We start from the raw sequence: 1053471 nt of genomic DNA, 5'->3' as shown, positions 1-1053471 counted from the left end.
TAAAAAAAAATTTTTTTTTTTTAAAGATTTACTTATTTATTATTATGTATACAGTACTCTGCTTGCATGTACTTGCAGAAGAGGGCGCCAGATCACATTACAGATGGTTGTGAGCCACCATGTGGTTGCTGGGAATTGAACTCAGGACCTTTGGAAGAGCAGGTGGTGCTCTTAACCACTGAGCCATCTCTCCAGCCCAAAATTTTTTTTTAAAAAAGACTCACTTCCTCCAGCCTGGTCTACAAAGTGAGTCCAGGACAGCCAAGACTACACAGAGAAACCCTGTCTCGAAAAACAAGAAGGAGAAGGAGAAGGAGAAGGAGAAGGAGAAGGAGAAGGAGAAGGAGAAGGAGAAGAAGAAGAAGAAGAAGAAGAAGAAGAAGAAGAAGAAGAAGAAGAAGAAGAAGAAGAAGAAAAGACTCACTTCCTAAAGGGCCTGGTGGCACACACCTTTAATCCCAGCACTCGGGAGGCAGAGGCAGGAGGATCGCTGTGAGTTCGAGGCCAGCCTGGGCTACAAAGCGAGTTCAGGACAGCCAGGGCTACACAGAGAGACCCTGTCTCAGAAACAAACAAGCAAACAAAAAGGGGGCTGGAGAGATGGTTCAGAGGTTAAGAGTACTCTGATCTTCCAGAGGTCCTGAGTTCAATTCCCAGCAGCCGTATGGTGGCTCACAACCATCTATAATGAGATCTGGTGCCCTCTTCTGTTGTGCATGTGCACATGCAGGCAGAGGGCTATATATACAATAAATAAATCTTTAAAAAAGAAAAAGACTCACTTCCTAAGCTGGGCAGTGGCGCACACCTTTAATCCCAGCACTCAGGAGGCAGAGGCAGGCGGATCCCTGTGAAGTCAAGGCCAGCCTGGTCTACAAAATGAGTCCAGGATAGCCAAGGCTACACAGAGAAACCTTGTCTCGAAAAACCAAAAAACTGAAAAAAAAAAACCCAAAAATAACAACTGTTAGGATTCTGCTTCAGTCTGTCTACCTGTGATGTCATTGCTTATCTGCCATGGGGGTTGGCCCTGCCCAGGGCCATATAAAAGGACAAATTCTCCTCGTGGCTCTCCTCTCGTCTCTTTCTACTCCCCCTCTCTCCCCTCTCCACTTTTACTCTTCCTGTGTGTGTGTCTCTCTCTCTCTCTGGGGTACCCCTCCCCCTATCCTTCTCCCCCCATGCTTGTTTAATAAACTCTACAACATAGTATCTGCTGCCTGGTACCTTATTATTATTTTATTAATCATAAAAACAACAAAAGGACTCACTTCCTTCTAGGTGCACATCTGTACACCAAGCACTTGGGAAGCAGAGAAGATAGATCTTGAGTTAAGGCCAGTGTGGGCTACTCATGAGATCCTGTCTACAACAAGAAGTCTCCTGGCTTCTGGAAGTCAGCAAGCAGGAAAAACACACACAGACACACTGGTACTGGGAAGCGGAGCAGCAGTGAAGAGGGGTAAGGGTTTGAAATCAAAGGATGGCAGCTGGGGCAATGGCTCTGTTGACAGAGGGTTTGCAAGAACATACTAAAAACCAATCTCCAGAAGGCAGAGGCACACAGCTCCAGGTCAGCCAGGGCTACATAGACCCAGACTCAAAAAAAAAAAAGTGCATTAGCCAGGTGATGGCCAGTGCTCTCTGTACTGGGGAGGGAAAAACAGGAAGATCCTTAGGGCTTGCTCTTAGGCTACCCTAATTGGTGAGCTCTAGGGCAGTGATAGACTGTCACCTTAAAAAAAAAAAAAAAGAAAGCAAGCAAGCAGTTAGTGCCTGAGGAATAAGGCCCAGTGTCAGCGTCATCTTCTCGGCATATATATGCACACGCATGTACTCACACACGCACAGACCAGACACAGGACACAGGTAAAGCTCCCTATACATTTTAATTTCTTTCCACCTTTCTTTCTTTCCTCCTCCTCCTCTTCTTTTTTTTTTTGCGGGGGGGGGGGGTATTTTTTTCGAGACAGGGCTTCTCTGTGTAGCCTTGGCTGTCCAGGACTCGCTTTTAGACCAAGCTGGCCTCGAACTCACAGCGATCCACCTGCATCTGCCTCTTGGTGCTGGGATTAAAGGTGTGTGTGTCACCACAATTGGCCCTAATTTTTTTCTTTCTCGAGACAGGGTTTCTCTGTGTAGCTTTGGCTGTCCTGGACCTCACTCTAGACCAGGCTGGCCTTGAACTCAGAGATCCAATCTGCCTGCTTCTGCCTCCCGAGTGCTGAGATTAAAAGTGCTCCATCACCACCTAGCACACCCATACATTGTTAAAAATTCTGTTATAATCCCTGAGCCCTGGTTTCTTTCTTTTCTCCTCCTCTTCTCATTTTTCTTTTTAAAAATTTTGTTCGGGGTCTTTTTATATAGCCCTGGATAGCTAGGAACTCAGAGAGGGAACTCACCTGCCTCTAAATGCTAGAATTATAGGCATGGGCCACCACACCTGTTGTAGGCAGTGTTTTTGTTTTAAGTGTGTGTGTGTGTGTGCGCGCGCGCGCGCCATATGTGTAAGGGAGTCCAGAAGAGAACATCCTCTGCGTCTGGAGTTACAGGTGGTTGTGAGCCAGTCCTGGAAGCACTTTGTAGACCAGGCTGGCCTCGAACTCGCAACAATCCGCTTGCCTAGCTCCCTAAATGCTGGGATTATGGGCGTGTGCCTCTGCGCCCGGTTGTGATTTATTTCTGTGTCACAGTTTCAGACAATTCTCAGTTGAACTTGTGTTCCTTTTGTGCCTGTAGTGCGGCAGCACACAGCAGCAGAGAGCAAGCAGCTCACCTCATGGTGGCAGGGAAGCAAGGAAAGAGGAAGGGGTTGGCAATCCCAAAGTGTGGCCCGGCAGGAAAATCTTGGGAATAATGTGCTCGCCCCTTTCCGGGGTCCTAGTTCGTCCCCTTCGGTGGGCAACTTGGGGTCAGGCGCTTCCTAGAAGAAATAAGGCCCGCCCAAACCAGTATTGGTCACATGGCTATGAGGGCTCAAGGAGGCGACGTTAGTGTTGCCCCATATTCCGCCTAGGAATGCTTGCTTGCGCGCGCTCCCTGGGGCCAGGGGGGGGGGGGGGGGCGGAATCTCTTCCGATACCTGTCGCCTTCCGTGTGAGATGCAGCCAATCAGCATGGAGGGCCGTGAGACCTCAAGAGGCCTCGCAAAAGCCTAGCAAAACAGGAACCCGGCTGTCTACCGAGCTCGGGCTCCTCTTCCCGTGGCTTGGCGCTGAACCCTCCTCCCGGATTCCCTCCTCTCTAGTCCTCATCCGGGAATCTCACCAGGACCGCCCTCCCCGTGGACTTCCGTCGCCGGAAGTGACGCAAGCGCCAGCCCTCGGGCAGAGGAGAGTGGCCCCGGAAAGGCTGGCGCGCCTCAGTGAGGAGAGTCTCCGTGACGGGACGGTCCCTAAGGTCCGCCTCTCCGCCTGGTGAGTCCCCGGGAGCCGTGGGAACGGACACGCGGGGTGGCGGGCGGGGGAAAGGAGACGCCGCGTTCCGCCCGAAGGCGGCTGTTCCCGGGAGCCCGAGCTCGCGGGAGGCAGGGCTCGCGCGCGGCCCTGTTTTCTCCCCCTCGGCAGCCCGGATCGGTCGCGAAGCCCCGGGAGCCGGGGTCGCCCCGCGCCCGCTGCGAGCCCAGCGGCCGGACCCCGGTGGCGGCTGGGTCCGTGTGGCCCGCCTCGCCCCCTGGGGGACGTGCGGGGCGGGGGGGGGGGGGCGGGAAGCAGGCCTGTGGACGGAGCAGCCCCGGCCCGTCCTTGGCTCTGAAGGACAGCAGGCTCATCGCTGCCCGTCCTCGTGCGGCGCGCAGGCGGGCCGCCCAGCCTGCCCGGAGGGCCCGTCTCCAAAGTGAGCGGTGTTGTTATTCATCAGGCCGCTTGAGCAATGCACAACTGCCTGACCGGTTACCACATAATTCCTAAGGGGCCTGCTTTTGAGAAAAACAATGAGTACTCTTAACAGGCATGCTTCTCCGGGTCTCAACTTGAGCCTCTAAATACTTACGACTACTTACTACGCCCTTTGAAAAGATTTACCCTATGCTATAGTACTGTGTTGAATTATATATACACATATATACACACACACATATATGTATATGTATGTATGTGTGTATACATATATGTGTATATATACATATATATACTGCTAGCTACTGTTTTTGTTTGCTTTTTTTTTTTTTTTTTTTCCCCCAGACAGTTTTGAGGCTAACCTTGAATTCCTGAACCTGATAACATCTCCCAAGTTCTGGGATTACAGCCCCAGCGATATTTATTTATTTATTTATTTATTTATTTTTGGTTTTCGAGACAGGGTTTCTCTGTGTAGCCGAAGCTGTCCTTAGGACTCGCTTTGTAGACCAGGCTGGCCTCGAACTCAACAGTGATCCGCCTGCCTCTGCCTTCCGAGTGCTGGGTCTAAAGGGGTGCGCCACCACGCCTGGCTGCGATCGATATATATATATATATATATATATATATATATATATATATATTTTTTTTTTTTTTTTTTAAATGCCACAGATTGTGGATTTACAGTAGAGCCTGAATAATATCGACTTCTCTTTCTTTTTTAGGTTTTTCCAGACAGGGTTTCTCAGTATAGCCCTGGCTGTCCTGGAAGCTCTGTAGACCAGGCTGCCCTGGAACTCACAGAGATCCGCCTCTGCCTCCGCCTCCACCTCCACCGTGCTGGGATAACAGGCATGCGCCACCTGCCCAATAGTATCGAATTCTTATAGCATTCTATTTGGATTTTAAGTTTTGAAACTGAATGGTACCAATCCTTGTTTCTTGTGAAAGGAGAAAGTGCTACGGATTAAAGGCAGGGCCTTGTGCATACTAGAAAATACTCTATCTTGAGCTGTGTATAGCTCCACTTCCCATGCTTTTCTTTTTGTTGTTAATTTTAGAAACTGTTAATGAACACTTTCATTTTTGGGTCCGAATTACTAAATTATCAGTTTAATTAATTGCATTTAGAGACTATTGTAGCTCTGTGGACAGTGACAACTGGAATTGAGTACTACTGGGAGAGGGGGGAACAGGTCAGTTTCAGACAGGGTTTCTTTGTGCATCTCTGGGGTTCTGTAACTTTCTCTGTAAATCAGGCTGGCTTTGAACTCAGAGATCTACTTGCCTTTGCCTCTGCTTCACAAATGCTGGAATTAAAGGCCTTTGTCACCACCTCCTGACCCCCTTTTTTTTTTTTTTTTTTTTTTTTTTTTTCTTTAGCTGGATGTGGTGGCACTCGCCTTTGATCCAAGCACTCAAAAGGCAGAGGCAGGTGGATCTCTGAGCTTTAGGCAGCCTAGTCTATAAGTGAGTCCAGGACAGCCAGGGCTATGTTAAACAGAGAAACACTGTCTTGGGGAAAAATAATCTGTAACTAATTTTTATTTCAATTTTTTTTTTTTTTTTTTTTTTTTTTGAGGCAGTTTCTCTGTATAGCCTTGGCTGTCCTGGTCTCAATTTGTAGACTAGGCTGGCCTCGAACTTAAACCGATCCACCTGCCTCTGCCTCCTAAGTGCTGGGATTAAAGGCGTGCGGCACCACTGCCGGCTTAACTAATTTTTAAAAAGTAAAATACTTTGCTAAGTCCTTAGAATATGAACTTTTGGGACATTACAACTTACTAAATGATTTCTCCAATTTTATCCTGCAGTGATGGTCATTGTCCCACTGAACAGGGATGGAGGACATAGCATCCCAGGAAGCAGCAGAGTCATCAAGGGTCCAGTTTCAGTCTTTGGAGAGCCAGTCTGAATGTCTTTCCCCAGAGCTTCAGTTTCTGCAGGACATGGAAATGGAGCAGGGATTCACTGGGGGTAAGGCGGGGATCACACTTCTTTCCAGGAGAATGGGGGTATTAAGGGACTCTTGGCCTGATCTGAGAAAGGCAGGGGATTGAGTAAGAAGATGGTTCTTAGAGGAAGAAGACGGGAGGGGCAGCTGTGGTTCTTTCTGCTTGGAGCCCCTTTGTCAGGATTCTAGGCTGGCTTTAGTAGGCAGACCGTCCTGCTCTTGCCGTCTGTCCTTCAGAGTATGTGGGCGGACTCCCGTTTCCACATCCCAAATAATTGTCATACAGGCTGTTTTTACCACGTCTCAGTAGCTTCACCTCACCTTTACTTCCTCATAGACTCTGAAAAACGTTTCATTGCCCTGTGTTCCCTTTACCCTGTGTCTTTTTGGTGATTTAGTGTGCTTTGCTGCCTGCCATTCTCTTGCAGCTACAGTGTTTGTGGATAATTTAATTTTGGTCAAGAAAGCAAGCATTTAATTTCTTGCTCTAAGGCCGGGCGTGGTGGCACACGCCTTCAATCCCAGCACTCGGGAGGCAGAGGCAGGTGGATCTCTGAGTTGAAGGCCAGCCTGGTCTACAAAGTGAGTCCAGGACAGCCAAGGCCACACAGAGAAACCCTGTCTCAAAAAACCAAAAAAAAAAAAATTCTTGCTCTATTAACTATACATTCATATACATGTATTAGATTTGTTTTCTTTTTTTAAAAAACCAAGGTCTTGCTTTGCAACCTGACTTGCCTAGTAATACCCAGCCCACAGTTTCAATGACTCTTGTCTCTCCTCCCAGCTTTCATTCTGGCTGCTGGTTGTGTTATGTAAGGAGTATGTGATTTCTGTGACCAGCTCTCGTGCCTGAGGTGATGTGTGTATCAGCAGCACAGGGGGTGTGCCATTGTGTGGAGGGGGTGTGAAGGATTGTGAGGCTACATGGATGTTTTTGTTCATGGAAGCCTCACAGAGTGGGTGCAGAGATAGTGCCCAATAACAAAGTAAAGGCAGAATGGTGTCAGGCTGAAGAGATGGTTCAGCAGTTAAGAGCACCTGCTCTTCGAGAGGGCCTGGGTTCAAGTCCTAGCACCCACATGCAGCTCATAACTGTCTGTAACTCCAGCACCCTCACACAGACATACATGCAGGCAAAACATCAAAAACTTTTATATATTAAAAAAAAAAAAAACAACAAAAAACAATATCGGGAAAATTCAGAAGTTTGCCTAAAAACCCGTGGCCCTAGATAAATCACTTCCAAGTTCTTCAACATTTTTGTTGTTGTTTTAGATCACTGCATAGACTTGGCTGTACTGAAACTCACTGTGTAGGTCAGTCTGGCCTTGAACTCAGAGAGATCCACTTGCTTCGGCCTCTTGAGTGCTTGATTAAAGGTTTGCACCACCACACTAGACCCCTTCAATTTATTTTTAAAATTATCTTTATTTTCTGTGCATTGGTGTTTTGCCTACATGTATGTCTGTGTGAACGTGTCAGGTCTTGGAGTTACAGACAGTTCTGAGTTGCCATGTGAGTGCTGGGAATTGACTCTGTGTCCTCTGGAAGAGCAGTTTGCTCTTAACCACTGAGTCTTAGCTCCAGCCCACCTTCAACTCTTCCTGAGACAGTTTTAAAGTAGTGCAGGTTGGCATTGGACTTACTGTGCCTTGATGACTTTGAACTTCTGATCCTTTTCATCCACCTTCCAGGTGCGGAGATTATAGTTGTGTGACACCACACCCAAGTGTATGGTGCTAGGAGTCAAATCCAGGGTATCATGCATGCCACCAACTGAGTTATAGATTCAGTCTTTTTCTTTGTTTTGTTTTGTTGCTTGAGACAATTTCTCTGTGTAACAGCCCTGCCTGTCCTGGACTTGCTTTGTAGTAGACCAGTCTGGCCTCGAATTCGCAGTGATCTGCCTGCCCCTGCCCCTGCCTCCCAAGTGCTGGAATTAAAGGTGTGTGCCACCACTCCTGCTCTTTTTTTTTGGTTTTTCGAGACAGGATCTCTGTGTATCCTTGGCTGTCCTGCACTCCCTTTGTAGACCAGGCGGGCCTCGAACTCATAGGGATCCACTTGCCTCTGCCTCCCGAGTGCTGGGATTAAAGGCATGCACCACCACGCCCAGCTCTGCTTCTGTTTTTTGAGACTACATTTTTCACTTGTAGCCCAGGCTGTCCAGGAAACGCTGCCTGTCCTTATGCTTTGCTTTGCTCATCACAACAATAGGTATAATGCTTAACCTTCCATAGGAAGAATGCTATGTCATGAGGATAAAGTGAGATTGCTAGTAAAATCCATATCACAGTCCTGAATACTTGTCAGTAGGAACAGCTACTGAGGAAGAGTGGACACACCTGAAACCTGGTAATGTTGGTTGGCTTTATCAGAATACTGATGTGAAGGAAGACGCTGTACACATATCTTGGGCAGGAGAAGTGTCTTCTGAAAAAGGAGCCCTGTCTGTGGAAGGGCTGCTCTCACTCTTGGCTCCTTTCTCCTCCCTCAGCTCTACCTGTTCCCCAGGTGCCTGCTCTTCCCCATGAGGGAAGCCCAGGAGACCAGGCAGCTGCGCTCCTGACAGCCAGGTACCAGGTGAGCTGAGGGACCCTCTGCTTTTCCTTAGGATTTCTTGTTGCTTGAGTGTGACCTCTCTCTCATCCCATTTGTTAAACCTTGCCTGGAATCCTTTTAGTAGCAGTTTGGGAACAGAGCCTCTTCAGAGACCTGGATTTGACACAATTTTCCCATCTCACCACCGCCACCTTTGTCCATGGTACTATAATGGGCACTTGCAGGATTTATTATTCTCTGTGTTCTAGTCTATTCTCCCTCCTCCCCAACATAAATAGCCATTAGATGCCCTCCTTGTCATGTTCCTCATTCTCTGACCATGTGCCATAGTAGCCCATTCCTGAGAGCAGCCAGAATTGTTATTTCAGGAGTTTGTGACATTCGAGGATGTGGCTGTGCATCTCACACGAGAGGAATGGGGGTGCCTGGACCCTGTTCAGAGGCAGCTCTACAGAGAAGTGATGCTAGAAAACTACGGGAACGTGCTGTCGCTGGGTAAGCGCCGCCTGCTGCTCGGCTCACCTGTGTTCTCAGCAGGTGGAGAGTAGAGTATGCTCAGGTATCAGGTCTTAAACCTCTCCGCTCTCCATCTTTAAGGCCCTCTCCTCTGGGAGGGTTAGGGTTACTTTGGGTTATCAGGAGGAGACCTGCTCCTTATCCCCAGTTGTGTTTCTTGCTTTTGTGGGGCATCTGTTTCCTGTTAGCAAAGAGAAATTTGGTTGTGTTTTGGCTAAGTTCTCCCCCCCCCCCCTTTCTTTTCCTTAAAATCTCTTTTTAAAAATAGCAGGGGATTTTGTTTGTTTTTTAATGGCTTTTTGAGACAGGGTTTCTCTGTTTAGACCAGGCTGGTCTACATCTGATCCAACAGCCTTTGCATTCCTTGTTGCTGGGAATAAAGGTGTGCACTACAGCACCCAGCTTAATAGAGTCTTAAGGATCTCCCCATCCTCTTGCTGGGCTCTGTTCTGATTCTTTTCTGCCCTGTGTCTGAAATTTCCCCATTAGAGAGAAACATATTTAAAAGAAAGGCTAAAATCTCAACAGTCTCTCACTTTTTTAATGTCCTTAAACTCACCTCCTAACAGGCTGGTTTGAGAGACTTTATTTAAAGGTGTGACTCTCTGTGGGGTACCACACATTACACCACCTAGATGGTAATCCTAAGTAACTATACCCCAGCAACAGAAGGCTCAAGATGCCCCATACTGGGTGAGCTAAATTCTTAAATCATGTTGTTTTAAGGATACCTGGGATTAGGCAACTCACAGTGCTATTGAGAAATATCCCTGAGATGGGCAGGGAAGGGACAGGATTCTTGGCAGTGTCCTTAAGGTGAACTTTGTTTTTCTCTCCCCTAACCCCGTTTGTGGGGTTTTTTTGTTTGTTTCTTTGTTGGCCTGTCTTTCATCTTGCATATACTCTTTGTGCATTTATGTCTATAACTAAACTTCCTCTGCCTATTTTTTCTTTGTGGTGGCATGTAGGGCCTTTAAAATTTTATTTATTTATTTATTTTTTTAAACCTTCTTGCTTACATGCTGGGTTTAAGAAATTTTTCTTACCTGTGGGGAGGCAGTGTGCTCATTGGGAAGGTCTTCAGTGTGTTTTCCATCCCTGGCTCTTTGGTCTTTATAGGCATGCTTCTCCGCCTTCCCACCAGCCGGACTCATTGTGTGAATTCCTGCCCGGCCCTGAGTCATACCCAGGCAAGTGCTTTCTCTGGAGAAACACTTGCAGTCCTTACGGCAGGAATCACCAAGCGATGGCCCAGGTATCGGCTTTCCATCGGTAGTGCTCGTCCTGGCACGGAAACTCCTTTTCCAAGATTGTAAGATATTAAACTTGGTTGATGCAGTATATATTCCATGGGATGCCACCACTGTGTAAAGTTGCTGCTCCTCAAATGATCTTTGGTGAATCTCTAATATGGAAGCCTTCTTTAAAACCACATGCATTTGGAACTCAGTTCATTCATGAACCACTTGGTGGCCAGCTACTTGTGAGAAGCCACAGAGCTAAACCCTGTCTCTTCAGTGACCATCTTTTTCTGTTATTTTAGAGTGGGGAACACATGCTGTGTGCTCTTTCTAGTGCTAAGTATAGCCTGTCCACTCTTTTGCCTTACTTGTGTGACCTCCACACTTTGCTCATGTTCAATACCATTTTCTTTAAAGTTGTTTTCTTGCCCCTGAATCTTTGTGGTACTGTACCAACTGATGTATTAATATTACCTTTCCTAAGTAAGTGTTAATGTTGTCCTTGATTGGGGGAAGTGGGAGGCACAAAAATTAAATAGTCCAGGGCATCAAAATGCTTGTATTCTTAAAAACGTTGTAAATTGTAAAATGATCTACATATAATTGTAAACTACTGTTACTTTTATCTAATACAGAATTTCCAACAGTTAACTTGTGTACTTTTTGTAGTAAAGAAATTCTGTAGCAGTTTAAGACAAGTTTATAGTATAGTCTAATATGCCACCAGGTGGAACTTGATCTTGCCATTTGTCATCTCAGCACACACACAGAGGGCACACACTACAAAAAGCACTTCTGTCCTACCCAGCTTGCTTTTGTAACCAAGCCAGCATATCCATAGCAAGTATTTTAACATCTTTGGGAGTTAATTTATCTTTGTGGGTCCAGCATACTCCATTTGAAATGTAAGGTTACATGAACATTTACTAATTTTACTTTGTGTTGAGGTTATGACATAAGAACTTTATAGCCAGGCGGTGGTGGCACATGTCTAATCCCAGCACTTGGGAGGCAGAGGCTGGCAGATCTGAGAGTGCGAGTCCAGCCTGGTGTACAAAGGGAGTTCAGGACGGCCTGGGCTACACAGAGAAACTGTCTGGGGGGTTACTTTATAATTCAGTCCATGGCTTAGCCCCCCTTTCTAGCTCATGTTTTTTTCCATGGCTGTATTTGTCACAGACACCAGGTTAGTCCCTTGAGTGTTTGCTCTAGAAAGCAGTAAATAAATAAGTTGCTTAGTTTAAGACATGCTTGATGTTTCAGAAGCAACAGTAATTTGCATCGAATGTTTCTTAGTGTGTGGCTATTTACTGGTTGTACTACATAATATATATGATATATACACAATATTAATACTACGTGATTTGTATGATACTACATGATACATACATATGTCGTTTAATCGTTGCTATAACTCAATAGTGAGCAGAGGATATTACTCTCTTTTTTAAAAAATTTTTTTTTATTTTTCTGGGGTTTTTGGGTTGTTTTGTTTTTCGAGGCAAGATTTCTCTGTGTTATCCTGACTGTCCTAGACTCTGTAGACCAGGCTGGCCTCGAACCGACAGTGATCCGCCTGCTTCTGCCTCCCTCCTGAGGGCTGGGGTTAAAGGCGTGTGCCACCACGCCCAGCAACATCACTCTTTTTTAAATGCTTTTTTGTTTGTTTGTTTGTTTTTCAAAACCAGGTTTCTCTGTTGCCTTGGCTGTCCTGGACTCACTTTGTAGACCAGGCTGGCCTCAAATTGACATAGATCACCTAAAGGCGTGTGCCACTGCACTCCGCTAACAAGCTTCTTTTGAAGCCCATAACCCAGCACTGGGGAGGCAGAAGCAGACAGATCGTGAGTTTGAGGCCATTCTGGTCTATATAGAGTGAGTTCCAGGACAGCCAGGGCTACACAGAAAAACCTTGTTTCAAAAACAAACAAAGCAAAATTCTTTAAAAAGTTATATTTATTTTTTAATTTAGTGCATGCCACAGCTTGCATCTTGAGGTCAGAGGACAACTTTCCAGTTGGTTCTCTCCTTGTGTTATGTGGGCGATTGGGGGTTGATTGCAGGTTATTCGGCTTGTTGACAAGCACCTTTACTAAGCCATCTCAGTGGCCATGGAGTAGTAATTACTTCTGAAGAAATTGGGGCTCTGGAAAGTTAGGCTAGGGACCTGGCTCTGTCCCTGAAACACTTGTCTCCTTAGCATTTTGTGCCTTTGGCACAATAGGTCTGATCATATACGACATTAAAAGTGTGTGTGTGTGTTTCTTGCTTTGTTTTTTTTTTTTTTTTACATTTTTGTTTATTTGTTTGTTTGGTTTTTTTGAGACAGGCTTCCTCTGTGTAACGGAGTCCTGTCTGTGGACTTGTTTTATAGATGAAGCTGACCTGAACTCAGAGATCCACCTGCTGCTTGACGTTTGTTTTGTTTTGTTTTTGTTTTTCTAGTCAGGGTCTCTCTGTTAGCTTTGGCTGTCCTAGGCTTGCTTTGTAGTTCAGGCCAGCCTCGAACTCCAGTGATCTGCCTGCCTCTGCCTCCCAAGTCCTGGGATTAAAGGCATGCGGCTTTATTTTGCTTTTTTTAAGCCAGGCATTCTGGAACTCTGTAGACCAGCCAGCCAGTCCTCTAGAGAAAAGACAGTCTGACTCCTGCATACTAGGATTAAAGGCACGGACTGGGCCAGGTGTGCTGGTGGGCAGATTTAATCCTAGTGCTTGAGAAATGGAGGCAGACATATCTCTCTGAGGGTAAGGTCAGAGCTACACAGTGAGACCTCGTCTCTAAAACAACAAAACAAAACAAATGGATGTGGTATAACATCACACCTAGCGCTCGCTCGCTCTTTCTTTCTTTTTTTTTCTTCTTTCTTGGTTTTGTTTTGTTTTGTTTTGTTTTTTCCCCCAGGCATTGTTCTCTGTAGCCTTGGCTGTTCTCTGACTCACTATGTAAACCAGGCTGGCCTCAAATCTACAGGGCTTTGCCTTCCTGGGATTAAAGGCGTGTGCCACCACAGCCCAGCCTCAAGTCACATAGTTACACTATATGACTATTATTATTTTTTTTAATTTTTAAAAATTTTTAAAAATAAATTTATTCTTGTTACATCTCAATGTTTGTCCCATCCCTTGTATCCTCCCATTCTCCCCCCCCTCCCCATTTTCCCATTATTTCCCTCCCCTATGACTGTTCCTGAGGGGGATTACCTCCCCCTGTATATGCTCATAGGGTATCAAGTCTCTTCTTGGGACTATTATTATTTTGTCAAGCCAGGAATGTAAAGTGTGTAGAGGCAGCTTTCCTTTTCTTTTACAAGGCAGTGTTTCTCTGTAGCCTGGGCTGTCCTGGACTTACTTTGTAAACCAGGCTAGCCTGGAATTTATAGAGATCCACCTGTCTCTACTTTCCCATGTGCTGGGATGAAAGGCATGTGCCACCAAGATCATAAAGGCAGCTTTTTAAATGTAGCTAACAGTATTTTCATCTGACATGAAAGATCCTAGTTAGGTGTCCAGAAGGTGATTGGCTACTTAAACCCCAAGTACAAATCAGAAGCAGTGAATGCCATCCGCGCGTCTGTTCAGATCTTACTAGTTCTCACATATTCTCCCACAGTTCATATTTTCTAGGCCAAAAGCCCTTGAAAAACTGGTTGGTTGTTTTGGATTAAGACATTTTATTTTGTCTGTTTTGCTTGCATATATGTGTTCCTTGTTCATGCTAGGAGCTCGTGTGGGTAGGAAGAGGGCATTGAATACTCTGGAACTGTTGTCATGGATAGTTGTGGGCCATCATGGGTACTGGCAATCAAACTGGGATCCTCTCCAAGAGCAACAAGGGCTCTTAACATCTGATCGATCTCTCTAGTCCCCAAATGCCCTTTTTATAAAATTGAGTAGTTCTTACTATGTTGACATTTGGATGCAAAGTTGGTACTCTATAAGTTGTTTTGTTATTTTTTTTTTTTTCTTGAGACAGGGTTTCTCTGTGTAGCCTTGGCTGTCCTGGACTCACTTTGTAGACCAGGCTGGCCTCAAACTCTCAGTGATCTGCGTGCCTCTGCCTCCTGAGTGCTGGGATTAAAGGCATGTGCCATTACGCCTGACCCCACTTTTTCTATAAGCTGTTTTTAAGTATACTATTAAGTGCAGGATACGGGGCTGGAGAGATGGCTCAGAGGCTAAGAGCACTGACTGTTCTGCTATTCTTCCAAAGGTCCTGAGTTCAATTCCCAGCAACCACATGGTGGCTTACAACCATCTATAATATGATCTGGTGCCCTCTTCTGTCATGCAGGCATACATGCAGGCAAGCACAGTATACATAATAAATACATTAAAAAAAAAAAAAGTGCAGGATACAAGATTCATGGTTCTGGCTATCAGTGATCATTATTAGTGGTAATGCCCGAGACCAGTTTTTTGTTTTGTTTTGTTTTTAAAGATGTATTTTTATTTTATGTTCATTGGTGTTTTGCCAGCATTTATCTGTGAGGGTGTCAGGTCCCCTGGAACTGGAGTTACAGTTGTGAGCCAGCCCCCATGTGGGTGCCTGGGAGTTGAGTGCTGCTGAGCCAGGGAGAGGTGGGGCTTTCTGAATCCCTCTGTTATCCATATTGGAATGTAGATAAGCCCAGTCTAGTGCAGGAAACCAACCACTGGTACTGTGAGCGCATGAAAGCAAACAACCTTTATTTCACAGCACTCTACCTCCTCCCCCTTTCTGTAATGTTCCTTAAGTCTTGGAAGGGATGGTACAGATGTGTTATCTTTAGGGCTGAGCACTCAAAAGTTACTTGTTCTCAACTCAGTCTTTTTTGTTTTGTTTTGTTTTTCGAGACAGGCTTTCTTTGTGTAGCCTTGGCTATCCTGCACTGGCTTTGTAGGCCAGGCTTGCCTTGAACTCACAATGATCCATCTGCCTCTGCCTTCCGAGTGCTGGGATTTAAGGCGTGCATCACCACCACCCAGCATTCAACTCTGACTATTAGTGCAGACTGTTCAGATCTTTCTAGTTCTTACCTGTTCTCCCAGGGTTCATATTTTCTAGGCCATATGCCCTTAAAATTTTTTTGTTTTGTTTTTTTAGATTAGCTCATTTTATGTCTGTTTTGTTGCATGTATCTATGCCATGTTCTGCATTAACCATTGCCCTAAAAAAGGTTCTGCATATAGAATCTTCCCTAACCACAGCTGTAAGCAGCACTGATTAGACGATAACTCGACACCATGATCTTTTATCAAAAAAGAAGTAGGACCTATAATCTACCCAACTGTGAGCTTCTGACCAGGTTTACAGTGTCAGGCACACACACACTCTGTGCTTTAGAATAGACCTCAAATCCAATCAGGAAGTGCTTGGTGATCTCCATAAAGGTCACAACAGTATTGTATTAGTTGGGCATACCTTGCCTAACAAGGAGATACTGTATGTAGCTTGAAGGGTTCATGGTGGATAAGGCTGTTGATGTCTCCTGCCCGATATCCTGCATAGCACAGCGCCTTCTGGTATTATCAAAGCTAGCTAGAAGAATGAAGTTTCCAACTTGATTTCTTTTCTGTTTGTTTTGTTGAGACAAGAGTTTCTCTATGTAGCCCTGGTTGTCCTGGAACTTGCTCTGTAGACCACTTTGGCCTTGAACTCACAGGGTCCTCCTGCCTCTGCCTTCCTATAGCATTAGGATCGTTACCACCACCTGACTAATTTTTCCTTTTAAGGACTTTGCTTGTGTGTGTCTGTATGTGTGTACAGCAGGTGTGAACATAGGTACCCTTAGAGTCTAGAAGAGGCATCTGATTTGCTGGAGCTGGATTTATAGGCAGTTGTAAGCAGCCCGTCATAGGTGCTGGGAATCCAACTCAGGTCCTCTGTAAATGCAGTATGCTCTCTTAACTGCTGAGCCATATGAGAGCTGCAATATGGATTATAGAAACCAAACTTACTCCTGCAAGAGCAGTCAAGTGTTTCTAATTACTGAGCCATCTGTCAATTCCTTGTAGTAATATGTTGGGGATTTTAAAATCATCTTACTGCCGGGCTTGGTGGTGCATTCCTTTAATCCCAGCACTCAGGAGGCAGAGGCAGGTGTACCACTGTGGCTTTGAGGCTAACCTGATCTACAAAGCAAGTCCAGGACAGCCAAGGCTACACAGAGAAACCCTGTCTTGAAAAACCAAAAACACATAAATAAATAAAACCATCTTATTAGTTATAATTCTATTGTAAATTGTTTCAGCCATTACTTTACCTTGCAGAAGAACCAAATAATTCCTGTTTTGCTGATCTTTATTAAACTTGTATGTCTTAACGTTTTTTGCTAAACTTATTCATTTATTACTGATTTGCTGGTAACTTACTGTATATCAGATGTTTGGAGTACGTTTTTAGGATACCACTTGGTGCTTGTAGACCAGGTCTAATGCCAACATTGTGCCCTAGGCTATAGGGATACTAACGATAAGTTCTGTGAAGACAGGACACCCATGCATGAATTCCCTGAATTATATTTAAATGAAAATTGCTTCTTCCAAGTTATGAACTCTCCCCTTAGCACACCATTTACCAAAGTACAAACTGAACTCCTCAGAGGACCTTGTTCTCTTCATTCTCCAGGTCCTCCTGACAAAGCCTTCTCAGAACTTATCTTTTTTATTTATTAAGAAAGAAAAGGGCAGTATAGCATCTGGGGATAAATTGCCATATTCCATTTCCTTCTCTGTGAGCAGGATTTCCAATTTCCAAGCCTGATGGGATCTCGCACCAGGAACAAGATCTACAGGTGTTTGATCTGGAAACTAAGAATAGAGAAGTCATAAGAGATGACTATTCAGGTGAGTAAGGCAGAGTCTGTCAGAATAATCAGTGGAGAAGTGAAGTCAAAGTGTTGAGCCAAGTTTTGACTGAGTTCATACTGAATACCCAGAGCCATGCTGTTCTGGAGTAGAGAGGGCCTGCCTATCTCTACAGTGTATTTAATTTCTGTCATATAAGTTATGCTAGGTCCCAATTCAAGTTATAGCACATTTTAACCCCTTCTTATGTTTGTTCTTTTGAAATCTCTTACTGGCTATTGTCTCATTTTTCTGAAATAGCCTGTTTCTATCATTCCTTGATCCATCTCCGCCCTACCTTGCTCCTGCTGGTTTTGTCCTTACATCTGCTGTTGAAATTTTGTGCTGCTGCTCCTTTTTTTTTTTTGGCTTATCTTTGAGGATGCTACATTATTAGTTTCCTCCAGTTTTTATTTATTTATTTTTTAAACACAAGGTACAGATTACATTTGCGTTTTCTATTTATATATTGTATTAGATGGAGAGACCAGAGAAGAAAACAAGCTGTTGATCCCTAAGCGGAAAATTTCAGAAGAAGTACATTCATACAAAGTGAGAGTAGGGAAATTCAAACAGGATATTACCCAAGTTCCTGAGACCAAAGAGGTGTATAAGTCTGAGGACAGATTAGAAAGGCTCCAGGAGATCCTGAGAAAATTTCTCTTTCTGGAAAGAGAGTTTAGACAAATAACAATCAGCAAGAAAACCTTCAACAGTGAGAAGAGCAGTGAACCTGAGAAAAGCTTCAGCCTAGACTCCACACTTGATACAGATCAGAGAGTGCTTAGAATACAGACCACTGATGACAGTAAGTACGACATGAATTTCAACCCGAACCCAGCTGTTGGTGAACAAGAACCCATAAACCTAACACAGAACTTTCAGAGTAATGACTATAAAGGAAGCTTAATGGACCTTTCCCACCTTAATAAATGGGAGAGCATGTCTACCACTGACAGATCCTATAAATGTGATACATGTGGGAAAGCCTTTCATCAAGCCTCAGCTCTTACTAGACATCAGAGAATCCACACAAGAGAGAAACCTTACAAATGTAAGGAATGTGAGAAATCGTTTAGTCAGAGCTCAAGTCTTAGTCGACATAAAAGAATACATACTAGAGAGAAATCCTACAAATGTGAAGCATCTGAAAGATCCTGTGATGTACCTGATAAGTCTTGTAGCCAGAGCTCAGATGTGCTTCAACATAAGAAGGCTCATGCCAAAGCCAAGTCTTACAAGTGTGGGAGCTGTGAAAGAGTCTTCAGTCGAAGTGTCCATCTTACTCAGCACCAGAGAACTCACAAGGACATGGCCTGTAAATGTACTGTGTGTGGCAGTGACTTCTGCCATACTTCACACCTAGTTGGACATGAGAGGGCACATCATCTAGAGAAGTCCTATGAGCATGAGGAATGTGGGCTGCCCTCTGCCACACAGCAAGGGGCTCGTTTCCAAGAAAAGCCCTACACGTGTACTGAATGTGGGAAAGACTTCAGATTGAATTCCCATCTTATTCAGCATCAGAGAATTCACACAGAGAAACTGCATGAATGTAATGAGTGTGGGAAAGCTTTCAGCCAAACCTCATGCCTTATTCAGCACCACAGAATGCACAGGAAAGAGAAATCATATGAATACAATGATTATGAGGGAAGTTTCAGTCACAATCCTGATCTTACGCTGCAACAGGAAGTCCCCATTAGAGAGAGGGTCTTTGGTTGTGATGCATGGGAAGAGAACTTCAGTCAAAGAGCACAACTCATCCAACACGAAAGGGTCTATACCAAAGAGAAACCTTATGATTGCAGTGAATTTGGGGAGACATTTAGTCAAGTTCAGGCCTCATTCAATATGTGAAAACTGAGGCCAGGAGGAGTCATATACGTACTGAATGTCGTAACGTTTTCAGTCAATAGCTCAGCATCAGAGAATTTGTGCCAGAGAGAAACCCACTGAATGTGAATATCAGGAAACTTCTTTTGGTGTTAACTTCTTCATTGGCTCCTGTAAATCAGTGCTAGGATATATAGAATGTGGTACATTCTTCAGATTATTTTCATAGTCACAGTTGGGGAATTTGTACTGGAGGAAAATTCCACTGTCAAATGTGAAAAAGCCATCAGTCAACTACCTTGTTTGTTCAGTGTCAAATTTGTGCCATGCATAAAGCCTGTGAGAAGAGGTGTGTATGTGAGGAAACTCAGTCATACCCCAGCGTTCACTCACATAGAAGAATCTATACGCGAGAAATCACTTGGGTGTATGAATGTGGCAAATCTGTAAGCAGGGGTCCATCTGTACCAGGTGTGAATCTGGATATGATGTAAGTGGTAAGATCAGAACATCTGCACCAGGTGAGACTGATAGAAACAACCACTGTATTTTCAGGCCTTATTCAGTATCAAGAATATTGGAAAGAAAATGGTTACTTCCATGTCTAATTATTCCTATTTAGTCCTAGTCTTTTTACTGCAGAATAACTGAATCCAGCAGATAATTGGTGAATGCAGTCATTTTCTCACAGCATCCTTTAATAAGTATTCTAAGTAGGTACGAATATTTTACTTATGGAACTCATTTAAGTGAATTTATTTTAATTTTGGCTTATACATTAAAATGTTTTCTTTGAAATTGATTCTTATGTTTTCCTAGGATGCTGTTAATGTACCAGTGTTTATCAGTGGGCCGTCTCTGTTCTTAGCCTGAGTGCTCTCCAAAGGAGAATCAGGCCTATTCTTTTCTGAGGTCCCTACATGCTGTTGTTTCTGTAGCCACACCCTTAGCTTCCTGTTGATTTCTGCATTCTCTTAGGCATCTTTAAATGATGTTCTGGTAATAAGCTTCTCACCAGCTGATACAGCAGCTGTGGGATCATCTTTCCTATGGTGAACCTTTCTCTAAAGAGTTGTGTTTCCACATCAGCCATCTATAAGTTTGGAGGATTCAGTCTTCCTCAGTTCGTGGCAGGCACCCAGACACTTGCAAGTGATGTCCAAGTTTTTAACTGCCGTGTTTGCATCCACAGCCCTCTAAAAGAGATGACATCAGGGAGCCAGTAAGACTCCTGTTGGACTATCTACATTCATTCAGTGCCTACTTTGCATGTATGCGTATGTTTAGAATTCTTTTATATGCCTATATTGAAGGTCAGTGCTCAGGTCTGCTTTTGATAGGTAAACAAAGAACACACAAATCAGAATAAGGAAATACAGCCTTCCTGTAAAGATGTTGCTTTCCTTAGTGATGCTAGACAGTATTTCAAGAGAGTGGCAGGGCCGTTCCTGGTAAGACCTTAACCATTAGGGTTGCTTCTTTATTTGTACGCCTTCCAGTCCCTTCATCAAGCCAGGGCAGTTTGAAGCATAGGGCTTTGTGCGCACTTGTGCATTGCCATACATTTGTGTTGAGATGCATCTCTGTCGCCCAGGCTGGCCTTGAGTTCCTGGGTTCACACACTTTTCCTGCCTCCCAAGTAGCTGGGATTATAGGCATGTGCTGCTGTGCCTGGGCTTTATTTTTGTATTTTAACACAAGCTACAGGCCATATAAAAGATCATGCCTGTTTTGATTTATAGAAGTGATCACAGGTATTGAGTTCAGGGCCTCTGGCCTATACTACATAGATAAAGTTCATAATTCTTTACATGGTGTCAAAGTTTTTTTTTTATCTTAAATTTCATAAAATTTTGTGAGTAAGAAAAGTATTACTTAAAATTCTAGTTGTCAGTCAAGCAGTTGAGGCTTTCATAGTTCAGATGTAATGTTCACTAGGAATCCTCAACCAATATATAAAATATACCGCTCACTCTGTAAACCTTGTGGCTAACCTCTAGGATAGTCCTACCACTGTATTTTACTTCTTTGCCATCAGCAAGCATAGTGTCTCATCAGGGCAAGAAAATCGAAATATATCAAATTGATCTAAATGTAAAAGCAAATGAAAAAAAATGCATGTTTTTTTTTGTCCCTATCAAACATGTATACTCTTACTTATGGAGACCAATAGTCACCTCTGGTGACTGAGGCAGAGGATTGATTCATCCCTAAATAGCAGAATCTGTAAAAATCACATGTACGCATTTGGGTTAGGAACGTGCTTTCATACTTCTACTTGAATAAAGGTGTGTTCAATGCTCTTAGACTCTTGTTTTGAACCAAGACTGGAGGACCCAGCCAGAAGCTCTGGACACCTTGGGATTCATCCAAAAAAAAAAAAAAAAAGTTTCTTGTGTGTGTGTCTGTGTGTGTATGTATATATATATATATATATATATATATATATATATATATATATATATGAGTGCTCTATCTGCAGGTTCACCTGCATGCCATAAGAGGGCATCAGGCTATAGATGGTTGGGAGCCACTGTGTGGTCGCTGGGAATTGAACTCAGGACCTCTGGAAGAGTAGCCAGTGCTCTTAACCTCTAAGCCATCTCTCCAGCCCTAATTTGCCAACTTTTTACCTGTAGCTAGTTCCTCTGTTGAGACTCATAAGAGAAGTTCCCTTTCTTTTCTTTTTTTCTTTCTTTCTTTTTTTTTTTTTTTTTTTTTTGAGACAGGGTCTCTCTGTGTAGCCTTGGCTGTCCTGGAATCGCTTTGTAGACCAGGCTGGCTTCGAACTCACAGATATGCGCCTGCCTCTGCCTCCCGAGTGCTGGGATTACAGGCGTGCGCCACACCACGCCTGGCTGAGAGGTTCCCTTTCTGTTGCCTAACTTGCCTTTCCATAGACAGCTGGAGCCAGTCAGGATTGAGTGGTTTTGTTTGTTTCATGTTCACGAGTGTTTTCTTGCATAAGTTTGTGCATTACATGTGTGTCTGGAGTCCATAGAGGCCTGAAGAGAATTATCAGGTCCCCTAAAACTGGAGTTAGAGACAAATTAGAGATACCACATGGGTGCTCTCCTCATTTCTGTGGGCACTGCACATGTGATGCAGACATACAAGCAAAACACCATATACGTATTTTTTAATGTTACACAGCCTCACTACGAATCCCTGGTTGTCCTGGAACTCACTGTGTAGGTAGGTCAGGTCGGCCTTACCCAAGAGATCTGCCTGCCTGTGCCTCCCAAGTGCTGAGATTAAAGGGGTGTGCCATCACACACAGCAGGACCTGAGTTTAAATCTCAGCACCCATGTCATGTGATTCAACTGCAGGCTAACTCCAGCTCTGGGGGTTTTGTGTTCTCTTGGCATCAGCACAGGTGCCAACACACACACACACGAATATATTTTGAAACTAAAATTGGGACAGCAGAATGGTTCAGTGTAAAGGTACTTGATGCACAAGCCTGAGGACCTAAGTTTTAACCCCAGTACCCACATAAAAACAGAAGGAAAGAATGACCTCCACAAAGCAGTCTTCTGGCGTCAATGCGTGCTGTGGTATCTGTTCTCCATCACACACATAAGTAAAAACATAAAATTAAGACCCCCCCCCCCAGTTAATATGAACACAGGTACAAGAATTAATGGAAGTTTAAAAAGAATGGAGTTGGGCCAGGTTGTGCGTGTCTGTAATCTTAGCACTTGGGGTGGCGGGGAGAGGCAGGCCTCTGAGTTCAAGGTGAGCCTGGTCTAGTGCATTGGTTCTCAACCTGGTGGTGGTGGTGGTGGGGTGTTGCATATTAGATGATGGTTCTTGCAGTAGCAAACAGTTATAAAATAGCAATAAAGTTTTGTGGTTGGGGATCACCACAACATGAGAAACTGTATTAAAGGGTCGCATCATTAGGAAGGTTGAGAAGCAGTGGTCTAGGGTACGAAGACCTGATCAAAGAATAGTAGGGACTGTCCCTCCTGTTGAAGTTACCAAACTGGCGCCTGTGTTCTCCCTTCAGAATATGAGCCAATGATTAATCTGAGACTAAAATTTGTTTGAAATGGATACACACAGAGAACATTGGTATTTAATTTGCTGACATTTTCTGTTCAGCCTTGACTTGGAAAAGGATGAGTCCTTTATATCTCGCCCAAGTTTGTCAGTTGGCAACATGAGCTGTAAAGTATAAGCTGTCTCTTTGGTGCAGGTGACATGGCCCAGCCCTTCGTGGGTCTAGTTAGATAACCTGGGCGCTGGAGTGAAGTGCAGGGTCCAACCCCTGCATTTGTATGCTGCTTTGCAGCTGGCATGTAAAGTAGTAAAAGATGTTGAAAGTCCCCAGGAGCTGGCAGCAGCTGTTTCTGCACAATTAATGTGAACAATTCATCTGTTCCCTCCCTTTTCCTCCCTTGCTTCACTACTAAGAGGTAGGATTTCAACCCGTGTGGTTGCACAAGCCTATAATCCCAGTACTGCACTCTGGAGGTGGGTTGCTGTGAGTTCAAGGTCAGCCTGGTCTACAAAGTGAGTTCAGGACAGCCAAGGCTACACAGAAACCCTGTCTTGGTTAAAAAAAAAAAAAAAAAAAAAAAAAAAAAAGATTTGGCTTGCACCAAAGCTCTACATCCTATTTCACTCGCCAGTAGCTGCTGGAAATCCTTCTGATAGGTCTGAGAGGGGCTGCATAAAAAGCAGCAAGCAGTCAGGGCCAGCTCAGCCTTGTGATCTCCTAGGGAGATGGTTATGGGGCTAGGGAACTGAAGGGAGGGCCGACTAGACTTGGGGCTGTTACTAAGAGGAAGCCAACTGCAAACCGGACTCTAGGTTTGGTGAAGTGAAGATGGGTGAGGACCATGGACACCCAAAGCATCCCATTCCGGACCTGGTGCCTTGACAACCCATCATCGAATTAGACCTCTGAGATGCCTAGATGGGACCTGGAAGTGCATGTAAAATTTGGCCAATGACCAGGGCCCCAGAGTGTTGGAGGCTGAACACTGTCTGCCAGGAGCTGGGTATGATGATCAGTGAGTGCTGGGCCTAGGCAGTGTGTGCTCTGTCTAGGACTTCTGGGCCTAGGGCTCTGGGTCCTCTTGGTTGCCGGTGTCTGGTCCTGCTTGCTTGTGTCCCACTGGGAATAATCAAAATTTTTGTTCTCTGAGAAAACTTTTAACAGCCTTCTGGTGGGTGGGTTGGGAGCCCCCTCATCTTTACACCCTTTTCGGAAGTGACTGCATACCCATTTGTCTGTGTCTGTGTGTGATTTTGTTTTAAATTTGGAGCTGGGTATGGTGGCTTGCGCCTTTAATCCCAGCACTTGGGAGGCAGAGGCAAGTGCATCTGTGTGAGTTCGAGGCCAGCTTGGTCTACAAAGAGAGTTCCAGGACAGCTAGGGCTATTACACAGAGAAACTCCGTCTCAAAAAACAAAAAATTAGTACAGGGTTCAGAGAGATGGCTCAGTGAGTACAGCTGTTGTACACCTGTGAAAACCTGAGTTAAAGCTGGGCAGTGGTGGCACATGCCTTTAATCCTAGCATTTAGGAGGCAGAGGCAGCAGGATTTCTGTTAGCTCTAGGCCAGCCTGGTCTACAAAGCTAGTTCCAGGATGCCCATGGATCCAGAGAAACCATGTCTCGAAAACCAAAACCAAACCAGCCGACCAAATAAGCCAAAGAAAAAAATCTAAAACCAGAGCCATAGAACCCACATCAAAGAAAAGCCGGATACAGTAGCCAGAGTCTGTTACCTCAGTGGATGGGCAGAATCCCCAGATGGTCGCCAGCCAGCTAACCGTCTGTCTCAAATGGAGGCTAAGGCTGACTCCAACTTGCCCTGTGGCCTCCACATGAGTGCTGTGGCAATTGTGCACAGGCACTCACACACTTGGGACACATAACACACACACACGTTTTTCTTGTTTTTAATCAGTTCTGAGGCTGGGGAGAGGGTTCAGTGAGTAAAGTGCTGACAGCTGAACACCTGCTCGAGCCTGACTCTGAACACTCACGTGAAAACCAGCTGCAGCACATCTATAACCCAAGCACCCAGAGCTCACTGCTCAGCCACTCTAGCAGAAATGGTGAACTCCAGATTCAGTGAGAGGCTGTGTTTCAAAACATAAGCCATAGCCAGGTGTGGCCGTGCGCACCTTTACCCCCAGCACTCAGAAGCCAGACCCAGGTGGAATTCTGAGTCTGAGACCTGCCTGGCCTATCTAATGAGAGAGATTCTGTCTCAAATAATGGATCAAGGTGGTCACCAAGGAAGGCACCTGCATTAGCGCATGCACTCCCTCTGGTACACGCACAAGCATGGTGTGCATACACCACATACAATCACCCAGGGTAAGTAAAAAAGAAAAGAGGGGCTGGAGAGATGGCTCAGTGGTTAAGAGCCTTGTCTGCTCTTCCAAAGGTCCTGAGTTCAATTCCCAGCAACCACATGGTGGCTCACAACCACCTATACTGAGATCTGGTGCCCTCTTCCGGCATGCAGTGCAGGCAGAACATTGTGTTAAAAAAAAAAAAAAAAAAGAACATTTTCCTTATTTTGCCCTGGATTTATGGTCGGAGTTGCTGGCTTATGTGATCCTAGCTACCTGGCCACTGGAGTGTAGCTCACTTCTGCCACCTAGTTCACAGATAATCCCCTTGGCCAGAGGAGAATGAGTTTGTGACCCTAGCTGGACCAATCAGAATGTTTCCCTGAGAGATTCGGAAGGATGTGGGGGTGAGGAAGCAATGCTTTTCCTTAGAGTGGCTAAGCATTTAGATCATGGATCTGGAAGCTGTATCATTCAGGGACTGAAGACCAAAAAGTGGATAGATAGCCCTTCTGGGATCGGTGGGGAGACAGCTGTGTAGGTCTCTGTGGCCTGGCTCCCCTCAGTCACATCAATGTAAGGACCCAACTCTCAGGACCTCTCTAAGTGGTGTAAACCATCTCTCAGTCCCTGCAGCCTATTCTTCTGAGACAGGATCTCATGTAGTGCAGCCTGGCCTGGTGACCTTGAACTTCTGATCTTCCTGCCTTTACGTCCTGAGGATTAAGGTATTTGTAACCATGCTTGGTTTATAAGGTGCTAGGGAGTGAACCTAGGGGCCTTATGCATAATTAGCTAAGTCATTTCTTTCTTTTCTTTTCTTTTTTTTAAAAAAAGCATTTTATTATGATATATGCAGTATTCTGCCTGCATATACACCTGCAGGCCAGAAGAGGGCATCAGATCACATTATAGGTGTTTGTGAGTCACCATGTGGGTGCTGGGAATTGAACTCAGGATCTTTGGAAGAGCAGTCAATGCTCTTAACCTCTGAGCCATCTCTCCAGCCCAGGTAAGTAATTTCTAACTGTCTTCCAGTCTTAGCTCCATGATCGTGGCATATGAGTTGTGTGGTGGAGCTTGCCTTTGATTCCAGCACTCAGGAGGTAGAGGCAGATGGATCTCTGTGAGTTCAAGGCCAGCCTCGGCACCATGCCTGCTATACTCCCAACCATGTTGATAATAGACTAAACCTCTGAAACTATAAGCAAGCCCCCAATTAAATAAGTGCTTTTTTTTTCTTTTTTCATTTTTTATTATTATATCTCCTTTTTAACATAAGTTTATAGCCGGGCGTGGTGGCACACGCCTTTAATCCCAGCACCCGGGAGGCAGACGCAGGCAGATTGCTGTGAGTTCGAGGCCAGCCTGGTCTACAAAGTAAGTCCAGGATGGCCAAGGCTACAGAGAGAAACCCTGTCTCAAAAAGCCAAAACAAAACATAACATAAGTTTATGTTATTGCACGTTAATAAAATAAACTACATACAGCAGGCACAACCACAAAACAATCAGTAATTATATAACTTACATTCATAGTTATTTGGCTATTCATATTTGGAAAACTTGAAGTAAACATCTTTCCTATCTTGTTGAGTCTAAAACTGTGGTTGAAAATCCATATCTAGGGCTGGAGAGATGGCTCAGTGGTTAAGAGCACTGTCTGTTCTTCCAGAGGTCCTGAGTTCAGTTCCTAGCAACCACATGGTGGCTCCCAACCATCTACAGTGTAATCTGATGCCCTCTTCTGGCCTGTGCATGTATATGCAGGCAGAGCACTATATACATAATAAATAAGTCTTTAAAAAATAAAATTGTTTAAAAAATCCATATCTATCATATCTCTATTAACTTAAGACCTCCGTCTAGGTCTAAAAACATCTTAGCCCCTAACCAATTAAGCTTTACAATTTTTTATTAGATATTCTTTCTTTACATATACATTTATATTAATACACAGCATAAATGTTTTTTTTTTTAATTCAAGAATTGTCTTGGCCCTGGTGTTTAATCACAGCAATAAAACAATGACTAAGGGTGGGCGTGGTGGTGCATGCCTTTAGTCCCAGCACTCAGGAGGCAGAATTCTAAAAGTTTGAGGCCAGCCTGGTCTACAGAGTGAGACCGGGACTACAAGAGAAACCCCTCAAAAAAACAAAACAAAAACAAAACTGAACAAAAGAACAGTGACTAAAACAGAGATGAACAAAACCATGTCCTGTGCACGGAAATGGATGGAACTTGGGGGCATTTTGATGGGGGGAATGGTCTCGTGCACTATGTTTCCCGATGCTGGTTTCAGTGCCCTAAGATCTGGGTATCTGCTACGGGCATTGGTACAAGCGCGGAACCATCTCCTGTACTCATGTGATGTAAGGGATTTTCCCCAATTATCCATAGTTGGCTAATAAAGATGCTGAGGCCTGTGACTGAGCAAAAGAGAGGTGGTCGGAGCTTAGGTACCCTGGCTTGGGCTCAGAAACCCATGGGGCAAGAAGAGGGGTATGGGAAGGAACAGAAGATGGAGCAGCAAGGGAGTCCATGGGGCACGATGGACCGACGATGAGCATGTGGCCGTGAGGGCAGACTGATGGCAAGTGACGACTGCCTTTTATGTGGGTTTTAAGGGTCCTAGGATTAAAATAGTTCAGAATCTGCCCAGCATAGTGCTTATGTGTTAATAATAAATCATAGTCTCTCTGTGTCAATCATTGGGGAACTGGCTGGTTAAAGAAAACTGTCACCATATTAATTTCTTATATTAGTTAATATATACAGAATAATAATAATAATTTTTTGAGACATGGTTTCTCTGTGTAGCCTTGATTGTCCTGGACTTGCTGTGTAGACCAGGGTGGCCTCAAACTCACAGCAGTCCGCCTGCCTCTGCCTCCCGAGTGCTGAGATTAAAGGCGTGGGCTACCACCGCCTGGCAGAATAATTATTTCAACGTACAACATTTGATATAAAATAAGCCGTACTTGGGAAGACAGGAATGGAACTGTTTCTTTGATCTGTGATCAAAACAAACTTGAAGAAAATACAACATGAACATAGAAGGGAGAATGTGAGAAGTGCAGGGACCAATAGAAGGGGGGGCGGAGACTAGAGAGGGGAACAGCAGCCAGGTGTAGGGGCACACACCTTGGGCTTGGGCCATCTGCTTGGTCCCTGGCCCTGTGAGTTTCTTATGTCTTTTCTTTGGGGCTTCTAAAGAGAACATTTGTAGCTCCAGCCTTGTTGGTTTGGGGTAACATGTCTCAGAAGTCACCTGTTTGTTCCAGTGGTTGCCACAGAAGATGGCATAGAGCAATACTTGAAAAATACCTTTTTAAAAAAAGAGTGGATGAGAGAGGTTATAACTATCCCTTAGGACCTTTTTGACATAAACTACTGGGCCAACAGAGGAGGCAGAACGTGTACAGTGGGAAACGTGTACAGTGGGTTGAGTGTTCTCCCAAGGTCACACACAGAGGACCCACCCTGAAGTGGTACCAACACAGAGGATACTGGGACAGCAATCTCTGTTGGGTCTCTAGGAAGTGAGGCACCCGGCTTTCAGGTGAGTGGAGGAAGATGAGAGGGGTATGTGGTGGGGTTTATTGTTCTAGAGGGGGCAAGGGATAGAGGCAGAATTAAGGAGCCACATGAGCCGAGGAAAGTCCAAAGTCTGGGAGGAGGAAAGTGGGTGTTTTCCTTGTCCTCACAGGGATGTGTGCCTTCCTGGCTTTGTTGCTACATTACCTTTAAATCCCAGAGCCTGATGATAAAGCCCCATGGGATTCCCTGTGCAGTGACCTTCCTCTACATTGGGTATTGCTGTTTTATGTTCCTAGTGGCTGGAGGGTTATCCTGGGCTATAGCCTTTCTCTTTTGAGTTTTTGCTCTCTCTCTCTCTCTCTCTCTCTCTCTCTCTCTCTCTCTCTCTCTCTCCCTCTCCCTCTCCCTCTCCCTCTCTCTGTGTGTGAACTGCATGCATGTTTGTGGAGGTTCATGACAGATGTCTTAGCCTTAAATATATTGTATTTATTATTACGTATGCAGTGCTCTGCCTGCATGTACACCTGCAGGCCAGAAGAGGGCATCAGATCACATTATAGATGGTTGTGAGCCACCTTGCGGTTGCTGGGAATTGAACTCAGGACCTCTAGAAGAGCAGACAGTGCTCTTAACCTCTGAGCCATCTCTCCAGCCTCCACCTTAAATATTAAGTAGGTCTGTCATTTGGACCTAGAGCTTGCTGCCCTGATGAGTCTAGCCAGCTTGTTTGTGAGAGCCTCTCTCTGTCTCCTGTTTAAAGACACTGCAGGCAAGTTGCTTGCCTTTTACATGGGTGCTGGAGATCCAAGCTTTAGTCCTCGGGCTCGTGTGACAAGTGCTTTTGCTAGCTGAACCATTTCCCTGCCCTGGAATTTTGGTGTTTTCAGTGGTCTTCCATAATGCTGGATAAGAAGTTATCTTTTTTGTTTGTTTGTTTGGTTGGTTTGGTTTTTTATTTTTCAAGGCAAGGTTTCTCTTGGTAGATCAGGTTGGCCTAGACCTCACAGAGATCCATCTGCCTCTGCCTCCGCAGTGCTGGGATCACATGTGTGTGCTACCACACATGGCTCAAGAAGTTATTTTATATCCATTGATGTTTTTGTCTGAATGCTTGTCAGTGTGAGGATGTCAGATCTTGGAGTTACAGACCGTTGTAAGTTGCCATGTGGTTGCTGGGAATTGAACCCTGGTCCTTTGGAAGCCTAGTCAGTGCTCTTTTTTTTTTTTTTTTAAGTCAGTGCTCTTAACAGCTGAGTCATCTCTCCGACTCCCTCAAGAAATTATCTTATGTTTACCTGAGCTTTAAATATTTTAGTTACGGGATTAGAGAGATGCTTCTGTGAGTGGTTAAGAGCCCCCAAGCTCAATTCCTGTCACTTCACATAGCAGCTTGCAACCATCTGTAACTCCAGTTCTAGGGGATCTGATGACAATTTCTGGCCTCCATGAGTACCAGGCATGTAAATGACCGCATAAGAAAAGATATTAAAAAGATTTATTTATTTTATGTAGATGAGTGCTCTATCTGTATGTACACCTACAGGCCAGAAGAGGGCAGCAGATCTCATTATAGATGGTTGCGAGCCACCATGTGGTTGCTGGGTATTGAACTCAGGACCTCTGGAAGAGCAGCCAGAGATCTTAACCTCTGAGCCATCTCTCCAGCCCAAGATCTTTTTTTTTTTAATGTGTATAGGTCTCAATCTATCTCTCTGCATCCCTTCCCCTCACTCCCTTCCGTTCTCCCTTGCCCTTTCCCCACGCCCCCGCCTCTCCTATCCAACCCAAGCTTTCGCTGCCTCTTTCAAGGTGCAGTCTGCCTTGGCTGCTGTTTCTCTACCATTTCTCTACCAAGGAGATGCACAGATCCCCTACCTGGAGACCCTGGATGGAGACCTGAGCTCCATACAGGAGGAGACACTACTGAAGGAAGAAACAGTCACCTCAACAGGAGACCTTTGCTCTGCCCTTTGTCCATTGGTTGCGAGTGCTCCTAAGTGTACTTTCCCCTCCTTGGGCATCTGTGCTGCCTTTGAGAGGCTTCCTAAGGTTTGGTTACGCCTCTGCTCCTTTGTGCTGGCAGTGATTCTGTCTCTATGGCAGCTGAAAGACATCACAGTTCCTTCAACTATTGGCTGCTGAATGGTTTTCTCTTTATCTTTTCTTCTCCTCCTCCTCCTCCTCCTCCTCCTTCTTCTTCTTCTTTATTGGCACAGGTGCTTTTTTAGAAAGAAAGAAGGAAAGAAAGGCCACTCTGTAACTATTCTTTAAAATCCAAACCTGAGCCGGGTGTGGTGGTGCAGGGCTTTAATGCCAGCACTTGGGAGGCAGAGTCCAGGACAGCCAGGGCTCTGTGTAACAGAGAAATCCTATCTCAGAAAAAAATAAAAATAAAAAATGAATAAAATACAAACCTGCAGGCCAACAGGAGAGAATATAATCAAATGAAGCAGATTTATTTATTTATTTATTTTGTTTTTTTTGAGACAGGGTTTCTCTGTGTTAGCTATGGCTGTCATGGACTCACTTTGTGATGAACTCACAGTGATCCACTTGCCTCTGCCTCTTGAGTGCATGAAGCAGATTTTAAAAAGAAGAATATAATCAGCTGGGCGTGGTAGCACATGCCTTTAATCCCAGCACTCGGGAGGCAGAGACAGGCGGATCACTGAGTTCGAGGCCAGCCTGGTCTACAACGCGAGTCTAGGACAGCCAAGGCTACACAGACAAACCCTGCCTCGAAAAACCAAAAAAAGAATATAATCACAATAGATACTTGAATTAATGACATTAAAGAGTTATATTCCAGGGCTGGAGAAATGGCTCAGAGGTTAAAAGCACTGTCTGTTCTCCCAAAGGTCCTGAGTTCAATTCCCAGCAACCATATGGTGACTCACAACCATCTATGCTGTGATCTAATGTCCTCCTGGCATGCAATTATACATGCAGGCAGAGCACTGTATACATAATAAATCTTTAAAAAAGAAGAGTTATATTCCAAACTGTGCATGGTGGCACATCCCTTTAATCCTTGCATTCAGAAGGCAGAGGCAACTGTATCTCAGACTTTGGAGGTCAGCTTGGTCTATAGACTGAATTCCAGGACAGCCAAGGCTACACAGAAACACTCTGTATCAAACAAAACAAAACAACAAACAACAAACCCAGAACAAAATAAAAACAACCAGACAAAATAAAGCAAAAATGGCACCTGTTCTGTTTTTCTGTTTTATTTTTGTTTTAATTTTTTGTACAAAATCTCAATTATTTGATTTTACCAATAAAGTCTCAGGGCCAGATGCTGGGGTGAAAACCTGCCATCTCCGAGAGGCAGAGAAAGCACCCAGCTGACTTCCTACTCAGCTGCCTTCCCAAAAGGAAAAGGAGGCCCCATTCTTCACACTGTCTCAAAAACAAACAAACAAACAAAACAAAACAAAACAAAAAACAAAACAAAACCCTCAAACGGTATGTCCCTTTCTTCTACTTCTTGTGCATCTCTCAATCTGTCCTCCCGACTTCCTCTCACTCTCTCTGTTTTTTCCCCCTTGTGTCCACTCATTGTCAGCTGGTTGCTGGCTCTGCCCAGGGTTACCCTTATTTAATCTTGTTTAAATACTCAAGCAGAAGCTCTTGGGTTAAAGGTGTGTGCTAGAGTTGATCAACATCACAGGAAACAAGTTTTTCCAGTAAACAACTGATGTGACCCAGCTCGTGGGACAAATCGAACCAGGGTTCACCTGAAAGAGGGAGTGTAGGGATTGAAAGTAGGATACAGAGACGTGACGAATAGTGAGTCAAGTCTGGAAATTTCTGATCAAGACTCTCTTTAATGCAGATGAGTAAGACTTTATATAGCAAGGTCAATAGGATCTATTCTGACTGTAAGAAATTCTATTTCTCTGAATAGCTTCCCTGTAAGAACTTCCTTGATCCTCTGGGTGGTTCCCAGGTGGCACTTCCCTACTTCTTTCGAAGGTAAATAGTCCAAGGATAGCCTAGAACACAAGACCTCCTCCAGCAAAGGTCAGCAACTCGAAGGTCACAGTGTGCAGCCCAAGTACGGGATTTCTAACATGGAAGAATTTGGCATGGCTCCCCGCAAACAACACAAACTTGGGGTTCATAGTGTGATCAAATATCCCACAACACTGCTCTAAGACAACTCTCCTATCACAAGATGTTTCTTTGTTTTTCCAGAGAATCCTGTATATATGTCTTTTATAGTAATTCTGTTATAGTTAATACATTAAAACTATCCGGACATGGTGGTGCACACTTGTAATCCCAGCACTCAGGAGGCAGAGGCACGTGGATCTCTGTGAGTTCGAGGGTGGTCTAAAAAGTGAGTCCAGGACAGCCCTGTTTTGAAAAAACAAAATAAAAAAAACACCAAAAGCTGGGCATGGTGGTGCACGCCTTTAATCCCAGCACTTGGGAGGCTGAGCCAGGCGAATTGCTGTGAGTTTGAGGCCAGCCTGGTCTACAAAGGGAGTCCAGGACAGTCAAGGCTACACAGAGAAACCTTGTCTCAAAAAACAAAACAAAACAAAACACACCAAAGCCAACCAACCAATCAACCCCTCCCCCTCCAAAAATAAAAAACCCAAAACATTAAAATAAAAAAGTTAAAAACGGGACTGGAGAGATGGCTTAGCGGTTAAGGGCATTCGCTGCTCCTCCAGAGGTCCTGAGTTCGATTCTCAGCAGCCACATGGTGGCTCACAACCATCTATAATGTGATCTGATACCCTCTTCTGGCCTGCAGGTGTACATGCAGGCAAGCACTATATACATAATAAATAAAATTTAAAAAAAAGAAAAAAAGATTAAAAACATACACTCAATAGTCAGGCGTGGTGCTGGTAGTATTTAATCCCAGCACTGGGGGGGGGGGGGGCAGAGGCAGATCTCAATGAATTCACGGCCGGCCTTGTCGACATAACAAGTCCCCCAGCAGCCAGAGAGATCTTGTCCCAAAAACCGAACTGAACCAAACCGAAGCGTAAAAAACAAAAACAAAAACCGAAGCAAAACAAACAAAGAGAAAAACAAGAAATAAGCAGAACCAGCTTTTAGGTCCTAGTTCCAGGTTACACTTTCTTGGTGTGGGGAAGTCAAGGCAGCAGGCACGGGAAGCGGCTGGTCACGTGACACCCACAGTCAAGAGCAGAGAGAATGAACGCATACACGCATGTTTACCACTCAGCTCCCTTTCTCCATACTCACACAGTTGCCTTCTAAATATTTATGTTCAGTGCCAGTGAGATGACTCGGTGGGGCAAGGTACTTGCCCCCAAGCCTGATGGTCTGACATTCTGTTCCTGAAACCTACATGGTGGAAGGAGAGAATTAGACTCCACAGGTTGTCCTCTGACACACTCGATGTAAGTACACATAAAAATGTTAAAATATTATGTTTATACCCATAGAATAAAGCATCTCTTAGCCGAGGGCGGAAAAGCTTCCTTTTGTAGAGACTCATTAAAAAAAAAAAAAAAAAAAGGTATGGAGGTGCAATAGAGCCAGGAGATGGGAGGAGCCTGGAATGGCCATGACGGACCATAGAGATACACCTCCTTCTGGGACCTCCGAGCGTCCTAGAGAGGAACGGACGGGTCCCTTTTCCATAGGGCACCTGCCTGACAGCATCCGCCACCTACTTCCGGTCCGCGCTGGCCGGGGCAGGTGCTGAGCGCGCAGTCAAGGCCGAGGCGGGGTCGGGGCGGGACGGTGGGGACTGCTGCTCGCCGGGGCAACTGCGGCCCGGAGGTCGTGTCTCCACGCACAGCCGTGGTTTCAGGTAAAGTCCACGCGGGTCGGGGCCGGGCCAGGTTAGGGGCCTAAGGCAAGGGTGCCCACGAACCGCAGGAAGACCTTGACCCCGGGGCTCTGGAGCGATTTTAGATGCAGATGCGGGGCGGCCAGTGGGAGAATGGCCACGCGGCACCTTCTGAGAGGCAAGATCCTTAGGCCCTCTTGCCCTCGGGGCACTGGCAGACCGAGCTAGGCAGCAGCTGGGACGTTCGAGAAAGCTCGATGCTGCAGAGAGACCGGTGTGAGGGGCGGCTAGAGAAAATACGCAAACACCCAATAGAATAGGTAGCAGGAGGTTGTAGCCCGGCGCCCGCTATTTGCGCTGATGAGCAGAGCGTGTTAGTGATTCGGCCTTCGGTCCTGTTTTTCTGCAGCTTCCCTGCCCCGGAAGTAAACAAGACTCTTTTTATGGTCTGCATTGCAGCCTCTTTTTCCTCTGGTGTAATGTACGCCTCCCACCTGTCATACCTTTCCTCCCTCTCACTCTCTTCTCCTCTCTTTTCAAACTCTCCCTTTCTTCCTGCTTTTTAGTCAGGCTGGCTTGGAACCCACTATCCTCTTGCCTTGGCCTCCCAGGTACCGGGATTCCAGGCAACTAACGACATGCCTGCTAATCTTTGCTTTTTTTGAGACTCACTATGTAGCTCTGACTGTCTTGGGACTCTCTATGTAGACCAGGCTGGCCTGGAACTCACAAAGATCCCCCCCGCCTCTGCCTCCCTGAGTGCTGGCTTTAAAGGTGTGCACCACAATACCCAACTTTGTCTTTTTTTTTTTTTTTAAGATGTATTTTTATTTTATGTGTGTGAGTTGTTGTTTTTTCCCCTGCATATATGTCTATTTACCACACGCCTGGTGCCCGCAGAGTCTGGTAGTAGAGGCAACAGATCTTCTAGAACTGGAGTTCCAGACAGAGTTGTGAGCCACCACATGTGTGCTGGAAGCTGAACTTAGGTCCTCTGCCAGAGCAGCAAGTGCTCTTAATCTCTGAGCTGTCTCTCTAGCCCCATCTTTCTCCTTATTAAACCTCCCATATTTTGGGAGGAAGGCATTTACTGCGGCTTCCATATTCTCTGTCTCGTCTTTTACTCGTTCTCTGGCGTTATGTACACAGATACAGTATATCTTGATTATATCTGCCTTAACTTCCCCTCTTCCACTCTTCTCAGGAACACCCAAACCTCTCCCTCGCATAGTCCTGCCCTCTTTGTCATTGTTGGAATGCTGACTGGTTTCTACTGGCTTGGCCTATGCATATCTGTGTAGGTGACCATGGCTGTAGTAAGTTCAGAGTGCAGCGGCTGTGCTGTGTCCAGAAGAAGACAGCATTTCACACTACTCTTTCCCCATCTTCTGACTCTTCCCTTCTTTCTCTCCCTCTTCCACTGTTTTCTGAGCTTTGGCTGTGCAGCAGTGTTGACACAGATGTCGGGCTGAACGCCCCTAGTCACTTATTCTCAGCATTTTAGGCAGAAATGAGTCTCTGCATTAACCCTGAGTAGAAAGAGGCTTCCTGAGCTGAGGCTGAGAGCAGCACTAATCTATGGGCATAAACATAAATATTTAAAAGGTTTGACACTATGTCTATTTTAGCAAAACCACAGCAGTAGTTTCTCCCTTAGGTCCATAATCTCTGTGGCTGTGGGCTTTTGATCAGGTTTACAGTGCCAGGCATGAGTTCCCTTCTGTAGAGCAAGCCACAGGTCCAGTCAGGAAGCAGCTGGGTACCTCAGAAGCTTCACGCCACTATTGCACCAGTGGACACAGCTTATCCGGCAGGTCATTCATTATTGCACCATGCAGACTTCACTTCTGGGTTACACCAGTGATGCCATTTCTCCCCTAGTGGCCAAGGGCTGGAGAGGTGGCTCAGTGGTCAAGAGCAGTGGCTGCTCTTCCAGAGGTCCTTAGTTCAATTCCCAGCAACCACGTGGTGGCTCACAACCATCAATAACGAGATCTGGTGTACTTTTCTGGTGTGCAGGTGTACATGCAGGCAGAGCACTGTATATATAATAAATAAGTCTTAAAAAAGAAAGAAAACTAGCTAACAGGAAATTTCCAGGTCAATTCCAGCTTGATTTCACTGCGCCCAAATGTATTAGGTCTTCAGCAGGGTTTTACCATAGTTATGATGGGCAATCAAGAGCAGTGCAGGCCGAGCGTGGTGGCGCACGCCTTTAATCCCAGCACTTGGGAGGCAGAGGCAGGCGGATTGCTGTGAGTTCGAGGCCAGCCTGGTCTACAAAGCGAGTCCAGGATAGCCAAGGCTACACAGAGAAACCCTGTCTCGAAAAACAAAAATAAAAACAAACAAGGAGCAGTGCAATAGCCTGTGCAGCATTGTTTTTATTTTTAAAAGATTTTATGTATGTATGTATGTGTAAGTACTCTATCTGCATGTGCGTCTGTGTGCCAGAAGAGGATCATATTCTACTATAGATGATTGTGAGCCACCATGATGTGGTTGCTGAGAATTGAACTCAGGACCTCTGGGAGAGCAGACAGTGGTCTTGCCCACTGAGCCATCTCTCTAGGCCCTGCAGTGTTGATTTCAGATTGAGCACACCACCATAGTCAAGCCACTAGTGAGTTTGTTTGTTTGTTTGTTGGTTTTTTGAGACAGGGTTTCTCTGTGTAGCCTTGCCTGTCCTGGACTTGCTTTGTAGACCAGGCTGGCCTCGAACCCACAGTCATCCACCTGCCTCAGCCTCCCGAGTGCTGGGACTAAAGGCGTGCGCCACCACATCTGGCTTGAGTTTGTTTGTTCTAACCTTAAAGATCTGTACTTGATTTTGTTTGCTTTGTTGTTACCGCCCTGACGCACCTCAGACCCACGTCAATTGATAGGATGCTCAAGACAGATGTCAGCTTCCTGAGAACACTCACTGATATAGACCCAGGGCTGGATGGACTGACCTCCTCTGTGTCCTCTCTGTTGTCGTCCTCAGTCTTGCTGGAGCCTGAAGATGCTGAAAGAGCGTCAGGAGATGGCAGAAGATCCTCAGCAGCAGATGGGCCTTCCGGTGGTGAAGCTGGAGAAAGAGTTGCCCTGGGGCAGGGGCGGGGAGGACTCTAGCCCCGAGGCATTTCGGCTGAGGTTTCGCCAGTTCCGCTACCAAGAAGCCGCTGGTCCCCAGGAAGCCCTCAGGGAGCTCCAAGAGCTGTGCCGGCGCTGGCTGAGGCCCGAGCTGCACACCAAGGAGCAGATCCTGGAGCTGCTGGTGCTGGAGCAGTTCCTCACCATCCTGCCCAGAGAGTTCTACACATGGATTCGAGAACACAGCCCAGACAGTGGCAAGGCCCTGGTGGCTGTGGTGGAGGACCTGATGGGGAGCACGCCGGAGGCCAAGGCGGTGGGTGAGAAGAGGGTGTCCAGGCCTTGCTTGGTTGGAGTGGAAATCAGAGATGACGAGGTTAAGGAAGTGGCGGGAATGGATGAGACGTAGGGTCTTCTCTATTGTCCCTCGCCTCCAGAGGGCCTTTTCTGGGGAGTGGCTGCCATTTCAGCAAGAAGAGTCAGGGGCTATGGCGATGGCTCAGTGGGTTAACCCTTGCCATGCAAGCTTGAGGACCTGAGTTTAGAACTCCAGGGCCTGTATGAAAGCCACATGAGATAGTGTGCGTGTGGAATCCTAGCAGTGAGACTGGCGGCAGAGGAAGGAGGGCCCTCAGAAGCCTGCAGGCCAGGGAGCCGGGCATACTCAGCCATGATCTGCAAGAGTCTATCGTAAGGTGGAAGGTGTCTTCTGATCACCACACATGCTCAGTGGCAGATATGCCTGTACTCACATGCGTGAACACACACACACACACACACACACACACAGTTGTGCATACTTAAAATATTAAAAATAAAAGCCATCTCTAGGAAAGATGTCTATGGGCAGAAGAGCCTGATACTTTGGTTTGGGCATTAGGGACCCCCTAGTGAGCCTCAAGTCCAACAAAAGCAGTTGTGATTGTTTTCTGGGTCCACTGTAGGCTCTGCATGCCAAACCCACGATGTGTGGTTTCACTCTGTTGCAGAAAGGGTTTTCAGGAGGAAAAGAACAGGGCATATGAAAAGACATCTTTAGGGGTGAAGCATTTGTGATGAAAGGATGAGAACTGGAGCTTGGTTTCCAGGCCTCGGTGTGAGTGCTGGATGGGTGAGACAGTCCCCCTGTCATCCTAGCACTCTGGAGGTGAAGTTGCCGACCCCATAGACTAGTGAAACCAGCAAGCAAGAAATCAGGTGAGAGCCGGGCGTGGTGGCGCACGCCTTTAATCCCAGCACTCGGGATGCAGAGGCAGGCAGATCGCTGTGAGTTCGAGGCCAGCCTGGTCTACAAAGTGAGTCCAGGATGGCCAACGCTACACAGAGAAAGCCTGTCTCAAACACAAACAAACAAAACAAAAAACAAAAAAAAAAGAAATCAGGTGACAGACCATGCCTCAGTATATGAGGTCCAGATAGAGGGAGACACTGAGGTCACCCATTATCCTTGACATATGCACGTACAGCCACACACACTTGAACATGCATACACACCTGCATAGATACCACACATACACATGCAAATAGAAAAGATATTTTAAATATCTTTTTCTAGCTGGGCAGTGGTAGCACACACCTTTAAACCCAGCACTCTCTGAGTTCAAGGCTAGTTTGGTCTACAATGTGAGTTCCAGGACTGCCAGAGCTGTACAGAGAAACCCTGTCTCAAAAAAACCAAAACCAAAACCAAAAAAAAAAAAGAAAAAAGCGTATGGCTGTTTTGCCTACATAATGTCTGCAGCATATGTATATAGTGCCTGTGGAGTCCAGATCCCCTTGAACTGGAATTACAGGTAGAGTTATTGGGTGCTGGGAACTGAACCAGGGTCCTCTGGAAAAGCAACCCAGTGCTCCTAACCACTGAACTATCTCTTCCCTTAAATAAATCTTAAATAAATATCTTTGCTTGTTTGTTTGTTTGAGACAGGGTTTCTCAGTGTAGCCTAGGTTGTCTTGGAACTCGATTTATAGACCAGGCAGGCCTTGAACTCACAGAGATCTGCCTGTCACAGAGATATACCTGCTTCTGCCTCTGGAGTGCTGGAATTACAGGTGTAGACCAGTACCACCCAGTTTACATAATATCTTAAGGCCAGGAACTAATAGAGAGACAAAGATGCTCACGTTTTAGCTCAGTTTGCTGAGAAAGGGTGGTAGCAGGAAGATGAGACAACTGGCCACACTACACGCACCTTCAGGAAGCAGTGATGAATGCTGGTACTCAACTCACTTTCTCCTTGTTTTAGCAATTAAAACATTTATTATGTGTATGTGTGTTTGTGTGTGCCTGCATATTAGTCTGTGCAAATGTATTTGGGTAAGGACAGGCCACCTGATGTGGATGTGGAGATCCTCTGCAGGAGTAGTGTGCTCTCACTGCTGAGCCCTCTCTCCAGCCCCTCACTTTCTTCCTTTATTCAGTGTAGGACCTCAGCCCTTGCAGCAGGGCCACCTACATTTAACTGAGGGGCTTCCCACCTCAGTTAACCAGATCTAGACCATATCCCTCACAGATACGCCTAGAGATTTGTCTTGGAGGTGAGTGTAGCTCCTGCCAAGTTGATTATCAGTATTAAAAACACAGAGAGAATGAATAGGCAGGGCCTATATCTATGAGAACATGGTTGCAAGGTCCCACTTTCTGTAGAGCAGGTGTTTCTCACTGCCTAGTTCACTTTGGGGTTTAGGGCTTTTAGGGTTTTGAGCGTCTGTAACTGTGAAGCTGTTTTCCAGTAGTGAGCCTGTACCTAGAGTTCTCAGCAGGACTCTGGGATACCGAACACTGGGTTGAAGATGCCAAGGCCGGTAGAGGGACAGTTGTCCCATGGCATGGACTGGTACACATGCTGCTCAGGGCCTGGGAAAGGGAGAGTTTAGCTTTCTTCCTCTGGAAGAGGCCAGTGGCCTTTTTTTTTTTTTTTTTTTTTTTTTTTGGTTTTTTTGAGACAGGGTTTCTCTGTGTAGCCCTAGCTGTCCTGGACTCAATTTGTAGACCAGACTGGCCTCTAACTCATGGAGATCCACTTGCCTCTGCCTCCTGAGTGCTGGGACTAAAGGTGTGCGCCACCATGTCTGGCTGTTCATTTCCCCCTCTTCCGTGAAGCTGAGTGATCATCCCTTCCATCCCCCCTCTTTCGACAGCTTCCCTGCTCTTTTTTCTGTCCTTTTTTTAAAACAGCGTTTCAGCTCTCTAATTAGACTAGGCTGGCTTTGAACTCAAGAGAGATCCTTCTACCTCTACAGGCTCTAGGTTACAGGCTTGGACCACCACATTGGGTTTATGTGGTGCTGGGATGGACCACAGGGCTGCAGGGCTCCATGCATGCTAGGCAAGCACTCTGGCAACTGAGTCGCACCCGAGCCTTGCTTGCTTTTTCAGTTTTACCTCAGCTGTCTAACAGGCGCCAGCAGGTCTCATTCTAACTGGTATGGTGATCCTTCTTAGGCTCCATGCCATGCCCAGGGAGAGCAGCTGCTCACAGCTCTCGGCGGAGGATCTTGGCAATCAGGCATCCACTTGGGGCCAGTAGAAGTCAAGCCTGAGTGGGGGATGCCCCAGGCGGACGGAGTTCCGAGTCTAGGCCCAAGCACCGCAGAACAGCTGAGCCAGGCCCCTGGAGACGGGACACAGGCCTTCCAGGAGCAAGGTAAGAGGCAGGTGATGAGGCTGGAGGGTCCCTCCCACCTACAGTTCCTTCAGCACTTTGTTAAGTAGCTGTGGGCAAGGTATAATTCTGAATTTCTAGGCTCCGTCCTCTACCCCAGTGGGAAGCAGAAGAGAGTTTTACATCTTGCCTGATTTTACAGGGCACATCTAGAGTTGTGGTCTCTTCTCATCTCCTCTCCTGGAACCACTAGGCCCTGTGCTGATGATACGCGAGTTATTTATTCAGTGGGGAGAAAAACACCCATGTGAGACTTCCACTGTTGTTGGGTCTCAGAGAGAGCTGTCCTCATGAGTGACTCAGGAGCGTGACCGACTGAGCGGGAAGGGCTGCGGGTCTTTGTGGTACTGAAGTGATTTCTTTGTGGTCTGTGGGCTCTGAGGTTGTGTTTGGGGTGGGGTGCCTTTCAGTTGGCAGACCACAGCCCTGATCCTTCTGTGTGTTTTATTTCTCCTCAGCACTGCCCATTCTTCATGCGGGGCCAGGTCTTCCCTCTGTGAGCACCAGAGACCAAGAGATTGCTGCTGGCTTCCTTGCAGCAACATCCCATGTGAGCCGACACACCTGTTTTGGAGATTTTACGTATTTTGTATAAGTGGGTGTTCATACCACTGCATGTGTGGAGGTCAGAGGGCAGCTTCTACCTTCATGTAGGTTCTGGGGAACAGCCTGGACCTCCTGTATATACCTCTACAGCCTTAAGGTGGAGCTAGAGGGTTACAGAGAGGTGGCTCCAGCTTGAGGAGGGAGTGCAGGTGAGGTGGGGGGCAAGCAGAACCCTGACCGTGCCCTGTGTTGAAGCTATTGGAGACGGCAGTTCTGCCCCCAGCTCCTCCTGGCGCGCTCCTTCTGCATTTGCTCTGCTTGAGCCTCCTACTGATGCCCCTGCTAGACTACCCACCTTTCCTTGAAAATGTGTTCAGTGTCTACGTGGTGGGGGATGCAGCACAGAGCTTGAGTAGAAGTCAGAGGATGGCTTCCTGGAGTCAGTCCTCTCCTTCTACCCTTTTGTTTTCGGGAGTAAATTGAGGTCACATTGCTTGGTAGCCAGCACCTTAATCCATTGGACCATTTCACCAGCCCTAGGATTCTTTTTCATTTTAATTTATTCTTATTTTTTTATTTTTATGTGTATGGATGTTTGTTTTTATTTTAATTTATTCTTACTCTTATTTTTTATGTCTATGGATGTGTATGGTCTGCATGTACGTGTGTATGTGCACTGCATGTGTGCCAGGTGCACTCAGAGTTCAGAAGAGGGCACTGGGTCCCCTGGAGCTGCAGTTATTAGCTGCCATATAGGTCTGGGAACTGAACCTGGGTCCTCTGGGACAGCAGCTAGCGCTCTTAATAGCTGAGCCAGTTTTCTTTATCTACAGCAATCTCCTGTTGTTTCAGGGTCTGGGGCCATTTAAAGACATGACTTTGGCTTTCCCCGAGGAGGAGTGGAGGCACGTGGCCCCAGCTCAGATCGACTGCTTTGGAGAGTATGTGGAATCACAGGACTGTGGGGTCCTTTCAGGTGAGACTTTACTCGTACAGGTGAGAAAGAGGTGGTGTGGACGATGTGACTTAAGAATCTTGTCCACGGTGCTGCTGCTGGGACGGGGTGGGGAGTGTGGTGTCTCGGAGTCGCTGGCTCCGTGTCTGGGTTAGCAACAGGACACACGATGGAGCAAGAGAGCATAAGGCAGTGACGAGGCAGGCTGCTCACACCAGCACGCTCACTGTGCACCTGTGACTAAAGGGCATGGAGGGCTGGAGAGAGAGGAGAGAAGGAACCTGGGCTCTGGGTCATCCAGCAGGTGGTCACTGAGTGCCTCAGTGTGCAGGCCTGTGTAGATCCAGCAGGTGGTCACTGAGTGCCTCAGTGTGCAGGCCTGTGTAGATCCAGCAGGTGGTTACTGAGTGCCTCAGTGTGCAGGCCTGTGTAGATCCAGCAGGTGGTCACTGAGTGCCTCAGTGTGCAGGCCTGTGTAGATCCAGCAGGTGGTCACCGAGTGCCTCAGTGTGCAGGCCTGTGTAGATCCAGCAGGTGGTCACTGAGTGCCTCAGTGTGCAGGCCTGTGTAGATCCAGCAGGTGGTCACTGAGTGCCTCAGTGTGCAGGCCTGTGTAGATCCAGCAGGTGGTTACTGAGTGCCTCAGTATGCAGGCCTGTGTAGATCCAGCAGGTGGTCACTGAGTGCCTCAGTGTGCAGGCCTGTGTAGATCCAGCAGGTGGTCACCGAGTGCCTCAGTGTGCAGGCCTGTGTAGATCCAGCAGGTGGTTACTGAGTGCCTCAGTGTGCAGGCCTGTGTAGATCCAGCAGGTGGTCACCGAGTGCCTCAGTGTGCAGGCCTGTGTAGATCCAGCAGGTGGTCACCGAGTGCCTCAGTGTGCAGGCCTGTGTAGCAGCAGCTTTCTGCAGGGGCCGAGTGCTAGATGGAAGAGTGCAGGGTGTGTGCATGCGGTAGAGTAAGTTAGGGCTAACTGCTGACATCAGGATAAAAGAGGCCAGGGGAATAGAATCTCCAGGATGTGCTCCAGAAATCCCCGAGTTAGATTTGTGTTTCTGGTGTAAGTACATGTGTGTATATGGATGCACATACCTGTGCTCATGCCTAAAGGAAAGAGGAGGGTACCTGTTTCCCCCTTTATCACTCTCTCTTCCTCCTTTGAGACAGGGTCTCTTCCTAAACCCTGAGCTTGAGTTTTTCAGTTAGACTGACGGTCCTAGTGATCTTTCTGTATCCGCCCCTCACAATACTGGTGTTATTGGGGTTCATGACACCATACTGGGCTCTGTGCATACCTGGATCTGAACTGGCCCACTGGTTGCACAATTTCTTTTAATCACTGAGCCATCTCTCCAGTCCTACTGAGTTAGATATTGAAGGAAGTAAGTCTGAATTAGCAGAACTTAAATTAAGTGGGAGGGTATTAAAATCTGTCATGCAGTTCAGAATCAGGGCGGGAGGTGGTAAGGAGCAGAGAACGTCCAAGGTCAAGGTTCATGGAAGTGAAAGGTGTTTAGCTTGCTGGCCACAGGAAAAGGGGAGCCACCATGGGACATACTAGGAAGCTGGGTATGGTTACACAGGCCTGTGATTTCTTCAAGGTCAGCCTGATTTGCAGAGCCAGACCTTATCTCAGAGCCAAACCACTGCCACCAAGAGACAGGGATGCGTCTGGAGGCAAGGTCATAGTGCACAAGGTTCCTTGGGTCACTGTGACAAAGGGAGGAAAGGCGGTAAAGGACTGAGAGGAGTCACCTTTCAGACAGGCTTTGATAGCAGGGACACAGCATCACGGTGGGAGACTGGGCCTTCAAGCCTGAGGAGGGGCGGGCATTAGAAAGAGCCCTACAAAACATGACAGGGCCTGAAGGGGAAGACCCTTCAGTTCCCAGGGTGTTAGTGAAGTGGAGATTGCACCATGACCATAGACAGCCATGCGAGGAGAGATGGCAGCCTGGAGGTCTCTTGCTTCCTTTCAGATGACCCTATGTGAGTTTCTGGTTTTGCAGGTTTTAGGGACAGTGGTGATAAGTCCACCCTGTGTCTCCCAGCCTGACCTAGCCACCATGGCAGATCAGAGTTAACTTGCCTGCTTATTAGGAGCTGGGCTTTCTCGCATCCTCAAGTGGGAGAGAAGGCGGGGGGTGGGGGTGGGGGTGGGGGGGGGGGGGGTGGGGTTACAAGGTCACTTAGCATTCTAGAGCAATGATTCCCAACCTGTGATTCACGACCCCAGTAGGAGTCACCTGTCAGATGTCCTGCACATCGGACATCTGCATTGTGAATCGTAACAGCAGCAAAATCACAGCTATGAAGTAGCAGTGTAAGTAATTTTATGGTGGTTGGGGATCACCACATGAGGAACTGTATTAAACTGTCACAGCATCAGGAAGGTTGAGAAACCACTGCTTTAGAGCAAGCAGAGAAGTAGGTACAGAGAGACGGGGTGGTGCCTGCTTTCTGGGCATGATGGAGAGCAGCCGCTGGAGGGTCTGTGATGGAACATCTCCACAGTGTTGACCTCTGCCATCCAGGTGCTGGCAGCAAAGAGAAGGAGGCCAAACCCCAGCAGGAAGACCTGAAGAGAGCATTTGTTGGGTTGACTTCCGATGGGTTTGGAGAAGCTGCCATCCAGGTTCCTGGGCCAGGGGGCGCCTGTGAGCAGGAGCCTGGGGGCTCTGGGACCAGTCTGCCTGGCCTGCCTGCTCCCCAGCATGGGGTCCCACTGCCGGGTGCCCTCAATGCCCACAGTTCTTTCTGGAAGCCTTTCCAGTGCCCTGAGTGTGGAAAAGGCTTTAGTCGGAGCTCCAACCTTGTCAGGCACCAGCGAACCCATGAAGAGGAGAAGTCCTTTGGCTGTGTGGAGTGCGGGAAAGGTTTCACCCTGAGAGAGTACCTCACCAAGCATCAGAGGACCCACTTGGGCAAGAGGCCCTATGTGTGTGGTGAGTGCTGGAAGACCTTCAGCCAGAGGCATCACCTGGAGGTGCACCAGCGCAGCCATACGGGGGAGAAGCCCTACAAGTGCGCGGACTGCTGGAAGGGCTTCAGCCGGAGGCAGCACCTGCTGGTGCATCGCAGGACGCACACCGGGGAGAAGCCGTACACCTGTGAGTGTGGCAAGAGCTTCAGCAGGAACGCCAACTTGGCGGTGCATCGGCGGGCGCACACTGGGGAGAAGCCCTATGGCTGCCAGGTGTGCGGCAAGCGCTTCAGCAAGGGGGAGCGGCTGGTGCGGCATCAGAGGATCCACACAGGCGAGAAGCCCTACCACTGCCCCTCCTGCGGCCGCAGCTTCAACCAGAGGTCCATCCTTAACCGTCACCAGAAGACCCAGCATCGCCAGGAGCCCCCGGTGCAGTGAGTGCCGTGGGGACAGCTCTGCCGCAGGGGCGACTTGTGTTGCACCCAGTGGCCTGGGCAGGGCCGGGTGAGGGACAGTCAACCGTGCTCAAGTAGGAGGAGGGCGGAGCCTCGTGTGTGCAGAGCTCCCTGAGGGCCCACAGGTCCTTCGCTGTGGAAGGGAAACAGCAACCCGAGCTTCAGGTTGTTTCCTTCCACACCTCCTGAGCAAGCTTGGAGGTAAGGGCGGGATTTTGTTGCATATTGGCAGCTTGAAGCTCTTTTTTTTTTTTTTTTTTTTTTTTTTTTTTTTTTTTTTTTTGAGATAAGGTCTCATATTATCTAAGTTGGTCTCAGACTAGCTGTGTAGCTGAAGATCATCTTGAAATTCTGATCCTCCTGCCTCCACCCTCCCAGTGCTGGGATTACAGGAACATGCCACCATGCCTGCTTTCTGCTGTGTTGGAGATGAACCCCAGGGTTTTGTGCATGCTGGGTGGCATGCTCTGCTGACTGAGCTGTGTGCCCAGCCTTGATGCTCGTGTTGCCTGTGCGATCGTTAGCTCAGGCTTGTCCTCCCTCCATCTGTTTTTCTCTTACAAGTATCTATTAAACACCTGTTGTGCTCCCGGCTCTGAGCATGCTGTGTAAATGGAACCAGTGAGAGCTTGGAGTTTGTCCCAACGCACGTGTTGTTGCAAGTGCCACATCAGAGCTTTGGCACACTTCTGTGCCGGTCTGTCGCTGTAAGCCCTCTGCCTCAGTGGGGACCTTTCTCACGCAGCCTTGTTTATTTTGCTTCCTTGGCAGCCTTATTATCATGGACTGGAACATTCTGCGCTCATCTGTAAGGTCTCCCCATCCCGTTACTCCTTGCACTGTAACCACAGCTACTAGGAAATTAATATTTTGCTACTGATCACTGAATAAACGTGAAACTATTTTAAGACAATTAATAACTTTCCTGAAAATACCTGATCCTTGCTCTGAGAGACAGGCCAGTGTGAATGCCTATGTTTGACAGTACATACACTGCCTCTGATAGAGGTGACAGTAAGGGCTGTGTGGGTGCAGGGTATTGAGCCTGTGGCCTCACACATGCTAGGCAAGCATTGTACCACTGAGTTGCATCCCCACACTCGTCCTCCCTCTTTTTAAAGTTTGTTTTGAGTCAAGGTGTTGGTAAGTTGCTCAGGCTGGCATTGGAATTGCTTCGTGGCCCATGTAAGCCTTGAACCCTCCTGCTCTGTCCTCTGAAGTGTCTGGAACTCCACATCCGCACCAGCAGGCCTGGCTAGCAGGCTTCATCTCATTCACCCTGTAAGTGTTCATCCCTGACCTTGGCCTGGGAGGGAAGACAGCTCAGTGGCTCAGAGAGTTCCTGCAGTTGCAGAGGGCCCAGGGTTCTGGTCTCTCACACTAGACGACTGTTAACTGCAGCTCCGGGGATCTGACACATTCTTCTAGGCTTCTCTCTTCTAGCCTCTTCAGTCACCTTCACTCACAAATACACATAAATTTCAAGACAGGGTTTCTCTTGTAGTCCTGGCTGTCCTGGACTCTCTTTGTAGACCAGGTTGGCCTTGAACTCACAAAGATCACAATCTGCCTCTGCCTCCCAAGTGCTGGGATTAAAGGTGAGTGCCGCTATGCCCAGCCATAAATTAAAAATCTTTATACGCCCGAGAGACGGTTCAGCCACTGAGAGTGCATACTGCTCTTGCAGAAGACTTGAGTTTGCTTCCCAGCACCATGCTGAGAGGCCCAGACTGTCCTGTAACTCTAGCTCCAGGGGATCAGACACCCACTTGTGGCCACTGCACACAAATGCATACCCACACCTAGGCACGTGCGCACACGTAAATAGCTTTTTAAAGAAATCCCTTAACTTGTAGGACTTACATCTCAGTGGATGAACTTCATCTTCAGAGTCTGTGCATAGCCTGTGATGCCTCTAAGTCTGAGGGGTTTCTATTTGTTTGTTTTGGCTTTGCTGCTCTGTCTGTCCTGGAACTTGCTCTGTACACCGGGCTGGCCTATAACTCATAGAGATCCACCTTCCTCTGCCTGCCAAGTGCTGGGATTAGTGTATGCTATCATGCCTGGCTTGGAAGGACCCTTTTTAAATGCTTCTAACAACACTGACTGCCCTCTGAACAACACAAGTGACAGCTCATGCTGTTGAGGATGTGGGGCAAAGGGAAAACTCCTCCACTGCTGGTGGGAGTTCAGACTTGTGCAGCCACTTTGGAAGTCAATATGGTAGTTTCTCAGAAAATTGGGAATCAATCTAGTTCTATACCCAGCTGTACCACTCCTAGCCATATACCCAAAGGACACTCCATCCTATCACAAGAACAGTTGCTCAAGTATGTTCATAGCAGCTTTATTCATAGTAGCCAGAAACTAGAAACAACCTAGATTTCCTTCAACCAAAGATGCATAAAGAAAATGTGGTACATTTACACAATGTGACTCAGCTGTTAAAAACAATGGCATCATGAAATTTGCAAGCAAATGGATGAACCCCCCCCCCCAGTTTTTTTTTTTTCTAAAAAGTATGTGCCACCAGGCCCAGCTTTAAATTCATTTACTTTCATGTGCATATGTATGTTTTGCCTGCTTTTCTGTATGTCCCTGTGTGTGTCTGGTACCTCTGGAGGTCAGAAGAAGGCGTTGGCTCCCCTGGAACTGGAGTTATAAATGAGTACAAGCTGCCATGTAGGTATTGGGGACTGAGCCTGGGTCTTCTGCTAAGTAGTACATGTTTTTAAGCACTGAGCCATTCAGCTCTCCATCGTGGAATCTTAAGATAGGGTGTTTCACTGGTCTGGGACCCGACAAGTGGGCGGAGCATCTTGTCAGCAAGCCCCTGGGGTCCTTCTGCTTCCACCTCACCACTGTGGTTACAAATGGGTATGTAGTTATGCCGAGCTTTTTACCTGGGTGACAGGGATTTGAACTCGGGTCCCGATGCTTGCACGGCCAGCACTGTTGCCTGCTGGGCCATCTCTCCAGCCTTTAGATTTCAGGCTGGAGAGATGATGGTTCAGCAGTTAAAGAGTTCTTGCGTTCTTTCAGAGGACCCAAGTTTAGTTCCCAGCACCCACTGTAACTCCAGCTCTAGAGGATCCTACACACACACACACACACACACACACACACGCACGCACACACGCACATACACAATGCACGCACACACACATACACACACAAAACTCAGTTTTAGAAAAATGTGGGCTGAATGTTTGAGTTTCACCCTTTACTGACCTGTTTTCCCAATAACCAACTAGCTGTTTGCTTCTAGAAAGGGCAGTTTGTTTTGCTCAGTACCTGGCATAGGATCTTGTTTATATTAGGTGGAGCCACACTCCTCATGTTAGGCAATAATTTAAAGAAGATTATAGTGCATTTGTGGGTTTAAGCATTTGATATAGAACAGTTCACACAGTTACAGTTCATCTTCAGCCAATGGTAGCATCTTTAATTTGGCTTTATTAAAAAAATGTATGCATGTGCATGTGTGTTCACATGTGCATGTGTGTGTGCACAGGCCTGAAGTTGGTGGTGTCTTTTTAGTGAGTCAGAGTCTTTTGCTGAACTCAGAGTTTACAAATTTGGCTAACCCTAGCTACCTAGCATCCCTGGGGATCCTTCATCTCTGCCTCCTGACAAGCCAAAAGTGAGCATTCTTCGTAAAACTTCCCCAGATAATTTTTTTTTTTTTTTTTTGAGACAGGGTTTCTGTGTAGCTCTGGCTGTCTTGGAGCTTGCTCTGTAGACCAGGTTAGCTCAGAGATCTGTCTACTTCTGTCTCTCAAGTACTAGAATTAAAGGTGAGCAGCACCACACCTGGCTCCCTGGATAATTTTTTTTTTTTTTTTGGTTTTTCGAGACAGGGTTTCTCCGTGTAGCCTTGGCCATCCTGGACTCACTTTGTAGACCAGGCTGGCTTCGAACTCACAGCGATCCGCCTGCCTCTGCCTCCCGAGTGCTGGGATTAAAGGCATGCGCCACCACACCCGGCCCCTCCCTGGATAATTTAATGTGTACAAATCTATTATTTTTCCAGAAGTTTCCATCGAGTGTCCTCTTTTCATAAATATATTTTGGGGTGTTTAAGTAGGTACTTGAGAACAGCTAGAATTGTGGCTAGTCCTGCTTATGTGGTCAGTCAAGGTCTTTGTTTAATATTTACCAAGGATTACAACAGCAAGGCAGGGCTGGGATGCCATCCTTGGCATGAGAATCACTGCCGTTTTAGGTTCTTGTCTGGCAGCTGTATTAGGATAAAATAGAACCCATTCAAGAAATGTCAGCATGGGCAGGAGAGATGCTCAGAACACCGTCTGCTCTTCCAGATGTCCTGAATTCAATTTCCAGCAACCACATGGTGGCTCACAACCATGTATAATGTGATCTGATGCCCTCTTCTGGCCTGTGGGTGTACATGCAGGCAGAGCACTGTATACATAGTAAATAAATAAATAAATAAATAAATAAATCTTAAATGTCAGCATTTTGTGATAGTTATGAGGTTCGTTCCTAACTATTACTTCTGAAGTGTGACAAATCTGTGTTAGCCTTCCCGGAGTTTGTCTGAGTATAGTTTGAACTTTCTAAAGTTTATGTGGTCAGTTGAATTCTTAAGTTAATATTTAACAAGCCAGACTGTGGGGGAATGTCACTTGTATGTTATCATTTTCTTTTTGTCTTGTGAATCACACTAGCCATGGCTTAAATTTATATTGTGTCAGCATTATTGGAAATAATTCTGTTTGGATCACAGGATCCCAGCATCTGCAAAGGTGCATCTGCAAACCTGCCAGGTCAGGTAAGCAAGAGTGCAAATGGCTTTTCATAGTCAAGTGAGTGACAGACAAGGGGGCTGGGGCGATGGCTTGATCTTTAAGAGCACTTGTTGCTCTTCTAGAAGCCCCACGTTAGGTTCCCAACATCCACTTCCCATGGCTCACAATTGCCTCTAATTCTAGCTGTGCACATGCACACACAGACTAATACACATAAATCAAAAATTATAAAAATGAAAGAGTGAGTGATGGATCTGGAGTGGGACCGTGGGATCTGGACTGCTATGATTTTCTTTCTTTCTTTCTTTCTTTCTTTCTTTCTTTCTTTCTTTCCTTGGTTTTTCAAGACAGGGTTTCTCTGTGTAGCCTTGGCTGTCCTGGACTCACTCTGTAGACCTGGCTGGTCTCGAACTCATAGTGATCTGCCTGCCTCTGCCTCCTGAGTGCTGGGATTAAAGGTGTGCGTCACCCCACATGGCTCGCTATGATTTCTTTCTAACAACCGTGTTACAATTACCTTTTCATTTTCTCTACATGGCATGTGTGGGCTGACCTTGCCGTTTGTAGCTTTGGCACCCCCCACCCCATGTTTAGAGAGGAAGAGGGTGTCAGATCTCCTAGAGCTGGAGTTACAGACAGTTGTGAGTAGCCCAGGGATGCTGGGAACTAAATCCCGTTCCCCTGACAACAGCAAGTGTTCATAATTGCTGAGCCATCTCTCAAGCCCTGATTTTTAGCTTCTAATTTATGAAACTAATTTTCCTGTGGGGTTTGTGAAAATATACTCCAGTCAAAACAGGCCACAAGGACTTGTCACACATCCATCGGGGAAGACGCTTACAGCGGAATCTCATATCTTAACTTTGGTGTCTAGGGTTTTTTGTTGGCTGTGTATAACGTATGCGTGGCATCGTTGTTACTTTTCTATTCCTGTGATCAAATATCACGACAAAAGCAAGCTAAGAAGGAAGGGCTTCTACAAAGTGAATCTAGGACAGCCAAGGTGACACAGAGAAACCCTGCCTGGAAAAAGCAAAAAAACAAACACAAACCAGGAAGGGCTTCTTTGTAGCTCAGGGTTCCAGAGGGATAGGAACCCATCCCTGTCGGGGGGGGGGGGGGCGGGGACGGCAGCAGGCAGGCATGCAGGCATCGCGCTATAGCAGCAGCCGAGAGCTCAAGTCTCCAGCCACAAAGCAGAAAGCAGAAAGAACTAGCTTGGAATGACATACATCTTTTGATACGCCAAAGCTTGTCATCAGTGGCATACTTCCTCCAGCAAGGCCACACCTACTAGTCCTCTCTAAGTGCCAAATATCCAAGTGCCCGAGACTCACGGAGGGCATCTCATGAAATCCACTTTTTAAAAGATTTATTTATTACATATACAGTGCTCTGCCTGCATGTACGCGTACACACCAGAAGAGGGCACCAGATCTCATGATAGATGGTTATGGAGCCACCATGTGGTTGCTGGGAATTGAACTCAGGACCTCTGGAAGAGCAGATGGTGCTCTTAACTGCTGAGCCATCTCTCCAGCCCCCATGAAATCCACTTCAAATGGAGTGCACATTTGTCTGACTTCGGTTATTCAGTGCTAGTCATTTCTTTGGAATGCAAAGGGTTTGGGTAGCCCAGGTTGGGTTAACCCTTCCCTGCACACTCCCATCTCTGTCTTGTAGTGAAGACTTTGCTTTGTCTAAAAACTCAAAAAATTTTTTTCCTTTTTTGTTTTTTTGAGACAGGGTCTCTCTGTGTTAGCCTTGTCTGTCCTGGACTCGCTTTGTAGACCTGGCTGGCCTTGAACTCACAGCGATCCGCCTGCCTCTTCCTCTGCCTCCCGAGTGCTGGGATTAAAGGTGTGCGCCACCATGCCTGGCTTTAAAAACTCAATTTTTATATAAACATATTTTTGTTTTAATCCCAGGTCTGGGATATGGGGCTGTTTTAGATAGTCCACAGCAGTAGACTGTTTGCCTCATCCATGCTCTGGCAAGGCAGGAGTGAGGGGTTGTGAGGGGGATTCTGACAGCTGGAGATAGATTAATTCTGGGAACACTAGAGAGGGTATAAAGACCAGAGCCCCAAAAGAGGAGGCATAGCTGTTCCTCCTGATGGCTCCTGCTGCTTCTTCTGGTGTTCATAGTTTATCAAGTGATCAAGGGAAATGCGACAAGAAGTTGAGATTCCCTGAAGAGATAAAGATTGGACTTCATCTCCCAAGGAACCCAATGGCCCTCTCCCCTCCAACCTTACTTCTCCCCTACCTGGTGTTGGGTTGTTGAAAGGGATTGGGGTGGAGAAGGGTGGTAAGTATGAGAACCAAATAAAATAGACAAAAATAATGCCAACACTGTCTTGTTACTCAAAGCTCAGCACAGTCAAGAACTCATGAGACCAACTAATTGCCGTGTGTACAACGTGTATTGCCTACAGCAGCACAGGATAGCCTACAAGTCACTAGCCTAGGCTGAACTGAACTCACAATATGTCTTTCTCAGCCTCCTGACTGTCTGGATGATTCTGTGTGTGTGTGTGTGCGTGCATGTGTCTCTGTCTGTATCAGTGTATATATTATGTGTTTGTGCATGTGTGCAGGTGGGCACGTGCTGTGGCATGCATGAAGAGGACAACTGCAATTGTTGGCCCACGTCTTCTACCTTGTTTGAGAAGGGAACTCTTTCTACTCACCACTGCATACACCAGGCTAGCCCACTAACTTGTTGGGGATCCTCCTCACCATAGGAGCCCAGGGTTGCAACTTCAATGTCATTCCCGTCTTCAGGTGAGCTCTCGGGATTCAAACTCAGGTCTTCATGATTGCGCAGCAAGCATTTTTCCCACTAAGCTGGCTCCCCAGTCCATGATTTTTTTTTTCTAACTAGATGCGACGGTTTGTACCTGAAACATCCCCTCAGGCTCATGTGTTTGAACATATGGTCTCTAGCTGGTTGTGCTCTTTCGGAAACCTTTAGGGTATAGAGCCTAAGTACTGGCTTCGAAGGTTGTAGCCAGTTCTGTTTTTAGGATAGCTCTCTGCTTCCTACCTGCCTCTGTTGTGAAGTCCACTTAAATCCAACATAACTCAAACACCAGGTCAATGCAGATAACAAAAAAATTATTGTAATCAAGGCACTACTGGTTGATGAAGGCCACAGAACAGATTCAGGGGCTGATCTGAAGGGACCTTATACAGCATATTTAAAGGATGAAACCATGAAGCGAGGGCATCGGAGTGGGATGTAGCATTGGCCAATCATATTTTGACATAAGGGGTGAGCACGGGAGTTTCCATCAATCAGGGTAGGAGGCGGTTCCTGGGCCTGGGAACATGGACTTAGGCCCTGCCAGCAAGATGGAGAAGTTGTCCTTGAGATGTCTGGACTCCAGCTGACGTTAGAACGCTGTTATGGGGCCCAGGGAGGCGGAAAGGCTAGTCAAAGGCTGGGCAATGGGGCATTCATCAGAAGCATCTGATTACCTGTTCCAGCTGGGAGCAATCACATCGGCTGAACTGGTTTACATCAGCTTTCAGCAAATCTAGAGCTCAGCAGCTTGTAGTCCGCAGGTGATCCCTGGATGGAGTCTGTCAGCCAAGTGAAAATCTGCTGGGACAAATATAGACTAAGGACAGAATTAAAAATTCTAGTAATTGAGGAAAGTGAAGAACCCCAAGACCAGGGGGAAACCCCCATTTTCAGGAGCAGGTAGGTGTACTTACCTGGAGTCCATTTAGCCTGTGGCAGTGGGATCCAAGTCATTCTCTGAAGATTATAAGAGTCTTTTTAAGTTTATAAAAGGAGATGAGTTTTAGATATGTTCGTATTACCATTGTTGGTAATCTGTATTGAACTCAGTATTGCAGAGAAGGCAAGGGACTCGCATCTCTGTGTCATAGGGGAAGCTTGGGAAACAGTTTAGCATCTCGAGCTTGTGGCTATGAGAGTGGATCTGTAGTGGAATATTTCACCAATGTTAGACTAATAACCTATCAGAATTCCAGTGATTAATCTTAAAGCTCTGAACTTTTTTTTTTTAAGATTTATTTATTTATTATGTATACAGTACTCTGCCTGCATGTTCACCTGCAGCCAGAAGAGGGCATCAGATCACATTATAGATGGTTGTGAGCCACCATGTGGTTGCTGGGAATTGAACTCAGAACCTCTGGAAGAGCAGTCAGTGCTCTTAACCTCTGAGCCATCTCTCCAGCCCTAAAGCTCTGAACTTTGAAGTCTTGATATATCAGTAGTGAGTGGAAGAAATCTGAAGCTTGTTTGTTTGGTTTGAGACAGGGTTTCTCTCTGACTGTCCTGGATTCACTTTGTAGACCAGGCTGGCCTCGAACACATAGAGGTCTGCCTGCCTCTGCCTCCCAAGTGCTGGGATTAAAGGTGTGTACCATCAAGAGCCGGGCGTGGTGGCACACGCCTTTAATCCCAGCACTCGGGAGGCAGAGGCAGGTGGATCATTGTGAGTTCGAGGCCAGCCTGGTCTACAAAGTGAGTCCAGGATGGCCAAGGCTACACAGAGAAACCCTGTCTCGAAAAACAAAAAAACAAAAACAAAACAAAACAAAAGGTATGTACCATCACACCCAGAATATGAAGCATCTTAAAACTCCTTTTTATGTATCTTAACTCATTTTCTTATCATCATTTAAGCTTTCATATCCTCTAACCTTCATAACATGAATTTATCAATTTTACTTTATATATTTTTTGTTTTTTGTTTGGTTTGGTTTTCTGAGACAGGGTTTCTCTGTGTAGCCTTGGCTGTACTGGAATCAATCGCATTGTAGAACAGGCTGGCCTCGAACTCACGGAGATCCTTCTGAGTGCTGGGATTAAAGGCATGTGCCACCACCGCCCAGTGGAGTTTATCAATTTTAAAACATTTCTTAGACCCTCTATCTTTCTGAATTTGTATTTATCAATGTTAAAACATCCTGGACACTAATTTTTTTTTCTTTTGTGGTCTGGAGAAATGGTTCATTGGTCAAGAGCACTGACTATTCTTCCAGAGGACCTGGGTTCAATTCCCAGCAACCACATGGAAGCTCACAACTGTCTATAACTCCAAGATCTGACACCTTACATGGACATACATTGCAGGCAAACACCAATGCACATAAAGTAAAAGTAAATCATTGCAAAAAAATTTTAGATCCTCACAATTTAAGTTTCTGTATCCTCAGACCTCATATAAACTTTACATTTTTCTATCAAATTATTCATCAAGAGACACAGATTCTTGGTTACTGGGAGCAGTCATTGTAAAGCAAGTTTCTTTAGATAAAGGAATAATGACAGGTTATTTTCTCATTAGTCTAGTCTTCAAACCCTTTAGATACCTGAGAGACTAAATTTTACCTGATTAAACAGGAAGCACAGAGCAGCAGCTTTTGAATCTATTAAAAATGGCACAGATGTGCTGGAGAGATGGCTCAGAGGTTAAGAGCACTGGCTGCTCTCCCAAAGGTCCTGAGTTCAATTCCCAGCAACCGCATGCTGGCTCATAAAACCATCGATAATGAGATCTGGGTTCCTCTTCTGGCCTGCAGGTGTACATGCAGGCAGAACACTGTATATATAATAAGTAAATAAATCTTTTAAAAAACGACACAGAGTCTGCCAGGTGCGGTGGCGCACGCCTTTAATCCCAGCACTCGGGAGGCAGAGGCAGGCAGTCTGCTGTGAGTTCGAGGCCAGCCTGGTCTACAAAGCAAATCCAGGACAGCCAAGGCTACACAGAGAAACCTTGTCTTGAAAACCCAAACCAAACCAAAGCAAAAAAATGACACAGACTCATCAGCTACCTGGGCAGTCAGTCACCTAGGGTTCCTCTATGACCATGACAGGGGAGGAGGAGGAGGAGGAAGGGGGTGTCATTTGTTTTTGCCCTTAAGTATGTCTAATTATACAAGCATCATTTGTTTTTAGTTATTTACTTTTTGTTTAGCCATTGAAACATATATAGGAGGCTAATTAACACTTATTTGTGTAATTAATTATATCAGTTCTTAGCATGACTACTAGTATATTTCCAAACATTGTAAGAAACTAGATCATTTATAAGGTGACTGACTAATAATTATAAATTTTTGATCATTAATGGTTTATATGAAAATGACAGCTTCTGAATTGAAACTCTTTAAATATCAAGATAAGATTTTTAAAACTAGATACTGGGAACTTTCTTGATTCTTACATGGTATGTCATCATAGAACATAAAAGTTCCTTGTAAGACTCAGTTTACGCACTCAGGAGGCAGAGGCAGGAGGATCACTATGAGTTCGAGGCCAGCCTGGTCTACAAAAGCGAGTCTAGGACAGCCAGGACTGTTATACAGAGAAACCCTGTCTTGGAAAACCTAAAAAAAAAAAAAAGACTCAGTTTACAAAAGAATAGCTACATCTTAATAATGCTAGTGAACCAAGAAGGTTAAATATATATTTTTTCTTTCTTTCTTTCTTTCTTTCTTTCTTTCTTTCTTTCTTTCTTTGAAACAGGGTTTCCCTGTGTAGCCTGGGCTGTCCCGGACTCGCTTTGTAGACCAGGCTAGCCTCAAACTCACAGTGATCCGCCTGCCTCTGCCTCCCGAGTGCTGGGATTAAAGGCATGTGCCACCACGCCCTGCCATAATATATATATTCTTAAATCTGTCTCTGTTAGCTTGAATAGACCTTATGAGCCAGTGATGCTTTTTCTTTAATAATGTAATAACTCTTTAATATAGTTTTAAAAAAATGTTGTAGTGGCATCAATCATAGAATAAACATCTGATTTACAGGCAATCCTAGGCTACCCCTGTAAAAAAGGCCAATTGACCACCACAGGGTTGTGACCCATAGGCTGAGAAATTGTTCTAAGTTCTTTGTCAGACTGCCCAAGGCTGTTGTCTTGTTGCACCATAGGACAGAAATTCTTTAGTCTCTGATGCTTAGCTGTGGCCCTATGTTTTAGGTTTTTAAAAAATTTTGTATATTCTTCCAGATAAAATTTTTCTAAAGATTTTATTTTATTTTTTGGCATATACATTTATATTAGTACACATAAATAAAATAAACTACATACAGCAAGAAGAACCATGAAAAACAATCAGGAATTATATAAATGTTAACATTCATGGTTTTGGCTATTTGTATTTGGAAACCTTAAAGAAAACATCTTTCCTATATTGGTGATTCTAAAATTCTGAATGGGAATCAATATCTATCATATCCCATCTCTATCAACTTAAAACATCTCTCTAGACCTAAAAACATCTTAACCCCTAAACAACTAAGCTTAATTATAAGACTAAACTATCTGGTCTTTAACCCCATCAGAAATTTGAGAAAGAATAAAACTTAATTGCCTTAGTGAACCAAAAGTGCAGGTTAGTGCTTTCAAAATGGTAAAAGTATCTTTAAATGCCATATTCTGTAGGCCTCTGAGGCTTTGAAGACCTTATCTAACTATTTTACCTTATCTGTATGTCCCCGCCCCGCGGGTTCAGTTATTCGTGGAGTGGCGAGAAGGGTCGCAACCTGTGAATAAAGAATAGGCGAAAGAGAGGCACGGGCCCAGGAAAACTTTGCTTATTGAGGGCCGTTTATTGTAAGGGGGTATCCAAATTTATAGTAAGCTTCTGAAAGGGCGGGGGTGGGAAGGAATGCAGTGGAAAGTTACAAAATCTTCTGGGCCAGGTCCAAGGACAGCAGGTGTGGAGTGGGGAGATTATTCAGAAGTCTCGATACACCGAATGTTCTCTTTCTCAAGGTCAGGCTGGATCTTTGTGGTTGCCATGCAGAATAATTATCTCAAGTATGCAGACAGCTGTGGCTTTCAGCCAGCAGGGCCTCTCAGCCACTGGGGCAGGTCAGGCAAGGTCCTATGGCTCCTGACATCTGTATATAGGGTCATATCTATCTGTTAAACCTAGGATGTATAATCTTGTGATAAAAATAGACCAGTAATTGACATGACCATGATTTGATCAACTAACAATTAGCTTGTGTTACTTAATTATCCTAAATAGCCTGCAATAGCACTATCAAGGTATTGGAAGTAAACTTTGTGTTATAATTGAGTTGTATGGGTTCAAGACCTCATATTAGAGTAGAAATATATAATATATAATATATATGGAGAATGATCTTAAATTTGAATTCTACACCAATGTATCAGATTTGAACATATTTTATATCAAAATACAAAATTTTATACCAGTGAATTAAAAATAGTCTTGTTTGTTAGTAACAAATAAGGTCTTAATTTAGTAGATTCAATAACCTACTTTTATCCTATCATCCTTATATATTTCTATATCCCTCTTCTTTCTTTTCTTTAAAGATTTATTTACTATATATACAATGTTCTGCCTGTATGTGTGCCCGCCCGCCAGAAGAGGGCACCAGATCTCATTATAGATGGTTGTGAGCCACCATGTGGTTGCTGGGAATTGAACTCAGGACCTCTGGAAGAGCAGACAGTGCTCTTAACCTCTGAGCCATCTCTCCAGCCCCCCTTCTTTCTTTTCAACCCCTATCTCCATATCTACAAAAGAAAGATAAAGGAAAATAGAATCCAACCTTGTTTTCTCTCTGAATAAGACCAACAATAACTTATAACCAACTCCCAATGAAAATAAGCTTCTGATGCTGGGCGTGATGGTGCATGCCTCTAATATCAGCACTCAGGAGACAGAGGCAGGAGGATCTTTGTGAGTTTAAGGCCAGCCTGGTCTATAAAGTGAGTTCAGGACAGCCAAGGCTATCAAAGAAACCCTGTCTCAGGAAGAGAGAGAGAGAGAGAGAGAGAGAGAGAGAGAGAGAGAGAGAGAGAGAGAAAGGAAAAAAAAGAAGCGTCTGTGGCTTGGAGAGATGGCTCAAAGGTTAAGAGCACTGGCTGCTCCTCCAAATGTCCTGAGTTCAATTCCCAGCAACCACATGGTGGCTCACAACCATCTCTACAGAGATCTGGTGCCCTCTTTTGGCGTACAAGTGTATATGCAGGCATAACATGGCATACAAAATCTTAAAAGAAAAGAAAATAAGCATCTGTAGCCCAAGAGAGCAGTCAAAACCTCCCCAGCACCCCCTTAAAGAACATGGGTGTCATTCTCTTAAGTTTTCTTGTAGCTGATTTGGGGCAAATAATGCCTTTGTAGGGGCCTGAATAAAATTGGGGAAATGGTTAAACAAACCAGGAATGACATTTGTGATCCAGTTTCTAAATGTTGAGAAATTCCACACTTAATGTGAGTCCTGTATGGGACAGTCTGAAGTGCTGGACCAATTTGTATCAGAATCTTTCTTTGAAGCTGTCCTGGGAGCTGTCTTGTTCTGATAAATAACAGCAACTGAAGCGCCTGGCACTGGACCATGAAGGATGCAGGATATCAGCGTCCAGCATACTGAGAGGAATGACTCCTGTCAGGCGTGATCCAGCTTTAGTGTCCAGTTCTTTTGTTCTGAAACATATAAATTCTCATAAATATTATACAGTCCTAATATTATAAATGTGTAAGGTGTGTGTGATGCACAGAACAATTAAGGCTTTTTCTCTGCTCTTTGTATGAGCAGAAGGAAGACATCTGCAAATCTTCATTCATGCCATGCGAAGAATAGCATCTAATAATAAGTCACAGGGATGATGTGACCAACAAGAAGCCTTGTTTATGCATAGACATTCATGTCTCAGCCAGTCTCAGAGCTATTCCCCTGTAGTGGGATTAGCAATTTAAGTTAACTGCTTGTTCTGCAGCCTGAATTCCTTTTTTTTTTTTTTTGAGTGACAAGCTTTTTTTTTATTAAATATTTTTTACATGTACATTTATATTATTACACATATATACAATAAACTACATACAGCAAGACGAACCACGAGACAATCAGGAGTTATATAAATGTTACATTTATAGTGATTTGGCTATTTGTATTTGGCAAACTTGAAGTAAACATTTATCCTATCTTGTTGAGTCTAAAATTCTGAATGAAAATCAGTATCTATCATATCTCATCTCTATTAACTTAAAACATCTATCTAGACCTAAAAACATCTTAACCTCTAACCAACTAAGCTTAATTGTAAGACTAAACTATCTGGTCTTCAACCCCATTAGAGACTTGAGAAGGAATAAAACTTAATTACCTGAGTGAACTGGACATGCAGGTTAGCAGCTCCCAAAATGAAAAAATGACAGAGACAATTTACTGCCTGAACAGTCACTCACAACTCTCTCTAATGTTGGAGCCTCACCTTCAACCTTCTAGCCCAATATATCTGGCAGACATATTTGTGAGATAGGAACTATTGAGGACTTATTTACCCTGTCTTGGCCGGGTTTGGCTATCGACTCTGCCTGCATCCAAGCTTGCACATTTTTAGGCAGAATTCTATCTGTGGCAGAAATGAGGACATTTTGCCCAGTGGCTGGTTTGCCACATTTGAAGCCAACTCCATAAGGAGATTCTTTGATGCTCATCATCTTCTTTGAAGCAGGAAGGGTGTTGCCAGGAGTTAAATTGCCTTGTTGTCAAAGAAACTTTAAAATAATAAAAATGTCTTTCTTCCCAAGACAGGGTTTCTCTGTGTAGCCTTGACTATCCTAGACTCACTTTGTAGACCAGGCTGGCCTTGCACTCACAGCAATCTACCTGCCTCTGCCTCCCGAGTGCTGGGATTAAGGGCATGCGCCACCACCCGGCACTAATAAAAACATCTTTAAATGCCATATTTGGTCGGTCTCTGAGGCATTTGAAGACCTTATTTAACTATTTTTCCTTATGTATCTATAGAATCATGTCTATTTTAGACCTACTTATATATTCTTGTGATATAAATAGACTAGTAATTGACATGGCCATGATTTGTTCAACTATCAATTAGCTTGTATTACTTAATTATACTAAATAGCCTGCAGCACCACTTTCAATGTATTGGAAGTAAACCTTGTATTATAGTTGAGTTTGTGTGTGTGTGTATGTATGTGTATATATATATATATATATATATATATTGAAGAATAATCTTAGATTTGAATTCTGTATCAATGTATCAAAATTACACTTGGGATCAAAACAAAAAATATTTACATCCACTACACATTCCTCTTTCCACTATAAACATAAACAATATACAATATGAGAATTATCTTGTAAGAGTTACATTTACAATGTCCAGTCCATTTATATGCAGAAAGTATTCCACTATCTCTCCTATCCTAGTAAGTCCTACTGTAGTTTCCAAGGTTTTCCTAAATCACTTTCTTACCATAACTTACATTTATCAACCTAAAAGCCTATCTTTATCTCTTAAACAACTAACACTTAATTGTAGTAATACTACGGCCATCTAGTCTTCAACCACATTAGAGATTTAAGAAAGAAATATTCCCCAATTATGTAGGAAGTCCAGGCTAGCAGCTTCAAAAAGCATAGACATGATAGAGACAGTTGACTTCCTGGACAGTCACCAAAGTTTCTTCTGTATCATTGGGGCATCCAATATCCAGACAACTGGCTCAGAATATCTGACAGACTTTTCTGTGAAGCTGGAATTTTGAAGGACTGGCCCACATAGTATCTGCAAAGCTGGACAGTCAATTTCCTAGTGTTATGCTTGATCACAGTTTGGACAGTTAGTCTGCTGTTATCAGTGGAGATAAGAACAGTTTTTGGTCCAGTGGCTATTTTGCCACATTTGTTTCTTTGATTTTCATCATCTTCATTGAAGTAGATTGGAAGTGTTGCAAGGAGCAGGTGTGCCTCTCTGTCAGAAAAGTGTTTTATTACTAAATTCCATATTCTGTAAATCTCTGAAGTGTTTGAAGACCATCTATCTATTTACATAATCATATCTATTCTATCTATCTATCTGTCTGTCTATCTATCTATCTATCATCTATCTTTATCTATTTGGCTATCTATTTATCCATTGATGAACTTATCTATCTCAGTATATCAAAATAGAAAAACATTACTTGCTCCTAGCTATGTGCTATCTGCTTAGCCTTGAAAATATATACGAGACTAAATAAAGCTTATTCTGTAATTAAATAAACCAGTATCTAACAAGACTACAAGTAACTACTAACCTGTCTCTCCAACCATCCTGAACAGTTTGCAATAGTTAGCTTTCATAAGAGTAGAACTTTACATCATATTTTCAAATGAGATGCATAGCTACAATACAGTAAGCAAAAATTGAACAAAACAATCTTACATTTCTACCAGTATACAATAACAATGTAAAATATTTGAGGCTAGTAGAGTCAATAATCTACCTTTTATCCTATACTTCTATACCCCCCTTTCATCATTCCCTCTTTCTCTCCTTTCCTCGAACACTAGATAGGGTAGAAAGATAAGAAAGAAAGAAGAGGAGAGGAGAGAAAGAAAGACATCCCTAAATTGTCAGGAGCCATAGGACCTTGCCTGACCTGCCCCAGTGGCTGAGAGGCCCTGCTGGCTGAAAGCCACAGCTGTCTGCATACTTGAGATAATTATTCTGCCTGGCAACCACAAGATCCAGCCTGACCTTGAGAAAGAGAACATTCGGTGTATCGCGACTTCTGAATAATCGCCCCCCTCCCCATTTGCTGCCCTTGGGGCCTGGCCCAGAAGATTTTGTAACTTTCCACTGCATTCCTTCCTACGCCCGCCCTCCCTAAAGCTCACTTTAAATTTGATTACCCCCTTACAATAAACGGCTCTTGACAAGCAATGTTTCCTTGGGCCCTGTTTCTCTCCCGCCCATTCTTTATTCACAGGTCGCAACCCTCCTCGCCGCCCCCTGAATAACTGGACCCACGGGCCGGGAAACTAAATGTAATCTTTACTAAGATATAACCAACTCCCTTAGACAATAAGAAACATTGGTAACCTATCCAAAACATCCACTCCTCTTATTGGGAATGGGGGCGTTTGCTCTTTTTGTTTTGGGGAGGTAAAAACATCTTTTGGATACCCTTAGAAAATTAGAATATTGGCCAAGCACTGGAAAAGTTAGCTGTATCTGTTTCTGTCCAGTCTTTTTGGGATCGATCCTTTGGGCTGCCCCTTTTAAAGTTCATATGCGTGCAAATTCTTGAGGAAATAGTAGCTGAAGTGTCTCTGAGGTTGAATCACCTGGGCTACTTGCTTTGTCTTCACTATTATCTGGTCTTTTTGCTCTGAAAAAAATATGGCCATGGAAAATGAAAAGTGTACAAACCATCTAAGGATAAATTTATGCCCTATTTTTGAGCAGGTGTAAAGCATCAACTTTATTCATCTGTTTGAGTTGTAGTATTCATGCTATATGAAAGAATGGCATGTCATAAGGACTAGGTAACCCATGAGATTCCTTTGCTATGTGAAGACATTCATGTTTCAGATAGTATGAAGTCTTCCCTCATCAGACCTAATCTTTATAAGTTTTGTTGGTAATCATATTTTTTTTCATTCCCTGTAGATACATAAACATAACCACATCCCCATCTCAAAACTATTGCAGGTTTCCATGCCATTGTCAACACATACTTCTAGTATATTGGTTGTCCTCGTTCATCAGTTTTTTTTTTCCTATAACCCAATACCTCTCAGCTGCTGTTGTTCCTTTCTCATCAACATTAAGAAAATTCAGAGTCAACAAAGCATTATTTAATTTGTTCCTGGGGGTCTTTACCCTTCCTTTTCGTTTAATAAGCACCTCTTTTAAGGTATGATTGGCTCTTTCTACAACTGCTTGTCCTCTAGGATTGTGTGGTATACCAGTAATATGCTGAATATTATAATATGCAACTTTTCTTCATATTATTGGATACATATGCAGGAGCATTGTCAGTCTTAATTTGTGCAGGTATCCCCATAACTGCCATTATTTCCAATAAGTGTGCAATTACACAATCAGCCTTTTCAGAATTTAAAGCAGTTGCCCATTGAAACCCTGAGTATATATCAATGGTATGATGGACATACTTTTGTTTTCCAAATTCTGCAACATCAAGCACATCCATCTGCCAGATTTCATTTCTTTTGGTACCCATAGGTTTACTTCTGGCAGGCAATGGAGATTGGTTATACAAAGAACACATAGGACACTTTTTCATTATTTCTTTGGCTTGTTGTCAAGTGATGGAGAATTTTGTCTTTAAACCTTTACTGTTAACATGTTGCTTTTCATGAAAAATTGAGGCTCCTAACATATTTCTTATTAGTAATTGGTCAGTTTCCTCATTTCCTTGTGCCAATGGGTCTAGTAAACCAGTATGAGACCGATTATGAATAATGTACAAGAGATAGTTTCTCCTTCTGATGGCCTGTTGAAATTCCATACATGACAAAATCAATTCTGAGTTATCAGGAGTAAATCCAGCAGTTTCTATATGCAAAACAACTCTTTCTGCATATTGAGAGTGAGTAATTATATTAAGAGACTCAGGAAAATCTAATAGCACCACAAGGATTGTACACAATTCTGTTTTTTTTTTTTTTTTTTTTTTTTTTTTTTTTTTTACTGAGGTACATGGGCTTTTGTTCAACTTAGTTATTTTTTCTGACTTATAAGTTACCATTCACATGTTTGCATCAGTATAGGAGGTTGATGCCTCTGGAATTGGTGTTCTCTTTACAATACATGGAAAAATTCAATTAGTTCTTTTTATAAACTGTATACATTTGCTTTTTGAGTATTCCTCCCAAGTAGTTATTACAAGCTCTTGAGCAATCCTCATTGATTACCCATACTGACATAATCTTAGCACTAGTAAGAGGCACTACAATTTCAGCCAAGTCTATTCCTAACAGTTGACGCAGTCTTATTCTACCTTTTACACTTAATTCAGAAATTTTTTTCTATGTATTTCTTCAAATTTTTACTTTGTTTATGTGCTAAGAAAACCCATTCCATAACTTATCTTCCCTTTGCATAATGAGCCCAGTAGGAGAAGGAGTTGAAGGCAAAATAACTAAAATACAATCAGGATCAATTATATCCACATATGCATTTTGTAGTCTCTGTTCTACCAGAATTAATTCTTTTTCTGCTTCAGCCAGTAGACACCTTGGACTATTTAAATCTGATTCTCCTTGTAATGTTTGAAACAAGTTACTTAACTCATAAGTAGTGAATCCAATTGTAGGCCTCAGCCAGTTAACATCTCCCATTAATTTTTGAAAATCATTAAGAGTTTGCCACTGGTCTCTATGGATTTCTACCTTTTGTGGTTGAATTTTTTGTTGATTTATTTTATAGCCCAAATAGGTAACTGAATTTCTTTTTTGCATTTTATGGGGAGCAATCTGTAACCCCCCAGCATGGCAGAATTCTTTGTGTTTGCTTAAACATATTCTAAGGTATATGCATCAGAATCAGCCAACAAAATATTATCCAGATAATGATAAGTGATAGACTGAAGAAATTGCCTATGGATTATTTCTAATGGTTGTGACACAAAGTATTGACATAAAGTTGGACTATTCAACATTGCTTGTGGAAGTGCCTTGCAGTGGTATCTCTTCACTGGACAACTATTGTTCAGAGTAGGTACTGAGAAAACAAACCTTTCCCTATCCTGCTCATGCACGGGTATTGTGAAAAAACAATCTTTTAAGTCAATTACTATTATAGGCCATGACATAGGTAACGAAGAAGGTAAAGAAATTCCAGGCTGTAAAAGAACCATTGGCTGAATTACTCTATTCACTGCTCTTAAATTTGTGACCATCCTCCATTTTCCTGATTTCTTTTTTTACAATAAACACAGAAGAATTCCATGCGCTGGTAGAAGCTTCTATATGGTGAGCCTCCAGCTGCTTTTGTAACCAGTTGTTGAAGTGCCTGAAATTTTTATTTTGTTATGAGCTACTGCTCTTACCACACAGGTCTGTTTGATAACCATTTTAGGGGCGAAGCTGTTGGTATGTCAACAGTGGCCCCCTTTATAAATTTGGAAACTCAGTACCTGTGAAGTTCTGTGTCTGGGCGATGGGCACAGCTTGTGATTGATCTTGATTACACATGTCAATACCTTCCCCAGGAGCATCTACCATTTCACCCCTAATTTCATCATTGTCTGTCTCTGTAATTACAGGAATATTAATTTGAGAACCCCATTGTTGTAAAAGATTCCTTCCCCATAAATTTATGAGTATGTCAGCTACATAGAGTCTCAGCTTCCCTGTTTGCCCTCCTGGTCCCACACTCTTAATCCTCCATACACTTTGTTTTATTTGAGATAATTTACCAATTCCTATAAATTCTGTATAAACCTTCTGAAGTGGCCAATCTGGATTCCAGGATTTTTGGGAAAGGATTGTGACATCTGCTTCTGTATCTACTAAATCCTCTATTTCAACACAATTCATTTGTTCCATTAATTTGGGTCTCTGAGCACTAACCATTGTTTGCCGGAACACCCATTTCGCAGTCCTCCCAAATGCACCTGTTCTTTCTACAGGAGCAACTTTACCCTTGATATAAGGAAACAGCATCAGCTGAGCAATTCCATCCCCTACATTAATTTGCATCTTCTTCTTTTCATATGCCATGATTTTAATTCCTTCCTTACAGTCCCCATCTATAGTAACTGAATGCACAATAAAGCCTTGAGAAGTTAACCTACTTCTTCCCAAGATTATTCCTATTGCTCCTGAAGGTAAAGGACCATAAACACCAGCAGTTATTTTTTTAATATTCAACCTGTGGAGATAGTGTAAGAGGTTTATCTGAGGCCATTTCCAAAGCTGGGCTGTCTTCAGTGGCATGCATTAAATCATCAATAACTAGTCTTTGTCTTTCTGAATTTTTGTTACCTCCTGGCTGATCAAAGAAAGGCAGCTGTGTTGTTTGCTGTGGGGTCTTGAGCTAACAGGCCCCTCCTTTCATTTCCTGACGGCGAGAGATTACCTCATGTGTCTCTCTTGTATTGGCAATCCCTAGACCAACGTTTTCCCTTCCCATAGTGGCTACAATACACTGGAAGTCTCGGTACATCATCACCATCATGGCCAGAATCTCCTTGTTCTCTTTTATGAGTACCACTTTCTCCAGGGTTAATGCACCTGTTATTTTGATGTCTGGAACATTTAACCTTACAATTTCTTTGTAAATGGCCAAATTTACCACAATTAAAACACCAGGTGTTTTGGTATCTTAGCTTGTCCTGTGATATTGATTTGATGGTTCTGAGTGCCAATATTAGCTGTCTCTCTTACTCATTCATCTAATGGGTCTCCTCGTGCTTTTAATGGTCTAATTTACATTCAGTGTTTGTGTTTGCATATGCCACGATCAGTGTCAATGCCTGTCTGGTCTCAGGATCTGGTTTGGCTTTATCTAGAGTTAAACCCAATCTCTGTAAGAATTCCGTGAAGGCTTCTCCAGGGCTTTGAAGTAACTTATTAAATGAAGTAGTTGTCTTATAAGGGTCCTCAACCATGTCCCAAGTTCTTTTTTTAATTTTTAAAAAAGATTATATATATTGCTCTGCCTACATGTATCCCTGCAGGCCTGAAGAGGGCATCGAATCACATTACAGATGATTGTGAGCCACCATATGTTTGCTGGGAATTGAACTCAGGACCTTTGGAAGAGCTGACAGTGCTCTTAACCTCTGAGCCATCTTTCCAGTGCTGGTCCCAAGCTCTTAACGCTTCAACATGACATCGTCCAGTTCCTGCATCTTCAGATATGGTTTGTTCATTTAAGTCAGCATAACGTCCTTCACCAAGCAGTTGATCTTTAACAACATTCAAACATTTATCCACCTTGTTATATTTTGTTCTATTCTTGTGGCTTCATTTCTTCACCATGATAATCACTGTAACTGTTGAGCAGCTTCTGACACAGCTGACACCAACCCCTTCCAATCTTGGGGAATAGTCTATGCTGCGTAGGTACAATCGCCTCTTTAAAATGCTTTAAATCTAGCATATCTCCTGGACGCCATGCCATCTCATCATGAGCCTCACCACCATCATTAGCAGGGACATGTTGCACAAAGACTGGAAAAGCTGATGCTGTCTGTGTGGCTCTAGAGAATTCCTCTATGGGAGCACTTGCCTCCAAAGCCCTTTGGCCCATCTGCTTTCCGGTTCTTCTAGAATGCTTTCAGCCTCTCTGGTTTCCTGTTTTTCTCTGCCTCCTTCTGCATGCTGGTGCTCTGAACACCTGAACACCTGGACCAGGATGGGGTGGCAAAAGTGGAGAACACTCATTTTCAGTTATCACTGAATCTGAAAATGTTTTTTTCTCCATTTATCAGTGGTGCCATTTGCTTCCCAAGTGCTTCTATCTCTACCTGCAAACTGCCTTGTTGCATCACCAACTCTGAAATCTTTTCCAGAATTATGGAATTTAGTGTCACTTTTGGTTTTTGTAGCTCATCAGTCTTTCTTTCAATCTTTTAAAAAATGTAATACAATAAAAAGACAAAGGAGAAAAAAAGAAAGTTTCTTCTGGGTATAAAACAGGAAAGACCCTTACAGCAGCAGCTACCATTTTGCCTACACCCTGAAACAGTATCTTCATACCTTTGAAATATGTATTTTCTTCTATAGCATTAGGAGTTAAGTTACCCATTATGTCCAAGCCACATTGGGTGCACCTGTAGTCTTTGAACTTTTTCAAACCTACTTTATTTGGGGTTATTTAATGCTTATACCTCCCTTTCAACCTACCTACCCTAATTAGGAGAGAAAAGGTGTTAATGGAAACAGGAGAAGTAGACTTTTAAAAATTTAGTTCCTTCGAGCAATTCCACTGTTATAGTCAGCAAGATTCTAACAGACTCATTAAGCAGCAAACCACCAGTTCAACAAAGGTGACTGGAACCTGGAGTAGCAGCCAGAACCCAGAACCTTGAAGCTTTTGCTGGAGCAGTTCTCTCTATGAAGGTCTCAAAGTGGGGTCTTGTACAGCCAAGACCAAAAAGCCCACATATATATATCCTCTCAGAGTCCATACTAGGATGTTTATCAGTTGGCAAAGACCATGTCCCCTCAAGAGCTGATTTCTTTTCTGTTCTCTTGCAAGTCAGTTTTCAGCAGAAAAGAAAAAAAACCCTACACACCCTTACACAAGTCTGTTTCACATCCCATGCTTGGGATCAAAACAAAAACATGTTTATATTCACTACACAATTTTATTTGGGGTTTTTTAAGCTTCTGCCTCCCTTACAACTCCTCCACCCCAACTTTATGTAGGAGAGAAAGAAGGTTAGAAAGGAAAAGGTGCATAGACCTCTTTAGACTTAATTCTGGCTGGTTAGGGTCCTCAGGTTGGGAAAACACCAGTCTCAGTCATCAGGATATCCAGTGGTCCAGCAACAGCAAACAGCAAATGCAGTGGGGCAAACCAGCAGCCTTCTTCCTCCTCCTTCCACCTCCTTGAAACTCTTTCCTCTCTTTGGGCTCTGAGGTTTATACTCTCCCAGAGTCCTCAGAATTCCACTAACTCCAGCTGACAAAGACCACACTGCTCTCTGCATCACACAACATTAGGCTGTTATCAGCTGGCATTGACCATGCCCCCTCTCTGAGCCTTATGAGGCTGTAACCAGCTCTGGATAAACTAAGGAAGTCTCATATCTCACACTTGAGATTACAACAATAACTGAGTTTTTAAAGAAACCAAAAGTTCCACTACAGGCACAGACATCCACCTGCTACTGCCTCCTGAGTGCTGGGATAAGAGTGCGCACTACCACTCCCCAGCTTACCACCATCGTTGTCATCGTCGCCGTCGTCGTCGTCATCATCATCATCATCATCATCATCATCATCATCACCATCACCACTACCACTAAACTGTTCAGTGGTTTCTTGCTTACAACACTCTTATGTGTCAAATAATATTTTAAAAATCGAAATAATATTTTAAAATTATATCTAGTCATTTATTTCTCTCTGTGTGAGTGTGCATGAATACCACGGGTGCCTGTGGATGTCAGATGTAATTTGTAGGCATCCCTTCTATCTTTCTACTATGTGAGCTATCAGGGATCAGACGTAGCAGCAAGCCCCTTTACCTACTTTTCCATGTCTCTGGCCCAGAAACTTGATTTGAGACCTAAAGAGGAAAGACTGACTTCCTATAGACTGAAACATTCTATGTTGCGTTTCTATGTCAGGTCTCCCTTTTCCACTAGCACATCCACATGACAGGCTTAGGGAGCCGCAGGTACAGGGGAAAGCTTTCAAATGCAGGAATTTGTTCCTCCCAGATGTCTCATGCCCTGCATACTCTCGTGGGGGGCTTTGCCATCTCTTTGACTTTGTTTGTTCTTAGGATTCATGGGTCACCAGGACATTTATCTGATGTGTTTCCTCCCCGCCCCTTAAGCTTGTGTGTTTGCAACATTGGATTCTTTGAGCTGATATGCCAGAGGCTCCTATGAGCTTAACTGACTATAGCACATGTTTACAGGCGGCACAGGGAAATGGAAGCTATTTGTCCTTCCAATCCTTTCACTTCCCAGTACAGTATCATCAGTGAAGCTGATGTTGCAAGTTACATTAAATAATATGAGTGCTTAACTCCCACAGATAAGTGTAGGTCTCACCCCTCATTACAGAAGTTTCTTTTTGCAGCAGATGGAGGCCACTACAGAGATCGACAACTGGTCAAACTGCAAGCAAATGACCACAGACTTCCCAGCCTTAGTGGTATATTTTTCCTGCAACCTCTACACCTAACGCTGAGGAAGCGTTGCAGAAAAAGAGGCAAGAAAGGTTGTGAGTGACTATAGGGTTCCCAACTCTTACAGTGATAAAACAATCTGACCAAAAGTAACTTAGGGAAGAAATGGCTTTTGGTTCCACTTATAGGTTACAGCCCGTCATGACAGAAGTGAGGAACTTATGCGGGAATTTCAAGCAGAAACCATAGAGGAATGCTGCTTGCTGGAGGGCCCAGATTCTCCCTAGTTAGCTTTCGCATACAGCCCAGGACCATCTGATGAAATCTAATAGGCCATTATTTATATACACAAATAGCCATTCATTATTATATTTGTTTCTAAAGTTCTGGGAAGACATGACTTTTATTTTTTTATGTTTATTGATTTATTCTTGGTTTTTTTTGAGACAGGGTTTCTCTGTATAACAGACCTGGGTGTCCTGGACTTACTTTGTAGACTTGGCTGGCCTTGAACTCATAGCGATCTGTCTGCCTCTGCCACTCAAGTGCTGGGATTAGAGGCCTGTGCCACCATGCCTGGCTGACTTTTTATTTTATTTTATTTTATTTGTTTGGGGGCGGGTAGAAAAGGTTTTTTTTTTTTTTTTTTTTTTTTGGCTTACACTTCCACATCATTGTTTATCATCAAAGGATGTCACAACAGAAACACAAACAAAACAGGAACCTGGAGGTCATGGAAGGGTGATGTGCACTGGCTTGCTCCTCATGGATTGCTCAGCCTGCTTTCTTATAGAACCCAGAACCACCAGCCCAGGGATGGCACCACCCAAAATGGGCTGGGCCCTCCCCCACCAAGCACTAATAGAGAAAATGCACTACAGGCTTGCCTACAGCCCCATCTCAGGAAAGCATTTACTTTTCCCCCGTTAATTTATTTAATCACTTTATAGCCTGATTGCAGTCCCCTCTCTTCTCTGCTCCCAGGCCTCCCCTCAATTCCCTTTCCCCTTCTCCTGCCTGCAAGCATAGCGGAGTGTCATTAATAGTGGCAGGAGCTGGCTCTCTCTCATGTGGTTGGGTGTCAAGCTGAGCCAGTCTTTGGCTGGCTAGTCCCTCAATCTCTGCTCCATCGTTATCCATACCCAACTTGTAGGCAGGACAGATTTTGGGTTGAAGGTTTTGTGGGTGGGTTGGTGTCCCCCTCCCTCCACTGGAAGTCTTGCTTGGCTGCAGGAGGTGGTCACTTCAGGCTCTGTATCACCTGCTGCTTAGGAGTCTCAGCTAGGGTTATCCTCAAAGACTCCCTGGAGCCTCACTTGTGCTAGAGATGCCTTCAACTGATGCCTGTTTTCTCTTCCCACCCTCTCCCTTTCCTTTCCCCACACTAATCCCCATGCCCATTCCTCTCCCCACCACCTGCCCCACCCAGTTCCTTCTTCCCATCTACTGCAGATGCCTATGTTATTTTTCCTTGTAAGTGAGATTTAAGCATCCTCCCTTGGACCTTCCTTGTTACTTAGATTCTTTGGGTCTGTGAATTGTAGCATGGTTATCCTGTAATTTATGGTTAATATCTACTTATAAGTGAGTATATACTATGTGTGTCTTTCTGGGTCTGGGTTAACTCACTCAGGATGATCTTTTCTAGTTCTACCCATTTGCCTGCAAATCTCATGAAGTCCTTGTTTTTAATGGCTGAGTAGTATTCCATTGGGAATGTATCACATTTTCTTTATCCATTCTTCAGTTGATGAACATCTAGGTTGTTTCCAGTTTCTGACTATTACAAATAAAGCTGATATGAACATAGTTGAGCATCTATTCTTGTGAGAGGATGGAGTGTCCTTTGGGTATGTATCTAGGAGTTGTACATCTGGCTCTTGAGGTAGAAGTATCCAATTTTCTGAGAAACCATTAACTAGATTTCAACAGTTGTATAAGTTTACACTCCCACCAGCAATGGGGGAGTGCTCCCCTTGCTCCACATCCTCACCAGCATGTGCTGTCACTTGAGTTTATGATTTTAGCCATTCTGACAGATGTGAGATGTAATCACAGAGTTGTTTAAATTTGCATTTCCGTATGATGTTGGGCATTTCTTTAAGTCCTTCTCAGCCATTAGAGATTCTTCTGTTGAGAATTCTCTGTTTGTCTCTGTACCCCACTTTTAAATTGGGTTATTTATTTTATTGGTGTTTAATATCTTAAGTTCTTTATATATTTTGGATATTAGCCCCTTGTAGAATGTAGGGTTGGAGACTTTTTCTTTCTCTTTTCTTTTTCTCTTTCTTTCTTTCTTTCTTTTTTAGTTTTTCAAGACAGGGGTTCTCTGTGTAGCCTTGGATGTCCTGGACTCACTTTGTAGATCAGGCTGGGCTCAAACTCACAGAGATTCACCTGACTCTGCCTCCCCGACTGCTGGAATTACAGGTGTGTGACATCGAGCCCAGCTGGTGAAGATCTTTTCCCATTCTGTAGCCTGTCATTTTATCTTATTGACAGTACCCTTTGCCTTGCAGAAACCTTTTAGTTTCATGAGGTCCCATTTGTTAAAAGTTGGTCTTAGAGCTTGAGCTGTTGGTGTTCTGTTCAGGTGCCAATGCATTCACAGCCATTCCCCACATTTTCTCCTGTTAGATTTAGTGTATCCAGTTTTATGTTGATATGTTATCAAACTTGCACATGAATGAAAAAATATGATAAGTATGATATGTAAAAGATCCATATTTATCACCCACCACCTCTCCCAGCCAATTCCTCCCTGCATCTACTTCAGATGTCTATTTTGTTTCCCCTTTTGATTGAGAGTCAAGCACCCTCCCTTGAACCTTCCTTGTTACATAGCATCTTTAGGTCTATGGGTTTTTTTTTTTTTTTGGTCTATGGGTTGTATTGCTCTGTACTACAGCTTGAAATCAGGGACAGTAATACATCCAGAAGTTCTTTTATTGTAGAGGACTATTTATGCTATCTTGGGTTTTACATTTTTTCCATATAAAATTGAGAATTGCTCTTTCCAGGTATGTAAAGAATTGTGTTGGAATTATGGTGGAAATTGCACTGAAGCTGTAGATTGCTTTTGTTAAGATGGCAATTTGTACTATGTCAATCCTACCTATCCATGAGCGTGAGAGATCTTTTCATCTTCTGATATCTTCTTTAATTTCTTCCTTCTAAGACTTGAAGTTCTCGTCATATAGGTCTTTCACTTGCTTGGTTAGAGTTACACCAAGATATTTTATACTATTTGTGGCTGCTGTGAAGGGCATAGTTTCCCTAATTTCTTTCTCAGCCTGTTCATCACTTGTATACAGGAGGGCTACTGATTTTTTTGAATTAACCTTGTATCTAGTCCCTGTAACAAAGGTGTTTATCAGCTGTAGGAATTATCTGGTAGAATTTGTGGGGTCACTTATGTATACTGTCATATCATCTGTGAATAGTGATACTTTGACTTCTTCCTTTCCAATTTGTATCCTTTTGATCTCCTTTAGTTGTCTTATTTCTACAGCTAGAACTTCAAGTAGTGTATTGAGGAGATAGAGAGTGGGCAGCTTTATCTTGTTTCTGGTTTTAGTGGGATTCCTTTAAGTTTTTCTCCATTTAATTAGATGTTGGCTATTGGATTGCTGTATACTGCCTCTATTGTGTTTAGATATGGGCCTTGTATCCTTGACCTCTTGAAGAGTTTTTAACATGGAGGAGTATTGGATTTTGTCAAAGACTTTTCCAGCATCTAATGAGATGATCATGTGTTTTTTATTTTCAGTTTCTTTATATGGCGGATTACATGGATGGATAGTCATATGTGGAACCATCCCTGCATCCTTGGGATAAAGCCTACTTGATCGTGGTGGATGATGTATTTTATGTATTCTTGTCTTTGGTCTATGAGTATTTTATTGGGTATTTTGGCACCAATGGAGTTTCTTTTCTGCTCTCATATATTTGGTGCTCTGTAAGCTTCTTATATGTGTATATGCTGGTTCTCTTTCTTTAGGTTGGGGAAGTTTTCTTTTATGATTTTGTTGAAAATATTTTTGGGTTGTAGAGCCAGGAATCTTTTCTTTATTCTATTTCTATTATTCTTAGGTTTGGTCTTTTCATAGTGTCTCAGATTTATTGGATGCTTTATGTCAGGAACTTTTTGGATTTAACATTTTCTTTGACCAATGTATCAGTTTCTTCAATCATATTTTCTACTCCTGAGGGTCTCTCTTCCATTTCTTGTATTTTCTTGGTGGTCTTGTGTCTGTAGCTTCTGTTCTCTTCCCTAGGTTTTGCATCTCCAGGATTACCTCAGTTTGTGTTTTCTTTACAGCTTCTATTTCCATTTTTAGGTCTTGAATTGTTTTATTAATGTTCTTCACCTGTTTGATTGCATTTTCCTGTATTTCTTTAAGGGATTTATTAATTTCCTCTTTAAATGCCTTTATCATCTTTATTAGGCTGGATTATAAAGTCATCTTCTTCTTGTTCTTCAGTTATAATAGAATGCCTAGGCCTCTGGTGGTGCCATATTGTCCTGACTCTTGTTGATTGTGTTCTTGTGCTGGACTTTAGCCATCTGCTTGTCCCTAGTCTTGGCTGGATGTTCCTGATGACCAGCAGGGCTCATTATGTGCTGAGCCATCTCTCTAACTACCTTTTGTTCTTTAAAAAGTATTTATTTAAGAGCTGGGTGGTGGTCATACATGCCTTTAATCCTATCATCCCAGAGGCAGAGGCTGACAGATCTCCAAGTTTAAGGCAGCCTGGTCTACAGAATGAGTTCCAGGATAGCCAGGGCTAAAAAGAGAAACCTTGTCTCAAAAAGCCAAAAAAAGAAAAAGTATTTATTTCATATTTACTTATTTATGTGTGAGTGTATATGTGTCTTGTTTGTGGAGACCAGAAGAAAACTTGTGGGAATTCATTTTCTCATTCCATTACATGGGTGATGGGAATTGTACTGAGGTTGTCAGGTTTGGAGACAGGCGGCTTTAATCCATGACTGATCGTGCCAGGCTATTCCTTTTTACTTTCACTGTTAGTATGCCAGCTGATAATCTGGATTGTTTTTTTGTGCTAGGCACTCTTGAGTTTGGGTTGAATCCAGCCTGTCATAGAATGTTGTCTTTTTTGTTGTTGTTGTTGTTGTTGTTTTTTACTTTGTTGACTAATTTATTCAGATTACACCCTGATTGTTACCCCCTCACTTGTATCTTCCCATTGCCCCTTCCCTCCCTCTACCACCCTATTCCCCTCCCATAGACATGTGACATAAGGGGACCTCCTTCTCCACCATATGATCACAGCCTATTAGGTCTCATCTGGATAGCCTGCTTCTCTTTCTCTGAGAGCCACCAGGCCTCCCCACCAAGGGGAAGTGGTCAAATATGGGACACCAGAGTTCATGTCAGAGTCAGTCCCCACTCTCTACACAACTGTGGAGAATGTGATGTCCATTGGCTAGATCTGAATAGTGGGGACTGTTGTCTTCTGACCACTTTCATTTGGTTTTGTTTGCTATTATTTTGCTCAGGGATTTTTGTGTTGATTCTCACATGAAAGGCATGTACACCTCCCATTGTTACCCTTATTTTTGGGTTTGATTAGGAGCAAATTATAGAATCTTATGGGCATGGTGCCTTCCTTATAAAATTTCTGGGTCAATATGGCACTGTTAAATCTTTTGGGTTTTATCTTAGCAATTTTAACAATCACTCTGGGCAAGTTCATTCTTAACTGTAAGTCTCAACTTAGTTAATATCGAGATTATAGATTGAAGGAAAAATATGTGTATGGGTGTCTTGCCTGCATGTATTCCAGTGCACCACATGCAGGTCTAGTGCTTGTGGGGGACAGAAAAAGGCCACAAAACCCCTGGAACTGGAGTTGGACTGTTGTGAGCCACCATATGGGTGCTGGGAATTGAACCCAGGTCCTTGCCAGTGCTCTTAAGCTACAACATGGGAACTAGAACATGCTACTTATCTCAGGACTTGTCCAGAGGACCACAAAGAGAGTATTAATGATCTTACAAGCCACGAAGTACTGTGTATGTGTGTTCGTGACTAGCTGCCATCAGGACAGAGTCTTTGGGAAGGATTGGAAGGTAATCATTCATGTGGAAATCCTTGTTTTTGGTTTCCTTTGCTATACAGTCAACAGCTGGCCATATCCTTTAGGGCAAGAAGGGCAGCATGGAATTCCTGCCTCACCTTCCCCAAGCCTTCATCTTCAGCTTCTGGACCCCCTTGCCTTGTCCTTGCTTAGAGGGAAGAGCTTGGGGTATTATCCATTGGGAAGGCGTACAATGAGGTACTGTTTCCCCAACTGATCATGTATGACACCGGGCAAGGCTGAAGTTGTTAATAGTGAAGACTTTGGCATCTACAACCCAGACACCTGTCTCAGGTAACATTGAGGAAGAGGGGACAGTAAATTTTTAAGAGCCAGAGGACTAGGAAGCCTGCTGTCAGATGGAATCTCCCAGAAGTGACAGGGAAGCCATACTCATGAAATGTCAACAGTACGGCATAAAAGTAACTTTATTCTCCTGGCTCAATTGTTGTCTGGGTGGCTAACTGCCTCCTCCTGCTAACATAGGCTAGTCTTGGAAGCTTCTAGCCTCCACACAATCTAATCTAGGCCTAGAGTGTTTTCGCCTCTGAGACTTACCGCATAACAAACTGAAGGAGAGATAAACCTGTTTTTTAGGATCCCAAGTGCGGGATTGGAATGGTCTTGTGAGAGAACAGGTGAGGTTAATCCACTAGAAGACTGACCACCTCATGCGGGAGCTTGATTGTTGCCAGCTGAAAAGATCCCGTGAACAGACTCTGGGAGGAGATATATAAATAAGCCCAGAACTGGAGGCGGGGCTTTTTGGAGATGTGGGATAGTTTTGGCTGTTCATCACTGCACTTCGAGACGCTCCTAGAGAGAACCGCTCGAGGGAAGGCATCAGGGCTCTGGTTCCTGCTGAGGTTCTGGGTTCTGATTACTCTAGGTTCCAGCAGAAGAAATCCTGCAGATTGTGCCAGGAGAATCATTCCCAGAATGGATATCCTTACGGTTTTGTTATTGTGTCCATTAATTCTCATTTCCCATTGTTTTGGTTAGTCGGGTTATAAGTGATGTATGCTCGGTCACTAAGTTGTTAATAAAATACATTGGTTAAGAAAATTGAGCATACAACGAGCTCACCCTTGTTCTTTCTGAGCTCTGGGCTGGCGGGTTCAACTCAGCTCTTCTGGCTCAAACTCTTCTCCCAGCTGAATGATTTAATTTGGTTTCTCTCTCTGCCCTGAATTGCTCTGATTGGCCTCAAAGTAACTCAGCAATCTGCTCTGAACTTCTGGCTTCTCACTTTTCTGTCTCATTCCGTCTTACACTGAGTTTTCTTTGTGCAACCCATCTCTCTATTACCATCCTGGTAAAACTGCCTCATCTCTCAAAAACATCCTTTTCCACTATTTTCTCATGAGAGTTGGGCATATCCTATTCTGTCAACCCTTTTCTGCCACTCAACTAGAAATCCCTTTCAAACATGTGTGCTTCCTTCTACATACTAACTTTACCTTTGTTTGGAATTAAAGGCGTGTGTCACCATGCCTCAATCTAAGCTTTTCTTTACCTGATACTTACTCAGTACCGGGCTGGACTTGAACTCAGATCTGTTTGCCCCTGTTTCCTGGAATAAAGGCATGCTTGTATTCCAGCCAGATCATACAGACCTAGAAATCTTTGTATGTGAGCTCTTGCCAGAATAGCCGTGTGCTGAAGTAACATTCTTCTACAGTATGGTCACTTAAGCAAGATATGAATGCTGACATCATGGATAGACATGCTAATGTGGACAGGGAAGTCTCACAAGACCCCTTTGCCAGATGAAAGGCTATAGGCAATTAAAACTGCCTCAAGAGGGAGAATCGTCTTCCCTAGGGATGAGTCCCTTGATTGTCCAACACCAAGTTGTGAGTCCTGAAAACATATACATAATAAGAGTCCATGAATTTGATAGGGAGTAAGGGCATGAAAGGAACTGGAGGGAGGTGAGGAAGGGGGATCATGGGATTTTATGAGCTTTAGAGCTATGTGATTTCTTGGATCCTGCTTGTGTTAGGGATTAATTACGTCACGTTGAGTAAACCAGTTATCATTTGGGGTGTGGTTGGATCAGGGTTATTGATTGGATGATATCAGAACATGTGGGCAAAGTACTTAGGACAATAAATTTGAGCAATCGCCATCTGCTGTAAGCTTGGCGGTTATAGGGTGCATGTGAATGCATGTACCTATGTTCGTGTGGCCCTCTGTACTCTGCTCTCCTAGCTGAGAAAACAATGTAAATTTTAGACTTCAAAGTCACAGTAGTGGGTGAGTGAACTTTTGTAAAGTCCATCTTCTTTCTGGTTGGGCTGGAGGACTTGGGAGATCCTAAGTGATAAATATGACTAGAGTAATTAGGAAGAAGTGGGTGCTAAGAACTTCTAGACATGAGAAGCAAGTGATATTGAAAAGTTCTTATGACTGGGATAAGCAGCAATTTAGATTTCTCAGGCCAATTTTGCTCAACTTCTCTTTCACATGGATGAAGATACGAGTTGAAGAATACCAGAGACCTCACAGTTCCCATTCCTCATGTTGTATGTTCATTTTCCCCCACAGGAAAGCAAATTGAGGGGATGGAAGGGATATTGCATCCTGCTGAGATACTCAGTTCAAGGTTGTATAACCTGCTAAGATTGTAATTCAACAGCTATTTTTTCATTAAAATTCTCTCTGTTTTCCCCTCTCTCTCTCTCTCTCTCTCTCTCTCTCTCTCTCTCTCTCTCTCTCTCTCCACACACACACACACACACACACACACACGAGAGAGAGAGACAGAGAGAGAGAGAGAGAGACAGAGAGAGAGAGAGAGAGAGAGAGAGAGAGAGAGAGAGCGAGGAGAGAGTTCGTTCATTGTATACAATGTATTCTGATTAAGTTTCCCAACTCTATTTCCTTCCCAACTTTGTCAGCTTCACTTCTTCCCTGAAATCTCTTTCCTATCTTCATGACTTGAGCTTGTACCTGTCTGTGTGACTGTGGGTTTAGAAATGTCCATTAGAGCCTGTGGGCTCACCAGTCACCAGTGGGTTCACAACTGAACACAATGCCTCCCTCTCTCCCAGAATCTGTTAGTTGTTGTTGGTCCAGCAGTAAGTTGTAGGGCCTGTCTCTTTCTCAGTATGACTTAATCATAGTCATTTTGGTGGATAGGCATAATAGAGGAAAAAAAATTTTTTTTCAGATAGGGTCACAAATATCCTAGGCTGGATTCAAACCCTCTATGTAGTTTTGAAGTTTCTCTTTGAACTTCTTATCCCCCTGCCTCTACTGTCTCAGTGCTGGGATTGCCCAGTAGTGGTGGTGGTGGTGACGCCTTTAATCCCAGCACTCAGGAGGCAGATACAGGTGAATCCTTGCGAGTTCAAGTCCAGCCTGGTCTAAAAAGTGAGTTCAGGACAGCCAGGGCTACAGAGAAACCCTGTCTCAAGTAACCAAAAAACAAAACAAAATAAACAAACAAAAAGAAAAGAGACAACAGTGCTGGGATTACAGAAGTATGCTACCAATGTTGTGCTGCTCTGGGAGGAGCCAGAGTTTTGTGACTACGAAGCTGGGTCTCACTCTACCAACTGATCCTTATCACTACTCCTAGATATTATTTTTCCTTAAACAAACAAACAGACAGACGAAAATCATGGTCTGGAGAGATGGCTCAGGCGTTAAGCATGCTTGCAGCTCTTCTGGCAGACCAATGTTTGGTTCCCTGCACCCACATGGGAATTACAAGACCTTGGGAAGCTCAGAAACTCCTATACCTCCAGCACCAGGGATCCAAAGCCCTTTTTTTTTGGCCTCACAGGCTTCTGTATGCATAGTCACATAAACACACAAATAAAAACTTTAAACACTAGCCACCCTTATTGATATGCATAATTTATGCACTGCATGATATATCTATTTACACTATGATTTTCAGTGGTTTTAGATATGGCTCTATTTGTTTCTACAGAAGCTACACTGTCAGTCAGCCTTAGAATATTTTTATCACTCCAAAAACAAACAAACAACTTCCCCTATCATTTATTAACAACTGATCAGAGTGATTTTTTCCCCCTCGTCCCTTTATATTAGCCTTCTGTACAATATTTTGTTGTGACCCATAGCTGTCAGGAAGCCATTTTCAGTGTTGAGTCTCATTTTTACATCCATAAAAGATGAACCTCACTGAACTGTGCCCTGGTATTTACCCTTACGGCGTACAAGACATAGACACCTATCCCAACCACAGTTGACTAGTCTGCCTGGATGACCGCTCCATTCCATAGTGGTGACTAATGCCCAGCATAGTCTCACAGCCTAGTAAGGGGATGCGCAGGAAGACCCTCAGCAGTGGTCTGGGGTGAAGGATGGGTGAGAGTGATTTTATTTGTTGTGTCCAGGTAAGGACAGACTCAAACCGGCTGCCATTGTTTGCTGAGTTGTGTTTTGAAATAGGGTAAAACATCTTTCACGAGGGGCAAAGATATTTTGTAATGGTTTGCGGATGACACAATTCTGGCTTTATGCCATGTACTTTTGAATAAAGCCAGCCTTGGGGAGTGGACATTTCATGCCAATGAACTTCCTTGAATTTTTTCACAGAAACGAAGAACCTTTAGTCCCACTGGCATGACACCGTTGTTTATTGATGCTGCACAGAAGGTGAACTCAAAGGAGGTCAAAATAGGATGTGGATAAACTTTATGAACTGCCAAGGTAGAGAGGATATCAAAGTTCGGATAATACAGGAGTGAGCCATCTACTGGCTGGAGCCCTGGCCTCACCCACCTTCCAAGCATATAAGTACTGCAGGATGGTCTCATTGCAGCCCAGCTGGGCAAAAGGGAAGGCCTAAAAAGGGTAGCAGGCACAGTGGAAGGGAGAACACAGTGGAGGAAATTGCCGACAGACAGCAACTATGGATCTGATCTCAGCTCTCTCTCTGGAAACCTGGATTCTCCTGGCAATCATCCTGGCACTCCTCTACAAGTGAGTCATCTGCAAATTTCTTCCCCAGTCCATGTCATTGGGATTGGGGTAATACTCAGACATATATTGTCTGGAAGGTCAAAACTGGTATCAGAGCTGGAGACACAACAGCTCAGGGTTAAGAGCACTGGTTACTCTTCTAGAGGACCCAGGTTTGAATCCACACATCCACACGTTGCTCACAATCAACTGTAACTAGAGTGCCAGGGGATCCTGTAACCCCACAGGTTGTTGCTGTTAATTTAATGATATGGCCTAAAAATGTTTATCATTAGGATTATAATTATTACATTGTATTAGTTAACCCCCTCTCACAATCAATAAAAACACAGGCAGGAGATTATTTTAGACCAGCCTTAATTCACCTGGGCCAAGGCAGATATTACCTCCTAAGATACTTTCCATTGTCTTCCACCTGCACCCATGCCATCTGCTGCTAACAATTTTTATTTGGGTTACCTCCCATCCATAATCCCAAAATACTTGCTAAGGTTGTCCATCTGGCCCATGTCTTTCCATGTGGAACTTCAAAGTTCTTCATCTTGGCCCATGTGGCTCCTTCCTATCCCATGACCATTGTCTTTCTCCTCCTCCAGTACCTGTCTGCTTCCTCTTCCCAAGATCCTATTCTGTTGGGGTACTTGACAGTCTGCTGTAAGAATCTCAAGTGGTAAAAAGTAACAAATACAAAGCACCAGACCATACTCCAACAAATAATGGCACAAGTTAATTTTTTTTCCAAGACTGGGTTTCTCTGTGTAGCTTTGGCTGTCCTGGACTCACTTTATAGACCAGGCTGGCCCTGAACTCACAGAGATCCACCTTCTTCTGCCTCCTTGAGTGCTGGGATTATATGTGTGCACCACCATGGATGCCTGGCTGATAGCAAACATTGAAATGAGCTCTTGTAAAAAAAACTTAACATTTCATGTTTTTATTTATTGTGGTTTTGAGAAGCATGTGCTACAGCCTGCATGTATGCATGTGCATTTGTGTAGGCCAGAGGACAACTTTGGGCAGTCAGTTCCCTGCTATCATGTGGGGTCCTGAGATCAAACTCAGATGATCAGAACTGGCAGCCCGTGTCTTTACCTGTAGAGTCATCTCCATGGCCCCAAAATAAAATGACAATGGAGTTAATTTTGAATTTTTAAGTCTTTGGCCGTATGAAGGATCAAACCAGAGTCTATATGTAGCAGGCAAGCCCTTTACTAGTGTTGTGTAGCCCCAGTGATACTGACTCCTAAAGTTCATACTGATGTTATCCAGGTCTGTTGGGTACCACTCCCTCCCTCCCTCTTCTTCAACTCCCTCTTTCTGAGGTTTACTGAAAAGGTTTACACCTGATATGACCTTATTTTTAAAATATAATTATTAATGTATACAATGTGTTGCCTGCATGTACATCTGCAAACCAGAAGAGGGCACCAGATCTCATTATAGATGGTTGTGAGGCACCATGTGGTTGCTGGGAATTGAACAGGCAGTGCTCTTAACCTCTGAGCCATCTCTCCAGCCCGATATGACCTTATTGACTCTTGGGTTACCTCTAGATTCACCAGAACTCAGTATATACAGAAATGACCAGTGAACTGCCATGCACACCGGACGCCTCACCATTCCCTACACTTTCTGGGAACTGGAGGGGCAGCCATGGCATTGATTTGTTTGTTTGTTTTAGTTATGGTCATGTTTGTCTCCTCTCTGCTGTGTGTGGTCACAACACTTTCTTTTTCACTTTATAGATATGGGACTCGGACGCATGGAGTTTTTAAGAAACAGGGAATTCCTGGGCCCAAACCTCTGCCTTTCGTAGGAACTCTGCTCAATTACTACAAGGTGAGTGTTGATTGAGCTTTGCACATGGCTTCTCCTGATGGCCAATAATGGATTAATTCTAGTATGTGCTCCTTGGGAGGAACCACTGGGACTTCTGGCCTTTATACTGTGTGTTCTCATGATTCTACAAAATTTTCTTTCGTGGATCTCCTGGGGCTCTATTGACAGCTTAAAACATGTGTGTGTGTGTGTGTGTGTGTGTGTGTGTGTGTGTGTGTGTGTGATAATTTTATCATGTGTGAACAGGTATTTGCATGTGTTTGAAGTGTGAACAAGTGCATTTGTATGTTATGTGTGTGCATATCAAGGTGAGTCATTGATATTGGATGTCTTTTTAAAAAATTATTTATTATATAGACAGTGCTCTGCCTGCGCGTACACCTGCAGGCCAGAAGAGGGCACCAGATCTTATTGTGAATGGTTGTGAGCCACCATGTGGTTGCTGAGAATTGAACTCATGACCTCTGGAAGAGTAGTCAGTGCTCTTAACCACTGAGCCATCTCTCCAGCCCATTGGGTGTCTTCTTGATTGCTCCCCATTTCATACTTTGAGGCAGAGTCTCTCACTTGAACCAGATCTCTCTGACTTGATTGTCTTAGCTAGCTAACTTCCTCCAGGGGTCCCTTGTCTCTGCCTCCCACAAGCTGGGACTCCTGGAGGACTTTAAGTCCTGCATGGCATTTACACAGATACTGGGGATCCAGATTCTGATTTTTACAATGTACTTCTGCACGGAATCATCTTCATAACTGCCACTGTCAACTTCGCCCATCCTGCTTATTTATATGCGAGTGAATGTGTATGTCTGTGTGTTGTCATGTGGCACAGAATGTGTGTGTAGGTCAGAGGAGAATTGGTGAGAGTCAGTTTTCTCTTTCCACCATGTTAGTTCTGGGGAGGAAACACAGGTTACCAGGCTTGGTGTCAGGTGCCTTTTCTTTTTTTTTTTTTTTCTTTTCCTTTTTTTGTTTTTTGTTTTTTGTTTTTGTTTTTGTTTTTCGAGACAGGGTTTCTCTGTGTAGCCTTGGCTGTCCTAGACTCGCTTTGTAGACCAGGCTGGCCCTCGAACTCACAGCGATCCGCCTGCCTCTGCCTAGGTGCCTTTTCATTAGGATCCCATCTCACTGGCTCTACTGTCAATTTATTGAGCCTCAAGGTCACCTTAGGTGAAGTGCCCAAGCTTTAGCTCATTCAGTGTTGATATTCAGGGCATGGTCTTCTGACTTTGTGAGCAATAGGAGAGGAGTTTGTCTCTGGAACCCACTGCAGGTTCCAGGAAAGTGCTTCTGTACTTAATTTGAGAAAATCTTGAAGAAGTTTACAACGTCTAGGACACTGCCTGTGTGGACTAGATTAAACTTCTCCTCTTTGTACCAGGGCTTATGAGCAACATTTGTCTTTTTGTGAATGCTTCTGAAGCATCACGTTATCACAGACCCAGACACAAAGCTTTGGGGGAACTTTTCATACGCTTGAGTTCCCTGCATAGTCATTGAACCCTTGAAGCTAGCCCCAGCATTTACTATTCACAGCATATTTGGGGTCTTCTTGAGAACCCGAGTAACTGCAGTATTTTGCTTCACTCTGTTCTTTTAAGAAGTAGGGTCCTGGTTAGTGATTGCTCCATTTAGAGAGAAGTTTTTATGCTGGGAGGCAGAGGCAGGGAGATCTCTGGGAGTTCAAGGCCAGCCTGGTCTACAAAGTGAGTCTCAGATAGCCAGGACTACACAGAGAAACCCTGTCTTCAAAAACTCAGGGGGAAAAAGAAAAGAAAAGAAAGAAATAAGAAAGAAAGAAAACAAGATTTTATGTGTAGATGCGTGTATCTGTGTTTGGGGTTGTGCACATGAATGTAGTACCTATGGCGGACTGAAGAGGGCGCTGAATTTCCTGGAGCCAGAGTTAGAGATAGATGTGAGATGCCGCATGTGGGTGCTTGGAATGGAACCTGGACCCTTTGCAAGATCAGCCAGTGCTCTTAAGTGCTGAGCCACATCTCCAGCCCTATGACAAATGTTAGCTTCTGTGTCGTTTTGCAGTGCCGAGAATGAGATGTAGGGCCTTACACACACCAGGCAAAGCTCTCTGCCACTGAAATCTACCTACAGCGGATTCTCTTGCTTTAAAGGCGGCATCCTGTGCATGAGTAACAAGTGCTAATATCGGAGGCAGGGTTACGGCTGTCAATCACCACAGATACTTAACTACAAATGCATTTTTGTTCCGTTTCTTTTAAAGATTTGTTAAAGGCAAAACCACCAGGGCAAGGATGATTTAACAAAATTGCTAGAAAATGAAGTCATGAAAGTGTAATGTGCCGTGCAGGCTTTAAATCTCGATGAATCGTATGTGACTAGTCTACGTTGGTACCTGGCTCATGCTCAGTCCCCTGGACAAACGTTCCCAGGCTCACATCCAGAGGGCAAGGAGCTAAGCTTGTGCTGCTGTTGGCTCAGGTTTTTTCTTCTTCCTAAAGGTTTTATGCTTTCCTTGCACATTGTTGTTGTTATCTCATCATCATCATCATCATCATCATCATTGTGTGTGTGCATGTGTGTGTGTGTGATGTGTATCTGTGTTATGTGTAGGAGTGTGCATGCAGAGACCACACGGAGATTCAGGGGGCTTATCTATTAGGCCCTGTTCCCACTGAGCCATCTTGCTGCTGGCACTTCGCACATTTCTGAAGAAGAACTTTTGTCTGTCGGTGCGACAGGAAACCAGAGTTCATAGGATTTGAGAGTTTTGGTGCTCTGGCTACAGAAAGGTCAATATATACAGGGCAAAGTGGATTTCATGCTATTTTTCTTTCCAGGGTTTATGGAAATTTGATGTCGAGTGCTATAAAAAGTATGGAAAAATATGGGGGTGAGTATTCTGGAAAGTTCCGTTGAGTCACCTCATTTTAGGAGAAGGCACCCCACTTGTACAAGGACAGTTCCAGCCCAGAACTGTAGGACTGCATCTCTCTGTTGTAAGCATACCACGTGTCATTAAGTGCCACTGTTCACAGATCTAACCAACGTGAGAGCATTGTATATTTTGACAGGCTTTGATTATTTTTTTTTTCAAGACAAGGTTTCTCTGTGTAGCCTTGGTTGTCCTGGATTTGCTCTGTAGACCAGGCTGGCCTCAAACTCACAGCGATCCACCTGCCTCTGCCTCTCAAATGCTGGGATTAAAGACATGTGCCATCACTGCCCAGCTAGGCTTTGATGTTTTTTATCCAAGGCCTTAATCTCATTTTTTTCTCTTTTGAAACTTATTTTTATTACATGAAATGGATTGTTTCAGGTCCCTCTAATCTGCTCTGACAAACGTGTGCTGCCACCTCCTTGCCACACCCACTCCTTGCCCTTTAAAGGCCTCTCTTCTTCACATCACTTTTGACTTTAATATGTCCTTTGAAAGCATGGCTGGGGTTACATAGCTAAGGCATTGGCAAATGATTTATGCTTAGCATGCCCAATCTTCTTCACATGTACAGACTGCTGTTATTGTTTATATTTTATTTAAAGCTAAGGGTGTTTATTTTCCCGGAATGGGGACATGCCGCACATATGTAGGTCAGAGGACAACTTGTGGGAGTGGCTTCTCTACTCGGGATTGAGCTAAGTCCATCAGGCTTGATACAGTGCCTTTATCTCCTGAGCTATTCTCATCAGCCCAGGACAAGGTTTTTGAGAAGAATATCTATGATTGTGTCCTGTCTAACTGAACTGACTTTATAGAGCCCATGTATTTATAAACCACAGCGTTCTTCCTTGAATCTATGTCCTTGTCATTGATGCCGGGAGTGGCGGGGGTGGGGTGCTCGGTGAGAGCCTTGGAGCATGTGTCATGCTTATGCTTTGAGACACAAACAAGTGGGAAGGGGATCTGGATCTTCCTGCCTCCTCATCTCTTCTTATCCATTCTTGGGAACCACAGGCCTGAACACAGGGATCTGCAGAGTTGATATAGCCCATGCCGTTCAATGCCAACAGCAGGCTTTGCTGTCTATCCAATGGCCGTGTATGGACGACTTTGTCTATTGCTTGTCAGCATGTGGTTGATTTTTTTTTTCAGTTTTCACTGACATAATATCTTATTTATTTATATATTTGTTTGTTTGCTTATTTATTAATTGATTTATTTATTGAACAGTGTCTCTTTATAGAACCCTGGCTGTCCTGGAACCCCACTACGTAGACCAGGTCCACACCACTGTGCATTCCAGTGTTGGGATTAAAGCCATGGCCACCATGCCTGACCCTAACATCATTTTTACATGAAACATTTTGCTTACTTTTTATATTAGTTTTGTGTGTGTACCAATGAATTTAATTGGACTTACTTGCAGAGGCGAAAGAGAGTGACAGGTTGTTTATAGGACCATGAACTGCTCAGCAGTGGGTTTCTACTGAGGAGGATGTCTTGCCCTTCCCCAGAAATTCTTTTCTTTTTTTTTTTTTTTGATTTTTGATTGTTTATTTATCAGAGAGGCATGTGTTCGTCAGGCGACAACTGTGGCCGTCTCATTCCACCACATAGATCCCAGGGATTGAGCTGGCCTCTTCAGGATCCTTTACCACTGTGCCATGTTGCTTTCCCACTCCAGGAACCAGCTGTGTGTAAGTCCTCAGGCAGGCTCAGGACCTTACACTTCCAGCTTGACCACTGACAGCCCAGCCACGCACAGGGCTTGTGGAGGTGATCCCAGCTGCAGGGAGGTCAAGAGTCCAGAAGACAGCAGGGCCTGGTGTACACTAGGCAGTCATTCTACCACTGAGCTACATCTGAAAGCCAGATCTTGAAATATTTCATAATTTCTAAGAGTAATTTTTACTTTAAAATTTTAATTTTTAATGTTTTATTTTTACTTTAAATATTTAGTTTCAATTGTAATATTTTAAGGATTTAATTATTAATTTTTAATTTAATATTTTTATTTTTAAGCATCATTTTTATTACTTTAAATTATATATATGAGTGTGTATGTGTGTATGTGTGTGTGTATGTGTGTGCTATGTGTGTCTCTGCACATGAGTGCAGAAGATCACGGAGGCGAGAGACATCGGATCTCTCTGGAGCTGTAGTTACAGGTGGTTTTGAGTCACCCATCATGGATGCTAGGAACCAAACTCTGGTCCTCTGCAAAAGCAATGTGTGTTCTTAACTGTGGAGCTATCTCTCTGGCCCTTTGCAATATTTTATTTTTTAAATTTAAAATGTTTTAAATATATTTTATTCATTTATTCATATTACATGCCAATTGTTATCCCATCCCTTGTAGCCTCCCATTCCTTCCTCCCTCCCGCTTTCCCCCTACTCCCCTCCCCTATGACTGTGACTGAGGGGGACCTCTTCCCCCTGTATATGCTCATAGGGTATCAAGTCTCTTCTTGGTATCCTTCCTCAGAGGGCCACCAGGCCTCCCCATCCAGGGGACATGGTCAAATATGGGGCACCAGAGTTCATGTGAAAGTCAGACCCCACTCTCCACTCAACTTTGAAGAATGTCCTGTCCATTGCCTAGATCTGAGTAGGGGTTCAAAGTTTACTGCACGTATTGTCCTTGGCTAGTGCCATAGTTTGAGCAGGACTCCTGGGCCCAGATCTGCCCATCATAATGTTCTTCTTGTAGATTTCTAGGACCCTCTGGATCCTTCTAATATTTTAAATGAGCAAAAAAAAAAAAAATACATATATAATAAAATGGTATAGGCAACTCTCACATACACACATCTAGACAACAAACATCTATCTGTTATTTCTAATTATAACGTCTTTCAGAACCTTTTTGGCTTTAAGTGACTCATTGTGTCTTGAATGATACTACCTAACATTATACAAAGGCTTCATTGTGTCTGCAGGCTGAATCCCTCAGGTGAACTGGGAACTCCCGTTGACAGTATTTTGTGTAACCAGTGTTGTCAAGCAACACTAGAATCAAAGTCTGGCTGTGTGTTTCACTTCAGAGCCTGGCTTCGGTTAATCAGCTGTTTTCCCCACACAGGTTGTTTGATGGTCAGACGCCTGTATTTGCTTTCACGGACACAAATATAATCAGGAATGTGCTAGTAAAGGAATGTTATTCTACCTTCACAAACCGGCGGGTAGGTAATTTTTTTTTTAATTAAAAAAAAAAATTAAAGCCAAGAAGAGACTGGATACCCTATGAGCATATACAGGGGGAGGAGGTCCCCCTCAGGAACAGTCATAGGGGAGGGGAGTAAGGGGAAAATGGGAGGGAGGGAGGAATGGGAGGATACAAGGGATGGGATAACCATTGAGATGTAATATGAATAAATGAATAAAATATATTTTTAAAATTAAAGATTAATTTTTGCTCTTTTATTGATGGCTATACATATGTGTATATGTGAGTGAATGCCATGTGTCTTGTAGGTTCCTGTGGAGGCCAGAAAAGGGTGTGAGGTCCTCTGGAGCTGGTGTTCCAGACAGTTGTGATTTACCTGCTATGGGTGCTGGGAACTGAATCTGGGTTCTCCAGAAGAGCAGCGAGCACCCTTAACTGTTGAGTCATCTCCCCACTGTCCCCTTTGTATAATGCAAACCTTTATATTTTACTCACTCAATTTAGAGAATGAAATAACTATAGATTCCCAGTGGCTTCTGTAATAATGCATAAGCAGGGCCTAGGTATCAATGTTGCTATGGTAATTGCTTGAGGATGGGTAAATACACTATTTATGGTAATTTAGTTGTTTCTTGGGTCCCTTTTAAAAAGATTTATTTATATTTTAAAGATTTATTATTATTATTATTATTATTATTATTATTATTATTATTATTATTATTATTATTATTATTAATGTATACAGTGCTCTGCCTGTATGTACACCTGCAGGCCAGAAGAGGGCACTAGATCTCATGATAGATGGTTGTGAGCCACCATGTGGTTGCTGGGAATTGAACTCAGGACCTCTGGGAGAGTAGGCAGTGCTCTTAACCTCTGAGCCATCTCTCCAGCCCTTCTTGGGTCCTTTTTTATGTCAGTGTGGTGTCAAACACTCAGAAAACAGAGCTGGTCCTTGACCATGCAGTTCCCTGTTGCTAGCCCATTAGCTGTCATGCGCAGCCTGTTTTCTCTTCACTGTTTGTATCATTTTCCTCGGCATGGATTGTGCTGTCAGGTGTCAAGTCTGATGGCTATTTACCTAGTCCTTCAATGTGATTTGTTTTTCAGACTTGCTCTGAAATCTAAGGCTTGTTTCAGGTTAATTTTTGCACGAGAGAGAATACTTAGTTCAAATCCCCTCTCTCTTACACTGTGCCTATCTAGCTGTTCTATCTGCAGAAGCCTGTTGGTTCTCTTCTTCCACCATGCGGGCCCTGGGTTCGAACTCAGGCTGTTGGGCTTGGCAGCAAGCTCCCTTGCCTTCTTAGCCATCTCACCGGCGCTCATTTAGCCTTTGTTCATTTGGTGATGTTAGCTGAAGGCCTCGTGAGCAGCTGCCCTTTGTCATGTGGAAGCCCTTTCCCTTTCTTCTGGTTGTGCTGAGTGCTGTAATACAGGGGTTTGCTGGAAGACTCCTCATTCATATAAAATATAAGCATGGATGATCAAAGAAACTTCCCACTGGGGAAATAGAGTTATGTTTCCCCTTTTATCATTGCATAAAGAATTAAGGAAAAAGAATTTTCATAGCATTATTCTTAAACAAAACAAAAACAAATAAAAAACCCCTGAATCAAACAAACCAGGGTCTGGAGAAATGGCTTAGTGGCTGAAAGCTCTAAAAGAAGATAGGAGGTTGTGTACGTATTCTTCATCTCACAACCAGCTGTAATGCCAGATTTAGGAGACACAACTCCTTCCTCTGGCCTGTGAATGCACTGAACACACACATGCATACACACACATACATGCACACACACATGTATACACACATACATGCATACACACATACACACACATGTGTGCGCGCACACACACACACACACACATACACACATACATAAAATACTAAAATAAATCTTAAAACCCCAAATATCCAATCTGTTAAGCATCCCAGACCTAGGGAGATGGCTCACTTTGTGGGTAAAGGGACTGAGTTTGGGTCCCTAGCATCCAAACAAAAGCTAGACATAGCAGCACGCATGTGTGACTCCAGAGCTATATGTGGTAGAGGTAGATGCAGGGGCTTGCTTGTTAGCTACTTTAGCCAAACCGGAGTCTTCTAGAGTCAGGGAGAGACCCTTCTTCAAGAAATGTGATAAAGAGTTTTAGAGGAATTTGCTAGACCTCTGGTCTCCACGTGAGCACACATGGGCATGTGCACAAGCACTCATGTGTACACACACACACACACACACACACACACACACACACACACCCCATATGAAGATAGCCCTTTTCACATTGCCTATGTTTTAAACACAGAAGCTGGAGAACTTGTCACATGCAAAGTTCACTTTCTATCTGTCTCCAAGCCATTTACCATCTGCTCAGCTCGAGAGAATCTACTAAGCCTTGTTTCTATCTTCCCCCACTTCCTGGATGTACTTTGTCAACTACAGAGAGATTTAAATTTAAAAGCGCCCCGGAATAAAAAGGTTTAAAACCACAACAGGTAGCCTAATGAGCACCTCATTTCTTATAGGTGTAGAGGAAATTCTCTCCCCTCCCCCCTGCCCTTTTTAAATTTTTTATCTAACATGATGCTTGTCCCATAGTAACAGTCAGTAACTAATTGCTATACAGTGATCCTGCTCAGCACTTTGGCAACCATGGAGAGTCTGTACTTACAGAGACCAAATTTGTATTTTTTTTTTTTTTTTTTTTTTTGACGCTAGAATTTTGGCCCAGTGGGGCTTATGAAAAATTCCATTACCATAAGTAAAGATGAGGAGTGGAAGAGAATCCGAGGCTTGCTGTCTCCCACATTCACCAGTGGAAAACTCAAGGAGGTGACTGAAAGGACTTTTAATGGAAACCTTTGTGTGTGTGACTTTGTGTGTGAGTCCACACCTAACTATGGATGTTTGTGCACTTTGTGCTTAGATGTTCCCCATCATTGAACACTATGGAGATATTTTAGTAAAATACTTGAGACGAGAGGCAGAGAAAGGCAAGCCTGTCTCTACAAAAGAGTAAGTGGTGGTGCGTTCACCGCGTCTGGGAGGAAGGACAGCCGGGGTGAGTGATCTTCCTTTTTGTAGATCTCACATCGTCTAGGCGCTTGGTCTTCTCCCTTTGGATACTAGATGACAAAACGTACAGTTTAAAAAAGAAGAAACACAATAGTGGGAAGATCGCAATGGTAGAGGGGCGGTAGGATGGGAAGGCGCTTGTTCGATACTTAGGTGGCTTTGCCTCTCTTGCCCAGGACTGGGAACAATTTCTGGCTTTTTGCTGCATGTCTTAAATTCCCATGTCTCTCCCTCCTCAGAGTGTTTGGGGCCTACAGCATGGATGTGATCACTAGCACGGCATTTGGAGTGAACGTCGATTCCCTCAACAACCCAAAGGATCTTTTTCTTGAGAAAACCAAGAATATCTCAAGATTTGACTTTTTTGACCCACTGTTCTTTTCAGTAGGTATGTGGCTGGTTCTTGTGCCTTTTGATGCACTGCTCTTGTCTGTGGCCATATTTGTCAGTTCTGCCTGTCTCTTCCACACTTCCCCCAAACTAACATCTCTATTGGTTTATAATTCACCTGCCATGTAATTCATCCTTTTAAAGGCACAAGTCAATATTTTTAATTCATTCAATAACATGTAGCCCATTACTTTTGTTTTAGAACTTCAATTTTACTTGAGACAGGGCCTGGAAATTGCTGTGTAGAGCAGACTGTCCTTGAACTCACAGTCATCACCCTACTTCTACCTCTTTAGGATTAAAGTGTGCACCACCACTCCCGGCATTGTTTTCAAATTCCTTTATTTATTCTTTGGCTATATAACACAGGTATACAATATATCTTGATTTGACATACCCCTAACTCTTAGACACCCCTCACACCTTCCTCTCAATTTCCCGTCCTTTTCTTTTGTTTTGCTAACCCAGTGAATCCTGTCAGTGCTGCATGCAAGGATGCTAACCAGTATCATTGGTGTGATCTCATGCAGGCGATCAGTTCATGAGTCAGCCATGCCATGTCTGGGATATAACATTACAGCCCCCGCCCCATTCCTGGCTCTCCCTTTATTTCCACACTTTCTTTCAGGATGTTCCTTGAACCTTGACAGGTGGAGGTGTTGATATAATTAGTCTATTTAGGGCTCAGCAGTCACTTATTCTGAGCACTTTGAGCACTTAGGAATTTGCACTGATGGAAGGTTCACATGAACCATTACCGATGTGGACCGTAGAATATGTTGTTCTTGACACGTTGAACCTTTTCACCATCATCCCTCAATCATAGAGTATGTGGTCTCTCTGACAGGCATCTTTTAGTTAGCACAATACTAAATGAAGCAAGCATCACTACCTCTTGTGTCTAGGAGGAAATAATACTCCATGTCTGTTCATGGATATGAAGTTAGTTTCACATGTTTGCCATGAATATTACTGCTATGAGCACTTGCAGCCAAGGCAATATTTAAATACTTGTTTTTTTTTTTATGTTTGGGGGTATATATTCAGAACCGTCATGGCTGAGTTCAAATGTACCCTATTTTTAACATATGAAACAGCTGAGCATATGTGTTCTACAGCAGCTGCGGCATTTTATGTGTCTGCAGGAGAGTTCTAGGTCCTCCATGCCCCATCCAACGCTTTGTTCTCCCATGTCTTTGGTCATTGCCACTTGGTGGATATACTGTGGTTTTGATTAGCATTTCCCTAGTTCTAATTTAATTAAAAAATAAAGTTACATGTTGTAATGTCCACTTTTAGATCATCTCCTCCCCATCTGTATTTTGAGACAGGGTTTCTCTGTGTAGCTCTGTCTGTCCTGAAACTCACTCTGTTGTAGACTAGGGTCACCTTGAACTCACAGAAATCTGCCAGCCTTTCCTTCCCCAGCACTGGGACTAAAGGCATTCACCACCAAGCCTGGCTACATCATCTTTCTTACATAGCTGAATTGCTTTAAAATTTTAAGAAGATTTATTTATTTTTGTTTCACATGTATGGGTGTTTTGCTTGCATGTGTGTGTACCACGTGCATGAAGTGCCTACAGGGGCCATAAGAGGGTGTTTGAATCCCCTGAAACTGGAGTTACAGGTGGTTGAGAGCAGCCATATCCAACCTGCGTTCCCTGCAAAAGCAGCCAGTGCTAACTGCTGAGCCACCTCTCCAGCTCCTGTGGTATTTTTCATTTATATTCTGGATACAATTAACAGTGGTGCTTCATTTAGAGTTTTAATGCTTTCCACATCAATTACATTTCCATACACAGCTCGTGTATCCTTTTGTCTGCATTCCACCATTCCTCACCACTTAGTATTATCCTCTTGGTTTCCTTTTAAGTGTTATGCAATATTTACATTTATACCTGTTTACATATTTACATTTATTCGTTATAGGCTAGAATCTGGAAGTGAAGGTGATTATGGGATTTTTCTTTTCTTTCTGAGTTTGGATCATTTGTTTATGACCTTGGGGTTATTTTTTTTTTTTTTTTGAGACAGGTTACTCTGTGTAGTCTTGGCTGGGTGTGTGTGCGTGTGCGTGTGTGTGTGTGTTGATTGTGGAGATCAGAGGACAACTTACAATAGTTGGCTCTCTCCTTCCAAAGTGTGTGATCCAGGGATCAAACCCAGTTTGTCAGGCTTGTCTGCAGAACCCTTTATCTGTTGAACTATCTCAGTAGCCCCTCTTTTCTGTCTGGATCCACTTGAACTACAGGAGCAGAGTTCAATCCAGGAGTTAGATTTGCAGCTTTGGCTACTGCAAAGTACAGAAGATCAGTGTGGCTGTGACCCAATGTGTGCAAGGTCACGGTGTGAGCAAGGTCATCGAGTGAAGAAGGTCACAGTGTGAGCAAGGTCATCGAGTGAAAAAGGTCACAGTGTGAGCAAGGTCATCGGGTGAAAAAGGTCACAGTGTGAGCAAGGTCATCGAGTGAAAAAGGTCACAGTGTGAGCAAGGTCATCGAGTGAAAAAGGTCACAGTGTGAACAAGGTCATCGAGTGAAAAAGGTCACGGTGTGAACAAGGTCATCGAGTGAAAAAGGTCACAGTGTGAGCAAGGTCATTAAGTGAACAAGGTCACGGTGTGAGCAAGGTCATTGAGTGAACAAGGTCAGGGTGTGAGCAAGGTCATGAAGTGAGCAAGGTCAGGGTGTGTACAAGGTCATCGAGTGAGCAAGGTCAGGGTGTGTGCAAGGTCATCGAGTGAGCAAGGTCAGGGTGTGAGCAAGGTCATCGAGTGAGCAAGGTCAGGGTGTGAGCAAGTTCATGGTGTGAGCAAGGTCAGGGTGTGTGCAAGGTCATCGAGTGAGCAAGGTCAGGGTGTGAGCAAGGTCATGGAGAAAATGGCTTTTGGCTGAGACACTGGCTTTTTGGATTATGTCATGATTTCTGCAAATGGAACTTGCATTTTCATTAAAACTTTTTTTATTTTATTTTCTAGTACTCTTTCCATTCCTCACCCCAATATATGAGATGTTAAATATTACCATGTTCCCAAAGGATTCCTTAGCATTTTTCAAAGAGTTTGTGCACAAAATGAAGGAAAACCGCCTGGATTCTAACCAGAAGGTAAAAAGTAGAGTTTCCATGAGAAAGCCCAAGTTGTTGGGCTTTGGGCATGTGAGCTGTGTGTTTCCCTTAATCTATCACTAGATATAGATAGAAAAGGCTAGATTTAGATAAAGATAAAGAATAGTTATCTTTTCTGGAGGAGGAGAAGGTGTAATTTTTAAAATTTGGCTGTGAATAAGCCAGGAATTAAACCATAGTAGTAGGAATGGAAACTAGTGTGCTGTGCATAAGGACTGAAATCAAAGAAACTGACAGGGCAGAAGATCCAGTCTGTCAACACTCTAGCATAGATGAGAGAGGAGCTCTCTCAGCTCTGCCCCTTACTGAGGAACTATTCCCAACTGAGGATGGAGGCTGTGGGCGCTGGTGGGTTCCCACGCAACACTGGATGTCCCCACAGCCACACTCATATGGGAGCGCTAGTTGGACTCAGAGGGTTATTAAAAGGAGGTACGAGGAAATAATAAAAAACAAAATGACTTAAAAGAGGGAAACACCATTTTCTCCTTCAGAAACCTTTTCAAAGAATAAAAGTGATTGCTTACAAGCTTACCCATTGTAGTTTATTGTAAAAGAGGTTGATATGGCACCTGGATTGCAGCTGGTTCAGCCATTTGTGGTGGTGTTCATTGGTGAGCCAAGCAACTCTAGACATGCTTGTGAATTTAAGGGAGCCGGGTTCCAGAAAGTAGAGAATTAAACTTCTGCACTCCTGGTCCACTGATTTTTTCCCCACTGAAATTAGAATTGTTTATTTAAAAAATAATTTATTCAGGCTATATCACCATTGTTATCCCCTCATTTGTGTCTTCCCATTCCTCCCTCCCTCCCTCTTTCACCTTATTCCCCTCCCTAGGCCTCTGACAGAAGGGGACCTCCTCCCCTACCATATGATCACAGCCTATCAGGTCTCATCTAGGTAGCCTACCTCCCCTTCCTCTGTGTGCCCACATGGCCTCCCCACCAAAGGAAGGTGGTCATATTGGGGGCACTAGAGTTCATGTCAGAGTCAGTCCCCACTTTCCCCACAACTGTGGAGAATGAGCTGTCCATTGGCTAGCTCTGAACGTGGGGTCTCGGTTTACTGCATGCATTGTCCTTGGCTGGTACAACAGTTTGTGCTGGGTCCCCCTTTTGACCTCAACGTTGACCTTCTCTTTTTGAAACTTCTCTTTCTGTTTCCAGCACCGAGTGGATTTTCTTCAGCTGATGATGAACACTCGTAACAATTTGAAAGACAAGGAGTCTCCTGAAGGTAACCAAGGATGCCCTGGCCTATAGACAAGGTGGCACTCAGGGAGTGGACAGGCTGCTCAGAAAATACACAAGGAGGTTTCTAGGCAGAGTAATGCCTCATCAAGTTGCTGTAAGAAAAACATGGCTATTATCTACATGGAATTTTCTGGAAGCACACGAGCAGGAGTTTGTTCCAAACATGGAGGGTAGTCACAGTGGAAGTCTTCAATGCTGGTGCTTTCTGGGAGCCCCTGGTGCACCTTGTGTGCTCTACCTTAATCTACGGTAAAGAATGGATAAGTAGCTTCTGAGGAAGCCTCTTTGTACAAACACACTGGCTCCCTTCATTCTTTTACACACTTAAAATCACCTATAGATTTTTATCTCCTTAGTGTGGCATATGCATGTGTGAGCATCAATGTGTGCACATGTTCACACACCTCCGTGTATGTGCCGTTAGCAGAGGAAGGCACCGAGTGTCTTGCTTAATCACCCTTTGCCCTATTTCCTCAAGACAGAATCTCTGATTAAAATGGAGTTAGGCTGGTAACCAGCATAGCCCAGTGATACATAAAGTTGGGATTACAGGGATGTGCTACCACACTTGGCTTTTTACATGGGTACTGAGGATTCAAACTCGGGTCCTTAAGCTTGTAAAACAAATGCTTTTTATCTATTGGCCATCTCTCTAACCTCCCATCTATGTTTATTTTTTGGTTTTTTTCAGAGTGTTTCTTTGTGTATCATTGACTGTCCTGGACTCACTTTGTAGACCAGGCTGGCCTCAAACTCACAACGATCCACCTGCCTCTGCCTCCCAAGTGCTGGGATTAAAGGTGTGGGCCACCACCACCCAGCTCCATGTTTATTTTTAATTTTAAACCATTTTTTAACCATTATTTTTACTATCATGGCTGCAAAATGATGACATTCCATTTCCAGACTTTATCTCCATGTGCCTCAGAAGCTAATACAAAGGGGGTCTTCCATTCTTACCTATGTGGTTTTTTTCTAGTACATTCATTTGCTATTAATACAGCTGTAGCTTCTCTGTCCAAAATTTTAGTTTTTAAAACCATCACATATTTTGTGTTTCAAATTCTTTCCCATCTGTCCACTCGAATCTCTGTCACGTGATCAGCTAACTTTAAATTCTTCTATACCTCGTCTTCCTTTTGAAAGAGTTTTATATAGTCCTGTTTGATCTTGTATATGCAACTCTGTCTGAAGGTGAGGCTGACCTCACATTCATGATGTGCCTGAGAATGAATGGGCTTTAATTTCTGAGACTGCAGGTGTATGCTACTGTCCCTGCTTTATACAGTGCTGGGGATTGAACCCAGGCCACTATATGCATTGGGCTACAGACCCTCAGCCCTTCTGTTTTCATTTTTGCTTGATAAAATAGATATTAATTTTAAACAGAGCCACTGATTGTGGGCTTACAGTCCAGGTTCAGTGTAGTAGTAAGGACTTGTATTAGTTGAGAGGAAGAATTTACCAATAACAGAATCACAGCATTCATAGCAGAAGGTTTACAACTACTTTTAGGTCTAGCTCTACGGGCTCCAATGTCATTTTCTGGTCCCCATGGGCACTTGCACACATGTGTATGCACACACATGAATTAAAAACAAACAAACAAACAAACCATCTTAAGCGCAAGCCGAGTCCTGGGGTTAAGTTATTAGAACCTGCCTTTGACAGCCCACAACCTTCTACAACTCCTTCTCTAGGGGATCAGATGCCCGTTTCTGGGATCCATGCCCCCTCCCCCCGCCAGACACACGTGGCATCCTCCCCCACCTAAGTAAAATAAAAATACATCTTAAAAACAGAAGAAAGTCCAAGTCTTGAAGTTGCCCACAGGTGATGCTGAGGAACGCAGCATAACCTTGGGACAGCCTGGCTGAAGTGATCTTCCCTTCTCTGGATGTACCGCGTGGGTTTAATCTTCTCCTCATCTCATCTGTCATGGTCCACCCTGACCTGACTTACCTGAAATATATATATATATAATTTTTTTTTTAACTTCCAGGACTGTCTGACATGGAGATCTTAGCCCAGTCAATTATCTTTATTTTTGCCGGCTATGATACCACCAGCAGCACACTTTCCTTCACCCTGCATTTACTGGCCACTCACCCTGATGTCCAGAAGAAACTGCAGGAGGAGATCGATGCAGCTCTGCCCAACAAGGTGAATGGATGGTGCTTGGAGCAGGAGGGCAAAGAAGACGCAACAGCTTCTCATCAGGGGCGTGTGTGTGCATGTGTGATAGTGGATGTGTGTGAGTGTGTGCATATGTGTGAGTGAGTGTTTGTGTGATTGTGTGTGTGCATATGTGTGTGTGAGTGAGTGTGTTCGTGTGATTGTGTGTGTGTACGTGTATGAGTGTGAAGGTCAGAGGACAATTTGGGGTATTGGTCCTTGCCTTCCAGCTGTTTGGCACAGGGGTTCATTGTTGCTCACTGCTGTAGTATCAGGCATTCTGGCCTGTGAACCTTCCATGTTGCTGTGGACACACCGGGATTACAGATGTGTGTGTTACCACATCTGGCATCTAAGTGACATCTGAACTCAGGTCCTCACATTTGCATAGCAAGCATGCTTACCTCTGAGCCATCTTTACAACCTGGGGACTTTCTTTTTACAGTTGTTTGTTTATATATATATATGTATGTAGTATGTATGTGTGTGTGTGTATGTATGTATGTGTATGTATGTGTGTATATATGTACGTATGTACGTACGTACGTATGTATGTGTGTATGTATGTACGTATGTATGTATGTAGTATGTATGTGTGTGTATGTGTGTATGTATGTACGTATGCATGCATGTATGTGTGTGTATGTATGTACGTATGTATGTATGTATGTATGTGTGTATGTATGTACGTACATATGTATGTATGTATGTATGTGTATGTATGTAGTATGCATGTGTGTGTATGTATGTACGTATGTGTGTACGTACGTACGTATGTATGTATGTATGTATGTGTGTATGTATGTACGTACATATGTATGTATGTATGTATGTGTATGTATGTAGTATGCATGTGTGTGTGTGTATGTACGTATGTGTGTGCGTACGTACGTATGTATGTATGTATGTATGTATGTATGTATGTATGTGAATATGTGTGCTGCAGAATGAGTGTGGAGGTCAGAGGACAACCTGAAAGAATTGGCTCTCTCTCTGCTATTTGACTTTTAGGGATCCGAATCAGGTCAGTAGGCTTGGTGGCAGGTGCCTTTGCTCACTGAGGTGTCTCACCAGCCCCTGATACTTTGTACCCAGAACATAAGCACTGGTTCTTTCCAGAGCACCATTTAGGAAGAGTCAAAACAGAGCAACAAAAGGAGGAAAGGGCAGCACGTCCTACTCACGGCAATAGAAGATTGTCGTGACACAGGGCTGGGCCTGCTTGTCTGTTACCTGGGACCACAATAGTACCAAGCAAGCACCATCAACACAGCCCGGGGCCATGTTAAAGAATATGTATTCATCACTCAGCTCTCTGGAAGGCTAATGATAGTGCTGTGGCCCAGCTGTCCACTGAGAGGAGCCAACCTTGGCCTTGAGTGAGCTGATTGATGGGTTGTCTCAGCTCTGTCCCATGGTTCTATATCTATCTATATATAGTCATAGGTGAAGATGCCAAGACGTGAGCCTTGGTGTGTAAATAAGGAGCCGAACTCTCTCTCTCTCTCTCTCTCTCTCTCTCTCTCTCTCTCTCTCTCTCTCTCTCTCTCTCTCTCTCTGTGTGTGTGTGTGTGTGTGTGTGTGTGTATGTCTGTAGGACATAGACCTACACTGGGTATTTTTCTAAATTATTCTCCACCATGGTTTTTCAGACAGGTGTTCTCACTCAGCCTGGACTTAGGAATTTGGTTAGGCTGTCTGCATAATGAGGACCGGGCATGGCCTGTCTCTGTCCCCCAACTGGTGGGAGTGTGTGCCACTGTGTCTGGCTTTATGAATGCTGTTTATCTGAACTCAAGCCCTGAGGCCTGCTCTTCCCGAGGATCCATCCATATTTGATCCCCACCACCCAAGTGGTAGCTCTCACTGTCTCTAACTCTAGTTACAAGAGATCTGATGCCCTCTTTTGCCTTCTCTGGGCACTGCACTCATGTGTTGTGTATACACATATATAGGCAAAACACCTACACACGTAAAATAAAACAATTTAAAAAACCATTTAAAATCAAACTAAGTCACCAGCCAAGGAGAATATAGCCAATAAACTTCGAACCCCTACCAAGACCTAGCTGACGAACATGATATTCTCCACCGTTGAGTGGAGAGTGAGATCTGACTCTCACACGAACTCTGGTGCCCCTTTTCTGACCATGTCCCCTGGATGGGGAGGCCTGGTGGCACTCAGAGGAAGGATAGCAAGTTACCAAGAAGAGACTCGATATTCTAAGAGCATATATGGGGGGAGGAGGTCTCCCTCAATTACAGACATAGGGGAGGAGAGAAAGGGGGAAGTGGGAGGGAGGGAGGAATGGGAGGAAATAGGGGAAGGGCTAACAATCGAGATATAATATGAAAAAATTAATTAAAAAAGAAATTACTGCTGTAATGATAGTCTAATAATAAATATTTATTTGACCCTACCTCTAAATTAGCCACAATAATGGTTATATTATTTATTGCATTCACTATATTCTTAAGAAAATAAAATAAAATAAAAAAAAAGAAATTTATACAGCATGAAAAAAAAAAACCATTTAAAACTGTGTTGTAATTGCTGGCTAAGGTCCCTTGAGATGATGAGCTGATGAGAATTCAATAACACAATGTAGACCTGGTTGAAATTTAATCCAAAAATCTCAGCACAAATCTTTTTGTTTCTTGCCAGGCCCCTCCCAGCTATGATATTGTGATGGAGATGGAGTACCTGGACATGGTGTTGAATGAAACCCTGAGAATATACCCAATTACTAATCGAATTGAGAGGGTCTGTAAAAAAGACATTGAGATGGAGGGTGTGTTTATTCCCAAAGGATCAATAGTGATGGCACCATCTTATGCTCTTCACCATGACCCCCAGCACTGGCCAGAGCCCGAGGAATTCCGCCCTGAAAGGTACGAGAATCCCAGGAACTGGAACACAGTGTGAACTGTGCTGGCCTCTATATGCTATGGCGTCTCTTACAGGAAGATGATCTAAGTGTGATTTTTGCATCCATTTGCATTCTGTGATGAGAATGGTAGAGAAAGGGAAGACAGGAGAGAAGAGGGGCAGTGAGACAGGAAGAAAATATGACAACGTAAATACAGAGTGTTTTTCTCCTCCTCCTTCAAGTAGTTAATGACCAACATAAGTGTGAGACAGGAACCCCTCCTTCCCTTCAGTCTAAATGACGTGCGCTTTTCAGAGTTGGAACACAGCATTATCCTGAATGGATTTTTAGTGCTTAAAGCTGTATTTCCTTTTTTCCCCTTTCTTTTTTATTCTTTGACAGTCACGTGAATGTAGAATGTGTTTTGCTCATTTTCACTTCACATGACCCTGTCTCTTCACCCTCTCAATTATGTTGAATTCCTGCCTTTCCTTAACAAGTCCTTCTGTTTTAATGTGTCTTGTTTATTGTGACTCATAAGATTACTTAGGGTTGTTTCTGTAAGTGTAGGTGTTGGAGTTGCTTGCTGGAGAATGGAAAACTCACCAGTGGCTTCACTATTGAAGAAACCCTTCTCCCTCCTCCAGCAACTATTAATTGTCAGTAGCAACTTGGGGAGGTGGCATCTCATGATCCCTGTTTCCTAGGCATGGTTGGGTGGTGATAGGTCTAGTCTGTGTTGGTATCCACAGTTGCTGTGAGTTCATGAGTGCAATGGGCACATCATGTCCAGAAGATAGCATTTCACAGGACCCATTTCATGCCCTGGCTCTTATGGTCTCTTCTTTTTCATGGTTGTAACATTAAAATTAAATTAAAAAAAAATCGTTCACTTTACATCCCAATTGTAGTCCCCTCCCTCGTTCCCATCTCCTCCTGGCCTAACCCTCCCTCCCTTCGCCCTGTCCCCCTTGCCTCCTCCTCAGAAAGGGGGACCCTTCCTTCCCTGTCATCTGACCCCAGCTTATGAAGTATCCCTTGGGCTGCCTGCACCCGTTTCTTCTGCGGCCTTGCCAGGGGGGAAGTGATCAGCAAGTGGGCACCAGAGTCCATGTCAGAGGTAGACCCTACTCCCCATATTATGGGACCCACAAGGAGACTGTGCTGCATCCGGACTACATCTGAGCAGAGGCCTAGGTCTGCCACAGCCCATTGGACTCCTCGTGGAGCGCCTATCCCTTCCAGTTTCTCCTGTCTCTCAACTCTTCCATAAGACTCCCTGAGCTCCACCCTAAACTTTGGCTGTGAGACTTGCCATCTGCTTTGATCCTCTGCTGAGTGGAGTCTTTCAGAGGACCTCAATGGTAGGCTCCTGTCCTGTTCCTTCTCTCCAGCTGCTTCTGTTGTCTATTCTGTTTAGCCTTCTGAATGAGCATTCTCCCTAGCATCCTCCTTGTTATTTAGGTCTGCGCATTGTAGAATGTTATCCTTTATTATGTGTCAAATATCCACTTATAAATGAGTATATACCATGTGTGTCTTTCTGTGTAATCCAGACCCTTAGGTTGATTGTTAATAGTTACATCCATTTTCCTGAAAATTTCAAGATGTCCCTGTTTTTAATAGCTGAATAGTATTTCGTTGTGTAAATGTACCACAGTTTCTTCATTCATTCTTTGGCTGACGGACATCTGGGTTGTTTCCAGATTCTGGCTATTACAAATAAAGCTACTGTGAACACAGTTGAGCAAACGTCCTTGTTGTATGGTGGAACATCTTTCAGGTATATGCCCAGGAGTGGTAGAGCTGGGTCTTGAGGTAGAACTATTCTCATTTTTTTTTTTGAGAAATTGCCAGATTGATTTCCAAAGTGGTTGTACAAGTTTGCACTCCCAGCAGCAATGGAGGAGTGTTCCCCTTTCTCCACATCCTTGCCAGAATGTTCTATCACTTGAGATCTTGATCTTAGCCAATCTGAAGGGTGTAAGGTGGGATCTCAGAGTTGTTTTGATTTGCATTTCCCTGGTGACTAGAGATGCTGAATATTTCTCGGCTGTTCTATACGCCTTTGTTTTCTACGCTCCTTTGTTGAGAATTCTCTGTTTAGTCCTGTTCCTCATTTTTACTTGGCTTATTTGGCTTGGTGGTGTTCGATTTTTTTGAGTTCTTTATATATTTTGGCCATTAACCCTCTGTGAGAAGTGGGGTTGGTGAAGACCTGTTCCTAGTCTGGGCTCTTGCGTTCTTTCTGCCCCTCTTCTATAATGTTTCCTGAGCCTTGGAGGGGCCTAAGCACTTCACCATCACTCATTCTCAGCACTCTGACAAGACATGAGTTTCTGTCTTAACTGTCTCCCCCTGAAAACTGAAGCTCCTTGAACAAGGCTGAGAGCTGCACAAATTTTATGTGTGCACATAAATATTTAGAAGGCAGTTTGATATTATGTCTACTTAGCAAAAGCAATAGTAGTAAGCTCTCCTCTAGTACCTAGGACCTCCCTAGCCATTGGATTTGGACAGATTTACAGTACCAGATAGTATCTTCCTCTGTGAATTGGTCCTCCCATCCAATCAGAAAATGGTCCATCCTCCTACCTCATAATACCACTATTACACTAGATGGTACATGATGGTTAGTTTTTATTTCAAACAGCATTTGTCTTATCTCAACCATATGGAGACTCTTAGAAGGCAAGGGGAACGGAAATGACATTTGGTGTACAACTGTCAGAACCAAATACCTGCAAGCAGAGCTTCAACGAACCTTTCCAAAACTACCTGTATGCTACTAGCTAGATGTCAACAGGCAGCCTCACACAGGTAGCTCTTATGCTTTTATCCTTTGTTAACTTGTCATCCACTTTTATGTCTCCAGGTTCAGCAAGGAGAACAAGAGCAACATTGATCCTTATGTATACCTCCCCTTTGGAAATGGTCCCAGGAATTGCATTGGCATGAGGTTTGGTCTCATGAATATGAAACTTGCTCTTATTAAAGTCCTGCAGGACTTCTCCTTCCAGCCTTGCAAGGAGACACAGGTGAGAGAGAAAATTATCTGTACAAATAATGCCTTATGGGAGGCAATTTTTTTTCTAACTGAGGTGTTGTATATAACAATGGATATGTTTGTTTGAGGTTTAATAATTCGCTTTCTGGCCAAATGGGCTATTTGAGTTCAGGTATTAGCTAAGGGGCATTTTGCCTGAATAGAATACAATGGTAGCATTACGAAGAGTCAGTGCAGACCAATGTGACAGGATTGTATGCATTCTGTTTGAAGTTCTAATCATGTCCACTGGGGATTGGGTCCAGCACCTACCTGGTGGCTTTCAACCATTTGGAACTCCAGTACCAGCAGTTCTGATGTCCTCTCTGGCTACTGTTGAGACTGTCCCCATGTGGTATACACGAATATGTGCACTCCTTTACACAAAACAAAAACCCTTAGAGAGTTGCTGGTTATGATAATGTCCAACCTTATGGGGGACATCTTGATGATTCTGCATCATTTCCCAGCAGCTCTGTTCCAGAAAACAGATACTTGTCATCTTTACATAAACTATGCATTTTCACCTTCTTCTTATCCTGCCCTCATACCTCAAGTTCTTGTTCTCTTCCCCAATGGATCTTCCTCTTAGGTTTAAATCCTTATTTACTTTATGCTCTATTTTTTAGCTTCTGCAGGCTGTATTCAGCACCGATAGTAATCCTTTGTCTTTAAAACACGCAGTTCGGTTATGCTTATCCTCTCTTTATGGTTGGATATCCCTTCTCTTTCCTATACTTCCTCATATTATTCATTTTGTAAATGCCTGATAGTTCTTTTAGAAGAGTTTGCACACCGAAATCCTTTGGTAAATGTTTTTTTTTAAAGTATGGCTTGCAGTTATAATATTCTTTCATAAAACATAAACATGCACATCTTTTTGTATGCCTCCATGGATAACACATATATAGTACTTAAGGTTGTGAGATTGTAAGATAAGATATTAAAAGGAAGCATTCATTTTCCTGAACAACTCATTCTTGTTTCATGGGAAACGATGGCTAAAATTTACAGGACTTGTGTATTTGGAATGTGGCTTTTCTTTACCAGTTAGTTTTATGTCGCAAAAATAAAGGGATGGAGGTGTTTATTTTATTTTATTTTTTTAAAAAACATTTACACATTAGGACATTATTTCTTTTAAAGATTTATTTATTTATTTATTATGTATACAGTGCTCTGCTTGCATGTACTCCTACAAGCCAGAAGAGGGAGCTGTATCACATTACCGATGGCTGTGAGCCACCATGTGGTTGCTGGGAATTGAACTCAGGACCTTTGGAAGAGCAGGCGGTGCTCTTAACCACTGAGCCATCTCTCCAGCCCCCAAATTATGGTTTTTTTTTTTGTTGTTGTATTGTTTTTCGAGACAGGGTCTCTCTGTGTTAGCCTTGACTGTCCTAGACTCCCTTTGTAGACCAGGCTGGCCTCGAATTCACAGCGATCCACCTGCCTCTGCCTCCCGAGTGCTGGGATTAAAGGCGTACACCACCACCGCCTGGCTAGAGGGTGTTTATTTTTTGAATAGTGGCTTAAGGCAGTTAGTTGTATAGCTTTACTTACACACAACTTCACTGCATTTAGTACTTTGTCACCAAAGCATTTAAACCTTGTACAGGGATTTAGACAGTGAAACCCAGGTACTAGTTCTGAGAGACCATGGCACACTTGGCATGGGGCAGACACTTTGCCAAGCTCCAGTCATCTTAAGCTTGACACTTCTCTATCTCCATGACAACTTTGCTCACCTTCCTTTTCCTGTAGCCAGAAGATTACTTCTTTGAAGGCTTTTCCCATCTCCCATCCACCTCATCCTTGGAAGCCAAGAGTAGATGCTATAAGTACACATCTCATGAAGACATCCTCTGAGTGGGCTCTATTGTAGTGCTGACATATGACCTAGGAGCCGAGGACTGTTCGTTCATACAGCTGAAATGTGTACTCCCAGGGTTAATGTGCAATTTTCAACAAACCAAAAATAACTTTTCATGACTTAAAATATAATATGACATAATAACTAAGACTTATGTTTAAAATGATAAGCTCGCCTTTTTAAAAAACTCTAAATCAGCACAGAACAGAAATAATATAATCAACAAGACTTGTCTCAGGTCCTGAATAAAGTATATTATCAATTAAACTTTACCTAATGCATGTTTAGATGCATCATCTCACCGTCCAATTGACACAGCTTGGAGGATATGGAAGTCAAACTATATGTTGAAAAATGTAGTTTTTATGTTCCTTCAAAGCAGTATCCTCCTGAGAGTTTGTGTCTTACTTTTCTTCTGGGGTGGTTGTTGGTTCACTCATTGCTTCCCAATATTTTTCTTTGACTGTTGCAGATACCTCTGAAATTAAGCAGACACGTACTTATTAAACCAGAAAAACCCATTGTTCTAAAGATTGTGCCGCGGGATGCAGTCATAACTGGAGCTTGACTTCCCCTTAAGGAGTTCACCTGAGATCATCAGAAACATGGTGTTTAAGATCACTGGACTCTAATTCACTTCATGAATAAAACTGAGATGAAGATGGGGTTTAATTGGCTTTCCTTGATGCATGACTAAAGATTCAGTACGTCCACTGAACTTTCTCAGTGTCGATACAGAGTACCATCTAATGTAAAGAACATGGCCAAGTCAGCAACAGAAGAGGACAATTCATCTTCTCTGGTCCTCACGGGGCCATCTCCATCCACATCTGGTTGGATCCATCAGTTTTGTTTAACTCTTTTGAGAGTAACCATGTCTCTGTGATTTGATCAAATTTTTTTTTTTTTGGTGAAAATGGTAACACTTGGTGAAAATGACAACTCTGATTGTAAAACTGGTATTAGGTGTTTTAGTTGCAATATTCTACAATAAATGCTACACTGAAAATATAAATAAACACCTTTAAATTTTTTTTGAACTTTAAAGTTTTTAAAATATTCTTTGAGAGCTTCACACAATGTATTTTGACCATTTTACCTCCTTTTCTCCACCTCCTCCCAGATTCTCCCTCACCATTTTTCCTACTCGGCTTCATAGTTTCTCATACTGCAGCAAAGCAAAGCAAAGCAAAGCAAAAAGCACAGCACAGCACAGCACAGCACAGCACAGCACAGCAAAGCAAAAGTACAAAGCCCAGTTCATGTTGGACTGTCCTGGAGTGAATTGACGTACCCAGTGTCAACCCATTGAAAAACTGTCCTTTCCTCTCTCAGGAGCTATAAGTTGATAATATCTCCTTGGCTAAAGGTAGGACTTTGAGCTCCTTTCTGCTAGGATTTTGTCTGGTTTGAGCTTGTGCAGATGTTATGAATTTTGTCACAGTCTCTGTGAGTTCACATGTGCACCTGCCATGTTGTATCTGGAAAATGCTGTTTCCTTGAAGTCATCCACTAGCTCTGTCTTTCACACTCTTATTCCACATAGATCCCTGGGCCTTGAAGGGAGAAGTATGATATAGGCATCCTAGTTAGAGATGAGCATTCCAAAGCACATTACTCCCTTTGTTGAAAAGTTGTAGGTGTTCCTGTTAACTGCTATCTACTGTAAGAAGTAGCTTCTTTGCGGAGTATTGGGTGATGGACTAGTCTATGGATGTAGTGGTACATCATTAGAAACCTTATTACTAAATTCATTTAATAGATTAATAGTAGTAGGTTTCCTCCCAGGGCATATCTTTCAGGCAGGTCATTATTGTAGCACACATAGTTTACAGCTGGGTGAGACGAATGATTACCTTTCTCATCCAGAATTGTGTCTAGCACCTTCCCAGTACTGTGGACACTACCCAGTGACCTGATGTTTTTATATATATTAAGAGGGAAAATATAAATCTGAATCAAGGAAAATCAGAAACAATATATTTTTAAAATTATATAGTTAAAAACTTTATTCTTTAACAATTTCATATGCGACGCAATATATTTAGCTCATATACACTTCTTACTCCTCCACTAAATTTCATTGAATTCCCACCCAAATCCTCCTTCCAATTTCATGACTTCTTTTCTGTTTATAACCCACTATGTATAATGTGGAGACATTCGCTGTAACAGAGGCCACTGTCAGCAGGGTCTACAACCCTGGAGAAATCTGACTCTTCCTCCTCTAGCAGCCAACAACTATCATAAGACCCTCAGCTGTGTGGTGAGGACTCATGTACCCTGCCACCTCCATACTGGAATGTTGATTGGCTTGATCTTGTGTGGATCTTGTGAAGGTCTTGTGCAAGTAACCAGATCTTCTGTGACTTTATGAGTGTAATGGTCCTGCCATATTCAGAAGACTCCAAGAATCTAAATATTTTTAGCCTTCATGTCACCAGTTGTGTGGATCTGGTTTAGATCGGATCTTGGTTATTAATACAGGTGAGAGTTAACCATTGTTAATTTTTCCTATTTCTTGGAAATATATCCATTCTTTCTGCCATTATTTTTCTTTTTTCTTCTTCTTTTTTTTTTTTAAAAAACGGATTTCCAGATTTTTATTTCTAGAACTGTACACCAGGTATTAAAGTACAATAAATACAAAATAATGCTCAAAAAAATCAGTGTTTATGTACAGATATTAAAATCAATGCAACAATAGCAACTTCCTCTTGAACATTGGATACTAAAACTTGTTCTGATTGTCACTAATTTATCTCATACTCACAGGGTACTTATTTCAAACCGGGACAATGGAATCACTGGTCACCTAAGAGGAATATTAATATCTACCATATTTAACAATAAAACTAATGGTTTCCCTCCTTTTAGTGAAAAAAATTAGGAACTTTTTAAAAACATAGTAATGTCAATATTTTATAAATTATCTGTTTCCATTCGTAGACAATGTGCTTTGAAACTCTGGGCAAACAATCTCCTTGGTGGTTGGGTTTGTTAGTTTACATTCAAAGTTGAAATAGTTACTAGACTTTGGTTAAATTAAATAGCACTACTCTATTAGGTCTGATCTCAAATATTTATGACTTTCAATTGTAAAAATTAAAAAGGAAACGATTGCACAATTCTTTGATCTAATTGTACAGACTTTAGTATTTTTTAAACAGTATTCTACATCCTTCAAGTAAAGTCAGCAGCTGACCGCGACAAGAGGAAAACTAAACATTGAAAAACCTAGCATGAGCAAGGCGAAGCACGGCCAACAAAAGGAAAGTATTGCAATAGTCACAGCAGCAGCCGCACCTCTCAGTGAGTCCACGTCCTCTCGAGCTCCCTGTACACAAAGGAAGGATGGGTCCGCCGACACTACAACTGCTCACCATGAATTTTTGGTTTGTTCGTGTGAAAATATTGCGGCAAATGAAAAAAAAAAAACAAAGAATTTATCACAGTTTGCTTATAAGAATTGTGCTTAACGTGATAATAAAGGCATTGTTTTGCTTCATATGACTGCAAATCAGGTATTTATGCTTTCAAACGCAATTCTTTTAATAAACAGTAACAAATTCTCTGTTAAGATGTGTAAATGGAGACAAAAAAAAAAATAAGTCCAGCTGTTGAAAGAAAATTCAATAAATAGCTATTTTACATGGATAAAGTCATAGTGGTACAATTTATGAATGTCACATCAAGCATGCACAAAAATGGTATTATACATGGCAGGAGTAGTCAGAAAATATTGAATTAGATCTAAAAAGATATGAAGAATTTACTTTACACATATATACAAAAATCTTGCAAATTATTGCCTCATTTTAACAAGGAATTAAAAGTAAACGTTCCCAGCTAGGTAGCACTCGCTAAGAGGCTAAAATCCGGTGAGCATTTAAAAATTCTGTTACACTAGCTGCATTTTATTTTTCTCTCATATTATTTTCTGGATTTTGGTCAAAAATCTATTTAAATAACTAAAGTGTCCATTCAACTTGCTGATAATCAAAGCTCTAGATAAGAAACACTGTTTCCATCTCGAATCAGGACCCCAGCAATGCATAGATAAACTGGATAGATTACTGCATCAGCTACTGAGAATGGGCATTTTCCTTTAAGTGCAACTGGTATTAGCATTCAGCCATCTTTGTGAACATTACTTATACAGACCAGCCTCTGTAAACCCAGAGTGAAAATTGTAACAATGGAAGAGTGTGTGCCCAGTATCCTCCTACAATAAAGAAAGTATACTGAAGGGAACAAAAGAAGTAAGGTTCAAAGTTTAGGACAACACAGCATAAGAAGCTAACCACTTGGATAAAAATCATCAGAAAGCAACATAGAACCCAGGCTACCCATTATTTACTGTGTGCATACAGGAATACTAGATTTTAGATGTATAAGTTAGAGACTGATTTTAAGTTATTAATTTAACTACCTTTTGTCTTCTGTGCTAAACTAAATTTTATACTTAATGTATTACTGCGTAAACACTTCAAAGCAATCTTCATGAAAATGCTGCAAACTAAGGATGTCATTGCAGTTCACGGTTTGTATAATAAATATCCTCCCTTCCGATCACTAGACCACCTCAGCCTATCTACCCTTCAGCACAACCTTGAGGCGACTTACACTACAACAGCAACACAGTCAAATGCTTATGGTTTTTTGAAAAGCAACACAACTAGTAAAAAAAAAAAAAAAAAAACCAAAAAATTTAATTAAGACTGTGCAAAAAGTAATTGCTTTAACTGTACTACAAAAGCAAAGCTTATTACGTCCTAATACTGTACTGAATGGTTTGATTTATCTTAAAACTTAAAGGAGCGGTGTCTAATAAAGCAAAAATGCTCAAAGCTTATGACAATGGCTTCTTATTCAGGTCTGGAATAAAAGTAAGATCCTGTGTGAGATGCATGTGAACGGTCTGTCACTTTTTAAAACATAAAAGTGTAATGTACCATCTATTTCAGATGGAAACTCACATTTTTCTTGCCAACTATTTATGCTAAACAAAATAGCTTAAATGCACTTCAAGGTTCCGCACTGCGTGCCATCCCGAAGTCTCCCTAAGCATTAACACTCTGAACTGCAGTGCCCGGAACATGAGAGTGACAACTCCTGGGCTTTGTAGACTGTACTTCTGCAAGCCCTCTGCCTCAGAATAAACTGAATGACCAGTAAGATTTTTACTATCACAATCTTGACAATGGTGGACAGAACCCCTTAGGAATACCACATCTTAAAATAATGCCAAATTTTTTAGTAAAACACAAATTTCTTTTTAAAAACACAGAAATCTCGTGGCAGTAAAATGACCAATTCTGTGTAAGGTAGCCCTGGTCTAGAACTCTGCAACAGGATCCAAGCGTTCCTCGTCGCTTGCACACAGTTCCTCGTGAAGCTCCCAGCAGACGGCCTTGTGTTCTGTAAACTGAAGTGCTCTAGCTGAAGAACATGAGAGAAGTTCCTGTTTTTTTTTTTTAAATCCTTGCATGTTTGTGCAGTTTAAAGAAATCTACCCCTGCTTTTATTAATAAAGAAAACAAAACAAAACAAAACAAAACAAATGCTACATTGAGCAGGGACTGGGGTTGGTACCTGTAAACACTGTTATCCCACTGCATCCATTACGGCAAAAGGAATTTACACCAAGAGAGCCACACATCAGTTCAGAACGTCTGTGCTGGTTTTGAGCCTGTGGCCTCTGTCTACAGGTTTTAAAACCAGGATGAGGGCAAAGGGAACAGAAAAGGAGGAGGAAGTGGGAAGAGGTATTAGGGATGAGGAAGAGACGCACCACAGAGTTCGATCCTAGTTCCCCACTCTGCTGATCATAGTTCGTTTCCACATTTATGGATTGAAGAATGAAAATACTCTTGATAAATCAAGATATCGTTCTATACATACTGACATCACTGATGTCATAGTGAAAAAGGTTCAAACTTCCAGTGAAAGACTATGCAAACCTGATAGCTCCCCTCAAGTTTACTGGTACTGCACACCCACTGTCTCTGGCTTCTCGTTCACGTCACTCTGAATGAAGGGCAGCGTGCTGGTGCAGACTGTGGGCACTGATGAATCCATTTGTCTCGTTGGCAGGCAAACTGCCAAAGTCAGCCACGGAGACAGACATTTTGGCACTGGTGATGTGATGTGTATGGTTTTCAAAGTCTACACCCAAGTTATTCACAGAAACCTCATTCATAAAGGATTCAGGGACAGCAATGCCCATTTTCAATCTCTTTGCTGGTCTTTCTGATTCTTCACTGCACATAGGGTTTAGCTCTGAGTGATAAAATCCAGTCTCAAATAAATTAAAACAATCACTTTCACCATTGCCGGGCAGGGTGAGTAACTCTTCCGTTACGACAGGCACATGATTGACTTGTCCACGGGGTGTGTTTCCCAGTGGAGGAAAGCTATCGTCCAGACAATTCACCTCTGTGGGGTTGCAGACAGTTGCTACACTGTTGGTCAAAGCTGTCAGGTCACTGGCAGTGAAGGAGCTGAGAATGCTCAGGGGCTGGTCAGGAACGGGCTCCGGCCGGTTAGAGGTTAAGGCTGAAGAACTGACCGTACCACCCAGAGACTCTGTTTCATCTACAAGATGATCCATATAGTCCGTAATTCCAGGGTGATGGTTATAGCGTTTCTTCCCAGATTTTGTCTGTTGAGCAAAGTAATCATAACGTTCTGATTTCTTCCACATGTAGTAGAAGGCTACACACTCCGCAACCGTTCTCGATCTCACCTTATTTTTCTGTATAAGATGAAAATCTTTCCCATAAAGCATGAGTGCATGTTCAAAATTTCGGCATTCTTCTGTCTATGCTGTCATTCCTTCTTGAGACGCCTTTCCATTACGGCGGTACCTCTCAGCCGCTTCCTTTACATCGTGGTCACACTTGAGAAGTTCATATAATGCCTGTTCGTTATCCCTGGTGTGTGCACCTGAAGCACTTCTGTCTGTGACTTTTTCATTTCCAGTTCTTAGTGAGGTCTCAGCAAGGTACTCCTTCACTTTGCTCTCCAAAACCACGCCAGGGCGCCACAGTAACTGGTCTCCACTGTCATAAGCTTTCTCCTCGCCTCTGTACTCGCCAAGATAAGGGGGTATTTCTGCCTGATACTGTAACCCAATCATTATCTCTTTCCTCAGATCTTCCGGTGAGTTACCACTGTCTGTCTCAGCATCTTCAGTCTCTGACTCCTTATCTCCATCACATGCTGTGTTTGATCGTAAGGGCCGAGGGAAGAAGTCAGAAGTTTCGTGCGAGGTCACGGATGGCGTCAGGTCGTCTGCAGAGGACTGCGTCTCCTCATCGTCACCTGACAGCAGATCTTTTGCTATCTCTTCTTCGTCTAGAGTCATATCTGGTAGTTCATCTGCAAGTTCACTTGGGGAGCTGTTTGCACTGGAATTTGTAACTGCTGAAATTGTAGATTCATAGCCATAGAATGCCAGTAAGTCTTCCAGAGGCATATTTCCTTCCTTTTCCAGGTCTTCAATTTCCGAGCTGAAGTTTTTACCCTCCTCCATCAACTCCTCTTCTTCAAGGGTTCTTTCATCATCATAGTCATGGCATGGACCAACATCTCAGCAGTGGGGTCAAAATCATGATCCTCAGAAGACAAAGACCCAACTGGGCTCGAACTTCCAAAAGAAGCCTCCGCCATATTGGAACCTTTAGGGCGAACGAGCAGCGCCGAGCCCAGTCCCCGGATGGGGCGCCTGAGCTTCATTATTTTTCTTTGTGTGTTGATGTTTGTGTACATATTTACATGGTCATGTGTGGGCCTATGTGCGGATTCCAGAGGTTTATGTCAGGGTGTATTCCTCAATTACTTTCCACTTTATTATTAGTATTTAGAGTTACATTTTATTGTGTGTGCACATATGTGCATGTATGCATCACAGTGCCTGTGTAGTAGTCATGAGACCACTCGCAGGAGTCCTGGGGTTGTAAGTCTGGGCACCTTTCCTACCTGCCATCTTGCAGGACTTCCTCTTTACTTCTGGAGACAGAGACTCTCAGTGACCTTGGAGCTCATTGATTGGGCAAGACTATCTGTTGCAGGTCTCTGATCTCATTGTGATCCCTGAGATTGTAAACTGTAAACACCTGTGGTTGAGCCTTAACACACTGTTAATCTAAGAGATTTCTGTTTATTGTAAACTGGTGATTAAGGGGTAGCTCAGCCAGCCCTAGCACACACTTTTAGTCCAAGAGCTTTCTGTACACAGGATTTAATAAAGTTAACCCTAGGTCAAGAGGCGGAGCAAGAAACCAGCTGACAAGGACTAATGAATAGGAGGGACTTGAGTTGAGGGTTATATTAAGACAGAGTGTAGAAGTAGAAGGAACTCTTTTGCTCTTGGGCTTTTAACTTTCAGTTCTTTAGCTCCTCAGCTCCTTGGCCTTTGACTTTTTGGGCCTTTTGAGGTTTGAGCTTGCAAGCCTTTGCTTTGGGAATTTTGACCTTTTCTTTCTGGGATGTCAGGTGACATGGTTAGGCTTTTGGGCCTTTTCCATAGGGACGTGAGCTGAGTAGGAAGGTCAGCTGGGTGTTTTCTCGGCCTCTTTGAGCTAGCACATTTTTTTTCCACCACAGCTTCTGGCTCCTGAGTAATTATTGGTAAAGTAGAATGTCATTTAAGGCTACAACTATCTGTCCAGCAAGCTCCAAGGACGACCCTGTCCTTGTCTCCATATCACTAGGATTACAGGCACGCACCACCTTTTCTGCCTTTTTTTTTTTTTTTTTTTTTTTTTTTTTGGTGGTTGATGGGGTTCTAATATCATGTATTCATGCTGAGCCATTTTTCCAAGCCCCAAATATATATTTTAAAAATGAAAGTTGTGAATAATGAGTAATATTTCATTATTAATTTAAGTTATCAGAGCAATCCTTATGTTTCCGCAAGGCAAATAACATTTCTTTTGGACACAGTGTCACATGCTCAAACTGGCCTCAAACTTCTTTCTGGGATGTCAGGTGACATGGTTAGGCTTTTGGGCCTTTTCCATAGGGACATGAGCTGAGTAGGAAGGTCAGCTGCGTGTTTTCTCGGCCTCTTTGAGCTAGCACATTTTTTTTTATTCACCACAGCTTCTGGCTGCTGAGTAATTATTGGTAAAGTAGAATGTCATTTAAGGCTACAACTATCTGGCACTGGATTTTGGAAGTTCCTGCCTCTCCTTCTCAGGTACTGGGATTACAGGCATGTACCACCACACTTGATTTATGGGCATCTGGGCATGGAAGTCCAAGGCCTTGTGACTGCTCATGAGTACTCAACCAACTAATCTTGTAGTCCCAGGTCCTCAAGATATTTCTCTCTCTCTCTCTCTCTCTCTCTCTCTCTCTCTCTCTCTCTCTCTCTCTCTCTTTATATTTTTTCTTCCTTCCTTTCTTCTTTGCTCTATTTTTATTTTCTTTATTCTCGTTCAAGCAGGGTTTCTCTCTCCAGCCTTGCCCATTATGAAACTCATTCTGTAGTCCAGGCTGGCCTTGAACTTGAAGATCCACCTGCTTCTGTCTCCTGAATGCTGGAATTAAAGGCATGCTCCATTACTACCTGGCTTCAAGCCATTTTCGTAGACATCTTGTCTTTGAGCATGTGTGTATTTTCTGCACAAGAAGGTGTTCTGAGATCTTTTTGAAGATTCTCAGCCTCGAAATCTGTAATTTCTTGAAAAAAAAAAACCTGAAAAATTGTATTCATAAAATCTGGGTTGGATGCTAGGAGTGCTTAAATTATCACTGTTTCTTAGCTCTTTTAGAGATGTGGGAATATCTTCTTTTTCCTCCTCTCTCATTTTTATCTACCATATATTTAGAGAAATACAAATTTACACAGAAACATCCCATTCCACTCTGGTTTTCTAGAACTCTTCTCAGTCTTCTTCTATTCTGAATCTGACTTCATTTACCAAGACTGGGAAGCTGAGTTTCCATTATTATTGATATGACTAGTCATTTGCTCAACTCATTTTCATTGACGTTTATTCATTATACATAGTGTTGCAGCCAGCCAGGGTTCGACTGAAGCTCGGGAGGATATTCACCTGTATGAGGGACAAAAATACAAGACACGAAGAAGGAGAGCAAGTCTGAACATTGATCAAATTCTTAAATTTTATTTTTCAAGACGCAGCTTTTATAAGGCAGGAGACAGGGAAGCGTATTGCTATGGCAACCCAGCTGCAGGCTATCTCAAGGCACAGGGAATTCCAGGTGAGGTCATAACATTCTGCCACACTAAATATTTTGCTCTATCTTTATCTAGTCTAACTGATAAATCATAACAGGGTGGCTCCATCTTAATCTTATCTTTAGTCTAACTGCCGAACCACAACAGGGTCAGCTGGTTTCTGGTAAATGACAGACTGCTGGAGAAATAGAAACCTAAAGGTGCAGGTTCTGCCAAGATGGCTGAACATTGGCCATATGGCCTACTGTCCCCAACAACATAGTATTGGGATTCCTAGTTATATTTTCATGGAAGCAAATGATGTACTTTGATCAAATTCCCAATCATACCCTTATCTCTTCTCTCTCCTGTTAGTTCCCATATTTTTCCTAGACTTTTCATCTTCTTCTTTCATGATCAATTCTTTTTAGAAAACTTATTTTGTTTCTGGCCAGGGAAGCAGATCAATGCCTTTCTCAGCCAACATGAGAGGATATTTCTCCTGCAGCAAGTGGGAACAAGTACAGAGACCCACAGCTAGATATTGTGCAGAGTGTGAGAGACCTGGCCCTAAAGGGGATGTCTTTATCCAATCTCTCCCCTCAATTCTTAGGGAACCCTGAGGACAAGGAGGCTGGAAGAATGGAAGATGCCAAGAAAACAAGTTCCTCTAAATCTACAGGATTGATTACTATATGAATTCACAGAGACTGAGGCAGCATGCACAGAGGCTGCACCAAGTCTATTTTCTATGTATTATGGCTTTTAATTTAGTGTTTTTGTGGGAATCTTGTGGATGCAAATGAGGGGGTCTGATTCTTATGACTTCTCTTGGGCTCCTTTTCTTCTCTTTGTTTTGTCAAATTACAACGTGTTAGTTTTGTTTTAACTTTATGTTTACATTTTATTATTATTCCTTAGAAGTCTGTTTCCTTATCCCCTAGAAGCCTGCTTGTATTCTAATAAGAGAAAGAAAAGGAGTGAATTTGTATGTGAGGGGAAGTAGGAAGGAACAGGAAGAAATAGAGAAAGGAAAAACCAAAATCAGGATAAATTATGTGAGAATAAAATCTATTTTCTATTAAACCACGCGAACTGAAAATTCCTCATCCCTTAAAAATTCTTCTCTCTCTCTCTCCCTCCCTCCTTCTCTCTCTCCCTTCATCTCTTTTCCTGTGTGGGTCTTGCATGTTTGAACAGGTGCTGCAGAGGCCACAAGAAAGCATCAGATACTCTGGAGCTGGAATTACCAGAGGTTCCTCTACTCACAGAAGCACAACTTTCTTGTATACAGACACTCCTCAGGGATGGCTTTCATGCTGGCAGATTCACACACTCAGCCAGGCTGACAATATTAACAACCATAGACTCCAAAGAAGTGTAAGGAAACACGGATTTTCAGGAATGAGAGGGAGAGGAAAATAATGACAACAATAGTAACAAGAATATTAGCATCTCATTTGAGTTATATGAAAAATCCTTCAAAGGTGACAGACTTAAACTATGAAAACATTCTCAAACAATGTGTCAAATCAAATTGGGTCAACATCACCAAACTTTTAGAGTCAAGTAGGAATCCCAAATTGGCTCACATGACAAGTGACTATGGTGATTAGAAAGGATTAGCATCCTTTTGGTTGATTCAGTACATTTGCCACTAATGTACATAATGACAAGACATGTCATGCATAATTGAAAGATATTCTTATTTATGTTCTTAATATCATCAAATGTCAAAATAAAAATGATAGACAACTACTGTCGACACAATGGTTCCTATTTTCATTATATTATTGATAGAACTACAGAGAAATAGTTAGAAATCGTAATTGATTGAACTAGTTGGAATCAGTGTAGATGGTTTTATGAGGGTAAGAAGAGGAATCTCCATATCTACTATTGACTTAATAATTTCCTTTGAATCACACGATAGATGATATGTTGCATACACACTGATTATGCCAATGAAATTCTGACCTCTCAGTCATCAAGGAAAGCTGATTAAGCCAATATCATCTGAGTTTCGTTCTGAGGTAAATTAAAGTCTATGGTGTTGCATGACACATCCCCTTGGAAAATATAGCATGGCTCCTGACAGACATTTACACTCCAGTTATGGGTTCATCTCTTGACACAACTTTTAGGACAATGAATTTCTTATTTGTGTTTTATTCAGATATAGCTCAGGATGGAAGGACCTGAAAGTTCATATCACACTACAAATACAGTCTTTGTTTCTGGTTATTAAAATGTCAAGGGCCATTGTGCGGTTTGAATGAGAATGTGCCTCACAGATTTATGTTTGAACACTTGGTCCCCAGTGGATAGAACTATTTGGGAAAGATTAGTAGGTGTGGCTTTGTTGGAGGAGGTGTGTCACAGGGGGCAGACTTTGAGGTTTCAAAAGGCTAGTGCTGCTCACTCCCATCCTCTCTTTCCTGTGAGTTCTTGGCTGTTCTTGCCACCCTACCTTCACTCTACCATCATGGACTTCAACTTTCTGGAACCATAGTCCAATGAAACACTTCTTTAAAACAGGTTGCCTTGGTCATGATGTTTCATCACAGCAATATAAAAATAGCTAAGACAAACATTTTTAATTTTTGTATGCAAAGCTCTATTTTTTATTTTTACAATAAAAAGTTGAGCCAGGCATGGTGGCGCACGCCTGTAATCCCAGCACTCAAGAGGCAGGTGCAGGCGGATCGCTGTGAGTTCAAGGTCAGCCTGGTCTACAAATTGAGTCCAGGACAGCCAGGGTTACACAGAGAAACCCTGTATCAAACAAAACAAAACAAAACAAGTTGAAATATTACTTACTGAGGATTCTGCCTCACCTGTGTTTTCCCCCAAGACTGCAGAGTGAAGTTCTGCAGGACTCTGACAACGCTGAGTGTCATGCTGAAGAGGGCGAACTTCATGCCTTGGCAGTTCCTGGGTCCGTTCCCAAAGGGCATGCTTATACAAGGATCAATTCTGCTCTTGTTCTCCTCACTGAAACTGGAGCCACAGTAAGGATGAAAATGAGACAATGGAATATAAAGAGCCTAAGAGCCATGTGTTTGGAGTTCTTGTACCCACCAACGAGGATGGTGCAGTGTACATTTGTTAGTCAGCACTGAAAACATCGTTGAGGCCTGCTCCTTTTGGGTAGCATTACTATAGATAATTTTATTTCAATTCCACCAGCCCAATCACCTCAGCTTGCTGCTGGTATAAAAGGATCTCTATACAAGGTCAGGTTGACCCTAAACTATTTTTATGATCAGCATGTATGGCCTTATTAATCAGCCAAATTTCCCCCCAACTGTAAGACCAGCTGCCCCAACTGCCAGGCACACTTTCAAGGTTAGCTATAACTGCTTGTTAACAAAATAACTTAAGTCAAGGCTGATCACTCTCTTCTACCATCTGCCTCCGTATGAGCTAATTCCAGTTTTTACCCTTTAAATATACAACGAAACTTCCCCTCAAGGACAAGGTTCAGATCCCAAATTGGCTGCCTTCCTAAGCTCAGAAAATAAAACTTTTGTTTGGAACTTCTGTATCTGAATTGAGTTTTCTCGGCTTTCATCCTGAAGCCAAAATAACATACACATACAAACCATACTAAAAAGACCCAGTAGGTTCTATTTATATACTTATAATCATGTATGTGTAACAATAATAATTAATAAGCGACCATGCATTTGAGAGAGATTAGGGGCATGACAAGAATTGGAGAGGGAGGGGTGATATAATTTTATGATCTTTAAAGCTTCATGATCACTTGGATATTGGCTCTGTTAGAGATTTATTATATAACATCGAATGAATCAATTATCATTTGTGGCATGGCTTGGTCACTTGTGACACAGCTATCCCTCACAGGGTTGTTGATTGGATGATATCAGCTAATGTCAGCAAATTACTTAGGACAATAAACATAAGCAATCCTGTCTGATGCAAGCTTTTGCGTATAGTGTGTTTGTGGTTGTGTAGCTCTCTGCAGTCTGCACTTCTGGTTAAGCCACAGTGGTAGGTGAATGACTTTTGTACAATCCATCGTCTTTCTTAGTGTCCCGTTCTGCACTCAGGAGCTCTTGATTCCTGCTTGGGCTGGATGACTTGGGAGATCCTAAGTGATCACTGAGACTAGAGTAATGAGGAAGAAATGGGTTCCAGAAACTTCTAGATGTGGGGAGAATTCGAGAGAGGCATTATTGAAAAGATCTGATTATTGAGATGAGCAGGAGTTTGGATTTCTCAGTTCAGTTCTGCTCAATTTCTCTCTCACATGAATCGAGAGACAAATTTAAGAATTCCAGAGACCAGGCCTCTCTCCGAGCCCTGGAGTCAGAAATGCTTGCCAGCCAGGCCTATGGCTAGTCATTGGAACATGTGCCTGGTGCCAGCTTGGACTCTGGAACTTTCTGTGGATTTGCTGGGTGACCTGAGGTCAGATCCACTTGTTTTTCAGACTGTGCTAGAAGCCACAGATGCTGTTGTTTTTGCAGGCCACAGCTCCCTCTAAGCTCTGGGCGTACAGAAGCTGTCTGCCAGCCAGGCATGTGGCACTGGTTTTGGTGCACACCCTCGGTGCCTGCTTGTATCCCAAAGCTTTCTGTGGATTTTCTGGGTGACCTGAGGTCAGAATCACTTGTGTTCCAGACTGTGAGGTTTGATCTGTGCTTGAAGCCAGCACCATTCATTGTTATCCACCCCTAGGAGGTAAGCAGGCCTACAGGAGAAGCTCTGTGCTTGGTATATTTCTGTCTGCTCCCCAGGTGCATGGTATATCTAGATCACAAACAGGGAGCCAACAGACACAGTTGAACCCAATTGAAGTGAATAGGGTGTGGAACCAAAGCCCCTTCATCGACACCTAACCTCAAACTCTCTGATCACCAGAAACCACCAAACCTATTAACACCAGAAACATCTCAATGGGAAGAGGTCAGTATAGGAACACAAGCAACAATGCACAGGGGCATTTGATATCACCAGAAACCAACAGTCCTACCACCCATAACAAGCCCTGGAGACACTATCACACCTGATGCTCAAGAGAGGGATTTCAAATCTGAGGTTATGAAAATGATAGAGGGCTTAAAGGAGGAAAACAAACCCCTCAAACTAGAATAGGACTACACAAAGAAAGAGATGAAAGAATTGAACAAATTGCTTGAAGAAATTAGCAAAAGACAGGAAACTAAAAATCAAGCATGAAATGGAAATGAATAAAAGGATTCAAGGCATAAAAATGGAGATAGAAGCAATGAAGAAAACACAATTCAAGACTATTCTGGAAGTGGAAAGCCTAGGGAAGAGGACAGGAACTACAGACACAAGCATCACCAACAGAATACAAGAGATAGAAGACAGAATCTCAGGGGTAGAAGATATATGATTGAAGAAATCAACACAACAGTCAAAGAAAATGTCAAATCTAAAAAGCTCCTGACACAGAACATTCAAGAAGTCTGGGACACTATGAAAAGACCGAGCCTAAGAAAAATAGGAATAGAAGAAAAAGAAGACTCACAGCTGCAAGGTCCAGAAAATATTTTCAACAAAATCATAGAATAAAACTTCCCTAACCTAAAGAAAGAAATGCCCATAAATACACAAGAAGCCTAGAGGACTACAAATAGATTGGACCAGAAAAGAGAATCCTCCAACCACATAATAATCAAAAGACCAAATGTACAGAAAAAGAAAGAATACTAAAATCTGCAAGAGCAAATGGCTAAGTCATATATAAAGGCAAACCTATCAGAATTACACCTGATTTCTCAATAGAGATTATGAAAGCTTGGAGAGATATCAGGCAGACACTAAGAGACCACAAATGCTACTTCAGACTGCTATACCCAACAAACTTTTCAATCACAATAGATAGAGAAAACAAGATATTCTATGACAAAGCCAAGTTTAACCAGTACCTAACCATAAGTCCAACCCTACAGAAGATACTAGACGGAAAACTCCAGCCCAAGGAGGTTAACTCTCTCTCTTCCCCTCCCTCCCTCCCCCCCCTCTCTTCCAACACCAACATAAAAAAACCAGGAACTAAAAACCATGGGTCATTAATATCTCTCAACATCAATCAACTCCCCAATAAAAAGACACAGGCTAACAGAATGGATGCAAAAAGAGGACCCATCATTCTTCTGCATACGAGAAACATACCTCAACAACAAAGATAAACATTACCAGAGATAAAGGGCTGGAAAAAGGTATTCTAAGCAAATGGAGCCAAGAAACAAGCTGGAGTAGCCATTCTAGTATCTAATAAAATTCACTTTCAACTAAAACTAATCAAAAGAGATAGGGAAGGACCACACATGCCCTAAGTGCAGGAACACCCACATTCATGAAAAAAAAAATTTCCAAAGCTTAAATCACACACCAAAGGCCACACATTAATAGTGGGAGACTTCAACACTACACTCTTACCAATAGATAGGCCATTGAGGAAGAAACTAAATGGAGAAATAATGAAACTAATAGACATCATGAATCAAATGGAACTAACTAACTGTTTTATATATATACATAACTTTTCACCCAAACACAAAAGAATTCACCTTCCTTTCAGCACCGCATAGAACCTCTCCAAAATTGATCATATACTTGGGCACAAAGCAAATCTCAACAGACACGAAAAGATCAAAATAACCTCTTGCATCTTATCAGACCACCATGGATGAAAGCTGGAACTCAATAACAACAGAAAGACTACAACCTCATGGAAACTGAACAGCTCTCTACTCAGTGACTTCTGGGTAAGGGATGAAATAAAAAAGAAAGAAATTAAAATATTCCTAGAATTTAATGAAAAGGAAGGCACAACATACCCAAACTTATGGGACACAATGAAAGCAGTGTTAAGAGGAAAGTTCATAGCACTAAATGCCTTTATAAAGACATTGGAGAGATCCCACACTGGCAGTTTAACAACACACCTGAAATCTCTAGAACAAAAAGATGCAGAGTCACCAAAGAGGAGAAGATGGCTAGAAATCATCAAACTCAGGGATGAAATCAATAAATTAGAAACAAAGAGAACAATTTAAAGAATCAACAAAACCAAGAGCTGGTTTTTGAAAAAATCAACAAGATAGACAAATCCTTAGCCAAACTAACTAAAAGGCAAAGGGAAGAGTATTCAAATTGCCTAAATCAGAAATGAAAAGGGAGACATAACTGCAGGCACTGAGGAAACCCAAAGAATCATTAGGTCCTACTTCAAAAGCCTATATGCCACAAAATTTGAAAATCTAAATGAAATGGACAATTTTCTTGATAGCTACCAGTTACCAAAACTGAGTCAAGAACAGGAAAACAAACTAAATAGTCCTATATTTCCTAAGTAAATAGAGGAAGTTATCAAGTCTCCCAACCACAAAAATCCCAGGGCCAGATGAATTCTGTGCAGAATTTTACTAGACCTTCAAAGAAGAGCTAATACCGTTTTTTTGAACTATTCCACAAAATAGAAACAGAGAGAACATTACCAAACTCATTCTATGAGGCCACAGTCACCTCGATTACCTAAACCACAGAAAGACTCAACAATGAAATGGAATTTAAGACCAATTTTTCTTATGAACACTGATACAAAAATACTCAATAAAATACTTGCAAACCAAATACAAGAATACATCAAAAATAACATTCACCATAATCAAGTGGGTTTCATTCCAGGCATTCAGGGAAGGTTCAAAATACAGAAATCCATCAATGTAATTTATCATATAGGCGAACTGAAAGAAAAAACTACTTTATCTTCTCCTTAGATGCTGAAAAGGCCTTTGACAAAATCCAATACCTATTGATGTCTACAGTCCTGGAGAGAGCAGCGACACATTGCACACACCTAAACACAATAAAGGCAACACACAGCAACCCTACAGCCAACATTAAACTAAATGGAAAAAAACTTAAATCAATTCCACTGATATCAGGGACAAGACAAGGCTGTCCACTCTTTCCCGTATCTCTTCAATGTAGTACTTGAAGTCCTAGCTAGAGCAATAAGACAACTAAAAAATATAAAAATTGGAAAAGAAGTCAAATTATCACTATTCCTGGATGATATGATAGCATACATAAGTGACCCTAAATTTTTTTTTTTTTACCAAGGAGCTCCTACAGCTGATAAACACCTTCAATATTGTGGTTGGATACAAAATCAACTCAAAATATATCAATAGCCTTTCTGTATACAAATGGCAAATGGGACGAGAAAGAAAGGAGGAAAATGACACCCTTCACAATAGCCATAAATAATATAAAGAATCTTGGTGTACCTCACACCAAACAAGAGAAACACTTATATGAAAAAACTTCAAGTCTCTAAAGAAAGAAATTGAAGAAGCTATCATAAGATGAAAAGATCTCCCATGCTCATGGATCAGGAGAATCAACATAGTAAAAATGGCCCATCAAAATCCTACAGAATTCTTTTTTTTTTTTTTTTTTTTTTTTTTTTTTTTACTTTTCGAGATAGTTTCTCTGTGTAGCCTTGGCTATCCTGGACTCACTTTGTAGACCAGGCTGGCCTCAAACTCACAGCAATCCGCCTGTCTCTGCTTCCTGAGTGCTGAGATAAAAGGCATGCGCCACCATGCCCGGCCTCCTACAGAATTCTTTATAGACCTTGAAAGAACAATTAATTCTCAATTTCATATGGAAAAACAAAAAACCCAGAATAGCTAAAACAATCCTGTACAATAAAAGATCCTCTTGAATCTCCAGCCTGGATCTCAAGCTGTACTATAGAGCAACAGTAATAAAAGTGCATGGCACTAGCATAGAAATCAGATGGTTGATCAATGGAATCGAATCAAAGACCCAGAAATAAACCCACACACCTATGGACACTTGATTTCTGACAAAGAAGACAAATCCATACAATGGAAAAAAGATAGCATCTTCAACATATGGTGCTGGTCTAACTGGATGTCTACACGTAGAAGAATGCAAGTAAATTCATATTTATCACCCTGCACAAAACTAAAGTCCAAGTGGATTAAAGGCCTCAACTTAAAACCTGACACACTAAATCTGTTAGAAGAAAAAGTTGGTATGAGCCTTGAACTCATTGGCACAGGAGACAACTTCCTGAACAGAACACCAACAGCCCAGGCCTTAAGGTCAACAATTAATCATGGGACCTCAGGAGGCTGAGAAGCTTCTGTGAGGCAAAGGAAACAGCCAACAGAACAAAACAACAACCTACAGGCTAGGAGAAGATCTTCACCAACCCTACATCTTACAAAGGGCTAATATCCAAAATATATAAAGAGCTCACGAAATTAAATGCCACCACACCAAATAATCCAATTAAAAAATGGAGTACAGAGCTAAACAGAATTCTCAACAGTGAGAAACACTTTTTATAAAAATTATTTTATTAATTTATTCATATTACATCTCAATGGTTATCCCCTCCCTTGTATCCTCCCATTCCTCCCTCTCTCCCATTTTCCCCTTACTCCCCTCCCCTATGACTGTGACTGAGGGGGACTTCCTCCCCCTGTGTATGCGCATAGGGTATCAAGTCTCTTCTTGGTAACCTGCTGTCCTCCCTCTGAGTGCCACCAAGCCTCCCCCTCCAGGGGACATGGTCAAATATCCTCTTGAATGTTTGCTTTTTACTTTCCTTCTGCGGTTGTTGTTGGTTTACTCATCGCTCCTCAATATTTTTCTTCCGTTATTTTAGATACCTCTGAAACTAGGCACACAGCCACTTATTCAACCAAGAAAACCTATTGTTCTAAAGATTATGCCATGGGATGCAAGCCTAAGTGGACTGTGAATTTCCCATAATGAGTTCTGCTGTGTTCTTTGGAAAGATGGTGCTAAAGAACGTTGAACTTGGAGATCCAAGATGGCGGTGAGCAGTGTGGACCGTGTTTGGAGGCTCCAGTGAACAATTCAGGGAATTGCACAGATTTCTGAGCCAGGAACACTGGGGTCCCCACACCACGGCAGCGGGAGTGCTCCACGGTTTGGAGGGACCAGTGTGGAGGACCTGCGTGCCCCTGCACATGGGAGGAGCGTGGATTTTCTCAGAACGGAGCAGCAGCAACAGAGGCAGCGGCGGCGGCGGCACCAGCGTCAGCAGCGGCGGTGGCTGAGGTTTGCAGCTCAGAGCCTTCCGGTGGAGGCGATTGGTGTGGTGGCCGGCGGGAGTTGCTGCGGGAGAGGGGACTCTGGGCAGGATTTGGGTCGCGTGGTGCCTTGGGACCCAGACTGGACTCGGTGGACAGTTTGGCCCCAGAGTCCCGGGTTCTGTCTCAGCTCAGCAAGCAATTCTGCCCAAGGCACTAACTCAGCGCAGCCACAGCTCCCCTGCTGTGGCGCAGGCTGGGCGGAGCGCTCAGTTCCACCCTAGGCACCAGCTCAGCGCAGCTGCAGCTTCACTGCTGTGGTGCAGGCTGGGCGGAGCGCTCAGTTCCACCAGCAGTGCTGGCTCAGTGCAGCCGCAGTTCTCCTGCTGTGACGCAGGCTGGGCAGAGCACTCAGTTCCACCGGCTCTAAGACTCTGGTTGGACAGTGTGCAGTTTGAATCCAGAATTCCTGGCTGAGATTGGTGGTCAGTTTGGGCCCTGAGTCAATAACTGACCACAGCACGCACTTTGGGCCAAAAGCCCCTAGCTGAGCTTGGTGCACAGTCCCAGCCCAAAAATTCTGGCTGGACCCTGTGTGCATTTTGGGCCCAGAATCCCTAGCTGAGCTCGGCAGACGGTTCAGGCCCTGAGAATCAAGCTGAGTTCGGCCTGTGGTTCGGGCCCAGTGTTCCTGGCTGGACTTGGCAGGGGACACAGAAGGCTGTGGATACCTTGGCCTAACCCAACGTGCATTCAGAGACCCAGAACGATTGCAGGACCCACAGCACAGGGGAGCTGAGGAACACTGGCTGTGAGAGTCTAAAACAACAGGGCTAACCTCCTAACATCCACACCAGTGAAGCATTAGAGCTCCCAGCCTAGGGAAATCATGAGAAAACAAGTGAATATATCATCAGACTCCCTCCATCCAACTCTGGAAGCTACCCAACAAAAACAAAGACAGCAAGATGTCTAAAGGACAGCGTAAAAGCATATGCAAGAAACCCAAAACAACATGGAGTCTCCAGTTTCCAGCTATCCCAAAGAAAACAACCCAGAGAACTCAAATACAACGGAAATACAAGAAAATGACCTCAAATCCTTAGTAATGAGGATGATAATGGAGGAAACAAATAAAATTCGCTATCAAATGCAGGAAGATGCAGCCAAACAGGTGAGAGACATAAAAGAAACACATAGAGTGGAACTGGAAAAATTGCAGGAAAATGCAAACAACCAGATGAAAGAAATAAGTAAAACGGTTCAAGCTCTGAAGACCTATAAAGAGGCAATGGAAGAAACTCAGGAATATACAAACAATCAGATGAAAGAAATCAAAAAAATCAGTTCAAGATCTGAAAATGAAAATGGAGTCAATGATAAACACACAGACAAAAGAAAAATGAGAATGTGAGACCTCAGAGAAGAAGGTGAGCAACACAGGCGAGCTTTTCTAACAGAATCCAAGAGATGGAAGAACGAATCTCAGGTCTAGAAGATCTTGAAGCAACCATTAAAGAAAATGCCAAATCTGGAAAACTCCTGACACAAAACATTCAAGAAATTAAGGACACCATGAAAAGAAGAAATCTGAGGATAATAGGCATTGAAGAAAGAGAAGATATCAGACTCCAAGGCCCAGAAACTATTCTCAACAAAATCATAGAAGAAAATTTCCCCAATCTAAAGAAAGAGATGCCTATAAACATACAAGAGGCCTGTAGAACACCAAATAGAATTGACCAGAAAAGAAAAACTGCCCATCACATAATAATCAAAACACAAAACATACAGAACAAAGAAAAAATATTAAAAGCTGCAAGGGAAAAGGACCAAATAACATTTAATGGCAAACCTATCAGAATTACACCCGACTTCTCAGCAGAGACCATAAAAGCCAGAAGGGCCTGGACAGAGATCCTGCAAACCCTAAGAGACCACAGACGCCAGACCAGACTACTTTACCCAGCAAAACTATCAATAACCATTGATGGAGAAAACAAAATATTCCATGACAAAAACAAATTCAAACAGTACCTATCCACAAATCCAGCTTTACAGAAGGTACTAGAATGAAAACTCCATCCCAAAGGGTCAAGCTACAACCAAAACTACTCAGGAAATAGATAACTATCCCATGGCAAATACACAACTACACAAACACTCGACTGGAAACAACATCAAAATTAAGACTCTTAACAGTCACTGATCATTAATATCTCTCAACATCAATGGTCTCAATTCTCCAATAAAAAGACACAGACTAACTGAATGGGTGCATAAACAAGATCCAACATTCTTCAGCATTCAAGAAACACATCTCACCCATAATGATAGGCATTACCTCAGGATAAAAGGTTGGAAAAAATATTCCAAGCAAATGGTCACAAGAAGCAAGCAGGCGTAGCCATTTAATATCAAACAAAATAGACTTTCAACCAAAATTAATCAAAAGGGATGAGGAAGGACACTTCGTACTCATCAAAGGTAAAGTCAACCAAGATGACATCACAATTCTGAACATCTATGCTCCCAATACAATGACACCCACATTTGTAAAAGATCTGCTAAAAAAGCTTAAACCACACATCGATCTCCACACAATAATAGTGGGAGACTTCAACACCCACTCTCACTGAAGGATAAGTCATTGAAACAGAAACTAAGCCGAGAAATAACATCATTAACCAATGCCATGGGTCAAATGGATCTAACATATCTATAGCACCTTTCACCCAAACAAGAAAGAATATACCTTCTTCTCTGCACCCCATGGAACCTTCTCCAAAATTGATCACATCATAGGTCACAAAGCAAGTCTCAATAGATACAAGAGGATTGAAATAATACCTTGTATCCTATCAGATCACCATGCTCTTAGGCTGTAACTCAACAACAACAGAAATAATAAAAAGCCTACACGTACGTGGAAACTCAACAACTCTCTGCTAAATGACACCTGGGTCAGGGCAGAAATAAAGAAAGAAATCAAGGCGTTTCTGAAATTCAATGAAAAGGAAGGAACAACATACCCAAATTTGTGGGATACATTGAAAGCAGTGCTAAGAGGAAAATTCATAGCACTAAGTGCCTTTAAAAAGAAATCGGAAACATCGCACATAAGCATCTTAATGACACAACTGGAAGCCCTAGAAAAAAAAGAAACAGAAACACCCAAAAGGAGTAGACGTCTGGAAATAATCAAACTCAGGGCTGAAATTAACAAATTAGAAACTAAGAAAACAGTCCAAAGAATCAACAAAACCAAGAGCTGGTTCTTTGAGAAAACCAACAAGATAGACAGACCATTAGCCAAACTAACTAAAAGGCAGAGAGACAGTATTGAAATCAACAAAATCAGAAATGAAAAAGGAGACATAACAACAGACACTGAAGAAATACAAAGAATCATAAGATCCTACTTTGAAGGCATATATGCCACAAAATTTGAAAATCTAAGGGAAATGGATGATCTTCTTGATCAATTTCACTTGCCAAAGTTGAGTGAAGAACAGATAAACAAGCTAAATACTCCTATTTCCCCTACAGAAATAGAAGCAATCATTGATAGTCTCCCAACCAAAAAAAGCCCAGGGCCAGATGGTTTCAGTGCAGAATTCTACCAGACCTTCAAGGGCGAGCTAATACCGGTACTATTCAAGCTACTCCAAAAGATAGAAATGGATGGAAAATTACCAGATTCATTCTATGAGGCCATAGTCTCATTGATATCTAAACCTCACAAAGACTCAACAAAGAAAGAGAATTTCAGACCAATTTCTCTTATGAACATCGATGCAAAAATACTAAATAAAATACTTGCAAAATGAATACAAGAACACATCAAAGATATCATTCATCATGACCAAGTAGGCTTCATTCCAGGCATGCAGGCATGGTTTAATATACAGAAATCCATCAGTGTAATCCACCATATAAACAAACTGAAGAGAAAAAACCATATGATCATCTTTTTAGATGCAGAGAAAGCATTTGATAAAATCCAACACCCATTCATGTTTAAAGTTTTAGAGAGATCGGGGATACAAGGCACTTTCCTCAACATAATAAAGGCTATATACAGCAAGCCAATAGCCAAAATCAAAGTCAATGGTGAGATACTCAAGGAAATTCCTCTAAAATTGGGAACAAGGCAAGGCTGCCCACTCTCTCCATATCTTTTCAAAATAGTACTCGAAGTTCTAGCCAGAGCAATAAGATGACAAAAGAAGATCAAGAGTATCCAAATGGGAAAGGAGGAAGTCAAATTATCCCTATTTGCAGATGATATGATAGTATACATAAGTGACCCTCAAAATTCCACCAGAGAACTCCTACAGCTGATTAACACTTCTGCAAATTAGCTGGATACAAAATTAACTCAAAAAAGTCTGTAGCCTTCCTATACACAAATGACAAACTTGCAGAGGAAGAAATTAGAAAAACCACAACCTTCACATTAGCCACAAACAATATAAAATATTTAGGAGTTACTCTAACTACACAAGTGAAGGACTTGTTTGAAAAAAATTTCAAAACTCTGAAGAAAGAGATTGAAGATGACCTGAGAAGATGGAATGATCTTCCTTGCTCATGGATCAGGAGAATTAACATAGTAAAACTGGCCATCCTACCAAAAGCAATCTACAGATTTAATGCAATCCTATCAAAATACCTAAACAAATTTTTTTTCTAAACAAATTTTTAAAGACATTGAAAGTTCAATTCTGAACTTCATATGGAAAAACAAAAAACCCAGAATAGCTAAAACAGTCTTGTAGAATAAAAGGTGCTCCAGAGGAATCTCCATACCTGATCTCAAACCATACTATAAAGCAATAGTAATTAAAACAGCATGGTACTGGCACAGCAACAGGCTGGTTGATCAGTGGAATCGAATTGAAGACCCAGATATGAATCCACACACATATGGTCACTTGATTTTTGACAAAGAAGCCAAATCCATTCAATGGAAAAAGGATAGCATCTTCAACAAATGGTGCTGGTCTAACTGGAGGTATATATGTAAAAAAATGCAACTGGACCCATATTTTTCACCTTGAACAAAACTCAAATCCAAGTGGATTAAAGACTTCCACATAAAACCAGAGACACTAAGTCACTTAGAAGAAAAAGTGGGGAAGAGCCTGGAACATATTGGCACAGGAGACAACTTCCTGAACAGAACACCAACAGCCCAGGCCTTAATGTCAACAATTAATAAATGGGACCTCATGAGGCTGAGAAGCTTCTGTAAGGCAGGAGACACTGTCAAGAGAACAAAGCGACAGCCTACAGACTGGGAAAAGATCTTCACCAACCCTACATCTGACAAAGGTCTAATATCAAAAATATATAAAGAACTCAAGAAATTAAGCACCACCAAACCAAATAACTCAATTGAGAAATGGGGTTTGGAACTTAACAGAGAATTCTCAACAGAGGAATATCAAATGGCTGAGAAACACTTAAAGAAATGCTCAACCTCCTTAGTCACCAGAGAAATGCAAATCAAAACAACTCTGAGATTCCATCTTACACCCATCAGAATGGCTATGATCAAAAATTCAAGTGACACCACATGCTGGCAAGGATGTGGAGAAAGAGGAACACTCCTTCATTGATGGTGGGAATGCAAACTAGTACAGCCGCTTTGGAAATCTATCTGGTGCTTTCTCAGAAAACTGGGAATAGGGCTTCCTCAAGACCCAGCTATTCCACTCCTTGGAATATACCCAGAAGATGCTCCAGCACACAACAAGAAGATTTGCTCAACCATGTTCATAGCAGCCTTATTCATAATAGCCAGAACGTGGAAACAGCCTAAGTGTCCATCAGTAGAAGAATGGATAAAGAAACTGTGGTACATATACACTATGGAATACTACTCAGCTATTAAAAACAAGGAATTCCCAAAATTTGTGGATAAATGGATTGAGCTAGAAATGATCATAATGAGTGAGTTAACCCAGAAGCAGAAAGACTCAAATGGTATATACTCACTTATATCTGCATACTAGCCCAAGGGGCATGTCCCACGAAAGCCTTCACTTACCAGGAAACTGGAACAGAGGGGAGGACATCCTATTGGGACTCTAGATGAGAGAAGCATGGGAAAATAGCAAAGTAGAAGGATCCAGAGGGTCCTAGAAACCTACAAGTAGAACATTATGATAGGCAGATTTGGGCCCAGAGGTCCCGCTCAAACTATGGCACCAGCCAAGGACAATACAGACAGTAAACTTTAAACCCCTACCCAGATCTAGCCAACGGTCAGAACATTCTCCACAGTTGAGTGGAGAGTGGGATATGACTTTCTCACATACTCTGGTGCCTCACATTTGACCACGTCCCCTGGAGGGGGAGACCTGGTGGCACTCAGAGGAAGGACAGCAGGTTACCAAGAAGAGACTTGATACCCTATGAGCATATACAGGGGGAGGTAATCATCCCCCTCAGGAACAGTCATAGGGGAGGGGAATAAGGGAAAAATGGGAGGGAGGGAAGAATGGGAGGATACAAGGGATGGGATAAACATTGAGATGTAACAAGAATAAATAAATTTAAAAAAGAATATTGAACTTTTAAATTTACACCATGAATAAAACCCACGTGAAAATGGGGCTTAATTGACTGAACCTGATGGATGGTTAAGAATACAGCACGTTTATTGAGATTACTCAGTGTTTTACAGAGCACCATCTAATGTATAGGAGATGATCTAGCAGTGACGGAATACGGAATTCACCTTCTCTGGTCCTCATGGAGCCATCCTCATGCACGTTTGATTGGCTCCACAAGTTTCTTTTGAACTCTTTTTAGAGTAACCATACCGCTGTGATCTGCTCGATACTTTTTTTTTTTTTTGATGAAAATGTAAACTATCATGACAACTCTGACAGTAAAACTTGTATCAAGTATTTTAGTTACAGTATTCTATAATAAATGCTATGCTAAAAATATAAACATCTCTTGATTTTGAAAGTGTTTCTATATTCATTGAAAGCTTCATATAATATATTTTGATCTTATTAATTTCTTTCCTTTAACTTTTCCCAGATTATCCTCCACCTCCTTTCCCATGTTTCAAAAACAAAACAAAACAAAACAAAGGAAAACTACAAAATCCAGTTTGTGTTGGACAGCTATTTCCTGTGTGTGAGGACTTCCCTGGAGTGTAGTTGATATACCCAGTGTCACTCCGTTGAAGAAAACTGACTTTTCCTCTTTCAGGAGCTATAAACTGACAATATCTCCTTGGGTAGGGGTGGGGCTTTGAGCTCTTCCCTCCTAGGATTTTGCCTGGTTTGGGCTTGAGCAGATGTTACGAATTTGACACAGTCTCTGTGAGTTCATATGTGCATCTGCCATGTTGTGTCTAGAAAATGCTGTTTCCTTGAAGTCATCCACTACCTCTGGCTGTTACAATCTTTCTGCTTTCTATTCCACATAGATGCCTGGGCATCGAGGGGTGAGTTATAATATAGACATCCTAGTTAGAGCAGAGCATTCCAATGTATCTTACTCTCCTCATGTTGAAAAGTTGTAGGTTTTCTTGTTAACTCCTGCCTACTGTGTGAAGAAGCTTCTCTGATGAGTGTTGGCTGATGGACCAGTTTATGGATGTAGCGGTACATCATTAGAAATCTTCTTATTGCTACGTTCATTTACTAGACTAATAGTATTAGGGTTTTTTCCCCCCTAATGTCCATGATTTATCTATTCTCAGTTTCGTGGTTTATTTGACCGTATCAAGCAATTGTTCCATCCTATGCAGTGGGCCTGAAATCCAATTTAAAAAGTGGTTGGTTACTCCCATAGCATTTGTACCATGGTTGCACCAGTGGGTGCATCGTTCGGGCAGGTCATTATTGTAGCTTATGTAGTTCACAGCTGGGTGAAACCGATGATTGCTTTTGTCATCCAGAATTGTGTATAGCACCTTCCAGTACTGTGGACATTACCCAGTGACATGTGTTTATATATATTAAGAGGGAAGACATAAATCTGAGTAAAGAAAAATCAGAAACAAAAAAAATTTAAAACTGTAATTAAAAACTTAATTCTTTAATAACCTCATATGTGTCCATAATATATTTTGCTCATAATACATCCCTTACTCTCCCTTCAAATTTCTTTGATTTCCCACCCAAATGCTCCTCCCAACTTCATATCTTCTGTTTAAAACCAGCTTTAGTCTAATTAGTGCTGCATGTATACTGCATATGTGTGGAGGCATCCATTGGAGCAGAGGCAACTGTTTGGGCTACACCCCTTGAGAAAATCTACTCTGTCTCCCTCTTCTAGCAGTGACTGACTGTCATGCACTCCTGAGCCATGTGTTGGGAATCATGTGACCTGCCATCACCTCCATGGTGGAATGTTGACTGGCTTAATACTGCATAGGTCTTGTGCAGGTAACCAGAGCTTCTGTAACTTTGTAAGTGTAATGGTCTTGTCATGTTTAAAGACAGCAAGACACTAAATATTTTTAGCCTTCATAGTCATTGGTTGTGCGGATCTGGTTTTGCTCTGATCTTGATTATTAGTGCAGGGCAGAGCTAACATTTGATGGCTTTTCCTGTTGCTTGGACTATATTCATTAATTTTTTGCCATTGGCTTTGTGTGTTGTATGCTTGTGTATGTATTTATGTGCTCAAAAATGTGTGCACGGGTGTGGAAGCCAGAGGTTAATGTCAGGGTGCCTTCTTCAATTACTTTACAGTTTATTATTAGTATTTCAAATTACATTTTAGTGTGTGTGTGCACAGGCACAGGTACCACAGTGCCTGTGTTGAAGTCATAAGACAGCTTGCAGGAGTTGGCTCCTTCTACCATATGGGTCCTCGGTACCGAACCAAGGTTGTAAATCTTGGCAGCTCGCACCTTTACTCACTGGGCCATTTTTCTGGAATCCCTATTTACTTTTTGAAACAGGGACTCTCAGTGAACTTGGACCTGACTGATTAAGAAAGACTATACGTCCAGCAAACTCTAAGGATATCCCTGTCTTTGCCTCCCTACCACTAGGATTTCTGAAATACACCACCTTTTCTGGCTTTTTATGTAGTATGTAGTTGATGGAGATCTGATGTCAAGTGTTCAAGCTGAACCATTTCTCCAGCCCCAAAAATATTTAAAAAATGAAAATTATAAACCACTGGTTACTTCATTACTAGTTTTGGTTATCATAGCAGTTCCTGGTATTTCCATAAGGTAGATAACAGTTTTTTTTTTTTTTTTTGGACACATTGTCTCATGTTCTTCAAACTTGCTATGAGAGTGACCTGGGAGTTTGGAAATTCCTGCCTCTACCTCTCAAGTGCTGGGGTTACAGGCATGCATCACTACACCTGATTTACACTGGACTGGGCATGGAAGTCCAGGACTTGTGGCTGCTGTATCAATTAAGCTGCCGTCTCAGGCCCTCCAGACATTTTCTCCTTTTCTTTCTTCTTTTCTTCTTCTTACTTTTTATTTTTCAAGCAGGGTTTCTGTGTAGCCCTGTTTGTTGTGGAACTTATTCTGTAGACCAGGCTGGCCTTGAACTCAGAGATCAACTTGCCTCTCCCTCCCAAGTGCTGGCCTTAAAGGCTTGTGCCACTACCTCCCTCTTCAAGACATTTTTATACACATCTTGTCTTTAAACATGTGCGTATTTTCGGGCACAAAAAGGTGTTCTGGGCTCCTCTTGGTCTTTCCCAGCCTTGAAATCTGTCATTTCTCAAAAGAAATCTGAAGAATTGATGTTTATAAACCAGAGTTTGTACACTAGGAGTGTTCATTGCTTTTAAAATATCACTGTTCCTGTCCATTGGGTAGATCAGAGTAGGGATTCAATGTTTATTACTTGTATTGTCCTTGGTTAATGCAATAGTTTGAGCAGACCCCCCCCCCCCCCGGGCCTCGATCCATCCATCATGATGTTCTTTTTGTAGGTTTCTAGGATTCTCTGGATCCTTCTATTTCCCCATCTCCTATATTTCTCTTACCGAGAGTCTCAGTAAGATGTCCTCACATCTATCCCAATCTCCTGGTAAGTGAAGACTTTCATGGGATATGCTTTTTGGACTAGTGTCCAGATATAAGTGAGTATATACCATGTGAGTCTTTCTGCTTCTGGGTTAACTCACTCAGTATGATCATTTCTAGTCCCATCTATTTGTCACAAATTTCAGGATTTCCTTGTTTTTAATAGCTGAGTAGTATTCCATAGTGTAAATGTACCACAGTTTCTTTATCCATTCTTCAACTGAGGGGCATTTAGGTTGTTTCCAGGTTCTGGCTATTATGAATAAGGCTGCTATGAACACGGTTGAGCTTATGTCCTTGTTGTGTGGTGGAGCATTTTCTGGGTATATTCCAAGGAGTGGAATAGCTGGGTCTTAAGGAAGCCCTATTCCCAGTTTTCTGAGAAAGCACCAGATAGATTTCCAAAGCGGTTGTACTAGTGTGCATTCCCACCATCAATGAAGGAGTGTTCCTCTTTCTCCACATCCTCACCAGCATGTGGTGTCACTTGAATTTTTGATCTTAGCCATTCTGATGGGTGTAAGATGGAATCTCAGAGTTGTTTTGATTTGCATTTCTCTGGTGACTAAAGACGTTGAGCATTTCTTTAAGTGTTTCTCAGCCATTCGATATTCCTCTGTTGAGAATTCTCTGTTTAGTCCTGAGCCCCATTTCTCAATTGGGTTATTTGGTTTGGTGGTGTTTAATTTCTTGAGTTCTTTATATATTTTTGATATTAGACCTTTGTCAGATGTAGGGTTGGTGGAAGATATTTTCCCAGTCTATAGGCTGTTGCTTTGTTCTGTTGACAGTGTCTTCCGCCTTACAGGAGCTTCTCAGTTATGTGGAGAGCAGGAACTGACTCTGACATGAACTCTGGTGCCCCATATTTGACTCCCCTTGGTGGGGAGGCCTGATGTTACTCAGAGAAAGAATAATCAGAGTACCAAGATGAGACTTGATAGCCCATGACCATATAGTGGGGGAGGAGGTTCCCCTCGGTCTTAGACTTAGGAGAGGGGAATAGGGTAAAAGCGGGAGGGAGAGAGGAATGGGAGGATACAAGTGATGGGATATCAATCGAGTTGTAATCTGAATAAATTAATTAAATAAAAAATAAAAATAAAAAATAAAAAAATCACTGTTTCTTAACTATTTTAAAGATGTAGGAATGTCTTTCTTTTAATTCCTCCTCTCTCATTTTTATCTACCATCTGTTTAGGGAAATACAAATGTACCAAACCAGCCCATTCCACACCAGCTTCCTGACATTCTTTTCAGTTTACTTCTGTTCTGACTCCGTTTACTAAGACTGAGAAACTTGGCTTTCATTATTCTTTTTTAAAAAAATATTTTTTATTAATTTATTCATATTACATCTAAATTGTTATCGCTTTCATTACTCTTGATATCCTGAGTAATTTGGTCAATCCATTTTAATGGCATTTATTCATTATACATTTTTCTAGTAACATATAATGTTCTTTGATTACATTTCCGACCACACCCTCCTCTCTTCTCCCTCCTGTTAGCCCCCATTTATCTCCTAGACCCTTAATCTTCTACTTTTATGATCACTTTTTTTTTTACCAAATAACTTTTAATTTTTATTTAAATAACCTCCAGGGAGAACATAGTAGACCGAGCAATCATTTCCTCACCTCCAATTCACCTCATTAGGGAGGTGTGCAGACTGCCTCTTCATGGAGGCAGCCTTACCTCGGCCCCATCCAGCTGCTGGGGGGAGCATCTGCAGTGGAGCGGGGGTTCCTGACTTTAGCTCCAGACTGATGAATCTTTTCTAACTTGTCATAGGGAATGCTCTACTAGGCATCAACAATCGCCTGGTAATCCTCCACTGTGTGGACTCTGATTTCAGCATCATCTTCCTCTGCTTTCAGCTCAAGCTCAACATTTAAGAGGGCAGACTTGGGGTTCTTAAACTTATTGGGCTGCATTTCAAAGGCAGCATAAGAGAAAGTCTTCTTGAACCAGCCACCAGCCACCAGCCACCAGCCACCAGCCACCAGCCAGTAGCCACCAGCCACCAGCCACCAGCCACCAGCCACCAGCCACCAGCCACCAGCCACCAGCACCAGCCACCAGCCACCAGCCACCAGCCACCAGCTGAGACTCCTCTAGGGCTCCACCCTGCATCTTCTTGATGCCAATCATCTTAAGCTGCAGCAACTCGTCAAGCATCATCACAGCACCAACCACCGTCTTGGCGAAGAAGGCCTTCTGCGGGGAGGTCGGCTTGGAGCTCAGGGCTGTCGTTGCGCACTTCTCCAGCATCTTCCTCTTCCTCTGTTCCACTTCATCTTGCTTCTTCATGGCCACAGCAATCTCTTTGATTTTGTTAACAGCCAACTGGGTGGCTGTGCAGAAAGCTCGGATGATGACCTGAGGACGTAAACCTTCCTCCACGTAGGGCTTCATCTGCTTCAGCAACTCCACAGCCAGCAGGGTCACCGAGGTGGTGCCATCGCCAACCTCAGGGTCTTGGGATTTGGCAACGTCTGCTAAAGTCTTTGCTGCAGGATGGACAACGTCAAGGAGTTCCAGAATTGTGGCTCCATTATTAGGAATTGTTGCTTTGCCTTGGCCATCCACAGTAAGTTTGTCCATGTCATGGGGACCTGGGGTGGTTCTTAACAGCCTCAGCAATCACCTGGCAGGCACTGGTGTTACTCACAAGCTCAGTGATGCCTTGGGAGCTGGCAGTCCCCTCTCTCAACAGGATAACTGATGTGGGCATCATCTTGGAAGTGGCTTCCAGGACCCCTAACTCATCTGGTCTCTGCCTCGGAGCCACCCCATGATCAATTCTTTTTAGAATAGTTATTTTCCCTGGGTGGGGAAGCTCATCAGTGCCTTGTTTAGCCATCATCAGAGAAACTTTTTTCCTGCAGCAGGTGGGAAACGAATACAGAGAGCCAAAGCCAGACATTATACAGAGTGTGAGAGACTCAGCCCTAAAAAGGACATCTCCATCAAATGTCTTTCCTCAGCTCTCAGTGAACCCCAAGGAAGAAAAAGCAGAAGGTATGTAAGATGACAGGAAAACAAGGCCATCTAAATCTATAAGATTGATGCGTATCTGAACTCACAGAGACTGAAGCAGTACAGAGCGTGTCTGCACAAGGTCCTCTCTCTATATATTATGGCTTCTAATTTAATGTTTTCTAGGATTCCCCAGTGTACAAATGAGTGGGTATGATTCTTGTGACTTCTTGTGGGCTCTTTTTCTTGTTTGTTTTGTCCAATTCCAACGTGTTAGATTTTGTTTTTAACTTTATATTATATTTTATTATTATCCCTTGGAAGTCTGTTTGTTTTCTTATACCTTAGAATCCTGTTTGTTTTCTAATAAAAGACAAAAAGAAGTAGGTCTATGTGTGCAAAGAGGTAGGAAGGAACTGGGGGAAATAGAGGGAGAAGAAACCAAAGTCAGGATAAATTATGTGAGAATAAAATCTACTTTCAATTAAAAAAAATCTCCCCAATAAAAAATGCTCATCATTTCAAATATTATCTTACTTTAATGTGTGTGTGTGTGTATGTGTGTGTGTGTGTGTGTGTATTTCAGTGTGAGTTTTCTGTGTATTAACAGGTGCTTGTAAAGGCCTAAAAACCAGGTATTCTGGAGCTGGAATTTGCAGGGGTCCCTCTACTCACTGAAGCACAAGTTTCTTGTGTAAGGACACTTCTCAGGGGAGGTTTTTTTTAGCTGACTTGGACTCTCCAACTCAGCCAGGCTGCCTTCCATGTAGACATCCTCCTTAAACTATTTAGTCTTATCTGGTGTGAGAATGTCTCCCTGTCTTACCGCAATATGTTTTGTCCTTCATGGGCGTCACATGTTGGTTTCAGACTAAATGACTAATGAAGGGAGTGGGAGCGTGGAAACTGAAATGCAAGAACCCAGAAAAACTTCTGGTACCAGATAAGGCTGGAACACTGTAATCTTTGTTGCCCAAACTGTTGACCAGTTGGCCTTTAAAGAAATAGATTATTTGGGAATCTCATATAATGCATCCCAATTGTGCTCACTTCCCAGTCCTTCCATGCCTACCCCATCTCCCCTAAAACCCCTTACCTCCAAAAGAGAAGAAAGGTAAGGCCCCCCAAAACCATGTTCATTTTGTGCTGTTCATATTCTCACTGAAGCCTGCTCAAATTCCTAGTGGAGTGAGTTTTCTACTCTTGTACCTGCACTAGAAGCCATCCCATCAACTGAGGAGAGCCTTTCAGCTGCCATGGGCAGGGACAACTCTCCACCCATGCCATTGCTTTCAACCTGCAGGCCACTGAGGGACAGGGCCAACTCTCTTGTGCCTAAGGACATCAACATGGCCCCCTGGTCATATCAGGATCCCTGATCTACTCATGGCCCTCAATGGCTGCATGGACGATGGGCTTCACCACGCCCTCAGGTGGCTACACATTCCACTCACATCAGCATGACCCCTGAGATGACAAAGCCCAAGGGCATCACCAAGGCATCCGTCAGTTGCACAGACTGAATATGTCCACATGGATCTCAAGCTTTATTGAAGCCTGGGACAGAAGCATGGACTACAGACACTAACATGGCATATGGTGGTATCATGGACTACAGTCCAAATTAAGGGGGTCCAATCCAAAAATATGAACCTTTCCTCATCTCAAGCCCTTGTTGTTGCCCAGAGCCGGGAGGGGGGGTCCTCCAACCTGATGACATATTCAGGGGCCAAGCCTTCATCAGCATAAGCCCCAGGCTCCTGTACATCACTCCACTGACTCTAGTGCAATATTACAGCATGTGGGCCACACCCATCTCTCTTACCTGTCATTGCCTTCATATCTTCAGCTCTGCCTTTCTCCATAGTGCACACACTTTTCCATTTTAAAATCTTTCCCACCTCTCCACCACATATTTGTTTATTGTGGTGGCACCTGCAGTTAAGTCCGGGAGCGTGGGTGTCTTCTGCCACACCACGCCGTGAGGCTGGTGTGGCCCGTGTTCCGTCAGCAGTTTTTATTTTATGTTCACTGTGGTAGGACACTGAGCAGCTCAGTTTGGAGTCTGCTCCTGTTTCTTCTCCTGTTACTGTGATAGATACCCCGACAAAAGCAACTTCAGGGAGAAAGAGGTTGCTCTGGCTCACACTGCGAGTGGAGAGTATGTCATGGGAGGGGAGCTGAGGTCCCGGGCTTGAAGATGGTCACATGGCATCCACCGTCAAGAGACAGAGAATGTTCTTAGCTCAGTTTGTCTATTTATAATGTCCTGTATCCCATATGGCACCATCTTTAGTAGGTAGGCCTTTACACCTTAATCAATGCCATAAAAATCCCTAACAGGCATGCCTGGAGGCCACCTCACTCCCATGTGATTCTACATTCTCTAAAGTGGGCAATACTCACGACCATAGACCCCAAAGAAGTGCAAGGAAATAGGGATTTCAAGAAACGTGAGAGGAGGAGAAGAAGATATTGATAGATCAAGGCTAATCACAAGAATATAGGTATTTTGTTTGGGTTATATTAAATAGCCTTCAAAAATGACAGAATTACACTATGAATACATTTCTCAAACAATGTATCAAATCAAAATGGTCGACCTCACTAAACTTTTATAGTCAAGTGGGGATCCCAAACTGGCTCACACAACAACTGACTATGGTGATCAGTAAGGGTTAGTGTCTTGGTTTATTGACACAGTGTTTTCGCTATTAGTGTATATGCTGACAAAAATACATGACACATTTTTGAAACATTTACTTATTTATATTATTAATATAATAAAAATTTACAAAGAAAAATTTTGATATACATTTACTAACAGTCAACGTAGTGGTTCCTATTTCCATTAAAAAATATTGATAGAACAATAGAGAAACAGTTACTACAGTCAGAATTCAGAATTGATGGAATTAATTTGAATCAATAGTCATGAGAATCAGACAATGAATCTCCATATCTAATAATGACTTAATAATTTCCTTTGCACAACACAATAGATGAAATGTTACACAGACACTGAGCATAGTCAATGACTTTCTAAATACCCAGTCATCAAGGAAATATGATTGAGTTCATATAATCTGGGTTTCATTCTAGGGTAAATTAAATTCTTTGGTGTACCCTGACACAGCCCCCTTGAAAAAAAATATAGCATGGCTCCTGACGAGAATTCATGCTCCAGTTATGGGCTTATCTCTTGACGTAACCTTCAGAATGATGGGGTTTTCCGGTTGGAAAATCGGTTGCCTGCTTAATTTCAGGGGTATCTGCAGCAGTTGAACAATTGCAATGAGAAACAATGAGTGAACCACCAGCAATTACAGAAGCAAAGAGAACAGATAAATTAAGGGCTGTAATGCTTTATACATATAAATACACTGTATATCAGTATCATATATCCTGAGTTCTAGAAATTCCTACATATTCACTGAGATTGATAGCGAAAGCACTTATCTGTCTTTGTCCAGGAAAGAATTAGTTGAGCACATATTGTGTGTACAGAGCCAGGAAAAAAGCTATGTTAGGTTGTGTTCTTTAGTGACTTAAATTTTAAGTAAAATGTCCCAGTGCCCGTATTTGAAACTTCAAATCCCACTTCATGTAACAATATGTCACATCAGTGGTTCTCAACTTTGGTTGTGCAGGAACATTAACATACATCTTTAAAGCCATGTTCTGAGTATTTGATATGAGCAGACATTGTGGACATCTAAGGCTCTTTAGGAGTTCTAAAGCACAGCTAATGATTGGGAGCCCCTGACATCTGGAAACTTTTCTTAAGTCCTCGTGATGCCCACCACTCACACACCATGATAAGGTGGTTATAGGCTGTGTGTACAATTTCTCCCTATCTCTAGTTAACTTGGAATAAATTTTCAAGAGCTTTCATATAGTCTTGTCCCAGTAATTTGCATAGACTCTAAATGAATTTCTAATTTGTGTTTTATTCAGATACAGCTCAGGATGGAAGGACCTTAGAGTTCATATCAGAATACAAATATATTCTTTGCTTCATACATTACTAAAATGTCAATAAGTATTGTGGTAGTTTGAATAAAGGTGTCCCTCTGAACACTTGGTCCCCAGTTGATGGATTGGGAAGGATTAGGAAGTGTGGCTTTGTTGGAGAAAGTGTGTCACTGGGGGTGTGCTTTGAGGTTTCAAAAGGCTAGTGCCATTAATTCCAAGCCCCCCTGTGTGTGTGTGTGTGTGTGTGTGTGTGTGTGTGTGTGTGTTCTCATATGTTCCTGCCATCATGCCTTCACTCAACCATCATGGACTTTAACTTTCTGGAACCCTAAGCCCAATTAAACATTTAAAAAAATAAGTCACTTTGGTCATGGTGTTTTATCACAGGTATAGAAAACTAGCTAAGACAAACACTTTATTTCTGCATGTAAAGCTCTAATTTTTAAAAAATGTTGAAATATTATTTATTGAGAGAGTTTTCTGCCTCACCTGTGTTTTCTCACAAGGCTGCACAGTGAAGTTCTGGAGGACTCTGATGATGGCGAGTTTTATGCCGATGAGGGCAAACCTCATGCCAATGCAGTTTCTGGGTCCGTTCCCAAATGGCATGTATATATAAGGATTAATGTTGCCTTTGTTCTCCTTGCTGAACCTGGAGCCACAGTAGGGATGAAAGTGAAACAATGGAACAGAAATACCCCAAAAGTTATGTGTTTGGAGTTCTCATACACCCCTCAACCAGGGTAGAGCAGCATACATTTGTAGACTTTCGACTAAATACTTACTGCAGGTGACTAAAGAACTGTGAGTTAAGGTTCTGTCCCACTCATGCCAAAACATAGACACTTCCTGTATTGTTACAAGTTGAAATGAATACTTTGTGAGAGAAAAGACAAAACACAAAAATTCCATTCAGAACGGTGATGTGCTCTGTGGAGGAATGCCTTGAGTGGATGTAGCAGGTGCCAATAAAGAGCTGTTTGGCCAATCAGCTGGAAAGAAGGACAGGAAGTGGAAGGTGGGACTTTCTGGTAACAGGTAGGGGAACAGGTGGCTGGAGAAAGAGACTGATGGAGTAGAAGCTGCCCTGGGAGCCATCAGATAGGCAAGTTGTTGGTTTTTTTATGTGGGTTTTCAGGGTATTAGGAATAGAGTAGGTCAGATTCTGCCCAGCATAGTGCTTATAGTTTAAAAATAAACCATAAGTCTCCCTCTGTCTGTCATTGGGGAACTAAAGAAAATGACTGCCTTAACTTACTGTATTCATTAATGTAGGAAGAATAATTATTAATCCAACAGTGTTCTGGTCTGAAAGACATACTGGAATTGAACAACTGAAGGCAATGTAGGCTTCTGCCTCACACTTAAGGAGGAGGTGAAAAAAATTCTCTGTCACTATTGGAAATGCTAATTTCCCCTCCCTCCCACTACTTCCCTTCTGTCTCATTTCAGTCCCCTTTTGTAGCTTTCCTCACCTGTATTTTCCTCTCTCTCTCTCTCTCTCTCTCTCTCTCTCTCTCTCTATTCTTCCTCTCTCTCCCCTCTCATCTCTCTCTCTCTCTCTCTCTCTCTCTCTCTCTCTCTCTCTCCCTCCCTCCCTCCTTCTCTTTCTGTGTGTGTGTGTGTCTCCCTCTCTCTCTCCCTCATTCTCAGAACTGATTTTCCTTTCTCCCCTTCCATCAATAGAATAGCTAAAGCCAAATAATTTTCTGAGGGCACAGAGTGAACCATCAAGGAAAGGCATATAGCATGGGTGCCCCTGCATGGAGGCCCAGAGAGGCCACACACGAAGCTTAAAGGTGAAGCCTGGATTTCCTTAGAGACCCCAGGATGTTAGAGATGCCAGAATCTTGGGATACTTCCAAGAAAAGAGGAAGAAGACCAGGTGTAGAAGCAGCCTGAGAGACAAGTGTGTAGCAGTCAAGAAAGCTGAAAGGAGTTGGAGATCTGAAGAGCTCCTTGACATCAGACTTGATGCACAATTTAGAGTCTGTCCTGATGGATTTGGGCCTTGCTTTGGTCCAGTATTTCCTCACTGTGGTCCTTTTCTTCCCTTTCAGAATGGTAATGTATATCCTGTACCATTGTATGTTGGAAGTTATGGGATCTAGTTTTTAGTTTTATTTTATAGAGAATTGTAGTTAAGAGATTCCCCTGAGTCTCAGAAGAGACTTTGCATTTTCCACTTTTAATTAATGTTGAGACTGTGATAGATTATGGGGAATTTTGACATTGAACTGAATTTTGAAATTGAACTGAATGCATTTTTTTGCATTATGATATGGATACAAGCCTATAGGAATTAGGGAGTAAGATGTGATGGTTTGAATAATAACGAACCCCATATTTCAAAGCCTAGTCACCAGGCAGTGGTACTATTTGAAAGGATTAGAAGGACTAGGTATGGCTTTGTTGGAAGAAGTGTGTCATTGGAGGTTAGCTTTGAGGTTTCAACAAAACATGCCAAAAAATCCAGAGTGTTCCTCTCAGTCTCTCTGTATCCCTGTGTCTGTCTGTTTCTCTGTCTGTCTGTCTGTCTGCCTATGGATCAGGATATAGCTCCCAGTTACTGCTCCAGCACCTGCCTGTATGCCATCATGTTCCCCACCATGATGATATGATTTAAACCTTTGAAGCTGTAAGCAAGCTTCTGATTAAATGTGTTCTTTTATAAGAGTTGCCTTGGAGCTGGGCAGTGGTGGCACACACCTTTAATCCCAGCACTAGGGGAGGCAGAGATAGGCAGATCTTTATAAGTTTGAGGCCAGCCTGCTCTACAGAGTTCCAGGAGAGCCAACGCTACACAGAGAAACCCCGTCTCAAAAAACAAACAAACAAACAAACAAACAAAAATAAAATAAAATAAGAGCTGTCTCTTCACAGCATGGAATAGTGACTCAAGTAGCCATTACATATCTAACCTGCCTGATTCATGGTGGTAATCTTTTCCCAAAGTCTCCTTACCTTTCAGGGCGGAATTCCTCAGGCTCTGGCCAGTGAGCTGGGTCCCGATGAAGAGGATATATTGGTACCATAACTACAGTTCCTTTGGGAATGAACACTCCATTGATTTCCACGTCTTTCTTTGATACCCTCTCTAGCCTGTTTCCAATTGGGTATAATCTAAGACTTTCATTCACCACCATGTCCAGGTACTCCATGCCCATCAGGGCATCATAGGTGACAGGTGCCTGGAAAAAAGAAACAATTTTTTTTTCCCGATGAGGATTGGACTCAATCTTCAATTCAGTGTGTAGTGCTATTGCACGTCAGAAGCTCCAAGGTCTAACCTCGATTATCAGAAAAGCTTAGTCGTCTTAATAGGTCGGTCTGTACCTCTGATGATGGGATGGGAGGTAGAATCATGAACATTAGATGTATTTGGGACACTCCCAGGCCCAGATCTTCTCATTCTCAGCACTGTCATACTCTGGTTCCTTTTCCATTTGGGTATATACGAACGATGCATTACAACAGTCATACTAAAACAATGGGCACTGGGTCATCTCCATAAACTATCTTCTAAACCAGGAAATACAACATTGCAAGGGAATTCCTGGTCCAACCAGGCTGACGTTAACAGTACCACCTCTTGATAGTTCCTTGGATTATGGGATTGGTTCAATGAAAGGCACAATAAAGGATTCTGGGTAAGATGGTGTATTAGGAGCTGCCTCTGTGTGACTTGCTGAAGAAGATGACTGCAATGGAGAACAATACTTATTCTAGATAAAGGGAGTGTAGGCATAAGGTTATTGTGTAGTTTAAGTGTTGATTTCTGTACTGCCCATATCTGGTTACAAGCTTTGTTCTGAGAATTTACTGTCTAAATGTATAAACTCTGCTCCCCAATTGTCCCCTTGATATGTCAATAAAGCAACTTACATCCAATCAATGAGCAGAGGAGAGAATAGGGCCGGGCTTCCTGCCAACCAGGGGAGAAAGAGTTAAAAGAGGAAGTGGAGGATTCAGCCAGGGGGCTCAGCCATGGGTAGAGGTCCAAGGAGGATCGGGGGAAGGACCTGGAGCCGAGGAAAGCTACAGAGTGCAAGTATCCCTGGGGTGTTTCCTAGGAGCACGACAAAATAACATAGAGGCTTAAGAGCAGCTTTAAACTACTCAAGATTGTATTGTGAAGCCTTGTATTATAAAGGGCCTCAATTATTTGTGTAATGGCCAGATTAATAGATAAGCTAAGAGAAACAAACACTGCTTTATAAAAATAACTTAAAAAAGAGAGGAAGAACTTCAGAAATACTTCAGAAAGGAAGTGGCAGGACAGGTGAAAAGCACAGGGGAAGAGATGGGTGAAGTAATGGAGAAGAAGTTGAGCTGACATTGCCTCCAGCTGCCTTGTGTCCCAACAGAGGGAGGAAGGTAAGTAGAGGTACTCCAAAAGTTAAGCCAGAGGATCTGATTGAGAGAGACTGAGGTCCTACATTCAAGAAAAGCTTCCAGCTCCCATAAGCCTCAAAACCAATGCATGTTGGGTGAGATGACAATTCCTTCAATGACAGAAAGAGTTCCATAGTTGCTTAGTATGACTCAGAGAACTTTTCTGCCACAAAACGATCTTCCAGTTGGGCCGGACAACGGGGGTACAACCACAAGACGTGGATTACTTAAGTGATTCAACCACAAGACGTGGATTACTTAAGTGATTCTAGGGTCTACCTAGGTGATAGTTGATGCTAACTTGGACACCTCCTTTAGTATATTCTTAGACGACTCTAAGTCATCACCGCAGAGATAACGATGAACCTACTTTTATTGTTGCACTATCGACAATAGCTAAGAAGTGGAACCAGACTTGATGCCCAATTACAAATGAACACATATAAAGCAAACGTGGTACTTGTGAAAATAGAAAGTTTAAAAAAAAATATGTACACAAGAATAAATGTGACCATAAAATTTGATGTAGACAGGTGCAATTAGGGATCATTAGGTTAAGTAAGACAATCCAGACTCAGAAAGGCTGTGGACAGAAGAAAGAAGGGAGGGAGAGAGGGGAAGGGAGGGAGGAAGGAAGGGAGAAAGGGGAAAGAGGGAGACGGGATGGGGAGGGAGGGAGGGAGAGAACAAGGGAAGGTGGGAGAAAGAGAAACGTATGTGAAAAGAAAGTAGGTCCACATACTATTTAGGGGAAGAAAGAATGCTGGGAAGAAGTCAGGGAGGATGAAGGAGAACAAAGTGGGAGATGGATAAACATGAATTAGCTTTAACAGCACACATATGAAAACGCCACAGGGAAACACACTGCTCTGCATATTAGCTTTAAAAATGGTATAAGTTTTAAACCACTTCAAGCAATTTCCGATGAGGACCCGAAGCCACACTCAGCATCCTTGGTGGCTGTGCCAGCACGCCCGTTGTTTCTTTAGGACCTGACAGTGAGCTCTGGAGGGGATACATATGCTCACTCTTCCCCAGACGGCCATACCAGATGAAGGCAGTATAGGTAGTGTTGTCCATCACTTAGTGTGGCAGTCAAAAGAATACCTTGTACAGATTCAGAGTTTGGCTTATGGAGCTGGTGAGATGGACTTGGGGTAAAGGTATTTGCTACCAAGTCTGATGGCCTGGACTCAATCTGGCCAGAAGCCAAATTGTGGAAAGAGAGAACCAACTCCTGTGAGTTACTCTCTCTGACCTCCACACATGTGGACACTTAGACACACACACACACACACACACACACACACACACACACACACACACACACAGAGAGAGAGAGAGAGAGAGAGAGAGAGACAGACAGAAAGAGACAGACAGACACAGAGAGAGAGACAGAGACAGAAAGAGAGAGAGAGACAGAGAGAGACAGAGACAGAAAGAGATAGAGAGAGACAGAGAGAGAGACAGAGAGAGAGACAGACAGAAAGAGAGAGAGACAGACACAGAGAGAGAGACAGAGAGAGACAGAGACAGAAAGAGAGAGAGACAGAGACAGAAAGAGAGAGAGAGTTAATAAAATAATTAAGGTGGATGATGATAAATATAGTTAGCTTGGAAACTGGATACACTGGCTCATCCCTTGGCCTTTTCACCTCTAGCTACACACCACTGAGTGCACCTCATGCAGATGGAGCTAAAACAGTAGCTATCACTGAGGGTTTGATCTGGGGATTCCCCAAGAGGCTGAGAGAACCTGTTCAGTACACTGACTTGTCAGCTGAGGGTGCTGAGACTCCAAGGAACTATTAAAGTGAGGTTAGCTAGCACTCAAGGCTTCAGACAGGAAAGAGTCTGATACACCATTCATGCATTTTTAAACCATAGGAAAGAAAAGGCTCTCCTAATTCAACTCACACACAAATGCTATGCTATCTGACTGCACAGCAGAGCCATTGAAAATAGTGTCAAGCTCTCCTTCTGAGAACCAGTGAAAAAGGCCAGCCTAGCACCATAGTTGGCGAGGGCATCTCCCCACAGATAGCAGCAGAGATAATTGTCCAGACGTCCGAGGGATTGGTGATTATTCTGAACTGTCACACAGGTTTACTGGATGGCTCATACTTGGTACTATTGTCACAATAGATGACAGATACACCACAGCCAGCACTGTATTAAAGATTGTGTATTTCTGGGGCTGGGGAGATGGCTCAGTAGTTAAGAGCACTGACTGCTCTTCTAGAGGTCCTGAGTTCACTTCCCAGCAACAACATGGTGGCTCACAACCATCCACAATGAGATCTGGTGCCCTCTTCTGCCATGCAGTACATGCAGGCATAATACTGTATACATAATAAATAAATAAATATTTTTTAAAAGATTGTGTATTTCTATGGATTGCATTCATCTCCTCTGTCCATCCCTTCATTTTTTCTTTTAGACTCTTGTTGGGTGGATGAGCCATTGTGTAGCTCCGTGTAAAAAATTCTCCGAGCAAGTAAGGATACATGATCTTGTTAATCCTTTACCTCTGAGCTCCTTCTCTGGGTACCATCCACTCACCTTATTAGGCAGAGCTTTGTCAATCTCATCCTGAAGTTTCTTTTGCACATTGGGGTGGATGGCAAGTTCATACATTATGAAGGAAATGGAGGTGCTTGTGGCATCATATCCAGCAAAAATGAAAATAACAGTTTGTGCCGCCATTTCTAGATCAGAAAGAGCTAAAAGGGGGTGAAAAGAACATTTCACATAAGAAAGATCAAAGCAGAACATCATACTGGGGATGAGAAGAAATTCAAATGGTGTTCCCAGCTGTCTAGGGAAGAACAGAAAAAGAACAGATCAGAGTCACAGGAACTGACTTCTACTTTGGTGTCTGATACAGCAGAAAAAGCTCAGATTATTTTTTAAGTGTATGTTTTATACATACGGTTGTTTTATCTCCATTTATCAGGTGCCTTGTGATTGAAATTACAGTTGGCTGTGAGCAGTCATGTGCATGTTTGAATAGAACCCAGGGCCTCTGGAAAGAACAACCAGTATTCTTAACTCTCCACTCCCAGGTTCCAGTGATTTTTTTTTTTAATCCAACATGACCTAAGATTTACATTGTTGGTGACCATCATTGTTAGGTCATGTTAATATCACCACAGCTGAGCAACTCTGAGTGTCAGAACTCTCTGGCCAATACTGTTATCCTGGTGTGGGATGAAAACAGAAGTGTAGTGATAGGATGACAATGACTGCTGACTTGACAAGTTGCTGAGTCAACTGAGAGACAAGGCCCTGAGTTATGATACTACCCAGACTAGGTTGCTTTCTGGATATTCCCATGAGGCTTTGCTTGATTGGGTTAATTGATCTTTCTCTCTCTGCCCTCCCCCTGCCCCCTGTGTGTGTCCATGGAGGCCAGAAGATGCTGTCATATCCTCTGGAACTTGAGTTACAAGTAATTATGAGTTGCCTACCATGGGTTCTGGCAGTCAACTCTGGTCCTCTGGAAGAGTAGCCAGTGGTTATGACTGCTGAGGCACCTGTCCAACCCTGGAGGATCTATACGACTTGAGGCACCATCCCATGAGCTAGTTTTCTAAGCTGAATAAAATGGGGGGAAAGGAGCTGAGCACCAGCATTCATGTCTCCTGACTGTGGTGCAATGTGATCAGCTGCGCCAAGCTTCCACTGCTGTGACTCCTGCCCCATGATGGACCACACTTTAAAAGTGCAAGCCAGAACAAACACTTCCTTAAATCGCCTCGGTTGATTATTTTGTCACAGTGACAAGATAAATAAGGAATTCAAATACCTGAGCCAGAAGTGACATGGAATAGTATTGCTACCCAAGAGAAAAAATTAAGTGATTTTTGTTAAAACATATGTAGGAAACGTTTGTGTGTTTTCTATGTCAGTGTTTCACTGAATGACAATTATAGGACCTTCCATCCAAATACTTTTGAATGGGTTGGAGAGAAGGCTCAGTGGTTAAGCGCACTTGCTGCTCTTGCAAAGGACCTGGGCTGGATTCCAAGTTCCCAAGTGGCTGTTTGACATTGCCTGTAGCTCCAGTTCCGGTGGCTCTCCTACCTTTTTCTGGCCTTCATAGGGACCAACACACAAGTGGTGGACATATACATACATAGACACATACATACATACATACATGAAAATAATTATACATACAAAGTAGTAATAAGTAAATCGTAAATGTAGGACTCCTTAAATACTTTTGATGGGGACTCAGAGAACAACACAAGGCTACAGGGAAATTCCTGCTATTCAAATATGCTTCATGGACCAGCAGCATCTAGGAGCTTATTAGAGACACACGACTTCAAGCTCCCCTAACTGCCAGTCAGTCCTAACTGCCACCATGCGTGGAGATTTGTACGCACAGCCTTCATTGAAGTGATTGTGCCTCTGACAGGCAGCAGGTGACAGAGGAACTGGGGCAGCATTCTTCATAGTGTGTGGTCTCACTACACGCTGAAACTACCGGGAAAGAAAACACTGGAAGAGTGGAGGCTGCACCTAGCATCAAAGCAACAGAATGGCTCTGTCTGTACATGGACTCTAGGTGTGAATCACAGGGAAAATGTTAGGTGAACAGCATCAGAATTGGTCTTTTTAGATTTAGGGAACACCTAAATAAACATGGTGCCCAATTCAAAATTAAAACAATGTGGAGTGGGTGTGAGAAACTTCTACAATGCTATGATTTACATGTAATAAGTTTTGCCTGAAAAAAACCACAGCTATTAAAGTATTTCTCCCAGAAAGAACAAATATTATGCTACTGAATTGAATGATATCACAGATCTACCCAGCATTTGGTGTTTTCTTGTCTGCTGAAGTGGCCTACAGCCATGTTCAGATATTTACATTTTTATTAAACAAATTACAGTTCACCATTGGTACTTGATCTATGACAGCTCTTCTATACCCACGTGGGTCTAGTGGTAGCCTTAGAGACTACTATAGTGCTGTCTTGTTTGCAGAATGTTATGTTAAGCCAGAGAGACATAGGTGGATAGATGCATAGAAGAGAAAAAGATCACGCCAGATGTGTTTACAGGGATGTGCTGCAGCTGATCTACCCATTATTAAATATTTAGGGCTTCCATGATGTAGCTGTCAAATTATTAGCAGCCTAAAATTGGCTCCTTTGGAAGAAGTATTCAGGTAAAATACATAGGCCACCCATCTTAATTTTTTATTTGTGTGTGTGTGTGTGTGTGTGTGTGTGTGTAGGAGATATAACAAGCCTGTTTATATCCCTGCATGTTGGTGAACATAGTAATATTTAAGTTTCTAATGTTTGTGTGAATATACGCAGATTTCTTAGCCTCTCCATAGAAAGGAACAATACAAGTATTCACACTAGCCCTGATATTTGTGTTCTATCTACCCCTAAGAGGAGCCAACATTCCTTGGAGAAATGGCCAATTCTAGGGACTTCTGGAGAAATATAGGAGACCCTTGCAATCAAGAATACACTAGAAATCAAGAATACACACCAAAAAATGATCAGTGTGAAGACAAAGACTCTTCTGGATGTTTCTTTAATGGAGGAAGATGGCGCCACTATGCACTGGTAAGACCCATGGAAGAGAGAGACGATGCAACCCTAGATAAAGGACCTCACTGCACGACCATCTTATAGCAACCATCCTGCAGGGTAGGGGTGTGAATGGTGGGGTGGGTGTTATACTCACAGGCAACATTCCTTCTCCATCCTTCTATGAGCACAAAGCGCTCTACAAATTAAGGTTTTGTTTTGGAATCAGAATTAAGTAAGAGCTGAAAGAAGGCTCAGTGGATAAAGATACTTCCTGAGCAAGCCAGGTGGACTGAGTTTGATTTCTGGACCTATGTAAAGGTGGACAAAGAGCCATAACTCCAAAAAGTTATCTTGTAACGTCCACATGCTGCATGTGGATGCCCTCACACTACACTGATGGGGATGGTGATGATAATGATGGTGATGATGATGAGGCCACACTTTCTCTGTGGCTGCCCTACAGGCTCTGGTCATACTTATTCAAGTATACTTGCATGTGCACGTTTTCCTGAAATTTGACATGAAATGCTCCCTGCCTGGACCCCACCCCACACCTCATGCACTTGCCCTGATACCCTCTCTTCCCTCTGCACTTCTGGATCCACACACCATAAAGCATCCTGAGTTACCTTTCTGGGACTCTTTGCCTTTGGAGTTCTGCGTGTTCATCATCAGCTGAAGAAAATCCACTCGGTTCTGAAAGCAGAACGAGAAATATCATAAATGGACATTTAGTTGGGAGGTCAGACTTGAAACAGGAGTGCAGAACTTCACCCTCTCTCTGTGAATATGGCCCCCTCAAGTCCACAACTGTGGACTGAGTCACCAATGAATAAAAGCATCAACGGAGCTGCAGAAATTGCTCAGTGACTGAGAATACTGAATGTTCTCGCAGAGGACTTGGGTTCAGTTTGCAGGATCCACATGGTGAATCACAACCACGTTAACTCCAGGCTCATGGGATCTGATGCCCTCTTTTGGCTTCTGAAGGCACTGCACATATATGGCTCATGGGCACACAGGCAGACAAAACACGGGCACACTTAAAACTAAAGAAAAATTATAGCATCTATCAGAAAGCCTTGGGGAACAGGACATTTCCCTGAGATAGATGCAGCCTTTAGTCTCTGGTTCCCTAATCAAAGTTTCTCTGGTATCTGAGCAGATTCCTGGCCAAAGAGCTGCTGGCTCTTTCTCTCATGGTGTTTGCTCAGGAAAGTTCCCAAACACCAATTCTCTCTGTTTTCTTACCACAGTGCTTAACCAACAGCCTCCTTGATTGATTCTATTTGTAGTGCTCATTGCCAAGTTTTGTGTGAGCATCCTCTGATGTTCCACAGCCCAGACACTTGAAATCTCTAAGCGGCACCACAAGTGGCCTTCTCCCTGATCTACAGGCAGATTTTTTTTAAATGGCCTCCAGGCTACATAGAGCGAAGCTAGGCTACCATCTTGAAAACTGATTTTTCACAGAAAAAATCCACCTAATGGGTAAGTGGCTTGTGGCCTCCGTGCCAAGAAAATAACCCCACCCAAAGAAAGAAATACTCAATTTTTGTTTGTTTGTTTGTTTGGTTGGTTTTTTTTTGAGACAGGGTTTCTCTGTGGAGCCTTGGCTGTCCTGAAACTAACTCTGTAGAACAGGCTGTGCTGGAACTCACAGAGATCTGCCTGCTTCTGCCTCTGAAGTGTTGGGGTTAAAGGTGTGCGTCACCACTGCCTAGAAGAAGTACTCAAATTTAACATGGGCCAATCTCCACACATCATGTCCACACTTCTATTGGAGAACACATCAAAATAAGAGGTTTAAAGTGGAAATCACTTTTTATTATATAAATTTTAGGGACAGAATAATAGTAGTAAATATAATTTCTAACTACAAATTCTATTTTTGACATTTTTTTCAATGAATGGTGGCAACAATGTACTTGACTGGTACTTATCTCAGGGCATAATAACTCCTTCTTTTTAGCAAATAACACTAGTTGACATTGAGATTCCATCTTACACCTGCCACAATGGCTAAGGTAAACTCAAGCTCAAGCAACAGCACATGCTGGCAAGGATGTGGGAAAAAGGGAACACTCCTCCATCTTCATTCATTCTCAAGCTGAATCACACAACATTTATCTTCTCCCTAAAATATAAACACCATCTTGTTCTAAGCATAGTTTTCTCTATTCACTTTTAAGATAATACATTCACAGCCTGATACATAATGAAACCCTGAGAGTCATGACCAAACCCTGGGAGTCATGACCAAACCCTGGGAGTCATGGCAGTACCATCACATTTACCTTCTGGTTTGAATCAAGACGATTTTCCTTCGTCCTTTTGACAAATTTTTTGAAAAAGTTCATTGACTGTCTTGGAAAAATGGAAAAACTTAGCATCTCATATATTGGAGTTAGAAATGGAAACAGAACTACAGAGAGAAAAAACACAGAGAACGAGTGAGTATGGAATGCTCAACCTCAGCTGATGTGTCTACAATGCAATCTCTATAGCTAAGACTTAAGGGGAATCAAGGATTTGGGGATGGAAACATTGAAAAAGAATGAGAAAGCAGGATGAGAAAGCCTGCTTTAAAATTGTATCTTCCAGAGAAGAGAGGGAAGGTGGACCATGAAATGTCAAAAATATGGTTATTCAGACTAGTTCTGTGTAATGATAGCACTGGTTGACATGCTGATGTGGACAGAGAAATTTGACAGGCTCTTACACTTTGGTGAAAAGCCACAGGAAATTAGTGGCTATTGAATCTGTTTTCTCGAAGGATAAGACCCTGAGAGGCTATCCAATTCTAAGTGGTCAACCATAAACATATGTACATAAGATCAACACTAAATGGACTCTGTAGAATACACACATATGCACACACACACACACACACACATATAATATATGTGTAACCATTATAGTTAAAGGACAAGAGTTATGAATTTGAGAAAGAGTTTGAGATATGAAAGGACTTAGAGGGGGAACAAGGAGGAATGGAAATACAAATATAGTACTTATATAAGATTCTTAAACCAAAAGTGTAAATAATTCCCCATAATGTTTGACTCCTAAATGTACCCTATGGTGTTAATAATAATAAAAAACATGAAGAAGGGCTTATATCCAAAATATAAAAGAAATCAAGAAATTAAACACAGAGAACCAAATAATCCAATTAAAAATAAGGTATAGAGTACGTGAGAAAGTCGTATCACACTCTCCACTCAACTGTGGAGAATATTCTGACCATTGGCTGGATCTGGGAAGGGGTTTAAAGTTTACCTCCTGTATTGTCCTTGGCTGGTGCCTTAGTTTGAGCGGGACCCCTGGGCCCAAATCTGCCTATCATATTGTTCTACTTGTAGATTTCTAGACCTGGTGGCACTCAGAGGAAGGACAGCAAGTAGCCAAGAAGAGACTTGATACCCTATGAGAATATATAGGGGGACGTAATCCCCCTCAGGAACAGTCATAGGGGAGGGGAATAATGGGAAAATGGGGGGGGGGGAGGAATGGGAGGATACAAGGGATGGGATAACCATTGAGATGTAACAAGAATAAATTAATAAAAAAAAAATAAGGTATAGAGCCAAACAGAGAATTCTCAACCGTGGAATATCAAATAGCTGAGAAACACTTAAAGAAATGTTCAACATCCTTAGTCATCAGTGAAATTCAAATAAAAATGATACTGAGATTCCATCTTACATCTGCCACAATGGCTAAGATAAAAAACTCAAGCTCAAGTGACAGCACATGCTGGCAAGGATGTGGAAAAAAGGGAACACTCCTCCATTGCTGGTGGAAGTGCAAACTTGTACAACCACTTTGGAAATCAGTGTGGTGCTTTCTCAGAAAATTTGAAATGGCTCTACCTCAAGACCCAGATATACCACTCCTGGGCATATTCCCAAGAGATGCCCCACCATACAACACAGACATTTGCTCAACTACGTTCAGAGCAGCTTTATTCATAATATCCAGAAACTGTAAACAGCCCCAATGTCCCTCAACCAAAGAATGGATAAAGAAACTGTGGTACATTTACACATTGGGAGATTATTCAGCTACTAAAAACAAGGAAATCATGAAAGTTGCAGGCAAATGGATGGAACTAGAAAAGATCATCCTGTGTGAAGTAACCCAGATCCAGAAAGACAGACATGGTACGTTCTCACTTAAAAGTAGATATTAGCCATATAGTACAGAATAACCATACTAAAATTCACAGACCCAAAGAAGCTAAGTAACAAGAGGGGGCCCAAGGGAGGATACTTGAATCTCACTTAGAAGGGAAAATAGAATAGACAGTGGAAGTTGTTGAAGAGAGGAAACAGGATAGGAGAGGGAAGGCTGAGGAAAACGGGGGTGGGCAACAGATGTGGTCTTGAGGAGAGAAAAGAAACCTTGGGTCGGGGCTTCTCTGTGGAAAGCTGGAGACTTACAGCAGGGTAGTCTCCTGGGAAGATAGGGGGTAACTCTAGCTGAGACTCCTATTAACAGGTGTCATGCCTGTTAATGTACTAACCAGACAGTACCCCTAATGGAGGGAGAATAAAACTAACCCACCCACAAAATCTTTGATCTAAAATTTACCCTGTCTCCAAGATGTACAGGGATAAAGAAAGGACAAAGATTGAGGGAATGTCCAACAAGTACCTAATCCAACCTAAATCCCACCCCATGGGAGACAGCCAATCCTTGACACTATTCAGGACACAATGCTATGTTTGCAGATATGAGCCTTGCATGGCTGTCCTCTGAGTGGCTCCACCCAGCAATGGAGTGAAGAAGAAGCTGAGACTCACACCCAAACATTAGTCAGAGTGTAGGGAGCCTTGTGAAACAGTGGGAGGGAAGAAGGACCCAGAGGGACAAGAGCTCCACAAGAAAACCAGCAGTGCCAACTAACCTGGGCCCAGGATGGCTTGTGGAGACTGAAGCACCAATCAAGGACCATAGATGAACTGGATCTAGGCCCTCTACACATATATACCCAATGGGCAGCTTGGTCTTCATGTGGGGGCCCCCTAGAATGGGGATTAGGGGCTGTCTCTGACAAAATCTCTGTTGCATGCTTTTGATCACCCCCCCCCCGCAGGGATTTCTTGCCAGAAGAGGGAGGGCTCCCTTTCTGAGGGGTAGGTAGGGGTCAGCAGAGGGGAAGAGGGAAGAAGAGAGGAAGGGGAGGGACTGGGAGGAGAGGGGAGAATGGTTTACAGTCGGGATGTAAAGTGAATAACTAACTAAATAATTTTAAGTTAAAAAAGTCATGAAGGCATGTAGAGAAAATGGAGTTCTTGAGAACTGCTACAGCTGTTGCGGGAACAGTTTTTTTTCAGTTGCCCATGAAGGCAAACATAGAATTCCTCCTTAATTCACTAATTCCACACCAATTACCCACCCAGAAAAAATGAAAGCAAATGTTCAGTCTTAATTTTGGACGCCAATGTCCATGAGAACATCACTCACAAAACTCTAAATCTGAAAACAATTTGAATGGCGACTAGATGGTATGGAATATGGTATGTCTACAGAACATAGGGTTGGCAGCAAATGATTCTGTTGAATGTATGATGGGAAATGAAAGAAGATAGTCTCTAAATTCTACATAGTCTGTGACATATTTGTATTTTTATGGTGTTCCCAGAACAGGAAGATCTACAGGACATTTCTTTATGGGGAGGAAGAATGGGAAATGACAGTGAAAAGGTGCAGATTTTCTTGGAAAACACTGGGTATCTGTACCTTTGATGGACAAAAAAAAAAAAAAAAGAATTATACATTTTAAGTACTTGAATTATTTTTGCATGTGCACTATACTTCAATAATGATGCCGATTTTACTGGCATGTAGGAGGAAGAGATACAAAGAGAGAGAAATAGTATAACTTACCTACAGAGAGGATAAATGGATCAAAAATTTGAAACTTTAAGATCTTCTTGGCTTTCTGCACAAAGGGATTCTGTGGGTTGTTGAGGGAATCTATGTTCACTCCAAATGATGTGCCAGTGATCACATCCATGCTATAAGCTCCAAAGATGCTGCGTGGAGAGAGACATGGGAATAAACATTTGTCTCTGAGGTAGCTCATGTTTCCCAGCTACACAAGCAGGAAGCCACACAGTCAGCGCCACCTGCTGGATCTTCAGTGGGGTCCGGGGTCCTATGGCACTCGCACCTGGGACCTTTACCTGGTGTCAGCTTGCAAATGTTGAGAGGACGCTGAGGTACTTAACAGTCCCATCAACTGCACTATCACTTACTCTTTCGTGTTGATGAGCTTCCCCTTCTCTTCTTCTCGTCTCAAGTTTTGCACCAGTGTATCGCCATACTGTCCAATGATGGGGAACATCTAAGCACAGAACACAGCATCTGTAGCTAAAGACAGAGACTCGGGTCCCAGAAAGGCAAGGGATCCCAGCCATGAAGCAACAAGTGGGAGTTTACAGTGGATTTTTATAATAGATCTTCTGTGTATAAGGACAGACGTCTATCTTATAGGAGTTGTAACTCAGAGGACTGGCCCTTGGAAAGGGACTATGGGCTTGTTTTCTACCACTCTCAGGTTTGTTCCTTAAGTAAACACGCTCTCCATCATCACCTCCTTGAGTTTTCCACTGGTGAAGGTTGGAGACAGCAGTGTTCGAAGCCGCTTCCATTCTTCGTCCTCAGATAAGCTGATGGCCTTCTTCATGAATCCCACTGGCCCAAAAGACTAGAGTTCAAACAGAAAGAAAATTTACCATATGAAAGTTATGATAATCTTCACAATTCTAAAAAGCTGATCCAATAAGCACCATTTGCTTAACAAATAGCTAGTCCCTACTAGATGCTAAGCAATCTTTTATTGAAATTGTTTGTAATCCCTATAAATGGAGGTGACACGTATACACACCGCACAACCTCACATCTTTCTATGACCATCTCATTTTAAATGAAAATCACCCTTTCAGAATCCACAAGAGCAGATAGGGCAGACCTACAGTGCCTTTCAAAGCTATGCAGACAAAAAACAGATTAGTGACAGACAACAACTGGCCTTGGCAAAATATTAGTTCAGGTCCGTTTCTTATTTACATCTGTCAACAGTATGAGCAATTGGAGACTGGGAGGATGCATTGAAGTGGAGTTTTAAAAAAAAATCTATAGATGCTATAAATTATTTATTTGCTAGTTTGAGAAATAATGCAATTATGTAGAAATTGTTTCATCTTAATTTTCTATACAGGGAAAAAGAAAAAAAGAAAATGTGACAATCTGAAGACAGCTACACACACACACACACACACACACACACACAGAGAGAGAGAGAGAGAGAGAGAGAGAGAGAGAGAGAGAGAGAGAGAGAGAGAACTTCAAATCAGCTGTAAACAGCATCAAAGTCAGTCTCTCTTTTTTTGTCAACTCGATAGAGCCTAGAGTCATCTGAGAGGAGGGCCTTGAATGAGGAATTGGCTATCTCAGACTGGCCTGTGCGCATGTCTCTGGGGGATTGTCTTGATTAATAATTGATGTAGGAGAGCCTGGTCCACTATTGGCAGCACCATCCCTAGGAAGGTGTCCTGTGCTTCCTAAGGAAGCTGGATAAGCATGTGTCTGAGCGAGCCAGCAGGTGGCTTTTCTCCATCCTTTGTGCTTCAAGCGCCTGTCATGACATCATTGACAGAGTGTGACTTGGAAGTGTTAGGTACTGAATGAATCTTTTCCTCTGGGGTCAGAGTTGCTTTGGGTCAGATTGGTTTTTTTCTTTTTCTTTTCTTTCTTTCTTTCTTTTTTTTTTTTTTTTTTTTTTTTTTTGGTTTTTTTTTGTGTGTGTGTGTGTGTTTTTTTTTTGTTTTTTTGTTTTTTTGTTTTTTTGTTTTTTCAAGACAGGGTTTCTCTGTGTAGCCTTGGCTGTCCTGGACTCACTTTGTAGACCAGGCTGGCCTCGAATTCACAGCGATTCCGCCTGCCTCTGCCTCCCGAGTGCCGGGACTAAAGGTGTGCGCCACCACCGCCTGGCCAGATTGTTTTTTTTTTTTTTTCAAAGAAATAGAAATGAAAGTAGAAAAGTCAGGACTGTATTATATTTATATAAGACTTCACTTTTTTTTAAAGTATGAAGAACATCAAGCAATTTCCTGAGAACGGTGGTGGCTCTGTACCATTGTTATATAATTATCTTAAAATTTTTAATTTAATGGATAGTTGTGGTTTGAATAACAGTAGCCCCCACAGACTCGTATATTTGAATGCTTTGTCATTAGGAAGTGGCACTTCTTTTTTTGTGTGTGTCTTTTTAAAATAATTTTATTTTTGTACATATACATTTATATTATTGCACATATATACAATAGATTACCTATAGCACGAAGAACTGTGACACAATCAGGAATTATATAAATGTTACATTCTTAGTGTTTTGGCTATTTGTATTCGACAACCTTGAAGAAAACATCTTTCCTATCTTGGTGCATCTAAATTTCTGAATGTAAATCAATCTCCATCACATATTGTCGTGATCAACTTAGAACACCTATCTAGACCTAAAAACATCTTAACCCCTAAACAATTAAGCTTCATTGTGAAACTAAACTACCTGGTCTTCATCTCCCTCAGAGACTTGAGAAGGAGTAAACTTGATTATCTGAGTATGCTGGGAGTGCAGGTTAGTAGCTTTCCAAATGAAAAGATGACAGAGACAGTTTAGGAAGTGGTACTTCTTGACAGGGATTAGGAGGCGTGGCCTTGTTGGAGGAAGTGAGTTACTGGGAGTGGGCTTTGGAGTTTCAGAATCCTGAGACAGGCCCAGCATTTTTCTCTTTCTGCTTCTTACTGATGCTGATGTAGAGCTCTGAGCTACCTCTTCTGCCTGCGTGCTGCCATGCTTTCTACCGTGATGATAATGTACTAGTCCCCTGAAACTGTAATCCAACCCCAATTAGATGTTTTCCTTTATAAGTGTCTCCATGCTCATGGTGTCTCCTCACAGCAATGGAACATTGACTACGAGAATAGGAAAGAGTTACGTCTTAAAAAGGGATGCCTACCCGGCGGTTTGTGAAGACCGAGTAACATTCTTTCACAAGCACTGCTTTGATGATCTCTGGATCTGTGATAGCCAGCAGAGGCCATGTGCCTTCATAAAATCTGAGAGGGAAACAGAGTAGACTGGACCTCAGAAGCCAGATCCTACATCACATCCAAGACTTCAGACTACATCTTTGATACACAGTGTACACACACACACACACACACACACACACACACACACACACACACGAGATGTATAAAGCACAGCTATTCTCCTAGTTCAAGATCTGACCATAGAAGCCACTGGAGGCTCATGAAACGAAGGGTTATGTGGCTGAAGCTGGGAAGAGACACTTAAGGCAAAACAGCCCTTCAAAGACATCTTGGTTAGAATTATCACTGGAACATTGGTTAAGGCTAATCATGAGTACATGGTTAATGCCAATGCCATCCTTGTATGTTTAAATATTTCAGTATTTGGGATGGAGGTGTGGCTCAGTGGTAGCGTCCTTGTCTTTCAAGTATGTGGCACTGGGTTTGACCTCCAGAGATATTAAAAAAAAAAATCAGAAAATAAGAATAAGTGATTCCAATGTCAAAGCAAAATATATCAGTGGAAACTTAGAGACAAACTATTCAGTATTTGTAATAATGTTGCAGAAGCTGTTGCATCAGGGACACCAGAGGGCAGCTCAGCACACACTGGTATTGGTCACATGGTCTCTATGGGCTGAGTCACCTCAGCCGACTCTGTGGTTTCTGAGGATGAATAGGAGGAGATAAAGAGGCAGAGCTTCCTTCCACCTGCTTGTGTCTCTCAGCATAATGGTGACACCTCCTCTAAACCAAAGCACCAGCCATGCTGACAGGGAAGGGCTGTGCCATTGGCTCAGCCACTCAACAAAACTAATGAAGACTTGACGTTGGAGGAGTAAAGAGTGGCTGAATGACTCCCCGCGTTTCATCTTCAATTGCAGCCAAATTAGATGGGTTTGAGATATGCATATATACTTCCAGCAAAGGTTCGTATTGTGAAGTCAAGAAATGGACAAAATGCAAAATCGCTTATCAGTTGCCCCGTTCAGGGCAGAGCAGTCTGTAGTCTCTTCTTGTCGGCAGGTAGACCAGTTGTCGATCTCTGTGCTAATCACAATCTACTGAAGAAAGGAGCTCTGCTGACGAGAACGGAGAGGTGAGCTACTCTGTGAGTCATTTGGAGCCCACTCAATACGGTGTCCACTTAGCAGAATAATAGTAGTAGATCCCACCCCAAGGCTCTGGGATCATTGCAGAAGAGGGGTAGAAAGATTCTAAGCGCCTGAGGCAGAGGACTGAAAGGGAACTGTGTCTTCTGCACACAGGGCATTTGTACAGATGGACACATGGTGGTTGTGACAGCAGCAGGCACCAGGCCTTCATAAGCTCAAGACAGACAAAAATCTCAGCATGGAGAGGGGAGGTGAGCAGGAAGTCCCACCCCTAGCTGAGGAGCCATTGGTGATTAGTAAAGGAGAGGGGAGGTGGGCAGGAAGTCCCACCCCTAGCTGAGGAGCCATTGGTGATTAGTAAAGGAGAGGGGAGGTGGGCAGGAAGTCCCACCCCTAGCTGAGGAGCCGTTGTTGACTAATAAAGGCCGTTCCCATTTCCTGCCCTCCAATCCCCACCATCACCGGTTCCCTCCAGTTTCATGTGTTCTCTTCTTTTTGTTCACCCACTGAGTCCACGTACTGCTGCCAGAATGTTCGTGTGTGTAGAAACATCTACTAGAGCATGGGGTAGCTGTTTTTTTTTCTGGGGGGGGGGGCGGTAGGATCACTGATGAAAACGTGTTCTCCTCCTATCAGCCATGATTTGCCAACTTCTAAACTAGGGGCGGGACTTCCTGACCATCTCCCGCTTCCATGCTGAATTTTTGTCTGGTTTGATCTTGTGTGACTAGGCAAGCCACAGGCCCTAAAGGACAATGTATCACTGAATAAACATAATTAAAAAAAAAAAAAACTCCTAAAAATTGATTATGCCCGTAGATTAGCGCAGGTCTCAACCCTCACTAGAGAAGCTTCTTTCACCACAGCAGTTCTCACCTTTGTGGCTTGTGACCATCAGAAAGCACATATTTCTGATGGTCTCAGGAACTTCAGTGCTTTTCAGTAACAAACTTACAGTTTGAAGTAGCACCAAGAATAAATCTATGCTTGGGGTTTCCTAAGACCATCTGAAAGTATGCTTCCTCTAATGCTCACAAGCCACAGGTTGAGAAGGGCTGTTTTTTAGCAAAAGATGGTGATTAGCATAGAAACCCACACCACCTCAACATGCAGACAATAAGAGATTTTGGAGTGGTCATTCCTAAATGGGCATCTCTGCCACACTCTATCTTAGTCAAGGTTACTATTGTTGCAATGAAACACCATGACCAAAAAGCAAGTTGGGGAGAAAAGAATTAATGCCTCTCACACTTCCATATCTCTGTGCATCATCAAAGGAACCTGGGACAGGAACTCAAACAGGATAGGAACCTGGAGGCAGGAGCTGATGCAGAGGCCATGTAGAGGTGCTGCTTACTGGCTTTGCTCCCCATGGCTTGTTCAGCCTGCTTTCTAATAGAACCCAAGACCACCAGCCCAGGGACGGCACCACCCACGGTGGGCTGAGTCCTTCTATACCAATCACTAATTAAGAAAAAATCCAAAGGATTGCCTGCAGCCAGATCATATGGAGGCATTTTCTCAATCGAGGCATCCTCTTCTCAGATGACACTGGCTTGTATTCAGTTGACGTAAAACTATCCAGCACCCCTCCCCTTTCCGAGGCTCAGGGATCATCCTGGAAGATGGGGTGGAAGGATTATAGGAGCCAGAGGTAGCAAATGACTCCAGTACAACTGTTCTCTGGATACAGCAGTGCAGTTCCACATTTGAACTGACAGCAGCTATGATTGCATGCATCGGACTTTCAGCGTCTAAAAGCAAATCGTTGTAAAGATGAGCTGTTGCATGTTTCCAAGCATGGGCTTAGAAGGTTCTGTAATAACAGACTTGATGTATTGGAAGGGAGAGACAATGATCCTAAGGGCTCTTGAGCCACCAAATCCCAGAGGATGCCATGACGTGTAACACTCTCAACTGAACTCATTGTGCAACTTGATGCCTGTGACTTGTACCACCTTTATCTGGACAATGCCCAAAAAGCTGCCCCCAAGAACTGCATGCTGACGGTGTCCTCAAGCAGGGGGAGTGATTATCTTACCAAGTACTCTGATGGGAAGATTTTAGAAGACTCACCCCCATATTTTTCCATACTTTTTATAGCACTCATTATCAAATTTCCACATGCCCTGGGAAGAAAAAGAAAATAAAATTTGTTATTATCTTGTTACTTACTGACTGCTTCCTAACCAGGCCACAAATGACTCAAGTCTCACAAGACTGGGCTTTCTGTCTCACAGGCAGTCAGTTGCAAGTTCTTATTAGAGATATCCAGAGGGATGGGGGAGACCTGAGGAGTTGTCTGGAATAAAGAGCTAAAGGCTGTTTTTGCTTTTTTTTTTTTCCCCACTGGTGTACCTATTGAAGGAACTACCTTAATCCATAAGCACAAAGAAACTGTGCATCTCAGGTGTTCTGCTAATATGTATGTTGCTTCTGAGATCCTATAAAACTCTGAACTATGCCCTCCTTGGGCAGGTGAGGATTCCAATTGTAAGGAGTATATGTGAGCAATACATGCGCTTTTATTTCCTGACTCAATCCCTGCTCCCCAATCTTATGAATAAGAAAGTGGGAGAGGGAGCTGGAGAGACTGCTCAGTGGTTAAGAGCACTAGCTGCTCTAACAGAGAACTGGTGCAATCCCCAGAACCCACAGGACAGCTCACAACCATCTGTAAACTCCAGCTCAGGGGACCTGACACCACCCTCTTCTGGCTTCTTCAGGCAGTGCGCATACATGGTGCACAGACATGAATGCAGGCAAAGCACCCATACCCACTTAAAAATAACGTGAGAGTATGAAGCCAGGCTTAGTGGCACATGCCTGTAAATCCTAGCACTCCAGAGGTGGAGCTAGGAGGATCATAGATTTGATGCTTGGCATGGGCTACATAGTGAGGTCTGGTGGCTACAACTAAAAGAGATAGATAAATGGTAGATAGATATAGACAGATAGTAGATAGATAGATGAGAGAGAGAGAGAGAAGAAAACAACAACAATAAAGATTCAACCTATAAAAGATGGAAAAGAAAGAAGAGGGGACCTGGGAACGTGAGAGAATGAATGAAGACAGTATGAAACCGCAGCGGGGAAAATGGAGATGCCCTCTCTACAGCAGGACAGAGCTAAGAAAACACTAGGTCTGAGTTTTCGGTGTTCAGGATGAGAAATGAAGATTTCTTATTGCCGAGTTGCAGCTGTGCTGTGGCTCAAGGGCACAGCGCCTGCCACGCACCCACAGCGCTCTGGATTGCGTCTCCTGCATGGCACGAACCAAGCATGGCAGCTCCCACAGATAATCCCAGCACTTGAGAGGTTGAGGCAGGAGGATCAAAAATTCAAGTCATTCTTTCCTAAATGCTGAGTCCCTTGGCTATGTGAGACGCCATAAGGGAATGAAAGTTTCACGATAGCAAGTGTTTTCTTGATCCTGGGAGAATGCTGGAGTTACAGGTGCAAGTGTTTTCTTGATCCTGGGAGAATGCTGGAGTTACAGGTGCATGCTCTTAGGCCTGTTTCCCCTTCTACTTTCTTATTCCTTTCCACGGAGTGTGCATATGGTGCTCCTAGTCAACCATGATGCGATAAAGGTCTCCTTTAGAACTCAGTCCTGCAGTAAGCTTCTAGCTATAAAACACAGAATCTGGCAGACAACTGGAGTCTTCGGGACATGAAATCTTAGGAGGGGAAAGTCCACATGCCCTCAGGAGATGGTCTCATTACTTTCTGGAAAGGCTTCCGCCTTGGGCCAGGATCAGACCAGGCTAACAGACAAACAAACAAACAAATAAACAACAAATCAGCCATTAACTGCACGTGGTATCAGGGTTTTGATAATTGTTGCTAAGGCATCCTTCCTATGGGGATTCCGTAAACTGAGCCAACTGTCCCGTGAGTGACTGTCTTCTTTGGAACATCCACGACGATGCCTGTGTGCATGATTGACAGCCAAGATGTACTTATGTACTTTATCTGGCCTCCTCTGTTTGTTTTCAAAGTTAAACAAAAGGAAACGGCTGCATAAATCCCGACTGCCTGGAACGAGATCTACCGAACAGACCGAGACTCTGCCCAAATACCCAAACACGAATGATGGCTCAGGCTCCTAGGACCCTACTGCTGTAACCTGTCGTCGCTGACACGACTCTCCATCAGGTCGTATAACCCTGATTAGGAATGTTAGATGCTACTCCTATTAGAATTAAGATAGTTATGAATGCTTGAGTATAAGATAGAATAGTATGGAATGGTATCATTATATGATTTGGGCCATTTGTGTTTTTGGACTGATTTGGTGTTGTTTTTGTGTAGTGGTGACTGATATTCTTGAACCCGTTTATGTTAATAAACTTAGCAACTGCAAAACCACTGATCAGTCTCAGATTGAGTTCATTCGGGATCCTGAGTGCGAAGTACTCAGTGCTCGCGACAGTGGGACAGTTGGCTCAGTTTATGGAATCCCCATAGGAAGGATGCCTTAGCAACAATTATCAAAACCCTGATACCATGTGCAGTTAATGGCTGATTTGTTGTTGTTTATTTGTTTATTTGTTTGTCTGTTAGCCTGGTCTGATCCTGGCCCAAGGCGGAAGCCTTTCCAGAAAGTAATGAGACCATCTCCTGAGGGCATGTGGACTTTCCCCTCCTAAGATTTCATGTCCAGAAGACTCCAGTTGTCTGCCAGATTCTGTGTTTTATAGCTAGAAGCCAGGCTGGGCTCAAAGTCACAGAGATCTGCCTGCCTCTATCTCCTGGATGCTGGGGTTAAAGGCGTTCACCACCATGCCTGGCCCCTAAGTGATGTATGCTTTTAGTCTCACTACTCAGGAGGCAGGTGCAGGAGGATATTTATGAGTTTGAAGCCAGCCTAGTCTACACACGTAGTTCCAAGCCAAGGTGGCTACATAGTGAGACCCTGTCTCAAAAATAAATCCCACTCAAAACTTGAGACAAGAGCATTGGCTATACTAGTAGAAAAACTGAGTTCAGTTCCCAGTGCCCACATGTCAGTTTCCAACCGCCTGTAACTCCAGTTCTAGGGGTCTGATGCCATCTTCTGTCCTCTGCAGGCACCAGACTCACATGTGGTGCACAGACAAAAGCACAGACCGATACCCATAGTCATAAATGAAAACAGATAAATTTAATTGTTAAAGAAATTGTAACTATAAGAAATGAAAGAACAGCCAGGCAGTGGTAGTATACACCTTTAAGCCCAGCACTCTGGAGGCAGAGGCAGGGCATCTCTGAGTTCAAGACCAGCCTGCTCTGGAGAATCAACCAGGGATACACAAAGAAACCCTGTTGCAAAAAAGCATAAATAAGCAAATAAATGAATAATAAATAAATAATTGAAAGAGCTTAAACTCTACTCACTTCACTGTAGGCTTGTATGCTACCAAATAAAGGCAGAGGTTTAGGTCCAGGAATTCTGAGTTTCTTAAAAAGCCCATGAGAATAGGTCCCATATCTGTAAAGCAATAGAGACTAAATTGAAGAGTTATGGATTACTAGCTTTGGTGAAGGAAATTTCCAGACAGCCTAGTATCGACTGTGTTGCTTGGTTATTTGTGGCCATGCTTATTCAGATTTACAATGAAAAGTAGCAAGGTGGGCAAGGGAAAATATGAATGTGCAGTTTGAGGAGAAAAGGGGCACCAGAAGGTGTATGCAAATTAATGAAGAGGCCGAAGTTAAGTGGGATAAAGGGAATTGGTGACCTCAGAGCAAGACTCTACCCAGCTAGGCTTCCAACTTGTAAAAAGGAATTAAAGAAAATACGTTTAATTCCAGCATTCAGAAGGCAGAGGCAGGTGGCTTTCTGAGTTTTAGGGTAGCCTAGTCTATAGCCTGAATTCCAGGCCAAACCAAGCTTAGTGGGAAACTATTTGAAACTATTGAAGGCAGAAAGTGACACAAACTGTTGACAACAGAAAGCCGACGAGGTGGTAATTGAACAAGGTGGCCACACTCTGGCCCCAGCAAGCAGCAGAACGTGGCAGCTTTGGCCACATGGGTCTGGCTTTAGAGTCAAGGACAGAAGAATGAGGTTATGGAATCTGCGTCCGTGACTAAGGAAAGCTGCCAGAGTGTCCTTCCTCGCATGAAGGCCAAGAGAGGCCATTATGCGAAACGGTGAAGGTGAAGCCCGGGTTGCCCTGGAAACGCTAAGATGTTGAAGATGCCATAGCCTTGAAATACTTGCCAAGGAAAGCTGCTAAGAGGGAGTGAAAATAGTCCAAGAGAAAGAAGTGTATTGCAGTCGACAAACCTGAAAGGAGTTGGACATATCTGAAGGGAACTTTGATATCAGACATGGAGATGCAGAGTTTGAAGTTTCCCCAGCTGGTTTTTGGTTGTGTTTTGGTCCAGTATTTCTTCACTATGTTCCCCTTCCTCCCTTTGGAATGGTGAATGTATCTTGTGGCACTATACGTTGGAAGTGTGTAATCTTACAGGGGATTACAGGTAAGAGACTGCATGAGCCTCAGAAGAGATTTTGAACTTTGGACTTTTAAATAATGCTGAAACTGTGATAGATTATGAGGACGTTTGAAGTCGGACTATGATACGGCTACAAGCCTCTCGGGGACGGAGAGTGGCATGTGATGGTTTGAATGAAAATAGGCCCCAAAGGCCCATAGGGAGCAATTGGGATTCTTCCTCCAAGACTGTACTGGCTGTCTTTTGCTATTAAAAAAAAAAAATCAAAGAAAACGACAACAAAAACGTTTAGTGTTAAGTGGTTTCCATATTGCAAGGTGGAAATGTGAGTTTTAGGAAGTAATAGTGGTCTGAATAAGCATCAGAGGGAAGAAAAATGGATGTTGAAAAAAGGATAGGTGTTGCTCTTTCTACAAGAGCTGGGATATTGTGTTTATTAGGTTTTTGGGAGCTTAATTTTATTTATTTGTTATATATATATTATTAAGTTATTCATATTACATCTCAATGGTTATCCCCTCCCTTGCATCCTCCCATTCCTCCCTCCCCTCCCATTTTCCCCTTACTCCCCTCCCCTATGACTGTGACTGAGGGGGACTTCCTCCCCCTGTATATGCTCATAGGGTATCAAGTCTCTTCTTGGTAGCCTGCTGTCCTTCCTCTGAGTGCCACCAGGCCTCCCCATCCAGGGGACGTGGTCAAATATGGGGCACCAGAGTTCCTGTGAAAGTCAGCCCCCACTCTCCATTCAACTGTGGAGAATGTCCTTTCCATTGGCTAGATCTGGGTAGGGGTTTAAAGTTTACTGCACATATTGTCCTTGGCTGGTGCCATAGTTATTAGTTTTTTTTTTTTTAAATCAACTCGACACAAGCCGAGTCATCTGGCAAAAGGCAACCATAGCTGAGAGAATGCCTCCATCATAGTGGCCTGTGGGAAAGTCTGTGGGAGCATTTTCTTGATTAATGACTGATGTAGGAGGGCCCAGTCAACCATGAGGGTGTCAGCCTAGGCAGGTGGTCCTGGGCAGTGTGAGAAAGCTGGTTGAGAGAGCCGTAGGGAGCAAGCCAGACAACAGCGTAACTCCTTGCCTTATGCTTCAGTTCCTGTGTGAGTTTTGCCCTGGCTTCCCTTCATGATGGACTGTAAGGTGTAAAGAGAAACACACCCTTTCCTCCTCATGTTGTGCTTAGTCATTGTATTTATCATAGCAGTAGAAAGCAAATTAGAAACTGTGGGGCTTTGTGCAAATCGGACGGGAAGGTGTGATAAGTAGGAGCAAGAAGCACCCACATCCACAGGGAGCCTGACACACCCATATCACCTGGGACATTCTTAGGATTCTCATGGTTGTTAATGTGCTATTTTTACTTCTCCTGCTATGATTAAAATACTCCACGAAAAACAGCTAAGGAAAAGAAGCATGCACGTTCCTGAAAAGTCCATGTCACACTCCATTGTATCTGAAAGTCAAGGCAGAACCCAAGCAGCCAGGCCCATCTAAGAGCACAGAGGGACTAGACATGGCACTGCCTGCTTGCCTGCATCTAGTTTTCTTTTGTCTTACATACTTGCATGGGTAACGCTGCCACTCACAGTGAGCTGGGTGTTCATTCCTGCGTCAACTCACAATCAAGACGACCGACCACAGGGTTGTCTACCGGTCAACCTGATCTAGACAACTTCCCAGTCAAAACTCTCCTGCCAGGCAGTTCCAGGTTGTGTCTGTCAAGTCCGCAGTTAGAAACTAACCAGCACAGCAGTAGCCGGTTTTTATAGTAACCGCGCAGCTGTTGTTGAGTCTAGGTGCAAACTGACAGCCAACTGCACTATTGTAGGGGCAGGTCTCGTCAAAACCCATAAGGCTATATAGTTCTGTGTGGGAGCTCAAATGATGGCCAGTGACATTGGTAAGAATCACCTAAGTGTCGATTTCAACTCCCCCTCCATGATTTTTTTTTTTTTGGATATTTCAACAGAAAAAGGAAAGGGCAGGGGCTGGATTTGCAGTTACAGATAGGGGAGGAGCCTGGAAAGCTACTCACATGTAGATGAGCAACACGGTAGTAGCCATCAGCACCCAGGCTTCCATAGATAGGTTGGGAATGAGCTCCATTTCTTCCGCAGTTCTGGCATCCAAGGCTCCCTCCCCACTGAGCGTCTTGCAGAGCACCTCTGCTGTGCTCTGTTATGAGCCAGCGAGGCCAGTATTTATTTGCTAGGGAAGGAGGAGGTGTCCAGAATGCATCCAGTCAAAGGGCCACCTACATGCTGCCCGGACTCGGAGGACTGGACTCCTCCTGTCACTTGTCAAAGTGCCAGAAAGCTCATGCTGTCTCCCTACTCTGACCTTTGAGCTTATGTGCTGTGTATGTTTGTTCTCTCAGAAACGCAAATAAATCCATTTGGCACTACTTCCTTCCAATTCCCAGTGGTGTCCAGGGATGTTCTAATTCCAAGACACATTATGTTTGTGCAATTAAACTATATCTACTGATATTTACCTATGTAAGACCTTCTTCCAATAAGCCCCCAACCCTATGTGCCCTGGAAAATGGGAAACCCACAACTGAAAACCACTTCCCACAATGCACTTCTTGTTCCTGGCACGCAACTCAGTTGTTTATCTCTACGCTCTTTATAGTGTTTCGTGGCCTTCCTTCTTACCCTCTAGCTCTCTCGCCTTCTTTCCTCCGCCTTCTTGACAGTGTTCCCTGAGCCTTGGGCACAAGGGTTGATACAGCTAAGTGTCATCTACAGTAGATCTCTTCTTTAATGTATTTTTAATATGTCTCTTTTACTAGATCCTTTACAATTGTGTTAGATACGTTGTGGTGGCATTTTCATTATCACATTATAGACAAGGGGACAGGAAGAGGCGAAAGAGATGTCCCAGATTGAATCAGGAAGGCAGGAAACAGAATGGTGAGGGATTAAAACTCTGGGTAATATGTGCTTATCTTTAAACAGGCTCCTGAGTGCCCAGCTGTTTGAGTCCACATCACATAGAGTAGATAGGGTACACACAGAGCACATCTCCCAAAACACTCCTAGAATGGCTACAAGTTGTTACAAAATGGCTGTAGTGTGATTTATCTTGTGTGCTGGCCCTTGGAAGGAAATGCAGCTGTTAGTCAACTAGCCCTTTAAGAAGTTTTAGCTGTTAGAACTGCTTGACTGTATGATCTTCAGTGTTGGTTGCCTGTTGGATTTATGAGACTAATGAGACGATATTAAGAAAAAAAAAAGTCAGCAGAGGCTGAGGAAAAAAATTGAGCTAGCAGAGTGAGAAGAGAAGGCAGTTGGTGCCAGAGATATTGTTAGGAGATGGTTGAGCCAGGAGAAGTTGAACTGAGCAGATAGGCTAAAACCATTGTTTATTGGTTTGGAGCTGCTAGAATTGGAAAACTGAGAGGAAGGACCATTTAAGCAGCCCGTTGGGGAACGGAAGGAGGAACGGTTGGGAGAGATGTTTGAGGGGGCTGGGCAGGAAGCTGGGAGAAGGCATGACAGGGAGGCAAGAGAACTGGTAACTAGTTTTTGTTTGTTTGTTATAGTTATTGACTTTACATCCCAATTGTAGCCCCTATGACCCTCTCCTCCTGGATCCCACCCTCCTTCTCTCTTGCCCTTATCTCAAGTGCCCTATCTCGTAGAAAAGGGGCGGCCACACCTACAAAGCCCATCCAAACACATCAAGTCACATCAGGACTAGGTGGATCCTCTTCCACAGTGCCCTGGCAGTCCTGCCTGAGGGAAGTGATAAAAAAGTAAGCAACAAAATCCAGTTCAGAGACAACCTCAGATCCCTTTATTAGGGACCCATATGAAGACCAAGTTGCCCATTGGCTACATATGTGTAGAGGGCCTAGGTCCAGTCACTGCATGGTCTTTGGTTGGTGTTTCAGTCTCAGCAAGCCACCTAGGGCCCGTATTAGTTGGCTCTGTTAATCTTTTTGTGGAGCTCCTGATCCCTCCGGTCTTTCTATTCCTCCCCCAACTTTTCCACAAGGCTCACTGGGCTCTGCCCAATGTTTGGCTGTGAGTCTCAGCATCTGTTTCCATCTATTGTAGGCTGTGTAGAGAGGCTGTGTAGAGCCTCTCAGAAGACAGCCATCCCTGACTCCCATCTGCAAACATAGCTGAGTGTATCAATAGTGTCAGAAGTCGGCTGTCTCCTAGGGGGTGGGTCTCCAGTTGGGCCAGGCATTGGATGGACATTCCCTCAATCTCTGCTCTGTTTTTATCCCTGCACATCTTGTAGTCAGGGTAAATTTTTGGTCAAAGCTTCTGTGGGTGGGTTGGTGTTCCCCTCACTCTACTAGGAGTTCTGTTTAATTAGAGGGTGTCTTCTTCATTTATCATGACCTCTGCTACTAGGGGTCTCAGCTAGAGTCACCCCCATATCCTCCCCAGGGACCTACCTAGTTGTGAATCATCATCTTGTCTCAGAGATGTCCCCACCCACAGTTTCTGTTCTCTATGCAAGCCCTCTGTCTTTCTGCTCTGGTTGTCCCCACGTCTGTTCTCCACCCTTATTTCTCTAAACAGTATCTCTCCTTTCTGCTCTGTCTCTTCAAGTACTTCTTTTATTTATTCTTTTTTTTTTTTTTTTTTTTTTTTGAGACAGGGTTTCTCTGTGTAGTCTTGGCTGTCCTGGACTCGCTTTGTAGACCAGGCTGGCCTCGAACTCACAGCGATCCGCCTGCCTCTGCCTCCCGAGTGCTGGGATTAAAGGCGTGTGCCACCACGCCCGGCTATCTCCCCTTGAGTGAGATTCAAGCATCCTCCCTTGGGCCCTCCTTGTAACTTAGCTTCTTTCGGACTGTGAATTGTAGTACGGATATCTTGTGCTATGTGCGTAATGTCTGCTCATAAGTGAGTACATATCGGGGATATCTTTCTGGGTCTCAGTCACTTCACTCAAGATGATCATTTCTAGTTCCATCCATTCGCCTGCAAACTTCAAGATTTCCTTGTTTTTAATAGCTGAGTAGTATTCCATTGTATAAATGTACCACAGTTTCTTTATCCATTCTTCAGTTGAGGGCCGTTATGGGTTGTTTCCAGTTTCTGGCTATTATGAATAAAACTGCTATGAACATAGTTGAGCAAATGCCCTTGTTGTATGGTAGAGCATCTTTTGGGTATATGCCCAGGAGTGGTATATCTGGGTCTTGAGTTAGAACTATTTCCAGTTTTCTGAGAAATTACCAGATTGATTTTCAAAGTGGTTGCACAAATTTGCACTCCCAGCAGCAATGGAGGAGCGTTCTTCTTTCTTCACATTGCCAGCATGTGCTGCCACTTGAGATTTTGATCTTAGACATTCTGAGAAGTGTAGGATGGAGTGACAGAATAGTTTTGATTTGCATTTCCCTGATGATTAATAACGTTGAGCATTTCGTTAAGTGCTTCTTGGCCATTCAAGATTCCTCTGTTGAGAATTCTGTTTGACTCTGTACCTCATTTTTAATTGGATGATTTGGTTTACTGGTGTTTAATTTCTTGAGTTCTTTATATATTTTGGATATTAGCCCTTTGTGAGATGTAGAGTTGGTGAAGATCTTTTCCCAATTTGTAGGCTGCCATTTCATTCTATTGACAGTGTCCTTTGCCTTAAAGAAGCTTTTCAGTGTCATAGGGTCCCGTTTATTAATTATGAATCTTAGAGCCTGAGCTATTAGTTTTCTGTTCAGGAAGTTGTCTCCTGTACCAATGAGTTCTAGGCTGATTCTGACTTTCTCTTCTAATAGATTTAATGTTTCTGGTTTTCTGTTGAGGTCATTAATCTGCTTGGACTTGAGTTGTGTACAAGGTGATAAATATGGATCTATTTGCATTTTTCTACATGTAGACCTCCAGTTAAACAAGCACCATTTGTTGAAGATGCTTTCTTTCTTTCTTTCTTTCTTTCTTTCTTTCTTTCTTTCTTTCTTTCTTTTTTTAACTGACTTTGACAAAAGTTAAGTGTCTAGGTGTGGAGGTTTATTTATGAGTGTTCAATACAATTCCATTGATCAACCAGTCTGTTTATATGCCAGTACCACACAGTTGTTATTACTATTGCACTACTGTGCAACTTGAAGTCAGTGAGAGAAATGCCTCTAGAGGATCTTTTATTGTATGGGATTATCTTAGCTATTCTGGTTATTTTGTGTTTTCATATGAAGTTGAGAATTGTTCTTTCAAGGTCTGTAAAGAATTGTGCTGGTATTCTGATGAGAACTGCATTGAATCTATAGATTGCTTTTGGTAAGGTGGCCATTTTTACTATATTAATACTACCTATCCATGAGCATGGGAGATCTTTCCATTTTTTGATATTTTCAATTTATTTTTTTTTATGTAAAAGTCTGTGTTTTCTGATGGTCTTAGGTGACCCCTGTGAAAGGGTCATTTGATTTCTAAATGAGTCATTACCCACAGGTTAAGAACCACTGTTCTATCAGTCTGGCACTTTCTCAGAAAATTGGGAATAGGGTTACCTCAAGACCCAGATATACCACTCCTGGGCATATACCCAAAAGATAGTCCATCATACAAGGACATTTGCTCAATTATGTTCATAGCAGCTTTTTTTTTTGGGTAATAGCCAGAATCTGGAAACAACCTAGATGTCTTTCAACCAAAAATGGATAAAGAAACTGGTACATTTACACAATGAAATACTATCAGCTATTAGAAACAAGGAAATCTTGAAAATTTCAGGCAAATGGATGGAACTAGAAATGATTATCTTGAGAGAGGTAACCCAGATCCAGAAAGACATGCATAGTATATATTCACTTATAAGTGGATATTAGCCCAACATAGATGTATTCTGAGAGACTCCACCCATTGGAGGATAAGGACAGATATCAGGACTCGAAGCTGGACTCTGGACAGAGTGCTAAGAGTTGCAGGGAAAAGTTGGGGGATGGAAGGTCTGGGAGGGAGCAGGAGATCCACAGGGAGACCATCAAGCCCTGTAGCTCTGGACACAAGGGGACCTGCACTAACTGATGCACCAGCTAAGAACCAAGACCCCCTGTTTAGATGTAACTGATAGAACGCCAATTCTCCATGTAGGGGGCGAAGGGAAATGCTGATGGCATGCACTCTGGTGCTCCTTGGCAAGACAGCCTAGTGGGCACACAGAGGAAGGGGATACAGGCTATCCTGGTAAGGCTTAATAGACTGTCACCAGAGAGTTGAGGTAGGAAGCCCCCCCCCATCAGAGGTCTAGGGGAGGGGAAGAAGCAGAAGAGGGAGGGAGGGTTAAAATGGGAAGATAAGAGGGAGGGGGATGACAATCAAGATGTAATGTGAATAAATTATAATAAATAAAAATACATTTATAAAATTTAAAAAAGAACCACTGCTCTAGATACTTCTGACATATTTCAATGAGGGCATTTGGAGATGGCAGGAAACCAGAAAGCATACCATGTGAAAGCATGGTATAGAGAAAGAAATAAAAGGATGTTGGCAACCTTCGAAAGACCATAGACTATGAGAATGGCGGGGGTTAAATGTCATGGTTGTCCTACTTCATTCGCTGCTACTATTGTGGAACACTTCAGACTAGTAATTCATAAGGAACAGACATTGAGTTTTCTGGTTACACAGATTGGGAAGTCCAAAGTCTAGGAGTGGACAGCTGGTCCGGGTGCCCCTTTCTTTATCATTTTATGACTGAAGGTATAATGACAACAGGAAATGAACGAGAAGGAAGGGTCCAGTCCTGTAGCAGCCATTAATCCATTCATGAGCGAAGACCCTATTGTTCCATCAGCTCGACATGATACATTTAACATTAGTTAATTAACACACAAGTCGGGCCATTTAAACCATCACAGCTATCATTACTGAATCTGTAAAATTTCTTGATTGTGAGGTACTGTGTTTGAATTTAGTTAATTAATGTTCCTCTTATTTTTGTGCACGTGTATGTGTGTGGGTGCACGAGAGTGTGTGTATTCATGTGTGTGGTGGCTTGAGGTTGATGTCACCTCCATCAACTCTCCTACCTTATTCATTAAGGCAAGGTCTCTTAGTAAAAACAAGAATTCACAGTATAGCAAGTCTTGCTTGCCAGCTTGCTGTGAGGATTCCCTGTCTTCATTAGTCTAGCTGGAATTACAGACGGGGTGCCTTTATTCTAAGAATTTGAATGTGTGTGGCCATCACTTTGGCCACTTAGACATCTTCCAAGGCATAAGTGTCTTTCTATTAATTCCTGCTAATAAGCCATCAGTTTACATAGCAGACTGTGGAAATTGTGTTCTATTATTAAGATTCCATCCTGGACTGGTCATCAGGAAGCTGCAGGCGGGGCAGAGCCCTGGGTGTGTTTCTGGACTTCCCATGCCCCAGAGTGATATATATTGTATGTATTATCACATATTTCTGAGATTAAAAATGTTGAATTAATATTAGCACAACTGAAAACTAACCGTTTTCAAGTATATGGAGCTGCTGTTGCCTTTAGTACACAGGTTTTAGGGTTGCCACGGTCTCTATCCCATTCCTACCACTGCTACATGAAACCCTATGCACAGTCAGCATTTCCTCCCCAAGCCCCGCCCTTCCCTTCCCTAATCCACTAGTATGTGGTGGTTCTTTGTGGCTTTACTCATTCTGTGTCCTTCAAATCATTAGGATGAGACACCACGTAGAACTTGGTGTCTGGTGCCTTTAACTTGGTGTGAGTTTTTTTTTTTCCTTTTCTTTTTACTTTCTGTGTATTTGTGTTTTGCCTACATGTATGTATGTGTACCATGTGTGTGCCTGGTGCCTGTAGAGGCCAGAAGAAGGCACCATATCCTCTGGAACTGGAGATAAAGATGGTTATGAGCCACCATGTAGGTGCTGGGAACCGAACTTGAATCCTTCCCACAGAGCTGAACCTGAATCCTTCCCACAGAGCTGAACCTGAATCCTTCCCACAGAGCTGAACCTGAATCCTTCCCACAGAGCTGAACCTGAATCCTTCCCACAGAGCTGAACCTGAATCCTTCCCACAGAGCAGTCCATGTTTTTAACTACTAAAAGCCATCTCTCCAGTATCTAGTATGATGTTTCTAAGTTCACCTAGGCAGCAGATGTTTAGTTTTTTTAATTCTCTGGTAATTTCATGTATGCATATAATGAATCTTTTGTCATTTTTCACCCCATTTTTTCTCTCTCGCATTCTCTCTTCCACACAAAACCCTTCTCAACAAATGTCCCTGTTTCATTTCTTTCTTTCTTTTTTAAAAACGACACACTGGGTTTAATTGTGGCTGTGTAGGCTCTGTTTGTTAACAATTAAACTTTATTATACAACCCAACTAGCTTACATAAGAGGGAAAAAAGGTTAAAGGGAAAAAAGAGTGAACCTTCCGATATCCGTTCCATGGGACGGGTCCCTAGGTGTCCCTGGCCTGTGTGCTGGTCCGGCCTGTTCACTGATCCACGTGTGCTCAAGCCTGGTCTGAACCTGCTGTTGCTCTCTCCTCTCTGCCTGTCTGGGTCATGTGCTAAGGGCGGTCTCCTTCTCCCGTTGAAGTTCGATTAGAAAAACAGTAGTCTAGGTGGAGTCCCCAGGTCTGATTCCTGAATTTTAGGCCCAGGATGGCTCCACTCAGTCTATCTCAAGGTATCCATGGGGTGCCCAAGGGTAAAGCCCACCAAGACTGCTTTTACCTGTGACAAAGCTTACGGTCTTTCCCACACATGGCTGTTTTCATGAACATGAGTTGGGAGTAATTTACCAGAACATAGGCAAGATATCAGTGGCTGTATCACAGAAGAAATTATACTTGCCCCAGAAAACATTAATTATTCATAGTCCTTTAGTGGAGTGTGGGGTCCAGGAACCCTTCACCCATGCATGGTGAAATAGCAATAGGCCCAGTCTTTTGTAGGCCTTGTGTAGGTGACTGTAACTACAGTGCCTTCATGGAGAAGGGGAAAGGAAAAGGGTAGCAAGGTATAGGGATTTTTTTGTTTTTGTTTTTCGTGACAAGGTTTCTCTGTGTAGCCTTGGTCATCCTGGACTCACTTTGTAGACCAGGCTGGCCTCAAACTCACAGCGATCCGCCTGCCTCTGCCTCCCGAGTGCTGGGATTAAAGGAGTGTGCCACCACGCCCGGCTGGTATAGGGATTTCTTAATTATGTTTTTATTGTTGTGGCAAAACACTATGACCAAGGCAACTTATAAAAGGAAGTGTTTAATTGGACTTATGGTTTCAGAGGTTTAAAGTCCATGATGGTGGAACAAAGACATGGCAACAGGAGCAGCCGGGAGCTCACATCTCTTCATCCACAAGCACCAGCCAGAGAGAGCTAACTTGGAATGGCTTTGGGCATTTGAAATCTCAAAGCCCACCCTTAGTGACACATCTGCTCCAATAAATTACACCTCCTAATCCTTCCCAAACAGTTCCACCGATTGGGGGACCCATTCAAACATATGAGCCTATGGGGCCATTCTACCATGGTGTGTGTGGGGGACTGCTCAAAGTACACTAATGATATGTATGCATAAAACTTGCCTTATGTAATCCTGTATAATAAAATAAAATAACAAATCAAATTAAAACGACCTTGGTACTTAATATAACATAATAAACAGGACAGAAATTGATACCTGGGTGTATTGCCTGGGCATCTCTGTGCCTGAGTGTGAAGATGAGGCTCTGGGCTTATAGAGTGGCAGAAGCTGAGAGAGATTTCAAGCAGAAAGTTAGACCATGCATGCAGTTTAGGATGGAAGGAAGGGATGACCGAACAGAACTGTTGAAATAAAGTCAGAGTTCTGACCTCTGAGAAGCACTCCACACCTGTCACTTACTCACTTCACCTTGCAAAAACATTTCTATTCTCTGTTCCCCTTTTTTTGTTCCCGGAATTGTCTGTTCTAAAATGCCAAGTACTAGGATGCTGAGTTTAGTTCAAATGACCAAGGATGCAGACTTTGAGTTCATTGGAGACAGAGTGCCTTAGTTACTTTTCTTTTCTTTTTTCTTTTTTTTAAAAATTTTTTATTATTAATTTATTCTTGTTACATCTCAATGTTTATCCCATCCCTTGTGTCCTCCCATTCTTCCCCCCCTCCCCTTTTCCCCTTATTCCCCTCCCCTATGACTGTGACTGAGGGGGATTACCTCCCCCTGTATATACTCATAGGGTATCAAGTCTCTTCTTGGTAACCTGCTGTCCTTATTCCTGACTCTTTGTGACTTTCACGTCACACACCCCAGTCCCGCTCATCTCCCTACCATCCCATCTTCTGCTCTTGCTACCTTCTACCCAAAGGGGGAAAAAAATCTGCAGTGTGTCATGGTGCATCTTACCATGTTCTCTTTTGTGCACACTTCTTTGTTTTCAAACGTTCGTTGCAACAGTTGGTTTGTCTATTAAGAGGATTCTGACACTATCAGTACTGGATACTCACCCGAACGCCTCTCAGTTACCCTGCTGTTGTCCTGTGTCATGGAGACCTTGCTGTTTTAGGTCTGCAGGGCCTTCCCCTTTACAGGCTCCAGCAGGTTATAGATGGGGTCGATGTTGGGATGAGTCACCTCAAAGCTCTGGACCCGGGCTAGGGTAGGAGCTGAGTTGTTCAGACTGACAGATCTCCTGCACCCATGCCCACAGGGACAACTCTTCCACTTTTCTCAGGTTAGGGATGGGGCTAATTCTCTTGCCTGCAGCATCCAGGAAGGGGCAGGTGGGCCCCCCAGCACCCACACAACCAGGGCCAGCACTACTGGGCTGCCCAGCCAAGATGCATGGACACTGCAGCCAGCAATGTGTGGGGCATCTCTCTCACACTGTTCTGGTTGGAGGCAGTGCTAGGTCTCCTGCCTGCAATAGTCAGTGAGAGGCTAGGGAGAGGCACCTCTTCCAGGCAAAAGGAGGTAAGGGCAGCTCACCTGAGTGTCACAGCTTGTGACAGACAGGGCCAGCTCTGCACAGCCCTCAGACATCAACATGGTGCCAGAGGGCAACCTAGACAAGAGATGTCCTCATGCCCTTTGGTGGTAACATGGCCATGGACAATGACACAGACCCCTACTGCTGTGGGGCCATGAATTCAGAGATGGTCCTCTGTGGCAGCAAGGGCAGGGACATCACAATAGCCTCAGGTGGCATTGCAGGCTACTCACATCAGGCTATTTCTCATCACCCTCCAGCTTTTCAGCTTTTCCTTTTTTTCACGGTGCACAAACAGTTCTGCTTCTCTTTTTCTCCCATCTCTTCACTACATACTTGCTCATCATGGTGCCACATGCTACTGTGTGATGGTGGGCACACCTCTAGGTGTCTTCTGTGTGGATGACACTACATCTTAGTTAGCTTTCTATTGCTATGAAGAGTCACTATGTCCCAGGCAACTTATAGGAAAAAAAGTTTATTGGACGCTATAGCTTCAGGGGTTAGTCCACGGCCATCATAGCTAGAAGCAAGATAGCAAGGAGACAGGCCTGGTGCCGAAGCAGTAACTGAGAGTTTCCGTGTTGAGACAGTAGTCATTAGGCAAAGAGAAAGCTAACTGGGGATGGCATGGGCTTTTGAAACCTCAGAGCCAGAGATAGGTGTTGGTGGCTAGCCAAGCACTTGTATCTCTGTGAGTTCAAGGCCAGCCTGGTCTACAGAAGGAGTTCCTAGACAGCTAGGGCTACAGTAGAAGAAGGAGGAGGAGGAGGAAGAGGAGGAGGAGAAGAAAAGGAAGGAAGGAAGGAAGGAAGGAAAGAAAGACAGAAAGAAAGAAACCTCAGAGCTTGCTTTCCAAAAAGGTCACACCTCCTAACCCTTCCCACACAGTTTCATGAACTTAGGACCAAGTCTTCAAATACACTAGCCTATGAGGGCCATTTTTTTTTTATCAAAGCACTACAGCAGGTGACTGAAGCTTGCTGCCATCTAGAAGGTGTTGCAGTTAGAATGAAGACACTAGTGATGACATATATTTGCTCTTTTCTTACAGAACCATCAGCCTTGGGATAATTCCTGTTAAATATTAGGCAGAGCTCTTGACTAACCACATGAACTTTATGAATTTCAAGTCTTCCCTCGCTCTGTGTCAGGAATTCTGACAACAGGGATTTTGGATCAGCCCAAAAGTACACACTTGGGAATAACTCCAATGCTGGCCTTGGGAAGTCAGGATGTCTTTGGCAGGTTTACCTTCGGTAATGTACCTTGGAACAGAACCTAAAGCCAGTCATGGAAAAGCCACTGATAATGACGTGGACCTAATGCTATCATGCAGCGGTGTGTCACTGACATGCTTCGTTGAAAATTAACAACCTTGAATTTTAAGAGATTCAAAATTCCTTTCTTCCCTCCTTTCTTCCTCCTTCCCCTTCTTTCAACCTTGTTTGATATTTTTGTTCATTCCTTTTTAATGTCTGATGACTATGCTTACCTCCCATCCCCAGCCCCATGGTTTCCCCTTGATTTTCACATATCCCCTTGCAACTCTTCCTGACTCCTTCTTTTAAAAGAAGTATTTATTTGAATATTATGTGTGTGGATGCTTGCCTGGATATATGCCTGTGCACCACATGTGTGCAGCATCTGAAGAAGCCAAATGAGGGCATTGGATCCCCGGGAGTTGGGTTTACAGAGAGTTGTCATCTGCCACGTCAGTGCTGAGAACCGAGCTGGGGTCTTCTGCAAGAGTCTCTTACACTTTCAAGTCTCCTTTTCATGCAGCTTCTCTGCAGTTAGCCACAGCTGCTCTGTTTCCACGATTACAATGACCCTGTCATATTTAAAACTAACAAAAACAACAACATTTCATAGTATCCCTCCCTCCTCATCCTCCAGTTCTTATGACCTCAGAGAGGTTTTTCTTTAGCAGATATAATTTATGGATATGCCATTAACTGCCTTTTATGGTAATGGCAGTCTGTACTCGAGGAGAGTACATTTCACTTGCCTGAGGTAGGCTGGTTAAAGTACAAGACTTCTGTGTGATCTGAGGTCATATTCTGATATTTAACAAGGGTTATATGTGCAAGATAGCACTATATCAAACAGAAAGTATGTCAGGTTTTGTTATGTTTTGATTTTGGCATCAAAACATCTACTTTTTCATTAACCTTTTTTCTTACAGTGTATTTTGATCATGTTTCCCCTCTCCCAGTTCCTCCCAGATCCTCCCCATCTCCCTACTCACCCTACTTTAATGTTATTTCGGTCTCTCTCTTAGACAGGAAAAAAAAAAAAAAACCAGACTGTCTTAGTTAGGATTTCTATTGTTGGGATGAAACACCATGGCCAAGAAGCAAGTTGGAGAGAAAAGAGTTTTTACTTGGCTTACACTTCCAGATCACTGTTCATCATTGAAGGAAGTCAGGCCAGGAACTCAGACAGGGCAGGAACCTGGAGGCAGGAGCTGATGCAGAGGCCATGAAGGGGTACTGTTTACTTACTTGCTCTTCATGGCTTGCTCAGCTGCTTTCCTATAGAACCCAGGACCACCAGCAATAGTCTGGGACCTCCTCTCTCAATTATTAATTAAGAAAATGCCCTATAGCTGGATATTATAGAGGCAATTTCTTATTTGAGTTTCTCTTCTCCCAAAATACTTTAGCTTGTGGCAAGTTGACACAAAACTATGCAGCACACAGATAATAACAGAATCATGCCTGCACAAGTTCAAGACATATGGGATCCCAGCACTATGAGGAACAAGTAGATATGGGTTCCCACCTCTCTCCAGGGAGCTATCTGCAATTGATTCTCCTTGGCAAAGGAAAAATCAGTTTTCTCCAATAGAATCTTCCTGGGTATTGTTATTAAGCACATCTCAGACAGGAATGGTTGGCTAACACAAAGCGGCTACTTTTAAGGTTCTGTTTTGATCTATGTTCCCTGCGGGGGCGGGGGCGGAGGGAGAATGAGAGAGATCTTGACTTTCAGCATCCAGCCCTAAAGCTGTTTCTGAGCTGGACGCTGGATATGGAGTAAGCTAAATTCCTTTTCTCAGTGCACGTGGAGTAAGGTTTAGCTTTGAACCCCATTTCTTTTTTGTTGTTGTTTGTTGTTGTTTTGGTTTTTTTTTTTTTTTCGAGACAGGGTTTCTCTGTGTAGCCTTGGCTGTCCTGGACTCACTTTGTAGACCAGGCTGGCCTCAAACTCACAGCGATCCGCCTGCCTCTGCCTCCCGAGTGCTGGGATTAAAGGCGTGCGCCACCATTTTTGAACCCCATTTCTTAATTGGGCTATCTGGTTTGGTGGTGTTTAATTTCTTGAGTTCCTCATATATTTTGAATGTTAGACCTTTGTCAGATGTAGGGTTGGTGAAGATCTTTCCCAGTCTGCAGACTGTCACTTTGTTCTATTGACAGTATCTCTGGCCTTACAGAAGCTTCTCAGCCTCATGAAGTTCCATTTATTAATTGTTGACCGTAGATCCTGGGCTCTAAGAGCCTGAGCTTGATGTTCTCTTCAGGAAGTTGTCTTCTGTGCCAATGAGTTCAAGGCTCCTCCCCACTTTTTCTACTAACAGATTTAGTGTCTCTGGTTTTATGTTGAGATATTTAATCCACTTGGACTTGAGTTTTGTGCATGGTGATAAATATGGATCTACTTGCATTTTTCAACATCCAGTTAGACCAGCACTATTTGTTGAAGAGGTTATCCTTTTTCCATTGTATAGATTTGGCTTCTTTGTAAAAAAAAATCAAGTGTCCACAGATATATGAAGGAATGCTTTGAGTGGATGTAGCAGTTGTCAGTAAAGTGCTGTTTAACCAATCAGCTGGGCAGAAGGACAGAAAGTGGAAGGTGGGGCTTCCTGGAGAGAAGGAAGACCCAGGGGTTGACAGTTGAGATTGAGCAGGTGACAGAGGGATTTGAAGGAGAGAAACTGCCCAAGGAGGATCAGGTTGGCAAGTTCTTTGGATATAGTAGGTTATGAGTTTAGAATAGTATATTTTAGTTTACTAGTACATTAGTAGCAGTTTAGATTCTGCCCAGCATAGTGCTTGCAGCTTTGAATTACATTTCAGTCTCATTGTGTCAGTTATTGACTTCTTAGACCGTACAGATACAATAACTGCAGCAAAGTGGCACCCAAATGAATTTAATGTAGCCACACCTTTGAACAATCATACTTTGTTATAGTTTGGCTGGGGAGGTGGGGGAGGGGGGGAATAGCTCCCAAAGAAATAAGCCAAATAATAAAATAGAGACTGCTATGGTTCCTCTCCAAGTCGCTATTGCACAAGGCTCCTGGATCCTTTTTGGCTTTGTTTTGGCTTTTGTTGTTCAGGGAGACAGGCAGAAAGCTGAGAGATGCTAGGCTAAGTTACCAACAATGAGAAGGGAAGAAGGAACCAAACTCTTTTCCATAGAGTTTATAGCGGCTGGAATTCAGAACTCATTAGCTGCAAGGTGTTTGTCAGCTCTCTCTGGAAAGGGTCCACCTATGCGAATTAGCAAAAACTAAATTCAAAAGAATGGTGGACAGGGTTTCATTTACTGAACCCTAAATTGACTTAAGTGACCCAAGACTTAGAATTTTTTTGTTGTTGTTGTTAACTCTTGAATTTTACTTGAGATTTCTGTAGATTTTGACTGGAATTGAGACAAAATATTTGTAGAGGGTGGTGGTGGCACACACCCTTAATCTTAACACAATGGAAAAAAAGACAGTCTGATCTCTGTGAGTTCTAGGTATGACCCCCTGCTGATCTGGTAAGTTACTTGCAGAGACAACCAGGATTTCAAATGACAAATTTTTTCCTTAAATTTGCTATGTATGTTCTTTTTTCTTAATAATAGATTATATGTCCTTACTGATCTAAAGGGTGGACACATCACATTTAGGTTTATGTAAGGAAAAAATGTCACTGCTCTAAAAAGGCCAGCCAACCTCCTTAAAAGTGGAGCTTCCACTGGGAGAACTGGTGCCAAAGGGTAATTGACCTAAGAGATATATTCTGTTGGTCTGTGTAAGGACCAAGGTTGGGCGGGGAGACAGATATGGAAGCTGCATCCCTCCCACGTCGAAAAGCCTTTGTGTGCTGAGTTGAGGTGTCACTGCTCTGGCAGCCAGCTCATCCCTCTACACATGAGCTACTTTCACAGGGGACAGGTGACGGTCACACCAGATGCAAAAAGACACAGAGGACTTATAGGTGACAAGTATATGTCAGCCTAGTTAGGTCCCCAAAATTCAAAGGCTACAGTTCATATGCTTAAAAGAATAAGATTAATTCCTTTTCTTTTGTTCAGGGAAACTGGCTTGTTTCTAAAAGGGGATTCATTTTTCTCAGGAGACAGGTAGCGGCCTAGCCTATACATGAGGTGCCATGGAGCCTAGAGAAGGACATTTAGAACTAAAAGGTGAAAATGTCCATCCCCTATGGAGAGAAGGAGTGAGACAAAAACACCTGCAACAAATTAAAAAAAAAAACCCAGGTACAAGATGCCTAGGGTATTCATAAACTCTAAAATAAAATGGGAGTTTATATAGAGTTTAAAAAGTGGATGTATCCATCCCCTATGGAGAGGAGGAGTAAGACAAAACCACCACAACAAATGTAAAAACCCAGGTACAAGATGCCTTCAGTATACATAAACTCTAAAATGGGATTTTATATAAAGTTTAAAAGGTGGAAGCGTCCATCCTCAATGGAGGGACGAGGTGAGACAGAAACCACCTGCAATAAATGTAAAAACCCAGGTACAAGATGCCTAGGGTATGAATAAGTTTATTTAAAGCTTAATGCCTTTTCTTTTGCTCAGGGCAACCAGCTTGCCTCTAAAATGAGATACAGTTTCTCAGGAAATAGATAATGGCCTAGCCTATACATCAGGCTCCACAGAGCCCAGAGAAGGACATTTAGGACCATACGATCTTGTTTTGATTTCAATTAAATAATGATTGTGTGTTCTTTGGCAATGGTAATATTATACTTCCTCTTTGAAAGAGCTCAAAATGAAACAGACCTGGATGAAAGAGAGACTGCTAATTTAAGTCAGTCTATACTTACATGAATTCAAACTACAGAACCAGCCTTGCTCTGTGCATCTTGCACACCTCATGCATTTATAGTTTTAGGACTGTATAATGCTTGTGAGAAATTATATATTTTCAGAACAAAAGAACCAGGCACTGAGGCTGGATCAGACTTGACAGGATTCATCCTCCAGCATGCTGAGATGTTGACATCCTGCATCCCTCATGTTCTGGCCACAAGTGCTTTGGCTGCTGTTCATCATCAGAACAGAACAGCTCCCAGGACAGCTTCAAAGAAAGCTCATGATTCCAATTGGTCCAGCATTTCAGACTGTTCCACACAGGACTTCATTAAGCCTGGAATTTCTCAACATGCAGAGACTGGACCACAAATGCTATCTTTAGCTTGTTTAACCATTTTCCATTTTTATTTGGGCCTCTACATAGGTATGATTCATCCCAAATCAGCCAGAAGAAGCCTTGAAAAGAAAAATGACATTTCATTTCCCTTAAGGGTGATTTGGTAAGGGTTTGAGTTATGGATGTTTATTTTCATTGGGAGTTTGTTAAGTTATTATTGGTCTTATTCAGACAGAGAACGAGATTGGACTCAAATTTCTCTCTGAGAATATAGAAATACATAGGGATGATAGGACAAAAGGTAGATTATTGAATCTACTCAACTTAAGGCCTTATTTGTTACTCACAGGTATTTTTAATTCATTGGTATAGAATTTTGTTTATTGATGTAAAATAAGTTTATTTTTAATTCATTGTATGACTCAATTTTATCATAAGATTATACATCCTAGGTCCAACAGATAGATAAGGTAAAATATTTCTGATATCTTCTTCAATTTCCTTCTGTAGAGACTTGAAGCTTTTTTTTTTTTTTTCATATAAATCTTTCACTTGCTTGGTTAGGGTTACACCAAGATACTTTATAGTATTTGTGGCTATTGTGAAGGGTGTGGTTTCTCTAATTTCTTTCTCAGCCCATTTGTCATTAGTATACAGGAAGGATATTGACTTTTTTTGCACTTGTTTTGTATCCCGCCACTTTGCTGACTTTGTTTATCAGCTGTAGGAGTTCCTTGGTAGAATTTTGGTGATCATTGATGTATACCATCTGTGAATAGAGAAACTTAACTTCTTCCTATCCCCTTGATCTCCTTTAGCTGTCTTATTGCTCTGGCTAGGATTTCAAGTACTATACTGAAGAGAAATGGAGAGAGTGGGCAGCCTTGTTGTGTCCCTGATTTCAGTGGGATTGATTTAAGTTTCTCTCCGTTTAGTTTGATGTTGGCTATAGGCTTGCTGTATATAGCCTTTACTATATTTAGGTATGTGCCTTATATCTCTGATCTCTCTAAGACTTTTAACATGAAAGGGTGTTGGATTTTGTCAAATGCTTTTTCAGCATGTAAAGAGATGGTCATGTGTTTTTTTCCCTTCAGTTTGTTTATGTGGTTGATGACATTGATGGATGTCTTTATATGGAAGCACCACTGCACGCCTGCTATGACGCCTACTTAGTCATGATGGATGAGATTTTTGATGCGATCTTGGATTTGGTTTGCCAGAGTTTTATTGAGTATCTTTGCATCGATGTTCATAAGGGAAATTGGTCTGCCATTCTCTTTCTCTGTTGAGTTTCTGTGTGGTTTAGGTATTAAAGTGACTGTGGCTTCCTAGAATGAGTTTGGTAATGATCCTTCTATTTCTATTTTGTGGACTAGTTTGAGGCGTATTGGTATTAGTTCTTTGAATGTCTGGTAGAATTCTGCACTGAATCCACCTGGCTCTGGGCTTTTCTTTTAGGTTGGGAGACTTTTGATGACTGCTAATATTTCCTTAGGGGATATAGAACTATTTAATTTGTTTGCCTGCTCTTGATTCAGCTTGGGTAGGTGGAGTTTATCAAGGAAGTGGTCCATATCATTTAGATTTTCAAATTTTGTGGCATATAGGCTTTTGAAGTAGGACCTAATGATTCTTTGGACTTCCTCAGTATCCCTCATTATGTCTCCTTTTCATTTCTGATTTTGTTAATTTGGGTACTCTCCCTTTGCCTGTTTGTTAGTTTGGCTAAGGGTTTGTCTATCTTGCTGATTTTCTCAAAGAACCAGCTCTTGGTTTTGTTGATTCTTTGAATTGTTTCCTTTGTTTCTAACTTATTGATTTTTAGCCCTCAGTTTGATTATTTCCAGCCATCTACTCCTCTTGTGTGAGTCTGCTTCTTTTTTCTAGGGTTTTCAGGTGTCCCATTAAGTTGCTTGTATATGATGTCTCCAATTTCTTTATAAAGGCACTTAGTGCTATGAACTTTCCTCTTAGCACTGCTTTCATTGTGTTGCAAAGGTTTTCATATGTTATGCCTTCATTTTCATTTAATTCTAGGAAGTCTTTAATTTCTTTCTTTATTTCATCCTTGACCCAGTTATTATTGAGTAAAACATTGTTCAGTTTCCATGTGTTTATAGGCTTTTTGCTGATTCTATTGTTGTCGTTGATGTTGATGTTCGGCGTTAGGCCATTGTGGTCTGATAAAATACAGGGGATTCTTTCTTTTCTTTTCTTTTTCTTGTATCTGTTGAAGCTCGTTTTGTGGTCAATGTTGGAGAAGGTTCCCTGTGGTGTGGAGAAGGAGGTTTATTCTTTTTCATTTGCGTGAAAAGTTCTGTGGATGACTGTTAGGTCCATTTGATTGATGAACTCTGTTAGCTTGATTATTTCTCTATTTAGATTTTGTCTTGAAAATCTGTCCATTAGTGATAGTGGGATATTGAGGTTTCCCACTCTTATTGTTTGGGGATCAATGTGTGATTTAAACTTTAAAAAAATTCTTTTACAAATGCAGGTGCCCTAATATTTTGGATACAGATATTCAGGATAGTAATATCCTCTTGGTGGATTTTTCCCTTGATGAGAATGAAGTGTCCTTCTCCATCTTTCTTGATCAGTTTTTATTGAAAGTTTACTTTATCAGATATTAGAATGGCTATTCCTGCTTGCTTCTTGGGTCTGTTTGCTTGGAAAATCTTTTTCCAGCCCTTTGCTCTCAGGTAATGCCTGTTTTTGTTGCTGAAATGTGTTTCTTGAATGCAGGAGAATGATGGATCTTATTTTCACATCCATCCATTTTGTTAGCCAGTGTCTTTTTACTGGGGAGTTGAGGCCATTGATGTTGAGAGATATTAGTAACCAATGGTAATTGGATCCTTTTATTGTGAAGTTGGTGGTAATTGTGTGTCTGTTTGGGTTTTGCTGGTGTGAGATTATCTGTATAGTGCATTTTCTTGGATGAGGTTGACCTTGTTGTGTTGAAGTTTTCCTTCTACTATCTTCTGTAGAGCTAGGTTGGTGCTTAGATATTTTTTAAATTTGGTTCTGTCATGGAATATCTTGCTTTCTCCATCTATGGTGATTGAAAGTTTTGCTGGATATAGTAGTCTGGGTTGGCATCTGTGGTCTCTTAGTGTCTGGATGATCTCAGCCCAGGCCCTTCTGGCTTTCATGGTCTCTGTTGAAAAGTCAGGTGTAATTCTGATGGGTCTGCCTTTATATATTACTTGGCCTTTTCATTTGCTGCCTTTATTATCTTTTCTTTGTTCTGGAGATTTAGTGAATTGGTTATTATGTGGCAGGAGGAATTTCTTTTCTAGTCTAGCCTATTTGGTGTTCTGTAGGCTTCTTGTATGTTCAAGTGTATCTCTTTCTTTAGGTTGGGGAAATTTTCCTCTATGATTTTCTTGAAACCATTTCTGGACCTTGAGACTTTGCATCTTCCATTTCATCTACTCCTACAATCCTGAGGTTACACCTTCTCATGGTGTCCTTGGTCTATTGGATGCTTTGTGTCACAAATTTTTCTGTTTTAATATTTTCTTTGAGAGATGTATCAATTTCTTCTATTTTATCTTCAGCCCCTGAGATTCTTTCCTCCATATGTGGAATTCTGTTAGTTATGCTTGTCTGTTGGATTCCTGCTTTTCTCTCTAATTGTTCCCTTTCAAGTGTTTCTTTCTTTCCTTCTTTCTTTTTCTCCAGGAAATGAGTCTTTTTTCTTTTTTTATTAATTTATTCATATTACATCTCAATTGTTAGCCCATCCCTTGTATCCTCCCATTCCTCCCTCCCTCACGCTTCCCCCCTACTTCCCTCCCCTATGTCTGTGACTGAGGGGTCCTCCTTCCCCTGTATATGCTTATAGGGTATCGAGTCTCTTCTTAGTGACCTGTTATCCTTCCTCTGAGTGCCACCAGGCCTCCCCATCAAGGGGATGTGGTCAGGAATGGGGCCCCAGAGTTTGTATGAAAGTCAGACCTCACTCACCACTCAACGGTGGAGAATGTCCTGTCCATCGGCTAGATCTGGGTAGGGGTTCAAAGTTTACTGCCTATATTTTCCTTGGCTGGTGCCATAGTTTGAGCAGGAAGGACCCAAGGACCCAGATCTGCCCATCATAATGTTCTTCTTGTAGGGTTCCAGGACCCTCTAGATCCTTCTATTTCCCCATTCTCCCATGCTTCTCTCACCTAAAGTCCCAATAGGATGTCCTCCCCTCTGACCCACTTTCCTGGTAAGTAAAATCTTTCATGGGACATACCCCTTGGGCTAGTGTCTCAATATAAATGAGTATATACCATATGTCTCTTTTTGCTTCTGGATGAACTCACTCATGATAATTTCTAGTTCAATCCATTTGTCCACAAATTTCAGGAATTCCTTGTTTTTAATAGCTGAATAGTATTCCATAGTGTAAATGTACCACAGTTTCTTTATCTATTCTTCTACTAAGGGACACTTAGGCTGTTTCCATGTTCTGGCTATTATGAATAAGGCTGCTATGAACATGGTTGAGCATATGTCCCTGTTGTGTGGTAGAGCATTTTCTGGGTATAGCTGGAATGGAGTGGAATAGCTAGGTCTTGAGGAAGCCCTATTCCCATTTTTCTGAGAAAGCACCAGATAGATTTCCAAAGTAGTTGTACTAGTTTGCATTTCCACCAGCAATGAAGGAGTGTTCAAACCAAATGACCCAATTGAGAAATGGGGCTCAGAATGAAACAGAATTCTCAACAGAGGAATATCGAATAGCTAAGAAACAAAGAAATGCTTGGCCTCATTAGTAATCAGAGAAATGCAAATCAAAACAACACTGAGATTCCATCTCACACCCATCAGAATGGCTAAGATAAAAAACTCAAGTGTTTTTTTTTCAATTTGTGATTTTTTTTTAATGGATTCTAATCTGATTTCATGTCTTGAAGAATTTTATCCATTTCCCTCGCGTGTTTTATTGTGGTTTCCTGTTTTTCCTTGATGGCCTGTATTCGTTTGTTTGTATTCTCCTGAGATTCTTGGAAGGATCTATTCATTTCCTCTTTATAATTCTCAAATAACTGTATAATCATAGCTTTAAGGTCATTTTCCTGAGATTTGTCTGCATTAGAGTATCTGTTAATGTCTGGGCTTTCTGGTATAGCCATCTTGTCCTGGTTTGTGTTGTTTGTTTTCTTACCCTTTTCTTTAGGCATCTTCTGAGAAGGCTTGGGATTTCTAAGCTCGTAGTCACAAGGGTGAGTACCTTTGGAGGGAAGCTGCTTCATATACTGGCTTGGCAGACACTGTCCTCGAGCTAGATTCATCTGAGCTCTGCCACCTAGGATCTGTGATTTTGTAGGGCTCCTCTGGCTACTTGTTCTCCTCAGAGGAATCAGCCACAGTGTAGAACAGCAGCTTGGATGCCAGAATGCTGTGCTGTTTCCACTGTGCTGATGCTTTGTTCCACAGGGGGCCTACCCTGCTCCAGTACTCAAGAGTTCAGTGTGCTTGGAACTTGTGGTTCCCAACCCCAGGGGAAATCAAGCCACAGTGGTGATGTGGGTCTGGGTGGGGGCATGGAGGCTGGGGTGGGCGCTTCTTCTTATCCTCCCCACTTGTTTAGTCTGAGAAGTCCCAAAGACTGTGGTTTGACTCAGCAGTTGGTTCAGTCAGGGTATTATTGAGTCTCTGAACCTCTGTTCCCCCGTGCGAGGAGTGTAGGGTGCTCGGGGCTTGTGGTTCCCAAACCTGGGGGAAGTGTAACCATGATGGGGAGTGGGAGAGGTTTCTTCTGAACCTTCCCAATTGCTCAGTCTGAGAAGTCTCCAAGACTGGGTTTTGGGTAGAAGCCCATTTCCTGAGTTCCATCACCCCAGACAGCCTCTCATGCCAACAGAACCTCTGTTCCCCAGGGGGTCCATGCTGTCTCTCATAACCGGAGGAGCGCAGGGTGCTCAAAATGTTATGTCCAAATTTTGAGAGACTCCCCAAATAGACCACCCAAGAGCCGAGTCCAAATGCAATGGCAAGGCAGTCTTTATTGCAGATTAGAACCCGGGACACACCTCCCATGCACTGACTCAGCAGATGTGGGGAAGTGTCCTCAAGTATCAACTGAGAGGGGCTTTTATAGGTTTTAGACAAATAAATGGGTTTTACAGTATATGATTGGGTGACATTTGGGCAGAAAAGCTGTAAACATGGAGTTACAAGCCTTGGCGTTTCATGGTTGGATAATAGGTATAGGGGTAAGTTGGCCTATAGAAAAGATTGGCTGAAGCAGCCATGGGGTGTTAGGAGCTTTGACCTCTCTTCTCGTAATTGGTTGTTGCTATGTGCCAGGTCAGCTTGACCAGCAGAGAGTATATTTGGACTTTCCCAAGGTGAGCTGATAGTGTTGCCAGGGAATATTTTTCTCTTTAGACTAGTTTATGGTTTTTCTGGAATGTGGGTTCAGCCCTTGGCTAGGTTTAACACAAAATGGAGTTTCTTTTTCAAAATGGAGTTTGTCTGGTCCTTTCAAAAGTTTGTGCCTTCCGAACTGGGAGTTGTCCAGCTGCACTGAGGGGTGAGCTGATGCTCCTGATTGTTCCCTTCAGTCTGTTTTCCAGTCTCTGCTCCACTGCCTTCCAGACACAATAGATACTGTGCCATCTTGTCCCTCCTAGTTTAAATTATTTAATCCTGATTGTAGTCCCCTTCCCTCATCCCCTCCCAAGCCCATCCCCTCCCTCATCCCCTTTCCCTCCTCCCCTAGTCCTTAGAAAAGGGAACCCTCCTCCCCTAACATCTGACCTCAGCTTATCCAGTGTCCTCTGTCCTACCCGTAACCTCTTCCTCTGTGGCCTAGCAAGGCCACCCTGCCAGGGTGGAAGTGAACAACATTAGGAGGCCCAAGTCCATGTCAGAAGTAGTCCCCACTTCCCATATTGTGGGACCCACAGATCTAATACATCTGAGCAGAATATCTAGGTCCACATCCTACATGGACCTTGGTTGGCATAGCAGTCACTGTATTGTAATGTGGTTAACCTGAATTAGGTGGCTAACATCCGCTTATGAGTGAGAATATGCCATGTGTGCCTTTCCGGGTCTGAGTTACCTCACTCACTCAGGATGACTGTCTCTAGTTCCATCCATTTGCCTGCAAATTTCAAGATTTCTTCATTTTTGATAGCTAAATAGTATTCCATTGTGTAAATGTACCACAGTTTCTTTATCCATTCAGAAATTTAGGCCCAACAAGATAGGAAAGAGGCTTACTTTAAGTTTTCCAAATACAAATAGCCAAATCACTATGAATGTAACATTTATATAGTTCCTGGTTGTCTTATGGTTCTTCCCGCTGTGTGTAGTTTATTTTATTCATGTGTACTAATATAAATGTATATGTTAAAAAGAAACATAATAGAAAAGTGTTTCTCTGTATAGCCTTGCCTGACTTAGACTCACTTTGTAGGCCAGGCTGTCCTCGAACTCTCAGAGATCTGTCTGAGTGCTGAGATTACAGGTCTGCACCGCCACACCTGGCTTCTTTTTCTAAACCTTAAAACAAAGGCTCTTGAAATAGAAGATTATATGGGTTTTTCCAGCCTATGTAATCCTACTGATTTTTCAGCCACCATGTTCCTCTTTGGACCTGTCCCTTGGTGCTTCTGTAGGGTGACTGGGTGAACAACAACAGCACTCTTGGAGGTCTAGTGTAAGTGTTGAAGTGATGCTCTCATTGCACTGTGTGCCACAAGCAAATGGAAGGCAGCCCTGCCCCTTCCTGTCTACTAATTGTCACTCATCCATCCTCAGAAGCCACAGGCTGGCCACAGGTTCTGCTTGGTTGACATAGCCCATAAAGACCATGTGAATCAATGCCCCAAGCGTATGCTGTAAACCCATCACTGTCACCATCAAACTGTGTTTTGGCATATTATTAGTTATAAAGCCCTTGGACTTGAGTTACAGACTGCTTACCTTTTCCCCACAGTCATATGGTGCTTTATATTGAGGCATTTTATTCTAAAGACATATTTCTATTTATTTATTTGGCAGTGCTGAGGGCCAACCCAGAATGCAGCGCACTCTAAGCAAGCACTGCATCACTGAGCAACGTGTTGCAAGGCCAGATGTTGAAATATTTTAACCATAAAGAAATGGAGAGAAATATGGGCCATTTACATAGATCATACCTAGACTTTCACAAATGCCCCAGTTGTTAGTACTGGATGCCTCTGAAAAGCTATACTCTCTCTGAGTGTCTTCTCCTGCCTCCATGCCTATCCCCTCTCATTTTATGAGATTCTACTGATTTCTGTGGTCAGAACGCCTAACTGGAACTAGGAGCTCATGCTACTGTGCATTGTACAGCCAAGAGTGTTGGTTACGTCAATGTCAGGATCAGCATCTGGATTCCTGAATGTGGTCCAGATATGCAATCTATGCTCTCAGGTTTCATCAGCACTGTGTTTCCCCAGCTCAGGGTGCTTAATGGTGCACAGTCTGCCTTAATGATCACAGAACCAAACGTAACCAAAGGAGTTCCTAATGAAAGAATGTTCTTCTCCCTTTACAAATAGGCAGCCAGTAGGCATCTTCTATTTTTAAAAGGCAATCCTGGGGCTGGTGTGATGGCTCAGGAGTTAAGAGTACTGGCTGTTATGGATAGGATGCTCTTCACAGCTGAGTGAAGAGTGGGGACTGACTTTCACAGGAACTCTGGTGCCCCATATTTGATGATGTCCCCTGGATGGGGACACCTGGTGGCACTCAGAGGAAGAATAGCAGGCTACCAAGAAGAGACTTGATACCCTATGAGCATATACAGGAGGAGGAGGTCCCCCTCAGTCACACTCTTAGGGGAGGGGAGTAAGGGGAAAATGGGAGGGAGGGAGGAATGGGAGGATACAAGGGATGGGATAACAATTGACATGTAATATGAATAAATTAAAAAAAAAAAGAGTACTGACTGTTCTTCTAGAGGTCCTGAGTTCAATTCCCAGCAGCCACATTATGCCTCATGACCATCTATTTATTTATTTATTTATTTTTATTTTTATGACCATCTATTTAAAAAAGGAATCTAATGTCCTCTTCTGGCATGCAGGTGTATGTGCATATAGAACACTTACATTAAAAAAATTACAAAGAAATAAAAAGGCAAACCTTTACTTTTTGATCCATTAAACCTCACTTTGAAATAATTTCAGGGTCACAGTTGGTGCCAAACAATGTACAGGGAGATACTATATACTGTTATGCTGTTTTTCCCGATTATAATGATTTATATGAATGGAAACATAGTGTGTTTTTGTCAATATAAAACATGATATTGACACTAACAAATCTAGAGTGTGTTTACACTCAGTTTTATGAATATGTTTCATAAGCAGCTTAGTACAGGCCTAGATTTGTATGTTGACAAGGGCAGTCAGATCATAGACCTGACTGTTTACCACCTGAGTGGCCCCCTTTTTAAAAAAATATTTTGTTAATTTATTCATATTACATCTCAATTGTTATCCTATCCCTTGTATCCTCCCATTCCTTTCTGCCTCCCATTTTCCCCTTACTCCCCTCCCCTATGACCGTGACTGAGGGGGACCTCTTCCCCCTGTATATGCTCATAGGGTATCAAGTCTTTTCTTGGTAGCCTGCTATCCTTCCTCTGAGTGCCACCAGGCCTCTCCATCCAGGGGATGTGGTCAAATATGGGGCACCAGGGTTCATGTGAGTGGCCCCTTTTTACTGCTCATCTGTAAGTCACCATGTGGAGCTGTCATCTCTCCCCAATAGTTATACATTTTCCCTTGACGGATTGTGTTTTAAAGTATCAAGTGTGACTGTTGTTCACTATGTCCTCTTGTGTGACTGTTGAGTGGCTGTATAGTTTTAAAATTTACATTTCACTCTATGGGCTGTTTGTGTTAAATTTTGTACAAGGTATAACATTTAGCTCAATGCACCTTTTAATAGACCATGGCTGTTTAATTTTTCAACCAGCTTGCGGGGGAAAGGCTGGTTTCTCCACAGAATTTGACCTTTGAAAATCACTTGGGCCAGTTTGTGCAGATTTTATATTTTTTTTCCTACTGATTACTTTATCCATCCCACCTTCAAGACCATGTTGTTTTAGTTACTAGAGATGCAAATTCAATCCTTACATCACTGAAAATGCATCTTCCAAGTTGATTTTCTTTTTAACTTTGATTTTAATATAATTGTCTTTATTAATGTACACTATGTGTGTGCAGATACCTATGTGCAGAAGGCATCAGACCACTGGAAGAGGAGTCACAGTTGTGAGCCTTCAGAGTGTGTGTGTCAGGAACTGAACTCTGCAAGAGCAGCAAGTGCTCTTTAACCACTGAGACATCTTTCAGCCCCACCCCACCCCCGCCAGTTTATTTTTATTTATAAATGGCTTTAGCAACTTTTGGCCCTTTGTCTTTCCATCCACATTTACAGTAAATGTTTTTCTCTATAAATATATTGAGGATGCTTTAATAAACTTGGAATTAAAATCACAGATACAAAAAAATAAAAAAATAAAAAAATAAAATCACAGATACATAAGTGGAGTGCCTGGCATTTACTGGGGTCTCTGGGAATCTGAACTCCAGTCCTTTATGCTCATGTGACAGGCACTTTAACGTTAACCACTGCGCCGTCTTCACAGCACTTCCTGTGTATATGTTTCAGCGCAGAGTTATGGAGGCAGAAGTTTCCCACAGCTACTTAATATATGTCAGCAAGTTATCCCTAGTCTCTACAACCTTAGATAAGGCCTGTGGCATCGGCTTCATTTCATTTAAATGAAAATCATTTCAGGATTCCCAATTAAAAGGGAACAGAAAGTGCTAAGGTCCAGCTTTGGCTGGGTTCAGCGGGAAAAACTATGGATGTGTATGCAGAGTCGAAGAATGGAGGAAACTATCTTAAAAACCCTCCTTTAGTCATGGCAGATAATCGAAAAGGGAAGGAGCAGGGACTTGAACCTGCAGTCCTAGCATCCTAAGATCACTCCAGCGAGGGAAGCGCAAGGGGAGCTCCGTCCTTGTCCTTCTCAGTCATACTCAGAGATTGTGCTGACTGGCTTGTTGAGTCCTGGCCAGTCGATGTCTTACCAACTAGGTTATTGAGGATCCTTTGCTCCCCAGCATCCAGGGCTGCTTTCTCTGGCTAATACCTCCTGCTAGGCAACAGCAGTGTAGGCTAAAAGAAAAATTCTTGACTGTTTTACTTCAAAGAAGCAGCAGCTGCCTGGATGGGGGATTTAGAACTTATTAACCCTCTGTAAGCCAGTGGGAAACAGAAAGAGAAGGAAGAAAACACAACACACACACACACACACACACACACACACACACACACTCATACAGTGGATGAGGTAAAGGGGCTTCAACAGCTTTTATTTTTGTGTTTGGGTCTATATACCTTCTCAGGGGAAAAAAAAAAAAGATTACCTCGTACCCATAAAGGCAATTAATCACAAAAACAGATGAGTTCAAAGATACAACAGGATAACAGATTAGATGTTTTTCCATTAAAACTAGACATTTCTTTTTCTTTTTTTCTTTCTTTCTTTCTTTCTTTTTTTTTTTTTTTTTTTTTTTTTTTTTTTGTCATTAGAAAAAAAATTATTTACACAGTGAGGAACGTAGGTTTTTTTCCTTTTCTTTCTTTTTTCAATTCAGATTTCAGCATACCACCACCAAGCAGTCCTAGCATCCTAAGATCACTCCAGCGAGGGAAGCACAAGGGGAGCTCCGTCCTTGTCCTTCTCAGTCATACTCAGAGATTGTGCTGACTGGCTTGTTGAGTCCTGGCTAGTCTAATCTTCTCAGCTTTGGTGATTAACTTCTCCGTGCCTCCTTTCTTTTCCCGAGGTTGATTAAGTTTGACCTGAAACTAGACATTTCTTATCTAGGTCTCTATTGCATAGCCTCACTGTAAGTTCAGAATGACAAAGGTTGATAAGGTTAAAGATTAACAGGGTTCAAAGAGCTACAAGATAATTTGTTTGTATGGCTTTCCCATTAAGACTGACCTGGCCACACATTTCCCAGCTACCTCTTAGTTCATAGTGAGTTCAGAATAATATTTCTCTCGGTCTTTCATTCCAAGATTAGTTCATTGTCTATTTTCTGTGTGTACAGAGACCAGTGACTTTATCTCTACAGCTAGAGTGAAAGCGTACCTGAGCCATAAACCTCTCTTAGGCCTGTCTCTTTTCTAGTGAAGTTTATGTGTCAGTGACAAATGAAAAAAAAAAAAAAAATCACAGATTTCCTAGCAGATTTTGTTATTCTGCAGGAGGAGCTGAAAAATACTTGAATCAATTTAGGAATAATTGCCACGAATTGTAAGACCATCCTCACGTGAATTCTGTAAGAATCTGCCTGACAGAGTGAAGCAGCTACATCAGCGCCTAGGCAAGGAAGATTTCTCCATGCCATGCCAGATATGTATGGGGGATACAGCAACGACAAGCAAGGACGGGCAGTCAGCACCATGAAGCAGTCTAAAGATAACGTTCCTGGGGTCTTGCTTTTCCCAGGGCTCATCCATTATAGACCTAACAAAAATGGAGGGCCACCTCCAGGAAGCTCACATGCTTGCCTCAAGTTCCTTCCTGCATGATTGGCCTCTTAGAGGATGGACCATAAAGACCCAGAACCACGCCAAGTGGCTGGTATACTCTACTTTCCTCATAGGTTCAAAGGCAATTTTGATATATGCTTTTTTTGGGGGGTGTCTAGCAAGGGCCCTCTTACATAGAAAACCAGGAAACACTATCTTAATGAATGAGTTTATTACCATTATAAGAAAAGCTCCAAACGAACAGAGAGAATAATCTGCCAGCACCCTGACTTTTGGGCTGTAGAATTTTGGTTCAGTGGGATTCGTGAGGAAAATCTATCACCATGTCTGAGGATGAAGAATGGAAGAGAATCTGACCATCACTGTCTCCTAGCTTTCCCAGTGAAAAACTGAAAGAGGCAGGGGCGTGTATTTATGGTTTGAGAAATTAGCACATGTGTACAGTGTGCTTTGATCTAGCCTACCCTCTTCCTCCTGTCCACTCTTCTCAGACCCTCACCACCACTCTCTCTCTCAACTTGATGTATGTACATTGTCCTTTAACAAACCCACGGAAGCCATTTAGTGCTGCTTAGTACTTGCATGGGTATTGCATTATCCCCTGGAGCATGGGCAAAGCTGCTTCATAATCAGAAGACTTCTCAATTAAATATTTTTATGTATGAGCGTTCCACGTACATGCAAATCTATGTGCCATGTGCATGCCTGGTGGCCTTGGAAGCCAGAAGAATTACTGGATCCCCTGGAAGTGGAGTCAGATTGTTTTGAGATGCTGTGTAGGTGCTGGACACTGATCCTTGGTTCTCTGGAAGAACAGCCCTCATTGTCCTGGAACTTACTGTATAGAACCCTAACCCTAACCCTAAGCCTAAGCCTAAGCCTAAGCCTAAGCCTAACCCAGTTCTCAAGTGCTGGGCCATCTCTCTAGCCCCAGCCTGAGAGCTTTTAATTGGAAATTTCGCGAATGAAATAGGTCAGGCAGAAGGTGAGCTCTTTGAAAGGAGTGATGCCCTAGTGTGATCTGTCTAAGAATGATCCATTGTCTTCTGCTGTACAAGAACTGTTGCTGGGCAGTAGTGGCACATTCCTTTACTCTCAGCACTTGGGAAGCAGAGGTGGGTGGATCTCTGAGTTTGAGGCCAGTCTGGTCTACAGAGTGACTTCCAGGCCAGCCAATGTTACACAGAGAAACCTTGTCTCAAAAAACCAAAAAAGAAAAAAAAAAAAAATAAATAAGAAAAAAAAAAAAAAAAAAAGGAAGAAAAGGAAAAGAAAGAAAGAAAGAAAAGGTCAGTCTGCAGTTTTAGAGCTAGGCATAGTGGCTCACATTTTAAAACCCATCACTCAGGAGCCAGAGGCTGGGAAATTCCAGTGAGTTCAAGGCCAGCCTGAGCTACACAAAAAAACCAAAAATGGAGGAGGAGGAGAAGAAGGAGGAAGAGGAGAAGGAGGAAGAGGAGGGGGAGGAGGGGGAGGAGGAGGAGGAGGAGGAGGAGAAGAAGAAGAAGAGGAAGAAGAAGAAGAAGAAGAAGAAGAAGAAGAAGAAGAAGAAGAAGAAGAAGAAGAAGAAGAAGAAGAAGAAGAAGAAGTGCTTGGTATAGAATCCATTATAGAATCCCGCTTATGCTGTCTTGGTTTGCAAGGTCATGTCTTGTTTCTCTGCATTTAGCTATGGATGTTTTTCTGTTTTGTGTTTAAATGTTTCCTACAATTAAACAGTATGGAGATATACTGGTATATAACCTGAGATGAGAGACAAAAGCAGGTGAAAGAGTGAATAGGAGAGAGAGGTTTCTGGGGCCCTGGGATGTCAGGAGTTCCTTTAGTTGTTTGCTAGGGAGCTAAAAATGTAATTCTTGAGTCAGAAGCCATGGGCGATGGTGTTAGAGTGCTCCACAAAAAAAGAGGTGGCTTCTGGAAGAGAGCAGGGCAGATGGGGCAGTATGTAGTTTGAAAAAAAAGCCCACAATTTCCCCAAAGTCGTGAGTGTAGAGAGTGGGAAAAGATGGGACAGGAATGTACTTGAGACATGTTAAGACAGCCTCCAGCTTATCAACCATGAACCAACTTGAAACTCTTCTGAGGTACAAGCAAAGCACAAAATAATAAATTTGTCTTCTACTCCTGCTTCTCAAATTCAGAAAGACTTTTCTGGAAAAGCTCTAGGTGAAGCAACTATATTGTCTTTGGTGTGTTTTTGAGACGGCTCACTGTTTAGTTAAGATTGACTTTGGACTCTTCTTGGGTTTCTGTTTGCTTGGTTGGGTTTTTGTTTATTTGTTTTGGTTTGTTTTTGAGACAGGGTTTCTACGTATAGCCCAGGCTGTCCTGGAAATCGCTCTGTAGGCCAGAGTTCTGATGAGATTTTTATAAGGTTAGAGATTCTACTGTCTTCTTTAGATAAGTGTCTACTTGTATGTAATGATAAATGGTGTATTCTTAGATCTGTCAGGTTTCTTCATATATTCTGGTTTCTCTCCTCTCTTCTCTCCTCTCCTCTCCTCTTCTCTTCTCTTCTCTTCTTACCACCATATTGGACTCTACTTTCAGGGGATTCTCATGCCATCTTCTAGCCTCTGTTGACACCTGCACATGTGCACATAGCCACTCAAGATATATATATATATAATAAAACAAAATAAATGCTAAAAAAAAAACCAAACCCCTAAGCATTTAACAGTAGGAATGAAAGCTTAAAAACAATCAAACAAACAAACAAACAAACAAAACAAAAAACAAACAAACACTATTGAGTAGTACTGACAGGAATTTTTAAAAACTCCACTTTCCCCTGGAACTGGTGGCACATATATTTAATGCCAGCACTTGGGAGACAGAGGCTGGCGTATCCCTGAGTTCAATGCCAGCTTGTTCTATATAGTGACTTCCAGGACAACAAGGGCAATGTGGAGAGACCCTGTCTAAAAAACAAACACACAAATAAAATACCACTTTCTTTTATTCCAAAGTCCTATCAAAAAGGAAAAATCACTATTTAAAGATTAGAACCTGAGGCAGAAGTGCTTTACTCCTCAAGCTTGAGGGGCTGGTTTGTGTTGTCTGTGGAGGTTGGTCTGATGTATTTTGATGCTATTTACTGCTTGCTGTCTCTCTGCCCCACCTGTACTTTGCCTAAGAGTCTAACCTGTTTGACCAATAAAAGGCCATAACACCTGGGCAGGGCAAATGGGATAGGCGTGGCTAAGATTCCAGGGCTGGGAGAGACAGAGAAAAATCTTGAGAGGAAGAGAGACCAAAGGAGAGGAGAGAAGAGGAGAGGAGAGGAGAGGAGAAGGGAGAAGAGGAGAGGAAGGCTGTACCATCATAGGTTAGGTGAATGAGAAGCATATGGCCAGGTTGGATGGAGACTTCACCCAGACTTGATTCCAGTATTTGGGATCACGGATGGGAAGTAGCTTGATAGAAATCATTAGAAGCAGATGGTATGGGATTGAGGCAGATATCCCATACCTGTTCTATTATGGGAAGTAGTTTAGGGGATTAATATCTGCCCTGCCCCAGGTTAACTAAGGCTATTTTAAAAATAACAGGTGTCATCGGGAAGCCCTAGGGAAGAAAGAAGCAGAAACACCCAAGAGGAGTAGACGTCTGGAAATAATCAAACTCAGGGCTGAAATCAATAAATTAGAAACAAAGAGAACAACTCAAAGAATCAACAAAACCAGGAGTTGGTTCTTTGAGAAAATCAACAAGATAGACAAACCATTAGCCAAGCTAATGAAAAGACAGAGAGACACTATCCAAATCAACAAAATCAGAAATGAAAAGGGAGACATAACAATAGACACTGAAGAAATACAAAGAATCATAAGATCCTACATTAAAGGCATATACGCCACAACATTTAAAAATCTAAGGGAAATGGACAATGTTTTGATCAATTCCACTTGCCAAAATTGAATCAAGATTAGATAAACACATTAAATAGTCCTAGTTCTCCTATAGAAATAGAAGCAATCATTAATAGTCTCCCAAACCAAAAAAAGCCCAGGGCCAGATGGCTTCAGCACAGAATTCTACCAGACCTTCAAAGGAGAGCTAATATTGACACTCTTCAAGCTACTCCAAAAGATAGAAACAGATGGAACATTACCAAATTCATTCTGAGGCCACAGTCACATTGGTACCTAAACCCCACAGACCCAACAAAAAAAGAGAATTTCAGACCAATTTCTCTTATGAACATTGACTCAAAAATACTCAATAAAATACTAGCAAAATGAATACAAGAACATATCAAAGATATCATTCACCATGACCAGGTAGGCTTTATTCCAGGCATGCAGGGACGGTTTAATATACAGAAATCCATCAATGTAATCCACTATATAAGCAAACTGAAAGAAAAACCCACATGATCATCTCCTTAGATGCAGAAAAAGCATATGACAAAATCCAACACCCATTCATGTTTAAAGCTTTGGAGAGATCGGGAATACAAGACACATACTTAAACATAATAAAGGCTATATACAGCAAGCCAATAGCCAACATCAAATTAAATGAAGAGATACTCAAGGAAATTCCTCTAAAATTAGGGACCAGTCAAGGCTGCCCACTTTCTCTGTGTCTCTTCAATATAGTGCTTGAAATTCTAGCCAGAGCAATAAGACATCAAAAGGAGATCAAGGGGATCCAAATGGGAAAGGAGGAAGTCAAATTATCCCTGTTTGCAGATGATATGATAGTGTACATAAGTGACCCTCAAAATTCCACCAGAGAACTTCTACAGCTGATAAACACCTTCAGCAAATTGGCTGGAGACAAAATTAACTTTAAAAAGTCAGTAGCTTTCCTATATATAAATGACAAACATGCAGAGGAAGCAATTAGGAAAACTACACCCTTCACAATAGCCACAAGCATATATCTAGGAGTAACTCTAACCAAGCAAGTGAAGGACTTGTTGGAAAAAAAACTTTAAATCTCTGAAGAAAGAGATTGAAGATGACATCAGAAGATGGAGGGATCTCCCTTGTTCATGGATCAGGAGAATTAACATAGTAAAAATGGTCATCTTACCAAAAGCAATTTACAGATTCAATGCAATCCCTATCAAAATACCTACAAAATATCTTAAAGACATTGAAAGATCAATTCTCAACTTCATATGGAAAAAAACCCTCAGAATAGCAAAAACAATCCTATACAATAAAAGATCCTCCAGAGGAATTTTCATACCTGATCTCAAGCTGTACTATAGAGCAACAGTAATTAAAACAGCATGGTACTGGAACAGCAATAGGCTTGTTAATCAATGGAATTGATGGAAGACCCAGAAATAAATCCACACATATATGGTCACTTGACTTTTGACAAAGAAGCCAAATCTATTCAATGGAAAAAGGATAGCATATTCAACAAATGGTGCTGGTCTAACTGGATGGCTACATGTAGAAATATGCAATTAGACTCATATTTGTCACCAAGCACAAAACTCAAGTCCAAGTGGATTAAAGACCTCAACATAAAACCGGAGACACTAAATCTATTAGAAGAAAAAGTAGGGAAGAGCCTGCAACACATTGGCACAGGAGACAACTTCCTGAACAGAACACCAACAGCCCAGGCCTTAAGGTCAACAGTTAATAAATGGGACCTCATGAGGCTGAGAAGCTTCTGTAGGGCAGGAGACACTGTCAACAGAACAAAGCAACAGCCTACAGACTGGGAAAAGATCTTCACCAACCTTTCATCTGACAAAGGTCTAATATCCAAAATATATAAAGAACTCAAGAAATTAAACACCACCAAACCAAATAACCCAATTGAGAAATGGGGCTCAGAACTAAACAGATAATTCTCAACAGAGGAATATCAAACGGCTAAGCTGGTGGAGTCTCTCAGAGGACATCTATGTTGGGCTAATATATACTTACAACTGAGTATATATCATGTGTGTCTTTCTGAGTCTGAGTTACCTTGCTCAGGATGATCTTTCCTAGTTCCATCCATTTGCTTGTGAATTTCAAAATTTTCTTGTTTTTGATAGCTGAATAGTATTCCATTGTGTAAATGAACCATAGTTTCTTTACCCATTTTTCAGTTGAGGGATATCTAGGTTGTTTCCAGATTCTGGCTATTATGAATAACGCTGCTATGAACATAGTTGAGCAAATGTCCTTGTTGTATGGTGGAGTATCTTTTGGGTATGCCCAGAAGTAATATAGTTGGGTCTTGTGGTAGCAGTATTGCTAATTTTATGAGAAAGCACCAGACTGATTTCCAGAGTGGTTGCACAAGTTTTTTGTTTTATTTATTTATTTATTTATTTTGGTTTTTCGAAACAAGGTTTTTCTGTGTAGTCTTAGCTGTCATGGACTCACAAAGACCAGGCTGGCCTCAAACTCACAGTGATCCACCTGCCTCTGCCTCCCTAGTGCTGGGATTAAAGGCATGTGCCACCATGCCCGGCCACAAGTTTTTATTCCTACCAGCAATGGAGGAGTGTTCCCAATTCTCCACATAGATGCCAGCATGTGCTGCCACTTGAATTTTTGATCTTAGCAATTCTGATTGGTGTAAAATTGAATCTCAGAGTCATTTTAATTTGCATTTCCCTGCTAACTACGGACCTTAAGCATTTCTTTAAGTGTTTCTTGGCCATTCAGTGTTACTCTGTTAAGAATTCTCTGTTTAACTCTGTACGCATTTTTTAGTTGGAGGATTTGGTTTGTTGATGTTTAACTTCTTGAGTTCTTTATATATTTTGGATATTAGCTTTTGTCAGGTATAGGGCTAGAGAAGATCTTCTCCCAATCCGTAGGATATCGTTTTGTTCTGTTGGCACTGTCCTTTGCCTTACGGAAGTGTTTCAGTTTCATGAAGTCCTATTTATTAATTCTTGACCTTAGAGACTGAGCAGTTGGTTGATGTTCTGCTCAGAAGTTGTGTTCTATGCCAATGAGTTCAAAGCTCTTCCCCACTTTTTCTTCTAACAGATTTAGTGTGTCTGGTTCTACGTAGAGGTTTTTAATCCACTTGTACTTGGATTATGTGCCGGGTGATAAATAATGGGCCTATTTGTATTTTTCTACGAGTAGACATCCAGTTAGAGCAGCACCATTCGTTGAAGATGCTATTTTTCTTCATTGTATTGATTTGGCTGCTTTGTAGAAAATCAAGTGTTCATAGGTGTGTGGGTTTATTTCTGGGTCTTCAATTTGATTCCATTGCTTAACCAGCCCATTTCTATGCCAGTACCATGCCATTCTTATTACTGTTGCTCTATAGTACATCTTGAGATTGTGGTGGAGATTCCTCCAGAAGATCTTTTATTGTGCAGGATTATTTTAGCTATTCTGGGATTTTTGTCTTTCTATATGAAGAATTGATCTTTCAAGGACTGTAAAGAATTTATCAAGTATTTTGATAGGTATTGCATTGAATCTGACATCTTCTTCAACTTTTCTCTTCAGAGACTTGAATTTTTTTTTTCCATATAAGTCTTTCAATTGCTCGGTTAGTGTTATACCAAGATACTTCATATTATTTGTGGCTATTGTGAAGGGTGTAGTTTCCCTAATTTCTTTCTCAACTCTTTTTTTTTTTTTTCTCATTTGTATATAGGAGGGCTACTGATTTTTTTTTTAAATTAATCTTGTATCCGGCCACTTTGCTGAAGGTGTTTATCAGTTGTAGGAGTTCTTTGGTAGAATTTCGGGGGTCACTTATGTACATTATCAAGTCATCTTTGGACAGCAATACTTTGATTTCCTCCTTTCTGATGTCGATCTCTTTGATCTTCTTTTGTTGTCTTATTGCTCCAGCTAGAATTTCAAGTACTATATGGAAGAGATAGGGACAGAGCGGGCAGCATTTTTAGTCTCTGATTTTAGTAAAATTTCTTTTTGAGTTTCTCTCTATTTAATTTAATGTTGGCTATTGGCTTGCTATATATAGAGTTTATTATGTTTAGGTATGTGCCTTGTATCCATCATCTCTCTAAGACTGTAAACATGAATGGATGTTGGATTTTTGTCAAATGATTTTTCAGCATCTAAGTAGATGGTCATGTGGTTTTTTTTTTTTTTTCTTTCAGTTTGTTTATATGGTGGATTATTGATTTCCTTCACCTGATTGTTTGCATTTTCCTGAATTTCTTCCAGTAATTTCTTCATTTCCTCTGTATATGCCTCTGTCATGGCTTCTCTAAGGTCTGAATCTGTTTGACTATATTTTCTTGTATTTCTTTACATATTTTGTTTCTTGCATTGTCTTTATAAGGAAATTTTTGAGGTTATTTTTTGTTTGTTTGTTTCACTTGTGTTAGAGTTTCCAGGGCTGATTGCTTTGGGATAACTAGGATCTAGAGATGCCATATTATTTTGGCTTTTGGTGATATATATGCCTTTAGCTATCTTGCTGTCTCTGGCATTGGGTTGTAGTTTCTGATGTCCTTCACTGGCTGTTGAGAGCAGTTCATATGTGAGTGGCTATAGGTTGAGATCCTTTACCTATGGGGATCAGGCAGGTGACCTGGTGTTAGACCTTGGGGATTTTCAGTGGACCAGTCGGGTGACCTGAGGTAATGTTCATTTAAATTGTTAGGAGCCTTGGAGCTATTAGTTAATCTATCTTCCAATACTGTTTAATGTAGCACTGAATAAATGATGCAAGTAGCTAATGGAACAATGATCAACCAAAAGCTCACCTAGTAATTTGTTTAGTTTTCTTCAGTAAAGTTGCATAAACCAATTAGAAAAGAGAGCTACCAACTGCACAGAGTGTGATGAAGCTGCCAAGGAGGACCACCAGAGACAGAACTGAAAGGACCTGTGGCCACCTCTGTGTTTAGTAAAGATGCTTCAGTCATCAGAGAGAAAGACTTCCAGGCCAACTGCAACTGTGTTGTTACTACCCACTGAGGAACTAAGAGGCAATGTTGGAACATTCACTTTTGTCCTGCATTTCTTTAATTCATCTTGCTGAGCACACAGACATCATGGGTCTGAGTGCTGCTGCTGCTGTGTGCATTCTAACCACCCGGTTGTTGGGTGCTTTCCACTAAGACTGTTATGGGTCTCAGAGGACACACAGACATCCATTTTACAGCTCCTCCTGACCAGTTTCATTCCCTTCTGTGTACCAGTTTTTAATAATCACCCCATTCACAAACAGCTAGAACCCATCTGCTTTAATCTCTGTTACTCAAAAGAAAAAGAGCACGTTACACAAACAGATACAAATTATTTGACAGGGGGCTGGAGAGATGGCTCAGAGGTTAAGAGCACTGACTGCTCCTTCAGAGGTCCTGAGCTCAACTCCCAGCAACCACATGGTGGCTCACAACCATCTATAACGTGGTCTGGTGGCCTCTTATGGCATGAGGTGTACATGCAGGCAGAGCACTGTATACATAATAATAAATAAATCCAAAAAAAATAAATTGACAGGTTTTCCTACCACTTTAGATTCAATTTACAATTTCAATGATAATAGTGCAAGATAACAGATATTCTCCTTCATAAAACAAAACAAAACAAGAAAACCCCTTGCTACACTGGCTTGCATACTCCCTACAGTCTTTAATGGATTCAAATGTATCATATAGTTCTGTTGCAAATATTACAAAGCTTTCACACACGCCCCCCTTATCATCCTATATTCATAAAAATGTTGATGTCTTAAAAATGTACCGGGATGGAAACATCCATCTCCTAACAGCGTCCTAATAAGTAAAATCTAAAATAAAAATGTTGATATATTTAAAAATGTGCTGGGATGAAAACATCCATCTTCTAACAGCGTCTTAATAAGTAAAACCTAGATACCAAAGTTTATGGCTTGTGCACTCATTTGCCTTGTGCAGTTTAGTGATGTACAGATCCAGGCATCTTCTAACCACCCCACCCATGTATATATCCACTACCCATCCATGCATCCATCCATCCATCCATCCCATGAATCCAGGCAAACATCCATCTATCTACCCTTGTATACATATATACGTCCTTCCATACACCCATGCATCCATTCATACACCTATACATTCATTCATCTATACACCAATCTACGATCTATCCATCCATTCACTCAGCACTCCATTAATACATCCTACTCATTAACTCCCCCATCTATTTCCCCATTCACCTACCCACTACCACAAATCTACTCACCCACCTACTTATCTAACTACCATCTACTCATCCATCCATCCATGTGCCCACCCCCTCCCTCACTCCATCATCCACCCATGTGCCCACCCCCTCCCTCACTCCATCATCCACCCATGTGCCCACCCCCTCCCTCACTCCATCATCCATCCATGTGCCCACCCCCTCCTCACTCCATCATCCATCCATGTGCCCCACCCCTCCCTCACTCCATCATCCATCCATGTGCCCACCCCTCCCTCACTCCATCATCCATCCCATCTGTGCCCACCCCCTCCCTCACTCCATCATCCATCCATGTGCCCAATCCCCTCCCTCACTCCATCGTCCATCATGTGCCCACCTCCTCCCTCACTCCATCATCCATCCATGTGCCCACCCCCTCCCTCACTCCATCATCCATCCATGTGCCCACCCCCTCCCTCACTCCATCATCCATCCATGTGCCCACCCCCTCCCTCACTCCATCATCCATCCATGTGCCCACCCCCTCCCTCACTCCATCATCCATCCATGTGCCAACCCCTCCCTCATTCCATCATCCATCCATGTGCCCACCCCCTCCCTCACTCCATCATCCACCCATGTGCCCACCCCCTCCCTCACTCCATCATCCACCCATGTGCCCACCTCCTCCCTCACTCCATCATCCATCCATGTGCCCACCCCCTCCCTCACTCCATCATCCATCCATGTGCCCACCCCCTCCCTCACTCCATCATCCATCCATGTGCCCACCCCCTCCCTCACTTCCATCGTCCATCCATGTGCCCACCCCCTCCCTCACTCCATCGTCCATCCATGTGCCCACCCCCTCCCTCACTCCATCATCCATCCATGTGCCCACCCCCTCCCTCACTCCATCATCCATCCATGTGCCCACCCCCTCCCTCACTCCATCATCCACCCATGTGCCCACCTCCTCCCTCACTCCATCATCCACCCATGTGCCCACCCCCTCCTCACTCCATCATCCATCCATGTGCCCCCCCCTCCCTCACTCCATTGGTCCATCCATGTGCCCACCCCCTCCCTCACTCCATCATCCATCCATGTGCCCACCCCCTCCCTCACTTCCATCGTCCATCCATGTGCCCACCCCCTCCCTCACTCCATCGTCCATCCATGTGCCCACCCCCTCCCTCACTCCATCGTCCATCCATGTGCCCTCCCCCACTCCATCTGCCTGAGTCTATACCGCAAGGAAAAAAAAACATGTTAGATTCTCAGCTAGAAAACATATGGAGCACTAAAACCAGGGGCAATTTAAAACAACCTTACAATCTATAGCTATACTTCTAAGCAGGAAATTTATAGAAATCAAATATGCCACTAAATTCTGTTCTCCATTTGTTTTAGTAAATACTTTTTAAAAATGGAAAGCAAAAAATTTAACTCTTTGCTTTGTTCTCTTTTGTGAAATATTGTACTAGAAGCAACTTGGATTTAAATTTCAGAGTATTAAAATTTGCTGAAAAGGTACTTTAAAAAGTCCAAAATGGATTTCAGCCATTTTCCATTCTTTTAAAGGTTACAGAATACACAGGGCAAAAGCTTTCTCACCAGCTATGAAATCGAACTAAAACTAACTTGTTGATGAAACTACAGGACAACCTGTATGGATCAGAGTGGAAAATTTTGTTTAAAAGCTCCTAGATATTAAAAACAAACAAACAAACAAACAAAAAGTCTGGACATAGTGGTGAATACCTTTAATCCTACACTCAGGAGGCAGAGGCAGGGGCATCACTGTGAGTTTGGAGCCAGCCAAGTCTACATAGAGAGTTGCAGGCCAGGCCAGTCTACTCAGTGAGGCCATGGCTCAAAAGCAAAAAGCAATTTATGCCAAAGCTTGACAATTCTGATGAAAGGGACGGAGTGGCAGAGTACGAATGCCAGCGCCATGCTCTCCATTAAGGTTGAGACCATTGCAAACTGCGTTGGTTACCTGAACACTGTAACTTGCTTTGAGCAATGACAGATTGACCCACCAGGCTCAGAGAGGGAAGATCATGAGGCAGAAATGAGAAGAGGAGGACTTGTCCCAGGGGTTGCTCAGGCACGGGCAGTGACCTGGGCCAGATCTGTAGAAATCACAGTCTTGAAGCAGCCTTCAAACTCACCAAGCCACTCAAGGTGCCTGGTGTGCAGGTGGGCCAATCAACTTTCATCTGACAACAGTGTTCAGGGACAGCCAAAGGCTGATGTGCAGGTGGAAGCCTCAAGCCAGCTCCACAGATCTCTTTCACTTCTGCATCCTTACAGAAATGCAGTATGGCGTACCATGACTGTTCTAAATGGTGGCTATTCATTGAACAGTGAGATCATGGATCTTGGTGAGACTGGCAGTCTGGGAAGAGTGGGTGCCCTGCACTGGACAGCCACAGCTGATGGGCGTGATGGTTTTTATGTGTCTGTTTCATTATTTAGACAAATCAGTGCTGTGAGATATTCACCACAGAAGACTGGCCAGACAAGGGTTTGAGCCAATGGGATTCTGGGATCTATGGGTTTTGATGGATAAGGCCTTTGTTTTCGTTTTAGCAGGTGGCTCTCCCTAGGTGCTGAATTTAACTGTCTGAATGGTATTTCTATTACATCAGAATATAGACAGTTTGCCTTGATTACTTTCATCTCAACAGTGAATCAGGAATAAATGTTCATGTTAGTTCTGTTGTCAACAATAAAACTTAATTTACCACAAATTCATGTAAAACTATAAAATGTGGGTGTTTTCGTTGTGGTTCATTGCTGTGAGAAGACACCACAACCAAGGCAATATTTTTGTTTTATGAGACATGGTTTCTTTGTTACACAGAGCCTTGGCTGTCCATTTGTAGACCATTTGTAGACCAGACTGGCCTCAAACTCACTGAGATCTGTCAGCCTCTGTCTCCCAAGTGCTGGAATTAAAGGTGTTGACCATCATGACCAGGCCCTTAGGCAATGCTTATAAAGGAGAGCATTTAACTAGTTAACTGGGGCTGGCTTACATTTCACAGGTTTAGTCCATTATCATCATGGCTGGAAACGTGACATTATCCAGGCAGACATGGTGCAGGATGGGCCCAGAGTTCTACATGCTGATCCTGAGGCAGCCAAGAGGACACTGGACTTCCACACTGGCCATAACTTGAGCATAGGAAACCTCAATGTCCACCCTCACAGTGACATACTTCCTCTAAAAGGCCACACTTACTCCAGCAAGGCCACACCTCATAATGGTGCCACTCTCCCTGGGACAAGCATTCAAATACAGGAGTCTAGGGGGCCATTTCTATTTAAACCACCACACTGGACAAGCCCCATGCACAGGTCCTATCAGAGCATCTGAGTTTGTATGTCTAGGAAATGAACTAAATCAAGAGGGTCTGTGCTCCTGATTGGACCCTCCAACTGCCATGTGGGGGAACATCTTCAGTTTGGGAGTGCAGGAAGAGGACCATTTGGCAAGTTTCCGTGTCTGTGGCAAATGCTCTAGGGTGCGGGGACGGGCTTGTTTGGTGGGAAGTGATACTTCATAAAAAGAGGAAGCGCAGGGAGTGTAAAAACACACTGAGGAGCTGCCTACAGCCTACAGGAGAATATATAAGAGAGAGATTAAAAGAAGAAGAAGAAATAGAAGAAGAAGAAGAAATATAAGAAGAAGAAAAGAAGAAGAAGAAGAAGAAGAAGAAGAAGAAGAAGAAGAAGAAGAAGAAGAAGAAGAAGGTGGTTCTCCCTTTTAAAGTAGGTGCTCAGAAAGGTGGGCATACCTATCTGTGGAGGATTGCCTTGAGTGGATGTAGCAGGTGTCAATAAAGCACTTTTTATCCAATAAGCTGGGCAGGACAGGAAGTGGAAGGCAGGGCTTCCAAGGGAGGTTGGAAGAGCCAGTTGCTGGACAGTTGACAGTTGGGGAGAGAAGCTGCCCTAAGAGGATCAGATTGGCAAGTTATTGGGATATATGCAGGTTTTGAGGCCATAGGATTAGAATAGCTTAGTTTAGTTTACTAGTAGATTAGTAGTAGTTTAGGTTCTGCCCAGCGTAGTGGCTACAGCTTTAAAATTCATTACAGTCTCATTATCATCAGTTATTGGCTTCCTAGGCCATACAGATAAGTTAATTGCAATACCCATTGAATTGGTGGCTTGGATTCTGGGGGACTGCCTGGGTGTGGGTAGAGGAGAGAGTAAGAGGCTCATTATGAAAAAAGCACATTATGTTAGGGTGAACCTACTTGCCTACAGATGCTGTCACAGCTGGATCCCTGATCTGACACACTGCATCCATGCTTAATGAAAGAGACATGGCATATCCCCACCTAGAGGGAGGTCCCATTTTCTACATTTCAGTTGTTTTTACAATTATTTTTTTTTTTTTAGGTGTGTAATGGCGATTCTTGGTTGGCAATTTGCCTGCATCTCTAAGCAATTACCACTTGGTTTCAGTAAATGTGGGAAAACCATGATCTATGGATGATAGCATAAAAAGTAATTATTGAATCTTTTTTAATTTAACATTTTTATTTTTTATGTCTACATTTATATTTATATTTATATTTATATTATTACATGTATATACAAAAGCTACCTATAGGAATTATATAAATGTTACATTCTTAGTGTTTTGGCTATCTGTATTTGACAGCCTCGAAGAAAACATCTTTCCTATCTTGATTGAACCTATTTCTTAATCTAAGGCATTATTTGTTACTAGCAAATGAGGTTATTTTTTAATTCATTGGTATAGAAATTTGTATATTGATGCAAAATAAATTTAATTTTGATACATTGATATAGAATTCAAATTTAAGATTATTCTTCACACACATTAAGAGCCAAGGTTTTCCTCCTGCCAGCACCGGCCTTCAGCCTTTTCCTCTGCCTACATGAAATTCCCAAAGGTATTCCAGTTAATTCTGGCCTGTGTCGCTTTCTGTCTCCTGGGATCAGAAGGGAGGGGCACAGTGTCTCTTTGGATTAGCTTCACCTTTCCCGGGACAGTTATGTTTTCCAAGTCTTCCATTGTACTGATTAACCTTGAGGCAAAAAAACAAAACAAAACAAAACAAAAAAAAACCTTGTCCAAAACTAGTAAGATAAACAGAAGAGAAGCAGGAGCCGAGGTTGGCGTGCACTCAAGGCCATTTCATCCTGCTACGTGCATGTGGTCTAAGGATGCATAAAAACCAAGCTGAGAGGCCAAGTGGAGCGAGGCAGTGAGCAGCGCTCCTTCATCCCTCTCCCTCAGTTCCTGCCTCCAGCTTCCTGTGTTGAATTCTTGCCCTGATGCCCTCAGTGATGGACTGTGATGGGGAAGCGGGGGTTAAACAGACCTCTCCTCGTTATGTTGCTTTAGGTCAGTGTTTTATCCCAGGGATAGAAACCTAAGGACGATAACAGGCAAAGGTTACTCTGCACGGCATGATTCCCTTCTGATTCCGGCTATGTCCTCCCTCATTTATGAACTGTGCTCTCAGGAGACACTACTGATGTATCATCTTATTTGGTCGTGTCAGTCTGTCACCACTGGGAGGAGATCTGCTCCTTCTGGTCTGATCTCGTCCTGGGGAAGAAAGTCCCAGGTGTGAAGGAGCCAGTGCTATTAACACTCTCTAGCTTGTTGTATGCAGCTAAGAGGCACCGCAGGAATGGCTCTTAGGTCAGGTGTACCGGGAGTCTGTTACTGGGTAAGATTCGGTCTGTCCTGTGGGTAATACCCTAGCATCTCAACTGCTGCTCAGCCTCTTTCTTCACATCATGAGTCCTCCTCATAATGTTAACAGCATCAGTTAAAAACTTTATAAGAAGGGCTAGAGAGAGGTGTCTCAGCTGGTAAGAGCACTGGCTGCTCTTCCAGAGGTCCCGAATTCAATCCCCAGCATCCATAAAGTGGCTCATAACCATCTATAGTGTGATCTGAAGCCCTCTTCTGGCACACAGATAAAGCACTCCTATACGTAAAATATACACAAACTATTTTAAAAGACTTCAAAACCCTCACAAGAGAACAAATGACGTTGCCAACAACACAAAAGGCTAAACATTTATTTCGTTTCTTTTAATTCCTGTGGGTGTTTAGTCTCCATGTGTGTCTATGTGCCATGTGCATGCAGTTCCTGCAGATGCCAGCAGAGGTCATTGCGTCCCTTGGAACTGGAGTTAGAGATGGTTGTGAGCCATGATGTAGGTTCTGGGATCTGAACCTGCGTCCTGGGAGAGCCACCGAGCCATCTCTCCAGCCCCTAGGAGCACACACGAAAACTACAGATGTCCTCCTTAGCTGTCCTGGACACTTCATTTATTTAAAGGCGCAGCTTGAGTGCATGCTGACTGGGCATGCTCAGTTACCTCTGCTTAGAGATTCATGGGAAACCTGGGACAAGTCACACATTTAGTGCTGGTGATATGCAAGGTATTTTAATGTGAATATTGCATCTCATATGCACAGTAGCACACTACTTGTTTTCTCAAGGAGAGCAGATATATAGAGAGAGGACTACCTGAATGGCAGGTTTTCTCTGTGAACTGCACTAATGAGGAGCAGCAGAAATGTCCAAAGACTTTACTTGCCATTTTATGTGCTGGGAGTCCAGGTATAATGTGTGTGTGTGTGTGTGTGTGTGTGTGTGTGTGTGTGTGTGTGTGTGTGTGTGTGTGTATGCATTCACTGGCTTCTTTCCGTGTATTAAGCTTACCCTATAAATTTGTGGAAAATATATAAAGTTCAGACACAGCCCCACCCATTGCTAGTTACAGAGACATAGGGAATTAAAGTCATTGCTTATAAAGTGGTCATTTCAAACACCTCAACAATGGTCACATACACAAACCTTGATAAGATCATTCCTAAATCGAGAAAGCCTGACATAACCAGTGAAAAACATGAACAATTCATTGGTTTGACATTTTGTTTATTTTTTAAATTATGCTGTTTTTTTGTGAATTCCGCATCATGTGCTCCAATCCCCCTCATCAACTCCTTCCCTCGTACCCACCCTCCACCTGTGCACCTGCATCTAACAGAGAGAAAAAAAAATCTCATTGTGGGTGTCACAATGTGTCTGACATTATGCACTTCTGTCCACACTTCTTTGTTTGCAAATGTTCCTGGCAATGACTCACTGGGCTGGTACCAGGCCTCTGGCTTCTGCTGCTCTGCTGATACCAGAACCTGACTGAGACTCCTCTCAGATATCCTGTTGTTTCCCTGTGCCATGGGGATTCTGTAGTTTTAGTTTGTGGACTGGTCCGTTCATGCACTCCATCATTTCAACAATGGGACATATGTTTGGGTGGGCTAACTCAAAGTCCTGGGTCATGGCCTGCAAGGTATCTGAGCTGGTCCACATGCCTGCTCTCCCTCACCCACGCTGCCGGGGCAAGCTTTCCTGCTCTGCCCCTGCTGGCTCATCCAATGCTGCAGACAACTTGGAGCAGGGCCAGCTCTCCAGCTCTCATGCCTGTTGGCTGGCTCATCTGCAGCCACCATCAGCAGGGTCCTCTCTACTGTTCTTTCCAGACTGGCCTCCCTGCAACTCCCTCAACCAGGGCCAGCTCTTCTGTGCTTCCTGGGTGCTGTGCTTGCTGGCTGGGTACTGAGGCTGGCTATGGGCAGTGGCAGGTCTCCTGTTCTCATGCTCCCAGGGCCAGCTATCCCGTGATGCTCAGGTAAGGGGTGGTGGGGCTAGTTCTGCACAGCTCTGGGTCATCCATATGTCCCTGGGTGGCAGCCCAGATCAGGGACCTCAGCCTGGCCTTTGGTGCTAACAGACCTTGCTGCAGGGATAGAACCCAGATGATATCACCAGCCGCTTATTTCAGGCTGTTACTCGTTTCAGCCCAAATTTGAACAATTAAAAAAAAAAAATGGTAAAATTGGGGGGGGGGATGGGAGGATACAAGGGATGGGATAAATATTGAGATGTAACAAGAATAAATTAATAAAAAAAATGGTATAAACCCTTTGTAGTGGGCAACATTTGGAATTTCAGTGCCATTTAAGAATAATTTGAGCCTGGTTAGCCCAGTACTCAGAGAGGCAGGTGGATCTCTGTGAGTTTGAGGCCAGCCTGTCGAGGACAGCCTCAAGTACAGAGAAATCCTGTCTCAGAAAACAAAAGACACACAAAAATGTATTTTTCATTAGCAACCGTCCTAACAGAAAGTGTGCCCATCTCAACATCGGCAAACTACATGTCTTCATATAGATTAAGGCCCAGAAATCATGGAAAAAATATCTCTATAAACTGGCAATTCTAAATTAATGTTTTAAATTTATATTTAAGTTTGAATGCCAAAACAAGATTTGAAAGTTTCGTAGCAGCTAATAAAAGCTTCTTTTAAGAATTTAATCACCATTTAAATTCAAGATATGAATCACCTCTCCATACATCACATAAGGAGACAACTTTCATAGCCCGTTTCCAGAATTAGCATTTGAAACAGGCAAACCCAAACCACTGCAGCAGGAAGGAGTCCTGAAATTCACATTTTAGGCAACTAACATTTTAGTGAGGCTTACCCAAGGAGAGTCTCCTATAACCAGTTTTCCTTCCATGTTGAATTCTACAGAAATAACTTCTTACAGCTTCACTAAACACCTTCCACAGGAAAGGAATACTCTAGACAAAAGTAACAGTTCTTACATATTAAATATGCAACCTGAAACCACTGTCACACACCCACCTTCCTAAGAGGCACACCCTTGAGTGAGGCAGAGGCAGGAGGGGCTTTGTGAGTTCAGGGCAGGAAAGCAGGGTGAGATGCTGTCTGAACCCCAAAACAGAAATATGCACGTCCACACACACTTCAAGTGAGGAACACGGACAACAGCAACCTCAGTGCACAGTGAATTCAGCAAAGACATGTGAGACTGAAGGGGCCAGAGGTTTGCTTCTAAGAAGTTACAGGTCACCAGGGGAAGGTGAGTTTTGTTCCACTTTGCTTTACTAACGTCAGACGACTCGGCTAGAATGTTCCTTAGAGGGTGCCATGGTAGTACAGACAGTACTCCAGTGGTTAGAGAAATCTCAGTGCAGGTGTACCTAGCACCCTTGTTTCTGTATTGTGTATGTGTGAGGTGTGTGTGTATGTGTGTGTGTGTGTGTCTGGGACAATATTTGTATATGTGTACCTGCGTGGGCCATGTATACATGAAAGCAGGTGCCCAAGAAGGCCAGAGGTATCAGAGCCCCTACAGCTGGACTTATAGGCAGTTGTGAGCCTCCTGACATGGGTGCCGGGAAGCAAACTCAGACCCTAGTCAAGACCAGCGCGCACTCTTAATCGCTAAATTTAAAATAAAGACAAAAACTTATTTAGGTCAACATATGCATAATTAGACGGTTCTGATCAATCTGTTCTGTCATTAATCCTGTATTGGTTCTGGTCCTACCAGGTAGTTCCAGTTGTTTGAGGGGCATAAGTTAAATTTAAGAGATGATCACTCCCGCTCCTGGGCACAATTCTGCCTGTCAGATAATTGCCCTTCTCTGGGATGTTTATTCTAAGGACTAAAAAGATTGCTCACTTCTTGTGTTTTTAGATATGCTGTATTCTGCCAAAATGACCCATAGCAGTTTAGGGAGGGAAGGGTTTATTTAGATTGTTTTCAGGTCATAACACAGCATTGAGGATGGTAAGGACAGACTAAGGCAGGAACTGTAACAGACGCCATGGGAAAAGGCTTGCTCCCAGGCTCAGGGTCTCTCTGTCTCTGTCTGTCTGTCTGTCTGTCTATCTGTCTCTGTCTGTCTGTCTCTGTGTCTGTCTGTCTGTCTATCTGTCTCTCTCTCTCTCTCTCTCTCTCTCTCTCTCTCTCTCTCTCTCTCTCTCTCTCTCACACACACACACACACACACACACACACACCCCTGTTACATGTCCAGCCTTTTAAAAAAAGAAAGTTTGCCACCCCTCTTCTGTAGTTTGGAGAGGTGGCCCTGAAGCCATGAGTGGGAGAGATAGCCTTGCCTTTCTCTGGCTGTAGCACTTGGGAGAAGGTCCCTGAGCCTAGCCTGGGCAACACAGTGGAGCTGGTGGGCCAGCCCTGAGGTTGTGAGATCAGAAGAGCTGGCCCAGCCCCTCTCTGGCTGTAGCACATGAGAGAGTGGGCCATTGTATTGACTGGGCAGCACAGTGGAGCTGGGTCTGGGAGCATGGATACAGGTGAGCCAGCACGATGCATTAGAGCCGGAGAGCTGACCCTGACTTCTGCTGATGGTGGCATTTGGTGGCCTAGCCACACCCATGCTAGAGAGCACATCCTGGTGGTGCAGGTAAGGGGGAGCAAGCAAGCTGAACAGCTCAGCTACCACTCAAGCTTAGATCCAGGGCTCTGAGTTGTTCCACCCCAAAATTTAGCTCACCTGCAAACAGTCGGGAAGCATGACAGGACCGGTCCTGCTGATGCAAAGCTGCAGGATCTCCATCACACAGGCCAACAACAGGATAATGGCAAAGAGTCCCAGTGACGGCCCAATATTGCTGATGTCACAGAAGCCAGAGATCTTGAACCAGAACAGTGACTCGTTGTTAATGAACATTTACAGGTGAAGATGTGTGGACAGAGGGATACACTGTGGGACACACCATGGACACACAACAGCTTCTACAAAGAGATGTTTTCTATGCTTTGTTTTATTTATTTTTGTTTCTATTTTTTATTTTGGGGGATGCAGGGCTGGAGGGAAGATATGGGGGGGATGAGTGTGACTGGGGTGCATGATGTGAAACTCACAAAGAATCAATAAAAAGGTTCTTAAAAGAAAGTTTTATTTTCTCGGTGTGCGGCTGCTTGTCTCCATGTCTGAGTATCACACGCATGCAGTGACCCTGTCAGAGGCCAGAAGAGGATGGTGACTCTCCTGTATCACAGTCACAGGGGGTTGTGAGCGACCTGTGTTGCTGGAACTGGACCCAGATAACTGGGAGAGCAGCTAGTGCTCCTTACCGCTGAGCCCTCTCTCCAAACCCAGACTCTTCTGTTTTCTTTAACTTGCCAACCAGATGCTATTTTCCCCAATATATTTGAAAACTTCAAGGGGTTACCACAGGGAGTAAATAGAATTTAAGGGATTCGAGCACTCATGTTTAGCTCTTGAATGAAATCTCTTACGCTCTTTGAGGAGACAGCTGTGATTTTCAGAAGTCGGATAGTCTGAGGGAGGATCATAGGACCTTATGTTTATGTATCCAGGGCCATCACAGGTGCAGGCAGATCCTGTGACCCTGTTATTCCCAGCCTTTGCAGGAGGAAAGTAGGAAGGCTGCGCAACATGCCTACACAGGATGATCACTCCAGGGGAGGCAGACAGAGATGTGGTGGCTCCAATGCCTGTGATCCAGAACGACACTTGCTGGAGTGGGAATTACCACACGGGAGCAACTCCAGGCATCTAGGGCTCACCCATGGCTAGAAGACACATCTGGGAGCTGACTAGCACTGGATATGGCCTGCAAGCTTCCGTTAAAAGACTCCAAATGGTCACTCACTTTGAAGGTCAGACATCTCTGGGCAGAACCTGGACCCATGCCTCTGCCACGGCAGCACATCTTGGAGGTCCTGGGCAGGCCCCCAAACTGTGACAAATGTCTTGAGCTACCACCAGCATCCCTCTGCAGACTGAGTGGCAAAGACACAGGAGCAGCTGTCAGCAGAGGGCTTTGAACCTCATTTCTGCCTCCAAGCAATAGCCTGGATCTGTGTTCTCCCAGGAAAGATGGACTTTCCATTTCATGCAAACTCTGCTTCCAGTGAAAGCAAGTGGGGAGACTCTGAGTCAGTCGCCTTGGGTGGCACCTACAATTCAGGGATTCTCCAACTGTTTACCTCATAGCCCAGCACCCTCCTTGCAGAACCCTTTGTGATGATGCAATGTTACAAAGAGGAATCTCATGCCTACTTCCTTCAGCTCAGTAGGGAATGCAGACAAATACTGAACCAGGAGAACTGCCGAGGACATCAAAGGCATGATGCGCCTGTCTTTAAGGGCAGGTTACACTTGCTTTCCGTTTACAAAGAGGTGGGGGAACCTATCCTCTCAATTCATCATTTACCAAGGATCAGCTTGCTTTCCAGGAGCCTGGGCACAGGGCAGTGCCTTCGGGCGCATGCTGGGTTATGTCTAGGTGTGACCAGCACTAGGTTCTTCAAAGACCAGGCATCCCGTCACAGTGGAGGCAACGCAGGGCACACTCAGTGCTCAAAGCAGCCATCCAAGGAGCCCACATTAGTTTCCTTGTTACCTCCCAAGCCTACGCTTGATTTCCACTGCCCCATACATGAAATGCTACCCCCACCTTTTGTTTCGTATCCAGCTGAGTCCCAGGGGAGTTGAACACAATGCTGTGGTAAGTCAGCAGAGCCACGTGGGGTTACACGTGTAATTTTTATTTACATGTTACTTGTGATCTCTCTATAGTAAGATATACAAACAGATTAAAAATTGTTTGACAGTTTTGAATACCACTTTAGATTCAATTTACAACTGCACTGATAACACTGCAAGGTAACAGATACTCTCCTTCATAACAGAAAACAAAGAACGTCTTGCTACCCAGGCTGATACACTCCTTCCAGACTTCAATAGAGCCAAATTTATCACATATTTCTTCTGAAAATATTACAAAGCTTTCACACCACTCATCACCCTATGCTCATAAATGATTTTGATGTGTTAAAAACGTAATGCGATGAAAACGTCCATCTTCTGACAGCATCTTACTAAGTAAAGTCTAAGTACTGAAGCTCATGGTTGTGAACTCATTTGCCTTCTGCAGCACAGTCTCAGGCATTCTCTACCCACCATCCATCCACCCATGCATCCATCCACCCATGCATCCATCTACCCATCCACCCATGCATCCATCTACCCATCCACCCATGCATCCATCCCTGCATCCACCCATGCATCCATCCCTGTATCCATCCATGCATCCATCCCTGCATCCATCCATCCATCCACCCATGCATCTAGCCCTGCATCCATCTACCCATCCACCCATGCATCCATCTACCCATCCACCTATGCATCCATCCCTGCATCCATCCATCCATCCACCCATGCATCTAGCCCTGCATCCATCTACCCATCCACCCATGCATCCATCTACCCATCCACCTATGCATCCATTTCTGCATCCATCCACCCACCCATGCATCCATCCACCCACCCATGCATCCATCTACCCATCCACCCATGCATCCATCCCTGCATCCACCCATGCATCCATCCCTGCATCCACCCATGCATCCACCCCTGCATCCACCCATGCATCCATCCCTGCATCCACCCATGCATCCATTCCTGCATCCATCCATACATCTAACCACTCACCAATCCACCCACTGACCTATCCAACTGCTCACTCATCCACCCACCCACACTCTCCTATCCGTCTACTCATGCACCCATTCATCTATCTACCAAACTACCTATCAACCATTCACCTGCCTACCCATCTATCATCCATAGATTCATCCATATATCCATCCTCCCATCCTTTCATCCATCCATCCATCCATCCATCCATCCATCCATCCACCTATCCATCCATCCATCCACCTATCCATTCATCCATCCATCTACTCATCTGCCTACCCAGCCCTCCCTCTATCCCTCTGCCTGAGTGTATACCGTGGGAAAAAACATGTCAGATACTCAGCTAGAATACATATGGAACACTTAAAACTGGGGACAATTTAAAACAACTTTAAAATCTGTAGCTGCAATTCTAAGCATGAAATTTATAGAAATCAAATATGCTACTCAATTCTGCTCTCCATTTAATAAATACTTTGAAAAATGGAAACTTTTTACTTTGTTTCTTTTTGTTAGGTATTGAATAGACTTGGATTTAAATTTTAGACTAAACCAAACTTGCCAAAAAGAATGTCTAAAAATAACCTAAATTGGATTTTAGCCAATTTTCTTTCTTTTAAAAGTTACAGAATACAAAGGGCAAAAGCTTTCTCACCAGCTATGAAATCAAACTAAAACCTAACTTGGTGATGAAACTACAGGACAACTAACATGAATATTTGTGAATAAAGTGCCACTAATTTCGTTATATGACATCAGTAGAATAAATCCTGACAATGGCTGGTAGCTCTAGTGTACTCCCTCCACCCTGAGAGCATAGGGACCCTACCAAACAAAGGAGAGCTGTCAACTGTGAGTTGCAGGGTTCCACAGGGCACATGGAAGACAGGCGGAACAACTGAGACAAACTACTGTGAGGCTAACAAAAGACTCAAAGCGTGGAAGTTGGGAGGATTGGGGTGTTGAAAACCCAGAAACTCAAAAGGAACATAAAAGCTTCTTAAAATGACTACTCATAGCAGGGGATGTGGGCAGCTGGCAACATCCCCCAAACTCAGGAGCAAACACCACCTGTTGTTACCCACCCCTGACACTCTCCATCAGCTGACACAATGTCGTCCCAGGTCTAATGAGAGATACTAAGAGCTGCAGCCCATTTGAAATGTCACCTAAGGAGCCCTTGGGGAATCAGAGTCCTAGAGCATCTGTGAGGCCCTATCTTTAACCTAAGCTGGGGGGTGCCACAGTGACTTATTTAAATGAGCAGCTGTCCTTCCAGAACTGCAGAACAGACACTGTCCTCCAGGACCCCAGGCTTCTGCCTAAGCCAGGGCTGAGGAATCGTCACGTGGCAAAAGGGATGGGGCGGCAGAGAGGAAGTCAGCATTTTCTGCAGTGGCAACTGGCTAAATCAAGTTTATCTTGTGAGGTACTTTTAAATTTTTTTTAATGTGCCGACAACATGAGAGAAGACAGCTGTGCTTCAGGAGGGGTGAAGGGCCCTGTTTGAGAGACTTGAGTGCGAATCCAGCCACAGCACCGTGGGTCGTGAACAGCTGGCAGCGTCTCTCAGCTAAACCCAAGCTCCTAAGACATGAGCAAGGGGAGTAAGGTGCACAGTCATTTCTTTCCGTGGTGAACAGAGGAGCAGGGAGTCCCAAGAAATAAAACGTATAGGTCTCATCGCCACTGGGTAGGGTAGGAGGGGACCCGATGCAGCAGCTGTGCCGTGCAAGCTCTGCAGAGCCCAGGCAGCTTGCACGTGGCCTGTCTAACTGGTACCCATGCTATCAGGGCTAGCCGCTAAGGGGAGCTCCGTCTGCAAAGGACACCAGTGGGCACTTTCCACGTGAGTACCCACAGGGATCCTGCGTGAAAAGGGGGGCCCTCTGTTTTGAGTGCCATATAATGGAAACAACGGAGCACGCACATTCACTCAGAAGCCACAGGGCAAGAATGCAAACAGAGGAAAAAGCGCACTCCGGTTTGCTAAACCTTCTCCTCCAGAACCAAGTTCCTGAAATCCGATTTGCAAAGGAAAGAAACAGTAAAGCATATCACCTACTGGTTGGAAGACATCACTGCAACACACAGCCATTCACCTTGCAAAGACCTGACACAGGGCAACTGCACGGACACATGGCAAGTCCATCATAGCGGGATGGACAGGAGAAGATTCTCACGGCCGAGAGGGAAGCAAGAGGCTATTATTTCAGGGCGATGCACTAGTTACAGCCGTGGCTCCTGGTAGGCAGCACGCTGTGCTGTGTTTAGTGGCACTTTAGTATTACGCAGTAAATACTCAAGAAATCCAGAAAGGTGTGCAGAGGCAGCGTCACACTGTTAGTACAAAAGGTCTCCTAAAGCTACAAGGAAACACCACTAAGTGGGTGAAGAGGTCACATGAGCTCCTAACACACTTCCAGATGGTGCCCTGGCTGTCCACCTGCCACTTGGCCCCCCCCTCCCCACCCTGTGACTCAGTCGGACCAATCGTTCTCGTCAAACTCAGAGTCGTCGTCTGAGTCGCTGTACTCCACAGCAATGCGTCTAGACAAGATGGTGGCCACGTCGTTCCCCACAGGCTCCCGCTTGGCTTCCTGCTCACGTTGCTCCTGAACTTTTTTCAGCTGGATTCCTGGAAACATGATTCAGAGAAAAGAATCAGTCCGGTTGGCTTGCTCCCGAGCAAAGGACACCCAAAGGGCTTCCCTGTTTCCACTGGAGTCTCCAAATACAAGACTGTGAGCATCTGAGGGTGGAAAGCATGTGTGTGCTCAGTCTACTGCTGAAATAGAAAGGAAATACAGCTGCTGGTGCAGCCGCTTGGTAGCAAATAGGCGGCGGGGGGGGGGGGGGTGTTAACGCAGACCACTTTAAGCCTTTCCCTTGGACAGAATTGCAGATTTAGTGGGCAAGGTAACAAACCAGAAGAAGAAATTCACATACTAATTGCCCTGACAATGTTGGAACAAGCTCTCCCAATCGGCCATACATGGGCGCTCACACACCGTCCAAAAACCTGTGTCTGTTCTCTACATGTGGGGAGCTTATAAATGTAGAGATCCCAAAACTCTCCAGATTAGGTGTCAATAGAAATGGGGGCAAATGAGGCAGCGGGTGTTTGGATGCTGAGCTAGGAAAAAGGCACCACTAGACCAGCTTAGTGGTGGCATTTGAATACTTATAGGAAAATAGTATTTACCTTATGGTAACTTCTGGTCTTGATGTTTTCTTCAGGAAAAAAATAACCACACTATCTATTTTAGTAGTGTAGGACCATTATGAACCAAGTAACTCCTGAAGCACTCAGAAAAAAATGCGTGCATGCATGAGTCTCTGTGTGTGTGTGTGTGTGTGTGTGTGTGTGCATAAGCTATGTGTACACAGGCCTGATTCAATGAGCTCATGCAGACGCAGCTGGACGGATGCTAACAGAGTGCAGTCCTATGGTTGCGGACCAGCACCTTCCCTCAGTTACATCCACCAAACTGGGACCAGGAGTCTGTTATGTTCCCTAGGGCATGAGGAGTGCTCAGAATATTCCACAGCCTGTTATAGCTGCCCCAGTCACTCTGGGTGAATGGTACAATGCACAGGTCTCCCTGGGAGGCTGCGGAGCAGGGAACAGGATCCAGGGGCCAGGCTCCCTGTGCTGAGTCTGAGAGATGCACACGTGATGCCTCTCCTGTGCTTGGGCTCGGGGGTGAGGGCAGGGCTTTTTCCTGGCACAGTCGGTAACTGCTAAAAGCCACTGGCTTAGCACTTCAAGCTGAGTCCGTGACAGTCCAGTGTAGACTTAGATTTGGTTATAACAGAATCGTGGCTGAGAGGTCACTTTCTCTCCTATTCTTGGAGTAGAAAGCAGAGGAAGGTGCTATTAATGAACCTATTGTTTGCTGTCTAGTTTCTGGCTTCTTGTCAAGTATAGCTTTCCTGAATTTTTAACTTTTTATTATAATGTCTTTCTATGCTACCTGTAAAAGAATTCCAACTTTTTAAGAAAGTAACAAATGATGAAATGCCCAGCCATCTTTCGAAGGCAGTGTAGCTGGCTGAGCCACAAATCAGTCTCTTCGGAAAGGGCGACTGTGAACCTGGAGTTTGCACTTACCCATCCGGATGGCAGCCAGCAAGTCACTTCTCGCGTCACTTATGGGTGGCTGTGCAGGCTCTGGGCGCTTTGCCTCAGCCACGGGAGGACCATGCATTGGGGAGGATGAAAGAGAAGAAGGGCCCGGGGGACCAGGTGGGGGAGGTGGGGGGCCTGGAGGTGGCGGGGCTGTGGCCAGGAGCCCAGGGGAGGGCTGGTGAGGAGGGGTGGGGTATGTGGAACTGGCAGAGGCTGGGAATTGGGGCTGTGCAGGAATCTGGAGAGGGCTGACGAAGGCAGTTTGTGCTGAAGGGATGATGGGTGGAGGAGGTGGCGGCGGCGGTCCTGAGGGGTTGTAGTATTCAATTATCTGTGCTGGAAGCATCCTGAGGAACAGATAAAAGACAGTCACCCAAGTAACCAGGGAGGGCCACTTAGCTCTTAGTTCTATTAGGCATCCTCTCAGACACAAAGCAAGCTGCTGCCAGCCAGACTGGAGTCACCGCAGGGTACAAGTGTCCACTCTGGGGGGTCATTTTCTCCCAGTTGTACGTTATTCATCATGACAATGAAAAACCCACTGAAATGTGCCTTAAAAGGCCATTTGAAAAGCCTGGTGAGGGCTGGAGAGATGGCTCAGAGGTTAAGAGCACTGACTGCTCCTCCAGAGGTCCTGAGTTCAATTCCCAGCAACCACATGGTGGCTCACAAACCGTCTCTAATGTGATCTGATGCCCTCTTCTGGCCTGCAGGCTTACATGCAGGCAGAGCACTGTATACATAATAATAAATAAATAAATTAAAAAAAAAAAAAAAAAAAGAAAAGCCTGGTGAATTTTGTGGACGGCTAGGGTCCATTGATAGCAGCAAAAGGTTAGTGTGTTTTTCCACTTGGGCATCTCAAAGCTGTGTAGCCCATGACCTTGTCTCAGGAGAGCTCTGCAGCCAAGGAGACAGAGGCTGGGGCGATGCTACCTTCCCTGGCCCTGCCCGAATAGGCCCTGCAAGGAGAAGGGGTCCAACGGTGTGTCAAACACCCCAAGGCACAAACCCTCTGTGTGCTGGATGAAGTGGCCTCAAAACACACTCTAGGAACCCCAGCTTAGCCAAGGCCAAAGGGCAGGGGACACTCACACAACAAGGTCTCCTCTTTCATGCTGTGGGCACAATTAGAAAGCAAGGGCAGCATTTGGGAGAGAAGCCACATTGCTCTACTCAGCATTCCTGGGTGTCCCCTGGAATGGTGACACTAGAGAACATCTTTTTTTTTTTCAAGACAGGGTTTCTCTGTGTTAGCCTTAGCTGTCCTGGACTCACTTTGTAGACCAGGCTGGCCTCGAACTCACAGAGATCTGCCTGCCTCTGCCTCCCGAGTGCTGGGATTAAAGGCGTGCGCCACCACTGCCCGGCCTGAGAACATCTTAAAAACTAAGTCTCAACGAGCTAAAGACAACCTAGCAGAATAAAGGGGAGGGGCTCACACTACTGAACACATGGTCAGGAAGGGTCTAGAGCCAGTGGCAGCATTTAATCCACAGGTCAGAGAACAAGACGGCACAGAGCAGAACGCTCTGGAGCCAGAGGCTGGACTACAGGGTAAGTGGCAAGGAGTGACATTACGTTTGCATCATCTATGTCATCGCTCAGTGAGAAACTTGAGGGTGTGGTCAGGTTCATAAATAAGCATTTTACCCTTTATTGATGCCTTGTCTTAGAGTAAGTTTATGAGTAGGGGAACGGACACAAACACACTGTCCCCCTGAGATGTGGCCACAGAAGGAACTGGCTCTGACACTATGCCCAGTCACTCTCGACTATATGTGATAAAACTCTACCAAGACACAAACTCAAGCACAGCACCGAACATGAAGAGAACAGGGGTTACCCATAGTCGGCCGAAGCCACTGACGTGGAGGCCTGGGGCCCCTCTGGGGCCTGGGGTGGAGGTGGAGGCGGTGGCTGCTGAGGTCTGTTGAGGGCCATGTGCCTCGCTGAGGCGGACGAGGGCCGGTACTCGGGCTCAGCGCCTTGGTTTGTGGTTCCGTGCAGCTGGGCATCACCCGCTGCTGCGTAGGAAGGGGTCACTGGCTGTGCTTGCGAAGAGTGGTTGGGCGTAGCAGGGTAAGAATAGTCTGTGGCATCGGATGCGTGCGACCTGATTTTAGAGGAAGGGGGGTGAGAGAAAACCAAGTTTTAAAAACGCCCTTGAGAGGCAGGTGCACGTCTACACGCAACAACAACACTGCCAGTCAGTGCACAGCGGGGAGACATTGATTTCTTTTATGATCAGCTAGGTCTAGCCTGGTGAGAGTTTCTAAGCAACAGCACAACTGGTTTTAAGCAGCAAGCCCCAGCGTTACATGGATTCAGGTTTGGATTAAGTAGGAACCAGCAGAGGCTCATTTTTCACAGCATTTCCTGTCCTTCTTTATGAAGACAATGCTGTCTGACAACTTCCACTGGTTCAGAAACAGTGTCTCAGATCAACAAGGGACCTTCAGAGGCCATAAAAACGTGACAGCCTGTAATTAGACAATGAGAAACAGCGGGTGGATACATGTTAGCGGCAAGAAGAGAAAGAGTGGTGTAAAATGCACAGTGAGTCACACTTTTCTTAAATGGCAGAAATGTATTGAACCCCAAGAAGGAAAAGCAACAGTGATGGGTTTCCTGGACTGTAAGCAAAGCGCTGCAGCCGAGCTGTAAAAGGGGTGGAGACCTTGTGTTAGTGATCAGTTTGGAAAGGGGCTGATGACGGCAGCTTGCAGAGCTGGGAGGAAGGCCACGTTAGTAAGAGGCACGCATCCCCGCCTGGGTTATGGGTTCCGGGACAGCCGGCCGGGGGCTGTGCATCCTCTGGTGGTGATGCTAAAGCAAGCCTGACCTGGGGCAGGGATCCAAGAAAACAAACCGGGCGGTGACGAACCCTCTGGGCCTCCTGTCTTCCTTCGCGCTCCCTGCCTGAGTCAGCCTCTGTGCGTCACTCATGAATTCAATGCCCATTTTCCTCCTCTCCCATTCTTCTCTTCTGGTTCTGACTTTTCTCACATACACTTGTTGGGTCCTGCTAGGGTTCAGCTTGAGTTTCTCTTTCTGAAGGGAAACAGGTAAACACACACTGCACTGGGGATGCAGAGGAGCAAGAGTGAAGATACAAATTCATCCCTGCCTCTAGGACTTCTGTGACTAGCTTCCCCCGTGCAGACCAAGTCCTCAGACGTCTCTTCCCCTTCTCTGCCCCCTAACTACCACACAACAACAACCCCACCACCCCACCTTGTGAGCTGTGGCCTGTGAAGAGGTCTTGTTCACTCTCCCAGTGCTAGCAGGTAGCTGAGTTACAATATTTTAGTGGTAGGAAATGCCTGACCTGTATTTTGGTTTCAGTGCATTTCAAAAACATAAACAGCTCTGCAACTATGAGGTCAGCGATGGTACCCGCCCTCTACCTAAGTAACCACGTCACTGATGTGTCACTCTCCAAAGGAAACAGACACTCAGCACAGCATGGAGCGCCTCCAGTGAGACACGGGGTAGCCTACAGCTCATTCTGTGGTACCAATGACAAAGCCATCCTTGGAAAACAGTTTTGCGTAACGGCAGGAGGAGTTGAGACAAAGTGGGTGACCAGACAGAGTTAGGCACACCAGCGATGGGGACAGGAAGGTGTAACATTTCTACAGGACAGGGCTCTGATGAAGGGTGACACCGGGAGCAGCAGAGTAGACTGATCAGGTGCAGAGGGAAGGGCAGCAGGGGGTTGCCAGCAGACAGCTGGGATGGGGGCTCAGAGGAGGCTGACTGAGTGGGCAGGCAGAAGCTGCCGATGAGTGGGGTAATACGGGGGTGGGGGGGCCCTGTGATGGTCGGTCTCCAACTGTTACAGCAGACAGAACCGGTGGGTTAAGGTCCCGGAAGCAGGAAAGGCTGCTCCGTTAGTGGAAGAATCCCATCAATTCCCAGGGTGTCAGAGAGGCAGGTGGGCACAACCATTGCACTAAAGCGTGGCCCAGAACTGGATAGGAGAAAACGAGGCGGGCTAGGTGCGGAGAGCACAGAGAACACTCCATCAACTGCTCATCCGAAACTCACAGCGGCAAACGAGCCACGCCTAGCAACCTGTAAGGGGAGTTTCGCTTACCCGGGCTGAGCTACAACCCTGTCTACAGGCCCACCTCATACACAGGATTGGACTTGAGGCGAAGCGTTCCTTAATATCCTTAATGCACACATGTCAGAAGGACAATGAGTCTCTAAAAATCGAGTTTTTACCAAGCAACCTTTAAATATAAAATATTCTTAAGACGTCAAAGAGCTAGGTATAGGTGGTGAATGCCGTTAATGCTGAGGCGGATCTCTGTGTGTCTGAGGTCTACATAAGAGAGTTCCAGGCCACTCAGGGCTACATTGCGAGACCCTGTGTCATAAAAGCCAAACACAACAACAATACAAAGAACTTAAAAGAAAATGTTCTGCACGGTTCCAATTGTGTAAATGTACCCAAAAAAAAAAAAAAAAAAAAAAAAAAAAAATTCCACACAGGCGCAGAAAAAGACTAAAGACAGATAACATAAAATGCTCCTCTGAGTGGTGTCATGATAGATATTTCATTTAAATTTTTCCCTGTAATATCCAGATATAAGTATGCTTGATGTCATAATAAGAAAAAGTTAAGACTGGAGAGGTGGCTCAGCAGGTAAGCACACTTGCTGCTCTTGTAGAGGATGCAGGTTTGATTCCACGCCCCACTAACACCACCACCACACACAGAGGTTAAAAGCCATACATAATTCGAATTCCAGGGGATCTGACTCCCTGTCTTGGCCTCTGCTGACACCGTACTCACACACACACACACACACACACACACACACACACCATGTCACATACATATACATACAAATAACTAAAGAGAAAATAAACACTGTCTTTAAAAAATAAAAAAAAGGCCACAGTTTTAACAAAATAAGGTAAACTTTGCAAATCACTTGAAGTTCTTTCTTTCTCAGCCCGGTGATGAGCTGTGACGTTTGCTCCTAAGTTAGGTAAGCAATAGTGAGTGAGTCGTGGGAAAGAGCACAAGACATAAGCAATCCTGACACAATGAACGGCCCCATTCTGCTGCTGCAAGCTGAGAGAGAGGACACTGTCTAGATCCCATGCTACACAATGAGAGGATCAAGCTCCTCCAATGGCCATCAGCACCGTATCTGTCACAGGACAATCCCAGGTGGCAGGATGAGACGCATTCAACAGAGGGGTTAAAACACACACACACACACACACACACACACACACACACACACACACACCAGTTTCCCATCTACACATGTTTAAATCAGAGCACACATGGAGCGAAAATACAGGGCGTGCTTTGCGTGACAAAACTAAAGTCCCAACTAAGTTATCTGTCAGAACAGCAAATGACTGGCATGAGGACTCTTGGGGACTCGGGACCTCACCTTGGGGCCAGGACCAAAATACCAATCAACTGATCATTAGTCATGAGGCTGGAACTCACAGCTCAGAGATGGCTGACCACTCAAAAGTAACGGGCGTATGTATGGAGAGGCGGCCTGAAGCGTGCCTTTTCGGAGCTCATAGGCCTCGGCAGGGGTGACGTCAAAAGTCCTGCAACCCCTGACTCTCACTCCTCGCAAGCACCCACCCGTTCCCTTGGGTAGGTACAGACCGCTCCAAACTCCGAGGTCATAAACGTGAGGAGAAGAAAGAATGAAAGGGGAAGAAATCAGGACGAGGTGCACACTTGATTTCTTGTTATTTTTGACATTTTCCTGGATGAATCCTTGGTGTTTTTCATTAGTCTGTACACTGTTATGGTTCTTATTTTCAAGATGGAGTCTCATGTACCCAAGGCTGGCCTCAGGTATGTAGCCCAGAATGACCCTGAATTTCTAGTCACCCTGCCACCCCCAATGCTGGGCGCTAGGATTAGAGGCATGTGCCACTGTGCCTGGTTTATGAAGCTCCAGGGCTCACCCCGCCCCCTGCCCCCTGCCGCTCCCCGCTCCTGGGCTTCGCACATGCCAGGCAACCACTCTTCCAACTGAGCTGCAGGGCCGGCTGGAATTCTAACTTGTAAATGCTTAAGACTGTAAGTCAACAGTAATGGAACACGGCAAAACCAGAAGCAAGAAATCAACCCGGAGGTTAGAGCGGGCTAGCCAGGCATCCGCTGAAGCTCTTTGTGGGACAGCTATGACCTCTTGACTGCACTGTTTGCACCTGCAAGAAACATTTTTAACTCAACTGCTATCAGCTTTTTAAAGGAGACTCAGCCAGAAGTCGTCCTGAGGTGAGAGCCTGTAAGGAGTTATCTGGAACGAGATATCAAGCCCTGTTTTGTCAGTGCCTTCTTCCTACGGAGGCCCTCCTGGGTCACTGCTCTCACCCCAGGATCGCAGTTAGATGACAAAGAACAAAGGAAAGTCAACATTCAATATAACACAGTAAGTGATAACTAAGCAATATTTGTGACAGTCACTCAAGTCCAGAATCCACATTAAAACTCCATTTTCCAGATTAACCCAAGAGAAAACTTAAGACAGTTTAAAAAGCGTGCAAAGTAACCCAAATTCAAATAGCAGTGCGTTATTTTAAAAGAAAAATATACACATCAGTTTTAAGGGCATAATAGGGCACACAGAAACCCAAAAATACAGGGGTTCGAACACGGGGAGAGGGGGGCCGTGACACGCACACACCTAGTGTCTGGGGACAGAGATCCCTCGGAGGATGCTCCGTGGCGCGCACTCTGGGACAACCTGTTGTCGGGCCTAAGCTCTCTGTCGTACGCCATCATGTCCCACTCCTGGCGCCTGTTCCTGGCTTTTCTAACCTTTTTCACCTCACGGGTGGTGCCATCTACACGCTTTTGCTCCTGACGTCCAAGAAAAGAAAGCAAGCATGCCAAGACAGAAGGGAAAGGAAAACAGCAGGTTAGATGCAGTTACAATGAACAGCAAACAAACTTGATGCACACTAGGAGGCGCTCACACCCTGCTCACACCCACAACCGTAAGGAGCGTCTCGGACAGCGCGTGCCTAGGGCTCCCCAGGTCCATCAGAAGTACGGTGGGTCTCTGAGGAAACACGACTCCACCAGGGCTCTTACCTTCTTCGCCTTTGGACAGGATCACTGCTGGCTAGGGCGACAGCCTGTTTAACACACTCACACATAGGTCTTCACTGCATGTGTGAAGTATCTGGTAACATCGTCCATAAAAATCATTTCCCTCACTGACACACTCTGAATCTGCTACATGTGTTTTGCTCATGCACACGCGTGCGCGCCTCTGTGTGTGTGGTGTGTGTGTGTGCGCGCGTGCACTCTGGCATTGGCCATTGGTGTGTCCGAGGCCTGGCCATGGTCCCTGGGACATGCTTATGTTTGAGGCACGGTGTGTGGCATACACACACACACACGCACACGCACACGCACACGCACACACACGAGATAAAACTTACCTGCTCATACACAGAGCCATTCTTACACCAGTCCTGTTTGTCAGCCAAGGCACATTCAATGCTCACTGTGGTCCCACTCAAGCCCCTCTTCCAGGGGGAGGACCCCCATATGCATTTGCACATTTGTGCATTCTCTTGCACAAGCATTCATGATCTTTCATGACAAATGTTATGTGCCTTTTCTTCCCACTCTGCTTTATGGACCTTACCATACTGTTTTACCTTTATGTGAGGTGTACACTCAGTAAATCCTGGCTGAATGACCAAAGCCACACATGCCTCAAGCAGAAGCATGCCCCAGGGACCATGGCCAGCCCTCGGACACACCAATGGCCAATACCACGCGTGCACACGCACACACACACACCACCCACATATACACCACACCCACCCACACACCACACCCACCCACACACACCACCCACATATACACCACACCCACCCACACACCACACCCACACACACACACCACCCACATATACACCACACCCACATACACACACCACCCACATATACACCACACCCACCCACACACCACACCCACACACACACACCACCCACATATACACCACACCCACCCACACACCACACCCACACACACCACACATACACACACACCACACCCACATACCACCCACATATACACCACACCCACCCACACACCACACCCACACACACACACACCACACACACACACTACACACCACACCCACATACCACCCACATATACACCACACCCACCCACACACCATACACATACACACATACACACCACACATACACCACACACACACACCACATACACACACACACTACACAACACACACACACACACACACAATTTCTATCCTCAAGGAGCTTATACCCTGGAAGGGGAAGTCTGTAAGCCAGAATAAACAAGTGTCTCTATAGAATGCAATAAAATATAAATGCATCTATATTGTAAAGTGTGATACATCTTATACATAACTTTATATTAGACATGCATATTATATACTCATATGTTACATATATTTAAATATGTACATGTGTACATATGTATACCAAATGTCACCTTCCCTGCAATTTAAGGCAACGAGACGATGATAGATGGACTGGATCATTCGCAGAGATTGTTAGATGCTTTGAAGTAGAGAGCAAGATGCACACAGGACGCATGAATGGCTGGGGAGGACATGAAAGACATGATGCCCACGTGATGTATCAGTGGCTGGGGAGGACGTGGATGACGTGATGCACCCAGGATGTGTGAATGGCTGGGGAGTACGTGGATGACGTGATGCCCACGTGATGTATCAGTGGCTGGGGAGGATGTGGATGACGTGATGCACACGTGATGTATCAGTGGCTGGGGAGGATGTGGATGACGTGATGCACACGTGATGTATCAGTGGCTGGGGAGGATGTGGATGACGTGATGCACACGTGATGTATCAGTGGCTGGGGAGGACGTGGATGACGTGATGCCCACGTGATGTATCAGTGGCTGGGGAGTACGTGGATGACGTGATGCCCACGTGATGTATCAGTGGCTGGGGAGGATGTGGATGACGTGATGCCCACGTGATGTATCAGTGGCTGGGGAGGACGTGGATGACGTGATGCACCCAGGATGTGTGAATGGCTGGGGAGTACGTGGATGACGTGATGCCCACGTGATGTATCAGTGGCTGGGGAGGACGTGGATGACGTGATGCCCACGTGATGTATCAGTGGCTGGGGAGGACGTGGATGACGTGATGCAGATGGGATGGGGCGCTGAGCAAACTGACAGTGTTGGAGGCTGGCTAAGGCCCGCTAGCAGTACAAACTGAGTCTTCAGCCTTTCCAGGGCCAGGGGTGGTATAAAGGGACCACCCAAATCTTATCTTGCTTTCCCCTCATTAACAGCAATTCACCTTCTAGAAACTTACCTAAAGAACTATGCCTACCATTGTAGGAATCCAAATACAGTACTTTAAGAGTGCAATTTACGGGCTGGAGCAATGGCTTAATGGTTAAGAGCAACCCAGGTTCAATTCCCAGCACCCACATGGCAGCTCACAACTGTCTGTAACTTAAGTTTCAGTGGTTCCGGCTGCCTCACATAGATATTCATGTACACCAAACACCAAAGGTACATAAAAAATAAATAAATAGAAATTATTTTTTAAAAAAAGAGTGCAATCTACAACCAACATCTGTTCATCAACACAGTAAAGGGCAGGTACTGTATGGAGCATTTCTATTTTAGAATACTGTATGCTATTAAGATAAAATGAATGTTTAATAATTTCTGTGTATCCAAATCATGTCTGGTATGATTTAACATGGATGAAACGCTTCCCCACATGTGTATGCACACCTTAGCATATGGCGTAAGGTCTGAAAAAAATGTCCACAAGTCTGCCAAGCAATGCCAGGTGGTCACAGAGAGAGCGTGCCTTTGTCACATTCAAAGCCACTTGGTTGTGTTACAGTCAGAGCATAGTGTGTGTGTTCTTTCACAATCCAAAAGAAAAAAGGGGAGAGGGGCTTCCATGGGAAGCCAATTTGCGTCCACAGTCAGAGCCATGGTGTTGAAGGCACTATCACTCTTCCTACTCACAAGACGCATCCTGACATGCCCAGGGGTCAGGGCGTTATTTCCCCACAATGGTTCAGCCTCCAGCTCTATGCAGAAACATGTAAATAAAACAGAGAGACACGCAAGGCCATCATCTTGAAATACGAAAGGTACCAATCCTCTCTTGCCTGCTCTGGCCTGCATTAGCATCCCCAAACTCTGCAACACAGCTTCCTACCCTAGGGTGCTCCTCCAGATATCTTCCACAAAACCCCAGGACGTCCATCCATCACGCCTGCCGCCGGTCCGTGTTGGCCCCCACCTCAGGCACACCCTTATTTTGCTACCCAGATTACTACACCCAGCAAAACTAGAAACGACTCCATGATGAAGAATGTAAACTCAAGGAGTCCATGATGTAATGAAATCAGCCCTACATCTATCTGTAAGTGCCCACATCTTTAAAACAAGAGATTTCAGCCAGGCACAGTGACACAACGCCTGTAAACCCAGCACTCAGGGAGGCAGATCGCTGTGAGTTCAAGGCCAGCCTGGTCCACAGAGCGAGTCCAGGACAGCCATGGCTACATAGAGAAATTCTGTCTCAGAAAAAGAGAGAGAGAGAGAGAGAGAGAGAGAGAGAGAGAGAGAGAGAGAGAGTTTTAAAATAAAGTCTTAACTATGTACCTTAGAACCTTGGGGAATAATAATAATAATAATAATAATAATAATAATAATAATAATAATAATAATAATAATAATAACAACAACAAAACAAATCAGAAAGTGAACAAAAATAAACAAGACTGACAGGTCCAACCAACCTAAAGCATCCAAAAGACTCAAATTAAGAAATTTAGAGATGAAACAGGAAGATCAGCAACAGTCAACATGTTTAAAAGCTCACATGAAAGAAATGGATGCATTTCTGGGTACCTATAACCTACCAAAAGTAAGCAATGAAGACACGGACTACTTAAACCTCTATAAAAAGCAAAATTGAAGCCGTAATTAAAATAAATAAATAAATAAAAAGCAAAAATCTCTCCCAAACTCCAGGTGCCTGTTGGAGTCACCGCTGACGTCTACCAGACAGTTACAGATTTTTCTTTTCACTATTCCATAGACTAGAACGGGAGAGATGCCACCAAACATTCTGAACACAGCCATACAAAAACAGGATAAAGATAAAACAGCAACCAAAAGGAAAATCATAAGCCAATTCCCTTATCAGAGCCACAACATCCTCAGCAAAATGCTATCGAATGGGACTCAAGAACACAGCAGAAAGCTCCCTCACCAAGACCAAGTTCCTTTCATTCTGGAAGTGTGGGGATGGTTCAACACATGCACACCAGGAAGTTAAGACACCACACAACACGAGAAAAAATGCTCCACCTCACTAGCCCTCAAGGGTACAGGCTCGCAAACTCAGACCACAGGAAGCGACCCTGCTAGTACCTTCTGAGGAAACACAGATGACAGCTACACCCAAAGCCCACCTCAACTCAGTCAGAACAGCACTCGCATAGAAAACCACTGCCAACGAGGACAGAGAAGGGACCAGAAACACTGCTAAGCGCAAATGTAAATCAATCCTGCATTTAAGGAAGCAACATAGCGGTCCGCTGAGACCAAAGCCAGACCGTCCTGTTCTCCTACTGCTGGGATTTGCCCAGAGGACACGAAGTCAACTTATCACAGACAGCTCCCTGCCCTGCTTTACTGCAGTTTTCCTCACAACAGCTAACTGGTGACTGTCAACACAGTCGAACCAAATTCAGCGGCAAAGAACGCGGGAAAACGGATCAACTGGAAATTCTGATATTAAGTGAATTAAGTTTGACTCCAAAAGACAAGTATCACATGTATTCCCTCATTTATAGATCCTAGATTTTATTTATTTTTTCCCTTTTATTGAACATAGATTCTTCTAGAAACACACACACACACACACACACAAATGGAAGGACAGGAAGTGGCCTTGGAAGGCCCTTCTGAAAGTCCTGGGTTTGCCCTTTACAATGAGAAGTAAAATGCTTCAGACAAAAATGCCTTCAATACACGTTTTTTCTTCCATGACTTCTTTGCCCGAGTTCTTTGTTAAAACTCAGCAGCTCTCCCCAGACTCCCCAGTTAAATCTTTCCACGCTGTGAGCATAAGCAGAGAGCGTGGTCTGGCACACACGTCTCAAAGACCCTTTCCCAGGAGCTGGGCGCCCCACCCCAACTCCCTTTCACCCTCCTCGGCTCTTCTTTTGTCAGTGTTGAAAACTGAAGCCAAGTCCTGCGCACACGATCAGGTGTTCTAGTGCTACCCTACATCTGGCCCATTCTTTTTTTGGTTTGGTTTGGTTTGGTTTTCGGTTTTTTGAGACAGGGTTTCCCTGTGTAGCCTTGGCAGTCCTGGACTCACTCTGTAGACCAGGCTGGCCTCGAACTCAGGGAGATCCACTTGCCTCTGCCTCCATGAGTTCTGGGATTACAGGCATGTGTCACCACGCCCAGCTCTGGCCCATTCTTAAATCCTATTTCCAAACCTCAAGTTCTCTTTCATGTTCAACTCTCACTCTAACTAGATCAATACATTCAAAGGCTGCAAGCCTCATGACTGACTGTCTATCCCGGAGTGCCAAGTATTTCTTCCAACGTAAGCTCGTATTTGTCAATCGAGCTGGGTGGCTGTTTTGTTAGTATTGTGCTATTGTCATTTGGTTTTGTTCCTCTGGTTTGTGTTGGGTGCTTGTGCTTTTGAGACAGGGTCTCACTATGTAGCCAGGGTTGGTCTTGAATTTACAGAGATCTGCCTGCTTCTGCCGCCCTGTGTTGGGATGAAAAGCGTGGCCTAGGTGGTTGATTTTTAACACGGTATACAATAAAAAAGATCAGAAAACACTCCCTTTGGAGAATTACACCTCTCGGTGGGGTATGTCTAAATTCTCAGCCCTAAAGAGACATTTTTTTTTTCCGAGACAGGGTTTCTCTGTGTAGCCTTGACTATTCTGGACTCACTTTGGAGACCAGGCTGGCCTCGAACTCACAGAGATCCTCCTGCCTCTGCCTCCTGAGTGCTGGGATTAAAGGCGTGCACCACCACTGCCCGGCCATTAAAGAGACAATTTTTAAAGTGGAAGTCCCTTGACCTGAGTGAGTCTATCCTCCCGAGATGGTGAATAGGGTAGCCATTTCTATATGTCCTGGCTTGCATTCCTCTTGCTTGCCTCTGCCTCCACCCTCCTCAAAGGGAGGCTCATTTCTAGCAAATATCTCAGAAATGCAGCTCACACACTTCCCAATCTCTCACAAACACCTCACCAAATTCTCAGTCACAGCGAGGTGGGGCCCAACGGCATGAGCAAACAAGGCCAAGCTCGCTGCTGTCTGACAGCAGCGCTGCCTGTCAGGAGCTCTGAGAGAGCAAAGGGACGGGACTTATGAACAGCCAGAACCACCCTGAAGAAAGAGTTCACCACTTCTGTTAAAGGCACACAAGTGCTGGAGAACAAATCTGGTCTAACTTACCTAAAAACAGCATTGCTGTGTTAGATTAGTGTCAAGATTGTCGTGTGAAAAGAGGACACCCTGAGAAAACCTGAGCACTAGATGGAACACCTCAAACTGCCCGAGCAAAGGCCCCGTGTGCATACTGACGAGTGCATCCCACTGATGTGTGCATCCCGCTGATGTGTGCATCCCACTGATGTGTGCATCCCACTGACGTGTGCATCCCACTGACGAGTGCATCCTGCTGACGTGTGCATCCCACTGATGTGTGCATCCCACTGACGAGTGCATCCTGCTGACGTGTGCATCCCACTGATGTGTGCATCCCGCTGACGAGTGCATCCTGCTGACGAGTGCATCCCACTGATGTGTGCATCCCACTGATGTGTGCATCCCACTGACATGTGCATCCCACTGACGAGTGCATCCCACTGACGAGTGCATCCCACTGATGTGTGCATCCCACTGATGTGTGCATCCCACTGACGTGTGCATCCCACTGACGAGTGCATCCTGCTGACGTGTGCATCCCACTGACGTGTGCATCCCACTGACGAGTGCATCCCACTGACGTGTGCATCCCACTGACGTGTGCATCCCACTGATGCCCTCACACACCTTCTGCCGCCGTTTCTCCTTCCTCTTGTCCTCTGTGTCCTGCAGCATCTTCTCTTTCCAGAGGTCAAAGAAGTAAGAGGGATCCGTGTAGAACTTCAGCCCGTCCTTCTTATCATCCCTGCGGACCAATGCATTCAAAGTCAGGGGAGGAAGATCGTTAGCTGCCTCCACCGGGAGGTCAGCGGCCTCCACCGGGTGGTCAGTGGCCTCCACCGGGAGGTCAGCGGCCTCCACCGGGTGGTCAGTGGCCTCCACTGGGAGGTCAGCAGCCTCCACAGGGTGGTGAGCGGCCTCCACCATGTGGTCAGTGGCTTTCAATGAGAGGTTAGCAGCCTTCACTGGGAAGTTAGCATTAACTTTAACTCTCTGGATCCTGACACCTGCACAAGGCATGCTAACCACCTTAATTGTAAAAGCATGGAAACGTGCACAAAAGCAAATAACACTACAATCTTGAAAACTGAGAATTAACTAGGTATAAATCCTCTGTGAAAATTCCCCCAACTCACAAATATCCAGTTTCAACAGCTCGTGTATTTAAGAAACTAGTCTGTTTCTTCCAACGGGAGACTACAAACAGAGGCAGCGGGGTTGCTCAGTGTACACTGGCTTCTAGTGGGAACTTCAATATAGTTACGATCGAAACTAGTAAGTACGCTGTCCTATTTTGTCAGTTCAGGCTTACTCAAGACCATTTGGTTTCAGAAAGCAAAATGTTCATGGGGTGTAGATGTGACAGAAACATAATGTCTCCCAAGAAACTTCATTTCCTGTGGCTATGTCAGTTTCAAGTACTGCTATGATGACTATAGTCTAAGCAGCAGTGCTGTAAATCACTGTGTAAATTAGTCCCCTGTCTTTTACCCAGTAATATACAGCCACTGTGAACTCACGAATCAGCAGCACTACTCAGGGGCTGAAGAGATGGCTTAGCAGTTAAGAGCTTCTACTTCTCATTCAGAGAACCCGAGTTCAGGTCCCGGCACCCACAGCAGGTGACCCGCAGCTGCCTGTAACTCTACCTCCCTCTTCTGGTCTCTGGAGGCACTGCACTCACGCGCACATACACACACATACACATATAATCAAAACTAAAATAGGATCTTTTAAAAAAGGATTTCTATTGTTCTCAGGAAAAAGAAATGTAAGAAATTAAAGATTTTTTTCATTAATGTTTGGAACAGTCATGACGTAATGTAGATACTACGTTCAAAATTAAATCAGGAGATTTACTATTTGTAACAGTGTCCCACTGTTATATATGCACACAGGAGAAACAAAGCCAGTTAAATATATACACACAAGAGAAAGTTTGTGCCCAAAGGACCAAAAAAGAAAAATTAGTGGAAAAAAAAAAAAGAGGGTGGGCAGAAGACACGCTTCTATCCACACACATCAGTTTTAAATGTGTGCTCTGAACTCTAGGAAAGCAAACACACTTGTCCCACAGAAGCTGGGGCACATTGCCTCGCCCAGGGACATGTTGCCTAGCTCCTGTCAGTTTCCAGAGTCCATACCCATTTGCCTGAGAGAATCTCTCTGTTTAGCAGAAAGAAAAGGTGACAGTCCCAACTGTCCTAGCTCCAAATCTCTCCTGTGCATCCTGGGAAAAGACTCCAAATCTGACGAAGAGCCTGGGCCCTCTGAAGAGGACCAAAGGGCCCTGCAGTAGGAATGTCAGGATGACCCCCACGTACAAACAACATACAGGGTTCTCCATGACCGGTACATGCACTCGGCTGCAGCCCTGCCTCTGGGAGGTGGGTGCTTTTGGCTGCCACCACTGTGCCCAACAGATGCTGGGGAAGTGAGATGCACAAAGGGAAGAAAAGATGGGCAGAGGGGCAAGACCCACGATGGAAGACAAGGAGGCAGTAAGAATGAGAGAGGCGGCAAGGTGGTAACAGGAGGTATGAGAAGAAAACACCGTGGTGACAGGAGGGACACACAGTACTTGATAAGAGCATGTGTAGGTGGCCTCTGCCTGGAACTGTTAGTTTTCTTTTTTTTTTTTTTTTCCTCTCGGAGTCTGTCCCTGACATGTCCAACCACCACAGCAACAACTGAACACCAGATGCCTGGGTGGTGCTGAGAGGCTGGGATGACGATTTTCCCATGTTATAAATGAAACGTGTCACTTTCTTTCCAGCTAACCTGAACATAAGGAATGGCATACCCACACCCGGTGTGCTGCATGAAGGACCACTCCCACTGAAGACACCCACGCCTGGGGACCAAAGTCAGAACTCCCACTTCTCCCGTATGTATCCACAACTGCCAACAGCTCTGTAGCAAAGGCTCGGTTCCCCGGGTACGGCGCAGCAGTCACCCTCACAGGTGGTCCCACCCCGCACATCAGCAGACGTTAGCCCTGTCGGAGCATCCCTAGACCTCCGTGGAAGGCAGGAGGGAGGCGTACCTGTATGGAGTCAGAATGTTCAGCGGCGGAGGTTTGTCACTCTGGTTGTAAATGTCAGCGACCGGGTTAGGAGTGCTGTTCTTGGAAACCACCTGCTGGTCTTGGATGGTGGAGCTTCTGAACGCTTTCTTCATGTTGATGTCCTGCAGTGACACTGTTGAGAGACAAAAGTCCCCGCGCTCAGTTACACAAGATGAGCGTCGTGTGACTCAGAATCATAAACTTCTCCCAGGATGACCCAGTACTGGCTTTTTAAGACAGAGACCTATTTTTATGTGTACGTGCCTGGATGTGTCTGTGTGCACAATGCCCACCAAGTCCAGAAGAGGGCACAGGGTCCCCGGGAACTCCAGTTCCGGGCAGTCGTGAACCACCCAATGTGGTTCACTGGGAACTGAACCTGGGTCGCCCTCTGCCAGAGCAGCCAGTGCTCTTAACCAATAAGTCTCTGCTCTGGCCCAGAAATAACGCTTGTGTTGTTCCTTTAAAGCCTTGCTTGAACATGATGCCCTGCCTCCCTCTAAAAGATAACTGTCCTCTACGATGTGGTGCCAAACTACAGCTTCATTGTCTTTTGTAGCAAGTATTTCAGGACCAAGGTATCATTTTGTTGCTTAAACAGCCCTTCTCAGCCAGCGCACGGTGATCCAGCTGAGCAGAGCAGGCATGCACACAGGTCTGGGTCTCTTAGGAGAAACCATTAGTGCCAGTTGCAGAAAATTCCTGCACGGAGCAACACACAACTGTGAGCGACCTGTTAGGCATCTCTCACACTGGTGGGAAAGAGAGACCGAGAAGCTTCTCGACCTAGGGGCCCACAGCTGTAAGCGCCATGACCTAGGAAACACAGGTGAGCTAAGGAGGCCGCGGCTGCTCAGAGGAAGGTGAGTCTTCCTGCACCTTTTTTTGTTTGTTTGTTTGTTTACAACTTTTGCACTGTATTTAGCTCATCTGACCTTAACAAATCTTCTAAGTGACCAAACTAGTCCTACACCATCAAACCTATAATTCACATATGCTATGTGTCATCACAATAAAGTAACAACCCAGAGAAGTATGACCCAGCTTCCTTGGCTTTTAAGGAAAGGCCTGTGAGATGGTGAGAGTCACGCCAGTGTAAACAACACAGTGAAACCTTGCCTGGAAGAGGATATTCACAAGACATGGCATATCCCTGAAACATCATTTCCAGGGTAGAGCTTACCATGAGCATTCGATTCTAAGAGCCAAAAACCACAAGGATGCACAGGTACAGAGTGAATAATTACGGTAAAAGAAACTGGGGCCTGAGATGGCACAGCAGGTTAAGAGCACTCGGTGCTTTTGCAGGGACCTGAGCACCCACACTGGGTGGCTTATAGCTGCCTGTAACTCCAGCTCCAGGGCTTTCAGTGCCCTCTTCTGGGCTCCACAGATACCTGCATCCACACATTCACACACCCTCACATAAGAGAGACACATTATTTTAAAATAAAATAAATCTTTAAAAAGATACTGAGAACTCCTTACCTGAAACAGACCAAGTAGCTATTAACATTTTTTATTTTTAATCTGTAAATAAAACTTAAAAACTGGATTAAAACGAGCCCGTCAGCTTATTTATTGTAATATCTGCTACTTTTAAAAACAAGAGCATGACATATGAAATAGACAAGATGTGTGCATCTTTTTTAAAATCACTAATTAACCAAGTGTTGTGGGGCGTTTCCTTCCCATTCTTCCAGAAAGAGACAAGATAAATGTCAGTGTGCTACCCAGAGGGACGAGCAGGGATTACGCCGAGTTAATTAGTACTGTCATGTCGACATCGTGTACAGCCCGATGCCTTCATGCGGTTACCTACCCTCCTCCACTGTGGAGTCCAGCTGGGTGACTTTGACAGCGAGGCGGTCAATTCTATCTTGAAGAGAATTTGCTCTGATGTAGAACTTGTTAGCCTCATTAAACAACTCCCCGAATATGTCTTCTGCATGTTTGCCTGCAGAGGAAGGGAGAGAGGCACCTGCTGAGGAGCTGCTGGTGCAGGCTTATTACTGCCACCTCACAGGGCTCGTCCACATCAGCATGAAAGTCAGCGTCATGGTCCAAGGCCTTCAGAACAGGAAAATATCCCAGACAGCACAGCACTCTCCTTACTGCCTGAGCTGTCACTCAAGTTGTTACCACTGAACGGAAGTTCTTTAAAAAGAAGAAAGTAAGTTCTCATTTTACGCAGAACAGAAAATCACCTCACAAGTTAACCTTCCCTTTTATTGCTCAGCAAAACTGAAGAGATGGCCTTGGCTTTTAAGTCATCTTCCACATAGGCAGCATTGTATATCTTACATTGTGTGATGCCTTCTGATGACACCTGGAAATGTAGCGGTGCAGCACGGAGTGTTGCATGCTCTAAACTCTGCATCTAAGATTTCGGCTTTGCCAGGCAGTGGTGGCGCACGCCTTCAATCCCAACACTTGGGAGGCAGAGGAAGGCGGATCGCTGTGAGTTTGAGGCCAGCCTGGTCTACAAAGCAAGTCCAGGACAGTCAAGGCTACACAGAGAAGCCCTGTCCCCCTAAAAAAAAATTCGGCTTCAGGGTTCCAGAAGAGCTCACCTCTCCTTTCTTATGGGTGCTACAAAACTAGACACAGAGTAGACAGGAGCTCACTACATAGCCCAGGCTGGCCATATTCCCTCGGGCTCAGGCTCCCTGGAGCTGGGATTATTAGCAATTGACACCATGTCTGGGTCCCACTTTTTCTTAAAAATCTATTTAACATTTCTGGAAAGGTGTATTTTCTCACCTCGAATCTGCAAACCCAACACTACTCTTTACTCTACAAATGCTTGGTGACCGAGAACGCAGTGCATTGTGGGACTTAACACTCCCCGAAGATGAGTTCACTGATATACAAATGCTGTGGTGGTTTGAAAGAAAAACGCTCTTCATAGGCTCGTGTTGGTGAACACTTGGCTGCCAATCGGCGGCACTGCTCGGGGGTTGTATGTAGAACCTTCAGGGGCTGCGGAAAGTCACTGGGAGTGGGCTACGACTTCTCTTTCAGGAGAATGTTCAGTTCATTCTCTCTGCTTCCTGCTCTAGCCAACTGCCACCACTCCTCCCCCCGCTTCCCCCCGGACATTATGAAACCAAAATAAACCACGCCGGGGCTCGCTCTTCTATATTGATTTTGGTCCTAGTATTTTGTCACAACCGAAAAGTAACTACTACAAAGAATCTCATTTTAGCAGACTCCTGCGGCTTACCAACTCGGGGCTGGCTTTGGTACTTGTGGCCGAATCCATGAGAGTGAAAACTGTGTCTATCAACAACTGTAGCTCCGGCAACAGAGCCATACCTCTCCACCGATTGTTCAACAAATGAATGAGTGAGCCGAGCGCACAGAGAAGAGTTACTGTCTTCATTTTCTAGATGATTAAACTGAGCATCACACATGGTGATCTGCCCTGGTACTTTACTTGGTGTGACAGAGTAGTGACAGAAGTAGATGAGAGAAAAAAAATCTGCACACACATGTTCAGTGTGGCTTATCGGCAAAAGCAACTCGCCTGCCCATCGACAGGTAAAGGGGTAATGAGATAGAACATTAGCCTTCAAAAGGCAATCAGTTCTGGCACATCCTACAACATGAATGAGCCTTCAGGACACTATGCTAAGTGAAACAAGACAGAGAAAGGCAACGCCGGATGATTTCATTAACAGGCGTTATAGAACAGACAAATCCAAACAGAAAGTAGAACGGTGGTTACCATGGACTTGGGGACGGAAGGGGGTGGGGTGGCTCAATGGGAGCAGACTCAGTCCTGTGGGATGAAAGGTGCTGGACACATGTCACGGGACACTGTGAGGGTAACTCAACACCACAGAGCTACACACCTAAACAGTAACAACGGTCACGCTTATGGTATGTGTACTTTTCACAATTAAAACTAACAGTGTGGAAGGCTTGGGGAGACAGGCTAGCAGATTAGAAGCTGTGTTTGAGAGTAGATGACTGTAGTTAAGGAGATGGACTGTGCTCTCTCGCCTCGAAGCCAGGCTTCTCCCACTGTCCTCCCCACCCTCCCCGGCTCCTGACTTACAGACTGGCTTTCACGGCAAACTTCCCCCACAAACACACTCAGGCTGCCCTGAGAGTGGTGTGCAGCCACCAGGGCGGTGGCCACCACAGCCACCTATAACTATCCAATGTCAGCAGTTGCCATGAGTGAACCGCTCTGAGGAATGGCCCTGGGGGTTAAAGGATTTGGAAATTAAGGAATTAAAACACATGAGCCGAATCATGAGCTGGTCAACCTAAAACCAGGCCCTTGAGGGCACGGGGTGGGCTTTTCTGCAGAGCACCAACACTGCTCCCACGACACCCTAGGCTCTTCTTGCTCCTGGCTCACATAAAACTCATCTGGCTGTTATCTTGCTAGCTTCCCACGGATGTGAACTAAACCTCTGATCTCTACACCGCTTACACAGAGCTGGCTCTCAATGGCTACCGAAGGAAAAAGACACAGACTGGGCCAATGTGTCTTCCTGCTAATGGGAAAGCAAGCAACAGATGCTGCCACTCACAGACCTCAATGAGAACATTAGAAAAATGGATTAAATATTTCTCCTCCTTTGCTTCAAAATCCTTAACAGGCCCTAGGAATCTGAAAGAAGAGCACTGATCAGATCCTGTCTGAAATACCTTGATCTGCCAGGGCTCTGTTTCTGACTGTGTGACATCACACATACACACACACACACAAATAGACAGACAGACAAGCACACACACACAGACACACACAAAGACAGACACACACACAGACACACACAGACAAAAACAGACACACACACAGACATACACACACACACAGGCACACACATAGACAGACAGACACACACACACACACAGAGACAAAAACAGACACACACACAGACATACACACACAGATACACACACAGGCACACACATAGACAGACAGACACACACACACACACACACACACACACACACAATGTGTATCACCAGGATACACATGCACACCTCAGACTCTTACAGAAGTCATCTTTTCCGAGCATGGTAACTCCTGCTGAGGACACTGGACTCTATGCCAGGTGCCGTACCAACAGAAAATGACAGATGGCATGTAGCCTCCACCACGAGTCCTTAACAAGCTGGAGAGCATGCAATTGATGCTACCCTTCCAGTCAGAAGCTCTTGCTTATAAAGAGATACAGAAATCAAAGACTTCTATAAGTAATTTTTCCAGCTGCAGAAAGCAAATGCATAGCTAAAAAGGAAGGAAGAGGAAGGAACTGTATTTTCTGGTAACTATGTATAAAGCACTGCCAGTACAGTCTTCAATTTTCCAAAAAGATCTGAATTGCTGAATTCTACTCATCAATATAGTAAGTCTATTAGCAGTTACACTAGAATAATTCTGAAGTGAGTTAATGAGCCTGTTGAAGAAGCTGTGATTGATTCGTTACTGACAAATGTTCTGCTTCTGGATTTACTAAGACCATGTGAGCCCATTTCCACTAACACGAGATCGAGAAATACGCCTCCAGAGATGTCAAAGTGTAAAGACTCTGAAGGCATTTTTTATGCATACTTGGCAGCCGAGAATTTTATTACTATTTTGTGTGTATGGGCATTTTGCTGGCATGTATGTCTGTGCACCACGTGGCCTTGGATAGACTATAAGCAAAGAGGGTTCTCTCGGGGAAGAACTGCCCAGCAGCAGATAGCAGTGCACTTAGTATGCGTGAGCAACACCCGGGAGGCCAGGGTCGCTGGGCCCAGGGAGTGATGACACAAAGATATGTGTGTCCACCTCTCAGGAGCAGGTAGAGTGGCAGCAAGGTGAGACCATGGGAAGTTCTTGCCCAGCAGGAAAGAGGTGATGGCGGTTAGAATGCAGATGCTGGCAGCCGGGAAATGAGTGGGTGTGCAAATTAAGTATGTATTCTCAAGGTGACAAAACATCTGGTGTGAGAGCCAGGAGAACTAAAGGGAGAAATTACACGCTGCGTTTTGGGCATACTGAGTCTGATGTGCTTTTGAGAGAAGATACCACGTGAGCAGTTGTATAAATGAATTCGAAATCTAGGAGAGCGGTCAGAACTGTAGGTGTAAACTTTGAGGCACAGCATGAAGATCGTCAGATGGCTTGCCAAATGCGTGAGAGGCAAAAAAAAAAAAGAAAAGAAAAGAAAAGAAAAAAAATTCTAATGGCCAGTCCATAGAGCATTTGTCCCAACAACAGAAAAGACGGGAAGGTAAGCCCATCCCAGGAGGAACATCAAAGTGAGGTGCTGTAGACAGAACGCTATCGATTAACCAAACGCCAATAACGCTCAAGCAACATGAGTGAGTGAGACCGAAAGCCTTAGCAGCCCGGAAGTCACTGCAGATGCTGATACAGTTTCAAAGGTCTGGGTAGACAGCGCCTGAGCAGGCACAGGACACAGCAAGGGGAGGAATGCAGGTGTGAAGACTGTGTGGCTGGCGTCTGAGCGGGCACAGGAGACATGAGTGCAGGTGTGAAGACTATGTGGACAGTGCCTGAGCGGGCACAGGAGACACGAATGCAGGTGTGAAGACTGTGTGGACAGTACCTGAGTGGGCACAGGAGACATGAGTGCAGGTGTGAAGACTGTGTGGACGGCGTCTGAGCGGGCACAGGAGACACAAGTGCAGGTGTGAAGACTGTGTGGACAGTACCTGAGTGGGCACAGGAGATATGAGTGCAGGTGTGAAGACTGTGTGGACAGCGTCTAAGCGGGCACAGGAGACATGAGTGCAGGTGTGAAGACTGTGTGGACAGTGCCTGAGTGGGCACAGGAGACATGAGTGCAGGTGTGAAGACTGTGTGGATGGCGCCTGAGCGGGCACAAGAGACACGAATGCAGGTGTGAAGACTGTGTGGACAGTGCCTGAGTGGGCACAGGAGACACGAGTGCAGGTGTGAAGACTGTGTGGACGGCGCCTGAGTGGGCACAGGAGACATGAGTGCAGGTGTGAAGACTGTGTGGACAGTGCCTGAGTGGGCACAGGAGACATGAGTGCAGGTGTGAAGACTGTGTGGACAGTGCCTGAGCGGGCACAGGAGACACGAGTGCAGGTGTGAAGACTGTGTGGACAGCGCCTGAGCGGGCACAGGAGACACGAGTGCAGGTGTGAAGACTGTGTGGACGGCGTCTGAGCGGGCACAGGAGACACGAGTGCAGGTGTGAAGACTGTGTGGACGGCGTCTGAGCGGGCACAGGAGACACGAGTGTAGGTGTGAAGACTGTGTGGACGGCGCCTGAGCGGGCACAGGAGATACGAGTGCAGGTGTGAAGACAATCAGGAAACGGGGAGAGGATGGCTCGGGAGCAATGTCACTAGGTTGTATTTGAGGGCGCAGTGCAGAGTAGAGAGAACAGGAGTGTGTGAGATCCAGTGGCAGAAATAGATTTAACAGATCGTGAGCAGCCCAGCCACACTCAAGAGGAGCAAAGAGTATGAGAGCACAGACGCTACACTGGGTTGATTTATTCCAAGGGGAGGGGGTGCAGTTCTCTTTAATAAGTGAAATAAACAGCAGGTTCCTGTGGCTGTACATGTGGCGTAGGAAGAGAAGATGTGAAGGGGCCACCCGAAAAACACAAAGACTAATTAATGAAGAAATTACAGCAGCACCGAGGAGCAACTCACCATGGGTTTCCATATGGAAACCCACAATGTAAACTGGTGTTCCGTGTTCATCATCATCCCACGGTGACTTGTTCTTTGACCAGAATACTTAAAAAAAAAAAAAATTTTTTTTTCCTAATTTTTCCAATATTTGAAAATTCTCTTAAAGATAATTATCCTCCCACTATCAACACACTTTGTATACTTAATCTCTTCAGATTTGTGTTTTATATTCTAGAAGATAGCAGATATTCCATCTAGTAAGTGTTCCCTGGGAATTACAACAGTATATATCCTTTTTAAAAAAATTTTTTTTTCCTTTTTAAAATTTTTATGTGGGCTGGAGAGACAGCTCAGTGGTAAAGAGCACTGGGTGCTCCTGCAGAAGACCTGGATTCAGTTCCTAGCGCCCATGTGGTGGCTCACAACCATCTATATCTCCAGTGCCAAGGGATTTGACGCCTTCTTCTGGCCTCCATGGGCACTGCATGTGTGTGGTCCACAGAAATAAAGGCAGGCAAAATACTCATACGCATAAAAAAATATTTTTTTTAATTGAAAATGTGTGTGTGTGTGTGTGTGTGTGCGTGTGTGTGTGTGTTTGCACACTCTCCTGCACACAGCGAGAACAGAGGGCAGCTTGTAGAGGTCACTTCTCTCCTCCCACCAGGAGCTCCCAGCCTTCAAACTCAGGTCACAGGGCTGACAAGGAGCACTTTTATTTGCTCAGTCATCTTGCTGGTTCGAAAATGTATATTCTACAGCTTGGGAATTTAGTACACAACGATCAATTGAACCAAACTGCTTAGTAGTATTGTTCAAATGTTTTATATTATTATAACTTTTTTTGTCTGTATTTTCTTTTAATAATTAGGGCTTTTTAAAAGTACACCCTCAATTGTTATTTGTGATTTGTGTATTTCTCCTGTTAGTTTCTCTTATTTTATTTTTAAAATATTCTGGCTTTATTTTTAATTATGTGGGTATGTGTGTGTCTGTGTATGGGTATTTGTATGTGGGTGTAGTGCCCACAGAGGCCAGAAGAGGGCGTGGGCATCAGAATCCCCAGAGCTGGAGGCCCAGGAGGTACAGTCCAGTGTGTGCTGAGAATTGAACTTGGGTCCTCTACAAGAGCAACGAGAGCTCTTAATTAGTGAGCTCTCTGCAGTTGTTTAGTTTTGTTTATTTTCCTTCCATGTGCTTTGGAGCCCTCTTATACACTTTTAACATGTGAATTACATTGTGTTCCACACTGTTAGGTATGAAGTGATCTCTACGGTTTCACTGCTTATAATTTACTTTTCTGTCTCTGTAACATATATACACATACAGATACACACACATCTACAAATTACCCTATAAAGAATTAGGTTTCAGGGCTGGAGAGATGGCTCAGAGGTTAAGAACACTGTCTGTTCTTCCAAAGGTCCTGAGTTCAATTCCCAGCACCCACATGGTGGCTCATAACCATCTACAATGAGATCTGGAGCCCTCTTCTGGCCTGCAGACACATATACAGACAGAATACTGTATAAATAATAAATAAATCTTACTAAAAAAAAAACAAATTAGGTTTCATTAGATCAACTTCACATGTAACTTGTCCTGCCTACTGTCTTTCCTCCTTCCCCACCCTGCTCCCTGGACACTTCTGTTCTGTCCTCAAGCCGCATGTGCCCTGTTACCGCGGCTCAGTTCATCATTTCTCATGGTTTCATGACCTATATCCGCACCCACATGTATAAACACACATAAAAATTAAAACCTTGGCTCTGCGTGTCAGAGAGATGTTTTTTCTGGGGCTAGGTTGCCTACTGAATATAATAATCTCCATATGCACCCACTTTCCTGCAAATTTCATAATTTTCTTTACAGCCAAATAAGACACCCTGTGTGTGTGTACATTTTCATTATCCATTCGCCTGTCTGTGGACATCCAAGCTGATCCTGCTTCCTCCAGGCTGATCCTGCTTCCTCCAGGCTGATCCTGCTTCCACTAGGCTGATCCTCCTTCCTCCAGGCCTCCAGACTGATCCTGCTTCTGCTAGGCTGATCCTGATTCTGCTAGACTGATCCTGCATCCTCCAGGCTGACCCTGCTTCCTCCAGGCTGATCCTGCTTCCTCCAGGCTGATCCTGTTTCCACTAGGCTGATCCTCCTTCCTCCAGGCCTCCAGGCTAATCCTGCTTCTGCTAGGCTGATCCTGCTTCTGCTAGACTGATCCTGCATCCTCCAGGCTGATCCTGCTTCCTCCAGGCTGATCCTGCTTCCACTAGGCTGATCCTCCTTCCTCCAGGCCTCCAGGCTAATCCTGCTTCTACTAGGCTGATCCTGCTTCTGCTAGACTGATCCTGCATCCTCCAGGCTGATCCTGCTTCCTCCAGGCTGGTCCTGCTTCCCTGCTTCCTTGCCATTGTGCATGCTCTTGCAGAGGATCCAGGTTTGATCCCAAGCACCCACGTTAGGCAGCTCACAACCACGCATAACTGCAGGTCAGGGGGTGGGGTGGTGGGAGAAGGGGTCAAAACAGAGCAGCGTCTTTGTGGCGGGGCATGAAGTCTGTGGAGAAGAGGGCCAGGGGTAGAATTCCTGCATTGTGCTTATGCCTCCATTTTGGGAAGCTTGCATGTTGGTTTCCATAATGGCCGCACTAGTTCCCTTCCCACCACCTGCACCAGTTCCCTTCCCACCACCCGCACCAGGCTTTGCTGTCATTTGTCTTCTACATGATGTCGTTTTGGCTGGGGTGAGACAGACATGTCCCCATCAGTTAAGGATGCCGGGCCCTTCACAGAGTAGTACTAGTCATCTGTGTTTCTTCTTTTGAGAACTACCACTCAATCCGTACAGACTGGAGCTGTATTTGCCAAAGCGTCTCTCTCATCAAGGCTGTCTGATCTGTCCCCATAGGCTCAGGTGTTTGATCACTTGGTCCCCTATTGCTGGTGCCGGCGGGGAGCTGCCCAACTACTAGGAGATACAGACTCCGCCGACTGCACCTTTCTTCCCAGGTCTGCCTCCTCCACAGCTTGGGTTTCCCAGGCGGTCACCATGGCTCCTGGCCCTGGGATGACGTTTTAGCAGCAGGCCCCATTGTTCACTGCCTTTCTCAGTTTGAACCTCCTAAAGTGAAATGGCTGGCCGAGATTATCTTTTAAATGCAGGCCCACAGGTCTGCCTTTGGCGGCCGGCGTCTCTGGTTCATGCTCTACTCTCCATCTCTGGCATGTTTCCTGGAATCTTGTTCTCTCTCCAAGTGAGTCTGAAGGAAGGGAGGGTTGGGAGCCACAGAGGGAACCTACGTAGGCACTGAGTGTCCTTGAGGCAGGGGCCCATCACTGGTCCAGGCATGAGGGCACAGAGGATCAGTGGTGCACAGCGATGCCAAGTTTCTGTATGATCATCTGCAAGAAAGCAATAGCCACACCAGAGGAGCAGATGTGTTTTCTACTGCAGGTGTAGAGGATGAGCACCAATGGGGGCTTTAAAGGACAGCAGTTAACGTAGTCTCTGAAGACTGACGTCTAGAATGACCTTGGTCTGTACTGTATTAAAGTCAAAATGTTGGCAAGGCCATGTCCTCTGGGAGCTCTCAGGGAGAGTCAGTCCACCACTAATTTTAGTCCTCTATACTCAGCAGCAGCCACTGAGGCATACCAGTAGGATATACCCTGACACCAATTTTCTACTGCCCTCTGCCACATTTAAAAGAATCCCATGGCCCGTGAATCCCTGGGCCCAGGAAATTCCCCTCTCCAGTGCTCCTTTGTGTGTGATTAACACGGCTGCTGGTTTCAAGCCCCAGGTATGGCTACATCTGGAGGGACTGGGGGAGCGTGCCTGTCGCAAGAGCTGCCTGCAGCACAACAGGACTGTGTCCAAACAGGCAGCGTAAACCTGATTACCACAACATCCTATGGCTACCGCACTTCAACGGGTAGCCTGCTTATTAAATTTTTAAGTTTAAGTCAGTTTTTTATTACTTTGTCTCGACAGATATTTTGGCTACGAACAAGAACGTGAAGTTGCAAACACACACAAAAGCAGAGAGAAACACGAGCATTTATCAGTAACCTGCAAGGGATTTTTTCTGTAACTATAGAAACGCATATATTCTATGAGTAACCACTACCACAAAATCAATTATAAGTAGCTTAGCTTTCAGGGGAAATCCATTCCAAAATGCATGTTAACTTATTTCCAGGTTATGTTCTCCTTGCCAAAATTGACAAATCTCAGTGTCAAATACATTTCCTTTAAAGAAATAGTTATCTGCACGTTTAAACACATTAAAGCACTTCAGTCAGTCTGTCTGTCTGTCTCTCTGTCTCTGTCTGTCTCTCTGTCTCTGTCTCTCTCTCTCACATACACACCTTCTTAAGACTAACAGAATATAGAATTTCATAGAGATTTTCCAGCTATTATCAGTTCCTACAAATGTTAAGTGTGAAAAGATTGTCACCACTAGATAGAAATGCAGACAAAGCGAGAAAACTGGGTCAGGACGGAAAAGTCAAGTGGGGAATAAATAGTACAACTTCAAAACACTTCGAAAAACAAAAGCTTTTTCATGCATAGCTGAGTCCTAAATCATTGGGTATATAATATTAACCTTTATTGACAGAATAATGAAATTTTTCTTCCTTGCAGGTGTATCTGCTATCAGTCAACTACATATGTGTATAGCACAGGGAATATATATGCAATGATCAGAGGCTTACCTGTTATTTTCTTTTTTTTTTAATTTATTAATTTATTCTTGTTACATCTCAATGTTTATCCCATCCCTTGTATCCTCCCATTCCTCCCTCCCCCCATTTTCCCATTATTCCCCTCCCCTATGACTGTTCCTAAGGGGGATTACCTCCCCCTGTATATGCTCATAGGGTATCAAGTCTCTTCTTGGCAACCTGCTGTCCTTCCTCTGAGTGCCACCAGGTCTCCTCCTCCAGGGGCCTTACCTGTTATTTTCTATTTGGAGTTGGGCAAACACTTGTGCAAACCAGCTATGTACCAGCTACACCGAGGCACTAACTACTTTTCAACCTAAGAGGTTTTAAAAAAAAACTTTGGTCCTATCATTTTGTTTGGTTTTAGTTTTTGTTTTTGAGACAGGGTTTCTCTGTGTAGCCTTGGCTGTCCAGGAACTTACTCTGTAGACCAGGCTGGCCTCAAACTCACAGAGATCCTCCTGCCTCTGCCTCCCCAGTGCTGGGATTACAGGGGTGCGCCACCACACACTGGCTGGTCCTGTCAAATTTAACACAACAGTTTGCTAAGGAAACAAAGTACAATCCACAATCAACTATCTTAAAAGGCGTTTAGAATGAACGGGACGTGACGGCTACACAGTTGGTCCTCTCTAGCAGGTGCATGTACATACTCTCATGATGACGCCTTTAAATGCAGAGTCAGGCATCAGCACCCCAGGGCAGACTCAGTCGTGGGCCACAGCGGACGGAGAAAGTCTTTTCCGCATACCTGGCATTCCTGAGTCAGCGCCCAGTGGGTAACTCGTGCAGTCCATAAAACACAGCCACAAGGAGGGGGGGGGTGACTTACTTAGACTGCTTAGCTGGCGGATGATGGCGGCGAGAGTGCTGTTAGTGACACACTCAAGCTCACTGGTGATCCCCTCAGGAAGAGCGCCACGGCACAGGTGCCGGGGTTCGATGTTCCTCTTGACTAAAGGCATGGCTGACAATCTGAAAAGTAAAAAGATATATACTTTTTTTTAAAAAGAGAAGAAAAAAAAGTCATGCTCTCATTTAAACAAATCTGGAGGTTTAATTTTCTTGGCAATGGAGACTTGGCCAGGAATTTTAATTAGCCTTTTGATCCTATGTGAAGGAATCAGCTACAAGGCACTACATGTTCAATTACCTCAAAACTCCATAGATTTTATAGAGATGCAGAACTCTCCATCATCAGAAGAACATGCTAGAATTCTAGTATGTGTAAGAGACTGAGCATGTGAGCCCTCCCCTCACTCCCTCTCCACTGAACTGACAGCAGACAGAAAAGAGAAAAGGCCAGAAAAGAAACAAATTAAAGCTGGGCATTATGTCCCGTGCCTCCCCCTGCCCTTTTTTTGAGAAAGGGTCTCTCTGTGTAACAGCCTTGGCTGTCCTGGACTCCCTTTGTAGACCAGGCTGTCCTCGAACTCACAGAGATCCATATGCCTCTGCTTCTCGAGTGCTGGGATGACAGGTGTGGACCACGGCACCAGGCTGATGATGCACGCTTTTAATCTCAGGACTCAAGAGGCAGACACGGGGGCATCTCTATGAGTTTGAGGCCACCCTGGTCTACATAGTGAATTCTGAGTCAGCTAAGGCTACACAGTGAGACTCAGCCTTAAACAACAACAACAAAGCCAAAACAAAACAAACCCCACAAACAAACAAACAAAAAAACCCATAATTCTTAGTTATAGGGTTAATTATATAATTAATTATATAACTAAGTTATAGCTTAAGCAATGATCACTGAGTGGAGATACAGGGATTGCTAGCATCCAGGAATGTCTCTTCCTGGTGACAACCCGTTTCTCTGTGACCCTGTGTCTGGCAGGTGTCTCCTGTACTTTCTGTAGTTTCCCACCTATGCACAAAGCCTCTAATCATATATGGGCTGGTTCTGACTGAGTTTGGTATAACTGGGGTCATACCAACTCTTGTGATTTTTTTTCTTTCAATACAATGTGTGTAATATTCACCGAGGTTGCTGCATGCTCGTTTTTATTGCTTTATAACAACGGGGGTGGGGTGGGGTGGGGTGGGAATCATGACTGGTCCTAGGACCTCAGGCAGCTGCTGGGGGGGGGGCGGCTAGTGAGGCCGTGGACCTTAGAGAAGGGGGACCTACAACCACCATGGCTGGGCCAGCGTCCTTCCTTTACTCCATCCCGCATCTAGTCTTCACACCGCAGGTAAGTGTAGCTACCGCCCCCTCATCCAAGAAGCGTCTCTTTACAGCAAATGGAGAGCGTGACATAAAAGCACGGTTGTGAGCCACCACGTGGGTGTGAGCGCCGAACCCAGGCCTCTGGGAAAGCAGGCAGTGCTCTCAGCTGTGGAGCCCTGTCTCCAGACCCAACACGTGCATTATAAACGCAACTGGAGCGCCACACTCATTCAAGGAGGCTTATGAGTTTCATATATCACTCTTATATAACGCTAGAAAATACAACGGCTGGGATGAATTTTCAACTTCACAAGATTTCCCTATTGCCCAACTTTCATGAAGAGAAACCAGTACCTTGGGGAGTCTTGTGATCCTGGGGAGGTGGGGATGAACAGCCACTCACTCCAGACTAGGGAACAAATGGCCGGCCAAAGGGTACCCCCAAAGTCCAGCTTGCTAGTGTTACTCAGAGGAGCGGAAATGACTCAGACATCTGCATTGCCAAAGCCCACCCCAGCCTGGATAAGCGCTCACAAAAGCTGGGACCCTAAGCTGTCTGCACAGCTTGCATCCAGAAGTTTCCTTCCTGCCGCTGGCTCTCGTGGCACCAGAAGGTTCCACACAGGTTGCTGGCCACCGGTGGTTCTATTGAGCTATGGGCTTGACTGGCTACAATAATAACCTGTGAGATGAGATTCACTTGCTCACACAATAGCAGCATGACGCTCGTGGAGTAATCAACTGTTTTCTATTTGGACGGGAGGTCCTTTCCTTGCGCTGTAAAGCCCGGTCAAGAGTCTGTGACTGGTGATGTCACAGGCCCCAGGAGAAAACCCACTACTGCCATTTTGCTAAGTGGATATGGTACCAAACTACCTTCTAAACATTTGTTTCCACACAGCCTTCATCAGAGACGCTCTTTTGCAATAAACGGCGGTGGGTGGAGACTTCGGACTCATCATCAGAGCGCTAAGACTACGTGGCTGTGGCACGCTTGGTCCAACACCAGATCTCCATACCACCCTCAGGGCTCAGAAAACAACCTGGCAGGTAAAATGTTCTGGTCACGGCCACTAATCTCATGGACTCACTGCATAAAGCCCGCACAGGACTAGGCTGCTCGCCATCTTACCGTGCATGGGGGAAGAGCCAATGAGCAGTTAAAGGGTGTGCAGGGGTGAAGTGTGACCCCTTCCCATCCTTTGTTATGTTGTAGCCACTGGTAAGCTGCCTACGCTTCAGTGAGTGACCCCCCCGCCGCCACTGACACTCATGCAAGCAATCTTACACTCAGCAAGACACACACACACACACACACACACACACATTCTCTCTCTCTCTCTCGTGCACACACTCTCCCCCTCTCATACACACTCTCACACACAAATACACACATTCCCATGTACATATAAACACACATACTCTATAACATACACACAAACACACATACACGCTCTCACACATAAACACACTCACACACACTCTCTCATATACACAAAAACACACACACACAAACACACACTCTCACATACACACACACTCTCCCTGTCTTACATACACACACTCTCACACACACACACGCACACTTACATATAGACAAACACACACACACACACACACACACACACACACACACACACACACACACACACAGCAAAGTCCCAGGGACCATGTTGGGAAGGAGGATGTCAGCAGGAGAGGGGAGACGGTATGAGACAGATGTGAGGGCCGAAGACATGTCTCAGAGGTTAAGAGACAGACATGAAAGTGAGCAGAGTTTGGTGTGTGCACGTAGGAGAGTCACAGAACAACCAAGGCAGAAGGAATGGCGAGGGCTTCTGAGGAGAAAGCAGGGAACGATGAAGCAGATGCTGAGCAGGAGTCCGAGCCGCGGCTCCCAGTGCCAGCTTGTGAGATGGGCCAAGCATCCTCGGTACTTTGTCCCCACAAAGCGTGACAGCTAGGAGGTGGACGTTACAGTCTCTTCCACATGCCTTCAGAATTCAATACTGGACCAGAAACGTGGTCAGTATACAGCCTTCCGGACAGTAAGTCGTCCCCCACAAGTTCACACACACAGAGCCCTCATCACACACGCGTGCCTCACGGGTGCCTCACTTCCAGGTCTACAACTTAACTGAGATGAGTTAGAGAACTGAGTTGTGTACTCACCAGAGCTATTCACCACCTCCTGGGGTTGAACGCACATGCCTATCCTGCCAGCCAATCAGGCAGCTGGCTCGGGCTGGCTCCCACGAAACACAAGGTCACTCATGTACACCTGCAGCACTATGTGTGCTCTGCCCTGCTATCCCTCCTTGCCAACGGCGTTTAGTTCTGGTGTGCCAAGCACCTCTTTCTCAGCCCTAGTGGGCTGCTGGCTAACCGATATGTGGCACGAAGACACTCATGGCGTCCTTGGGAGATTGCTATAAAGGCTGAACTTAAGACTAACAAGATGCTTTTAGGGCACAAGTGATGAAATCTTAGTGCTTTATAGCCCTGGTGGCACGTGGCTGTGGCACCTGGCAGTAGAGGGCCCACCCCTCTGAGAATTGCCAATCACTAGAAACAGACAACTGGACCAATGTCCACCTCCCTGAATCCATCCTGGGCCGCCCGTCAAGGCAGCTACAGAGAGCGTCCACACCCCAGGGACCACGGAATTATTCAAACGAGCCAAGTCTGAGCCTTCCCTACTTCAGCGATTTGTTTCCACAGAAACTACGATGAAGGTTCTTGTTCAGGGTCCCCTTCCCCAATGGATTGGGTGCTTCCCACACGGCATGGCCGGCCTGTCCTGCAGCAGTGGCTATTTCTTTGCTGCTGTTCCCACACCTCAAGTCCTTGCTCAGCACACTGACCAGCAACAGGGAGGCTGAGATGGAGAAGACATAGTAACTTTACTTCTTCTTTCTCCATGTAAAACCCATTTCTGCACCCGGCAAGAACGCCTAAGACTATTGCAGGGAGGCCTGTGGCTGCCTTTGCTCTGAGGGAGCCAAGTCTGTGAGTGCTGCTCACTCCAGAGCCATGAACGGCCCTCACGCAACCTGAGGCTGGAAACACGAGGCTGCGGGTTACCCAGCACCTACATACGCATCACCATTTGCCTCTGCCGCCTGCGGTTGCTGCTGTCTAGAATTTCGGCCTTGATTAGTTTTTCACTACTGTGCCCTTTTCTGAAGCGCACGCACACGCACGCATGCACATGCACACATGTAAGCAGCAATGACAACACAGATCGGCTGAACCCTCTACCTGTAATTTTTAGCAAAATGGCTTTTCAGTTCCACTGTAAATGCTTTCTGGGCTAGTGTGAAACACTTGTACACTCTTCCCAGGTTGTCTTTATCTTCTCTGACACTAATTCAGTTTCGAATTAACTGAAGACTACGAAAGAGAAATGCTGGGTCAGTCATCACTCCTGAGAGAGCTTGACAGAGACAAACAATTGATTAATCTGACTGTGGCCCATGGACGCTCTTAACATATACCTCTGTTTCTCTATTGTAAAATACCAGGATGCATCAAACCATGCTTTTCACATCCGTCTGTCTGCTAAGTGTGAAGTAAACGCTGCCAGAGAAATGTGTATGGGCTACCAGGGGCTTCGAGGGGAGGAATCCGTGTTAGGGGTAAGGTTGGTTTGTCCCACTTTTCTGGGAAATGGTCTCAACTGAGCAAGAGACAGCATAGCTCCTAGAACCATGAACTAAGTCTCAGATCCTGCAGAAACCAGGCTAGGCTTCCTACCTGGGAATCCTGGGACCACAGTGGCCAGCCGGGAGTGACTGCATCCTTTAGTGGTGGAGACAGACAGCTCTCACAGCACTGGACAGGTGGACAGAGTGCAGAGAGGAGCTAGAAAGCAGCACCTGAGCAAGTGGGAAGGCGGGAAAGGCCAAGGTCTCCTGCACCTCTGCCATACCGCACTGCCACAACGGTGGACCAGCAGTACCCTTCGTCCCTGCAAGGCTAGCCTGTGCTTTGCTGGCGGGTCTGGCTTCCTTGGCGCCAACATCTTGGCCTGTGACCCCATCTTGGCCTCCACTTCTCAAACTAAAACTAACACTAGCATCCCCAAGAACAGTCAAAGAGAGCACGTGGCAGGAGGGCGGGGACTTAGGACTTGCCAGAATACCATTCCGCAGGTGGGGGGAATGATACTCTGGTAGGTGACACGCAGTCCTTGTCACGTGGCATGATTCAGTTGCTGAAGATGTCACTTGGTGACCTGGAAAATGCCCTGGTGGGGGGACGTGACATGGCAGGGGCAACAGTGCAGACATCTAAATGCGTCAAAGGTCAGGGAGGGGGGTGGTCCATGCACAAAACAGCAGTTTGGTCGGTCAGTGATAGCCCTGCAGCACTAACGCTCTGTGTAAAGTCAACAAGAGGCTGAGCGCTGTAACTGAGCAGATCATGGCCAAGGCTGAGAACCACAGAACCTTGACGGTGGGTACAAAGGCATCCTCTCAGGAGCTGCCCCTGGAAGCGCAGACACGGTGGGAAACTGTGGGATAAGAGCCACCGGTGGAATTAAGAGCTGGGAAAGTCTGCCAGGTAAGACAGAAACAGCACGCTGGTCAGAGCCCCAGTGGAGAAACCTGGCATCCTAAGACTCAGAGGGAATGTACAGGCCGACGTATAAGATGCTTCTGAGTCCAGGCATCTCCAGAAGATGCTGCAGCGGATGTTCTTCCTCTGTAACAAGCTGATGACTAGGACCACACAGTGGCAAAACCCAGCCTTGGAAGGGCTAAGTCCAGTAAGAAAAACATCAACGGGGATCGTGCTGATCAATCAGAAAGAATGCATGGTGGCCAATATGTTGGAGGTCTGTGTCTCTAGCGGGTGAGTCCTCCAGCGACCCTCAGAATGCCAACGGTGGACGGGATCCAGCGTTCGAGGCTGTGTTAGGACAGCCCCTCCTAGATTAAAGGCAAACTGACGCATTTTCCTCCCCTGACACAAAGCGGGAACAGTCCATGCCCGTTAGGTTGGGCTTGCTGGGGCAAGAGACCCTCACATTGGCTGAAATCACAGCTCCCTGTTTGCATGCGCTGTGGCATAAGTAGTTAATTCACCCAGTCTGTAAGACACAGCAGACCCCAGGAGACATAGGAGTGTCCATGGGAGGCGGGTGGAACCGCAGCAGGACCCAGTGCACACCCAGGGACTCCGCCCGCTATCACTGCAGTTCTGCTGTGACCAAGTCAGGGCAGAACCTAAGAGTAGGAGGAGTCTTGTGAGCAGCGAGGCCATGCCTCCCAGGCTGCGCTGGAGCTGCAGACTCAGCATGGCCAGATGAAGGGGAGGAAGCTCCAGCCTGCCGGTCACACTGCTCACCTCAGCACATGGTGCTGGTCAGAGACTGAACACAGCTGCAATGAACAGCGAAGAGAGACAGAAGGGAGGGAAACTCAACAGGAGCCACTGTGGGCAGCAACCAGCTTGTCTACTTTCTATGCAGAGAAAAGCAGTCTGAGATTGAAGCATGTACAGGTAATCAGACAAGCAAATGCCTGGGTAGCTTAAGGAGGTCAGGGTAAAGGCAAATTCACACTCACGTACATGCATGCATGCACCCATGCACACACACACACAGACACACACACATACATGTACACGTGTGCTCACACACAATCCCCACAGTGCAAAAAAGACAGTGAATACAAAGCTGACAGGACGTGTCTCTGAGGCAGCAGTTCCGTTGGGCTGGCCCAGTGGGTGTCTGTACATCGTCCCATCTGATCCGCTTTATGGGAGACTTTTACATATGGTATCTAAAATTCTGAGTTAGTTACAGAGTCTTTCCAGAAAGATAAAGAAAACCAGATGATTTCATCAACTGAGGGCATCCCATCAAAGACTCCATGCTGCCTACTAGGAAAGGCTTCCATTCTGATACTTCCAGTCTGCTCCTGTGCTACAAAGCTTCAGTAGACAAACTTTCAGCTTGCAAACATGTTAGCTTCATCCCTGAACACATTAACATGGAGTCAAAAATGCTGGATGGCACTCATCCTCAACTATGTTAGCAACGAAGGACCCAAATACCCGCACATTTCTCTTTTCTTAATTCCTTTTTAAATTAGATTTTTTTAAAAAACTACTTATGCAAGTTATCCCTATTTGCAGATGATATGATAGTGTACATAAGTGACCTCCAAAATTCCACCAGAGAACTCCTACAGCTGATAAACACCTTCAGCAAAGTAGCTGGATACAAAATCAACTCAAAAAAACCAGTTGCCCTCCTGAATACAAATGACAATCATGCTGAGAAAGAAATTAGGGAAACTACACCTTTCACGATAGCCACAAATAATATAAAGTATCTAGGTGTAACTCAAACCAAACAAGTGAAAGATCCCTATGAAAAAAATTTCAAGTCTCTGAAGAAAGAAATTGAAGATGACATCAGAAGATGGAAAGATCTCCCTTGTTCGCAGATGGAGAATTAACATAGTAAAAATGGCCATCTTACCAAAAGCAATTTACAGATTCAATGCAATCCCTATCAAAATACCTACACAAATTTTTAAAGAGCTTGAAAGAGCAATTCTCAACTTCACATGGAAAAACAAAAAACTCAGAATAGCTAAAACAATCTTGTACAATAAAAGAACCTCCAGAGGATTCTCCATGCCTGATCTCATGCTGTACTATAAAGCAACAGTAAATAAAACAGCATGGCACTGGCATAGCAATAGGTTGGTTGATCAATGGAATCAAATTGAAGACCCAGAAATAAATCCATACACCTATGGGTACTTGATTTTTGACAAAGAAGCCAAATCCATACAATGGAAAAAGGATAGCATCTTCAACAAATGGTGCTGGTCTAACTGGATGGCTACATGTAGAAAATGCAATTAGACCCATATTTATCACCATGCACAAAACTCAAGTCCAAGTGGATCGAAGACCTCAACATAAAACCAGATACACTAAATCTGTTAGAAGAAAAAGTGGGGAAGAGCCTTGAACTCATTGGCACAGGAGACAACTTCCTGAACAGAACACCAACAGCTCAGGCTTTAAGATCAACAATTCATAAATGGGACCTCATGAAATTGAGAAGCTTCTGTAAGGCAAAGGTCACCATCAACAGAACAAAGCGACAACCTACAGACTGGGAAAAGATCTTCACCAACCCTACATCCGACAAAGGGCTAATATCCGAAATATATACTCAAGAAATTAAACACCACCTAACCAAATAAGAAGTGGGGTTCAGTGCTAAACAGAGAATTCTCAACAGAGAAATATCAAATGGCTGAGAAACACTTAAAGAAATGCTCAACATCCCTAGCCCTCAGAGAAATGCAAATCAAAGCAACTATGAGATTCCATCTTACACCCATCAGAATTGCTATGATCAAAAATTCAAGTGACAGCACATGCAGGTGAGGATGTGGAGAAAGGGGAACACTCCTCCATTGCTGGTGGGAGGGCAAACTTGTACAACCACTTTGGAAATCAATCTGGTGCTTTCTCAGGAAATTGGGAATAGGGCTACCTCAGGACCCAGCTATTCCACTCCTTGGAATATACCCAGAAGATGCTCCAGCACACAACAAGGACATTTGCTCAACCATAGCAGCCTTATTCATAATAGCCAGAACATGGAAACAACCTAGATGTCCTGTCCCTCAGTCGAAGAATGGATAAAGAAACTGTGGTACATTTACACTATGGGATACTACTCAGCTATTAAAAACAAGGAAATCTTGAAATTTGCAGGCACTAGAAATGATCATCCTGAGTGAGTTAACCCAGACCCAGAAAGACACACATGGTATATACTCACTTATAATTGGATACTTGCCCAACAGGGATGTCCTCTGAGAGTCTTCACTCAGCAGGGTATCAGGACAGATGCTGGGACTCACTAGTGGGACTCCAGGTGAGACTGGTATGGAAGAACGGGGAGATAGAAGGACCCAGAGGGTCCAGGAACCCTATAACAAGACCATCAAGGCTGGCGGATTTGGACCCAGGGGCCCTGGCACAAACTGCTGTACCAACCAAGGACAATGTATGCAGTAAACCTATACGCCCTGTTCAGATCTAGCCAATGGATAGCACATCCTCCACAGTGGGGACTGACTCTGACATGAACTCTGGTGCCCCCTATTTGACCACTTCCCCTTGGTGGGGAGGCCTGGTTGCACTCAGAGGAAGGGGAAGCAGGCTACCCGGATGAGACCTGATAGTCTGTGATCATATGGTCACAGGTCTAGGGGAAGGAAATAGGGTGAAAGAGGGAAAAGAGGGGAAACGGGAGGATACAAGTGAGTGAATAACAATCGGGATGTAATCTGAATAAATTGTTTAAAAAATAAAATTTTTTAAATGGAAAAAAGATTTAAAAAACTGTTTATGATATTTAGTAATTTGTTGGTCTATTCCTAGATGGTAAAGTAATATTAATCTTGGTAGTATTAACTTGTAATAAAGTTATCTTTCCTGGGAATTAGCACAGCTGTTCCACATGGGTGTAGCCGTGAGATCAAGCCCACAAAAGACCAACTAAAATGAAAAGACAGCAAGTTTGTTCAAATATTCCAAACAATAAATTAAGTTCATAGGCTGCAAATAACTGTCAGTGTGGGGGAAACAGAGAGTCAATCAAGCATTATCATAAATGCCAGTTGTTTCCCTCAGTTGCGTCATTAACCCCTCTGCTGGTCTTGATCATTTTAATTTTATATTACTGCTGTGATCTGTTACATGTCATGACAAATACAGACAATTAAAAAAAATCAAATCTGGATCACAATGGCTAGTAGATTTTGACTTGATCCAAAAATTGCAGGCTTTTCCTAATGCCTTTATCAGTCCGTACTGTCTCCTGAAGATGCTGCCCTGCCTAGCACCCAGCATCATCAGTGCCTAGGGATGAGCCTTTCCTGCTGACGAGACATTAATCATATTTAACGAACTGCATGTAGTCCCCACATGTACAAAACGTGATGCTTGGCCAACAGGGGGCTGTGAGCCTGAGTCCCTGGAAAGACCCCCACTGGCCACTGAACCCTCTGCAAGGCTGCCTTACCAATCGAAATTCACTCATGGCAGAGGTAGTTTATCTTGTATACAATATTCCTTCAGGCCCTGAAATGGCCATTCCATGCCCACTTCTGTGCCTGATCTACCATTCTGTACCTAACAGATAAAACAGATTTGGACTATATTAACTTAACAAAGGCCCAGTTTTATCACCCAAAGGCCAAGAATGCCCCCAAACCGCATCTGAGGTCACGCTGAGCCTTCCCAGCTTTGCCTTCCCCGAGGTGTACTTGAAAAGTGCTCTCATTTATTACTTTCTTTGTCCTGGCACTATAAAAATACCATCAAACTATTGCAATGTTGGAACATATTATTTAAGATAACCTGAGCCAGTGCTCCTGGGCCATGCTGTTCATATTTCACTCTAGATTGAACGACCTCTTGTGTTTTTGTGGGGAGACTTGCTTCATAATAAAACCCCTGAAGAGTGGACTGGCGGCGGAGCCTGAGGCGCCTGGCGCTCCCGCCACATGGAGCAGCCCCTGGTGCTGCGGCCAGGTGCAGGCAGCCCCAGGGAGATGCAGGGGTGGCTTGGCACCAGCAGCTTCAGGGATGTCTGTCTGTACCAACACCAGGAACTTGATCTCAGAATAGCAATTAAGTCTTGTGGCCTAGAGCTAAGTACCAAAAACAGAACGACAGTGTCACAAAACCCAGATCATGAAAAAGCTGAGCCATGCAAATGTCCTGGAGGCTCGTGATGCTGCTCCGGAGGAAGTGGATTTTTCAGTTAACAATGTGCCTCTCTTCTCACCATGGAGTGCTGTTCTGGGGGAGGCCTTTGGAAGCTACTCAACAAGGCAGCAAAGTATTGTGGACTTAAAGAAAGCCAGATACTTTCTTTACTGAGTGCCATAGGATCTGCGATTCGATATTTGCATGAAAACAAAATTATGCATCGAGGTCAAAACTGTAGTTCTTCAAGAAGTTGACGGGAAGATAACGCATAAGATAACTGATTTGGGTTATGGCAAAGCTGTTGACCGAGCAAGTCCCTGCACATCTTTTGTGGGGACACTGCAGCATTTGGCCTCAGAGCTCTCTGACGACAGGCCATAGACAGCCACTGTGGATCACTGGAGCTTTGGGACCACGGTGTTTGAATGCACTGCTGGAGCCAGGCCTTCTTTTCATCATCTGCAGCATGAGAAGATGAATAAAACCCAAAGTGGATGTTCGCATGTGAAGGGGTGACCAGAGAGGTTCAGTTTGGTGGCCATTTACCTCAGCCAGGCAGCCTTTGCAGCTTAATAGAGCCCTCGGAAAGCTGCCTGCAGCTGACGCAGAACTGGGACCCACAGCACAGAGGGGACCTATGGATCTTACTCTGAAGCAGCCAAGTTGTTTTGGACTAATGGGTCACTCTCGGGTTAATGATAGTGCACATCTTAACTGTGACTTCTGCAAAAGTCCTTTCTTCTCTGTCACCATGTGGTGAAAGTGTTCATTCACTGCCGTCTCAGACTGAGCATGAAGCAGGAATAAAGATCAGTCCTCAAGAACTTCTGTCAGAGACAGGAATTTCTCTGGCTCCTCGGAAACCATCCTCTTAGAACGTTCTAGATGAAGTTAGAGGCTGGGAGAGCTACCTGGTTTATTGGTTTGATAAAAGCAAGAGTGTGTGTGAAGGAACATTTGCATCCACAAGTTTATCTGACTGTGTAAACTATATTGTAGAAGACAGCAAGACACAGCTTCCAATTACACAGCTGTGTGAAGCATGGGCCGAACAGCACACTATGTATCTGGGCTAACAGAAGACTACAGCAGGCTCTTCCAGGGACAAAGAGCAGCGATGTTAGGTCTCCTCAGACATAGCGCTAGCTTGGCAAAACTGAAGAATACTTACTTTGATCTCAGCATCACAGCAACTCAAAGCTAAACTGGAGGGTTTTTTTTTTTCGCAAAAGCATTCAGCCTGACTTGGAGGGATTCAGTGAGCAGGTGGCTTACGGGATGTCTCCACAAAAAAAGAAACGGAAGAGGCCACTCACTGCGCCGAGGCTGGTGTCACTGCACACACCCTGAGTATCAGATATGTCTTTGCACACTGAAATCAGGGAGCTGCAGAAAAGCCCCCGTGGAAGACGGCAGAGGGATGTGATGAGATCACTGGAACCATGCGCCGCTGATAAAGCACAGACCCACGGTCCACTCCTACAGTGACGGCAGGAACAGGCGTCAGGACCGTGTTCCCGAGGAGCTGTTTGGTCATCTGAGCAAGCTGTTGGGCTGGAAGTGACATCCTCGGTAACATGAAAGAAGCTGACGATGCTGTGCTGTTTAGGCAGGGAAAGAAGTTTGGCCCCTCCTTAAAATTGCCTGTACACAGAGTTCTGCCCACTCCCTGGGAGGAGCCAGTCTAGAAGGCACAGTCACCCCTCCAGCAGCAGCATGGCTGCCTCCCCCCAACACACACACAGTCCGACATGTGTGGTAACTGCTCAGGATGGAGAGACGTTAGCACAGATGACAGAAGGAAATCTGAACTGTCTCGGCCATGTAAGTACTATTATTCGTGAGGCAGCCGAGGGACAGAGCAGGAGTTGGATGGGTCTGCAGTGGAGTTGGTTGACAAAATGACACGCCATTTGTCCACTGTCCTCAAGCCCATGCAAATTGTTCTGACACATATTCGAAATTCATTGTTTCTCGCTGAAGCAGTTTTCCACAGGCCAGTCAGGGGAAGAGACGGACGTGATCAGAAACTACGAATGACTGTACAAACACAGCGCCTTGATTTTTTTTTAAATGATTGTGATTTTATAGAAAATTAGTGAAGTTAATTATTTTTAACACTGCAACTGTCTAGGGAGATCAATAGTGACCTGTTTATCTTTAAAATTGTTTAGCTGATGGAAAAGCTATCTTCTAAAGTTTTACATGTTAGACATAGGGCCCACATGGTATTGGTATACAGAGATGAAAAATTCCCTGGTGTTCATTTTAAGTAAAAGTTGTCTACAGGGTTTCTGTGGAAGAAACTGTACTTCCTGAAGACTAAAAGCTGCCTTCTTGCGTTGCACACAGCATGTGCTCTTCTTGGCATCATAAGGAGTTAGATGGATCCCATCTTTAATCACACATTTAACAGTGCCTTTTCCTTTCGTAAGGGATTGTCATAGGTGCCTTCGATATCACCTGGCCATAATGAATTGTGCCGTGTGCTATATGTATGTGTATTTAAGGTGTACATTTAATAATGTCGAAGAGAAGATTCTTGTTTATTTATAATGTATTTGAAGGTTGTATGTTTTTGTATAAAAATGGGTCACTTGTTTAAACAATCTTTTGTGTCTTGTCATACAAGTTTCAAGAGGTCCGCATCCCTTTATAATTACAGTCTCAAAAGCCAAGAAGGTCTGAAAACAAGGTTTTCATAAGCTTGGTAACAAAATTTACTTGCTTCTGGTTCTATTCTGACCTGACACTGAATCTGCTTATCCATTTAATGTGAATATTCATTTATTTTGCTGCATAAACATTAATGGGTTTGATTATTCTGGGGGGGTTGATTATTGAGGGTTGGTGTACTATGGTGTGTGCACTGAATTATCATTCTGATATCTGAAAAATTCTTAATTGTGAAACCTCAAAACATCTGGACTTAGGGGTTTCAGATAAAAGATTGTGTATCACTGCCGGGAGTGGTGGCGCACGCCTTTAATCCCAGCACTCGGGAGGGAGACAGAGGCAGACAGATCGCTGTGAGTTCAAGGCCAGTCTGGTCTACAAAGTGAGTCCAGGACAGCCAAGGCTACACAGAGAAACCCTGTCTCGAAAAAAAAAAAAAAAAAAAAAAAAAAAAAAAAAAGATTGTGTATCTGTTAAATAATTTAGAAGATGTTATTTTGTTTTTTTTTTAAAGTGAAATGTTTTTATATTCTAATTTTTCACTTTGCATATTAAATGATTTTAAAATTAAAATAAGGCCACATATGAAAACCTGTGGCCAGCGTTCTACCAAATGGAGAAAACACTAAAGGCTTTCCACTAAGACAAGGAAGAAGGCAGGGCGTCCACTCTCTGCACTCTCATTCAACGCAGCACTTGAAGCCTTCACTAGCACCATCAAGCAGGAGGAAAATAAAGGGGTTGGAGACAGGAAAGGAAGAACTGAGACGTCCCTATTTGTAGACCGTGTGATGCTCCACACAAGAGACCTAAAGGTTCCAACCTTCTGTAAAACCTGGCAGAGCCAACGATTCTGTCTTTTCTATTTTTGATGTGTCAGTGACCTTTAGTCTGATTGCTGCATGCCAGGCAATTAAGAGTGCGGCATGTGGCAGAGCTAAATTGGGTGGCACAGACTGCACTATGCGCACTGGACTAAGTGTGTGCATGCTGCAGGTGTTGGCTTTCTAATTACATGAACTTGTACTTCACCTCAGTGGCATCAGTCTTGTGACCCCAGGCAGTGAGTGACATGATCCTGACCAGGGCTCCACTCTGTCTTTTCACCTAAGGGCGCCCTTTCCACTTCCCAGGGCCAGGGCCCAGATCTGCTTGCCTCAGGGTCAGCACACTCCCACGTGGAGGCAATTGTCTCCCACCGCCTCCCAGGAGACAGCCCTCTCTTCCCACAGTCAAAGCCAGGCCTTCCTGAAGTCCCACCAGTCACGTGGTCCCCTGCAGCCACACTGCCTGTGCCTGTCTTCTACCTCGTATTTCTCTGGCACCTGGGAGGCAGAGGGGCGGGTGAAGATCATGCTAACCAAAGTACCGCATGGTGCTAAACTGTCTCCTCTGCTGTCTGCGCTGTGGTCTGTCGGCTCGAGAAGTAGAGACATCCTTGACGCCCAGTGCAACCCTATTTTCTCTCCTCCCCGCCTCCTTGAAAGTCCCCCTCAAGGCTGGAGAGATGGCTCAGCAGTTAAGAGCACCATCTGCTCTTCCAGAGGTCCTGAGTTCAATTCCCAGCAACCACATGGTGGCTCACAACTATCTATACCTTCTAAAGCCTTCTTCCGGTGGATAAATGAATGAGCCCTCTGGCCCCTCCACTCCTCACGCCACCACATGGCTGGCAGTACACACGCACTTGAGAGTCCTGCCTTACTCCCTCTTGTACTTTGCACATCTGTGATTAGCTTTTGGGTGACCACTGTACGCACGTGGCTATTAATGCCATAACCTAAGCTTGCTCAGGCCAGGAGAATAATCCTAAGTCTCCGTGGGCCGGGATCCGGTATGGCTCCCTGTAACACAAATACTGTTTGCTTGGTCTCTGTGAAGAAACTGGGTGTGTAAGACTAGCTGCACACCCGAGTCACCAAGATGACTCAGGTAAATGCTGTGTGAGCCATGCCAAAGGAAAAGGCAACGCCCCAAAGGAGGAGGGGTCCTCTCTACTGTGTGTAGCCTGGCGTCCTTTCAAGCCCCAACACACACACACACACACACACACACACACACACACACACGACACACACACACACACGCACGCACACACGCACATGAACAGACACACATGCACATGTGCACACACACACACCGACTATGAGATATACATGACTAGCTGTGCATGTAAACAGGTGTGCATCCTTTTGAATGATAACAATTATTTATAGAAATTACTTTAAAAGTTTTATACTCAGTGAAGGAATAGACATTCCAGCATAGATTTGCCCTTCAGGTTCCAATTCATAGGAATAAAAAGGACCCACATTTCAAGTATCTGAGTAATACTGCTGAGCTACACGTGACAAACAACCTCCAATGGCTGAAGAGCAACACTTGAAATGAAGGAACCACCAGCTGCAAACATGCCAAGGGCTGTGCTGGTCAGTAGGCATGGCTAAAGAGATGGCAGCAGAAGGAAGGCGGTCCCATCCAAGAAACACGCATGGCAGCCAAATGAGGAAGCAGATGAAGGTCCCTGCCCTCGAAATCAAAACAGCAGATACCAATCAAATCTGATCTTTCCTTTAGGAGTCGGGCAGAGGGACAGTTACACCTGCACCTCCCACCCCTCCGCCTGCAGCCCTAAACGGTGAGGTCCTTGGTATAGCCCCTACTGCCATCCCGAAGGGGTCCAGCCGGCCAACAGGAGCACAAGCCTGCCTGGATCAGGCACAGCTGCAGGAGCCCTGGCTCTGACTTCTGGACGTCTGTGTCTCAGCTGCCACAGTAACACCTGTCACTGTCCCTACGTGGGTGGAGAATCCCACTGTGAGTGTGGCAGCCCAGAGGGTCGATCTAGGCTGTCATTCTGACAGCAGAGAAGGCCATTCCAGGCACCGGCACTTCTGAGGTTGTTATGGCAACCACCAGGGTGGTCTTGGTTCCTACTTCCCAGCTTGCTCCTTCTGACTTGCTCAGCCTGCTTTTTTATACAACACAGGACGGCCTGCCCAGGGCCAGCACCGTCCACGGTAAGCAGGACCCCCCCCCCACGTCGATCATCAATCACGAAAAAAGCCCCACACGCTTGCCACAAGCCAGCCTGCTGGAGGCACTTTCTCGACTGAGGTTCCCTCTTCCAAAATGACTACAGCTTATGTCAGGTTGATATAAAACTAGCGAGCATCATTTCAGATGGCTGGCCGGCATCCCTCCTATCTGTGACAGCCAGGACAGGTCGGTGCAATATGCTTGTACAGGCTGGCACGGCAACACAGGACATCTACAGTTAGTCAGCCACAGACCATAAGTCTGCATAAATAGCATCCGTCTCATCCTCACGGGGCCAGCGGTAGCCCTCTGTTTCAAGCACAGCAGCTTGTGTAAACCCCAGGATCTCCATGTTCTGATGGTTTTATCATCTGTTCATGTCTCTGCCGGGACTAGGTGTGCTGAGCAGCTTTCGCGGAGAGCTGGTAATACCAGGAGCTACTGGCTTTGAAATTGCCAAGCAGGCAGAGAGCTGTTGAGAGAGCTGCCAGGAGCCACCGGCTCTGGCTGGGGACAGCGACGGGAGAGCTGCTAAGAGGGCTGACAAGAGCACCTGTCAACACTTGCTGCTGACAGCTGCTGGTAATGGGAGCTCAGACTGCTAAGGCTGAGGGCTGAGAGCCACCGGCCCGTGAAGCTCAACGCTGTAACACTAAAGAAGGCGGACTTTGCGTTTCCATGGCTTCAACCCAATTTAAGCAAAAGAACAGCAGCCGGGTGATAACATTTAAACCTGTCCACTCCACATTCAGGGCTCTATCTGACCTCTGTCCTATTATCCCACCCCAACTTTCAGAGCACTTGGATGGAAGGCACACTGTCATATGCTTTTTTAAATGTCTGAACATCCTACTGAGCCTAGGAAGTTGTCTAGTTTCAAAAGACTTAGGAATAATTCTAGCAAACCATCTATAGTCACCGGACAGGTCACATAACTGTTCTAATCATCTGGGGCCAAAAACTCAGATTTCCTCAACTCCATACTGCAAGCTTTCGTGAAAATGAGAAAGCATTTGGATATCGCTAAGCAGAAACTAATAGACACAATGTGTGACTTACAGTGATATACAATGTGACACAAATGATAACCACCAAACAAGCATAACACACGCACACCCACACGCAAACACATTCACTTATAAACACACACACACAGGCGCAAATACACACACACACACGGGTGCACACAGAGGCGCACGAGCACGTACACACACACACACTGGTACACACACACACACACACACACACACACACACACCAGACAATGTCCACTGCCATTCAGTATACATTCCTTTCTCTAGTCCTCTTGTTAGAAATAAATCACTATGGCCTATCTTCAGTATGAAGGGCATTCAAAGTTCATCAGAGTTACAGATGTTGGGGACAGTATGGGCACAGGGACACACAACAGCCCCCTCCCCTAGCTGTTGGCCCCTACTTGATTCAGAACTTTAAGAGAGTTGGGAAGTCACAGGCTATATGCTCCGTGACTGAGTCCACAGTCTGAAATGTGGGCAGCCTTAAGCCCTGAAGAATTCTTCAGTGAAGTCTCTGTGGCCTAAACCAATGGGGACTCTAGAAGGAGGCAAGTCTCAATCTGTGGGGAAAAGGACAGATTCCCAGGGACTTTAAAAACCATGGTCCTGTGACATATTAACACACTGGCCATTTTGCCTTTTTCCCTATATGTCTCCTTCAGCAGAAATATGTTAAAAATTGTGCTGCTTTCACTAGTCTCTTAAACTTACTATCTTGTGTGTCATCCCTTCTCTTCTTTGGAGACTGCAGGAGTCAATCTCACTCCTTTCTTCTTCCGCCCCCTTCCTGATTTCCTTCCCCAATTCACTGTGCTTACAGCATCTCTAGCTCACAGAGGCCGCCCTGCTCACTCCTAACATTTACTCTGTGACTAATGATTTTTGCAGACACCTTTATCACGTGCTGGAAAGACTTCTGCATTCCCGGTTTTGAAAGCGTTTCTTACTCTGAAATCTTATCAATTATGAACTCCACCACTAGACGCAATAGCGAGTGTTGCTAGGTGCATCCTTCGTCACTGATCGCAGGCTCTTAAAATGGCTCCGCGGTTGCTAATTCTGTTAATATTGCAAATCACGCCGATCTCTAGCTGCTGTCACACGCCTGGGCTTCTGAAGTAAACAGCACTTGGCATCACATATTTTCCTCTTCACACTAAATGAAATCAACTGCTAAGGATGTTTTTGCTACCAGGAGTCCTCGGTATCTGGCTAATTGAGGATGCACAGCGAGACCGCTTCCTTTCACCACCGGGAGTTTTGCAATCAGCGAAAGAGTCTCTGATTACATTTAAAATATGGGGTGGATGGTCTGTCAGCCCTGACCACCTGATGGGCACAGAAGAACTGGAAGAAAAGCGCCAGGGGATGCCCAACCTTCTGACGCTACGACGCAACAATGTCACATACTAAGGTCATGCTTGAGAACCGTACACTTCAATCACAGGGGGAGACGGTGCTGAGGAGACGGCTCCTCAGGTAAGAGCACTGGCTGCCCTTGCAGGGGACCTGAGTTCAATTCCCAGCACCCACATGACAGCTCACAGCCATTTGCCCGGGGATCTAACCCCTCGTATGGCCTCTGCATACATACATGCGGGCCAACATCCATGCACATGAAGTAAAAATAAAACATTAAAAAAAAAAATCTCATGGGGGAAAATGAATCGAACTGTTTAAGGAGACACAAACTAGATACTCATATCCCATGCTCCAAATGAAGATGAAATGAGTACATCCAGTCATAGTTTTTCTCTTTTAACATCCTGAAACACTGGTTAGAATCTAACGCCTTTAAGTATTATCAATATATTAAAATACGCAGGTAGCACATATTCAATGGTGCTGATATCGTTTACGCTATTCTATCTGCAATTGTACTCCTAGAGTGCACTGTTGCTATGCTTGAGTGAGCTGAGGATAAAAGGTAACTCCTACCATGTAGGTTGGCTTGTGGGCTGAAGGGGTCTCGGCAGCATCACCGCCACGGCTCAGGTGTCAGCAGGGACAGCAGTCAGGATCAGAACTAAACAGAAAAACAAAGGAAGGAATCAAGTAACGGCCAGCGGCAGTGTTCTCAAGCCTCCACCTAAGCCAGAAATTCAGATTTTACAACTCAACAATTCCACCAAGGGTGCCCTAATCCCAGAACTATTGATTTTTTAAATTAGTTTAAGCAAAGATCTAATGCAGGACATAAAGTCTTAAATAGCTCGGCTCTTTATTCTGGAATAACCTCTAGAAATAGCTTCAAGGACATTGAATAGTTAGCATCTTCCCAGTTTGAAGAGCTAAAGGACCAGAAAACAGTCAATTGTATCCTAAGCACCTTCAGTAACTGACCTGACCTGTTCACTTAGCAGTGAGACATGTTTGGGGCATTGTTGCCGCCGCCACAGAGTTAGTCCAACAACATTGACCATCCACGTAAGGGCTGCTCATCTTCCCAATAATACTTGTGCTTAATTAGACTCCTGTTAATCCTGTTATAAACATCTCAACAGTGAAAAAAAAAAAAAACGGAGATAAACACTAATAAAGGCAAGTCAGTCCGTTAGATGGCGAACACATAAAAATGGCGAGGAAAGAGTGCTGGGGAAAGAACTGGGATGGAGACGCACAGGCGATTTTGTTGGGAATTCAGTGAGGGCAAGACACTGAGAACAAAGAAGCTGGGGAGAACGCACTTTGCCAGACCACTTCTTAGCGGTCACCGGTGGCAGAGGGAAAGGCAGTCCAGGCTCAGGGCGGCCAAAACGGTTCTGAAACCAAGAAACGCCAACCTCAAATCTTCTAGGCAATTATCTGAACACACTGACGTACGCCAGCTCAAACAATCCTGAGAACCAATGAGGTGAGACAGCCACCACCCTTTTGAAAACATCTTTCAAAATCAGCTGTGCAGCTTGCTATTGATTTTTGAAGAGTGAAAAAGAAATGGTGGCATGGGGGCGGCGGTTACAAGGCCCCCCCCCCCACGTAGGTGGCACTGTTTTGGGGAAGAAAGGGTACCTTTAGGAAGTGGAACCTTGTTGTTGTAGGAAGCACATCACTGGGGTAGGCTTTGAGGGTTTATGACCTCCCCACTTCCTGTTTTCCTGCCCTGGTTCCTTCCCATGTATGGTTGAGACGTGAGCGCTCAGCCTCCTGCTCCTCCTGCACCATGCCGTGCCTCCTTCTCCAGGATGGACTCTATGCCTCTGCGATGGTACCAAGTAAAGTCCTCCTTCTCCCATCATTTGTTGTGGCCACAGCATTTCATCATCACAGCCACAGACAAGGAGCTAACCCACCAACATTGTCAGGCCCCACTTTAGAGATGAGTACGCGAACTGGCCGCCTCGGGGCAAGCGCCCACTACCATGGTTTCTGGAGAAGCATCTATTCCGCCGTCTGTGTGAAAGTCTGCGGAATCACTACTATCACTCTGCAGTGGAGGCCAATTCTAGAATCAGCAGTCTAACTTAGTCTTCGAAGCACATAGAACCTCCACTGCAGCATCCCAAGAAGGCAACGTGTCGCAGACCACACAGGACGAACAGGCACCAGAATCGCGGGCAGAACACTGCTGTTACTACCCCTAGGTCATGCAGCCTAGTGTGTCTCTTCAGATGCAAACACAGTTTCTTAGTTGTTGTTGTTTTTGTCCTACAAAGCTGCTAACGTTTCTAATACAGTCCATAAAGGTCTTTGAGAACTAACTAGATTCTGTGAGTGGTCTAGGGCCATTACATGTGAAACACAGCACAGGGCCAAAAGGTGAGATCCTGGGGCTGGACAGATGGCGCAGTGCTGAGGAACACTGGTTGCTCTTCCAGAGAACCTAGATCCCAGTACCCACATGGTGCTTAGGACCATCTGTAACTCCAGTTCCAGAGGACCTGATGCCCTCCCTGACTTCCATGGGCACACATGTCAGACATATGTATTCATGCAGCCAAAACTACCATACACTTAAAATAAAATGAGTAAATCTAAAAAGTAATTTTTTCTTTCTTTCTTTCTTTCTTTCTCTCTCTCTCTCTCTCTTGTTTGTTTGAGACAGAGTTTCTCTGTGTAGCCTTGGCTGTCCTGGACTCGCTTTGTAGACCAGGCTGGCCTCGAACTTACAGCAATCCACCTGCCTCTGCCTCCTGAGTGCTGGGATTAAAGGCGTGCGCCACCACCGCCCGGCGTTGTTCCCCCCCCCCCCCCGGATTTTTGGGACAGGGTTTCTCTGTGTAGCCTTGGCTGTCATAGACTCTCTTTGTAGACCAGGCTGGCCTGGAATTCACAGAGATCCACCTGCTTCTGCCTCCCCAGTGCTGGGATTAAAGGCATGCACCACCACCACACAGTTTAAAAATAATTTTTTTAAAGAGACGAAACCTGGCCAGCTCAGGGGCACTAGTTGACAGAGCACCACCGGTCCAGCTCTGCTCAGCTCTCCTGTGAGGCTATTGACCCAGCGGCAGACTGTACCTGCTCAACGGTTCCTGCCTATCATCACCTCTGTCAGGAACACTCGTCTCAGTTCTAGCTTCCGGGTACCCAAATTATCTCTACCCTTCCGAATGCCACCTTCTGTGGGCTCGTCTGTTCACTTTCACACAGTACTTCTCAATAAAACACGGCAATGATAAATGCCCCATCCTGCTTACCAACGGGTTTCTCAGTGCACCGGAAGGAAAGAGTGAGGCTCCAGGTACCCAGGGCTTTATGGAGGCTACGATGCTGTGAACCACCGTGTGACGGGGCCTGCCATCTGCAGGGACACTGTGGAAGCTTTAGGGATTTAGATCCCGAAGTTGAATTCGCTTGGATGACTTGTGATACAGCCATAGGGCAAACAGAGGGAGAAGTTTCCAGGAACAAAGCTGAGAGAAGTGGAGGACAAGGCTGTGCAGTCGAGGAACACCCTAAGACGGCCTGCCCACCTGACTCCTTGTCACGAGGAAACGCTCCAGAGAGCAGCCTCCAGCTGCCCAGAGCACTAGCCTGGATGCCAAAAGTGCAGCTAGCATGCTGAGGAGACTTGAGGTCTTATTTCATTTTCATCAGTGTTAATGTAAGCGATAATATGAATCCACTGGCTACTGTGTCAAACAGCAGCACCCTAGGGATTCAGGCTCAGATAGCTGGATAGACGCTCCTATTGCAAGCATCTGAGAAAGAAATGCTATGAGGAATAGTAGTCACTGACTGCTAGAGCAAACAAATCAGCCCGTAAGGGGTGGGGTCCTTGGAGCCACGCCCCCTCCTAAAATCCCATCAGTGCTGTGGCTAAGCTTGGCCACTGGATCCTGATTAAGGCCTCAACACACGGCAGCATCAGAACGTTCACACGTCGTCTCCAGGTGACTGTAAAGTGTTGCTACCAAATAAAAATCGTGCGTCCATAGTGAGTCACAGCTCAGGGTAAACAACCACCTAGTTTTGTTGTTATTGCTTCCGAAGAGAGCAAGGAGGGGGAAGGATCAGACGTCTTATATTAGTGGCATAAGTTCAGTGGCTTCAAATGCATCTAGGCCACCTGTGTCCACAGCCAAACAATTTACCTCCAGCTCACAGCTCTCAGTGCCCGCAGGGAAGAGTACTACACTGGGCACAGGAAGTCATTTCTATGGGCATCTTACAAAGCCAACAATAATAAACGTGTTTCCTGCAAACCAACCTGTTAATCTCACTCACTCATGACATTTAAAGTCAATATGAAACGAGGAATTCTAGGATATGAAAATGCTCCCTATGAAAACAGACTGTATCTAAACTGCTCACTGTTAATCTGCCTGTATTCCTCTAATCGGATTGCATTAAGTCTGTCTACTATTCTGGTCCTTGCTACGTTCGGCTCGCAAGCCTCCCAACTCTGGTTTCACAGAAATCAGAAGCTGCCATCCACAAAACTCACGTGTGGCCCCTCCAGGCGTGGCTATTTGCTCACTCCGCTTCCTTGTTCCACACCCTTACTTAACAAGACCCCCGTTCCCATCTCTGAGACCCGGCCATCAGCATTCTCAACGAGTCACAAATCAAGTTCTGTTTACAACCCTCTACTCAGTCCTATAAAAAAATGTGTGGCTGCTATTAGTGTCAGAATAGCACAATTTGCAAAACATGGAACATGACAGTTTAGGGGATTGAGGATACAGCTCAGCACAAGAAAGAGAAAAAAAAAAAAAAAAAGGTGAGGGGAGGAGGGACCGGAGGGAGGAACAAAAGGAGAGGAAGGGGAGGAGAGACTGGGATTATAAAGCATTAGTTCTGGCACTAATAGCAGCTTTTGTGTTTTCCCTGTGGTTTCACTGCATTACATGCCTATATCTTTTACAGCAGAGCCAGAGGAGATGTGTTTGTCTGGTCCCACAACTCAATAAAACATAGAACTGTTAAGATGCAGTGGGGGATACGCTGTTGAGTAACCAGGGAAGATCCTTCCCCTCATGTGTCTTCACTGAGCTGGCAGGGAACACGTGGATAAGTATAGAACAGATACTGGAAGATAGAGCAAGAGAAGAGACAGTGGAGTAAGTTAAGATAAAAACCCCAGGTACTACATTAAATACAGTGTGTCTCACATTGTCAGCTAGTATTTTCACTTCTAAAACTTCCTTTTAGATTTTCTTATTTTATTTTCTGTGTATGAGTGTTTTGCTTGCATGTATGTGTGTGTGCTACAATTGTGCCCAGTGCCCTTGGAGGTTAGTAGGGGAGGTAGGGTCCCCTGGAAACCGGGAGTGGGGATGTCTGTGAGCCTGTTACAGGAAGAAAGAAACATCAACTCCCGACATGGTATGACTTTGCAGAAACTCAGGACAGGAAGACATGTCTGACCAAGCTAACATGCCTGGTCAAAAATCCTGAAAGGAAGACCATGGCAGGCTGTTGGGCTGTTGTTTTGGACTGACTGAACTGCAATAGGCCTGTGTGGGTCAGACCTAACAAGAATGCTGTCACTCATGCCAGGTGCCACACCATCAAACTGATCCCTGATTTAAAAAAAAAAACAAATCAGAAGAAAGAAGCACTAAGCATCCAAGTGGAAGAGGTCCAGTTTCCTGGGCTGGCATGGGATTACAGATGGACGGACGCTATAGTAACCAAGCCATTGGTACCACAGATGGATGGACGGACGCTATAGTAACCAAGCCATTGGCACCACAGATGGATGGACGGACGCTATAGTAACCAAGCCATTCTTCATTCCCTGTTTCTGCCTGTGAATCCATGCTTACCTGCTCAGCACCTGAAAGCACTTACTCTGACTTTATACAAGTCGTATGATTACAGAATTGCAAATTAAAGACTATCTTGAAACTACGTGTGGCTGAATTCTGCCCCTTGTTCTCTAGCCCCATGCCACGTGTTTGGAAGACACAGAATAGCAAGCTAGAAAATCCTGTGTGCTGGAGAAATATGTGCCGAGTGCCAAGGAGAAACGTGGCTCCCGCTACAGTAATCCGGAAGGACCTACAATTTGCATGAGGAGCACTGACATGAAGAATCTGTTCCTTTAAGACGCAGAGAGTACAAAGTGAACATGAAGATAAAGGCTTGGCATCACCTAAGCACCTCGCTATATCAAGCCGCAGATGCAGTTTGCCCCTGGCACATTATGTACAATGCGCGTGTCTCCAGGGAGACAGGGCGTCTCACACTTGACTTCAGCAGTGTCGGGTGTTAAGGAGCCTGAGACACACACCTCCTTCTTAGTGAGGGCTCTGCTCAGTCAACTCCCATCCACCTGAACTTGGAGGGAGGCAGGGAGACTCGGTGATTTGTGAGCCTAGGCTGAACACCACTGTCTGGAATAGGCTTTCTTGGTACTTAGGGGAAGCCTGCATCCTGGAGGCATCAGAAACTAGGCTCTGGAATGGACAGCTCCACCAACTTCCTGAGATCTAGCACAGGCCTAAAGGTGCCCAGTGCTCTCTCACCATAGGAGAGATGGCTGCTCTAAACTCACACCCAGCACACAAAGTCTTCAGGGAAGGCACACAGCCTTCTGGGCTACAATACCAGTCTGTCCCCTCAGGAAGTATCTACTTTCTTAATGCTGTCAGCAGAAATGGGGTCCCTGCTCCCCCACCCTGCTGCACTACAGACAGTGACATCCAATTCTTGGGCACAGTGTCCAATGCAGAATGGCAATTGATTTTCCAAGGTGGCCTTCAGGTACCTCCGTCAGTACACATTTTCCATCCCTTTCTTACCAGCAACCAGCGGTGTCACGAAGAGGCCTGCTCAGACACCCTGGCAACATCCACGCCCTTCCCTGTGCCCTCCACATAGAATGCCACTGTGCAATGGGCACTTGAGCCAGCCTCAAGCTTACATGGGCTTCTCCACTTACTCACTAAGAGACCATGGGCAGTTCTTTCATGTCTGAGTTTCCCAAGCTACAAAATGAGACTGGGCGCATCATTAAATGATTAAAATGACAGGAAGAGCGAACCTCTGCATACAACAAGCCAATCTGGCACCAAACACTGCCACCACCTGACCTGCAACCACTCCACCAGACTGCAGACTACAGAGCTAAGTCACTGGACCTGGATCCTAACCCTGGGTGACCATAGCAGTTTTCAATCAAAGCATACACAAGAAATTAAACTTCTGGAAAGTTCCAGCTGAGGGCTGGTATTAAACTTGTTGAGTTCCTCAGTAGCATACCAAAATAACTGGATCCCTGGAGAGAAAAAAACAAAACAAAGCACAGAAGTTGAAGATGGTCAGATACTCATAGCAAACATAATTGGTTACCCTGTTGTAATGTTTCAACCTGCACAGGCAGGCTAGCGATTCCTTGCTCTGCCAATCTCCCTTGGTGGGCAGATATGCCCTAAAGTTCTCACACTTTCCATCCTAATGCCACTCTTACCTCCCTCCCTTGTTTCTCCCCTGTTGGTCCCTCTAGCACTGAGTACATACACAATACAAAATCATTTGACAAATAAGGGCATTTTCTCAATTGCTTAAGCAAAAACAAAGAACAAGAACAACAAAACCCACAAAGATTGTTTCTGACCTATTTAAGCAAGAGAAAGCTGGACATGCCTTGGATTCAACAGCCTTGACTTGAATCACCACTTCCGAGAGTCACGTGGGCTTAGCATGAGAATGTGCGCCAGGGCAGCAGCTGTTTCCCACTGTGGCGAGGCCGACAGCTAGAAGCACGAGGCCCGGCTGGGGGACAGCACCACTGAACCCCAACTGTGCACTGGCACCAGCTGGCTTCCCTAAGAACTGAGGAGAGAAAGTGGCACACAGGACTGAGGCGGGAGACAGGATGGAGTCCAGAGGGGGGACACCCATGGGTAACAAGAGGATCCGAGGCCAAGAGAGGCAAAGCGAGGCCTCGGGATGCTTGATTGGCTCCTTTGTCCAGCGTTGCAGATACAATACAGCTTCCTCATTAAGCAATCCCCCAACTGCAGAGTTTGTCAAGTCTCCTTTGAAAAAGTGGAGCAGCACGTCCTTGGCTGACCTTCTGGCACTCTTCCGACTGTCCCTGCTCCTTCAAAGGGTTCAAGCCAGTGGCTACCAGGAAGTGGCCCTGGAACAGATCTGGGCCAAGTAGAAAGCATTCCTGCCTAAACTAGTTTATATTTTTCTCTCCCTTGACGGCTGAATCTTGAAATGAGAAACCATCATCACTGATTCAAAGAGACGCTAAAGACAGCCCGCTACAGAACGCAGAATGAGACACATCACACCATCTTGCTTTTATTTTCCCCACCTCAGTCTTCGTCAAATGTGTTGCCTATTATTAGACAAAATGCAACACACTCCAGATACACAAAACATTAATTTTTAGCACCAATTATGAATCTACTGCTGACATTGTACAATGAATCTTACACATCTCACTTAAAAACAGTTTTCTAGCCAGGTGTGTTAGAGGGCACTCCTTTAATCCAGTACACGAGAGGCAGAGGCAGGCGGATCTCGGTGAGTTCTAGAACAGCCAGGGGCTACATGGTGAGACCCTATCTCAAAACAAACACCAACGACAACAGTTAAATGGCTTACTCCACTATTTCTAATCATGACCTTCATTAAGTGTCTCTGATTGCAAGAATACAATCTCATTTGCATATGATTAGTGAATTAAAAGCAACCCATTATCCATCAGGCTCCTAGCACAAATGGCAAGGTTTGTTTTATTAATAACAACTTACATTTGAGTCCAGAGGATTATTTTTAAGGCTTTCACATAAATCAATTTATTTAATCCACAACACTGAGACAAGCAAGGTACAAATTTATTTTTTAAAACTTCATGTGTACGTGTGTGTGTGTGTGTGTGTGTGTGTGTGTGTGTGTGTGTGTGTGTACCTATGAAAATGTCTGCCATGTGTGTATGGACCTGTGGAGACCAGAAGTGGGCACCAGAGGCACTGGAGCTATAGTTACAGACAACTGTGAGCCTCCTGACATGGGCGCTGAGGTGTAAGTTCTGATCTTCTGGAAGCATGCTTGCTGCTCTTAGCCACTGAACCATTTCTCCAGGCCCTCAGTTACTTTTGTAAACTCAATAAATTAGGACCCAAGCTAAAGAGTGAAAAATACAGACTTAAGTCATACATCAAGGCCTGGGACTCTACAGCTTAGTGGTGGATACGAAGGGGGCCTGGAGGCACAGTCAGCTACAGAGTCAGCTCTTGTTCTGATTCCAGTTCACTCTGTCAGCTCCTTCTGGGACCGCCCCACCCAAAGGGCCGCCTCACCCAGAGGACCACCCCACCCAGAGGACCGCCCCCGCCCAGAGGACCACCCCCCAAAAGACCGCCCCCCAGAGGACCGCCCACCAGGAGGACCATCCCCCAAAAGACCGCCCCCCAAAGGACCACCCCACCCAGAGGACCGCCCACCAGGAGGACCGCCCACCAGGAGGACCACCCCCCAAAGGACCGCCCCCAAAGGACCGCCCCACCCAGAGGACCGCCCACCAGGAGGACCGCCTCACCCAGAAGACCACCCCACCCAGAGGACCGCCCCACCAGGAGGACCGCCCCTCCTAATAACTGCAAAAGACCTCCGAACTCACGTGATGCTCAACACAAGCTACCTTCGCAGTGCACACTAAGTTAATAAATGCATTTAAACTTGACTCCTCAATTCTCCTCGGGTGCCAGAATCCTCATCTAGACTTTCCAGCCCCAACCCGCCTGACCGGTCCCCGCTTCAGTCCCTAAGGGGAACTTCAGAGCCTTCTGACATCAGCAGAGCAGGCTTGTGCTGACCCCGCCCCCAACTGCTGATAGTTGGAACTCTGCATTGCCATAGCTATTTGGGTAGAAAGACAATGTAACAACAGCTCTAATGGCTACTTTCACCTACTTAGGACCCTGATCTCTGTTTCAAACTCCTGTTTCCAAGCGGTGACACACGCCTTGACCTAAAACACCACGTCCAGCAGCCTCCCCAACACTGAGAGTTGAGTCACAGCCTGATCATGGGATTACCGTTTAGTGTCATTAAGTTTTGACAAAGGAAAAAAAAAAAAAAAAAGAATTATGACACAAATGAGCAAAAACACTTGGGGAACCTATATCCATATAATGAAAGCAGCGAGGCCTGAGGAACTTTATGGAAGATTTTTTTTATTGTTATTATCATGACAATTTTTACTATTTTAGAATCAAAGCATATTTCATGGTAAGTTGTAACACTAAACCTGATACAAAGGTTTTTGGATAAATTACCTGGGGATAACGTGTAATCATGGCTATTGTAACAAGCAGGTCTATGAGCTTCCACAAGCAGAGGCCTCTGTGTGTTCTGGTAAGACTGACAAACGCAGCCTGGGCTACGTCTCAACACAGCTCCACCACACCCTCCCAGGCCTCTGGTCTGACCCATAGAAAAGAGAGAGCTAAATGGCCACTTTCACCAGGTACTGAGGCCACAGCAACAGTCAAGTAGCCAACACAGAAAACCGGTACCTAGATGCGGTATCTTCGCTGCGGTTCACAAGCCTTTGGAAGTGGATAGCTACAGGAATGTGAACGAGTCCGGAGCTTCAGGCAAGAGAAGCCATGGAGTGTTATAAACGGTACAAACAGAAGTTACTGGGCCACTCTGGTGGGGACTCAGAAGACCAGAACATTGGAAAAAATGTGGACGGTGAGGATCTGGCTCTGGAGGGTCAAAAGAAAGAGAGGACCCTGCTGGGCACTCACCTAGAAGGCATCCTTGTTTCATCCGGCAAGCAACGTCTGCGTCAATGCCGAATGCAAAGGTAAGGGGCTAATTTGTTCGCCGTGGTATGGCTTTTGGACTGTGTCATGGCTACTGCTCACAGCCACCATCCAGGTCTACACTGAGCCAGAGTGAAAAGTGCAGCAGAAAACTAAAGAAGATGTGCAGTTTGTCCAGGGAAAGAGCGTGAGCAGGTTTGAGGGCGGCTGTGGTTGCTAAAGAAACCAATGTCATTGAAGAGAAAGTACACGCTGCATTGGGACAACAGGAACCCACGGAAGGTCCCATCTACTGAATGTGAGAATTCATCTGAAAGGGCAGAATGCCCAAAGAGTTCCCTGCTTGAAAACAATCACCCAGTAAAGTGTTTTTTCCAGGGTCAGCACACAGAAATTGATGTATTTGTGGTCCAAGGGAATTGGAGCCCATCCTAAATTTGCAGCTTAACTTGGCAATGCCGATCATATGGAACTACTTCTGGAGGCATAAAATATGCAAGCATGAGAGAGGCCACGGAGCCTGGTGCCAAGGTTCCACAGAGACACTGAGGAAAGGCAATCGGCAACGGGGCCAGAGTTGCTGTCAGGAGGCTCTGAGAGGCCACTACATAAAGCTACAAAGGTGAAGTCTACGCTGTAGTGGAGATCTCAGGGTATTGGAGATGCTAGAGCCATGAGGCATCTACTGAGGAAAGCTAAAGATTTGGAGTGGAGCTAGCCCAAGAGACAGACTTTGTGTACTCAGACAGCTACCTAAGCCGTTGGAGCCCAGGTGATTCCATCAGAAGCCCCAGACGCCAGACATGGAGCTGCAGGATTTTGGTATTTTCCCTGCTGGGCTTCAGGCTTGCTTTGGTCCGATCATCCCAGTCTTCTCTTTGGAAATAGAGATGTTCTTGCTGCCTCGTGTTGGAAGCAGTGCAGGCAGAAGGTTACTGTGTAATTCAAGTGCTGATTTCTGTACCCACCATATCTGGTCGCAAGCTTTGTTCTGAGAATTTCCTGTCTCAATATTGTGTAAACTCTGCTCCCTAACTGTCCCCTGAGATGTCAAAAAAGCAGCTTACAGCCGATTTCTATGCAGGGGAAAGAATAGGGCTGGATTTCCTGTCAGCCAGAGGAGGAGGGGTTAGAAAAATAGGGGACTCAGCCACAGGCAGAAGAACAGAGAGATAAAGAAGATGCAGCTGGAGCAAAGAAAGAACTAAAAAGCAAGTAACTTGGGGATTTTAACAAAGATGGAGTCAGGATAACATAAGAGACTTAAACTGCTCAAGATTGTGTTGTAAAGCCTTATAACCAAATATAAAAGAGTCTGAGTTATTTGTGTGATAGCCAGGTTAAGAAAGAAACTAAGAGAAACAAACACAGTTATATAAAAATAACTGTAACAAAGCAGTTAGCTGGTCTCTTGATGTAGCGACTCACAGAGAAGAGACTACCTTAGTCTCTGAAGACATTCTGCACTTACCTTTTGCACAGTGTTAGACAGTTAAAAATTATAGCGACTTTAAAGTTGGATTGCATGCATTTTGTACTATGAATTAGGAGATGGCACAAGCGTATGGGGACTGCAGGGTGTGGGAAAATAAGGCTGTGTTTAATCGTAGTGTGTGTTAATGTGACGGTGATGGGACCTAGAATCCCCTAGGTCTTTGGGTATATCTGTGAGGATAAATGGGGAGACCCACCCTGACTGTGGGTGGCCCCGTTCCGTGAATGAAAGGGAGAAAGCTAGCTGAGCTTCCTGAGTGTGGGTCCTGCGTGGCCCCTTCTTGCTTACGTCACTTTGGTCAGTACAGTGAACGTATCTCTAACATTAAGCACCACTTCTGATTAGTTAACTAACAGAACTCACTTCACCATGGCAGCCGACAGGATTCAGCAGACACATGTTCTGTGAATCTCGAGCCTGCTTGGTTAAAGGGAGGGAATGTGAGTGGGAGTGGGGCTCTGCAGAGATCTGAGCTCCACGTGGATCAGCCACCCAAACGTTGGCAAAATGTTACTGTCAGATCCTCAAGTTCCCCTGGTATAAGAACATGGCTGACAATACCTCCTTCCAGAGTGTGAGACTGCAAGAGTGGGCTACCACAGGAAGGAACATAGGGGAGTGGCTGGTGCACCCCATGAGTGGCAGTTATCACTGCTCTGTGGAGCTTGTCAGCAGACGGGGAAGGCGGCAGAAAAACACAACTGCCACCCTTAGCTGCCTCACCTGGGTGTTCTGGATGAAGAGGAAGTGCTAGCATCCCTCCACACTCATGCGCAGGGGGCGCGCCCCCTTCTCCACTCCTGAAGGCAGCACCAATCCAAAGGGCAACGCGCTCAATGTGCCCTGCCAGTTCCTCTTTTATTTTTGCACATGGTACAAACAGAAGTGAGAGTCAAACCTGGGAGATCTGCCTCTAGAACTCGGGCTTTCTGCCATCAGCCTTTCATTTAGAATGAAATCATCTCGCTCTCAAGGCATTTCTGGAAAAAAGGAAGCTGCCCACTCCGCTCTCAAAAGCAAACATCTCAAAAGCTCTGTGCAGTCCCCCAGGCAGGCCACCCAAGTCCATGAAACTGTTCCGTCCTTCTGTATGCATCCACCCCACCGTCTTCAGAGCCCAAAGAGGACGCAGACTAATGAACAAGCATCCCCAGGGACGCTTACTGAATCCTACCACAAAGCTTCCACGGATCAAAGCTGACATGTGAACTGCCCATTTCATTCACAGAGGATGCTTCTGGAAGCAGTATGCCTAAGGGATCAAAGTAAACAGTGTGGGCGTGACAGTAACGTCCATTATACTGGGACTTAAAACAAGTTCAAGACAGAATGAAAACTAAATGAAAGAAATGCCAGGTGTCAAGAAGGCTTCCCTAGGAAAGCAGACATCCACAGCTGTGCCCGGCATGGCAGCGCACAACCATGGATGTGGGTAAGAGACCAGATAACCGCTTAGCTTTATAAACCATGTGTGAGCTGATGTGAGGAAGAGGACCAACACTGAGCAAGTCTGCATCACCTAATGCTGCGCCCAGATCATGAGAACCTCAAAAAAGACCACCAGGACTCAATATCGATGCAACACACACGAGGACCTTTAATTTTTCAACTCAAGCCCGGCTCTGACGGGTCGCTAACACAGTGGTATCCAGAAAGAGCCCCGAACTTTGAGCTGAGGGTAAATTTATAGGTTCCTATCCCTCTTCCCTGTGCCCCTAAGCAGGGGAGTTCCAGCCTGGCAAGCGCCTATTGGCAGCTCTTCCCTGTGAGCTGCTATCAAGTACACAGGAGAAGGGTGGGGCCCCGGCATCACACACTGCCCCTTCACACACTTGCGGATGTTCTCGAACCCACAGGTTGCCTGGCATTGAGAATGGAGCGCCAGCCTTCTAAAGCAGCACTTTCTCAGTCTTCCTGACGCTGTGACCCTTTAACACAGGCTCAGGTTGTGATGACCCCAACCATGCAATTTTTTGTTGTTGTCGCTACTCCATAACTGTAATTTTGCTACTATTATGAACTGTAATGTAAACGTCTGAAATGCAGGATACCTGCTACGCATAAAAGGCTCGTAGACACCTCCCACAGAGAGGCTGCAGCCCACGGGTGGGGAAACTAAAGAAAAGCAAGGGCAGAGTGAATGAATGCCCAGGAGGGCAGTCAAAAACAACAAAACAAAGCTGTAAATCAAAGAGAGAGCCCCACAGTTCAGAAGTCAGGTAGCTGGTCTCAGGAGCTCCCAGCTCCTCCTTGGGCTCCAATCTGAAAGTCGGCTAAAACAACAAAGCGTAATTCCAGAGTGTGAGGAAGCAGAGGGGAAATTAATATAACAAGCATTGCTACAAAGCCAAGCCTCAACTCAGAGGCAGAAACCCACGCAGCAGTGTGACAAGGGAAGGAAGGATAGGCCCCTCCTCAGGAGTGGAGCCCCGCTGTCTTTGCTATCTTTTTATACACTGTGAGACACAATGCAAAGAATCCATAAAGAAGTGATAAAGGCAGACCTAGACTTGTCCTTGATGTTGCAAGCAGGAAAGGTGACCCTGAAAGAGACCATGATGGATTTGGTCAGAACAGTAGATGAATGTGAACAGTAAAGACTGAGGGGCAGTGAGGCGGCCCAGCAGGCAAAGGCGCTTGCTGCCAAACCTGACACCCTGAGTTCAAATCCTCAGCAATCACAAGGCTGAAGGAAAGAACCAAGTCCTGCAAGGTGGCCTCTGAACTCCAAATGCACCCTGTGGCACACATGCACCTCCTTCCACTTACACACACACACACCACTCATATCACACACATTGCACATACACGTCACACATAATACCACAACACACACACACACACACAGTGGTGGTTTGATAGGAAGTTGGTACCATGGACTGGGGTATTATTGTCATAGACCTGACCACGCTTTCTTTTGGAGGAATGTGCATTTGAGGACTTTGGATTAGGAAACCAATGGAATGCTTTAAGTGGGCGTAATAGGACAGACATATTAGTAGGAACAAGGAAGATGTGAGTGGGATGTGAGCTGTACAGGCCTGGTTCCAGAGCTTTCAGAGGAGAAGAACTTTAGTAAGTAGCTTAGAGATCATTCTGGTGAGACTTTGGTGAAGAATATGGCTGCTTTTTGCCCTTGTCCAAAGAGTCTGCCTGAAGCTAAAGTGAAGAGATTTAGATTAATCGCATTAGCATAGGAAATCTCAACACAGCCTAGCATAGACTCTGTCCTGTGGTTCACTCTTATGATGAGTTTATTGATGAAATGGAGCAACGTGAGCAAGAAAAATAAAATACAAAATGTATGGTTCAAGGATTAAAAGGGCACCAGAAGTAGAATAGAGCTAAATCTTGTGTTCAAAGTGATAAGCCGATTAAAAATATTAAATAGAATCAAGGGAGTGGTGACCTCAGGACAAGATCCCACCCAGCCAAGCTTCCACCTTTCGAAAAAGAATTAAAGAAACCTAGTTCAGGCATGGTGGGGCACGCCTTTACTTCCAGCTCCCAGGAAACAGAGGCAGGCAGATCTCGAGTTAAGCTCAGCCTGATCTACAGAGCGAGTTCCAAAACAGCCAACCTTAGGCAGCGAAGGAAGCCATGGAAAACAGAGAGCTGGTAAAGAGGTGGCAGAGCAAGGCGGCCATGTTCCAGCCCCAGCAAGCAGCTTCAGCCATGTGGTTCTGGCTTTAGAGCCAAGGATGGAAGAGAGGAGCTATGGAATCTCCCTCACAACTAAGGAAAGCTGCTAAGGCCAGGCGTGGGTCAGGGGTGTGCCCAGAGAGGCCATTGTGAGAGGCGCTATGGAATCTCCCTCACAACTAAGGAAAGCTGCTAAGGCCAGGCGTGGGTCAGGGGTGTGCCCAGAGAGGCCATTGTGAGAGGCTGTGAGGATGAAGCCTGGATTGCCTTGGAGACCCCAAGATGGTGGAGATGCCAGAGTTGCGGGGTGCCTGCCCAGGAGAGCTGCTGACAGCCCAAGAGAGAGAAGTGCGCTGCAGTAGGACTTGGAGCTCTGAAGAGGATGCAGAGGATGCAGTTTGCCTGGCTGGTTTGGTGACCTTCTTTGGTCTAGTATTTCCTCACTACAGTCCCTTTCCTGTCTTATGAAATGACAATGTCCATGAGTCTCAGAAGAGACACTGGACATTGGACTTTTAAACAGGGTTGAAACTGTTATGGACTATGGGAACTGTGTAAGTTGAACTAAGTGCATTTTCTAGTAACTTACGGCTATAAGCCTATGGAGGCCAGGGAGTGAGACATGGTGGTTTAGGTAGGTGTGGTCCCCAAAGATTCATGTGTTTGAATCCTTAGCCTTAGGGAGCGGCACTACTGGGAGCTGTGGTCCTGTAGGAGGAAGTGCGTCACCGTGGGGGCGGGCTTTGAGGTACACTATGCTTAAGCTGTGCCCAGTGTGGCTCACAGTCTCCTGCTGCTGCTGGTGGATCAAGATGTAGAACTCTCAGCTCCTTCTCCAGGACCAGGTCTGGTGCACTCTGCCACACTTCCCACCATGACAGTAATGGACTAAACCTCTGAAAACTGTGAGCCAGCTCCAATTAAATGTTTCTTTTATAAATAAAAAGTTACCATGGTCATGATGTCTCTTTACAGCAATGAAACCCTAACTAAGACACTAAACTTAGAAAATATAATATAAGGGTTCCCCCCTCAAAAAAAAAAATACAACTATATACACAACAGCAAACCTAGAAATTATAAACTCAGAAACAAAGGACGTGAGTTTAAGAACAAACTGGATACAGAGAAAAGTCTATGTTCTGAAAAGAAAAATGGAAAACCAAATTCACCTGAAAAGCAAGGAGAACCAAAATAGGAAAGAAGAAGGAAGAGAGTTCCCCATGTCTGAGAACCCTGCAGTTGTGATTAAGAGCATAGACCCACAAATCCAAGCAGCTCCATCACCCAAGGAAGGCAAGTGCATGCAGCTCCATCACCCAAGGAAGGCAAGTGCATGCAGCTCCATCACCCAAGGAAGGCAAGTGCATGCAGCTCCATCACCCAAGGAGGGCAAGTGCATGCAGCTCTATCACCCAAGGAAGGCAAGTGCATGCAGCTCCATCACCCAAGGAAGGCAAGTGCATGCAGCTCCATCACCCAAGGAAGGCAAGTGCATGCAGCTCCATCACCCAAGGAGGGCAAGTGCAAGCAGCACCATCACCCAAGGAGGGCGAGTGCAAGCAGCACCATCACCCAAGGAGGGTGAGTGCATGCAAACTGCAGCTGGCACATCCCAGCTGCCCTCCACTCTCTGTCACGGTGACAAATGCTTAAAAGAAGCAGTGGAAAGGAAGAAACTGTCACGGGGTGACAGTCAAGCGCTTTAGTCCATGGTGGCTGCCTCCAGTGTTTGTGGGCTTCACACAAGCAGCCACGGCAGAGAGCATGGAAGGACGCAGCTGCTCACCTTGTGGCTGCCCAGGAGCAGAGAAAGAGGCAGAGAGAGGTAAAGGACACGGCGTCCTTCAAAAGTAAGCTCCCACTCACTTCCCTCAGGCAGACCCCATCTCCCAACAGTCCCATAAGATTATGAATGTTGGGAGGTCAATACAGTGCTGACACCAGAGGCCTTGTTAGCTTATCATCCGGAATGATCTGAACTGTGACGTAGAGACCAAGACTTCACACCAGAGACTTTCTTGGGGGCGGACACTCCATCTCCAACCCAGAACAGTCAAACTGCTAACTGAAGAGAAAACATTCAAGGTAACCGGAAGAAAGAAGCATGCTAGTTACTTCAAGGGTGGTGGGAGGAACAGTAAGAGAAACATAACACAAAAGTCACTATGTCCTTGCGCTGGAACTTGGACCTGCCTGGAGCAGTCGAGAAATGAAGACGAACAGACACCCACAGAGACAGAAAGGTGGATGGAGTGGTCAGGGCTCTCTGATGGAGACCAGGGAGGTGTGGTTCTGGCACACAGGGCGGAACAAAGAGGCTGGTTAGCTAACCTTGGTAGGAGCAGTTCTGTAGGGCAGCAAGCCATGGACACATCTAGGAAAGGAGAAAGCTATGGTGGCCATTGTCTGCACACCCTGTCAACACAACTCAGAGGTTTGCCATCCCTGAGTCTCAGACTGTGGGATCTGTGCAGGACGCGTCCAGGGTAGCAGCACACACTCACTAAGGCGCTCTCTCACTTGGGGCTTCCTCTGCTCCTTAACCAAAAATTATCAAAGCCAGAAAAGAATAGATTTTGTGGGAGCCAAAGAAGTCCTGAGTGACTGGCTGTGTGAGGGTGGGTGAGTCCTGAGTGACTGGCTGTGTGAGAGTGGGTGAGTTCTGAGTGTGTTATTTACGAGGACCGATACCTCAGATCCATGTGAACTGTCAAATCTCCCTCTCGTCTCCATATAGATGTTAGCAGTATATGTAAAACCAGCCACCACAGTCTCTTCATTCGCTGACTGCAGCCTGAGACTCACCTATAGAGACCCCTGGCAACAAGCCAACCCCTCCTATGACTCTGAGGTCCCAGTTGTTGCACTGCGTGCTTGGTGCTCCATCAGAGTGCTCCATCAAAGCTCCTTCAGAGTGCTCCACCAGAGTGCTCCACCAGAGTGCTCCATCAGAGCTCCATCAGAGTGCTCCATCAAAGCTCCTTCAGAGTGCTCCATCAGAATGCTCCATCAGAGCTCCTTCAGAGTGCTCCATCAGAGCTCCATCAGACTGAGCGCAGCCCATGGGAGCCCAGCTTTTCTGGGCAAGTGTCTGTGTGTCTGGCCTCTCTGCATTCCCTGTTGCCCTAAGCTGTGCAGGATACAGCAATGGATAGATCCTTTGATGGCTTAGGTGTGAGAAAATGGTGGTCACGCAGGATCCTTTATCCAGCAAACTCTGAAAACTCAGTGAAATATGGTGGGTGGAGAGATGGCTCAGAGGTTAAGAGTCTCAATTCCCAGCATGCGCTTGACAACTCTAGTGCCACAGGATCTAGCAACCTCTTACGGCCTCTGTGTGAACTGCATGCACAGTGTGCACATACATACATGCAGGCAAAACAGCCACACATGTAAAATAGAAAAGAACTGAGTGAAAATAAGCCAATTATGAAACTAACAAGACATTTTTTAAAAAAGCTTCACTGAAGAAGATATATGCGGACGGCAAATGAGCAGCTTTAAAGATGGTGACCACCACTAGCCATAGGAAAATGCCAATCAAAACCGAAATGAGATGACACTACACACTGGATGGAGCGTTTGCACTAAAACACTGACAGCAACAAGGGCTGCTGAGAATCGAAACCCCACGGATTGCTCACACCCTTCTGTTGTGGATGGGAACAGCACAGCCATCGGAGTAAATAATTATATATAATTGACATATCAATCTGAATAGACCTGCAAGGTATTTTGCCTCATGATAAAGGGAAAGCTAAAAAGAAAACATATTTGAGAATGGAGAGATGGCTCAGCAGTAAATGTATTCTACTCATTATGAACAATGAAGGACATTGTCACTGGGATACCTGGGCAAAAAAAATAGGATTCTGTAATTGTGTGTGTGTGTGTGTGTGTGTGCGTGTGCGTGCGTGGTGTGTGGGTGTGTGTACACATATATGTGGCAATTTTCTGTGGGAATATAATTATTGTAAATAAGTTTTTTTTTTTTTTTTTTTTTTAGAAGAAGGCAAAATAATACACTTTTTTGGTCAAGCAAAACTGAGCAGACCAGAGTACAAATGAAAACACTGACCATCAGTACAGGAAGGAGGAACACAGGAAAGCCGGAAGCTCTGAGCACCGTGAGTTCCCACTGAGACATTTGTTAGTTCAACGCACACAGCTAGATGGCTCCTCCACACAAGTTTCCGAGGTAGTGGAATCAAAGATAGGAACAGTCAGTCATAGGATGTGGCCCACACCCTGCACAACCATCACCAAAGGACTCAGGGAAGGACTCGTGGCGGCTGTAAGGACAAGGAAGTCGTCACTAGGGAGAAAGCCTTTACCGCACTGAATCTGGAGACGGATGTAGTTAATGGTGGGCGGGATGTATAAAGAAGGCACATGCCGGAAGTGCAAAGGGCTCCAGACACCCAAGAGAGAGGAAACAGCACGAGAGGAAAACAGGTGGGCAGGCAGAGCACAGGGCCTCTGCTGAACCGAAGGTTCAAACGTCACTTTACGAGCAACTAGGAGGGTTTGTGGAGAGTAAGCGGGGAGGTGCTTTAGGAAGGTTGGTGACAGTGTAGGTGATACAAACTAAAACCAAGGGAGGGGATAACTCAACAGTCCAGGGGCGCCAAGGTCATAGCTCGCGCCAAAGCAACATCAAAACAGGCAGAGACGGTAGGGTGCGCTGCTGTGATGAAATGCCTCACAGAAACAACGTACAGGGTGAGAGTTAATCTGGGCCCAGCAAACAAAGTGGCTCCATCTTTACAGGTGAAGTGTGAAGTTTCTTCTTAACACCAAGGTCTCAGCCCAGGAAGCTCAGCGTCGGACGGGAAGTTGGGCCGGGCTGTAAACCCTCCAAGACCCACCCTACAGACCCACATCCACCAGCCAGGCTGGGCTGTAGCCCTCCAAGGCCCACCCTACAGACCCACATCCACCAGCCTGGCCAGGCTGTAAACCCTCCAAGGCCCACCCTACAGACCCACATCCACCAGCCAGGCTGGGCTGTAGCCCTCCAAGGCCCACCCTACAGACCCACATCCACCAGCCAGGCTCATCACCAATGCTGGCGTAGCCTGCACAACAGTGCTGCTGGCTGCGGACAAGTGACTATGGGGACGGTGAAGATCCAGACCATAATAAACTGTGTTGACAAGCTGGCTGAGGATAAAAGGAAAGATAGAGCTGGAAATCACTCTTATGACTCCACTCGGTGCCCAAAAAGGTTTTGCAGCTGTCTATCTGAGAAGAGCGAGAGAGGTAGGAAATACATCTTGAGGGAAAATTAAAACTCACACTTTGGGAGACAGTGAGATTCTGGCACAGAGGCGTGTCTGGCAGAGCTGCAGCACTGGGGCCGGGAGCAGAAGCGTCAATGGACACTTAACTGCAATGGAAGGTCAGAACTAGCCCAGCAACAGAGAAGATCACCAAAGCGGTTGAGTACACGTTGAGAAGAAAACAGCAAACGGGATCAAAAACGAGGTGCTCCTTTCAAATTCACACTTAACGAAGTATAAATGTTACACTTCAGTCATCAGTAAACGTCAGGGTCTTAGCCTACTTAGATCATTACAACTGACATTTTTGTCTGTTAATAAATTCAGATCTAACTAAATATCCCAAGTCAAAGAATTGAGGCAAATTATACAAGTTCTACAAATATGCAGTGTTTATATGTTCTGTAAACTTTGGGAAGATTCACATTTTATATAATTCTCTTTATTACTAAAATTTTTTTAGCATATGATATGCATAACAGTGAGTTTTGTGATGGTTTTTCAAGCACCTCAAACCAGTCACTCAAGTCTTTCCTTCTCCACAGTCCCAAATCAGGCCACTGTCCGGTCTCAGTCCTCGCCTAAGCGTCCCACCTGGCTATCTGGTCTGTTCTTTTGGTCCCACAGGCTGATCCACCACCACACAAAAGCCAGAGCAACGCTGTCCGAAGAAACAACTCTTCCAGTGCCTGAAGAGAACCACCCAGCCTACCTCCTTCCCTCCTCACCCTCTGGTATGTGCGTGTGTGTGAGCGTGCATGCGTGTGTGTGCGTGTGTGTGTGCGCATGTGTGCAGGTGCGTGTTTTGGTTTGCCTGTCTCTTTCGCTCTACCTCACCCCTCTGCAGATCTTCCTACCCACAGGCAGCATCCACCGCGGATTAAGGCCTCAGCGCAGTCTCTCCTGGGATGCCTTTCCCCAACCTCTGCCCCAGTTCCTTCACATCGCCGCTTAAGCGTCACCTATGCTGGCTCCACTCCAGTGAAAACTGCCTCCTTAGTTCCTCAGGAGAACTTCTTTCTCCATTACTACCTGGGAGTTTCCACTTTGCAGTGCATGTATAATTAACCTGCGCATCTCTTCTGCCTGGTTCTCCCATGAGACTGGGTGGGGCGGGCTGGGGTGGGGCGGGGTGGGGCGGGCCGGGTGGGGTGAGGCGCGGCAGGGCGGGGCGGGGCGGGGCAGGGCGGGGCAGGGCGGGGCGGGCCGGGTGGGGCGAGGCGGGGCAGAGGAGGAATTTCTTAATATTTTGTTCAGTCGTGAGTCCTAAGTGCCCAAAACAGGCAGTGGCATACAATAGTTACTCACTAACTCATTGCTTTAAAATCAAAGTGGAAGTGTATCTGGCATTTCATTCTATGTTATATGAAGGAACTAGAGTGATGTCTTCAGTGGTTCTCGCCTCTGCAGTTTTTTGTCTCTGCAGATCCAACAGTGGCAGGCCGGATATATGCAGAAAATGTCCCACTCGCCTGAACATATACTGCCAAAGCCAGTCTAAAGTATCATTGAGGTAACCTTTGTCCTTAGCATTCAACAATACCCCAAAGAGCATGACGTCATCTCCCAAAGGCATCTACTACGGATGCCACAGCGGGCCAAATCTCTCCACGGTAGTAGGCCTTTACTGCTTGTCCACATAAGTCACTTTCTGTAGCATGCAGTGGTCCTTTTCTTCTGAGCTCAACTTGTGGTGAAGTTTGACATTTCCTAACACAACATTCTGGTTAGGGAACCATGTGGTTTGTCCCCGTAGGCTCCTGTATTTGAAACCCTGGTCCCTAGCTGGTGGCAGTCTTTGGAGAGGTTTAGAAGGAGTGGCCTCGCTGGAGGAAGTATGTGGGGGGGGGGGAGGGTATGAGGAGGAAGGGAGGGGTTGCCCTTTCAGCTTTCAAAGCAGGCACTTGGTAATCCTAAAATGAACCTGACTAGCCCTGAACTTCCTGACAGAGCAAACACACTGCCTCCATACTGACTCTCCCCAGCCACCATCTTAGCACTGCTCATCCTCCTAGCCAGACAAAACCAGAAGAAACCAGTAGCCATGTATGTAACAAGGCATGCCTGGCTGTACCTACAGACCAGTCTTTCAAAGGTGGGGGCAGGAGGAGCAGGAGTCAGCAGCTCCAGGGCAGCCTGGGCTATAAGACTGCAAGACACACTAACTCAAAAAAAAAAAAAAAAAAAAAGTCAATACCTGCTGGCCATGGTGGTGTTCACCTTTAACCCCAACACTCAAGAGGTGGAGGCAAGCAGACCTCTGGATTCCAGTCAGACTCTGTCTCAAAACATAATTAATTAAATACAATGTACACCTACCTAATGGTTATTTGGAAAACAGACATTTAAAATTAAAAAAAAAAAAAAACTTTCAACTTCCCAAAACATAAAGCAATGGAAGCCAGAGGCACAACGCAGTGCAATGCATAGTAATTTTATTTTTTCAGATTAGCAAAGATGAAAACATGAAAAATGCCAATGCAGGGCAGAATGTGAGAGCAAGAAGCTACTTGCGTGCTCTCACAATAGAAACACAGAGGGCTGCGAAGGGGTCACAGCGCAAATCCAGCTCTAGAAGAAAAGAAACAATGTAGTTCCAAAATTGTAATCTGTGGTGACATCTAAACAGTCAAGTGGGGCAACGCTGCGACTTCTCCAACCCGGGGAAGCTGCCCCAAACACAGTCAAGTGGGGCAACGCTGAGACTTCTCCAACCTGGGGAAGGCTGCCCCTAAACAGACATGACCCAAAATGGGCCCCAGTCTCCCTCCTGGAGTAGTGGGCCTGTGGCTGTGTTTGTCTGGCTTTATGTTGTCATACATGCTCTGACAATGACAACATAACACTGCCATCACGCGACCCCTGCTCCAGCAGCTCCCTTCTGCTTACGGCAAAGCAAACATTCGAGGGGTCACTAAACTGACTCTGCTTTGAATTTTCAGTTATCCTCCACAATTTTTTGGGGGGGGACTGTTTTAGATATATATGTTATATATAATATAATACATATAAGTTTTCTATGTAGAGGTATATTGATTTATTTTAAACTCATTTCTCTAATCTTGCTAATCTCAATAATGAGCATTTATATTATCTGGTTATTATATTTATTCCTATTTGAGAATGTTATTTATAATTCTTCAATAGATTGTCTAGTTTAGCAAGACAACTTTGAAACCTTGCCCTCTACTTTGGAATATTACCATGAATGGAATGATAAATTACAATTAAACTTAGAAGAAGAAGAAGAAGAAGAAGAAGAAGAAGAAGAAGAAGAAGAAGAAGAAGAAGAAGAAGAGGAGGAGGAAGAGGAGGAGGAGGAGGAGGAGGAGGAGGAGGAGGAGGAAGAAGAAGAAGAAAAAGATTTTAAGTCCTGTGGCAATTTTAACAAATCCTCAGAAACACAAAACAAGAACCCACTGAAAAAGCTCACTTTCAATGAACAGAGACCTTCAGTCTGCAGCAAATGAAGGCCAATTTTCTCTCATCATTTGCTCCTTTGCTTTCCAGTCTCTTCTGAGTCACGTGACCCATAGACTTGCTCTTCCCTTCTGCTCCAACCACAGCTGTGACTGCGGGATTACTCACGCCAGCCACAGTGCACAGAGGACTGCAGCCCTTCCTTCAGCTGCGGATGCCCTATCACGCCACATGCTTCAGACACCAGCCCCTCCCTCACCCAGCTGTCGGAGAACTCTGAAAATCTGGACAATATGCTTCCTCTCAAAACACCAACTGGTCGGGAGGAAAAGGCAGAAAGAGAGAGATGCCAAATCCACGTCCCAGCTTCTCTCCTGGCTCAGCTACAAGTATTTTAATTCAGTCCTTAATTGGACTGATGATATAATGACTTTTATTGCTCACAGTTGAACTTTTTTTTTTCCCCCGAGACAGGGTTTCTCTGTGTAGCCCTGGCTGCCCTGCACTCACTGAGTAGATCAGGCTGGCCTCGAACTCACAGTGATTCACCTGCCTCTGCTTTCCAAGTGCTAGGATTATAGGTGCGCACCAGCATATCCAGCTTCACAGATGAATTTTACAACAACAAAGGAGCTGAATTGTTTGTGATTTTGCAAGCAGGACTACTGCTGCAGGGCTCATGAATTTTGAGACTTTTAACAATAACCGGCCAGGCAGTGGTGGAGCACGCCTTTAATCCCAGCACTCAGGAGGCAGAGGCAGGTGGATCCCTGTGAGTTCAAGTCCAGCCTGGTCTACAAAGAGAGTCCAGGACAGCCAAGGCTACATGGAGAAACCTTGTCTTGAAAAAACAAAAACAAACGAACAAACAAGCAAAAAACAATAACCCTAGTGACCAACAAAAATACAGACCAAAAAAAAAAAATTTTTTTTTCACTGCAAAGTAAGTCTGCAAAGGGCAGCCAACATCTGTCTAATAATAAAGCATGGCTTTATTATAAATAATAAAGTCTGCATGGCTTTTCATTGGTTTGTTTGTTTGCTGCAGAGCCAATGTCAAATTGAAGTTCTAAACTCACTTTCCACATCTAGACAAGCTAACATTTAATATTCTTACAGAATAGATCTGGGTAAGGGTTCGAAGTTTACTGCACGTATTGTCCTTGGCGGACAGGACATTCTCCACAGCTGAGTGGAGAGTGGGGTCTGACTTTCACACAAACTCTGGTGCCCCGTATTTGACCACATCCCCTGGAGGGGGAGGCCTGGCGGCACTCAGAGGAAGGATAGCAGGCTACCAAGAAGAGACTTTATACCCTATGAGCATATACAGGGGGAGGAAATCTCCCTCAGTCACAGTCATAGGGGAGGGGAGTAAGGGGAAAATGGGAGGGAGGGAAGAATGGGAGGATACAAGGGATGGGATAACCATTGAGATGTAACAAGAATAAATTAATAAAATATATATTAAAAACAATTCTTACAGAATAACAATTGAGTTATAATCTGAATAAATTAATAAAATTAAATTTTTAAAAAAGGATTCTTACAGAAAATCAGAAGAAAGTCTATAAAAGAAGAATGGAAAACGGAGGAAATTTTCTGGAATGGAATTTGCCCCAGATTAGGACACGATCAAGCACCACAGATAAAAGCATTGTATTGGCCGGAGCAAAGTAAACACAGCTGGGATGGAACAGGACGGAGGCCAGTGTGGAGACTCCTCACCGCCAGTAACCATAGCACTTCAGAAGCTGAGGCAGGAGACTCATGGCCAGTAACCACAGCGCTTCAGAAGCTGAGGCAGGAGACTGTGATGAGTCCCTGGCCAGTCTGGGCTATAGAGTTAGACCTTGTCTCAAAAGAAAAAAAAAAAAAAAAAGGAAGGAAGGAAAAGAGTATGACAATATAGAAACCAACACATTCAGGGTTGCTATAACAACTGGACACACATTAAGAGGGGACCGTCTCTTGCTGTGCAAGTACCATGCTGTTTTAGTTACTGCTGCTCTATAGTAGAGCTTGAGATCAGGTATGGAGATTCCTCCTGAGGATCTTTTATTGTGTAAGATTGTTTCAGCTATTCTGGGTTTTTGTTTTTGTTTTTTGTTTTTTGTCTTTCCATATGAAGTTGAGAATTGATCTTTCAATGTCTTTAAAATATTTTGTAGGTATTTTGATAGGGATTGCAGGGAATCTGTAAATTGCTTTTGGTAAGATGGCCATTTTTACTATGTTGATTCTCCCAATCCACGAACAAGGGATGTCCTTCCATCTTCTGATGTCATCTTCAATCTCTTTCTTCAGAGATTTAAAGTTTTTTTTTTTTTTTCAAACAAGTCCTTCACTTGCTTGGTTAGAGTTACTCCTGGATATTTTATATTGCTTGTGGCTAACGTGAAGAATGTATTTTTCCTAATTTCTTCCTCTGCATGATTGTCATTTGCATATAGGAAGGCTACTGACTTTTTTTAGTTAATTTTGTATCAAGCCAATTTGCTGAAAGTGTTTATCAGCTGTAGTAGTTCTCTGGTGGAATTTTGGGGGGTCACTTATGTACATTATCATATCATCTGCAAATAGGGATAATTTGACTTCCTCCTTTCCCATTTGGATCCCCTTGATCTCCTTTTGTTGTCTTATTGCTCTGGCTAGAACTTCAAGAATTATACTGAAGAGATATGAAGAAACTGGGCAGCCTTGTCTGATCCCTGATTTTATAGGAATTTCCTTGAGTATCTCTCCATTGAATTTGATGTTGGCTATTGGCTTGCTGTATATAGCCTTTATTATGTTTAGGTGTGTGCCTTGTATCTCTCTAAGTGTCCTTCAGTAGAAGAATGGATAAAGAAACTGTGGTACATTTACACTATGGAATACTACTCAGGAATTCCCGAAATCTGTGGACAAATGAATTGAACTAGAAATGATCATAATGAGTGAGTTCACCCAGAAGCAGAAAGAGTCAAATGGTATATACTCACTTATATCTGGGCACTAGCCCAAGGGGCATGTCCCATGAAAGTCTTCACTTACCAGGAAAGTGGGACAGAGGGGAGGACATCCTATTGGAACTCTAGGTGAGAGAAGCATGGGAGAATGGGGAAATAGAAGGATCCAGAGGGTCCTAGAAACCTACAAGAACATTATGACGGGCGGATCTTGGCCCAGGGGTCCTGCTCAAACTATGGCACCAACCAAGGACAATATGTGCAGTAAACTTCGAACTCCTACCCAGATCTAGCCAATGGACAGGACATTCTCCACAATTGAGTAGAGGGTGCCCCATATTTGACCACGTCCCCTTGATGGGGAGGCCTGGTGGCACTCAGAGGAAGAATAGCAGGCTACCAAGAAGAGACTTGATACCCTAGGATCATATACAGGGGGAGGAGGTCCCCCTCAGTCAGTCATAGGGGAGGGGAATAGGGTGAAGGCGGGAAGGAGGGAGGAATGGGAAGATGGGATAACAATTGAGATGTAATATGAATGAATTAATAGAAAAAAAAGAGGGGACATCATTACTGGATACTATATAACAAAAGAAGAATCAAATATTTCTTTTATTTTTAAGATTTATTTATTTATTTAATGTATTTCAGTGCTCTATTTCCATGTACACCTGTACACCCAGAAGAGGGCATCAGATCACAGTATAGGTGGCTATGAGCCACCACGTGGTTGCTGGGAATTGAACTCAGGACCTCTGGAAGAGCTCTTAACCGCTGAGCCATGTCTCCAGCCCCAGAATCAAATACTTCAATGGGAACCATTAAGAGCTAGAAGAAACAAAATTTTTAAGCAGTCTTAAAGTAGAAAAATCTTTTAAAACATTATTGAGGGAGCTGGAGAGGCGACTCAGTGGTTAAAGATCGCTGGCTACTCTTCCAGAGAACCAGAATTTAATTCCCAGCATGAAATGGTGCCTCACGACCACCCATAACTCCAGTTCCAGGGGACCGGCATGCACAGGGTGTACAAACGCGCACACACACACACACACACACACACACAAATATAACAAATAAATCTAAAAAAAAAAAAAAAAAATTAAAGAAAGATCGTGAAAACCCTAACATACTTTAGCTGTGTTTCTCTCAGAACTCCTATAGCTGTGAAGAAAAAAATCACCAAGGTCCCAACATTCTGTTCCATTACTGGTCTCTTGTAACCGATCTGAACCAACCTAAAATGAGAGAGAAAACGATGTATCCTGAAGGAAATTACTTTTATTATAGTGCTTGCTTGATATCAGTCATCTTGTAAAATCGAGTATGTGTCTTTCTTGGAGGACGAAGAGAGAACCAGCTCAAAATTGAGGGACTAAATAAACATCAAACAACAGTGCACTGCCTCCTAGAGATCACAGGCCCAGTGCAGTGAGTGCAAACATCTCTCAGATTGGTTTGCAGGGCCTTTCTGGACAGACTGTCTCTGCGCATGCTCCACCTCCTCAAGTCTTCTTGGGCCGCTTTCATGACAGCCACAGCTCTGACTTCTGTGACCTCCTGCCTGGCTTTGGTGGGGGAGGGGGACAGGGTGATGGGGGGAGGGCAGCCTGAAAGATCAGGCAGACTCCAGGTCACAAGCCAGCAAGCTGGAATGACTTCAACAGCCGACAAGGGCTCTGAGGGAGAAAAGGGAAGTCCTACACAGGCCATACAGAAGAGCAATTTAAAGAAAATGCAAATGCCCATGGTGGAGTATGGTCATAGTCAAGGACATTATATTGGAAAACTATGAACCAAAAAAAAAGCAACAAAATTAAAACTCACTGCTATGTGACAATGTTGTCTGAAGGGGAGGCTTGGTGTGTGAGGTGCTGACGTTCAAGTGATGGAACCTTCTAGAGGGAAGATGGCAGGGAGTTCCAAGATCATTGAGGGCATGCCCTTGAAAGGGATTATGGGCACTCAGTCTCTGCCTGCCTCTCCCCACCCTTCTCTCAAGTGGCTTTGCTCCAACGCACACTTCTCCCATAATGCACGGCTTCTTTACAGGCCCAAAGCAACAAGACAACCTACACAGAGTGGAACCTCTAAAACACTGAGGCAAACAAGCACCCCCTCGTTATAAACTGACTCCCTCAGATAATGTGTTACAGTGACAAAGACCAACATATCCATAATTTCAAGTTTTTAATAAAATGAGGCATTATCAATGAAATACTAGCACACAACAATGGCATGGGCTTTAGAGTTTCCTGGCTTCACCTACCTCAGCCTACTCAAAGCTGAACTATGCTGTACCTTCCAGGTCACTTGTTTTACAAATAAGTAGACATGAGAGTGGGCCCTTAGTCCAACTTTGCCATTGCTCCCCTTATTACAGTGAGAAGTTGTTAATCAACTTTTTTGTTGTTGTTGTTGTTGTTGTTTTGGTTTTATTGAGACAAAGTTTCTCTGTGTAGCCTTTACTGTCCTGGACTCACTTTGTAGACCAGGCTGGCCTCGAACTCACAGAGATCTGCCTGCCTCTGGCTCCCGAGTGCTGGGATTAAAAGCGTGTGCCACCACCACCTGGCGTTTGTTTCTCGACATTTAAAAAAATAATAATTTGGGGGTTGGAAAGAAGGCTCAATGGTGAAGGACACTTACTGCTCTTTATAGAGGACCTGAATCTGGTTCCTAGTAGCTGCGGCAGGGGGTTCACAACTACCTGGAATTCCATGTCCATGGGATCCTACACCCTCCTCTGGCCTCGGTGCACACCTGCACTCATGTGCACATACCCATACTCAGAGTCAAAACCAATAATAAGACAGAAATCTTTTCAACATGAATTTTAGACATTGAGGAAGAGTTGTAATCCTCCTCCTCCTCCTCAACTTGACAAGAAGCATTTACAGAAAATGTCACTACAGCCAATATCACACTTCATGCTGAGAGTCAGGAACAAGACAGAAATACCTGTTCTACGCAGGACTGCAGTGGGAGTTCCACCCAGGGCAGTACGGCGGGAAAGAAGGAAAGAGCAATGACTAGAAGAGACTAGAAGGACAGTTAAGTCACCTTGTCATTCAACCACGTGACTGACACATGCCATCATGTCACATGCAGAAAATCCCAAGAGACACACAATGAAACCACTGGAATCTGAGAGTGGGATGCTCAGCTGCAGGGTGAACCATCCACGGTCCTGATGAGAGGAAAGAGTTGAAAACGGGTGTTGATGAGAAAGGCTAGGAGATTTTTGTTCAGAAGCCCACCTGCTGCTGCACTCGGAAAGAGAGGCAAGCCTAAGACCAAAGCAAACCCCCACGGTCTGTCTGGGCGGAAGACGGGTTGTGCTGCTGGATTCTCTGATACAGATGGCAGCAGGAGCAGAGGCATCACGGGGAGAGGACACGGGACAGAGGGACTGTTTGGAGAGTCACAAAAGTGCACCCAGGAACGCGAGTGACCTTCGCCGGGATTAGCAAGGGAGAAAGAGCAGACTTGGTATTTTAAAGGGCCACAAATGGGTCACAGGCACTGACTTATTACGAGGCTTTTAGTGAGAATCTAGTTTCAGCCGTACACCAGAACTCAGCTCACGAGTGGCTAGGAGAGCCCTGATTTAAGTAAAGCTACCCTGTAATAGCGACCCAAGTTCCACAGACACCGTCAAGTCTCTCCCTTTCCAAAGATGGGGCCGGATTTAATTAGTAACATTTGACTTTCCACAGAAATGGGGGTACCAAGTCAAAGCCTATGCAACGGTTTTATACTCAGATTTACAAGGCTGAGAAGATGAAGATGTTTAAACACGGGAAGGCTCTCAGGAACTCCGCCGAGTCTGAACTATGTTCACTGGCCTGTTGCTGGTTAAACACCAGAAAGCAACTCTCTCTACTCTTCATGATGCCAACTAAGTTAGAATCCCCTCGGCCAAAGAACACCATCTTTCACTGCCGAAAGGCATCTTGGGTGGTTTAGGTGTCATATCAAGTAAGACTATGTAACACCACACACACACACACACACACACACACACACACACACACACACACACACACACACACACACACACACACACACACACACACACACACACACACACACACACACACACACACACACACACACACCCTATGGCATAAGTTTTACAACCTGAGTTCGAGCCCCTGAACCCATGTAAACTGGAAGGAGGGAACAGGCTCCACAAGGCTTGTCCTCTGACTTCCATATTCGTGCTGTGGTGTGCACACTTACAGTAATAATAAATAATTTCAAAGTGTTTACCTTTTCAAGTTAGGGCAGGTTCTCCTAGTCATGTTATTTTGTGGACATAGGTACCATGTGCATGCAGTGCCCAGGGAGGCCAGAAGAGGGCGCCAGATCCCCTGTAACTGGAGTTAGAGATGATGGTAAGCCGCCATCTGGGTGCTGGGAATGGAACCCAGGTCCTCTGCAAGCACAGCCACTGCTCTTAACCACTGAGCCATCTCCACACTTGTCAATTTCATAATTTTGAGACTGCACCAGTCCCAACAGACGTGACATTGACCTGAGAGTACAAATAGCTCTTTGGTGCCCTTTTTGAACTTACTATGAGCCTTTCATTGTTTCAAAAAAAAAAACTTTTTTTTTTGGTTTTTCAAGACAGGGTTTCTCTACGTAGCCTTGGCTGATCTAGACCCACTTTGTAGACCAGGCTGTCCTCCAACTCACAGCAATCCACCTGCCTCTGCCTCCTGTTAAAATTAATTGTAATTGGCTATGCCTTGTGATGCAGGCCAGAAATTCCAGCTACTTAAGAGGCCGGGGCTAGAGGGTCCCAAGTTCAAGGCCAGCCTGGGAAATTTAGTGAGCCCTTGTCTCAACACAAAAAGTTTAAGATAGGAGTTGAGGGGGCCAATGAAATGGCTCAGGTAAAAGTGACTGATGTGTGAGCTTAACAGCCTGAGTCCAATTCCTGAATCCCACGGTGAAGGAGGAAGACCAACCCCTCACTGTTGTCCTCTGACCTACAGGTGCGTGCACGCACACGCACACACAGGTACACAGACACACATGTGCACATACACAGGTACACAGACACACACATGTACAAGCACACTGGTACACAGACATGTGCACACACACACAAACACACACACAAATAATAAATGAATTTTATATTTAAGGGAGGGAAGCTGGCACCATAGTGCTTACCTAGTATGCACAGGACCCTACATTCAATGCTCAAAACTAGTAAGTAAATGAATGAATGTTAATTACATTTCTATACAATAATAGCAAACCTCCACCCCAAGAAATAAATGAACATCTGTAGATGACCCTAGTGTGCATTTGGGAACCTCTTACATCCTTTTTGAAACTGCAAATACAGCGGTTGACATTAGCACCACGCAGCTCCACACTACTCCACGCCAGGCCAGTCACGCTCCCAGAGCTGTCTCCATACTGAAATCACCCGAAACCTTCAGCTCCCATGTACCGCCCCAGAGGCCATCACAATTCTGAGATGCCAGATGCCAGAAGTCAGGATTTTGGAAATTTCAAAGGTGAGCCATCTCATAGGAAGTAGTAACTTTTAGATTCCTGTTTCAGGACCACTTTCTGACACTCAGCCTCAACAGGCGATAATAACAGAATGTGTGCCGGCTGGTTCTATATCAACCTTACACGAGCTTCTGCATCCCAGGCTCACCACTTGGGCCAGAGACACAGGCGATCATCTCAATAGCATGTTCTCCGTTGCCCTCCGAGTGGTGCACAGCTAACACGATCCTACTATGTCAGCGGGAAACAGCTCGTTATGTTCAACAGACGCGTCAGAGTTGCAAGTCTCTCTGACTGAGGGGTCACTGAAGCAACCAGGGTAAAGTAAGAGTGAAGAAGACAGCGCCTTGTGTCTTGAGCTGTAGGAAGAAGGTGAAAAATAACTGGGGTCCTGGATGGAAAAACAGCAGGTCTGAAGCTGAAGCAATGGCTCGGTGGTTAAGGGCACTGCTTGCTCTTCCAGAGAATCCAGGTTCGGTTCCCAGCACCCACGTGGTGGCCCATAACCATCCTTAGTCCAGCTACAGAGGACCCGATGCCCTCTTACGACCTCCACAGGTACTGAACGCAGGTTCAGTACATACATACAAGCAGGGAACCACTATAAAATAAAAATAAAAATTAATTAATGGCTGGTAAACCTTTCTATGCCCTGACTATGTAGAATACAACCAAGATATTGAGCAGAAGGGGAAAAGGGAGGGAGAGAGGGAGAGAGGAGGAGAGAGAGAGAGAGAGAGAGAGAGAGAGAGAGAGAGAGAGAGAGAGAGAGAGAGAGAACACAGTAAGGTCACTATTACCATGTGGGTCATAGCTAAGAACGACGCGATGCTATTCAAAGTGGGCAGGTTAAGATGAGCAGGGCATTAGGGTGCTTCTGGGGTTGTTGTTTCAAAGGGAATCACTAGAATAATAAAGTATTTCCTGACATCAAAAGAATTTAATCAATGAAACAAATCTAACAATGAATGACTATGTCAAGAAAATTCAAGAATAAATGTAACAGTGGCACTATTGAAAGCATAGTGAACAGCAATTGTTAATGTAAATAAGCCTAACTTGCCTATTGAATGAAAAGTATTTTCAAATTGCTTAGAGCAAAGTTTAACTATTTTAAATATTGGAGTCACGATTGAAATACAGAATAATTAGTGCTTATATAGGAAGTTCAGATGCATACTCAGAAAGGGTAAAGAATAGAGAAAATGTACAGGCAAATGAAAATATTACGTTTTAATAACACCAGATAAAATAAACATCAAGACAAAACTACTGAAATAGATAATGACCACTTACACTCTGAAAGGTATAGTTCCAATGAATGAAAAGCCAATCATACATACCTATGAACCACAGTCCATGTAAGACCCAGGAAAACGTGAGTAACACCAACACCACCACATCAAGGGCTCATGCAAGGAATGCAACACTGTCACACTGCTGGCAACTACAGCAAGATAATTCATCAAAAAGTCCAGTGAGAAGCGTTATATCTTTACCTCCAGAGGATGAAGAAGCTTTTGATAGAATTCAATTACAATCACACACACACACACACACACACACAATCTCTTGAAGAGGCTGGAGAGGCAAGCTCAGTGGTTAAGAAAGAGTGTAGTCTGCTCTTCCAGAGGACCTGTGTTTGGTTCCCAGCACTCACGTTAGGTATCTCATACCCACCCTAAAACTCCAGCGCCAGCGCGCGCGTAAACACACACACACACACACACACACACACACACACACACACACAGTTTAAAAATAAAAATTAAATCTTTTGAGTTAAGTCTCTTGAAGAATGAGAGCATTCTTTCTTGATGTGACTTTAGACAAACATGAAACAGCATAAAAGAAAGCACACACACTCACAAGTGTGTAAACACAATCACTAACATTTCACATCCTAAATGAATGCTCAGAGCACTGAATATTTTCCAGTTTCCTCTCTTTCCTAATGTATGCATTTATGACTTAAGCATGTTCCTCTGGGTACAATTTCAACTGCACTCCAAGGCCTTACTTACATATAGCACTTTCATAGTGAGTCCAAGCAAAATATTTCTAAAACTTGGTGATTCCTATTATAGCATTTTCTCTGACCATGGGTTACTTTGGGATGAACTTTCTGGCTTTTGTTTATTTTACATTTTAATTTATTTATTAATTATGTATACAGTGTTCTGTCTGCATATAGACCTGCAGGCCAGAAGAGGGCACCAGGTCTCATTGTAGATGGTTGTGAGCCACCATGTGGGCAGCTGGGAATTGAACTCATGACCTTTGGAAGAGCACTCAGTGCTCTTAACCTCTGAGCCACCTCTCCAGCCCTGTTTAATTTAAAGAACAGAATTCTGTTTCATTTGAATTCTCCAGTATCTGCTTAGAAATTCTCTTGCCCCAAAAAGCTGGAAGTTTGTGTGAATGTCCATGTGAGCGTCAAAGAATGTGTGTTCACAGCTGTTCAGAGCAACATCTGGCTGGACATGCCAAAGAAATGTATTAATCGTGACATTCAAATCCTTACTAAATTTAGTTCCAGCCATTGTAGGGAATATTTATGAGTAATTTCACAGTTTGTGGTTTTAATTGCTTTGTTGTGTTTTAAACCTAAACTATAAAGACTAAAGATGTAAATAAACACCCAGCTACAGGGGAAAGGAAGGCAAATGACCTCTTCCTCAATTATTTTAAAAATCACATTTTTTCCCCCAACTAATCATTATCCAAAGTGGCTTAATGTCACCTGCCTGGAAAGTAATTTCTCTAGGCACCTTCCCAAGTTTAACTGGGTCATAGCCATAACTCCAGGGAGCACGGCAATTTGTTTAATTACACAGAGGTGCATTTTGCAACTTCATACTGCTGGATACACTTGAAAAGAGCAGCTCTCCACAATACACTCTGAACAAGTTACTGACTCTTTATAGCTCTGGGATACTGTTTTCCCAAATCAAAATTACACCCCCACACACACAGGCACATGCACACATATGCACATGCTATCTGCAAGGAAAGCAAACAGCACTTCGCCCTGTGGTGCCATGGCACTGTCCCAGTGAGCTGCGACAAAGGCTTAGAATTACTCCTGTGCATGGTTCAGCAGCCACCACTGGTCACTGATGTAAAAATCAAACCACCTGTGCACTGGCAGAACCTCTCGAAATCCCGCCAAGTGCCTGTTTTCACAGGTGGGTGAAAGGCTTGTGTGGAATCCGTCCTTCCAAGAGCCTCAGAACGTGGGTTAAGTATTCTTGATTGGCACCTTTAAGGCCATTTTGTTTCTTCGCCTATGGCTGCACATTGCAGGGATCTCTTCCCTTCGCGGTCATGGCACCAGATCCTCAAGAAAAGGATCATCGGAGTCATCCAGACAGCCACAGAACCTAGCAACGCCACACACACACACACACACACACACACACGTACGCACGCAGACACGCACACACGCACGCAGGCACGCACACACGCGCCTCTTCCTTCTCTGCCCTTATAAAAACCCCTACATCAGAATACAAACTGGCACCCCAGCCCATCAGTCCTTGACTGCCCTCCCCGCAGTTGCAATTAATCCGCCCGAGCGGGGACACACATGGCCAGGCATTTGGGCACAGCTGTAGTTTATCTTACCTAGCTCTTTCCTTCTCTTTCATTCCCACCCTTGCTTTAATCTTGCAGGAAGGCCGCTGTGTCAAAAACCAGCAGCTTGGGATACCCTCTGTCCCCATCACTTCCTTCCTCAGAGCATCCCTACCACCTGTACTTACAAGCTGCTTATTGTCTTGAGAGAGAGAGAGAGAGAGAGAGAGAGAGAGAGAGAGAGAGAGAGAGAGAGAGAGAGAGAGAGAGAGAACCAGATCCCATAAGAACAGCACGAAGTTGATTCTCTGAAACTGAGGGGGGGGCAAGTGTTTTGACCGTAAAGTGCCAGACACCGAATATTCCATTCTTTGCAGGTAGCCCACTTCCCATGGCAACCACTGACCTCTACTCCACTCTGCCGAGGCAGCCTGGGGCAGCCCCACACCACGCAGAGGCAGCCGGCCGGCTTTGCCTGTGCACCAACACACTCTTCTTACAAAACCAGGAAACACTCCAGCTTTGCCCCCCCCCCCCCCCATGCAACTTACCAACTGTCCTAGTTCGCCTTCTGTTGCTTCAATAAAACATCCTGTCCAAAAGCAACTTGGGGGAAGGAAATGGTTTATTTTATTCCCCTTACAGTCTCAGCTATCGCCCGCCTTGGAGGAAGTCAGGGCAGGGGCCTGCAGGCAGGAGCTGAGGCAGCGGCCTTGGAGGAACACTGCTCCCTGGCTGGCTTCCCCGCAGCTTGCTCAGCCTGCTTTCTTATAGAACCCAGGATCACTTGCTAAGGAGTGGCTCCACCCACAGTGGGCGGGGCCTTCCCACATCAGCCATTAGTCAAGAAAATACCCAACACCCTACAGGCCAATCTGAAAGAGCAGTTGACATTCTCTCTCCCCAGATAACTTTAGCTTTTGTCAAGTTGACCAAAAACAAAAAACAAAAAAGCTAATGAACACACCAACCTCTGCTGTTGCACTCGGTAAAGATCTCTCTTTGGGTTCCAAAGCTGAGAGACAGTAGTAACAAAACACCTATAGACATCTTTTACATATGCTCTCGCGTGCGCACACACATGCACACACACATTTGAACCACGTTTCTGAATGGCATCTTCCAGGTTATACAATGTGAAAGCAAGGAAGTGATTAAGGCAATTGGTACGTACTTTACAAATGGTGCAAACTACAGCACAAAGCTGGGTTTGCTCCCTTTACTAAAGCCACCAGGATGCAAACTGCCACTCTTAGTCAGCCCTGGGCACCAGCTAGTGACGTCATCTCTTCTCTGGGGGTTCCCAGCTAGCCTACATTATTAGCCTGCGGCAGGCTAAATGAGGCCGAGTCCTCCCACAGCCAGCCACCCAGCTAAGCCACCCAGGATCCCAGTTCCTGTGAAACGCGTGACGCAAGGTGGAAAGAGGCAGACCACCCAGGCATCCGTGCAGAAGGCCAATAGCAATGCCCCTGTGTCTGCCACACAAGCCTCCACATACACATTTCTTCGCCAAAGTCACTGAGGTCTCGCAGTTACTGAAGCTGTGAGCTCTGCCATCTAAGACGCTAGCCATGGGCATTTAACCGCACCGGAGTCCCCATGGATTGATGACTCTCGGAACTCACATTTAGTTCAGTATTGCTATGGGCCCTTCCTGTGAGCTAACTCAGATCTTCATTTAATGGAAGACAAGCGAGACGCCTCCTCCGACTTCAGCCAATAAAACCATAAGCATCTCAGACAATAAACACGCCCACTTAAACACAACTTGTAACTTTTCACTTACTCACACGCAGACCTAAGTTCTTTGTCCAAAAAGAGAGAGCATTTTGGGTAGACTGAAATGCAGAGTAAAATGTTTTGTCTAAATTAAGTCTGACAATCATTAGACACCAAAGAGCCAAAAAAGTGAAACCATAAACTTCTGAACGCCTGCTGGCAAAACAAAGTAAACAACCAAAGGCTGCGAGTGTGGCCCTTTACCTACGGCCCTAACTGGCTCTCTGCTGCTGTCATTATGTGCGCAATCAAAAGCCACTTGGTGAGGAGCAGGTTTATTTGGCCTGCAGGCTCCCCCCACCCACCCCACCCCACCCCACCCCCCTGCATCATGGAGGGGGGCCGAGGGAGGGACTTGAAGCAGGAACTAAGGCAAGGGCCACAGAAGAACACTACTTTGCTCACTGGCTCATAACCCATGGTTATGTCATGGCTTTCTGGCTGGTTTGCAGAACCTATATCATGTACTCACTGGTGTTGCTGGGTCAAGTGTCTCTCTTCCTCTTTGTTAGTGGATTTTCTCGAATGCTAATTTTGCAGTCTTTCTGTGAGGCAGGGACCTCACTCTTAGCCCTACTTCCCTGCCTCAATAGCACCACCAAGCTTGGCTTCTTGATTTTTAACTTAAAATTAGAACTGGCAGAAACTCTCCCCAGTCATCAGGCAGCTGGTTTTAATTACACAAAGCAACATCATTTCTCAAGACTTTACTTTAGTTGAATCATTCCTTGGAATAGTTTGAGTATTAAAATGTTACTTTTTTTCCCCCCAAAGTTAAAATCACAGTTGATAGCAGTGTCAAGGTTTCTCAGTGATAGTGATAAATTCATACCTGAGCTGTACTTAAAATTTTCATGACTTCTCTGCTGTTTGCTTCTTATGTAAGCTTAATTTTTAAAAAAAAAAAAATCATCCAATTTTGGCATGTCCAGTTCTTTCTATACTTCCTCAAAACACAGAGAGAGAGAGAGAGACAGAGACAGAGAGACACAGAGACACAGAGAGACACAGAGAGAGAGACACAGACAGAGACAGACAGACAGACACACACAGAGTAAATATAATAGTAAAAATATTTTAAGTACATCCTTTTAGTAAAAGGATAGTTATTACCAAGTCTTTAAGCATAACAGAACACTTGCAGATCCTCCCTCCCTTCCCACCTCCCTCCTTCCTTCTCTCTCTAGGTTTTTTTGAGACAGTTTCTTTGTTTTAGCCCTGGCTGTCCTGGAACTCACTCTGTAGACCAGGCTGGCTTCGAACTCCAAGATCCCCTGCCTCTGCCTCGAGAGCACCACTATACCCAGTTCGTTTATATTAACTCTTAAAGTAGGATGTGTCCCCGAGGTCTTATATTCTTTTGGGCAACTGAGACTATTATAAGTCTGCATCTAGCGCCAGCCCAGGGCTAGAGTTACAACTCAGATCCTGCTCTTTTCACTAAAACTCAGGTAACAGCGGATTTAAAACAACTAAAACATAAACAAGAAATACGATCTATACAACAGTCATGACTTACTGGGAGAAAACAAGTTTCTCTTCGTGCCTTGAACTCTGCTGCCCTGGTTTGCTTCCTACTGCTCTCACAAACGCCATGACCAAAAGCAACTTGGGGAGAAAAAGCATTTACTTGGCTTCTGCATCCTAATCACAGCCCATCATGGATGGAAGCCAGGGCAGGGACCGCAAAGGAACACTGCCCACTGGCTTGCTCCCCATGGCTTGCTCAGCCTGCTTTCTTACACAACCCAGGACCACGTGCTCAGGGTTGACCCCACAATGGGCTGACCCCCTCCCCCATCAGTCATTAACCAAGAAAAATGTCTCACAGACTCTCCCGTAGGCTAATGTGATGGAGGCAGTGCCTCAGCTAAGGATCCCTTCCCCTGATGACTTAATCTGGGTCAAGGTGACACACACTAACAGGCTAACACTATGGCTCAGGAAATAAAAGCGCTTTCCATCTGACTTCATGTTGAAAGGAGAAGACAGACTCCTGAAATCTGACCTCTGCGCTCCCCACCCCCTGCACATACGCGCAGGTAGGCACACGCGCACGCGCATGCACAGAGCAAGGCACACATATACAAGCAGACACGCAAACACACATACACACACACCTCGCAAACAGACACACAGAAACAGACACGCGCACACATAGCAAAACTTCATAAGCTCTCCCATATGACAGAGTAGAAAGTTCCCCACCACAAAGCTTGGTTTTGTGCAAAACATTATTATAAACATTGCATCTGATTAACCTGAGGCCGTGTGTGTGCGTGATATAGGTAGGTGCAACATGTATGAATCCTGGATCTGGACTTGTCTCGTGTCGGTGACAGCTCGGATGTTTATGCACAACTCCCACCACCCAGAGCACTTCAGACTCTGAAGGACACTTAATCCATAGAGGCTTCGTCGTGTCAAGCCGTTAGGTAACTACAATGTACCTGAGACACAGGCATTGCCGTGGGTAAGAGCTGACTGCTACAGCTGAGATTTAGATACGCCAAGGTCTAGTGTTAAAGTTTTGAACACCAGAGAGACATGACACAAAGGGAAACAGTAAGAGGTTGAGGCCTGGTGGGAAGTTTCAAGGCACTGGGATGTGGTACTGTGGGGTCCTGTCTCCTCCTCCTCCTCCTCCTCCTCCTCCTCCTCCTCCTCTTCCTCCTTCTCCTCCTCTTCTTCCTTCTCCTCCTCTTCTTCTGTCTTCTCCTCTTCCTCTTATTCTCGCCTTTCTCCTCCTTTCCTCCTTCTCCTCCTCTTCCTCTTCTTCTCCTCCTTCTCCTCCTCTTCTTCCTTCTCCTCCTCTTCTTCTGTCTTCTCCTCTTCCTCTTCCTCTTCTTCCTCCTCCTTCTCCTCTTCCTCTTCTTCCTCCTCCTCTTCCTCCTCTCCTCCTCCTCCTCCTCCTCCTCCTCCTCCTTCTTCTTCTTCTTCTTCTTCTTCTTCTTCTTCTTCTTCCAATACTCTTGCTTTGAAGCAATGAGTCACTCACATCATGTGACAACCTGCCAGAGGACAAGAGGCCACTAAGAACAGTGACCCAAAATAACCCTTTCACTCTGTAAGCTGACCGTCTCAGGCATTTGCTACAGCAACAAACTAAAAATGACCAGCATGCCGAGAGAAGGAAGAACAAAATTAAATGGTAAAAGAGTCAACATGGACATAGGAATATATGTATACATATATACAATAGATATTACTCACATATTTAATTATACATAAAATATGTAATATGACAGAAGAGACTTCAGACCAATTTCAACACCACTGCTCCACTGGGCTGGTGATGGAAGGGACCCTAAGAACACGCTCCAAGAGAATTTCAAAAGTACAATATGGGGGCTCGGCCTGGTGATGCAGGCCTCTAATGCCAGCTATGCAAGGGATAGAGGCAAGAGGATCCTAGACGTTGCTTGAGTATCCTGGGTACCTTAAAAAGACTCCGGGGCAGAAGGCATCTCTGGCATGGACAGGGCCCTAGACTTAATTATTTGTACTACAGAGAAACGGTAAGGCACGAAATCAAGAAACGATTCCAGACACTGAGATCAACCCGAAAGATGAGAATGTGCCATGGGGGTATTTGGAGCATCTAAAGTTAAGATAAAAAAAAAAAAAAGAGGCCCGAGAAGAAACACACACACAAGGGCTAACCTCCAAGAGTGGGCATGGGTCCATGGAAGACGGCGGAAGAGCGATTGAAATGTGAGCACGGCAGTCATTCTATCTAGGGACGCCTAGAAGGATGGATGGACTCTGATCCAAACAGAGCTGGCCTTGAGGCCATTGCAAAGACGTAACTCAGAGGCTACTCAGTCATTGAAGAAAAAGGTAGCCAAAAAAAAAGTGATGCTCCCCTTTTAAGGACAACACAACCTCAAGGGGAGCCCAAAGACAGACTAGTTCAAGCAGGAATCCATTCTGATAAGGGCCACCTTGTTCTAAAAACTCCATGTCTTGGGAAAAAAGAAAACTTTTCTTGTAGCAGATGCTCTTCTCTAGTACCCACCTGGAAAAAAGAATTCATATTCTTCTCTCTTCCTGGAGTGCTAGGGGACGGCCTACCCAGGCTGACTCCCCTCTGTTCCCTTCATTTCTTCATCCACAGCAGCAAGACTCGAGAGACTGCTCCTCACAGCTACTAACCACACCTCTAGGCTGAATCCAACAGATACTGTGAAGTCACTATGAAGGGGAACCTCTCTCCAATACCTGCCACCCAATGTCTCTATATTAACTCAGAGCCCTCCCAGCAAAAAACCAAACCAGCAAGGTCACCCTTTACCCACTCCCTGCATCCACCCTTGACCATTCCCACCAAAGTTCTACAACAAGGCAGTCTACACCCCAGATTCCCACTAGTGAACCATGGTGCACACTGGCCTAGGGCCCCTGTCTCCATCACTGAGTGGCACTGCCACCTCAGGGTGACAAGTGATCTCCTTGCTGCAGTGCACTTCTGGCTGCAGTGCACTCCTGACTGCAGTGCACTCCTGGCTGCAGTGATCTCCTGGCTATAGTGCACTCCTGATTGCAGTGCACTCCTGGCTGCAGTGCACTCCTGGCTGCAGTGCATGCCTGGCTGCAGTGCACGCCTGGCTACAGTGATCTTCTGGCTGCAGTGCACTCCTGACTACAGTGCACTCCTGACTACAGTGATCTCCTGGCTGCAGTACACTCCTGACTGCAGTGCACTCCTGGCTGCAGTGATCTCCTGGCTGCAGTGCACTCCTGGCTGCAGTGCACTCCTGATTGCAGTGCACTCCTGGCTGCAGTGATCTCCTGGCTGCAGTGCACTCCTGGCTGCAGTGCACTCCTGGCTGCAGTGCACTCCTGGCTGCAGTGCACTCCTGGCTACAGTGATCTCCTGGCTGCAGTGCCCTCCTGGCTGCAGTGCACTCCTGGCTGCAGTGCACTCCTGGCTGCAGTGCACTCCTGGCTGCAGTGATCTCTTGGCTGCAGTGCACTTCTGGCTGCAGTGATCTCCTGGCTGCAGTGATCTCTTGGCTGCAGTGCACTTCTGGCTGCAGTGATCTCCTGGCTGCAGTGATCTCCTGGCTGCAGTGCACTCCTGGCTGCAGTGATCTCCTGGCTGCAGTGATCTCTTGGCTGCAGTGCACTTCTGGCTGCAGTGATCTCCTGGCTGCAGTGATCTCCTGGCTGCAGTGCACTCCTGGCTGCAGTGATCTCCTGGCTGCAGTGCACTCCTGGCTGCAGTGCACTCCTGACTGCAGTGCACTCCTGGCTGCAGTGCACTCCTGGCTGCAGTGCACTCCTGGCTGCAGTGCACTCCTGGCTGCAGTGCACTCCTGGCTGCAGTGATCTCCTGGCTGCAGTGCACTCCTGGCTGCAGTGCACTGCTATCTCTTAGATCCCATGTCCTTTTTGCTTCTCTATCACTTCATACCTGTCTTACAAGCATAAGAGTTCCTCATATCTCAGCAGCTGCTGTTCTTCCACTACAGAACACTCGACCCACAGCAACTGAGACTTAGCCTGGACAAGCCAAACCCACCCCCTCCCTATCACTAGCAGCAGGGTAAGCCGCTGTTCCATCTAAGCCTAGAGACACTGGGCTGTCACCAAATCACTAAACCACAAAGACAACAGAGTGCTTCCAGCTCGCCTGCATTGCACACACTCAACCAACTCATGATGGCGTTCTGGCAATCCTATTCCTCAAGTGTCCCTCCTCCCAGCCTTGCCTCTTCCGGCTCATCCCCCACAAGAAAATCTAACCACTGTCTCTCTTTTGTTTAAAGTTCTCCAGTCATTACCCACTGTCCACTGATGCTCAGACCCCGCCCCCCACCCCACCCCCCGCTGCCAGCAGCAATGGCTTGCATATTGTGTTCTTATTCTCCCTTCTTGCTACTAGCTGAGACGAAAACCTTGTCTCATCTCTGAACAGCCCTTTACTTCTAGTCAGGGGTCCCCTTCTGCGGTCTTATGGTCCTGTCAGGATAGAAACTGTAACCAATGCGTACATAGTACGCACACTGGCAACCAAAAGAGATATCTGTCCTGTTTACCAGCATATTCCTACCATGCATGGAAAAACTCTAAAGCACCCTGAAGGTTAAAGAGAAGGCAATGGACACATTACGTCACTTATGAGACTTGCCCATCGCGATGCGGACCACACCTTAATGTCTTAACCCCACCCCACCCCCATCCGTCACTGCTGCAATCCCAGTGAATAAAAGTAGTGCTTCATGCTGACTATACTCTCACTGAATGCTGTTTAAATAGAAAAAGCCATGAAAAAAAAAAATCTGGGGCCTGGAGAGATGGCTCGGTGGATAAGAGCACTTGCTGCTCTTCCAGAGGACTCGGGCTCAGTTCACAGCACCCACATGTGCTGGAATCCCTGCTTTCCCCTACACAAGCCAGGAAACTCCATCTTCTCTCCTTTCCCCCAACCCTACCCACTCAGAGAAAACTCTGGGCTAATGCGTCATCACCCCGCATGTCCCAGTTTCAGGCAACCCACCCAAGAATGCCCGCCCAGGGGCTCAATTTTTACCATCTATGGGCACAAACTAGCTTCTGGCTGACACATCATCATCCTATAAAACTTCTCTGTCCTCGCCCTGACTTCTTCAAGCCTGTTTTTCGCGACCAATAAACCCACCTTTATTTGTTTTTAATCTGGCCTACTCTGGCCTATATTATATCACCAGGAGAGATAAGAAATCTATTATCAACCATCTATAACGCCCCTTCCAGAAGATCTTACTCCCTCTTCTGGCCTCCATGGGTACTGCATGCACAAAGTGCACAGACATACATGCAGGCAAAACACCCATACAAATTAAATAAATAAATACGGTTTTTTAAACCTGAAGATACCTACCCTATAGTATTAAGTTTGATTAGCCCTAAAGAAACAGCGTGAGGGAAGCCATAAGGTAGGAAAGGTAGAACCACTACTGTCTATTCCATGTATCTCTATATTGACACTAAGTATTTTTTCCCAATGTGCACGTGATTCTAAATGCCCAAAAGTAAAGTTGGAAACAACATCTGACAAAAATAAAATGCTCCGAGGCTGGGGAAATGGCTCAGTGCGTAAGAGTGCTTCCTGCACATGCATGAGGGCCTGGGCTTGGATCTCAAGCACTCATGTGTAAAACAGGCAGTGGGGAGCTGTAGGGGGCCTGTAAACCTATAACCAAGGCACTGGGGGGCTGTGAGCCTGTGACCCAGGCACTGGGGGGCTGTGAGCCTGTGACCCAGGCACTGAAGGGCTGTGAAGCTGTGACCCAGGCACTGGGAGGCTGTGAGCCTGTGACCCAGGCACTGAAGGGCTGTGAACCTGTGACCCAGGCACTGGGAGGCTGTGAGCCTGTGACCCAGGCACTGGGGGACTCTAAACCTGTGACCCAGGCACTGAGGGGGGGAAGGCTGTGAACCTGTGACCCGAGCACTGGGGGGATGTGAACCTGTGACCCGGGCACTGGGGGGCTGTGAGCCTGTGACCCAGGCACTGGGGGGCTGGGAACCTGTGACCCAGGCACTGGGGGGATGTGAACCTGTGACCCAGGCACTGGGGGGCTGGGAACCTGTGACCCAAGCACTGGGGGGCTGGGAACCTGTGACCCAGGCACTGGGGGGATGTGAGCCTATGACCTGGGCACTGGGGGGCTGTGAGCCTGTGACCCAGGCACTGGGGGGCTGTGAGCCTGTGACCCAGGCACTGGGGGGCTCTGAACCTGTGACCCAGGCACTGGGGGACTGTGAGCCTGTGACCCAGGCACTTGGGGGTCCTGTGAACCTGTGACCCAGGCACTGGGGGGATGTGAGCCTGTGACCCAGGCAATAGGGGGTGAGGGGAGATGGGATACAAGAGGACTGCAAGGGTGATGGCCATTAGGTAGCAAAACTGAGAGATCAAAGTGAACAATACTATGCCTTGAGAAAGTCGGAGACTGACAAGGGACCCGCATGCACATATACACATGTACCCTGAACACACAAAAAGCGAATTTCAACAAGCACTCAAAATAAGTTAATTAACTTATAAAAGATATTGAGAAGGTGAGCAATTTGAAGTCCTTACAGCAACTCAGAGACACTCCCAAGGGGCGACCACAACCTACATTCTTCAAAGGAAATTTCTGGAATCAGAAAACCAGTAAAACACAGTACAGACAAGTCTTTTCATATTTATCGCATGAAGTTGCTCTCATCCAAGCATCTCAATAGCCAAAAGATTTGTTTGTCAACATACAAGTCTCTGAGAGACCTCTAAAGTATGTCTATACAGACACACTGTCATGGACCAAGTTTGGGGGGTGGGGTGGGGGGAGGGCAACATGGGCATGACCAGATAACAAAGCGTGTACTGGCTTTATTTTCAGAGTTTTTGAAATCACCAGCACCCATCAATGGCAACGAGATTATAAATTTTAAGCAGTGCTGTAAAGCAATTTCGCTTGGAAAACTAACTGTGCAGATGCGATGTTTATGCGCAGTTCTAGAACTAGGTTCTCTTTTAAGGTGACACAAATACGAGTCCGGGCGGTGAGTCTCCTTTACAACCCAGTGAGCTTTGAACATCTAAAACAATACGGCTTTCTTAAAAATCAACTCGAAAGATCTTTTTTTTTTCTTTTTTTTTTTAAATTCAGAAAGCTGAGCACTACAAGGCAGCTATTACAACCCTGGGAGAAAGACCTTTGGGAAAGGTCAACCAGACTCTCTCGGGTTTAACCTCTCAAGTAGATGAAAGAACTGGCTGAAAAGATTTCCCGACCGCATTGTCTCGCTGCTTGAATAGCAAAGTTTGGTAAAGCATACACAAAACAGACCGTGCTCAGAAGAATCTGTCCTGGACGAGACACCGAAACAAGTCAAGTACATAATACCCTGAACTCGGTGTGCTGTACAGTCGCAGGTATTTTCGCAGTTTTAGACAAGTCAAACTTTCAAAATTAAAAAACATTTTAAATGGTCGGCCTCCACCCCCCCCCCTTTTTTTTTTTTACAAAAACGTGCGTTCAGAATCTGAAAAGTCAAAATGCCATGCCCCATTAGGCATTTGACTTTAAGAGCTTCGACGGGAAATAAAAAAGACCCTTTCTAACCTCAGGCTTTGCGGGGAAAAATAAAATTACCATACCAAAACTAGCCCCTACATGATAAAGTATTTCTTATTCCACTAAACAGCAGCCAGGAAGATGACAGGCCCCCTTTAATCCCAGGCCTATGGCATAGTTTTTCAATAATTAAGAACTCTGCTCTCCACTACAGAGAGGCCAAACCAAGGAGAGAAACCGGCCTTTGCTGGGAAGTACCAAAGCCAGAGCGGGGGAAGGATGAGCAGTCCGGGAGGCTGCGCCGTGGACCAGGCCAGGAGCAACCGGAGCCTCGGTGCACGCGGCCCGCAGGACCCCGGTGCAGGCCAGGCCGCACGCGGGACGAGAGCGGTCGGGATGAAGGATGCGCAGGGAGGATGCGGCGCCACCTGCGGCCGGGAGGGACCAGGGCAGGTCCTCAGCCCGAGCACCGCACCGCCCGCCTGGGATCCCGCCCCGCGTCCCCACGGAGGTCGGCCCGGAGCCCCGGCAGGACCGCAGCCGCACTCACCGCGCCGCGAAACCGGCTCCATGGTCCCGCTGCCCGCCCGCACCGCAGCGCGCAGCGGCGACAACGCCGCCCCGGGCCCGGCACGCGAGGCCACGCCCCCCGGAGGCCAGGGGGCTGGATTGGCGAGCGCTGCGGCCAATGGAGAGCCACCAGGAGCGGGCGGCGTAGGCGCTGCGGGGGCGGGGCGCTGCGGAGGAGGCGGCGCGTCCTCAGGCCTCCTCCTCCAAGGTGGAGAACCTGGGGGCCTGGGTACCCCTCAGCTGGCTAAGCCCCTCCGAGTCCCCACCTGTAGCCTAGCCTTCACCAGGATCTTGAGGGCTTTCTGGTAACAGTACGGGGCTGTCTACCAACCTGTGCGTCCTCAGGCGCCCTGCAGGGCTGAGCATTCACCCAAGCCTGAGAGGATTATAGCCGTGTCATCAGTTGGCACTAAGCCCTGCTGGGATCCGTTCAGAACCCTCCCATCTTTTTCATCTGCAGATTCCTCTTCCTTCTGTCTTGACCATCTGCGAATCCTATCCCCCCGCCCCCACACACACACACACACACCTATGAAGAAAGACACGCTGCCCATTAAATAGGGTAGTCTTGAACTACGAACTTACCCTGGTCTCTGGTAGTGCCAAATAACTAAGGCGAAAGGGGGAAAAGAAAAGAAAACAGTATGTTCTCCTAGGTTCCAAAGGAAGTGAGTTTTACAGCCCCAAACAGAAATGTTACACTTGCCTCTTGTTTTCACTTACAAATCAGATCATAAAATGGAAATAGCTTTATTTTAAAAATCGAATCGCAATAAAAAGCTCAAAAAAAAAAAAAAAAAAAAACTTATTCACAGCATTGTGGAGTTACACAGGTAAAGAAAAATCTCAGCTCCCCGGTACCCTAAACATTGACACCGAGATAGCGAATTTATGCTCAGCCCCCCCCCCCCAAATAAATCGACATTCATATTAAAATTGTCTTCCCTCGTTTTCCTCCGCTCTTAACCCAGGGGAATGGCTGCCATGTGTATATTCAGGTCATTGACCGAGAACTCAAAAAAATCTGAAGATAAAGGAGACCCATATATATATGAATGCTGTTGGCTGCCTTTCCCCAGTCCTCCCTCTTCAGTGGCCCTCGCCTTACCCTCCTGCCTCTAGACCTCCTTTGAACACACTGTGACCTCTAATGGCGAAGTTCTGCAGTGCTGACCTTTGACCTTTTCTGCCTTGGGCCACTTCCCTCTAATTAGACCTCAGCCCCCCCCCCCAACCCCCGAAGAAGCCCTCACGTTATTCTGGGCTTAATGTTGGGTGTGACACGTCATCCTGTCGCACAGAGTGTGTAGACCACAGAACATGTGGTTAGCATTGTGTCCACAGCACACGGAAATTACCTCAGAAGCACTACACACCTGAACAAGAAGCCTGTGGGAAGCGCCAGGGCTCCTGCAGCACCACGTCCGTGCTGTCACTGGAGTCACTGGTAACACGTCCCTTGTCGTGAGACACTTGATATCATCGTTACAAAATGGCTTCCCTAGACATGGCGTCACATCCAGGAAAACTGTAGAAGGACAGACGGAGGGCAAAAGATCAGTGATTCCCATGCCGATGGGGTTCCTCCCCCTTTAACAACCTTTTCTGGGAAGCCCCAGTGAGCACCTTCTGTCTGTTTCTTCTTAGTCAGTCCCATGTCAAGTGGCTACAATGGAGTAAAAAACATTATGTATTCTAAGACAGACAGACTTCGGTTTCTGTTAGAAAAAGCACACAGAGCCTGTGTATGGCCCAGTACCTGTCAAAGCTGCTAAATAAATACATTCATGACTGAGTCTCCCATTTGACTTATTCATAACAACACCCGCATTATAAAAGCTACTGAAATCTCAGGAAGAAAATGATGCACACAGTTTTAAAATGAGCAAAATATCCTACCAGACCCTTCGTCAAAATGGGCATGGAAAAATACAAGGATCGAACAGGCACATGCACCACCAAATGGACCGTTAGGGAGTTATAAATTAAAACAGAAATTAAATAGCACATACTGGATTGACTGAAATCCAAAAATGCAACAATGCCAAATGCTGGCGAGGATGCAGAGCCACAGCACTGCTCAGTCTCTGCTGCTGAGAACGCAAAACGGCACAACCACTCGGCAAGGCCATTTGGCAGTTTCATGCATTGCAAAGACTAATTTATCCACAGGATCCAGCAAACACATTTTGAAAAATTCATCCAATGGAATTAAAAACCTTTGTGCATATAAAACCTTACACCTTGGGTTGGACAGATGGCTCAGTGGTTAAAAGCATCTGCTGCTTTGCAGAGGACAGGCGTTCAGTTCCCAGCACCCACAAGGCAGCTCACAGCCATCTGTAACTCCAGTTCCAAGAGATCAGATGCCCTCTCCTGGCCAACCTAGGAACTTCACACACATGATGCGTGCGCATACACACACGTGCGCGCACACACAAAATAAATATTTTTTTTTAATCTTAAAACTTTAGTTTCATGCTTACTCATAATCACCAAATACTACAAGAAGCTAAATGTCCTCACTTGCTAAGTAGATAATACTATGATGCATTAGTATTCCACAAGAAATAAAAATGAGCGATGGAGGCACAAAAGAATGGGAAAACGGAAAAGCTGTATAATTCAGGAATCCGGAAAAGTCAAAAATATGGAGGGCATAAGATCAGTGATTGTCAAGAGCCCAGGGGAGGAGAGAGGCAAAGATTATACAACTGTTGCTTGGCCTCTGAGGACAATGAAGTGACTCTGGAAGTGACACTGAGGTGGCTGTACGTACGCCACACATTTGTCCAAACCCAAAGAACGAGAGGTTCTAATGCAAACTGTGGGTTCTCTGTAATAAAAACCCACCAATGTAGGTCTGCCAATTCTCACAAATGGGCCCCACTAATACATTTATAACCAGAGACTAGGGGTCGGGGGAAGGCGAGTGCCTGAAAATCTATGTAATTACCTCTCAATTATCTTGTAAAGCCAAACATCCTTTTAAAAACGAGTTAATCATTACAATGGCAAGCCCCTAGAAACTGTAGTAATCACAACGAAGGCAAAATTTCATCTTTTTAAAGGGTCATCTTTGCCTTGTTGAAGTCACAAATTATATTCCCTTTCAATTACTACTAAATCTTTAGAGTCCTTCCTCATATAGATAATTAAGTTCTTACACAACTTTGTATTGAAAAGTTTACAAATATAAAGGAAAATTTAAGCTGGGCGCGGTGGCGCACATCTTTAATCCCAGCAATCGGGAGGCAGAGGCAGGCGGATCGCTGTGAGTTCGAGGCCAGCCTGGTCTACAAAGTAAGTGTAGGACAGCCAAGGCTACACAGAGAAACCCTGTCTCAAAATACAAAAAATAAATAAATAAATAAATAAATAATAATAATAATAATAAAAAATTAAAATTTAAAAATAAAAGGAAATTTAAGGATGCCTCATTCTTATTCTCTTTATCCCTCACACTCTATGCCCCTCCTCTTCTCTCCCGCCCTCCCTCCATCTCTCTCCCCCTTGCTCTCTCTCCCTTCCTCCTCTTTCTCTCCCTCCCTCCATCTCCTTCCTACCCTCTCTCCTCCTTTGCCTCTCAGAGGCACAGTGCAAATGCCAAGACATTTGACCCTAAATGTGTCGCTTTCTGTCATAGTGAAACAAAGTTGCCTGAGATTACTAACTGTAAAGGTGGGATGGTACACTTTGACTATAGTTTCAGAAGCTTAGGTCTGTTTGCTTAGCTCTGCTGCTTTGGGCTCCTGGCAAGACCAAAACATGTGGGGGACCGCTTACAAACAAACACAGGGAGAAGACTGGAGACCCCACTACCCTTTTCCCCTTCAAAGGCACATCCCCAGTGACTTACCTCCTTACACTAGGACCCAGCTCTTTTTTTTTTTTTAAGTTATTTATTTACTTTACATCTGGATCGCAGCTTCCCCTGCCTCATCTCCTCCCAGTCCCTCTATCTCCCCTCCCCTCCCCCACCCTTCCTCCCTTTCTCCTCAGAAAAAGGGGAGAGTTCTCATGGATATTAACCAAGTTCCAGCAGGACTAGGCCACCTTCCCTTCTTGAGGCGAGACGAGGCTGCCCAGTTAGGGGAAGGGGATCCGAAGGCAGGTCTCAATTCTTTTTTTTTTTTTTTTTTTGAGACATAGTTTCTCTGTGTGGCTTTGACTGTCCTGGACTCACATTGTAGACCAGGCTGGCATTAAAAGCCTGGCAGGTCTCAACTCTTAAAGGGCCCACGGCCTCCCAGCAGCTCCCTTTACATGTGGGTTCTGCACATTTAAAATCCAAACCTTAGCGCGAAATACCTGGACATGTATCTCAAATGTGGACCTTCCTCCTTGATTCTCTGTCACGTAAGACAGGGCATGGGGAGCTTCGAATATGGCATCCTAGAGAACAGGCATTCCAGGCTTCATTGCATCTCCTTTTTTATTTTTGCTATAAACTTTCAGCCAGCAGATACGAGCTAGCATCACACCAAGGTGGCAAGATTAAATCTGAGGACAAAGCCGGAGGGGGATCAGACATCGTAGTGGTGAGAATTCTGGTGAGATGGATGGCTGTTAGTGGTGTCCCCGGGAAATCCTGGGTACACAGCTAGGGTTGGAGCCAGGCTGGAGCCTGCCCCACCCCCACCCCCATGCATGGGGTGCAGCTGTCCGGAGAACATCTTCACAGTGGCAATTCTAAAACCTCTCGAAAGCTGCCACCTTTGTCCTTTGAAAGATCACACTCTTGAGTGGGTTCCAAAGTTCTAAAACAAGGAAAGCTGCAAAAGCATCGTTATTTGGAGTCTGGCAGGGACAGGCCAGGGACTTTCTGAGACACTTTATAAATTAGATATTTGCTCAGTAATTAGTTTAGGTCCTCTTTTGTCTTTGCTAACTTGTTAATAGAAAAACAGTTGTCATTCTCCTGTGCTTAATAGCATGTCACCTTACATGAAAATTACACACTGTTTCGCATCTAGAGCGGAATCCAGTCTCACTTTGGGGAAGCTGAAGAACAAAGACACGCCACTAATTAAGAGAATATAATTAAAATATGTAAGAAATCAAAGTACAAGGACATAATAATTGCCGTTGCTTTTGACACGTTCGTTTGTATTTGTTCTCAGAACAACGTGAAACAATGACGACAGAAACTTGGGTTCTCAGAAATTGACTTAGCTCCACGGATAGCTCTCTACTGGCCTACTTCACGTACTCTAGTTTCCTGAAAAACACAAGCAAACAAACAAATCACGCTGAGTCATGGGAGGCAGAGGCAGGCGGATTGCTACGAATTCAAGGCAACCTGTCCTACCTAATGTCCTGCACAGCCCAGGCCAGCCAAGAAAATAATAATCAGACTGGGGGTTTGCAAGATGTTTCATCAATTAAGAGCACTTGCTGGTCTTGCAGAAGAGCCAGATTTAATTCCCAGCACTAAGATGGCAGTTTGCAACCCCTGTAACTCCAGTTCTGGAACATCCAGTGCCCTCTTCCAGCTTCTGCAGGCATATTATACGCAGACAACCACATGCAAATGAAAAAATAAACCATATTTTTAAATTTAGAAAATTGTATATACTTATTTTGACCTGAGGGTCATCTAAACATAACCATATTTCATAGGGATAAAGCCTCCAGTTACACAAAGACCTGTATCTCGAGTGGGAGTCTTCAGTCAGCTATCTCACAGCAGCAGGAAGGTGGGTTGACAATAACACCATCATGAGGGAACCATCATGAGGGGAGCAATGTTAGATAATATGGAAACAACAAACATGCACCGTGAACTCACTGTGTGCCAGATATGTGTTCTCACGTCCATCCTGCAGTGAAAAATAACAAGAAGTGGCATTTTCCCTACTGCCACCTGGATATTTTAAGGTAACCTAGAGTAGATACTGTGGCGGTTTGCAGTAGAAGCAATGTCCCCCTCCCCCACCCCCGTAAGCGGTGCTGTTTGGGGAGTTCGGGGGCCCTTTAGAAGGCGGAACCACACTGATGAAAGTATATCGCCGACGGAAGGTCATTTTTGAGAGTTAACAGCTGCATCGACTTCCAGTTTTGATTCTGTCTCTGGCCTGTGGAAGAAGATGTGATCACTCAGCTCCATGCTGCCATGCATGCCCTGCCGTGACGGACTGTCCCTCCAGAAACTGTAAGCCACTTTTATCCACACGTCTCTTTGTCATGGTGTTTTATCACAGCATGAGAAAGCAACTTATACAGCTTAAAAGTACAACAACCTAAAAGTCGTTGTACTTGCTAGAGGAAGGATCATAACTACAGGTGTACAACATCGGATAGACGGCTGGCTAGTGATTCTCTCAAAACAATCCTCGCCCCTGGTTTCCCATTACCACCACACAAGCCAAGGTCAACGTCATCACTTCCTCTGACTTGACACCATTTCTAACCTATTATCTCTCTTGGGTGTGTCCTCATACTGGGTGGCAAGTGTTGCAGGATAGTTGATCCCATACCAAACCCCGAGATTGTGAACTGGAAAAACCTGTCTTTGGTTTGGTGTGGTTGAGCCCTAACACACACCTTTAACCCAAGAGCTATCTGTACACAGGATTTAATAAAGTTAAACCTAGGTCAAGAGGCGGAGCAAGAAGTCAGCTGACAGGGATTAAAGAGCAGGAGGGAATTTGAGTTGAAAGGCATTTAAGACAGTGTAAATAAGAAGAAGCAGGCTTTTTGAGCTTTGAACTAGCAAGCTCTTTTTTTTTTTTTTTTTTTTTTTTTTTTTCTAGCAAGCTCTTTGTCTCTTAGTTTTTTGGGTTTTCCTCCTGAGCTGTCAGTTGAGCTAGTGAGCTTTTTGGGCTTTTCCCTCTGAGCTGAGTAGGAAGGCCATCTGGGTTCTTTCTCTGCCTCTCCAGTCTAGCATATTTTTACCCCAGCATCTGGCTCATGAATCTTTATTGGTAAAATTGAATGATTAGGATTTTTTTTTTTTAACAACAGGTAGGTGTGTCACATCTGTCTCCTGCTCAGCAGCCCCTGGAGGAGGTTCCCACTCTCTCTCTTTCTCAAAGACAAATTAGCTGTGTGGACACCCCTGCTACCCATCTTCATCTGGGAGGCTAAACCATCTCCTATGTAGCTAAAAAACTAACTTTACTTTCCAGGGTAGCTGAGCCTGGCAGCCTCTGTCATTCCTCTGGGCTTTCCATGGCATTAGGGCCTTTCTTTCTTTCTTTCTTTCTTTCTTTCTTTTTTTTTTTTTTAAACATTATTCCCTATAACATTGGAAACTCCTCCTTGGAGGAGGTTATTTCTTACACATCTTGGATCCTCAGCTGCAATCACAATGCTAAGCAGATAGCTCGTGGTTATTCAGTGAATATTCATGCTATCCTAACAAAAGCTAATATCCAAGAAACCTAAATAGTACTTAGACTGTGGGTTCACAAAGATGCATGAAACCAAGGCCTGAGGAGATGGCTCCGCAGTGAAGGGCTGATCCTGCAAGCATGAGGACCTGAATCTGGTACCCAGCATCTATGTGGATAAAAGCAGCCGGGTGTGGCATCACATGGTTGTCATCCCGACGCTGGAGAGCCAGAGGCAGGTGGATCACTGGGCCTCATTGCCCGGCTGGACCTGCTAGCCCAGATCCCAGGGAGAGACTGTGTCCCATAAAACAATAAAAGCTGAGTGGGCTCTGGGGAATTATACCCAAGGTTGCCCTCCATATGCACACACACACACACACACACACACACACACACACACACACACACACAGAATAAACAGAATGAAGTTATGTCAACTGCAGGGAAATGGATACAGTTGGAGATCGCCATGCTGCTGAAGTGAAAGAGACACAGAAAGATAAATACTATGTTTACTTTCACATGCAGAACACAGATTTTAAAACATGAAAGGACACATATATTATATATGACCGTGGGGAGCAAGGGGGTTGGTGGGAGGGGAAGAAGGGAATGAAAAAGGACAGTAGGATGAATACGATCAAAATCAAAGTCAATGATATCCATGTGTGACCATGAGACTCAGGATTTTGTATGCCAACTTAAAAAAAAAATAACAGTAACGAAAGACGTAGAGGTCTCCAAGGCATCAGACGTGGAGAACAAGCCTCCATGCTCCAGGGGGTGTGGCTGCAGAGGTGGCTCAGCAGTTCAGAGCATTTGTTGCTCTTCCCGAGGACCTAGGTTCAATCCCCAGCACTTACATGGTGACTGACGACTGTCTATAACTCCAGTTCCAGGGGATCCGATGCCCTCATCTGGTCTCTCTGGGCACTGCATGCACATGGTGCACAGAAATACATGCAACCAAACACCCAAACACATACAATAAATAAACAAAGACTTTTAAATTTTCCAGGAAGATGCTGGCAATCCATGGGACTACTGGCTGGCAGAGTGTGATGCTCCACGTGACAACATCAGGGCCTGACTGTAAACACACCAAGGCAAGCACAGGACACAATTAGACACAACTCCTCATTCATTTCTCTGGACTCTAGGACCTCAAGGAGCAGAGGATCCGGTGACAGGGACACCACCTCTTGAGTCAAGCTGTATTAATTATGGTTGTGAAGAGACACCATGGCCACAGCAACTCCTATAATTGGGGCTGGTTTACAGGTTCAGAGGCTTAGTCCATTATCCTCATGGCAACGCGCAAGCGGACAGGGTGCTGGAGAAGGAGATGAGAGCTCTACATTTCGACCCACAGGCAGCAAAAGTGAACGCCCCGCTAGTCCTCAAAGCCTGCCCCGACAGTGACACACCTCCCCGTGGGCCAAGCATTCAAACACAGGAGTCTAGGGAGCCATACCTACACAAACCACCGCACCATGTATTAAATTCCAAATCCACTGTTTACATGGGGAAGTGACTTGGTGTCTCCAAACCCCTATCCTCTGTCATATAGATGAGCATGTGAGTATCTAGGCAGAGGTTACAGAGATGTCACGGCAGTAAGGACACTTCCTGTCCAGGCAGAGGCTCACACCTCCCATTCCAGAAGATCCAGTGCCTTCTGTCCTCTGGGGACACCTGCACGCATGTGGTGCACATACATATATTCAGGCCCATACAAATAAAATAATAGAAAAATTACATTTTAAAAAGAGCTTAATGACCAATAAGCCCTAATAATGTCTTTCTCACCATTCCTTCCTCTTAGTGTTTTGGGTTGGTTTTTTTGTTTTTTGTTTTTGTTTTTTTGTTTGTTTGTTTTTGTTTTTTTCTTTTAAGATTTATTTATTTATTAAGTATACAGTGTTGTGGCTGCATGTACACCTGCATGCCAAAAGAGGGCACCAGATCACATTATAGATGGTTGTGAGCCACCATGTGGTTTCTGGGAATTAAACTCAGGACCTCTGGGAGAGTAGTCAGTGTTCTTTACCTCTGAGCCATCTCTCCAGCCTGGTGTCTTCCTCACCGTTCTCTCTTCTTTATGTTATATTTTGTGACTGACGTAGTTTGGCTCTTCAATGCCCGCTTCCCCAAAGATCCAACTGTTAAAGGCTGAGTCCCCAGGTGGTACTATCAGAGAGTCATATGAGGCGGGTTGTAATGAGAGCCTTTTAGGTTATTGGGGTCATGTTGTTCCCTCAAAGGTAGTTGCAGAGCCCTGGGCCCCTCCTTGCTCTTTCAGCTTCCACCATCATGCTCTGCCATAGCACAAGCTCAAAGCAGAAAGGCCAGCCCATCATGGACTTAAACACTCAATGCTGTAAGCCCAACTAACCTTTTCTTTTTACAAATGAATCATCTCAGGTATTTATTATTACAGTGTTGAAAGCTGACCAAAACAATAAAGGAGAACAAAAACAAACAAAAAACACCAACAAAACAAAACAAACAAAAAATACCCTGGAGGATAAGTGTTTCGAGTCATATTCTACAGAGCAAACAAACGGGCGGCCTGCACTTGACTAAATCTAGGCCTGTAAAACAAAATAAGGCTCATTGTACACATTTTAAAAGATAGAAAATAGGTCATAAAATATGCCTATTGTCTCCAATAAAGAAATCTATTTTAGGGTGGTGGTGGCGCACGCCTTTAATCCCAGCACTAGGGAGGCAGAGGCAGGTGGATCTCTGTGAGTTCGAGGCCAGCCTGGTCTACAAAGAGAGTTCCAGGACATCCAAAGCTACACAGAGAAACCCTGTCTTGAAAATCCAAAATAAGAAAGAAATAAATCTATTTTTAAAACACAGCCTGCAGCCTGATGTGGCTGAGGACAATGACCCCAAATTTGGCTATTAAACCTATAGCATCTTCATTTTATTGGTGGGTTCTTATGATACCCAGTTTGCTTCACCCCCCAGTTCTCCCCATCGCATCTCACACAGAGTCACCTGTGGCAGCCAAGGAGGCTTGAGCCTTCTCTCTGTGCCTCGGTGAGGCAGAGACAAACAGATCCCAGAAGGATGATAGACAGCTGACAAATCCCAGATGGATAACATGGGGATGACTTGCCTTCATAGCAGATTCCTTTGTCGTCAAGCTGGGGAAGGACTTTACTACGGGTTAACATGTGGCGACTCTGCTTATGAAACAAATATTTCTCACAGACTAGGATGTTTTTAAAAGTTTCCTTTTCCTTAGAGAAACCCTCAAAAAGAAGAGGTTTTAACTAGGCAGTCAGACAGACACCTAAATGCATGGGAATTAAATGACTTGCCTGTGGTCCCAAGGTCCCGGTTTCCAGTCTGAGTCAATCTGTTGGTGAGAGCTGAGTTTTAGTCAGTTTTGCAGTCCCTGTGTCAGGTCCACTAGCCCTCCCTACCAACCTGAGACTATCAAGTTTTTTTGGTTATTCTGACTCACTAACTGTATCCAATAAGCATTTGTAGAGATGCAAGCTGCAAGGTAGTCTGTAGGCTGGCATGCCAACTGTACTATTACATAGAAAGGGAAACTTAAACTTGGTTTTTTGTTTTTGTTTTTTAATTTATTCCGATGGAAAACTTAAGCTTGTTTTGTTGTTGTTGTTGTTACTGTTGTTTGTTTGTTTTTGTTTGTTTGTTTAGGTTTTTGTTTTGTTTTGTTTTTTCAAGACGGGGTTTCTCTGTGTAGCCTTGGCTGACCTGGACTCACTTTAGACCAGGCTGGCCTCGAACTCACAGCGATCTGCCTGCCTCTGCCTCCCAAGTGCTGGGATTAAAGGTGTGTGCCACCACCACCAGGCGAACCTTAAACTTGTAGTGCAGCAATTAAAAGTCAAAAGGGGCCAGGGACTGGGTGCCGAGCAGCAGGACACAGAAGCAGCACTACACCGCTGTTTTCCGCCAGCACAGCACCCTGTCCCCAGCTATGGCAAATAGTCTCAGCTGGTGCAGGAGCTCCGGGTGCTCCATCTATTTTATTCAAACATCTAGGAAGATGCCCTCGCATTATTCACACTACTGGACGACAGGTACACACAGCTCTAAAGAAACAAGACCAGCTAGGAAACGTAGACTTAGCATGTGTTAGGCCCTCAGTGTTGTGGAAGCCTCCAGTCCAGTGTGCGGCTTTCAGAACTAAAGCGCTGTGTGCATCAGCTCCCCGGACCAAGAGCAGTCCTGCAGTCTCCATGGTAGCAGGCTTTACCGGAGAGACGGTGGGGTGGGGGGTGGGAGGCACTCCTGTCTCAGAGCAGTGTAACAGACGCCAAGTGCTGCACCCGTCACTTGGATTCTTGTCTGGATGGTGAGAAAACATCTTGTGTTGTGACATTGCTTAGACAAATTCAAACTAATTAGCTTCAGTGCTATTCTTAGTGGCATTTTTGTGGATGAGAATGGACTCCTGGACCAGACAATACAAGGAAGGGTGCATCAGTGTGCTGCCTGTTCTCGGTGACAGGCGTGGTTCCGAAGGAACACTTGTCAGCAACACTCCAGCACCTCTCCTATGTAGCCCCTGCTGGCCTGGTGAGACCTTGTCTCAAATCAGCTTGACAATGCTAATTGGAGAAGATGTGAAAGTGTTCCTGATATGCCAGCTGGTATAGTGTTCTTTCAGCTAGCCTGGAAGTCACTCTGTAGAGCAGGGTGGCCTAAAACAGAGATCCACCTGCTTCCAGCTTCCACGGGCTAGGATTAAAGGCGTGCGCCACCCCACCCCGCGGAGACAGCAGAGTATTTCCCAGCTGACTTCATTCCCAAGCCCAGCTTAGGATCCTTACAAACTCCGTTCCTCGCTAGTCATCTTACTAGAAGAAATGCTTAGATGCAAAAAGAGCTTCCACCCATCTCTCCATCGTCCATCTGTCCATCCACCAATCATCTAGCTGTCTCCCAAGATGCAAAACTCGCAGCTTTAACCTTTTTTTCTGGAGGGAGCCTCACTGTGTCAATAAGAGCTGCTGAGATCTTAGTTGGTCAATCATTGTGGAGCTAAATATAGCTCCAGCTAATGATCTATCAATAACCGAAGCGGTTTCCCACTCAGTCACTCGTGAAATCTGGAAGAGATCGAGCAGAGCCAGGCTGGGGGAACCCATCAATACCTGTCACCATCTTCCTGAAACCCCACCCTTTTGAAAGACAGACTTGTCCTTGTGTCTTTAGCATGTCAAAGAGACGACAGCTGTGACTCTTGTGGCACTTCGTCCCACCTTTCCAGGTGGTCCACTCTTCATCTCCCTAGAATTCAGGCTTGGAACTTCATAGAACGGTACCGTTATGCTCGCTAACTCATCTCTACATTCAAGCCAGGAATAGTTTTTCGCATCAGACCACTCAAATGGAAGTCATTTCCCCTCTGAAAATTATCCCTATTACGTTTTAGCAACTACCATGAAGACTAAAAGCCCGTTAGAAGCAATAAATTGTACTGCTAAAAACTTTGCCCACTTAAACCCTCAACAACCTCCAGTTTAGGGGGGGTCTGTTCTCAGACTTACCAACAGCCGTAACTCTCTACATGACACCCTCCCCCCCAACATGTGCAGAGGAAGCCGAATCAAAGCAGACCAATAACAATGCTTCAGGACAAAAAATGGCCCTGGGGTCAGAATCAGGAAGGACACACCCTCATCCCCTCCACATCACGCCCCAAACTGTAGTGCTCTGAAGGGCATTAAAGAGTTAAGGCTCCATCTTTCCATAGAGAACATCACCAGAATACAATCTCCCCAAAACCCTACCCTGGCAGCCATATTTTAATATTCTCTCATTACTTTATGTGCCGTAGCCCATGTGCCTACATCTTTTGCTCCAATAGCACTGTGGGCAGCTTGTATGTAGACAAGATTTTATCAATCAAACACCTCTTCCAGCCCAGGCAACGGTCCTTGACAACAAATTTAGAGTTGGCTTCAGGCAAGATGTCACGCAGAATACAGTTAGACAATGTGGTGGTTTGAATAAAAGTGGGCCCTGTAGACTCATGTGTTTGAATGTTTGACCACAGGGAGTGTCACTGTTGGAGTGGGTGTGGCCTTGTTGGAGGAAGTGTGTCACTGTGGGGGCGGGGTTTGAGAACTCCTATGCTCAAACTATGCCTAGTGTGGCACACAGTCTCCTGCTACCTGAGGATCAAGATGCAGAACTCTCGGCACCATGTCAGCCTGCATGCTGCCATGCTTCCCGCCATGATGATAATGGACTAAACCTCTTAACCTGAAAGCCAGCCCCCATTAAATGTTGTTGTTTATAAAAAGGTGCTGTTGCCAGGCGTGGTGGCACATGTCTTTAATCCCAGCACTCGGGAGGCAGAGACAGGTGGAGCACTTTGAGTTCAAGGCCTGCCTGGTCTACAAAGCAAGTCCAGGACTGCCAAGATAACACAGAGAAACCCTGTCTCGAAAAACCCAAAAAATAAAATAAAATAGAATAAAAAGTGTTGTTGTCACAGTATCTCTTCATGGCAATAAAACTCTAACTAAGACAGACACAGACAAAATATTAAGTATATGACACTGGACCCTTGTTTCCAGATAATATGACTTCAGCACACAAGGCTTGTATGAATAGATGTGCTTGCTACCCTAATCACTACCGGCCAACAGATACACACAATGTCTGTGGCCTCTGCCAAACGGAAGACAATATTTGAATGGGAAGTGTGGTCTAGATGGAGACCAACAAACGATATACATTTTATTTGCCAAGACATGAGGGCAGTAAATAGAAAAGAACACGCTAGCAAATTCAGCATGTCATATCTCTAAATATAGAGCTGCTGACTGCAGGCCAAGAGCACAGCTTTCCATGGCTCCTCCAACTAAAACTGGCCAAGAACGAGATGCAGTTATTAGCACCAAGATGCTACCAGACTCACAATGTGAGTTCATAGTCAGATGGAGTTCAACTCTGATGGCAGATTAAGAAGGTGAGCCAGGTGGCACTGCTTGCCATCTGTGGTCTCCCCACCAAGGCCTCAGTGTTAAGCACAGCCAGGTGAACCACTCCATCAAGACAGCCAGCCATGTTCATATACTGCAGGTGCCCAGGTGAAAACTTCCATTGGTACTTTTTTCTCTTTCTTCCTTCCTTCCTTCTCCTTCCTTTCTTCTTCTTCTTCTTCTTCTTCTTCTTCTTCTTCTTCTTCTTCTTCTTCTTCTCCTTCTTCTTCCTCTCTCTCTGGTTTTCCTGACAGGGTTTCTCTGTGTAGCCCTGGCTGTCCTGGAACTCACTCTGTAGACCAAGCTGGCTTCAAACTCAGAGATCCATCTGCCTTTTGCCTCCCGAGCACTGCAAACAAAAGCATGTGCCACCACTGCCTAGCCCTCACTGACACTTTATAAAAAGACAAGTTGATCGTCTCAAAAGTGTAGAGTTCAGTCCACAAAATGAGTGTGCCTTCTAAATGTGTGCATGTAATGGGCGGTACAATTCTTCAAAATGGGGCAGAAATACATAGCAGAGATGTTTGGAGGTTGTGCGAGGGGTTGTGGAGTGGGTGGTGCTGAGTCTTCTGGAGGCCCAGGGATGACAGGCTTGTGTGAACACTGTGAGGTGGTGTTGAAGGAGGGATTTTGGGGACAGAGAAAGAGCACCCAAAGGGGCTTAGGCTCTGAGGGCAGCAGGACTATGAGGGCACAACTCAGGCTAACACTGTCACCTTAAGTAACGCTGCCTGGATGGGTGCCTACTGTGTACCAGGGACCACTTGAAGTGCTTGTTACATACAAGGCTTAGTCCACAAAACACTCCTGGGAGATTATGCATAGGACAAGCCTACCCTGCTTTTCTTGTCAAGCCTCAAGGAACAGAGAGACTCGGGGACTTTCCAAAGGTTCCCACAGATACTGGGTGGTAGGCTGGGATGCAAAACCAGACACACTACCTCAGTTGATGCCTGAGAGCCTCGGTTGTCTTCAGTATCTTGAGCCCAACACACTGGACTCAGCTGCCTGCTCTGGGGTCAATGCTCTTCGGGGTTATCTCACCTCATGTATTTGTCAAACAAACGGTGCGTTTCCATTGTTTTCTTTATTTGAAATGAAAACTGAGGAGCAGAGAGATGGCTCAGTGGTTAAGATCAGTGGCTGTTCTTGCAGAGGGCCTGGGTTCAGTTCCCCGCACCCACATAGCGACTCACAACTGTCCTCAACTCCCAATCTAGGAGACCCAACTCTCCTATCTGACTCCTTCAGGAACTGCACAAACATACATGTAGGTAAAAGATCCACCAACATAAAACAAAAATAAAATAAAATAAATTCTAAAATAAATGCTGGCTCTAGAATAACTGGCTGATAGAGACAGATTTTAGAAAAAGGAGATATAAAGGCTTGTATGATTCTTTTTTTTTTTTTCAAGACAGGGTTTGCCTGTGTGACCTTGGCTGTCCTGGACTCACTTTGTAGACCAGGCTGGCCTTGAACTCACAGCGATCCACCTGCCTCTGCCTCCCAAGTGCTGGGATTAATGGTGTGCGCCACCACGCCCGGCCAGCTTGTGCGATTCTACTCCTTAGTCACAACCACGCCAGCACAGTGCTGAGTGTCTTCCCAAAATGTCTTTGTGTACATTGGATGCGACGGGCCAAGATGATGTGACATTAAGATGAGAGAAAGAACAGTGGCACAGCACTGAGCAGCCAAGAGTCCTGGCAGGTTATTAACAGCTTCTGAGAACAGGACACATAGAGTTTGGAGGGAGATAGTGGCCAAGCAGGAAGAGATTAGCAAAGCTGTGATGGACCAGGACAAAAACAGGTGGGAAAGTGACCAGATGCGCTGTGATTTCACTTCAAACGTAATTTGAGCCAAAGGAGACTCTGTAGTTCATTAGAACTTCCTGTTGGGAAACTAAACTGCAGCTGCTTGAGATTCATGCATGCTTTGTAACTCTTGTGTGTGCTTCCTGGTTAAAATGGGCTCGCGACCAACTACACCAGGACCCACTGCCTTCTTTCCGTGTGAAGGCCTACAGCTTCTGTACAGCAACTGTGAAACAAGTGAATTGCAGCCCATGAGGTAGAGATCTTCACCAGCTGTCCAGCCAATAGAAGATCAGTAAAGCACAGAAATGCTATGGGAATATGTGTTTTTGTTGTAATCCCAGGTGTGGGATACAGGGCAGCTTCAGATTGTCCACAGCAGCTGACTGTGATTTGCCTCGTGCTCTGGCAGGGGGTCAGGTTTTGCCAGCTGCAGATAGTTTCCGTGAGTGTGTGATATCTGTGATTCTGGGGACTCTGTAGAGAATATATAAATGCTAGATCCCCAAGAGGGGCTGCAGCAATGGCTAGTGGTGATGGTGGTGGTGGTGGTGGTGGTGATGGTGGGTGGTGATGGTGATGGTGGTGGTGGGGATGATGGTGGTGGTGATGGTGGTGGTGGTGATGGTGATGGTGGTGGTGATGGTGGTGATGATGGTGGTGGTGATGGTGATGGTGGTGGTGATGGTGGTGGTGGTGGTGATGGTGGTGGTGGTGGTGATGGTGGTGATGGTGATGGTGGTGATGGTGGTGGTGGTGATGGTGGTGGTGATGGTGGTGATGGTGGTGGTGGTGATGGTGGTGGTGGTGATGGTGGTGGTGATGGTGGTGATGGTGGTGGTGGTGATGGTGGTGGTGATGGTGGTGATGGTGGTGGTGGTGATGGTGGTGGTGATGGTGATGGTGGTGGTGATGGTGGTGATGGTGGTGGTGATGGTGGTGGTGGTGGTGGTGATGGTGATGGTGGTGGTGGTGGTGATGGTGATGGTAGTGGTGGTGATGGTGATGGTGGTGGTGGTGATGGAGATGGTAGTGGTGGTGGTGGTGATGGTGATGGTGGTGGTGGTGGTGGTGATGGTGATGGTGGTGATGGTGGTGATGGTAGTGGTGGTGGTGGTGGCGGCTGCTGGTTGCTATTGTTGTGGGTCATCAAGTGGTCGTACACAAAGATACAAGAAGAAGAAATTGAATATTTTGCAAGGAACGCAACACCCCTGATCAGCAGGAAGTAGTCTAATGATAATGGTGCCCCCTTTCCTCTCCATCCTTCCTTCTCTCCTGCCTAGTGTTGTGTGGTTGGAAGGGTACACAAAAGGTGGAAGAGAGTAAGGAACCCACAAAGTGGGAGACGACAGCTACAGATTAGTGTCACAACTCCAAAAAAAAACCCTAAACACTAAGAAAAGAAATAACTGCTAGAAAGTGGGATGCCCAACTGAACAGAAAAGATTTGAGGGGAGAATGCAAATGTCCAGGAAACGTTTTTTAAAAATATTCTCAGCAAGCTTGGCAGGAGTGGTGCACACCTCTAATCCCAGTATTCAGAAGACTGAAGCAAGTGGATCTCTGTGAGTTCGAGGCCAGCCTGGTCTATGTAGTGAGTCCCAAGACAGCCTGACTATGTAGAGAATCCTGTTTTTGTTTTTTGTTTTAAGTGCTTAGTGTTCTTAGCCACTAGGGGAATGCAGATTAAAATGCCTTTAAGGCAGAGCAAGGGAGCCACAGGATCTGGCCTTAGTCACAAGGCAGCCAATCTGTCCGCCTGTCTGTCCGCACAGTCTGATCCAGAAGACCAAGTTCACCGAGCAGGCCGAAAGCTAGGAGGATATGGCAGCCTTCATGAAAGGTGCGGTGGAAAAGGCTGAGGAGCTCTCCTGTGAGGAGCGGAGTCTGCTCTCCGCATCCTGTAAGAACGTGGTGGGCGGCCAGAGAGCAGCCTGGAGGGTCCTGTCCAGCATCGAGCAACAAGGAGGAGTCAGAAAAGAAGAGCCCCCGAGGTGAAAGAGTACCGGGAGAAGGTAGAGACCGAGCGCCGAGGTGTGTGCGACACCGTGCTGGGCCTGCTGGACACCTGCCTCATCCAAGAGGCCAGAGAGGCGTAGAGCTGTGTCTTCTATCTGAAGATGAAGGCTGACTATTACCGCTACCTGGCCAAGGTGGCCACCAGTGACGACAAGAAACGCATCATCGATTCCGCCCCGTCAGCCTACCAGGAGGCCATGGACCTCAGCAAGAAGGAGATGCTGCCCACCAACCCCATCCTCCTGGGCCTGGCCTTGAACTTTTCCGTCTTCCACTACGAGGTAGCCGACTGCCCCAAGGAGGCCATCTCACTGGCCAAGACCACCTTCGACGAGGCCATGGCCGACCTGTACACCCTCAGTGAGGACTCCTACAAGGACAGCACTCATCATGCGGCTCCTGAGAGACAAACTGACTCCGTGGACCGCCAATAATAATGCTGGGGAAGAAGGTGCTGAGGCTCCAGAGGAGCCGCAGAGCTGAAGAAGCCCACAGACCTCCCTGTCCCGGCTTACCCTCCAGTCCCCGGCCTGCAGAGAGGACTAGTACCGAGTGGGACTCCTTCCCAAACCCTGAATGTTCTGCCACACCCACGAAGGCTCCTTGGAAGGGGTACAGGCAAGCTGAGGCCACCAGGGGCTGGGAAATTTCACTCTTCATGCAGCAGTCTGGTGGGTGTTCCTAAGTGTCCACTCTCGCTCCCTGTACCACCACTTCCCACACCCCTCCCCCTGCGCCTCCCTCTTGCACCTCTTGCTCCTGGATCCTAGGAATCAGAATAGAGGAGGCTTCCACCCCTGTGGCTGAAACTGGACTGTGGCAAGGCCTGGGTGTGTGTGTGTGTGTGTGTGTGTGTGTGTGTGTGTGTGTATGTGTGTGTGTGTATGTGTGTGTGAGAGAGAGAGAAGAGAATCAGGGGAACACATGTTGGCTGGGTGTGACCATGTTTCCGCTCAACAAAGTTCCCCCCGTGATAAAAACAACAAAAACAGAAAATTCTATCTCACCCATCATAAGAAGTTCTGGTTAAGGGGAGTTGGTGGGAGTGCAAAAAAGTGAAGCCGTTTTTGGAAATTAGTCTGGTGAGTCTCCCATGCTCCTGTGGGTGGAGACACACACACACACACACACACACACACACACACACACACACACACACACACAGTACTAACTGGACTTAGTGCATCATCAAAAGAGAACATAAAAGGTGGGAGAGGAGACATAAAGTTAGGATGGGGTATACAGGGGAGTTGGAAGGACAAATGAGTGGTGGGCATGATCATATTTCGCTGTGTACAGGAATGAAATTCTGAAAGGATAAAAACATTTTTTAAAAAAAAGAAGACCAAGGATAATGGGGCTAGGGCTCTGCTGCCATTGGCAAAAGACCCCTGGCATGCTCCAGGCCCTGAAAGCAGTGTGGCCATGTGTGGGGGTGGGGGCAGATGGGGGGGGGGGGGTGGAGGGGGGACCCCCAAATAAAAAGATGGATAATGCAATGTTTATATGCATGTACTCTCTTTCACTGTGGCCTAATTTTTAGAATATGATGCTTTAGTTTACAGCTGGCACTTCAGGCACATTTGCACCAAGGTGTTAATGGTTCTCAAGTCTCATCTTGGTGTTAAGTAATGTTGCAATGTTAATGGCACATCTTGGTGAGACAGAAGGGGAAAAGGGGGAGGGGGAGGGAGAGGAAAGAGAACTCATGCTTTAATAAAAAAATATTTATTCATTTGTTTATTATGGCATGCAATATTCTGCCTGCATGCCAAAAGAGGGCGCCAGATCTCACAGATGGTTGTGAGCCACCCTGTGGTTGCTAGGAATTGAACTCAGGACCTCTGGAAGAGCAGCCAGCAGAAGCTCTCTTAGCCTCTGAGCCATCATAGTACTATCATTATCAATAACCGAAAGGCCAGAGCAAGCTGGTATACGCCAGTGGATGGAAACCCATTCATATAATATGGCTTCTGTACGCACGATGGAATTTTAATCAGTTCATTCATAAATTTAGACCATACAGAACCTGAAATCATCAACAGAAGGATACATTTTCAAACCATTGGGAGACCACTTCTATAAAGGCGACACTCCCAGAATGGCATATCAGATGTGACCCCGTTATTTCCCCTTTAGCCTGAGGGAAGTTCAGCAGGCTAGAAAGCAATGGAATACTATTCAGCCATAAAACCCAGGCCATTCCGATACACACAATGACATCGGTGACTCCTGTGGATACTAAATGAAGGAAACAAGACAACCACAGAAAGACAAATACCTCATTGATTCTACTTGCAGAGATGCCCAGACATGGAGAGAAAGTAGAGGGATGCTTTTCGGGGCATCCGAGAGAGCAGAAAGACCCTGTGGTCCCCAACGTTACCGGTGTGCACTGGAAACATCCCCAAAGGCTCAATTATTTGACCACTTGGTCCCTACACATGGGCAGCGCTGCTTTTGAAGATCGTAGGAGTTTGGGGGACACAGAGCCTTGTGGGCTCACACAGTCTTCGCTTCACTTCCCGCCGCCTTCAGGTTTCCACCTTGAGCTCCTGCCCTGGGTTGCCTAGGCAAAGCCCTCTCCTCCCTCAGGTTGCTTTTGGTCACGGTGTTTCTCACAACAGAGAAGTAAACTACAACAAGGAAGCTAGGATTCTGCCCAGAGTGTACCCTGGCCTCGGCTCTCTGGGCACGGTGGCCTCGGAGGACATCTCATCTAATATTTGCTCTTCCCTGCGGGAGAGTCACACTTAACAGATCACCACAGAAGAATCATCTGATGCAGCCATAAGAAAGCCATGGCTATGCAGGGATGCACAGGGAGGGACTCACACTCATGACCTGAGAGGCTATGTGAAAATGTTCAGAAAGGAAATCCATAAGGTTTTATGAACTTTCACACAGTCTACCTTCTAATAAGCTGTCCATAGGCCACACAGGAGACAGAGCTTCCCAGCTATATTCATGTCACTGTTCCTACACTGGCCCACAGGAGCAATATAGATAAGATAGGACGGATGGCTCAGTTTCTTCGGGCCCATGGAGGCAGGAGCGTATGGGAGTGGCTGCTCACATCTCAGCTGTCCACGAGTCAGCAAGCAGCAGAAACTGGGTTAGAACCTTTAAGGGCTTGCTTCTAATGACCCACGTCTACCAGCGAGACCCCCTCTAAAAGGTTCCACAGACCTTCCCCCCCCACACACACACCCAATAGCGGCAGCACTTGAGGCACAACAGTTCAAAGCAAGAGCTTATGGAGGGCAGTTTAGATTCGAATGCTGATAGCAATTCTTCCTTTACTCTCTCAGGTGCCTTCCATCCTCAGTACAGAAGTCCAGATGCTGTGGTCAACATGGCTTGGGACGTGACCTGACTGGGGCCATGAGGGATGTAGAAATGACAGACCCAAGTACAGAAAGGCCGGCATTGGGTGGAGCCACGGGATGTACCTGGAAACACATTTATTGTAGCATGGCATGAATAAGGAAGTGAATGAACTAATCTCGGTGCAGGGGTGGGGTGGGGAGTGAGGGGGAAGGGAGAGGGTCTCTGTGGGAGAGCAGTTCCTGGCTGCAACCATCCAGGAGGAGGGAGCTGTGGGGGGTCCTTGCTGCTCTCCACCTGTTTGTTTGGACCTGAGGAATACACGTCCTTTCAAGACTTTAGTGGCTTCCCACAACCAAAAAAGCAGTTGGGGGTGGGGAGTGAACCCTCATTATCAGCAGTTTGCTTCCTGTGGGTATCCAGTCTAGGTTTGCCCTGTGCTGGGCATGCCTCAGCCCCTCCCCTGCACTGCCCAGTGCTGGACTACAGATGGCCATCACCATGCCTGACTCAGTCTTTTCTCCTGACCTCTTCTATCTTAGTTAGGGTTTCTATTGTGATAAAACACCATGACCAAAAGCAAGTTGGGGAGGAGAGTGTGCATTTCACCTTATTACACTAAGGTCATACACTGATACACAGGGAAGTCATGGCAGGAACTGAGGCAGTGGTCGTGGAAGAATGCTGCTTGCTGGCTAGTCCTTGTGGCTCCCTTAGCCTGCTTTCTTAAATAACTTAGGTCCATCTGGCCAGGTGCGACACCACCCACAGTGGCATGGGTCCTCGACCATCCCAACCCTTAGTCAAAATGTCGGAGAGACTTGCTTACAGGCCAGCCTTGTGGAGCCTTTTCTCAGTTGAGGTTCCCTCTTCCTAAATGACTCTAGCTTGTGTCAAGTTGACAGCAAACTCACTAGAACATTCTCTCTCTCTCTCCTTCTCTCTCTCTCCTCTACTTTTCTCCTGTCCTTCCTCCCTCACGCCCTTCTTCTCATCCCTTTCCTTCGAGCAACCCACAGGGTGCTCATGTTGACCCAAATCTTTTCCTCTTATTGCAAAATTCTCTATTTCTCGTCTGAAGCACTGTATATGCAATAAATAAATAAATCTTTTAAAAAATTCAGCAACTAGCCATGGCTGACAGAAAGGCAGTGGTGCTTAGATGAAATATTCTCACATATCCTGCATCAACTACATCTTTTTAAAAAATGATGCTAGGCCCAGAAGATGGCTCAGTGTGTTGACCTTCTTGCTCTCAAACTTGACTACCTGAGTCTGAGCCCTAGAACTCAAATGGTGGAAGGAGGAAACCCACTCCCTCAAGTTTTCCTCTGACCTACTTGTGTTGTGTACATTCAATCAATCATCAATCAATGTTTTACATAATAAAGATGGAAATGAAACTTGCTTATATTGCTATTTCTACAGTAATTTTCTGTCCTTTGAACATGAACATATGTGAAATCATGTGTTAGGAATAAATGAAAGAAATGAAACTTGCTACAAAGGTGTTGGGGACGGTAGGCCGTATGACCAATGTTCAGCCATCTTGTCAGAGCCTAGGTTCCTATTTCTCCAGCAGTCTGTCATTTACCAGAAACCAGCTGACCCTGGCAGTTAGACTAAAGATAAGATTTAGATGGAGCCACCCTGCTGTAGTTTAACAGTTAGATTAGATAAAGATAGCAAGATATTCGGTGTGGCAGAACGTTGTGACCTGCCTGGAATCCCTCGAGTCTTGAGATAGCCTGCAGCTGGGTTGCCATAGCAGTATGCTTCCCTGCCCCTTGCCTTATAAAACCTTCTACCTGAAAAATAAAAATTAGAGCGCTTCATCAAAAGCTTGCTCTCCTTCTCTGTGTCTTGTGTTCTGTCCCTATACAGGAGAATTCTCCTCCCGAGTGTTAGTCGAACCCCGGGAGGCCGGGTCACAAAGGGATTTATGTGGCTTCATAGAGAGCTCATTACGTTAATCTTGGTTCTTGGATGACAACATTTGGGAAGTCAGTCCCAAGAACATTTGTCACATGGAGGAATCTGCAATTCAAGGCAAAAGAGTAAAAGTTTAAGCACACATTACTTATTTGGCTAAATAAGTGGTGGCAGAGACAGTTGAGCAAATCGGCCCACACCTTCAGTTAGCACTGGCTTGGCATGTTTAATAATCCCCGTCCTTAGCAGTGCCAGAGAGGAAGCTTAATTACTTTAAAGGCCCAGGGAATAGCATTAACATCTTTATTAAAACAGGCATTCCGGCTTCCGCACTCTTTCCTTTGATAAGCTCATTAGGCAAAACATCCTTTTCAGGACCACGGACAGCTCTACCTCAGCAGGGGTGTTTTTTCTGTCCTGCTGCTATTCCACGGTAGGATTTGAGGAAAGGGGGCCTGAAAGATGAACTCTTTACTGTTAGTTCCATTCGACAGAATTGTTGGCGTCATGCAAACCACACATTGACAACGTAAGAACACAAGTCTCTGTGGCGATGTAGTGTGGTCCCAGAAAAGGATTACTTAAAATAAGTGTGATTAAATTCACTGTATTACAACTGGGCCATGGTGACACATGTCTTTAATCACAGCACTCAGGAGGCAGAGGCAGGCAGCTCTCTGTTAGTTTGAGGCCAGCCTGGTCTACAGAGCTAGTTTCAGGACAGTCAGGGCTACACAGAGAAGCCTGCCCCCCCCCAAACACACACACACACACACACACACGCACGCACACACACACAGGCAAAGCACCCAAACACATAAAGTAATAACTCTTTTTTTAAGTTAAGAAAATAAGAGTTCCATAGATGACAGCAATTGAGCTAATTTGCATACACCTTGCAGAGAAGTAGCTACATAGAAGCTGGAGTGAGCTGGGCATCCCATGCGCTCAAGTCCTAAAAACAAAGATATCTCATCTACTTACCCTCTAAGGAAGAGTGGACCAGGATTTGGCCACCTTGGCAAGCTAAAGCGTGTATTCAATTTTCAGCCCTCTAGACTCCCTAGTGGCATCTCCTTTTCTCTATCCACCTTCCATCCTTAGATAGTATTAACGTCACAGGCGTCTATTCTCCCCACTTGCGTAGGATGCTGTGTGCCCAGTTCTACATGAGAAGGTGGGCACTTACGGCCTTTCTGAAGCTCCCGCCTGAAAGAGAAGATGGGCATGAAGTAAACAACTGCCACCAAGTGGGAGTGTTAGTTATTACAACTTCCCTACTCAGAGGAGTCCATTAGGACTCATGCAAAGTGGAAGGAAGTGGCATCAGAGACCTTGAGTCAGGCATGGTGACACACATGCCAGGCACAGTGACGCACATGCTTAGTCAGGAGGCATAGGTAAGTGAATCTCTGTGAGTTCAAGGCTGCTTTGGTCTATAGAGTAAGTCTCAAGCCAACCAGGGGTCCAGCTAGTCCAACAATGGCTGCCTATGAATGGGAGGTCCAATAATCCAGTAGTTGTGCAGTGTATAAAGCTGGATGTCTCGGCTGCTCTTCATACACCCGGCATCCTAAAGAAGTCGGCTCTAATGCCAGCGGAGGAATGGACTTGCTCACGAAGTGAGAGTGAAAAGACGAAGAACAAAAGCTTCTTTTGCCCATGCCCTTATGTAGGTCTTCAGCAGGCAGTGTGCTTAGAGGTGATTAGTGTAGAGGTGATGCTTCCACCTCAGAGGGGATCTGGATCAAAAGTTGATCTTCCCATGTCAAATTAAGCAAAAGTCCACCACATCGTGTGGTCCTCCGATTTGGAGGGGCGGTTTAGCTCATTCCAGATGTAGTCAAATTGACAACAAAGGATAGCACTAGGGATGGACACATCAGAATATTTTTGTTTTTGTCTTTTTTTTTTTTTTTTTTTTTTTTTTTTTTGAGACAGGGTTTCTCTGTGTAACCTTGGCTGTCCCAGACTCACTTTGTAGACCAGGCTGGCCTCAAACTCACAGCGATCCACGTGCCTCTGCCTCCCGAGTGCTGGGTTAAAGACGTGCACCACCAGGCCTGGCTCAGGATTTTTTTTAATTAATTAAATAAGAATGAGAAATCTTGTAGAAGGGAAATAAAATATACATCATAGAGCCCTACATGATCCTTTACTGGAAAGCACCAAAAAGGTTTAAAATATGGAGTATTTTGGTTTGGCCTTGAAGTTTGGCCCTGTAAAGAGGGGAGAACGCTTGCTGAGCAGTGAGCAAGCAAGCAAGGATGCATGCATCTGTCCCCCTGCTCTGCACTGTATGCATGATGCTTTCAATCCCACGGTAATGAACTGTGTAGCCTGGAACTGTAAGCCAAAGACACCCTTCCTGTCGGGTACTTTATCACAGTGACAGAAAACAAACTGGAACACAAAGCCATCATATGTTAACAGAGGGAAGAAGTTATCAAGAAAATATAATGATTGCAACATAGATAAAGCAGACATTGGGGCTTCCAGTTTTATAAAGCAAACACTAATGGGCGTGATAGGTCAGATGGTCTGTGTACAGTAATGGTGGGTGACTTCCATACCCTACTCTCAACTGCAGATAGGTTTTTCCAACTAAACATTAAGAAAATAAAGCACACAGGTGAACAGAGTGTCCAACAAACACAGGGTGTACCTTCTCAGCAACTGCAGAACCTTCCTTAAAATAGATTACCCTACAGGCCACAAATGGAGTCTTACCAAGTGCCACAGAACCAAAACAAGTTCATATAGCTTTTCAGACATTAGTGAAATGAAACTAAAGATAATAGCATAGGGGCTGGAGAGATGGCTCAGTGGTTAAGAGCACCGCCTGCTCTTCCAGAGGTCCTGAGTTCAATTCCCAGCAACCACATGGTGGCTCACAACCATCTATAATGGGACCTGGTGCCCTCTTCTGCAGACAAAACAGTCATATGCAATAAAAAAAAATACATCTTTAAAAAAATAATAGGATAAACTACATAAAAATATAGATGCTTGCTTGAAGACTGAACAATATACTCATGAGTGACCAGTGGTCAGTCATTAAAGAAATAAAGGAGGACATGTAAAAGTTTCTAGAATCAAATAAAAATGAAACTATAACTTAGTAGAATCTTTGAGATAGAGTTAAAGCAGTTTTAAGCAAACAAAACAAAACTAACTCAAACAGCCTAAGGTTGCACCTCATGCCTGAGAAAAACAAGAACAATTCAAACCCTAAAGAGTAGAGGCAAGAAATAGTAAAGATCATGACAGAAATCAATGAAATTGAGACTAAAAACAAAAATACATAGAATAAATCAATGAAATAAAAAAATGAAAAAAACAAAACAAAACCAAGGTTGACAAACATGTCTTCAGTTAGCTAACAGAAAAAGAGAGAAGACCTAAATTCATAAAATAAAAGAAGAAAATGAGGAGTTATTCCAGATTCCATTGAAGTCCAGTCACTAAGGGGAACTTTGAAAACATACTTTAAGAACCAGAAGACGCTGGGGAGGGGGCAAGTATGAGCCATAGACACCCATGAGGATCTAAACAACACAAACAGATCCATAGCCTTCGGTGAGTTTGAAGCTACAATGAAAAGTCTCTTAAGAAAAGCTCAGGAGCAGACGGATTCCCTTTTAAAGCCCTTTTAAAGGATGGCTAACCATGTTCTTCAAACTATCCCATGAAACAGAAAGGAGCTCTAAGCTATTCCATGCATGTAGCAATATTCTTATATGGATAGGGGCATGGCTACAAAGGGAAACCATAGATCAAATTTCCTGGTGAGCATAAAAACAATAATTCTCAGAAAAACTCCGGTAAACAAGACATTAAGAAAAACCACTCAGCAAGAGCAATGTTAGTTTCATTTCAGAAATGCAGATTTGGTTCACTCTATGCAAACCAAGAAGGGTAATACACATTCATATCAATTGATGCGGAAAAGAACTTTGATGAAATTCCACATCGCTTCATGATAAAAGGCCGAGGGAACTAAGAACAGCACAGCTTAGCATAATAAAAGCTGTATAGGACAATCTTATGTCATGCTGAATAGGGAAAACCAAACACGTGGCCTCTGAAAAGAGAGAAAGATGCCCCCTTTCTCCACTCTTGCTCAAGACAGTACTTGAGGTCAGTTAGAGCGACACAAGAGAAAGAATCAAAGGAATGCGAATAGAAACAAGAAGAAGCTAAGTTTCCCCTTTTTGCAGACAACATGACCCTGTACTTAAAAGACTCCACATGCTCTAAAGACCCCATCAGGACACCTGTAGACCTAATAAGCACATTCAACAAATTATCAATTCAAAGTATTCAAAACCCCAAGAACAAATTTTTTGAAAAAGACAACAGAGAAAAGAATCCATTTACAATAGCTCAAAAACTCAACATTACACACACACATACACCAAAATCCACCTAGGAATAAATAACCAAATATGTGCGAGATCTTTAGAATGACAATCTTAACAGACTCAAGAAAGAACGTTAGAAAGATGCTGGGTAACAAAACATTTTGCATGTTCCTGGATTGACAGGATTGATATTGAGAGAATGGCGTAGTACCCAAAGCAACCTAAAGATTCAATGCAATCATTATCAAAGTTCCAATAAAAAGACAACCCTGACACTCATGTGAAAACATCACTGGTGAGGAGGCATAGACCACTACCACCTTCAGCATCTGGGCGTTCCAAGGGCCTCAAGCCAAACTGGTATTCATGGCTTCAATGCTGAAAAGAATTTTAGGATGAGCAAGTATAGGGAAGTAAGGTTCGGAATTTTGTTTAACATATTTTAACATGTGCCTAAGCATGGGCACCATGATAAAGGTAGGGATAAAGAAGAGAGCAGAACACACCCAAGTGGAGGTGTGAAGAAGGTAAGACACACCCCAGTGTGAATATAGACTCATTGTGTGACTTTAGCATTAGCCATAGGTGCTATAGGCTCGTTGTGTGACTTTAGCATTAGCCATAGGTGCTATAGGCTCGTTGTGTGACTTTAGCATTAGCCACAGGTGCTATAGGCTCATTGTGTGACTTTAGCATTAGCCACAGGTGCTATAGGCTTATTGTGTGACTTTAGCATTAGCCGTAGATGCCCTATTGGAGACTGTCAGATTACATCACCAAAGGTCACTAAGACACTTATTTCTTCCGTCTTTTGACAAGAGAGGTGTGTGAAATGGCTCCAGAGATGTCCTTGGTGGCACCATAATCTGATAAGAAAACAATAGAAGCCACTAGGATTGTTCACGGACTTTCTCTGTAGATGAGTTTCTGATGGGATTCCTAGAAACCTGCAGGTTCATTCCTGGAACAAGAGAAAGACTCCATCAGTTCTAAATTGTACTGGGATTCTTGCTCCGGTGCTCGCAAAGGCTCCAAGCAGATTCGTGAGTGAAGGGCTTCTCCCCGTGTGTCTCGCCCCATGCTCCCACACATTCCCTGCCTCCCCATGCTTCCTGGGGAGCATGAAGGACCTTGAACCTCCAGGGCTGTCATTAGCAGAAAGAGCAGTGCTGGTGCTCAAATGACACTACAGAGCCAGAGAAACAAAAATAGCACAGTACGAACATAGAGACAAACACGTGGATCAGTGCAAGGAGAACAGATAAACCCACACAGCGACATCATTTGACAAAAGTGTTTACAAATATATATATATATATATATATATATATATATATATATATATATATATATATATATATATATATATATTGGAGAGAAGACAGCCTCTTTATCAAACAATGTTGAGAAAGTTGTTTCCATATGCAGAACAATGAAAATTGACCCTTATCTCTTACCCAGTGTGAAAGTCAATTTTGAATGAAAAATAAATATAGAAAAACTTTTCATCTAAGATACACACGCGGACTGTGAATTGATGCAAAGGACTAACACTAGTCTGAGATAATTCCCTCTGAATCTGCACTATTTCTGCTCCCCAGAGTCATGAAATTCTGCTCCATCAGTCAATCGTGTAGACTTGTTATCACTGGTAGTGTTTATTTGTTTGCTTGTTTCTGGAAAGTTAAGTTCTTTAATTGACATATTAAAAACTGGTAGTCCTAGGGCTGGAGAGATGGCTCAGAGGTTAAGAGCACTGATTGCTCTTCCAGAGGTCCTGAGTTCAATACCCAGCAACCACACAGTGGCTCACAACCATCTATGGTGAGATTTGGTGCTCTCTTCTGACACACAGGCATACATACAGGCAAAACAATGTATGCATAATTAATAAATACATCTTTAAAAAAAGCCTGGTAGTCCTAGTCTACTGGGGTTACCCAGTAGCCACCTTTTACCCTAAATGCTAGAGTCTTGCCCCTCTAAGGTCCATACACTTTACACACACACACACACACACACACACACACACACACACACCCCATTATGTCATAACAGAAAAAAATAGATGTTTTCTTCTCAAATAGAATTTCATAGTGAGATGGAAATGACTCAGCCTCAAGGGGAGGGGGCAGCATCTTAATGGAGCTAACATTCCTCTTTTCTTTGTTCTCACTTCCTGTTTGAGGATTCCAGAGACTTCAGAGACTTTGGGGTTTCTCATGCTGTAGCCTCAAACTCATATGGAGTCCAGATGGCCTAGAGACTCTGTGTCCACGGCGCTCTGGTCACATGCCCCCCCCCATGCCCATTCTCTCTTTCTTTGCAGAACTCTTTTTCTGCCAGTAGTGAGATTTGTCTAACCATCAGGAGGATTTTCAGAAAGATGAACAGCTGAGCTGTATTCAGTCACTTCTGTATGTCTTCTGCCCTACGCAGGAGTCCTGACAATTGCTCCTTCTCTGTGTTCACAGGGGCCTTGGGAGCCTCCAAATGCAGCTCTGGATGAGGAGCAGGGCTCACCACCAAGAGTTTCTATTTCCTTAGCTTGGAATCTGGTAGGAACTACTATGCTCATTCAGGGATCTCCCCAACCTGGTCCATGCTCCTAAGAAGGAAAAACAAAACCTTGTCTCTTCATTGAGTCATGGCTTAGGGTAGAAAAGGATGCTGAGATGGAGTGAGTGAGTGGTCCTTGGCCAGGGACTAAGCATCTGGAAGGCAGAAAGGCTGACGCAAGTGCATCCAATTCTACTGCATGAAGGTAACTCAGGAACCACAGGTTGCAGGATCTGCACTTCAAGAACTGGCTCAGGCTGTGTGCTGACTGATCCTGGCTGGCAGCCCAGACAAAACCAGAGGGAACTGTCCAGATTCCCAGCACCAGAGATTCTAAGAGTTGTGTCTCCTACGGGCTAGAAGTGCAAGTTTCTGGTTTCTTTGAAGACTCGGTTGCATCGCATGGTGTTTTGTTGGAAGATGTCTTGTGAGAATGCGTGTGATGTTTTGCTGGGAGGGCCTATGATGTTTGGAAGGATGATAGATAGAAGCCCGCGGCCAGTGGGACGAGCCTTTTGGCATTGCTCCACTGCTATACCGTGCGACTCTCTGCTGGTCTTCGCTGGTCTTTGCATCACGGACAGAAATTCCAGAGAACTTCTCACGGCACTCCAGCTGATCTGGCCACTTCTGCTGACTCCTGCCGATGCGACAAAGCCTTGATGTTTCTGCTGGACCATGCCACCGCTGCCCGTTCCTATGGCTGTTTGATGTTGGCTACTGGCCTGGACTACTGGTACCCTGACAGCACGGAGTGGAATTGGCCCAAGATACTACATTCCCCTATTAACATCTTCCTTTTAACGTTTTTTTTTTTTTCTCCCCTTCCTCTGGTCAGTGAGTTAGAAGTGAGGGTGAAGTATTTGAGAACCCTAAATAAAGTAGGTTTTGAAAATTCTAAGCCCACAACAGGCCCTTAACATGGGGGTTTATAGTGATGACACTGATAAACAATATTGTTATCATTTCATGAACTCATAGCCTCCTGGTACCCATTGTCTCACTTGACCATGCCTGTCTTGGAGAGAAAGAAAGAAAGAAAGAAAAAATCAAAGCATAGAAAGTTTAAACAGTTTCTCTCACAACGATCAAGTTGGAATTCAAATTATTCGAAATAAAAAATTCCATATCCTGTGTCCTTTGCTAGCTCAACCTTTCATACTAAAAATAAGCCGAGAAAAATCAATGTGAGGGAAAGGAAGCGACCTTTAACAACTGTCTAGTCATGAAGCGGAATGGTGTACTTAGCCTGTCAACAGCAGAATCCGCAAAGTAAGGCCGCGCGTCTCACAATCTCTGTTTATACTTTATTATTTGACAAGCTCAAGGTTGCTTGGAAACAGCTAGCAGGAAAAATTAAAAACCCAATATCATATCTTTTTTTTAAAAAAAAATACAGAATCGTTAATTGAATTTATTACTTGGATAGGAGTTCTGGTGTCAAAATTCTAGCTTTAAATGACTCTTAGGAAGTTAGCTTCTTCTTGCATTGACCAAATGTATTTGAAATGACTTTGTAGGGAACTAAAGAGATGGCTCGGCAGTTAAGAGTGCTGGCTGCTCTTCCTGGGTTCAATTTCCAATACCCACATGGTATTCGCAACCATCTGTAACTCCAGTCCCAGATATAATACTGTTTTCTGGCCTCTGTGACTACCAAGAACGCAGGTAGCGCACAAACACACATGTAGGCAAAACACCCAGACACATAAAACAAAGTAAAGCTTTTGAAATGCCATTGCAATGAACAAAGTACCGTGGAGATCTCAGTAATGCCGACAAATCCTTCTGTTAGATAGCACAGGCTAGCTTACAGTGGTGGGGGACTTCAGTTCCTACGCTATATGCGTGCTACCTGGCCGGCTAACAACGCACATGCTGCTTGATTTAGGGTGGGATACATACACCCCAACAGACTCATCAGAAGTTAAAAGTACTATAAATTGACAATGTAGTGGAGACGCCCTCTTGGCACCCTGAGAAGTCGGGTGTGGCGACACTACAGGCTTGTCTGTGCCACTCGTTTCCCCTCTCTGATCACATGGCTGGCTGGAGTCCTCCTAGCACCAGGGGAGAGGCCTGGGATGCACCTTTCTAGCCGGTTGTTTGTCCCTGTGGTTGGAGCCTGTGGAAGTCTGGTACCTCATGGCTGAAGCTCAGAATGAAGCTGTGTGCCTCATAAGATCAGGAAGTGAAAGAGGGAGGGACGGTGCCCCAGTGGTCTCCCAATGACCTAACTTACCTCCATTATGTCCTACCTCCTAACAGCTCTAGACCCTCCCAATGGCACCACAGGCTAATGACCAAGCCTTTCATAAGTGGTCCTTTGGGGTAATGCTTAAAATCTAAACCATAGCAATATCCAATGGGTACTACTTTTACATCATTATAAAACCAAAAAGAAAATCATATGTCAAGCCACAAAAAGCAGAATCCAGCTGTATGATCGTCAAAAGAACGAGTAGAGGGATTAAGTTCATAGAGTAAATGAACATATAAGGTGAAAGCTTAAAGCACTTGAAGGCTGGTAGGAAACTCTTGGGGAGGCAGAGGCAGGTGAATCTCTGTGAGTTCGAGGCCAGCCTGGTCTACAGAGTGAGTCCAGGACAGCCAGGGCTGCACAGAGAAACACGAACATTGCAGAAAAAGGAACTGCATAGTCATGGATGAGCTGGGGACTGTGGAGGGTCGAGAAAAGGCCATGTCAATGGGCTGGAGTGCCTTGGAAGTCATGCTAGGTCGGATCACGGCCCATCACACAGGGAATCTGAGACCCTGACTCCTACACAAGGCAGAGCCCCGGAAAGCTTTGGAAACAGGGGTGTTAATGAGGCTTGTGCTGCCATGGAACTATGTGAGGGAAGGGTCATTAGGAAGCCGTTGTGTCATGAGGTTGAGAGTGCAGCTTGACTAAGGAAGAGGAAATTTGAACACAGAGAGAGACAGATTGAACAAGACACGATGGACTCCGCGGTGCCAGTGAAGAAATGGTTGAGTCTTACTTGCATTTGGAGACATCTGAGGCAGATAGTCAAGGAAGTACAGAATTAAATGTTAACCTGAGGGGCTGAGAAAATGTCTCAGTGGGTGTCACAGTTAGCTTCAGCTGTAGACCTGACGACGTAGCAAGAGGGAAACCCCAGGGGGACTTGCCTCTACCTGATTGGACCATGGGTTTGTCTGTGAGACCTTTTTCTTGACTGCTAATTGATGTACGGGGGTTCATCCCACTGAGGGCGGTAACATGCCTAGGCAGGTGGGCCTAAGCTATATAGAAAAATGTAGCTGAAACTGAGTAATGAAACAAATTACAGGCAGCATTCCTCCATGGTCTCTGTTTCAGTTCCTGCCCTGGCTTCCCTATGAGACAAATAAACTCCCTCTTTCCCAGTCAATTTTAGTCATTGTGGTATCAAATCGATAGAAAGAACGCAACAACAGTGGGTAACGCACTTGCTGTGACATCATGAGCACCTGAGTTTGGATCCCCAGGACCCACATAGCGATGGGTGTTAGAGGATGGTGTTCATGATCCCAGTACTCCCAAGATGAGATGGTAGCAGAGGCAGACACAGCATCTGAGCTCTCCCGCTGCCTGAATAGAAATTGTCCCAGGAAGAAAACACTTTACTTTTTGAAAGGTACATTTGATTTGTTTGTCCTCTAAAGAGTATCAAAACTGGTGTCGTCCGGAGTTGGCCGGAGGAGGACTGAAGACGCTATTCTTGCCACAACCTGTGGGATACTGTAACACAGAATGTAATTTAGAGATAATCAACTTTCAAGTAGCACTCTGGGGTCTTCCACACTCCAATGCTAACACCTCCCACTTGATTGTGGTAGTGAAGGAAGTAATTTCCTGACACAGTGCCGGCTGATTCAGATGAGCGTGGGCCTCCAGGAGCTCACAACCAGGACTTACCAGTCTAGAACCAAGGCAAGTGGTACATGAACACCACACCTCCAGTCTGTCCCCTTGGGCAAAGCCCCCAACATCTTATTCATATCATCTTCTTCACCCTCTAAAACGAAGCTAACACAGCACTGACTCAATAGTTCCAGTACACGTACTAAATAAATCAAGCTAGGCCAATTACCAATGAAGGTTAACTCATCCTGGATCACTAGAGTAGAAGCATCCAGAAGGAAAAGGTTTTGTTTTGCGTGTTAACCTAGTGGCACAGGAAATCGGGCACATGGATTTTTATTAGCATCCGTCTGATTCCCTGTCTCAGAGATGGCTAGGAAGCAGTGTTATCTCTGGTGTACGGAAACCAGCTGGTGACTGAGAATCACTCTTGTATTTATACTTCTAGTGTGCAGCTGAGTTGCTCATGAACTGTAAGGCGCGCCGGCACCCAGTAATGGCGACAGCGGCAACCATAACTCCCGCACAAGCGCGGACATAAGCTCTCCCAATTTGCCCCTCCCGAACAGGGGTATGCAAATGAAGTATTCTGGAGCTGCCCTCTCAGCCACAGGCATACTAATGAGGCACGCTAATGAGGCATCCAGACACGACCTATGAGATATTGACACGACACATACACAGAGCTATTTAAGTGATGCGCTCGCGGGCATTCGGGGTCTTTCGCTTCAGCTTCAAGGGCGCTCCCAATAAAGCGTGATTGAGAAGAATCCTGGAGTCTGCGTCGTTCCTGCCGGCGGGAGGGCGCAACAATGAACAGCTCACACCAAGCCCGCTACCCTGCCCTGTCAGGAAGCTCCCTCCCACATGTCTTACTGCACCTGCAGAATTATTTTGTGGTTGCAAATGTATTTTTCCCACTATGAAAACATAACCAAGCTTCTGGGCGAGACAGCAGATAGGCGTACCTTCTCTGAGGTGTTTTGAGTTCATTTTCTTGTGTGTCATCTCACTTGTTTTCCTGGGGACAGTGCTGCTGCAGACACGCTGATGTTTAGAGAAGACAGGCTGTCTTGGGGTTTTGTGTCCCTTGTGTTTTGTTATAGGTCTTGAGCGTCTGGAGTTAAGGCATTGGTTGGTGTCAGGTCCAAAGGAAACTCCAGTTCCCCAAACTCCAAAGGGCAGTTGATGTATCCACAACTGAGGTCAATCTGGACTACAGGAAGATGCCCGGGGTTGAGGTAAAAGCCAGCATTCCTCAGGAACTTGTGAAACTGTACAAGGCTCTATTGACATATACCCGCGGCTACCTAGGAACAGGAGGTCTAAGAATCCAGTAATTGTTCAGTCCATGGTGCTGGATGTCTCAGCTGGTCTTCAGCAGACACCGGAATCTGGAAGAAGCAGGTTCTAATGGCAGTGAGGGGATGGACTTGCCAGCAAGAGTGAGGGCGAGCAGGCACAGAGAGCGGCTTCCTTCTTCCATGCCCTTAACACAGGCTGCCAGCAGAAAGTGTGGCCCAGACTAAAGGCGGATCTCCCCACCTCAAAAGAGCTGTATTAACAGTTAACTTCTCACCCCCAAGGATCTGGATTAGAAGTGAGTCTTCACACTTCAAATGATTTAATTAAGGAAAAAAAAATCCCTCACAGGTGTGCCCCCAGTCATTGGGGCTTTAGTTAATTCCAGATGTAGTCACGTTGGCAACCAAGAACAGCCGTCACAAGCCCACCCCTTGTCAGCTTGACATACAATCATATCTCCTTACGTCATGCTTACTTTCCAAATGAAAACAGTAGCCAGGCCATAATTATACCTAACGTGGCCTGACTCTCCCATGTTCAATTGCACCGCTGTGCTCTGCTCTCTGGTTCTTGCTACCTTGCCCTGCTCACTGTCCCCTCCCACTCACTCTCCAGCTCCCCTCGCTCTGGCCGTGTTCAGGCTGTTTCTCCTTCTTTTTGCTCTGGAACCTTCCAGAGGCTGCTGGCTGTTCTCCCTTTCACATCTACAATAAAAACCTGAAACATAGGAGCTGTCATGTCAGCAGGTGGGCTCTTTACTGCACCCTCACATATAGGTAGGGTTTTGGTATGAATGTCTGTGAGTACTTGGCTCTGTATTTGCTGACACCTCCAACGCAGCAGTTCAGGATCAGCAGGGTAGCTCCTGAGGTTCAGTCTTGGGGTGACTACATGTGCAATTGGGGTACCAAAAACGATACCAACTTAACTAAAACTAGGTGTAGTTTCTGAATACAGGAACACACACATATACATATATAAACACACACACCACACACGCATATACACCTACGTACACATGCACACTACATAAACACACATGCATACACACACCACACACAAACACACAGATGTGTACACACACACACACACACACACTTCTTAGGGTTCTCAATACTGCTCCCATTGTTAGGAACGGATCTGCAACTTCTCCATAAAGTGATTGTTTAATTCAAAATATCTCAGCAAAGCAAAGTTTTACTTCTGATAAGGGTCCAAAGTTGCTCAGAATCAGGCTAGCAGGGCCTGAAGAGGTGGCTCAGTGGTTCAGAGGCTCAGAGCACTGACTGCTCTCCCGGAGGACCTAGGTTCGGTTCTCAGCACCCACATGGTGGCTCACAGCTGGCTGTAACTCCAATTCTGGGCATCTGATGCCTCTTTTTACTTCTGCTAGCACTGAATGCTAGCACAGTGTGTGCACAGACACACACTCAGGCTCACACATACACATGAAGTAAATAAATAAATATTTAAACCCAGTCAGCACACCCAGGAGGGGTCCCACTGGGCTTTTAATCGCACCTCAGTGGGTCCCATGCCTCATTCTTTTTTTGTTTGTTTGTTTGTTTTTTGTTTTTTTGAGACAAGGTTTCTCTGTAGCCCTGGCTGTCCTGGACTCACTTTGTAGACCAGGCTGGCCTCGAATTTACAGTGATCCGCCTGCCTCTGCCTCCCGAGTGCTGGGATTAAAGGCGTGCGCCACCACCACCTAGCCTCATTCTGAGCCAAGAGTTCAGCCTCACGCTCTTCCAGGATCGGCTAATTCAAAACAGTGCGGTTGCTAGGGAGAATGGAGTTTGAAGTTGTATTTTTGGCTTCAGGAAAATGCTGAGTTGGAAGGGATTCTTGCCAAACCGTGACTCCACAGACTTCTTTAAAGAGAGAACTTCCTGTTTAATTTACCTTGACCGAGAAGACAGGGTGTTTCATGTGCACGCACGGTCCCCACACCTTTGCATGTACTTGTGTCGGTGGAGGGGTTGGCTGTCCTTCCCAGCCTCCTGAGCTAACGCATGCGTGGAGGGCTCTCAGAGGCTTCCACGGCCAGGCATCTGCAGACACCAGAGAGCTCCATATGGCTACACCTGTCTCTCTGTGTCTGCATTTAAGATGTTAAAAACAACCCGAGAAAAGCACATGGCTCTGAAACATCAACGCCTTCCCGCCACCCCACCCCCCAGCTGCGTACCTCCAGCAAGTCCCCATCTTCCAAATCCGCCCAAACACCACCCACCAACTCAGAACCACACATTCATGCATGCCTGAGACAATGCAGGGGCGGGGGCGGGGGGGGGGGGTGGCGGAGGTGTCCAACAGACATCTTCCAGAAATGGGCCCAAGGGTCCAGTCAGCCGTGTGAGGTGAGGTGATGTTCTACTGATCCCTAATCATCACAGATAGATCCCCAATCTTCACAGTCACCGTCGTAGCCCATTTACCAACTCATTTGTCGGCAGCCACTTCCGTGGGCTCGGGTCATCATCGGCCGTGACAAGGCGCCCTCAGCAGCAGTGAACATCCACTCCTCCTGAGCAGCTGTGATAAGCTCTGACAGGGGCGAGCAGAGCAGAAATGAATTTCCCTTGGCAAATGGCTACTGGCCTCCTTCTGAGAGGCACCGAGTACCTTGCAGAGACACACGAGGCCATGCTCCAGCTTGTATCCCCTGAGCACATGCTATGGATGTAAGTTGGAATATGTTAATTTGAGAATGAGGGAGGGGTCCTATCTTACTCTGTGTGAATTAAGTAAATGTTAAGTGCGTTCTCTCTCACTGTGTGTGTGTGTGTGTGTGTGCGTGCAAAGCATGCACATGCTAAGTGCCTACTGTATGCCATGCACTTACCATATTATCTCACTTGGTCGCACAGATCCTTGGGCTAGCTGTATGGCCATACCTGCTTTAAAGACGAGAACGTGGTCAATGAAATAAGTGGCCCAGGGGTCTGCCATTGGTCAGTGATTAAACTGGGACTCCAGTCAGGTCTTTTGCACCCAAGGCCCAAAGAGTGCTGCTGATCGGGCATCAGCATCGGGTAGCCTATGCATGTGACTCTGTCACACTGACTACTCAACTCTGGAGATAACGCTCCATCCAACAGCTCAGACATTTGCCACCAAAAAGAACATTGATGTTTGCAGGCTCTGTCCCCACTCCAGAATAACAACACACCATTCTTCTGTTACCCCTTACAGTAGGATGTGCCGGTTCAGTCACAGGTCTAAAAGCTCCCGTCCTGTTAAATGGAATGGGGCGAATATCCTTCCCAAGAGAACAACCCGTCCACAAAAAGCCATACAACTTACTGTTCTGAAGCCCTCTATCTCCAGACTCCAGGATTTTAAGATTCTTTGGAATTCGAGAGCCATTACAAAAGCCCAGTAGAGGGGAGATACAAGGTAATTACTGGGCATATTACAAAGCCCATACTGGGCAGGCACATGGGCTCTCTCACCTGAGAGGCTGAAGTATGGCACCAGGTAGGGGCCTGACAAGCTTGCCTGGGGTTGGGTTGAGTCTAGAACTTGCATCTGCCTCCCAGTTGAAGAAGCCAAATACATTTCTACATTTCTAGTGTCATTTCTGGGTACATCTACAGGTGTTCTAGAAAAACAATGGGGTTTTTTTTGTTTTGTTTTTTTTTTGTTTTTTTTTTTTTGCGATGGATACAAGTATGAAATTGTATGCAGTTTTGGTTTCCAACAAGATTCCATCAGGACTGTCACACCTCCCTCAGCTTCTGCCACCCAGAAGAAAGGCTCTGTCTCCACAAATCAATAAATTCCGCCACCTGTTATGTTAGTCCCAAGTGACTGAAGAGAGGGCTGAAATGCAAGGCATCTTTTATAGACATAATAATAATTTCACAATAGCCATAGTGTCACAAGGCATTGGAATTCAATATTAACAGTGACTTCATGAAGACAGAAAGTGCCTGAAATTGCCCTGTCTGAGAAAAAAGATAATGGTCAATGGATTTTTTGTTTGTTTGTTTGTTTTATTTTTTTATTCTTTCTTTTTGTTGTTTGAAAATGTTATACATGTGTATAATGTGTCTTGACCGAGTCCATCCTCCACTCCCTCTCCTCCAATTTCCCCCATCCCCAGCAGCACAATTCTGTGTTTTCTTTTAACCCACTGGCTCCACATTGAGTGGTTTACCTTCCATCTTTACGAGCTTTCATGCAGGATGGAATGTTTTAATTTCTTTCTTTCTTTTTTTTTTTTTTTTTTTTTTTTGGTGTTTTTTTGTTTGTTTGTTTTTTTGAGACAAGGTTTCTCTGTGTAGCCATGGCTGTCCTGGACTCACTTTGTAGACCAGGCTGGCCTCGAACTAACAGTGATCCTCCTGCCTCTGCCTCCCGAGTGCTGGGATTAAAGGCATGCGCCACCACGCCCGGCTTAATTTCTGAGGAGATTAATGCAGGGAAGCGCCTAAAGATGGAAGGTAAGCTACTCAAGACAGTTTCAGGAAGTCCCTGAAACTGACCAGGTTCATTAGGCCCCTCCCTGCCAAAGTATGCAATAAAAGCTGAGAGTCCCTCTGAGACTCAAGGAACAGAGTTGGAAAAAAAAAAAAAAAAGACTCTCAGACCAGATCATGTGCCTGGAGGAAGCAGAAACCAGCCTATCAGCCTGGAAGAGTTTGGAGCCTACTGCCTTAGATCTGTGCAGTGTACTCCACCTTCCCCCCTTTGTCAGCTGTCGCCCAGAGCCATTTCTGTTGCTCTAAGTCACCCCTTACCCATTGCCTTAGTCAGTGTTCTGTTGCTGTGAAAGACACCATTGACCATGAGAAATAATAATAATAATAATAATAATAATAATAATAATAATAATAATAATAATAATAATAATAGCATTTAATTGGAGCTGGCTTATAGTTTCAGAGGTTTAGTCCCTTATCATCCTTATCATGTTGGGGAACATGGCGGCATGAAAGCCGACTGGAAAAGGAGTTCGAGAGTTCTGCATCTAGATCCACAGGCAACAGGAAGAAAGAGAGAAACTGAGTCTGGCTTGAGCATTTGAAACCTCAAAGCCCACCCTCAGTAATGCACTTCCTCCAACAAGGCCACACCTTCTAATCCTTCCAAACAGTGCCACTCCCTGGTGACCAAGCGTTTAAATCTATGGGCCTGTGGGGGTCATTCTCACTCAAACCAGCACCCCCATAGCCCTGTAAGCAGCCCATTAGTTGGCTCACCAAGTTGGACTTTGCTGGGTCTGTCATGGGCTCCCTATCTGGGATGAGGAGTCACGTGTGTTGTGTTTCCCCAGGAGAAGTTTTGTCACACATCATGCTGCTAGGATGAGCATGGATGTAGGGCCATCTACTTGATCATGGGTAGCCTTCCAGGGACAGCATCCTTGACAAAAACTGAGTCTCCCAGCAGCCACCAGTTCCCAGTATCTCCTCAGCTAAAGGTGAGGGTCCCATAACCACCTCCCTCTCCCATGCCGCGGCTGGGTCCAGCCAGAGATTGCCCAGGTCTTACAGCTTACTGTTCCAACTGCTGTGAGTTCATATGTGCACTTAATCCTGTTGTGTCTACATAACACTTTTCACTGTAGTCATCCACCGCCTCTGGTTCCTCCAATCTTTGTGCCCTCGCTTCTGAGAGGAAGCCTAACCCTCGCAAGGGGTATGAGTGATATAGACGTCCTTACCCTATAGATTTTGGGCTGAGCACCTCCTCAGCTGCCTGTTGACCAGTTGTGGTCTCTCTGTTATCCGCCATCCACTGTAAGAACAGGCCTTTCTGATGAAGTCTGAGACCTGCACAAACCCTATAGGTATTTATATATTTTGTCCCTTTGGTAGAACAATAGTACTAGGGTGTCCTCTAGAGCCTATATCTGTCAAGCCACGGATCCCTGGCCTCATCAACAGTGCCAGGCATGAGCCCTATCTTCTGGAGAGAGCCTTAAATTCAACCAGAAAGTGCTTAATCATTCCCATAGCATCCACGCAGTTACCACACACCGGATTTATGGTCAGTTGTCACTGTAACATGCAGGGTTCACAGCTAAAAAAAAAAATTTTTTTTTTACTTTTCTCCCCTGCCAGGGTATGTAGAACTTTCCAGCTCTGTGGAAGATAACCAGGGGGACAACATTCCTGGCTAGTTCTTGCTTGGTTTCTCAGTATCCCGACCTTGAGTGTGCAGTGTTGTCTGAAACAGGACCTTATCGTCTGGAGGGTAACTAGGAAAAAAAAAAAAAAAAGCAATAGCCTCTATTGCTACAAGGCCTTACCAACCAACAAGTCCAAAAAAAAAAAAAAAAAAAAAAAAAAGGGAACCCACACCTGGGCCTTTTCCCTGACAGCCTATGACCCCCATTATAGGTTGAGTCTATCTAAAGATAGAATCATGTGTGATCTATTTTAAGATGCTTCTGCCATAGTCAGTCTCCATGCGGATTTACAAAGTTGTTTGTTTTTTTGTTTTTTTGTTTTTTATGGTTTTTTGAGACAGGGTTTCTCTGTGTAGCCTTGACTGTCCCGGACTCACTTTGTAGACCAGGCTGGCCTCGAACTCACAGCGATCCGCCTGCCTCTGCCTCCGGAGTGCTGGGATTAAAGGCGTGCGCCACCTACTGTTAGTTAGCCCCCCTCTCCCATCCCCCACCCCACTTCTTGTGCCACTATTCCCAATTCCCCTTCATGCCTCCTCTTCCTTCTCCCTTCCCCCTGAAATCCATCCCCCTCCCCAACACCATGGCTCCTTATTACTTTCCTGACTTCTGTGGGTACCCCAATTTAAACGCACATACATAACGATCCACAGCTAACATCCAGATATGAGCGAGAACACGCAGAGTTTGTCTTTCTGGGTCTGGGTTACTCATTAACCATAACATTTTCTAGTTTAATCCATTTATGTGCAGATACTATAATGTGATTTTTCTTTACAACTGAGTAACACTCCATTGGTGCAAATGTTCCATATATTTATTATCCATTCATAAGTTAATAGACATCTAGGCTGTTTCCGTTTCCTGGCTGTTGTGAATAGAGCAACAGTGAACACGGATAAGCAGGGATGTCTGCTTTGTTTTGTTTGTTTGTTTTTGAGACAGGATTTCTCTACGTTATTTTGGTTGTCCTGGACTTGCTTTGTATAGACCAGGCTGGCCTCAAACTCACAGCGATCCTCCTGCATCTGCCTCCCGAGTGCTGGGATTAAAGGCGTCCGCCATCATGCCTGGCTAAGCAGGGATCTCTGTGGTAGGCGTTACAGCACTTTAGACACAGGCCCAAGAGTGCTGTCGCTGGGTTATGTAGTAAATCTACTTTTAACTTTCTTCAGAATCTCCACATCAGTTCCCACAGTGGCTGCAGCAGTCTGCACTCCTACCACCAGTGAGTACTGGGTCCCTCTTCCCCATGTCTAAGGTGGCCAGTTGTCTTTTTTTTTGGCTTGAAATGGTCTACATTTTATTACTGGACAAGCCACACCCCCAATTTAGACAGGACTAAGTCCCCCTGGGGTTAGAAATGCTGAACTCCATCTGGTAGAATTGATTCAGTCTAAAGCGTCAGTCTCGCCACTCTGAATCCTTACAGTCCCAGCTTCGTTCTCCTCCAGTGTCTCCTCTTGGAGTTGTACCTGATCTTGTTACCAGTTTTCATCCGGATCCATTGAGGAATCGGCCGGTTTTGCTTTTGTTTCTTGGCCAGGAACCGCTTGATTCTGAAAGTCTTGTGAGAAGACATAGCGAGAAGCCGAGTTTGACACACAGCGCGTGATGGCGGAGGAAAGGAGCCAGTTGTCTTTTTTATTGTATTATTTTATTTTTAATCTTAGCCATTCTGACTGGGAGAAGATGAAATCCGACAGTAGTTTTAATTTGCACTGCTCTGACGTCTATGGATGTTGAGCAGTAATATATTTTATGTATATTATAAATATGTACTATTATGAAGAGATATGGCATGTAAATCTATCGAGGTCTTTGCGCGTTCTAGACCCTAATCCTCTTTCTGACGTAGATGGTAAAGATGCTTTCCCACTCCGTAAGTCATGTCTTCGCTCAGATGACGGAGTCTTGGGCCGTGCATGAGCCTTCTAGCTTCCTGAGGTCCCGCGTGCTGTTCAGGTGTTGGTCTTAGCGTCTGTGCTGCTGCTCTCCTTCTCAGTCCTCTCCCGTCTGTGAGGCGAAGAGCATTCCTTTCTACTCTAACTGATCCGGGGACCTCAGCTCTTATACTGTGATCCCGGTGGGCCGGCTGCTACCTCCGAGCTCCTGTTTGTAAGAGTCAACTGGCTTCATTATGGGGCGTGCAGAAAGAAGACAGAAACAAGATTATTGTGAGCGTAGCCCTCTAAGAGTTGCATTCCGGGGAGGAGGAATCCAAGTCAGGGACCGAAGGAACAGGTCCAAAACTAACAAGCTCGAGTCGCGCTTTGCAAATTCAGTTAAAGAATCTTCCTGAACGGATGGGCTGGTGGGACCCTGAGAATCAAGGAAATGGGCTTGCACAGTTACCGGGTGGGGGAGGGGCGTGGATGCACTATATTCGCAGATTCATTTGTCCCTTACTGTTCTCACTGTGTCAGGTGGTGGTGCTCATGGAAGGTCCGAGTCCATAGTCAGTCTGGTGTAATGAACACGGGTGTCCCCTGTGTTGTGACAACAGCAGTCAGTACCAGATGGACCTTCCAAAGAAGTATTAGAAGATACAGTTAATGGAAAATGAGAGCTGCGTCCCTTTGACTAGGCTATGATGAACAGTTAAATCATCCTGAGGAGAGTGACAGAGCCCAACCTCAGCTGTCCTCTGGCTTCTTCACGCACTCCTGGTCCCACAAAGGCGGTGTGCTGGCCAAGTGACAGGCGTTTAAACATGAAGGAGACATGGTCTGCCCTTGAAGAAGCACACAGCTTAGGAGCAAGCCAGGCAGCCACACCTTTCAGTCGCGTTTCAGATTGTGGCTGGATCCCCAAGTTAGCATTTAGGAGAAAATCAAGTAGAACCAAAGTCACCCTGTAGGGGCAGGGGAATTCCTCTGGGAGGTGGGGAGTTAGCTGAAAAGCGGCATGCTTGTGACTACCATGCAACCAGCTTCCCCCCAGCAGGAGGACAGATGGCTGTCTGTGGCAGAGTACCCACAGAAACACCCGGCTTGGCTTGTGTTTTGAGGTCAGGTTTTACCATAAAGACATACTGTGGCTTTAAACATTGGCGTGCACGATGCTCACAGTGTGGAAGCATGGGACGAGCCTGTTGCGAGATGCACGCTTGTGAGCATATGCTTACTGTGGGGGGTATGCCTGGCACTCACTGTATTTACATTGTTTTTTCTCTTGGAATTTCTTTGAGTGCTTAGCAGCTGAATTCATGATCAGACTCAACTGAGAAAAGGACAATGGTGTCGCCCGTTGGCAAGTACGACGCTCCTCAGAGGACCGAGGAAGTCAATCTCGGGTTTCCTAACTTTCCAGAGAAGCTAGGAGAAGGGCCAAGGTTTAATCTGTGTCAACGAGAAAGCAAAGAGGTTGAGTCCCAGTTGGTTTCTCTCTGGATCTCCTTGCAAGACCCTGCCTAAAGTGGACACCTTACTGGTCTTGCAGAGAAGAGACAGAATTCTAACCATAGCGGGCCCCCGCCCCCACCTGATGCCCTCCTCCCGTGGGGTCCTCTGGGAAGACTTAGCACAGGGACTGCTCCTCAAGCCAAGCCATGGACACTGAGCCTCTGGCCCTGGTAGAGGAGCTCCCCACCGCCCACTACTCAGTCAGCTTCACTGCAGACCCTGAGAAGGATGATGTCAGCCCCTCTCGGAAACTGTATGTCCTACGTCATTATCATTTGGGCCCCACTGAGCTGCCTCTGTGCCTCCTGGACCCTCTGAGAAGCCTCCTAGCCCCCACACTCACTCCAGTCCCATCTGCATACTGGATGCTAGTTTCTGGCTCTGTGACATTTCTGACCTTCCAAGGATCAATCAGCTCTTCCTCTGATGAATTCGCCCATGAAGGTGATGAGGCAGCCTCTTGGTTGGACACCAGGGATCTGAAGGCGGATGCTGTACCAGTTTCCTGCCCCCATGGAATTGTTGGAACCTTGTGAACTGAGTGGCAGTGACCTGCATGGAAAGCCAGCTGCAGGACAAACAAGGACGCCCACTGTTCTGAGGAGGTCACTGGACAGTGAAGGCCCCATGCTTGGTCCCCTGACCATCCTAGTCCTGCCCTAGAGACAAAAGATTTGACACCATCAATCTCGCTGCTTCCTGCAAACACAGATATCCCCTATTTCTACATAAGAGGAGCCGGGAGAGTGTGCCCCTTGGCGCTCCTGCTGAAACCGGGGCAGCCTGAACAATCTGCCCAAGGAGGCCAGGATCATGACTTTGCTTATTTGTAAGTGACTTTGATTGTCAGTGTCTCATCGGAGGGACGGGAATTTATTTCCGGTGCCCATCAACACCATTTTGATAATTCTTTCTAGGTGGCATTCTCCAATTATTTTTCTTTCTGGAAATCTCAAAAATCAAAACAAAACCAAAGCCCAGAACATGACATACATATGTACACAGACATAGGCACACATGCACACACTCACACTCACACACACACACACACACACACACATACACACACACACACACTCACGGGTGCACATGACAGAGGCACACACACAGCCACAGGCACACACAAAGACACAGAGAGAGGAGAGAAAAGAGACCCACACACAAACACCCATAGGCGAACAGAACATACATGCACGCAGACACACAGATGCACACACATAGAAACATACATTCACATAAAACACATAGACACACAGACCACTCACACAAAACAAATACCAACAGATGGGGGAGTTAACAGTACATCCGGGCATTCAAAGTCTTAAAAAAAAAAAAAACAAAAAAAAAAACCATGTTCCGGAGGCCACCTGCCCCGAGATCTATCCACCCAACTAGAAGTGACTCAGTCTTGGCTTGTACTTCTAGCTAAGTTCCCGGCCTCCTCTAAAGCTGCATCCAACCCACATCTTCAGCCCTAAGGAAGCTTCCTCTGCGGTTTCCATGGCCACCAGCAACATGCTTTTGTGTGCTGAATTGGTAGGCATCCTGTCACCACAGCAGGTGACTCTGGAGCTCACGGTGCTTAAGTAGTACACAGTGAATGAATGAATCCATGTGCTCCTCGCCCAGTAAATTGCACTGGGAGTAGAGTTCGGATGTTGCGTGTCCACCAGAGGCCCTCCTGTTAAACAGCTGGTCTCCAGGAAGGTGTTGGTGGTGGTGGATGCTTTAAGAGGTGGGGCCCAAGCCTGGCAGCGGTGGTGGGGGCGACCATCCTTAATCCCAGAACTCTAGAAGCAGATCTAGGCCAATCAGTGTGAGTTCAAGGCCAGCTTAGTCCACAGAGTGAGTTCCAGGACAGCCAGGGTTAGACAGAGAGACTCTATCTTGAAAAAGAAAAACAAGATGATAAAACCACCCACAGGGAAGTCTTTAGGAGACTACACCCCAAAATGGGACAAATGGGCTGCGCCCAGGCCTTCTGCCTTCAGCTACGAGCGGCTGGTTTTCCCCAGAGGAGGAAAGCAGGCACTGGAGAAAGCATATCAAGATGGACAAGAAAGAAGCCAGGAGACAAAGTTGAGTAAAATGACTCTCCTGGAACTACATAGGAAAAACCTGGGTCCACAGCGCAGGCGAGGTGTGTGCCAACAGCCTCTGAAGGGTCCTGGGCTTTCAGACAGATGCCTGTTCACTGCTCCCTAGCCTGTTCCCACTCTCAGGAGCCGCTTTCTTTTTTTGTTTCTCTTTCTTTCTTTCTTTTAAAGATTATTTATTTATTTAATTATTTATTTATTGTTCATACAGTATCTGCGTGCACATGCACCTGCAGGCCAGAAGAGGGCACCAGATCTCATTATAGATGGTTGTGAGCCACCACGTGGGCTGCTTTTTTAATGTGCTATCTCTATGGCTATTGTCTGGCTTTGTGTCCTTATTATGGCTCTTTCCCCTAGGGCACAGGGACCCGGAAATGTCTGTAGGTGTCCCAGGACTCCGCTCTGTGTCTGTGTCTCTAGGACTCCACAGCAACAGGATCGAAGGGTCGTGGTACCAGGAACTCGCAAACTGTGACCCCAAGCAAACCTCCTCTCTTTATAAAGTCAGTTGTCTCAGGCACGTGTAGCAGTAGCAGAAAGCTGATAAGTCAGTTGTTTTTCTCGTGGCTGTGACAAAGTACCAGATGAAAGCAATTTTAGAAAAGAAAGGGTTATTCAGACTCACATTTCGGGGGGGGGGGGATGAAACCTACCATGGCAGGGAAGGCCAGCCGTGCCAGTGGCTCTGGCTGAAGTGGGAGAGACCCCACGTTCACTTTCTGGAAGATTAACACTGGTGCTTTGCTCTCTTCTCCTTTCCATCCCATCCTGAACCCTGGTCCCTGGGGAGGGTGCCACACACTCAGGGTGGGTCTTCCCAGCTCAGTTAAGTCTCTGGAAATGTCCTCACAGACATGCCTAGATTATCTCAAAACTCATTCTAAATGCCCTCAAGTGGACAGTCAGGATAAGCACCCTGCAGAGTACTCCCCCGAAGGAAGTACACCAACCCCAGGTGCTTTGGCAGAATGGATGCAGATCGTGGCCAAGCTAACACTGCTGGGTAGGAGCCGCTTCAGGTGTCAGAGGCAGCCGGAGATGACACACCCCCAGCACCCCACTTCCAGCAGGCACGGTTTCCCCAGTTCCTATGCTGCACACGCCCACAGCTTATGGAGTTCATCACTTATAAACCAGGGCTACAAAATAAAGCAGGTTCCCCCTCAAGTAAGAAGTAAATGGAACAGCAATGGAGGGACAGAGGGAGAGGGGAAGAGGGGGAGAGGGGGAGAGGGGGAGAGGGAGGGAGCTAAGAGACAGGGGAGAGGGGGAGAGGGGGAGAGGGAGGGGGCTAAGAGACAGGGGAGAGGGGAAGGGAGACAGAAACATAGATTAAGAATGAAAATTAAACCGGGCATGGTGGAGCACACCTTTAATCCCAGCACTCGGGAGGCGGAGGCAGAGGCAGGCAGATCACTTTGAGTTCGAGGCCAGTCTGGTCTACAAAGTGAGTCTAGGACAGCCAAGGCTACACAGAGAAACCCTGTCTCAAAAAAAAAAAAAAATGAAATTTAAAAAACAATTTGTTAGGATGAAAATATACCAAGATAGGGAAAGTTTTAATATATATGATAAAAGGGCATGAGATTTGAGAAACTGAAGCAATTTATAGGTCATACTATAAGGAATGGAAAAAAATTAAGGATGAAAGTATAGATAAAAAATATTCCAAGAGAGGCATGGCTCAATGGTAAATACCTACTACACCGGCCTGAGTTTGGTCCCTGGAACCCACATCTGTAATCCCAGTGCCCTACACAGAGATGAGTTTGGTCCCTGGAACCCACATCTGTAATCCCAGTGCCCTACACAGGGATGAGTTTGGTCCCTGGAACCCACATCTGTGGTCGCAGTGCCCTACACAGGGATGAGTTTGGTCCCTGGAACCCACATCTGTAATCCCAGTGCCATACACAGAGATGAGTTTGGTCCCTGGAACCCACATCTGTAATCCCAGTGCCCTACACAGGGATGAGTTTGGTCCCTGGAACCCACATCTGTGATCCCAGTGCCCTACACAGGGATGAGTTTGGTCCCTGGAACCCACATCTGTGATCCCAGTGCCCTACACAGGGATGAGTTTGGTCCCTGGAACCCACATCTGTGATCCCAGTGCCCTACACAGGGATGAGAAACAGAAGAAGGAACCCAAAGCTAAGGACCAGCTAGCCTGGAATATGATGCCAAATAGCAGAAGCAACAGAGATCCTGCTTCCAATGCAAGGTGGCAGGCATGAACTGACTCCTGAAAGTTGTTCTCTACCAGAAGTACACACACACACACACACACACACACACACACACGGACACACACACACGGACACACATGGACACACACACACGGACACACACACACACACACACACGGACACACACACACACACTACATACATACATACGAATGTATGTATATGTACACACACCCTCGTACACACACCCCCACCCCTTCACATACACACCACACACACACACACACACACACACACACACACACACCTTCACATACACATATACACATATTTACACATGCACACACACACATAGAGACATACACACACCCCGCACATACACACCACATACAGAGACATACACTTACATATCTACTCAAACACACATAGTACACCACACACACACACTACACATATACTTACACACACAACACACCACATACACATACACCACAGAGACATACACACATATACCCTCACACACACACACACCACAAACACACACCCTACACACACACACACACAGTAAGAGTAAATCCTTTTTAAAATGTGTGTGTGTGTGTGTGTGTGTGTGTGTGTGTGTGTGTGTGTGTGTGTGTGTGTTTTCATGGGCATGTCCCCAAGAGTACAATTCTCAGAGAAGCCAGAAGGTGTAGATTCCCACGGAGCTGAAAGCTGAAATCGCAAGAGTTGTGAGCTACCTGGCCTGGGCTCTGGGAACCGAGCCGGGCCCCTCCGAGCTGGTCCCCTCCGAGCTGGCCCCCTCCGAGCCGGGCCCCTCCTAGCGGGGCGCCTCCGAGCCGGGCCCCTCCGAGCCGCGCCCCTCCGAGCCGGGCCCCTCCGAGCTGGGCGCCTCTGCATGAGCAATACGCACTCTTTACTGCTGAGCTGCTCTCTAGCCCCCAAATAATTTTTTAATTAATTAATTTTTTGTTTGTTTTCGAGACAGAGTTTCCCTGTGTAGCCTTGGCTGTCCTGGACTCACTTTGTAGACCAGGCTGGCCTCACAGAGATCCGTCTGCCTCTGCCTCCCGAGTGCTGGGATGAAAGGCATGCGCCACCATCACCCGGCTCTAGGCCCCCTACACAGATGGAGCCGATGGGCAGCTAAGGCTTCATGTGGGTCCTCTAGTAAGGGGAACAGGGATGGGGTGGGGGGGGTTGGGGCTGTCTCTGACAAGGACTCTGTTGCCTGCTTTTTGATCACTCCTCCTGGCGGGGCTGCCTAGCCAGGCCACAGGGAAGAGGGTGTGCTCAGTCCTGATGTGACTTGATGAACTGGGGTGCATGGGAAGGGGGCTCCCCTTTTCTGAGGAATATCTGGGATGGGGGAAGAGGGGAAGAGGGTGGGACCAAGAGGAGAGGAGGGAGGGGGGCCTCGATCAGGATGTAAAGTGAATAAGTAAATTAATTAATTAAAATAATAAGCCAGGCATGGTGGCGCACGCCTTTAAGCCCAGCACTCGGGAAGCACAGGCAGGTGGATCGACCGAGTTCGAGGCCAGCCTGGTCTACAAAGGGAGTCCAGGACAGCCAAGGCTACACAGAGAAACCCTGTCTCAAAAAACCAAAATAATAATAATAATAATAATAATAATAATAATAATAATAATAATAATAATAATAATAATAATAATAAATAAAAGGGTAAAAGAAAAACTAGAAGAGAGCATGAATGTTTGAACAAGCGCAGAAGGGACGTTAAAGCAGTTCAGGTGAGTGCAGTTATGAAGCAATGACCAGACACTTTACCAACTGGGAAACTCCAAAGAATTTAAAGAAGATAAAGAAAGTAAGCGACGGTTTGCATAATAAACTGATGAAATAGTTCAAACAGCACAGTAGGAAGAAGTTTCTCGGGATACAGAGGCCAATCAATTAAAAAGCTGCAATGGGTAACTGAGGTCATCCCGCGGGGACCCAGCGGCTTGCCCAGGTCTCTCTGTTCCTTTGAAGCCCTGATGAAACCAGTGGGGAGAGGAAAACTGGTTCAAGGCACAATGCCCGTGCCCCCAAGAACGGCTAGAATACAGCTCCCCACACAGTTCCTTCTTAGCTCAAGGAAGGAGTGAAAAGGCAGGTCCTAGGAGAACAGCCGGTCTCCTGCGCTGTCCACACAGGCTAGGTGTGGAGTAGGAGTCCCTGCACACAGGGAAACCACTGCCTTTTAGGTCCCACCACAAGCGCGCGTCTTGCTGGCCTCAGAGTGGCCACCTCTGATGCTTAGCTCGGCTCTCCTGTTTCCATGGAAACCACATTGGGTCTCTTCTGATTTCTGGCCTGTCATCGTCAATCCTCGCTTTCCTCGGTGCATCTTTTGTGCCCCCCCGCCCCCCCCCCCCCCCCATATCTTAAGTAAGGAAAAGGTGAAATCACAGGCGCGGGGTTTTAAATGAAGCACTCGTTCTGCGTCTTGAGCAGGAGCCCTCTATGGTGTCCCGTGAAGACGTCTACGGGGAGGCGGGGGGGGGGGGGGGGGGGTGGTGCGGGAGGGGGGGGCGCAAATACAATGACTCTCCCATTCTCTAGTGAATTTTAAAAGATGTCCAACCCAACCCAACCAAAAGGAGCGAAGAGGCTGAGCCAGCCATGACGACCGGTTCTAGGCCTCCTAGGAAGTGCCTCCGGCCAGTGGAGTCTGTCAGCGAGATCCTAACCCTAACCCTGGCAAACGTACAAGACAGCCAACCGGAAGAGGTATACTTGAGATGTAGAGACGTGCCACACTATGGGATGATGGTGCCTCAGGACCACCTGTCACCAACAGTGAAGGACATCTGTACGGATCTGAAGAAGAACACCCCCACCCCAACCCCAGAAGCTCATATTTGAATACTTGGTCCCCAGTTGCCGGAAGTGCGTGAGAAGGATGGGAGATGTGGTCTTGTTGGAGGGGGTGTGTCACTGGAGATGGGCTTTGAGGTGTCAAGAGCCCATGCCGTTTCCAGACACCTCTCGCTGTCTAGCGCTTGGGGGTCAGATGTAGGCTCCCAGCTACTGCCCCAGCGCCATGTCTGCCTGCCTGCTGCCGGGTTCCCCCATGGTGGTCATAGATTGGGGCTCACCCTCTGAAGCTATAAAGCACCCATAAACACTTACTTCTATAAGTTGCCCTGGTTGCGGTGTTTTGCCACAGCAATAGAAAAGCAACTAAGACAACAGCTCCTCCTCCTCCGTTTGCTCCTCCCTCTCCTTCTCTTTTTTTTTTTTTCTCCTCTTCTTCTCTTTTTTTTTTTTTTTTTTGTTGTTGTTGTTGTTGTTGTTGTTTTTTGGAGGGGGGGTCTTTTTGTTCTGTTTTGTTTTGAGACAGGGTTTCTCTGTGCAGCCCTGGCTGGCCGGGACTCACTCTGTAGACCAGGCTGGCCTCGAACTCACAACGATCCACCTGACTCTGCCTCCTGAGTGCTGGGATTAAAAGTGTGCACCACTACTCCCGTCTCAAGACAACAGCTTTTGACCCAAGTGAGTTGAAAGGAGACACAGCTGGGAGGGCTAGAGAGAGGTGCTGGGCCCAGAGAAATGAGGTGAGGCTGAGATCCTGGCTCGCCTAGAGGACAACACAGTAACCAATGTCATCAGCTCTCAAGAGTCCTCAGTGATGGAGGAGAGAGATTTTGTCCCCCAGGGGAAATTAGGTATTGTCTGTCTGGAGACTTTTTTTTTTTTTTACTACTGTCACAAAGTAAAGAAGTACGTTGCTGATATGTAATGGATTCCACCAGAAAAGGGACATCCCACAATGCACAGGGCAGTCCCTCTCCAAGGGAGCTCAGATGTCAGCAGCACTGACTGAAGATCCGCGCTGCATGAAGCACACGGCTTCCTTAGCTTACTTACAGGTGTGTTTTCCAGGGTGAAAACATGAATTGAGTTCTGAGGATGACTATGCTAATCAATGGAAAAAAAAAAACAGCGGAGGAGTTAATTATTTCTAACGTGTTCGGGGGGGTTTTGTCTTTTGTTTTTTTAAATTAGATTTAAATAGTAAAGATCAATGTTTACATAAACAGCCTCCTGGGCGCAAGGATCTCACAGAAGCACTTTAGACGATTGCCCTCTGGTGGACAGAGGAGGAAATGCAAACAATGTCCCGGAACCGGGTGTTAGGAGAAAGCCTGAGCAGGTTTCCGTCGCTCTACCGTGCATGTGTTGAAGTCCTAGCCCCCTGAATTTGGTTATAGAACCTTTAAGAAGAGATCAAGTAAAAATACAGCCACATGGGTAGGTGGGGCTCCAATCCAATCTGACTGTGGTGTCTTTCTAAAAAGAGATCCGGGCACCAAGAAATACAGCAAGGGTGGGTCTACAGAGGACACGGCGAGGAGGTCACCTGCAGTGTCTGAGGCCCCATGACAGAACGCTTCGCTTAAAAAAAAAAAAAAAATCTGCACTTGAATCCAGGCCCCGGGAATCTGCGCTCCTTACTCTTCAAGTGTTCCATTAACAGACGAGTGGAGACAAATATGATAGATACACACATGCCCTTAATGATGACGAGAATTCTCATACACGTCATGCTTGCATGGAATCCGGGGTATTAGCCCAAGCCAAATAAGCAGGATGCATGGTAGCAGCACTGTATGATTTCACCGATGGGCTGGTTCACAAGGCCAGAACGTAGGATGCTGGTGGCTGGGGTACTGGGTACAGGGTTTGGATTAGAAAAGTGAGAGTAGCGAGATGGTGGCATCTCATCTCTGTGATCCCAGCACTCAGGAGGCAGAGGCAGGTGGATCGCTGTGAGTTCAAGGCTAGCCTGGTCTACAAAGTGAGTCTAGGACAGCCAGGGCTACACAGAGAAACCCTGTCTCGGAAAAAAAAAAAAGCCGAAGAAGAAGAAGGAGGAGGAGAAGAAAAAAGAAGAAGAGAAAGAAGAGGAGGAGGAAGAGGAAGAAGGGAAGGGAGGGAAGAGGAAAAAAGAAAGTGAAAGTGTTGCTCAGTGGAGGTGATGGTTGCAGAACAGTGTGGATAGAACTGAGGCCACTAAGTTGTCATGTAATTTTACAGTGAATTCTATGTTCTGCACAACATAGTGTGTGGGAGTCTTTCTGCGTCCCTGAAGGGGTCTCTGAGTGAGGCTCATGCAGGGCACCCGAGTCCAGCACCTGCACCTCCGCCCCCTGCCGCATCTGTATCGCGTCCAGCCACAGCCAGGCACTGTGTCTGCAGCCCTGCAAGGACACCGCTCACAGCAAATACCTCTGCAGCCCCTCTGTATAGAGGAATGACCGCTCTCCTTTAAAGGCCTTGTCAAGTTAGCTCCGCCCCCACCACCTCATTCCCTGACTATTTCTCTAAAGTGGCTTGAGGAATGTTCTCTGGACACACTAATGTCCCTGCCTTTCTTTTCTTTTTTAAATTAATTTATTCAGATTACAACTCAATTGTTATCCCATCACTTGTATCCTCCTGTTCCTCCCTTCCTCCCTCTCCTCTCCCCCATTCCCCTCCCCTAGGTCTGTGACTGAGAGGGGACCTCCTCCCCCACTATATGGTCATAGGCTATCAAGTCTCACCTTGGTAGCCTGCTTATTCTTTCTCTGAGTGCCACCAGGGCTCCCCCCACCCAGAGGAGGTGGTCAAATATGGGGCACCAGAGTTCATGTCAGAGTCAGTGCCCACTCTCCACATAACCATGGAGACTGTCCTGTCCATTGGCTAGATCTGAGTAGGAGTTCAATGTCTACTACTTGTATTGTCGTTGGTTAGTGCAATAGTTTGAGCAGACCCCCATGAGCCCCAATCCACCCGTCACAATGTTCTTCTTATAGGTTTCTAGGACGCTCTGGATCCTTCTATTTCTTTGTCTCCTATATTTGTCTTACCTAGAGTCCCAGTGGGATGTCCTCACAGCTATCCCAATTTCCTGGTAAGTGAAGACTTTCATGGGACGTGCCTTTTGGGCCAGTGTCCACTTATAAGTGAGTATACCGTGCTTTTCATAGACAGGAAGTTTAAACACCCAAGTGGGAGAACAGCCCAGAGCAGTAACGACGACAACAGCAACAACAAATCAGTTAACAAAACAGGAAATGCAGGGACTGGAGAGATGCATCCCTCAGCAGTTAAGAGCACTGGCGGCTTTTGGAGAGGAACTGGATTTGATTCCCAGCAACCACACAGTGGCTCACAACCACAAGTAACTCTAGTTCCAGGGGATCGGATGCCTTCTTCTGGCCTCCTCAGGCACCAGGCATACATGTGGCGCCCAGACACATATACAGGCAAGACACCCACATACACATGAAAATAAATAAATCTTTTAAAATATATCAATTTAGAAAAATTTAAAGACACACTGTCCCCGAGTTAGTGTTGACTTGAACATAAACAGAAAGCTACACACACACCCTTCCAGGTTACAGGGATTGTAAATTAATAGGTTTTGAGGACGTGGGCAACGTGCACTAGAGGTCTTTAAAAGATACGCAGCACTCACGCACTTCCTTCCAGCAGGCTGTTCTCTGGAAACACTGAGTTTACAAGATAATCTCACCACATTGTTAATGGTAGTAAGGACGCTTCCTAAGGAACACATGTGTGTGAGCTCTGGACACTCACTGTGCGTGATGCAGTGCGTCATAACTCTGTTTACACCCCAAAAGCAGTTTAATAGGAATCAACTGTTCCAAAAGCAAAGGTGTGTACATACACGAGAGGACATCTAAACGCCATGCTTTTGAGGCTGTGCCTGGGTGAAAAGATCTGGAGCCTTTTAAATTACAGCCTCTGCTTATTGCATGTCTGTTCTGTTTTCTACAACAATTACGTATTCCTAGAGCACATATTTTTAGACATCTCTGTTGGCTCCTGAAGAAGAATGTTTTGGAAAAAAAAAAAAAAAACCACCATAGTGTTAGTGATTGCTGTGCTTACCAAGCTGATCACCATTGCAGTATGGGACTGAAAACCTTTATAAACCTGTTCCTGTTAATTTCAAGAAAACAATGGATTGTTATTAATCCCAGTCACTGTGTTATAGGATTGTTGTCTTTAATTTTAAAAAAAATCTCAATTGTTCAATTTTACCAATAAAGACTCCAGATGCTGGGGTGAAAGCCTGCTGGCACAGAGAGTCACAGAAAGCACCCAGCTGGCCTTCCTACTCAGCCGAGGCCCCAAAAGGAAAAATAATACCCCTCTCTTCTACTTCCTGTGTGTCTACCCATCCATCCTTCTCACTTCCTCTTACTCTCTACACTTTTTTCCTATCTTCACTCCCTGTCAACTGGTTGCTTGCTCTGCCTCTTTACCTATGGTTGACTTTATTAAATCCTGCTTACAATACTCAAGCAGAAAGCTCTTGGATTAAAGGTGTGTGCTAAGACTAAGCCACACCACAACTAGAAACAGGTTTTTCCAGTAAACAACACAACCTTGTGTGTGTGTGTTGGGTGGGGGTCACAGTGTGATCAGATACTCTGCAACACAGGATACTCTCTTGGACTCATTGATTCCTCATCCTTCCTCCTTCCTTCCCAACCCCTGACAGCCACCATTCTCCTTGCTGCTTCTGGGCGGAAATGGTTTGGTTTTCACATATCAAAGTAGTCACGAAAAGTCTGCCTTCCAGGGGTGGCTCTTATTTGACCTGTGTACCGGCACCTAGGACATCTATGCTGTCTCAAATGACGGAGTGTCCTGAGTGCCAAAGACTAAGGCAGGGATGGCTACGAAGCGACCCGGCGGCGACAAAGGTTCTGAACACCCAATTGTCAAGACTGAGGTCAACGGACTGGAGAGCTGCTCAGTGGTTAAGCTCTTGCAGAGAGCCCAGGCTTCATTCCCATCACCCACAAGGCAGCTCACAACCTTCTGAACTCCAGTTCCAGGGGATCCAACACCCTTTTCTGGTCTCTTTGGGTACCAGGCATACATGTAGAGCACAAAGATACATGTAGACAAAACACTCATACACACAAAAATAAAATAAAATAAATCTAAAAGAAAAAGAATTCAAGATCAAGCCACATAGTAAACCTGAGGTGTTTCTCATAGCATTCATTCCGGTTGCATGGTGGGACTTTGTGACAGCCTTGCTTCTGAACATGAGGCATGCACACCTTGCACTGAGTGGCCCTGGCTTCATGCATTACCCGCAAACGTCGCCTAGAACTCTTGGCTTTGGCTTGAAACTGTTGTATGTCATGAATTGCAGTGTTTTCTGCTCTTGTAGAAAGCGCATGAAGACTTAATGGCAGAAACAAAGACTACTGGTATTTTCCTCAGCAAATACCAAATTGGTATAGCTTTAGGCTGTACCGAGTTAGAATGTTTTGATTCTAAATTGCTGGCATCAAGAGACTGGGGAGGTGGCCCAGCACTTAAAGCCGAACCTGAGTTTGGATCCTCAGATCCTATTTGAGTACTGAGCAGCTTGGAGGTGGAAACGGGATCCTCTGAGTAATCTGGCCATCTAAAACAGCCACGGAGCAAAGTCAAGGTTCAACTAAGAGACCTTGTCTCAGTGAATAAACAGGGGCTGGCGAGACGACTCAGGGTTAAGAACACATACTGCTCTCGCAGAGGACCCAGGTTCAGTTCCTGGCACCCACATCAGTTCACAAGGATCTGAGATCCCAGCTCTGGGGTATCAGACACCATCCTCTGAGCTCTACAGGCAGATGCACTCACTTACCCATACCACTCACACACATCTGGGCCCCACACAGCCAGAGAGCTCTGATCTGCTGTGTTAACAATAAACCAAGAGGGGAGGGGAATGGGGTTGAGGATCAAGTGTAGGGAGGGCATGGCGCTTTGGCGGGGGGGGGGGGGGGGCCATCTCTGGGACAGGGGAGGCTTCCAGGAGTGTATGGGGTTGACCTTAGCTGAGACTCCTAGCAGCGAGAGATAAGGACCCTACCTCCTGTAGCCAGGGGGGACTTCCAGTGGAGAGAGGGGGACACCAACCCACCCACCCCCCCCACAAAATCTTTGACCCAAAATTTGTCTTGCCTACAAAAAAAAATGTAGGCATAAAGATGGAGCAGAAATCGAGAGAACAGCCAACGAATGCCTGCCCCAATTTGTGACCCATGGGAGAGTGCCAAGCCCTGACACTACTAACGATATTCTGTTAGGCAGACAGGAGCCTAGCACAACTGTCTTCTGAGAGGCTTCATCCAGCTGCTAATGGAGACAGATGCAGAGAACCACAGCCAAACAATAGGCAAAGCTCAGGGAATCTTGTGGCAGAAAGGGAGCAGGATTGAGGGGGCCACAGGGGTCAAGGACACCACAAGAAGACCTACAGAGTAAACTAACCTGGGCCCATGGGGACTCACAAAGACTGAACCACCAACCAAAGAGCATGCATGGGCTGGACCTAGGCCCACTACACATATGTAGCAGATGTGCAGCTTGCTCTTCATGTGGGTCCCCTAACAATGAGAGTAGGGGCTCTCTCCGACTCTGTTGCCTGCCTCTAGATTCCCTTCACATTGCCTGGCCTCAGCAGGAAAGGATGCAGTTAGTCCTGCTGTGAACTTGACTTGCCAAGGTGGGTTGTTGCCCATGGTGGGGTGGGGGGGGGGGTGGCCTTCCCTTCTCTGAGGGGAAGGAGAAGGGGGAGGGGAAGGGTGTGACCAGGAGGAGAGGAGAGGAGGGGCCTGCAATCGGGCTGTAAAGTGATTAGATAAACCAATGAAAAAGAAAGAAAGAAAGAAAGAAACCAGGGCAAGGTGAGTAAACATTTCTCTGTGGCACTTTTCAGCCCCGGTCAGACAGATGGTTGCTATAAAGACTCTGGTTCAGGAATATCACAGACAGGTTTTCTGTGTTCACAGGGGCGAGGCCAGTGTCCCTGTATCAGCTTTTTCCAATGTGGATGCCAGGGTCCACTTCTGACAGTTCCAAGTGGAAGGTAGAACTCTGAACTCTTAGGGTGTTGGCAAGCTTGCTTGGTGCAGCTGTCCTGAGTCTGGCTCCTGAGAGGCACTTACTCAGACTATCTTGTCTCCCATGGGAAAGCTACGCATGCTTCTCATAATGGAGATTCCGAGAGACCACAGAGCTCTTCAAGTGTTTCTGAGCTTATACGGACAAGCTTCAGAACTCCTTACTCTTCAGTCCCAAGCCAAGACTGTGTTGTTCCTTTGATTCGAGGGTGCTCTCGTCTCTGGGGGTTACTTCCTGTTCCTGATGCAGCTGGAAGGTCAAATGTACCAGCCAGACCTTTCAAAGGCTGCTGCATTCTTGGAGCTTTTTTTTTTTTTTTTTTTTTTTTTTTTTGGATGAACTCCTAGGGACACGAACATGGCTTTGCCTCGTGAGTGTAACCTTGGTCCAGCCTGTCTCTGCAGATGCCTGGGAACAGCTGTGAACATCTGCTTGCCTCTATGATCTTGGGAACGAAGATGAATCCACTGTGTCAGGCCAGAAGCCAGCACATGACCTCAATGGCTATTGTGTCTGTGCAAGAGATGTCCTTTGGGAGGTCAGGCTGTCCTCTTCCGCCTCAGGGTCTGGCCTCGGTTTCCTTCTCCTAAGAGAGAATGGTTTGAGCTCCTGTGACAGGGCCATCATGTTACACACCTCTCACAACACACACGTAATGCACAGACATTTACATATATAAAATTATACATAATATATATTTCTATCCTCTGTGTGTGTCTGTGTGTCTGTCTGTGTGTCTGTCTGTCTCTCTGTCTGTCTGTCTCTCTCTCTCTCTCTGTCTCTCTCTCTCTCTCTCTCTGTCTCTCTGTCTCTCTCTCTCTCTCTCTCTCTCTCATGTAATGCCTGGCATTTATCCATAATTCCCAATTTTCACGAGGAGCATGGCCCTCTTTTTCAGTACACCACCTTGACATGAGTGAAATATTTCCCACATTCACAATTAGATGAGCAGAGGCCCGTGACAATCAGCATTAGAAGTTGCAGTGAGAGAATTTCACTTCGTGTGAAATCGGTCTTGACACATTTATGATCATGTGATGTACACATCCTCGATCAACCAGAACACCTCCCGTTAACACGGAGTTCAGGAAGACAGCCTTTTAAGCCCAGGACAGTCGAAACAATGTTTGTGACAACCTAGATGCCAGAGCAGACAGGCGACAGAGGAAGAGCTTAGATGTCCTTGGAGCCGTTCACGGGAATGAATGTGTATGCAGAATTCAGAAATCCCTCAACAGCTGCTTGGGTCTATTCAGGCCCCAGAGGTCCACTCGCTTGTGAAGCTGAAATCTTGGTGTGTTTTATGCATGAATTTGGAAGCAAAACAAGGATTTGAGAGTGTTAAGTGCAGCATCCTGACGGAGCCAAAGACTCTCTACTGTTTTTGTTTGTTTGGTTGGTTGGTTGGTTTGGGTTTTTTGGTTGTTGTTGTTGTTGTTTTTGTTTTTCGAGACAGGGTTTCTCTGTGTCAGCCTTGGCTCTCCTGGACTCACTTTGTAGACCAGGCTGGCCTCGAACTCACAGAGATCCGTCTGCCTCTGCCTCCCGAGTGCTGGGATTAAAGGCGTGCGCCACCACCGCCCAAATCTCTGGTGCTTTTGAAAGAACAAAAGCACATGCAGACTCCCGTGATAACATGGACCCCGAGGACCACAGAACTCTGTTGGGCATCGCAGGGCCTCGCTGTTAGCAAGCAATACTGGCACCACACCAGCTCTCCAAAAGAATGTGGCAGAGTCAAGAGGGACACGGTGTTATGACATCGCATCAGAGGTATCACTAGTCAGAACAGTGGCACCATTACCCCAGCTTGTCTACAGGCTCCTTGTGTTGGAGGGACAGCCTCTCCCTTGGGGGCGATGCTCAGCTTGGGAAGTACGTCACCCTTTCAGAGAGCCCCGCACCTAGTTGGTGGCAGTTTCATCAGTCCTATCCATGCGTCATGTTGTGCAGCAGACAGATATTGGTAGTTGTAAATTAAGTGGGGAGGGGGTGTTGGAGTGTGTGTGTATGTGTGTGTTCGTGTGCATGTGTGTGTGCACCCAGATTAGACCAATCACACAGGTCAGCGGCTTAGGCCACCTACATCAGATGTCTCCTCCTTCAGTACCATTCTCCATGGGACACAATGGCACCTGAGATCCTCTATGACAGTCATTTTCCCCACTTAATTTACTCTATAAATCTACTGCTCACCTGCAGGTAACAATGGACGAGCATAGTAAAGCTACGGGTGGTTTGGAAGTCCTGGTGACTCTGTTAGATTTACTAGGCATCTCTAGTGCGAGACCTGCAGCATCCCTTGCAGGGAAGCTTGCGAAGAACCAAAGCCCTGTACAGCCTGCTGGGGGCAAGGCAGAGGTGGGGAAAGAGGGGTACATCAAAGCCGGCTGGGATCTCCACAAGAAACACTTTTCATAGCAGGCAGCGCTATTGGGGTCTAGCTATTAAAAACAAAGCAAACGCAAGTGGAATTAGTCTAAAAAGCAGCTCAAACCCATCTTGAAAGACAATTTGTTTTTGCCACCACCAATCATTTGTTGATTTTATTTTATGCTTAAGAACTAGAGAAAAGAGGGGTACACACTCTATCTCTGTCTACCCAACAGCTTGCCAAGCAATGCTGAAGGAGGCCGCAGAGAACAGGTGGAAACGGGAAAACAAACCAGTGAGATATTTATAGTACAGTGGGAAACCAATGATGGCCAATCAGTTAGGCCCTCACTCTAGTACACTTGACTGTCAGCTGTGTGTGTGTGGGGGGGGGGGTTCAAAGACTTTCAAAATGAGTCTCCCAAGGAGTCTACTACCCCATCCAGAGGGAGTTAAGGCATAATAAGATGGGCTGCCATTAGAATTCAGCCTCATGGAGCCACTGAGAACCCTGTTTTCTCCTCTGTATCAAGGAGTGATCTCATTCACCACTCAGAGAAACACTAAAGACTAATTAAGCCCCCAGATCACCATGGGGCAAAGGAGACAATGTTGTGTCGTGAGACAATGTTTTGAGGTTACGGTTAATGAAGGAATCTGTGGGAGAGATGGGCTTTGAATATTGACTGATTGAAACAGGTAGAAAGAAGAGACGCGGAAACCCAGACTAAGGGAACAACCTAAGCGAAGTGGCAAAGGGGCATTAGTGGTAGAAGGTGACGATAGGCAAAGTGATAGGCATCAAGTCGAGAGCCTTGAGGGAGACAGAAGGTGAACTTCAGCTGTAACCAAAGGTGAGACAGGTCAGGCTACCATCCACACACAGTAACCTTCTAGCTGGGTTTCTTATCAACTGGAGCAGATGTTGAGTAATTCTGAAGGCCAGGAGGTATGACAACACCCAAGGATACTCTAAATTATGGGAGGGTGGTGAAAACGGAGTCAAAGAAAACTGGGAGGTACAATTAAGTAGAACGACTTCAGATTGTACTCTGGGCTCGGGGGAAGCCATGCCTGTGTCACTGATGGCGGCTCTTATAACATTATAGAAAAGAAAAGGGCAGATGCGATTAGCTGAGAGTGGTAATGGTGGGGTCGTCTTCTGTCTTTTATGTGTGCTGTGGTGAGAGGAGAGAACAGTGAAGATCAGTAACCCGCAATAAACAGAGATGTGTTCGGCCCCCAGTCCTAGAAACCAGAAAGTCCAAGATGGCAGGACACAAGTAGCACACATACAAAATGCAGGCTCGGGGCTGGAGAGATGGCTCAGTGGTTAAGAGCACTGACTGCTCTTCCAGAGGTCCTGAGTTCAATTCCCAGCAACCACATGGTGGCTCGCAACCATCTATAATGAGATCTGGTGTCGTCTTCTGGTGTGCAGGCATACATGTAGACAGAACACTGCATGTGTAATAAATAAATCCTTAAAAACAAAACAAAACAAAACAAAATGCAGGCTCAACTCATGTTTACATGAAAAATAAACTCTAAACAATGTGGCAGTATGCGCCTCTAATCCCAGCACTCAGGAGGCAGGGGCAGGAGTATTTCTGTACACTCAAGGCCAGCCTGCTCTACATAATGAGTTACAAGCCAGACAAAGCTACATAATGAGATCATGTCTCAAAAACAACAACAAAACAAAAAACCACAAACAAAACCCACATGAAGTCTTAAAAATAAATTAGGCTTCCTGCCCTAGGGCTTTGTTTGTTTGTTTTTGCAGCCTTTGCCCAGCTCCACCTAGTCTGGTAACAACTGCCTTTCTGGGTAAACACTCACATATACTGACTTTTTCCCAGTCAATACAGATGACATGTGTCTTGCTGTGAGGCTAGTCTGCTTTGTCCATCTGATGGACTGTCTAGTGTGCTTGGACAACCTGAACCTCATCTTGCGTTCAGGTGAACACAGACCAACGCTGCAGCTGTCTCAGCTCTTCAGAAAGAAGGAAGACATTGCCTTCCTCCAGATGTGAGAAGGCGACTGAGACACTGCCATTCTTCCTTCTTCTTCCTGACGACTGGGGGCCATGGAGCCCCTTATCACGTATTGGTACCCTCTTCATAGAATGGTCTCTCCGGTCCTTTGCTGGACCTGGGTATCTGTTTTGCAGTTTGGGTATTCCCAGTGTGTCCTCTCTGTCATCCACTGAGGGCAGAGGGGTCTCCCAGCATTCTGAAAGCTGCTTTGAATTTTGTTAGGTTCTTTCTCTTACTGTGCAGAAGCCTTTCAGCTTGGCATAACCCCACTTGTCTGTGGTCCCAAATACAACTCGCTGTCTTTTCTTACATAGGAGAAAATTAATAATCCAGCTAGCTATAGTCACAATGGTCAGATATGAAACTTGGTCCAAGGGAGACCACGACCCTAACACCACATTTGATCTTTCTTTTCTCAAAGATGTTTGAGATATGCTGTTTCCTGACTTCTGATACAGTCTCTGCCTTCCAAGAAGATGATTTAATAATAGAGGCACCCACAATAAAACCACAAGAGTAATAAATGGCTATTATCATGATGTTAGTGTGTCCTGCATAGGTTTATAGACACACATGAAACGAGAGTACAAAATAGGTGGAAAAAGGAAAAGGGGGCAAGCAGACTGACAGAAGACTAGAAAAGAGGATGTTTAACCACTTCGAGGGCCAAGAGTTTAATTGAAGAACCTGCCTTGATGACCTCACATCTCTGAAGGGACATGGGTTGTTGAAAACAAAGGAATTTCCCAGCATTTGGGGCTGACAGAAGAGAGCCAGCAGCTAGCTGGTCCTAGACCTAAGACTAAAATCTCACAGGCTCCTTTGCAAGTATCAGGCATGTAAAATCCACCACGAGAGAGATACATCAGCAAAGACTGACAAGGGGCAGCCGAGGATGCTTGGTCCTGCCTCTGTGTATCAGCAGGATCCAACGAGCTTGGCCCTCTGCTCCTGGGGTTTCCTTTACAGCCCTCCCTGATACGTCATCTGCAAAGCCCCCAGTGCCCCATAAAAGCCTGTTTTCCTTTCTTTTGAGCATTGTGTTGTCCAGTGGGTAGGTGAAGGGATAATGGTCTAGCAAAGCAGACAGAAGCCAGTACCTCGGACTCAAACATCAGGAAAGGGTTACCATATTTGACTAAAGACTCACTGCCACAGCTCAGTGTAAATTAGCACCAAACTATGCCATACAAAAAGGAAAAAAAAAAAGCCCCCCTTGGCTGTCCTAATTAACATGTCCAATCAAAATTAAACACCTCATCCTAACTTGGGGGCTTACCTGCCATTGCCAATGGCCACGCCCATCTCCTCTCTATCAGAGGCACTGCTTTCTGTGCCCACCCCGTTCCCCCTGGGCAAATACCTCTTCCCTCTCTCCTTTCCGATCTCCTTTGTTCCCTTCTCATTCTCCTTCTTTTCTTCATCTATCTTCTTTGTCCCTTATCCCTGCCCTCTGTCCCTCTGGGACAAATAAATCTTTTTTGTGATGAAAACTGGGTCTTGGGGTGTCATAAGCTGACTCCAAGGTACATACAATGAGAATAATGAAATGTTCTCAGGATGCCCCTCCCACACTTCCAGGGGACGAGAGAAGGGAAGTCACAGGCTATCTGGTGGCCCTGGCCATCTTCCTGTGAACTGTTAATTTGGTGTTCGTTTATGATATGAAGAGATCTGGGTTCTAAGAGAGCCTCTGAAACTACTGGGAGAAAAACAGCAACAGACATGATGGATAAGACATGCTGAGCTGTAACTGCGCCAGGCATTGCAAAGAGCCTTGTCGACCCACTCTCATTATTTATAGAAGAACACTTTTATTTAAACAATCATCTCTACCATCTCCAAGTTTAAAGACAATAAACCTGAAGCTTACAGAGGTTAAGTAGTCTGGGCTGGTGAGGTGGTTGAGTGGGGAAAGGTGCTTCGTACCAGCCCTGACTATCTGTGTTTGATTCCCCAGGGCCCACACAGGAGTCGAGATCGGAATCCTGAAAGGCACCAATATCCCTGTAAAGGACCATCAGAGTGATTGCAGATGTCCACTTGGAAAAATCTTCAGGGCCGCATGAAAGTGGGCAGTGGGCAGTCATGGTCCCAGAGGCAGCTCACAGTCTCTTGAACCAGGTGCCCAAACATTGCTGAAGTTAAACTGTGTTTGTTTCTTTTAGTTTCTCTCTTAACCCGGCTATCACACAAATAGTTGAGACTCCTTTGTGTGAGTTTATAATGTTTTACAACACGATATTGAGCAGTTTAAGTCTGTTCTTAACCCTCTATGTCATCCTGACTCCATCTTTGCCAAAATCTCCAAGGTACTTGCTTTTTAGTTCTTTCTTTGCTCCAGCTGAATCTTCTTCATCTCTCTGCACCTCTCTCACCTGTGGCTGAGTCCCCTACTTCCTCTTCTAGCCCCACCTCCCCTGGCTGGCAGGAAGTCCAGCCCTATTCTCTCACCTGTCCATCGATTGGCTGTAAACTGCTTTATTTATATCATTTTAATTAACTACTTAATATTATTTTATTTTATGATTTATTATTATTATTTATTTATATCAGGGGACAATTGGGGGAGCAGTGTTTAGACAACATTGAAAGGGGAAATTCTCACAAGGCTTGTAGCCAGATATGTGGGGATTGGGGAGGTGTACAGACATCAGCACCTGAACTACACAATAACTTTATACCTACACAGACAGAAACTCAGGTTTGGATACAAAAGAACTGGTGACCAAGTAAAAGACCATCAGGCTTTGCGGTTAAGTAAAAGACCAGGCACTTTATCCAATGCCGTTTTTTGTCCCTGCCTGGCCGTGAGGGGAATGACTTCCACTCTCTTCAAGCAGCCTCAGTAGGCTGCACCAGAAGGTGCTCACTCACCTTAACACCACCATAGCAAGAAGAGCCGTGTCACAGAGCGTAGCTGTGCGAAGGATGCTGCCCACCCACGGGGAAGCGGAACGGCAGCATCAACTCACTAGGCTTAGCCTGCTGTGGGCTTGCTCCTCATCTTGCATTTCTTACAGTGATCCATCCTGACCTCTCAAGGTCGGAAGGCAAACTTTGTTGTACACCGGGGGTTGTGAGCCTTGAACAAAAGGCGGGAGATATGGACAAACGGACCGACCCTGCTCCGATAAGATCCCTCCACCCAGCCCGACACTCGGGCTGGGCAGGACCTCTCTGCGGTTGGACTTGGCAAGAGACACCATTCTTTTGTTTTAATCATCCAATATATCATGGTGAAGAGCTGCCGAAAAACAATTAAGAAAACACTAGTATATTTAATGCTCAGTTTTGTAAGTGGACGTACCAGGCATCACAGACATCATGAAGAATAATTATGCCTGTCACAGAATAATCTCTGCACGTGGAGAAACAGTTGCCCACCTAGAGGACGGTTGGTGTGTGGCCTGAACCTAGGACACAACGGCTTCAGGAGAATCAGTCTTCCTGAAGGGTGGCTGATACCAAGTGACTGACAAGCTCAACTAGACTAACTATTTTTTCCTTTTTAAAAAAAATCTTATTTTTAATTATAAACATATGTACGGGAGTGGTGGAGCCATGCAAATGTGACCAGAAGAGTATATCAGATTCCCCGGGGCTTGAGTTACAGGTGACTGTGAGCTGCCTGATGTGGGTGCTGGGACCTGAACGTGGGTCCTCTGCAGGAGCAGCAAAAGCTGTTAACCGCTAAGGCGTCTCTCCAGCTTCTCGGGTTAACTCTGAAAAGAGGCAACAAACATATGTCATGTCTCCACCCAGGGCCAGAAGCAGATTCTGGTCAGCTTTCCAGCAGGAGGAAGTGATGTTCTCTTCACTTAACAGACTTAACAGAGCTCTGATATCCTCCGAGGTGACTTTATTATTCCTTCCTCAAGAGTGGAGACTGGGTGGCAAGACCAAGTCCTCTTAGCCACTAGTCTCTTAGCAGGACCTGGATTGCCTTTTCCGTCTCAGCTGGCCCTTGTGGGGGTCACATCCCTGATGACCAGGAAGGCAGACAGGGTCATCGCTCTTCTGGGTAGAGACCCAGGCCTTTCCTTTCTTTCTTTTTTTCTTTCTTTCTTTCGAACACCTGCTGTTTTCACCTTGTTTAGGCTGTTCTTGACCTGCAAATGAGCCAAAGCCAGTCACTGTGGCAAGCAATCCCTTGTGGCCTGGTGTCTCTGCCTTTGAGAGCCAGAGATGTAACTGCCTGCCTTTGCCAGAGGGCCTCCTCTTCAGATCCCACACACCGTGAGCACTGCACTTCCAATTTCCCAAGAAAGCTGAGCAAGAAACAAGTTGGCTGAATAAATCAATAAAATGTATAAAAGAGAAGAAGAAGAAGAAGAAGAAGAAGAAGAAGAAGAAGAAGAAGAAGAAGAAGAAGAAGAAGAAGAGACCAACCAAGCCCTGCCAGGCTCTGCACAAGTGAAAAAAAGAAAAGAAAAGAAACAAATTGGCTCACCAAATCTGAACATTCAAAACTGTTTTGCTCTCAAGCCACCCGCTCAAGGAAGGTCACCTGGCTGTGTAATTACCCTTTAGACTCCTGCTTCCTCCTGTCCCCCGGGGAGGCTGGTGACTCAATCAAGTGCTTCCAGGTGGACGGAGACAGTGGGTTCTGTCTTCGAATAAGAGTGTCATTGAGACTTAGGAGTGCAGAAGAGACTTTGGCCCAGACCGAGACAAAACATTTCTAAACGGGTCACTGCCACGTGAACATAGCAGAATCTCTTCCCAATAGAGGGACAAGGCTGGGATTGTGCAGCTCCCGAGTAAATAAATGAGTTGAGAAATGAGTGCTGGCGGGGGGGGGGGGGGGGGGGAGAGGGGGTGTTCCGCAACCGGAGAGTACGTTTGGAACGCATCGCCAGGAAATAAATGTCACCTTTGTCTCCATGTTGAGACAGACTTTCATAACTCTCAGAGGCACAGAGTAAACGCAGAAGCCTAAAGAGGAAGCGAAGCCCGTGAAAGCTATGGCACCGGGAGGCACTTTTAAACGTCAGAAAGTCGGTTTAAGGGCATGGCTTCATTCTCATCTGGCATATCATACTTACCAACTAACCACTCGTTAAAGAAAGCACAGCACATCTGTAGGTAGCGAGCAGACCTGAGCCCGCCTGCCACTTTCTGCTGAAAATGGCAGAACCCAGTTAAAATACCTTAAAAGTGAGAATATTTACTTGCTTGTATGACTTGAAAATCCAGAGGTGGATCAGCTTTTAGGACGGGGATGCATGTCAACTCCCCTGGGAGTCTGGCCGGAACCACGCCCCCCACCCCTACCCCCCATCCCCCCCACCCTCCCACCCCCCGCCAAGAAAAGCAGATGAATCAGGGGAGAGGCACCAGCCTCCAGCGTCCTCCAAGTTTGTAGGATTTTCAATATAAAACATCGGTTTGCTCTCAAACTTAATTTGCATTTGAACCAGTACCTTAGATGAGTAGGGGGGTGCGGGGGGGGGGGGAGAATATGGTGTCCACAGGTATGGTACAGAGCTGTGGGAAGGACAGGAATGGGGGTCCTCCCTGGCTATCTGCTTTTGGGTGCTGTTAGGGCAGACAGCTCACTGTCCTTACTAGAAAAGCTCAGTGGTTTGAATTCATGTCAAAAATCAAAATGACCACGGGATTTCCTCTGGGGAGGGGAAAAAAAAAAAAACCTAAGAAAATATATTTAAAATCACCACAAAGTTCAGACTTTCTCCTTCCTGCCTGTCATTTTTTTCTTCTTCTGTTCAGCTCACTCTTTGGTGAATACACCTTTTTAAAATTATTAGCAAAAAATAATAAATAAATAAAAATTATTAGCTTTCCGAATCATCTTCCTAGATTTATTTAGTTAGTTGGCTTGGTATAATGTTGACCAGTGGTGGGGATGCCGTGGGTGTCACCTCAGGCCCTCTTAAAAGGTCTGTTCACCCATGCAGATAAACCCGGAACCCTGAGAGACAATAGCTCCCTCTGCAAGCACAGACACCCCCTGCACCTTGCACTCTCTACCCTCTCTGCTTCACTCTGGTGAACAAGGCTGATCTTCAGAGACTGCACCGGGTTAGAAAAGTACACGCTCCTTTGAGCTTTTCTTTCTGCCCAAAGCGCTATGTCCACTCCAGAGCCACTGGATCCAAACTTCAGTCGCTCTAAAGTCCTCTGAAAGAAATCAGATCGTTAGAAAAGGGTTGCACACATCTTCTCCAAGCTGGTCTGGCAGCCCAGGGAGCAAGGACACTGCAAACAGCTTAGCTCCTGGAGCATCAGCTCCCTCAGAATAGAGCAAGCAAGCCGCCGGGGCAGGGAGTGGGGGCGGGGCCGGGAACCAAAGGAAGGACCATTTATCAGATTCATTGCCTTGACGCAATGAGATGTCCTTGTCTAATGCAATAGAACGCTTAATGTGAGGGCAGGTCTGAGTCCATGGCGTTCTGGGTCAAGTCAGTGCGGGGCCATCCATGCTGGGCAGAGAGGCCACACGGGAGAGGAAGCCGGAGATGGGATGGAACCGACAGAGGAAATCCCCGTAAGCCAGGGTCTGTGGGAAGTTGCGGGAGTTCACCGGAACCTCAAGACCCAAGAGTCTCACGTTCCTCGTAACCGGTGCAGCTCCCAAGTCAATAAATGAGTGAGAAATGAGTGCTGGGAGGGTTCTGCAGCCCAGAAAAGCAGCCGGGTTTCTCTGAAATAAAACCTTAATGGGCTGAAGGTGTGGCTTCAATGGTGCAGAGGACTCAGGTGTTACCCCCAGTGCCCACGAGGGGAGGAGGCTCATTACCACCCGTAACTCCAAGGAATCAAATACCCTCTGCTGGCCTAGACACGCGGACATGCATGCACGCACGCACCAATTTTTTTTTTTTTTTTTTAATGAAGGAAATAAACGCCGCTGGCATAAAGACTGGGCAATTTTTACTACGTGGAAAGGATCTTTTCACACGGCTGGGCAGAAAAATGTACCAACTTCCTGAGCTGGCAATACTCTCACCCTTTCTGGGAGGTTTTCTTGCATCACTTCCAATCCACGTCCTCAGGGTTAGAAGGAGAGTTCTGTGGACCATGGGAGTTAATTCAGGCCGAATTAGAATTAACCGAGGATTAACCAAGGATCCCTCCTGTGAGCCACGGGGAGGGGAACTAAATACTTGTGTGTGTGTGTGTGTGTGTGTGTGTGTGTGTGTGTGTGTGTGTGTGTGTGTGAAGACTCTAAAACGGGACCTAAAATAGTAAATGGTTATTTTTTTTTTCTAATTTAATAAGATGACAGAACAAGTCATCAACTACCTGGCACATCACCAAAATTCACTAGATGAGAGGAATCATCCTTCTTCCGTGATGCGGAGGAGAACAAGAGCCTGTGGACACTAGTGATCAGGAATAAAAGAGATGCTATGACGGAATTCAGTCCTAGAGGCTTAGCTGTGTCTTCCCATGCTCTCCTCCCCCCCACCAAAGAAAATAGAGTTAAAGGGAAGGACACAATTTCCCAGATGCTGTAAACCGCCATACACACAGCCAACTTTGTGCAGGCATCCCAGGAAGTGCCTATATACTGTGTATATCTGTCGAGTAGTGAAAGGGATAACATACTTGCACACCCACGTGTGCATGAAGACGCTGAAGAGATCACTATTTGCTTATTTAACGTATACTTTTATTTATCACTAATTTATTATAAGTCGATATTTAATCACTCCACTTCCATCCCTTAAAGGGCACACATGATAAATGCAGAGTTGTCTTTTAACCTTAGATATAGGTACACACTTATTTTTTGAATGCTTTCATGGAGAATTCGATGTATCAGACGGCCTTGTGTTCACAGGTGTGCCCAGAAATGTTTGTGAGCTTCGGCCATTATGGACACAGCATACATCAGTACACAGATGGTCTGCCCAGGATCCAACTCAGGACCCCTCTGCCCACAAACCTGTAAGATAACTTCACCCTTTACCCCCCAACATACCGTCAGAGTAGTAAAAAAAAAAAAAATCATGACTCACCAGGCAGTGGTGGTGCACATCTTTAATCCTAGCACTTGGGAGGCAGAGGCAGGCAGATCGCCGTGAGTGCGAGGCCAGCCTGGTCTACAGAGCTGAGGTCTCAGACAACCAGTGCTACACAGAGAAACTCAGTCTCAAAACGAGAGAGAGAGAGAGAGAGAGAGAGAGAGAGAGAGAGAGAGAGAGAGAGAGAGAGAGAGAGAGAGAGAGAGAGAGAGAGAGTTCAGTCTTTGTCTCTGAAGAATGGTTGGTGCCCATGGCAGCTTTTCATAAGTATCTTTTTATGTTCAGACGTTGCACTTTAGTCCTAGTTTTCTGGGAGTCTTTTTCTTTGTGTTTAAATCATAAAAAGGGACTGGGCTTTGCCAAATGCCTTGTTTCCATCAACTGAGATGAGCCGGCATTTTCCTCTTTACTTTGTTCTACTAACCTGACGTGATGACGTCCACTGGCTTATCTCAAGCTGAGCTAATTTTGGAGAAGGAAGGGTGAGTGAGCAGAACACAGAATATTCCAGGGTCTGCTGTCAATGTGTAAACGTGGATAACTCAGATCCTCCCGCTGTGTTGGGCCTTTCGCTGAAATGACGTCTGTTTTGTCTGTATGGCTGCTTTTTTGGAACCCACAGGGGATCTGTGGATAGTCAAATTCCTCATGCGAAAGGCTGTGGTCTGCGCAGATCCTGTGTGGTCCCACCAACCACAGCCTCTCTGCTGACTTTAAATAACAAACACGATGTAAATACTGTGCCAATAGTTATGTAGCTCGGGAAGCAATGACAAGAAAAAGCCTGTACACGTTTGGTGGGGATGCAATAAATGCTGGGCTGGCCCAGCGAGAAAAGACGCCTGGCAACCTGAGTTCAATCCTCAGGACCCGTATAAACCGTGGAGGGAGCTGACTCATACCAAGTCTCTTCTCACAACTCCCCCCCCCTTTTTTTTTTTTTTAAAAAAAGGTTTTTCATTTGAAATTACTTTTCTTTTAGAACTTAAAAAATTTCAATCTGCTGACATTTAGCTCCCAATGTTCCTGCGGACGATCAGCTGGAACCTGCTGATTCCAGAGTGATGCAGAGTGAACCTGCGTGTGCTGGTGACTCCATAGTCTGCAGACTGCAGCGCTTGGAAGGAGGTTTCTTGGCTGTTTATATTTACACCTCTTCTCCTCTCCCGGGATGCCCAGACTGCACCTGAGCATCCCAGGTCCTTTAGGCTCTGGTCACTTTTATTACTTCTGTTTCTCACCCTTTAAAATGTCGATGGAGGCGGGCGTGGTGGCGCACACCTTTAATCCCAGCACTCGGGAGGCAGAGGCAGGTGGATGGATCGCTGTGAGTTCGAGGCCAGCCTGGTCTACAAAGCAAGTCAAGTACAGCCAAGGCTACACAGAGAAACCCTGTCTCGAAAAACCAAAATAAATAAATAAATAAATAAATAAATAAAATGTCGATGGTTTGATGCAAAACTCAATTCTTCTGCTTCTTCAAATCTACTTTGAAAATTATGTGTATGCATATTTTACTTGGATGTGTATCTGTGTGCCTGGTGCCCACTGGAGGCCAGAAGAGGACACTGAATCCTCTGGTAGTGGAGTTATAGATGGTTGTGAGCTGCCATGTGGGTGCTGGGAATTGAACTCAGGTCCTGTGGAAGAGCAGCCAGTGCTCTTTAACCAGTGAGCTGTCTCTCCAGCCCCTCAACCTACTTTTTAGCCTTTCTATTGTATTTGTATTGTACATGCAAACTCAAGACTTTGTGGCTCCTTCATATGATTGCTATCTCTATTGAGACTGCCCACATACCATTTCCTACATTTTAAAAGAAGTTTCAATGACCATTATTGCATGTGTATGGCATATGTAGTGCAGACATTCATTCCACTGCGTGTGTGGGGTCAGATGACCTTTCCGAGTTGGCTCTTTTTCCACAGTGAGTTCCAGGAATTGAACTTGGGTCATTAGGCCTATGGCATGGCCTTTAAGCCACTGAGGCCCGTGTCTTCTTTGAGCCTTCTAGACATCCTTCACCATTTGCTAATGAGTCTGTTTAGTAAGGCACCGGGGCCTTGCGTATATTTTTTTTTGTAAATTTTTTTCGGTAAGCATGTCATAATTTCTGGTTTCTTTGTGTGTCTTGTTATTTTAACTAAAACAAACAAATGGACACTAGAGTCTCATAATGTAAAACTCCTGACAGACTTCCCTCCCTCTCCGGAGTCTGCCAGTCAAGTGAGGTAAGATGCCTTTATGTCAGAAGTCAACCAGAAGCGAGAACTTCCTGTCATCTCGGGCTGTGTTTGAACCTTCTCCGTACACGTTCACTTTTCATTGTCAATAATACAACGGAAAACCAACCAAAAGAAGCCATGCACCAGGCACCAGGACAGTGGCATCCACACCCCTGCCCAGTACTTCGCGCTCTGAGTAACAAGCCCCAGTCGGGACACAGACCTGAAAGTCCTCATTGCTTCTGTGGCTGCAGCAAGCAGCCAGAAACATTGATTGCTGTCTTCTGGCTTACCACCACGTCGGTACCTGAAACCAACTGCGACACAGCAGAGACCATTCTCACAGTGGGGGGTCCTCTGCCATGAGAGCCGCATCAGACTTTCCCACAGAGAGAGATGGATTTCTCGGAGTTTCCAATTCCACCATATTTCTTTGTAAATACAACACTCCCAGCAGTGGGACTGCAACTGGGGCTGCCTCTGGTTGCCCCACTCTGCCCTTGTGAAGATCGCATGATAACTTGGCTTGATAACTGGCTGGACAGAGCTTATGTTTTCGTTTTTCCAAGTCCCGCTCCAGTATGACTGTTTTCATTCAGCTCACGGGCCCCAGGAGCTACAGAAAGCAGCCATTCATCTCTGCATCTGTCTTCCTCCAAATCCACACAGGGAGAAGCCTGGGACCAAAGATGCCACTGTCTTCGGCCAGCAGTGGGCTCTAGCACAAGCTCTGCCAAGGGTCTCAGTAAATAAGCATTTCTTAGCCTGGATTCTGCCATATTCCCAAGGGTAGATGAAAGACCACAGGAAGGGACACCATGACTACTGCTCATCAGTATGACAAAACAAACCAGGGAGACGGGGAGAGCCAGTAGACGCCTGTACCCTCAGCTGTGGCACACTGACACTCTACCCCAGGGCTTCCCAAAACCTCCCCTTCACCATTTTTTTTTTTTTCACCTGAAAAAATTCCTTTTCCTTGACCCTGGGAACATGGGGATATAAAAAAGGCATATAGGGGACTGGAGAGATGGTTCAGAGATTAAGAGCACTGGTAGCTCTTCTGAAGGTCCTGAGTTCAATTCCCAGCAACCACATGGTGGCTCACAGCTATCTATGATAAGATCTGGCGCCCTCTTCTGGTGGGCAGGATGTTATATACATAATAAATAAATAAATCTTTTTCAAAAATAGGCATATAAATCCAATATTTGATGATAATAAAATTCAAGTAAACTAACTTTAATTCTCTGGCGTATAAATTTTACCATCTAGTAAGAACAAAATCAAAACGCATACAACATGGATGTGCATATTTTGCATAAAGAAGCAAATCTTGGCTGAACATCTGATATTGTGTCAGCATTCTTAGTGTTAATCAATAATCTCATAATAAACGAATGTGACACTTGCCTATCAAGGAATGACAGTAGAAGCCAGGCGTTGTGGTGCAGCCTGTCATTCCAGCACTCAGGGGGGATCTCTGTGAGTTCGAGGCCAGCCTGGTCTACAGAGTGAGTCTGGGACAGCCAGGGCTACACAGAGAAACCCTGTCTTGAAAAACAAAAAAGAAATGAGAGTGGATAGTTAGCATCTTAGCTTCCTGTCACTAAACCATCATGTTTCTGTAAGGGCAGGGAACCTTGTATGCACAGCAAGAACACATAGCATACTGTAGTCTCGAATCTGGGCTGAGGTATTTCAGACATGGTTGGTATTGTGCGGTGTGATGGTGTGCACAGCGCGGCATATATGTTTTATGTTCGGAACCAACTGCCACAATGAGTTACACACGTGGGTGAGCGCTGCCAGGCACACCTCGGATTCACTACACATTTGGTTTTTAACCAATTTTTGTTTACCGTGTATTCAAAACCTGTTTATTGCTGTCAGAGTCTATGTGACTGTCTCACAGTCAGTTTCCCCTGTGTGAAGTGGTGACCCCCTAGTTTACAAGGCTGGGCTCTCTAGGATCATGACAGTTTGCAGAGCCGTAATGCAACACGCCTCTAATTCAGCGATCCATGGTAACCCTACGGCCATTAGTGTCAGCATAGAGTTCAGCATGGATCCCTGAAGATGCTCTACAGCGAAGTCTCCGATAGGCTCTAGGGTAAGAAGAGACACACATTTGGCAGAGGCTTAAAAGTATGTGTCAGACACTGGGCAATGTTTAGGTGCAATTAATGACTTCAGAAGTAGCTAGAGGGATGAACATCTGAAAACGCCCTGAAGTAGAAGTATGTGCCCCAATCCATGATCACTCTGCCCACAACAGCGTTGAGAGGTAGTCCGGCCTGCTAAGAGGTACCTGGTTTACGCGGCTCCATCGTCATAAAGGAATTGGTGCGGTGCTGTGGGAATGTGCACCTGGTGCCTCCCCAGTCACACGGTGCTCTTTCTGCCTCCTACCGTGAGCTGAAGCTCAGTCTGTACTCACACCAGGAGCCAACAGACGCAGTTGCCCAACCCTAACTTCCTGGACTCCAGAAAAGCAAACCTGCAACTTCCAGGACACGGCCAAGGCTATGCAGAGAAACCCTATCTCAAAAAGCAAGACAAACAACCCGCAGACCTTTTCTGCACAAAGTGCCCTCTCTCAGATAAGCTGCTACAGAGGCAGGGAACAGGGTGAGAGCCTAGCCACTACAGGCTAGACAGAGCAGCTGGCTGCCGAGTTTAGCACACTGTGCCAACAAAGAGGCTGGGTTGGGAGAACTGCTGCTGATGGCACGGCCTGTTTAACTAGCCTATCTCCAAACCCCTAAGAGTGAAGTGGGTTTAGGAATGGCCACAATTGGTACCCAATAAAACACAGGGCAACATTCCTAGCAAACACTTTGTAAATAAGACTGTCATTGGTCCCCATGTTCGCCATCCTCTCTCTGCTATTGGTGCTCAGGCTGCAGTCTGGTCTCCGCTCAAGCCACCACCACCCAGGCTTATTACTTCCTCTGGGGATGGGCAGCTGAAGGTCAGGGTTCAAAGCTGGGGTAAATTCATATTTGTGCGAGGCACGACTTCTCTGGAGATCATATGCTCATGCCTCGCCATAATGGTTGTGAGAGGAATGCGTGCACACTACTTAGCACAATGCTTTAGTGTGTTGTGGCTGCTTTGGGACCTGAAACTGTGTGTAGGTCTAGACAATGACTTTTTAACATTTTTGTGATTCCGGAAGCAAGAGTTATCTGGAATCAGGGCCAGGGAACTCTGGGAAGGAGGCTGTGCACATGAGGCAAGACAGGAATGTGCTAGAACATTTTCAAGGAGGCTGAAGTAGTTGGTCTGGAGAAAGGAAACAAACTGGGCTGTTTGGGGACATATTAAGTAACGATGACATTCTCAAGTGTGAGGAAAAGGACACTGAATGATTAAAAAAACATGAGGTGGCCATTCTTACTGATTTGGCTAGTGTCTGTTTTGAGTCAGGGTCTTGTTCCAGTCCTGGCCAGCCTGCACCTTTCTTCACAGACTGACTACTAACAGTGCAGCCTCTAACCTCAGGCCCTGGCATCACAGGTGTGTACCACTGCACCAGCTCTTCTTACTCTCTGAGGTACCATCACCAGGCAGAAGAAATGGCAAGGGTAAGAGGCAGAGATCTGAGTCAGAAAGCTACATGACATAGAGAGGTCAGTGACCAGGGAAGACATTTTTTGGTTGTTGCTTTTTTTTTTTTTTTTTAAAGATTTATTATGTATACAGTGCACATCAGATCACATTATAGATGGTTGTGAGCCACCGTGTGGTTGCTGGGAATTGAACTCAGGACCTCTGGAAGAGCAGTCGGTGCTCTTCACCTCTGAGCCATCTCTCCAATCCTGTTCCTTTGTTTTTTGAGAGAGGGTTTATCTGTGTATGCCTGATTGTTCTAGAACTCACTCTGTAGACCAGGCTGGTCTTGAACCAGCAGAGATCTGCCTGAATTAAAGGCATGCAGCACCATGCCCAGCCCAGGAAGGCAGATTTTAAAAGGTTATTTTATTTGGCAGGCTTAGGGGGAGCTGATGAAGAAAGTTTCACACCTGAAGATGCGTACTCTTTGGCTCCAACCGTCTTGTCACCTATACCTGAAGAAGTCCCATGTCCCATGTGTAGCCACCTCCCCACCCTGCTGGTGTGTGTGTGTGTGTGTGTGTGTGTGTGTTGTGTGGACTTCCCCCTGCCCCCAAGACAGTCAGGCTGTATATGATATAGGGTAATGTTGACTCTGATTTCCCACTCCTTTCACCCCCACACACAGACCCATTCTCCTCTGGCACACAAGCTCCCACTCCTGTGGGAGCATCCGTGCCAGATCTTCACACCTGTGCTTCCACTCACACACACACACATACACACACACACTCACACATACACACTCACTCACACACACACATCAGACTTCAGGCGTTTCCTACTCTTCACAGATCTTCACCTCTCGACTTAAACATCACTTTGGCATCTCTCGACAACCCTTAAGACTGGCTTCCCACGACAGTTTCCTTAGCTTTTCACAATGTCTCATTGTTACTTGTACCTTGCTTCTTCGTGTCGCCTGTCTCCTGCGGCTTCTACAGGAAACTGGTTCTCTGCTACAGTCCAATGCACTGGGCTGAGATCATACAGTGTAGATATGTAAGAAACGGAATAAACACCTTAAGTCCTTTCTACAGATGGTGGACTTCTTCATGTCTGCTGATCATGGTGCTTGTGCTCCGTGGAAACGTTAATTTCCGATACAGAACTATCACATTTGACCATGTCCCCTGGAGGGGGAGACCTGGTGGCACTCAGAGGAAGGACAGCAGGTTGCCAAGAAGTGACTTGATACCCTATGAGCATATAGAGGGGGAGGTAATCCTCCTCAGGAACAGTCATAGGGGAGGGGAATAATGGGAAAATGGGAGGGAGGGAAGAATGGGAGGATACAAGGGATGGGATAAACATTGAGATGTAACAAGAATAAATTAATAAAAAAATTTTTTAAAAATTAAAAGAAAAAAACTATTGTCTTTACCTGGCTGCCAGGGGTACTGCCTGGGTTCTCACAGAGCATCTACACATTGGCCAGCCCTCTTTGTATCAACTGACTAAACTAATTTGCATGGTGATTAAACAAAGCCAGCCGGGCTGAATGCACTTGTGTGTTTTGGTAACTATGCCCTGAGGCACGGAATGATCTTTTCCATGTCCCACCTGCCTCAGTAGATGCTCATTATTCAAATTATTCAAAGCCCTACCAACCTGAAACAGGAAGGCTTTATTCGGTTCACTGTTTATGGATGCAGTCTCTCACAGTGGACAGGCATGATGGTGGGAGCAGCTCCTGGCTGTGCTCTCTCACAAGTGCGCAAGGTGGTTGACTACATTGTGTTGGCAGTGGAGAACTCAGGCCTCAATGCCTGCTCCCCAGTGACCCACGCCCTCCATCTCAGTCCTGCATGCTAAAGGTTTCATTAACACCACCAATGCAGTGTAACCAGCTAGAAGTCAAGACTAAGGGTGGCAGACAAGAACAGGGCAGTGTAAAAGATGCACCAGGGCAATGCTTGAGCCCTAAGAATTGTACGGTGCCGTGGGGCTGGAGTACCAGGAGAGACTCCACAGAAGGGGCTGGGATAGGCAGGTACTTGCTGGGTAGTCTTTGCTTTTACCAACATGTTATGGAGGGATATGAGCACAGAGTGGACATGATCCAAGAGGAGAGTGTGGGGAGGAGGGAGGGAGGGAGGGGAGGGGAGGGGAGGGGAGGGGAGGGGAGGGAGGGAAAGAGAGAGGTGGCGTGCAGGTTAGTGGAATAACACAATCAGCACCATTCTCACAAGGGACACCAAAACTGTGAGTATAGTGTCATTGCTAAGTGAGGCCGGCCAGTATGTATGATGTAGTTCATGTTAGTTTCCGTGTGTGTGTGTGTGTGTGTGTGTGTGTGTGTGTGTGTGTATGTGTGTGTGTGTGTACATTGCTCAGGCTGGCTTCATCAGAAATGAAAAGTCAACCTGATGTCCAGAGGCACCGTTGCTTACACTTCTTGCTGTACTGGGAATAAATTACAAGTAAGAGTTTCATTGAATGCTATCATAAAGCTAGACTATAGGCCATGTTTACATGTTAAAGAGAGCCAACAAGACATATCTGAAACAGACATAAGACATGAGAGAAGACAATGCTGGGTTCGCCTGGCCCTCTAGCAGGGTAGGCAGCAACGCTGGGGCACAGTTGAGTTTGAAGGTGGTGCAGAGTCGAGACTGCTCTGGGGTAGTTGCACTCTGTAGCAATGGGTGAGGTAGGACTTGCAAATGTGCACAGAACGCCTTGGGATCACCAGCCCAACAGAGTCACAACCTGGATGACAGTGTTTAGGAGCAATGTAGGCACAGATCTAAGAGGTCCTACTCTCTGGAAGCCCCATTCTATGGGAGACAAACAGACTGGCCAGCCAGGGGATACATTCTACACGGCGAATGAAGCTGAGGAGTGGGATCGAGAAAGGTGGCAGGCACGGTCTGTATGACTGGCCTCTGTAACAGACACAATTCCATACAGAAAGCAGTAAGTCAGGAAGCATGCAGGCAGGTATGTCGCTCAGGTCCACAAGGCTGCACAGGCTTACTCTGGATGGTAGTGAAATTCAGGAAATGTGAGGGGAACACAGCCCCTGTGCATTCTGACATCTGTGTAGAATTTGTTATAATGGGTTTTGGCTCTGGAACTCTGAGGAAAAGGAAATAGGCTGTCAGTACAGCAAGCCCCTCTGTCAACTCACTTAAGACTGCTGGTTGCTAAATCTCTTGCTCATTGTGGAGGTAAGTGGCTTAGGAGCAGTCTTTGTTTTTAAAGAAAGGTTTATTTTTAAGTGTTTTCCCTGAGTGTACGTAACATGTGTGCAGTACCCACAAATGCCAGAAGGGGGCATCTCAAACTGTAGTGAGATGGCTGTGATCTGACATGGGTGCTAGGCACCCATGGGCAGCCCACAGAATGGTTGTTCCTAATCTATTTCCCAGACTGATGTCCCAGAACTAGGGGGGTTGCTAAAAAGGAGTCTCATTTCCACACCCAGTCAAGTCCTACTGAATCAGCCTCAGAAACTAGACGGCTCTCGTGTCCAGTGAGCTCCTAGGCCATTTAGTAAAGGAGAGAAGCCAGGAAGTGGAAGGGACATAGGACGCAAGTGAGAGGTAAGGCGGACAGAAGCTGAACCACAAGCACTTATGCTGTGTGAGTGAACTGAGAAGGCGGCAAAGTGCCACTCCTAGCAATCCCCCTGACTCTTATAGCCAGGCCTGTCAGCGTTGGGACACCTCAGTTCCTGAAGTGCTCTAAGATATCTCTACAGGGGTGGATTCAGATTTTGAGGAAAGACCTTTTAGCTCTAAAAAGTCTCTCTTCTTGAGATAAGAACGAAGGGTAGCGAGCTGGAACAGGGTCACCTGCAGAACTACCTGTCCTATCTCCCTGTATGAGCAGGCCTAAACAGCCTGACCAGAGTCCACACCTCAGCTGAAGTCACCAGTCCACAACACAGCCAGGACACAAATGTCACCAAATAAATGACTGAGGAGAGTTAAGCAGAGGAACCTTTTAAAATGACAACAAAAGTCCCTTGGTGAGTTTGAAAAATATAGCTGACTCCATACATTGATTTATGAAAAATAAATTTATTACATAACACCTTGTTTTTAACAATGTTCAATTTTTTTATTCAGAATACTTGTGTCATTCATGTAAAATAGTTTGATACAGTACGTTGTAGGTTATAGCTTTTTATTTTCCCCTCAAGAACTCTAAGGCTTTCCTACTCCTCCTCCTTTGCTGAAGTAAGGGCACCCTAAAAAATGTGCGGACAACTTTTTAAAAAGAAAGTTAACTGAACAGAATTTTAATAGCACTATACTAACCAGCTTTAAAACGAGGACAGAAGACTGTGAATGGGTGCCGGGCCTTTCTAAGGAGGTTGCCTCTCATGCTTTTTTCATCTGAAAGCATGCTCACAAATCAGCAACACCAATGAGAAAAATAAAACACTGTCTGTGACAATCATTTTAGTTTGTTTGCTGAACCAAACAGGTTTATATCAATGACAACATATTTAATTACTATCAAATAGCAGCTTTAAGACCAGTCAAGTCATAGGTTGAAAATAAAAACAAGCCTCTAAGTTGGAAATTAATCTTTGGGAGTTCTGAAACCTGTCAGTAGAAACTACGTGGTTCTTTTGTACTTTCAAAACAATCCAAGCAGTATTCTTGGTCATAAAACACTGATTTATGTAGAAGATGAATCAACCCACTGGTAAGACACTAAAAAGAAAGATGTACCAAAATAACCTTTGAACCTCTGTTATTCTGTTAACATGATCTGTGTTTCAAGTACCAGTTAAACCTTGCGTCTGTGTGTACTATTGGTCAGATAACGCTGTTACACTCAGAGTCACCACACACGAGGACAAATGCTCGCCCTAGCACATTTCACAGCTTCAACTGCTACAGACTGTCACTGAAAACTATGCTTGGTCAGTCTGAACCATGTCAAGTAAACTATGGAAGTAGCAAGCCCACAACACAACTGTGCTAGCACTTTCAAGTCTAACTCCAAACTTAGGTACAACCTGGCAGCTACCACCCCAACTGTGACCACTGGTGGAACTCGGCTACTGGACGTTGTTGTGAAGATGTGGTTGCACAGTACATTCTCGTGGCCCACACCAGGGTCCCGCAGGGTGCCGCAGCCAGCCCTGCAGCATGAGCAACAGTGCACTGACAGACTCCACACAGCTCAGTACCGATGTGTCTGATGGGAGTACTGTGGAGGCTGCTGGGAGGTAGCTGAGTATCCCATGCTGCTCTGGGGCTGTGATGTGCTTGGTCCAGGGTTGGGATAAGCAGCATGTGGATTGGAACGCTGGAAAGAAGACGAGGGGAAAACGTGATTTAGAAGCATCTAGAAGTAGCTTGGCTCCATGTCAGCAAGGCTGACAGGACTGAAGTGTTGTTCCAAAGACATAAAAGACGTAAAAGTTTCTGCAAGGTACTAGCTTTAGAATTAGATAATAAAAACAAACAGTAACAAACCCCATAACTGGCACATACAAAATACAACAGACCCAGAGCAAACCAGCCCTCAAGTCTTCCAACACTGGCTTCCCTTTAGGAAGGTCAGAAATGTGGCATAAAAGGCGCTATTTACATGCTGGGGAGACATTATCGTGTTTTCTGACATGAGCACAAGGACATCCAGAATCCATGTAAAAGCTGCCGGCCTGGTGGCTATCTGTAATGCCAGCACTTGGGAGAAGAGATGGGATCCCAGGGGAAGCTGGCTGCCTAGACTAGATAGCGTCTGCAAGCTCCAGGCTCAGTATGAGACAGTGCCTCAGCAGATATGCCTTAGCAAATAAAAGAAGAAATAATTCAAGGAAGACACCTAATATAAACTTAGGGTGCACATGCACACACGCGCGCACACACACACACATCCCTACCTATAAACACATATACAAATACATGTAAGCACAAAAGCCAGGAAAGAGTTAAGTCTTACTGAGCTGCACCACACCACATAAGGGCATTTACTGCTCTGTCGATGACACCAAGAATGTCAATGCTGATGACAACAGAACAGAAACACTCAATGCTGACTGTGCAGTGCTTCCACAGGAGGCACCATCAGAGCACTTAGGAGGAAGACACGGGATCTTTCTGAATACTTTATACAGAAATGAGGTCTCTCATTTGAACCCAGAGCTCAGTGACTTGATAGGGTCCTGTCTATGCCTTTAAAACGATTGGATCAGGTACAGATGGGCCACCAAACCACCAAGCACTTACATGGGTGCTGGGGTCTGAATGTTCCTGTTGGGACTTCGCAGGTGGCGTTGTGCTCCAGCCCCTGCAGATGCTGTTATGCGCCCCAGGTCTCAAGTTACTGGTGGCCAAGCTTAGACTTTACTCCAAATCAGTCCAGAAACCTGATGCCTTCCCACTCTTCCCTGGCTGTAACAGTCCAAGCCGACACATCTTTCCAGGCCCACCACACTTTGCAGCAGACTCTTTAGAGCCCCAGAACAGCAGCTAAGCGTGCAAGCACTGCAGTACCTGATAGTCAGAGGTCATGATGAGTCCACCTGAGGTAGTGGTAGGAGGGACGACTCGCACTTTCTTCAAGGGGGGCCCCTGTGCATGGCCACTGTCCTGGTTCCCAGGGTGGCCGGTTCCATTCGTGTGGTTATTGCCCTGCTGCTGCTGCTGGTTCTTCTCAATTGGTTAAACAGAAAGCACAGTTCAACTCAGAGGGAGAACGAGAGCCGCGTCCCTGAGAGCCGCCATGGGCCCTACCAACTGTTTCAATACTTACTTTGTCTCCTTTGTCATCAGGTTCTTCTTCTGTTAAAAATTCTCGTTTGGGGTAAGGGATCTGACAACCGGCAAAAACACTATTCACAAGAGAGAAGAAGAGAGAGGTCTCACATGCTGCCTGGAATTCCCAGTGCTCACTTAGGTGGCTCACTCTCACTAAGAAGACTGGGCTTTGTCTCCATAGTTGTAGAGATATGAGCTTCTTTCTGCAAGTCTAATGCAAAGACTCTTTGAACCAGTGACCCTGCAGCAAGTGTCAGAGGCCTTCACTATGCAGCCATAACCCACCCTCACCCAATGGACAGCTCTCACTGTGTAGCCATAACCCACCCTCACCCAAGGACAGCTCGCACTGTTCAACCATAACCCACCCTCACTCAATGGACAGCTCTTACTGTGCAGCTATAACCCACCCTCACCCAATGGACAGCTCTCACTGTGCAGCCATAACCCACCCTCACCCAATGGACAGCTCTTACTGTGCAGCCATAACCCACCCTCACCCAATGGACAGCTCTTACTGTGCAGCCATAACCCACCCTCACCCAATGGACAGCTCTCACTGTGCAGCCATAAGCCACCCTCACCCAAGGGACAGCTCTTAATTGGCAGCCATAATCCACCATCACCCAATGGACAGCTCTCACTGTTCAACCATAACCCACCCTCACCCAATGGACAGCTCTTACTGTGCAGCCATAACCCACCCTCACCCAATGCACAGCTCTCACTGTGCAGCCATAACCCACCCTCACCCAATGGACAGCTCTCACTGTGCAGCCATAACCCACCCTCACCCAATGGACAGCTCTCACTGTGCAGCCATAACCCACCCTCACCCAATGGACAGCTCTTACTGTGCAGCCATAACCCACCCTCACTCAATGGACAGCTCTCACTGTGCAGCCATAACCCACCCTCACCCAATGGACAGCTCTTACTGTGCAGCCATAACCCACCCTCACCCAATGGACAGCTCTTACTGTGCAGCCATAACCCACCCTCACCCAATGGACAGCTCTCACTGTGCAGCCATAAGCCACCCTCACCCAAGGGACAGCTCTTAATTGGCAGCCATAATCCACCATCACCCAATGGACAGCTCTCACTGTTCAACCATAACCCACCATCACCCAATGGATAGCTCTCACTGTTCAACCATAACCCACCCTCACTCAATGGACAGCTCTTACTGTGCAGCTATAACCCACCCTCACCCAATGGACAGCTCTCACTGTGCAGCCATAACCCACCCTCACCCAATGGACAGCTCTCACTGTGCAGCCATAACCCACCCTCACCCAATGGACAGCTCTTACTGTGCAGCCATAACCCACCCTCACCCAATGGACAGCTCTTACTGTGCAGCCATAACCCACCCTCACCCAATGGACAGCTCTCACTGTGCAGCCATAAGCCACCCTCACCCAAGGGACAGCTCTTAATTGGCAGCCATAATCCACCATCACCCAATGGACAGCTCTCACTGTTCAACCATAACCCACCCTCACCCAATGGACAGCTCTTACTGTGCAGCCATAACCCACCCTCACCCAATGCACAGCTCTCACTGTGCAGCCATAACCCACCCTCACCCAATGGACAGCTCTCACTGTGCAGCCATAACCCACCCTCACCCAATGGACAGCTCTCACTGTGCAGCCATAACCCACCCTCACCCAATGGACAGCTCTTACTGTGCAGCCATAACCCACCCTCACTCAATGGACAGCTCTCACTGTGCAGCCATAACCCACCCTCACCCAATGGACAGCTCTCACTGTGCAGCCATAACCCACCCTCACCCAATGGACAGCTCTTACTGTGCAGCCATAACCCACCCTCACCCAATGGACAGCTCTTACTGTGCAGCCATAACCCACCCTCACCCAATGGACAGCTCTCACTGTGCAGCCATAAGCCACCCTCACCCAAGGGACAGCTCTTAATTGGCAGCCATAATCCACCATCACCCAATGGACAGCTCTCACTGTTCAACCATAACCCACCCTCACCCAATGGACAGCTCTCACTGTTCAACCATAACCCACCCTCACTCAATGGACAGCTCTTACTGTGCAGCTATAACCCACCCTCACCCAATGGACAGCTCTCACTGTTCAACCATAACCCACCCTCACTCAATGGACAGCTCTCACTGTGCAGCTATAACCCACCATCACCCAATGGACAGCTCTCACTGTGCAGCCATAACCCACCCTCACGCAATGGACAGCTCTCACTGTGCAGCCATAACCCACCCTCACTCAATGGACAGCTCTTACTGTGCAATTAAAGTATCTACCACTGTTCAGTGCTTTCTTTCCTTTGGCAGCTGAGACGGTAAAGAGAACACAGTTATTCACGACTGCAGGAGCCATGTGAGTAGAAGGAGCCAGAGCAGAGTGAACCCACACTGAGCACTGGACTACTGCTGAAGTGAATCAGTTTCAGCAGTGCTTCTTAATCACACGATCCAGATGACACACTAAAGCAGCAGACATTAGTTTCTTGAGGTCCCTCAGGCACCTCTTGGTAGTGTGACAACCGAGAGCAAGTGTATGTAAAGATGTCAATACTCAGGAAGTCAGCAAAGCCACCACTTACTCAGACGTGGGAAGTGGGTCTTCTAGGAAGTAGGGGTCCTGCATGGCCTGCTCTGAGGTAATTCGCTTTATTGGGTCCATAGTGAGCAACTTCTGAAGCTGAAATCACAAGTCACAGAACATCAGGGCATGCTCCCACAGAAATGTTAGTGCACTGTCCCTGGAGTTATGCCAGTGTCTATGGGGAGTGCTGTGCTTCTAAATCAACACTATAATGTGAATGGCATTCATTCTCCCAAATTAACAGCAACAAGCCCTGATTAGTAATGCAATAGCACACACGACACTGATTTCAGTATCATCTTATGGTGGCTGCACTACGTCGCCTGACCCTCCCCAGAGCCTGTCCCTTTATTATCCACACAATGTAAAATGACTAAACTTGCATTTTCTACTTTTATTTTTTCCTTTTTCTCCCCCCCCATGTGTATGTGTGTGTGTGCGTGTGTGTGTGTGTGTGTGTGTGCGTGTGTGTGTGTGTGTGTGTGTGTGTGTGTGTGTGTTTGAGACAGGGTTTCTTTGTGTAGCCTTAGCTGTCCTGGACTGTCTTTGTAGACCAGGCTGGCCTCAAACTCAGATATCAGCCTGCCTCTGCCTCCTGAGTGCTGGGATTAAAGGTGTGTACCACCACTGCCCGGCACATTTCCTACTTTTGAGAGGAAAAAGCATAATATAAACAACAAGTTAGATAATAACTCTCCCAGTTCCACCAGGTACATCAAGTACTCAAGAAGCACATGGAACTGCCCTACTCAGCTGCTCAGTCTAACCCTGACTCAGAACTTTCTGCCTGAGAGCCCTGGGCAGCTCAGTTCAGCCTTTGTGAGCCCATCTGTGCAGATGAAGAATAAAGACAGCACCAACTCCCACAGCTGGCCCTCAGCACTAAACGGGTGTATGGGAAGCACTTGATAGGCCTTCATAAGGAGAGCACATCGCTAGCTGGCCCTGCAGCCTCAGAGACGGCACACTAGCATGAGAATGCAGCACCTGGAATGTCTGTCTGTCCTCATCTGTCTCACTCACCCTGGAACTCACTTTGTAGACCAGGCTGGCCTCAAACTCATAGAGATTCCTCTGACTCTGCCTCCTGAGTGCTGGGATTAAGGGCATGAGAGTCACCACTGCTCCACAGGAATGACTGTTTCTAATGTGATGTAAGAGATCCCTGAACAACAGCCTTGGCATAAAGCACAACTGTTGAAAGGCTGAGAGCTGAGCCCTGCTCCCACAATCTGACAGAAAGCTGATCCCTCCTCCCATAGCCTGACAGACAGGGCTGAGCCCTGCTCCCATAGCCTGACAGACAGAGAGCTGAGCCCTCCTCCCATAGCCTGACAGGCAGGGAGCTGATCCCTCCTCCCATAGCCTGACAGGCAGGGAGCTGAGCCCTCCTCCCATAGCCTGACAGACAGAGAGCTGAGCCCTGCTCCCATAGCCTGACAGGCAGGGAGCTGAGCCCCCCTCCCATAGCCTGACAGGCAGGGAGCTGAGCCCTCCTCCCATAGCCTGACAGGCAGGGAGCTGAGCCCTCCTCCCATAGCCTGACAGACAGAGAGCTGAGCCCTGCTCCCATAGCCTGACAGGCAGGGAGCTGAGCCCTCCTCCCATAGCCTGACAGGCAGGGAGCTGAGCCCTGCTCCCATAGCCTGACAGGCAGGGAGCTGAGCCCTGCTCCCATAGCCTGACAGATGGATGCGAACAGAAATCTATGGACTGCTGTTTCCAACAAGTTCCCAGTTGGTGTCTGTGTTGCTGGACTGGAATTGGTTTGAAAAGTAATAAACTAATAAACACAGAAATTTGGGGGTGATGACTAATAGAGGATAAGAGTCCATACAAATATCTTTAAAATGCAGGAATAGTAAGTCTCATTTAATTTAATGACTTTTCATCATTTAAGAGGAATTATCTTGGGGGAGTGGGGATTCTTGGATTTTCTCTTTAAGATAACATTTTCAGTGGGATTAAATCTGAACTTCTAGATAAGACTGTCTGAAATTAGCAATAATTCAGACAGCTCACCTCAATAAAATCAGATAGAGGTAGTAAAGTACAGCCTGGAAGTAGAGCACACACAGGACACACATGAGGTCCTGTGGCTAAAGCCCAGAATTACAATAAACTATTTTTAAAAAATCAACATAGAAGCTACAAGGATGGTCTCAGGTTCTGCTAGTCTGACTGCAAGGAAGGCCTGGGCCTGGGCAGGCATGGCAATCCCAATACTCCTTCTGCCAGTATTTTGTTAGCACCAGAAAGTCTTAGATCTTGAAGGATTCAACTTAATTTCCCAATTTGGATCCTGTTGCAAATGCATTTGAATAAATCATTATCATATATTCTCCAGGATGTGGGTACATGGAAGGCTAATCTAGCCTTGCAAACTACCATCCAACAGCAGAGGGTGACAGAGACGCAGACAGGAGAGAAGGCATGAGCAGGAGCAGAGCGCTCTGCCAGGGACTCGGCTGCATGCAGGGAAGGGGCCTCTCCAGAGGAATTCCCCCCTGAGACTACACTGGAATACAGTCTAAAAGAGCTGTGGGCCAAGTGAAATGTGTGCTTTCCTAATTGCCCTTTTATATACTGTGAACTTCTGTGAAGACATAACACTGAGCAGCATCTCCAGTCACAATGTGACGATGGACGCTGTTACACACAGCGTGAGCAGCCGCTGCCTCTGGCCACCCTGCTGGTGCACTGGCTCTTCTCACGTCCCACCTGTGTCTGTTTATAGACAACCATGCCATCCCTCCCAAAAGTGGAGGCACACTGTCAGCAACAAGCAGGAGTCATACCAACCATGTAAGTGGATGACAGTACAAGACCAGTGCTGCTATTGTTCAGGGGTGACCACCTGGCATGAGTAAGGCTTTGGGGTGCATTTCCCAAAGTGCACGACAGGACGTGACGTGGTTCCGGGATGGCAGAGTGCTCTCTCTTGGTGCTCTTGTGTGACTGTTGGAGAGCACTCCCGAGGGAGCTAGGTGCCTACCGTCTCAGGCTCACTTACCAAGTGGAATGCTTTACTGTCAGGTTTAACTTTATGCTTCTCCATGTACTTGATAAGGCTGCAGTTGGTGTACCTGAAAGAGAGCCACCGTGCAACACCCACATTAGAACAGAGCCGAGCAGCGCTCAGCTGGCTCTACGCTTCATTCAGTGTCCACACTAGTCTTTGTGCTGCTGTTTCCTGAGATAGGGTTTCATGTAGCTCAAGCTGGAGAACTCTAAGTAGCGTGACCTTGAACTGCTGACCCTCCTGCTTTCACTGAGTGCTGGGATCACAGGTATGCACCACCACGCCCAGCCAGAATAATGACTTCATTTTTTTTTTCTCTTGAGACAGGGTGTCATGTATCCCCGAGTTGGTCTCAAATTCACTATGCAGTAGACAAGCACCACCAAGCCTAGTGGGGGCTGTGTGAGGTGCTGGGGATCGAACCCAGGACTTCATGCATGCTAAGCAAGCACTCTGCCAACTGAGCCACATTACCAGGCATGCCAGTCACTCCTGAGTGGGCACTGATGATGGAACTCAAGACAATCTCATGAACACTTCCTGGAGAGTATATTCCCCCATGAATTATTTTAAATAACATTTGTGCCAAAGTAAGGTTAACTCAGCCTTACCAGTAAGGTTCAAATTCACTTGCTCTGTGTGTAAGTACTGGTCTCTGCCTACTCCTGACCTTGTAGCTACGTGAAGTCAAACACTTACTTCTTTCTAATTAAAACTTGCTTTCAATTCTATATACTTTAAATGGGTAGGCAGGCAAACAGCCAACAGCAAGATTTGTGTTTTTATTTCTTTGGCTGCGGTACCTCCCACTAATGTCTGGCTTCCAGAAAGTAGTAAATATGGAAAGAAATGAGTTGGTTTTCCCTCATCTCCAAATCAGCTGCTAATGAGAGCCACCTCTCTGTCAATGTATTATCTTACAAAATGAGAAAGAACATCCGACAGCATTTACAAGTGAGGAAGCTCTTCAGTAGGCGAGTGCTGTGGCATGCTGGACGTTCGATTTTGTTATGACTATTCTGGAAAGGTTACACAACAAACGGTCCATTTTCTTTCCAACTTACGTATTTCTTCTGAAATCTTTCATTAATGTTGAATGTTCGGGCATCTTTTTTATATCTTCCCAATCTTTATCTGTGAAATACATTGATAAATGTTTATGTTGCCTAGGCTCCTAATCTCAAAAATGCTAACAAAGGTTACCTCACTCTGAGGGCTTTCTAAGAGCCTGGCTCAGCTGCAGCTACACCCTGAGCTGTGAGGACAACCCGTGGCCTCCCAGCTGGCTCTACACCTACTCAAGTGTTGGCCTACACTTGCTGTTCTGTTCCACTATAACTTGTTCTATCTAAAAGGAAATAGATCACAAATAAATATGTGTAATTAAAGAGTCCTATTTCTACTAGTAAACCCACCTATTTTTCCTCATTCATTAAATGTCTTGGTTCTGTCAGCAAGCAGTATCTTTAACTGAGAAATCTATGATCTTTTCTATTCTGGCTCGCTAAGTTTCTCTGGAGCACAGCCCTTCCTTGACTCTCAGAGCGGCTCCTCCTCGCACTGTCAAGGCGAACGGTGGGACAAGGCATGGACACTGGTGTCTTGGCTACTCCTAGAATGATTGTTCAGCCATGTGAGCTATGGTGACAGGAGCAACAACTCCAGTCAGTGCAGCAGAAGTGCTGTGGACATGCGCTAGCTAAGCTACTCTCTGAGGCTGTCAGTAGTGTCTGGTGTGTGCACAGAGCTGCACCTGGCAGCTGAGAACTCTGGCCACATACCCATCTTCCACAGCCATCGACCGGTGTAAACCAAGTGTGCACGTGAGTGTTAAAGCATACCTTTCTCCTCAGCTCCTTACTGTTCTGGTTTCTCTGCTTTGCCCATTTCTCAAGCTCAAAGGCTCAAGGTAGGCATTCAGGGCCTCCTCAGCTGCACGCCTCGGCCCACCCTTACTGTCTTCACGGCTGCGCTGCTGTTACGTGCAGCGGCTCCCTCACGTCAGCTAGCCCACTCTACTGAAGCGCAGACCCTGTCTATGACTCAAGTGTCTGTTATGGAAGCTTGATTCCACTGTTGGCTTTCTTGGTTCCTGTTAACTGAGCATCTGAACTATTAAACCCCGTGCCAAGAGTCATCTGGTTGTGCTCCTCACAGCTCCCAGTCCCTGCCATGTCTCCTTCCCATGGGCCTCAGGAACAGTGAAGGAGCTTGGAAGTAGGAAGGAAGAAGTAATTCCTGTAGCCACTCTAGCCACTCAAACCATGTCTACTTAAGAGGGCAAGAGTCAGAGTGAGTGAGTGTGTGTGTGTGTGTGTGTGTGTGTGTGTGTGTGTGTGTGTGTGTTTTTTGAGACGGGGTTTCTCTGTGTAGCCCTGGCTGTCCTGGACATGCTTTGTAGACCTGGCTGGCCTCAAACTCAAGAGATCCACCTGCTGCTGCCTCTGGCATGCTGAAATTATTAAAGGTGTGTGCCATCACCCCAGCTCCTTGAAAATGTATTTTATTCAAGACAGCAACTGGGTCACAGTAACACCCCAACATGTAATGAGTAAATGAGATCTTCCCCAACAGCGGGGTGAGTCTGGAGAATGTTAGTCTGTGTGGCTGCTCTCCACTTGCCAGTGAGTGACAACTACACAAGGAAAGGTGGGATGCCAAGCCCCATCTACCTCTACCTGTCTAAGCTGTGGTGACCCAAGGAGCAGTCCTAACAGGACCTAACTTCAGTCACATGCTTGACTGGCCAACAGCATCTGGGTGCTTCCCACACAGTGCACTATTTTGGAGGCTGGTGAGTCACTGCTCTGTGGTGTAACTGGACCTGGGGTACAGCGGGAGAGATGTTAACTCCACAGAGGGGAACACCCAGACATTTTATCTCTGCTGTAAAGCCCATGCCTATGACTTCACTCACATCCTGGCTGCTTCAGCAAGACAATAAAAAGTTCTGACGGGAGTGCAGGAGTGGAGGTGCTGTGACTCCACAGTGCGTGGCTGTGCACAGCGCTCTACCTAACCATAATCTTCAGCTCTGTATTCAAGCAGCAGCTATGAAATGTCTGCCACAAAAACCTACTGCTTGTTTTAGTTTACACTGGCCGGAATCCAGGTAACCCGGCTACTGCAAAGATCTTATTATTCCAAATACCAAACAACAAAACAAAACGGCAAACCAAAAGGAAACAAACAAACAAAAGCCTCATCAAATTCGGAAAACTCCTATTTTAATGCTGATATTTGAATTCTGTAAGTTTTGCTATTTCTGTGATTCTTTGAAAAATGCAAGTCATAAAAATTAAGAATCATGTAATACAAGCTTTCATGAGCCAAAACCACAACCTTTGCAGAGAAGATACCAAACAACAGTGATTGAGAACAAACAACAAAAGCAAGGGTGTACCTGCAGGGAATCCCATTACATTGAATATTCTGTCCAGCTGGTCATGGTGATAAGGATTACTAGTTTTGATGTCCTCTTGTCGACAGTGAAATATTGGTTCTGACGTTAGTAGTTCTGCAAATATACACCCTATAGCCCAAATATCTTTAAAAGAAAAAGAAAAGAAAAACAAAAACAAAAACAGAAGAGAAAACAAAAAGGGAAAAGGAAAGGAAAAAAGAAAAAGGAGGAAAATAAAGTGCTTCTTTCCAAAAGAAAATGCATTTTTATTTTAATGGGGAGTGTTCTTTTTCTGTTTCTCGCACATTCATAACAATCTGCTAAATACCACAGGACACTGTGAGGGCGCCCCCACCCACCAGGCTTTCACGCCTATGAAATATCACCCACCCAGTGACTTCATAGAAGCCTTTGTGTATTTTCTGGATCTGGGTGAGTTTTAAATGCTTCAAACTTTAGCATAACTACAGTCTGCGTATGGAACATGGGAACCACAAACAAATGAAACTAAAACAAAACAAACAGAAAATCCATGTAACCCTTGAAACTGGACATTTGCCAGAATACAGACACATTTTTCATAATAAAACAATTTTATCTTGCTTATTTACTTGCAAACTGTCAAAGCCTATCACTGCCTCCTATTAACTGCTAACGCTAACCAGAGAGACACGTATTCAAGTTCACTGCTGCCTGCATCAGCAGCACCATCACTTTTGCAGTTAACTAGAACACAGGAGGTTAAAAACAATCTTCAAAATGAAAGCTAAAAAATCAGTAACAATTATTTACAGTAGACAAACTGCAAAGTAAACTTCTTTCATTCACAGGACATAGGATCATGTTCATCCATAGCGAGCTTGTACTCAATAGAACTGTTAGCAGAAGCAAGAGGGGCCACCTTTATAATTAGTACAGCATTGTGCACATAGCAGGACACTCAACAAGTGGTTTCTGAATGACCTACACAAAGCCTGGGACAAACGTGGAAATCCACAGGACAAATTACAAAAACCATTCTTATAGAGATTACTACTCAGGTATCTGGGAAACTATGGCTTAAGCAGGGAATGGGGAAAAAAGTATTAATTATGAGAATTTCTAAACGTCAACACTGAAATGTACTTATCACAATTATAATTTTTTATATATTCATACATAAAATTCTCATTGTATATGTAAATTATCACATTTACTTTTAGAGTGTCAAGTTAATCTATGTACATAGAGATTCATAATTTGACAAGACAATCATTTTTTTAACCACATAATTGTTTTCATATCAGAAAACCAAGATGGTCAATACTGCCCATTTGCTTTCTTTTTGTTTTTATTTTGCAAGACAGGGTTTCTCTGTGTAGCCCTGGCTGTCCTGGACTCACTCTGTAGACCAGGCTGGCCTGGAACTCAGAGATCCCCTGGCCTTTGCCTCCCAGGTGCTGGGGTTACGGGCGTGCGCCGCCGCCACCCACTGAGTCAACAGTACCCCATGGGGATGTGTTTCCTCCAGAAGCAGGTGCAGGGAGCTATTGCGCTTTAGTGTCAGGGGGCGCACAGGAGCCCACCGGGAATGAATGTAATCTCTGACCATCTTCAGCACTGCATGGGTAGGCAAGCTAAGGACTTAAATAAATGGGTATCCAAATGCATATTCAAATCTCAACTCACCGGAAACACCCCAGACACTGCAATGATTGTCAGGCTAGCTAAGAACCCGAAGACTGGAGTAGTTTCTCGGGACAGCATGGAAGGTGTTGTCTTTTGAAGGAAAAGCAGAGTGACTGACTGACCCAGCCCTGGTCACTTACAACTTCCATCTGTCTCTTTGTAAGAACGAACTTTCCACCTTTCACTTTTTTTTTCACAATCTTGATTTAGTCACCAATCACAAACTCTAATGAGATAGATGATTTGCTATTCATTCCCTAAAACTTCCTAATTCTTTCCAAAAAGGTCTCTCTTTTCCTTGCTCATATGTTTCCAAATACGTAAAACTCATGGGAAGCCCCTCCCTCCCTCCCTGCCTAAGTCACTCCTTCCCTGGGGAAATGCCCCCACTTATTCAGTAGCTGTGTGCAGCTAACCAGCGGTACAGCTAAACGGGAAAGAAGGACTTGTTAGGCTCTTTGCTCAGCAGAGCTGGTTCTGATGGAAGGAGAAGTTTGTCCTTCCTCTCCCTGCTCTATAAATGGCCGCCTCCACAAGTGGAGGGTGTAAAACTCTCACGATAGCGCGAGTCAGAGTGCCCTCTCCTTCAGCTTCCTCCCTGCCATCAAGCACTCAAGTCTTGGTCTCCTAGATAACACGCTCACTTGCCCATCATTCTCTCTCTGATTTTGTGATTCGGCTTCCACTGCTGTGCAATTGCACACTGGAATCTTCCTGCAGTGGAGTATGGGAACGGGCCGTTCGCCACCATCTACGCCACATGTTTTTCCTGTGCACCCTCCAGTGTGACACATCTGCTGAGTGTCCGCAGTGCAGCCCCTTCTGAATGACACTGTGGAGATGGACAAGGTCCTAAACGTCCAGGGCTGTGACGCTGAGCTCCAGGGCAGGGAAGCTGCTCACACACGGGACTCTCAGCAGGAGCCGGCAAACGCTGTCGGGAATCTGAGCTTTCCAGGCCTTGAAAGCTACCCATAGAGGTAAGGGGCAGCGATGAGACTGTGACGTAGAAACTACAACTGAAGGGTTCCTCTTACACTACCTCACCCATATTTAAAAATGCGGAAAATGGCAAGAGCACGACCTCTCAGATCCAAACAAGCGCTAAGAAAACCTTAAGGCAACACGCTGATTGAAACAAAGTGCTTTCCAGAAGGAATGGTGGCCCATAAGGTGTTCACGGCCAGGGACCACCACTGCCGAGGAAACAGCACTGGACTTGACTCTGACCATTTGTAACCAAGTCAGTCCCTGATGACTTTCTATAATGCATAGAACGTTTAGGGTTAACGGTGATGTAAGCATATGGCTCTGGCATCTTCAGAAAAGAACACTGAGGGACTAGGTGGCTTGTCTAACTGAACGTGCTCTCCAGGTGTTGATTATGACCACAGTTCCTGTGCGGGCCACTGCTACGTGCTTTGCTAAAAACTGATGAAGTCAATGTGCAGCTATCTCTATTTTCCTCTCACAGATTATAAACTCTTAGGGACAAAAGTCCAGAACTTGATTTCATATTAAAGTTTACACTCTAGCAATCTGTTCGTGTACAGATGAGGTGGAAGAAGAGAGACATACAAAGTTAAAGCTGTGCTCTCCCAAGTCAGAGTGGCTGTAAGCCGGCTGGACTGCAGACTAAAGGAACGGATAGCCTCAGGGGCTCAGTGCACAGGCTAAGCCTTGGTAGTCGCTTCATTATCTGTATGGTCTGCTAAGACCTTAACAAAGGTAACAATGCTTTGAAATATTAAATTCTTTGATAAGAAGGGATAACTATCATATTAATCGAGAAAGTCATCTTCAATTTGTTTAAGAGTATTTTAAAAATATGTGAATGTATTTAGGTAACTGTACATAGTCAAAAACAATTAACAGCCTAAATAATTTTTTCAAAAAAATTTTTTTTCTCCGAGGCCAGGTTTCATTGTGTAGCCCTGGCTGTACTGGAAGTCTCTCTGTACACAGCTGCCTTGAACTCAGAGATCCTCCTGCCTCTGCCTCCCGAGTGCTGGGATTAAAGTTGTGTGCCACCACGAACTGGCTCTTCTTCTGATTTGTTTAAAAAGATTTGTTTATTTATTATTTATATAGTATTCTGCCCACACGTATGCTGCAGGCCAGAAGAGGATACCAAATCTCATTATAGATGGTTGTGAGCCACCATGTGGTTGCTGGGATTTGAACTCAGGACCTTTGGAAGAACACATAGTGCTCTTATTAACTTGAGCCATTTCTCCAACCCCCCCTTCTTCTGATTTTTAAAAAGTTAATATTTTGGAATAATTTTAGATTTATCCAAGACTCAGAGAGAGATTTTTTAATATCCGACTTATTGCTTTCTATGAAATAAAATGTGCTCTCAAAGCAGGTAAGAACATCAGTAACGTAAAGCTTCTGCCAAGAAGCAAGCCTTGGTGGATTCAAGATTAGCTCAGAATGACAGCAGCATCTTTCCTTTTCCAGCAGGAGATATGAGCAAAGCCTTAGCAAATAGAAACACATAGCTTTAGGCAGACAGGTAACCCTGTCAACAGAGACTAGGCGCTAGCGGGCTGTGGTGAGCAACGGTGAGTGAGCTCTGTCTGGAGGAGTCCAGATACCACTTGGGGCACTGCAGACAAGGTGAGGCTGTGATGGGAATGAGGGAGCAAGGTTACCACCGACGGCGTGACTCAGGAAGCTTTCAGTGAGGAGACAGTATTTTGATTAAAGTCTGAATAAAAAGGAGAGAGTGGTGATGTAAAGATGTGTTCTACACAGATGCGGCACATTTCAGGTCCATGGAAGGCAGATGAAACAGTGCAAAAAAGACCTGAGTCTACAGATGGTGCCTGAGCAGTAGGATGCCCTGTAGCGCTGTGGAGAGGTGTCAACCTGGGAAGGCCTGCTGTTTCAACAGCTCGCTGGCCTTTCTCCTCGTTGCCTACCAGTGCCTCAGCTGTCTGATATCCAGCAACCGGGCCAAAAGCCAGGCAATTCTCAAGTCTGACTGGCCTCAGAACAGATTCACTCATCCAGGCATCTGTCCTCCCTGGGGATGACAATGAGAGAGCCTCAAAGCACACCACCAACCTACATACCTGACAGCCCCACACAGAGTTCCTAGATGGCTTGCCACCTAAGCAACTAAGGGGCACCTGCAACACAGGTGAGAAATGAAGATACAGTGGAAAACAGAGCCTAGAAAGAAAATGTAGGTTCTTTCCTCAGGTTGCCAGGGAGATGGCTGACATTCAGTCTGAGCATGCTTACTAACAGCAGCCCACAGACTTCTGAAGCAACAAGAGGGGCCTGCTGGAAGAAACTGGCAGGAGGAAGCATCCTTGCTACTACAAGAGCACTCACTGGTCCACGTGTCAAGATACCCAAAAGGCCACGGAGGGCACCTACACAGACAAGAAAGGTCAGGGTGCCTCGATCACGCTCTCCACCCGAGGGTAGATCCTGTCACAGGCGCCTCAAGAACACGTCGGCACCTGCAGTCTGTCCCTCGTCTGTCCGTGAGCTCCCCCAAAACGGACACGCAGACAGGCAAGACAATGAGCTGTAGGGTGTGCAGGGCCTCAGGGCCCCTGGCACTCAGAAGATGCTCTGGAAGCCCTGAAAGTAGCACTCGGTGCCGCAGAGGCCATGGCTGGACAAGAAGCTCCCGTGGAAGCCAGGCTCACAGAGAACACCAAGAGGCCCAGCACCACTCAGAGCCCCAAGAGCACACCCAGGAAGACAGCAACAGGACACGTCGAGGGGAAGCCAAAGGACCACATACCTTAAGAATTGTCCAGAGACACAGGTATGAGCTGATGAGTGTCCAGAAAACTGTGTAAAATGTAGATGTGAGAAATGGCATTTGTCTCAGAAAGGGACAGCCCTAGGTAGCCCACAGTGACCTGAGAAGACTGGCCTGCGTCTGCACTAGCCACACTGCTACCTAAAGGCAGAGATGACTTACCAGAGCACAACTTGACACCTACACTCTAAACCACCAAGAGAATAAGATCTTTTCCAGAAATACTACAAAGTAGACAAATTACCTCTAAGATGCTCTTCCAAAGGAAGGCCACAGGAGGAGAAAATAAGAGATACAATCATGAGGTGCAGAAAGCACAGCAGCCTAGAAGAGTAAAAAAGGAAAATGGGGTGGTGGTGGATATAGAACAGGCCTGGGTTACACACATCACAGAAGTGGCTGCAAGCCGCCCGTAAACAGAGCAAGTCAAAGGTTGTCAGTATGAAAGGAGGGCAAAGCACACCAAGCAGAGAAGTGCTTTACAGCAGCACTCAGCCAGTGAGACGAGGCAGCCATGGGAAGGAGCAGGGAAGGGTGAGGGAGGGAGGGAGGGAGGGTGTGTGCATGTGTGTGTGTGTCTGTGTGTAGAGCTGGCAGAGGACCTGAGAAGGATGTCCGTGCTGTGACACTGCTGACAGGGCTGCCACTGGAACAGGAGGAAGCAAGACTACCTCACTCCCAACTCTGACAAAGCTCTAACTCCCTAACTTTAAAAGTCAGCATTTCTTTTGGTGGCAACAAAAACATCTGTGTGAAGTTCCAGAACTTAAAATTTTTAGTTTTCTCTTTTGATATAAAATTAATGTTTTTACCCTAAACATTCTGAAACTCTTTTGTAAAGAAACACGTACAATTCCATGCTCTTGGGTGCTAATGCATACATATGGGTGCTGGAATTCTGGGATTTTATTTTCATAATTTGCTCTATACTTGATTTAAACATGTACAAAAACAAGTCCCTTTCATGGAAAGAGTTTTAAAGTTCTGTAACTTTAATCAGCCCTACTCACCAATTGCTTTGGTATAATGTCGTGCTCCGAGGAGTAATTCTGGAGCTCGGTACCAGAATGTTACAACCACTGGATCCAAATCTGCTAAAGGCTTCAAAGGTGAATTAAATAATCGGGCAAAGCCCATGTCCGCTGTAAAAACAACAACAGAAGCACGTAAGTGTACAGGCCGGTTTCACATGTCCCTCACTTGCCAGTGCTACTGATCAAGCGTGTGTGCAGGTGTGGGGGCGGCGCGAACACAGAGAAGCTGGAGGTCAGGCCTTCAGAGGAAACTGTCACTCACGATGGGCTGTGTCGCCAGGTCTCAGGGTGAGGTGCTCCTCTGGGGTCAGGATAGGTTTGGACACCACGCTAGACTTCACCACTCAGGCACTGCAGGGTGGGGCTTCCCATAATCAGCACCCACAAGCCTGCTCACTGCTGCCATCAGAGCTAACCCCACAGACTTAATACTATCTTCCTTATTTATTCGGCCAGAGTTTCACTAACCTAAAAACCCATGGCACTTTATAAGTTGGAAAAGGCTATTTTCCAGTCTTGTGTTTCTTTACAAGACAGAGGTTTAAAAAAAAAAAAGAAAGAAAGAAAAAAGAAGAAAAACCACAAACCCAAGACGGCACTGAAGAGATGACACCATGCCATAAGCTACTTGGGTGTGGACTTTGCCCTGCTAATCCCTAATCTCAGAGGCGTCACCTCTGTATGGCATCATATGCAGGGTCACTACACACAAACACAGGATGACCCAAATCTACCGCCCACTGGGAGGGGTCAGGATCCATGGCCCTCTGGGTAAGTGTAGCTCTAGTCTAACATTTTTCATGAGGTAGACTCTCCTTTAATTGACTTAATTATAGAGGGGAAAAGCCCAAATTCTGTCAAAGAATAAAAACTTGGAATGAGATTATCAAGTCCTTCCTTGCAGTGTGAATGCCTGCGGTGTGGCACCACTGCACGGCTAGACACAAGTGCAGCTCTAAAGAGGGCAAGAGGTGCTGTGCAATTCTTCTTAACCACGACATACTTGAAAATGCTGTGTCTAGGCCTGGCCTCATCTGCATGCCCTGAGCTGGCATCTGAGTCTGACACTGCAACCCTGGACTGACGAGATCCCTTCAGAAGCTCATCTAAGCCCACAAGCATCCGGGAGCCCCAAGATGAGTACTGACAAGGTCCGACTCAAGGACAGCCAACGGCTCAGAGTTCAAAGTGCATTACATGATCTCTCAACTAAGACTTTGCAGCAGTCTGTGCAATGAAAGAGCACTTAAAATGCTTATAAAAATGGAAAGTAAGCTTTGGGGGACTCATAAAGGACAACTGGGGTTGAAGAAGAGTTTCACTGGGCTGGTAAGGCAGCACACAGCCACAGGTGCCTCAGCTTCAGCGGCTCTCAAGCTGTGGGGTGCAAGCCTTTTGCAGCTCAACAACCCTTTCACAGCGTCACCTAAGACCACTGGAAAACACAGGCATTTACACTGCAATTCACAACAGTAGCAAAATTACAGTTATGAAGTAGCAATGAAAGCAATTTTACGCATGCAGGTCCCCACAGCGTGAGAAGCTGTATTAAAGGGTCCCAGGGTTAGGAAGGCTAAGAATCACTGCTCTACTTATTATCAAACATTGCAAGAGCAACTATTGTTAAATATGTTCTGTGTTCTTACAATTCTGTATCTTAATTACACTAATTTATAAACTAGCTACATGTCTTCTAGTTCCATCCCAAACAAAGTAAATATAAGTGACAAACACGGCTTAGCAAAATGACAAGGAAAGAAGCAACCAGTTAGGATAAACGTAGCCGTCCGTACAGACCGTCACCCTGGAAAGGCCTGGTGCAGAGGCAGCCCCGCACACTGAGCTGCAGTGCCACGAGTGCCTTAGCCCTTAGGCCAGGCCAGGGACACTGCACAGCGGCGCTGCTGCAGGTCAGCTCCTTGGCTGTTCAGGGCTGGAGGAAGCCTGTGTGGCTGCCTGAGACCTGGGAGAAGGTTCCCCTTTGATGTACACGAACTGTGAGTCTCTGCATATTGATACAGCAAATAGTGATACAGTTGCCGGCAACAATTTAAGAAGTATACTGAACTGTGACTTATCAAAGATGCAACATACCAATTTTTACTCTTCCTCGCTCAGGACCTTCACCCATAACTAAAATATTAGCAGGTTTCTGTGGAAACAAAAAAGTTTTTTTCAATAGACAGTAGTACTTTTCCTTTAAACAGACAAATCTGCTAATAGAACAGAAATCTACTTAAAAATATTTTTCTCAAAAACTAAAGCTAAATGCAAGAAGCCATGGAAGAAACTGCATGTTTATACAAGCAAAGCCGCACACTGGTCCAGTGCAGACAGACAGCGGAGGCTCCTAACAAGCAGGTCCTCACTGTGGAGCAATGGCCACTTCCAGTGCTGAGGATCTCTCTGAGTTTCTTAAGACAGACTCTCAGGACGAAGGCCTGACTGGCTGGGAACTCACTATGTAGACTTGAACTCCCAGAGATCTGCTGGTCTGTCTTCCCCCTTTTGTTTTGTTTCGTTTTGCATTTGAGGTCTCACTCTAGTCCTGGCTGGCCTCGAACTTGCCGTGTGCACAGGCTGGCTTTGAACCTGTGGTGACTCTCGCCATGCCCTCCTGAGTGCTGGGATTCTGGCAAGAGCCACCAGATCTGACATGTTTTCAATTGTATATAATATTCTAAGAGCTTACGGAAAAAGTAATGGCCACAGCTCATACAATACAAAGTAGCAAATTCACCACAGGCAACTCTTTTTTTTTGGAACCACACCAGATTGTCACCTACACCCTGTTAAATGTGGCACACAATCCTCTTGAAAGAGAGGAGGAAGGGGCACTTGGCTTTTCCGCGAACCGTCCCCTGCTGCCCTTCTAACTACTGACACGGCTTGAGTGGCACCAAGCCGGATGCTGAAGAGAAACGAGACTAGATTAGAGTGCCTCTCTCAAGGGTTAGTCTAAACAGCTTCAATCATCAAATTAGGGATTTCTATGAAGCTGTTTAAAGTGGTTACAGCAAGCACTTCACAGGCTTTACAGCCACCACTACAGATGTTCCAAGGCAGTTCCTGCAGCGGACTGTTCTATTAACTCCTGAAGGTTGAAACTGGATTTTTAAGAAACAAAAACAAAAGAAAACCAAAAAGCAAAAAACCAAAGTAGACACTGCTGCTGAAATGGCCAGGCTACGACACTAGGGGCTTTAAAGTCCTAGTGTCTAAGACGAGGCCGCGCAGCACCCGAAAGCAGATGGCTGGAAGGCAGGTGCAGAGCAGACCCACTGCCAACGCTCCAGCCCTTCCTAACAGTGTTCTCAACAGTCTTCGGCAGAGCTCTGCAATCAGCATGCCTTCCTGTCATCACTGTCACCATCTTTCTTGTTACCTAACAAAGAAATTCTGAGACTTTCTTCACTACCACACTCTTGCCCTGGGCAGCTGGTGAAGTGAACCCTAACGACATTTCTTGTGAGTTGTGTGCTCGATGTTGCCCAGGGGCTGGGCCGCTTTCCCACCTTGCAGCAATCGACCCAGCCTGTGTAGGTCTGTGTGCAGCGAGGCAGGGGTTCCACTCAGTGAGGGAACCTCATTTTGAGTCTCTTCTCATCAAGGCCATCTCTGGACCACTGCCAGGCGGTCTTTCTAGAAGACAGATATGATAGTCTCTCTGTTGCGGAGATCTTCTCTAGTAGCATGGACACAAGGCTGGGAGAAACAACACGTGATGCTGCAACTGTGACTGGAACCAGGCGTGACTTATTGGTTGTAGACAGGGTCTCATGTGTCCTGGGCTGTCCTCAAACTCACTGTATAGCGAGGATATTATAACCCCTGCCTTCCACCACACCAGGTGGGTATGAAACCCAGCATGTTGTGCAAGCTGGGCAAGCATGCTACAAACTGAGTTACATTCCAGCCCCAGAACTAGGTTTTTAAAAGGTTTCTGTGAATAAAGATTAGGAGAACGAAAGTGTTAAAGTACCATGGATCATTTCCACAAAAACTCTTAGATAATTCTGTATTCTTGATATTATAACATTCCTGAAGTGGCTGGAGAGATGGCTCTGCAGTTAAGAGCACTAGCCTGCAAGTGGGAAAACTGGGTGTCCCATATACTTTAACTCCACCCCAAGAGGGACAGAGACAGGAGGGTCGCTGGGGCTGGCTGGCTTCTATCTTATCTATCCAAGAGCAAGGCTCAGATTCATCTACAGACTCTGCCCCAAAGGAGAATGACCGACACCTGTCACCCTCTGTGGCCTCCCTTGAGACCTCATATTCATTCTCTCCCTCCCTCCCCGTCTCCATGTCTTACTGCAACTTTCCTCAGCTCCTCCCTGGACAAGATCTGCCCCTGCGATAGCATACATAACACCTGCGAGCAAGTTTCTACTATGTGCAGCCTAACTGCCCCCAACCCTACGTGTCCTCTGTTCTGTGGGTAGACTGTGACCTCTCTAATTGCTGTGTCAATCCCCAAGGGGCTTTTCCTGTGTATTATCTGACAAAATTGATATTTCCTTCTTTTGCCCATTGACAGAACTAACAACAAAATATTCTGCATGTAAACAATTCAAACTGTAACATCACAGTTTAAGCTTCGTTTATTGCTCTCCTATCCACAACAAATCCTAGTTTTTTTCAAAGACACAAGCAGACTAACTGCTTTGCTTTGATGGAGTTAGAGCACGTCTCTGACCGACCCTAAACAACTGTGTCCCTGTCTTGCAAAAGCATAATCACAAGTATTCTCCTGTGACTTAAGAGAAACGCGAAGACTTCTCCTTAAACACTTTCTTACCCACGCGCAAATCATCAAAGCCATGGGAGGGGGCCTGGCCTGGCCTGGCATCAAGCAAAGGGGAGACCTCTTTGGCTTCACACTAAGCTTCCTTTTACTCCTTTTATAAAACAAGTTCTCTCTACTGTGTGGCCCTGGCTTCCTGGAACTCCCTCTGTAGACCATGCTGGCCTTGAACTCAAGATCCATCTGCCTCTGCCTCCTAAGTGCCTGGTTAGTTTCTTTTATTCTAAACTTACTGGACTGATCAAGTTTTGAACCTGAGTTTGAGGTCAGCTAGGAAAAGTTTTGTTTTGTTTGTTTTTTTTGGCCAAGGTCTGCCTTGATATTTATGTTTATAGCCAAACTCCTAGAATTAATTTTTAAATTAAGATTTTAGTTGATGTGTATGCATTCTCTTGCCTGTATGTATGCACATATCTGGTGGCCACATGGGTCAGAAGAGAACCTTGCATCTCCTGTAACTGGAGTTACACAAGGTTATGAGTCACTATGTGAGCACTAAGAATCAAACCCTGGTTCTATCCAAGAGCAGCAGTGCTCTAAACCACTGAGCCATCTCTCCAGCTCCTAATATTACAGTTTTCTTTACTAGTTTACTCTCTACCTGTGTATAATCTGAATCTATTCTTAGGGCTAAAGGCCCACTTAACCATCGTTTTAGTTTTCCTCCCTTTAGTTAGTCTCCCTCTGTTGCCCAGGCTGACCTTGAACTCCTGGCCTCATGGGATTCTTAAGCCTAGCCTTTCAAATAATGGTGTGCACCTTGCAGAGTCCGTTATTTTTAAGTGTTGCAGATTCCATTCCAACATGCTCTGTATGCTGTATGTGTGTACGCAGAGAGGACAGCTGTGTGGTAGGACTAATTCTGTGGACCCTTCTGGGTTATTAGTACTGAGGAAGCCTCCCAAAGATCGGATAGGTCATTTTACTTCATTACTCAGCGTCATCTTTTTTTTTTTTTTTTTTAAAGATTTATTTATTATGTAGACAGAATGCACCAAATCACATTATAGGTAGTTGTGGGCCACGATGTGGTTGCTGGGAATTGAACTCAGGACCTCTGGAAGAGTAGTCAGTGCTCTTAACCGCTGAGCCATCTCTCCAGCCCCTCAGCGTCATCTTAAGATAACAACAAAGTCTCCAATAAAACTAGTTTCTTCCCTTCCTCTGTGTCGGTAGTAGAATCTAGGAGTTTAGTCCTAATTCCAGGACCTTCGTTCTAAGTCTGAGCAGTACTAGATGAAATTCTATCTGTGATAAACATTTTTTCATAGGGTGCTGCGGTCATCTTGAAAGATGCAGAACTGAAGCTGGAGAGGGAAGGGAAGGGAAGGGAAGGGAAGGGAAGGGAAGGGAAGGGAAGGGAAGGGAAGGGAAGGGAAGGGAAGGGAAGGGAAGGGAAGGGAAGGGGGGAGGGAGGATGCAGAGCTTTGTTGCTGACATTCTGGGGGATCCAGATGTCTAAGCTACTCTTACATCCTGTCAGCGTCTCCCAGCACAGCTAGCTATGCTATCACAGAACAGGCATCGCCGCTGGTGGATAATGACAACACTCTCAATGGACTATTATTTGAAGCTACAGTATCTTTCTCTTGAAAACACTAAAAACTACTTTCAATGACTAGATGGCTTTTCTGGTTTTTGCTGTGTGCCTCACCTCCCAAACCCTGACCAGTACTTCCAAGAGCAGACACTTGTGCTGTCAACATACCATTCGTTTTTCACCATCACCGTTCTTGTCCCTGCAGCTACGGCACACCTCCAGATCCGAATGCTTCCTATGGACAGTTAGCACATGTCTGCACACGTGTGCACATGCTCATGCCTGGCTCACTTTGCAGGTGAGAAGACTCTAGCTCACTGGGTGGCGAGTAAAGCTCACTGGTGGAACATGTACTTACCAGGTGCAAGGCCATGGACTTGACCCTTAGCACCACAGCAAATGAAACCAAACACTAAGAGTGGCTAATCCTTCCTAAGGCTACACAGGTAAAGAGGCTGACCTGAGATTCAAACAAACCTCAAACTCATACAACTAGTGCTTTATTTTTTCCCTCTGGTGACAGGGGAAAAAAAATCGGTATTTTCTAACACATCCTTCTCCTGTTTTCCTTAACTTCTTTTCTATGTCCTTGGTCTCTCCCCATCTTTTACCTATCTCTTTTGTCTCAGGTTTCTCCTCCTTTTAGCATTGATTTTACACAGATCAGAGACAAGTACAAAGATGAGTCATGTACCAGTGTCTGTGTGTCGGAGAGAAAGCCAGACACACCAGGGCATGTAGGCAGGTAGTATGGCCTCAAAAGGCCTCACTAAGAATCACCCAGCCAGGCAAGGACAAGGATGCTTGTACAGGAGACACTTTTCACCCTGTAGGCCTACAGCTCTGGGAAGCTGGGTTTGAAAACACAGGCAGTCTTTATTTCAAATTATATGCTCCTATAAAGAAGAAGCAGACCCGAGACAAACTAGTCTATCTTCTACATCCCCTACTTTTGTTAAATTAAACATGCATGCTAAATGGTATTGGCTTAAATTACAGCTTATCTGTAATTTAGAAAGACTGGAAAATCAGTACTGAGCGCTTAGAACTCGGTGGCCAGGCAGCAACACACACCCCTTTAGTGGTCTATCCGGCGTCCCTGGTTCTGCATCTCATTGTACCTGACACACTTGTAGTTTAAGTCTAAAATCAGGTATGAGCTAAGCAGCGGTTGGCCTTTAATCCCAGCACGTGGGAGGCAGAGACAGGTAGATCTCTGTGAGCCTGAGTCCAGCCTGGGCTACAGAATGAGTTCTATGACACAACTCCTGCATATTGACTCAAACGACACTCACAAAAATTTTCACGTTTATAACCTTTTAAAAAGGGATTTTGCAATGTGACTAGCCTCTTGAGCTTGCTTCTGTGGGAACACTCACCTTTGCCCTCTATTTGATTACTTCTCACTGACAAGGTGAAAAAGACCTAATCAAAGATGTGCGTGGTTCTGAGACTTAAAATAGATTCAGAAACAGTAACAATGTCAGGTTGTGTGTGAGGGAATTTTAGATTTATCACTGCTTTTTGTGTGTGTGTGTGTGTGTGTGTGTGTGTGTGTACATGCTCTTGTAGTGTAGGCACACTGTGTGAGGTGTATGCTTGAAGACAACCTGGGGTGTCCTTTCTCTGGCACTGTCCTCCCTAATGTTTAGGACAGGCTCTCTCACCAGCACAGAACTCACTAAGATGCAGGAGCCTTGGCAACCCACCACCTCCACTTCCCCAGGGCTCGGGTAACAGGTCTGCACCTCACTGTTGCCTTTTTTATTTGCATGCTGGGGGATGGAGCTCGGGTCTTCATACCCTAAGACAGGCATGTTACCCTAGCGTGAGAAGACTTTAAAAACTACAGTGTATCTTCCAAGATTAGGCTTCCTTTTGTACGTCTTTGGAAATCTGGACTACAGTAACAATCCAGGGCTGACAAGTGCTAAAAGGTACACTGGTAGTTTTATTCCTTATGCTTTCTTAATAGCACAACTGAGAACACTTTTGCATGGTTTTCAACAGGGCAATTCAGAAAATGTTAATGGTGTTTTGTCTATAAATATTGTATTTCTCTTTTGTAATAAGAAAAACCTAAAACTCAAAAGAAAAAAGCCTGGGCGCACACTCACCACTGCAGCATACGAGGTGAGACGGTTTATGTCAGAGGTATCTGAGTCCCAGCAAACGCTTGTGTCTAATGCCAAGAACTACAGGAAACCCACACACAATGGTCTTGCTTTCAGAAACACTGGTGCTAATCTACTTTGTTAAAAAACAGAAGCACTCACCTGAGTTGTTTAATAATGTAGTCCCACAGGCCTTATGAAAGGCGAGCAAAGACATGGGACTTAAACAGTCCTCTACTTCATCCTTCCACACCACGTCTGCTTAAAGAAACATGCAAGTCACAAAGCCCTCTCCTGTGACGCGCCACACGCACAGCCCCACTGCGTGCAGCTCTAAGCTGAGGAGAACATTACAATGACAGAATGCAGCTCACTATGTAAGTTCAGTGTCAGCGTTAGCTACACGTAAAGCACTGAGCTAGAAACCAAAGTGCTCTTCACGATCACTCTGCAGACATGAAATGGAGGAAACCCCTTACCTGGTCATTTAAGCAAATCCTCATAATGGTTAACTACAACCAACGCGAACCTCATATTAAGTTTGCATTCACTGGCTGTTAATATGTGTGTTTTACCCCTGTCTAAAACAGTATAGAAGAAATCATGTTTTACCTGCTGCCTAATTAAACAAAGTAGAAATTCATAGAGTAAATCCATGGAGTCCCAAACAAATTCCAAGTAAAGACTATACCTAACAATTCCAATGGCTCATTCTTTCAAAAAGTTGTTTGAGGGAAATGTGTGGTATACTCCTGATAACCCCATCTGTCATAACGGTCCCCGAGACCCAGTACTTCACATACCTCAAAGCCCTTCCACACGAAGGCTGAGGAATAGTCCAGTGTATGTACGTGCTACATTGTTTTTATGTGCTCACCCATCAATGGACACTCATGTGTCACCTCTTTACTACTGTGGATAATGGTTCTAAAGATTAAGAATCCATGGGGCTGAGGAAATAGCTTAGTTATAAGGACAGTTCAAATCCCAGAACCCCCATGGAAAACTGAGCAGGTGGTAGTTATGTGCCAGAAATCCCAGCTCTAAGGTGGAAACAGATCCTTGAGCTAGCCCCAGGGCCAGGCTGCGCCTTGGCCTCCATGAGTACCTGCACGCATGCACACACACACAAACTCATGCACAGACACAGAGAGAGACACACAGAGATGCAGAGACATACAGAAACATGTAGACACTAGAGAGAGAGAGAGAGAGAGAGAGAGAGAGAGAGAGAGAGAGAGAGAGAGAGAGAACGCACGCGCGCTAGCTTTAAAAAGGCATTTATTGGCCTTCTGAGACCTCTCTTGAGTTCTCCCGGGTACATACCCAGGTGTTTGAGTCAAGATATTCCTGTGAATGTATTTCTAGATGGCACTAACATTTAAATCAGTAAACACAAGTAAAACAGACACCGCTCCTGCTACAGTTGTGAAATTAAAAGGTCTATGTGCTGAAGTCTCAGAACCACTTCTGGGAGGTGGAGGAAGCGTCAGGGCACGAGGCCCACGGGAATCCTTGTCATGGCTCACCAGATGCTCGCTCTTCATGGGCTCGGGAGCCCAGCCTCACCTCGAACCCCTTTGCTTCCTTTGCTCCATCTCTCATTCCTCATCACCCCCACCTTACAGCCGACCAGAGGCCCAAAGCAAGGAGGCCTGCCCATGATGAACCAGAGCCCCAACACTGTAAGCCAAGACGTATCTTCCCTCTCGGTAAGTTAATTGCGTCAACTATTTCATGACGGTGCTGCAAAGCCAGCGCCCCTCCTTCCTGTGAGAGAGCATCTAACCAAATGAAGTCTCTAACAGCAGGAAGACTGGCTGTAAGCAGCACTAGCACATGGGCTTCCCTGTCCTATTTGTATTCTAAATCTTCCTGGCTTGCAGCAGATCCTGCAGATTTGGGACAACTAGGCCACTACAATGCATGAACCAATTTTCTGAAATAAACCGCTCTCTCCACATCCTAGACTAACACCTCGTGTGCTCTGCTGCTCTGAGAAAGCCTAACACGGACAGGAGCAGCACAGCCAGGATTGTAATAACTACAAACACCCTCACTGCCAAGAGACAGGCAGCAGCAGAGGGTGCGCGAGCACCCAGCACAGGAAGGGGCAGGGCACAAGCAGCTTTGCTTTAGTTTCTACTTTGTAGCGACTGGGGACTTTAGTGTTCTCATATGAAAAGGGTTGGTCTAGGTCCATAAGGTACTACACAGAATAACACTACACATGTTTCCCTCCTATCAGACCGTCTTCCTCGGAGCACATCCCAGAGGGAGTGCAGCTTAATACTAGGGCCAGAGCTCTGGCACGTGTAAGGCTCTGGCTTCCATTCACATCATATGACAGGACGCTAAGGAAACACACCCATGCAGACGCCCTCGCCTCACCAGGAGCCCACACAGAGCTCCACACAAAGGATTCCGTATTTCCTACCCAACAAATCTGAGCGACTGTCCTTGCTGTGTGATGACCAATGGTGACACTGTCACCCTTCACTCACCACACGAGTCCTGGCTGGGAAAGCGCAATGCTCACCTCTACCTTCAACAAGAGAAGGGCTCTACTTTTATTTTTGAGATCAAATGTAGCCAGGATGGCTTCAAAATTGTGACCCTCCTGCCTCTGCCTCTGCCTCTGCCTCTTGGACACTGGGACCATAAGCATGTTCAAAGCAGTGTTTGTATTAATAATAACTCTGATTTAATTAAACAGGAAGTTCAGTAGATCCTTGGCTACCATCAGAAAGGTATTTTCAGGACATGTGCATCATCAGTTATCCACCTTGCCATGCTGTTTCTGTGGCACGGCAGAACATTCCACCAAGTAAACTCCACAGATTTGTGTTTCAGGCATCACTACCACCTTCTATTCACCTTACTTCGAAGGCACAGAGACTGTAATGCATTAGAATATGAAGCCTAAAGCTGTGTGGCTTCTGAACAGAGTCTGAGAGTAAATACCTTAAATATTTTATTACCACATTTATCAGCATTGAATGTAGTTACTTTGAAAAATTACAAATTCCAAATTAAAACCAAAATTTAACTTCTAGCTGACAGCAAGTACTTGCACTTTCAATGGAGTCTTTCATTCAGAAAGCAAGGTGTGAGAGGTTGGCACCTGAACAGTGACCAGCCTGAAGGCAGCCTGGCAAGCTAAGCAGACCACAGCTCTAAGACCTGTGCAGGAGACACAGGGTGGCTAGATGCTAAAAAGAGCACTGGCACAGCCAACAGAGAGCATCGGAGACATGTCATTCCAAGTAAGGAAGCCAAAGAGGAGGTGCTGCCATATGAAGAACATTCTGGACAGTGTGATGTGTCTAGAGGGATGATGGAGTGATTGGAGAGGCTGCACCAACACTTCTGAGCAACTGCCAGCACTCAGTGACATCATCATTAACTTCTGGTATTCACTGTTATTATGTGGGCAGCATCTACAGATGATGGATTTTTGTTGCCTCTATTCAGGGGCTCTGGTCGCCTCAGTCATTGCTTCCTACGCTGACCCTAGCAGAACCTTCTGACAGAGCTACTCTTCACCAGCCCAAGTCACAGAGTGTGTTTACATATCACAAGAGTGTCACCAAAAGACGAAGGGGAGACTGGACTTCCCACTACTTCATTACTGTTTTGTTCATTCTACTGCAAAGCAGTCAAGTAAAAATGTATTAAGACACGCCTTTAATCCCAGCACTCGGGAGGCAGAGGCAGGCGGATCGATGTGAGTTCGAGGCCAGCCTGGTCTACAAAGTGAGTCCAGGATGGCCAAGGCTACACAGAGAAACCCTGTCTTGAAAAACAAAAAACAAACAAACAAACAAAAAATGTATTAAGAAAGCCAGCCCAAATTTGCCAAACAAATATGTACTGTTTAAATGCAAATTATTAAAAAACAAACAAGAACTAAACAAAATGTAGAACTATTCCAGCATAGTTGGTTCTTTGAAAAAAATGACCTTCCTATGAATTTTCATTCTTTTGTAAGTCATGATGAAAACTGGTGATACAAAACAGACAGAAGCCAGGTGTGGTGGCGTATGCCTTTAATCCCAGCACTCAGGAGGCAGAGGCAGGAGGATTGCTGTGTGTTTGAGGTCAGCCTGGTCTACAAAGTGAGTCCAGGACAGCCAAGGCTACACAGAGAGACCCCGACTTGGAAAAACAAAAACAAAAACCAAACAAACAAACAAAAAAACCAAACCAGACAGAAATGTTTTTGTTAATTAGACTACTTCTGGAGACTGAAATGTATCTTCAACTTCATTAAAAAAAAAGAGAGAGAGAGAGAGAGAGAGAGAGAGAGAGAGAGAGAAACGTATCTTATTTTTGTTCTGTCAGCCCACTGTTTATAAGTACAATATTTCCATTCTACTGCACAAGGAAAAGAACTCAAGCAACCTTGTTACTGGTTCTAAAGGCTCTGTAGGTGTGAACGCCAGGACAAAATGACTCCTGTTCAAAACTCCTGACAGGACTACTGCAGGCTGCAGGAAGGCAGAAGCTGACTGCAATCCCTCACCCAAGACAGAGACTGAACTGGACATCCCAGCACAGCAGCACATGCTCAGAGACTAAGCCGCTGCCCTGTGCCTGCAGTGGTGTAAAACAAAAGTGCTGCTGTAAGGCTGACTTCAGTTACCACCTTTACAAAGAAAAGAGCTTTAAAAAACAAAAACAGGGCTGGAGACATGGCTCAGAGGTTAAGGGTACTGACTGCTCCTTCAGAGGTCCTGAGTTCAATTCCCAGCAGCCACATGGTGGCTCATAACCATCTATCATGAGATCTGGTGCCCTCTTCTGGCCTGCAGGTGTACCTGCAGCCAGAGCACTGTATACATAATAAATAAATCTTCAAAAAACCAAAACCAAAAACAAACAAACAAACAAAAGCACAGCCTATTTATGCAAAAAGAAAGCAATCCAAGTAATCACCACCCCTCAGGGTATCTCTGTGTAGCCCTGGCTGTCCTGGCCTCAAACTCAGAGATCGATCTGCCTCTGCCTCCCGAGTATTGGCATTAAAAGTATGTGCCACCATGGCCGGCAAGCCAAGTAATTTAAACCTATAAAGACTTAGTGGATATACACTATACTAGAAGGCTGGGGGAACAGCTCCATGGGTGAAGTCCTGCTGCACACATGAGGACCTGATGCCCAGTGCCCACTCAAAGCCAAGTGTGGCTATAACTCCACTGCAGGGAATGGTGCAGCAGCAGGGCCCAGGGCCTCCCATGTAGTCTAATGGAGACAGCCAGCAGGAAGTCCAGTAAGCAGCACTGTCTAAGCTAAAAGGGAAAAAAGCAACAGAGGAGCCAGCTCACTGCCACGTCCTGTAAGTGCCCCCTCACAGCAGAAATGCAGGGTGCACCCAATCAACGGCACGAGGGCAGTCCACACATGAGACTGGAGCAAGCTCACACCCCACCCCACCCCATCCCAAGAGCTGTAGGCCTGGTCTCCTCCAGCATGGTCTTCTGCAGACAAAAGGAAAGGCGCCTACTACCAACACAGGCCGTGGCTGAGCCCTGCTGTGGATCACTCACCAAATCCCTGTGCAACACCCAGTTGGCGTGAAGATAGTGAATCCCATCCAAGATCTGGTACAGCAGCGACTTCACCATTCCCCGAGGTAACTGAACTGGCTTCTTATTGGCTTTTGAAGCTCTGTGAAACTTAATTATATGCTGGAAGAAAGAGATACCACGAGAGGCTTTACAAAGAAGAGGGGAAGGCAGTGTGAGGTGCCCAGGGCCCTGACAACCCCGCAGCACAGCAGACCCACCAACATGCACAGTAAGCATGTCCCTCACGACCAAGGGCAAGCGCCACTTTTTTTCTTTTTTACTTATACATTGTATTACACATATATAAAATAAACTATGCAAAGCAACAATCAGGAATTATATTAATGTTACATTCACAGTGTTTGTATTTGGCAACCTTGAAGAAAACATTTTCCTATCTTGGTGAGTCTAAATTCTGAATCAGTAAATCAGTATCTATCCTATCTCAACTCCATCAACTTAAAACATCTTTCTAAACCTAAAAGCAGCTCAAACCCTAAACAACTAAGCTTAATTGTGAAACTAACCTATTTGGTCCTCAACTCCATCAGAGACTTGAAAAGGAATAAAATTAATTACCTGAGTAAACAGGAAGTACAAGTGACACTTTGAAGGCCTGTGATGGCATCTCAGAAAATGAAGAGAGAGGCAGGGACCACAGTGCTCCTCATTTTAAAATATAATTAAAGTTAACTATATCTGGGGTACTACAGATAGGTTTAACTGGAAGGAATTTCTAAGGACAGAACAATTTTTTTTTATTCTGTAAAGATTAAATAAAAGGGGGAAAAAAGCAAAATCCTGACAGGCAGACACAGTACAGGTGTAGTAACACTTTCTGACTCTTGTGGGTTATAAAGAACAATCAGGGATATGTTTCAGTAAAACACACCCAACATACCGAAACTAAATCGAGGACAACAAGCTGGCATCAGCTCAAGCTGGGTATACTTAAGGATTCAGATGAGGAAAAGCCTGCCTGGTACCCTGCAAAGCTTTCTCTGTACAAGTGACTACACAACCAGAGAGAATAAAGTACAACTTTATAAATTAAAACACTTAGGAAATAAATGTGCACGGAACAGTTCCTTCCTTTCTCGTGTCTCAGGCTCTCCATGAGCGTCTCTGCTTTCTGTAGAACACCCTCACACTGGAGGGAAACCTCGGGCAGCATGTCTCCTACACCGAGACACTCATCTCTAGCACGCGCTGCACAGCTCTTCATCACTGAGTCTTGTGGTTAAAAACAACAAGGACGGGAGTACAAGTGTGATGCGAACACTCAGGTCAAGATCTGATCTCCTAGCTGATGTCACACAGCACACGGGGAGGGAGTAACTAGCAAGCTGTGAGCCGGGAGCTATGCTTCCCCAGGGGGAACGCAGCTAGGCGTCTGCAGCGGGAGGGCAAGCAGACTCACAGATGGCAGCTAGCTGTATCTGGCTACCTTAGGGCTCTTCCCAGTCTTTTACCTTAGGTATTACTTAGTAATTTAGAGTGTGAATCATCTATCCTAAAATGTGACGGCAATCAAGTCTGTGATACTAAGCAGAAAATCCACTGGCTCTTCCAATGTAATAAAAATAGGCTTAGGTAGAATGCATTAAAGAACTGAAAGCTTCAAGCTTCCCAGAATAGAAACCAAGTAGAGGAGGTAAGATAATTAAAAGTGTGTTACTTTAGATCTTGCTTTAAATACTATCTTGGTCTTTTCTTTAAAAACAAAACAACAACAAAATCCAAACCAAACCAAACCAAATAAAACAAAACAAAAACAAAAAGCTAGTATTTTAAAACTAAAAATAAACAAATAAAACCCTGTGGCATGAACCCCACATATTTGTATTTCAAGGCTACAAATAAAAAACACAATGCACAGGCTACAAATCTCACCAATTTTTTAAAAGATTTATTTATTTATTACGTATATAGTGTTGTGTCTGCGTGTGCACCTGAATGACAGACCAGGGCACCAGATCTCGTTATACATGGTTGTGAACTGGAAAATGAACTCAGGACCTCTGGAAGAGCAGCCAGTGCTCTTAACCTCTGAGCCATCTCTCCAGCCCCTTCCAAACAACCCTGAATTATAACTTTTGCTGCCTTCTGTCAGCCAATCCGCATATAATATTTCAATTAAAAATAGGAAAAAATAAAGTTTTAGGTTTTAGGGAACTAAACTGTCCTGTTTTTCAAGTCATGTTAAAAAGATTCATTTGCCTTCACTAAGAACTAGTCAAATGATGATAAAGGCAGTGATAAATTACTTATGCATATTATATGCAACATAGCTTATATGTAAAATTAAATATTATAAGCAGCCTGTTGGAGTCATACCAAATACACGACCTTGCACGTCATTAGACAGTGCCCTCCTGTTTCTGTGTGTGTGTGTGTGTGACCCACTGAATTCAATTAAGGTTAGCTGTACGCACATGGATAATGGGCCAATGTTTTTATTTTGTCTACTTAAGACAAGATGCATTTATGTTCTTATCAATGTAATATGTCTTTCACAGTATGGACTAACCCAGTAAATTATAATCACTCATTTGAGAAATCTTTTACTATAGAATTTGTGTCCCAATATGTAAAAGTGCTATAAGGTAGACAAACCTAAAAAACAAACCCCAAGACACATTGCAGTCTGTGTTGACACTCATCACGTTTTGTAGCTGGGCTCTCATCAGCAGTGATCGTTTCCTAGGCAAAAACATGGCAGTTCTAATAGTAAAACATTCTTGCCAGTGAGAAGGAAATACACTAAACACCACTGTGACTGACTAAGAAATCGTAGTCAGGGTCTCACTCTTAGCTCACACAACTGCTAAGAGCTTCAGGAGTATTAGGAGACTCCCCAGCACAAAGGACGGGGGAACAGTGACTGACCTGTCGACCCTTGTATAGCACGCTCACCCAGGAAGTGCTACTTCATTTTAAACCCTTACGGCGAAAAAGATCACCTTTTAAAACAACATTCTAGTCAGGAAAGAACCTTCTGGAAGTGTCCGTGCTACTTCTACTTCTTTACCATCAAAGGTCAGAACGCCAGGGTCAGGAAGAAGCACTGCCAGGATCTCCCTAGTCTGAAACCCAAAATGCTTCAAAATCTCGAACTTTCTGAGAGCTGTCAGGAATCCACACAGTGAAACTGTTTCACACACAAGACTGTTAATAAACACTGCATGAAATCTCCTTCAGGTTATATGTATGAGGTAAACAGGAAACTAAAACCTAAGTCAATTTCAGGGTAGATATGAGGTCAGTCTCCAAGATGTCTCACTAAATATATGCAAACAGGTGCCCCCATATCTGAAAAATCAAAACTCTGAAGCACTTGGCTTCCTAGCACTCTGGGACGGTAACAAAGCAAACGCTTCCATGTTGGCCACACAGCGGCCACTACTCTGTGCGGTGATGTCTGGTGCGGTGGAAACTGTCGGTCACTCTGGAGCCCGACTGACACAACGGCGCTGTCTCCCAGCAGTGCACCTTACCCAGAGGTCATGTTCAGCATAGTCAAAGAGAAGCCATACTTTCCGATCAGCATGAGACAGAAACACCTTCTGAAGAGAGATGACGTTTGGGTGCTTAAGCTCTCGGAGTAACTACAAAACAAAGGAGATCCATTCAAAAATTAACACAAAAGCAATATGAGCAAACAACCAAAACAACGACCACAGCAAGCCCACCACCACCACCGTCAAATTTGGGGCGGCAGCACATAGCATGTCCTGCTACCACCATGCAGCCATTTCTACCTGGCTGCTAGGAAGGAAGTGAACAAAGGTCTCAGGTTACAAATGCTGAAAGAGAAAGATGACTTGATGCTAGGGGTCCACAGCCAGCTTGGGCAACAAAGCAGGGCTCCATCTCAGACACCACCCAACCACCCACGCAAGCTGCAATGTGAAGCCAACACAAAGCCAATGCCACTGATAGGAGCAGTCAATAAACATCCACATAACGATTGCTACACAGGTGCTGTGTGACATCAAAACCTACAGGGAAAAAGGTTCTGAAAAGGGAGTCACAGTCAATCTGTCATTTGTTGCTCGATTGCTGATTTTAACTTTTTCTCAAAATTATAATTTAGCCATTTTTAAATCCACAAATTGGTGATATTAAATATAAATGTTGTAGAGCCATCACTACTATTTAAATTTTTTTTCAACATTCCAGAAAAATCCATCTATCAATGACCCAACTCTACCACCTATCCTTAAGACTCTGTGTTCTTCTCGTCTGTGTTGACAGGCATGGACCTGTAATCCCAGGGCTGAGGAGCTGGCTAGAGGAAGGACAGACAGCTTTGGGTACCACTCCTGAGGGGCCATCCATGTGAAAGCACCTGTGTCCTTGTCTGCTACATATATAAGAAGTGGGTGCCAGGTCCCCTGGAGCTGGAGTTACAAGCCACCTGAGATCAGGACCTCCAGAAAAGCAAGTGCTTAACCACTGACCATCTCTCCAGCCCTTTCCTTTCTTCTTCTTTTTACTTCTCCCCCCCCCCCCCATCCTTCCTTCTTGAGGCAGGATTGCTCATTGGCCTGGAATTTGTGGCCCCCCTCCTCTGTACTGGGATTACAAGCACCAATATAGACCACCATGCCTAGCTTTTCTTGTAGGTTCAAGGGATCACACATGGGACCCTGTAAGCTCTTTATCTACCCAGCCTCACACTTGCCCTTTCCTGTCTGACACATTCACTCAGTTTTATCTTCAAGGTCCATCCCATGTTGTAGCATGTATTTTCCCCTTTTTTATAGGTGAAAGCATCCACTGTGTAGCGATTATTCGTCTCACAACAGACTTACATGCTGACAAAGCCACCCTAAGTTAAAAGTGTCATCATCAAGAACACACTTATTAAGGCAGCCATGGCAGGCACACCAGTGTTTCCAGAGCTGGTCAGAGGGGCAGCTGGATCCCAGGGACTGAACTGGCCTTTCGCGGACCTTATTTTTTTCATTTTTGAAGAACTGGCTAATCTTCACAAAATAAAGGGATGAATGTAGGCATACCAGCTTTGTTCATAGAAACCACTCATTTTTCCACTTTTACCAGTGGGGGAAATTTTTTTAATTTCCTGAGTATATGTGTGAATATATATCATTCACCATAAACCTTGTTACATATCGTATTTAATTTAAAATTGTACAGTACAAAAAATAGTAATAATAGTTAAAAACATGCCATGTCAATATATGCTACTCAGAGTAGTGAGGAAGGAACTAGGTAAGAAAACTTTTAATATTTCCAAAATGACAGAGCTTTTTTTGTTTTGTTGTTTGTTTTATTTTATTTTTGTTTTGTTTTTTTGTTTTTCCGGGACAGGGTTTCTCTGTGTAGCCTTGGCTGTCCTGGACTCACTCTGTAGACCAGGCTGGCCTCAAACTCACAGCGATCTACTTGCCTCTGTCTCCTGAATGCTGGGATTGGAAGTGTGCCACCATACCCCAAGCAATAGTGCTTTCTTAAAGAATTATACATTTGTGAATGTGCATTCATGTGCATGTGGGGTACGTATGTGTGCACTGGCCAAAGGACAACCCCTAGTGCTATCCTTAGGCATGGTGCCCATCTCTTCTGACACATGGTCTCTCACTGGCTTGAAGCTCACCAATTACGCTAAGCTGGACAGCAGACAGGGCCCAGGGAACATCCTGTCTTTACTTCCTGAGCACTGGGAGGGCAAGCATGCCCTGCTACGACCATGGCAGGTATTTCGACTTGGACCCCAAGGTCTGAACAAAGGTCTTCATGACTGCAAGGCAAGTGTGTTACCAACTAAAACATCTCCCAAACTTGAGATTGTATCCGCACATCAATGATTCCTAAAAGCAAAACCGAGTTCTAAATGCGCATCTTAAGTATGGTGATAGTTAAACTGAAGCATCTTTCATTAAGTCATGTCTTAGGCACTGAGGAAAACAGAGACACGGGGCTAGAGCAGCGCCGGGGGGGGGGGGGGGGGGCTGTGAAAGCAGCGCTCAGATGGCCCGGCCATCTCTCAGACACCTGGGACCACTGGCAGGCTCCATACCTGCTGCACAGGTGGCCACAACACTAAGCCCAAGAGATTCCAACCCATGGGAACATTTGGAAAGGAATGTGACAAAGCAAAATGAGAGGAAAATAAAGTCCTGGTTTTGAAAGAACTTCAAGGTACCCTCCTCCCGGCTATGGCTGCTTCCTGAGGAGCGCTGTGGCACATCGAGGCCACGCTGAGGTGCCACAGTGCAGCCCAGGCAGGGTGGCAGCAGATGAACGTGAACAACAGGAATCCTCTAACAATTTTTTTTTTTTTTGTAATTATTAAAGAGCCAAACCATGTAAGCAAGTTAAAAGCAGGAGTGAGAGAGGGCACTGAAGGGTTAGGAGGAGGCAGGGGCCAGGGAACCAAGATGGGCTCCATTTCCTTCCTAAGCCTTGTCACGTGGCCTCCCTGAGCTCAGCCCGTGCCCACAGCATATTATCTATACTCAGGTCGTTCCTCTCTCCACCTCTTCACTTATTTTTAATTAAATTCCAGATATTACAGCATTTCACCAAAAAGTATTTCAGTATGTACTTCTAAAACAGTCGTTTTCTCTCAGCGCAATGAAAATAAATTGCAATCATCAACGACAACACAGCCAGAAAAGCCTCATCAATTAAGCTGATTTCAAAATAATTAATGGATTAAAAAATTAAACTGAAATACTTTGTACTACAATAAAATAAATAAAAAGAAACCCACAAACTTTTGGCATGAAAGTAAAACACAGGATGGAGGAATTTACAACTGTAAACACCTACAGTGGGCAAGGATAGCTTCCAAGCCGACGAACAAGGCTCCATTTAGCAAAATGGAGAAGCACAAGCCCCAAGCAGAAGACAAGAGATAAGAGGAGACGGGAGGCAAGCGCTCATGGGGCAAAAGCAAGATGTGACCAGGAAAATACCAACCGTGTGCTAGTATCAGAAAACACACGGTGGATAAAAACATTACTTTTATAAGTAAGGTTATAGCAACATCAGATTCACAACCTGACTGAAACACGTGAAAGAGAGGAAAGTCAGCACCCGTCAAACTCAGATGTAAAAATCCCGGATGACGTAGGTGTCTGTCAAACCACTAACGTATAAGCAAAGTGAACACCAGCTATCTCAGGAAACTAATTCTAGGAAATTAATGTAATCTGTCAATTTAACAGGGGAAAACTACATGGTGCCTTAGGTGTAGACAGAAGAAAGCTAGTGACGAAACAGTGTGACAGTGAAGAACTCCTCTGGAAGGCTGTTTTCAGAGGATGACAGCGATTAGAGCCCAGACCTGACATCACAGCCAACGGTGAAACTGCAAACACCTCCCTCCAGATGGCTGAGAGGGGAAGGCCTGACTCCAGGCCTCGCGCAGCTCTGCGAGAGTCTGGCCTGCACTTCAGGATGGCAAAGGGGAAGCAGGAAGATGAAAGAAAGAAACTATCCTCCTACAACGCCTCAAGGAGCCACCAAAAATCCCTCAGGATATACAACTTAAATATAATGAAGAATTCTATTTTAGAAAATAGCAGAAAAGGCTATATTCTATATACAGAGAGAGAGACATTTAAAACAATTCCATTTTACTAGGCAGTGGCGCACACCTGTGATCCCTGCACTCAGGAGGCAGAGGCAGGCAGATCTCTGAGTTCAAGACCAGCCTGGTCTACAAAGTGAGTCCAGGACAGCCAAGGCTACACAGAGAGACCCTGCCTTGAAAAAACAAAACAAAAGGACACACTTAAAAACCTATTTCATGTTTTTAAAATTGATTCATAAAGGATGAAATTTACAGAGGTATGCTGTCTTTACACTAAAGTTTGTAAAAATAAAATATTGAAAGAAAGCTTACAATGTGCAAAGTATGCCTTTCTATTAACTTTAAAATCACAATTATTGGCCAGGTGGTGGTGGCGCACACTTTCATCCCAGCACTCGGGAGGCAGAGGCAGGAGGATCTCTGTGAGTTTGAGGCCAGCCTGGTCTACAAAGTGAGTCCAGGACAGCCAAGGCTACACAGAGAAACTCTGTCTCGGAAAAAAAAAAAAATCACAATTATTAAAATAGAAATTTTTTCAATCAATTTATGACTTATTGATCCAAATCCTAATTCCAGAAGGCACTCTTTTGAGACAGGGTTTCTCTGTGACACCTTGGCTTGGCTGTCCTTGAACTCACTCTGTAGACTAGGCTGGCCTTGAACTCATAGAGATCCACCTGCCTCTGCCTCCCAAGTGCTGGGATTAAAGGTGCGTTGTCCCCCCCCCACACCCCCCATGCAGCACTCTTTAAAAATTCAAATTGACTAGCTAACTCAAAAAATAAACAAAAGACACATAATACCACAAAGGGCCTTAAACAGCCGGAGGTCAAGCTAGGAGTGACTTTACCATGCACAGCAGTAAGTCTGCAAATCTGGTAGGAGTGGCAGACTGAACGTCAGCGGTACAGACAGCAGACTATACCTACAGTCCTTGAGCCTGTGGATTGATGAAGATTTGCTATCCCAAACAGAGAAAACAGCCATGAACGGAAACAGTTGTAAATAGACAGCATTATAACTAAATCTTCCTGCTCAAGGTAAAAAGTAGAATACCTTGATAGGTAAATTAAGTGAACACTTTGCTATTTCTTCATGTGTAAATGCATTTAAAGTTATTGAGATAGAGGTAAAGGTGAGCGATCACCTTTGATCCAAAATCCAGTCAAGTTTATCTATAAAAACATTTTGTAGTTAGGCATGGGGATACAAAGTCCTAACATTCAGGAGGCAGAATTTTGAGGTTAGCACCGTTTGGAGCTTGCATATGGTTCCTGCCATTTCTAGGTCTCTCGCTGGAGTGTTGAGGGCTGTCCCAGGGGTCTGTGGCCACTGGAGCCCCTTAGTGCTCTGTGGTGATGTGGCATTGTACACTTTTGGGAAAAGCCCTTTGGGCTGGTCTGCACCATCATCTACTGCCATCCACAGTGGCAGGATGTAGAGGGAAGGATTAACCAAAACTAAGAATGTATTTAAAAAGTCACAGAGACACCTACTCATTTTTAGTTTTATTAAGGAATATAATTTAAAAGCAGGTGTGGTGGCGCACGCCTTTAATCCCAGCACTGGGGAGGCAGAGGCAGGCAGATCGCTGTGAGTTCGAGGCCAGCCTGGTATACACAAAGCAACTCCTCCAGGACAGCCAGGGCTACACAGAGAAACCCTGTCTCAAAAAACCAAGGGTGGGGAGGAGGTATAATCTAAAGTCTCTAGCATTTGACTACATCCTTTGGACTCTGGATAGGCAATTAAAGGTCAAATTAAATAGTCCGAAACTAATCTTTTGTTTACTAACATAACTCAATTTCATATTTGAAATGTTATGTTTATGACACTCAAGATGTATTTCTTAAAATATATAATTGTGTGAAAATTAGATTGTTACTGTAATAAAATACTACTCATGAATATATATATATATATATATATATTTCTAAAAAGTCAATTTAATGGATCAACCACATTTGAGTGAATTAAGCTCCTCCCAGTGCTAGGTGTGGCAGCCCATCCAAAATCATTCAGGCTGTTGCCGTTGCTCTAACTAAATGGCTAGGCCGGCAGCTGCAGAGCCCGTGGAGGTAGTTCTCGCATGTCCTCCACCCCTTGCCAGCTCCCAAGCACTCTGTCCGTTTTCCTTACACTTCTATCATGATACCAGGCTCACTAACATGTACTGTTAAGATTTATGACTCTCTTTCGCCAGCAGAATAAAATACTCAAACCTGAAGACCCAAATTTGTGAATCTTCACTTTTCCTACTTTAATGTCCTGTCAGCAAATGGCTGTCCTTTGAAGACACATTACCATGAATTGGTGCTTCTAGATTGTACACACCATATTTATATACAGACAGGAGGACTAAAGCAGCAACAGAGGTTGAGCCTGTGGTACACGCCATGAAGGTCGGAGCACACCTAGTGCTGCTGTGGAGCCTGCAGTACACACCATGAAGGTCGGAGCACACCTATGGACGTTGGTCTTCTCACTTCGCCACACAGGCTTGGGGACTGAACTCAGGTCTAGAGCCACCTCAACAGCTCAGAGTCACCGTTTATAAATGTAGAAACTCAAGGATGCAATGTTCAGACATGCATAATTATTAGCAATGTATTAGCATAAGAATACTTCCTTAGAGTAGGGGGCTCTAGTTACAATATAGAAAGCTGTGCTTTCAAAAGAAAACTGAACAGAATCTCATCTGTAAGTGGCATACATAAAGACACTAATAACTGATTGTCATTGACCAGAATGAAATAACAACATGAGATCCAAGAATTAGTGACATTTATCCCAAGTAATTAAATGTATACATTACAAGAACTACATGCCACCTTCACTCCTCCTTTTGTTAAAAAAGGCATTTTCTGTAAACACTTATAATGAGAAGGATTGATCGGCCTTCGGCACCCGTGCTGACGCCCACAGCAGAGACCCACACAGTTGGCACTCCTGAGTCAGCTGATACGGCAGGAACAAGAACTTCACTTACTGCTATTTCTCTGCATGCCGACATGGAGATTCCAGTTCCTTCTATTTGTTTTAAAGCATAGTCTTTATCGTCCTTCCTGTAAAAACAAAGTTATTTTAGTATACAGGTATCTCTATGTTTGTATGCACTTTAATAAAGTACTATATAAAAACAAAATTGAAGCTGGCCATGGTGGTGCACACTTTTCATCTCAGCAGCAGGCAGATCGCTGTGAGTTCAAGGCCAGCCTGGTCTACAGGCTGTCTCGAAAAACCAAAAATAAATAAGGCAAATGTGTGTGTTTAATACCAGTGTCAGACAGGAAAATCATCAAGTATAGGCAGGTCAAGGTGATTATCTGAGGAGGGTGTTAACACCACTAGAATGTGCAGCCTTGTTCAGGACTCCACGTTCCGCCCCACTCCCTTTTTTTTTTTTTTTTGGTTTTTTGAGACAGGGTTTCTCTGTTGTCTTGGTTGTCCTGAACTTGCTTTGTAGACCAGGCTGGCCTCGAACTCAGTGATCCACCTGCTTCTGCCTCCCAAGTGCTGGGATTAAAAGTGTGCGCCACCACTGCCTGGCAATTCCAAGTTCTTGTGGAGGACGCAGGGTCCATGGTGCTCTGGACTGTAGGAACAAGTTTTCTTCTAACTATGAAATAAAGTTTGGTTTCTGTGTTGGCTAGGCTTTACGTCAACTTGACACACAAGTGAGTTATCTGAGCTGAGGGAACCTTAACTTCAAACATGCCATCATAAGACCATGCTGTAAAGCATTTCCTTCATTAGTGACTGATGGAGGTGGGCCCACCCATTGTGGGTCTTGGGTTCTATAAGAAAGCAGGCTGAGCAAGTCATGGAGAGTGGGCGAGTAAGCAGCACCCTCCATGGCCTCTGCGTCACTCCTGCCTTCAGGTTCCTGCTCTGTTTTGAGTTCCTGTCCTGACTTCCATAGATGATGAACAGCAATATTAAGTGTAAGCCAGATAAAACCGTTTCTTCCCAACTTGCTCGATGGTAATGGTGTTTTGTTCCAGGAATAGAAAGCTGACTAAGGTAGTTTCTAAAACCAGTTTGGATGTCAATGCCTCAGAGAAGATAAGTCACTAGTGAACAAAATGATTGTAATTTAAAAAACGAAATGCTATCATCATATTCTGATAATGAATTCAGGTCACACTCGAGTGCCTTCCAGAGACAATTCTCTTAGCACCTACTTCTACATATATGTATCAAGAACTACACTGAAAACGGGGGCTACATGACGGTTTTCTCCTTCAGAGTTTCCATGTATCCACTCTTACGTAACTGGTGTACTGTAACACAATGCGAGTGCTACCACAGGCCAAGCATAAATCCAAGACATACTCCAGGGTTACTGAGAGGGGAGACCCGAGCAAAAGCTTCTCAGAACAATCACCTAACTAGGGGAACGGAGCAGCAGACATTGACGACTCAGATACCTTTTACTTTCCTGGATATTACTGAGGATCCCAAAAAAAGATCAAGGAACAGAAAAGTTGAGGAATATCTTTGATGACTTTCATGATTTTTATTAAACTGAAGGCAAGGTCACACCATAACAGAAAATGCAGAGGGGAGCACAGTGAGGGGCTGACTGAATCAATCAGCCCCTTGGAAAGCCAGTTAAGGTTGCTTAGCGCTTTATTCTTTTAAGTTATGGCTATTGCCCATGGGGAACCTGCGACATGATAACTTTACAATGGACTTTACAGTGAACGCTGCACAGGTTCCATTGTGTAAAGAAGAGATTAAGGATAACTGTACTTTAACCCAAGTCCACCAGACACATTTATGCGCAGGGTATCCACTGATTAAATGGTAAACACTACACTCTGCTCGGGCCAAGGCAGAAAGACTAACATTCCTGACTTGAGCCCTCCAAGGACGAACAGCATGGATATACTAAACTCAGCCAAAGACTCGTTCGTTTACCTTGACATCTTGTTCTACCTTCACCTTGGCTGCGGTGACGAATTCCATGACCAATAGCAACTTACAGGGAAGAAGAGGTTTATTCCCGCTTCAAGGACACGGCAGAAACGCCAGCAGGGATTCGGAGTGGAGACCATGGGGAATCACCCGTGCTGCTCACTCACAGGCTCATGTTTAGCTGGCTTCTCTTTTCTATGTACGTGTGCGTGTGTGTGAGGGTGCGTACACATACACAGGTGCCCAAGGAGGCCAGAGGGTGGCGACGTAAGGGTGCCATGAGTGCTGGGAACTGAACTCAGGTCCTCTGTCAGAGCAGCAGTGCTGAGCCTTGTCTTCAGAGCCTCTCTAGCCCTCCTCAGCCCAGGGCCACCTGTCAGGGAATGGCACTGCCGTGCGGAGGGCTGGGCCCTCCTATGTTGCATTAGGACAGCCTTGCAGCCTTGGCCATGTATCAAGCTCATACAGGCGATCCCTCAACTGAGACTCCCTGAAACCGGATCTGACTTAGCAGCCTTGGCTGGCCTGAGAACTCAAACTCAGAAATCCACCTGCCTCTGCCACCTGAGTGCTGAGATTAAAGGTGTATGCCAGCATGCCCCACTATCTACGCGCTTTTAAAATAAATGGTACACAGCAGAGTAAAAAGGTTTACTCACTGGTTTCAATACTGCTATGATGCAAGCAGTCAGGAAACGCTAGTATAGTGTTCTAAGTACAGCTAACCTTGAACAACGTGGGTTTTAGCTCTGCGGGCCTATTAATATGCAAGTTTCTTAATATTTATAAAAATGTCAAAAATTGCAAATGAACTATGTAGCCTAGAAACATTACAAAAATTAAGAAAATGTTAGGTACACCACGAATGCATAAAAAATATGTATACAAAAAAATATGTATACAATAGCCTGTCCTTTACTACTATAAAATATGTACATATATTACAAAAAAGGTAAAATTTATGTAAGTCTTGGACAGATTCTAAACTGTGTGAGATCATAAACTGAGGGCTTTCCTCAGATGTGGTCTAGACTGAAGTTCTGTGTAGAAATCTAGAGACCCGTCAACTTCAAGGACACTAGGACACTCCATGCACATGCATGCACCACTCCACACACAGCTCTCAACACCCTCTTCATCCTAAACAGAGCAGGCTGCTGCTTGACAGAGATACATGGAGAGAGACTGGGACCAACAGTAGTACTCAGCCCCAGCTAGGAAGATATAGGAAGCATGTGATGAAGAAAGGTGACCTGACGATGACCTACATGTCCCTTTAATGCTAATGCCTAAAGACTGAAACACCAAGGAACAACCTTGTAAAGACTGGATAACAACACTAGGAAACCACCAGTGACCACCAACCAACTGCTTAGTGGCCCTGCGAACAGCCTCAGGACATGTCTACCACAATCCCTCACTTCCCCACCCTCCAGGACTTAACAGAGTGACAGTCCTTCATTCTTGGTGACATCATCAAGTAGCTGGGTAATTTACTGTGGAAGGGAGATCCATGGTGCAAACCAAACCACCACGTGAAATGTCCCTCTAGTGTCCTCTCCAATAAGTCTCCCTATTCAGCAAGCAGACCACAGCTAATTTGGACATTGTTTATGGATATGTTCTTATTTAAATCAAGTCTGACTTTCTGAACCCAACGGGAGCATGGAGGTAAAAACACAACTCTCACCTCAAAAAAGGGAAGAGACAGTTTATTCTGGAGCCAAAGACAAGTGACTGTGTCCTGGGAACACATACTCACCTTACCCATGTGTTGGTCCAACTCCATATCAGTTCCATGCAGTTTTATACAACAAAACAAAGTAAACCATACATCAAGGCACTTTAAAAATACATTATTGTTGCTGATACAGTGGCACAATCCTTTAATCCCAGCACTCGCACTCAGGAGGCAGAGGCAGGCGGATCTCTGTGAGTTCAAGGCCAGCCTGGTCTACAAAGTGAGTCCAGGACAGCCAGGGCTACACAGAGAAACCCTGTCTCAAAAAAACATAAATAAATAAATAAATAAAGTTGGGAACATGACTACAAAGCTGGGGAATCTATGCTGTCTCAAGACATTCTTAGGTTAGGAGAAGCGAGGATCTGTGAGGTGGACCATAAATGGCTGGGGCAGAGGGCTAAAGGTAGCCTAAGACAACTTTTGCTTTTGTCTTGTAATATTGCAGCCTCTCCATGCCACGAAGTTCTCATTAAGTCAGTATTTGTAGTTACAGCTTCTTTTCTGCAACTCTGCCCCTAGGGAAGACGGTCTACTGACGATTGCAGATTTGTTAAAAGTGAATCCAAACACCTGCCCAGAGTTCTGGAAACAGAAGCTCACAGGAAGATGACACAGACAACGGGAAGGGGCAGAGTGGGGAGGCAGACTCACTCAGGATCTGGACCGTAAACAGATGCACCTCTGCCTCTGCAGCCTCGTTATCTTGTAGACCCCAAGCCCAACACTTCTGTTTGTGTCTGTACAGACAGGCTTCCTTGTTGTCCACACTGAACTAGAAGTGTGGGGCCCAGACTGGCCTCAGTCTCAGAACACCTCTGGCCCTAGGCTGAGGTCACAGGCTACAAGCCACCAACCTGAGCTGCACACATTATCTCATCTGTACCACCTCCTGAAGGTGCATGCAGGCTGCATGCATTTCCTGATGCTCTTCTTTGATGAGCTCTCCCTTCAGGAAGGGGGCAGTTCCTTAGGGGAGCCCTGCCCCAAGCACCCTCCATGTTTTCAGTAAGCCCTGGAGCAGATCGATGCTCCTGGCACTACTCCAGTGGATGGTACTGTCTGAAAATAGGAATAAGTGAGCCCTCACTTTACACTTTCCAACCTTAGCTCAGAGAAGACACAAGGCAACCTGAGGAGGCGTAAGCCCCAGTGCATGTAACTAAGAGGTCTGAGCAGAGAGTCACTGAGCAGTAGAGGCAGAAGCTTGCCATCGTCCCAGTCCCATAATGGGCGGGTACTAAAGGGTTAAACTAAATCCTCCATACCCAAGCCTTTGCTGAGGACAGACTTTTCCAATTTAAAATGACGATTCATCACCTTCCTTCTCTGAACTTACCTAATTATCATAAAACTTTCCAGCTACTCATACATGAGATCTGACCTTGGTAAAAGTTCTGGCGTTACTTCATGGGAATCAGAGACCAAAAGTCTCATGACACAGGGACCAATAACCACCACCCACTTCTGAGAAAGTCAGAATACACAGAACTAATGAGGCTTCTACTGACTTGGTTTCGAGGTCTTTTATTCTGTTACATGTATGTATACTCATATGCCACACGGAGGTGGTTACAGGCAGCCCTGCCTGACGTGGGCTCTGGAAGCTGAACTCAGGTCCTCTGCAAGAACAGTAAAAACTCTTAACCACTGAGGCATCTCTGCAGTCTGGTTGAAAGGTTTCTAAACTCCAGGGTTATTTGCACTGTACAGTCTTTGTTACTCATTGAAGAAAACACATTCAGCAAGGAGCCTCCTTCATGTAATAGCCTCTAACTTTATCTCTCCTGTGTTTCCATTAGTACTATAATGGGTCATAGGGCAGCAAATGTGATAGTTGATTTTCACATCAAATCGCCACAATCAGCATGCTCTAAGTTGGAGCTGTCCTGCCTTAACTGATATGGAAAGACCCACCCCAGGTGCGGGCAGCACCTTCTGAGGACAGCACGCATAAAGAAGGGCCGTGGCAGAAGAAGATAAAATGCCTTTTTTGAGCCTGGCCCTCCCTGTCATAGAGTTGATCTACCCCGTTGCTGCTGCTGATACCTTTACTAATTTCAAAACTTTTCAGGCTTCTGTTCCGTGGCTCTCCAAGAACCCTCTGAGGCTAAGACCGGGACTACTGAGGTATCCCAGCTTTATGGCTTGGGCCAACTATTGGGCTAGCAGTGTTCCCAGTGAGACAGCCACTACGGGACGGCTCTAACCACTGAGACACAAGGCCTCAAGGACCAACACAGTACTGGAGCCTTGGCACTGGCATCAGGTATGAGACAGCTGTTGTTAGTATTGTAGCATAAGCTAATAGAATAAGATATGTATTTTTTTCACCCTATCAGTTTTGTTCCTCAACAGCAGTGGTTTTCAACCTTCCTAATGCTGAGACCCCTTAATAAAGTCACTCATGTTGTGGTGAACCCCCAACCATAAAGTTATTCCTGTTGCAATTTCATAACTGATTTCACTACTGATCTGAATCATGATGTAAATATCTGTGTTTTATGATGGCCGTAGACAGGCCAGTCAGTGCCCCACGCCACCCGCCTCAAAGGCTGAGGAGTGCTGCTCTAGAGAACGAACGCTACCACAGCAAACTAGTGTTCAAGAACTAAACCCAGCCCGTGGTCCCTTAATATTCTGCCCACAAGCTATGTGTTTTTATATATTTTAAACAATGGCTTAAAATATACCCATCTATTCATCCCACATTCCACAGAAGGGAGACTGCATGTTACCATCAGATCTAAACGTTTGCGCTCTGGCTTCCTTCAAGGGAAGTCTGTTGATCCATGCTACTCGTCCACTTCCTAAAAAGGGAGAAACTAGTGCAGATAAGCTATGCCCTACATAGACACCAGACACACGAGGACATTCTCACTGAGCTGGTTGCTGATGGGTCATAATTTAGTAAGAAGGCCAAGTCATTAGCTCAGTGGCAAAGCACTTGTCTAGGACACGAGAGTCTGGTCCTCAGCGTTACAAAAACAGCTTCTGGTGATCTCAGGACGGGTTCTCTGGTACCAGTGGTTTAGAAGTTGAATCTGGAAACGTGTGAAGATTACACACTCTGGTATGGAGACAGACAGACGACTCCATTTACAATACTACCAGGAAACTCTTCCTTAAGTGTGCCGAGCATGTGAAGGTCCAGGCCTCGGTTTTCACGAGCATAATCCACGATCAGGACCATAAAGGTCACTCTGACAAGGTCTGTTGCAAGGCTACCCAATGCTTTCATGTCCCCCCCCCCCCCCCCCCCCCCGCCAACTGCCCTGTGTGTGCTTAGTGTGTTCTGGCTACTGCTTTTCTTTATTCTTTGGTTAGACTTGAGTTTTTCATTGCTGGAAATCTACAGCTCCAACTGGAAGTTGTAAAAAAATAAAATTAAGAACCCACTGGCCTACTGGCTGCTAGGGGGTGGGGGTGGAAGAGCAGAGGTCGAGGCTTTAGGACGGGCCTGTGAGACCTTGTCTACACAGAAAAGACGGGAAGGAGGGGTCCTTACCCAGCTTTGTGTTCCTAGCCTGAAAGGTGCTCCTACCCAGTCACTTCATACGGCACCGCCAAGTCAGTAAAAGTGGAAAGTGTTAGTAAAGCCTGAAGAGGGCCGTGAACCCCTGCAGTATAAAGGTCAAGATTTTCTGGGGCTCTGTCACACCCCAACAAGGAGCCAGTACAGAGCAGCCACATGAGGAATGTTATCTTCATTTATGGACGCCATGCTAAAACCAGAAGGCCTGGTGGCCAATTCTGTAGAGCAAGAACGCAAGCTGTTCGTCCAATACCTGTTGTCACTGGCACTGCTCTGCTCTGTGTTCCACAGTAAAACACTGGAGCCTGGGAACCCGAGGGAGGATGGCGGCTCATTTAATTCACACCTCATCTGGTCATAGCTTCTGGCTGCCAGTCTGAGGCAAAACAGAGCATTATGGGAAAGAGGCAGAAGTTGTCTTTGTGTTCTAATCTCTTCCCTGGTTTTATAAAGCCTCCTGTATTCTGTGGTGGGGATTTATCTCCAAGGTCCCAGTTCTTAAACACATTCAGGTGAGTTTCCACCTTCTTACATTCACCACCATGACCTTGGGGATGATTTCAAAGAACATACAGGCCCCAGTGCACACATTTTCCCTTTAAGGGCTGCCCAGTTGCTTTCATTATACACCTGGTTTTCCATGGAGCTAAACTCAACTGTAAAGTGTTTTTATAAATGAGAAACCTGTTGGTCATAGAAATGAGACTCTTATCTTCACCAAGGTAGTATCTATGAATTCTTTGGGGCAGCTAGCTTTGTAACGTATTACACAAACACAGACCTCAGCTGAGGACTCAAGGGTAATGGGTATATATCCAGAGGTAATTTAGTGCTCTTTTGGGTTTTTCTGCTTTTCAAGACAAGGTTTCTCTTCTAGTCCTGGCTGCCCTGGATTCACTGTGTGGATCAGGCTGGCCTGGAACTCACAGAGATCCCAGTGATCCCCCAGCCTCTGCCTCTGAGTGCTGGGACTGAAGGCGTGTGCCACCACGCCTGGCCTTCATGCTCTTACTGATACTGAAAGCCTCAGCAGCAGCTCCTGCTACTCTACACGGCTCTGCCATGATGGTCTGTCACCTCAGACTAAACAAGCCCAGCAGATCTTAGGAAAGCAACTAATACAATGTGTATTTGTTACCTTCACGCACTTATATTCTTCTGTGTTGGAGAATATTTGATCCCACTGTGAACTCCAAGATTATGAATTGTAAAACCCTGTTTCTTTCTCTCTCTCTTTCCTTCTTCCTTTCTTGGTTTTTACAGACAGAGTTTCTCTGTGTAACAGCCCTGGCTGTCCTGGAACTAACTCTCTTTGTGGTCCAGGCTGGCCTCGAACTCACAGAGATCCACCTACCTCTGCCTCCCAAGTGCTGAGATTAAAGGTGTGCATCCTAGCACTGGGCTAAAACCCTGTTTCTTGTTTGGTGTGGTTGATCCCTAGCAAACACCTTTAATCCAAGAGTTTTCTGTACAAGGATTTAATAGTTAACCCTAGGTCAAGGGGTGGAGCAAGAAACGAGCTGACAGGGAGGGATCAGAGTAAGAGGAACTTTGAGAGAAGGGTATTTAATGCAGCGTGGATAAGAAGGGGGTTTTTGAGCTTTGAACTAGCAAGCTCTTTGGCTTTGAGGGGTTTTTTGTTTGTTTGTTTCTTTCTTTTGCTTTTCCTCCTGGGCTGTGAATTGAGCTTGTAAGTTTTTTGAACTTTTTCCTTTGAGACCTGAGCTGAATAGGAAGGTCAGCTGGGTGCTTTCTCTGCCTCTCTGACCTAGCAGATTTTCACCCAAGAATCTGGCTCCCAAGTCTTTATTAGTAATACCGAACGATTTGGGATTTATTTTCATTAAAGCATTATGTATATGATACCAAAGTGGGTTATCAAAACTCATATAAATTGAAATTGTTGAAGTAGCCCAAATTCCTTATAGATCATAGACGAAGTGGGTGGGTGAGTCCTCAGCTCCAGCAGCCCTGCAGGCTATGCTTACCACCTGTCCTAACACGCTAATTAGAACAACACAAAACCCAAGTGATGGAGAGAAACAAAGGGAAGAGTTTTAATGAATGCAGCCGCGCTGAGGGAATGAGCAGACAGGTCAGACGCCCGAGTCCATCTTATTATAACTTAGGATTTAACTTAAAACTGGGACAGAAGGAGAGAGACAAACTATTGAGCAGGCTTAGCCAAGGTGTGGTCTCCCTTTATCATTTTCTCAGTTTTGGTTCCACAAGATGGTCCAAGCAAGTCCCCACTGCCTGAAGGGACAGACTGGCTCCTACTGGAAGACTATTCCTGCAAGGGACTCTGCCCTCATGGATAAATGCAAGTGGATGGATAAACAAATAAAGAAATAAATGTGGAACAGAATACATTACAGGTCTGGGCTCATCAATGTTCAAAGGCAAAACTTCTACCTAGAGATTTGGCAGAACATCTTGTACTTATTCTGTATTTATAGCGCGCTAAGGCCAAATTGGTTCTAGATATAATGATGGTTCCCAACATCTTATTATAAAACTTTCTGAGTGGGCAGGACCACACACAAGTCATGTCCAGGCATACAACATACAAAAGAAAAGATAATTTAAACTTTTTTTTTTAAATCCATACGTCAAGATGTGAAGGACTGTTGGGAAGTATTTCCTGCATCCTGCTGGCTACAAAGCATTCAGCTTAATCACAGGTGCTGAGACACTGGAGTGGTGGTTGGCAGGAGAGAAGAAGGGGAATATGGCTGAAGAGTTTTTCCTATAGCTCAGCTCCTTTGCCTTCTGAAGTGTTGGGTGTTGTCATGAGGAAGACTTGGTCCTTCCTGTGGACAGCACGGGCTGCAGGTGGTGCCCTTCTCAGTGGCCCTCAGCGCATCGCACTGACCTGCTGAACATACTTGTCAGATGTGATAATGCTGAGATTCGGAATCTGGCTCAGATGATCAGTGGACACCATGCACCCCTGGTAGTTGTGTATAATCCACGGCCTCCACGATGCTCTCCATCATCAGGGACCCTCTCCTCTGTGATGCTTCTTCACCCAGCATGGCACTGGGCTAGATGAATTGCTGCTGTTGTTAGCTGTCTCTGCTGGTCATGACCCACTTTAGACTCAAATAAGAAAATCAGTTGAAATTGTTTTTGTCTAATGTCAGGTCCATCATATGAAAGAAATATAAGCACTGAATAATAAGCCATTAGCAAAAAACAAAGAAACACATTCAAGGGATGCATAAGATAATCACATTTATTAAGAATGTATTCCAGAATCAAAGAACAAATTTAACAATACAAAATCTTCAATTAGTTTTGCACAACCATACTGACTACCTTGGACTCAGGAACCCAGGCATCTATACACCAAAGTCCACAGACAGAGGCAGCACTCACAAAAGCAGAGCAGAAACCCAATCATCCATCCACCAAAGAACAGGAGAGTGAGCAAAATGTACCACACACTACCTTAAGAAGGGCCTCAAAAGCATCACACAGGCTTTACATTACAAGAAGCAGTCAGTCAAGACACCACCATGTACTGTTTATATGAAGTCGTCAAGAATAAGCAATTCCAAAAATGGAGAGTAGACTGGGGTCACGTAACTCTAGGATTAGGGCAAACAGGAGTAGCTCAGCCCATGGTTTCCTTTTTTGGAGCGGAGAGGAGAGGAAGGGGCAAAACACTAAAGTTAGATCGTAGTGATGGCTGCAGTTTAATGACTGCATGAAAAGTCATCAAACCAGGTACCTTAGGGAGACTACTGAATGAAGTCTCAATAAAGCCCAGGGAAGCCCCATGAGTAATATATCAATACATAGCTTCTTTGCAGCATTTCCGCAGGTGACATTTTCGCCATGAAAGTAACTAGATTTGGCTACTTAGTACTATGTGACAAAATCAAAACTATGTTTTAGACACTAAATGGTAAACTAGCAGCCTAGGTTATGTTACATTCCGAAGGGTGTCATCCATAATTGTAGCATATCTTTCATTAAAGAAAACTACAAGTGGCTGTAGTACACTCTACCGTGAGACTGGCAAGCAGTGCACTTGGACTTCCTCAGGACGTGGTGGCGCTGATCCATGAAGCCGGTAAAAGCATCCAGCTGACGCTGTAGAACTGAAAGCCCCATCCAAAGGGCAGTATCAAGAGATAAGAGGTGAGGCTTAGATGTCCATCATCAAGCAAACAGGTAAAGAAAGTCCACAACAAAATGTTTTCAGTTGTAGGAATGAATTTATGACATCTGCAGTAAAATGGGTGGCTGGAACTAGAGACTGAACGGTCAGATTCAGAAAGACAAATGCCCGAGTATCTGCTGCCTCCTATGTAGGAAGTAATGAGGGCTGGGGACAAAGGAGGGGACGTGAGGGAAGAGAGCTAAAGGGAGAGGACAGGGGAACAGGAAAGTAATGCAATATATGCCATGAAAGTAGAAGACGGGCCTCTCTGCAGAGAAGTGTGAGGGGACTCGCCAGGAGACAAGGCACCAGAGAGGACATCAGTAGAGCTAAATAGGTGCAAATGATAATTACATATGTATCAAGAGGTTATAGCAAAACCCATTACTGTTTGTTAACCAAAAGCTTAATAAAAACCATCAGAAGTACCCTAGAAACCTCAAAGTCGCTGCTTATCAATCAGCAATGATTGCTTCTGCATTAGAAGGGGCTCCGGTCCCCATTCTCCGGAGGCCAGAAAGGCCAGCGCCAAACGCAACTACAGAAGGCAAGAACAAGACGAAGCTACGAGCAATATGAACCAGAAAGGTCAAGCCAAATGGAGAGACCAAGGGAGAACATGAGCAGGGAGGTAACCATGGACACAGAACAAGAGCAGGACCACAGCCCAGCAACAGGAGCCAGGAAACTAAGACCAGCACTAAATAGAGAGGACAGAGGCGGAGCACTGAGGAGTAGCAACAGGATGACGTCAGAATCAGAAGTGAGGAAAGCAAATACAAACTAAGATGTGAAAATAATATCAACGTGGTTCCCCGGCCCCCCTTTCTGACACAGGGTTTCTCTGTGTAGCCTTGGCTGTCCTGGACTCACTTTGTAGACCAGGGTGGCCACAAACTCAGAGAGATCCACCTGCCTCTGCCTCCTGAGTGCTGGGATTAAAGGCATATGCCACCATCAACATGGTTCTTTATCCCAAATATAAACTAAAACATACAGATCCACATTTGTGTGGTGATGTGAAACCAGTACAAAATCCGCACAAGAATCACTGCAACACTTCTGACTTCACAACTTACAACGTGGTCATAACACAAACAGTATTCTGCACACATCCACTTTCTGAAGTGCTTATGTTTGGGGTTCTGATGTGACTGCAACTGTGCCAAGTTTCCAGAGGACACAGATTGCACCTCTACGGCCGGAGTGCTTGCCTGGCATGCACTAAATCCCGGTTCCATCACCAGTAATACAGACCTTGTCATGGTGACAATTCCAACAATAGTCAGGGTGTTTAGAGGACTAGAAGTTCAAGGTCACCAGACTCTGCAGAAGTGTAGACTAAGGTAAGAGAAGTCTAACTTTGTGGATATACACAAGAGGCATGTTTTCTTGATGGATGTAATCTCTATAGCCTGCCAAAAATATCACCCATGACAACAACCTTTTGGGCTGCTCTGGAGACCTGCAGAGTCCCACCTCTACATCCAAGTGAGCTGTGTGCAGAGAGAGGTGAGGAGATACACTCAGTACTGTTTTCGGAGCTAAAAAAAAAATGAAACCTCAAATGCTCCAGGATCAGTCCCGTACATTAACATTATATTTGTGAAACAGAATGAGCTGATGATGTGTGTTCCACAGGCTCACAGACATTTAAGCCCATCTATCAACAAGCCAAGCCAAGCCATGCAATACCATTACACAAATGCATGCACTATCTGTCTAAAAAGGAGAAAATATTAAACTTTCAGGTCTACCATTGTGTATATGTTCCTATATGCAAGCACACAAGGAGCCACAGGGAATGGTGAGAGTAAAATCGGAGTGAAAGCCCAAGACAGAGGGAATAGGGGTTGCTAGATTTCCCGGGTACCTTTCTGTGTGTTTAAATATTTTATTAAAGGAATACATTTTAAAAATCTAATTGTATTCAATAATAAAAAAACACTATTCAAGGTATATAGCCTTTGATCTGAAATCCCACCTCGACGATTTGACACTGTAATGGGTAACTACACGGGTATTTATTGACACCAACTGACAACTGAAAAAGTTAAATTCTGAAGACCACTTAAATGTCTATCATCAGAGAAAAAGTTAACTAAACATATGTTTAAATGCATACATAGCAATATTCTGCAATAATAAAATGATTGAGACTATACACTATGCAAATAAATGATTTTTAAAGATTTACCCCTTTATTTACATTATGTATGAATTTGTGTTGTATGTTCTGAGTGCACATGCATGTCCCAGCATGTGCATGGAGCTCAGAGGGTAAATAGGAGTCTTTACCAGCTGAGCCACCTCATCAGCCCAAGGAAATAATTTTAATGTATATATTTTACTAATCTACACACACACACACACACACACACACACACACACACACGGGGGGGGGTGGGGAGGGAAGAGAGGAGAATGTTAGTTAGCTAATTTGGAAAGAGAACCAAAATTAACTGTTCAATGGCAGAATTATGGATTTGGTTTCTTTCTGTATTTCTGGACATTATCCATCTTAGAAATGGGGGAGGGGGAGAAAGGTTATTTTATTTGAAAAATGAGGTTGATTTTAAACCGTATGTAATAAATATACATAAATAAATGGAACCTACATGTTTAGCTTCAGTAATAGAACCCCAACTGGAAGTAGTTATGCTTTTCATTGCTTGGCTCTGAATTCTATGACTTTTCCTCGGAAATTCTACTCACCACAGATCATACAGAAAGGGCAACAACTGACAAAAGGCACAACCCCACCCAAGTCCAGTACAGCAAACAGTGAATTTAACTGGGGTTACCACAGGGGCACAAGCAACTTACATTCTGGAGTGTTAGTTTGTTTTGAGAAAGGGTCTAGCCGGGCGTGGTGGCGCACGCCTTTAATCCCAGCACTTGGGAGGCAGAGGCAGGCGGATGGCTGTGAGTTCAAGGCCAGCCTGGTCTACAAAGTGAGTGCAGGATGGCCAAGGCTACACAGAGAAACCCTGTCTCGAAAAACCAAAAAAAAAGAGAGAGAAAGAGAGAGAGAGAAAGGGTCTAAGTCCTGAACTCACTATGTACACTAGGCTGGCCTCTGCCTCCTGAATGGATGGAATTAAAGGCATGTGCCTACAGCAATTTTATTTTATAGCTCCCCAGGGAATGGAGGGTCTCATGAGTTCCCTAGCCTAGTCCATAAGGGAAAGGTCTTGTGTAGGCTCTGACTTCAAGTCTGTAATGGCAGACCTCACACCTGGAAGGAACAGTTCTACAGTTGCTGTGTTTTTTCTGTTCTCCTGCACAATGTCCCCTGGGCCTTGGAAAGGTGACACAGATGCATCACAACCTTCTATTATGAGGCTGTATGTTGGGCCACTGTGCCATACTAACAGTCACTTATTCTTGGCACTCTGACCTCTGGCCACTTTACCTCTCTCCACACTGGATGGGTTCATGCTACATGGCCTGGCCCACAACCAAGGAGAAATGGGGACATGCTCTCATCCGCTGTACCTGCCTCTAGAGCCAGCTCCCTGGCACAGTACCCAACACCTCAACACCTCTCCACCACCACACCCGGCTGCTGATCTGGGAAGACATTTCCACTCCTAGCACAGTTCCTGAAGACAGGAAATGTACACAGCACACTCCACCCCGCCCATCCTTAGAAGAACAATCTTCTCCCCTGCACACTGCTCTAGCTCCGTATCCATCTACTAGCACACCAAATGCTCCTGGGCCACTCAGAACCAAGGAGACCAATTAACTGCTGTGACTGAATAGTGCCCAAACCTTGGCCACGCCACCGAGGGAATGGGTGGGGCAGTCCCCGACCCAGCAGATCTGCCTCCTCAGCAGCAGAGTGGAGAGCATACATGTCTTCCCTTTGGTGAACTTCCCAAAGCCTCAAGCACAGCACTGGGCTGTCTGTTCATTTTCCCTATGAACTCCAGCTACTCACAAGTCTTTATAGATCAGTCTTGTGTGATCCAAGCAGGACCTTTTACCTCCTTTCTTTTGCTCCTCTCTGCTGGACAGCTTTGGCAGTTACCGAGCCAATGCACATGCCAGGCTGAGTCACTCAGCTTCTCCAGAGCCTCACCTACCTTGTAAAGATCATGACCCACTACGGGTCGCACCAAAGTCTCAAAAGCCCCCTTATGTGTACCAAGGTCCCTGCTCAATTAGCTTCCTTCTTAACTCTCGGATGAATAGGGTCTTCTTATTGGGTCCAAAGAACTGGGCACTACATACAGGCTCTTTCACGCTCAGTTCCGCACTACCATTTTTACCTCATTTCTTTCTTTTCACTGTTTAAATATTCCCAAGGAGGCAGGAGAGAAACACAGAGGACTTACAACATGAGGGGAAGGACCCTGTCATCCCAGAGTCGGATTAAAGGCTCTTGCCAGCAAGACAGCAAATATTCCAGCACAAATTAAGATTGCTTTCATATATAGATATTTTTTGTTAAAGCAGCAGTGAGCCAGGCTAAGTGTATGTGAGCACGGGTAAGTCTTGTCCTTTTCCCCAGATACTGCTGTAACTATAAAGCTATGCCTCTTCCCAGCATCCCTGGGGGCTAGACTTTTACCTTGTTGACTGGCATTGTATCAGGTGTCCCTCAGGAACGACTCAGTAAAGACAGTGCCTTTAAGGACCACCATAGTCCTATACATTATCATTGTAAAAAGAATGAGCTGCACCCCCCCCCCCGAGAAAAGCCCTATCCACATCTGAGTATGCTCACCCACTTTCCTCAACACCCTTTTCTCCTAACCCTCTTTCCTAAACCCATACTGAAATAGCTTTAAGACAATCTTCAACCTTGCCTCATGCTGGCTAACCAGAAAATTATTTTCAGCGTCACAGCCATGAATCAAACCTAGTTTGATCTAACTTGAGGGCCCTAAACCTCTAGGCAAACTCCTTGGTCTGCTGAGAGTGAGAGGGGGAGCTGCGCCTCTTTCATCTCTGCCTCGCAATGCTGACACTGTGTGGTCCAGATTCCTGGATCCCAGAAGGAGCTCTTCAGCATATCTAATGTGTAAATTCTTCCTTACCCGCTCCTAGACATAAGAAATGGCAAGCCGGGGCCTCCACTTCATTCAACATGCCAACAGGGCAACCCGTGTTCCTGCTGACTCCTTCCTTCCGTGAGCAAGTTCTCTCTGGCAGACAGCTGAGCCTTAGTTGCATGCCTTGTCACCATCACCCATACCTGAAGCAATGCAACCACTGCCATGGCTCCCTTAGAATTCCACCCTACTTATGCTAAGCACTTCCGTGGACTTCATGTACTTAGCCATCCAGGATATCCCCATGCTCATCAAGAGGCCTGACACAGAGGCAAACAATTGCACCACCCAGATATTCCCAATTCTCCATCTTCACATGCATGTCTTAACATTCACAACAGAAGCCAATACTGTAGCAAGAAGGGACATCACTCCATTCCACGTGTAAAAGGGACACCATTCTATACCACGTGTAAAAGGGACACCATTCTATACCACGTGTAAAAGGGACACCATTCTATACCACGTGGAGAAGGGACACCATTCTATACCACATAGAGAAAGGACACCATTCTATACCCCTCCGATGCTCAGTCCTCACACATCTTAACATTGGTTGCATGTCTCATCTCAGAAAGCAGAAAAGCAGTGTCCCTTCCAATTTCACCTTGCTTTCTACCCAGCCCCCCGGAAGCCCAAGTACTGCATGGCTTCTCCTGAGAAGTCTAACTCTGCTAACTCCAGACAGAAAGCAACAACAAATCAAAGCAATTATCCTACCCAAGTCTAGTTTGGTAAACGAATAGGTTTAATTGGGGTCACTTTCAGGCACACAGAGCAATTTCCCTGTGGTGTAGCACTCAAGAGTCCACCCCAGGGAGGAGAGAGGCTCCTGGGCCTTCAGAGTCCTCCCCACCCCACCCTATTCAGTGGGATCTCCTGAACCCCATGTCATCAGATTTTAAGCAAGTCGTGTCCAGAGGACACCACCATGAAAGTATCAAGACATCCTTGACAATAAGATGGAGGGTACTATTTAAACTTCCCTGTCACTTTAGGAGAGCCTTTAATTTGTTTAAAATACCTTAGCCCAGACAACTCATTCTCCCCTTGCCCTCTAGTTAAAAAGGGTTCTGATCCGAGTGTACCTGTCACTCCTAAACACACGCTCACTCTGAGAACGATGACTCTACAATGTCTTCTATGTACAGTCAATAAGTTGTCTGCCCCACAACTCGTACTGTGCAATCCAGAGTCTCTGGATACTTTGTTCTTTAAACTCAGTTTCCTGGCCTCAAGGGTAGACATTTTCTTCTCAACAGTTCTTGGTGAGTGCAGTTTGGCTCTTTTCCCTAAGCAATCCCACTATCCCTCAAGACTACTACCTCAAGTATTTGGTAATTCCAAAGTCTATGTCCAGATCCCTTTTGGAGCACTAAATGCATCTGTCTAACAGACATTTCTTCTTGGATATTTGACAGGCACGTAAACTGAACATACTAAGATTCCCTCATTACCGTTCCCCACAAGCTTGATGCCTTTTCTGTTTTGGCTCTCCCTGTCTATGGCAATTACCCACAACCTTTTCCTTGACTCACCCCAATCTCCCCCTGCCCTTTTCTTGGTTTTTTGAGACAGGGCCTCTCTGTGTAGCCTTGGCTGTCCTGGACTCGCTTTGTAGACCAGGCTGGCCTCAAACTCACAGCGATCCACCTGCCTCTGCCTCCCGAGTGCTGGAATTAAAGGCGTGTGCCACCACCGCATGTGGACTCGCCCCAATCTTTCCACCACAGCTAATAAGTCAACTAGTGCTACTGGTTCTCCTCCCCACCCCCCAACCCATACCATCTCCCCACATCTGGACTGTTACAATTTCTTAAGCACAGCTCCCTATAGTCGTCTTGATTGTGTTGCCAAACCATCCATCTCTGTACATTGGCAATCACTCTCCGCTTAAAAGCCCTCAAATGGTCCCCATTGCCCCAAAAGAAAGTACAAAGTTCAGAACACAATTTTCAAAATACACGTATGTCAACAACAAATAACAATTCATTTATTTTTATTTTATGTGCATTGGTATTTGGCCTGCAAGTATGTCTGTGGCGGGGAGGAGAGTTGCATCCACGGGAACTTGAGTTACAGAGTGCTGGGTACTGAACCAGGGTCCTCTGGCCCTGATTTCCAGCCCCTCCAAGTTTTTTTTTTTTAATGCCCATCTTCCCATCTCTCACTCCTGTGTATGATCGTGTTGGGAACCTATCCACTATTTCACCTCACCAAGCCTTTCCCCCACACTTCCGCACATGCTACTCAGTAGCTGCAAAGGTGGGAGCATTAGCCTTCTCATAACTCATGAGATCCCAAAGCTACCTCAAAGAACCATGTACAACTTGATTAGTTAGCACACACTGCTGTGCTCTCTTTGAACCAGACTGCAACTCCTCCCATGTAAACGGGTTCTGGGGCACACATCTACAACCCCAGCACTCGGGGCACCCGGCTGGATGACTGGGAGGCTCTGGACAACTGAAAAGCCAGCCTGAGCTGTGTGGCGAGACCTTGTCAAACAGCAAAGAGGCGGCCAGGCAGCAGTGGCACACACCTTTAATCTGGAACTCATGAAGCAGAGGCAGGCAGCCTGGCCTACAGAGTGAGTTCTAGGACAGTCAGGGAGGTTACACGGAGGAACTGTCTTAAAAAAACAAAAAGAGCTGGGTATAGTGACACACGCCTTTAATCTCAGCACTTGGGAGACAGAGGCAGGCAGATCACTGTGAGTTCGAGGCCAGCCTGGTCTACAAAGAGTCCAGGACAGCCAAAGCTACTCAGAGAGACCTTGTCTTGAAAAGCAAACAACAAAAAAAGAGGGGGAGATGGAGGAGGGACACAGACAGAGGAGGGGAGGGGAGGGGAGGGGAGGGGAGGGGAGAGGATGTTGTTAGCTAGAAAGGAATTGGAAGAAAAGGAAGGAGTGAGGGAAATAATTTTGGGGCCACAACTGGTGCCACCCAGCTAGCTATGCTGTAATTTTCCACAGTTGATGCCACCTGCCTACTCCACGCTAGCCACTGATGCTACACTAGCGTAACTTCTAATTACCGACCTAGCCACACCTGGATGTCATCCTCGCGCCCTCAGAGCAGACAGGGTTCCCCCATGGCAACCTGGGAGATTACTTTCTTGCAGCCTTGTGCTACTGTACATGCCTGCACTCCTCCGAAGTCTGTACATTTCCTAAAGAACTCATTCACCTGTCTCTGACACCTGACTAGAACCTAGTGAATAATCACTACCAAAAACATTACAGGAGCCAACTTTACAGAAAGATCCACAGCTAAAGAGAAACTAAAATGAAATGCCAAATAATTAACTGATGTGATTTTACACTTAAATTAACGGTCAGTGAGGAAAAGTAGCTCCATGCTTCATTATCTAGCTTGGACTCGGGTTGAAATTCAATTTTTGGAAACTGAGTCATCTGTTAAGACACTAGGTCAAGCCACTGCAGTGAAAACAAGCGCTAGCAAATGTATCCATCCGGTGACTTGAAATCTCCGCGATTGACTGGCTTTCCTTAGAGCAGAAGCCTTCAATCATAGAGACGCTCGCTCACTACTCCCTATGCTCCTTCAACACTCGACACAGCCCATAAATCCAGGTGTATGTACAACAGCTGGTGGGGGCCGCAGAGTCCCTCTTTACAATAGTTAACTCAAGGGCTATATTGACCTCACAGACTTTAGGGAAATGGGTAACTGGTTACTAGTTAACCTAAATCATCAATCACACAAAGGAAAATAACCCACAAACTCAATACCAGCATGGGTTCAGAAATCAATTCTCTCTCCCTTAATGTCTGGAGTACGGCTCAATCCTCCCTGAAGCAGACTCATTTGTAAAGTGTATTTCAAAAAGCACTGAAGATCCCAGTGGTCCGCTTCAAAGAACTTCAACAACCCATCTGGATTCTAAAGCTTCTCTTTGTTTTTGCTTTTTTCCAGCTCTGTTCAGGGTGGTGATACAGCCAGCCCACCAACCTTTGCTTCTCGTGTTGTTTTTAAAAGGCACTGTATTTCTACTCTCCTATAATACACCTCAAGAACTTAACTGCAGCAACATTCCACAACTGGTAAGTATGAGTTTCGGGTGTGTGTGTACACACACACACACACACAGACAGAAGTACTCACTGGAAACCCCAAAGGACGCACCAACACTCAATGCAGTTATACACTGAGGCAGCTATGTAATAAGCTAACGCAGGACAAACTATATCTTCTTGGGCACTGAGTGAAGAGCTGCTGGAGTTTCATATAAAGACAGAGTAGGATGTCTAAGGCTACATGTTAGAGCCATTTCAGCCACGAGGGTAAAGTTCTGGCCTGAGAGCTCGGAGTGGTCTGAACTGAGAAACACTTCTGTGACAGACCGTGGTGTGAACACTGCCCTAGACAAACCTAATGCAGCCTTGCAGACTACACAGAAGACACCAGCCCTAAACAACTTAATACAGACATGACAGACCGTGGTGTGAACACTGCCCTAGACAAACCTAATGCAGACAAAACATAAGACACCAGCACTCAACAAGTGCTTAAAGCCAGCGGGGAGCTGCTTTGGGTGACTCAGAAATTCCAATGCTAGGTTTATGCAGAAGAGAACTGAAAACACATCCAGAAGCTCATACATGAGTTTATAATAGCATTATTCATAACAGCCCCAAAGTAGAAACAATTCAAATGTCCAACTGATGGATGCGGTCTGCTTGGCGAGCACTCTCACCTGCTCAACCAATCCCACCAACCAGTTTGCGACTCCTGATAACTAACTTCCTTCAAGAACCCTGAGGACCACTGACACCAAGAGGAATTCAAATATTAAGGTCAAAATAGCAGGCTGTGGGGCCAGAGGGATGAGCTGGTTCAGCGGCCAGGAGCGCATACTTCTGCAGGACTCAGCCGCAGCATTCCCAGCATACGGTGGTTCACAACCACCTGTAACTCCAGACGCTCTCCTGACCTCCATGGGCACAGCACTCACGTCCACATACCCACTCATTCATATCATTTTAAAAACAGTAAGATTAAGTTACAATAAGTAAATGTCATCAGTTAGACATATCAGACACTTCTTGGGGTGACAAAATAGTAACTTCTAAGTAACAAGGAGGTGACCAACACCTATCTCGGATGGAACGAAGGAAAAGACTATAGTATATTTAATTTCTAGCAGGAGCTAAGGCCAGAGAAAAAGCAAAGCAATAACTAGAGTTGGAGTCAATAATAAAAGGGCATAGCAAAATAAAAAGTATCACCAACTACAGGGAATAAAATATATTTATTTATAAATACCAACTTGGCTTATATTAAACCCACTAACAAATACATCTCACTTTCAATGTTCATAAATCAGAATTCACAACTAAAACTAACTTACAAATGGTCTATAATAGTTTATCATATCCTTTATTATTATTTGTTTTCCTAGCTGACACACACTCCCCACCAAGAAATTCCACTACTTCCTAAACCTTTGACTGGAAAAAGAATCTCTCTCACTCCCCTGCCCCCAACCTGCAGTCACTGCTGTTTCCACAAAAATTTAGTTCCAACCCGCTGTGGAGGCAAAGCCAAAGCGGAACAAGCTGTTACCCAAGAGAGCCACAGGCAAAGCTGGGCTCTCGCTGTGTGTCAGCTCCACGTGGAGGACAAATTCCTGAATCAGACACCTGCATCAGACACCACCTAGAGCGCATGGCCAACAGTACTTACTCCAACAGACCTGCAACAAACACAGATGAGCTGCTTGGAACATGCGAGAACTGTACCCCCACTGACGTCACAGCCAGCGGGAGAAGAGAACATCGGTCAGGCCTGAACTACTCTACACACAGCAAGAGCACACAAGAAAATAAGTCGGAAAAGCGTGGCACGGAAAAGCCCACACCTGCAGGGCGCTGCAGGAAACAATAAAGGGCACACTTTTCCTATTCCCCTCAAAATGACCTTCTGACGAGCCCTTCTCATCTTCCAAGAGTCAGTCAAGTACTGCTGACTGGGAGATTTTCCCATAAAATGCCAAAGTCAGGCCGGGTGGTGGTGGCGCACGCCTTTAATCCCAGCACTCGGGAGGCAGAGGCAGGTGGATCCCTGTGAGTTCGAGGCCAGCCTGGTCTACAAAGTGAGTCCAGGACAGTCAAGGCTACACAGAGAGACCCTGTCTCGAAAAAAACAAAAACAAAAACAAACAAACAAACAAAAAAAGCCAAAGTCATTCAGAGCCTCCTCCCATGCGTTACAGTAACATCATGGTGCCTATTAAATTGCTGTAATTTTGACAAGTTTCTTCTCCCAGTAGATACTTCCTCAGACAGTGGCACACAGAAAGGCCCCAGACACCTGCTGACTGGGTCAGTGACTCAAAGTAAAGCTCACATGAGCAAGTGTGTGTCAACCCTACAACTAAGAAGTAAACAAATGAGAGGAAAATAAAAGAACATGGATTCTAAGCATCAAACTTGAGAGTGACCTAAAGCGGAAAGTGAGAATGTTGCTCAATGCCACATCGTGAGACAGTCTCCGTAAATGCTGCGCTTCTCCCTCTAGACACATCTTCAGAGTTTATGCGGAACACTCATTAACAAACATCCAAACTACCCAAACAACCAAAATGCAATAAGCATTGAATCCAGAATCCCTTGCGCTGCTGTTCGTTCTCTCTTGGGAACTGCCCAATTTTTCTTTTGACAGTTGATGAAAACCAATTTTTTTAATAAAAGATTTGTTTGTTTATTAAGCATACAGTATTTTGCTTGCATGTGCATGGGCACACCAGAAGAGGACATTAGATCTCATTATAATGGTTGTGAGCCACCATGTGGTTGCTGGGAATGGAACTCAGGACCTCTGTAAGAGCAGCCAGTGCTCCTAACTGCTGAGCCATCTCTCTAGCCCAAAATTGCAAGAGATTCTTTTTTTTTTTTTTTTTTGAGACAGGGTTTCTCTGTGTAGCCCTGGCTGCCCTGGACTTACTTTGTAGACCAGGCTGGCCTCGAACTCACAGAGATCCACCTACCTCTGCCTCCCGAGTGCTGGGATTATAGGCAGCACCACCATGCTGGGCTCCAATGTTAAAGCCTAAATAGGCTGATGAGATGGTTCAGTGTTTAAGGGTGCTTGTTGCTCTAGCAGAGAACCTGGATTTGAGTCCCAGTGCTCACAATCAAGCACAGAAGGCTCAAGTAGGAGGGTTGCTTAAGTTTGAGAGCAGCCTGAGCTACAGGGTGAGTTCCAAGTCAGCTTGTGCCACATGAACCAGCAGACCCAATGGTATCTGAGGTGTCAGCAGCAGACCAGTAAGGATGCTGTCTGGAGGCTTCATGTTTGACATAGGAGCATAGGTTAAGGGCATGGGCTCCAGAGTATACATATGGCAAGGACACTCGTCGGTCCTAAATGACAGTGGCTATGTTTAGCCCCGTCTTCACAGGACAAATCTGCATAATGCTCAATAGCTTTTTCAGTTTTCTCAAAAGGTAACTGAACAGAATAGGATTGTTCTTATAAAATTAAACAGATACATACAGTGCTCCAGCCAGGACCTAGGGCTTAATCACCCAACCATTTAGCTACTACCATTACCTTATCAGTTAGTTCCTGAAGTTTGCACAGAAATGACTCAAGGGTTACTGCTTCTGTTTCTCCCTCCCTCCTGCTCTCTCCCTCTGATTTCTTTCGCTGACTGAACATGACTGTAAGAGATGAAGAACACTTCTGTGGAACCAGGCATGATGTCCAAGTCCCAGCACAAGAAGCAGAGGCAAGCGGAGCTCTATGAATTCAAGGCTAGCCTGGTCTATGATCTACAGTCCTATAAACTGAGACTGTCTAAAAAAAAAACAACAACAAACTAAAAACAAAAAGAAAAAGGAAAGAATACTTTCGTGGGGTTTTCCCCATGTGAGCATGGGTGCATAGCTCAGGGCATTGCTACGTAGTCCAGGCTAGCCTAAAACTGCTGGCTTTCCTGCCTTAGCCAGCACACTTCAGCCATGCAGTATCGCTTCAGGAAAATTACCTTTTTTAACACAAATGTCCAGCGACTATATTGAGAATATAAGATCTTAAAAACAAATTCTTACATTTTTTTCCATCTTTTCAAACTTATGTTTGGTTGTCTTACTCTTTAAAAGGAAATCCAACAGACTTAGAAAATGCCCCACACACTCACCCTTCCTCCCAGGCCGTCCCCACACCTTCTGCCTCCTACAGAGTAGTCTTTTAATGTTCAAAGAACATTTAAGAAAAAACTAAAGTCGCTGGTAGTGGTAGCACACACCTTTAATCCTAGCAGTTGGGAGGCAGAGGCAGGCTAATCTCTCTTGAGTTTGAGGCCAGTCTGGTCTACTGGTCTACAGAATGAGCCCAGGACAGCCAGGGCTACAGAGTGAAACTCTGTCTTGAAAACCCAAAAAGAATTAACTCCAAGGCGTACTGTGTGCACTTAAACTCTATTAAAACCTGAGATTAGCATGGTTATAAAAGGCCTTGCTTAAAAGTCATTCTTAAAAACAGAGTATTTCACTGTCTCCTGCATTCCTTACAGTGCTAATTTTTTCTAATCTGGCATGTGCTATAGAAGAGTAGTGTTACTAATTCATTATACCCAAATTATCAAGCTATTTTCTAAATTTTAACAATTTAACCAGTCAATTCCTCTAGTCTTAAATTATTTTCCCTCATATTCTGTTTACTGGACAGCTGAAAGAAACCTTTTCAAGTATTCATTTTAACAGCCAAATATGTCCAAGCAAAGGTATCTCCATTATTTGATTTTATTGTAGGGCTCCGGATTCTCTCTAAAGTGTTACTACCTGTGTAAGTTCCTTGAGGACTATGGCATCTCAGTGGCAGAATATACAATTTAATTTGAAAGTAAATCAATACCAAAAGCAAATGACTTGATCATCTTGTTATAAAAGATTAAAATAGCCACAAATTGTATTATACCAAGTCTGAAAACGCGTAAAATTATGCTTCACTGACAGAAGATCAAAGAACCTCATAAATACAATGTAGCACTTTACTAGCCTGGCCTTATAAACAAGCCAAACTGAAAAATAGTCCCTGTGGAAAACAAAACCGTCCCAATTCTAAAACTCTCTTGACATTTGATTCACTACAAACAATAATTTAAAGTTCATCACAATAAACAGAACCATTAAATGTTGCTGGAAACCAAACCCAAAGGATTACAGCCTAAAACACAATGCCCCCCTAAATGCAAATGTCCACCAGCAACGGCTGGAACAGCTAAGGAATGAACCCTCACTGACAGCAGCTATTTTAAGCTATGAAATTATGCTTAACAGCCTAAACGAAAACCCGGCCATCAAGATGTAAGAGGTGTTTACAGTACCTCCCTCCATACACATTACATACTTATAAACAAACAAAAAACATGATCAAACACATTTCCATATTTTATCAGCTTAAACTGGCAACTTGTGAAACCAGAATTGGGTTATTTAAATCACCTGCACTTTTAAAAATAAACCACACTCTGGTGAAATGTGTCTTGGGAGTGAAAATTTTATGACCACATCCCAAACTATGTAATACTGAGAGAAGGAAGATGCTTTAACCCTTTTGATAATTATTAAGCAACAAATTGATTCAGATTTATTGAAATGATTCATTAATGTTGATGAAATAAACCTAGTTAGACAGGAACTAAGGAGGGCTCTGCACGTCACTGCTTTACACACTCTGCTAAGTAGAGCTTTTAAATCCACACGGCTCCCAGAGCCTCCAGTTTCCCGTCCCCATCTTCTGCCCATAGGTGCACCGCTGTCACTGCTGCACAGAAGCACTGGAATACACGATGAACTAGAAAGGTATTCCAGTAAAGTGAAGTGTTTTATAAACAGACACTTCCTTCTCCATTATCCAGACTATGAGAAGTATTTATAAATTAAATTCCCTCGAAAAGAACTCACTGCAGCTTTAGCGGTTTCACTTTGTAGAGCTAATGCAGTTCTGAATATGCACTCCTGTGAATACAAAAAAAAGTCAATTTCTGAACAGCCAAGTAGCAACCAGCCAAACAAGGGCTGCTCCAGGAAAGCTGTTTCTAATAACCACCCCCCCCAAAAAAAAACCTGTATAATGAGACGTGACAATCTTTCCAATAATTTCCTACTGTCAGAGGCAGAGATAATATCTACTTGTACAATAGGGAAACGGGAAATTAATAAATATTTTCTCCCAAACTAAGAATTACTTGTCCTTTTGTCAATATTACAATGCAGTCATCTACTGACAAAGGAAAAAAAATGAGTGCCTTCACTTTACTGTTAAGAAGCAAAATTGGGAGCATTACCAGTCATAGGTTTAATTTGTTTCTATGAGAGAATGTTTAAAGCAGAAAGAATAAAGTTCACTGACAGCTGATGAACGCTGGTTTAAGAGCTTGCACTAGATAGCCCCCATGTGTCACTTCTTTTTTTTTTTTCCCCATCCACTCTGCACCAAATCCCCATTGTTCCGCATAAAAAGTCACAGTTAACGATACCTGAACAGCAGCTGCTACATTTACGCTACAGATGATCCTCCAAGGCACTCTCCATAACCACCTTTACTCGCTGCCTCCCTTCTCCCAATCAAATCCAAATTTGGTCATCAATTGATCACAATTGATAAGGGAAACAAGATCACAGTTTCTCTTCCAGACTGATGGGTATCACTCCAGGGGCGGAGGAGCTAGTCCCCCCAAAAGGTTACCATGATAAATCGACCAAAGAAAAATCATACCTATTTATTTAAGCAGGCATTTTATAATGATGGAGGGAAAAAAAAAAAAAACCAGCCTGAACTACCCTGAAATCCACACACAAAAAAAGGTACACGACTTCTCCCTCTTGCACGCAGGCTTTCTTGTGGGTCTGGATTCCCGGGACACCACTTCCTCCCCAGAGCAGGCTGGCCAGGACGGAGGAGGCAGTCTCGGAGGAAGTGTGGACCCCGGCCGGCCACCTGCCTCCCCAGCCTCGAGGACACCCACACTCACCCATCTTTCCTCTTCGCCTTGTAGACGTGCCCGTAAGTGCCTCGACCAACTTTGCAGCCCTCGTATTCAAACAGGTCCTCGACCCGCTCCCGCTCGCTGCTCAGCTTCACTTTAAAGTCATAGTCCATTGTCACAGCCTCCCGGGTCGGGGTGCCGGGGCGCGGGGCCGAGGCCCGCCGTGGGCACCGGGCCGCGCGGCAGCAGCCGCAGCAGCCCCCGAGCTAGAGCGGCCGGCCGCAGCACCGGCCCGCCTCACGCGGCGACGGCAGGGGGCCCCGCGCGGGCGCCCGGGACATCCAGGGGAGCGCCGGGCGGTCCCCGCGGGCGCGCGGCTGCAGGGACGCGCTGGCGGGTGGGGGGGAGGCGGGGAGCGGCGTCCGCCCTTGTCCCCGCGCTCCCGGGGCGCCGGCTCGGGATGGCCGCGCGTGCCGCTGCGGGTGCGGCGCGGGGCGGCCACGGCCGGCTCCGCTGCTCGCCCACGCGCGTCCGCGCCTCGCCGTCGTCCACACGCGCTCACGCGCACTCAGGCTGCCATCTGCCCGACACCCCAGCGACGCCACACACACAACAGCCGGCAGCTCCTCCGAGTGAGGAGGAGGAGGAGGACGACGACGAGGAGGAGGGGGAAGGAGGAGGAGGAGAGGGGGGGTGGGGGCGCCGTGCGGGCGCGGAACACGGCAGCCGCTGTCGTAAAAGCGTCGCGAAGCCTCGCGCTGCCCCCGCCCCCACCTGTGAGCGGCTGGGGAGGTAGCAGCCGCCTCTCCTGACGCCGGCACGCTAGAGCGCCTCGCTCAGCCGCCGCGCGAGCTGCTGACAGGCTCACCACGTGGACCAACCCGGTCGGCGGCGCGGCCAGAAACGACAAGGCTCATTTGCACCGGTGGCTGCCGTGCCGCCTCCACCATGACGCCGCGAGTGCAGAGCGTTGCATGATGGGATTGGTAGTCCATCACGCAACGAGTTTCGGCTGCGTGGAGATTATTTTCCCCAAAGCCATGTCTCTGCAGTCTGACTTAGCCCATATAAGCTTAGCATTAAACACTCGTTACTGAGAGGCTTGTTTTGGAGTTAAATTACTGTTCCCTTCACCCCCAAGCCTTCAAGTTTTTTTTCTATTATAGCCTCTACCTGTCTCTAAATACCACAATAAACTACGTAATTGTATTTACGGTTTCTCTTCTTTCATCTAACTGCATATTTCATGAAGTTCTCGGGGCTTGCAGGTGCCGGGCAAGTACCATTATACTTCCAGCCATTTTTCCAAGTTATTTTCGCTTCAGTGAAGACTGAACTCTGCTGACACAAAAATACAATTATTACTTTGACGAGAATAAGATTTTATTCTACAGCCAAATATGGGTGATCACGGCTTAGAGACACAGATTTCAAGTTACCACGAATTCCAACTTGATAACAATTTAATTACGTTTTTATACCAAGAGAACAAATTTAGTGAAGGAGGCTGAGGAGCCGGCTAGATTGATAAAAACGCTTGCCACATGGCATAATTTGATTTCTGTTGCTGTGATAAAACACCGTGTCCACATACAACCTGAGGAGGAAAGGGTTTCTATAAACTTCCAGGTAACTGTCTGTCATCAAGAAGCCAAGTCACCTTTGCTTTTTAAAAAAATATCTGTAAGTCATACACGTTTATGTGTGCCTGTAATACCAAAGCTAGGGAGCGGCAAGATGACCAGTTAGTTTTGCTGACATGGTTTGCTCAAGGTTCCATGAAAGACATCAACTGCTAGCCTCCAGACACAGACGTGCACACATACATGCATACACAAGAACACTTACACACACACACACACACACACACACACACACACACACACACAGAGGCAGGCAGATACATCGGTGGGACCATCACGTAGGCTGATGGTATAAGAAGCAAGCCCGTGCCAGCTATGGGCCTTAAATGCGCTCTAATGGCAACTCTTAGCTTGTGGGTTGGTGGGATAATGGTCTGTTTATGTGCTCTTGGGAAATTTAACCAATATGTAGCTGTTAGGTCACAAACATAGCCTCTTAGGTGGCTGAAATAGCCCAAGATCATTTGTCTTCCACTCTGTGGCATCCCAGCTTTCTACAGCTGTGGAAGTGTTTTGTTTTTCTTTTCATTTGTTTTTATGTACATTGGTGTCTTGTCTGCATGTGTGTCTGTGTGAGGGTGTCGGATCCCTTGGAATAGAAGTTATAGACAGTTGTGAGCTGCCATGTGGGTGCTTCGGGGGTTTGAACCCTGGGGTCCTCAAGAAGAGCAGTCAGTGCTCTTAACCTCTGAGCCACGTCTCCAGCTTCCCGCAGTCTTTTTGTTTTCCGGACAGGCTTTCTCCGTGTAGCCCTGGCTGTCTTGGACTCGCTTCGTAGACCAGCCTGGCCTCGAACTCACAATGATCTGCCTGCCTCTGCCTCCCCAGTGCTGGGATTAAAGGCTTGAGCCACCACCACCCAGTTTAATCAATCTCTCCTGTAGAATGTTTTGAAGTGCAGATTTATTTTCTGGGAATTTCAGTTTACAGCTCCCTCTATTGGCCAAGCATCAGATCTTTGTGACTATAGAGGTCAAATGTGTGATGTGCTCATCCCAGGGACGGTAAGGATGAGAACGAGTAGGCAAGCCAGGGCTCAGAAATGAGAAGCAGTCGGTAAAGCCCGTTAAGGAAAAGCAAAAAGACCTGGGTCCAATCAAAGCACATCTGTGAGTTATAAGGATCCGAGCTTGATTTTCTTCCTCTCCCCCCCCCCGCCCACTCCCCGCCCCCATCCCCACATCTGACATAACACGTGAACTACAATAGGGACGTTATATATACAACTGAAACACGCCAGAAGGGCACTAGCGAGATGGGTCAGTGGTTAGTGGCATTTACTGCTCTTACAGAGCACCCAGGTTTAGTTCCCGGCACCCACATGATATCTCACAACTGCTTACCCTGTAGGTCCAGGGGGAACCAGCACCCTTCTGGCTTCTATGTGCACAGACAAACATGGTATACTTTCGTACATGCAGGCAAAGCACTCACATAAAAAATGGAAAAAACAATTTTTTAAATTTATTTATTTATTTTTGGTTTGGTTTGGTTTGGTTTTTTTGAGACAAGGTTTCTCTGTATAGTCTTGGCCATTCTGGACTCATTTGGTAGACCAGGTTGGCCTTGAACTCAGAGATCTGCCTGCCTCTGCCAGTACTAAAGGTGTGTGCCACCTCGCCCAGTGAAAAAAATCTTTTTAAACAATAATCAAGACTACAGTATGGCTCAAAGAAGTAAATGTGACAGAGAGGAAATGGAGGCGTTTTCACCAGCCACAACTCATAATTTTAAACTAGATGGAGTTTACAGCAATTTTCACTCCATGAAATGTTTCGTTTGATGTTTAGAATTTTTAAAAGTATTATCTTGTTTTGTTTTGTTTAGTTTTTCAAGATAGTGTTTCTCTGTGTAGCCTTGGCTGTCCTGGACTCGATTTTAGACCAGGCTGGCCTTGAACTCACAGAGATCAACCTGCCTCTGCCTCCCGAGTACTGGGATTAAAGGCTTGTGCCACCATGCCAGGCTTAAATTATTTTTAATTGACAAAGTCGCTCTAATTGTTCTTTTCCTGGGACCTCACTGAGGGAAGGCTCTGTAGCTAATTATGACTCACCAGCGATCGTGTTTACATGCTCCCTGTAATAGTGTATGGCTCACACCAATGGAGAAAGCTGACACAAATCTTACTTAATTTTCAGAGGATGCTTCATTCATAAGGAGGCCATAGATGTTTTCCAAAAGATAGATCCCAAGTTTACACGAATCAGAGTGTCTCAAGCAAAGAAACTAGAAGCTTTAGCAAATTTTGACAGTGTTACTTGTTTATTTAACTACAGACCAAAGACCAGAGGCCCAGTGAGAATTTGGTACACTCGGCCATATTTAATGCATAGTTGTATTTGTCAATTCAAGTGAGTTTTACAATTGTTGTGTAAGTTAGTGTGAATGTCCCATTATTTTCAGAGGCTATTTCTATTGCTAGCCAACGCGTGAAGGCTTCTGCCCTTGGGGAAACATGCAGACAGTATCTGGATAAAATCTAAACTAGTTCAGTGGCTCTTTCAGCAAAAAATAAAATAACACATAAAAACATTGCTCTCAAAGTCAGCTTTTCTGTGTTCCTAGGAATTGATCAATGTTTTTAAGAAAACCTTGTTGTAAATAGAGAATCAGGAACCAATTTTATACCAGGATACTCAATTTTGACCTTTAAAAAAATTTTTTTTCCAAGATGCAATCTCACTATTTTATGTTTTATGGGTGTTTTGCCTGCTTGTATGTCTGTGTGCCGCATGCATGCCTGGTGCCCATTGAGGCCAGATGAGAGCATCTGATCCCCTCCCAAAACTGGAGTTACAGATGGGTGTGAGCCACCCATGTGGGTGCTGGGAATTGAGCGTGGGCCCTCTGGAAAGGCAGCCTGAGTCCTCAAATGCTGAGCCATCTCTCCAGCCCTAGGCAGTACTTTTTAGTGGACCAGAGACAAAAGTTGGTACCTTTATACCTTCCACGTGTAATAAAGGTCTAGACAAAGGGATAGGAATAAAGGAGAAACTTGTTAGGTAGGAATACGTGGATGTGGGTGATGGTTACTTGTGGCTGTTAGCTTGACATTGTCTATAATGCAACGTCCTAGGCTTTAGAGTCACTGAGGAGCCTGTCTATGGGAGATTGTCCAGGGGAGGTTACCTGAGGAGCGAAGACCCATCCTACATGTGGGCAGTACATTCCATAAGGTGGAACCTGGGATGGCACGAGAAGGAGAAACCTGGGTGAGTATAACCTTTTATTTCCCTCTTCTTTGCTTTCTCCTTTCAACGGGGTCTCCTTATACAGTCCTGGCTGGCCTGGGAACCCATGATATAGACCAGGTTGGCCTTGAACTCACTGAGACTTCCCTGCCTCTATCTTTGGGAGAGCTGGGGTTAAAGGTGTGAGCCACCATACATAGCTCCTTCTCCTTTCTGACTGCAGACGCAATGTGACCAGCTACCTCAAGCTCCGGCCACCCCAACTTTCCCACCTTGCTGGACTGTACCCAGGTGCTGTGAATTGAACTAAAGCATCAAGGTGTCTGATTACAACAGGCCAACAACTGCTGCAGGAGATTGGTACCTGACGTGGAGGTGGTGGTGTGACCGCGCGGGTTCCTAGGCCTTTAGCACTGGTTGGCAGGAGGAATGTGGGAGAGTTTGGGACTGTGGGCTAGAAGAGACCTTGATTATGGGATCAGGGTTAAAAGGGTCATCCTGGTGGAAATGTGGAAGACATGAGCTCTAGCCTGTGAGGCATCAGAGGGGGACAAGAGCTGTCAGAAAATGGGATAGGGATGGGCCAGCTAAGGATCTGGGTGCATTCTGTCAGTGCCCTGGGAACATGAGTGATGCTGAAGCCAGAGGTGTACACACACACACACACACACACACACACACACACACACACACACTCCACATACATGCCACTCATACATACCCTGGCAAACACCACAGGAACACACACACACACACACACACACACACACACACACACACACGAGAGAGAGAGAGAGAGAGAGAGAGATACTCTATAGAGACCAGTCTTTAGAAACACAATTTTTCTCCTCCTCTTCCTCCTTCTCCTCTTCCTCCTTCTCCTCTTCCTCTTCTTCCTCCTCCTCCTCTTCCTCCTCCTCATCCTCCTCCTCCTCCTCCTCCTCTTCTTCTTCTTCTTCTTTCAGTTTTTTTTAAGACAGGAGTTCCCTGTATAATAGCCCTGGCTGTCCTGGACTCGGACTCACTCTGTAGACTAGGCTAGCCTTGAACTCATGAAGAGCCACCTGCCTCTGTCTCCCCAGTGCTAGGATTACAGGTGTGCACCCCCCAGTGAAATTTTCTGTTGATTTTTTTGGGGGGGGGTGTTCTCTGTGTAGCCCTAGCTGTCCTGGACTCACTTTGTAGACCAGGCTTGTCTCGAACTCACAGCGATTCGCCTGCCTCTGCCTCCCGAGTGCGGGGATTAAAGGCATGCGCCACCACCGCCCGGCTCCTATTGATTTTTAATAACTCCTTCTAACTTCAATGTAGTGAATTCATCATTTGTTAAATACCAATTTCATCACATTCCCTTCTTTCTTTTCTTTTCCTTTTTTTCTTTTTCTTTTTATTTTTACAATGTATACAATGTTCTGCCTGCCTGCCAAAAGAGGGAAACAGATCTCATTATAGATGGCTGTGAGCCACCATGTGGTTTCTAGGAATTGAACTCAGGACCTTTGGAAGAGCAGCCAGTGCCCTTAACCACTGAGCCATCATCTCTCCAGCCCCTCATCACTTCTTTCCTACAGATTTTTAAATTCTCTTGTCTAGTATTTCTAGTTTAGCATCCTCTTGTTCTCTCTCTCTCTCTCTCTCTCTCTCTCTCTCTCTCTCTCTCTCGTCTCTGTCTCCCCAGTGTACCTACAAACAATTTACAATCAAATGTTTTCCGTGAAGAGAAGCATAAAGCCAGGTTATCTTTAGATTTCCCCATTTTCCAAATACATGTAAAGTTAAACTAACACAATTATCAAACAAAAAACCAGCTGGAGTACCACATGGCAGCTTTTCTCCAAACATTTCCTCCTTCCGTGAATCAGACATGGGAGCAGTGGCAGAAAGCAAACGAACGAACCAAATGTCCTGAAAGCAAACAAACTGAGCAGCCAGATGACTTAAAACAAACAAAATGCTCCCTAAGCAAACTAAGAAAATAATAAAGTAGCCAACCAAATATGATCTTTACAACCAGCTCAGAATAAACCAAACCAAAGGAGCCCCAAGCCCCAGAGACAACTCACTAGCATTCAGCTGAGAAGTCAGCACCAGACAGTTGGCACAAGTGGTCCATCCTGGCACCCACCCACCCAGTGACTCCTCCAATGAAAGCGGATGATCCTGGGGGCTCCACATTCAGCCACCAAAACTCCTTAATGCAAAAAAAAAAAAAAAAAAAAAAAAAAAAACCCAGCTCTTGCCTCAGAAAAAAATAAGAGATCGTTTGTCCCAGAGGCAAGCATGAATGATCACAGCTTGGAAGACAAATATAGGTTACTCCAAATACCATGCTCCATGAGGGTAACAGATTCATGATGCCTTTATAGTAACAGAAAAAATAAAATAAAATCAAGATACTTTAAAAATACCTTGGTGGATAACCCAGGCATGGTGATACATGCCTTTAATCTCAGCACTTGCGAGGCAGAGACAGGTGGATCTCTGAGTTTGAGGCCAGCCTGGTCGATAAAGCCAGTTCCAGGACAGCTAGGGCTGTTACACAGAGAAATCCTGCCTGTAGAGGAAGTAAGTTCCTTGGTGGAAACAGGCAAGTAGATTACAGAAAATCAGGGAGGTGTCTGCTACAGGGCTCAGATGCTGTCTGCATACACTATTCATCTATGAGTTGGTGGAAGCTAGGGTACTTTTTGTACATTCCAAAAGACCTACCCTACTAGTCACAACGATTTTAGGTCACACACAAAAACGGGCAATAAGTGGCTACTGGAGATCAGGGGGAGATATCCCAGGATAATTTGGCTTCTACCAGTAGCACAATCATGGAACTTTAAATCAGTCAATCTGCCTTGTAGAATGTTTAACATAGGTGCAGCCCCTCCCTATGCCCTCCCCCCCCCCCCCCCCACCCCCGCCATGCCCAGTGGGTGGAACTTCAGTTCACAAGACCTATTTCCAGTATTAGAGAGAAATGACAGGGACTTCAATGTAAGACGGAAGACTACAGAATTGGCTTTATGTGTGCCTGTGAAGGACAGAGTCAGAATAAGGAAAAAAAAAAAAATGACGATATCCCAAATTGAGATGTATAGGGAAAGCTTTAGAAATGTATGATGGGAAAGGATACTGAAAAAGACAAACCAGCAACGGGCTACGCAGAGAAGTGAGCCTAACACTGCCTCGGCCGTGTAGCTCCCTAATGAAATTGGGGGTGAGACTCCAAAGCTGCTCCAAGAAGATAAGAGCCAAGTCAGTCAGTCTGGTCCTTGGAACAATAACAGAAAAGGGAAAAATAAACTGGGCGGTGGTGGGGCACGACTTTAATCCCAGCACTCGGGAGGCAGAGGCAGGCAGATGGCTGTGAGTTCGAGGCCAGCCTGGTCTACAAAGTGAGTGCAGGACAGCCAAGGCTACACAGAGAAACCTTGTCTTGAAAAACCAAGAAAAAAGAAAAAAAGGGGGGGGAGGGGAATAGACCCTTTGGATCAATATTAAAAGGGAGGGAAAGAAATCACCAGGCGGGGAACCATAAAACCAAATAAAAACTCAACGCACTTTAAAGCCGGTGGTCTACCCAACTGGGAGCACTTTTCTACAGGAGAAAGAACACTTCAACACTTGCCAATAAACCTCACTTTAATGTTTGCCTTTCTCCCTCTTTTAAGTATTTAATTGAAGGAGAAAAAGACCCCACCTGGTAGCCAGTACCCCCTTCTACACTGGCAAACATTAAGGCAATCGTCCCCAAACATGGGAGCCCATTCCTGGGCAAGGGCAGGAAGCTCATCAGCTAAAGGCCCTGCCTGGGCTATATGAGACCACGTCTCAAGACGAAACAAATTCATGCAACAACGGAATAAGGGAGGAAAAAATTACGAGTCACAGGAGTAACGCTCGTCTTCATCTGTGATTAAGCCATTTGGCAGATGGGGGTGTCAGGAAAGGGCCCTACCAGGACCGTAAGGTTAGGTAACTTTGGTGTCGCGTAACGAAAAAAAGGAAGTAGGGAGGAGGTGACAACAATGGTTAATAATGGGATTTTGAAATGCTTTCCCATCACAAGTACATTTCGTTTCCGTGTTCCAGTGAACTAACACAAGTGAAATGCTCAAACTGGGTAGTTACACCGGGCGGAGAAGAGCGAAGAACAGTTTGGGCAGGTCTGCTTTTCGCCAGACTTCGTCAAAGGGTTCTTGAGTATGAAAAGAGGAGCTGGCATTTCCAAAGCTTGGAGTGGGAGCCACCGAGAGCGCTGTGAGCCTAGCCAGCAGCCCGAGGCAGCTGACCCTGCGCACTGCAGCAGCGGAACTCCGGCGCCTCGGCTCGGCTTCCGGCGGGCGCCGTTTACAGACGCACCGGCGAGCCTCCGCGCGACGGTGGCGTGCCTTAGTTCTCCTATGCCCGTGAGACAAGGCCCGACACCGGACGCTCTTCTCTCCTGGGTTTCTCTCCGGCGGGTCGGCCCCAAGCAGCGGCAGAGATTCTGAGCTTCACGCCTCAGCGCAAGATTAGAGGGCGTAGCGGCCCTCGAAGGCTCGGCGGCAGAGCCTTCCGCCTCCTCACCTCCAGGGAGAGGACAACCGCGGGTCACCCCGCTGGAGGTGGGGGTCGGGGGGTGGGGGGAGGGGAGGGGACGCTATTTGGTAAACGGGGAAGGGTCATCTTGTTGGTCTCGGTAGTACTTCCGGGAGACTCCTCGGAAAGCAGGACATGCTAGGGGGTGGCGGGGTGGGGGTGAAGGGGCGCGCTTACCTTTATCCGATTGGATAACTGCTTTGAGCTTTTCCAGTTGCTCGTTGGCCCCAAAGCCAATCTAGGTCGCAGGGGCAGCGGTACACGAGGCTAGATTGAAGGGAGGAGATTGGTTGGGTTCCCGAGTCCAGTTTGTATACCGGCGTGGGGCTTCCTCCCACCCCCACCCCGGGACCTCGATTACCACGGTAAGGAAAAGAACCGGTTGCGGGGGGGGGGTGCGGGGGGGGGCGGTGGACAAGAAAGTGAATGTTTAGAAGTGAACTAATTTCCTCCCCTAACCCAGCCACGCCCTGATGGGAACGTGGTAGAAAGGCCTTTGAGAAAGGAGGAGGCGCAGGCCTTGGAGCAGTGACACTGTAGGAGGAGAGGCCTTCTTCTGGGAGGTTTTTGTTATCTGATTGTATATGAGGCTCTAATTTCCTAGATAAGCTTATACTACTAGAAGCTTCTGGAGAATTTAGCTTGAGCTTTGCAGAGGAGTTGGGAGCCCAGCAGCAGCTGTTCCTGGGCTTTCAGAGAGGCTGTTTACTGAATAATTCAACTTTTCTCTTTATTAATTCAGATGAGCAGCTCTCAAAAAAGGCACAAACAACAGAAGAATGGACACAGTCTCATATGTTAAAACAATGTTAAAAGGAAAATAAGGTATTCATTTTGAATAATTTCTAAGAAGCTTGGCTAGGTTTTTGTTTTTGTCAGGTTTCTACTCCCCTTTCCCTTCGAGACAGGGTTTCTCTGTGTAGCCCTGGCTATCCCGGAACTCTCTCTGTAGACCAGGCTGGCCTCGAACTCAGAGATCCGCCTGCCTCTGCTGGGATTAAGGGCGTGCACCACCACGCTGACCAATTTCTACTTTTCAAAACATGTATTTTTTAAAAAATCATGTTATAGCTGGGTGTGGTGGCACACACCTTTAATCCCAGCATTTGGGAGGCAGAGGCAGGCAGATCTGTGAGTCTGAGGCCAGCCTGGTCTACAAAAGCTTGTCCAGGACAGCCAAGGCTACACAGAGAAACCCTGTCTCAAAAAACCTAAAAAACAAACAAACCAAAACAAACTTGTTACACTGTGGCCACTACATATGCTTCTTGCCAATTATGGTCCTGATTACCTTGTAAGTGGAAAACCTTTCGTTTTTGATGCTATTAATTTTTTTCTTTCTTTTTTGTCTTTTTGTTTTTGTTTTCGAGACAGGGTGTGTGTCAGTGTGTCTGCAGCCCTGGCTGTCCTAGAACTCACTCTATAGACCAGGCTGGCTTGGTCTTTCTTCTGAGTGCTGGGAATGAAGGCATGTGCTGTCACACCTAGCTAGCGTTGCATTGTAAAATTAGTTTGTTGTTCTGATTTGTTAGTTTTACTTGGGTTTTTGTTTTATTTGGGTCTTTTGGAGACAGGGTTTCTTTGCAGACCAGGCTGGCCTTGAGCTCCTTGTTCCCCTGCTTCCAGGTCCTGGGCCCCCACCTGCCTGCGCTAGTTTATTTATTTATATTTTAAAGGTCAGATGCACCTGTCAGATTTTACAGTGAAGACCTCAGACACGAACAGCTAATAGGACAAGGCTAGCACTTTACCTAATGCTTAAGAAGTCATCACTGAGCCAGACACAGTTCACACAGTTGTCGTATCTGAGTGTCAGATTGATGATCTTTTAAATTTTTTTCTATGTCTCTCAAAAGGCCTTCATCTTGTTAAAATTTTAGGCTTGAATTTTGCATGTTCTTTACTTACTATCCAAAGGGCTCCTGTTCCAACCAGGGCAGTTAGCACATTTGGAGATGGTGCTGTACTGACCTCCTCCCAGGACAGAGCATTAGTATAATATGACCACTGTCATCTCGCTGCGCTTCTTAATTGTGACCACTGTGTCTGTTGAAGTCTCAGAGTTGATCTCTCTAAGACTGTGAAAGCCAACAGGAGACAATACGCCACGCATGGCTCTGAGGCTTGAGAGGGCACAGGAGAGCTCAGACTGTCTATATGAGGCACCGTTCTTCAGCCTGCAGTGCTTAGTCCCAGGAGTTTCTGATGGGGGGGTCTACAGTAAGTGCTGTCCTTGAGAGTAGATTTCCTACCTTGATCACTCTATCAGGGAAGGCAACACTGCTTCCTAAGTCTTAGAGTATCAGTTCAGTAAGTCTGTAAAGGCATTTACGAATTATAATTGAAGAGATTCTTAGTTGCGTACGTAGTGAGTTCCAGGCCAGAGAGGGCTTCATAGTAGGAGCTTACCTCAATAAACAAAAAGCCGGCTGTGTTGGCACACACCTTTAATCCCAGCACCCGGGAGGATCTCTCTGAGTTCCAGGCCAGCCTGGTCTACAGAGAGAGTTCCAGGACAGTCAGGGCTACACAGAGAAACCCTGTCTCACAAAACAAAAACGAAAAACGGCTCAGCTATGTTAGTCCATGACTACTGCATTGAATTTGTGTTTTTTTAAGTCTCAGCATGAATCCATCTAGACCTACGCTGGGTGGTAGTGGAGAAGAAGTCTCATTTCAAGAGAATGAGAGAAGATGGCAGCAAGAGCGGCTCCACAGAGAAGAAGCCTATTATCAGTTTATTAACGAGCTCAATGATGAAGATTACCGGCTAATGAGAGACCATAATCTTTTAGGCACCCCTGGTAAGAAATAGACACAGGGGGTTGGTTTGTTTTTCTTCTGTTATTGAAAGGAGGGATTTCAAAGAAAAGAGAGTATCTCCCTTTGTGAGTCTAAGAATTAGTCAGTATAACAAGATCACTGCCTTCTGTGTTTCACAAATACGTGAGAATACTGGATATGTGGCCATACACAGAGGCCGACCTTAAAAAGCTAACGTAGGGGCTGGGGAGATGGCTCAGAGGTTGAGGGCACTGGCTGTTCTTCCAAGGGTCCTGAGTTCAATTCCCAGCAACCACATGGTGGCTCACAACCATTTGTGGTGAGATTTGGTGCCCTCTTCTGCCAGACAGAACATTGTGTACATAATAAATAAATAAATCTTTAAAAAAAAAAAAGGTAGCGTATATATGCGTGAAATGTTCACACGTACAGTTCTCACCACCCTCCACTGCCGTGGCCATGGGCTTTAAACCGAGGGATGTTTTGTGCATGCTAGACAAGTGTTCTGCTGCACTCTAGCTCTACTCTCCTTCATAATGTTTGTACAAATAAAATGTTATTTTGAAACTTAATTCTTAGTAAGGTGTAACATTCAGTGAGATAATGACCACCCGAAAGTCCAGTGTAGTCTATACATTCATTTCCATGTGTGCATGCGCACATATGCATGCGCGCGCGCGCATCTGTATATTTATATGTTGGTGGCTCATATAAAATATTGGGGTAGAATTCAAGCACCAAGATTTGAACATTTCCTAAAACTGCTTCCTTTTTGGCTCTTTTTTTTTTTTTTTTTTTTAATGCACATAAAGCTTATCCTTTTCTTGTTGTTGTTTTTAAATTTTGTTACATTTTTCTGTGTGTCGTGGGGATGTGTGTGGAGGAGGGGTTGTGTATGTGAGCACACGTGTCTGAGGAGGCCAGAAGAGGCTGACAAATCCCAGCAGGTCCTTGGGTCTTCTGGAGCTGGCATTGAGAGTGGTTGTGAGCTACTCCATGTGGATGCCGGGAACTGCTGAGCCATCTCTCCAGCCCTAGCTTATAGGTTCTTACTGAGAGGTTTGTCTGTTTGTTTTTTTGTTTAGTTTTTTTTGTTTTTTTAAACCAAAATTATTCTAGTTTCAATCTCAATTTTAATGAAATATTAATAAATGAGCTATAACCACATTGATGTGTCTTTGTATCAAATATTATTAACTTCAGTTCATAGAGTGTGAAAATAACCGGGATTGTCTTCTGTGGGTTAAGATTTTTCAAAATGACTATTTACCTCGTGCGCGCGCGCGCGCACGCGCGCGCGCGTGTGTGTGTGTGTGTGTGTAGATGCCAAAGATCAACCATTAGGAATCTTTTCTCTACTTCCACTATGTAAGTCAGGTTGGCAGTAAGTGATTTACCCACTGAGCTATCTCACTGGCCCCCAGTTGCTAAAGTTTTGTATTTCGTAATTTCTCGTAAAACTTGGTAATTTAAATTTTTTCAATGAGTGCTCTTTGATTGTTTCAGGAGAAATGACATCAGAGGAGCTACAGCAGCGCTTAGATAGAGCGAAGGAACAACTGGCATCCCCGCCTGGCTCTGAGGGTGGGGCAAGGGATGGAGGTACTGTGGCCTCACTCTAAGCGGCATCCCCGCCTGGCTCTGAGGGTGGGGCAAGGGATGGAGGTACTGTGGCCTCACTCTAAGCGGCGTCCCCGCCTGGCTCGGAGGGTGGGACAAGGGATGGAGGTACTGTGGCCTTACTTTAAGCGGCAGGCTTGCCTTCTGCAGTAGAAGTGAACAGTCTTCTCTAGTAGACCTGTTGGCAGCACTCTACCGGTGTAGTGGGACCTTCATTAGGATAATGCGTGTTGCTAAGAGCAGTCTGGTTAGGGACGAGCGGGCAGAAGAATATACTGAGAAATGTTTCTCATACATAGTTTGTCTTCAGGAAGTTTATGTGAACAAAATATACATTGGCCCTTCCTCCAGCGTCCCTGAGACAAATCAGGGCCTGTGTGTGCTTGATAAGTGTTCTGCTGTTGAGCTCCCTCCCCTAGCCAGATAGCATTCTTTTTAACCTTAGCATATATATATACTACGTCTTTTTCTATGGATGTGACTTAAGAGACTGACCGTTAGGAAACTGGTTGCTGTTTTGTTGGTTTGCTTGTTATTTTATCAAGCAAACATGAAATCATTTTTTTTTTTTTTTTTTATGAAATCATATCTTGCAATAAGCAAGGTACTAATGAAAACCAATTCCAACTAATGGAAATTACAGAATTGAAGGCAAGCCCAACTTCCAGGCCCCTGTTTTGCCTCTGCCTCTTCCCCCAGAGACATTCCTTGGTAATTTTGTTAGCAGTCAGCTGGCTGGGCTTCTTTTGATTTACCTCCATAGGGACTGTGGTCGTTTCCAGCTTCACACAGATGCAGCTAACTTAAATTCAGAAAGTAAGATTTCTTAAGAAGTCACCTCCCAAAAAAAAAAAAAAAAAAAAAAGAAGTCACTTCCCCAAGCCTTCTGTCTCTAGTGTTCACCCCCTCTGCTTACATTTTACCTCCTTTAGGCTCTTTCTCTTCTCACCCTCCCATCTGCTCCTTTCCAGTCGCTTGGCTCTTAGGAACGAGAGGAAGTGTGGATCTACATCAGAGAGATCGGAGGCTCGGGAGTATGATTTACCTAGTTCTCTGGATAAATAGATTTTTTACTTCCTTCAAGTTTAGGACAGAGGCTTTCATTTCTTTTTTTATTTTGGTGTTTTGTTTTTGAGACAGGGTTTCTCTTATAGCCCTGGCTGTCCTGGACTTGCTTTGTAGACCAGGTTGTCATAGAAACTCATAGCAATCTGCCTGCCTCTGCCTCCCAAATGCTGAGATTACAGATGTGCGCCACTGCTGCCTGCCTATGAAGAAGGTTTATAAATTCTGTGTTTAGAACTGAGTGAGCCTAAGACCTCTGAGTTCATAAAATAAAAGCACAAGGAGAAGTAAAAGAAATGGTGGGAAGCTGGATTATCCCTTTAGTTACAAACACGCTTGGCTGTTAAGAAGGCAGCTTGGGTGTTTCAGATGTAGAAAAGTTTTCAAGAATTCAGATGTATAGGTAACCCATGACAAATAACACCTTGGCTGGGCATGGTGCTTGCACGCCTGTAATCCCAGCACTCGGGAGGCAGAGGCAGGTAGATCTGTGAGATTGAGGCCAGCCTGGTCTATAAAAGCGAGTCCAGGACAGCCAGGGCTACACAGAGAAACCCTGTCTTGAAAAGCCAAAAGGGACCCAATTGCCTTAGAGCAGACCATAGCCATCGTCAGTACTGTTTTTGTGTGTCTTGCTTTGCTATCAGAACAAACCTGGCTTCATGAAGAGGGCTTGGGAGTATCAGCTCCTCTCTGCCCGTGGAGTACGCTGACTAGTAAAGGCCTAGTAGAATCTGTATTGCGTTCCCCTGGCCCTGGCTGTGTGGGTTGGTTTGTTGGTTTTGTTTTAAATTTTGTTTAATTTTAATTGACTTTTAATTACTACTTCCAGCTTATTTCTAGTTATACATCAGTTCAAATTATTTGTTTTATCTTGGTTTCTTTGTGACCCATTCATTGCTCAGCATTGTGTTTAGTCTCCGTGGGTTTTGTACTTTGTGCATTTTTCTTTCTCTTAGTGTCTGGCTTTATGTTGTGATTCGGAGCCTGGCCTGTTCCTTCGGTGTCTGCCCAGTCACTAGGGCTGCTCTGTGTCCTCCTGTGGGCTCTACATGCAAAGTACCACAGTCCACTGGGAGGAAAATGTGCCCTTGAAGGCTTGCTGGAATGCGCCATAGATGCCTGTGGGGTCCATTTGGTTTACGTTGTTAGCTCCAGTGTCTGTCTGTCTGTCCTGTCTGGATGGCCTGCTTGTAGATAGCAGCGCATTATTGAGGCTCCCCATTATTACCGTCTTGGGTTAATCTGCACCTTTACACTTAACAATCTGTTTTATGAGGTTGGGTCCATCTGTGTTTGGTGCGTGTGTTTATAATTAGAGGGTAGATGAAAGAGTGTGATATGACCCTTGTTATCTCACCTGACTACTTTTGGTTTGAAATCTATTTGGCCAAATCTTAAACTAGCTACACACCTGCTTGTTTCCTTCTTGTGTCTGCTTGAAGTCCTTTCCCACCCTTTCACCCTAAGGGCATGTCTAGTTCTCTTGGTTAGGCACGTTTCTTGGAGGCAGCGTAAAGGTGGATCTTGTTTCCTAGTCTAGTCTCATTGGTGAACGGAGATCCATCCAGCTTTATTACTGGGAGATTATGTTAACTTTTGTCCTCTGATGAATTTTGATGTTAAACATCTTTTGATTAATTATCCTGGTGTCATTTATTTATCTCTTGTGTCCTGTGCAATGTGTGTGTCCTTCTCTTCAATCTGAACTATTCCTTCCAGTGTCCTGTGCATCGCTGGCTTAGTGGCCACAAATTGGTTTATTTTGTTTTTATCATGGGGCATTTTTCTTCATTTATATAAGAGTTTTTGCTGGGTATAATATTCTGGCATGTATGGCCTTTCAAAACATGGGTAATGCCTTCCCAAGACCTACTGGCTTGAGTGGTGTCTACCCAGTAGCCGGCTGTTACTGTGATGGCCCTGCTCTTTTGCAGCGTCAATACCCTACCCTCTGCTGTGTCACTTCTCTTCTGGCCTGGTCCTTTAAGGGCATCTCTCATGATTTGGAAAATTTTCTCCTGTGATTTTATTGAAAATGTTTTCTATTCTTTTGACTTGGAATTTTCTTTCTTTATGCCCTAATCTATAGATTCAGTTTTTTTTTTTTTTCACGGTGTCTTAAGATCGTACATGTTCTGTCCACACTTCTTCTTCTTTTTTTCTCATTTTCTTTGAGTAACCCAATTCCTCTACCCTGCCTTCAAGTCCTGATGTTGCTGTCTTTTCCAGGTGATCTATTCTGCTTGTGAGCCTTTGCACTGAGCTTTTCATTTCCAGCTTCATTCAGATGAGATTTTTCTGCCTTTTTCAGGTTCTGTTTCCTTGGTGTCTTTGTTTCATTTAGGTATGTGTGTGTGTTTTTTGGGGGCTTTTCCTTTATTCCTGCTGTCATCAAGTTCATTCTGTGTCCTTGCCCTCTTTGTACTCTACTCTTTTCTTTTTTCTTTTTGGTTTTTTGAGACAGGGTTTCTCTGTGTAGCCTTGGCTATCCTAGACTCACTTTGTAGACCAGGCTGGCCTCAAACTCACAGAGATCCTTCTGTCTCTGCCTCCCGAGTGCTGGGATTACAGGCATGCACCACCACACCCGGCTCCTCTTCAGATTCTTTGAGCTTTTAGATTGTGTTTAATTCCTCTTTTGACTTGTTCCTGAGATTTTGTCATAAGTGGTCCTCCTTGGGATCATTTCGCTGATGGAATTGCTAGGGGTTTTTGGAACAGACATAGTCTTGGTTTTTCTTACACAGTTTGCTTTTGCAGTGAGCGCTGGACATCTGGAGTTGGGTTGTTAAATGTGTCTTTCGCTGTGTGTTTTCAGTACCCAAGGCCAGAATCTCATGTAGGTCTGAGTACCCAGGGGAGATCTGAGGTAGTGGAGCAGAAGGGAAGAGGCTTCTCAGTTAATCTACCCTGGCCCAGCACCATGGATGGTGGTGGCTAGTGAGGCTCTCAGAGCAGGAGAAGTGGTGGAGCCAGGTTGAGGGGAGAAGTTGCCTTATCCAGTTGGGGCTACAGAGTAGGACAGCTGACCAAGGGGAGAGGTTGCGGTATGGAGTTCCCCACAAGTCTGGGCTGGACCTTGTGGACAAGGTCAGCTGGTAAAGGTTACTGAGTCTAGAAAGTAGACTTTTTCTTTAAGTGTGTGTGTGTGTGTGTGTGTGTGTGTGTAATTTGTGAAGGGCAGTTCTTTCACCATGTGGGTCCTGGGGACATCATTTACGCTTGGCAGCATGTCCCCTTACCCACTGAGCCAAAGCATAGACCCAGTATTTTAATTTCTGTAGTGTGTATATATTTCTAGAAAGTTTTTTTCCATTTTTCATTCATTAATGTAATGTAGATACTGTTTAATTCATCACCACTGTCTCTGCAGTGCTTTAATAAAGTTCTAAAGTCTTCGCATTATAGAAATTTACCTTAAGTTCATTTGACTTATTTTCCAGACCCTGCAAACCTTAGAGAAAATCCAGATGAAGATTCTCTGCTACGATGGCTGAACACTTTTCGGCGCACTGGAAATGTGACTCGAAGTGGACAGAACGGGAACCAAAGTTGGAGGGCTGTGAGTCGAACAAACCCAGATAGTGGAGAATTTGGGTTTAGCCTGGAGATCCACATAAATCCTGACAACAGAGGATCTGAAACTCATGGGGAGGGTCAGACGGACAGTCCTTTGTCGGGTGTCAGCAGAGCGCATAGGCAGCAAAGGTCACCTAGCCCTGTGGCTAGGCGAACGAGAAGCCAAACCTCTGTGAGTCCCAATGGCAGTGTCTCCCGCCGTCCAAGGGGTAGGCGTGGTGCAAGGGGGCAGGGCTCTGCACAAGGCCGGTTCTCAGAACTGGGAAGGTTTAGAAATGGAATCGGAGCATCACTTGGCATTCCCAGAGTTAGTGCCCCTCGCACTGGTGCCATCAACACCCGTATAAACCAGTCAGATGGCAATAACCTCAGGCAGAGCACACGGCAGCGGTTTGGAGCGGCACACATTTGGGAAAACGGGGCTAGAAGTAACGTTACAGTGAGGAACACAAACCAAAGACTAGAGCCAATAAGATTACGTCCGGCTTTAAGCAGTAGAAGCCGGTCCCCAGTTCAGAGACAGAATGCTACTGTTGATCATAATCCCCAAAGGCAGAGTAGATCGCTACAGCAAGCTGGTAGAAGCAGGTCTGGTAGGCAGAGAGGGGTAACTCGAGTCATCTTAGAACAAGGTCCAGAGCGCAGAGGTACTGACTATGCCCCACTGTCCAACTCGAGGCTTGTGTCAAGAATAACTGTAGAAGAAGGAGACTCCAGCAGGTCCTCAGCGGCCACCCAGCGCCATCCGGCAATCACACTAGACCTGCAAGTCAGGAGGATCCGTCCTGGAGAAACTAGAGACAGGGATAGCATTGCAAATAGAACCCGATCCAGGGCAGGGCTGGTGGAGAGTACAGTTGAAAGCAACAGTGGGGGCTTTCACAGAACTATATCTCACTTAGAGCGGTCAGGTGTCCGCACCTATGTGAGTACCATAACAGTTCCTCTTCGAAGGATTTCTGAGAATGAGGTGGTTGAGCCATCCTCTGTGGCCCTTCGGTCAATTTTAAGGCAGATCATGACTGGGTTTGGAGAGCTGAGTTCTCTAATGGAGGGGGAGGCTGAGTCAGAGAACCAGAGACATGGTCAGCGTTTACCAGAGCTCTACCTAGAGCTGGACAACGTAGCTGCAGTTAATGACAGCAGTCAGCAGGGTAGCAGTTCCTCACAAGCCGGGCGGGCCCGAGAAGACACTGCGGAAACGCTGGCTGGCCGTGAGCCTGCCGCAGCCCAGGCCCACAACAGTGGCAGCAGAAGCAGAAGGCAGTTAGGAAGGGCAGACAACGCGCTGGAGGCTGGAACGTTACCCATTCTGCGCCTTGCTCATTTCTTCTTACTGAATGAAGGCGATGATGATCCAATTCGTGGTTTAACCAAAGAGCAGATTGACAATCTTTCTACACGGAGCTATGAGCAAAGCGGGGCTGACAGTGAGTTAGGGAAAGTGTGCAGTGTGTGCATCAGCGGCTATGTGGCTGGGAACAAGCTCCGGCAGCTGCCGTGTCTGCACGAGTTCCACATTCACTGCATTGACCGCTGGCTGTCAGAGAACTGCACCTGTCCTGTCTGTCGGCGGCCAGTCTTAGAGTTTGGAGCTGTAAACAGTGGCTGAACTGAGCTCTGCTCAGTGCTGTCTGTATGTTACTGGAGCCTCATAGTCAAACACATTTCTTGAGTTACTTGTGATTAGGTAACCAAGATGAAAAACCTATCAGATTATAGTTTGCACTATTTTTTGTGTGCTTTTTAAAAAACTTGTTACAAAGAGGTTGTTTATATAAAATTTAAAATGCAGATGTTAAATTATCCAAAAGTAAAGAATAGTTAATGTTGCTAGAACCAAATAACCTTTAAAATGTTTTTATTTTGGTAATTTTGTCATGCTAAGCACTTTTGTACCTGCGCAACTGAGTATGTTAGGAATCTTGACTGTTTCTCTGAATACTGCAGTAGGCTTTGCTGGGACTTTTCAGTTTCAGCTCAGCGCTGTGTTTAGGCGCTACTGTCTAAGTCTTTGGTGACAGGCTGAACGTCTGCTAGATAGGCTTACTTGAAATGGTAACTCGTAGCACACTGTATGTGTGGGTGCAGGTATGTAACTATGGTGAACATGTCCAGGCTAAAAACTACAAGTTTGAGACTTCAGCTTCGGGGCTTAGACCACATACTGGCACAGTGTCAACACTGGCAAGACCATCTCGAAGAGGAAGTGAATTAAGAGACAGTTTTAAGTAGAGGCTGTTTACTGAAGCGTGTCTGACAATCTGACTTACTAGAACTAGCGATATGTAATAATGAACTCGGTATTTCTTTATTCATAAATGGAATGTGGAAAATTTTATGACAGATAGTTTAAGTTTGTCTTTCTGTGACTTTTTTTAGAAGTACAAACACTTCTTGGGGTTAGGTAGGGTTTACAGCATGCTTGATTTCTCAAATTTAGTTTTAAAATATAAAATACTTTAAAGTCTATTAAGTAGTGAAATGCATAGAAAGTATGTTAGTTTGGATGCCAAAAAGCTCCAAATAGAATGAAAGCCTTTAAAGAACACAGAGTTTATATAAACATAAAGTGTGCATTAAAGTCTATTTCTACCTGTAAACGTTAAAGACTGTGTGAACTCATTTCCCTCTGCTGTTCCACTGTGGCTTACTCACCTCCAGATACTTAGTCCACACTAGGTGGCAAGTGCGGTGGCAGAGTTCGCTAGGTGACAAGCAGACCAACTCCCTGTCTTCATGGAAAAGACATTTGCTCGTAAAAGGAACACATCAGTTTTTACTTCGATGTTTCCTTATGAATATATGACCCAGGTTTCATTGTGTGTGTGGTGTACCACTTGGGCAAACAGCAAGAAAATGTGTCCTGGGAGGTTTAGAAATGCCTCCATGTTCAGCTTTTCTCCTCGGTCAGTGGTTATGTCCACTGCAGACGGTTAGTTGTATGCCCAACAATAAATAACACAGGGCGTGCTCACCAAAGGGAAAGATCTCCATAAAAGTTAGGACTTTGGGTTAAATAACTTCTGCAGGCTCGTGGGGCATGGGCCCAGGAGGGTTGATCTGGGCCTGGTTTGAAGGCCTTTATGTATCACACTAATGAAGGAATTTTCATTTCATTGTGTAGCTGCTAGATGACATCAGCCTTGATTTTAAGGACAAGTGTCAGAGTAACAGAATGGAGAGACATGGAGCCAAAGAAACCAGAAAGCCAGCACTGTCTGGGCTGTGGGAGGGCCAGAGCGGAGTCCCGAGCACCCGTAAAAGCTGTGCGTGCCGCTGCACGTCTCTGTGCTTCTAGGGCTATGGGGACAGAGACAGACAGATGTCAGGGAGGGATCCACCTCAAAGTAAAGCACAGAGCAGCTGAGGAAGACACTTAGTTGACCTCTGGCCTCCAGATCATGGGCTCGAATGACACACAGAACCATAAAATCCAAACCAAAATACCATCATTTTGTCAGTTTACAGGCTAATGACAGTAGAGCTAAGAAGAAAGCATTCCTTCTTTCCCCCCAGAAAGACATTATTTGGTGTCTGAGGTGCGAACCAGTCAGCAGCTGAGTGGAGGGAGGACTGGTGACACACCAGATACAGGGATGCCAGTTTAGATACGTCCTTGGACAAAGTCTCATCATTCGCTCATGCATTCAGTGTCAGAATCCAACATCTGCCACTTGTGTGGAATGTTGCAAGTTTTGCCTCCTCTATCCCAATTATTTTGGAAAATTAGAACAAACAGGGAGAGTAGTGGTAAAAAGAAAGAAGTTGGGCAGCAGTGGCACACGCTTCTAATCCCAGCACTCGGGAGGCAGAAGCAGGCGGATCTCTGAGTTCAAGGCCAGACTGGTCTACAGAGTCCAGGACAGCCAAGGCCACACAGAAATGCAGTCTTGGAAAAAAACATACATAAATACATACAGTGGCAGGCGCTTACAAAAACAAAACAACAAAAACCCTGGTGTTGTGTTGGGCATAATTTTTGAAACAAGGTCTCCCTGTGGACTTAGACTGACTTTGTCTTCACAGTCCGCCTATATCAGCTTCCCAAGTGGTGGAACTGCAGGTATACCCCCGTCACCAACTCGACTTGAGTCAGCTTCAGGATGTGATGGCTTTAACAGCATTATCGGCTTCAGATAGGCACCTGAAGCACATCAGGATCACACCAAGGGGAAGTGATCAAAAAGCAGGCAACAGAGTCCATGGCAGAGACACCCCCTGCTCCTCTTACTAATTGGACACAAATGAAACCTGAGCTGCCCATCAGCTGCATAGGTCCAGTCCATGCATGGCCCTTGTTTGATGCTTCAGAGTACACAAGCCCCTCTGGGCCCTGGCTTGTTGGCTTTGTTGGTCTTGTGGACGGACTCCACACACACTCCTTGCCCCAACAGGGTTTCTCTATGTAGCCTTGGCTGTCCTCCATTTGCTTTGTAGGTCAAGTAGATGAGATTGGCCTTGAACTTGTTCGCCTGCCTGTCTCGCCTAGTGCTGGGATTACAGCATTGCCACTGTACCTGGCATAGACTTTGCATATGCCCTTAGTAGAAACAGAATACAATGGTGGTTGCAAGGATACAGTTGATGTTTACAAGATAAACAGAGTACACAGGATTGATGTCTAAGCCTAATTGTTAAGCCAAGCCTCTATGTGCTTGGCTGGTTTTTGGGATGTAGACACTTGGGTGTCCTGCATGCTTCACTGCCTGAGGGAGTGCCTTTGTGTCTCTGAACTGAAAGGCCCACAAGTGCCCCCGGAGCCATGGACTCTGACCTGAAAAACCCTTGACAAATGGCTCTGAAGGCACTAGACCAAGCCAACTTCATGACTTTCTGCACACACTAAGACAAATATTTAACATGAATCCATAATCCAAACATCCAAAGCTTCCATTTCCTTTTAAAGAGACATTTAATTTTTTATTTTTGTGTATATGAGTGTTCTGCCTGTGTGTGTGTGTGTGTGTGTGTGTGTGTGTGCGCGCGCGCGCATGCCTGGTGTTCGTAGAGGCCAGAGGAGGGCACTGGACTCCCAAGAACTGGAGTTACAGTCATAAGGGGCACGTCAGTCAAAACTAGTTGATCTAAGTCTTTGGCCTCTAGACCCCTTGTTCTCATAGAGAAAGAAAATTAATGGTAGTGGAAGTGGTGGTGGTGGTGGTGGTGATGATGGTGGTGGTGGTGATGATGGTGGTGGTGGTGGTGGTGGTTATGGTGGTGGTGGTGGTGATGATGGTGGTGGTGGTGGTGGTGGTGGTGGTGATGATGGTGGTGGTGGTGGTGGTGATGATGGTGGTGGTGGTGGTGGTGGTGGTGGTGGTGGTGGTGATGATGGTGGTGGTGGTGGTGGTGGTGGTGGTGGTGGTGGTGGTGGTCGTGGTGGTGGCGGTGATGGTAGTAGTAGTAAAAAATAAAATAAATAATAATAAAAACTTCTTTTCTATATTGATTAGGAATACAACCATGAGAAAATAATACTTAACATCTGTAAGTGATTTTTGTTTGTTTGTTCATTTGTTTGGTGTGGCAGGGTATTCTTGCCTGGGTTGTCCTAGAACTCAGTATGTAGACAAGGCTAGCCTCATAGTCACAGAGATCCACCTGCCTCTGCCTTTCAAGTGCTGGAATTAAAAGGACATACCATCCGCACCCAGTTGATTTGGGCTTCATAATTAACATAAGAACCTGCTTAAAGATAAATGTCTAGAGAGCAGGTGACGTCGTTGGATGGGTTGCCAACTGCAGTGAATGCTGGCCTATGCAACATCTAGAAACAGGAGAGAAGACAAGCATCCTGTAAGAGACATTGCCTGAACCTTTAGAGAGAGCACTCGCCCTGCATCACGTCTGAAGAGAATATATTAGTCAGGGTTCTCTAGGCTAACAGGACTTACAGAATGAACACATCTCTCTCTCCATATGCGTATGTGCCTGTATATTCATTGTACATATATAATAGATTCATAAAATTTACATTTGTAAAACCTTATTAGGTTTAATAAAGGTTTATTAAAGATAACTTAAAGGCTGCGGCTCAGCTAATGCAACAGTGGCTGCCTTTGAACAGAAAGTCCAAAATCTAGTAGTTGCTCAGTCCACAAGGCTGGACGTCTCAGCTGGTCTCCAGTAGACACTAGAATCCCGAAGAAGCAGGCTCTAATGACAGTGGAGGAATGGACTTGCTGGCAAGGCCAGCACAAGCAGACAGAGCAGAAGGTGTGGCTTCCTGTCTCCAGATCCAGAGTAAAGGCAGGCCTTTTCCCAGCTCAGAAGATCTGAATTAACAGTGTGTTTCTCTCCCTCAAAGACCTGAATTAGAAGTGGGTCTTCCTACTTGAAATTAAGCAGAAAAACCTCACAGGTGTGCCCTCCATTTTTGGATTTTAGTTAACGCAAGATGTAGTGGAGCTGGCAACCAAGAACAGCCATCACAGTAGTAATGGTAGTAAGTGCTGAGTTGAGTTAGCCACAGAGAATACTCTAGAGAAATACAGTACCTGACCACTGAAGTGAGATAAAGGTCAGCTTCTCTAAGGATGGAAGTGCCGAAGAACATCATAGCTGAGATGGTGCCCCCAGCTGTCTAGAGAAGAGAAAATGGCAGCTCAGAGTCAGTAGGACTGAGTTCTACTCCAGTGCCTACCTGCGGCCCATCTGTCCTGTTATACCAGACTCAGTGCTACACACGGTGTCCCCCCTCGTACATACTTACAGAGAAACACGATGGGCTGGGGTCGCTTAGGACACAGAACAGCTTGCCTCTGAGGGATTGTCTTGGTGTAGTTAGTGGATGTGGTGTGGGAAGACCAGTCTTAACTGTGGGTGGGGCCGGTCCTTGGGCTGATAGAAAGAGGAGGCTGAGATAAGCACCAGCACTCAGCTCTGTCCCTCCTGGCCACTCATGCCTCCTGCTGCCGTGGCCAGGACTTGGCCGCCATGATGGACTGTGGGTCAGAGCAAGCCGCTCCATAAGGTGTTCTGTTAGGTATTCTGTCACAGTGACAACACAAGTAACTAGACAAATGCCTTAGCTATTAGTTATGTAGGAGAGTTTTTCCTTCAAGGGAAAAAACTTAAATGATTTTTAATTGATTCTGGCTAACAAAACAAAACAGATGGGAAATGGTTGTGTGTTTTGTCCTGCAAATGTTTCACTGGTGGAGGAGTTTGCAGAAGTATACAGGGAATCTGTACTTAGCTTCTTCAACCAGAAAACACTTCAAAATTAAAGTCTCTTTTAGCAATGAGTAAACAGGATGCAAGACCTCATGAGGCCACATAAAGGGCCCAAGTGAACATGAACGAGACGCCAAACAACAAATCATAAGAAATTAACAGGGATGCAAAGATCACACTGCTGGAAACAAATGAATATACTTTTGAATTTTATATATATATATATATATTGGTTTTTCGAAATGGGGTTTCAATGTGTAGTCCTGGCTGTCCTGGACTCACTTTACAGACCAGGCTGTCCTCGAACTCAGAAAGATCTGCCTGCCTCCGCCTCCCAGGTGCTGGGATTAAAGGCGTGCGCCACCACACCTGGCTCTTGGGTGATATTTTTTTTTAATTGTAATATATACATTTATGCTATTACACATATATAAAATGAACTACATACAGCAAGAAGAACGGCAAAAACAATCGGGAAATATATATATATATATATATATATATATATAATATATTATATATATATATATATATATATTATACATTCTTAGTGTTATTTGTATATGGTAACCTTAAAAGCATCTTTCCTGTCTTGGTGGGTCTAAAATCCTGAATGTAAACATGTATCCTATCTCATCTCTATCACCTTAAAACATCTATCTAGGCCTAAACATATCCTAACTCCTAGACAACTAAGCTTAATTGTAAAACTAAACTATCTGGTCTTCAACCCCATCAGAGACTTTGAGAAGGAATAAGACTAATTACCTGAGTAAACAGGAAATGCAGGTAAGCAGCTTTCAAAGTGAAAAAAAAAGACAGAGACAGTTTGCTGCCTGAGCAGTCGCCCAAAACTATAACATTGGAGCATCATCTTCAGCCTTCTGGCCTAGTATATCTGACAGGCATCTTTGTGAGGCAGGAACTATTGAGGACTTGATTACCCTGTCTTGGTACAATTTGGCCTTCGACTCTGCCTGCATCCAAGCTTGCCCATTTTTAGGCAGATTTCTGTCCGTGACGAAATGACATTTTGTCCAGTGGCTGGTTCACTACAGTTGAAGCCATCTCCATAAGGAGGTTCTTTGTCATCTTCTTTGAGGTAGGCTGTGTGTTGCCAGGAGTTAACCTGTCTTATTGTCAAAGAATCTTTAAAATAGTTTAAAAAAAAAAAAAAAACCTTTAAGTGCCATATTCTGTAAGTCTCTGAGGTTTTTGAAGATCTTATCTACCTATTTTACGTTACCTATCTATGGAATCATGTCTATCTGTTAAACCTAGGATATATATTCTTGTAATATAAATAGAATAGTATTTAACATGACCATGATTTGATCAGCTAAACAATTAACCTGTATAATTTACTTATCCTAAACAGCCTTCAATAGCACTTTCAAAATATTGGAGGTAAACCTTGTATTCTACTTGAGTGGTATGGGTAACAATACCTCATATTAGAGTAGAAATATATATATAATGTATATGAAGAATAATCTTAAATTTGAATTCTATACCAATGTATCAAAATTAAACTTATTTTGTATCAGTATACAAAATTCTATACCAATGAATTAAAAATAACCTTGTGAGTAACAATTAAGGTCTGAAGTTGAGGGGTAGACTCAATCTGCTTTTTTCCCCCCTATCATCCCTATATATTTCTATATTCCCCCCCTTCTTCTATTTAGTCCCTATCTCCAAACCTAAGAAAGAAAAAGAAAACGACATCCCTGAGTCCAACCTCATTTTTCTCTCTGAATAAGATCAATAGTAACTTACAACCAACTCCCAATGAAAAGAAACATCTACAGCCCAGGAAAGCAACCAAAGACCTACCTAACCCCCCCCCCCTTAAATGAAATGGGCCATTGTTCTCTTAAGGTTGAATGATATTTTTTAAAAAGCAATTAAGTAGCCAGGTGTGATGGCACACACCTTTAATCCCAGCACTCAGGAAACAGAGGCAGGAGGATCGCTGTGAGTTTAAGGCCAGCCTGGTCTACAAAATGAGTTCAGGACAGCCAAGGCTACACAGAGAAACCCTTTCTCAAAAAAAAACAAAACAAAACAACTACAACAACAAAAGCAAAATAAGGTTTGGAAATTCTTAATGATGGATAATGACTAAAAATACAGAGTAAATACAGGTCATTCTGTGCCTATAATAGTAATAATAGGAATAGTTTTTGTCACAAGGCTAGCGTGGATGATGTTAGAAACCCGTGGGCCTGAATTATGAAGAATTATGAAGGAGAGCATGGTACATAGTCCCAGATGCTATTTACACAGGATAAATTGCAGGTGAAGCTGATGAACAAAATCCCACCACACTTACGTAGTGGCCATCCCCACTGCTGGCCAGTGCACACTCTGACTGGGCCCAGATACAAATTCGTAGGCACAAACCCAGAATCAATGGCATCGGAAGGGACTGATAATCAGAACTGGCTTTCACAGGGATGACCCAGCACCACTGAGGCCTTCCGGGCATGGAATGCTGCTCTGACTGCCCCACAGGCTCTGGTCACACCAGTGTACTTGCATGTGCATGTCTTCCTAAAGTTTGGCAGAAACGCTCCCACGCCTGGACCCCCCCCCCCCCCCCCCGCATGCACTTGTCCTCTGCACTTCTTGATCCACACACCAAAAAGTATCCTGTGTTACCTTTCTGGGACTTTTTTTTTTTTTCCCCCTTGCAGTTCTGAGAGTTCATCATCAGCTGAAGAAAATCCACTCAGTTCTGAAACCAGAATGAGAAACGTCAATGATGAACATTTAGTTGGGAGGTCAGACTTGAAACGGGTACAAAACTTCATTCCCTCCTGAGAATATGGCCCCCTCAGGTCCACAAGTGTGGATTGAATCACCAGTGAATGAAAACATCTTCAAGCATGCCTTGGAGAACATGATGTTTTTGCCTGATCTGTTTCTCTGGCTTCTGAGTAGACTCCTGGCCAGAGAGCTCCGGCTTCTCTCATGGTGCCCACTCAGGGGAAGTCCCCAAACTCCAATAATTCTGTTCTCTTAACACAGGACTTAAAAACAGCTTCCTTGATTAATTCCATCTAGTGCTCATGGCCAGGTTCTGTGTGAGCATCGTACATACTACAGAATTCTAAGTGATGTCACAAGTCCCCATTTTGGGGATCCATAGACAGACCTCTTGTGGCTTCCAGGCCACATATAGCAAAACTAGGCTAGCACCTTGCAAAACCACTCACCAGAGTAGCAGCCACAGTGTCATTGTAATGAAAACACCCCCACCCAGGCCACGAGGAGCTCAAGCTTAGTTTATAGGAATGGAGGACGTATCAACAAAGATGCTTGTACTGGTTCTTTAACAATGCCAGTATCCTGGCAGTAAATGTAATCATCAGGCAGTAATTTTTATTTGTTGACAGATTTTTCAAGGAAGGGTGCTGGTAGTGTGTTTTCTTTCCTATTGGACAATGGGAAACTCATCTCTCGCTCATATTGACTCATGCACCTTCCACCCGATACCCTCCCTGAAATGTAAATTGTCCTCTACCTCAAGCCCAACTTTCTATGTTTCAAGTAGCAAAACGCAGAGAACAGGGCACAAATGACATGTCACAGCATGATACATGATCAAATCTTTACCTTCAGATTTGTGTCTAGCTGGTGTTGACTTCATGTCTTACACATTTGTGGGGAAAGTCCATTACTCGATTTGGAAAAAAAAAATAGAGATACTTAGCATCTAATATATTGGAGTAAGGAACGGAAATAGAAGAGAAAGTGTAATGAAAATCTTCACTGTCTTACTCACTTATTAGAAATCAAATACAAGTTCAGCTAAGTTCCAGGATCCACTTGTGTTTATTTCTGTTCAACTCAAAGTGATGTTAACAAATCATTATATCTTCTAATACACCAGAATATAAAACAGTCGTGATGCGGGCTGGAGATCTAGAAGGCACAGCCTCACACTCATGGCGCTGTGCTACCGAATGTCCTCCAGGGACATCATGAAACAACAACACAAAGTTTTGAATGGGAGCCCGCCATGAACTCCTGACAAGAAAATAAAATGCTCCATCCATCAGAGAAAACACTTCTCAGTTGCTCAACAAATCAAACACAGAATTCCTCTATACCTCACTAATTCCACTCCAAGTGCCTACCCAGAAAACATGAGAACAAGTGTTCAACCATACTTTCAGATGCCAGTGTCCACAGCAGCATCACTAACGACATCCCAAATCTGGAAATAACTTCGAAAGACTGCCAGATGGTATGGGGTATGGTTTGTCTACAGAACATGGGATTGGCATCAAATGGCTCTGATGAATGTACAGTGTTAGACGGCAGAAGCTAGTCACTAAATTTTACATATTCTATATATGGCATGTTATGTGCTTATGGCACACCTAGATTAATAGGCAGATCTACAGGAACAGACAGTGATTTGGTATTTCTTACAGCAAGGAGGAAGGACAGGCAAGAATGAAAAAATGCAGGTTTTGTTAGTTGATACAATTTTCCCTGGCTTGGCAAAACTGAATTACACATTGTAAGCAAGCACATTATTTTTGTTTATAAATTGCATCTCAGTAATAATAATGTTTTGATGGGAGTATCTGAGGTATGAAGGTAAAAAAGAAAGTAGCGGGCTGGAGAGATGGCTCAGTGGTTAAGAGCACTGACTGCTCTTCCAGAGGTCCTGAGTTCAATTTCCAGCGCCCACATGGTGGCTCACGGCCATCTGTAATGAGATCTGGTGCCCTCTTCTGGCCTGCAGGCAGAGTACTATACACATAACAAATAAATATTAGAAGAAGGAGAAGAAGAAGAAGGAGGAAGAAAGAGAAAGAAAGAAAGAAAGAAAGAAAGAAAGAAAGAAAGAAAGAAAGAAAGAAAGAAAGAAAGAAAGAAAGAAAAAAGCTACTTACATACAGAGAGAAGAAATGGGTCAAGAAAATCCAAATTTGTGAGCCAGGCATGGTAACGCATGCCTTTAATCCCAGCACTCGGGAGGCAGAGGCAGGTGGATCACTTTGAGTTCGAGGCCATTCTGGTCAGCAAAGCAAGTCCAGGACAGCCAAGGCTACACAGAGAAACCCTGTCTCGAAAAAACAAACAAAACAAAAACAAAACAAAAAGAAAAAAAAAAAGGAAAATCCAAATTTGTTAAGATTTACATGGCTTTCTGCACAAACATGGGTTGTTGAGGGAATCGACGTTCACTCCAAACGACGCGCTGGTGATCACATGCGTGCTGTAGGCTCCAAGGATGCTGAGTGGAGAGAGACATGGGAATCAACATGTGCATCTCTCCCTTTCTGCTACACATGCAGCAAGGACCACGAGGAAGCTAGTGTTTATTAGCTACACAGGCAGGAAGCCACAGTCATAGTCACCTGCTGGGTCATCAGAAGGGTGGAGGCTCCTATCACACTCACACCTGGGGCCTTTTCTTGTTGTCAGCTTGCAGATGTCCCTTTCCTACAATTCAGCACGTGGGGTGTGGCCACTCATGATGGACAGTTGCTGTAATGTGCATCGTAAATTGCTGGATGTTGAAGAATTCATTAACAAATTTACCATCATTTCAAACTAAAAACAATACCGCTATAGTTTGATCTCCAAGGGTTCGTAAGTCAGAGGTTGAACTCCAGTCTGGCGGTCTTCTCAAGTGCAGGGAACGTCAAGGGAAAAAGCACAATGGGCAGTGGCTATTGGTCCCCGTCCTTTGCTCCGGAGTCCTGTCCTGATGGAAGATGACCTTTACCTCTCTGCGATGCGTGCACCACGCTGCCTCCTGGATGATTTCATAGATCCAGGAGTCCTCACCACAGTCCGTGACAAACTGTTTGGAATCATATCTTTCAAAACACTGGGACAAGTAAAATTCTTTCTCGTACACCGAAGGCCCCGTGTCAACAGTACCACAGGCGTGCCTGCACATCACTGTGCAGTGTCTTCCCACCACTCGTGGCAGTTCCATAATGAAGAGAACATGGGTACTGAAGAAAACATGGCATAGAATCTTTTCAGTCATAAAAAAGCAAATGAGCTTATATTAGTCATGAGGAGGTTGATGCATCCCATTAAAGAAAGGATGTCAGCCCCAGGACAAAAATTACTGGATGTTTCTGATGTTTGTGGCTCCGATATTGTTGGTAGGCACAAGAAAATTGCGTATGTATAGACGATGGGAAAGTAAAGTTTTGTAGGGGAACGGGAGGCAGTGATGGGAAGATGAAGGGGGAAGAGGAAAGGTAGCATACTGTGGGCCATATTCTCAGAGCACATTAGAACACACAAAGGCAGCCTTATGTAACCCTGAACAATAATAAACCAGCCTCGGCTGCTTAATATAACGAATGAGCCAGAAATGGATGTCCAGGTGTGTTGTCGTGGACCTGTCTGTGCCCTCGTGTGTTGTTGTGGACATTGCAACATCCAGGTGTGAAGACGCAGCGCTGGACATGGAGAAAAGCAAGGCTGAGGAAGATTTCCAACAGGAAGTCAGACCAAACATGCAGTTTGGGAGGAAAGGAAGGGATGACCAAGCCATAGGAGTTCCCACTCACTTCACCGTGGGAAGACATTTCTATTCTCCATTCCTCTGTCCTGCTCTGGAAACTGATTCATCTTAATTCCCAAGAATGCTATGATTTAAGTTCAAAACTGCCAAGGATCCGGCCTTTGAGGGAGGAGCTTGGATGGGGGCAGGTGACTGAGCTATCTGCCATATAGAATATGTTGCAGTTTGAGTGAAATCACCAACAATGACAGGTATTAGCTGCTGTCTTGTAGGGCTGTGACACTGGAGTAGTCCTTGGCCTTGGGAAGTCAAGCTATCCCTTACAGAGTCTCCCAGGTAAAGCACATTTAAATGCACTCTAAGAACAAATGTGGGGAAGCCACTAATAGTGACATGTACCTTATGCTTGTTCTGTAGCAGTGTCTCACTGATACTCACACCTACTAAGCAAATCCCTCGATTAGCAATTAATCCTTAGTAAATTCAGATATTACGCTTTGGAGCCAGGGATCTTGGGAGAGAAAAGAGAGGTACAGGAGGCGTGGATGGAGGAAAGCAGCACAGATGAACATTAGCAAGTATTTTGGGATTATGGGTGGGAAGTAGCCTCGTTAGGAATGATTAAAACAGGCAACATGGGATGGGGGCTGGGAGATAATGGGAGATCGTTTAGAGGGTTAACATCTGCACAGTCCCAGGTAAAATGAGGTTATTCTAAAATACAACAGATATCTATGTCTTTATTGTTATGATAGTGGGTTAGATAATACTGCTGTAGTAATTATAGGCTAATGTTATAATAAATGTTATATATTTACATATTTTCTGTAACATTAAACAATCAACTTTAGGCAGATGCAGTAAATGAAATCAGTCACCCTTATGATTACTTGTCCTAAAAGACAGTTGAGAGCATACGTAGACATTATGTCAGCCGAAGAAAAGATCCTGAGGAAGCCTGCTGAATCAAAATGCCTACATGCTATACTTTAATGTTTCATGTATTCCTCTTGTCAGGAAAGACTTATAATATATACATTGAAGGAAATGAGATCAAGTCAAGTCTTTGTGGCTCTCTGTATGTGTGCACTTTATTTATTTTTTTTCTTTTTTCGAGACAGGGTCTCTCTGTGTTACCCTTGGCTGTCCTGGACTCGCTTTGTAGACCAGGCTGGCCTCGAACTCACAGCGGTTTGCCTGCCTCTGCCTCCCAAGTGCTGGGATTAAAGGCGTGCGCCACTACGCCCGGTGCACATTATTCTTGACTGTTAATGAGAAAACCTTTGGTTGGAGCTCAGTAGATACACCTAGGGCATTCATCTTCCACATAGATGAGTGGCCTTGGACAGACTCTCTTGAAGGCTCTCTGACCTAAATTTTAATCGCATCCCCTTCTCCAATTTTTGCATTAGATATTTTCTGGTTCTGGAATGTTCTTCCAATTTCTGTCAGTGGACTCCTATACCACTCCCAGTTTCAACACTTCTGTAGAAGGGTTCCCAGGTCAGTAAACTTGGTAGACTTAACAGTGTAGTTCATGGTAGCAAAAGCATGCTGGCATTGAGAGATTTTGCTGAGTGTTTTCATGCATCCATGAAGCTTCAGGTGACTTACATTGGCTCTTCATTCTCCAGCGCAATCAGAAATCAAACACACACCGTTATCTCACAGCCTGCACCTAAGCAACACTGTCAACAAAAGCTCTTTTGCATAGTGATCCCATCTCAGCAACAACACAGCAGAGTGCAAGGATTAAAATGTGAACCCCCATGGGCTGGTGTGAGGATTGGAATGTGAACCCCCATGGGCTGGTGTGAGGATTGGATGTGAACCCCCATGGGCTGGTGTGAGGATTGGATGTGAACCCCCATGGGCTGGTGTGAGGATTGGATGTGAACCCCCATGGGCTGGCGTGAGGAATGGATGTGAACCCCCATGGGCTGGTGTGAGGATTGGATGTGAACCCCCATGGGCTGGTGTGAGGAATGGATGTGAACTCCCATGGGCTGGTGTGAGGATTGGATGTGAACCCCCATGGGCTGGTGTGAGGAATGGAATGTGAACCCCCATGGGCTGGTGTGAGGATTGGAATGTGAACCCCCATGGGCTGGTGTGAGGAATGGAATGTGAACCCCCATGGGCTGGTGTGGGGATTGGAATGTGAACCCCCATGGGCTGGTGTGAGGATTGGATGTGAACCCCCATGGGCTGGTGTGAGGAATGGATGTGAACCCCCATGGGCTGGTGTGAGGATTGGAATGTGAACTCCCATGGCTGGTGTGAGGAATGGATGTGAACCCCCATGGGCTGGTGTGAGGATTGGAATGTGAACTCCCATGGGCTGGTGTGAGGAATGGATGTGAACCCCCATGGGCTGGTGTGAGGAATGGATGTGAACCCCCATGGGCTGGTGTGAAGATTGGAATGTGAACCCCCATGGGCTGGTGTGAGGATTGGAATGTGAACCCCCATGGGCTGGTGTGAGGATTGGATGTGAACCCCCATGGGCTGGTGTGAGGATTGGATGTGAACCCCCATGGGCTGGTGTTAGGATTGGAATGTGAACTCTCATGGGCTGGTGTGAGGAATGGATGTGAACTCCCTAGTCTGGTGTGTGGATTGGATGTGAACCCCCATGGGCTGGTGTGAGGACTGGATGTGAACTCCCATGGGCTGGTGTGAGGATTGGATGTGAACCCCCATGGGCTGGTGTGAGGAATGGAATGTGAACCCCCATGGGCTGGTGTGGGGATTGGAATGTGAACCCCCATGGGCTGGTGTGAGGACTGGATGTGAACTCCCATGGGCTGGTGTGAGGATTGGATGTGAACCCCCATGGGCTGGTGTGAGGATTGGAATGTGAACCGCCATGGGCTGGTGTGAGGAATGGATGTGAACCCCCATGGGCTGCTGTGAGGATTGGATGTGAACTCCCATGGGCTGGTGGGTATGAGCAAGTGGTTCCTGTCTGGTAGCTCTGTTTTGGGAGCTTGTAGATCTTGTGAGACAAAATGCCTACCCCCTAGGCAGAATGCGGGCCCCTAGATACAGGCTTTGAGAATCTTCCCCTGTCTCTGTGATTTTGTCTCTTCTTTCTGGTCAGAACAAATGTGATAGCACCACAAATCCTGACCACTCCAGTCGCTGGGCATTATCTTTCACGATGGATCGCTAAGCTGCTTCGGTCACAGATTCTGTCTGATTGCTGAGATTAACATGAAAGTATCACCAATAACTAGAGTCGTGACTGTGATAACTCTGTGTGCCTTTTAGGCCTTGGTTTGGCAGCAAGTGCCATCTCCCACTGAGCCATCTTGCCAGCCCAGAAATAGATATTTTAAAGTAAGTTATTAAGAATTAGGCATGTGGGTGCTGGAGAGATGGCTCAGTGGTTAAGAGCACTGGCTGTTCTTCCAAAGGTCCTGAGCTAATTCCCAGCAAGCACATGGCAGCTCACAACTGTCTGCAACTCCAGTTCTAGAGGATTTGCCACCCTCACTCACACAGACATAAATGCAGGCAAAACACCAATGTACATAAAATAAGAATAAATAAATCATTTTTAAAAATAGGCACATGTCCCATGAACAGCCAGAAGAGCATCTATGCAATGCAAAGACCCTGATACAGGAGAGGGTTCAACTCTGAAGACCCGTTTGACTGGAGACTGAGGTAAGGCTGAGAGAGAAGATGACTGGAGAATGTCTGAACATGGACGGTCAACAGCAAGTGTGGTGTTAATGTGCTCATGAGCCTTTCATTGGTGGCATTGGGAAGCCAATGCCTTCATGAGCCTCTTAGGGATTTGATATCTCCCTAGACAGAACACTCAACTTTGGGGAATATTTACTTTTTAGACCTGAGGTGAGAGAGAGAGAGAGAGGACAGTGGAAGATGTGACCATCAGGAGATTCATGACCTAAAGAAGACTGGGAAGAGGGTTTAATGGTCTGCTGGGAACCTAGGTCCATGGAGCCAGGCAGACAATGCCTGTTCTGATTAACATTTGGGACATTAAAACCCTGCATATTTATGATACTGGTGTGTTGCAGTTAATTTAGAAGTGGGGTCTAATAAATTATTATTATTAGCCCTATAATTATTATTATTATAGCGGTTTCTTCTCCTCCTCCTTCTTTCTTCCTCCTTCCTCCCTCCTTCTCTCCTCCTTCTCTTCAGGGTCTCAGGGAAGTCAGTGAGCAATCAAACATACACAGTACAGATACAGAATATGATATTATTGTGTTGTCATTTTTTGAATTACAGCTTTGAATGAAACAATACAAAGAACATAGCAGAAAGACAGCATATCTCCTAGGTTACTGGCTTGATATCAATATGTATGTGCTTTCTTTGTCCAGGGCCACCGTCCTCTCCCTAACGAAACTTGTGCCCAGCACCTGTGTGCCAGGACGTTTCTCCACTCATCTCGTTCCTTCTACCTGGAGTCATTTGAAGTACTCCATTTCTTTTTAGGTCATAGTATAGCTTATTAACTAATGATTAATTTCTAATTATGTTTCTTTTAATAAGTGGAAGTGAAGCAGAACTACTTTGGCCACAGACAGGTCCTGGGCCAGGGTCTCATAGCAACCATTGCTATGCTTGAGAAGTCCCTCCTTGGGAGTGAAATGCAGTTAGGATTTAGAGAGAAATAGAAACTAGCTCCCAGCAAAGAGAGTTTTGAAACTGCAGTTTCTGCTGGCAGGAGTATCGACCCCAGTCTAGGAGACTCTCCCCTTTTCGGGGGTCTTAGTTCTCAGGCCTGTGTAGTACTTGTCACACAGATGCTACTGGAGGGGGTGACAGCTCACTGAGGACACTTCAAGACCACTGGGCCCATCAAATCTAAGCTCTGGGAAGACTGCACAGTGAAAGCAGTCTCCCAGACACTGATGTGGTAAAACCTTTACTGAGTACCTGTTGTTTATAGGGGGCTGAGTCGCAAATGTTCAAAGCTTATGAATTGTTGGTTGTCCTGTAGTTTCATCAAGTTAGTTTTAGTTTGATTTTTATAGCTAGAGAGAAAGGTTTTGTTCACTGTATTCTGAAACCCTTAAAAGAAGGGAAAATGTCTAAAATCCAATTTAGATTATTTTTAAGAGTATTTTTTTCAGCAAATTTGATTTAGTCTAAAACTCAAACCAAAGTTGATTCTAATACAACATTTTACAAAAAGAAAAAAGGAAAAAGTTTAAAATTTTTGGTTTTAGTCTAAAAAGTATTTACTAAAACAAACGGAGAATAGAATTGAATAGAATAATTAATTTCTATAAATGTTATGCTTAGAATTACAGCTACAGATTTTAAGATTGTTTTAAATTGTTTCCAGTATTAGGGCTCCCTGTGCATTTTAGCTGAGTATCTGACATACTTTTTCTCATGGAATAGACTCAGGCAGATAGATAAAAGGAGGGCTGGGTGGGAAGATGGATGATAAATAGGTGGGTGGGTGGGGGGGGGTGGCAATCCCAGGTCAGTGAGGGATCTTGTCCCTAAAATCAGAACCTAAGGAATGGCATCTGAGGCTGCCCTCTGGCACTCACAAGCACACACAAACAATAAGTAAATAAATAGATAAATCCTAAAAACTAATTAATTTTTTATGGTGTTCACTAGTTTTCTCAGGACTTTGGCTATTTAAAAATCTCTTATCAAGGTTTATTTATGTATCCATTGTTGAGTTATTTGAAGTGACCATTTTATGAGCAATTGCTTTAATATCCTGTCTCTGTAACTAGCAATGGGTGGAGTTGTGTGTCTGAATTTTACATACTAAGCACCTTCATACATGCTAAGAAACCAGTGAGTGCTCCTTTATGAATATATATAAATCTGCATTATACCTGGACTCCCAGCACATAAGATGGCAAGTAAAGTCTTTGGACATTTCTGCTGCTCCTCATTAGTGCAGTTCACAGAGAAAACCTGCCATTCAGGTAGTCCTCTCTCTATATATCTGCTCTCCTTGAGAAAACAAGTAGTGTGCTACTGTGCATATGAGATGCAATATTCACATTAAAATACCTTGCATATCACCAGCACTAAATGTGTGACTTGTCCCAGGTTTCCCATGAATCTCTAAGCAGAGGTAACTGAGCATGCCCAGTCAGCACGCACTCAAGCTGCACCTTTAAATAAATGAATTCCCAACACCCACAAGGCATCTCACAACCATGCAAAACCTGAGTACCAGGGGATACAACACCCTCTTCTGGCTTTCATAGGCATTGCAATCCTGCACTCCTATATATAAAATAAGAGAAATTTTTAAGTAACTAAAACATTTTTAATTATATAAATTTCCTTGTGCATGGCAAGATGTGTCATGAGGATATTGTCAGAAATACATATTTGCACTGAGCACATTTCCTCCCATACACCCTTCTTTCCACATAAGTGTCTTTGAACACCTACAGGTTTACCAGGTCCATTGGCACAGGCAAATGAAGAAATTGACCAATTATAAATAGGAAATGTGTTGAAAGCCTCAGAATTTCATGAAAAACATCATGTTAATGATAAGGATTTGAAGAAAAGATTCCCTATCACTTGGCAACAAGTCACAGAAATAATTAATAGGTGTCCTACGTGTTCTTTGTATAATCAAATCCCATTGCCTGCTGGAATTAACCCTAGGGGTACCTAAAGGAATGAAATTTGGCAGATGGATGTGCATCACTTTGCAGAATTTGGAATACTAAGGTATGTACATTATACAATCGATAACCATTCAGGTTTTCAATGGACAACTGCCTTAAGTCTTGAAAGGGCTGACTTTATTTATTTATTGGAAAGAATGACAAGTATGGGAATACCTGCACAAATTAAGAGTGGCAATTTTCCTGCATATGTGTCCCTTAAGATGAAAAAATTCCACTCAGGAGGCAAAGGCAAGTGAATCGCTGTGAGTTCAAGGCCAGCCTGATCTACAAAGCGAGTTGTGGACAGCCAAGGCTACACAGAGAAACCCTGTCTCGAAAAACAAAACAAAACAAGCAAAAAAGATGAAAAATTCTTTATATATTATAATATGAAGAACATTACTGATATACTTCACAATCCTACAGGGCAAGCAATTATAGAAAGAGCTAATTGTACCTTAAAAGAAATGCTTATAAACGCCGGGCGTGGTGGCACACGCCTTTAATCCCAGCACTCAGGAGGCAGAGGCAGGTGGATTCCTGTGAGTTCAAGGCCAGCCTGGTCTACAAAGTGAGTCCAGGACAGCCAAGGCTACACAGAGAAACCCTGCCTCGAAAAACCAAATAAAAAAAAAAGCTTATAAAACAAAAGGGAAAGAGAAAGACCCCCAGGGACAGATTAAATAATGCTTTGTTGACTTTAAATTTTCTTAATGTTGGTGATGAAGGGACAACAGCTGAGAGACACTGGGTTATAGAAAAAAAAAAAAAACTGAGGAACTAGGACAACCAATATCCTATAAAGATCTATCAACAATGAACTGGAAACCTGCAATAGGTATGAGATGGGGACATGGTTATGTTTATGTTTCTACAGGGAGTGAAAAAATATGGTTACTAGCAAAACTTACAAAGATTAGATCTGAGCAGGAAAGGCCTCTTAGTACCTAAAACATGAGGTGTGTTCTTATAGCAAGGTCATCTTAAGGGCTACCTGGTCCTTACAGCATGACATTCTTTTATATAGCTTGGAGATCTAATGCCCTCTTCTGGCCTGCCAGTGTACATGCAGGTAGAGCACTGTATAATTTGTACACCTACATGTCTTGTATATATGTACAAATATACCTATACTAATAATTTCAAAAGTTTGCTTATTTTCATAGCAAAGAAACCAGGGTAATAATGAAGTCAGAGCAAGTAGCCTGGGTGACTCAACTTCGAAGACTGCCTCTGGAGCAGTGAGCAGGGGGCCTCAGCTACTGTTTCCTCAAGAAATTGCATGCTTATCAACACTAAAAAGGCTAGGCCAAAGGATGGATCCTAAAAAGACTGGACAGAAACAGATACAACTACCTTTTCCAGTGCTTGGCCAATATCTTTGTTTTTTTCAAAGGGTACCAAAAAGATGCATATACCCCCAGACAGCAAAAAGCAATTTTGAGAACAGGGCACCCCCATTCCCAGTGGGTGGGGTGGGTGTTTTTGGTTGCCTAGTGAGGTTAGTTATGAGTTAATAAAAGTTTCATTTAGGGATCTTTCTTTGATCCTTCTTTCTCTCTTATCTTTCTATCCCCTCTAACATTAGGGGAAAGGGGGGATGTGTGGAAGGAATGTGGCCTTTCCTTAGACTGGGCCCTAGGTGAAAGCAGTCCTGGGTGACTTGACCCCATTGAGACCCCACTGAGATAAACACCGGTGCTAGACTGAGAGGAGCCATAAGGGCGCAGGATTGAAGCCAGGGACTCCAGCCGGGCTATTGTATTGCAAAATGACATCAATGGGAGGAGGGAACCAGAGCCTGACAGCACTGGGCAGTGCTGAGGGGGATGTTGCAGGATTCTGGAGCTAGTGGCCAGCACAGGCAGGAGGCTTTAGGCTCTGGCCATGCACGTTGCACATTCTTCCATCGAGTAGAGGATCTGCGAGATTCCCGGAGAATTATGCCAAATCGGATCCGCCAAGAGATTCGCCCCGCAGAACTGATTCCCAGAAGGTTTCATTCTCGTTCTCCTTAATCTCCTTTCCCTCCTACTCAGGATAGCTGGGTTGTAAGGGAGGTACATTTCTTTAATAAATTCATAATAAAGTTTAATTTTTAAGGAACCAGAGCCAACAGTCTCCTTTCCCTTGTCAGAGCTGCCAGCTCTAGCTGAGAGAAATGGTAGTTGTAAAAAGGGATGTCAGCCCCTTTCTTTCTTTGAAGGTAGTTCTTTAAGGCAGTTCACTACAAGCCAGGAATTTGAAGAGCTGAGAAGTTTTTCATTAGGTATAGGGTCCGGTAGAGCATACCCAGTCTTTACAGCTGGGATCAACACAGCGCATGAGGTTCCCACAAACAAATTAATTGCCTGGGGCTGGGAAACTAGGCTGAAATAGCTGGTAGAGGCTTGGGGCCTGTTAACCCTTTGTGAAACCAAAAAGGAAAGGAGAAAAATGAGGTCTCTCTCACACACACATTCACTCAAAACTGGATGAAGCAAGAAATTTCAACCAATGAATTCCTTCAAGCTTACATATGATGACAGTGTTTGTTGATTTCAGCTAGCATCTCCTCTGTAGAGACTACAGTAAATCCAGGCTGCCCTTGGAGGAACCTCATTCCTGACTAGCTGCTGGGGCCATGTTGTGCCCAGATCACAAGACCCCCCCAGAGACCACCAGGACCCGATACCAAGTCCTTTAATTTTCTACTTGAGCTGGACTCTGACCATCACCAATGCAGTGGTATCTGGAAAGAGCACCGAACTCTGAGCTGAGAGTAAATTTATAGGTTCTTTTCCCTGCCAGTGTGCCCGAAGCAGGGGAGTTCCAGCCAGGCTAGTGCCAATTGGTTGAGATATTAGAGGGGTATTGTGCTTTAAAATGATTGGTTGGTTGTGAGAGGGTGCCAAAATCACAAAGGGTTCTGGTTTTCTTTGTTCTCTGTCTCTTGTCTCTGTCTCTGTCTCTGTCTGTCTGTCTCTGTCTCTCTCTCTCTCTCTCTGGGCCAGTTTCCTAGCAACTTTATCTCCAGTGGGTGGAAAGAATTCAACAAGACTGGTTGCTGGTTCCTCCCTGCAGCTTTGTCCTGGTAACCCTGAAATACAATTTTAGTTCTTCTGGTATCTCAGCTGTTTCAATTACACCAGTCTGTACATTCACATAAACAAACAATCAGACATATAGACTTATATACATATTTACAACTCATGGATGAAGCAAATTCTAGCGAGCTTCAATGTTTATGTATTCCGTTCTAGGTATACCCTTTTAGTATGGAGTCCTTACTCAGCAATCAGCAGAATAATGGATTACATGGTATTCTAAACATGATGCATTCCAATAAATTCATGGTAGGTACAGAGCAATAATAACTGATATCATGTGTTAACAAAGTCCACGGCTAAGGGCATATGGCAAGACAGCTATTTATAGATCTTTCCATTAAGAATTTCTTTAACTGTCTCTGCTTCTACCGGTTCATCGAAGGTTCAAACCAATACTTTCTAGATGCCCTAATCCACACCAAGACACACTGACTTAAAGGAAAGTTTACCTTTTGGACAATAAATCCGTCTCAGGTCTAACTTTTCTCTCTCGTGAGATTTATGTACTTGGCATCTGGGCATCCACAGAGGTTTTTTATTGCAGCTTTAAGCTTTCTATCAACAATCTAGCTTCTTAACTTCTAAAAACTATTTGAATCAGATCAGGAAGTCTATAAAATTATGAAATCATTAACTCATCTGAACAGCAGCACATCTTCATAAAGATTCGTAGGTGATCTGTTCAGCCACAGTAGGTAAATGCCCAATAAGTACCCCTTCACATTATGCTAGATTTTTGAGAGATACAGGATAAAAAAAAAAGGGGGGGGGTTGTCAGAAGAAGGAAGCAATTCTGAGGCCACCTGAGTTAACCGAGTTTCTTAGATCTTGTCTCAGAAACATTTTCCTTCAAGGCTGGAGGTGGAGTTGTTCTAGAATGAGCATCCCATCCTAGGGGCAAATCACTCCACACACCTAAGAGGTGAATAAATAAAAATCTTCTTTAATGACAGCATAACAGCTCCAGCTAATGACCAGAGGTGCCAGCTTAGAACAGATTTTGCTACCGTCCATATATGCTGCCGTCCCTAAGTCTATTCTAGGTTTAGGTCCCAGGTTATACTTGGAACATCTTAAATATGGGCAGAAGACTGCAAGTCCAGCCTCTAAGGCACATGGAGATTTACAGAGCAAAACTTATCTTCTAAATCATATATTATGATCTAAAAGATAAAAGATTTTTTCTGTGCCACAATTCTCATACATAAAAAGGTAAAAAAAAAAAAAAAAAAAAAAAAAAAAAAAAAAACAAACCAACCCACAAATACATAAAATATCAAGTAAAAATCACCTATCAGCACTGTGGTCGCAGTTATTAGAAAAAGGCTGCCTTGGCCTCAGTGCAGGCTATTTCAACTGAAGGCCACGGCTGCTTCTATGCATTACCAGTAGTTAATTTTGACTAACTTTGACTGCTGTCTGTATCATGGCTATGACATTACTATAGAGAATTCCATGTTCTAAGCTTTATTTTTATTTCAAGTATATGCATGTGTCTGTGTGCGGTACCTTCAGGTCAGAAGGGGGAATCAGATCCCTTGTCACTGGAGTTACAGGAGCTAGTCTGCTACCAGGTGGCGTCTGAAATAGAACCTGTGTCTTCTGTAACAATATTCAATTATTTTACCCGTTGCACTGTCTCTCCAGATGCTTAAAAAATATTTTATACATGTTAATTAAAATATATTACATCATTTCACCCTGCCCTTGTATTTTCTCCATTCCTTTTCAAATTCTTCCCTTCCATTTTTTTCCTTTTATGTATGTGTAATATATGAATAAAACTTGCTGGTCAATTTCTGTATAGTTTCATGGATGAACACTTTGCATTGGATATGCAGTTAGGGAGCTCATTTCTGCCTGAGGCTAATTCTCCCAGTCGCAGGAGAGGTCCACCTGCCTCTGCCTCTGCCTCTGCCTCCCAAGTGCTGGGATTGCAGGCGTGCACCCGCCCAGGGAGTTCCCTTCTTTACAGATGAACAAGAATCTGACCCTGAACTGACTTAGGCTGCCTTGGACAGGAAGTATTAGAAAACATGTGTGGTAAATACCTCAGCTAACACTTACCGGCGCCATGGCCCTGGAGTCCTGGAGCTGCAGGGAAGGCGATGGCCACTGGCCTGAACCAATCACAGTCCCCCTTGTTCTGTGGGACTCCTACCCCACCACTGGCCTGAACCAATCACAGTCCCCCTTGCTTTTGTGGGACTCCTACACCACCACTGGCCACTCTCACCCTGGATGACTTTGAAATCCTGAAATTGCTGCCTCTACTCTCTAAGCACCGTGACTACAGGCCTGCGCTCCCACGCCTGGCTTAGGGGGCCTCAGCTTCATTTAGTGAATGATTACAACGCTGGGATGAGTAAGATGCGCGTTTAAACTTAACTATATTGCAGACCCACTTGTCTCTGTGGGCCTGGGTTTCACCATCTGTAGAATATGGACAGAACTCGGCCCTTGACCTTTGATGAATTAGAACAGACTCAATGATTGAAATATAAATTGCTATTGTTTTTTTTTTATATTGTTATGTTGCTGATGTTTTGTAGGCATCAGGGAAACAGAATACAAATCCATACAGACAACAGACAACAAACAGCATAAACTCCAGCAGGGGGTACACCTGACATGTGTCCTTGTGGTCATGTGGTCAACCACTTTTTAGAGACTTGTATTGTCAGTTTCTCTCCTGATCATCTTTGTACTTTTTCCTAATTTTATGGAGATTTGGGCTGGGAAACTTCTTTCAGTATCAAGTCTAAGTTAGGTTCTGATGCCATCGATCTTGTATTTCTTCTGGGTCATCAGGGCTAAGGTAAAAATGAACTTAGGAGCAACGATTCACACCTTACAGCTATTAATGACATGCTCATGAAGCTGACTAGATGGCTCAGGCCCTAAGAGCACTGGCTGCACATTTACAGGGCCTACCTTTGATGCCCGGCACCCAAGGAACAGATCAGAGGAGTCTATAACTCCAAAAGTGGGTGGATCAGACACTGTCTTCTGGCCTTCACTGATACCTGACAAGCATCTAGTATAGACAGTGGCAAAACAACGCACATAAACTAAATAAATTTTAATTTAAAAAATAACATATACATGAAGAACCCCCTTTTTACAATAGGGGATCACGTATGTATGTGTCTTTTCACCATTTGCATATCTGGTGCCCTAGGAGATCAGAAGACTGCATCAGATGTCCTAGACCTAGAAATATAGGTTAGTTCTAAGCCCTCTGATGTGGGTGCTAGAAACCACACTTGGGTACACAGGAGGAGCAATAGTACTAACTGTCCAGTTTCCAAATATGTCCTTGTAATGTAGAGGATGAAGATGCTCCATTACTCCTCTGTCTCCTATCACTTGAAGGTGATGAAGTCCCTGCTAGGTGGTTTTTGAAGAATTCAATGAATTTTTATCCCTGTGCAAGTGGACTCTCCACATTGCTTATTTTTATTGTTTATTCAGTTCTTTTTTAAAATTTATTTGTTTATTGTATATGAGGGCTTTATCTGCAGAAGAGGGCATCAGATCACATTATAGATGGTTGTGAGCCACCATGTGGTTGCTGGGAATTGAACTCAGGACCTCTGGAAGAGCAGGCGGCGCTCTTAACCACTGAGCCATCTCTCCAGCCCTATACAGTTCTCTTAATGTGACTAAAGACAATAAAATGTTTTGTTGAAATCAACCAGAGTCCAGTCAGATTATATTTGTAATTACTCCATAATTTGACATATGGTCTCTTTTTGGAATCTTTGAGACAAGTATCTCTACAAAGCCATGGCTGTCTCAGAACTCACTATGAGGACCAACTGGCCTCAAATTCAGAGACTGGCCTGCCCCTGTCTCCCAGGAGCTGGGATTACAGGGATGCCCCTCTAAGCCCAGCTGAGATACATTTCTAAAAGGACCTATCATTGAAAAGAGTATGGAAGCAAAAGATTTTTATTATTGTTTTGATGAACATCTGGAAATTCTAAAATAATTTAATAATTTTAAACTGTCACATCATTTTATATGGTCTCAATAATTGGGTTATTTTCTTTGCTTTGTTAATTTTATACATTTCAAAAATGTTTGAACTATGTTTCTATGTGTACACCTGTGCAATGTGTATATGTGGCAGTCAGAGGACAACTTATTCCTGTCTATTATCTACTTCCCCTATGTGACTTCTAGAGGTGTAAGCCAGGAAGTCATTTGGTTCAAGTGACCTCATGGGCCCTTATTTGTGTTTAAATATTATTTATGCATGTGCTGGTATGTGAGTGTGCACATGCCACAGTCCAAGTAGAGAAATAAGATAAACATTTGCAGGAGTAATATAGGTCTCCCAGACATTGAAATCAGGTGAACAGGCTTAGCAGCAACCAATTTACCCACCAAGACAATACTCTGCCATCTATCTGTTTTAGTCTTATGTGTAAACTAACACTATAAAAAAAAATAGCAGTATGTAATTTTCATTTGGAAATAAGATGTATTATTCAAAATGTCCTGTTTTCCTCCATCTTGGGATGACAATATATTTACAATCTGAAAAGAAGACAATATTTTACTGATGTAATGTTTCAACTAATACTATTTGAGCACCAATGAGATGGCTCAGTGGGAAATGTCTGTGGTGTTCAAGCTGGTAAACTGACCTTGATCATCATATAAAAATGGCCAAGTAGAACCCACAAAGTTGTCTTTCAATCACCGTGTATCTGTCATGACCTGACACCCCATAATAACATTACTCATACACACACTCTTTGCTGGTACAGTATTGTATATAATGAAGTTAATCTCATTGCCATCATAGTATCTAGCATCTATAGATAAGCACCTTAGAAAGCAATACTTCAAAACAAAGTACCAAGTGGGAACACGAAGAGGCATGGAACATCAAATGACATATGCATATCCACAACAATCACCCTACGTTGTGAGATATGCAGTTGATTGCTTATTATCTTATTTCATTACATCTCTATCAGGAAGATGAAAATGTTGCTTTGGATACACACATGAGGTATTTGATTTTTTTTTTTTATATTCCCTTCTATCAAGCATTTCAACATCAGCATTATTAAAACATGTTGACAAAACAGGACACATGGGGGCTACATCTTCTACCATTGGACGTGAACTCAGGAGGCTGACACTTGAGAATCAAGAGTTAGAATGCAGCCTTGACCAATGACTGACATCCAAGTATTGCTGGATAACAAACATCCTCATCTCAAGGAAATCTGCAAAAATCTGAAAAATAAAACCAGGAACAACGAACCACCCACTGCTCTTTCAGAGACACCCTGACTTGAAAATGATGACCATGCACTGCCTGATACATGTAAACACTGGACTACTCAGATAATGGGGAGTCCACTCTAGACACTGCAGCAGGAAAATCTGTCACCACGTGAACGCAGGAATAGAAAACAAACAGAAGCCACACAAGGAATATAAGAATGGCCTAAAAACTTCTGTAAGCAGACTTGTCACACATACAGCAAACTGCAATACTTCATATGTTTCAAAATACAAACCACAGCCACACTAGGTGGTCTCCACCATTACACTTTAATGAGCATGGTGAACAATTCACTTCCTTCAGGTCTATGATGAAAAAGAGATGAAAGAAGATTTTTTTTTTAAAAAACTGAAGACAACTATGATGTCTAAAGTTGTTAATGAATTGTTTACATGAGAAGTTTTTCTCTTGTATGAGTTCTTTCCTACTTCCTCACATCAAGATGATATATAATGAAAATATAATAAAATATCTAAAGATATGGCTAAGCAGTTAAGACAAGTTCATTTCCAGGACCACTGTCAGACTCTAGACAACTTCTTGTAATCCCTGATACAAGAAGATCCAAGGTTCTAATCTTCTTGGGAACCAGCACGCACGTGTCCATACACACACAAAGACACACTGATACCGCATAATTTAAATCAAAACGTATAATTACAAACATAAATCTCACTCATGACTATTCTTGTTTAAGCATTCATTCCTGAACTCAGGTGTTGAGGCGCCTAAAGGCTTACCTACAGCATGTTTCTACATCACGAATTGGTTCATGTAACAGAAAGCAAGCGAGTAGGCTTGAAGTCAGAAAAACCAACCATTCCCAGTTGGTGGTATCATTTGGGAAGAGTTAGAAAATGTTGCATTAACAACCAGCCTACCTCAAAGAAGATGACCAACATCAAAGAACCTCCTTATGGAGTTGGCTTCAAATGTGGCAAACCAAGCACTGGGAAAAATGTCCTCGTTTCTGCCACAGACAGAATTCTGCCTTAAAATGGGCAAGCTTAGATGCAGGCAGAGTCGACCGCCGAACTCTGCCAAGACAGGGTAAGCAAGTCCTCAATAGTTCCTGCCTCGCAAATATGTCTGCCAGAGATATTAGGTCAGAAGGCCGAAGATGATGCTCCAATGTTATAGAGAGGGTTGGGTGACTGTTCAGGCAGTAAACTGTCTTAGTCACTTTTTCCCTTTGCTACATGCAGATATGTGTTCTTTTATGTATTTGTAGGTAACTGTGTTGTGAAAAAGCTTTACCGCATTGATTACATTTGTAGGGTTTCTCTCCAGTATGTGTGCTTTTATGTATTTGTAGATTATTTTGTTGTGAAAAGGCTTTATTACATTGGTCACACTTGTAAGGTTTCTCTCCAGGATGGATTCTTTCATGACTTTGAAGGTGATTTTGACGTGCCAAGGCTTTACCACATTGATTACATTTCTAGGGTTTTTCTCCAGTATGTGTTCTTTTATGTATTCTGAGATGACCTTGTTGTGAAAAGGCTTTATCACATTGATTACATTCATAAGGTTTCTCTCCAGTATGTGTTCTTTTATGTATTCGGAGACAACTGTAACGTGTAAAGGCTCTACCACATTGAGTACATTCTTTTTTTTTTGGTTTGGTTTTTCAAGACAGGGTTTCTCTATGTAGCCTTGGCTGTCCTGGACTTGCTTTGTAGACCAGGCTGGCCTCGAACTCACAGCGATCCGCCTGCCTCTGCCTCCCGAGTGCTGGGATTAAAGGCGTGCGCCATAAGGTTTCTCTTCAGTATGTGTCTTTTTATGTGTTCAAAGAATATTGTGACATGCAAAGACTTTACCACATTGATGACATTCATAGGGTTTCTCTCCGGTGTGTGTTCTTTTATGTCTTCGTAAAGAAACATCTTGTGAAAAGGCTTTATCACAATGATTACATTTGTAGGATTTCTCTCCAGTATGTGTCCTTTTATGTGTTAGCAGAGTACTGTTACATGCAAAATCTTTACCACATTGGTTACATTCATAGGGTTTCTCTCCTGTGTGTGTTCTTTTATGTGATCGGAGATTACTGTCACATGTAAAGGCTTTACCACATTGATGACATTCATAGGGTTTCTCTCCAGTATGTGTTCTTTTATGAATTCGGAGACTACTATGACATGCAAAGGCTTTACCACATTGACTACATTTATAAGGTTTCTCTCCAGTGTGTGTTCTTTTATGTATTCTGAGATGACCATGATCTGGAAAGGCTTTCCCACATTGCTCACATTCATAGGGTTTCTCTCCAGTGTGTGTTCTTTCATGTATTAGAAGATGACTGGGACATCCGAAGTCTTTCCCACACTGCTTACATTCATAGAGTTTCTTTTCAGTATGTGCTCTCTTATGTATTTGGAGATGACTGTGATGTGCAAAGGCTTCACCATATTGAATAACTTCATAGGGTTTCTCTCCAGTATGAAGTTTTTCATGTTTTTGAAGACAACTATAATAGGCAAAGCCTTTCCCACACTGGATGCATTCATAGGGTTTCTTTCCAGTCTGACTTCTTTGATGCCTGCAAAGATAATTGGCACATGTGAAGGCTTTACAACATTGACTACACTGATGAATATTTTTATCTATATGAATTAATGTTGCAATTTGGTCTAATTGTAAAGAGGTTTTATCACTTTGTTTCCATCCATGGTGCTCCCCTTTGTTATGCATTGTTCTGCATCCTTGAAGACACCTGTGATGGTAAGAGCATTGATGACATAGCTCCCAGTTATAGCGTCATTTTTCTATAGGTTTTCCACATATTTGAAGAGAACTGGAAGAACTAAGAGCTTTACCATACTGATTGCATTCATAAATTTTCCTATAATATACTTGCAAAGAGAACCAGGACAAACAAAAGGATTTCCACATTCCTAGTATTCATAGGGACTTTCTGCAGTGTGAGTTTGTGGATGTAGCCCCAGTGAAGTGGGAAAACCAATTAATTGTAACCTTACACCACATTCTGAAAGTCTACTCAGAGTAGGAGCGTATCTTCTAATTGCTCTGGAAGATAGAGAGGTACGTAGCTTGCTTCAATATCCCTATGCTCGCATGGCTTGTATCCATTGTGACATATGCTTTAACCATTAAAAGAAGAATAGCAGATAAAAGGTTTCCACACTACATTCACCCAGTTTGACTTTTTGTTCCTCATAGACATGTGGGATGGGGATTAAGGTTCCTCCACAACAACATTCTTGACTCTCATACACTGCCCCTCTCACTAAACTCAGCAATGTAACTCCAACTCTATGAGAAACATCAGCTTTACTATGGGCCGGTTGCTTATTAGAAGGCTTTGGACATAGACTTATCACCTATATTCAATGTGTACACTTTGCAATTCTGAGTGGTATGAGACTAAACAGACTGGCAATTCTACACCAGCGCTCTAATGGGCTATGATATAAATAGTGATAAATGATAAGGCCTGTTTCCTTGTCTTCCTTCTCAGAGGAATGCTTTGCAAAATCAAATCTGATACCTGCCATTGAGATACATGGTATTGTGAGAATTTAATAATCATCAATACAGTTAAAGCAGTGCTTTATTTATGTTGTTGCTTTTCTTTAAAACATCCAGGACACACACAAATTTCCACAGAAGCATATTCCTTGCACATGAAAATTACCTTCCATGTCTTCTAGAACTTTGACAATTATCTTCAATATTATGATCTTCCCAACTGTAGCCTCAAATATACTACCAGAAAATTTATGATATATTATTGGAAGTTAGGCAAAATTTTAAGTATCTATCTTCAGTGAACCTTAGAACCATGCCTGATTTATCCAATTCATTATTCCTCATTCTCAACTAAAATTACAGAAAAGCATCAATAACCAAAAATCAGTGTCCCCCTTATTTTAAAAAGGGAAAGAAATGTCATTGTCATTCCTATAGCGCTGAGGTTCCTGTAGGTCTCCAGCATCACATTTTTGTAGAGACTCTTCTGGGAAGGAGTCAGCAAAGCCCACTCTTCCCGAGTGAAGCTCACATGCACATCTTCATAGGTCACTGCATCCTGGAATATCCCATACATCTACACAAGGGAAATCACAATACTGACAACATGTAAATGTGTACTACATTGACAATGTATTCATAGAATTCTAGTGCTTACCCCACTTATTTGCCTGACACGGAAGTTCTCAGGTAGTCACCAAGTCATTTTAGAAGGAAACTGAATAATGAGGTTCATCCTCTGTCATTGTTGAATTCTTTGATATAGCCTTGTAAAAGAATTGCCAATTAACAGAGAGAGAGAGAGAGAGAGAGAGAGAGAGAGAGAGAGAGAGAGAGAGGAGCAGATCAAAAGTAAAAGTACTGAGTGCACATCAGAGAGATTGTATGAATAATTATTAACTACGAGTTGGATGTACTGGCTCACGCCTTTAATCCCAGCACTAAGGAGGCAGAGGCAGGTGTATTTCATTGAGTTGATGACAGCCTGGTCAATGCAATGAGTTCCAGGACAGCCAAAGGCACATATTATGACCCTGACTCCCCTGAAAAAAAAAACCAACCAGCACCTCCCACCCCCAGAGGAAAGAAAGAACTCAGAGGTTTTTACTGAAGTTTTACAAAGAGTTATACACTCACTCTAGTTCTGTATTAATATTAAAGAAACCTGACGTGCCCCAGTTTAAACTGCAACATTAATAACATCTCACTAAAAGAGAATATGCATGTTTTCAACAGTCACAAATGGACAGATGAAAATTTCAGCAGTGTAAATGTTGATTAAAAAAAAAAAAATAAGCAACAGAGGGCAAGAGAGGTGGCTCAGCAGGGAAGAGTTCCTGCCAAACAAGCAAATAACTGGGCTCAATTGCCAGTGCTTACACAGGGGGCTTGCAACTGCCCAATATTCCGGGGTCAGGAGTTTTGAGTCTGACTACTATGGGGGCTCGGCACACATGAGATGCATATTCATGCACACAGGCAAAATACTAATATTCATTAAAAATATCAAAAAGAAACATAAGAGGTAGAAAGAATGTCAAGCGCCTGCAGTTCAGTGGCAAAGAAGGCTTTGGCAGTGTTGATGCTGTAAACAGACGCCATCCTGAGAAACTGTAGTGGATATAAACACGGTTCTGTTCTGATCCCAAGTGTGGGATGTGAAACAGACTTTTATGAGGGTGTGCAGTGTTTGTCTGCTGGAAAGACTTTTGAAAGAACACATGATGTTTGTCCACTAGAGGAGGAACTACCTCTTGTTGGGGCATGGTCTTTGCCAACTGCTAAAAATCCTGGTACGGACTCTGACACACACACACACACACACACACACACACACACACACATACACACACACACACACACACACACACATAGAGCAAAACAAGAGGCTTGGCTTTTTGGTTCTGGCATTGCTTCCTAACATTTGGCTATTCACCACTCCACTTTGAGACTTCCATAGAGAGAATGCATCAAGGTTCTGAGCTCCAGCTGCAGCTCCAGATTCCAGCTGCTGCAGCTGCAGCCACCTTTGCTGAATTGCTGGTTTGCTGTTTAACAGGTCTACTGAAATCCTGACTACAATCGCTCCAAGGAACTGAGTGTAAAAAGGTCTACCGCTCCTGTTCCCATTAACCTCTTTTCTCTCCTATCTAGGGTAGGTGGGTTGGAAGGGAGGTATACGCATTAAAGAACCCCCAAAAAAGTAGGTTTAAAAGAATTCAAAACCAGCCGGGCGTGGTGGCGCACGTCTTTAATCCCAGCACTCGGGAGGCAGAGGCAGGTGGATCACTGTGAGTTCGAGGCCAGACTGGTCTACAAAGCGAGTCCAGGACAGCCAAAGCTACACAGAGAAACCCTGTCTCTAAAACCTAAAAAAAAAAAAAAAAACCTAAAAAAAAAAAAAAAAAAAAAATTCAAAACCTACAAAAAATAGAATATGTGCTACCAAATTTCAAAATTCAAGATGTGGATGAAGCTTAGGACAACAGCATATGCTTTACATGTACAAAAACATAGCCATAATATAAAAATGGAAAAAGCTAGGCATGCTGGCCCACATCAAATCCCAGCATTCTGGAGCCAGAGTCAGGTGGATCTCTAAGGTCAAGGCCTGCCTGGTCTACATACCTACTTTCAGGACAGCAAGGGCTACACAGAGAAACTTTATCTTCAAAATCAAAAACCAAAAGCAACAAAATTGAAAACATCATTCTAGCAAAATAGCTTAGGGTTGAATAGCAACTGCCTCTACTGTATCTTATGTGATTTAGGGACAGAGTCTATAATGGTGAAGGCATGACAGCATGAGAAGGAAGCTGACTGATTAGTTTCAACCACAGCACAGCAGACATCAAGAAAAGGAAATGGGTTGAATGTATAAATATTCAAATCTTATCCCCAATTTAAACAGCAAAACAAAACCAGAAAGGCTCCTCCTACAAAAGCTTCCATAAGCTCCCCCAAAGAAAGCCAAAAAGGAGAGACCTGTGTTCAAAGCCATCATCCTATCTGACAGCTTTCTGATTCCACCCACTACATTCTGAGCCCGCGCTCTATAGGTCACGGTCATCCCATGATGAAAATGCAGTTAGTCTAACTTCAGTGGTCCTGAGGCCGCAACAGCCCCAACACTGTTCAAACGTCCAAAGTCTCTTCTAATACTCAAGACAATCTCCTGTTTGCCACACCTTGTAAAACCAGAAAACAAGTTATCTTCCCAAAATACAATGACACAGAATACCCCTTCCATGTTAATAGAAATAACGTACGTAGTGAAGACTGGACCGAGGCAAGAAAGCAAGCAGGGAACACACCAACTCCTGTACCTCTGTCCAGAAACACGGAGCTTCGGTATCTAAAGGCTTCGATGGCCCTGTCCCTCCAACTTCTCATACATCCCTTAGTTTCGTTACTTCTACTCCCTATATGCATCTCTCCATGGCAGATGTGTCATCCTCAGGTCTTCACATCCTGTGATCTTAAGATGCAACTCAGGCTTCATCCTCACAGCTTTATGCAATGAACTCTCAGAGTCTCCTCACCGGGACTCTGAGGCTGCCAAACATTGATGGCTGGAACAGTGCCGAACTGAAACTATAGAGGAAGAATCCATGACTTTAAATATTTTTGTTCTTGTTTCCAGAACCAACACAATACGGGCGACCCTGTCAAGTCTGGCTTCTAAATGTGATAAACCCTGCCACGTTTGGACTATAGTTGTGGGGGACGGTCTTAAGACCCGCGAGCTCATAGTAAGAGCTGCCCCATTCTGGCTATAAACTAGCTTTTCCAGTAAGACTACCGGTAAAGAGGCTTTACCGGACAGATAAAGGCCAGCTGCCCACGAGCGGCAGTTCCGGGAACTTTCTCTTGACTAACCAGATCTTTTACAACTTCCTTCTCTCTGGAATTTCTCCCCCTTCTGTGGTTATAGCAGCTGTAAAGGTAGACACCTGCTGGGGCATTTCACAGTTAGGTATCCATAGCAACCCTCGCTTACCCAAATACCCATGCCTCCGTAACCCCATAAAAGCTCTGTGAGGATTTTCAATATACGTGTCTTAATCAGAAATTTCCAGACTTGACTCCATTTCTCGCGCCCCTCCTTGTCCTCCTTCCCCTGTTTCTAGGGTCTCCCGTTGACTGTCCAGTGGGTTTAAAGTTCTTTCCTGGCACTGGGAACCACTTTTCCATAGTAGGTTGGAGTGTTATACTTAGCACACCTTCTTAGGCTTCCAGTCCAGAGGAAGGCCCTTCTCTGCCAAGAGCCAATGTCTTGGGGAAGTTCAGTAGGCATGTAGGCTTTCTGGGAGGTAGCCCAGGGTTTCGCAAGGTCTGCTTCCAGTCTCTGACACCCTTCTTCTCACTGTTGCTGCATTCTGGCATTTGTGTGAACCCTTGCTTTCTGTGAATTTACCCACTCTGATTGGACAAACTTCCTACGGGATGCACTGTTGTTCAGATAAACGAATTCCTGATTATGGAATTCCTGGTTTGATTCAAACAATTTTAGAAGTTAAATAGTTGATGGAGAGTTTATTGCTGTGGTAAATGCTTTTGTGGACCTCCAGATGCCTTACTAGGAGACAGGCCTGAGTCAGATTTATGGTCCCAGATAAACTTTCACTCTATGCAAGTTGGTTTAAACTTCTCATGGACCTAAATTTTAATGGGGCTACTAAGAAACGTCTAATTAAGTATAAACCTTAATGTCAAAATATATATGTTTCATTGTAATCCCTTATACCTGTCATCATATGGCATAAAATACTGTCATTCTAAATTTATTTTATATCTTGGAATGTAAGACCAATAAAATTATTGTCCTGAACTCAATATAAATTAAAAGACAGCTGGATAATGTACAGCTAGGTCAGTCCTAATTGAAAAGACGTATATCTTTTTTAATGTTTCTTTTTTAATATTAATAATGATACTTGTATTATTACACATGAATAAAATAAACTGCACACAGCAGGCAGAACCACGAGACAATCAGGAATTATATAAATGTTACATTCATAGTGATTTGTATTTGACAAACTTGAAGTAAACATCTTTCCTATCTTGTTAAGTCTAAATGTCTGAATGAGGATCAATATCTATCATATCTCATCTCTATTAACTTAAAACATCTATCTTAATCTAAAAACATCTTAACGCCTAATTGTTAAGACTAAACTATCTGGTCTTCAACCCCATCAGAGACTTGAGAAGGGATAAAACTTAAATACCTGAGTGAACCGGAAGTGCAGGTGAAAATATGACTGAGACAGTTTACTGCCTGAACAGTCACCCAACCCTCTCTATAACATTGGAGCATCATCTTCGGCCATCTGGCCCAATATCTCTGACAGACATATTTGCATGGCAGGAACTATTGAGGACTTGCTTACCCTGTCTTGGCAGAGTTCGGCAGTCAACTCTGCCTGCACTGAAACTTGCTCATTTTTAGGCAGAATTCTGTCTGTGGCAGAAACGAGGACATTTTTCCCAGTGCTTGGTTTGCCACATTTGAAGCCAACTCCATAAGGAGGTTCTTTGATGCTCATCATCTTCTTTGAGGCAGGCTGGGTGTTGCCAGGAGTTAACTTGTGAAAAGACGTATACCTTGTTGTAACTTCTTGGACCCTGTTAACCTTTAGGCCTTGTCGACCTTTGTCATTGTGAACTCATTAGGAACGTATGTAATGGATACATAGATTGGAAGCGTTCAGGTTTTATGAAAAGACACCGTGTAACCCATTATCTTGTGCAGCTGTCTGCCTTTTTTTGGTTAACTGCCTTTTTGGATTATGTGCGAATTCCTTTTCAGATGTAGGGAGCTTTTGTCTCCAAAGTATAAAAAGATGATCAGACAATAAACACTGGTGGAAGCCCGCTGGAATTTGCTTCATCCATGAGTTGTAAATACGTTAATAGATCTATGTTTATATGTAAATATGTCCATCTGTTTTTTGTACATATGTTACATGAGTGTATGTCAATTACCTGTACGTAAGGAGCTCCTTTTGTATAGTCTATTGAATATATGCATGAATACGCACAGGTCTAGATGTCTGATTGTTTGTCTAATATGCGCGTGTGGTCTGATCCTGTGGAAATGGCCATAGCAGCTTGCCAGGAAAGAGGTTTTCCCCAAGGGCAGCTGGTTTTGCTGCAGTTTCTGCACAGATGCTAACTAAAATCAACATCATTGTCATATGTAAGCTTGTGGGGATTTGTTGTTGAAATTTCTTGTTTCATCTATCTTTTGAGTGAACGTGTGTGAGTTCTGCTCTTTCTCTCTCTCTCTCTCTCTCTCTCTCTCTCTCTCTCTCTCTCTCTCTCAATCTCTCTGGTTCACAGAGGGTTAAGGGGCCTCTAACCTTTACCAATGGTCTGAGCCTGGTTTTACAGCTCCAAGCAATTAGCTCTGATTGTGCTGACCTCAGAGAGAGGAAAGGGACAGCTGAACTGAGCCAGTGAAGACCGGATGAAGTTTTGAGAAAACAAGGTTGGAGCTCTTTGTTAGTCTAATTGACTAACTGTTGTTAAACAGTCCCTGATATTAGCAAAAGAGGGGGCTTTGAGGAAAGGGCAAACAGAAGCTTCAGGGGGCTCAGTTAGTAAGGTAAGAGGCCTTAAGTCTGGAGGTCTGGGGTTCAAACCCAAGTAGGACCAGATTTGAGTTCCTCTTGACCACCAAATAGATAACGCTGACACACACACTCCAGTCAGACTTTTCCAGTCCTGGACTTTAAAGGTGACAATCTCCTTGAAGATTTCTGCCTCCATTTCAACACTTGCCTGCCATTTGAAACTACCTAATGCTGTTTCTGTCTACAAACCAGACTCTATTTATTTCAGCTCCACTTGCTTTGTTTCACTGTACTCCTGAACAAGTCACTATCAGTAACCATCCAACAGGCTCAAAGCACCCAAGGCCTAGGCCCCAGGCTGTTACTGGCTCTGTCAATCATGTTACCGGGTTTGAGAAAGAGCTCTCATTCTCCATACGCGAGGGCTTCTGGAAAGCCCTGCTTGATCAAGTCAGCGCTCAACTCAAGTGGTTTTCCTTTTCAAATAATTGTCACCCAGTGGAATCTTGCCCCTGCGGCATGCTTTTCTCAAGAAGAAAACTGGACCTTTATGACACATCGTGCCTTAATGCTGGTTGTGAGCCCGTTGTTAGCAATCAGGCACCTTCATGTCCAGCTCCAGGGACTTAAGAGACAGCAGGACATGTCATCACCTGCCACCCAGATTCAACACATTCCCACTGTCACCAAGAGCCACATGTCCCCTCCCTGTGCATGTGCTACATGGCCTCATGAGAGGACCTGGTTCTTTACCCCCACCCTCACCCAGATGCAGCCTGTGTCCCATGGTGTGACTCTGGATTCCGCCGTATAGTTCCACTACCTACATCCCAGCATGTGGTGTTATGCCTCAGGAGGCTCTCCCGGTGCTTGTGCTCCCCTCTGGGAGTTGAAGCCATGCCGGGACCCTATTTCCAGTCCACCTGCAACAGGTTCACTTTTCACCCACCCAATCACTACATTCCTGCATCCAACACCAACCGATTGGTGAGTTTCCCCTTCCTGGTAAGTGAAAACATTTCCCTGGGTCCAAGGGACTGACCGTTGAACATCCAGCACCCCTCTGGTACCCTTGAGGCAGAGGAACTCGGCCACAGTTTTTACCCTTTGGCCCTTTTCCCAGACCATCATTGGGACCTTTTCCCCCTGGGCAAGGCTTTCTCTTCTACCAGTATGGTTTCTTCACTTCTCTTCCTCCTCTTCTTCTTTCTCTTTCTCTCTCTCTCTCTGTCTCTCTCTCCTTCTAGTTCTAGGTGAACCATGTTGCCTGACCCATTGTAGTCCTACCTGTGTCCTTGGGACACCTTGGGCTCAGGTTTGTGACTCCTCTCCTCACCACGGGAGCAATGTCTTTGTCCATACCTCCACGCTCCCCACTGGGATGCCTTCTGGGGAACTTCAGATTCCTACACTTAGCACCCAACTTAAGGCTTCTAAGCTTACATACCTTTGCAGCCACACTTGGCCCCAATATCCTCTTTTCCCAGAGTTCCCATGGCATTAGGGCCAAGCTTAAGCACTTGGAGAGAGAACCCCTAACTTTACAGGCAAAAGTCTTAGCACTAGCCTTTAAGGTGTACCAATGGAGAGATGAAAAGGCCCACATGCAAAAATACCAAATGCTGGTGAAGGCTGACTGCCAGGATGTGGCGACTGCCTGGACTCCCTTGCCTCCTAAGGCTCAAGGATCACCAGGTCCCTGTTTCAAATGTGGTCAGCTGAGTCACTGGGTCCAGGCCTCTCCTAAACCCCACAAGCCACCAGACACTTGACCAAAGTGCCTTCAAGAGGGATTTTCATCTGTTGGTCGCCCCTGGGTCCCCCATAGCACAGGGACGTCACTCCCAGATCTCCCTCCAGCCAATCTCCTAGGCCTGGCCATGGACAGCTGAAGGTGCCCAGCTCCCCTGGCCTGACCACGGCCACCTCTGACAGAGAGCCTCAGGTAGTCATAACGTTACCAGGGAGATGCATCTCCTTCCTTCTGGATGCTGGAGCCACTTCCTCGGTCCTTAGGGAGTTTTGGGGACCCACCTCGCCTCATTTCCCTGTGTAGGGGTAGTGGGACAGCCTTACCGACTTCACCAGACCCCACCACTTAATTGCATTTTCAGGGTATTCCCCTCACCCACTCTTCTTTAGTGCTGCCAGTCTGTCCCAGGCCCTTATTGGGAAGGGACATTCTAGCCAGAGTGGGACCCTCTGTTTCCTTTGCTTCCCCTATTCGCCTGCTCCCTAGCTCGTCAGCAGCTCCTCTCCTCCTCCTAGCTACCCACGTACTGGTTCTAACACATCATTTCCTTTGCCCCTCACGTGGACCCCCAATTCTGGGATGTACAGAACACCTCTGTGGCTAAGCATCATTCTCCTGTGATCATCCAACTATAGGACCCTACCAGGTATATCACCAAGCTCAGTACCTACTCTCTCTCCAGAGCTTCAAGAGACTGAAGCCTATTATCTCTGACCTCCCAAGGGAAAAAAAAAAACCTGTCTTTGCCCTGCTTCTTCCCCCTTTAATACCCATATCCTTGCAGTTAAGAAGCCCAGTGGTACTTACCACCTGGGTTCAAGATCTCCAGCTCAGTTCCGCAGTGTGTCATGGCTAACCCTTATCCATTCACTTCCCCTCTCCCCTTGGAGACCTCCCATTTCTCAGTCCAGGATCCCAGGGATGAATCCTTCTCTATTCCCCTTGACACCCAGTCACAAAACATTTTTGCTTTCACCTAGACTGACCCTGGCCCACTTATCTACCCAACTCACCCAGGGGTCCCCCAGATAGCCCACACCTGTTTGGCGAGGCCCTAGGTGTAAGGCGCGCCCGCACCCAGTAATGGCGACAGCGGCAACCATAACTCCCGCACAAGCGCGGACATAAGCTCTCCCAATTTGCCCCTCCCGAACAGGGGTATGCAAATGAAGTATTCTGGAGCTGCCCTCTCAGCCACAGGCATACTAATGAGGCATGCTAATGAGGCATCCAGACACGACCTATGAGATATTGACATGTCACATACACAGAGCTATTTAAGTGATGCGCTCGCAGGCATTCGGGGTCTTTCGCTTCAGCTTCAAGGGCGCTCCCAATAAAGCGCGATTGAGAAGAATCCTGGTGTCTGCGTCGTTCCTGCCGGCGGGAGGGCGCAACAAGTGGTGCCGAAACCCGGGAAAACAGCGCTCGGACCACTAGACACCTGCGAGGACCCTCGGGATCAAGCAGAACCCCGGGAGGATTCAGAACTCATCGCGCGGAGCGGCGGTACCGGTAAGTCTTCCTTTAAGGGCATGCCCCCATTTGGCATAGACCCCCTTCTGGCTGCAGGGCTACTCTTGTTGTGGGCAGCATTTGTTTTGTGGTGTTGTTTTTGCTTAAATTGTCATCGGCACGGGGAGGAGTGCATTTGTTGGGAATAGCGCAAAATGGGAAATCAGCATTCAATGACCTTCCTTAAACCGGTACAAGAACTTCTTAAGCAGCGCAAACTGAAGGAACAAACAATTCAGGGGTTTTTACAGGAAATAGATCAAGTTGCCCCCTGGTTTGAACCCACTGGCTCTTTAAACCTTGCTAGTTGGGATAAATTGGGCCGAGACATAGACAGAGCATCAGAAGATCGAAAGTTACGGGCAGGGACGAAACCATTATGGCGCCTGGTGCGTGCCTGCCTGGAGGATAGGAGATGCGAGGACGTTATCAAAAACGGCCAACGAATGTTAGCTAATCACCAAGATAGCATGTCAGAAACAGAAGGAATGAACAAGAAAAGGGAGAGGAATAGCAGGAAAAAGGATAAACAAAATAAAAGAGCAGCTCAAACAAAGGAGGAAGAAAAACAGGAAGAAAAGAATATTAGCAAGAACCTATACCCGGTACTCGATGATTTCACTAATTTGTATCTCAATAGTTCTAGCGAATCAGAGTCTGAGAGCCATAGTAAAGAGGAAAAATTAAGTACTAAAGAGAAACAGGACTTAGAGAAGGCAAACGCTCAATATGAGCAGGAGAGATACGGGCCATACGAAATAACACCTTCGGCACCCCCTCCATATAATATTTTGGAATCACGGCAGCCATCATTACAGCTATTACTACCTCACAAATACAGACAGCTGATGCAGTCAACAGTGTAGTAGAGCAAACAGCTATGGCATTAGTGACTCAAGAAAAGATGAATGCACATTTGCTTCAGGGCCTTCGTTTGGCCAACCAGAGAATAGATTTATTACAAGAACAAATGGTAGAGTTATATGAGTTGGTTCAGACCAGCTGTGTTTCCCATTATAAACATGTATGTGTTACCCCAGTGCGATACAACTTTAATGCTTCTTTTAATCAAAGTAAATTGCTATCAGAATACCTTGCAGGAAACTGGACGCTGGAGGCTGAAGAGCTATCCCGACAGCTCCTGGACCAAATTGCTCACCTGAATGGCACTCGATTGAAACCTCTGACCCTAGGGGAATTCACCTCTTGGCTGCATTCTGCCTTTTCCTACTTTAAGGAGTGGGTGGGGGTGGGAATTTTTGGAGCCATCACAATCTGTGGCCTCGTGTTCTATCTCTGGGTATTGTGTCGGATGAAGAGAAATCACACCCGTGATAAGACGCTTATGATCCAAGCTTTACTAGCGGTTGAGCAAGGCGCCTCTCCTCAAGTATGGCTAGCAAGCCTAAGAAAATGAGCTTCCCTCTACCTTCCTCTTGCGTGGCCTTTGCACCCGACTGAGCCTCGTTGCCATTGCACGTCGGAAGGCACACACCCCGTCAATGGCCATTGCATTCCGCGGGGATTCTGCCCATTGCACGCGGGATGGCATTGACTGTTACCCCCACTTTGGTCCTCGATCGGATGGGCCATAATAATGGTCCAGCCTTGATCGGACTGATTTCCCTTCGCTCATTTCTTATAAAATAAAAAATGGGGAGATGTAAGGCGCGCCCGCACCCAGTAATGGCGACAGCGGCAACCATAACTCCCGCACAAGCGCGGACATAAGCTCTCCCAATTTGCCCCTCCCGAACAGGGGTATGCAAATGAAGTATTCTGGAGCTGCCCTCTCAGCCACAGGCATACTAATGAGGCATCCAGACACGACCTATGAGATATTGACATGTCACATACACAGAGCTATTTAAGTGATGCGCTCGCAGGCATTCGGGGTCTTTAGCTTCAGCTTCAAGGGCGCTCCCAATAAAGCGCGATTGAGAAGAATCCTGGTGTCTGCGTCGTTCCTGCCGGCGGGAGGGCGCAACACCTAGGCTCTAATCTACTCTCTATATCTCTCCCTAACTCTGAACTTATTTTTTCTTGTTTTTTTGAGACAAGGTTTCTCTGTGTACCCTTGGCTGTCCTGGACTCACTTTGTAGACCAGGCTGGCCTCGAACTCACAGCAATCCACCAGCCTCTGCCTCCCAAGGGCTAGGATTAAAGGCGTGTGCTACCACGCCGGGCCCTAACTCTGAACTTATAGAGCATGTAGATGACCGTCTCCTCTGCAGTCCATCCCTACAAATTAGCCAAACTAACACCGCTCTTCTAAATGTCTTGTCCTGCTGGGGCTACAGAGTCACACCTTGTAAGGTCCAACTGTCTATCCCTCGGGTCCCCCTGCTTGAGACTATCAATTACCCCAACCCACAAAGCCATTACCTTAGTTAGAAAACACCCAATCCAGTCTCTAAGAGTCCCCTCTACTAAAGAGGAGTGTAGTGGTGTAGTAAATGTAAACATGTTTTTGTTTTGATCCCAAATATGGGATGGGGAACAGACTTGTGAGAGAACAGGTGATGGTTATCCACTAGAAGACGAACCATTTCATCAGGGGCTTGGTTTTGGCCAGCTGAAATTGTAGAACAGACTCTGAGAGGATATATATATATATATATATTTATACACACACACACACACACACACACACACACACACACACACACACACTCGCGCGCGCGCCCACAACAGGAGGCTGGGGCTTTTTGGGTCTTGGTATTGTTTGGCTGTTCATTGCTCCACTTCAAGAAGCTTCTAGAGAGAACCGCTCCAGTGAAGGCTTTGAGGCTCTGGGCTTCGGCTGCTGTTCCAGATTCCAGCAGCAACTTTGGTGGGATTGCTGGTCTGCTGAAATCCTGCTGACTACACCAAAAGGAATCACTCCCAGGAACTGAATTTAACAAGGTCTACTTCTCCTGCTCCCATTAACCTCTTTTCTCTCCCATCTAGGGTAGGTGGGTTGGAAGGGAGGTATATGCATTTAAAGAACCCCAAATAAAGTAGGTTTGGAAAAGGGAAGACTACAGGTCTCAGGGTCATGGGTTTGTGCCCCATGTTGGGTGCCACCTGTAGGTTGGGGTTCTCCCTCGACATAATAGAAAAAGAAGGATATGTCCTTGAGATCCTGGTTCACCAGCTGAGACCCTCCTCTGCACCCGTAGCATACCTGTCAAAGACACTAGACCTGACTACACAGGGATAGCAACCCTGCATACATGCTTTAGCTGCTGCTGAGCTCCTTATTCGCAAATCCAAAAAAACTAACATTTGGGTCACTTCCTACTATCTTCTCCTCCCACAACCTGCCCCACCTCTTAATGTGTAATTTTATTCTCCTGGCTCGATTGCTGTCTGGGAGGCTTACTGCCTCCTTCTGTTGGCCTAGGCCTAGTCCTGGAAGCTTCTAGCCTCCGTACAATCTAACCTAGGCCTAGAAAGTTTTCAGCCTCTGAGACTTACTGCTTAATAAGCTCATCCTTACTTATTCTTTCTGAGCTCTGGGCTGCCTGGTTCACCTCAGCTGTTCTGGCTCAAACTCTTCTCCCAGCTGATTTATTTAATCTGGCTTCTGTCTTGGCCAAGAATTGCTCTGCTCGGCCTAACTCAGCAATCTGCTCTAATCTGGCTTCTTTTCATTTTCTGGCCTGTTCCGTCTTCACGTGAGTTCTCTCTCTGCACCCATCTCTCTATTACTGTTGTGGTAAAAACTGCCTCCTCTCCTCTGAAAAACTGTCTCTTAAGTAGCTTCCCTTTCCTCTCTCTTCTTGTGAGAATTGGGAATATCCTATTCTGTCAAATCTTCTCTGATTCATCACCTTTTCTGCCACTCAATTAGACATCACTTTCAAACATGAGTGCTTCCTTCTACAAACTAACTTTGCCTTCATTGTTTGGGATTAAAGGCGTGTACCACCGTGCCTGGATCTAAGCTTTTCTTTACCTGACACTTGCTCTATACCAGCCTGGCCTTGAACTCAGATCTGTTTGCCTCTGGCTTCTGGATTTCAAGGCAAGTTTGTATTCCAGCTGGATCACACAGACGTAGAAGATCTTTGGATATGATCTCTGGCCAGGGCAGCCATGTTCTGAATTAACACTTTTCTACTTATGTATGTATAAAAGCTTACAAACTCTACCTCCCTCCAGAGCGCTTTCTCTCCAGGTGGCACTAGTAGAAGGCTCTACACTTACTTTCCAACCATGCCCACCTCTTTTGTTGTTGTTGTTTTCATTTTTTCGAGACAGGGTTTCTCTGTGTAGCCTTGGCTGACCTAGACTCGCTTTGTAGACCAGGCTGGCCTCGAACTCACAGTGATTCGCCTGCCTCTGCCTCCCGAGTGCTGGGATTAAAGGCGTGTGCCACCACGCCTGGCTTGACTTTCTCTAACATTGTATCATCAATTTTCTTCACAGTTTATCCAGGATCCCCAGCAGGTGACGCAAACCGGACTTACTCTTCAAGGACAAATCAACTCCCTGGCAGCAGCAGTAGTACTTCAGATCTGTCGCAGACTGGATCTCCTTACAGCTAAAAAAGGGAGTCTTTGCCTCCTCCTCAAAGAGGAAAGCTGCTTCTGTACCAACCAGTCGGATATAGTAAAAAATAAAAAATAAAAAATAAAAAACAAAAAAACAAACCAAAAACAAAACAACTCCAGACAGACCTCCAAAAGAGAAAGGGGCAACTCAACACTTCCAACCTCTGGGCTTTTAAAACCCAACATGGAAGTGGGTTCCGCCCTCCCTGAGCCCCTCTTCTTCTCATTTTTCTGCTTTCACTGTTCAAACCCTGCGATTTCAATGTCTTCTCTACATTCATCCAATGACAAATTCAAAAAACTTCTAACCAAACAATTAATCAGTTACTTTGACAGGATTACCAACCTCTGGCCACAGAGCCTAACATACTGAACACCAAGCGAGCCGTGATGGAGGGGATCGACTGTGCCCCAGAAATGACCAAGCAGCCCTCAGACAGCAGGAAGCAGCTGAGAGCATGATCGCCTCACTATCTCCTGCCTCTGAGTGTTAGCAATCAGGCTCTTCCGCAGCCAGCTCCAAGGACCTAGCGACAGCCGGACTCTTACCCGCTTCAAGATGCAGCACATTCCCACGGTCACCGTGAGCCGCACGCACATGCTCTACCTTACAGAAGGATGAACTCAATGCCCCCCCCCCTTTCTTCCATCTCCAACCTCATCCAGAGGCAGCCTCTGTGTCCCCTCCCAGAATTATCCTCCCACGGGAGATCTGTCACGTGGTGTGACTTTACGGTTTCTGCTGCATAGTTCTACCACCTAAATCCCTACACCTGTGATGCCCCAATGGAGCAGCTTGTTACAGGCCTGTTCTCTGATATGAGGCCCAGTGGCTGGCTGTAAATCAGAGCTGTCTCCTTTGTGATGGTTTGGAGGCAAATGTCTGGACACTCCTGGTGAACAGAGCAAACCTGTGTATCCTAGCGTCCTAATCTCTAACAGGCCTGGTTAGCACACTGCTCATCTGCGGGGTGCTGTAGAGCAGTCCTCCCTCAGCTAAATTCTACTTGGTGTCACTTACTGTTTCCTAGGCGATGGTAAATCCTTTACAGCATCAACTCTACTCTTCTACATCGCAGCTTAATATTGGGGTGCTACCCACCACAGGAGACGCCTTTTACAGACTCCACAAAATTAATTCCAAATGGATCTTACACCTAAATGTTAAACGCTAAGGGCAGAACTTGTGGAACACACTAGAGAAATTAGGGCTCTTGCAGTTTAGCATCTTGCCATGGATGTTTACACACAGCCCTCTGCTTCAAATGCTTTATGGAGACTCAGCTCCCTTAGTGAAGTTATTCAGAGACCATCGCCAAGTCTTAGGAGTGACTAGCACTAAAAGGGACCATACAGGGGGCTGGCTCCATCTCGCGGCTGTTTACCCCGCAGCCCCGGGAAAAGACCCACAACACCAGCTCCCGCGGCTCAGCCGCCTGCTCCCCGTTGTGGGCAATGGTCCTGTGCTCACCATGTTGCTGCTTCGGGGCATGCCTGAGCTCCACTTGAGCGCCCAGCAACCACGCTCACAGAACATCAAATAGAAACATACAAGCTCAGCTACTGAACTGAACCTGCAGCGTGACCCGGGAAGAACACGCCTCCCACAACCGCAGGCGCGCCTTGAGGTTCTGATTGGCTAGTGAGTCTTGAGTCTTCCTTAGCGTTAGAGTGAGCTGAAGGGACACCGCATAGTGGTTTTTGACCTAAACTTCCATTACAGAGCCAGATGTTTTCCAGATATGCAGATTCGCATTAATAGCCTACTTGTCTGTCTTCCCACCCAGTCCCCGGGAGGACCGACCACTGCTCAGCAGCCTGCTCCTCCCCCTTGTGGGCAGGGACACTGAATTCACTACATCGTGACTTTAGAGCTTGTCTGAACTCCCCTTGCAACACTCAGTAGCCACGCACTCTTCTTCCTCCTGAAATGAAGGTGGACAGCATGCATATGTAATTCCTATAATTAACTTCTAAGCCTCACCTGCCCAGAAGCCTGGTAACTTCTTGGAATGCTGGGAAGTGTAGTTCTTTGGAAACAATGCCACATGGGAATGTACAGTTGCTGGGAATTGTAGTTCTTTGGAAATAACAAAGTCTCATGGGAGAGTACAGCTGCCTAAAGGATTTGTGCTTATAAACCCTTGCAAGGGGTCACTGGGGCCATTCCAACTAGAAAATGGCGGCAGAATTGTCCTGAGCAAGTTCCATCTCTTGGTTAGAAATGGCTGACCCGGCTGACCCAAGGTCCCCAGGAAATGCATTTCACTCTGTAGCCTCCCAAGATGAATGGAACACCTGGAGGAAAACAGCAAGGTTTTGTTTTGTTTTTAATAGCTAGCTTCCTGTTGGTTCCTGGATTCTGGTTAAGTTGTACATTATCTGAAGAAAGGGGAGAACCCGACCGTGTTTGTACACCCCGATTCGGGCAACTGGGAGACGTTCCGAGGCCCCGTCGGATATTTCTGGGTAATTTGGAGTCCAGCCAGAGCCCATGCAAGGACCAAACTAATGCCATGTTCTGTATGTTCTGTAACTAATGCTGTGGTGTGTACGTTCTGTAAGAATTTGTCCTCTAGGTGACCCTTACTTCTCCCTGCATTCTGGGAGTCACCGTGTACAGCTGTAAACTGCCCCTGCCGGCAGTCTCCAAAAAGTCCACTGGAGCAATTAGTTACAATCAGCATCCAATGTCCCTCTAGGTTAAAAAACTTCCCCTTGAGATCCAGCCTCCACCCAACCTACCTAAAGGTTGACATTCCTGTGACCCACAACCTCCGCCGCCCCCCCACTCCCCCTCCTCTTATGGTTTTTTTCCTGTTATTTATTTATTTATTTATTTATTTATTTATTTTTGGAGACAGAGTTTCTCTGTGTTATCTTGCCTGTCCTGGACTCACTTTGTAGGCCAGGCTGGCCTTGAACTCACAGCAATCTGCCTGCCTCTGTCTCCTGAGAGCTGGGTGTGTTTGTTTGCTTTTTTCCTTTTATAAGCCCATTGCCCTTGAAGCTCTGTGTCACTCTCCTTTCCTGTTGCATCAGGAAGGATTGTGGTCCAAGCTGGAGCCCGTAATACAGGACCCTGTGTATGTTGCATCGGTATCGAGTCCTGGCGGTCTTTTCAGGGGTCTTGAGATCTGGGCGATCTGGGTGCTACACCATCAGTCATTTTCTGACTTGCCTTGGAGCCGGAGCCGGGGAGATGCCCTCTGGTGATGCTGAGAGTCTGACACTTCAGAGTAGCCCAGCACCTTGGCACTGACAAAGACAAGGATTCCCCAGGGCTCCAGGCAGTCCCGGGGTTATGCAAGGAGGCTCCTGAAACAGCCTCCTAGCTTTCAATTCCCCTAGTCGGACTGCTGAAACCTCTGTGTGACACTAATTTGTTACTATTGTCTCTGTTATTGTTTCTGTTTTGTGTCTCCTCCACGTCTGATCCTTCCTTGTGTTACAACTTGGAGCAACTAAATAGAAGAACAAACAACAGAAGAAGGACTGGTGGACCTCTGAAGCAGAGAAATCCAGCTGTTAAATGCCACTGTCTTGGGGCTGGAGAGATGGCTCAGTGGTTAAGAGTGCCGCCTGCCCTTCCAAAGGTCCTGAGTTCAATTCCCAGCAACTACATGGTGGCTCATAACCATCTGTAATATGATATGGTGCCCTCTCCTGGCCTGCAGGAGTACATGCAAGCAGAGCACTGTATACATAATAATAAATAAATAAATCTTTAAATGTCGCTGTCTTGACTTAAGTATCTCATCTGTCTTTGTATGTTCTGACAAGGGTCTGTAAGGCACAGCCGCACGAGGGGCTCCAGGTGCAGCTGAGGCCCGCCACCCGCCTGACTCTAGTTGGAAGTAGATCTGAGCTCAGATTTTGTGATGTTCTGACTTGCAAACACTGATAAGCTACCTTACAACGAGGTACATGATTTTGTTAAACATAAACATCATCAATATATTTAATCAGACACTGATTAACGGTGTTGTATGTCCTGAAATTTCTGGACCACATTAAAATCCTTTAGAGGGACATTTGTATTAGCTTGCTCATGAAAATAACTTTCCCTTTTGTCTTGAACTTTGACATGATTCTTCAATATTGTTGCCTTCAAGTGTGTCCAATTATACAGTACTAGAACATGTATTAAATATATTTGGAAATAATAGACATTATAAATTTCCATCTTCAGTGAACCTTATAAGCATGCCTGATTTATTTACCACTTTCTTCCTTTTCCAGAATCTAAATCACAAAAGAGCATAGGTAACCAAGAAACACGCCTCTGTTTAGAACATGAAGGAAAACTCACATTCGTACCACAGCAGGGAGGTGCCTGCAGTTTTTCAGCATCACGTCTTTGTTGAGACTTTTCTGAGAAGGATCCAGAAAAGCCCATTCCTCCCAAGTGAAGTTCACATGAACATCTCCATAGGTCACTAAATCCCAAAATATCCCACATGCATGTGTATTAGAATGGGTAAGCACAGCTACACTTCATGGAGACTACGTTCACAGTATTCTGTGTGCTTTGCACATTTACTCCATAACACAGAAGTTCTAACATAATCAACAAGCCATCTTGGGAGGAAACAGAAGAGGAAGACACACTTCCCATTTCTGGGGCCATGGAATAAAATTCCAACTGAAGTGCTTACCAGCAGATGTTCAGAGAAAATGCAGAGAGATGAATTGTATTGAGTATTCATCAGAGAAACCACATCAACAGTTCCTAACTAAGCTGGGTTTGGTGGCTCACATCTTTACTCCTAGCAATCACAGGCAGGTGAGTCTCTATGAATTTGGGGACAGCTTAGTCTATGTAGTAAGTTCGAGGATATCCAGATTACATAGCAAAAGTCTATGAAAAAAGAAACCACCAAACAACAACAACAACAAAAAACCCATAAAAAACCAAAAAGACAAAACTCAGGTCTCACTGGAATTTCTTTCAAAGAATTGCACAGTCACACTAGTTCTGTATTTGTCTTCCAGAAAACGGGAGTACCCTAGTTTAAAATGTACAGCTAATAAAATCTTCTTACAAAGGAATCCATTTTTGAGAAGTTACTAAAGTGTTGACTGATGAATAAATGCTAATCCAAACAAACAAAAAGAAAGAAAGAAAGAAAGAAAGAAAGAAAAAATAGGATAAAACAAAATAGTTAATTGCTCTTCTTGATGTTGTAGAAGACCCTGCTTCATTTCCCAGCCGTCACACAGTCCTTCACCACCATTGGTACCTACAGTTCCAGGGCATGCAACGCCTTCTTCTGACATCTGCCCACACCACACACACACGGTGTCCAGTCATACAATCAAGCAAAAGACCCATGCAAAATTATTAATTTTTTACGAAATTAAAAGAATACACAATGGTGGTGCGAAGGCTAAACACCTGTAGTCCAATATAACATGAGAATCAGACAGGCTGAATGTCGTGAGCACAGGCCATCCTGGCAGAAGAAATGATGCCCTCTGCCAAAGGTCAAAAGCCAAGATGTAGTGAAGGTCAGGACAAAAGTAAATACTCGATACGTACAAGCACCTAATTTCAATGTCCATTGCAAGCTTTGAACTTTTTCAAACCTACTTTATTTGGGGTTCTTTAATGCTTGTACCTCCCTTCCAACCCACCTACCCTAGATGGGAGAGAAAAGAGGTTAATGGGAACAGAAGGAGTAGACCTTCTTAGACTCAGTTCCTTGGATCAATTCCACTCTTTAGTCAGGATTCCAGCAGACCCATTAAACAGCAAACCAGGAAGTCAGCAAAGGTGACTGCAACCGCAGCAGCCCGAACCCAGAGCAGCAGCTGGAACCTGGAGCAGCAGCGGCCTGAGCCTCAAAGCTTTCTCTGGAGCGGTTCTCTCTAGGGGCCAAACAATAAGGAGCAATGCCCAAACCCAAAAGCCAACTCACATCCCACACTTGGGATCAAAACAAAAACATGTTCACATCCACTACAGCCCAACAGCTAAAAACATAAAAAATAAGTCTGGGGCTGGAGAGATGGCTCAGTGGTTAAGAGCGCCGCCTGTTCTTGCAAAGGTCCTGAGTTCAATTCCCAGCAACCACATGGTGGCTCACAACCATCTGTAATGTGATATGGCGCCCTCTTCTGGCTTACAGGAGTACACTCAAGCAGATCATTGTATACATAATAATAAATAAATCAATCTTTAAAAAAAATAAGTCTGGCCAGAAAGATGATTTAGAAAAGCAAACAAACAAAAAACCCTTTTTCTACTGTAAAGGGGCAGCAGCAAGAGAAGGAAGCCAGCCAACCATAAGAAAGTGGACACATAAAACGGGAAGTGGGGAGGCTCTAGGTACAGAAAGTCCTGTCCAGTAAAGCACTACCTCCAGAAAGACTCCAGCTGCAAATGGTTCCATAAGCAACCCCAAAGAAAGGTACAAACCAGAAACAACAGCATCATCTCCTTTACTAATGCAGCCGTTTCTTGTTTTTGTTTTTTCACCTTCCAACTGAGGAAGATATTAACTGTGTCTTCGAAGGGTTGTCTCATACCTACCAGGTGAAAACAGCTACGGTTTACCTGAATCTAGCACGAAGCCACAAAACAAACAAACAAACAAACAAAACTACAAAAAAAAAAAAAAAAAAACCCAAAACAAAACAAAACAATAAAAACCCAAATCCTTTTGTTTCCTAAAATCTTTCTTTTATTGTTAATATTCCGGGCACCCTTCCAACTTGCGGGACAGATTGATAACTCCACCGCAAGTTAAGTAATGGGCTTTGTAAGCCAGCTATCCAGGAGGTAGCGGGGGAAATTCCTAGTGAGTGTTGTGAGGGGAGCTCAGAGACGCTCAGAAATCCTGACGCTGTGAGCACAGGGTCACTGCCCACAAAGGGGAGGAGCACGCGGCTGAGCTGCCGGACCGGGAGTGGCCTGTTCTCCCTCAGGCTGTGCGGGGAAAGAGACTAGTAAACTCTTGGAGGGCAGTCACAAGTGCTACTGAAAGGGAAATCTCTCTACCTAACTGAAAAGATAGGACCTGGAACAAGAAGCCTTGGCCAGGAACGTGTTGCGCTCTAAGCTTAAGGGAGGAGTTCATGTCACTCAAGACTCACTGGCCAATCAGGGCCTCTAGGCGGGCTTGCCGGTCGGAGGAGGCGTGTTCTTCCGGATGCCAAGCGGCAGGTTCGGCTCCGTAGCTAAGAAGGCTTGAATGCTTCAGTGTGATGTGGTCTGAGCACTTCTGCTGGGTTCTGTGATCTGGGAAGCCCAGAAGCTGCGACATGGTGAGTGCAGCATCACTGCCCACAGCGGGGAGGAGAAAGAGGCCGAGCGGCGGGAGCTGGTGTGGTGGTTCTTTCCCGGGGCTGAGTGGGAACCGGTGTCCGGATGGAAGGTCTCTTTTCAGTCCTAGTGGTTCCGTGGACCGTGCAACGGGCTCCGCGTAACTTCACGTTGGGCGCTGCGTCTGCACAAAGCATTTGCAGCAGGGGCTTGTGTGTAGAAGCATCCTTTGCGGGACGCCAAAGTCCGAGAGCGAGACCAAGTTTCTCTAGTCTCTTCCCCAAGTTCTGCCCTTACTGTTTAACACTTAGGTGTGAGATCCGTCTGGAGTTAATTTTGTGGAGTCTGTAAAAGGCGTCTCCTGTGGTGGGTAGCACCCCAATATTAAGCTGCGATGTAGAAGAGTAGAGTTGATGCTGTAAAGGATTTACCATCGCCTAGGAAACAGTAAGTGACACCAAGTAGAATTTAGCTGAGGGAGGACTGCTCTACAGCACCCCACAGATGAGCAGTGTGCTAACCCGGCCTGTTAGAGATTAGGATGCTAGGATACACAGGTTTGCTCTGTTCACCAGGAGTGTCCAGACATTTGCCTCCAAACCATCATAAAGGAGACAGCTCTGATTTACAGCCAGCCACCGGGCCTCATATCAGAGAACAGGCCTGTAACAAGCTGCTCCATGGGGCTTTACAGGGTCACAACCAACATTAAGGCCTGGCACGCTAGTTAAAGCATCTTTTATATTCTCCTGATGTAATTGTTCTCTCTGATGCTTTCTGCCTCCCTCTGCTAACCTAGGCCTAGTTCTGGAAGCTTCTAGCCTCCATCCAATCTAATCTAGGCCAGGAATGTTTTCAGCCTCTGAGACTTACTGCTGAATAAGCTCACCCTTTCAAGTTGGTTCTGAATTCTTGCTGTCTAGTTCAACACGCCTGTTCTGCCTCAAACTCCTCTCCAAGCTGACTGATTCAATCTGGCTTTCCTCAGTTTCTGACTGAATTGTTCTGCCTGGCCTCATACTAACTGTGGCGATGTGTTGGAATCTTCTGGCTCCTTCTCTGGCTCATTCTGTGTTCACCTGTGTCTAGTTCAGTCTGCCTCTGTAAAACTCTCCCAGTAAAACTGCCTCTTTCACAAACTCACCTCCATGCACACTGCCTCTCAACTCACTGGCTCAACAGAACCTCCTGAACGGAAATGACTAGAACTCAAACATCTTCATGGCCCCTGTTTCCTAAGTGCTAGGAATAAAGGCATGGACCACCATACCTGCACCTAAACTTCTTTTTTCCTAAACCTTGCACTATACCAGGCTGGCCTTGAACTCAGAGATCTCCTCGCCTCTGTCTCCTGAGACCACATTAAAGGTGTGTCTGTATTACAGTCAGAGCACACAGACCTAGAAGATTTCTGCATATGATCTCTTGTCAGAGCAGCCAGTTCATGAATTAAAATTCCTCTACATAAAGGTGCTGTTTTCTCTTTGAGAAGAACATAGTTTTGTTACATGGGCAATTCTACCCTGGCTGAACTTTTTGAAAAGGATAAAATGATTGTGTTGAGGCTTGGCCTGATCAAGCAAGACTTTCTACGAGGCCCTCATATATGGAGAATAACAGAGCTCTTTCTCAAACCTAGTAACATGCTTGGCAGAGCCAGTAGAAGCCTGGTGCTTAGGCCCTGAGGCCTTTCCCTAAAGCCCTGATGTATTGAGAATAGAGTAGGGGGCTGGGCGTGGTGGCACATACCTTTAATCCCAGCACTCAGGAGGCAGAGGTAGGCAGATCACTGTGAGTTCAAGGCCAGCCTTGTCTACAAAGTGAGTCCAGGACAGCCAAGGCTACACAGAGAAACCCTGACTGGAAAAAAAAAAAAAAAAAACAACAGCAACAACAACAAAAAAAAAAAAAAAAGAAAGAAAGAAAGAGAAAAAAAAAACAAAACAAACAAACAAAAAAGAGAATAAGATAGAGCTCCTTTAAAAGCTGGACTATGTTAGGGAGAGCTGGTAATAGTCTGGGACCAGGGCCTTTGGGGAGGGCTTGCTTCAGATCTTGAGAACTCAGCTCTACCCGCCACATCAGGCTCTTGTGAGTCCCAAGTCCACTGGAAGCTTGGTCAGTAATGGTCTTGAGGTGTTCTATGTTTACCTGTATAGCGTTGTTTATTATTAGACTCCTCATGAGTTTATCCCTTTGTATGATGGTTTCTGATGACCTCATAGACTCTTCCATCTCCTTCCATTCTCCCCTGGAAGTTGTATACATGATGCTATTCTTCAGGAGCTCACTCGGCACAAAACATATCTTGTGCAGACCTCTCCGCCCCAGCTTTTATCTTTCTTACTGTCTTGAATTGAGGAAGGAAGAACTTCAAGGAGATGAGCACTGAGATTTACAGATGTTTTATTAGTCACACTCGTCACAGTTCACTCACACACACCTCTCCTAGTCCTCTGCCTACAGCTGTAGCCTGGCCGGTGGCTTCATGGCTCTCGATTTATCCTGGTGCGCTGAGTGGTCTATGAGGGGCTTCCTTCTCTAGGTCTGGGCCCCCGTCTGGTCTGGTTTCCAAAGGGTCATCAGACTTGGGGACGCATGTCCATCTAGATCAGCAAAGTGGCATGGTCTTAGTTGACAAACAGCACGGCCAGTCTGAGGTGGTCTTAGACGCAGCTTGTATACCCTGTCTATGTTGGGAGGAGGAGTGGGTGACATTAGGCCTTTTGGCCAAAGGTATCGTGTCATGTCATCCATTTTTACATTATGCTTATTACTGTGTTCAGGTGGACAACTTAGGTCATTTCTTAACATAGCAAGCACATTGTTTTTACTGTACTTTCTCCTTTTTGTTTGACATGTTCTCCACACCTACTGTCTGCTCTTCCTGTCTTCTCCTCTTCTGGCCCATGGACGTCAGGACCCTGTCACTGAAGAGTGACCTGCTGTTTGAGGGCACTGGTGTGCTGAGACATTAGTGCTGGGCCTATCTTAGCTGTGTACATGTCCCGTCTGTCTAAGTGGCTAGCCGTGCAGTCTTCCAGTCCACATGTACACTGTTCAAAACCTCACCTGGGCCCTGAACCTTAAAGTGACTTACGGGTGACAGCATATGTGGAATACAGCGTCTGTTCCCCACTGCCTCCTCTCAGAGCGTTAGCCAGAGCTGAGTGCATGCTGCCATTAAAGAGATTTTTCATAATTAATCTTTAATTATGGGTATATAAGCTGAGTACAAGACCACTTCAGGCTGGCTGTGATATTTATTAACTAAGACCATGCCACTGTGCTGATGAAATGCAGTGATTTCTCCCTGGAAAGGAATATTAACTCTAGGACAGTACACCTTGAGCCTTTTAGAAAAATATTTCTGAGACTAGCTGTGTTGACTCAGTCGTCTTGATCCCAGTCTGTTGTTCCCCAGAGCAGTGACCTTATTTTCCTCTTGATTAAACTTCTTTCATTCATAAAAGGCTGTACCACCACAGGGGCTTAGTGTGCTCTATCATTAGTGTAGCAATACTGTATAACATTATATATGTAATTCTATTGTTTGAATAGTTGTCCAATCACTAATTTTCCTTAAAGAAAAGCAGGTGTATTAGTTTGTAATTAAATGAGCAGGGACCTCTGTAATGCCACAATCCAAGCTAGTGAAAGCTCCCACAAGAAAATGACCTGTGTTTGTTTCCTGCATCATGTATATATTACTTTGCTGAGAGCGAAACTTCTGACTTCACAGATCTAGACAGGGCCCAAGAATAAGCTTGTCATAAACTCTTATGGAGAGATAGCTCAGAGGTTAAGGGCACTAACTGCCCTTCTAGAGGTCCTGAGTTCAATTCCCAACAACAACATGCTGCCTCACAACCATCAATGATGTGATCTGTTGCCCTCAGGCAGAGCATAATAGTAAAAAAATAAACTTAAAAGAAAAACCTCTTTTTTTTGCATCACTCTTTTAGGATCCAAGTAATACTCCATTGTGTAAATGTACAACATTTTTCTCCATTCTTTTAAAAATGTATTCACTTTCTATCCCAATCATAGCCCCTCTTCCACAAGGCTTTCTGTATTCTGCCCAATGTTTGGATGTGAGTCTCAGCATCTGTTTCCACCCGTTGCTGGGTAGAGCCTCTCAGAGGCTATGCTAGGCTCCCATCCGCAAGCATAGCAGAGTCTCATTAATAGTGTCAAGTGATGTCTCTCTCCCTTGGTGTGGGTCTCAGGTTGGGCCAGGCATTGGTTTGTTGTTCCTTCGATCTCTGCTCTATTTTTATCCCTGCACATCTTGTAGGCAGGGTAAATTTGGGGTCAAAGTTTTTGTGGGTGGGTTTGTGTTCCCCTCTCTTTACCAGGAGTCCTGTCTGGCTGGAGGTGGCCTCTTCAGTCATCATGACCCCCCCACCAGGGGTCTCAGCTAAGTCACCCCCATAACCTCCCAGAGTCCTACCCTGTCATAGGTCCCCATCTTGTCTCAGAGATGCCCCCATCTGTCATTTCTGTTCTCTGCAACCTCCCCCACTGCCCCAGGCCCTCCCCACATCTGATTCCCATCCTCATTTCCCTCAGCACTCCTCTCCAATCCTGTTCCCTCTCTTCAACCACTTCCATGTCTATTTTATTTCCCCTTGGGAGTGATCCTTGCTCATCCTCCCTGGGGCCTCCTCCTTGTTCCTTAGCTTCTCTAGGTCTGGGAATTGTAGTCTGGTTATCTATCCTGTACTATAATGGCTAATATCCGCTTGTAAGTCAGTCCACACTCTGTGTGTTTTTCCGGGTCTGGATTACCTCACTAAGAATGATCCTCTCTCCTTCTATCCATTTGCCTGCAAATTTCATCATTTCCTTGTTTTGAATAGCTGAGTAGTGTTCCATTGTGTAAAATGCACCACAGTTTCTTTATTTATTCTTTGGTTGAGGGACATGTAGCTTGTTTCCATTTTCTGGCTATTTACAGATAAAGCTGCTATGAACATAGTTGAGCAAGTGTCCTTGTGTGGTGGAGCATCTTTTGGGCTTATGTCTAGAAGTGGTATGGCCATTTTTACTATGTTAATCTTACTGATCCATGAGCGTGGGAGATCTTTCCATCTTCTGATATTCTTCAATTTCTTTTCTCAGAGACTTGAAGTTTTTTTCATACAAGTCTTTCACTTTCTTGGTTAGAGTTACCCCAAAGTACTTTATATTCTTTGTGGCTTTTGTGAAGGGTATTGTTTCCCTAATTTCTTTCTCAGCCCGTTTGTCACTTGTATACAGGAGGGCTAATGATTATTTTAAGTTAATTTTATTTACCACTGCTTTGCTGAAAGTGTTTATTTTCTGTAGGAGTTCTCTGGTAGAATTTTGCGGGTCATTTTATGTGTGCTATCATATCGTGTGCAAATCGGCATACTTTTAACTTGTTCCTTTTCAGTTTGTATCCCTTGCTCTCCTTTAGTTGTCTTATTGCCAGCTAGAACTTTAAGTACCATTTGAAGAGAGATGGAGACAGTGGGCAGCCTTGTCTTGTCCCTTATTTTCCTGGAATTGCCTCGACTCTCTCTCTTTTTATTTTGATGTTGGCTGTTGGCCTGCTGTATATTGCCTTTATTATGTTTAGGTATTGGCCTTGCATTCCTGATCTCTCCAAGACTTTAACCATGAAGGGTGCTGTATTTCATCAAAGGCTTTTCCTGTATCTAATGAGATCATATGATTTTTTTTTTCTTTCAGTTTGTTTATATGGTAGATTATGTTGATAGATTTTTTTTTTTTTTATGGGAATGCAATGCTTTATTCAAAGTGCAAAGAAACTGATCAAAAGCTTAACAGATCCGGGAAACTAAGACACCCCCTCCCCAACAAGTTCAAGAACAGTCACAAGGAGGGCTCTTTCTAGATACTGTGGGGAGAAAGGTACGCCCATCTTCCTGTTTGACCTTATGGGTGGTATCACTGGACTCCACCTCCAGGGAGATGGTCTTGTCTTGTCTGTGAACATCTTCACAAAGATCTGCATCACACCCCTGAGGCAAAGGATTAGGTGCAGGGTGGACTCTTTCTGGATGTTGTAGTCAGACAGGGTACGGCCATCTTCCATCTGCTTGCCTGCAAAGATCAGCCTCTGCTGGTCAGGGGTATATGCCCTCCATGTCCTGGATCTTTGCCTTGACATTCTGAGTGGTACCACAGGGCTGGACCTTCAGGGTGATGGTCTAGCCTGTCAGGGTCTCTACAAAGATCTGCATTGTCAGCGGTGGTGGCAGCAGTCCTCACATAAGAAAAGAGTTGGAACTCCCTATCTTGATGAAACTCACATTGATGGATTTTTATATATTGAACCATCCCTACATCTGTGGGATGAAACCTACCTGGTCATGGTGGATGATGTTTTTGATGTGTTCTTGGATTGAGTTTGCTAGTATTTTTATTAATTACTTTTGAATCAATGTTCACGAGGGAAATTGGTCTGAAATTCTCTTTCTTTATTGAATCTTTGTGTGTGTTGTGTATGAGGGTGACTGTGGCTTCATTGAATAAGTTTGGCAATGCTCCTTTTGTTTCTATTTTGTGGAATAGTTTGAGGAGTATTGCTATAGCTCTTTGAAAGTCTGGTAGAATTCTGTGCTAGAAGAATTTGGCCCTGCACTCTTTTTGATTGGGAGACTTTTGATGACTGCTTCTATTTCCTTAGGGGTTATTGGACTGTTTGGACTGTCTACCTGATCTTGATTTAACCTTGGTAAGTGAAATCTATCAAGAAAACTGTCCCTTTCCTTTACTTGTCCAATTTTGTGGAGTACAGGCTTTTGAAGTAAGACTTCATGATTCTTTTGATTTCCTCAGTGTCTTTTGTAATATTCCCCTTTTCATTTCTGATTGTGTTAATTTGAATACTGTTTCTCTGCCTTTTAGGTAGTTTGGCTAGGAGTTTATCTATATTGCTGATTTTTCTCCAAGAGCCAGCTTTTGATTTCATTTATTTTTTTGTATTATTCTCTTTGCTTCTAAGTGATTGATTTCAGCTCTAAGTTTGATTATTTCATGCCATCTACTCCTCTTGGGTGTGTTTGTTTCTGTTTGTTCTGGAGCTTTTAGGTGTGCTTTTAAATTGCTCATATCAGAACTTTCCAATTTCTTTATGAAGGCATTTAGTGCTATTAACTTTCCCCTTAGCACTGTGTCCCATAAGTTTGGGTATGCTGCGCCTTCATTTTCATTGAATTCTAGAAAGTCTTTAATTTCTTTCTTTAGTCTTTCCATGACCAAGTGGTCATTGAGTAAAGAGTAGTTCAGTTTCCATGAGTTTGTAGGTTTTCTCTTTTTTTGATGTTTTAATCTACCTTTAATCCCTGGTGGTTTGATAAGATACAAGAGGTTATATTAGTTTTCTTATATCTGTTGAGGCTTGCTTTGTGACCAAGTATATGGTCAATTTTAGAGAAGTTTCCATGAGGTGCTGAGAAGAAGGTATATTCTTTTGTGTTTGGGTGAAATGTTTGGTAGATATCTGATAGGTCCATTTGATTCATGACATCTGTTTGTTTCATTATTTCTCTACTTAGTTTCTTTCTTGATGATCTGTCTGTTGGTGAGAGTAGGATGTTGAAGTCTCCCACTATTAATGTGTGGGGTTTGATGTGTGATTTAAATTTTAGTAATGTTTCTTTTACAAATGTGGCTGTATTTGGATTTGGGACATAGATGTTCAGAGATGAGATGTCATCTTTGTGGATTTTTCCTTTGATGAGTATGAAGTGTCCTTCCCCATCTCTTTTGAGTAATTTTGGTTGAAAGTCTATTGTATTAGATACTAGAATACCTACTCCAGCTTGCTTCTTGGTCTGTATCTTTGTTGCTGATGTATTTGTTCTGTGCATCAGGATGATGGATCCTGTTTTTGCATCCATTCTGTTAGCCTGTGTCTTCTTATTGGAGAATTGAGTCCACTGATGTTGAGAAATATTGATGACCAATGATTGTTTATTCCCATTATTTTTTTGGTGGTGGTGGTAGTGTGTGTGTGTGTGTGTGTGTGTGTGTGTGTGTGTGTGTGTGTGTGTGTGTACTTCCCTTTTTTTGTTGTTGATGTGGAGTCATTTATTTCCTGTGTTTTCCTGGATATAGTTAGCCTCCTTGGGTTGGAGTTTTCCTTATAGTATCTTCTGTAAGGCTGGATTTTTGGATATATATTGTTTAAATTTGTTTTTGTTGTGCAATATCTTTTTTTCTCCATCTCTGGTGAGTAAAAGTTTTACTGGGAATAGTTGTCCAGGCTAACATCTGTGGCCTCTTAGTGTCTGTAAGCTATCTGCCCAGGCCCTTCTGGCTTTTAGAGTCTCTGTTGAGAAGTTGGGTGTAATTATGATAGGTCTGCTTTTATATGTGACTTTGCCTTTTTCCCTTGGAGCTCTTAATAGTCTTTCTTTGTTCTGTACATTTAGTGTTTTGATTGTTTTGTGGTGCAGGATTTTCTGTTGTGGTCCAATCTATTTGGTGTTCTGTAAGCTTCTTGTATGTTTATGGGCATCTCTTTCTTTAGATTGGGGAAGTTTTCTTCTTTGATTTTTGTTGAAAATGTTTTCTTGCCAGGCATGGTAGCACAATCCTTTAATCCCAGCACTCGGGAGGCAGAGGCAAGCAGATTGCTGTGAGTTTGAGGCCAGCCTGGTCTACAAAGAGAGTCCAGGACAGCTGAGGCTAATACAGAGAGAGACCTATCTCGAAAAAAAAAAAAATTATTGGCCTTGGAGTTTAGAGTCTTTTTCTATGCCTATTAATCATAGGTTCGGTCTTTTCGTAGTGTCCTGCATTTTCTAGATGGTTCGTGCCAGGAAGATTTAACATTTTCTTTGATTGATGTATCCACTTTTTCAGTTGTATCTTCTATACCTAAGATTTTCTCTTCCGTCTCTTGTATTCTGTTGGTGATGCTTGTGTCTGTAGTTCCTATTCTCGTCCCTAGGTTTTTCATCTCCCAGATTGGCCCAGTTTGTGTTTTCTTTATTGTTTCTATTTCCATTGTCAGTTCTTGGACAGTTTCATTCATTTCCTTCACTTTTTAAATTGTATTTTCCTCTGTTTCATTAAGGGATTTATTCATTCCCTTCACCTATTTGATTGAATTTTCTCTTATTCCTTTATCATCATATCGTCCTTTAAGGACTCTATCATCTTTATAAAACTGGATTTAAGGTCACCTTCTTTTGATTGAGGTGTGCCAGGGTGTCCAGGGCTTGTTGTAGTAGGGATATCCAGCTTCTGCCGCATGCCACATTGCCCTGGTTCTTGTTGGTTTTGTTCTTCCACTGGTCTTTAGCCATCTCGTTGTCTTTCATCTTGGCTAGATGTTCCTGATGCTGACAGGACTTCTTGGGTTGCCCTTTGGTCTGATAGTGGAGCTCAGGGCATAGCAGACTGCTCACTTCCGCTGCCTGCATATTCCTGGCAACCTGCAGGCGTGGATGTTCCCCTGCTGGCTGTGTCCCAGGTGGGCAGAAGAAAGACTGGGCAGGCTCTAGCCTGTGTCTTCCTGGGGCCAGCAAGTCTCCTCCAGAGGAAAGGTCACAAGAGTCTGTTGCCTTTGTCCCCTCGAAGGTAGGAGAAAGGCTTGGCGGGCTCTAACATAGCTGTTCCTGGGGACCCGCAGGCCTGGGTGATTCTGGGGCCAGTAGGCCTCCTCCAGAAGGAAGAAGCTCTATTGGCTGTGTCCCTGGCAGGCAGGAGAAAGGTTGGGCAGGCTCTCTTTTTATCTGTTCTTCAATTGAGAGAAATCACACTTGTTTCCAGTTTCTGTCCAGTACAAGTAACGCTGCTACGCACATTACTGAGCAAGTGTCCTTGTCTTAGGATGGAGCTGCTTCTGGGCCTATGCTCAAGAGTGCTGTAACTGGGTCTTACAGTAGAGCAATTCCCAGTTATATGAGGAGCCACAATATTGATGTCCATAGTGGCTGTATTAGTGTATACTCCACCAGCAATGGAGGAGTGTCCCCTTTCTCCACGTCTTTGCCAGCATCAGCTGTCGTTTGTGTTGTTGACCTTAGCCTTTCTGACATGTGTAAGATGGAATCTCAAAGTAGTTTTCATCTGCATTTCTGTGATAGATAAGGATATTGGAAGTTTCATTGTTTCTCAGCCATTTGAGATTCCTATGTTGAGTGTTCTCTGTTTAGATATGTTCTCTGTTTTTTGTTTGTTTCTTTGTTTTGTTTTAGGGTTTTCGAGACAGGGTTTCTGTGTGTAACACTCCTGGCTATCCTGGACTCACTTTTTTAGAACAGCTTGGCTTCAAACTCACAGCAATCTGCCTGCCTCTGCCTCCCAAGTGCTGGGATTAAAGGCGTGCACCCAGTGGCTGTACTCATTAAGAAGAAGGCCCTTGCTTTGGATTAGAGGCCTAAGAAGGGGCCCTAAGGCTAACACTCCCTCTTGCAAAGCTTTGACTTAATGGAAGAAAGAGTATGCAATGTGATTGCTAGTGCCAGGAAGGAACTTCATGTAAAACCTGCTGGGACCGTGCTACAAGTGTATCCCTATTTAGAAGCCAAACTTGACAGAAAGATGCAACCTTGGCGGTCATGGATTCTTCCTCTGTGGTTTCAGTTCAGCATTGCTCCAGCCATCTGTGTGGAGCAGAGTCAGAGCCCCAGTGAGGAGACTGAGTGTTCATTGCACCGAAGCCTGAGGATGAAGCCACAGTTGCATTGTGAGACCACAAGACATTGAGATACCTAAACTAGGAGACACCTGCCATGGAGAGATGCATGTAGGGAGTAGAAATAACCAAACTGAGAGATGTCTGAGAAGTTGCAGGGATAGGGCCATAAGCCCTTTGAAATTGTAGCCCCGTGTGTCTGAGACAGAGCTACAGGATTTGGTGTTTTCCTCACTTGTTTTCTTGCCTTGGTCCAGTATTCCCTCACTATGTACCCATCACTCTCTTTTAGAATGGAAAGGGGTATTCTGCAGGGTCATTGTACGTTGGAAAGATATAACTTGTTTTCTGATTTATCAAGATGTGGCAAACATTATCTTGAGTGTCAGAAAAGACTTTGGACATTTGAACAGAGTTGGGTCTGTTGCACACTATTAGGGTCACTGAAGTTAAATTAAGTGCATTTTCATCATGGGATGACCATGAGTCTATTGTGAATGTAGAGGGTGGACTCAGAATGCTCCCCGATAGGATGATGCCTTTGAACACTTGTCTCCTCTTTGTGGCTTTCTTTGGGGAGCTTTTGTAAGAAGAGCCTTTCTAGATTTTTCTTTTTAAATTGGGCATGGGATTTGAGTGTCTGTATACTCAGCCCAATTCGTGTGTGTGTGTGTGTGTGTGTGTGTCTGCTGTGCTGTGGTTGAAATTAAACAGTCAGCTTCCTTCTCATGCTGTCATGCCTTCACCATTATAGACTCTAACCCTAAATCACATAAGACACAGTAGAGGCAGTTGCTATCCAATGCTAAGCTATTTTTCTAGCCTGATGTTTTCATATTTTTAATTTTGTTGAATTTGTTTTTATTCTTGAAGAGAAAGTTCCTCTGTGTAGCCCTGCTTGTCCTCAAAGTAGGTGTGTAAACCAAGAAGTGCCTGGAACTTAGAGATCCACCTGACTCTGGTTCCAGAGGGCTGGGATTAGATGTGGGCCAACCTGACTGCCTTTTTGTTTTTATATTATGGGCTGATGCGCCTGGAATGTGGGTTTTTGTACATGTCAAGCCTTTGCTGCTGTCCTGAGCTTCACTCACATCTGGAATTTTGAAATTTGGTAGAGAGTATGTTCTATTTCTCAGGATGGCATTCATGACACTAACCCTGCCTGAGCCCACTGAGTGAGCAGATTGCCAGTGTGTGACCTGTTATATTTATTTTGAATTTTTTGAATGAATATGAGTTTCTTTCTTTTTTTTCTGAGACTGGGTTTCTCTGTGTAGCCTTGGCTATCCTAGACTCACTTCGTAGACCAGGCTGGCCTCTACCTCACAGTGATCCACCTGCTGGGATTAAAGGCGTGCGCCACCACACCCAGCTTAAATATGAGTGTTGTGTCTGTAACGCATGAGTATGCCCCTCATGAGCACCTGCTCCTCACAGTAGTCAGAAGATGGCCTCAGAACTCTTGATCTTGGAATAATGGATAGTTGTGAGTCCCTATATAAGACCTAGCAGTTTGAGCCCAATTACTTTCAAGAGCAGCAGGAGCTCTTCCTTGCTGAACCATCTCTCCTGCCCTGTGTTGTCATCTGTCCATTTGTGTCTGTTTAAATATGCATTCCCTTTCAGTAGATCTTATTAATGTCACAGTTTACACTGAAGCACTTCAGGTTCCTGTAATATAAATACAGAACTAGAGTAAATCTATCATCCTTTGTAAGAACTTCAGTAAAAACCTCTGAGTTGTTTCTGTCTTTTTTTCTTTTTCTTTATATTTTTTTTTTTAGTTTTTCTTTTTTAAATTAAACATTTTTTATTTGTTTACATATGCATTTATATTATTACACATATATACAATAAACTACCCATAGCAAGAAAAACCATGACACAATCAGGAATTATATAAATGTTACATTCTTAGTGTTTTGGCTATTTGTATTTGACAGCCTGGAAGAAAACATCTTTCCTATCTTGGTGCATCTAAAATTCTGAATGTAAGTCAATGTCTATCATATCTCATCTCTATCAACTTAAAACATCTATCTAGACCTAAAAACATCTTAACTCCTAAACAACTAAGCTTCATTGTAAAAACTAAGCTACCTCTTCTTCAACTCTATCAGAGACTTGAGAAGGAATAAACTTGCTTACCTGAGTATGCCAGGAGTGCAGGTTAGTAGCTTTCCAAATGAGAAGATGAGAGAGACAGTTTGCTACCTGGACAGTCACCCAAAACTCTCTATAACATTGGAGCATCATCTTCAGCCTTCTGGTCCAATATATCTGACAGACATATTTGTGAGACAGGAACTATTGAGGACTTGCTTACCCTGTCTTGGCAGAGTTTGGCCATATACTGTGCTTGCATCCAAGTTTGCCCTTTTTAAGGCAGAATTCTGTCTGTAGTAGAAATGACATTTTCCCAAGTGGCTTGTTTGCCACCTTTGAAGCCATCTCCATAAGGAGGTTCTTTGATGCTCATCATCTTCTTTGAGGCAGGCTGTGTGTTGCCAGGAGTTAACCTGTCTTACTGTCAAAGAATCTTTAAAATAATAAAAAAAAATTTTTTTAAATGCCATATTCTGTATGTCTCTGAGGGTTTTGAAGACCTTATCCAACTATTTTACCTTATTTTTCTATAGAATCAGATCTATCATTACACCTAAGATGTATATTCTTGTGATAAAAGTAGACTAGTCATTGATATGACCGTGATTTGATCAACTAACAATTAACTTGTATAGCTTATTCATCCTAAACAGCTTGCTCTTTGTATGATCAGAAAAAAAGACATCTGTCAATGTTCATTCATGCCATATGAAGAATGGCATCTGATAATAAGCCATAGGGGTTCTGTAGCCAGCAAGAAGCGTTGTCTATGCCTAGACATTCATGTCTCAGCCAGGCTCCCAGCTATTCCCATATAGTGGGATTAGCAATATAAATTACCTGCTTGTTCCGCTGTTTAAATTCTTCACATCCTGATCCCCCTCCCTCAACCCCTCTCCCTCCCTCCCTCAGTCCTCAGAAAGAGGAGCTCTCCTCCCCTAACACCTGACCTCAGCCTATCAAGTCTCATCTGGACTGCCTGTAACCTCTTTCTCTGTAGCCTAGAGTCTTTTTTTCTTTGAAACCTTTTCTCTGGAGAGTCAGGGTCTTAATATGTACCTCTGGCTGTCCTGGAACTGGTTACATAGTCCATGATTGCATCAGACTCAATGACATCCACCGGCCTCTGCCTCCTAAGTGCTGGGATTAAAGGCATGAGCCAATACACGCAGCTTGTCCATAACTTTTTGTAGTTAGTAATTGTTCATACAATTTCTGTGATGTTTGCTCAGTACTGTCTATCTGCTTGTCTTTCTTTCTTTATGGCTGTTAATTGGCATTTCTCTTGCAAGGCTATATCCTGTTCAAAGAGTGAAGAAATGACGTAGGTGAACCTCATTGTTCAGTTTCCTTCTGAAATGATTGGTGATTACTTTATAACTTCTGTTTCAGGGAATAAGTGTGGGAAGCATGAGAATTATATGACTATATTGTCGATGAAGTATATATGTACAGTATTGTTAGTTATGTGCTGTCTGTTGAACACATGTGTGGGACATTTTAGAGTGCCGTGAACTATGAAGATGTACATGTGAATTTCACTCGGGAAGAGTGGGCTTTGTTGGATCCTTCCCAGAAGAGTCTCTACAGAGAGGTGATGCTGGAGACCTACAGAAATCTCACTGCTGTAGGTAAGACTGACTTTTCTTTTGTGTTTTAAAATAAGGGAGAAAACTGCTTCTTGGTTATTGATGCTCTTCTGTAGTTTCAATTGAGAACAAGGGAGAATGAGGAGAGTAAATGAGGCATGGTTCTGAGGTTCACTGAAGACAGTAGCTTAAATTTTTGCCTAATTTCCATTAATACATCATGTATTTTCTGGTATTATATTTTAGGCTACAAATGTGAAGACCATAATATTGAAGAACATTGTCAAAGTTCTAGAAGACATGGAAGGTAATTTTCAAGGGCAAGCTAATACAATATGCCGCTGAAGAAATTTTAATGTGCCCTGGAAGGTTTAAAGAAAAGCAGCAGTGCAAAACAAACAAACAAACAAACAAACAAACAACCCCCCCAATACCCCACTGCTTTAAGTGTGTTGATGATTACTAAATTCTCACAAAACCATGTACCTGATGTCAAGTATCTGATGTTGAGTTTGAAAGGCGTTCATCTAAGAAAGAAGCCAAGGAAAAAACAGTGCCTTAAGTGATATCACTGTGTGGATCATAGCTCCATTAGAGCTATGCTGTAGACCTGCCAGTCTGTTTAGCCTCATACCACTCAGGCATTGCAAAAGCCACACACAGTCCATAGGTGATAAGTCTATGTCCAAAGCCTTCTAATGAGCAAACAGTCTATAGTAAAGCTGGTGACACTCCTATCCTTGTAACGTTGCTGAGTTTAGTGAGAGAGGCAGTGTATGAGTGTCAAGAAAGTTGTTGTGGAGGAACCTTAGTCCCTATCTCACAGTTTTATAAGGAACAAAAAGACAAAATGTCAACACAATGTGGAATCCTCTCATTTGTTATTCTTTTTGCAATAGGTGTAGCACACGTCACAATTGATACACGCCACGTGAGTCTAGGGATATTGGAAGAAGCAACACATCTCTCTGTTCCCAGAATAATTAGAATATATGTGGCAGCCCCCACTTTGTGTAGACTTTCTGAATGGATACAAGTTTACAATCAATTGGTTTTCCAACTTCATTGGGACTACATCCACCAACTCACACTGCAGAAAATCCCTATGAGTACTAGGAATGCGGAAATTCTTCTGTTTTTCCTGGTTTACTTTGCAAATGTCATCTCACTCACGCTGCAGGATATTTATGAATGCAATCAGTGTGGTAAAGCTCTGCGTTCCTTCAGTTCTCTTTAAATAGCTGTAAAAACTCATAGAAAAATGATGCTATAACTGGGAGCTATGTAATCAATGCTCTTACCATCACAGGTGTCTTCAAGGATGCAGAACAATGCATAACAAAGGGGAGCACCATGGATGGAAACAAAGTGATAAAACCTTAAGATCTGATTCCTCTTTACATCTAGACTAAACTGTAAAATTAATTCATACAGATAAAAATGTTCCTCAGTGTAATGACTGTGGTAAACCGTTCACATGTGCCAATTATCTTTGCAGGTACGAAAAAAGTCATAATGAAGAGAAACCTTATGAAGTTATTCAATATGGTGAAGCCTTTGCACATCACAGTAGTCTCCAAATATATAAAAGAACACATAATGGAATGAAACCCTACAAATGTCAGCAATGTGATAAAGCCTTTTCACAACACAGTCGTCTCCAAAGACATAAAAGAACACATACTAGAGGGAAACCCTACAAATGTAATCACTGTGGTAAAGCCTTTGCACATCCCAGTAGTCTCCAAAGGCATGACAAAATTCATACTGGAGAGAAACCTTACAAATGTACTCAGTGCGATAAAGCATTTTTACAACACCATAGTCTCCAAATACATGAAAGAACACACACTGGAGAGAAACCCTATGAATGTAACCAATGTGGAAAAGCCTTTGCATGTCACACTACTCTCCAAATACATAAAAGAACACATACTGGAGAGAAACCATATGAATGTAACCAATGTGATAAAGCCTTTTCACAATACAGTCATCTCCAAAGACATAAAAGAACACATACTGGAGAGAAACCGTATGAATGTAAGCAATGTGGGAAAGCCTTTGCACGTGACAGTCATCTTCAAAGGCATGAAAGAATTCACACTGGAGAGAAACCCTATGACGGTATTCAACATGGTGAAGCCTTTGCATGTCACAGTCATCTCCAAATACATAAAAGAACACTTACTGAAGAGAAACCCCATGAATGTAAGCAATGTGGTAAAGCCTTTGCGTATAATGCTCTTCTTCAAATACATAAAAGAACACATACTGGAGAGAAACCCTATGGATGTAATCAGTGTGGTAAAGCCTTTTCACAACTTAGTAATCTTCAAATACATAAAAGAATACATACTAGAGAGAAACCCTATGAGTGTAACCACTGTGGTAAAGCCTTTGCATATAACCCTCAGTTTCAAATGCATAAAAGAACACATACTGAAGAGAAACCCCATGAATGTAATCACTGTGGTAAAGTCTTTGCACATCGCAGTGATCTTCAAAGGCATGACAAAATTCATACTGGAGAGAAACCTTAAAAATGTAATCAATGCAACAAAGCACTTTTAAAACAATGTAGGCTCCAAAGACATGAAAGAACACATACTGGAGAGAAACCCTATGAATGTAACCTTTCCACAATACAGTCATCTTCAAAGGCATGAAAGAATTCATACTGGAGAAAAATTCTCTGAAAGTATTCAATATGGTGAAGCCTTTGCATGTCACATTCATCTCCAAATACATAAAAGAACACATACTAAAGAGAAACCCCATTGAAGGAGAGATAAATATGTTTTTTGTTATGATCCCAAGAGTGGGGTGAGGATTTGTGTCTTCTGACCTTTGTATGTGAGAATTGTGGCATTAATGAATGTTTTACATTTATCATTTTAAAAAGTCAATTATTGATTTCATCTTTGAAATTTGATTTTCTTTAAACATATCGTTATTGTTCTACTCTCACTCAGACGCAAACTCAATCCTGGGTTGCTCTGTTTGTCACTCGCCTTATCTCTGTCCCCCAACGCTTCGAGAACTCTCATTCCCAGGGACCTATCCCCGACTGAACCTGTCCGTGGCAAGGTCTATTTATTTATATATCAGCCAGTATGTAATCATACTTTTCAAGTAAGAATGTCTGTGAAAGGGTGGTGGGTGGGTGGTTGTTCCTGATTTTGTTTTTTCATATTTTCACAATTCCCTTGAAATGTTCTTGTTTGTTACCAAGCCTGGCTTGGATGTCAGTAATTAGTCAAGGCTATGTTTGAACTCTTGATTCTCATGTGTCAGCCTCCTGAGTACAAGTCCATGGGTAGAAGATGTACTCCCAATGTGTTCTGTTTTGTCAATACATTTTAATAATGTTAATTATAGGCGCTAACTTTTCCAATCCTACTTTATTTGGGGTTCTTTAAATGCTTATACCTCCTTTCCAACCCACCTACTCTAGATGAAATTAACAAAGAAAACCCAGTTATTAAGAACTGTTCATAAAATGATGGTTCCTTTGTAGATCTTATGCTTTTCATCTGTGATTCAAAGATAAGTCATTTAAAAAACATATCTCAGCTGGGCTATGATGTGCATCCCTGTCTCCAATGTTTACAGGTCATTAAAAATTTCATTCTACCCTGCCTGCCCTCCACCTGCACCTCCACCCAAGGCACAGCCAGCAGAGGTGCACTACATCCTGTCTTCGGACCCCCCATTGCCCACCTTCTTGAGGAGGCCTTCAGGGGCCCCAGGAACACACAACTTAGATACCTCCCTGCCAGTTCTGTGACACAGCCTGTGACACAGCCAGCAGAGGTGAACTGTGCTCTGTGCCCTGAGCTCCATTGTCTGCTCCAAGGCCCTGACTAGATCCCTGAGGAGTTCTGCACCAGGAACATGCAGCCAACACCGGGGATAACCAGATGCCTAAAGGCCAGTTTAAGAATACAATCAACGCCAGGTGTGGTGGTGCACACCTTTAATCCCAGCACTCAGGAGGCAGAGGCAGAGGGATCACTGTGCGTTCCAGGCCGGCCTGGTCTACAAAGCGAGTCCACAATGGCCAAGATAACACAGAGAGACCCTGTCTCAAACAAACAAACAAAACCAGAACAAAATTTAAAAATATATATGAGCACAATCAACAAGAGCTCAGACAATATGGCGCCACCAAGGTCCAGCTATCCTACAAGCAAACGGACCAAGAAGCACGCTGGAGTAACCACTCTAAGATCTAATAAAATAGACTTTCAACCAAAATTAATCAAAAGAGTTTGGGAAGGAGACGTCATACTCATCAAAGAAGAAAATCTACAAGGGTGACATCTCAATTCTGAACACGTATGCACCAAATGCAAGGGCACCCACATTCATAAAAGAAACATTACAAGCTTAAATCACACCCCAGACCGCACACATTAATAGTAGGAGGAGACCTCAACCCCACACTCAACCAATGAACATATCATTGAGAAACTAAACAGAGAAATAAGGAAACTAACAAAGGTTATGAATCAAATGGACCTACCAAATATCTGCCAAACATTTACCCCAAACAGACTAGAATATACATTCTTTTCAGCACCTCAAGGAAACACCTCCAAAATTGACCATATGCTTGGTCACAAAGCAAGCCTCAACAGATACAAGAAGATTAAAGAAGGTATCACAAGAAGGAAAGATCGCCCATGCTCATGGATTGGTAGGATTAACATAATAAAAATGGCCATCTTACCAAAATCAATCTTCAGATTCACATCATCAAAATTCCAACACAATTCTTTACAGATCTTGAATGAACAATTTTCAACGTCATGGAGGGAAAACAAAACCTCAGGATAAATAAAAATAAATCCTGTACAATAAAAGAACTTCTGAAGTATCACTAACCCTCATTTCAAGCTGTTCTACAGAGCAATAATAATAAAAACAGCATGGCATTGTCATTAAACCAGAGAGGTTAATCACTAGAATTAAATCAAAGACCCAGAAATAAGCCCACATATTATGGATACTATATTTTTGACAAAAATAAGCCAAAATAAAACCATACAATGGAGAAAAGAAAGAATCTTCAACAAATGATGCTGCCCCAACTGGATGTCTGCTTGTAGAAAACTGCAAATATATCCATATTTGTCACCCTGCACAAAACTCAAATCCAAGTGGATCAAAGATCTAACATAAAACCAGGTACATTAAATCAATAAAATAAAAATAAAAATGAGGGAAGAGCTTTGAACACATTGGCATGGGAGACAACTTTTCAAACAGGATACCAAACGCTCAGTCACTGAGATCAACAATAAGTGGGAGCTCTTGAAACTGAAAAGTTTCTGCATGGCAAAGAAGACCATCAATACAGCCTATGGAATGGGAAAAGATCTTCACCAACCCAACAGCTGACAGAGGGCTAACAGCGAAAATATATAACAAACTCAATACATTAAACACCAGCAAACCAAATAGTTCAATTAAAAAATAGAGTACAGAGCTAAATTGAGAATTCTCAACTGAGGAATCTCTAATAGTTGAGAAACACTTAAAGATGTGTTCAACATCCTTAGTCATTAGGGAAATGCAAATAAAAATGACTCTGAGATTCTATCCTCCCCTTATCCAAACGGCTGAGATAAAAAACTCAAGTGACCAGATGCTTATTTTCATCGGGGATTGGTTATATGTTATTATTGGTCTTATACATAGAGAAAACTAGACTGGACTCAGGGACATCTCCTTTTCCTTTTCTTTCTTTTGTAGGTAAGGAGATAAGAGCTGAAAAGAAAGAAAGGGAGATAAAGAAATATAGAGGGAGGATAGAACAAAAGGTAGATTATTGACTCTACTCATGAACTCAAGGCCTTAATTGTTACTCACAAATTTTTAATTCATTGGTATAGAATTTTGTATATTGATGCAAATCATGGTCATGTCAAATACTAGTCTCATTTTGTCACAAGAATACATATTCTAGGTCTAATAGATAGATATGATTCTATAGATATACAAGGTAGAATAGTTAGATAAGGTCTTCAAAAGCCTCAGAGACCTACAGAATATGGCATTTAAAGATGTTTTTATTATTCTAAATATTCTTTGACAACAAGGCAAATTAACTCCTGGCAACAATCAGCCTGCCTCAAAGAAAATGATGAGCATCAAAGAATCTCCTTATGGAGTTGGCTTCAAATGCAGCAAACCAGACACTGGGCAAAATGTCTTCATTTCTGCAACAGACAGAATTCTGCCTAAAAATGTGCAAGCTTAGATGCAGGTAGAGTTGATGGCCAAACTCTACCAAGACATGGTAAGCAGTCCTCAATAGTTCTTGCCTTGGGTGACTGTGCAGGCAGTAAACTGTCTCAGTCATTTTTGCACTTTGGAAGCTGCTAACCTGCACTTCCGGTTCACTCAGGTATTTAAGTTTTATTCCTTCTCAAGTCTCTGATAGGGTTAAAGACCAGAAAGTTTAGTCTTACTATTAAGCTTAGTTGGTTAGGAGTTAAGATGTTTTTAGATCAAGAAAGACGTTTTAAGTTAATAGAGATGAGATATGATATTGATTTTCATTCAGAAATTTAGACCCGACAAGATAGGAAAGATTCTTTCTTCAAGTTTGCCAAATACAAATAGTCAAATCATTGTGAATGTAACATTTATATAATTCCTGATTGCCTCGTGGTTCTTCCTGCTTTATGTAGTTTATTTTATTCATGTGTAATAATATAAATGTATACGTTATAAAAGAAACATAATTTTTAAAAAACCCCTCAAGTGACAGTGCATGCTGTTGAGGATGTAGAGCAGAGGGAACATTCCTCCATTGCTGTTGGGGGTGCAATCTTGTAGAACCACTGTGGAAATCAATCTGGCAGTTTCTCAGAAAATTGGGAATAGTTCTACCTCAGGACCCAGCCACACCACTCCTGGGCATATACCCAAAAGATGCTCAACCATACCACAAGGACACTTGCTTAACTACGTTCATAGCAGCTTCATGTGTAATAGACAAAAACTGGAAGCAAGCCAGATGTCCCTCAACAGAAGAATGGATAAGAAACTGGTACATTTACACAATGGAATACTACTCAGGCATTAAAAATAATGACATCATGACGTTTGTAGGCTAATAGATGGAACTAGAAAGGATCATCCTAAGCGAGGTAACTCAGACCCAGAAAGACACACATGGTATGTACTCACTTGTTTGTGGACATGAGTCATAAAGTACGGGATAACCAGGCTACAATCCACAGACCCAAAGATATGAAGGAACAAGGAGGGCCCAAGGGAGGTTACTTGAATCTCTCTCTGTCCAGAACCGCCGGACAATCAACTGGGACCCTCGGACCCCTAGGGAGAGAATGGGGGACAAGAGACGCGAAGAACGGACAGCAAGTCAAGGAGTCTGATCAAGCTGACCAAATCTTATTTTCTCACAGGCAATTATATACCATTGACGCAGGAGGCTGAGTGGGGTGATCTGGGTAGGTGGTTTTCCTAAGATGTCAGGAAGTCAGGAAGTTTGGCAAGGTGAGGGCCCCCGTGGTTCTGGGGCTCGGTGGAATTGTTAGGCATCTGGAACCACAAGGTGTTATCTATAGACTTTGTTTCGCTCGGCCTCTGAAGGCCTCTGTAATTCCGGGAACACTGAGAACAGCTAGAGAGTACCTTGAGGGAGGGGAAGAGGTCACAAGGCAGCCTTCTGGAATGTACTCTGAGGCAAGGAGGGAAAGAGGTCACAAGGCAGCCTGCCCCAGGTCCACTCGATGTATTATGCCAAGGTCCGAGATGCTTGCTGGCTATGGTCTTGGCTCCCCACATCTCTCAGAAGGGGAAATAAAATAGACATCTTGAAATAGATGGAGGGGAAAACTTGGTGGGCGAGGGATAGGGAGAGTTACAAGGGTGGAGACCAGGAAGGGGAAGGAGGGAAGCCTGGGAGAGAACTAAAATCAGTGGCAGGGGGCATCTGTCAGACGGGGGAGGCTTCCAGGAATCTATGGGATTACCCTAGCTGAGACTTCTACTTGTGGGGGATTCAGAGTCTGAAGAGGCCATTTTCTGTAGCCAGGTAAAACTTCCAGAGGAGGGAGGGAGACACCAAGCCACCCACAAAACCTTCGACCCAAGGTTTGTCCTGCCTACAAGAAGTGTAGGGATAAAGATAGAGCAGAGATTGAGGGAATGGCCAACCAATGACTGGCCCACCCCATGGAAGAGAGCCAACCCCTGACATTATTAGTGATACTCTGCTGTGCTTGCAGACAGAAGCCTAGCACAGCTGTCTTCTGAGAAGCTTCACCCAGCACCTTATTGAAAAAAAAAAATGCAGAGACCCATGTAGGGGAAGCTCAGGGAGTCTTGTGGAAAAGTGGCCTGAATCTAAAAGTGCCTTAAGGGTGACAGCATATGTAGAATACATAATCTGTTCTCTGCTGGCTCTTCTTTGAGCGCTAGCCAGAGCTGAATGCATGCGTCATTAAAGAGTTTTCTCATAATTAACCTTTTAGTTGTGTGTGTGGTGATTTCTCTCAGGGAAGGGATATCAATTCTAGGAAATTCAGCCTTTTAGAAAACTGTTCCTGAGACAAGCTTTGTTGACTCTTGTCACCTTGAGCTTCTTGTGGCTGTGCAACAGCAGAGTTTTAAAACTTAACCATTTGATTCCCACAATGAACTCTCCATTGCAGTAACAGGAAAAGGATTTGCATGTGGATCACGGCTTCCGCCTTCAGAGCAGACCAGGAGGAGCAGTTTACTGTGTTCACTGCAGGGTGAAACAGGGTAGGCAGTAGCTGGATCACAGACTACAGTTTAAGGGGGTCAGCTGCCAGGGTCCCCATTTTGAAGAAGAACCCGATTGAGGCAGGGCGAGTGCTTTGTAATTTCCCAGCTTGTAGTCATTCATGCATGTGAATGGAAACAGACCAGACTGGTGATGTACCATTTGGGTAAATTAGCTGAGCCAGTGAATGTTGAGTTTATAATTAAGGGGCTGCAGTATGCAGATGTGTGCAGTCCTCTCATTGACACAGTCAAGGCAGCTCAGAAAATTGAGACACAAGCCATTGGCGGTAGCTGTGTGTGTCAGGTTATAGATCCCCACAGCTAACATTGCACACGGACAAGGTCACACAGCATCTTATTAATGTCCTTCCCTCTTCCAGGGAAGGGCTTGCTCTTTTTAAAGTCAGGATAGCTTTGTGCTTTTTCAATTATATTCATCTTTTTGTTTTGTTTTGTTTTTTGTTTTTGTTTTTCGAGACAGGGTCTCTCTGTGTTAGCCTTGGCTGTCCTGGACTCACTTTGTAGACCAGGCTGGCCTCGAACTCACAGTGATCCACCTGCCTCTGCCTCCCAAGTGCTGGGATTAAAGGCATGCGCCACCACGCCCGGCTATATTCATCTTTTTAAAATGTCAATTGGTGGTATTGGTTTTTATATTTAATTTTCTTTATGCATCTCTTCTCTAATTTCTTGTGTCTACTCAATGTTTCTGGGTCACTAAGAATCTCATTGCTTTTTCTCAAGTGCTTTCCTTTTGTTTCTGTTTACAGCAACACATCTCTTGAAGCTCAGCCTTTCTTCATACAGTGTAGTTAAGACATGCTCTGAAGCCAGGTGTGGTGGTGCCCAACTTTAGTCCCAGCTTTCAGGAGGCAGAGGCAGGCAGATCTCTGAGTTCAAAGCCAGCCTATTCTATAAAGAGAGTTCCAGGACAGCCAGGGCTATTACACAGAGAAACCCAGTGGCCCAGTGCTTGAAAGACTGTCTTGAGTAGCAGGTAGAAAATTATTCCTAAATACAGACATTCATGGATCAATGCGAAAAGTTTGTGGCTATTTTGCCTTATGTGACACTTAAGACTTGGTGATGCAGATAGACGTGGATGCTGAGATAGATCACTTTGGGTTATCCAGGTAGGCCAACCCAATGACTCTTTGGGAAGGTGTGGATGGAGTAGCCAGGCAGAAGTACATGAGCATGCACTTGGTGTTCCCCATGGATTTAGCTGTGAGTTTTATAAGACAAACCTTGTGGAGTTTCTATTATGAACTCTAATAACTTGGCATGGTAAATGGCACGTGAATTATTTAAACCTGTCCAAAGGATAGCTCTGCTAACAGCTCAGCTAGTTTTACATCTTTTGTTGCTCAGATCATGTCTTCAAATACTGTAGATTTATACCTTAGAGATTATATATATATATATACATACATACATATATATATATATATATATATATATATATATATATATGGCAGTATTTACTGTAAAGTGGGTTATTGACCTTAAATAATGATGGGGAATATACTTGGTACATTACAATAGCAGTTACAGATAAGTTGTGTGAGGAGGTAGAAAACAAAATTCAACAGCATGTGAAAAAAACAGAAAGACTGTCTTGAAACTCCTTTCAGGTTTGGCCTTGCCTACTCATTGAGATGGAAGAGACCAGTGAACCAAGAAGAGACTTGATACCCTATGAGCATATACAGGGGGAGGTAATCCCCCTCAGGAACAGTCATAGGGGAGGGGAATAATGGGAAAATGGGAGGGAGGGAAGAATGGGAGGATACAAGGGATGGGATAAAACATTGAGATGTAACAAGAATAAATTAATTTTAAAAAATTAAAAAAAAAAAAAAAGAGACCAGTGAATGAGTGTCCTCTGACTTCCCACTCCTGTCCCCAACCACCCCTAGCCCACCCATAGAATCTATTCTAATTCCTTTTTCCGGAGCAATCCATGCTTTGTAGACTAGGCTGGCTTCAAACTCATAGAAATCTGCCTGCCTCCCGAGTTCTGGGATTACAGGTGTGCACCATCACCACCCAGGTTTATTGAGTTCTTTATACATTTTGTATATTGGGCTTATATCAGCTGTGAAGTTTGTAAAATCTTTAACCATTCCTTAGACTGTCTCTTTGTCCGATTAACTGTGATTTTAGTTTTACAAGAGCTTTTCAGTTTCATGAGGTCCCAAATGTTGTTGACTTTAGTGCCTGCACTATTGGTGTTCTGTCCAGAAGGTTGTCTCCTGTGCCAGTGTTTTCAGGGCTGTTTGCCCACTTTCTCTTCCATCCGTTTCAGTGTGTCTGGTTTTGCTTTGAGGTCTTTGATCCATACGCTTTCATCTTTTAAAAACCTACTTCATTTGGGGTCTTTAATGACTCTACTTCCTTTCCAACCCACATATCCTAGATAGGAGAGAGAGGAGGTTAATGGGGACAGTGGATGTAGACCTTTATAGACTCGGTTCCTTGGATCCATTCCAGTCTTTGTCGTCAGGATTCCAGAAGACCAGTTAAACAGCAAACCAGAAATTCAGCAAAAGCCACTGCAACTGCAGCAGCTGTTTCTAGGAACATCAAGAAGTGACAAATAGCCACCTGATGTGAAGTGATGAAAACAAACAAACAAACAAACCCCAAATCCAAGCCTCTGTTTTGGGGCTCATATAGCTCTTCTTAGAGTCCATACCAGGATGTTTAGCAGCTGGCAAAAGCCATTCCCCTGCACGAGGCAGTTTCCCTTCTACTGGACAGACATCATGTGCCCTCACACAAGTCTGTTTCACATCCCACACTTGGGACCAAACAAAGACATGTTTATATCCACTACACACCCCTTTTTCTGCTAAACAAAACAAAACAAACAAAACAAAATCTTTTTTTAATCTAACATTAATAGACTACATACAATAAAAATAATTATGAGAATTAGCAGATAAAAATTTCATGTACAACGTGCAGTCTATTTGTATTTGATAATCTTGGAGAGAGTATTCCGCTGTCTATCCTAGTGAGTCCTACCTTAGTATCAAGGTTCCCTAAATCACTCTCTTCTATACCTTACATTTATCAACCTACAACATGTTTTAGATCCTAAACAATTGAAGCTTAATTGCAGTTATACAATGACTTTCTAGTCTTCAACCCTATCAGAGACTTAAGAAGGAAATATTACCTAATATGTAGGAAGTGCAGGCCAGCAGCTTCCAAAAGTATCAAAATGATAGAGACAGTTGACTTCCTGGACGTCATCAAAGGTTTTTCTGTATCATTGGGGCATCCAATCTTCAGCCTACTGGCCCAGAATATCTGACAGACTTTTCTGTGAAGCAGGGATTTTGAAGGACTTGCCCACATAGTCTCTGCAAAGTTGGACAGTCAATTTCCCAGAGGCGTTCTTGTTCGCAGTCTGGACAGTCAGCCTGCTATCAGAAGTCAAGAATAATTAAGACTTAAGAATAATTTTTGTCCAATGGCTGTCTTACAACATTTCTTTCTTTTCTTTTCTTTCTTCCTTTCTCCTTATTTTTAATTTGTTGACTTTACATCTCGATTGTAGCCCCCACACTCCCTCTCCCACCCCCTCTCCTAGTTCTCAGGAAAGAGAAGCTCTCCTCCCCTATCATCTGACTTCAGCCTATCAAGTCTTGTCTGGACTACCTGTATTCTATTCCTCTGTGGCCTGGAAAGAACACATGGGCAATGTCGGAAGCGTCCCCTACTCCCCACATTATGGGACACACATGGAGACTGTGCTGCCTATGGATGACATCTGAGTAGAGGGTCTGGGTCCTCTCCAGGCATGGTCCTTGGTTGGTGCATCAATCTCTGCCAGGATTTGTTGGCTCCACTGGTCTCCTTGCAGAGTGCCTTCCCCCTCCAGGTCCTTCTATGCCCCAGCTCTTCCATAAGACTCCCTGTGTTCACCCCAAGGTTTGATTGTGAGTCTCAGCATCTACTTGGGTCCCCTGATGGGTGGAGTCTTTCAGAGGACCTCTATAATAGGGTCCTGTCCTGTTCCTTCTCTTCAACTGTTTCTGGTGTCTATTTGCCCTTCTGAATGAGATTTAAACATCCTCCTTAGGGTCCTCTTTGTTATTTTGTTTCTTTAAGTCTTTGAATTGTAGTGTGGTTATCCTGTATTATGTGCCTAATAACTTATAAGTGAGTATATACAATGCATGTCTTTCTGGGTCTGGGTTACCTCAAACAGGATGATTATCTCTAGTTCCATCCATTTGCCTGCAAATGTCAAGATTTACTTGTTTTTAAGAGCCGAGTAACATTCCATTGTGTAAATGTACCACAGTTTCTTTATCCATTCTTCAGTAGATGAACATCTAGGTTGTTTCCAGATTCTGGCTATTGTGAATAAAGCTACTATGAACATAACTGAGCAAATGTCCTTATTGTGTGCTGGAGCATCTTTAGGGTATATGCCCAGGAGTGGTATAGCTGGATCTTGCAGTAGCACTGTTCCCAGTTTTCTGAGAAAGTGCCAGATTGATTTCCAAAGCACTTGTACAAGTTTACACGTCCACCAGCAATGGCAGAGTGTTTCATTTTCTCCACATCCTTGCCAGCATGTGCTGTCACTTGAATTTTTGATCTTAGCCATTCTGGTAGGTGTAAGGTGGAATCTCAGAGTCGTTTTGATTTAGTGGGGACAATGGAAGTAGACCTTTTTAGACTCAGTTCCTTGGGTCGATTCCACTCTTCATCATCAGGATTCCAAAAGCTCTGTTAAACAGCAAACCAGAAATTCAGCAAAAGCAACCGCAACTGCAGCAGCTGGAACCCAAGACCTCAATGCATTCTCTGGACCATTTCTAAGAGCATCTCGAAGCAATGAACAGCCACCCAATGTGAAGTGATGAAAAAACCAAAAGTCAAACCTTGGTTTTGGGACTCATATATTTCTCTTCTCAGAGTCCCTACCAGGATGTTTATCAGATAGCAAAGACCATGCCCCACATGAGGCAGTTCCCCTTCTAGTGGAAATACAGCAGCTGCCCTCTCACAAGTCTGTTTGCAGGGGTCATACATCACATACCTTTACACAAGTCTGTTTCACATCCCACGTTTTGGATCAAAACGAAAACACATTTACATCCACTACACTGCATAATCCAGGCTGGCATCCAACTAACTCAATGAGATCCACCTGCCTCTGCCTAGTGAGTACTGGGACTAAAGGCAGGAGCCAATCCACCCAGTTTGCCCATCCTTTTTAGCTTTTGTTGTTGTTATTGTTGTGGTTGGTTGGTTGGTTTTGTTTTGTTTTTTTCAAGACAGCGTTTCTCTGTGTAATAGTCCTGGCTGTCCTGGACTCACTTGTGGACCAGGCTGGCCTCAAACTCACAGAGATCCACCTGCCTCTGCTTCTCAAGTGCTGGGACTAAAGTCATGCACCACCGCGCCTGGCTGTCCATCATTTTTTGTAGTTAGTAATTGTTCATACAATTTCTTTGATGTGTGTTCAGTATTGTTGATCTGTTTTCCTTCTCTCTCTCTCTCTCTCTCTCTCTCTCTCTCTCTCTCTCTCTCTCTCTCTCTCTCTCTCTCTCTCTCTCTCTCTCTGTTAACTGGCATTTCTCTTGCAAGGCTCTATCCTATTTAAAGGGGGCAGAATTGACAGAGATAAGCTTCATTATTCAGTTTCCTTCTAAAATGACTTGGTGATTACATTAGAATTTCTTTGTCAGGAAATAAGTAGGGAACACACCAGAATTGTATGAATATATTGTCGATAACGTATACATTTACAGTGTTGTTGGTATCTTGCTTTCTCTTTTAAACCTGTGTGACATATTTTAGGATGCAGTGACCTATGAAGATGTGCATGTGAAATTCACTGTGGAAGAGTGGGCTTTGCTGGATCCTGCCCAGAAGAGTCTCTACAGAGATGTGATGCTGGAGACCTGCAGGAACCTCACTGCTATAGGTAAGACTATGCATTTTCACAAGGGGACAACAGTTTCTTGGCTATTGAAGCACTTCTGTAATTTCAACTGGGAGCAAAGAATGAGGTGAATAAATCACACATGTTTCTAAGGTTCATTGAAGATAGTAACTTAAATTTAACCTAATTTCCAATAATATAGCATACATTTTTCTGGTACTGTATTTTAGGCTACAAATGTGAAGACCATAATATTGAAGAACATTGTCAAACTTCTAGAAGACATGGAAGGTAATTTTCACGTGTCACCTGATACAAATATGTCTCTGATGAAATTGTAATGTGTCCTGGAAGTTTTAAAGTGTAAAAAAAAGCACTGGTTTAAGTGTATTAATGATCATTAAATTCTCACAAAACCATACACCTCAAGACCAGGTCTCTGATTTGTGTTTACAAGTCTAAGAAAGAAGACAAGGAAACAATGCCTTAACAGATATCACCATTTGAACCATAGCCCCACTAGATCTAGGCTGTAGAACTGCAATCTGTCTAGTCCATATAATTCAGCTATTGCCAAAGATATACAGGTGATAAGTCTATGTTCAAAACCTTCTAGTAAGCAACCAGTCCATAGTAAAGCTGGTGTTACTCATACACTTGCAGTGACATTGCTGAGTTTAGTGAGAGGAGCAGTGTATGGGAGTCAAGAATGTTGTTGTGGAGGAACTTTAACCCTTATACCACATGTCTATGAGGAACAAACAGTCAAACTGTGTGATTACAGTGTGGAAATGTTTTATTTGTTATTATTCTTTTAATGGGCGTGTCAGTGTCACAGTGGATCCAAGCCGTATGAGCACAGGGATAAGGGAAGAAGCTCTGTGCCTCTCTGTCTCCAGAACAAATTAGAAGATATGTAGGAGTCTCCACTTTGACCAGACTTTCTGAATGAGATAAAAGTTTGCGACTAATTGGTTTTCCAACTTTATTGCACTACATCCACAAACGCACACTGCTGAAAATCCCTGAGTACTAGAAATGTGGAAAATTTTCTCTTTGTTCTGGTTCACTTTTCAAATGTAATATGACTCACACAATGAGGAAATTTATGAATGCAATCAGTATAGTAAAGCTCTGAGTCCTTTCAGTTCTCTACAAATATGCAGAAAAAGTCATATAGAAAAAGGATGGTATAAACAGGAGCCATGTTATAACTACTCTTACCATCACAGGTGTCCTCAAGGATGCAAAACAATGCATAATAAAGTGAAGCACTGTGAATGTAACCAAAGTAATAAAACCTCTTTACCATTAGACCAAATTGAAGAATTAATTCATTCACACAGATTAAGACTCATCAGTGTAATGAACGTGGTAAAGCTTTTACATGTGCGTATTATCTTTTCAGGCATGAAAGAAGCCACACTGGAGAGAAACCCTATGAATATACTCAAGGTGATAAAGCCTTCACCTGTCACAGTCAGGCTCACAGGCATGGAACAATTCATCCTGGAGAGAAACCCGACAAAGTCACTCACTATGGTAAAGGCTTTGCAAGTCACAGTAGTCTCAAAATACATTAAAAAAAAAAAACAAACAAAGCAAAACAAAACAAAACAAAAAAAAAAACACACACATACTACAGAGAAACTCTATCAATGTCACCAACGTGGTAAAGCCTTTGCAAGTCACAGTAGTCTCAAAATACATAAAAAAAATTTTGAGGAGCTGGAGTGTCATGAGACAAGCAGGTGTGGGTCTGGCTGGTGGAGTCCTGGGACAAGGAAACCCCAACAGTATCCCTGGGATGCACACTCAGGCTCCCTTGGCTTACCTGGGCAAAAGAGGAGCAGTCAGAGCAGGATGGGGCTGCCCCCCCCACTTTGTTACTGAGCATGGTCTCTCTGTGAACAGCAGTGAGGGAGGGGTGTCACGCAGGGCCACCCAGAATACACAAGGGGCTTGGTTATCCTTGAACATGGGACAAGGCCCAGGATTCCTAGGGAAAGCTAAAGCTATCTGCAAGTATGCCTGTGGAGAACTTCCATCAATTTCCCCCTTCTGCCCTGTGAGCCTCGGATGAGCACTGTCAGCCCTGATTTGTCTCATGCATCTGCAGGAGGTGGGGTGGGACACCTTTCCCAGAGGCAGGGGCTCCTTGTTCTGCAGAGAATCAGATAAAAGGGAAGATAACACTTATTCCATTTGACCTTACCAGCCTATTTAGGACATCCAAGTGAGAAATTAAACCTCTTCCCCGAATCTTGCTGTATTGAGTTCACCTCACCCCTAGACTCATCCTTACCTGAAATGTCACTGAGAGGCCACAAATGGATCAGGGAGGGCGTCCCTGTGCTGCCATGGAGGACGACAGTCCTCTAGTGGCCATGTGATGAACTGTCTTCCTCTTCGTGTTGTTGGGAGAGTATGGGCACAGTTGATCGAGAGCACAATTTAGCAAACACCAATTAAAAATATAAATAAATAAATAAATAGCAAAAAGGAAACTAGTTTAAAAAATAAAATAAAAAGACATGATCCCCAGACAAAGCAATTCAGGTTCTAAAAGTATATCCAACGCAGGCTGGAGATTTCTAAAAGTAGTGACAAGATACTTCTAGAATCTTCTGCCTCTGACCAGGTGGACTGTGATTTTTTCTCCACTTGATGCTTTTGTTACTTCTCTGCTTAGTGTCTGACTTCTAAGGCTGGGCCCTCAGAGGCCTTCTGCTGGGTCATCACCACCATGCTCTGGGGAAGCCAGACCACAGCTGTCCCAGCTGCCAGCCAGCTGGACATAGCATCCCTTGGGAGACCTGAATCAGAGGCTTCGGACTCTTGTGAGGCAGCTGGTGCGGACCCTGCCTGTATCCTGGGATAACAGCTCCCCGCATTCCTGCTGAGCTGTCTTGGAAATTGTGCAGCTGTAGTTAATATAAGGCGACCATCAACTGACATTGCTAATATTTGAGGTCTTGATATCATTTAATTAATAGAGCAGAAAAACATGACACTCACAACCAGGTTGTATAAAATAACGCAGCTGGAAACTTTCTCCCGGGTAGCCCTGGACACTGACTGTGGCCTCTCCGCAGGCTACTCTGTGGCCCTCAAGAGAATAAAAACGAGCTGAAGAAATGGCTCAATTGTTGTGTTAGAAGAATGTTAACTCAGAACATGGCTGCTCTGGCAAGAGATCACATCCAAAGGCCTTCTTGGTCTCTGCGATCCAGCTGAAATACAAACACACCTTTAATCCAGGACACAGAGGCAAACAGATCTGAGTTCAGGGCCGGCCTGGTATAGAGCAAATATCAGGTAAAAAAAAAAAAAAGCTTTACCTGATGGTACATGGTGGTACATGCCTTTAATCCCAAACAAAGGTAAAGTTAGTATAACGAAGGACCCATGTTTGAAAGTGATCTAATTGAGTGGCAGAAAAGGTGACAAATCAGAAAAGATTTGACAGAATAGGATACCCTTAACTCTCAGGAGAAGAGAGAGAGGAAAGGCAAGCTACTTAAGAGGCAGTTTTTCAGAGAGAGAGGAGCAGTTTCACCAGGACAGTGATAGAGAGATGGGTTGCAGAGAGAGAGAGAAAGAACTCAGGTAAAGATGAAATGAGCCAGAAAATGAAAAGGAGCCAGAAGACTAGGGCAGATTGCTGGGTTAGGCCAAGCAGAGCAATTCCGGGTTAAGAAAGAAGCCAGATTAAATAAATCAGCTTGTAGAAGAGTTTGAGCCAGAGCAGCTGAGTTGACCCAGCCAGCCCAGAGCTCAGAAAGAACAAGTAAGGGTGAGCTCATTAAGCAGTAAGTCTCAGGCTGAAAATATCTAAGCCTAGGTTAGATTGTACGGAGGCTAGAAGCTTCCAGGACTAGGCCTAGGTTAGCAGAAGGAGGCAATAAGCCTCCCCAGACAACAACTCAGCCAGGAGAATAAAAGTTCCTTTTACAGGCGTGAGCAGTGGCTGCTCTTGCAGAAGGACCTAGGTTCAATTCCCAGCACCCACAAGGCAGCTCACAACCATGCATAACCCGGGTCTGAGGGGATCCAAAACCTTCTTCTGGTTTCGTGGGCATTGCATACCTGCAGTCTATAGAAACACATGCACTCATACATGTGAAATAAGATAGTTTTCAAGTAAGTAAAACACTTTTAATTATATAAATTTCCTTGTGCATGGCAACATGTAACATAAGGATATTGTCAGAAATACATATTTGCACTGTGTGTGTTCCCTCTCATACACCCCTCTCTCCACATAAGTGCCTTTGAACAATTACTGGTCCCTTAATGCCCACGGGAGATTCACGCTGTACATACCAATATGGATTTTGTACGCCTATAAAATTCAGGAACTGCAAATGTACTCGGTTCTTTCTCCTTCCTTCCTTGTCTGCTCTTTTTTTAAAAATTTATTTATTTATTATGTATACAGCATTCTGCCTGCAGGCCAGAAGAGATGGTTGTGAGCCACCATGTGGTTGCTGGGAATTGAACTCATGACCTTTGGAAGAGCAGTCAGTGCTCTTAACCTCTGAGCCATCTCTCCAGCCCCTCCTTGTCTGTTCTTAACATTGAAGTTTTAAGTTTCTCATTTTTCCTTCAACAGTCTGAAACGGAAATTTGAATACGTTTGAAATTATTCATCAAAGATTTAAGACATGGAAACTTTACCAAAGCCTTAAAGCCCATGCGTACTTTTCCCTTGGGGTGAGGAAAGTTGTAGGCAGTTTGGGGCACGCTGCACCCCAGAGCCCAGACTGCCACTGTCTGGGCACTAGAAAAGAGGCGCACTGTTGCCTGTGGAAGCTCAAATGCACAGAAAGGAGAGGAGCTCAGCCTGCTCCTCCAAGAGAAAGGCACGATTTACACACGAGTGCATACACTCTGCTGAAGTCGTTACCTCAACACTGACCTCAACCTAAATCACCCTAACACCTACCTCAGTGTGGTGCTTTCTACACTGATAAGCTCCTGGGCATTTGTAGGTGGGTCCTCTGTGTGTTTCCGTGGGCCATAGGCATCATGGGTGACATGACGTCATTCTTGGCCTTTGCGTTGATAGACCTCATAGCCTGCAGTTTCTGTAAGAGTTCAAGGTCATACTTCCTGGGGTTCCCGCCCTGGAGGTAGATGAGCAGACCATGGCAGTGGTAACTCCTGGAAGGAATCTCCCCCACAGGAGAAGTGCAGCCTCAGTAGAGGTTTGATCTTTTTATAAGCCCTCTCCCACCACCTCTGGGCCCTGCTTCTTCCAAAATCAAATGATGCCATGATGACCTGGCTGGGGCAAAGGGGTCTTGCTGACCTCCTACCCAGAGCCCATGGGTAGGCACCAACTTGCCTGGGGACATTAAATGCCTTTGGCTCACCCCAGTTCTGAATAAAAGCAGGAGATACAACTAACACCAGAAATACGAATGCCCAGCTGGCTGCCAAATGTGTCTGGGTGCCCAAGGAATCCAGAAGATGGTTACAAGGCAGTGAAGGCTGAGCTGTATGAGTGCTGGAAGTCTTGCTTAATAGCTTAATAGCTCCTGGGCATTAAAATGAGATAAACAAACAAATAAACCCAAGGCTAGTTGGACAAGGTGGGCGTGGCGGGCGTGGTGGGCGAGGCGGGCGTGGTGGGCGTGGTGGGCGAGGTGGGCGTGGTGGTATTTGCCTTAATCCCAGCATTCAGGAGGCAGAGACAGGGTGTCCAGTGTGGGGAGGCACCTATGGAGATGAGAGAAGAATTTGCAGGAGTCAGTTCTCTTCTTCCAACAGGTGGGTCTCAGGGATCAAACTCAGGCTTGGCAACAAGTGCCCTTTCCTGCCAACGCATCTCACCAGCCTGAAACGTTCCTGAAGGGGATATAAACTCTCAGAGGAAAAATCAGAATGCATTTTCTGGAGCACATGGGAAGATGACTCCCTTGCTGCGTCACTTGTGGCATGGGTCCTGTGAACCTCTGCTCATTTTCACACTCATAAAATGTTTGCTGGGGCTGAAGGTGCTGCTTACTGGTAAAGCGCACATCTAGCTTGGCTCGAGGTCCTGGTTTGGGTGCCCAGAAGAGGAAACTAAATAAACTAAAAATTAACACATAAAATATAAGTGTTTGGAGCTGGCAATGTGGGAAAGGCGCTTTCTGAAAAGCCTGGTGACCTCAGTGTTAACCCCAGAGCTGAGGGGACCACAGCCAACTCCTGCACGTTGTCTCTGACCTTCAAAGGTGTGCTTTGAGAGATGTGCACATAAACACCACACACACACACACACACACACACACACACACACACCCCAATAAATATATAACATGTAATACAAATACAACAATAAACTAAAATAAATTGTTTAAACAAAATCATTCTAACCAGGTTCTTTTTAACAATGTAACAAAAAAGTACACTGCTTTCTTAAAGCTTCCTTATTTTATTTTGTTTTGTTTTCCTGACAGGATTTCTCTGTGTAGTCCTGGCTGTCCTGGAACTCACTCTGGAGACCAGGCTGGCCTTGAACTCGTAGAGATTCACCTGCCTCTGCCTCCCGAGTGCTGGGATTAAAGGTATGCACCACTCTCCCACTGTCCCTACAATGCCCATCCCCACCCCCCAACCCCACCACAAGGCTTTTTTTTTTTTTTTAAGCCAAAATTTCCAGGGTAGAGCTCTTCATGTTGGAGAGAGGACCTAGTTTTTAGATGGCAGATTTAGGGAAACCAAACGCCACCAGAAACTGTAGCTGTGCAGCATTATAAAAGTCACAGTATTTTCTTTAAAAACAAACTTATGTATCTCACATACTGCATATAAACTCTCAAGGAATTCCCAGACAGCCACTTTGTTTTTTAAGTAAATCATAGAAAGATGAACTAAAAAAAAAAAAAATTTTTTTTTCCTGTCAGCAGCTTATAGTGTAGTACAATTGTGATTTTTTTGTAAAAGGGTTTTCAAGACAGAGTTTCTCTCTGTGCAGCCCTGGCTGTCCTGGACTCGCTTTGTAGACCAGGCTGGCCTTGAACTCACAGCGATCCACCTGCCTCTATCTCCTGAGTGCTGGGATTAAAGGTGTGGGCCACTGCGCTCAGCTCACATTTGTAATTTTAAATAGCATCCAAGACAACAGCTAATGCTATTTCAAAGATTAAACCACAGCACCACTCACTCACATTCAGGTCCCAGGAAAGGCCTTTTCTTCCACAGTGGAAATTCTTAGAGGACTTTGTCAAGAACAATTTATTTCTTATGTTGAACACTTCAAGTTCAAAGAGTCACAGGGATAGTTTTGAAGAGACAGTGTGAAAATGAACTAGTCGGTCAGGTTAACTCACACCACTGCGCACATGTGGCCTCTTGGCGTGCACACAGTCAGACTGCCAGTTAGGGCTGTTTTCATCAGTAGGAGCAGGGCTCCTACTATGTGTATTATCTTACTGCAACCAGATTGTAGAGAGCAAGCTGGCTAAGTGTTTTCTGTAAAATCATAGGAAAGGCTACTGTCAGGCAGTTCCAGTGCTTTACTCAGGAGTCGCTGGACCCATGAGAAACGCAATGCCCACACAGCTTCAGAAACAAGAGTTTCTGAAGAACACCTTGCCTTCTGAAGGCCATTAGCAATGAGAGGAGAAGGTCACTGTGTTTCTGATGACTGTCTCGCTTCCCCAGGAGTGTGATGACCCCAAGGATGCAGGAACCTAACTATTCCTGGTTTTAATGATGCTTTCTCTCTGCTGTTAAACCAGAGCTCTGGCTTTTTGCTTTCCCCTTGCTGCCGGAGACTGACTGCAGCATCCTGCTCATAACAGGAGAGCCCTTGATTGCTGAGCCATGCCCTAACTCTTCCCACTTTCCCTCAGGCCCTCGTGCTCTGGTGCCACGTTAGCCATCAGTCCCAGGATGCGGGTGGTTCAGGGCTAACATCACAGCTCCCAATTCTAGCATCCCACATAGCCCTCCTGCCCTGCCCCACAGGCTCCCTGTTATCTGACCCTCATGAGTCCTTGGCCACTGTCCTTCCTGGAATGTCATGGTGAATGAAAAGCTGCCGATGGCACCTGGCCCAGGTGACAAGGGGGTGGATCCACTCACGAATCTCCACAGAGCTCAGAACAGGGTATGTTTGCAGTAAACATTACCAGAAGCCTCTAGAGGCTGGTTGATGGGGGGTGGGGAGGGGTGGGAGGGGGATCCAGGCCATGCCCAGTCTCTCTGGGGATCCAGGCCACGCCTAGTCCTATTTTGCACCCCACATAACAGAATAGACAGCTCCAGGCAGGCACAGCTTGAGGAGCACAAAAATGGATGTCTGACCTGAACAGGAACAAGTGGCCCTGGCCCTCAGCCCAGAATTGTCACCAGGAATGTGTCCAGGAATGGTTGTAGCCTGTTTCACTTTCTACAGATTAATTACATTTAAAGGAAGAACAGAAGGAGAAAGCTACTGTTTTTAAAGTGCCATGGTGTACCTTCCAAGAGCTAGAATTATCATCCAAACTGACAATTGCTCCAGACTTTTCTATTTCACTAATTTGATATCTCTGTTAAATTTTTCTTAAAACAGACAGAGTGTCTAATTTCAAGCTCATAGAATGATGAGGGAGACCAATAGGCAGAAACCAGGCTTCTAAAAATAATATTGCTGGCTTTACTGTAAAAATCTCTTAGGGCTGCAGAGATGGCTCAGATGATAATAGCAAGGCCACTCTTCCTAAGGACCACGGTACCCACATGGTGACTCACAATCATCTAAAACTCCGGTTCCAGAGGATCTGATGCCCCCTTTTGGTCTTTGTGGGTACTGCAAACACATGGTACATACACATATATACAGACAAGCCACATACGCATAAAATAATTTTTAGAAATCTCTTCTAGGTGCCCCCGTGAAAATTTTAGCTTATACCTAAATATGTGCACTAGTGTTTTGCCTGAATGTTTGTCTGTACAGGGATGTCAGAGCCCCTGGAACTGAAGATACAGACAGCTGTGAGCTGCCAAATGGGTGCTGGGTATTGAACCAGGTCCTCTGGAAGATTAGCCAGTACTGTTAACTGCTGAGCCATCTCTCCAGCTCCAGGTCAAGCTTTTCAATAAGTCATCTGGCTTTGACCACTCTAGACTACACATTTTTTTTTTTTTTTTAGCTAAAGCTATAGATCCAACATAAGCATGAACACTGACAAGGAAAAAAAAATCACTATTAAATGCTCTATTTTGAAAAATATAGAGTATAGTAAACATGCAATTTTGGAAAATCTGACTGCGAGGTGTCTGAACTCTGTAGTCTGATACTACTCTCCTTACCATATTTCATGTTTATTACAAAAAAAGCAATCTTTATTTTATACATCCTCAATAGTTTTTCTATAGGACATCTAAGTGAGAGTGCACACACATGGACACATGCATGCACATGCACACACACACACCTATATAAAAATATGCAGATACATATGTACACATGTATATGCACAGACACATAGACACACATACATGCATACAGACCTAGACACATCATATACACGTATACACAACACACATGCATGTACACACACACACACACACACACACACACACACACACACACATGTACTATGTCAGTGGCCCATTGGTCCTGGACCATACCTCTCTCCCTGAGCTGAGACTGTCTTTGGGGAGGCCCCTTATGCTTCCACATCCATCTTTGGTCCTTATCTGTGATGGGAGAGCATATCAGTGCACACCTCCTGGTGTTGCTGAAATGATTAGCTGAGATCCATATGAACGGAAGCAATGCTAATAAGCCTTGGGGAGGCAGCAATGAGGACAATACCAATGTAGAGACGATGGGAAGTGGCATCCAAGTAGACATGTCAGTCAGGTGCTCTCGGACTTAGGACAGGACTATGCCAGATTTTTAAAAAAGGGAGGGAGGGGGGATGTGCTTAACCCACTGACCTGTCTGTACTGTGCCTATTAAAGGCTTATCACGTCCAGCTCACCTAATACTGAGGTGGTCTCATGGAGCACGCTCAGCTTGGCAAAGCAGAACTTGCAGGCTTGGAGAGGTCAGTTGAGCAGGAGGCCAGGCAACAGCATTAGGTTAAGTCTTGGGCTCCAGTCCCACCTCTGGAATCCCAGAGGCTGGACATGAGGCTGGACATCTTAGCTGCTCACACTAGGACAGCAGAGGGGAAGCCCTCCTCCCAGAACCTCACAAAAAGAGAGCAGCTTCCACCATGGCCATTTGGAGTGCGCGGACCGTGGTCTCTTGTCACCAGGCATTTTTCAAAGGAACTGTCTGAAACAGTGTCAAGGTCCAAAGGATGAAGAACACCAGACTCCAGAGCTAAGTGGTGACAGGTACACTGGCTGGCTGTAAAACCCTGAAAAGCTTTGCCATGGGTCTGCTCACAGCTACTGGCTATCACTATTTCTGCACTGTAGGCCACAAGGCCATGAGGCTGATGTGAAGATGAACTGCCATGGAAAATGCCAGAGGTGCTCTTCTGACCCAGGCTTGCCAAGGCGTCCCACCCCGCCCCTGCAAGTCACTACCAAGCTAGAATGAAGGCAAAGTGTGCGAGCCTGTCTATACACCCATGCATGTGTGTACACTCATGTACACACCATTGCAGGACTAGAGAGGCTGGTATGGATGGACAAACTGACTGCATGGATGGAGTCACAGTCAGCTCATGAGCGGGACTAGGAAAAGGCCATGTCAATGGCTCTCGTTGCCAAGCCCTTTACACTCTGAGGGACATCATCAGTGACATGGAGCTCATGGCAGCTGGAGCTCAAGTTGAACTTAATGAATTAGCGAAACTGTGCAAACAGTAACCAGTGTGAGGCAGAAACTTACAAGCTTGGCATGGATGTGGCAGAATGACTCCAAAGGGCTCCCATGACACAGAGGCCTTCATGTCGCCAGCAACCTCGTATGGTGCTGGGACCTGGCCCTTACACTAATGCACATGAGAAACACCTGGAGTGCTATCCCTGGGTCATAGGGTCCCGCTCCCCCAGAGGTCAGGCCGTAGTATCACTGGAATGTGATCCCACGAGATGCCGGGGTGGTGGTGGTGATGGGCTACCCTCGAAGAACTACGGTTCAGCAGGCCACAGGGTAGCCCACAATTCTCTCTAGCCAGTGAGTATTCTGTTAGCAAATGGCCATTCCATTTTGATGGCTTGATGCCGGGAAATGTTCAAAGGAAAAAATAAATGGCAAGGAGCGAGGAATCGGAAAAATTACCAGAAATGCACAAAATAAAATCATAAATAAATGATTTAGGTAATTGGGGTGGTTTTACTTGAAGGAGAAAGCAATTATACTCAATTAATTTTTTTCAAAGACTTTTAATTCTGTGTATTTGTGAGGTCTGGTGCGTGGGTGTGAGCATACGAGTGCAGTGTCCACAGAGGCCAGAAGAGGGCACCCAATCCTCATGGAGCTGGAGTTACAGGTGGCTGTGAGACAACTGGCACAGGCTGTGGGAATGAACTCAGGTCCTCTGGAGGAACAGTACATGTCCTTAACCACTGAGCGATTTCTCCATCAACTCCCAACACCTCTCAAGATAAAAAATCTGACTGTAACTCCTGGGATCCGGACGTGTCTCTTTACCTCCAGAGAAAACAGAATTCTAAGGCAATGAGAAAAATATACCCAAGCTTGGTTATATTAAAATACTGCTACACGCTGAAGGAGAGTTCGCAGTACCGCCTTACAAAAATACCTTGACCCAAATGATTCGTGTTTGATTCAGAAAAGTCAACTTTATTGGTTCTTTTCCGAATACTAAACTACATGGAATCCAGGAATAAATGTGCTGTGGTTCAAATGGCCCTAGAAAGAGGATCAGAAGCAACTCTGTCTCAAAAAGGTTCGCCCCAATGACCTCATGACGTCTGTAGAAGACTGGTCACTGTCCCTATGGGAGAAGGTCACATTTTCAGCCACTCAGGTAGGACTCCCCAAACTCAAATATGCTGCTTGATTGAGAAATGCAATTCCAAACCTTATTGAAAACTCTAGTGTGTGTGTGTGTTTGTGTGTGTGTGTGTGTGTGTGTGTGTGTGTGTGTGTGTGTGATGTGGGGAGATGTGTGTGCTTGTATGTGTGTGTTATGTGGGAGTATGTGTGTGTGTTTGTGTGTGTGGTATGTAGGGGTGTGTGTGTATGTATGTGTGTGTATGTTTGTGTGCATGTATTTCTGTGTGTTGTATGTATGTGGGGGATGTGTGTGGGCTTGTGTGTATGTGTGTATGTTATGTGGTGGGACGTGTGTGTGTGTGTGTGTGTGTGTGTGTTATATATGTGGGGTGTGTGTTTAAAATAACCTACTCAAAATGATCTGTCTAAAGAGCCAAATACCAAGATAATCTATGTCCAACTAAATATTTTCATTCCTCCTGTAAAGTTATGTTCAAGTGAAAAATCCATTCATTAGTGCCCAACTCTAGAATCCAATTAAGGGAGAGGGAGGGAGAGGGAGAGGGAGAGAGAGAGAGAGAGAGAGAGAGAGAGAGAGAGAGAGAGAGAGAGAGAGAGAGAGAAGTTCTTGCTATGTAACTCAGGATAGCTTTAGACTCACGACCGTCCTGCCTCAGTGTCCCAGGCCTGCACTTTCATATTGGACTTGAAATCTAGAAAGAAAGAAAGAAAAAAACCTATCCTGGACTACATAGCAAGATGCTGTCTCAAAAACAAAAACAAAAAACAGAACAGAGCCAAAATAACCACGCCCCCCCCCCAAAAAAACAAAAATACCTTAGATCACTTTTTTAAATGTTTCCTACGAGGACACATATAAATTGTGTGCTGGCATTCACCGCAACTACTCGCTTTAACCTACTTCTGTCTGAGAAAATGAAATGTAAAGCTCTCATCTTTTTAAACAGAAAAAAAAAAAAAAACCCATGGTGGGATCAAATGTTTCAGGTTAAGATTAATAGAATTTTTAATGCTGCAAAAGAAATGGTTACAGATAAAAGTCAAATGGAAGTGAGTTAGCTTACAATGTCTTTGATGTCCCAGTCAAGAAAGATTGCTTTATGGTGAATTCAGTTGAAGTGCTGAGCCAGAGAGCAAAGGTTTTCATCTTAATTACCCACAGGTGAATTTGTGTGTGTGTGTGTGTGTGTATTTGTGTGTCTGTGTGTATGTCTGTGTGTGTCTGTATGTCTGTGTGTGTTTGTGTCTGTGTGTGTGTCTACGTCTGTGTGTGTGTCTGTATGTCTGTGTGTGTTTGTATGTATTTCTGTGTCTGTGTGTGTGTCTCTGTGTGTCTGTCTGTGTGTCTGTGTGTGTCTATATGTCTGTGTGTGTCTGTATGTGTGTCTTTATGCTTGTGTGTGTCTATGTCTGTGTGTGTGTCTGGGTGTTTCTGTATGTCTGTGTGTGTTTGTGTCTGTGTGTGTGTCTATGTCTGTGTGTGTGTCTGTGTGTGTCTGTGTGTGTCTGTATGTCTGTGTGTGTTTGTATGTATTTCTGTGTCTGTGTGTGTGTCTATGTGTGTCTGTCTGTGTGTCTGTGTGTGTCTATATGTCTGTGTGTGTCTGTATGTGTGTCTTTATGCTTGTGTGTGTCTCTGTGTGTGTCTATGTCTGTGTGTGTGTCTGTGTGTGTCTGTATGTCTGTGTGTGTGTCTGTGTGTGAGCATGTATGGCACGGGCACAGGCATGCCCGCACATGTGAATACACACAGACACATGCACACACATGTGCGCGTGCACACACCCCACTCGCATCATAATGAGAACTGCCATTGAATGGTGGAGGTGGGGACCTTTGCTGTCAGGAGAGACATCTGCAGGCGGTACCCACTACACATACACTGTGAGCTTTCTAGAAATCAGAACCCTCAGATCATGACAATTAGATCTGAAATAGCGAGACACTGACATGGAACACATACGGACCATGAAGACATAGGTCCACATAGATTCATATTGGGAAACTCTGGGAAAGTTAAAGTTCATGTGCCTTGGGTACACTCTATTTTTTCACTAACTCTCACAAGAATGAACACTGTAAACATGTGTATTTATTGAATTATATTTAAGTATTATATTTACATTTTTGCAAACGTTGAAATTTTGACACTTTTCTTCATGAGGCTCCAAAGTGACAACACTTACAGGCCCTTGACAACAGAGTCAGTGTGGGTTAGCGACACACTCAGCCTTGGCCGGGGGATTCATATGCCTCTTAAATATGAAACATTCCAGACACCCTGGTGAAAGAGACCGTAATCTTCCCTCACTGTTTTCTAGAAAGCAGCTCTGTCTGCTATCTTGACCCACATTACATAAAACTATTATAAAACCCTTAGTTGAGTGAGTCTAAAAAGTTCAATGGAGATCTAATGGTCCTAACTGGACACCAGTGAGCACCAGAGCTTTCAGACAGCACAAGAAAGCGACGTGTTTCAGTGTCACGGTGCAGGGTCAGCAAGGTGGGAGTGCACTCCCTGGGGAAGTGTGTGTTTCCAGCATGAAAGGGCGCCCTGTCCACCTGCACACTGAGGCCGTGACATAAAGGCAGCCGGTATTTTAGTATTGGATGAGTATTTTTTTTTTAACTTTAAGAAATCTCTGTTCTACTTTTTTGGGTATGAAATACATCTGATCCCTGTCTTCTTTCTTAAGCATCACATTTCTACCCTGCTTCGAACCCTGGGGAAATCTCTGGCTGTTTCTGCTCCCCAACTTGGCTCTTTGATTTAGGTATCTACATAAGAAGGCCCTGGTCCCCATCTCAGCTACACCGAGGGAGAAGGGCCGCTCTACCATCTGCAAACTTGAATGGACCTGGGACATGTAGCTCAGTGACAGAGCACTGGCCTAGCAGGGACAAAGCTTTGTGTTTAAACCTCAGCAAAGGAAAAGAAAAAGAAACAAACAGAACTGACTGAAATAAAGAAAGTAAAAAAATAAAATGAAACAGAATTCAAATAGCCACCACTTGAGTAGCTAATCCGGACTAATTAAGGTGTCTGGTAAAATAAACTGTCCAAGAGATACAACTATTTCTGCTCAAAATACCGAATTTCTTGATAAGTAACAATTGTAATTGTATGCGATAAAAGATTCCCTGCTGTACTAAAGTGCCTAGGATGAGCATTTTTCATGATGCGAACCTATTTAAACACACATGCACACACATGCACACGCACATACACATGCATACACATGCACACATACACATGCGTGCATGCACATGGGCACACACATGCACACACACAAACACATGCACTCACACACACTAGCACACATACTTACACATACATTCACACACACAAACACACAGATTTATATCCTTGGTACACGTTTTCCTATGTTGATACAGGTACCCAATTCTTAGTAATTATCCTTATCAAAAACAAAGAAACCAGCTAAATGTGGTGGAGCACACCTTTAATCCCAGCACTTGGGAGGCAGAGGCAGGTGGATGGCTGTGAGTTCAAGGCCAGCCTGGTCTACAAATCGAGTCCAGGACAGCCAAGGCTACACAGAGAAACCCTGTCTCGAAAAACCAAAACCAAAACCAAACCAAACCAAACCAAACCAAACCAAACCAAACCAACAACAAACAGAGAAACCCTGTAGAAAATAACTTAAATGTTCAAAACTCTTCACAGTTTAGACAGTAAGAACCAAGAAAAAAAATTATCAGGAAAAATCAGGTGGTTTTTTTCGTTGTTGTTGTTATTGTTGTTTGTTTTTCTGTGTAAAAAACAAAAAACAAAACACATGCGTCAAAAGCAACTGCCGGGCCAGCAAGATGGCTTGGCGGGTAAAAGGGACTTGCCGCCAAGCCTATAAACCTGAGTTCAATACCTAGATTGTTCTTGACATCCATACTTGCACCATAGTCCACATGTGTGCGTGCACACACAGAAACACACACACTCATACCTGAGCAAGGTAATGTTAAAAAAAAAAAAAGTAAGCAACCACTGAATAAATACCATTTCACACCGCACCAGGTACACAAACATTTACCCACACTGGTTTTCAGTCCACACGTAGTTTTAAACGGGAAGGTTTGTCTTTATTATAGAACCCAGGTTCTGTGTCAGTGGCATGTTGTTTGGAGTGAGGGGTCAAAGGCAACATCACGTAGGGGTGGGGAAGGGGCTCAGTCTAGGCCGCGGGAACCCTGCCTTCAGCTCCAGCCCTGCCCAGTGGCTCTGTGCCCTCAGCCCGCTTCTTGCCTCTCTCTGCAGCTATGGTTTTCTCAGCACAAATGTTGTGTTTTCACAGCCACATTAAAAAAAAGAAAGAAGGCAAAAAAAAAAAAAAAAAAAAAAAAAAAAAAGCTAGTCAGACATCAAGTATGGGGCTGAGAACACATGTGGTCCTGGCAAAATGCACTGTTCTCCTGTACTTCCTACCAGAGATGTGAGAAAGAGAACTTCCATTTCCACAAAAGATCATCTGCTCCTTTAAAAACTCATTATGAATACTCCCCCCCCCCCCACCCGTGTCTAAACTCACATGCTGCGCCTGGAGAGATGGCTCGGCAGTTAAGAGCACTGACTGAGCTTGCGGAAGACCCAGGTTCAATTCCCAGCATCCTGGTGGTTGTAACTCCAGCTCCGAGCCAACTGGCTACCTCTGGCCTCCCAGGGCACCAGCACTCAGGTGCACACACCCACATGCACATACGTGTACATAAATGTAAGAAAAAGAAATAAATATGGAAAAATGAATCAACCTACTCCTTCTACCAAGCCCATCAGATTGTCAAGAGAAATGTTTTAAAGCTGTCAGCTGGGTTGGGGAGGTGATCATACAATCCTTTCCCGTGTTTCACCCCCTCTTGCGCCGCCATAAATAGCCTCAGAGGGGAGATTCCGGCTCAAGTAGAAGACTTATTCTCGCTTGGGCTACTTGAGAAGCAACTTTGGAGGAATGGCTTTGGCAGAGACTGATCCTAAAATGGGCACACTGCTTGGGACAAATCTTTGAGGGGGACCTATTACAAATGACCCACCACACCCCGCTCCCCCTTCCAAGGACCCTGAAATAATGGGCGTGATGTACCTACTATCCAGGAGTGCTCCCACTTCCTGTAGACAGCACTGAGCCCACTGCAAACAAAGGGATAGCATCTATGTCTGCAGCTGCTATCCACAGAAGGGACACTCAGGCACAGTGACCTTGCAGAGTGTTTGAAGTGGCTTCTCCCAGTAAGTTCCCAGCTAAGTCTTTGCTCTCAGGAAGCAGGCAACGGACAGAGTCCTTGTTACATTTGGGGGTATCTTTTGGTGTTAAGGAGAGTAAACTTTTCACCAGCTGACACATGGTCATTCCTTCTGTGACCACCGATGGCAGATACTAGTCAGACACATTTCGCAATACCAACAATATGAACCAGGGGGGAAAATGTGATTTATAATACTTAACTCTATCCATCTTAAGCAAGAGCAACAATATATTTATAGACAGAAATGTGAAAGGTGATGTTTGTATATTTCTTAATAGTGCCACACTCATTTATTCTTCAGAATATATTAAAATAAATATAATCTACTTTCAATAGATACTATTAATATTTTCTCTTTCGCTTTCTGAAAACCTCTAGGCTAGACTCTTGAAAATCACAATGGCAGATCTAACCAGTGCTATCTCATATGGAATGGAAAACATTTTTTTTTCATGACTCACATTGGAAAGGATATATTAAAATCCGTTTGAAAAATGCCTCTTTTAATTCTGGGTTCAGCTGGGGCTGGAGAGATGGCTCAGAGGTTAAGAGCACCGACTGCTCTTCCAAAGGTCATGAGTTCAATTCCCAGCAACCACATGGTGGCTCACAACCATCTATAACAAAATCTGTATACATAATAAATAAATAAATCTTTAAAAAAAATTCTGGGTTCAGCGTGGCAACATTACAATCAGTGGTCTAACTCCCACAGGTGACCGTGCGTGCGCACTGCAGTGGAGAAACCACAGAGCAGTCGTACAGCAGTGACTGCAGAGAGTGAGTGCAGCTTGTGGCTTTTTGCTGTCAGCCGTTCATCACTGAGCTCCTGGAAATAAAAGCAAGTCCTTCCAAACCTAAGTATGCACACCATTTTTGGTCATAGGAAAAAGCTCACAACCTGCTAAGTATGTAAGAGTGGAAGATCTACCTTGATTTAAAAAAGAAAAAAAAAAGTTCAGAAAAAGTAGTTCCTTCTCCACTTTCCTTTAAAACTCTGATTTATTTTCAAGTCTAGGTTTAAAATCCGAGGACTTGTGCATAATTTCGTAGCCACATGGGGTCCCACTATACCCTCCAAACAAACAAACAAACAAAGCCTCCTAAATAAAATATGTTTTAAAAACTGACTCCCAAACCAAACAACATAATGCTGAACTGAGAAGTCGGTTTTTGTTTTTGTTTTTTAAACACTGGTAACATGATTTTCACTGTCATCACCCATCTAAAACGTGTCATTGCTTCTCCTCGTGAGTTCCAGTGCAGAGAACTTAAGGAGAGGAAAACACTGGCTGTCCCCCAGCGACGTGGGGGCACTTGATAGAGACGGCATCCTACAGGTCTCGGCTGCTTGCTACACGTCGCTGGGAGACCGTGCTCTCTGGGACAGAGTGGAAGGGATACACCCACAGCCAACGAGGCAGAGGGCTTTCTGGATCTCTTGGTTTCTGAAAGCATATATGACAGGGTTGATGATGGAATTGTAGGTGGCGGGCAGGAGGGTGGCGTAGGTATAGATGGAGGGATAGGTGTAATCGGCGATCAAGGAATAGAGGGTGAAAGGCATCCAGCAGGCAGCAAAGGTCCCCAGGATGAGGGCCAGGGTTGAGACCCCTTTCCGGGTAGTCACATAGTGGGACGTGGCCAGGAAGTGGTGCTGCAGCGCTATCTGATGGGCGTGCCTCATCACGATCTTACAGATCTGGATGTAGAGCTGGAGCATCAGGGCAAACATGAAGAGGAAGGAGATGGAGAGGATGGCGGCGTTGTTCTTAGTGAGAGGCCTGACCACGCTGCAGGTGGACTCATCTCTCAGGCAGTTCCAGCCCATGACAGGCAGCAGCCCCAGGCAGATGGAGGTTCCCCAGAGCATAACCAGCATCACATAGGTAAAGGTGACGGTCCTCTCCGAGTGGTACGTCAGGGCGTAATACAGCGAGAGGTAGCGGTCCACGGTGATGGCCAGCAAACTGCAGACAGAGGCAGAGAAAGAGGCGACAATGAGTCCGATGGTGACCAGCTTGGTGGCCTCCGACTGAAGCAGGTATGCAAAAACAAAATTGATGATGAGTCCCAGGCCAGCCAGCAGGTCTGCAAGAGCCAGGCTGCCTATCAGCAGGAACATGGGTGCTCGCAGGCTGGGGCTGTGGAAGATGACAAGGACCACAACAGCATTTTCACAGCAGATGAGGGTTCCTGAGCTGCACAAGACAATGTCCCAGGGGTTGACAACGAGCTCGGGTTCTGGCTCCGCCACAGGGCCCTGGGAGGGGACAGCAGCTGAGATGTTCTCCGGAGCACCAGCATCCACACAATCCCGAGGCAGCCCGCTTAAATTGACTTTCGGGTCTTCGTTCATTTTAACCCCTGTCCTCTTCAACGGAAAGACAGGCTTTTTTAATGTTGGGTACAGTAGGGTCCCAATCCAAGATCATGCAAAAACACAGAGACAGACAGCCAGCCCTAGGCTCAGAAACTAGTGTCAAAATGCCACGAGCTTCAGGGATTAGAAACAAAAGCGAAAGTCTGCATGGATTAAACCCCACAACCGAAATGCTGTTTGGCACTGAGGGAAACACGGGACAGGACTCCCGAGGCGGTACACGCGCACTCGCCAAAGCGCTGGGAATCGACATTGGCTAATTGCATCTCTCATGCCGAAAACCAACAACTGTTTGACATCTGGGCAGCTGAGAGCACCGCCCAGCAGCCACAAGTCTACAGGATGGTGGAATATTTTGAGGGCCTCCAACTCCCACCCTCCCCAAACATCCCCCCCCCCAAGCGCGTGCAAAGCCTCAAACACACCTCTGGACTCAAACAAAGAGGGGGGGGCGTTTCCATACGCTCCCTGCACGGATCAGAGATCAAGGGCTACAAAAAAATGTAGGTGTGTACCACCGAGGTGCCCAGACAGACAGACAGATATGCATGCATTTGGCGCCGCTCCCCTAGCAGCGGGGACGCGCAGCCTGCGGGGCAGGGGGGTCATTGGGGGTCACCTTGGCACGCCCAGGCCGAGGGGGGCTCCTCCGGTGCTGCGGAATAGCGCGGGCCACCCGCGTGGCACGTCCACGGTGGAGCCCGCGGCAGGTGAGCTGCGGCGCTCGCGCCCGGCTCTCCGCCCTGCGCGCTCCCTGCTCGGCGCGCGTCCGCGGAAACCCCACGAGGCTGCGCGCGGCACCGCAGGTCGCAGCTGCGTGCGGGGCGGGAGCCCGCCACCGTGGACGCCTGCCTGCAGCGGTCAAGCCCAGACCGCTCTGCACCTCGACCTGCAAGAGAGCCTGGCGACCTACTTTGTTCCTGCGGCTTTCCCGAGGAGCCCTAGCCACCAGGGTTCGGGTTCTTCATGCCTAAACTGCAGGGTTCTGAGCCAAAAGAATTGTAAACGGCGGGGTGTTCGGAATGTGCAGGCGGATGCGGGGTGAGCAGGTTCGGGCGGGCGGAGGAGCCTTGACAGTGGTAAAGCTGCTCAGACTCTTCTTAGATGGCAGTTGGCCACTCTGCAAATCATTGTTCCCTGGGGACGTTCGCTTAACTGACTAGAAGCCGCTGTTACTTGGGTCGCCGAGGTGCACTTACTAAGCACCCCGGAGTGGTTTGCGAGTGGAAATCGCTCAGGGCGTTCTTGCAAAGAGCTTTCTGCAGGCACTGGCCCAAACTCAATTCATTCGAGCACCGAAGTGGCCCTGTTAATTTATTTTGTCTTTTACCACACCCGCGGAGTCCAGGATTAAGGTTGTCTGCCGGAAAAGGATGAGTCTGTGTCTCTCTCGTCCTGGAGCCTGATCAGATCTTAAATTTAATCATAATCTCCAGGTGAAAGGTGGGAGGAGAAAAGTCATGTTTCTGTGTGGCCTAAATGTCCAGAGCAAAGATCCCGGGGACACCCCCCCCCACACACACACACAGGATATCATCAGGTGCATCTGCCTACCCTGACTCTCACTCAAAGTCCTAGTCCAGACTACCCCCCCCCCCCCCCCACGCCCGCCCCCCCCCCCCCCCCCACCCCCCCCGCTCCCAGCCTCAGGTCTCTTTTTATCTCGCATTCATCAGCGGCGGGCTCTACACTGTTGTTCCAGCTCTCCTGCCACCAAGACCCTCCCTGACTGCAGCCTTCCACATCTCTCCCCTGCACTTCCGGTACCAAGGCAACACCTGCCCAGGTGTGGCATTGCCGTGATTTTGGAGGTCAGTTTCACAGAGTCTGAGAGCTCAAGCTGCTTCTGAACTCTGTCCCTGGACAGATTCTGCTTTGGGCCACATGGAACTGTTTCCTTTCGTGCTGTGTGCCGTCATGTCCCCAGGGAGGCTCCAGAACTCTTTCTGGGTGCTATAGTCCCTGTAGCAACGCTTGACTTGGAAACCAGCAGTTCAGCTGGGTGTGGTGGCACTTGCACTTGGGGAAGCAGAGGCCGGCAGATGTCTGTAAGTTTGAGGCCAGCCTGGTCTCCAAAGTGAGTCCAAGACAGCCAGGGCTACACAAAGGAAGCCTGTGTCAAACACACACACACACACACACACACACACACACACACACACACAAACGAAAAACCAAAACACACAGCAGTTCTGGGGTGGGGTCCCAGCATCAGTCCCTGGTGCTGATGCTGCTGGCATGCAGGTCACCCTTTGAGAAGTGAGGCTCTGTGGAGTTTAACCAGCCATGTGTATGGTAAGGAGGCATCACTGTGATCAAGGACTGTGTGAAAGCCTGAGTGGACAGCTCCATATGACGTAGTCTCAGTGCTCACAGGACACCACGGTCCAGTGGCAAGGCAAAGGTCAACAGTACCCCAGGTAGCAAGTGCCACAGCCAAGGAGCATTCATTTCTCCTTTAATTTCTATGTAACAAATGGAAGCAATTTTAGAATAAAGCAATGAAAAAAATGAGCAATGTGGGGCTGGAGAGTTGGCTCAGTGGCAAAATGCTTGCAGAGGACCCAGGTTCAGTTCCAGGCATGTAGAACCACATCTGTAACTCTGGTTACACACACACACACACACACACACACACACACACACACACACACACACTCCAAACTTAACCAGCCCCGAGGTCATACACCGCAGAGAAGGTCTATACAGTTAGAATTGGCATTCAAAGTGGACGCTGTGGAGGTTCACAGCAAGCCTTCCACTTTCAGTACTGAATACGTTTTAGGCGCTTATCCACCGCTAGGCAAAGGGTCCACACAGAATTAGAACTAAAAAATTAATTAGCTTTATATCCTCCTTCATAACTTGTGTCATTCGGCCCGCCCTCGTCCCCTTATATTTAGCTTTCATAAATGTGTATGTTATATATTTAAATATATTCTAAATATTATATGTAATGCAGTGTAAGATGGAGAAAAAAAGGGACTCCTCGCCCCTCGAATGTCATTTCACTTTATTTCAAGTCCCACATTTATTGGTGTGCTTAAGACTTGTGTTACCATAGGACAGAAGCACAGTCCAAACTGGATTAATGTCTTTTTAAAAATATTTATTTATTTATTATGTATACAGTGCTCTGCCTGCACACCCACACACCAGATGAGGGCATTAGATCACGTTATAGATGGTTGTGAGTCACCATGCGGTTGCTGGGAATTGAACTCAGGACCTCTGGAAGAGCAGTCAGTGCTTTTAACCTCTGAGCCATCTCTCCAGCCCTGGATTAACATCTTTTACTGTCTGCCTGAAAGACCTAGAGAGAAGTAGAAGACACAAGCGGCATCATTTGCCTGATGGTGTGTGGTCAGGTCCTCCCAGGTTTATTTCTACTTGTTTTTGCTGCTCGGCTCGCCAGCATCTCACTTTTTCTACCTCGGGCTGGTTTCTTACTTGTATTGGTGCCAAGTGGCCCTAGGCAGCCATGAGTTTACACCTGGCCCTGTGCCCATCTTCTTAGCTTGTAGAGAAGAATTCCATGGGGAACCAGTGTGTGTGTGTGTGTGTGTGTGTGTGTGTGTGTGTGTTGCTGTGGCTGAGGGTAATGCACCAGGTCCACGTGCACAGAGTCCTGAGATGACCGTCTGCTATACTTTGAATCATGACTCTCCCCCCAGGACCGAGGAAAGGTTGGCAGGAGGATCGGGGGTTCATGTTCATCTCTGGTTTATCACTTAAGATTCCTATTGCTGGAACAGAGTACCAGGGCCGCAGCAGCTTATAAAAGGAAGCATTTAGGCAGGATGACAGTTCTAGTGGACTACAGTCCATGACGGTGGAGCAAAGGCATGGCGGCAGGCAAGGCTCAAAGAGCAGCCGGTAGGAGGCAGAGCACTGGGGATGGCGAGAGGGTTCAGAAACCTCAAAGCCCACCCCTGGTGACACACCTCTCCAACAAGGCCACACCTCCCAGCCCTTCCCAGACAGTTCTCCAACAGGATGGGGTGCATGCAAGTATCTGAACCTATGAGAGGGGCACCCTCATTCAGAGCACCACACTTGGCTGTGTAGAAAGCTTAAAGCCAGCCTGGCTGGGCTGCAGGAGACTGGATCAATAAAATAAAATTAAAATTAAAAAAAAGAAGAAGACTAAAAAGAGGAGAGTGACAAGAGACAGGCAGGGAGAGAGACAGATTTGGTTTCTAGGGTGACACTTGGGAAGGGGTGTAGCCTGCAGGAAGGAGAGCCTTGTAGGAGATGCTGGGCCCTTAGGATCAGCCTCTGCTTTACTCTCCCTCTCTCAACCACCTTGATGTGCTACCAGGCCTCAGGCTCCAATCAATGGGGCCAAGTAAACGTGTGCTGAGCTCCCAAAACTGCAACCCCAATTTAACCTTTTTTCTTTGTAACTTCGTTGTCTTCGGTGCTTTGTTAAAAGGACAAAAGGCTGATTAATACAATGTCCTAACCCAAACTTCCCCAAGAGGGCTCTTTTCCAGAGGAGTGGGGAGGTGGAGAAGTGTGGGTGCCCTCTACAGCTTAAGGTAGATGGGAAGACTGGGGTGTTTCGCACAGCCTTCACTAAGGAGGGTCATAAAAGAACTGTTTGCGGGCCAGGCAGTGGTGGTGCATGCCTTTAACCCCAGCACTCGGAAGACAGAGGCAGGTGGATCTCTGTGAGTTCAAGACCAGCCTAGTCTACAGAGTGAGTCTCAGGGCAGCCAGAGCTACACAGAGAAACTAAAAAGCAAAAAACAAAACAAAAAAACCCAAAACAAAACAAAACCAAAGAACTCCCTGCAAAGCTGTCTTCTTGATTTATTCTCTATGCATTGTAGGACACTGTCAATGGCACCTTCTGTGACAGTTATTGCCTCTTCCTTACTTAGCTTTTGACCACTTGCTCTATAACGCTGGCAAGACGTTTTAGATCTTCTGTCTGGTTATACCCTGCACGCAAGTTCCTATGTCACATGAGCACAGTTTAACCTCTGTGATGCTATGAGGCTTGGGCATCTGCAACAAGGAGTTAAAAGTCTGCAGCATGAAGCTGTCCTGGGAGCTGTTCTGTTCTGATGAGGAACAGTGACTGAAGCACTTGGTGTTGGAACATGAAGGATGCAGGATGTCAGCATCCAGCATGCTGAGAGGAATGAATCCTGTCAGGTCTGATCCAGCGTCAGTGTCTGGTTCTTTTATTCTGAAAACGTATAATTTCTCACGTGCATTATACTGTCCTAAAACTATAAATGTATAAGGCGTGTGTGATGCACAGAACAATTAAGGCTTGTTCCGTGCTCTTTGCATGAGCAGGAGAAAGACATCTGCGAATCTTCATTCATGCCATATGAAGAACAGCATCTATTAAGTGTCAGGGATTCTATAACCACCAAGAAGCCTTGTCTGGGCATAGACACTCATGTCTCAGCCAGTCTCAGAAGCTACTCCCATGTAGTGGGATTAGCAATATAACTTCCCTGCTTGTTCTGCAGTTTGAATTCTTTACATACCGATTGTAGGCCCCTCCCTCATCACCTCCTGATCCCACCTTCCCTCCTTCTTCTCCTCCCCCTCCTTCCCTCCTCCCCTCTCCCTCCCTCCCCTAGTCCTCAGAAAGGGGAGCCCTCCTCCCCTAAAATCTGACCTCTACCTATCAAGTCTCATCTGTACTACCTGTGTCCTCTTCTTCTGTGGCCTGGCAAGGCCACCCTGTCCATAGGGGGAAATGATCAATATTGGGGGGGCCAGAGTCCATGTCAGAGGTAGCCCCTACTCCCCATATTATGGGACCCACAAGGAGACTGTGCTGCCTGTCTACTACATTTGAGCAGAAGGTCTAGGTCCTCACCATGCATGGCCATTGGTTGGTGCATCGCTCTGCAGCAGCCGACAGCCAAACTCTACCAAGACAAGGTAAACAAGTCCTCAATAGTTTCTGCCTCACAAATATATCTGTCATGACATATACTGGGCCAGAAGGCTGAAGATGATGCTCCAGCGTTATAGAGAGTTTTCCGTGACTATTCAGGCCCAAACCATCTCTGTCATTTTTTTTTACTTTGGAAGCTGCTAGCCTGTACTTCTTGTCTACTCAGGTAATTAATTTTATTGCTTCTCAAGTCTCTGATGGGGTTGAAGACCAGATAGCTTAGTTTAACAATGAAGCTTAGTTGTTTAGGGTTAAGATGTTTTTAGGTCTAGATAGATGTTTTAAGGTGATAGAGATGAGATATGAGAGACACTGATGAACATTCAGAATTTTAGACTCACCAAGATAAGAAAGATGTTTTCTTCAAGGTTGCCAAATACAAATAGTCAAAACACTATAAATGTAGCATATATATATATGTATGTATATATATATATATATATATATATATATATATATATATATATATATATATATATTTCCTGGTTGTTTCATGGCTCCACTTACTGTAGGTAGCTTATTTTATATATGTGTAAATACACACACACACACACACACACACACACACACACATATATATATATATATATAAAATATTTTTTTAAAGTCTGCAGCACAGCCCAACACAGAACTCTCACTGCTGAGCTGGCTTCCCTGGGGACATGTCCTTAAGGCACCTTGAACGAGTCTGCCATAGCTCTTTTTTCTTGTGACCCAAACTTAATAACACACAAGTGGCCTAGCTCTGCAGTTTAAAGAAAGCACTTACTGTGAGCCAAGGGGCGTCCCTTTCCTCAGAGACTGGTAAATGCCGGTACCATCGGTGCCATGGTGTTGGCTGCATCTTAGCTGAGGGGTGGCTTGACACGAGGAAATGGAGCATTTTGTGAATGTGACGCTTGGCTTATATTAGGGGACTTCAGCAGCCAATATTACTTGATATATTTCATCCAAAGCGGGCATTAGCATGTCCTCTGACACTTGCCATCCTGGCTTGAAGTGCTGGCAAATGAAGCAGGAAGAGGTGGGTCAGCAAACGCATGGCCCTTTCTAGCCAGTTCCATCAGCAATGCAAAGAAGTTGGACTTACTAAGGTCACAGTCTGCAAAGTGCAGCTGGAAGAGCTCAAGCTGTGTTCTTGCCAGCAGCAAAGGAAGGGGCTGCGGGCCACTGGCCATGGGCCACGGGCCACAGGCCACGGGTTTGTGTCTGCGTGGTGCTGCCAGGGCTGCTCATGGCTGGCGATTGCTCCATGCTTTGCTTGGCAGGAAGGATGATCCAGTCTAATACTGGATTATTTCACATGTGTGTGTCCTACCCAGGTATGAGGTTTATACATATCTGAGTTTATACAACATTCACGATACCAAGAAATGTGGGGCTTGCACTCTGCTACATTTTACTGTCAGTAACAATAAGAGCTAAGAAAAGGAGACACTGGTATGTATTCTCCGTAATGTCATTCTGCTGGGCACGCTCCTTTAGACCTGCCTGTGTCTAGAGATTTCTAAGATCACTTCACACTAAAAACCAATTTTAAAAACACTACCTTTAGGGCTGGAGAGGTGGCTCAGAGCTTAAGAGCAGTGACTACTCTTCCACAGGTCCTGAGTTCAATTCCCAGAAACCACACGGTGGCTCACAACCATCTATAATGAGATCTGGTGCCCTCTTCTGGTGCACAGGTGTACATGCAGACAGAACACTGTATACATAATAAATAAATCTTTTTTAAAAATACGTTTATTTTTATTTTATACCTGTGCCTGTTTTGCCTGTATGTATGTCTGTGTGCCGCGTGGATGCCTGGTGTCCACAGAGGAGGTGCCACCCAGAAGAGAGCATCAGAAACCGCTTGGAAAAGGGATTACAGATGAGCCGCCATGTGGGTTCCAGGACCCAAACCCAGGTCCTCTGCGAGAGCAGCAAGCACTCTTAACTGCTGAGCCATCTTTCCAATTTCACAAGGCAAATATTTTCTATCATAGGCATACATAAACACACACAGGCCTCAGACGGGAGGAGGGCACACTGATTTAAACATCCTGAAAGCTCGTGGCATTGCTGATTTTCCCAGTGCCCCTCAATCAGACAGAGACTGACCCCCAAGGGCCACTGATGGATGTGGTGTGAGGGCTTTGGGTCTCTTCAAAGCACAAACAGAGGAATTTCTTACGGTTGATCCAGTGGGGGAATGTGTTGAGGAGATTTCAGATTCTAAGCCACTTTTCTCTAAGCAATGCAAAGGTGTTTGGTATCTCCCAGACTAGTGGCTGTGTGGATGGACCAAACACCCACTGGGCTGAGTCGTTCATGGGATTAAGAGCACACACGTGCTGTTGACAGTAGCAGGTGGATAGCCAGTTCACGAGGGGATATTAATTTACCCTCAACTGTGGCTTAGCTTGGGGCTTGATTTTCAGCCTTATATACCCTCCTGCCAGCACTGTGAGTAGTTCGTGTTTGCTGACTTGATTCCTGTGAACTTAGTCTCTGTATAACATGTATGCTCTCAGGAGCCAGGTACGAACAGATCTTGATGGCCTCAAGCAAGCAGGCAAATCACCTTGTTCTCTGTTGTAAAGTGAGAATGTTCGTAGCACCTACCGCCCGGGGCCGTGCCTATAGCACAGGTACTCAGCCTGGCACACCCTGAGGCTCTTACAACAATGGCCATTGCCACCAGGCTGTGCTGCATCCCCACTGTCCTTGTATAACTGGAAGTGTGAATTCTTCTTTTCTTTTTTTATTTATTTATTTATTTATTTATTTATTTATTTATTTATTTATTTATTTTGGGTTTTCGAGACAGGGTTTCTCTGTGTAGCCTTGGCTGTCCTGGACTAACTTGTAGACCAGGCTGGCCTTGAACTCAAAACGATCCACCTGCCTCTGCCTACCGAGTGCTGGGATTAAAGGCGTGCGCCGCCACCACCTGGCTTGAATTCTGCTTTTCTGTTGCACTGACCAAGTACCTGGGCCTTCTCCCTGGAGTGACTGTTATGAAAACACCCAAATTCCCGGAAACTATCAACTCCACCTTCAAAGAAGATCCACCTCTGCCCAGACCCGGAAGCTACCAGCACTTCTTTAGTAAGGGAACAGGTAAATAAGCCATGGCATGCCCGGGCAGAAGAATGGTATCCGATGCGGAAAATGAAGTGAGCTGTGAAGTCACACGCAAAGGTGTGAGAATCTAAAAGGACACATACTATGGGATTCTAACTCCGGGGACAGGGGAGATGCACACAGGGTTCCCAATACAATGGTGCTCTCATGGAGGACACTTATCAGGAAACGCTGGTCCAGACTCACCGCCACGTGACCTGCAGTTGTGAGGACATGTCAAGGCAAGTCCATCAAGTCTAACTCCCACAGGACTCTGGTGGCAGAGAGTGACAGCCTGGGAGGCTGTGTGTGCCGGGGTGCAGGGGCTGATGGGAACGCTCTGTACCCTTATGCTCCCTTTTGCTGTGAATCTGAAACTGCTCTAAAATTAGCCTATTAAATAAAGACGAATAGAGGAACGACGTAGGAATTAAATTCAAACAATCACCTAGTAAGTGTTCAAGTACAAATATTAGCAAGAAAAATAAAATAAAATAAAAAGGAAAACACCGCTTCCAGAATCCCCTACCACTCTACCATATTGGTCCAAATGGCGTACACACACACACACACACACACACACACACACACAGCTCACCTAGCTCACTCCATGCTCTTACCTGCTGGCTCCCTCCATCTGGTCTAGCCACTTTCACAGGAATCACATGATTTCAATGAGCCCTGCTAGGGTCCTAATCCCCACAGAGCGATGCCCGATGCCCAACGCCTCATGCCAGCTTAGAATTCTGAGCCCAGCATCTCCACCTGGCCTCCTCCTGTGTCCCTTCCTCCCTGAGTCAGATCTTACCCTGGGTGTCTTTTCTAAAAGACCGTCCACACCTGTCCCATGACTGGCACACACTTTCCTCAGGTCTTTCTCTTAGGGCAGCAATTCTCAACCTGTGGGCCACAACCCCTTAGGGGGAGGGTGATGTCGAATGACCTTTTCACAGAGGTCACCTAAGACCATCGGAAAACACAGATACAATTACAGATTATAATTCATAACAGTAGCATAATTGCAGTTATGAAGTAGCAATGAAATAATTTTATGGTGGGGTGGGGGGAGGGTCACCATAACATGAGGAACTGTATTACAGAGTTGCAGCAGCAGGAAGGCCGAGAACCACTGTCCTAGGGAGTCTTATCGTGGTTGTTGTGTGTCCCCAAGACACAGAAGCCTGCTCTCCACCCTGCCCTTCTCCGCAGTTCTCCTGAGTGCTCCTTCAGCACTGTCTTCCAGCCCACCAGTGTACAGCCCAGCAGAGGCACCCCAGGACACTGCTGCTGTACAGAAGGCAGAACTGAGCTGTGTGGAACGCGCTGCTCAGTGGAACCAGGCTGGCAGGGCACTTGGCACCCCGTACCCGGTAGTCACGAGAGCCTGGCCCTGACCAGGCTGAACTGCAGCACGATGCCTGAGGGCTCCCTGTGAACGTCGTTTGCCATGGTGGCAGTAGCGCCCGGTTCGAAGCAACCATTTTCATTTCAGAGTTCTTCTGTCTTCTTCAAGTAACTTGTCTTGATGCGGAAGGAGGAGCCGGTAAACATTTATGGTGCGAAGTGTGTTGGTCTTACACTTCTCTGTAACTCATTCAAACGCATGAGTCAGACGGACTGACAGCCGTGCCCCCAAGGAACGGAACTCCTGCCTTCCCAGAGACGGTGGTGAGTTGGTGAGGGACAAAGTGAATAGGAAATCACAGTGGGGGTAGCCCATGGGTGGCCAGCATCCCACTGTCTGCTGCCGCCTCCTAGGACATTAACGATGGAAGATGAGAGGCATTAACGCCCGTGATGGCAGAACGTGCAGGTGCATCAGAGATGTTGACGGGACGGTCATCAGCTAACAGGACAGTGTGCCACTCTGCCAGACCCGGTCTGGTAGTCCTAATAAGAACAGCCCCAGAAGGGATCAAGGTCTATACAAGAAGACTTACAGAGTCCACTAATCTGGGCCCTAGGCCCCCTACACATGTGCAGCAGATGCGCAGCTTGGTCTTCCTGTGGGTGTCCCAGCAGCTGGAGCAGGGGCCCTCTCTGACTCTGAGGCCTGTCTTTGGATCCTGTTCCCCTAACTGGGCTGCCTTGTCTGGCCTCAGTGGGAGAGGATGCGCCAAGTCCTGCAGTGACTTAATGTTCCAGGGCTGGTTGGCACCCATGGGGGACCTCCCTCTTCTCTGAGGAGGAAAAGAGGGGAGAATGGAGGGAAAGGGGGCTAGGAGGAGGAGGAAGAAGAGGAGGAAGAGGAGGAAGGGAAGGAGGAAGAGGAGGAGGGGGAGGAGGAAGGGGAGGAGGAGGGGGAGGAAGGGGAGGAGGGGGAGGAGGGGGAGGAGGAGGGGGAGGAGGGGGAGGAGGAGGGGGAGGAGGGGGAGGAGGGGGAGGAGGGGGAGGAGGAGGAGATCCTTCAATCTGGATGTAAAGTGGATAAATACATTAATTAGCGGAGGGAAAAAATTAACAACAAACTATTTTTGTATTCCGTTTTCTCATCGAAGAATAAAACAGGTATAGTTTTTACAACAGTTCTACTAGAAAACTAGGTGCCAGTTTATAAAATCATGTTAACTTTGGTAAAAGTCAACTTTGTCCATGTATTGATGCTTAAAATGCGAATAAGTCTGTTTTTTTATGTCGGTGGACATAAAATAGAAAAGAATGACCTCATAGGCTCACACAGTGGCGTCCTCTTGTTGGAGTGGGTGTGTCATTGGACAAGGTGTGTCACTAGAGGTGGGCTATGAGGTTTCAAAGGCTCACAGCAGACCCAAATCTCTCTGTCGTTTCTCAGTGACTCTGTCTCAGTGTGTCTCCCAGTCTCTGTCTCTCTGTGACTCTGTCTCTGTGTGTCTCTGTGACTCTTTCTCTGTCTCCCAGTCTCTGTCTCTCTGTCTTCCCCCACGCCTCGACCCCCACCTGCTGCCTGTGGATCAGGAAGTAACCCTCTCAGCTGCTGCCCCAGTACCATGCCTGCCTGTGAGCCCTCATGTTCCCCTCCATGAGAATGGACTGACCCTCTGACACTACAAGCAAGCCTCCAGTTGCATGCTTTCTCTTAAAGGAGTCGCCTTTCATGGTGTCTCTTCACGGCAGTAGAACAGTGACTAAGACGCCCAGGGTTACTAGAATTTCAATGAGGGGCCTCGATGGTCGCTAAAAATGCCTCCTCTCTCTTCCTGGAGATGAATCAGATTAAATGGTGTTGAAATAGGGTCTTCAGCTCACCACCGGCTCTCACACAGCTGCAACCCAATTCGTCGAAAGGGTTATTCATGAGCTAATCGTCACCTATTAAAATTAAGTGGCATAAAATTTGGATTAGCTCAATTGAATTCACAGCCTCCCAGAATTCTCAGAGGAGCCTCGAGAGAGACCCATCTCGGTCTCACTAGATAAGACCCGCTCGTCAGCATCAAGCTCTCCTCCAGGCTCCCCCCCTCCATCTGTGAACTGAGGAAGAGACGCATAGATGGCACCAGCCTCTCCCGTTGCATCTCAAATTGCATTTTGAGATTAAATTAATGGATGCAGGACACACACAAGCACGCACAAGCAGGATGAGCTAAGTTCACTGGTTGCCCACTCGGACGGAACACTAAGATCCTGTTGCTTTTTTCCTGTCTTCAGAATAGCTTGAGTAGAGTTTATTAGTATCCAACACATAGCCTTCAATAAAGATTACTGGAGATGTTATAAGGTGTTATTTGGTGCTTAATAATTGAAAGGGCCAAGCTAAGAAACGGAGAACATGTTACATGTTATCAGAAATTTGAGAGAGAATCATGCCTAAAGGAAATTTCTTAAGGATATATATCTAGCTTGACCAATCCTGATGGTGATAAAAAATGTTCTATATTTTGCCTATAGACTAATAATGTATTGATATGCTAATTATGAACTGTACTAACGTTTGGCAATATGTTATTATTGAGGAAACAGATAGAAATAAGTATATGCTCTCTGTGTTATTTCCTAAAATTGCATGTGAATTTCCAACTATGATTATTAAAAGATTTATTTATTAAAAAAAAAAAAAAAAAAGATCCTGTTGCTGAGGACAGCACACGCTTTGATTACAGGGTGCAGCAGGAAACTCCCTCCCTGCTGTGTTTCCAGCAGCCTTTGTCACGGTCCTGGGTGAGTGCCACAGGGCTTGGCATGCAGGTAGGAAGTGAGGGCTGTGTGAGTTGGCCCTGGCCAGAGGAGGAGGCCTGCTGAAGGCTGGTGACAGCAAAGACTCTGCCATCCCCTTGGAAAGTTCTGGGGTGGCTTGGGAACACGCTGAACACAGGAAAGAACACAAGGGCTTGGCGTACCATTTCCAACCCACCATCTTTGGATGTGCACCCCCCCTCTCATCCCTGGAGAAAGCACCCAGAGACGGATGTAACAGGAGTTACTGGAGGCCAACAGCTAGAACAGCTGGAAGGGTGCATCAGGCCCCAGAGGGGATGGGCTGCCTGCTGGAAGGTGAGCTCTCAAGAAGGCTGATGTGCTACCATGTCCACTCGCATGTCCCCAAAACCTGGCACAGCAGGTGCTTTGTAGCTACTCAACCGAAGACAGTTTAGACTGTAGTTAAAACCATCATTTTCAGATGTAAGGCAGGTAGGCTTGAGATGCAAACTCTCACTGGGCTATTGTTACACTTTTAAGGAAAGAAACATAAGAACAGAAAAGTAAGGATATAAATATATTTTTTTTTAAAGACAGGATCTTACCATGTAGCCCTGGCTGGCCTAGAACTTGCTATGTGGACTAGGCTGGCCTCACACTCAAAGAGATCTGCTTGCCTCTGCCTGCCAAGTGCTGGGATTAAAGGCCTAGGCCATCTCCTCCTTCCCTCCCTCTCTCTCTCTTTCTCTCTCTCTCTCTGTCTCTCGCCCCACCCCACCCCCGTGTGTGTCTCTCTCTCTGTGTATATCCAAAAAACTGTTTTTTGTTTTCTTGAGACAGGGTTTTTCTGTGTAGCCTTGGTTATCCTGGACTCTGTAGACCAGGCTGGCCTCAAACTCATAGAGATCCTTCTGCCTCTGCCTTCTCGAAGGCTGGGATCACAGGCTGGTGCCACCACCACCCAGCCAGAGCCCGATTTTTTGACTGGGGCACAGCTGAGATTGAGAACCCCCCCAGCCAAAGCTGACAGGCTTGTGTTAAGTCACCTCAGTACGGCAGAGATGCAGCTGGCAAACGGTTTCCCACAGCACAAGGCAGCAGGGCTTGGCTCCCCCACACTGTGGCTGCAGACGTGAGGCTGAGAAGCCAGAACACATGGGCTGCAGAGATAAATTCAGTCATCATGAAACCTACCGATTCGGCAGCAGCTGTGAGCAAAGTTCATTTGACACGGTGTCTGCTCTTATTTGTCAACAAGACAGTGGGGAAAGCATCCAAATGAAACCACGGCATGAGATTCTAGAAAAGATTCTGTGTCCCAGTTTCCCAAAGATGAGAGTCACTCATCTTTCCTTTTTCAAAGTCATCACCACTGCAAGTTCAGAAGGTTCACACATGAAAACAAACGGTGCCAGGGCATACTGAAGACATCTGTGGCTGAGGTAACAGCTTCCCTTTTTATTTTTCAATATGGGCTTCTCAGCTTAGGTTATGTGTTGGCACCCTGTCCTATTGCTAGAACTTAAAACATTTTTAGAAATATAAAAGTCAAAAAGTTGTTCTTTCTACATGAGAAATTTGGTGGGCTTTGTTTTGTTTTTGTTTTTTTTCAGCTTGTTTGTTTTATACTGTAGTAAAAAAAAATACACATGACATAAAATTCCCCATTGTAACAATTTTATTTTGTGCGTGTGCAGGTGGGGTGGGGTGCAAGCGTGTGCGCATGTGCATGTGTGGGAGTCAGAGGTCAACCTCAGGTGCTTTTCATCAGACTCTGTGCAACCTTTTTTCCTTGAGGCAGGGTCACTCACTTGGCTTCGAACTCACCTACCAGGCAAGGCTGGATAGCCAGCAAGCTCCAGGGATCCAGCTGGCCTCTGACCTCAGCACATGGAACCCCACCCAGCATCTTTTAGTTGGGTTTCGGAACTGACCTCAGGGCCTCATGCTCGCACAGTGACCACTTTACCAACTGAGCCGTCTCCTTCGTCCCATGCCACCGAGCACCTGTGGCCACCACCCGCCTCCATAGATAGCCCTTTCACCTGCCTAAATGGCAATTCTGTGTTCATGTCCCTTAACCCTCCACCCTTCCTTCCTCATCCCCAAGCGCCTGCCTCAACCATCAGCCTGTTTCTCCTCTATGAATTTGACTATTACAGGCTCTTCCTGCAAAGGGAATAAGACAGAATCTGTTCATTAGCGTGATGCCCTTCATAGTCTGTGTCAATGATTCTCTTTCTTTGCCTTTGATGTGTAGCTATGTGTCACACACACACATGCACATGCACGCGCGCACACACACGCAACACACCATGTTTAAATGGTTTATTTTTTATTTCGTTTTATGTGTATGGGCATTCTGCCTGCACGCATGCATGTCCCCCCGCCCCCCGTGTGCATTTGATGCATATCCGATGCTCAAGGAGGTGAGAAGGGGACATCAGAACCCCGGGAACATGGTCGCGAGCCACCGTGTGGGTGCTGGGAGCTGAACTCAGGTCCTCTGCAAGAGCAGCCAGCGCTCTAACCACCGAGCCATCTCTGCAGCCCCACGTTTGCCATCTTAACAGTTACAAAATCTATGCCCCAGCTGTGTTGAGGACATTCTTGCTGTCCTCCCATCATCGTCACCCCCCGCCCCCAGCCCTGGAATCTTTGTCATCTTCCCACACTGAGAATTTGCACACAACAAATGCCAACTCCTTAGTCTCATGACCTCCATCCTCCTTTTTGTCTCTGTGACTGTGACTCATCTGGATACTTTATGTGCATAGAGTCTTACAGTATTATGTGCATAGGGTCTTACAGTATTATGTGCGTAGGGTCTTACAGCCCTCCATGGCTGGCTTATTTCACTTAGTGTAAAATCCTCACGGCTCGCACACAGTACAGCACATGGCAGAATTTCCTTCTTTTGCAAAGCAGAGTAACATCCATTCAGTTGTCTATTCCCCATTTTTTTCTTCTACATTTCAGGCCACCTGAGAGAGGTGAGCTCAGCACGCACAGTGGATCCCTGTTTGAGACATCTAATATACTCTGTGTAGCCCTGCTTTTAAGATGTTGGGGTTTGGTTTTCTGTTTTTGGTTTTTTGGGTTTTTGTTGTTGTTGTTGTTGTTTTGGCATAATCAACTGTATGTAACACCGTGCTATTTTGGAAAATTGTCTGCAACTAGGAAGCATTTCTCAGTGCATTCTCGTGAGGTTCGTTGCCTAGGAACCCTTTGATAATCCTCATTGATTTAGCTGAGGAAGGATGCGAGAGTCACTCACTGCTTAAGACACCCACTTTAGTGCTAGTCCATGAAACTCAAGAGGCCCTTTTTTTTTTTCTCCATAGATTGCTCAAATTGGAGAGTCCACAGAGCTGAGCAAGACACTAATTTGAGCCACTTCTCTCTATGCCTGTGCATGTTCTCTTTGCACAGAGGGGATTGTGGCTCTGTGATCTGAGGAGACTAACTATTCTGCCAGCTATACTGGAGATGTTTAAGGGTAAGACTTGGGACACAGCTCTGTGGTATGACAGAGTAAGGAAGATGCACGCAGAAGGGAGGAAGGTGTACGGTGTCTGCTTAAGGAACTGACAGAGACAGCCCACACCCCGTGAGCTACGGTCCCAGTGTCTAAGACCCAGCAAGGTAATTGCCTTAGTGGCAAATTAGGATCTTACTTCATTGCACTTGGCCTGTCTATTCACTCCCCTTGCTAAGAAAAGGCAGCGAGTTTAATTATGGATTACTGTCTTAGACTGTCCCCAAGGGAAGGGCTAAATAAAACGCACCTGTACCACATTGCCTCCCTAAGAACTTGCAAGCATTCTGAAATATGAAATACAACTGGTCTCAAGGTTGCATAGGAGACTGTAGATCTGTCCACTGGAGAGGCCGAGAGAGCTAAGTGCTGACGAGGCTTAGTGCCTGATTACTTCTCTATGGCCTCCATGGTTCTTGCTCTGGGAGATGAAGCAACCTGGGGATAATTAACCATGAGGATGCACTTGCTCTCCAGATAGACGGGGACTTAGGACACGGGACATTAGAAGGCAAGAAAATCATACTTTAAGCAACTGAGAAAGACAATTTAAAAAAGCAATTAGGGATGGGATAAACATTGAGCTATAACAAGAATAAATTAATAAAAAAATTAAAAAAGAAAAAAAAATAATAAAAATAAAAAAGCAATTAGTTGGCTCATGACTTCTGAGGTTTCCATCTGTGACCGCCCTGCCTCTGTTGTTCCCTGGGCAGCGATAAGGTGGAGTATTTTGGTGGAAGGGCGTGGAGAGACAAAGTGCCACAAGTAATGGTGGCCAGTAAGTGGGGGAGGGGTGAAGGAAGGGTTGGGGACAGGGCAGGGCTACTTCAACCACCCAGGTCCCCCCACTACTCTCCACTACCCCCACAGTAATGCCGTTACATTACAAACCATCAGAGGGTTAACCCATTGATGGAGTCAGAGCTACCGTCGCCCGGCCACTTCTTCAAAGCCTCGGTCCTGAACACTGCTGCTAGTGGGAGCCAAGTCCTCAGCACAGGCCTTCTGGGGGGGGGGTACTTCCTGTCCAAATGCTGGAAAGATGTTTTTCCTCCCCACACTGTTCGTAATAATTCCTGCTTGACTCACTAAGTTCTGGGAACGTCTGTTCTGTTTATTGTTTTAGCCCAGATTTTCAACATTTTGTGCAACAAATACCAGGTGCCCCGCTTGTGATTGTTAAACGGGATGAGTTATCCATCACTTGGAAAGATCTGAACACACAGAACATCGCTCTCCATGATTAAATCAATAATCACTTATAGTCATCAAATTCTTTCACTGTGATTTAAAAAAAAAAACTGTTTCAGCAACCTGTGCAATTATCTTAACCTGACAACCTGTTTTGTGGATCTGAAGGTGACAGCTTAAAAGCTTTGTAATAGCTTTTAAGGTTGGGAAATTTCCATGGTGCTACGTGTCTTCTTTGGTGGTGACAAGGAAAAATAACCACTTTTATCCTAGAGAGGACACGGATGAGAGACAAAAGAAATTTTTTACCCATTCCTAGCTTGATGAACAGTGAGTTTATTGGGGTTACTGATAGGAGTGTGAGTGCAGAGTTACTTACAGGGACACAAGCAGCCAGGTGTAGAAGCATGGAACTTTCATCTCAGCTCTCAGGAGGGAGAGGCAGGCAGGTCTCCGTAAGCTCAAGGCTAACCTGCTTACAGGGCAAGGAGACCAGAGAACGCAGTGCTATGTAGAGACACAGTCTCAAAAACAAACCAGCAGCAGCAACAACAACATAAAAAATAAATAAATAAATTAAAAAAAAAAAAAAAAAAAGCTTCCAGGTGCACAAGTGGCTCAGCTACAACCCCAACCAGCTAGGTTGACAACTGATGAAAGCTGCGTCCCTGGAGCTCCCTGCAGCTCAGCCACTTATAGTCTCCTCTTCACAGCAAATGCTACTGCTTACACACCGCCCTGCTGTGAGGTGGCTTGTCTTAGTCACTATTCTGTTGTTGTGAAGAGACACCATGACCGAGACAAATCTTACAAAGGAAAGCACTTAACTGGGACTGGCTTACAGTTTGTTATCGTCATGGTGGGGAGCATGACAGCACACGGGCAGACACAGTGCTGCAGAAATAGCTGAGGGTTCTACATTCAGATCTGCAGGCAGCAGGAAGATTGACACTGGGCCTGGCTTGGGCTTTTGAAACGGCAAAGCCCGCCCCCAGTGACACACTTCCTCCAACAAGGCTACGCCTACTCCAACAAGGCCACCCCTCCTAATCCTTCTCCGGTAGTGCCATCCCCTCATGACTAAGCCTTCAAATATGTGGGCCTATGGGGCCCTTCTTACTCAATCTTTACTCAAGGCTTATGGCTCTTGTGAGTTTTAGGAACTTCCTGAGACTCCTAGGCTTTATTTTCTCCCCCGAATCTTGTGAGTTTCCTTTACTTCCTCGGTCTTTACAGCCTCCTCCTTCCTGGAAGGATTATTGAAATTTGGAGGAAGCTACACCACCCTTGGTTGTGACTTCATCTTGGGGTTGCACAGCCATGGGCAGTTGATCCACACAGCCTGCCTGGCCTGCTCTTTCAAGCTCTCATCACTGTCCCTGATGAGTCCCTGACCTGTCCTGTCTCAGCCGCAGAGCTGATTTGGGACACAGATGCAACGGCTGGCTGGGTCACAACAAAACGGCAGCTTTGGAAGCTCCCAGCTCTGCCTCTGTTTAGCTCATCTCATCTGGTCTGCAATCTGCCCAGTTTTTGACCCAGAAACTTGTCTTTATGGGTAGCTCTTTGAAAGAATTCCAGTATGGCTCATTCAACGGACTTGTTACCCAGAGTTCCCAGGCAAGAGATCAGAATCTACATCCGCAAAGTGTGGCTATTTAGCTGGCCATTGGCCACTGCCAGGGCTTCTTCTCTGCTGACTTCCACCCACAGAACTGTTATACCAGGCTGTGACTCCCACAGTAACCCCTTCCTGAGACACACACTTTCTCTGGCTCTTCTTGCCTGGCTCAGCACATCCTGGTGCTCAGTTCAGACCATCCCAGAGCATCCCTGTGCTCAGACCATCCTCTTGGAAGCCTCCTTGGGCTCTGTGAGCCTAGAAGAGTTTCTGCCCTCTGATCTCCCAGCACCCTTCAAGAGATGAGGTCAGGAGCTAAACTACAGGGGCAGGGGCAGCTCCCACCACATGCCCAGGAACTGAGGTAACACCTGAGATTGAAAAAATGTCACTTCTTAGTATCAAGGATGCGGATAGTGTGTACCTGGGCTCTCCTTTCCACATCGATTCCGTATAGTACGCAATTTGTAGAAGCATTGATTTTGTCGCTGTTGAAAACTAGGGGGCATGCCTCTCGCAGGCACACAGACAGATTGTTAGCATTGCTAGGGCGTTCAGCCTCTGAGGAGAGTTGAGATAATTTTCAGGGGCATGTGTAAATCTTCTGTGGAAGTCCGCTTTTAGAAATCTGCTCCTCCAGCCTCAGATGTGCTATCGGATAAAGCACTCATGTCTGCTCTCCAGAACCCAGTTCCTGTTTCCTCTGAGGTTGTGTTTTAATTTCAGGTGTGATGTTGTGTCTCGGCCGCAGGTGTCTAATCTCATCCCTTGTCAGAGTGTGAGGCTGTGTGTAGAGGCTAAGAGGTTCCGGGTAACTACCCACCCTATTCTCCAAGTAATTGCATGAATAATGCAAGGAGAGAGAAGAAACAGAAGCAGGCTGGGAAAGTGCACAAGCTATAACAAATATAGTTAGGCCAAAATTGATTTACTTAGTTAATTTGCAACTCCAGGATCCAGTAATAGTTCAGACAAAAATGGATTTGAACGCTCGCCTAGGTGGGTTATAACTTACAGCTGGGGCGAAAGGGCGAGGCATACGGAAGTGGGGGTGGGATAGGCCTAGCCGGATTGCTAAGACCTTTCGTCTGTCATATTTGATTGTAAACAGCTGGCTGCTTTCTACAAGGAACAGGTGACACTGTCTGCACCTGGGGGATCACGATGAATTTACACCTCCAAACACTAGCTCTCCTGTATGTCCCGAGGCCCCTACAAACACCAGTAACTTCAATCTTTCTGATCCAAGACCTACACAGCGTAAGCATTGGTACCCTTAATTATGTTGGGGCGAGCAGCATTGTCTAGCGTAAATCCTTTAAGGGTTAAATGAGACAATGAGGTAAGAGGATATCTTGACTAGGGCCACACAGCGAGTAGTCACTGATGGGATGGATGCACGGGATGTGTTATCCCAAGTACGAGACCTGGCACCATGGCAACTTCCTCCACAAGCGTCCTCTGAACTGACCTTCCCCTCAGATGCGTTGCCCTCCCTTAGCCCAGAGAAAAAGAAAAGCAAGTTCAAGGCAGCACAGACGGCTTGAAGATGCAGCTCTGCTTGAAGGTGCAGCTCTGCAGAGAAGAGTCTGAGCAAGATGCTGTGTTCCTGAGTGGGCTGAGCAGCATCACATCAGGACCCTTCATCAGACCTGACCTGACCCTCCTCCTCCTCCTCCTCTCTTGCCATGGCCAGTGAGTGCCCAGGATCTGCCTCTCTGTACCCCTCCCCCCATGCCGCCAGGGTTAGGTGAATGCAAATTCTTTGGGCCTGTGCACAAAGAGCATCTGACTCGCCACACCATCTCCCACTCGGCCTGTTTCTTGAAGTCTCCATTTCTGAAGGCTCCCATGCCACCGTGAGGGGTTCAGAAAATAATACCCTCAAATTATGATGCACGGGCAGGCGGAACCAAAGCAGCCTCAAGCACATTGCTTTCCCTTTTCTCAGTCCCTTTCTCTCCCATTTCCCTTGTCCGCCTAAAGAGCAGATCCACCAACTGCCTTTAATCTTTTGCCTGAAAGTTCATCAACCAGGGAAGATCAAGCAAGAGACTCAAAATAAAGCACTTCCGAGCTCAGGGGAACTTTGTCCCAGGACACTGCCTTCGAGGCTCATTGGCTACCTCCTCCAGGGGTATATATAATATATAAAGTATGGTATATAATATATAGTATATAATATGTAATAAATATATAATATATATAATTTACTACCCTTCCAAAATTGCCCACAGCACCTACCCAAGCCTTCCCTCTGTGAAGAAGATCTCCAAGCCACACCCACACGGCCCTGCTTTGTGTTTTGGGATTTGCACAGCTCCCCAGTTCACGTTCTTGGTGACCAGTGTTCTGTCCTTTCCCGGGTATCTATCTCTTGGCAGTTAACTTCAGCTGACTCAATGACCAAGCCTTCAAAAGGAACGTCTAAACTTTCCTACACTACCTCAAGCCTATATTAAATAAATAGGTCTCCTTCTGCCTTGTCAGTCTTTCATTAGAGAGCTTTTTGTTTTGTTGTTTTGGGTTTTGGGGGGGCGTTGTTGTTGTTGTTTTGAGACAGGGTCTCTCTGTGTAGACTTGCCTGTCCTGGACTTACTTTGTAGACTAGGCTGGCCTCGAACTTACAGAGATCCGCCTGCCTTTGTCTCCCAAATTCTGGGATTAATGGTGTGTGCTATGCTACCACCTGGCCTGTTAGAGAGCTTTACCTGTCAACCCACTGGTGGTTGAGGAAAATCGACCCTTCTTTATAGACATTGCAAGCCAAAGTGCTCGCCTGCCTCACCACAAGTCTCTCAGTGGCTATTACCATACTGGTTTTAGTGCATTTCTGCTTAAGGAAAACTGAATACAGAGAAATATTAACCACCTAAAAAATTACACAGGCTGCTTAGTTTTTGTCAGCTTGGCATAAACCAGAGCAACCTAGGAAGACAGACCCTCAGTTGAGAAGATGCCCCGGTCAGGCTGGCCTGTGGGCAAGTCTGTGGGACATTTTCTTGGTTAATGACTGGTGTGGGAGGGGCCCAGCACACTGTGGACCGTGCTGCCCCTGGGCAAGAGGTCCTGGGTGCTCTAAGAAAACAGGCAGGGTGAGCCACAAGGAGCGGGCCAGTGAGCAGCACCCTCCATGGTCTCTGCATCAGCTCCTGCCTCCAGGGTCCTGCCCTGACTTCCCTCAGTGACAGACTACAACTGTAAACCGAAACAAACAAACCCCTCCCTCCCCACGCGGCTCTTGGCTACGGTGTTGTTCATCATAGCAGCAGAGCGCAAAATGAAACAGACACCAAATCAATGTATCCATTGTCTGAGCAACTCGTACGAGTGTATGCAGAATAGTTTGTGGGGCTTTGCCCTGCACCTGAAGAGGAGGTTAAGACATGAACAGCACACACAGTTTTCACATAATTTGCCCCAACATCTGTCACTCACTGTTGATCATGTGACCTTCTTGTGGGTGCCTGGGACCTTCGGGGTTATGCATGCATCAACCAGTCCTCCAAGTCACGACCTGCCAACGTGCTTCCTTCACCGAGCACACGAATGGCTCTGGAGCACTGGGAGATGCCACCCTCACCCAGGGTTCTCTCTCCCTGCCTTAGAATGGATCTGAGAGCAATTTGGGTCCAGGGAAGACCTCGTACGGTGTTGGCGAATCCCTTCCCCGCCTAGAAGCAACCGCCCAGCTCATTAACAGCCTGTGTTTGTCGAGAGTTTCATGCGAGTCTGGGCTTGTGCAGCTGTTTATAGAAGACGCTGCCAGGTGTGTATTTGATGCCCAAGAGTCTACTGGGATAGATCAAGCCCAAGAGAAAAGGCCCTACAGGGGACAGGGGTTGACAGTGGACATTTGGGGTCACAGCTGGGTCCTGGGCTCTACCTTGTCTTTCACCCTGGCCCTGTGAACCTGCTGGCTACACACTGAGCCTTGGTGGCATCGAAAACAGTACCAGGACAATCCTGTGGTCGACTGGAGAAGGTCAGGGGTGAAGGTCTGCACTGGCATCTCATCCGACGTAAGGCACAGAGGAGCTATACAGCACAGACTGGCAAATGACCTATTCCTGGGTGTGGAATGGGAGCCGCCCGTATAAATTGATCAGATTCAAATTGATCAGACTGCAGAGTACACTGGTATATTCAAAGCATCTGGGAAACTCGATCAAAAACTCTACAGTCACTCCAGACTGAGAAAAGAGTGTGACTCGCTTGCCTCAACACCATAAAGTGGTAGGTACCTAACACTGCAACGGCAAGGCCCCACATGGCCCTGTCAGGTGACACTTGGAGTGTGTGGTGTCAGGGATCCACAAGCAGGGGACACCCCAGCTGTTCTTGGAGTGTCTCTTCGGCTCTCCCCTTGCTGCTGACAGGGTGTGCTCCCCACCTGCCTTTCAAGGATGTTGTTGGTTCCTGACCCTCTCTTCCTTTTACACATCACTGCCCCCCACATACTCCCCCACCCCCGCCGCCATGACATTGTGCTCTGCCACAGGCAGCATAGCCAAACAACCACAGCTTCAGCCAAGATAAATTTTACTCTTTTGGGGGAGGGGGGTGTGAGACAGGGTTTCTCTGTGTAGTCTTGACTGTCCTAGTCTCACTCTGTAGACTAGGCTGGCCTTGAAATCACAGTGATCCACCTGCCTCTGCCTCCCGAGTGTTAGGATTTGTAAAAGTGTGGGCCACCACTGCCTGGCGAGTTTTAACCTTTTACAAGTTGATCATCCAGGGAGAGCCACGCTCACTGTGGGCAGTGCCACCCCTGGATAGGCGAACAAAACAAAGCCGGCTGAGTGGGCCAGAGGGCGCAGCTTAAGCCAAATGAAACCTTCCCTTTCCAAGCCGCTCTCGGTCATGGTAATTATGCTAGCAACAGAGAGCCAGCTAGCGCAGCCATGAGCTGATATCAAGAAAGGAGTCTGATGTGTGAAGTTGGAGTGAGTCCTCACTGGGGGACTGGGGAGCACAGAAAAGAGATGATGATGATAATAACAACAACAACAACAACAACAACAACAACAACAACGGCCCAAATAAGAGTTTAAGCACAACAGAAACTCAAAATTCACAAACAAAAGGGTCTTAGTTTATTCCATGAGAGTGAAAAGGAAAAAAGAAACGGAAAATTAAGGCAAGGCACAGCCTCGTCCAGTTGCTTAAAACAAATGATCAAGACAGAATCTTAGGAACTGGAGAGATGGCTCAGCGGTTAAGAACACTGGCTCTTCCAGAGGTCCTGAGTTCAATTCCCAGCAACCACATGGTGGCTCATGACCATCCATAAAATAAAAATTAAATTAAATTAAAAAGACAGAATCTTGGGACATCGGGGCGGGGGGGGGGGAACCATCACCCACAGAGGAACCAAAGCCGTAGGTTTCTCAATAGAAGCCACGCATATCCGAAGACCATGAGTGACAGCATTAAAACACTGCTCAGAGAGCAATCAGGCCAAATCCTGTATTCAACAAAAACATCTTCAAACAAAGCAAAACAAAGACACACACACACACACACACACACCGCCCAGAAATCAAAGAATGCAATGTCAGCAGCCGGGCCTTGTAGTATTGAAGGGCATCGCGGGGTGGGGTCTAGTTTTCAGTTCAGACGTTTCCTGCGACACAGAAGGACACAGAAGAGTGGAGATGCAAATGCTGGATTAAATAGGAAATGCTTTTTCCTTCACTTCTCAAATATCAAGCATCTTTTGTTTGTAATTTGTATTTATTGCATGTGTGTGTGCACGTGCATGTATGCATTTGTGCACAGATGTGTGTGAGCCCACAAATGCTCCACAAAGAGACCATCTTAGCTCTGTCCTTCCACCACATGGGTCTTGGGGATCAAACTCAAACTGCCAGTTTGGTGGCACGTCCCTTTCTATGCCCAGTCACGGTTTCTCTAGCCGTATCTCTCTGAATAACTGAAAAATAACTGGCAGTTTCAAGTGAGGTACTAGCAAAGGTATTGTGGGGTTTATAACACAAATAGAATTAAAACGTGTGTCAATAATAGCCCAAGGGCCAAGACGGAGGCAAAACCACTGTCATAATATTTTGAAGTAACATAAAAAATGATATAACATTATTTGAAACTGGATTGGGATAAAATTTTTAAATGTGTATTGTAAAGCCTGGAGTGACTGTGAAAACATAACAAAGAGCACTATTTGATGAACCAAAGCAGAGGTGACATGACGGCACAGCCTGCTTGCATCATCAGTACCCAGCATCCAGTGCTTTATGAAGCAAAGTGGGGGGGGGGGGCACGCACTACCTAACGGGAGCCTAGCAAAGTGGGGGAGACGCACTACCTAATGGGAGCCTAGCAAAGTGGGGGAGACGCACTACCTAATGGGAGCCTAGCAAAGTGGGGGAGACGCACTACCTAATGGGAGCCTAGCAAAGTGGAGAAGACGCACTACTTAACGGGAGCCTAGCAAAGTGGGGGAGACGCACTGCCTAACGGGAGCCTAGCAAAGTGGGGGAGACGCACTGCTTAACGGGAGCCTAGCAAAGTGGGGGAGACGCACTGCCTAACGGGAGCCTAGCAAAGTGGGGGAGACCACTGCCTAACGGGAGCCTAGCAAAGTGGGGGAGATGCACTGCCTAACGGGAGCCTAGCCGTGGGCCGGACCTACACACTGTGTGAGTGCGCAGCAGCAACACACATTAAAACAGGCTTAGAAGGCGTGCTCCACTGTGCTCGTTTACATGGTATCGTCCTCATCTCCCACCAATCGGGAGGCCATCTTGAGAAGCTAAAGCATCCGTTTTACAGTTAAAAACAGGGCCGGAACTGCAAATGATTTCATTAAGTAGTCAATCTCATTGATAAAAGTTTCTGAAATCAAAGTCAAAAACATTACTTCTGTTTCCAAACCCAAAGGAAAATAAGAAATGTCCAGAATAAAGAGGTAATCATTGTCTAGCGTGTCGGAGGTCCTGGGTTCCAGCTCTCTCTCTCTCTCTCTCTCTCTCTCTCTCTCTCTCTCTCTCTCTCTCTCTCTCTCTCTCTCTCCTCACACACACACACACAGAGAGAGAGAGAGAGAGAGAGAGAGAGAGAGAGAGAGAGAGAGAGAGAAAGGAAAGAAAAAAGAAAAGAAAAGAAAGGGTGGAGGAAGAAGAGGGAGAGGAGAAAAAAAGATGATGTTAAATTCCAAGGCAACCCTTGCCTTTTGGCGATCAACTTTCTTGAGTCAATCAAAGCAAGATCCGCCCCCTCAGGATCCAGCAAGGAGGCTCCGCCCCCTCCGCCCCCTCCCCCTGATCCCCCAGGTACATTGCTTATGCAAATCACCCAAATCGGTTTGCTTCGGTTGTTGGAGCTGTCCCCCCGTCAAAAGCTGTGTTTCTCCTTGATTGGCAGGAGGTGAAAGCTAGGCCACCAATGGGAAGATGAGCTGGAGACTTCGCCTCTCCCTCCACTGACAGCTCAGTGACAGCGTCCCTGCAGTTACCCCAATGGCTCTTGACTGAGCTGTCCTAGTCCAGGCCCCAGCACAGCTAGTATTCGCTGGGTAGCAAAGAGCTGTGGTACTTTCTCAGCTTATAGCAGCGTAACTTGAATTTTACACCACTGCTGTGTTGGGGGTGGGGGCTGCTTTTGCTTATGGACTTCTCTAAGGACTCCAGTCACCTCGGCTTAGGGCCCCGCCCTCACCCACTGTAACAGTAGCCACAGGCCCGCTTCTAAACCAGGACGAATTCTCAGGCAGCGAGTTAGAATTCCAGCGCAGAAGTTCAGACCACGACGAACTCCATCTCTGCAGAGGAAAATTTGTGAGTGAGAAAAAATTCGGGCAGACCAACCAGGTGCCATTCCCAACGCGAACCAGGAGTAAGGAGGCCTCTTCAGGGAGCCTGGTGGGGACTGTTCTGCCTTGGCACTTCCGGTGGTTCAGGGAGAGATGAACGGAAGCAGAGAGGCATGAACCGTGGTCCTCTGCGGACCGAGGGTGGGCAGACCACACAAGCTGGAGCAGGCCACGCTTGTCCCACTGCATGGTCGAGAAGCCCATAGTCTCACAAGCAGCTGACATCTTTCTAGCGTTGGGGACATGCCACTCGCTGTTTTTCTTAGGCACACATTTGTCTAGAGCTAGACAGAATGTTCAAAAAGCAGTAAAGTAGACAGCGGGGTGACGAAACGGGGTGACACAGGAGAGGTGTCAGTGTCTGCTGATTTCACAACAAACATCTGGAAGTCTTGGGGATGGTACGACAGGGACTGGCTGCTACACTTGACCTTGGGCAGAGCTTATTGTTGGTCAGTGTGTGTGTGTATGTGTGTGTGTGTGTGCATGTGTATGCATGTGTGTGCACACATGAGCGCACGCGCATGCACACGCACACACTTACCATACGGGCCGCAGAGAAGACGTTTACTTGCTAAAGCATTTCACCAGCCCTTGAGACAGGGCTCTCTCATACAGAATCTGGGGTCTGTCATTTCTGGCTAAATACCAAAGCACTCTAGCAATCACCTGTCATCCTGCCCCCTCATCCTCGACCCCAGCACTGGGATGTCAGGCATAGACGAGTACACTCAGCTTTTTCATGGGAACTGGGGATCTGAACTTGGGTCTTCATGCCTGAGCAGCAAGCACTTCACCCCCTGAGCTCTCTCACCAGCCCCATCCCTGTTTTACATAAAAAGAAATGGCAGCTGTCTGGTTTGTGGTGGCGGGGCTGGGGTCTCTGAGTAAGGCTACCCACTGAGACAATTACCACGTTTGTTGTTTGTTTGTTTGTTTATTTTTAACCCAGGCTGCTTGCGCTCTGTGGCAGACAATTTCAAGATCCATCTCTTGGGCAGCTAGCTAGTCAAGTTCTGTCAGGAAACTGATGACTCAGCAAACCAGAACCTTCCAGAATTGTGAAGTGAAGGAGTATTGCCATCAGGCTGTGCCTCATCCTAAATCTCTCCATATTATGTAAAACGTGGTTTTCAGACCGTGTCTTCTCCTGAGAGACTCCATGTTACGAGCAGACTCCATTTTGGAGCTGAAGGATGTCACCCAAACAGTACAGACTAACAAATGACTTATCCCTGGAAATAGAAAGGGTGTCACTGTGTTGTCCCATCAGGAAAACCAGAAACTAAAAGACACACCAAACAAGGGAGGAATGCAGCTCCCCCACCTGGACCCGAATGCCTAATGGCAAAGGTCTCACCAACCTGCCATCTGCATACCCCACATGTGTGGGCTAAGGCAGAGAACTAAATCCTCACTGTCCCTGGGACCTCCGCTCAGCTCAGCTCTGTTGATGCAATTGATTCAAACTGTTGTCTGTCCATCTATTCATGCATCTGTTTGCCATCCATCCATCCATCCATATACCTACCATCCATCTACCTACCGATCCATCCACCCATCCATCTACCTACCCACCACCCACCCATCCATCCATCCATCCATCTACCTACCCATCCATGCACCCACCCACCCACCCATCCACCCACCCATCCATCCATCCATCTACCCATTCACTCATTCATCCACCCATTTATCCATCTACCTACCCATCCATCCACCCATCCATCCATCCATTCATCCACTCATCCATCCATCCATCCACTTACTGACCCATCCATCCATCCATCCATCCATCCAACCATCCATCCATCCATTCATCCACTTATCCATCCATCCATCTATCCATCCATCCATCCATCCACCCATCCACCCGTCCATCCACCCACCCATCTACCAGGATTTGGTTATGCCCTTTGCCTCTACAGCAGTAATTCTCAGCTTTCCTAACTCTGTGACCCTTTAATACAGTTCCTCATAACCTGGTGACTCCCAACCATAAAACTATTTGGTTGCTACTTTGTAACTGTAATTTTGCCACTGTTATGACTCATAGCATAAATATCTGATATCCAGGGTATCTGATATGTGACCCCAAAGAGTCGAGAGCCTACCTCTGCTCTAAGGCCTTCAGTGGCCCTGTTCCCACAGCTCAACTCTGACTTTGCTGCCTGAGTCTAGGGCAGCTGATAGCCACAGCAGCCTCCCCAGCAGACCTCCCCTCAGAGAGGTTTGTTAGCTTCTCCCACATAGACCCCATCAGCTTCCCTGTCTCGCAGGCCTTCGTGATCTTTAACCTTCTATAGCTGGTTACATATACAGTAAGTGTAAGGAGGCAGATTTACTGTGCGATGTGTGCTGCACGACAAAGAGTTAATATTAATGGAGACAGAAATGTAGCAGCGGGCGCTTCCTCTGGCCACCTTGTGAATTTTCCCCCTGAGCACCTTTTGAATTTTTTTTTTTTTTTTTTTTTTTTTTTTTTTTTTTACTTCTCAGTAAGTTCTAGCATTGTGGGAAGGCACAGACAGGTTGTCTGTGTTTCTGACGTGGTGTGCTCACGACAAGAAGTGGGGATACTCTGAGAGAGGAAGGTAGAATGACAGGTGTCGTGGGGATAGTGAGCAAATACCAGCGCAACCCAGCTTCTCCCGGCCTGAGCCCAGCTTCTCCCGGCCTGAGCCCAGCTTCTCCCGGGCTGAGCCCAGCTTCTCCCGGGCTGAGCCCAGCTTCTCCCGGCCTGAGCCCAGCTTCTCCCAGCCTGAGCCCAGCTTCTCCCGGCCTGAGCCCAGCTTCTCCCGGGCTGAGCCCAGCTTCTCCCGGGCTGAGCCCAGCTTCTCCCGGGCTGAGCCCAGCTTCTCCCGGCCTGAGCCCAGCTTCTCCCGGGCTGAGCAGTGTTTAGGGAGAGGGGGTAAGGAGGCTATAAATAGCTGAGCAAATGAGTTCAGGACTATTTAACGACATGAGCCTACCTGGCCAGCAGACACTCAAACAGTTAAGGCAATTTCCTTTAGTTGGCTTTTCCCTAAGGTCAAATTTGTGTATGGATAATTCCCAAATCCCTCCTGAAGACATCCGCCAAACATCTCAGAGCTCAAGGCCCCTGCCTGTCTTCTCATTGTGGAAGGTGTCAGAGGCCAGGGTACTGAGAACTTTTCTGCCCAGCTTCCAGTACGTACCCCTTTGTGGATGGGGCTGTGCAGGGCCCAGGTAGGATGCACCTTCTATGTCGATAAGTAGGGCCCTAGCCCTATAGGGAAAGCAGCCAGGAATTTGCCAGAACAGGGCAGTGTGTGTCACCAACAGTCACAAGGACTATCAAAGAAAACAAATGCCTTGATCCCTCAGCAGCTTTCATCCGGGATGATCAAAAGACGCTCTACCCTAGATATTCACCCCCCAAGACTAAGAAAGAATACCCCCTCAGGCCTGAGGAAAGCTGTCAGGTGGGAGGGGCTGTGTCCCTGCTGTAAACAGCTGTGACTCTGGAATTGCTGCCTCAGAGCTGGGGCAGGTCTGAGCTACAGATGCCTCTAGACAAAAGAAATTAATTAACTTGTCAAACCCTTCCTTCCAGCATAAATGCCACCAATTCCTGCCCCACAAACCTCATTTCCTGAGGGTGGACACTTGCCTCTTCCCTCTTCCTTGCTTTACAACCCCCGGGCCCAAAGCTCTCATAGCAGACGTGCGGGAATGGGACAGGACACATTCACACATCTCTGTGTCTAAAGGCTGCAACTTGGTCCGAGTCAAGCTGAGGCTCAGCCTTTGGTCCTTCTGGATGGATGTTGAGTTCCGGAGTTTTAAATGGCTTTATGTTTAGGAAAACGTTTAATAAGGCATTCACTCCCTCAGAGATGTAAATTAAACCCAAAGCCTTATTTAAGTAGCTTTGACCTATGGTTTTCATATTCATAAACGTCATAAATGGCAACTTATTTGCTTTTGGATTTTTATAGGAGACTCTGTATATTTTAGGAGGAAAAAAAATAGCCTTTTTGAAAACTTCAATTCATTGTCGTTTGTATTTCTGACGAAAATACAAAAAGGTTGTACACTTTCAGTATAGTTGCATGTTTCCCAGCCCCTTTCAACCATTGCATTTGAGGGCCCCTAAGGCTGTTACACATAGAAAATATATAAACATAGAAAGAGAGAGACAGAGACAGAGACAGAGACAGAGACAGAGATGGCATAGGGGTTAAGAACATACACTGCTCTTCTAGAGGACTCAAGGTAAGTTCCCAGCACTCACGCTGGGCAGCTAACAACTTCCTGTGACTCTAGTTCCGGGGCCACTGTGGAAACCTACATTCCTGAGCTCACATCCAGACACATGTACACATACATAGCTCAAAATAGAGAGGGCACAGGAAAGACCATCCTCGAGGGGCCCTACGCTCCTACCTGGAAAAACCAGAATCTATGGAATTCAGCACACACCTGGGGATTCTGGGCCTTTTAGCAATTACAGGAAGATGTAGCCCACTGCCTATGGTCAGCATTGCTCCTAAGCTGTTTGCATGACGTCACCTCCCCCGAGGCAAGCCCTGTATATTTTCTCTGACCTTGTTAGTCCTTTCAAAAAGACCTGGCTTGCCTGTTGCACCTATATACAACACTTTGAAATTTGCTTTTGAGTTATTTTTGTGCGCTTGAAATCTTCCCTATTCACCGCGCGCTTCTCCCCAGGACACACAGCAGACTTCCGTATGCACAAATTCCTGCATCCGAGAGGGGTATTAGAAGTCTCCGTGTTGAGCCCATGCTGTGACCTGGAGTTTTTATTCATATTGCTCTGAACATAGCTGGGCATGAGAAGGCCACGGGGGCAGGGAGAGGAGCCTGTTGTCACGCTAGGCCCCACACCCTCACCTTGACACCATCACAGCCGGGGAGGCCGCAGAGCTCAGCTCTAGTCAGAACACAAGCTAGCTGCAGAACTGGGACACTCTTTCGTTTCATTGTTTGGTTCTTGAGATACACTTTATCCAAGGCTAGCCCCCAAACTCACTATATAGCTCCGGTTAGCCCCAAAGTCACAGTCCTCCTGCCTCTACACCCCAAATTCTGGGATTGCAGTGTGAGGGCAGAGCTAGCCTGAAGGCCACCCGAGGAACACGAGCCATCACACCAGCCTCTGCCCTCACACCACGCAGTCAAGCATTGCATTTAGCGTGCTATTGATTAAGAGTGATAGGATAATAGAGCCGGGTGAGGGCTTTCGAATTTTCTAGTCGCTGCTACAGATGAGAAATGACTGCCTTCTGATGATCTAGGCAGGTTTTTAAAAAATGCTATTTTTAAGTTTATTTTCCATCAGAAGTTTCTGTTCAGCTTATGTTTGTGTGTTAGGGAAGCTGGCTTCCACCTGAAGTGCAATGTCACTTGTCAGCTGGCCCTGATGCATACAGGAGTGCAAGGCTGTTCATTTAGTGATTGTGGACTGACCTTTGGGCAGCCCTCACTCTACTCCTATGTACACACACACACACACGCACACACACACACACACACACATGCATACACGCATGTGTGCACACATACACATATTCACATGTGCACACGTGCACACATGAACACACATACTTACACACATATATACACACTCACATACACTCACACTCGGACACACACACATACACATACGCACTCACACATGTGCACATGTACACACATACACACAAGAACCCACATACACACTCATACTCACATGCATGCACACATACACATACTCACACACTCACATGTGTGCACATGTACACACATACTCACACACAGACACACATACTAACATGCATATATACACACACATACGCATGCACACACGCACAGTTTTCTTATTTGGACTCCGCCAAAAGTGGACTACTCCAGTGTTGGGAACTGTGCCATCCTGAGGTAGGAGAGGATTGGCTGGGACTACTCAATCCTGCCTAGAAACAAGGTCTTTCAGCACTGCAGCTCAGTATGTCCTACGCTGCTGAGGAATACACCAAGCCATATCACCAAAAGCAGGCTACCCGGTTAGTTTTTGTCAACTTGACACAAACTACAGTCACTTGGAAAGGAGGAGGCCCAGTGGCAGAGTTGCTTCCATCACACTGGCCTGTAGGCAAATCTGTGGGCCATTCTCTGCAGTAGTGAGGGATGTGAGAGGGCCCAGCCCACTGTGGGAGGTGCCACCTCCAGACTGGTGGTGCTGGGCCAGGCGTGGTGTGGTGCACGCCTGTAATCCCAGCACTCGGGAGGCAGAGGCAGGTGGACCGCTGTGAGTTCAAGGCCAGCCTGGTCTACAAAGTGAGTCCAGGACAGCCAAGGCTACACAGAGAAACTCTGTCTCAAAAAAACAAAAACAAAGAAGAAGGAGGAGGAGGAGGAAAGAAAGCAAGCAAGCAGGCAGGCTGAGCAGGCCAGTGAGCAGCGCTCTCCCATGGCCTCTGCTTCAGAGTTCCTGCCCAGACTTTCCTCAGTGACTGAGAGTGACCTGAGAGTTACAAGCTGAAAGAAACCCTTTCCTCCTCAAGCTGCTTTTAGTCTCAGCGTTTATGACAGCAGTAGGAAAACAATCACATAGGATCCGCCCACGGCGGTGCAAGGGAGACACTCTCCTCTAGCCTGTTTTATGTTGTAATGAAATGTACAGAGCTTGGCAATTTTTAAAGAACTGGGTTTGTTTGAGTCACAGCCTTGGAGGTAGAAAGTCGAACAGCACGATGGTGAGCCCCTCACTGTGTCACACCACGGTGGGTAGCACTGTGGCAGTAAATGCATGGGGGGAGGGGAGATCAGGTGACAAAACAGTCTAGGCCCAGAGGGACAGGCTCGCTTTGGAACAGCTCACATTGGCCACACCAACTTATGGTCCCAGGAGATCAATTCCTGGAAGGCCATTCCTCAATGACCCAATTACCTCAGTGTGAAGGACCCCGCCACCTCTCAGTGGCGACACGCTGGAAACCAAGCTCCTAGCACTTGAGTTTCTGTGGGATGCTGGCACCATACAGGAACCCTAGCAAACAAGCAGTCAAGAATCCGAGCAGTCTGGAAAACTTCCTTAGCCCTGGGGGACCAGCTCGCGTGTACCCGGGCTCCTGTTGCCTCTCAGCACCAATTTTCAGGAATAGCTCAATTTCACGTGAAGCTCTGTCTCGCAGGACTCAGGGTTATTGGTTATCTGGTGCAGAGTGACCCTTCCCACAACAATAGGTGCCTATGCAAGTCCTGAGCTCATCGGTGACTAAAGGGGACAAGCAGCGCCTGCTCCCCAGGGGACTTCAGCGCAATTAAGAGAGGTCAAGAGCATCTGGACCATGGGTCCTCGCCCTGTGGGCCTCCACCTCTTTGGAGTCAAACAACCTTCTCCCAGGAGTCTCACACCAGAGACTGACATCACTATTCATAACAGTAGCAACATTAAAGCAGTGAAGTAGAAATGAAAATAACTTTATGGTTGCGGGGGATTGGGGGCCACCACAACATGAGGAGCCGTATTAAAGGGTCTCAGCAGTGTTAGGAAGACGGAGGACCCCTGATCTATGTGGGGGGCTCTAAAGAGGCCCTGCCACAGTCAGCCCAGGGAAAGGGGTCAGGGCCCGAGCTGCTGGTCCCTGGCAGAGGTGGGAGTAAGAGCCTGGAGACTCAGCCGAACCTTTAAAAAGGGCCGAGAGCTCGGTTTCTCTTCAGTGTAGCTTCAAGCTCAGGCCTCAGAGACACTCATTCTAAAGCCACAAGGAAGCAGAGGAAGTCTGGGGGGGGGGGGGGGTTTACAAATGAGGGATTATACTTTCTGAAAGATGAAAACCGCTGTTGGTTTAGCGTGAGCTTTACTTGAGAATCTAGAGAAATGTGGAGGGCTGTTTGGGACGGAGGGTACACAGATTCGGGGAACATGGATGCATTTGGCTCTGTTGTCTGCAAGCCAGGGATTTGACGAGCGTCTCAGGGAGCCACTGTGAGGATTCGACAAAAACCCGATGTGTTTCTCACAGCGCCTCGTGCAAAGTGATTTTCAAGAAATTCACTGCTCTCGTTTAAAAGCCAATGTAATGAGTACATAGGAAACGGCATGACTCACTGAGAATATTATACTAATTTAACTAGTTGGGTTTTTGGTTTGGTTTGTTTGGTTTTTTGTTTTGTTTTGTTTTGCTTGCTTGCTTTGAGACAGGCTCTCTCACTCTGTAGCCCAGGCTGGCCTTGAACTTGCAACAATCCTCCTGCCTCTGCCTCCTGAGTGCTATGAGTACAGATGTTTGTGGTATCATAGATATAGCCGCGGTGTACAAGGATTTTATTTTAGACATTGACTAACTCACTAGCGATGTCTTTATGCTCGTGGTGGGAATTCTAGGTCTGTTTAATTATCTCCGGGGAGGAGCAGATTTGAGTGAATGACTAAGGACCCAGGGGACTGACTTTGCAGTGAGTTAGTAATTAAGTAAATCTGAACAAAATGTTCTGGGAAAGGAAAGCCTCTTCTTCTTCTTCTTCTTCTTCTTCTTCTTCTTCTTCTTTTTCAATAATTTTCCTTTGAAAATTCTTCAATAGTCTGTAGGTCTATGAAGTTGCTTGGGGTTGAAACCGTCGCCCGAGCAAGCCTGAGTCTTTGGTGATGGATACTGGCTTTTGAACTCTGTGTTAAAATTGGAAACAAGAGTGATTCAGCACACAGAGCCACAGAGCGAGCAGTCAGTCTGGAAGCGAAAGCGGCAATGAAATACGACATCTTTCATCCATCCTGTGCCCCAGATTCCTTGCAGGAAAATGCAGTTTCTGAGACTCTTATCAAATGCACCAAAATCATGCCAGGACACCCTGGGCCCGACGTGCCAGGCTTGGTTGAGATGCCTGTGAGCAAAGTCTTTCCAAAAAAGATGACCGAGATCTCAGAACACTGCTTTTTCCAACTATTTAACTCTGGCATTTTCAAATACTGCTTAGACAGTGAAGTCAATTTGTTTTAGTGACTGTTTGTGTTGGAGAAACCACAGCAAACTGACTTTCAATTTTTTCTTTATAGTAAATGCCACGCAGGCTAAAGAGATTAAGATTATACGAACTCTAACACTGGCTAGCAAAACACTAGAATTTTGCTTTACTATGCCATGAGCAGTAACGCTGCAAATCTAGCTAACACCTTTTTTTGATTTGGTGTAGCTGAAACTTTTCCCCCAAAAGGCCTTACTATAGTTTGGATGGTGAATGTCCCCCAAAGGCACAAGTGTTTAAGGCTCAGGCCCCAGGGTGGCACTATTAGGAGGTGATGGGCTTTAAAGGCAGTGGGGCCTAGGGTGAGGTCAAGTCACTGGAGACATGTGCAGGAAGGGGACTTGTAGGAACCTGACCCTCCCTCCCCCACCTTCCGCAACCCTGTGAGATGAGTATGGGTACCCGCCCTGGTGCCCTGCTCACCACAGGCCTGAGCCAACAGGGCCAAACAGCCGTGAGCTGAAACCTCCAAAGCCGTAAGCCACAACCAACCTTTCTCTCTTTGAGCCGGTCACCTCAGGCTTTCGGGAAGAGTGATGGAAAACTCACTAACTGAGGCCCACTATTAGCACGGCTAAGGACAGTGTCTGTGGTGGAGGTGGGTTCCAGGGAGGCGGTGCTGACAAAGCACCCCAAAACTCAGCGGCTTTGTGGAGCAGAGGAGGCGGCTCAGTGGTTAGAGCATTGGCTGCTCTTCCAGAGGACCTTGGTTCGGTTCCTAGCACCCACATGGTGGCTCACAACTGTCTGTAACTCCAGTTTCAGGGGATCTGATGCCTTCTTTTGGCCTCTTTGGACACCAGACACACCTATGGGGTGTGTAGACATCCAAACAGGCAAAACATTCATATGGCCAAATAAATAAAAATTCGTAAACCTTAACAACTCAATAGCTTTAAAAGTATTAAATATTTTGTAGAAGTATAATTTTTTTTTTAATGTAAATTCTTGTTCATGGGTCTGAGAGTCAGCTCAGCACTTCTGCTGCCTCAGCCGGGCTTCTCCTCCTGTGTTCTCCACAGGCTGGAAACTGGAAGGAACAGCCATTTGGACTGCGATGACGTCATGCCCGTGACCAGGGGTTGCTTGGCAGCCGGCTGCGATGCTGGGATACGTACAGTTAGGTCACAAGTTTCACCTTCAGGCTGACCTGAGATTGCTCCTCGTAGCCAAGTGAGGGTCTGAAGACTGTGTTAAGATGAGGCTTTGCAGCTAGGTGGCCAACCCAGTCAAGCTCTCTCCAGCGACCACGTGGCTAGGCAGACTGTAGATCCCAGGAGGAATGAGGCTCATCATTGCTGCAGGAGCAGCACCTTGGTGGAGTGTGCCTTTTGGTCTGTTTTATCTTCCTCTAGGATGCATCATCTCTAAATGGCCTTATCTCTTTCTTTCTTTCTTTCTTTCTTTCTTTCTTTTTTTTTTTTTTTTTTTTTTTTTTTTTTTTTTTGTCTTTTTGTTATTTTCTCTCCCCTACCCCACTCCCCAGAGCTGAGGACCGAACCCAGGGCCTTGCACTTGCCAGGCAAACACTCTACCACTGAGCTAAATCCCCACCCCCATTCCTTATCTCATTTCTGTTAGTGACATATCACGGGACGCTTGAGAGTCCAGAAGTCACAGGATGGCCTCTCCTCCATAAATGGTTTTTGATGGGGCTGAGGTAACAAATGCGAGATGTCACATGGCCTTTTGGGGAAAAAAAGGTTTGGTGGCCTCTAAGCAAACACGTGCTTGGGGGTTAGCCCCCAACACATGACTGCTGAGGTTTGGGTCACTGCTTATGATCAGAGAGCACAGAGAAGAGTGGCCGCTGAAGTGTTTTTGTGACTTTATCAATCCAGCCTTGTGAAGTCATATAAAAGTAGCCATGTGTGTCTGGGTCGGGGTGGCCATGGACACATGCAACAAGTAGAAGAGGGAGATGGAGGGTGTGTGATAGACACAGGTGTCATGAACTGGGAGTGTGCAAGTGGGTTAACGGTGGCAGGGACTCAGAGTCACCTCCAGGGTCGAGAAGCCTCGTACACGGGACAGAGGGAGGCTACTAAGTGTGACTTCACGTTTTCCCCTGTCATCTTGGCCCTGTTCTCAGGGTACATCCCCCTGGGGAATGAGAGTCTACGTTAAAACCGAGATTTGGCAGAAGATGCTAAACTTTATAAACTTAGTGTCTTTATCACCCAAGTGACGGTGATGATGCCTGCTTACCATGAGGTCACGGTGTGAGGTTAACTGGCATAACATGTGACATCACTTGGCATGGTCCGTGACACAAAAGAAGTGCTCAGGGAATGGAAGTACTCATTCAATTATTTAAAAATATTTTAAACATTTAATTGAACCCTTGACCTGGACTAGGCAGGAGAACCATGGGAAAATCAGAAAGACGCCTTTTACCCATCCACCCCCAGTAAGGACAGGTTCTTTCTTTCTTCTGCCCATGATGTGATCTCAGGTAGGAGGGAGCCCACATTCTGCTCATAAAATGACAGGCCAAAGAAAAGGAGGGCTCTGCTAAAGGGCTCTCGACATGGGCCGCAGCACTGACCCCTCAGCGCTGGGAGTGGGGCTTAGGCATGCCTGCTCATGGCTGTGATGCTAGGAGTGGCCGACTCCTGCTCCTGTCCACAGGCTCCACCTGGCCATTCAGAGCAGAGGGCTCGGCAGGCATGGAAGGCATTGTCCTCAGCTGAACCCAGAGGCTGCATCTTCCTTCCCTTATTGGTGTTGGTGATCCCCACTCCTTTATTTCATACTGAGAGCCCAGGGAGACTGTACTTCAGACCCATCACCAGAGTAAATGTAGCGTCGGACACCTATATATACTGGTGTGGTGTTTGTGTGTAGTGTGTGTGTGTGTGTGTGTGTGTGTGTGTGTGTGTGTGGTGTATGTCTGTGTGTGACATAAACATTGAACACAATAATGTACTGGAAAACCACACTGACAAGATCAGCCTGGAAAACAATCGTGTGCATGCATGCACACACATACCAACATTGCTGGATCAAACTCCTGAGACAATGGTCCCAGTGTTTACCACTTCCTGGCAAATGTACCATTTACCCCCAAAGGCTCTACTAGCAGCAGTGTACTTCTAGGGTTCCTCAGCCAGCTCATTTCACCTGGAAACTGATGGTAAAATAGGTCTGTCTCATGCCCCTCACAATGATAATGGAGGGACCCTCAAGTCAGATATCAGAACCAGAAGAGCCACCCCATGTCCTCAGTTGTCCATGAGTGAGATCACGGGTGCGCGCACACTGCCCAGGATGTCCGTGTGGCACCAGCTCTGTCACTGAGCAGGTGCCCTGAGAGCTGTGAGTACACAGCAGATTGGGGTTTATTTTTAAACATCCTTGCTGGGAGGCAGCGGCGACCTTAAAGTAGGTTGTTTCTCTTTTTTCTGGCATTTCAGTCTTATTATAACGAGCATTTATTTGTAGAAACAGAGAAGTCTAAGCTGTAAAAACACACACGTTACGCAAATGGCAGATGTTGGATGTTTCCCGTCTCAGCCAAGGCAAGTAGGAGGCTAGCGGTGCAGGAGAGTGGCAGTTTGGTAAAAGCGGTTCTCATGAAGTGTGCCCCTTCTGGTGCAGGGGCCCTGGGAGGACCAGTAGACTCCCACAGGCAGGAAATCAGTGAGTGCAGCTGATGGGATAGCACTGTTCACTCCTCATCAGCACCTCCATGGTTGCTATGGTTACAGGAGAAAGCCAGGGTGTGTCCTGCCTCCCTTAGGTAAAGTGAACCCTATTGCCTACCACTTTGCTCTGACCCATCCAGAGAGAAGAAATAGTTCTCAAAGGAGCCACGACGTCTGACGGGTGCTGTGTGGTTAGTTAGCGTTTTCGGGAGCTGGAGATCGGAAATAAGGGTGCTTATCTTGCGAGTTCGAAGCCAGCCTGGTCTACACAGTGAGTTCCAGGAGAGCCAGGGCTGTTACACACAGAAAGCATGTCTCAAAAGCAAACAAGCAAAACGAAACAAAACAAAAAAAAAAATCCTCATGCTCACGGTGTGTATGCTTTATACAAATACATTATTAATGTAGTAATTATCCAGTAGATGGCTTAAATCACGCTAGCAAAATATATTATGACACATAACATTGTCTCAATAATCACTTCTGCAAATACCTGTTACACATCTTACGTGTAGAAACCCCGTGTGACACACTTGGGAGCTCAAAGCCTTCAGGGGCTTAGAGTTCAAAAAGGAAAGATGCAAAACAGACCCTTCCAATAAAAGTGCAGTGCAGGGATGTAAGTGGGTAACCTAGGGGAACAAAGCCTGGTACAGTTAGAGGTGGGCAACAGGTCTCCGTGTTCCACCCCCTGCGCGGATAGTGAGAGGTCTAGGGACTGCTGTGATTCCCAGCCTATATACCCCGTGGGTGCTAAGGCCTGGTTGCCAGCCTACGGAATCTCGGGAACGCAGGACCCAGTGGAAGGAAATTAGCATTGGGATCAGCGCACGCCTGTAATCCCAGCACTCGGGAGGAAGAGGCAGGAGATCACTGTGAGTTCGAGGCCAGCCTGGTCTACACAGTGAGTTCCAGGACAGCCAGGGCTACAGTCGTTGGGGGTGTGCTGTGTTACTCAAATAGAGGCGAGGACAACGCGCTGAAACACAACGCGCCTCCAGTCCTTCTGGTTTAGCCCAGGTTTTCACACACCCCACCCCACCCTACCCCACCCCACCCCCATGTTACAAACACATGGCCAGGCTATCATTCGCTTTCAGGAGCAAAATAAGGCATGCAAGGCAAGGTGATGTGGTGGGGACAGCCCTTCCTTACGTGGGAGGTTTGTTGGTCAGAGGACCTCACCGACCTCTGCCCTTAAGCACAGAAGATGTCTGTGAAAACAGAGACAGATGAGCTTTGCACAAGCCCTTCTGCGGTTGCGTCTCTCTTTCTGACTTCAGTAAAAAAGGAGTTGGGGAGGAAGGGCCTGCACCAAGATGACCTTTAGAAATAGTCATGAAACCTGAACTGCAGTCCAGTCATTTAGTATTTCAATTGGTCCCCAGAAGCCAGAAGATGGCACCAGAGCCCCTGGAACGAGAGGTGTACATGGTTGTGAGCCACCACGTGGGTACTGGGAACTGAACCCAGGTCCTCTGCAAGAGCAGCTAGTGCTCTAACCACTGAACCATCCTTCCCTTAGATACTCTTTTTTTTTTTTTGGTTTTTGGTTTTTGGTTTTTGGTTTTTCAAGACTGGGTTGTTCTGTGTCCCTGGCTATCCTAGAACTAGCTCTGTAGACCAACCCACTTGCCTCTGCCTCCTCAGTGCTGGGATTAAAGGCATGTACCACTGCCACCACTTGGCTCCTTTGTATGCTAATTTAAAAGAAGGTAGGAAAACATTTTTCTTATTTTGCAACAATAAAAATGTAAAATTGAGCAGCAGGCATGGTGACACACGCCTTTAATCCCAGCACTCAGGAGGCAGAGACAGGTGGATCGCTGTGAGTGTGAGGCCAACCTGGTCTACAAAGCGAGTCCAGGATGGCCAAGGCTACACAGAGAGACCCTGTCTCGAAAAACAAACAAACAAAAAGTAAAATTGTAGAGTATGACACTCACACCTTTATCCCCCGCACTGAGGAGGCCGAGGCAGATGTGTCTCTGGGAGTTTGTGGCTAGCCTGGCCTACATAGCAAGTCCTAGGCCAACCAGAGTTATGTGGTGGGGCCCTGTGTCAAACAAAACAAAATAACAACAACAACTAAAATTTATTTCAGTGTCAAAAAATATTCAAGGGCCTGGAGAGATGGCTCCGTGGTTCAGAGCACTGGCTGCTCTTGCAGAGGACTGGGTTCTGTCCCCAGCACCCACATGGTGGCTCAAACCATCTGTGACTCCAGTTCCACGGGATCTGACGCCCTCTCCTGATGACCTCGGCCATCAGGCGTGGACACGGTGCATATACAGTCAAAACACTCATAGACATAAAATAACGCAAATGAATCTAAAACATTTCAAATCAAATAAATGAAAAAAAAATGAAGAGAGAGCAAAGAAGAAATGGGTGTGTGTGTGATAAATCACATGATAAAAATAAGAGGCCTGAATCCAACGTAATTAGGGTAACCATTAATTTTCCAAACATGCAAAATGCAAAAATAGGTTTACAAAGTAGACTGAAAGGCAAGAATGCACTGCATACAAATGCTGCCTTCTCTTTTTTAAGCAAAGTCTGGCTATGAAATTCAGATTGTCCTTGAACTCATGTCGTCCCCAGCTAAGTGCTGGCATCGCAGGTATAGCCCGCCGTAGATGGCCCCGGTGCTTTGTGTGTAATAGCACAAACAGGTTAAAGCTAAAACACCCTGCAGACAGTGGGTCTGCTTTGGTATGAAGCAAAATAGATCTCTAAGAAAGGATTATCAGCGAACACGGACCACTGCTGATGGCCAAAGGGAAGGGCGTTAGAAAGCAGCAGCTGTGACATGAACGCCACTGTGGTAGCTACACGAATGCTGCTTGTGGGAACCTCAGCTCACAGTAAGCATAGAGAAACCAGCACTGTCAATCATGTGGGCCCATGTTCACAGGAATCCCTCAAGATCCTGAGCAGTGTGTAAGCCCTAATCCTGAGTGTGTTCTCTCAGTGAATAGAACCCATGCTATGAAAGGGGCGTGTACTTGGCTCCCTCCAGCAACAGAACCCATCCTTTTGCTCATGACAGGCCCTTCCTCCACAGGCCCTACCCTGACCTCTGTTTATCAGTCAGTACAACTCATTTTTATTGTAAAGGTCGCAGGTGCTTTGTTCCTTTGCTGGGGAGTTTCTATGCAGCTATCCCTAAAGCTTTCTTGTGATACTGTTGCTTTTGTGCAGTCAGAATGCTTTCTGAGGGGACGTGGTTGGCTTGTGTCCCAGAAATAGCGACTCTCCAAGCAATTTTCAAGCAAATGGACTATTCTGGAACAAGGGCTCCTGGCCCCCACAGAATCTGTTTCTTACTTGAGAATGACTAACTTAATAACCAAGCAGAGTCCGAGCTTGACAGCAGAGGGAAGACCCTTCCGAGGGCTCCTCCGAAGAACGGCTGTGTTGCCAAATCACAAGGAATCGCGTTGCTTGCTTGCTTTTTTATACATTCCTCTGGGCTGCCAACCCTGGAAAGCACAGGTTGCTCCTCACTAAGGGTGGTGCTGGATAGCTGCAGAGAAGACTTGCCAAGCAAACAAAATCGGAATTGGAGAATCGTTAGCTGTGTAGCCGCTTGTGGGCGTGGACTGTGATGTGCGTCCCCAAAGCGAAGCTGGGGGGGGGGCGGGGCATCGGGGAGCATCAGGAAAGGTCTGGGTAGAGGTGGGCAGCTGGGATTGCACTGGTAGGCTCTCAAGGGCTGTTCCACACCCACATCTACCCTCTCCTGGGATTTCTTCATGATTCTCTCATGACTCGTGTTTCTGAGAAACCCTGACCTGAGGAGATGTCGCCCAAGGGCTGGGTGAATGAGACGGCTGCCTTGTCCCGGCACTCTCTGAGTTTGTGCACACAGCATCCACTAAGTAGACCGCTTGAAACGAAAATGGTTGATCAGATTCAAATCAAAAGCCGTAGCCTGACATTCAAATTCTAATTTATTTATTTATTTATTTATTTATTTTTGTCAATTAGGATTCTATGCTTAGGAAAACCTTCCTTAGTCTTAGATAAAAATCCTTCAAAACCTTCCAGCACTGGCCTACCAGCCTACACAGAGGCACAAAGGCAGTTTTCCTGAGTCTGTTATCCTCTGAAGTATCTGCCAGGATCTGGAGTCGTGCCACGAAGGAATCAGTTTTCAAAAATGGGTCTCTGAGCCGAGGCGATGGCTCGTGGGGTAAGAGTGTTACGTGAGCTCGAATCCCCAGTGCCCATGTGAAAAATCAGGCATGGTAGTATGGTCCCTGTGGTTCCAGCACTATGGGGGCCAGAGACAGGAAGATCTCTGGGCCTTGGTGGTTGGCAGCTTAGCTGCAGGAGGGGAAGTCGTGAACTTACTCATGTCTCAAAAGAATAAAGGTGTGGTGAGGCTTGTCCTCGGAAGCATGTGTTTGGGACCTGAGACTCTGGAGAGTGGTCACCTCTTCTGGTGGTTCTGTCTCCAACCAGGCTAATGGAGGCCTGCTTTTGGTCTCTTGTCTCAGGAGCAGCACACCACAAACACTTCTCTGGGGAGCATCATGTAAAGGGAAGAGCACGCATAAGAGATGCAAAAAAAAAAAAAAAAAAAAAAAAAAATGAATTCTCACACACGTGTGCGTCAGAAATTCCAAACAGAAAAACCTCAGACAAACTGAGAACCTTCAGCCTTCAGCTGAGGACACCAAGCTGTGGCTGCCCCAGCTCAAGTCTCTTTGACCGGGAGAATTTCTGAGATTTGCATGAGTGTAAATTACGTGCTTGGTGGCTTACATCACCTCCCAGGATTGTACAGTGACCAATTGGGACTGCCATCCCTCATGTGCTGTGAATCCCCTGCCAGCAAACTGCACACTGGGAAATCCTGAACACACACACACACACACACACACACACACACACACACACACACACACACGTGCATATTCTCTCTCTCTCTCTCTCACACACACACACACACACACACACACACACACAACACACACATACACACGCTCATGTGAAATGAAAACACCCCTCCCTCCACTGCAGCCCACTGTCCAGTGCTGCAGTGCTCACTGTAGCTGCTGCCCAGTCACTGCCCCCTGGTGGCGCATTCAATCAACTATTCTCCCTATGTGGTCTAAAGGGTAAATTCCTTTACCACTGCTTCCCGGCTAATCTTCTTACACTTCAGGACCCTTCAGATCCACTTCCGATGGAGGCGTTTGATGGCACTTGCCAGCACACCCTCCTGCCTTCACCCTGGGCCATCTCTGCATTCCCTCCTCCTGGTGAGGTTCTGACTGCTGTGTCCCAGCCGTGCACCTGTCTCAGGACTCACTGCAGAGTTCCCCCAGGCCCAGTACTCACTCACTAACTATTGCAGACAGTGCCTACCAGAGCACAGAGCTCTATGCCTCTCCCTTCTAAGGACAAATCTGCTTTATCAAGCTCCCTAATTCATATGAACCTGCTGGCCTAGCCTGGTTTGAACTCATCTCCTGCAGACTATTTTATAGTATTTCTTCTCTCTAATGTCACCTTAAAGTGCTGTTTAAAATTTTCTTTCTTTCTTTCTTTTTTCTTTTTTGTTTTGTTTTGTTTTGATACAGGATTTCTATGTAGCCTTGGCTGTCCTGGACTTGCTTTGTAGACCAGGCTGGCTTCGAACTCACAGAGATCCGCCTACAGGTATGCACTACCGCACCCAGTTTAAAAATATCCTTGATGTCACACAAAGGAACACTTGAACAAAGCAACAATAACTGGACAAGGTAGTTTTTTTGTTTTGTTTGGTTTTGGTTTTGGTTTTTTGTTTTTTGTTTTGTTTTGTAAAAAGCATATGTACAGACCTGGCCAAAGTGGTCTGTATATTTTATCTCTGACATAGGTGGTGAGTAAATCACAACCCATTGATTAGTTGGGGTTTTATTTTGGTTTTTGGTTTCTTGAGACAAGGTTTCTCTGTGTAGCCTTGGCTGTCCTGGACTCACTTTGTAGACCAGGCTGGCCTCGAACTCACAGCGATCTGCCTGCCTCTGCCTCCCGAGTGCTGGGATTAAAGGTGTGCGCCACCGTGCCTGGCTCGGTTGATTGGGGTTTTGACTTCACAATCTGATGTGATCAGAATAATCAGTGTAAAGTGAAGGGGGGCTCCCGGGGCGGTGTGGGGGGTGTGGATTCAGGAACTAAGGGCTCTCGTCAGGCTAACTACCTTCGGTGTACACCAACGCTGCACTCACCTTTGTCATTGACTTCAGATTTTCCACGTCAACACGCCACCCTGTCTAGTGGCACCCACTGCTTCGGGGTGGGGTGGGGTGGGATCCTCTCTCCGTGTTTGCTGTCTTAGCATGTGTAGCATGTTTAAGGGCGAACTGTGTTCAGGATGCAGGAACCTGAGGGAAAGGCTCGCCGGTCTTAAAGATTCCCTGCTTGGGGAAGAATGTTTGGAGCTCCTAGGGTGAAGCCAGGGGCCTGAGGGGATTTTGTAACCCAGGGTCAAAGAAAGGGTGGGAGGTGGGGAATGGGGGGGGGGTTACCTGAGGGAAGCCAGGGGCTCACAGAAGCCCAGGATGAACTGATAGGTCCTAGCAAATCTTTCCCCCTTGTAGTAAAGAAACCTTGGAACTAGCAGCGGAGATGGGTGCTGTGACCCAGGTGGTACGATGCCTCAGGCTGTAGCCCCACTTTCCCCAAATTCAGAGCAGTCCCCAGCAGTCCAAGCAAAAAGATGTCATCGGGATTTGAACCGAATCCAGTCTTCAGGCAGCCTGCCTTTCCCCTCTAAGCGAGGCGCTCTGCGTGCCTCCAGATGGATAATTTGGTACAGTGTCCTGCCCAGATCTGCTTATAGTTGGGTGCTGTTTCAGAGCAAGGAAATCACAGCTTACTCCATTGTAAACCTCTGGGGCCTTGTGGTCTGGTTCTCTAATACTGGTTTATAGACTTCCAAGCACAGCGGGAAGGGACACGCCCTCCTGGTCATGACCATACGGTCCACAGAGGCATGAACCATAGAATTAACTGCTCCCCATGCCCCTCTGGTTTACGACTCAGAGAAAACTCATGGAGAAAGCAAGAGCTCCGTGTCCTTTTGTGGGGCTGCATCTGGATGCTTCTGGCAGTTATGTACGGGCCTTGCTCATCCTCATCTTTTTAATTATGTGGGGGTGGAGGGAGCTCATGGGTACAGTGCTGGAGGAGGCCAGAGGCAGGTGTCCGCTGGAGTTGGAGTTACAGGCAGTTGTGAGCCGCCCAACATGGGTGCTGGGATCCAAACTTGGTTCCTCTAGAACTGCACACTTAACTGCTGAGCCATCTCTCCAGCCCACTCTTCTTATTTTTAGAAAGAAGAGTGAAGTGAGCTGATGTACACAGACACACAGTGCTCTGATTGTTAAAATCGTGATTTCCTGCCATCTCTTTTCCAGGCAGGCTGCTCTCGACTCTGCCAGCGGCCTCTATAATTTGCATATTCATTCAATTCTTCCTACTTTACAATCTCAAAATAGCCATTTCACGTTGACTGAGGTATTGGCTCCAAGCAGAGGCAGAAAGAGAAAGAAAAAAAAAAAAAAAAAACCCATTTAATGGGAAGAAAAGGCTATTGACCAACCAACACTGCCTGGAGAGAAAACAGTAAGATTTTTGGAATCCATAGAAATAAGGATGAAAATCTCCATTTTAGTCTCAGAACAGGAGTGGCAGATCAGCGAGGCTTGAATCCACAGGGAGGAGCAAGTAAAAAATCATAATTAAGACACCATGAGATTGGGTACATCTATAGAACAAGGAAATCACAGAATAATGATAAGTAATTCTGTTTTTTTTTTAATCTTGAGAACTTCAGAAAAGCTATATGCCAGCAATTTCTGAGGACCCAAGAAAGAAATAGAATTTCATCTTCTTTAAAAAGTCAATTACTTGGCAAAGCAGTCTGATAAGATGAGTGACAGGGTCTGTGTTCTGGCTACCAGGGCTGAGCACTGGCCATGAGAGATTCTGCCTCTTGATTTTCTCCACAGGAAACTTGATCCATAGTCTTTGTCAAGGCTGGCTGACCCAAGCTGTCTCATGAGGCATGTTAAGGCAAAGATGAACCTGGCAGGGACAGTGTAGGGCCTAGAGTGTGGAGCTGGCCGCAGACAAAGATGGACACATCAGTGGACCCCTCTCTAGGCTCGGCTCTGCCATCTGCATTGGCTGAAAAGGGGTTAAACATGGCACCAGGTACCAGGCAAGTAGGCGGTCCATCACAGTGTGCTTTGGGCTCCCCTTCAGGGACTTCTCACTCAGAGGTGGTTTTCTCCGATGGCTTGGGGTTTTCTACACAACACCATGGCTGCCTTCCTTTTATATGTTGAGGTGAAAGGAATGGAGACAAGAGTAGCAAAGAAGTGAGGTGGAGAGCAGTGTTGTCTGGGGTTATATTGTCACTTCACCGCTGTTGTGTGACACCATTCCTGGGGAGCGAGGAGCACACATCTATTCACCCCAGATAAGGAACCATGGACAGAACAAAGTAGAGATACCATCAAAATTCAAGTGGTGAGCCAATGAGTTTATCATGGCTACTGACAGGGCTAGAAATAGTTGCATCACCAATCCTGCCCACCCCAGCCTGGGTGACAGCATGCAAAAGCTGGGAACCGGGAGTACACTGCACAGCCTGCGGGTACCACAACTGGTTAGAAAGTGTCCTCTCCAGGCAGTTTGGCTGGTCTGAGTCTCTTCTTGGCAGCTGAGCTGGTCTGAAAAACATATCTCAACAGTCTTTATTGTTCATATATACTTGGGGAAGGGGGAACCTAGCGAATCTGGTATGTTTCAGCGACTTCCTGATGCCTTTGATTTGTGTCTTTTCCCAGGCATCCATCCTGCAGGAGGTTCCCTCAGATGGAGTGTTCTACCTCCCTTCAGAATGTCTTAGGAAATTGCTACAGCCACTGTGGCTGTGTGTCTGGGTGAGACACCTATTTCGGGTTATTTTTGAACCTACCACAAAACAATTTTAATGATCTCTACCACATACAAGGAGCTTGGTGTGCTGAGCATAGGGGCTGGAATCCAGATGTGGTCTTTGTTATGACTCTGTGTATACCTGTGACCACAATAAAGACTTTTTTGAAAAGTGGATTCCTTAAGTGCAGGCATGTGTGGCATAACAATGAGGGGACAATCTGAGAACAGAGTTGCCAGGTGACTTTTGTCATAGTATAAATATGACTGTGTTTCTACAAGCCAAGATGGTCACTGGGCAAGATAATCTTATGGCACCATCATCATGTACGTCCTCCACCACGGACCAAAACATCCTACGGAAGCCAGGAGGTGGTGGGGCACACCTCTAATCCCAGCACTCGGGAGCCAGAGGTAGGCGGACCTCCGTGAGTTCAAGGCCAGCCTGGTCTAGAAAGTGAGTCCAGGGACCGCACAGAGAAACCCTGTCTTTAAAAACAACAACAACAACAAAAGAAAATAAAACAAACCCATTCTGCTGCACTGAAGGACAATAGTAATGAACGACCGGAACAGAGACATCTGCAGCGGAAGCAAGTCCCTCCCACAAATGTCTGAACGCATCAATGGAAACCTGCAGGAAGTGGCCAGGACCATATCACGTCTCTTGAGGTCGTGACCGCAGTGACCCACAACTAGGCTCCATCTCTTAAAGACTCCATATCCCCCCACCCCAAGCCACCACTCTGCTGCTCAAGCTTTTGACACATTGGCCTTTGGGGACATTAAAAAGCCAAGTTACGCAGCATGGCTTGGCTTCAAATGGCCTTCCAGTCCTACTTTCTTCATCTCACCACCCACCCTGCTCCAACCCGACGTACAGGCTGCTTTTCAAGAACTGTGTGCTTCTCTCTGTGACTCACGATTCTGGCTTTGAGCGCTGTAAATCCCTTCACTTACTGCCTGGAATCCTGATTCATCCAGACCACACGTTGGGGGAATTAGGGCAGCGCAGGAGCATCAGGCGGCCCAACTCCGGAGAAGCGCGTCCTCTTTTGACAGAGACGCATGCGCACTTTTGCCGAGGACTCTTTGTAGCTGTATTGAGTATACCCACAGACCACGGCATCCGCTTGTCTGTGTGGAGTGAAGGATTCACACTCAGCGTCCCAAGGCTTTCAAAGCTTCTGTCTGCTACTGTTGAGCTACGCGATGCCCCTGCGGAGACTAGTGGTGGCCCATCTTCGCAGTCCCGACACAAAAGCTCTGTAAGCAAACAGCTCTTCTCTCCTTCTCAACATGCACACCAAGTCCACAACTCCTCTCCTACGCCGATTCTCCACTACCCTCTCCCCGGCCCCAGTGCCGTCCGGAGAGGCACTCCGGCATCACGTTTCAAGGCTCATGCAAGCGTTTGTACCATGGAGGGGGTGCAGGAAAAAGAATAAATTCCATCCCCTGGCAGCACCCTTTATCTGCATTGTCTATAAACAAAGCATTGGGCATTTTTTAATAGTAGGAGACCTATCTAATGAGCTCCCTCCAAAGCACAGGCATTACTGCGGAAGAGAAGAAGAAGCAAATGGTGGGTTACTACAAGGAGACAGTGTCTTCCGGACACAGCAGGGCATATATGAGTTCACTGTGGTTGTGACAGCATGCACATGACCTGTGCAAGCTCAAGCTAGACCTGTGCAAGCCCAAGCTAGACCTGTGCAAGCCCAAGCTACACCTGTGCAAGCCCAAGCTGGACCTGTGTAAGCCCAAGCTGGACCTGTGTAAGCCCAAGCTGGACCTGTGCAAGCCCAAGCTAGACCTGTGCAAGCCCAAGCTGGACCTGTGCAAGCCCAAGCTGGACCTGTGTAAGCCCAAGATGGACCTGTACAAGCCCAAGATACACCTGTGCAAGCCCAAGCTACACCTGTGTAAGCCCAAGCTACACCTGTACAAGGCCAAGCTACACCTGTGCAAGCCCAAGCTGGACCAAATCCCAGCACAATGAGGGGAGTTGGGCATTAAATCTCACATGTAACCAGGGAGCTTTGTGTGAAGGAGACAGTTTTCTCTAAGAGTATAGCTCCTAGTAACTTAACTATGCTCCAGTGGAAAACCATACATGCAAGAATATATAGGAAACATAATTGGCTTTGAAGCATGAAAGAGAGAGAGAGAGAGAGAGAGAGAGAGAGAGAGAGAGAGAGGAGAGGGGAGAGAATATGATCAAAGAATTAATAAATTATAAAACAAAACCTTTCAGAGATAGAACAATGACCATGGTCAAGTTCATTTTCACTCTGTAGGGTTTTTTATACGATAAAATGCCACTTTATTAGACCAGGGAGGTGGTTTTGATTACACGGGGCCCGAAGGGAGAAGTGACAATTGAGGTACAGGATGAAATTCAATCTCTGTGTCACTGTGCTAAGCTTCCTAGCTCCAGGACCCAGTGATGCTCTCCGGCTTTCTGCGTGGCGCTCTGTAACCACTGCTTCGAACTAATTATAATTCACTTGGCTAATTCAAATGCCCTGACTTCAGCATTCTGTAACTAAGCTGCATTGGGTGGGGGAGATTTAGCCACAGAAAGAAAATATTCCCTTTCCTACTGTGAGAATTGGTTGAGCATGGCGAAGAACGGTAGATGCATCACTGTGAGTGAGCCAGGCCCTCCTGTCCTGGTAAATGCTGCTGCTGCTGCTGCTGCTGGCAATTACGATGACGACACAGTGATCATGGTGGTGATGATGACAATGATGATTACGATGATGATGATAAAATGCTGTTTCTGATTCCTCCACACACTGGCTTAACAAGCACCATCATATTCCGTCGTGTTTTCCCTCCATACCAGCTATGATACAAGACTAATTCAGGGCTTTTCTCTCCTAAGTCTCCACCAGTGTCCTCCGTACACACCACAGCTCTCTGTAGAATAGCCTGTGTCACTCTCTTCTGTGAGGCCCACGGAAGACAAGGACCCGTTGCTATTTGAACACCTCACATAGTAACAGGAGCTGAACATGAGCAAGATGTAGCTATTAGGAAGTGGCGGCGCTGTCCAAGGTCCTGAAATAGCACCCGGGGCCGAGCAAGCACAGGCTACAGGGCCCTGAATCCAAACCCTCTAGTAAAGACCAAACCAGGTTATAGGATGTGTTATGGTGGAAGGGAAAATAGCTGATGAGATAAAGTGGAGCAAGGCAGCATGGGGCAGGCACAGAGATGGAGAGAGGGGGAGGAGGGGGAAGGAGGAGGGAGGAGGGGAGGGAGGAGGAGGCAGGAAGAGGGGGAGGGAGGAGGAGGGAAGAGAGAGGAAGAAGGAAGAGGAGGAGGGAGGAGGAGGGGGAAGAGGGAGAGGAGAAGGGAGGAGAAAGAGGAGGAGGGAGGAGGAGGGGGAGGCACACAGATGGAGGAGAAAGGGGAGAAGGAGGGAGGAGGAGGAGGCGGGAGGAACTCCCTAGTATAAGTTGTGGGGTGCTATCTAACCAGACAAAGATGAGAGAGGGCGCCTCCTTGGAGAGAAGTGAGCAGGTGTGTGTCAGCTTGAACAAGCACACTCACATGGGCTATGGTGCAGCTGGGCAGCAGGTGTGGTGGAGGTGACATTCACAGCTAGTGTCCATGTTAATGCTTCCTCTTTGGTCTGTCCATCTTCTCTGTCTTAAAATATCAGTTTATGAGCTGGGCGTGGTGGCCCACTCCTGTAATCCCAGCACTTGGGAGGCAGAGACAGGTGGATCACTGTGAGTTCGAGGCCAGCCTGGTCTACAAAGTGAGTCCAGGGCAGGCAAGGCTACAAAGAGAGACCCTGTCTCCGCAAAACCAAACCACCAGTTTGTACGCCACCGTTAACAGATTAGTGTTCGTCTTCCTTGTGTCTGTCATTCCCATGGCAGCATGGTGTGTTTCTCTTGTCACTTTTACCAATTTTAGATAATTCAGTGAAAATTTAGTCACTCTCATCTCTAGGATACTCTTTTTCTCAAAATTTGGGCATCTTTCTTCACAATAATTTTTTTTTTATGAGAGTCTCTTGTATCCTGGGTTGGTTTCAGACTTTCAATGTATCAGAGAATGACCTTGACCATATGTCCTCCTGCCTCCCACTCCCAGGTGCCCTCCCTCCTCCCCCTCCCGAGTGTCCTCCCCCCTCCCCCTCCCAGGTGCCCTCCCTCCTCCCCCCCCCCGGGTGCCCTCCTGCCTCCCCCTCCCAGGTGCCCTCCCTCCTGCCCCTCCCAGGTGCCCTCCCTCCTCCCCCTCCCGGGTGCCCTCCCACTGCCCCTCCCAGGTGCCCTCCCTCCTCCCCCGCCCAGGTGCCCTCCCCCTCCCCCTCCCAGGTGCCCTCCCTCCTCCCCCTCCCGGGTGCCCTCCCACTCCCCCTCCCAGGTGCCCTCCCTCCTTCCCCTCCTGGGTGCCCTCCCTCTCCCCTTCCAGGTGTTCTCCCCATCCCCCGCCCGGTGCCCTCCTGCCTCCATCTCCCGGGTACTAGGCTTACAACAAGATGCTCCCTTCAGGCTGAATGGCTGGTTGACATTCTCATTTTCCCAAGAAGTTGAAATCAATAAGAAAAGAAGCAGGGCTTGACCGCACGTACCTGCAATTCTCCTAGTACTTGGGAGGTGGAGCTAAGGGAAGAGAGTTCAAGGCCAGCCTTGGCTACAAAGAAAGTTCAAGGGAAGAAAGATCTTCCTTCTGTCCTTAGAGGGCCAAGGAAAGGAGATAAAGTCAGGCTGCCTTCTCGCCCTTCCATCCCTACGCGCCCATCCAAACCACGTTTGCTTTGTTCTGGAAACGCTCTACACTCATTAATTCAAGGTTTTTGCTCCAGAAAATACTTTCTCTCTACAATTTCTCGCCCCTCACTCCCCGACTCTGGATCACACCCTGCTTCACAAATGTTCTAGCATTTCTCATTTTTTATAACCCATCTCAAAGCTTACATCCTGTTATCAGTCAGCACGACTTTACTTTAATACATCCCTGGTGGGGGAGGGGGTAGCCGACTTATAAAGAGAAAGTGGTTGTCCTGATTCACTGGAGGGAAACCAAGATGCCACCACTACTCAACTTCTGTCCAAGAAAAAATAAAAATAAAAAGCAAACGGGGGCGGAGTCCCACAGTCTCTCTCTAGGCCCCACCCCTTAAAGGTTCTATGGTCTTCCAACAGCACTTAACATTTGGACCTTCAGGTACCTTTACCCCAAACTCTAACCACTCACTTTTCTGGTCTGACTTAGAGCAAATCTTGAGAGGGCTATGCATTCCTTCTTCGTTTCATCCCACCCTTCCTCGCAGGCTCTGGTGCGCTCCCCACACCTCCCCCATGGAGGTCGCCATGGAGGGCCACCACCTCTCAAGCTCAACGACCTGTTCTTACCGTTTCTTCTTCCTTTACCTAGCTCTTCCCGGCACTGATGCAAATGCTCACTCCCGCCTTCTTGAACAGCTCTCCCCTCCCTGGTTTGTTCATCCTTTGTCTGCTTTCCCTTCTACTCCAATAGCTAGACTTCCTTCATTTTCTCTCCCGAATGTTCCTTTTCTCCCAACAGGGACAAGAGCAACCCACAGCTACTACCTGTGGTCACAGCAGGCATGGCTGACCTACGTGCTCCATGCTTTGAGCTGTTCGCGTCTGCAGGAGACCCCTGGTACAGGGTGACAGGTCTCGCCTTCTCTTGGATGGATTATCCCATCTGATTCAATGAGAAAGACTTCTTCAGCCCTCAGACTCCCCAATATCTGCACCCTGTAGCCCACCATGATAGGCACATATTAGGCCAACAAAGCAGAGGTGGGGGAAGGGTCAGGATCTGGTGAGAGCATCTAAGAATGAAGCTCTTTGTATTTAATTTTTTTTTTTCATACCCAAGAATAAAATGCTATTAAATCCTGGCTCCTTTTTTCTGGGCTTTGTGGAATAAGCCATCAGCCACCCAGCAGGGCAATTCTATGCCTGAGCTTTAGAGGGCACTAAAGCCTGGCGGTAGAAAGGTTTAATAATCAGCCTATGCTCTGGGCCCAGGGGATCCCTGGCAGCCTCAATTACTGCAGCTCCTATTTTTCTTGTGTCCCGTGTTATCTGCAGTTGCCCTTGAGTGCAGGGGCATTTTTTTTTTTAATGGAGAATTTGGATTTTCTATCTGGAACGTGCCACAGAAGGCTCCCCTCCCCCCCTCCTCCCACTGTGCCTACGGTGCATACGGTATCTTCAGCGCCTCTGTTTGCTTAATTATTGTTTTCCCCCTTATAATTGCTAGCAGTAATCTAGCTGTGTGTGCCCGCTAATGAGCCCAGCTTTGAGGCTCCATGTGTAAAGACCTAGTAGAGGTGCTCCTTCACCATTGCTGAGTGTGGTCATGTGCACCATCACTTGTCTGGCACAGAGAGCAAAATAGAAGCACACACACGGTGCACAGGCCTGTATGCAGACAATACATTCACACCCATGAATAAAATCTTAGCACACAGTAGGGTTTTTGTTTTGTTTTGTTTTACATTGGCAAACTGATGGGTTTCCGTGGTAACTAGCTTACAAGGAAGATATTGATTTTTAGAAAATATGGGGGTAGGGGGAACCCCATCATCACATTTCAACGTAATTAAGTATGCTCATTTCTACAAGTTGCTAAGTGACTCTCCAATGGGATGATTCTAAGCACACAGAATAAACCGGCCTGTAGCAAACAAACTCAGCGCAGCGTCCATGGTTACGGCATAAGGCAAGGTGGTGGCACTCCTTAACAAAGGAGGGTGTCGCTTATGGGACTGTGATACTGCTGAGCAGGCTGTGCCCAGCAGTAAGAATTACCGGTGTCCCAGATCCTGGGACCATGTCATAGCCCTATGGGTGGGATCCTTCTAAAGTAGAGATTTCTCTTTTATTGTGCCATTCTGGGAAGATTAGACTTAACTCAGAAATGGTTTGAAGTGTGACTCACAGTGACTTCAGCTGCAAAGAAAAAGGGCACAAGGCTCCCTTTCCCAGGGGACACACTATCTGACATATTTGTCATGGCTGATTCACCACTGTAGAACAAAGAGAAAAGATGAGTGGTGATGTGCCCCTTTTGGCTCTGGGGGGGGGGGAGGGGCTGGAGGGTGCATGGGCCATGTGAGCTGTGTTCTGAGAACATCAGGCAGAGCCAAGCCGTGATGGAGGGAGGCAAAGCTGAGCTCAGTAGTCACAGGGACCCACTTATGTAACTGGAGGCTCTTTCCTCACTCCGCTATGCTCGGCTGGGACATTCATGGCTCTCTGGATCGTTTGCTGACCTCTAACAGCTCAGGAAGGCCATCCTTTAATCCCCTAAACTCCGGGTGGTGATTTGAACCTGGTGTGACAGCACAGCACAGTTACCTGGTTACCCAGCGTTTCAGCACGGGATTCTGACAGTGTGCCTTTTGTTAATCTTCCCCCCACCCTGGGAACACTCGGGTTGAAACTGCCCCAAAACCAGGTTCTGCTTGGAACAGGATTTCTCCTGTGGCTCCTCTGATTTGACAATGCAGTCTCAAGGGTTGCCGTGTGGCTCAGTGATAAAGTACTGCCTAGCATGCTCTCAGTTCCATCAACTCACACCCCAGAAAACCACACTCCCAGGCAGGCTCAGACCTGTCAAGCCCTCGCCCCAAATGGCTCCACCAGAGCAGGCCTATCTAATGCTGTCAGCAACCCTTCTGGCTGCTCCCAACCCCATTCATAGTTCCCTCAAACACACTCTCATGTAATCAATCCAACTTTAATAAAGTTTTTTTTTTAAAGCATCGCAATTGCCCGAAGAGATGTGAGGCCTTTGGTGTTAAAGGGGCCCGAATTCCTAACCCTTTCTCAAATAAAAGATAAGTGCAAATCCCAGGCTCCAATGCAGATCAATCCTGTTTGGATAACTGAAATAATTAAAAATAATATTCTTAGCAGGGCGTGGTGGCACACGTCTTTAATCCCAGCACTCAGGAGGCAGAGGCAGGCAGATTGCTGTGAGTTCCAGGCCAGCCTGGTCTACAAAGCGGGTCCAGGACAGCCAAGGCTAACACAGAGAAATCCTGTCTTGAAAAAAAACTAATAATAATAATAATAATAATATTCTTATTCTTATTCTTCTTAGGAAGAAGTGAGGGGACTCTGTCTTGGGAAAAGTGGGGACAATTTGTCGTTCTTTGGAGACTGTGTTCTGGCTGGTGAATAACAGCTATTTTCGTATGTTGGGGTTGTTGCTGAGTGGGTAGAGTCCTTGCCTAGCACATGTGAGACCTAGGATGTGAGCCCCAACACCTCATGACCAGGTGAGGTTGTGCACGCCTGCACTGACAGCACTGGGAGTGGAGACTGGAGGGCCAGAAATTCCAAATAACCTTTTCCTGGGGGCACAGCAAGTTCAAGACCAACCTGGGCTACACAAGACCCTGTCACAGGAGGAAAAGAGTGGCAATAGTTCTCCTAGCTTGCTTCCCCTGGCTATGACGAACACCATGACCAAAGCAACGCGGATAGAAAAGGATTTGTTTGGCTTACACGTCCCGGGTCACAGTCCATCGCTGAGGGAAGTCGGGGCATAAACTTGAAGTGTGACCCTGGAGGCAGGCGATGATGCAGAGGCCGTGGAGGGGTGTTGCTTACAGGCTTGCTCCCGATAGCTTGCCCTGCCTGCTTTCTTACAGAACCCAGGACCGCCGACCAGCCTAGGGATGGCACCGCCCACAGTGGACTCAACCCTCCCATATCAATCATTAATTAAGAAAATATTCTACAGCCCTGCCTACACGCCAGTCTGATGGAGATCTTTGCTCAATTGTTTCCATCTTTGAGCCAGTTAAATAAAGCTGATAGAACCCAGCAGAGGTCCTCAGGTCAAATTAGGACCAGTTTCTCAAAGACACGGGAACAGACAAATCCTATGGCCGGGGAAGAGCCAGAGGAGTCTGCAGAGAGCTAGTCGGCCTCAAGAACCGGGAGGGCCAGCCTTGGCACGGTGATGACCTGACAGCACAGAGACAGTAAGGCCATCTGACTTTTCACTTCAGGCCCAGCTTTGTTCTTTCGGCTGCAGAGCGATGGGGGAGCATGTGAGGCCGTGGGCCGGTCCTGCCGGTCCTGCCGGTCCTGCCGGTCCTGCCAGTCCTGCCGGTCCTGCCGGTCCTGCCGGTCCTGCCGGTCCTGCCGGTCCTTGTCTTACTGTGCTAGTGATGGGACGGCCTCAGATGCCGCAAGTGACCATAATGCCCTGACCTCACAGGACTATATGACCCCTCAGGTTGAGATGGTCTGAACAGTGACAAGAGGGAAGAGATGGCTGGAGAGGCTTCAGGCTTCACAAATAGGTCTGAAACTCAAAGAGCCTATTCTACTTAGCTGATCCTCCCCACCCCCTAGTTTAGAAAGTATTTTTCAAAATTACAGAGAAGTGGGAAGACTAATTGAAAAACTACCTGGGCGTCTTTCACCCCAGTTGACAAAATTTAACATTTTTGGTGATGGACTGGTTTTTAATGCACATTTTTTTTTCCTGGGCTTTCCGGTAACTTTGATGTCCGCTTATAATTCAATTATTTTTAAGTAAGCGTTTACTGGGTACCAGTGGAGAACGCCCAGCATCCACACGAGGAAACATAGCCTTGAACTCATAAAATTATGTGTTATGTATGTTAGTTAACTTCCTGCCGCTGCAACGTAACACCTGAGGCGATCAACTTGTCGAGAGAAAAGTGTGGCTTTAGCTCCCAGTCTTGGAGGTTGCTTGACAAGACAGCTCTACATTTTCCCCTTCAAGGGTCTCCAGTGACCTACAGACCTCTCACTAGATCCTGCCTCATAGAACAATTTCCTAACAGCACCCCTGCAGGGGCCAAACCATCAATCAAGACACAGCACTGGTGAGGGTTGGGCAATCAGCATCCAAATTACAGCGTTAATCCCCACCGTGCATTCACGGTGAATGCTGCTGGCCGGTGTGTTAAGTGGTGCCTCCTTTCCGAAGGGCTGATGGTAGGTAAGCTGGGGCCCTTGCAGGAGCCACTCACTGCCAAGTGACACACTTAACTGCACTAGTGCAGCGGCAGTGGAGAACTGGAGCAGGGAGTGGAGGCCTCCAGACCCAAGCCCCAAGCTAAGTGACAAAGTGAGAGGCACCAGAGGCCAGAGCCAGGCAGAGACAGCAGCCCCAGCAGGAACGGCTCCACACCTCCTCTCTCTCTCTCTCTCTCTCTCAAAGATTTATTTTATGTATAAGTGCATGTACTCTCGCAAGCCAAAAGGGGGCATCAGATTACATTATAGATGGTTGTGAGCCACCATGTGGTTGCTGGGAATTGAACTCAGGACCTCTGGAAGAGCAGACAGTGCTCTTAACCACTGAGCTATCTCTCCAGCCCCACACACCTCCTCTCCTGAGGCTGTGGGCGCAGCAGCTGACAGATTCAGCTGTTCACTCCACAGCCTCAGTGATGCAGGGCCAAAGGCTCCAAGTGAAGTGGGATAGTGGCCTGCCCATCTCGTGGGGGGTGGGGGTGGGGGTGGGGTGGGGGGTGTGGGGACTCAGGAGCACAGTGAGGAGACTGCAGAAACTCTGCAAGTGTCATTTTGGAAACTCCCACCTGCATCGTAAGTGAAGGAATTGAAAATAGAAAGAAGGCACCACCCTCTCTCCCACCTGCCTCCCACCTCCCTTAGGAGTCGACACTCAAGGCTCCTGTTCTTGCATTGGTGGGTATCTTTCTGGAGGCCTTGTGGCCACCCAGAGGAGCAGGGGTGGGTGGCTGGATTCACCAGAGGGCAGGCCAGTGCAGGTCCCTGCTGTTGGCTACAAACCCAGGATCTGGACAATAACTCCTGTTTTTATTGCGGAACAGTGGGGCCCTGGAGCCTTCCGCCAGCAGAAAGGAAAGCTGGGACTCGGAAAAGACCTGATGGATGTCAAGTAGACGGGGGTGGGGGGCTGGGGGGTGGGGGGGTGTCGCTGCTCTACTGGCGAGTGCTTTGAAGTTCTTCTATGGCTGTTGCCTCAAAAGTACCAGCAAGCCTGTATTTATCCTTCCCCCGCTATAGATCCAGAAAGCCCATTAAAAGAAAATAAAAGGCTGTAAAGTTTAACAGCCTTCCCTTCAGCCACACCTGCGGACTGACCACTCAAGACATTTCCTTCCCAATGGAAAGATCTTTCCCAGCGGCCCGATGAGAGAGGATGGAGTGACTGGGCAGCCGGCCACCAGCACCAGCATCTGTCAGGGTGCGTGATAAAGGGAAGAGAACCGGGCTGCTTTCTGTTGAGCTCTGACTGACACTTCATTTACCCATCTCACATTATCCTCACACCAACTCTAGACCACCAGCATGTCTCCTTCTGCCCCTCCCTCGGATCCAGGAAGGCAGAACACTTGGGTGAACGCTTGAAGACCCAGAGTTTACAAGAGAGGGCTCCTGTACTTCCCAAATCAATTAGTTTCTGGGCAGCTTTATCCAAGGAACGTCCAAGGTGAGAAGATGTTTTTAAGAACATCTGGATAAATACGACACCCGGGTTCATGTTCAGTCGGTAATGACACATTCGATACCACTCTGTTTCTGTTCCCGATCTGTGGGAGCCCACTAATCCCACTAGATATGTCTAGTACCTTAGTTCTGTTGAAATTGGGGCCATAGTGGCAACTGTTGTGCTTCTAAAACCTGCCAGGCAAGCTGCTTGGCAAGGCACAGGCGCAGACCTTGAAAACCAGGCTGAGCCAAGTCTCCCAGCACGGAGGACGGAGGGCGTCACAGAACCCTAGCAGAGAGTCCAGGAACCACAAAAGCTGTGGACTTTATAATGGCGGAACTAATTTCCCTTCGCTGACAGCGTTTGGCTTTTTAGCACTCATCATATTGGCATCCTAACTGGGGCAAGCCAACTCTCGCTGTACTTGCCACTTGCAAGTTCGCAGTGACTCAGCCCTTCTTTTCTGTAGATTACCTCTCAAGAAGCCCAGGCAGCCCAGCGCGGTGGTGCCCGCCTGTGATCCCAGTACTTGGGAGGCAGAGGCAGGCAGATCGCTGTGAGTTCGAGGCCAGCCTGGTCTACAAAGTGAGTCCAAGACAGCCAAGGCTCCACAGAAAAACCCTGTCTCAGAAAAAAAAAAAAGACAGCAAGGGACTGAGAGCCTGTGTCAAGGTCACTTTCCAGGGAGAAGGCCCTCGAGAAGAGGCTCCTCACAAGGAGCCCTCTCTGAGGGAGATGTTCATTCTGTGGCCCTGCTGCCAGACAGTGAGTTTCTCAGACTCTGAGCCGCCTTGTCATGCTGTGTGAGTCTCTGCTATTTTAAAAACACTTATTTTCTGTGCCCTTTTTGTCTGACAGGTGAAGAACTGCCAAAAATTCGGCTCTAAATAACTCTCATTATCCATTACCTGTGATGAAAGACTTTATTTACTACCTGGGAGCTCCTTCAAAGCCGGTCCAAGGCAACCTCTTTAACGCCAGGAGGGCATCCGGCCTGATAGAAACAGACTATAGGTGAGAGAGCCGGGCTCTGCCCGCAAAGGCTCACACAGTTGTGGACCTGAGTCAGTACATGCCAGCTGGCTCTCTGAGTTGTCTGTGGCTGTCCTGGTGGAGTTCTCACCAGAGGGGCATGGTTCCACAGGCTAGCAGAGGCCATTATGCTTAGTAGGCGAAGTTTATGAAACATCCACCAGTCATATCCACGGGTGCAGCCACGCATCCACACGTGGCTGGTTTCCCTTGGTGGCTAAGATGCCACAAACCTAGTAACTGTGTGAAGACTGCAAGAGCCCATGGGACCAGATCCAAGGGGAGATGCCCTGAGGGTGGGGGGGCTGGGGCGGGGGCGGGAACCACAGACCTCTGTGGCCACCATGACCACACCGGAGGAGCACTGACTGTCGCCACTTAGGAGCAGTCATCTAAACTCTAGACCCCACTTCTGAAGATAGTTTTCAGCACCCAGTCTTCCCTCCCACCCCAGGATTCACTCCCATACTAATTACATTAGCTATTTCTCTTGTCTGTGACCAAATGCCTGGCAAAGGGCAACGGCAGGAGGATTGAGTTGTTTCAGTTCATAGTGTCAGGAAATGCCAAGGCACAGCAGCCGTGTGCGCCTGGGGTCCCAAAGATCGGAGAGCAGACAGATAAATCCTCAACACCCACACCCAGTGGTCCACTTTCTCGAGCGAGGCGCCACCTTCTGAAAGTTTCCCAATCCCAAATAATAGTGCTATTGGGGAAATAGTGCATGTGCCACTACTGTCTGGTTATATTTTTCTAAGTCACATGTGTGAGTAGGGTTGTACCGATGGCTGTGCCACTGTTAGAGGCAACGAGAGGGCTTCAGACCCCAGGAGCTGGAGTGTTACAAGTGGGTGTGATGCATGCTGGGAGCTGAACTCTAGCCCTCCACAAGAGCAGTACACACTCTTAATAGAAAGAGATTCCACAGGGTTCCAGCAGCTAGTCAGACCTCCGCAGTACAGACAAGACTGAAGCCCAGACAAGGACGGTCACACCTCGGCTGGGACTGCTGCATGTCATTGACCCACTAGGTAGACTCTGACCCTGAAGACAGACTTGGGGGTTCACTGTAGCTCTTTGTCCCTCTTTCCAATGTGTCCACGCATGCTTCTGGTTTCCACTATTAATTTGGCTCTCTTGGTTTACTGAGGACATGCGATCAAAAGTGATTTGGGCCACAAGCTGTGTGGCCCCACATTCAATAGCAGGCAGAAACTACTGAGTGGCTGCCTTCAGACGAGCTCTTAAAGAAAAGAGAGAGAGGGCAGGGTGTGGTGGTGCATACCTGTAATCCCAGCACTCGGGAGGCAGAGGCAGGTGGATCGCTATGAGTTCGAGGCCAGCCTGGTCTACAAAGTGAGTCCAGGACAGCCAAGACTACACAGAAAAACCCTGTCTTGAGAACAGATAAAGTAAAAGAGGAAGAGAAGGAGGAGGAGGAGGGGAGGGGAGGGAGGGAAGGCAGAAGGGAGGGTCTCCACTCCCTCTGAGCAGGGAAGCCTGGCTTGGTGAGGTCAACAGTCAGAAGTCATCTGAGCCAACAGAGAACCGTGAACCCCAAGCAGAGAGCAGCCTGCCGCCTCGCTTCTTTGGACTCTGAGGATACTCTGTGTCTCTCGGTTCCTTCTGTCTTCCCCATAAGGACAAGAGAATCTGACAGAACATCATGTTCCCTGAAGACCCACGGGGTTCTGCTTCTCTGAAGTCTGTGCACCCCACATTGTGCCAGAAGCACAAGATGCCGCAGGATAAAAACGGAGCCTCCCTGCGACCATCAACGCTTTGTTCACTCGTTCCTGAAATAGTGAATGTATCCACTCATGAGACCAGGTGTGTGAGCATAAATATTTTTAGAATATGATATAAAATTCACATTTTAAAAATACATATATAATCAAAAATGCCTACTAGCTCATTTCTGGTTATTCTGCAAAATCTTACCTAGTAACTGCTATGCAGAATGAATGGGTCTATGTGTCTATAAAGAAATAAAAGGATTTTAAGAAATGACATGTTGCTGACAAGTGTAATGGAACAAGTTTGTAATCCTGGTTCTCAGAAGACAGAGGAGGAGAGAATCTTGTGAGGTTGAGGCCAGCCTGATCGGCAAATAAGACCTCATCTCCGAAGGAGGAGTGGGGAGGAAAGCACTGAATGAAAAATAGAGTTTGAAAGAAGTGGACGGAAAAGGTATGAGTCGAGCCCTCAAAGGCAAGAAGGAACAAAATGCCAGGGGATCTGAGGACAACATCCAGGAACAGAGAAATCAAGTGTGGGAAGGAAAGAGGTCCTCCTGGTCAGAGAGCTGTGAACAGGGAGATGAAAGACAAGAGATGGGAATGGAAGAGGCCAGCTCGCCGCCTGCTGTGAGGGTGTGAGGGCCGTGGGGCGTCAGGAGAGCTGAGTACCAGCCGGGGCAGGAGTGTGGTTGGGGAGACAAGTCAGGAAGTCAGTGCTGAAGACTGGGACCGCCTTTTCCATCATTGCTCAGGTCCCAGCCCCAGAGTCAAGGCCAGCCATGCCAGGTCGAGAAGTGGGTCCCCATCTAGGGCAACAAAATGTATGCTCTCTCCTACTTTTGCTTCTTTTTGTTCCTAGTAAGTCCTCTGAAGCCATCAAGGCACTCAAAGTGTTAGTTTCCTAGGAAAATTGTGCAGACCTTAGTAAGTGTACACTGGGGCAGAGTCCTCACTCCCTTGTAACACCCCAGACAAGAAGGCCCAACCCTGGAGGTTCCTGGGTCTCCAGCACAGTGAAGCAGCCACTTGCTGCCACTCCTGGGCTCTCTCAGTGGCTTGCAGCAGCCCTAGAAGCCAGAAGAGGGCATTGTATTCCCCTAGAACCAAAGTCAGAGGTGGTTGAGAGCCACCATGTGGGGTGCTGGAAACCAAACCTGGGTCCTCTGCAAGAGCAGCCAGTGCTCTGAATGGCTACGCTGACTTTCCAGGCCAAGTTGTTGTTGTTGTTGTTGTTGTTGTTGTTGTTGTTGTTGTTGTTGTTGTTGTTGTTGTTCTTCTTCTTCTTCTTCTTCTTCTTCTTCTTCTTCTTCTTCTTCTTCTTCTTCTTTCTTCTTCTTCTCAAGACACGGTTTCTCTATATATAACAGCTCTGGCTGCCCTGGAACTCCAGGTTGGCCTTGAACTCATGGAGATCCACCTGCCTCTGCTTCCCAAATTCTGGGATTAAAGGCTTGCGCCACCACTGCCCGGCCAAGTGGTGGTTCTTAAAAGTGGCTGCCTGACACTGAATGTATTCTAATCCCATCTCCTACTTGTATTCTGTGTGTGTGTGGGGGGGGGGCGGATTGTTCGTTTGGTTTTGTTTTTTGTTTTTGTTTTCCAAACACAGGCAACATTCACCTCAAGACTGAGGCATAAAAATGGGGTGGAACCTTGTAAACACTCGGCAGAAATGGTAAAGTTCTGAAGAGATGTATGGCCCTCCTTTTGGCTGCCAGACTATTAAAACATCATGCGCATGCCCCAAATTGAATGTCCCTAGGAATCTCACATTAGAATAAAAAAGAAAACAGTAGCCTGGTGCCAGGCAGAGGAGGAATCTGTCCCTAAGAAAGATTTCACACAGTCCTGACAACTGGTCAGACTGTCAGTGGTGGTAAAATAAAGAGAGGTTTGGATCCTTGGAGTTCTTCTCTGAGTTCTTTTCCTGGGAGTTTCTTTCCAGAACTACTTTCTTTAAAAAGAAACAAAAAAAAGATATTTATTTATTTATTATGTATATGAGTAGGCTGTCTTCACGTACACCAGAAGAGGACATCTGATCATAATGCAGATGGTTGTGAGCCACCATGTGGGTGCTGGGAATTGAACTCAGGACCTCTGGAAGAACAGCCAGTACTCTTAACCACTGAGCCATCTCTCCAGCCCCCAGAGCTACTTTCTTTGCAGCAAGAGCCACTCTTAGATATAGAGAGAGAGAGATTTCAGACAAGGCCAGGATTCTTGGATTCATCACAGAAAAGAATTTCGGTACCAAGAAGAGACTTGGTACCCTATGAGCATATACAGGGGGAGGAGGTCCCCCTCAGTCACACTCTTAGGGGAGGGGAGTAAGGGGAAAATGGGAGGGAGGGAGGAATGGGAGGATACAAGGGATGGGATAACAATTGAGATGTAATATGAATAAATTAATAAAATGTATTTTTAAAAAAAGAATTTCAGGACACAACAATAGGAAGCAAGGTTGGAGTTTATGAAGGTGGATTGTGAGAGAGTGCAGTGTGGGGCTTCTCAAACAGGGAGGGTATCTTACTGTCTTTACAGCAGACACACATATATATGACCCTGTGACGACGTTACAGAGCATAGCATAATTTACAAAAGGGTTGAAAAGTTCATCAATTTCCTTCTGGAAATAAAGCCGGTTCTCTTCTCTGCCTTGTGGGTTCTGGGGATCAAACTCTAGCTGTCAGGCTTGGCCGCACGCACTCCCACCACCCCCACCCATCCCCACCCCCCAGAAGGAAGCCACCTCAGCAGCCCAACGCCATTTTTACAACAGAGTCATAAGGTTCCAGAATGTAAAGATATATCTAAGAGTGGCTCTTGCTAGAAGGAAAGTAGCTCCTGATTGAAAGAAACCAGCTATTGGGGCTGGAGAGATGGCTCAGTGGTTAAGGGCACTGGCTGCTCTTCCAGAGGTCTCGAGCTCAATTCCCAGTCAACCACATGGAGGCTCACAACCATCTAGAATGAGATCTGGTGCCCTCTTCTGGAGTACATGCAGGCAAAACACTGTGCATATGTGATAAATAAATAAATTTTTTAAAAAAGGAAAGAAACCAGCTATAAGTGACACTTTGCTCCTGCCCCTAGAGGCGTTGCAGGTGTGGCCACTGTGCATCAGTAGGTGACAGAGAGGAGAGGCCTCGTCGACACTCAGTGTTCTATCTGTGGACATCTGAATGACTAATAGCCTGACACTCTCTGAGAAAAGTGAGCCTGAACCAGTGCCAGGCAGGCCTGGAGGAGTGGGCGGGGGCGGAAGTGGGTGGGGTGGGGTGGGGCAGGAGGGGGCAGGGGTGTCCTAGATGACCCCTGCCCAGCACCATAATGCACAAATAGAGCACAGGACTCCTGAGGCCCCAGACATTCAGACACCCCGTTCCACTAAGAGGAGCAAGTAAGTGGAGGAGAAATGGAAGAGAAAGAGAAGTGGAAGGGTGTGGGCAGGACAGAGAGAGGGTAGTGAGGAGCAGCCTGAAGTGAGCAGCTGGTGATGCCACCTGGGACCATGGTGGGGGCCTGGCCTATGTTCCAGCCTGAGAGCCATGTCTGGGTCGTGGCTCTTCAGTAGCAGGGTCTGTTACCACCAAAAGCCAGGTGGATGTCCCTGGTCTGGTCTGCCACCCAGGGACATGTTTTTTGTTTGTTTTCAAGACAGGGTTTCTCTGTGTAGCCCTGGCTGTCCTGGACTTGCTTTGTGGACCAGGCTGGCCTCGAATTCACAGAGATCCACCTCCTCTGCCTCCCTGATTGATGGGATTACAGGCGTGGGGCACCATGCCAGGCATATTAATGGCTGTGGGCTGTGCAGAGCCGGCCCCGCCTCTCTCTGGGCAACTTGAGTCTCTGCTAGAAGGTCCTCACTCACTTCGCTCACTGCAGTGTGGTGTCTTTATGGGAGATGACATTTTCTAAGATAACTAGCGAGTGATGATTACCAAGAATAAATAAGTCCAACAGGGCGACAGGTTAGAGAGTGAGAAACCAGCTGCCGACATTAAGGGTTTGCACTCTCCTCCCTGCACCCTCACTTCCCTGTGCACTTACAACCAGTTCCTTCAAAAACAAAACAAAACAAAAAAACAAGAAACAGTAAGGAAAAAAGAAGCAAACGGGGTGTGGTGGTGCACGCCTTTCATCCCAGCACTTGGGAGGCAGACACAGGTGGATCTTTGTGAGTTCGAGGCCAGCCTGGTCTATAGGGCGAGTCCAGGACAGCCAAGGCTACACAGAGAAACCCTGTCTCGAAAAACCAAAAAAGAAGAAGAGGAAGAAGAAGAGGAGGAGGAAGAGGAAGAAGAGGAGGAGGAAGAGGAAGAAGAGGAAGAAGAAAAGGAAGAAGGAAGAAGCATGTGGCAGAACCACTTAAAACTACCTTCCCCACACACCTTTGTTAGCCTTTAGCATTTCTTTTGTGTGTGTGTGTGTGTGTGTGTGTGTGTGTGTGTGTACAGTATTCTTTTTTTTTTTTTTTTTTGGTACAGTAAGTATTCTGCCCTCATATGTGCCTGTAGGCCAGAAGAGGGCACCAGATCTCATAATAGATGGTTGTGAGCCACCCTGTGGTTGCTGGGAATTGAACTCAGGACCTTTAGAAGAACAGACAGTGTTCCTAACCTCTGAGCCATCTCTCCAGCTCCTTTAGCATTTCTTGAAGCTGGAGAGAAAGCTCCTTGCTTAAAAGCACTTGCTCTTCCAGAGGACCCCAGTTCAGTTCTCAGCACTCACTTCTGGCGGCTCAGAATCACCTGTAACTCCAGCTCCAGGGGATCAAACGCCGCCCCCTCCCCCTCATGTGGATTAGGGTGGCAGGCAGCATCTGGTGTACCCAGGCAGCCCTCTGTACCCACAAACATTCTCTTCTGATATCCACGGGAAGGGAGAGATCTCACGACAAACCCTCCGGGTATCGGAACGAGCCTGAGAACGGGACCAATACTGTATTGATATGGCCGCTGTGGGAGTCAGGGAAGATCCATAAGGCTGAACACAAGGCAAAGAATATGTGGGGCGTCCATAATGCTGCCGGGGTTACTTCATTCGGTGGCGTCTAGAAGTGTGGTTCAGCGCCCCCTAGTGGTGCCGGGAGGCAACTTCTCCATCGGTTTCCAGAATTGTTTAGGGTTCCCAGCACAGGTAGTCTTCCTGGTGCTGACCACCACTGTGTAAAATAATTCAGAGCATCACTGCGTGGCCGAGAGGCAGAGAACATGTGGCGGTTTACAGAGAGAAGGTCCTAGAGAAAGTGCTTTTCTTTTTTTTTTCAATGTAGCATTAAAGAATCCTTGCCGTTAGCTCATGGGTATGGCTCTGTCCTGTACTGGCAAGCCGGTCTGCCACCATCCCGTGTCTTAGAGTTTCTATTGTTGTGATAAAATGCCACAACCAAAGCCACTTGGGGAGGAAAGGGTCCGTTTCCCTTAAGTTTCCACACCACTGTTCATCAAAGGACGTCAGGGCAGGAACTCAGACAAAGCAGGGACCGGGAGGCAGGAGCTGAGACAGAGACCATGGAGGAGGAACGTTGCAACTCACGGCTTGCTCAGCCTGCTTTGTTTGTTTGTTTTTGTTTTTTGAGACAGGGTCTCTCTGTGTAGCCTTGGCTGTCCTGAACTCGCTTTGTAGACGAAGCTGGCCTCGAACTCACAGATATCTGCTTGCCTCTGCCTCCCAGGTGCTGGAATTAAAGGCGTGCGCCACCACTGCCCACCTCAGCCTGCTTTCTTAAGGAACCCAGGACCACCACTAGCTTGACACCACCCACAATGGGCTGTGCCCTCCCCCGTCAATCACTAATTAAGAAAATGCCCTATAGGCTTGCCCACAACCAGATCTTACGGGACATTTTCTCAACTGAGGCTCCATCCTCTCCCTACCTTCTGTCAAGTTGACAGGAAACCAACCAGCACATCTGCCTGTGCCACCCTCACTCGAGCACCAGGGGTCACAGGCTGCTCGGAGCTGAGTGAGAGGGGGCTGAAAAAATGGGAACTGTTGACTCTCTAGTGTATTGTTCAAATCCTCCCTACAGACCTTCCCTTGACTCCTCACAGCAACCATATCGATACATTATGCATCCCATCCTCCAGATGAGCAAACTGAGGCAGGAAGAAATAACTTACTCAAGATGGTCTATTTTCACATCTGATCTGGCACCTGAGCTCAGTTCCCTTTTGGTTTAAGGCAGTTGTATTCACTGATGTCTCTTTTCTAATTCAGACGTCCTACTCAAAGCATCTCATACCCCTTTTCAAAGTCCAGCCTGAAAGGCTCAGTGACAATGATCACAATGCCAAATGGATGTCCGGGTTGGGAGTACGGCTTGGGGCTGGCTTTTAACTCAGGGTTTCTAAGACTGAGCCTTGGGCCATGGAACAAGGGGTTAAGACTTTCTGAATGACAATTTGCTTACAAATAAGCAGATCCTCCTTTGAGGGGCCGCAACCCCACGTCCCTCGAAGCCCACAGCTCTCAGGATTTCTGGGAACTCCTGAGGGACTTTAATTTTTTTTTCCTTTTTAGTATTTGATTTATTGTATTTTATGTATATGGGTGTCTGCGAGCCATGTGCATGTCTGGTACCTGCGGCGCTCAGAAGAGGGTGTCACATCCCTTGAACTGGAGTTACGTGTAGTTAGCGGTGAGCCTCATGCTGTGGGCACTGGGAACAAAGCCTGGGTCTTCTGCAAGGGCAGCGAGCCATCTCCCCAGCCCTGGGGATGTTTGATTTTTAAAGGCTTCGAACTCTAGTGCCCATCTGCTCTGCAGTCTTTTTGTCCCAGTCAGGCCACTGCACGGGAGCCACTAAGGAACCTGACATGGTTCATGGAGAAGCCCAGAGAGCAGTGACCTGCCCAGAAGAGTCTTCAAGGGAAGGGCTTTAAGAAAAGAGGGGAGGGGCTGGAGAGATGGCTCAGTGGTTAAGAGCACTGACTGCTCTTCCAGAGGTCCTGAGTTCAGTTCCCAGAAACTACATGGTGGCTCACAACCATCTATAATGAGATCTGATGCCCTCTTCTGGCCTGCAGGTGTACATGCAGGCAGAGCACTGTATACATAATAAATAAATAAATCTTAAAAAAAGAAAGAAAGAAAAGAGGGGAGGTTAGGTATGATGGCCACCCTAGCACTCAGGAGGCAGAGGCAGGCAGATCTCTGAGTTCAAGACCAGTCTGGGCTACAGAGAAGTTTCCAAGCCAGCCAGGGCTACACAGGATCGGGCCACAGAACTCAGGTCATCTTGGCCCAGTGGGTGGTAGCTCCTGTGGTCTAAGAGACTTCATCTTTTAGAACATTTACACAGAGCTGCAGAGGTGGCTCAGTGGTTAAGGGCACTGGCTGCTCCTGCAGAGGACCCAGGTTCAGTTCCCAGCACCACACAGAGACTTACAATCATCTGGGATTCAATGGTGGGCTTTGGCCTCTGCAGGCACGAGGCACACGTGTAGTGTATATACATACATACATACATACATACATACATACATACATACATACATACAGGCCAACATCATTCACATAAAGTAATAAAATGGAGCCCTGCCCTCCTAGGGCTGGCAAACTCACCTTTTACCGGCGGCAGATACATGCTGAAGCCTCTGCCGTGGTCTTTGGGGACACTGGAATCGTGTGGCACGAGGGGAGGAGGTGACGTCAGGGAAAGAAAGAAGAGAGACGGCGAGAGAGGTGGGAGGGAACGAGAGAGGAAAGGAAGAAAAAATCCTGCCCATTAAAAGTAATGACTGGCCAGGCGTGGTGGCACACGCATTTAATCCCAGCACTTGGGAGGCAGAGGCAGGAGCGTCGCTGTGAGTTTAAGGCTAGCCTGGTCTACAAAGTGAGTTCCAGGACAGTCAAGGCTACACAGAGAAGCCCTGTCTCGAAGAAGAAGAAGAAGAAGAAGAAGAAGAAGAAGAGAAGAGGAGGAGGAGGAGGAGGAGGAGGAGGAGGAGGAGGAGGAGGAGGAGAGGAGAGGAGAGGAGAGGAGAGGAGAGGAGAGGAGAGGAGAGGAGAGGAGAGGAGAGGAAAGAGAAGGAAAAGAAAGGAAAAAGAAAAGTAATGACTGAGCCCGATGCAATGCTGCTGGATTCTTGGTCCCTGTGGTTGCAGATGCGATTGCCGTCCCCTCCCACCAGCGTCCCGTGGCTCCTGCCACAACTTCTGAGCAGGGGTCTCCCGGTGGCAAAGGGAGCAGGAACTGTGTGTGCCCTGGACTCCCTCAGGCCTCAAGCAAGAGGCCTGAGCTTTCGCCTGCCCTTGCGGGAATGGCTATTCCAGTCCGCCACAGGATGGCAGTCTTGTCACAGGTAACACAACAGACCGAGTCCCGGGGAAACAGCTTCTGCGGTGCTGCACCTCAGGAAACACACAGGCTGGAACTGTACTTCAATAAAGTACTATAAAATAACGACGGAGCTGTTAGTTTAAAATAACTGTGATCGCATAGATTAAACAACCTCTCTTTATTAACCTCCTTAATGTGAAAAAAATGTAACTCCGGGGTCTCATAACACTTCCCCTTGAAAAGGATGCACCACAAGGCACCTTGGGGGGCGGGGTGTCTGATTTCTAACTGTGAGAATGACCGTGGGCCCCACTTCACTGAGTTGTGAGGAGCCACTGAGCAAACACCCGCTAGGTACTGTGAACCGTGCCCAGTGGTGCATCCCACGTGCTCAGGAGCCGTGACCTGCAGCCATCACTACTTGCTTCCTTCTCAACCCGTTCCTTCACGATCCTCACCTCCCTTTCCAGGGTTTCGCCCTGACGGTGGTCGACCCCAGCTTGAAAAATACTACGTGGAAAATTTCACAAATAACTACTTCACACATTGTAAACTGCACGTCGTTCTGAGGGGCCACGGTGTCCCGCGTCAGTCCACGCCTCCCCGCCCAGGGGGCGCCATCCTTTTGTGCAGCGTACCCACGCAGTATATGCTACTTGCTTTTTACTCACATAGTAGCTAGCTCAGCTGTCAGACTGACTGTCGCCAATACACAGCTTGTGAACAAGAACCCTGCAGTTTCCCGCATCGTTGCGGGCGGGGGAGGGGCGGAGGAATGTATCCCTAGCAAGGAGGATGAATTAAGGGCTCCCGGTCACCTGCGTTAATCACCACATCATTCCTAACAGGCTGAGTAGCACGCAGCCTCTGCGTCCAGTGGGATGGCGCGCGGCCTTAATGGGAATGGGTCCTGACTCAGGCTACAACGCGCTAAAACTTGAGGACCTGACGCTAGCCGAAATAAGCCAGACCCAAAAGGAAAATTCCTGCGTGAGAAGAAGAGGAGGGCGTCGGTTGCCGGGAGCCCGCAGGAAGCGGGCAGAGAGTTAATGTTTAGTGAGATTGCCTAGAGTTTCTTTCAGTTCTGCTGATGGGGAGAGTGGGGGAGGCAGATGGCGGGGCTTGCCTAAAGATTGGAAGGGACTTAACGCCCCCGAACTGCATTCACGATATTGGCCGATGTGGTCGGTTTTATGGCATTACACTTAGAGAGCACTTTCTCTTTTCTTGTTTTAAATTTGTATTTATTTATTTATTACATATACAATATTCTGCCTGCATGCATGTATGTCTGCCCGCCAGAAGAGGGCACCAGATCTCATTATAGGCGGCTATATGAGCCACCATGTGGTTGCTGGGAATTGAACTCAGGACCTTTGGAAGAACAGTCAGTGCTCTTAACCTCTTGATCCATCTCTCCAGCCCGAGCATTTTTCTTAAAATTAAAAAAGAAAAAAGAGGAGTCGGAAGGAGGGGTGGATAACGAGGAGTTAGGGGAGAAGTGGGAGTGAATATGACCAGAATATAATTGAATGAAATTCCTCCCCTCTCTCCCTGTGTGTGTGGTGTGTGTGTGTGTGTGTGTGTGTGTGTGTGTGTGTGTGTGTGAGAGAGAGAGAGAGAGAGAGAGAGAGAGAGAGAGAGAGAGAGAGAGAGAGAGAGAGAGAGAGAGAGAGAGAGAGAGAGAGGGTTTCTCTGTGTAGCTGTAGCTCTGCCTGTACTGGATCTCACTCTGTAGACCAGGCTGGCCTTGAACTCAGAGATTTACCTGCCTCTGCCTCCCGAGTCCTGCAATTAAAGGTATGTGCCACCACTGCCCTGAAACTCTCAAAGAATTAAAATATTATGTTCCAGAAAGAAGTGTTTTCCTTTTATAGGTCCACATGGTCGAGAGCCTGTGGATCTCCGTAAGACATAAAAGTAAAATTCAAATTAAAGTACTGGTTCTTAAATCAAAAGGGATCCTCCCATCCAACAGTGGCTCAAACTCAGCTGTCACCTCCACCTCCAAAGGGTGACTGCAGGCAGAGGCCTGACTTTCCTCAGAGCCCACTGCCTTCTATGGCCCTGTCACCTGAGGCAGCTGAGAGGGCGGGGACTGTGGCCTCTGAGCCCCAGAGCCATACACTGACTGCCACATTCCCTAGGCTCTTTGTTCTCCTTGGTCTCCCAAAGAAGAGAAGAGAACCTTGGGCGACAGTGGGTTACACCCCATCCCTAGCTGGCAACAGATGCCTGCCAGGAGGCAAGCTGGCAGCCCAGCCGGAAGTACTAACCAAGTGGGCGGGAAAGCAAGTCCTTCAATAGCAGAGGTAAAGCCGCCTGCACGACTCACCATCCCGTGTCACACACGTGGAAGCATGTGGCATCTACCTCCTTAAGACATGAGTGGGCAATAGGGCAAACACCCAAAGAGGTCTTCATAAGTCTCAGTGAAACTACTCAAAATGAGCGGGCTGGGGAGATGGCTCAGGGGTGAGAGCACTGCCTGCTCTTCCAAAGGACCTGGGTTTGAGTCCCAGCCCCCCGCAACCATCTGTAATTCTACTTCCAGGGGATCCAATGCCCTCTTCTGGCCTCCTTAGGTACCAGGCACACAAAGTGGCCTGCACATGTAGGCAAAACACCCATACATATAAACTAAACTGACAAACTGCCCACTCCACAGAAACACCCCAACAGAAGCACAGCCAGGGGCAGGGGACACCAGGCACATGCTCCTTTCCCGTCTGGGGCATACCTAGGTGCAGGCTCCTGCTCACCCGAAAACACAGAGCGGAAAGACCTATATAACACCACCGGTTGATTAAGTCACAGTTTTACCGCGCCCACAATTAGCTCTACTGATAACCTAAATGCTCCCAGCCTCCTGGGGTCTTCTCGCTGGTCTTTTTGCTCCACTCGCAAGTGTCAGATCGGAGCTGTGGTGACAGATAAAGGGAAACCTAGCGGTCCAACCGTGATTGCAGCTTTTCTCCTTGATATCTTTATGCTGTGCTATAAAAAGCCTATTATACTTAATTTAAAGAGTGAGGCCTGTTGACACCTCTTTCAATTGTTAATCTTTAGGAAGCAATGAGCGGAATATTATTTGAAAGGAATAAAGTGCTCGCTTTATTGGAGCGTAGTAAAGATCTAATAGTTGGCACAACAAGATGCTGTTTGCTCTTCAAGATAGCTGGGTTTATTAGCTTAAGCCACCCAAGGCAATGTTACAGTCAGCCTCAGCCCCACGAGGCTTTGACCTGGGTAACTGGGACAGAATGAGGTCTGCAGGTAAGCTGAACAAGTCCCCAGGCATGCCACCCAGAGCCCACCCCACTCAAGCCCACACTGTCACATGATAGCACACCCTCTATCAGGGGGCAAAGGGACAGTGGGCTGTCTGTCACTATGCTCTTGTACACCAACCAGGCCATATCTGTCTCTTACAAGGTTCAGAGGGTCCCAGGCCTGGGACTTAACTATACCTGAGAGCCTGAAGGCCTCTAGGCTCTGGGAAGCAAATGACAAACAGATTCCCAACCAAAGACAGGAAGGCATTTCTCTGTTGAGACTGAGATGTACAGTATCTGCTCAAAGGGTCAGCTCAGGGCCTGCCAGTACCTCCCAGCCTGGGGGTTTAAATGGCAGGCCCCCGAGAGAGGTCCAGAATGCACATTTTCTTTTTCTTTTCTTTCTTCCTTTTTTCTTTTCTTTATTTTTTTATTTTTGGTTTTTCAAGACAGGGTTTCTCTGTGTAGCCTTGGCTGTCCTGGACTCACTTTGTACACCAGGCTGGCCTCGATTTCACAGCGATCCACCTGCCTCTGCCTCCCGAGTGCTGGGATTACAGGCGTGCGCCACCACACCCAGCTCAGAATGCACATTTTTAAACTAGCAGTTGCACTCAAGATTATCACTCCAATATGGCTGTCTCCCCGCCTCCCCTGCGCCCAAGAACCACACAAACAGAAGGGTGACCTACAAGTCTGACACTCCACCCCACTTTGGCTTCCTTGAGAAGAGGCCTGGGAAGGCTCCAAAGCCAAGAAGCCCACGTTAGCCCTGTAAATATTGTCTGCTCTCTCCTCTAGCAGCCAGTTCTGCTCGCAATCAGTAGGAAAATGGCTCCACCCAAGTACACTGAGGTGAGGGTGCTGGCCGGCCAGCCATCCCCTCTGCTCACAACCACGCTGCTGGGACGAAGCAGGCCAAGGGAGCAGGTTCCCTACCCAACCCACGCCCAGTTCAAAAGGTGAGCGTGCCCCAGTCAGGGCCTCCTGACAAGCCTCAAGCTGGCCCCACTGATCCTCCTGGCCCCGAGAAGCATTTATCACTTGAACTTTCAACCTACTAATTCCAAGCAAGGTCCATATCGCTCAGCTTCAGGCAATAAAAAAAGAGAAAAAAAAAAAAAGTATGTTTATCTTTTGGAGTCAAATCCTGTCTCTCCCAGATGACTCTTCCACCAGGTTACTTCCTTGTTCTCTGTGTCCTAATTCCTGGTCAAGGCCAGTCATGCAGCTCTCCCAGCAAGCCGGGAGGCAGGGGGAGGCCTCCCCTGAGGCCCAGGTCAAGGTCACAGTCAAGGTCAGGAGCTGACAGGAGAAAGAGTTCTGGCCTCCAGGTTCTCTGTTCTATAAATAATGGGGTGCTAGTCAGCCAGGTTTGAAAGTATCTAAATGAATAAACCCTTTCTTAAAGCCAAAGGGGAATTCTGGAAAGCCAAGGGAAGCTAGCAGCTACAGAAGACAGGATCTGGGGCCCCAATAAGACGAACTAGGCCCACTGTAAGGTCAGAGATGCAATGACCCCCGTGTCACCTGCTGCACCTTCTCCCTGCCATGTGTTGGTAGTGAGCATTAGGGACCTAGAGAGAAGGAACCAGATGAAGGGTGAGCCGCCTTTGGGCAGATGCGTGGATGCCTTGTTGGCAAGCAGTGACTGGCCCCTGACTGAGCGTCGGGCCTGGGTAGCATTCCTTGACTGAGTTTCATTGAGTCATCCTGTGCATATGGACAGGACAGATGGGGTAGGGTTGGGGGTCAGCCACCAGGAATGCCTAAGCAGGCAGCCCCGGAGATGTGTCCTCAAAGAGGGGCCGTTCCGGGGACTCCACGATGCCAACCAAACTGCTCTGCCCTTGATTCAACACTGAATCCTGTCTAAAGGCAGAGAAAGCCAGTGTTGCCCCGGTGTGAGGGAATCCTGTCACGACCGGGCCATTCGGACAGCACAGTTTCAGGACCACCCCTTTCAGTGGCACCATCTGTAGCACACTTTTGTTTATGGACCCTCCACTTCACCATGGCTTGGCAATTTTATTGTCACTAGACCCAGCATGATTGGACCACACATGAAACCATCTCTGTAGCAAGCAGAGGCCACAGATGGCTGTCTGGAAAAGCTTGTCCCAGTTTAAGCATTGGGTACAGTCGTGTTTACTCACCCAGGGCTCCCTGGAATGAGTTATGGCAGGGAGATGCTCTCGGGTTGCCTCTGCCTGGCAGGGAGCACCAGGTAATCCCCTGCGTGTGCAGAGCACCGCCGCAAAGCCGAAAGGAAAGGAGGCAGCGGTCCACAGGGCTTTGTGTATCCACGTGGGCCGTCCCACCATCTCCTCGCTCGGCTGTCAGCAGCACCCATGTAAGATGCTGGTACTGCCAAGGCATTAATGATGCCGTAAAATAATAGGCGAGAGAGAGAGACTGCTCCCGCACGAGCGAGCACTTGATAAAAGGGAGATTTACAGCCACATCCATCAACTTAATTATCTTTTACTGGGGTTTAAACTCAGCTGTAATAGTGATCTGCATTCAGTACGGTTTACAGGACCTATAGACACTTTACAATCTTCCTGCATTCACAAGTGTCAAATTATGGCAATATTGATAAAATGGTAGAGACAGTGGAAGGGAAAGCAACTCCCGCACCAGCTCATATGCTTTTTACAGCTCTATTAAAAAAAAAAAAAAAAAAAAAAAAAAAAAACTATTACTCTCTGATTTAAGGATGAAAATGTGTGGCCAATAATCTGGGCTGATAGCATTTCGGAAACAATTTCATAGATAATAAAAGTGCCTTTCCTAGCCTTCCTCAGCACTCACCCCACCCATGCAAGAGCAGGCTCCATACATGGCACCACACCATAGGAAGCCAGTCCCGTGAAGACTGAGCTCGCCTTTCTCTGCTCCTGCCCGCTCCTTCCCTCAGGCCAGGATGCTACCTACCGCCTGAGAGGTGATGGTCCAAGCCAGGGATTCTCAACCTGTAGGTCTTGACCCCTTTGAGGATTCAAATAACCCTTTCCCAGGGGTTGTGTGATTCAGATATCCTGCAAGTCAGATATTTATATTATGATTCATAACAATAGCAAAAGTACAGCTTTGATATAGCAGCAAAAATAATTTTATGGCTCGGGGGGGGGGGGGTCACCACAACATCAGGAAGGCTGAGAACCACTGGTCCAGGGAACCCTAAAGGGAAGTGTCTCTAGGGACCCTGCCTTCGGCAGCCATGTGTGGGCAGGGCCTCAGGGCCGAGGTTGAGGTCCTGAGCCCACACACTCCTGCAAGGAATCATGGCGTTTACCCTAGGAGCTTGATTCATAATTTAGTATTATTCATTTTCCTCTTCTTCCTCCCTCCTCCTATCTCCCCTCTTCATCCCTTCCTCCCTCCTCCTATCTCCCCTCTTCATCCCTTCCTCTCTCCTCCTCCTCATCCTCATCCTCTCTCCTCCTCCTCCTTTCTTCTCTTGATTGCTTTTCTTTTGTTTTATCTGGACATAGGGACCCATGTCATTCATGTGGCCTTGAACTCACTATGTAGCTGAGGCTGGCTTTGAACTCCTGGTCCTCCAGTCTCCACCTCCTAAGTGCCAGGGTTACACGTGTGTGTGTGTGTGTGTGTGTGCGTGTGCGCGCACCACCACACCCAGCTCCTATTTCTTTTAGGGGCACTGACCTCTCACTGTCTTGTCCCGACACCCTCTGAGTGGTGACCAGTGTGCAAGAGACTCTACCTGGAACACAAAGTCAGTATTGACACTTCTCACTGGTATCCCTTGGCACTGAGACCACAGTGCTGAGGTGGTGCTGTTTTTAGGGCCCTCCCCACTTGAGTACTTGGGAAGAAAAGGAGCCAGTGGCCCTCTTGGCTCCTAAGACCTGCTTGAGAGTCCTGTTGTCACTCAAAGGCTTCCAGACAGTGGCTGAGCCTGAGCAACAAACAGAGCGGAGCGGAGTGTGGTGTTCCAAGTATCACCTATGTGATAATTTCACTGCTCAGAAGAAAGGGCTCAGTTCCTGAGGTAGATGCCACTCTGGGGTCCTTGACTGCCTGGGTTGAGTGTAGCGACACCCACAGCTTCACCCACAGTCAGTCTGCGGCAATGTTCTCTGTGCACGAAGCCAACATGAAGTTGTTTCCTGCCCTCCGTTCCCCATCAGTCCACACATGGTCCCAGTAGGGATACAGGCAGAGGGATGGAGGAGAAAGAGATGCCATCACTCCACTCAACAGCAGCTGTAGCGATATTTCCCAGCATCCTGCTGAGGACAGAGGGTAAGTGTGATGCCTGGGTGGGCAACAGCCCCTAAACAACTGCGCACACAAAGCACCTTTAGACCAAGAACTTGAAGCCTTTCAAAACAGAGGATCACCCGCCACAAACAAGAGAGTCCTCCTGCATCGGACAACCCTGGGCTCAGAGGCCAAAGAGTTCAACACACGAGCAACAGTTTCTCTGTGGAGCTCACCCACCGCCTCCATCCAAAAGGCCCTGTGGGGGGAAAAATCATAGGAAACAGGAAATGCTGACAGACGCTCTTTGTAAACTGTAAAGTGCATAAGGATGACAAACGTGAGTTGTGCCAAGAAGTCACGTCGTGTCGGGCACCCAACTAAGCATTGTACGTCTATTAGTGCCTTTAGGTAATATCCTCCTGTGCTAGAGATGGCGCCATAGCTAACAGTGCTGGCTGCTCTTCCAGATGACCTGGGTTGTGACACCCTCATGTGGTCTCTGTGGCACCAAGCACGCATGTGGGACACAAACACACACACACACACACACACATGCAAGCATAAAAAAGTTAAATATTTATTCTTCCAAATCTATGAGAGAATTATTACCACCACCACCACCGTCACCTTCTCCATTTTAACGCTGCAGAAACTGAGACTGGGGAATCATTTTGGGATTTGCTCAAGGCTACATAAGTAGAAAGGCCCTGAGTGAGGTTCCTCATGACACGCTGGAGATGAGGCCTCTACGGCTCAGAAAACTGAAACGCGGTCAGTACAGACAGTGGGTCTTGCGTACAACCTGGCCAGACTGGCTTTCGGAGCCCCCTGAGGAGAGCCAGAACGTTCTTCTGCTAACCCAGCCAGTCACCACCACTCAGGTATGAAGCTACCGTCTCCTCTGAGGTCCAGAGCACTCTGCTTCGGAACCCAAGAAAACTGAGTACAAAACTGAGCTAACCTGAACTGACGACCTTGGAGCTGTGGTTGGGATGGCAGCCTCTGCAGTCAGTGGGAATGGGCCGCGGCTTCCCAGTGCCTTGTCCCAAGTCATTGCTGACTAGAGGACAACAGGAGACCAAAAGGTGCCTGGACTGTTTGTCCCAGCCGACAGATTCTGAGGTGCCAACTGATGTCCTGTGTCAGAGGGACAGTGCGATGTCTGGGTGGACAACAGCCGCCCCCCCCCCCAAAAAAACAACTGAAAGCCTGTATCCTGAGGCAGACTGACAGCCAGGTCAGCTCGCTTCCTATGAGCTGGGAAATCAGCGTTTTTAATAGACACGTGTAGCCTTTAATACGCCTAACCCACAGCGGAGCGGAGGAGATGAGGCCAATGTCTTTGGACACCTTCTTTTGCTATGGATAATGGCGGGATGAGGAATGTCTGGGCTCTCGTGGGAATGTTTGGGGAGAGGGTTCTAAGCACACAGGGATGCTTCTGAGGGTCCTCATGGGTCTTTAAAAAACAAAACAAAAGCCAGGCGGTGGTGGCTGAGGCCTGTAATCCCAGCACTTGGGAGGCAGAGGCAGGGGTGTCTCTGTGAGTTCGAGGCCAGCCTAGTCTACTGAGTGAGTTCCAGAACAGCCGGGGCTACACAGAGAAACCCTGTCTCAAAAGCAAGTAAGCAAGCAAACAAAATAAACAAAAAGCCCTTACTTTTATCCGTCTCTGGCCCCCAACTTTTTCCAAGAATCTTTTGCTTTATAAGGACTCCTAGGCCCGACCCAGTTCAAGGCTGGACCTTCAGCCCTTAGGAGGGAGAGTTTGACAGAACAAGGGTATTGTCTCACCACCCAGATATGAACTAAACCGTGGCGTCCCGGCCGTGTGCACGTGTCAACTGCACCTAGGTACTGCAACATGGAGGTCGAAGATGCAGCTTGGGAGATGAGCACACCACATACACAGGAGTCCTGGTATGTGCCCATGGGGAGGGCGCATGAGGAAGACGCATGGGGAGGGCTGTGGGATGAGCATGTGGGGAAAGCATGTGGGACTCTCCCTGGCTGAAATGTCACTGAATCCTCCATTCTCTGTGAAACTGAAAATGGGAGGGAGGGAGGATGTATCTGTGTCCTCCAGCATTCTCACCTTTACGTGGACTAGCTTATCAACAGCCTTCCCAGGGGGCCTCAGAACAGGTGCGTTGAGAGGGTGCAGAGGGGGGATGGAGCCAGCCTAGGTGAGGGTCAAGGGAGACAGGGCGCCGCAGCAAAGGGCACAGGGAGACCCTGGGGTGGGGAGAAGGGAGCAGAGTGTAGTTCTCGCAATGCAAAGAAACCTACAGGGCTCCTGGACACCTACTCTGGCCTTCCTAGAACGCAGCCATTATAAAGGAGAGCCCTGGAGGTTGCTGAGCTGCCTGGACGCCTGTCTTATCTTAGTAGAAACACTTCCTCAGCAGGCAGATGGCTCAGGGTCCACAGACTGCGTCCTGTCTGTACTGTACTGTGCTCTCCAGCCCCCTCCCCAGCCCCCTCCCTTTCTCTGTAATCCAAGCAGGCCAACAAAGGGTTAAAAAAAAAAAGATGAACGGGTGTGTGTGTGTGTGTGTGTGTGTGTGTGTGTGTGTGTGCTTTTTCTCTTAAAAGAAAGAAAAGAAAAGAATAATAAAACCATTTTTTTTTTTTAACCTTTGAGTGATAAAGGGAGTCTCCAGTATTCAACTGTAATAAGACAAATTAAAAGAACACTGTCAAAGATTGTTAGGGCAGTTGTGGTGAAAAAGTCAACAATGCCCAGAAATAAAGTCAATACAATTTCTCTACCTGAAAATATAAACACACTTGAGATGATTTATTTGGCCATAAATTATTTCCATGCACTCTTTCTGCTTCTGCCTTCCCGCCCCCCCCGAACCCCTCCCCCCCACACACTTTCAAACTAATGTCATCTGCCCGGCAGAGCTGAGTGGCTGAAGAGCTGAGGTACGTCCAGTGTCATAAAATCACTAAACACACTGTAGGCATGTTTGGGTCTTGAAAATATATCTTGTTGTTTTATGTTCTAAAAAGTGTTGACATGGGGGTGGGTGGGGGTGGGGGTGGAATTCACTGTCAGCTTTGAGGGGCCAGAACTTCCAGGCAGGCCCAGTGCTCTCTCAGGATGATGCCAGGACTGCAGGCGAGGGATCTGGTCAGTTTTGTTTGAGGGCGTGGAGGGGAGAGGGTGGGCTGTGCCTTGTCCACCTATCTTATCAGGTGGTAAATCTGTCCTTTGATCTTGGCAACAATGTGGAAAGTTGGGGGCAGCTGCCACCGCCCCTGTCAGCAGTGCCTCCTCAGCCCCTCATAAAACATTTATGAAACCTGTAATAAACCGGCAGATAAGGAAGAGGGTTTGAGATTTCAGAAGTCAGCAGATCCACAGAAAATGCCCTTCGCCTACCTCCGAGTTCCTTTATTTGAAAAGCAAACACAAACCACCAATTCCCCACTGGCCATAAAGGCCTCTAAGCAAAGAGTCTCACCAAACCCTGAGATTAGAACAGTGTGTTTGGATTCTTTACCCAGATTCAGAACACCCCCCTGCCCGCCCCCAACCCAAATTCTCAGCACAGAGGCCACAACTGAGAGCCCCAGGCATGATCAAGAGCAAGGGTGACATAAACACAAGTCCCGAAGAAATAAAGTGTCATTTACTGAAGCAAGCAGATACAGCGGAACTGCGTTTAGAAGAGAGAGGCAGGGCGAGAGATGTCAGCCTTGGCTCTGTAGACTGTAACTTAGGAAGTGTTTGCTCTCATCTCTTAAACAGGGAAATGAATGAAGCTGCCAGTGAGTGCTAACTATCTGGGACTTTCTGTAGTTGGCTTTTCTGGGAAAGTCTCAGAGTTGAGCTGCTGGACACAGCTGGTCTTGGAAGCAAGCAGAGCAAGCCAGAAGCCACGTGTGGTGAGGGGGAAAGCCCAGAACAAGCAGCCCAGGAGCATGCCGGGAAGGCTGGTGCACCCAGTGATGAGGAGATGAAGGGAAAGAACAGAAGTGATGCTCCAGAGGACAGAACTGTGGGGGAGGCCTGTGCACATGTGGGCACACCTGCGTTACAGAGAATTAAAAAGTAGCAAAGCAACAAACAAACAAACAAACCATAGTAGAACTGATCAGAGGACAGGTATGTGGATTTGAGGGTCTTGCATCCCCCCCCACACCGCACCCCACCCCCAGCCCCAGTCAGTGTAGCCAAGCAGAGAACTAGAAGATTCAGAGGCCTCATGACAGTGCCCTGCCAAGTGACTCCTCTCAGCAGAAAGGCTGTCTCTCCCACAGATCCCCGGGCAAGCCAGTGTTTCCCCCTGTAGCTTCATCTGCTGGGTCTCCCCTCCCCCTCTCCTCCCTCCCATCCTTTTTCACACTTGCCTGCCTGTGTAGGTATCCTTGCAGGTCTGTCCTTGACCTAGTTGCTATGTCAATTTTCCTGGATTCAGGTAGGACGACAATGACAATGAGGATGATGAAGAGCACTGTTTGGTTAACCTTGTGAAACCCCTGCCCCGGCATCCTCTGGGTACCTAGAGCTGACCCAGGATGTGGATGTGGGAGGGAGACCCACTCACTCCACCAGCAGTGCCCCGCCCTTCTGTGGTGCAGCACCTCCATACCAGGTGCTGTGGGCTCCATGGACAAGTGGAACCTCCTGGGCTTTGGTGTCCTGGTCACAGGAATAAGGGCTCCTAAGTAGTAGAAATAGAAATGGAATTGGGGCTCAGCTGTCTCGAGGTAGTGAGGACATGCGGGGTGCTGGCTGTGCCCAAAATGCCTCTATGCACTGGTTGAAAATACTGGTCAATAGCCAGGCGGTGGTGGCCACACCTTTAATCCCAGCACTCGGGAGGCAGAGGCAGGCAGATCACTGTGAGTTTGAGGCCAGCCTGGTCTACAGAGTGAGTCCAGGACAGCCAGAGCTACACAGAGAAACCCTGTCTCGAAAAAACAAAACGAAACAGGTCAATAGTGGTTTGCCCAAAAGCCATTAAAGTAGCCAAAAAAAAAAAAAAAAAAAAAAAGTATCTTTAAAGACACCTGATGCTTTTAGCTAGAAGGCAGTGGCTCATCCCTGAAAAAACGTCCAGCAGAAGCTATGTGCACGAGGAAGGCAGCTCAAGGGAGCAGCCCTCTCCAGGCAACCACAGCGGGATGGGCCTCCTCCTGCCCACTGCAATCTCTAGGCAGCCCAGGGAGGGCCAGATGAGAGACAGAGGGATCAACAGCTCTGAGGACGGTGGCCCTCGTCACTAGTGCACAGGATGGGAACTCACCCAGTATCTTCCCTAAGTCAAGACTCCGTGCAGTGACGTGGCTGGGGCCTCACACTCAGGCCTGGGACAAGGCACACACATGCCTGGTGTGGGCAGGCCCTGGGTTCTGTCCTTCTGTCAGCTGCCCTGGTCCTCCGCTGTCCCCTCATGCAACGCCTTGAACCTCAAGCTCTGAGTCCCAGACTTTTCACCTGTAAATACCGAGGATCCCAAAACTGCACCGTTAGATACCTGTAGCTACTGCTGTGATACCCTCGGCACCTTTGATAATCGATGGCTCAGAACAAATCGCTGGTAACTCTCACATGTTTCCGACGTCCACTGCCTGCTCTTCAGTGTGAGGCTTGGATTTCGCCCAAATGTTGTCAGTCCCTGTTTCTTCTCGTCGGGTCTTACATTTTGACGGGAGCTTTCTTTTTCACAGTCTCTCAACTTCCCTGACTACCAGCCACACATGAAACAAATACTACAAATATCTATAGTTTTTTTTTTAAGATTTATTTATTTTTTTTTTTATGTTTACAGTGCACATTCGGTCACATTATAGATGGTTATGAGCCACCATGTAGTTGCTGGGAATTGAACTCAGAACCTCTGGAAGAGCAGTCAGTGCTCTTAATCGCTGAGCCATCTCTCCAGCCCCGTATCTATGTTTTACAGACATGGCAGTGGAGGTTGTCAAGGCCCGAGGTTTCTGAGCCTGGCTGGTCAGGGCATGGAGGCTGGCATGAATTACTTCTGAGCACTGCCTCTAGCTGTGGGCTTGAATGCCTCAGACCCACGGAAAATATAAGCGAAGAAGACCTAAAGGCAAGAAAAGTGAGGAGTGACACCAGGTGCTACTTACACCACGTGTCAAAGACAGGAATGGAGGCCAGTCGGCTCTCCATCCCTGTGACAAGGATGCCTGAGACAAATGTCTTTTTTTTTTTTAATGCATACAGTATTTTGCCTACATGTCACCTGCATGCCAGAAGAGGGAACCAGATCTCTCATTATGGTTGTGAGCCACCATGTGGGTGCTGGGAATTGAACTCAGGACCTTTGGAAGAGCAGCCAATGCTTTTAACCTCTGAGCCATCTCTCCAGCCCCGACAAATGTCTTATAAAGAGGAAAGCTTCGGTTTGTCTCTCGGTTTCAGGCTGTGGTCGTGCTTTGTCACCTTGGGCCTGTGGCAGTAGAAGAGATGGTGGGATCACACAGCAGAGAAAGCTGTTTTTACTTACCCCTTTATGGCCAAGAAGCAACTTGAGAGAAACAAGAGTAGGTCAGAGCCCCAGCGGTCCCTTCAAAAACACACTCCCTCTCCTCCTTCCTTCTCCTAGGCCTCACCCTCTCAGGAGCTCTGTCACCTCCCGGTGATACCGCGGGCTGAGAACCAAGCCTTCAGCACGTGGCCTTCAGGGGACTTTGAAAAGGGAAACTGTAGCCATACAACAGTTAAGAATAAAAAGACTCTGGCTTCAGACCTGCAGGAGGAAGCTGAGGCTGGCAACACGGCCACCAGGTTACCATGGGATCCTGTCTGTACACAAGATAGAGACAGGCAGGGTCTGGGCAGCCTCAGCCTCCACAGGTCAGGCCACATCTCTCCTGTGCTGCCTCCCATCTCAGCCAGACACTTCTGCACCCCGGCTCCTCTGCCCAGCCCCAGCGTGGTGGCCAGGCTGCCCTTTCACATCCCAACAGGAACCTTGAAGGATTCCAATTGGCTTAAATGTCTGGCCATTGGGTGTTTTCAAATGTCATGTTCTTAGAGATATTAGTGGAAGAGAAGCCAAGGGCCCTTACGCCTGAGTAAACAAAATGTGATGGAATGGTTTTCCTTTTAAAGAAGAAGAAGAAGAAGAAGAAGAAGAAGAAGAAGAAGAAGAAGAAGAAGAAGAAGAAGAAGAAGAAGAAGAAGAAGAAGAAGAAGAAGAAGGAAGAGGAGGAGGAGGAGAAGGAGAAGGAGGAGGAGGAGGAGGAGGAGGAGAAAACCAGGCCATGTGTCACAACATGAGTAAGCTAGAAGGCACTATGAAAGTCAAATAACCCTGTGACCAAAGGACAGAAGAATTCTGTTTCAATTAGATCCTTAGAGAAGTGTATCCAGACACAGACAGGAAATGGAATGGGGGCTGTTGGGAGCAGGAGGAGGTGGGCGGGAGACGTGACTGTCTAAGGAGCGCAGTTTCAATTTTGCAAAATGAAACGAGTTCTAGACAGGGCTGCTGGTGACAGCTGCGCAGCCGAGTGAACGTCCGTAAGTGTTCATAAGTGTCAGCAGACTGTGCGTTTAAGAGTTAAGACGGTCCACCTCAAGATTTGAAATGTCATTTTCTTTTGTCACTTAATCATGTTATCTATCCTGTTCTCTTTTCAAAGAAATAGTTAACAATTCAATTCAATTTATAAAACATTGTTCACATTAAAAATATTGTTTATTCATTAATGTGTTATTTCTAGAAATTTTCCATCAGATTTCACTGTGATTTACATACTGGCTAGGAGCAATTGTATTATAATTCTCTTCTTGGTGCTGTCTTTTTTCTGATAAATACAATAGCTTAAGTACTCCTTCAAAAAAAAAAAGAGTTAAGATGGTAAGTTTTACATCAGGTATATTTTGTCATGGCTTATTTTTCAAGTTTGGAAGTTAGGTCCTGGCACCTTTAGACAAACCAGGCTGCCTCCAAGAGAAGACACCAGGCTCGGTCCCTGGCCCTCCTGCACAGCCATCTGCTCTCAGCTCCTGGCTCCGACTGCTTCTCTCTAACTCAGGAGCACTTGCCTGCTCCCCCAGCCCTGATTCCACAGCTGGGGCCCCTCAGGGACCACTGGCCACTTATGCTCAGAGGCGACCCTGCATACTTGGCTCCCTACCAACTGGTGGGAGCTACACACAGCAAACTCAACACGTGTTTTCCCTCTGCGTTCCACGCTGTCCCTGCAAAGATGGCATACACTTGGTGCCTAACAGATGCTCACGGAGGAGAAATGTGAAGAAAGGCAGGAAAGGAGGAGGGGAGGGTGAGAAAACACAATAGAAGGCTGCACGGGAGAAATGCCAGCACCAGACAGAACCCACTTCCATCTCACTTGTACAGGGCTGGCCTCAGAATGGATGGGCAGTGGACTATTGGGTCTGTCCCTGCTGGGCTTGGTTTCTCCTTCCCCTGTCTTACTACCTTGAATTTTGAAAGGACGGTAACCATACCCTCTGGGCCTGTTCGGTGTGAACGTCATCAGGGCCTATAATGAAAGCCACTCACTCACTCGCTCACCCTCTCCCCCCCACCCCCCAACCCCCCACCCCCCGCCACCACCTTACAACAAGAATCTCAAAGACTCAAAGACCCATTAACCTGCACCACCTGGGCACCCTTTTCTCTCTCTCTCGTCCTCCTGAACCTCCCTGGCTCCCTCAGCCCCAGGGCAGTGTTATCTGCACAAACTGTTCCCAGAAGATAATAACAACTCTCCGGTCATGGGGAGGGGAGCTGTGGCCCTCCTGGGCCGAGGAGGCGGGGTGGCGGGGGGGGGGGGTGGTCTCTTTGCCTGTGGGACCTTGGGTCTCTTTGCTTGTTGGACCTTGCTGTTTGCTCACCTGTCATTTCAACTTTGTGACAAGGTGACATGAAAAGGGGGGAGAGGGCACATTTTTGGCAGGAGAAGTAATTTATTAGAAGGCCTCTGGCTATAAACATCTCCTTTCAGTTTTCTATTGCAGGCCTGGCCTGCCACAAGGCTGATCCCTGGTTAATGCATAACTGAGTGAACGCCATTCTTAGGGCAGGCGAGCTTCGTGTGCCCCTGCTCTTCACTTCCGACCCCACCTGACCAGGCCATGTCACCCTCCACCTGAGTACAAACTCACTGCAAAGCCAGAGGCCTGAAGTCCCATGCAGCTTGACGGTGACAGACATGAGGTCACTCTTTCTGAATGCCAAGTGTCACAGTTTCCACCCGTGTGGGATGGCTGTGACAGCCACCTTAGCACAAAGGCAGCCATTGCGCCATGGGATGAGCTTTCTCCTCTCAGACACCCTCCCTGCGGCTCCAAATAGTAAAAGACAGAGGGGGAAGGCCGCCTTTCTGCTCAGCACACTGCAGCTGTGGTGCTCTGGGGTAGAACCCAGGGTCAGGGTTAGGGTTAGGGTTAGGGTGAGGGTGAGGGTGAGGGTTAGGGTGAGGGTGAGGTGAGGGTGAGAGTTAGGGTGAGGGTTAGGGTTAGGGTGAGGGTGAGGGTCAGGGTGAGGGTGAGAGTTAGGGTGAGGGGTTAGGGTGAGGGGGAGGGTCAGGGTGAGGGTGAGGTGAGGGTGAGGGTGAGAGTTAGGGTGAGGGTTAGGGTTAGGGTGAGGGTCAGGGTGAGGGTTAGGGTGAGGGTTAGGGTTAGGGTGAGGGTGAGGTGAGGTGGGGTGAGGGTTCGGGGTGAGGTCAGGTGAGGTGCGGGTTCGGTGCGGGTGCGGTTTCGGTTTAGGGCTCGGGTTCGGGTTAGGTTTGTGCTGGGTTAGGGCTAGGGTTTAGGGTTAGGGTTAGGGTGGTGCACGCCTTTAATCCCAGGCAGATACAAGGCCGACCTCCGTGAGTTTGAGGCCAGCCTATCCACATAGTGAGTTCTAGGACAGCCAGAGCTACAAGGCCTTATCTCAAAATAAACATAAGAAAAAAAGAAAAAGCAGGTCACACACCAACAGGGAATGAGCTGAGGAAACAGGGCCCTAAATATTCAAAGTAAATTTAGAGGCAGAGGCCAAGGGGAGGCTTTTTCCAGAGAATACAGAGGCGCGGGGAGGTTGCAGCTCGGTAAATCCCCACCCAGCGAGTCTGCCTACCTAACTTGAACAGATTCAAAACAGCTTTGCCAGCACCCCAGGTGTCCCTTCTCATCTAAACCAGGGTGACCATCACCCTGGCCACCACCCAAGGCCATGTTTCCTGTCTGTTCTATTGGATCTGGCTTCTCTCAGCCACATGGCATGTGTGGTCGTATTTCACTCCTTCCAAACAGTTTATTTCCCCCAGGGAAAGTGGGCTGGGTATAGTTTCGGCTAGTATATGTCAAAAATACAGGTGCTGTGGCTGGAAGGATGATGGCTCAGTGGTTAAGCACACTGGCTGTTTTTCCAGAGGACCCCAGTTCAAAATCCCAGCACCCACACAGTGGCTCACACCCTGTCAGTGACTTCAGTTCCAGAGGATCCAATGGCCTCTTCTTAGTCTCTGCAGGCAGCAGGTAGGCACCTGGGGCATTGACACACATGCAGGCAAAACATTCATACACATTAAAATCACATTTTTGAAATACAGGTGAATATATTTTTAGTAGGTTGGTTTCTGCATGTGCCGGCTCAACCATATTTGGTTGAAAATAATAAGAGAAAGTATGCCTGTGCTGACCATGTATAGATTAAAGGAAAGTCCTTGCCACCTTTCCCTAAGCAAGGCAATACACTAACTGTTTGCATAGGTTTTACATCGTATTAGGTATTAAAGTGTGCGCCCTCATTTATTTATTATTATGTATACAGTGCTCTGCCTGCATGTTCACCTGTATGCCAGAAGAGGGCATCAGATCACATTACAGATGGCTGTGAGCCACCATGTGGTTGCTGGGAATTGAACCCAGGACCTCTGGAAGAGCAGTCAGTGCTCTTAACCTCTGAGCCATCTCTCCAGCCCCTGTGCGTGTTCTTGTAAGCCTTGTTAGAAGGAGAAGGGACATCTCGAGTTTTTGATCTCTGCGTGGTCCAGCAGCTGTGTTTCCATTTCACAAAGACAGCAGGGCCTTGGCGGAACCTTTGTGAGGTGGGAAGGTCTTAAGACGTAGCACAGTTTGATATACACACATGGGGAATCTCGTGCTGTTTCCTGGTCTGATGTTTGCTGTTGGGCTGGCTGCCCCGGAAGAGCCCAGTGCACAACGTGCTGGGGAAGTCGCAACAGAGGAATGTGTGTTGGGGACAAATGGGTACAGGTGGGGGGACTGAAAAAGGGCTGGGTCTGCAAGGCACTTTTTTTCTGAGTTGGCCAGCCCAGAGTCAGAAAAGGGACTATCCACGGAGTGTTGGCTTCTATCTAATGTAAGCAGCCATATAGGAAGAGAGAGGGTGAGAGACCAGTGGCTCTTTAGAACCCAGTCCTGCCAGGAGTGGTGACGCACGCCTTTAATCCCAGCACTCACTCTGTGAGTTTGAGGCCAGCCTGGTCTACAAAGAGAGCTCTACAACAGCCAGAGCTGTTATGCAGGGGGAAAAAAAAAAACCCTATTTCAAAAACAAACCACAAAACCAAACAAAAAACCCACAAGTCCCGACTATCGGGTCACAAACACGGCTTGGACAAGAGGTTACGCGTGCAGAAGCACGTGAAAGGCAATGGTGTGGAAAGAGTGTCCAGTGTGTGGGCGGGGGGGGGGTGGGGCGGGGAGTGCCTGCCACACAAGCCTAACGACCTGCGATCTCATCCCCGGAAACCACATCAGAAGCTGGAGGCGTGTGTGTCTGTAACCCCGGCACTCTATAGCAGGATGAGAAGCAGTGACCGGAGAGGCCCACAGCCAAGGCCCACAGCCAGCTGGCCTGGACCACTGTGCAGTGGCAAACAACCGAGGAATCCCTCCCCTGTCCCCCAAACAAGGTGAAAACTGACACCCATGGTTGTGCTGTGCAGTCCTGCACTCACACACATAGATCTGTCTCTCTTCTTCTTCTTCTTCTTCTTCTTCTTCTTCTTCTTCTTCTTCTTCTTCTTCTTCCCTCTCTCCCTTGCTCTCTCTCATTCATACACAGAGGAGACCGGGGCCATAAATTAGCATTAAACCAAGAATGTCCAGTGTGTGTGGCATGCTGACTGGACAAAGATGGCCTTGAGGTCATTGGGATGGGGCTGTGACATCATTTGCTTTGGCCTGAGGCTGAGGAGCAGGAAGTTCCTGGTCATCATGAGCTTAAGAAGTCATGAGAGGGGCTGGAGAGATGGCTCAGTGGTTAAGAGTGCCACCTGCTCTCCCAGAGGTCCTGAGTTCAATTTCCAGCAATCACATGGTGGCTCATAGCCATCTACGACGTGACCTGATGCCCTCTTCTGCAGATAAAGTCCTCATATAACAAATAAATAAAAAAATATATTTATTTAAAAAAAAAAAAGTCATGAGAAGATGGGGCGCCTCAGATCCCTTCCCTTGTGTGTTGTGAGGCTTCATGTCTCCACCTCACAGACCTCTTGCTTCCCAGGCAGGAACCAGCACATGTTTCCCATTGCCCTTAGGCCAGGCTCCTTCAGCCCCAACCACTGGACAACATCAGACTAGGGACCAAGGAGCCAGTGGCTTCCCAGGGTGACGGATGCTAAGAATCCAATCCTTCCTTATCGCATGAAATGCTCCACAGAGGCCCCCCTCCATAGAGTGAGGGCCAAGAAGAGGACATCTCTTCCAAAAGCATGACTAGCCACAGTTAACTTAGGACAAAAAGGAGGGAATCTCAGAAAAAAAGGAAACATTGGGCGGGCCTTCCTGATCATCTCTCAGTCTGTCCACTTTTAAGCCCAGTATTAAAAAGTTGGCGCTGGTATGTAGCTCTGTGAGAGAACACGTGCTTAGCATGTACAAAACTCCAGGACAGATCCCAGCATGGGAGAAAAAAAATCAGGTTTCAGCTTTCCATAGGGTTCTGCCGTTGCCCTGGGACATACCTTCCCCAGAGACGATTAAAGTGGGGCTCTGTTTGGTTTGGTTTGGTTTGGTTTTTCCAAGACAAGGTTTCTCTGTGTAGCCTCAGCTGTCCTGGAACTCTCTCTGTAGACCAGGCTGGCCTTGAACTCAAAGCAATCCACCTGCTTCAGCCTCCCAACTGTTGGGATTAAACACATGTGCCACCAATGCCCTGCTAAAGTCATTTTTTTAATTTGGGAGTCCCATATCCAATTCAAACCCACCAGCAAGCAAGCTAAATGTAAAAGACAGAGAGAGAGAGTCAAAGCTGCCAAGAAAGGCTCAGTTGCTGCCCAGCTACGGGTAAGACCGCCATGTGCCTGGAGCCTCCTTTCCTCTGCCACATCCACGCAGTGTGGCCAATGAGGAGAGCCAGATATCTATAAAAGGAGAAGAGATCGTATGGCAGGGACGGGCATGAGGAAATGGTAATGCTCCCACAGAAGACCCCTGTCCTCCAATGAGGTGTTGTTTCCCCCTTGCTGGGCTGACTTGGGTGCCATCGCTGGTTCAGGCTGACCTATTGACTGTCTCTGCTGACTTGGCCCCGCGCGCCTCCCTGGGAACTCAGCATCTCCCAGTATCTGTAATAAAGCGAACAGAGGGGATTGCTCTAGCCCCACACTACTACAGGGGCGGGAGTGGGGCACTTAGGACGCAGACACAGATGGCTCTCTGTGAGTTCAAGGCTAGCCTGGTCCACTCAGTGAGACCCAGTCTCAAAAAAAGAAAAGGGAGGAAGGGAGAGAGGAAGGGAAGGAAGGAGGGAGGGAGGGAGGGAGGGAGGAGGGGAGGGGGAAAGAAAGAGACTCAAACTACTGTTATAGGATGCGACCAGGGTGGTGGATCTCTAAGGAGGCTGCTGCAGCGGTATACTTCAGTTATTATTTTTTTATGAGACCATTATCACCCACAGTCACAGGATTAATAAAAACAGGGTGATAAAAAGGAATCTTGAGGGAGGCTGACACTACCTACTGGGCAATAAAACTCACGAGCTCAGAAAGCAAACCCTGATGGAGGGCACACACGGGACCCGAGGACTTGTCACCTCTCAGGGTCACTGTCCACCATCCACAAGTCAAAACTGCATTCAAACAACCTTGGGGACAGAAGGAAGAAGAGATCTTCTGGAGGGGTCACCCCCACCTCCTGGGATCACTGGCCACTCCCGGGGCCAACACACACACACACACACACACACACACACACACACACACACACACCCCTTCACAGTGGACACACACAAGGCCTAATGTCATGGCTATGACAATGCTGGAACCTGGACCTGGATACCCATGGCTGGTCCTCTGGGCAGCTGACCGGTCACCTCTTATCCTGCCTCCTAACAACACCAGCAGAATGCTCACCGCTCTAACGTATAAGAAGCCACATCAGGAACAATGGCCAGGCCCTCCTTAAATGCCTTGGTATTTCCTGAGTCTTGGCAATGGCTCCTTTGATCATAGAAAGTAGAGAGCTGCTCTTGAGAGAGAGAGGGGAGAGGGGAGGAGACAAAGTATCTACAGGACAAGAGGATGGAGAAGAGGAAGACAGTACCCAGGCAGGCAATGCCTGGACCACCCTGACCTTCTGTCCTGTCTTCATGCAGTAAAGCCACATACGATGAAGAACTGCGGGCCATGGAGGGGCTATGGGTCCAGCATGGCCAAGCATCTATGCGCCCCTCAATGTACGTCACTGAGAGGACCTCATCAAACACAGATGGGGGAGCGGGGAGAGAGGGGAGTCTCTGACCCCTTCTTGTTTTCTATGAATGGCAACCCCGGTGGTTTCCCCTGTGATTCTGATAGGATGTGGACCCCCTCTGAGCTCGGCTCACCCCTGTACTACCTGCCTAGTGTTATCTAAAAGAAAAGGGAGGCCCGGTGCCAGCAGAGGGCACCAGTGTCCAGGATAGCACCAACCCTAGACCTGCACCGGTCCCCAGAGGTACAAGGCAGCCTGCAGCCCAGAGCTGTGTTCATGCAGAGAGAAAAAGGGCAGCCAGGCACCCCCAGGACAGGAGCCCTACCCCACTGTGACCCAGCTCTAGGAAGACAGCAGCTGGAAGGACAGGGATCCAGGCTATGCCTGATCACAGAACGGTGACAAAGCAGACATGGGGACAGAGACCGACAAGGTCCCCACAGGCCCAGGCATGAGGTGCCACGGAGCTTAGAAGCCCAGAAGCAGCTGGACAAGTGGGTGCCACGTCCTGCATACAGAGCAACACCAGGGTCAACTTTCCCCATCAGGGCACTGCAGAAGACATGTCACCTTTTCAGGGTACATGTTCAGCATTCCGCCTTATCTTTGCTCCTCTGTGGATAGACAGAGAGAGGAGGAGGTGAAAACCACCAAGCAGGTAATTTTCAGGACAGGATGCACCATCAGCCCAGATGTCACCTCAGGATCAGAGTCCCCCAGGAAGGTGGCCATGACTCACGCTGGCCTCTCTGCCCCTTATGGCTGGTTTTCTGCTCTCACGTCTGGTCCTCCCAGTGCCCCAGTTTTATTTTATGGCTTTCTTTCTCATGGGGGAGACTTGGGGTGCTTAGTGACTGTCAGCAACACAGAGAAGGGATCCAACCAGCCTAGACACCCCAGTTTCCCATGAGAGCTTTGGCTCTTGAGTTGGGGGGGAGGAGGCTGAACCAGAGCCAACTAACTGACTGGCTGTCAGTGTATAATCCTTGGGCAGCAATAAACACGGCACTGTGAAAACAGACCCTGGAGCCAGGGATACAGCCCTTGGCTCAGTAATGATTAACTGGCAGCCAGGGGCCTGGAGGTCAGGACGATAATGAGAAAGCTCCCCTAAGCCTACCCCAAGGGCAGAGGGCCTGGAAGAAGTCACTACTAACCTGAAGGTCCCACCCCCACCAAGGGCGTACTCTTCAACCACCCAACAGTCCCTCCCTCCCTCCCTCCCTCATGGGAACAGGAGCCCTGACATCACGGGCTGAGAGAATGGGCCCTTGTAAAGTCCAAGGCGAGCACTTGAGTCTTCCTGGGAGGTGACATTCTCCAAAAACAAGACTGATAAGGCTTTCCAAGTAGAAGAGGCTTAGAGTTTATCTTTATTGCCTGGCTTCTCCCTAAGGCACAGAGGGCCTTTCTGTTCCAGTGAAAGTAGGAACAGACTTCTCCAGGGGACTTTTAGCTCTCAGGTGCCGCTGGGTCCTCCTCTTCCTCTCTCGTCTTCTGCTTCCTTCTTGGTCTTCCTAATTAATCAATCTTTTTCTAAGACGGGCTCTTGACATATAGCCCAAGCTGGCCTCAACCTAGCAATCCCCCTGCCTCTGCCTCCTGTGTGTTGGGATTCTCCCCCGATCCCACTTTGGGTTGCTCATGTCTTGATCTGGAAATTCTTTCTAAATTCCCAAATTCAAGAAGAACTCATCCCTCAGTTTACACTCAGCCTCGTATGCCTCTGCTTTGTGACTCTTGTGTTCCGTACACGGTAAAAAGGAGTCCTTCCACTGTGGCAGCAAGGCCAAGGTAGAGAGTTTAAAAAATAATAATAGTAATAATTAAAAGTTCCTGGGCTGGAGAGATGGCTCAGTGGCTAAGAGCACTGCCTGCTCTTCCAAAGGTCTTAAGTTCAATTCCCAGCAACCACACGGTGGCTCATAACCATCTATAATGTAACCTGGTGCCCTTTTCTGGCCTGCAGGTAAACAAGCAGACAACACTGTATACATAAAAACAAAATAAATCTTAAAAAAATAATAATAATAATTAAAAGTTCCTATAGCCTTGCCTCAAAGCAAATGGCTCAGAAGTTAACAGCTCTCCCAGAGGGCCAGAGTTTGGTTCCCAGAATCCAAAGCAGGCAGCTCACAGGCATTTGTAACTCCAAGTCTGGGGGATGCAATGCCCTCTTCTGGCCTTCACTGACACTGCACTTGTGTGCACATAGGCACCCACGCACACAAACACACAAGAGGCACGTAATTAAAAGTTGAAACGTTAAAAACAAAGCTATTATAAAATGAAATCTCTCTTGAAGATGAAGACCGATAGAGTCTCCTGAACCCCCACAGGTAGGAGTGAAGTCATAAAGTGGAGGCGGTATCCATGGCTGACAGCACTCGGGATGGGATGGAACATGAGCCATCTGCTCGCACTGGGCATGGACGGACAGTCTCTCCAGGCTGACCCTGTTGGGGAACAAGTAACCAAAGGCAGTGTCCACACATGGCACTGACAAATGACCACATCTCTCTCTCTCTCTCTCTCTCTCTCTCTCTCTCTCTCTCTCTCTCTCTCTCTCTCTCACACACACACACACACACACACACACACACACACACACACACACACAAAACTAAAGATAATAAAAATTAAAATGTAACAAAGCAAAACACCACCTAGACATGAGAGAGGGAAACTATTGGAGAAAAGTTTTAAGTGGAGACTGACAGATTAGAGAGAAGAGAGAGTAGGTGGGTTAGCCAAAACTAAGGTAGTGTCCAGTCGAGGAGGGCACCGACAGAGAGAGTGTTGAGCCAGAAGCCAGGTGCGTGTGGAGACTGTGACTGTCCATCCAGGACCTCAGAACTCTACATGGCACTATGGGAGCGGCTGGAGGCCCAGGAGCAGGAATAGGATCATCCTTTTAGCTTCACAGACTGGTGGGTGAGGGGGACGATACTCAATCCTACTTATTCCCTGGAGAAAGGCACATAGCCTGTCTGTGGACCATTTCTGATAGCACCAAAGGCTGCACAAAATAGATGCTCACGGAAAACATGGAACCACTTGGATCCCATGCCACACCCAGCAATGACCATGGCAGACGCTAATTCAACTCATCCTGAAAGTCAGGGGACCCACTGACTTCTAAAGGCGTGCCTCACCAGGAGGGGCCCGTGGGCTGGCATCCTCAACACTACGTAAAACAGCCCCAGGAGTCCCCTTGTGCTAAACGAAAATCACAGAAGCAAAGCAAGGTCAGGCCCAAACCCAAGCAATGAGCCAGGCCCTCTCCTCCTGAGCCAACTAGAAGCGCCTCCCTGTGGCAGAGGCCCCTGCTCACATGACACTGGCTTTGGTTGCATGTTCTGCCCAACCAGGTCAGTTTGGAGGGTATCTCTCAGTCCACCCAGTGCATCACCATTCTATGGGCACAGCAAGATGCTAGTGAGTGTTCCTCATGCAGTTTTTTTTTTTTGTTTGTTTGTTTGTTTTGAGTTCTTGCACAGTAGGCTTGCCTTTCCTGGCCTCAGTGGCAATCCCAGGTTCCCCTCCTCCACTATTGGGGGTGGGGCTTGGATCTCCAAGCACTGGTCAGTAGCTTTAGGAAGGCAGGATCAGGTATCAGGAGGTCTAGGGGGCTCAGGGGAGCAAGGCCTAAGCCCCACCATAGTGCCTAGTTAGAACAGATGGAAATTTTTCATTCGGTTGGGCCGAGGACTGGTAACTCAGGGACAGGACAGCAAGTTTTACTGGACCCAACCAAAAAAAGATCAGAAGAGACCCAGAAATGTTCAGGACTTCATTCAGCACAGAACTTGTACCCAAAAGAGCCATATCGCTTTCTCTTGCCTGCCCGTGTCCACCAGCTGAGGTCTCTGTGGGTACTTGTCAGCAGTTTGTTGGGAATTAGAGTTAAGGAGAGGACAGATGCATTTAGAAACGTCGCTGTGAGATACGAGACCTCTTAGACCACTTAGAATGTACACAGAAGCATTTTGTAGGGTACTGGTTTTGAACTCAGGTCCCTGCCTGATGGCTAAGAGGTTTCAGAGCCTCCCGCAGCCCATACTACCCTTGTATTGGCCTGCTGCCTCCAGAGGAGTAGGCCAGCTCCCCCACCCCCACCCCGCCGGCCAGGCCGCTCCAAAGTCCTTCACACTGAGGAAGGTCCCCATTGCTCCCGGCTTTGGAGACCCCAGGCAAGACCTGAACCCTGCAGAAGCTGCAGAGAGATGCCTGGGAGGCAGAGGCTGCAAATTGCATGAGTTTATCTAAATTTACCCATGCTGGGTTTTTTTTTGTGGTTTTTTTGTTTTTTGGTTTTTTTGTTTGTTTGTTTGTTTTCATTTTCTTTTCCTTGCTTTTGGTTTGAGACAGAGTTCCTCTGTGTAGCCTTGGCTGTCCCGGACTCGCTTTGTAGACCAGGCTGGCCTCGAACTCACAGAGCGTGCCTCTGCCTTTGCTGGGATTTAAAGGCGTGCGCCATGGGCCCAGCGAGTGGTTTTTTCCTTAAGCTTGATTTATTCGCTTTCTCTTATGTGTGAGTGTTTGCCTGCACTGAGGGCTCCGGTGCCCTCAGAGCTCAGAGGGCATCAGGTCATCGGGAACTGGAGTTACAGACGGTTGTGAGCCACCATGAGGGTGCTGGGAATTAATTGAATGGGAGGTCGTCTGCAAAAGCATGTGCTCTTAATCATGGAGCCACCTGTCCAAAGCCCTCAACCACGTCACCACAGGCTCAGGAGAATGGCCTCAGGCTCTGCTTTGTAGTTGGGCATTCTTAAGGAATTGGCACGCAAGACAGTCACCCAATCCAAGTGTCCCCAGCAACATGGAGGACTTACACATGCCGAGCCAGCCAAGACCTATCAGCAGGAAGGCCCATTATGTCACCATCCCACCTGTGGCTCTATGGGAACACTGCTGTGAGGTTGTGCCCGACACACCTGAGGAAGCTGGCATTGCGGGAAGTGACTGGGTCAAGGCCAGGTAGCCGATCAGAGACAGCTCCAGCACCCACACCCACCAAGGCCTGTAGCTTCCTGGAAAAAGCCGTGACCTCTGAGGGTTTGCCTGCTTTGTGAAATTACCTAGAATGCCGTGTGGCGCCCCTCCCATCTCACAGTTGCAGGCCCCCATGGGACATCAGGCATCAGCCTGCATAGGAAGCTGGCATCCATAACCCTAGGATGCCGGAAGTTAGCCTGGAGTGTGCTTGCACTTTCCGAGGTGGGTACAGCAGACCCCGCCTTCCTTCTCAAGCTCTGTGGAATGCAGAATTCCTGAGTCAGGGCTGGCCTGTGTCTTTTACAAGCTCTACAGGTGACGCTTACAAGCATTAAAAATTTGTAGACCAGCTATCGTCTTTTAAATTGCCTTTCTGAATGGAGTGGGCTGTCTCTTCTCCCAGGTTCTTTGCTGGCCATCAAGACATAAAAGTGTGTACACAGGGAGTGGGGGTAGGGTGGGGGGTTGGGGGGGAGGGTAAGCACTGCGAAGGCTTGGCTACCTTGGAGGGCTGAGACAACAGGAGGCTTTGATTTTTCACCGTAGGGTCTGCTTTTTTGAAACAGTCCTTGGACTTTTAGAACTGACCCAAGAACCGCCTCTTTCAGCCTGTGGGGAACACAGCCAGAGCAGTCAGCTGTCACCACTGCCCACCCCCACCCCCCGTGGATGATTTCTGGCTTCAGAGGCACCCCAGATGTCATAAGAAACATCCCAAGCCTCACGCACAGGGTCAGGAGAAACACTTTTGCGGGTACCGCACCAGATTCGAGAGCACTTGTACACATTCGAATGTTTTTACTTAGAACTGTGTGTGGGTACCTGCTGCCTCCAGAGGGCTGGGCCTCAGCTCTAAGGCCCTTAAGGAAAATTAGAGACTTAACTCAACGGCTCCTTCCTCTCCCTTTAATGCGTCTGAAGATGCTGACAGACTGGAATCTACCATGGTTTTGGCTACTGCACTTGCTATGTAATCCCAGCATTTGGAGTCACATGGAACCCCTTCCAGGAAGGCATTCCAGTGACAAAAATGGCAAACTTGGCAGCCGCAGCACTGTGCAATTTATCAGACACTGCATCTTCTGTGAATATCTTGCCCTACCTCAACTTGTCTAAATTTTGTTCAGCCAAGTAGGTGCAAATGGCACACGCCCTTAATACAGCACTTGAGAGACAGAGGCAAGCGGATCTCTGCAAGTTTGGGGCCAGCCTGGTCCATGTAGCCAGTGTCAGGCCAGCCAGGGCTACATAAGTGAGAGATCCAGTCCCAATAAATACACACACACACATACACACACATACAAACATACACATATGCACATACATACATAGACACATACGCACATATATACATGCACACATGCATACATACATACACATATGCATACGCACATACGCACATACACACATACACACATACACACATACATACATACACACATACACGCACTGCTCAAAGGGAAAAAAAGACCTTGGGCTCTGAAACTCAACAGGAGGATGAAGATGACAAGATAAAAGTCTAGAAGAAGAGCAGCTTAGTTGGAGGTGCTTTCTGCCCCTTCAAGCCGCTAGATCAGCAGAATGCACACAGCCTTGGCCATGCTTTATGGCACCTCCTGGGGTCTTCTCTGCTGAGGCCTCTCTGTGCAGCTCGACCTCCACAATCTATAGCTAGAGTTGCAGGGCTTAAAAAGCAGCACAGCATGCGCTGGAGAGACAGCTCAGAGCACTGGCTGCTCTTCCAGAGGTCCTGAGTTCAATTCCCAGCAACCACATGGTGGCTCACAGCTATCTAGAACGAGATCGGTGCCCTCTTCCGGCAGGCAGGCACTCATGCAGGCAGAACATTGTATACCAAGTAAATAAATAAATTGTTTTTTTTTTTTTTAAAGCAGCACAGCTGTCAGGGGGCAATGTGGCTCGTGCCTTTAGCCTCAGCCCTGGGGAGGCAGAGGTAGGCAGATCTCTAGGAGTTCAAGGCCAGCCTGGTCTGCACACACATTCTATACAGCCAGGACTACCTGGAGAGACCGTGTCTCAACAAACAAACAGCAGTATATACTGTGACCTGTGCCTCCAGGAATCTGAGCCCTAAGGGGTGGGAAGGCGACTTCGAGAGGTAGGGGTAGCACGCAGGGGCGTGGCTGGCAGGGCACCATTGTACAGTGTTCCCATGGTACATCGGGTTGTCCTCAAGTCTTTCTGCCTAGCAACTGGCATCTTGTGGTGGCCTGTCCCACAATCGTGTGTGTGTGTGTGTGTGTGTGTGTGTGTGTGTGTGTGTGTGTGTGTGTAGGCCAGAAGTAAATGTTTAGTATCTTCCTTGCTTTGTGAGGCAGGGTTGTCTGCTGAACACAGAGCTAACCTACCCATCTAGACTGGCATCCTCCTGCCTCCCCCCAGCTCTGGTATAACGAGAGCTCAACCCCATGTCTGGCCTTTACTTGGGTTACTGGAGATCGAACTCAGGTCCTCAGGCTTGCACAGGAAGCACTTTATTGACTGAGCCATCTCCCCAGTCGCCACCGTCCCCCCCCCCCCCCACACACACACACACCCTGCGCCACACAGCTGGTTTCAAATGTGAGAAATAATCCTGGCCACACATCTGGGGCGCCTTGAGGTCAAAGGTGCTTCTTCCTGCCATCTTAAATCAAATGGCAGAACCCAAACATGTATGCCCAGTGCACGGAAGACGGCTGCGAGTCTAAGTTTCCAGCAGATCCCAAAAGAGTGGGAACACCAGCAGGAACCAGCCTGATCTGCTGGGGTAAGAGGGGTGTGGCTGGATGGGCCCCACAGGCCAGCCCCTTAGCAACACCCTGGCTGGACATCTACATGCCATAATGGCATTAGTGGGGTACAACAGAGGTTTCTTAGGACGTTCTTTGGAGAAAGGAAAAGAGAAGAGATGCTGTCTGCACAGTTCCCATAAGCCCTGGTAATGGCACCCGCAATTTCAAGTTTCCGAAGACCTTGTTGGTACCCTGTGTTCAACGGCCTGCCTGGAGCCCCTTTGTGGCCCACTTCACATGCGTTTTTAGAGAATGAGATTTTTCTCACTGCTTACAATCAAATTCACTGCTAGGTATACAAGTGAAAGAGGCTGGCTATTAAAATAAAATAAGGGAGCCAAGCACGCCTTTAATCCCAGCACTGGGGAGGCAGAGGCAGGCAGATCTCTGTGAGTCCAGCCTGGTCTACAGAGAGAGTTCTCGGACAGGCAGAGCTACATAGAGAGACCGTGTCTCGTAAAACCAAAATAAATAAATGGAAGATAGATAGATAGATAGATAGATAGATAGATAGATAGATAAAAATAAGGGACCTCGGCGGACCAATGGGAAGACTTTGGAAGTCTCACCGTATAGCCCCTGATGGTCTGGAACTTGCTATGTAGACCAGGATGCCCTCAGACACACAGAGATCCTCCTCCTGCCTCTGCCTTCATAGCGCTGGAGTGATAGGAGCTCAGCACACTGGCCACACTGTGGCTTCCCTGCAGGAGGACCCAGGCGCTCTTCACAGAGGTCTGCCCGACATGTACATGAGTTCTCCAGCCGACTTCTTACCCTGGAACCATTTCCAGGTGTTTGATAGGGCACGTAAAGAGGCTCCCTCTGTTTGGACACGATTCTTGCTGTTTCTGCTGTTTGCTCTGAGGTCAGAGTGTAACTTCTGCGCCAACAGCCCTTTGCTATATAGCTAGGAAACCGATGCAACAACAGACGCCTTTCCTAGTCTGTTATTGCGAGAGGCATGCATTCCCACCTCCAGCCATGGACTGACTGCCCTTTTTACGTGTGTGTGTGTGTGTGTGTGTGTGTGTGTGTGTAAAGTCTGTCCCCAAATACATTCAACTGAGCAGCAATACAATACCTTTTCTTTTCGCTTAAAGATTTATTTATTATGTATACAGTATTTTATCTGCATGTGTGCCCACACACCAGAAGAGGGCTCCAGATCTCATTATAGATGGTTGTGAGCCACCATGCAGTTGCTGGGAACTGAACTCGGGACCTTTGGAAGAGCAGTCAGTGCTCTTAACCTCTGAGCCATCTCTCCAGCCCAATATAATACCTTCTCAACCACAGAGAAGCAAAAGGCAAAGAGAGAGTGGACAATAGGAACCTCTAACCTTTAGATGTGAGATTTCTTTTTCAGCTTGCACCTTATATATATATATATTTTTTTTTTTTCAGGTAAAAAAAATGATGTGTCATCCTACAATGCATTAAAAAGAAGTGGGGGGGGGGAGGGAGGGGAGTTAGTGGTGGAGAAGGAGGGGCAAGAACCACAACACACGTGAAGCCAGTCACAGGCGCCAGTCAGTCTGCAGCTGGTCCATGTTTATCTCTGACCATCCCCCCCGGCAGTTTGAAGCATTTACAGTTCACTGATAACCAGAAATGAGTAAGCGCTAAGGCTGATCGTATGTCACCACGCAGCACCAATAAAAAACCCATAACTCCTGCCCTGCGAGTACTGTGGCCAGCAGCCGGCAAAGGGATGGTTATATTACCCGGCCACAGGTTACAAATGGCTTTGTAAGCAGCGTCCTCCTTACCCAACTTAGCCTGCGTGGCCCTCAGGCCAGCACAGCCCCGGAGCAGATGTGACGCCATGCGCTTCCAAGTAAAGTGGACGATGTCTGAGGACTTAGCATTCCTGGACCCAGCCTTCTCAGAGCTCAGCTTCATCTCCATTCAATCCAAAGCTAATGCTTTGGTCATTTGGAGGATGGCAGGGTCTAGCTAGCCCCACTCCTACTGTGAGTGACAGTCAAGGGGCAGTGAGACCCTTTCGAAGACTCTGAAGGCCACTGAGGCAGAGCCCCCACCCCCTGGAACCAGAAAAGGGGCACATGCCAGCTGAGGCACAAGTTTTTTTTTTTTTTATGATTTCTCTATTTTTATTTTATGCGTCTCAGTGTTTGCCTGTATGCCCATAGGTTTACCACAGCCATGTAGTGTAGGAGCCTGATGAGGCCAGAAGGGGGTGTCAGATGCCCTGGACCTGGAGTTTCAGATGCTTGTCAGCTGCCATGTGGGAGCTGGAAACCAAACCCAGGTCCTCTGCAAGAGCAGCCGGTGCTTTTAACCGCTGAGCCACCTCTCCAGCCCTTGTTGTTACTGGTCTAAAGAGTGATGACTATGAGAAAAACAAATGTGATTAATTTTTAAATTATAAGGCTGAAATGAGATGTGCAGAAAGCTGTTCCCAGTAACCCAGGCCAAGGGCCAGTTAAGTATTTGGGGTCTGTCCCATGGGCTTTGTTCCACACTCCCAGCAGACGGCCAGTCGGGAATATTGTTCAGTGACCAAAGAGACTGTTCTTATTTCTTTAAAAATAAATTGGCCACTGGGTGTGGTGGTGCACGCCTTTAATCTCAGCACTCTGGAGGCAGAGGCAGGCGGATCGCTGTGAGTTCGAGGCCAGCTTGGTCTACAAAGCGAGTCCAGGACAGCCAAGGCTAACACAGAGAAACCCTATCAAAAAATAAATAAATAAATAAATAAATAAATAAACTGGCAATTTAAAACATTTAACTAAATAAATTGGCATCAGCTGGGCATGGTGGCGCACATCTTTAATCTCAGCACTTGGGAGGCAGAGGCAGAGGCAGAAGGATCTCTGTGAGTTCAAGGCCAGCCTGGTCTAAAAAGTGAGTCCAGGACAGCCAGGATTATTTTTTTAAATAATTTATTTATTATGTATACATGCCTGCATGCACACCTACATAACAGAAGAGGGCATTAGATCACATTATAGATGGTTGTGAGCCACCATGCGGTTGCTGGGAATTGAACTCAGGACCTCTGGAAGAGCAATCAGTACAGCTAGGATTATTATCCAGAGAAATCCCATCTTGAAAAACCAAATAAATAAATTGGCATTGTTTGCATAGTAAGGCGCACACATTCTAGCAAAACGTTACGCGTGCGCACACCCATGTAGGCAGCAGCCAGGTGATATTGCCAAAGCCCCGGTGCCCCCACACTCCTTCCAAACCCAGTCACTTCAGTCTTTCACCCCACTAGAAGTATCGCCTGAAAGCCTAGCACCATACCTTCATGGCATCTGGCTTTAGACTTTAAATAAATGGATTCACAGACCGCGTACTCTTAAGTCTTTGGCTTTTTATCACTCAACATTATGTATTTGATATTTTTGTGTATTTTTATTGACGAGGTAATATTATTATTACTGCTCTTGTTATTATTTGGACGCAAGATCTTGCTGTGTAACCCAGGCCGACCAGAAACTCACAATCTTTCTGTTTTGGCCTCCCTAGAGCTAGGATTGCCACGAGCCTGGCCAATCTCCCCCCGACCCCCACCCCCGACTCCCTACCCCCACCCCCCTGGCCCCCATGTATGAGGTGTCTGGAAGGCCCTCTCTCCTATTTTTCCACTCTGATCACCATTTAATCTTGTCTATGCTCCTGGCACACAGATGATAGGACCCTTCCACCATGGAAGTTATGCTGGGGGCATCTTTCTTCTATAGGTTCTAAAATGCTGGCAGTTGGGGTAGGTTCTGGGAAGCCGGTTTGGAAATGCTTTCCCTGAATGAGTTAAATCCTTGGCAAGAAACCGAGTTGGCTCTAGGGTCAACAAGAAGTGGCTGTGCTTAGGTCGGAAGTCGTTGCTGCACTCTGCTCTCTCGGAGAGCGGTGGCCAACAGAAAAGAGTGGCCCTGCTGGCTAGTAGCCCAGAACCGAGCAGGAAAGTCAAGTGGAGCTCGTGATGTACAAGGTGGTGAGCGATACTCTTAGGCTGCCAAGAAAGCTCAGTGTAGGACCTTGCCCTCAAGGTCCTGGGAAGCACCACCACCACAGTGAGTGGGAAACTAAAGTCTTTTTTTTTTTTTTTTTTTCTGAGACAGGGTTTCCCTGTGTAGCCTTGGCTGTCCTGGACTCGCTTTGTAGACCAGGCTGGCCTCAAACTCACTTCATCCTCCTGCCTCTGCCTCCCGAGTGCTGGGATTAAAAGCATGTGCCACCACGCCTGGCTTTTTTTTTTTTTTTTTTTTTTTTTTAAACAATTGGTGTAAATTCTGATACCAACTCTTAACAGCATGTAACTACCAAATCGGCCAGTAGGTGGCAGGCTAAGACCATTCATTCTCCATGGAGCAGCCTGCCAAACTGAGAAATAAATAGCAGGAAGGAGTGAGTGTGGCTCCAGCTGGGGGCAGACGCAGATTTCCCTCCCAAGCAAGGCGAGACTCTGATGGACCAAAAGTCTCACCCGAATTACCTCAACTCTGACTTTAGCCTTTAGCTAAGACTCGGTGTTAGGAATAAGACCTCTTGGTTCTTGGCTCCACCCCGACTCCCACCCTGCGGGCGCCTGACCCCCTTTCCCTCTTACCAGAAAAAAAATCTCCCAAGTTAGAAAAAGACAACAGTTTGCTATAGGTTGCTTTTGAGACTTAAATATAGAGCTAAGAGGGTAAAATGTAAGTAACTCTCTTTGCGTCCAGAGACGCCCCCAAGACAGCGGCGACCCTCCAGAAGGTCTGCGTCTGGACGGTTCAAGGTTCCCTGAGTGCAGGGTCTCTGCTGACCTGAGAGTTCTGAATTCACCTGTCTGTAACATCCCTGGCCACCAACCCCAGACCCCTTCCCTCGCGGGTCTCCTTCTCCAAGGGGTGTGTTCAGTTCAAGGATTTCCCTGCCTCTACGCCTCTACGCTGAATTCCTGTTTTAGCCGCAAACTGAATGACTCCCTGCCGATCACACACCGATACCTGTTCAACCGTATTTTGCTGTTGCTGCTGTTGTATTTTCAGGCGCCTCCCACAATAAGAAGCCGGGTCCTGTGGCTGCCTTTACGGTCCTGGTCACCATTGCTATCTGAGTGTGCTAAGCATGTGGCCCAAGGCATGCACACTTTGTCACATCTCTGTGAGGGTAGGTGTCCCAATTACCCCTCCTCTCTACAGATTCTCAAAACAAGATCTGCTCACAGCCACAGGCGCTAGGAAGGCATGGTAACAGGAAGTGCGGGAGGCTGTGGCAGGCATGTGCGGTCACGACGGGGCAAAGGCCTGAGTCCTTCGGCCTGCCCCTAGCCCATCTGTGTTTTAGGGGAAGATTCCCATGAGGTCGGTAAGGGCGCTGACTGCAGAAATAGACTGTGTGGTGAGGAGGGACACACCTCAAGCATTTGACTCTTGCCCAAGAGCCCAGATACGGGGTCGACTGTCGGCTTGGCTGTCAGAACCTCAAGGATTCCCGCTAAAGAGCAAAGAAGTGGAGTGCTGACTGTTGTAACTATGGAGATTTAACAGATGTACCATTTCAGGGCTCTGCTCAAGGATGGACCATTACAGAATTCCTTACGTTATTTTATGTGTTATAGGTCTGTGTGCAGTGTGTGTGCATTGCATGAGTGTGTACGTGTGTGCTTTCAGCTGGAGCAGGGCGTCAGGTGGCATTTTGTTGCCCTGGGCTTGCCATTTCAGCTGGGCTGAGAGGCCAGCGAGCGAGCTCTTGGAATCTGCATGTCTCTGCCCAGCATCGCTGGAGTTGCAGGCATGTGCACCATGTGCGGCCACTACACGGGAGCTGGGGGTACCGACTCAGCTCCTCCTGCCCCCTGAACCCCACTTACAAAGACCTTTGAACTACAGTCTCCCCCACTTCCCTCTGCCAGTCTCGTGTGGCTGTGTTCAACCCTTCCCCGGACCTTTTCCACATACACACACACACCCAAAGAGTTTTCACCTTTTAAATAATAACCATATGGGGCTGGAGAGATGGTTCAGTGGCCAAGGGCATTTATTGCTCTTCCAGGGGACCTGAGTCCGGTTCCCAGACCTCACGCGGTGCCTCCCAACAACCCTACAACTCTAGTTCCACAGGCTCCGGTGCCATCTTTGTGGGTTCAGGCATGTTAATAGCTGTCATTGTTCTGAAACAAGCGGGAGCCACCCCAGCTTGGAGGGACCGGTACCTGACACCTCCTGCCTGTCTGCGACCCTTTAATCAGCTCTAAGAGCGTCATCATGTTGAAACTGGACAGCAGTGTTTTATTCCTTCCAGCCCGGGTTCAGCTCTGTCCCGGAGGAGGGATGGGCTGGGAGGACCGCCTAGGAGATCAGAGAGAGGCTCTGGGTGTGTCTGCAAGGCTGTCTCCAGAGAATTTACCAGGGGAAAGAAGACTCCCTGGGTATGGATGGCACCATCCCCATCCGCTGGAACCTGGAATGACAGGGGGTAAAGGCGGGAGCCGATGGGGCTGGCATCTTGCCTGCCCCTCCTGTTCCACTCACTCCCTGCTACGTGGACTAACAACCCTGAGACTGAACCGAAAGGAATCCTTATTTATCATGGGATTAAAAGCAACAATGATGACAAATCCTTGCAACTGACCAAGACCTCACAACCACAGGAAATCTGGGCTATCCACACTCAGGGAGTCTGTTAGCAGGCTCCCATGTCTTCCCAGCCACCTTCCCTACACCATCCAATCAACGCTTCAGCCTTACAGCTATGATCCAAATCCTCCCCAGATTCCATTTAGCTTCAGAAGCCTTGAAGGTTCTTCCCAGGCATCTAGTGTCTTCAGAGCCGGAAGCCAGTGGCAAGTGAGGCTCAAATCATTGCTTTGGGCCCTCTGAAGCGCCTCACATTTGGCAGGCAATTCCACTGAACTACCTTTGCCTCTGAAATAAAATTTCACTATTACACATGTACACTGTCTTAGTGAGGGCTTCTACCACTGTGATAAAACACCCTGAACAAAATCTACTTACGGAGGGGTGGGTGGGAGGGGGGGAGGTAGGGTTATTCCAGCTTACAGCTCCAGGCCACAGTCCATCATAGAAGGAGGGTGGGGCAGGATCTCAAGGCAGGAACTGCAGCAGAAACCAGGGAAAAACACTGCTTACTGGCCTGTTCCTCATGGCTCGTGGCTCACTCAGGACCCCAGGGCCACCAGCCTAGGAAACGCCATCGCCCACAGTAGACTGTGCTTTCCCACACCAATCATTGGCCAAGAAATGGCGTGAAGATTATTTACCAACTTTCCAGTTTCGTCATCTTCTCCCTCAAACACACGCACACACATACACATGCCATACACGTGCACACACACACGCCTTCAGGTCTGTTTGGAGCAGTCCTCCATTCTCAGGGCCCCCACCCTAAATCTATCATCCACTGCCAACAGCTCCAGAAGCCTTTTCAGAAATGGTGCAGAACCCAGCACTGCTTTTGGCCTATCTGTCCCTGCCCCCTGACCACCAATCAGATGGTCAGGCCCCGTCTCAGCCACATTTGATCCATGTGAACTGTTTGTCACCCCAGAAACATTGGAAGTCTGCCCAACTCATCTCAAGATTTCAAATCACAACTCATTTCAAATCCTTTTCATAGTTGTTCCAAATCTATACACTTCCTAGGTTCCCTGACATTGAGTGGTGCTCGGGTGTGTGTGTGTATGTGTGTGTGTGTGTGTGTGTGTGTGTGTGTGTGTGTGTGTGTGTGTGTGTGTGTGCTTGCATGGGCATGTACTTGTGTGCATGTGTACGTGTGTGTATGGATGTGTACATGTGTATTTGTGCATGTGCTTGTGTGCATGTGCATGTGTGCATGTGTACGTGTGTGTATGGGTGTGTACATGTGTGTTTGTGCATGTGCTTGTGTGCATGTGTATGTGTGGTATGTTTGTGTGTATGTCAGAGAGAGAGAGGGAGGGAGGGAGGGAGGGAGGGAGACTGTCCTTCCCTGTGTGAGCATTACAGCGCTGATGGAAAGGTATCCTGACAGTCAGAGCTAAGGAATACCACAAAGTCATTCGGAACAACAAGCCTCACACAAGAGATTTACTGGGAGAGAAACCCAGGAGCGTGGCTGCCTCTGCTCAGGTGAGAAGCAGCCCACATATAAAGCTAACATATAAAAACCATAAACATATACATCTGCGCGAAGCATGGCTTTGTGTTGATGCACGGTGTCACAGTGAGGTCAGACACATTCGTCTCCTCGATGTTTGTCAGTTTTTGAGGAGTGCAGTCAGTGCTTGTCACCTGGCTGCACAGAGGCGCAGAGAAGGAACTGTGTTCCCATCACTCAGCACCTGTTGGTTGATCTCTCCCCAGGGTGGAGTGAATTCTTAGGACAAAGAGCATCTTTAAGGTCCCCAGGGAGAAACTTCTTCATACGTACAAGGAGTGCGTGCCTGCGCATGTCTGTGTGCCAGTGCGCTTGCTTGTGAATGTGCGTGGGGATCTCAGAAGTCAAACTCAGATGTCTTCCCCAACTGCCTTTCAACCTATCAATCCATCCATCCATCCATCCATCCATGCATCCATCCATCCATCCATCTAGTCATCTATCAATCTATCCATGCATCCATCCATCCATCCGTTTATAGTTTTATGTTTTTCCCTCATACATGTCTGTGTACTGTGTGTGTGTGCCTCATGCCTTCTATCTATCGATCTACCCGTCCATCTATCTATCCATCCATCCATCCATCCATCTAGTCATCTATCTATCTATCCATCTATCCAGCATCTATCTATTTATAATTTTATGTGTTTTTCCCTCATGCATGTCTGTGTACTGTGTGTGCCTCGTGCCCTCAGAGGCCAGAAGAGAGTGCTGGATCCTCTGAGGCTGGAGCCACAGACAGTTGTAAGCTGCCCTGTAGGTGCTGGGAATCGAACCCAGGTCTTTTAGAGAGGCAGTGGGTGATCTAAACTGCTGAGCCATCTCATCAGCTCCAACCCGTCTTATGTCTTTGCTGTTGTTTTGTTTTTGTTTTCTGAGACAGGGACTCTCACTGAACATCACCAGTTGCCTAGAGACTCAGTTGCAAGCGAGACCCAGGCACGTCCTGCCTGCCCCCGTCACGTGTTGTATGTTGGATGCTGCATCCCAGCACCATGTCGCTGGGAGGTGGGACCTGCACGAAGGTGGTTTGGGCCATAAAAACTCTACCCTCGTGCAGAGCTTGGCATTGGTTATAAGAAGGGTTGAGGCTGAAAGCTTGACTTCCTCCTCTTTGCTGTAGCCTCACTTTCCATGACAGTGAGGTGCCACATGAAGGCCCTTGCTAGGTGCAGCCTAAACCATGAAGAGGCACCCCAAGATAGGAGGCTGCCTCTGCCCAGCACCCACCAACCTCTGCCCATCTTCTCTAGGCCCATACGTCAGCTCAGGAAACGCACAAGACTCCCCGTTGTTGGTCTCATGGCCCGACTAGGCTACGCCCTGTTTTTAAATGTGGTTGCTATCAATCAGCTGTGGTGGGGCTAATGGCACTAAAAATGTTGGAAAGCTATTGTTACTCTCCAACCCCCAAGAGGCCAGACAGGGAAGCTCTGTGTTGGTCAGGGGGGAAGAGGAAAAGAAAGGCTTATAAAGCTTTCCGTGTGGTGTTTGTGGGAAGGAGCCGTCAAGGCCGGGTAAGCAGGTGCTGGGATGGTGGCTTCGGCTCAAGTCAGTGCACAGGAGCTGTCCCCAGTTTCTGGTACCTAGCTTTAGGGTGACCACAACAGAGTGCAGTGCCTCTGAGCAAGTAAGCAGCTTTGTTCTGCCAGCCCTGGAAGTCGCAGGATCCCAGACAGCAGAGCACCAGAGCATGCAACTCAGGCTCTAAACAACATAGCGTTCTGGTCCCTCCTTTGTTCCTGGAGTTAGTAGGGATAACGCGGCCCACGGCTGCACCAACCACCCCCCACCCCCTGTCTCCTCTCCCTCCCCCCTCCCCCGCAGCACCTACATGAGGTCACCCTCTCTGAGCCCCTCCCCGGCTCCCTGTCTGGAAGAAAGTGCCTGGCACACTGTCGGCAGTAAGAACAGTAAGGACGCTGGCTTTCTCTCCTGCCCTCAGTTTGAGTTAGCCGCCCCCTCGTGCTCTGCGCATGCTCTAGCGCACACAGCGCTGGCCACGTGGGATCACAGATGTGTCTCCCCTCGGACAGGACCTGGGCACTAGATCTGAACCCCAAGGCCCCGTCACAGGCCCTAGCTCCCTGTCACATGAGTGGCTCAGCAAACATTTGCAGAATGAACAAATGAATCGCCATGTCTCCGTCTCTACTGGCTCCCACTGGAGTGTAACGGAGGCCTTGCTGGGACAGACACTGGCTTTCGCATGCTAACCCTCCTCTCCAGCCCTTCCTTGAAATCCGAACAAGGCATTAATCCATCTGCCCCTTGGGCCAGGCGGGCACCAGCTGGAGTGGGGCATCTGAACTCAGGAATTGATTTCCCAAGTGCACAGAGCCCGTGTGCACACCAAATGAGGCAGAAGGCCTGCTAATGAGGAGAGCAGCCCAGGCCTCAGCCTGCTGGGAAATGAGTGCACCTCACCTCTGCCTGCCACGCAGGACTCCTTGGCTCTCTCTCCCACGCCCCCTCAGACTGCTTCTCCCCACCACTTTCGTTCATCCAAAGCTTTAGCCAGTCTAGCTTTTTACTGAAAATGTCAGTGCATCAGAGGAGCATATTACAGTGAGCAAGAGAGAACCCTCCAGTCCTGAGCCATCCCTTGACCACTTACCTCCTCCAGTATGCTGTGGGACCTCCGCAGACCGGCTCCCCACAGGTGGAGGCATAGACAAGAGCTTGGCAGCTCTGGGATCTCAAACTGGCAGGCTCCCCTCTGTGCCAAAGCATTTTCCTCCTCAGCTGTTGCGTGGCTTGTGACATTTGTTCCTGAGCACGAAAGGAAGGGAGCAGGGTGGAGGATCGCTAAGCTGCCTCTTCACCCGGGTCTCTGGGGGGCGTGGGGCCACAGGGTAAGACTGGAGAGGCAGCTGCTATCAGCAGCCCTGCTAATTCCCTGATCCCTCTGGGCTTCCTGCCACAGAAGTGCCTCCCTCTGCAAAAAGACCAGGAGTCCTCTTGGGGAGGGCACAGCCGCAAGGAGTAGATCGGCCACGCAGTGCCACAGTTTGTGTTCGGTAAACAGTCAAGTTTCATGCACCAGACAGCAGGTGGGAACGGAAGCTACAAAGAGGGAGAGCTCAGGTTTCCTCAAGGTACAGAGGTTCCGGTGGAAGGGTTCAATATGAAAACGTATGAATAAAACATGACTCAGTGGGCTCGAGAGGTAGCTCGGTGGTTAAGAGCACCAGGCTCACAACCATCTATAACTCCAGCTCCAGGGAGTCTGATGCCTTCTCTGGCATCTGAGGGCACTGCATCCGTATACTGTACGTACATACGTGGAGGCAAAGCACTCATACACATAAAGTAAAAACAATTTAATCTTTTTTTAAAAAGATTTATCCATTCATTATTTATACAGTATTCTGCCTACACGCATGCCTGCACACTAGAAGAAGGCACCAGATCTCACTTATAGAAGGTTGTGAGGCACCATGTGGTTGTTGGGAACCGAACTCAAGACCTTTGGAAGAGCAGGTGGTGCTCCTAACCTCTGAGCCATCTCTCCAGCCCCACGTAATTAAATCTTTAAGGAGCTGGAGAGATGACTTCGCAGTCAAGAGCAGGCTCCGCTCCTCTGGAGAACCAGAGTTCAGTTCCCGGGCACCACTGGATGACTCGCAACTTCTGTAACTCCAACTCTATGCACTTAGACTGGCAGGATTTGTGTTAACTTGACGCGATCTAGGGTCATCTGAGAGGAGGAAGCCTCAACTGAGAGAATGCTGCACTAAGACAGGCTGAAGACAAGCCTGTGGAGCATTAGTGATTGACGTGGGGAGCGCCAGCCCACTGTGGGTACCGCCCTAGGCTGGTGCTCCTGGGTGCTATAGGAAAGCAGGCTGAGCCAGCCAGTGAACAGCATCCCTCCATGGCCTCTGCCCCAGCCCATTGTGGGTACCACCCTAGGCCGGTGCTCATGGGTGCTATAAGAAAGCAGGCTGAGCTAGCCAATGAGCAGCATCCCTCCATGGCTTCTGCCTCAGCTCCTGCCTCAAGTCCCTGCCGTGTGTGAGTTCCTGTCCTGACTCCCTTCAGTGGGCTGTGACCTGGGACACATGAACCAAATAAACCCTTTCCTCCCTCCATTGCTTTTGTTTATTGTGCTGATGCTTATCACAGTAATAGTAACCCAAAGGCAGCATGCGCCAGCATGCCTGCACACACACTTAAAAACAAAACCTGCCTGGAACACTGTATTCAGCCCATGATGGGGACAGGAGCCTCCAGGTGGCTTGAAGCCTTGGCTGAGTCTTGGGGGCATGAAACTTGGGAAGATGTAGGGACAGGGTAAGATATCACACTGTCCAAGGATGAATCAGAACAAACAGGGTACAGCTTGATTAGAAAACGTAAGTGCAAAAAAAAAAAGAAAAAGAAAACGTAAGTGCAGCCGGGCGTGGTGGCGGTAATTCCAGCACACGGAGGCAGAGGCAGGCAGATCTCTGTGAGCTCGAGGCCAGCCTCGTCTACAAAGTGAGTCCAGAAGAGCCAGATGTGGTGGCACACACCCTTAATCCCAGCACTCAGGAAGCAGAGGCAGGGGGATCGCTGTGATTTTGAGACCAACCTGGTCTACAATGCGAGTCCAAGACAGCCAGGGCTACACAGTGAAACCTTGTCTTGAAAAACCAAAACAAACAAACAAACAAAACAAAGAAAGAAAGGAAGAAAGGAGGAAGCCCACACTCAGGATCTTTAGTCTGAAGACCCCAGTGAGGTCACACTCCTAAACCCAAGAAACAGAACACACAGCAGAGGGTCACTGAAGTCCATTTGTGCGGGCACAGATCACCAGGGACCTTGTGACAATGACAGCCGTGGCTGGGCACAGTGGTACACTCTCATCATGCCAGCACTCAGGAGCTTGAGGCAGAATCCCTCATTTGGGGCTAGAGTGAGCTACATAGTGACACCCTGTCTCAGAGAGAAAGAAATGGAGCTAAGGACGCGGCCTAGTGGCAGGACCTTTGCCTACATTTTTGGTCCCCCAGTGCTGCAACAATAAATCAATAAAAACAAATCGATAATCGAAAAGTGAAAGAGCCAGAAGGTGGGCGTGACTGGTGGACCCCGCCGCTGGCATTGTAGGCTCTCGCGGTTGATAGGCAACGCGGACGTGCTTAACATGAACACACTTTTGGTGGTAAGCGTTAAGAGGAAGTTTCGTCTCACAGGCCATGGAGCCTGGGCCAAGCTGGCCTTAGCGGATTCAGTGACTCAACAAGGTCACCAAAGACACCAGCTCTTGTTGTGGAAGATTTGGTTTATATGTAAACATATTTTTGTTTTAATCCCAGGTGTGGGGTATGAGGGCTGCTCCAGTTTGTCCACAGCTGATAATGGCCTCCTGAGAAGGCATGTGATGTTTGTCAGCTGGGCGCTGCCTCTTGTGGGGGCGTGGTCTTTGTCAGTGGGGGCGTGGTCTTTGTCACTGGGGATAAATGCCAGATCCAGAGAGAGACTGGGGGAATCGGGTCTCTGATAAAGAAGACTGCTGGTGTTTCCCCTGCTGCTCCTGGTGGCTGTTGATGCAGTGTGAAGAGAATTTGGAGATCTCCTGAAATGAGGATTGGATTTGCCCCCAAGGAACTTGACAACCCTAAACAGCAGGAAGTAGCTAAGGAAAACTACGTCCCCTCTCTCCCCACTAACCTTCCTCCCCTACCTGGTGTTGGGGTGTTAGAAAGCATTGGGGTGGGGAAGGGAGAAAGAGATTTATGAAACCAGAATAAAAATAGTTTTATTTTTATTTACTTTTTTTCCCCCCCAGAGCTGAGGACTGAACCCAGGGACTTGAGCTTGCTAGGCAAGCGTTCTACCACTGAGCTATAAATCCTCAACCCCTAAAACTAGTTTGAAAAGTATGCCTGAAAGCTCTTACCCTCAACTGGTATCCTTACATCCCAAAGATGGGTCCTAGCTCAAGAGAGCTGGGCCCCATAACAGAATCCTAAGTAGAGCCCCCACGGAGGCTTCTCCTCACGGGCTCACTCTTTGCAACAGAGAGCAAGTTTTCTCAGAATGTGCTCTGGAGAAACAGAACCCACACATATAAAAAAGGCTTGTCCTACAGAGCTGGAACCAGTTCATATGATTATGGCGGCTGGCAAGCTGGAGACGCAGGAAAGTGGATGCCGTAGTCCCAGTAAGTTCAAACCCTGAGAAGCACTGTGTGCCCTTCATGACAAGGCAAGTCTGCAGTCAGCCTTCAGACTGAGCTTTCGACCTCTGTTGATGGGCTGACAGCTTGGCACCAAGATATAAGAATTAGGCTAGTGGGGCTGGAGAGATGGCTCAGTGGTTAAGAGCGCTAACTGCTCCTCCAGAGGTCCTGACTTCAATTCCCAGCAACTACATGGTGGCTCACAACCATCTACAATGAGATCTGGTGCCCTCTTCTGGGGCACAGGCACACATGCGGGCAGAATACTGTATAAATAATAAATAAATAAATCTTAAAAAAAAAAAAAAAAAAAAAAAAGAATGAGGCTAGCTTCCATAGCCTGCCTGCTGCAAGGGAAAGTGCTGAAATGCAGAGAAGCAACTGACCGGTCCACGGCCCAGCAGGACTTCCTTCCCAGCTGGGTGTGGTGGCGCACGCCTTTAAATCCCAGCACTTGGGAGGCAGATCTATATAAGTTTGAGGCTAGCCTGGTCTAAAGAGTGAGTTCCAAAGAAAGCCTAAGACATCTTTCTTTCTCCTTAACACAGTGCATCATGGGAGCTGGGTCGAGCATGTGTGGCCAGCCTTCAGACTCCTTCCGAGCGCACAGGCTTCCTCTGCCTTCACTCTCCCATGAGCCCACGGTCCATGCCCCAGCCTCCACTTCACCACTAAGGGCTCACTAGTGTGCAGAGCCCCGTTTTAGATATGCTCTAGGGGTTTCTTCCAGGAACCTCTCTGCTTTCACTGGTCAGCAACCATTAAATAGACATTTCAGAGCCAGGCAAGGTAATCCTAAAACTTGGGAGGCAGAGGCAGGCAGATCTCTGTGAGTTCGATGCCAGCCTGGTTTACAAAGCAAGTTCAGGGCAGGCAAGACTACATGGAGAAATCCTGTCTTGAAAAACCTAGATAGATAGATAGATAGATAGATAGATAGATAGATAGATATTTCAGGAAGACAGACCTCATGCATTTCTGGAGCCAGATGATCTTAGCTGTCTTGAGCTGAAATGTAGCCCACATCCCTTGGTTTGTGTAAAGTTGTGGTAAAGTTTTTTTTTTTTCTTTTTTCTTTGACAGTGTCTCACTATGCACCCCAGGCTATATCCCAGTGTTTCCTATTTACCCCAGGCTATACCCCAGTGTTTCCTATGTACCCCAGGCTATATCCCAGTGTGGAGGCAGAAAGTGAGTGAAAGCTCATGCAATAACTTACGTCAGAAAGGATCAGATGGGAAAAATAGAAACTGCATGCAGGAGGCAGAGTCCATAGCATTTCCCAATTTCACTAATGATCTAGTATCCAAGTGTAAGGGAGCGGAGACTCAACGGAGATCCACCTGCCCCTGACAGGAATAGCAGCAAGGGCACCATGCAGAAAACACCTGATGCATCAGATGAGGAGAACAAGCAAACAGGAGGAAGTGCAGAGAAGTACCCGAGTTAAGTCAACTCGGTAGACTGAGTTCATTTTAAATACACACACACCCATCCCAAGAACACCAGTGATGAATGGAAAAATCTAGTTTTAAGTATCAATATGCAAATTTAAATGCTACACCTGGGCTCAGTGATGCACATCTTTTATCCCAGCACTCGGTCTCCATAGTGAGTTCCAGGACAACCAAGGCTACACAGAGAAACCCTGTCTCAAACAAAGAAAAACTGACTCAGGAAACAGAATAAGAAGCACTGTTGGAAAAAATTAAAAAAAAAAAAAAAAAAAAAAAAAAAAAAAAAAAAAGAAGCACTGTTGGGACTTACAAGCACAAATGTGGTACAAGAAAAGACCAGGGGGATATATATATACACCATGCAAAAAAATAAAAAATAAAAAGATTTTTAATAGCAATACAAAGCAAAGGAAATCTAGCACTCTCAATAAAGAGAATGCCATCAGCTGTCAGAGATGTGCAGCGATTGAAAATGCCCACACACCTGCAGCAGAGCTCCAAACACACACTGAAAGCTGACAAACGGTTCTCAGGGGGAAAGGCAGGCCAGCTATAAGTTGGAAGGTGCAATTCTGCTTTCGTAGCCACTGACAGGACAATCAGACAGAATCTCAGCCAAGACATAAAAAAACTTTGAAAACAACTACCTCCCAGGACAGGAGAGCCACACGTTCAAGTGCATGCAGTACGTTCTCCAGACGAGACTGTGTTTTAGTGAAAGGGGTGGGGGGTGGGGGGGAGGATGTCAAAACTTAAGGGACACTGCATCCGTTCCCAGCAGGCACAGAGAATTTAAAGATCAGCCACAGGAATGGCCAATAACCAACAATTTGAAAGTTCGTATACTTTTTGTGTTAGTCAGGGGTTCTATTGCTGTGACAAAACACCAGGACCAAAGGCAGCGTCGGGAGGAAAGAGTTTCTTCTGTCGTCTCACAGTTTACAGTCCATCACGGAAGGAAGTCAAGCAGGAGCTACAGCAGACAGCATGGAAGACTGCTGCTTACTGGCTGCCTGCCGATGGCTCACTCACCCAGCTTTCTCATGCCATCCGGGGCCACCTGCCCTGGGATGGCACCACCCCCAGCGGGATGGACCCTTCCGCACCCATCATCAAGCAAGAAAATGTCCCACAGACTTGCCCACAGGTCAATCTTATAGACACTTTTTTTATTTTTCTTTGTCATTTGAGGTCCCCTCTTCTCATATAACCTTTAGCTTGTGTGAAGTTGGCAAGAGAAACAAGATCAAAAACTAACCGGTACAATTTGTTTAGCTGTATATGTACGGAAGAGAGATAAAAAGACAACAGCAACTCAAGTCACGAATCTAGGTTTCTTCCCAAAGATATTAAAGAAAGTCAAGACAAGCCCAAAGTTAACAGAAAGAAACAGATCAGAATACAAATGAAATCGAGCCGGGCATGGTGGCGCACGCCTTTAATCCCAGCACTTGGGAGGCAGAGGCAGGTGGATCGCTGTGAGTTCAAGGCCAGCCTGGTCTACAAAGTGAGTCCAGGACAGCCAAGACTACACAGAGAGACTCTGTCTCGAAAAACCAAAGGGGGGGGGGGGGGTGGGGGGGGGGAGAAAGAAATTGAAAACAAAAACCCAAAGAGAAAATCAAGGTGATCAAAGTTGGTTCTTTGAAAGAGTCGATGAGTGAAGCTTCTGTCTGGGTGATCAAGAGGGGAGGCGGTGAGGTTATGTTGTGAGTCGAAGAGGAGGCTGGACATAGCGAACCAACCTAAATGTCTCCCAGTGCATAGACAGATACCGTGTTACGTAAGGTACTCATGGTGGACTCAGACAAAGGGCAAACCCTGTCGTTTGCGACGACGAGGACGACTGTGGAGGGTGTTAGGAGGCAGGAAGTATGAATGTGTGACTTACTGGTGCCAAGGACGGCTCCCTGACACCTGGCTCACAGTCACCAAGACTATGCTGAAGGCAAGCACGGGCCCCTGCTCTCCAGACCTTCTCACACACCTTGTGTCTGGGGAAGCACGTAACCCATGAAACCACAACTCCTTCTTACAGCCCTGGGAAAGCCATCTAGGGATGAGATGAAACCGTCTGTTTAATTGGCCTATGAACTCTCACAACTTGTTTTTCAGCTCTTTTCTGTTTCATAAGTGTCTGGGAAAGCCACCTCCCGGCTGTCACCCTCAGGCCTGGACATGCCGTCTTGCTCTGTCATTTGTAAAGGCCCCCCTGTGGGAGGCTCTCAGTTTATCACACAAGGCTAAAATGGCTTGTTGGTTTGTACCAGCTAAGAGGCTTAGGCGCTTGACCAGTGTCAAGAAAGATAAAGGTTGTTAACAGCCAAGTAAATGCAAGTATAGGAGGCCTCAGGGTTACTGTGTGCGCCAGTGACTTCAAGTGTCACTCAGTGACAGGAAATGGGAGAATGCTGAGAGAGAGAGAGAGAGACAGACAGACAGACAGACAGACAGACAGACAGACAGACACAGACAGACAGGAGACAACTTGAAAGAGAACAGAGGTTCTTGAGCAGAGATGTGGCTTTGATGAGGCTCAGGAGACCCAGGCTCTCTTTCCCAAAACACACTTTACTAAACACCAGCATCTTTATGGACTGCATCAGACTTGAGACCAAAGCACGGAAAGAAGTCCTGGAAGAGGAAATGGGCTCCTGGAAGAGGAAGTGGGCTCCATGTCCCATTTTCATATGCCCGGACCAGTGACAGAATTTGCTGATCTCACAGTAAAAATGCTTATTATGCGAAAGGGAACAGTGACTCAAAGACTGTGGGTTTCTCATTTATTTAAAAAAAAAAAAAAAAAAAAGTAGCCAAGCACCCTGTCGGAACACAGGCCAGGAATGGAGCGAGTGAGAATTCTGAATGTAAGAACATTCTCAAAATCCAAGAGCCGTGTGACCTCCGCATCTTCAGAGCGTGGGGTTGGAATTGTCCTTGGGATGGACTTCTCGGCTCCTCCCAGGAGTGGAGACGATCGGGTCTTCTTCAGATTGATCGTTACTGCTTGCTGGTGTTATTCAACTGAATGTTCAGACAGACTGTCCTTTACACCCTCTACGGAAGAACATATTTCTGCCGTGTGTGCCTTGACCTTGTGGCTGTATACAACTCCAACTAATGAGAATTTTACTCATGTAATATTTTTCTTAACCTTCAGAGTCTAGATCATCAGAGGCTCTGGATAAAGCTGGCTATCGCATGAGGCTTTAGTCGGTTCTGTATTATCTCCCAGGCCCACTCTACAGCTGTGTGTGACAGCAGGCTATCTTACACCTGTCATTTTAAGGCCCAAGAGATGGAGGCAGAAGGACCATGAAGGCCAATCTGGGCAAAAGAACAAGACCTTATCTCCAAAAAGGGGAGGGGGAGGGAGTAGGGGCTGGAGAGATGGCTCAGAGGGTAAGAGCACTGGCTGCTCTTCCAAAGGTCCTGAGTTCAATTCCCAGCAACCACATGGTGGCTCACAACTATCTATAATGAGATCTGGTGCCCTCTTCTGGCCTGCAGGTGTACATGCACATAGAACACTATGTAATAAATATATCTTTATAAAAAAAAAAGGGTGGGGGTAGGCTTTAAGTGGGGGGTGCCCCTCCTTGTAAGTGGTCAGCGAGGTCTCTGAAGTTCCAAAATAACACGGGTACTGCCCTGGTTGCACTCCAGAAGTAGGCAGTAAAATCAACCCTCCTGCCGAAGAACTGTATGCTTTGGTTGTAGACTGTCTGGAGGTTTCCTCCTTGCTGGATAGTGTTTTAGTCACGGATCTGTTGCTGTACAGAGGCAACTCTTAGAAAAAGAAAAAAAAAAAGCATTTAATGGGGGCTTGCTTAGTTTCAGATGCTTAGCCCAATATCATCTTGGTGGGGATCACGGTGGTCTGAGGTACCTGAAAGCTTTACATCCTGATCCTCAGGCACCCTGAGAAAGAGGCAGGGCCTGGCCCCCATCCCTACTGTAGTGACACACTTCCTCCAACAGGACCACACCTACCTACTCCAACTAGGCCACGCCTATGGAAGCCTGTGGGGTCCATTCTTACTCAAACCCAACACAGATTGAGTTCATAGTGTCAAAAAGTGCCAGGCATTATTCGGACAGCTGGAAGAGAAAAGTCAGTCCTAGTGGGGAAGCTACCACTGCTGTTCGCTAAATGGGCATGCCGTGTCCATCAAACTGCCCCCTAAGTATTTACGTTTACACCAAAGACAGATTAGCGCAGCCCTTAGCACTGGCCACTCAGCTGTGGGTGCTGCCGCACACTATGCTACAACCCACCCGGCAAGGCATGCTTACAGGTGCAATAGCGGCACAGCTGTTCCGGGGGACATTTGCTACACTCCGAGTAGACTTGAGGCTCACTCCAACGGAGGAAATTCATGCCTGTTACTATAAGCCTGCTCAGAACCAGGGACAGCAGCAGAGGGATACCGTCTGGGCGCCCCCATTCAGCTCTGTGCCAAGGGAACGGTGTAGGAACCAGGCCCGGCTGGGCTGCCTGCCTGTCTTGCTGTTTCATGTCCTGTTTCTAGCAGCTTCCGTGTCTGTGTTTGTGTTGATTAGCTAGTCATGTTTACTGCTCTGAGAATGCACCCCTCCCCTCCTCAAGACTTTTCCTCCTGTGCGCAATCACCTCTTGAGGGATTTCAGCTGTGAGTGGCATTCCTGTTTTGCTGCCTATAAGAAGGCTCTTTGAACACTGAATAAAAGCTGCTGCCGTCGCTGCCACTGCTCCTGCTTTCTTAGCAAAAAGGACCCGCTGTGTTATTGTGTGTGTGTGTGTGTGTGTGTGTGTGTGTGTGTGTGTGTGTGTGTTAAATCCACAGTCCCTCGCCCTTGACTCAGTACTGCGGTGGCCCGGGCGCCACAGATCAGATCCTCTCTTACACCTCACACCAGTGCAGTCTCTCAGCAGAAGCCATTAGAGCTTCCGAGGTTACTGTGGACCACTGCATTACACTTCAGCACAGAACGAGAAGCCAAACATCTTTATTCCCAATTCTAGACATCCAGTATTAGCAACGCCAGCCAGCTAGTGTTTACTCAACATGTACTGGGCGTTCATATTTAACCTTACAAAAATCTTGTCAAAGTAATTCTATTGTTTTTATTAGTTTTACTGGTTTACTGGAAAACAGAATGATGATGAAACAGAAATTAAATGGATTTTTTTAAAAGCTAAAAACCCATGACTGTTGAGTACCTAGTGCTAAATGGGATATCTGTACCACCCTCTCCAAACCAAGGAGTGTAAGAGTGTAAGAGCCCGAAGGGGCTGTACAGTGCAGTCTCTTTTGGGGATGGCATGAGCCAGTGGCTGCGTTTCCATAACAGTATGTGTCCAAAGACAGAGCTTCAAATGCAATGAGAAAAAAAAAAAAAAAAAACTGGCAAAACTAAGTGGAGGCGTAAGACGGCTCAGCTAGCTCATTCAGTCTAGCATGAGCCCCTTAGACAGAGCCATGAAAGAATCCACAAAGACACCTGGAGTATTCAACATTCTCCTCACTGGGAAAAAGAGAACCAGCAAAGAAAGCAGTAAGGACGCAGGTGAGCTAAACAAAAGCATCACCCAACTGCGTCCAATTGCCAGAGAGCAGAGCCGAGAGCAGCGGAAGAAACAGCCGGCGAGACTGCACGCGGGCCATATGAAACCTTAACAAGAAAGGAAAGCCTGATGCCGTATCAAAGACAACAGAACCACGCCGTAAATAACAGAATAACTGTTTCAGTCGGAGCCGACAGCTGGGTTTTGTTGCTGGAGAGCTGAAGAGGTGACGCATGCACTTGCTGGTGGGGTATGAAGCTGAGTGGAAGTGGGAGCCATCGCTGCAAATACGCCCAGGTGCCTGCGACATCGCTCTTGCGTAGCCATAGGCAACTGGAGGAAGGGGTGAGTCACAAGGCCACATATGCTTGGAGCTCAGTGGCACTGCACACGGAAAGACGTTGACAGCAGATTGTGCCAGCCCCATGCCAGCCCTGCAATGGAATCCTCACTCCACACCTCCCTCTTCCTCCTCCTCTCTCTGGTCTGACTACGAGCAGGTAACTCACTGAAGGGTTCAGGCTCTGGCTACTTCGCAGTCCAGCCCAGGTCCCTCTGATGTCCACACACTGTGGTGTCTCTTTAGTGATCTTGTGCCCATCCCTAAGACACCACACACAGAGGCACAGCTGTCCGTGATGATGCTCTCATTCCGGTATCCGCACCATAGCATGAAGGTAGCCTTGGAGATTTTCCCTTATGTCGGATTTCAGCAGAACAACCTGCAAAGCTCCCCACGCAGTCTGGACCTGGAGGAAAAGGCCGGTAGAGTGGGAGGCTGCCAAAGCAGGAAACGGCTTCTTTCTCCTCCTGCGGCTCTTCATAGAACCTTTTCTTCACCCCCGCCCCCACCTTGCTACTTCCCACAGGAAGAGTCGGCATGAATGGCTCAGTGCTCTTCTCTGTCCTCACGGATGACCAGGAGGCTCTTGGGGGTGCTCTTGGAGAAAGGCAAGAAGGCGCAGGTGGTTTGGACACACTCCTGATGGGATGGGTGCTGGAGAACCTGGCTTTTCATTAGAGATGTTTCTGAAACAGTCTATTCTGGGATACTCTGTGTATCCCTCTTTGCCCAAGACAGCCTTGGCTTACAGCTGTCTTTTAGCAGACAACTTACCGACACGTCCATGACTCTCAAAAGCATCCCACTTCGGCATTAAGATCCCACCATCTTTGTCATCCCAGGTCTTGGAGTGAATGCTAAAGCTTTTGCTCATAGTGTCTCTAGTGATTCGCAACTCCCTGTAACCCCAGAGCCAGGAAATCTGAGCCCCCTCTTCTGGCCTCTGTCGGTACTGCACTCACGTGCACATACTCTCCACACATACATACAATTTTTAAAACTAGAGCTCAGTAGTTAAGAGTACTTGTTATAGCCAAGTGTGGTGGCACATGTCTGTAATCCCAGCACTCGGGAGGCAGAGGCAGGCAGATGTTTGTGAGTTCGAGACCAGCCTGGTATACAGAGTGAGTTCCAGGACAGCCAGGGCTACACAGAGAAACCCTGTCTAGAAAAACAAAAAAGAAACAAACAAAGCAGGTGAGTTAAAATCAGAGCTTACAAGCAATGCCGGGACAACGGCCTTTTCAAAAGACTCAGAAGATTCTCTTCCGTGCTGGGAATTGAGAACCACTGGTTTTATGTGTTTCTTTTGCCAGGATGAAGAAAGAGGCTTTCTCCTCTGCGGATGAACCCCAAAGGTGTCCTGATCTGCGATACACTAAGTGTCTTCGCTATTGGCTAGCTGCACACTGAGGCTGGGGGTGTATTTAGCACATGTGAACGCCCCGCTGTTTCATTCTGAGCAGGGTCTCAGCCTGGCCTCCAACTCAAGGCAGCTCTCCCGCCTCAGCCATCCAAGTGCCGTGATGACAGGCGCGAGTCACCACGTCTTTTACATTCACTGTCTGAACAACCTAAAACCATCCTGCGAAGCAGCTCCCGCACCTCAAGTTTCGTGTTATTTCAAATATACTGGATGGGGCTAAGTGACTTGGTGAAATTTACACAGCTGTTTAGACAGAGAAGTCAGTGTCTGATGGCGAAGCTCCAAGCTTTGTACTCAGCCCGTCTTGTCTTCAGACAACCTTCGGTGGGCAAAGGAGCTACGACTCAGCATTGGAATCATCATCAGTACTTTCCCATGGATATTTCATGAATAAAAAACCCTCACCAGAAGCCCACTCCCCCCAGAGAATCACAGTGTCAGAAGAGCTGCCTGTGTGCAGGAGGCTTTGCTCCCTTCTTACTGTAATCTAATTTTGGAGAACAGCAAACCAGAGGATAATTCCGGGCTAAATCGCATTTTCATTTTTAATCAAGTAGCCAATGTAATTGATTATGTAATAATTCCATCCTCTGCTTATTTTTAATCCTCGGGACAGCAGTACCTCCCCCTATTAAACTCCTTTTGACCCTGGTTCTGAAGACTCATTGCAATGCCGAATCTGACAAGAGTCACGTCCGGAACACGGAAGTGAGGCACATCCAATAACTGCAGAAGTGGCTTCCTAGGGAACAAGGGCCCACAGCGCCACCCTAAAAGAGCTGGCCGAGAGACCGACTCCATCTTTTTTTTTTTTTTTAAGATTTATTTATTATTTATTACATATACAGTGCACATTAGATCACATTATAGATGGTTGTGAGCCACCATGTGGTTGCTGGGAATTGAACTCAGGACCTCTGGAAGAGCAGTCAGTGCTCTTAACTGCTGAGCCATCTGTCCAGCCCCCCGCCCCCGGCTCCATCTTGTTTCCAACAGGACGGATGGCCTTATCAATAACAGCCACACGCTAAGAGTTTTGATTCTGTAGCTACTGCTGGGAAACCAAAGGGCTTGGCTGAGTTAGCCAAACACAGCAGCGCCTAGTGACTGATGAACTCACACACTGTTTAGGAGGCTGAGCCCTGTGACGGCCAGCCTCATCTGTCAACCAGACTATGTCGGGAATGACTTAAAACCCAGATGGCTGGGCAAACCCATGAGGGAAGTTTTTTCTTAATAAACCATTTTGAGGTGGGAACCCCATTTCTAATCTGGCTCTTCTGAGGTGGGAAGACGCACCTGTAGCCTGGCCCGCACCTTCCGCGGGCAGCCTAGGTAAGGACGCGGGAGAAGGGAGCTGCCCACTTGCTCTGCTCGCACTACTGTGTCCACTCCTTTCACCGGGACTAATGTCTACTGCTTTGGGATTCCACCCTGTGTTGAAGACCAGCTAAGATGTGGATTCTTGGACCTCCTGTGGGTCCACAGCCACTGTTGGACTAGCTGGACCACAGCCTGTAAGCCAGTCTAACCACCACCGGCTTCCCACCCCCATCCCCACACACAGGCACTGTGCACATTGGATTCAAATGCACGTCTCTCCACCTCCACAACTACACAGGTAAAGAACTAAGTAGTGCTCAGCAGTTAATCTTGCAGGGGACCCAGGGTCTGTGTGTGTGTATGTGTGTGTGTGTGTGTGTGTTCTGTCCTCTAGAGAACCCTGACACAATTCCCTTCCACAAAGCATGAGCCTTCAGTAGTCATTAGTGCAGGGGATGTGGTCATTCACAGGGCAGGTCAATTAAGAGGCCTCCTGGGAACGCAGCTGGCTGACTCCTGCTGACAGTGGCTCTCCAGGTTTGTGACAGTCTGTCGTACTCGGGGTGATCTGGATCGAAACTAACCATGAGCTCGAGGGTCAACCCCGTCTTCTTCGTGGGAGGCTCATAACTGTTTAATGAGAAAATGAGGGGGTGGGAGAAAGGGCGACCCGGGTCCAACATGTGGGCAGGGCTTTTTCTGCATTTACTCCCCTCTTACAACGTCTGCACACACAGGCTGAGCTGTAAGGAGGGGCCAGGTTTCAAATCAGTTCTAATAGGCAGCCGGACTGCTTTATTTTAATTGTCCTGCGTATGCAGAGTATGGGGAAGTCATAATGTACTGGTTAGGTTTTGTCAGCTGGACACAAACTAGATTCTGCAGTCTTTGAGGCCCTTGCAAGGGAAGACACTAGAGCCCAGTCTTTCCTGGGGCCTGGCAGTCCACTTCACCCCTGCCTAACCTCAAGTCCCCACAGGACAGCTTTGCACATGGCACAAGTAGGGCGGAGGCTAATTGGTGCAGGCCAGACACGGCAAGTCTAGTTAATGGCGTTGCCATCATGTCATTAGCATGCCAGGTCTCAGGAAATGATAGGCAAGGTCAGCTTACCAGAAACAAATACTAGTGACCAAACTCTAGCCACCCAGCCCAGGCACAGATGTGGTCCTCTTTCTGCATGTCAGTCTTTTCCATCTCCCTCAATGGGAAGCTGGAGAAAAAGGAATCGCCCTAGTGCCCCTCCCCCTCATCTTACAGCCAAGTCCCATTTGAGTCTCACCACAGGCCACGCCCCACACTGTAGCCACCACAGGCCACGCTCCACACTGAGGTCACCACAGGCCACGCTCCACACCATAGCTACCACAGGCCATGCCCCACACTGTAATCACCACAGGCCACGCTCCACACCGAGGTCACCACAGGCCACGCTCCACACCATGGCCACCACAGGCCACGCTCCACACCGTAGCCACCACAGGCCACGCTCCACACTGTAGCCCAGGAGCACCCTATACAGGGCAAAGCTTTCCGACACCCACTTTGGCACGGCACCACAAACTCTCACTCTGCATAACATCAAGTTAAGCTAATGTAATTTACAATTAGCTCTAACTAGTCAATTAGAATGGAGAACAGACTGTAATGCACACAGACTGACGCCACCATGTTCACACTACTGTTAAGTGGGCCTTCTTTTCGGTGGGTGTGGCAGGTTTGAAGGAGAATGGCTCCCATAGGCTCAGATGTTTGGATACTTGATCCCCAGCTGGTAGAACAGTTTGGGAAGGATTAGAGGTGGCCTCATTGGAGATTGGTCACTGCAGATGGGACTTTGAGATTCCAAAAGCCACCTGCCATTCCCACTGTGCCCCTCTCTGCCTCTTATGGATCAAGGATGAGTCAACTGTTCCACCACACACTTGCTCCACCACCATGGACTCTAACCCTCCCGATCTATAAGCCCAAGTTAACACTTTCTTTTACAAGTTGCTGTGGTCATTAACTAAGACGGTAGGATTTTAACATTTTTATCCATTCAATGAATAAATGGGCTCAGAACACAATGGATGGTTTAAAGAACGGCATACACACATGGTGGTGGGGGACAGGCCTGTTGTTTACCTGTAATTCTATTCTCTGACGTCTCCCTCATGATTTTTTTTTTTTTTCACTTTCCACATCATTTGGTCATCATCACACCCTCATCTAAAATATAGAAACAACTTGGGCAGCACATATATGCACGCCCGTGCACGTGGGTGGGTGTGTGAGAGAGAGAACAAGAGAGTGGGGCGGGGGGGGGGGATAGCACACACCTTTTCCCCCGTCTTCAGTATTTGAGATTTCTCCACGGTCCCCTGCCACACCAGAGATTTTTCCTGCCTTCTAATTCCTTAACTGGCAGAGAAAATGAAGCCACCAAGACCCCTTCGGCTGCACCACGAGGAGCCATGTCTACTGTGGACAGCACTGGCAGCCGCACATGCTCGGTGCGCCCACCTGCACTAACTGGACCTGCAAAGGTCAGAACGGCCTTCACTTCATCACAGCGAACACACCGTTCTTCAAGGGCAGCTGTGGGCATGAGCTTGGGTATCAAGTCATAACTGCTTGGAGCCTCATGTGATCCTCTCAGCTGAGTGTTTTGGTAAAGTTCTCTGCTTCTGGAAGGACACAGACTCTTATAAAATGAAGACGTCATGACTGACATCAAAGAAAGTGAAATGTTCAATCCAGGGCTACAGAGACCAGCATTCAAACGGGCTTACTTCAGAAGCTCGGAGGCAGGCAGAAGGGACTTGGAGAGCACAGGATGTGTACTGACTGGTGCGAAGGGCTTTGAGGGGTGACTTCATCTGCTCACAGTGAAATGGACAATGTGCAACATGGAAAACAAAATCACCCCAGGTTTGTCGTCTTTGCAGTGTGCCTCACTTACTGCCTAGAGCATTTTCAGAGCCCTAACAAAGTAGGCTTCCAGACAGGGCTCTCGGGAGTGTGAGGTCAGTTCCAGGAACAGAGGGCTGCTGGGAGAGCAAAGGGCAAACCGGGGATGACAACCGCACATGAGTAGTTCATGTCACTTGGACTGGGGTCCGAGTACGTGCCAAGCACATTACAGGAGCAAAGGCTACACTGCCAGGAGGGAAAGACACACACCGGTCTCTGGGAACTTTTTTACTGTTAATCCTACCAATCTATGAGCATGGGATATCTTTCCATCTTCTGGTATCGTCTTCAATTTCTTTCTACAGACATGAAGTTTCTCTTACACAGGTCTTTGACTGACTTACACCAAGATACTTTGTTATTTGTGGCTATTGTGAAGGTTTAATTTTAAAAATTAACCTTATATGTAGTCTGACCTTATAGAGTCATTTTCTCCTATGAGGGTCCCTGCTCTAGGATGACTTTAGCTTGTATCAAGTTGACAAAAATAAAACAAAAATCAAGCACAGATAACGTCCACATATACGTGAATACGTATCTTCAATGTCAAAATACAAACCAGGGGTTTGTCTTGAAGGGAAGCCAGCACATAAAAGCCAGCCTGGACTGGGGCTCCCCAAAGCCCAAGGAGATGGCCGTTCAGGGGCAGCGGGGACAGCTAAGGCTGAGTGTGATGTCTAGGATGGTGAAGCCCTAGACCCCTCTTTTCTTTGCTCCCATGCGCTCTGTGCCACCATGCCATAGGCCCAACTCAGACCCAACTGCCGATGAACTGAGACCCACGGAACCAAATAAACCTTTCTTCCTCATAAGATGCTCGAGTCGGGAAGGTAGAGATCACGCAGCAGACGGGTGTTCAGTAAGGAGAGCTGTTTTATCCTGTGCGGTTTTCTAGGCTCTCTGGAGAACAGAAGGACCAATACAATTCCTAAAGTGTGTGCTTCTACTTGCAAATACAGTTTGGGCAAAAAGAACAAATATATACTTAAAAACCAACAAGCACAAATAAGTCAACTTTAATAGGTATTATTCTGTATTCATATAGCGCCTTCTTTGAGAACCTTTATACTGCTTTACAGACTTCCTCTTTAGTTAATCCCCACAACAACCCTGTGAGGTAGGTGCTGCTCCCACGCACAGGAGGGAGACTAAAGCAGACAGGTTGAGCGACCTGCCCAAGGTCACGCCGTTAGTTCACGGAGCCCAGACCCCAGCGTCCGGCCTCCCAGCCACATCCCTCAGCAGAGACTCCTTAATGAAAACACCTTCACAGGAAGGATCGGGAGGTTGTTATCAGTGAGGTCTTCCTACGGCCATTACAGAAGGAGAAGTCGACACATGGCTGAGGCCTCGCGGGCGGCCACTACAGCATACTTCCTGGCCCCGTCCGAAGCCACCCGGCTGCTGTTGTAAGTAACCTTCTAAAGGCAAAATTGCTCGCAGCAGCCACACGACTCAGAGTGGGCTTAACTTAGAATATTTACTTTTAGTTATGATAATTCATAGAAACTTTTATTCTAATATACAAAATTTGGGACCGCTGCCCCAGCAAACATGTACATAATTACAATAACTAGCCTTGTCCAAACTTGCATCTTCCTCATCATAATCACAGGCAAACTACAATCACCTGGAAAGGCATGCTGGGTGGGTCACCTTTCACATCCTATACCTGTTATCCTCAGTCCCCAACCCAAACCCTGTATGTTTTTTAAGTTTACTGAGTTTCTGATAAAATTCAAAATGTTTCACTTAGATTCATCTGCACTAAGAATAAAAGTAAATTTAGAGCCGACAGGCGCTAGTTCTTCCCTGCAAAGGGTGCAGTGCAGACCTGAGCCAAGCGGGAGCGGCCGGCTGCCTGGGGGACCAACAACGTGGCCCGAACTTAACCAGGCTAGTCTTGTGTTTTAAGTTCAGAAAACCGTGTGCGAGCAAACAGCACGGTAGGTCAGTGCTGCCCGAGGCAGCCTCAAGGACTCAGCCCTATTTTATGCTTTCTCTCTGAACACAGAGCTGCAAAAAACGCAGCTCTGAATTCTAACAGTTTGGTTTGCGCTCTCACGTGCACGTGTTCCCACGGCTCCGACTCTTCCACGCGCTCGGCTGTGGTTCTCTGTGCAATGGTGGCAGGTAACAAAACCCAGCCAGGGTAAGGCTTCAGAAACTATAAAAATGAGTGTGTCAAAGGTCGTCTTTTTCTCCCAGCACATCGGTCTCTGAAGCCCACTTAGCTAAGTAACCCTCTTACAAATCTGCTTATGGGATGAATACATGAAGTCATTTCCTGAGCTAGAAGGTACAGAAAATAAGTGTTAATCATAGCAGCACAAAAACATTTCTTTTTGCTGTTTGCTTCTCAGTCAACAGTTTTAGTAAAATAACTTTAGAAAATTGGGGGCTTGTTAACAGGCCACCACCAGTGCATGAAGAACAAATGTAGTGACCGGCTACCCCAGGCCTGACCGCTGTGACTCTGCAGGTTCTACTGAGCCACAGCCACACTGCCTGATGCTCAGGCACATGTGGAGGCTCCCCGTACTGTTGCTTAACTGCCACGGGGACCACACTGTGAGCGAGCATCTCAACACGGCTCTGACGGGACGGGTCGGGTGGAGTTAGGAGCAGGAGGCTTTGCAGGCTCCAGCTGTTCCCTGGCACCCGGCAGTGGGGGTGCTGGTGGATCTAGGGGTCCTTCCCAAGGCTAAAAAGAGACTAAAACAACAAAGCTGTGACAGGTTTTGGGGTTCTGGACGACAGTGTGCCGCTATCCATCACACTGGGGTTTCTTTTATCATCTAGCAACAGAAACTTTCTATTTAATGAAATTAAAGCTATTTTTTTTTTAAAGTGACAAACTGTGACCGAGAGGAAACACTCAGCCAGACAGTCCCTCCTGACAGTACTGACCTCGCTCACTGCAATCATCTCATGATTATCTTAGTGATTTCAGCTAGAATTTTCAGTTCACCTTAGAAACAGAAACAAACAACAGGACTACTTCTGCTGACAAACTAATAAAAAGGATTTGCTGGCAGAGTCGTCGGCACTACAAACAATGCTTGGACTCCACCAGTTTAAGGAAAATAAATAAGGAAAAATGATCATTACAAAGCCAGTCTTCACCCTGGGGAATCAAGAACACAGCCCTGACCGACCGTCCCCTCCATGCGCACACACGTTGTATCAGCACACGCTTCTCCACAGAAGCAGAGTATCTCACTTCCTGACACTGGGCTCCGCGGCTGTGGGTTCTGGGCGTCAGGAAGGCACCTGCAAGGATTGGGCCCAAAGGAACTTTCCAGTATGTCTGAAAAGACCACTCAACCGCTCCTGTCCACAGCGTAAGCACCCCGCGCGCTCTCGCACAGCGCGGTGTGCTCAATCAACCTAGCACATCCCAGTTCTCCCACTGCCCTCCCAGGAACTCATGACTGGTATGGTGACTAGAAGAAATGTGTTGGCAGCCACAGCTGCTGTATAAGAGGAGCTGGTTTCTCTGATCCCACTTCCTGGTGTGGAACTGCACGGACAGCATGATTCCTGAGCAAAAAATTCAACTACTGTGATCGGAAGGGCATGTTAATCCATAGTCTTTGCTTTATTGTAGGCAAAGCGAGCTACTGCCCCGCGCGTCCTGCGTGTCTCCGTCTTCTTAAACATCAGCGCTATCCTTTCCGCAGCAACCAGAGAAGCCGCAGAAGCTTCCGTCCACTGTGGCCCCTTCAGTCCCGAGACTGATAGAACAGGATGTACCCAGACTCCGAGTTCTTGGAGATATCGGATGTCAACCCGTAGAATTCTTCAATAGCTTGTGCATCTATTTTCTGTGAGGTAGAACAGAAACATTAGCACCTCCAGCTCTGACAACAATGCTTTAAGTACAAAGACCAACAGTATCCAGTGTCACTAAGAATGGGGCCTGCGGTGCTCAGCCACGGCTGACGAGAGGCACTACAGTCACGCTGGGAACACTTGAGCAGCAACAGGCACAGCTCAACACAACAGCTACCCTGAGCCCGCACCTCTCTATCCAAAGTCTCGGCTGAACCACACGAACCATGCTAACTGTCAGCTATTCTGGACATGTGAAAATGGTAAACCCTAACAGTCTAGCCTGATGCAGAGTCAAGGAAGGTGAGAGCATCTGTTAATAAAGGCATGGTAGCGCATGCCTGCAATCCCAGCACTTGGGAGGCAGAGGCAGGTGGATCGCTGTGAGTTCCAGCGCTGACACCCGAACACCTGACCACACTCGGAACCTGTGAGCCTGGTCTATAAAGTGAGTCCAGGACAGCCAAGGCTACACAGAGAAACCCTGTGTCAAAAAAAACCAACCAAACCAAAAAAAAAAAAAAAAAAACTAAATAAATAAATGACAGTACAAGATGGTGACAGTCAACAGCTGATGAAGTGTCATGTCTCCACTGCTGTATCCACACAGCAGGGAGCAGGAGCCGACCCCCCACCCCACCCCAATCATTCCCGGCATGCTCTCTCACCATGCCGATCACCATGTGAGCTCTTCCTGCCATCATCGTGGACTCTAGCCTTCTGAAACCACAGCTACACTCTTTCTTTTATAAGGTGCCTTGGTGCTGGTGTTTCATCGCAACAATAAATCCTAACTAGTACAACTGTAATTTGTTATATAGTGCAACACAACACGTCTTTAGAAAAAGAAACATTTTTACAGCATGGCAGTGGTGGAAGCCTCCCCTTTTTGCTCGGGGCTGTTTAAGGCTGGTTGGCAGCTCAAACTCTGGGAGGAAGGAGAATTCAGACTAACAGAGAGCCCTGATCAACTGCCTACAATTCCCCATCAGTCACCTGCGAATGAGAAGCCACAAAGGAGAAAAGAGGAAAAACACACAACTTCAAAGACATCAGGGAGCTACTTACTTCAACAATGTCATCATCAAATAACAGCCAAAAGTCATGACTCTTAACTATTGCGATATAATGGCCTCGATTGGGACCACTAAAACAAAAGAAAAAAGAAGAAAAGTTAATTTTTAAAAAATGTTACTTATATTACCTTCTTGTCCTAAATGTCAGAGTTTAAAAAGAAGACATTAAGAGTGTGTGTGTGTGTGTGTGTGTGTGTGTGTGTGTGTGTGTGTGTGTGTGTGTTGGTGCACAAGAGTGCAGGTGCCCCTGGAGCTGGGGTCAGAGGCAGCTGTGAGCCTCCTGCAACTCTCAGCCCCTGGAGGAACAGTGTGTGCAGAGCTCAGTGGTGCAGTGCTTCCGGGGCATGTGTACGACTCTGGGCCGGTCCCCTGCAGTAGTGGGATGCAGGCATGTGCATCATCCACACAGGGAGCACACAGGAAAGGATGTTGAGAGTGGGAGTGTCCAACGCCAGCCGCTTAAATGCTGCTCACAGCTGCTGATGCCCGAACACCTGACCACACTAGGAACCGTTTACCTTGCAAAATCTATTCAGGCAGCATTGTTTCAACACCAAGACAAAAAGGTGAAGGAGCCAAGAGAAAGCCGAGCTCTAGCAGCTGCGACATGGGGCCTCCGACTAAGACTTGAGCAGGAATAAAAACAAAGGCATGGGTTTAAAATAGTAACAGTTTAAGCTAATTTCAAACCAGCCTGCTCTTGAGAAATAAGAAGAATGTCAGTGTCTAGCTAGGTGTTCCAGTGCTCAGGAGGCGGGGCGGGGGGGGGGGGGGCCGAGCTTCAGGCCACCCTGGGCTTCACAGCAAAGACTTTGTCTTAGAAGGGGGTGGGGTGGGGGTGGCTCACGGGTTAAGAACACTAGCTATTCCTGCAGAGGACGTGGGTTCAGTTCCCAGCACCTACATGTGGCTCACAACCACCTGTAACTCCAGCTCCAGGGCACTGACACCCTCTTCTGGCCTCTGAGGACGCTGCACACATGTAGGAATGGCCTCCCAGGCACAGAGTCCTGCGTCCGTCCGTCCCACTATGACAGCCCTGAGCACACCCTCCAGAGTCACCATTACCTTCCACAGTGAACCACAACAGCAACGAGGTCGTACATCCTGTCAGGGTTGGTTGCGTCTCCTGAAGTGTTGAACAGCCGAAGTTCTAAGGGAAACACCACCCGGTAGGAAAGCTTTGTGTAGCGATGAAGCTGGTCCATATACTTAAATCTCTTCAGGTGCAGAGCTAGGATCATGGGGAGTTTCTTAACTTTCATCCTAAACAATAAGATAAAGACAGAACCCAGAGAACAGTCACTGTGAGCTTAAAACTAAACCACTCAGCCGCTGCAATAGGAACCATGGTTTGGGCCCTCCTGAAATCTGACTTCGTTCTAGAAAAAAATTTTCTTTTCTCTCTCTTCCCCAAGACAGTGTTTCTCTGTCCAACCCTGGCTGCCCCTGGCCTCACTCTGTAGACCAGCCTGGCCTCGAACTCACAGAGCTCCATCTGCTTCTGGCTCCTGACTGCTGGGGCTGCAGGTGTGCGCTGCGGCCACCTGCCTGGAATGCGTTCTTAATGAACCTGCCTCTGCTACCCATCATTTCAATGCGCACGTCTCACCTCATGTGTTTGCTAACGACGGATCTACTTGTTGATATTTATGTTAATCTGCGGCCCTGATGTCAGACAAAAAGCAATGTGAGACATCTTATTTGAGTCTAAGTGGGTCATGACCAGCAGAGACAGCTGACAGCAGCACCAACTCATCCGGCCCAGGAACTGCTAAGGAGTGCACAGTGCCGTGCTGGGTGAAGAAGCTTCACAGAGAGGGTCCCCGAAGACGCAGAGCATCGTGGTGGCCACAGATGCTCTTACAGCCGCAGGACGGTCATCTGTCCTACTGGCAATGACGAGCTGAGCAGCAGCTCCAGCAACTCCCAGCACATCCCAAAGCCAAACTTGCACCAGAGGACCTGCCGCTGACAATCTGCTGCTCCGAGGCACGACAGCTTCCTGGAGCCCAGCAAAGGTTTGCATCAGAGACGCAGATGCTAAGCAGCATGCACTGCTGCAGCCGGCATCCGCAACAGACAGGCTCGCTTCTCCGCCACAACAGAGCCTGACTCCATCTAGCACAGTAATGCCTCCAACAGTAACGAGCCGAATAAGGAGCTTGGTATCATGCACCACAGTCACCTCCATTTCCCACGCATGTGACGCTTTGCAGGGCAAACACTTCCACAAGCAGCAGGGCACAGAAAACACTTTCGAGGAGCTTGGTGGATCCCAAAATGCAGGCTTTTACACTACAGGAATAAACAGACCTACTCACTGGCAAAATGTACAGTTTTGGTTGCTACTGATCGATAGACATGTGCTTGAGCCTAGTTACAGTGAGTTAAAATCGCTGTGCCCATTTAGCAGGGCAGCAAGAGCAGGTTTTACCTAGTGACCTAGTCTCTGCTCTCAGCTTCACTGACAGTGTCAGAGATGGGGGTCCATCTCAAGCACAGGACCTTAAATCCAATCCAAACACTCAACGTCAATCCTATTGGCTCCTTTCCCTAGAGCACCCTAATCACACTGGGAAAGAGAAGACCCTTCGTGGGAGCTGCCTGAACACTGAGCAGGGAGAGCCAAGGACATAGCTTTGCTAAGTTGTCAGCCATGCTCCAGGGAGTCACCCCAACAAACTCAATGCTATTCCAAGCTGGAATTCCCTGTCTGTCTTAAGTACCTGAGCTGAACTGAAAGGTGATCTCCCCAAGAAAACTCCCACAACAGCATTAAAGACTAAGTGAGAATAACATGGTGAGAATAACACAGTGAGAATAGCAATGCCATATATTCTAGAAGGGAACAAAATAACCTGTGAATTAAAGAGTCCAGCTTTTAATTGTGAGACATTCTAACATCGTATTTGCTTTCTTCTTCAATGCTATTTCTCCCACGGTTACCTGCTTTCAAGTCCTCTTTCAACATTCAATTCTTTTAAACGCAGAGCTCACATTATTCTCTTCAATCCTCCATTGGCACTTTACACATTGGCCTTGACCTAGTACTGCTCGATGCCCCAATCTCAGCTTTTTTACCACTCTTCCCCCTCGCCCCCCCAAAAAACAGAGTTTCTATGTGTAGTCTTGGCTGTCCTGGATTCACTTTGTAGACCAGGCTGGCCCTGAACTCACAGCAATCCGCCTGCCTCTGCCTTCCAAGTGCTGGGATTAAAGGCGAGCGCCACCATACCCAGGAGTCCCCTCTTATTTTTATGAGCAATCTAGCTGGACTTTAAATGGGGCCAAGAAAGAGCAGTTTATGCAAGGAAGGGAGGAAAGACAGTACAGCCAGCTGAGGGCATTAGCAGGGGGGATGGGAGAGGGTCAGGCTGGGAAAGAGAGACTGGCCACTTACAGGGGTACTAACCAAAAAAATAAGGAAGACCAGAGCCAATCTCCACTATCAGAGAGGGGCACTACAAATGTCACACAGGAGACACAGGAACAAGGCCCACACCGTCAGCTGCAACTGGGGCCATCAGCAAATTCACGGTTCTCAGTATAGATGGGTGCAGACGCAGACTTACACAGGACCACACACACCCCCTGCTCAGTTCAGCAAGGGCTCAGAGTCCTAGCTTCCAAATGCCATCCCTGCCCCACTGACAAGAGCACAGCCCATCATAGGAGCAGCTGGCTCCAAGTGCAAGAAGCTCAACTGAGCTTAGGGCGTGCATTGAAGCACTGGGCAGAGAGCAGTAACGCGGCTACAGCCTGTCACCAGCTGAGCTGTACATAGCCAGAGCACCGAAAACAGGAACACTGATGGATTACAACCCCCTCAAACAGGAACGTCTCAGTGCAATTTAATGAAAAATGTAGTATTTGTAATCTTTAAGTATCTCTACATTACTTAAAAATTACAACAGGGCAACAAAGTGCAGCTTACATGGAGATTTCTAGGAAACACCCTTTTTCTTTTTCTTTCTTTCTTTCTTTTTTTTCTATCTCTCTGTGTAGCTTTGGCTATCCTGGACTCACTCTGTAGACCAGGCTGGCCTCAAACTCAGAGATCCACCTGCCTCTGCCTCCCAGTACCTGGATCACAGGAGGGGACTACTGCATCCGGGCTCTAGCAAGTGTCTTAACCATGAGTTTGGTGGTGGCAGCAGCAGCAGTGTCACGTGCAGAGGCTCAGCATGGCCAGCCTACCCCAGGAAGCCTGGTTCCTGGAGCTATTTGGACCTCAAGTCCCGCCTACATCAGTTAACCCCTTGTGCTCAAACTGTGTGACCAGTGCAGTTACTGCTGAATCCCGCTTCCTTCCCGCGGGCCTGGAGTTTGGAGCAATGTATCAGAGAACACCTATGTGACAAGTACTTGAAAGGACTCCTGGGCACGGAGCCTGCAAAGATGGTGTCCAGGCAGGGACTTCAGTGTCCTGTGTCACTGCACTGGAGCAGGGCCTCCTGGAAGGCTGCCTGGCCTTGCCCTGTCCTCTGTGTCTTTCCATGATATCTTAGCTGTGAGCATGACTATATACCAAGGACCGAGTCCTAGGAAATCACCAGCACAGGGACACGCAGACACCTGGGACACTACAACTGTTTGCCACTTAACAGGACACATCTCTGCAAGACTCCTTTCCAAGACATCTGAGCCAAAAGACTGGAGACACAAATCGTAAGTATAATGCGTGGTTCTGGGCATCACTCATCAAGCAAGTCTCACTGGGCCTTAATTAACTGTGAGCGCGGACATAAGACTGTGGGACTGCAGACACAGCTCAGTGGGTAAGAATGCTTGCCCATGTGTTTAAAAAAGAACAAAACACCGAGAGCCGAGTGTGGTGCTGCTCACCTTTAACCCCAGCACTCAGGAGGCAGAGGCAGATGGATCTCTGAGTTTAAGGCCAGCCTGGTTTGCACAAAGAGATCTAAGGCAGCCAGGACTACATAGTGAGTCCCTGTAATTAACACACACACACACACACACACACACACACACACACACACACACAGAGCTCAGTCCCATTTTCTCTAAGAGGCACTGACTTACCGTTTGTGTGCTTCCTGTTTGCTTCGGCACTCTTCACAGTAGTATTTATATTCACTGCACAGGGTTTCTGTGTTACTAAACCCTCTGTGAAAAATACAAAATGAGCTTATGTTAGGTACACTTGAAAACTACTAACTCACTTACAAATACCAAAACCAAAAGTAGATAATCAAATTGCAAGAGAAATAATTTTACACACACCTTAAGCAGTGAGTGATTGATGTGTTTTGTTCCACGTCAACAGAAAGGTCTAAAAAATCTTCATCTTTGCTGCTTATCTGTAAATACAGGAGTTATTTCAATTACCAGGAAGCCAGTTCCCAGCTGCCTGGTTAAACGAATTATGCTCAAAAGACAACTACTTGCTTGGCTTGAAGTATCTCAAAGGCACCGAGCAAATGCCCACCTCTCACACCTCCTATATGGGAGGACATCAGCCACTGATCATGCATCTCACTGGACTAGACCCTCCTGCCAGGAGCTCACAGGAGACACTCAGGCTGGAGATCTGGATGGGACTCGCTGGGACTCATGATACTGCACGGACACGATGTCCCTGACGCAGAGTGACAATGTAACGTGGGGATCACCACATTAAAGGCAAGTGACTGAGCGTCACCTTCAGAGAACAGAGAGGGAAGAGAGGTGCACCAGCAGCCTGCATCCACCAGCTTCCTTCAGGTCAGCAACAACCCCCCCCCGCCCCCCCACTGTACATGCACTCGTGCCAGAACCCATGGAGCCCATCCTGCCCTTATTCTGATAAAGGCAGCACCATTATCCCTCTCTGCGGGTCAGCATAAGGCTTAGGTTTTTCAGGAAACTCTCTGCAATGCACAATGCAGGCCAATGAAGAGCTTGCTTGTAGAAGAGTGGCACCCATCTCTTATGAGCTACAACTGGTACGTATTTATACACTTGAGGAGGATAGGGCCTGTAGCGCCCTAACATGTCCCCAGAGGCCCAAAGTCTACATATGAAGCTCACTTCTTACTACATTTCTAAACACGTTAAGTAACTATTTTGTTTTATTGACGGCTGAAGTGTGCACGTGTGTACACACATATGTACCACACACATATGTGCACTGATGTCTTCTGACAGATCAAAGTCCACTATAATAAACATAGGGACACTCTCTGATCGTGTCCGCTGCTGCAGAAGCAGCAATCCAGCACTATCCTGCAGGGACCTGGCTCTGGCGACGGAAAGGCTCACACCCCGGCTCACACCCCCAGCCCTCCTCTAGCTGCAAAGCATCTTCACAGATCTGCCAAGGGCACCTCCTCCTTGAGCGGGTGAGGCCGCCTAGGGTACTGTGTGAGGGCACACAGTACTGTTCTATTCCAACAACACTGTGCACAGATGAAGGAAAGGGGAAATAAACCGACACCCAGTCCTGTGCCACACTGCTGTCCTTAGCACCCACACAGAGCATGGTGGCCTTGTGCGATTACTGTGGGACTGGGAAGTCCCCATCACCTAGCCACACTGTGGTGCGCACCATGTAACTCAGGGAGCAGCGATGCTGGTGCCCACAGGCCTACTGTGCTCCAGTCCTACACGGGCACAGCACACCACGCCACAGGGGGTTTCTGCTTTTGATTGGCACCCCTTTGCTGTTCTTTAGCAAGCACTCACTGGAGAAGAGCGCCGTGTCACGTGGCAGCACTGTGCCCTCCTGTGCCAAGAATGCCCCTATGGTACCAACATGGAAGGATGGACAGACTCTGGGATGCCCCACAATGATGAACCATGCTTGGCTCGGTGTGTGTCCCCATGGCTAAGACTTCTGACTACGCTTCCATGGCCCTTACGGTCCCTAGCACCTCACCTTGCCAAGTTTCACTGGCATGGTGCTAAGGCCTCTTAAACTAAAACAAAATGAAGATATTCAGACTGCAGGACGCACCCTTGCACTGTCACAGGCATGCCCTGCCTGACAGAGCTACATGAAAGACAGAGGGACACCTTCAGACTGACAAGTGTCCTGATGACTTACAGTTTCACACGTAAGACACCTGGTTTCATTAGTCAGTGTTCCCTGAAAAATCTCGTGGACCCACGTTGGGTCTGGTGTGCTGCTGTTCTCTTCGCTGTCCACGTCACCGTTACGTAAACGGCCATTTTGCTTTTCCTGTTTTCTTTCTTCTTGTAGAATATCAGCAATTGTATTGAGTAGATAATTTAAGAATTCATGGGCATCTTGTTGCATGTAGTTGTCAAACAGCTCTAAAAATAAAAACAGGAAAGTGAGTATATCTGGCATTTTATCAGAACTAGAAGCACGTGTTAATTATTGATAATATACAAGAAAACAGGAACTCATGCCTCTAAACGAATGGCTAAACTAGAGAGAAATAACGTTAAGATGAAAGAAGCCTTTGGACCCATGGGTGCACGAGGGGCGAGAAGAAACAGCTCTTGGTCACCCTGGTTCTTGCATAAGCACTTTACCGAGATCAAAGCTGGCAGCGGGAGCCCAGCTAGCTTACTAATGAGGGGGCCTGCCCCGAGAGCCAGTTTACGGAAGGAAGGACGTCACCAGGCCACATGCTCCAGTCTGATTTGAGGGAAGAGAGTGAGGCTTTTCAAACTCCTACAGGAGCCTGCCATGCAGCCGGCTTTAGGTGTGGAGACATGGCTTTTTCACGTAGGCCACAGGATCGGCAAAGTCTACTCAGGGTTAGAGCTTCGTGCATGCCCCTTCCTCAGAGCCCTGAGCAGATATGACACAAACACTGGCAGCCTGGCATGGCACCACGCTGGGGCCCTCGGATCCTCTGAGTGCACAGGAGCTCTCTGCAGTTAATAAGCTCAGGCCTTGCTTTACTTATCACCTGGGGACCTTATTTTACAAGGACTGGAGCAAGTAGAATCTCCCTGCCAGGGAAAAACCGAGCAAAAAAAACCCAAACAAACAAAACGTGCTTCCTTCAGGCAATCGACACACCAGGCCCACTAACTGGAGAGCTGTACTTAGGGAGCTTTGGTTTTTTTCATTCTCAATGCATATTAAGGAAAAGCACAGTTGTTTCTTTTAAAGCAAAAATGGGGCAGGGAGCACTCGCCTAGCATCATGAGACCCCAGGTCAACTACACACACACACACACACACACACACACACACACACACGAGCACACACACAAACACATACAAAGGAACAAACAGAAATACATACTTAGGAAAAACGTAGGGAATGTCTAAGATAGACACCATCTAAATTATGTCTTAAAGATCTACAGGTGAGTGAGCACGTTACAGTCCTCGGTTCCTGCATCGGGGTCATCTCCGAAGCCAGGCCTTTACAGAGCACCAGCAGCAAGCACAAGCAGCAAGCTTGAAACTGTCTGGCCAGCCCCACGGCGCTGCTACAGTCGGCATCCTGCACCCCTGAGCCTTGGTTCTTGCTCAGCACCAGGGACAGTAAGGCGCCAGCTCATGCAACTGGAGTGAAGATTCAGAGAACACAGCACTGTACATGCCCGAAGGCCACTGCCCTGGCTACTGTGGACGACATTAAGGAACAGCAGCTACGTACACAACAGCGTGAGCAAAGGGACAGAACAAAGGTGGGTGCACACTGCGCATCCATAGTGTTCTAGAACTAACACAAACCCACCCTCGGCCACCTGAGTGGTCCTACGAGCTCAGGCTCCACCGTGGCAAGGTCTAAAGTGAAGGTGAGATAATGGAAGTCAGTGACCTTTAACCTTTGCTCTCAGTAGCAAACCCTCTGCCCTGAAAGAACGGACTTCTCTGTCCTCTCTGTTGTTCTCTGTCCTCTACTGACACACTATTTCCTAGAGCCAAGGCTCCCCTCACTGTCACCTCCCTGCTGCTTCTAGGAGCTGTGTCTCATCCCCTCTGCCGCCTCTGCTTGCGGCTACATCTCTACCTTACTGCTCTCTTGCTCAAGTATCAGAGCTGCCACCAAAGGAAACGCAGAAAGATCTAGCTGTGTGGAGGCCTGTGGCCCTTTGACTCACACCATTCGACAACTTCTCCCAGCCCCCTGACAGACGGCCTGACTCACGGCCTCCCTAACACGCGGCAACTTTAATATCAGTCAATTCCTTGACGGGAAGTGGCCTGTGTGGTGGCTGCTTCATTTGACCTTGGCACCCAAGAGGCCAAGGCACAGTGAGCTCGAGACCAAGCTAAGCTAGAGCTCAAGACCAGCCGAGGCTTCGGGGCAGCTGCCAGGGAGGAGGGACTAATTCACTGGGGTAGGCAGCACAGTGCTGGAGCAGCCACCATCTCTAACACTGTCATTTCCCCCCCTTAAAACCACTTTCGTATCTGGGTGCGGTGGCACGTGCCTATAATCCCAGCACTGGGGAGGCACAGGCAGGTGGACCTATGTGATTTTGAGGCTAGCCTGGTCTACAAAGCGGAGTCCAGGACAGCTAGAGCTACACAAACAAACACTATCTTGAAAAAACAAAAACCAAACCAAATCAAACAACAAAAAAAAATTTCACATATATGTATTTCTTCCAAAATAACGGCTATGTTTATTACCAAAAATGCAAATGAGTTTTTAATTAAAATCTCTTTGGGAAGGAGCAAGGGGATGGCCCACAGAACAGGGGCTTCAGGTCCACTGAAGTATCATTAAGTATCCTGACCGCCGGGAGTCCGCAGGAGTGAGCGGCACGGCAGGGCAGCAGCCTCTGGAGATTTTGGCTGCAACGTGTTTTTCAGTAAGCGTTATGCTCAATCTGCCAGAAGCTTGCAGTGACTGAGGGATGACGGCTTAGAGCTTTAGAACATTGGTGGAGTACAGAGGGGAGCTGAAGGGCTGCGCTGTTTCCTTGGAAGACACTGCTTTTCCTATGGGTGGCTTCCACTCCACTACCATAGTGGGAAAGATGGGCTTCAGAACTGCTCTGGTAAGGTAAGCCAGTTCATTCACTCACTCACTCACGTTCAGTGAGCACCTACTACACACCAGAACACAATGGTGAGAAAAACCCAGTGAGCTCCCTCCATCGTGGGCCTGACAGTCTAGCGGGAGAGACAGACAATTTCACTATTAAATAACTTATGAAAAGAAGCTATTAAAGTCCAAACACAGCTGTGACATTAATGCAAAAGAGTAAGAATTAGGTCATGGCTTACAATGGTTGACAGCCAGCGCTTTCATGAGAAAACTCTGGGAGGTCCTTGTAGCAGGCCAAGATGGCTACCCCCGCAGCTTGTTGGGGGTAGGGGGTGAGGCTGTCCCTGGGAGTGAGGTGTGCTGTCCTGGAACCTTCCAGGGATAACACAGGTGAGGTGTAGCCACTCTGCCGGTAGCGGAACTCACGGAAGAGGAGAACCCTGACCAGGAGCTCCAGAAAACCCAGCTCACCAGAGCTGCCGCTCAGTGTCTGCAGACCCCGACATCAGAAAACTCACCGACCTGACGATGAGAGGGCGCAACAAAGAACTGGCCAGATCGCCACGCCCCGACTCTGGAAGCTGGGAAAAGGAGGCACTTTGAGAAGTACCATGCTGCGTCTGCGGAGGAACAGGCCAGCACTGAGCGTAACCCTACACAAATCCTCCACCAGGCACTGAAGAGCTGCGAGCCTGTGACTGCTTGGTGCCTATTCTCAAAGCGGGCCATCCCTGTGCCTCTAGCTGACCGACGTCGCCAATTCCTGGGTATGAAATGGCTGATCGCCGAGAGGACAAGCCACGGCGGACACTTGACGCCCCAGAAGCTGTTGAGCGAGCTGCTGGAGGCTTTTCACAGCAGGGGCACCATGATCAAGAGGAGCACAGCACATGAGATGGCAGAGGCCAACCGAGCCCTGGCCCACTACTGCTGGTGGTAGTAGGAAAGACAGGTGGACAAGTCCAGGACACACTGCCACAAAACACCACTTGAGGGCCTGGAGAGATGGCTCAGTAGTTAAGAGCACTGGCTGCTCTTTCTAGAGGACCTGGTTGGATTCCCAGCATCCACATGGCGGCTCACTTATCTTCTGTAACTTTGATTTCAGAGAATTCGACACCTTCTGACCACTGTGGCCACCAGGCATGCACATGGTATACAGACATACATGCAGGCTAAACATCCATATATACTACTACTAATAATAAAGTAATGTTAAAAGGGAAAAGAAGAAAGAAAACTCTGTGCTGATTGTAGAGCGAAACAGAACCGGGTAAAGTAAATATGGGAAACTTACCCTGGTCTACTAGGTGTTATTTGCAAACTACTGGTATCTGCTCATTTGAAGGACACCCAGGCTTAAACAGACGTATTTACGGCTTTATAAACACCCACGGTTTTGTCATCACTCCACAACACCCGAAAAGTTGCTCTTCACAAGCAGCTCCATACGAACCAAGCCCCTTACCTCAGCCACAGCTGTGTGGCTAGCACAGCGGGCTGGCAGGATTCAGGACGTGTTTAACATTGTTTGGATGAATGAATGAACTGAACAAAAGACAGGTGTTCAAACAAGCCACGGTGATATGTGCAAAGGCAATATATACCCACACATCCGTACTTGTTATGTATAGCATATATAGCTAAGGTTCATACAGTCAGAGCACAGAGCTACTGATAAAGCCTCCAGCCAACCTTAATGCCCATCAACTGTTTGGCTGACAGTGAGCATTAAAACAATTCCATCACTGACCTGTGCTGAACTTCCTCCACAGTAAAATGGCAAGCCTACAGGAAGCAGCGTGGGCCCTGAGAAGTGCAGCAGCCTCTGCACCCACCCTGCCCCGGCCCCCTCTGCCCCAAGAGTGCTGCCCTTGCAAGCCCACGCCCGTCCACAGAGATCTTCCCAAGCTCTGGACCGGCCTGCATCTAATGGTCTTCGTGGTAGCACTCTGTTGCCGAGTGCCCTTTATGGCCATCCTCCAGTGCACCTGCGCTGTGTTTTCCATCACGTTTACCCTAGACTGTCAATTGGCTTCAACATGTCAAGTCTCTAACAGCACTTGGTCAGGGGCTTCCCAGCACCTACACCTTGGACGGCCACTCATGATTCTATGCCACCTCTGCTTTCTTCTTCCTGGCAAAGTCACACCACATACACAGTTAGTGGCACCTGTCTTTCCCTGTGGACACTCAGACACCTAAAGGCCTATTTCTGGATTCCCAGGCCTGCACAGAGCTAGTGCACAACAGAAAATCAGTATGTAATGATCAATGTGGGCCATCACCTAATGTCCACCTGCCACCACAGACAGGGTACATGTGGGGCTGGAGCAGTCACACAGTGTCCACCTGCCACCACAGACAGGGCACATGTGGGCCTGGAGCAGTCACACAGTGTCCACCTGCCACCACAGACAGGGCACATGTGGGCCTGGAGCAGTCACACAGTGTCCACCTGCCACCACAGACAGGGCACATGTGGGCCTGGAGCAGTCACACAGTGTCCACCTGCCACCACAGACAGGGCACATGTGGGCCTGGAGCAGTCACACAGTGTCCACCTGCCACCACAGACAGGGCACATGTGGGCCTGGAGCAGTCACACAGTGTCCACCTGCCACCACAGACAGGGTACGTGTGGGGCTGGAGCAGTCACACAGTGTCCACCTGCCACCACAGACAGGGCACATGTGGGCCTGGAGCAGTCACACAGTGTCCACCTGCCACCACAGACAGGGTACGTGTGGGGCTGGAGCAGTCACACACAAGTCCTTACACTTGCCTAGGTATTAGAGTTAGAAGTCAAGGTCTGATCCTTCTCCAAATACAATGCCAACCAGCCTGTGCAAACACAACTGAAAATGCATGCTGCCTCTAACACGGCATGGAGGAGGCTAAGGCAGGCAAGGCGGTCCAACAGTGGGGACCAGCAACACTGATATAACATGGTGTCCAGAGAGCTAAAATAAAGTGCCAGAAGGAAAACGTGCGGAAACAGTACAGTAACCACACCCTCAGCTGTATGCTCCCACATGAAATCCTCAAAGAAAACACAGAAGCCTGAGGTAAACGTTAGTGTGTTCCAAAACACATTTACAGATGCCAGCAGCACCAGTACTGAGAACTCTCTTCTAGTAACTGACTTCTGTGAAAAGACACAGTCATCATAAATATTTATTCTGGTAGCTGCCTCACTGAAACAGTAGTTAGGGGGAAAAGAAACAGTAGTTAGTAGGTCTGGTGCTCTGTCAACTTATTCTTTCTAAATAAAAACAGAACTTTAAAAACCATCTATAAAAATATGTCGGGTTGTGGCAAACAAAGACAGGAAAATTCTTCAATTACGTAACTGAATATGACGTTCAAAACACTGTAGGTGCAGGGCCTGAGCAACAGCTAAGTGTCTGGCGTAAGCTCAGATCCAAGGCTCAGTACTGCAGAAGACAACTGTGTGTGTCTGCATGTGCGTGTGCGTGTGTCTACACTCAGCTTAACCTGTGTCCAGCACAAGTCAATCAACCTTTAGAAGAACAAGTCATGGTGCATTTAAAAAGCACAGGCGTCCAGCTTAAAAAGCCAGTAAGAACACACTACTAACTAACCACATGGGAAATGGAGCAACTGTATGAACACAGAGGCGTGGTAAACATGGCGCACCACCATGCACAAGCACTTCCCACCGCATACACCTCCAAAGGCAAGCCTCGATTCAGACAGGATGACCTAACTCCTGTTAGGTTAACCCAAACGGCTTCAGCTGAGCTTCCTTCTTTCCTACAGGTTCCCCTGTGTAGCCCTGGCTGTTCTGGAACGCGTTCTCTCTCTCTCTGTAGACCAGGCTGGCCTCGAACTGTGAGGTATCCACCACCGCCCTGCATGAGTTCCTTAAAAATAGAAAACTATGCAGATCTGGCATCTGAACAAGTAAGCGCCTCTCAGGAGAGGGAAAATGTGGTGTTCGCAGGACTCAAAATGCTCTGTAACTGTAAGTAAAGTAAACACCTCCTCAGAACGCCTGTCAGCCTTAAGAACTGCCTCTAGGCGTGCCATGCAGTGTGGGAGTCTCTCTCCTCTGTCAGGGATCGCTCACTCTTACTAGTTTGTCCCCACTTAACTCATACACAATATAGCTGCCCAGCTTAGAGGCACATAATACACCAGTACACTTAACTGCCAATCTTACTGCTGTTTCTCCATGACAGGTGCAGCTGACTAAACAACAATTCAATTGTATTTCTCCAGAAGCCTGGACCCCACAGGCTACCCAGCAGCAGCACATCTTACAAGGCAGAGCTTGCTGATGAATCAATGAGGCCGAACACCAGCTCTGCCACTTCCCCGGAACTCTGCTGCCTTGGCCAAGTGCTGCACATGCCTTGGCCACATAACTTAAAGTCTTGTAAAAGTTAAATGAAAAGTATCTCAAAGAAGAAAGAGATGGGGGCCAAAAGTTGTGGTGCACGCCTTTAACTCCAGCACTCAGGACGCAGAGGCAGGGGGATTTCTGTGAGTTCAAGGCCAGCCTGATCTACAGAGTGAGTTCTTGGACAGCCAACGGTACACAGAGAAACCCTATCTCAAAACAAATCTAAACAGAAAAAAAAAAAAAAAAAAAAAAAAAAAAAGAGGGAGGGAGAGAGAGGGGGAGAGAGAGAGAAGGGAAGGAGGGAGGGAGAGAGGAAGAGCTGGATGGACTTCGCAGTAACAAGGACAGATTAACATTTGTCCATCCTAAACCCTAAATGGCCTCAACTTGTATGATTTTTGTTTGTGGCCAAAGTAAGGGAAATAATGTACTCTCTACCTATGATTTTTTTTTTAAGATAAATGAATTAATATAGGAAAGCAATATATAACCAATAAATCACATTCCATGGAAAATTTTGTTTTTGTTTTGTTTTAGGGGTTGGGGTGTGGGTATAGGAGCTTGTTGTCCAGGCTACCCACATAATAGTTATCTCCATGTCTCTGCCTCCTGAGTGCTGGGACTCCAGGCACATCTACCACACAGGGCAAAAACCTTCATTCTTGATAGAAGTGTCAAGTGGGCAAAAAGGAGAGAGGGTTCCATACTCCCTGGCCCAAGGTGTTTACATGAGGAACACACTCCCAACACAGCTCAAGCCCTTGCTGCACTGTGCCCTGCTAACACAGAAGCTCTCCCCACTCAGCCCTTGCTCTGTCTTCCTAAGACAGCAGCTCTCCCTGCTCAGCCCCTGCTCTGCCCTGCTAACACAGGAGCTCACGTCTCCACAGGCTCCTGTGCTAGGGACTTAGGTCCAGCTGCTGATGCTTTGGAGAAGTTTATGGAACCTTCAGGAAGGGGGCCTTCCTTCACGAAGCAGTCACGGGAAAAAGCTGGCCCACTTCCTGTTCTTCCTCTGCTTCCTGTGTAGGGCTGAAATGTGATCTCTCTGCTGGGCCACCCCTGGAGCCATGCTCCACCCCCCAACAGCATGGACTACACTCCCCTCTGGTAACAAATTCTTTCTGCCCTAGCTTGCCTTTGTCAGAATATTCTAGTAAGAAGTTAACACAGTGAGGTAGAGGCAGACGCTGCAGTGTGTCTTCCCAGGACACGAGTGATACGGAGGCATTACCATTTTCTTTTCGCAATCTCGTGATGAATTTCTTGGGCGGGATCACGCCGACCTTCTTCTTCTGGGTGGCTATGCTGTGGAAGAGGTCTGCCAGGCAGGTGAGAAGGTTCTCCTTTTTTCTGGGCTGACTCTTGTATGCCAGAACTTTTTCCCGAAATGGACGACAAAAATAAAGTGCTTGAAGAACTGAGTTGCAATAGCAGGTATTTCCAAACTACAAGAGGAGAGAGGGATGTTGTTAGAGGCCAAGAGCGAGGCTGTGAAGAGGGGGCAGCCTGGGAAAGCAGAGCACTGCAGCCTCACTGTTCTAAATCCCAGTTACTCCTAACACTGGCCTTTATTTGGCTTAAAAGATCTGGTGCACATCTTGAATCCTAGCACTCAGGAGGCAGAGGCAGGCAGATCTCTGAGTTGGAGGCCAGCCTGGTCTACAAAGTAAGTGCAGGACAGCCAGGGATACAAGAGAAACCCTGTCTCGAAAAACAAACAAAACCAAAAAACAAACAAACAGCACAAAACCCTCACACACACTCTTCCAAGAAATACACTAAAGTAAAATTAGTGTATTTATCAAGGTCTCACAGGTGCTATATAGTAAGCAAACACAAAACATGAAACTAAAAGCGCAGTGGCCTGGGAGTGTCAGCCTTGGAGGAGAGCCTATCAAGCGCCAGAGCCCAGTGGCCAGTGGCAGGCAGTCCTCCACAAGTCACCTCACGCTGCTCGCTGGCCGGCAAGCACTGCTTTGGTACTCTACTTCCTCCCTTCAAAAAGCACAGCAGCCACTGCCTTACAGAGCGAACACGCGCTGAGATTCAGTCCCCTTGAGGTAAACGGAACTATCTCAAGTTATGAGCAACAGCAGCAAGGCGGAACATGGCACAGAACGCTTCCATGGTAAGAAAGCTTAAAGCCTGGCTGCGGCCAACCTTGTGTTTGCATGTTCGTCTTCCAAGAGACTGAGCAAACGGAGGTCCTCAGACCCACTGCGATGCACAGCACAGGGAGAATCTTTTTTTTTTTTTTTTTTTTCCTTTTTGAAGAAGTATGAGGGAAAAGAGAAAAGATGAGAGCCTTTGAAAAGGCATGACTTCCCATGTGAGGCCTGCTCAGCAGAGCCAAGCTGGCTTCAGAAAGACGCTGTGAAATGAAGACTTCCCAGCACGGTAGCTGAAGACTAGGCTGTGGCTCACTGAAAACTCTGGCTATCTCCAGAGAAAGTGCACCTGCAGGGTACACATGCAGCACCATTTCTTTAGTGGTCAGCACACTCTGGTGCTGGCAAAGAGAGACAACATCCATGACCAGGGCACCCTCATCAAAGGATGTGTAACCCAAGTTAACAACTTCCACAGAAACAAAAGAAAAACAAAACCTCCACCTCACAGTTACATCAGTAATGTTAACACGAAGACTCATGGCCTGTGAGAAGACAAGAAGAGACGCACAGGATGAGACAGGAGAGGCGTCTGTAGAATGTGCACATATCGAGAAGACCGTAAGTAGGCTGCAGTAAAACACCACAACCACGGCAACTTGAGGAGAAAAGGGTTTATTTTGCTTACACTTGCAGGTCACAGTGCATTACTGAGGGAAGTCAGGGCAGGACTCAAGGCAGGAGCCTGGAGGCAGGAGCGGATGCAGCGCAGCCTGCTCTAGGCCTGCATGCAGCCTGATCTTAGGGCAATCCCTTAATTGAGGTCCCTTCCTCTCAGATGACTTTAGCTTGTGTCAGGCTGACTTAAACCTATCCAGTATAAACTGGGTGTGGTGACACACACCTTTCATCCCAGCACTTGGGAGGCAGAGGCAGACAGACTGATCTGAGTTTGAGGCCAGCCTGGTCTACAAAGCAAGTCCAGAACATACAAGGCTATACAGAGAAACCTCGTCTCGAAAAAACGAAAAACAAAAACTGTCCAGCTCAAGCCCCGACTGTGTCAACACAGCCTGTCCATCCTCTGAACACAGCGCGGCAGGCAGAGGAGCCAGTCCTGAAGCCCTACCCCTGGACAGTTCTCTTTTACTTAACTGCAATCAGTTCTGTTCAGAAACCAAGAATCGGCATTCTTTCTCAACAATCAGCTAATCTTCATAATAATTAGAAACCCCCCTTTCTGGTTTTTCGAGGCAGGGTTTCTCTGTGTAGCCCTGGTTGTTCCAGAACTCTCTGTAGATCCGCCTGCCTCTGCCTCCCAAGTGCTGGGATTACAGGCGTGTGCCACCATACCTGGCTTCAAAACTCTTTCAGTTTTATTTTTTGTTTGTGTCTGTATGGTGCCTATTATGTGTATGTGTATGCTGGTGCCCACTAAGGCTTAGAAGAGGGAGTTGGACAGCCTGAAACTGGAGTGACAGGCGGCTGGGAGCCACTGTCTGAGAGCTGGGAACCGGACCCAGATCCTCTGTGAGAGCAGCCAGTGTTCTGAACCACTGAGCCTTCTCTCCAGCCCAGGACCGTGCTGCTGCTGCTAATGGTCCGCAGGAGCCTCGCACTGGACTTGCTGTATGTACTGGAGAACGGATGAGAACAGGGCCAGGCACACAAACACGGGAGGCCATGTGTGGAGCAGCGAAGGGACAGAGCTGTACTCAGTGTGTGAGAAGCCTGTTGAACCTGCAAGTTCCTCACCAGCAAACGCCACAGATGAACTTACACAACCACACGATCAAGGTCCAAAACAATGCTTTCAAAGAACTTAGCTAATAAAAATTTTAAAACACATAAAAAACCCACCCGTAACCAAAAATGTATTAACCAGGTGGTGATGAACAATCATGAGAATAATCCCATTTGTTTCCTGTAGGGTAATAAACTGCTTATCTCATGGTTCAGCCAGCACGAGATGCCAGACTCCCACAGGTGACTGCTTGGTGGTGGCCCAAAAGGGACGCCCATAAGGCGGGTCTAGTAGCAATTCTACCAGTGTACACTTTTTGGAAAAGCAATGATGCCTGGAAATGCAGCTACTTACAGGCCTCTCCTTTAAACAAAACCCGTGTCCTCTCTCCTCCTCCAGCCTCCCCTAGCAGTTCTGGGCTTAGGATGCAGGGCCTTAAGCACCCTGCACAGCGCTTTCCCACTCCCCTGTGGCCTACTCTACTCCAGAGTATTTAAAGCAGCTCCAAAGATACAGGAGAAATGACTTAAAACACTGACCTCGGAATTATCCTAGCCATTCCTCGCATCACCCCAAGAGCCAACACTCCCGTTACCCTTAAGCAAAGCTGCAGTTTTAATACGGACTTAATCACACACATTGAGACAGAAATTCATGCTTATGAAAGGACAGTTGTATGCCCCAAGTGTGGGCGTAGGCGGCTCAAGAGAGTTGAGCCAAACTTGATATTTAAGGGGCACCTATGAGTAAGTAGTGTGATAATCCTAAAAATAAAAAAAGTGGCAAACCAGCAAGAGAGAAGCAGAGAGGGATGGAAAAGTAAGAGCTGGGCAGAAAAGACTGAACATAAGCTGTCGGAATCCAATAGTTTCTTCTTAGCTCCTTCCTCCTGGCCTGGCTGCTATGTAGCTTCAAGAGAACCCTGCTCATAGTTACAATGGCCCATGCTTTCTAGATATCCTTTAAAAACAGTATCTCAAAATGAACCAGGCCTGAAGACCATACAACTAACTCCATGAGCTTCTAGCCAGAGCAGCATTCCGGCTGGCGCTGTGGAGCGGGCGTCGCAGGGATTTCATGCTCCCACTACCCGCATATCCATATGCACCTGGGTACCACCAAGACTGAGGTTCAGCTGTGTAAAGGACAGGTTTGTTAAACTCCAAAGGACTTGCTGGGCTTGAAGGATATCTTTATCCGGGCGGGAGACACTCGCACATGAGTGCTAGCTCTAGTTAAACTACTCCAGGCTCAAGCGATCACTCGTCTAGTTATAGGTCAAACTTTTGCTGTGAGAATTTTGTTGCCAGAACTGGGAAATTGGGCCAACAAGTTAGAAACTGTTCTGAGAGTGTTTAAGGCCTCAGACAGCTCTACCTCCTTCCACTACTGGTCAGTTTACAATCCTGACGACACAATGAAGACGTGCACTCACTCACAGTCTCCACGCTTCCAGGCTTGCGGAGGATCGCTAAGGCTGCTATCTGTGATACTTACATTGACTAATCCAAAATAGTGCTCGTTGACCGGAAACTGTTCTGGACCAATCTCTTTCTCTAATGCCGAGGCATTGGCGCCCTGTAAAATGAAAACCACAAATCTCAGCATTTATGGCAATTCTGTAATTTCCAATCATACAGGCGGAGACATCCTTTAAAAGGCCATACTCAAATCACAGCAAACCAACGTTATTAAAAACAACAACACTAAGAATGATACTGAAGACGAATAGCTTTTAACCACATGGCTAAATACTGCCCTGCACAAGCTAGTCAGGAACCGTGCTCCTAGCACACTCCTCCATCCTAAGCACTCAGGGAGGACTGCTGCCTCCTACACTCTAACAGGACTAGACTGCTTGCTGGCAACCACCATGGAGCTCAGAGTATGGAAGGCAGGCTCGCACAGTGCAGGGCCAGCCAGGATGCTGCCCAGGCCTGGACTACTATCTTTAACCCACTGTCCTGGAGGAAGACCCAGAAGTAATGGCCAGATGGCCAAGGGGTGAGCAGAGTCAGTGACCCCCGCACGGCTGACCCACAAAGGAACTCCCAACATGAAGACAGACCTCTGGGATCAGAAACACTATAAAGCACGGAGCTGGAGTGCGACAGAGCACACACCGCCTCCGCTCACATGACTCTTCCTTTGCTCAAGCCCAGTGTCAGCTCCTGAGGCTCCTGCTCTGCTCTTGTCCAGCTCACAGTCCCCTCCCCACTCTGCTTTTCTCTCCCCTTTTTTCCCGTTCTTCTCCCTAAGAGTGCAGCTGGCCTGACTGCTGGTCCTGATGCCGTAGCTCCTGAGAGCTGGGCTTATCTGTTCATCTTCATTGTTTTTCACTGTGCATATGTGTGTTGAGTTTGGGCACCATATGCATGTGTATGCAGGTGTCCTTGAGAGCCAGGAGCTGTCACGTGGCGACATGCGTGATGATGCTGCCGCACAGCACTGCCTATCCACTGCTGAGCGCATCCCCAGCCCCTAGTCCTGTTTCTTTACCTCTTTCTTTTCAGTCTTTTAGCCAAGAAATAATCCAGTTCTTACAGGAAGATGAAAACTGCCTGATCTGTCCTCACCGCTGGGAGAACAGGAAGAGGAAACACATCCCTTCCAACAATTCACACACGTGCCGGACCTCCTGAGAGCCTGGGCCTACTCCGAGGGCCAGTGTGGTTTAGCAACAGCGTCAAACCCACCCAGGACACAAAGCCCCAAGATGCTCTAAGTGAACGGTGCCCCACAAATGGCAAAATTACCAACACACTGCGGAAGGTAGATTCAGTTTACCTGCAAAAGAGCTCTAATAAAATGCTAAGAAATTTGAGAAAAGAGATTACTAACACAAAATAGAAAGCACAGAGTAAGAGAACGCAGCGCAACAGATAACAGCTGTGAGAGGCAGAAGTGCAGAGGGACAGAGAAAATGGCCAACACCTGCCAACCAAGAGCAGGCACTTGGCATTGGCCCTAAAGGTCAATCGGGTTCTTAGAAAAGACAGAATAGTTACAGAGGTCGAAATTAAACCTGGTATTGTGCCACAGCTTTAACTCATTTTCCTGTCAACATGTGGCCAACTAACACCTGTTCTATTAAAAATAGAAATGTTGCCAGGTGGTGGTGGCACGCGCCTTTAATCCCAGCAATTGGTGAGTTCCAGGACAGCCAGGACCACACAGAGAAACCCTGTCTAAGGGGGAAAAAAATGTTTTACAAAAAAAAAAAAAAAAAAAAAAAAAAAAAATCCCATGAGAGCATGGATCCACTTGAAATGGCTATAGACACAGGCATCCCAGAGACCAGACTGTAAAGCCACAGGCCCAAGTCTGGCCTGTGCTACGTTAAGTTTCTGCCAGGACCTGAGTTTCCTGAGGGGCAGCATTCTGTGACTCTGTGCCTTCCTTCCACCCATACGAAGGCATGTCAGATCACGACACTTTTTTAAAACATGGACCGTACAATGCAAACGGTGTACCAAAGACCAAGGTCTAGAACAAAAGACGGGAGCACAGCCTCACCCATCGCTCAATACTGTTGCCACAGGTAATCACGGTGTTAGAGACACACTTAATACACAGACATTATGAACTTGCAGCCACAAGCAAATGCCAGGCGTGCTTCTCTGACCTCCCTAGGTTCATTCCCGCAGTGAGGACTTTCCAGAGGACAACAGTGCGGACACCTGTGGCCTGTCCTCTGATAATGAAAAGTAGTAACATGTTGAACAATGCTGGCAAAGCAAGAATACCCTCTGCCGGTATCCCTCACCAACACAGGGAAACACACATCCAAGAAGCCTTCCTTCTACCTGTGTGAGAAATACAAAAATCACATAAATGCAAGCTAACATCCTGCAATGTTCTCATGAAAACGATTAGCTTATTTTAGAACAAACATTATGTTCATAGAAATAAGCTGGACATTAGGAATATCCTGTCTCCAAGGTCCACATCAAGGCCAGGGGTGGGGAAGAGGGGCTCAGGTTATGTCTAAGGTCGGGGGGGGGGGGGGTTGCGGCGGCGGCTCAGGGCATGTCTATGAGGACATGTTATTTTTGAAACGTTGATTATGAACAGTGTACACTGTTTATGTGAGAAGATAATGTACTTTAGTGAGAAATAAAGTATAACATCCATACCTGCTATCTAGAAAAGATAAGTTTGCATTATTGTACTTGGATGCTACACAGTTATGGTAAACTATTGATTCTCAGTTTTCCTGTTGATAGTTCTCAGTTTCGTGTCCTATCTTATTTTAGAATCCAACACTTCTCCTCGCAAGTCAAATATTGACCAGGGTCAGCTCAGGTCAGTGCATCAAGGAGAGGCAGGAGAGGCTGCGGTGCCTTGAGGAAGCTAAGAACGTGTCAGGAGGGAGAGGAAGCACCCGCGAAGCTAGGAGAGTGTGAACTCCACAACCCGAGAGCAGGCTGAGACAGTCCTAACGCAGGGCAGTGCAAGACACTGCTTCATACCGTGAAGGAGAGCAAAGCATACCGCTCACACCAGTCCTAATTGCCCTGAAAACCCACCAAGGTCAGGAAGTGGTATGACAAAACAAATCATATTTACACCCTGAGTTCAGAAGCACCGAAGAAGAGTGTCGCAGCAGAAAGGGCGGGAACGGGGAAAAAGACACCTTCTAACTTGGTCTACTGTGCCAGAAGAAGGCTGAGCAGCAGCAAAAACTCTGAATCTGCATATCCGTCACCCCAAGTCTTGCTTCTTGACCTTGATTCTTAAAAACACTCAGCACTCAGGAGGCTGAATTCGAGATCACCTGGTCTACATATAGATTCTGGGCCAGCCAAGACTACACAATGAGACCCCATCTTAAAAATAAAATTAAAATAATTTAAAAGTGCTGGGTGGGGTGGCAAACAGCTTTGATCCCAGCACTTGGAAGGCAGATCTCCATAGTGAGTTCCAGGGCATCTACAGCTACAGTGAGATCCTGTGTAAAAAAACAATAAAACAAAAGAAAACAAAATAAAAGCCTGTGCTCCAGCACTGACGCTCCAGCCTGTGACGACAGCCTAGACTGCACTCTGTAGTATTTGGGGTGAGCATCAGCCAGGCCACCTGGTTGGGACACAGGCAGGCTGGCAGTGGCCTGGCTGAGTGGCAGCTGCCCATGCCCAGGCTGCTCTCCTGACCTAGTTCTCACATGAACTCAATTTTCTCCCCAGCAGGGAAGGGAGCAGAGCTATGGCACGCGCTACAAAACCACAGCGCTGCCACACAGAATCCTAAACGGTACCATAGCACACACACAGCTCACATCTAAATTATGGAGAACATTTCAGTCCTTTGAGCCTCCATGTTTACACAAGCACAGAGCTGAGAACACTAATCATGCCCACCTCCCCGGAAACATGCAAAGAAAGATGAGAGCAAGTGCCCGGCACCTCAGAGCACAAATGTCATCTCAAAATGAGGACTTGGCACACAGCGACTCTGGGTAAAGCATATGCTATGACTAATAGCCAAAACAGCAAAGACTAAAATGTCAGCAGCCTTGCTGCCTCTTGAGGCCGAACTCTGTACAAGCTCTACAGTGGCAATTGCTGCCTCTGCCACCGCCAAGCTGGTTCCCATGGAGGGCATGTCAGTGTCCATCTTACCCCCAAAACGCCCAACCCCAGAAGGGAAGCCTTCCAGCAAGTCTTAAAGGACATCTCTCTTCTCGCAGGATGACAAGAGGGTGCTTTCTCTTCTACCCATCCTCCCAGAGGCCCATGGTAACACTGAGCATGCCCATCGGTCAACCCAGAAAACTGTCAGGGCCAACTGAGCACAAATTTAGATGTACTCCTAGCCCTCCATGTATGCAATCCCTCCCACCAACAGCAGAGTATACACACTACACCAGGTAAGAAAGCCAGGCGACAGGTGACATTCAGCTTTCTATAGTCATTAATAAAATGATCAACAAAAACAACAGGCATATAACATTAACCCCCAAACCCAAAAGAATCACTGCAAACTCAGTGCTCCCATTAAATGTGTGCTAACGGTGCCAATCTTCCAGCTGTGTGACTCAGCATCTCAGTCTTACCCACCTCATGGCTGGGTAAGACTGAGGTTCACCCCCAACCTTCTAAGGCAGCGAAAGCGCAACTGTGAGAGGCTGGCCGCATGCTAACTAACCTTCTCAAATTCTCTCTCTCTCTCTCTCCTCCCTCTCTCTCACATACACACACAAACTAACCTGCCCAGTCCGTACAATGCTACTGGTGTGTACACAGCTCTAGCACTCATCAGTCATTACTGAATAACTGCTTAGGGACTCATCCCTGAAGGACACAGTTTCAACCCTTCTCAGCAGCCCCTGGCTTTCTGTCCCTTTTTGTCTGGGGTGGGGCCCTGTGAGATGTCCCTTTCCATGTCAGCGGATATGTTGATTGGTGCTGTGCTTGCTTTAGTCTTGCTTAGGCGGCCACACTGTTGAGGCATCATGGGAGAAGCTTCCTTGTCATCTCTAGGGAACGTACCCCCTAGCAGACTCTGTTCCTCTGGCTCTTAGTCTTTCACTCTCTGTACTGATGGTCCTTGAGCCTTAGCTGCAAGGCTTGTGTTGCAGATGGAGCTAGGCATCCTTTGATCAACGGTTTTATCTTCATTTTGGCCAGCTGTAGGCTTCTGTAATGTCTCCATGTACTGTAACATTTATTTAATGAAGACTGAAAGCTCCACCTATCTGTGGTATGCAGGATAAGTAATTATACAACGCAGGCAGGAACTGTGCTGGCTTACTAACGTGAAGGTATGCGTTTCTCCACTAGGTCCATGGCTTCGCCAGCCACAGGGAGCTGGCAACACTTAGTTCCTTCTTACTGAAGGGGCCCTAAGTCCAATTAAGGTTAAATTTAAGCTCTCGGTTGCCCCCAAGACTTAAGTGCCACTGCTGTGGTCCACAGGCGTTACAGCTGCGTAGGACTGTTGGCCGCTGCCTTCCCTTGGAAGCTGGAGCAGCACCTTCCAGTGCTACCAAAGCGTACCCTGAGGGCTGAGGAGGCCTGCAGGCCCAATCCAGACCAGGTCCTCCAAGCCCTGTCTAAGTGAGGCTAGCCACACAGGTCTATTTAGTCTCAGACTCACTGTGACATATGCTTATGTGAAACCTTTATTTTCAAGTCGGTATGGTTATAAAAGTTCTGTAATATGGAATCTTTTTTAAAAAATGATCTTTCTTATATACGCATCCATCTTTTATTGAACTCAAGATGCATGAACACTATATACATTCGGTATTTAACGTCTACATTTATGTATTTATTTAAACTCTGTACTGTAGTAAAATATGCATGAATATGAGGTCTTAAATCTACACCAACAAACATGCGCTTCACGCTTGTTATGTGCTATCCGTCCACAACAGAGTAACTATCAATTGTTAGAAAGCACAGGGTGGGTGAAGAGCCAGCTCGGAGCTAAGAGCACTCACTGCTGTGGCAGACGACCCAGGGTCGGTTCCCAGCACCCACAGCAGACCGCTGAACGCCTAAAATTCCATCTCCAGGAACACTGCACATGCCCACATGAAGGCAGGCAGGCAGGCACCAGTCCAAAAAGGATTAATTACTTTTTTAAAAAAGGAGTCTACACCCAGAACTTCACACACATCACCTTAAATTTCTGAAGTTTAATTCTCAAAACAAATTCTAATATAGAGATCCATATATGTACATATGTGTGTATGTGTATGTATGTGTGTGTATGTATGTTCAACAAAACCGGTATTCTCAGTTAAGCCCTAAGGAAAATTTAATTATATTCTTTCTTTGCTACATAATAAAAAATTCTTTACATATAACAAATCCAGACATTTTAGCTTGAAATACAACTTTCACATCTCAAAAGTTCATCTGCTCTAAGACAAGGTGTCAGTGACTATCCAGCCAAAAGAACAAAACAGAACTGCTGAGCTCAGAAACGCAGTCTTCACTGCTGATCTGATTTGAAAATATGTGGAACCCACAGGGTCGGGGAGGGGGGGTGCTGCCATTCTCCACTGCTGTAGAGTGTAAGCCCTGGGCGGGAGGTGGGGGTGGGGTAGGATTGTTTCAGGAGAAATACAGACCAGGACAGGAGCAAAGGGCCGCTCTGCAGTCTGCTGACCATGAGGGCCGTGTGAGCCTTTGCTGCCAGGACTTGCATGGACCACAGTATACACAGGCAAAGTCCAGGCTGCTTTAAATACATGAACAAATGAATGAACAGAACCTTCCTTCTTAAGATGACCTGCCAGCAGCACACAGAAAGCCTTAAATATAATGAATGAAATCTGGTGAGGAACAGCGTATTTACTGGCACCTCAAAAGTACCTCCCCAGAAATTAATTACAAAGTAAAAGACGGTAGTAATTTCACAGTGGAAAAACCTGATGAACTAGTATTCCTACTTGGAAAAATGTATAACCCAAATCTAATCGTGAAGAACATCAGCCAAACCCAGCTGAGAAGAGCAGCTTGTCCTGTCACAATGTCAAGGTCAACTGAGACCAAAACCCCTGGCAATGGCCATGAAAAAATCCACCATCAAATGGTCCAGAGCGAGTGTGTGTGCACAAATGTAATATTCTCCAAAGAGACTTAGCAAAACTAGGTAAACAGCAGTGTAAGTAGAGGGCGCCCACCGGGGAAGCTCTCCTGCTACACAGCAGTTTTCCAAAACTTCCAGTCGCCACAGAGGAGGAAAACTGCATGTCAAAAGTCAACACGGCCCAATCCCACGCCTCCCTCATCGCGACAGGCCTGGCTGAGGCTCCTGCGCTCTAAGAGCGCATGCTCCGGTGCAGCCCAGTTTCCAGTCCTCCTGTGGACACCTGGCGTGCACTTCCTACCCCAGATGCCATGGCTGGCCTCTGCTTTCCTGGTGTGCCCCATCATTTTTTAGTATAGACGCTGGGGTGCTTGTTCAGGACTGTGGCTGGTTGGCTGTGGACTCAATGCTCGCTAACAGTGAAGTGATTTGCTTACAGGGAAGAGGATGCCTGCGGTCATCTGGACAGCAGTGGTAGCACACCCATTCTGTCCCACATGAGTCAGTCACCTAGCACTCTTCCAGAACATGCCTGGCACCTACTTCCACCTCACAGTAAATCAGAGGGCAGAGAAGCAAACTTAAAGGCCACAGGAAACAAACAAGCCCAAAGAGTCCTCAGTGTGACGACCAGTCATGGAGGAAAAAGAAGAGGTCACACTGGGTTAAAGCAGGTGTGACAATCTCGGCTGGACGGTGACTCCAAAGACCAAGGTGACGTTTCCAGCCTTGCTATGGAAACTGGCCTGAGTACTAGCTGAGATCAGGAACCACGTCACCATGATGCTCCCTGGGTAAGAAATGGAGATGTGGGCTGAGGAGACAGCTCAGCCAGCTAGTGGTTACTGAACAGTCGTAAAGGCCTCAGTTCAAGTCACAGACCCCATATGTAAAAGTAAGGAGGCTGGAGACGTAGGTGGCTTAGCAGTTGAGGGCACCGACTACTCTTCCAGGGGACTCAGGTTCAAATCCCAGCACCCACACGGCAGCTCACAACTGTCTGGAACTCCAAGATTTGACAGCTTCATACAGACACGCATACAGGCAAAAACACTGACACACATAAAATGAAAATAAATGTTTTAAGTATTTTTTAAAAAAATACTAAACTAAAAATCTTAAAAAAAAAAAAAAAAAAAAAAAAGCTTGGCATGGTAGTGCACACCTTTTAAGCCAGCCCTGTGAGACTGAGGTCATCCTGGTGTACGGAGCAGCCAGGACACCCAGGGCTAGAGAGTCTCAAAAGACAGACAACTAAATAAAATAAAGACACAGTGCAGTAGAGTGTGCGGGGGACCCAGCAGATTGTACTCGCTGAGCTCCAGGCCCCGGCCCCTTCCCTGCAGAAGTGGACAGTGTCTGGTCAACTCCAGCTAAGGTTGTCCTCCAGCCCCTCTGTTTGATGACCTCTAGGTAACCGCGCCAGCTTATGACCTAGCCAACCTGTGCGTCCTGTGCGCCAGAAGACAGCTCCTCATGGTGCACCCAGGGAACCTCCTTACTGGTGGACAGGTGGCAGCTCGAGATGCACCGTCTGGCTTCTGACGGAGGTCACCTTAACCAATTCCTCCTCCACCCACAGCAGCAATGCAGACCAGACCCCGCTGGGCCAGGGAACTGAGCTTAAACACTTTCTGTAGGAAACCGAAGCTCCAAGCAAAGACTCTTTGGGAATCAACCTTTTAGTTCACAGTCTCCTGCATGGCCATTTCCTCCCAAAGGCTGTTGCTCCTGCCAGGCAGCTGTTCAGAAGGCAAATCAATAACCAGCATAAACTCGCTCCCACAGAACTCACTCTGCACTACCGAGACCCTGCTGCTCACTATGAACCGAGCTCAGATCTAGTTCCCAGGCGATACTGACTGTCACAAAGGGCCGCTGCCCAAAGGCCCTTCTAATAACAACAGTGCTAAGTTAGAAGACTACAGAATGAGGAAAAAGAGAACAGCAAGAAGTATCTGACTTTAAGGGTACTGGGCAGGGAATGGAGAGATGGCTCAGAGCACTTCCTGCTCCTCAGAGGAATCCAGCTTGGGTCACCGTGACATGCTCACCACCTGCTCACTATGCGCTCACCATGCTCACCATGCTCACCACCTGCTCACTATGCGCTCACCATGCTCACCACCTGCTCACTATGCGCTCACCACCTGCTCACTATGCGCTCACCACCTGCTCACTATGTGCTCACCATGCTTACCATACTCACCACCTTTTCACCATGCGCTCACCACGCTCTCACCAGGCGCTCACCACACTCTACAACATTAGCTGAAAGAGTGGGAGGCTGAGCGGTGGTCCACAGCAGCAGTCCCAGCACCTGGAAGCTAAGGCAGAAGAACTGTGCATTTGAGGCCAGCCTAGCCTGCAGAGCGAGACTGTCCCCCCAATAAAACATCAGCAGCACAACCAGAACGCTGCATGAGCGAACAGTCACTGAGCCGCACAGCAAGAGCGACTTAACAGATGTTTACACAAGTGTTTACTGTGGCCCCAGGTCCCCCAGGTCTGCTGTTGGCAGGGAGGCATGGGGGCAGCCTGAGGCAGCTGGTAGCACTGTGTCCAGTCAAGAAACAAAGACGGGCGCTGGCGCTCAGTTTTGGAGCCTCCATCTGTGGAAGGGTCCCCAGTCACACTCAGGCTAGGTCTCCCCACCTTAGTTAAATCTTTCAGGAAATCCTCTCAGACATGCCCAGAGGTCTGTCTCCTAGGTGATTATGAATCCTCTCAAGCTGACAATCGAGATCAACGCCTACACTTACAAGACAGACGAAATAGGGAAGGGAAGACAGAGGCATAGGTGGCACGAAGCAGGCCACGAAAGGCAGATCCCACCTCAGCAACACTAGCCGTGAACTGGCTACACAATCTAAAGGTGAGGTTACCGGACCTCATCAACTAAATCCCAAGCTAGGACATGACGGCACAGTGGTTAAGAGGGCGTGCTGTGTAGACCTCTAGCACCCACATAAAAGCCTCCAAGGCCATAAGCATGCCTGTAACCCCAGCACTGGGAGGACTGAGACAGGAGGATCATTGGGTTTTGCTGCCAGTGAGCTCCAACCTCACCAGGAGTCGGGTGGAGCATGGCAGGGGAGGATGCCTGGTATTCTGCTCTGGCCCCCAGCACCCGCTGTACGCACTCATAGGCCACATAAACACACGCAAGAAAACACAGTCCCAGGTCAGCTACAGACACACACACACACACAAAAAAAAAGGTAGGAAAGAAAACCAGAAACCAGTTTTCTGAAAGAACACAAGGCAAACCTCCAACAAAGCACTAGCCCACAGAAGCCCTCAATGCACCAAAGAATCACACACCAGCAACCCACTGGAATTACCGCAGGAACCAAGGACAATTTGACTGCCCAAAATTAATTCCTACAATACAGATACTAACTCAATTTTTTTAAAAGTAAAATCATATGCTCATTTTCGACAGCTTTTCATGACCAAGGAAAACAAACACACAAACCCAACAGAATACATAAGACATTCTCAACCTGATAAAACAGACCTGATAAAAGCTCACCTGGAAGTATTTGTCATGTGCACACAAAGACATGACTGTGATCCCCAGAGCCCACAGAGAAGGCCAAGAGTGGTGACATGTCTGCAATCACAGCACCCGGGAGACAAAACAGACAGAGTCTCACTGGCCTGGGGCTTGTCAGGTTAGGCTAGCTCTCGATAAGATGCCTGATGAGATCTGTGGACACACACACACACACACACACACACACACACACACACTGCTCTATGTGCGCGAACACAGGAAGCATCCATAAAACTCAACAGCAAGCTGAGAGGTCTAGCCAGGGTGCAGAGAAAGGAGCACAGCACGAACTCACATCAAGACTCATAAAGATGCCACCACAAGAGTTGTTGGAATGAACGAGCTCTGCGCGGCTGGGTGTGAGACCTGAGACCGATTATTTCTACATCTTTGCACTCAACAATCTTAAACAAGACCAGGATTTCATCAAAACCATCTAAATACACAAGAATCATGCAAAAAAAGTGATTTATACTCTGCAAACTCTTAAAATTACTAAAAGAAACTTAAGGCTATTGAGGGGAACAGGAAAAAGCCATACCCACTCACCAATGGAAAACAGTTACAATGACAACACTCTGCAAACTAACAGACTCAGTATAACCCGTCACAATGCCAGCTCACTGTCTGAACAGTGAAAACCTGACTGTAAAACCCATGTAGGACTAACATGTGACCCAAATAATTAGTGATGAAGAAAAGAGCAAAGTGTGACAACTCCTGCTTCCAAGCACGTAATGAACGTGGTTCTGCACCAGAGGTCACACGGGCAGGTCAACGATGCAGGCTGAGGTTTCAGTGGAGGCACATGCCTGACACCCCAGCACTGGTAAGGCATCCTCTACATAACAAGTTTTAGGACAGCTTTGACACTGTCTCAAAAACACAAAACAAGGGCTGGAGAGATGGCTCAGAGGTTAGGAGCACTGACTGTTCTTCCAAAGGTCCTGAGTTCAATTCCCAGCGACCACATGGTGGCTCACAACCATCTATAATGAGATCTGGTGCCCTCTCTGGTGTGCAGGTGTACATGCAAGCAGAACATTGTATAAATAATAAATAAATAAATCTTTTTTAAAAAACACAAAACAAAACAAAAGCCAAGGTCCCAGAAATATAAACCCACATTATTCATTCACCTCTGCTTAACTTGTTTTTAGCAAAGGTGTTAAGGCCATTACTTAACGGGAAATAGCCTCTGTGTGTGCGCGCACGCGTGGGTGTGTATACAGTGTCTGTGCATGGTGTGGTTTGTGTATGTATGGTGTGTGTGTGTACAGTGTCTGTACATAGTGTGCTTTGTGTGTATATGGGGTATATGTGGGGGGTGTGGGTGTGTTTGTACAGTGTACAGTGTACATGGTGTGGTTTGTGTGTGTATGGTGTGTGTGTATATACAGTGTCTGTGCATAGTGTGATTTATGTGTGCACGGTGTGTGTGTGTTTGTATAGTGTCTATGCGTGGTATATGTGTGTGGGTGTGTGTATATATACAGTGTCTGTGCATGTGATTTGTGTGAGTATGCAGTATATGTGTGGGCGGGTGTGTGGGTGTGGATGGTGTGGAGGGTGAGGTGGGTGTGAGGGGAGTGTAGTGGGAGGATGTGAATGCCATCTTGCACTTGGAGGCCAGAGGACCAGAGTCAGTTCTCTCCTTACATCTTTACAGTAATTCCAGGGATGGAAGGAAGGCAGCCCCAGGCCTTTTCCTGCTGAGCCTACTCAAGGGCCCTGGCCCATCAATTCTACCAGATGCCCAAGAGATAGGAGAACGCATGACCACACTAAACTTGCTGGCCTGACGTCACAGCAGCATTTATCTACCGTAAGACACAAACAACTAAAACCCTCAATGGGCTTAAAAGAGAAAATAATATATGGGATGTAAATACAGCAGGACACACACAGTCATCGTCACGGGATGTAAACACAGCAGGACACACACAGCCATCGTCACGGGATGTAAACACAGTAGGACACACACAGCCATCGTCATGGGACGTAAACACAGTAGGACACACACAGCCATCGTCATGGGACGTAAACACAGTAGGACACACACAGTCATCGTCACGGGATATAAACACAGCAGGACACACACAGCCATCGTCACGGGATGTAAACACAGCAGGACACACACACAGCCATCGTCACGGGATGTAAATACAGTAGGACACACACAGCCATCGTCATGGGACGTAAACACAGTAGGACACACACACAGCCATCGTCACGGGATGTAAACACAGTAGGACACACACAGCCATCGTCACGGGACGTAAACACAGTAGGACACACACACACCTCGTCACGGGATATAAACACAGTAGGACACACACAGCCATCGTCACGGGACGTAAACACAGTAGGACACACACAGCCATCGTCACGGGATGTAAATACAGTAGGACACACACAGCCATCGTCACGGGATGTAAACACAGCAGGACACACACAGCCATCGTCACGGGATGTAAACACAGTAGGACACACACAGACATCGTCACAGGATGTAAACACAGTAGGACACACACAGCCATCGTCACGGGATGTAAACACAGTAGGACACACACACAGACATCGTCACAGGATGTAAACACAGTAGGACACACACCCATTCAGAGTGACAAGAGCTCGGCACACTTTATAACATGGTGAACACAGAACATTACTCAAGTGCAGACAGCCAGTCACCACACGCATGAAGAAACAGGCCTGAGGCTGGAGGGAGGGCAGAGGGAAGGACAGTGTGGACGGACAGCTGTAATGGGTAGGACATGTCTTTTGAGATAAAGAAATGTTCTACACCTGACTTGATCACTGCATGGCTTCAATATGCTAACCCACTGAACCTTATCCAGTTAAAGACAAGGGACATGGTGTGTGACTGTACCTAAATGTTTTGGGGGCTGGGCCTGGTGACACAGGCTTGGAATCCCAGCTGGCAGAGGCCAAGGCAGGAGAATGGTAAACTCAAGGCTGGCCTTGCCAACTCAGACCCTTCTCATATAGAAGAGCAGGAAGAGGGCAGCTTATGTCTGTGATCCTAACTTGGGTGACAGACACAAGGAAAAAGGAGTTCAGGGTCATCTTCATTTGCACGTACACTTCTAGGCTGACCTGGGCTGCATACAAGACCCTGCCTCTAAAATAAATAGATCTTAGCCCCCAAAGCTGGTAGATGTGACCCTTTGGTGGAGCACCTGTACGGGGAGGGGAAGGGCTGGGTTCAATACTATATAGTGGAGGGGAGCAGTTTTAAGAAAGAATACGGCACCAACTGTGCAATGTCCAATGAGATGCTGCACCCACTGTACTTAAAGCTTGTTGTATCCATACTCAAATCCAGCTTTAGACTTCAGTATTAATCTAACCTATGTGCACATGCACACAACTACACATAAAGTGACAGGAGTTCCATACACTCTGTAACATTTCAAAAATGGGGTGACAAGGCTGGGCGTGGTAGCGCACGCCTGTAATCCCCAACACTCGGAAGGCAGAGGCAGGCAGATCTCTGTGAGTTCAAGGCCAGCCTGGTCTACAAAGCAAGGCCAGCCTGGTCTACAAAGCGAGTCCAGGACATCCAAGGCTACACAGAGAAACCCTGTCTCGAAAAACAAAAAAAATAAAATAAAATGGGGGTGGGGGGTGACGAGCAATTCTTCACTTCCGAACAGTGAAGAGCTATCTATCGTGCACTGGCTGGTGCCCTCCAGTCCTGCAGCCTGTGCCCTTGCACCCTCTCAGGGAGCAGCCTTGTCTACACTGCTGCCCATGCTCGCTCCCAGCACAGCCACAGCTGCTATGAGCAGGGAGCACTCTCGTCTTCATCCAGTCAGACACAAACACTGGTTTTTCTCTCACCCTCCTGGTATGTTTTCCCTTAGCCTTTCCTATTCTGTTGAATTTCTTCTAGACTTACAAGGAAAATGAGAAAAATTAAGTTGGGAACTGTCTGTATTTTTTGCCTCTTCCTAGCCTACCATACCCTGAGCCCTCCTGCCCCACCCCAGGCTGCAAACCTTTCTCCTGGCTGGTCCTCAGTACCCCTCCCGCCCTGCCACTGTCAGGCTCCATCTAACCTGGGGAGGCTTTAAGGATACCCACCCATCCTTTGATTGATAGCAAGTTTTAAGACTGGACAGGAAGAGGAAGAGAACAGGGGAACATGGGAGGGAGCCCTTACTCCTGACAGCTGAGAATATCCTCAGATTTAGAACCACGCTTGCAGTGAACCCTCTCCTAACTCCCCTGGGAAGTGCACGCGGAAGCACTCCCTCCACCTCTCTGACCTCCTCAATCTTACTACTGACTCTTCATCTATGCTCCTAAACTTCAAGCAGGCCCTCCAGGCAGCTTACAGTCTCCTTCAGTAAAGAAAAGGTCCTTGGCCAGGCGCTGGTGGCACACACCTTTAATCCCAGCACTCGGGAGGCAGAGGCAGACCTCTGTGAGTTCAACGCCAGCCTGGTCTACACAGTCAGTTCCAGGACAGCCAGGGCTACACAGAGAAACCTTGTCTTGAAAAGACAACAAACAAACTAATAAATAAGTTCCTAGGATTAGGAACAAACATATCAAAACATTGTTTTAGATTTACTTTTATTTTGTTTTATAAATATGAACGTTCTGTGGAAGGTACGTATGTACACCAGGTATGAGCCTAGTGCCCTTGGATCCCCTGGAATAGGAGTCACAAGCAGCTATGAGATGCCATGGGGGTGCTGGGGACCGCACCAGGTCCTCAGCAAGAGCACTAAGCCATCTCTGCAGCCCCTATGAAAACACTTTTAACCTTGTAAGTCCCTTGGGCAGTGCAACTTTAGAAGCCGCAAACCTCCTATATATAGCTATGGCTAGGGCATTTAAATGTGACTCTCTTCCCTAACACATGTTCAGTCGGTAGCAAAACATTTTCTTATTAAGTTATACCTTTCTCTTCACACTGATCTGTCCCTTAACTCTTTTACTCGGTGTAAGTCATTAATTCCAGCTTCAGGGCTGGAAAGATGGCTCAGTGATTCATCACTCACGCAGCAACTCCAGGGAACCCATCACCCTCTTCTGGCCTCTATGGGCACCTGCACACATTAAAACAGATACACAGAAATAAAAACAAAATCTTTTTTTTTTAAGATTTATCTGTTTTATGTATACGAGTGCTCTGTTTTCATGCACACCAGAAGAGGTAATCAGATTCCATTACAGACGGTTGTGAGCCACTATATGGTTGCTGGGAATTGAACTCAGAACCTCTGGAAGAACAGACAGTTGCTCTTAACCACTGAGCCATCTCTCCAGCTCCCAAAATCTTTAATTAAAAAAAAAATTCCCAACTTCAGCTGGGTAGTGGTTGTGCACGCTTTTAATCCCAGTACTCGGGAAGCAGAGGCAGGCAGATCACTGAGGGGGAGGCCAGCCTGGTCCACAGAGCAAGCTCCAGGACAGCAAAGGCTACACAGAGAGACTGTGTTGAGAAGCCTCAGCTTCACCTGAACAGAGGAACCGGCAGAACACCTGGGGTCCTGTGGCAGCACAGGGCTGTGTCTCTGCCACTACGGCCAGTCTGATGTGGCCTTCAAGTGCTCACTGCAGCCAGATCACATAGTGCACGGATGATCCACTCCATCCAGTCTCATGGCCTCTCATGCTGCAGAGTTTGCACAGATGCTAGCAGCTGATTCCTGAAGGCTCCCTCAGTAATGACGGCTCTGCTGCGAATGACAGTGGTCTCAGGACTCAACTAAAAGCTGCTCTGCTTGTGAAGGGAAGCAGAAACAAGCCCGACTACAGTCCCCAGATCACAGACCGTGGTCGCAGGAAAGCAAAGCTGCCCATGCCCACGTCCTAATCCCCAGAGCATGTAAATACACTTCGTTACAGGGCAGTGGGAAATTAAGGTTGCATAAGGGCTTAAGGTTGGTTTGCAGATTATCCTGGATCATCCAGATGGACCTCGAGACCGTGTGTGCACATACACACACTGTGTGATTCCAGGCTTCATAAGGTCTAGGTGAGGGACAGGAAGTTGGTATCTGAGGTACCTACGAGTGGCCAGGGAGCACAGGCAGCCGTTAAGGTAGTAAAGGCAAAGAAAACTCAAGCTCCCCAGGGTCTCCCATAGAGCAGTCTGTCCAACACCCACTTCACCTTGTGGCCTCCAGAAGCGCAGGGTAAGGATGGGCTGCTGCGACCTAGAGCTGTGCTCTGCAGGCGCCACCGGAGATTGGTGTGCACGCAAATGGTTTGGCTTATTGCAAACATTACATATAGAAAACAAATGCGCCCCGATATTCTCAACATATGAAAAACTACACAGCTCATCTTTCTGAATTATATATTTAAGAATTTGAAGTAGCTTTTTTAAACAAATAGGTTTAATAAATATGTGGCCTCAAAATGTTTGTTTTAAAAAATAGAAGTGTGGCCGGGTGTGGTGGCGCACACCTTTAATCCCAGCACTCGAGAGGCAGAGGCCGGCGGATCGCTGTGAGTTCGAAGGCAGCCTGGTCTACAAAGCATGTCCAGGACAGCAAAGGCTACACAGACAAACCCTGTCTTGAAAAACAAAACAAAAAATAGAAGTGTGCTGGGTGTGGTGGCTGAAGCCTTTAACCCGGCACTTGGGAAGCGGGTGGATTGCTGTAATGAGGACAGCCTGGTCTACAGAGTGAGTTCCAGGACAGCCACGACTATGTAGAAAAACCATGTCTCAAAAAAAAGACAAAGAATGGGGGCTGGAGAGATGGCTCAGTGGTTAAGAGCGCCACCTGCTCTTCCAAAGGTCCTGAGTTCAACTCCCAACAACCACATGGTGGTTCACAACCATCTGTAATGTGATGTGATTCCCTCTTCTGGCCTGCAGGTGTGCATGCAGGCAAAACACTGTATACATAATAATAAATAAATCTTTAAAAAAAAAAAAAAAAAGACAAAGAAAAGAAGACAGGAAGGACTTTGCGATGTACATGTTCGCTGCCGTCTGCCCTGGAGCCTGCGTGCTCATTCACTGTCAACCAAGCATCAGGTCAGTGTGCAAAGTGTCAACCTTTTTTCCCCCTATTTCATATTATTTCATCCATAAAAATATGGAGCATTATCACAAGCGTGTACCTATCTTTGCCCAGGGACCATACTTATCTTCATAAAACAAACAAATCCTTGCAATATCAGCAAAAGAAAAAACAGAAGCCAAGCCTTGGGGCTGCAGAGATGGCTCAGCTGTTATGACACCAGCTCTTCCAGAGGACCTGGCTCTGCTTCTGGCACCCTGACAGCAGCAGCTCACAGCTACCTCTAAGTGTAGTTTCAGGGGGTCTGATGCCCTCTTCCGGCCCCCACGGGCACTGCATGCATGTGGTGTACAGCTAACTGCTCATACACATAAGTAAAACAAGATGTAATAAGAGTTCCTTCAGAGTCATAACGGACAGGTTAGACAGCCACCCACACGGCAGAGGTCACTCTAAAGCTCCACAGAAGGCTGGTGTCACATCATCCTCTCCTGGCCCCTTAGACTCACCCAAGCACTTCTAACCGGAAATTATTCGAGTTTTCTTTTCAGATACCCTTGGAGAACACCCAGGAAGACCAACACTGTACACATTAGCCCAGCTTCCTTCTACAGTTTCATACCTTTGAAAATGTTATTGGCATGGGGAATTTCCTAATACCAGAAGGTAACTGACCCTGGGCTGCAGCTGGAGCTCAATTAGGAAAGTGCTCACCGGCATTCACAGAGTTCTGGGTTCGATCCCCAGGACCACCCAGAACCCCAGCACAATGTCCTCGCCTGTATTTCTACAGGTAGACCCAAGAGGATCAGAAGCTCAGAAAGATGCCAGCAAGAAGATGGCTCAGTGATCACGTCAGACACTTGCCGCCAAGCCTGACAAGCTAACTTCAATCCCCAGAACCCAGAAGGAGAATCAAATCTGAAAGGCTGTCCTCTTACCTCCACATGTGCTCTGTGACACATACATGTGTGTCTGTGCACGCAAACACATCAGCTTTTTTTTTTAAGTCCAAAGGTCATTCTCAGCTACCATAACAAATTCCAGGCCAGCCAAGGATACATTGGAGCCTACTTAAAAAAAAAAAAAAAAAGAAAAGAAAAGAAAAAGCTAACTGCTCTTCTGACTCAGCAAAGCACCGAGTTCCAGTTCCTGACTCTAACAGTGTTAGCGCCTGAGGCAGCCAGCTCACTGCCTCACATCGCACTGTACCGTCAGCAGCCTGTCCCCTACACACAAGACAGGGCTCAAGCTGGCCTCTTGCTAAAGCTTATGACCCTCCCGTCTCAGCCTCCACGTGTTAATTAATTATAGACCCGCAGCACCACGACTCACTTCAGACTTAACAGTCTTCTGTAGAAAGCAAAAGCCCTGATAGTTTTCTTCCAAAACAAACTCAAGTCACTCCCACCTCCTTCTATACAAATTAAATTCTATGCATATTAAACAAGTGTGTGCATATTAAACAGTCAGACCTTTCAAGTATTTCCCACATTGTTGACTGGGCGGTTCAAGTCAGCGGCCCATAGTCACACCTAGCACGTAATTATGTCTCTTCCAACACCTCAAGGTAACATACAGATACTGAGATAATTTCAACACAAGAGACAGGTCATCTACAAACCGGTGCGTCACGGGACAAGGAAGGCTCCAGGACCGATGGCAACCAGGTGGCCCAGCGTGAGACAGCCTGAGCTCAGTAACTGTAGCCGGAGCAGGCCCAAGGCTTACTGACACACACACACCTGCTCTGATACAAGACAGTAGTGTTTTATCGTATTTAGAACACGATAATAAAGTAAGGGGCTGGCTGTTGCTGGGTGGCAGAGCATGTGTTTTGCATGTGCTTAGTATGTACAAATCACGGAGTTCAACCTTCCACATGGTAAAAAGTAAACATCGCTCTGTTCTCCTCAAGCACTGCTCCCGAGCCATCTGAACTGACGAGACAGGCCAGGGTACCGCGGTCAGACAGTCACTGCTGTTCCCAGACTATTCAAAACAGAAGGTGATCCACGCCCGCCTTTAATCCCAACACTCCAAAGGCAGAGGCAGGCCAATCTCTGTGAGTTCGAGGCCAGCCTGGTCGACAAAGTGAGTCTAGGCCAGCCAGGGCTACACAGAGAAACCCTGTCTCAGAAAACAAAACAAAACAAAACAAAAACGATGATCAATTTCATTCTTACCTTTCATGTTTTAATTTGATTGCTTCCTCAGAGGCACCCACTGCTAATAAACCAATGATGGTGATGGACGGAAAAACTCAGACTCCAGCAAGTGTTTGCTGGGCCACAGGGTTCCTCACCAGGGCAACGGAAACAGGAAGCAGCAAGAAGGGCAGGCGCAGTGCACCGGGTACCACCACCCTCGAGCCGCAGGTTGCTCAGCCTGAGCAGTCATGGTTAAAGACATGCTCAGGGTCAGGAAGGAAGCGGGGACCCTTAAGTAAGGAACCAATCCAAGGGCGTGCTTTTCTTCCCAACAATCAGACAAAAAGGTGTCCAAACCGAGTGAGCCAGGTGTCAGGTGCACACCTGTGTACCTGCACGTCCAGGCCTCAGGAGCTGAGGCACGGTGGTCATAAGCCAGAAGCAACACTGGGCTACATACCAAGACCCTACCTCAAAGGACAAAAGCAGAAAAAAGTGTCAAGGACGCAGCTTAGTGGCAGAGTGCATGCCCACCACACACAAGGTCCTAAGCTGAAATCCCAGGACGGCGTTGGTAAATAGCTGTGTGCATCAGACTGTAGGTGATGAAGTACTAAAATCACTAATGTGCACTGAAGGCTCTGAAAGAAAAAAATGTGCATTTATTGCCGGGATGTAATTCTGTATAAAGTCTGCAACACTAAAGGAAGCTAACAAAATAAAGCATGATTATTAGCTCCCAAAGTGAGCACAGCGTATGGAGTCATGTACAATTCCTCAAGGGATGAGAGATCTCGATTTCAGATCTAAAAGGAAACAATGCTTACCAAAAATTATCTAATTTGGGCCAGCAAGATGGCCTGATAAGAAAAGGTGCGTATCAGCCAGCCTGGCAACCCAAGTTCACTCCCAGGACCCACCTATAAACGGAGGGGACATGCTCACCGTGGCACACACACTTACACGCATATCATGTACACACACACACACACACACACACACACACACACACACACACACGAATGACAATTTTATTAATTAAAAGAAATGTCTCAGGGGCTGGAGAGATGGCTCAGTGGTTAAGAGCACTGCCTGCTCTTCCAAAGGACCCAGGTTCAATTCCTAGCAACCACATGGTAGCTCACAACTGTCTGTAACTCCAAGATCTGACACCCTCACACCAACGCACATAAATTAAAATTAAATAAAATACTTTTTAAAAAGAAAAAAGAAATGTCTCGGGCTGGAGAGAGGGCTCAGCAGTTAAGAGCACTGTCTGTTCTTCCAGACGTCCTGAGTTCAAGTCCCAGTAACCACATGGTGGCTCACAGCCACCTACACCTTCTAATGGCCTCCTCTAGGGTGAAGGTGTACATGCACATAGAACACTCATATAAATAAATAAAATCTTTTTTTAAAAGAAGAAATGTCTCAAGAATAAAAAAAGAAATGTCTGATTCAACCCTTGAATTCACAGATGACAGAAAACCGTTCAAAGTTATGAGAAAACTTACACACACACACACACACACACTTCTAAATGTCAAAATCTGGACTGGAATTTACCTTCTGGCCCACTGGGTCTTTTATTACAGCGTGACATGAATACCTACCTGCTGCTGAGTTTGTGGGGGTGAGTGCTGAAGAGAACTCCCACAATAGGGTTGCACCTCAGGGTGTCTGGGGTTCTAGGAACTTGGAGCACACTTGCTTAGTCTTCCCTGAGAGGGTAAGCTGCAGAGGAAGTAGAATTAACATGACTTTCTCCCAGGACTGTGGTCAGGGACCGGGAAGCAGCCTCATCTGCAGTGGCCTGGTCAGAATGGGGGTGGGGGGAGCAGAGGGGGCGACAGCTAGAGTAAAAGCAGTTGATGGGTAGTGAGGTAGTGATCAAGGACGGAGTGGAAAGAGACATCAGAGAGGCCACAGGAAGCAGGGCCACCTTAGGACCCCACACCGCGCGTGCCGCTGTACCACAGGTTCAGCACTATACCTTTGCTTGTGTAAGTGCCCAAGATGAGCAAAAGCCTGTGTCTTATAGTCAGTCTCGTGCCTGGTGACTACCACGTTACCCTCTAATTCTGAGGGGTTCTCAACCTCTGGGTCCTGCCCCCACAGTGGTCACATACTGGATGTCCTGTGCAGATCAGATAGTTACATTGCGACTCACAACGGTAGCAATGTTAGAGATATGAATTAGCTATAGAAGAATCTCATGGTGGGGGCGGGTCACCACAACATGAGGGACTGCATAGAAGGGCCGCAGCACCAGCACGGTCGAGAGCCACCGCTCTGCCGGCCACCTAACTGCCTGCTACCCTGGCACCCAGTCTGTCAAGTCTCCATGCTTACTGGGCAAATGCTGAAACCACCACGATGGTCGCTGCTGCCTGAGCCTGACCTGGGGGTCTGGGCGGAACCCAGGTTTACTGAGCAAGCAAGGGGCCAGGCTCAGCTTCTCCACGGCCTCATCACTGAACTGGGGAAAGCTGTGACAAACTGGGCAAGCTTCGAGGGTTTGTGGGTGATAATCACCCACAATAAACTCCAGAATCAAACACCTGGCTTCATCAGAGAGCTCCGGGCTAAGGAAGACTGGCCGTCTCAGGAAAGAGCGCGGGCGCTGGCGGCATTTAAGGAGTGGCACGCCAGCTCTGCCCTCTGTCTCCACATACATGTGTTCCGATTTGGAATTAGGACAGCATCTAAGAGACTCTTAAATGGCCCTAAACATAGTTCTGCCATTTCACACTCCATGTTTCTGAGAAGCCGTTCTCAGCGTAGACTTATAAAAGCAAAATACCAACGCTGCTGATGGCAAGAAGGAAGTAAGGCGAGAAGGGTGGTGTACGCCTACAATCTCAGAGGAACCAAGAGAGGCGAGGGGAGGAGAGGGGGCTGGGGAAGGCGAGGCGATGACCCCCCCCCCACATTGCTTTAAATGAAGTGTAGACTCTAGAAGTGCCCCTCCTCTTCCGAAATGATGTAAACTGCAAGCCCACAAGCATGTGCACTAATCCAGCTGGCAGGGGCAAGTTAGCCAGCTTTACCTGAGACGGCTTCACTAGGGGGGTTAAAGTTTTCACTTCAGTCAGTCCCGTTCTAGACATGAGGGTGTTCCAAAGTACTACCTAGCAGACTGACCTAGCACCTACCTTGTGGCTTTGACTTCATTCACACCATGTTCCAATGGTCTATCATAGACAGACAGACAGACAGACAGACACACACACACACCCCTCCCTACCTGGCAAGGAGCCAAGCCAGTAATACCTCATGAAGAGAAGCCACTAACCACTAACCTCCTTGCTTCTGTTACATCCAATCCCACTCTCCAGGAAGTCTTTCCCAACTAGAACTCCGACAGCCAGAGAGCCGTGGCCAGCATCCGGCAGCGCTGCCTCTATGGAACTCCCAGCGGGCAGCCATGGGGTGCTGCTGCCTTCCAACCACTGCCCTTCCGCACATATCCAGCCGCTTTCTCAGCAGTTTGCTGACTATTAAGTACAGAACTAAGGACAGCTCAGGAGCTACGCGGCACCAGGCTGCATTGATGACCACCACCACCATGACCACCACAGGAGCTCAAGGTGTACTGACAGCGGATGGGAAAATAAGTGTTTCCTGAGACACCTTCAGTGACCAGGCACACCACCAGGACAAGCATCTCACTAATTCCCACACAAAGGCAGAAACGCAGTGATCTAAACCAAGGCGGAGCTGAAGAGACTGATGTTTATTTATTTCACCCAATTAAGCTCTGCGGATTTGCTCCGCACCTTATTTTGACACATGAATGAGTTTGGTAAACTTCCCTATTTACAGAATAAAATTTCAACTCATCCTAAGTGGTTTCTCTGGATGTTTCCGCAGCTGCTGACTCTCCGAGGCATCCAATTCTAAGTCCAGGCTCTGCTCCACACGCTCAGCAGTCTTTAATGCCAACTCGCCTTCGCTGAGTAAATGAATGATTTTCCCCCATTGTACACAAACAGACCTTCAGGCTCCCAATCAAATGACTGAGATTTCCACTTTAAGCCCTCACAGGCTAAACCTGGTGTGATGGTACATGCCTGAAATCCCAGCAGCTGGGAAGTAGAGGCAAGAGAGCCAGGAGTTCAAGGCCAGCCACCACCACATATCAAATCCAAACTCAGTGTGACCTACGAAAGACCCTGGTTTCAAAACACCAGCAAGGAAGAGGGAAATCAAACCACGAAGCTAATCCTCAAAATCTAACAAAAGAAAAGGGGGGACACAGTACACCCGAGATCACAGAAATGCCTACAGCCGCCACAGGCCCTGCTGCTCCTCATGTTCTCTGTTCTCAAGGATGGACAGCAGCCTGCCTAACATGGGGGCTGCAGATCACGCTACAAGGCCAGCACCTCCTCGGGGAGATCGTGAACACAGCCACGCCCAACTTAATAGCCCTCTGGAACAATCTCACTCAGGCCAGGCACGGATATCTACACATTTGCCAAAAAAATGCACAAAAGCGAGCCCACCCGCATCTGTGCGCATGCGCGCACGCACACACACACACACACACACACACGCGCGCGCACACACACACACGCGCACACACACACACACAATGAAGCGCCTGGGCAGTGGGCAGAAGTCCTAAGGACAGTGAGTTTGGGAGTGGACATCCTGGCATCAGAGAACCTGGCAGGTCTCAGCAGTTGCTTTTTGTTGCTGTTGTTGGGGGGCGGGGGGTGGCAGGAGGTTGGAGAAGGGTTTCTCTGTGTAGTCCTGGCTGTCCTGAAACTCAGTTCATAGACCAGGCCTGCTTCATTATATAGTATTTATTTATGGGAGGCACACGCATCACAGTGTTCTTATGGAAATTTGTCCTCTCCTTCCACTACTGTGGGTCCCAGGAATTGAACTCAGGTCCTCTGGCTTGGCGGCAGCTGCCCTTACCCACTGGGCCATCTCCCTACCAGGCTGGCTTCAAATTAAGAGACCTGCCTGCCTCTGCCTCTCAGGTGCTGAAGTTAAAGGCGTGCAAAAGCCCCACCCGCCTTGTTGCTCTTATATGCTACCTTACTACATAAATATTACTCCCTGAAGTGAACTGTAAACACTGTGAAAGTAGGCGCTGTCTCTGGCTGAAGTGTTTTCTTCTGAGACAGGGTCTCACTATACCTGGAACTTGTGATCTCTGCATCCAAAGGCCCCAGCTTAGCAGCATTTAGAATCCTGCTGCGGGGCTCATCAGCAGGTGCTGGATGCATGCCTGACGTTAACTGAGTCAATCACACCTGACTCCTGGAACCCCAGACTTTGACAATGAACCATGACCCCAAAAGGTGTGGAGCGCTCAGCAATCTGGCAAAATTATCACTATGAAAGAGTCAGTCATCCCGTGTGGCATGTCTAAAAATAATTACCACAACCAATCCCAGAAACTGCTAATATACCCCCTTCAGAAAACCGAGAAAGAACAATTATCCACGTGAGAAAATGGACTCTTCAATAACTCCACCATACCATGACTTTGATGCTATGGACTTTAGGGCCACCAATTCCATCCATCTTTTTTTATTTATACTGATCCACGGACTCTAGTGGAGAAGCCACTTTTCCTACCTGATTCTTCACGCCTTCAAAAAAAAAAAAAAATCACTTTCAGGTGAAAGATGGCTTGGAGAACTTCCTAGATAAAATCCAAGACATAAAAGCACAACTGAAAAGTGCAGGTCTTTGGCAATGTGACTACAGGTCCACGTTGCAAAGAATAACTTTTTCATTGATTTATTAATCACAACCTCTACGTACAAGTTCATAAAGAAGCTTGTGAATTGGTCACATCACGTGGGAAGGAAACCGTGCAGAAAAACACGTCCGGAACCCACCCACGTTTCGCTTTATTCGGGGTCCCCTGTACTTCAACCCAACACAGTCTCCTCTATTAAACAAATGACAGGAAAGCTAGGGCAGCTTTGCACGATTAACGCGGATTCCCAGCGATGAGGCTGCCATCTGGACGGACACAGGTTGGGGACACACCGCCGCAAGAGTTCGTTTCTCCTCCTCGCCGAGTAGAAAATAGAGACTGTTTCCACAGTACTCTTAAAAGTTTCCACCGTCACACACCACACACGCCCCCTCCGCGAGCCTCGGCCTCGGGGCTCCACCTAGCCCCAGGAGGAACTCGGCCAGGACTTCCGTCCTCCCGCAGGACCGAGACCCTTCCTTCCTGCCGCAGACCCCCGCCCTGGCCCTCGCTCGGCCCCACGGAAACGCAGCAGCTACCGCGTCCCCAGTCCTCTTGCTTCCCGGGACCGGGCCTCCCCCCCCCCCACCCCCCGGCCCCGAGTCACCGATGCCCAGACCCAGAGCTCCAGATCCGCAGCCCAAAACCCCGGTCTCCAGCCCCGAGCTCCCCGTTCGCAGCCCCGAGCTCCGGTCCCCGGTCTCCAACCCCGAGCTCCCCGAGCCCCGGTCCCCGTTCCCAGCCCCGAGCCCCGGTCCTCAGCCCCGAGTTCCCCGGTCCCGGGTCCCGAGCTCCCAGCGCCCAGCCCCGAACCCCAGCTCCGCCTGCTGCGTCCCGCACGCCTTCCCCACGGCCACTCGGGCCCCCGCCCCGTCCGCTCGCTCTCGAGCAGGCCCGCGGGCGGCGCCTCGAAGGCGGGGACCCGCCGCTCGGGCCGCGCTGCCGCCGCACCTACCATGGTACAGATGGAGGCGAATTTGGAGACTGTCATTAGGATTTCCATCCGCCCGGCGCCATCTTCCAGACGACAGTCGCGGCGAGCGGGGGACGCGGGAAGCCGGGCCGCCCGCTCGCTCCGCAGCCCGCGGCCGCACCCGGAGCCTCCGTGGACCCACGCTCCTCGCCTGCCGGGCCGCCGCCGCCGCCGCCGTCGTCGCCGCGGGCGCTCGGGCTTCCTCCCGCCCAGCCCCCGCCCGCCGCCCGCCCGCCCCCGGCTCCGCCCCGGCGCACGGCGCAGCCGCCGCCGCTGCCGCCGCCGCCGCCGCCGCCGCCGCCTCGGGGCCCACGCCTGCCCGGGAAGCCGCTCACCGCACACCCCGCCCGGCGCGCTAGGGAGCAAGCTCCGCGCAGGCCCTTCCGCCCGGCCGCCCCGGCAGCGTCGCCACGCCCACCGCGGGAGAGCCCCGCCCACCGCGCCCGGGGTCACGCCCACGCCGCCCCGCCCTCCCGCGGCCCCGCCCAGTGCGCGTCGGGGGCGGGGCGCACGCCGCGTCCTGCTCGGTGCTGGGTCCTAGCGCCGGCCTTGCTAGGAAGAGCAGGTCGGGGTGATGGACTCGGCGGCGAAGGTGATCCCCTGCAGCCGTAGGGGCGGCTGACCTACTGTTGAAACGGAAATCAGACACAGGGTCTGGGAACCCCGCCAAAGAGTCCCAAGTACTTGGTGTTTTCCTGGAGTGAATCATCTGGGCCAGATTCCCTAAGAAAAAGACCAGTTAGATTTAAAAAAAAAAAAAAAAAGACAAGATTTAGCTCTTCGAGTTAGTAGTGGTGGGGGAAGAGAGGAAGGGAGCGAACTGTCCCTGCCTGACAGTGGGACGTCAACTTGGAAGGTGTGAGATAGAAGCCGCAGCCAGCACGGGAGAAGCGCAGACAGTGTTAGCTAATGGGTGGGCCCGTCCTACCCGCACCAAAACTAGTAAAACTTCATAAATTGCTACATTAGAAAGCCCGTGGCTTGTTTAGATTCGTGATTTGAGGGTGGGACGACCTTTTCTGCCTCTCACCCCACCCCCACCCCACCCTCACCCCACCCCCACCCCCACCAGACCCGGTCTGTCTAACTTAGGGGCCGAATGCAAACAAAGCTCTAAAATCTAACAAGCCTCACTTCATACACTCAAAAGTATTCAAGAAACAAAGAAATCGAGTAAAATGTAGTCGAGAAACAGACTTGTGGTACGTGAATGCTGTTTCCATAGCAATTCCATTGTGAGCGTGGGAGGAGGGGAACACCCACCGACTGCAGCTAAATTCCGCTGCCTACCTGCGCAGAGGCGGGGCCTCCGTCTTTACTGTAGATAACACGCCTAGGTAGCTATACCTTGGACTCTGGTTTACACCAGTTCAAGTCTACGGCAGAGTCTGTCTTCTTGCTGCCTCTCTAGTCTCCACATGCCTAAAGCATGGGCCTACACCACCTACGTTTTAAAGGTCAGGATGGGGGCTGGACATGTGGCTTACTTGGTAAACGGCTTGTGTTGTATGTAGGTGTTCCTAGGTTTCGTGCCAAGCACTGCATAAACCCTGGTGATGGTAAGCTCATTCTCAGCTATGTCGTGAGTTCAAGACCAGCCTGGACCACTAGAGTCCTTGCCTCAAAAAAACAACAACAACGACAAGTGAATGAATAACCACCAGGTATGATGGCACACATCTGCAATCGCAGCACAGGAGACTAAGAACAGTGAGTCTCTGTAAGTTCAAGGCCAGCGCCTGGTCTACATAGCAAGTCTACAAGTCAGCCAGAGCTACATAGGGAGACCGGCCTCAAACGTAAATAAAAACGAATGCATGCATGTATTACAAAAAGAAATTAGCTAAAAAAAATGATTATTAATTAAAGTGGTGAGTCGGTTTGCTGCTTCAGCATAGCCTGTTAGGTGCATTTTTTAGAGATTTATTTTTTTTATTTTATGTGCATGAGTGTTTTGCTGGTTCAGATGCACACGCAGCGCCCATGGAGGACAGAAGAAGGCATCAGATCCTGGGAACTGGAGTTACAAAAAGTGAGTCAGGCCAGAGAGATGGCCCAGAGGTTAAGAGCACTGCCTGCTCTTCCAAAGGTTATGAGTTCCATTCCCAGTGACCCCATGATGGCTCACAACCATCTGATGAGATCTGGTGCCCTCTTCTGGCATGCAGGTGTACATGCAGGCAGAACATTGTATACATAATAAATAAATCTTTTTTTAAAATGAGATTTTTTTTTTTTTTTTTAAGGTGTGAGTCACCACGTGAGTACTGGATATCCACCCCAGGTGCTCTCTGCAAGAGCAGCAAGTGCTCTTAACCTCTGAGCCATCCCTCCAGCCCCTTTGAATGCACTAAGTGAACCCTTACATCTTGAGTGACATCTCTGCACCCCACAGTGGGTGCAGGGCCCAGGTTCTGTCTCTCAAATCTGTTGTCTCTCCCTGTCTCTACTCCTTGACAGTTGATGACTCCACCTCCTTGGCTGCCCTTAGTAATATGGTGTAGCTGTTCAGCAAGTGGGTGTCAATCAAAGCGGTGCTGGGGATGGAACGCAGGACCTTACTTTGGCTAGGCAAGAGTAATACCGCTGAGTTACGCCTGCAGTGCAAGGGTTTTTCAAAGCTTGCTTCTGATCCAGCAAATAAAGTTATCTGTACAATAGGCATGCGTCTTATATAGGCTGCCCAAGATGGCATATAGCCCACAGGTCTAAAATCATGTCGGTATTTAAAGACTCTGTGTGTGTGTGTGTATGTGTGTGTGTGTGTGTGTGTGTGTGTGTGTGTGTGTGTGTGTGTTTCCAGACAGGGTTTCTCTTGTAGTCCTGGCTGTCTTGGAGTCGCTTTGTAGACCAGGCTGGCCTCGAACTCACAGAGATCTGCCTGCCTCTAGGATCACAGGCGTAAGGTATAAGGTGTAAGGGTAAGGTGTAGTTCAGTGGTAGGGTGTATACTTAACAAGAAGTCTTGGGTTCAGTCCCCAGCATCAAAAACATAGTAATGTGCGCCCAGCTGCTAATTGCCCTCCATATGAGCGAAGCCATTTCACAACAATGTCTTAAGATACATACACTTTTCTGTTTGTGACACTACATCTTCTGCCAGATGTTCCCTCGTGTGGCGCCGATGTCCCGGGCAACGCGATGGGTGTTGGAAGCCTGTGCCTTTACCCCCACGTGGTCACACCAAGAGCCCTCCGGCCTCTGCCCTTCTCCATCCACGGCAACGTGCCGTTGCTGCTCGGCTGCAGCATGCCTTCCCACATCCAGCGGCTCCCTAACTTGTTTCCTTCTTCTTCAGCCTGTCCCTCATCTTCCTCACGCCCTTCGGGCACTTCTCCGTGGAGTCTGAGGTCAGGCGATGCCGGTACTCCTCCTCATCGGCCTCCGTAGACACCAGGAGCGAGTGACCCCGTGGCTTCCGCGGAGTAATACTTCCTCTACTTGTGCTCCTACGTCCCCTTCCTTGAGGCCCTTCTGCTCCCCGTGGAGCCTCGAGGTCCCTCCTGCGCGTTCCTGACCCCTGAGAAGCTGCTGGTCGAGCCTCGGCTATTAAACCCGCGGAACCGTTCTGCCTTTGAAAGGGGCAGCTCTGATCCTAAAGATCCATATCCCTCGTGCTGCCCTCAACACAGGGCCGATGCTTCAGATAGGCCCTGGTTCCGGAGACATAGAGGGTCCTGACAAAAGCCAGCTGAAGGCTTCAGCCGGGCGGCCACAGAACCTAGGCTACCCCGCGGCCAAGCTGTGCTTGCCCGGACTCTCCTCTGCCATCCACAGCCAGGAGCTGCTCATGAATGCGCGTGCGCGTAGGTGCCTCCTCCGGCCAGGTGTCTTCTGATTGGGCTATTTGGGAGCAGCATCCAGACTGTATCCATCTTTTACCTGACTGTCCTCAATCACCCAGGACTTCTCGTTACGGCTCTCCATTCTCTGGGGCCCTAGATACGAGCCTGAGGATCTGGGATGTTTGAAAAATGTGTATCAAAGGGCAGCGCGTCTTGTTTATCAGACTCACGTGTGGCCTGAGCTCAGGAAGGCTCGGGAGTTCCAGGTCACCCACCGCTGTTCTGGGCCGTGCCCGAAGCCGCGTTTAGTGATCTGATGTACGGCAGAGTGGGGATTGAATGGGAGAGCTCGGCTAGCTGTAAGCTCAGGAGTCGGGTTGTGTCCCTTGCCTCTGGGCCAGCAGAGGCTCCGCACTGGAGGGGCTTTGGGCCACGGGAGAGACTGGAGCCAGGGAGGAAGAGGTTGGACCTCTAAGTAATAAAGTGGATCTCAACTCCTGCTTTGGGATATGTACAGTGGTATCTATCACACCAGGAAGGTCAGACTCCGTTGCAGGAGACGCTGCTCTGTGAAAAATGAACTCAGAGAATAACGAACAGTCCTGGTTTTTGTTTTGTTTTGTTTTGTTTAATATTTCATTTTAATTTATGTGCATTGGTGTGAGGGTGTCAGATCTTGGAGTTATAGAACAGTTGTGAGCTGCCATGTGGGTGCTGGGAATTGAACCCAGGTCCTTTGGAAGAGCAGGCAGTGAGTGCTCTTAACCACTGAGCCATCTCTCCAGCCCTGACGAACAATACTGTTAGCCAGGAATTGGTGGCACACGCCTTTAATCCTAGCACTCGGGAGGCAGAGGCAGGCGGATCGCTGTGAGTTCAAGGCCAACCTGGTCTACAAAGCAAGTCTGGGACAGCCAAGGCTACACAGAGAAACCTTGTCTTGAGAAAACAAAACAAAAAGCAAACAAGCACAAAGAACAGTAGTGTTCGCTCCAAATGGCATGTCCAGCTCTTCCCATAGGAGGCACAAGCGGAGGCAGCTTCCCCCTCTAAAGCACGGGATGGACGAAGAAGGGGTCTCCCAGCAGAGGGAAAATGGCATGCCAGAATGTGGGCGAGAGGGACGTAGACTGTCTACGGCTGTCACATGGTCACGTTGTAAAATGACTGGACAACACAAATATTAAAGGGGCAACCCGGCCCTCAGTGATGTCAGTTTAGACAGGGGGCTCTACGACACCCCCAATGTCATCATCCACCGGGGGCAACTGCCCACCCTAAAACCCATCCCAGGTTAACCTGGTCTAGTGAGTTCCAGATCGAACGATGCTACTGTGTGAAGCAATGTCTTTTAAAAACTGAAAACAATGGCTGGAGAGGTGGCTCAGCGGTTAGGAGCACTGGCTGCTCTTCCAAAGTCCTGAGTTCAATTCCCAGCAACCACAGGGTGGCTCACAACCATCTATAATGAGATCTGGTGCCCTCTTCTGGCATGCAGGTGTATATGCAGGCAAAGCACTGTATACATAATAAATAAATCTTAAAAACAAACAAACAAACAAACTGAAAACAAGCAGGTGCATGTCTTTCATCCCAGCACTTGGAAGGCAGAAGCAAGTGGATCACTGTGAATTTGAGGCCAGCCTGGTCTACAACGTGAGTCCAGGACAGCCAAAGCGACACAGAGACGCCCTGTCTAGGGGGGAAAAAAAACAGAAAACAAAGCCAGGCAGTTGTGGCACATGCCTTTTATCCCAGCACTCAGGAGCCAGAGGCTGGTGGATCTCTGGGTTAGAGGCCAACCTGGTCTACAGAGTGAGTTCCAGGACAGCCAGGACAACAACACTGTCAAGAAATCCTGTCTCAAAAAACAAAGAAAAAAACCCTGAAAACAAGTTGTTCTTTGTTTTTCCTGATATTGTTGGAATCTTAATGCTGGAGTCCATTGTAATTAAACATTGTGAAGAATTCAGAGAAGAAATCAAAATAACAGGTCTGTCGCAATACAGAAAATCCTGTCAAAAAGCCAACCAGACAACCAGAACGTGTAAGGATCATGCAGTCGTCTGGGTGGCTTCGGAGCAGAGCTACTTAAGCTGTTCTCACTCACACACAGTGCCTTCCTCCCGTCCTAATAAATAGCTGTGTGACTTGGAGAATAACAGTATGTCTAAAGCAGCCTCCACAAACCAGCTAGAGTGGCCGAAGTTCAAAAGCAGCACAGTAGCCAGGTGCAGTAGCGCACGCCTACTGGCAGCATCTGGGGAGGCACAGTAGTTGGGCATGGTGGTGCGTGCCACTCAGGTGTACACCACTGTGCCCAGCTGCAGAGACACCACTCAGGTGTACACCACTGTGCCCAGCTGCAGAGACACCACTAAGGTGTACACCACTGTGCCCAGCTGCAGAGACACCACTAAGGTATACACCACTGTGCCCAGCTGCAGAGACACCACTAAGGTATACACCACTGTGCCCAGCTGCAGAGACCTTTTTGAACGTTCCTATGCGCCACGTTTCTTTTGACTTCTAACAAGAGTACATCATAGTGTGCAGACCTCAGCCATAGTATCTCTGGCTGTTTCGTGGCACAGCAGTATGGACCTGAATTCCTTTCCTTTCCATCACTTTCTGACAAGTAGCTGCTAATTGTCTCATTGCCATGAGAAAAGAATGACAAACGTGATTTTAAGGAAGGCGGGGTTTATTTTGGCTCAAACTCAAGGACACAATCCCTAATGACAGGGAAACTCAAGGCAGTGTCCAGTCAGGAAGTAGACAGCAGTGAATACCTCTTCCTACCCAGATAGCATTTTTTTTCCTTATGCAGTTCAAGACCGTGGGCCCAGGGAATGGTGCCTTCCAAATCAACCTCAGCAATAAACCCTCAACTCCCAGGTAAGTGTGTCCCGAAGCCTGTCTCAGAAGTCAGTCTAGCTCCGGTCAGGTTGACAGTCAACACTAACCATCAGGGTAGTGACATTTAAGAAGCAAGACTCAGCCAGGCATTGTTCCCCATGACTGTAATCCCAGCCCTCAGGAGGCAGAGGCAGGTGGGTCTACACAATGCAGGAGCGAGCGACAGCGTGGTTTCTTCAAAACCGGGCCATCCGGTTGAAGAGAGGAGTTTTAGGGAGGCAGTACACCATACTGGGGTTTTTCTGACAAGTTCAAGCAGCACCCTCATTTGAGATGGTTTCCAGCACGATGGGGTTCTTGGAGGACGTAGCTGTCTCCCTGGTAAGTCACGAAGTGACCACCCGTGGAGCACATCCCCTTGCTTTCCCCGCTCCTCCTCTTTCTGTCTTCCCACCTTCCTCTCACACCCCCTCCCCTCATTGGTCCCCCCTCTCACTGGCCCCTCCTCTCATTGGTCCCTCCATTTCTTCCCCTGAGATGCCAACAAGTGTCAGAGTGCTTCTGAGTGTCCACGCTCACCATCCCTCCTCCCTAGACCTCTCCCCCCACCTTTTTTTTTTTTTTTCCAGCATGGGAGACTTTTGCCATCAGATCTCAACCTATCTCAAAGAGGCCTGGCCTGAGCCTGCTGTCACACCCATGACAGCTGGGAGAGAATAGTACGTGTGCAGTAATTGTTACCAAATGAACTAAGGCTGATAAAAAGGCATGTCCAACTCTAGAGAACAGAAACATAAAATTCCGGACTTAGGATATTGCCCAGGGTCGCCCATTTGCCTAGCATGTAGGAGGCGTTGGTTTCATCTCCACTACTGAGGGGAAAAAGGAAAATAATTCTGGTATCTATATATACCAGATGGTGATGGCTCGCACTTTTGATCCCGGCACTTGGGGGGGGGGGGGAGGCAGAGACTCATGAATCTCTGTGAGTTCGAGGCCAGCCTGGTCTACAGAGTGAGCTCCAGGATAGCCAGGGCTACACAGAGAAACACCATGGCAAAAAAACACACATACATATATAGTCTATTCTACATATAATATGTATACTGTATTACATAATATACATAACATATAATAAAGTATATATAAAGTTTATTATGTTCCAGCCAGCATAACAAACATATAGCCCCACCCCCCAGCACTGTTGATGTCCTACTGGCCTCTCTGACTGTCTTCTTCAGGCCTCTGTTCTCCAACTTGTTCCTCTTTTCGTTCAACTCAAATAACCCTGGGAAATGCCGACCCCCTGCCCCGCGTGTGAGAAAACCTCAAGCAAGCATTCCTGTTTATAACTTCCCCAAGCCAAACTCTCTCATTTCCTCCTTGCTTCTCACTTCTCCCTGCAGGCTGATTTGTTGTTGTTTTGGTTTCGTTTGGTTTTGGTTTTTTTCGAGACAAGGTTTCTCTGTGTAGCCTTGGCTGCCCTGGACTCATTCTGTAGACCAGGCAGGCCTCGAACTCACAGCGATCCGCCTGCCTCTGCCTCCCAAGTGCTGGGATGAAAGGCATGCGCCATCACATCCGCTGCAGGCTGATTTTTTACTATCTGCTGAGGCACAATTTAGCTGTCTGTTTGCCGCCTGCATTGCAAACTCTGGACTCTGGCTTGTGGCTTTAGAGTCTCCTCCACATTCAGATTTGTGTATCAGCACTCAGTGAACCTCCTTCCCCATTCTCTGTCAGGGTGATGCCCACAGAGGATGCCTTCTGAGAGGCCATGCTGCCCTCGGAGGATTCCTAAAATGTTCACTCAGGGACTCAGTGGTAAGAGACAGGTATCACTTCCATTTCTATGGAAAAAAAAAAAAAAAAAAAGGCCATGATTATAAGAGCAAGACACAACAAAGACATTCCAAAATATCTTTAGAACAAAGAAACTTCTGGAGCTCCAAAGATGACCAAGTTGGTACAAGTGCTTGCTGGGGTGGGGGCTGGGGGGGGGGGGGGCAAGCAGGAAGACCTGAGCTCAATCGCTGGCACCCACACGGAAGTAGGACCCAGACTGTGTAGCTGTAATCCCAGAGGGGAGGAGGATGGAAGATCCTGCTGGTCGTCCAAACTAGTGAACTCCAGGTTCAGTGAAAGATGCTGCCTCAAAACATGAGGTGGAAGCCGCCTTTAATCCCAGCACTCGGGAGGCAGAGGCAGGCGGATCGCTGTGAGTTCAAGGCCAGCCTGGTCTACAAAGTGAGTCCAGGACAGCCAGGGCTACACAGAGAAACCCTGTCTTGAAAAACCAAAAGAAAACAATAACAACTTAAGGTGGAGTGCTGTGTTCAGTGCTGGGGCAATGAGGGAAGAACACACAGACACACAGACACACAGACACACAGACACACAGAGAGCTGGGGTTGAGAGGCCAGGGCTACAAGGCATATTTATACAGTGACATGTTTAAATTACTAGAACACAATTTTTTTTTTCTGTTTTGTTTTGAGACAGGCTACAAACTCACAACTGTCCTCCTGAGTGTTGGGATTACAGATGCTCAACACAGGCACGCCTGGCTCGCTGCTAACCCGCTTCTGAGAGGAAATGAATGCTTGCTCTTGAATTCGTGGGTAGACAGTGTGGTCCTTTCTGCTACCTAACAGCCAGAGGCCCACGAAGGCAGAGGGAGAAGCCTAAGAAGGCCGGGCCAGAGATCAAGTGTGTGTGCAGCAAGCACAGGCGTCTTGTTTTTGGTACCCGGCACAAGGCAGCCACTATGGTGGCAGTGACAGATGGGAAGAGGGGAAGTGAACCCAGAAGTTTCTCACTGTGGTTAATGCTTTCAGTCTTCTAGCCTCGAGGCACGGAGAGAAAAGAGACTTGAAGGGTCATGCCACCGTATGACCACAATCACATGACATGGGAGAACTAGCCCCATCCCACATCCCGGAGAAAGATCAGTGTCCTCTGAAGCACTTAACCTTCTCTGGGGTTTTGTTTTGTATTTTTCTAGGAGTTGGCTTTAGTCTTCCCCAACTCCTTGGGAACCTACTCAATTCTGCTTTGGACACCAACTTTTTTTTTTTTAAACAAGAACTACACACAGGAGCAACTGTATCTGCTTTATGGGACAGCCTGAGTAGTAGTAGTAGTATATTAAATAAGATGTGTGTGTGTGAGAAAAAGAGAGAGAGAGAGAGAGAGAGAGAGAGAGAGAGAGAGAGAGAGAGAGAGAGAGAGATTATGTGCGCCATGTGCATGCAGTTCCAGGAGAATCCAGAAGAGGGCACCAGATGCCCGGTACTAGAGTTACAGACAATTGTGAGGTGGCCGATGTCGTGAGTGCTGGGAACTGAACCCAGGCCCTCTCCGAGAGCGAGCATCAAGTGTTCCTAACTGCTGAGCCATCTCCTTGGCTTCCACCCCGAACACTTTAAATTCGATCTTCAGGTCAAGCCCCCGCAGCTCAGACCCAGTGCTGTGAATCCAGCCTGAACACTACATGGCACAGACTGTCCCCAGAGCCACTTCCTGCTTCGACAATGCTCATGATAGATGCAAATTTGGATCTACAGTGCTGAAGGGTATAGGTTCAATCGTGAATGCTGACTGACTCTGAGGAGTGGAGTACTATAGGCTTTCCTTTAACATTTCATATTGAAAATGTATGTCTTTTTTCTCTTTTTTATTTTTATTTTTTATTTTTGGTTTCTCAAGACAGGGCTTCTCTGTGTAGCCTTGGCTGTTCTGGACTCACTTTGTAGACCAGGCTGAACTCACCGAGATCCGCCTGCCTCTGCCTTCCTGAGCGCTGGAATTGAAGGTGTGCATCACCACACCCGGCTCATAACTGGGTTTTTTGTTTTTTTGTTTTTGCTTTTTGTTTGCTGCTGTTGCTGTTCTGTTTCGGCTTTTCAGATTTTTTTTTTTTTTATCTATTATGTATACAATGTTCTGCCTGCATGTATGCCTGCATGCCACAAGAGTGGACCAGATTTCATTATAGATGGTTGTGAGCCACCATGTGGTTGCTGCGAATTGAACTCAGGGCCCTTGGAAGAACAGCTAGTGCTCTGAACCTCTGAGCCATCTCTCCAGGCCATAATTAGGTTTTTGAAGAAACCAATAGACTCACTACATGCCTGTTGGCATCTTGTATCTTCTTCCTGTAACCTCTGAGAGTCAGCCAAGCAGCTGAGGTCATGCCCGGGTTATACCCCTGTAGGGGAAGCTGAGCAGAAGCCACCAGGCGCCCAAGCTGGAAACCTCGGCATGGTTGCTTCTCTTTTTCTCTCCAGCCCATCTCCTCCGGAGGTCCAGTCATCTCCATCTGTGAGTATCTGTCTCATGGTGGGTACTGGTCCTTCGGAGCCCCCACTTTCACGTTGCCTGTAATCAGGGCCTCATGACTCCCCAATGGCTTACTGCACGGGCCTCTGCCCCACCTCTCCTCTGGTCTGTGCTGCTCCTGTCCCTTCTTTACATGCTTGTGTCCTGGCTCCCCAGATGCAGGTCTGGTCAGGTATCCCATCGCCAGCCCCGCCCCCCACCGAGCCCCCTCTCCTTCCCACCCACCTCCAGCCTTCCACCAACATCCTGAAATTGATTGCCTTCCAGGGTGCGTCCATTAGCCTCCACCTCTGCCCACAGTTGCTCCCTTCTGCCTGGAGCGAGCACCAGTGGCCTGCCCTCTGCTGAAGGGTCTGTTTACAAGTATTGTTCCTTGTTGCAGGAGCTTCCTTCAGCCTCCCAGGGAGTCCTGGTCTCAGTAAGGGGTGGGGAGGTGAGGCTACAGCTGCTATTCATTCTGCTCCTTGCAAATCTCTTTCCCTGGCCCCAAGATGCGCTGGAGTGTCAGAAGCCCTGAGAAGGACATAGCCCACAGGGAAAATGGGTGTACCTTTTTAGTTCACAGTCTATTAAACGGATAACCAATTTTTCTAACAAAATAAATAGTCCTTAGCCAGGTATAGTGGCACACAGATTTATTTATTTGTTTATTTATTTATTTATTTTGGTTTTTCAAGACAGGGTTTCTCTGTGTAGCCTTGGCTGTCCTGGACTCGCTTTGTAGACAAGGCTGGCCTCAAACTCACAGCGATCCCCCTGCCTCTGCCTCCCAAGTGCTAGGATGAAAGGCGTGCGGCACCACGCCCGGCTGTGGCACACAGCTTTAATCCCTGAACTCAGGAGGCAGAGGCAAGGGGGATCTCTGAATTGGAAGCCAGCCTGGGCTACAGAGGGAGTTCCAGGACAGCCACGGCTACATAGAGAAACCCTGTCTAAACAAAGAGCAAAATAAAACAAACAAACAAAAAAATAAATAACAGAATGACAAAGGGGATGTATAAGAGCTGATTATGACAGCTGTGCTAGAACACACCTGGAATCCTAGGACTCAGGAAGATTGAGGCAGGAGGATCACGAGTCAAGGTCAGTGTGGGCATCTTAGCTGGACCCAAGGGCAGAGAGGGAGGGGTGGGGATAGGGTTCATGATCAACAGTGTTCAATTCTCTAAAAATGAGATTTAGGGTTTGGGATTGGGTGGGTCTCAAATAACTCAGGCCAGCCTTGGACTTCCTGTTCCTCTTCCTTGTACCTCCCAAGTAGTGTGGTCACATGCCGCACAGCCATGCCTGACAACGAATTTTATTCAATGCTCATCCTTTAGATCCTAAAGGAACTTAAACTGGGCAGTGGTGGCGCACGCCTTTCATCCCAGCATTCGGGAGGCAGAGGCAGGTGGATCGCTGTGAGTTTGAGGCCAGCCTGGTCTACAAAGTGAGTCCAGGACAGCCAAGGCTACACAGAGAAACCCTGTCTTGAAAAACAAACAAACAAACAAAAAAAGGAATTTAAGCCGGACAGTGGTGGCACACACCTTCAATCCCAGCACTCAAGAGGCAGAAGGAGGCAGAGGCCGGCAGTTCTCTGTAAATTCAAGGCCAGCCTAGTCTACAAAGTGACAAAGTAAATCCAGGATAGGCAAGGCTGTCTCGAAAGACAAAAGAAAGAAAGAAAGAAAGAAAGCTAAAAAAATTTCATTCAACCCCATTTGCATTCGTTCATATGTAACGTCCACGAGTTTTATTTTGAAGCCGATGAATTACGTTAATATTATATCTCATTTTCTTTCATCCCAAGAGCCCAGATGTGAGTCAGTAAGACAAGACGTACCTCAGTGACTGCTTTCCAGAATTCATACATCTCTACCATGAGTAACAGTTTTATGATTTCAAAAATGTCCAACATGAAACAAGAAAGCCCACATGTAGCAATCGCAGAGAAAAATGTTGACAAAAGCGCAGAAGAGAGGGCTGGCTTATGGAACTTCAGAAAGAATTCAATTATCAATCACAATTTGAAACCACCACTGAGAAGGACTTACAGCACAGAAAGGCCCGCCCCTTCCGGCAGGGGGCGCGCTTGATCCGCTCAGCCCTTCCGGAGTTTGTCTTCTCCCACCGGAAGAACCCGCTGCCTTGTCGCTAAGTGTGTTGGCTGGAGGGGGGATAGAATGAGCATTCAAAAGGAATGCCGCGGGGCCAGGTGTGCTGCAACATGCTGTAAATCTGGCCTTCGGGAGGCTGAGGCAAGAGCATGACAAGGTAGAGACCCAGCCTGTTGTACATAGCCAGTCCAGGGCCAGCCTAGGCTACACAGAGAAACGACTGGATGTGTAGGTAGCCTGGCTGTGCAATGTGCTGCAGTCCGCCCGGCTCGCCTTGGCTCTGTGCCTTCGCCAAGTCCTTTGTGGGAAGCGGTTTTGTTGTTGTTGTTTTGTTTGTTTAGTCACCCTCTAGCCATCTTTTGCCCTGGCTAACTCATTCCTGTCCCCTCGAGGTGTTTTTGTTGGAGCTACTTGGTGACTTTCTCTGAACTCATTCCTAGGCACCTTACCTTTCCTGTAAGCCACAGAGGTTAGAGCCGGAAGCACAGCCACTGACAGTCCCGGAATGCTGGGGACATAATCCCTCTCTAAAACAAAGTTTATTAAAAAAAAAAAAAAAAAAGCGGTGAGCAGTTGTGCCCCCAAGGAGTAAATAAGCAAATCAATGGGTCTAGTGGTACCCTTAAGTCTTTAAAGAATATCATTAAAAGAAGCTGGACAGATGGCTCAGTAGTTAGAGCACTGGCTATTCTTCCAGAGGTCCTGAGTTCAATTCCCAGCACCCACCTGGTGCCTCACAACCATCTGTGACTCCAGTTCCAGGTGATCTGACGCCCTCTTCTGGCTTCCACAGACACTGCATGCACATGGTGCACATAAGCATGTGCAGGAAAAACATTCACAGATAATTTCAAACAAACTACATACATAGTGTTCCATGAAGGAAGCCAAAGTATGAGGAAAGAAACTATACATATCCCGGGGGCTCCATGTTCTAGCCTCACCCCCAAGCCTCACCTCTGGGAAGAGCACTCCTGTGCCACAGCCACTTCGATTGCTCATTGACATGGGACAATCATGGTTTGCAATTTACAAAAGTCTTGAAAGATAAGGTCTCAATTGCATATTCACATAAAATAATGACTAAGCAGTATCCACATGAAGCAGACCAATATATTTTAAGTTGTTTTTTTTTTTTTTTTATGTCTGTCTGTGTGTCTGTGCCTGTGTGAATCTATGTGCATCACCTATGTGCAAGAGTCCACACTTCAGAAGAAGGCCTCGGAGCCCCCTGGAACTGGAGATACAGGCTGTTGCCAGATGCTGGGATGCTGGGAACAAAGCCTATGCATGAGCCATTAGTGCTCTCGGCTGCCAACTCATCTCTTCGGGCCCCTGTAAACTGTTTATGAGTCATTTTCTTCTTTTTAAGCATTTCAATGGTTTCCCCGTCAAGATGACACAATAATTGTATTTCATCTGCTGCAGCATGGGCCGGGGCCGGGGGTGTAGTTCAGTTGGCAGCATGCTTCCCTGGCACGCCCGAGGCCCTGGGTTGCATCCTCAGTACCATGTGTAAGGTAGATGTGGTGGCCCAGGCTCAGTGCTAGGCACCTGGAGTCAAGATGATTAGGAAGTTCAAGGCCACCTCTGCTGCGTAGTGACTCTGCGCCCGTCCTGAGACCGGGATCTGTCCCAGCACAGCAGTCCTGAGGTACGGGAGATCCAGTCTTGAAACCTCCACTCCCAGGACTATGAGCTAAATAAATCTTTTTCTTCTCTTCTCTTCCTCCTCCTCCTTATTTTGTTTGTTTGTTGTTACTTGTTTTTGTTTCTGAGACAGGGTTTCTCTGTTTTAGCCCTGGCTGTCCTGGAACTCACTCTGTAGACCAGGCTGGCCTCAAACTAAGCCATCTGCCTGTCTCTGCCTCCGAGTGCTGGGATTAAAGGCATGTGCCACATGACCTGGCTAATTTCTTTTTCTTTTAATGTACCCAACATGTGGGGTTTGTTCTAGCAACAGGAAACAACTAAGGCATGAAGAAAAAACATCAAAGCTTTAGCCTGACTCAGGAATGAGAGGGTTAGTTGTGAGAATCAGAAGTATAAAAAGGGGAAGGCTGGAAGCCGGGCGTGGGGGCACATGCCTTTCATCCCAGCACTCAAGAGGCAGAGGCAGGCGGATCACTGTGAGTCTACAAAGTGAGTCCAGGACAGCCAAGGCTACACAGAGAAACCCTATCTCGAAAAACAAAAACAAAATAAAAGGGGGGGCTAGAGAGATGGCTCAGAGGTTAAGAGCACTGACCGTTCTTCCAAAGGTCCTGAGTTCAATTCCCAGCAACCACACAGTGGCTCACAGCCATCTATAATGAGATCTGGTGCCCTCTTCTGGCATGCAGGTGTATATGCAGGCAAAGCACTGCATAGGTAATTAAAAAAAAATCTTAAAAAAAAACAAACAAACTGGTATGATTGAACAAAATATTGTTTTAGAGATGGCTCGGCCATTAGGAGTTTATACTGCTCTACCAGAGGACATGAGTTCAGTGCCTAGCGCCCACATCAGGAGACTCACAGCAGCCTGTAGCTTCGCAGGGAAATGGATGCCCTCTCTGGCCCCGTCAGGTACTGCACTCACGTGCATCTTCCTGAGCACCAGGCACTTCCAGATTTTCAGTGTATATTACTTTTTCCTTAAGTAAAACCTCCTGAGAGGCCTTTCTCATCCCGTTTTTTAACTTGACCTTACAGTTTTCTAAGCCTGTGATGTGCCTTTTTTTTTTTTTTTAAGTTAATTCCTGGTTTCTTGAATTTCATGTCTTCCCTTCTCTTTGGAATCCCTGTTCAGTTGGGAAGGCACACGTCCTCAGTTAAGCTTTTTTTTTTTTTTTTAAGATTTTATTGTATTTATTAGGTATACATTGTTCTGCCTGCATATGAGCCAGCAGGCCAGAAGAGGGCACCAGATCTCATTATAGATGGTTGTGAGCTTCCATGTGGTTGCTGGGAATTGAACTCAGGACCTTTGGAAGAACTGCCAGTGTTCTTAACCTCTGAGCCATCTCTCCAGCTCCCCAACTTAAGCATTTTTAAGAAAATCATATGTAAAAATAAACATTCTGAGTGCTCAAGACTTTTTCTAAATAGATTTTTAAATTGGGAGATGGGGGCGGGGTCATGACTGCAAGTGCACACAGAGGCCAGAAGAGGACAACAGAGGCCTGGGAACCAGACTTACACATGGTGGTGAGCTGCCAGGTGGCTGCTGGGAATCGAACCAGAATCCTCTGGAAGAGCAGCCAATGCTCTTCGCCCCTGAGCCACCCACCTCTCCTCCATCACCACCTTTAGAATCACACAGCCTGTGAGCTGTGGCACAGAGCGCAACTCTGACATAGGAGTGCTCGTGCTAACAGTTGCCTAAGCTGTCTTTCAGGAACGTAAAGGTCACACAAACCAATGGAAACCCCCAAACCTTTTCTAGGTCTGTGGGTTAGATCTGTGTGTGACCTTTTGACATCACGGAACTCTATTGCGTGTCTCATCACTGACTGGCATACCACACAACAGACAAAGCAGGTTTGGCTCAAAAAAAATAAAGTGGAATATACATATATATATATTTTGTTTGTTTGTTTGTTTGTTTTTTGTTTTTTGTTTTTTGTTTTTTTGTTTCAAGATAGGGTTTCTCTATGTTGTCTTGGCTGTCCTGGATTAGCTTTGTAGACCAGGTTGTTGGCCTCAAACTCACAGATAGCTGCCTGCCTCTGCCTCCTGAATGCTAGGATTAAAGGCCTGTGCCACCACTGCCCGGCTAATGGAATTCTTTCTATGTATCTACATATAGTTTACGTATTTCCTTGAGCGTGATGTCCATAAGCATTATCAGGGGGTGCTAATTAATATTTTGTTTGGTTTTGTGAATTCCTGCCAGAGTCTCCTTACGTCGACCAGATTGGCCTAGCATTGCAGCCTGTCTCCCCCGGCTTCTCAGTGCAGCCGAACGGATGCGCTCCCCACCCCCACGGCTCTAGTGAGCAGGAAAGACCTAGACCATCAGTAACGTACAATGTCCAGGAACAGAGTGTAAGGAACTCCCTGTAAGCCCTACACAGGAGAAATCCCAAGGGCCTTGGGGTCTGTGGGGGACATTTTTTAAGAAGGTGTCAGCCCTAATGCTTGGGACACATGGCTTAGCAGCAGTCTTGGGATTGCAGAGGCAACTGAAGATATGTTTTGGCTTTTGCCCTAATTAATTCCTGGGTAACCGATAAAGCTACCAATTCTGAGTGGGGACAGAATATGAAGAGCACCGAAACATGTCCAGGCTGCTTTGCACAAGCCTGACCATCGAACTCCACAGAGGAAATGAGCCTGGCAGATAGAGGTGCCAACGCTCCAAACCTGTCACCTTTTTTACTGATGACTTTTTTCCCCCCACCTGAAAAGCATCCATGATGGAATGCACATGTCAGGCCCTGGGTCACAAATGCCTAAGTAATGTCAACTGCCCGCTGTAGAAACACTCAGGAACATCCACAACAGAACAGGTGTCAGCATACAAGTATCTCCACTAGCCTGCCTCTAGGTTGCTTAGCAACCTATGATGTCATCGCCTACCGCCACCAGGAGTGTGCCAGACTATAAAGGGGCCAGCCTGGCACCTTGTCTCTCTCACTTTCTCATACACTCTTACTTTGGCTCTCCTTCTCTTGTTCTCTCTCTGGGGAGTGCCCCCCCCACCCCACCTTTGACTCTGTCTCTCTCCGCCCACTCAGGCTCTAACTCCTCTGCCCTTCCCTTCCCCTAAAGAAAACTCTCCCTATCGGATCTGTTGAGTCTCTCACTCTATTTGTTCTAACGAGTCCTCACCTCGCCCATCAGGAGCCTTACAGAGGGACCAGTGAAGTGTCTCAGCCACTAAAGACACTTGAGTGCAATTCCAGGAGCCCACAAAAGCAAAGGAGAAAACCAACTCTCCAAGGCTGTCCTGACGTGCTCCCACACTCCCATCTGCTCAGATGCGTCATTCCTTCTCACAGGGCAGGGCAGGGCTCATCGGAAAGGAGGGTCTTATAATCCATTTTCTAGAGGAAAGCCAGGTAACTTTTTCTTTAGGAGGAAAGGGCAAAGGGGAATTCTTTCTAGTTTCTGTGACAATTATAGAGTTCTTTCTATTCTCTAGATCTCTTGACATACACCTATGGGCTTCCAGGGACTTCCCAGAAGTCACTGGATACAGGAAGAGAAGAGTGGGCCAGATTTGTTAGCAGATCTGTGTGGTAGAATGGAACCTTCTAGAAACCAGCTGCTGAGCTCCAGAAAGCCTGAAAGTTGCAACTTCAGCTGTTAGGGTTTCACACACAGTAGGTCTGCAGCAGAGGCTTGGAGAGATGAGGTAAAAAGCAGGCACAGCCCAAGCCATTTCTGCAACACCCAAGCCCATACTAACAACTCGGCCTCATCCAGGGTCCTGGTTGTGCTAGAACTGAGTAACTTAACATACTTGACCCTTTCCTGAGCCCAGCGTCACTCTCAGCTCACCCGTGAAACCTACCTGATTGTTAGGGGATGGTCTGATGTATTTTAATGGTGATTCCTGCTTGTTGTTTCTGTGACCCTTTTGTTTAATAAAAAGCCATCCCTCCCGGGCAGGGCAAAGGAGATAGGTGGGGCTTAGAGAGAGAGGGGAAAGCTGGAAAGACAAAAAGAGAGACCACCACGAGGAGAAAGGAGAGAGACCTAAAGTGGAGAGAGGAAGGCTGCCATGGGTTAGATGGAGGAGAAGCACGTGGCTGGCGTGGATGGAGAATCTGGCCCAGATGAAGAACATGAGCAAGTATTTGGGATTCTAAACGGAAGGTAGCTTGATAAGTTATTAGAAACAGATGGCTTGGGACTGGGGCAGGGATCACGTACCTGCCCTACTATGGGAGTAGTTTAGAGGATTAATGTCTGCACTGCCCCAGGTTAACTAAGGCTATCTTAAAATATAACAAGTGTCTGTGTCTTGATTGATCACTAGCCAGTCCTACTGATAATACAGATAATTTAAAAACAATACCTGATGTTTGATTTTCATGTCCTTGCCAGACTGAATAATAAGCAGAAAGTAGGATGAAATACCACGGTCCTATTACACCACGGAGTTACAGCGAGCCCAAGCCAAACCGTGGGTATGCCACGGTAGCGACTGACTTATTCCGCAAGTAAATGCCAAGGGCAGCAAAGGGCTTTGGAGAAACGCATCAATTAAAAGAAGTCTAGAAAACAGAAAAAAGTAATCATAGGTGACCTTTACTTGAATCCTGGTTTTTAATTTACAAATTTGTAATTTAATTTTAAAACTGCAATCAAATTGCAGTGCAGTCAGCAACAGGGTAGTTGGAAAGTGTGGTAGTACTGGCATCTGGTCGCTTTAAAGTGGTATATTGAAATGTTTCTGGCTGAAATGAGCTGGGTTGTTTGTTTTTAGAATAATTCAGAAGAGGAGGAAATGGATGCTGACGTGGCCAAAGAAAAAATGAGCTGCACGGTGGTACATGTTGCATTACACTAACCTAGCCTATTTGGGATTTTTTTGGGGGGGGTGGGTGGGAAACTTTTAAAAATCCAAAGCATCAGCGCTTCAAGTATGTTCGGAGGAAAGGCCCATGAAGAGATCAGGACGCAGGGCCAGAGCCTGGGATGGCGGTGAGGAACTGAGATCCTCAAATGCAGTGAAGTGCCTGAGTGAGAAACAGCTCCAGCCAGCACTTTTCTGTCTGTCAAATCTTTTCTGATTCTAAGCCGGGCGTGGTGGCACACACCTTTAATCCCAGCACTCAGGAGGAAGAGGCAGGCGGATCTCTGTGAGTTCGAGGCCAGCCTGGTCTACGAAGTGAGTCCAGGATGGTCAAGGCTACACAGAGAAACCCTGTCTCGAAAAACCAAAAAAAAAAAAAAAAATCTTTTCTGATTCGTCACCTTTTCTGCCACTCAAATAAAAATGAGTGCTTCCTTCTACAAACTTAACTTTACCTTTGTTTGGGCTTAAAGGTGTGTACCGCCATACCTGGATCTAAGCTTTTCTTTACCTGATACTTGCTCTATACCAGGCTGGCCTTGAACTCAGATCTGTCTGCCTCTGTCTCCTGACATTAAAGGAGTGTTTGTATTCCAGGCGGATCATACAGACCTAGAAGGTCTTTGGATATAATCTCCTGCCAGAGCAGCGTGTTCTGCGTTAGCATTCCTGTATGTGAGCCACCACTGCCCGGCTATGTACTCAACTACTGTAACCTCAGTAGTTGGACATTTTGGTTTAGAGGAAACGCCTTCGAGTCCTTCATTGTTCAAAAAGTCCTGAGTGCCCTCTAGAAATCTCCGCTTTCTGCCGGGTTTTTCTAGGTTCCGTGTAATGAGATGAGCCTCTGAATAGCGTCCTTTCCACAAAGTTCACACTCAGCCGCCTCTTCCGGAAGTAGACAATAGCGGAGCGCGGCAAAATTAAACAGTCTAGACCAGGAAGAGAAAGAAAATCTATTTCCAGTTCTATTTTATTAGAGGTGACTTGTTAGTCAGAGGATGTTAAAATTATCCGGAACAAAAAAAGAGCGAGTCGTTTTAAGAAGCACTCCTCTCTTTGTCCTTCAGCACTACTGCGTAAAGGGATTACACCTGTGACTAGATTCTAGGTGGCCACCAAAGGGCCAGGGATGCAGACCGGGGCGCTTCTGGGAAGCAGACACGCAGACTATCCTGGTGTGGCCGTCCTTATGGGTGACCCCTCACCATGGGCCAAAGCTCTTAGAGGCTACATTGTGCTGCAGCTGCTGGTCCACAGGGGCCATCAGTGCTCAGCTGTACTGAACTGCCAGCCAAATGGGACAGGCTAGGAGCCAGGCATGCGTGCCCTTGCTTGTGGGTGGTGGGCAACCTCGAGCAGTGAATGGGCTTTCAGTAAGGATCGCTTTCCCCAAACTAACCTGAGCAAAAGCACACAGTGACGGGGTGGCTCATGGGCGGGGTGGGGGTGTGTGCCACGTGGACCAATCATGGGACTTCTTCCTGAGAAATGGTGGTCTGTTGCCCGGACCCAGAAAGCCGGCTAGAAGATGAGCTCGAGGACTTGTCTTGGTGTCACCTACTTCTGAGCTTCCCAGAGGCCACTACCCAGCTGTGTTTGTGGAAGGCACTGGAAGGGGACCATAATACATGTTCATGGCCTGTGGCAGCGACGATTCAGGACAATTAGGAGACTAAAAAGCTAAGTAATGAAGATGTCAGAGGAAGGCATAGCTCAGGGTGTTTCAGGGGACTTATACCGTCCGAGACGCCCCTTTTCTCGGCACTCTCTGGCCCTCAAGCCGGGCCTGGCCAAGCACTGACTTAGTGCCAGGTCACACAGGGCCAGTCTGTGCTGCCTTTTCTTTGTTTTACTCTACATGTTTAAGGAAGTTTCTGCCAATTTTGGTCTACAAATCTTATGGGATAGATTCCAGTGGCCTCAGAGGACTAAGAATACTCTTCTAAAATGAGTTTGATTGCTGGGTAATGCCCGCTATTGTCGCAGCTCCCCAAGAGGCTGTGAGGCTGCCGCAGGAGGATAGCTTGAGCTCAGGAGTTTGAAGCCAGTGTGGGGAGCATAACAGGTCCCTATGTGAAAAGGGGGTTCTGAAAACTCACTTAGACACAAAGCAGCAACAATTTGGGGAGAAATCCAGAGAAGGCACATGACACCACTCAGAATGTCCCAGTTCTCAATTACACACACACACACACACACACACACACACACACAAACGCACACACACAATGTAAGAATGTCCATTCATGAGGAAAAAGTAACATTTAACACTCACTTTGAGGAAGACCTACTAGCTAAAAACTTCAAATCAACTGCCTTAATATACTTTCAAACAGTTTAATCATTAGAAAGACCCAAAAGAACTAAAGAGAACAATGGGTAAATAAACAGAAATGGTGAAATGAATGGAACAGAAAATTTAGAATTTAAAAGTATGATAACAGGCTGGAGTGATGCCTCAGAGGTTAAGAGCACTGGCTGCTCTTCCAAAGGTCCTGAGTTCAATTCCCAACAGCCACATGGTGGCTCATAACCATCTATGAAATCAAATAGCATCTTCCGGTGTACATGCAGGCATAACACTGAATACATAATAAATAAATCTTAAAAAATAAAAAAGTATGATAACAACAATGAACTTTGACCAGAAACTTTGACAAGGAAGTTTGACTGAGAAGAAAGCAGGGGGAGGGGAGGAAGAAGAGGAAAAGGGGAGAACAGGAAGGGGAGGGGCAAAGAGAGGAAAGGGGGGGGAGGGAGGGAGGAGGATATTTGGAAATTCAATATTCTTCTCCGATGTGATACATTGGAATTGGGAGGCCAAGGACACTAAACTCTGTCTCAAAAAAAGAGGGGGGAAAGGAGGTTCTTTAAATGCCGCACAGGGATTGTTAGAGACTGGGAAAGGAGGATGAGGAAGGTGGGCGATGGACGGCAAACACAAGGAGTCAATTGGAGTGTTCCCCAGAACAGCAGCTGTTCTCGGTGAACTGTTTTGCATTTCTCGAAGAGCTAGCCGAGGAAAGCCTGGGCTGCAGACACACTGATGCTGGGGAACAGGGAACACTAGTTATGCTGTTTTGAAGTCCACAGAATACATATGTATTAAAACATATATATATGCATGCATACGACAACCAGTTTAAGAACATAATACCAAACCAGGCGTGGTGGCGCTCCTCTGTAATGCCAGCACTCTGGAGGCAGAGGCAGGTGGATCTCTGTGAGTTCGAGGCCAGCCTGGTCTATAAAGCGAGTCCAGGACAGCCAAGGCTAACACAGAGAAACCCTGTCTCAGAATAAAATAAAAAAATAAAGAAGAGCACAGCACCCACTGGTGCCATCAAGCCTGTGGTACGGGCAGCAGCAGGGCCTGCAGACAAATGACGTGATAGAAGCATCACACACTAAAGAGTGAGCAGGAGAACTCATGGTTGCTTCCTGGCATCCACATGGCGGCTCACAGCCGTCACTCCAGCTCCAGCGGATCTGAAGCGCTCTTCTGGCACCCATATATATACATGTACACATAAATTAAAATGTTGTAGGCCAGAGATCATGGCCAAGCCCTGAATTCTAGTGCTCAGGGTTCCTTTATCATTTCTCTTATCTTATTATTTTTTTTTTTTTCTATTTAGAGGCTAGGGAGATAGCTCAGGGATTAAGAGAATTTGTTGAAAACTGCCCCCTCTCTCTCAGGGTTTCTCTGTGTAGCCTTAGCTATCCTGGACTTGCTTTGTAGACCAGGCTGGCCTCGAACTCACAGCGATCCACCTGCCTCTGCCTCCTGAGTGCTGGGATTAAAGGCATGAGTCACCACACCTGGCAGAAACCCTGTCTTAAAAAAACAAAAAACAGGGACTGGAGAGATGGCTCAGAAGTTAAGGGCACTGACTGCTCCTCCAGAGGTCCTGAGTTCAATTCCCACAACCACATGGTGTCTTACAGCCATCTATAGTGAGATCTGGTGCCCTCTTCTGGCGTGCAGGATCACATGCAGAGAGAGCACTGTATAAATAATAAATAAATCTTTAAAAACAAAAAGCAAACAAGCACAGAAAAGCACTGACTGCTCTTGAAGAAGACCTGATGCTGTTCGTGGCACAGGTGTGGCGGCTCGCAGCTCTGCAGCTCCAGCTCCGGCATGTCTGATGCCGTCTTCTGGCCTCTGTGAGCACCGGGCGAACACAGACATGCATGTAGGCAAAACACTCACACACATAGAATAACTACATCTAACCTTCTTAAAAATTAAAATGTCTTTGCTGATTTATTTTATGCTGTCTCCCTCTGTGTCCTATGTACTATGGACGACACCGTGTGACCCGCAGTCTCAGGCATCACCACCACAGCTGAGAACTGCCTTTCCCACCAGGATGGACAGACCCCAAAAACTGCGAGCCAAAGTAAGCTCTGCCCCCTTTCCTCTCCTCACGTACTCAATCACAGTAGCAACAGTAACTAAAGTGCTTTCTTTTCACCCTCTCCATCTTAGCCCCTGACCTTGTCCATCCACATAGCCTCACTCCATCCCGGTGCTACCCCTGGCCTGTCTCTGAGGTTCGGCTTCCCTTCCTTAGATCTCTGCAGATAAGCCCTTGTTCATTCACAAAGTCTGGTCTCCCTGCATGGCCACCTTCTAAACCGTGATGCCTCACATCTGCTCTCTTTTAGCACCTGCCTCTACCCTTCATGACATGTTCTCTCCTCAACAGAAGGTAAATTTCTAGAGCACAAGGATCTGTCTGTCATCAGAACCTGTCTGGCATCTCACTGTTATCACCTTTTAGGTGGCCAATAAACATGTGCTCCATTACATAGTTAATGCCACAAGTGCTGCTGGAAACCAGTCATCTGAACAGAGTCCTCTCTCTCTCTCTCTCTCTCTCTCTCTCTCTCTCTCTCTCTCTCTCTCACATACACACACACACACATACACACACACTCACACACCACAGATACACACACCAGAGACACACATATACACAATCAGACACACACACACCAGACACACACAGATAGACATATTCACACACTCACAGACACCATACACACACACACACACACACACACACACACACACACACACACACACACACACACACACACACACGGGAGCTGATCATCCTGATAAGATGGCAGCTACTGAATGATAATTTCCCTCCAAGACCAAGGTCGTCATTAACATGACCACATATTAACAGTAATCCCATTGGGCAAGCTCAGCTCACTTCCTTTGTTTTTTATAGTTCCCTCTTTCCAAGTGTACTTTGTGCAGATGTTCTGTGCTTAGCCCTAGGTACAGAGTGTTAGTCCCGTAGTGACACAACGCCTGTGCTTACAGTATGCTTTTCTGAAGTCTGCTGTCTCTAGAGGTTTCCATTGTTGTTTGTTTATTTGTTTGGGACAGTTTCTCTGTGCAACAGCTCTGGCTGTCCTAGAACTCGCTCTGGCTGGCTGGAGGCTTCCTATTAAGTATTAATCAGTATCAAGAATTTTCTAAGGTGGGCAGTGGTGGCACATGCCTTTAATCCCAGCACTTGGGAGGCAGGGGCAGGCGGATTTCTGTGAGCTCAAGGATAGCCTGGTCTCCAGAGCGAGTGTAGGACAGACAAGGCTACACAGAGAGAGACCCTGTCTTGAAAAACCAAAGAATAAAATAAAATAAAATTTCTAGACCAAATAAGATACAAAAAGCACTTTTTTTTTTTTTTTTTGATTTTTCGAGACAGGGTCTCTCTGTGTAGCCTTGGCTGTTCTGGACTCACTGTGTAGACCAGGCTGGCCTCGAACTCACAGAGATCCGCCTACCTCTGCCTCCCAAGTGCTGGGATTAAAGGTGTGCACCACCACGCCCGGCTCCAAAAAGCACTTTTGCAGATAGTTTAAATGGAATCATGCCAACCTCACAGAAAGGGAATGAGCTTTTAGGGTACCACAAAAGTATCCAAGCATCATCATTTGTATTGGTTACGTTTCTTATGGCTGTGACTGACAAGAGCAAATTCAGGGAGGGCTGGTTCTTGTGGGTCACAGTTCAAGGGGAGTCCATCATGGTGGAGATGATTTCATGAAAGGAGGCGCCTCCTCACATCTGGAACAATCAAGTAGGTCTGTGTGTGTGTATCTGTGTGTGTGTGTGTGAATGTGCATTTATGTGTGTGCTTGTGTATGTGTGTAAGTGTGTCTGTGTGAGGGTATCTGTGTGTGTATATGTGTTTATATGTGTTTGTGCATATGTGTGTATATGCATGTGTGAGTGTATGTATAAGTGTCTGTGTGTATATGCATGTGAGTGTGTATATGCATGTGTGTGCACACAAGCGTCTGTGTGTATATGTGTGTGTGTACATGTGTGCATATATGTGTGAGAGTGTGTGTCTGTGTTAGTGTGTATGAGTGTGTATGTATGTGTGAGTATCTGTGTGTGTATGTATATGTATGTGTGAGTGTGTCTGCATGTGTGTCTGCATGTGTGTGTGCGTGCATACCATGGTGCATGTGTGGAGGTCAGAGGACAACTCTGTGAAGTCAGCTTCCTCCTCCCACACTTCCCAGGTCCCGGGGATGTATGTCAGCACACTGATGTGTATGGCAGACACTCTTCCTACTGAGCCATCTCACCAGTCATGTCATCCCTTTTCCTTCAGCCTGGGGTCCCAGATCACAGGGTGACACCGCCTACATCCATGGTGGGTCTTCTGTCCTGGTAAAAGCTGGACAGGAGCACACTGGCACCCAGAGGCGTGTCTCCCAGGTGATTTCAGAGCCAGCTGTAATCTTCACAAGGATGGGACAGATTTAAGCACCAGGGACATTTTAGTCAGTCTGGAGAAAACAGTTCCATCCTCGGAGTCTGAAAAGCACGGTTCCAGCAGCAGCATCAACGCCCAACAGACACTCTCAAGCTGCAATTCACGCTTCAGCTATGGATCCCAGCGCTGGGACCTCCAGAGCTTTGCTTCCAGTGACTTCACAGGAATATTTCCATGTCACTGTGGTTCATTAGGATGACTACTGTCTGTTTCCCAAAACAGCCCATTTCAGAATTTCTGAGCATTGCAGCAAATTTCAGCCAGAGTGATTTCTCTAATGGATCTGAAAGTCTTAATTTTTGCTCAGCAAGTATGACAGTCAAAATACCTTCCTCCATTCTTCTTATCCTGGTAAAATGCAGCCCCATTCAATCATTTGCAGGAATCCTCCAGTGTTGTTACACACAACCCTTAATTGCTCGCCCTTCCACACGACAACCCGAAACACAACCTTGAGAAAACTTTTGTGAGTCTCTCTTGAAAAACGTCCCCCAAATAAACCATTTAAAAACACATAGCAACCACTTGATTCCTATTATTTCCTCACAAAGCTGGTTTCCAGATGTCTAAAGACGGGACAGAATCTGGCTAGGCACGTGATGCCTTAGCACCTGCCACCTCAGCCCTGCGAAAGTGGAAGCTGGCCCCTCAAGTTCAGGCCAACCCGGGCTACAGAATAACATGCTTTCAAAACCACTTTAAAAATAAAATTGGCACATTTACAAATCCAAGTTTAAAAAATGTCCAACCTCAAGCCAGGCGTGGTGGCGCACGCCTTTAATCCCAGCACTCGGGAGGCAGAGACAGGCGGATCGCTGTGAGTTCAAGGCCAGCCTGGTCTACAAAGCGAGTCCAGAACAGCCAAGGCTACACAGAGAAACCCTGTCTCGAAAAGCCAAAAAAAATGTCCAACCTCTAGCTTGAGGTAATTCAACAAGACTGTACTAAATGGCATATACAGGGGGAGGAGGTCCCCCTCAGTCACAGTCATACGGGAGGGGAGTAGGGAGAAATGGGAGGGAGGGAGGAATGGGAGGATACAAGGGATGGGATAACCATTGAGATGTAATATGAATAAATTAATAAAATAACATTTAAAAAAAACTGAAAAAAAGAAAAATGGAAATGGCTCCATACGTCCACAGTCCTGGGAAACGGTGCAGATCTAAGATCACTGAGGATGGATATCTGGATCAGAGACTCAGTCAAAAAGCATAATAGCTGAAACAAACAAACATAAATTCTGGGCTTTCCTCTGCGCAACAGATAGCTCATGCATGCATGTGTGGGCTACGGAGGGACTTTTCCTTCTGGTGAGTTTGCGTCATTTATGCATAATCTTTGATTTTCAGTGCACTGGGAATTTAACCCCAGGAAGTTCTCAATTCAAGTTCTCCATAATCAATCCACTGTCACTCAAGGTACAGACCAAAGCAAACTGCATCAGTACTCCAACCAGTACGAAGCAAGCTGTGGAACCAGTGTGTATGTGTTTTTTTTTTTTTTTCTCACATGTAAAGATTGGCTTTGTCAGGCACGGTGGCCCACACCTTTAATTCTCCGCACCTGGGGAGGCAGAGGTTGTTGGATCACTGTGAGTTAGAGGCCAGCATGGTCTAGAAAGCAAGTTCAGGACCGCAAAGGCTACACAGAGAAACCCTGTCTCAAAAAAACAAAACAAAGGTCAGGCGTGGTGGTGCATGTCTTTAGTCCCAGCACTCAGGAGGCAGGGAGGGTGGAACACTGTGAGTTTGAGGCCAGCCTGGTCTACAAAGTGAGTCTAGGGCAGCCAGGGCTACACAGAGAAACCCTGTCTCGAAAAACCAACAAAACAGACAAAAAAGGTTGACTTTTCATTGAAGACTTGTCGTTCGCTGTGTGACACTTGTGCTGAAGAGACACAGCACAGATATCTACTCACCAGAAAGGAAAGTGACAACAGATCAAAGGAACAATACTACAGAAGTCCAATTCAGTGAACTAGTGAGTCTATTGGGGTTACTTACAGGAGCAGGGAGGACTCAAAGGCAGCTGCATTCCTCAAGTCTACGATAGAAAGGCTCATAAAAGATCTTTGTACAATTTGCATGCATGCATGCAGCTCAGACAGAACAGGGAATCTCTTCCCGACAGTTCAACTGGCCTGAGTCTCCTGAACAGTCCTTACCAATTATGCAATGTTGAGGAGGTATGGGTCTTGTGTATCTAATCAGTTTTGGGGACTTCTGGGATTTTTGAGTTGTCAACTCACCATCTTTTTTATTTTTTATTATTTTGTTGTTTTTTTGTTTGTTTGTTTGTTTTGTTTTGTTTTTCAAGACTGGGTTTCTCTGTGTGTAGCTCTGGCTATCCTGGAACTCACTTTGTAGACCAGGCTAGCCTTGATCTCACAGAGATCCACCTGCCTCTGCCTCCAAGTGTTGAGATTAAAGATGTGTGCCACCAAGCTGGCTTTACTTCCCAAATTTTAACAGGCCACTCCTTAGAATTTCCTGAGTTCTTAGGATGTACTGAGTTTTTTCTTTTTCTTTTCTTTCTTTCTTTCTTTCTTTATTCACGAGACACGGTCTCTCTGTGTAGCCCTGGCTGTTCTGGATTGGCTTTGTAGACCAGGCTGGCCGTGAATTTAGAGATCCACCTGCCTCTGCCTTCCAAATGCTGGGATTAAAGGTGTGCGCCACCACACCCGGCCCAATTTAAACAACTCTTAGGCTTAATACTTATATCATTTTGGTTACACTCAACCCAAATCAAGCAAACTAAGTAATAGGTTGAAAAACAGCAAAGTTGGGCCAGATACAGTGGTGCCCAGGAAGCAGAGGTGGGCAGATCCCTCTGGGTTTCAGGTCAGTCATGGCAACATAATGAAACAGTAGCCCAAAAAGAAAGATTTCTCTGGGAATAAAATTTTGCTATTACTACAATAAAAATTATGGCCAGGTGTGGTGGCACATGGCTTTAATCCCAGCACTAGGGAGGCAGAGGCAAGAGGATCTCTGTGAGTATGAGGCCAGCCTGGTCTACAAAGTGACAGCCAAAGAGAGTCCAGGACAGCCAAAGCTACACAGAGAAACCCTGTCTTGGAAGAAAAAAAAAAGATAAAGGTTATGTTTAACTAACTATACATAATTTGATCACAGACATTAAAGTTTGCTCAGTAATTGAAGCCTCTTATTAAACCCCTGGTTACTTAGATCAGTTATGTTTTCCACACACTGACATAGGGCTTCAATGTTTTTATAGAATCTTCCGGTTAGACTGTCACCAACTACCATGAATGAATGGAATTTCAAGCAAAGAATCTAATCCTGGTTGGGATGTCACTCACTGGATTTTACTGAATTTATTATTGGGGTTTGTAAGCAGGATGTGGTGATTTTCAGAGTTCATAAATATTGAAGGCTGATGCTTGGAAGTATGTAGAAGCTGAGGGAAGTGAGCTGACCTGGGTCATCAGGTTGTCCGTGAGCATAGCAATCCCATCAGCTCACTCCCAAAAGTACTCAGGCCAGAGTAAAGACCAGACACACATTCTAGCCTCGTGGCTGTGCTACCTCACTGAGCGCCTGCTTTCTGGTTTTGCTGAAGGTGGAATTACCTTCCCAAGAGTGCACACCAGGGACAGAAATCAACACTCCCAAATTTACGAGGGGGATTATTGCATAAGAGGAATGAGGACCCGAGTGCCTGTTATAAAACAGCAATGCTCATCTCTCAAATTCCTCATCTGTGATTAGAACTTTCTTTCTTTTCCCAGAGACAAGGTTTCTCTGTGTAGCCTTGACTGTCCTGGACTCGTTTTGTAGACCAGGCTGGCCTGGAACTCACAGAGAGATCCATCTGCCTCTGCCTTCCAAGTGCTGGGATTAAAGGCGTGCGCCACCACGCCCAGTTTTTGAAACGTTTTTAAATACCCAATTTGGTTATGACAATAAATTGATTGATCTAATTATTAGGAATACTGCTTCCAGTATGACTGACTCAGAACCCTCATCTACAGCCCGGGAGATAGTCTGGAAGGGGAAGGAAAGAGTGATGGGTGAAAATGACCAGAGTGCTTTACACACATTCCTGAAAATGTCAAAATGAAACCTAATTTTTGTTTGTTTGTTTTTCAAGACAGGGTTTCTCTGTGTAGCCTTGGCCGTCCTGGACTCTCTTTGTAGACCAGGCTGGCCTCGAACTCAGAGATCTACCTGCCTCTGCCTCCCTAGTGCTGGGATTAAAGGAGTGTGCCACCACGTCCGGCTCGAAACTATTTTTTAACAATTAATACAAGGGCCGGGCGTGGTGGCACACGCCTTTAATCCCAGCACTCGGGAGGCAGAGGCAGGCGGAGATCGCTGTGAGTTCGAGGCCAGCCTGGTCTACAAAGTGAGTCCAGGATGGCCGAGGCTACACAGAGAAACCCTGTCTCGAAAAACCAAAAAAAAAAAAAAAAAAAAAAAAAAAAAAAGAACAAAAAAACAATACAAACTAGACGGCCGGGCGGTGGTGGCGCATGCCTTTAATCCCAGCACTCAAGAGGCAGGTGTCTCTCTGTGAGTTCCAGGCCAGCCTGGTCTACAGACTGAATCCTGGACAGCCAAGGCTACACAGAGAGAAATCTTGTCTCCAAAAACCAAATAAACAGGAAGAGAAATTTAAATAAGATAAAATAAACAAGATAGGCGAGTGTCCCCAATGGCCCAAATCTACAGGTACGAAAGGAAAGAAACGCAAAATGAGTTTTGTTTGTTTGGTTTTTTTTTCCCTGAGACAGGGCGTCACTCTGTAGCTCAGGCTGGCCTCGAACTCGAGATCCTCTTGCCTCTGCCTCCCGAAGGCTGGGAACAGGAGCATGCGCACCACGCTCGGCTCGTCACTCGCTAACAGACCAGTAGGTGCGTTGTGCAGCCACATCTGGATTGAGATCCACATAAACGACGTTTTCGTCCACACGTAATTGCTCGCCTACGCGACCACACACGCCCTGGGAACACTGAGACACACCGCACCGCGGGACTCTGGGAGATCCTACTCAGAGCACAGGGGCGGCCTCCTACGTCACAGGACGCACATAACGTCAGCGCGTACGGAAGTCGCGCCCGCGAGGACCCCGGTCGGAGCTGTCTAACTCAGTGCCTGAGGGAGTTTTCCTTGGCCTGCTGCCTTTACTCTGCGTAGAGGAGAGCGTCCTCAAGCGTCTCCCGGCTATCTGGGTGAGGCGGTCCTCCGGGAGAGCCTCGTGGGGGACCCGGCGTTTCTCCTCAGGCGTCGCCGCGGGCAGCCCGCGGGCCTTGTAAGGGCGCCCGGCCCCGCCCTCTTTCTTTTGGCCGCAGAAGCCATCTTGCAGGTTGGTAAGCGCGTGGCTCCCGCGCCTTGCGCCCCTCATACACTGCGTGGGGGGCGGGCGCGGGCCGCGGGACTGCGTGCTAGGGTCTTGGGGAGAGTGTCTGGAGGTCGCTGGCCCGGGCGGCGGGAGCCAGGGGGCTTCTGTGCGACCAGGCCGGGCGGGGCGTCCGCCTGAGCCCAAACATGAGCATGTGCTGTCGGGTTAGCGCGCAGGATTCGATTTGGGTTTGTTTAAGCCTGGACCTGGCTCGGGCGAGCAGGGTGCCCGTCTGGTGTCCTGGTAATGATGTGCTGAGGATCCCTCCTCTTCAGGGTGCGGGAAACAGAAGTTGGTAATGTGCAAGTTGCGTAGGAAGGGAGGGAACGCAAGGTTAATGCTACCGCTTTAGTGCGGAAGACTGGACGAGCGAGTTGGTTACCTCTAGTACACCGTGCTTTTGGGGTTATGGCAGGCATTTCTGCCCTGGATGACTGGAGTAACCCAAGCCTTGTTGGAAGCCAGGATGTAGTTCTTAATACATTCAGTAGGTAAGGTCTTAGATGGTGCTAAGTTAGCTGCCAGTTGAGTAGTTGCCCTGTGCCAAGCAAGCATCGTTGGGGGTGGGGAGGCTCTGGGTAGATATTACTGTTGTCACTTATAAAAGTAGAAAGTCCATTTTCAGGTAGGGATGTGAGCCTGACTAGGTGGATCAGATATGGCAGGGATCTGGTTCTCTCTGTGCGTGCTTTGTAATGCATTAGCAAGCGGTAATGTAGAATTCGGAGATTCGTAGCAGAAAAACGGGGTTAATAAAGGAAATTGAACAGCGAGAAGGAGCAGACTGAGTTTTAACATCCAGGTCTCCGGGCCCTAAAGACCTTAGAAGAATCACCAGCACCTATTTACAGCCCCGGTCCTTGGGAGGCTTAGTGAGGGAGGTGCTGGGTTTGAGGGAGCCCGGTCCCTGACAGATGGTTTTGGGGGGGTGTGTGGCGATCCAGGTTTCTAAAGGGCAATGTAAATAGTGGGAATCGGGGTGATGGTTGCTAACACTAAGTTGATACCTGACTGCTAACTTTTTCTGGTTTCAGTAACTCGCCAAAATGACAAACACAAAGGGAAAGAGGAGGGGCACGCGCTACATGTTCTCCAGGCCTTTTAGGAAGCATGGTGAGTGGCACGGTCCTCCTGAGGCTTGTTTCTGTTTATCTGTGTTCTAGACCATTAAATGGGCACCAAGGGTTTACGCCTGTATTCTGTCCTAAGCGAAAGCATGGGTCTCACAATTAATGTTCATGTAAGCTTGTGCTGGAGGGATTGTCCAGTTCGGTGTATGTAATTGTGAAAGGTGTGTGTTTCACATTGAAGACTAGGACCCTTAATGAAAGTGTGCCTGAACTTTTTTTCTTTTGCAGGAGTTGTTCCTTTGGCCACGTACATGCGAATCTACAAGAAGGGTGATATTGTAGACATCAAGGTAATTAGAGTGGGTGGAAAGGCAACACTACAAGTTAGGAACCGGAAGGTGATAGCACAAAGTGGGGGGAGGGGTTAAAAACAGTTAAGTCAAGAATGGGACCAAGCATAGTGGCGCACACCTTTAGTCCCAGCACTTGGGAGGCAGAGGCAGGCAGATCTCTGTGACTTCAAGGCCAGCCTGGTCTGCAAAGTGACTCCAGGACAGCCAAGGATACACAGAAACCTTGTCTCAAAAAACCTTTAAAAAAATGTTAATGCTGGCCCATAGGCTTTTCATCCCAGCACTTGGGGTGCAGACGGGGCAGATGTCCTGAGTTTAAGGCCAGCTGGGCTATACAGTTAGAGCCCATCTCAAGACAGTGGGGTTGTTTTTATGAAACCCAGTGAGGGCAGTTGACTGTTCTGGTGCTCTGGGACTTGATGATGACTGTCTATTTGATTGCTTGATGCAATGTGAAAACCACATTTCACCGGCTCTGAGAGTTCTTGAGTTGCCATGTAAAAGAAACCTTGGTTACCAAAAGGGATTGGAGAACAGGAATTGCTGGAATAACTCTTTGTCTCCTGAATAGGGAATGGGCGCTGTTCAAAAAGGAATGCCCCATAAGTGTTACCACGGCAAAACCGGAAGAGTCTACAACGTCACCCAGCACGCTGTGGGCATCATTGTGAACAAGCAGGTTAAGTAAGTGGAAGGAGCGCCTTTTCTTTGTGACCATAGTCAGTCGTGCACCCCCTTTCACTTTGCCAATTGGACTTAATGTCTTCATTGGCCATTCAAGTGGGGCAAAGGAAATACCTTTTAAAACTCAGGCAAACTTAAGTGTTTGTCTTGTAACGTGTCAGGGGGAACATTGACATTCATCGGGGGAATCTGCCTGAGAGGTTGGTGCTGGTTTTATAGAGTAGAGGTTCCTAACAAGCTCCATTGTCCTGGTTTGGCTAAGTTACTATGGTTGGGGGGGGTGTTCAGAAAAGTAGCTTTCAAGTGTGGTGCCCCAAGGCCTCTTCTTCCTTTGGGTAAGAATGAATGGCATGTGTGTTGAGCTTCCTAGGTGACTGTCAGAACAGGGTGTGTTTGAGTGGGGCGTTGAGAGCGTATTGGTCTTTGCAGGGGCAAGATTCTCGCCAAGAGGGTCAATGTGCGCATCGAGCACATCAAGCACTCGAAGAGCAGGGACAGCTTCCTGAAGCGCGTGAAGGAGAATGACCAGAAGAAGAAGGAGGCCAAGGAGAAGGGCACCTGGGTCCAGCTGAAGCGCCAGGTGAGAGGGTTGAGAGCTTGGCTCAGTTGTTTGCTAAAGTTTAAGAATTTAGTGCTCATGAATTCAAGAGAACACTAGAAGGTTTCTCATCCTTTTCTTTCTTCACCAGCCTGCGCCACCCAGAGAAGCGCACTTCGTGAGGACTAACGGGAAGGAGCCTGAGCTGCTGGAGCCCATTCCCTATGAATTCATGGCCTAATGTGCAAAAGGAAATAAAGGCCTGGACTGTAAACTGTTTTTCTTAAGTTGAAGTGTGGTGTCTTCTCCCTTAAATGTTAAAGCAAATTTTAATTGTGCTAGTTCGTTGTCTTTCCTGTTCGAAGTTTACTATTATGTTCTTGTAAATGATACACTCTTAATTGGAAAACTGACAAATATTAAACAAGGAATCACCGGGGGGACTGAGGAAACACCAGGGGGTGGCCAGGCTTGATGGTGCAGCTCTAATCCCAGCACTTGGAGGCTGAGGCAGGAGGATCTTCAGGGCCTGATTGGGGTATGTTTTTGCTATCTCAAAGTGCGGATATTGGGGAGTGGGTGTCGTGTGGTGTTCCCACTTTGATGGTGGCGGCTTGTAGCTGCATTTTCCAAAGTGGGCAAACTGAGCCAGGAGAGGGCTGGTGGTGTGGCCGCAGACATTTTGTACTTGCCAGGAAAGCGTTGTGTCCTGTTGGGATGGGTGTTGAGTCTAGCATGGAATTTAGTTAGCTGTCTAGGTAGCAGAGTTGTGTGCCTTTGATCCCATTTTAAAGACTTGGTGGGCCTGGGCAGTCTCGTGTACCCAGCTTCGTTTTTCTGCTGCTCTGGCAAGTTGTGCTTGCAGGGCCATGTTTCTTCAGAGTAGTAAGATAGATCTAGTTGGCTTTCTCTGACTTCCATTGGGCGGGGCTTGTGTTGTGACCTAGCTTCTGGGGACTGGAGTCTCTGGTGCCAAACACTGGTGGCTCACAGCTTGTATTCATTGCTGTGGCAGCATAGCGAGCTGGACAGTGAAGGTGAGAGTGTTCTCTAGTAAAGTTGTGACGTTGCTTAGTTAGCTTCAGAAATCCTGCAGGAGCAGTGGGGCTGCTTTTAAAGAAGAGGAAGTGGAGCTACGGCTGCTGCTGCTGTGGGGGGGTCACAGCTCTAACAACCAGCGATGTGCTTGAACCTCCTGTCTACACACAGTGAGTGTGGGTGTGTCCAGTATGGTTGACAGAATGCTTCTGTTGTCCTCACTTGAGTTTTGTTGAGTTAGGCAGGGCTCTCTGCCCACGCTCACAACAGTCCCCAGCTGTGGAGAGTTTCGTCAGGAATAGGGTCCTGCTCTGGTCTTTGGTTTTTCTTTTTGGCTCATCAGCTCTATGGTTCATTGTGTCACACGTAGGGACTTGTTTTACTTAAGAGGTTTTAACGGGCTCTAAAGTGCCATTTTCTGTTAACTCAGAAACTTCCAAACCCTTGTCTTAGCTGTAGGCTTTGTTTCTCTTGGATGCTGAATACCTCAGCAGCATCCAGATCTAAAAATACCTCACCATCTAGTGACACCTGCGTACAGTGCCAGGAACGCAAGAAGCACACAGCAGTGAGTGTGCCAACATTCTCCATTAAGGTGGGCTTTTTCATGACAGTTTTGAGAAGCGAGGACTACCATGTGTAAGGAAACTAAGAACCTGGCAGAACTGACATTTGATACCTTGATCTTTGTTAACAAAGCTTCCTTCAGGCTTTGTTGCCATGTGGATACTGGCCTCTGGGTGGCTAATGTGTCTGCATGGATGGTCTTAATAGTCTGGGATTTTGTTTTGTTTTGGTTTTTCTGTAGCCATGGCTGTCCTGGACTCACTCTATAGACCAGGCTGGTTTTGAACTCCCAGTGATCCACCTGCCTCTCCTTCCGAGTGCTGGTATTAAAGGTATGGGCATGCCCTACCCCCGTCTGGGTTTCTTTTTTTTTTTAAAGATTTATTTATTATGTATACAGTGCTCTGCCTGCATGTACACCTGCAGGCCAGAAGAGGGCATCAGATCACATTACAGATGGTTGTGAGCCACCATGTGGTTGCTGGGGAATTGAACTCAGGACCTCTGGAAAAGCAGTCAATGCTCTTAACCACTGAGCCATCTCTCCAGCCCCCAGTCTGGGTTTCTTAATCTGTATGTTTGGGCCATGCTTTGCAAAATTAGTGTTTCTCCAAGCCATTTTGCTCATGAACATTTGGGATCCTTATATCCCTTGGGATGGTATAGAAAGACCTGGAGACCTAAGACAGCTTTGCTCTTTCCCAGCCGCTCCTGCTGTCTGCGCCTTTCTGTTGCCTCTTTGGGAGTGGGAGCGGGGTCCACAGTGAAGGATTTACTCTGACCTGAGGAGGAATTTACACTGGGAAGGCTAGTGAAACTGGCAGTGGTTCCCAGCCTTCTAGTGCTGTGGCATGACTCCAACCATAAATTAATTCCATTGCTACTTCATAATGTAAGTATCTGATAAAGCACAGCAGATCCCCAAAACACAACTGGCCAAGCTATAAATGTACATAATCTTTAGAGATAGGCTTCTTCACAGTTCTGGGCAAAAGAATTAAGGGAGCCGGAGAGTTGGCTCAGTGGCTGCACTTGCAGAGAACAGGACAGTTCCCAGTACCCATGGCAATCATCAGCCTGTACATTTCCGGGGCTCCAACGCCCTCTTCGGGTTGCTGAGCACACTGCACATACATGCATAGAGATACAACACAAGTTTTAAAATGTGTTGCCATGTGGTAGCAAAACTAAACCGCTTTTAATCTCAGCACTCGGGGAGCAGAGGCAGATCTCTTGAGTTCTAGGCCAGCCTGGTCTGCAAAGCAAGATCCCAGGGCTACATACAAACTTTGGCTTGAAAAATAACAAAAAAGGGCTGGAGAGATGGTTCAGAGGTTAAGAGCACTGGCTGCTCTTCCAAAGGTTCTCAGTTCAATTCCTGGCAACCACCTATAATGAGAGCTAGTGCCCTCTTCTGGCAAAACACTATACATAATAAATAAATTAAAAATAAGCTGGGTGGTGGTGGCACACACCTTAAATCCCAGCACTGAGGAGGCAGAGGCAGGTGGATCAATGTAAGTTTGAGGCCAGCCTGGTCTACAAAGCGAGTCCAAGATAGCCAAGGCTACACAGAGAAGCTCTTGTCTCCATAAAAGATAAAAAAAGCTTGCCCTTAGCACTCTGATCAGCATCATTAAGACTGCAGATTTGGTTGGAGAAATGTTACTGAGTGGGTTTTGTTTCCTTTCATCTTTGCAGTTTCGGGGGGCGGGTCTTTATGACCCATTCCTGGGTTTCATGGCTTTGAATGTCACTTGTATCTCTACAGTGACCGATGCCTACAAAACCCTCTATCCCAAGCTATGGTTTTCTGACTTTGTCCTTGGGTGACTTCTAGGCCTAAGCTTGGATATGGCCACACTTCCCCTCCTTGCTGAGCCCTTGATATGCCAGGCACACGCTTCTTCAAAGCTAGAAAGCTTGTCCTACATAGATGCCTGTGGTCTGTCCTCTTTCTGTATTCAGCTTCTGCCGGTTTTTGTCAAGACTGCCTCTTAATAGCCTATAAAAAAAAATAGCAAACTCCTTTATCATTTCTGTTCCTTTATTCTTTCTGCTGGGGAGTCTGATGGTTAATGAACTTACAGCTTTTTATTAGGTCAGGAATCTGCTCTGCCAGGGATAGAGGGTGAGGGAGACAGTGCCGTACAGCCCCACATCTGAAAGAGTGACAAACTGGGAGGTGCAGAGGACAAATAATTATGTGAGATGAACCAAAGAGCGCTAGGGATGTGAGAGAGGACACAAAGGACAATTGGTGGCAGGGCCCTTGTTTCTGGCTAGGCCTCCTGGTAATTCATTGCATATGCAGGAAGAGGGCAGTGGGTCTGACAAACAGGAGGGCGCCCACAGCCTTCTGCCCTTGCACAGTGCCCAGGATCGTCCATTTCCACTTGCCAGGTCCTCGCCCTCAGCCTACAGAGGCCCCTTTTTTCCTGGTTGCCGAGTACAAATCTGGCTTCCACCTCCACCGTTCTGAATCACCTATCCTCAGAGGTTGCCAAAATCTTGGTACTTAATACATTTAGAGACTTCTTTCAAATTAATTTTTATCTCCCCAGTACTTGGCAGAGCCAACCAGTTTTCTTTTCCAGGAACCTCTGCACCTCCACTGAGATGCCACCTGTCAGGCTCTCAAGGCGCCACCATGTGCTGTTTTCTTTGGTTTTCTAGTTACCAGCACCAATGTTAGCTGTGAAGCTGCTGACAGTGCAGACCATACCAGGCATGTGCACGCCCTTAGTCCCAGCAGGGCGGCAGAGCCAGGCAGGTCTCTGAGTTAGAGGCCAGCCTGATCTACAGAGTGAGGTCCAGGACAGCCAGGGCTAGAGTCCCAAAAAACAAGCCTCACATAAAAGAAACCAACAAAACCAAAACAAGCAATAGAGAATAACACTTGAGACTGACTTCTAGCACACACACATACACACACACACACACACACACACACACACACACACACACACACGAGAGAGAGAGAGAGAGAGGGTGTGTGTGCTGGGTGTGGTGGCACACACCCATAATCCCGGTGCTCAGGAAAGCAGAGGCAGGCAGATCTCTGTGAGTTCGAGCCAGCCTGGTCCTCAAAGTGAGTCCAGGACAGCAGCCAAGGCTACACAGAGAAAAAGCCAGGTATGGGGGTGCATACCTTTAATCCCAGCACTCCAGAGACACGTAGATCTCTTGTGAGTTCGAGGCCAGTCTTGTCTACAAAGTGAGTCCAGGACAGCCAAGGCTACACAGAGTAACCCTGTCTCGAAAAACCGAAAAGAAAAACCAAATGATACAGAGTAGACTGGTTGACATTGGTATGGATGGTGGGTGGGATTGCTCTTCAGGGCAAACCTCCTGGAGGGCTAGAATTGAAGCTCTCCTGTAGCTGGAAGACAGTTGATAACTTGCCCGATCTGATATTACGTGCTATTTTCGCATTCTGCGCTTCGCACTCATTGTAGACACCCACAGCCTTGGGTAGTGTTTATGCCCACACATTCCTATTGCTGAGACCCACTCGGCGTGCCTGGGCTGCACTGGCTGCACCACAGCTTTACATAACTCCAGACACAAATAGGAAGCACAATAGAACCCAGGCAGCCTTGATTCAGGAGAGCTGGCCTATTTATAACTCTCTGGCTTGGTGGCTTGTCTCCACAAAGGGGTCAGGTGTGTGTATCTGTGAAAGTGAGGAGCCTTTCTGAGGAGAGTGGGGGCACACTTGACGCTCTGCGAAGCAAACTAGAGCATAATTACCACAGAGAACAAGCTCTGTGTTGACGATGTTAAGCCAGTGGGTCTCAACCCCTTGGGGTCAAATGACTCTCTCACAGGGATCACATATGTATATCCTTCATATCAGATATTTATGATTTCATAACTAGCAAAATCATATTTATGAAGTAGCAACAAAAATAGTTTTATGGTTGAGGGTCGCCATAACACAAGGAACTATATTAAAGGGCTGCAGCAGTGGGAAGGTTGAAAACCAGTGCCTTACACAGAGGGGCAAGAAATAGGGGAATGAAGAAATAGCCTTAAGCTCGTTGATTGATTGATTGATTGATTGGTTTCTCAAGATGATTTCTCTGTGTAGCCCTGGCTGTCTTGGAACTCACTCTGTACACCAGGTTGGCCTCGAACTTAAGAGATCTGCCTGCCTCTGTCTCCCCAGGGCTGGGGTCCACCATCAGGATAGCTTCAAGCTTAAGCCAAGGCAGTTTGTCCCCCTCCTGAACATTCTACATTTCTGACAGGAAATCGAAGGGCGTTTGTAACATTACATTGGCCCCTGCTCAACTGTCATTCTCTGGTTTTTGTTTTTCGTGATATTAATAGTGTCTCTAGCTCTCTGGGAGGAACCATGGCCACTGAGCCTTTTTTTTTTTTTTTTAATACACAGGAAATCATTTATTTTACAGTCATTTGTAACATTAGCCTATAGAATTCAAAATGTTTCTTTTTAAGATTTATTTATTTATTATGTATACATTGCTCTGCCTGCTTGTACCCCTGCAGACCAGAAAAGGGCATCAGATCACATTACAGATGGTTGTGAGCCACCATGTGGTTGCTGGGAATTGAACTCAGGACCTCTGGAAGAGCAGTCTGTGCTCTTAACCGCTGAGCCATCTCTCCAGCTCCTCAAAATGTTTCTTAATGTCTGAAATACAGAATGAAATGCCTTTTTTTTTTTTTTGATACAGGGTAGCCTTGGCTGTCCTGGACTTGCTTTGTAGACCAGACTGGCCTCGAACTTAGAGATCCACCTGCCTCTGCCTCCGAGTGCTGGGATTAAAGACGTGCGCCACCACGCCCGGCCCCACACCAGCCTTCTTTGCCAGCTGTTTGATCATTGCTCTCCTTTGTTTTAATTTGTCTTCTCTGGCTAATAAGATGTAATGGATATTTTTTTTTTCTTTACGTGGTGTTTCATGTAGCCCAGGATGGCCTCTAGCTTATTATGTAGCCAAGGATAACCCTAAACTTGTGATCCTGCAGCTTTACTTCCTGAGTGCGGGGATTCCAGGTGTGGGCCACCACTTCTAGTTTACATGGAGCTAAGGCTAGAACCCAGGACCCCGGCTGTACTAGGCAAAGGCTCCGCCACTGAGCTATGTCCCCAACGCAAGTACTGTTTACCTTCATAGTTAAAGAGGCAAAGCAAGATAGTCCGCCCCTCCCGTTTGGGTCGGAACTTGATACTGCAGAATCCATCTTGTGTCCATCAAGGAGAGGCGAAGAGACTCCAAGAAACAACAGGCCAGATTCCACAGGGCTTCTCAACAGGCTCCAGAAACGGCACTTCCTCAGCGGCCCCTTAAACACTTTCCAAGTTAGGGAGGAAGACCCTGCCTCCTGTCTCTCCGAGTAAGCTGAAGATGATAGCCTCGTGAAAAGATTACAGTCTGTACCATGTAACTGCAGCGGGCATCTCTTGGAACATCTTTTTCCAGATCATCAGAACAACAGACACAAGCAGGAGTCAACATCTGTCTTCAACATCTGTCTGGTTAATCAAGTCAGCCAAATGGGGTGTGTGCACTTGTGAGTGTGTGTGTGTGTACGAATACGTGTGTGTGTGTGTGCGCGCGCGCGCGTGCGTGCGCTGGTGAGCATGTGTGTGCGTGCATGTGTACAAATGTATGTGTGAGTGAGTGTGCATGTGTGCACGGGTGTATATTCCCATATTCCTTCCTTGTGGAAACCAACAGCAAACAAATATTCCAATCATAGCGACAGCTGAGTCTGCCAAGGGGCCGGAGACACTAAGATGGCGGTAGGGATGTGGCAGAGATTCCACCGTGTTTTCAGGAGAGGAACAAGAAAAGGTCTATTCTAGCTGGCTCAGGAACATTCAGTCTTCTGCAGGTGGGTAGGCAGAGAGATAGCCAAAGGAGGGAGCAGAGGAAATCCTGGAACTTAGCAGCTACACAGTGACCTGAGGGAGTGGTTGAGGTCAAGGAGGGGTCACGGACCTGGTGTGGGCTACTGGGTCAGTGGGAGCACGTTTATTAGAGTGGTCATCAACAGAACTAGGCCCCATTCTTTTTTTTTTTTAAAGATTTATTTATTTATTTTTATGTATACAGTGCTCTGCCTGCGTATATACCCACAGGGCAGAAGAGGGCACCAGATCTCATTACAGATGGCTGTAAGCCACTATATGGTTGCTGGGAATTGAACTCAGGACCTTGAGAAGAGCAGTCAGTGCTCTTAACCGCTGAGCCATCTCTCCAGCCCCCCATTCTTTTTAAAAAATTTATTTATTTATTATGTATACAGTGCTCTGTCTGCATGTACACCTGTAGGCCAGAAGAGGGCATCAGATCACACTACAGATGGTTGTGAGCCACCATGTGGTTGCTGGGAATTGAACTCAGGACCTTTGGAAGAGCAGGCGGTACCCTTAGCCACTGAGCCATCTCTCCAGCCCTAGACCCCATTCTCTGTCACTCTCTACGTGCCAGTCCTTCCCAGTGTGGCTTGCTGCTCTGACCTGAAAAGGGTGGGGCGTGATTTCCCCATCTTTTGTGTAGAGGAATTTTAATTCAGAAAGTGGCTGCTCTGGCAAGAGATCACATCCAAAGACCTTCTAGGTTGATGGGTGTGGCAGAGCACACTTTTAATCTCAGCACTCGGGAGGCAGAGGCAGGCGGATCTCTCTGAGTTCAAGGCCAGCCTGGTCTACAAAGCAAGTCCAGGACAGGCAAGGCCGCACAGAGAAATCCTGTCTCGAAAAACAAAACAAATCAAACAACCAAAAAGACCTTCTAGGTCTGTGTGATCCGGCTGGAATGCAAACATGCCTTTAAACCAGGAGACAGAGGTGAACAGATCTGAGTTCAAGGCCAGCCTGGTATAGAGCAAATATCACGTAAAGAAAAGCTTAGATCCAGGCACGGTGGTTCATGCCTTTAATCCCAAACAATGAAGGCAAAGTTAGTTTGTAGAAGGAAGCACCCATGTTGGAAAGTGATGTCTGATTGAGTGGCAGAAAAGGTGACAAATCAGAAAAGATTTGACAGAATAGGATACATCCAACTCTCAGGAGAACAGAGAGCCAGGAGAATAAAAGTTCCTTTTACACTTTTGAATTCATGGTTTGCTTTGGTCAACAGGATGCACCAGAGGTGATGGGTTCTGCCTTAGAGCCACCCACCCAGCCTCCAGAGGCCTTGGAGCTCCTTGCCAGATCCTGGATGGGGCAGGGGTCAGCTCCCAGACCTGAGTGAGCCCGTGGAGGAACAACTCAGTCTGTCGTTTCTCTATGGCTCACAGATTCTCTGTCTCGGCCTCAGAGAGCTCAACCATGCCTGTTGGAACCTGACGTAGATTAAGAGCAAGTGAATGTTACACGGAGCCATTAAGTCCTGTGTGGTTTGTCTTTCCCGTGCAAGCTAACTGCCGAAAGAGGGACGAGAAAGGGCTGATGAGTAGACAGCTGGGCAGAGGAGACTGAAATAGAGGAGACAAGGACCTTGGAGGTCTCACCGCAAGGCTCTGTTTTGCTGTGGTGGGTTTCAAGAGCCAGGCCCTCCTCCTCCCATCCCCAGCCTGAATCCTACCACGCAACTAGCAGGAAATGTTTGGATAGCGAAGTAGCTCCAGAGCTGGTGGTATGCTACGGGAGTTTGAGTCAGTCCACCCTGTAAGAGCGGTGAAGGGGTTTGGATGCTGAGCTGCGGGGAAAGACTGCCCCCTAGGGGAGATCATAAGTAAGTGACCACAATTACCTTTAGTCACAGTAAATTAGTAAGTTAGGGTTCTACTCTTTTCCACAGTGATGTCACCTCTCGGTACCCCTTTAAAATGTTTTATTTACTTATGTATCTGTATATTTAAATTTGAGACCCGGTCTTATGTAGTCCAAGCTCTTCTGGAACTCAAACCCTAAGGATGACTTTGAACTTCTGACCCTCCTGCCTCTACCTCCTAAATGCTAGGATAGCAGGCCAGGGTGCCACCACACCCAGTTAAAATCAGGGTTCTCATTATCAGTACTCTTTGACAATCAGAGGCACAAAAATTGGGTCTCTTTCCCATTTCCCCAGAAACATCCAGTGTGTTGCAGCTTTTTGCTCTTTCTGGTGGCACAGCTCCACTCTCAGGTCCACCTTCAGGCTAGTGGCCCAGGCTGCGGCTGGCATCAGGTCTGGGCAGATACAATTTGTGCAAGGGACCCCCCCCCCCGCCCCGTCCCCCCACCCCCCGCCGGGCGAGCAGAGAGCGTCAGGCAGCCCCGCGGAGCGCACGCCCGCGGTTGACAGTCCATTGCGCTCTCGCTCGGTAGCTGCTCCCACCACTCCAGGAAGGGGGCGGGGAATAGGAGGAGCTAGAGGCGGCCACCGCGCTCCCCCGAGCTCTTTAAAATCTGCGAGCCTGGACAGCTCAGCCGGCCGCGCGGCATCCCGGCGCCGTGTGTCCCCGCGTGTCCAGCCGGCTATCCTGCAGCGCGGTCGCGGGACGCGCCCATGCGGCCGCCCACCATGTCTGGGCACTTTCTGCTGGCGCCCATCCCCGAGTCCTCCTCCGACTACCTCCTGCCCAAGGACATCAAGCTGGCGGTACTGGGCGCGGGTCGAGTGGGCAAGAGCGGTGAGTGTAAGCAAGGGCCCGCGCCGCCCAGGGGGTCCCCACCCGCAGGGATGCGGGAAGGCGCCTGCCTGTTGGCACCCTCGGCAGTCCACTCCTGAGCTCTGGACCGGGTTGGCTCCTGCTGAGGGTCGCTCCAGTCCTGTCCATCACCTTCTGCCCGGAAGGCACTCCGCTGCGCCCAGGCTTTGTCCTGGGTACCTGGAGAACGCGCGCTGTTTGGACCACCTTGACCCACTCCGTCAGCTGATTGTCCTACTTCCTTTTTCAGCAATGATCGTGCGCTTCTTGACGAAGAGATTCATCGGCGACTACGAACCCAACACAGGTTAGAATGGCTTCGTGCTCCCTAGCGTCTGTATCTGTTTGTCCTCCCTCCCCCTCCTTTTCTCGTTCTTTTGCTGATCTGAGCGTGGGAACTTAAATGCACCTTCGTCGTCGTACAGGCAAACTGTATTCGAGACTCGTCTATGTGGAGGGGGACCAGCTATCCTTGCATATTCAGGACACTCCGGGAGACGTCCAGGTGAGCACTGTTGTCAGGAAGGTGTGAGGTGCAGCTGACATTGAGGTGACTGGTTGCAGGTTCTGTCTAATGTGCATTTAAATTTAAGTGTGAGCTGTCATGGGTGAGTTGAGGACCGGATGCTGGATGCCAGGGTGGGGGGGTGGGGGGGTGGGGAAGAGAAATAGTTAATTAGAACCAGCTTCCTCTTAAACATCACTTTTAATTAATTATTTTGAAGGTCGTGTCTTGCTAGGTAGCCTTAGCTGGCCTATCGCTTACTTTGTATAATAGGTGCTTTGTCTTGCATTTAGAATCTTTGATGCCTCGCCCTCCCAAGGGTTGGGATTACAGGCTGAGCCACTGGCTCCCAGCAGTAGCTTCTTTTAGAGCCCTGGCTGACGGTCATTGCCTGGGCTGGGGTGGGGGGTGGGGCGGGGGGAGGGCAGGGATCCTTGGGGGGTTGGGTTAGCTCAGTAGCCAGCTTTTCACTCCCAGGTCCAGCAACACATTAAAAAAAAAAAAAAAAAAAGGCAAGGAGTAGGTGGGATTCCAGATTCTGGAGGAGAGGATCCACTCTCCTCCCGGGGGCTCCCCTCCATTCCCCCCACTTGCGCCCCCCAAACAAAAGTTACTGGGCTGTTTTCTCAAGTCTGTAATTGCAATCAGATAGCCTCTCGCCTATCAGTGTGGAATGCAACTTAAGTAATTGCTCAGCCTTTTGGGGGAGGGAGGGGGAAGGTCAAGTGCAAGAGCCCAGAGAAAGGAATTTGTTTCTGCAACGTTCTCAAGAAGTTGACTGCTAAAAATATTTTTTTTTATGGGCTTGGGAATAGATATTTATGTTGGATTGTTTCCAGAATTTTTGTTTGTTATGAATTAGTTCCCTGAAAACCAAACCATTCTGGCCTGTAATTATTCTTAAGTGGTTGGAGTTCACTGGAGATTGTACATCTGAACCAGCTCAGAAAGCAACCCAGGTTGAGCGATGTCTGAGGGTCGCTCACAGACAGAAGCCTTTTGCAGAAGCTGAGTGGAGCCGGACAGCTACATGTAGCGATTTTTCTCCTTCAAGGTGATATCCTGTTTGAGGTTCTCTGAGCAGGTCCCCCCTTTTTCTTTCTCAGGCCCAAGACAACCTCGTCCAAATGGTGGATTCTCTGTCCAAGTCCGTGCAATGGGCCGAGGGCTTTCTGCTGGTCTATTCCATAACAGACTATGAGAGCTACCAGTCCATTCGGCCCCTTTTCCAGCACATCCGGAAGGTCCACCCAGACGGAAAAGCGCCTGTCATCATTGTGGGAAACAAAGGAGACCTTCTGCACGCCCGACAGGTGCAGACGCACGACGGTCTTCAGCTAGCCAACGAGCTGGGTAGCGTCTTCCTTGAAATCTCCACTAGTGAAAACTATGAAGACGTCTGTGCCGTGTTTCAACATCTCTGCAAAGAAGTAAGCAAGCTGCACAGCATCGGAGGGGAGCGGAGGAGGGTCTCCGTCATCCCCCGGCCTCGGTCTCCCAACATGCAGGACCTGAAGAGGCGGTTCAGGCAGGCCCTGTCCTCCAAAGTAAAAGCACCCTCCGCGCTGGGGTGACCCATCTCCTATAGACTGGTATCTTTTATTTTTCTTGTTTTTACTAAGCATTTGTGCTACCATGAAGACTGGGCCTTTCCCCTTTAAAACATATTCAGAGTTTATTTTTATAATCAGTTTATTGGCTTTCAAGTGTATGTGTATTTCTGAAAATTCAAACAATGATTGGATTTTTTTTTTTTTAATGAGAGAGGTTTTTTTTTTTTCTTTCTGTAACTGTTAGCCACTTTTCCATTAAAGGCAAAATGGCAATACTATCCCTTGTTTTCTGAATGTCTTTTTATAGAAATCTTGCTTGCACCAGAGCCCAGAAGTGTTCAGTGTTTGGCCCTGAGTCCGCACTCCAATTGGTGTCTTGCAGTAGGGAGGGGGTCATGTGGTCATGCAGAGGGAGTCAGCCGTGGGAGAGAGGTACTCGGAGGAGGGAAAAGGGTTTGAATAAGTACAGGATGTCCTTAATTAGGGTGCTTCTTCACAGTTAGGAAGTTGACACTGGTTTTCCAGCACAACGAGATGTTGGAAACTGATGCCAACATGTTACAACTGTCACTATCTTTTTGTACAAATGTGAGTGTAGTCTCTCTACAGGAGGTTTTGGAAAACAAAAGCTCAGCTACATGGCTGGCACACGCCTGTGATTCTAACCCTCAGAAGGCTGAGGCACAAGTGTCAGACCACTCTAACCCATATACAGAAACCCTGTCAAAAAAAAAAAAAAAAAAAAAAAAAAAAACCCACAAAAACAAAAACAAAAAAGCGGTGTCTGGGGCCTGGAGAGATGGCTCAGCCCTGGCTGCTCTTTCAAAAGACTAGGATTTGAGTCCCAGCATCCTGCACGTGGACCCTCACCACTGCCTGCAACTCCAGTTCCGGGAACCCTGACACCCTCACGTAGACATGCATGCAAGCAAAGCACCAATGTATGTACAGTGAGAAAAAGAAAGTTATTTAAAAAACAACAGGCCGGGCATGGTGGTGCACACCTTTAATCCCAGCACTCGGGAGGCAGAGGCAGGCGGATCACTCTGAGTTCGAGGCCACCCTGGTCTACAAATCGAGTCCAGGACAGCCAGGGATACACAGAGAAACCCTGTTTCAAAAAACCGATAAAATAAAATAAAATAAATAAATAAGAAAACAAACAACAGGCCTGGAGAGATGGCTCAGTGGTTAAGAGCACTGCCTGCTCTTCCAAGGGACCTGGGTTCAATTCCCAGCACCTACATGGCAGCTTACAACTGTCTGTGACTTCAAGATCTGAAACCAACGCACACAAATTAAAATTAAATAAAAATTATAAAAACAAAACAAACAAACAACAATGGGGACAGAGCTCAGTGGTAGAACATGTGCTTTCTGTGCTCAAGGTCTTGGGTTCGATTCCCCGGCACTGTCAAAAAAAAAAAAAAAGGAAAGGAAGTGCCCCTTTCCAGGATTCGAGCTTTGCTCTCCAGGAGTGACCTCTGCTCTCCTTCCCTTCCTGTGTCCCTGACCCTCTGCTGCACATGGAAATAAGACGATCAAAGTATGGTCACACGAACCAAAGGCCACTTTTCTTGGGCTCACAATGCCCACAGAGACGGAGGCTGATGTGAGGTAATTTCACAGGGAACACACCCAGGAGACTGGGGCATTGATTCCTGGTGGGTAAGGTCCACAATTGTCAGAGTCTCTGCCACTATCAGGGTAGAAGCCTCGGGAAAAAAAGGAGCGTATAACTCAAGTTTGAGGTCTGTCTTGTTTGGGGAGGCCTTGGGGAGTTGAACTCAGGAGCTTGCGAGTTGACTCAGAGCCTTACACTCTAGCACTGAGCTGCACCCCACCCCTGAGGCACATTTTTACTTGTGTTCTTTTTAGTGAGAGGCTGGTGATGACCACTATGGAAGTTGAGACAAATGAGGAGCGAGGTACAGGGGTTTTTGTTGTTGTTTTTTGGTTTTTCAAGACAGGGTTTCTCTGTGTAGGCTGTCCTAGACTCATTTTGTAGACCAGGCTGGCCTCGAACTCACAGCGATCTGCCTGCCTCTGCCTCCCAAGTGCTGGGATTAAAGGCGTCCGCCACCGCAGCCAGCCCGAGGTGCAGGTTTTGAGGGTGAGGTTTGGAGGTGTTTGGCTCTCCCAGAAGCTGTTAGGATAGTCAGGCCCCAGCTTCAGCTCACAGCATGCTCGCTCATAGAAATCCAGTAGTTGAGATCAGTAAGTGGGACACTGACTAACTCATCTATGGGGTCTGATAAGGAGGCTTCTGTAATCTTGCTGGAGGGAGACGGCGATCAAGTTCTCATGTATGTGGTCTGGCCGGAAGTTATACTGTAAGGGCACGGGAACATACTACAAACAAAAACTTCACAAACAGCTATGTGCACGCGAGGCCTGTCAGCAGTTCGTGTTTCTCTACAGGTCCACTCTCATCTCTATCAAGGACTTTATAGTTCCTTGATGCCTGGAAAAACCAGGTCAAAAACCAGACAAGGGATGGAGAGATGGCTCAAAGGTTTGGCTCACCAGCTGTTCTTCCAGAGGACCTGGGTTCGATTCCCAGCACCCATAAAGTTACTCATGACTGTCTGTATTCCCAGTCCCAGGGTATCTGATGCCCTCTTCTGGCCCTACAGGCACTGCATGCACAGGTACAAACACCCTGCAGAAGGCAGACAGAAACACCCATAAATGACAGACAGGGGGCTACACAGAGAAACTCTGTCTCAGGGAAAAAAACAAAAACAACAGGAACCTCCCCTCCCCCACATATACACACATGCATACTGTGCACAAACACACCAACACACACACACTCAAGCACACACATACGCACACACTGCACATGTGCATTCACACACGTGCAAGCTCACTGCTCACACAGACACGTGCACACACTGCTCACATGCACATGCATGCACACGCTCGCACTGCACATGCACACACAGACACATGCACATGTATACACATGTATGTACTACACATGTGCATAAGACACATACACAGAGCCGGGCGTCGTGGCGCACGCCTTTAATTCCAGCACTCGGGAGGCAGAGGCAGGCAGATCGCTGTAAGTTCAAGGCCAGCCTGGACTACAAAGCGAGTTCAGGACAGCCAAGGCTACACAGAGAGACCCTGCCTCGAAAAACAAAACAAAAAACAAAAAAACAAAACAATAAGACACATACACACACGTGCACACAATGCTCACCCGCATGCATGCACACTCTCACATGCATACACACACACACACACACACACACACACACACTCCACCTGATAGCAACCAATAGGACTGTCTGCCTTTCCCAGTGTACTCCAGGCCCTCCCCACCTGAGCACAGACTATCTCTTGGTCTCACATACTTTTTCCCAGTCTTGACCTAAGTCAGGGCTTATACTAACTTCTTTTCTACGACTCATGTCACACGCTATATGCTAGGGTTGGCTCAGGGATGCCTTTCTGGGTCTCCTTAACCATGCTATATAACCAAGTGGATGGCGTCAGGAGCACGCGTTAAGGGGGCACGGTTTACGGCTGTGTACCCCAGCTTCTTTCAGCTAATGCCCACAGCGTTTTAGTCTATTTCGTCTTGGTTTTCTAACTAATTAATTATTTTTTTATTTTTATTTATTATTTATTTTTTAATTTTTATTTATTTATATGAAGTTCTATCTCCACGTACACTTGTATGCCAGCGGAGGCTATAGGATGGTCATGAGCCATCATGTGGTTGCTGGGAATTGAACTCAGGACCTCTGGAAGAGCAGCCAGTGCTCTTAACCTCTGAGCCACCTCTCCAGCTCCTAATTTTTTATTTTTAATTTGTTCACTTTACATCCCGGTTGTAGTGGCTCCCTCCCTCCCTTATCTCCCTCCCTCCCCTAGTCCTCAGAAAGGGGGAGCCCTCCTCCCCCAACATCTGACCTCAACCTATCAAGTCTCATCTGTTCTACCTGTGTCCTCTTCCTCTGTGGCCTGGCAAAGCCGACCGCCACAGGGAAGTGATCAACCCACCAGAGTCCACGTCAGAAGTAACCCCTACTCCCATATTATGGGACCCACAAGGAGACTGAGGTGCCTGTGGACTACATCTGAGCAGAGTGTCTTGGTCCTCTCCATGCATGGCCCTTGGTTGGTGTGTCCTCTGCCAGGATTTGTTAGCTCCATTGGTCTCGTTGTAGAGCTCCTGCCTAGGGTCTTTCTGTGTAGCCCTGGCTGTTCTGGAACTTGCTCTGTAAACCAGGCTGGCCTGGAACTCAGAGATCAAGCCTGCCTCTGCCTCCCTAGCACTGGGAGGGATTAAAGGCATGCACCTCCCACACTACCCCACTGCTAGAGTACTGGGATTACGGACATGCGCTGCCACACCCAGTTCCACGCAGTGCTGGAGACCAAACACAGGGCTTTATTCTCAGCCAGCACAGCCCACTACCTCTCCCAGCCCAGGAATATTTTTCAGTAAATATACAATGAATGAATGTACTATATTTTTTCGTGTGCCGGAGGAAAATAATAGGAAATTATAATGGAACAAATGAAGACACCTGCAAAATAAGAAAGGGAGCGTTTTAAGTAACATTTACCAAGCAGTGATGGCAAAGAACTCCGCTACTAACAGCTTTCCATCACTGTGACACAACACTAGGGAAAGTCAGTTTACAGAGGAAAAGGTTGACTTTGCTCACCAGGGCAGTGGCCACTTAGCTTGTGTGGAGACCAGGACATCACGGCAGGAACTTCAGGGTGTGTGGGACAGGGAAAGGGGCTGGAATACTATGGTCCCTTTTAAGCACACAGCCCCCCTCTCTGTGAGACCCCACCTCCTAAAGTTTCCATCGTACTACGGTAACCGAGCTTTGGACATAAGACTTTGGGGGACATTCAAGATCCAATCTATAGCAGAGACTGTTTCTCTCCCACCCAAGGGCACCTCTCCCCAGACCTGCCATATCAAAGAAAGTAAAAAAAGGCAAACAAGTCATGTCTAAAAGATTATACAAACAGAGCCTAGTGGTACAGACCTATAATACCAGTTATCAGGGAGGCTGATGCGGGACGGTTGTGAGTTCAAAGCCAGCCCAGGCAACTTTAAAAAGGCTCTGTTTCACAAGAAAAAATAAAATGAGAGCTGGGAATACAGTTTAGTTCTAGATTGTGTGCCTAGCGTGTGTCATAATGGGAGGGGTACAAATTTCTAAATACTCAAAAATATGGGCTGGAGAGATGGCTCAGTGATCAAGAGCACTGGCTGCTCCTCCAGAGGTCCTGAGTTCAATTCCCAGCACCCACATGGCAGCTTACAGCTGTCTGTAACTCCAGTTCCAGGGGATCTGATTGGCACACAGAAAATTAAAAAATATATATAAATGCTATTTAGAATCCTGTCATCTTTTGAAAAGTGCCTTCATTGTCCCCGATGGGCCTCATGTCCTCAGAACAAGGATGATTGCTTTCTTCGTTACGTTTCAGCTTGTTCCTACGAATCTTAGCTTGTGCAGGGTCCACACAAGACTGAGTCTTCTATCATCGCCATGACGACAGTGGGGCCCAGATCACCACCTGGTGTCAGGGCTCCTCCTGCTAGCAAGACTCTAGGATCAGACACCCAATTAACATATTTACATAACAAACGCTAAGCAACAGGCTTGCCTCACACAGCTCAGAAGATGAGTCCCAGGGCAGTTTCAAACAGTCCAGCCTCAGTAGGCTCAGGCTGGGTGATGGGCTAAGCGGGGAGGGTACAGGACCTCAAGGCTTACTTTCCACACAGTTCCTGAGAACTGGCGCAACAGGGGAACAGATTGGCTGCTTCGTGGCCTGTGATCCCTGTTCCAGCCCCTGTCTCCTGGGGCACATACTGCTTAAAGAATATCTGGGAAGCTCTTGGGATGGTTGTCTTGGAGACGGAGGATGTAAGCAGGCCACTCATGGCCAGGAAGTGGGGAGTTCTTGAATTTGTGTGCTAGGAAGGAAGTCTGAGGATTTGGACTCAGATGGGCAACAAGAAAGCTATTCCATCCCAGCACTCGGGAGGCAGAGACAGGTGGAACTCTGTGAGTTCGCAGCCAGCCTGGTCTACAAAGCAAGTCCAGGACAGCCAAGGCTACACAGAGAAACCCTGTCTCGAACTCCCCCCTCCCCAAAGAAAGAAAGAAACAAAGAAAGAAAGCCATTCCAGGGGAGCTTGCTCTAAGCCAACCTCAGAAAACACAAAGTGGGGCCTAGCGAGGTGGCTCAGAGGTTAAGAACACTGACTACTCTTCCAAAAGTCCTGAGTTCAATTCCCAGTAACCACATGGTGACTCACAACTATCTATAATGTGATCTGATGGCCTTTTCTGGCATGCAGATGTACGTGCAGGCAGAGCACTGTATACATAATAAATAAATAAATCTTAATACACACACACACACACACACACACACACACACACAGAGCCGGGTGTGGTGGCGCATGCCTTTAATCCCAGCACTCGGGAGGCAGAGGCAGGTGGATCGCTGTGAGTTCGAGGCCAGCCTGGTCTACAAAGCCAGTCCAGGATAGCCAAGGCTACTCAAAGAAACCCTGTCTCGAAAAACAAACAAACAAACAAACAAACAAAAAACAACAAAACAAAACAAAAAGACGCCACACAAATCGAGAAGAAGCACAGAAAAGTCCAAATGCTATCATCTGTCTTCCAGGGTAGAAACCCCAGAACCCTGGACAGGAACTCATCAGGATGTTGGCATCTTGGGTAGGCACGCAGAGGTGTCGCTTACTCCCATCCTTATGATGGGGTAAGAGCGTGGCTGCCCGTGGTCCTGCCGCAGCTTGGGTCTGGCATGTATCTCCTAGGCTCACATTTTGAAGAATGAACTACCCAGCCATCTTGTTGCTATTGGAGACAAGAAGTTGGACACAGGAGGTGGAACCTTTAAGAGATGAAGCTAAGTGTGTGTGTGTGTGTGTGTGTGCACATGTGCATGTGTGTGTGTGTGTGTGTGTGTGTTGGACTCTTGAGGTTTTGGAAGGCATGCCTTTGGATTCTCTTTTGCTTCCGGGTGACAGAATGATTGACCCCCCCCCCTTTTCTAATATTTTATTTTGTGTGTATCCATGTTTTGCCTGCATGAATGTCTGTGCATGCACTTGGCACATCCTCAGATGCAGAAGAGGGTGTCAGATCTCCTGCACGGAAGTTAAGGATCTGCCCTGTGGGTGCTGGGAATCAAACCCAGGTAGTTTGCAAAAGAGACCAGTGTTCTGAAAGGCTAAGCCATCTCTCGGGTCCCAAGGTGAATCCTTTGACTGTACCGTGTGCTTCTGCCTTGATACCTCCTGCCTCAGCAGAAGCAGTGGGGCAAAAAAAAAAAAAAAAAGTCTGCAACCTCCAAACCTATGAGCCTAGGATTACAGATGTGCACCACTGCACCTGGCTGCGGTTTCTACTTCTTGCTAGGCAATTATTTGTATTTCTAGCTCAAAGACATTTGGTGTGGCAAATAAACCATTATTCTATTACATTACTGTCTAAAATATGGGCTCCTGTGAAAGACTGTTAAAACTAGTCTTAATCTACACGGAAAGACATAATGATAGAAAAAAGAGGGTCGTTTTTCTAAATATGATAAATCTATGTGATGATTTATTGGAAGAGCCAGGTAGGATGGCCAAAACCTTTAATCCCAGCTCTCAGGAGGCAGAGGCAGGTGGATCTCTGTGAGTTTGAGGCCAGCTTGAGTGAGTTCTAGGACAGCCAAAGCTATATACACAGAGAAACCCTGTCTTGAAAAACAAAACAAAACAAAAATTTAACTGGACTACTCAACAAAGTTCTATGCAGTTGACATAGACTAAAAACTTGAGATTTATTTATCTATTTTTATTAATATGTACATGTGTGTGAACTTGTGTGTACTATGTGCTTGCAGTGCCCATGGCGACCAGAAGAGGACACCAGATCCCCTGGCACTGCAGTTACAGATGGTTGTGAGGCACCATATGGGTGCTGGGAGCTGAACCTGGGACTTCTGCAAGAGCAGCCAGTGCTCCTAGCCTATGAGAGCCTTCCAGGCCCTAAGACAAAATTTTCTTTTAAATTGTAACAAAACATGTTTTTACAGGGCTTATTGCTCAGATGAGTTAAAGCATTTATTAGCACTTCTTATGTGTTGACTGCACAACTTACACTTACAGCCAGAATTTGCCCCGAGATACTGACCTGTCTCTCTCTCTCTCTCTCTCTCTCTCTCTCTCTCTCTCTCTCTCTCTCTCTCTCTCTCTCTCTCTCTCTCTCTCTCTTCAAGACAGGGTTTCTTTGTGTAGCCTTGGCTGTCCTGGACTCACTTTGTAGACCAGGCTGGCCTCGAACTCATAGTGATCCGCCTGCCTCTGCCTCCAGAGTGCTGGAATTAAAGGCTTGTGCCACCATGCCTGGTAGGCTCTTACCTTTGTGTTGTTGTTTTGCTTTTCAAGACAGGGTTTCTCTGTGTAGCCCTGGCTGTCCTGGACTCGATTTGTAGACCAGGCTATCCTTGAACTCAGAGATCCGCTTGCCTCTGCCTCATGAGTGCTGGGATTAAAGGCATGAGCCACCATGCCCTGCTAAGGGCTGTTACTTATACATGCCTGTGCCCATGCCACCCTCTTTGGGAAGCTTATTCATTCCGGGGACTCAGAGGAACCTGTTCAACATCTGTAGCTTGGCCGGGTGTGGTGACACACGCCTTCAATCCCAGCACTCCGGAGGCAGAGGCAGGTGGATCTCTGTGAGTTTGAGGCCAGCCTGGTCTACAGAGTGAGTTCAGGACAGTCAAGGCTCCACAGAGAAACCCTGTCTGGGAAAAAAACTCTGTAGCTTGACAGCAGGAGCCCTCTCCTCGCCCCCCTTGGCTCACCGGAATGTCCTGCTTATCCAGATAAGCAGCCCTGGTGATTACGTGGGGGAATCACTCCATGGACTATCACGCAGCTATGACTGAGTGAGCCAGCCTGGCTGAGCTGAATCTGGGCTTCCTCAGCATCACCAGGTCCTCCCTCCATGACTGGCAACATGCTTCTGCCTGCCCCTGCCCCTCCTCCCCCTACTGGCCACACTCTCTACTCAGTCCTTCTGACCAGTGCCCTGGGAAACTGTCCAGACCCTCCCACACCACACCACACACACACACACACACACACACACACCGCTCTCTCCACCCCACCCCTCACCCCCAGTAACTCAGGACACAGCAGAGTGGACTTGGGGGAGGAGCAGCTGTGCCACCTCAGAGTCCCAGGAGTCCCAGAGGCTTACCACCAAGAGGAGAGAGGCCAGAGGCAGAAGTTCACAACACAGATTTGGGAGCTGATGGCATCCTGTCTCATTAGGTTCAGAACTGATGCAAGGACTTGAACATGTGTGTGCATGTATGTATGTATGCATGTGTGCATCCATAGGTTTCTCCCAGTGTGCACATTTGAGTATGCATGGGTCTGTTTGCATATGTGCAAGTGTATGTGTGAGTTTCTGTATGTATATGTGCATGTGTGCGTATGTATGTTGGTGCACGTGTATATGAGTGTATTGTGTGTGTATGTGGGTCTGTCTGTGTGCATGTTTTCATGTCCATGTGTGTATGTGTGGGTCTGTATGCGTATGTGTGTTCATGCAAGTGTGGGTCTATGTGTATGTCTGTAGAATCTCTGTGTGTATATGTACATATGTGCATGTGTATCTGTGTGTGTGCATATATGGATCTGCATGTGTATGTGTGTGCTCACATGAGTGTATACATGTGTGGATTTCTGTGTGCATTTGTGTCTATATGTGTGTGTGTGTATTCAATGCAGGTATAAGTGTGTGTATGTGTGTGTGTGTGTGTGTGTGCGTGCTATATGTAGGCTCAGAGTTTTAAAAGAAAGCCCAGTGCGTGTCTTGAGACACAGAGCTAAGGAGAGGCTGGTCACACCTATATGTAGTGATAAAAACAATGGGCACATCTGGGTGGTGGTCGTACACCTCTTTAATCCCAGCACTCTGGAGGCAGAGCCAGGCAGATCTCTGTGAGTTCGAGGCCAGCCTGGTCTACAGAGTGAGTTCCAGGATGGCCAGAGCTGTTACACAGACAACACCTGTCTCGAAAAACAAACAAAAAAGATAACGGACACTATCGGCTCCCATAGTTACTAAGCGTGAGCTGTTATCTCATGCATGTTAATACTGAAATCTGAGACCTTCTGGTTGAAACCACTCTGCTTTGTAGACTAGGCTGGCCTTGAACTCACAGAGATCCTCTTGCCTCTCTGCCTCCCAAGTGCTGGGGTTACACAGGCATGCGCCAGCATTCACTGAAGTGCGTGGACAGATGCCCAGATGATTTGGCAAAGAGTTTCTTTCTTTCTTTTTCCTTAATTTTTTGAGACAGGGTTTCTCTGTGTAGCCTTGGCTGTCCTAGACTCGCTTTGTAGACCAGGCTGACCTCGAACTCACAACGATCCACCTGCCTCTGCCTCCCGAGTGCTGGGATTAAAGGCATGCGCCACCGCCGCACAGCCGGTAAAGAGTTTCTTAAAAGGCAATTGAGCCACAGACTGAGGTGAGCTGGAGAGCTAAGGTGAGCTTTGTTCTCTCAGGATGCTGAGGCAGGGCGCCTCGCCTAGCTGCTCACGCACACCGTCATGGTGTACTCACTGCAGATGGAGGCTGGAGGCTGTGCCTGTTTCATGGTGATGCTTAGGAGAGCCCATAACAACAGTGAAGGCTAGGCCCAGGGAGGCAAGCTTGCAGCTGTCCTTTGAGAAACACCGATGTCCAGCGGAGTCAGGGAGGAGGCTGGCTCCCAGAAGCAGCTGAGGGAGCCTGGCTGCGGTGACAATGATTCCACGCACAGGGGACAGCATAAGAGGTTAGGAATAGCTCCTGTGTCCTCTGAACAGGACAACAGCTGAATGGACAGAGCTCAGAAGGTGCAGGAGGGGCAGTGTGAACGTGGGGAGCACAGGAAAGAGGCACCTGAAGCAGGCAGAGACATTGAAGGTTCCCCAGCGTCTGCAGAATCCCAGCAGAGAGCTGTGTGAAGAAGAGTCCCACATTCAGAGACACGGAGGCGCCTGAACTCAGAAGGTTAGACTGCAGGAGGCCTGGAGGGCATGGGGCAATGGAGAAGGAGCACCTGTGACACCCCTCGAGAGGAGGGGAGGCTTTAGGAAGTGTGACACCCCTCCCTCATGCTGAAGGGCAGACAGGGCGAGACTCCCCCCACCCCAGGTATTCCCTGTGTAGCCTTGGCTGTCCTGGACTAATTTTGTAGACCAGGCTGGCCTTGAACTCACAGACATCCGCCTACTTCTGCCTCCCGAGTGCTGGGATTAAAGGCGTGCGCCACCACCGGGGCTCGGCTTTTGCACCAATTCCCTTTTCCTGTAAGGTTGTTTGGTTCCTTCCTTCCTTCCTTCCTTCCTTCCTTCCTTCCTTCCTTCCTTCCTCCCCCTCCTCCCTCCGCCTCCTTCTCTTTTGGTTTTCCAAGACAGGGTTTCTTTTGTAGTCCTGGCTGTCCTGGAACTTGCTCTGTAGACCAGGCTGCCCTCAAACTCACAGTGATCCACCTGCCTCTACCTCTGCAGTGCTGGGATTACAGGCGTGTGCCACCAAACCCAGCTAGGTTGTTTGATTTCATAATGATCTGAACTTTACAAAAAGGTAGTGTACACTGTTCATATGTGGCTTGTTTCAACTCAAGGGTTAGATTCACACCTCAAGAAGTAAGGTTTTGGCTGGGTGTGGTGGGACACACCTTTAATCCCAGCACTCGGGAGGCAAACACAGGCAGATCTCTGTGAGTTCGAGGCCAGCCTGGTCTACAGAGCGAGTTCCAGGACAGCCAGAACTGTTACACAGAGAAACCCTGTCTCAGAAGTAATGTTTTGTGTTTAAAATGTGTGGTGTTTACATGTGAGTGTGTGTGTGACGTATGTGTGTGTGCAATCTATTTGTATGTGTGGTGTAGGCAGATATAAACGTGTGTGTTGTGTTTGGGATATGTGGATGCACATGCGCATGCACTATTTGTGTGAGTGTGTGTGTGTGTGCATGTGAGTGTGCACTGTATGTGTGAGTGTGAGTGTGTTGTGTGTGTGTGTATAGTAGGCATGAGTGTGTGTTGTGTGTGTGAGTGTGTACTGTGTGTGTGTGTGTGGTGTGTGTGTGTGTTTGTATACATGGGTATGCAGGGATGTGTTCTGCTTGTATGTGTGCAGATGCACTTGTCTGTGTGTGCTGGGGGGCAGAGGTTGATATTGGGTGTCTCTCTCTACCACTGGGACTCATGACGCTCCTGCCTCTGCCTCCCAGAGCGGGAGTGGACTCTCAGTTAGCGCTGTGCAGGTCAAGGTTGGCAGGCCACCAGCCACTCCGCCCTCCAGGAAGCTATCTTCAGGAACTTGATAGTTGCCTTTCTCTTGTGAGAAGGGATGAGGTTAGAGAGAGTCAAAGGGATGCTGCTTGGAACACAGGGCTCCACTGGCCTTGCCCGCTTAGTTCCGGCAAGTTTTAGCCTCCCTAAATAAGAATAGAAATAAGACAAAACTTTTTTTTTTTAATTTATTCTTGTTACATCTCAATGGTTATCCCATCCCTTGTATCCTCCCATTATTCCCTCCCTCCCATTTTCCCCTTACTCCCCTCCCCTATGACTGTTCCTGAGGGGGATTACCTCCCCCTGTATATGCTCATAGGGTATCAAGTCTCTTCTAGGTGACAAAACTTTTTTAAAAATATATTTATGGCCGGGCGTGGTGGCGCACGCCTTTAATCCCAGCACTCGGGAGGCAGAGGCAGGCGGATCGCTGTGAGTTCGAGGCCAGCCTGGTCTACAAAGTGAGTCCAGGATGGCCAAGGCTACACAGAGAAACCCTGTCTCGAAAAAAAAAAATATATATATATATATATAAAAATATATATATTTATTATATATTATATATTATTATTTATTATATATTATGTTATTATGTATATATATTTACTTTATGTATATGAGTACTCTGTCCTCACACACACCAGGGAAGGAGAGGAGGGCATCAGATCTCATTACAGATGGTTGTGAGCCATCATATAGTTGCTGAGAATTGAACTCAGGACATCTGGAAGAACAGTCAGTGCTCTTAATCTCTGAGCTGTCTCTCAACCTCAAAACAAAAGGTCTATTGTAAAAATAATTCCAGTTCTCCTCCTTTCTTCTTGTTTTTGTTTGTTTGTTTGTTTTTGAGACAGAGACAGGGTTTCTCTGTGTAGCCCTGGTTGTCCTAGAACTCACTTTGTAGACCAGGCTGCCCTTGAACTCACAGAGATCCGCCTGCTTCTGCCTCTGCCTCTGCCTCCTGAGTGCTGGGACTAAAGGCCACCCACTGCCCAGCCTTCCTTCTTTCCTTCCTTTTTTTGGAGACAGTATCTCACACAGTATCCCAGATTGTCCTGAAACTCACAATATAGCCCAGCCTGGCTTTAACTCATGACAATTCTCCTCCCTCACGTTCCAAGTGCTGGAATGACAGACTTAACGCTGACACGTCTGTCTAGCTCGACATGCTTGTTTCCGGCTGCTCGCGTAAATTGTCACACTCTTGCTGACTCCAAGAACATGAATGTGTTATCTTCCATTATGGAAGCTGGAACTGTGGTCTCCTTGGTCTTAGCTAGGATGCGAGCAGAGGCCCAGGGTAGCACAGTGTTTGCCTAGATAGCTGGAGGCCCCAGGGGCTCGAGCCTGCACCAAAAAGAAAAGACTGAGCAGGATTTCAGAGCCGGGAGGGTCAAGGGGAATCTGTGTCTTTGATTGGCATCTCCTTGCACTCTTTTTATGTTCTAGAAGCCGTTCGTAAGTCCGGTTTCAGTTTATGGGAACTGAAGGGGCAGGTAGAGCGAATACCAGCTATTCCCAGCTTTGCCCGCAGGTCAGACTCCTCACCACCAACTTCCTGTGGTGCTGGTGCTTGAGGGAGGCTAGTCGCAGCTGACAGCCCTTCACTGACACACCTCAACCATCGAGCCCGTCCAGTCCCACCACAGGGGTCAGCCCCACACCCAGACAGCGCAGAACAATCTTACTGCCCTAAAATTCTCCTCGGTAGAGCCAGGGGTAGTGGCTTTAATCCCAGCACTCGGGAGGCAGAGGCTGGCAGATCGCTGTGGTCTACAAAGCGAGTCCAGGACAGCCAAGGCTAACACAAAGAAACCCTATCTTGAAAAACAAAAACAAAACAAACAAACAAAATCTCCACCTGAGACTCCTTTTATTTTTGCCCTCTTTACTGTGTCCATATTTTTACACCCTTTGGAGAGTCATGTAGTCAGAGTCACATAACCTATGACCTTTTAATATTGGCTTCTTTCACTTAGCAACAGGCACGTAAGATTCTTCTGTGTCTTTGTTTATTCTGGTATGGGTGTCCCAGGCTCACTCTATAGCCCTGGCTGGCCCTGAACTCATGAAGATCCACCTGCCTCTTCCTCCTGAGTGCTGGGATTACAAGCGTGCACTACCACTGCTGGCTCCTCTCTGTCTTTTTTTGTTTTTGTTTTTGTTTTTCGAGGCAGGGTTTCTCTGTGTAGCCAAGACTATCCTAGACTTACTATGTAGACCAGAGACCAGGCTGGCCTCGAACTCACAGAGATCCACCTGCCTCTGTCTCCCGAGTGCTGCGATTATAGGTGTGTGCCACCACAGCAGGTTTCTCTGTGTCTTTTTAATGGCTTCTTTTCTTTTTTTTTTTTTTTTGGTTTTTCGAGACAGGGTCTCTCTGTGTAGCCTTGGCCATCCTGGACTCACTTTGTAGACCAGGCTGACCTCGAACTCACAGCGATTCGCCTGCCTCTGCCTCCCGAGTGCTGGGATTAAAGGCGTGCGCCACCACGCCCGGCTTAATGGCTTATTTTCAATGCAGAATACTATTCCATGTCTGGCTATAACACATTTACTTAGTGTGACTGTTACGTTGGGCTGTTAGGAACACGCATTCATATGTAAATTCTTGTCTGGATCTGTTTCCCTACCTAGAAATGGGATTTGCTAGATCTCGAAGTAGCTTCAGCTTTGGCAGCTCTGCCAGCTTACCTTTGCATCAGGAACACGTGAGGGTTCCAGTTTCTCATGTCCTTACGGACACTTGCTATTATCTGTCTTTGTGGTGTCAAGTGGATTTGATAAGGGTCCACTGTCCAATATATATGTGTGTGTGTGTGTGTGTGTGTGTGTGTGTGCTTACCATTTTCATGTAGTGTGCATATAGTATACATGCATGTATACACACATGTGGGGTACACATGAATGTGGAGGCCCAAGGTTGATTTTGAGAATCATTATTGGTTGCTGTTTTGTCGAGGCAGGGTCTCTGCCTTCCCCAGCTGGAAAACAGGTGGGCTCCTACAGCCCACTGGCATTTATGTGGGTTCTAGGATTTGAACTCTGGTCCTTGTGCTTGCACAGTGGGTGCTTTAACCATAAAGCATCTTCCAGCCTAGGCATACTCTTTATTGTATCTTTTCTTCTCTACTAAGAGGTCCAAACTTATATTTATTTGTCATGTCTTGAAGTCTCTTTTGATCTAGCTGTATTTACAGGCGCGTGCAATTTTAGAAAATAACACAGTCTGAGTGGTGTTTTGAACTTCCTGTGCGGCCTATCTGAAAGGCATCAGATGCTTCTGGAGAAGCGGCCTCTCATTCTTTGGCACACAGCAGTGTCTTCCTGACGTCTTCTTTGTATTCCAGGAGGGAGACAGCACTTTAAACCTTCCTTTTACTGTGTCCTCTATGCTCAGAAAATCAAATCTCACAAACGCTGGTCCCTGGCTGACCGGCCTGGGTAGGAGCCTCCACGAAGGGGGCCAGTCTGTCCTCCAGGTACCGAGATGGCGGCCCGGCTCCTTGTTCTTGGGGAGACAGTGGTGTCCACTGGTGATTGATTTCAGGGATCTTGCAATCGGGCGCTAACTCCACTCACACAGTGTTAAGCCTCTGTGTGCCCCCTACCCCCACTTGAACGGAAGTATTTGCCTAAGCGCTGAGACTTAATCCTGCAAATGGTATACAAACAAAAATCATTCATCGGGTGACTGATTTAGATGCTCAGAAATAGGCCTGAGCCAAGTCACTTTTCCCACACTGACATGCAAATGCAGCCGCCCACGAGCTCCCCTGACTTTACCCACAGCGCGCTTGCTCAGCAAGGCAGCTCTCTCTCTCTCTCTCTCTCTCTCTCTCTCTCTCTCTCTCTCTCTCTCTCTCTCTCTCTCTCTCTCTCTCTCTCTCTCTCTCTCTCTCTCTCTCTCTCTCTCTCCTTCCTCTCCCTGGAAGAAGACCTCTCCCCCATCTCCATCTCCACCCCAACTTAATTCTTCCATTCCTTCTTTTTTTTTTTTTTTTTTTTTTTTTTTTTAACCTCAAGCAGAGGCAAAGGACAGGGGTGCTAGATTCTCCCCTGCGGAATGATTCTAATCTCCACGTGGAGACAGCAGGCCCCCTCTCGCCTGACACAGTCCTTTCTCTGATCCTGTGAGACTGGGGGTGGGGTGGGTGGGGTGGGGGGGTGTCCTTGTATACCCTAAATATGGTCTGTCTTCCGGTTTCCTGGTCTTTTGTTCAAGCCTTTCCAGCTGGAACTCCATTGCTCATCAAAACCTCACCCTATCTGCCGGGGGTCATCTGCAAAGGATCCTCCACGCAGCGTCCTTTGAACTTGGCCTCTCCCTTGAGCTCCGGCTGGTGGCAGGCACTAGAGAAAGATGTGTTTTTTTCTGTGAGAGAACCAATGAAGGAAGGAGCAAAGCATTCACCGCCTCAGCCGTCCTTTCAAACTCTTACGAGAGTGAAATATTAAAACATTAGTGGTGTTGGGGGCCCATCAGCTCCTGGGGCGGGGCGGGGAGAGAGATGATGGCTGTCGGAGGCTGAACACTAACCGGAAGTTTTCTCTCTCTGCTGGGAAGCTGAATGGAAAGGTTCTCCACAGGACCACCGTTTGGTCACTTGCAGAGGACAGGGTCTTTCTGATGTAGAGTTTGTTCAGGAACCAGCCGTCTGGTTCTCTCTCTCTCTCTCTCTCTCTCTCCTCCTCCCTCCATCGCTCTCCTCTCCTCCCTACTCCTCCCTCCTCCGTCGCTCTCTACTCTCTCCCTTCTCGCCTCTCCTCTCTCTCTCTCTCAGTTTTTTGAGACAGGGTTTCTCTATGTAGCCTGGACTTTCTTTGTTGTCCTGGACACTTTGTAGACCAGGCCTCGAACTCACAGTGATCTACCTGCCTCTGCCTCCCCAGTGCTGGGATTAAAGGCGTGCACCACCACACCCGGCTGAAGTCTGGTTTTCAAAACCACACTTGCTGCTTTTATTTTATTTATTTTATTTTAAGATTTATTTACTTCTTATTACATATACTGTGTTCTGCCCACATGTACACCTGCATGCCAGAAGAGGGCATCAGATCACATTACGGAGAGTTGTGAACCACCATGTGGTTGCTGGGAATTGAACTCAGGATCCTTGGAAGAGCAGGCGGTGCTCTTATCCACTTAGCCATCTCTCCAGCCCCACACCTGCTGCTTTAAATGGGAGCAGGAAGTGTCAAGGTTGTGTAAGTGTCCATCTGAGGGCATGTGAGCTTTATGGTAAGGGCAAACTTCTCAGGCTAGGAAGACATGGCCTTGCTTGGCCAGGGTCCCTGGCAGCTGTGTCTCTAGTTGCCAGAGCAGGGTGCGGGACTAGGGGCATGGAGAAACTTCCAGGGGCTTTATTGTGACTAGCCCTTTCTGCAGCTTTGGGTGACCCCATTGGGAGACTACGGTTGCATGTGGGCTTGCTCTCCTGAAATGACATCTTCGTTATGGGATGGGTGTGCCCCCCAGAGTCCTACAGTGCAGACTTAATCCATAGCACCTCAGAATGTGGCTGCATTTGGACTTTGGGTCTTTAAGAGGTAGTTAAATTAAAACAAGTTCATAGCATAGATCTTAGCCTGCTGTGACAAGCATCCTTATAGAAAATGAAAGTGGCAGGGCAGTGGTGACATTCACCTTTTTTTGTTTGTTTTTTCTAGACAGGGTTTCTCTGTGTAGCCTTGGCTGTCCTGGACTTGCTTTGTAGAGACCAGGCTGGCCAGACTCAGGAGGCAGAGGCAGGCGGATCGCTGTGAGTTCGAGGCCAGCCTGGTCTACAAAGTAAGTCCAGGACAGCCAAGGCTACACAGAGAACCCTTGTCTTGAAAAACCAAAAAAAAAAAAAAAAAAAAAAAAGACTTAACAGTTGCAGAGCCATTGACCCGCCTTTTGCACGCTCTGTGCAGAAGAAACCTCGTCTTGGTAAATGCCCTTTGCACTCTAGATCGTCCACTCATTTCTTGTGCCAGGTGTACTTGGGAGGCTGAGGCAGCAGCACTGCTAGTTTGTTAGCAGCCCAGGCTGTACACTGAGACCCCGTCTCAAAACCCAAAAGCAAACCAAAGTCAAACCCGTTTCTCATGGTCCCACCACCAGCCATTCGCCTGAGGAATTCTGAGAAACAGGCAAAAGTTGTCATAGTTACTTTCTTTTGGTTGTTGCTGGGCTTTGGTGCTGAGATGGGGGTCTTACTGTGGAGCTCTGGCTGGCCTGGAACTCACAGAGATCTGCCTGCCTCTGCCTCCCCTCTGCTGGGTTAAAAGCCTGGGCTGCCGCCCCCAGCTGCGGTGGTTTCATTTTTAGGTTGACTCCCAGGCTCAGAAAGAGCCGTAGTCAGGGTCACTAAGTAGCAAGCGGCGGAACAGAAAAGGCCCTGTTTGCATTGCGGCTGTCTCCACTCCATCACCCTACCTTGTGCAAACATTAAGAACCTGGTGCTGCTGGCTGCTTTGTTTCTTAAGATTTTTTTCTTTTGTGTATAAGTCTTTTACCTGAATACATGTATTGCATTATCTGCATGCCTGGTACCCAAGGGGGCCAGAAAAGGTGTTGAAGCCCTGGGAATTACAGGTGGCCATGAGGGTATTGGGATTTGAGCCTGGGGCCCCGGAAGAGCAGCCAGTGATCTTAACCACTGGGCAAGCTCTCCAGCCCCTATGCTCTTAATGTAACTGAATTCGCGCCTTTGGTGATGCAGACACTGAGGTGGCATTTGTTAGTGTCCCACATGTTGGTGAAGTACATCACTTTTATCACTCCCATTTTACAGATGTGAAGATGGAAGGACAGGAAATGAGACTCTTCCAAGGTCACGTGTGTAACTAGAGTGACTAGAGTGAGACGCAGCGGATTTGGTATGGAGAGAGAAAGAGAGTAGGGGTTGGGGCCTGAGTGGGTCATGAGGGTAGAGAGAGAAAGACAGAGAAAGGGAAAGGGGGGACGAGAGAGAGAGAGAGGGAGACAGAGAGAGACAGAGAGAGACAGAAACAGAGACAGACAGAAAGAAAGAGACAGAAGGACAGAGACAGACAGACAAAGACAGAGACAGAGAGAAAGACAGAGACAGAGAGACAGAGAGAAAGACAGAGAGACAGAAAGACAGAGAGACAGACAGAGAAGGAGAGACAGAAAGACAGAGACAGAGAGACAGAGACAGAAAGAGAAAGACAGAGAGACAGAAAGACAGAGAGACAGAGAAGGAGAGACAGAAAGGCAGAGACAGAGAGACAGAGACAGAAAAAGACAGAGAGAGAGAGACAGAGAGAAAGACAGAGAGACAGAGACAGAGAGAGAGGATGAGGGGTGGCTCATTGGCCCTTTATATCTGGTGCCTTTGGCACACACCTGGTGACAAGTGACAGATGATGATGTCAGAGGTTGCTAAGCAACCTAGAGGCAGACCATAGGCTAGCAGGCTAGCAGATCAGCTTGTGCACTAACAATATAGCCGAACTCAAATTCATTTGGTCCTGCTTCAGGCCTGGCCTGCAGTAAGTGGCTCTCACCAGGAGGCCTTTGCGGTCCAACACAAAAGTGTATTTAGGTCTGGAAGGTTGCTTCCTGCCATTTGGAGTGAGGGAGCGAGTGCCTGTAAACCCTACCCCCAACCCTGTGTGAACTAGTAGAACACCAACACACACACCCGTGCGCACACACACCTACATATGCTGCACACGCACATGTGCGAGCTGAGCTGGGACTCATCGGATTGGATTACAGGACGCAGTTCTAATGGTCCAGCAATGTCTGTCTTCCAGTGAAGAAGCTGAGAATCCATGGGTGGCTCAGTCCATGAGGCTGGACGTCTCCGCCCCAGTAAGACCCTGGAGGATTCCTGGAGAGCTGCCGGTCCGCAGTCTGTGCTGACAATTGAAGAAGTTGTTTCTATCACTGGCAAAGGAATGCTGCAGCAACGGGAAGGATGAGCTTGCCAGCAAGGCAAGAGAAAAAAAAAACTCTTCCTTCCTTGTCCATTCATCTGGGCTGCCCACATTCAGGGTGGGGCTCTGTGCTTCAAATAAGCGGTCTTTTTTTTTTTTTTTTTTTTTTTGGTTTTTCAAGACAGGGTTTCCCTGTGTAGCCTTGGCTGTCCTGAACTCACTTTGTAGACCAGGCTAGCCTCGAATTCACGTTGATCCTCCTGACGCTGCCTCCCAAGTGATGGGATTAAAGGCGTGCGCCACCACGCCCGGCTCAAATAAGCGGTCTTTAGGAGATGGTTAAGACTGGATGAGACCAGAGATGCCTTGAGGAGCGATATTTGAGCTTCAGAGAGCAACCGCTTCATATATTAGTTACTCTTTTATTATTTTTAAAGGTTATTTATTGGGGCTGGAGAGATGGCTCAGAGGTTAAGAGCACTGACTGCTCTTCCAAAGGTCATGAGTTCAATTCCCAGCAACCACATGGTGGCTCACAGCCATCTCTTCTGGCCTGCAGGCAGAATGCTGTGTACATAATAAATAAATAAAGGTTATTTATTTATTTATTATACAGCGTTCTGCCTGCATGTCACCTGCAGGCATCAAATCACATTATAGATGGTTGTGAGCAACCATGTGGTTGCTGGGAATTGAAATCAGGACCTCCAGAAGCAGTCAGTGCTCTTAACCTCTGAACCATCTCACCATCTCTCCGGCCCCTCAGTTACTTTTTTTTTTTTTTTTTGAGACAGGGTTTCTCTGTGTAGCCTTGGCTGTCCTGGACTCACTCTGTAGACCAGGCTGGCCTCGAACTTACAGCGATCCACCTGCCTCTGCCTCCCGAGTGCTGGGATTAAAGGCGTGCGCCACCACACCTGGCTCCTTTAGTTACTTTTTAATCACAGCGACCAAATACAAGACAAAACCAAGGGAGAACAATTTTGGCATTGCTCATCAAGGTTGGGCAAGATAGGGCCAAGAAGCTCCACTCGTGTCATGATGGGCCAGCAGAGAGGGAGACAGGACGTGACCAGAGAGAAAGACAGATGGCTTTCTGCCATCTCAGCAAAAGCCTGCCTCAAAGAAACTTGGTGATTCTTTCTAGGCTTCTCTTCCCCGTTTAGGATTTGAAGTGTTCAAGTCATAAGCCTACGGGGGACATTATAGATTCAAATGACAACACAGGGGGCTTGCTTGCTATGTATGCGGCCCAAACTGGTCTCAGAGTTACCATCTTCCCACTTTGGTTTCAAGTGCTGGGATTACAGGCATGCATCACCACGTCCCCCCCCCCCCCCCCCCCCCCCCCCGCCCCACAGTGAGAACACAGCAGGCATGAGCCGGGAAGCAGACCCTCTCCAAGGATGCTGTCCTATAGCAGCCTAGCCAAGGCACCTGCCACGCCCCTCCTCCTCCTTCTCCTCCCCAGGCTCCCGTCCCACGCGCTGCTGCATCAGCTGTCCTTCCTGTCTCTCCATCTGTGTGACTGAATGTTCCTAACATAGTGGGCACAGCAGCGAGGCTCCTTCCTGCTGCGCCCCGCCCAACCAACCCCATGCTCAGATCCGAGGCACAGAATCTCCAGACACTGCCAAGAGGCGCTGTTGACAAGGGTGGTGACTCAAGCTGCGTTCCTGGAGGTTCGGAACGCACCGAGTGTGCTGCTAACGGGTCCGCTGGCTCCGTGCGCGCGCGCGTGTGTGTGTAAAACTGCTGGTCTGCTGAAGAGGCTTTCTGCCATCTCCCAGCAACCGTGTGGCAGTCCTCACAGGGGAGCCCCTGGGGTGCCGGGAGGGCTTCTGGGAGAAACCCGGGGCCACTCACAGAAGCAGCTGCAGAGTGAAAGGCCTCAGCTGCTCGATCCCCGCACCCCTCAATGGCCCCATGGTCCCTGCCGGTAATAGTGACAGTGTCGTATAGAGACCATCGTTTCTGGGCTAAACTTTTGCCTGTCATCTGGCTTGGTTCTCACAACTCCGGAAGGATGCCTTGATCTGCAAATGAGGAAGCTGAGGGGTCAGGAAGGCTGACTTATTTGCCCAAGGTCACGTGTTTGGTAAATGCTGAGGCTCTAGGCAGCCTCTTGTCCCAGCCCCCTCCCACTGCCCCTCCCCCTTCCTCTTTCTTTTCTTTTCTCTTCCTTTCAGGAAATTGTTTTAGCGTGTGGCCTGTGGTCAGCCCTATGAAACCTCAGAGATATAATGAGGAAGGTGACATTGCCCCCGACCCCGTTACCCCCGACCCCCTTGCCCCTGACCCATGTTCAGTTGAGTCTTGGCACCTGGCCTAGGGACAGTGGTCCCGCCAGGAGGCCCCAGATCTTAGGGAGACTCAAAAGTCAGTCGGCTGAGGTCCAGCTGTCGGAGGTCTCACCCTAGTGGGCGGGTGAGAGGATCAGGATGGAACCGGGAGGGGGGGTAACTGTGGGCGTTATGAGTGGAGGAATAAGAGAAAGCCCATGGCAGGATCGGAGGGGGAGATCATACAGTTGGGGGACGGGGGTGGGGGAGGGTGGGGTGACTCTAGCTTATGTCAGGGTAACAAAAAACTGACCACGGCCCCCTGAGACTGATGAAGATTTTGTGACCATCCTGTGACATTTGTCTCTTTCTTTTCTTTTCTTTTCTTTTTTTAATTAAAAAGAATTTTTTATTATTAATTTATTCTTGTTACATCTCAATGGTTATCCCATCCCTGTGTCCTCCCATTCTGCCCTCCCTCCCCTTTTCCCCTTATTCCCCTCCCCTATGACTGTTCCTGAGGGGGATTACCTCCCCCTGTATATGCTCATAGGGTATCAAGTCTCTTCTCAGTAACCTGCTGTCCTTCCTCTGAGTGCCACCCGGTCTCCCCCTCCAGGGGACATGGTCAAATGTGAGGCACTAGAGTACGTGAGAAAGTCATATCCCACCCTCCACTCAACTGTGGAGACTTGTCTCTTAACCGTACAGAGTTTGAGGCATTCTCTTCCATCGTCCCTGGTGGACATGCTGCTCTCTATCCCATCTCTAATGGTAACCGTGTTGTGTGAGCAGATTCTCTTGGGGAGATGCAACACACACACAGCACACTCACACAGACACACATATGTACACACTCATACACTTGAACACACACATACACTTAGTCACACACTTGCATACACTCAGTCACACAACACACACTCATACGACAGAGAAACACACTCGCACACTCACACAGACTCAGTCACACAGCATACACATACATACACTCACACACATACACAGACACACACACTCACTGTCACACAACACACACATACATATGCTCACACACACACAGCACACTCAGCACACACACATACACTCAGTCACACACTTGCACACACAGTCACACAACATACACTCATATAACACATACTTGCACACTCACACACTCAGTCACACAATATACACGTACACACTCACACACATACACAGACACACACACTCACTGTTACACAAGGTACACATACACACTCATACATGCACACACACACACACACACACACTTATCCACACACCTCAGAAAGGGAACCCGTAACAGATGGGAGTAATGGCTCCACCAAAGTCCAACTTGGTGAACTGATGTGTCTTAACTGAGGTCACTAAGGTCATCAGGGGTAAGGGCTCCTTTCAGGAACAGCTTTATCACTGAACACACACCCCAGCACGGGAGAGGACTCACAAAACTCCATCCCTGGAGCTCTCTGCACAGCTCGCAGGCAAGTAGACAGACCTGAGAACTCTCTTCTGGGCAGCGTGGCTGGTGAGTCTCTTCCAACAGGTGGAGGCTGCTTTTCCAGCAGGTGGAGACTGTTGGAAACGTGAGCTTTCCTACACCTGTGGGTTTTGTTCGCCTTCGGAGTCTAGTGAGCCTCCCCCACCTCCCAGAAGGGGTGCTTCTGTTTAGAGGAAACTACTACATGACTCTCTAATCGATTAGTAATGACTGCATGAAATGGAAGAGCTCCATGATCCACTGGCAATGCCTTGCAAGGACATAGGTGAGGAATATGATGGTGTGATGGTGTGAGTTTTTGCCCAGCAGGACATGCCAGCATCATTTCTATTGCCAAGATGGTTCTCAAGGACATCTCTGGCATTGTCTAGCCATGCTCTTGAAAGAGGGATTGGGACTTTTGGCTCTTCTATGTCTGTCTGTTTTTGTCTCTCTTTCTCTCCTCTCTAGACACCATGAGGTGAGCACAGATTCCCTGCTGTGAAATTCTGTCTCCGCAACAGCCCCCAAATGACAGAGCCAACTGACTGGAACTATGGGACAGATAAGCCTTTCCTCCTTTGACGTTGTTCAACCCAGTTATTTGGTGACAATGATGAAAAGCTAGCACGTGCACCTTGCAAAGCTTGGCAATCGTTGCTAGATTGGATCTCTCCATCCACCAACCCCAAGAGTCTTGCCCGCTGTGACGATAGCTCACAACGATGACTCTAATTTTGCCACAGACACAAACTAAGAACCCCATGGTTACTCACACCAAGTGGGCGCAGCAGAATGGTTACTGTCCTTACATTAGTAGCACAGAGGAGGGAGCCATGGACAATGTTGGGACCTGTTCGGCTTGGGCCCCCTGGGGCCATGCCCTGGCTGGTATGCAATTGTTATTCTGTCCTGGCAGCTTCCTGTTGTGAACGTTGTGCCTCACATAGCTGACCACAAGTTCCTGTTTTGCACCCTGGTTACCTTGGTTACATGGTTCCTCTTATTCTGGGGACTTCCCACTTACCTTATCTTGTATTTTTCCACCCGCCTCTATACTGTATAAAAAGCCTTGGCCCCTCCTCTTTAAACAGCATTCTCTTAGAACGGATGACCTGCTGTCTGGAGTGATTCTTCAATCCGTAGTCCCTCGCTCAATACATCGGGGTATTTGCAGCGCGGGCACAGCAGAACAAGGCCATACTTATTTCGTGCAGAAGCTATTAAGGCAAAATCCAAGTCATTGAAAAGCTGTGTAGACCAGTTCCTGTTGCCAGGCACAACCAACACCCAGATCTCATTAGTGGGGAGCAGAGGGACCCAGCACTGTCAGCACCTTCTCTGAGTGGGGACCTCTCCATAGGAGCATGGCTGGACCTGGAAAAGAGGAGTAATCTCAACACAAGAACACGGAGGGGCACCACAACACAATACTTTTTGCATAGCTATTGGCTGTAGAGTGAATAGCGGACACATACAATCTCCGCCACCTTTACTGTCCTAGTTGGTGTCACCTGTCAACAGAAGTGGTAGTCATCTGAGGAGGGACTCTCTATTGACCAGTTGCCCACACTGGATTGGCCTCTGGGCTCTCTGTGGGGGTGCCTTGCTTGTTAATTGATCTTAGAGAGCACAGCCCACTGTGGGTGGCACCATTCCCTGGGCAGGGGGTCCTGGGCTGTACAAGAAAGGTGGCTGTGTATAAGCCCGGGAGTAAGCCAGCGAGCAAGGCTCTTCTACAGTTCCTGCCCTGATTCCCTCAGTGATGGCCTGTGACCTGTAAGTGGAAGCCAAATAAGCCATTTCCCTTCGCTATGTTGCTTTTGGTGTTTTACCACAGCAACTGAAAAGGAAACCTGCACACCCATGTTTTAACAGGAACAAGAGACATCCAGTGGTTTTGACTGATCCAATGTTGAATTAGGTCAGTGTTCCTCAACAAGATTTTATTTCCTAATATAGACAGGCATACTGCTTCGGGCACACCAGGGATGTGGGTTGGAACAACAACATGGTGGTAAAGATCTTGAGTAAGACTGGAAAATGTTGCTAACATGCCACTAAGTAGAAAAGGCAACACACTCTGCTGTCCTTCATTCACTTACTGATTTATTGACGGCCATAATGAGATCAAGCCCATGTCTTTGTTCATGCTTAGCAAATGTTTGAATTGCACCCCCAACCTGTCCTCTCCTCTTCTCTCCTCTCCTCTCCATCAGAAGTATGCCGTAAAGCTTGCTCCTGCCAGGCGCCGGCACCTTCAGGTGGGGAAGATGAGATCAGATCCTTCTACCAGACACAGTAAGAAATTGTACCGCAAAGGACAGGTGGTGAAAACCCAAACCAACATCAGTCAAGAGCTCTTTATCTGGGAGAAACTTAAAATCGTCGTCCGAAGCCTGCAAAGAAGGGAACGGCCCCATAAGACACACTTGTGAGACTGTCGAAGAGAAACAAGACAGATGAGGACGACTTGCTTTTGTCGAGGAACAAATAGGAATGTTCTAGAAAGGCAGATTCTGGCTGTTATGAACTACAAGCCTGAAAATGTGTTAAAGAGCTAACATTGGTTAGATGGCTACAATTTTACATGCAAAAGACAGTGGTGGGGGAGGTAAAAAGGGGGAGGGGAAGTGAGAGGGGGAAGGGGTATGGGGAGGCAGGGGGGCCAGGCAGTAGAATCAAGTTATGGCCCCACAGTCAACGTACATCACATGCAGGAACAGCTGGCTATCTTAGGAGCAGCTGGCTAGCTGGTTGCCATGCTCCCATCCCTTAGATGCAGGGCATCTAGCCCTCTAGGCACAGGAGCAGTGCTTATCTCTGATTGGCACGATTCTTTGATTCTTGGTGTTTAGATGTTTTAGGTGGCAGTTTAAGATGAACTTGAAAATGAAAATTTCCCTTTGCCTCACCTCTCCTTCTTCCCTCCCTCCTCTTATCCTCTTTCTCCGTTCTCCTTTTCTTCCCCCTTCCCTCCTTCTCCCCTTCCCCCTTCCTTCTTTCCCTCCTTCCCTTTTTCCTTCCTCCCTTCCTCCCTTCCTCTCTTCCTTCCTTCCTTCCTCCCTCCATTCCTTCCTTCCTCTCTTCCTTTCTTCCTTCCTCTCTTCCTTCCTTCCTTTCTCTCTTCCTTCCTTCCTTCCTCTCTTCCTTCCTTCCTTCCTCTCTTCCTCTCTTCCTTCCTTCTTCTCTTCCTTCCTTTCTCTCTTCCTTCCTTCCTCTCTTCCTTCCTTCCTCTCTTCCTTCCTCTCTTCCTTTCTTCCTTCCTCTCTTCCTTCCTTCCTCTTTCTTCCTTCCTTCCTCTCATCCCTCCTTCCTTCCTCTCTTCCTTCCTACCTCTCTTTCTTCCTTCCTTCCTCTCTTTCTTCCTTCCTTCCTCTCTTCCTTCCTTCCTTCCTCTCTCCCTTCCTTCCTTCTTGTCTTCATCTCACAGTAGCTAGGTCAGGCTAGATTTCCTTATCCCCACGTCCCGTGTGCTCGGAGACAAGTGCACCACCATGCTCAGCTTGACTCTTCCCCTCTCCTCCAATGGTATACTTGCAGAGGAACTCACTATGGGGAGGGTTAGACTGAGAGCAGACATACCCTATCCAGCCCTTGGGGGTGACAGGATTGACTGCTTAGATCTAGGAAGATAGTGCCATGTCTCTCTCTTCGATATCTTTTTGTTTTGGAGAAGTTATTTGTATAAGAAATCCAGTCTTCCGTAAGGCTTTACACAGGCGAGTAATCCAGGCATTACTTTGTGTTTAATATTGTTTTCACTACTACCCAGAGCATTATGCATCCTAGGCTAGTATTCTGCCACTAAGCCACCCCACCCACTTTTTTCCTTTCAATTTGAGACAGAGTCTTGTGAAGTTGCCTGGGCTGGCCTTGAATTCTCAGTCCCCCTGCCTCAGCCTCCCAAGTAACTGGGACTACAAGCCTGTGCCCTTCAGTCTGCCTTCATGCTAATTTTCATACCAACTTAAAAATGTTTACTTTCATAATGCAAAGATTCTTTTTTTTTTTGCAAAGATTCTTTTTAAAATGGTGGTTCAATCTGGCTAAACTTTACAATTAGACAAAAATTAATTTGTCTGTGAGTGCTCATGCACATGTGTCATGGTGCATATGTAGAGGTCAGAGGTCAACTCTGTAGGGTCACTTCCCTCCTTCCACCTTTATGTGGGTTCTGGGGTCCAAAACGCAGGTCTTCAGGCCTGTGCAGCAAGTGCCTTTCCCTGCCAAGCCATCTTGTTGGCCCAACTTTGGCTGCATTTTAAAGGCTGTGAATGAGATATAGTCCTGCATTGAGTAGCTTTCAACTACCAACAGGCTCTCAGCAGATGTCCACTGGCTCTATGTCGCTACTTATGAGGAAGAACTTCAGACAGCCAAACAGTAACAAATATAGAAGCAACATTCAAAATGAGCTTGATCCTCAAAATGGAGGTAGCTACAGGCAGCGCAATAGATTTTTCTGATATTTTAATAAATGTCCATAAGGCCGGACGTGGTGGTGCACGCCTTTAATCCCAGCATTCAGGGGGCAGAGGCAGGCAGATCACTATGAGTTTGAGGTCAGCATGGTCTACAAAGTGAGTCTAGGACAGGCAGGGCAACACAGAGAAACCCTGTCTCAAAAACAACAACCAAAAAAAAAACAAAAACAAAAACAAAAAAAAACCCCAAACCAACCAAACAAACAAAAATGTCCTCAAGAAGTTATGATCCTGCCGGGCATGGTGGTGCACGCCTTCAATCCCAGCACTCGGGAGGCAGAGGCAGGCGGATCCCTGTGAGTTTGAGGCCAGCCTGGTCTACAAAGCAAGTCTAGGACAGCCAAGGATACACAGAGAAACCCTGTCTCAAAAAACAAAAACAAAAACAAACAAACAAAAAAGAAGTTATGGGCCTAAAAATATGCTTCTTTTTAAAGATTCCTGACTTCCCCTGAGACTCTAAGAGAAAGCGGTGATGACTCGGCTTACCAGATGAAAAGGGACGCGTGGGCCCCCTGAGGTCACACAGCGCTGACTACCCCATCCCTAAGCTTATGTCACTCCACAGAAATGGCATTTTTTTCTTAATTCTGAGCTGGCACCCTATCAGATGCTGGATCCTGCAAAGGAACCTTCACAGTAACACTTTACAATTATTAATATCAGGGCTGGGGTGGGAAAACAGTGATTTTATTTTTAACAAGCCCTGGGAGGTCTCTTATTATATGGCTGTCTTTCTTCTGGGAAAGAGCACGGAGTGACTTAGTTCTGTTTCTGAAGTCTAATTTCCTCTCTCGGCGGTTTACTTTGACAAAGGGAAAGAATTCAATGGGCCTAGTCATGACTGGAAAAATAGCAAAAACAGAATAGAGGAAATAACACACAGAACGCACCACAAACATGGCAGGAAAAGCAAGAGAGACTGAGCACACAACCTGGCTAGGCAGCGGCCCATTGCAGAAAAGGTTGTGAGTTCAGCTGAGCAAAGGCTTGAAAACCGTGTGAAAGGGCAACACAAGCAGCCCATGCTGTTTTAAGGCCGTCAGCGTGCTACTCACGTGGGACCAGTGTTGTGTGGGTCATGAGCCCAGGCAGCTGTGGTTACCTGAAGACTCAAGCTGGATCTTAGTGTCATTAAATGAGCATGGTGCAGCCAGGTGTGGTGGTGCACGCCTTTCATCCCAGCACCCAGCACTGGGGAGGCAGAGGCAGGCAGCTCTCTGTGAGTTCAAAGCCAGCCTGGTCTACAAAGTGAGAAACCCTGTCTCAAAAAAAAAAAAAAAAAAAAAAAAGAAGGAAAAGAAAAAACAATCCCAAATCTCAAAACCTATGGTTATGTTAGACAGCATTTTACTGTATATTTCTTATTTTATATTTTCTAGCAACTTATAACTTGCTGTCTATATTTCTTTTATACGATGGATTTGATGTTAGACAAAAAACAAATTTAACTTCTTTTTTTAAGACAGGGTTTCTCTGTGTAGCCCTGGCTGTTCTGGAAGTCTCTTTATAGACCAGGCTGGTCTTGAACTCACAGAGATCTGCCTGCTTTTGTCTTCTGAGTGCTGGGATTCCAGGTATGCACCACCACTGCCCAACACTCAACTGATTTTCTTATTTGAGTCTAAGATGGATCATGAAGCAGCAGAGACAGCTGGCAGTATCAACTCCACCGGCCCAGGAACTGCTAAGGAGTGCACAGTGCCATGCTGGGTGAAGAAGCTTCACAGAGAGGGTCCCTGAAGATGGAGAGCATTGTGGCGGCCACAGAGCCAGTCCTCTTACAGCTGCAGGAGTGGTCAACGAGCTCAGGGTACGCCATTCAACAGGCATTTGGCATTTGAAGCAACTTGGGAAAGTAAAAAGGGCTTGGTAAGTGGGTGCCATGAGTTGAGTGAAAACCGGAACCACTGGCATTTTGAGCTGTCTGCTGATATTCCATACTTGCCAAACTGGCACCAAATAAACAGCAAGGTCACTGTTTGGTGGTTGGCTACTGGTCTGTGGCACAGTTCACTGTTGGTGGTCAGCTGCCGATCCGTGGCACAGTCACTGTTTGGTGGTTGGCTACTGGTCTGTGGCACAGTTCACTGTTGGTGGTCAGCTGCCGATCCGTGGCACAGTCACTGTTTGGTGGTTGGCTACTGGTCTGTGGCACGGTCACTGTTTGGTGGTCGGCTACTGGTCTGTGGCACGGTCACTGTTGGTGGTCAGCTGCTGGTCCGTGGCACAGTCACTGTTTGGTGGTTGGCTACTGGTCTGTGGCACAGTTCACTGTTGGTGGTCAGCTGCTGGTCCGTGGCACAGTCACTGTTTGGTGGTCGGCTACTGATCTGTGGCACAGTTCACTGTTGGTGGTCAGCTGCCGGTCCGTGGCACAGTCACTGTTTGGTGGTTGGCTACTGGTCTGTGGCATGGTCACTGTTGGTGGTCAGCTGCCGGTCTGTGGCACAGTCACTGTTTGGTGGTTGGCTACTGGTCTGTGGCACAGTCACTGTTTGGTGGTCGGCTACTGGTCTGTGGCACAGTTCACTGTTGGTGGTCAGAGGCCAGTCCATGGCACAGTCACTGGTGGTTGGCTACTGGTCTGTGGCACAGTTCACTGTTGGTGGTCAGCTGCCGGTCCACTCCACAACACCATGGACCCTTATCCTCATAAGACAGCAAGGGTCTGATCATGGCTACTTGGTGCTCTCGTGTTTCTTGCACACATGCGCACCCAAATCATTTCAACAAACCAACAAATAGCAAGACATCAAATCCAGACCATACGTGCTGAAAAGAGAAAGGGTTCTCTGAGGAGAGGACATCACTGGAAAAGATCATTTCAAGTATCGTGCTGATGAATGACCTGGAATGTGTGCCACGAAATACTGACCCGCCTACCGAGAGAGCCCAGACATCACATTACATAATATTGTAGAAAATGGTGAACTTGGAAGAGAGGGGAACTTGAGGTGGAGGAGTTAGCAGAGAGACAGGAAGTGAGACATGGGAGAACTGTTAATGAAGGAACCAGCCCTCTTCCCTTAAGGACCCCCATTAAGTCCAAAGTCTGGGAAAAGTCGACCTACCCAGTCCTCCCTTAAGGACCCCCATTAAAGCCAAAGCATGTAAATTTCTGGAGGGTCCAGCTTGATTCAAGGACAGCCAGCTTGTGTAGGGTCCAGTTTGAACCAAGGACAGACAGTGATATCAGATCACTGTGTGTGACAGGGATAAGAGAAACCTTGAAGAGTCCAGCTTGACTCAAGGACAGCCAGTTTGTATTACAGCTTGTGTTTAAAATTTTCCACTACCCCAAAAATGTACTAACCCCTCCCCAACTAAGAAAGTCCCAATGCCAGTCTATTAACCAATCAAGTTTCTCTGCTAAGTTCTGCTTCTGTAAAGGGTATAAAAAGCCCATGCTTCTGTTCCCCGGAGTCTCCAGCTCAAAAGATATTGGGAGACCCTGTCTCGTTGGCTCAATAAATTCCTATGCATTTGCATCGACAAAGGACTCCATCTTTCATTGGGAACTTCGGGAATAGAGTAAAGATTTCCCTCCGGAGATCTGAGTCTTGCATTAACAGGTATTTGAGGAACTGTTATGTGATACTGTCCCTGGGGAGATGTAAAGAAATGTCTGCCCAGCCCTGATAGGGAAATCCTGACAGACCAAAGAACAGATACCAGCAGCGTCCAACTGGGAAAACAATGAGTTAGAGACCATCACAACAGCCCATCCCGGCATGGGTGACAGCTCATAAAAGCAGGGAACCTGGAACGCACTGCACAGCCCGCAGCCACACCAACAGGTTGGAGGATGTCTTTTCCAGGCAGCTTGACTTGTCTTCATTTCTTACAGGCAGCTTGATTGGTCATCTCCACCTCTTCCAGGTGGCTTGGCTGACCTGAAAGTGACACTCAGCAGTCCTTCCTGCTCATATATGCTCAGGGAAGGATGGGCCTAGTAAATCTGGTCGGTTTCAGGGACTTCCTGAAACCTGTGAGCTGTTTACTTGCTGAGCCTAAGGAGGCTTCCTCGCAGGCTGGAACGCCTCGCCTGCCTTTTCCACCCACATTTGAAGGATTACCTCAGAGGAAATTGCTACATGACAGGAGTGACTGTGGGAGAGGAGCTAAGCTTTTGGGGTACCTTGTCAGAATGTTGGCGGAAGTCTCAAGGAATGAGTTTTAGTGTGAAGGAAAAGACTTCCAAATACAAGCTAACAACAGGACAGGAATTCTGCTAAAGCAGTGGGCTCTTCAGCATCTCCCATCTCGCAGTACCCAGTGGTTCACTTGCCAGGGCACACTACACTAGGTGAATAGCCAAGAAAATCACTTCTGGGCATTTTGAGACAAAAGACAAAAGAGCTCACTGTGTAGCTCAGGCTGGCCTGAAATTTGCCATCCTCCTGCCTCAGCCTCTTAGATGGAATTTCAGACATGCTCTGCCATAGCTGGATACACTCTGTCTACTTTTTTAAAAAATGTATTTATTATGCATACAGTGTTCTACCTGCATATACACACTTGCACACCAGAAGAGGGCACCAGATCTCTTTGTAGATGGTTGTGAGCCACCATGTGGTTGCTGGGAATCGAACTCAGGACCTTTGGAAGAGCAGCCAGTGCTCTTAACCTCTCAGCCATCTCTCCAGCCCACATACTATCTACTCCTAATAAGGAGTAACTAATGATTAATTGCATAAGAATTCCCAAAGGACAATCTCTTATCTCTGGAATAATCTGCCCCATGAAGAACAAGACAGAGAGGTATTGGAGGACTAGAGTTAGAAACTGTGAGCAAAGAAAAATTGATGCCCAGAGAAAAACTCAAAAATTCAAAAATTATTTTTATTTGGAATGAGAGGCTATATAGTCGTTTATAAGAAAGTGAGTCAGGTGTGGTGGTGCACATCTTTACTCCCAGCACTCGGGAGGCAGAGGCAGGCGGATTGCTGTGAGTTCGAGGCCAGCCTGGTCTACAAAGGGAGTCCAGGACAGCCAAGGCTACACACAGAAACCGTGTCTCAATAAACAAATGAACAAACAAACAAAAAGAAAGTAAGGAAGAAAGAAAGAAAAAGAAAAAAGAAAGTGAATTAAGCCAGAACTGAAGTTCCACATGTGCAGTCCCAGCTCTGAGGAGGCTGAGGCAGGAGTATGGGAGTGCCAGGCCACCCTAGGCCTATGTCAGGACAAACAATATGGTGAACACCATCGGCGTGCATAATATAAGTGCATTTCAAGAGCACAGTGCTGAATAGAACATTAAGTCATATAGACATACAGAGAATGTATCATTTTGCTGGGTGTGGTGGTGCACGCCTATAATCCCAGCACTTGGGGAGGCAGAGGCAGGTGGATCTCTGTGAGTTTGAGACCAGCCTGGTCTACAGAGGGAGTCCAGGGCAGCCAGAGCTACACAGAGAAACCTTGTCTTGAACAAATTTAAAAGAAAGAGAGAGAGAAAAGAGAATATGTTTTCAGTCATATAAAGTAGAACCAGTTGGAAGTTAAACACTGTGTCTTATGCCTGTATCCAGCTGTGGTAGGCTGAAACTCCAGGACAAGCGAGGCGGGGCTGCGGCACTGTCTCAGTGGATTCACGCCGGCTTGGCCTGTGTGAAGGCTACGTTTGTTCCCAGCACCACAGAGAACACACAGCACGTCGCCATGGAGGAGGCGGCTGAGGAGAAGGCCTGGGAAGAGCTTGCAGGAGCTTTCAAGATCTCAGTGAGAGGGAATCTCTTAAACTGCTGGGTGGGCACGCGAGCGCTTCTTTGATTACACTTAAATGTGCACACGGAGTGTTCTTGTGCTCGCTCGAGGGCTGCAGGACGTAGTCATCACGATCGCTGAAAACAGACAGGACAAACACAACACGGAGAGTGGGGAAGCACAGCAAGACTTGAGGAGGAGCGATAGAAATAAATCTTCACAGTTGGAGTGTGCGGGAGAATAGAAGCAGAACCACCCCTCTCACACTGTGCTTTCTTCTAGAAGCCGGAAGACAAGTACTTGAACACTCTTGACTGGTGGCGGATTTGTCCACAGTGAAGACACGGCGGGTCCTGAGTGTTGTCTCCATACTGCTGCTGGGAACAGCTGAAAACCCAAAGTCCTTACCAGTGTGTCACATCCAGGCTTTAAGGTATAATAAAAAATAAACAGCAAAAAAACCCAAGACCCTTTAGGCATACAAGAATCCCTTCTTGTAGAATTCACTAGAAAAGGAACCTGAAGAAGGTTTTCAGTAAGAAGAAAATTAGCCAAGAGGGATAACAAGAAATCAAAAATTGATGTGTGGGCTGGAGAGATGGCCCACTGGTTCAGAGCACTGGCTACTCCTGCAGAAGACCTGGGTTCAGTTCCCAGCACCTACATGGTGGCTCACAACCAGCAGTGACTCCAGTTTCAGGGGATCCGACGCCCTCTTCTGGCCTCCACAGGCACTGCACGCATCAGGCAAACAGATACCCATGCAAGCAAAACACCCATGCACACAAAATAAGAATAAAGGGGGAGCCGGGTGTGGTGGCGCACGCCTTTAATCCCAGCTCTTGGGAAGCAGAGGCAGGCGGATCGCTGTGAGTTCAAGGCCAGCCTGGTCTACAAAGTGAGTCCAGGACAGTCAAGGCTACACAGAGAAACCCTGTCTCAAAAAACAAAACAAAACAAAGAATAAAGGGGTGCAGGGAGCAAGGTGAACAAGGAAACTGGCCAAGATATTGGCAGATTTACACCATTATCACCTCAACACACACACACACACACACACACACCTACACACACTCACACATACATACAATAAACACCTACACATACACACATATACAACACACACACACACACACTATGGTTTATGGAAGTGTCCCTCAAAGGTCCATTGATGAAAGGATTGGCTGTGATGCTGCTGAGAGCTGCTGGGAAGGGGGACACAGGGTCCTTCCGGCGAGGTGGTCACTGGGAGGACAGTGAGGACTCTGCTCCCTGTTGTCTCAGCTTTCCAGCCATGAACAGAGTGGCCGAGATTGGAAAGCAAGCCTGGATGCCACGTACTGAGCTGCCAGTTGCTGATGTAGTGACCAGAGACGATGGACCGATAAGAGCGTCGGCCTGAGCCCCAGGCAGAAGCTGCTGAAGAGCATCGTGGAGCCTTAGGTAACTATTCTGAGGAAGTACGTGGAAGACTGGATTCTTCAGTGTCGAACGACGAGAAGGACTCCTAAGGCTGCCTAAACCTCTGCATGACATTTCTGTAAACCTGCTCCCGAGCCTGCCGAGCAACCCTGTGCGTGCGTGCGTGCGTGCGCACGTTTCCCTTCCTGCGGCCCCTGAGAAGCGGTATTCCCTGTTGGCTGCTGTGTTTGGCTATGCGACCAAGTCATCCTTGTTTGTGGGCTCGAATTCGAGGTTCTTCTTTAGTCAAAGAGAGGAAGCAGGATGGGCGAGCCTGCTCTGAGATGTGGCCCTCCGCCTTGGCTGGAAGGTGTCCCCGTGGCAGCCAGCCCACAAGATACACTTCTGACGTGATGCTGCTGGGAACCGGCTTGAGGGGCCTCTCTCCGGTCTGGAAGCCATCCTGGGGACTAAGAATTCAGATCTACTGGCTGGCGTTTGGAAATCGGAAAAAACAAAAACAAAAAACAAAAAACGAAACAAACCCAAAACCTGCTGTTTAATTCCCCCCCCCCCTCCCCAGTGGCTTGACCAAGTAAGCAACAGGAAGAATCGCTTGTTTGTGTGACTATAGCAAGCCACAGGCAGTAAGGGACTTCACCTGAGGTTTCATGCCCCCGTGGAGACACTCCCCTGCGTGTTCATCTGTGCGCTGGGCCATTATGGGGTGGAGAAGATAGCAATGCTTATGTCATGTCTTTATGGATTAAATCCTGTGGCCTCGGCTGTGCAGATGGTCATATGCGGGAGTGGAAGGGTTACCCCCCCCCCCTCGCCCCGACTCCCGACCCTTCTCTCTCTCTCTCTCTTTCTCTCTCTCTCTCTCTCTCTCTCTCTCTCTCTCTCTCTCTCTCTCTCTCTTTCTCTCTCTTGGTTTTTTGAGACAGGGTTTCTCTGTGTAATAGCCCTGGCCATCCTGGAACTCTGTAGACCAAACTCGCCTCAGACTCACAGAGATCCACTTGCCTCTGCCTCCAGAGTGATGGGATTAAAGGCGTGGGCCACCACACCTGGCTGGGTATCTCAATGAAGCCAACTCTGCCTTTGCTAGGAGAAGATTTGTTTATTACGTATACAGTGCTCTGCCTGCATGTGAGCCAACGGGCCAGAAGAGGGCACCAGATCTCACTGTAGAGGGTTGTGCGCCAGCATGTGGTTGTTGGGAATTGAACTCCGGACCTTTGGAAGAAGTGCCAGTGCTCTTAACCTCTGAGCGGTCTCTCCAGTGCAGAATATAAGCTATTTAAATGACCTGGTAGGTAATTGTGTTAGTCCATCTTCTGTTGCCATAATAGCACTCCAGAGTGCTGTCCATGGCTAGACATGGGGGCACACACCTACAAGCCAGCGCTTGTGATGCTGAGGCAGGGGAGTCCTAGTTCAAGGCCAGCCTGGGCTATATAGTGGTACTCTGCCTAAAACAAATGAGGACGGGCGAGATGGCTTAGTGGGTAAATATGCTCGCTGTGCAAGCCTGGGATCTGAGTTCCATCCCGAGGACCCATGGGACGGTGAAAGGTGAAGGCGTCTCTACACAGTTGTTCTGTGGCCTGCACAGGCACGCTACACTATAGACACCCGCCCATGCACAAACTCACGCACTCCTAATAACTTTAAAAAACAAATGCAGAGCCGGGCGTGGTGGCGCACGCCTTTAACCAACCCCAGCACTCGGGGAGGCAGAGGCAGGCAGATCTCTGTAAGTTCGAGGCCAGCCTGGTCTACAATAGTGAGTCCAGGACTGCCAAGGTTAACACAGAGAAACCCTGTCTTGAAAAACCAAAAAAAAAAAAAAAAAAAAAAAAAAAAAAAAAAAAAAAAACCCAAAAAAAAACAACTCTGTTGTGATATATTGTAAATACAATAATGAAGTTGTTCATGGTATGTTCAAAGTGTTGTCAGTCATAGGTCTGATGAGTGAATACTCCCGTCAGGATTGGGTCCCTATGGCCATGAATACACATAGTCTTTTCCTGTGGCCCCCTTCCTTCTGCCCCTAGCCCCAATAGCTACTTGATTTGCTTTTTTCTAGTATATTATTGATTTCCTGAAGAGACTGGCCGTCTGCCTTGTAGACTGTGTCACAGGTCCAATTGTTTCCTTCTAAGAGTCATTAACCTGATATTTCAGCGATCGTATTTCCTGTGCCTAAAGGCTTGGCTAAATACAGTTAAAACAACACAGATACAAAAACTTCGCAGATGACTTCCTGTCAAGACTTGACACCAGCGTAAAGACTCTAAGCTAGTTTCTTTGTTTCAGCTGGCCACAGAGCCACCCTTTGTGAAGAATATGATTTCCCTTAAAATGCAATGTTATCGCCCAGGGTCTTGCTTGCTTTCCTTTGAAAGGCCAGCACTAAGGGTTTTGTCATTTCTCCTGCTGCAGGGTTATTTGTAGAGACAGCACAGGATGGGAAGGGACACTTGTCCACCTGTCTCCACTGGCATAGACACCGCCATTATTATGAAGCCTGTTAGGGGTTGACGAGGTGAAGTCTCCTAGGCCTGGCGGAGTGGGCAACCCTTGAAGATGTGGGTGTGAGGGCTCTTCTCAAGGAAGGAATGGAAGATGCCCGGTGTGGGCTAGTCATTGGAACCAGTGACTGACAGGCCATTTGATATCGTGAGCCCCTGGGGGGGGGGGTCACTTTTAAAGCCAGGCATGTACTCATAGCTTTGGTGTTGTTGGCTGACATTGTCTTCAGGCCCTTCTCATACTTCTTGTGGGGGGCGGGAGTGTATGTCTTGCAGAAGTTTGAGGTCCCCATGCCTTGAGCCTCTAACTATGGTATCATTTCTGTGCTATCTGGGGTCTGGCCACATACTATGAGCTTCGTAGAGTTTTCCATGTCTGCATTCCACCATGCAGCTCTCAACGTTGAGGACTGAAAGAGCAAGGATTAAGAAAAACCAAAAGCCTGTTTTTATTTTTATGTGCATGAATATTTGCCTATATGGATGTATGTGCACCACGTGCATGCAGTTCCCCCTGGGGCCAGAAGAAGGCGCCAGAGATATCTATGACTATGTGGCTGCTGGGAACTGAACCCAGGTCCTCTGCGGGAGCAGCTAGTGCTCTTAACAATTGAGCCATCTCTCCAGCCCTAGAGACTCCTTTTCAATAAATTCATTTTTTGGTTTTGTTTCCTTTCAGATTGGCCTTGAATTTGCACCAACCCTCCTGCTGAAGCCTCTTGAGAGTGGCCTCTGTATTAAGTCCTGTAAGACAGGCTGGAAGGTAAAAGCCAACTGCGTTTAGTCGATAGTTCTAGATGAGCTTGGAGTCAGGGTCTATGTGGCGGGTAAGTAATCTCTGACAGTGTCTTCCAGAAAAAAGCCAAAAATACATCTGGAGAACTTGGAATTTAAAAACCTGCAGGCAGAGCACTGTATATGTAATAAATAAATACATAAATATTTTAAAAAATTAAAATGCTCATCTTGCTGGGTGGTGGCAGCGCACGCCTTTAATCCCAGCACTTGGGAGGCAGAGGCAGGTGGATCACTGTGAGTTTGAGGCCAACCTGGTCTACAAAGGGAGTCCAGGACATCCAAAGCTAACACAGAGAAACCCTGTCTTGAAAAACCAAAATAAATAAAAAATAAATAAGCCACGCTCTTTGAGTCAAGCCAGCTTGGAGGTCAGCTGTACAGAGTGAAGGGAGGTGTCCTGGCTAGGGTGTTTTGTTTGTTTGTTTTAGGTTGACACAAACTAGAGACACCTGGGAAGAGGGACCCTCACCTGGAGCCTGCCTCTCTCAGACTGGCCCGTGAACACATCTGTGAGGTGCTTTCCTGGTTGCTGAGGAAGCCCAGAGGAAGCAAGCAAGTGAGCAGCCGTCCTCTGCCGTCTCTGCGTCTGTTCCTGTCTCCGGGTTCCAGCCCTGAGTTCCTGCTTTAGCCCTCCCTCCGTGATGAGCTGTGACCTGTGGAATGCAAGTTAACCTGAGTGCCATCAGCTTTAGCCAGAGCGCAGCCATTATGCTTTCAGTTTGTGTAACGAACGTTCCAGGTAGCCTGAGCTCAGCCATCGTAATGGTAACATTGTCAGCTAAGCAATGTAAGATGCCAGGTGGCTTGGGCTTAGCCATCCTAACAATAGCGTTGTTAGCTGAGTGAAGCAAGTTAAGAATTGCAGGCCAATAACAAGAGCAAACAAGGCAACAGTAAACGGAGAAGAACAAGTTAAAAATTCAACTGATTGCCGGGCATGGTGGCGCACGCCTTTAATCCCAGCACTTGGGAGGCAGAGGCAGGCGAATCACTGTGAGTTCGAGGCTAGCCTGGTCTACAAAGTGAGTCTAGGACAACCTAGGCTACACAGAGAAACTCAGTCTAAAAAAAAAAAAAAAAAAAAAAAAAAATCAGAGGCTGTCGGAGGCTGGGGAGATGGCTCAGAGGTTAAGAGCACTCTCTGCTCTTCCAGAGGTCCTGAGTTCAATTCCCAGCAACCACATGGTGGCTCACAACCATCTAGAATGAGATCTGTTGCCCGCAGGTGTACATTATATACATAATAAATAAATATTTTTTTAAAAATCGACTGACTTTTACACAAACTCTGGTGCCCCATATTTGACCATGTCCCCTGGATGGGGAGGCCTGGTGGCACTCAGAGGAAGGACAGCAGGCTACCAAGAAGAGACTTGATACCCTATGAGCATATACAGGGGGAGGAAATCCTCCTCAGTCACAGTCATAGGGGAGGGGAGTAAGGGGAAAATGGGAGGGAGGGAAGAATGGGAGGGAGGGAAGAATGGGAGGATACAAGGGATGGGATAACCATTGAGATGTAATATGAATGAATTAAAAAAAAAAATCTCCACTAGCCTCCATCTCTACCCTGCCCCCAGAATTTACTGCCCCCATCTCATCCTACTTAGAATTTACTACCTTAGACCCCCATTCACCTAAAAGGCCACCTGTTATTAGCCTATCGCTTGTTAACTAACTGCTGTGTGCTGGGTTCTGCCTCTGTAAAGGGTATTTAAACCCTCAGCATCTGCAGGACAAGGTCTTCCATCTCCTCAGAGGTTGGTGGACCCTGGCGAATAAAACTCCTTTGCTTTTGCATCGACTCTGGACTCTGACTCTCAGCTGGGCTCCCAGGAATAGACTCTGCCGATCTAACAACCTACAGGCTGAAATGATTCCTTCCCTCCCCAAAGTGCTTTGCACACGTGGTGGTGGTCACAGCAACAGAAAGCAAACTAAAACAAGCGCCGTTAAGAGAAAGAATAAGGGATCCCAAAGCACCAGAAGAGCGTCTGTAGCTTCTGGCTAGCCTCTGAAAAATACATAAGAGAAGGGGAAAAAACAGTTATGTCTTTCTGATTTAGAAAGGCTGGAAGACCCAGCTGAACTTAAGGTGGCTTAGCTCCCGGGATTGTTGCTGGGGAGGACTTTTCTGGGTTTGCTCCAGCAGGATTGTTTTCAAGATGGAGCCGGAAAGAGGAAATGGGTAATTACACAAGACTGGAAGACATGCAAATTTCCCTTTGTTCAAAGCTGGGTCTCAAGCTTTCTTCAAAGCTGCCCCCTCACCAGGAGGATTTCCGTACCACTTAATTTCCCTCCCACTTAATTTCCCTCCAAGTGAGTAAAAACCCGATGTGTGCAGCAGAAAAACAAAGACACGAAGAGGAAAATGAAGACGGGCTGACTTCTACAGAGAAGCCAAGGGTATGTTAATCCATCTGTGACCTGGGCTGTAGGAAGTTAGCATGGCCAATATTTTATTAATTTTGAGGAATGGACAAAAGATAAAGAAGCTTTCAGAGAAGCCGGGTGGCCTCTGTCTCTAGGACCCACCTCACTCTGCCTTCCTGTACCCCTTAACTGAATACTCTGAGTGAAAACAGCTCCCTGTACCACTTGGGGCTGGCCCAGCCCTGGTGTTGGTTTGGTTCTGTGTGCATCCACCCTCCAGGCTCAGAAGGTCCCACTAGTCCACAGCACCTCGTAATATAGTCAGGCAGCTGTTGCTCAGGCTTGGTTATAGGGGCCAGAGTGTTAGGATTCTGCTTGAGTCCGCCTAATTGTGATGTCATTGCTTACCTGTCAAGGGGGGCGTGGCCTTGCCCAGGACCATATAAAAGAACAGACCCTCCCCAGGTCTCTCTCCTCCCTCTTAGTCTACTCTCTCTTCCTACTCTTCTGGTCTGTCTCTCTCTGGGGTACCCCTCCCCCCATGCTCATTTAATAAACTCCTCTACAACATAATATCTGGTGCCTTACTACCTTATTATCTTATCTTAACTTATATCTAATTACTAATTATAAAATTGGTAGCCCATACGGGGATCGAACCCAAGACCTTGGTGTTCTGCTTGAGTCCGCCTACCTGTGATGTCATTGCTTATCTGCCATGGGGGCATGGCCTTGCCCGGGGCCATATAAAAGACCCTGAATGAGGTAGGTCTGTCTGTCTGTCTCTCCTCTCTGTCTTCTTCTTCTTCCTGTCTCTGTCTCTGTTTCTCTCTGGGGTATCTCTCCCCCTTTTCCTTCTCTTCCCATGCTCACTTAATAAACCTCATATAACATAATATCTGGTACTTTGCATCTGTCCCCTGTGCCTTTCACAATCCCTACCCCAAGTAAAACCTCTTGCCTGGTTTGTTGCGTGGTGTGATCTTTACCACATTCCTTGACAAACCCCTAACACCTAGGGCCTTCCTGCCGTCTCTTCCACAAGGATCCCTGAGCTTTGGGAGTAGCTGTTGTGTTGTGAATGTGTGCACTGGGTCTGGGTTGTGGATGTGTGCACTGGGTCTGGGTTGTGGATGTGTGCACTGGGTCTGGGTTGTGGATGTGTGCACTGGGTCTGGGTTGTGGATGTGTGCACTGGGTCCGGGTTGTGGATGTGTGGACTGGGTCTGGGTTGTGAATGCGTGCAATGGGTTGTGGATGTGTGCACTGGGTCTGGGTTGTGGATGCGTGCACTGGGTCCGGGTTGTGGTGTGTGCACTGGGTCCGGGTTGTGAATGCGTGCACTGGGTCTGGGTTGTGAATGCGTGCACTGGGTCCGGGTTGTGGTGTGTGCACTGGGTCCGGGTTGTGGATGTGTGCACTGGGTCTGGGTTGTGGATGTGTGCACTGGGTCTGGGTTGTGAATGCGTGCACTGGGTCCGGGTTGTGGATGTGTGCACTGGGTCTGGGTTGTGAATGCGTGCACTGGGTCTGGGTTGTGAATGCGTGCACTGGGTCCAGGTTGTGGATGCGTGCACTGGGTCCGGGTTGTGGATGTGTGCACTGGGTCCGGGTTGTGGATGTGTGCACTGGGTCTGGGTTGTGGATGTGTGCACTGGGTCCGGGTTGTGGATGTGTGCACTGGGTCCGGGTTGTGGATGTGTGCACTGGGTCCGGGTTGTGGATGCGTGCACTGGGTCTGGGTTGTGAATGCGTGCACTGGGTCTGGGTTGTGGATGTGTGCACTGGGTCCGGGTTGTGGATGTGTGCACTGGGTCTGGGTTGTGGATGTGTGCACTGGGTCTGGGTTGTGTATGTGTGCACTGGGTCTGGGTTGTGGATGTGTGCACTGGGTCTGGGTTGTGGATGTGTGCACTGGGTCTGGGTTGTGGATGCGTGCACTGGGTCTGGGTTGTGGATGCGTGCACTGGGTCCGGGTTGTGGATGTGTGCACTGGGTCTGGGTTGTGGATGTGTGCACTGGGTCTGGGTTGTGGATGTGTGCACTGGGTCTGGGTTGTGGATGTGTGCACTGGGTCCGGGTTGTGGATGTGTGCACTGGGTCCGGGTTGTGGATGTGTGCACTGGGTCCGGGTTGTGAATGTGTGCACTGGGTCTGGGTTGTGGATGTGTGCACTGGGTCTGGGTTGTGGATGTGTGCACTGGGTCTGGGTTGTGGATGTGTGCACTGGGTCTGGGTTGTGGATGTGTGCACTGGGTCCGGGTTGTGGATGTGTGCACTGGGTCCGGGTTGTGGATGTGTGCACTGGGTCCGGGTTGTGGATGTGTGCACTGGGTCCGGGTTGTGGATGCGTGCACTGGGTCCGGGTTGTGGATGTGTGCACTGGGTCTGGGTTGTGGATGCGTGCACTGGGTCCGGGTTGTGGATGTGTGCACTGGGTCTGGGTTGTGGATGCGTGCACTGGGTCCGGGTTGTGGATGTGTGCACTGGGTCTGGGTTGTGGATGTGTGCACTGGGTCTGGGTTGTGAATGCGTGCACTGGGTTGTGGATGTGTGCACTGGGTCTGGGTTGTGGATGCGTGCACTGGGTCTGGGTTGTGGATGTGTGCACTGGGTCTGGGTTGTGGATGTGTGCACTGGGTCTGGGTTGTGGATGCGTGCACTGGGTCTGGGTTGTGGATGTGTGCACTGGGTCTGGGTTGTGGATGTGTGCACTGGGTCCGGGTTGTGAATGCGTGCACTGGGTCTGGGTTGTGAATGCGTGCACTGGGTCCGGGTTGTGGATGTGTGCACTGGGTCTGGGTTGTGGATGCGTGCACTGGGTCCGGGTTGTGGATGTGTGCACTGGGTCTGGATTGTGGATGTGTGCACTGGGTCTGGGTTGTGGATGCGTGCACTGGGTCCGGGTTGTGAATGTGTGCACTGGGTCTGGGTTGTGAATGTGTGCACTGGGTCTGGGTTGTGGATGCGTGCACTGGGTCCGGGTTGTGAATGCGTGCACTGGGTCCGGGTTGTGAATGTGTGCACTGGGTCTGGGTTGTGGATGTGTGCACTGGGTCCGGGTTGTGGATGTGTGCACTGGGTCTGGGTTGTGGATGTGTGCACTGGGTCTGGGTTGTGGATGTGTGCACTGGGTCTGGGTTGTGAATGCGTGCACTGGGTCTGGGTTGTGGATGCGTGCACTGGGTCTGGGTTGTGGATGTGTGCACTGGGTCTGGGTTGTGGATGTGTGCACTGGGTCTGGGTTGTGGATGTGTGCACTGGGTCCGGGTTGTGGATGTGTGCACTGGGTCTGGGTTGTGAATGTGTGCACTGGGTCTGGGTTGTGGATGCGTGCACTGGGTCTGGGTTGTGGATGTGTGCACTGGGTCCGGGTTGTGGATGTGTGCACTGGGTCCGGGTTGTGGATGTGTGCACTGGGTCTGGGTTGTGAATGTGTGCACTGGGTCTGGGTTGTGGATGCGTGCACTGGGTCCGGGTTGTGAATGCGTGCACTGGGTCTGGGTTGTGGATGTGTGCACTGGGTCCGGGTTGTGGATGTGTGCACTGGGTCCGGGTTGTGGATGCGTGCACTGGGTCCGGGTTGTGGATGTGTGCACTGGGTCTGGGTTGTGGATGTGTGCACTGGGTCCGGGTTGTGGATGTGTGCACTGGGTCCGGGTTGTGGATGTGTGCACTGGGTCCGGGTTGTGGATGCGTGCACTGGGTCTGGGTTGTGAATGCGTGCACTGGGTCCGGGTTGTGGATGTGTGCACTGGGTCTGGGTTGTGGATGTGTGCACTGGGTCTGGGTTGTGAATGTGTGCACTGGGTCTGGGTTGTGGATGCGTGCACTGGGTCCGGGTTGTGAATGCGTGCACTGGGTCTGGGTTGTGGATGTGTGCACTGGGTCCGGGTTGTGGATGCGTGCACTGGGTCCGGGTTGTGGATGTGTGCACTGGGTCTGGGTTGTGAATGTGTGCACTGGGTCTGGGTTGTGGATGCGTGCACTGGGTCCGGGTTGTGAATGCGTGCACTGGGTCTGGGTTGTGGATGTGTGCACTGGGTCTGGGTTGTGGATGTGTGCACTGGGTCCGGGTTGTGGATGCGTGCACTGGGTCCGGGTTGTGGATGTGTGCACTGGGTCTGGGTTGTGGATGTGTGCACTGGGTCCGGGTTGTGGATGTGTGCACTGGGTCCGGGTTGTGGATGCGTGCACTGGGTCTGGGTTGTGGATGCGTGCACTGGGTCCGGGTTGTGGATGTGTGCACTGGGTCCGGGTTGTGGATGTGTGCACTGGGTCCGGGTTGTGGATGTGTGCACTGGGTCCGGGTTGTGGATGTGTGCACTGGGTCTGGGTTGTGGATGTGTGCACTGGGTCTGGGTTGTGGATGCGTGCACTGGGTCCGGGTTGTGGATGCGTGCACTGGGTCTGGGTTGTGAATGCGTGCACTGGGTCTGGGTTGTGGATGTGTGCACTGGGTCCGGGTTGTGGATGTGTGCACTGGGTCTGGGTTGTGGATGTGTGCACTGGGTCCGGGTTGTGGATGTGTGCACTGGGTCTGGGTTGTGGATGTGTGCACTGGGTCTGGTTTGTGGATGTGTGCACTGGGTCCGGGTTGTGGATGTGTGCACTGGGTCCGGGTTGTGGATGTGTGCACTGGGTCCGGGTTGTGGATGTGTGCACTGGGTCCGGGTTGTGGATGTGTGCACTGGGTCTGGGTTGTGGATGTGTGCACTGGGTCTGGGTTGTGGATGTGTGCACTGGGTCTGGGTTGTGGATGTGTGCACTGGGTCTGGGTTGTGGATGTGTGCACTGGGTCCGGGTTGTGGATGTGTGCACTGGGTCTGGGTTGTGGATGCGTGCACTGGGTCCGGGTTGTGGATGTGTGCACTGGGTCTGGGTTGTGGATGCGTGCACTGGGTCCGGGTTGTGGATGTGTGCACTGGGTCCGGGTTGTGGATGCGTGCACTGGGTCTGGGTTGTGAATGCGTGCACTGGGTCTGGGTTGTGGATGTGTGCACTGGGTCCGGGTTGTGGATGTGTGCACTGGGTCTGGGTTGTGGATGTGTGCACTGGGTCTGGGTTGTGTATGTGTGCACTGGGTCTGGGTTGTGGATGTGTGCACTGGGTCTGGGTTGTGGATGTGTGCACTGGGTCTGGGTTGTGGATGCGTGCACTGGGTCTGGGTTGTGGATGCGTGCACTGGGTCCGGGTTGTGGATGTGTGCACTGGGTCTGGGTTGTGGATGTGTGCACTGGGTCCGGGTTGTGGATGTGTGCACTGGGTCTGGGTTGTGGATGTGTGCACTGGGTCCGGGTTGTGGATGTGTGCACTGGGTCCGGGTTGTGGATGTGTGCACTGGGTCCGGGTTGTGAATGTGTGCACTGGGTCTGGGTTGTGGATGTGTGCACTGGGTCTGGGTTGTGGATGTGTGCACTGGGTCTGGGTTGTGGATGTGTGCACTGGGTCTGGGTTGTGGATGTGTGCACTGGGTCCGGGTTGTGGATGTGTGCACTGGGTCCGGGTTGTGGATGTGTGCACTGGGTCCGGGTTGTGGATGTGTGCACTGGGTCCGGGTTGTGGATGCGTGCACTGGGTCCGGGTTGTGGATGTGTGCACTGGGTCTGGGTTGTGGATGCGTGCACTGGGTCCGGGTTGTGGATGTGTGCACTGGGTCTGGGTTGTGGATGCGTGCACTGGGTCCGGGTTGTGGATGTGTGCACTGGGTCTGGGTTGTGGATGTGTGCACTGGGTCTGGGTTGTGAATGCGTGCACTGGGTTGTGGATGTGTGCACTGGGTCTGGGTTGTGGATGCGTGCACTGGGTCTGGGTTGTGGATGTGTGCACTGGGTCTGGGTTGTGGATGTGTGCACTGGGTCTGGGTTGTGGATGCGTGCACTGGGTCTGGGTTGTGGATGTGTGCACTGGGTCTGGGTTGTGGATGTGTGCACTGGGTCCGGGTTGTGAATGCGTGCACTGGGTCTGGGTTGTGAATGCGTGCACTGGGTCCGGGTTGTGGATGTGTGCACTGGGTCTGGGTTGTGGATGCGTGCACTGGGTCCGGGTTGTGGATGTGTGCACTGGGTCTGGGTTGTGGATGTGTGCACTGGGTCTGGGTTGTGGATGCGTGCACTGGGTCCGGGTTGTGGATGTGTGCACTGGGTCCGGGTTGTGAATGTGTGCACTGGGTCTGGGTTGTGGATGCGTGCACTGGGTCCGGGTTGTGAATGCGTGCACTGGGTCCGGGTTGTGAATGTGTGCACTGGGTCTGGGTTGTGGATGTGTGCACTGGGTCCGGGTTGTGGATGTGTGCACTGGGTCCGGGTTGTGGATGTGTGCACTGGGTCTGGGTTGTGGATGTGTGCACTGGGTCCGGGTTGTGGATGCGTGCACTGGGTCTGGGTTGTGGATGCGTGCACTGGGTCTGGGTTGTGGATGTGTGCACTGGGTCTGGGTTGTGGATGTGTGCACTGGGTCTGGGTTGTGGATGTGTGCACTGGGTCCGGGTTGTGGATGTGTGCACTGGGTCTGGGTTGTGAATGTGTGCACTGGGTCTGGGTTGTGGATGCGTGCACTGGGTCTGGGTTGTGGATGTGTGCACTGGGTCCGGGTTGTGGATGTGTGCACTGGGTCCGGGTTGTGGATGTGTGCACTGGGTCTGGGTTGTGAATGTGTGCACTGGGTCTGGGTTGTGGATGCGTGCACTGGGTCCGGGTTGTGAATGCGTGCACTGGGTCTGGGTTGTGGATGTGTGCACTGGGTCCGGGTTGTGGATGTGTGCACTGGGTCCGGGTTGTGGATGCGTGCACTGGGTCCGGGTTGTGGATGTGTGCACTGGGTCTGGGTTGTGGATGTGTGCACTGGGTCCGGGTTGTGGATGTGTGCACTGGGTCCGGGTTGTGGATGTGTGCACTGGGTCCGGGTTGTGGATGCGTGCACTGGGTCTGGGTTGTGAATGCGTGCACTGGGTCCGGGTTGTGGATGTGTGCACTGGGTCTGGGTTGTGGATGTGTGCACTGGGTCTGGGTTGTGAATGTGTGCACTGGGTCTGGGTTGTGGATGCGTGCACTGGGTCCGGGTTGTGAATGCGTGCACTGGGTCTGGGTTGTGGATGTGTGCACTGGGTCCGGGTTGTGGATGCGTGCACTGGGTCCGGGTTGTGGATGTGTGCACTGGGTCTGGGTTGTGAATGTGTGCACTGGGTCTGGGTTGTGGATGCGTGCACTGGGTCCGGGTTGTGAATGCGTGCACTGGGTCTGGGTTGTGGATGTGTGCACTGGGTCCGGGTTGTGGATGTGTGCACTGGGTCTGGGTTGTGGATGCGTGCACTGGGTCCGGGTTGTGGATGTGTGCACTGGGTCTGGGTTGTGGATGTGTGCACTGGGTCCGGGTTGTGGATGTGTGCACTGGGTCCGGGTTGTGGATGCGTGCACTGGGTCTGGGTTGTGGATGCGTGCACTGGGTCCGGGTTGTGGATGTGTGCACTGGGTCCGGGTTGTGGATGTGTGCACTGGGTCCGGGTTGTGGATGTGTGCACTGGGTCCGGGTTGTGGATGTGTGCACTGGGTCTGGGTTGTGGATGTGTGCACTGGGTCTGGGTTGTGGATGTGTGCACTGGGTCCGGGTTGTGGATGTGTGCACTGGGTCTGGGTTGTGGATGTGTGCACTGGGTCTGGTTTGTGGATGTGTGCACTGGGTCTGGGTTGTGGATGTGTGCACTGGGTCCGGGTTGTGGATGTGTGCACTGGGTCCGGGTTGTGGATGTGTGCACTGGGTCCGGGTTGTGGATGTGTGCACTGGGTCTGGGTTGTGGATGTGTGCACTGGGTCTGGGTTGTGGATGTGTGCACTGGGTCTGGGTTGTGGATGTGTGCACTGGGTCTGGGTTGTGGATGTGTGCACTGGGTCCGGGTTGTGGATGTGTGCACTGGGTCTGGGTTGTGGATGCGTGCACTGGGTCCGGGTTGTGGATGTGTGCACTGGGTCTGGGTTGTGGATGCGTGCACTGGGTCTGGGTTGTGGATGTGTGCACTGGGTCTGGGTTGTGGATGTGTGCACTGGGTCTGGGTTGTGAATGCGTGCACTGGGTTGTGGATGTGTGCACTGGGTCTGGGTTGTGGATGCGTGCACTGGGTCTGGGTTGTGGATGTGTGCACTGGGTCTGGGTTGTGGATGTGTGCACTGGGTCTGGGTTGTGGATGCGTGCACTGGGTCTGGGTTGTGGATGTGTGCACTGGGTCCGGGTTGTGAATGCGTGCACTGGGTCTGGGTTGTGAATGCGTGCACTGGGTCCGGGTTGTGGATGTGTGCACTGGGTCTGGGTTGTGGATGCGTGCACTGGGTCCGGGTTGTGGATGTGTGCACTGGGTCTGGGTTGTGGATGTGTGCACTGGGTCTGGGTTGTGGATGCGTGCACTGGGTCCGGGTTGTGGATGTGTGCACTGGGTCTGGGTTGTGAATGTGTGCACTGGGTCTGGGTTGTGGATGCGTGCACTGGGTCCGGGTTGTGAATGCGTGCACTGGGTCTGGGTTGTGGATGTGTGCACTGGGTCCGGGTTGTGAATGCGTGCACTGGGTCTGGGTTGTGGATGCGTGCACTGGGTCTGGGTTGTGGATGTGTGCACTGGGTCTGGGTTGTGGATGTGTGCACTGGGTCTGGGTTGTGGATGTGTGCACTGGGTCTGGGTTGTGAATGTGTGCACTGGGTCTGGGTTGTGGATGCGTGCACTGGGTCCGGGTTGTGAATGCGTGCACTGGATCTGGGTTGTGGATGTGTGCACTGGGTCCGGGTTGTGAATGCGTGCACTGGGTCTGGGTTGTGGATGCGTGCACTGGGTCTGGGTTGTGGATGTGTGCACTGGGTCCAGGTTGTGGATGCGTGCACTGGGTCTGGGTTGTGGATGCGTGCACTGGGTCCGGGTTGTGGATGCGTGCACTGGGTCTGGGTTGTGAATGCGTGCACTGGGTCTGGGTTGTGGATGTGTGCACTGGATCTGGGTTGTGGATGTGTGCACTGGGTCTGGGTTGTGGATGTGCACTGATAAGGAAGTAGGGACCAAGGAGGTTGTCTGTCTCACACGGGGCCTGGTGTGGCCCCTGGCTCCCAGAGCTCAGGCTCCCCCACCGCGGTGGCTTTACTTGGGGTCTAGGAGCATCGGTGTGTGGCCTGGGTTTGTGGATCTCTAATCAGAAAGGCAAGATACAGCCCAAACAGACATGGCCCAGGAGGCTTAGGGCAGGCCCCTGTGCGGAGGGACGGAGGAGGCGCAGACAAAAGCAGGAAGCAAAGGCTTGGGCGAGCCTTTGGGAGGCAAAGTTCCAATGTTATGAAGACATCGGAATCTTACTGCCAAGCATTGACCCCCAAGAAAGGAAAAGGCAGGGGTGACACAAGCAGACAGGATTGTGTCTGGGAAGGGTGGAAGGAGGCACTTCTAATGGAAGAGGCTGGTTTGGATACCAGCAGTCGGTTTGCAGGACAATGTAAGAGAGGGGTCTTTTGTGAGCGGCAGAGTCCCTTGGCCTGTGATACACACTTGACAACGGTCAAAGAAAAACCACTTCACAGAGTATGGTGTTTTCCTTAATCGTTTACAAGTCTGGCTGGTTGGGATTTGAAAGGCTTGATTCTTTTCAACCATCCGTCTGCAGCTTCTAGAAGAATCTCTGGCACCTGTGGGCTAGATAGAGGCATCGACTCCATCCCAGAGACAGGAGCAGACAGGTGATTCAAAAAAAAAGCTTGAGCCAGGCAGTGGCGGCGCACACCTTTAATCTCAGCACTTGGGTGGCAGAGGCAGGTGGATCGTTATGAGTTCGAGGCTCTTGCTGCTCCGCCCCCCAGCCCTAAAAACTTTCTCCATACTTTAGTCATGCCCTCCAACCTTTATTTCATTTTTTCACTCAGTCAGCAGCTTTTCCTCGCTATGAGGAGGAGCATTCTGCAGCTGCTTTGAACTGACCACAGCACCCAATCCCACCCAGCGTTCAGAGAGGCTCACATGCAGAAGGTCTCCAGTTCATCTCGGAGGATGGTCAGGTGGTGAGCAGAATAGCTTTCCTGTTACCCTCCGGCTGCTCGGGAGCCCAATCCGCTCACGTTGCATGATTCGTGCAGCGTTTGCATAAAAACCAAGTAAAATACAACCTTTCTTCTCAAAGTGCCTAGTAGCCTAGAAAGGGTGCAAGCCTGTTAAAGAAATGAGCACAGTTCCAGGACGGGGCCTGAAACTATGGTGTGTGTGTGGGGGGGCGGTGGAGGGGGTTTACAGCGGGACCTCTAGTGGTGGGAAGGCGGGGCAAGCCGGAGGCCCACAAGCCCTTGGCTGATCTAGCCATTTCTGTAACAAGCCAAGGGCTATGCCACCCTCTATGGAGGGGGTGAAGGTTGTGGGGTCTGCTTCACCCTGGCTTCCTTTAGGATACAACCCTCAGTGCCTCTGACGGGGGCTAGATGCTCCATCGCCCCTTTCAGGAAGCTTCTGCTTTGCCTGAGGTACATCTGCCCTCCAGGCCTTTGGTTGGTCCAGCCTGCTTTTCCAAAGGCAGCGGCTCTCCTATCCACATTCTATCCAGACACACCTTCCTGATTATAATTCCTGCCTGTCAGGCTGGACCTTGCCATCCTGCCAATCACTGAGAGCAACAAGCCCAGCTTCTTGGTCCCACCACTGCCTCAACCTTGTACGTCAAAGAGACATATTTCATCTGCCCTATTAGCTCTAGCTAATGGCTTCCAGACTGATGCCCAGCTTTCTGTTTAAACACCTCCTTTCTGAGACTGGAGAGACGGCTCAGCAGTTAAGAGCACCTCCTGCTCTTATAGTAGGGCCTGGGCTAATTCTTTGTTTTTCAAAACAAGGTTTCTCTGTGTTTGCCGTGGCTGGCCTTGAGCTCACTCTGTAGACCAGGCTAGCCTCCAACTCACAGAGATCCGCCTGCCTCTGCCTCCTGAGTGTTGGGATTCAAGGCATGTGTCACCACTGCCCGGCTTTGAGGCCACTTCTAAATGGCCTCGCTGTCTCCTTCCCCTTTCTCTTTTAACTGTCTGGCAAGCAGCAAATGATAGCCAGACACCAAGTTTATTCTGAACATAAATTCAGGATCCACTCAGACCAGACCGGCCTGGAACTTACAGACATCCTCCGGCCTCCACCTCCCAAGTGCTGAATTTAATGGTGTGTGTTATGGATTCTTGGCAAACATTCTAGATAAGGATGATTTAGGAGTTTACACATTCCCTTGGGAAACAGGGACAATGGTCTTTTTAAAATTTTTATTTTATTTTTATTTTATATTTTGAGACTACAGCACCACCTGGTGGCTTCATCCAACCGGTCTAGTTTACATTAGCACAGGGGCGAATGTAACCTTAGCTCTTAATATTTTTCAGTTGCCCAGCACTGCAGAGGCAGATGATATTTTCCACGAGTTCAAGCCCAGCATGGTCTATATACCGAGCTCCAGACAGCCAGGGGTACATAGCCAAACAAATAACTTAGTCCTTGTTACTGTCCCTGCAATGCCTTTCCCAGCAGCCACGCTGAGTAGCTAGCTCCCAGCTTCCTGTAACTCCAACACTGTCATGACTCCACTACAGTTCCTCAGGTGGTGGTGACCGTAACCATAAAAAGTATTTCGTGCCGGGCGTGGTGGCGCACACCTTTAATCCCAGCACTCAGGAGGCAGAGGCAGGCGGATTGCTGTGAGTTCGAGGCCAGCCTGGTCTACAAAGTGAGTCCAGGATGGCTAAGGCTACACAGAGAAACCCTGTCTCAAAAAAAAAAAAAGTATTTCGCTGTTACTTCATAACTGCAAATTTGCTGCTGTTATGAGTGGTAATATAAATGCCTGATACGCAGGATGTCTGATACGAGGTCTCCCTGTGAAAAGGCTGTATATACAACCACCAGGAAGTGTCAACCCACTGACTGCCCGCCCTTCAATCTCTGAGCCTCACACCAATCACATTTGGCGTTGCTCTGTGCCTTGTTGGCAGCGCAGCGCCAGGACGCGGAGCCCCTGGATGCCTACTTGTTGGATGAGTCAATGCACGTCCTCTTTAAAGACATCTCCTCGCCAACTCCCAACCTGCACTGGCCAGGGATAAGCAGGGTGGGACCCGCGCCTATGCCAGCCAGCATCCTCTGTCAATGAGTACCTGGCAAGAGGCCATGGGGTCACCAGGATTGAGGACTGGCTTCTCTGTGGCGTGTTCACGGACCTCACTTCCAAGCCCCCTTTGTGGAGTGACACCAAGGCTGGTTCTCCACTGCGAGAGGACAGACCCACATCCCTCTCTTAGAGAGTTCCTACCAGGCTTGTTCACGCTGAGATCAGTTGCTGTTCGTTTACATAGTAACAGTGGCTGCCAGCAGATGTCGCCAGACCCCAAGGGATAAAATGCCATTTCACCAGATGAGCCGCGAGTAGCAGAGAGCTGGCCAGGGAAGGGGCCACTTCCAGTTTTAAAGATGAGTCAGAGGTCTCTGGGGGCATTTGTGTCCTGATTTTTGCTGCTGGAGGTCACATTTGTTTTGTCTCCCTGCCCTTGGGCCTTTAGCATCTTAACATTGTTTCCTGCTTCATTTCAAGGGACCAAATGGCGCTTGTCACCCTCTGGCTGTCCTGGAACTCACTCTAGACCAGGCTCGTCTCGAACACACAGATGCCCCTGCCTCTGCCTCCTGAGTACTGAGATTAAAGAAGTGTGCCACCATGCCCAGCAAAAATATTTTAATGTATTCAAAATGAGTACATATTGTGATGGGTGGATCAGGGCCCAGGGGGGGGTCTGCTCAAACTATTGCACTAACCAAGGACAATACAATAGTAAACATCGAACCTCTACTCTGATCTATCCAATGGACAGGGCATTCTCCACATTTGTGTGGCGAGCAGGGACTGACTCTGACATGAACTCTAGTGCTCCATATTTGACCACCTCCCCTTGGTGGGAAGGCCTGGCGGCACTCAAAGAAAGAATAAGCAGGCTACCAAGGTGAGACTTGATTGCCTATGACCATATAGTGGGGGAGGAGGTCCCCCTTGGTCATAGACCTAGGGGAGGGGAATAGGGTGAAAGCGGGAGGGAGGGAGGCATGGGAGGATACAAGTGATGGTATAACAATTGAGTTGTGATCTGAATAAATTAATAAAATTGAAGTTTTTTTTTTTTTTTTGGTTTTTTGAGACAGGGTTTCTCTGTGTAGTCTTGGCTGTCCTGGACTCGCTTTGTAGACCAGGCTGGCCTCAAACTCACAGTGATCCGCCTGCCTCTGCCTCCCGAGTGCTGGGATTAAAGGCGTGCGCCACCACGCCCGGCTAAAATTGAAATTTAAAAAAGGAGTACATAGTACTGGAGAGATGGCTCAGAGGTTAAGAGCACTGCTTGCTCTTCCAAAGGTCGTGAGTTCAATTCCCAGCAACCAGGTGGTGGCTCACAACCATCTATAATGAGATCTGGTGCCCTGTTCTGGTAGACGTGCAGACAAAGTACTGTGTACATAATAAAGAAACCCTTTTTAAAAATGAGTACATATATGCACACATGTATGTAATTTCCACTCATTTATAAAATTCACCACGAACTCTGGCTGGGGATGAAGCTCCATGGCAGAACAATTGTGCAAAGCCCTGGGTTCCATCCTCATCACCTCCCAGAAAGCAAAGCTATACTGTGAACTAATGTGTGGAGTTTAAAACATTACTACCACAGCAGCTGAGAATAGAATGTAGTTATTAAAAATTAGAGCCAAGTGTGGTGGCACACGCCTGTAATCCCAGCACTCGGGGAGGCAAAGGCAGGTGGATCTCTGGGAGTTTACGGCCAGCCTGGTCTGCAAAGTGAGTCTAGGACAGCCAGGGCTACACAGAGAAACCTTGTCTCGGAAAAACAAACAAACAAAAACAAAAACAAAATAAAAATTAGTTGGGACAAAGCCAGCTGTGTACAACAGACTATTAACCACCCTGGGAGTGGCTAATTATATTTGCATAACCTTTCAACAAATGGCTTTGACAGCAGCCAGAAGGGGAAAGAAAGCATACTCTCCTGTCCAGCGGGACAAGCATAAGTATAGACTCCAGGTCACCCCCTCCCCCTTACCCTCCCCCTTAACGCCTTGAAACACACTTGAGTGATGACAGAAGGACCTCTACCACACTCCCACATCACTCACCCTGGCTGTGTCAGCGGAACCGATCCCTCAGGGACCCCACCCTGTGGCTGAGGATGCTGGGGAAGCCAGCACCCTCTCTGTGCCCAGGGGCCCCAGGCAAGCTGTTCTGGGTGCGCTCCTCCTGGCTCTCTGGGAAGGGGCTGCCACCACTCCAGCAGGTGCAAGCACGTCCTCATGGGAAGCCAGCCATCAAGGGCTGGGCCCCCATCTCAGCCGTTCCAGGTGGGCACCTTGAGGGTTGTCATGAAGTAGCATTCTAGGTTTGGCTTGGTTCTGTTTGTGGAAGAAAAAGACAATGATGACAGTGACAACGACAACAAGAGGAGCTCCTGGGAAACCACATCACCAGAGTCTGGCTACTCTGCTGGCCATGCTGCTCTGACTTGTAAAACAAACAAACAAAACAAAACAAAAAAAAAACCACTGCACTTGGTCACATGCCTGACAAGAACAGTGGCTGTTCTGTGCTCTCTCTCTCTCTCTCTCTCTCTCTCTCTCTCTCTCTCTCTCTCTCTCTCTCTCTCTCTCTCTCTCATACACACACACACACACACACACACACGTGAACACATGTGCACGTGCTGCCCCAGTGGCTGAAAATACAGCACCCTCCAAATAAGGGCAATACTGACTGGGGTACAGCACAGGCGTGCCTGCATGGCACACACAAGGTCCCCAAACTGAAAAGGGGTGTGTGTATCTTGACAACAGGTTAGAGTGGAGCAAGTGTGGCTGAGGGTTGCTGACTACAACATGCAGCCCCCCCGTACGGGCTGTGCACTCACCGTTGGTTTGAGTCTCTGATCACAGAGGCCTCTCTCCCCGGGCCTTCCACTGAGACTCCACAGACACATGTCAGGGCATAATTATTTTCATCTCTTCTTTTGTGCCCACGGCTTTGGAAGACAGCACAGATTGGGGAACACTCTTGTTGATGAACTAAAAACATTCTCAGGTGCTTATCAGCACGCAGAAAACACAAGGCCTCCTCCACAGGCCCTGGGTCTTCTCAACGTTTGCTTTACATGGGCAAACACAAGGTTTCAAAGAAACAAATAAGAGAGACACCTGAGTTCAGTTTTTCCGGGTCAGGAGTTAACTGGGCTTGACTGAAGTCAGCAAGTGGCACGGCTGATTGTCAAGGTTCCGTGTGATGTGTGTATGGCGGGGGAAGGGGAAAGTGTGGAGGGGGATTAGCAATCAGGAGGTCTGGTCCTGACCCCAGCTCCGCCATGCTTACTCGTGAGCGAGTGTCTTTGCCTTAACCTCTCTGGCTCAGAAATGGCCTTTTGTCTGAACAAGGAAGCATAAAACGGGAGGATGACCAGGAGAAGACTTTTCTCTCCTCTCCACTCTCTCTCTCCCTTCCCTCTGTCCAGTGCATTCTCCCTCCCTGCAGTGTGAGCATTTTCCTCCCCTAAGCGTGAGCCTGTGCTGGCCCCTGGGGAAACTGAGGCCAATCAGAACAAACGCAGTGGCTCTTCTATTCTGGCTCTGGCTGCTGAGCTCGCTACGGTGCAGATGCTCAGAGCCACGGGTCCAGGCTCTCATCCTCGCTTTTAGTTCTGCCCTGTGGCTGCCAGGTGTGGTAATACACGCCTTTAACTTGGGACAGAGGCAGGCAGGTCCCTACAAAGCAAAATAAATAATCAGCTGTCCTATGAAGGTGGGGACAGAGAAGGAAGGATGCCCTGGGGGTGCCACAGGTCATCTGAGGACATCCCATCTTAGCAAGGGAAGAGCCACTGAGTGGGCCAATGAGATGAGAGACAGCCCATTGCTCTTCAGACACGTGGTCGCCATGGCCTTGTCACCCTGTCAACTACCTGTGCCTCCTCATGTTGAAAGGACTCTTAGCATTTTATCTCAGATGACTTCCTAGTCTCCTGAAAGGCACATGGCGTTGCTCACTTGCTCAGTTTAAATTTAGACCATATGGGCTGGAGAGATGGCTCAGTGGTTAAGAGCACTGGCTGCTCTTCCAAAGGTCCTGAGTTCAATTCCCAGCACCCATATGGCAGCTCACAACTGTATGTAACCCCAGTTCAAGAGGATCTTGCACTCTCACATAGGCAAACATGCAGGCAAAACACCAATGCACATAAGATAAATAAATGAAAAGAGACACCATCTCAAAAAAAAAGTTAAACAAAAATAAATAAATACATTTAGACCACGGTCTTTATTATGATGAAGAAATACACACAACATGAAACCCACCATCCTATATGGGCTTGCACTTGTTCGTGTGTGTGAACGTGTGTGTGTCAACACATGGGTGTGTATGTGCACATGTGTGTGCACATGTATGTCTGTACATGGTGTACATGTGTGCTTACAAATGTCTCTGTGTGTATGTGTGTGTGCATCTGCATAAATATGTCAGCCTGTACACACACACACACACACACACACACACACACGATCAAGAGTGTCACTGGGTGTCCGTCCAGGCCTTTGCAGTGAGCCCTTTGTTAGGTGAGCCCTATCCTAACCTACAGCCACAGCTCTTTTTTCACTTTTTTTTTTTTTTGAAAAGGATGGCCTTGGACTTGGCTTTCTTCTTCATCTTTTGCATAGCGGGAGTTACAGGAATAGGGCAGCAGGCCCAGCTTATCCGCTTTCAGATGGCACTGGGCGCGGCCGTATCCTTGGGCCACCGTCGTCATCTGTCTTGAGAATATTTTGTTTTCGGGATGGAAAGTTGAGTCTCCTCTGCCAGCCCCAAGCTGGTCTTGGGTGGCCTGGAACCACACAGTGTTCCCAGGTGGGGTCAGGACCTTATTCTACAGGTAGGAGCGGGGAGGGGGCAGACCTGAGGCACAGCTCCCGGAGCTGCGCTGTAGTCAGGGAGCAGCTGTCGGTGGAGAAGGTCGAGTTCACTAGGGCAGCGCAAGCCCAAGGCCAGCGCTACCGTAGGGCCACATCTGTGGGCCGCTAGGAAAGAACAGCTCTGGGATCAGCCAGTGAAGGCACTGCCTCCAGAAGAATCCGAAGGAGGTGACGGAGTTGGGCTGGAACCGGCCTCAGCCACACGCCTGGGGAGTAACGGAAGCTGGACCCTGGGGCAAATCTGCTTCACTGTGTGCCTGGGACACTGGATGAGTCAGTCAGTGGGTACCATTTCCAGACATTTCTTAATGCCCCAGTGGTACTCAGCAGGGAGCAGTGCTCAGAGAAGGCTGTGGTTGAGCCAGGGGGCACGACTCTGCTACAAGCACAGTGTCTGTCGAATGGATTATTGGTGCATGCACGCACATACGCACTCTGACTAAAAAGGAAAACTTTGATGTTTAATTGGTGTTCCCATGCCCGCCTGAGGTGTAGGGCAGGGGTGTTGAGCCTCAGACCCAGGTGAACTTGCATTCCTACGAGGCGATGTAACTGAAAACGAACGCTTAATATCGCCAACCAGCACCCTCCCTTCCCTTTCTCTTCCTTTCTGCAGATTCCCCGTTTAATGGCTGAAGTGTCAGATGGCTGTGGGCAGACGGAAGTCTCCCCCGCAGTGGAGCCAGATCTCCGCATTCCTGGGCCACTCCGGTTTCCCACTGGGGCCTGGAGACACTCATTTGTCTCCCCAGGTCAACCCTTGCTTACAGCTTTATCTGTCCCGGGGTCCAGGCCCCAGTCGTATTTGTCCAAATTAGAGTTCGTTTACTTTACAAAGCACACTGGTGCTTCGCGGGACACCCAGCAGCTGCTCCCCTGACGTCCCCAGCAGGGCCCTTGTTTGCAGTCGGCAAACAGACCGCCTTGAACAAGCCACTGGGTCGCCTGGCTGAGCGCATGGGCACCTCCGCAGGCAACCGGAAGTTGCCCCCTGCTTTCCCCGCCCCAGCCGACTGCTCCCCAACAGACTGCTGCCCCCCACCCCTCGGCGCACTCTCTCTCACAACAAAAAAAGTAAATAAAATAAGAATCCAGAAATGAGTTATTCTCAGGGAGCTGTGCAAAGATGCCTACACACAGCAGAAAGATGGAAAGGGTACCCACACACTGACCCACCGTTACTACGGCTACTTCACCCGTATTCCACCAGGCTACCCTCTTGTTTCCCATAGAAATAAGTGGAGCAGACTACTTTTAACAAGCTTTAGCCAGACCTGTGGCTTAATCTGTGTGCAGCCGAGTGTCTTCATTTGTAGGATGGAGAAAAAAGCATGTTGAGAGGGGTAAATTAGCTAATGAGTCTAAGGAACTAAGAATGGGTACAACATACAATCTGCTCTCACTAGCAGTTTGCATTTTCTGTTTTTTTTTTTTTTTTTTTTTTTTTCCTTTTTTAGGGGTGGAGGTGTTCTGAGACAGGGTTTCTCTGTGTAGTCTTGGCTGTCCTGGACTTACTCCGTAGACCAGGCTGGCCTTGAACTCACAGAGACCTGCCTGCTTCTGCCTCCTGAGTGCTGGGATTAAAGGTGTATACCAACACACACACACAGACACACACACACACCAGCTTATAGCTGCTTTTAAAGTAATGGCCAGGCTGACAGCATACTGACACACCCTAAGTGGAACACTGTGGTCCACACATTCTGAAGAAACCCACAGGTGTAGCGTGTGAGCTGTCACTGGCTGCCCTGGGAGCTGTGATCACTGCTGTGTCCCAGCGTCAGGAAAGAGCACTACACTGCTTATTACTGGCCTGGGAAAAGAGTCCAATTAAAAAACGGAAGTACAGTTTCTACTGAATGCGCTGGCTTTTGCCCATCAGGAACAGTCCTCAAGTGGACCACTGTAGATCAGGAACTTCCGTTTTCCTGCTACAGGGGTTCAGTTTGGGTGTGGGTCTGTCATTAGGGATCCTTCCAGACTAGGAACTGGTGGCACAAACACACACTCCTGATCTCGAGAGGCTGAGCACCCACATTCGCCTCTGGGGCCACTGTGGCAGCATTATCGCTCTCGGAAGCCTCTGCTTCCTCCAGCAGATCCCGCACGCTGTTTCTTTACCTAGGAAAGAGTGTTTGCACATCTCCGTATCCTTCATCTGAGCAGCTCCAGGGTTCAGCGGCCGGCCATGTTTATTATTTGGTTCCACCTGCAAAGAACCCGACAGGTGTTTAGTGTGAGGCTAGACGTCCCCAGCCCTCCCCAGCCCTGACATCTGGATGTCAGACCGCAGACGCAGTGAGGTGAGTGGAATTCGTCTAATGGGGCCTGCCAGGGTGGTAGATTGCTCCTTAGGCTTGCGTTGTCTGCACGGTGGCAGGCTGCGTGTTGCCCACCACTCCTCTGTCAGGGCTGCCATGTCGCTGGAAAGGCCTCTCCTGAGTCTTCTCTGGGCTGGAGAGATGGCTCAGCGGTTAAGAGCACTGACTGCTCTTCCAAAGGACCCGAGTTCAATTTCCAGCACCCACATGGCAGCTCACAACTGTCTGTAACTGCAAGATCTGACACCCTCACACAGACATACATGCAGGCAAAACACCAATGCATATACAAAAAAAAAAATAAATTATTTAAAAAAAAAGAAAAGAAAGAAATGATTGGAGAGGGGCCTACCAGTTAGTGAGCGATATGCTCGGCACACCCCAATCTCCAAGGCCGGTTCTACATGCTCTGGAAGGACCTGGAAGCTCCATTTCCTAAAATCATTACAGAGCAGGCCACTTTCTGCTTGCTGTTTCTGATTCAGTCAGCCCTTCACACCCAGGGCACAGAGGCCCAGCCTCTGGAGAGTTTTGTCTGTGAGTCAGCATGTGACTGACTCCCAGCAGGCAGACATTTACAGAGGCTGCCAATCCCCCTGAGGTGCTCACAAGCCACAGGGCAAGCTAGCACAGCCACACTTAACCTTCTCTGGGCCCAGAGTCCATAGCAATCCTTGATTTCACAGGACTCCAGGAATGAGCAGTAGGTGGCACTGTGTGACCGTAAACTGCTTCCCCAACCTCTCTCTGTAGTTGCCCCCTTAGGCTAGGGGGACTGGTTTTGGGGGATCCCTTCCTCAGAGATGCTCAAGTCCTTTGTGTGACCCGAATAAATCCAAAACATACCTCCCACGTCCAAACAGTCCTAGATTGCTTTTTCTGTTTCTGGGTTTGTTTTTTGAGACAGGGTTTCTCTGAGTAGCCCTGGCTGTTCTGGAACTCACTCTGTAGACCAGGCTGCGCCCCCTCCCTCCCCCTCCCCCATACGGACTCTTCTCCTTCTAGAATGGTAAGCCCGAAACCACTCTTCCTTCTATAAGCTGCCTCCCTATGGCATCTTATCATAGTGACAGAGAAGTAACTAAGATGGGATCCATGGAGCTAGACCTCAAGAATTCATTGCTGGCAGCACTTGAGAGGCAGAGGCATGAGGATCTCTGAGTTCGAGGCCAGCCTGGTCTACAGAGCGAGTTCTAGGACAGCCAGGGCTACACAGAGAAATCCTGTCTAAGGGGGGGAAAAAGTTGCGATAGGGTCGACCAGTTGGCTTAGTGGGTAAAGGTGTGCTAGCTGGAGCTCTGTTCCCCGACCCACACAGAAAGAGAGTGCTGACTCTTGGAGGTCATCCTCCGACCTCTGTGTGGGCTCTGTGGCACAGATGCTCCCCCACCCCACCCCACAGCACACACAAAATGAATGTCAGAAGAAAGCAATAGAACACATATTCCATAAAATCTGCTATTTAAAAACTGCCTGTGCTGGCTGGAGAGATGGCTCCGTGGTTAAGAGACTGTCTGCTCTTCCAGAGGTTGTGAGTTCAATTCCCAGCAACTGCATAGTGGCTCACAACCATCTACACCCTCTAATGCCCTCTTCTGTCATGCAGGTGGACAGGCAGACAGAGTACTCGTGTACATGAAATAAATAAAATATGTATATTAAAAAAAAACAACTGCTTGTAGCCAGGTATGGTGGCACATGCCTTTAATCCCAGCACTCGGGAGGCAGAGGCAGGCAAATTGTTGTGAGTTTGAGGCCAGCCTGATCTACAAAGTGAGTCCAGGACAGCCAAGGCCAAACAGAGAGACCCTGTCTCAAAAACAAAACAAAACAAAAAAAAAAACCAAAAAACAACAAAACAAAACAAAAAAACCTGCCTGTGAGGGCTGGAGAGATGGCTCAGCGGTTAAGAGCCCTGGTTACTCTTCCAAAGATCCTTAGTTCAATTCCTAACAACCACATGGTGGCTCACAGCCATCTACATAATGAGATCATGTGCCCTCTTCTGGCTCGTAGGCATATATGTAGGAAAAATACTGTATACATAATAAATCTTTTTTAAAAAGTGAAACCTCTATTCTTGCTGGACGGTGACTCCGTTTTCATCCCCACAGTCACTGGAAAGCATCCTGAAGTTGTATTTTCTATAAGCTGAGCTGCTGCCCCCCTGTTCCTTTGTAACTGACTGGTCTCACTGGGTCTTCAGGGTGCAACCACATCCGTACTGCGGCAGGTACTGCATTTCTTCTCCTTTTAAAAAGGCTCAGATATGTGCTTCGCCCCATCCGTCAGCCGTCCTATCCACTGATGGACACTTGGGTTGTTTCCAACTCTTGGCTATTTAAATAATGAACGTTGAGCCATATAAACATTTGGGCTCCTGCTTCTACGTGTATACTTGTTTGTAGCTTGCTATCTGGACCCAGGCCATGGGAGCTCCCCTGTGATGGGGACACCAGACTTAGGTCCCATCCCCCAGGCACTGATTCACACAGACACTGAGTTAGCACAGCCTCTGGACCTCTAGGGCAGAGGCTGTGGAGAGTGTGGGCTTGCCAATCTGCCTGAAAATACAGCAAAAGACCAGACCAAGGTTAATCCTGGCATAGCTAGGCTGGCCGGTCAGACATTATGTGGTAGAGATACTTGGTGGTAAGCCCCAAGGAGACATCCCAGAATTGTCATCTCAGGGTGACACTCAGGTTCCCACACCTCCAGTCACATCAGCCGACTCGCCGCTGAGGTGAACCAGATGTTTGGAATCGGAAGTCTCCAGCAGCTGGCTGCAAGGGCTCTGGGAAAGGACCTGTGTACCTGGCACTGCAAGGGGGCGGGGATGGGGGGGGGGGGGGGAGGCAGGAAGGAGGGGGGGAACCCGAGACAAAGGGAGACCACCGTCAACTAGCAGCACGTCTGTAATCACCAGAGCCCTTTGTTTGTGCCTTGTAAGGGGAGGCCGTAAACCTAAGGGAAAATAAAAGTGTTTACAGCACCGGAGAGCCAGGTGCGGGTTCTTTTGGCCAGATCAATGGGGAAAGTGGTGGCTGGGGCGGGTCTCCTCTCCACACTGCCTCCCAACATCACAGGCTCCAGTGCGGATGGGGGAGGGGGAGCGCCCTCCCCCACCCACCCAGCCGCCCCGGGGTATTTTGGGACCATCCCACATTCCAACCTGGTCGGGGGTGGGGGGTGGGGCAGGCGAGAGGGTTGGAAGTCAGGGCCTCTCAGCCTCCAGGGAGCCACCCCTCTAGGTCAGCCAATCTGTTCCCTAAATTCCTTTATGATGGACTTGGGGCTGGGGACAGCTGTTTCGCTAGCTCTTCCCCACCCCCCACCCCCTTTAAAGCTGAGACGTGGAAAGAGAGGTGGTGGATCACTAGGGGTAGGGAGTGAAGATATTTTTCTGGACAGCCTGGGCTTAGGTCTCTCTCTGTGTCATCTGTTTACTCCACACAATTTAAGGCGCACCTGTTTGAGACCAGACAGCCAGTGCAGGGGTGACAAAGCAAGGCATTCTGGGGAATAACTTAGTGATAATACTTCCAGGGCACTAAAACAGATGTGCGCTTTTAAGTGTGCAGAGTTCTTCTCAGGAATGTGTGTGTCCGTGCAGTGTGACATCACTGGGGAATGGCAGCACTGAGTACAGCAATGCCATTCTTGAGCATGCAGCGTGCTGATGTCATCACAGTGTCACAGGATTTTGCTCCACAGGAAGTCAGGCTGTGTGTAGGGGGTGGCAGAATAAATCACACCTAGGTGACTAGAGACACAAGGGTCACTTCTGCCCTTCGATCACTTGTGTCTCTTAAGCTCATGACACTCATTTCCCATGAGTACAGCTAAGTAGGAGTCCCCTCCAAAAGACGTTTCAACATTTCTACTGGATGCTGGGATTCACCTTTCCAGACAGAGTGATGAGTTTGTTCAGCAGGAGAGAGGGCCAGCAAGCAAGCAAAGGCTCTGGTGCCACCTGCTAACAGCCATTTTCTATCCTCTGAACACATCATCCTGGCGTAGTGTTTGCCTGGCACCTCCAGCGCACAGGCCCTGGGGTTCAGTGGGAACATTCGCACACAGGTGGGAGGTGGGGAAGAAAGGAGAGAGAAGAGAAGAGAAAAGGAAAGGGAAGGAGAAAGGGCAGAGGCAGAGGGGAGCAGACATCAGATCTGCAGTTCCTAGCAGACCAAACAGGGCCATTGCGGGTGCATCTCTGCAGTGGTGGCTATACCTGCCAGCCTGCAGTGGTGGCTATACCACCAGCCTGCAGTGGTGGCTTTACCGCCAGCCTGCAGTGGTGGCTATACCGCCAGCCTGCAGTGGTGGCTTTACCGCCAGCCTGCAGTAGTGGCTAGCAGAGCCTGCAGCGGTGGCTATACTGCCAGCCTGCAGTGGTGGCTTTACCGCCAGCCTGCAGTGGTGGCTATACCACCAGCCTGCAGTGGTGGCGATTACCGCTAGCCTGCAGTGGTGGCTTTACCGCCAGCCTGCAGTGGTGGCTATCCCGCTAGCCATCTGCGTGCCCTGGAAGTGGGGTTGTGTTAGTGAACGGCCTTCCCGTACTTCACCGCTGTCCCAGCCTGCAGGCCTCCATTGTCCCTCTAGTTAGCCCTATTTATCCATGTGGCGTCCGAAATTGACTCAGACACAGCGATAATGAACCTGAACCGAATACGCTCCTGGGTCTGTCCCAAGGGGCCCATTCTGACCCTGACACAACCTCCACGCCTGGGCCTGTCTGCTTGCCTTCCCTCAGTTATTCAGAAGCTAGACCATCGCTTTCCTTTAAAAATCAGAAAACCAGCCAGGTGGTGACACATGACTTTAATCCCAGCACTCAGGAGGCAGAGGCAGGCGGATCTCTATGAGTTCAAGGCCAGCCTGGTCTACAGAGTGAGTCCAGGACAGCTAGAGCTGTTACAAAGAGAAAGCCTGTTTCAAAAAACCAAGCCAAACCAAAACAAAAAACAAACAAAACAAAACAACAACAATAACAAAACCCCAGAAAAACAAATATGTTCGTATTTCATATGTAATTGTTTAAATTAGTATTTGTAGCTATCATTCAAAGTCATGAGTTTCATTATGGTATTTTCATTTATTTATTTGCATTATTTATTTATGTATTTATTATGTATATAGTGTTTTGCCTGCATGTATGCCTGCCCACCCGAAGAGGGAACCAGATCTCACTATGGATGGTCATGAGGCACCATGTGGTTGAATTGAACTCAGAACCTTTGGGAAAGCAGCCAATGCTCTTAATTTCTGAGCCGTCTGCCTCTCCAGCCCAAATGTTTGTTTGTTTGTTTTGTTTTTTGAGACAGGGTTTCTCTGTGTAGCCCTGGCTGTCCTGGACTCGCTTTGTAGACTAGGCTGGCCTTGAACTCACAGAGATTCGCCTGCTTCTGCCTCCCAAGTGCTGGGATTAAAGGCGTGCGCCACCACGCCCAGCTGTTCATTATTGTTTTTCATACATATGTGTCAGTATGCTTTGCTCTAATACCTAGGATGTTGTTTTACATATTTATTTTATCTATGTGTGTCTGCATGAGGTTTTATGTGCCCTACATATGTGCAGGTGCTGGTGGAGGCCAGAAGAGGGCGCCAGAGCCCCTAAAACTGGAGTTAAAGGTGGTTGTGAGACACCATGTGTGTGCTGGGAATCAAACCTGGGACCTCTGTAAGAGCAACAAGTGCTCTTAACAGCTGAGCCATCTCTCCAGCCTCCTAGCTAAGGTATTCTTTAAAAACAAAACAAAAATAGCCGGGGGTGGTGGCTCACTCCTTTAATCCCAGCACTTGAGAGGCAGAGGCAGGCAGATCTCTGTGAGTTCAAGGCCAGCCTGATCTACAAAGCAAGCGCAGGATAGTCAGGATTACAAAAATTAAAACAAAAGTAAATTAATTAAAAATAAAATAAAATAATGCCAGGTATGGTGCAGTCCCAAGGCAGGAGGATCAGGAGTTTGAAGCAGTGTGACCCTGTCTTAAAAGAGTAACAATAACAAAAAAACTTAAAGCAAGCAGACAATGAAAGAAAGCAGAGAAGACATGGCTCAGGATCCTTCCGTATCTGGCACAGATTTCAGTTCCAGGCCAGGTTCTTTCCATCCTCTTGTGTGTCCAGAGAGTTTATCATTTACCTGTTTTCACAAGTATTTCTAAATGATAAAGATTAAAACAAAACAAAACAAAACAAAACCCACTATGGTATCAGTTCATGAGAAGACCAGTAACTATCTCCCAGTAGCAGTCAGACGCCGGTGCACACTGACGCGTCTCTGTGTTGTCGTTGGTTTTGCGTTCTTTAATGGTAGGCTGGTTTGAGTTGGGAGCCACGTAAGCTGTGCACGTTCGGGTGGTCTTGAGTGTTTTGGGTTCTTTGGGCTGCAGCAAGCCCACCCTCAGCCGCCCTTTGGTCCCAGGGGGCTGGAGTGTATGACGGCCAAGGGGCACCTGCTTGGTGCTTTCCCGTGGTTTTGCTGGCTGGTTCCTCTGCATCATCCAAGTCACCGAAAGAGCAGTGATTGTTGGGAATGAGTCCGGGGCAAATGCAACTATATGGCTTTTCTTGGTGTCATTTACTTTCCTGCTGCTGTAAGGGAACTTGTAGAAGGACTTCTTCGGGGCTTGCAGCTCCAGAGGGCCAGAGTCCACGCAGAGGCGTGGCGGCAGGAGCAGGACCGTGAGGGCACACGTGTAGAACCACAAGCAGAAAGCAGAGAAAGCAACTTAGAAGAAATAACCAGTCTTTAACTCTCAAGGCCCGCCCCGCAGTGACGCACTTCCTCCAAAAAGACCACACCCCTAACTCTCCCAAACAGCACCTCCAACTGGGGGTTCAAGTGCCTAAGACTATACACCACACCCACCATCTCATCGCACGTCCACAGCCGCCTCCTTTCTCACAATCTTACCAGCTCTGCGTGGGTTTATACCGTTGCAGTGGCTCCAGGTGGGCAAGAGGAAGCCTAGTCACTCACTGTTGCTTTATGTTGGGTGTCTCCATTAAAAAAAACAAAACTAAACTAAACTAACTTGCACCAGGTGTGATGGCGCACGCCTTTAATCCCAGCACTTGAGAGGCAGAGGCAGGTGGATGGCTGTGAGTTTGAGGCCAGCCTGGTCTACAAAGTGAGTCTAGGACAGCCAGGGCTACACAGAGAAACTCTGTCTCTAAAAACAAAAAGCAAACAAAACAGAAACTAGGTTCCTAACAGACGTGGGGAAAGGCATCAAAATAAGATCACAGGGGTCGGCAGGAGACACAGAAACACTGAAGAAGTAAAGTAGCCAGGCAGTGATGGTCATCAAAGCAGGAGAGTAGCTGTCTGTCACAGCAGGGAGAGGAATGGCATGAGAAGGGACACACACAGAGAAACACACAGACACACACAGAGAAACATACAGACACACACACAGATGTACACACAGATGTACACACAGACACACATATGGACACACACAGACACACATACAGACACACACACAGATACACACACAGACATACACACACAGACATACACACAGAAACATACATAGACACATACACAGACATACACACAGAAACACACATACAGACACACACACATACACTTGTGGAGTTGGAAATTCCTCATTTCTTGCCTTGGTTGGTGAAAGACAGGCATACAATGAAACTATCATTAAATGGAACCTTTGGGGCCCACAATCCGCCCCATGGGCTCAGAACTGTCACCGCGTCTCTGTGCTCTGGAGGTTTGGAACTCTGCAGCGGCCCCTGTCACACTGTGACACACCACTGCAGGGAGAACCATAGATGAAGAATCAAATTCCCTCGAAGCAGGAAGTGGGTCTCTGCACCCAGTCAGGCCTAAGAGAGCACAAGACTCAGAGACAAGGACACAGGGCAGCAAGATGCTCAAAAAGAGCAGCAGCCCACTGTTGGGGCTCAGAGCCATGCCCTAAAAGGGTCTCTCACTGTCTGTGGAGCCTCATTCATCCTCTGTGTCCACCTCCTCAGTGCTGGGAGTGAAGATGTGTACCAGTGTCTTAACATGGGTGCTGGGGTGCAACAAGCACTTTGGTGATGGAGCCTTCTTCTTAGATGTTTTAAGAAGCACATCTTTAATCCCAGCACTTGGGAAGCAGAGGCAGGTGGATCGCTGTGAGTTCAAGGCCAACTTGACAGTCAGGGCTACACAGAGAGACTCTGTTTCAAAAGAGAGACAGTTTCCCAGCTCACTTTTTTTTGGGGGGGGGGGGATGATGATGATGTGTGTGTTTCTTAAAAGGAAGATGATGTCTGTTAAGGAGAGACACCCCCAGGCTTTAGAGGGAATGATGCAGTCAGGACAAGCTGGGGACCAGGTGACCTGCAGTCCTGTGAGCCTGGCACCATGTGACGCAGTTCTGGGAGAGCCCAGCTGGGCAGCAGGTGACCCGCACTCCTGTGAGCCTGGCACCATGTGACACAGTTCTGGGGGAACCCGGGGGGGGGTAGCAGGTGACCCACAGTCCTGTGAGCCTGGCACCATGTGACACAGTTCTGGGGGAGCCCAGATGGGCACCAGTTGACCTGCATTCCCGGGAATCTGCTATTTAGCAGGTGTGGAAAAGAAATTGGTCCAGGGAGCTTCCTCTTAATGATATTCTCTTGCTTTCATCTTCACTCTCGAGTAATGCGATTAGTGGGCCTGTGCCCACAGGGGGAGACCACTGCCACAAAGCCCTTGGCTCTTTCCACCCCCGCCCCTGGCGCCTCCCCAGGCAGGAGGGCATTTATAGTTATGGGGGCAACAGTAACCCCCATCTCAAGTGGAATGGGATACATGGCATAGTTAGGATGCTCTTGCGCCTCCCTCGGCCCCATAAACATTGATTCAGGGAGATGCTCAGTGAAGAAGGAGACAGAAGGCAGATAGATGCACGGCCTTTCCCAGATGCTGGGCAAGCGTGACCAATGCACCGCTTCTCTAATGAGTTTTTATGGCTTTTTTGCAAATGCCTCTCTTGACTTTGAAAAAGGAGCCAAAGTCAAATCTGGGTACGAACCAAGAATGTTTTCGCTATCTGACCAACCACTCCAAGCTGCCTTCAAACCATCCTGTGGAGGACACAGGATCAGCAGGTGTCACTTCCCACTGTGGGCATGTAGCCATTCTCATGTTCTCATTCAAGATTTTGCGTAAGTACAAAACGTTTTTTTAAAAATTTTATTGGACTTTTTAACAGGCCTTTCCATAAACCCTGATGGTTCAATAATTATTTTATTTTATTATTATTATTATTATTTTATTTTTATTTTTTATTTTTTTGGTTTTTTGAGACAGGGTTTCTCTGTGTAGCATTGGCTGTCCTAGACTCACTTTTGTAGTCCAGGCTGGCCTCGAACTCACAGCGATCCGCCTGCCTCTGCCTCCCAAGTGCTGGGATTACAGGCGTGTGCCACGGTGCCCGGCTAGCAATCACCTCTTTATGGGAAGAAGCCCTGGTTTGTAGCGCCGGCCATTCCTGAGGTGTAGATGCTCCTGTGTGGCTGACTTTAATCTACCAGTGTCAAGCGCTGCACTTGGAGTTGGGATGGGATGCCCTTCGCAGGCCTTGTAGCACCGACTCTGGCACACTGTGTGTACGCGTCCATTTCTTTCCCCTTAATTTTGAGTTAGACATCTTGTAAGTTTGGAGGTGGCAAAGAGAGTGTTCTAAAGTCAATGCCAGGCGTAGACCCATAATAAAGTCCCCATAATCACCCAACCACATCATTACTATATAAACTCTTTTTTGTTTGTTTGTTTTTGTTTTGTTTTTTTTTTCAAGACAGGGTTTCTCTGTGTAGCCTTGGCTGTCCTGGACTTGCTCTGTAGACCAGGCTGGCCTCAAATTCATAAGGATCTGCCTGCCTCTGCCTCCTGAGTGCTGGGATTAAAGGCGTGTGCCACCATGCCCTGCCCAAATAAACTCTTTTTAAAACGTGTGTATTTTTATTTTATGTGCACCATGTTTGGCCTGCGTGTGTGAGGGCGTCAGACTCCCTGGAACAGGAGTTACAGACAGTTGTGAGCTGCCATGTGGGTGCTGGGAATTGAAAACTGGTCCTTCGGAAGAGCAGCTGGTACTCTTAACCCCTGAGCCATCTCTGCAGCCCTAAATTGAACTCTCTTTTCTCTCTCTCTCTCTCTCTCTGAGACAAGGTTTCTCTGTGTAGCCTTGGCTTTCCTGGACTTGCTTTGTAGATCTGGCTGGCCTTGAACTCACAGCGATCCACCTGCCTCTGCCTCCTGAGTGCTGGGATTAAAGGCGTGGGCCACCACCGCCCGGCCTATATTGAACTCTTATGAGAAGGTCACCAGCACAAGGTCATTTGGTGATGACGAGCATAGGGCGAATTAGAGCTGGTTTGTGAACGTGTTGAAAGAATCAAGCTTTGGAGCCTCAGTTGGGCATATTCAGTGTTGAGAAGCAGCAGCAAAGGTGGTTTAACCCTGGCTATCCTGGAAATATGTAGACCAGGCTAGCCTTGAACTCACAGTGATCCACCTGCTCCTGCCTGTGGAGGCTAAAACAAGGCCCTGGATCCCCTGGAGTTGGAGCTACAGACATTTGTAAGCTTCCTCATAGGTGTCGGAAACCAAACCATGGTCCTCTGTAAAAGCAGCAAGTGCTCTTAACTCCTGAGCCATCTCTCCCTCCATCCCCACAAAATCCTGAAATTCTTTATCTTGCCCGCAATTATCAATGCCATCTTCCTGCTGTGACAGTCTTGCTATGGAATGGTCTCTTTATCGCAGAGCTAAGGGAATCTAAGCATCTCCAATCAAACCACCAGGCCCTCTTGGAATCCCCTGACTGCAGACTAAATGAAGGGTGAGGCAGAGGATGTTTTTCCCAGGCCCCTCCCAGCGCCTGAAGGTGCTTTGGGAGGTGCGCCCAGGTTCTCCAAATCACGGGCAGAATGTACCAGAAGCCTTGCTCTATCGTGCCCTCTCAAACACAGAGCTATCAACACCAAGCTATTTCCTTATAGTCATTCAAAGCACGACCGTGCCTTAAACCTTAAGCATGTGAAATGGCATTTAAAAAACAGACGCCTGGGGGCTGGAGAGGTGGCTCAGTGGTTAGGGCCACTGGCTGCTCTAGCAGAGGCCTAGGGTTTGATTCCTAGCGCCCACGTGGCAGCTCACAACCATCTGTAACTCTAGCCCTAGGGGGTTCCATGTCCACGGACACTGCTCACACATGGAGCACAGATGTACATGCAACCAAAACACCCATTTACGTCAAATTCATAACAACAATGATAATAAAAATGCAGGGGTCCAAGACAGGGAAGCCACTCTGCGAGGGGGCAGGCCCACATAATCGGAGAGGTTGAGAACCTTCCAGAAGCTACTGCGTGGGAGCTGAAGTGGAGGACTGTTTTTCTTTGGACTTTCAACCAGTGTCTTCACGGCCGGCCTAGGCCAATATGATTTTACTCTTCAGATCCAAATAGGTCAAACACCATCCACCTCAGCGTGTTTATTTTCTTACGTGATAATCTCCTTTATTTTCCTTCAACAACTCTATCAAACCAGCAGAATTGCCCTCTTTATGAAGGTGATAAAAGCAAGGTCCAGCGAGGCTCAGAGCATGAGAGGTAACATGCAGCCTGCAGTTGCTATGTGCACCTGACGGAGCTGCCCAGTGCCAGAGCCACCAGGGTCAGGGCTCTGACTGCTCTATGGGGCGGGGGGGAGGGGACAACACAGGACAGGGCAGGGGACAACCTGACACTTGCAAAGCACAAGCCCTTTTTTTTTTTTTCTCCAGACATCTTTAACTTGGAGTTGACAAGAGGCAAGTAAGAAAGCATGTCTCCTTCCCTGAAAATCAACACTCCTGGATGAGTCTTGGTGCAAACAGAGCAACCAAAACAGAAGCAGTGAGCTGAAGTTCATCTTGCCTGTGCATACTAATTTGCTCTTGTTTTGAAGAATGAACGCTTGTCATTAAAATGTTTATTAGCTGTTGATTCAGTAATCGGGGAAATTATACATCTTTAAAAATACTGGCGCTCTATGAGAAATATGATTTAAGTCATATTTAAGTAAACTTGTACTATTACTGCCATTATATTATTATTATTTTTTAATTTTTAAATTTTTTTTATTTTTTAATTTTTTAAATTTTTTTATTTTTTTCTTTTTCCCAAAGAGGGCCAGATGTGGTGATAAACACTTTTTTTTTAAAGATTTATTTATTTATTATGTATACAGATTTTGTTATAGATGGCTGTGAGCCACCATGTGGTTGCTGGGAATTGAACTCATGACCTTTGGAAGAGCAGTCAGTGCTCTTAACCTCTGAGCCATCTCTCCAGCCCTACCATTATATTATTACTACTACTGCTGCTGCTGGTATTTAGTACTACTATTACTATTACTGTCATTACTATAATTATTATATTTTGACACGGGGTTTCTTTGTGTAGCCCTGGCTGTCCTGGAACTCACCATAAAGACCAGGCTGGCCTGGAACTCACAGAGATCTCCTGCCTGTTAAAGGCGTGCGCCACCACGCCCAGCATTTAGTTTTGGTATTTTGTCACAGGTTCTTGTTTTTTTTTTTTTTTTTTTTTTCGAGACAGGGTCTCTCTGTGTAGCCTTGGCTGTCCTAGACTCACTTTGTAGACCAGGCTGGCCTCGAACTCACAGCTGGCTTCAAACCCAAAAGTCTCGTGCCTCAAGCCTCCTGAGTGCTGGGTTACAGGTGTGTGTCCCCATGCCGGGGTAAGCTTGTGAGTGTCCTTAGCAACACCCCAGATTTTGGCGGAGGGCAAGCCCATCTGCGTCTCGGCCATTTCTGGGTTGAGCAGAGGTTACAGAAGTTTCTGGTGTTTGTTAAATGTTTTCCCCAGCCTTTATTAATTTGGGCCGCTGTATACAAATTCATCCTCAGAGGTGAAATTTGGATAAAATACAGATGGAGCTATTCAAATAAGAACATTCTTTCAGCCATTTTAGCCATCTGTCTATCAGTTTGAGCTGATAATCAGAGGTCAGTTTTCTCCTGTAGCGTCTGCTGTGTGAGATGACTATTCTAGCTAGTGTCCCCAAAATTCTGCTCAAGTACCTTTCCCAAAAGGCGCGGGTCAAAACTCGGAAAACGCCAGCTCACGGACAGACAAGTCTTTGGTTCCAGCAGCCACTCATACATTCGTTGCTTGCAGAGCCCCGTCCCCTCCTCAGCTGGCATGGGACCTGGGGCAGCTGGAAACAGAGGTCCACAGGCCTTGGAGGTGGCAGAGGAGTGGCTGCTTTGGCAGGATTTCTATCAGCCATGGAGACAGAGGACTAGGAGAGCAATCCCCGTGGGATAGTCGCAAGTGCTGCCGCAGATGTGGGCAAATGCAAACCCAGGAGATGTCAGTGCAGCGCGGGTGGTAGACAGCCATTCCCAACAGTAAGCCAACAGCTGGGTTTTTACTAGAAACTTGCCGTTCGAGGCCCAGCAAGCAACGCTACCCCCCTCAGAAAGAGAAATGTACATTCGGTAGGCTGAGGCAGGAGGATCACAAATTCTAGGCTAATCTGACCTATAAAGTAAGATCCTGTTTTTAAAAAAGAACTTGAGCCAGGCGGTGGTGGCTCACGCCTTTAACCCCAGTACTTGGGAGGCGGAGGAAGGTGGATCGCTGTGAGTTCGAGGCCAGCCTGGTCTATAAAGCAAGTCCAGGACAGCAGAAGTGGCGGTTGTGGGGGATGTGCTACAGCTTGTTATATTTTTAAGCACGTGGGGCCTCTTTGGAAAGACACAAAGACCTGCTTTGGTTAGGAAGGTGACACCATGGCTGGAGAGATGGCTCAGTGGTTAGAGCACTGGCTGCTCTTGCAGAGGACCTGGGTTCGGTTCCCAGTACCCACATGGTGGCTCACAACCATCTGTAACTCCAGTCCCAGATGATCTGGCTTTCCTGGTCTGGACTCTGTGGGTACTGCACACACTTGGTGCATAGACACATGCTGGGCAAAAATCCATGCACATAAGAGAAATAAATAACTTTTTAAAAGGTGATGTGATAGGAATCGAATGTTGAAAATCAATACTTGACAAATAAGACCGAAGCATTCTTTCACGCAGCAGAGACATGAGGGGGACTTCTAATCAAGGAAGAAAGCCAACAAATGTGTAAGTTTTATGTGTATATCTTTGGAATTAGCTTTGAAATTGGAAATGGAGTTTTACGGCTGATAGTTAAAGTTTGGGGTTAAGATTTTTCAGAGCAAGAAAATAAAATGCCATTAAAAGCTCACACCTTGTTTCTGGGGAAGTAACCGAGGGCAGGTTTTTATGGCCCCAGGAGGCCTTAACCCAATTCCCAAGTTGCTGCTTGCTTGCCCTTCTCTTTATGGTGGGGCTGGGCTTCCCTCCAGTAGTGGCTGAAGCATGGACCTGCCCTGGCGCATCACAGCTTCCCACAAGCTGCAGAGAGCCGCAGTTCATCTCAGACCTGGCTGCAGCCCAGGCACCACAGCTGGGGAAATTATCAAGTCAGGGGACCAGAGGCTCAAACAGCCTTTCTCCAGGCTACTCCACCGGGGGCTGCCCCAGAGCCGCCTAACGGGCTAGAAAGACTCTCTGGGCACCTTCTGCACTGAGTATTAAATAAAAATCACTATTTATCAAGTCATTATACACACATTATAACCCGGGGGCTACAGACGGCTCAGCCCTTCAGAGTGTCCAACAGCCAATCCTGAGAACCAGACTCAGATTCCAAGGCCCCACCTGAGAAGCTAGGCATGCTGGGAATGCCTGGAGCCCCAGCGTATGCACCTGCACATACGTATGTGCATGCACTAGGCAGCAGCACACATATACATACATGAAGTCCTTCTGAACACCGAGGCCAACGAGGTAGGTAAAGACACAGACACACATGATGTGCGGAACTCACATAGAAGTGGAGAACCAGCTCCACAAAGTTGTCCTCTGGCACACACACAAACACACACCACACACAAACACACCACATGCACTACACACACACACACACCACATACACTACACACACACACACACAAACACACCACATACACTATACACACACACACAAACACACACACCCCCCCCCACACCACATAGACTACACACACACACACACACAAACACACCACATACACTATACACACACACACAAACACACACACCCCCCCCCACACCACATAGACTACACACACACACACCACCTACACCACACACACACCATACACACCACACACACAAACACTCAACATATACACCACACACAAATATACAAATGAGACATACACCACACACACACACACACACACACACACACACCACATGGTCACACACACCGCACACACGCGCAAACACACACACACACACACACACACACACACACACACAGGTGCGCGCATGCGCGTGCGTGCGCGCGCGCGCGCGCGCGCACACACACAAAGTGACGTAGAAACAAGACGGAATTCAAGCGTGAATTTGTTTGCTGCTAAGGGGAAGGCAGACTGTGCAATACAGCACCACGTGCCAAGCAAACCACGGGGACCGTGAAGTCACGTGAGCAACAAGAAGGGTAACTTTTAAAAATCTGAGAATATCTGTCACCGTGTTACGGGGGATTCTAACCACGCTGTGATGTGGTGTCCAGAGGTCTCCGGGCAGGCGCCTAACGCTAACCCTGGGTCCTCTCAGTCGATCCCAGTCTGCCTAGTTCTAATGTGTGAATAATAATTGCACTGAGTCCTAAGGACGCGCTTCTTAGGTTGTTATCTACAAAAGGGAAGCGGTTGGGCTGCCTGTCTGCGTGTGCGGCGCAGGCTCAGGATGTCCTGCATCCCCGACGCCCACAGCCCGGGCCTGCTGGGGTTCATGAAAGCCATTCGTGGGGCAACAGGTCCTTGTGGGACGGGCGGGCCAGCCGCGGGAAGCTCTGGGCAGGCCCTCCTGCGCGTCCATTCATCTCTGAGCCAAAGCTGGGTGTCCGCCCTTACTACTGCAGAGGCCCGGCTCTGTCGTGCGCATGCGGGGCAATGCTCACAACACCGCTCTGACACCCCTCTAGATGAAGGCCAAGTGGCTGGCTGCTAGTGCAGCGCTGGAAAAGTCAGGGCTGGCTTCCTCACCGGCTTGAAAGAGTCTATCTAGCCTGGCAGTGGTGGCGCACGCCTGCAATCCCAGCACTCGGGAGGCAGAGGCAGGCGGATCTCTGTGAGTTCGAGGCCAGCCTGGTCTACAGAGTGAGTCCAGGACAGCCAAGGCTATGCAGAGAAATCCTGTCTGAAAGAAAAGAGGAAGAGGAAGAGGAGGAGGAGGAGGAGGAGGAGGAGGAGGAGGAGGAGGAGGAGGAGGAGGAGGAGGAGGAAGTTTGATTCTGCAGCACTCGGGAGGCAGAGGCAGGCGGATCTCTGTGAGTTCGAGGCCAGCCTGGTCTACAGAGTGAGTCCAGGACAGCCAAGGCTATGCAGAGAAATCCTGTCTGAAAGAAAAGAGGAAGAGGAGGAGGAGGAGGAGGAGGAGGAGGAGGAGGAGGAGGAGGAGGAGGAGGAGGAGGAAGTTTGATTCTGCAGACGGAACCAGCTTGGCGGCAGGGATCGCCTCACCACCCGGAACCCACCCGGAAGCAGTCCCTCCTTAGCCTCCAGGGTTAAAGGTGACACTTTTTGAAAAAGGTTGTAAAACGTTAATGGTGGGTAAAGTTCTTTCTCGATCTCTTCATTCACGAACTGGGTGGTGTTTGCCCTGTAAAGGGCACCGTGTTTGCTAAGGGTAATTTGGAGTTGGCAGGGCAAATGTCCCCTTTGCTTCCTGCCGCACCGAGATAAGAGTGGCAGGTCATGCCAGGAACCCAGGGAGCAACTTGGCACTCGGCGCAAGGCTGGAGTTATAAATGCTGAGCATTTAGTGAGAACTGCTAGGCGTCTGGAGCCACCAGGACTTCCTGTGGCTCCTGTCGTATCATCAAAATGTTCAGACCCGAGTTCAACGACAGTAGAGCACAGTGGCAGAAGGCAGCGTGTCCCTCAGCTGCCCCCCCTGCACCCACCCCCCCACCCCCCCCCCGTTCCCAGACCTTCGGGACACAGTCCGCATCTAGGAAGCGTACTGTTTGTCTCCTTTTTTTTTTTTTTTTTTTAAATCTGATAAGCCCGTGCGGAGCATTCACTGAGCAAACGAATGGGTGCTGCCACCTGCTCTGCACAGTGGCCTGCTGCTCCCGTGGCACTTAACCTCTTGCTAGGGAGGCACAGGTGTTACAGGGTGTGGGTGGAACCAGGTGAGACGAGAGGAGCCAGGAGCTAGGACACGTTAAAACACTCCCTACAGGAAGTCTGTGCACTCAGAGGTCCCCATGGGTCCTAGACTGAGGCTGGCAGGTACTTGTACGACTTCTGGGCAAAGATAGGCTTGCCTCAGGTGCGAGGGGCTGGGTGGGTGTGGAAAAATAAGGCAATGCCTTCAGGATCAGAGAAACTGGGCTTTAGAAATTGGTCTGATTCCATTTTAGCCTTTCAAGTAAGTAGCCAGAGGCTTAACTTGAGCCTGTCACTACCTGAAGCGTCAACACTGTGCCAGGGCTTACTGTTTCCGTTGTCTGTGGTCTTGAGACTGGACGTGGCCTTCATCAACACAGGCTAGCAAAGGTCATCTCCCCTAGCACTGGGCAGGGTGTTAACAAATCACCTATATTAATAGAAGCACCTGTTGGGGGGCCTGACAATTCTTTAAACAGCGGGAGAAAAGCTAAAAAATAATTGTCATATTAAAATTAAAAAGAAAAGAAATGTATGTATGGGAGTTTTGCCTGCATGTTTGTCTGTGCATAATATGGGTGCAGTGCCTGTGACGGCCAGAAGACGGCATCAGTGAGCCACCCTGTGCGGGCTGGGAATGAAATTACTGCGGAGCCGGCTCTCCCCACGCAATTGTCACTTTTTTTTTTTTTTTTTTTTTTTTTTTTTTTTTTTTTGGAGGTGTCTTTTACCACAAGTTTGCCCAAGGAGAATGTGTGCCCCGCTTACGCAAGGGCAGTTTGCCTGTTTGAAGACTGAAGTCTGTGTGTAAAAGGCACACACAAACTAGTTCGCTAGTTAGTCACAGCTGAAGCAACCAACCCAAGGAGCTTTCATTGTTCAGGGACCCGCACCTCGCAGGCTGGACCGCGTGGAGCCGCAGCCACCCAGGCTCAGGCAGCTGCCGCTTGGCCATTCACCCTCTGCCAATCCGACCCCAGGCAGGCGGGCACGCTGGCTGCGGTTCATGAAACTCAGCTTGTGTCGTCGCCCCTGTTTGTAAGATAATGAAAGGAATGCTGGGTGCTCCTGTAGCAGCGACAGAGGCCCCGAGAGACACAGATTGCTATTTCAGAGCCCGTGGAATCCCACTGATGAATTAAATTCATAAGAAGGGCGTGGCTGCCCAGCCCCCCATCCCACCCCCGCACTTGGCAACACCACAAAGCAATCAGACTAATGGGTTATTGTTTTCTAATAACAAAAAATCCACAGCCCATCATTGAAGCAAAGAATAAATCTACCCGGACCACGATTACACAGTTTGGCTGTTTACTTTAATCAAATCGTAAAATAATGATCAAATTTGGATTTGATTATGTGCCTATAAAGATAACCAGAGAGCCAACATAAGAAACTGTCAGTCAAAGTCTTTTCAGACAATAGCTAGCATTACAACGTGCCAATGACATTTTTATCAGGTAGTTAAGTTAATTACTTGTGGTAAATGTGTTAGTGGGACAAGTATAGACTGCTGTCAACATTTGCTGACCACTTTAAAAATGCTGCCCGACCATATGGGAGGAATTGAGGGCGTAATTGCATGCAATTTATTTACACCTGCTAATGCCATATAAACTCCAATAAGGAATTATGACCGGAGTGCGTGTCTTTTTCTCACCACAAGATGGCACTGTATAATTTTTTATTTCATTTTTCTCTCTCCTCAGAAGTAACAAGGACTCATGCTGATCTCACAGGAGCTCTGGCCCATGGTAGCACCTCCTTTCCTTGCTGGGTGAAACCCCTCTTTCCTGCCTTGTCCTCCAGGCACCCAAAGGCCCTTGGCTCGCCCGCAGCTGGGACTAGACAGGGCCTGGATGCTGCCTCTTTGGCAAGGGCTGGATCCATTCGCTTCACATTCTTGTTTGCCCAGAGCGCAATAGCATGGGTGCAATTCTATTTTGGAGCCTTTTTAAATTTAGGTTAGAGGAACTGAGGGACAGGCCAGACGGATAGCTTGCCCAGACCCACAGCTGAGAAGTATAGAGTTAGAGCCCAATTCCAGGTCACCTGGTCCCGGGTTGATCACGTCTTTTCTCAGGGAAAGGGATACGAGTGTGAGATAGAGAAACGTGCTTACAGTCCACTTAAAACGCGCTCGGACGCTTTGGCATGCTACGTTAGGCACACGCACACGCATACGAACGCTCCGCTGCTGCCTGGTCACATGACGTGGTAGCGGAGCCCCCACACAACAGCAACGTGCGCAGCTGAGGTGGCAGCTGCTCCTTGAGTACACATACCCGCAGCCCCTGGGGAAAGGTCAAGCCCCAGGATGCTCCCGGTGCTTTGTGAGGAGAACCTGTAAGCTAAGGTACAAGAATAACGTGAGTAAGATGGAGCCTGGCTGCTGCGGGACTGCCCAGCCTTCTCTCTGCTTACAAAGGAACAGCTAGATGCGTGGTTTTTGGTTTTGGTTTGTTTTTAAAAGATTTATTTATTTTATTTATTGTATATCAGTGCTTTATCTGCCAAAGAAGGCATCAGATCACATTTAGATGGTTGGGAGCCACCCTGTGGTTGCTGGGAATTGAACTCAGGACCTCTGGAAGAGCAGTCGTCGGTGCCCTTAACCGCTGAGCCATCTCTCCAGCCCCGATGGGTGGTTTTCTTGAAAACGCGTCCGGGTGGTCTGAAGGACTAGAGAACGGAAGGTTCCGCTCTGGCTGCAGCTATACAGAGGCATTCTTTCGCTCTTTAGATTCCTTTTCCCTCTGGGAGAGGCGGTGGGCTCACGGTCAGATGAGCCGGCAGCTGTCCCTATGTCTGCCCAAAGCCCTGTTTTTAGAAGGCACACCACAGAGCCCAGCTGTTGGCTTTTCTGTGGGTAAAGGACTATCAATGATGTCCCAGGGAGTTGGCGTCATCACAATAGGGCCCCAGATGCCTGGAGGGACACACACACACACACACACACACACACACACACACACACACACACACACACACACACACGCTCCTTCTCCGCACATAGCCCACAACTTGGAAGAGAGATGGTTCTACAGCCTGTAGTTGGTCCCAAGAACAGCAGGAAAGGATTGACCCCAAGGCTCCCTTACACTCCCTCTTGTCCTTTCATCTGATAGTATTAATCAGATGGGCACAGAGGCTAGGGATCACTTGACCTTTGACTTTTGACTTTGGAGTACAAGGTCAGTGGCCTGAAAGTTCCAAGAGGGAGAAAAGTTGCTTCAAGCTTAAAAACATGCCAGGCAGGATCAGGAGGCCATCTCCTGAGGCATCTCTTCGCTCCCAAGGGAATCCTGGGAATGCCGGTGGTAACCTACACAGCCCATGCAGGGTGGTATGAATCCAATCCTCCCTCAGACATTACATCTGACATCCCCTCTGTGGCCCCTAACCCACCAACAGGACGGACGCCATGCTGGAGGAGGTCTGGAAACATCATCATCGGAGAGATAGGTGGGTGGGCATATGCAAATGTTGTAAGGTGATGGAGGAAGGAGGCAGTGCTGTAAGCCCAGAGACCAGTACTGTGGTCCCCGACCCCAGGACCTCTGAGTATACTGAACTCCAAAGAGTCTCACCAGGCGTGGTGGCGCACGCCTTTAATCCCAGCACACAGGAGGCAGAGGCAGGCAGATAGCTGTGAGTTCGAGGCCAGCCTGGTCTACAAAGCAAGTCTAGAACAGCCCAAGGCTACACAAAGAAACGCTGTCTCAACAAAACAAAACAAAACAAAAGTCTCAAGCCCCTTATGTAAAATGGCATGCGTTTGCATAGAGCCTACACACATTAAATCCTCTCTAGACTCCTTGTAATGGCCAGTACAATGCTCATGTTATGCAAACAGTTGTGATACTAGAATGTATAGGAACCGCAACAGGGGAAAACACCTGTCTGGTTTTGGTCTGGGATGGGTTGAGTTGATGAGTGGAGAACCTTTGAATACAGAGGGTCGGTTGCACAGCAGTGTGGTGAGTGAAGACAGCTCAGCCAACTGTACTTGGATACTGTGGGAGTGTAAGAAATAGGAAGGGCCGGGTGTGGCGGCACACACCTTTAATCTCAGCACTCGGGAGGCAGAGGCAGGAGGATCGCTGTGAGTTCCAGGCCAGCCTTGTCTACAAAGGGAGTATAGGACAGCCAAGGCTACACAGAGAAACCCTGTCTCGAAAAACCAAAATAAATAAATAAATAAATTTTAAAAAAAGAAAGAAAAAAAAAAATGAGGAGATACTGGAGGCCCTGAGACCTTGCAAATATACCAGAAAAGGGAGTGGGGGTTATTCCTCAAATTGCTGGAATCTAAGGAAGAGCCCCAAGTGGCAGTGGAGAGACAATAGCTGAGAGGATGGGTGCTGGTGCTGGCGTGGCTGAGGTCAGGTGCAAGCCTGGTAAACTGAGTCAAGATGGTGTCAATGCAGGGAAGAGACTGGTGGATGTGTGTTCTCCAAAGTAAGCCAAGAAGCCAGACAGAAATGGGGCAAGGACTCCCCCAAGGTGCCTGCTCACCTCTGCCAGGTGTGTGTCTGCTCTCTGTCAGGGGAAATTACTAAACAAAACCCCCTGCATGCACTGGAGATGGAGGCTGCACGGTTGTGAGCCCGACCCCATGGTAATCAGAGAGCAATTAAGCCTCACTCGCTAGACAGAATGTGGCTCCCGTGAACTGAAATGGATTTCGAGTGGATGGCAGTGATTAAGCAGGGGCAATATCGTGACAGAGCTATTACGGCTGCAGGAAAACATGATCTGACCAAGGGGGAGGAGGGCCAGTCAGAGAAACAGCCCTTGGGAGTCGTGTGATAAGCTGATAAATGGAAGTCCACCTCAACACCAGCTGCTAGACTCCATAAGCAAACATTTTGGGAACGCTCAAAGGATGGGTGTGGAGACTGTCCAGCATCGGAGGACCACATAGCCACAGCTTGCCCTCACTGAGGGAGTGGACAGACACCTTGCAAGCGGTTCTCGAAGAGTGGGCACAGTGGGGCTGTCGCCCCAGGTGAGGCGGTGTGCAGGCAGGGACTTTCTCTCAGCTAATCCAGAGGCAAAATGGTTAGGTTTTTTTTGTTTTTTTTTCTGAACCCCTGTCTCCTAACTTTGTATATTTGTTTTTGCACCATTCATTCGGCTACTTTTCACCTGATCCAGCCCTCAGGAGCCCACTGTCAGTAATTGTTTACAGACACAATATATTTCCTGATTGACACACAGACTGCAGAAATAGTGTCAAGGAGAGTTAAGTCCTCAGAGCAGTTCCCCTCAGCCCCACGCTTCCTCTGTGCTTGATGTGGCTTAAGTAAGCCTGGCTACCTGCGAGGGCGCGGATGGGGCAGCTGAGGGACAGAGGTGAAGTCACTGGCAGAGGTGCCCTTCGAAGTTTGGCAGCTATGTGAGGGATGTGGGGCGGGGCGCCCACTACTCTTTAGATGAGCCAGGACAGGAGGAGGACTGCGCTTGAATCACAGTCGCTGGTGGTAACTGGACCCAACCCAAACATCTGTCTCCCATACTCCCGGGCACACAGAAAGAGAAGGAACGCGTGCTATTCGTGGCTCACACTTTCTATCCCAGCACTCAGGATGCAGAGGCAGGCAGAGCTCTTGAGTTGGAAACTAGCCTAGTCTATGCAGTGAGTTTCAAGCCAGCCAGGGCTACACAGTGAGACCTCACTGCTCAAATAAAGAGGAAAAGGCAGGTACTGCTGCTCATTGAAGTTCAAGGCATGTTAGCGGATAAAGAAAAAAAAGAGAAAAACTGGGATGAAGGGAATCCCACAGTGAAGATTTCCTAGAGCAGAGCATATCTGAGAGTGTGTGCTCCGCAAACTACTACACACACTCACTCTTAGCACATTATATATCTGAGGTTTGGCTGGGAAGAAAGATAAAATGGTTGAATTCAGTCTGGAGAGATGGCTCCTTGGTTGGGAGCCTCTTCCAGAGGACAAGGGTTCAGTTCCCAGCCCCCACATGGTGGTTCAGAACCCTCTGTAATTGCAGTGCCAGGGGATCTGCCGTCCTCTTCTGGCCATAGAGGGCACTGCACGCACATGATATATCGATACACACCCAGGCAAAGCACCCAAAAGCATAAAATAATAATTTTTTTTTCCGAGACAGGGTTTCTCTTGTAGTCCTGTCTGTCTTGGATTCACATTATAGACCAGGCTGGCCTTGAACTCACAGAGATCTGCCTGCCTCCGCCTCCTAAGTGCTGGGGTTAAAGGTGTGCGCCACCACGCCTGGCAATAATAAAGAACTTTTTTAAATGACTGATTTCTTTGTCAGTCTTCCCTGGTTCCCAGAAGGCTTTACATGTTTGTTGTGATAAATAACAAATTCCCCTTTTAGAAGTCTAAACCAACACACATTTCTTTTTGTTTTGTTTTCCAACACACAATTACTTTTTTGTATTTGGTGTTTTGTTTTTGAGGCAGGGTTTCTCTGTGTAGTCCTGGATGTCCTGGACTCACTTTTGTAGACCAGGCTGGCCTCGAACTCACAGCATTCCGCCTGCCTCTGCCTCCCAAGTGCTGGGATTAAAGGCGTGCGCCACCACGCCCGGCAGTATCCCCACTTCTTTAGCGTCACATTTATCCTTTCAAGCACTGGCTCAGAAAAATGACCACCATATGTCGATAAATATTAATAATTAATATTCAGTCATATATTTAACACAACCTTACTTATTTATTAATCAACAATCAAGCACAGAGGTGAATATAATAACTAATCTATTATCTCACTATTAGCTTATCTTCCTCCCATCCAGGGCCCCAGGTACTTGTGTTATTATTATCTCTGGAATCTGTCCACTCCCCTCCTCGCCTGCCCTCCTCCTCCAGCCCCCCAACCCCACCCCACCTCTGGCCTGGCAACCTCAAAACTCCACCCCCAAGCTTCTGCCAAATCCCAAACTCCAGCAATTTTTCCTTACCCAGTCAACTTTAAATTAGGTGGAGCAAGGTTTACACAGCAAGGGTAGGAATACATGAAGATGTGCTCTTCTGGGCAGGGGGCAGGGACCGATCTCGGAGGGCTGGTGACAAGGTGTCCTTCCCTTAAACTACAGCTGGGGGACGTAAGGGGCGTTCTGTCTATCTTAAATGTGTCAATGTATGTGATGACTATGGGCTTGATTTCTACTTGTTTGAAATGTGTGAATTTATTGTGTTCTGTACATTTTGGTTATAAAGTACTGGTTATAGGAGAGGGTTAAAAAAATCTTTAACATCTGTAACAAAAAATTAGCTTAAGCTCATAGTGTAGGGTTGGAGCCATTCTAAACAGCAAACTGCGTGAGCCAACTGAGGAAACAGGTCTCCAAAGGCACTTTTAAATTAAGATGAGATTTTTATGTAATTCTTGTCCTGTATGGAAAACTAGACTTAGAAAAGATAGGATTGGAGACAATCTTTCTTTCTTTCCTTTTTTTTTGTTTTTTTGTTTTTTTGTTTTTTGTTTTTTGTTTTTTTTTCGAGACTGGTTTCTGTGTGTAGCCTTGGCTGTCCTGGACTCACTTTGTAGACCAGGCTGGCCTCAAACTCACTGTGATCCGCCTGCCTCTGCATCCTAAGTGCTGGGATTAAAGGCGTGGGCCGCCACGCCCAGCCGAGACAATGTTTCTTTAGTGAAATATTAAAGCTGCACCTCTAGCTTATACATCTTGAGACATATGCATATGGTTCAACGATGCTTTTAAGTTGGGATACATTAATTTTAGAGATATCCAATTGTTTTTTTGTTTGGCTGGTTTTGGGGAGTTTTTGAGATAGGGTTTCTCTGTGTAGCCTTGGCTGTCCTGGACTCACTTTATAGACCAGGCTGGCCTCAAACTCACAGAGATCTGCCTGCCTCTGCCTCCCGAGTGCTGGGATTAATGGTCTGAGCCACCACAGCCTGGATGGTTGGAGGATATTAAAAGAAATTTTAGGGTACATAACTGCAAGTTGTAGAGCTATAAAAAAAAGTGATTTAAAGTATATAAAAATGAGATCCTGGGCTGGAGAGATGGCTCAGAGGTTAAGAATACTGTCTCTTCTTCCAAAGGTCCTGAGTTCAATTCCCAGCAACCACATGGTGGCTCACAACCATCTATTAAGAGATCTGGTGCCCTCATCTGGCCTGCAGGCATTACATGCAGGCAGAATACTTACTGTACAAATAATAAATAAATATTAAAAAAAAAAAAGAAAAAAATGAGATCCATAGAGTTCTGATAAGCTGGTAGAACGCTGACTTCTTATTAACCATTCATAGACTTAAGGGTGCTTCTCAGCATGCCAAAAACATGTTTGATTTAGGTACATAAGATGGGGGGGGGCAGGTGTGGTGGTGCACACCTTTAATCCCAGCACTGGGGAGGCAGAGGCAGGTGGATCGCTGTAAATTCAAGTCCAGCCTGGTCTATGAAGCTAAGCCAGGCCAGCCAAGGCTACCCAGAGAAACCCCATCTCAAAAAACAACAAACAAACAAACAAACAAACAAAAAGACAAGGGGATGAAGAGCCCTGGCTAACGTGACTCCATTAATTGTTCCAGGAAGTAACCATCCTAGGCCTGAGCCAATCAGGGGACAGCAGGAAAGTGCCTAATGTCCTTGCTGTAGCCACAATAAGAACCCTGTCTTATTTTGGTTTGTGCCTCTTTTACTACTGATCTGCTGCTGCCTCAGTGAGGTTTGAGGGCCCTGGAGCCCGAGTTCAAATAAAGGCTTCTTACTTTTGCATATGGCTTCGGCCTCCTGGTGGTCTTTGGGTATCTAGCAATCTGGGCATAACAGGCACCTTTGTGGTCAGTTGTCGGGCAGACTGTGGCAACACCCACAGCGATCAGAAGAGAAGTTTGGCTATGCCGGCCTTAAGGCTATGTGGGTCTTTAATTAGGAGTGGGGACTGTCAGGTGCAACCAACATTGCTGGACTTTGACAGTGGCTGAAGCTGAGTAAGAGGTCTAAAGGGCCCTGGGTGCCGTCAGTTCTGGTTTTGTGCGAGTTTACAATTTTGATGACGATGCTAATGATGGTGGTGGTGATAATGACGAAAGTGTGGATGTGCTGTTTTAAATGACGTGGCCATGAAGGGAAGGGATGTGCTAAGTTCTTATACAAACATAAGCCAGCCAAGAGTGTACCACAAGGGCCGGGCGTGGTGGCGCCCGCCTTTAGTCCCAGCACTAGGGAGGCAGGCGGATCGCTGTGAGTTCGAGGCCAGCCTGGTCTACAAAGTGAGTCCAGGATGGCCAAGACTACACAGAGAAACCCTGTCTCTAAAAACCAAAAAAAAAAACAAAAAAACAAAAAAAAACAAAGAGTGTACCACAAACCACTCCACAACTCAGTGGCTCACAGCCACGTATTGCACAAACCCGTGGACCGGCTTAGCCAGTCTTCTTGGGATAGACTAATGTAAACGTTTCATCTTTGTGCCAATGGCAAAGGTACCGGGGGTGGGGTGGTGGGGCACACACAAGTTCTCTTGAGACTTAGGCTGGGAAACCTAAGATTTACAGTGTCAAAGTAGTCGTAAAGTTGGGTTCAGAATTTAGGGATGAAAAGATCTTCAGCCTCCTTTGTGATGAACATGGTCATGGGATGGAGGCTAGCAAGTGAAATTCACTGGCTAGAATACAGATGCAATAGTTTTATGGGTTTTTGTTTTGTTTTGTATTTTTGTTTTCCAGACAGGGTTTCTCTGTGTAGCCCTGGCCATCCTGGAACTCGCTCTGTAGACCAGGCTGGCCTGGAACTCAAGAGATCCACCTGCCTCTGCCTTCTAAGTGCCACCACCGCTGGGCTAGCTGTGTCTGCGATAATCTTTAGCTTTGACCCTCATGGCTCAATATCCCCCAGGGACTGAGATGTTTGGGTGGGTCTGGGGAGAGCCTGAGTCCTAACTGGGCCCCATGATATCTAACCAGGGTAATAGTTAACTAAGAGAAGAGAAAGATTACGCAAAGTCCAGGCTGCTTGAGTGAGACCGAGGTCCTTGGAAAACAACAGTCACGGGGGCAGGACCTCAGAATCTTCTAGAAACAGATCTTCAGAGAGAAGGAGAGACAGGCAGAGGACTGGAGCTGGGAGGGAGGGTCCGACGCTGCTGGGTAGAGCAATTGGAGTGTGAGAACAGGGAAGGGGCAACAGGATGAAGTGAGAGAGACAGCAGCAACACACACACACACACACACACACGCAAGCGCACAACACGCATGCAAGCATGCAAGCATCAAAGGAAGTCTACAATCCGGAGGCCTTCCTGCTGCTGTTGGCCGACACCCCTTGAGCCCTCTGATCAAAAACAAAAATTCCGTGTGGATTAGTTTGGCTGGAATAAAGTGCATTCAAAATAACCTTCAGTAAAGATATTCAAGGAGGAAAAAAAAAAAAAACCTTTAAGATTTCCCATGGTTATCTTCATTCAACTAACAGCAAGATCACTTCAGCAGGACTCACAACACCTTATAAGGAAGGAGGAAATAGCCCCAGCCCTTGAGGAAATCAGACAGCCGGAAACAGCCCCAACGCTTGATGCAAGTGAAAGCTGACAGAACATTAAGCAGCACATCTACTCTCAGAACTACGATCGGTTTAACCGTCCTGGTGAAGGAACAGACAAGCTTGGGATCCATCGTGTCCTGGGGCCCTAAGTTACTTTGAGCTGGCTTCCGGGATCTGTAAGCGGCATTTCTAGCTTCCCTAAGCAGCGGAAGCGGAGGACAGAGCCCGCCTGCCCCTCCACACGCATGCGCAGCCAGGCTCCTAGGCCGAGCCTCTCGGAGCATGCGCGTTCGCGGGGTTGGGGGGAGGAGGGCAGGACTGCGTTCCCGGAAAGCGTGCAGGGGGCGGGGCGGGGGCGGGGCCGCGAGCCGGGAAGCGTGCAGGGGGCGGGGCGGGGGGGCGGGACTGCGCTCCCGGAAGCGTGCAGGGGGCGGGGCCGCGAGCCGGGAAGCTGCGGAGTCTCAGGGCGGGTGCGCCCGGGAATCGCGTCCGCCGTTCCGGGAGCCGCACGTGGCTGCCGGGCCTCGGCCGGCGTGCCTTCGCGTCGCCCTGGAGCCCGGGGTCTCGGTCGCGGAAGCCGTGTCGTCCCTGACCATCGCGGACGCGTTCGTGGCGGCCTGTGCCGGTCCCGCCCCGCCGCGCCCCGCGCTCTCCGGCAGGTTCATCTGCTCCTTCCCCGACTGCTGCGCCAGTTACAACAAAGCCTGGAGGCTAGACGCGCACCTGTGCAAGCACACGGGGGAGGTAAGGTGGCCGCGCGTGTGCGTGTGCGTGGCGAGCCCGGGCGCGGGCCACGAGCAAGGACGCCGCTCGCGGGCAGCCCCTGCCCCAGCCATCTTTAGTAGGAGCTCAGGCCGCTAGAGAGATCAGCTACCCCCACCCCCCAGACACACCCATCCCCCAGGGGAAAGCATTAAGGTTCCCTGCAAGCAACAAGTGAGCGCCCTTTTAATTGCAAGAGGGCTCGGGTCAGGTACCAAGGCTGGGGTAAGGGTGACGAGGTAAAGCCTTCATGTTTGGCTTTTTCCCCTGGTTCCTCCTCCTTTTTGTTTTATGCACCCTGGTTCTTATTGTCAGACGCACCTACCCTGCAGGCCCTCATAACATCCTTTGTGATTTTACTCCCTTTTCTCCTAGCCCATTCTGTTCTCACATTTGGGCTTTTTTTTTCTTTTGTCCTTGTGTCCGAGTTAGAGCTTGCCTTTCCTTCTAGACCAGAACGCTGTACTTTAATTGGACACTTGAGATTGTATTTATATTGTCCCAGACGCGACGATAATTTGACTAGTACCGATCTTACTCTGGGACTGGTGCCCAACAAGGTTCTTTGACTCTGTGCTGGTCTGTGATTGAGGTCTTGGTACCACGCTCCTGGATTTCAGAGTATTTCCGTAGTTAGGTACACCCAATGGATGTTGGGACATGATAGCTTGACTGTGGATTCACGAGAGCATCTGCACCCTCCAAATGGAGATTGTGGTTAGGGCTGGGATCAGTGGATCAGTGCCTTTGCACCTATGAGCTTTTTTTTTTTTTTTTTTTTTTTTCCGAGAAAGGTTTCTCTGTGTTAGCCTTGGCTGTCCTGGACTCGCTTTATAGACCAGGCTGGCCTCGAACTCACAGCGATCCGCCTGCCTCTGCCTCCCGAGTGCTGGGATTAAAGGCGTGCACCACCACCGCCCAGCCTATGAACCTTTTCTGCTGTGACACATTTTCCTGTACTTGTGCCTGGTATCTGTTAGTACAGACACACAGTGCACCTAGTCCTTCCTGTGCCCTGACCTCTGTTCAGTTGCAGTCAGGGAAGCCTGGGCCCTCCCAACAGGAGCAGATTAACCTCCCCACCAGATGCTGGGTATAACAGAACAAAAGTTTGCTTCCTACAGTGACTTGGGAGAAGATGGGCGTTTTATGGTGTGGAACTTGGGGGTGGCAAAGATGGTCGTGTAGATACGGCAGGCACCTTTCTGAGCAGACACAATCCTGGAGGGAAGTCCGAGGTGTTGCCTGCCACAGATCAGACTTTTAACAACACAGAGCTGCTGCCATGGCTCAGTGAGGAGGGCACGTGTAGCCAGATCTGAGGACCTCGGTTGGATTCCTGGGACCCACAGGGTAGAAGGAAAGAAAAGACTTGACCCCTGAAAGTTGTCCTCTGACCTCTACATGTATGCAGCGGTGCAAATGCGGGCCCCCCCCCCCACAGTACATAAATGTGTGAACATTTTCCTCCCTCCCTCTGTCTTTCTGCAGAGGCCGTTTGTTTGTGACTATGAGGGCTGTGGCAAGGCCTTCATCAGAGACTACCATCTGAGCCGACATGTCCTGATTCACACTGGAGAAAAGCCCTTTGTGTGAGTGGGGTGTGTGGGGTGTGGGGGCGGTGGGCAGCTAGGCCTTTGGAGCCGTAGCCTTGGCAGGATGGTGGCTGCTTCGTAAGACTAAGAACTAGAGGGTGGGTTGCTGAAATGCATTAGCAGGTAAAACTGCTTGCCACCAAGCTTGACAACCTGAGTTTGATCCTCAAAGTGTCCCTGGCTCAGCCTGGCTCTCTCCTGTCACAGGCAGGAAACTTTATGACAAGCAGCAGTTTTGAACTCAGGTTATATGAAGTCCGTGTCCCTTACTGCGCCATGCAATGGCTTCTGCTCCTCTCTTCTTTTTGTTGTTTTTTGTTTTTTTGTTTTTCGAGACAGGGTTTCCCTGTGTAGCCTTGGCTGTCCTGGACTCGCTTTGTAGACCAGGCTGGCCTCGAACTCACAGCGATCCGCCTGCCTCTACCTCCCGAGTGCTGGGATTAAAGGCGTGCACCACCACGCCCGGCTCTCCTTTCTTTTTACCTTCCCTGTATGCTTGGCTTTGAGACGTACTGTGGCACAGTTGTGCCTCATGACAACACTGCTCACTGCAGTTCACCAGGACCCTCCTTCCTCCTAACCCTGCCATTTGGTTCCTGCCAGAATTTGTGACCCTGTCTGTGCTTAAATGCTTCTAGTTTTAGAGTCAAGGGTGAAGAGAAATTGAGCACAAGGTGGTTACCTATCGGGGTTCTTTGTGTCCTGACTGGAAGAGGTTGGGGTGCTCCAGGCACTTTAGGGACCTGGGCTCCAAATTGGTCCCTGTGTGCCATTCTCATCCTGGGCTTTCAACCCTGCGCTGCAGGATGCATGTTGGGTGCCCTGCTGTCTCAAGGAGGGTGAGACGTGTGTTGTGTGCATTTTAGGCACCATGAGGGGTCGGTAGGATGGCCTGACCTTAGCCATGAGGCCGCCTCTGATGACAGGCAGGGGAGGAAGGTCAGGTACGCAGCACCGTTCCCTGTGCTTCGCCGCCTCTGAACTGTACCCCCTCACTGTGCTCCCTAATCTTGTGACCCCTTTTGCCCAGGTGTCTTCCCGTGCAGTGAGACTGGGAAAAGGGTCCCGGTTCATTACCACAAAGTCTCTCAAGGCCAAGATTCTAACACGGGGAACTGGAGAGGCCTGCTGACATCCCAGAGGGCACACGTGGCTCACGGTTCTGTGCCAAGTGTATGTTTTACCTCTAGGGACCATACTGGAGCCAGCCTCTTTTCTTTGTGTATAGTACAGTTTATGATGACATTTCTCACAAAAGGAAGGTGATTGAAGTCTAAAGTAGCTGACTTGAGCAACCCTCAGGCCTCCGAGGCCAGTGTCCACATGTGGCTGACCCACTATACTTTTGCCCGGAGTGGAATGCAGTGCATCCTGTCACGGGGCCCATCCAAGTAGAGGCCTTCATGACACGGTTTGGCATGTGGGACTGTCATTTTCGCCTGCCTGTCCCCACAACACACACACACACACACACACACACACACACACACACCTGCTGTACCGAGCCACAACCCCAGCATGACATTTTGGAATTTACTAAAACCTACTTTGCAGTGTGCTTTGAGATCATTAGCCTTTGTAAAGTAGAGGGCTGTTCACACCTTTTTAAAACAAATCATTGCTGTTTTATTTTACGTGTATGGATCTTTTTTTTTTTTTTTGGTTTTTCGAGACAGGGTCTCTCTGTGTAGCCTTGGCCATCGTGGACTCACTTTGTAGACCAGGCTGGCCTCGAACTCACAGCGATCCACCTGCCTCTGCCTCCCGAGTGCTGGGATTAAAGACGTGCGCCACCACGCCCGGCTACGTGTATGGATCTTTTACCCGCCCGCATGTATATGTGTGTCTCATGTGTGCCTGGTGCCTGGTGAAGAGGGTATCAGATCCCTGGAACTGGAGTTAGGTGGTTGTGAGCCACCATATAGGTGCTGGGAATTGAACCCCATCCCTTTGCAAGAGCAGCCAGTGCTCTTCGCCGCTGAGCCACCTCTCCAGCCCCAGATGTTCACACTGTAAACCTTGTCTCACCTGAGTGTGTTATGTTGTGGTTCATATAATCTCTTGCAGTTGTTCAGATAACGGCTGTAACCAGAAATTCAACACAAAATCAAACTTGAAGAAACACATTGAACGCAAACATGAAAATCTACACAAGCAATATATAGTAAGTATGGATTCGTATGTTCCAACTTTCTGTCTTTACCAAAGTGATTCTATCTTGCTGGCCATGTGAAGGCCGGCATTGGCTGTCCTCATCGTGCAGGCTTGTTTTCAATTAGCTTGGACACAGTCATGTTCCTGCCGTGTTCCAGTGCCTTCTCTGGCAGAAGCACATTTGCCTTTCTGAATGGATGAGGCATTTTCACAGGGACTCAGTGGTGAAAGCTTATATTCCCTGGGACATGTAGATCGCAAAAGACTATTGTTTAGTTGCCTGTACATGTGTCTGTCACCACGTACATGCTTGGTGCCTGTGGAGGCAGAAGAAGAGGGTGTCGGGTCCTCTGGAACTGGAGTTAGAGATGGTTGTGACCCACCACGTGGGTGCTGGCATCCGGACATGGGTCCTCTGCAAGAGAAGCGAGTGTGCTTCACCCCTGAGCTATCTCTCCAGGCCAGGATTTGATTTGCTGCCTTTTCTGAACTGTGCATGATGTTTTTAACAGTGCAATTTTGAAGGTTGCAAGAAGGCCTTTAAGAAACACCAACAGCTGAAAGCCCACCAGTGCCAGCACACCAGCGAGCCGCTTTTCAGGTCTGTGTTTTGCCTACACACTGGAATTCAGCGGAGATTGGGGTCCTGAGCGAGCCTGGGGTGTGTGCCGTGGGGATTGAAAAGTGCTCTGGTCTACTTGTTTCTCTATAAACCATTTTGCATGTGTGGGGAACAGCTTGAAGGGAAGGTGAGGAACTGCCTGCCTGTTCTGTTTTTTTGTTTTTTGTTTTTTGTTTTTGAGACAGGGTTTCTCTGTGTAGCCTTGGCTATCCTGGACTCACTTTGTAGGCCAGGCTGGCCTCGAACTCACAGTGATCTGCCTGCCTCTGCCTCCGGAGTTCTGGGATTACAGGCATGCTCCACCACGCCTCACGCCTGTTCAGTTTTAGAGCATGCCATTTCAAAAGCTTTTCTTACTATAGAACTTAAGTAACTGGGTCCTGCCTGCACTGAGGGGCCCCTGAGTAGCAGAGGTGGTGGGCGGGGTGCTGGGGTGCCTGCCTGCCTGCCTGGGTGGGGTCTCCCTGCACAGTTGGGTTGGTGGGCCTTGCCCCTGTCTCCCACTGGCTGCTTTTTGCCCTGGTGCTCCTGCAGTGACACTGTGGTCTCACCCGCAGGCTTGCGGCCTGTAGGTGCTGCCGGTGGCTGGGGCTCTGCACCCGGGGACATTTATCATTGGTGCTGAGGATACAGCACACCATGTTTCCTGTCCCCCGAAGCCCCTCCACCTGCTACTTCCTTTTTCTCTCCCTTCCCTCCCTCGTTGCTTCCCTCTTCTGTTTTCTTGAGACACAGTCTTGCTACATAGCTCAGGCTAGCCCCTGCTCCTCAGGGCTGGGATGACAGGCATGTGCCACCATGCCCAGCAACAGAAGCCATCTGTTTGTGGTGTTTTTCTGGTGCTGGTTCCCACCGAGCTGCACCCCAGCCCCGTGCTGTGTTCTCAGCTGAGTGTGCAGAATACTGGCCGCACCAGACTACAGCTCGGGGTGGTCCAGGGTTTACCTAAACTGAGTTGGCCAGCCTCTTGAAGTCATTTCTATAGCCACAAGTCAGGATATGTTCAGAATTCAGAGAATGTTTATTTTGATGACATAAACAAAGGAGGTGACTTTTCTTCAAAGTAGCTTGTTTTGCTCCAAAGCTGGCCAAGTCACTTGTGTTTTTATTTAGGACTACACTGAATCTTTGCTTTGGTGACAGGTTTGGTGTGGGAAGAGATGGGCTTTGGTGTGGGAAAGACAGGATTCCAGCAGGATTCTCCGAGGAAAGGACTGGCTAATAGCTTGGCATGCTCTTTCCCAGGTGTACCCACGAGGGATGTGGCAAGCACTTTGCCTCCCCCAGCCGGCTGAAACGGCATGCGAAGGTTCACGAAGGTACGTAAGGCAGGCACTGTGCCAGCACCGAGGGTACGTAAGATGGGCGCTGTGCCGACACCGGGGGTACGTAAGATGGGCGCTGTGCCGACACCGGGGGTACGTAAGATGGGCGCTGTGCCGACACCGGGGGTACGTAAGATGGGCGCTGTGCTAGCACCGGGGAAGAGCACAGCACCAGCACGGTGTGCTTGCGTCTGTTCATGGTCACACTGAGTGTGGCGAGAGTCACCATCCTGTTATTGTCTAAAGAGGCATGACGTCATGTGTTCTGCCGCTGCCAGTGCTTGCCTAAGCTCCTGGCTGTGCTTTGACTTTATGATTAACTCCTGTGTACACCACTCTAATGTGTAAGGGGTTTAGAGCAGTGAGTCCCTGAGACCCACCTCCATTGCATCCAGCAGAGTGGTTCGTTCGTTCATTCATTCATTTGGGTTTTCAAGACAGGGTTTCTCTGTGTAGCCCTGGCTGTCCTAGACTTACTTTGTAGACCAGCCTGGCTTTGAACTCACAGAGATCTACCTGCCTCTGCCTCCCAAGTGCTGGGACTAAAGGCATGTGCCATCACAGCTGGCCATCAGAGCTGCACATTTTTGGGAGGAGACTACTGCATGGGCACGTGGTCTTTTTGGCTGTCATCAGGGTTTTCCCTGGGTATTCAAAACAGCCACTGGATAACTTTTTTTCTTTTTTTGAACAGGCTATCTATGTCAAAGGGGATGCTCTTTTGTGGGGAAAACATGGACGGAGCTTCTGAAACACACGAGAGAAGCCCATAAAGGTAAGGCGGGCCAGAGCTGTGGACGAGCTGACGGCCTTTGGAAAGGGAGAGATGCACGCTTATCCATAAAGGATGGGGCTCTGCACCTGTGTGTGGTGCTGGCTTCCTGGGGGCTCTGCACCTGTGTGTGGTGCTGGCTTCCTGGGTGCTCTGCACCTGTGTGTGGTGCTGGCTTCCTGGGGGCTCTGCACCTGTGTGTGGTGCTGGCTTCCTGGGGGTTCTGCACCTGTGTGGCGCTGGCTTCCTGGGGGTTCTGCACCTGTGTGTGGTGCTGGCTTCCTGGGGGCTCTGCACCTGTGTGTGGTGCTGGCTTCCTGGGGGTTCTGCACCTGTGTGGCGCTGGCTTCCTGGGGGTTCTGCACCTGTGTGTGGTGCTGGCTTCCTGGGGGTTTTGCACCTGTGTGGTGCTGGCTTCTTGGAGGTTCTGCACCTGTGTGGTGCTGGCTTCCTGGAAGGCCCTGCAACTCTGTAGGACCTGGGAAATGCTGCTCTGTGTCGGGGCAAGGGCGGATGCCTCAGAGGCATCCATTTTCCATGCCTGGTCAACCATGCCAAGGACGCTGCTCACTGACAAGTGAGGAGTTGGAATGTGGGAGCCACGTGCGAACTTAGTGACTCAAAGCCAACATGGCAGAGAGACAGGGGTTCAAGTCCTTGGTTTGTGTGTTGTGTCATTTGCGTGTGTCTCCCTACCAGAGCAAGTAGCCTGCACGGTGTGCCAGAAGACATTCAAGCGCAGAGATTACCTTAAGCAGCACATGAAGACTCACGCTCCACAGAGGGATGTGTACTGCTGTCCACGGGAGGGCTGCGGGAGGACCTACACAACCGTGTTCAACCTGCACAGCCACATCCTCTCCTTCCACGAGGAGCAGCGCCCGTTCGCGTGTGAGCATGCTGGCTGTGGCAAGACGTTTGCAATGAAAGTGAGTGTCCCCGTCCAGCCTGCAGAACCCCAGGTCCCCCATTCTGACCGGACCCTGGGGTTGGGAGGGTAAAGGGGCCAGGTTTAACAAGCACTCTAGGGCAGTGCTTCTCAGCCTTCTCATGCTGGGATCCAACAGCATTCCTCATGTGCGGACCCCAGGTGTAAAATTATTATGTTGCTGCTTCATAACTGATTTTCCTACTGTTAGGAACCGTAACTATCTGATATGCAGGGTATTTGGTATGTGACCCTGAGGCGCTGAGACCCACAGGCTGAGAACCACGGCTCCAAGGTTCCCAGCTGTGCTGGGTGGGAGAGCCTGGCCCTTCACTTCTGCTTACTTAGCTGCTATCCCTGTGAGCCTCTCAGCCGTCTCCTGGGGCCTGGGAAAGGAGGCGGGTAGCACAGATGGGCAAGCTCTGGGCTGTGGGGTCTTGGCGTGACTCACAGAGTCAGATGGGAACACTGTTCCTGGTGGGGGACTCTACAGTCTGCCTCAGCCTAGCTGGTGTCTAAAGAGCTCTTCCTGTGGAATATAGACACCCAGCCCACTCCACGCTGCAGGTGCAGTGGTCATCTGGCAGCGTTTGGGAACTCAACTGAGGTAGGTTCAGTTAAGCAAGCATAAACGCAGGAGCCCTGTCAGAGCGGGCGTTCCCTTCTCAGGAAAGATCTGAGTCAGGCGACTGGGGTGGGAGACTGTCAGAGTCACTGAAGGAGCTGCGGACCCCCTGGCTCTGTTCAGGGTGGTGGGGAGAAGTCAGATTCACTCACAAAAGGCAGCTGGAGGTTTATTGCACCATCGCACCACATTTTAGCAGTACAGACTCCAAGAGTTTTCAAGTTTTAAAAAAAGATTTACCAGAACCAGAGTACAGGTGCCTGCAAGGTGCCATGTGGGTTCTGGGAACTGAACCCATGTTGTCCGCAGCATGCCACAAGCCACTGAGCTACCTCTCGGTCCCAGAGCAAGGGCCTCTAAAGCAGCCTTCTTTCCCATGCCCTGCAGCAGAGCCTCTGGAGGCACAGCGTCGTGCACAATCCCAACAGGAAGCTCAAGGTGAGTGGCAGCTGCTTGGCCAGCACTCAGCTCTGAGGTGGGCTGGGCACCTGTCCCCCCGGCCGTCCTGTCAATGGATGTGAGACAGGTGATTCTGATGTGAATTGTCTGTTTTCCTTATTCCCAAAGGTCCCACCACCTCGGGAGAGACGGAGCCTGGCGTCTCGCCTCAGTGGGTACCTCCCTCCTAAAAAGAAACACGCGCCAGAGTCCTCCTTGCCTAATGGCACGGAGTCCAGCAGCAGCCTGGAAGATAAGAGGCTCCCGCCAGGGACACTGCCTGCCCTCTGCTAGGCACCACTGGCCGCGCAAAGGACTCCAGAGTGGCCAGCGGATGCTTCCGCAAAAGCCAGGACTTTTTATTAAAATCACTGAGACAGACCATCTGACTCACTGCTGTTTCTGTCGTCTTTGCTCAAAGTGTCTCTTGTCTGGCTCTCTTGAGATTCTCTGAACGCCTTCTCTTCTTTCTTGCTCAGATGACGAAAAACACACATGGAGGCAGTCCCTCCTCTAATGGCTTTCGGCCTGCTGGAGAAGGTTGCTACTCCAGGCATAGTCTGCAGAATCTGGTTAAATATCTCATCCTACAAAGGACAACAGGGCAAGACTGAACTCAGTGTCTCCAATGCTGTGGGGAAACTGAGCAAGCACATGACAGCACCCTCGAGCTGCTGTGACAGGCTGCTCAGTTCCCACATCTTCCCTTGTGACTGACACCCACACGGGAACTCCGTGTGCTAAACCAACACTGTCACAGCACTAAGTGGCTACAGTTAGCCCACCCACACTTTCTCAAATCAAACACTGGGGTTGGGGCTTGGCAAAGTGCCTGCCTTCTGAGGGACAGAGGGAGGCAGACCCCACCTGGACACCCAGAATAGTGAAGCAGCTGAGCTGTGCCCTGCACATCTGAGGTGAGACACCCTGTGCCAGTGCTGCCTCGGGGGGGTGACGGAGTGAGCTAGGCTTAAAAGCCAAATGCCATGCAAACTCCAGGGGTTCTAGGCCAGTAACGTTCTCCAGAGAATCCTTTTACTACCTTTTCTATTTAAATGTCATCTCTCTAGCAGTCTTTAAAATAAGAGTAATTTATAGCTTTTATATTACAAAAGTTTTTAATATGTATGCCTGCACTTATGTTTGTGCACACGTGTACAGTGCCCGTAGGGTCCTCTGGAGCTGGAGTTTAGACTGTTTTGTGAGCTGCTGTGTGGGTGCTGGGAACTGAACCTGGGCACTCAGTGTTCTAACCACTGAACTATCTCTAGCCCCTAGAACAGTTCACATGGAAAACACACAGTAAACATGCACTTTGACACTAGGAAGCCGGTGCCATACTGGGTGGCAGAATTACTACTGTAGCCTGTGCAGTTGCTCTGCAGGTGTTCCCGCAGAGAACACCTGTTTTCCGCAGGTGCCCACGCCCACTTACCCGCTCGCTCCCTGGCTGCTCTGCATCTTTCCCCCTCTTTATTGTGACTTGGACATGGTATTTTCTCTCGATCCACTGCTGGATCTGTTTGCTCTTTGTCTCTAAGTCATGCTGCCCGATGTTTGAAGAGAGAATGAGTTCCTTCGTCACCGTTGGTCCTGGTTGGGAACAGTGAGGTTTAGTGCCGGGCCTGCCTGCTCACTACACTTTGACTTCACCTCCACCCCACGGTAAGACCTCAGGCCAGTCAGGCATGGCAGCCCTCATCTCACTGTCCGCTGCTTTAAATAGGGAGACTGGCATAAAGACTTTGAGGCTTTTTTGTTTTTTGTTTTTCAAGACAAGGTTTCTCTCTGTATCCCTGTCTGTCCTGGACTCAATTTGTAGACCAGGCTGGCCTCAAGCTCACAGCAATCGACCTGCCCCTGCCTCCCGAGTGCTGGGATTAAAGGGATGCACCACCACCTTAACGGTTTGTTTTCACTATGCTAAATAGTATTTAAAATCTGCTAAGGCTGCTCGATGGTTTTTAAACCATCTCAGAGGGGCAGGCTTGCAGAACAGACACTGGGGCTGCTGAGTCTGGCTTTTCCTTGGATTTGAGGACTCAGAATCACACGCGCACAGGCACGCTCACCTGCTGCAGCATCCCCCAGACCCTGTGTTAGTCAGAGGTAGACATCTCTGAGAAACAATGGGGCACGAATAGGCAACTCATGAGATGTGGCTCAGACGGTAGAAAACAAGCCACTGTGACAGTGTGACAGTATTGAGAGCACAGGAGCCTCAGCTGCTGCTGCAGCTGCCAGTCTGGCCCATTTAGGTTCATAGAACACAGCGCCCATGTGAGCCTTCCTAAGAATGAAGAACTGGGAATAGGCCCGAGGCCACGGGCATGGATTAACAAGTTAGACCATCCCTAGCAATTGTGTACATGGGCAGATCTCAAAACAGGGTTTCTCTGTGTAGCCTTGATTGGTCTGGACTCTTTGTAGACCAGGCTGGCCTCAAAATCACAGAGATCCGCCTGCCTCTGCCTCTCAAGTGCTGGGATTAAAGGTGTGTGCCACCACACCCAGCATGATGGGCCATTTTAAAAAACTTAATCTGTAACCCTGTCTCGAAAAAAAAAAAACAAAAAACAACAACAAAAAAAAACCTTAATCTGCATACTGCCTGAACACCTGCTGCATTAGTGCTGAGTCCATGAGAGCAAATAGGGATATCTCTTGGGAGAATGGAAGGGACTTCAACTTTTCTGTAATGTTTACATTCATTGATTTTGGATGATAGGTAACAACTGCCTATTTAGTACCTTTTCTCATAGGCTTTAAGTTTTAAAAGTTCTCAGCACCCCCTTGCTTCCCATCTGTGGCTCTGGGTCTCCATGAGAATGAAGTAAGACCCCAGCCATTAGCCCTTCACGCTCTCCAGGTTCTCGTTCTGCTTAGCATTTTCTGGCTGTGACGTGGTTTGACATCCTTAACTGCCTGGTTGGTTTCCTTTGAATGTCTTTTCTGTTCAGCATTCCTGCGGTGCTATAAAACATGGTTTCTTTCCTCACAGCACACAGGCTTGTCCAGTGGGGCCAGTCCCCCAACCCTTGTCACTGTGAAGCTCGTGGAGCAGCCTTGCCTCATGAGAGCCACAGAAAGCTGTTCCTGGTGGCTCCAAGTGCCTCCTGTGGCAGGCACCTGGGAAGGAGACTGGCCACTCCGAGTGGCTCCCATGGCAGAAGCCCGGGAAGGGGACTGGCCATGCACAGTGACAAGGGGTGCTCAAACAGAGGAACAACAGGAAGGAGGGCAGATCTGGTACATGCCTCTCCCAAGTGTCACTTCACCGCCCCACAAGGCTCACTCACCACTGCACCTGGAGCCAAGGCTCCAAGAAGGTGACGCCCCATCACCGTGGCCCACTTACCTTGTTTCTCCCCGCTGTAAAGTTTTAAAAGAAGAGACAATGGACACAGGACATCAAAAACGAAGAGAAAGGGAACGGAAGTGAGGGGTGAAGAACTGCCCTGACTTGACGGTGAGTGGTCAGTTCCTCACGCGCCAGTGACACCTCAGCAAACAGGAACTAAGAGCTGCTGGGTCATCTGGACACAGTGGTTCTCAGTCTTGTACAAGGAAGTGTTATGATGTAGTTGTTGTCTGGGAGGCTTCCTGCCTTCTTCTGCTCACCTCAGCTTAGTTCTGGAAGCTTCTAGCCTCTGTACAACCTAACCTAGGCCTAGATATTTTCAGCCTCTGAGACTTACTGCTTAATGAGCTCACCCTTACTTGTTCTTTCTGAGCTCTGGGCTGCCTGGTTCACCTCAGCTGTTCTGGCTCAAACTCTTCTCCCTGCTGACTGATTTAATCTGGCTTCTCTCTCGACCCAGAATTGCTCTGCGCGGCCTCAGACTAACTCCAGTAACCTGCTCTAATAGCTGGGCTCCGTCTCATTCTCTGGCTCATTCTGTCTTCAACCTCTCTATAAAACTATCCTGGTAAAACTGCCTCTTAAGTAGCTTCCCTTTCTCTTCTTGTGAGAGTTGGGCATATCTTAGTCTGTCAAATCTCTGATTTGTCACCTTTTCTGCCACTCAATTAGACATCACTTTCAAGCATGGGTGCTTCCTTCTACAAACTAACTTTGCCTTCATTGTTTGGGATTAAAGGCGTGTACCACCGTGCCTGGATCTAAGCTTTTCTCTCTTTTTTTCTTCTTTTGGTTTTTTGAGACAGGGTTTCTTTGTGTAGACTTGGCTGTCCTGGACTCACTTTGTACACCAGGCTGGCCTTGAACTCAGATTTGTTTGCCTCTGCCTCCTGGATTAAAGGTGCGTCTGTATTCCAGCCGGATCACACAGACCTAGGCCTCTGGATATGATCTCCTGCCAGAGCAGCCGTGTTCTGAATTAAACTTCCTCTACACAATCTTCCTAATGCTGTGACCCTTTAATACAGTCCTTTATATAATGGTGGCCCCCGACCATAAAATTATTTCGTTGCTACTTCTTCTCTCTCTCTTTTTTTAAAGGATTTATTTATTATTATGTATGCAGTGCTCTACCTGCATGCACACCTACAGGCCAGAAGAGGGCGTCAGATCACATTATAGATGGTTGTGAGCCACCTGTGGCTGCTAGGAATTGAACTCAGGACCTCTGGAAGGGCAGACAGTGCTCTAAACCACTGAGCCATCTCTCCAGCCCCTCGTTAACTGTAATTTTTCTACTGGTTTGAATCATAATGTAACTATCTGATATGCAACCCCTGTGAAAGGGTCATCTGACCCCACAAAGGATTCAAGGCATGAACAGCAAAGCACCTACCAGTTTTCGGTTTGGCCTTTTCCTGTTCACGGAGCCTTAGCCGCTCCTGGTGGATCTGCGCTCCGGTCATGAGCTGGTACTCGGGTGGCTCCGAGCTGGCGTTCCTCTGCACCAGCCTCAGGTCCTGCTTGTCCATGAGTCTGATGACATCGGCTCGGTGCATCATTCCCAGGTCGCTGCCCTTCTCATCCAGGACGCGGATGACTCGCTCACTAATCTTCCTCCCAGTGTTAGTGAAAGCATCCTTCCTTTTCTGTTTCCTCTCACCACGGGTGTCGCCAACAGTACTAAAACCCTTTGCAGAAATCAGGTACAGCAGCTTCGGGGTGGAGGTAGTCAGGCACGGCTGTGCCAGGTCTGGCTGCACAGTGGGTTTTCTTAAGCATCTGCCGACTAAGGTACTGTCCGCTTTTATGGCTTGGAACATCAGCCTCTTCAGAAGAAGGGCCATCCTGACAAAGCAGTGGGGACAGTTTATTACTGCTCCGTCATTGGTGCTGATGGTGGGCTAGTGTGGTAGAGTGTGGACCACCAGATCACCTGCAGGAAGGCAACACCAAGACATGGGCTCTCTCTCGGCTGGCACTGTCCCTAGCACGGCTGATGAGCAGACTGAACCGCGTGGCGTGGTACTTCCATCTCTACAAAAGCTAAGTTCATCTGGGGGTTCATTTATGACAATGTTGTAGAAATGCTGTTTCAGGCACTGCTGAGAGGGCCCAGAGGCTGAGAGTCCTCTGCTCTTCCAAAGGACCTGGGTTCGATTCCTAGTACCAACATGGTGTCGATAAGTCCAACAGCAATGCTAATTCCGGGGCATCCGACACCCTTCTCTGGCCTCTGAGGGGACTGCATGTATGTGGTGCACAGATATACATGTGGTTAAGTACTTGTAAAATACAGGAAATACAAAAAAAATTTTAAATTAAATTTAAAAATGCTTCTTGGGGCTGGAGGGATGGCTCAGAGGTTACTGGCTGCTCTTCCAGAGGTCCTGAGTTCAATTCCCAGCAACCACATGGTGGCTCACAACCATCTATAATGGGATCTGATCCCCTCTTCTGGCCTGCAGGTATACATGTAGGCAGAACACTGTATACATAATAATAAATAAATCTTTAAAAACTAAAAAATAAACAAATAAATAAATAAAGTAAAAAATGCTTCTTAGCTGGGCATGGTGGTACATGCCTTAATCCCAGCACTCAGGGAGGTACAGGCAAGAGGATCTCTGTGAGTTCGAGGCCAACCTAGTATACGAAGTGAGTCCAGGACAGCCAAGGCTACACAGAGAAACCCTCTCTACAAAACCAAAACCAAAATGCTTCTTTACCAAATTAAAAAGTGTTTCCCTCACTTCCCATTGCGATCTTTGTACACGCCTTTAATCCTAGCATTCCAGGAGGGAGGGCCAGGGGTGGAGGGATCTCTATGAGTTCCAGGCTAGCCTGGTCTATACAGTGAGACCCTGTCTCAGAAAAGAAAAATCACCAATTCCTAATTCTTACTTATGACTGAGAATTCCTTACAGGGGCCTGTGGATGTGGCTCAGTATCAGAGCATTTGCCTGGCATGTGGTTTATCCTCAGCACAGAGACACAACAGTCCTGGAAAACCTGTGTAGCAGACAGTGCAGCGAGCAGCGCTTGCTGTCCTCCAGCCACAATCACCTTTGACAGGCACAAGTGGACACCAGGCCATCAGCAAACACCGAGGTGCCCGCTTGTCCATGTTTCTCGTGATTACAGCCCAGTCCTGCCCGACTGTCCTGTATCAGCACAGCCCAGACTGCATGACCGTCCTGTATCAGCACAGCCCAGGCTGCCTGACCGTCCTGTATCAGCACAGCCCAGACTGCATGACCGTCCTGTATCAGCACAGCCCAGGCTGCCTGACCGTCCTGTATCAGATACCCTCATCTCCAGGGCATTTGGTGACTGTATCTCATTTACAGTTCGGCGGCGTGAAGGGCTCCCTCCAGCCAGCTGTATAACTTAAGCATTAAGGAAAATGGTGGTGGTAATCCCCTTCAAAACACTGAATATGCAAACATCTATTAGGGCACTAACTGGCAATATCACACCCAGCTATTGACAATTCAACAGAAAGATAGAGCATTTATTCTGCCCTTTTAGGAAAAACTGTGCCCATCTATGTTGATAAGGACAATCTCTTCTTCCAGGCATGGAGCTAATAATGGAAATAATAATAATAATAATAATAATAATAATAATAATAATAATAATAATAATAATATATCACCGTTTTGCCTCCAGTGAAAATGGCTCATTTAGGCAAAAACCAAACACCTTCTGGTGTAAGACCAATGCCAGGCGGTCACCGACACACTGCCTCCAGATTAAATACAGCACTCTGCTGAAGAGGAAGCTGGCTGTCAGCATCGTGACCAAGGGTCAGGGCAGCATTGCCACCAGTGAGGCAATGTGACACCCGAGGCATGTCTCCCGATGCAAGCCTGCTGCAAACACCAGTGCTTTCCACAACTCAGTATTGCCCTGAGGTAACCTGGCCCACCTCTCCAGCAAGCTTCTAGAACAAGGCTGGATCCAGAGAGGAGTGAACTGGAGGACACTTCAGGGAGGCGTTCTCACAGCCCCAAGAAGACGGGCCTGGTGAGGATGGACAGGGAACGGTAGGCTTTTAAATAGAAAGATTAAAAAAATTACAATATGGAACATGTTTGAGAAAATCCTCTGAGGAGACTCACTGGGGAAACAGGAATTCGGAATAGGTATTCGGAACTAGCACAGGTACCGCCGTCAGTGTTCTCAGTGTGGAAATAAGACTGTCAGGAAGCAAACTCTGACACCTGCCATGCTGCAAGGGCTCAGCAGGAAACAGAAGTTAGACAACGTGATGATGGCAGCATTTCCCAAATCTGGCTCCGTGGGTGTCAGTTCTTCACCTCGCCAGCCTTTGTTAAAATTATCTTTGTAACTAAAGTGTAAAGAAAACACACAAGAACTGTTGGCCAAGAAGCAGCAGCAGCTCGGTGGTCATGTCAGCGCCACTGCTCCTGCCTGCGTGTCCACGGGTCCTCTTACTGAACGGACATGCTGGATGTCTGCATTGTCCAGGCCACGGAGTCATGGGGGAAGAGGGAGCCTCAGTAGAGAAATGGCTTCCCCTAGATCCCGCATGGGGCAGCTTCCTGTAGGAGGGGCCAACCCACTGTGGGCGGTGCCATTCCTGGGCCTGTGCTTCTGGATGCTCTAAGCAGCAGGCTGAGCAGCCATGGGGGACCAGCCAGTTGGCCAATGCTCCCCTGTGGTCCTGCCCAGACTTCCCTCACTGATGAACTATGATTTGGACCCGCAAGCCAAATAAATCCTTTCCTCTCCTAGCAGTCTTTGGTTTTTGGTAATGTTGTTTTCTCACAACAAAAGAAAGTAAACTGGGCCACTTGTGGTGGTGCACACTTGATAGGATTTGCTGAAGGAGGCGGAGGCAGGAGGAACATGAGTTCGAGGCCAGCCTGGGCTATATATTTAGCTGGGCGTGGTGGCACACGCCTGTAATCCCAGCACTTGGGAGGCAGAGGCAGGTGGATCTCTGTGAATCTGAGGCCAGCCTGGTCTACAAAGAGAGTCCAGGACAGCCAGGGCTACACAGAGAAACCCTGTCTTGAAAAACCAAAAAGAAAAAAGAAAAAACTGGGATGTGCATCTTAACACACACACATTTGTACATGCACGTATGTGTATATATATTATATATATGACTAGTTTTAAAACCCATGTGTAAATGAGCGACAAACAAGGCTTTTTACTAATGTAAAATTCTGAAGACTCTGCAACACTCCTGTACTTATTTCTCTGTTTAGCTTCCGTCACTCGAGAGCTGAGGGTCTCGCTGTCACAAACGGCGGTGACGTGCGTGTGAAGCACAGCTTGGGCTGCATGTTTGCGTCAGAACTCTGCTCATTCAGAAACAAGAGGCCTACGGCATCACCCGGGGATGCTCTCAGCACCCAGGCGTCCGCTCTGCTGCTCTCTGAAGTACCACTGAGCCGCAACATCCAGCTGAGTCTCCTCTGTTTCCTCTGCCAGAGGCAGGTGTGAGGCTGAGCAGACCAGCGGCACACAAAGATGCTGAACCTAAGACGATTTGGGGACATCTAGCCGGACCCCTTCTTCCTTCCAGGACAGCTGTCTTAGCCACAGTGTTGTAGAAGCCACGTCTCTCTCAGTTACCCCAAACGCGTGCATGAGATGTCTGTTTGGGAAGTGACGCTTGCTCAGACTTTACTGAGCTGTATGAAGGGTCTGCTGGAAGCCAGCAGCTGACGCCACCCACGGGCGCACGGGTGCCTCTGATGTACCACGAGCATCTTATAGAGTGTCACCTGAACTATGTCAAAGGGACGTGAGACACTGTGTCTATCTTCAGTCACTGTGTGTTGGGGTTGTATTGTCTATATGTTTTTAAAGATTTATTTTATTCTTTGTGTGTGTGTGTGTGTCTGTGTGTGTATCCACCTGTGTATGCGCACATGCAATGTAGAGGCCAGCAGAGGATGTTGGGCATGTTGAAACTAAGTTAGAGACAGTTGTGATCTGGCCCTTTGTGTGAGCTACACACACCCCTTAACCTCTGAGGCCTCCCTCCAGCCCCTGCTTGTGTTTGCCTGTGTGTCTCCTATTAGTAGCAGTAACTCCTAAGCGATAAGAACGACTCGGGAGGATTCTCCCAGGCCTCTCCCCAGCGCATCTGTACCTCCACTCTGAGCCAACCGCATCTCCAAGTTTTACCTCATCACTGTCTGCTGGAACAGTGCAAGTGGTCTCTGTCATAGGGCATCCCAGCGCGCTCCGTCACGGGGCTTTCCCCTTCTAAGGAATGCTCCTCTACGGGACTCTGCACTGCAGTCTGCAGAAGTCTAATTTACAGTCAACAAGCACCTGAGCTGCTCAGGTTTGAGAATCTATTACACAGGTTCTTAGGCTGAAAAGAGTGGCTGTGGGGCTGTGAACCCTGTGATGGATGCACTGTGTTCTGGTGCACTGTGCTTCATGGGGTAGAGACGATGGGTTTGCAAACACACAACTTAATGCGTCTTAGTATCCACTTTCTTTTTTTCTGAGACAGGTTTCTCTATGTAGCCCTGGCTGGTCCTGGAACTGGCTCTATAGACAAGACTGGCTTCGAATCAGAGATTCACCTGCTGGGATCGAAGGCACGTACCCCCACCGCCCTGCAGCACCCAGCTTCTTAAACTGGGGCAGTGTAATTAAATGTGGCGGCTGAGAGAAAACGGCATTGGAATGAGCAAGAACCAAAAAAATGAATTCACAAACGTGCATAACAGACTGCACCCTTGTAGCTTGCAGGTCCACGGCAGCCAACCACGATGAACTTGCCTGATCTCATCACACCCCACAACATGCTCGCGTCCAACCTGCTCTGCTGTCAGAGCCCAAAGAGCCAGCAAAAGCCAACCGAAACACCTCAGTTCAGATCCAAGTCTACGGGAGAAGAGGAACTGCAATGTTTTTACAGCTCACACAACTTTTAATACTTTCCTGCTGTCACTCTTCAGTAGGAACCAAATTAGTCTATCTCTGAGCTGTAATGTACTATGTTTCGTTTCTCAAATTGCTATTTGAGGGCTGGAGAGATGGTTCAGAGGTTAAGAGCAGTGGCTGTTCTCCCAAAGGTCCTGAGTTCAATTCCCAGCAACCACATGGTGGCTCACAACCATCTATGATGAGATCTGGTGCCCTTCTGGTGTGCAGGCGTACATGCAGGCTTAACGCCATATACATAAGAAATAAATATTTTAAAAAAATTGTTGCGCTGGGCGTGGTGGCTCACGCCTTTAATTCCAGCACTCGGGAGGCAGAGGCAGGTGGATCGCTGTGAGTTCGAGGCTTGCCTCACAGGGCGTGTCTCTAGGGGTCGGCAGCGGCCACGCCCACACCCCCACCCCACCAGCCGCAGAAACTGCGCGTGCGCACGAGCGCGGCGAAGCCGGCTGGGGTTGCATGGCGGGGGCTCTCGGGGAGCTTGACAGAAGCCTGGTGCCGCCGTCGCTGTCCGTCGAGGGCTCTCTACACAGGCCGTCCTCAGAGCACGTCCTCCCGCCTCAGCCCCGAGCCCTCACCTTAGCGCTTCCTGGTCCACGGTGGGCGAGCAGGAAGACCTGGCGGATCCGCACACGGGCTCCGCCAAAGAGCCGCGTCGGCTTCCGTAGCAGGCGGAACTTCCGGAGGCCTTAAAGGGAAGGCGCAGCAAGGTGCCCGGTTTCCGCTAGTGAAATAAAGTCCTCCGACGGGGGCGGGGGGGGGGTGGAGAGTGCAGGGGGCCTGAGGAAGGAACTGAGCAAATTTGCTACTCACCTGCCTTTCGCTGCTGTAAAGGTGAAGTGAACGTCAAAATGTGGAGGGACAGTCACTGCATCGCTCCCGCCAGTTACTTTAACATGAATTTAATAAAACATAAAGTGCCTTCTACAATGTTGGATACACGGGTCCCTGCGGATGAGCAGATCTGGCCAGCGCATGCTCTGGGCAGCAAGGTGCAAGCCTCCCCAGCTGCCTGCTGAGAAGGAGCGATGGATTCAGGTTCTAAGCGGCGTACAGGCAGCTTGATTGACAGCCTTGCCCTGAGCCAGGCGGGAGGGCAGTCGGAAACTGCTGAGTGGCCCCCCTGCTTTGGCGTTTAGTCCCTGCTTTTGTCTGTTCCTCAACAGGAATTCCTTAGTGGAGCCATCACTTGTGGAAGTACTTAACGTGGAAGAGAAACCATAGCTAGACCACTGAAACATTTGGCTTACTTAATTCTCCCCGGGTAACTTGATCAGGCTAACGATTGCTCTTGCGTTAGAATAACACCCCTTTATTGCAAATAAGCTAGGTCAGCCTTAGATGGCTTCTTCAGACCCGCAGCCCAGCCTTCCTTTCCTTGGCAGACCACGTCAGATCACAGCCTCTGGCACACAAGCCTTGCTAAATGACCAAACCCGAAGCGATTCTGTGTGATCCAAAGGCCAGGGCTGGGCTCCGCTTGTCGGCCATTTCCAAGTGAAATGAAGAACTAGAGATACGTTTGATTCTGCCAGAATTAGTCCCCGATGGGAAGACAGAGGCATAGTTGTGGGGATAAAGTGTGGCACTCACGCCCTGGATCGAGAGGTCCACAAGGGCTGTAAGTGCCCGCATTTGCAGTAACATTTACGTAAGCACCAGAGTTCTTACTTAGCTTACCAAGTTAATTAAATCCTCAAGACACCCCTATGAGGTATGCTGCTAACATTACCCATTGCATACACGAAGGGACTGTGAACGTGAAGAAGTTACATGACTTGTCCTGTCATCACACAATTAGCAGAATCAAGAATGTGAAAAGAAGGCTAGAGGGACAGCTCAGTGGTTAGGGACTGTTGCTCTTTCAGAGGTATTAGGTTCTGTTCCCAGTACCCACAACTGCCTGTAACTCCAGTTCCAAGGACCACAGTGCTTTCGTACTACCGGGGAGCCACTTGCATGCATGTGGTGTACATATAGACATGCAGGCACATATACATAAATAAAGATAACTTTTAAAATATACATAGATATACACACATATATATTGGTTTTTCAAGACAGCGTTTCTCTGTGTAGCCTTGGCTGTCCTGGACTCACTTTGTAGACCAGGCTGGCCTCGAACTCACAGCGATCCACCTGCCACTGCCTCCCGAGTGCTGGGATTTAAAAATAAAATTTTAAAGGGAGAAAAAAGTATTAAGAGGACTGGGGAAATAGTTCAGTGACAGATTGATTTTGTTTTAATTATTTCTTATTTAGGGTGTAGGGCCTACTACTTGCCAGACAAGTACTCTAACACTGAATTAAATCCTCAACCCCAGAGCCTAGCACGTGTGAGACTTGGATTCTATTCCCCAGGACTGAAAAACAAAAGAAAGAGAAAAAAGAAAGAGAAAAGGGGGAAATGACCCAAGCAGTCTGGTGCCACATCCCTCCATGGTGCTTGTGTCATTCCACCAAAGCAGTGACAGAAGAAGAGATGCTGAAGGAAACGGAAGCATTTAATACACAAACAAAGGGTTTACAGCTTGATAAGATTATGGTTTAGTCAGGTGTGATGGGCGCACGCCTTTCATCCCAGCACTTGGGGAGGCAAAGGCAGGAGGCTCTCTGTGAGTTTGAGGCCAGCTTGGTCTACAAAGCGAGTCTAAGACAGCCAAGGCTACACAGAAACCCTGGCTTGAAAAACAAACAAACAAAAACAAAACCCACACAAAAACAAACAAACGAAAAACAAAACAAAACATATAGACAATACAACCCCAACACACAGTGACTGAAGATAGACACAGTGTCTCACGTCCCTTTGACATAGTTCAGGTGACACTCTATAAGATGCTCGTGGTACATCAGAGGCACCCGTGCGCCCGTGGGTGGCGTCAGCTGCTGGCTTCCAGCAGACCCTTCATACAGCACTAAGTAAAGTCTGAGCAAGCGTCACTTCCCAAACAGACATCTCATGCACGCGTTTGGGGTAACTGAGAGAGACGTGGCTTCTACAACACTGTGGCTAAGACAGCTGTCCTGGAAGGAAGAAGGGGTCCGGCTAGATGTCCCCAAATCGTCTTAGGTTCAGCATCTTTGTGTGCCGCTGGTCTGCTCAGCCTCACACCTGCCTCTGGCAGAGGAAACAGAGGAGACTCAGCTGGATGTTGCGGCTCAGTGGTACTTCAGAGAGCAGCAGAGCGGACGCCTGGGTGCTGAGAGCATCCCCGGGTGATGCCGTAGGCCTCTTGTTTCTGAATGAGCAGAGTTCTGACGCAAACATGCAGCCCAAGCTGTGCTTCACACTCACGTCACCACCGTTTGTGACAGCGAGACCCTCAGCTCTCGAGTGACGGAAGCTAAACAGAGAAATAAGTACAGGAGTGTTGCAGAGTCTTCAGAATTTTACATTAGTAAAAAGCCTTGTTTGTCGTTCATTTACACATGGGTTTTTAAACTAATGATAACGCCTGAGGAACATTATCGTTTGATGGCTGGGCAGGAGCCCTTTGGACCCTCCCGTCTCTGCCTCCTCAGCACCAGGATTACAAGAGTGCACCATGACAGCCAGCTTTGTACATGGGTGCCAGGACTCGAACTCGGGTCCTCCTGCTCACCCAGCAGACACTGGGCTACGTCATCAGACTCAACTTCTGCCATTTAAAAAACTGGCAAAGCAGGTCATTCTCACTGCCCACATATCACGCCGTACAGAACGAAGAACACGGAAACTCACAAGACATTCCGTGATCTTTACTGGGGAGGCCGTGGGAAAACACAGCCAGGATACCGCCCAGCATTTACAGATCGCAGGTGACTCAGAGCCGCTTTCAAAGGCCCCATGAGACCTTTGGTTCCTCTCGACTTAAAGAAGATAGGTCTGCTAGTGAGTACATCCATGATGGAAGAGTTGGACTGCTGCTCTCCCGGAGGCAAAGAGAATTAGAGGCCCATTACCCTCCTTTGACGAGTTCCTGGAGTGTGGAGTTTTACATGCGTGCTGTTCAGAGAAGACTATCTGCTGTCCATTGGCATCATTGTTTAGCTCCCCCCAAAACTGCTAAGTCCCCCCGAAAAGATTTTAAAGGCTGCTTTGTTGGCAGCCCTATGCATCCTGTCAACATGGAAGTGAAAACTGCGTTTTTCTCCTTTCTTTTTCTTCTTCTTCCTCTTTGCAACAGTAAATCTGCCGATTTTACAGTCAGCTGAACAGCAATAGATTGGTTTGTGTAAAGTCTGCGCTCACAAAGGAAACGTGGACTTCAGTCGCTTGAATGCCCGAGTCTGCCACGTGATCCCCGATGGGTAGGGTCTGCTCTAGAAGGGGACAAGCAGACCACTGTCACCTGCTTCTGGGCCCAGGTGCTGACCTCTCGGGCAACAAGGGGCCTCCAGGCAGGGTGGCAGCAAGGCTGGGCCTTTGTGTGGTACAGAGAGCCGGGAGCCAGTTTTCTCCAGCGGCCTCAGGAACCAGAGAAAAGGGGGGGTGAAGGTCACCTCCAGGGTCACGGTGGGTTAAATTTAGTTAACATCAGAGGTTATAGCTTCTAACAAGGGCTTCAAGGAAACTTACTGGAAGGCACAATTTGTTCCTTCTTTGTCCATCATTTTCCCCCCCTGACTCTATTGAGAGTAACAGCTTAACAAAGTTTTTTTTCCACTTGCTGGGGGGTTTTATCCACTGGAGAATAAAGGGCCGTGTTCCTAAAAAGAGACGCAGGTGGAAGGCTCTATAAAACATCCATGATTTTCAAATCGCGAGCTTTAAAATAGGCTCCCTGCGTGGCTAAGTCAAAAATAACCTTGGTGGGATGTTGAAGGAAGGACCTCATTAGATGGTGGGGAGGGTGCTTCGCCGGCCGCAGATGCTCCATCTCCCAGGGGGAGTTTCTGCGCCTTTATCTTGCGATAGAATTTCTAGCCATTTAGAAATCCCCAAAGAAGGATGTTGTTCCATTCCTGCGGGGTCAAGTTCTCGAAACCTAGACCGTCCTCCTGGGTAGGACCTGCTCCGGGCATCTCCACAGAAGCCAAAAAGATGGCTATAGATTGCGAACAGACCCTCTGTTGTCTCTTATGATTTATTTTATTTAATATTATGTGTGTGTGTGTGTGTGTGTGTGTGTGTGTGTGTGTGTGTGTGTGTGAGTCTATTGTCTGAATGTACACGTGTGGCCTGTGTGCATGCCTGGTACCTGTGAAGGCCAAAAGAGGATTTCATGTCCCTCAGCCCTGGAGTGACCGGTGGATGTGAGCCACCGTGGGGGTGCTAGGACACGAACCCATGCCCTCTTCAAGAGCAGCCAGGGCTCTTAGTGGCCATGCCATCTCTCCAGCTCTTTTCCTAGCGTTTAGCTATTCCACAGCTTACGTTGAAGGATGGGCTTCTGAGGAAATCCTTTCAGAGGAGAGTCAGTACACACTCAGCTTGGAAGAGAAATGTTGGGGTCATCCTGCCCAGGCCTCGGCACATCTCTCTCTAATCAGGAGGGAGGCTTGCCTGGGTGAGCTTTGTATGTTCAGTTCATGGATATTTGGACACACCAGATTTCCTAAGCCATGCTTTCCACCCAGTGGTCAGCAAAGTAAGTGGTCGGCACATTTGTCTCAGGTGTGAGTAGAACGTGTTTAGTTATTACTTGGGATTTAAGATGTTTTGTGTAAAGAATCTTCTAGACACCTAAGCTTACCTCTTAAATGAATATTAAACTTTATACTTAGCATTTTTTATATACTTAGCATTTTTAAAGGCTTGCTATTTAACTGTGTGTGTACATGAATATGTGCGTGTGTCTGTATTTGTATGAATATATGTGTATGTATGTATGTTTGTGCATATGTGTATGGGTGAATATGTGTGTGTATATATGTGCATTTGTGTGTGTATATGTGTATGTGTGTGTTTAGGGATGGTTGTGAAGGTGCCTAAGGAGGACAGAGGTATTAGATCCCTCTAGAGATGGAATCACAGGTAATTGTGAGTCATCTGACGTAGGTGCTGGGACTCGAACTTGGGTCCTCTGAAAGAACACCAACTGCTCTTAGCAGATGAGCCATTTCTAAAGCCCCCCTCATCTCGTTGCTCTATCTGCCTCACTAGCTTTACTAGGTAGGCCCTCCTCCTAGGAATTTCTGCTCAAAGTCAAGTTCTGCCCTCCCCCCGCCCACCTCCGTCCCCCCCACGCCCCACCCCTGGTCTAACACAAACTCCTGCTCAGCTTACTCCAGATCACCCTGCTCGGTTCCTGCCGGGACAAGCCTGTTATAGCAACGTTCCGTGCCTGTCATGTCCTCTGAGCAACAACACAAAACAGAGATGCTCTGGGCTGCTCTTCCCAGGGAACAACCGGTTTCAAAGAGTGAGTCTATGAAGCACCCAGCAAGCGCAAGGAAAAGAGCAAGAGCAGGCTGTGGCTAGATGGCCTCACCTCACTCTGAAGCAACCGAGCCAGGGCTTGCCGAGCCGAGACCTCCTCCTGGCTTCTCACTGACAGATGTTCGGCCACAGCCTGGTGTTCTCTCTAGGGATGAGCGCCTATTTCCTGTTCCTGCCACAGGCATCTTATAGCATGGAGTCAAGGATAGTCACCCCTGGTAGAAACGGGCTGCCTTCCAGCTCTTCTTAAGGGCACCGAGCTTCGCCTATCATTAGCTGTTGGTTGTTTCCCATTCTCTGTAACGAGACCCGAAGCTCAGTCCGCCCCAGGAGCGGGAGTCTAGAGAGGACGCCAGATGGATATGCTTGAGTCTGACACGAGGTAGCCTTGATCTCAGAATCCACTCTCAGCAAATGTAGACAGCGAGTGGCAATTTCCCAGTGTAACCCACACGACCACGGTTCTCTACTGCAGAACTGAATTATGATTCCTGGTCATGTTTCTATTACCCCACTGCGTTCTGTAGTGACCAGTCAGTCCGTAAGTTTGCCTCCCCTGGCCTGGCTCAGTTCTCAACCTATGAAAGGGTGCTTTGGCCCTGAAAGTCCTGCCCGTGGCCCACAAGACCTGGGTAGAAGTTTGGTTTATGGGAAGCCAGTGCACAGACTGGCAGCTTGCCCACTTGAAGTGGGAGATCAGTTGAGCGCAGGTGGTTATCTGTGACAGAAATACCGACCGTCAGTCTGTCCTGCTCTTTGCCAGGCTTGAGCAGCGCATGCCTACCTCAGAACCACTCCTTACAGAAAGGTACCACTGTGCGCCCGTGGAGTGATGCATCGGGCATGCACAAATGACCAGCAGCCATAGCCCAGCAGAAAAGCAACACTCCCTCCCCAGCGGACACCAGTGGCTCCTCAGTAGGGGCGGTGCCTGTGAGCCCCTCTCCACCCCCTCCGCCCCCCCCCCCCAAGCTGTAATGGAATGCTGAGTGATGATCTTTTGGATTTTACTGTTGAGAGGTCTGCTCCAGCAGTGTGTCCAGCAACCCGGGGAGGAGATGTGGAGTGGGTGTTCTTAGTCTTTTTATAACACCTGAGACAAAACTCTGTGTAAGAAAAAAAGATCACCTCATAGCCACACGTTACACATTCTCCAAAAACAATCACCACAAAAACATATTCTTCAAAAACATTAAAGTCATCACACACAGCACTTGGGGAGGCAGAGGCAGGCAGATCGCTGCGAGTTTGAGGCCAGCCTGCTCTACAAAAGCAAGTCCAGGACAGCCAAGGCTACACAGAGAAACCCTGTCCCCAAAACAAAACAAAAAATCATGACACAAAGGAATCACAACACGATTTTCTTCTTTTGAAACCAATGCCTAAGTGAACATTTCCCAATGTCTGAAATTCACCTCAGGGCAGCGGTTCCTTGGCCATTGCTAACAAAGTGTAAGCAAGCCGACTCTGTTGTGCTGTTATCCCTAGTCTAGCTGAGGACAGTTTGTGTTCACAAGGAAACAAATCATTTATCTTGTGTTTTGAAACCTTCTTTTGCCAAACTGGCTGCTCGTCTATTTTCTTTTCTTTTCTTTTTTTCTTTTTTTTTTTGGTTTTTCGAGACAGGGTTTCTCTGTGTAGCCTTGGCCATCTTGGACTCGCTTTGTAGACCAGGTTGGCCTCGAACTCACAGCGATCCGCCTGCCTCTGCCTTCTGAGTGCTGGGATTAAAGGCGTGCGCCACCACGCCCGGCCTTATTTTCTATTCTTACACTCATGCTAGCGTGATGTGCTCCCTGTCATGGTGCACACGGAAACCTGCGATCACATCCCTGGATCACAAGACCCAGGAGCTCAGACCCAACCTAGGGCGGACAGGTGTTTTCTTTGATGATTAACCTGCCTCAGCCTAGTTTTCTTTCCAGGAGCCTGTGACGCATGAGGGCCCACCTTGCTGCCTTTCTAGCCTGTGCAGCCCCTAAACTCTACAAAGAGGGGTGCAGTCTACTCTTAGTTCTATCTTTGTTGTATTTTCCTGGTAAAACAACCCAAACCACCTCCTCCTCCTCCTCCTCCTCCTCCTCCTCCTTCTTCTTCTTCTTTTCGAGACAGGGTTTCTCTGTGTGGCCTTGGCTGTCCTGGACTCACTTTGTAGACCAGACTGGCCTCGAACTCACAGTGATCCACCTGCCTCTGCCTCCCAAGTGCTGGGATTAAAGGCGTGTGCCATTACCACCCGTCCAAAACACCTCCTTAATCTTTCTTATCAACTGCCCTAACTTCCTAAAATTATTTAAGTCAAATCAGGAATTTTGTAAAATCATTAATTCATTTAAATAGCATTATTCTATGAAAGCTTACTGTCGGGCTGGAGAGATGGCTCCATGGCTAAGAGCACTGGCTGCTCTTCCAGAGGTCCCGAGTTCAATTCCCAGCAACCACATGGTGGCTCACAACCATCTATAATGAGATTTAATGCCCTCTTCTGGCCTGCAGGGGTACATGCAAATAGAGCACTCATATACATAAAATAAATAAAATATTTTTTAAAAGTTCATCTTCATATAGATCTGCAGGAAAATTGCCTGGCAGAGTGGGCTGTCACCCAAGAAGCAATGACACCAGAGCATAGGCACTGAGGGTCTGTCTTCCCATGCGCATCCATGCCATGCTAGACACAGGAGGACTACACCAACAACAAACATGAGAAGGCACAGCAGCAGCAAGAAGCTGCCTCATAGTTGCACATGGAAGCTGACCACTGAGAACAGTTTGGCAAGACTGTAGCCCAGGATGGAGTGGCAGGGCTGAAGATGCAGGGGACCGCCTGGGCACCTGAGATGCAGGGGACCGCCTGGGCACCTGAGATGCAGGGGTCTGCCTGGGCACCTAGGATGCAGGGGACCGCCTGGGCACCTGGGATGCAGAGGACCGCCTGGGCACCTGGGATGCGGGGGAGCACCTGGGCACCTGGGATGCAGGGGACCGCCTGGGCACCTGGGATGCGGGGGAGCACCTGGGCACCTGGGATTCAGGGGACCGCCTGGGCACCTGGGATGCAGGGGACCGCCTCCGCATCGCGCTGCTCTTCCTATGCCACTGCACTCTACACGCGGGTAGAACTTTAGGTCAGCACGAGGCAGGTGGGTTTTGGAGTTTTTCCCGTTGCTTTTCTTAGCCACAGGGGCTCCTACCTCTGTCTGCCAAGCCCCACAGTGCTTCACGTTCTCAAGGGAGTTTTGACGGGGCGGGCTTACTGGGTACCTCATCTTCCACGAGCAAGCAAGGATCCGGGGACTTTTCTTTGGTTAGGAGACAGGAAGACATGAACTTTGGGGTTCCGGGGACTTTTCTTTTGTTAGGAGGCAGGAGACATGAACTTTGGGGCGGAGACCAGGCCAATCATAAGAGAATTCCCATGTGGTAGTCGCAGCCCGGTGTTTGCTGTGCTTTCAACAGGGTTTATTTATACATTTTGGTCTCCTTTTTAAGTGTTCCTCCTCTCTTGGCGACACTCTGGCTTTGCTGAAGTAGCATTTAAAAAAGGAAAACTGTAATTATCGACTGCATACCCATCTGCGGAGTCAGGACGAATGCAGAACAAAAGCCCCCCTCCCGCGTTCCACCCCCCACTGCTTCGCGGGGATCCGCACTCCTCTCAAGCTTTGCTTTGCTTTGCAGGCTCCTTGACAAAGATGGGCTTGCCCGCCTTTGCAGGGCCATGTTCTGACTTTCGCACTGCGCAGTGCTAGGCCCAGGAGGGAAGAGAGCAGGTGTCAGCTGAGATGCTTGACCTAAAGACAAATTTTTTTTTCTGGAGCTGTTGAGTTCTCTGCTTCTCTCCCCATTTCTGCCTGGGAAGAAAGGCTAAGGTGCAGAATCATAAGTCCAAAGGCTTGCTACTTCCTTATTTCTATTTATTTATTAAATTTATTTCATGGCTATTTTAATATTATTAATATTATTATATATGTAATATAATATATTAATATTATTATTTTGAGAGAGAGTTTCTTTGTGTAACAAGCCCTGGCTGTCCTGGAACTCACTCTGTAGACCAGGCTGGCCTCAAACTCACAGCGATCCACCTGTCTCTGCCTCCCAAGTGCTGGGATTAAAGGCATGTGCCACCACGCTTGGCCTGAGTGTTGTTTTAAATGAAAATTCCAAATGTTCTACATTACCAATAAAGACTCGGGAGCCAGATGCTGGGGTGAAAACCTGCTAGCTTAGAGAGGCAGAAGAAGCACCCAGCTGACCTTCCTACTTAGCTCTCGTCCTGATGGAAAGGGCCCAAAAGGCTCACTAGCTCAGCTGACAGCCCAGGAGGAAAAGACCAAAAAAGCCAAAGCCAAAGGCTTGCTAGCTCAAAGCCAAAGGCCAAGGAGCTAAGGGCTAAAGAGCTTATTAAAGCTCCTTCTACTTCTACACAGTCTTTTCTCTTTTTTTTTCTTTTTTTTAAAGATGTATTTATTATGTATACAATGTTTTGCCTGTATATACAGCTGCACTCCAGAAGAGTGCACCAGATCTCATAGATGTTTGTATGGTTTTTTTTTTTTTTTTTTTTTTGTTTTTGTTTGTGTGTGTGTGTGTGTGTGTGTGTGTGTGTGTGTGTCTTTTTGAGACAAGGTTCCTCTGTGTAGCCTTGGCTGTCCTGGACTCGCTTTGTAGACCAGGCTGGCCTCGAACTCACAGAGATCCACCTGCCTCTGCCTCCCGAGTGCTGGGATTAAAGGCATGCACCGCCACGCCCGGCTCATAGATGTTTGTGAATCACCATACCCTTGCTGGGAATTGAACTCAGGACCTTTGGAAGAATAGCCCGTGCTCTTAACCTCTGAGCCATCTCTCCAGCCCTACACAGTCTTAAATACCCTTCAACTCACAGTCCCCTCCTGCTCTTTAATCCCTATAAGCTGGCTTCTTGCTCCACCTCTTGACCTAGGGTTAACTTTATTAAATCCTGTGTACAGAAAACTCTTAGATTAAAGGTGTATGCTAGGGCTGGCTGAACCACACCTTAATCACCTGTTTACAATAAACAGACAGTTCTTGGATTAAAAGTGTGTGTTAGGGCTCAGCCACAACAAACAAGAAACAGGTTTTTAGAGTTCACAATCTCAAGAGGATCAAATATCTCCAACAGCAGAGTCTGTCTTTTTTTCCTGGCTGGAATTTATATTCTCTTTGAACAATCACATCCATTCATTAGTATGTGGAAGAAATTAAAGACTTTTTTTGTTTTTCTTTTTTTTTTTTTTTTTTTTTTTTTTTTTTTTTTTTTTTTTTTTTTTTGGTTTTTCGAGACAGGGTTTCTCTGTGTAGCCTTGGTCATCCTGGACTCACTTTGTAGACCAGGCTGGCCTCGAACTCACAGCGATCCACCTGCCTCTGCCTCCCGAGTGCTGGGATTAAAGGCGTGCGCCACCACGCCCGGCCTTTTTTTGTTTTTCAAGGCAGGATTTCTCTGTGTAGCCCTGGCTGTCCTGGAACTCACTCTGTGTACAGACCAGGCTGGCCTCGAACTCACAGAGATCTGCCTGCCTCTGACTCCCGTAGTGCTGGGATTACAGATGTGTGCCACCACCTCCTAGCTAAGACATTTTAAAAGATTTTACTGTGTGTGTGTGTGTGTGTGCGTGCACAGACACAGACAGACAGACAGACACACACATACACGCTTTGTGTCCTCTTGGAGCTGGAGTTACAGGTAGGTGGTTGTGAGCCACCTAACCTGGCTGGTAGGGGTCAAATGAAGAGCAGAAGGTGCTTCTAATTGCCGAAGCATCTCTGCAGCCACCAAGGACATGTTTGCAGTGATAAGAACGCACAACGTCCTTCATCATCCTCCCCACGTGTTCAGTTACCTGTCTGCATCTCTGTCAGAGACCTCTGTTCTCAGTGACTCATTTTTCACTGAAATCGCAGCTTAGCTTTTCACATTCCTTTCGCATCCACAATTTCATGGTTTATGCATTAAGGTCACAAATCCCTTCACAACCGAGAGACACTCTGAAAATGCGTCACCAGGCACTCTGTCATTGCACCAACATTCCGGAACAGGCTCACGCAAACAGCCGGCTACACACCTGAGCTCCGCCCTGGTTGCCTGCAGGAAGCCCTGGACAGAGGAATTCTGCTCAGCGCATGCTGTGTTTAAGCAACCCAGGCAACTGTCCTAGCAGGCGTGGCTGGCAAGAACAGGTTTTAGATAACCAACTTTGGGTCAGAGGGTACCCCAACAGTTGAGAACAGAAGGTGAGGGTTATGCAGGCAGGAGTCACTGCCTGCAGACATCCGGTGCACACTCCGAAGAGGCTATGGAGACAAGAAGATGCCACAAGCGCTGGCCAGGGTAAAGAGAGTAAAAAGCCGGCTTGTTCGAGCTGGGCATGGTGGCGCATGCCTTTAATCCCAGCACTCGGGAGGCAGAGGCAGGCGGATCGCTGTGAGTTCGAGGCCAGCCTGGTCTACAAAGTGAGTCCAGGACGGCCAAGGCTACACAGAGAAACCCTGTCTCGAAAACCAAAAAAAAAAAAAAAAAAAAAAGCCGGCTTGTTCAACATGTGAACACGCAAATGGTTCAGAAGCGGCACACTGAGCATCTGGGGGAGGGGTGCCGAGTGCAACATATTGCGAAGGTCAAAGGCCAAAACAGTGAACATGTAAGTGTGGTTAACATTTATCCAACACCCCAGGTCCAGTCATTGGCTGAGGATGCCGTGGACCAAACTTGAGCAGGCCGAGGAGGAACTTTGCTCACTCAGCCTGACACAGTTGTGTTAAATAAGTCGTGCGGCGGTGGGGGCTACTTTGGGAGCCAGGCTGTTTTGTTGAGCATGGCTTTCGTGGGATTGTTCGTGTCACTTTGTGAGCACTCCATGAAGTGGGCTAAGTGGCCTTTTCAGGTTTAACCTGGTAATTGTCTAGCATCCGTTAGGCAGTGGATGTACACGTGTCTTTGTTTTGATGCCAAGTGTGGGATGGGGAACAGACTTGTGAGAGAACAGGTGATGTTTATCCACCAGAAGATGAACCACCTCATGTGGGGCTGGGGGGCTTGGGTTTTGCCAGCTGAAAAACATCCTAGTACAGAGTCGGAGAAGATATATATATATATATCAGCCCAAAACAGGAGGCGGGGTCTTTTTCGGTTCTTGGTATTGTTTGGCTGTTCCTTGCTCCACTTCCAGGCGCTCTGAGAGAGAGCCACGTCAGAGAAAGCTTCAGGGCTCCGGGTTCCGGCTGCTCTTCCAGGTTCCAGCAGCAACTTTGGTGGAATTGCTGGTCTGCTGAAATCCTGTCGACTACACCAGGGGAATCGCTCCCAGGTACTGCATCCAAAAAGGTCTACTTCTCCTGTTCCCATTAGCCTCTTTTCTCTCCCATCTAGGGTAGGTGGGTTGGAAGGGAGGTATAAGCATTTAAAGAACCCCAAATAAAGTAGGTTGGAGCCTATACCCTTAAATAAGTTTTATACGGATTTAAAAAAAAAATCAACCATGTGAATTGGTAATCACATGAATGATTCCTGGGATACACTTAAATCTTTAAAAGTTACTTTTATTTATTTATCTTGTGTATGTGGGCACTGGCCACAGGTACACCATGGAGAGTGCAGACACCAGGAAAAAGCCTTCTTCTAGAAGGTGGCTTTCAGGGATGGGCCTCCGGCTGCCAGCTTTGCACACCGAGCAGTCTGCTTGGCACCTGCATGATGCAGTTTTACCTTTTTGATTGCTTTTGCACTTCTGTTTTGTTTTTGGTTTGGTTTCTTGTGACAGGGTCTCTCTGTGTCGCGCTGGTTGTCCTGGAACTTGCTCTGTAGACCAGGCTGTCCTCAAACTCCCAGAGATCCACCTGCCTCTGCCTCTGGGATTAAAGGCGTACACCGTTATGCACTTTTTGAAAGAGAACAGAAATTAGTGCACTCTAAGTGATCTGAGCTTAGGAGCAGTCAGGGTGGAGCTTACAGTTTAGCTTGGGAAGGTTTTAAAGTTTTGATAGAGCTTTCTTGGCTGTTCGGGTAAATTACAACCATTCGCCCAATAATGGGAATAAAACACCCGACAGATGTACTCACAGCATTCCAGCTGGGACTTGCAGAGCTAGGCAGATTTGCACCAAGCTTACAGGAGGAAGTTGAGGGCTGGCAGTGAAAGACACTCTCTTTGTAACATGCCACCTTGGAGGGAGAGGAGCTGGTGTGATAGCATGAAGTGGATTCCAGCCGGGCGACCAGGAAGGACCAGCAGCTCTCAATTGTTGAGGGGACAGAGCAAAGGACATACTGGGGACATTACTCTGGGACAGCATGGCCGGTTCTACACACTTTGCTGCACTGTCCCAACCCATCAGCTGTGCAACCCTGAGAGGGATTGCATGCACACCCTGGTCTCAAGCTTCCCTGCCTCCTCCACCACACTGGCTTTGCCTGAACCTGCCCCAGGCAGCTGCGGCAACCTCCCTAGGTGGTCTCCATGTCAGCCCATGGGCATCATCCGGGAGGGTCAGAGTGCACAGCCCAGGGGAAGCTTTGCTGATGGCCCACTCCTGCTGAGGACCCACCTTGATAGTGTTCACCCGGGACACCCACCCATTCGCAGAGGTCCAGTGAGCCAGCTGTTGACCACCAGGTGTCCAAGCAACAATCGCAAGCCCTGTGGGTGGGCCACATCCTGGGTGTCAACACCAGATTTCAACCATAGCTTGTTTTGTTTTTTGAGACAGAGTCTCTCTGTGTAGCCTTGACTTGCTTTATAGACGAGGCTGGCCTCAAACTCACAGCGATCTGCCTGCCTCTGCCTCCCGAGGGCTGGGATTAAAGGCGTGCGTCACCACCGCCTGGCTAACCATAGCTTGTTTTGAAGCTCATCTTCTCCAGTGGCCTTACAGGTGCAGGACCCAAGAGCTGAGATAATCCTGTCCCTCCTGGAGACACTGAGATTGCTGGTCTGGGGAAGGCATCTTTAATCTTCTCAGACTGCTGTCTACCTACCCATGAGCCTGGCAGTTCTCTATTTCTTGTCATTACCAAGGCCCTGAAAGATACGGTTTCACCTCCATTTTCCAGATGAGGAAAATAAATTAACATCACAGAAAATAACCGGAGAACTGGCTAGGATTTCTAAACACGCCTCTGTCAGAATTCTCCTTTCCCGGTTGTTAAAAGCAAAACATCCACTTGGAGGCAGAATCAGCTCAAAGCCGGGTGCGGTGCCCAACACTGGGGGTGCAGAGGCAGGCAGATCTCAAGAGTTCTGAGGCCAGCCTGGTCTACAAAGTGAATCCAGGACAGCCAGGGCTACAAAGAGAAACTTGGTCTCAAAAACAAAAAGCAAAAAACCAAACCAAAGAAGACAGAATCAGGTCAAAATAGGCAAATAGAAAATACATTTTAGGGCTGGAGAGATGGCTCAGAGGGTAAGAGCACTGTCTGCTCTTCCAGAGGTCCCGAGTTCAAGTCCCAGCAACCACGTGGTGGCTCACAACCATCTATGAGATCTGGTGCCCTCTTCTGGCAGGCCGGCACACATGGGAGCAGAGTACTGTGTACATAATAAATAAAAATTAAAAAAAAAAAAAAGAAAAAGAAAATACATTTTAGAGTCAAACAGGAAGGTGCAGAGCATCCAAAGTCCGGGTGCTCAACTGGTAGGTTGCACGGTCAACAGTGATTCCTTAGATTTGGGGGTGATGCATGAGAGTGGTTCCTGGTGACCTCCTGGGTTTGGGGGCTCATGCTGGCAACAGCCACAGAGGTAGTCGCCCACAGATTCAAACCCAGCTCTTTTTTCCAAAGGAACAAATAAATGGTTGTCTCCCAAGAGCAAGTACAACTGGGTTAATGGTTCACCTCTCTTGGAGGTGTGCTGGAGGGCCGCCTGGACAGGTGATGGGCGGACGTCAGGGCCAGAATGAGGAAGTGGGCGGGGCTAAGGATGTCTCTCACACCTGGATTACACTCACTTTTGCCGCAGCGTGCTCTTATCCACGGGGCCTGCGCTCCGCGACACCCAGGGGTTTCTTTCTCTTTAAGGCAGAGTTCCTGTTTCCGTTTATTTGCTAATGGTTACTTGAAGTCTTTTGGCATGTCCTTTTTGACTATGCTAATCTGACTATATTCCTCCCGCAACCGCACCCCCACCCCTGCTATCTACTCATGGCTGCCGACCCCTCCAAAGTCCAGCCCCACAGCTTTTCTCCTCTCTCTACCTGCCTAACTCACCCTACAGGTTCACCCTAGATAGGACCACCCAGGTCAGGTGTACCCTGTGCGTCCATTCGGCTCGACTCAGAGCTGTCCCTAGGCACCTGGATAACTGTGAGGCTCACCTTCACCACAACCTAGCCTAGTGTTCAGTCTTTCCATAATCCTGGCCTCTGAGGGAGGTCACCAAACAGCCGCCGGTTGGAGGTGGGTGTAGCTAGAGCCGAGCTGACTCTGTGTGAGGCTATCAGAAGCCCTAACCCCGTCCTCTGCATCAAGAGGCCATCTGCTCATTTGGCAGGTACGGGGGTGGGGGGCGCGTTTACAGAGTCAAGCACCAGCAAACTGCCCTTCACCTCGCAGGTTGCTCAGAATCAAGAATTGCTGCTGACAGACTGAAATCTCCAGGCGCCGGCCCTGCAGTTTCTCATAGAGGCCACTAGGTGTCACTGTTGAAGAGTCGCCCTGAGTCCTGCCGTGACCAGCCATCAATTCCCTAGTCTTTGATGTTGGCAGCTGCAGACACCAGGCAGGACTTAAATCCCGAGGCTCTTCAAGGATGAGCCACTCACGGTTTGAAGGCCATCTCTCCACCAATTCTTAGGCCCCCACTGTGACCTTGGAAAATGAGCCTTATCCATCGCACCCCTTCTTTTCCAGGGATTTACTTCTCTGCTATTGGATTTGAGCGATATTTTGTGTCCGGCAAAAGTTTCTGCTTGCCAAGGGAACACTGTTGGTTCATCAGCGCACCCCAGCTGGCTGCTCCATGAAGTGGGAGTGTGGCAGACTTAGCTAAACTCTCCAGAAAACAATCTAATCTTGGGTGCCATCCTTTCTTTGAGAAAATTGATCCCTCCTGTCATGTGCCAAACCTGTTTGAAAGCTCTTGAAATATAAATTTCCCCCTGCTACTACTCATGACCCAATTACAGGGGTTTTGTTTATTTTCTTGCTATTGTCCCAGGAGACTATGTAATCCTGGCTGACCTGAACTCACGGAGATTCACCTGCCTCTGCCTCCTTGGAGCTGGGTTTAATGGTGTGAGTCACCATGCCCAGCCAACTGTTATCTTTTGAAAACTATAAATATGATGGTGACCTTTGGCTTCAAGCTAGCAAATTGTCATATGTGTATGTATTAGAGGAACGGAACTTACACAAACACACACACACACACACACACACACACACACACACGTATGAGAGAGAGAGGGAGAGAGAAAAAGATGGCTTACGGGCTGTGGTCCAGCAATGGCTGTCACTTGGAAGGCTCAGTAATCCAGTAGTTGTTGAGTCCCTGAGGGTGGGAGTCTTATCTGGTCTCCACTGTTTGCTAGAATCTCTTAGAAGGAGGCGGGCTCTACCGCCAGTGAAGGGTGGACTTGCTGGTAAGAGTGAGAGCCAAGCAGGCACAGAGCCAAAGCTTCCTCCTTTCCTGCCCTTTGGCTAGGCTGCCAGCAGAAGGTGTGGCCCCCAACTAAAGGTGGGCCTTTCCATCTCCAAGATCCAAATTAGAAGTGGTGGCGCACGCCTTTAATCCCAGCACTTGGGGGGCAGAGGCAGGTGGATCGATGTGAGTTCAAGGCCAGCCTGGTTTACAAAGCAAGTCCAGGACAGCCAAGGCTGCACAGAAAAACTCTGTCTCAAAAACCAACCAACCAAACAAACAAAAAGAAGTGGGTCTTCCCACTTAAAAGAGTTAATTGAGAAAAACAACAACAACAACAAATCCTCATACGTGCGCCCAGTCATTTGGGTTTGTTGACAACCAAGAAGAGCCATTACAAGTGGTGACTCACCCCTTGGCAACGTGACACACAATCATAGCTCTTTACGTCATTCACAGAAAAGCCACGTGAGCCACTCTGACTTGATAATTACACTTGTGTGGACTTCGTACGTATGTGGCACCTTATGATGCTGTGCTGGTTTGAGCGAGAAATGTCCCACAAGCTCAGGCTACCTCTGCTACTTGCTGCCACACAGGGAGACAGGAAGCCACAGACTTGCGGACCAGGTCTGCCTGCCTATTTGAAACAACTTCACAAGGGAACTAACAAGAGTTCCACAACAAACAATCTTAATCCCTTCGGAAGGCAGCATCCTCGGAGGCCCCACCACCATCTCACAGGCTCTGTCTCATCATTATGTCCCTGGGGTCAAAGCTCCAACTGGACATCCTTAGGCATGCGAACCATGTGCAAACCACGTCCCTGGGGTCAAAGTTCCAACTGGGCATCCTTAGGCATGTGAAGCATGTACAAACCACGTCCCTGGGGTCAAAGATCCAACTGGGCATCCTTAGGCGTGCAAACCACGTGCAAACTGCAGAGAACATGGAAGAACGAGACTAGAAGCGCACTGACGGAGAAGTCTCGTCTGAGCTTCCACTGTACACGGCATAAGAAGTGGAGGGCGGGGTCCTACTCAAACTATGGCACCAGCCAAGGACAATACGTGCAGTAAACTTCGAACCCCTACCCAGATCTAGCCAATGGACAGGACATTCTCCACAGTTGAGTGGAGAGTGGGGTCTGACTTTCACATGAACTCTGGTGCCCCATTTTTGACCATGTCCCCTGGATGGGGAGGCCTGGTGGCACTCAGAGGAAGGATAGCAGGCTACCAAGAAGAGACTTGGTACCTTATGAGCATATACAGGGGGAGGGGGTCCCCCTCAGTCACAGTCATAGGGGAGGGGAGTAGGGGGAAAGCAGGAGGGAGGGAGGAATGGGAGGATACAAGGGATTAGGTAACAATTGAGATGTAATATGAATAAATTAATAAAATATATTTTTAAAACTAAATAAAATTAAAATGATAAGCTAATGTAAAAAAAAAAAAAAAAAGTGGCATGGTGGCTCACGCCTTTAATCCCAGCCCTCGGGAGGCAGAGGCAGGCAGATCGCTGTGAGTTCGAGGCCAGCCTGGTCTACAAAGTGAGTCCAGGACAGCCAAGGCTACACAGAGAAACCCAGTGTCGAAACAAACAAAACAAATAAAAACAAAAACTAATAAAATAAAAACAACAACAGTGGAGGACTCTCCTAAGGCCAGCCAGAGGCTCCTTATGTTTACTATGTGAATATTATACAGCAATTTGTAAAATGACACAAGAGCAACGCGAGTGGATTCCCTCTATTCAAAACAACAACACGAGCAGCAACAAAAGCAGCGTCATTTAGATGAGAAGAAGTCAGTGAGCTGGAGGGAACAGCACATAAGCAACCCATGAGAAACAACGAAATAAAAACCCAGAGTAAACTGTGCAGGGTGCTACACTCCTGCAATTGTAACACTCGGAAGTCTGAGGCCAGCCCGACAGCCCTGATCTCAATAAGCATGCGCACAAGAAACAAAACGACCCAGAGCATCAGAGAAAACATGTTAGTCTTTTAAGTGGACAGAAGAGAGCCTTTAAGTGCCATGGGTATTTTGTTTGGTTGGTTGATTTGTTTTTTTTTTTTTTTTTTTTTTTGAGACAGGGTTTCTCTATGTATCCTTGGCTGTCCTGGAACTCACTCTGTAGATCAGGCTGGCCTCGAACTCACAGAGATCAGCCTGACTCTGCTTCCCAAGTCCTGGGATCAAAAGTGTGCGCCACCACAGCCCAGCTGCCATGCGGGGATTTTTAAGACTATCTAGGTAGGGCTGAAGAGGTGATGGCTGAGCAGGTTAAGAGCTCCGGCTGCTCCTGCAGAGGACCTGGGTTCGATTCCCAGCACCCATAGGGCAGTTTGCACTCATCTGTAACTCCAGTCCTAGGGGATTCGATGGCCTCTTCTGGTCTCTATCGGCTCTTCACACACACACATGATGCACATACACGCATGCAAAACATACACACACCTAAAAATAAAACCATCTAAGGTAAGCCCAGACATTTAGATAATTTCAAAAAAACTCAAGCACTCAGGTAAGGGAAAGAAAGGAAATAACATGGCTATAAATCTATAGGTATTAGCTGGGCATTGTGGGGCATGCCTTTAATCCTAGCACTCAGGAGACAGAGGCAGGAGGATTGCTGTGAGTTCGAGGCCAGCCTGATCTACAAAGTGAGTCTTGGACAGCCAGGGCTACACAGAGAGACCCTGTCTCAAAAAAAAAAAGTCTATAGGTATTGTTTAATATTTCTGACACTGATGCAAAATTCATTTTCAAATATATTTGTCAGACTATAGACAGATAACAAGAAATAGACGGGATATCTTTTTCTATATTTATATAATTCACAGTGAGGAGAGAGAGAGAGAGAGAGAGAGAGAGAGAGAGAGAGAGAGAGAGAAAAGAGAAGAGGAGAGGAGAGAGACAGACAGAGACAGAAAGACAGAGAGGAGTTAATGTTTGCTCCTTAGGGCAAGGAGGCAGAAGTCCTTTTGGCCAGCACACTCCGAATGCACACACACTAATAACATTGTATGAAATTACCTTGAGTCATAAATTAATTTCATACTTAGACTCAAGTTTGATGCTCACCACGTCTCTTTTCTTTATTGTTCATTTATCATCTTGGGCTGGGCAGACTCTGGCAGGTACAGCGGATGCCATTCCTGCAGTATTAAAAGGCAGGTCATCCGGGAGGTGACAGTTGTCTGCACAGCCTTTGCAGGATGCATGATGTCCACATGACCTCATTTTACTGTCTCAAGTTACCCAGCTAGTATTAGGCATGTGATTATTTGGTTTTTTTTCATGTGATCATTTTAAAGGTGGGAGAACGAGGTAAGCAGTAACTCCCCAGAGTCAATTTTCAGCCTCACCCATGTACGTGGAAGCAATCTTTTTTTTTTTTTTTCCGAGACAGGGTTTCTCTATGTAGCCTTGGCTATCCTGGACTCACTTTGTAGACCAGGCTGGCCTCGAACTCATGAAGATCCGCCTGCCTCTGCCTCCCGAGTGCTGGGATTAAAGGCGTGCACCACCACCGTCCTGCTTGTGGAGGCAATCTTGTCTCTAGGTTTTAGTTCCTGCGGTCGCCAGGCTGTCTGTAAGGCAGGGAAGTCCGGCAGCTCTGGCGGTGTCTCTCAGGTTTGGCCTGTGTGCTGAACGGCAACGTGCATCTCCCTGTCTACCCAGGCAAGGCAGCCTAGTGATTCATTTGTGTGGTTCCAGCAACAAAAGTCTACAGCCTGAACACCTGCAAACCTCACACCTTTCTTTCCCTACAATTCTACTGGCCGGAAGATGAAAGTCATTTACCTGGAGACTCTAGGGAGAGTCTGTTTCCCCGCCGAGGGCGTGAGTGGGCTCCGGGCTTCCCCCGCCGCCGGTCTGGCTGTGTTCTGCCTTGCTTTTCTGAGGACTCGTGTGGCCGTCTAAGTCTCTAGGATAAAGTGGAACACAGTCCCATCTCCAGCCCTTCCTTTGTCAGGCCTGCAAAGCCCTTGTATGAGCTAACGTTTGAAGCTCCGGCAAGTGGAATATAGATGATGCACTGGGGGGTGGGGGGTTATTATCCATCCCATCACCCTTAGCGCCTTCCCAAGGATCCAGTGTGTGGCGGAACATGGCAACATGCCAAGTGCGTGCTGCGCTTGGAAATGAGCCTCAAACATCCTTTCGTGACGTGTAAGAGACCAAACTCAATCCTGCCTAATCAGCCAGCGTCTGCAGTTTTGTTTTCTGTTGGTGCTGGGGCTCAAACCCAGGGCCCTGGGCTTGCTAGAATAAAAAAAATTTTTTTTTTCCCTTTGAAACATTAAGGACTAAAGCCAGGTCCAGGGAGGGTCTTTTCCACAGTTCTCACCCCAGTGGAAGGCGACCTCTCCCCTGAGCTCCCGGATGGCCTGTGCCTTCCACCCATAGACCTAAGCTCTTTGACCTGTTTGAGTCCCTTTTGTCATTTGCTTATTGAAAAGGATGTGACAGCCACACGATGGCGGGGAGAAGAGGAGATACAGCATATGGCAGAATACACTAAAGGGGCCTTGGAGTCCCTTCCAAAAATTGGTCCCTAACCATCCAAGCTCAGCATCCAAGAGGCTGATACTGCAGAGCTGGCTGCAGGCTGGGCTTCTCTCATCCCTGAAGAATCGTTTGACGCAGTGGCAGCTGCCCATACCTCACACAGACGGGGAAAGTCCCTGATGCCAAAGGTTGTCCCCACGCCATCATACCTCTTTGCAAATCACACAAAAGGCGAAGCTGGAGCGAATTTTATTGTGGTAGGGGAAAAAAAAAAGGCATAAAAAACTGCCACCAACCCTCGGGCCTGCTGTTTCAGCAATTAGCTCAATGTGCTAATGAGAGTCTTCAGGGAGAACAGCGTTAATTAATGGGTGAATTTCACTTTAATAAATGTATAGGCAATTTTCTAAATGCAGATGGCGGGAGTCGGCCCTGATGGCTGTACCTAGAGCCACTCAATACGGTAAGTGTTGGAGGAAAGTGGTTAATTTGTAAAACGCCTCATGATACTGATTAGGCAAGAAAGAACGCCTGCTCCCCCCCTTGCACGGGGCTCTCCGTCTCCACAGCCAGAGAACTCTGACCTTTTTCACGTCCACAGCAGCCTGGGCATTCTGTCCTTCCGAGTGTCCTCAGGACTTGGGTGGGGGGTGGGGGGTGGGGGTGGGTCAGCTCCCTTTTGGTAGGCCTCCCCCCTCAGTTTCTCATGTCAAGCTAAACCCTGGTGGCTGCCTACTGCTTCTCCCTGGATAAGCAGAAGTGGCCACCTCTGAGTCCCACAGGATCAGGGACGCCATTTGAAAGAGAATATTTCCAGAAAAACGTAACACCCTGGAGGAGTCATTATTCATTTGGGGATATAATTAGCTGAGCCTTGGTGACAGATAATTCAACACGGTGGTGATGACCAGGAGCTAAGCGGCGAAGGTCTTCCTGGGTCAGGTTTCTTGTTCCTAGTTCAGAGTCAAGTGAGGTACCTGCTGCAGTCTGACCCATAAGTCAGAACCCGAACAGAAACCCACCGCTCTGGGGCCCATAGCCTTTGAAAATTACAGTACGTCACAACTTGTTGCGACCATTAGCTTGACAATAAAATCCCAATTTATCAAATAAACCGGACCCAAAACTATCAGAAAATCCAAGGAAATAGAATGGCTTGGCCTATGACTTGACTTTGGTTCGGAGAGTCAGAGCACAGAGTAGGGCCAGCTCCAGGAGGACAAGATGGCTGGTGTGGGCCAGCTCCTGTGTCGCAAGTGCATTGAAAATGTGTGTTGATGTTTACGGGAAATGAGTGATTACACACAAACTCTCAGGAGGAGCGACCCCCCTCTTCCACCTCACCCTCTAATGGTTAGAATCAAAGCTATTCAGATTTTGCATATGAGAAATACATTTGGGACCCAACACAAAAATCCGGCACAGCCATTTCAAGACTTGGAATGAAGCTGGGCCGGGTGGTGCCGCACCTGTAATCCCAGCCCTCAGGAGGCAGAGGCAGGTGGATTTCTGTGAGTTTGAGGCCAGCCTGGTCTACAAAGTGAGTTCCAGGACAACCAGAGCTACACAGAGAAATCCTGTCTTGAAAACAAAACAAACAAGCAAACAAAAAGACTTGGAAGGGAATTTGGAATTATTTGGTGTCTTGGGTCCGAGTAAGAAAAGCCCAGCATAGACGGTGGCTTAGAGAGCTTGTTCACAGTCTGGCGGGTACCACAGGATGTAGCCCAGAGCCAGGTCCTGACCTAGCGCCTCTAATTGTAATTTACGAATCCATAATGTAAACATCTATGTTTTCTGATGGCCCTTGGCGGCCCGGGGGGGGGGGGGGGGGATCTGACGCCCTCTTCTGACTATGCATATGTATTGTGCATATGCATGCATGCAAGCAAAACATTCACGCATATAAAATACATATTTAAAAAAAATAATAGGGAAGAGTGGTGGCACACACCTTTAATCTCAGCACTCAGGAGGCAGAGGCAGGTGGATCTCTGTGAATTTGAGGCCAGCCTGGTCCTCAGAGGGAGCCCAGGACAGCTAATCTACACAGAGAAACCCTGCCTCAAAAAACAAAACAAATAAACAAACAAACAAAACAAAACAACGGGGAAGGTGCCCAAACTCTGTCCATGGCTCTATGTGAGGCCCATCGGGGAGTTTTACCTTTTCAGTAATTCATTAGTTTATTCTGTACACTTTTAACTGATCACTCTTTTGTGTCAGGAATTCATGTTGTGGAGGAAATAATAAGAAAAGCTGCCAGGCGTGGTGGCGCATGCCTTTAATCCCAGCAGTCTGGGAGGCAGAGGCAGGCGGATTGCTGTGAGTTCAAGGCCAGCCTAGTCTACAAAGCGAGTCCAGGACAGCCAAGGCTACACAGCGAAACCCTGTCTCGAAAACAAAACAAAACAAAAAGAAAAGCCGAAGTTTTTCCTGTCCCCTTGGAGCTTCTCCCGTCTCTATGGAGACTGTAGTGCAGTGTCTAGGGCATCTTTCTGTTATTGTAACAAAATACTTGTGACAACCAACTTAGAAAGAGGAAAGTTTGGGGATGGAGAGATGGCCCAGCGCTTGCTGCTCAGTCGTGAGGATTGGAGTTCAGATCCCAGCGCCCACAGTGGGTGGCTCACAACCCTGTGTAACTCTGGACCTGAGGGATCCGAAGGCCTCTTCTGGCTTTGTCTACCAGCACAGTAGTGCTCTGTTATGGTGGGCACTCACAGGGCTGGTCAATCTAACTAAAGGAAGGACCAGAGTCCTGCCAACCAGCCAGTTCTGTGGGCGTGTCAAGTGGATGAATAAATCCAAGCCTAGTCCCTCAATTCCAGCATGTCTATCTTATGGGAATTTGCAGGTCTCCAGGGAACTATAGTTGATGGGCCATGCAAGGGGTTAATTGTTAGCTTTACTAGTTCTTGGCCAGAAAGTATTTATTAGAGGAAAAGTAGATTCACAAAACTCTAAGCCACAGTGGGCCTGGGTGGAAACAGACTAGCAGCTTCCGGAAGCTGAGGCCTGCTTAGGTATGAAAGTAATGCAGGTCAGGGGCAACAAGCCCTTGGGGACACACTAAGGACCCTGTCTCATCCTTCTCGAGGTAGGAAGATTGCAGGGGGAACAGTGTCTGTCGCAAAGAATCAACCCGTGCTCAAAGCTGCAGTCCATTCTGAAATCAGAAGGGTCTCCTAAAATGCCCCCATCACTCATCTTTAGGAGGAGCTAGGTGGAGGTCACCATCGTCCTGACCCCCGCCCCTGCACCCCTACCCCCTCCACCCCTCACCACCCCCCCTCCCTGCTTTAAAGCCTGCTATTCGGAGGCAGGAGAAGGCCAGATTTTATTTTATTTTTCTCTCAGCTTTCATTTTCTCTGGAAACATAAGAAGCGAGGATACCACCCCTGCGCATGTCTGAGGGAGGGTTTAAGTTCACGGCTTACGTTTTAAAACTGCAATTTGAGCCCATTAGAGAAACATCGGGCGCCGGCACACGCGAGGAAACAGTGCATTAGCCTATTTCCTTCCCGTAAAGATCGGTAAAAGCCCGTGGGATTTTTGCAGAATGAGGCTGTCACAGTCAGTAATCGGCTAGCGTGGCGCTAGAAGCTTTGAAATCAACCAGAGAGGGTCAAAAGGGCTCTGGGAGTGGAAATGGTTTGCCTTAACATTCGTAATGACCAGATGGGGCTAACGCTCAGTCCCATTTCGTGGATGGGGAAGTTGAGGCCCAGCGATTTATAAAACTGGGCCAAGGTGAAGGGCGGAAGGTGATCGAGTCGGGATTCTGTGAACTTGAACTTGCTGGCGGAAGAGCCTCCGGGAGGAATGCCCTCCCCCCCATGAGCGCTGCACAGAGCCTCTCTGGTTGGTGCTCTGAATTCTGACCCATCTCTGTGCCCATTAGCCGTGTCAGGCACGGACGAGGCTACGGAGTTATTTAAGGAAACCTGCCTTACAGAGGAGAGCGTGTTTGACGCAGCACCCGCCATCTGGTCTACCTAAAGGACGCAGTGAGTTTCTCGGCACAGCACAAAACTAGGCGACCACAAGGCTTGCAGGACAGCCCGGAGGCCCAGCAGGCCTCTGAAACTGCAGGATGCAAAGACAGCTGTGTCACTTCGGGGCGTTCCTGCACAGAGTGGTGAGCAGCGTCTTCCAGACTGTTCCCTAGATTGATCGCCCTTGGGTCGCTTGGCTTCCTCACCCAGACGCTGATACAGTTGAGTGGCTCAGGCCTTGGGGTGAACTGAGCACAGCTTGCCTTATCATTGGAGTGCTACGCCATTACTCAGCTGGTGCGTATAATTACTGCCCTGCCCAATTGGCTCAGAAACCCTGTCTTTCGAAACCACTAGTAATAAGTAAATTTACTAATTGGATGGCACCCATCTGAATGGGCACATGGCCAGGGAACTTAGAAATGGGATGGAAGCCTGCATTCCAAGCCCCCAAGTCCCTAGGCATCTCACTATATAGAGGGTACCTTAGCTCTGAGCAGGAAGGAGCACGGAAGCTGAGACCTCAGAGTCAAACAGGACCCCTTTGCAAATAGCTCATTCTCAGGATTCCCCGCCCCATTCCACCCCCCCCCACACACACTTCCCTGGCCCCTGGCTACATGCCATGTATTCTTCCAGTCACTGTTATTACAGAGTTAGCACCCAAAACTAGTATGGGAGTTCTTCCAGAAAAGCAAACCTCTATATGACCCTAATACACTACTCCTGGATACATACCTAAAGAAACCCAAGTCCGCATATCAGAGACACCTGAGCTGCCATGTTTATTCAGGTCAGCCAAGGTACGGAACCGTTCTCAAAGCGTATCAGCTGGTAACCATATAAAGAAAGCTGGTATACATACACAGTAGAGTTTTATTTGGTCATTAAAAAAAAAGAATGAAATTATGTCATTTGTAGGAAAATGGGTGAAACTGGGGGTCATCCTGTTAAAGCAAACTAAACAAAACAGGAAAACAAAGATCTTTTCTCCTGTATGTAAAATGTACAGCAAGTAAAATAAAGATACCCCCTAGTTAGCTTCAGCCGTCAACAGGACTGAACGCAGCCCACAGTTATCCGAGGGACTTCCTCAGTCAGACTGCCCTGTGGGAGTGTCTGTGGGGGCAGTTTCTTAATGGCTAAATGATTTAGGAGGGGCCCAGCCCACTGTGGGCGGTGCCATCCCTAGGCTGCTGCCCCCCCCCCCCCCCCCCCCCCGCACTGCTGCGCTGTGTGATAAAACCACTAAGTGGAGTTCCTCCATGGTTTCTACTTCAGCTCCGGCTAGAGTTCCTGGCCTGACCTCTCTCCAGGACGGACGGTCGGTCACCTGAAAGTGTAAGTCAAATAAATCGTTTACTCCCCGGGTTGTTTTCGGTCACAGTCACAGAAAACAAAGTAGGACAGGTATGAAAGTAGAGTTAGGATGACTTGGGGAGAAGAAAGAGTTCGGCTGCGGGGAGCGAGAGTATTGGGGGTTTAAATAGCATCAAAGAATATGATATTTGTACATATGGCTCTTTTTTTTGGTAAAATTTGCATATAAAAAAACACCACAAAACCTGTTGTTTTGTACAGTGGCATTGGGAAGAGGAGAGGCCCTATCTCTGACCAGTGAAAGACTTATAGTCTCTCTGCCCAGGTGCCCAGACTAAAGGAAGGAAAGTAAACACCTCCCTCCCCCATCCCTGGCCCTCCCCCACCCCTCTTCAGGGAGTAGGTGTGGTTGTCATCATAAGGGACCAGTAGATCAGTGGCAGGTCCTTCAAGGCAGGGAATGGGAGCTGGGTAGGGGAAAGAGCTGGGAGGGCTGTGATATGGAAAGAGCGGCAGCCACCTCACAGCTTCTCCCAGGTCAGTGGCGGCAGGGGCATGCTTTTCCTTAGAAGAGCCTGGTTTTGCGGTTCCAGGTGTCAGTGGGTCTATCCCAGGTGAGAGTTAGAAGGTGTTTGAGCTGGAGCGCCCCCTCCCCCACCACACAGAGACAGAAAGACAGACAGACACATCACACACACACACACACACACACACACACACACACACACGCCCACTGTGGAGGAGTCAGGTGAAAGGAATCTAGGCCCCTACAGTCTGGCCCTTAGTTCCCGGCTCCTCAGCTGCCTGAGGCTAAGCTTATCGGCTAAGGTCCCCTCTGCGGCTGTATTTTTCAAGCCCTGGAAGAAATCATGATAAAGTGGCTGTCACTACCAGGTCTCACAAGATGCAGCTTCCGTGAGGTACTCAATGCATGCAGTGCCTTGCAGCCCTGGCTCCTGATTGCTTGTTTTGCTTTTCTTCCCGTTACTGGTAGCTCTGGTGGGTTAACTCCTTGATGCTCTGAGATCTTTGGAGTTCTTATCCATATGCTGACTTCCTATCTCCTGAGAGTCACATACTTTTGGGAACCGGGACCCCGGCACCAGCACTGTTAGTTCAGCTCATATAGCCCAGAATGGAGGGCACTGTGACCCTGGCAGCTACACCTACCTCCTCTATCACTATGGCATCTGCAGCTCCAGGGTGGGCTGTGATGTGACAACCCATGGTTGTGCCTGAGGACTGAAACTCTGACCGTCTTTGCTCAACCAGCCTTCCATCACCAGAGGGCCAGGGACCACTCCTTCCCACGGGAAGGGAAAGATGACCCATGCTGTGGACAGTCTCCTAGGAACCTCACACTGATTTAGCCCCAGGGCGATGACTAGAGGCCACAGATGGCACACCCCTGCTGCAGACCTGGGCTCTTCCCTAGCCAAACCTCAACTGACTCAGCATTGTCCCAGCTGGGAGGACTGCCAGGTCCCAGTCTCAGTCGGACTTCTTGGCACCTCTGGATGGCTCCGGTCCAGCCTACGTTGCCGTCGCTGGCTCATCCTGGTGTGACAGCTCCCTGGATGGAGGGTAGAGCAGGGGACCTCACTGGGGAGTTTGTGTGCAGCAGTCACAGCAGCAGCAGCAGCAGCAGCAGATTTGGGGCATACTATGCAGGGCCCTTCACCTGTCGGACTGATTGTCCTGTTTGCATCTTCTTTAAATTAAGACGATCCAGGCCCTTGCCCCCCTGCTCTGTTTACTCCCAGCTCCCTTTAGGAAGGAAAAGGCTGGAAACTACATCCTAATGGCCCAATTAGTCCTAATGCTGCGTGGTGTTGACTGTTTGGTTACTACCATATTGTGTACAGAACTAATTGTGGGGAAAGCAAATGAACGGCCAGGAAACAGACAGGCTACTGGGGTATAATTACTTGGAGTGTCTGTCTTTAGTACCTGTGTGGCGGGTTTCATTATTGTCAACAGCCCCTAAGTTGCTTCCACATGGTGGTATTTGTCATTTTCATAGAAACTTGATAATGACATTAATTTATCTTAATGGCCTGTTCTATTGTTATAAATAGTAAAATTAGCTTAAATTGTCTTGCTTTTGCTGGTTTTGGATGGCTGTGGAGGGCCCCGCAGCAGCCGACGAGTAGATAATTGGGTGTGCTTGACAGATTTCCAATAATCTCCTGTGTGGGAACACAAGTAATGCTAGTACCATTAATGTTCATTTTCCTCTAAATTCATTACTGCCCTTTTCGCTTTTATCTTTTTTAATGTCTGGGCCATTTTTCTATATTTCAAGTGGAGCCACAGAGCTGTTCATGTTCAGGGTTATTAACATTCTGAACATGGCGAGCGTCCTGGAGAAAAACAAGTCTCTGTGGGGTGAGGTACCTCTGCCTCCATGCGCCGGAGAAGCGGGGCGAAAACGGGGGGGGGGGGGGCCTCACAGTCAGCATCAGGGCCTGGGTGTAATTAAGTCAAATGTAATTTTAAAGAAATTTAAATGTTTTCATTCGCGGCAGAGGTAAAACACGGGCGAGCCTAAGAAGGTGCAGGCCTGTGGCTGACAGCGGCTTCTCCCCTCCCAGCCGACTCCTGGGCCAATGTCCACGACGTTTCCTCAGATTATTTAATGTACTCTATAAATTCAGCTCTAATTAGCCTCTGAAGGTATTATGGCTAATTTCATTTATGTAAGTGAACATGTTGGCACAGCATCTGAGACGTCAAGGGTCATTTCTCCTTTTAAACAAGAAAAAAGACCCTTAGAATGTAGTTGGTTTTTTTTTGGCTCCAAATCTTTATTTTGTCACAGATTCTGTTACCCACAAAACTGGGAGCTCCAGAATTGTCTAAGTACATCTGCCCTGATATTAAAGCTGCCAAACAATAGCTGGTGAAGAAGAGGTTGTGTTTGGATACTGTACGTCCTTTGGATTACAGCCATGAAAAGGCACAATATATGTATGGAATCGGCTGGGGCAATTAAAAGCAAGCTTCTCTTGGCAGGCAGAGCAGGCTGACATGGTGGGTGCCGCCACCTACCCCACTCCCACCGTCACCTCACTCCCACCGTCACCTCACTCCGCCGTCACCTCACTGCCACCGTCACCCACTCCCACCGTCACCCACTCCCACCATCACCCACTCCCACCATCACCTCACTCCCACCATCACCCACTCCCACCATCACCCACTCCCACCATCACCCACTCCCACAATCACCCATTCTCACCATCACCTCACTCCCAACCATCACCCACTCACATCACCACTCACCCACCACCACCCTATCACCATCAACCCACTCCCACCATCACCCACTATCACCATCACCCACTCCCACCATCACCTCACTCCCACCATCACCCACCATCACCCACTCTCACCATCACCCACTCCCACCATCACCTCACTCCCATCATCACCCACTCCCACCATCACCCACTCCCACCATCACCCACTCCCACCATCACCCACTCCCACCATCACCCACTCCCACCATCACCCACTCCCACCATCACCTCACTCCCACCATCACCCACTCCCACCATCACCCCACTCCCACCATCACCCACTCCCACCATCACCCACTCCCACCATCACCCACTCCCACCATCACCTCACTCCCACCATCACCCCACTCCCACCATCACCTCACTCTCACCAGCACCCTACTCTCACCACTACAAGTTAAAATACCCACGAGATGAAGGGGGATTGAGACACAGTATATTTGTTCTTTAAAAAAAAGGCTTGCAAAATGCAGACTATATCCTTTAAAAATATGAACTCGGAGTCATGGTTGGGCTGAATCTAGGTGTGGTACTAGGCCAGCCTCTCATCACTGGGGGAGCTGAGGCAGGAGGATTAGAAACTCAAGGCCTCCCAGGTCTATGCAGAGAGACCCAGTCAGGGGAAATAATGCTTGGTTCAGACAGGGAGAAAGATTCTCCCTCGTGGCTTTGCAGACCTTTCCCGTGGGCCCTGTTGTGTGGCCCTGTGTGCCGAGGAAGAAACATTCAGTAATCCAGTGTCTTTTTTAAAAAGTAGACCATAACTGTGCCCAGACATAAAGTCCCTAATGACAACTTTCACAGTGAAATGGCCAAACAACATTTAAAGAACTTTTCCTTTTGATGAGACGAAATTATTTGTCCCCAACAGATACAAACAGATTTTAAAAGCAGCGTATTCAATAATATCACCCAAATGTGCTCCTGAGTGTGTATGTTGCTCTTGTCGGCTGAGGAGGAATGAAGGATAATGTACTGATAATGTAATGTACCAGAGGGGCAATTCATAAAATATTTATCTTAAAGCAGAAAATGTGTCTGCCTTGTTCATTTATAAAATTATAGTTGAGGAGAATTAGGTGCCAGCCAAGTCCCTCTGTGCACGTGGCTGTTGTCACCCATAGTGCATTAGAGTAGGTTGTATGCCTGCTGAGGAAGACGCAGCCCGTCAGGGGCACATAATGGATCGCAAAAGATAAATGGAATTAGGCCATGGGATAATTAGAGCGGTGCCCACTGGAGAGGCTCTCAGGAAAGTGCTCAGTGCTTCCATTAGGAACCTCCCCTTCAGTGGCTGCGGCCGAAAGTTAGTGCCAGCTGCGGAGCTAAGGGAGGGCGCCGTCTCCAGAAGGCACCCAGGAAGCAAGGCAGGTGGATAACGGGCCCACCCAAGTACCCCAAGCATCAGAACAGCCCCCACCCCACCCCCACGCCCACCCCCGGGGTAGGAGGAACGGTGTCTGACTGCAGTTTGGTCCTCAGGCTTGGGCTGTGTTGTCAATGTGTCTGGGGCGTAGGGGGCGCTGCGGGGCTGGTTAGAGAGCCCATGCTCAGCCACCATTCGCCCATCACGCCCTCAATGCTCACGTGACAGTCTTCTCTATAAACACCTACAAGTAATGCTTTATCAGTTCTTTAGCATTCCTCAATGCAGTCGACCTGACTTAAAAAACAAAAAAAAGTCACTAACAGTTTGGCCACGCATCTGGTAAATGACTCCACAGCTCCCCATGGCTGGTGGACCTTGTTGCTTCCAGCATTGTACTGAAACCACTTTGGGCTAGTTCTATCATGGGTTTTCCTTAGACTTTTGTGGCAGCTTCAAGATACATTTAGCTTAGCTGGGGGTCGGGACGAGGCTGGAGCGGTGGCTCAGTGATTAAGAGCACTGGTTGCTCCTGCAGAGAATCAGGGTCAGTTCCCAGCACCCACACTGACCCACACAACCGCCTGTAACTCCAGTTTTGGGCGTTCCGACGCCCTCTTCTGGCTTCTGTGGGTACTGCATGCAATGTGGTGCACATACATATTAATGCCCCCAAAGCTCTCATACATACAAAATAAAAATACATCTTTTAAAAGAAGATATGCTTAGTTGGACTGTGAGATGGTTCATTCAGCGTATAAAGAAGCTTGCCACCAAGCATGGCGACTTCGATCCCCAGAGCCACGTGGTGAAAAGCGAAAACCGACTCCCACAGGTTGTCTGGTCGCAACATTCCCCAAAATAAATAAGTGTAAAACAATATTTGTAGCGATACACTCAGTCGTAATGGCCTAAAAGTGATCTTTCAGCAGTTTTGTTGATGCCCACCTCCTGCCTTGACTCTGTTATCTCCAAAGATAACGGGTTTTTCTGTGAGTGGCCAAGCTCTCTGCCCCCACTCACTGGGGTAGGGATGCCATTTGGCTAAATTGTCATGGCGTCCTACCCTGTCCCCAACCTGCCTCCAGGGCTCCGCCGGATTCCAAACCATCCCTCCTCCTTCCCCTCACCTCTCCCTCAGTATTCCCACCGCACCCCTGCTCATCTCAGTTTTACCCATTTGTCCTCTTTCCCCGGCCTTTAGAATACAGCCCCATCCCAGGCACTCTGTGGTTTCGCGCACAGCTTCACCCCTGCACCCACAGCCTACAGACTGACTGTTAAGTTGGGGTACACAGCCATTACTCTCACCGAGACAGACTATCCCAGGAAGCCTCAAAGATCCCCATGAGGCACCATGCCCATCCCATGGACCCCTTGGTTATTGTTAGGGTTTGTTTTCTTTTCTTTTCTTTTGTCTAGCAGTGTGAGCAAAGATGACATAAATAGGTCTTTTGAGACGAAAGAGCGGTGTTCCTGGGTCAGACCATGTGTCTATGGCTTTAGCTACCACCATGTCTAAGCCGCTCTGTCTTTTCAGTACTTGGTGCTGGGACTGGCCTTTATTATTTATTTTTAAAATATATTTTATTAATTTATTCATATTACATCTCAATTGCTATCCCATCCCTTGTATCCTCCCACTCCTCCCTCCCTCCCATTTTCCCTCCTACTCCCCTCCCCTATGACTGTGACTGAGGGGGACCTCCTCCCCCTGTATATGCTCATAGGGTATCAAGTCTCTTCTTGGTAGCCTGCTATCCTTCCTCTGAATGCCACCAGGCCTCCCCATCCAGGGGATGTGGTCAAATATGGGGAAACCTTTATTTATTTATTTTTTTAAAGATTTATTTATTCATTATTATGTATACAGTGCTCTGCCTACAGGTATACCTATAGGCCAGAAGAGGGCATCAGATCACATTATAGATGGTTGTGAGCCACCATGTGGTTGCTGGGAATTGAACTCAGGACCTCTGGAAGAGCAGGTGGCCACTCTTAAACACTGGGCCATCTCTCCAGCTCCCAAAACCTTTATTTTTTAAATATTATTTTAATTTTATTCTCTTGATAATTTCACATATGTACAGAACGTACCTTGGTCATACCAACCCCCAAATCCCCCAGCCACCTCCCCCCGGAGCCCTCAAACACTCCCTTTTGCTTTCATGACTTCTTTTTTTTTTTAATAATTCACCGAATACAGTAAATGTTGCCAACACACGTGTGTATGTAGAGCCATTCACTGGCACATGAGAAACCTGTGAGGAGCCACAGGCCTGAAGAAAAATGACTCTCCTGCCCCAGTATCCACCCACTGCCGAGCTTCTCTCCCATCCATGCTACAGTGTTGACTGGTTTGATCTGGTGTAGGTAACACAGGTGCAATGAGCTCACGTATGGAACACAGTGCCACCACCATGTCATGTCTAGGAGACTTCATTCTTTCCCGTCTTCAAGCTCGTATAGTCTCTCTGCCTCGGATTGCTCAGTGTTCCCAGAGCTTTGACGGGGTTGAGGTGTATGCATCATTTAAAGTCCAATGCAAAATGGTCCCTTATTTTCAGCACCACATAAGTCTCTGCATTAACCACTTCTCTGACCAAGGCTGAGAGCAGCACTAATCTATTTTCATTTTATGTGCATTGGTATTTTTGCCTGCGTGTATGTCTGAGAGGGTGTCAGATCTTGGAGTTACAGGTTTGTAAGCTGCCACGTGGGTGCTGGGTATTGAACCTGGGTCCTTTGGAAGCGCAGTCAGTGCTCTTGACCACTGAGCCATCTCGCCAGCCCCGAGCAGCACTAATCTGTGAGTGTAAACGTAAATATTTAGAAGGCAACTTGACATGTCTAGGCATCAAAACAACAGTGGTATCCCCCACCCCCCCAAGACCTTTGACCTCCTCAGCCATGAACTTTTGACCAAGCTTACGGTACCAGGCACGCATTCCTTCCTGTGGGGCAGGCCTCAAATCTGAACAGAAAGCGGCTGGTTACCTGTTAGCAACCATGCCACGATTGCCCCCAAGAAGTAGGTGAGTCAGTGCTGCAGCGTGCAAGGCTGGTGTCTCGTCTCCTCCAGCAGGCGACACAACCCCTTGCAGCACTCTGCAAACTAGCCATGAGGGAGGAAATTTCCAGCTTGGTTATAGTCCTCCAATCAAAGTGTGTGTGTCTTCAGCCATAGGGTCTGACCATCTACTTACAGTGGCAGCCAAAGCCAATGCTCTCATTATCTCTTACTTAATTGCAAATTATTCTTTGTAGCAAAATTTTACATTTTTACTGGCATTTCAAATATCACTTGTAAAGCTGGGTGTGGTGGTACACATCCATAGTCCAGCCACCCAGGAGGCTGAAGCAGGAAATCATTTGAGCTCAGGAGTTTGAGCAGACAGACCTCTTCCAAAAATTAAGTTTTAGTAACTCACTTGTCACTGATAATTGCTTACTTTGAATAGACATTTTTAAGTCACTTTTGTTAATTTTTTTTTTGATTTTTAAGACAGGGTGTTAATTTTTTTTAGTAGAGCTTTAAAGGCATTTTCATCGAAACAACTGGCCAGGTTTCTTCTTCTTCTTCTTCTTCTTCTTCTTCTTCTTCTTCTTCTTCTTCTTCTTCTTCTTCTTCTTCTTCTTCTTCTTCTTCTCCTTCTCCTTCTCCTTCTCCTTCTCCTTCTTCTTCTTCTAGTTTTTTTGTTTGTTTGTTTGTTTTTGTTTTTGTTTTTTTTTTGAGACAGGGTTTCTCTGTGTAGCCTTGGCTGTCCTCGATCCGCTTTGTAGACCAGGCTGGCCTTGAACTCACAGCGATCCACCTGCTTCTGCCTCCCGAGTGCTGGGATTATAGGCCTGCACCACCACGCCCGGCTTTTCTTCTAGTTTTAAAAAAAGATTTATTTATTATGTATACAGTGTTCTGCCTGCATGTACACCTGTAGGCCAGAAGAGGGCATCAGATCACATTACAGATTGTTGTGAACCACCATGTGGTTGCTGGGACTTGAACTCAGGACCTTTGGAAGAGCAGACGGCACTCTTAACCACTGAGCCATCTCTCCAACCCCCTCTTTTTTCAGTTTTAAAAAGAGATGGTTTGTATCTGTGTGATGTTTTGCCTGCATAGATACATATGCCAACAATGCAGTACCACTAGAGAACAGCAGAGGGTGTTGCAGCCCCTAAAGCTGGAGTTAACAGATGGTTGTGAGCCTCGGTGTGGGTGCTGGAAATAGAACCCAGGTCCTTCGCATGAGCAACACACGCTCCAGCCCGCACATTCTCTTATAGAATAAGAGGATCCACACACACGAAGGTGAGGTGTGGCCTGGGGATGGGTACCGTGCCCATGTGTCTCCTGGCAAGTTTGAACACACTTTTGGTGCCACCTTCTTTTCTTTTCTTTTCTTTCTTTTTTTTTCATACATAGACCTGGGATGGCAATAGAACACTCCTCACAGAGTTATTACGATTAGGTCACTGCTTGTAAATAACCCCTGTACGGAGTCAGTGGTTTATTATGTACCAGCCACCACTGCCATCCAGGCTCCTCACGGAAAGCCAGGTCTTCGCCCTGTGTTCCTATGTTACTGTTACTAACAGCGCTCACACACTTCAGGCCCATATCAGGGTTTCATGCTTTCTTCCACTGGTTATTTTGTTGTTCTTTGTTGTCCCGGAGCCATTTTCATAACAACTTAGAATTTTACTTTACTACACGTTTGGGTGTCTTGCCTGCATGTGTCAGTGTACCATGTGTGCAGTACCCGCAGAGGACAGAAGAGGGCGTCAGATTCCCTGGAGCTGACGTGACAGATGGTTGTGAGACAACACCTGGGTGCTAAGAACTGAACCTGAGCCGGGCGGTGGTGGCGCATGCCTGTAATCCCAGCACTCGGGAGGCAGAGGCTGACGGATCTCTGTGAGTTCGAGGCCAGCCTGGTCTACAAAGCGAGTCCAGGATAGTCAAGACTACACAGAGAAACCCCATCTTGAAAAACAAAAACAAACAGACAAAAAAACTGAACCTGGGTCCTCTGCAAGGGCAGCTGGTGATCTCATGGCTGAGCCATCTCTCCAGTCCATGGTGTGATGATTATCTGGGAAGATGAATTTTTTGTTTCTTTTGAAAACAACAGTCTCGTTGCACTGTTGTTGTTGCTGTTGCTTTGGATACATTTTAAATATACTTCCTGTGGAGATTTTGGATTTTAATGTCTGTCTATTCTCATCTTTGCCATTTCAAACCTTCCTACTCCTCAAAAGAGAGCCTCGAGCCTAACTTTGAAATAACTCCTTTCTCTCTCTCTTTTTTAAGAGTTATTTTATTATTATGTATACAGTATTGTCTGCTTGTTTACCTGCAGGCCAGAAGAGGGCACTAGGTTACATTATAGATGGTTGTGAGCCACCATGTGGTTGCTGCTGGGAATTGAACTCAGGACCTTTGGAAGAGCAGGCGGTGCTCTTAACCACTGAGCCACCTCTCCAGCCCCATAACTCCTTTCTCTTATGCTTGGGTGGTGTTGGCACATGCTTTTAATCCGAATGGGAGCAATGAGTCATGTGGGGTCACCCAGCTCACAGAGGGAAACCAAGCAACGCGCTGACTACAGGAGGAAGGGACATGAAGAACCGTGTCTAGTCAGCACAGAGTGCCTTCAGGAGGGCTCCAGGAATGAGGGCTGCACAGCTTCTGACTGAGCTGTACCTTTTAAGTGATCAAGGAGGTAATTTTTTTTTTTTCCTTTTGGTTTCTCTGTGCAGCCTTGGCTGTCCTAGACTCACTCTGTAGACCAGGCTGGCCTGGAACTCACAGTGATCCGCCTGCCTCTGCCTCCCAGAGTGCTGGGATTAAAGGTGTGTGTCACTGCGCCCGGCAGTGTTTTGTATTTTTATCAGAATTAAACAGAATGCAGGGCGATGGTGGTGCACGCCTTTAATCCCAGCACTTGGGAGGCAGAGGCAGGTGGATCTCCATGAGTTTGAGCCTCGACTACAGAGCTAGTTCCAAGACAGCCAGAGCTGTTACAGAGAAACCCTGTCTAAACAAACAAACAAACAACCCCCCCAAAAAACCCAGAATTAAACAGAACAATAAACATACACACACACACACACACACACACACACACACACACACACACACACACACACAAGCTATGGTTGGCATTCTGGAAACAGGTCCTTAAACTGGCAGAAATTACCAGTTGTCATGCTCGGGGCTAGAGAGGTGATCTAGGGGTTAGGAGCACTAGCTGGTCTTCCGGAGGACGTGGGTTGGAGTCCCAGCACCCATTCAGCAGCTGACAGCCATCTGTTAATTCCAGTTCTGGGGGAATCTGATGCTCCCTTCTGGTCTCTTTGGGCACTGCATGAATATTGTGTTTATGCCCACATGCAGGGAAACACTGACACACAGAGAGGGTTGGGGGGAAATGTGCTCCATCTACACTCCCACAATCTGGAGCCCAGAGAGCCATTTCATTAGCCGTGTTCAATGGCAAAACACCCGTGATTGGAGTGGGCCACTGGGCATGTGCAGGACATGGGAAGCAGCGGATGCCACCCATAAGGACGCTTGCCCCCAGGTCCTCACCTCGCCATAAGTCACTGGCGAGCAAGTTCCATCCACGAGTCCAAAATAGACAAGGAGGATGACGTGGTGGTGATCCATCGACTGTGGGCATGAAGCCACACCTGGGTTTTTTGTTTAACGAGGTGTGGCCACACCCCATTCCCTGGTGTCTGCTTCAGCGGGATGGTCGAAGGCATGCTGTCATGGCAACAGTTGGGCCAGCTGAGCCCGCCCAGACTGCTCGCCCAGAGCCCGAGGCTAGGGAGGGAGGCAACGTTTCTGGGGGAGATAGCGAGTGTGGACACAGCCAGCTTCCCTGAGGTGGCCTGGCAGCCCTGGTATGCCTTCAGGTGTCTTTAGCTAAGAGGCTGACCCCACCTACCTGTAGAAACTCTTGCTACACTTTGTAGTGGCATTGGTGTTTGTCCCTTACAGAATTCATGTGGCATTTAATCCCTGTTGTAACAGTCAGCAAGGTGGGGCCTTTAAGACTGTGAGGCCTCTTCCCCCCGTGGATGGGATGGGTGCCATCATAAGACACTTCTTATTCCTTGGCCATTCTGCCTGCATCCTGAAGAGGACCGAGTGTCCCCACTCTTTTGGGAGACACAGCACTCAGTGAGCCACCTTGAACTGAGACTGTTCGGACTCCCTGGCTTGCAGAGCTGTCAGCTGATGCTTTATCTCTCTATTGTAGCACAACAGCAAGCTGACTTCCCTTGTTCTTTCCAGTCTTTGGCTCCTGGGACTTGTCAAAGGCTCCTGTTTGTGGCCAGGGAAAGTGAGGCCCGGAATGCAGGACTGAATCTAGACCCAGATGGTTTTCTCATCTCTGCCTGGTCACTCTGGGCATCCTCCACCTGCCTCCCCTCTGAGCAGCCAGCGCTGATGCTCACAGCATGGCTACTTCCAGAACAAGGCAGAGGGGCAGAGACAAGGTGTCTGGAAAAGGGGGAGAGAGGAATGGTGGCCACCCTCCGTGAGCACACAGCACACAGCAGTGCAGTACGCAGCACACAGCAGTACAGCACACACACAGCACACAGTAGTATACACACACACACAGCACACATCAGTGCAGGACACAGCACACAGCAGTGCAGCACACAGCAGTGCAGCACACACACACAGCACACAGCAGTGCAGCACACAGCAGTGCAGCACACACACACAGCACACAGCAGTGCAGCACACACACAGCACACAGCAGTGCAGCACACACACAGCACACAGCAGTGCAGCCCACAGCAGTGCAGCACACACACACACAGCACACAGCAGTGCAGCACACACACACAGCACACAACAGAATACACACACACACACAGCACACAGCAGTGCAGCACACACACACAGCACACAGCAGTGCAGCACACACACACAGCACACAGCAGTGCAGCACACACACACAGCACACAGCAGTGCAGCACACACACACAGCACACAGCAGTGCAGCACACACACACAGCACACAACAGAATACACACACACACAGCACACATCAGTGCAGGACACAGCAGTGCAGCACACACACACAGCACACAGCAGTGCAGCACACACACAGCACATAGCAGTGCAGCGCACACACATAGCACACAGTAGTATACACACACACACAGCGCACAGCAGTGCAGTACACAGCAGTGAAGCACACCTCAGTGCAGTACACAGCACACAGCACACAGCATACACACACAGCACACAGCATACAGACACAGCAATGCAGTACACAGCAGTGCAGCACACTGCACAGAGTACACAGCTAGTGCAGTGCATAGCATACAGCAATGCAATATAAAGCAGTACAGTACACACACACACATACACACACACACACACACACACACACACACACACACACACACACACACACACACACACCAGGAAAGAGAGAAAGCATCTTTCAAGCCAAGAGAAATAGCTTGCTTAAACTAATAAAATACGTTATCTGGTCTTTTAGCTGTATCACCTAGTTTTGAACCAGTTTGAAGTGAAAATTCACTCAGCACAGCCTAAGAGCACCAAATGCTCTCAACTTAGATGACTGTTGGTCTTAACCATGTGCTGACATCTGCAAATGTTATGTCCATCCCACACTTTACAAGTTAACTTTTTCAGAAGGGATTTCTCTGTGTAGCCCTGCCTGTCCCAGAACTCTCTTTGTAGACCAGGCTGGACTTGAACTCACAGAGATCTGCCTGCCTCTGCCTCCTGAGTGCTGGGATTAAAGGCGTGTGTTGCCACGCCCATCTTCTTATTTTTTTCACTTTATTGTATGTGTATAAGTGTTTTTGCTTCTAAGTATACACACCACATGTGTGCAGTGCCCACAGAGGCCAGAAGAGGGCATCTGAGCCCCTGGAGCTGGAGTTTCAGGTGGTTAGGAGCCTCTGTGTGGGTGCCGGGAACTGATCGCAGGTCCTCTGTAGGAGCCGCTGGTACTCTAAACCACTAAGCCCATCATTCTAGCCCCAAATTAATCTTTTTTAACTCCCAAAAGATGGGTTTTTAAGTACTTTTATGTCAGCTCAGACGAGCCAGGGTGTCATTTGTCCTGACATATCTGTGCTATATCAAATACCACCCTGTACCCATTACCACCTGTCACAAGCTCCTTCAGCCTTTACTGTCTTCTGCGTGATGTACCCTTTCCTCTCTCACTTTCTTTCCTTTCCTTTCCTTTTTTCTTTCTCTTTCTCCTGAGATGGTGTCCCCCTTTGTAGCTCAGGCTGGCAGGACCCACAGAGGCCAGAAGAAGGTGTCAGATACCCTGGGACTGGAGTTACAGAGGGTGGTGACCTGCCATGTGGGTGTTGGGAATCCAGTGTGGGTACTTGGGCGAGCAGCAAGTCCCTTAACCTGTAAGCCGTCTAGACGCCCCCTCTCCTTTCTATTTTTGCAAGAGAAAGAACCACTGGTGTTTTGGTGTGGATTGCGTTGACAGCACGGGATGCTTTTGGCAGCACTGGCCTCGTGACAGTGTTGCCAACCTGAACACAGGCTCTTTCCATTCCAGATCCCTTTGCCTGCCAGTGGCATTCTTGGTAGTTTTCACCTTTTGCCCTCCTTGGCCCCTTTATTATGAATTAGTTGTGTGCACTAGGGTACTTACTACCTGAGGTGTGGCTGGTCCTGTGTTAACAGCCGCCATCTCTGCTGTGGAGGAATACACACCACACACTGGCATGTGGTGCAGGTTTGCGCGGCATGAATTATTTTCCCATTGGAGACCAAGACTTTCACTCCGGTGGCTTTGCAACCCAGATGGTACTGAAGTACCCTATTTGTTCCATTAACTATTCACAGAGTCAAGCGGAGAGACGTTGTGATTAATTTCAACGGAAGGCTAACATGCGGTCCTTTCTCTGTAAGTGCAGCCCGTGGCCTAAAGAGCCTGTGAAAGCTTTAAATCCAGGCTTTTTGAGAGGAGAAAGATCGGAATTACATTGGGCATCTTTGAAGGTGCGTAATTATCCAAAGTGCAGCACCAACAGCACTCAGAGAGCCCCGCACCGTAGATGCTAGACTCACACACACAACCTCAGCACCAACAGCACTCAGAGAGCCCCGCACCGTAGATGCTAGACTCTCACACACAACCTCAGCACCAACGGCACTCAGAGAGGCCCGCACTGTAGATGCTAGACTCACACAACCTCAGCACCAACAGCACTCAGAGAGGCCTGTACCATAGATGCTAGACTCACTCACACACAGGACTCAGGCAAATGTAGCCGTAGCTACCCCAGATGGAGACACGGAGGTGGGGAAGGCAGGCAGTGTGTCTACACACCTTGCTTTTCTGTTTGTCACTTGTGTCACTCAGGACAGAACTGTGGCCACACCTTGGGGGTTGTATTGCTGTGATAAAGATCACGACCAAAAGTCCTCCGGAGAGGAGAGAGTTTATTCGGCTTACTTGTCCCAACCACAGTCCGTCGCTGGGGGACGTCAGGGCAAGAACCGGAGGAGGACCGGAAGCAGAGGCCGTGGAGGAACAGGGCTTACTTGCTCAGCCTAGTTTCTTATAGACCCCGAGGACACCTGCCTAGGGCTGGTACCACCCACAGTGGGCTGGAGCCTCCCACATCACGAGTCAAGGAAATGTCCTCTAGACTTGCTTGCAGGCTGATCTGATGGAGTCGTTTTCTCAGTTGAGAGTCTCTCTTGCTAGATCTCTCCAGCTGTGCCAAGTTGACCAAAGAAACACCCACCAACCAGGATAGCCCGCCCCCCTCTACATGATGCCCTGATGGCTTTAGAGATTTGACCCCTGACTCTTTACCTGGATCCTAGGGCTACAGATTGGCTGTGGCCCCTGGTCCACACCTGGTGTGTGTGGGGCAGCATCCCCAGTAATGTCTTTGGAGACTGAGGAAAAAAAAAACTAAAAATCTATTCATTGTTTCCCACAATCCAGCCTGAAGCTCACCCTCTCTCACTCTGAACGTCAGTCACACATGTACCTGAGGTTGAGGAGATAAACCACTCGCCACAAATTATCTTTAAAGAGGGGTGTTGGGGAACCCCCACATCTCCATTTGATCTCAGTCTGTCCTGTTGACTGTAGTTTGTGTGCTCCTGGATACGTGGACCTAAGAATTTTGTTGTCGTTGTTTAATATTAACTAAAGTAAGCTTAGAAAGAAATGGGTAGGTGACTTTAAAGAGACAGCAGTCAAGAAAACAAAGGTGGGAAATGGGTTGGGCTGGCAGTATTTCCGGTTGGGGCTACAGTGTTTCTGGTTCCTAGGAGGTGCTCTTCCTCAGCCTTGTCAGGCTCTGGTGGTCGAAAAGCCATAAATCTGCCCTTTCAGGAAAACGTTTTGCTGTTGTTTTTTTGTGACAGGGTCTCACTATGTAGCCTTGAATGGCTTGGAACTCTCTATGTAGACCAGGCTGGCCTTTAACTCACAGAGATCTGCCTGCCTCTGCCTCCTGAGTGCTGGCATTACAGTGCATGCCACCATACCTAGAAAACATATTTTAACAGTAAATGAAAATAAAAGTTTTCTGTTCAGAGAAAATACACCGTATGAGGACAGTCTGAAAATGGGATATTTGGATATTTGTTATGATAGTTTTGTTGGCAAAAAAAAAAAAAATTACATTTGTTAGTCACAACCCATAAAACTTCCATAAATTCATTATGTTGGCAGAATTTTTTCTGACTATATGAAAACCCATCAAATCTCACAGTGTTTTGAGTCCATTCATGAACAGTGACATACCAGCACATGCCTTTAACCCCAGCACTCTGGAGGCAGAAGCAGGAGGATCTCTGTGAGTTCGAGACCAGTCTGCTTTACATAGAATGTTCCAGGCCACCCAGGACTACATAGTAAGACTCTACCTTAAAGAAGACAAGCATACAACGATGTCGGATGTAGCCGTGGTTGTGACTAACATGCCAGAGCTGACCCATACAGAGGGAAGGACGAAGCTGCAGAGTTTAAACAGAACTTGATAGACTCAGAAGGCAACACAAGGGTGAGCAGGACAGTTAAGCCTGGCCAGCACTGCATTTCTTCAGGGCAACCAGCCATCTGCCCAGAAGGAGCACTCATCAAGGACCAGGTTATCCTGTAGCGTAGGCTGGCGCGAGACTCGCTGAGGCTCAGATAGGTCTTCAGCTCTGAATTATCATCCTTGGCCCTCCCAAGTGGGGAGAGACGTGTGCGTATGAGCACAGATATACAAACATACAAACACACACAGACACAGACACACACACACACACACAGAATCACACATATACAGCACAGACACACACAGACATACACCTACATAGAAACAGACATATAACACACAGACACACACAGACACACACACATAGATACATACACAGACACACACACACCTACACAGACACAGATATATAACACACAGACACACACATACACACACACAGACACACACACAGAATCACACATATACAGACACACACAGACACACACCTACATAGAAACAGAATATAACACACAGACACAGACACACACATACACACACACAGACACACAGACACACACACAGAATCACACATATACAGACACACACAGACACAGACACACACACACACACAGACACATACACAGACACACACAGAGAATCATAGACAGACACACAGACACACACAGACGCACACATAGACACACAGACACACACACAGAAACATACATAGACACACAGACACATACACAGAATCACAGACACACACACACACCATTAAGTTTGCCTTTCTCCACCCAGAGGGGCAAAGAGGCAGTGATTGGTGAGGAGCCCTGCTTTGGTGGCCTGCATGGCTGGACTTCTGGCTGTCCCTGGGTGCACTGCTGCCCTGGCTGTGCCTCGGGTGAGTGAGCATCTGTCAGAAGGTCTCGCCAGGCATCCACCAGGCCTGGTGGGGACTGCAGGGTCCGTGTGATGTGCTTGCATCCTGAGACCTGGATCTGCAGTCGCTGCAGTAGCCACTTCTACCAAGGGTCTGGGACCTTCTCTGTGGCAGGCAGCAGGGAGGACCAAACTCATTTCAGCAGTGAAGGCCGTGCCTATACTGAAGGAGTACAGCCTCTTCATACGCGAGAAGGGATGCGCCAACGATGGGAAAAGCAACCCGTGTGCAAGGTCTTCTTCTGTCCTCTGCACGGTGGGGGCCGGTGGCAGGGCTCAGGGTCGCCCAGCTTGAGTGATGGGGGTAGACAGGGCCTGGCCAAGTACCTGGTGAAGGTTCCAGGCCAAAACAACCCTAAAACCTCACCAGTTTCAGAAAAGCTGTGGCAAAGAGACAATTCTAGAAGGGGGACGTTAAAAGCAATGTGTTTTCCAGTCTGAAAGCAACTGCAGAAAGCAGAGGGAAGGGCAGAAGGAGAACGGAGCCAGGCAGGAGCCTGAACCCTTTGGGAGCCTCGTAAGTTCTTGTTTCCTGCATACGCGCCAATCCTTACTGTCGTGGCGTGTGTGTACACACCCTGCATAGAGTGAGGCCTCCAAAGACAGCCAGCTTTTAAAAATATCATCCTTGCCGGGGGGTGGGGGTGGGGGTGGGGGAGTCTGGCCATGGACAGCAGCCTGCAGGACGGGCACTTTTGTCGAGAACAGGCTTTTCTAAGGAGCCATGTCTCACGTTTATTCTTAGAAACAGGAGTTCCGTCTATAGATCGGAAGAGACAATGGCCCATTGAGCCCGTTAGTGAGAAGTGGCAGAGACAAACTATGGCCTGGCACACCAGAAATTCTTTCCGAGGTGGGAACTTTCCAGGGAGGGGGTGGCGGCCTTCAGCCACAGCGCCGTCTCCCAAGGGCACCTTTTCAGTCTTCCCTTTGCTGCTGAGGCAAGTCTCATGGTGACAAGATCTTGACACATATGGAGGGCCGAGTTACAATGGCAAGGTTGGGGAAATGACAGCGTGTGACCAACCGACCGGTGGACTAGACTCTCTGGCTGGGGCTCACACAAAGGCAAGCAGACCAAGGGTGCCCTGGAGTATATGCTGTGGTAAACCTCGGATCGACTGTAGCGGACTCAGGGCTTGCCGAGCACTGACGTTGCTGGAGCACACGCCCTGGCCGGAGCACTAGGCTAACTGCCTACTGGTACTTTGGGAGATGCGGTGAGGGGCCTCCGACTTGCCTGCACGCGAATAGCACTTGGCACGTGGTCGGCTTTCAGCGTTGGACTGCTAAAGCCAGAGAAACCTTGCCCGGGTTGAGCTTAAGCACTTGAAGGACCATCCTGCGTGCTTGAGACTTGCCTAGGGAAGCGACTACTGAGCTGAGAGCAGGAAGCCAGGAGACACCTCCAAAGATGTCCCCATTTAGGTTCTAAAATGGGGGCTGGAGAGATGGCTCAGTGGTTAGGAGCACTGGCTGCTTTAGCAGAGCACCGGGGTCCAGTTTCCCAGCACACACATGGCGGCTCACTGCCGCCTGTAACTCCAGTTCCAAGGGGGCTCCTTAATTTCAGCACTTGAGAGAAAGGCGAATCTCTGAGTTCAAGAGTAACCTGATCTACGTAAGTCAGCCACTGGTCCAGGCTAGCCCACTCGTACTTTGGGAGATGCAGTGAGGGGCTCCTGAGAGTCTGGAGGAAAAAAAAAAAAAAAGCTTATGTGACACTATCAATCAAGAATGACATGTTTGTTCAAAAACAAAGATGGAATGAATTTGAAGAGCCACACATAGTGATACTCTGTTGTACTCCAAACACCCAGGAGGTTGATGGAGGAAAATTGAGAGGATCAAGGCTAGCCTGGGCTACACAGGTGACACTGTCTCAACAACAAACAACAATACACAAATCAGAACACAGACACTGGAATCTTTACAGTTTGCAACCTAGGGGAGTTTGTATAAAGTTATACACTCCCACAGGGTATAACACTCCCCAGAATTCAGCCAACCACGGACAGAAAATAGAACAAATGTCTGCTTTGAACACATTTAGAGCCAGTTTTGGCCAGGATTTCCTAGACCAGTGTAGCAGATGACCCCACAGCAACGGCCTTGTATTAGGTGGTTTTATGTGGCATGTGGAGATTGTAAGTCTTTTTTTTTTTTCCCCGAGACAGTTTCTCTGTAGCCCTGGCTGTCCTAGACTCACTTTGTAGACCAGGCTGGCCTCGAACTCACAGCGATTCGCCTGCCTCTGCCTCTGCCTCCTGAGTGCTGGGATTAAAGGCGTGCGCCCAGCTGAGATTCTAAGTCTTGTGAGGATGTGTGCAGACCTCATATGTGTGCTCTGTCATCTTCCATGAGGGATCTGTAACTGGAGAGGGGGCACTAGAGAGAGAGTCCCCTGGATATACCAAGTGACAAATATATGTAGCCTGCTCTCACTTCACTTAAGGTAGTATGTACTAGCCTCAGATCCACAAGGGGAGGGAGACTGAAGCAGTGGGGGTGACTACCGCCCCTATTTTCGGGGTGTGTGGTGTGGTTAGGGTGCGAACAAAGGCAGAACAGCAGAGTGGGGAGTACGCGTTGCCAGGCTTTTCTCTTGCAAGTTTTGGGCAGATGAGTCACATGACCAATATTTCCATGTTTCTCACGGATCCTATGAAAACAATCTCCACACGCCTTGCCAGGCTGCTGGCAGGTGAAGCATCTGTGGAGGATGCCACACGCATGGGCACGAGCGTCTTCAGGGGAGTGGATATTGCCAGCCAGAATCATTGCGCCTGGGTTAGCCACCTACCAACCGTGCATGCTTATTTTGAGGCGGGGGGTCTCACCATGTAGCCTTTGGCTGCATTGAAACTATGTAGACCACACTCAGAGATGTGCCTGTCTCTGACTCCTTCCCAAGGGCTGGAGATAAGGTCCAGAACCCAGCCATATTTCTAGAATGTAGTAGAAACAGCAAATCTGCCTGGGAATTGCCCTCATGTGGGTAAACGGAGGTTAAGGGTGGTCCTACGACTTCCAGCAGACTCAGGCTGCCAATCTTGGAATCCAGGGCTCTGTGCGTGCAACACACCCAGACACATCTGTCACCATGCTGCCACTGCTGTTCATCACAGGGAAACTGCAAACCTGTCCCAACCTGCTTCTCTCATTTTTCATTCTTTGCTGTAGAGTTTAAAGGTGGGTCCCACAGATGCTTACCTCACTCTGAAAGGGTGGCCTACAAATTGCCACGTTAACACTTTGTCTTCCCAAGTGGCCCTACTGTGGATGGAAACCAGAGTCCTGCTCTTCAATTCTCACCCCAGCTTCCGAGTCCCTGGCACTACTGAAGTTGGCATCAGGAGATTATGTGTGTGTGCGTGTGTGTGTGTGTGTGTGTCCCCCAACAATCAGACCTTGGACAGCTCTCAGTGCTGGAGGCATAGACCAGGCAAGGACACGTGATGTCAGCATGTGCTGAGCTCCTGGTGTCCCAGCTACGTGGGAGGCTGAGGCAGACCGGCTTCCAGTTTGAGGTCTGCCTTGGTGTAGCCAGTGCTTGACTGCATTTAGGCTCAGCAGGATTGGACCGGTTGGAGCCAGATCAGGGAATCGGCACTAGGTTCCCTTGGAAGCCTGAGTGTCATGGGAAAGTCCAGGGCGGTGTCTCTCTGGGGGATGAGTCACTTGTACGGGGATCATGAGGATTAGAGCCTTTTTAGGAGACACACACACACACACTATTGGGAGTGAACAAGACATCAGCCCCAGAGGGATTCGGGAAGTGGTGCTAAGGAGCTTGGTGGCGCTTGGTCCTATAATCTCAGTTTAGAGGTGCTGAAGTTGGAGGGCTGTCCTGAGTTTGAGGCCAACATGGATTACAGTGGGACGTTGTGTATAGAAAAATAAAGAATAAAAAACAAAAAAGCAAACAAAAGCGGGCCAAGTGTGGTGTGCAAACCTTTAATCCCAGTACTCTAGAGGTGGAGGCAGATGGCTAGCTCTCTGAGTTAATGACCAGCCTGTTCTGGGTCAGCCAGGGCTGTCTCTTTTCCTTCCTTCCTTTCTTCCTTCCTTCCCTCCCTCCTTCCCAGATAGCTCAACAGCTCTACCTAGAAAGGTCCTGGAACAATGCCTGGTATACAGTAGATGCTGAGAAATTACGGAGGGCTGGAGAGATGGTAAAAGAGCCGGTTCAGTTCCCAGTGCCCACATCAGGCAGCTCCTAGTCTGTAGCTCCAACACCTCTGACCTCCTCAAGCACTAGTATTTATATGCACACCTCCACACAGACATATGCACATAATTAAAAGATAACAAAGCTGGACTCACACGCACGCCTGTAATTCTAGCACTGGGGGAGGCAGAGGCAAGAGGATCGCTGAGTTCGAGGCCAGCCTGATCTACAAAGTGAGTCTAGGACAGCCAGGGCTACATGGAGAAACTCTTGTCTGAGAAAAAAAAAAAATCTTTTTTTTTTTTTTTTTTAACAAAAGAAAATATTGAGTTTAATAAAAGATAAATGTTTTGTGTCTTGTCTTTGCCTAAACGAGATGGTGGTCTCCTTACAGTTGCTACACTCTGTAGAGGAAAGTTAATTCAGATCATGGCTGCTCTGGCAAGAGATCACATTCAAAGACCTTCTAGGTCTGTGTGATCCAGCTGGAATACAGACATGCCTTGAATCCTGGAGACAGAGGCAAGCACATCTCTTGAGTTCTAGCCAGTTCTGTGCAGACACTTCGGTTGAGTTGGTGAGTTGAGGGGCAGTGCAGTGGAGTTGAGCTAGAGGCAGTTTTACCGGGAGAATTTTACAGGGACAGGTTGAAGAGACCAAGCAGGACACAGGTGAAGACAGAGTGACCAGACAGCCGCCCCTATTCTCCCGATACTGACATTGGACAATGGTCACTTTTGTGGCCAGAGCTGAAATAATTGATGCTTCTAACTTAGGCACTCTTGGTCAGCCCTTGGGTAGCACAAAGAAGTGGGTTGTGGTTGGATTCAGTGACTTAAAACAGCCTGTGGGACACCATGAGGAGCTTCAGGCTGGAGGGCGCACACACTGCCGACACCGCGCGCTGGTGTGGGCCTCCTGGCACAGGCCTTTCTTGCATGCAATCACAGTTTAGCTTCTCCTACTCAGGCACTTTGTAGCTATTAGGCATTGCACAGACATAAAACATTACTTCTGAAGAGCTTCGGTGTTGCCATAGAAATTAATTGGTAGTGTAGTTAAACAGATTTGCGCTATAAAGTGACAGAAGAGCTTTTATGTAAGAACTCCCGAGGGCTGAAAGGCTTCCTGCAGGCAGGGCAGAGACTCAGAGACAAGCTCAGTCACTGAATTCCTAAGTTTGGCACGCTGGTGTGGTCTGTGGCTGGACCACCGAATGTAACAAACGAAGTGCACCACTCCTGGTGAGGAAGCTACCTGGAGCCTGCCTACCTCTATGGGTGGGTGCTCGACGCGCTCTTTAATGACACACTTCAGTGGACACTTAGGGAGAGGCATCAGTTCTTCACCTGTCGTATTTCATTTGTAATTTTGAGACTAGGTTGCTCTGTGTAGCCCTGGCTATCCTGAGCTGTCCTGGAACTCAGGGAGATCCTCCTGTCTCTGCCTCCCTAAGTGCTAGGATTAAAGATGTGAGCCACCACATTTGGTCATCTTTCCTTAAAGATTATTCATGTTCATTAGCTCTATCTGCACGTGTGCCTGCAGGCCAGAAGAGGGCACCAGATCCCATTATAGCTGGTAGTGAGCCACCATGTGGGTGCTGAAAATTGAACTCGGTTCCTCTGGAAGAGCAGTCAGTGCTCTTAACCGCTGAGCCATCTCTCTAGCCTCCACCTTTCCTCCTTTTTAATATATTATGGTGGCTCTGCGGTTAAGTGCATTTGTTGCTGTTGCAGAGGACTGGAGTTCAACTCTCAGCACCCACAATGGACAGTTCCTAAACACCTCAAACTCCAATACCAGGGGGTGAGACAGTCTCTTCTGGTACCGGCATACATGTGTATGTTTGTGTCTATGTCTGTACAGGATCTATGGTGTGTGTGTTCTGTCTGCAGGAGCAAGAGCAAGAGCAAGAGCAAGAGCAAGAGCAAGAGCAAGACGGGTGTAGGTGTAGATGAGGGTGTGTGTGTGTTGCTCAGGAGCAGCAGGTAGCGAGATTAGCAGCCCTCCTGTGAACAAGAGCAGGGCTCTCAGAAGAACGTCTTTCTGCGCTGTTTTGAAAAGGATGGCATTTAGTTTTCATCCAGAATTGCCACCACGCCATTATTTAAACACATCCGGAGACTTCTGGAACAAATCAAAATATTCAAGTGCAAGTGTTTAACTAACTTGGGAAAGTGCAAATACGTCAGCATTCACAGATCAGGGACGTTTCCAATACAGAGACCCTGGGACAGCCAGCACTGTCCAGAGAAAAATCATCTTCACCAGACCACCAGGTTGGACATATTTTATGTATAACAAAGTGGCAGTTACCTCATCTGTTGGATGGCCGCTCCCCAGAGAAATGACAAGTTTTACAAAGTCTTTACAAAGTAGCAAGGTTGGTCACAAAACTGTATTTGGGAAGCAGGAGACACTTTCACATCAACTGCACTTCAGTGTCAGACCTGGGACACCCCTCCCTCGGTGGGCTGGCTGCAGGGTGACCACGCAGAGCTCTAAGTACAAGCTGGCAGCAACTCTTGTTGCCAATTCTTATTTATCACAAAGAGATTTTTAAAAAAATATAAGTTTAACTGGCATAATCAGTGAGGTGGATCCAGAGCCCGGCAATGCACTGTTAAAGAACCGAGCCCATGCCCCGGCACCAGCAGCCCGTATGATTATCAATGCGCCTTACCCTTGTCAGTCAGCTCTGATTTTGAACTAGGTTTCTAAATGAAACTTTTCAAGTATATATATTAACCAGGTAAAGGTATTTTTCCCTCTTATTTACTTTCTCATTATGCCTTCTAAGAGGTGACTGTGTTGAATAAAGGACATAGTTTTCAAAAAAAAAAAAAAAAGAAAGAAAGAAAGAGAAAAAAAGTTTAGTGACCAACAGCCAAAGATACTAACATCTAAAACCTACTACTTCAGATTTAAAAACAAAAACAGAGCTTTTTGGTCTCTTGGGGAAACTAAGGGTTTCTAAGACATGTAGGAATAAAAACCAAAGGCTCCCCTTCAACATACTGCATATGTGTGTGGTTAACACAGTAATGGTTTTTAATCACCTAGTTCAACTGCATAAATCACAAAAACATCTCCGACAAGATTGCTGATAAATATAAACCCTAGAAATGACTTTTAGAAAAACATCTTTGAACTTTTCCTACGTAACAAAGCTTCCTTTGGAAAAGAACCTTCGTGCTTCTGGGCCATTCCAGCAACAACGCAGCTTTGCCAGCTCTGGGACAGTCACCTCCCAGGCTGCTCTGTCCCTGAAGAGCGTTATTTTTGACTCTCTACTACGCTAACCACAGTATTTTAAACAAAGTCTCGTTAGCGCTGTCAGATTTATGTCTTCATTTGAGTACTGAGGATTAAAGTAGAAACAAACTAAAAAGTCACTTTATAAACGGTATAAAAAGTCTTGAAATGTTGGCACCAATGGGAGATGAGGAACACTGGGCCGCATCCGCTTGCAGCACTGTTTCCAGGCCAGGGAAGTTGTCGCTGTCACAGGTTTGATGACCGAGCTTCTGCAGGTGGAGAAGCCACTCTCATCCATCCGGGTGACAGTCCTGGCAGGCTGTGAGCAGGACCACAGAGGGTGGCCACTGAGAGCCCCGGGGGCCAGTGGGAGCCGACTTCCGAGCAAAGAGGAAACATGGGGTGGTTTTAGCGCTTTGGCCCTGTGTCTGCAGCTGTGTGGAAACGTCACAGGAGGCGCCTCCTTCAAGAGCCTGCAGGAAGAAACAAGACTGGAAACCAACGTGGACAGTCTAGACGAGGCTGCCAGGCCAGCAGATGACGGTCAGAGTGACCTTGTTCCTCTGTTCTTTCAACATGGGCACCAGAGCAGAGTGACTCATGCCCACAGTCGACAGGCCATTTACGGCTACAATCATGTCTCCACATCTGGACAAGGCACAAAGAGAAGCAGAAGTGTGGTGTCATTATCTCAATGGCGTCACACACACGGCCCCAGTGGCTTAGCATCAAAATCACTGTCACCAGCCGAGAGTCTCATCAACTCTGAGAAATGTTGCAAGTCTCTCCTTTGCCAAATCAAAACCAGCCCTTCCCATAACTGAGGGGGACTTAAGGTCACGAAGAATAGCCCCACTCGCTGTGTCCATCCCTCTGACAAGCACCACAGCGAGGCTGGGGAGATGGCTCGTGGTATGAGCACCTTGCTCTTTTGAGGGACCTGAGCTTGGTTCCCAGCACCCACACCAAGAAGCTCACCACTATCTGTAACTCCAGTGCCAGGGGCTCTGAGGCCTCCATGGGCACCTGCAGTAGGCACACCCCCTCCCCCAACCGAAATAAACAAGTAGACAGCGCTCTGTGTCCTGCCTGACAGCTCTAAGGCAGGTGGACATGTCCAGCCATTGTTGAGAACTCACTACACGCAGGGCACTGCTATGGCTGCTCATTCCTGGAGCTCACACAAGAACACAAACACACTGAGCCCTGGGAAAAATGATGGGGCTCATCGGAGGCAGGATCAGACCTGCACCAGCTGGACGGACATGCTCAGAGGTCACTGTTGTTCTGCAACACACTCCATAAATAACACAGAGCTCTAAGGGACAAGAATGGCGAAGGAAGTATACAGCAGAGTCACTCAGGGATGGGCCAGGAAGTATTTCAGGTGTGTGGCTCATCTGTACAGCCCCCCGCCCCCGGCCACACCTTAGCCTTGGGTGGAAGTACCCACAGACGGTGACTACACGGATGAGCGAGGCTGTGTTGAAATATCACTATTTATAAAACCGAGAGTGAGCACGAGTGCTGAGCCCTCAGCAAGATTGTGTCCAGTGTGAGAAACAGGATGTACGCCATTGCCGAGGGCGGCACTTACTTTAACCTCCCGTCGTAGTAGGCAGGGGTCCCCAGGACGATGGTTTTGATGAAGAAGGGCTGGTTGGTGTGGTTCTCTTCGTAGCCGCCCACAATGCTGAAGCCCCAGCTTCCCAAGGAGCTTCTTCGTAGGACTATATCATGGCAGCTATGAAGGGCGCTGTGAAACATGACAGAACCAACATGGAGGCTTCTCACTTGGCTCATCTCTGTCACAGCATGCATGGGGAAGCATTAGTTTACTTCCCTTTGACTCTGATTCTGTGTGTGTGTGCGTGAGTGTGTGCGTGCACTAGCGATCAAACCCAGAGCCCAGGCGCGCTGGGTACGCGGTACCAGCCCTGTCTGTGTTATCACTCTAGCGTGGGTGCAGCGCTGGATAGGCTTACTCTCTGCAGCTTTTCTTGGGCTTTACTTGCCAAGTGAAGACACAAACATAGGGAGGAGGCTTATAGGATGCTGACCAGGGAGGGAGGAAACATCTAAGTATAAATCCAGAGCTGTATGCATCTGGGACTGAGTGGTGAGAAAGAGTTTGAAAATAAGTGATAGTGAAAATCCTTTTATATTAAGTGAAATCGATGTGCAGTGATCTTCATCGTCAACGTGACAGGGTCAGACACCACCTGGGAGACACACCTGGGGCATGTCTGTGAAGGTGTTCCTACAGAGGGAGGGCCGCCATCCCAGGGATGAGGGAGGACATGTGCTGAGCTCCAGCACCATCTCTCTTCCTCAGGATGGCAGGAGGCCAGTGGCCTCACGCTGCCTCATCAGATGCAGCACTCCCTCCTCTGTCACAGCGCAGCCTCAGACTGCAGGGAGACCATCCTTCTTTATGTTGCTGTTGTCACACAACGAGGCAAGTATCAGGTGTTTTAGATCGAAGGCAAGGCTTTCTGCTTCCTAATCCACTGGAAAGGATTTCCGAATGGAGCTGGTTAGTAAAACAGCGTGGCAGGTGTGGAACTCCTAGCTCACGGTAGCAAAGAGCAGGGACCAAGGCCTAGACCCTTGCCTAGACCCCCACCTTCATGGCTCTCTGTCATTTATAGCATGCAGGCCAGTGTCCGCTGCACCAGGGCAGTGCAGGAGAGAGGACTCCTGGGACAGCAGCTGCCACCCTGTCACCCACACACAGCCTTCAGAACAGGCAGCCATACAGCTAACCATGTGTCTTACAGTGCTGCTGCTCCTCCTTAGCAATGTGTGCGCCGAGGAAGCTGGAGGACCTGGGTTTGGTTCCCAGAATCCACTTAAAAAGGCCAGACATGGGGCAAGCCCACATGTGACCCCAGGGCTGGGGCACAGGGAGGGCAGCAGAGCTAGGTGCATCCCAGATCACTACAAGCCTAAACGGCTCAGTGAGAGATGCTGCCTCAAAAATCAAGGAAGACAGATGATGCTGATCCTAATAGCCTCCATACCACACAGACACACAACACACACACACACACAGACAGGCACAGAGATACACACAGACAGGTGTACACACACACACACACACACACACACACACACACACACACACACATGCACGCACAGATACCCATAGACAGAAGCACACACAGAGACGTTCAGACAGGCACACACAGACAGGTGCACATAGACAACAAACACAAGTCTTTTCTATGCCTGGTGAACCATAAAATGGTACAAACAGAAGAGAGAACACGCAAACCCCCAAGCTAGTCCAGCACAAAGACAACTGAAGGGAACACCAGGGCCATGGGATTCTTCTAGGAGGTCGCTACTCTGACTGACCCACTACCCGAGGCAGCACACTGAGCACACACAGCTACCCTAATTTTGTTGTTGTTTTGTTTTTTGAGACAGGTCCCACTGTGTAGCCCTGGCTGTCCTGGAACTCTCTTTGTAGACCAGGCTGGCCTCTAATTAACAGAGTTCGGTGTGCCTCCGGCTCCCACCCTCTTCTGCCAGGCACTCAGGAATGATGGACTAGCCAGGCACAGCTGACCAGGGGTTGTGAGGCCCTAGTTTACACAGCAGCTCTCAGGAGTTTGATAATAACCATCTAATTTATTTTTCTAAAGGGATTTACTTTTATTCTACATGTATGGGTGTTTTCCTACATGTGTGTATGTGTACCACATATGTACAGTGTCAGTGGGGACCAGAAGAGGGTCTTGGATCCTCTGGAACTGTATGTAGTTACAGATGGTTGTGAGCTGCGTGGAAATGCTGGAAACCAAACCAGGGTCCTCGGCAAGAACAGCCAGTGCCTCTGAGAAACACGGTGGATGTAAGAAATCATTTTCGCTATTACCAATGTCACTTCATAAGGTCCTGCCTTGTCAGTAAAACAGACGTTCTAGGCCTAGCAATTAAAAACAGAAGCAAAAACTGGGAGCAAGCCAGCAAGCTGGGTTATGAACAAGCAGACAGAACATCATGTGACGGCGCTCCACGAAGCTTCTTGCTCCAAGTTACCCCACGGGAGTCACATGACTCAGAAACTGCTGCAGTTTCTGGTTTATTTTTATTTAAGAACCCGCAGCTTCATACTTGGCTAATAGTCAAATATGTTTCACAATGCTTTTTATAGATAATGAGAATCTAAACTACGTCAGACACAAATAACCATAGTAACAAATGCTCTTCCTGGCTCAACAGCTAACACCGGCCATCTGGAGAAAGGCAAGCACCCCACTGTCTCCATGGCCCCTATCAGGCAGCCGGAGCATCTCACTGGCCATGCCTCTTCTGTCTAATACAGACTGACGTCTAAGTGCCTATTTACCAAATGTGCATAGGTTCTTGGCTAGCCTGGGCTACAGAGTGAGACCCTGTCTCAAAAAGCCACAATTCTGCCTTTTCAAAAACAGTTGGCTCAGTGGGTAAATGCCTGCTGTGCAGGTGTGAGGGCCTGAGTCTGGACTGCCAGACCCCACAGAGAGGACAAGGTGTGCCGCCTGTGGTCCCAGCGTGTGTACTAGTGTACCCCATGCCCCCAACACTACAACAAACCAAATCACTGTTGCCCTGAATGGGAACCGTCTTCTTTTCACAAGTAGATACCAATCTTTTTAGCTTAGTTGTTACTAAGTCTACCTAAAACTCGCTCTTACAATCTGATGCACTTTTGCCCAGTTTGCGCCCTTTCCCCCCCCCCCCCCCCGCTGGGTGAGGTAACCAAGCAGAAGGATCGCTCCACAGTACCTCGGCAGCCCGAGCCACATGACCCAGGACGGGGACCAGCTGGCGTCGTGCTCATTCTCACTGACCGCGCTCGGCTGCTCCTCGGAGGCCTGGGCTGCCTCCTCCACAATCTGGACTTCCAGGGCTTTGAGGACGACGGCTGGAGACGCAGCGCTGGCCTTGAGCATGGCCACTGCCTCGCTGTGACTTAGACTGGTCAGGTCAATGCCGTTGATATTCAGCAGCACGTCACCTGCACGGTCGGGAAAGCCAGAAAGATGACCCGGGCACCATGTGACCCCCACGAAGCCCCCGGTTTGCCAACAACCAACAGGTCAGTTTCAAGAGCTAGGATGCGGTGAAGATGGGTTTCTACTTATTTGTGCATCTTTGAACCACCAAGGACAATTTTTACAGTTCACAGAAAATATTTCAAAACTCCTAACAGTGTCAGACTATGGAGGAAAGGCCGTGGCCTGGTCACCTTGTGAGGGCTGTGTGTGGGGTGAGTGCGCCGGCCTCTCTTCTTTGAGCTTCAGAGAGCGCCACAGTTCATTTGATCCTCTGCTTTAGAAACAACTTTTTAACAGATTCCAATTAACATCACACAATTTTATACATGAAACAGCCCCACTCAGGGCACCATGCTGGAATATGAGAGCAGTCATATTCGGACCACTTCAGGAAATAAAACGTGATTTGAACATCTTCCCTTGCTTGAAGGGAACAGCAGGTTTGTTGGCCTCACAAGTAACACAATGTGAAAGGGATGCAGGGACCACAGAGGACCGAGGGGTAGAGAGGCCAGAACAATTCTGGTGATGGACACTGGGGCTGCAGTGGCTACGGAAAACCTCCTTTTTATTTATCACCTACCTTTTAGAGCTTGTTTTGTTTTGCTGTTCAAGACAGGGTTTCTCTGTGTAGCCCTGGCTGTCTACCAACTTGTTCTGTTGACCAGGCTGGCCTCAAATTTGTTCTGTAGACCAGGCTGGCCTCAAACTTAGAGATGTGCCTGGCTCTGCCTCTGGAGTGCTGAGATTTAAAGTGCGTGCCACCACCACCACCCTGCTAATCTTTCAGGTTATTAAAGCATCAGGTTCTCAGTATTGAAAACTTGGGAGAGGCACTCCGGCTGCAGAACTCCAGTGGGTGCCTAGCGCAACTGTCCTTCCAGAGGGCCTCTGGCAGCTGACAGAGCAGACACAGCCGAACCTTAGGTGGAGACAGAGCTCAACAGGACATGTCCATCAGGCCTTTCCCCCTTCGAGCTCGGGGGACCCCAAGGAAGTGGGGGAGGAAGGAGGGTAGGAGCCAGAGGGGTGAGCACACCAGACGAACATGACCACAGAATCACAGCACACGCAGGGACCTCTGCTATGTCCCCTGCAGGTAAATGTTAGGGTTGTGCAGCTTGGTGGTGGTGTGGGACTTCTACAAGTGGGAGTTGGGGTGTCTGACTCCTTTGCCTCCACCTGGATTGCCTTTCCCAGCCCTGGTTTGTGATTCGCTCATATCCCTGGGAGGCCTGCTCTTTTCTGAAAGAAAAACCAAGGAAGAGTGGCCCTGGGGGAGAGGAGTGGAGAAGGGAGCACTTTGATTGGAACGTGCTGCACGAGAGAATAAGTCAATAAATAAGAAGACCTCATACAACATTTTGAGTTACATGCACATCACTAAGTCAAGGGGAAATGGCCGCTGTTGGTTCTTTTCCTACGGTACTCAGACCCCTGGATGTCTCGGTCACACGTTTACGGGCAGAAGGAACATACAGTGCAGAGCGCCCGCCTATACTGCACTGTGGATGTTTTGCTCTGTGACCCGAAGCGCAGCCGGTTGCAGCTTGTAACGCGTCACTGACTGCTAGGATCCAGGTGGGAGTAGAGTGGACCAGGGTGGAGGCAGAGCAGCAGGGACCTGAGCACAGAGCACGCAGCGAGAACACACGAGCCACACTAGCTTGACTCTCCATTTATGAGGAGTGGCTGCCACTAAAACAGTCCTTTTGTATAATCCTTGAGGAAAGGCGGGGTTTGGACTGTTATTTTGTATAACCCAATTTTTGAAAGCATTACTAAAATAAACAAATGGCTGTGGATTTAAAAAAAACTTGGAAGGCACATGCACATGCGCACACACACATCAAAAAACAAAACGAACCATGGAGGAACTGAAATGTCACCAAATTCTACAATTGGACAAATAACTTTTAAAACACAGTAGCCTTATTGAAATGGACTCTATCCTCCACTCAATCCCTGCCAGAGCACAGCTGCACTTTAGAGCGCTGACCGCCAGGCAGCACCACCATGACTGTAGACCACTGAGAGCAGTCAGAGGGCGTCTGGGCCCCACCTCTGAGAACTAGTGGCGACTTCCTTCATTCCTGAGAAACTAACTTTTCAGCTTCAGCTTTCTTCCCGTGTGAAGAGAGACTGCTAGTCTATCGCGGCAGTGACAGACCAGAGCGGGAACACGACACGTGAAGGAGTTCTCTCTAAAGTCTGTCCTCTGCTGCCTCCTCTCAAGTCTTCTGCACACTCCCCATGGCATCTGCTCTAGGCCGGAAGACAGCTTTCAGGGTTATCTGCCGCAGCTGGAGGTGTGAGCATCTCACAGGCTCCATGCCAAGATGAAAAGCGGCCAAGTCTGAGGAGCTGCAGTCAGGGACCATCATCAGGGTTAACTTTGCAACCTTACAGAAACATAGCGTGCTTTCTAACAAGGACACTTTAAAAGACTTAAGAAGTCATGCTTAACCCGAAACACAGTAATTCTGACCGCCTTACCTCTCTTGATTCGGCCATCTCGTGCAAGGCAGCCATGGGGTGGTACACTTGTCACAAAGATGGGCAGCTCACCACTCTTACTCCCTCTGCCCCCCGCGACCGTCATCCCAAGGGACTCGTGTGGCTCCTTCTTTACAGTGATGTGCTTCTCCTGGCACGTGACACACTGAGTGAGATCCTAGATAGGAAAGGAGAGTCTTTGGAACGTGACCCGACCCATGCAGCTGGAGGAGGCACAGCAGACAAGGCCACACGGGGTTCTACGTTGTACTCCTGAGGACAAAGCTCTTTGCTTTTGAGATTGTGCCTCACTATGAGTCCTCATTCACCTGGAACTCACTCCATAGACCAGGCTAGCCTCGGAACCATAGATTCGCCTGTCTCTGCTGGAATTAAAGGCGTGTGTCCTGGAACTCACTCTGTAGACCAGGCTGGCCTTGAACTCAGGTCTGCCTGTCTGTGCCTCCCAAGTGCTGGATTAAAGGCGTGTGCCACCACTGCTTGGCCTGTGAATGAAGCCAATCATAAAGCCAACGATCACATTTAAACCAGCAACCTGAGAAGCACCTGCTTACAAGTAGCACTAACAAGCACGTGGATTTTCCTGGAGTGTCACTTCTTGTCACTTGACAGAGGAAGCCTTCTTGACAAGAAACTACACAGAATGACTTGGGGGGGGGGGCGCTCTTAGATTTCACACCCCAGAAGCGTAGGCTCAGCCTTCCAACAGAATGACAGCCCACATTTCAGCATTAAAAAACAAAACAGCAACACAAAAAAGTCAAAAGAGCCAAAAACAAAACCAAAAACCCCCAACCACTTCACATGGTGCTACTACTGGCAGGCACACGAGAAGCCCACCCTTACACTTTATTAGTCTGCAACAGCGACCCTCAGAGGGTGCTAGGAACTAAAGGAGAGGCTGGTCCTCACCCTGTGCGAGCTCGGCCGGCTGTGGGCAGGTTGCTGAGCATGGTGCTGGCTGCTGCTGTGCGCTCCGGCTTCACGGCTGCCGTTGCTGGGCTGGGGCTTCCCTGGTCTGGCGACTGTTAAGTTCACCCGCTCTCCGCTGGCCTGGAGAAGACACGCTCGTCACTAACCGTCACAGATGACTTTGCAGCTTCCAGACCGTTAGTGGAACCCTCCTCTTGTCTCTCATCACAGCAAGTTCTTGTTAAGTAACCCAGGCCAGCGGCTCCTGCCGCAGCCCCAGGGATGCTACAAGCACACAACGGCTGGGGACACGGTTAACTTTCCATGTACTAATCAGTCCCTGAACCAAAGCCTCATGGTGGCAGGAAGGTCATAACCTAAGAAGGTCATAGGCTAATGTTTTTCAAAGGCAGGCTAATGTTTTCAAATCTTTGACACTGAAACACACACACACACACACACACACACACACACACACACACACACAGAGAGACGTGTGGCCTGTGCACGCCCACCTTTAAGAGTTAAATTCTTTTGTGCCAGTTTATAAATTTAACAAGAGTAAGACTTATTTTAAACATGGAGGTTCACGTGCATATTACACGTAAGGTCGCGCTGTCCTTGCTTTTTAAAGTACATCTGATGTACCCGATGCCTCTCTTCCGTCAGCACCACAACCCCACTTCACTATTGCTCCAGTGGAAGGCTTGATGGCCTGCCTTAAGTGGAAACCTTGCCTGTGGTTAAATCAACAATGGCAGGAAGTTAAGACGTTCCTTTATGGGCTGGAAAGGTGGCTCAAGAGGGAAAGGCACTTGCTGTCAACGCCCGATCTGAGTTCAACCCCCGGGCCCTCCACGGTGGAAGAAGAGAAGCAGCTACTGTAGCTGTCCTCTGATTGCCATGTGCACCATGGAAGGCACAGGCACACACGAACACACACACACGGGTATGCACATGGGCGCGTGCGCGCACATGCACACACACACACATATGCACACACACATGCACACACACACACAAACAACATCTAATAATTAGAACAAAGAATTGCTTTGTTTTTGGCTGTCTGATTGGAAGTAAGTGACAGAGGACTTTAACAGTGTGCTATAAACCGTTTGCCCGGTCATCAGCAGCATCCCAGGTCTGACAAGCAAATGCTGAGGTGACAGTCAGACTCTAACAGTCACAGCCCCACTGTGCTGATTCCACTGCGCTGTGGGAGGTGTCCAGGGGCTAGCAGGTTTTTCTTACAATACACACTCACTGCCATGACTGTTAGTCCCCGAGAGCCCAAAGCAGCACTTCAACTTTCCTTGAAAACTGCTTTGACAAGCTTATTGGTTGAAGTAAGCCCTCACTGGCTCTCTTGAAATGACGTAAAGCAGACGTGCCTACACTGTACAAACAGAAAATCCAAAGCACATGGGGGACATGGGTTTCAGCTAAACAGCCATCAACAAGAACAGCAACCCCCCCAAACCCCAAGTCCTATTTAAGGGAGGTCATATGTAATACTGTGGGCTCTGAAGCCTTTCTTCCAAAGAAACACCCACAGATGGCCATGGTTATGTGCCGTGCGACACCCGTCTCACCGCTGGGCACTCACCTGGATGATCTGGGCTGCGAGCTCCGGGGTCCCATGCTTTAGGTCATGCCCGTTGATGGCCAGCACCCGGTCATTGCTGTTGAGCCTGCCGTCCTGGGCTGCCAGCCCCCCTTCCAGAAGGTCCAGAATAAAAACACCCGGCTCGTCTGTCCTTCGGACTAATTTAATGCCGAGCTGCTCGGCTGAGTCTCGTTTGTGGAGCAGCACCTGGAAGACCTCGTCCCGGGGCGGCGCGCTGCCGTCAGCATGGCTGTTTGCTCGGCTGCCAAAGCGCCTCTCCCGAAGCACGGTGAGGTGCAGCGAGCTGCAAGGCTGGGAAAGCACAGCCCGAGCGTAGTTATGGGACACGTTGCTGATATCGTGGTTGTTTACCTGAAACGACAAAGGAACAACAAAAAAAAAACCTCCTCTGACCAATGCATGACAAGATGTTATTTTCCTAACTTGCAGAAATGTCTAGATGACATCTCCAAAGGAAGCCAGTATGGAGAAAATGGATCCATTACCTACAAAGAAAGCCACTCTAACGACTTTACAGAATCGGATTTAAAATGAACTAACAGCACTGTTGAACAGTAGTCGGAACGCTGGCGTTGGCGACACTCTGGGAGTACAGTCCTTGGTCCTGCTAGTTTCTTATTGATAACTTCTGGGAATACGGAACCCATCTGTGTCTCCTCTACTTCACAGGAGCAGTGCAGAGGGGCAGACCCCATCCCGGCAGGGCGAACTCACAACCAGCACAGCACTGATGGCTCATGGGCTCGGGCTCTGGGATTTCAAACCTGCTTTGCCTAATGAAACACATTTACTTCAGATAAAATAAAGCATTTTATTTTTTAAAGAGTTGTACATTCTGAGTGATATTTAAAGTATATAATTACAATTCCACTGTAATCGTGAGCATGTACATATAATACATGTTTAATATGCTGAGTGTAATTCAATATTCTTGTAATCATGAGAATGGACAGCCCTGATACAATTACAGTGACTGATCTTTGAACATGTAACATCACTTAGAAAAATAGTCCAGCTTCAATTATCCACCTAGGAGGTGAGTATAATTTTCGTATTTATCACAATTAGTGCTCTGAATCCATCTGAGATAAAGCTGGTGTTCTCTGACCACCTTTGATGGGACAACCCTGAGTCAGGAATGTGTGAGCACAGGGCTCCTCAAGGCTGTCCACAGACGTTTACATAACCATGGCCTTCCCCTTTGTACACAGCTGCAAAGGGCAGCTCTGTTTCGCTGGATCTGGGCTGTTGGCTTTCTTCTATTATTTTCTGGGTTTGGTAGTTTCTAACAGTATGACCTTGAATTTTATTGGTTTTGGTCTATGAATACCTTTTTAAACCCAGACATCAAATCTGCAGGCATTACACACGAGCTTACTATTCTCCCATGTTGATAACACTTGTGCAAACAGCAGCCATTCCGAGATTTTGACAGAACCAATATCTAACACTGGACAAGACCAGAACTCCAAGGCATCTTTAGAAACCAGGCTGGCAGGACCCATGGGCCCGTCGTCACTTTAGCTGCTCAGCTAAGAGCTGGTTATTGCCGTTTTCCACCTTCAGACAGTCACAAAGGACAAAATGCCCAGCTGAAACACAGCTGTTTTTGAGAGACACGCAAGCATGCAGCCTTTCTTTGTAAAGCAGGACGGCAGATACTCGGCTCCTTCTCCATGAATGCATGGTAGCCAGTGAGACCCAGAGAAAGCAGACTGGGACATACTGTTTCAGGTTTTGTAAAAAGAGCACAAATAGTAAACTCTATTGTGTATGTTCACTAAATATGGCTTTTGTTGTTAATTCACATGATGTGAATAACTGTTGTTTCTGATCAAACTAAAATTATTTACTTTTAATGTTCTAAAAGCTGTGTCACTTTTAATGTTGGCATAATTATAATTTTTTCCTTTAAAATTGCTCAACAGGCTGCATATGAGTCTTTGCAGAGCTGCATAGAGCTGTGAGAGCACAGGTTCCCTACATGTGTGTGCATGTGCGTGTGTACACATGTGTGGGTGTGTACACATGCCTGTGTGTACTTTAATGTGGAAAAATCCCGTTACTCCCCCTAACTGCATGCTTAGTAAGGTACAAGGAGCTCACTAGTCTGCGAATGAACCGCCTTACTGTACAAGGAATTTCAATCAGCACACGTTAAAACAGGAAGCAGAGCATACACTTAAGTTACTGCTAGAAAGGCCAGATGCAGAGCAAGAACCGTATGAGGGCTGCAGTAAAGACCACGGTGGCGAGATGTCTGGGAGGGCTGCACGGGGGAAACAGCGGTAAGAGTCTCTCTAAACACAGGGCAGAGGTTAGGATCGCGCAATGCGGGGAAGCGTCTTTAGCATGGCCAGCCGTGGGCAGCCAGAGTACTGCTGTAAAGTGACAGCAAAGATACTGTACATAGAAACGACAGATCAGAAGTCAAATTTCAGATGCAATCTATAAGTTCAGTCTGTGCCAGCCGTGGCAGTGGCCACAGAAGGGTGTGGGTCTTGAGGACTAAAGAGATCACACTGAGGCCAAGAACAACAGTGAACCCCAGTCCCCGCTGCCCTGCAGCCAGGCCAATGCGCCCCCACACCTGGAGATCCCTTAGGGACAGCGAAGTGCCTGAGGTGTCAGGTTAAGGGATGTGGCTGTTCTCAACAGGGTGTCACAGCCAAGCTCACTCTTTTGTTGGCTCAGAATATCTCTTCTCTATTACACGGTGACAAATCTGCGCCACAAAGCAGACCACGAGGGTTGTTGCAGCTACCAGAGAAAGGCTGCGCACAATTAAACCGCATGAACACCTTCCTTAGTGGGGGGGGGGGGGTGGATTATGTGCCACAGGTGTGACAGATCAGTGTGGGAAGTATGGCTCAACAGTTAGCACAGGTGAGAGCCGGCTGAGGAGCGAGAGAGGTTTCCCACAGGAAGGCTGACCTGCCCAGTGCCTCCTCGTGAAGGGATGTTCAGTGACTAGCAGCAGCTAGTATGGTGCCCAGAGCACTGTAGGAAAGAGCTCTGATTAAGAAGGGACGCTGCAGCTGGACAGTCATGGTGCACACCTTTAATCCCAGTCCCAGCACTCGGGAGGCAGAGGCAGGTGGATCTCTGAGTTTGAGGCCAGCCTGGTCCACAGAGCGAGTTTCAGGACAGCCAAGGCTGTTACACAGAGAAACCCTGTCTCGCCAGGCTACACGAAGCACCTGGATCTTGAGTGCCATTGGTATATGAGGGTCACAGCTGGACTCCAGGGAGGAGAGGGGAAACAGGGTATGGGATGGAATGAAGTGCTGGAGGCCTAGAAAGGTAGCAGGGACATAGTGGGTGGACATAGGAGTCCTCGGCAGATCGCAGCAAGGACTAAATGGGGCTGAGGAAGACGGGCTCTCCTGCTTGGGCTCTGAGAAGGCAGTTTCCCCCTTGTTTATGATATTTTTCCTTAAAGAAGTTATCCCCCCCCCCTTTTTTAAATCACAGTGACTCAAATGCTCAGGGTGGTTGTCCTGAGACATCAGTCCTATGAAACAGGACATTTTCTTTCCCACCCTGTCAGTAACGCCTTCTGGCACTTTGGGGACGGGGTACCTGCTTCTAACATACTATTCTTAAGGCAGGGTCCGGGGGACAGGAGAGCAGTGGCTGGAAACCCAGAGCTGGATGCTGGCAGGGCGCCATGGGGTGAGAGTTCTGAATCTCCCCTTCTGTGGTATAAACGTAGGTGTGCCTCAGGGGCAGAGTGCCTGCCTAGCGGGTATGCAGAGCAGCCCTGAATACCCAGGATGGTGAAAAAAAAAAAAAAAAAAAAAAAAAAAACAACACACCATCTTCAGCCAGCGCAGAGCAGGTGAAGGGAAGGACCAAGCAGACATGCAGGGACGAGATGGACGGAAAGCTGGGTGTAAAATAAAGCAATGGGAAAGAAAAGTCTAGCCTGGTCAAGGGTGGCCCTGGGAGTCCAGAGTCCAGAGTCCAGGACACAAGTGTGCAGTGTCCAACATGCCAGAGAGGCCTGCCCCTGCACCAAGTGCCCGGTCACATGCAGGACTGAAAGTTAAAGTGAGAGAAGAGAAGTAACAATGCAGGCACAGGAAGAAATGTTGTGACGCACATGCAACAAAGCTGTCAGCTGGGTGTGACAGCTCCACCCGCAACCCCGCAGCCTGACCGCTCTAGGCCTGCCTGCTCTACACTATCAGTATCTAGGCCAGTCAGAGCTACATAGGAAGACCATGTCACTCTCTCTGTGTCTCTGTGTCTGTCTCTGTCTCTCTCTCTATATATATTATAATTGGCTAAGTTGTAAAACAAAAAGGCACAAGCTGGCAGAGTAGTGGAGCTGTCACCTGAAGAATCTGGTCCCCGGCGAGGAGCCGTCCATCTCTGGCAATGACCCCGTCGCGGTAGACTTCCTGGATGACAATGTTTATCAGTGGCGTCTCGTTGCCGCCCACGATGCTGATTCCTAGCTGGATGTACGGGTTGGAGCGGTGGATCTCGATGGTGGTGATCTCTCCTTCTGGTAAACTGAGCGGCTGTTGTATGGCTGCCAAGTCAAATGAGAAAGCCGACTTGTTCAGCATCTCTCCAGCTCCGCACGGGAGCTTGTGGGTGAACAACGACCATGCCACTGTTAGAGTCGGACAAGCGTCCTCCTACCGCAGGTGATCAGTAACCACCAATACATAATTACTATGTGCCAGGTCAGTAGGGACCACAGGCTGACAGAAAGCCACTGGGCTTTCAGTGTCTAGAGGCCTGACCAGGAAACAAGTAGACTGTACAAGGCCGAGGAAACCCCGGAAGCTCAAGAGAGGTCACAATGGTACTGAGTCCTGAGAGGCAAAAAGCATAACAGATGTGGCAAGCACTGTGTGAGCATGGAGGGGGAGGGGGAGCGTGAGCGTGAGCTCAGGGTTGAGCACGAGGTGTGAGCATGGGGTATGAGTGTGGGGTGAGCTCGGAATGAGTGTGGAGAGTGAGCGTGGGATATGAGTGTGGGGGTGAGCATGGGGGAGGGGGAGCGTGGGGGGTGAGCTTGGAGTGAGTGTGGAGGGTGAGCATGGGGGGTAAGCATGGGGTGTGAGTGTGGGGTGAGTGTGGGGGTGAGCATGGGGTATGAGTGTCGAGGGTGAGCGTGGGGGGTGAGCATGGGGTATGAGTGTGGGGGTGAGCATGGGGTATGAGTGTGGGGTGAGCATGGGGGGTAAGCATGGGGTATGAGTGTCGAGGGTGAGTGTGGGGGTGAGCATGGGGTAGGAGTGTGGGGTGAGCATGGGGGGTAAGCATGGGGTATGAGTGTCGAGGGTGAGCGTGGGGGGTGAGCATGGGGTATGAGTGTGGGGTGAGTGTGGGGGTAAGCATGGGGTATGAGTGTGGGGTGAGCATGGGGGGTAAGCATGGGGTATGAGTGTCAAGGGTGAGTGTGGGGGTGAGCATGGGGTGTGAGTGTGGGGGTGAGCATGGGGTGTGAGTGTCGAGGGTGAGCATTGGGGGTGAGCATGGGGTGTGAGTGTGGGGGTGAGCATGGGGTGTGAGTGTCGAGGGTGAGCATGGGGTGTGAGTGTGGGGGTGAGCATGGGGTGTGAGTGTCGAGGGTGAGCGTGGGGGTGAGCATGGGGTATGAGTGTCGAGGGTGAGCGTGGGGGGTGAGCTCAGGGTGAGCATGGGGTGAGTGTGGAAGGTCAGTGTTGGGGGTGAGCTCGGGGTAAGCATGGGGTGAGTGCAGGGGGCGGGTGAGCGTGGACTGAGTTGGGAGGGGCATGAGCATGGGGGATGGGCATGGAGGATGACTTAGGGTCTCTAAGAGAATATGAGTTATAAATAAACGGCCAACACCCCAGGCTTTGCGTGCTGCCTGGTGGGTGTTTGGACAGCACTGGTGCAGAGTCAGATGATGTACCTGCAGCCACAAAGTAGCTGGCTGAACCTCCATCCTTCAGGGCTCAGGGCTTATCCTGCTTTTTAAATTTTCCTAACGTCACAAACGCTCATCTAATTAACACACAGTGTTTAGTATAGTGACTATTTGCTGTTCCTGTTGCTTTGTGGCTTGGGTATTGATGCAAGCGTGTTTCTGATCACGCATATGACAATTGTGAATTCCAGTAGGGGAGGGGGAGGACAAGGGACAGACTGACCATCTTCCTCCAGGTAAGACTCTCACTTTATTTCTAGACTGCAGCCAGCAAGAGCTGCATGGTGCAGGATGTGTGACATGGCATACAAACCATACTCCAATGTGACTGTCATGTGACAGGGCAGTGGAGGAAAGGCAGGGGAGACAAGATGAGCCAGGAGAGGTGAGTACACGTACAGTCGGCTGCAGTGCTCTCCTCGAAGGCAGGGTTGTCCAGGCCAGCCTCCTCGGTCCGCTCGATGGGCACAGTGCCCACGCAGTCTGTTTCTGGGGGTGACGTGCTCGGAGGGTCTGTTACAGCGGGTCCAGTCTCACCCTCAATCTGTGTTTGAGTGTGGCTGGTTTTCCTCCTCTCTAGATCAACCCTCCGGTGCGAGGCTCCTGGACACCTAGAGACAGCAGCAGCTGGTTTTCAGGTGGGTTGAAAAGGAAGGTGACATTTTTGTCCAACTGCACCATGCATTCTGACCATATTCACCCAGCATTACCATTTCTGGTCTTGCTCGCACGCTATAAGCTTTAATTTTTTTTAAGACAAAAGATAATTTTTTTAAAAAATATGCATTGGTGTTTTGCCTGCATGTATGTCTGTGTGAAGGCGTTGGATCCTGGAGTTACACACAGTTATGAGCTGCCACGTGGGTGCTGGGAATTGAACCTGGGTGAAAAGTTGCAAAGTTGGACAGAGGATGAGGGGTGGGTGGGTTTAATTAACAGTGTGCCTACCCCTTAACAAATGGATGGCAACTGCTTATGCACCAAGAGAGCCTAAAATACCCACAACTGAGCACACGGTTCTGATCCCAATCTCTGCCCAAACTAAGTTCTCACTACTTGACCTGGCAGACATGAGACGATAACGCCACCCAAAAGCCAATATTCCAGGAAACACCAGCTGCCTGGAAACATCATGAGAGTCATGGCTGCCTGTACTGAGGGAACGGGCGTGACATCTGGGCCCAACAGTGCTCCAGGTGTCTCTGCCATGGGTGGCCACCTGCAGGCTTCTCATGTCAGTGTGCCGCTGTGGGCAAGTACACACAGGAAGCTTTACGATTGGCAGCAAGGCCCAGCCAATCTGCCTTATGCTAAATGCAAGAGACAACATGTGTTTGTTTCCCTAACCTGTAAATCAGAGTCTCCGGGGGCGCTACGTGAGCTGTAAGAACTGTGATCACACTTTTACTTCGGTGCACGGGAAGGAGACACTCAAAATCAATAGCGTGTTTGAGCAAAAGCTCCTCTAGCTGGTCTTCTAGGAAAGAGGCCAGGGTGCACACACACTCCTCCGACCTGTCCTGGCTGGACAAGGCGACCAGTAGCCTGCAGCATGAAGGGTGGAACACGCTGCTGAGTCAGTCAAGGGCCACATGCCGAGGGTCACGGGCTTGCATTCAATGACAGTACTTAAGAATTCCAAAATTTGCGCCATCACAACATACAGGACAGATTCAGTGAAAACTGAAAGCAGTACATTTCCCCCAGAAACTGAGTTTTTTCTAATTCTGCTTCCAAGTTTTGAAAAGGATGATCATGGAAACACACCTCCGCTCCCTCATTTCTTGCCTCCCACCGTCTGCGATGGAGGGGCATGGCGGAGCATCCATTCTGCACTGTTGCACAGCACGCCAGACTCCTGGCAAGTATTTTTGAAAATGAGATCAAGGAACATGAGGCCTTTGTCAAAGACGTAGACTAATCAGAGGCATGCATCCGAGAGCCACTTTGCAGAAAGGGGAAGAGTGGAGGCCACAGAGCGATGTGACAGAAAACATGGCTTCAGACCTGAGTTCCACAAACCCAGAGCTAGCAGGTTCTCCCCGTAGAGGAGACAGAATGAGGGAGAGCTTACACAACGGGGAAAGCCTTACCAAGAACACTTCACCAGGCGCTTCTTAAGTAACTGCAAACACTAAACAGCAAACTCTCAATTCATCGGTGAATCAATGGGCTGATGAAAAGAAGAGACAGTCCCTCACAAATGGCCATTATTTCTCAAAAAAGTGCTGCGCTTCCTTAGCCACCCAGGGCCAGGTCAGACAGGACTCTCGGAGTCCTTCTTACCCAAGCGTTTGGTGGCAACAAACACTAGTGAGGTGTGTGGGCCTTTGACTTGGTGCCTCTGAGAACATAAATTTGTGAAGCGACGTGGGGCGGGGGGCAGGCGGTCAGTGTTGAGGCGCCTCAAAAACACAAACCAAGAGAGAAAGCGAATCCAGTTCCACTGCTCTCGGTTTGCACCTTTGGTGTACTTGACCGGAGACACTTGCACCTCCATGTGTATCATTCATAGTAGCTATGAAATGGAACCAGCCTAGACATCCGTCAATGATGAAAAAAGAAAAGGGTATGTATACACAATGAGACTTTACTCAGCCATGAAAAACTGAAATCATGACATCTGCAGAAAGATGGATGAGACTGAGATGATAATGACAAACGAGCTGGATGCAGGAGACAAGTATGGTACTCACTCGCGCAGAATCTTGTGCACATTTACATCATCAGAGTAATAGGAGGATATGAAGGGGCGACCAGAGATCCTGGGGGTGGGGATGGGCATGTAGTGGAATGATGTGGCAGCACATGGCCTAGGAAAGGGCTCGACGGGGGAGGGAGCCGGGGGGAGGGAGCCAGGGGGAGGGCAGCTGTGGAGGATTGTGAATAAGAACAAACTATAATAACATGTTATCATACGTTGTCTATTTATGTACATATGTATGAACCCCAGCGCTCTGTACGCATGCTTGAAACGTTTTTAAAACCCAGGTATTGTGGTATACACCTTTACTCCCAGCACGTAGGAGGCAGAAGCAGGCAGATTCCAGCCCAGCCCACCCAGTGAGACCATAATCTCAAATGAAAAAAAAAAAACCCCTTTCAAGAGTTAATTTCCAAACTCTATCACAGCACACATGCAGTCACAGGGGTAACCTCGAGCCTTTCATCCCAGTACTCGGGGGTGGGGGGTGGGAGGGGGGCAGAGGCCAGCCTGATCTACATGAACAGAGCAAGCTGAGCCAACAGCTCGACACAGAGTGTACCACCTGCCTATAGCTAGGAAATACAGTTAAAGTCAACTTTACCATGGAAAAGTCTGAGCTAGAAAGGAAGAAGCAAGCATGCTCACATCCCCCAAGGGAGAGCAAATGCTTAACAACAGGAAACCATCCACAGAACAGGAAGACACGAAAATGCTGTCACAGACAACATGGGAGCATGACGTCCCTTCGGGCAGCTTCAGGGGAGGAAGTCTATAGATAGACCCTGAGGAACACCCATGCTTCAACAGGATGGCCACAGCTCAGCAGACCATGGCAGCCTCGGAGCAGGGACAATGGCCGAAGACAGCAAACTAATTAAGGCAGGGAAGGGGGTCCACAGAGAAAAGGCCAGCGAGGGCCAACTGCTGCAAAGGGAGAAAGGACAAGACCCTGTGGCTGGGGTGTGGCCCAGGGGCAGGGCTTTTGTCTAACATGGCTGAGGTCCTAGTTCAATCTCAAGGACACAGTGCTGCAAGACACAAGACCAAAAAGTATCAGTCTGGGGGTGCATGCCTACACCCCAGCACTGGGGGCGTGCGTGCCTGCGTGCCCGGGCATTTCTGTCCTAGTTGGCTTTCTACTCCTGTGAGAAACACAACACCCAAGGACAACTGGGAAGGAGAGGGTTTATTTCATTTTACAGCTCAGAAGTCAGGGCAAGAACTTGAGGCAGGAAACTGGATGCAGGAACCGAAGCAGACAACCTGCCTTTCACACAGTCCAGGACCCTCCTGCCCATTAAGGAAGTGCCCCACAGACCTGCCTACAGGGCGGTGTGCTGGAGGCAGCTCCTTAGCTGGGGTTCCTGCTCTGCACATAACCTTCACTTGGTCCATGCTCACAAGAGGCTGGCCAGCTTAATAACAAGCATCCGACAGAAAGTAAACATGGGAAATTACAGAGGGCAGCTTCTTTAAAGTCTGGGTATGTGAGAATGGGAAGGAGCTGCTAAGGGGTTTCAGGCCCCTTTCCAGCTGTCAGTATGTTCTAGAACCCAGATGATACATGGTACTGGTACTGGGAATATACAAGAGGCACTGAAGCATATACTATTATTATTATTATTATTTATTTATTTATTTATCTAGTTTGGAGACAGGGTTTCTCTGTGTAACAGCTCTGGCTGTCCTGGAACTAGCTCTGTAGACCAGGCTGGCCTTGAACTCTCAGCGATCCGCCTGCCTCTGCCTCCTAAGTGCTGGGATAAAGGTGTGCGCCACCCCTACCCCCCAAGCATATACTTTAGAGAGGTGAATTTCACAGGAGCAAGCGATTCAGAGCAAGCTCAGGCAGAAAAAATCACGCCACAGCAGCCCAGATCGGCGCCACCCTCCCTGGCCTGGTACACAGAACTGAAGCTAAAGGAGCCGCTAGTCCCTGTTTAACATCCTGGGTGCACACACAGCCCTGCATCCTCACCACTGTTCTATGTCCCTGTTTAACATCCTGGGTGCACACACAGCCCTGCATCCTCACCACTGTTCTATGTCCCTGTTTAACATCCTGGGTGCACACACAGCCCTGCATCCTCACCACTGCTCTATGTCCCTGTTTAACATCCTGGGTGCACACACAGCCCTGCATCCTCACCACTGCTCTATGTCCCTGTTTAACATCCTGGGTGCACACACAGCCCTGCATCCTCACCACTGTTCTATGTCCCTGTTTAACATCCTGGGTGCACACACAGCCCTGCATCCTCACCACTGCTCTATGTCCCTGTTTAACATCCTGGGTGCACACACAGCCCTGCATCCTCACCACTGCTCTATGTCCCTGTTTAACATCCTGGGTGCACACACAGCCCTGCATCCTCACCAGTGTTCTATGTCCCTGTTTAACATCCTGGGTGCACACACAGCCCTGCATCCTCACCAGTGTTCTATGTCCCTGTTTAACATCCTGGGTGCACACACAGCCCTGCATCCTCACCACTGTTCTATGTCCCTGTTTAACATCCTGGGTGCACACACAGCCCTGCATCCTCACCACTGTTCTATTAATACGCACGGGACACTTGAAGCCCAGCTAAGTCAACATCACAAAGCAACTGAATGGCAGAGGCATAGTCCAAACACACACAGATCGGATTTCAAAGGCTTTCAGCCTTTTCCTCAACAGCAATACTAAGTTTATTTGTGTGGAATTCTTAAGTCCTATAAAAACAAATTGAATTTGTTCTACCAACAAGTACTTCAAAACACTATTATGAAATATCCAGATAAACAGACCTCAGTGATCATTAAAAAACAAAAAGCCAAGATGGGTGCGGTGTCATATGCCTGTAATCCCAGCATTTAAGAGGTGCAGGCAGGGGGCTCAGTTCAAAGCTAACTTAGCTGTGCAGAGCTCAGGGCCAGTTTGGTTATGGGAGACCTCTACACACACACACACACACACACACACACACACACATACACACACACACAAAATCATGCATCAACAAAAACAAAAAGCATGCCAGGCATGTCACAGGCAGGTGGCTCTCTAAGTTCAAGATCAGCCTGGTCTATAAAGTGAATTCTCTACACACACACACATACACACACACATACACACACACACACACACACACACACACACACACAATCATGCATCAACAAAAACAAAAAGCATGCCAGGCATGGCCATGCCTTTAATCTCACAGGCAGGTGGCTCTCTAAGTTCAAGATCAGCCTGGTCTATAAAGTGAATTCTAGGCCAGGTAGGGCAATGCTCTTTGGAGACAAACAAGCCAAACCAGTGCCGCGAGCAGATAACATTGGAAAACGCTTGCCTTGCAAGCAAGACAATCTGAGTTAGATCCCAAACCCGTATTGAAACAACAAAGGAGTGGTGGCGCATGTTTATAATCCTGGTGCTGGGCTTACTGACCCAGGCAGCCAGGCAGATCCCTGGGGTTTGCTGGCCAGCGAGAGACTCTGCCTCAAACACAAGCAAACAAAACACAAAAAAAGAACAGGTGGTTGGTAACTGAGGAACTCCACCCAAGGCTGTCTTCTGGCTCTACATGGACCTGTGCACACAGATCAAAACAAAAGGACCCCAAACCTCCAAGAGCCAGGTGTAGGAGAGGGCCACCCCAACAGAGCCAGGTGTGGAGAGGGCCACCCAAACAGAGCCAGATGTGGGAGAGGCAAACCGAAGACGGCACCACCACCACCACCACCACAGAGAAACCCAGATCGGGAGAGCGCAGTGAGGGAGATAAGAAATTCCTTGAGCTCCAGAGCAGAGGTAGCAGTCCACGGACTTCAAAGACAGGTTGACTGAGGTTATCCAGGCTGAGACCTTCTTAGCCTATCCAGCTGAGTGCTTTTCTTTTCTTCCAAAGAAAACTGGAGCAAAGAAAAACAGTTCTGAATCTTGGTGGAAGCCAGGGCATGAGGGTGCAGATTACTTGCCTCCAAATAAGCACCTTCATTTCCACTGGTTTTGAACATTAGGCGTGGAAGATGGGCTGAAGATACTGGAAAGAGCAGGTGCACTACAGGTGACGCTGCTCAGCGAATCGCATGTGGTATAACACAAAAGAGCATATACTAGTAATAGACAAAAAAGAAGCCTGGTATGAAGATGTCGCATGCTAGTATTTGGTATGCTAATTAAAAAATGAATTATTATAGGAAAAACAGAGGCCCAAACTATTATTCATAAACAACCGGGCATGACTTAGATTAGCACATTCATGTCTCTGGTGGGTTCTCAGATTCTGCCTGCTGGTGATGGAGGCATGGAACATAAAGCTATGTCCCTGCTTTTCCAACAGCATCTATCCTCTTGGGTACAAGCAGTTTCTCTGTAAATCTCCACATTTCTCAGGTTTTAAAAACCTTTAATGCACAACTTTGCATGGCTGAGCAAGCCTACTACCACTGGGCCTCACCCTCAGCTGCGTGTCGACAGAGTATGAGGCTCTCAAGGCCCACACCTCAGCTTCTCACTGCTCAATTCCTTCTAATGACTGACATGCGATCCCTTTATAATCTTGGCATCTTTGAACTGAGTACACACGTACAGTGACATGCACATGAAACGCGCCTGCTTCCCATGGCAGAGCACGGACTCCATGGCAGACTGACGTGGACGTAGCAAAGGTGAAGCCTAACCATGCACTAGCTAGCTCTAAATCTCCATGCCCTGTGAGGTGAATGGATTAGGCTCATCTCCTTCAGCACCATGATTTTGTGTCATTCTACAGCAGACCTACTCTGTGCCTGACTGCAGTGTGAGGTGCAAGGCCAATGCCGGAGTCAACACGGCCACACACGTTGTTTCAACTGATGCTTGGAAACCAGCACACGTACTTGTGTCACCTCTGTGAGCCTACAGACAGAAGTGAGTGTATGTGTGTGGGCAGATGGACCAGGGTGCGGGCGTGGGGGTAGGGGTAGGGGGGGTGAGGGAGGGTGCGGGCGTGGGGGTGGGGGGGTGAGGGAGGGTGCGGGCGTGGGGGTGGGGGGGCGAGGGAGGGTGCGGGCGTGGGGGGTGGGAGTAGGGGGGGTGAGGGAGGGTGCGGGCGTGGGGGTGGGGGTAGGGGGGTGAGAGAGGGTGCGGGCGTGGAGGTGGGGGAGCGAGGGAGGGTGCGGGCGTGGGGGGTGGGAGTAGGGGGGGTGAGGGAGGGTGCGGGCGTGGGGGGTGAGGGTAGGGGGGGGTGAGGGAGGGTGCGGGGGGTGGGGTGGGTCAGTTCTCTCCTTCCACCTGGGTTCTAAGGATCGAACTTTGTGAAGTGTCTATTCCATAAGCCCTGGTGCCAGCTCAGGCTCACAGTAATATAATTTATTTCAAAGGCCAAGTCTTACAAAAATAAAAACTTAGGATTTACCACATATTATTTAGTGTTTTAAACAATTGTTTGTTAGAACAAAAATCACCCCTAATATGTATTTTCCTAACTCCTAGTTCCTATTCAGTCAGGCACAGAACCTTCAACAGGTCAGCAAATTAAAGCAGCCAATCATTTCCTCCCTTAAACAAAACAAAACAAAACAAAACAGCCGCCATTTCCACTGTCAGTCAGTCAGTCAGTGTGCTCTGGTATATTTAACCCTTCACCACTCTTTTTGTTTTTTGTTCTGTTTGAAACAGGTTTTCACTGTGAACTGCAAGCTGGCCTGGAACCCACAGAGCTGTGCCTGTCGAAGGCAAGCACAACCCCGAAGGCTGCTTAGCATCTTCAGTAATTAAATGACTCCAATGTGAGACCAGCCATGCAGAAAGCTGCAATACCAATCTTCAGGGACAATTTTTCCTTATACTGGGCCTTTCCTTACGAAAATAAAACAGACAAAAGAATATTTACATTTCTTTTCTTTTTTGATGCCAAACTTCCTTGTGGAAAGAATGTAGCATTACCATTGCCTGCCGCCCACCTGTGTTTAAGTCATGGCATGAGGAGAATGTTACTAAGTGGTACTTGCTTACTTCCACACTCATGGTTTTGAAATATATTACTAAATACAGACCAAGCCCACTTAATTAGCGCACCTCTTATTTGGTTGGTTCGTGTACTTGCTGGTGCTTTACTTTTTGTTGTCTTTTAATTCTTTCTTGGAGGCAGGGTCTCACCATATAGCCTATGCAGGCCTCAAGCGCCCACCCCCAGCCTCAGCACCTCCATGCTGGGGTTACAGGCACGAGGCACCATGGTGACCCGATGTGGCAGGCGATGGTCGTTGTGGTCACTCTCTGATTGATACGTGTCAGTGCCCGTGCTGCCGCCCTTGCGCCTACCTGTTTTTAAGATGTGCCTCGAGGTCACAGCGCTGCATTACATCTTGGCACACAGAGGAAAACGGACACAGAACTGGCAGTTTGTCTAGGAGCTTATGGACCAGGATGCTAGACTTCTTACACAACTTGAAATGCAGCCTCTTGCGGTCCAGCGGGCAGAAGTCCTTCTCTTGCAGGAAGTTTCGGAGGCACTTGTGGCAGAACGTGTGTCCACAGGGCGTGTCAAGCGGCTGCAGTAGGGGCTGAAGGCAAATGTGGCAGACGAGGTCATCGTCCACCTCACCCTGATAGTTGTATACGTGGTTTTCTCTTGCCCAGTGCTGCTGGCCACACTCAAAGCACAGGGGATCTAGGGAGGAGGCGGCGGAGGCCTGCTCCACAGGCACCATCTCGTCACTGGTGGTTCCCATTGTGAGTCAGCAGTCTCTTTGGGCTCATGGGTCCAGCACTTGCAGGGGGTCTGCCTGACTGAAGCCAAATACAAGCAAACAAAAGGAATTAGTATCAACTGAAATAGCTGAGAGGGTCAACAAAATACTAGAAAAAGATTCAGTTAAAGGCACTGTGTGTCACCCAGAGGAACGTAAGGACAGCCGACTGCACCAAGGCTGGGGCGCTGCCAGCGCCTCACGCTGCAGGAGCTGAGCCTTCTACAGCCTTTATAAAGGGCTGTGTGTCTTAAATACAGTCTAAGATAATTCTGTTGGTCAATTTAAGAAAACCTTTGCTCCCCATTAAGGGAAAAATACATTTCAAAACATGTGTGACTTGAATATTCTCCCTATACAACATAAAGGGAAAGACACATCCCACTGCAAATAAAAACAGCATCCCTGTGAACTTTCCAAACACTTCCAACTCCAAAGGGAAATGACACAAGACATAAAGCGTGAGTGAGCAAGTTGTGAGTGAGCTCTGTCCTGTTAGTCCACACTCCACTTGGTCTTGTCTACTGAGAGCAGCCGGCTGTGCCTGGTGCCTCTCTGACCGTCCTCCACCTGTGGGTGGGGCCCGCAGGATGCTCACCTCCAAGGCCTTCTGCCTAGCCTGCTAAGGCTCTAGGGGTTAAGAACTCAACTCCAAAGGCAACAGCGCTCTGCCGCTTTCTGCAGACACTGGCAGGAGCCTCCAATGTGCTGAGCGGCGACGAGGGCAGGTAGGAGGGGCAGAGATGTGACGGGCAGTTACAGAGCCCATCATAAACACTGCATGCCATGAGCACCAAGACTGAAAGTCAAGGGCATAGGAGAGAGCGGGAAACTCACATTTAATTCTGTTTGGCATTGTGGTGGGGAATATTTCTTAAAAGGGTAGTGGGAGTCATTTTTCTTCTTTAAGCATGTGGAACCCGGGGACTGAGCTCAGGTATCCAAGCTTGGGGACAGACACCTTGGCCTGCTGAGCTGTCTTGCTAGCCCTGTGACTGCTCCAAGGCCAGCCTAGTGCACACAGAAGACTGTCTCTCAAATGCTCCTACATAAACAGGTAAAGACAAATGCCACGTGCTAAGGGATCTAACAAGAACAGCCCGGATTGGGAGCAGGATCCCAGCAGGAGCCTGACCAATGTCAGATCAATCACAAGACACCTGCCAGCCTCCCGCCTGCCTCCCACCTGCAGTCTTCCCTACACAGCGAGCTCATCCTGTGGGAGCTCATGGGCCCTGCTCATCTTTGAACATGGCAGCTTCCTGTCAGTGTAGCATGCATGAGACGAATGAAAGCAACACCGCTAACTCACAATTCCTACAGCCTCTGCTTTCCCACCTAGTCCGCATGAAATTCATATATCCTTTGCTCTTCTTTGATGTGGTATTGTGTTTATCCTAATTTTTCTTTTCCTCAAGAAAATATATGGTACTGCTAGCCTCCCACATAATGACTAAGAAAATACTTATCTTAAGACTATTATGTTTAACTGTTCCCTAAATCCCTAAATATCTTTAGTTCTTTATTTTCATTTTGCCACAAAATCTTTTCAAGAGGAAAATTTACATAATAGCAACTACATTATCTCCACCCACAAAACATGTCTTTACTGCCACAAAATAAACACTCATTCAAACTGAACTTAGAGTGCAAGCAGTTAGGGGTACATACCCCAAGTGGGCCTTGGTAGGGTCACGTCCGTGCTGGTCACTGACCCACCTCGTGACCTGTCAGGGGGTGACAAGGCGCCCATATAAAGAACCGTGTGCATCCGAGTGCTCCATAAGCAGCATTAGCTATTAATAAGACACAACTGCAGAACCGGCCTGTCACTGGCTCAACGCTAACAACTTACAATTAGTAAGAGAAGGAAACTCCAGTTCTCCCTCGCTCCAAATGGTGACTGGTGAACCAAGTGATGTGAGAAGCGTTCCTTGTGCAGAGGAAAGCAGGCCTGGCCCCTTCCCTTCCACACTGCACCCCAGTCTGCCAGCCTAGCAAGGCCTTTCCCTCTGTGTGCGTGAGTCCACTATGAGCCTTACACACTGCTCAGTGTTAAGCCATGTGTCTGCATGTCCCTGAAAGGCGTAAGCTCAGAGCTTGGTCCCAACATTTTGGTGTTGGGGAGGTGCCTAGTGGAAGGTGTTCAGGGCAATGAAGAAAGACCCCGGCAAGAGTTGAGCACAATCCTCACAGGACCCTGGCTAGTTCCCGTGAAAGTGAGGGATCTGAGAATAAGCCTGGTCCTGAATTTCTTTGGCACCACATCAGCAACTTCCTTTCTTTGCTCTGCTGTCTGTAACCAGGGCCAAGCACATAAGGCTGCTGCTCTTGAACCTTTTCTGCCTCTCACAATGAGCTAAATAACTTCATTTCTTTATAAAGCTTTTAGCATTGGGTATTTTGTTATACTCAGAGAAAACAGACTTAAGACAGTTCTTTGTTTTATCTGTGAGATCTACCACAGAGAAAGAGCTCAGCACATGCTGAATGAAGGGATGGAGAGATGGAGCAACGGTTATGAGCCTTTCTGTTCTTGCAGAGGACCTGGGTTTTGTTCCTGTCACCCACATGGTGGCTCACAACCATGTGGAACTCCAGGGCCTCAGACTCCCTCTTCCAGACTCTGCAGGCACTGCACACACATGGTGCACATACATAGTGCCGGCAACCACCAGATGCTACCAACTGTAGTCCCTTTGGCTCACCAAGGCCAGCATCTCCAACATCTAAGAATACCCCTCCTCTCCTCCTCCTGACCACACCCTCCTCTGTGCAGTCTTGCCTCTTAGTGCGGCTCCTTCCCCATTGCTCTTGTGATCTCTTTACACACCTGCACATTAACAACGTCTATACAGTGTGTTTGCTTATGCACCTCCTCTCCCTGGAAGGGTAAGGCACTGTCCTTTTTTACTAAGTTTGTTGATAATTTCAGGCATTCTCATTACTCTCCCTCTCCTCTGTTGTCCCATCCCTCCCTACTAGTCCTCCCCACATTTGTGTCTTTTTGCTTTATTCTGTGACCTTGAGTTAAACCAGGGCCACCTGTGTTTGGGTCTGTCCACTGGAGCTTGGGTGGCTCAGCAGTGGGTGCGCAGTTAAAGGCAGCGGCTGCACCTCCCCCATACCCTCAGCTGACAGTCTGCTGACAGGCTCAGTCCTGTGCAGGCCCACTGCAGGGAGCACAGTGCTGGGAAACCATGGCTGCGCTGGCTGTGTCAGGCAGAAGACAGCACCCCCAGCCTTTCTCCCTGGCCCCTAGCTCTTCCATGTTTTCTCCTTCTCTTCTGCGATGTCCCCTGAGCCTTTAGGAGGGGTGTAAAGGCCCTGTTTAGGACTGAGCGCTCACTGTCACTTGCTCCTGCCACCTTGAGCAGCTGTGCTTCTCGGTGCTCACTGGCTTCACTGCCAAGAGAGCTTCCCTGAGTAAGGTGGAGTGGAGGCAGCACTGCTCTATGGCTGTAGACACGCATTTTAGAAGGAAGCCTGGTTTCTATGCATTTTGCTAAACAACAACAGTAAGTTCTCCCATTTTTACTTCTTGTCACATACGATGAGCTAAAAAAAAAAAAAAAACTGACATTGAGCCTGAAGTAAATAACTATATATAAGAGCACAGGGGGAAGGTGACTATATATATAAGAGCACAGGGGGAAGGTGACTGTATATATAAGAGCACAGGGGGAAGGTGACTGTATATATAAGAGCACAGGGGGAAGGTGACTGTATATATAAGAGCACAGGGGGAAGGTGACTGTATATATAAGAGCACAGGGGGAAGGTGACTGTATATATAAGAGCACAGGGGGAAGGTGACTATATATATATATAAGAGCACAGGGGGAAGGTGACTGTATATATAAGAGCACAGGGGGAAGGTGACTGTATATATAAGAGCACAGGGGGAAGGTGACTGTATATATAAGAGCACAGGGGGAAGGAGACTATATATATATAAGAGCACAGGGGAAGGTGACTATATATATAAGAGCACAGGGGGAAGGTGACTGTATATATAAGAGCACAGGGGGAAGGTGACTGTATATATAAGAGCACAGGGGGAAGGAGACTATATATATATAAGAGCACAGGGGGAAGGTGACTGTATATATAAGAGCACAGGGGGAAGCTGACTGTATATATAAGAGCACAGGGGAAGGTGACTGTATATATAAGAGCACAGGGGGAAGGTGATATATATATAAGAGCACAGGGGGAAGGTGACTGTATATATAAGAGCACAGGGGGAAGGTGACTGTATATAATAAGAGCACAGGGGGAAGGTGACTGTATATATAAGAGCACAGGGGGAAGGTGACTATATATAAGAGCACAGGGGGAAGGTGACTATATATAGAGCACAGGGGGAAGGTGACTGTATATATAAGAGCACAGGGGGAGGTGACTGTATATATAAGAGACAGGGGGAAGGTGACTGTATATATAAAAGCACAGGGGGAAGGTGACTATATATATAAGAGCACAGGGGGAAGGTGACTGTATATATAAGAGCACAGGGGGAAGGTGACTGTATATATAAGAGCACAGGGGGAAGGTGACTGTATATATAAGAGCACAGGGGGAAGGTGACTGTATATATAAGAGCACAGGGGAAGGTGACTGTATATATAAGAGCACAGGGGGAAGGTGACTGTATATATAAGAGCACAGGGGGAAGGTGACTGTATATATAAGAGCACAGGGGGAAGGTGACTATATATATAAGAGCACAGGGGGAAGGTGACTGTATATATAAGAGCACAGGGGGAAGGTGACTGTATATATAAGAGCACAGGGGGAAGGAGACTATATATATATATAAGAGCACAGGGGGAAGGTGACTGTATATATAAGAGCACAGGGGGAAGGTGACTGTATATATAAGAGCACAGGGGGAAGGTGACTATATATAAGAGCACAGGGGGAAGGTGACTATATATAAGAGCACAGGGGGAAGGTGACTGTATATATAAGAGCACAGGGGGAAGGTGACTGTATATATAAGAGCACAGGGGGAAGGTGACTGTATATATAAGAGCACAGGGGAAGGTGACTGTTATATATAAGAGCACAGGGGGAAGGTGACTGTATATCTAAGAGCACAGGGGGAAGGTGACTGTATATATAAGCACAGGGGAAGGGACTGTATACAATAAGAGCACAGGGGAAGGTGATGTATATATAAGAGCACAGGGGAAGGTGACTGTATATATATAAGAGCACAGGGGAAGGTGACTATATATATATATAAGAGCAAGGGGAAGGTGACTATATATATAAGAGCACAGGGGAAGGAGACTATATATATATAAGAGCACAGGGGGAAGGTGACTGTATATATAAGAGCACAGGGGGAAGGTGACTGTATATATAAGAGCACAGGGGGAAGGTGACTGTATATATAAGAGCACAGGGGGAAGGTGACTCTCTCTATATATAAAAGAACTCAGGCGGGAGGTGACTATATATATAAGAACTCAGGGGGAAGTGTTTGTGCCTCCACAGGGGTGAACACACTCGAGCTGACCCTGAAGCTTACACACAAAGAACAAATGCTGCTCCCTTATCTCACAGGCTGAGAAGAAACATCCTCTCACTCCAGCTCACACCGCCATCGGCTCTGACAGCCGCCTTCCAGGAAGCAGTGCCTGTGAAACCGACCTCAGAATCCCTCCAGACACTCAGAAGTTTGGCCGTATATTAAAACACAAACAAACAGAACCAAAAACCTCACAGCCACCACAGAACACAGGGCCTCCGTCCCTGTGCACCATCACAGAGAGGCTAAATACCCGATTCCCACACAAACCCGCATAAGAATGTTTAAGTAACAAGAGCAGACGATGGGAAGGACCCACAGACTCTTCTACAGCTGACCAGCACACCAGCACACGGTGACACGTGTGTACTGTGAAATATTACTTGGTGATAAAAAAGCGACAGACAGAACCCACGGAGTCTCAGAAGGGCCCATCACATTGGAAAAGAGTAAGAACTGAAGAGGCCAGATGAAGAGGCCCTGCTGCTATAGATCAGATCTTACTTAGAGGTCCCCGAAGGCCATGCAGTGAAACTTGGCCCACAGCACGGTGCTGGTGGAAGATAGCAGGCCCTTTACGAGGTGGGGCCTGGCGGGGCCTTGGTCCCTCTTTCCTCACCACAGGGCGAGCATTTCTGCTCTGCCATGGAACTCCCACTCCTCGCCCAGAGTCAAGGGGGAACAGATGTGAAGCTTGGAAACTGTGTCAAAATAGTGAATAAGTGCCTCGCACATCAGGTCAGCTAAGTAACAGTGAACCACAGCGCTGAGGCAGGCCCTCCTAGAGAGCCTAGAGGGCTCCCTCATGCCTACAGGAGCATCTGCGCCCTGAGCTGTAAACAAGCAGTTAGCACGTTATATGGGAGCTTCACGTAAGTTCTACCCTTTATCCACCGTTGACTCCTAACACAGACACTAGGAGGCAGGAGACATCAGAAAAGGAAGTCTCAACAGTTCCACATGGACGGTTTCTCACTTTGGTGCATCCGGCTACTCATCTCCTGTCCCCTCTGCAATATTTGAGAGATCACTTCAAGTATCTGAAAAATCACTTTAGACTTATTCCCAAGTTTCTACTTGCTGTTAGATGTATCTCTGTTTAATAATCTACAAAATTAGTAAACTAAACGAACAACGATGCTAGACACTATGAAACTGAAGCCCAGAACACTATGGCAGCTGGGCAACGCGGTCACTCCAGAACGCATTCCTGCACTCATCACGCTTACCAAACACCCACCCTGGTGCCTCAGCTCCCGTCTGGAACCAGCAGCTGTGCCTAAGCAGTATCGATCACATACATGCTCCACAGCAATTCAAACCATTTTCATTTTCTTTGTCACCGCCATTATTTCTGTATACGTGCACATGCGTGAGCACACACGCGTGAGTACACAGATGAACCTGTTCCACAACATGTGAGTGGAGGTCAGAGGAGCTTTCCAGAAGTGGTCTTTACTTCCACCCTTGGATATGGGCGGGCACTGAACTGAAGTCATTAGGCTTTCTCTCAAGAGCCTCTGCACCATCTTACCAGTCTACTCCACAGCAATTTAATTCAGAAATGCTTATCATTTTTTTTTTTTTTTTGGTTTTTTTCGAGACAGGGTTTTTCTGTGTAGCCTTGGCCATCCTGGACTCACTTTGTAGACCAGGCTGGCCTCGAACTCACAGTGATCCGCCTGCCTCTGCCTCCCGAGTGCTGGGATTAAAGGCGTGCGCCACCACGCCCGGCTAACTTATCATTTTATTTATCTTTTAAAGAATTGTATTTATTATTTTATGTGTCTGGGTTTTGCCTGTGTGTGTGTGCAGAGGACACTGTGCCTGCTGCCCAGAGGTCAGAGAGGGTTCTGGACCCCTGAACTGCAGTTAAGATGCTGTGAGCCACCATGTGCACTGGGAACTGGATCTGGTCCTCCAACAGTAGTAGCAAGTGCTCTCAACCACTCAACTATCCTTCCAGCTGCAATTGTGTTATCTTTGAAAAAAAGATTGTTTGGAGCCTGTCGCAGGACAGTTGATCACACTGTGAGCCCTGAGCTTATGTACTGGAAAAAACCTGTTTCTAGCTGTGGTTTGGCTCAGCCCTAGCACATACCTGGAACTCGAGCGCCTTTTCTGCCTCTCTGAGGTAGTAGGCTTTCACCCCAGAGTCTAGCTCCTGAGTCTTTGTTGGTAAAAATTGAACAGCTGGGATTTTGCTAAAAAACAACAGGAGCCCAAGTTCAAACTTAGCTAAAATCAAGTTTGAAGCCAGTCTTCACTCTATACATTAGATCCTGACTTTAAGGAGGAAAAACAAAACACAAAAAAAAGTCTCTGTGGAAAGAACGCTATTGCAGAGAGAAGCCTACAGCACATGGCTCCTTCCCAGGGGATGCCTTGCCAGCCTGCTGAATAGCAGCATTCCTAATGTCTGGGAGAATGCCCACAGCCTCACCAGCATCACATAATATACAAGCAGCGAGGGTGGGGGAGGGAGCTGTCGTGCCCACTGCCTTGCTTTTACTGCTGCTGCCCGCTGCAGTGCTATGCAGGTATTTAAATGCTGCTTTATAAGGCACTCAAAGGTGAGGGCTCAAATTCTAATCAAATCACTGCCTGTTTCCTTTGAGCAGATGACAGTTTTCAATGCTTGACTCTCAGAAGAAACTCTCTAGATAGGATCTTCAGGTGGCTGCTGAATCTTTTTTAAGGCTTTTCTCATAATTTTAACTTGAAATTACCCAAGGCAGGAAAACTCATTTAAAAAAAGCGCTGCTTTGAGTTAGGGCCCTAGGCTCAAAACTCAGCTCTGCCATGCACTAGCCACTGATCCGACATACCACTCAGCCACGCCACTCAAACTCCTGCAGATCTTGGCCTCTTCCTGTGAAGCAGGGATGGCGTAAAGTCTTCTCACTGCCATAGAGCAGCATCTCAGGGTTACCACCTGATGGGAGAGGGTGATGGAGCATTGGGGAGCTGCGCCGCCCCCCTGGACTCAGTCTCACCGAGAGCACTGTCACTCACAGATCCATGACCTAGGACCCCAAGCACTGTTCTCTCCTGTTGCCCATTGCCGTGCTCCCCACAGCACTGACCTAGGTCCCGCCATGCAGGGCTTCTCTCTGTTGTATTTGTCTATTGTAGCTGGAAGTTCCTATTTTCACAAGTCCTAAGGAGTACCACATACTAAGGAGTGGTGGGGTACACAACTGGACACACCAGTATTTCCACCACGGCAGTAAGATGCTCCATGTTTTAAACAAAAGTAATTTTCTCTGCCAGGCATGGTGGCTCACGCTGTTGAGTTCAAGGCCAGCCTAGTCTACAGAATGATTTCCAGGACAGTTAAAGCTACATACATAGTGATACTCTGTCTTGAAAAAAAGAATCCAACAATAATAATAATTATTATTATCTTATTAATTATTATTATTAAGTCTCCTCCCCGCTTCCCAGTTGAGGTACTTTGCAGGAGACACAGCCACAACCATCTCCAAAGGTGACACAGATGATGGGGTGCACCATAAGTAGATGGGTTTCCATAAAAAGTACCAAACTTGCCCCCAGCATACACAGAGGAGCCAGCAGGGGACTGCCTCTCTGCACATGAGCTGGAGCTAAGCTGTCAGGGGGTCACTGTGACGGTATCAGTAGTAATTACAGTTTCTTTAAGACTTCATTACCCTGTTTATGCCAAATGTAACTTAATACCTCGGCTTTCCAAGTGAATCAAACACCGACAATTAAAAGAACAGACTTACGCTATTCAGTTTACCCCAGTTACAGGTTAATATAGATGAGAATTTTCAGATCACAACAGCTTTGGGCCAGACTTCTGAGGAATCACTGTGATCCCCCACAACAGCCAAGGGCTCAGGTCAGGGACCCTGCAAGCCTGGCACTTACTCTGAATGAGAGTTGTGTGCCGCTGGGGAGTAAACCTTTCCTCATGTCACAGGTCAGCATCCATGCAGACACTCCACAGACACAGCCTCTCCAAACACACGTGACTAATGCTCCATGGTCGGAGATAGAATGTTTGCTGTTAGACCAGAACTACAGAGGCTGTGTGAGCCCTCAATTATATTAATTTCCCAATTTTCAGAGCCATTTAAACCTCTAGGTTTTATATTTCACAAATGACTACATCAATTTACTTTTTTGACAGCTGGGTAGCTTACAAACAAGGTTATCTTCAAAATCAAAATGAGCCTTTGTGGTGCACACACCATCAGTGGCAGCACGGCTCAGGGAAGGCTGAAGTTGAAGGCTACTTTAAGTGGGAAGGCAAGACCTGTCTCCAACGACCCCTCCCGCAAGAAACCAGACCAGACTCCTGGGCTTCTGCTTCAGCACTGATAAAGATTTGAAAAAACAAAAAGCTCCTGACTTTGTGAAGTTTGCATCGAGGTGGGGCAGTGGTGGAGATAAATAAAACACGTTGGCTGTGACACGTTTTCAATGCTGGGTGTGGGGCCAGGGCCTCAGGGTGCTTCCTAAGCGCATGCTCTTACCGCTAGACAGGGTGCCCGGCCCTTACAGAACACACAAAAGCAAGAAGACAGAATCCAAGAAGGGCGGCCAGGGTAGTCAGAAAGGTGCTCAGTTAAAATTCTTTTGAATTAAAAAACAGCGAAACAGGCAGCTAGACAGTTACTTGGGTTCTTTTATGTGTCTGTGCACCACGTGTACTTGGTGTGCTGGTGGAGGTCAGAAAAAGGTACTGGGTACCCTGAACTGGAGTCACAAATGGCTATGAGCTGCCACGTCAGTGCTGGACTCGAACCTAGGTCCTTTGCAAGGGCAGCCTGTGCTCTGCACTATCTCTCCAGCTCCAGAAAGATACTTCTCAAGGATAAGATTTACTGATATCAACACAAAAGCAAGCAGGATTGAAGCACTTAATTAAAAACATAATTGCTCATGGGAATCAACATTGTGCTTACTACCTAGATACTGGCTCCCAACCTCCTGACGCTGCTGCGACCCTTCACACAGCTCCTCATGCTGTGGTGACCCCAGCCAGGAAATTGCTTTCTTGTTTCTTTATAGCTGTAGTTCTGCTACTCTTAAGAAATGTAATGTAAATAACCCAAAGGGCTTGAGACCCACGGATTGAGAACCACTAACTAGAGGGTAGTTTCTGTAATATAAATTCTTTTTACTCTGGCCTGGTTATCTGAGGTGGTTTTGTTTTTGTTTTTGTTTGTTTGGGTTTGGTTTTTAGTTTGTCCACAGGAAGTAATTGTACTGTGCTCACAAAAGAGTGGAAGGTAGCTCAAAAACCGAACAGGATGGACTAATAAATTCTGCAGAATTGAGGAGAAAAAAGCCAGGAAGGGAGGGCAGGCAGAAGCGGCCATTCAACTTCTGTCCACATTTATGACATTCATGACTCCAAACAAGCCATGTGCTGTGGTGGCAAACCCCTGCTGCATAGACTGGGGACTCTTACTGCAGGCCTTACACTCCAGAGATAGTCGGGGTGGAATGAGTGGGGGGGGGGGGGGTAGCGGGGAGGGCAGTCCTCCAGGGAGAGGACTTTCATTTTCAAAGTTGTTGAGAGGTGAATATTCTTGACTGACCAGAAAAAAGAAGTTGAAGAACACTGAGCTAGAAGTAACAGCTAGCCACGAGGACAGGATAGTTAACAAGAGCTGTGCCCCTTGCTGGGAGGCCCCTAAGAACACAGAGACACACAGAGACGCACTAGGAAGGCTTCGTGAGGGGAGGAGCAAGGTCGGCTGGGCTCTGCTCGTAGATGGGGACAAGGAAGAAGGCTAGAGGCCTCACCTCTCCATAGCCTGAGATGTCTGCCTACTCCGCAGGGTAGAACTCTCTCTGCCCCAGTTCCTCTCCTGAGTCTCTCTTGTCCTTTCTCCAGGAGTTGTTTTCACCATCAAAACTCCGTGTCAAGGTCGCCAGAGAATTCCATGTTGCTAAATCCATTGCTTAACTCTCAGTCCTAATCTTATTTAACTGGGCTTGTCTGCAAGATTTGACACAACTGATTATGTCCTTCTGCAGGGAAGGCCTGTGTTTGGTGTCTCCAGGTCACGTGCTCCTAATCGCTGTCGCACCACAGCCGCCATTCTTACTTCATCTCCAAGGAGTTCCGCCTAAGGACCGTTCGCTCCTGCGGTCTGTGAACCTGCCTCCTAAGTTGCAGTCTTTATCCGCCATCTTCTTTGCACTGGACTTGTTGGTTTAACTGTTGAGTCAGCTCTCTCAGAGGCTTCCCACATCTAAACCGGAGCACCCCCTTAAACCTGCTCTCTTTCAAACTTGCCTGTCTCTGTCCCTCAATTTCTACCTTTCCAGCTGTGTAGGCCAAAAATCTTGGAGTCATCCTTGACTCGTCTCCTGCTGTCAGCAAATCATCATGCTGACCTGTCTTACATACATTTAAAATGAGTCACTTCTCACTAGCTCAGCTCTGTCCATATGGCTCAGTCTGCCCCGTCCCATGCCTGGGATGCTTCAGGGAGCCCTTGACTGCCTCATTTTATTTTCAATACAGAGTGATGTGTAAAAAGTAAAAGCCAATGTTGTTGACCTCTTTAAGGCCACCTTAAGGCCTTTCTAGTTTCTGTTTCATTGCATATGACAAACAACTACTTTTCCAACTAAGAGAATCAGAGAGAAGGGAGGCGAACAGTGTAAAGGAACCTGCCTGCATGCTTGCCAGGACAGCGAGGGAAACACAGGAGAGTGAGAAAGCTGAGTTAATGCAATGGCTACTCTGACAACAGCTTCTTTATGACAGGCGGACAGTCACTAGCTTAGCTTCCTGTAGAGTAACTCCGGGGCCTCCCTTTGAGTGCTGTGGGTGGATGCGCCCTGCCGTGGAAGACTTTCTCGGGTGAACTAGAGTGATCTTTGCCTTACCGCCATAGTGAAGATCACACCCCAAGGCAGAGGCTTGATACCTAAAGACGCTTAACTGGGGAGCACGCAGATCCCACCTCTACTGGTGGTGACATCAGGGGAGTAGGTCCCTGCTCATCTGGGGAACCTCTTAAAGGGGTGGACTTGGGGAGCTAACATTTACTGAGTGCTCACTCTCTGCAGGACAGGCTTGATGAGATGAGGTCACAGGGTTAGCCCTCATGATAACCCATGCTGGGGTCACTGTCGCCCTCTTCCTTTTTGTCCAGATGCGGAAATTTAAGAGGAAGCTTGCTAAGATCCCAAGCCAGGAGCGACAAAAACGGGACTCAGATCAGGGAGTCTGATTTCAGAGGTTACACACACACATACACACACACACACACACTAGCATATGCATGCCCATATAACACTCCCACATGCACAGCACACACACAGACATACTCCCACACTCCCACATGCACACCACACACACAGACACACTGACACACTCCCACACTCCCACATGCACACCACACACACAGACACACTCCCACATGCACACCACACACACAGACACACTGACACACTCCCACATGCACACCACACACACAGACACACTGACACACTCCCACATGCACACCACACACACAGACACACTGACACACTCCCACACTCCCACATGCACACCACACACACAGACACACTGACACACTCCCACATGCACACCACACACACTGACACACTCCCACACTCCCACATGCACACCACACACACAGACACACTGACACACTCCCACACTCCCACATGCACACCACACAGACACACTGACACACTCCCACACTCCCACATGCACACCACACACACAGACACACTGACACACTCCCACACTCCCACATGCACACCACACAGACACACTGACACACTCCCACATGCACACCACACACACAGACACACTGACACACTCCCACATGCACACCACACACACAGACACACTGACACACTCCCACATGCACAGCACACACACAGACACACTGACACACTCCACACTCCCACATGCACACCACACACACAGACACACTGACACACTCCCACATGCACACACATGGGCACACACACAGACACACTGACACACTCCCACATGCACACCACACACACAGACACACTGACACACTCCCACATGCACACACATGGGCACACACAGACAGACTCGCGCACACAGGGACAGACACATACAAGCAACGGTAAAAAATACAAACAGAGGCTGCCCATGATATGCTTTATAACACACAAGTACCCCACGTACACATTCATTCACACATACATATATATGTACATATTGCACATAAGTAACTGGACGGCAAACCCACAGGCAAATTGTTTCTTTTAGGATCTGGGAGGTGAGTTTTCAGAAGAAATGACACACTCACTCCGATTTATACAAAGGCTACAACGCTAGAAGGACCTCATTTCTTAGTTTCACGGGAACTCTTGACAGTTTTATCTGTTTTTTAATTTTTGCTGTCATAAATTAGAGCATTTGGAACTGACACTGCTTATTTTAAATAACACACTTTAAAAATGTGTAGGGGTGTTTTGCCTGCATGTACCTCTGTGTCCCATGTGCATACCTGGTGCCCACGAAGGCCGGAAGAGAACATCATAGACCAGAGTCACAGATGGTTGTGAGCCACCATGTGGGTGCTGGGAGTTAAATCTGGGTCCTCTGCAAGAGGAGACGGTGCTCTTAACTGCTGAGCCATCTCTCCAGCCCCCTGAAATTGACATTTCTTTTTACAATCACAGAATTCCAATAGCTGTTTCTGCATTCACATAGCAAAATCAGTCAGAATGAACAGAAGACTAGGTGTCAGCTCAAATTTTGAGCATTTGATCAATCTCTTCGCTGGTATTTGCATCAAGGCACTTAATTTTTATAAAGATTGGAATGTAACCTCCATACACAAAAGGGTCTGCAAAGAGAGGGTTTAGCCAGGGTTAAAACTTTCATAGGTGTTGCACATGCAGACATCAGTCAGAAGAGACCTCTGTGTTTCCTCATGGAGTCATCATGCTCCATGGCCACCTACCTTTAATTACTCTGCATCTAGAATCTCATCTGGTCTTTTCAGGTAGGTGGCTCCAGGTTATACACATAAATGATTACACACCACTCCCTGGATCTTCCAATGCAATCTGAACCTTCAATTGTGTCTTAACCATGCAAAGGTCAACTGGCAACGTGTATTTATAAAGAACTCACTAAGAAAGGGTGAAGAGCCGGGTGTGGTGGCATGCGCCTTTAGTCCCAGCACTTGGGAGGCAGAGGCAGGTGGGTCTCTGGGAGTTCCAGGCCAGATTGGTCTACAAAACAAGTCCAGGAAAGCCAAGGCTACACAGAGAAACCGTGTCTTGAAAAAAACCTTAAGGAGGAAGAGGAAAAAGAGGAAGAGGAGGCAGCAAGAACAAGTGAAGAGAGAAAAGATGGGAGCACAAAGGCACCAAACAGAGGCGCTGGTGCTTGTCTCTGGCAAGCCCTTTGCTTTTCAGCAAGCTACTGCATGGGCACTTTTGTAAGCAGCCTTCAGGAACCCACTGGGCACCAACCGGCAAAAGACACGCAAGTGGGAGGGAACTGACTAGGAAGGGGACAGATCAGTGTTGGTGGAGGGGGGCAAGGGAAGGGGTGTGGAGATTATCAAAATATATTAAATACAGGCATGAAAACATTGGAACAAAACCAATTATTACAATATAAGCTAATAAAAATTAAAACAATGAAAATTATTTTTATAGAAAATTTCTCTCAAACATAGGAGGAAAATGAGTACTTGACAGTTTTTGTTCAGACTAAATTTTTGTAATTTGAACTTCAAACCCAAGAAACATCTATCCAAATATTTAAACTTTCACTGGCTAATGAGAGAAAACAGCATCTGAAGACGACTACGCAAGATCCCGTTGCAATCTTTCGGGTACCGCTTCCATGGCAACGGCAGGATGAAGAAAACATGTCATGGAATGTGTTCTTCAGACCACTTTATCTTCTTCCTTCCTATCAGTGAACTAGCAGGGTATGTGGCAGGTACCGAAGCTAAGCGCCAGAACACTCACAGCTCATTCACCAAGTATTTGTTGATTCTATGCTGCAGGCCGGGCACCAAGCTTGGAGATAGGGTTACTCTGGCTAAGCCAACAGTCCCTCCCCTCACAGAGACTAGCCTGGTACAGAGACTTTAATTAGTCAGCAGCAGGAGAGGAAGATAATGTGAGGCACATACAATGTAAATTTTTCAGTAGCCACGTTAAGCAGAACCAGATGGTCTCCACTGTAACATGCAACGATGCTTTAATCCAGCGTGTCTACAAGTATCAGTTACCATGTAACCAGCGTGTAAGAAGAATACCGAACTGTCTCAATAGTGTCTTCATGCTTGGCTTCTGAAACCCAATGTTTATCTAAACATTTTATAGACTTAGTTATTTACTTGTTTACTTATTTATTTTCAAGACATGGTTTCTCTGTGTAGCCCTGGCTGGCCGCGAACTCATGGAAATCTGCCTGCCTCTGCCTTCCTAGTAGTGCTAGGATTACAGGCGTGAGCCACCACAGCCCAGCTACATCTATTTATTTGTATTCTAAGTATATTAATGTTTTGTCTGTACATGTGTATGTGCATCATGTGAGTTCCTGTTGGACACTCTGAAACTGAGGCTATGGATGGTTGGGAGCCACCATATGGGTGCTTGGAATCAAAGCCGGGTCCTCTGTAAGAGTGACACAGGCTCCTGACTGCTGCGCCACCTCTGCAGCACATTATTCTATGCTTATGTCACACGCTATAGTTCAAACACTGGGCAATCCTCTATGGCTCTGCTACTGTCCTGAGCAGAAGAGAGACACCGTGCACAGAAGGAAAAAACGTCCTTTCTTTCAATAAGCCCAACCCTGGCTACCAGATTAAACACGAGACAAGGTCGTTTGCACATGGACGGAGCAACAGATGCATACTAAAGATGGTGTGTGAAGGAAGCCGTGAGCACACTGCCTGCTGAGTAAATGTGTGTGCGATTCTCTCTGGGAGGCCTGGGTAACACTGGCTGGTAGGCTAGGTGTGGCTGACTCACCAGCTCCGCTTCCTTTGAGTTGGGTGCGTGCACAGTCAAGCTGTGCGGGGCGGGAGTGCACAGCCACAGCCCTTGTTCGGCTTCCACGATATTGCCGCCTCCCAGACTTACGCTGCAGTCCGACTTGGGTCCCGGAGGCAATCTAAGCCACTGTCTGTAGCCAGAAGCATGTGAGGATTTAGTAGGCCAGAGCCTGGTTACTTCCAAGACAGGGCACGATGTCGACTTTCCCAAAACTGGAAGTCAAGGACTGTGCTGGAGGTGAGTAAGGTGTGGAGCAGTAGGCACCAGGCCAGGCTGTGCCTCAGTCTTTCCTCGTTCCCCAGACCGGACTGCGCTGTGGTTTCCCACCTCTCGGGTGCTGCTCCAGGGACACAGGCTAAAGCCGGACAGCAGCTGCTTCTCCAGCCTTCTCGAGCGTCCCTTCATGCAGTCATTCCTATGAGCAAGCCGATAAAGTCGCACTGTCGTTTTACAGAAGGAAGGTTACTCTTAGGGGTTAAAGGTCAGGCTGAAAGGGTCTGGATGAGATTCAAACCCTGGCCAGTCTGATCCCTAAGTCCACGTTCGTGGAACCTAAAACTGGGAAACTCCCTTTTCCTGCCCCTAAAGAAAAACCATGCCTCGGCAAAGGGTGATACAACTGAAGAGCTGAAGACTTTACAAGGAAAACTGTGACAGTCCCAAAGAAAGAAGCACACTGACAAGCCGAGTGACCCTGCTCTGCCATGTATCTTCTTAGGTAGGTGGTGACACCTAGAAATCCTCAGACAGCCATAAGGTCACATGCTCAGGATACATGTCACCGAGGCAGGAGCAAACAAAACTTACAAAATAATCACGAGGAACACACAGGCATCTTTCTGAGCCCTCTGAGAGGGTCCCCAGGTCACCCAGGTGCCAGCTAGGGAGTCAGTGGCTAGTGTCTTGATGCGAGTCCTGAGACAGGCTGCCTCGGTTTCCCCATATGTCTGTCCAGAGAGTCAGTCACCCCTGAGGGTTACTGTCACTTACACCCTCTGCGTCAATTTCCACTTTACCACCTTCTCCAGCAACCCAGAAGGAAGTCTCTGCTCTCATCCTCACAGATGAGTTGTGGCCGTTCTAAGGTACTGTCTAGCCGTGGAGACAGAATATACAGCTTTTTGTGAGAGGCTCCTTTTATTCAGCAAGATTTTTTTGTTTGTTTTTGAGGTTTTTCTTTGAGTCAGGGTCTCACTACGTAGCCCTGGCTGGCCTGGAACTCACTATATAGACAAGGTTGAACTTGAACTCAGAGAGTGCTGGGATTAACACAACGCCCACCACTCGCCGCTCAGCGAAGGTTGGAGGGCCGTCTGTTTCTGACACATGTCAGTGTGTGTCCCTCCAGTTGCTTCGAACTGCCCGTGACAACATGCCCCTTACAGACACACAACTGGACCGTGTCTGTCTTCGGTGATTATAAATAGGAGCTCCCAAGAACCTGTACTTCCCTTCTCTTGCGAGGACTTAAAAGTGGAAGGGCTGAGTCACAGGGTATGTGCGGAGTTTCCTAAGCAAGTGTCAGACCTGTCCCCAGGGTCTTTATACTTCCAAGAAAGACTAAGCTTTCATTTCGTTGCTTGTGATGTCAGTCTTTTATTTTATTTTTTGAGACAGGGTTTCTCTGTGTATTCCTGGCTGTCTTGGAACTCATTTTGTAGACCAGGCTGGCCTCAAACTCACAAAGGTCCGCCTGCCTCTGCCTCCTGAGTGCTGGGATTACAGGCGTGCACCATCGTGCCTGGCTCAGTCTTTTAAATTTTAGCCTCTGTATAATAGGTGAACAACAGACATTTTAATTACTTTTGAGTTGAATATTCTTGTTAAGACCATATGATGCAAGTATAACAGAATATAGTTATAAAATATAAAACAATAATTGAAGCCTTACAAAATATAAAGCAAAAAGAGAAATTATAATGTTAAATTTTTAAAAAATTCCTTAAAGAATTAAAAATTGTGCTTATTTGTTTTACATATATGGGTGTCTGCCTGCAGTTGTTGTGTCTATGTGTGTGGTGAGTGCCTGGTGCCTACTGAGGCCAGAAGGGGGTGGGATCCCCTCATTGTGGGCTACCTTGTGGGTGCTGCAAAATAAACCTGGGTCCCTTGGAAGAGGAGCTGGTGCTCTTAACCATGAGGCTTCTCTCCAGCCCTGCTGTAACTTTGAAATACTTACATATGAACGTTTTTGTACTTTTCAGTCATGTGACTGAAACCATACTTCCATTTAGCACCTCCTTTAAAAATTATGTTGTCGGGGTGGGAAGATGGCTCAGAGGTTAAGAGCACTGACTGCTCTTCCAGAGGTCCTGAGTTCAATTCCCAGCAGCCACACGGTGGCTCACAACCATCTATAATGTGATCTAATGTAATCTTCTGGTGTACAGGAGTACATTCAGGCAAAACACTGAATGTATAATAAGTAAGTAAATCTTTTTTTTTTTTTTTTTTTTTTGGTTTTTCGAGACAGGGTTTCTCTGTGTAGCCTTGGCCATCCTGGACTCACTTTGTAGACCAGGCTGGCCTCGAACTCACAGCGATCCCCTTGCCTCTGCCTCCCGAGTGCTGGGATTAAAGGCGTGCACCACCACGCCCGGCAAGTAAATCTTTAAAAAAATATGTTGTCAAATATTAGCACTACACCCCAATAACTTCCCTTTCTGCTTATCTGTCACTATCTAAGCTACCAACAACTTATGACTTTACCCATAACTCAGACCTGTGACAAAAACTGAAAGCCGCCCAGTGAGCCGGACCCTGTCAGTCTCTCTCAGAAATTTCATTTCTATTTTCTACATTAGAAGAACCGACACCTTCCCCAACATGACTCTCTTTGAACTGAAGCTAACAGTTTTAATTACGTTAGCACCTGATGTCTACCTTAAAATTCAAAATCTCCTTGGCAGAGCTGCACGTTCTACACAAAGTAGCGGAGTGTCCTGAGACTAAGTGGGAACCACTGACTACATTGTGACCGTTCTCAATAGGCCTTTACATAACCAATGTCATTACAGAGCCCAGTGGGGGACTGTCCAAATTAATAAAGTACCATCTGCCCCGTAACAAAGAAAGAGCGACAACAGCAGGTCACGCGAGCCCAGGCCTCTCTTCATGCACTTACCCGTATTGCATGCAAGGGGCAGCTCACACCTCAATAGGTAAATTTTATTTTTCTTCTACACAAGTGCCAATGAGGGAACACAGTTTTAAGAAATAGCTGCTGACCAGCCTGATGACATTTAACTGTAAAAAGAGAAACTTTAACTCAGAAGAAAACACAAAACAAAGCAGATAAGCTCAAGTCTGGCCAGTGTGGCATGGTCCCCTTCTGATGCTGGTGTGTGGGTCCAGATGCAGAACTCTCAGCTGCGTGGTCTCTAGCACCATGTCTCCCTGCACGCCGCCATACTACCTGCCATGACCATAATGGACTAAACCTCTGAACTGTAAGCCAGCCCCAGTTAAATACTTTGCTTTATAAGAAAAACAAACAAACAAACAAACGATTGCAAGCACTGTACCCCCTTGAGAGCAGATACCCAACTGAACATTTTATTAGTGCCACTTCATAAAGAGTCAGTTTGTCTAAGTTTTCTCTGAAAACAAACAACAATAACCCTCAGACAAAATTAGCACCTACTTTCCAAGCTACTCCTAACACATCTCAGCTGGCGCGCTGCATGGTGCAAGGGCTGCTAGCTGAGGAGCGCAGAGAGGCCAGTTCTACATGCTATACGTTCTGTCAACAGGACCTGTTGGGTTCCCTTTCTTCATGTGACAGCAGAGTGACAGTTTGACCCGTGAGTCACAGACAAAGGCTATGGCAGAGAAGCTCCACGGCAGGAGCCTGGGCAGCTTCTGGGAAGTGGGACTCCAAGGAAGCAGGCTGGCAAGGCTCGGTGGAAGCCCCGACCCTGTAGACAGACGCAGTCATCACCATGTCACCGTACACAGTACAGTGGTCCACGGTTAAGAATGGGAACGAGCACACACTGTGAGCAGAGGTGGGCTCCTTCTCCCCACTGCCTGTCACAGTGCATCTGCAGCACCAGCCTGCTGAGCTTCCTTTGAAGATGCACCTATGAGTGTTCTGGTGACTGAAGGGAAAATTCCATTGCTCCACAAACTGAGAAGAAAGTGAGAGAGGGAAGAAGGGAAGGAGGGAGGGAGGGAAGAAGGGAGGGAGGGAGGGAGGGAGAGCCTCGACAAAACCTCTCATCTAAGATACTTGTGGGCTGGTTGCAACCTCTCCTGGTGCTTGCTCCTTTGCTGCCATTTTCTATTGAACTGGTGAGGGAAGGTCTTTTCTGAAAATTCCATATGAACACAGTTCCACGCAGGTGCACATCTCACTCAAGCGCTGTGAGCAGGGCTTGATGAAACGGAAACAGGCCGCGCTGACAGCCTCGGCCATCAAGAGTCTAGTTCCCTCCTTTCCACTTACCCTCCAAGCACCGTCATAAAATTAGGTGCTTGAGCTAAAGGGGTAATTATGCAGACAAGGAGGGAACCCACATTCTCTTGCCTACTCCTTTAAAAAAATGTTTGAGCCCAGTAGTGATGGCAGCACACACGTTTAATCCCAGCAGAGGCAGGCAGATGTCTGTAAATTTGAGGCCAGCCTGGTCTACAGAGTGTGTTCCAGGAAAAAGACTTAGCTGAGCAGTGGTAGCACATGCCTTTAATTCCAGTAATCAGGAGGCAGAGGTAGGAGGATCTCTGGGAGTTTGAGGCCAGCCTGGTCTGCAGAGTAAGTTCCTAGGACAGCCAAGGTTACAGAGAAAGCTTGTCTAAAAAAAAAAAAAAAAAAAAAAAAAAAGTGTGTGTGTGTGTGTGTGTGTGTGTGTGTGTTTTGTAGCCCTGTTGCCCTGACTCACTAAGCCTGGCCTTGAATTCCTGACAGTTCTGTCTCCACTGCTAGGATTACATGCATGTGCCACCATGTCCAGTCAGGCCCCTGGATCTGAACTAAATAATCACTCTGAATTTCTTTTAGGAAATCATCTTGTTCTGCTTAATTTGAAGTGCTTTTTGTTGGTTGGTTGGTTTTGGTTTTTTGTTTTTGTTTTTTTTTTCAAGACAAGGTTTCACTGTGTGGCCCTGGCTGTCCCGGAACTCAGAGATCCTCCTGCTTCTGCCCCCTGAGTGCTGGGATTAGAAGTGTGCGCATCACTGCCTGGCTGAAATCTTGTGTCTTGGGTTCAAGAGTACAGATGCAGATTTTACCCTGGCTAGCAATGTCCTTTCCAGAAGGAAAGACAGTTAAGAGTCTATCAAAGTCTTCACTTCTCACAGAGCCCAGTACAGTGCAGAGGAAGGCGGCTTGTGGTAAGGCAGCTCTGCAGAGAAACTGTCATCCAGAACATGGCTGCTCCGGCAAGAGACCAGTCAAAAACCTTCTAGGTTTTAGGTCTGTGTGATCTGGCTGGAATACAAACACACCTTTAACCCAGGAGACAGAGGCGAACAGATCTGAGTTCAAGGCCAGCCTGGTATAGAGCAAGTATCAGGTAAAGAAAAGCTTAGGTCCATGCATGGTGGTACACGCCTTTAATCCCAAACAATGAAGGCAAAGTTTGTAGAAGGAAGCACCCATGCTTGAAAGAGATGTCTAATTGGGCGGCAGAAAAGGTGACAAATCAGAGACGATCTGACAGAATAGGATACACCCAACTCTCATGAGAAGAGGGGAAAGGGAAGCTACTTAGGCAGTTTTACCGGGGCAGTGAGAGAGAGAGATGGGTTGCAGAGAAAGAACAAGCTAAACTCAGGTGAAGACAGAACGAGCCAGAAGATTAGGGCAGATTGCTGAGTTAGTTTGAGGCCAAGCAGAGCAATTCAGAGGCTGCGTGAGAAGCCAGATTGAATCAGTCAGCTTGGAGAGGAGCCCGAGCCAGAACAGCTGAGTTGAACCAGCCGGCAAGAGCTCAGAAAGAACAAGAAAGGGTGAGCTTATCCAGCAGGAAGCTGTCTCAGAGGCTGAGACTATCTAGGCCTAGGTTAGACCGTAGGGAGGCTGGAAGCTTCCAGGACTAGGCCAAGTCAGCAGACAGAGGCAGCTGGCTTCTGAGACAACAATTACAGAGACAAATAAAAGTTACTTTTACAACACTCTAGCCAGAAAGAGGGGTGGGGGTAGAGGCAGTGAGCTTCCAAGATGACAATTACATGAGGAGAATAAAAGTTACTTTTACACAGCTGTGTTTCTAACCACTGTCAGCCACTTTACCCCTAGCAAGCTGCAGACTGCCTCCCCAGCTTCCCGATCCCTGTCCTGGAAGGGTGCCTTTGACAGCTGGCTGCATGAAATGTGAAGTTTTAGCTGACTGACGGCGATAGAAAAATCTCGGAAATGGTGATCACTATTACGATTAACACTGGCAGCTGGACAACTCCATCCATCTCTGTAAACACTGAAGACACCCAAGCCTTTTAGAGAGGCACTTGCATACCTCTGAAAATAGTTTACTCCCCTCCAGGTCAGACATTCAGTGGAAAGACCATATTTTAAAATGTACAAGACAGATGCAACAAACAGTTCTACAACTCAGATATGCTGAGTGCCAGAGACAAGCCTTAAATGCTGACAAGGTACAATGTGCAGGGATGGTGAACCTTGCAAAACGCACCAAGACATTCCTCAATTAGCAATCAGTAGTGCCAAGCTTGCAAACTTTTAATTAGGCACAATTTGTACTATAATATTCTTTAATAATCTGGCTTTTTAGAGGAATTTAAAACATGGTCGAAGTAGGCATTTTCTCCCATGATTGTATTCCCAGTTCCTTCTGCGTTATCACACAGACGATTAGGATTAATTCTGTGTTCAGCATCCCTCAGCCTGCTCTGAGACCACAGTCCAGGCTGGCCTTCGCTCTGACCTCAGCCTCTAGAAGCCTCAGTGTTACAAACAGCTGAGGTTCTGGGTGGGTACAATTGCCCTTGGCTTCAGCATTCCCTTTAAAAAGAAGCAAGTGTCCACGTGCAGAGGCACGTACATGTAATCCCAGCACCCAGGTCCTTCTGCTATGGTGAAGCTAGCTGGGGCCACACCGAGTCCAGACAGTGTATGCTATACATAGTAAGACCTTGCCTCCCTTGAAAGACCAAATAAGAGCTGTGTGTGTATGGAGCCTGTTGTAAGGTATGCCAGTACTAGACACTCCGCCCCCCCAAAATTTCAAATCGTCATTCTTGTCTGTATCCATCAAAGAAAGTGTCTACACGGTTAACAAGTACATGAGATAAACACTGTGCAATCAGGAAACTAAAAGGTTCCTAATGAAATTTCAGTAAAACCAGCAATTTAGGACAAATGGTGAGCTAATTTAAATCAAGGCACAAAATAACATGTTTTAAACGATCCACACATATAGAGATGTACATGCAAGACGCCATATACCGAACACACCTGCTGGGATATAAAAGAACACAGTGGGCACCCTGTGGTCCCAATAGTGGCAAGTGAGTGGCTGGGGTCCAGCAGTGAGCAGGAGATGCTTAGATACCCATGTGCACACACCGGTTCCTCATGTTATATGCTGTGACAGGAACGAAGGGGTGTGCAAGAACAGAACTAACATGAGCCAGCTCAACCTTGTACATGGTTAGAATCAAAGACATAAGACAATGAGGACGAGCTGATTCCCAGAACCCCGATGATGTGGCGAGCCCCAGACCAGACTACCGACCACTGATTGCCTTGTCTGTTTGGTTTAACAATGATTATGTAAAACAAACCTAAAGAGCGAGCACCACAGTCACTGGCAAAGTTACTGCAGACTTAAAAACTGGGAGAAACGCAGCCGTTTGCTGCTATACGAACCTTTTTACAGGAGACAAAGTTTTACTGGCTCTATTCGGAATCATGCAACCGTCTAGAATGGACACATTTCTAAGAGCCATCCAAGTCACAGCTCTAACCACACTGGCGTGTACAGACGACTTCCTGTTTTTGTTGTGTTTACTTACTCCTGCTCCGGGAAATCTACTATCACCCCTTTGTTTCTAAAACTGCTCAGGACGTCAGCGGGTGAGTCACAGATCACAGATCGCACTAAATGCCTAATACCAAAGAGAGCGAGCACAGAAGTCCCCAGCAATCCTCAGACAGGCTAAGGTAGACACTGCAGCTTCCAGGAAGGGACACAGATGAGCTTTAAGCGAAAAGCTTCAAGACAAACTGAGGGCTCCAGCACTGGCAGCACCATTCTCCGTGCTCCCCTAGTAACCTGTGGGGCTTTGCTTTTCTTAACTTAGGAGAGAAGAACATGAACATAAAGTGTAGTTGAGATGCTGACAGACAGAACTAAGCAAGCTCCTATCTTCATGAGAAAGCTAAATAAAGCTCTTCTAGAACTGACTTTCCCAGATGCCTGGCTTCTCTTCATTCCTTCCTACTCTTGCTCTTCAACCTCCTGTGTGGGGAAACTTCCAGGAAATGGTGTGCAAGGGGAAGGGTGCTCAGGGAGATGGTGTGCAAGGGGAAGGGTGAACAGGGAGATGGTGTGCAAGGGGAAGGGTGAACAGGGAGATGGTGTGCAAGGGGAGGGTGCTCAGGGAGATGGTGTGCAAGGGGAGGGTGCTCAGGGAGATGGTGTGCAAGGGGAGGGTGCTCAGGGAGATGGTGTGCAAGGGGAGGGTGCTCAGGGAGATGGTGTGCAAGGGGAGGGTGCTCAGGGAGATGGTGTGCAAGGGGAAGGGTGAACAGGGAGAGGGTGTGCAAGGGGAAGGGTGCTCAGGGAGAGGGTGTGCAAGGGGAAGGGTGAACAAGGAGAGGGTGTGCAAGGGGAAGGGTGTGTGAGGGGAAGATGGCTCCATGGTAGAACACCTGCCTAGGATGCACAAGGCCCCATGCTGGCTTCCAGGCACTGTGTTTTGTGGCAGAACTGCTTATCAGGTCCCCTGGTGAAATAGACGAATGGGCAATGTGGAGCCCACTTATAAACTCCAGCCACTAGGATCTGATGGAGAGATGTAACACATCACCTTCTTAACCATGTGACAGTTATCACTAACCCTTCATAAATGTGGCTACCTATGTATGTGCCTAATAAAGAGTAATGCTGCGCGCGCATGCACACGCGCGCGCACACACACACACACACACACCAGCTGTGCTCTGTAAAAGGTCCCTTCATCTCACTCTGCCACATTGTCAGCACAGCCTGGAACACACTACACATTCAACAAATACCCAGGGACAGAGGAGGAAGTGCCAGCACAGTAGCAGAGAAAACATAACCAGGTACATAGCTGCCACAGGACTAGCATGTGCACGTGCGCGCACACATATACACACACACTCACACTCATGGCATCTACTTCCGGGTCAGACTGCTCTTTGCTCACAGCCCCGCAGGGTTGTCTGTGCTGAGGGTCTTCTTGCTGTGTTTCTAGTAGGCAGGATCGACCTCACACTCAGCTTTGCTTCCCCCACTTCGAGCTTCACTCAGGCTCAAAGCATAGCAGAGCAACTTGAAGCCCGTGGAGCCAGACTGAGGACTTGACTGGGGCACACACTCCAGCAGGGAGGCGGTTAACCTCAGACATGGCATGATGTGTATGCATCCTCTGGTGCTGGAACGGAAGGCCATCAGCAAGGAGACATCTTCCTGCTGCAAGTGGAGGCTACCACAAAGAACCGCAACTGGTCAAAGTGCAGAGTGCCCACCCCAAATGGGACACGTGTAACACAGTCCTTACACCCGAGGCTCAGGGGACCTCACAGACAAGGGGGCAAAAAGAGTCTAAGAACCAGAGGACCAGGAAGACTGTTGCAAAAGTGTTTTCTGGTCATAACAGGGACTTTGCGCAGGAACTCAACAGCCATGGCTACCTGTAGCAAGGGTGAGGGAGTTACAGGCCCCACCCCCACCAGACTGGCTGTCAGCACGCAGCTGCTGATGGAGGGAGCCAAGTTTTCTTCAGGGATGAGACCCTTCAGGTGGTCAACCTCATAGCCACGCATTCGTGGGCAACACTCGCTGGGCTCAAGTAGGTTACGTCATTATCACCATCACGACAGACTGAGAAGGACATGGAGGGAATGGAGCTGGAGGGAATGGCTTACTCTAATGAAATTCTCAATGGCGTGGGCCCAATGCCTAGAGCTCACATGGCAGAGGGCAAAGTCAGCTCCTAGGGGCTGTGCTGTAACTCACTCACTCACGTAAAAGAAGGGCATTCCGACTTGGCCCCGTGTATTCATCATCACTTGTCATAGGTGCCGCACAACGCTTGAACCAGGCTGCCTTTATGTTCCACAGCCACAGTTCTGGACACTCAAGGCCATGAGGGTCTCTCTCACACACACACACACACACACACACACACACACAAACACACACACACACACGCCAGGGACAACTTCAAGAGGGCAAGACTAGCTCACACAGGAAGACAGAGATGTCACTCAAGGACCAGGCAAACTTTTATGACAACTTGATGTCTTAAAACAAACAAACCAGCTAGGTGGTGGTGGCGCACGCCTTTAATCCCAGCACTTGGGAGGCAGAGGCAGGAGGATCTTGTGAGTTTGAGGCCAGCTTGGTCTACAAAGTGAGTTCCAGGACAGCTAGAGCTGTTACACAGAGAAACTCTGTCTCAAAACGCCCTCCCCCCCCCAAAAAAAAAACAACAACCAACCAAACTAACCAGCCCGGAGTTGGGGAACAGTTGAGTCTGCAAAGCGCTCGCTGGGTAAGGTAGACTGCCTGTCAGCCCCAGCGCTTCAGAAATAGAGACGGGGATTCCTGGGGCTAGCGTGCCTGCTAGTCTAACTGACCAGAGCTACAGGCAGTCACACACCTGACTCAAAGGAAGCAGATGGGTTCCTGAAAATGACAGCTGAGGCTATCTATCCTCCAACCTCCACCTGTGGGTTCCCACACAAGCGTGCTCTCACTGGTGTGTAAGAATACACACTTGTATGACTGCAAGCGCACACACACACACACACATACACACAGAGCACACACGTATGAGAGAGAGACAGAGACAGAGAGCAGCAATCCCTTTGACAAGCTTGCCTCCTACTGCCCTCAAACCCACCCATTAGGCCCCATTTTTAAAAATTCCCACCACCTCTGAGTCCCACCTAATTAGGTACCAAACTCCCAACACTTGAACCCTTGGACGCACAACACCATCCTTCTGTGTTCTCCAAAATGCATCCATCCACTAAACAAATAAATAAACAAAAATTAAAATATGTTTTTTACAAACAGTTTCCATGCTGTGGTGGTCACCTCCTTTAATGTGACAGACCTACAATAAGTCAGCTAGGAAACGAGCTCCATCTGGCCTGAGCACAGACGAGGGATTGGCTAGTGCTGTCTCCTTAATGTCTCTGAGGGTTACAGCTTGGTCACTATGGCAGGAAACCTGCAGCAGGTAGGCCGGCGTGGCACTACAGCAGGAGCTGGGAGTTCACCTCTGATCCAAATGGTAGAGAGAGAGGGGTGGGGTTGGGGGGAGGAAGGAAAGACAGACAGGGCCTGGAATGGACTTTTGAAACTTCAAAGTCCACGCCCCAGTGATACACCTACTCCATCAAGGCCATGCCTCCCAATGTGTCCCAAACAATTCCACCAATTAGGGACCAAGCATTGGAACAGATGAGCCTGTAATGGCCGTACTTAGTCAGACCACATCTAGTCCAGGCATGTCTGTGAAGCATCTCTAAGTTAGGGTCACAAGGTTGAGAAGGCACATCCTGAATACAGGAGGCACTGCATCCTGTGGGTAGACTGAAGAAAAAGAGAAAGAATTTTATCACAGCAGTAAAAGTAACTAAGACACCATATTTTTAAAAAAATTTATATTTGAAAAAAAAAAAAAAAAGAAAACTCTGAAAGGTTTCTCATGCTATTATATTTCCTCAAAGGTAGAAAAGTCACTCAAAACGTGATATAATACCTAGAAAAAGACTAAGCCAGTGTTTCAGAAAAATAGTATCTATTTTTAATAAAAACTGAAGTCAGCTTATTTAAGCATATAACTATCTCATCTATAATGATAGCACAAAGTCTAAAATTAGAGAAATGTATGGAGTCAATGCATACTTCACCTGAGACCTCCGTGGGATACTTTGAAATCTACTAACAGTGCTCACACACACGGACACTGACCAAAGACAGCACACACCAGCACCAGGGCTCAGGACACAGCACCAACTCCCCTCAACTAGCTTGTCCTCTTTGACTTTGTTTTAGCTTCGGTTAAGCCTAGACAATTGTTTCCACATAAGCAACAAACGCACGGAGAAATCCCGACTGCAGTGTGCGGGGTGCATGGCTTGGGAGCTGCGCACTGGCCCAGCCCCCGCCCATCAACAACTACCCCATCCCAGGTAAAACCAGCCTCTGCATTTCAGAGCTTCTTATATTCCCACGGCCAAGCCTAAGAGACTTGGGGAAAACGTTTCACTTGGATCTTAATCTTCCATCATCCACAAAAACGAGACTCAAAACCGATTAAATACTTCACTGTGAGGCCTGACACTGTACAACTCCAGGGTAAAAAACAAAATAAAACAGGGTAAAAGTTTCATGCAAAATATGACGTCCAAAGTACAGAGAAAGGTTAACCGATGGGACACACCAAGCTTAAAATCTTCTGCACACCCAAGGACACGGCCATAGTGTGAAAAGTCAACCTATGGAATGGGAGATTGCATTTGCAAACCAGACCTGGCAAGGAGTTAATATGCAAAATGTATAAAGAACTCCAATTACTTAAAAGTGGATTAAGAAGCCAGGCATGGTGGCGCAGGCCTGTAATCCCAGCACTCGGGAGGTAGAGGCAGGCGGATTGCTGTGAGTTAGAGGCCAGCCTGGTCTATGAAATGAGTGAAGGCTACACAGAGAAACCCTGTCTTGAACCCCCCCACCACCACCAAAAAAATGGATTAAGAACTGGAAAGCACTTTCCTACAGTGATACACAAATGGCCACCAAATATGGCAAGATGTGCAAAGTCACTTATGTCACAGAAATGAGATCAAGACAGAAAGATGCTGCCTCGTACCCACTACTGTCTTGATCTCCGTCACACTACTGGCTGTCACCCAACCGAGCAGAAGGAGCAAGCACTGCTGGGGCTGCTGGGGTGGGGTTGCAGAATGGTGCGACTGCTGCCGACAACAGGAGGGCTTTCAAGTTCTTGAAAACAGAACCGACACTCCAACTATCAATTCCGTTCCCGGGACCCGATAGTTGCACTCAAAAGGGAAAAGGAGGCCGAACTCCACTAGCACACGAGCGGCTAAACAAAGTGTGGGATATTCTATATTGGAAGATTTTCTGTCATTAAAAAAAAAAAAAAGGAAGGCACTTCTGTCACGTGCTTCAACACAAATGAACCCTGAGGTCATTATGTTGGCAAAACAATCTCTTTGGAGACACTCCCCATCTCCCACATGTGATACCCAAAGCTGTCAAATGCATCGGAACAGAGAGTAGACAATGGGCCCGGAGGCTGGGAAGGTGGGGATGGAAAGTTGACCATGGAAACAGTTCCTATCTGCAGCACAAAAAATTTTTTGGAGACCTGGTTCACAATAATCTTAGGAAAAAACCCAAAGCAATGTAAAAAAGGTTTTTGCTAACTTTGCACTATTTTGGCAGGATGCCTTTCAGTAAACCATTGAAAACTTAGCATCTGGATTGACATATGAGGATGTGCTAAATAAATATTTCAGCAGATTTCAAATAATAAGGGTAAAAAAAAAAAAACCCAATGAACAAAAGAAGGAAACAAAGAAAGAGAGAGAGAGAGAGAAAGAGAAATCTTGGTAGTAGTTTGTTCTGGCCCACTAGCCATTTTGTGAGACATTTATGCAAACTTCAATATACTGACATCTTTAAGACCTCATGCTATTGAGAGCAGTTATAGGGAGACCGGGGTCAGTGGCGCTGTCTGCTTTATGAGTAACGTTAGAGCGTTTTTACAGACTGGCCGGGAAAGGAACAGAACGAAACCCTGAAGCTCTCCTGGGAGAGGTTTCACAGGATGGGCCTGAGGACCAGGTCGGAGGCAGCCTTCAGTAGACCTGAGACTTCAGCAGGAAAACTGGGCAGGGGAAAAACAAACCTGAGATAAATCACAAGCAGGCGCAAGTTCCTACCAGCTCGCCTGGAGACTGCAGGAGGCCTAGCGGAGGGTCCGAGAGCTTGTGGACAGGGAAGGTTTGGAATGATGCCTGAGGAATAAAACCCTCATGAAGACCCATCACCTCCCTGCCCTCATCCCTTGCCACTCCTGTTTCTTCCTCAAAGCGGCACTACCTCGGACTCCTCCAAGAGGGTTTATCATTCTAAGGCCAACCCATTCACACTGCCTTCCAACTAAACTTACACCGGGACGGCTTCCATGACACCCTCATCACGTCGCTAGATGACACCTTAGTCCAGCATTGTCCCACAGAAATACGTGAGCCTGCTCTAACACCCATGTTAACAAAAACAGGCAAATGCACTATTTTGATATTTCATCTCATTTAATACACCCAAATGTTGCCATTTCAAGATGTAACCAACATAAAAGTTACTGGGGTTTTAGGGGTTTTCTCGGCCCGGAGCTCCACAGCCAAGCACGGCTCGTTACTACAGGACCGAGGGCCCAGCCCTCCGCTGCTGCAGAGCACTTACCAGGCCAGAACTGGGTGATGATGTCTCAGCTCTCAGGTCAGGGCCAGAGCACTCCGCAGATACAGGATGGACTAAGGGGAAGGAAGGGGCAGAACGGCAGCTGAGAGGATTCCCAGAACTGAGGAAAGGCAGTGCAGGGCCCAAGACAAGCTGGCGAGAGGCGAAGGTGCCGGTGACAGCGCATGCCAGATGCTTAAGCCAGGGCTCCGGATCAGACCGTGAAGACAGCAAGCCTAGCAGATATTACTGCCACAGGGAGGGGCAGACAGGCTGGCAAACCATCTTGTTGAGAGGATGGGAGCTGCATTAGGAAGCGTGGGCCTGGTTGTGGTGGGTGACCGTGGGCACAACAGAACACGGGTTTAATGGGATGTAAGTTTCTAACATGGAGAACACCGAGATACCAAATGAATGCTAAACTGCAGTGGAGCTGAAGGCCACAGGAGTTGGGAGCAGAGCAACTGAAGCTGAGGGTATTTCTTTGCCCCACTTTGAGTGATAATCGCCTCCTCCAGTGAAGGTCTTCTATGATTTTAATTTCTCCAAAGGCAGAAGGCACCTTTTGGGTTTCACAGCACCAGTCACATAGCATATGCTCAGGATCTGGCAGGCAGGATTAAGGTGAAAACTGAAGGTGAAATACTGAAATCGGGTCTGGAGAGATGGCTCAGTGGTTAAGAGCACTGACTGTTTTTCCAGAGGTCCTGAGTTCAACTCCCAGCAACCACATGGTGGCTCACAACCATCTATAATGTGATCTAATTCGCACTGCATACATAATAAATAAATCTTTAAAAAAAAAAAAAGAGAGAGAGAGAGAGAAATACTGAAATCACACAGAGGAAAAACTGGCTTACAACACTTGAAGATGAAAGGTTCCACGTGATTAGACCCACCCTTACTTATGTGGCTTAACTGATAAGGAGGATTCTGGTGAAGAATTAAACTTCAAATTTAGTTCAGACTTTGTGGTCTAAGTCTCATGGGATGGTATTGTAGGAAATATAAATTAGCTAATGATGTTTGTTATTAAAAGCCTATAGTTATTACGGTGGTATTATCTAGCCTGCTATCATAATCTGTAAAAGACACAGACACCGTCTGGGCAGGTAAAAATATGTCTCAGATCTACTAATAGCCAACACGGAATCTTTATTATAGTGAAGTACAACTTTTTTTTTTAACCTAAGCCCTCAAAATTTGGTAATAAACTTTTCACCACAGTCCATTTTGGGGTGCCTTGTTATTTAAAACAGCCCATCCCTCATGCCCCTTAGATAAGAGTCTCTCTATGAAGCCCTGGCTGTCCTGGAACTCCGAATTTGTTTCTAATTCTCATTTCTCTACCTAGACTAACACGAAAAAGCTCCAAAATTTCCACTCATACATTTTCTCCACTGAAGGAAATGGCCTCTAAAATGCCCGGGCTCAGGGAATAAAGTATGCAGTATTTAACTTTATCTGGCCACATTTCTGTCCAGACCCCCAATTGTCCCCACTGGGATGTCAGAGCTCTGGCTGGAGCTCTCTCAGTGACCAGGAAGAAGCTGTGGTCTGTAACCTATGGACACAGTTATATGGCTGTGTGTCACAGCTGAACTTTGACACACAGGCCATCCTACCACTGGAGAACTCGCCACACCCCACAGCCATGGCAGTGAAGTGTGAAAAGCAAGTAATTAGCATCTTCTCCTCGGCTCAGAAGTGCTGTGTGGCTCTTTGTCACACCACATTCTCTTTTGTTTTCCCTCTGACCAAACATACGGGGAAAGGCAGACTACAGCCGGTGGGCCCATTCGTTCATGTGCACACACATCAATGTGCTTTCTTACGTATCTGGGGAATTTACAGCAAACAAAACAGATGGGACCGTTGCTCCAGAAAGCATTTACTCTAAAATATAGGAACTCCAACATGTAGGTTTTTTTCAAGTCACACAAACTGGGCTGGGGGATGTCCTCTAAATAACAACTCCTCATTAGGCTAATAGCTCTTTTCTGGATCCAAGGAACCCAAAGTTTATGTCACCTCGGGTCTTTCTACTGCCTCTGCTTCCTAAGGGAAAGGAACCTGGCAGCAAACCTAATAGACATTTGCTTGAAGCTTCCAGGCCCTTTAACAGTTGGGTTTAGACCTAGAGAACACTACAATTACAATCCTGTATGGGAATATGGGAGTGTGTGTGTGTATGTGTGTGTGTGTGTGTGTGTGTGTGTGTGTGTGAGAGAGAGAGAGAGAGAGAGAGAGAGAGAGAGATTTTTCAGGCAGCACCACCTTTTAAATAAGACCTCTGATTCTTTTTTTTTTTTTTTTTGGTTTTTCGAGCCTTGGCCATCCTGGACTCACTTTGTGGACCAAGCTGGCCTCGAACTCACAGCAATCCGCCTGCCTCTGTCTCCCGAGTGCTGGGATTAAAGGCGTGCGCCACCACGCCCGGCTTAGACCTCTGATTCTTTTCCCATCCTTCTTGCCTAGGAAGGCAGATACGGAAAGGACTGTAGCTCAGGCAGCAAGGGGACAATGTCACACAGTTCTCCATAGTAGAAAGGATGTGAGTGGGTGGAGGGACACAGGCGGGTGATGATCAGAAAGCAGAGAGTAAGAAGGAATCAGAGCCAACCGCTGTAGGAGCCTGGAATTCTCCTTGGATAACAATCAAAATTAATTTACTGGGGTGGGGTGAGCAGGACAGGGTCTTACTACTTAGCCCTGGCTGGCCTGGAACTCAACATATAGACCAGGCTAGCCTTAAACTCAGAGATCAGCCTGCCCTTGCCTCCCAAGCGCTGAGATTAAAAATGTGTGTCACCACATTGAGGTGGGCTTTTTGTTTGTTTGTTTGTTTTTGTAATATGGGGGGCTTGTTTGTTTGTTTGTTGAGACAGGGTCTCTCTGTGTAGCCTTAACTGTCCTGGACCTCACTTTGTAGACCACACTGGCCTCAAACTCAGAGATCCGCCTGTCTGTGCCTCCAGAGAGCTGGGGTTACAGGTGTGCGCTACCACCGTCCAGCTGCTGTTGTAAGTTTTTTTGTTTTGTTTTGTTTTTTAAAGATTTATTTATTATATATACAGTATGCACCAGATCACATTATAGGTGGTTGTGAGCCACCATGTGGTTGCTTGGAATTGAACTCAGGACCTCTGGAAGAGTAGAGTAGTCAGTGCTCTTAACCGCTGAGCCATCTCTCCAGCCCATGCTGTTGTAAGTTTTAAGGACAGGATTTCACTATACACCCACAGGCTTCCCTCGGACTCACGGCGCTCTTTCGTCACAGTCTCTGGAGTGATGAGGTTGCAGATGTCCACCTCCATGCTCGGCTCCACAGTGTGCATCCAACCTCTGGCGCTGCAGTCACACCACCGCTGCTCTATAAAGCCAACGTCCCCTTCTCCCAAGCTTTGCTTCCCCTGTGCCCAGATCCCACACAGAGCTTTCCACACACACCCAGAAGGACCGCATGCAAAGCCGTTTTCTTTCTCTCTTCTCTCCAGGCTTCTCTTCACAATGTCTATCCAACATGTTTGGCTGACATGTCAATCATCCATGCAGCAGCAACTCCCAGGACTGAGCCCAGGCTGAACTTCCCGAAGCTTCCCTCACTCTGCCGTTCCTTCTCAAGCCTCCGACATTCCACTACCTCACTAATATTGTTGTCATTAAAGGAACAACTAATATTTATTCAGCACTTGGAATGCGCCATGGGCTGTGTCAAGGGCATTACATGCACTATTTCACTTGATCCTAAACCTTACTAAACTGTACTATGACTATTTCCTGGAAGCAAAACTCAGGTGGAAAAGTAATCCTAAAAGTAATTGAAAGAACCTGACCTCTCTTCTGCCTCCATGAGCAGCTTAACCAGCCCACACCCATGGCCCAAATTTAACAAAAAACAAAACCGGCAATCACAGGGCACGGTGGCACACGCCTTTAACCCCAGCACTCAGTTGGCAGAGGCAGGCAGATTGCTGTGAGTTCAAGACCAGGGCTACACAGAGAGACCCCCATGTGGAAAACAACCAAACAAAATCAATAAAAGCCGGAATCATCTCCCTTTGTTAGTCCTACCCAGCCAGTCACTTGGTAGTCCATCCCTCCTGGGTGCCGCTCCAGCTTTCTTCACACACTGACAACAGGCACCCGCTCCACTCTTACTGAGCCACGGCCATATTGGTTTGTATTTTTCCAAGTTTCCAAATCCTACCAGACGGAGATGCTGAAGGACAGAGAGGGAGCCTGGGGGACCACAAAACCTTTCCCAACCCAGACTCAATACACACAGGCTACACAGTAGCAGCGCCTATCCTGCCTCTCACCGCTCATCTGGACAGCCACCATCCTCCAGCCCACTGCAGTCATCTTTTATGGAATGCAAACCTTACCACAGCGTTTTCCTGATTGAAATGAACTATCACAGACTGGATAAAGTCCGATGGTCTTGATGTGAGTATACAAAAATCCTTTCTTTTCACCATTTCAGCAGGTGTCTGGGGGGGGGGGTGTCACTGCAGAACATGCCATGGACCCTAAGACAGACAACAGACTGGCTCCTGATGCCCAGACCATGATGTCACCCCCAAACATTGTGCTCTTCAGATTCACCATGGGCACAGCAGATCATGTCACATCCTACCAACAGCATTTAGGACGTCCCTGGAGAGAGAGAGCCCATACCAATTTGAAGACTGCCTAAGATTTATCTGACACATTCTAGGCAAAAACACTTTTAAATTCCCACATCTCTTCATTCAAATTACCTGCAGGTAACTAGAGGACTAATAAGCATATAGACACTGAGCCACTTTGGGCAAGAAAGGGTCCCTCCCACCAACGCCTGGAATGCTGTAGACACCAGGTGGCTAAACACACATACACGAAAAGGTTCAAATGCGAAGACTAGGGGAACACAGCACAGTGTTCATTAGAACTGAACAGGGGACTGAATTAAAAGCAATGTGACTCTCCTGCCTCTTGTGACCTGGCCTACATTTGACCCCTATGGGAAAACTCACGTGGAATTTGGTCAGGCTGAAATGGCAAAACCTTGTTAGTTCTGGCTCTGCCGGCCAAATAGGACACTAGGTTCCCCCACCTTCCTTCTCTACCTGCCAAAGTCCTTCTCCCCAAAGCCGTGGGGGAGGGTGTCCAAAGCTATCAAAGCAAACAGACTCGACCTACTGAGATCCAACTTCATCTGTGCTGTGTCACTGTACAGGCTAGAGAAAAGGCAAAATGTGTCCTGGGAAGGTGGCCAACTTCTAGGTACTGTGACTACAAGAATGTGACATTCTTAAAGTGAAGGCAGTTTGCACAAACTGGAGCTCACAGATTCCTCCAACTGTCCTAGCCATTGGTTTCTGTGATGTTTTAAAAAGAAAAATTGGCGGGGTGTTGGGGGGAGGGGGGCACGCCTTTCTAACTCCATAGCACTTGCAATCTGGAGTCAGAGGTAGGCGGGTCTCTCTGAGTTCCAGGCCAGCCTGGGTTACCCAGTAAGAGAAGAAAAAAAATTGGTTTGCTAAAGCCATGCGGAAGCGTCCTTAGGCTCCTGGCAAACACACAATCTTAAATGCGAACGGAAATAGTAGAATACTTCATTAAAAAAAAAAAAAGTCCTTGTGTGGAACGTGGCAGAAAGCTTTGAAAAGCCAGCGACGTCTTTCCCAAGCGGTGCTTTGTGCGCAAATGCTTCCAAATCGAGATTTATATTTTGGAAATTATACACCACCTCACACCCCCCCCCCCACCTCGCCTAAACACGTCAAATCAGTCTGTAGCCTGAAGGAAAAGGTGAGAATTCTCCCGCAACAGGCTGGGGCGGGGAGGGTCTGTGCTCCACCTTCCAAGGAACAAAACCCGAGGGCGGCTAGCCAGCGCCACTCCGGCTCCCGACAACGTGCGGACGCGAAGCGCACCAACTCGTCCCCAAAACCTCCCCGTCTGCAAAGGCGAGTGCCGCCCACACCCGCTCCGCGGCGACTCGAACCCGCGGTCCCCGCTGCGGGCTGGGCCGGACTCCACGCGGCCCCCGGCGGTTCCCCCGCCGACGCCACACCCCGTCACCGCCCGCACCTGAGGCGAAGCAACTCACCGAGGGAGAGCGGCGAGCTCCCCGCGGGCGCACAGACCGGGACGCCGCCGGGCTGGGCTCGCTCCGCCGGGACCCGCCGCCGCGGGAGACGCAAAGTCCGGCCAAGACTTCACTTCTCAACCGCCCCTGCTGCCTTTCCCCTCGGGGGAGAGCGCCGGGGCCCAACCCGACACGCACCTGAGCCAATCGGCGGCGGGGAGAGGCGGGACTGGGATCGGGCTCGTCCAATCGGCGCGCCAGAGGGGGCAGGCCGGCCCTGCTCGTCACTCCCGAGTTAGAGTGAGCGCGCTCCGCCCTCCGCCGTCGCTCCCGGCCGGATTCGTCCCTCAGACACGCCGGGAAGACGCTCGGGAAGTGTCTGCGTACACCCCGGAGCGGCGCGCCGGGCCGGGCCTGGCGTGGGACAGCTGGAGGGAGGGAGGGAGGGGAGGGGAGGGCTGCGCGAGAACAGGTGGCGCGGGGCGGCTGACGTGTAGGTGTGCTTGCCGGGCGACAGGACAGCTGCGGTGGGGCGGGGACCCAGCCTGGCCAGGGTCAGCCGGGAGCGTGCACCTGAAGGAAAGAGAAGGGCGGTTCCCTGGGAACCTTCGCGGGTTCACTGAGGGGAAGCGGGAGCTCCGGAGGACGGAGGGCGCTGCTCCAGGCTCACACCTCTCTTCCCCAAAGAAAGGCAGATGCCGCCCTTGCACTTAGTGGACGTGTGCGTCTGCACCCCTCGGAGGAAAACGCCCCCGGTGTGGTCTGCAAAGTCTTCTCCGCACTAGTCTCTGCTTTTGCGAGGTGCCTGGTGCCCTGTGAAGGGCCCCTGAGGACCTCTGTCCCGCCCTGCGGGCTCTAGCTGTTCCGGCTCCGACCCTGAGTGGCAGGCGTCCCGGGGCGAAGGGTAGGTGAGAGCCTGCGCGGGGCAGCCGGGCTGCTCCAGGTGAGCAGTCTAGCCCGCGCGTGGGCGTGTCCAGGGGGCGTGGTCTGCCTTTGCCCCCGCCCACCCACCGGGCCCTGCCGCGCCGCTGCGGCTCCGCCCCCCTCCTTCCGTCATCCGCTCGCTCCTTCCGTCGGTGGTTTCTTCCTTCCTGCCTTTCCCGACTCCTTTCGCGACATGGGGAAGAGCCTCCTCGTCGCCAGCGCCACCTAAAGAGCTCCCGGAGCCGCCCTCCCGCCCCCGTCCCGCGATGGAAGACGACCAGGAGCTGGAGAGGTAAGGTTAACGGGGAACGGGTTGGCGGGACGGCGGGGCGGGTAGGGGAAGGGCACGCGGCCCCGGCGTGGCGGCTAGGCCCGACCGGAGGAGCCCGGGGGAGGGGGCCACTGAGGTTGGGGATCCCGCTCTAAGTCCCAAACTGCCATCCCCCAGTTAGAACCGCCTCGTGTGTAAGGTCACGCACCGGGCCAGTCGCCCTGAGAACCGGTGCTGGCGTGTTAAGTCGGCTAAAGTTAACTACAGCTCCTCCCTGCGCAGACTGCTCATCAATCCTGTCCGCCAAAAAAATCTCCCTCCTGTTAAACACTTCACTTCCTGGTTTCCTTTCCTCTTTCAAGTGGAAGCCCTAACTGAGCCTGCCACCCTGATAACTCGTGGTTGCCGTTTTTATGCTAAAGTAATCGTGTTTTTTTTATGCCTGTCGACTTCCCTTTTCATCTTCAAGCAGGGCCTGCCCTATTGTAACTCTGTCCCTTCCTTTTGCTCTATCTAAAGAAAGACTTTTGCAAACGTTTACTCTCCTGGTTTTATTTCTGAGATGACTCCCCTTTGTGGGAGTCAATTGAAGTAGGGAGAAACAGGAGGTAAATATGGGTAGAAGTTGCGGAGGCAGGAAAATGAGGCAGTGTATCATAAAAAGCTAGTCACAAAATGATATTCCATATGATGTCATTCTTACAAAAAAAATATGTGTGTAGAAAAATATCAGGATTGAAGACCTCAATGGCTGAAGGCGAGAGGAAGACTGCCCTGGAAATGGTCCAGGCGGCTGGGACAGATAGACAGTGTGTGACATTTGTACTGCACGAGGAGGACCATACCCTAGGAAACTCTCTGCGGTACATAATCATGAAGAACCCGGAAGTGGAGTTTTGTGGTTACACTACGACCCATCCTTCAGAGAGCAAAATTAATTTGCGAATTCAGACTCGGGGTGCCCTTCCAGCCGTTGAGCCATTTCAGAAGGGCCTCAATGAGCTGTTGAATATCTGCCAGCATGTGCTTGTCAAGTTTGAGGCCAGCATAAAGAACTATAAAGACCAAAAGGCAAGCAGCAACGAACCCACACTCTAGCCCCTCGTGAAGGTACACGCAGGACCACCCTCGCCGTGGTGCAGAACCCAGACCTAGAGTTTGTGATTGCAGCATGTTCTGTCCTGTAGAAAAGTGTGATTCTAGCTGTTGACCCATCTCAGCTACTGGAATCTCTGCAAGTATATTTGACTAATAAATTCTCTCTTGGTTAACCTACTGTGAGTGGTTTCTCTTCGTTGCACCTAGATGGTCCCCAAGAATGGTGCCACCCCTTAAGTGAGCCAACACTAAAAGTGAACTGACTGATAATTATTTGGCCAAGTCAGGGGTTTTGACTCTCAGCCCTACCTTATATTTTGAGACAGAATGTCTCACTGGCCTGGAATTTGTCAATTCTGGTAGGCTACCCCAGGGGCCCACCTGTGTCTGTCTCCTGATCCCTGGGATTGCAGACAGTACCCTCTGCAACTTCTTTATGTGGGTTCTGAAGACTGAGGTCAGGTTCTTCACCAACTGAGCCATTTCCTCAGCTCCAGTTTTAAGTATCGGAAACGCAGGAATTACCAGTAACGTTTTTAGGTAGGTGTGTGATTAGACCCCACAGTTACATAGAGATAATATTTAATAGAAAATCAGAATTTGGAGAATTCTGTACGGAAGAAATGACACTTTTTGGCCGGGTGACAACAGTGGCATATGCCTTTAATCCCGGACCAAAAAAAAGAAAGAAAAGAGATGACATTTTTGGAAACTTGTTAGCAAAGTGCTGGCTGTGGTAGCACAGGCCTTT

At 46.8% G+C, this 1053471-nt stretch overlaps 20 protein-coding genes, 2 non-coding genes and 5 pseudogenes across 35 annotated transcripts; 16 read left to right on the top strand and 11 right to left on the bottom strand.

Annotated features, from left to right (window-relative positions):
* The first annotated feature begins 3066 nt into the window (after positions 1-3066).
* Positions 3067-18867, top strand: Znf655 (zinc finger protein 655). Of its 5 annotated transcripts, XR_007832396.1 has the most exons (7): positions 3067-3419; positions 5654-5816; positions 8294-8379; positions 8727-8853; positions 9994-10186; positions 16836-16940; positions 17419-17462. XR_007832396.1 is itself a non-coding variant. In XM_051162883.1 (6 exons), exons 2-6 carry the CDS (start codon positions 5681-5683, stop codon positions 16855-16857), a joined length of 507 nt encoding a protein of 168 aa, XP_051018840.1. In that variant the 5' UTR covers positions 3067-3419; positions 5654-5680; the 3' UTR covers positions 16858-16928. The 5 variants fall into 5 exon arrangements, 4 of the variants coding, with proteins under 4 accessions (XP_051018840.1, XP_051018839.1, XP_051018842.1 ...); XM_051162883.1 differs by lacking the exon at positions 17419-17462 and having other exon boundaries at positions 9994-10129; positions 16836-16928; XM_051162882.1 differs by lacking the exons at positions 16836-16940; positions 17419-17462 and having other exon boundaries at positions 3068-3419; positions 9994-10766.
* A 15429-nt stretch (positions 18868-34296) lies between these two features.
* Positions 34297-46054, top strand: Zscan25 (zinc finger and SCAN domain containing 25). 2 transcript variants are annotated; one of them, XM_051162880.1, is made up of 6 exons: positions 34301-34437; positions 37403-37807; positions 40937-41138; positions 41615-41706; positions 42555-42678; positions 45190-46054. In XM_051162880.1, exons 2-6 carry the CDS (start codon positions 37421-37423, stop codon positions 46017-46019), a joined length of 1635 nt encoding a protein of 544 aa, XP_051018837.1. In that variant the 5' UTR covers positions 34301-34437; positions 37403-37420; the 3' UTR covers positions 46020-46054. The 2 variants fall into 2 exon arrangements, 1 of the variants encoding a protein (XP_051018837.1); XR_007832395.1 differs by lacking the exon at positions 45190-46054 and having other exon boundaries at positions 34297-34437; positions 41615-41806; positions 42555-42669.
* Positions 46055-82230: 36176 nt separating this feature from the next.
* On the top strand, positions 82231-108787 carry LOC127203973 (cytochrome P450 3A11-like). The gene is made up of 13 exons (XM_051162916.1): positions 82231-82483; positions 84229-84322; positions 87139-87191; positions 90322-90421; positions 93126-93239; positions 93334-93422; positions 93722-93870; positions 96853-96980; positions 98169-98238; positions 100258-100418; positions 103096-103322; positions 106176-106338; positions 108692-108787. Exons 1-13 carry the CDS (start codon positions 82413-82415, stop codon positions 108785-108787), a joined length of 1515 nt encoding a protein of 504 aa, XP_051018873.1. The 5' UTR covers positions 82231-82412.
* Positions 108788-114095: 5308 nt separating this feature from the next.
* LOC127203946 (mesoderm induction early response protein 3-like) lies at positions 114096-115948 on the bottom strand. The gene is given in 2 exon segments (XM_051162879.1): positions 114096-115801; positions 115804-115948. Coding segments are annotated over 2 exon segments (1647 nt in total). The 5' UTR covers positions 115894-115948; the 3' UTR covers positions 114096-114244.
* A 2275-nt stretch (positions 115949-118223) lies between these two features.
* On the bottom strand, positions 118224-141284 carry LOC127203308 (T-complex protein 1 subunit eta-like; annotated as a pseudogene).
* A 3260-nt stretch (positions 141285-144544) lies between these two features.
* LOC127203972 (cytochrome P450 3A25) lies at positions 144545-174290 on the bottom strand. The gene is made up of 13 exons (XM_051162915.1): positions 174172-174290; positions 171059-171152; positions 167756-167808; positions 164489-164588; positions 162061-162174; positions 161723-161811; positions 161352-161500; positions 157754-157881; positions 156086-156152; positions 152459-152619; positions 148466-148692; positions 145991-146153; positions 144545-144798 (listed from the first exon to the last, which is right to left on the bottom strand). The coding sequence occupies exons 1-13, from the start codon at positions 174240-174242 to the stop codon at positions 144703-144705; spliced, it is 1512 nt and encodes a 503-aa protein (XP_051018872.1). The 5' UTR covers positions 174243-174290; the 3' UTR covers positions 144545-144702.
* A 53591-nt stretch (positions 174291-227881) lies between these two features.
* Positions 227882-280213, bottom strand: Wasf3 (WASP family member 3). Of its 2 annotated transcripts, none has more exons than XM_051162887.1 (9): positions 280123-280213; positions 260330-260472; positions 248949-249083; positions 247106-247259; positions 244687-244804; positions 237257-237432; positions 232417-232686; positions 230553-230917; positions 227882-229076 (listed from the first exon to the last, which is right to left on the bottom strand). In XM_051162887.1, exons 2-9 carry the CDS (start codon positions 260460-260462, stop codon positions 228919-228921), a joined length of 1509 nt encoding a protein of 502 aa, XP_051018844.1. In that variant the 5' UTR covers positions 260463-260472; positions 280123-280213; the 3' UTR covers positions 227882-228918. The 2 variants fall into 2 exon arrangements, with proteins under 2 accessions (XP_051018844.1, XP_051018845.1); XM_051162888.1 differs by lacking the exon at positions 237257-237432 and adding an exon at positions 233458-233624.
* On the top strand, positions 271225-273276 carry LOC127203943 (inhibitor of nuclear factor kappa-B kinase subunit alpha-like; annotated as a pseudogene).
* A 61648-nt stretch (positions 280214-341861) lies between the features above and the next one.
* Positions 341862-346323, top strand: LOC127203307 (14-3-3 protein sigma-like; annotated as a pseudogene).
* A 24401-nt stretch (positions 346324-370724) lies between these two features.
* Positions 370725-370959, bottom strand: LOC127203971 (60S ribosomal protein L39). The gene has a single exon (XM_051162914.1). It carries the CDS (start codon positions 370914-370916, stop codon positions 370761-370763), a length of 156 nt encoding a protein of 51 aa, XP_051018871.1. The 5' UTR covers positions 370917-370959; the 3' UTR covers positions 370725-370760.
* Positions 370960-409732: 38773 nt separating this feature from the next.
* On the bottom strand, positions 409733-981047 carry Cdk8 (cyclin dependent kinase 8). 6 transcript variants are annotated; one of them, XM_051162894.1, is made up of 13 exons: positions 981039-981047; positions 452051-452085; positions 444992-445102; positions 441474-441614; positions 429558-429615; positions 427440-427571; positions 420975-421118; positions 418636-418705; positions 417563-417635; positions 414548-414645; positions 411939-412017; positions 411680-411838; positions 409733-410486 (listed from the first exon to the last, which is right to left on the bottom strand). In XM_051162894.1, the coding sequence occupies exons 2-13, from the start codon at positions 452072-452074 to the stop codon at positions 410361-410363; spliced, it is 1215 nt and encodes a 404-aa protein (XP_051018851.1). In that variant the 5' UTR covers positions 452075-452085; positions 981039-981047; the 3' UTR covers positions 409733-410360. The 6 variants fall into 6 exon arrangements, with proteins under 6 accessions (XP_051018851.1, XP_051018846.1, XP_051018847.1 ...); XM_051162889.1 differs by lacking the exon at positions 981039-981047 and adding an exon at positions 479499-479693 and having other exon boundaries at positions 452051-452126; XM_051162890.1 differs by lacking the exon at positions 981039-981047 and adding an exon at positions 479499-479693 and having other exon boundaries at positions 411680-411835; positions 452051-452126.
* Rnf6 (ring finger protein 6) lies at positions 488644-500681 on the top strand. 2 transcript variants are annotated; one of them, XM_051162876.1, is made up of 5 exons: positions 488644-488888; positions 489605-489687; positions 491482-491666; positions 493153-493248; positions 497778-500681. In XM_051162876.1, exons 3-5 carry the CDS (start codon positions 491489-491491, stop codon positions 499523-499525), a joined length of 2022 nt encoding a protein of 673 aa, XP_051018833.1. In that variant the 5' UTR covers positions 488644-488888; positions 489605-489687; positions 491482-491488; the 3' UTR covers positions 499526-500681. The 2 variants fall into 2 exon arrangements, with proteins under 2 accessions (XP_051018833.1, XP_051018834.1); XM_051162877.1 differs by lacking the exon at positions 488644-488888 and adding an exon at positions 489144-489227.
* On the bottom strand, positions 528939-546080 carry LOC127203968 (zinc finger protein 844-like). The gene is given in 4 exon segments (XM_051162909.1): positions 528939-529184; positions 530567-530698; positions 546002-546037; positions 546039-546080. Coding segments are annotated over 4 exon segments (456 nt in total).
* LOC127203306 (zinc finger protein 431-like) lies at positions 566370-568674 on the top strand. The gene is made up of 3 exons (XM_051162092.1): positions 566370-566441; positions 567633-568258; positions 568328-568674. The coding sequence occupies exons 2-3, from the start codon at positions 567739-567741 to the stop codon at positions 568672-568674; spliced, it is 867 nt and encodes a 288-aa protein (XP_051018049.1). The 5' UTR covers positions 566370-566441; positions 567633-567738.
* LOC127203305 (zinc finger protein 799-like) lies at positions 570293-583713 on the top strand. The gene is made up of 4 exons (XM_051162091.1): positions 570293-570349; positions 580748-580874; positions 582241-582413; positions 583525-583713. The coding sequence occupies exons 1-4, from the start codon at positions 570293-570295 to the stop codon at positions 583711-583713; spliced, it is 546 nt and encodes a 181-aa protein (XP_051018048.1).
* Gpr12 (G protein-coupled receptor 12) lies at positions 599255-601134 on the bottom strand. Of its 2 annotated transcripts, none has more exons than XM_051162898.1 (2): positions 601023-601134; positions 599255-600394 (listed from the first exon to the last, which is right to left on the bottom strand). In XM_051162898.1, the coding sequence occupies exon 2, from the start codon at positions 600377-600379 to the stop codon at positions 599375-599377; it is 1005 nt and encodes a 334-aa protein (XP_051018855.1). In that variant the 5' UTR covers positions 600380-600394; positions 601023-601134; the 3' UTR covers positions 599255-599374. The 2 variants fall into 2 exon arrangements, with proteins under 2 accessions (XP_051018855.1, XP_051018856.1); XM_051162899.1 differs by having other exon boundaries at positions 599255-599990; positions 601023-601107.
* LOC127204039 (uncharacterized) lies at positions 666644-666763 on the top strand (annotated as a pseudogene).
* Positions 731977-780345, bottom strand: Usp12 (ubiquitin specific peptidase 12). Its single transcript, XM_051162917.1, has 9 exons — positions 780169-780345; positions 753720-753800; positions 749602-749815; positions 741115-741344; positions 739314-739390; positions 739113-739196; positions 735135-735332; positions 734059-734137; positions 731977-732983 (listed from the first exon to the last, which is right to left on the bottom strand). Exons 1-9 carry the CDS (start codon positions 780214-780216, stop codon positions 732882-732884), a joined length of 1113 nt encoding a protein of 370 aa, XP_051018874.1. The 5' UTR covers positions 780217-780345; the 3' UTR covers positions 731977-732881.
* LOC127202946 (28S ribosomal protein S7, mitochondrial-like) lies at positions 743988-744938 on the top strand (annotated as a pseudogene).
* On the top strand, positions 812948-814889 carry Rpl21 (ribosomal protein L21). The gene is made up of 5 exons (XM_051162908.1): positions 812948-813083; positions 813329-813390; positions 813965-814077; positions 814507-814657; positions 814767-814889. Exons 1-5 carry the CDS (start codon positions 813017-813019, stop codon positions 814854-814856), a joined length of 483 nt encoding a protein of 160 aa, XP_051018865.1. The 5' UTR covers positions 812948-813016; the 3' UTR covers positions 814857-814889.
* LOC127204093 (small nucleolar RNA SNORD102) lies at positions 813807-813877 on the top strand. Its single transcript, XR_007832444.1, has one exon. It is a non-coding gene; the product is annotated as a small nucleolar RNA SNORD102 (small nucleolar RNA).
* On the top strand, positions 814122-814249 carry LOC127204035 (small nucleolar RNA SNORA27). Its single transcript, XR_007832398.1, has one exon. It is a non-coding gene; the product is annotated as a small nucleolar RNA SNORA27 (small nucleolar RNA).
* On the top strand, positions 824601-827126 carry Rasl11a (RAS like family 11 member A). Its single transcript, XM_051162906.1, has 4 exons — positions 824601-824815; positions 825084-825140; positions 825259-825338; positions 826445-827126. The coding sequence occupies exons 1-4, from the start codon at positions 824692-824694 to the stop codon at positions 826910-826912; spliced, it is 729 nt and encodes a 242-aa protein (XP_051018863.1). The 5' UTR covers positions 824601-824691; the 3' UTR covers positions 826913-827126.
* Gtf3a (general transcription factor IIIA) lies at positions 915596-924828 on the top strand. Its single transcript, XM_051162089.1, has 9 exons — positions 915596-916057; positions 917567-917667; positions 919738-919834; positions 920337-920425; positions 921692-921765; positions 922466-922546; positions 923243-923472; positions 924484-924534; positions 924664-924828. The coding sequence occupies exons 1-9, from the start codon at positions 915596-915598 to the stop codon at positions 924826-924828; spliced, it is 1350 nt and encodes a 449-aa protein (XP_051018046.1).
* Positions 924896-929808, bottom strand: Mtif3 (mitochondrial translational initiation factor 3). The gene is made up of 3 exons (XM_051162902.1): positions 929292-929808; positions 925970-926127; positions 924896-925121 (listed from the first exon to the last, which is right to left on the bottom strand). The coding sequence occupies exons 1-3, from the start codon at positions 929740-929742 to the stop codon at positions 924903-924905; spliced, it is 828 nt and encodes a 275-aa protein (XP_051018859.1). The 5' UTR covers positions 929743-929808; the 3' UTR covers positions 924896-924902.
* A 6333-nt stretch (positions 981048-987380) lies between the features above and the next one.
* Lnx2 (ligand of numb-protein X 2) lies at positions 987381-1013203 on the bottom strand. The gene is made up of 9 exons (XM_051162872.1): positions 1012724-1013203; positions 1004124-1004335; positions 1002154-1002353; positions 997793-998164; positions 996184-996324; positions 995251-995428; positions 992483-992714; positions 989304-989462; positions 987381-988354 (listed from the first exon to the last, which is right to left on the bottom strand). Exons 1-9 carry the CDS (start codon positions 1013131-1013133, stop codon positions 988219-988221), a joined length of 2040 nt encoding a protein of 679 aa, XP_051018829.1. The 5' UTR covers positions 1013134-1013203; the 3' UTR covers positions 987381-988218.
* A 38208-nt stretch (positions 1013204-1051411) lies between these two features.
* On the top strand, positions 1051412-1052898 carry LOC127203939 (DNA-directed RNA polymerases I and III subunit RPAC2). Its single transcript, XM_051162871.1, has 2 exons — positions 1051412-1051643; positions 1052345-1052898. The coding sequence occupies exons 1-2, from the start codon at positions 1051618-1051620 to the stop codon at positions 1052718-1052720; spliced, it is 402 nt and encodes a 133-aa protein (XP_051018828.1). The 5' UTR covers positions 1051412-1051617; the 3' UTR covers positions 1052721-1052898.
* Positions 1052899-1053471: the final 573 nt, after the last annotated feature.

This window comes from Acomys russatus, chromosome 19 (assembly GCF_903995435.1).
Source record: "Acomys russatus chromosome 19, mAcoRus1.1, whole genome shotgun sequence".
NCBI classification, from domain to species: domain Eukaryota; kingdom Metazoa; phylum Chordata; class Mammalia; order Rodentia; family Muridae; genus Acomys; species Acomys russatus.
This window is presented reverse-complemented; position numbering and strand designations above follow the sequence as displayed.

Coding starts and splice junctions, on each gene's coding strand:
- Znf655 (XM_051162881.1), top strand. CDS start 5,681: ATGGAGGACATAGCATCCCAGGAAGCAGCAGAGTCATCAAGGGTCCAG. Junction 5,817..16,835: donor GGAGCAGGGATTCACTGGGG/GTAAGGCGGGGA, acceptor CTCTGTGAGCAG/GATTTCCAATTTCCAAGCCT. Junction 16,941..17,418: donor CATAAGAGATGACTATTCAG/GTGAGTAAGGCA, acceptor ATATTGTATTAG/ATGGAGAGACCAGAGAAGAA.
- Zscan25 (XM_051162880.1), top strand. CDS start 37,421: ATGCTGAAAGAGCGTCAGGAGATGGCAGAAGATCCTCAGCAGCAGATG. Junction 41,139..41,614: donor ACAGGCCTTCCAGGAGCAAG/GTAAGAGGCAGG, acceptor ATTTCTCCTCAG/CACTGCCCATTCTTCATGCG. Junction 41,707..42,554: donor TCCTTGCAGCAACATCCCAT/GTGAGCCGACAC, acceptor CTGTTGTTTCAG/GGTCTGGGGCCATTTAAAGA.
- LOC127203973 (XM_051162916.1), top strand. CDS start 82,413: ATGGATCTGATCTCAGCTCTCTCTCTGGAAACCTGGATTCTCCTGGCA. Junction 84,323..87,138: donor CTCTGCTCAATTACTACAAG/GTGAGTGTTGAT, acceptor TTTTCTTTCCAG/GGTTTATGGAAATTTGATGT. Junction 100,419..103,095: donor ATGCAGCTCTGCCCAACAAG/GTGAATGGATGG, acceptor GTTTCTTGCCAG/GCCCCTCCCAGCTATGATAT.
- LOC127203972 (XM_051162915.1), bottom strand. CDS start 174,242: ATGGAGCTCATTCCCAACCTATCTATGGAAGCCTGGGTGCTGATGGCT. Junction 171,153..174,171: donor ACCGTGTTGCTCATCTACAT/GTGAGTAGCTTT, acceptor ATTGCTTTACAG/ATATGGGACCTATTCTCATG. Junction 162,175..164,488: donor CGGTCTTCACAAACCGCCGG/GTAGGCATCCCT, acceptor TTTGAACTCTAG/TCTTTTGGGCCAGTGGGATT.
- Wasf3 (XM_051162887.1), bottom strand. CDS start 260,462: ATGCCTTTAGTCAAGAGGAACATCGAACCCCGGCACCTGTGCCGTGGC. Junction 244,805..247,105: donor AACATTCTGACTCCATACAG/GTACGCCTCCCT, acceptor ATTGGTCCGCAG/GGATGATAAGAAGGACGGGC. Junction 229,077..230,552: donor GCTGGCTGCCATCCGGATGG/GTAAGTGCAAAC, acceptor TCATGTTTCCAG/GAATCCAGCTGAAAAAAGTT.
- LOC127203971 (XM_051162914.1), bottom strand. CDS start 370,916: ATGTCTTCTCACAAGACTTTCAGAATCAAGCGGTTCCTGGCCAAGAAA.
- Cdk8 (XM_051162889.1), bottom strand. CDS start 479,626: ATGGACTATGACTTTAAAGTGAAGCTGAGCAGCGAGCGGGAGCGGGTC. Junction 445,103..452,050: donor CGGCATGCAGAGAAATAGCA/GTAAGTGAAGTT, acceptor TTTGTTTTGTAG/TTACTCCGAGAGCTTAAGCA. Junction 414,646..417,562: donor ACAGTAAAGCATTCCACTTG/GTAAGTGAGCCT, acceptor TTGTGATTTCAG/CTTCAGAAGTTGCTCACTAT.
- Rnf6 (XM_051162876.1), top strand. CDS start 491,489: ATGAATCCATCTAGACCTACGCTGGGTGGTAGTGGAGAAGAAGTCTCA. Junction 491,667..493,152: donor TAATCTTTTAGGCACCCCTG/GTAAGAAATAGA, acceptor TGATTGTTTCAG/GAGAAATGACATCAGAGGAG. Junction 493,249..497,777: donor GGGTGGGGCAAGGGATGGAG/GTACTGTGGCCT, acceptor CTTATTTTCCAG/ACCCTGCAAACCTTAGAGAA.
- LOC127203306 (XM_051162092.1), top strand. CDS start 567,739: ATGAAACCCTACAAATGTCAGCAATGTGATAAAGCCTTTTCACAACAC. Junction 568,259..568,327: donor TGGAGAGAAACCCTATGACG/GTATTCAACATG, acceptor CACTTACTGAAG/AGAAACCCCATGAATGTAAG.
- LOC127203305 (XM_051162091.1), top strand. CDS start 570,293: ATGGCGCCACCAAGGTCCAGCTATCCTACAAGCAAACGGACCAAGAAG. Junction 570,350..580,747: donor GGACCAAGAAGCACGCTGGA/GTAACCACTCTA, acceptor GACATATTTTAG/GATGCAGTGACCTATGAAGA. Junction 582,414..583,524: donor CAGTAGTCTCAAAATACATT/AAAAAAAAAAAA, acceptor TTCTCTGCTTAG/TGTCTGACTTCTAAGGCTGG.
- Gpr12 (XM_051162898.1), bottom strand. CDS start 600,379: ATGAACGAAGACCCGAAAGTCAATTTAAGCGGGCTGCCTCGGGATTGT.
- Usp12 (XM_051162917.1), bottom strand. CDS start 780,216: ATGGAAATCCTAATGACAGTCTCCAAATTCGCCTCCATCTGTACCATG. Junction 749,816..753,719: donor ACTATTTTGGATTAGTCAAT/GTAAGTATCACA, acceptor CTCCTCTTGTAG/TTTGGAAATACCTGCTATTG. Junction 739,391..741,114: donor GGTGTCTTACGTGTGAAACT/GTAAGTCATCAG, acceptor CTGTATTTACAG/ATAAGCAGCAAAGATGAAGA.
- Rpl21 (XM_051162908.1), top strand. CDS start 813,017: ATGACAAACACAAAGGGAAAGAGGAGGGGCACGCGCTACATGTTCTCC. Junction 813,084..813,328: donor CAGGCCTTTTAGGAAGCATG/GTGAGTGGCACG, acceptor TTTCTTTTGCAG/GAGTTGTTCCTTTGGCCACG. Junction 813,391..813,964: donor GTGATATTGTAGACATCAAG/GTAATTAGAGTG, acceptor TCTCCTGAATAG/GGAATGGGCGCTGTTCAAAA.
- Rasl11a (XM_051162906.1), top strand. CDS start 824,692: ATGCGGCCGCCCACCATGTCTGGGCACTTTCTGCTGGCGCCCATCCCC. Junction 824,816..825,083: donor GGGTCGAGTGGGCAAGAGCG/GTGAGTGTAAGC, acceptor TTCCTTTTTCAG/CAATGATCGTGCGCTTCTTG. Junction 825,339..826,444: donor ACACTCCGGGAGACGTCCAG/GTGAGCACTGTT, acceptor TTTCTTTCTCAG/GCCCAAGACAACCTCGTCCA.
- Gtf3a (XM_051162089.1), top strand. CDS start 915,596: ATGCGCGTTCGCGGGGTTGGGGGGAGGAGGGCAGGACTGCGTTCCCGG. Junction 917,668..919,737: donor ACTGGAGAAAAGCCCTTTGT/GTGAGTGGGGTG, acceptor AATCTCTTGCAG/TTGTTCAGATAACGGCTGTA. Junction 921,766..922,465: donor GCATGCGAAGGTTCACGAAG/GTACGTAAGGCA, acceptor TTTTTTGAACAG/GCTATCTATGTCAAAGGGGA.
- Mtif3 (XM_051162902.1), bottom strand. CDS start 929,742: ATGGCCCTTCTTCTGAAGAGGCTGATGTTCCAAGCCATAAAAGCGGAC. Junction 926,128..929,291: donor AAAGGCCAAACCGAAAACTG/GTAGGTGCTTTG, acceptor GTTCCCAACCAG/GACCAACGGTGACGAAGGAA. Junction 925,122..925,969: donor AGCAGCCAGGGAGCGAGCGG/GTAAGTGGGCGT, acceptor TGTCCTTTGTAG/GATGAGATATTTAACCAGAT.
- Lnx2 (XM_051162872.1), bottom strand. CDS start 1,013,133: ATGGGAACCACCAGTGACGAGATGGTGCCTGTGGAGCAGGCCTCCGCC. Junction 1,002,354..1,004,123: donor GGAGAGCACTGCAGCCGACT/GTACGTGTACTC, acceptor TTGACTTGGCAG/CCATACAACAGCCGCTCAGT. Junction 996,325..997,792: donor TCGCAGCCCAGATCATCCAG/GTGAGTGCCCAG, acceptor TGTCTTCTCCAG/GCCAGCGGAGAGCGGGTGAA.
- LOC127203939 (XM_051162871.1), top strand. CDS start 1,051,618: ATGGAAGACGACCAGGAGCTGGAGAG. Junction 1,051,644..1,052,344: donor GACGACCAGGAGCTGGAGAG/GTAAGGTTAACG, acceptor ATATGTGTGTAG/AAAAATATCAGGATTGAAGA.